General features: G+C 45.5%; 2 protein-coding genes and 3 long non-coding RNA genes across 10 annotated transcripts; 2 read left to right on the top strand and 3 right to left on the bottom strand.

Annotated features, from left to right (window-relative positions):
• Positions 1-72,429: 72,429 nt before the first annotated feature.
• On the bottom strand, positions 72,430-159,656 carry LOC144773890 (uncharacterized). Its single transcript, XR_013600071.1, has 3 exons — positions 159,550-159,656; positions 86,470-86,745; positions 72,430-72,705 (listed from the first exon to the last, which is right to left on the bottom strand). It is a non-coding gene; the product is annotated as an uncharacterized LOC144773890 (long non-coding RNA).
• Positions 159,657-204,117: 44,461 nt separating this feature from the next.
• LOC144830394 (uncharacterized) lies at positions 204,118-436,541 on the bottom strand. Of its 3 annotated transcripts, XR_013610956.1 has the most exons (5): positions 436,409-436,541; positions 262,668-262,813; positions 261,628-261,687; positions 260,207-260,251; positions 204,118-204,481 (listed from the first exon to the last, which is right to left on the bottom strand). It is a non-coding gene; the product is annotated as an uncharacterized LOC144830394 (long non-coding RNA). The 3 variants fall into 3 exon arrangements; XR_013610955.1 differs by lacking the exon at positions 260,207-260,251; XR_013610954.1 differs by lacking the exon at positions 204,118-204,481 and having other exon boundaries at positions 259,204-260,251.
• CERS5 (ceramide synthase 5) lies at positions 436,414-805,852 on the top strand. Of its 2 annotated transcripts, none has more exons than XM_078688907.1 (10): positions 436,414-436,907; positions 514,647-514,752; positions 556,246-556,376; positions 556,982-557,039; positions 557,446-557,496; positions 584,121-584,213; positions 603,786-603,914; positions 676,082-676,188; positions 739,159-739,315; positions 803,665-805,852. In XM_078688907.1, the coding sequence occupies exons 1-10, from the start codon at positions 436,501-436,503 to the stop codon at positions 803,812-803,814; spliced, it is 1,389 nt and encodes a 462-aa protein (XP_078545033.1). In that variant the 5' UTR covers positions 436,414-436,500; the 3' UTR covers positions 803,815-805,852. The 2 variants fall into 2 exon arrangements, with proteins under 2 accessions (XP_078545033.1, XP_078545034.1); XM_078688908.1 differs by lacking the exon at positions 436,414-436,907 and adding an exon at positions 518,874-518,964 and having other exon boundaries at positions 514,654-514,752.
• Positions 805,853-912,654: 106,802 nt separating this feature from the next.
• On the bottom strand, positions 912,655-939,444 carry LOC144830357 (uncharacterized). Its single transcript, XR_013610953.1, has 3 exons — positions 939,316-939,444; positions 934,495-934,556; positions 912,655-912,943 (listed from the first exon to the last, which is right to left on the bottom strand). It is a non-coding gene; the product is annotated as an uncharacterized LOC144830357 (long non-coding RNA).
• LOC144830321 (retinol dehydrogenase 7-like) lies at positions 939,311-1,144,910 on the top strand. 3 transcript variants are annotated; one of them, XM_078688904.1, is made up of 5 exons: positions 939,311-939,393; positions 1,002,197-1,002,529; positions 1,005,355-1,005,613; positions 1,084,545-1,084,708; positions 1,138,318-1,144,910. In XM_078688904.1, the coding sequence occupies exons 2-5, from the start codon at positions 1,002,217-1,002,219 to the stop codon at positions 1,138,509-1,138,511; spliced, it is 930 nt and encodes a 309-aa protein (XP_078545030.1). In that variant the 5' UTR covers positions 939,311-939,393; positions 1,002,197-1,002,216; the 3' UTR covers positions 1,138,512-1,144,910. The 3 variants fall into 3 exon arrangements, with proteins under 3 accessions (XP_078545030.1, XP_078545031.1, XP_078545032.1); XM_078688905.1 differs by having other exon boundaries at positions 939,339-939,427; XM_078688906.1 differs by lacking the exon at positions 939,311-939,393 and adding an exon at positions 939,684-939,706.
• The last annotated feature ends 8,523 nt before the right edge of the window (positions 1,144,911-1,153,433 follow it).

Below are 1,153,433 nucleotides of genomic sequence, written 5' to 3'. Positions count from 1 at the left end.
AGCTGTGCCCTCATATACCACTAAAAGATTTTAACAAATCAGCAGTGTGTAAACCGAGCTTTTCGAAAAGTTCACTCCTTGGGTGACAAACCCAGCATGAATAAGATGTTTGATGTCAGAGACGCCACCAACGCCCACCATCAACTCATCAGAGAAACGAGGAAAAAAGCGATTGAAGACAGAATCTCCACCCACGCACACAACAGCAAGGAACTCTTCAGCATCATCAAGGAGTTCGCCCAACCCACCAGCGAGTCTACCGACATCCCTCCCTCACAAGACCTCTGCGACAAACTCAGCATCTTTTTCCACCACAAAATCAAGAGCATCTATGACAACTTCGACGAAGACAACCAACACACTGAACCCTCACCAACCACCCCCGACATCCGGAAACCAGCGATTGATGACTGGACAGCCCTCACCACCGAAGACACACTGAAGACAATGAAGTCAATCCACTCAGGGGCCCCCACGGACCCCTGCCCCCACCACATCTTCAACAGAGCCGCCAACACCATCGCACCCATGCTCCGCCAAACCATCAACCGCTCCCTGGCGACCGCCTCATTTCCCGACGACTGGAAACACGCCGAGGTCAACCCCCTCCTAAAGAAACCCTCAGCGGACCCCACCGACCTCAAAAACTACAGACCCATCTCCCTGCTCCCTTTCCCAGCGAAAGTCATCGAGAAAGCCATCAACAGCCAACTCGCCACATTCATTGAAGAACACAACATCCTCGACTCCTCCCAATCCGGCTTCAGAAAAAACCACAGTACGGAAACCGCCCTCCTCGCCGCAACAGACGACATCCGCACCTTACTGGACAAAGGAGAAACAGTAGCCCTCATCCTCCTCGACCTATCAGCGGCGTTCGACACAGTCTCCCACCGCACCCTAATACGCAGACTCTACGATGCAGGAATCCAGGACAAGGCCCTCGACTGGATCTGCTCCTTCCTCTCCAGCAGGACGCAGCGGGTCAGACTCCCCCCTTTCCTCTCGGACCCCACACCTATCACCTGCGGAGTCCCCCAGGGCTCCTCCCTCAGCCCGACGCTCTTCAACGTCTACATGGCTCCACTTGCCCCCATCGTCAGAACCTACGGACTCAACATCGTGTCATATGCAGACGACACCCAGCTCATCCTCTCCCTATCCAACGAGCCCAACACCGCCAGACGCAACTTTCGAGAAGGCATGGAAGCCGTCGCCAAATGGATGAAAAACAGCTACCTACAACTAAACACCAACAAAACAGAAGTACTCATCATGGGCCCAAACCCCGACGCCTGGAGTGACACCTGGTGGCCCACCGCCCTCGGAAACCCGCCAACCCCCACAGACCACGCACGCAACCTGGGAATCATCCTGGACTCCGAGCTCAAAATGGACCGCCAGATCAACTCTGTCTCATCTTCCTGCTTCCACACCCTCCGCCTCCTTCGTAAGACCTTCAAATGGATCCCCCTCGAACACCGAAAGACAGTCACTCACGCCCTGGTCACCAGCAGACTCGACTACGGCAACGCACTCTACGCCGGAATAAACAAAAACCTCATCCGCAAGCTACAGAACATCCAGAACGCCGCCGCAAGACTGGTCCTCAACCTGCCAAAACACTGCCACATCTCCCAGCACCTGCGCACACTCCACTGGCTCCCCGTCGAGGCGAGAATCACCTTCAAGATGCTCACCCACGCACACAAGGCCCTCCACAGCACCGGACCAGCATACCTGAACAGCCGACTCAATTTCCACGCACCCCAAAGGACCCTACGATCAGCCCAGCTTTCCTACACTGTGGTCCCCCCGCACCAGAAAGACCAGATCGGGAGGCCGCTCCTTCTCCTTCCTCGCGGCCAAAGCATGGAACGCCCTTCCGCTCCACCTCAGACAGACAACATCGCTCACCATCTTCGCAAGAAACCTCAAAACCTGGCTCTTCGACAGACCCCCTCCTTGATGGAATGGAACCTGCACCCCCCCAACTCCCCCCCCCCCCCCCCCCATCCCTAGCGCCTTGAGACCCTTACGGGTGAGTAGTCGCGCTTTAACAAACTCCTGATTGATTGATTGATTGATGTAGCTACTACTCGATTTTTAAGAACGGGGTATTGAATCCTTGTTGTTGGAAGCATGCTTCCTCTGAAAGTTAAATTAGGCTGCTGGTAGATTATGCGAATTGCGGAACATACCTTGCTGTCCTCCAGACCCATCCCAAACCCCTCAAGAGACTGATGGCTCATTGCATTCCTGTCTAGGGCACAAACAGAAGTTCTAATACCTGTTGTTAGTTCATACTGAACAGGGGACTCATCCGCTTATGCGGAGCCTTTGAACCTTAGTACTTTCTCCGTAGAGGTGTTCAGGGGAGTGAAAGAGGAAGGAATGATGAGGGCTTGAAAACCACTTCTAGTCTGCTGTAGATGTTTATAGCAGCCATCAACATTCTAGTTCCAGATTGCTATAGAAATTGTCTGAAGAAGGATGGCAGCACTTCAATTATCTCTCTATTTGTTACCGTCTAGAAGGGAGGTAGTTGTTGCCCTCCCATCACTAAGAAACACTCTGGCAGTGGTAGTGTTATTGTTGGAAAGGACTACATTAAACAACTTTGAGGCAGTTGCTAACAGACAATTGAGGGAAGAGCTGTTTGATGAAAATGACTGCAATGTTTCATGCTATCTTGTTGAGAAAATTGGGGTGGAGGCTGGGAAACTAGTCTTGAAACTTCAGTTGCTGGGAAGCTCGTGCAGAGGGGCAACCAGCAGACCATGGGGCAGCATATTTCTTTTTAGTCTGAGCTAAGAAATGATTTGAGCCTTTCGGCCACCTTTGAAACCAAGGCAGGCAGTGGAGGAAATCAGAATTATTTTAGCAAGGACATAAAGTATACACTTTGTTTTAACCATCTTGTCATGTGCTAGGCTGAGAACTGTGTTGAGGAATCCTGTAGAGCCTTCAGGCACATTCAAGTGGACCAAGGCTGTAGTAGTATTGGCTTGTACTTTGTCAACCTCACTGAGTGAAGAGTAGTAGTCGATGCCATCTTGATTAAGGCAATCACTAATGTCTTATTGGAGGGTTGCTTTTCTCCCAGGCAGCTGCTAGAGGGTAGTCTCAAACATCGCGACTTGGAGGTCATCTCCTCCCCAAATGACACGCAATTGATCATGTCTGTGGGTCCAAACCCTGAATCCACAAAACCTAAGTTCGGAGAATGCATGAGGAAAATGGCTTCCTGGGTGTCCCAGAACTGTGCAGCTTAGCAGGGATAAAATTGAGAACTTGCTGTTCAGCGAAGCCCACGCCTACTGGTTGGACAACTGGTGGCCGTCGGAACTGGCACCACCCCCTCAACCTAAAAAAGTTGTAAAAAACGTCGGCATCCTTATAGAGGACAACCTCTCCATGAAAGAGTAGGTTGTCTCCACATGCGGCATTTGTTGTGAAATCATGCAAATGCATAGGAAAGCATTTCAATGGCCACCTCTCCATACAAGAAATACTCTCACGCAGGCTCTGGTGGTCAGTTGCCTGGATTATGGGAGCACCTTACTGTACTGATCGGAGTTGAACACTATCAGACCTTCAAGTAGTCCAGAACACTGCTGCATGCCTAGTCTCCGCCCCCACCCCCCTGCCCCCCGCACTCACTCAGAGCCTACTCTTAGATCTCTTCATTGGCTTCCAATCCGGAAACATGCTACTTTTAAGGTCAGAATATCCTTGATTGTTCCGATTTTGTCCACTTAAAAAAAACTTCTTAAAATATGGCTTTTCAAATTTCTCCACTGCTTCAGTTCCCCTTACATGTATGTACTCCAGTGCTAAGGTTGATTTACATCTCTATATCAAGCTCATTTAACATAACAGGGTCAGGATCTGGGCAAACATCTGGTGTCCCCAAGGGCTCCCTTAAAGATAACATTAGTAAATGAAAGAACTCTGGCCTACAGCTTCTATATAGTTTTTCCTAATTGAGGAATAAAACCTAAGAATAGAAAAAAGTGATCTGTGTTGGGGTAGAAATGTTATCACAAGGGCAGCTTTGTAGTGGTTCTGGGTATGCTTAGTCTTTAGGAATGGAAAACATCTAGTTGACAATCCTATTTATAAATCTTGTTAAAAGAAATTATAAAAAGGGATATTTTCCGTAAATTACATCTGACTCGATTGCACATTAAAATAGTACCTCGCAGTACAGTTATGTGAGGCATCTCTGTACATTTTCCAACGAGGTTTAAATATTTCCATCAGCCACTGTCTGTTGTACTTTTTCAATTCTGAACACTTAGTACAATAGATGTGGATACCGCGTCTCTCTAAATGGGTCTCCAACCTTTTCTATACTTAGAACTACTTCTCCTCAAGGAAAATCCTCTGTTTACAATACGCGAGTGACTACCTAAACATTTCAGGCAGGGATTGCAGCAGAAATGATAGGAAAAGTGTCCACATGACTGAGGAAATAACAGCCTAATCTGCTTGTGCCCTCTGACAAAAGCTACATAACCACGTCTCCGACTTAGATTGAATTACCATTCAACTTTAAATATGTTTCATAAATGCAACCATTTTGCTTTCATCCGAATAGTGTCAGAAAATACATATTTTCTATCAAATACCTCTTTTATATAAATATCTCTTAACCACAGGTATCATACCTAGTGAACTTTTCCCCGCATCAGATTGGGTCTGGAAATGTTAAGGCAGTACTCCTGCATGCCTGTTGGTGGCATTTTGTGGCTCCACACCGATGCACTTCCACTCTGGAAATGACGAGCGTAGCAACATATAAGCACTACCCATGCAGGTTAACCTCCGTTCCTTTATTTTTTTTTCTTCTGCACTCTTTCAAATACTGATAGGAGCTACTAGTTTTTTTCTTTTGATCTCTTCCCCCCCCCCGCCCTTTGTTACTCCTCTAAATTCTAAACAGGGGGGTGGAGGAATGTCACCCCCTAAAACAACCAGTTTCAAGCCACAGGGGGACTGTCGTAAACAGAGGTCTGTGATGGACCCTCAAGAAGTATGCTTCTGGTGCCTGGGATAGAAGCATGATTCCAATGTCTGCGAAAACCGTACCTGTTGGACTCGGCCTCGTGGCGTGGTCCTACCCCTCCCGCATGGCGGGCCTGGGACGACATCGGCCCTCCGTCGACCCGCTGTCGACCCCCTGAACACGAACCCTCGACTAGAGCAGCCCCCCTGGCAACCCACGGCTCCCCCCCCCCCTGGGACCCCGGCGGACCCTGCTCGCCAACACCGCCGGTCTGGCGACCATGCCAGGCCACCATTTCCGGCCCGACTCCATCTTGGGCCCATCACGTCCTGAGCACGTGGCCGCAGCCATCCCTGGCCCCGGCCTCAGCGAAGCCCCGACATCGAGGCACCAAGATCCTCCCAGGTGGTAGAGTGGCCACTTGGCGGAGCCCGGAAGAGGGGAGTTTCGAGGGGCCTCCAGCCGTCCCCGGACGCCTGGTATCGATCGCCCTTCAGCCTCCCGGGGCGCTGGCTCCACCCCCCTGCTGGGTGTCTGGACACCTTCATCCCGGCCCCTCTGAACCCCAGGCGCGAGGGTCCGGACATCAAAGGACTCCAGTCCTATATCTGGGCCAGCCCTGGATTAGGACTCCAGTTGTATCTTGGAGTCGAAGCCCTGCTGACCTTGTCGCGGCTGATCCTGATCCGAACTCTTGCACCTGGAACCTTCGAGGCCCTGCTGACGCTGTCGCGGCCTGACCAAGCTGAACCACCTTCGAGGCCCTGCTGACGCTGTCGCGGCCTGACCAAGCTGAACCACCTTCGAGGCCCTGCTGACGCTGTCGCGGCCTGACCAAGCTGAACCACCTTCGAGGCCCTGCTGACGCTGTCGCGGCCTGACCAAGCTGAACCACCTTCGAGGCCCTGCTGACGCTGTCGCGGCCTGACCAAGCTGAACCACCTTCGAGGCCCTGCTGACGCTGTCGCGGCCTGACCAAGCTGAACCGCTTTCGAGGCCCTGCTGACGCTGTCGCGGCCTGACTAAGCTGAACCACCTTCGAGGCCCTGCTGACACTGTCGCGGCCTGACCGAACTGAACCATCTTCGAGGCCCTGCTGATGCTGTCGCGGCCTGACCGAACTGAACCATCTTCGAGGCCCTGCTGAGGCTGTCGCGGCCTGACCGAGCGGAACCATCTTCGAGGCCCTGCTGACGCTGTCGCGGCCTGACCCCTTGAACTATCCACGCACCAGTTGGTGCCAAGACTGTCCCGCTACCCCCTATCCCCGAAACCAAGACTTTACGGATCCCTCGATCCTTGCCGGCTAACCTGCAAAGGACTTGCCTTAATTGCTTATATAAAGATTCTTGTGAATATTCCTCCTGTGTGGTGTCCATCTGTAAGTAGTGTGATTGCTCAGCTGTTACGATTGTAGGAGAAGAGCCTCGCCAAGGAGGCCTCCCTACGGCGCTCGGCCTATTCCCTACAGAGAGGTGGGTCTCGGGGCGGACAGTCAGACACCTTCTGTCTCCCCTGGGGTCGCCTTTCCAACATTGGTGGCAAGCGACGGGATCCGAGCCCGCGCAAATCGTACAGCGAGTAACTCGCCACTACTAACAGAGACCCACGATGACGACTAAAGAAGCCGGAACAACCGCAGAATTCCAGAGAGAACTATTAGAGGAGTACACCCATAAAGAACTCAAACAATTCTGCAAAGCCCTAGGTATCGCTACCACCGGACTAAGCACAAAAGACGATTTTAAAGACGCATTACAAACATGGGTGGAGATCGGAGCGACCCCACCCCAAGCCAACGAGGACTTTGTCCTAGAAGTACCCCTGAGTACAGTCGTAGCCCCAGTGGAAGAAAGAACCGCCAACAAAGAACCGGGCCTCTCCCACGAAGACGCCCGGGAGCGAGAGAGGAGTCGGCTCCATGAACTAGAGCTCGCCCGACTCCGGCTGGATGGAGAGCTTCAATTAGCAGCAAATAAAATGGCCATTGAACAACTACGATTAGAGGGAGATCTGGAAGAGAGGCGGAGGCAAAGAGAATTGGACGAAAAAAATCTCACGTACGAACACGAGCGTGGTCTCAAAGAACTAGAGATCAAAGCCAAGATCGAAGAGGCTGGCGCCGCGGTAATCCGGAACCCTCCACCTCCTGCCGACCCGAAGGTCCACATTCCCAAGGATATCGTCAAGGAATACTACAAAAATGACGATATCCAGCAATGGTTCAAGGCGTATGAAGTTGCCATGACCACGCACCGCATCCCGCGAAAAGATTGGGGTGCCGGCTTGTGGGGGAGATTCGTCGGCGAAGGAAGAGACACCCTGCTAGAGCTGGCCGAGGACGTGATGTCTTCCTATGACCACATGAAGGACGCCCTGCTCACCCGGTATGGCCTCACCCCCGAGATGTACTGACAGAGGTTCAGAGACTGCAAAAAGATTCCCGGTACCACGTGGGTGGAGTACGTAAACTTTTATAGCCGGGCCCTGGAAGGATGGGGAAAGGGCAGCAAAGTGTCCACCTACGAGCAGCTGTTCGACCTCATCGTTTGGGAGCACCTCTCCAACAACTGCTTTGTCGAGCTCAGGCAGCATCTCCTCGACAGTAAGCTGACCGAGCCCCGAAAACTCGCCGTCAAGGCTGATCGATGGGTGAGCCCCCGGACCCCGATAGGAGAAACGGGACGGAACGGCCAGGGGCACCCCCGCCAGCGTGGCGGCGGAGGGGGCCAGAACAGGAGCCGAGACTTCCCGTCGGCCCGGGCCGGAGTCCGCTTCGGGGGTCCCCCCAGAAGAACACTTCGCCAGCCCTGACCAGAAGAGGGCCCCCACCAGCACGGCCGGGGCCCCACCCGAACATTACTTGCCACAGATGCCAGCGGACCGGTCACTATGCCAGTGACCCCCTCTGCCCCATGAACCAGCGCCCCGGCACCACCGGGCCTCCGACCCGCCAGTTCGCTGCTGCAGCCCTGGGGGAAGGGGGAGAAGAAGACTAAGAGGTCTATAGCGAAGATCAGACCGAGTATGAGCCGGCCGCCATGGCCCTAGCCTGCCTGGGCGAAAGAGACATGGTCCCCCAGGCCCCGCTACCGAAGAACACTCAAAAGTACCGACAGTGGGTCCACATCAATGGACGACGGACCGAAGCCCTCCGAGACACGGGAGCCAGTGTGACGGCCGTCCGCTGCCACTTGGTGACCCCCGAACAGATCATACCATACGTGCGATGCCCCGTGAGGGTCGCCGACAACTCCGAAACTCTGTGTCAGATGGCCCGAATCCCCTTCGAGTGGGGGGGGGGTGTCGGGCACCCTCAAAGTGACCGTCCGGGACGACGCCCCCGTGGACTGCCTCCTTGGAAACGACCTCGAGAGCTCTCCCTGGGCCCAAGTCGAACGGAGAGAGCATCTAGGAATGATGGGACTACCAGAGTGGGTCTGCGCGACGACCCGATCCTCGACTGCCCGGGCCCTGGCGGCACCCGAGGCCACCCCGACTGAAGAGCCAGAGTGGCCCGCGCCCCCACCGCCCGCAGTCAATGAAGAATCCGACCCCGAGCCATCGGAGCGTGACCAAGAAGGCAGTGCCGAACTCAGCGACATCCCCGAACTAGCCCAATGGCGCCAAGAGGGTGGTCCCACCCGAGAACAATTCCGGCAGGAACAGAAGGCCTGCCCCTCCCTCGAGGGGACCTGACAGCAAGCCACCGCCCAAGCTGCCGGGGACACCTCGGGGTCCCACTGGGTCTACTGGGACCACGGCCTCCTATACAGTGAACAGAAAATTGCTGAGCTAGGGGCCAGCCGAGTGTTGGTGGTCCCCCTACGATTCAGAGACTTCCTTTTTAACCTGGCACACGATGTGCCCCTCGCCGGGCACCTGGGGCAGGACAAAACTTACAGCCGCCTGGTGACCCATTTCTACTGGCCGAAGATGCGCAACGATGTGCATAACCACTGCCGCACCTGCCCGACATGCCAAGCCAGCGGAAAGAGCGGAGGGAAGGTGAAGGCCCCGCTCCAACCCTTTCCAGTAGTGACCACTCCCTTCGAACGAGTGGGGATAGACATCGTGGGGCCCCTGGACCCCCGAACCTCGCAAGGGCATCGCTTCATCCTCGTCCTGGTGGACCATGCCACCCGCTATCCCGAAGCCATCCCCCTACGAACCATAACGGCTCCCGTGGTGGGCCGAGCACTGATGGAGATCTTCTCCAGAGTGGGGTTCCCCCGAGAAGTCGTGAGCGATCGGGGCACAAACTTTATATCAAAGTATATGCGGTCCCTGTGGCAACAGTGCGGGGTCACGTATAAATTCACCACCCCGTATCACCCCCAAGGGAATGGACTTGTGGAGCGGTTTAACTGGACCCTCAAGGGGATGATCCAGGGCCTAGAAGAGCCCCTCCGCCGCAAATGGGACGTCCTGCTGCCCTGCCTCTTGTTCGCCTATCGGGAGGTACCACAGAAATCCCTGGGCTTCAGCCCCTTTGACCTCTTGTACGGGCACCCTGTCCGAGGTCCCCTCAGCGTGGTCAAAGAAGGCTGGGAAACTACAGTCCAAGGCGCACCGCCGGATGTCTACCGGTACCTCCTGACCCTACGAAGCCAGACTCTGAAGTTCCGGGCCCTTGCCGAGGTCAATCTTGAGGCCAGTCAGGAGGACATGAAACGCTGGTATGACCAGAACTCTTCATCCATCGAGTTCGAGCCGGGCCAGCGGGTCTGGGTCATGTCCCCGGTCGAACCTTGTGCCCTCCAGGACAAATGGTCGGGCCCCTTCAAAGTGATCGAGCGCAAGAGCCCTGTCACCTATCTCGTGGACATGGAGTCCCCCCGAAACCCCCTACGGGTTCTGCACGCCAACCGGCTCAAGCCTCATTTTGCCCGCACAGAACTGAGCCTGCTGCTAGCTACCGACGATGGGGCCGAAGACGACTCCGAGCCCCTGCCCGACCTCCTAAGGTGCGCTGAGAAAGACGGCTCCGTCGAGGTAATCTCTCTCTCCTCCGACCTGACCCCAGAGCAACGCCGAGACTGCCAAGAACTGTTGGGGCAATTTACGGACCTGTTCTCCCTCACCCCCGGGGTGACCCAGTGGTGTGTCCACGATGTCGACACCGGGGACAGCCAGCCAGTGCGACACCGGGCCTACCGAGTTCCCGACCGAGTTCGGGCCTGCATCCAGACAGAAGTTACCAAGATACTGGCCCTGGGGGTGGTCGAACCCTCCGACAGTCCCTGGGCCAGCCCAGTGGTCCTGGTCCCAAAAGCCGCCGCACCTGGCAACCCTCCAGAACTCAGGTTTTGTGTCGACTACCGGGGACTGAATGCTGTTACCAGAACCGACGCACATTCCATCCCCCGGGCCGATGAACTAATCGACCGCCTGGGAGCCGCCAAGTACCTCAGTACCTTCGACCTCACAGCCGGGTACTGGCAGATCGGCCTCACTCCAGGCGCCCAAGAGCGGTCGGCATTCTCCACACCCGATGGCCACTTCCAATTCAAGGTGATGCCCTTCGGCATGAAAAACGCCCCAGCCACCTTCCAGAGACTGGTGAACAAGGTGCTGGCGGGGCTAGAAGAATTCAGCGCCGCCTATCTAGACGACATTGCAGTGTACAGCCTCCACTGGGCCGAGCACCTGACGCACCTCTGGGAGGTCCTGATGGCCCTCCGCCGGGCCGGACTAACTGTGAAAGCCAGCAAGTGCCAGATAGGTCAAGGATCCTTGACCTACCTGGGACACCAAGTGGGGAGCGGCCACGTGGCTCCCCTCCAACCCAAGATTGACGCCATCGTTGCCTGGGAGCCCCCGGTCACCCAGACAGCCGTCCGGGCCTTCCTGGGGCTCACTGGATATTATCGGCGATTCATCAAGAACTATGGGAGCATTGTGGGGCCCCTCACTGAACTGACCTCGAGGAACCGGCCACAAAAAGTACAATGGACACCCACGTGTCAGGTGGCCTTCGAGACTTTGAAAACAGCCATGTGCACCGCCCCTGTGCTCCAAGCCCCTGACTACAGCCGGGAGTTTGTAGTCCAGACCGACGCCTCGGAGCACGGCATCGGGGCGGTCCTATCCCAGATTGACCCCAAGGGGATTGACCATCCTGTGGCCTTCATCAGCCGGCGGCTGCTGGCAAGAGAGCAGCGATGGAGCACCATTGAAAGAGAGGCCTTCGCCGTCGTATGGGCCCTCAAGAAACTCAGGCCCTACCTCTTCGGCACCCACTTCCGGGTCCAGACTGACCACCGGCCCCTGCGGTGGCTGATGCAGATGCGTGGCGAAAACCCAAAGCTGCTGCGCTGGTCCATCTCCCTCCAAGGGATGGACTTCACGGTGGAGCATCGCCCTGGCGACTACCACGCCAATGCTGACGGCCTGTCCCGATTCTTCCGCCTCGACGAGGAGAATCCCCAGGAAGATGGGTGACTCTCCCCGCCTTCAGCTGGAGGGGACGTGTGTTGGACTCGGCCTCGTGGCGTGGTCCTACCCCTCCCGCATGGCGGGCCTGGGACGACATCGGCCCTCTGTCGACCCGCTGTCGACCCCCTCTGAACACGAACCCTCGACGAGAGCAGCCCCCCTGGCAACCCACGGCTCTCCCCCCCCTGGGACCCCGGCGGACCCTGCTCGCCAACACCGCCGGTCTGGCGACCATGCCAGGCCACCATTTCCGGCCCGACTCCATCTTGGGCCCATCACGTCCCGAGCACGTGGCCGCAGCCATCCCTGGCCCCGGCCTCAGCGAAGCCCCGACATCGAGGCACCAAGATCCTCCCAGGTGGTAGAGTGGCCACTTGGCGGAGCCCGGAAGAGGGGAGTTTCGAGGGGCCTCCAGCCGTCCCCGGACGCCTGGTATCGATCGCCCTTCAGCCTCCCGGGGCGCTGGCTCCACCCCCCTGCTGGGTGTCTGGACACCTTCATCCCGGCCCCTCTGAACCCCAGGCGCGAGGGTCCGGACATCAAAGGACTCCAGTCCTATATCTGGGCCAGCCCTGGATTAGGACTCCAGTTGTATCTTGGAGTCGAAGCCCTGCTGACCTTGTCGCGGCTGATCCTGATCCGAACTCTTGCACCTGGAACCTTCGAGGCCCTGCTGACGCTGTCGCGGCCTGACCAAGCTGAACCACCTTCGAGGCCCTGCTGACGCTGTCGCGGCCTGACCAAGCTGAACCACCTTCGAGGCCCTGCTGACGCTGTCGAGGCCTGACCAAGCTGAACCACCTTCGAGGCCCTGCTGACGCTGTCGCGGCCTGACCAAGCTGAACCACCTTCGAGGCCCTGCTGACGCTGTCGCGGCCTGACCAAGCTGAACCACCTTCGAGGCCCTGCTGACGCTGTCGCGGCCTGACCAAGCTGAACCGCTTTTGAGGCCCTGCTGACGCTGTCGCGGCCTGACCGAACTGAACCATCTTCGAGGCCCTGCTGACGCTGTCGCGGCCTGACCGAACTGAACCATCTTCGAGGCCCTGCTGACGCTGTCGCGGCCTGACCGAGCGGAACCATCTTCGAGGCCCTGCTGATGCTGTCGCGGCCTGACCCCTTGAACTATCCACGCACCAGTTGGTGCCAAGACTGTCCCGCTACCCCCTATCCCCGAAACCAAGACTTTACGGATCCCTCGATCCTTGCCGGCTAACCTGCAAAGGACTTGCCTTAATTGCTTATATAAAGATTCTTGTGAATATTCCTCCTGTGTGGTGTCCATCTGTAAGTAGTGTGATTGCTCAGCTGTTACGATTGTAGGAGAGTAGCCTCGCCAAGGAGGCCTCCCTACGGCGCTCGGCCTATTCCCTACAGAGAGGTGGGTCTCGGGGCGGACAGTAAGACACCTTCTGTCTCCCCTGGGGTCGCCTTTCCAACAGTACCCATATGAATCTGAAGGCCATATGGGACCACCAGGCAAAGTGGTATGTCGTCAAACATCGGAAAACTCAATGCTCTGACCGTCTTTAAGTTGAAACAAAAGTTTTGTTCCCCTGGATTATCATTGTTTGGGTCGAAGTCTTTGGGTAACTTCAAGAAGAAGCATAATAAATCAAAGTGGGTCCCCTCCTGCCACTTGTGAATTCTAGAGAAGGCGCAAGTACGTCTACGTGCCTCGTGGTCTAGCTCACAAGCTCCATTGGAGCTGATTTAGAATCTAGTCCTGATGCACCCCAACTTTTTAGAGACCGTGCTGCACATTTTCAGCACTGTACAGGTTCTCTCTGGTGTGCTTTTGGGCCCCAAGTATCTGCAGGTGTCTCTGTGCCCCTTAAACCTGCATCAGGTGGTGTCACCTGCTACACCATTCCCCTTTGCATCAACTCCGGAGTAGGATTTACAGCTCATTCCACTTTCCCACTTGGAGCAAAGTCTGCCATGACCTTGATCAACCCCACAGCAAGTTCTTACCGAAGCGCAGCCTGCGGGCAATCTTTTGGATTCTGATACTTAGCACTTAACACACAGTAGGATCAAAACTTTGCACAATCTTTTTGGCACTGATTCAGACAATGACAGTTTTGATGAGGGGGTGAATTTGTCACTTAATATGATTTAAACAACTGATATGAAGAACTGAGAGGCCAGTGGCCCTAATATCTCTCCGGATAGTGGTCTTGTTTAACCTGGTCTTGTTTCACCTACTGACCATGCCACTAAGGAAATTCCCACCTTTGACATTGTTATGCAAAGGGCAGCAGAAGTACTGGACCTACAGTTTTCCACTAAGGAGGTGACGACCAATGTTTTGGCCGAGGTGCTCCAGCCCGGTCAAGCACCTGCAGAACCTTCATTGCCAATTAATGAAGCCCTTGCGTATACCCACTTAGGCAAAACAATGTTCGGGACCACCAGTTAATTGGCAGATCTTTGTCCAGCACAGGCAACACTGCTATTCTTACACAACACCCTACACCACAAAGTTTACTAGTATTGGCATCTATCAGTAATGTAAATCCTAATGCCTCTCCCACCCCTTTACCTCGTCGCAAGTCAAAAAGAATTGAAACTTTTGGCAAAAGTATTTTTCTGCTTCGATCCTTGGTCGTGTTCAGTAAATGTCAGTTGTCTTCTAGACTGCTACACCGATGCCCTAAGGGGCACAATGGCTCAAGTATTATCTGCAGTCCCGGCTACCTCATGGCATCCCTGACCCAAGCTATACAGGAAGGCCACATATCAGCACCATGCCAGGATGCTGTGTGTGGTCTTCTCTGGAAATGTCCAGGCATCTTTGATCGACCTGCCATTGGATGGCTCTCACCTTTTCGGTGACCAGGCAGACTCTGATCTGGAATGCTTTAAGGAAAGCAGGGACAAAGCCATTCCTTTGAGTGTTTCCGCCCCCTTCATGGTATGGCAGGGGGTTTGTTTCGCTAATTGCTGGCTTCTCCCAGCCCAGCAGGTTTTTCAGCCTTTCGTGGCTAAGATCCCGGTTCACAAAGAGAATGCCTAAGGAAGCAGGGACAAAGTGCAGCTCAGTAACTCCCAAGAACTGCAGCTGTAAAGCCACTTTGTATGTCATTGTCAGCACACAGTTGGTCCTTTCAGAGGCAGGATCGCCCATTTACTCCAGAGGTGGCAAGCCATCACTTCAGACAAGTGGTTCCTTCAAATTGTACATTGGGGCGACACCGTTTCTTTTTTTCCATCTTGCCGCACCTTTCATCACCATCTGGGTGGCTAATAGGGGATCCCCTGTACGTCGGCAGCAGGACGTGCAGGCCTTATTGGCTAAAGGAGCCATAAAGAGGTTCCTGGCATTGGAAGTACAAACTGAGTGTTACTCCTGCTACATCCTGGTGGTGATGAAGGCACCTGGTCTTTGCTCTCTCAGTGCCTTCCTACAGAAGGACAAATTCAGGATGGTCACTTAGACCATGCCCTATCTGTCATAGACCCGGAGACTGGATGACATTTTAATATTTTGTCATTGCTCTGAGCCAACGATCAAGTGTGTTGAGTGTATGGCGCTAGATTTTAGCCAGGTCTCTGGGTATAAAATCAAGTCGCCTAAAACTCAATTCTCCCAAAAATGTTGTATCTTTGTACGGTCCTTTTAGGTATTTTAAAATGCTATACTCTATTATAACATGATTCAGATAGCAGAAAAAGAAAGCAGAGATCTTACAAAATTCTAAAACATCCAATAGTTTTTCTTTTCTTTTTATTTTAAAACTTTATTCGCTATAAGAAACAGTACAAGTTATGCATTTGAGTACACAGTTATTATGAAGGCACCTCATTTATGGATGTGCAAGTATCAACAGATGGCAAGATACGCATGTCAACATGTACAAATTCTGAGCGTAGAAACAACATTAAGGGTTGATCTATCCAAAGTTCACTGTGTCACACTTACATAGGGGTTCAGATTATTACTTTCCATGTCGGCTAGATCATTTTGTAATGGTGTGAGCTGCAGTATTGTCGAAGTTTTTGTTGACCCGTCAGTCCGCTGTAGATAAATCACCCGGGGGGCCCCGTGTGGTCTACTCGCAAGAGGCATTATATGATAATATAGTAATTTATCTAGTGGAGTTGCATGGTCTGGGAGAGAGCTAAATTGGCCGTTGGGATATAAATCGGCATTGGTACTGATGCCTGCCACAGCAGCATGACGTACCATGCCAATTGTCTGCAGCATGGGGAAACGAGGGGGTGTTTGCCAGTTGCATCACCAGAGCATATAGTCTTAACTCCTGTGTGTCTGCGAATCCCCTCCCAGGCCCAGCGCACACATTCTACAGTGTCCATTTCACCCCTTGGGGCCGTGTAAGGTAGGAACAAAGCTGTCTGCAGTGGCCACAGTGAGGCGAGGTCTGTCTCAACCACGACATGTGGTTGGAAAGGTGTGGAATGTAGCCAAAAGTGGAGAAACTGGCCTGAGCAGAGTATGCGTAAAGTTTGAATCCTGATGGATACATCTGCCTGTGGATTCCTCACCTTTTGAATACCCCCTGCGCCAGCATTTCTGCAGAAATTATTTTCCTAGCTCTCCAACGTCGACGAGGACATCATAACAGCACGGCTCTGCTCGCGAGTCCATGTGACGTCATTGGAGCCATAAGAAGATCTCGTCGGCGTGTCTAGGTGCACATGTAGTTTGGGTGACCAGTTTCATCTCTGAGAGAGAGTGATAGTGTGATTGGACTTTCTCCACCAGTTTATGGTGGTAGGCGTGCCATAGAGTAAAGTCTGTGGTGACCTCGTCAATCCCAGATTCAAGGGATGTTCTAGTTTGGTCCAGCGTGCCCGATCCTTTCCACTGCAGTCAGTACTGAGCTGCAAGTGTTGCACTCGAAGTGTCAACCGTGGTGCCGTCACTCGTGTGTGCCGAGTCCTGAATATTGGCCCTTGCGGGATTTTGCTGCGCATTTGTACGGAGACGTCCCATGACTAGCTTCTGGGCAGACAACATTGACCCTCATGAGGAAGCAGGCATGTGACACCGTGTTAGACCTGGCACCTTGGCGTGGGACTAACTTCAACTTGTTTTGCTGTTGCCTCAAGTGTTTTTGCTGGTTATAGATGCTTTGGGCACTGTGCCACTGCTGTCCAGTGTCACAGTGCAAGTGCTCCCTATGGTAAATTGATGTATTGGTTAGTGACTCCATGATTGGCTGGTTTGGTTTACTTGTCAGACCCTAGTACAGTGCATTGAGTGTGCCCAGGGCTTGTAAACCAAATGCTGCTGGTGGGCTTGCAGCACTGGCTGTGCCACCCACAGAAGCAGCCTGTAAAAGTGTCTCGGTCTGCTATTGCAGAGCCTGTGTGCAGTCTGGTTCTGCTATGCTGACTTAGCAAGTGCACCCACTTGCCAGTAGTCCCTAAACCTTCCCTTTTCTGCATATTAGTCACCCCTATGGTAGGCCCAACGGCAGGGTGCATTATAGGTAAAAGGTAGGGCAAGCCCTGATGTATGTGGCATGTCCTAATAGAGAATTACAGCCATTTTTGTGTTTCACTATTGCAAGGTTATCTGTTCCCTATAGGTCAGAATGGGCATATTGATTGTTACACCTTATAATACTACTGACTCAGGAAACCAGGTAGAAATTAGAGTTTAGTATGCCTGAACTCAGAATGATAAAATACATCTTTTAGTGAAGTTGGTTTTAACATTCTATGTTTGAAAATACCACTTTTAGAAAGTAGGTATTTTCTTGTCTAACCATCCAAGCCTGCCTCTGCTAGGTTGTGTATTCCTTGTCTGGAGTTTGAGTGACAGGGGCTGGGGGATTCCAGGAGACTGGGTGAGTCGGCACGGGGCTGAATAGAGATCTGCATGTAGATGGGAGGGAAGAGTTGCACCTGGGACCTGAATAGGGTTGTGCCTTCCCTCCACAATGCTGGCTCCACCTCCTGTGGTGCGTCAGATGTCCTTGGCCTACACTATGAAAGGAAAGGAGTCTTGTCAACAAAGTGCTCCAGGACTGACCAGAACTGGTTTGGACTAGGCAAAGGCCTCTCTGCCTTCAGAGATCAAAGGGAAAATGAGTATAAAAGAGGGGACCCAAACCCCAGAACTTTAGATCACTTTTGGGAAACGAGAAGAAACCTTTGCTGCGGAGAGGAACCAGAGGAACTGAGGAAGAGACAATCACTAATCTGAGTGCTGTCTGGAGGGTTGGCCTGCAGAGGTTGCCTGACTGTCAAAGAAAGGAGAAAGGACTTTGTGCTACTTTCATTCAACTTGTGAAGGATCTCCAAGGGCTTGAGCTAGAGCTAGCCTCCTGCTGAAGTCTCAGGGACAACAGACTTCACCCACCAGCTCCCCAAGAGTTCTTAGGAAGTGCCTGCAGTTGGTTTGAGCTTTCTGAGGGACTGTGTCGCAAGGAGCTGGAAGCGCAACTCGCAAAGAAGCCTATCGCAGCCGCTGTTGTCACATCACTGAAGAAGGCTGTCGCTGCTTCGCCTCACAGAAGCGCATCGCCGGAGAAGAGTATCGCCGTCGCATCAGATGCCGGCGCATCACTGGAGAAGCATATCGCAGGGCCTGTCGCGGCTCAGAAGAATCGTTGAGTCGCCGCACAGCCGTCAGGCATGCATGCATCGTGTTGCATCAAGGAGAAGAAGCCATTTTTGTTTATTGCACCGGATCTTCATCGCATCACAGCACTACTGGTCGCATCGCCACGGAAGCGCAGTAAGAAACAGACACATCACCTCCCCACGCCAAGAAGAACAGACACATTCCCTACGCATCACTTTGGTTGTATAGTGTTACGCAGCCAAAGGTACATTGAACTTAGTGTCACATTTTACATCTAAAGAGAACTAAGCTAATTCTACCATTTTTGAAGTACAGTATTGTGGTTTTTTGTCCTTTGCGGTCTTGTGTTACGTCTATATAAAAATACTTATTTTTATACTACAACTTGTGTGGTGTCCATCTGTAGTATTGTCACTGGGTTACTGTATGTGTTCACAAATGCTTTACACCCTGCCTCTGAGATAAGCCTGTCTGCTCGTGCCAAGCTACCAAGGGGGTGAGCAGGCGTTATTTTAGGAGTGTACCCCCTTACCCTGACTAGGCTCAAGGGTCTCTACTTGGTCAAAGGTACCTACCTCTGCCAACTGGAGACCCTCAAATCTAACATTGGTGGTCAGCGGTGAGGATTTGGACTTGCATTTGTGATTCATATACAGTGATTGGTGAACACTACTAGTGAGTGCAGACCGAACGCAACCACGCACTTCTGGTAGATTTGTTTTCCTGGGATTTTCTATTTTTGCCAAGAACTGCCAAGTTAACCACCGTGGAGAAAGCAGCATCCATAGCATCTGTTGATTTTAATAGGGAAGAGGAGAAACTAGAATGCTACAATGTGAGACCGCTGGGTGCCGCTCGTCGAGGAGACTGTGCATGCGCCAAGGACTGGGAGCACTGTGAGCTGCTTTGTTACTCGGGAGCCCCGTTGGTGGTCTGAATCTGCGTGGGACCCAGCAAGCGACGGAGGACGGGACTGCGAGGCCCATCAGGCTGTGCGAGTTCCACCAAGCACACCTGTTGCCTCTTCCCGCGACTCCGCCCCCCTGTTTGCCTGCTTGCCTGTCTGCTGCCTTTAAAACTCCTCGCGGCCCCCGCTCCGCGGGTGCCGCTCGTCGAGGAGACTGTGCATGCGCCAAGGACTGGGAGCACTGTGAGCTGCTTTGTTACTCGGGAGCCCCGTTGGTGGTCTGAATCTGCGTGGGACCCAGCAAGCGACGGAGGACGGGACTGCGAGGCCCATCAGGCTGTGCGAGTTCCACCAAGCACACCTGTTGCCTCTTCCCGCGACTCCGCCCCCTATACCTGCTATCGTACTTAACCTGGACTGACCGCGCGTCAGCGGGACGCGTGTGCGGGACATATCCCGGGACAAAGCCCGGACTAAGGGCGGACCCTCTGAGACCCTCCGAGAACCGAGGAGACCGGACTGGACCCAAATCCCTGGTATTTATGCTGTGATCCATTGTTATCATAATTGACACTTTGCGTGACTTTGTAATTTATTGCTGTGGGACTTTATTCCTATTTTTATATACTATGGCCGAAAAGCAGGGTGCATTTTTGAACAAAACCCTTGATGACTATTTTACTAAAGCTTCCCCGGATATGCCATTAGATATTGTTTTGGCAGAGCGCCGTGCTGAGCGTCGCCGCTCTGTTGAAAGTTTAAAGCATCGGCGCTTGTCGCCAACATCCACACCTTCAGCGAATCTCAGTGTTAATACCCAGTTAACTGATGTTATTGTACATACAACTGATATAATTGATAGCCAACCCGTGGTATTGGAAGTCTCTAACCCTTGTATAAATCACTCCCCCCATCTGGATATTATAAGTCCCGATGTTACCGCACAGACAAGTACTCCTAATGTTCCAAAACCCATTACCCCATTACCATCAAAGATAGTACCAAGCAGAGTAAAGAAATCTATACCAGCCCCAAGGGTACATGGACCTCCGCCATGCAAAAAACGACGAAAAGGGGGGATCCCAGTGCAACCAAAAATAAGCCACTCTGATTTTGGTAAAAAAGCCAAGACCCCAGAAGCTAGTGTTATTACTACTTCTACTGCTACAGAAGGGCCAGCTACTATTACATCTTCTTTACCTCGTATTTCACCTATAGTTGTAGAGGATATGATGGTAGTTTCTGAGCTGCCTAAATCGCTCCCCACTGTTCACGCTCCTGCCTCTCTAGATTCGATAGTAAACTTAATCAACACCCATTCAGCATCAATCTTGGAAAGGCTGATTGAAATAGAGTCAAGGCTAAATTTACTTGAGCGTGCATTGGGGAATAAGGGCGAGGCAAATTCCAAATCATCGAATTCAGTAACACATAAAGCTCCTAGTGTGTCCAAGTCCAATTCAGCCTCCCAAGCAACAACAGCCAACCCTACTTTGTTGGCGATCCCTAACATCTCGGTGCCTAAAGGGAATGCTAAAATTACTCCTAAACCAATTCCATTACCAACTACTTTATCAACTAATTTGGCCTCCAAGCCAGCTACTACCAAAATTAATTCATCTAACAAGGTAGTTAGCTCCTCTAATGAAGGCCAATCAATTGAAGCAACGGGACAAAAACCAAGATGGGGAAGGTCAAAACCGGTGCCAAACCCAGAATTACCACCAGAGGCAGTGCCCTTTGTGGTAGTTCTAACCGGAGTCCCAGTGTTACCTACAAGCAAGAGGGAGGGATTTGCACAATTAAAAAACAAGATCATGCATTGGTTAAGTTTATACAGGCCAATAGCACCCCATATAAATGGTGATATTGTCCACGTTCGACGCCTCCAATGGTTGGGAAGCCGACAAAAAAACATCGAGGGGGACGTGGTGGTTGTTAACTTTAGGGATCCTAATGCAGTCCAACTTATATTAAATTGGCCCCCGGGTACCACAAGTAACTGCATAATACCCAGACCCTTGACTTTTTTTTATCCAAGGTCTGTGGTTTTTCCCTCCCATCAACAACCAGCCCCTCATATTACATCTCAAACTATGCCCTGCTTCTATCCACCAGTCATGCAGAGGGCTGGTAACATTCAACACATGGTGCCACCATTTACTAGGCCTATTTCTATGGAGCCTTTCTTTCCCCCAAATAATGCACCGGCACCTGATGCTTTTGGTTGGAACTGTGTTCCATATAGGCAAACTAACACCAACAATGGAAGAATGGACCATTTAAAACCGTTCACCCCTTTAGAAATTACCAACAGATTTGACATCTTTAGTGGGCTTGACGATTGCGATTGATGCCAAGCGCCTAGGGGGGTTGACGGAAATGAATTGTTGGATGCTAATTTGCTGGGGGGAAGGGGTGTTTTCTGTTTACAGACAGATGGTGTTAATACTTATGTAGCCGGAACTGAGGGGAATGTAAGTACATTGTCTGTGTTAGCTCCAATAATTGGGGATGGTTCAATACCATTGGGAAGTGTTACACCTCAAAATGATCTAATGTCTATTGAGCATGATGCAATTAATCGAGAAGGCCATATTTCAGTGGTTGTAGAGGGGGGAAATGTCCCGATGCAAAAACTCTTGGAACCTCGACAAACCTTAAAGTTGGTATCCTGGAATATAGCCGGGCTATTTAAAAATCTAATTGACCCGGACTGGGCAAGTTTCATTGACTCTTTTGATTTTTGTATGTTGCAAGAGACCTGGGCGGTTGAAACTATTCATAGGCTGGGATACAAATCTTATGGTGTCAATGCAATTCCCTCGAGGAGTGGAAGACCCTCGGGAGGGTTACTGACCTGGGTAAAGGTAGATCTAAAAGTGAACATAGAAGTGGTGGATACCAATTCCCCTGATATTCTGATTTTGAAAATTGATGTTCGTAAAGAGAAAAAATTGTATCTAGTTAACGTTTACAACAGACCAACCCCCATTACTAGGGAATCTTCCACATTAACATCCCTTGATTTTTTTATTGGGTAACCTAGATACTAGAGCGAACTATGTCATTATATCAGGCGACTTTAATTGTAACTACGAGCCTATTGTGGGGCTCAGCGACATCTTCCTAGAAGAAGATGAGGCTAATGGGATCCCTGCTTTAGAAACCACAAAACCAGTAAAATGTTCTCCGTTGGCCCTTCAATTGACTAGATTATGTACAGAACACTGCATAAGAGCGTGTAATGGACGGCTACCATCAGACATCATGAGGAAGCCCACATTCTACAGAGGGAACTATAAAAGCAATATAGATTTCATTATAGCCTCTGTGTCTTCATGGGAATTCCTTCTGGACATGGAGGTAACGGAAAGACTAGAGAGTGACCATTTTCCTCTGGCCCTTCATGTCGAGGACTCCCTATTAGGAGATACAGTGTCTCCATTGATGGGAGACGGAAATAGTGGTGACCAAATTGAGTTACACATCAGTAACAACAGACGTTCTCTCAAATGGCCACTAATATTGGGCGATGGTGAAATCATAAGTGAAATTTATGGGCTTTTTGCTAGTACCCTTGGAGCATACCCAAATGTCATCCCAAATGAAGGCCATGACAGCTACTTTATGGAACTACACCATAAATTTTTTAACGCTCTAAAGCCCCTAGTCACCAAGATGCCGAAAAAAAGCCAGCAGAAGACAAACAACTTATCCCATAGCAAACCCTGGTACAACAAGGACTGTAGGGAGTCCAAGAGGGCACTCCTGACAGCAATCAAGTCTAAGATCCAAACGAATGTTATATCAGCAAGGAACAATTATAAAATGGTCCAAAAGGCATGTAAAGTTGCATGGGAAGAAGCAAAATGGGCTGACTTGTTACAAGCAGCAAAAATACGAGATAGTGTAGCCTTCTGGAGGCTGATAGCAAACGGAAATCACCAAGGTAGAGTGGTAAAGGATGTCTATCTAGACGAACGGACTTGGGTAAATCATTTTTCTGAACTTTATAAGGCATATGAGGAACCCAGTACTGATAGAACTCCTAGCCATGTCATTCCGGGGGAAACCCTGGAGTTCACCCTAGGAGAGACAGAATTGGCAATAAACCAGATTAAATCTGGCAAAGCCCCTGGGTTAGACAAGATTCCGGGAGACTTGTATAAACACGAACTAAAAATTTGGGTCCCATACATTAACCATTTGTGTAACGAGTTATCCCGAACTCTAGACTTCCCAGAAAGCTGGAAGGGGGCTGAAATTGTTTTAATTTACAAGAAAGGTGACAGGATGGACCCCTCAAATTATCGTCCGATAAGTTTAATGGACATACTGCAAAAAATCTACACAAGACACATTTTATTCCGTGTCAATGATTGGCTGGACGAAAAGGCAATTTTGTCAAAATATCAAGCGGGTTTCAGATCCAAAGTTAGTACAATCGATCAAATTTTCCGCTTCTGTTGCCTTTATTGGAAATACATTAAGATTAAAAAGGGACAACTTCATGTTGCGTTCGTCGACCTAAGGGCGGCGTTTGATTTAGTTCCACGCAATTTACTGTGGGAAACACTAAGTTCAGTAGGGATGTCACCAACCCTGATAGCGCAAATAAAAGAGCTACATAGAGGGAACTTCGCCAGAGTACGGTGGGGCCCAAAAGGCGAATTAACCCCTAAAATACCAATTGCACGAGGTGTGCGCCAGGGGTGTGTACTGGCCCCTACACTGTTTTCGCTATTCGTGAATGACATTCCGTCATACCTGGAAGAATGCAACAATGATTCTCCCAAGTTGAATGGTGAAAAAGTTACTTCCCTGTTGTTTGCGGATGACACTATACTAATTTCCCAGACAAAAAAAGGCCTTCAGTCTCTTTTAAACTCCTTCTATGATTATTGTAACAAGAAAGGACTGGAGATAAACGGGAAAAAGACAAAGTGTATGGTCCTAAATCCAACAAAGAGCGACAAGGGCTCTCTAACTTTAAATGGAACAAAATTGGAATCAGTCCCGCACTTTGGTTATTTGGGAGTAATACTTGACTCCACTTTTTCATGGAAAGCCCAATTAGAAAAATGTAAGATGCTCTTTAGCCAGAACACTAAACCCATTATCAGAGAACAAGGTCTAAGCACCAGCAAAGCCGTGTCCCCAGCAGTTGAACTCTTTAAATATAAGGTTCAATCTGCAGTATTGTACGGCTCGGAAATTTGGGGCCCAGGATCCAAAGATGTTTTTAGGGTCATGGACAACAACTTCCTGAGAAGTCTGGTTAGAGTCCCCAGGAGTACTCCTCTGGTTCCGCTCCAGCTTGACCTAAATTTTCGTAGAACGGACCACCACATTATTCTACGTCCTTTATTGTTATGGATCAGGCTGTGGCGCGTACCGGAGTTGCAGGCTTACAAAAATGGGCTAATAGAAATCATGGAGCTTGACAGCTTTAATGTGATACCCTGGTTTAAACATGTTAAATTCTGGCTTACCTCAATAGGATTGTCACAGTATTGGGAACAACCAGATATACTTCCACCAAATTCAAAAATCATGGTAAAAAAGTGTTTTTGGTCGTATATTTTAGGTATGATCACAAACGCTCCTTCTAATGGGTCGCTTGTACAAAGATTCCTTAATTTTAAAGGTGATCCATTCTTTGAGTTATTTCTGGATGAAATAGAACCACCGCTAGCAAAGACCTTATTTCTGAAATTCAGATATGGAAACCTTCAAATTGGTTCAACACTGGTTCGTTGGTCTGGTGGTGTTAACTCAGTGAATCATGCAGAGGGTGAATCATGTACCATGTGTGGTGGTAACCAACAAGAAAATGAGCTACATATCCTCTTCTTCTGCCCAATATATGTCAAGGCGAGGAGAAGATGGATCAAGCCCATATGTCTAACACTAGGTGTAAGAACATGCTCTCAGGCCCTAAGGATCCTTTTGACTGATAGTAGCCAGCCTATCGTATTTAGTGTTAGTAGATTCTTGCACAGTATCTTTTTCCAAAGGAAAAAATTGGGTTATAAACTGTAAAACGTTATGTACCTAAAATGTCGTTGACATGTTACAATTGTTCTCTGTACTATCTGAGGGGCAATTGATGAATTCCTATTTCTGTCGCCTGCACTTGATGTAACCTATTTCTGTCACCCACACCTGTTCCTATTGAATTAGAACAACTATCATGACCTTCAGACTTCTTAATCTTTGATTTTAGATTCGACATGAAAACTGAATGAATTTTACAGTATGCTATGTATTTTAAAGGAATGTTTTATTGTTGTAATGTATTGTTCTTTTATGGTATTCATGCCGAAATAAAGATAAATTGAATTGAATTGAAATGAGACCGCTGAAGCACTTCTGCAGGAATTTTAAAGTTGCTATGACCGGTCTCACCAAGAAGGATGAGTTCCAAAAGGCGCTGAGGGCCTGGGTTGAAGCCAGGAATACCCCTGAAAATGAAGAGAGGGCTGAGAATGCAGATGAGCAGCTGAATGGGCCAATGGGTCCAGGGGGAAGGAGAGCAACCTCCCCAGTAGGTAGCAGTGCTTCTACCAAAGGCCTATCCCCAGAGGAGTTGGAGAACAGGAAGGAGTGTAGGATGCATGAGATGGAGCTGCCCTAGCTCAAGTTAAGTGGGCAGTTAGAATTTGAATTGCAAAGTAGGAAATTGGCCGTAGAGGAAAAGAGGATGCAATTGGAGCATGCGAAAAGTTTGAGGGAGATGGAACTGAAAGCTAGAAGCTTAGAGATTACTCCCTCTGGTGGCAGCACACCGTCCATTCCTGTGGAAGCTAGGGTGTATATTCCCAAAGATGTCGTGAAAGAGTTTTATAAGAATGATGACATTGGGCAGTGGTTTAAAGCTTATGAGTTAGCCATGTCTTCCCACCAGGTCCCTGAGAAGGATTGGGGAGCGGGGTGTTGGGGGCGGTTCCTTAGTGAGAGGCGGGATACACTGTTAGACTTGCCCACTGAAGTCCATAATTCTTATAGCCACAGGAAAGATGCATTGATGTCCAGGTATGGGTTGACTCCTGAATTGTATAGACCGGTTTAGAAATTGCAAAAAGTTGGAGTCAAGCACATGGGTAGAATATGTAACTTTCTTTTGCAGAGCGTTGGATGGTTGGGTGAAGGGTAGCAAAGTTAATGATTTTGAGGGGCTCTTTGATTTAATTGCATGGGAGCACTTGTCAAGTAATTGTTTTCCAGAGTTACGCCAGCACCTGATTGATAGCAGGCTGACTAACCCTAGGAAGCTTGCTGAGGAGGTGGACCACTGGGTGAGTACCCGGGTCCACAAAGGTCACGTGGGAGACTCAGCCAAGAGTGGGCAGGGTCCCCAGCAGAAGAGGGGGGGGGGACAAGGGTAAACAGAGGGAGTTCCTGAAAGGGCCCCAAAGTAATTCCCAAGGGAAAGGTTCCCAGCCTTCCCCTGGGAAGAAGCAAGGGGCCCGACAGGTAGACCTGTTCCCAGGGGACCCCTGAGGTGCTTCACATGTGGTGAAGTGGGCCACAAGTCTGTTGATCCCCGGTGCCCACAGTATGGAAAGACCGCACCCACTGGTGCTCCACCCCAGAGTGTAACCTTGTGGGAGGAGATGGGTGTCCAAGGTGGGTGGGGTCCCGCAGAGCTGTCCCTTGTCTCTTTGGGAGACTGTGAGGTGGTCCCAGGGACCCAACTGCCTGATAACACTAAGAAGTACAGGCAGTGGGTGACCATCAGTGGCCATCGAGTGGAGGCTGTTCGAGACACAGAAGCCAGTGTGACAGCTGTCAAGTGTCACCTGGTGTCTGAAGAGCAGGTTGTCCCCAATGCATTTTACCCAGTTGTTTCTGCTGACAACACAGAGAGCCACTGCAAGGTGGCTCAGGTTCCCTTTGAGTGGGGGGGGGGGGGGTTCTCTGGTACTCTTAAAGTGGCTGTGAGGCCAGCCATGCCTGTTGACTGTTTGTTGGGGAACGATTTGAAGAGCTCACCTTGGGCTAAGGTGGAGCAAAGTGCTCTTTTGGAGATGGTGGGTCTGCCTGACTGGGCGTGTGTGGCCACACGATCCATGGCAGTCAGTAAGGGTGTTCAAGAGGACCTGGAGCCTGAGAGGGGGGCCCAGGTGCCTGTCTTAAAGAGAAGAGGCAGGGGGCATGGGAAACTGGCTCAAAGTTCCCACGGTCCAGGAGGAGGCAGACCTTGAGGGGGCTGCCCTAGAGCCTACAGGGGAACAGGTAGCTGAATTTGGGGACCTGCCTGAGCTGACCCATTGGCAGCAGGAAGGAGGATCCTCTCGCGAAGAGATCTGCAAGGAGAAGGAGGGCCCTTCTCTTGTGGGTCTGCGGCAGCAGGTGATCAGTCTGGATCACATTGGATCTAGTGGGAGAATGATCTTGGGTATACTCAGCCTAAGGTTGCTGAGCCTGGGTCAGCCCGTGTGCTGGTGGTACCCCAGCGCTTCAGAGCCCTCCTTCTGGGGCTGGCTCATGATGTGAATTTAGCAGGACATTTGGGGCAGGACAAGCCCTTTGAGAGGCTTGTCACCCACTTTTATTGGCCCCAAATGTGCTAGAGTTCAGACACTCATTGCAGGACCTGTCAGACTTGCCAGGCAAGTGGAAAGAGTGGGAGGAAGCGGAAGGCTCCTCTCCAGCCATTCCCTGTTCTCAGCACCCCCTTTGAACGGGTGGGTATTGACATTGTGGGGCCACTGGACCCCAAGACAGACATGGGCAACAGGTTCACCGTGGTCTGTGGACAGTGACGGCCCCCATGGTGGGTCGGGCACTGATGGGGAATTTTCTCCTGTATGGGGTTCCCTAGAGTGGTGGTGTCTGACCGAGGTACAAACTTAATTTCCAAGTATATGAAGTACCTGTGGCAGGAGTGTGGGGTAACTTATAAGTTTACCACTCCTTACCACCCCCAAGGAAATGGGTTGGTTGAGTTTCAATCTGACCCTGAACGGCATGATTATGGGTCTTGAGGAACCTATGAGGCTTAAGTGGGACGTCCTCTTACCATGCCTGTTCTTTGCATACCGTGAGGTGCAAAAAAAATCTCTATGGTTCAGCCCCTTTGAGCTTCTCTATGGTCACCCAGTCAGAAGACCTCTGAGTCTGGTCAAGGAAGGCTGGGAGCAATTTCCCAGGAAAGCTCCCCAGGATGTATATAGCTACATGCTGGCCTTAAGGAACCAGACTAAGCATTTCAGGCAACTCACTGAGGCTAATCTGGAAGCCAGCCAGGAAGAGATCAAGCGGTGGTACGGCCAGAATTCCACTCTGGTAGAGCGTCAGCCTGGCCAGAAAGTGTGGGTCATGGCCCCAGTGGAGCCCTGCGTGCGCTAGGATAAGTGGACCGGACCATTTGAGGTGGTGGAGCGCAAAAGTCCTGTTACCTACTTGGTGGACTTGTGGTCTCCCAGGAACCCCTTGCAGGTCCTGCATGTCAACCACCTGAAGCCCCACTTGGAAAGGTCCGAAGTGGGAATGCTCTTAGTGACAGATTCTGGAATGGAGGAGGAAACTGAGCCTCTTCCTGACCTCCTGTCTGGGACAGAGCGAGATGGGTCAGTGGATGATGTGAACCTCTCTTCCACCCTGACCCCTGAGCAACAGAATGACTTCCGCTAGTTGCTGGGACAGTTCTTATCTGTTCTCCCTGATTCCCAGTGTCACTGATTGGTGCATCCATGACGTGGACACTGGAGACAGCCCACCTGTGAAGCACAAAACTTACAGGGTCACTGACCATTTGAGAGCTTGCATCAAGGAGGAGTTCTCTAAGATGCTTGCGTTAGGGGTGATTGAGTCCTCTAACGTACTTGGGCCGGCCCAGTGGTCTTGGTCCCAAAGGCTGCTGCACCGGGTGCCACGCCAGAACTCCGGTTCTGTGTGGACTACCGAGGCTCAATTCAGTCACGAGGGCTGACGCGCACCCCATCCCCAGAGCTGATGAGCACATCGGACGGTTAGGGGCTGCCCAGTACCTTAGCACGTTTGATCTAACGTCTGGGTACTGGCAAATCACCTTGAAAGATGGGGCAAGAGAGAGGTCGGCATTCTCCACACCAAATGGGTACTACCAGTGCCGGGTTATGCCCTTTGGGATGAAGAATGCCCCTGCCACCTTTCAGGGGTTGGTCAACCAGGTGTTGGCTGGACTGGAAGAATTCAGTGCCGCCTACCTGGATGACCTTGCAGTGTTCAGCACCAGTTGGGAAGAACATCTGCGCCACCTCTGGAAAGTGTGGTGGCGCTGCGGAGGGCAGGCCTCACGATCAAGGCGAGTAAGTGCCAGATCGGGCAGGGTTCCGTGGTGCACTTAGGACACCAGGTTGGGAGCGGCCAGGTGGCGCCTCTACACCCCAATATTGAGACCATGCTGGCTTGGGAGCCCCCCAAGACCCAGACAGAGGTGAGAGCCTTACTAGGACTCACTGGGTGTTACAGGAGGTTTGTCAAGAGGTATGTTGCACCCTTGTCAGAGCTGATTTCCAGGAAGCAGCCCAAGAAAGTGATTTGGACTGACACCAGAAAGCTTTTGAGGCCCTGAAAGCAGGCATATGCACGGCGCCCGTGCTCCTGGTACCCAACTTCTCAAGAGTTTAGCGTTCAGACAGTCGCTTCAGAGCATGGTGTGGGGGCTGTTTTGTCACAGATAGGGTCTAGATCAACCCATAGCCTTCATCAGTATGAGGATACTTCCACGGGAACAGAGGTGGAGTGCGATTGAGCGTGAGGCATTTGCTGTGGTCTGGGCACTGAAGAAGTTGAGACCATACCTGTTTGGGACTCACTTCCGGGTGCACACAGACCACAGGTCCCTCAGATGGTTGATGCAGATGAGGGGTGAGAATCCAAAGATGTTGAGGTGGTCCATTTCCCTACAGGGGATGGATTTCATGGTGGAACACCGCCCTGGTACAGAACACGCCAATGCTGATGGTCTGTCCAGATTTTTCAGCCTTAGTGATGAGAACTCCCAGGAGGTAGGGTAGTTCACCCCACATTTCAGCTGGAGGGGGACACGTGTTAGACCTGGCACCTTGGCTTGGGTCTCCTTTCCATTTTTAGGTCTCGCTGAAGCCATCCCGTTAGGGATGCTTTGGTGAGATTAAAGTAAGGACTTTCAAAAGTGCACCCAAAGTGCGGATCGGGTACAGTGCATGTGAGCACAACCCCGCGCATTGTGCAGAGCTTCCATTTGCCACCAGACACGTTGTGCATGCGCGCCGCGCTCCGCCTCTGCTGCCACATGCATTCAGCTCACCAGGCTGCACACCCCTCATCCCCCATATGCTCGTTCGCCAATGTCCCTCCCACCCTTCCTTTGATCTCCGCCACGAGTTCTCACAGGATCCTCTCCGCCCCCATCCTTTAATGGCCCGCCCCCTCCTCCAGTTTCTGCTTGGTATTCTAACCTACGTCACATGCATTCTTTCCCCGCTTCTACGCTCTCCTCAATAGCTGTCACCATACCTTTAATTCCCATATGTTCACCACTATTCTAGTACACCACCCTCTGTTATCCAGCCGTTACTACCATATATCCCGTTGCCTCTTTTGCATCAGACTGCCCTCTGTCCTCAATTCCCTCATTATTGACTGTCTCTCTCAAGGCCCCTCTCCTCAATACGTTCTCATGCTGTGCTGCTCCTTCCTCTACAGACACTCTACCTTCTCTTTTTTGCACTGTTGCACATCCGTCTGTTTGGCCTCTCTCTCCCGTCCACACTCTGTCCTCATATACCCTCTCTCCTCATACCCTATGTCTTCTCACTTCTACCAGTTTCTCTTCTCTATTAAACTTTCTCTCCTCATTACCGTCTCTCTCCACAGACGCTCTCTCCTTATCCCAGTTCCTTGCAATCACAGTTAGGACATGGGTCTGGTTACACCCCCCTTCCCCCCCCCCCCCCCCCCATCTGGTTACAAGACCGGTTTCTCTTCAGTTTTTGAAGAAAAAAATGCAACCATGTCTGCTCTGTAGTTCACTGTGAGCAGCAATTCTCAAAAAAAGTGGCTCAGTAGTATTTTGCTAAACTGGGGCCCTTTCAACAAAAAACAAAAACAAAATTCAATTCCTACGTGATTTTTTAAATTACTTATATGTGATTGATGCAATTGTGCCTGCCTGTTTTGGTTTCGTTGTTAGTCTGCAGTTCCTTGTGTATCCGAGTGCCGACGTCCCTGTAAATTCCTTTGCGGCTGCCGGCATTCACATATTGCCTTTTCCCCTCCCACAGGTACAGGAGCTGTTGCCGAGTGTAATTTGCTTTTATAACTGCTTTTGAAATTCGAATTAAAGGTCTTACATTTACCAGCATGCTTACTTTTGTGAAAAGCAAGGAATGGCAGACGGAAGCCACATGACAACTGAGCCGCGGGCTTTCAATGGAGGAAAGAAAAAATAGTATGCATTGAAATAAGTTTGCAGTGTTATGTGAAAACAGTTGAACCAAACCTGCAGCGCAGGTGAGAAAATAATTGTTTAGAAGGGGCATTTCGAGAACAAAGGGCAGCAACAACTAATCACTCCCGACATGGGACATGGTGAGAACACGATTTCACTCTGACAGCACCACTAACTTTAAATCTGCCTCGCTTCTTTGTTCAAAAATGTCATTCACTCTTAAAGCCTATAGGCAATCTAAATCCAGCTAGGAATATACCAAAAAGATAACGTTTCGGGCGTGCATACCTTTTGTGTGCTTTTTAGCTACTCGAGGAAGGGTGGGAGCTAACTGTAGTAGGAGAGAAGGGGCTGGTGAACCTGTTGACCTGCAGATTTTGCAACTAGAGAGCCTGAAACCGGAATCCAGTTCACAATCTGGAACAAAGGCCTGTTTTGGGGCACAAACAACTCTATGGGACCCCCCCCCCACACAGGTAAGGACTCAAGCTCTGCGGTGTTAAAAAAAATATACATGTACTCGAGCCTATACAGCCAAGCGGTTTGGATCCATTGCCCTCTAAGTGTTTCACATGGTTTGATCCATCCAGAAGGAATTTGATTCTTTTTTAGTTTTTAATGATTGCATTTTTTAAATACGCCATACACTTTGTTTATTCTGTACAAATGGCGGTAGGCTGTGTTTGATCTGTTGGCTGGCAGGTCCGAGAAATGTGCTGAGTTGCTGTAAATAGAACATCCTTATGTTTGTATTTGCTGTAGCATAAATATACAAAGCAGAGCACCCCTCGTACAAATTTGGAGGTTTACAGCCTCATAAAGGCATGACTATAGTAGCGGACCAATGACACTGCCTCTCCCTTTCTTTGGCACTCCAGCCCTGCCCCCTTACGGCCCCTCTTCACTTATCCATGTCATCCCGGATTGTGTGGAAAAGTACGTCATGACGTGCAGGCAGGAATTTTCAACAACCATGTGTTGCTATCTTTTCCCTCTTGCAAATATTTCTATCACTCATATACACCATACCTTTACCTTGTGATTTGCACCATGTCAAACGTGATCTTTTACTAGCACACACTTCACTCTAGTACACCACACACCTCGCTCTCCATCATATGCAATCATGCGCAGTTACAGAAGTGGAGTAAAGCTTACACTGCTGCTGCCTGTGATGTATAAGTGCGTAAACTTGTTAACCACTTGCGTTCTCATTTTGGTGGTTTTTCATGGTGCAAAATTGTGTATTTCACTATTTGTTCACATTCTGCACGCTTTTCTTTGTTCGGTGTTTTTTATTTCTAGTGGGTAGCTACCAAAGAGTGTTCATCTATCTATCTATCTCTATCTATCTATCTATCTATCTATCTATCTTTCGCCCTCCTTCTATCTGTCGCCCTCCTTCTATCTGTCGCCCTCCTTCTATCTGTCGCCCTCCTTCTATCTGTCGCCCTCCTTCTATCTGTCGCCCTCCTTCTATCTGTCGCCCTCCTTCTATCTGTCGCCCTCCTTCTATCTGTCGCCCTCCTTCTATCTATCGCCCTCACTCTATCTATTTGTCGCCCTCACTCTATCTGTCGCCCTCACTCTATCTATCTATTGCCCTCACTCTATCGATCTATTGCCCTCACTCTATCCATCTATCTGTCGCCCTCCCTCTATCTATCTGTCTCCCTCACTCGATCTATCTATTGCCCTCACTCTATCTATCTGTCGCCCTCACTCTATCTGTCACCCTCACTCTATCTGTCACCCTCACTCTATCTGTCGCACTCACTCTCGCCCTCACTCTATCTATCGCCCTCACTCTATCTATCGCCCTCACTCTATCTATCGCCCTCACTCTATCTATCGCCCTCACTCTATCTATCGCCCTCACTCTATCTATCGCCCTCACTCTATCTATCGCCCGCCCTCCCTCTATCGCCCTCACTCTATCTATCGCCCTCACTCTATCTGTCACCCTCACTCTATCTGTCGCACTCACTCTATCTGTCGCACTCACTCTATCTGTCGCCCTCACTCTATCTGTCGCCCTCACTCTATCTGTCGCCCTCACTCTATCTGTCGCCCTCACTCTATCTGTCGCCCTCACTCTATCTGTCGCCCTCACGCTATCTATCTATCGCCCTCCCTCCCTCTATCTATCGCCCTCCCTCTATCTATCGCCCTCCCTCTATCTATCGCCCTCCCTCTATCGCCCTCACTCTATCTATTGCTCTCACAGGGGCTAGACACTGCCCCCAGTCTGGTAAGAAGGGGTGAAATAAACAACTAAGGCTCGTTAACATGTGAATGGTCTTTTTAAAGACCTGTGAAGTACTCGGGTGGGACTTGTCAGCTTTATCTCGCGCAGCAAGAAACTCCATCAGATTTGAAGCACAATCTTTTGGAGATGTTGCGTCGCCTTTAGGAGTAAAGGATACATAGTCAAGCAGGAAGGAGAGAGAGAACGGCGAAGCAGCACAGCCACTAATTAGCCATCCAAGATCTATCATTTTTTGTCCTAAACTGTACAAAATAGATCATCTACTATGCTGTAGTGTAGGCGAGCACATGACATAATTTTTCATTTGTTTTCTAGTACAATATAGTCTGTTGCACTAGAAAATTAATAAAATTGTCAATTTAAATAAATGTGGAAAAATACTAGCTGTAGCGTCGTCTTTTGCTTGTGGTAAAAATAAAATAAATGCGGATAAATACTGAAAAAATGCCCAAAAAATAAATATGGATAAATACAGACGGAAATGGCAAAGAAATAAATACCATAAAACCGGGAGCCCTAAACATCATCTTCACAAAGTTATTTACAAACGTTTAAGCTATTGCCATTATAAATTACAATAACTTTTATTTAAGTATTAATTATTTAAAAAAATTAAAAGCCATTGTCATTTGTAATATCAATACATCTAAGTCATGTAAATACAACACATATTGCTTTACAAATGCTATAGGTGTCACATTTTCGAAAGGTATTATTGGCATTGTAAATGACAAAGCTATTAATTTAGATATTTTCAAGACCAATACATAAATAAAAAAAATTGTCATTTACAATACCGATCGCTCAAACTTTCCTAATGCGAGACCTACTGCATTGCAAATGCTTGTTTTTGCTGTTGCCTCATGTGTTTTTGCTGGTTATAGATGCTTTGGGCACTGTGCCACTGCTGTCCAGTGCCACAGTGCACGTGCTCCCTATGGTAAATTGATGAATGGATTAGTGACTCTATGATTGGCTGGTTTGGTATACTTGTCAGACCCTAGTACAGTGCACTGAGTGTGCCAGGGCTTGTAAACCAAATGCTGCTGGTGGGCTTGCAGCACTGGTTGTGCCACCCACAGAAGCAGCCTGTAAAAGTGTGTCTCAGGTCTGCCATTGCAGAGCCTGTGTGCAATCTGGTACGGTCATGCTGACTGGGCAAGTGCACCCACTTGCCAATCCCAGAAACCTTCAATTTTCTGCATATTAGTCACCCCTATGGTAGGCGCAAGGGCAGGGTGCATTGTAGGTAAAAGTTAGGACAAGCCTTGATGTGTGTGGCATGTCCTAATAGTGAATTACAGCCATTTTCGTTTTTCACTATTGCAAGGCTACCTGTTCCCCATAGGCCAGAATGGGCAGTTTGATTATTACACCTTATAATTCTAATTGACTCAAGGAACCAGGTAGAAATTTGAGTTTAGTATGCCTGAACTCAGAATGATAAAATGCATCTTTTAGTGAAGTTGGTTTTAAGTCTGTCTTTCAAAATACCACTTTTAGAAAGTAGGTATTTTCTCCTCTAACCATCCAAGCCTGCCTCTGCTAGGTTGTGTATTCCTTGTCTGGAGTTTGATTGACAGGGGCTGGGGGATTCCAGGAGACAGGGTGAGCCAGCACAGGGCTGAATAAGAGAGCTGCATGTAGATGGGAGGGAGGAGTTGCACCTGGGACCTGAATAGGGCTGAGTCTTCCCTCCACAATGCTGGCTCCACCTCCTGTGGTGCGTCAGATGTCCCTGGCCTACACTGTGAAAGGAAAGAAGGAGTCTTGTCCACAAAGTGCTCCAGGACTGACCAGAACTGGTTTGGACTAGGCAAAGGCCTCTCTGCCTTCAGAGAACAAAGGGAAAAGAGTATAAAAGAGGGGACCCGAACCCCAGCACTTTAGATCACTTTTGGGAAACAAGAAGAAACCTTTGCTGAGGAGAGGAACCAGAAACTGAGGAAGAGACTATCCCTAAGCTGAGTGCTGTCCGGGGGATTGGCCTGCAGTGGTTGCCTGACTGCCAAAGAAAATACTTTCATTCAACTTGTGAAGGGTCTCCAAGGGCTTGAGATAGAGCTTGCCTCCTGCTGAAGTCTCAGGGACAACAGACTTCACCCACCAGCTCCCAAAGAGTTCTTTGGAAGTTCCTGCAGTTGTTTTGGGCCTTCTGAGGGACTGCGTGTCGCAAGGAGCTGGAAGCATCCCCTAAGCATCAGGAGGGACCCAACGCATTACCATTCTTGCATGTAAGGAACCAACGCATCACCTTCCCTGCAACACTTTCGTTGTATAGTGTTACGCATCCAAAAGTACATTGAACTTAGTGTCGCATTTTACATCTAAAGAGAACTAAGCTAATTCTCCAATTTTTCAAGTACAGTATTGTGGATTTTTGTTGTTTGTGGTCTTGTGTTAAGTCTATATAAAAATACTTATTTTTATACTACAACTTGTGTGGTGTCCATCTGTAGTGTTGTCACTGGATTACTGTATGTGTTCACAAATGCTTTACACACTGCCTCTGAGATAAGCCTGTCTGCTCGTACCAAGCTACCAAAGGGGTGAGCAGGGGATATTTTAGGAGTGTACCCCCTTACCCTGACTAGACTCAAGGGTCTCTACTTGATCAAAGACACCTACCTCTGCCAACTAGAGACCCCCAAATCTAATACACCATATTCCACGTTTTCGTTATGATCTTGAGAACGTCTCCGTTGTCTGGTTGTGTGAGAATACGGACTGCGCTGGGGCCGCCGGCGCCACGTGTTATTGATGACGTCTTGCTGGGGGATCAATGCGGTCAGGCCCGCACCCCCATATCAAAGCCTCTCCAAAGCAGTTGCAAACGATGTGGATTCCCAGAAGAGGATGAGGAGGGGTTGTCACTCACAGTACGGCGCAAAGTATTGTGGCTAGTCTCATGGTAGCAGAGACTCGACTGGAAGGACAGTTTTGGTGAACAGGTTCAACCAGTGTCTAGGTGTGATGTCTATCACCACTGCCGTGTGTCTGACTGATGACTGCCTGCTAGTCTAGTGCCCTGTTCATCGCATTTCCGCCGCACTGCCCCACCCAGTCGTAACCTATGGTCTGCTGTGCTCTGGATTCCCTGTGGGTGCATATCACATTTCAGATGCACCTGCCCGCAATGGGCGACTTGGCAAATACTGTCTCTGGTCCACAATGTGGCGCCTGACTCCTTTCCCTACAACGTGGTGGGTGACGCGGGCCGCCCCGCTCAGCGGCTGCTGTCGCGAGTCGAAGGGCCGCAGTTATGCGCCCCCTGGGCTCCACGCCTGTGGGATCCGCAGTCTTCACATGGGCGCCAGCCTACGTAAGTAGCGTTACCCGCGCCATCCAGGATCCCTTGCCCCAGGGGGATATGGCCCTCAGGCAGTGTCCGCAGCGTGCACAACCCCAAGCCCTCAGACGGCAGAGGTACTTACTCGTCCATTGCTGTGGCCCAGAAGGGATTTCCAATGTCCACTGCCAGTTACTCATAGGACGCAGATGTTTACACCCTGCCTTGTACGCGCACGTGGGTCAGAGTCTCTGGGTGTGCAGGTCAGCTAGTCAGGTCGCAAGGTGTAGCTCTCTTCCTGTTTCACGCCGCTGATTGGGTGCGGCTAAAGGTTTAGCATGCATTTAATTCCTCTGGGGACTCACCGGAGCGCCCGCAGGGGCAGCTATGTGTCTGTAGACCTAGATACACAGCGGACAGTCCGCAGATGGGCGAGACCTCACAGTCTCGCTCCAGTAATGGGCAGAAGGGCAGGACAGAGGAATCACGGGCCACGGCCCTCACACAGCCCTTACGGCAGAAGGGCACATTATACAGGGTCGGATTGGGATCACAATTCGGCCCGGGCACTGACCAAAAAAATGACCCACATTGAAGAGGCGTGGCCCACATTTAAGGGGCGTGGCCCATATTTAAGGGGCGTGGCCCACATTCAAGGGGCGTGCCCTTTCATGAAACACCATTTGCACAGACAAGGAATGAAAGTGGGAGGATACTGTTCTTGCACCGGACACAGGGCCAAGGTGACAATGGCCTACATGCTGAGCAACTAAAAAAAATAGCAAGGCCCCTTTCTGTCACAAAATTATTCCAGCCCTCCAGCACAGGAGCACCAAAAAAGCAGCAAAGCCCCTGCTATTACTAACCTACTTAGCCCTCCCCAGACCTTCAGCTCAGTAGCACATGAACAGAGGTAAGGCCCCTGCAATTAGTAAATTAATCAGCCCTCCAGCCTCGGGAAAATGTCCTGGCAGGGGAGCACAAAACTCAGCTTTCTGGGTCATCCAAGGTAGCCAGGTAGCCAGGGGGGAGGCTGAGGTGAAGCTGGTGCATGGGAAGTGCCTTCCCAGTGTGTTCTGGCAGTTTGAGTGTTTACCATTTACTGTAGTATTACCCTTGTACCTGTGTATGGTACCCTTTTGTAACTTGCACACGTCACTTTTCTCTGGTATCACACTGTATGCTTCCTCTCACTTTTGTTTGCTTAAGATACTTGCACAAGTGCCACCATTGCCTACGTAACGTGTGTTCTTGTGCTGGAGTGTCTGCCATTTATTGCAGTATTATACCTCTACTTGTACTTTGTACGCTTTTGTAACCTGCACACATCACTTTTTCCTCCTGTAATGTACCGATTGCTACCTCATGTATTTTGGTTGCTCACTATTGTCACTTTTGATTCATGTAACTTAACGTTTGCTTTTGTAATTTGTCCACTTGTAATTTTTTTCCTCATGTATTATTGCTGTTCCTAGTGTGAAGCGCTCTGACACCTACGGGTAAAGTCCGCGCTATATAAAATCGCATAAATAAAATAAAAAATTCCAAACATCACCTGGCCCCCACAGCAAGACCCATTCTTCCTTGCCCACTATGCCCTGAATGTGAAGGGCTGTTGGGCGAGGTGTTAAGACTAACACCGTTTCTGGGCTGCATGGGCCCCAGGGGGGCCGAGGTGAAAATGGCTCAAAGGTCTGAGAAACACCTGGCCCCCAGGGAGGCCGATTCTTGCAAACAATCACCCCTCCCCAGCCCAGCCTCAGCTTGATTGCTTTGCAGGGCAGGGGTGAAGGAGAGGCCACAGCTGACAATCGCTGTCCGGCCGCACAGCGAGGCTGCGTTCATTTTCTCTGTCTGTCTCTGTGCACTCTGTGGGCCGTTTTTTTTTCTCCCCTTTCCTAGTCCACTCTCTGTGGACTGGGACAGGGGAGAAAAAAATGTCCCACAGAGGGCACTGAGGCAACGGCCCTTCGGCCCATGCCCGAATGCCCGCCTTGCCAATCCGCCCCTGGGCACATACCTCTGTGCGTTGATAGGACCACCAGGCCTAGCAGTACTGCAGTGCCTCAGGAGTTTTTCGATGGTCTCCACTTCAATGTGAGGCCGTCCGAGGCCCGCTGGCACGTCAGTCAGCCCCTGGGCAGCCGCACGTCACGGCACCTCACTTCATGGTGCCTGTATTCATCTTAATTCCATGCAGCCACTGGTTCAGCAGCTGGTCCCGCCGGGCCCTGGTGCAGGCCACAAGGAACACCAAGCCGCCGTCTCCGGCGCATCAGAAATAGTCACCAGCGAGTGCCCTGCTCACGGGAAAACGGGGGAACTACTGGTCGTGGAGTCGCCCCAGTTCACTATCTGGACGGTCGCTGACTTCTCGCAGACGCTACCCAGCGAGGCAGGTCGCGTGCTTCTTCCTGTGGGCGACCCATCCAGGATATGCTTTAGTGGCCTGCCAGTGGGGCTCCGGTACGCTGATCTCGGTGGCCACCGAGCTGATGCCCATGGTGAGAGATCCGTCAACCGCGACTCTGCAGCCACGTTGTAGATTGCTGACTATCTCGGCGAGTGCAGTCAAAGTTCGAAGGTTCTCTCACCATCGCCTCTGCCCTCACTAGTTCTCAGCAGCTGCTACTAGTCGTTCGCGCTCGTCGCACGGCTGAATAGGCCTCAGGTTTCAATCCACCAGTATCGTAGGTTGCAGTGGTACTCACGCCGAGCAAGAGCCTCAGCGGCGACAGCAGACTGGCGCCAGCAAATGCCGCCTTCTATATGTGCGGAAGGGTCGGATTTAGGACCACTGTCAGGATAATTGTGAGATTCGTATCGAACTCTAACAACTCGCTTCGCCAGGTTTGCTCGCTGGTCACACCCCCTGGAACTCCTATTTGGTACTCATTCATTTAGCGTTTCGGAAAATATAGAGGTAGCTGTTTTATTCAGTAATCTTTCAATGATTTGGAAACTTGGGCTGATGAATGGACCAGTAGCTTAAATGAGGGTGTTTCGGTTGAAGAACTCCAACTTTCTTGTGCAATACTGCAAAGTTGTCACCTCTCCTAGACTAAGAGGCCAGATTTATCGCACAATGTTCTATTTTTACATTAGTCCTTCCAAATCGTCTAAACTGTATAATAGATCATACAGCTGCCCACGTTGTGCTCTTGAAGCAGTTGATAACTCCCAAATGTTTTCTACTTGTCTTAAACTGATTCCATTTTGGTCTTTGATACAACGGAAGATATCTATAGTACAACCTCATGCAGGGATACTTACTTAAAAATGATCCAGCTAAGCATATGGGCTACTGATTGGGTTATTTGTATTCTTTCCATAGCTAGACTTAACATTGCAAGAAATTAGAAATCTGTATCTCTGCCAAAGCATGAGTAGTGGTGAAAATAAATAATGGAGGTTTGTGAATTAGAATTTAAGAAAGCTATAGCCAGAGTATTCATTGTATTTGGGGGAATCTGAAAGATTATTTGATGTCGAATTAGAGATTGTTGATTATGCTAATTTGTTTAACAAACAACAAATCCCTATCTCCAATGATTTACTCTAATTTTGGGAAGTAATAATAAAATATATGATTAATGTTTTCCTGATTTATGTATTATTATGTGTCTTGGTACGTGGTTACTTGCACTCTTGACAATAATTTTTTTTAAAAAACAAAAGAGAGACAGAAGGTGGCATTGGACCTGCAGGAAACCTATTTTCATATTCTTGGCCTGCAGGCATTACCTGTGTTTCATAATTGGCCAGAAGCCTTTTCAGTTCGCTCTGTCCCCTTTTAGCCTCACCAGTGGCCCACGGCTGTTGACAAGAATTATTGTGGTGTTCACAGTACACCTTTGGAGGTTGGGGGTACCTTTCTTCCCTTAACTTGATGACTGGCTGCTGATGGCAGATTCACCCCAGGCATTTTTCAACCACCTCTAGATGATGGTGAACCTGCTCACATTGTTGGGATTGTTGGCATCCCTCATCCTGCTGGTGAAACGTGTAGGATGGCATATGCGGGCTGTACAGTGGACACATCGACAGAGAACTCCGTTTGTTTGTATCCATAATTCATAGGAGACTGCGAAAAACCTGCAGTGGTGGCTGCTGAACCGCATTTGGGTCAGTGGCAGGCTCTTCACTTTATCCCACCCAGATTTGACTGTATTGATGATGGCTCTTCTTCTGGGTTTAGGAGGCAATCTGGGAAAGGTGGAGATCAGAAACATCAGTTTGTTAAAGTAGGGAGCCTTCCTGCGTGCCATCAATAGAAGGCTGGTTCAGCTACTCAAGGAAAACACCACCTCCATGTGGTACTGCAACAAGTAGCGTGTGGTAGGGTCTTGGTTGCTATGACCTGAGGCTCTATGCTTCTGGAAGTGGCTGGACTACCAGGGAATTTCTCTGGTATCCAATCTCATGGCAGGATCTCTAAACACCAGAGCAAACAAACCTAGCTGCTGGCTCTTAGCAGGCTGCAAATGGCATTTACTCCTGAAGGATTGCACAGGGTGTTTTCCTATCAGTGGGGAGAACCTGGACTCCATCTTCTTGCCACCGCTGAAAATATGCAGTGTCACACTTTTGCACAGGGGATTGCCCATGAACGCATTCTCTCTGAGACTTATTCTGCCTAGAGTGGAGCTCCGAACTCTTCTGCCTTCCTACCCTGCCTCTCCTGGCCTGAGTTATAAAGAAGATCAGGAACAAACAGGCCCGAGTTATCTGTGGCACTGGATAGGGCCAGAAGAGTGTGGTACCCAGAACTCATGGGCATGAGCATCTGTCCTCCATTCAATCTGCCACTTTCTTAGGATCTTCTGTCAAAGAGGCAGGGCAGGGCAGGGCTTGCATCTGGGCCTGCACAGTTTAGATCTCCATGCTTTGAGGCTGAGCAGTGACATTTGACCTCCTTCCTCCTAAAGTATTTGATATCATTTTGGCGGCAAAGGTTTCCTTTACAAAATTGGTGTATGCCAGTTGTTGGGACAGATTTGTGGCTTGCTGTGGCACCTTTCAAATTTGCCTACCTGAAGGCAAGTTATCTGAAGTTTTGCTGTTAGTTTTGTCCGGAGCCCAGCAAGAACTTGCTTTGGGTAATGTTTAGGGCTATTTGTCAGCTCTTTTGGAATTTTTTCCCTCCCAGTTGCTTGATCAGCCTTCTTTATTTAAATCACCTGTGGTAATGAGATTTTGTTTTTTAAAGGATTGCAATATGCATTTTCACCAACACCCTTCTTATTCTGAACGGTCCCCTGCGTGACCTTTTGTTTCATACCAGCACCCTACCCTGTTGTGGTTCGTGAATTTTTTTACTTTCAGCCCACCTTATTCAACATTCGTCCCAGATAAGTTGCTGTTGAGGACTTGAACTTCCTTTTTGCTGAAAGTGGTCACTCTGTTTCACGTCATTCAGGTTATCCGTGTTCCAGCATTCTTTGCCCTACCTACCCCATCTAAAGAGGAAGAGCGAATCTATTGTTTGGATCCTAAGAAGGCTCTCAGTCTTTATACAGATCGCATCAAAGAACATCGGGTGGATGACCAGCTCTTTGTATGGTGCTCTGGGGCAAAGAAGGGCAAGGCTGTGTAAAAATGGACAGTCTTCCAATAGTTTTTGTCTTCACATAGATCTGCTGGCTAAGAAGCAGTCCCTAGAAGACTTAGAGGCTCATTCCACCAGAGCCAAATCAGCTACCACTGTGTGTGGGGGCGCCCATTTCAGATATTTGTAACATGGTTATGTGGACGTCTGTGCATATGTTCACAAAGCACTCGACAGTCTGGTCTTAGAGATGCGTTCTGCTCACTTAGGCATGACGTTTTAGTCCGAGCTGGTTCACAGACCCACTGCCTGGAGAGGTACTGCTATGTTATCTATTCACAAGGCGAAGAATCTGTGTTTACAAGTATCCATCAGAAGAAGTTAGTGACTTTCAGTAATGAATGTCCTGATGGATACTCTTTCTGTCTAACTGCAGATTCGTCACTGACCCTCACTCCTCTCTGTGAACTGGACTATTTTCCATCTTTACAGGTCGCATTTCAGAGAACTGCATATTGGTCATGCCAATAGGCTGTGTTTTAGGGTACAGGCAGCCTAAGAAAGCAATTTACATCAGTGTGAATATGTTACTCCTATATGTGGGTCTTCTCATCAATTCCGGAGCTTAATGATGCATGCGCAGAGCCGCATGATGTCACCTGGTGTCGCGCAGTAGTACTGCTTTGAATTTTCCAAATTGTCTGACTCCTGGTGAAAATTCACAAGGTGAGGAATCTATCCACCAGAAAGATTGTTACCGAAGTTAAGCAGATGGTTCATTTTGGCCAAGCAATCTAGATTGGACCAATTGTATTTTTTGAAAGAAACATAAGTTTGCCTTTAAAATACCAGGTTTCATTTTTAGTAGTTCAGCAGTACCCTCACAATTATTTTTATCAAGTACTTCTATGTACAACTGTTTCACGTGGACAGGATGTTCTTAAAATGTACCGGCTTTATGATCACTCGACATGGATGCTTGACATCATACCAAGAATGCCTCTAATGTGGCAATTGTCACCGTCATATCAGATGAACCACTTTGCCAAAGTTGGACATCGTAACCGCCAGGATGCTCACAATATATCAGTCATGGCAATTATTATGCCAGTTTGGCCAAAAGTAGGTCAGTCATGCTCACAGTATGTCAATGATAGTTGGCAGTATTCAAAGCTATACCAAGAATACCCACAATATACTAGTTACTATGCTAGGGATACGACTAATAGAGGAATGGACACAATTGTGTCAAAGATGAACTCCTTATGATGGTGAGCCAAATATACTTTTGATGGTCCTTAACACCAGACCTAGTTTCCAGGGGAGAACCAGGTTTATCAGGAAGCCAGAACAATGCCAAACACCTATGCAGATACCGTGATGGAATCAGTGTATCACAGCTCTGGACCTAACCTCTTCAACTCCCATGCTGATCATGCACCCAAAGTTCAGACGTTTTTGGCTCATGACAACCCGCACATAGGTGATTTCGTTTTAGCTCCTGTACTACTTGCTCCTTCTAGCACTCTTCGTTTTTGGCCTGTTGTTCACATACATTGTATGACTGATTGGGTGCGGCCCCACAACATGTCCAGTTTCCTTGTGACTTTGCTTAATTGAATCTTTATACAAATGGTCACATTGCAGGCCAACACAGTGTGTCTGTGTATTAGCACGAGGGCTGCTATTGGTTTGGCTGCCAGCCACTCTAAGGATCTTGTGATGAGCGGTGCTGTCGTCTTAAATGTCATAAATCCTCTGAATAATGTACTGCGCTGACCTTCATTTTGGAGCGCTGCTTACAGGGTGTTTGCAAGCTGCCAGTAGCTTATGGGTAGCTACTCGTTGATCTAAACTATTTGTTGATATGTCCAAACCAGGATTCTGTGATGACATTCAAGACTAAGATAGTTCTATAAAACAGCGGTTGTTAACCTTTTGTCTTCGGTGGACCCCTTACTGGAACCTGGGGACCCCAAAAGAGTCATTATTGGAAGCCAGCCCCCGCCTAAGCAATTTCTGATTTAGACCTCAAAACAAGTATTATACACCAAACAAATACTCCAGTATTTGAATATTTTGTGTAATTCACAATGACCTAGAGAAAATTTTAAAATGTCTTAAAATTACTTTATGAATTTTATTTGATTAGTTTTAATATTTCATTTTGTGAAATAATTGTGGACCACGGAGTAGTCCTTGGGAACCCCCATGGGTCCTGGGACTACAGGTTAAGAACCACTGCTCTAAAATATTGTGATTCAACAGTTACAGGGTTTGTCCAAATGAAGAGCAAACCAGTAGGAGCAACAACTTTATCCCATGATGAAAATACTCCACTACCCTATTTCCCCCTGTACTGAGAAAGGAGAATGCAGTAGGGCAAGCCAAAAGGCCATCTACAGAAGCGGTTTTCCACCACCTCTAGGGACGGGCCATTATTATAACCCCAGACCTCTGTTCAGTGAAACATCAGACATATTACCAGATATGAGAAAGCATACACTTTCTTCAGGATTGCATCTCTGAAAAGTATTTGCTTTTAGTCTTTGTATTTTCTGGTCCTAAGCCATAATTAAACATTTGGCTGACTTAGTGCTATGGTCAAGACATTAAAACAAAAATCTACATACCACTTGAACAGACCATGAAGGCCATATGGAGTTCTTAACATTAAAATAGAATAATTCGGTCTCAACTAGTAATGAAACCTGATTGAACGCCTGGTCAAGGGCTGCTTCAGCTCAGGGATGCATCCAATCCAAAGAGAATAGTTACAAGTTTTTAATAAGATGGTATTGGACTTCCATATGACTTTGTTCGATGTTAGGGACTAACGAGATTTGCTTGAGCGAATGTGGAGAGAGATTGTGTCGCATATGTGGTGGCTCTACAGCAAGGTAAAACTTTTGTCGAAAGGCGGTTTGTTGCAACTCACTCATGAGCTTTGAAACTAGACTCCCTAATCTTAATATTTGGAGACCCAGGATAAAATTCGGAATAGACACTTACCACCATAACAGGGGCACCTTTCACTTGTATGCTCTTAGAAATGAGACTCGGGATTGTACATGGTTGGATGCTGATAACTCCGAACCCCCTCTCCCACCCCCCGACCCCAACACCAAATGAATATGTGGTGACCTACGCTGTGGACCATTTTTTTATAGAAGAGTTGTTCTTTGTCTGGACAGATTTCGATCATTTAAAGAGTGTATGGGCACCTTTTTGCACATGCATTCGATATACTGATCACATAGAACAGGTTCTGGACATAAGTCTATGGTGTTACATAGATAACGAGCATGCCAACCTAGCATGTCTTTTGAATCAATATCTGAAGAGTAAATTAATACATGACCACTTAGATCAACTGAGGACGAACCTCTTACATGAAAACCTAACCTGGTGAAACATGAAAGGGTGGAAGAAGAAATAATCCTGATAATGTGATAAATTACGCTTGCAAAATATTAGCTGTATTAGAAAATTGTTGATTACTGAAGGCACTGTCTCACTATGCTTAATGTTTACACTTCTGTGCCTACAAAAGGTTCAATACATTATGGGATTCTGCGGCAGAAAGTTTGCTGGCAGTCCCTGAGGAGTTCAGGGGCCAATTTAGCACAGACCCTTCAGGATGGACAAGATGCGGCCAAAAACATCATCCGGTCAGGACTGGAATCTGACTCCCTGTGCAGAGCAGTCGATACTACTGTGGTGTTAAAGGAGCCCATGCTTTGCATCTTCAGCACCTTACCAGTTCCCTCTGGCGTGCCTTCAGGCCCTGCGAATCAATGGAGGCCACAGCCCACTTACTGCCAACAGTTATGTCATTCATGTTGGATGTGCCTCCTGAACCTGTGATCAGCTCCGACTCCAGAGCAGATTCCACATGTGGTGCAATGATTGATGCCACTTACTACTACTTCAACACTGAATTTGAGCCCATAGTTTGGTCAGACTCCGAACTGACTCTTTCCCAACTTCCAATAAAGCTGCGTATTAATTCAGTCCCACTTTCCTTCTCACTCAGACAACGCAATGATTTTGCCAATAGGCTGCCTTCCAATGCTTCAACAACTCTAGGCTGGACTCTGATCAGAGCCAACCTGCTTTTGGTGATGGTGGTGAGGATGCATTTTCTCACAATACGATGATTACCTTTTGTTTAATGGACATACAAAAGGACAATTGGGCTGGCTACTTCCCCTCACATGGGGATGGTGTTGCCCCACCCCGATCCTTAAACAGTAGACTCTATTGGTTTCCCATGGTAATCAGAAGGTTGGCGAAGTATTTGATTTGCAACTGCCTTACATCTAAGTAAAGATTAAAGTAATCCTCAGAGTGGTTGTGCAACCTGGACAGTCTTTCTCTGATCCTCTATTATTTAATAAAGACCATGTGGATACACTTTGGCACAACCCACTGGTAAATAAATGACACATATCTACATTCCAATAGCTGGTGTCCCTGTCTTTCGTACGCAGTAACATATCTCCAAGAGTCTTTTGATAGGGTTGACTGTTCTGGTGGAGGTCTCCAACTCCTTCCCTATGATCCCGCCATATAGGGAGTCTGAGAAGGATGCATTTGTGAAGAGGATGTCTTGCCTTCAGGTACGTTGAGGCCAGCTTTATGCTGGGATGCTGCTCCCATGCACTTATAGCTAAAAGTTTGCTGGCAGTCCCAGAAGAGTTCAGGGGTCAATTTAGCACAGCACAGACCATTCAGAAAGGACAAAATGCAGCAAAGATATTCATCTGGCAAGGACTGCTTGGGCAGAGCGGTTGATACCATTGTACTGCTCTGATGGCAAGTGTGGATGAGATCCACAGCCTTTTCTGCAGACATCCAGACAGTGCTCATGGATGTGCCTTTCGATAGGTCCTTCCTCTTTAGAGAGAAGGCTGAGACTGCCATCAGGCGCTTTAAAGAAATCAGAGCAACTGCACACTTGGCCTTTCTATACTTGTATGGCAGTATTCACCACAATTTCACCCCTTTTGAGGCATAGCTGTGGGTTTCCACTTCAAGCAATGTGAAGGGCCACCATCCTAACGGCAGATACCACAGCCCTTTCGAGGACACAGGATGCGATCTGGCAGGCCCCACCCGGGCGAGCAGGGGCAATGAAGTTCTATGTCCCTATCCCCTCAGGCAGCAGCTGGCAAGTGGCTTCGGTTTCCTCTCAGCAGTACATGACCACCCTGTGGGAGGCAGGATCACTTTTTCTCTACAGTTGCTAAGCAATATCTTCCAGCAGATGGATCCTACAAATAGTCCCAAAGGGCTAGACCCTGTTGTCCATTTCCATCCATCTGCTGTAGGGAGTCCAGGCTCTTTTGGAGAAAGGAGCCATCCCAGATTTGGAAATTAGAACTGGGTGCTACTTTCGCAATTTTCTATGGCCGAAGAAGGGCAGAGGCCTTGCCCTATTTTAGACCTTTTACCTTTCAACTTATTCCTGCAGAAGAACAAATTCAAGATGCTCACACTGGCTTATGTTTGCTCTGCCGTGGATTCAAAAGATTAGAGGATGGCTTTGGACCTGCGGGGCGCCTATTTTCATGTTCCCATCCTTAAGGCCCACAGATGCTCCCTGCTGTTCAAGGTGGACTGCAAGCATTTTCAGTTTGCTGTACCCCCTTTTGGCCTCACCAGTGACCCTTGGCTGTTCACAAGGGCGATGAAGGTGGTCACAGCCTATCTTTGGAGGTCGGGAGTACCAGTCTTCACTTGCCTGGCTAACTGGCTTTTGAAGGCTTGGTATCCCACAGTCCCTCATAGACCTCCTCCAGATGACCGCAAACCGTCTTACATCCTTGGGGTTTACGATCAGTGTGCTGAAGTCACACCTGACTCCTTTCATCACAGACATCCTGGATAAGGTGCATTTTCTTTGTTTTTCCCCAAATGTTTTTATTAACATTCTAAACTAAGAAACCTTGGATATACGAGATATACAGGGTACGAAATATCATCAGTTCACATAGGACATAGTGTGGTGGCGATAATTCCAATAAAAACGCAAATGAATCATTCTTTTTACAGTTACCAGTCTTGAGGGTTACATATATACCTAATGTGTCTGTCTTGGGGAATCAGGACTCCAGTTTACTTAGGCTCTGTCCCCGACCCTCTCTACTCACACACATCGTCTTCTATCCCTTCAAGGTCCAGCCCATATTAGCCCATCCACGGAGCCCTGATCTTTATGAATTTGCACGGACACCCCCTGGCTGTATATGTGACCTGTTCCGCTACCATGTATAGGTACAAGCATGCCTTCCATTCCTTAAGTGTAGGGGGTTTTGATGTCCCCCTGTAGCGGGCGGGCTACAACTAGCCCCAAATTGGCTAATATAAGTTTGTTGCGTGAGGTCTATTTCCGTAGGGATGCCCAAAAGTATATATTTAGCCTCCAGCTCGAGTTGGGCCACCAGTATGTTTTTCAGTTCCCCCACTATCTAGGCCCAGTATGTTATGATTTTATTGCAGTCCCACAGTGTGTGTATAAATGTACCATGCTCGGTTCGACATTGTAAGTAGTCTGGGGATTCTACTCATCTCATAGTGTGAAGACGTGCTCTGTCAAAATAGACCCTATGTAGGATCTTCTATTGTATGAGACTTAAACTCTGATTGCCACTTCCCGTGGGTGCATGAGGGCTGCTTCCCACTCAATGTCTTCCATCGGTCCCGTGGTCAGTTCCCAATTGGCTCGCAGCGGCCCCAATTTGTCAGGCATATTGTTAATTAGGGTTCTGTACGTCCATGAGATGGCCTTGTTTGGGATGCCTTCTTGCAAGGGTCTGCCCTCTAGGGAGGAGAATTCCGGAAGATCGGTTACGTTTAATCCTTCAGCCTTCCAGGCATGTTTCAGTCTGAAATATGCATACCTTTGGGTATTTGTTAGTTGATAAGTGGCCTGGAGTGTGTCAAAGGGTGCAAGGGTACCTTTCTCTAGTACGTCAGCCAGTTTGGAGATGGATAAGGTGCATTTTCAAGCCTTTCTTCCCAAACAATGAATCAAGAAAATTCAGGCTATGATCTCGATGTTTTAGCCTCAGTCGTGGTTCTCAGTGGGGATGGCTCTGAAGCTATTGGCCTCCTGCATCCTGCTAGTCGTTCATGCCAGGTGGAATGTTGGGTCTGTCGTGGAATTTGAAGCCTCCAAACAGGTTTCGGAGGAGACTGCAAAAGACCTACAATGGTGGGTGCTGAATCGCAATTGAACAAGCGGTAGACACTTCTCCCTGTGTCACCTGGCAGGATATTTAAACTCCAGGGCAGATGAAATCAGCCACTGACACAGAGCCGATCACAAGTGGCAGTTGCATTCAGAGCTGTTCCCAGAGGGGGCGCAGTCGGGAGAGCACAGGCTCTATCGCTTTGCCACCATCAATAACGTGCAGTGCCAACACTTTTGCACGCTGGAGTTCCTAAGACTCTCAGAGATGTGTCCTGCTTATAGTGGTGCTTGGGTTTCCTGTATTCCATTTTGTAATTAACGCTCCTTCTCAGATTTTTGAAGAAATGACCCAGCCCAAATAATCCTTTGGCTCTGTATTGGGCCAGGATAGAGTGGTATCTGGAAATTCTGGTATGAGCATCTGCCCTCCAATCAGGCTACCGATTTGGTAGGATCTTCTGCCAAGCAGGAGGTCGTGGTCTTGCACCTGGGCAATCTACACCTCCATGCATAGAGACTGAGTGGTGGCAGTTGACTGCATTCAATCTACTACCCGAAACAGTGTCTCATCCTGGCCTCCAGGAGCCCTTCTACAGAATCAATTTATGCAGGACTCTGGTACAAGTTTGTGGCTCGGTGTAGCATCCATAATACAGATCCAATGCAAGCCAATTGTTCGATGTGTTACTATTTATTCTGTCTTTGACCCAGCAGTGAGTTACTTGACACAGTTAAAGGTCACTAGTCATCCCCTTTGGCCTTATTGTGTTTGCCAGACAAACAGTCTTTCCAATCACCTGTTGTGCTGCATTTTCTGAAATATTTGATCCACAAGTCCAACCCTACCTGCCTCTCTCAACCTTTAGTGACTTGGCTCTTACTTTTCTGATAAGTACTCCCTTTGAACTGCTACACAGTGGTCTCCTATGTCTGCTGGCCGTAAAGGCTGTTTTTCATTGGGATAACATAGGCCCATGCATGAGTGAGCTCCAAATTTGTCAGTTCAGCCCCTTCATGCCACCTTTATCCAGATAAGCTGGTTGAGGCCCAGATCTGGTTTCCCCCAGAAGGTTGTGACCTTTTTCACGTCTGCAAATAAATCACTCTTCGGACATTCTTTGCACCTCCTCTCCCTGGAAAGTGGAGGAGAGACGCCACTGACTAGACCCCAAAAGGTTGTTCAATTTTTAGACTAATTGAAGAAAGAGCATCAGCCTTCTGTGAGGCTCTTTGGGGCAAAGAAAGGTTAAGGGATGAAGAAGTGTACCTAGTCCAAATGGAGGGTCCTCTGTATTAAAACAGGCTACACAATGGAAAAGAAGCAGCCTGCAAAAGGGATGAAGACCCATTCCACCAGGGCAAAAGCTGTTACCACTGCGCTAGCAAGTGGATTGCCTGCCCTGGGTGTTTGTCAAGCGGAAATGTGGACATCAGCCAGGTCTGCCGGGATGTTAGAAATGGGGTCTTAGTTGTCAGTGGTTTGTCCCCGTCCAAGTAGGGACCCACACTCTAGTCAGGGTAAGTGTAGTACACACTAAGTTTACCTGGGCTCATCCTCTGGCAGCTTGGCACAGAGCAGTCAGGCTAAGCTAAAGAGTCAATGTGTAAAGCATTTGTACACTCACACAGTAACACAGGGAAAACACCACAAATGTACTCTTCACCAGTTTACAAATAAAGCCAATATTTATCTAAGTAAAACCAGACCAAAACGACAAAAATCCAACATACACAAGTCCAGATATGAATCCTGCAATATTAAATGCAGGTAAAAAGCTTAGAAAACAATAGCTCCAACTGGGGCTATTTGGTCCTGCTTTACAAAAACAAATCCACAAGTCAAGTCCAACCGTGATGGAGTGTGGGCTTGCTACAGTAGTCGCATAGACTACAGTACAGTACCTTGGATGCATCACAAAGTCAAAGACGATGCGATGCGCAGTGGAGTTGAGGCGTTGTGAAGGCAGGTGATGCGTCTGTTCCTTACTGCTATGCAGGTCGTTGGCACTCTGGACGATACGTTGTGCATAGGAGGTGAGGCGTCACTGTAGCAAAGTGATGCATCTGTTCCTGGAGGCAGTGCAAGGTCGTTTGAGCAGCTAACACCTGGTGACGATGCGGGCGCAGGGTGATGGGGAAATACTGGCACCCTCCCAGGAGCAAATGAATGAAACTCACCAGACATTGCAGGGTTGCTCAGAAACAGAGTGAAATGTATTTATTGGTACCAAATGCATGCATCATTGCTAATTAGCAAGGAAGAAGTCAGATCTGCCACCTTAGGGGCTCTCAGACTGTTTCTTCCCAGAGTGACAAGTTTCTAGGTGTTATATACATTGAGTAATGCCATGTCAGCGGAACTAGAATAAGGCACCAAGCCAAATATGGCTAACATGGATGTGCAATGTCTGCACCATGCAAATTATAAACAGCCAGTTATGGGCAGACCAGATAGGCTGGCTCGGCACTGTGTAAGCAACTTGCTCAACCAGAGTAAGAAATATCATGTAGTCTGGACAAGCAAGGTGACCTCTAAGGGGGTACAGAATAGCATTGTTGAAGCTTGTCCAGTCAAGGTTAGATAGGAAGCCCTTTTGAGTTCCAGGCCTCATGTTAAGGTGATCTATCTAAGCATGATATATTTTGAAGTGCATACACATGACTTTATATGGATATTCATATATATTTTGCAACAATACCCTCTTTTGGATAGATCTATCCAACATTGGTGTAAAACCAATATATATATATATATATATATATATATATATATATATATATAAAGGAAACATTAGTTACATATCTTTGGATGGCACTACATAGTGTATGCATAAAATGCATATATTGTCACATTGATACATCTTGATGGGATCAATATTATATCAGCAGGCTGTTGTGATACCGGCAGCATACTTATTAAGTGTCCGACTATTATTGTTTTCTCTGTGCAATGCATAGTGCTACAGTGTCACTTTAGTCGCTCAGTTCCCGGGCACTTTCTGCAAGTATCGGTAATTTAAAGTCACGCAGTGAGCGGTCATCTGCTTCTCCTCCTGCTCCGCAGTCGTCTTGTTCAGGGGCGGTTTCACAGACCTGCCCTGCGTTGTCCTCTTCAGTCTATTTTTCTGCAGGTGCAGACATTGCTTTTTTTTTAGACTGCGTCGTGTACTTCACTCAACAGCATCTGTTGATGTCGCGTCCCTCTGACACTTTATGCTGGGGCCCCATGGATCGTAGAAATTGTCTGGTCTGTCCTCTTCCTGACTGCTGTGTTGCTCAGGTCCTCTGGTGACAGATGTTCATCAATTTCTGGTGCTGCCAAATCAAAAGAGAGAGAGGACTAGGTAAGCCAGTCCAGATCCCCAAAGTTATATATGATTATCAATAAGGACTAGCTATGTGTGTGGTTAGAGACTCAAAGTGCGTACGTGTGTAGGCAAACCATTAGGTTTGATCATGAAGCCCTCACCCACCAACCTAGTTGGTGGCATGCTTCATCATCGGGCCCACCAAAGTGACACCGAATGTGTCCCAGGTGTGCTTCGACGCCAGATTACTGCGGAGCTGGTATATTGCTGAGTGTGCAGTGAGGTGAGTGAGAAGGTGACAATTAAAAGCTATACAGCGGTGCCCGGTACCGGGGGGGTAAATGGATAAACTTTAATCACCGTGCCCCTGTTAGCGGCTAAAAGGCAGACGGACCCGCTGGAGTGCGGATTATAACCTCCTGCGTCCTGTGTGGTCTACATGTTTCAGCCAGGCCTTTGATTTTAAACTGGCTTTCCTCAGGACCAAAAAGTATGTGAAAAATGCAAATAAATACTCAATTTTAAGGGATTGTGTTTGTTTTAGTTAATGTGTCGCACTCGCTAAGGTGTGTTCTGTGTCAGAGGGGGATTCCCTCTTGCTTTACTGTACATAAAACATTAAAGACATACGTACATGGTAGAGTCAATTAGCATGATTTACTAAGCACACAACATATTGCCGACTGCTAAGGTGCGTGCACGGCCTAGAGTTGGCTATGAGGTGGTTATGCCAGGGGCATGATTGGCGTAGATCATCTTAGTGCAACGCCGATTGTTTGGTGGTGGGCTAAACAGCGAGGAATAGCATGGTGAGGTACAGGCAAGTAATATGAATTATTCTCACACTAGCTACTTGCTGTTAAAGCCTCCTTGGGTCACTTGGCAGAGAAAGAAAAAAAAAGACCCTACAGTAGTTTGAGAAAGGGATTGGTTAGGATTCAACCTGTAAGGAGAGAAAGGTATCTGCTTACCAGAGTCGTAGCGGTCGGTAGCGTTTTACTCACGGAATTGCCGGTCTGGATCCTCCTTGGACCTGTCGTCCTTCTGCGGTGCCCCGAGTGACTGGATGAGGCCGTTCTGCGGGTTTAAGTAGCCCGCTTAATGATGTGCACCTGGAGATTTTAGTGGAAATAAAGGATGGTGCCGACTCGCTCGGGGAGCTGAGTCATCTAGTTTCCTGCGCATGTGCATGGGAGTAGCGTGACTGCCGCGCGTGACCTTTTAGTCTTTTAACTGTCAGGAGGTGCGGCATCTACGCGCATGGTCAGGATGCATTCCAAGTAGTGTGGAGTGCTTGCGCATGCGCAATTGTCGCGCATGAGGAGGATATAGGGAAAGCCTGGTGTGGGCTAATGCTCTAATTATAAAAACTAAGAAATAGCGCAAGATAAAAATAATAATAAAGGCAGTACTGGAGGGGCTCACTGAGAATAATCAGAGAGAAGCGGGAAAGTCATTAGGTGTAGATTGGGACTCAGTATGACCCTTGTATCAGAGGGCACAGATAAAGGCTAAAGGCTCAGGTGGTGAGTGAATTCCACGGAATGGAGTCGTTCAGGCCCTCTGTGTGCGTGGATAGGCGATATATCCAGCGTTGTTCTTTCATGAGGAGGGTCTTCTCATTGGAATAGTGTGGAGGGGTGAGAGAGGGCTTGGGGACAGGGTCAGCTACTACTGTTCTAGTTGAGGCCCTGAGGGACGATTCCCCGGAAGGAGAGGCAGAGAACTTAAATAAGCTTTTCAAAGAGGGCTTTATTTGCGTGTAAGTCTTTCTCTGTCTGCTGGTGATGCGCTCTTTGGCAAAAGCGGCCGGGTCGTAGGACGCTGACCGGGGAGGATCCAGGATGTCTATGTCTCGGGTACGGTCTTCTCAGGAACCAGTGTGCTCCGTGTGGAAGAAGAGAAAGTAAGTATTAGGCTCGTTCAGGCTCCAAAGTTGTAGGGACCGGGAGTGAGGAAAACCAGTGCTCGAGTGTATTTACATAAGAGAGTGACTCGTGAGGGTTTGTGCACGTGATGGTGGGGATGCCGGGCAGCTGTACACGGGTCTGTACACTCAGTCTACGGGAGGCAGGCTTCGTTGTCCCATCTAACCCGCCATACGACCCCTTACCTGTTGGAGCCACACTCCTCCCGTGGGTGTGTGGCGGGGCGGCTCGTGTTTCCGATGGCCTCCTGGCTTCTCCGACTCCTCTCCGGGTCTCGCTAGGTTCTCCTCGGCTTCGGTCTCACTGCTCACTCGCTCCTCCGCTCCACTCCTCTCCAGGGAAACGCTGTCCGTCGCTTCCTGCTTCCGGGGCTCTTTTGACACCTGCGCGTCCGTCGATAGGGGCGGGGCTGTTGGTGAGTGTTCCCAACCCTTAAAGGCGTAGTGCAGGTTTCCTTCCCTCGTCGGCCACCAGTACTCCGGGTCTCCGGTGGTCCAGTCCTCTCCCTCGCCAGTCCTCTCCAACCCGCCATACGACCCCGTACCTGTTGGAGCCACACTCCTCCCGTGGGTGTGTGGCGGGGCGGCTCGTGTTTCCGATGGCCTCCTGGCTTCTCCGACTCCTCTCCGGGTCTCGCTAGGTTCTCCTCGGCTTCGGTCTCACTGCTCACTCGCTCCTCGGCTCCACTCCTCTCCAGGGAAACGCTGTCCGTCGCTTCCTGCTTCCGGGGCTCTTTTGACACCTGCGCGTCCGTCGATAGGGGCGGGGCTGTTGGTGAGTGTTCCCAACCCTTAAAGGCGTAGTGCAGGTTTCCTTCCCTCGTCGGCCACCAGTACTCCGGGTCTCCGGTGGTCAAGTCCTCTCCCTCGGGGCGGTCAGGTTGCTGCATAGAGGGAACGGAGGTACGTGAAACAGAGGAGGCTGACCACCAGTCCGTATTCTGAACTCCCTCGTCGGGAGCGTGCAACCCCACCCCGTCACACACCTCCCCCCCCCCCTGGACTCTCCCGATCGGGGAGAGGAAACACCCGGGACAGGAAGTCCGCATTCCCATTGTCTTTCCCTTTCTTGTTTAGCACCGTGAAGGAATAGGGTTGAAGGGAGAGAAACCACCGTAGGACACGGGGGTTGTGACCGCTTTGTTGGTGCATCCAACGCAGCGGGGCATGATCAGTATGGAGGACGAATGGCCTGCCCTCTAAATAATACTGTAGTTTTTCCACCGCCCATTTAATGGCCAGGCATTCACGCTCAATGGTGGAATACCCTGTTTCCCGGGGATACAGTTTCCTACTTATATACACTATGGGATGCTCCATACCATCTGGACCTTTCTGAGACAGGACCGCCCCCACCCCCGCATTAGATGCGTCTGTTGCTAGTATGAAGGGTTTCTCAAAGTCCAGGGATATCAACAAGGGGGCTGAAGTCATGGCTCGTTTGAGGAGGGTAAAGGCTGTGAGGGCCTCAGGGGAGTGGGAGGTTAGGTCTCGGGGTCTGACGTCCTTCCTCAACAGATCGGTAAGGGGTGAGGCTGTTTCCGCAAAATTGGGGATAAAGCGTCGGTAATATCCTATGAGGCCTAAAAAGGCTCTCAGTTCCTTTTTTGTCTGTGGATAGGAAACCTCGTTGATGGCCTTCACTTTTGCTTCTTGGGGGGCTATATGGCCTTCCCCCAGCACATACCCCAGATAGTTCACTTTAGAAAAAGCCGCTCGGGACTTCTTAGCGTTGATATGTAGGCCGGTCTCTTGTAGCGCGGTCAGGATGTGCTTCAGGTATTCGGCCCAACTCCTGCTGAAGATCACGATGTCGTCCAGGTTGGCTGAACTAAAGGAGAGGTGAGGCCGTAGAACTTTGTTCATGAGGCGTTGGAAGGTCGCGGGCGCCCCGTGTAGGCCAAACGGGAGCACAGTGAATTCGTAGAGACCGTCATCCGTGACAAAGGCCGTCTTCATCCTGTCTTCCTCACGGAGGGGCACCTGCCAGTACCCCTTTGTGAGGTCCAGGGTAGTAATGTACACGGCGTCTCCGATCTTTTCTATTAGTTCGTCCACCCTAGGAATAGGGTAGGTGTCAAAGGAGGATATCATGTTCAGCGCCCGAAAGTCCATGCAAAACCGCTTGGACCCGTCTGGTTTTGGGATCATCACAATCGGGGAGGACCAGTCGCTGTTCGAGGGCCTGATCACTACTAGGTCCAACATCTCCCTGACTTCCTTCTTCACAGCGGCGCGTCTAGCCTCGGGGATCCTGTACGTTTTTTGTTTCACGATCTTCCCCTGTTCGGTGTTAATGTGGTGTTCGACGAGGCTCGTTTTTCCAGGGAGATCGGAGAATATAGGTGAAAGGGGAAGCAGAACCTGATGCAGGGCTCCCTCCTTCTCTTTGGTCAGTTCGGGGTTCACCACTAGCTGCTTTACAGTGGACGGATGCACCGTTGCTAGATGAGCCGAGTGCACGCTTCTAGGAGCTGGACCTAACCATTCCTTGAGAAGGTTGATATGGTAGCTTTGGGTTTTTCTTGCCGACAGTCGTAACTTATACGTCGTGTCCCCTATGGTTTCAACCACTTGGTAGGGTCCTTGCCATTCGCTCTTGTTTTTCCCGCTTATAGAGGGGAGTAACACCAGGGCCCACTTCCCCACGGAAAGACGCCTCAGTCTCTTCCCCTTATCGTAGGTCTTCTTTTGCTCCCCTTGTTTCTGTTCCAGATTGGAGGCAGCAAGACCCCTCAACTTGCCAAGCCGGCTCCTCAAGTGCATGGTGTAATCGAGGACGGCTTTCTGTTCTTGTATCTCCTCGGATTCCCACAGGTCCTTGGTGATTTCTAATAGCGATCTGGGGTGACGTCCGTATAAGAGCTCAAATGAAGAGCACCCCAAACTGCTTTGTTTTTGGGCTCTTAGCATGTGTAGGGGTAACAGTCGATCCCAGTCCGGTCCTTCCGAGGTCATCATCTTCTTGAGGACGTTTTTCAGGGACTGGTTATACCGTTCCACCAGCCCGTCGGTCTGGGGGTGGTAGACAGAGGTTTTCAGATGTTTTATGTGCAGGGTCTTGCAGATCTCTTTCATCAGTTTGGAAGTGAACGGCGTTCCTTGATCCGTCAACACTTCCTTGGGGAAACCCCACTCTGGAAAACAGCTCTACGAACCGGTCTGCAATGGCTGTTGTAGTGGGGGCGCTTCCACGAATCTAGTGGCATAGTCCACTATCACCAGCGCATATACGTGTCCTTTTGCTGTTTTAGGCAGAGGGCCTATTAAATCCATGCCGACACGTTCAAAGGGAACTCCCATGATAGGCAGTGAATACAAGGGTGCGGTGCTTGGACGGTGCGTGTTCTTTCTCTGGCACACCTCGCACTGAGCACAGTAGTCCTGCACTTCTTTGTAGATGCCCGGCCAGAAGAAATACCTCAGGATACTCTCCGTGGTTTTTTCTTTGCCCGAATGCCCAGCGGTCAGGTGCGTGTGGGCGTAGAAGAGCACCTGGTCTCGAAAAGATCGGGGTACCAGTAACTGGGGCTGGCTGTTCTCCTGGGGTTGACGATACAGCAATCCGTTCCTTATGCTGAAACGAGGGTAGACGGGGGATAGTGTTCCCTGATGCTCATGGGCGCTCTCCCACGCATTGAATAGAGTCCGGTCTTCTGCCTGAGCATAACGGAAGCTATGGTCTGTAGTCCAAGGCTCAGGGGCAAGGTAGTGGGGTACCGGGTGGCCGCCTAGTTGCTGGGAGGGCCCTAGGGATTTCCTGAACAAGGAAAGGAAGTCGGGATTGTCCACCCCTACTATGACATCCTCGGGTAACGAATCCACCACCCCGACCCTTACCGTACAGGGACCCTTCTCCTTGGGGGTGAGTGTGATAGAGGCCAGGGGATAGGGATTGACATCCCCATGGACACATCTGATGTGTACGAGGGCGCCGGGGACATACTGGCTAGGTAAAACAAATCGTTCCTGCACCACCGACTGTCTACACCCAGAGTCCAACAGGGCCCTCACCTGCAAGCCATTCATCCACATACTTACGTAGAAAGAAGACCCCAATTTGGAGGAATATAGCACTGTTCTGGGGAGATACCCCACCTCCATTGGTTCCTCAGGGGGGGTTCTTTTCCGGGTACACATGCGGCCTATGTGTCCCCATTCACCACATTCGAAACATTACGGCCCTCTCAACATGGGGGACACCGCTCCTGGGGGGGGGGTTTGAAACGTCCAGATTCCCCACTGGGTTTGGGTTTTTTCTCCGACTTGACGGGTAAAGGATGCTTCGTTGCTTTCTCGTGGTCCCAGGAGGGGTTCTTGGGCTGCGCTCTGGCGTAGTTGGCCGCCATTTCGATAGCCTGCTCGATCCCTAAGCCAGAATGCTGGCGTAACCATCGTTGGGAGGCATAGGGGAGGGCTTCCATAAACTGTTCCAAATACACTTTATGCAGAATTTCCTCCTTGGTGCACACTTCTGGCGTTAGCCATTTGTTGGCGGCCATTTTGAGGCGGAAGAAGAGGGTCTTCGGGTTCTCTCCTGGAAGGCCTCTCTCCTTCCTGAACTTCACTCGGTACGCTTCCTGGTCGAGCCCCAAGTGATCCAGGATCACTCCCTTTATCACCGTATATGGGGTGTTCCCTAAAGGGTTCGCGGCCTGATAGGCAGACTGAGCTTCTCCCGTGAGCAAAGGGGCCGGGAAAAAGGGCCATTTTTCTTCGGGCCATCCCAATACCCTGGCGGCCCTTTCGAAGTTCATCAGGAAGGCGTCGGGGTCCTCTCCGTGCAGATACTTCTGTAAGGAAATACCCGAGGGGTGAGGGGAGTGCACCCGGGCTTCTCCCAAGGGCAATATTGTGGGAGGCGGCACATTTTTCAGGTTCTCGATCTGGGCAGAGATGGTGGATTTGAACAACTCGCGGTCGGCTTGGGCTGAGGTCAGCTGTCTTTCTCTTGCCCACTCGAGTTTCTCTTGTCCCTTGATGATGTGCTGGATCAGGGCGTCCATCTCGCTGGTACAGATGGTCTGGTCTTCTGATCCCACTTCTGACACCAGTTGTGGAGGGGTGAGAGAGGGCTTGGGGACAGGGTCAGCTACTACTGTTCTAGTTGAGGCCCTGAGGGACGATTCCCCGGAAGGAGAGGCAGAGAACTTAAATAAGCTTTTCAAAGAGGGCTTTATTTGCGTGTAAGTCTTTCTCTGTCTGCTGGTGAAGCGCTCTCTGGCAAAAGCGGCCGGGTCGTAGGACGCTGACCGGGGAGGATCCAGGATGTCTCGGTCTCGGGTCCGGTCTTCTCAGGAACCAGTGCGCTCCGTGTGGAAGAAGAGAAAGTAAGTATTAGGCTCGTTCAGGCTCTAAAGTTGTAGGGACCGGGAGTGAGGAAAACCAGTGCTCGAGTGTATTTACATAAGAGAGTGACTTGTGAGGGTTTGTGCACGTGATGGTGGGTATGCCGGGCAGCTGTACACGGGTCTGTACACTCAGTCTACGGGAGGCAGGCTTCGTTGTCCCATCCAACCCGCCATACGACCCCATACCTGTTGGAGCCACACTCCTCCCGTGGGTGTGTGGCGGGGCGGCTCGTGTTTCCGATGGCCTCCTGGCTTCTCCGACTCCTCTCCGGGTCTCGCTAGGTTCTCCTCGGCCTCGCTGCTCACTCGCTCCTCGGCTCCACTCCTCTCCAGGAAAACGCTGTCCGTCGCTTCCTGCTTCCGGGGCTCTTTTGACGCCTGCGCGTCCGTCGATAGGGGCGGGGCTGTTGGTGAGTGTTCCCAACCCTTAAAGGCGTAGTGCAGGTTTCCTTCCCTCATCGGCCACCAGTACTCCGGGTCTCCGGTGGTCCAGTCCTCTCCCTCGGGGCGGTCAGGTTGCTGCATAGAGGGAACGGAGGTACATGAAACAGAGGAGGCTGACCACCAGTCCGTATTCTGAACTCCCTCGTCGGGAGCGTGCAACCCCACCCCGTCACAAATAGGTAACATCATACTGTTCAATGACAGTCCAAGTGAAGTCATTAGGGGTGTGGTTCTGCGACAGGAAATGTTCAGTCAATCTACTTATGTTTTTGCCACAGCGGATGGTACTCCTATGTTCAGTCATTCTGGTTTTGACTTTTCTGGTGGTCATACCTATGTACCTCAGGCCGCATCTGCACGTTATTAAGTACACCAGATTGGCAGAATTGCAGTTGGTGAATTGGCGTTGCGTCCAGATTTTGCCGGTTTCTAGGCAGAGTGTTTTGGACGGGGAGGTTAGGTGACATACACTGCAGTTATTACAGGGTCGGTGGCCGGTAAGTTTTGGGAGGCCCCAAGCATTCAGGATAGTGTTGTCTGCAGGGTGATTATTGACCCTAGGTCTGGTAGACACCAGTTGATCCTTCAAATTTTTGGACCTTTTGTATGCAAAACGGGGGCTTCCCAGTTTCTGGTTCCTGAGTTAATGATTTTCCAGTTTTTACGGATAATGCTGGACACCTGGTTGGATGCTGTGTTGTATGTAGTAACACAGGTAAGCACTGGTTGTTCTGGTGGTTTTATGATGGTTTCCAGGAGCACATCTCTGTTTTGGTTACGTGCCCTTTTGCGTGTTTTCGAAATGATCCTGGTGGGGTAACCTCGGTCCTCTAGTTTATGAACTAGAGCAGTAGATTGTGATTTGTAATCTTGAATGTTGCTGCAGTTGCGCCGGATGTGCAAAAATTGTCCAAATGGTAGGTTCTCCTTCAGCGCTCTCGGATGGAAGCTGTCAAACCTGAGAAGTGAGTTCCTTGCTGTCGGTTTGTAATATGTAGTGGTTGTTAGGCCATTTTGTTCTGCTTTGATGCAGAGGTCCAGGAAAGGAAGTTCTGTTGGGCTACTCGTACACGTGAAACGGAGGTAGGCGTCACGGTTGTTGATCCAGGATATGAAGGCGTCAAGTGTCACCTTGTCCCCTTCCCAGAGGATGAAGATGTCGTCAATATAGTGACGCCAGGTTTTTATGTTGGCACAGAATGGGTTTGTGGGCGCTTCAATGTGGCTCCGTTCGAAGTGGTGGACGTATAGTCCTGCCACGCTGGGGGCAGAGACGCTCCCCATAGATGTTCCGTTGGTTTGGAGGAAAAACTTTCCTTCATATTCAAAGTAATTTTCTTTGAGCGCTAGGGCGGCGCAGTCGAGGATGAAACTTCGTGGTGTTTGGTATTCCCGAGTGTTCTCCATCAGGACATCATGTACTCTGGATAACTGTAGTTTCTTCTAAGACTGCTATAGGTCTCATGATGGACCTATCAGGGACGACGTTTACACTCGACCTATGTTGGGCCCTGCCCATCTCTGCTTCTTCTTATGTTTATGTTCTTGTCCTGTATACACCTGGGGTTTAGCTTAAAATAGTGTTTATGCTGCATATAGCGTTCCACATAGTAGGTTGCTTTGCTATCTTTCAAACGCTCCTCACCTGGTTCTATATATAGCACTGATCTTTAAAACACTACCTGTTCAGATCTTTATGATTGGTGCAGTTATATGAACAGGGCGATATCAGCACCGCACCCAGCAGGGGTCTGTTTGGCGGCGGTTTGATCAATCTACTGTCCGTTCACAGCCTCTTATCTGTCCTTGTTTATCTTTCCTCCCGGTTAAGACGCCTGTAACTACGATAATAGCTAAATAGGATTGGCTCTGGCGGGGACCAATCGGATTGCTTGCTCAGCCGTCTGAGCCAATGGCCTTCCCGGACTTCTCATTTTCACCCGTCCGGTGTTTTACCTTTCATTTTGGTCTAGCCGCCTTGCACTACGTCAATGACTAAACAAGATTGGTTCTGGCGAGGACCAATTGGATCGTTTATACAGCCACCAGAGCCAATGGGCTCCCTGGACATCTTATACAGACGTTAACCTATTTCGGCGTGCTATAGTTTTTTTAGAACTTAAAAGCCGCGAATTCTGACAATTCGGTCGCGGTTTATATCACGCCGATTACATTTACCTAAAGGCAATATAAAACTCTCCATGATTTCAATTTAACGCTACCACCTCGTGGAAACGCACTCGACCGGACTGTTTCTGTCTTGTCCAATCAACAGCCGGTTTGAGCAGTTTCCACTGTGGTCAGCCTACGGGCTTCTTAAACATCGTTTCCACTGACGTTGGTACCTCCCCCTCGGCTCAGTTTAGGCCCGAGGTACCGACGGACAGGTGGGTTGCACGCTTCTCCTCCCTTTCGGAACGCGCTACAGCGTTTTTTTCCACCTTACGCTGGCTTAACTTTTGGGAATCCATTGATTTAGACTGCCTGCCTATGAGAGGGTGGTCCATTTTTATACCATCAGTATACTTGTGTGGAGTTTCCTGTTTGAGCTAAGTGTCATTAGTCAGCCTCTCTGTTTTGTGAAGTGCCTCTCTGGTCCACCGCTTTTTGTATGTAGATAGGTATTTTGAGGAAATCTAAAAATCAACCCTTTTTTAATTTTTAATCATTGATGTGTTGTTTCTGAAAATTAGTCATTTGACAATTAGGTATGTCATTACCTTTTTCCACTTCCTCAAAGCGGGGCCTCTTTTAGACCTGAGCGAGCGCCAGGCGAGGTGAGGCCCTCCCCCATAAAACGTTTGGGTGAGTTTTGTTTCATGTTTTTCTTGAACAAAGATTTGAAGCCAATATATGTACTGTATAATTTACATAATGCTGCTCGTGGATAATTTTTGCATGTGTGTCCCATGTCTGTTTTATATTTTGAATACAGGTGAGAATCTACTGACCTACTATAAGGTACACGGTAGGCATCCACAAGAATTGTGGTCTTTCTATCAAGTGATTGTTAACTTGTATAGTCTATGTTGCAGTAGTATCTTGAATCATAGGGCCTGAAGAATGCCTTGTTAGGCAGAAACATGTTGACCGCTCCCATCTGATTGATAGTGATATTTGCTCTAACACTATCTCTATACTGTTGCTTTTAATATTACCCTTGTGATGACCCACCCCCAATAAATATTTTTGTCTTGGCATCACATTAGGTAATTTTATTTCACATTTTTCTTTCATTGTTTTTCACTGCAACTTCTCCCATCTAGCCATGTTATCTATTCTTGTTCTCTCTCACTGGAGGATCTGTTGGTAGGTCTTCTCACAATATCATCAGGTGAGAGACCTCACGGATACCAGTCTATTTACAAAAAATCCCAGATGACGAGATTCCGTCAATCGGCGGGCTGATGGGAGTATTCATGTTCTGTTCTCACACTTTTTCTTTTTCTTATTCTTCCAGACATTAGTCCATGCATGCGTCGATCCACAGTTGGTACACAATATTGAGCTTATTATAGACTTATAGTATCCCCTGTGTTTGTGTTGCAGAAGGAGAGGTGCCAATCAGGTCCATTGGGACCAAGCAGAGACAGTAGGGGACAACACGAGGAGCAAGACCCTAGAGCAGAGGGCGGGCCCCAGCAACCTGAGAGCTTGATTACAAATTTGTCATCTATACCTCTAAGTCCAGTGGAGACCACAGTTTTGGAAAGAGGTCTCGGGTTTATACCTACACCCCGTTTTGATCGGTTTAAGTTGCATTGTGAACTAACCAAATTTTTCCGGAAACTTACTTTTTTTAACAACAGTCTTCAGAGACTCAACAAGTCTCGGGTAGTGAAATGAAATGAAAAGGAGTTTTATTAAGCGCGACTGCTGCCCTGGGGCGTTCAAGCGCTAAGATCCAGGTTAGTACCTCCCAGTGTGGTCAGCCCAGAGGCTAGTCTGATTTATTAAAAAAAAAGGTTTTAAGCTGTTTGCGGAAGGCCATCAAATTAGGATTAGATCTTAGGTAAAGAGGGAGTGAGTTCCATAACTTGGCTGCGTTATAGGAGAAAGACCGGCTTCCAGCTCTGGATCTCCTGACACAGGGGACTGCTGCCAAAAAGGCATAAGTGGAGCGAAGCTGTTTTTTGGAACGGTGAGGGGGTAATCAAGGAGTGGCTAATTTCTGGACCAGATTTCCAGTATGCTTGGTGAGAGATACACATAGACTTGAATTTAATTCTCTCCCTAACAGGGAGCCAGTGCAGAGTTCTCAGCCCAGGCTCCACCGAGACTCTACGTGGAAGACTGAGCAATGTGCGTGCTGCACAGTTCTGAATCCGCTGAAGTTTTTGCAGACAGTATTCAGGCGCCCCTAGATACAAGGCGTTGTTAAAATCAAGGTGTGATTGAATTAAGCCCTGCATAACAACTTGCTTGGCCTCAAAAGGTAGAAGCGGAAAAATTTTCTTCATCATCCTGATGAGTCCAAAGCAAGTTGCTGATAGTTTGATTGCTTGGGTGTTGAAGATCAAAGATTTGTCCAGCCACACCCCAAGACTTTTTATGTAGTCTCTGGGTGTGGGGGGCACCTCCAAGCTTGTTGGCCATGAGAGGTCACGGAAAGAAAGAGATGGTGGGCCGAGAAGCATAAGCTCAGTTTTGTCCCTGTTGAGCTTGAGACACGACCTCGTCATCCAGCTCTTGACCTGTTCCAAGCAGGTAGTCAGACTAATCTGTGCTTGCTGGCAGTTCTTTTGCGTGAGAGAGACCACTAGCTGAGTATCGTCCGCGTATGTAATGATCTTAATGCCGTAAGGACGGACGATCTCAGCCAGCGGTCTCATATACGCATTGAATAGCGTAGGGCTCAAAGATGAGCCCTGCGGTACCCCACAGCCAAGGGGCTTACTTGAAGAAACAGAAGCTCCCTCAAAGACTTGAAAAGTCCTGTCACTTAGAAAGGACTTAAACCAAGCCAGCGTTTTACCTGACACTCCTAGACTGTAGAGATGGCGTAAGAGGATTTTATGGTTCACCGTGTCAAATGCGGCGCTCCGATTAAGGAAGATAACTGCCACTGATCCTGTAGTGACACAGGCTTTAGGCTAAATTCAACTTTTACACCCCCACCGCATCTAGTACCTGCAGAGATACTCGCGTTCGAGCAAGCAGTATTCAATGAAGTGGAGGCACTGGAGGAACCCACCCCCTATAAAAATCTAACTGCAGATGAATATAAAGCCATTCAATCACTTCAGGAAAATCCTGAATTAGTCATCAAGAGTGCAGACAAGGGGGGTGGTATTGTCATTCAGGATGCCATAGCCTACGATCAGGAGTGTAGATGACTTCTTGAGGACACGACTAACTATGTGGTTCTCAGTGAAGATCCCTCTCCGTTTTTGAAGGATGAAATTACAGATGTAGTAATGACAGCAGAACGGGATGGTCTAATAAGCAAGCAGGAAGCCGATTTCTCGGAAGGCAAGATTCCATATTTCTATACGTTGCCAAACACACATAAGAATCGCCTTCCTCCACCTGGACGACCCATAGTTTTGCGTATTGGTTCTTTGCTGGAACCTTTTTCCAAGTATTGTGATTTCTTTTTTAAACCTTTGGTCCAGGCACCAGTACTTATATTAAAGACACCAAAAGTCTCCTAGCAATGCTTCTAACGGTAAAAATGGATATATGACGGTACCACGCGTACTTTTACAACGCGTACCGTTACAACGCTACTTTTACCACGCAAGTCGTTACAACGACTTGCGTGGAGGGGCGCTGGATAGTAAATTTTTTAATTTACTATTCCAACTCCAGTCCCCGTGGACTCTAGGGAAAGGAGTTGGATAGTAAATTAATATATTTACTATCCTGGAGCGCCCCCCAGCGCAAGTCGTTGTATCGACTTGCGTGGTAAAAGTAGCGCGGTAACGGTACCGCGTTGTAAAAAATGCGTGGTTACCGTTGTACACCGGTAAAAATGCCAGAAGAACCTTGTTTTCTTGTCTCCTTAGATATAGAAAGCTTGTACACCTGCATTCCACAGGACGCGACTATTAAAGTTCTAGCCGACGTCCTGGATAGACCAGCTTGGGACTATACCACCTCTCGGGCTTTCGTAATGGAATGTGCTACACTGGCACTCAAACGTAATTTTTTTGAGTACCAGGGTAAAATGTATCTGCAAAAGACGGGCACATCAATGGGCAGCACTTTTGCCCCAAGCATAGCAGGGCTGTACGTCTACAATTTTGAGTGCACGCATATCCTTTCTGCTACCAACCCCTACACATCCAATGTTATCCTTTGGCAAAGGTACATTGATGATGTGCTGCTTATCTGGAAAGGTCCAGAAGACAGCCTCCTTGCTTTCTTTGACTGGGTCAATACTTGTGACCCACATCTCAAATTTACTTATGAATACAATGCAGACTCCATCGTTTTTTGGATGTCACTATCACTAGAGATGCGGACCACTTGCGTACCAAAACATACTATAAACCCACCAGCAAGAATAATCTCCTACATTTTTCAAGTTTTCACCCTTGCACCCTTAGGGAGAATCTTCCCTTCGGCCAATATCTGCGTATTCGCAGAAATTGTAGCGAGTTATCTGACTTTAAGACACAATCTAAAGACTTGACAACCAAGTTGCTGAGGAGAGGTTATCCTAATAACATCCTAAACAAGAGCTGCAAGAGGGTGAAAAATCAGCATAGAGAGGCTCTACTGGAGGAATACCCTAAGGAGGCTGAAGCCAATGTGCCCCTGACTTGTGTAACCACTTACAGTAACAGCTCCAATGCTGTGAGTCGCTGTATAGGGAAACACTGGAAAATTTTAACTAGTAATAAACATAATTGGCAGAAACCATTATTCTCATACAAACGAGAAAGGAGCCTCCAAGATTCCTTAGTCCATACCCGCCCAAAAAAGAATGACACAAGATGGGACCAGGATGTTTTGACAGTCTGGGGCCTTCCGCCAGTGACCGTCCACTTTCCCTGTGGGGGGGTGCAGCGTTTGCCATTTAACAACAAATACTAAGACACTGGATCTTGAGCCTGGCAAACTTTGGCATCAAAGGAGTCACACAAATTGCAATTCTAGTAATGTAATTTACTTGATCTCATGCCCTTGTGGTTTGAAATATGTGGGCATGACCACCAGAAAAATGAAACAACGTATCTGCGAACATCGCAGTAATATCAGGTGTCGTAAAAGTACTACTAAATTGACCACACATTTTCTACAGACAAATCACCGCCCCAATGACATCAAATGGACCATTATTAAGCAGCTCAAACAAGGTACAGAAGCCAGCATTTTTGAGAAGGAACAGCAGTGGATCTACCGCCTTTCCACACATGTGTCTGGTTTAAATGATGCTATTCCTTGGGGCTCGGTCATGAGACGATGATGTCCGACTGTGGTACCCAGTAGGCATTTTTTGGCAGCTTCAGACTGCGTGGTACAAACTGTCTGAATCTCTAGAATAACACTACTCTAGAATACCAAGGGGTAGGTTACTAATTCCTGCATCGATTTTACATGTCTTGTTGAGTCACACAGCCTCATTTGCCCTCTGATATCGCTTAGAGCAGTTTGTTTGTCCAATCGTATTGCCCTCCGGTATCTAAGGCAATCGATCCTAGCTATAGACACCCATCTGTAAGGTGCGACTATATACAGTCGGGTGGGTTTGTCAATAAAGTTCATATTGAGCAAAAAAAGAAAAAAGGACATCTTTCTCTCTATCAAACCTGTGAATGACGATAATTAGCTATTTGAATTTATACCTGAGCATGGTTTTTATTTCCTCAATCTTTTTTTAATGCATTTTGGATTGGTGGAGAAATCCTATTCCCCTTTCTTTGGAACTAGTCTCTTACGTATAAACCACGGAGCGCCGAGTGCTCTAAACAATTCCCTGGGTTTGTTGCCCTTTAAGAGCCGGAGTTTCGTTCTGGTCACGTGTAGTACGTTGACGCTTTAGAATACACACCCGCTCCCGAACTTCAGTCTTGTGCGGGCCGTGGATGTGATTGCAGTAGGTTACGCTGCGGGCCGTCACCTGGATAGAAGTAAGTGGCTTTCCCAAATGAGATATTTCAAGCCGTACTCCTGGTCCAAGAAAATGTACAATTTGACTTGACAATTTTTACCAAGTATTTGTTGCACGAGTAACGATAGTGAGCCGTCTGTTTTATTAAAATTGATATACAGAGACTCCGGGTGTGAAGGTTTCCTCTGCCACGAGCCCAGGTTGAAATCTCAACGTGCACAAATAGTGAGTTCCCCCTCCTTTTTTTTTTTTAACCGTTATATCTTCCATTGTATTTGGTGTGGTTTATTCCTTGTGGGCACTTATAACTTCGAACTTCTGTTTGTCGTATACCAAAACGGGTGGCGGCTGTTAAACACAGAAGGTTAACAATGTTAGAGCATTAAAAGACAGCTAACTTTATAATTCAAGACATAATTGGCGGACCGACATACGTAATGGTGTGTCGTGGTCCCGAACAGGCAGCGTGTTTGTTTGGGATTGGAATGCCTCAAAAAAAACTTAGTGAGGGTTATAAAGAGTGTTTTCCCTCTTACACGATCAATGTATGGTTAAGGTTATTTGGTGGAATCTGTTGTGTGACACTGTATCACCAAGTCTTTTTTCTGAAACAATTGACTGGTAACATAACATCTAGACATTTGGATGGCTATGTGCTGAAGTTTTACAAAAGAACTAAGATAATTGTTATGTCGGATTAACCTTTGTATCTTTCAGATTGAAGACCTCTTGTCTTAAGGAGTGTTTCCCACGGGAATTCCGTGAGTTTGTTGTAATCTATTGTCTACCCCAACGCGGTGTTTGTGCTTTAGGGTGCGCACACCTGAGCTGGGGTATGTATGGTCCTGACGAATGCTGAGCGCAATGAGCTCGTGAAAGCAGAAGCATGTTGACCACTTATCTTTAAGTCTCTCTCTGGCTCTTGCCCCGCTTTCCTGAAATCCCTCATTCGACCCTACTGTCCTTCACGCAATCTCAGATCACTTCATTTACATCTCTTGGTGGTCCCCTCCTTCAAACTCTGTAGATCTGGTGGTCGAAGATTCGCCTTCCTCGGCCCCAAATTCTGGAATTCTCTCCCCCTCCCAGTTAGGATCTCTGGCACTCTCATTCAATTTCGCAAATCACTAAAAACTTGGCTCTTTCCACAAACTAGCTAAACTCCCTCTGCTTCTTCTTAGCACCTTATCAGCGCCATGATACCCACGGTGACAGTGCGCTTTACAAGCACCCCCTTAACATAACATAACATAACATGGATTTTTGTAGGACACTTTGGTTCAAATTGACCCAACCATTAGTTGTCCATTTTTCACTTTGTTTTTAGTGAAGGTGAACTGTCCCTTTATTAAAAATCTAGTCAGGGAACAGTCACTTCTTTTAAATCACTAATTTCACACATGGGCACTAATTCACCTGCCTTTAAAAAGAACCCAATGATGAAGCTGGTCACCGACTTTGTTGGTGCCTGAGGGTTCATTTTGACAGTGTCTCTGACTAATTTCACCTGTTTTTCATGTGGTTGTGGTGACACAACTTTTACCTAGGCTATCAGTCTATTTGGTTACTCTTTTGTTGTTTGATATAATTTTAATATACACAAAAGGTCATGGCTAATGCCAGGCCTAATTAGAGGCCCAATTAATAAAGAAAGTCTCAAAAGTGCCAGCATGGTATATATCCTTGCATATATATGGTTTCCTTGAATTCAGAAGAATTTTCAGAAGTAGGCCAAGAAATAGTACTCCTAGAAAATATTTGTGAAATGCATTTTTCCATGAGCAAATTTGCATGTGTAGATTTGCTGATGTGAAAATCTGAATGTTTCCAAGTTCACTTTTCCTACAACCACTTTTTTCCTAACCCTGGAAGAAGTTTTATGTCTGCCACTGTCGAGTAAATTTCCAACCTTTCTCATTATGAGTGTAGCCCCTTAACATATTTTATATAATTCATATTATTACCTTCATTTGAATTTTTCTCTCCTGACGGTTTTTTAAACAGCTTTCTAGTGAGCTTACCATGATTTTCATCTGAGATCCTGCCATGTGAAATTTGGATTTTTTACTCACAATGTACGCTTACACACTGATAGATAATTTCAAAAGGTCTCCTACAAGGGAAAAGTTGTTAGGCAGTGGAGAGAATGAGTTAATAAGAGGGAAATCAACAGTTCTGGACCAGTCAGAGACATCACATATAAAACCAATTTCCTTCTCTCATGCGCTCCATTTTTTATATAAATCAAGGAAACATAGAGGTCCAGTACTGAAGATCAATGCCCTATTCAAATGCAGTCATTCATCCATGACATAACTATGCATATTTCAAAATCATTCCCTGTGTTCCGGTGCAATCCGCAAATCAGAAGCTCCACTCACTATATTCTGGGAGGGTTTCTTTTTGTGGGTAAAATCAATACCCCCTCCGAGCATAGGGTCTCCTGAAAATGGATTTTATAAAACCCCCAAAGGGTCTAGCCATTTGTCAATATTTATTGACATAAAGTAACATAGGGCCATATGTATGAAAAACCAAATTTGCGATTCTCAGATCGCGATTTGTAGCGAATCGCATTTTGAGAATCGGCAAATTGGTATGTAAATAAAAAATCACAAATGATTAGCGATTCCTTAAAAATCGCAGAATCAGTTGCGAATACCCAAATAGCGATTTCTTAATTGCGTATTCGCAGAATTTGCAAACTCGCAATTAAGGAATCGCAAATCTGCTAATCAGAAACTCAGGGGCAGCTTGATAACACCACAACCAGGAAGTGTGACTACCCATGCTGCACCTGAGTTTCAGAAGCAGAGTGAGAGGGTGGAAGGAGGGCTGAGGCACCAGTGCACTGCTACAGAGACGGGAGAAATGGCCACAGAGGCGCAGCAGCAGGGTGAAACAACCAGAAAGAGAAAACAGAAGTTTTCTGAAAGTGAGCAGGAGCTGCTCATCCAGGAGATGGTGGTGAGCCATGAGATTCTATTTGGAAAAAAATCTCTTAGAGTGCCAGAGACCCGCCAAAGAATATGGGCGGAGATACAGGAGAAGGCGAACTCCATTGGCGTCACCCACGGCAGCGTGAAAGAATTGCGCAAATGGTGGTATGATATGCGCCAGCGCTCGAAGGAAAGGGTTGCTGCCAGGCTGCAGGAGGCAAAACAGACCAGTGGAGGGACTTCCACTGCCACTGCTTCCACACCACTGGAGGAAATGGTCGAGGGGACTTTGCTACCAGAGAGTGTGAGCGGCGTGGCAACCTTGACCGTTCCGACCCACCAGAACCAAGACAAGGTAAGAAGTATGCCATCACACCCCTGATACCGACCTACTTCACCCCCACACCTAGGAGAGACCCAGGCACACATCATAAATGTTAATCCAGTGCAGGCACACAAGCAACCACAGCAATGCATTAAGGGAGATGTAGTCACATGAACCAAACAGTGGAGCAGTGAAACCCAGCTAGGCTCAAGCAGTATGTGTGTATCAGTGAAAGCAAAATACAGACAGTCGGGCTTCATGTAACAAACAAAATAGTTTAATTTATTGCATTACCAATGCAAGGCAGGACAGCAAATGAATGTGTGCATTTGCGTCTACAGCACCACAAGAAACACAGGGACAGAGGCCCGGAGGGGAGGATGAGTCCCACAGCGCAGCAGTGCTCGGGCAAGTGGAGGAGGAGGAGGAGGAGGAGGAGGAGGAGGACAACCCAGTCATCCCACCAAAACGCCCCCGGTGCATTGCAGTGGCTCCATTGCCACCGCTGGAGGATGAAATCCGTGACACAGATGAAGAAGCCAACCAAGTCCAGGGACAGTCTGAGCCACAACCCAGAACTCAAGCACTTCCAAGTCCCATACCAGCCATTCCATTCAGGCGCAGGGCACGTCCATTCCCAGGTACATCTGCGGCAGGAAAGGAGACAGTGTTCAGCGGCCTTGAAGGGAACATGCTTGAGGTGCAGCGCCTGCAGGGGAGAAGCATAAGGGCTATTCAAAGACAGCTTAGGGTGGGCTTCAGGGGCACGACGGGTGCCCTGGAGGCACTCTGTGCGGAGATGAGGGTGGACCGTGCTGCTAGGCGCAGGGAGAGGCAGTGCCTCCACACACGCCTTGACCTATTTACAGGGGCTGTAAACCGTCTGGCCTTAGCCAACTCTGTGCAGTCACGGCGCAGCATCAGCATGCAGTGTGAAGTGGCACACTGCAGTCAGGACGTGGCCAGGGGACTAGTCCAGGTCACGTGCTGTGGACCAGCTGCGGACAGCTGCTACTGGTGGAACGGGAGTCCTCAGTTCACTGGAGGAGGACACCCAATCAAGCAGGAGCAGCATCACTCCGCCGCTCCCACAGGACAGGCGCTGTAGTGTGCGTCATGGCAGGGCTGCAGATGCCACTGAAAAGGGCAATGTGCACTCAGGGCGTGGAGCTATGCGACGTCAGTGCCGCCGTTGAGGTGCCTAACTAATGGCAATGGGTGGATTAACCCATTGCACACAGACAACTGTGAACAATTGTTTTTTCGCACTGTGCGTCCAACATGTGCGGGACATTACTACCTACATTGTGTGCTACACAGGCTGTGATCTTATAAATCCTGAACTCAAGGATATTAAACACAGTGTAGCATGAATACATAGCATTGTGTCATTATTTCTCACTTAGAAATAGTTCTGTCTTATGTCATCTCGCCTCCGGCGCCCGGCTGCCGCACCAATAACACCGGCTGGCCTGCATCCTGGAGCTGGCCACTCCTCATCTGATGTTTCTGAATCGGTGAGCTCCATTGGGGTGCCTTTCCTGGTGGCGATGTTATGCAGCATGGCACACGCAACCACAATCTTGCAGCAGGTCACAGGTGTATTGCAGTGCTCCTCCACTCTTATGCAGGCAGCGGAAACGGCTCTTGAGTATACCAAAGGTCCGCTCAATGGTACTGCGTGTGGCAGTGTGGGCACTGATGTACCTCCGCTCCCTAGCGTTGGCAGGATTTAGGTATGGGGTCAATATGAAGTCCCGCACAGCATACGCTCCCTGATGCCAAGAGGTGCAGTGAGCATAGCACCTGTACATGGTTTGGGATGGTGTGTGTCATGCGTGTTGGGTGTTCAAGTATGGGTTTGAGGTCCTCAATTACGTCCAGGATGCTCTCTTCATCAAGCCTGTAGTTAATGTGGATATCCTCCTCAGTCCGCTGGAACAGGGTAATGCGCGCTCTGAAGATCCTTTCCTGGCGTCTCCTCCTCTGTGCAGCAGCTCTGAGTCGCAGCCTTCTGGCTATTACATACAGCCCAGCCATTGTGGAAACGTACTATGGCATTGTGGGCCTAGTTAAATATGTTGCACCTGGTTACCACCTGTTCAGACTTGGTGTTAATTGGGATTAGCAATTTTGCGAATATCGGGTTTTTGCAATTTACGATTTTTTGATGCATAGCATTTTGCGAATTTGCAATTTAGAAATTCCTTGTTAGTGATTTTCGCAAAGGTTGTGTGAGATTTTGCGAATTCGCAAAATTATTCTCAGATTCCAGTTTTTGCACAATTGCTAATTGCTAATTTAGCGATTAGCAATTTTGCGATGCGGATGTTGCTCATACATAGCATGGCTGTGTTTTGCGATCGCAAACACCATTTCTTTGCTTTTCACAGTGTTTGCGATCGCAAAACAGCTTCATACATATGTCCCTCAGTTACTTATCTCACCTGCTTCACTACTTCTTATATGTATAGGTACACATAAATTCTTCTCTAACCCAGGCTCTCCTGCAGTGTATGCCACATATCAATGTGTGTATTGATACAGAGAATATTTTTAAAAACATTTTCTGCAGTCCCCTGTCTATTTTAAATGCCAGTCAATGCCCCTTTTATTAATACTATGTGTTAAATACCCATTTGAAAGACTGAAAGGTCACTTGCAGCAAGTTAGTTATTTAGCTTACATCTCACTTACCAACTGGTGACCAACTGGTGACATCACAGTCCTCCAATTAACCCACTTCTGACACCATTTTGATGGGGAAATACTGCACCCTCCCAGGCGCAAATGAATGAAACTCACCAGACATAGCAGATATGCTCACCTTAGGGGCTCTCAGACTGCTTCTTCCCAGAGTGACTAGTTTCTAGGTGTTATATACATTGAGTAATGCCATGTCAGCAGAACTAGAATAAGGCACCAAGCCAAATATGGCTAAAATGGATGTGCAATATCTGCACCATGCAAACTATAAACAGTCAGATATGGGCAGACCAGAAAAGGCTGGCTCGGCACTGTGTAAGCAACTTGCACAACCAGAGTAAGAAATATCATGTAGTCAGGACAAGCAAGGTGACCTCTAAGGGGGTACAGAATAGCTTGTTGAAGCTTGTCCAGTCAAGGTCAGATAGGAAGCCCTTTTGAGCTCCAGGCCTCATGTTAATGTGATCTATCTAAGCATGAAAACTTTTTAAGTGCATACACATGAATTTATATGGATATTCATATAAGAGTAGGTGATGTCGGTTGCAGGTGTATGACCTCTGACCCTAAAGGCAACGTGGTATCGATGATTGATGATGTTACAGCGCGGTGCGTCTATGTCGAACCACCAAGCCACATGTATGGGGTCGGAGCGGTACGTCATTGACTTCGGTGAAGCGGTGCTTGAGACTTGCGTACCTTAGAGGCGCAGTGGCACCATCGGGGCTTGAGTTGTAAGTCACAGTTGTTGTGTTACGCACTCAGCAAGTGAGGACCATGGCTTTGGTGCAGGCAGCGGCAATGCATCAACTTCACAATGACTCTTCGAGTCAATACATACATTTCTTGGTTACAGCACCAGAAGCACCTCCAATGGTGCAGGACTAGGGTTAGCACCACTTGGCAGGTCAGGACTCACAGCAGAAGAGCCCAGGTGCTGGTAGCAAGATGCATGTGAAGTCTTTGGTGGCCCTGAGACTTCCAACAGGAGGCAAGCTCAACTCAAGTCCTTAGAGAAACTTTAGAAAGCAGGATGCAGAGAGCAAAGTCCAGTCTTCTCAATCTCCGGCAAGAAGCAGCAAAGCAAGCAGCAAAGTGGCAGTCCCCCCTGTCAGTCCAACAACTCTTCTTCCTGGCAGAATGTCCTCAGTCCAGAAGTGTTTCTACTGCTATGGTATTGGAGGACCAGTACTTATACCCATTTTGGCCTTTTGAAGGAGGGAGACTTCAAATAGAGGCCTTTGTAATGGACAAGACTCTGCCCTTCCTGGACCTGGCCCCAGACACACTACAGGGGGTATGCAGTTCTTTGAGTGGGGACAGGCACAGGCCTACTTAGGTGCAAGAGTCAACTCCTCCCATCACTGTAGCTCAGGAACACCCATCACCCTGGTGATGGTCCATCTGGATATACAGGGCACACCTCAGCTCCCTTTGTGTGTCACTGTCTATGGTGAATTCACAATGCCCAACTGTGTCATCCAACTCAGAATTGTATTCTAGGGACAGGCAGAGGCACCAAATGGTGAAAGTAAGAAAAAGCCAACTTTCCAAAGGTGCATACTAAAGGGGTTGGGCCCTAATACTACCAGCCAAACTGGGCATCTACAAATTGTATACATAACAGTGATAAATGGCTGTGATTATTCAAAAACACTTATACTACCAAACACCAAGTCAAATCAATGTATTACCTTGATCTGTGTGTGTATTTTACAATCAATTCTGCACATTTTAACAAATTCACTTGTGTCTTAATATGTTATGTAAAACAACTTGTATTTGAGGAAGACCTTTTTTGGGGGAAAAGAATTAACAGATGTGTTACCACGATCTGGTGGGCTCAATAAAAGTACAAAACAATAATAAATCAACAATGAATCAACATAGAAAAAATAAATTATGACAATAAAATAAAATTAATGAGTGGTTACATCCATTCATAACAGTGTGAACATGATTTGAACCAACGTCGTTCAGTGCATAAACGACCTTATAAAGATCATTTGTGACTAACCTAACATTGCCAGTCTTGCAAGATTAAGAAACCAGAGGTGATTATCACAGTTGATAAAAATGAGTTCTCATCAGGACATAAATTGGGCATTTTCTGTGGAAAAATAATATATACATAGGATTAGCTGGTGACCACCTCCAATTTATGTTCTATTGTATTCACAACTTTCGAGAATTGGGAATGTACCTCAACTCCTCATTGGTGGATATACTAGATATGTATTTCTTCTACTCTTCTTTTTATTCGCAGATAGCCATTAGCTTTATTTTGGGCAGGCCTGTGATCTGTAACCAATGGTTTGAAATTATGCTATAGTAATGTGTATTATTTTCAACTTGCATCTTGGAGATTAACAAATAAAAATATGTACCTCTATTCTGCTGAATCTAACGTATCTGCTGTTATCCGCATTATCTCTCTTCGTATCAACCATTATTTGGATTTGCTTGTTTCTTTTTAATTTGAAAACAACAAGTAGTATTTAATGTATCAAAGTATTTTGATTGTGAAAATTGTTATCTCCTCAACACGTGCACACATTTTGACATATTCTCAACAAGCATATTGCTGGGTGCCGTGTGAAGGTTTTGGTGTTTTCATGGATTTGTTGTAACTGGTTCGGTTAGCCTTCAGAGTGATTCAAAGTAAGCTTTTTATCGCAGAATTGGGGAATTGCTTAATACATAAATTCACACCATTCACCTGAGGCCTACCTTGGGGTGCCTTCCATGCAGTAAAAGGGAAGGTTTGTTCCTGGCAAGTAAGTGTATATGCTAGGTCGACATGCCAGTTAAATATTGCGCACACAGCCCGAGACTCATTTAAATACTCATGTGGGTGGCACAATCAGTGTTGCAGGCCCACTAGTAGCCTGCAGCACTGATTGTGGTTTACAGACCCTGGACACATATAGATCACCCCTCAATGAACCAGAGGACAACTAGTATGACTAGGGACTTACTAGTAAATCAAATATGCCAATCATGGAGAAACCAAATGCCATTACAATTCAGACACAGAGCACATGAACTGTGGCAGTGGTAAAGTGCCCAGAGTCCAAACACCTGCAAAAATGAAGTCCAGTAGACAATCATTAACAGGAGACCAGAAGCAAAAAGACAGGGGAAACCACGCAAAAAGATGTCAAGTCTAACATGGGTAGAACATTTTAGCCATTCAGTCCTAGAGGACCTTTTGTTCCGAGTCCTTCCACAGACCCACAATCTGCGTATCAATTCTAAAGGTGAGGAGGCTGCAGTTAAGTCTCCATCACAAGAAAAAGTTACTGTTTCTGGTAGATATTTTATCTAACTACAGATCCCCCCCCCATCCTGCTGAGATTTCTTTCTATGTCAGTCAGCGTAAATCTGGAGAGAGATACACCCCAGTAAATTTTTGACTGAATTTAAAAAAAAAAAAAACGTTTTGTAGAGCTTTTTTTTAGATTTCTTTTTTCATTGTGTGCTAGGGATGACTCCTAAGAAACCAGTGGGCTTCAAAACCTGCTGTGCCTGTCACAAGCAAATGTGTGTGACAAGCACACACTTGGGTTGTTTGTGATGTTTGGAGCGGAATCAGGACTCCGAGGACTGGAGCGCCATGAAGCCAAAGGTGCTGAGGGAACATTCCCTGAAGTTCTTTGCTATCCAACATCGTATGCCCCTGCGACGCTTTCGATCCCAGTCACGCAGAGGGTCCCGGGACCAATTGCAGAGCTGCTCCTGATAGTCATCCCTGTCAAAGTAGTCGGGTAACTACGCAAATGATAGAAGTCAAAGTGTTCTTCTCCTTCACCGGGCCAGTCCAAGTACTCAGAAACGGCAACACCACTCACGTTCCTCCACAGAGCCTGTGCTTGGGTCTCCTCACCAACCCCCAGAGTTTCCCGGAGCTGGAGCAAGACACTGCCCAACTCGAGATTTGATGCCATACACCTCATGTTTGGCTGGCTGACCCCTCTGCAGCGCCTCCTGGATTCCCTCCTGCAGGTCAGTCCTCGGCTACACTCAGGTCCCATGGATCCAGAGCCACTCCACTTGTGAGACCTCTACTTTCTATGTAGCCTGCTCCAAGCCTGTTGTTACTTGCAACTCCAACCCCCATAGTCCTTCCCGACTCTGATACAGAGCCAGATCTGCATCGCCTGATGCTGACTCCAGTACCATGCCCTCTGAGCCCACGCCTTTTTCTTTAGATAGGCTTCGAGAGGGAGACAATTGGGAGAGGGCTGTGGACCTTTATGCATTCTATCACTCCTCAATGAACCAGAGGACAACTGGTATGATCAACCGGCAGATGCCAGTGGGTTAGACACACCACCAGAGACTGACTTGTTTTCTCCTCCTACCGTGGCTATGGAGGAGGGAGCCTCCTTTGCAATGGTGGTGCAGTGGGCAGCTGAGGTCCTGGACCTATACAATACCCACAGTGGCAGTCAAGATGAAGGTCTTGACAGAGGTCTTCAGCTGGGAATCACAACCCCCTGAACCTCTCCTCCCATTCAATGAAACTTCCACAGATGTCCTGCTTGGGCCCTGGTCAAAGCCCTGCACAGGGTCTCCTGTGCACTGGATGATTTCTTGCCATCACCCTGCTCCTGAGGACCCCATTTCCACACCCAGCATCCCACCTTGGTGGTCCAAACCTCCACCTCTTGAGATAAACTAGGCGCATTCCCTACCACTCCAGCAGCTAGGGAATCCAAAAGGCTGAGCAACTTTGGCATGAGGAAGTTCTCTTCCACCAGCCTAACACTGCATATCTTTTGGGCCGATACACCCACATTGTGTGGGATTCAGTTGCGCAAGCGGTGCCCATGGTCTGGGCTCCCTTCATGGACATGCACTTTGTTGGGTATCACCTCTAACAGCCTTGTCATGGCCAGCTCTTTGTGCCTATTCAAAGCCCCAGCCAAACCCATCCTGCCTTTTACCCCATTCTGTGGCTACAGTAGGAGCTACAAACCGCATCATTTACCGCCCAGCCACCAAGGCCAGCAAGCTTCCTAGCCTTTTCGTGGCTGTGTACCAGCCACTGGTCTGGTCAGTTTGACTACTCTCTTACCCCCCCCCCCCCCACCTCACCCAGCAGCTGCATCCTCCAGGTCCCTTTTGTTTGCCCTCAATACACCACAGGTACCCAGTGGGAAGTAGAATTTGCCATTACCTGCCCCACTGGCAGTCCATAACATCAGACAAGTGGATTTTAGAAATCGTCCAGAGGGGCTACTCCATCCCCTTCCTGGAAACCTCACCCATGCCACTTTCTTACGTTCACTCATCCTTGCTCTATCAGGAAGTGTGAGCCCTTTTGGCCAAAGGGACCATCGAGAGGGTGCCAGCATCAGAGGTAGGTCATGGTTGCTATTCCCGCTACTTTCTGGTGTTCAAAAAGAATGAAGGCTGCTGCCCTACTCTAGAACTGCACCCTCTCAACTTTTTCCTGAAGGAGAATTTCAAAATGCTCCTGTTAGTTCAGGTCCTGTCTGTTCTAGAGACTGGATGGTAGCACTGGACTTGCAGGAGGCATACCTCAACATCCCCATCCTTCCTACCCACAGGTGTTATCTGAGGTTCACGGTGGGCCACAAGCACTTTTCAGTTGGCTGTGCTCCCCTTTGATGTTACTAGCGCCCCTCGGGTGTTCATCAAGGTGATGGCGGAGATTGCAGCACATCTGCAGAGGTGAGGAGTTTCAGTCTTCCCCCTACCTTGACGATTTGCTGTTGAACGTGTGCTCAACCCAGGCGGACTTCTCCCATTTCCAGAATACTGCGGACCTCCTGCACTCGCTGGCGTTCACTATTAACATGCTGAAGTCAAGAACAGAAGATGGAGGTGACTGAGAGTCACGGCGCACACACTTGGTTCTTAGTAAAGTCTGCAGTTGCTCAAAATCACTATACAACAATAAGGTGTTGGGTGCTCAGGAAGGAAGAGAATCCTTCTTCTTGTTGGGATGGGTCCAAATCTTCAAATAAGGTTTCCCCAGCACTCTCAAATAAATTCAGGTAGAGTTACATTGTTAGTCATCAACCTCTTTTATTCTTTTCCAAACAGTATTATGTACTAATTCGCTGCCTCTGCCAAACGTGTTTTGGCTATGCCGCAGGATATAGCAGTGGACTTTGTCAAGGCTGATATAAAATTATTTGAGGATCGGCTTTTAATCATGGGATCTTGAAGTATCTAATTGCCCAATTCTTACTAATGCAGTCCTTCCTACAAGCGTAGGGTATTAATTACACCAGTCAAGTACCTGTGACACTCCATGTGAGATACGTTTGGGAAACCTTCTTCCATGAGACTGGCCACTCCATTTTTCTACTTTTTATAATTAATACCATGTTCTCATATAACAGACTGCATGAATAGGAATTAGGTGATTAGATGCTTGGAGAGGCCATGATTACAACCAGAGCCTTGAATTACTTTTTATTAGCCCTGACAAAGTCTACTGCTATACCCTGTGGCATAGACGAAACACGAGTTGGGATAGGCAGTGAAAAGTAAACAATACTGTTTGGAAAAGTATAAAAGAGGTTGGTGACTAACAACATAACTCTACGTGAATTTATGAGAGTGCTTGTAAAACTTTATTCAAACATGCTGTAGTCACACTTGACTCCCTCTCAGATACTCCCTTTTGACAGATCTGTGCTAAATACAATGCAGTTTTGGGCCTGTTCTCCCATACGGGAGTCCAGGATATTCAGGCTATGATTCTGATGTTTCAGCCTCTATCCTGGATTTTGGTGAGACTGACTCTGAGGCTTTTGGGCCTCATGCATCCTACTGTTAACACATGCCAGTGGGCATATGCGGGCTCTGCAGTGGGACATGAAGTCCCAGTAGATGCAGCATCAGGACAATCACTCCAGCATGGTCCAGATCTCAGAGGGGAACTGCAAAAGACCTGCAGCAGTGAGTGACCAATCTCAATTGGGACAGCGCCAGAGCCCCCTCCCTTCCCCACCCAGAGTTGACTGTAGTGACATATATATCACTCGCGGGTTGGGGAGGGGATCTGGGATAGGTGGAGACGTGGGACTCTGGTTTCTGATGGAGTCCCAGCTCTTTATCAGTTTTATGGTGCTGCAGGCGATTCGATTGGTGTTGAAATCTTATCTTCCTTCGATGAAGATTAGGCTAGTTCAGGTGTTCACGAACAACACCACCGCCATGTAATACTGCAACAAATCGAGTGGGGTGAGGTTGTGGACCGGTTGTCAAGAGGCCTTGCGTCTCTGGACATGGCTGGAACGTCAGGGCATTTCCCTGGTTGTTCAACATCTGGCAGGCTCTCTGAAACATTAGAGCAAACTAATTCAGCCGTCGATACCTAGTGGATCACGAAGGGAGTCTCCATCCGGAGGTGGTGCAAGGTTTCTTCCTAGACTGGGGCGGACCTTGGTTAGATCTGTTTGCCGCCACTGAAAAATATACCATGTCAGCAGTTCTGAGCACTAGAGTTACCAAGGTGGCTCTCGCTTGGAGACACTTTTGGTCTTGAGTGGAGTTCAGGCCTACTGAACACCTTTCCATTGATACTACTACTGTCCAGTGTTCTCAAGAAGATCAGGAACGACTGGGCCTAGGACGTTCATGTGGCTCCGGATTTGTCACAGAGAGTTTGGTATCCTGAGTTCCTGAGCATCAGCCCTCTGGTTTGGGTGCCCCTTTGGAATAATCTTCTGTCGCAGCAGTCAAGCAGGGTCTTTTACCCACACCTGCACACCCTTTGCCTTCATGCGTAGAGATTGAGTGGCGACAGTTGATCACTTTCAACGTTCCTCCCAAAGTCTGTGATGTTATTCTGCCAGCTAGGCGTCCCTTTACAAGGATGGTATATGCCTTGCATTGGGACATATTTGTGACATGGTGTGCATCCAAAAGCATTGAACCTCTTTCAGCACCCTTATCCCAAATCTTATTATTGATTCTATGGTACAGCAGGGCTCAGCTCTGGGCACTGTTGAAGGTTATTTGTCATCCATTTTGGCTTTCTTATGGATGCCAGAACATCCTTCTTTATTCAAGTTACCTGTTGTGACTCTTTTTCTTAAGGGACTGCAACACCTGTTTTTCCTAAACTATTTATTATGCCCAAATGGGACCTCATCCTGGTCTTAATATTTCTTTCATGAGCGCTCTTTGAGCTGCTGCACAGCTGTCCACTCCACTTATTCACCATCAAACCAGCTTTTCTGTTGCCCATAACATCGGCCAAGAGGGTCAGCATACTTCAATCACTTCCTGAGCACCTTCCCTACTTTACGTTATATCCAGACAAACTAGTTCTGATAAGCCGTGCCTCCTTCTTCTTAAGGTGTGGACACTTTTACATGTAGGCGAAAATATCACCTGGCCTACCTTCTTTGCTCTGTCTCGCCCTTCTAAAGAAGAGTAGAGACTCCGGTGACTAGACTGAAAAAGTGAGTTGTTCTTCATTGATCATACTTGAGAATTCTGGGTTGATGATCGACTGTTACTTGGCTATGTGAGGTCAAAGAAGGAAAAAGCCATGCAGAAACAGACCATATGATGGATAGTGCTCCGCATAAAAAGTTGGTACTCGTTGGCGAGAAGAAACCCCCCTGAGGTCTTGCGTGCACATTACACCACAGCCTAGGCTGCTATCACTACGTTAGCTCATGGATCCCTGTCCTGGACATCTGTTAGGCTGCAACGTGGTTGTCATTGCACACGTTCACCAAACATTACTGCCTGGACATTTCGGTCCATCGTGACGGGCACTTCAACCGTCCTGTAGGACTTTTTGGTTTAATCTGTTTGCAGAACCACCTGTGGGGAGATACTGCTTGGGTATTTATTCTAAGTTAAGGAACCTGCAACTAGAAAAGTTACTTACCTTCAGTAATTCCTCATCTGGTAGAGACTCTATACAGCTGCAGATTCTTTACTGACCCTCCCATACTCCCATACTCCCTGCTCTGAGTGATTTTTGGATAGGGTCACCCTTATGAGACACGTAGTGCTGTACACCATTTCATCAGCATCCTTTGTGTCTCTGCACTTCTGGCATGGAAAGGTTGTGAAAAGAAACATATGTCAACGCGCTGGGATAGGGTATATATAGGCACCCCACACATTACAGACATTGATGCTGCTGATGCAGAGCTGAACAAAGTTGCCTACCGGCATGCAGGATACCGATCAAGAATTCCCAGATCCAGTTGATACCTAAAGAGAATTCTAAGGTAAGGAATCTGCAGCTAGATAGAGTCTTTACCAGATAAGGTGTTACCGAAGGTAAGTAACTTGGTTGTCAGGGTGTTTGGGTGGCGCCTACAGTTGTCAGTTCCAGGGCAGAGTGGAATCGACACAGAGCCACACAACGTCCCCTATCTGCTTGTGTGGTTAATCTATTCTTCTGTAGAACACCCAAAACATGTCAGGGCTTTACTAGAGAAGCTAAAAAACAATAAGTTCTATGTGAAATTGGACAAATGCAAATTCAAATCAGTTAGCTTTTTGGATTTTGTGTTATCCACAGAAGGAGTAAGCATGGACCCTCAAAAGGTTTCAGCTATTACCCGATGGAACTCACCCAATTCAGTTAAAGAAGCACAGAGCTTCTTAGGATTTGCCAATTGTTAAAGGCACTTTATTGATGATTTTTCTGCTTTGGCTTCACCCATTACTAAGCTTCTGCATAAGGGAGTAAATCTTCACTGGTCCGCAGAAGAGGCTTTTCAGAACCTAAAGTAGGCTTTTATCTCTGCTACTGTTTTGAAACACCGAGACCCCTCCTTAACCCTATATTGTCAAAGCAGACGCATCACAAGAAGCGATAGGGGAGTGCTATCCCAAAAAAACAAGGATTCTGGTTGTTTGCACCCTATTCAGTTTTACTCACATAAAGTAAGCCCCATAGAACAGAATTATTCAGTGGGAGACAGGGAGCAGCCTTCTATAAAAAAGACCTTTGAGGAATGGCATCAGTATTTATTGGGAGCCTTACACACAGATCATAGGAATCTGCAGTTCCTGAAGTCAGCCCATGCTTTGTCCTTGAGGCAACTGCGCTGGACTCAATACTTTAGTGATTTCGACTTTTAATCCAGTTTCAGCAGGCAGGAGACATGGAAAGGCTGATGCCCTCTCACGTTTGGGATACGCAGCTCTAGACGATTTCACTGAACATACACCCACAACTGCCATGAAACTTATTTTAGGGGCTTTGTATTCTGAAGAACAGTTCATTCAAGAAGTCCTGAAAACTCAGCAATCCAAAGAGGTGTGGGAACCTTGTGAAGGCATATAACGGACAGGAAATATAATATTTGCTATGCATACAGGGTGGTTTGTTTATCCCCCCTAATACCTCTGCAACAACAGGCTTTAGAATGGTGTCCTTCTCCCTCGTCATCGGGGGAACAAAAAGACCATAGATCTCCTTGAAGATAGTTTTGGTGGCCCACACTTTCTACTGATGCTAAACAAAATGTACAAAGATGCGCTACATGTGCACAAAGTACAAATTCACATGCTGGCTTGTTAACTTCTATGCCCAGTCCTCCTGCTCCATGGCATTCCATTTCCATGTACTTTATTGTAGAACTGCCTAAGACTGAACAGGGCTTTACCGTAATTTGGGTGATAGTTGATATGTTAATCAAGATATCCAATTGTATGCCCATGAAAGCAATACTGACATCGAAAGAATTGTCCACAGTGTTTTTGCAGCACATTGTGCGTCTTCATGGTCTCCCATCTGTTGTCATTTCAGACTGGGGTCCCCAATTTGTTTCTAATTTTTGCAAAGGGTTGAGTGCCATATTGCAGTTTTATATCAGTCTACCTTCTAGTTATCATCCCCAGACAGATGGCCAAACTAAGAGGGTGAACAAATGCTTTCAACAATATTTTTGATGTCAGTTATTGCGCTCTTTTTCTGACTGGGACACATATTTATGGGCTGCAGAATTCTCCTTCAATAATGGTATGGACTCCTCTACTACTTTTTCTCCTTTCTATTTAAACTATGGCTTTCATCCTCTCCTTTTGCTTCTGCACCCTTTATTCACCTCTCCCATTCCTGCAGCACAAGACTTAAGTTGATCACATAAATGAGGTACAAAAGACTGCACAAATCAATTTAGACAAAGCGAACACTGTGTACAAGAGGAATGCAGATCTCCAATGTCGCCCCATTCCTGTCTAATTGATTGGTGATATGGTATAGTTGTCCACACACAATACTGCAGTGAAAGGCACACGGGCATTCAAATCTAATTTTATTGGCCCATACAAGATTATTAAGATTATCAATCCTGTTACCATGAAATTAGAGTTAACTCCTTTGCTGAAGATACATCCTGTCCTGTCCTGTTGCTGCTGGTACTTGGTGACTTGCCAAGCCTTTGCCTGTGTTGCTGGGCAATGAACCTGAATTTGAGGTTCAAGCTATTTTGGACTCTTGGAGGATTTGGTGGAGGCTCCAATACCTAGTGCATTGGAACGGGTATGTGCCTGAAGATCTTACAGGGGAGTCTGCTGGCCACATAAGTGCCCCTCGTCTGCGACCGCTTTTTCACAGAGAGTTCCTTCACAAGCCTAAGCCAATTGGGGGTTCTTGTTTGGGGTGTACTGTTGTTCCTGCTGCACTCCTGGTTTCGGATGAGGCAGGGATGGAGAACGTCATGTTTAAAAGCCCTACTCCTATGGCAAAAGATTGCTTAGCGTTCTAGCTTTTGTGTCTGCAATCTTCTGCCATTAGATCACTTACCTTCCGAGTCACATACATGTCGTGTCAGACGCCTTCGGCAGTGTTGCTGTCCGTCAGCTCTCATTGGTTCACAGCGTCCTCCGATTCCTGCAACCTGCTACACCTCTGCTCACAGGATCTCCTGCAAAACATTACAAGAAAAAATAATTTAAAGACTTAACGTTTACAAACGGTGCTAACGCGTGCTGCGCCAATGTAATGATGTCGATCGTATATGAAATACTTATCTGATATGCTCATTTGCGTGCCAGACTCTGCTTTGTTTCACAGTGGTGACTGAAATAGACAATTCATCAAGAAATATTAGTTCCTTATTTCTGACGTTGTAAGAAATAAGTATTTAGACTTTATAAGGCTCTACAGTATTTTTGTGTGCTATTTTCTGTTTTTGACCTTATTCTTTTTCCAGAAATACATTCAAGAGGTGGTGGCGGCGGTGGTGATGGTGATGTAATGTCCATTACTCTGGATATTTTATGCGGCTGTTCTAGCCTACTATTGAGTCTTTCTTTGTCTCTTACTACATACACCCTGAGGTACACATACAATGACCCACATATAATAAGAGTTATGGTTTTTTAGATATCCTGCCCTTATTTAAACCTGTTCTCTTTCTTATTTTTCATAGATTGTATACTACTCCTGCATATGCAGTCACTTACTTATATACACGGAAGAGGGGTTTTATTCAGGTATTTCCACACATGTAAAAAGCTCCTGTTAAAACAGCTATATGGTATTTATAAAGATGTACAAATGCATTTATTCCTCTATTTTCTTATTTAAATTAAGGAGATGAATGGAGACATTTGGATCCCTGGGTTATGAGTAAATAACAATCTTGAAGTGGTTATCTGTCAAAATTACGGCACAGCCATCTCAAAACTAGAGGACCAGGTGTCCAGATGGGTGCGTCTCCCCCTATCCTCGCTGATAGATTGGCCATTATGAAAAAGATTGTGTTACCCAAGTTCTTATATTTCTTTAATAAATAGGCCTATTCCTCTGACTCAGACCTCTTTCAAAAAGCTTAACTCCTATATGATAACCCTTGCCTGGGCCGGGGAGCAACCCAGGATCCGATGGCAAATACTTAGGAGACCCTATTTGCAGGGGAGATTCGGCGCACCAGACCTGTATCTGTATTATTTATGTGCACAAGCGCACTTTGCACATTATTCGTATCATCCACAGCATTATACACCGCATACAGCGAATGAAAATGAGGCAGCCTATCATATACCCCTGAGAGCCGTATTACATCACATGATCACGAACTCCACATCCAGAGAAATAAACTTGATCTGCAGCACAATGACAGCTTGGCACTCTCTTTCAGCGAGTGCAAATAAACTCCGATGTATGCACCAGCAATGCCATTATTGCATCACCCAGCTTCATCGGTCACACAAGAACCTAAAGCACTGACCATATTAAATAGAGCAGATCTGAAAACACTGGGTGACGGGTTCGCGGAGGGGACATTTATTACACTGTAATACTTTCTGGGTACTGCACATTATACCCCCCTTTTAGGGTTCATATACCACCACTTGTGGTCGGCCCGAGAGCTCTTTACCCTTCCTTTCCACAGGAACCAGCAACCCTGGGGTCTTTGCAGATTGTCCTCACTTGTGCAGACTGCAAAAGGTGAATTGCTAAACTATATAATACCTCGCAGCGCGAGCACTGAGGCCACGAACTTTGCATTGGAAAAATTAAATGTTGTTTTAGGAAAACCCGCTGACTTCCGTGGATTACGAATTCTGTTGTGCCATAGAAAGTAAACTAACGTCCAATTGTAACCCGAGGATTATACATTTTAATTACTTACACCAGATGTATGACTCCCCCCTCCAGCTGCAAAAATATGGGTTACGAATGAATGCGATGTGCAGTGGCGTCACTAGGGTTGGTGTCACCCAGTGCGGGTAACTCATGGTGTCACCCCCACATGACTTACCCAATGTATCCATGATGGACTACCTCGAGGAGATGTATTCATCTGTGCAGCACCCACGGAGGGGGTCCTTCTTCTGCCATCATTTTGAGTTACAACACAGGCCTTGTGTATATCTCCTGACTAACCCCCCCCCCCCCCACCTCCCACTCCCACCCACTCGCAGCCTTAAAATGTGCTAATCACTGTAGCTTTCATGGCTTGTTCACCTCTCCACACCATCCTCTTTCCTTCACAGTTACAAGATGACATCTTCTGAATCCTACCCCAGCATCTTACAGGTCTGTCCAGGGTAACCATTGTGAAAATACTGTCCTCACTTGGCTCCCGAGTCGGTATATATGGGTGCAGCCTGACTACTTATGTAACTCTGGAAATACAGGAAAATTGCTTCAGGCATGTGTTTTTTATATGTTACCAAAGGTATTTTTAACATTTGCATAAAACATAACATAATAGGTCATTCATATAATGTTGATTGGTGCTGTTTTTAGTGACACGTCTGTCGCATTATAAATATAATTTTGGCACATTTGAGACTGATAAAATGAAATGTAATGTAATTTTGGGAAACGAATACAAGTGTTGCCAGGTGATACACACTTCAGTCAAAGTGCCATATGCAAGTAACTTCTGTACCTTTACTCCAGCCCACATTCCCAGTAACTAGACAAAAATCAATATAAATGGAAACTGGGTTAGCATTACAACTGATGGTAAATTACAATGCAGTTGCGAGAGGACAGTACACCCACAAGAAGCAAATGTCTTTTTTAAAGGCAAAAGAAAACGTTCACCCTTCAACTCATTAGCACAACAAAACAATCTTGAGGGGGTGGGGGGGGTGTCGAGGGGGATGCCTCCTATTTGGTATCCACAGAAGCGGGAGCAGCTTATTGATGAGCATGGGTAAAACGATTTATTGCATAGAAGTGGAAGAAGCGCCATTCAGTGCGGGTAACCTCATGGTGTCACCCCCTCACAACACCAATTAGTTGTATGAGTGATTAGCACAAACCGAAAATCCGGTTTTGTGCACAAACGTCTGATGGTGTCTGAATCTGGATTCCCACAGGATGGCAACTTTTCTCAAAAGCACTTCAGCTGCCCAGCGTTGCAAAACAGTAAACTTGAGCCTCAACATTTGCTGGGATTAAAATCATGTGATTTAACAATGCGCAGTTAAGAGGAAGCCTTTTTTTGGGCGAACTTCATCGCACGCCCACCCCTCTATCTATGACTGCTGAGTGCTACAGAAACTGTGGTCTGCAGCGTGGTGGTTTCCAAATAGGACCGAATTAGGCCAGGGAGTCCTTTCAGCATGTCTGAACATTGCCGCCTACATCACTGGCTTTCCTAGGCCTTGTCGGAATGGCGGAAGCCGTGTTTTGGGCCTGTATGCGAGGGCGGGAGCGCTCTCTCAGGGGGAAGAACTCCGTCAGCCTAGGCATGAATCTCTCCACATTAGTGTGACTGGGAGAGAGCGAGTCGCATTCTGCCACTAGTGCCACCAGCTAATTTTGTTTACTTGGTTCATCCCACGAGATTCTCTTGGCACAGTCCCAACGAAAGGAAAGGTCATGGGCTAGGTGTGATATAGGAAGAGGTGTGGTGCGCCCTACCGCTTACAAAACAGGAACCTCGCATGGTTTTAAACCATGACTCGCTTTGTTTCTCTCCGGCCCCTTTCTCGCCTTTCCCCTATTTTTTGTTGGCTATTCTGTGACACTCTCTGACTTTCCCTTGTTCTCTCTCTCTCACTCACTCTCAATCTCTCTCGCGCGCTCTCTAGCTCACTCTCTTCCTTCTGTGTCACTCTCACTGTCCCTTGCATGCTCTCTCAATCTCTCTTGCGCGCTCTCTAGCTCACTCTCTTCCTTCTGTGTCACTCTCACTGTCCCTTGCATGCACTCTCAATCTCTCTCTCTCTCGCGCTCTCTAGCTCACTCTCTTCCTTCTGTGTCACTCTCACTGTCCCTTGCATGCACTCTCAATTGCTCTCTAGCTCACTCTCTTCCGTCTGTGTCACTATCACTGTCCCTTGCATGCACTCTCAATCTCTCTCTCGCGTGCTCTCTAGCTCACTCTCTTCCTTCTGTGTCACTCTCACTGACCCTTGCATGCACTCTCAATCTCTCTCTCGCGCGCGCTCTCTAGCTCACTCTCTTCCTTCTGTGTCACTCTCACTGTCCCTTGCATGCACTCTCAATCGCTCCCTCTCTCGCGTGCTCTCTAGCTCACTCTCTTCCGTCTGTGTCACTCTCACTGTCCCTTGCATGCACTCTCAATCTCTCTCTCTTGCGCGCGCTCTCTAGCTCACTCTCTTCCTTCTGTGTCACTCTCACTGTCCCTTGCATGCACTCTCAATCTCTCTCTCTCTCCCACGCTCTCTAGCTCACTCTCTTCCTTCTGAGTCACTCTCACTGTCCCTTGCATGCACTCTCAATCTCTCTCTCTCTCGCGTGCTCTCTAGCTCACTCTCTTCCGTCTGTGTCACTCTCACTGTCCCTTGAATGCACTCTCAATCTCTCTCTCTTGCGCGCGCTCTCTAGCTCACTCTCTTCCTTCTGTGTCACTCTCACTGTCCCTTGCATGCACTCTCAATCTCTCTCTCTCCCGCGCTCTCTAGCTCACTCTCTTCCTTCTGTGTCACTCTCACTGTCCCTTGCATGCACTCTCAATCTCTCTCTCTCTCTCGCGCGCGCTCTCTAGCTCACTCTCTTCTGTCTGTGTCATTCTCACTGTCCCTTGCATGCACTCTCAATATCTCTCTCTCTCGTGCGCTCTCTAGCTCACTCTCTTCCTTCTGTGTCACTCCCACTGTCCCTTGCATGCGTCCTCTGTTGCAAATGCGTTTGCCGTTTAATCACTTCGGGAACTATTTCCTATACTTTCTTTTTCTACAAAACCACCGATTAATTCTCCAGATATATTAGCCACCTTTTACACTTTGGTCAGGGGTCACGGTGTCACCCCAGGTTTATGGTGTCACCTGGTGCGGTCCGCACCCCCCGCACCCCACTACTGACGCCACTGGCGATGTGTGTCCGCTGGCGATCCTGCTGCAGATTTTTTACATCTGGCCTGTCTCCGTGGCCCTATATTTCTGTACTGGACTATGGTCATGCGGGCCATCTCTAGCATGGTGATGGAATGTGTTGTTGCACCCCCTCCCCAAATGTCTCCTGAATCTTGTTAAACCTCTCCACAGCCAATCGGAAGTTAGTGTCAGTAGCACTGTTGCTTGTCAAGTGGAGAGTGTCCATTTACTGGGGGGAAGATGAGCCCCTAAAACGGTAGAGAGACTTACAGATACCTTTGCAGAAGAACACCCACGATCCTCAAGACCCAAAAACATTTGGGCCCCTATACCTCTGATGCAGCGGAAAGGGGCTATGCCAAATTTTAATGATGTGTGTACACAGTCTGTGTGCACATCCCAGTGTTTGGGCACTCCCTCTGGTTCATCAAATGTGAATAGACTCCATTGGGTTTCAAAGTTTCTTTATTTTTACTGTGTGCGATGTTTAACCTTTCATAGATGTTATTTCATTTCATCAGTTTCAACAGGTTTTTATCGTAGATAAGATCAAATCATAGTCGCTCCGATGCATTTCGGGCTAAATGCCCTTTCTCAAGGAGCTCTGAAAACAAGAACGACTTGCGTTTGCATCAAAAAGCATCATGATGTAATAATTATATACAATACAAAAATCCAAGTAACAGTTTCCCAGTGATGGTAGTGGGTGCTAGGACAAACAAATAAATACAAATGGTGCACGTGTGTTGTGCAAAGTTGATACGGAATGGGTGAACAGAGGTTTGTAAAGTGCAAGTGTACAACGAGGGCGCACCCCCAGAGTAAAAAACGGGTCATGACATGCCAAAAGGAGGGGTGTAAAGAAGGTATAAGCAGAAGGTGAGGGGGGAATGTAATCAAAAAAACGCTCACGTGTTGTTGCGGCGGTCATACACGCTGGGAGGAATGAATGAAATGGGGTAAAAACGTTAGCGTTTTGGATAGCGATAAATTCAGGCAATGTTTACTCAACATGAGTAAAAATAAGGAGAGTTTCAGGCTTACCAAAAGGGTTTCAAATGCGGGACTATCGAAGTCTCCAGGTGTGTTGGCGGTTGAACGCGGCTGGTGCAATTATGTTTCCCGGGAGAGCGCTAAAGTAAACATGAACGAGGGGTCTAAGTTCACCGTGAAGGGATGGAAATTAAAGAAGGACTGGTGTGGCTTAGAACGGGTCGGCCATCTTAGAGTGTGTAAACGAAGGGTAATGACTGTTAAAAACGGGGATAAAACGAATGTGAAAGGAAAAAAGTGAAAGAAACGTGCGGTGAGAGGCTAGGATGTAAGGAATAAAGGATGAATAAATGTGGGAATGGTTGATTATGTGGAGAAACATATGAAAAAACATGGTAATCTCATGCAGATAAAAGTAAATACAGATGCATAAACTGGGAACATGAACAAAATAATTATATGAGCGCACAAGAGGTTTGTGTCCTTAAATACCATATAAGGTATTTATAAAAATCAACTCAGTTCAATACGGTCATTAAGACCAAATGGTTTGCAAGATTGCAAACGATAAATCCATGCAGTTTCTCTTTGTAGAAGGAACTTGTTATTGTCCCTTCCTTCTTTTTTCTCAATGATTTCTAGAACCATGAATTTTAGCTGTGCCACTGTGTGATTGGATTCCATGAAGTGTGTGGCCACACTAGATTTTGTCTGTTTGGCCCTGATATTGGATTTGTGTTCGTTCAACCGGACTTTTACTTTTCTCTCTGTTTTTCCTACATAGATTTTCCCGCAGGGACACTTAAGTAGGTATATGAGGTTGGACGAATCACAGGTTGCATTGACTTTCACATTAATTTCTGTTCCTTTCATCGGATGGTTAAGTTTGTTGCCTGTGATAATATTGTTGCAATTATTGCAGTTAAAGCATGGTCTCGTGCCCTTATGTGTGGTTTGACTTGGAGTTTCTCTGGATAGGATCTCTTTCAGGTCATTGGCTCTCGTATATGCAAATATTGGAGGATTCTTAAACATATCCTTAAAATCTGGTTCGGATGCTAGAATTCTCCAGTGTCCAAGTATGATTTTTTTGTATCTCCCACTTAATGTGGAATACTTAGAAACGATTACCATTCTGTTTTCCTCGCTTTTTGTTGTTTTTTTTAACGCCATTTCACGTTGGATTAGAGAGACTTTTCTCATAGCTTCATTTGTTGTTTCAGATGGGTACCCTCTTTCAGTGAATCTCAAGTTCATTTCATCCAATCTTTGTGTGCAAACTGCTGGGTCGGACACTATGCGTTTAACTCGGAGCATCTGGCTGAAAGGGAGATGGCGTTTAAGTGAATGCTGATGAAAACTTGCGAAGTGCAACGTATTGTTGCGGTCAGTGGGTTTCCTGTAGAGGTCCGTGTCTAGACCGGTTTTTGACCTACTGATAGATACATCCAGGAAGTTAATTTGAGTTTCATTCAAATTCCATGTGATTTGGATTCGGTGATCTTTGGTGTTCAAGATATTTAGTTCTTTTTCCAATGTATTTTTTGGACCTTTCCAAAGGAAAAATAAATCATCGATGTACCTGACGTACATCAACAAGTTGTTGATCCATTCAGGGTTGCTGTAGATGTGGGCTTGTTCGAAATCAGCCATATAAATATTAGCATACGCCGGCGCGGCGCAATTGCCCATGGACATACCAGACAACTGTTGAAACCATTTGTCGTTGTGATTGAAATAGCTATGATAAAGAGTAAAGATCATAAGCTCCATGAGAAGAATTTGCATAGGTTCAGAGATGTCACTGTGTAGCAGGGTTTTTTCAATAGCTTCAATTCCTCCACCATGTGGGATTGATGTGTATAAACTGTTCACATCCGCTGTACAAAATATGAGGTCATCATTTTCATTGATTTTAATTTCAGATAGCTTGAGCAGAAATTCTGTCGTATCCTTTATGTAGCTGTTAAGTTGTTTCACAAATGGCTGTAAATAACGATCAAGAAATTTTCCTACGGGTTCATGGAGTGAACCCTTGGTAGACACGATCGGCCGCATCGGAGGATCTGTTAAGTTTTTGTGTATCTTCGGGAGTAAGGTTATAGTGGGACTCCTTGGAAATTCAACTAATAGGAATTTCTTGGTCCGTTCGTCAATTGTTCCTGACTCATATGCTTTGTTGATAATCAATGCCAGTGTATCTTTGTATTGATTCGTTGGATTGGATTCTAGTAATGTGTAGGTTTCAGATTCCCAAATGTGTTCATGCATTTTTGCTTCATACATCCTAGAATTCATAACGACAAGGGCCCCGCCTTTGTCAGCTTTTATGCATTTAATTGACTTATTATTGGCGATCTTCCTTAGTGTGTCGTTGTCTTTCCGTGTCAGGTTCATTGTTTTGGTTTTTTTCTTGAAGTTAATTTTTCCCACATCCTGTTTTACTAATGTCTCGAAGGTGTCGATGCTTTTGTGACTAACCGGTGGTAGATATGAGCTAGGTGGACGTAGCCCACATAGTTGATCTGGTTTTTTATCTGTAGCAGGTGGAAGCACATTTTCGAAAAAATGACGTAACCTTAATTTCCTTGTCAGCTTAAATGTGCTAGTCTCCAATTCAAGTTGGTTGGTGAAGGTAGTTGGGATAAACGATGTTCCTTTTTGTAGAAGATTGGTCTCATGTTCAGATAATTCAATGTCAGAGATATTAATAACTAGCGATTTGTTTTCTTTTTGTCCTTCTTCGAACCTCTTGTGTTTGGTGCTTCCGATTCTTTTTCTCTTGCTCCGCCTGAGTCGTCGGTATCTTGTGGGCCTTTCTCTAAAAAAGGACCCGATGTAGTGGCACTCTCATCTGGTTGTGTTCTAGCCTGCTCTTGATTCCTATTTATTTCAGAAGTCGTCTTTCTTGGTGGCCGGTTAGACGCGTCGCTCCCAGAGGAGGAAGTATCTGTGTATTGGCTGGTTGGTTTATTCCGTCTGCGTTGGGTGTAAATATCAGCCCAGGTGTAAACCTCATCCAATTGGTAATCCAATGTATCGCGTCTGAATTTTCTGATTATCCTATCGTTGATATCCTTAGTGTGCTTTTCTAATTGTATTTTAACATCCTCTAGCATTTGTGATACTTCTTCGGATGATTTGAACACTTCAAGTTCTTTCTCAACTTCTTTGATTTCGTTGGTCAATTCAATTAGGATGGTGGATAATTCCTCAATGATAAGTAAAATAAGATCTAGGCTACATTTGTTGAGAATGGCATTCCATTTAGCTTGGAAGTTTTTGGAATTCTTACAAAGAGATGGTTTGAGAGCAATTCTGAGTCCACGGGGAATGCGCAAGGCTTGATGATATTTCACTAGTGTTTTGGCGTGTAGTTGTTGGTTAATACGGCGTTTTGACAGGTAAAGGAGATGTTTGACACATTGTTCTCTTGTGCGACTGCTGGATTCTTGTGATACGTCGTCTTGAATTAAAGCATAGATGCGTTCTTTTTCATCGTCTCCATATGCCAGGAGGTCTGCTCTAGCATCCGTTGATTTTGAACTTGTTTCATATTGCATTTTGAATGCGTGCTATTGCCTAGAGGGCGGAAAATATTAGATAAAAAATAATATCGGCAATGCACTGCTGAATTATTGAAAAGGAATTTTTAGTACAATCTTTTGAGCAATTGATTATTTTTAGAGGTGCTCCAACTGGTGGCGTAACCGTCCGTTTGCGCCAAAAGTATAAGTCTTAATGATGTGTGTACACAGTCTGTGTGCACATCCCAGTGTTTGGGCACTCCCTCTGGTTCATCAAATGTGAATAGACTCCATTGGGTTTCAAAGTTTCTTTATTTTTACTGTGTGCGATGTTTAACCTTTCATAGATGTCATTTCATTTCATCAGTTTCAACAGGTTTTTATCGTAGATAAGATCAAATCATAGTTGCTCCGATGCATTTCGGGCGAAATGCCCTTTCTCAAGGAGCTCTGAAAACAAGAACGACTTGCGTTTGCATCAAAAAGCATCATGATGTAATAATTATATACAATACAAAAATCCAAGTAACAGTTTCCCAGTGATGGTAGTGGGTGCTAGGACAAACAAATAAATACAAATGGTGCACGTGTGTTGTGCAAAGTTGATACGGAATGGGTGAACAGAGGTTTGTAAAGTGCAAGTGTACAACGAGGGCGCACCCCCAGAGTAAAAAATGGGTCATCACATGCCAAAAGGAGGGGTGTAAAGAAGGTATAAGCAGAAGGTGAGGGGGGAATGTAATCAAAAAACCGCTCACGTGTTGTTGCGGCGGTCATACACGCTGGGAGGAATGAATGAAATGGGGTAAAAACGTTAGCGTTTTGGATAGCGATAAATTCAGGCAATGTTTACTCAACATGAGTAAAAATAAGGAGAGTTTCAGGCTTACCAAAAGGGTTTCAAATGCGGGACTATCGAAGTCTCCAGGTGTGTTGGCGGTTGAACGCGGCTGGTGCAATTATGTTTCCCGGGAGAGCGCTAAAGTAAACATGAACGAGGGGTCTAAGTTCACCGTGAAGGGATGGAAATTAAAGAAGGACTGGTGTGGCTTAGAACGGGTCGGCCATCTTAGAGTGTGTAAACGAAGGGTAATGACTGTTAAAAACGGGGATAAAACGAATGTGAAAGGAAAAAAGTGAAAGAAACGTGCGGTGAGAGGCTAGGATGTAAGGAATAAAGGATGAATAAATGTGGGAATGGTTGATTATGTGGAGAAACATATGAAAAAACATGGTAATCTCATGCAGATAAAAGTAAATACAGATGCATAAACTGGGAACATGAACAAAATAATTATATGAGTGCACAAGAGGTTTGTGTCCTTAAATACCATATAAGGTATTTATAAAAAGCAACTCAGTTCAATACGGTCATTAAGACCAAATGGTTTGCAAGATTGCAAACGATAAATCCATGCAGTTTCTCTTTGTAGAAGGAACTTGTTATTGTCCCTTCCTTCTTTTTTCTCAATGATTTCTAGAACCATGAATTTTAGCTGTGCCACTGTGTGATTGGATTCCATGAAGTGTGTGGCCACACTAGATTTTGTCTGTTTGGTCCTGATATTGGATTTGTGTTCGTTCAACCGGACTTTTATTTTTCTCTCTGTTTTTCCTACATAGATTTTCCCGCAGGGACACTTAAGTAGGTATATGAGGTTGGACGAATCACAGGTTGCATTGACTTTCACATTAATTTCTGTTCCTTTCATCGGATGGTTAAGTTTGTTGCCTGTGATAATATTGTTGCAATTATTGCAGTTAAAGCATGGTCTCGTGCCCTTATGTGTGGTTTGACTTGGAGTTTCTCTGGATAGGATCTCTTTCAGGTTATTGGCTCTCGTATATGCAAATATTGAAGGATTCTTAAACATATCCTTAAAATCTGGTTCGGATGCTAGAATTCTCCAGTGTCCAAGTATGATTTTTTTGTATCTCCCACTTAATGTGGAATACTTAGAAACGATTACCATTCTGTTTTTCTCGCTTTTTGTTGTTTTTTTTAACGCCATTTCACGTTGGATTAGAGAGACTTTTCTCATAGCTTCATTTGTTGTTTCAGATGGGTACTCTCTTTCAGTGAATCTCAAGTTCATTTCATCCAATCTTTGTGTGCAAACTGCTGGGGATTTTAAGGATATGTTTAAGAATCCTCCAATATTTGCATATCCACACATAAGGGCACGAGACCATGCTTTAACTGCAATAATTGCAACAATATTATCACAGGCAACAAACTTAACCATCCGATGAAAGGAACAGAAATTAATGTGAAAGTCAATGCAACCTGTGATTCGTCCAACCTCATATACCTACTTAAGTGTCCCTGCGGGAAAATCTATGTAGGAAAAACAGAGAGAAAAATAAAAGTCCGGTTGAACGAACACAAATCCAATATCAGGACCAAACAGACAAAATCTAGTGTGGCCACACACTTCATGGAATCCAATCACACAGTGGCACAGCTAAAATTCATGGTTCTAGAAATCATTGAGAAAAAAGAAGGAAGGGACAATAACAAGTTCCTTCTACAAAGAGAAACTGCATGGATTTATCGTTTGCAATCTTGCAAACCATTTGGTCTTAATGACCGTATTGAACTGAGTTGCTTTTTATAAATACCTTATATGGTATTTAAGGACACAAACCTCTTGTGCGCTCATATAATTATTTTGTTCATGTTCCCAGTTTATGCATCTGTATTTACTTTTATCTGCATGAGATTACCATGTTTTTTTATATGTTTCTCCACATAATCAACCATTCCCACATTTATTCATCCTTTATTCCTTACATCCTAGCCTCTCACCGCACGTTTCTTTCACTTTTTTCCTTTCACATTCGTTTTATCCCCGTTTTTAACAGTCATTACCCTTCGTTTACACACTCTAAGATGGCCGACCCGTTCTAAGCCACACCAGTCCTTCTTTAATTTCCATCCCTTCACGGTGAACTTAGACCCCTCGTTCATGTTTACTTTAGCGCTCTCCCGGGAAACATAATTGCACCAGCCGCGTTCAACCGCCAACACACCTGGAGACTTCGATAGTCCCGCATTTGAAACCCTTTTGGTAAGCCTGAAACTCTCCTTATTTTTACTCATGTTGAGTAAACATTGCCTGAATTTATCGCTATCCAAAACGCTAACGTTTTTACCCCATTTCATTCATTCCTCCCAGCGTGTATGACCGCCGCAACAACACGTGAGCGTTTTTTTGATTACATTCCCCCCTCACCTTCTGCTTATACCTTCTTTACACCCCTCCTTTTGGCATGTCATGACCCGTTTTTTACTCTGGGGGTGCGCCCTCGTTGTACACTTGCACTTTACAAACCTCTGTTCACCCATTCCGTATCAACTTTGCACAACACACGTGCACCATTTGTATTTATTTGTTTGTCCTAGCACCCACTACCATCACTGGGAAACTGTTACTTGGATTTTTGTATTGTATATAATTATTACATCATGATGCTTTTTGATGCAAACGCAAGTCGTTCTTGTTTTCAGAGCTCCTTGAGAAAGGGCATTTCGCCCGAAATGCATCGGAGCGACTATGATTTGATCTTATCTACGATAAAAACCTGTTGAAACTGATGAAATGAAATGACATCTATGAAAGGTTAAACATCGCACACAGTAAAAATAAAGAAACTTTGAAACCCAATGGAGTCTATTCACATTTGATGAACCAGAGGGAGTGCCCAAACACTGGGATGTGCACACAGACTGTGTACACACATCATTAAGACTTATACTTTTGGCGCAAACGGACGGTTACGCCACCAGTTGGAGCACCTCTAAAAATAATCAATTGCTCAAAAGATTGTACTAAAAATTCCTTTTCAATAATTCAGCAGTGCATTGCCGATATTATTTTTTATCTAATATTTTCCGCCCTCTAGGCAATAGCACGCATTCAAAATGCAATATGAAACAAGTTCAAAATCAACGGATGCTAGAGCAGACCTCCTGGCATATGGAGACGATGAAAAAGAACGCATCTATGCTTTAATTCAAGACGACGTATCACAAGAATCCAGCAGTCGCACAAGAGAACAATGTGTCAAACATCTCCTTTACCTGTCAAAACGCCGTATTAACCAACAACTACACGCCAAAACACTAGTGAAATATCATCAAGCCTTGCGCATTCCCCGTGGACTCAGAATTGCTCTCAAACCATCTCTTTGTAAGAATTCCCAAAACTTCCAAGCTAAATGGAATGCCATTCTCAACAAATGTAGCCTAGATCTTATTTTACTTATCATTGAGGAATTATCCACCATCCTAATTGAATTGACCAACGAAATCAAAGAAGTTGAGAAAGAACTTGAAGTATTCAAATCATCCGAAGAAGTATCACAAATGCTAGAGGATGTTAAAATACAATTAGAAAAGCACACTAAGGCTATCCACGATAGGAAAATCAGAAAATTCAGACGCGATACATTGGATTACCAATTGGATGAGGTTTACACCTGGGCTGATATTTACGCCCAACGCAGACGGAATAAACCAACCAGCCAATACACAGATACTTCCTCCTCTGGGAGCGACGCGTCTAACCGGCCACCAAGAAAGACGACTTCTGAAATAAATAGGAATCAAGAGCAGGCTAGAACACAACCAGATGAGAGTGCCACTACATCGGGTCCTTTTTTAGAGAAAGGCCCACAAGATACCGACGACTCAGGCGGAGCAAGAGAAAAAGAATCGGAAGCACCAAACACAAGAGGTTCGAAGAAGGACAAAAAGAAAACAAATCGCTAGTTATTAATATCTCTGACATTGAATTATCTGAACATGAGACCAATCTTCTACAAAAAGGAACATCGTTTATCCCAACTACCTTCACCAACCAACTTGAATTGGAGACTAGCACATTTAAGCTGACAAGGAAATTAAGGTTACGTCATTTTTTCGAAAATGTGCTTCCACCTGCTACAGATAAAAAACCAGATCAACTATGTGGGCTACGTCCACCTAGTTCATATCTACCACCGGTTAGTCACAAAAGCATCGACACCTTCGAGACATTAGTAAAACAGGATGTGGGAAAAATTAACTTCAAGAAAAAAACCAAAACAATGAACCTGACACGGAAAGACAACGACACACTAAGGAAGATCACCAATAATAAGTCAATTAAATGCATAAAAGCTGACAAAGGCGGGGCCCTTGTCGTTATGAATTCTAGGATGTATGAAGCAAAAATGCATGAACACATTTGGGAATCTGAAACCTACACATTACTAGAATCCAATCCAACGAATCAATACAAAGATACACTGGCATTGATTATCAACAAAGCATATGAGTCAGGAACAATTGACGAACGGACCAAGAAATTCCTATTAGTTGAATTTCCAAGGAGTCCCACTATAACCTTACTCCCGAAGATACACAAAAACTTAACAGATCCTCCGATGCGGCCGATCGTGTCTACCAAGGGTTCACTCCATGAACCCGTAGGAAAATTTCTTGATCGTTATTTACAGCCGTTTGTGAAACAACTTAACAGCTACATAAAGGATACGACAGAATTTCTGCTCAAGCTATCTGAAATTAAAATCAATGAAAATGATGACCTCATATTTTGTACAGCGGATGTGAACAGTTTATACACATCAATCCCACATGGTGGAGGAATTGAAGCTATTGAAAAAACCCTGCTACACAGTGACATCTCTGAACCTATGCAAATTCTTCTCATGGAGCTTATGATCTTTACTCTTTATAATAGCTATTTCAATCACAACGACAAATGGTTTCAACAGTTGTCTGGTATGTCCATGGGCAATTGCGCCGCGCCGGCGTATGCTAATATTTATATGGCTGATTTCGAACAAGCCCACATCTACAGCAACCCTGAATGGATCAACAACTTGTTGATGTACGTCAGGTACATCGATGATTTATTTTTCCTTTGGAAAGGTCCAAAAAATACATTGGAAAAAGAACTAAATATCTTGAACACCAAAGATCACCGAATCCAAATCACATGGAATTTGAATGAAACTCAAATTAACTTCCTGGATGTATCTATCAGTAGGTCAAAAACCGGTCTAGACACGGACCTCTACAGGAAACCCACTGACCGCAACAATACGTTGCACTTCGCAAGTTTTCATCAGCATTCACTTAAACGCCATCTCCCTTTCAGCCAGATGCTCCGAGTTAAACGCATAGTGTCCGACCCAGCAGTTTGCACACAAAGATTGGATGAAATGAACTTGAGATTCACTGAAAGAGGGTACCCATCTGAAACAACAAATGAAGCTATGAGAAAAGTCTCTCTAATCCAACGTGAAATGGCGTTAAAAAAAACAACAAAAAGCGAGGAAAACAGAATGGTAATCGTTTCTAAGTATTCCACATTAAGTGGGAGATACAAAAAAATCATACTTGGACACTGGAGAATTCTAGCATCCGAACCAGATTTTAAGGATATGTTTAAGAATCCTCCAATATTTGCATATACGAGAGCCAATAACCTGAAGGAGATCCTATCCAGAGAAACTCCAAGTCAAACCACACATAAGGGCACGAGACCATGCTTTAACTGCAATAATTGCAACAATATTATCACAGGCAACAAACTTAACCATCCGATGAAAGGAACAGAAATTAATGTGAAAGTCAATGCAACCTGTGATTCGTCCAACCTCATATACCTACTTAAGTGTCCCTGCGGGAAAATCTATGTAGGAAAAACAGAGAGAAAAATAAAAGTCCGGTTGAACGAACACAAATCCAATATCAGGACCAAACAGACAAAATCTAGTGTGGCCACACACTTCATGGAATCCAATCACACAGTGGCACAGCTAAAATTCATGGTTCTAGAAATCATTGAGAAAAAAGAAGGAAGGGACAATAACAAGTTCCTTCTACAAAGAGAAACTGCATGGATTTATCGTTTGCAATCTTGCAAACCATTTCGTCTTAATGACCGTATTGAACTGAGTTGCTTTTTATAAATACCTTATATGGTATTTAAGGACACAAACCTCTTGTGCGCTCATATAATTATTTTGTTCATGTTCCCAGTTTATGCATCTGTATTTACTTTTATCTGCATGAGATTACCATGTTTTTTCATATGTTTCTCCACATAATCAACCATTCCCACATTTATTCATCCTTTATTCCTTACATCCTAGCCTCTCACCGCACGTTTCTTTCACTTTTTTCCTTTCACATTCGTTTTATCCCCGTTTTTAACAGTCATTACCCTTCGTTTACACACTCTAAGATGGCCGACCCGTTCTAAGCCACACCAGTCCTTCTTTAATTTCCATCCCTTCACGGTGAACTTAGACCCCTCGTTCATGTTTACTTTAGCGCTCTCCCGGGAAACATAATTGCACCAGCCGCGTTCAACCGCCAACACACCTGGAGACTTCGATAGTCCCGCATTTGAAACCCTTTTGGTAAGCCTGAAACTCTCCTTATTTTTACTCATGTTGAGTAAACATTGCCTGAATTTATCGCTATCCAAAACGCTAACGTTTTTACCCCATTTCATTCATTCCTCCCAGCGTGTATGACCGCCGCAACAACACGTGAGCGTTTTTTTGATTACATTCCCCCCTCACCTTCTGCTTATACCTTCTTTACACCCCTCCTTTTGGCATGTCATGACCCGTTTTTTACTCTGGGGGTGCGCCCTCGTTGTACACTTGCACTTTACAAACCTCTGTTCACCCATTCCGTATCAACTTTGCACAACACACGTGCACCATTTGTATTTATTTGTTTGTCCTAGCACCCACTACCATCACTGGGAAACTGTTACTTGGATTTTTGTATTGTATATAATTATTACATCATGATGCTTTTTGATGCAAACGCAAGTCGTTCTTGTTTTCAGAGCTCCTTGAGAAAGGGCATTTCGCCCGAAATGCATCGGAGCGACTATGATTTGATCTTATCTACGATAAAAACCTGTTGAAACTGATGAAATGAAATGACATCTATGAAAGGTTAAACATCGCACACAGTAAAAATAAAGAAACTTTGAAACCCAATGGAGTCTATTCACATTTGATGAACCAGAGGGAGTGCCCAAACACTGGGATGTGCACACAGACTGTGTACACACATCATTAAGACTTATACTTTTGGCGCAAACGGACGGTTACGCCACCAGTTGGAGCACCTCTAAAAATAATCAATTGCTCAAAAGATTGTACTAAAAATTCCTTTTCAATAATTCAGCAGTGCATTGCCGATATTATTTTTTAGCTATGCCAAATTTTACTATCAGTAACCAATTTTAACACCTTGTAGTCCCTTTCACGCTGCGTGAGTTTAAAACATGCTATCAATTTCTATTATCTATGGGGCCCACTCTCTCCGAGGACTCTTGTAGAGCTGTCAGGGATTTCCAAAGATAGACACAATCCTAACCTTATGAGGACCTAAACAAGGAAAGATAATTCATATACTATAACCAATAATAATAATAAGCAAAGTTAAGGAGTCAGAATCAGCAGAACAACAGTAAGCCAGTTTAAGTAGGAAACAGCAACTCTGCTCTCTCATCTAGCAGTCTCCCTTCCCAAACTAAAATTCTGTAACTAGTAATTATACCCTAATTCACTAAAGATCCAGCCCCCCATGTATCAAAACACAAAATCCACACTTTTGTTTGGACTAGGTCTGGGGGTGTCTGATAACTTCACTTCCAGTGCACCTGACTCTTAATAGTTCCTTTGTCTTTAGGAAACCAACAGCATCGTCCTTTAGCAGAGGAAACTCCGATAATCTCTTCCGTGGCTTGCACCTATTTCTAACTCGCTAATGTATCAATTCTTCTTCGGCTTGGTTGTCCACGGGTATATTTTTTTCCGGACAGCAAGGAAATTCAATTTTTAACATTCATTACTTCCTCCACACAGCCATAGCCATTGTCAGGAACTCTCAAAGGACAAAATAAATTTCTTTGCATCCTACGTTTTAGAGAGCAAATTAAACCTAAAAAGACTCTTGAGGCCTTCTTTGCAGAACAGTAAAATATGTTTTTTCTCTAGGAAAAACAAATACACAAATGATTATCATATCACAACAAAACTTTATTATTAATGCTCTGTTAATGCTTTGCATTTCTTCTTCACCATATGTAAATATTTTCAAACAGTTAGTGAAAGGGAAAATGTTATATCTCTTTTTAAAACTCATGGCTTCTATCATTATTTTCTTTGGCTGTTATTTCTGCATTAATCATTCACGTTGGCGGTCTACTTAGAAAACACTGGAAATACTGATCTCTTTCTAGCACGTATCTGCGCAGTTTTATCTCCCCATTTTAGTTCTTCACTGTTCATTTCACACAACTCTTGTTAATAATCCACACATTGGGAAGTTTGATCCGAGAAGGTTTTATTTTGCAAAACCCTGCTCCATCAATCCCCCTTTGATGGCGACTTGAGCCATCATTAAACCCAAAAATCTGATTGTCATCTTATTTCACTGCCTAGAAAGCATTTGTTTTCTTCTGTTTCACCTAACCCCATCTATGTCTTTAACTATTTCATAGTAATTTACTCTTCTGTTTTCCATCTCAATTTCGTCTCTCTTTCTCTTTCTTGCTCTTCGTTTGGTCTCAAATGTTTGTGTCTTGCACTTACAACATTTATATATATATTTATACCAGCATTAATATCCCTGTAGCAAGAGCAATTATAGGTGTTAGTATTTTTCCTAGCAAGCTATTACCAAAAGCTGAAAACCAGTTACCCACTCAAGAGAAACCCTTACCAAGTTTCTCTCAAGCACCATCAACCTTCAGTACATTTAAATCTTCCCGTAAATGCATAATATTAGTAATATATCTCTCCAGGTTCCTACTTTTGCCAGGGGTATATGTACATCACTGTTAGATTTTCAACATGTTACAGACTCTGTCCTCTTTTGCCAATAATACTTCAAGAGCGAGCCTATTTTGTAAAACTATAGATCTCATAGCCACCATTGAAGTATCAATCATTAAGAACCCACCAACAGGGTCTGTGGATAAACAATCAACCACTGTGGACAATTTTCTAATTATATGCAAATTTAAAATTACTCCGACTAAAGGTATCAATGCTCCAAAAACATCACCCATAATTTCCGCAGCACTAAACCTCCTTTTATTTCGTATTAGTCCACTCTTCTTTTTATTGGTTCCATGACTTTTATCCATATGATAAACCTTTGGAAAAACAATTCCCACATAACAACACCCATACCAACGTGCAGGCAACCTATAATAGGCATTCTTACCACACACATAATATATCCCAGGAATAACAGGATCCGTACCACCTTTTATACCCCAACCCCCTGTAATTAAAAAAAAGTATGGTCACATTCACTAGAACCAATGAAATAATGATTATAATCAGTTTACTGTCTGAGTAAGCAAAGCTTTCCCCTATGATGCCAATCCAGAGTAATTGCAGCATATGCAGCATATGTCTAACCCTTTTTGTAATTTCCTTCTCTAAAAGCCCAAGGAGTTATATGGAACTTTTGCTCAGCAGCTTTTTCCTTAAAACTCTGTCTCCTATCTTCCACTAGATTTATAAATTCAGTCTCTTTCTGATGCAAACTACAGGTCAAATTGCATACACAGTATCTATAGTTTTAGTAGTATGGAAAAACTCCCTAAAATTTTCAGCATTTTTTGCCTTGCCCACCATAGTCATATTCTTTCTAATGGGTACTTCAGAAAAAACTCAATCATAATTTAAATAATAATGCTGCAAACATCCTTTTTCATAGAACAAACTTGTAGTACACTACACGGAATTCTATACGTTAAAGGTAAGTGATGATAGGTAACGCCCTCAGACACAGACTACGGTAATTGCATGCACACATAACAATCTCTTAATATCCACATACTCCTACAACAACTTGGAAAAAACATTTAACATGAAATCATTAATGGAATTATCCTGATGCAAATTATTACCAATTAATCTCTTAATATTAGTTTGTGAATCTTCTTTAAGATTTTCCGCATCTATTTTCTCACTCACCAACTCATTAGTAATATTATTCTTAGTATGATACATAGCATAAGGCACAATAACAATAAGGGCCTGATTCTGATGCTGTTAGGAAATCTTCCCGATCGAATCAGTTTGGAAATGGTTTTTGACCGACTTGGATCGGGAGAGTCCGACCGGCCGAGTATGATGCATTCGGATGCTACCAGATATGACTTGGTTGGACTCCCATTGACTTCTATGGTAGCCTATGTTCCTAACCGCATAGTAACCTGGCCCTCAGTCGGGAAGACAGGTTCCCGATTCGGAAGGAGCAAATGCCGTTAGGAGGCCTTCCTAACCGCATCGCAATCGGGCCCTAGCTGGGAATGCTTTCCTAACCGCATCGGAATCAGGCCCTTAGTGTTAACCAAACAAACATCATTAGTAAAATACTTATGAACCAAGCGTTAATACATCTACACTTTAAACATTGATTTTGATATCCACTCTCTTGTAATCCTGACCGTGCCATTTTCTCCAAGAAGTAAAGAAAAATCAAGAAGTAAAATAAAAAAAAAGTTTTAAAAAACTAGAAAAATAAAGTGTATAGTGTATCCAAACACTTCTTAAGCCTTTTTGCTTCTCCCCTCTCTGTTTTTAGGTTGAGCCTAGCGCAGCGCACATGCGTGGCACTAGGAGGTGACCTGTAGAAATCGGTCAGCTCTTTTCAAGCACTCGAGCTTGTGGTGGCATCCACCTTGCGGGAGCGAGCTGCGGCGCGCAGGGGCCATCTGTTTGTAATTAGATTTGCCGTGCGGCTGCGCTTGTTTACATTTGCCTAAGATTTTCCTGCATCTGCATCTTAAATTACAGGCTCCTGTGAACAGCGGCGTGCAGGGGCCATCTGTTTGTAATTAGCGTGGCCGCGCTTGTTTATCAGCTTCCGCGAGTTAATGAGAAATGAGTGTGCTGGTAATTGCAGCTCCTCGGCCAGAGCCGGTCTTTTTTCTTGTCAATGTTCCTGCCCCGACAGGCCGCCGCTCACCTCCCGTGCATGGGGAATATGATTATCCGCACACCGACTCTTCCCGACAGGACAGGGAGCGGCCGGAGTAACTCTGATAAAGGCTCTCTGTCATTGGCTTATGTTCTAGCTGCCCGGTGTGTCTCGTCCCTGTAAGACTTAACACCAGGGAGTAAATCCCTTGTATGAGAACATCATTTGACACTGCCACCATCTTCAACTGTTTTTACCGTGGCCACATGGCCGCGCTTGTTTATCAGCTGCCACGGGTTAATGAGTAAAGAGTGTGTTGGTAATTGCAGCTCCTCGGCCAGAGCTGGTATTTCTTCCTGTCAATGTTCCTGCCACAGACAGGCCGCCTCTCACCTCTCGTGCATGGGGAATGTGATTATCCGCACACCAACTCTCCTTGACAGGACAAGGAGCGGCTGGAGTAGCTCTGATAAAGGCTCTCTCTCATTGGCTTATGTTCTATCTGCCCGGTGTTTTTCGTCCCTGTAAGACATAACACCTGGGGGTAAATCCCTCGTATAAGAACATCATTTGACTCTGCCACCATCTTCAACTGTTTTAAATTAGGCACCATACCCACATTCCTTGGGGCCATGATTTCCTTGGGGACATCCTAGGCTGGATGGTTGAAAGCAGGGCCATTGAAATTATGCGGCAGGGGAGGGCCAAATTATATGTCAGGGCTGATATTATGCAGCAAGAAAAGGCAAAGTATAATGCAGCACGTTTTGTGCTATTATCATTTCATTAGTTTGTAATATTTACATTTGTTATCCCCGTCGGGGCATAGGTTGCACCTCACTGGTACCCGTTTAATACTTAAATATAGCAATAAGCAGAAGAAATGTGACCAGTCATCCGTTGCAAAGATGTGCAGGTAAACACGAGTGGCTGCATTTTTAGTAACGATTGAACCGTTTGATCTAGAAACATTTTTTTTAGTGTTGATATTTTCAGATTATGCATCAGATGATGGATTATACTTCAAATACGGCAAATCCATAATTATTGGAAAAACTTTGCGGCCGCACAATCGTAAACTTCCAGTGGCCTTGGCTGAAATGAATTTTGTATGACTTGGTGGAGAAAACTTTCGCCACCAGCCACCTGTCGTCTTGGGACCATATTTGATGGGGGCGTCGTCGGTGAACGTATACTATTACTTACCAGAACTCCAAGTCTGCTCTTCAGCTTCTGGGGCGAGAACCTGAAACGTTGACGTTATTCATTAGCTTCTAAAGGACCTTTGTAGAATGTGCAGGCTCACAGAATCGGAACGCATCAGAAATCCTACCTCTTCATAAGACAACGCTGGGTACATTTGCATGGGGCCGGGGTGGGTGGCCTGTTCCTGTTAGCTGGAGGGGTCTGCACATGCCAAACAAGGTGCTTCATTTTCATAGACATGGCAATGGTTTGGGTGGGAATTGAGAAGTGACTGCCTAGATGCCCTTTAAGAGTGAATATACCCCTGATTGCAGTCAGAGCAGTAGTTGAGAAGTTGCTTAGGCATCTATTCACCAGAATTATAGAGCAGGCACAAGTGATTTGGTGAACCGTTTGCCCCTATGTGACATTGCTGGATTGGCACATGCCCTATTCTTGGCACTGCAGCATAATACTGTTCATTGCTTTACGGCTATGGTCAAAGCAAGCAGGGAAATTACAGACAGTAAGCCAGGTTCGTTGAGTTTTGTTTCCTTTCTATATTAGCTGAAAAGAGTACCAGGGTCAGCAGAGGGCAAGCAGTGGGTGACATCGCCTTCGCCTGGCTCCATTTACTTGATGTCCATGCGAGTTGGTAGACTTGGCATGCAGCGCTTTGTAAGACACCTGTATAGGAATTGAGCCTGCGTAAGATGGTGGAGCTTCGCTTAGGCAGCCATGCTCAGAGTCCCTCCTTTGTGCAGCGCAGGCAAATGCCTGCTAACAGCTGCCACAGTGTGGACCATGCGTGGAGGAGCAGAGATGAGGGCAGAGAAGCTAAAGACCTTGAGCTGCTCGTCTCCTGCTGACTACCTGACCTCCCCAGGCCTGGAGTCCCAAGGGTAAGGGATCCTTTAAGACCAGGCTTCAGTTTGTTTGCTTACTCTCTGACGGGAGGGGCGCGCCTCCGCCAGGAGCAGCAGCATTTGTTAACCTGCTAATTGGAAGGGGTAGGTGAGACATGCTATTGATGGCTTGGTCCAGCTGATAGGACAAAGCAGCAGAGTTGTGTAATCAAGGGCAGCGATTGCACATTAATGATTTGAGATGGCGCTTGCTCTCTGTCACCATTCTTGGTGGGGGGGGGGGGCAAGAGACAGTGGCCATCAGCTCAGAGGTCTCCTTGTATTGGATTTATGGAGCAGCTACTGTTTTGCATTAACAATAGTGCAACTTGTAGGCCCAGTACTTACTTGTCTGTTTTGATATGCATGAAAAATAATACAACTCATAGGTTTAACTGGTTCTTAGTTTGCGATAAAAAAGTATAATATCATATCAGCCTTATTGGACACTATCCCTCTAATCCATTCATCCAATTCTTCTGGAGATGGCCCTATTGAACATCCTAATGTAGGTGTCAATTCTCTCGCATTCTGCTCTAGCCTCCTTGGTTCTATTTGCACATTGCGCTTTGGGGTTTCCACTGATCTTTCTGAAATGTCGATCAGTGATCCTGATCACTTGCAGCACCACCACTAGTTCTATTGTTAACAGGCACAGTCAACGCATGCACTTGTGAAATACTCTTACCCTCATTATCCAATGGAACTATGGGACCGCTAGTCATGGGAACTGATAAAGCATCTGCATTCAAATTCAATTGAGTAATCTTTTTCGTTAAATCAACTTTCACCTGGCTCACTACATTTGTATTTTTCATTTGTAAATACTGAGGAACTTCTACTTGAATCAATGGAGCACTTGGGGTAAATCTTTCTTGTTTTTCCTGATATGGTGGAGGTCTATTTAACAATAATTCATCCAACAACTCATCATCAACTTCATTTGGATCTGGACACGAACACTCAACATTTTTCTTTTTCCCTTTACACTTTCCTCCTTCCTGATTCTCCACGACTACAACTGGATATAACCCTTCACCTGCTGCTATCACATCTCTCTCCCACTTCTTCATTGGAGCATCCCACTTTGCCTTTGAGTGGAGAAGCGTGGCTCAGTGGTTAGAGGCGGCAGACCCGGAAGCTGAGATCGGCCGTGGACCAGGGTTCGATTCCCCGCCTCGGCGGGTCTCGGGCTCAAAAATTCGACGGACTCGACAATTCTCGCTCCGGTGCCTACTCGACTCACGGGGTCACACTCTGCGACTCTGGGCAATAGCTTGCTTAATCTCCACTACGGCCCCTCGCGGCGGGATGCCTGGCTTTCACCTTGTGGATACCCTGCCGGGGTATCTCACAGGGGAATACCAGGACGGGTTCCCTAAGCAAGCGCCTTGATGCCTTCGGGTGATACGTGCGCTATATAAGTCGCAATACAATACATATCTACTCACTGTATTTCTGTATTTATTCTCAAACCTGTCTCTTTCTCTCGTGTAAGCCTCATGTTCCCATTCCTCAAGCACTTCATTCTGCATAGGTCTATGATTTGGTCTCAATTCATTCATTTGATGTCTCAAGTTTTCTAAAATCCTCACATTAAAAGTACCATTCTCTGGAAATGCCATATTCCCATCTCCTTCTGTATACTTTACCCAATTCTCCAACCATTTATACGTGTGATATCCCCTTTCTAAGGACATAAAAGAAGCCGGTGTAGCCTCGGGCGGAAAAGGAATTCCCTCTCTAAGTATAGGCTCATCCTTGCTAAAAAAAAGTCTTCAACAATTTCAATAACTTCATTTTGTTTTCGTTCGCTACACTAAACTCAGGCAAGAACAGAGAAAAGACTCTTACGTATTTCCACAAATGATATTCGTTCACCCTGACCAATACCAGCATGACTCACACCAATCAATCACGTGACGATTCACACTAGCTGACCAATACCAGGGAGGCTCTCTGTGACGTCAGTATAACTCCCTTTACAAAATAATCTGCAGTAAATTACAAAGGTTTCTTAAAAGACATACAAGATTAGAACAACATATAAACAAACCTGTTTGTCTGCTCCACTAAAAGAAAGAAATAGATTCAATCACTCAAATAATTCTCTCGCTACCAGCAGAGTTTCAACCAGCATTATGCTACCCTCAATCAAGTGAAAATTCTCGGACTTCTTCAGTTGCGCTTTCTAGAGGTACCCAAATAAATCCCCACTACACTAACTTCAAAGTTCCATGTGCAATACTAACAACGCAAATATTGTTCAGTACCGCATCAACAGCAGACAACGCAATACCGTTTAGTGTATCCCACACTAAGACATGCCCCTTAGGCTAAATATCCCAGGATCTTAGGCCACTTCGGACCTGTTACTCCATTAATGTCAACGACAGACCACAACATATAACAAAAAAATATACAACAATCTTATTAATAACAATAATCAATTCTGGTCTAATCAATTGCCAATTTAGTCAATCTAACCAGCCAGTCTGCTACCAAAAACAGATGCAGCGGAAAGGAGCTTTGCCAATGTTACAATTAGTAACTAATTTTAACCCCTTGAAGTCCCTTTCAGACTGCGTAAGTTTAAAACATGCTACCAGTTTCTGTTATCTATCTGGTCCTCTCTCTCTCTGATGAATCTTGTAGAGTTGTCAGTGATTGGCAAAGACAGACAGAATCCTAACCTTAAGAGGACCTAAACAAAGAAAAATTATTCATATACTTTAACCAATGATAATAATATTGACAGTGACTGGTTCCTTATCAATTTACTTTTATAAACTGTTTAAGAAAATGTGCATACTCATCAGGCACAATACAGCTTGAATCATAGATCATCACACAAGTGAAACAAAAATAGAGTAATTCATAAAACATCTCTCAACGAGCCTCGAGTGGGTGGATAGGCGAAGAGACAAAAGAATAGGAACATTTGCATATAAGATATATGCAAATTCAGAATATCATTCAAACCTAGGAAATAACCACAGCACAGAATGATAATAGTCAGGAAAGCTACTCTCCGGCTGAAAAGTAAGCTGGGGCTCCCTCACGAAGGTATGAGGAGCAAAGTTAAGGAGTCAGGATCAGCAGAACAGCCAGTCAGTTTAAGTAGATAAAAGCAACACGGCTTTCTCCTCTAGCAAAGTCTTCCTTCCCAAACTAAAAATCTGTCACTAGTAATTATACCTTACTTCACTAAAGATCCAACCTCAAATGCAGACCTGCTTTAACCATTATGTTTGTCATTGGTGGGGGTGGGGGGGCGGAGGGGGAGCAGAGGACATAAGTGGCTCTTCCTCTGTTGTATAATTGGAAATATTGTGTATTGGAATCTTGACTGAAATGTTCTGTTTTGTTGCCATTTTGTATTGAAAGCCTTTTTTTTAAAAAGAAGTTTTCTGACTGAAGGGTTTGAGCTGTATTCTCCTAGAGAAGGGGGCCTGTGTGCCTCCACCCTTATCGAAATCTGCCTTGAAGGATATTGGGGTTTACATCTCTATAACTCGGGCTGAGAGGGAACTCGGAATGTCTGCCCCTGGGATAGCTTGGAGTGGATCCAGGTGCTGCACTCAGGGCTTTTTGTGGGTCGGGTCTCACCGGTGCTGAGCACCGGCAGTTTTTTAAAGCAGGTCTTGAAACGGGCCTTTATGGGGCTCTGTTTTGTGCCCTGGCACAGGGGGTCTGTTTTTTCCCGGACTGTAGTGGCAGCAAGCACATCGATGTGCGCGTGCTCACACTGCTCACTTCTCGTTAGTGGGGAAGTTACAACATGACGTCATGGCAGGTGAGCGCTGTAGGGTAAGGGAAATCCTTTAAAGAGAGTCATTTTCTCTCTGGATTTCCCTTCTCTTTTTTAAACTCTGCAGCAGCAACATTGTCATGATGCAACCAGGGCTTTAAGTGGAAGCTTTTTCAATAATATACAAGCCATGGTTGCAGCTTATTTATCTTATGCAACTAACAACTATTGACAAAGCCAATAGTCCTGACTTGTTCTAGGTATGATGTTACTAGTTATATCATATATCTAGACACAATGACATAAACAGCAAAATACAAGCTAAGCACAGGTATTTAGCTTACGAGGTTTAAGCCACGCCCTTATTACATCGGCCACGCCCCTTTGAGAGACCCCCCCCCCAGTGTTTTCATCCCACTTAAAGCCCTGCCTGCACCTCTGGGATCAGACCAAGGACTTGGTCATACAGCCGGGGCCAGGGCCCTTTGGAGAAGGTCAGAGAGATGGCTCCTTCAGGACCTTCTGGAGGGGCTGCAAGGGTCATATCGAAGCTCACTCTGTGGTGCCTTGTATTAGGAGCCGTACGCAGTGGAGGCTAGGGAGCAGCATAGTAGCCCAGGGGAACTCACCCACCAAGAGCGATGTGGTCCTGTCCCAGGGGAACAGCAGTGGCTGCTGGAAATCCCGTGACCCAGCCTGCACTTCTGGGTGTTTCTCTGCAGCCTGTGGGTAAGGTGACCAACTGGCAAGGGTGCAAATCCACGACGGTAAGTGTAAAAAAACAGGACAAAGGGTCAAAATTCAGGACATAAATTCAGGACAGAAGGTCAAAATTCAGGGCAAAACTTCGGGACAAAAGGTACGTTTCATAAGAAGTTGTTCGATAGTATAAAAGTAAAGAAATAGACAACCACTTAAGTACAAGTCAAAATAAGTTTATATTAGGTTGAGACAATCGTGCACTTCACGTTTTATGGTATTTGCGCAACTTTGAGCAACTGTGCAGGTCTTTTTGGGGTATGTCATATGATAATAATCTATTTATATGGTTACCGCACTGGGTTGTCCAGTCTGATATTTTGTTTACAACTCATGGCCCTGAGCAGGCATGTTTGGTGAGAGAAGTAAGGAAGAGCTGCTCAGATAGACTTAGTTACTAGCATCTCATATCTGTGTGCCATTGTGAGATGTAAAGTGGCACACATAGGTGAACTAACAGGAGGGTTGCCCTGATGAACCCACTATAGGGAACCCATTATGGGTGTTTCAGCAAATGTAACTTAAAATATGGTACCTGACTTTGCTTTTCGGGGCTTCGCAGAGAGTTGCACTAGCTGATGCAAGTCACAAAGGTGCTTTTCCCTGCAGCTTTCTTAAAGAAGGCACTGTCGATACACTATTACATTTTGACACCTTGCCTATTGCTGCAAACAAAATATACATCTAAAGCTCATCTCATGGCACTATGAGACTCTACCTAAAACCTTACGCCTAAAACAAAGCATGCAAACCTTTAAAATTACTACTGTAACATTCAAGTCGCAGTTGGGTGTCACTCAAAATGTCATATACATTATGTATAGATCCCACAAATAAGCACACAGCTAGATCCCACACATAAGCACACAGCAAATACAGAATAGTAACACATAGGCAAGGGAGTAGCCAGAAAATGTTAATTTCTCCCACTTTGAACTAAAGCTCTTATGGCACCAAGAAAGCAACGTAAGTCATCACAACCCTCCCCAGAAGAGCTCTCTTGTCCAATGATCTAGCCATTCATCCTTCCATCAACCTCTGATACCCACCATTTCAAATTTACATTCTGTCATCTATTAATTCTTTCATCCATCATTCAGTCTTTCACCATTCATTCTGTCCTTCCATCTGTGTGCATCCATATCCAAACCTTTTCAACTATTTGCAAACCTATCCATCATCTATCCTTCCATCCATCATTTCACTCATCCAACCCTCCATCCTCTCATCCATCCATCCACCCTTTCACCCAATCCATCCTTTAACTCACCCATCCAACCATTTACCCTTTCAACCAAGCCATCCTTTCACTCATCCATCCAACTCTTCCACCCATCCATCATTTCACTCATCCATCCAACCATTTACCCTTTCACCCATCCAGCCATCCTTTCACTTACTTATCCATCCACCCAGTAACTCATCCGTCCACCCATTCAACCTTTCACTCATCCATCGTTTCTTCCAGCTCTCCACCCTCCCTTTCACTCATGTATGCATTCTTTCACTCATCCATCTTTACATTCAACTTTTCACTCATCCATGCACCCATTCAGACATCCATTTTGCCAATCATTCATCCGTGCTTTCACTCATTCATCCATCCATCCTCCCTCTCTCCATTCCTCTTTCACTTAGCCTTCCATCCACCCTTCACCCATCCCTCCATTTACTCATCCACTCATGAATCCATCCATTGACCCTATCACAGATCCATCCTTTCACGCATCCATCCATCCACCCTTTCACTCATTAATCCATCCTTTTGTCCATCTACCCTCCCTTCACTCACTCATCCATCCTTACGTCCACCCTTTCACTCATCCATCCATTCATTCACCCTTTCACACATCAGTTCATCAATCCATCCATCATTTCTCTCATCCACCACCCATTCACTCGCCCATTAGCCACCCTTTCACTGATCCATCCATCCTTTTAATGATCCATCCACCCTTTTACCCATCGATCTACCCTTCCAACCATATATCCATCTATTTACCCTCATCCATCCTTCCACTCACTAATCCATTCATCCTTTCTCTCATGATCCATCAATTCACCCTTTCACTCATCCATTTATTCTTTCGCTAATCCATCCAGCCATTTCCCCATTCCTTCACTTACTCACTCACCCACCATTTCAAATTAATTATGAGCTGAGCCTTTGTCTACTGAGTTACAGACAGGAGAGGCCCATCAAGAACTTCACCCTCGCTGTAGTTCCTAAAGCAAGGGTTGGGGTGGGGGAGGGGGAGGGTTCACTATGCCCCTGCACATAGGCAATCTGAAAACCTGGAAGTCATGAGTCATGCATAATGCACAGTGCCAGTATGTGAGGTGACTGTGACATAGTGTTGTTTCCAGGGCTTTAAGTGGGATGAAAACAATGGGGGTCTCTCCAAGGGTTCTGTCTGATGTAATTAAGGATGTGGCTTAAAACACCTAAGCTAAAAATATGTGCTGAGCATAATGTGCCGCCCGAATGGTATTTTGGTGTTTCTATCATTGCATCCAGTAACATTAGACCTCCAACAAGCCATGACTATTGGCTTTGTCAATGGATGTTAGTTGCATAAAATAAATAAAAAAGCAGCAACTATGGCTTTGTTGTATATAATATTAAAAATACTTCAGCTCTGAAATGATGAGACTGAGTAAGAACTATAACCTCTTCTTGAGGGGCTCTAGAGAGCGTACGGCAAGATGGCTGCAGCGTGGTGCAGCTAAGCCGCCGGTAGTCATTATCTTTCACATATCCTGCTCCCTGAACGCCATCCGAGCCGTCGAATGTAAGGTGGCTCCTCTACAACTGCCATGCATCTCCCTAGAAGTATCCGACCACAGCTAGAGATCTCCACCAGCCACCGGGAGGCTGACGCCGATATACTGACTCCGGAGCAAGATGGCGGCTGTGTGAGAGGCCGCGGACGGAATTGAACTCCCAGACGCATCCCAGCCAGTTTCCGAGCGCTCATGGGACATAGCGTTGAACTCAGTAGCTGGGGCGGCTGTAGTCCGCGAGCGCCTGCCTGCCTATGCACCCCCTAATGTGGTCTGCTGAGGGGGACCGCCGCTCAGAGTTACCGTGGGTGACGGTACGCACGCGGTGCTGGGATCAGCCCGCTGCGCCCGCCCGCGGCCTGGGCGGCTTGCGTTTCTTGCCTGGCTGCCATGCTTGGAGAACTGTGTGCACGCAGCTTCTAGGACCCGGACAACACATTGTGCATGTGGCACAGACCAGCGACACACAGAGGAGCACTGCTGCTGATCGTGAGCTGGGACCGAGGTGAGGCCTGTGCCGGCGACTGCGTGCTGGGACACCGCGGTGCTCCTTATCCTGGCGGTTCCTGCGACTCCAACATCCCGGTGAGACAGTCACTAAATGTGGGTCCCCTGAACATAGCGGGCCACTTGAGACCAGCGATTCTAACTGCACGGTGGCTAGAGTGCGCGACTGGGGCCAGATTAGGCCTGTTTTGCCCGCGGTGAGTGACCGTGGTATGATTGGTGCAGGCGACACTCGCGGACCAAGGTCTTCCTCCCTAATTGCGACTGGGCCTGGCCATTTACTATCGCACTCCCCCTGTTAACCTACCGCGAGGCTCCCCCGCCTGCTTTGCACATTGGAGCCCAAACGCGGGACACTGGGGTGCTTGAGCTGCATTGTTTTACGTTATTAGAGCCACAAATCGCACTCTTCTGCCAAATACTTATTGCCTCTGATCTAAGGTTTAAGAGTGGGTGTTCTGGGGGGGCATGGCCAAGAGCAATCCGGAATGGCCGCGTAGTCTCTGAGCTCCGTGCTCGGTGAGCCCAGAAATTAATCCTCAAAGACCATCCTGACGTCCGGAGTGCTTCCCCCGGTGCCGGAGGGGTGACGGAGCCCGGTCCGCCGGTCCCGGGGCATTTGCAGCCCTTGCGGCGGTTTTGTAGCTGCGGCCTGCGGAGAGTCGAGTGTGGGCCTCAAAGCCTGGGCCCACATTGGGAGCTCAGGCCCGAGAACCAGCAACTTCCGGTTCGGCCGGAAGGTTGGAGCCGCAGTGCGAGAAGGATCGATCGGCGTCGGTGTCCAGCGCTGCAGCTGGCCTGTGTGGCTCGGAGCTCCTTCAGTGATCGGGCGGATTGGAGAAAGGAGCGGCGGTCGAGGGGGTGCTGCGTCGGCTGCGGCCGAGGCGGACGCCGCTCTGGCCACTGAGTGCCGGCCCCGGGGTAGAGTGTGGATCTCCCCCCAACCCCCTCCTTTGACTGTTGGTTCCCCCCTGTTCCTTCCCCCCCCCCCCTGCGGACCCTGGATGGCGGCGGTGAAGCGGTTATTGTGGGGACCGCCCCCCCCCCTTTGCTTCTTGATCAGCGGGGCATTTTGAGGCTTGAAGGACTCCTTGCCACCACGGAGGGGGTGGGACACACGGCAGCTTCCTGAGGCCCCCCGCCAATCACGCTCATGGTAATGTGAAACCCTCCCCCCCACCTTGCAGTACAATTCGACCTGCCCGCAGTACTAGTGGCGCAAGCTGCATTTCCTGGTGGTGGGGGCCACTGGTCTTGGTGGTGCGGGCGGACAGCTGACCCCGGGGACATTTCCATTCAACAGCTGTTTTGTCGGTGCCCCCCCCTCCCTCCTGGCGGGGCCCTTGGGACGCTGTGCAGAGGTGGGATTCACAACTGGCAGCACATGAAGACCATTGCCTGTGAGGTCCAGGGGAGTGTGCTGTTCTTGATGCGAGAGGGGGAGGCTTTCTTCGTTGGAGAAATGCTGCAGCACTGAGGTGTGGTGAGGCGGTGGGCATAGACTTCGTAGCATCGTTCTGTTTGGCGGCCCTCGGGTTGTTGGGGGACCCTCCGCCCTGATGCACTCCTCCTCTGTCTGATCTTCGGGAGGTGCAGTGGACTATTTGGGCAGTCAACTGTCAGTGTGATACATTTTTTTGGCTAAAAGCGTTGGCTAGATCGGGGACTTGAGTGGAAGGTGGGCACAAGAGCTCGGCTGAACAATATCTGGAAGTACTGTGGAGGTGCAGCTGGTGGCCCCTTGTGGTGGTGGACTGGTTGTGTTTCCATTTCCCTTACGCTGTGTGCCTTTGTGGGACCCCTTTCAACGCCTAAATTGTTGATGAAGTGTGTTACTTGTCCTCGACACGGCGGACTGTAGAGGGCCCACGTCCTGAGCCGCTGGGTTGAGAGCAACATGTGACTGTTTTTTGTGGGCGCCCCTGACTGTGCACTGTCCTTTGGGACATGAAGGGTGTGAAGGGCACCGGGGCCAGTGGGTCGAAAATGGTTCAAGCTAATAAACTCGACGGGTATACCATCACTAAGGATATGCCGATAGGAAGGCTGTCGGAGGACTCGGGGAAGGGGCGCTGACTGGTGAGGAAACAGAGCTCTCTCTTAAAGACGTCATGGATGCTATATCTGGGGTTAAAATCTCGCTAGTGCATAAGATGGACTCAATGGCCATAGACATCAACTTGATTCGTGCTGACATGGGGAAACTGAATGAAAAGGTGCAGCAGGTTGAACCTACCACTTCCAGTCTTGTGGAGGACGTCTCCCAGCTGCAAACGGAGGTTGGGAAGCTGCGTGACTCTCGTGTGACCTTTGACCTCAAGTTGGATGATTATGAAGGCCGCCTCCGTCGTAACAATCTTCGCATCCTGGGCGTGCCTGAGAAGTCGGAGGGTCAGGCCCCAGACCACTTTGTCGAGGATCTCATCCTCAAGCACCTGCAGCCGAAGGGCCTCAGCAAGCTTTTCGCCATTTAGCGGGCACACAGGGTCCCGGGCGGCCGTCCCAGACCGGGCGCTCCCCAGCGGCCCATGTTGGCCCGAGTCCTCAATTACCATGACAGAGATGCTATTCTTCAGTGTTCGAGGACTGGTGCTCCCCTTAAATATGAAAATGCTACTATTGCCTTCTTTCCTGACTTCACGCAAAGAGTGCAAAAGCAATGAAAATCCTTGTTGTCAGTGAAGCGTGACCTGAGGGAGAGAGGCATGAAGTACTCTATGTTGTTTCCGGCCCGTCTTAGAGTTGAGGCGGATGGTCGGGCATGTTTTTTTGATCAACCGGAGACAGTGATGGAGTGGCTTGGGTTCCGGGGCTCTCCAGCTCCAGTGGACAAGGGAGGAGATGGTGGCGCAGAGTGTCAGCCTTACTAAATGGACGTCCAGTAATATGTCTTGGCTGTGTGGGGGGGGCGGTGGGTAGGGCTGGGGGGGCGTGAAGTATCCTTGGATTCTTTGGTGGTGTGAGAGGTATAACAATTGGATAACTGTGTTTCCTTCGCACTCATTATTATGACTGTTTGGGCGCTGACCGGAACTCTTATGCTCTATCCCCCTAAGTTCTTTTTTGCTCTTTCTTTTGAATGTTAAGGGCGACGGGCACTCTGTGTTTTTTAGTGGGCAGTTCTAAGCCTAGTGGGCAGGGCAGCGGAGTGGGGGGGTGTTGGGGAGGGGAGTTTGTTTCACCAGTTGGGTGGATTGTTGATGGCATCAGCATATTGTACTTAATTAGCATGCAGCAGACAGAGGGTTGTTACTTCTTCTTCACAGATTATGATGGGGGTAGGGAACTAAAGGTTTTGAGTTGGAACGTGAATGGGTTTGGGGACAAAATTAAAAGCAGTGTGGTCCTTCAGTATCTTAAGCGACAGGCACCGGATGTTGTTTTGCTTCAGGAAACGCACTTAGTAGGGAACTCATGTAAGGCCATGCACAGAATGGGGTACAAGTTGGTGGCCCATTCAGGGTTCACGTCGGGCTACAGGGGGGTGGGTATCCTAATTCAAAGGACGTTCCCCTTAGTAATAGACTCCACGTGGGAGGATGACAGGGGTAGATACGTTGGTATTATGGGTCGGTGGGAGGGGCGTGTTATTACCCTCTTGTCTGTCTACGTCCCCCCGGGTATGCAGAAAACTTCATTTGCTGACCTGGGAAGGCTTCTGCTCGAGTTGCCAGTCAGGCTTTTGATCCTTGGTGGTGACTTTAATGCAGTTGTCTCTGGAGTTATGGATAGGCATCCCCCGCGGGATACGGGGAGCGCTATGCGGTGGTTGCCGATTTTATGGACGCAATGGGTCTGGTTGACGGCTGGAGGTTACAATACACATTTCACTCCGTCGCCCATTAACAGTCTCTCCCGCCTGGATTATTGTATGGTCCCGGCGGCTCAGGCATCTTATGTTACTGAGGCTATTCACCTTGCCAGGGGTATCTCAGATCACTCTCCGTTATGGTTTCAGCTGTGCATCACTCCGGGGACGGCGGGGGGGGCGGGGGGATGGGTGGCCCCCATCAACCCTTGGTATCTACGTAACCCTAAACTTCGCAAGGACCTCATTAAGGCTCTGGATGATTATTTTATGGACAATGAGGGGTCAGTGTCCTCCTCCATGTCCCTTTGGGAGGCCTTTAAGACAGTCATCAGGGGTCAAGCTTTGTCACTGATAGCGGGAGCTAACAGGGAGGTTGTTGACGCAGAGACTGAGATTAGTCGGTTGGAGGGAGAATTGGAACAGGGGGTGACGCAAGCCAAACTACATCTTTTGAGCCTCAAGCAATATGATTATAAATCCCTGGTCACTGATAGGGCTAGGGCTCTTGGTAGGGAGCAAAAGGGGAGGCTTTACGACCTGAGAGATAGGGCTGGGAAACTCATCGCCTGGTTGAACAAAAAGGACTGGGCTGATCGCATCATTCCAGAACTTGTTACAGAGGAGGGAGCTTCGCTTACAGACCCACAGCGTATTGTTGATAGCTTTGCGGCGCACTTCCAAACTATTTACGCCTCGGTCTCCGATCGTTCAGAGGATGACTCATCTGCTGCTTCGCGATATACAGCTCCCTTGTCTGTCCCCTGAAGACCGTGACTTTATGGATAGTGCTTTGACAGCTGACGAAACAGCTCAAGCTATCCGCTCCTTGAACTCGGGTAACGCGTTGGAACCTAATGGGCTCCCAATTGAACTCTACAAGTTCAGACCTGATAAGCTGGCACCCTACCTTAAAGGCATGTTTGTCGAGGCCCGGGAAAAAGGGATTCTTCCCGGTGATCAGAGAGTGGCGTCAGTGGTGGTGATTCATAAGGTGGGCAGGCCCAAAACCAACTGTACTTCCTATAGGCCCATTTCTTTATTGAATGCTGAGCCCAAAATACTGGCCAAGCTTCTTTCTAATAGGCTGGTGAAAGAAGTAAGCAAACTGATCTACCCGGATCAGTCGGGCTTTATCCCCCACAGGAACACGGCCCTAAATTTACGTAGACTGCATGGCGTGATAGCTAGGGCCCATACTCTGCAGGAGCCGGCTGTGATTGTTTCACTCGATGCAACCATGGCTTTTGATACTGTAGAATGGTCCTATTTGTGGGCGGTCCTGACCAAATTCGGATTTGGCCCTGATTTTATTGGCTGGGTGCGTTTGCTGTATACAGAGCCGATCGCCCAAATAGTTGTGAATATTCGGGTCTTGGCGTCCTTTTAGCTTGGTTGGGGCACTCAGCAGGGCTGCCCTCTCTCTCCCATTCTTTTTCGCTGGAACCTCTAGCGGCCTGGTTGCGTTGGGAACCATCTATTCGGGGAATTCGGTGGTCCCCTGACTGGGAGGACTGAATTTACTTTTATGCAGACCATATTCTGCTTTACTTAACTTCTCCCCGGAAGTCCCTCATTGTCGTCTGCGACGTCTTGGCCTCTTTTGGTAAAAACTCTGGGCTCTCCATTAATTGGGGGAAATCTCTGTTGTTTGTCCTGTGGGGGGAACCCCCGGTCCCTTCTGGGTACTGTCCCATTCAAATCAATACTGATGGTTTCAAGTATTTGGGGATTTTCATCTTCCTTGTCCCTGCATTCAGGTATGCCCAGAACCTCCTTCCCCCTTTGCAGAGGCTTAGGAGTGATATCGCCAACTGGAGGAAACTTCCGCTCTCTTTGTTGGGACGGGCGGCCCTCTTTAAAATGATGACTCTGCCTCGTTTCCTTTATGCCCTACAGAATACCCTTGATGTAGTTCCTGCCAGCTATTTTCGTGAGGTGGAAGGGTTGCAGCATAGTCTCCTATGGGAGGGCAGACCCCGTATCGCTTTAGCTAAGCTGACGCTCCCCAGGTACGATGGAGGCATTGCCCTCCCTGACATTAGGCGGTACTATTGGACCTCCCAGCTGGCCGCAATTAACCATGGAACGTATGGTCCCATTGCCGATCCCGGCTATGCTATGGATAAATGGCTTCTCCCCGGAGGTAGATATAATAGGGCGCTGTACTCTAAGCCGACTAAGATGGACTTGATGGGCCCGACTAAGCATGCTGTTCGGATCTGGCATGATGCCACGAGTTCTCTGGGGTGGAGGGATAAGCTGACGTTGGCCACCCCGCTTTTTGACTCGGAGCGGTTAGGTAAGCTCTGGAGGACAAAAGGATTTGATAAGTGGGACCTGATAGGGATCTCCATCAATGAAGACATCTGGGGAAAGGGGAGGATTAAGTCCTTCGAGGAAATGCAGGCTGAATTTGAGCTGACGAGACTTGAGTATTTCAGCTACGCACAAATCAGACACTCACTCCAGGCGGCTCTGCCCGTAGACACTGATCTCCCGGAGGCTTCGCCTCTCGAAGATAGAATCTTGGGTGGTCACCTCCCCGAAAAAACAATCTCCCTGATCTACAAGAAGCTAATTAACCATAGGGCTGATTTACTGGGGGAGTTGAGGGATAGATGGGTGCAGGACGGCATAGAATTAGACGATGAGGACTGGCAAGCGGTCATGTCTTCTCCGAAGGTGGTCGCAATTCCAGCATGGCTGCGGCTCGTTCCGCTTAAAATACTACATAGGATCTATGTCACAGGGCCCTGACTTGTACATATGGGTCTTTCTGATACCGGCTTGTGTAGACGGAAGTGTGGTCTCGTGGGTACATTCCCTCATATCATCTGGGAATGTCAGTATATCACTGAGTATTGGCGTAAGATTCACAGTATCATGCACAAGTTCTTGGGGGTCTCCTTGCTGCCGGAAGCGAGGAAATGCCTCCTTAACATATGGGAACCTACAGACCTCAACTCTGCACAGACGCAGTGGGCTACTTTGGGTTTCATGATAGTGAAAAGGAATATTGCCCAGCTGTGGGGAGCCGAACAGCCTCCCACCTTAGAGGTTTGGAAAAACAACTTAGACTGGAGTATGTTTCGGGAGAAGACTGTTTTCATGGCAAGAGGACCGCCCTCGAAAGTGGGTTTCGATATGGGGAACTTGGAATAGATATATAGAGGAGAGATCTGTGTGCCACCTAGAGACACTGTTTTTGATGTACCCCCATCCCTGTGAAGTTCCTGATATCGTGTGTATTCCAGTATCCTGTACCCCCAAATGTGTTATACCTGATATGATAATTTTCCTCTGTACTGTGAATTACACTGATGCTTTGTTTCAATAAAAAGAATTGTTAAAAAAAAAAGAGTGGGTGTTCTGGACCTTCAGCAGGTAGCAACGCCAGATAGCTGGGGCTGGCTAGAGTGGTCCAGTCACGACTGTGAGCAGAACTCATCACTGCACGGGGTCCCAGAATGGGGGTTGACACCCGTCCCACACACCAGGCCTCACTGACATTGGCTGGCGGACACTGCTTGGCCTCTCGGTAGCGTGGGTGGTGGGGTCTGACACAAATACGTTCCTGCTTGTGCACAGTGTTCTGTCCTGGCTTCTTCCATCCTTTAGTGCTTTGGGTACTGGCTAAAAAACCTGTGCAGCATTATCATGAGCAAGCGTGGCTTGGGGATACTGTACTAGACAACGAGCGCCGGTGTCTTCAAGTACCAGCTACCATGGGCAAAAGGGACAAAAACCAGCCACGCCTCAACTTTGAATTACACAAACCAGGGAAATCATAGCAAACTTCCGCGTCTGATTCAGAACTGGACATCACAACCGAGTCACCGACCGCTCTGGAAAAGACAATGTCAGCTATCCAGGCTAGCCTGCAGTCCAAAGATGGTAAAATCAAGGCCCTTACTGGCCTATGGACCAGATATCAGCTAAACTGGACAAGCAGTCAGGATTGGCGAGGCGGTGCAGCGCATTTCAGATGCCGAAGATGGTCTGCCATTAAGGCTAATGGGGTGACCCTCAGGACCTGGGTATTGGCAATACAACAACAATAGGCCCTGTCGGGTATTACAATTGCTTTGTTACGAGTATGTTACTTTTGAAAAAAAAGACATAATTACATTTTTACTTTAACAAATGTACATTTTCAATTTTCAACGAAGAGATATAAAAGTTTTATAATTAGAACACACCAGGGAAACCACTTTTGTAAAGAATAACGTTTTTATATACTTTTTGTTTTGTTTTTTTCGGAGCAGGGCTGTCAAAGATACAATTAAATTGTAGGTAATATGATTGTGACAATAGTGCAAAATGGTGAAAAAGTGGTGATTGGTGAAATAGTGGTGCACTATATAGATGGTCTACTGCAGTTCCCCGCTAAAACAACGGAAATGAAGAAGATCTTGCCGGTCATTCGGGCTAAAAATTAAGACCTTGAAGCTGGCTCCCGGTGCAATAACTTACGCATAATGGGTCTGCCGGAATTCACAAATGTGGGCAGATTGGAAACCTATGTTGAAAATATACTCCGGGACATTTGTGGCGCAGAAAATCTCTCTGACCTGCTCATTGTGGAGAGGGCCCATCGCTCTTTGGCGGTTTGTCCACCCCCAGCCACCCTACCCAGGCTGATCATTGTCTGTTTATTGAACTTTAGGGATCGGGACGCGGTGCTCCGCATTTCCCGCCAGAAGGGCGCCATCACGTATCAGGGAAATACACTGTCATTTTATCCCGACTTCACAACGACAGTGCAGGCAGCACGAAAGGAATTGTGAAAAAACTCCTGATCACTGAAAATATCCACTATGCCATGCTATATCCGGCTCGACTTCGCATATGTACTGATGATAAAGCCAGGATCTTCACCAACCCCATGCAGGCCATGGATTTTGCCAAATCTCTCCGACACAAGAAACAAATTTCTCCTGATGCATCGGATAACGAGGAATAATGCACATGTGTCGAGCCCTTGCCTCCGGACTCGCTGACTGTCATATGGCACCGGTGCTACCAGGAACACTGTTGATACTATTACACTGAATTCTATGGCAAGGGGCCTTTGATGTGCTGGGTTTGGTAATTATACTGCCATAGAACACTCTTGTCGCTTGCTGCACTTATGCACCTGTATCCTTTTTCTGTACACCACCATCTTGTGACACTGAGGTTGTAGCACTGTCTTAAATTGCACTGCTGGTTATATCATGGCATGTTTGCTGGTGCTGGACTAATGGTCTAGGGGGCACATGTTCCTAGTTGGGGGCCACCATGTGCCCCATATCACCTTTTGCATTTGTTTCCACATGTTGGGGTATGTTTTGATTCTAGGGAATGGCTTTGGCAAATTGGGTCTGCTGAAGTGGGTGGAGGAGGTATCAAATGTTTTTCTGTGGGGATTATTTGCTGTGATTGTACCAACATGTTTGCCATGCTATTAATACACTACTATATCTGTACACTCCATGATACGCACTTTGCTACTGCCTATTATTTTTAATTTTGCATATGGGCGATAGGTATACATGTCTGACATGGAACGTCCATGGGCTAAACTCCCCTAAAAAGATCCGGCAAGTGTTTGCCTATCTGGACAGACATGGGGTTCACATCGCTCACCTACAGGAGACGCACCTGACCAAGCTGACAGAGGCCAAGATATCTATCAAATGGGCTGGGTACAAACTGGCCTCATCGTATTCATCCTATGCTAGAGGGGTCCTTATTTTGGTAAAACGAGGTATTCCATTAACTCCACTTAAAACATACATAGACAACGAGGGGCGCTGTGCTATGGTGCACGTAAACTTGGCAGACCCTCCAGGATTTAGCGATTTCGCCGTTTGCCGCAAAATCAGCACTTTTGTAAAAATGCCGCGATTTTTACAAAAGTGCCCGCGAAATCGGCACTTTTGTAGAAATTGCGGCATTTTTACAAAAGCCGCTATATCCTGGGGGGTCTGATTATAGCAGTCGTCTGATACAGAACTTTCACCGCATATCATTGGTTCATTGGTATGCTATATCCGGGAGTGGGAGTTACTGACAATGTGTAGGGTGACCTCGGATTGGTGCTTTACCTCCAATCGAGTGCAGCTACCAACATTCCGAAGTGCTGATTGGCTGTGGAGTTCGCATGTGCCTGAGTCCACGGCGTTTTACATTCGGCGGGTGTCTCCCAGTTTGAAGTTGAGGGGGCTTGGCTGGATGTCCAGCTGAGGTGAGTGACTTACCTGCCACGGGTCAGGCAGGCCTGTCAAGACTGTTGCTACCCACCGTTCTAGATAGGACTCGGACAGTGGCGTCATTAGGACCCTGCTCCGCCAGCTAACCGCACGGGGGCTAAGTGGAAGCTATGGAGCCCTCAAGGCTGGTGACCGCCACAGAGGACCTGTCAGCGACCCAAGAAGCGCCTCACTGGTGACAGGCTGCACACATTAGTTTTGTGTGTTGTAATCTACAGGCAGAGTCCTCTTGATAGAAGCCTGAATGAAATTCATTTATAGCTACTTTTGTAGGTGGGTGTCACTGGGCTGCATTTTGGTGTTTAAAATCGCAAGTGCCTTGTGAGGAACATGACAGAGGATGAACTCTGGCGTAGCACCGGAGAGTGCAGACGACTTTGCTTTCGCTACCACATTACGTCACCAGGGCGAAATGTCTTTCATATTCTGATCAGCAGCGCATAACATGTTAAACAGAAGAGTTGTACTACAAAACGCGTAGAACCCAGTCATGTTGAAGCTCTCCGTATAGCTTCAGGTATCTCACGGTTGCTAGTAACTGATCGCTTTCTCTTGGGCTTCAGGTGGAGAACCAAACAAAAATCTATCACTCCAGGCAGAAGGGTGGCACTCGGGAAACTCTTTCGTAGACTTCTGATTCCGGAAGTTTCCTTCAGCCTTGTTGACTTTGCCTCTTACATTAACCCTCGGCTAAAAATCAAGAAACTGTCTGACGTCATCTGATCGCTAGGCTCTCCGGCCAATGAATAGGACCAGAAGTACTGGACTAGCGTGCTCCGTTATCAGCAGTGAATTGATGGGAATGGAAACACACCTGATTTCATTACAAGACCGGAGGCTACATTATGCATACAACTTTTAATGCGTCTCCAAGCAGCCGCAAACATCATAATAGAAAGGTTCCATTGAGAACATTCATAACAAATAAACTCCAAGAGCCATCAGAAGACTGCCTCTTTTAAATGCGGCTCTGAGCAGATAAGTAACCTTTTACTATCTTGCCTTATACATTGTTAGTTTATTATTACTAATGTTTTGATTGAAGGAGTTTAAGGGTTTGATTTAACATTCACTCCCCCCTCCTTCCCCTTTCCCTTTCCATACCGATTTCCAATTTACGGAAATCCCCCCTTTCCCTCCTTTCCTATGGTCGGAGTTTGAGTGTGTATATTAACGCTTTATTTATTTAAGGTATTTATACCCCTTTCTTCTTTGTCCTAATGGGTCATTCTTTTCAGTAACACGTAAGTATATTAGTTTAAAACGCTAACGTCTGTTTTCGTGTTCCGCTTTTGAAAAGGATTTATTTGGGAACTTATGTTTCTCTCCTACGATTATTGCCCGCTTTCGTAACAATATTTCAGCGTTTTCGGCTTTCATTGCCTGTTTACCGAGGGAAATTTATCTCAAAATAGAGACGAAGACGCAGGCTCGAGCTTAGCCTCGAGATGCAGAGGAAAGGACCTTAGGAGGGACAACGTCGCGTAAGCGCGTTGCCAAGATCCTTTCATCGAAACAATGCCTCGCGTCACTGGTTTCCAGGCATCAGCTGTTCGCGCGTGAGGCTACGAGTCCGTTCCTCGACCTCCGCGATCAGCTGATCTCCTCCTTACACGGACCGGTCCTTTGAGAGAAAAAGACACGCTTATTTCCTGTACAATCTGACCATATTTTATACATTATTAATTTAATTTCAATCTCGAAATTCTACTATAGCACAACCTCTAATATTTTACTATTCAAGAAAAGAATAACCACCTACGCTCCTCGCCCTCATATTTGGCTACAATAATAAATTAGAAATAAATTAAACATGTCTGATTCCGACTCTGAGGGTGCCTCTGCCCCTACCCCGGGTGTTGAACAACATAAGGTGCAATCACATCCACGCAATCCTTCGAGCACAGCCCTATCTTCTAAGAGGACTATATCCCCTAATGAAGAGGAATGTATTGATGGTCATTATCAGGATTCTTATGAATCAAAAGGGGGTAAGAAAACAAAAAAGATTAGAAATTTACAAGACTTACCCCCTATGAGCACTATGGCAGGTCCTCGCACCTCACTATATATGGGAGGTCCTCGCACCTCGAACCAAATGGGTGTCCTCCGCGGCACAATGTATCATGGTGTCCACCGCGACACAACTTATTATGGTGTCCAACGCGGCACGAGATATTCTGGTGTCCTTAGCGGCACGCAAAAAATGAGTGCTAATGACCCTGAGCTCAGCAATGATTGTGGGGATGATAACTCCGATAGCACCCCTGATGAATATGTACTAGACTTAAATGATGATTATGATGAAGATCTCTTTAATCCTCCAGAGTCTTCATCTTCTTCTTCTGTTCTTAAAGATAAGATTCTTGACCCCCTTGGGGAGGAAATGTTTTCACCCCTTAATCTTACACACCCCAGGAGCTCTGAATGGTGGCCCCACGATCACGTGGCTAAATTCATTAATAAATGGATAAGATTTCCCCTCGAGCGCAATACTCGTAATATCCTGAGGGCTGAGTGTGCAAGACCTTCTATTGGTGACAAGGTGTGCCAAACCCCTAATTTGGACCCCGAATTAATAAAATTTCTTTTTAAACTTGGACGAGACCCCCGCAAAGGGATGGAGAGGTCTCTTAAAGGTTGCCAAGACCGTGTCCTAGATATCCTTGGTCCTTTAGCGAAAATTATAGATGCTGCAGAGGAGAGCCACCTTAATGGGACCCCTCTTAATACTGATTTGATAAGGGGCCTTAGTCAAAGAGCCTTAATCCTCCTTGGAAATGCAAATTCAGGCTTGAATGCTGAGAGACGTAGAGTTGTCCTAACTAGGATCAATCCAAAACTTTCGGATCTGGCCGATAAAGAAACATCTCAAAACCCGAAAGGCCTCCTCTTTGGTGAGGAACTCATCAAAAATCTTGGAAAATATGTATCCATGTTTACAGCCTTGGATAAGGCACAGCAGAATATGCGTAAGGTCTTTAACAACAACCTTTTTGGACGGGCCGGAACTAGGGGCCGCTCTTCCGGCCGATATAATCAAAGGTCCACTTCAAGGTCTAGAGGCTTCGGAAGAGGTTTCCAACAAACCAATTATTCGCAATTCTTTCCACAAAGAGGCCGTGGCATGCGATCAAGAGGTTACAGATCCCGCGGACAATCCTCCAGCGACACCACACCAAGTGAGTACTTTCCCCCCTCCCTCCCCTCTCTCTTTCCCCTCAGAGGTGGGAGGAAGACTCAAATTCTTTTTCCAGAACTGGGAAAAAATTACTCAAGATTCTTGGGTTTTGAACACCGTCCGAGGTTTCAAAATAGATTTCACGGAAACCCCAAAGCAATTCTTTCTTCCAAAAAATTTCCATATTCCCCCAGATCAGCAAAGTATAATAGAGGAAGAAATATCTTCCATGCTCAAAAAAGGGGCGATTATACAGGTCCCAATGGAGGAACTCAATTTTGTCAGCACACTCTTCCTTGTAGAGAAGAAAGACAAAGGGTGGAGAGCGGTTATAAACTTAAAACATCTCAACAAATTTTTGGTCTACCGACACTTCAAAATGGAAGGGATTCATCTCTTGAGGGATCTTCTTCTAGAAGGAGATTGGCTAGTAAAACTAGACCTGAAGGATGCCTATTTCACCATTCCCATGGCGGAAATTCACCAACCCTTTCTACAATTTATTTGGAAAGATCGTCTATTCCAGTTCAAAGCCCTTCCCTTCGGTCTTTCATCAGCCCCTTGGTGCTTTACCAAAGTGATGAGACCAATTGCCTCATTTCTGAGAGAAAGAGGAATTCGTTTAATCATTTATCTAGACGACATTCTAATTATGTCTCAAGAATTCTCTCAAATCTCCCAAGATCTGGAATCTGTTATGAACCTTTTAGAAAACTTAGGTTTCATAATCAACAAGGAAAAATCTGTCTTAACTCCTTCAAAGTCGATGGAGTTTTTGGGATTCACTGTGGATACATCCAAGTGTCTCCTTCTTCTTCCCTCCAAAAAAATTATGAAAATCAAAAAAGAGATTCGTCGCGTTCTGAAGCTCAAAGAATTTCCCCTCAGCGATCTTGCAAGACTCCTCGGTCTCCTTTCTTCCTCTATCCAAGCGATATTCCCGGGACCCTTGAACTATCGAGCTCTCCAAAGAGTGAAAGGGAGAGCTCTAAGATTCGGTCTTTGGTACGAGGACCTCATTTCGTTAGACAAGGATGCCACTCTAGAACTGAACTGGTGGCTAGAAAATTTAGATGCCTGGAACGGAAAAGCGATTTTTGGGACGAAACCCGAATTTGTTTTGGAATCAGATGCCAGCTCGCATGGCTGGGGTGCTTGCCTTCTAGACCAGAATACTGGTGGAACGTGGTCTCAGGAAGAATCTTTCCAACACATAAATTATTTGGAACTCACCGCTGGTCTTTACGCCTTGATGAGTTTCAAACACTCCCTACAAGGCAGATCGGTCGTTTTGAAGATGGACAATATATCGGCGGTAGCCTATATAAACCGCCTGGGTGGCAGAAGATCTGCAGACCTTTCGAATCTGGCCAAGAAACTTTGGATGTTCTGCTTAGAACACAAGATCGCCCTGAAAGCAGAATATCTTCCTGGGAAAACGAACTTTTCTGCAGACTAGAACTCGAGGTTCCTCAGGGATCACAGCGACTGGAAACTCGATATTTCGGTTTTCAATTCCCTCAATGCCGTTTGGGGACCTTTAGAAATAGATCTTTTCGCAAGCAGATTAACATTCCAACTCGAAAAATACTTCAGCTGGATGCCCGATACCGCTGCTCTAGCCGTGAATGCATTTCTTCAATCGTGGAAGAATCTGAGGTATTATGCCTTTCCCCCCTTCGCAATGATCCAGAGAGTTTTGCAGAAAGTCAGAGTCGAACAATGCTGTCTTGTTCTAGTCACTCCCTTCTGGCCCTCCCAAGCATGGTTCCCAACAGCTCTGGAACTGAGTTACGATACCCCTTTCCTAATCCCGTGCCAGGATCATCTTCTAATAGGCGTAGATGGCGAAATCCATCCTCTAATACAGACAGGGAATTTGAACCTTCTTGCTTGGAGAGTGTCAGGAGATCTAACGAAGTCTCAGGTCTTTCGACAACGGCTTCGACTCTCCTCTCTGAGTCATGGTCCCCAGGAACCCATTACAGATATAACAACATCTGGAGAACATGGGTTCGTTGGTGCTTGGAAAGGAACTTGGATCCCCTTGAGGCACCTATTGTCCACATAGTTAATTTCCTATGTGAACAATTTGATAGAGGTCTGAGCTACAGAACCATCAATTGCTATAGATCTGCAATTTCTTCTGGTCATATTCAGGTGAATGGTAAGACGGTAGGTAAGAACGTTATTATTTGTAGAGTCATGAAGAGCATCCGTCTGAGAAGACCACCAAAGCCGAAATATGATTCTCTATGGGATGTTAACTTAATTTTAGACCTCTTTATTTCTTGGCCTCACAACAGATTTCTCAGTAGAAAATTTCTCTCTTTCAAACTCGCTACTCTTCTCTGTCTCATTTCTTGTAGAAGGGTTTCTGATGTTAGAGCATTGGACATTTCTAATAGATCTTTTAATATGTTTGGTGTAAAATTTGAGATTTATCGTAGAACTAAAACTATGTCTGACTCTATCTTCTATCCCCGCTTTGACTCCTGTCCTAAGCTTTGTGTTGTCGATTGTTTACAAGAGTATGAAGACAGAATGTCCCTTCTCCGTTTTCCAAATGTCAATCAACTATTGGTTTCTTTTGTTAAACCTCATAAAGCCATTTCCTCTAGCTCTATTTCTAGGTGGGTTAAATCTGTTATGGGTCTAGCTGGTATTAATTTACGTAAATTCCAAGCTCATTCTATAAGAGGTGCTATGGCTAGCAAATCACTTTGGTCTGGAGGTAAATTGGATGATATTCTTAAAGCTGCTGATTGGTCAAACGCTAGCACTTTTGCTCGTCATTACTGCAAACCTATAGAACATATGTCTGATGTAGTTTTACAAAGCTACCAACATGCATAATGTAGCCTCCGGTCTTGTAATGAAATTGCGATTCTCCTATTACCATGACCAGAGAATCTGGATTTCATTAAAGACACGGAGGCTCACATTATCCCACCCTTCCCTCCCTGGAGGTGAAGTGTATTTGTTTGAACTGTACTCTTCACAATTGTTTCTCTTTATCAAATACTGCTTATATTACATTGTTGAAATGTTTCATTTTAAAGATTCTTCAATGTTGTTTTCTCACAAACGTACACATTTTTTATGCTTTTCAGATAATCCTTCTTAGACTTTGGGATGTTTGGATTGGACTCCGATTTGTTTGGAATTTCTCATCCTATGCTCCTCTGAAGTTACTCGAGATTTTGGATCTTGTTGCAGTTTTATGAACTTTGTTTGGAACCCTTGCTGTTTTATGACTTCTCTGTAATTTCTTCATTTAAAAGAGGCAGTCTTCTGATGGCTCTTGGAGTTTATTTGTTATGAATGTTCTCAATGGAACCTTTCTATTATGATGTTTGCGGCTGCTTGGAGACGCATTAAAAGTTGTATGCATAATGTGAGCCTCCGTGTCTTTAATGAAATCCAGATTCTCTGGTCATGGTAATAGGAGAATCGCAATTCATACTGTAAAGCATACAGAAATCGAGGGAAGTTATTGGAAACGGAAGTATGCGTTTGCGTGTGTGATAGTTACAATTCTTTATATTACGACAGTATACTTGGAAACATATTTTTTTCCCATTCATTTTAACAACACCGAACAGTTCCACACTACACTACCTTGACTAAAGAATTGGTATAGGGCCCACCAGCAGGCTAATGGTGTTGAAGCGCAGCCCTTCTGTGGGGCCATTTCATGTTGACTTGGCAGTGTCATCAACCTATGGTGTTTGTCACCTGTTGATGTTGTTTGTTGGTTGCTGTTGTGTCGGGTGAGTGCGGGGGCAATCAGATGACTCCGACACCAGTGTGAGGGGTAATGGTATGGCCGGTGCTATGATATAATTACAGGAGGCAGTGATGCTGGTAACTGGGTCTCGCCGGCATAGCCCAACTGGCAGATGCAGAATTGCAATTCCAAGGGATAACAGCCTTCACCTGTGGGTTGCTTCCTCTATTTCATATTCCAAGTTGCCTATTCAAAGTGGAATACTCTGCTAAAACAGTTTCCATTGATTTAAAGCTGAAAATGAATGATTATGAGTAAAATAAAGTGCCGCTAAAATGGCGCTAAATTTCCATATTTGTGCCGCTAAATTTCCATATTTGTGCCGCTAAATTTGCGAATCCATGCTGCTATATCCTGAGGGGTCTGACTTGGGATGTCGCTGATAACTATTGTCAATGTGTATGGTCCTGTAGTAGATGAACCACAAGTATTTATACGGATGTTCAGTGCTTTTTTACGTGCTTGGCCGGATGCTGCCATTATGTGGGGGTGGGGATCTCAATACCCATCTAGATCCCAGTAAGGACAAATCAAGCCCACAGGGCACACATACCCTTAAGGTGGCCCAATGTATTAGAGATGCCATGCTAGAATTTGGTCTGGTCGACTCTTGGCGACTCCGTAATTCCGAGGCACGAGGGGTACACACGCCACACTGGCACACAACAGCTGGTCTCGCTTGGACTATTGGCTTTTGAGTGAGGGTGCAAATAACTGGGTCACGGATATTGTTCCTCTTCCATGCACATTATCTGATCAAAATCCAGTGAAGCTGGTCTTTGCTATCCCTACCAATACACATCACCCATTCACCTGGCGTTTTCGCGCCGAGGCCCTGCTAGATCCTACTTATGCTGACAGTATTAGGAAAGCCATAGAACAATACTTTGAGTTCAATGTGGGCTCGGTAGATAGCACGGCCACTCTCTTGGAAGCCTTTAAGGTAACTATTAGGAGGGTCTGCATTAAAACAACAGCAAGCATTCTGAGGGATATTAGAGGGCAACTCGCAAGAACAGAGACTGTATTAGAGGAGATTGATAAAGAATACACAACCACACCATGCGCTTCTGCACTCGCCCGTATTTATGAGCTGCTCTTTGAATATGATGTACTGGCGGAAACTGAAACACAGTATCTATCACGTAGACATAACGCCCGGGCATATAGTGAGGGAGGCCGACCAAGCTGACAGCTAGCCACTAGACTCAAATTTCGCACCGACATCTCCATATCACCAAAATAGTGGATACACACGATGGGGAACATTTCACGCCTCAGGATATAGTAGACCAATTTAGAAACTGCTACGCTAATAAGTATATGTCGCTGGCTCTACAGCTCTCGACGAATACCTGTCTGACATTGCCCGTGCCTGGCTGGCAGATGGCCACCATGAGTATCTAAGTCAACCAATTGAAGAATCCAATATCAAGGCAGCGATACGCTCCCTGACGAATAAAAAGGATCTGTCCCGGATGGCCTCACAGCCTCACAGCCGAATTCTACAAAGAATATGAACTTTGAACACCCTATTTGCTAGAAATCTATGCGGAGGCACATGAAACTGGTATATTAACGCCTTTGCTGCGGCAGGCTCTGATTATTACATAGAAAAAGAAAGAAAGAAAAACCAAAGGTGGTGAAGGACGGAGCGTTGACAATACAAACACTCACCCCCAGTCAACTCATCTGGGTTTAATCCATCACCGGTCTTTAGCTCACTCCGCCACCCCAGTTCAGACATGGCCATATGCAAATCAGTCTGACCCTGTGCCTCATGGGAACAGTCCAGCCCGAACTGCCAAGCCATGTCTTCCCTGGACCGGAATCAAGCTTCAAGGACCGGTTTCTGGCATTACAGCCGTCTTCAGCCGGGCTTGCTTGACTCCAGTGGCAAAGTGAGCAAGGGACTCACGTCTGAGCATACCCTGCCAACTTAGGGCGAACAAAGAAAAGATTATTACTTAAAAAAAAAAATCACCATCTCTTTGTGAATCATACCGCCCCTTATCTTTGATTAATTTGGATGCAAAAATACTTGCAAAAATGTTGGCTACCAAGCTCCAAACCCTAATGCCTTGTCTAGTGTTGCCGGATCAATCTGGTTTTATACCGGAAAGATCCACGTCTCACAACTTAAGAACTATCTTCGCAATGTTACACGTGTTGAATCCTGACCTTCCCGCAGCTGCTGTTATGTTGGTTGCAGCAAATGCATTCGACCCCATTGAATGGAGCTATATGGTTCACATCCTACAAAGTATGGGGGTTTCCGGGAGTGTTTCTTGGCTTAGTGCGCTTATTGTACTCTGATCCTTCGGCGCGGGTGCACTTGGGGGGCCTCACCTAGGAGCCATTTCGGATTGAGGAGGTACTTGGCAGGGTTGCCCTCTCTTGCCGCTACTGTTCGCCATCATGCTTGAACCTCTGGCATGTGTGATTCGTCAACGACATAGGGAATCAACCCTAAACTGTATACATCGCCCTGTCGGCATATTCCTATATGCCGATGATATGGTGCTTTTCATTCGAGAACCACAGCGATATCTGGTCCCTGTGTTGAGAGAATATATCCGCTTCGGATTATTCTCTGGTCTCACCATCAATTGGGACAAGTCGATGATAATACCCTTGACAACGATAACAACCTCCCGAATATGGAATAGCCACTGGTATTGTCAACAGAACCATTTAGGTACATAGGCGTGTGGGTGCATCGTGACCCAGAAGTTGTGGTAAAGGAGAATTATGGAAAAGCATGTGTTGCACTGGAGCACCAAGTAGACAGGTGAGTGACTTTGCCGTTGTCACTGGCGGATTGCATTGCTATCATAAAGATGATAGTCTTGCCGTGATTTCAATATCAATTTTGCAACATCCCTATAAAGCTGACAAAACCTGTTTTTAACACTGTGCGAACCGCACTGCTCCGCTTAATATGGGGCGGCAAACAATCCAGGGTGGGTTGAAACATACTTACCTTAGACTATGCCAACGGAGTATTTTGTGCACCAGACTTGTATATATACTATAGTTGTGCTCAGGCGCAGTGCACGTATTATTGGTACCACCCGCACGGCTTTACTCCTTATTTCGCAGTGAAAGGCGGCGATGCACACCGACCCCATTAGCTGGCATTCTTACTCACATGCACAGAGGTATGCCAAAGACCAACATCAACTCACTAGACACTACTATTGCTGCCTGGCAATCGATCGGGGGACTCGCAGATAAGCTCCCAATATACGCTCTGGCCTTACCGCTAGCACATCATACAGCACTCTCAGTGACGCAGGAAGTGTGCCAGATGCAATCGCTTAAAGAGGCTGATATTGATAGAATGCAGGACCTCTATCCTGATGGGAGTTTCATTACATCTCAAAGGGCTACAAGACATTACCAACACATTGCCATTATTTCAGTTTACTGTGCACAGGTTGAAGATGGCACTTAAAACACACTACACTACATATCCAGCCGAACCACCTTGTTTGCATTCTTTGCAGCTCCTACTGGTCGCACCCACATGACGCCAACTAGTTACCAAACTCTATAGAGCGGTGCGGGACGAGAAGCTCAGAGATTCTGACAGAAGCCTTGCCCGCTGGAATGATAGGCTTACTTCTCCCCTGACACCATCAGAATGGGAGCATATCTGCAGTCTTACACTCAATGGTAACCTGTGTATTATTCATTTTAAGTATATCCACCAAATATATCACACACCTCTTAAGCTATTTAAATTGGGCCTTCGAGACACGAGCAATTGTACACGATGTGGCCAATCGGATACTGACTTTTGGCATTTGGCATGGAACTGTAGACGGGTGTTCCAGTATTGGGAAGGTGTGGTGAAATGTATGCAAGATATGGTGGGAATTCCATTGAAATGTAAAATGTTGATGTGTTTACTATGCTTTATGCCCCAGATAAATGGAACATTGGGTAAATTTGTGAGAATTGCTTTACTGCTGGCAAAGTGGGGAGTGACACTAACATGGGAAAGTACCCTTGCACCGCGGGTTGATCATTGGGTTGAGGACATGGTATATTGCAAAGAGACCCTTGAATCATATGCAGAGGAGCTTCCGTCGTCCTCCGAAGCCCAAGGACATCTGTGAACCACTACGTCAATATCTCCTAGTGCAAGCCAAAAGTGGATCCACTGTTGATGCTGAGTAATATCAATATGTATACATGAATCTATCCTTTAGATTCTAGCCAGTGTGTAAAATTGTGCATTTGTGCGTACAATTATGGTAAGCATGGTCAATCACAATTGTTATGCTGTTTTGTTTAATGTTTGTACTGCCTTGTATGGCAGCAATGATGAATATGTTTCTTTTGAAAAATCAATAAATACATTAAAAAAAACTAGAACCTCCTCTTTTTAACTTCTTTCACCAGTTTTTTTTCATGAACTGGCACATAGGAGCATGGGCGTTTTTGTACATTTGTTTTGTACATTTCTTCCATCTAACTCTAACAGAATGCCCTGCCCTAGACCAAGGCTAGAGGAGGCCCAACACATGCTGTAACAGCCCAAACTGGCCCATTGTCATTCTGTATTTGGCTATCCGACAGCATACAGAATGACAATGGGCAGTCTGGGTCTACTCTTGTGCTCCGAGGATGAGTGTGAGGCAGCCCCATCAGGGAGCTGAGGCCTCTCGCAGGTGAACAGCTCTGCTCCCTGAAAGGCCCAAAATGATGGCCAAAAGGCGCCTGTAAAAGGGATTGTCACGGATAACAGACATGAGATCAAAATTACGGACAGTCCGTGAAATTTACGGAAGGTTGGTCACCCTACCTGTGGGGGGCAAGCAGCCGCAACTGCCTGGCTTCTTGCCACTGCTTCGGTGACCTGGTGGACTGCAGTCAGAGGAGGTTAACCTAAGTTCTCAACGGACTCCCTGGATGAACCGTGCAGCTGTGAGTATTTTGTGGGCTGCAGGGCAGCTGTCCTTATGAAAGTGCACTTTAGTCAGTATTTTGAGAAAGACCCGGGGCAGCTGGTGGAGGGCAGGTGGAAGTATAACAGGAACTGCTGTGAGTACCTTATGGGGTGGTGGGGCAGTTGTGAGTATAGTGGGGGCCTTTGGAGTGAGGGGTTGTATCTGATGACACAAGGGTTGGTGTCTTCACGGCCGGGGAATATTAGTTTTGGAATATCCATTGTGAATGAACTGGTACGTCTTATTGATGGCAGCTGCATGGAAGGGGCGGACGTAATGACGTTGTGAATGGCAGAAGTGGGACTGGGGCTGTTGGAAGTATCTGATGAACCAGATGCGAGTGTCTTCTTGAGAGGGGACATCTGGGAGTAGCCGAGGGGGCGGCAAGGCGGCATGGTTTAGGGGAAGGCCAGAGGGGTGAAAACTAAAGTCGGGATGTGCAGAACTCCACAGAATCTCGCAGACGTTTTTTGGTTATCCATAATAAATAACCCAACATGCAGTACTCTATGTAATACTTTCAAGGTGAAAGCTGGGTAAACTGTGTTTACACTAAGCTCTTCCTAAAACATACAGAAGCTATCTACCATATTGGTTGTGCTTGGTTCCCTCTTAGACTTACCATAGTATACAATTTAGTCCTGCTTTGAATTAACAGTTGTAGCTTATTTATGCACTTTTTCATTCTTCTATCCTGAATGTCTGTTGATCCACTCTTACCACAATGCAGTGCTGCACATTACTACATTTGAGCCTCCAGTTCAGATGTAGACATGACCTGTGATATGTTACTTCCTTTTCACTCATACCCAACAAAAGTGTTGTATTTCAATGTATCTTTATTCAATTTTTAGAATAAAAACATAAGACAATACAATAAGTTCACTTCAAGCGCATCATAAAACAATATCATGTACAAAGTTTAGATAATAGCACCAAAAAAACCCATAACAAACGCTATCAAAGAAAATAGATTGCAAATAGAGAAGAAGACATACCATGCTACAATTAAAAACAGTCTACGTAATTAATGTAAAAGGTTCAACATTTTCATTTCTCACAGTCAGAAAAAAGGGATATTACAAAATCATTGATTCAGGCATTTAGGGTGGCATTTAATTACACTAGGTAAAAAGCAGCGACAGACACACTGATAAAATAATAACTCACAAAGATCACATAAAGTATCTAAAGACCAAACCTGCAAAGGCAGTACATTAAAAGCGTGGAAAAGACCCAAAATCAGCTCTCTATCAATTTTCTGCATCTTGAGAAAGGAACAACCTCTGTAACAGCCATCATGGCTATCTAAAAGCTGAAGATAGAATAACGCATCTCTACACTACCGAATATCAAGATGCTTTAAAAGTGGCTTCTAGTAAAATGAGAAAAAGAATCTATACATTTACAAAAAAACATGAAAGGCAACGGGGTTTGAGAAGACAACCCGTCACAAGAGCAGGCCGATATGCAAGCACCTAATTAGTTTGGGACTTATGAAAAACTCAGTCGCAATATCGTGCCAGCCCACAAATGGAAAAGTAACAATCTCTCCCATCGCAAGAGGGTTAAGGATAGATAAATCACCAGCATCTCAGGCATGCAAAGGGTGATATAGTCCTTAACTGAGCTTTTATTGGGCTCTGAACACAATCTGTTAGAATACAGAATTCTTTAAATCTAGACTTAACCAACATCTTATGAGATTTAAGATAAGTGCTGGGTGAATGAAACTTATCAGATAAACCCAGTGCACAGAAGGATTCAGAAACATATCTCAACCAAGGTATAGAGAGGCCCATGTCTAATTTAAGATAGTCTAGAATAACTTCCCCATTTAGGCTGGCCTCATCATTAGTTCAAATATTAAACCAAAGTAAAAGTAGGTTCAGCTTAATTTTGTCTGAAATAATAGGTAACTTTAGCTCTGTTAGAAATTAGATTTCTGGTTGGCTAAGACTTGCGCCAAAACCAGGCAGGAACCACCTCTCTAGTCAGGGCAAGGGAGTTAGACGCCAAAGATAACCCCTGCTCACCACCTTGGTAGCTTGGCACAAGCAGTCAGGCTTATCCCGGAGGCAATGGGTAAAGCGTTTGCACACACAGCAGCAACACACTAGGCACACCACAAAAGGAACTCCACACAAGATTATATATAAAAATAGCCTTTATATTATAATAAACACATTAGATCATAATCACACAATGTACACTGTGCCAATGGGCACCAGGCAGTATTTACAGGGGACTATTTACACACGACAGGGCCAATAGGGCCACTGTCAAATCCATCACAAATCACCAATTGTAAATGTAGCACAAATAGTAAATGTAGCGCACAACCAGTAACTACTGGTAAAGTTAGGAACTTAGCAGGAGATCCTACAACGTAAAACAGAGGATGCATAAATCACCTTGCGCATGAATCACCTTAGGCATAAAACTACATTAGGCCCAAACCTCATTGGCATCACACATTACGCAATAGGCATTACAGTAGGTATTACAAGCATAAATACATTATGCAATAACTGTAACCATGAGCGCCATCAAATAAAAACATTGGGCATCACATTAGGGCCTTGTGCACTGCCATCATAAACTGACCCCAGGCCGACTGCCCTTTCACCGGGTCTCAAATGCCCTATGTCCCACAGAGTCAGGGCTGGCTGCGCATGCAGCGAAAGCAAAGAGTGCAAATGCACAACCTAAACGTGGCAGCTGCCCACTACTTGCTGGGCAGCTGTAAAAATGAGCATGGGCACCGAGGTGCCACCTGAGCCCCTCTCTGGGACTCTAAATTACACTGTACCCCAAGGTCGCATATGCCTGCTCTCTCGCAGGGCAGGTGTAAAAATGCACAAATACAGTCTGGCACTCCTGGTGCCTCTTGGGCCCCCACTGGGGCTTCTCAACACAATCTGCTTCCACGTTGCAGCTGCTGGGCTGCTGTGAAGAATTGCGCGGCCAGCAACGGGGCTAGGAGGAGCTCCCCCTTGGGGACTCTAACTGAAGAAATGCCCCCACGTTGCAGCGGCCCGCCACGGAGGTGCCGCTGTGAAGATTCACACCACACTGCCACCACAGTGCCACCGCGAGTGCCCCCACTCACCGGGCTGTTGCGAAAGCTCTCGGGACTTCACTGCAGGGGTCACTCAAAGGAGGGGTAGGCTCCCGCCTTGACCCAGGCTCCTTCGGTGTCTGCTCCATTTTCCTCTTCCCGGGGCAACGTCTCTGCCTTGTTCCTCCTGGGCCACCACCGCGGGGCTCTCCTCAGCTCATGGGAGCCCCGCTCGACGTGTGTAGGCTTCCGGCTCTGGCCTGGCTTTGGGTCACCGCAGGCAGACGCGGTTGCCCTCCTTACGGCGATCTCTCATTTCCCTTGGCCCAGCGGGTTGGGCACCCGCTTCTGAATTAAAACTAATGCTGGGTGGGCACCCGCTCTTTCAGGAGGAAGGCAACGCGGGGTGGGCTCCCGCTGACGGCGGCAAAGAATGCGGGGTGGGCACCCGCTCCGGTTATACAACAAAAGAAATATAAGTAGTCTGGGTGGGCTCCCGTGATTTAAGTGGTGAAAATACGGGGTGGACACCTGCGTATTAGCTCAAATGTACCCGCTCAGGACACCAAGAATGCGGGGTGGGCACCCGCTTCCCACGCTGTGCAGGGGAATCCCCACGCTGGGATTCCCACCAGGCGCTCTGGCAGCCCAGCGCTGGAGGGCACACACACTCTGCTCCACTCCTCTTCTTCAGGGAAACAAAATACAGCGCCCAGCCTGTCTCCAACCTTGCACAAACAGGGAGCAGGCAGCCCTACCTTTCCAGAGGTGCTCAAGCAGAAATAACAAGTCCTTGGGGCTGGGGACACCCAAGTAGAGCGCAGCCAGGCAGGCCAGCACGCAGGGACCCCCCCAGAAGTGGCAGCGGCCCCCTCAAAGTCAGCAGAAGCACAACATTTTTATGGGGTCACAGTCCCTTCTTTTATACACCCTTTTTCCTTTGTCTGTAAGCACAGGGCTTGGGGATACTAGTCAGAACTGGTTTGGGGGGAGCTTTGGAGCACTTTGTTTTGCTCAGCTCCCCTCTCCTTTGTCAAGTGGGGGCTCAGGGATCAGACACACCACAGGGGGCGGAGCCGGCATTGTGGAGGGAAGGCACAGCCCTATTCAGGTCCCAGGTGCAACTCCTCCCTCCCATCTAGATGCAGATCTCTCTATTCACCACTGGGTTAACTCACCCTGTCTCCTGGAGCCACCCACACCATCCAGCCCATGTCACTCACAAGCCAGACACGCAATTCACATCAGGCAGGCAGATACATAGCACACAGAAATGCCAACTTCTAAAAGTGTCATTTCTCCACCAGTCACCATAAATCTGCACACACATAGATACTAAACTCACCCAAGCACTCCTCTCATTCCAGGAATTACCAGGGACACACATATTATCATCATCTCCTTCAGGAAGCAGCTCAAGACCTGGCTCTTCGAGCAGTAGCAGCACCCCCCCCCCCTCTCAGCGCCTTGAGACCCTAGCGGGTGAGTAGCGCACTTCATAAATGCAATGATTGATTGATTGATTGATTGATATCACCCATGCATTCCTATGGGAGGGCAGGCCAATCTCCCCACACGCACTCAGAGTGCGCAGGCACTTTACACTGGGCCACAGTGATAAAGTGCGCAGAGGCCAAAAACTACCAATATCAGGTCACAGAAAAGACAAAAAGTTTAGGGGTGAACCTGCCAAAAGGGCCAAGTCCAACAAGCTCCATATGGATAATAAAGTGGAAGCTTATAGGAGAAAGATGAAGAAGTCGCCTACAAATACAATTTTCCTCTAACTGTAAGGGTATAACCCTAGGCCCCTGCACCATACAAAGGGTCAGGAACACACTGTGTGTTATATATCTTCAAGTACAGTCCGATTGTTCCTTTGCTTACAGTCTGAGGAAAGTTAAAAAGAGCACCAGCCGACCTGCTCAATTTCAGACGCGCAGAAGCAACCTTCGACTGCCAGGAACCCAATGATTAAAAAAAAATGCTAAGATAACATAAATTACTCTCACAGTGCAGGGATTTACTACTAATTTGCATAGAGGGACCCCCTTTCTTACTTGGACCACAAAGCATAATATGAGACTTCCAAAAACTAGTGGTTAAGTCAAGGCTACTCAAAAAAGTCACAAATGACTCTACCAGAGTACGCAAAGCTCTCAGGGTCCAGACCAAGAGAACTGCATTGTCTGCATAAAGTAATGCAGGAACCGGCCGATTCACAATTTTGAGAACGTCAGTGGTTGGATTGGCCAAATGCAAACTCTAATTCTTTATATTAATAATAAACAATAAAGGTGCCAAAATGCAGCCTTGTCACACCCCTCTGGCAAGGGGGGGGGGGGGGGAGATATCTGAAATTTCACTTACGGAACCTTAACTCACTTTGGCAGTTAGTTTCTCAGGAAGGGTATACAGAAAGTTCACCAATGCAAGCTTGAGCCCCAGGTTCAACAGCATAATCCATAACTTGGTTCTGTTGACACAGTCAAATGCTGTGGATAGGTCCATAAAGGCCAGGCACAGTGGGCAGTGCCTATCAATGCTATTTTTGCCAACAATCAAGTTCAAATGTAGGTACTGTTCCACCGTACCAGCCCTGAATGGACATCATTTTGGTGGGAACACAGAACTTGTTTTTGATTTGCCCAGGTTCTTAAATGGTTAAAAACCACCCTTCCTACAATCGTAACAGTACTATCTAAAAGAGAGATCGGACAATATCATTTAGGCGAGTGTGTTGTATCTACAGTATCCTGTCTCATAGGGCACTCTGTGGTATCTCCCAGAAATCTTCGCTCTCCCCCTATTGTTCAATTGCTACATGTGCCCCCCTTCTCATTTGGTAATCGATTACCAAGGTAATTTCCAGATATACTCCAACAACAGCAACATCTGCTACAAGATCTACATCTTCATGAAGAATGCCTTAAACAGCCAAGCTAACGTCACCAACTGCATTGATCACTGTAGTCCCCCTTCCTTTCACATAATATAAAAAGGGGTAGTGAAGACAGAAACTGTCCTTTTAATTTTTATTTTTAGAGGCAGGCACAGTAGGGTTACAGAGTGAAAAAAATAATAACTGTTCCTTTCAGGTCCTAGTTTTTTCTATGTGATTTCTCCTTCTGGCTCCTCGCTCTCTTCTCTCTGTAGATGTTCATTGGACTGCGGTTGGCTCCCAGGAAGAGAAGACTTTTTGCTGCCCGTCAGAAAGAATCAAAGAGGGAATTCCACAAGTAAGTTGTAAGTAGGCTAAGTCCTTTTTCCTCACCGTTTGCGCTTCCACCACACCGGGGACTCTCCGGTGCTTTCTTTTTCACTAGTGGCAGTGTGGATCTCCTGCCCACCACCTTTTAAGGGAAAAGAAGTTTATGAAAGGAACTTGCCTGCACCCACGGCCCTCCTGGGTCGTGGCAGACTGGTTACTGGCAGTGTTCTTCTCCTGGAAACCATTATAGTTGGAAGCGTTGTCGTCTTGCTCTTTGATGGGATTTGTCGTCAGCTCTCCTATCCCCCTGCTGGCGTTCTCACTGTCATCTGCTCTAGTGCGTGTCCGCTGTCGCTTTACGTTTCTCCTTTTCCTTGTTGTCGTGGCTCTCACTCTGTCCTTTAATCATCTCTCTTTGCAAGGAGGAAGACATCACTCTATTGCCAACTCCCATCTTTTTTGTGACACGCGCTCGAAAGACTGGTGCACTGACTTCTGTTCCGTTTATCCTGCCACCGGCCACCATATTGGAATTTTCGAGCGCAGGTGGCGCGTTACTACACTGCTCCCCCGTTAGGTATGGACGTTCGGGCCATACTAAAACTGGACACTGGAAACAGGTAGTCGACATTCACCTGAAGCTTTCCAGGAATATGGTAAGTCGGAAAGGGGAAAGGTTGTAGGACTAGGAACCAATGCATTATTCTAGGGTTAGAATTTATGTTGGTAGCCAACCAGGTTAGAGGGGCATGTTCAGTCAAAAGAATGAAAGTCTGTCCCATTAGATAATACTGTAGAGCTTCCCATTTAATAGCTAGACACTCTTTCTATTGTGGCAATTTTTTTTTCTTCTGGGGAATAGTTTCTGGCTAAGGAACAGAACAGGCCACAAATACCCTTGTTGATCAGGTTGGAACAATACCGCCCCCAATCCACATTCAGACGCATCAGTTTGAAGAATAAAAGTTTTCTCAAAATCATGCCACATGACTACGGGGTTGTGACATAGAGCACCTTTCAGTATTTTGAAACTACGTTCCTGATCTTCAGATTACTTGACTCTGTTACTTGTATGACTGCTAGTCAGTAAATCTGTGAGAGGACAGGTCTACTCGGAGAAGCGAGGAATAAACCGACGGTAGTACCCTACCAGACCTAGAAAAGAGCACACCTCTTTCTTTGAGGAGGGTTGTGGAATGTTTTGTATGGCCTCAACTTTATTTACCTGTGGTTGAGTATGAGCCTGAGTAATAGAAAATCCCAGATTGCCTATGTGGTCTGTAGTGAGGGTAGTTTTTTTGGGATTTAAGGTTAGGCCTGCTTGCACGAGAGTGGATAAGACATGCTCTAGGTGGTTTAAATTGGTTTCCCAATCAGGGCTAAACACTGCAATATCTTCCAAGTAGGCAGCAGCATACTGCCGGTGGGCTCCCAATGATATATCCATCAATCTCTGAAAGGTGGCAGGGGCACCATGAAGGCTTAAGGGTAGGACTCTGAAATTATATAATCCTGATGTTGTGGAAAAGGTGTTTTTTTCCAATTCAGCTTTAATAAGGGGAATTTGCCAATTCCTCTTGGTAAGGTCTATGGTGGACATCATTTTGGCCCTCCCTACTCTTTCTATTAACTCATCAACCCGATGCATAGGATAGGAGTCAAATTTAGATATGGCATTCAGTTGTCTGAAGTCGATACAGAACCGAAGACTACCGTCAGGTTTAGGTATAAGCACTACAGGGGAAATCCAAGTGCTTTGGAAGGGTTCAATTATGTCTGCTTTTAGCATATCTTTGACTTCCTTCTCTGTGGCGGTAATTCGGTACGGTTTAATCTGATGACTTTTCCGCTTCAGTAATAATATCATGCTCTACTAGAGTACTGCATCCTGGAATCTTAGACACAACTCTCGGGTATTTGTTTAGCAAGGTCATTACTTGACTTTTGTTTTGAGTCAACATTTCACTGATGTTGACAGCTTCCAGTGAGACTTCCTTAAATAGTCTAGGAGGTGCTTTGGTGTCCTTGGTGAGGTTTATATTCCCTATCGATATCACCAAATCTTCCTTCTTAGCTTGGGATTCTTCCCATTTTTTCAATAGGTTTACGTGGTAATCTTGTTCCTTTTGGCCCTTATTAGGTACAGGCACCCTATAAGTTACTGGAGTTATTTTGGCTAGCACCGAATGGGGTCCCTGCCAGGTGACCAAGAGTTTTTTTTTCGGTAGTGGGTAGGAGAATGAGAACCTTCTCACCTATGGCAAATTCTCTCAATTTTCACCCCTTATCATACTCCTTTTTTTTGCTTTTGCTGAGCTTTCTCCATGTTACGGTGTACGGTTTCTCATAAAGAAAACGTTTCCTTAAGTGAATCACTATAGGTTAATAATGGTTTCCCTTCAACTTCTTCCTCCACCCACTGCTCAAAAGCCATGTCAAGGAGGGTATGAGGATTCCATCCATATAGTAATTCAAATCGGGGAGAAACAGGTAGAGTTCTGCTCATGGGTTCGGATAGCAAACAATACCAAGAGAAGTTTTTGATCCCAGGTTTTTCTGGTTTCATTTACGAGTTTTTTCAACATTATACTAATGGTTCTGTTATACCTCTTCACCAGTCCATTGGTCTGAGGATGGTATACTGCTGTGCATATTTGTTATATACCTAAAAGAGCACATACTTGTTTAAATAAACAGGACATGGAGGTGATTCCCTGGTCTGTTAAGATTTCATGCTGGAAGCCTACTGGGGAAAAGAAGGTTATCCTGGCCTTGGGCGACCGACGAAGATGTCATTCTTGTCAGGGGAAGAGCTTCAGGATAACGGGTGGCCTAATCAACAATAACTAATATATATTGATGCCCTCTACCCGAAGGTGTTTGAGGACCCACCAGATCCATTCCCACCCTCTGAAATGGGATTTCAATAATAGATAGGGGTCTTAAAGGGGCCTTCCATACCCAGGTTGGATTAATTAGTTGATACCTAGGGCACGAGGAACAGAATCTGGCTACTTCGTGATATATGCCAGGCCAATAAAAACCGCCTATTATGTATTTAACCCCTTGCATGCTCATGACGAGCTCAGCTCGTCATGAGCCACGGTGCTCCCGTGCTCATGACGAGCTCAGCTCGTCAAGGCCTTTAGAACGCTCGCATGCTGGGCTAATTCCCCTGCTGTGCGAGCGTTCTAAAGAAACGGGTGTGGTCATGACAAGCTCAGCTCGTCATGAGCACACAAGCACTGTTCGTCATGAGCACACAAGCACTGTGCTGCATGACGAGCTGAGCTCGGCATGAGCACCTGGGCGCTGCGCGCGCCCCCCCTCCCCCAGCACAGCGGGGGAATGTGCCCAGCAGGGAAGGGGTTAAGGGTATGTTCCTGTCTGTAGTGGCCCTCATGCACTTTACTATGGGCAAGACACATAACTATCTCTCTAAAAGCTAATTGTACTAACAGTTGCGCAAAGGGTTGATTTACATCTCAGCAGATCCAATATAGTAAACCTTGTTTGATATAACAATATGGGCCTACCTGGTTGAGGTTATCCTCCTGTGCTCTCATCCAACCATACTTCAGGATGCATTTGTCTCTTTGCGCTGTCCGGAAGCTTCTTGGGGGATCTGTCTTTCCATCTGAGGATGAGAAAACTCAAGTGATAGAGGAATGGAATTGCTTTCGATACTCCATATGTTCCTTTCTTTTTTCCCCACGAGTTTTAGGGACCTGCACTGCTGGTGGTTCTATCTCCATCCTAGAGAAAAGGTGCCTCTTGTAACCAACCTATCATACTTGCCTCTTTCGTTACGTCCATTAGATAGTCACTGAAGTGGGGTAATTTGGTACCTAGTGTCACCTTTTCTGTTAGGTAGGTAACAATTCCTACCCTACGTATCTGATGATTCTCTGTCTATAGAAGTACTTCTGCTACAGGGTAGGTCTTTATATCACCATGTACACAAGACATCGATATGGTCTCCCCATTTTTATTTGGCTTTTGGGTACTAATTTTTTATTTTTTTATTTTTTATTTTTTATTTATGAAGTTTTCTATAGCGCTGTCAAGACCCAGAGGTAACAGAGCGCTTTACAGTAGAGAATAGCATATAATCAACAAAAGCAACAAAAGCATGACATATGACGGGTTTTCGACAATCCACTAGTGTCACAGTGAGCGCTGCATATGTGTGCAGAGCTTATTTGGTACCAAGGGTTCAATACACTTTACAAAATCGCATGTAATCTCCAAAGGCATGACCTAGGAAAGGTATTGACAATCCACGAGAAAAAGTAGGAGCTGCATAAATGTACTGCAGAACTTCTTTGGTATCAGGGTTCCAAGGGGGCACAAAGTTTTGATGTTGCGGTCTGTTACATCTTATCCACAACCAAGAGAACGGATGAGGAACAGGGACTTGAGTTGTGTTTTAAATTCCACAAAGGACGGTATGGTTCTGATGTGCGTGGGGATGGAGTTCCAAATTTTAGGGGCATTGCCCGTGAAAGAGCAGTCTGCTGTTCTTTTCTTTTTGGTTTTAGGTATGATGAGCAGGAGGGAGTTAGAGCTTCTCAGATTCCTGGCTTGACCAGCTTTTTTGAGTTTTTTTGCCAGGTATTCGGGTTTGCCGGTATGGAGGGCTTTGTGGGTTAGGCAGGCCGTCCTGAAGCTACTTCGCATTTCTACTGGTAGCCATTTGAGTTCTTTGAGTGCCGGGGAGATGTGATCAGATTTTTTGATGCCGGTGATCATTCTGGCTGCCGCATGTAATGTTCTTTTGATCGGTGCCAGGTGTGATTTAGGAATGCCTGTTAGAATTGCGTTCCCATAGTCCAGTCTTGACAGTACCAGGGATTGAGTGGCCAGTTTGAGATCCTTGTTATGAATGTATGGTTTGATTTTGTTCAGAAGTTTGAGATTAAAGAATGCGCTTTTGGCAGAGCTCTTAATGTGTTTCATCATGTTTAGTTTTGGGTCCAGGGTGACGCCGAGAGATTTAATAGAGTCTGCTAGCGTAAGATTCCCTTTGAGTGCATCGATTGCCTTTAGCCATTCAGTGATTTGAGGGTTATCATCCTTGTTCGAGATGAGGAGTGTCTCAGTCTTGTCTGGATTTAGTTTCAGATGGTTGTTTGTTAGCCATTCTTGAACATCTTTCAGGACATCATTTAGTCTTTGGATGTCAGTGAGAGAGGAGGTTTCCAGGTAGATCTGCGTGTCATCCGCGTAGAGGTGGAAGCGGTTGTTGGTTTTATTGAGTAGTTTGGCGAGTGGTTCCATATAGATGTTAAAAAGCTGTGGAGAGAGCACCGATCCTTCGGGGACGCCCTTGTTAACTTGCTGGGTTTCGAAGGTGAAGTTCTTGATTTTTATTAATTGGGTGCGGTTGTTTATAAAGGAGGAGAACCACTTGAGAACTACCTCGCCGAGGCTGGCTCTTTCTTGGAGAGCCTTGATGAGGAGTTTGTGGTCCACTGTGTCAAATGCTGCTGAGAGGTCAAGGAGAATGAGGAGGCAGCATTTGTCTGAGTCTAGAGAACCATGTATGTCATCTATGATGTTCAGCATCGCGGTTTCTGTACTGCAGCCCTTTCTAAAGCCAGACTGGTGGGGGTCTAGATGGTTGATGTTGTCCAGGTGCTGTGTCAGTTGATGAAGAACGCAGCGTTCAAGTGTTTTTGAGAGCAAGGGGAGGTTGGATATAGGTCTGAAGTTGTTCAGATCTGTCGAGTCTAGACCGGGTTTTTTCAGCAGGGGGGTGACTTGTTCCATTTTTAGGCAATCAGGGACCACTCCATTTTTTAAGGAGCTGTTTATGATTTTGCCCCAAATAGGTGCAAAAGCGTGTTTTAATTTCTTGATTAGTAGGGGAGGAATGGGATCAGAGATGTGGGCTGATAGTTTGGAGGACGCGATCAGCAAGATTATCTCTGTTTCTAGAACGGGACAAAAGCTGAGCCAGGGGGTGGGAAAAGAGCCAGGAGAGAGGGCAGGGGGTACAGCCGAGCTGCTCTTCTTAGGGAGTGATTCATTGATGTCTAGTGAAAGTTCGATTCTTGCTATCTTATCGTTGAAGAAGTGAGCAAAGTTATCACAGTGTTCTTTGGACGCCTGTACAGAAGAGGACACTGGTTTGGAGGTTTGTTGTCTGATGATGCTGTAGAGTTCCTTCGGTCTGTTTTTGGCCTTGTCCAGTGCCTCGCGGAAGAAGTTGGATTTCTTATTTTTGATGTGATTGTTGTACTTCCTACGGGCTGATTTCAGTTGGTCACGAAGGATGGCAGTCAGGTTATTTCTCCATTTTCTTTCTTTGGCTCTTAGGATTCTCCTTTCTGTGTTAAGGTCATCGTTGAACCAAGTTCTAGAAGGAGTGGTTCTGCTTCTTTTGAGCTTTAGTGGAGCTAGCTTGTCAAGAATGGCCCCTAGCTCGGAATTGTACCGATCAGTGAGATCTTTGGTGGAGAGGTGGGCTTTGTTGTCCGGGAGGAGTGAGCTTAACTGCGCTGCCAGGGTATCCAGGGGTACATGGGAGATGTTTCTCATCCATTTTGGGGGGTCATGAGGAGGTTGGTAGGAGATAGTGGGGTGATTAATATGAAACAGGATCATGTGGTGGTCTGACCAGTCGACGGGAAGTATGTGGTTGATCGTGATAGAGTTCTTGTGCGAAATGATGGCATCTAATGTGGCTCCTTTGTAATGAGTTTCCTCAATGCAGTGTTGTTTAAGGTTGTTATCCTCGAGGAGGCTAGATAGCGATTCGATTAGAGGGTTGTGTGTTTCGTTCCATCGTAGATTCAGGTCCCCAAGAATTAGGCTATTGGCGTCGCCGAGTGTACCTTGTGTTATCAGGTCAGATAGTTTTTCTCCAAAAGCGTTGTTTCTGCCTGGGGGTGGTAGAGCAGATGACATGGTAGAGAGTCATTGTCTTTGGTCTTGAGGATGGCGGATAGACATTCAAAGGAATTGTATTCGAACAAGGTGGTTTCCGAGATGGCCAAACTATCCTTGTGGATGATAGCTACCCCTCCTCCTCGCTGCTCTATCCTGTCTTTGGTGATGAGGGAGAAGACAGGTGGTACGAGCATGTCTAGACAGGGAGAAGATAACTTATTCAACCAGGTCTCCGTGAGGAACGCAATGTCAATATCATGAGTGAGGATAGCCTCGGCTAGTTCCGTTGCGTGTAGTGAGGCCGATCTGCAGTTGATTAGTAGGCAGTTAGTGAAAGGTGTCTGATTTCTGGCAGTTCTATCTTTAGTTGCCCTCGGTATGGCGGTCAGGACAGGATGTCTCAGTGGTTTGGTGCAGGGAAGGTCTTTCCGGTGTCCTGTGATCACTTGAATTTTGGATTTAGGAGAGTCTGAGGCGGGAATGTGGTATGCAGCAGCTAGACGGGCTGCTTCACAATCTGACATTGGTTCTTCTGTTCTGGAGGGCCTTGAGGTCGGGAGTTTTGTATCTGATAGAGTATGGATCTTGGTCTTAGGGAAGGGGGTTTTGGTTTTTGGGTCCTTAAGTGCTAATTCCTGACTAATAACTGAATGATTGCACCCGGTATACAATAAAGCATCAAGTGACCTACCATTTAGGTAAACAGTCTTCTTATAGCGATCTCTACTACCCCCTCATTACTAATATTCTTCCCTTTGTGTGGCCCACTTCCATCGGTTCACTAACGTCTGTTTTATGGGGACAGTTCTGAGATATATGACCCCATTTGCCACAGCTGAAGCATTGGGAGCCCTATGTTGCATAGGGGTTTCTAATTCAGGTTTTGCTGTAATCTTTGTCCTGCCAGGAGTCCGAGTCTATCCTTCCCAAGGAATGGTGCATGGAACCGTTTTGGGCACCCCTAATGTTTTTTTTTTTGTGATTGGGTGTGAAATTCTGGAGAACGGTGGTAGGCACAAGCCAATTCTATCGCTGACTGCACCGTGAGGTTCGGGTGTTGCTTCAACCGGGGGCGGGTGTTATAAGGTAGCGCATCTAGGTAATGCTCTAAATATATTTTTTTGGTGACCTCTTCTATAAAAGACAATGTGGGCTGTAGCCATTGGTTGCCCGAATCCCTTATCCTGTAGTATAAGGCCCTCGTGTTGTCACCTGTGACCCACTTTGTTACGAAACGGTGTCCGGTAAGTTTCTTCGTCACTGCCCAGCCAATCGAGAATAGCTTTCTTTATCTCTGGATAAGGCGTTAACCCAGATGGGTTGGCTGACTGATATCCGGCCTGTAATTCACCTGACAAGAGGGGAACAATATATAGGCTCCACCTCTTCCGAGGTAGATGCTACTCTCTCAAAGTTCACAAAAAAGTAGTCAGGGTCTTCCCCTTCTTGAAACTTTTGTAAAACTGAGCCTGGTATATTTGGGTGAATGCAAGCACTGGAAATGGCATCTGTGAGGCGGAGAATAGCAGTATCTTGTATCGGCTGGTTTGAAGTTAACAAAGTTGCTTGTTCTTTTAGGGCTGTTTGGAAATCTTTTCTCTCGTCCTGCTCAGTTTTTGTCTGTTGTTCCAAGACAAGTTGCAGGTGTCGCTGACCTTCAGCCAGCTGAGCTATCAAAACCTCCATGGTGATGGGTTGTGTCATAGTAGTCTAGACACAAATCCCACTTCTGACACGACTGTAGTCCCCCTTCCTTATAGAGAATATAAAAAGAGGTAGTGAAGAAAGAAACTGTCCTTTTATTTTCTTATTTTTAGAGGCAGACACAGTAGGGTTACAAAATGAAAAAAACAATAACAACTGTTCCTCTCGGATACAAGTTTTTTCTATGTGGTTTCTTCTTCTGTTCTCTTCTCTCTTTAGATGTCCCTTGGTCTGCGGTCAGCTTCCAGGAAGAGAAGACTTGTTGCAGCCATCAGAAAGAATCAAAGGGGGGTGCCATAAGTAGGTTGTAAGTAAGCTAAGTCCTTTTCCCTCACCGTTTGTGCCTCCACCACACCGGTGACTCTACATCACCTCTGGTGCTTTCTTTAACGCTAGTGGCAATGTTGAGTCTCCTGTCCACTACCTTGTAAAGGAAAAGAAGTTTATGAAAGTCACTTGCCTGCAGCCACAACCCTACTGGGTCGTGACAGACTGGGTACCGGTGGTCTCCTTCTCCTGGAAACCATTGAAGTTGAAAGTATTGTGGTCTTACTCTTCGATGGGATTTGTCGTCAGCTCTCCTATCCCCCTGCTGGTGTTCTCAATGTTGTCTGCTCTGCTACAGTCCGTGTCCGCTGTCACTCACCGGTTCTCCTTTTCCTTGTCGCTGTGGCTCTCACTCTCTCCTTTATTGGACTCTCTTTCCGAAGAGGAAGACGCCGTTCTGTTAGTAACTTTCAACTTTTCTGTGACGCCCGAAAGACTGGTGCGCTGACTTCTGTTTCGTTCATCCCGCTACTGGCAGCCATATTGGAATTCTCGGCCATGGGTTGTGCGCTACTACAACCACATTAACCAATGGATGGGAGGTTGCTAACAAAACTGGTTTTCTTGCTTGCTTGGGAAGACTTTTATTTAACCAGACTTGTAGTCTAGAGCTTCTCATACTACCTCTCAAAGCTAAGAATCTGGAGATAAGCCTCCCTGACACGTCTCTCAAATCACTGCTGTGGTTAAGGCTGTCACTAGTCTGGAAATGTCTTCCACATATGACTTACTGGAATAAAGATGTTTTTTATGAGATGACTAGGCTACTACAGTGTGACGTATGCGGAGCTGCAGACGAATCTTAACCGTCAGGTTGCAAAGACTTCAAGAGTTTTGGAAGATAGTGAATGCCCCTTTCCTAAAGAGACTGAAAGTCCCTCGTTAGACACTCATACTGAGGAAGCGGGATGGGTGGCACATTTCCAAAGCACCTTTCAAACCCTCATAGAGACGTTGAGTCCCATTAGTTCCCTAGTAGAGGGTGAGAATAATCCCCACCTAGAGTTTGTAATAGCTAAGCTGGGCCCTCCTAATTATTGGAAGCACTCAATAATTCTCCCAATATACAAAAAGGGAGATAAGGGGAATCCAAAAAACTATAAACCAATATCTTTGATTGACTGATTGGCTAAAACGATGGGACATCTGTTATTAAACAGAATGGCGGATTGGGTAGCGGAGAGAAAAGTTCTGACAACAGCCCAGTATGGTGGTTGCCAAGTATACAGTGGCAAAGAGGGGTCATCTTTACTTGCCATTTATAGACCTCTCTTCCACGTTCGATTGCATGTTCCATAGTAAGCTATGGAGACTATGGGAGTGGATTTAGTGATAATACATTTCCTAAGACAGCTTTATGCAAGGGCAACAGCATCTGTCAGGTTCGGTAGAGCAGAGGGAAGGTACAACCCCGTTTGGTATTGGGCGAGGAGTGAGACAGGGGTGCTCTATTCTTATTCTCACTCTATACAAATACAGTGGTGTTGGTCCTAGAAAAATGCATCAAGGATGCTCCGCAAATAGGGAAACAACAATAAAAGCAGTGTTAAGCTTATACACTTCATCTCCCTTAGCAAAATCAGATGTCCAACCCTATTTGGCTTTTGTGCATAATCTGCAGCATAGTTTCATCCCGGTTAGGTTCTGTTTATATCTCATTTAATTCAGGTTGGGATTCCCGGTAAATACCTAAATGCACATTTTCCTACATGTCCTTGTGATGGAGTATCTGCTAAGTCAGTTCAGCACATACTTTTCTTATTGTTCATTTTACTCCCAAAAAACGAAAAGAATAATAGGACCATATCTGCGTAGTGCTAATGCTAGTCAATATAGGCAAACTCTGAAACATTTCCAACAGCTGGAGACCCCTTTGGGGCGCTATGCTATGTACTTGCCACTTTTCTTTGGTCAGTGGTAAAGCACAGGAAAGAATTATAGCGCCATGGAACAGGGAATGTGTGATTCATGAAAATCATAAGATAAGGTCCTTTGTGAAGTTGTATTGGCTATAGTGACTGTCTACCCCCCCCCCCCTCCCCTTGCCCCTCCCTCCACGCTCTCCGTATGTACCACTGTTAGGTAAGAATGTAACACTTAAAGAAACCTGGAACAGGCTAGGTAAGAATGTAACACTTAATGAAACCTTGAACAATTGAGCATAAAGCACAAGGCTTAGTAGTTTTTATTTAATTTATGGACTCCCTGATTGTTTTTCAGTGTTTTTAAGATGTTCAATTATTTATTTCTAAATTATGGAACATTCTGATAAAGGGAATGATGTTTTAATTCTTGTTTTAAAATGTTTTTAGAAAACAATTTTAATCTGTTTCTCCCTCGACAAGCGGTTGTGCTTATTGAATGCGATGTAATCTTTTTTAGGTACTTTTATACACCAAATACGATGCGAATTAATTGTTCTGACTGACTGACTTGCTTCAAAATCTGGCTGCCAGTGTGTGTCATAACCAGTGGTGACAGCATGAAGCCAGCTCTAAAAGCACTCCAGTGCCTCCATGTGGAGTCTAGGATGAAATTCAAGGCATTTAATTTATAATGTCTAAAGGAACAAGGGCCTTGTATTACGTCCCCAACAGGAGCTTTATATCTGCATTCTCGCATCTGATTCCTCAACACACTTTCGGTTGGCAGAAACGCGGCTGCTGTTTTCTGGGGCTGCATCGTCCTAAACTTTGAACTGCCCTGCGTCAGTTTCTCTGCAGCAGAGCTGAACCAAACTACGTCAGCTTTAGAAATCTCCTTAAAATTCAACTTTTCCGGAGACCATTTTACTCAATAATAATAAGAATATAGAAAGGGAGAAGTGGCATTGGTTAAATGAGCATCACATGTCATCTGGAGGTATATACAAGAGGGGAGGTGGCGCAGTACAGGAAAACTTCAGACACTAGTTGCTGGAACTCAGGAGAATATAGCTTATCTCTGCGTAATAAAAGACAATGAAAATTAACAGATCCTCCTATGAGACGAAATCGGATGTCACTTTCAGAAACATCAAGTAACTCCAAGTAATAATGATATCATAGAGATGCAAACACACTACTCACTCTTAGGGGTCTATTTGGATGGCGGTCGGGACACTGCACAGCGCCTGCCGCCTGGCCTGGTACAGGGACATGTAGGGGGGTACCATGGGTACCCCTCCAGTGCACCCACACCCCCTCAACACAGTGGGGGCAAGCAATGGGCCTCCGGAGACATTCTCCGCATGCCTTTCCATGGCGGTTCCACCGCAGTGGAAAGGCTGGCTACCGCCAGCATCATAATCATGCGGGCAGAGGCTGGCTCTGCACCCCATTTTAGCGGTCCATCTCTGCCCGCCAGGCAAGCGTGCGACTGCTACCGGCGGAAAAGTCGCAGGCGGAATTTCTCACCGCTGCAGTCATCACCGCCATGCTAATGAGACCGGCGGTTTTTCGGGTTTTGATAGCGGACGGATGGCCGCCACAGGCCCAGCGGTTTCCACTGCTAGCCCGGCGACGGCCATCCGTCTGACATCCTAATAGACCCCTTATTGCAAGCTCAAAGTCACGCAAACAAACACAAGAGCTGCATAATCCAAACTAATAAGGGGAACAAAGAAAAAAAAACACAATTGCCAGCCTAAGACTTTTTGACATTTCAAAAAGTACCTTTGGCTCCCCTAAGTGACAAAGAACTAACACCAGCAGGTAAAGACGCGTTCAAAGTAGATGCCACTCCCATATAACCTAGTAAAGAAAGAATGTTCCAGGAAAACCTTAAAAATAGCAAAGATAAACTGATTAAGGGCAGTGAATGCAATAAAAGCGGATTCTTATCTCACCCACAATCATCATTGTCAATCAGCCAGATTAAAATGTTGAAGCACAGACAGAGGGCACCAACATTTTTTATCTAGTCTAGTACTACTTGTGTACAAAAAAACATCCTTACACAGATCCTAAAATACAAAACCAAGCATCAGCAGCCACTTAGTATGGACCTCAACAATAGGACCCAAGTCTTTCCTAAAAAAATTACATTGATAAACTCAAAAACAGCATCCCGCTAACCCAGATGTGGCACTTAGCATTGGAATTATTAAGGTAGAATATTCCTGAGGCAAAATTGGATAACATATCGCTGTAGTCACTAAATATTAACAAAGCTGTGAAAGCAATCATCAGAGCAGTACAACTCCATGACAACAAAATGGAAGTCCAAGTGCATCTGCAGCAGTGTTCAGCAAATTATCCTTTAGCGATTGATACATAACTTGGAAGTCTGAATGATTTAATCCACTGGAAGAAACTAGAAAGATTAAAATAAATTTTACGTGAGCTTTGATAGACAAACTATCAGCACTACCACAGATTATGAATATGCTAATAGAAACTAAAGAGAGTAGCATTTGATTACATCAAGACGTCCACAATCAAGCAGATGAAGGGTAGCACGACCAAAAAAAAGCAATGTACAAAGAAAATACAATAGATATAACTCAAGAAATTACCATATCCTCCAAGAATGTCCAGGGCAGGGAGAGAATCGAATATGCCACTCACAGTTGCAGGAATAGGCTTTTGTTGATATGGAAATAGCACTGAAATCTCAGCCTCCATCACACATAAAGAAAAGCAAAAAAAGGTTGAAAAGGCTGAACAAAAAAACAAAATAAGAAAATGGCATCAACAACAGCATGGCAAAAGGATCCTCAATTAGTTACTGTCAATTTTTTTCTTATTTTTGGCATATAAAAAAAGGAACCAGTAGCAGAGACCGATCAAGAAGACCTTTTGGAAAAAAAAAGTCAGACAAACTTCAGTCACAGATACACTATACAGATGGATCAAATTGAATCATCAAACTCAACAGCAACTCCCATATGAACAGACACTCCACTCTACCCCACTCTGCAAAAAGGTCTTGCATCAAGTGGTTAAAGGATCTGGCTTAAGGAGACAATATAAGCATGCAGACTGTGCAACCTTAACGACAGTACTTAAAATGTTAACACAAAGAAGAATTACAGATGGCAATCCAAAAATCAGTTACAAATAACTTAGAGAATGTAACTGCTGCAGAAGACAAGACTGACAACTGATCCATCAATCAAATCTCCTAAGACTTATGATCATCATCTGTTGCAAAAATGCTGTTATTATAAGGAAACTAAGCCACTCAAAAACAAATGGAAACTACTTTTTCAACCAACATTTAAGTTGGGTGTGGGAGAAATAATATTTTTAATAGTCTAAATTAAATATCACTAGATTACTGAATGCACTATTATTACAAAACCTGCAATTAAAAAATAGCATTGCTATAGCGTTTAAACTCCCAATGCCCGTTGAATAAAACAAATTACAAATTAACAGAGGTGTTAGAGTTTTTGGACATTATTGTTAACACCGTGGAGTTATTTATTTATTTATTTAGTGTTTTATAGAGCGCGAAAGTGACCTGTTAGGGTGTCAGACCGCTTTACAGAGATAACAAGTTATTTACAAGATTCGGAGCAGGCGAATCATGAGAACACTTTGCAAAGATAACAAGCTATTTACACAGAGTCGGAATAGGCTTTCATGAGTACACTTTGAGGCAGAATAAAACAAATGTTAGTAGGAGCAGGGGAAGACTGTAACAACACCAGCCTCAGCCCATTAAAGTGACAGTGAAGTAAGAACGATGCAAAATGATAAGCAAAGACCATGATACATGAATCGCGTAGGTTACATCTAGGAAATCAAGACCGGTTTACACAGGTGGGGTTCAAGTAGAGAGCAATAGCATATCGCTAGGCCGCTGAGCAGTATGTCCACTGTGAGTGTTTATGGAAGGAATTTACCCATTAGGAAAATCTTAGCTTCCTTTTTGAATCTTGACAAAGGTGGTATTCTCCTGATGTTAGGGGACAGCAAGATCCAGATTCTAGGTGCTCCCCAGAGAAAGCTCTATTATCAGTTTTCTACTTCCGGAAGAGGCAGTGGTTTCAGCACAAAATCCCTGGCACACCAGGATTGCATGCCTCCTCCAGAAACCACGATTTTCTGAGAATGATATTCAGGTGAATTAGAATGTAACACTTTGTGTGTCATACAGGTCAATTTGAGATGGATTCTGGCTTCGTAAGGAAGCCAGTTTAGCGCCTTCGGGTGCGGTGAGACGTGGTCGAATTCTTTGGAACCTGTTAAGAGTCTTGCGGCTGTGTTGAGACAGGCTTTTTGGGGAGCTGTTGAGATCTTGGATGGGCCAGAGCAGTCGCGGATGGCGTGACTAGCGGGTGGGGAGGCAGGGGGATCGCGCAGGGGGATGTTAATTTGAAATAAATTAATTTACCTTCACAGGCCTGGTCCGGTCCCGTGTCGTCACTGCTTTTCTGCTCCACACAGGAAGCAGGCATCCTCCCTCCCCTCCCCTAAGCCAATCACAATGCTGCAAAGGCAGAGTTGTGATTGGTTGGGACGCCGACTACACAGACGACTTTGGGGAGGCCATTTTCTCCATGTAGGCTGCATGCAGCCTACATGTAGAAAAGGGAGAGTGCGTATGACTGGTTTGGTCGGCCCTGGGATCGACCAAACAGTCAGTGCCCTCAGAGTGGGCAAGGCACTCGTCCTCTGCCCTGGAGCAGGACCACCCACCCCCAACCAAACCCTTCTGCTTTCTCGCAGTGCGAGCGAGAAGCAGAAACATAAAATGGTATTTATAATACCATTTATGTTTCTGCTTCTTGCACTGCGAGAAAGCAGTGGGGCGATGCTCCTCCGTCCACATGGAGGAGCGGCACCTGGGCCAGAGAGTGTTGAGCATCCTTATTCGATCCTAGAGATAACTAATGCCTGTACTGCCATTTTAAGGTGCGATGTATCTAGGAATGATTTTTGTTTTCTCAGGTAGCTCGGGTGAAACCTGGCATTTTTGGCCAGTGTGTTGATGTGGGCTTGCATGCTCAGGTTCCTGTCCAGCGTGATTCCTAGTGATTTGGCCCAGTCCACTATGGTCAGGGTACAGTTCAGCGTGGTGAAGTCCTTTCAAGTATGTCAGTGGAACTTTTAGGAGGAGAAATTAGTAAAAATTCATTTTATTGCAAGTTAAGTTTGAGCTGGTTGCTAGCGAGCCATTGTACAGTCAGCTTTAGAGTTTAGGTTTTAGATAGTGGTTAAAAAGAGTTGGGGAGAGTGTTGAACCTTGGGGAACTCCGATCGTAATTGGAGAAGGAGAGGATAGATTTCGATTAACTAAGAATCTTTGGGAGCAGTTCTGTAGGAAGGATTTAAACCATTTGAGAACGGCTCTCCTAATCCCATCCTATTTCCAGACGTTCTAGTAACTTCTCATGGTTAACTGTGGTGAACGCCGATGAGAGCTCTAAAAGAATTAAGAGACAAGTTTTTCCTTGGCCTAGAGCTTGAAGGGCGTCGTCTATTATATGGAGAATAGTAGTTTCAGTACTGAGATCTGGCCTGAAACCAGATTGGCATTCGTCTAGCACATGGGTACTCACAAACATTTCCTCAGGGGCCGAAATGCACAGTCTGGGTAATCACTAGGGACCACACATATGACCGTGGGGAAAGGGGCGATTTGTGGGGCGGGGCTAAAAATCTGTGCTCAGCACAGTGTGCCACCCTACTGGTATTTTGCTGTTTGTCATTGCATCCAGATGGTGCAGAGACAGAAAATCGAATCAAAAATATCGATTTACACAAATATTGAGAAATATCGTGGGTCAGAAATATCGACTGAGAAATTCTCGTGGTCAAGAATATCAAATTTAGGTAAGTAATATCGATGTTTAAAATATCAAAGTGTAAATTATTGTTTGCAAAAATATAGTTGTTCAAAATATTTTTTTATTAATGTTATGTATTTTAGTATATATTTTTGTATAAGATTTCTTTGTATTTTTAATATATTTGTTACATATATATACAATATATTTGTTACATGCCAATAATCCGCCCAAGTTCGCTCAACCGTTATCGGTTGAGCGAACTTGGGCGGATTATTGGCATACGGGAGTACGAACACAGTAAGGTAGGCGGAGGACGCTGTTCGGTCATGTTGGCTTTTTGATAGAAGTCAGGTGATAGTGCTCACTTAAGACGCCATTTTTTGATTCATTTAGGAACACCACTCTTTTCAAGCCTCGAGTCTACCAGTGCGCAGAGTCAGGTATTCATTACTCAGAGTGTATAGTGAATGAACTTGGGACAGTGCACGTTTTTTACATACATTCTTTTTTTGCACATGGTGGTGAGGGTTTAATAGGATCATGTCTAGTCCACGGAGGTGAGGGTTGAGCTAAGATGATACTCGTTATGACAAATTTGCACGATGGTCTATATGTACATGAGGTGGGAACTGGGGCTCCCTCATTTCCAATTCAGATTTTGATTATTGTTATTGTATTGATTTTCATTGTAGTATTCCCCTGATGAAGGTATAACCATACCGAAATGCATTGGGACTGACTGCACAGAAAGAAAGGATGTACATGATGTAATGTATCATCTGTTTGAAGAATCAAGCACAAGATAAAAAGAAAAAGAGCAATTAAAAACAAAATGCTTTTCATTTAATTTGTGTTTTTGAACAACATGGAAATGTGTACATGACTTTGGTTGAACGCATTTACACTATGGGCTGTTTACAATTTGTTTTTTAAAAGTCTGGTGAAATTACGTATTACCTTTTGTACATTAAGCACCCCCAGGGGGCATGTGAATAGTGCGTCGCTTCCAAACAGTGCTTGTTTGTGTTCATATTTTGCTACTGACGTGAGCCAGTCAGATGAGGCGGCAGCACCATTAGATGAAATGATAATTTGAATAACTACGTGCAACGAACATTTATTGAAAAATAGGTGTGCAGAGTGTCTACCATTTATACATAGTGTTAAATGGGTCATTTATTATTAATTAATAATTGGTTGTTAATTCATTTTGTTAGTTAATTGGCAATTGTGCAATTAATTTTAGGTGTATGTTGTGGTGTTTATAGGTGTAAATGGTGGTAAGGATGGGAAGTAATTTATTTTTAATTGATGAATTAATAATTAGTTGTTAATTTGAATTCATTAATTAGTATTTAATTACGGTAATTGTGTAATTAATTTTAGGTGTGTGTTGTGGTGTTTATAAGAGTAAAGGGTAGTAGGTATTTTGAGCCCCATTAGGATGGCGGGCGGATCGCCCCCGCCAGGCCGGAGGTTGCCACCGCTGGCCCGGCGGGGGGGGATCAGCCCGCCATCCGTGCAGAAAGGACCCTCCGCCATATTATAATGGCTGGGGGGTCCGCAGCGGACGGAAAGACCGTCCGCCGCTTTTCCGCCCAAGTATTCTATATGGTGGAGGGGTCTGAAAGACACCGCCAGCCATATTAGAATGTGGGTTTACAGATGCCTTTCCGTGGCGGCATGCGGAGTCCCCAGAGACTCCGGGGGGTGGGGGGTGCACATGGGGGGTACCTATGGTACCCCCTGCAGTTCTATTCACAACATGCCTGCCATGTTGTGCATGGAAGTGCACAACATGCCTCCCTGGCATTGTGGCGGGCGGTGCTGAGTGCACCGCCTGCCACAATGTTAGGGATGCAGGATGCGCCCGCCACTGTGGCCGGCGCATCCTAATGGTACACACGGGACCCCCACCCTTATGGTGGGCGGTCCCTTTTTACGATGGGATGGCGGGCGGATAAAGTCAGCCCGCCATCCTAATGTGCCCCTTTGTGTTTAATTAATTGTTATATAGTTGTTAATTAATGTTAATTATTTGATATCTATTTTGTGTAATTCTTGTGTGTGTGTTGTGTTTGCTTTTAAAGGGGTAAAAGGTGGGTATTAAATACTTTTTTATTATTTAATTATTCGCATCTGCGCATTAGAGCTAAAATGGCTGCTTTGTGTTCTCACATGCGAGAAGCTTGCATTTGCTGCTTTTGCTATGCTGTTCGTTCTGCTTAATCACTAAAGCTATAGTTATTATAAAGTAATGGGGCTAGAATAGAAGTTCATGGTATACAGTGTATTCATTTATACTGTGTTCTAAAGCTGTTTCTTTTCCATTTCATGATACATTGCGAAATATGGCCTACTGTCCCCTGCTGCACTCCATCTTATTTCAAACTGAGTCTGCGCGAGATCTGCGAGTCTCCACAGCAATGACCTTCGAAACTTTGCCAGATGGCAACTCCAGCCAAGATGCGCGTGGGAAGAAAACCCTCAACTAGTCGAAGAAGCTGAATTGTACTGAAAATATTACATTGTAAACAATGTTACATTCACCATTGTTATGTGTAAAGCATATGTCATGAGAACCTGAAATTCAAGGGGCGTTGATGAAATGCAAATGAAGAGCCTGAGAAAGTTCAAAATTTAGGTGGTGTGATGACCTGTCCTGTCCTTTTCCCCTGTCCAATCGATATTGGGGATCCTAACACTTGCAACATTGGGGGGTGGTACACTGACCTGGAAAACAGTATAACTAGCCTAGGTTTAGCTAGAGAAATTGTCCGACTTGTCTGAATAGCTGACCTGTCACTGACCCAATGCACTCAATAGCTGATCGAGAACAGAGGTGCTGCGGAGCACTCTGTCAGACAGACTCACAGACCCAATCGGGGTTTTGGGAACCTTAAGTGCTGGGGAAGCACTTTGCTGGGGAATTCGATAACCCAATCGGGGTTCTGACTGATAGCTGCAGAGAGGGAGTAGCGCAGGCGTTGCAACTGAACTGCGGGTGCTGGTCTCAACTTTGGTGGTACGGTTCTGATCCAAATCTGGTTTTCCTGTCCTGGTTTCCATTTTGCACCTGCTGGCCTACTGGCAACTGCATTCCTTGGGCTTCCTTCTGTCCTTAACTGACCCGTGGCCAGGGTTGGTCTTCACACCATTCTAGGTAGATATAAATCTGTGTGGGACACAAATAGTATATTTGCGTCCTTTTCTTACCCTCCCTTTAAGTTTCCTAAAGTCTTAATTGCATATGTTCCTTTTCTTTCCCTTTCCTTTATCATAAATGATAAATCGAAAACCTTGCATTATTAGCATGTTCCATTGTTTTCCCTACCCTATAGTTGGATGTTAAGTACTGTTCATGAATAAGTAGATGAACCTATTCTTTACCCTCCCTTTAAAGAAAGCTGAAGTGGTTATCCTGAATTATTAGCGTGTTTAATTTCTTACCTTCCCTATAGCTACATGGTTACTTCATTTTTAGTCGTTTACAAAAAGTTCCTTCTTCATATCCACCTTTCTAGTGGTACTCAAACTTTGATTTCTAGCATGTTCCTTATTTATCCCGTCCTTTAGAAACACCATATTAAGTCTAATTTCTGTGAGTTTCTTATTAGCATGTTCCCTGTTCTTACCTTCCCTTTAGACTTCTAAATGGTTGGCATCATATATCTTTTACATGGTTATACGCTTTTCATGCGGCCCACCACCCCCTTTATGAATCGTTTTGGCCACCACAAGTGTGGAAGGGTATACTCAGATGTGAGTCCCTTTCTCACTGCACCATCAGGATTCAAGCAAGCCGGGCCGAAGACGGCTGTAATGCCAGAAACCGGTCCCCGGAAGCTTGTTTCCTTTCCAGTAAAGAATTGGCTTGGTAGTTTGGTCTGCCCTGTTCCCATGATGCACTGGGCCAGGGTCAGACTAATTTGCATGTAGCCAGGTTCTGAGCTGGGATGGTGCAGTTAGCTAAAAACGGTGATGGATCAAGCTCTGATCTTTTGACTGGGTAGGAGTGTTCTGCTTAATTCAGATACTCTGTCCATCACCACCCCCTTTATGAATCGTTTTGGCCACCACAAGTGTGGAAGGGTATACTCAGATGTGAGTCCCTTGCTCACTGCACCATCAGGATTCAAGCAAGCCAGGCCGAAGACAGCTGTAATGCCAGAAACCGGTCCCGGGAAGCTTGTTTCCTTTCCAGTAAAGAATTGGCTTGGTAGTTTGGTCTGCCCTGTTCCCATGATGCACTGGGCCAGGGTCAGACTAATTTGCATGTAGCCAGGTTCCTAGCTGGGATGGTGCAGTGAGCTAAAAAACGGTGATGGTTCAAGCCCTGATCTTTTGACTGGGTAGGAGTGTTCTGCTTAATTCAGATACTCTGTCCATCACCACCCCCTTTATGATTCGTTTTGGCCACCACAAGTGTGGAAGGGTATACTCAGATGTGAGTCCCTTGCTCACTGCACCATCAGGATTCAAGCAAGCCGGGCCGAAGACGGCTGTAATGCCAGAAACCGGTCCCCGGAAGCTTGTTTCCTTTCCAGTAAAGAATTGGCTTGGTAGTTTGGTCTGCCCTGTTCCCATGATGCACTGGGCCAGGGTCAGACTAATTTGCATGTAGCCAGGTTCTGAGCTGGGATGGTGCAGTGAGCTAAAAAACGGTGATGGATCAAGCCCTGATCTTTTGACTGGGTAGGAGTGTTCTGCTTAATTCAGATACTCTGTCCATCACCACCCCCTTTATGAATCGTTTTGGCCACCACAAGTGTGGAAGGGTATACTCAGATGTGAGTCCCTTGCTCACTGCACCATCAGGATTCAAGCAAGCCGGGCCGAAGACGGCTGTAATGCCAGAAACCGGTTCCCGGAAGCTTGTTTCCTTTCCAGTAAAGAATTGGCTTGGTAGTTTGGTCTGCCCTGTTCCCATGATGCACTGGGCCAGGGTCAGACTAATTTGCATGTAGCCAGGTTCTGAGCTGGGATGGTGCAGTGAGCTAAAACACGGTGATGGATCAAGCCCTGATCTTTTGACTGGGTAGGAGTGTTCTGCTTAATTCAGATACTCTGTCCATCACCACCCCCTTTATGAATCGTTTTGGCCACCACAAGTGTGGAAGGGTATACTCAGATGTGAGTCCCTTGCTCACTGCACCATCAGGATTCAAGCAAGCCGGGCCGAAGACGGCTGTAATGCCAGAAACCGGTCCCCGGAAGCTTGTTTCCTTTCCAGTAAAGAATTGGCTTGGTAGTTTGGTCTGCCCTGTTCCCATGATGCACTGGGCCAGGGTCAGACTAATTTGCATGTAGCCAGGTTCTGAACTGGGATGGTGCAGTGAGCTAAAAAACGGTGATGGATCAAGCCCTGATCTTTTGCATGGGTAGGAGTGTTCTGCTTAATTCAGATACTCTGTCCATCACCACCCCCTTTATGAATCGTTTTGGCCACCACAAGTGTGGAAGGGTATACTCAGATGTGAGTCCCTTGCTCACTGCACCATCAGGATTCAAGCAAGCCGGGCCGAAGACGGCTGTAATGCCAGAAACCGGTCCCCGGAAGCTTGTTTCCTTTCCAGTAAAGAATTGGCTTGGTAGTTTGGTCTGCCCTGTTCCCATGATGCACTGGGCCAGGGTCAGACTAATTTGCATGTAGCCAGGTTCTGAGCTGGGATGGTGCAGTGAGCTAAAAAACGGTGATGGATCAAGCCCTGATCTTTTGACTGGGTAGGAGTGTTCTGCTTAATTCAGATACTCTGTCCATCACCACCCCCTTTATGAATTATCTTTTCAGCTAGCTCCCTGATCCATTGTTGTCTTAGGTACCAAATGACAAGGATTGGTAAATCCACGGTATAGGAATTAGTTAGGATTAAATAACTGGTAGTAGAGTGTAGGTTACCCGATTTAGTAAATATGGTGAATTGAATTATGGGCCCAAATGTGCATATGGTAAAATTATAGTCGGGTGACCTGCGCGCTCTATCAGTATTTTTCTGGTAGCAGAGCTATGGTTAGGGACTTGTTAAGATAGGTAGGTAGGTAAACTGCTGCTAACAGTGAAAAGTAAAATTGCTGCTAAATAAGAATCGATCGATCAAATGAAAATTGTTTGAAATTTATTGAAATGTTTTGAAATAATTTTTTTAATATGCTGCTATATTGATTTATGTATTAACCAAACCCGTCTGTGATTGTTATATGTTTGTCTGGAATCCCCGGGGGCAGAATAGCAAGTGGTAAATGGAAGCCATGTCGCAGTGAGGTCAGTGGCTCGAGGAAAATAAGTGCATGGTTGGGCAGAACTGGAAGCACTAATTAGGGTTTTCTGTATGAATGTATGAATGAATGATAGCAAAGAGTTCGCTGGCAAAACTTCTATTGTGATATAACCTAGTAAGGGTCACACGGAAGGAGTAGCAGGTTCGTCTAAGCTTGATTGATAGCAAAGGGGTTCACTGGTGAAACTTTGGCCTTAGTATATATATCCCAGAGTGGATGAGTACGGAGGAGTAACAGGTTCTCTAATGCTTGTGTGAAGGGTAGGCAGAAGGGATCTACTCGCAGTATATGAAAAGTAAACAGAAGGTATTTACTTGCAGTGAAACAAATCTTTTCTTTCTAGACACTTGAGTACAGTGGCGCATGTTTTGCGTTGTAAATTAAACAGAGCACTTGCACTTTAAATAAAGAATTGGATTGTACGATACCTTGTGAAGGAGAGAGTCAGTTGCGGAGCTGCGCTGACGTCACTCAGTGCCGCGCTGGTATTGGTCGAGACAGCGGGTGGGTAGCTGAGATAGCATTGTAAAGGAGGGGTGAGCACAGGAGCGTGGGAACTCGTGTTACGAGAAAGGCCGCGCATTCATTGGTTGAAATTATTTAGAAGCGCATATTTGGTTGGTTGCAGAAAAATAAAAGATGCGCTAGTATTGGAAGTAATTTGTAAACAGAGTAAGTGATTTGTGAAAATATATGTGGTACCCAAGTCATCCAGAGATTCGACCTGATCCAAGATATCAAGGTTTTGTGAGAGATCAGTGGAGAACAGGTAGACCCAACATTATGTACGGAAGTAAGAGGAAAAAAAACACTTGTAGACAGAGTAAAGAATTATTTCAAGAAAGACAAGCCTATCAAAACTAGAGAAGGAGTTATCATTCCACCACCTAATACTTCCGCATCATTTATGTTGTTTGACAGAGGCTACCATGCTTGTGTATGGTTAGAAAATTGGGTGGAATATACCAAAGATGGCGGAATTTTAGCATTTCCCCTAAAAGGTACATTTAACGGAAGAATTTTGTTCAACTTGAGAACCCGACTAACGCAATATGAGGCCTTAGAAGAATGGGAAATAGAGGCTTTTGAGCAAGACAGACCCAGAATTGACAAAGGGCTAAGTAAATTTTATCCGAAGGTAAAGAAAGAGACCTGAGAAAAAAGAATGAAAGAATGGAGACAGAACATGATGGTAGAAGGACTGTACCCTGTATTAACTGTAGAAGAGCCCATGGGAGGGAAAAGGACAGAGAAAACAAAACATTTAATGACCAGTGGTGATTCAGATGATGATTATGTGCAGGATTTGTTAAAGAAGAATCCACCACCTTATAATGAGGAACCCAGATCCTTGAGTACGAGAAACCCATTTCTGAAACCTAATTATGGCGAGGGACCAAGTATGGCAAATCCAAGTGCCCCGAGTTATAACCCTCCTTTGATTCCGCAAATAGTACATGAAACCTCCATGGATAAGGTACTTCAGGAGAGAAAATGAGAGGCTTTAGTTAAACAAAGAACTGAACTAATCCAGAAAATCTGCCAATTAAATACCAGTCCTGAAGCCCTGATGATCCCAGTAACTATTGGCCCAGTTGTTCCTCTGTATTGGGATAAGCAAGCTAGTCCAAACGCTCCAATTATAACCCCATCTGTAGTACAGCTGAGAAAAGAGCCCATGATAATAGATGATCAGGCAAGTGAATGTGAATCTGTGATTTCCCTAATGGATTTACCGATAAGGGAACCAGAAGGGAGTTCACAGAGAAAGAACACTCCTTTTAGTTCAAGAGAAGTTCAAATTGAGTCATCTTCTGGTACCAGAAGTGCCACGGTAGTGACTCCTGAAGAAATTGACAGATGGACCCGAGAATTAGAGAAACCAAATCCCCAGCCAAAACCATTAGATATATATAAACTGAGAATAGAATTGGAGGAACTGATGGCTGGGAATGTGGGTTTGGACAGACTGAACACTCTTAGTGAAGATGAATTATTATTCATTTGCAAAAGTATTACCAGAAATACCAGGGTGTACCATGAAAAATTAATGGACACGGCAGCTAGTATGGGAATAGACATTGGCAGATCTAAAGTGTTGCACAAACCCTACAGAGCAGAATTTTCAGACAAAGATTTGAAAAATATGAACGTGTCAGGGAAAAAGGTACAGATAAGGGAATTACTAAATTTGTTACCAAAATGGGGAGATTTAGAAAAATGGAAAGCCAGATGGGCAAAGAAAAAGGAAGAGAGTAGATCAGAACAAATGACTTCTGAATATGTTCTAAAAGAAGCAGAAAAGGTGGAAAAATTATACCCCATGCGAGAAGTGCCAGGTGGAGGATATGTACATGTGCCATGGTCTTGACAGGATATTGTATCCTTCACGAATGACTTCCCAAAATTACGAGAAAAACCTGTAGAATGGTATAGACAGGTCGAGAGATTTGTGAAAGTTTCAAAATGCCTTCTGAAAGATTTGGATGGTTTTTTTGACATTGTAGTTCCCGTAGATTTGTGGACAGAATGTAAAATTGCTGTTGATTGGACAAGTGAAGAGTTCCCTAGAGACCCAAAGACAGGGGCTCCTTCAGAGGACGTAATGCGAAAATATAATCAGGTGATGTTGTATCTGAAAGGAAAGGTACCTGCAAAAGAGACTGATTGGACCCGAATAGATAGAGCTACTCAGAATCTAGATGAAACTGTACATTCTTACTATGAACGACTGTTACAGGTGTTCAAGACGTACAGTGGCCTGGATAATATAGAAATGAAAGATATGACCCACTTCATATATCGATTTGTGTTAGGGTTAAGGCCTGAGATCTCACAGTGGATCAAAGACAATACAATCTGCTGGCAAGCCAAGCCAATTGACGAAGTCCTTAAATATGCTAAATACTGTGAAGATGAGCTGGAAAAGAAACAAAAAGAATTGAAAGAAAAGGTCATGTGGGCACAGGTAAAATTGGCAGAGCACCAGGAACAGCAGTTAAGCAAACTGACTAGTAATCAGAATCAGGGCCCCGGGAGAGGAGGAAAGCCGAGGGTAAAAATGAGCAGAGAAGAGGCAAGAAAGAAATTTCGCTGCAGCGGGTGCGGAAAGGTGGGACACTGGAGTGACAAATGTAAGGCTGTGCTGAATGGTAATCTGCAAATTAATGATTTAAATACACAGACGCAGAATGAGATACCACGGAAGACCCAGCAGCAGGTAAAACAGAATCAGTTGCCTCGTGCACCTAGGCCAAATTATAGGAGCAAAGCACAACAGGGTGAAGACACTGAAATATGGGAAGGAAGGGAGGATAGAAATGCAGCAACTTCACAATTTTTTGTTAAATGACACATTCCTCTGTGACGAACCTTACTGACAGTGCCTGAGGAGGAGTGAGTGCTTAGCGCCTCCTTGCCGGTGGACCAGTCAGGGCCATACATTGAAGGAAAGGTTGAAGAAAATGACGTCGCCTTTCTGTTGGACACTGGTGCAACCCGTTCTACTGTGAGAACAGCAGACGTTCCAAACCTACCCCTCTCGGAAGAAGCGATCCAAGTAGTGGGCGTTTCTAATAAACTAATTAGTACCCCAGTTACAGAACGAATGGAAATTAAAATAGGGAATTTTAAAGAGATGCACAGATTTGTTGTCTGTGATTCAAGTCCTGTGAACTTATTAGGACGAGATTTGTTGTGTAAAATGAACTGTACCATCTTTTGCACTCCAAATGGCGTTGAAATTCAGACCCCAGATGAAGACGGAATATACAAATTAATGTTAGCAAGACCCGACACAGAAATTAAAAAACTGACAATACAAGATTTACCTGAAGAACTCCAACAAACCATGAAACCGGAGGTATGGGATTTTACTGGAAAAGATGTAGGATTAGTGGCAAATGTTGACCCAATTAAAATAGCCATAAAAGAAGATGCAGTCTACCCAAATACTCGACATTATAAAATGAGTGCAGAAGTAAAAGCAGGGGTTGCAATAGAAATCAAACGGTTGCTAGAAGCAGGCATTTTGCAAGAAGTATTGAGCAGTCCTTGTAACTCACCGATAATTGGCATAAAGAAACCAAGTGGTAAGTACAGGGTCGTACAGGACCTGCGCAAGGTTAATAAAATTGTTGTTCCTTACTGTCCTGTCGTGCCAAACCCTGCAGTGATTCTATACCAAATACCATGGAATACTGGATGGTTTACCGTCATTGACCTATGTCATGCATTCTTTTCGATTCCATTGCATCCAGATGGAAAATTTCTTTTCTTATTTAAATTCGACAGTCAAGTCTACGTCTGGAATCGTGTTCCTCAGGGGTACACTGAAAGCCCTTCGATTTTTAATCAAATTCTGAAAAAATGCCTTGAAACTCTGATATTGCCCGGAAAATCAGTCCTGGTGCAATATATAGACGACCTCTTGGTGGCGTCTAAAAGCAGGAAAGACTGTGTTGCGACACCATTGCCTTACTGAACCATCTAGGTGAAGGAGGACATAAAGTGTCGCCAGAAAAACTGCAGTTTTGTACCTCATCAGTGAAATATCTGGGGCACCAGATAGAGAGAGGTGTCAGGAAAGTTACCACAGAAAGGATTAGAATAATTCGAAACATGGAGCTGCCCAATACCCAGAAGGAAATCAGAATGTTTCTTGGGGTGGTAGGATACTGCAGGCAATGGATTGTGGGATTTGCAGTCCTAGCAATACCATTGATAAAAATGACAAAGAAAGGAGCTAAGCATCCTGTGGAATGGGATGACGAAAGCATGACTGCTTTTGTAAAATTGCGAGAATGTGTGTGTACAGATCCTGCATTAGGAATGCCTGACTACTCAAAGGAGTTTGCATTGTTTTGTGACACACGAGACAATGGTGCACTTTCAGTCCTGACCGAGATTCATGGCTTAACCAGACGTCAAGTGGCATATTTTTCTTCCACATTGGACCCAGTGGCAGCTGGATTACCTGGATGTCTGAAAGCTGTAGCTGCGACATGCATGAGTCTTGAACAGAGTGAATCCATTGTTCTGGGACATCCTGTAACTGTATATGTTCCACATGCTGTTGAGATTTTGCTGACGAGAACAAAAACTCAGTATCTCACACCTAGTCGGCTGACTAAGTATCAGAGAATCCTTGTAGGTGCAGGAAATGTGACTATTGCTAGATGTAATATTCTAAATCCAGCTACCTTACTGCCTAATTCACTCTCAGCAGAAGTGAAAGGAGAAGTTGAACATGACTGCATAGATTTGACCGAGTATAGTACAAAACCACGCCCAGACATAAAAGAAGAGCCTCTGAATAATGAAGATTTTTTTTTTTTAAATATGTTTATTGCATTTTTTGTTTTGACATATCACAACATTATACGTATGGGAAGGAAAATGATCAATCTTGCCATATCACATAAGACGTGGCAGGGGCCGCCGCATACACTCACATACATGAAAGTGGTCTTATTAAAAGAACCAACTTATCAGCAGCCCAGGTTAGTGAGCGTGATTACATCAGTAGCGGCAGGCAGATCCAAGAGAGATTAATGATCAACACAGGTGGTGATAAAGCAAACATTTTTCCCCCCAATTTCACATCAGATACTTGCTCAGTATGTAGCACTAGCTATGCCACGGCAGTGCAGCAAAATAGGTTGGGCACGTCAGTAATACATCACATATCCAAGGCTTTAATACAAAACAAACAATTGTAGAGAACAATCTGAAAGGGTGTAGCAACAAGAGAAAGGCGGTGTCCAATAGTGCGTGTGTGTGTATGCGTGTCGCGCTCGGGTCAGGCGGGTGGAAGAGGGCATGTACCATTTCATAACATCAGTAAGGATCCAGTCATGTGGTCCACCAAATGCGCAGCGGGGGGGGGGCCGAGGGGGAGCCAGGATCAAGGGATGGGAGTCACCAGCGTTCAAATAATGCCACTCTGTAGGCACACCTGATGGTAGGCTGTCAAGGTGCTATCCCAGTCTATCGCTATAGGATACTTGCGAAGTCCCGCTGTCTCTTCTTTATGCAACGCTACACTCTCCGCCCGTGCCCAGTTGTCAAACGAATTACGCCAGTGTATCGCCTGAGGGGGCGCATTGCTCTTCCAGCGCTTAATAATAAGGCGCTTTGCAGTGACCAGCCCTAGGTCCCAAAACCTCTCCCGGACTTTTGTATGTTTCGTTCTCTTGAACAAGCCCAGTAAGCAGGCTTCCCATGTAAGTGGCAAGCTGCCTCCCGTCGCTTTTGTCAAGGTGTCCGATACTGCAAACCAGTAGGTATGCAGAGACGGGCACATCCAGAGTGCATGTAGGAGTTAGGCATCTACAAGTCCACATCTGGGGCACGATGATGTAGTAAGTCCGAAGTATCTACTAATCTTGTCAGGGGACTGAGGTTCCGTAAAAATCGTTACGACGTTTTGGGCACCGCCGAATATGGACGAATGTGGTATCAATGAACCGTAAATGACGAGTTGTGTAAGTGTACGCGTTTTCGCCATACTACTCAGAAGAGCTCCTCACAATTACAGGTTTCCTTAAATGGACGCTCGGGTTCCATTTTAGATACGGCATCCATTTTGTTGCTTGCCCTCACGTAGTCAGCGAACAGGCAACTGTCCGCATCGTGACCCTTTTGTTCCCAAGCTTCACGGAAGAAGCATATGCCTTTTCATGCGTCTTTTATGGGTAGGGGGAGGACACTGCTAAAGCAGTTGTCTCCGCTCGGAGGTGATCCTGCCGTGCCGGTCTATTGTTTCAGCCTCGCACGTGCTGGGATCAAGTCCTTTTAGGCTACGATTACGCATCCAATATTATCCTCACACTCCCTCTTCCCTGTTGTCTGACTTCCTTGCAGCTGTTCTTGTGTCTTTCTCTTGTTTATTTACAACTCAAGTGGAATGTACCTAATGGTGGGAAGATGTGCTTTTACAGTTGGAACTGGTGAAGTTAATGTAATTATGTTCCGGTGCTCTGAATACATGAAAGCGATCCTTTGAATTATACTGTGGGAAATGAGTTGTAACCTTTTGCTTACATATTGTGCAATGACAAAATCCTGTATAAAAGAGAGCGACTCACATATGCAAAGGGAGCAGACTCTCAGAACCTACACTCTGTTGTACTTCTTGTGACTTTTGCCTCCCTGCAGTAATAAACCCTGATCTTTGACGCACAAGGAAGTGTCCCGTGTCTCTGTCTTTAGTGCGCCAGAACAGGTATCTCACGAAGGTTCTAGGTGTTGTCCCCTGGCACCGCTGGGCCTTAAATAACCCAGTCCTTCAGTTGGCACCCAACTACGGGGCGACATCGGCGGTACCGGTCCAAAGCCTGACGATTGTGAGGAACTTCGTGTGAAATCTCCGAGGAAAAGGTGCACCCCGCTTCATCGATCCTGTTGTCGAAATAAGTGGTCCGAAGATTTTTCCCGCGAAGATTCCCGCCTCCTGACGGCTGCGACGGACCGATGCCCCGACTGTCGACCTGTTTTCGACGCCTGGCGTAGACCTTTCGTACAAGCGAGACGATAGACGGGCCTTCCTGGTGACGCCATTGAAGCCCTCAGTTAAGTATTTGTGGGTCGCTCCCAGTCCTTAGTTGTGGTTACAGCTTGTTGAAGCTTTGTTGTCTGCATAATTCCAGTGCATTTGTGGTTCTTAGTTGTTGGTTCTTAGTTGTTATTTGACAATTGCAATTGCCAAAAACCGAGGGTTTTGTTTTTCACGAAGAATTAGTGCTTCGGTAACCCTTGAAGTTTGATACTAGGTTAGTGTACATGATGCCTAGCCATAGTGGTTTTCTTGGTTTCTTTAAATGTTGCAACAAGGATTCCCGGTTGGAGGACTCGTGTCCGATACCTCCAGTTGGAACTCCGATATATGAGCTCTATAGTCGACATGGTGTGGGCCCTATTATATATAATAAATATTGGGTCCGTTACACGAAAAAAGATGGTGTCCTTAGTTGGCCACCGCACGGAAGTTTTGAACTTGCGATTTTAGATAATCTTGAAGCTAAATTGTTTAAAAAGAAAGCTAGGCCAGCTATGTTTGATTCCTTTCGGTTGTGGCGTAAAGAGGCCAAGCAGAAAGAAATCAAACAGTCTAAAAAGAATCGAAGAGACGGTATGGTCCCGATAATGCAAGTTGTACAACAATGTCAGCGAGATAAAGAAGAAAAAGAAATAGAAGTTTCTACTAGATTACATCATATGAGGATAGACAAATGTTATCCGGTTTTATCAACTAGTCAGGATAAGAAAGAAGAGGATTCAAAGGAGGATCCCTTGTTAGCATATTTGATGAAATCGCCGCCCCCTTATGCACAGGGTGCTACGGCCCCTGTAGTTTCTCCTGTAGTTCCGCCTGTTGTTCCTCCTGTTGCCCCCCCCGTTGTTCCGGCGGCTGCGGGTCAGCCCGTTGTTGGTCCTACGTTTGTCCCACCACCTGTCTCTATTCCTACTGCTCCTTTGCCTGTACCTTCTCAGCCTCTTGTCCCTGCCACCCCGACTATCTTGCCTGCTTCTGCTGTGTCTGCCTTCACTTCAAACGTTGTGGCTCCTGTTCTCCTTTCTCCTTCTGTTCGTAATCGTATCCCTACCACTGTTGCTACCCTTTATTCACCGCTTTCTGGTCAATTATTTCCATCCGATACTTCTGAAACTCCCCAAAGACGGAGTCAGATCCCTAGTGGAAGGGAGAAAGAGATGTTAGTGACAATGGCACATAGGTGGATAAGACATCCTGCCAACTACCCTCCACGCATGGTTTTCGAGACGTTTTCTCAGTTTAATGAGCCTACACAGAGATTCGTGTTCGAAGAAATGTGTAACTTTTTGAGGGAACAATGGTATAATGACAATTTAGATAACGTACCGCCCGATATGATTGAACTTCAGAGTCAGTTTTCGAACGGTATGATTGTAGGTGGCGATGTACGACGTGCCTTAGAGCGATTGTTATCCTTTAGATCCACAGTGCCTTCTCGTGTGTCATTTAATGATGACGACTTAGAAACTTGGAAAGCGGCTCCTGGTCAGTATCCTATGAGAGAAGTTCCGCCAGTATACATGCCAGGTGATCCTAATGCTAATCCTGTGGTTCCTCCATATTTCCAGAGAGTCTGGATACACCTCCCATGGAAGCGATCAGAAGTATTGCAGGTCAAACAGTCCTTGCCTGATCCACGCAAGAATCCGGCGGGTTACTATAAGGAGTTGTCTCAATTGGTAGATGCTACTATTATGAACCTGGCCGACATCGACATGCTGTTCGGTAATGTTGTACCACAGCCGGTTTGGGCGAAAATTCGTCAGGAAAATCATGCGAATGAGTTAGGCGGTGATTGGGCTGCAATAATAGCGGCTGATGGCCGACAAGTTGGTGGGGCTAAGCCTGAGCAGGTAATTTCGGATCTGCCCCAGAGAATAATTACGTTCATGAAAACGCTTATGCCGGCGATGAGGGTAAACTGGGATAAATTAGCAGCTTGTAAGCAGAAGAAGGACGAGAGTGTCTCTGATTTCTTTACTAGATTCGAAGAGGCATTTGTCGATCATAGTGGTCAAGATATGGGCACTGAGGGAGGCCAACGGTTGTTTGTTGACAAATTCGTGTTGAATTTGTTGCCTGAACTATGCAACAAATTGAAAAACTCAGAAAGTGCATGGGCTGTTTCAACCACTGCACAGATATTAGCAACGGCTCAATATTATGAGAATAGGGAAAAAGAAGAAAGTGATCGTGTAGATAAGAAAATGAAGGAGCTCAAAACGAAGGTTTTGTTGCAGCAAGCGTATCCTCCGCGTTCAAATCACACTGATTTGCAACAGCAATATAGACCACAATCGCAATCCTCCAGAATACAGTCACGTCCTGACTCCTCTGACTTCAGATCTATGCTTGGGTATAACCAGTGTGCATATTGTAGAAGAGAGGGGCATATAAAATATGATTGTCCCGCTTTGCGTGACCGCCTTAATGGTGTGTTGGCACGAGGGGGTCGTGGTGGTCCTCAACAAGCATCTCGAGGTAGAGGTCGCGGTGCCTTTCAAAATCAGACTGAGCGCCCTAATACGTCCTCGGACGCGAATAATTGTTTTGACCAGCGAAATGTAAGGTCCGATAAATCAGCGCAGTATTACGCGGACGACTATTACGTTGAACATGAGACTGTTGTAAACGATCGTTACTAGGACAGCCACCAACAGAGAGAGGGAGTAGTATCAGTTCCGGTTGATCAGAGTGGGCCTTACGTCGCAGTTGCTACATCTGGCATAGTTGAGCCTTTTCTGCTAGACACTGGTGCGACGAAAAGTTCCATCATGCATTCGAAACTCCCTGGCGCACCTTTGTCCGGCTTAACAAATGTTTCCGTTGGATTCTCTGGCGCCCCTGTTAGCAATCCTGTTTCTAGCCCTTTGCCCCTTGCAATTGGCCCTCGTGAACTAGAGGCTCCATTGATTCTATCTACTGGTTGTGGTGAGAATCTTTTGGGTCTGGATTTGCTGAAACGGTTATACGCGACTTTGTATTGCTCTCCTGAAGGAGTGGAGCTTACATTAGGTCGGAGAGTAATCTCTCCTATGTACTTGTCGATCGATAAACTCCCACCGGAATTGAGCTCCCTTCCTGCGTCTCTATGGGCCACAGGTCCCAATGACGTGGGTCTCTTGGACATCCCACCTTATATGATCAAGCTGAAACCAAATGTGCGATTGCCACGTATACCACAGTATCGTATCTCCATTGAGGGAGAACGGGTGCTATTAACGATTGTACACGATCTGATCGAAAAGGGTGTCGTTGAAGAAACTCGGGGAAATGTGTGTAATATTTTAAAACGAACTGATCCGTCTAAACCTCCTGTGTACCGTTTCATAATCGATTTGAGAGAAGTAAATAAAATCGTGATTCCACAATACCCCGTGGTCCCTGATATCACGACTTTGTTAACCCTGATTCCAGTGTCTGCCTCCTGGTTCACGGTGATCGACCTAAAGAATGCTTTCTTTAGTATCCCGATTGCTGAGGAAAGCAGAGACCTATTCGGATTCTCATTAGGAGGTCGCAGTTTTAGACTGAAACGCGCACCACAGGGCTATTGTGAGAGTCCGTCGATCTACAGTCAAGCCCTTAAAAGTCAACTTGATTCATTTATATTACCGGCAGGCGCAGCCTTGATTCAGTACGTTAACGACCTGTTGGTCGCCGCTGATACCGAAGATATTTGTAGAACTGCTACAGTATCATTGTTGCGGCATTTATGTGACTTACATCACAAGGTGTCACCTTCCAAGCTGCAATATTGTTGCCAAGAAGTAACCTACTTAGGTCACTTATTGTCAAAAGAAGGGAGAAGGTTGACCCCAGAGAGAATTGCAGCGATTACCCGAATGACTGTGCCAAAAACTCAGAGAGAGGTACGTGCCTTTCTAGGTATCACGTCATACTGCAGACAATGGATCCCAAATTTTTCACTATTGGCGAAACCATTGTTAGCTCTCACTTGCAAGGATGTTCCGACTCCTTTGCCATGGACTGGAGAGTGTCAAAAAGGTTTTTCTGAATTACGTGATGCGTTGTGTTCGGCTCCTGTGTTAGGTACTCCTGATTACAGTAAGCCGTTTACACTGTACGTTCACGAGAGGGATGGTTGTGCGTTGAGTGTTCTGGCGCAACAATTTGGTGACAAACAGCGCCCATGCGCATATTTTTCTTCGACCTTAGACCCAGTAGCTAGAGCTTTGCCGAGTTGTTTAAGAGCAACAGCGGCAGCTGCGGCGTCCATTCGACAGTCCGCAGGTCTGGTCATGGATAATATGCTTACGGTGATGGTTCCGCATGCAGTTGACACTCTCTTGAACCAAACGAAAACTCAACATTTGACGAGCGCAAGGTTGTCTGGGTATGAGCTGACGTTACTGGCTAGTCACATACGGATAAAACGGTGTAATGTGTTGAACCCAGCAACATTATTGCCGATCCATACAGAGTTGAGTGAGGTAGCACCACATGACTGTTATCTGAGAACCGAAGAGGAAACGAAAGGTCGTATTGACCTAAAAGATACCCCATTGGTAGATCCCGATGGTACTTTGTATGTTGATGGTTCCTGTTTTAAGTTACCGAATGGTGATGCGACGACTGCGTATGCTGTAGTGACGTTGAGAACGGTTGTGGAATCTACGAGATTAAATCAGAACTCGGCTCAGGCAGCTGAGTTGGTCGCCTTGACGAGAGCGTGTGTGTTGTCCAGAGGAAAGCGGGTGAATGTGTTCACAGACAGCCAGTATGCTTTTGGTGTGGCACATAGTTTTGGGCGATTGTGGAAAGAAAGAGGATTCTTAACGTCACATGGCACAAAGATTCAGCATGGACAGCTTGTGAATGACCTTTTAGATGCACTCACATTGCCTAAACAGGTGGCCATAATTAAATGTAGTGCGCATCGAAAAGTGACAGATGATGTTGGTCGTGGTAATGCGTTTGCAGATGAGACTGCTAAGGAGACAGCGAAAGATCTGACAAATCGAATGTATGTTACAAGTTCAGTGAGATGGCCTGCGGAAACTAGTATGTGTGAGGACACAGTGGAGAGTGTGAAGGAAATACAGAATGAGGCCACTGAAATGGAAAAGACTAAGTGGAAAGAAAGCACGGGAAAATTAGATGAGGATGGATGTTGGGTTGATTTGTCAGAGAAACAGAGATGGATGTTACCGGATGCATATGTGCTTGCTGTTGTTACAATGGCCCATGGCACAGCACATATTAACTTGAAGGGCATATGCAAGTTGTTGTCTCCTGTATGGAAGAATGATGGGATTACTAAATGTGCAGAGAGAGTGGTTAAGAATTGCATGGTATGTTTGATGCATAATCCCGGTAAGGGCACCCACACTCCACCTGGTCATTTTGCCCCTCCTACATGTCCTTTCGAAGTTATCCAATTAGACTTCATCCACATGGAGAGATGCAATAATTTAAAGTATGTGCTGGTTGTGGTTTGTGCGTTCTCCAGATGGATTGAGGCTTACCCTCTTAAGGATAATACTGCCCTATCCACAGCTAAAATTCTGCTCAAAGAGTATTTCCCCAGGTACGGCATGCCTCGGATTGTATGGTCGGACAACGGAAGTGAGTTTGTGGGAAGCGTGATGAAGAGTGTGTGTCGTGGTTTAGGAATATCCCAGAAATTTCATAGTGCTAATCATCCTCAGTCAGCGGGTTTGGTGGAAGGATACAATGGCACCCTGAAACTAAAACTTGCTAAAATTCAGGCAACAACTAGTTTATCATGGCCTGACGCTTTGCCTCTAGCTCTCTTATCGACCAGGGCTACTGTACACTCACGAGTAGGGCTTAGCCCATATGAGATTGTGTTCGGCCGTCCTGCGAACATTTGGGGGGTTCCGAGGCCTAAAGAATTGAACAGACTTGAATATCCAATGTTAATTGATTATCTATATGATCTGACTGCTAAATTGAGTTTGATTCATCAACAGGTCTTTGAGGCTCTGCCGTCACAAACAGAGGGTCCTGGTCATCGGCTCCAACCAGGGGACTGGGTCCTCACTAGAAATTTCGGACGAAAACGCCATCTTGAGCCGAGATTTGTGGGACCCTTCCAGGTGCTACTAGCAACGAGGACGGCGGTTCGACTGGAGGGACGGAAACACTGGGTGCATGCCACCCACACCAAGAAGGTTCCGCTTCCTCTGCCGGCAGACACATGGATACGTAAAGGTTTTTTCTCGTCTGAAACTGACATTCCCCAGCGTTTTGTCCCATTTAGCGAAGCTCAGACCATAGGGAACACTTCAGTTTTATCTGACACCCCTGTTGATTCCTCTCAAACAATTTCCTTTCCTTCAACATTGGGGAATACAAGTGCTGAACAATTGCCTGGACAATCGAACACTCTTTCGCCATCCAATCCACTGTTTGAAGATCAGACTCGACCCGGAAGAAACCGATACTTTCTTCGTACACGCAATAAGAATGAATAAATTGTTATAAATTGTTATCATTTTGATTTCAAAATACCCCCTCACAATCTGCCTTGACCATTGTGGACATTTTATTATGTATGTATTTCTTTTCCAGAACAGCTAGGAGACATATATGAAATTGATTATTTAACTGATTAAAACCTGCCATCTGGGTTGGCCGTAGGGCCGCACGGGCACTTCCTTCTGTTTAGCAGTTATTGACATTAGGTCAATTTCTTTTGTCGATTTCCGGGAACCCCTGGGAATTGATAATCGCTACCCAGAACGAAGTGCGTCAAGAACGTTGCGGACGGTTGTTAGAGGAGTTCTCCAAGCTGACGAAGATAAAGGAAAAGACGGTGCAAAGATCTAAATTGTACAGCACATTTCGAGCAAAGTGTTTTTTATTACAGGTTTTCATGTTGTTCCTAACTGTTTCTATGCTGCTGGTGGGTGGAGTATATTTTGGTTTTCTATCATTGCTGCCTTCTGCCTTACCCACCTCTCCTTCTCATGATCTAAATGTCGTCTCTACTGTTTCTCCACATTCTTTTCACCTACTGCCTCAACATGAACAAGTCAGACGTGCGGAATTTAGAAACAATTCCTTTGTGCAACTTTTGCATCAGCATCAGTTGGTGGTAAATACTACAAACTGTTGGGTGTGTGGGCTAATGCCACATACCATGGACAGGGGAATCCCATACTTGGTCCTTCCGTACAGCCCCCAAGGGTCAGTTCGGGCATTCCAAACCATGTTCCGTAGTGCACTAGATTCCTACCCCCATCGAGAGCCACGCTCAGCAAACTTTGGTCCTGGCCCGTATCACAAGTCTCTAATGATAGCTATTGCCGATCTAAATAGAGATATCTTCGATACGTCACTTATCCCAGAAGAGGAGGTGCAAACCTATAAGTACCTTAGTGAGGCTGAGTATAGTATATCAGTGGGTGATAGGCAGCTTAAAAGCTCATCTCCAATCTGGATTGTACCTCACCTAGGCCACTTTTGTCTGCAAGGTCGTGGCCGAAATCCAAGAGCCCAGCTTGGGAAGAGTGCTTGTGTGGATACTTACGTTCTACCGATGCTCTCTTCCCCAGTCTTTCTGACTGCCAAGGGTACCTATTTTGTATGTTATGACCGAGCATATACGTGGTTACCACATGACTTCTCAGGTACCTGCTATATTGCAAATCTCTTGCCCCCGACTTTCACTGTTGCTGCCGACTATCACAAAACCAGAGTTGTGAGAGGTGTCATTAGTAAAGAGGATACTTCCGGTCAAGAAGCAGGAGACTTCTTCAAGGGTTTTCTACCGTTTTGGGGCCCCATGGTCAATAGCAGAAATCTGAGACTGTTAACTCGTGTAGTAGAGTCAACTGCTAACATAACTGCAAGTGCCCTTGGTAACCTGACAGCAGAGCCTCAAGCGGATAGGCTTATGACGTTACAGAACCGTATGGTTCTAGACGTTGTACTAGCAGATAGAGGTGGTGTGTGTAAGGTCATCCATTCGAGCTGCTACATTTTTATACCTGATAACGCTCCAACTGTCTATCAAGCCATCTCAAAGTTGCATAAAATCTCGGAGTCCATACACGAGGACGAGGGAGATTGGACGCTTCTAGGATGGTTTTGGGGTCTAATGTCGACTTGGGGTTGGAAGATTCTGATGATTATAGGGGTTGTAGTGACATTTCTGTTCACGTGTTGTCTTTGTGTACAGTGTGGTCCTGCCTTATGTGGCCTTTGTGCCACAGCGTGTATAAGAAAGCCACCTGTTTCCAAGGAGGCATTGATGGATAGAGTTATGTTCCAACAACATCTGAATGATCTGATGAATATCGAGATCGACTCCGACTTCGACTAGTTCTTGCCTACATGAGGGCAAAAGGAGCGTCTGAGGTTCCGTAAAAATCGTTACGACGTTTTGGGCACCGCCGAATATGGACGAATGTGGTATCAATGAACCGTAAATGACGAGTTGTGTAAGTGTACGCGTTTTCGCCATACTACTCAGAAGAGCTCCTCACAATTACAGGTTTCCTTAAATGGACGCTCAGGTTCCATTTTAGATACGGCATCCATTTTGTTGCTTGCCCTCACGTAGTCAGCGAACAGGCAACTGTCCGCATCGTGACCCTTTTGTTCCCAAGCTTCACGGAAGAAGCATATGCCTTTTCATGCGTCTTTTATGGGTAGGGGGAGGACACTGCTAAAGCAGTTGTCTCCGCTCGGAGGTGATCCTGCCGTGCCGGTCTATTGTTTCAGCCTCGCACGTGCTGGGATCAAGTCCTTTTAGGCTACGATTACGCATCCAATATTATCCTCACACTCCCTCTTCCCTGTTGTCTGACTTCCTTGCAGCTGTTCTTGTGTCTTTCTCTTGTTTATTTACAACTCAAGTGGAATGTACCTAATGGTGGGAAGATGTGCTTTTACAGTTGGAACTGGTGATGTTAATGTAATTATGTTCCGGTGCTCTGAATACATGAAAGCGATCCTTTGAATTATACTGTGGGAAATGAGTTGTAACCTTTTGCTTACATATTGTGCAATGACAAAATCCTGTATAAAAGAGAGCGACTCACATATGCAAAGGGAGCAGACTCTCAGAACCTACACTCTGTTGTACTTCTTGTGACTTTTGCCTCCCTGCAGTAATAAACCCTGATCTTTGACGCACAAGGAAGTGTCCCGTGTCTCTGTCTTTAGTGCGCCAGAACAGGTATCTCACGAAGGTTCTAGGTGTTGTCCCCTGGCACCGCTGGGCCTTAAATAGCCCAGTCCTTCAGGACAGATAGCCACAGTGCACGATATAGTAGTGTGTGATCTTAAAACGTGAGTTGCGTGGAATGTGTAGTGTCCCGGCAAGTATCTGTGCCCATTCCCTGTCAGTCCAGTCCCGGCCTCTATCGGCTGACCATCTGTCCCGCAGCCGTTGTGATGAGAACTGTGTGTGCGTATGTAGTGCCTGGGCGAGCCAGTGTACCACGTGAGAGCCGTTCCCTATCACATGGAGATACTGAATCAGCAAATGTGTGGTGGGCTCCTCCTGTAGCGGTCCCCATGCAAGTGTCAATATACGCAGAAGTGTCGCATGTGTCAGGAATTGCCCAGCCGGTAGGCTCGTGTTATCCACTAGTGTCGCAAAAGGAAGTAGGGCACCATCTTCGAACAAGTCGCCCAAGCTCTCCAAATCCACTGTCACCCAGCTGTTCAGTGTAGGCCCCATGAGTGCCCCCCCTTTCCAGGGTGTACCTAGTAGTGGCAGGTTAGGTGTGTATGGTTTGCTAGCGCTCGTGAGTTTCAAACTCCTTACATAGCACCGTCTCGCCACCGCGAGGTGGAGTTGATCAGGGCAGCGGGTCTTGGTTAAGGGATGGAATAACGCGTGTATTTGTTGCACTGTCATAACTGCATCGTCCGAGGCCGTATCTCCCAAGTTCTTCCCGCTCAGCCAATAAGTGACCCACTGCAATTGCGCTGCTAGATAGTAGAGTTCGTGATTAGGTACCGCCAACCCACCGCAGTCCGTTGCAGCATATAGAGTCTTCAACGCAACTCTAGGGCGTCCCTTGTTCCATATCAGGTGACTGGTTAGAGTTTCCAGTTCGCGGAAAACGCGAGCAGGGACGTATACCGGTAGGTTTGCATAAAAATATAGCAACCGGGGCAGGGCGATCATCTTTGCCAGTGCAATGCGACTGGGGACGTTTAATGGGAGAGAGGTCCAAAAGGACACCTGAGCTGTAAGGGACGAGATCGTTCTCGTGAGATTACCATCTAACAGATCAGCAGGGTCGCGATAAACCTGGATCCCCAGATATCTAAACACGGTTGGGTACCAAAGGAGCCGTTCGCCCATTACCACTATGTCACATTCCGGGGTGTCCGCGGCGAAAGCGTACACTCCCGACTTTGCCCAATTAACGCAAAGTCCTGACACGTCTTCAAAGCCTCTAAAGATGTCAGTGAGCGTACCTGGAAAACGGGTCAGGTCTCGAACGTAGATCAGTAGATCGTCAGCATATAATAACATCGAGTGCATTCCGTCTGCCAGGGGGATGCCCCAGTCCTCGCCGGAAGTACGCAACAGCGCCGCCAAGGGTTCCATCATTAGTGCAAAAATTAGGGGGGAGAGGGGGCAACCCTGCCTGGTGCCCCTGCGTACTCGGACCGGGTCAGAGAAGAGCCGTCCCTTTCGCACCCGCACCACAGGGTCAGAGTAGAGGAGTTCCACCATACGGAGGTAGGCTGCTCCCAACTCGAATTTACCCAGTACCCGCATGAGATAAGGCCATTCCACTGAATCAAACGCTTTCTCGAGATCCAGAATTACACACCCCGATCGTGGCCACCGGGATATGGCCATACTCTGCACACGAAACAGCCGCCTGATGTTATAAGACGTGCTACGGGTGGGACAAAGCCGTTCTGGTCGGTGTGTACCAGTGTGGGAACCAGAGGCGCCAGTCTCTGAGCCAGCGCAGATGCTAGGATCTTGTAGTCCGTGTTAAGGAGGGCAAGTGGCCTGTAAGACCCCATACTTAGCCCATCTCTACCATGCTTCAGAAGTGATATCACGTTCGCCTCGTTAAGAGTGGGTGGGAGAGTGGAATCCTCTATCGCCGCCTTAAATATACGTATACGTTTGGGAATAAGGACAGTGGAGTAGGCCTTGTAAAACTCCGCAGGCAAGCCATCCGGGCCCGGGGATTTACCGTTCGAAAGGAAGAAAATAACAGCCCGGAGTTTCTCTGCCGCAAGCGGCGCGCCTAGGTCATCGCGTTGTGCATTAGTGGCCGTAGGCAGTGGCAATTCCGATAAGTACCCGGAGATATCATCATCAGTGACTCGCAATCGGGAGCGGGACAGATCCACATAGTGATTTGTAAAAGCCTCATGTATGGCTCTCTGTGTATAAACCACAGTGCCTTGTGTGGTACATCACTGGTAATGTCTGAGTGTCCCTCCGTATCAGCCAAGTCAAGAGCCTTCCCGGCTTGTCCCCAGCGTGATGTGTGCGCGCCGAGTGTGTGGCATAATTCAAGTTCTTTAATCTGTCCAGGAATTGCGCATGGTGTGCACGGGCCGTGACTAGTCTCGTATCGTCGCCCTCCGCTGCCTCCCGCTCGCTATCCAGTAGAGTAGATTCCACCCTCGTCAAATCCCTATCTACCTGGCATCTCATGCCCGCCTGCGTGCCCAGACAACAACCGCGCACAACCACCTTAAACGCATCCCACTCGATCTGCGGTGTAGACGCAGTGTCAGTATTGTCCTCAAAGTATTGTAGATTGTGAGACGAGAGTGATTCCCGGAATGGGGCGTCTAGTAACACATCCGGCTGGAGTCGCCACGTGGGGATCGGGGGTTGTGGGCATTCCCGGGTAAAGTCAAGAGTGTGAGGGTTGTGGTCTGAGTGAGTGCGACCTAAGTAGCTGGAGTCGGTGACATGAGGCAGCAGGTCACTGGATAGCATGAATTTGTCAAGTCTGACGTGTAGTGTATGTGCACCCGAATAGTACGAATACATCCTTGTGTTGGGGTTACGAGTGCGCCAGGCATCTAGGAGATCCCATTGCTCCGCCCAGTCGGCTAATGCTCGTGAGGCTCCGATCATCGGCGCTCCCGGTAAGGGGGGAGACGATCGGTCCAGTTGGACATCTAGCACACAATTGTAGTCGCCCCCAAGTAAGAGTGGGACGCCTGGCCATGGCGCTAGGGCCATTGACAATCGCGCAAGAAAACGTCCTTGTTCAGTGTTAGGGGCATACACAGAGGCTAGGACTATCTGTTGTCCATCTAGTCTACCCTGCAGTATCACATATCTGCCCTCAGTGTCTAGTGTGCTTTGAGTGAGTCCAAAGGGTACCCCCGGACGAACCCATATCAAAGACCCACGCGCATAAGCCGAGAAGCCAGTAGCATACAATTGGCCCCTCCACCTGCGCCTCAGTGTGAGCGTCTCCTGTTCCGTCAAGTGTGCCTCTTGTAGCAGAGCTACCTGCACTTGGTGTCGTTTGAGATATGAATAGACTTGGTAGCGGCGCGAGGGGGTGTGCAATTTAACATAAGACATTACCCACCCCCCCGTCCCCACCACCCGCCCGCAACACCCCCGGCAGCAGCACAACAGATCAAATTACCATACCACGCCCATTTTAACGTTCGCATTGATCCACCGCCCCTCAAGTACACATTAAAAGGTAAGGAGAAGAACAACAGTCCCATAAATTTGGGAAACATAATCTTAATTCCAAAAGGACAACAGCGGAACGTGCTGTCGTCCAAACGCTCAAGTGAGCACAGACGATCCGTAAGTTCAAGGGGGATACACTGAGGCTATAGTATTAAATGTACCACGGGTTCATGCAAGTAGGGTGAGGGTATAGACTCCCCACCACAGGCAGTTATTGTTAGTTAGCCTTAGCAACAGTGAAAAGGTCCAGCGTATGGGGCAACCAGTCCAAGCAGTCCAGAAGTCAAGTAGTCGGCAGCAGTGGTAGGCAGGGCGCACACAGGAACTCACCTCCGGGGGGGATACGTACACCCCCTCTGCACAGTCTCGGAACTCACCAATAGTGCGACCAACTGTGGCCGAGTACAAGTGAGAAGCTCGTCACTCAGGCTCGCAGCGACTATCTCACCCCTGACTTAAGAAGTGCCATTTGAAATATACTATGAGACTATTCCCCTCTTCCCTCCTTTCTCTCTTTTCAGAACTAAAAAACTCCACACTGTTTGCAAGTTGCAGTTAAGAACCTCATGGAGGTAAGCAGGTGTTGGCATTGGCCCTGGTGCAGCATTTTTGTGAATTGGTGCAGCTCTTGATTAGTTCTCTTTTTCTTTTCTCTTCAGTGAGGCTTTGGTCCTGACGAGAACCCCCGCATTGGGTGGGGTTCGAAACGCGTAGACCTTCAGATAAAACCAAACTGACACTTTTTCATGCATAAAAGGACAACCACTTAATTTTCACGATTTATACAAATTGAGAAAGTCCATTTGATCGTTGATAAACTTGTATATATTTACATTGATGTAGGAAAAAGTCCTCCTTGTTGATATAATTAATTGTTTGGTTTACTGTATGTTTTGTAATAGAATAGGATTGGTATGAATGCAGTCTGTTTGATTAGAATGTTTGAGATGTGTGTGTCGGATTGTTTAGTATTTTGTACAGATAAATGTGGGTGTTTTATGATATTTTGTGTACATATGTAAAAACAGATAAATTGGTTGTGTTCTAAAAAATTGAAATAATTCTGCCAAAATAAAAAGCAATTTATAAGCTTCATGGTATAGTGATAGTACATTCTTATACCAGACAGGACAGAGCATTGAAATTAGTAGCAGTATTGGCAAGTTGTTTTTGGTTGTAGGTTTAGTTGAGCTCAGCCTTGCTGCTTGTGAGCCAGACCCTTTCATGTTATTTTTGTCCAAGTGAAGGCCACCACGGAGCTGCACGCATCAGACGTAGCGCTCAGAGCATATCCGTGACTCAATGCCTGGGTAGTTCGTCAGAGGTCATCCGGGCACAGGGCGGGGGGGGTCCTTGCATTGAGGTGTCCCAAAAATTGCACACGAGCGCCAATGTCGAGCAACCAGCAGGGCAAAGCAGCGTGTGGGTCCCAACTCTGTCCACTCCGCCCCTCCGTCGACCTCAACCACAACGCATGTGGGAGTCGAGCCCCGCGGCCCCCCACCAGGCGGTCAGAGGGGGGGGATCAGGTGCAACACTCCCGCAATATGTCACCTCTGGCTCAGTTCATAGAGGGCCCCGGGCACCTGCTGCAGCACGGGGGCCAGTGATCACTCACTGTTGAGCGTAGGTCCCAGCAATGTCTCGGCCGAGACGTCGGGCGACCCCCAATCCCTCAGCGCACCACACCTCCACAGGGCCCAGGAAGCAGGCCGCGGCCCCGGCCTCAGATAGCCTTCAGCCGCAACCGATCTCCGGGGGTCACAACCACAGTCCAGCCTCGGAGCGCGAAGTCACCGGGCAAATCCGGTCCCCACCAAGGAAGGGGGGCGCACTGCGGGACGCTCCGTCTCCGTCCTCAGTCCCGAATCCACCGCACCAGTGCTGCGGGGGCTCGCGGTCATCAGTCTCCCACTGCAGGCTCGACCGCACAGCAGCCCGTCGGGTGACAGTCTCGCCTCGGCTCCGCAGGCCCCACACTAGGTATCAAGCGTGGGCTCAGTTGTTCGCCACCACTGGGCCTAGTCGGCCGGCAGGATCCCCGGCCTCGGGAACCTCTCCTCGCCGGCCGGAAGCGTCCACAGACGGGGCAGCCGGCGTCCCTCTCCGCCGGAGTGGCTCGGAAGGGGCCAGCAGTCCCAAACTTGAACAGCGGAGAGATGGGCACTTCCCTCACACTCACCAGCAATTACAAACAGAAACGGGCAATTGTACCGGAGAAGTGGCCTGTGGTAGGGGAGTCCTTCACGGAGCTCTACCCAGGCACGTCCGCCACCATTGCGTGCTCAGCCACGCCCCCCTGAATAATGAAGATTATGAGCTATTTGTAGATGGCTCATGCATGAGACATAAGGAGGGAGGCTTAAGCGCTGCTTACTCAGTGTGTACTTTAGGAGGTCCAGTGGAAGCGTCCTATTTACATGGAGTCAAGTCTGCACAAGTAGCTGAATTGGTTGCATTGGCAAGAGCCTGTAAATTTGGGAAAAACTCGAAAATAACCATATATACTGATAGCCAGTTTGGTTATGGGGTTGTGCACGACTTTGGCCAATTATGGGTGCAAAGGGAGTTCCTGACTTCTTCAGGCACCCCTATCAGAAATGGAAATTATGTGCAAGATTTACTGGAAGCAATCCAGTTACCAAAAGAATTGGCTGTGGTCAAGTGTGCTGCTCACAAATCTGGCAATGACAAAGTGACAGCAGGTAATCGATATGCTGACCAGTTAGCCCAGCATTGTGCAAAGTACAGGATGGCTATCAATATAAAGGTTGGGGGAACGGAAACAGCTGCCAACTTTTGATGCTAGAAGGAATAAATACATGGGAGGAAGTGAGAGACTTACAGGACACAGCAGAGCCACAAGAAAAGGAAAATTGGAGAAAATTTGGTTGTCAGGGGAGGGTGGAAGATGGTGTCATTGTTTATCTTGAGGGTATGCCTGTGTTGCCAGACTGTCTGCTTGCTCCTATGGCTAGGTTAATACATGGAGACACACTTTTGGGAAGAGATGCTATGATACGCATATTTAGACAGGCATGGTTCAACTCGAAATTCAGAAACATAGCAGAGGCACTCTGCCAGAGGTGTCTGGTTTGTCAGCAATTTAACCCAGGAAAGAAAACTGTAGTGTTGCCGGGAAGGATTGGAAAGGCAGAGGTCCCATTTATTCGACTACAACTTGACTTTATTCAGTTACCCCCTTGTCGAGGAATGAAATACATACTTGTTATTGTCTGCCTATTCTCAAAGTGGGTAGAAGCCTACCCCACACGCAGGAATGATAGCCTCACAGTAGCCAAGTTGTTACTTAGGGAACTTATACCTCAGTACGGATTTCCAGTCACAATTGAATCAGACAGAGGAAAACATTTCCATAGTGAAGTGATAAAACAGATTTGTGAAGCATTCAAGATCACGCAAAAACTGCACTGTGCATATCGCCCAGAGGCTTCTGGAGTGGTGGAACAACTGAATGGCACTATCAAATCAAGATTGGGAAAAATGTGTGAATCCACTCAAATGGAATGGCCAGATGCTTTGCCCCTTGTTTTAATGGGACTTAGAAGTATTCCAGACCGGAACACGGGCTTGAGTCCCCATGAGATACTGATGGGAAGAGCAATGCGGCAAGCATGGGTGCCAGGATATAAACTGATAAGCATATCTGATGATTTGGTACTAGAATACTGCAAAGAACTGGCTGACCAAGTGCGTTCTATCTCTCACCAGGTTGGGGAAGACGCTGTCGCCAGGCCAACGACTCCAGCACATGACCTGAACCCAGGTGATTGGGTCGTAATAAAGAAACATACTTGGAAAAGTTGCCTTGCACCAAGGTGGGGAAAACCACGACAAGCAATTCTGGTTACCACCACAGCTGTGAAATGTGCAGGAGTACCACGGTGGATCCACGCCAGCCATACGAAGAAAGTGACTGAACCTGAAGAAACTGAGGCTGAAGGTTGTGCAGCTGAGGGGTCCCAAGATATCGGTCCTGAAGTAGGTGAAGAAGAACAACCGAGCTCCAGTCAAGATGATTGGGTCCCAATAATCGACCTGACTATAGATCCTGTGAGAAGAAGGAGACAAACCTATTTAGACAGACAGTGGGATAGTGAGGACGAGACAGGTGTAGAGGAAGATACTCAGATCCTCGAAATCCAAATCAAATCTGATTCTGAGGAGGACCAGATAGGGAAAGAACAGGTAATTTACACTCCCCAAGAACTCCTGAGCCAGAAGAGGGACATATAGAAATTAGGGCAGAGGTTCAAGCGGAAGAAAATCAAAAGTTCGAAGTGCTTGAACAGGACCAGAAAGGAGTAGACAATAGTGTTCAGGAAGAAGAAAATGAAACAGAACAAAGCCAAATCCAGCATACACCTGAACAAGGCCAGTTTAGGGACCAGGCAGAAGAAACGGATATAAGACCTGGACCTAGTCAGTTAGGAAGAAATAAAGAAGACGATCTTGATATAAATGTGCCACAACTGAACGAAAATAAAAGAGTGTTCGAAGAAAGCCAGTTAAAAGACTCAAAAAAGGAGACGCAGTACCTAGATTTGTAAAGAGACTGAGACTGCGACTAAAGACAATAAACGAAGAACCTGAGCAGATAAATGAAGTCTCAAGTCAAACTGACCCGTCTGTGATAAAAACGAAGAGAAGAAGTGCCCGAATAAAGAGACTGAATAACAAATATCAGAGTCCTGAGTGGACTTACTTTGTATTGGAAGATATTGAAAACCTGGAAATAAGTGACGAAAGTGATGAAGAGTTGATTACTGATCAGACCCACGAAGAAGCGAAACCAACCTGAAAGTTGCCCCGAGTAAGCAAGCTGTGCAGAGTTACAAAGAGGGGTTGAAGCTTCTTTTGAGTCAAAATGTCTGATTCCTCTGTGAATGGGAGGCTGAGACAAGGTTGTTTAAAAACATGCTGCAAAGTATGTTTATGTAGTGTAGCAATAGTGCTTATACTTTGGATAGGACTAACAATAGCTATTCCTTCTATGATGAGTAAAGACCCAAACCTATACCCTACTAATCAATTGCCAAAAGACACCGAAGAGTTACAGACTAGAAATACACCACAAAGAGTAGATGCACCAGAAAAGGCACTTAGCCTTAAGCAAACAAAGGTAGATTTAGAAGCACCAGATGAGGAAGGACTACATTATAACAAGATCAAGAACAAAACTCATTTAAATGTTTTCGCAAACCTGTTAGTACATTATGTAGAAGCTATGGAAATAGACGACTGTTATGTCTGCATGAAGCTACCTACCTCAGTAGCCAAAGGTGTGACATACCACCATTTCCCACTAACCTTTGGAATTTCCTGTAGTATTCTAACTAGTTTATTCTATAGAAGAGGACTTTTACAGTATTATTATTCAAACTTTGATGTGATATTTTCCGAACTTCCCGTGCGAAGAAACCTAAACCCTGTACATACAACTAGAGATGTAGCCAAATACATGAGTGAATATTTTCTAACTGTAGGTAAAATAAATATAGATGACGCACACAAAGATAACTTGACCTGTTCATTACACGAGAAAGAGAAAATGATTCTAAATATGGTAAAGAAAAGAAGAGAAAGTTTCCAAAAGAAAGCAAAAGACAAAAATCAGAAAACCCCTAAATGGGCTGAAAGCATAGGGATCACCTCAAATGGTGGGGCTAATGCTGCTATGTTGCTGGATTTCGAAAAGCAGGGGAAACTTTGTCTTCAAAGAGAAAGAACCAGTTACTATAACAATATATTCATTGGTTCCAGTGAATGTGAACACAATTACAAGGTAATTGGGGGTTGGGGTTTCAAAGATGGGTCAGAGCCTGTGTTTCCTGGAATTTATTATATATGTTATTATATATGTGGGAACAAGGCTTATTTCAAATTACCTGACCATTGGTACGGGAGCTGTTACTTTGGTATTGTCTCCCCAAAGATATACCATGTGGGGAAAATCACTGGAAGCACTGAAAAAACTAATGAATTAGTATGTAGTAAAAGAGAAAGTGTTGGTGAAATAGTAGGTGATATTTTTAGTGCATTGATACCTACAGTGGGAGTGGCTCTGAATACACACAGAATCTGCAAATTGTCAACAGTAGTGGATCGGTTATCAACTGACACTGCTGGAGGTTTCCTAATGGTCAATACCGAATTGGTTGCGATCAGATCAATGGTTTTACAAAATCGACTTGCTCTTGACAAGTCATTGGCAAAAGAGGGCGGAGTCTGTAGAATGTTGAAAGCGCAACATTGTTGCACTTACATACCCGACAAAAGTGTGGAAATTAAAGGGTATGTGAGAAATATTACACATTTGGAAAAGGAGCTTAAACCACTGGAGGTTGACAGCGCATGGATGAGACTTACTGATGGTCTCTCCGCTGTAGGTAGTTGGTTTTCTAATTTAGGTAAGAGTCTTGTGAGTAAAATACTGATGCCAATAGCGGGAATAGGTCTATTAGTGTTCATAATAATAATTTGCTGTAAGTGTCGAAAACACAAAAAGAAATATTCTGTGAATAAGCGAGGAGTAAAAAGAAAGCTCAAAGAACTTGAATTAGAAGAATTGAATAATCAGATTGACAAGAGAGTGAAAAATTCTTATCCTAATAAGGTTAATGAGAAAAGACAAAATAGAAAGTTTGAAGAAATTTAACTGGGTGAGATGTGAGAAGTTGGCATCTGGTTCCATTCATTGCGATGATATAAAATATCATCAAAGAGGGGATTGATGGAGCAAGGATTCGCATGTAATGCGACTTGCTTGAATTCATGAACCTCAAATAACATTAATTAACTAATCAATATGTTTGTCTTATTAATTTGCCCCTTTTCCGACATTTTTGGGTATCCGAGAGAAGCTTGCCTATGTGTTTATTAATCCTAATACGCTTGCAACCTAAAATGGCTGCTGCTACGCGGAAATTTCTACTGCGCATGCGTCGGTCACACTCATGTGACGTGACGTACTCGCAGTTCTGGAGGGAATCTGTTCGCATCTGCGCATTAGAGCTAAAATGGCTGCTTTGTGTTCTCACATGCGAGAAGCTTGCATTTGCTGCTTTTGCTATGCTGTTCGTTCTGCTTAATCACTAAAGCTATAGTTATTATAAAGTAATGGGGCTAGAATAGAAGTTCATGGTATACAGTGTCATGAGAACCTGAAATTCAAGGGGCGTTGACGAAATGCAAATGAAGAGCCTGAGAAAGTTCAAAATTTAGGTTGTGTGATGACCTGTCCTTTTCCCCTGTCCAATCGAAATTGGGGCTCCTTACACTTGCAACATTGGGGGGTGGTACACTGACCTGGAAAACAGTATAACTAGCCTAGGTTTAGCTAGAGAAATTGTCCGACTTGTCTGAATAGCTGACCTGTCACTGACCCAACGCACTCAATAGCTGATCGAGAACAGAGGTGTTGCGGAGCACTCTGTCAGACAGACTCACAGACCCAATCGGGGTTTTGGGAACCTTAAGTGCTGGCGAAGCACTTTGCTGGGGAATTTGATAATCCAATCGGGGCTCTGACTGATAGCTGCAGAGAGGGAGTAGCGCAGGCGTTGCAACTGAACTGCGGGTGCTGGTCTCAACTTTGGTGGTCCGGTTCTGATCCAAATCTGGTTTTCCTGTCCTGGTTTCCATTTTGCACCTGCTGGCCTACTGGCAACTGCATTCCTTGGGGTTTCTTCTGTCCTTAACGGACCCGTGGCCAGGGATGGTCTTCACACCGTTCTAGGTAAATATAAATCTGTGTGGGAAACAAATAGTATATTTGCGTCCTTTTCTTACCCTCCCTTTAAGTTTGCTAAAGTCTTAATTGCATATGTTCCTTTTCTTTCCCTTTCCTTTATCATAAATGATAAATCGTAAACCTTGCATTATTAGCATGTTCCATTGTTTTCCCTACCCTATAGTTGGATGTTAAGTACTGTTCATGAATAAGTAGATGAACATATTCTTTACCCTCCCTTTAAGGAAAGCTGAAGTGGTTATCCTGAATTATTAGCGTGTTCCATTTCTTACCTTCCCTATAGCTACATGGTTACTTCATTTTTAGTCGTTTACAAAACTAAGTTCCTTCTTCATATCCACCTTTTTAGTGGTACTCAAACTTTGATTTCTAGCATGTTCCTTATTTTTCCCGTCCTTTAGAAACACCATATTAAGTCTAATTTCTGTGAGTTTCTTATTAGCATGTTCCCTGTTCTTACCTTCCCTTTAGACTTCTAAATGGTTGGCATCATATATCTTTTACATGGTTATACGCTTTTCATGATTCTTATTATTGATAGTTTGCTTGCTGTAAACCTTATGCTTTCAACCCTCGAAGAAGAATAGATAAAGGTTTTCAAAAACATCTTGAGTTTGTGGTTATTATAAAAGAGTGCAAATGTTATAAATGTCATTTTAGACTGCTTATCTTTTCAGCTAGCTCCCTGATCCATTGTGGTCTTAGGTACCAAATGAAAAGGATTGGTAAGTCCATGGTATAGGAATTAGTTAGGATTAAATAACTGGTAGTAGAGTGTAGGTTACCCGATTTAGTAAATATGGTGAATTGAATTATGGGCCCAAATGTGCATATGGTAAAATTATAGTCGGGTGACCTGCGCGCTCTATCATGTCATTAGTAATTTTTGTTTCTCTGCTATCCGACACTTTCCCTAATGTTGCAATCAATGGAGTGGGAATAGTAATTTTTACCTCTCCGCTATCCAGCACTTTCCCTACTGTTGCACTCACTGGAGTGGTAATAGTAATTTTTGCCCCTCCGCTGTCCAACACTTTACCTAGTGTTGCACTCACTGGAGTGGTAATAGTAATTTTCACCCCTCTGCTATTCAAAAGTGTACCTACTGTTGCACTCACAGAAGTTGGAATAGTAAATGTAATTCCTCTGCTATCCAACACTTACCCTACTTATGCACTAACTGAAGTGGGAATAGTAATTTTTACCCCTCCACTTTCCAACACTTTCCCTACTGTTGCACTCTTTGAAATGGGAATAGTAATTTTTCCCCCTCCGCTATCCAACACTTTCCCTAGTGTTGCACTCTTTGGAATGGGAATAATAATTTTTTCCCCTCCGCTATCCAGCACTTTCCCTACTGTCGCCATCACTGGAGTGGGAATAGTAATTTTTACCCCTCCGCTATCCAACACTTTCCCTACTGTTGCTATCACTGGAGTGGGAATAGTAAATTTAATTCCTTCGCTATCCAACACTTACCCTACTTTTGCACTCACTGGAGTGGGAATAGTAAATGTTACCCCTCCGCTATCCAACACTTTCCTTACTGTTGCCCTCTTTGGAGCGGGAATAGTAAGTTTTACCCCTTCACTAGCCAACACTTTCCCTACTGTTGCCCTCTTTGGAATGGGAATAGCAATTTTTCACCCTTCCGCTATCCAACACTTTCCCATCTGTTGCTATCACAAAAGTGGGAATAGTAAGTTTAATTCCTCCGGTATCCAACACTTTCCTTACTGTTGCACCTTTTGGAGTGGGAATAGTAATTTGTACCCCTGATCTATCCAACACCTACCCTACTGTTGCACTCTTTGGAGTGGGAATAGTACTTTTTGCCCCTCCCCTATCCAACACTTTCCCTACTGTTGCACTCATTGGAGTTGGAATAGTAAATTAAATTATTCCGCTATCCAACACTTTCCCTACTGTTGCACTTATTGCATTGGGAAATGTAAGTTAATTTTTTTTAATAGTTTAATGTTTTAATTTATTATAGAATGTTTTTAAAAAATTTTAAATTATTGGTATATATATATATATATATATATTTTTTTTTTCACACAATTTTAAAGTTTAACGAAGTAAATAAAGATAATAGTTGACAAATAATTAAGTAAATGTATGTATATGTATTCATTTTTATGTTTGTGTGTTTATATATTTTTTAAATAAGTTTATTTGTTATATTTAGTTAAAATGTATAATACATTTAATTTATTTTGTTAAAAATAATATTAATATTTAATATATTTACTATATATTATTTTATTTTATATATATTTTTAAATCTCAATTTTTAGCTCTATATTTTTGATTCAATATTTTTATACTTACCTCTTAAAGTATTGGAGTTGATATTTTTGCATTCAATATTTTTTTCCCGATATTTAGAACATCAATGTTTGTTACATCGATATTCTATCAGCGAACCCATCCAGATATATCAAATACAACAAGTAACATTATACCTGCAACAAGTCAGGACTATTGGCTTTGCCAATGGTTGTTAGGGGCTCATTATGATGGAGGGCGGACATCACTCCGCACGCCACCATATTGAGATGGAACCAACCACCAGATGAGCGGCGGTCCCACCTGCCCAATTAGGATGCGCCCACCATACTGGCGGGCCCATCCTGCCCTTTTGCCATTGCGGATGGTGCTGCTGGCTGCAGCACCATCTGCAATTGTAAAAGGGCATGCCTGGCATTTCCCTTCACCACGTGGCAGGCATCACGCGGTGCCTGCCACTTGGTACAGGGATCTGCAGGGGGGGTACCATGGGTACCCCCAAGTGCACACTCCCACCCCCCAGGGGGCCTGCAACGGGCCCCCGTAGCCAATCCCCACCAGCCTTTCCTTGGCGACAACGCCGCCATGGAAAGGCCAGTTACCCCACCCATCCTAATATGGATGGCCATATTAGTGGCGAAGTACGCCCGGCCGGCAATCGTAACGATTGCCGACCGGCACATAAAGCTGTGGATGGACTTTCCATCCACCGCGGTACCCCCGCCATGATAATATGGCGAGGAGTAAATCAAGTGGGGATGGCGGGCGGATCGCCACTGCCGGCCCATCAGTGGCGATCCGCCCACCATTATAATCACCCCCAAAGTTGCATAAGATAAATAAGCAACAACTATTTTTTTTGGTATATAATATATAACATTGAAAATGCTTCAGTTCTGAAAAGATGAGATTGTGAAAGAACTTAAACTAGTCTATTTGAAATTACATCAAAATCTTTGAGCAGTGATGCTGCTACTGAGTTGAGATTTATTTTCTTCACCCTTAGGGCGAAAATGGAGACTCCGATGGTTGTTAGTTGCATAAGATAAATACGCAACAACTATGGCTTTGTTGTATATACTATATAAAATCAAAAATGCTTCAGTTCTCAAATGATGAAACTGTGAAAGAACTAAAACAAGCCTATTTGGAATTACATCAAAGTCTTTGTGCAGTGGTGCTGAAGTTTAGTTGAGGTTTATTTTTTTTTCCACCCGGAGGGCGAAAATGGAGACCCCAGTGGTTGTAATTGCATATGATAAATAAGCAAAAACTATGGCTTTGTTGTATATAATATTGAAAATGTTTTAGGTCTGAAATGATGAGACTGAAAGAATGAAAACGAGTCGATTTGAAATGACAAAGGCTTTTTGAGCAGTGGTGCTGATGCCGAGTTCATATATATTTTTTTCACCCTGAAGGTTGAAAATGGAGCCCCCGTTAGCGACCTGTCTCAGCACCTGCTTTTAAGCACCTGGCCCACTAAAAGTCCTGCTTGTTAACACGGGGAGAACAACAACTGGTTCTTTTGCAAAGCGCTCTGACACCTTCGGGTAATGTTCGCGCTATATAAAAAACGCATTAAATAAAAAAAAAAAACTCCTTGCATAAAATGTTAATTTCAGCTGATAAGAAACTCACAATTGGTCACTCCCAGAATGCAGCAACAGCGCCATCTACTGTCGCATGCACTTAGTATGCAAAACCTAACCACTCGCAATAAATCCAAAAGAAATACATACCTAACTCTTCTGCCCAAGATTTTGACCCCCCCTCGAAAACCCCAAAGGATATCTTTCCCTTTTGTGTGGGTGCTTATAGCAAGAGCAAGCAGGTGAGCAACAGAGCACTACAAAATATGGGGATCAACAAGGGTGCCACTGGCATACAATTACTACTTTCAGAGGTGAGAGGACGTGGCAATTGGTGCCCCGGAACAATGAATATGAGCTTCGTCTCAGCTGGGCATACACTGTTTCCGCTGGCGCTGTGGTGAGTCCGAGGTAGGTGAGGAGATAGGCTGGTAAAGAAAGGCAGCAACTTGCATACCTTCTTTTAAAAGCCTCTCCTGCCGCGACGCAAGCATACAACGTCACAGCGGCAGATGAGGGCGGGGGCCGCAGGTGAGCAAGCAAGACACTGATTGTCTGCGCATGCCCCTTTGACCTTTTCTCGGCCTATGCTACCCCTGAGGAATCACAATAGCAGTAATGGAGCCGAGTGTGTGACTGCTGCTGTTTTCCATGGGGGCCACAAGGAAAGGTCTGACGGGCCAAGTGGCCCGCGCGCCGTACTTTGAGTACCGCTGGTCTAGCAGGTTGAATGTGGCGATGTGTTGGCTAAGTTGTTGTTGCACACATTTCTCAAGTACTTTCGCTAGTAGAGGAATATTAGATATTGGTCTGAAATTGTTCGGTACCGCAGAATCAGTGTGTTTTTTTTTTTAATGGGGATGACTTGACCAGCTTTTAGAGAGCGTGGTATGGACCCTTGTGTTAGGGAAGCATTGATTATTATAGTCCAGATGGGTATGATAAATTGGTTGGTTGCGGACAAGCATTTGTAGGAGCGTGGGTGATTGAAGTGGTTGTTCGGTTTTATGGACAATAGAATTTTTAGAGATGATATGGTCATCATATAACTTGAAAGTAGTCCAGCGGGCTTGTTTTTTGGGTACTGCCTGGCGGGAGTGTGTAGAGATGTTGAATTGATGTGAACGGACGATAGCAGCTGAATTCAGCTTGTGTCCCAAAGAGTTGATTTTGGTTGAAAAGAAGGAGGAGAACTCATCACAGTTTATTAGGGATGTTGTTGCTTCTTTAGAGGTTTTTTGTCAGTGTATTTGATTGCTGTTTTACCATTTCAAAGAGCTACAAGGTCTATTCTTAGCGTTCTCCAGTTCCAATCTAAAGAATTATTTTTTTGATTTGAGAATGCTCTTCTTGTACGCATTTCTGGTCTTTCTGAGAAGTTTAAGCTGGGGGAAGGAGAGGAGTTGTCTCCACTTTCTTTCTGTTAGCCCACGATTTCTCCTTTAATTGTTTAGGGACCCATTAAACCAGGGATTTTTGTCTTTAACCTGATTACTTTTTAGTTTTAACAGGGCTAGTGAGTAAATTATACCAGACATTTGTTGGGTTGTAGTGCTCTGTGAGTTCACTGACAGTTGATAGCTTGGGTGGAGGGGGAGATCCTTCTCGCATCGTGCTGCCAGCGTCTTATAGTCTAGGCTTTTTGTGTCCCTGAGCCATAGTTTCAGTTTCACTAATTGCACTGATCTTTTCTTATGTACGCCCAGTATTAGGAAGGTAATAGCGTGGTGGTATGATCAGTTACAAGGAGCAATTGAAGTTAGCCTGACCGCCATTTCCTTTGAGATGATCCAATCCAGCGTGGAGCCTTTTGTGTGAGTTGGTAGAGTGCAGGCTTGAGTGAGTGATTGGTCGGCTAGGATGTCTCTAAGGATGCTGACCTGAGTGTCATTAAGATAGTTCCAGTGAAGATTAAAGTCTCCTAGGAATATATCATTGGCATTTGCTGTAATGATTTCCATGAGGTTGGCGATGAATGGGTTATTCTTACCTGGGGGCACTCACATGTTTTGAAACCATGTGATGACCTTTGACTACCATTATTTTAATTGAATTTTGGTGTTTTACTTTACCCTAGCCTGAATGTACGGCATAATTTTCTCCAGCATGTGCCTTTCTTGTCTTGAAGATGTCTTTTATGTAATCTTGTAGTTTTAAAGTGAGAGGGCTTTTACAGAGTAGACAAAAAGAGGGATAGGTGGTGCACTGCTGGTGTGATCACTGGTACATGTGGGTTTTACAGAGTAGAACAGCCTTGCCAGAAACAGAACGTGTGGGATATGCATTTGAAATCCTGAGAGAGAGAGAGGTGTGGAATGTACTTCCTTGTCTCGAAGTGCAGTGTTATAAGCAGTGGTGCTCAAATGTGTATTATGCAGTACATTGGGATATGAATTGTGTGATGCTATAGGCAATGGTGCACAAATATGCATTGTGTTGTACATAGGGAAGTGTTATGAAGTTCTTACTATTGGCTTTGACATGCCCTCATGTCATCTTGAATTCTGACTGTCTTGATCGAGCTTTTTGTGCACACAGGCAGGCCCCCAGATTACTCAAGTTGTTTAGATTATTCATATTCAAGGTTGTTTTATTGACTGTACTGCCAGAGACTTTCGTAAGCTTTGTTAAGATAAAGGCTGGAACATGTGAGAGTGCAGAGGGAACGAGGGAACTCTTTGGGCCTCTGGAATGCTTGCATGGAAAGTGGTCAATTCCAGTAAGTTTCCTTGGCGCAGAGGAGAGCCTTTCAGAACCTTCTAGTGTGTTTCGAGACTATAAAGCTGGAGTTTCTTGACTTAGAAACTGGGATTTGTTTTGCCTGAATTACGGGCGCTTCTACAGTGTAGCGGCTCCCGTTTTTTTGTGTTTAATGTAACCATGCAATAAATGGAAGAATACCTGTGATCACGAGTGCCGGTTCTTCAATCATAGAAGATTGGGGAATTGTTTGTTGTATATATATATATATATATATATATATATATATATAGAGTCAAAAGTTTCTTCAATAATCCCTCGAAGAAAGCACACGAACACTTAAATCTCCCAAAAGCCTTTTCATTAGAAAGTTTGAAGGCAATCACTCTACGCGTTTCGGGTCTATGACCCTTGCTCACGAGTAAATTTCAACATTTAAAGTGCAATTTATATAGTCATGTGATAGTTGTGCAAATAACGAAACAGAATGGTTTAGGGGATTTCAAGGTATAATTGAAAACAGAGGTAATTATACAAGTTTAATTTCACTTGAGTTATTTTCGTCTGTGTACGAAAAATTAACTTTTAGTCCTTTTGTTAACCCGGGCAGATTCTAGTGACTTTAAGGTATCCAGCCCCAGTGGGCATCCTAACTCTACATCACCGCATTGATTAAATGCCTTATTTATATCCCCTTATCATAATTTCTTTTTCGCTTATTCTTAGCGAACAACTTAGGAAAAGTTTTGTAGCCCTAGTGGGCTTTTCATTCCCCCAATTCACCACATTTTGCTCGATTTATGTAGTATACGTGAAAAGATTCTCTCAGTATCTGTACATTCTACCGCTTCTTTTCTTCATGTGCTCTAGAGTAAAGGAAACAAATAAAGATTATAAATAAAACAACCTGTGACTAATCTATACTTATTTGAACAAATTTGCTTCTAAAATTTCTATCTAGGAGAGATCACAATAGATAGACAAAAATTCTTATTAGCAATTTGGATACCATGTAGACTACTGCTTCTAAGCCCCTAAAACCGAATTATGATCTTTCAAATTCCAATTCTTAGTGATGTAAGTCATTTTTGTCCCCTATTATACAACAAATCAGTAATCATTTCATTCTTGACAGATTAACCCAAATGTACTTCAAGTTCTTCGTCGCAATTATGCCCTAACGGAGTCATTGTCTTGTACTGAATGATTATTCTTGACTCAAGCCTCCGTAGGTTTTGGACTCTGTTCCCACCTCTTTCATCAAACTTGATTGTATCCAACACACAAAAGCTTAGTAATGATGTGTCTTGATTATGCTGGCTTTGAAAATGTCTGGCGATCGGGTATGACTTATCGCCATTCTTTATCGCTCTAAATGTTCCAAGACTCTGAGCTTAGCCTTTTTGATGGTACTGCCATCATAACACATGTTACACGGACAGAATAAAGCGTAAACCGCAAATTCTGTGTTGCAGGATGTGTGTTCTTTTATTTGGAATTTTTCAGTTCCTGGAGATAGAGTGACCTCTTTTTTATTGCGACTGTTCTTACAAGCTTTACAGCTTCTACAGGCGTAGAAGCCTTGTATCCCAGCTATTTTCGGGTTTTAGGTTTCCACTGCTTTGCAGAGTTGATCTTTTAATGATTTAGTCCTTTTAAAAGTCACTTGAGGAAATAGATCAAAATAGTCTCTGATGTCTGGGTCGGTTTTCAGAATTGGCCAAAACTTGGCCAGACTTTTTCTGATCATGTATGATTGATTACTATATGTAGTAATAAATCGGGTTGTGTTCTCTTCCTTATCTTTCTTCGTTCTTTCTAGGAGCAAAGTCTCCCTATCTTTTTCTGCCACTACTCTCTTTGCTCTATTGATAATCTTCTCTGAGTAACCCCTGTTTCTGAATCTGTCAGACATCAGTTTTTCTTCTTCTATGTAACCTTGCAGTGTACTACAATTTCTCTTTGCCCTCAATAGTTCTCCCATCGGGATACTTCTAATGAGCGCACTGGGGTGACAACTCTGGGCATGTAGTAAGCTATTCGCTGCCGTGCTCTTTCTATACAGGGTACTCTCCAGTTTGTTATTAGTGACTCTTAACTTCAAATCAAGAAATTCCATATTGTCTTTGCCCCAATGACTAGTAAATTTCAAGTTATATTCATTTCTATTGAGGGTTTCTACAAAGGTAACTGCTTCTGACTCTGTTCCTCTCCATATGACAAAGATGTCGTCGATGTATTGTAACCATCGGACGACTTTCTCAGCGTATGTGGGCATTCTGTAAACTACTTCTTTTTCCCACAGGCCCATAAAAAGCCCCACAAAGGATGGCGCAAAGCATGTTCCCATACAAGTGCCCAGGTTTTGCCTGTATATTTTATTCTCGAATAGGAAGAGGTTTTGGGTAAGGCAGGTTCTCATTATTTCTAGCAGCATCTGTGTATGTTCCACATAAGAGATTGATCTTTCTGATAGAAAGTGTTCACATGCATCCAACCCTTGTCTGTGTGGGATGCATGTGTATAATCCCACTACATCTAATGTTAATAGTGAGTAGGTCGGTTCCCAGTCTGTGTTTCCTATTTTTCTCAGGAAATCCCCTGAATCTTTTATATATGCTGGTAGTTTTTGAACTGGTCCCTGGAGGAAGTGGTCTACGTATCTCAACGTATTTTCTAAATTACTCCCTCGTGAGGAAACTATCGGTTTCCCGGGGGGATTATTGGCGTCCTTGTGAATCTTCGGAAGAAGATACAAGGCCGGTAATTTAGGATATTTGCAGTCTATGAACCTAAATTCTTCACTTTCTATCAAACCTCTCGTTTTCCACTCATTTAACTGAGTGTTCAAGCTTTTTAATGATTGTTCGTATTCCATACGATTGCTTCTGCTGTAATTGGTGATGTCTCCTAGTTGTCTTAAACCCTCTTCAATGTATTTGATCTTTGACATAACAACCACATTCCCCCCTTTGTCAGATTTTTTGATGACTAAGGAATTGTCATTTCTTAAGTTTTCTAGAGCCTTTCTTTATATATCAGGGGCGCAACTAGGTTTTAACTTCGGGGGTGGCTAACATAGCAAATAAGGGGCGTGGCTAAAGTTAATCAAGGGGGGCGGAGCTAAAATGGCAGACAATCAGGATCAGGTAATGCTCAGGCCAAGCTGAGAAACAGAAGTAGCGATTCTGCATTACAAAACTGCACCTTGGTATTCATCATGCACCGCATGGAGACGCTTTCCACAGAGGCTCAAAGCAAAGACAACACTCTTCCAACCACACACGCATAAGGTGTAACCTGCTACTCGCATGGACAAGTGCTTCAGCATCGCACATAGGGGTAGTAAGTGCTCTACAAATACAATATATTACACCCTGCATTGTGTGTCTCTCTTGGAACACAATGACTATGTGAGGACTGGGCCTTCCCTCTGCATTAACGTATCTCAACTATTGATGAAAAGTGTCAGAATTGGTAGGAATGATCTGTCCGGTCGAAGGAGAATTCCAAACAGGCTATAGCTGAAGGATGCACTGGTTGACAGTATAGATTGGGGTCACAAAGATGGAAACACTCATGGCACAGATTTGGTAGAACACTGGTTATGAGAGCACACCCAGGAAGGGAGGAGCAGAGATAGAATAAGAGCCACAGTCCCCTGAGTATTCTCACCTGCGACAGCAGTTGGTGAGTTACCTTCACTCCATGATGCTCTATCACATGTTTGTGTCACTACAGTTTTATTTTGTTCCGTATGGGGTTGGCTCTGTAGTCCTGAATCTGGAGCTTGCAGCTACTTCACTTCTTTCTATGGGGTTGACAGTGTCTTCCACCTCAGCAAAGTATCCTGCCTTTCTTCTCTTAGGTTCTCTGGCTGGATTCAGGCAGCTGGGAGACTGGTCACACTCTTGTTCTGAATGTTAGCAGTAAAATTCTCTGTGCTAATGTAGAGATCCTTTGGTTCACATTTCTTACTTTGTATTTGATCATATTTTCTCTAACTTACTCCAGACTTTCCCTCTGATAGATGGACCATGGCAACGCATTGATTGGCGCGTCCTTGTGGTGATCTTTTGGGGGGTCTCCCTTTTCTCTCTGCCTTATCCCTTTTTCCTCCCAAGTGTCAGTGACAGACCTCACCTCAACCACTGTTGATATTCACCATCATAGGAGACTGAGTGAATTTGACAGCAATTATGCAGTCTCGTCCATACTGAATCTCGATCCTAACACCATGCCCATGATGTCCCAGGTGCCTTGACGCTCATGTACCATTTCTCTTAAAACAACCGTTGAAATGTGCCCAAAACAACATGCACCACCTATCTTCAAGCATAGTTCTCCGTCTGGGGCCAATGTTCCCCTCAAAGCAGCTGCTGCCTTGCCTTGTTAAAACAACTGAATACACATTCAACACACCAAAAGTGCTTAGGTGAAATCCCCGCATTCAGGCAAGGATATCACCTCGGTGGCAGCCCGTCTCAAACAAAACAAGAGGTGTGGGGCAGGGAGGGCTTTTGAAACCTTTCAGAGGCGGGCTGGCAGGGGTTGGTTCTGGGCCTCTCCGAAAGGGTAATTAAAATCACATTCTCGGATGCTAAAGCATCCGATGCTACACGCAGCCTAAATAGAAATTTAACTGGGGAAGAAAGGTTTCCATGCTTTAATTATTTTAATGCGTGTCAGTAAAGTGTCATGCGGTCATGATAATCTTAGCCCGGGCTGCAGAAGACGACGGGGGGTGGTGGTGGGGGGGGGGGCTGAAGCCCCTTTAGCCCAATGGGCATTGCGCGCCTGGCAGATATGTACACTCATATGTAGCTGTGTACCTTCATTTTGCACTGCCGTCCCCTGGCCATTCCACCAACAGCTTCACTATTCCCATTCAGCAGAAGACGTACATTCTTTTTATAGTGCAGCTTTGAGAACACCCACTTTTTCACAACTGCTCGTGAACGTGGATTTTCTACAAACAGCAGAAGTTCTGCAGATAAAAGAGTACGCTTCCTTTATTCCCTTCTTTGAAACTAAGCAATTTACACAACGTTCAAGCAGGTTTCAGGCCTCCTGTTTCTGTGCGCGAGTAGCTTTTCCAGTTAAGGTTTTTCTGTAAATTCAGGCACTTATAGAAGTGTTCATCCCGTTACAAATTTAGGACTACAAGAACCAGAATGCAGAGAAAACGTTAACTGGACATTTCTAGCGCAAGGAATGGGGAAACGTGAGAATACTGCATAATTTCCTTATTCACGTAACGCCTATTGCCTATTTACGGACTTCAGTGGAGACAGCTTTCAGGACATTCACGATTCTGGGTAGTCCATTTTTTTTTCTTTCCACTGTCACGTTAAAACCTTCACACCTCCCAGCAAATAAAGTCTCGCTTCACGCCATCAGGCTGGGTTTACAATGCACCAGAGAATACCGAATCCCAGCCAATCCCACTTTAAACAATCAGCAGAGGTGTGTCGGTGGAGGCGACTACAGGAGGCAGGCGGGCAACTAGAGTCAAATTTCGGGGGTGGGGGCTGAAAAAGATTTGGGGGGGGGGCTAATTCTTCGAGCCGTAACCAGAGTGGATGTAAGAAGGGCTAAAAACATAACAAAAGCCTCATTTACATTTAAATGGTCTTTTACAGACCTGTGAAGTACTCGGGTGCGGCTGCAATTAAAACGTCGCCAGCCGTGAAGCTGTGTCAGCCCGGGCTGACACACACGACGGGGGGGGGGGGCTGAAGCCCAGTGAGCCCAATGAGTGTTGCGTGCCTGATATATATATATATATATATGTATACATACATATATATATCCTTGTAGGCATAGAGTGACACATAAATTATGCAAAAAAGAAGGTATATGGATATATATATGTATATATATATATATTCACTGAAAAAACCATAGGTTTCACACCAATAGTTAGGAATTAGCATTTAAAAAACCTATTAAATTCACTGAAAAAACCATAGGTTTTACACCAGTTATAGTTAGCTGGAAATTTTACTCGCATAAAACCATTGAAATTCCCACGTTATAGTTAGTTGGACTCACTATAACTTGCGCGTGCAATGCACTGCTGATGACGTCACATATTACATCACTCATGACATGGTCAGTGACATCACTCATGACATCACTGATGACACCATCCAGTGAATGTGTGTCTTTTTGAAAAATAAATATTAGTGAGTAATGTTTAAATATTTAAATATATTAATTAGTGTTTCACTTTGTGTATAAGTGGCTGCATGGGTTGGTGAGTAGGTACATGTGTATGTATATAGGTTATTAGATGTTTTTCTTAGTATCAGTATGAGTGTTTGTATGGTTTGGTGGAGGTATTACTTAGCACATAGATGCATGAATGACTGACTCTCTCTTTGTATGTGGTTTGAAGACAGCATATGTGCAGGACTGTATGGGTGGATGACTGTGTATATGTGTGTGTTACTGAGTGAATGAGTGTCTCACTAGTTTCTTTATCAGTAACTACATATGTTTTAATCTAGTGTATGTGAATATTGATGTATATAAGTGAGTATATCTAAGAGTAAGAGATTGTAAGAGTTCCTATTTAAATTAGTATGCGTTTCTATAAGTGATTGTTTAAGAGAGTAAGTATGTGTAAGTTTTCTTTGAAGTAAAGTGGTAGTGTGTGTATAGCTGTATATGCAAATAAATGGATGTTCAATAGTTTATTTGCATGTGTGAGTATGTGTGTGAGTAACTTTTGGATGACTGTCGGTGTGTAACAGGATGTATAGGTGTATCACTACATATGATGAGTGAGTATATGTATGAGTAACTATATAGAACTGTTGGTGAATCAGTGCATGTGTATATAGATGGTGGAATTATTCAATTGGTTGTAGTAACTGGTATGGGTATCTCCATTTTTTTGAAAATGTTACTTTTTATTTTTGAATATGTGTTTCAAGGGTTACATTTCAGTGAAAGGAGGTCTGTCACTCTGTCACAAGGATGGTGTCATCAGTGATGTCATGAGTGATGTCACTGACCATGTCATGAGTGATGTAATATGTGACGTCATCAGCAGTGCATTGCACGCGCAAGTTATAGTGAGTCCAACTAACTATAACGTGGGAATTTCAATGGTTTTATGCGAGTAAAATTTCCAGCTAACTATAACTGGTGTAAAACCTATGGTTTTTTCAGTGAATTTAATAGGTTTTTTAAATGCTAATTCCTAACTATAACTGGTGTGAAACCTATGGTTTTTTCAGTGAATTTCAATGTTTTTTTAATAGCAAATCTCTATAGGTATGAAAAGTAATATTTTTTATAACAAATTTTATATTGTATAATTATGTAATTTTTTTAAAATGTTTTATTTTTTGCCCTGGGGCGCTCCCGGGGCGCGTACCGGTGAACGCACGGGTAAGCGCAATGTTACGGCGCGCCCTGGGGCGCGTACCGGGGAGCGTCCCGTTAGCGCTATTGCCGCGATCGAAAAAACGATATTGTGACGCGTCGCGTAAGCGCGACGTATCGCGTAGCCACGTGATGTGTCTTATGGCGCGTCGCGTAAGCGCGACGTATCGCGTTGCCGCACAATGTGTCTTATGACGCGCTTCGTATATGCACCCGGAAGCGCTCCGCAGCGTGGCCCGGTGCGCATAGCGTAAGCGCGCCGGAGCGCGTAACGTAAGCGCACCGGGTCATGTGTCGGGTCATGTGACCTGAAAATAACACTTTTCATTGGTTCTCATCATTTGTTTTCTCCAAATGATGAAAGCCCCCTCCTTTTTTCCTCATTCTAACTTTCTTCATTGAGACAGCAAGAGCTATTTTTGATCACTGCAATGGCATCACTTGTAGCTGCAGCTGCTGCACCCCCACCACCACCACCACCACCAAGAAAAGAAGGTCCACCACCACAGTTCCTTGGAGGAGAAGAAGAAGAAGAGGAAGAAGAGGAGGAGGAGGAACAATCAAGGCGCTTCATGCCTGAAGAACCAAGGCAAAGGCACGTTAAAGTGCACTATATTTGGCAATTCTTTTCCATCCCTGAAGGCCAAAAAAAGGTGAACGCCCCCAAAGTCACCTGTCTAGTTTGTGTCTCAGTCCTCTCCAGGGGCAATCCCCTAAAGAAATATTAATTTGGTAATTTTACCATGATCCGCCACATGGAGAGGTTTCATCCCAATAACTTAGCCCACGCTGAAGTACAGGAACTTCAGAACAACCCACCCCCTGTGGCCAGCACCTCCTCTACTGAAACCTCACTTTCTGGTCCTGAAGCACGCCAAATGGTGCCAAATATACAACCAAAATTTGGCACCATAAAACATTTATTTATTTTTATTTATTTTGAAAGTTTTATATAGCGCGAACAAGATCTTTGCAGATATCAGAGCGCTTTACATAGAAAGGAGGAACATGAGGGAACATAGTCAAACAGGTACATCTGTAATGCTAATATTACAAATATGTGGGAGCATAGAGGATCATGTAAGTCGATAATGCAGGTAAAACAATATAAGCACAGGGGTCGAACAAGTAGTACAGATCAGTGCAGAGTCTTAAAAGATTTCGAATAATACTTCAAGTGTGTTTAGCCATGAGGATAGCTTTTACTTCTTTCTTAAACAGTGTAGTGGAGGAGATAAGCCTCGTTTCAGGAGGGAGTGAGTCCAGATCCTGGGTGCCATTCCTGAGAAGGAGCGTTTATAGGTTTTTTCCTTCCGGAATCTTCGAGGCTTCAGCAGAAGATTGTTTGTGCCTCTGGTGTTTCTAGAGTCGCCAGAGATTGTCAACTTCTGAGTGAGATAGCCGGGTTAGCTCGGGTGGATAGCCTTGTGCGTCATGCAGGCGATTTTCAGATGTATTCTGGCTTCAAAAGGCAGCCAGTTCAGGAGTTTCAAGTCAGGGGAGATATGTGAGTGCTTTTTTGACCCAGTGATGAGTCTCGCTGCAGCATTTAGAGAAGCTCTTAGGGGTGCGGTAGTAGTTAGGGGAGTCCACAGAGGGCATTGCTGCCATATTCTATTCGAGGGATGACTAGTGCTTGTACTGCACTTTGGAAGTCTTTGGCAGGGAGGAAGGGTTTAAGTTTCCTCAGGGTATTGATTTGATGGTTCGCTCCCTTGGTTGCCTTGCTGATATGTTGCTGCATGTTGAGATTGGTGTCAAGTGTTATGCCTAAAGATTTTGCTGAGTCCACGATGGTGGGTTGGACATTGAGTGCAGTTAGGTGTGTAAGCCAATTTTGAGTGGTGGAGATCTTAGGGGGAGGTGAGATAAGAAGGAACTCAGTTTTCAGAACATTGAGTTTGAGGTGATTATCGGCAAGCCAGGATTGGGTGCTTCTGATCGTTGAGTTCAGGAGCAGGATGTCTTTGGGGGATTGTAATTTGAGATATAGTTGGGTATCATCGGCGTACATGTGAAAGTGTACATTGGATGCTTGCAGCAAGGAGGTGAGAGGTTCCATACTAGGTTGAATAAAGTTGGGGATAGGGAGGAGCCTTGGGGGACGCCTAGCGAAACAGGTATTGGTGAGGACATCAGATTGTTGCTCTTGAATTTCTGCGACCTGTTGTGTAGAAAGGAAGTGAACCACTTGAGAACAGTCCCAGATAGACCCATTCTTGTGTTTAATAGTTCGAGTAAATTCTCATGTTTAACGGTGTCGAATGCTGAAGAGAGATCAAGAAGGATGAGGAGGCAAGTATCGTTTTGATCTAGGATTTGAAGGGTGTCGTCAATTATGTGGGTCATAGCAGTTTCTGTAAGCATGGGCGTAAAATCCGCTCCGATCGCGGATTTTTCGGATTTTCGGCAAATTCGCAATCCGCGAACTCTCGCGAATTTGTCGAAAATCCGTGAATCCGCTCGCGGCAGATTTTTTGCTTGGTTGCGGCGCGCGGCGTGGTGCACGGCGTTCACTTTCCGTCATTTAGCGTTTGCCGAGTTGTTTTTCTTTGCGAGTGCCGCGCCATTTTGGATCTTGCTGCTTGATCCCGCGGGAGTTTGGCGCCCGCGAATACGTAATCGCGGCTTGCCACCTTGCACAGCACACCTCGCGAGAGTTCGCAATTGCGAACACGTAGTTGCGGCGGAAAGGAACAATCTCGCACTCGCGAAATAGAGCTTTTGCAATTCTGCACAAGAAAATCACCAGCAAACAGGATAAACCTTCAGAAAATTATGATTTTTATCAGAATCACTCCTCAGGTTGACATTTGCATGGCCTTTTTTTTGCAAGGAGTCCATTTTTGGGGGGGGGGAGGAAGGAAGTGCCCCACAGTCTCCAACTTCCTGTTCCTGTCCAGCAGGCTCCTCCCAGTGCTTTGTCCATCTCCTGGTCACTTTCATTTGGATCTGGAGCTGGAAGGATTACTTTTTGTGGGTGCTGCTGGATATTTGGATTTGAGGCCTTTTTGACTGTCTTTGGATCACTTTTGGATTAGAAATCAACTTTCACAAGTAAGTTTGTTTGGGGCATTACAGTTGCTGCAAGTAAAATTTTGGAACTTTTTCAGAACATTAAATAAATTATATTGTGGGTAGCCATAGTATCCAGTAGGACCAGGGTTGGTTAGGGGTGCATGATACAACTGTTTTGTTGAATTTAAACACCATTGAGGCCATGGATGGGCTGGGATTGTGCTGATTTTTGTAGTTTTTTTGGGCCTGCTGGTGGGGCCCTTTGCCCAGGGGTGGTGAGTGTTGCATGGGCCTAGTCTTTCTGTGGGGTGTCTTCTTGAATTTAAACATAATTGAGGCCATGGATGGGCTGGGATTGTGCTTATTTTATTGTTTTTTGTCGTTTTTTGGGGGCTGCTGGTGTGGCCTTTTGCCCAGGGGTGGTGGTGCATGGACTGAGTGTGCCTGTGGTGTGGTCTCACTCTCTTTAATGTAAACATCATGGATGGCATTGGATTGTGGTGATTTCTGGCTGTTTTTCTGTTTTTTGGGGGTGTACTGTTGATGTGGACTGGCCATGTGGGTGGTGGTGGTGGCCATCTTGAGTGCTGGCTGGTACAGGCAACATGTGCTTGGGGTGTAAGGGGCCATTTTGAGGAGAGGCAGTGTCTGAGGCCTGCACTTATTTTGCCTACTTTTCATCCATTATGCCCAGGGGTAGTGAGTGTTGCATGGGCCTAGTGTTTCTGAGGGGTGTCTTCTTGAATTTAAACACCATTGAGGCCATGGATGGGCTGGGATTGTGCTGATTTGATTGTTTTTGTCGTTTTTTTGGGCCTGCTGGTGGGGCCCTTTGCCCAGGGGTGGTGAGTGTTGCATGGGCCTAGTCTTTCTGTGGGGTGTCTTCTTGAATTTAAACATAATTGAGGCCATGGATGGGCTGGGATTGTGCTTATTTTATTGTTTTTTGTCGTTTTTTGGGCCTGCTCGTAGGGCCCTTTGCCCAGGGGTGGTGAGTGTTGCATGGGCCTAGTCTTTCTGTGGGGTGTCTTCTTGAATTTAAACATAATTGAGGCCATGGATGGGCTGGGATTGTGCTTATTTTATTGTTTTTTGTCGTTTTTTGGGGGCTGCTGGTGTGGCCTTTTGCCCAGGGGTGGTGGTGCATGGACTGAGTGTGCCTGTGGTGTGGTCTGGTCTCACTCTCTTTAATGTAAACATCATGGATGGCATTGGATTGTGGTGATTTCTGGCTGTTTTTCTGTTTTTTGGGGGTGTACTGTTGATGTGGACTGGCCATGTGGGTGGTGGTGGTGGCCATCTTGAGTGCTGGCTGGTACAGGCAACATGTGCTTGGGGTGTAAGGGGCCATTTTGAGGAGAGGCAGTGTCTGAGGCCTGCACTTATTTTGCCTACTTTTCATCCATTATGCCCAGGGGTAGTGAGTGGTGCATACTTGCATGTCCCTAGTCTTTCTGTGGGGTGTCTTCAATGTAAACATCATGGATGGCATGGGATTGTGCTCATTTTTCTGTGTTTTGTCGATTTTTTGGGGTGTATAACTGAACTGATGTTCCTCTGTCTTCCATTGCTTTTAGGTGCACAAGAAGACTCAAGAGAACCACCAGTGCCAGGAAGAAGTCCTGCAGCGGTGTGTGTGTGCAGCATAACGTCACGCGACGTCACGTCTGGACACAGAACCCTCTGCAACTCGTGCAACTGCTGCCTGCTGACCTGCTCTGAAGAAGATGGCCCCAAAAAAAGTAACCCGTAGCTCCTCTAGCAAGAAAGGTGCCAGTAAGGAGCAGAAGAAGCAAGTTACCAAGGACACTGGTGTGCCGGCCGCCCCTTTTTTTTGGAGTAAAAAAAAAAGTATGCCTGCAGCAGCAGCGGGATCTGCTGGGGACCAAGCTGGCAGCAGCACCCCCGCTCCATTGGGCTCAGTGCCACCACCACCACCACGCCAACTTCAGTCCAAGCCCTTGAGTGCTGCAGAGGCAGCCAGTATAGTTCTTCAATCACCATCGACCAGTGATGTTGGCTCATCGCAAGAAAGCAGCAGCAATGTCCCTCAATCAACACAGGTTGTTGTAGCTCATCTGACGAGTGTTGAACAACCACAGCCGCAACAACAATCACATGTGCAAGTACAAGCCCAAATACATGTGGAAGGAGAGGCAGCGCAAGGAGATGCGCAAGCAGAGGTGCATGGAGGGTCACAAGTGCCCACAATAGTTGTTCCTCCCGAAGTAGGGGCACATCAGGAAATCGACAATCAAGGCGAGGTATCATTTGAGGAAGCCACTCCTCCTGATGATCCTTCATTGTCTTCCACACCCCTAGCAAGGAAGAGATCAAGGGTGGTGTCTACATCTTCTTCAAGCACACCTCCTTCTGATCATACGGATCAAACTTGGGAACCAGCACCACAGCCGTCTGAGAGTGAGGCACACCATGATCCAACAAAGGTAGTTAAGCGTAAAAGGAAGCTCGTCCAAAGTCTCAGAGTTATGGAGTGTGATGAGGCTCAACAAGAAGTGGCGGATACTGCTGCTGATGAAGACTCTGCCAACGACGACCCAGTCATCATAAAGGTCACTGCAGCCCCAGCGGGCATGCAGCAAACAGACATTTTGACCCTAGCCCGAAGAGCTGCTGAGCGTGATGATGATGATGATGTTGTCGATGAGGAGGCAGTGGAAACACCACAATCATTGGAGTTAAGTAGTACACCAACTCGTCCCGCTTCCATATTTCTTTCTGGCAAGAAGAGACCTCCGTCAACCTCGACCTTAATTAGTGGCGGTGAAAGTGCAAAACGTACAAAAGTTGGGCAATCCAGATCTTCCACTTCATCTGGCATTAGCTTCATGACCACCACCACCAGTATCGCCGCCTCCTCCAGGTCCCACAGACACTTCAAGTCCCCAGTTTGGGACTTCTTTACTGTTTGTCCAAAAAATCCAAAGTTTGCCATTTGTACCCTTTGTAAGGTTGCAGTTAGTCGTGGTAAGCCAGGTACCAACTATGGTACCGGAGGCCAGAGAGGTCATCTTAGGAGACAGCACACTGTCAAATGGTTTGCGCACCTAGATGCGATCAAGAAAGGCCAAATTCAAGGAAACGTTGATGTTTCATCTGATGATGACGAGGAGGAAGAAGACGTGTCAAACACTTCCCTTACACCCAGTACCCCTGTCAGCAGCACACCCAATGTGAGGCACACTAAGAGTGTTGGAGCGAGTGAGACACCAACGCACAAAAGTTCACCAGCGAGCAAAATTGGGTCAACGAAGTCATTATCAGCCCGTAAATGCTTGGTCCAGGGCAACATTAGAACAATGCTTACTTCAGACGTGCCATATGAACGCAACCACCCACTGACGCGTCTGTATAACACTAAGCTGGCTAAAATGCTAGCTGTGGACCTTCTCCCTTTTTCTTTTGTAGAAGCGGTAGGTTTTCTAGAATTAGTGGCAACGCTCTGCCCTAAATGGAAGGATCCTAGCCGGTTCTATTTTGCCAGAGTTGCGGTTCCAGCACTACATGAAGATGTGCTGGAGGCGATTGGGGCAGCTTTGCAGAAGAGTGCTGTTCACACAATACATCTGACAACAGACATGTGGACCAGTGGCGCAGGCGCTGATTACATGTGCATCACTGCACACTGGGTCTCTTTTTCAGATGTTAAAGCAAAGCTAAACGCAGGTGTTGACCCGGACAAAGTTTTCAAAGCTGCTCGGAAACATGCAACACTAGCCATGTTTGGCTTGGAGAAAAGTCACACAGCAGAAAACCTTTTGGAAGAGTTTGACAAAAAGGTCTTGAAAATGCTATCCCCCCAAAAACGCAAGATTGGTTATGTTTCCACGGATAATGGCGCCAATGTAGTTAAGGCCATGTGGCAGGGTGACTATTTTAGAGTGCCGTGTTTGGCGCACTGTATCAACCTGGTAGTTTAAAAATTCTTGAGTGATAAACACAGTCCAGCGTTCGAGGTAATGGCCACCTGCCGCAAAATGTGCAACCATTTCAGCCATTCTTTTAAGGCCCGGAAGCATCTGAGGAGACTGCTACTTGAACGTCAAATGCCAGTGAAAGCACTCATCCAGGAGGTGGCAACACGTTGGAACTCAACCTTCTACATGCTTGAGCGTCTGTATGAGCAGTATACGGTACTCGATCACTATTTCTTCACAGAGGGTACATCTCAGAAGGAGGACATGCGGTTGGGTGCGGCGCAATGGGACATAGTTAAAAGCCTGACAGACATGCTTCGTCCTTTTGAGTTCTTCACGCGTGCAGTCAGCCGGGAGGACTGTAATTTGGGAAAAGCTATCCCATTGTTGTGCATGCTGGAGCACCAACTGATGGCGGTGTCTTCTGAGTTTGAAAAAGATGAAAAAAAAAAGACCATTTTATTTTGTCTGAGAAATTATTAGAGCGCCTACGTGGTGATGAACGTCTTCAAAAAATCAAGTCAGAACAGCATTACATTTGTGCTACTATTCTGGATCCACGCTACAAAAAGGCGCTGGCAGGCGAAGCATTCTTTCCTTTTGCTGATGCAGATGTTCAAAAGTACAAACATTGGTTAGCCTTGTCAGCCAAGAGGTTTGAAAAAGAACGGCAGGTTATTGAAGGAGAAGCAGCATCAGCAGGCCATCCCCAGTCACAAGAATCCACTTCTGCACCTGTGGCTGGGGCACAAGTGACCTCTCAGCCGTTAAAGACACCGGCAACTGGATCATCTTCTGCACCACACACAACACTAACAGTGGCTGCTGAGGAGGATTGGCTAAGTTTGCTTGGGTATGGTTCTCGAAAAAATGTCAAAGGCACAGCAAAAAGTAAGCAAAGTGGAGGAACCGTTGATGACCTTGAGTCGATGGTGCAGGACTATATGAATGACTCAACAGAGGTCTTTCTTAATGATGAGCCATTGCAGTATTGGCATGGCAAAAAACAATTGTGGCCACAGCTCTCCAACCTGGCTATAAACTATTTGTCTTGCCCACTCGCTAGTGTGTCTCCTGAACGTGTTTTCAGTGCTGCTGGTGGCATTGTAACTCCTAATCGGAGCCGCCTCTCGCCCAAAAATGTGGAGCGGCTGACAAATGATCAAGATGAATCAGCACCTCATACCACCAGATTACAAAGTACGAGAAAGCACGCCGCATGAAGACGAGGAGGACGGCAACGTAGATGAGGGGATTTGTTCTCTGTTCGGTGGCACTGACCTCATCCTGCCTGAATTCGCAGAGTATGATGACAAAATCTTGTTCTTATTCCCTGACACCGAGCCCTGAAAATGAGACAATCAATCAAGAACTTTCTTTTTCGTCCTTATTCACTTTTATTCCTGTGTGCTGTGTGTCTCTCTTTCTTTGTTTTGCACAGTTAATTTAATTCAAACTTTAATCACCTAATCCCAAAAACAAGACCATCATCAGAACTGTCTTCACTTGTTTGCTTATTGATTTGAAGGTGCCGCAGTCTACATTCCTCAGGTTCACAAGTTCTGAAGAACATGCTCCTCTATCCTCCTCCTCCAGACTGCGATTTCCCTCAAAGCAGAGTGCTGGATTACGCCCAATGAAGAAAGACTCAGCACTTGTGGGGGTGTTGTACTTCTTTGCGGGTGAGTTGACGGATTTGGGCCCATTGCTGTGAAGCTCTAATAATGGACAAAAGTGTTTTGGACCAAATATGAGGTGGAAATTTCTTGCCGTTTTTGCTGACTTGCTTGCCTTTGGGGTGCTCTTTGGCGGGGTTCCGGGTGTTTGTGGGTGATTTTTGGTGTCTGGGAGCACTGCTGCGACAGTCTAATCTTGATTGCATTTGCTTTTCAGGAAATCCGTGGTGGAAAACAGGAGTTATGATCATTGATGATGATGACCTAGCTGCACAGCGGCGCGTTTGGACCGAAGGCCGAGAGATATTGTAAGTATGAGATTTAGCTTTTTCGCTGTTTGGGGGTGTTGTCGGGTGGTTTTTTCCGGGTGGGTTGGCGGGTCTTGCCTGGGGCATTCCTGGGAAGGTCTAATACCGGATAGAAGTGTTTTGGACAAAATCCTTAAGGAACAGCCTTTTTTTTGCTATTTCTTCTGTCATCTTGCTCAATGTAGCGTTTTGGGGGGCTTCCTGCTGTTCGTGGGTGGGTTGCGGCCGGGGTCTCTGTCAAAGCACTGCTGCGACAATCTAATCTTGATTGCATTTGCTTTTCAGGAAATCCGTGGTGGAAAACAGGAGTTATGATGATTGATGATGATGACCTAGCTGCACAGCGCCGCGTTTGGACCGAAGGCGGAGAGATATTGTAAGTATGAGATTTAGCTTTTTCGCTGTTTGGGGGTGTTGTCAGGGTGTTTTTTTCCGGGTGGGTTGGCGGGTCTTGCCTGGGGCATTCCTGGGAAGGTCTAATACCGGATAGAAGTGTTTTGGACAAAATCCTTAAGGAACAGCCTTTTTTTTGCTATTTCTTCTGTCATCTTGCTCAATGTAGCGTTTTGGGGGCTTCCTGCTGTTCGTGGGGGGGTTGCGGCCGGGGTCTCTGTCGAAGCACTGCTGCGACAATCTAATCTTGATTGCATTTGCTTTTCAGGAAATCCGTGGTGGAAAAACAGGAGTTATGATGATTGATGATGATGACCTAGCTGCACAGCGCCGCGTTTGGACCGAAGGCCGAGAGATATTGTAAGTATGAGATTTAGCTTTTTCGCTGTTTGGGGGTGTTGTCGGGTGGTTTTTTTCGGGTGGGTTGGCGGGTCTTGCCTGGGGCATTCCTGGGAAGGTCTAATACCGGATAGAAGTGTTTTGGACAAAATCCTTAAGAAACAGCCTTTTTTTTGCTATTTCTTCTGTCATCTTGCTCAATGTAGCGTTTTGGGGGGCTTCCTGCTGTTCGTGGGTGAGTTGCGGCCGGGGTCTCTGTCGAAGCACTGCTGCGACAATCTAATCTTGATTGCATTTGCTTTTCAGGAAATCCGTGGTGGAAAACAGGAGTTATGATGATTGATGATGATGACCTAGCTGCACAGCGCCGCGTTTGGACCGAAGGCGGAGAGATATTGTAAGTATGAGATTTAGCTTTTTCGCTGTTTGGGGGTGTTGTCAGGGTGGTTTTTTCCGGGTGGGTTGGCGGGTCTTGCCTGGGGCATTCCTGGGAAGGTCTAATACCGGATAGAAGTGTTTTGGACAAAATCCATAAGGAAACACCAGTTTTGGCACTTTTTGTAAGTTAGGGTTCGTTAGGGTTAGCCCTAGCAGCAGGATTGCATGTGTTTCGGGGGGTTCTATTGCAACGCAGTTCTGGTGTTGTAGAGCACTGTTGGAGCGATGCTGGCTATGGATACTTTTGCTTGCTTGCAAGTGGTTTGAATACAATCCACGGTCTGTATTTGGGCCTACTGTTACTTTCAAAGTACGTTTTGTAACCATTTTTCTGCTAGGCATCGTTTTTGGAGATCTGATTGGGGTTCTTCTACATTTTTGCGACTGGCTTTAGTAAGGGTCTTGGTGGGAGCATTGCTGGGAAGGTCAAATTTTGTTCTAAAACACAGTTTACAGTACACCTACCTTGAGGGGAAAGATCCGCTATAATATTTTGGCCATACTTATTTATCCTTAAAAAAGTGACTCAGACAGAGCACGCAATTTCAAAAATATTGTACTGTCTATTAGGGAAATCAAAGTGTCACTTTTTGAACCACACAGCGTACATACCTTTTATTTATTTATCAGTGGTATTGTAATAGCACTTCCTGTTTTCCGTTCAATAATTACAGGCCGGGTTTCAGTCAACATCCGCCAGGCAGGCAGTGGACAGGGTGTCTTCTGTCAGTGGTCACCAACATTGATGGACGAAGCGTCAGCTGGAATGGAGGAGTGTCGCCAATAAGAGGAATTGTTTGCTGCATGCAACTTACTTACCAAATTCAACAGGACAACTCCAACAACATACGCAATACAGATACAGTATCCATTGTTTTATTCTATGAGTGTGACTGCATGTGCTTAGCTTTAGTTTGTAACCAAAGATTGTCTTTATCTTCAATTATTGTTTGTCCATGCTCTGCTTTTTTTTTCTTCTCTCAACAAAACCTACCCAAAAAGAAACCCCCATTCCCATCCATTTTACAAACCCTAACCCTCTTCCCCCGGGCTGTGTTGTTTTGCTTGATGTCTGACTAAAATGACATCAATAATTCCACACACTTGCTGGGGAGGATAAGGTCATAGCAACAGGCTGGTGAAGGAATACGAGGATATCTTCTAGACTTACTCAGCTTCAGTACTATATCTTCTAGTAGTAGTAGCCAATGTCAAATAAATTCAACGCAAGTACTAGTTATACTTGCAAGCAAATACTTTACCATTTGTTAGGCTACATTATGGCACTATTCTAGTGTACTGTCACCTGCTATATTCTCGATCGTACCGTAACCGTTGTAATGCTACAGTAAGGACAAACAAGGTTTCGTTTTCTTTTTTTCCATAGGCATGCAACTGCCACTGTGTCACACCACTAGTACCACCGCAATGAGGAAATGTCACCCGCCCAGGATTGACAACGTTAATCCCCATTTCACGTGGAGCCAGCCCTGGGCCTAGCCCTAATTTCTAACACAAATTACAGGTAAGATAAGCGTTTGGTGGGAGGTAGTATAATGGAGTATTATTTCGGAGTAGACAAGAGATTGACGGTTGTACTACTAAAGTCCTACGACTGTTCAGGAAAACAAAGTTACTGTTACACCCCCGTCCCCCACCCACCAGACTGAAAAGCAGTAAAAAACAGGTATGGTCAGATAAAGTTTAAAAATGTATATTTATGTAGCCCTAACAAAATAATCTCCCTCAAGACCCACCCTAACCCCAACGATTGTCTTTGAAACGTCCCAAAACGATCCCAACTCCCAAATCCCACCCCCCAAAAGTCTATAAAAAAAGGGCAAGGGACACTCCACTACTGGAGGGTGCTGGTGCATTTTGCGGCATGGGCATCATACTCCTTGCGGAGGGTGGCAAGCTCGGAGCGGAGGCCCTTCACCAAGTTCTTATACTTCTGGACCTCCTGCTCCAGGTTGGACATTCGGACTCGTAGGCGGCGTTGGCGTTCCTTGCAGCTCCTGTGGGGGGCAGCTGGTCTTTCTGTTGCTTGGCGGTGGCGGTTGGCTTTGTTAGCCCGGCTCGGTCCCGCTGGAGCACTGCGCATGCTGGCGTCCCGTGGGGTCACGGAGGAGGATGCAGCGGTCCCAGTCGAGGTTGTTGTTGTTGCACCGCTCGACTGCGTGTCCTCCTCCTCCTCCAGGGCCACCAGCCGCCGATATTCGGCGACAGTGGCATCCAGCCTCCGTTGCCGGGCCATTCTAGCCTGCTCCCTCCGTGTTGTTGATTTGGAAGGAGCAACTATATGAAGAAAGAAAGACATAGTCTGTAACCAATGCTCCTTAGCATTAATAACACAAAGTGATTGAGCCGAAAGTTGGGTCACAGGTAGCAAATTGAAAGCACAGTACATAACTATTGAGGACAGTATCTATGTAACCTCCCACTTCTGCATCCTTGCTCTAACATTAGTGGTAGTTTAATGAACAAATTCTACGACCACTATGGACTTCCATTACAGTCGACTATGACAGTACACCAGTCTTATTCTTCTTCTTCTCTCTTGTTTAGGAAAATTGGTACGTTATCTTATGCAAGCCGGCAGAATGACATGGACAGCACAGTGAACTTGCACCCGAGAAAAAAAGTTGCACACCATGATGAGTGAGACAGACTTGCGTTACTGTACCGGTCCAGTACATGCAGGTGGTGAAGCTATTACTTTTCTATTACGGGTGGCACTGAGAATACTCTGTTACAAGGGCTACTGCTTAATTAATTTACCTTTCACCCTACAGTGCAAATGAGTACTAGAAAAGGAAAATGAAGAAGCTAACTAATTTGATTATCTATCACTTCACATGGGACGTATTTGATGACATATGGGATGACTTTAGGTGCTTTGCTTAATATTGAGTGAACAGTGATACACCCAAACATGAATGACGTACTACAAGTAAACTAAAGTTATTAAGAGAGGTACGGAGTGTCCACCGTAATAACCAGATATATGCTGTGATTGCAGACGCAATACAAAGTACTGCTACTATTCATGGTAGTATTGGACACATTTACAATTTCTTTTCCTTGCCTTCCCTGCACTGGAACGGACGTGCGGGTGCGGTGGTACATGCTCTTCAAGGTAACACTTAGTTCATCCAGCGACCATCTACTCTCTCTAGATACACATGTGCTATCTAAGAGTCAGAGAATACCATGCTCCAGGCATCCATTCAGTCAAAGTATACGCACACATACAGTTTCTGTTTCACCCACCCAGGCTGCTGTCCTTCCACCCATCCTTGCTTCATCATTGACCCAGCCATGCACCATACCATATTCTTCCCTTCCCAGCCACCTCGGGGGCCAAGCAAACACATATCGTTCTTCTTTGCCAGCCATCATACAATTTCGCGTCCCACTTACTTACACCCTTCTTTCGCTTTTCGTTCATCCCATCCATCACGTTCGTCTAAGAACTTATTGGGATTCTTCTCACCAAAAACTTCACAGCTAAGTCGAAGTACATTTCGAGGAGGCTACTACCTGGTTGATTTGTAATACACCCGTGCAGAAAGCACACTATGCAGTCTTCAATCTCAATAAGTAAGGAATATATAGCTTACCTGTTTCCGCCACCACCGTTTGAACCCCCACAGGACCGTCCGCCGGCTCTTGCACCGCCTCCTCCCCAGAGTCCTCCGAGTCCTCGCCCAACACAGCCACCTCCGCGCTGGCCCCGTCACCAGATGTTACACCTACAAAGTACATTTAAGAATGTTAGAATACACCACTCACTACTATATAATATTTGGTCTAGGAGAAATGTTAAAAAAACAGAATACAATGTAATAATTTGTGACTGTCTACTCCAAAGTAAAAATGTCCCTTTTTCCAGGGAAGGCTGTTGTCTTGCTGCACTTTTATGCACAACTGATGAATGCTTGCTTTTTATTTTTAACACGCACCACTTTTTCTCCTAACAGACAGAAGCTTGACTCCTAAGAACACGACCAGGATCAAGTTCAAACCAGGTGAGAGCTCGGCTCGACCACAAGAAATGTGGCCAATTAATCGTCAGCACTAACCACTTTTCCGTTTTCAGTTAAATAGTTTTATGACAAAGTAGATTTTAATAAATGTGTTTACTTTTAATAAAGCTTTTAAACTTAAATAGACTCTGTGGTTTTTGGTCCTCCAGACTAGAGTGGATGAGCTAAAGGTTTTGGAATTTTTGCAAGCATGAGTGCCTCTGACACTTCTTGACTGTGCTGTGACTCCGTACTCTCTTGTCCTGCCTACGATAATCTAGAGATCATTGGGGATCAATAATCGGTGACTTCGGGAGCTGAATGACTCTGCCACACTATCTAGTCAGTAAGGAGACAGTGCATAGAGCTATTGCTGAATAGAATGGGAGTCCAATGGAATTGCCAAATGTCCAATCTTAGTTAGCTACACAGACAGACTAATAAGAATAATCTAGTAATACCACAGGGAGTCATATTAGAGCCAGGATAAGAATTTATATCCAGTCTACAAGAAGATAAAAGACGATTTAGAAAAAATCGAATGAGGAACGCTAGGAAAAAATAGGTACTCTTTATTACAATTAAAACTTACTGGGGCCAGCAAAGGAGCCCTCGCCTGCCCGATCCTGGCCTGCATCCTGAACAGCACCCTCCTCCTCCTGTGTCCTCTTGCCCTTGGGGGGAGCTGATGTACAACATGAAAGAAAGAAAGACCAGAAAACATGGATGAGATTTGTCAACCAAATCAACCATTTCAAAAGAACAATAACAACATTTTTTGGAGAAATAGCAAATAGATAGACAACTATTCCACGGGATCTATCTCATGTGGTATACTACGTTATTCGTATTGCCTGATTTGCGGACCGTTGACTTAGAAAGTTCCTATGTAACTCAATAAACAGACTACTAAAGAGGTTTGCCTAGGCCTGGCACTGCAGGCAGCAGTCCGCAGCACGCGAAGTGACAGACAAAGTCCATCCTGCTTGCAGATCAGTGAATACTCAAACTATCAATCCACCCACCACCACCACTATTTCTTCTTATAGCCATGTGTCTAAAGGAATGAGTGGACTTCAGTCTGTTGGGGCTGATTTAGAAGTCCCTTGCGGCTCATTTTCCTCCATTGTTGCGTGACTTTTGTGACGCTGCGGCAGAACAAAAGACTCGCCATGGTGTTGGTGCGGCGTATATATTAAAAAAAAAGAAATTATGGGCGATGCATCACGTTGTAAAGCCCTGCGCCATCAGGGGGCGTTCCAGCGCAAGGGAGGGCGTACCTGCGCAGGGACGAATCCTAAAAGTGGCTGAGGGAAATCTACAAGATGTCAATCAGTCACTTTTAAGACAATGATGCATGAGTCAAACCCTGCGCGCTTGAAGCCGACGTACGGCTTGATGCAGCATTGGGGAGATAGGGTACCCCAGAGCATTGCTGGAGCTGCGCCATCATTGGCACGCAACTCCAGCAATGCGCCGCCTTTACGGCACAGATGCGTAAGGCTTCTGTGACGTTTTGGGCCAATGGGTGGTGGTGGCATGGCACACAATTACTGCCGCATCCCTGCTACTTTGCAGGGATGCGCCGGTAATTGAAAATATGACCCTTAGTGTCTAGCATTACGCAGTTCTTATCTTTACACTACACTCATACATAATTTCTCAGGCCAATGAAATGAACACAATGTACAAAACAAATAAGCATAGTAGCAAGCAAGGCTACTGAGAAGGAGAGCAGTGCACCTGAAATGCATAGAAGATTTTGAAATATAATGTACCTACAATGTAATCGGCAGCATTATTGCTCTTGGTAAAGAACAAAGATTTGCAAATAACAGAGCCGGATAAAACAGAGTAGTGATGAATAGCTACTACTACTCACCAAGCCCGGGGACCTCTACGCCGAGCGCGTCCAGCAAGTCCCGTTCCCGGTCCATGACATCGGTCCAGCGGTGGGTGGCCTGGTTATATGTGCGCCGGACCCCAGAGAGCTTATACATGGCCCGGCACACCTTCTCCCACCGCTTCCGGCGCTCCCGGATGCCATAGCCAGTCGCGATCTTGCCGCCTCCCAGGATCGTCTTGGGGAGGCGGCGCTGGACGTGGAAGATGAGTGCCGCCACTTCCTCCGCGCTGAAGATCTCCCACGGCACCACTTGCTCCCCCCTCAAACGCCCGCACGGGAGCCGGGCACGGGGTGCGGGACCCTTCCCCTTCTCAGGGTGCTTCCCGGCTCCCTTTACCATGGTCTGGGCAGAAATAAACTTAAATGATAAAGAAGAAATAGAATAGTGAAGAAGAAAAGAAAAGAGTTTAAAAAAGTAGTTTAAAAGTAACTAAAAGTAGCAGAAAACACAAAAATATACAGCTAGAAAAATAGAGGGATAGATAATAAGTAAAATAGATTAAATAAACTTCAAACAAGCAAAGGATGGCAGAGATTCAGAGAGGATACAGAAAGCATGCCCAGAACCATAGCAATGAATGAGAAACAAGATGGCCGCGCCCGTTCACAACCGCGTGGGTAAGTTCGCGCGAGATTTTCCTCGCGAGCACGCGCGAAATTGTACTAGCGAGCAGCACAGTTTGCGAGATTACACATAGCGGCCGGAAACGGAATTACGTCACGCAAACAAGATGGCCGCGCCCGTGTACGACCGCTAGGGTAACTTGGCAAACGTATAGCTACAAGCGCCTCGCGAACACGCGCAAAAGCACGCGAACATACACGTCGCAAAAAAAAAATACGTGTATTCGCAAGCATTCGCGGCTCCCGAAATCGATCTCGCACGGATTCGCGCCCCAAAAAACGCGCGAAATTGCAGAAAAAACGGTTTTTGCTAAACTGAAAGCAATGAGCAGGTGCAAAAGTTCAAACTTAAAATTTGTAACATTCACTGTAGTGCTTCCTGAGGGGCCCCTCCAGAGTTTGCAACTATTCTATGACCCTGCTATGACCCAAACAGCAGGCTCATAGAATAGCTACAAGTAGACCATAAAGGTCCTGTGAAAAAAAATTTCACTGCAACAGAAAGCAAATTACAGATAAGGAAGGAAGCAGGTGCCAGCCAGACTGGAACTTTCTAAATAACTGACACATTAATCAACCCCCAATTAATTCATGGCAGTTGAAGTAGGGGAGGTGTGCTTGCTTTTTTCACCCCCCATAAACTACAGTGATAAACAAACCTAATGGGTGGCAGTGAGGATGTACCAGAGGGTGGCATGGGTGTCCCAGAGGGTGGGAGTGGTGAAACAGAGGGTGCTGTGAACCTGTGATGATAAACCAGACGTAGAAACAACATAGTCGCGGCCGTTGCGTGCCGAAAAGTAAGTTCGCAATTGCGAAATTGTCCCAAAATCGTCGCGAACGCGCGCCAACACAAAAAACGGGAAAATCCGCAAATCCGCGAGAGTTCGCGTATCTTCGCGGATTGCGAATCCGTAAATCCGCAATTTCGCGTACGCGAGATCCGCTAGATCCGCCCATGCTTAAGTTTCTGTACTGTGTCCTGCTCTGAAGCCTGATTGATGAGGGTTGAGGAAATCAAACTGTTCAATGTGTTTAGTTAGTTGTAGTTGCGCGCATTTTTCCAACAGTTTGGCGAGAGTGGGGATATTGGTAATAGGACGGTAGTTGTTTAAATCAGAGGGGTCAGCTGTAGGTTTCTTTAGTAAAGGTGTGACTTGTCCAACTTTGAGGGAGTCAGGGATGGTTCCTTGTTGAAGTGAGCTGTTGATAATTTTAGTCCAGAGTGGGAGGAGGAAAGGAGTATGTTTGCATTTTCTGTGGCAAAACATTATGTTATGGTGAACTTAGTGTCACCTTAATAAATTATGCTGTGGACAACCACCAATGCAACAAGAAAAGGAAGCACTAATTTGTTTTCTTTTTTTTGCTCCTGTTGAGCCATTTCCACTTCCCTGTTTTTTGTTTGTTCCCTTAAAAAACACAAAAAAATATAAAATTGTTCAAAAATACAAAAAAAAATGTTCAGTAAAATAATAAAAAAAATATAAAACAACAAAAACAATAAAAAAAAGTTCTTTTCAGAACTACCTCACATTTATAAAATTAAACCTATATTTTTAAAGGATCTCTGTCAATTTGTTGTCCTTAGGGTACGCGTACCGGGGCACGCCCCCCCAAAAAGAAAAAAAAAAATTAATGAAGCAGTTAGCATGAGGGAAGGACACAAACAGAGTTAAGTTAAGAGAAAAAGAGCTACAAGATGACCACAGAGGGATTGTTTATTACATAGTTAAAAATAGAGAAGGTGTAATTGGATGAAAGTGAGAAAAGTAAAATGACTAAAAGAGCGAAAGAAAGGAAGAGAGAGGAAGAACACTAAAGTAGAGATAGTGTGAGACTGTGATTGGCTGTTAAAAGAAAAAGAAAGGACAGTAAAAAATGGAGAATGAAGGGTAGTGGCTGAACCACGATAAATGAAGAACGATGAGGGAAAGTGAGAAAAGACCAGGTAGTATAAGTGAAGAGGGGTGAAAGAGGGAGAAAAATTTAATTAGGATAACACATGGGGAGTGACAAAGAGAGAGGACAAAGAGAGTAAAGGAAACAGTACCTGAATGGGCTTGAGTAAAACAGCAAAAAAAGATAAGTAATGCAGTGTGTGTGACTTATAGGGAGTCAGTGGGTGTAGGTCGCGGTGTGTAAGGTGTGTCTGTGGGTGTGGCTGTGTGGGGTGTTTCGGTGTGGGTGGAGGTGAGGGTGTGTGAAATATGTGTGAGGAGTGTATGAGTGTGGGGTGTATATGTGTGCGATGTATGTGTGTGTATGGAATGTGTGTGTGTGTTTGAGGAGTATGTGTGGGAGGATTTTTTATGTGTAGGAGGTGTGTGTGTGGTGTGTGTGGGGTGTATGTTACAGGTGTGTGTATGTGTTGAAAGGGGGATGAGGTGTATGTGTAGGAGTAAGGTAAATAATTAAGAAAAAGAGAATGAGTGAAGAAGGAGGGGAACAGAGGGTAAGTGAAGTAAAGAAAAGGGATTGAAAGAAGTTGAATATGAGATGGGAAATCGGAAAAGGGGAGTAAACATGTAGAATAAGAATAAGTGAGGGAAGCAGAGTAAAGACACAGGAGTGTGGTAGATTGAGAAAATGTTAGTGAGCTTAAAGGAAAGGGTGATGACAAACTACATTTTTTTAGTCATACTTACCATATAATAAATATAACTTTAATTACTTTTTTAACTACACTTTGTATCTGTGAAAGAGAGAAGAAAAAACAAGTTATAATTGGTAAAATATGTATTTTAAATTAAAAGATACAAATGAAGAGGTTAAAAATCATAACGCTCTATTTAGAAATAAAGTTAGAGTGAAGAACACAGAAAGGGAAATAAACTAAGGTAGAAGGACAAAAAGAGAGAAAAAGAAATAGAAGAAGAGGAAATTATAAAGAGTAAGGCATATAGATTCACTGACAAAAAGAGAGAGAAGAACAGAGAAATGAACTGAAGGTAAGAAAGATACTAAAACAATGTGAGTTAGCAAAACTAAATCAGGAAACAGAAGTAAGTAAAAAGATAATGACTGAGACAGAAAACAGTCTAATTAAGGATGCATTTAGAAGAATGAGGAATAGAAGATAACTGAGAGTAAGTGAAGAACAGTCATAGAGTGAAAGGATGAAGGGAGACAGGATAATATACAACGATTGAGGGAAATGGACTGAGGAAGTTATAAGGTAGACACACTAAGACAAAAACTGAGTGAGGTGGAGTACAATGAGTAAGAAAAGAAAATGAGTAAGTGAGCAAAAAGAAGGAAAGAGAGGAGAAGACGACTAAAGCAGTGGTACTGAGAGAAAATAATTTGGTGATGAAAGTAAAGAGAAGGACATTGAAAGAAAGCGAATGAGGGATAGTAATGGAACCAGAGTAAAAGAAATGGGATGAAGAACAATGAGAGAGGAGCAGTGAAGTTGTTGTAAAAGAAGTGATAGAAGGTAGATAAACACAAGTGAAAATAACACAAGTAGAGTGAGGCACTGAGGACATAGAAGTAGTGAACGAAAAATAGAGAGAAGAGGTCAAAAGTAAGGAGCAAACAAAGATAAGCTAGGGAGAGTGGGTGATTTATAGTGATAGAGTGCAATAATACTGCAGAGTGAGTAAACAGGAATTACTAAAAGAGCAAAGGAGGAAAATACGGAAAAGAGAAGTAAAGCAGAGAGACTGAAAGCTGAAAAGTTATGCAAGGGAGAGACGGGATACACACAGTTGAAATGAGAATGAGGGGTTGTCAAAGAAGTGGAGTAAGGGAACGGGGGTTACAGAGAGTGAGAGAAAGACATTATAAATTAGTAAAAAGAGCTGAAAGAGGATGGAAAAAGGAAAGTAAGTGTCACAGAATGGGAATACAATTTAATTTACACAATCCAAAGTATAAAATAACTTGTACAACATGTTACATAGTTTGTTTTGCTGTTCTCAGAATATATTGAATTTCACTTAAAACAGTGAGTTCAAATTACTCATCATATGACAGCGGGAAAAAAAAAACACAATCTAAAAGATTGTGTTTTAAAAAAAACTTAAATACTGACAAATGTACGCTAAAGTTAGATTGACTTACTTTTCCTTGAGGCCAAATACTGTATCATGGTGGTCCTTTTCTCGTTGGAAAGTACTTTGCTGTTCACTTAAAAATCCATTTAATCGACTTTCTATAAGAAAAGCTCCAAGAACATCTGAAATATTTTCAATATTTTCATATACTTCTTTTTTTCAGTCATGACTCTTTACTCATTCCTGCACCTTTCCATTTGGCCAAATAGTGTCAGATGTATGAGTATATGTTCAAATTAATTCTAAGACACTCTGAAATTACCTTTTTCCCGACGTTCTGAAAGAAAGGCTCTACAACATTTTCACAATATTTAACCACTTGGATGCTAAGCTTGTGCCTAGACATTTAATGTAATTTCCATTGAAATGAATGGGCACTCCATGACGAGCTGACCTTGTCATTAGCATGGAAGTGGTGTATGTAAAACCATCTCTGACTCACTCATGTTCATCATTTTGTATAATACTAACATCACTTACTATGACATCCACTTACAGTACCTATATGACAAGTCAATTTTTTATATTGCCTGGATCACTTTTACTCAGAATATATTTTAAACAGCAAAATAACCTCTATTAACTGCTCCCGTCTTCATTAGCCAATTACTTTTACCTAAATTTTGGCTGTAAAAACACTAGGTATGAATTTATAAAGCCAAAAGGCAAATGTTGTTTGAAAGTCAAATGAGTGTCGTTACATTGGGTCCAACCTTTAGAAGTTTTTAAATAGCATGTGTAATGCCCTGATGTTGTAGAAGGACCATCATGAAAAATAATAGCTGCAGTTGCAAAAGTTCTTCCTGATATCGATAACTGAGAAGCCACACAATTTTTAATAGAAGTTGTCAATTTAGTTCCATCAGGTCTACATCGTTGGAACATTAAAATGACATAGTGACCATAATTTTGTAGAAATAATGTGGACAGCATTGTAGACTTACATTGGGTACACACCATATTGTGATCCGCTGCTTCAACTAGATTATTAAAAGGCACTGATTTGCAGTCTGGTAAAGTCAAATATATAAATCTTTCGGCGTCTATTGTAGTACTACTTGATAAACTACAGTTGTCGCAGTCATGCTGCCATTGATAAGAAAGGCTAAAAAGATTTTTTATATCTACACCTTCATCTTCCAATACATCAAACATATACATTAAAAATTAGACACAAGCCTCACCACCTACGCTCCCCAGGAAAGCCCAAACATGCACCTTTTTGCGCCATATTCAAAAAGTGACGCATGTAGGTAGATGCGTCACTTTTTAAACCTCTGCGCCACATTATACTCAAAAATGTAAAAGCCATTCATTTTCCTCAAAATCGTGTTTGACATCACATTTAGGAAACACAGCACAGGTCCTATGTACAAGCATTCCATGTCATTACTGAAACCTCACTATTTTACAAAATACAATTCCTCTATGCAAACAAACTCAATATGCTTCCTACACTGAGTTAACGCAGGTAACATCATTGTAAAGAGTCACATTTATTTCTTTAAACATGCACACATTCTTTATTCCTTTTAAAAAATGTAAAAGCCATTCAATTTTCCCCAAATCGTTTTTGACATCACATTTAAGAAACACAGCACAGGTCTTATGTACAAGCATTCCATGTCACTACTAAAACTTCACAATTTTACAAAATACAATTCCTCTATGCAGTAAAAACCTTTTACCAAGCAGTATCAAAAAGCATGACACAAAGCAACGTTAAAAAACCACAATTTGCTTCCAAATCTTCTCCATAGAGTATACAAGTCTCTATGTATATTAAATGAATCATAACTCACCTTTACAAATGCTCTAGGACAGTGTTTCCCAAACTGTGGTCCGCGGACCCCCAGGGGTCCCTGACACATTCCCAGGGGGTCCAGCAGGCAGCAGTTTTGAAAGCAAAGTATCTTGTTTAGTTAGCAGTTTTCAAAGAACAATAAAAGTGTCAAGATAACGCCAGTGATTAATGTCCCTGCTGGAGAGAGATGAGTTTTATCCAGTAGCAGCTTTTACTTATCTAATGTAGCACAGAGGGTTAATATGCCTACTGCAAGAACATGTACCATGCATTTTAAAACACAGTATTTTATATGCATAGGTCAGTGGGTTACTGCTTTTGTCAGAGAGATTCTTTTATTAAAGTGCAGTTCCTAAGTGACAATCATAATCTAGCACAGTGGCCTATAAACTGTCATCAAACAGCTGCTTGCAAACTGCAAGGTACAAGTTTGTGACTTATGTTTTTTCCCAGTATTTCATTATCCTGATGCTGCTAAAAAGGTTTATTTGGGTAGAAATACATTTGTATTGTTAAAGTCAATGCTAACCACTGTATTATGTTCTGAATCCTGAGTCTGTGCTTCTCCAGACCAAGCACTCTTTAAAAATGCCTACCAGTATGAATGACATGTGATTTCTACACCTTGTAGTCCCCGTTGCCTTATGTAACATTTTTTATACACTGATTTACACGTATGATTCATTGTCTCTATATGTGTGTGATGTAAATGGCTCTGACATTCTACAATGGTATGAGAGATGCTATAAAACAAATAAAATACACTTGACAGAGGGGCTATGGAGAGATGAGAAGTACTGTTGGAGGGTGATAGTGGGGGAATCCTTAAATAACCCCCAGAAAGATTTTCGTATTCTGGTGCATAGTCAGGTCTTCATTTACTATTCTTTAAAAGCTAATACAATTCAATATATAATGATAAATGGGTTGTAGACTGCACCATTGTTTTCTAAATGTCTCAGGGGGAGAGCCTCCCAAAGCCCCCTTTGTAGTGGTCAGGCTCCCTCACTGCACTTGGTGTGCAGCACACATGGAAGTTACAAAATGTCATTTTTTTTTTATTGTTGATGTGCAGGAAGGGTCACCTTCCTGAACATAAAGAATCCAAGGCGTTTTGCAAAAACGAGGAGAAATTAAGCATTACCACTTGTTTTGCCAAGTTAAGACCAGGTTTTCCCTGGCCTTAATTTTGGCGCTGCCTCCCATTTACGCTGCCCTTGTAAATAGGGGCAGCGTCAAAATCAATGGGTATTGCAGGGGAAATGCCCACCGCAACACCCACTGCCCAACCCTTTCACACTAAGCATTAGGTGAAAGGGGGTCTTATTTACAAGGCAACATTAAGCCACGTTCAGTGGCTTAACGTTGCCTTGTAAATAAGGCGAAGCCCCTATCGCCACGGGAACATCTCAAAAATTGATGTTCCCATGATGATAGGGGCTTGTAAATATGCCCCTAAAATCATTAGTAATTCGAGTATTTGTTTTGTGCGCACACATGTGTTCATTTGTTTTGTATTACTGTTTTAATGTTTGAAATTTAAATCCTACAAATTGCTTGGGGGTCCCCGGCTTCCAGCGGTGACTCAATGGGGGTCCTCAGGAGTCAAAAGTTTGGGAACCACTGCTCTAGGAGATTCACAACAGTGTCAGATACACACACCAATATTTCTTTAGCAGAGCAAAAGGTATGTTCTCCAGGCACTGGAACCATTAATGGCACAGAACACCTCTAATTGTACACACATATTCCTCATGGTAACCAATCAAAATTCTTCCCTCTCTATTTTCAAATCAACACCCTTCCCCCGCTCAGCCCTTTCTACCTGTTACCATAGCAACTCCCTCCTCACTGAGCTCCCAGGGTTAAAAGTTTACTCTACAATGTTGCAAATCAAATGAGCAAGGGTGTTTGACCACTCAATACACCAGCTTATCTGCTGCAATGTTTCTTTAAATAACTTTTTTTTAACCATTCAAATTACTTCTTACACAGAACACAACCATGCACCCTAACTTTCAGTTTTCAACTATCTCAATCTACCAATCATTGCTTGTGATTCAAGAGCACTGAAACTCCACAGGTTTTTTTTGCAAACTCCTACTGTTCCAACTGCCATTTCATTTCTACACTTCATCTGACTGCACCAGAACCTCATCTCACCATGTATTCTGTCTGGATTATTGGACATAGCTATATCCACTGGGCTCAAAGATATGCAGCTACCAGAAATTTTCACAACCTTGACTTACCAAATGTGAAGATTAAATGGATTGGCCAGAGAGGATTGAGATGTCACCAATTGATACCATTGGTGAAAACCTTTTTGCATTTGCCACACCCTGACCTTTTAATTGTGCACTGTGGAGGAAATGACTTGGGCACTTTGACTGGGGTAGGTCTGGAAATGCTTTTAAAGGACACCTTTGATCAATTGATGGCACTTTTTCCTCAAACTGCCTTGGAATATTCCAATATATGCCAAAGACAGAAATGGAAGTGGTCCAATCAATTTTGTCCACAATTTGAGAAAGCACGGAAACATGTGAATAAATCTGTTTCTGCTTACATGAGAGACTATGGAATGGGTTCAATATACAATAATAACTTGCGTTACAACATGCAAGATATCTACAGAGGAGATGGTGTGCACTTCTCAGATGAGGGGAATAGAATATTCCTCCTGAATTTAAGACTGTGCATTGGTACCTACTTGTAGGTACCTAAATCAGCCACAGAACCCAAAAGCCCTTTTCAGGGCTACCCTATCTCTGATCACTCCAAATGATTATCTTTTTCTAACTTTTTTCACTATTTTTCACCATAGTACTCTCCCCGGACGCTCCCCCCGCGAAAAATAAAACATTTTTTTTTCTTTTTTGCCTATTTGGGCCTCCTAAGACCCCCTCAGAAAACCTAGAGGGTCAGGGAGTGCCTACGATGCCCCCTTATACCCATTCCCAACGTTGTTTGTCCTCCATTTTCTGTCTTAAATCTACCGAAAACAAAATGGAGGACTGCCGTAGCGCTGCCGGTACGCGTACCGGGGCGCGCACCGGGAAGCGCTCTAAAAAAATGTTAAAAGTTAATTTACATAAAAACCACTGGAGACACTTTCACCAAATATAGAATAGCTCATACTACATACGATCCCTACCATTTTCCCAAATTCGATGGAATTCCATTGAGCCATTTAGCCTGTAGACCTCTCTAAATACCCTGAGGTAAATTACTTCACAAAAACACATCTGAAGTGTTAGAATTGACAACCAATTAAAATGTTACTTTAATTTTCTACTTTTTTTACCTGACATTTGATTGGTTATGTACATGAATATATATAAAGAAAGAGAGGGAAACACAGCCATTTTGACTACTACTTCCTGGTGTACATTTCAAAAGGATTTTCACTAATAACGTCAACTTCTTTTTAAAGGTAAGTTGTTATTTTGAAAACTGAAGTAAATTGTGCACTTTAAGTTAATATGGCAAACTTTTTCGTATAGTTATATACTATCCCTCTGTAATAGTTATAGATTTAGATAGACTTCTCTGTTATAGTTATGGATGGATTTAGGCTTCTCTTGTATAATTATGAATTTACTTACGTTTCATCACATACACTTTTTTATATTTCTACTTCCAGTCTGATACCATACACTGCCCAAAGATAAATTCACTGTTAAAAACTACCTATCTAAACTTAAACCCAACAGTGCCCTATCTCTACTGATATATTTTTTTTTTAATGCAAATTTCAGCCAAAATGGAAGGAGAACAAAAAGTTTCATTTGAAATTGTCCTTGAAAAGAACAATGAAGAAAACATTGAACCAAATGACATTGAATTCATGGACGAATCACGAGACCATGAACTTTTACAATGTGTAGAATGGAGTAGTTTCTGTCCTGTAACTCCAGTTCTGTAGTAGGGGTATCTCTGTTATAGTCATAATCTAGTGAATAGTCCCGCCCATGTGCGTCGACCCCGGAGCAATCAAAAATAATCTCTTATAGTGTCAAAAAATGCAGAAAGGCATAGACACTTAAGAGAGAATTTAAAGACAGATAATGCAGCCTAAAAAGGCTACACTGTCCAGTACTTCAACTAGAAATTCCACCATAAAATCCACAAAACAGCAAAAGCCTGTACAGATTTCCCTTGCTTTACCAGCAAAATCCTTCAGGAATGATAGAGAGAAGAAACTGGACAGACAAGCCCCATAGGCTGCCATTATGTGGCTCAAAACAGGATACTGTGCCTTTAAGAGAATCTTCCAGAACCTTCTCCCAGTATCCCAGAATGCATAGCAGGTCCAACTTAGTTTCAGTTCTTTTTGAAGGCGTAACACGCCAGACCTGTAGCATTCCATAAAGGAATATGTCTCTCTCCACCGGGGAGGAGGGAGGGCGCTTATGACTATAACAGAGATACCCCTACTACAGAACTGGAGTTACAGGACAGAAACTACTCCTTCTGTAGTAGGGGATCTCTGTGTATAGTCATAATCTAGTGAATAGAATGGCAAGCCCATCCCCACACCAAAGCGGCGGTGGAGAAAAGAGAATTAACGCCACTACTGTGCGAACAGATTTCGCAGCGAAGCCAGCCCAACCTGAGCGTCTGCCCTGGCATCAGTGTCCAGGCAGTAATGCTTAGCAAAGGTATGAACCGACTTCCAAGTGGCCGCCTTGCAGATTTCTGCAATCGGAACATTACGGAGCAACGCTGTCGTGGCAGCCTTGCCCCTGGTGGAATGAGCCTTAGGCTTACCTCCTAAGATCTTATTAGCTTTTTGGTAACACAGCTGTATGCAGGACACAATCCACCTAGAGATAGACTGCTTAGAGGTCGCAAGACCCGTCCTGACAGATCCATAATTGATGAACAATTGGTCTGACCTACGAATATCCCTGGTTTTATCCAGATAAAATTTCAGCACCCTCCTAACATCCAGGGAATGCAAAGACCTTTCCGCTGGAGATGAAGGATTCTGAAAGAACGGAGGTAAAGATATAGTCTGATTGATAAGAAAATCAGAAACAACCTTGGGAAGAAACTTAGGGTGAGTACGCATAACAACCTTAGCAGCATGAAATACAGTATAAGGTTCTTGGCAACACAACGCCTGAATTTCACTCACCCTGCGGGCCGATGTAATGGCCACGAGGAACACCGCCTTCCAGGACAGGTGCTGCAACGAAGCCTTATGAATAGGTTCAAAAGGCTCCTTCATCAATCTGGACAGCACCACATTCAAGTCCCATGAAGGCGAAGGAAGCCTGACAGGAGGGAACACTTTCTTCAAGCCTTCCAAAAAATCTTTGATCACAGGGATCTGAAAGAAGGAAGTCTGTGAAGGGCATTTCCTGTAGGCAGTCAAAGCAGCCAGATGAACCTTAATGGAATGGACATTAAGGCCAGACTGCGCCAGATGCAGCAGATATGGAAGGATGACATCTTCCTTGCATGTCGTAGGGTCATAGTTCTTAGACTTGCACCAGATGCAAAATCTCTTCCACTTGTAAGCATAAGAAGTCCGAGTGGAAGGTCGCTTAGCCTCCTTCAGTATGTCCATACAATCCGCTGGGAGATTCAAATGGCCATATTGCACTATTTCAGGAGCCATGCCGCCAAACTCAAAGACGAGAGGTTGGGGTGCACCATCCGCCCCCCGAACTTCGTGAGAAGATCCGGCCTGCACGGCAGCTTCATGTGAGGAAGGAGAGACTGGTGAAGCAGGTCCGTGAACCACCACTGTCTGGGCCATTCCGGGGCAATCAGAATCATCTTCGCCCTGGATTGGGAGAGCTTGATGAGAACCGCTGGAATCAGGGGAATGGGTGGAAAAGCGTACAGAAAGCTGTTCGACCAGTTGATCCATAACGCATTCCCCAGCGTCCCCGGCTGGTAGTACCTGGAGGCGAAGTCTCGGCATTTGCTGTTTTCGGCGGTGGCGAACAGATCTATGTCTGGAGTGCCCCACCTTGCGAAGACTTCTCCTAGTACTTCGTCGTTTATGACCCACTCGTGATTTTCCTGAATCAGTCTGCTCAGCTCGTCTGCCTGAACATTCTGCACACCTGGCAGATGAGTGGCCGTTATCGAGAGTCCTCGAGCCAGAAGCCAATGCCAGATCGCCTGCGCCTCCTGAGACAGAGTGCGTGATCTCGAGCCCCCCTGCTTGTTGAGGTAATACATCGTGGTCGTATTGTCCGTCTGTACAAGCAGAGAGTTGGTCCGGAAGGACGGTTGAAAGGCCTTCAGCGCCAAGTGAACAGCCCTGAGTTCCAGGAAATTGATGTGGTACGTGGACTCCGACGGGGACCACGTCCCTTGAATCTGCAGATCTCCGGAGTGCACTCCCCATCCCAGGAGAGAAGCATCCGTCACAATAGTCTGAGTGGGAATGTCCTTGTGGAAGGGAACCCCTCTGAGGAGATTCTCCGCTGAACACCACCACTTCAGAGACAGAAGAGCATGCAGAGACAGTCGTATCTTGTCGTCCCAAGAGCCTCTCCTCTGGTCCCACTGATCTTCCAAGCACTCCTGCAGTGGTCTCATATGCAGCCGTGCATGTGGCGTCAGGAAGATGCAAGAAGCCATCGATCCCAGCAGAGAAGACACCGTCCTCACTGTCGTGGATGGAGCGGACAGGAGAGCCTGAGCCTTCCGAAGGAGTGATAAACGTCGCTCTTCCGAAGGAGACACGCTTGCCGACAGCGTATCGATGGAGGCTCCCAAGTACTGGATGCACTGGACCGGAGTCGGGACAGACTTGGACATGTTGATGTGCAACCCCAGCTTGTTCAAGAGAACGCACGTCTTCTGGAAGTGTGCTTGAGCTTCCGAGAAGGAGGAGGCCTTGATCAACCAATCGTCCAGGTATGGGTAGACAAACACCTTGTTCCTCCGCAGGTGTACCGCTACCAATGCCATGCACTTCGAGAACGTCCGGGGCGCAGACTTCAGCCCGAATGGAAGTACCGTGTACTGATAGTGATTGGTGCCGACTTGAAATCGCAGGAACTTCCGGTGTTTGTGTGCAATGGGCACATGGAAGTACGCATCCTGCAGGTCTATGGCGCAAAGCCAGTCTCCCCGTTGCAGCTGAGGATAAATCTGATGCAACGACAGCATGCAAAACTTTTCTCTGCGAATCCATTTGTTTGCCTGTCGCAAGTCCAGAATGGGCCTGAACTCGTTCTTGTCCTTTTTTCGGACCAGAAAGAACCGGGAGTACAGACCTCTTCCTCTTTGAGACAGAGGTACATCTTCTATCGCCCTTTTCCTTAGAAGGATGTCGGCCTCCGCCTGGAGCTCGCGCAGTTGATACTGCGAGCTGACCGGAGGAATCGATGGAGGAGGGCTGATGAACCGAAGACTGTATCCATTGCAAACAATATTCAGCACCCACTTGTCCTGAGTAATTTTTCTCCACTCTGCCAGAAAAAATTGAACGCTTCCCCCCACCAGAGCGGGTAACGGATGAAGGGAAAGTAACCGCTCAGGGGCGAGACCCAGCCGGGCCCTTGTTCGCGGTAGAGGACTGCTGTCCACCTCTACCCCTCTGACGTTTCTGGAAGGGTCTTCTGTATTGCTGCTGTTGATGCTGCTGCTGTTGTTGCCCAGAAGACTGTCCCCTTCCTCTACCCTGCGACCCGAACCGCCGTTGGAACTGACGGTAGGGTTTCTTTTCTTTCGGCTTCTCCAAGCCCACAGCCGTCAGGGTTTCAGCCTCGGCCTTCATCCTGGCCATCTCGTCATCAGCGTGTTTCCCGAAGAGGGTGTCGCCGGAAAACGGCAGATTTGCCACTCGTTGTTGCGCTTCAGGCTTGAGCGACGTCAGCCGGAGCCAAGCATGGCGTCTCTGATTGATACCGTGGCAATATCCATGCGCGGCCAGCAGGGAGATATCCGCCGCGGCGCTGATGGCCTGGTTCGAAACCAGCATCCCCTCCTGGACGATCTCCATGAAGTCCTCTTTCCTGTCTCGCGGGACAAGGTCCGCAAACTGTTCCATGGAATCCCACAGTGCACGGTCGTATCGTCCCAACAACGCCGAGTCACTGGAGGCCTTCATCGTCGTGGAAGACGTCCCACACGCCTTCCGTCCAGCTGAGTCAATCCAGCGGCTCTCCTTATCCGGAGGCACAGTGGAGGACGGGGAGGTAGCATGTAGTCATGTAGTTTCCGAGCCGCCGTCACAATCACCGAATCAGGCACTGGGTCCTTCCGCAAGAAGGCCGGGTCCGACTCTGGAGCCCTGTACTTCTTGACAAGCCTGGAGGGAGCAGCTTTCACCACCGCCGGCGTAAGGAAGAGCTGTTCAGCCGGCTCAACCAGTCCCGGCACCAAAGGCAGTAGGGGGCGAGACAGGTGCTTCGTGTGCAAAGTCTCGAAGATTACAGAAGTTGTGGGCGTAGGGGCCGTCACCTTGATCCCCAACTTCGCCGCCCCTCTCAGGAGAACCTCCTGGAACGTGCCAATGTCATCTATCGGAGACACCCTCGTCTCCGGTGAATCAGACAATGTAGGCGAATATGAACGGGTCCCAGAGGCCGAACGGGACCTGGACCGATGCCTCCTATGGCGATGTCTGGATCTCGAGGAGGATCCGTGTCCACTCCTAGATCTGTCCCTTCTCCCTGAGCGTGACCTCGATCTCCTGGGTCTGGGACTCTCCGCCGGCTTCCCCGTGTCGGACGTCTTGGGCTTAGGAGGACCCTTCGACTTAGGAGTCTTCTTCGGAGGTGTCGGAAGTCTGGGCATCGACACCGATCTCGGTGAAACCGGAGGAGGAGCACCCGGCACCGGGGCCTGCAGTCCTGACGGAAGAGCAGGTAGAGGAGGCAATGGAGGAGGGGTCGAAGCACTCGGAGGAGGCCCTCTAGGCAAAGGAGGAGGAGGAGGCTGTATAACAGTCTTCCTTGGTGTATACACCTCTGAATACGCCGTTCCCGGCGAGCCACCATCCTGTTCTGACTGAGGGGAGCCCCCCACAGTCCTCGGCCTGTCCTTACGACCCCCTGACGCCGAAGACCGGTGTTCAGACGTCGACCGTGGTTCCTTCGACGTCGAGCGGCCCTTCGGCGTCGACCGTTTCGCACTCCTCGGCGTCGACCGGCGTCTATGCCTCGACGTCGACCCCGACCAGATGGACGAACCTCTAAACCTCGACGACGGGCGCTGGTGCCTCGACGGCGACCTCGACCGCCTCGACGACGACCTCTTCGATCGCCTCGACGTCGACCTCTTCGATCGCCTCGACGTCGACTTCTTCAGCGCCGGAGACTTCTTACGCCTCGGCGGCAACCTCGCCGTCCTCGACGGCGGCCTAGACGACGAGGATCCCCTCGACGACGATGATGTCCTCGCCCTCGACGGCGAACGGCGGTGTCGCCTCGACGGCGAGCGCCGACGCCGGGCCCTCCGATGCCGTCCACTCGACGCCGACGACGAGGAAATCGACACCGGGTTCGACGGCGGCCTGTGTAAGTCCCTCAACGTCGACGGGCGACGTTTTCTCAACCCAGAGCCCTGGGGAGACCGGGAACTGGCCGTGGACCTTCCTCTCGACGTCGTGGTCATAGCAACCGACCCAGACGGAGACCTTGGACGTTTGCTGGACTTCCTGCCCCTGGGGAGCCCCCCAGAGGCCTCAGCATGGGCAGTAGAAGCCCCTCCAGACCCACCTTGAGCCTTCAGTCTTCTTTCTTCAAGCCCCTGAAGTCTGATCTTCCTCCTGTCCTTCAGGGTCCTACCAGAGAAGCCTCTACAGATCACACACTCCTCCTCTGGGATGTGGGAAGAGGGAAGGCAGAGGATACACACCTCATGGGGGTCTGACTTGGCCTTCTTCCTGGAGCACTCCGGGCATTCGTCAAATAATGCAGGCATTATTGACAACAAAAGAGTGCAGAAAACCAAGAAGAAAGTCACCAAAGTACTTTAAAAGTACACAAAATCGAATTTAGTGAAAAAACACCAACAAAACCCTTGAAAAGGGAGAGCTCAATGCTCCAGGGTCCTGCTTGCAGGAGCCGGAAAAAAGAACTGAAACTAAGTTGGACCTGCTATGCATTCTGGGATACTGGGAGAAGGTTCTGGAAGATTCTCTTAAAGGCACGGTATCCTGTTTTGAGCCACATAATGGCAGCCTATGGGGCTTGTCTGTCCAGGTTCTTCTCTCTATCATTCCTGAGGGATTTTGCTGGTAAAGCAAGGGAAATCTGTACAGGCTTTTGCTGTTTTGTGGATTTTATGGTGGAATTTCTAGTTGAAGTACTGGACAGTGTAGCCTTTTTAGGCTGCATTATCTGTCTTTAAATTCTCTCTTAAGTGTCTATGCCTTTCTGCATTTTTTGACACTATAAGAGATTATTTTTGATTGCTCCGGGGTCCACGCACATGGGCGGGACTATTCACTAGATTATGACTATACACAGAGATCCCCTACTACAGAACTGTGGATTTCCTCCTTCAAAATGAGGACATTTCGGACAGTCAAATGTTAGACGTTATATTTAATTTGGAAAATGAATCTCAAAAATAAATTTATATTTAATAATTCGAAAATTGTTTGAGACATTATTCATTTTTATATGTAATTCTTAAACTAGTACCAAATTGAGTATAATGTAAAGTCAGACTTATAGTATACTGTGCAACTTTTTTGTGTTACATAGTAATTTTGCTCATAGATACTTCCTTTCTCCCACTATATTATCTCCAATGTGTATTTGACATCTCTTTTTCATCTCCTGCCTCCATGTTCTTTCTGCTTTCCTGACAGACTATGGTATGGATTCCATATACCACAATAACTTCTATAACAACATGCAAATTATCTACAGAGGAGACAGTGTACATTAAATTTAAGACTCAACATTGGTACCTACATGTTGGTACTTAAAACACCCAAACAACACAACAACTCTATGCAGAGCTACCCTACCTCTAATCACTTTGAATTATTATTTTCCTGTTTCACTCTGTTTTCCCCGTAGTACGCTCCCCATGTGATGTGTCTGTGAGGTGTGTATGTGTGTGTGTGTGTGTCTGGAGGGGGATTAGGTGTATAGGTGTGTGGGATGTGTGGATGTGTCTGTGAGGTGTGTGTGTGTGGGGGGGAGGTGTGTGTGTGGGATGTGTGGGGTGTGTCTGTGAGGTATCTGTGTGTGCGTGTGTGTGTGTGTGTTGGGGGGGTGAGGTGTGTGTGTGAGTGTGGGTGTGTGGGATGTGGGTGTGGATGTGTAAGGTATCGGTGTGGGGGTGTGGGGTGTTTCGGTGTGGGTGTGGCTGGGAAAGTGGGTGTGTAAGGTGTGGGTGTGGGTGTGTGGGGTGTTTGGGTGTGGGTGGGAGTGTGGGTGTGTGAGGTGTGTGTGGGGTGTGTGTGGGGGGTATGTGTGTAGAATGTGTATGTATGTGTGGGATGTGTGGATGTGTCTGTGAGGTGTGTGTGTGTGTGGGGGGGGGAGGTGTGTCTGTGGGATGTGTGGGGTGTGTCTGTGAGGTATCTGTGTGTGCGTGTGTGTGTGGGATGTGGGTGTGGGTGTGGATGTGTAAGGTGTCGGTGTGGGGGTGTGGGATGTTTCGGTGTGCATGTGTGAGGTGTGCGCGGGGAGTGTGTGGGTGTGGGGGTGTGGGGTTGTGTGCGTGTGGGTGTGTGGGACGTACTTGTAGGTACCTAAAACAGCCACAGAACCCAAAAGCTCTTTTCAAAGCTACCCTACCTGTAATCACTCAAAATGATTATTTTACACTATTATTTTCACTATTTTTCACAAAAGTACGCTCCCCGGTACGCTCCCCGGTGCGCGTACCGGGCGCTCCCCCCCGTGAAAATCGGAAAAAAAATAAAAAATGTTTTTGTCCCGCGGGACCTTTTTATGGCCCCCACATCAAACCTAGGGGGTCGGGGGGTGTACCCTGCCCCCTTTTGGTCATTTCCCCCTTTTGTTTTTAGCCACCTCTTGTGTCTCGGTCCTACCGAGACACAAGATGGCGGCCGCTCCAGACTGTTTCGAATGTTTACAGACACCCAAGAGCCAATCAGCTTCCCGTGCGCAAGTCGTGTGGCGCGCCCGGAGCGCTCCCCGGTGCGCGTACCGGGGCGCTGCCATAGATATATAAATTTTTTTGAACCTAAATTACTCAAAATCCTCTGGAGCACATATCTTGAGACATAGCAAAGGCACATCGGGCTATCAGTCCCTACAATTTTGCCAAGTTTGGTGAAAATCCATTCAGCCGTTCGAGCTAAAAGTGCGACCGACCGCCCTATGGAAATTAACATGGGGAAAACACGTTTTGGGACCCCCCTTTTATCTCGGCCCCCACTTGACGAATCCCCCCCAAACTTTCAGAGCGGAGCGCCGCGAGGCAAAGTTGCTGAAAAATTCAGGCCGATTTCTCAACCGGCGCTTATATATATATATATATATATATATATATATATATATATATATATATATATATATATATATATATATATATATATATATATATATATATATATATATATATATATATATATATATCCACAGCCTTGGCTCAAATTTTTGCGGTCCAATGGCGCTCTCTCCACCGGTGCCGGTGCACAAATCCCTTAGGAGGAAAAAGTCCGCACTCACAAAGAGTTTCTTCCCAATCTTCCGATTTATTAGTCAAAGTTCAGCATATAAAGTTACAAACCAACGCGTTTCGCAACCCACAGTTGCTTGTTCACGGTAAATGTAACAAGTGTGCAGACTCCTCCTATATTTTTGAAGGACCCGCCACGTTTTCCTGATGCTGATCTCACTTCCTGTGCGCCCACAGGAAGTTAGATGGGAAATGTAGTTTTTTAGTAAATTCTATTATCCATATGAAACCTTGTACACAGACTTTTATATAACAAATGCCGGCCGTAGATAAATATATTACTTCATATATTTTGTCAATACTTTGATTCGGTGCATTTAGACAAATAAGTATAATTCGCCCCGTTTTTGTAACATGATAAAATTCATAAACATTCGGAATTTCACTTGTAAGCCCTCTAGTGGGCACAATCATTATTGAAAACATTGATCCCATGAATCGGCTACCTAGTAGGGAGCTCTAATCGTATATATATATATATATATATGCAAAAAAGAAGGAGAGAACTCTGGGTAGTTCCCACGTTTAGGTGGAAGGCAGCTCCTGTATAGAGCACCCTCAGCACCAGCGGCACTCGAAATGTCTGCTTTTCTATCAAAGTTCTTAAGCATAGGATTAGCACAGTGCTATCCACGCCGAGATAGAAATGAACAAAGTCTTTTGCCATTTGTACAGCAAGTATGACACAGTACAACCTAAAGGTCTTAATAAGGATGAGGAGATGGAAGTACATCTGGGTTAGAATGAAAAAACACGTATGACAGTTAAGATGTAACATGATTCTATATATGATGTGAAGTATTAGTTTTAATATGCACTAAGAATTTTATAGTGATTGCACATTTTATTATTTTTCATAGGAGACAGTGTAGTCCGCACACCGCTGGAATGGAAACTTAACGGCAACTCGATGAAATACACCGAATATTCTGTTTTCAAGAATGTGGTTTAGTTACATTTCACATGATATATGGCTGTGTTAGCCCACTGGGGCAGAATTGTATAATATTCCCGTTCTTTTGCAGTACAACGCCCACATGGGCGGAACGAACGTGTATGGGTAAATATGCCCATTGAAACTTCATTTGAATTATACTGAACGTTTATGGGTAAGAAAGCCCACTGACACTTAAGCTGAGCAACACTATATTAGTAATGCCAACCTGGTCGGATTGCTTGCTAAATGTATTTAAAATAATGTACTCTAAAAATGCAATTAAATATGTACTTGATGCTGGCTCAGGAGGGAACAAACAAACTGTGAAGTAACAGTTAGTAATTTGTGAAAATTATGATACCAAACAACCACAATGTGTAATTTTTTATGCAGATGAATTTCGGTGGTAATTTAGAGATGTCTGCCGCTTTTTATATCAAATCAGCAGTGTTGGGACAGGTAGTCCTATTTTTATGTTTATGTTTAAACACTTTATAATGGTGATATTCACAAAACAGATTTACCCGTGACCAAGGTGCGGCTGCACCGAAAAGCGTCGGGTGGTTTTTTGGCAATTGTGTTGGAATAAATACGTTATATGAAATTGGGCTCGAGCTTTGCTTTTTTACTAAATTAACATTGACAGTAATATATATATATATCCATATACATTAGAATGTTTTTCATTTAACATCTGGGAAAGCCTTTCTGTTAGAGAGAATTGCATAAATAAAACCCCATGCCTTATTCTTTGATGTATTTCATTTTATAAAGTGAAATCCCTTTCCAAGTGGTGTTGTGCTGTTTTTATTGCTTTGTCGCGTTTGAGCCTTCGTGTGGGAGCATGGTATTCTCTATTATCTGGGAGTGTGAAGCAATACAGGGTGGTAGAAGGTGTGCAGTTTACACAATTGGTTAGAGTTGTTACTTATGGAGAGTGTGAGATATTTGCAGGAGTCAAGAAGATCAGAGTGAATCTGGGTAACGGAGAGGTCGCAGCGGTGGATGCAAGTGATACCTGACCCTTTTTTTAATTGTCTGTGTTGTAGCTTGGAGGAACCAGTAAATCCATGCAAGGAGATTATGCTTCGTTGACCCATGATTCAGTTAAGATTGCCATATCAATTTCTTGACTCAGGATGAGTTTGGCAATGTCGGAGGCATGCCTCACTGCTGATCAGCAATTAAGTAGGAGATCTGAGAGCGGTGACACAGACTTCACCGGGGGTATGTTGTAGGTTCAGGAGGATAAGGGTACTCGCTTTAAGTTGTTGCTCTTTACCCTTCTGTTTCTCAGTGTGGATGTTCTGTTTGTGTTGATTGTGACCGTATGGATTTTATTTTAGTCTTTCTTGTCAGGGGAACTGGAAGCTGCTGGTGTTTCCTCGTAGGATAATAGAAGAGCCAGTGTTTTATCCTCCGATAGATAGTTAAGTTGTTTGAAAGGGCGATAGTGTTTATTAGCCAGCGACAGGGGTTGATGGTAAGGCTTTATTTGGGGGCGCAGTACTGATTTTTGACTGTGCTTGATTATAAAGAGAGAGTATTCTGCAAGGTGTAGGGTGTTCTTCATTTTGAGAATAACTTTATGGATGCTCTGAGCTATGCTGGCTGTTTGGAGGTTCAGAGCTTCAAGGTCCGTAAGTGTAGACTGTAATAGAGGCAAAGGGACCTAGGGATCAGAGCTTGGTGATCTAGTACACTCAGGGATCCTGGCAGAGGAGTAGGAGTTCAATCTCCCTGTGGCTGCATTTATGTATGGAGAGGTGCGCAAAGGGCCTGTTTTGCTCAGCAGGGTGGCCAAAGGGTCTTTTGGGGAGGTAGGCGACGAGTTCTGGATGACCTGTGTGCTTGCCGCTATGGATGTGGGATGGAGACGATGAGTAGATAATGGGATTGTAGGCAATATCTTTTTGAGAGATTGAGGGGGTGATTGGATTTAGGGGCATCACTTTGGGAAGAACAGTGCCCATCTATTCTTTGGGAGAGGGTGTGTAGGAAAGTAGGATCTGCTTCTTATGGTTACCCCCACTTTTTGCTCGACGTGATGCTGTTTTTGACTAATCTGACTGGGATCCTGCTAATTAGGGCCCCAGTCTATCTGCTTTGTCCCTAGATTGTTGTGTTCAGTACTGAGGTACATCCCAGATTGGATACTGGGGAACCCTTGTCAGTCCCTACTATATGGTACCCATGTACCCAGGGCATAGGTACCCCAGAGGTCTCCCATGGGCTGCAGCATGTAATATGCCACCAATGAGAGACCATTCAAAATGGATCTACAGGCCTGCCATTGCAGCCTGTGTAAGTTGGTGCATACACCACTTACTAAAGATATAGGTTTGCTATATCTAAGGGTCACTGCACTTAAAACCTATAAGTCACCCCTATAGCAGGCCTTTACAGTCCTGAAGGCCGGGTGCTTGGTTCTAAGTCAGAGGGTGCCCATGCATAAGCAGGACATCCCTGCAGCCTACGGAGTCCATTCTCCGTCAGTGAAGCAGCCATATACTATATAGAGGGCTATAGCATATTCACGCGATGACCATCTCAAAACGGCTGCAACAGATCCTATCCTGTTTGGTATCAAACATGTTGGAATCATACCCTCACACCGTAAACGGTGTGAGAGGTATAATTCCAAGCACTGGAAAAGCCCTCCATTAGGCTCTCAGTGTTCCCGGTACCAGCCTTCATGACCTGGACAGCACAAAATGGTTGCTGCCGACCATAGACACATTTCTGCCCTCCCCTGCTAAGCCAAGCTCGAGCAGAGGAAGGTGGAACAATAGGCATCCTGTCACAGAGATGTGTGACCACCTCCCAGACAGGATTTAGTGTATTAGGGCCGGGCATGAGCGCTTGTAAGCGCCAGAAAGTCTGCAAGTGGGGCACATTTGGTGTCCCTGTGCATAGTCCAGTTCAAACCAGTCCTGGGAGCCATTGGCTCCCAATCTGGCGTGAAAATGAACAAAGGACATGGGAGTAAACCCCCCCCCCCATCCAGACCCTCCCCTGGGAGGTCCCCTGAATCTTCTCAACCCTTTCCCTAAGGTACTTAAGGGCTTACCTGGGTGTAGCTCTTTAGCTTCGTCGTGGGATAAGATTCAGAACTGAAACCACTGCACTTCTACCGACTTGACACTCTGGACTTCGCTGGACTTCGTTTGGGGCTAACTTCACATCCCTTCCAGTCTGTTGCATCATATGTGCCTGCGCGCCATACAGTATCCGTGTAGGACCTGTGGAGCACCCAAGCCACCTGAAGAAATCTCCCTTGAAGTGAAAGAGTTGCTTCACTGCATTCGCAGGCACCTCAACACTGCTGACCGGTCTGCTGATTCCATGCTCCTGCGAACTCCAAGGGTTCAACAACACAGGTGGTGGTTTTCTATGTCCCTCGAGGCCTGAGTTGTCCTCTCACCGAGTTTGAGGTCAGAATCTCTTGTGGGGGCTGGATTAACCAAACCCCTGTGCCCCTCGTACTGTTGCAAGTGCAAATGCTTGGTGGCAACTTTGCGACAAGTCCATTGGGCTCCAAGTAGACCCAACCTCCGACAACTACTTCCACCAAGATCTTCAGCCACACCGCCTCGTGGGCACCGTGGCCTGCTCCTTTTGGTGAGCTGCTCGAGGTCCTCTCGCGACTCCTGTGCCTCCGGCCTGTAGGTTCATTTGAGGGTCACCTTTATTTTCCTTGGCCTCCCCCAATTGCTCGGGCCTGCAATGACTCCCCTGCTTGTGGTGTGTCCCCTGGACCTTGCTGGTCCCAACGCTGCACCTTCTTGACTTCCTGAATGGGTTGCATTTGCCAAGGCTTGATGGTGCTCGCGCCGGACACCGACCCCTCAGCAGTCAACATCCTTTATGGACCAGCTCATATCTGGTTCCTGGTCTTCCTCAGCATCGCCTGGTCCTTACAGCTGCTGAGTCAAGGTCATCGACATCTTCCCTGAAGCACCCGACATCGGAGGACATTCATCTTCCAAGTCTCCTGGTCACCCCTGAGTGACATAGACTCTGTCCCCTCTGCTTTCAGGAACTCCTCTTCAAGAATCTATGTTTGGGTTCCTCCAGACTATTTCTCCTCTTCCAGCATCAACAGTTTTCTGAAGTCCTCCAATGTTTTTGACGGTGGTTTCAGATGCCACTTAACACCTATGCACCCAACGTCCCTTGAATAGGTGACTTGGGTACCACAGTATCCACGGGAGGGGGGGCTCTCCAACTTTCTGTCTTTCACTGGGTTTCTTCAGGGTCCACTGGGAAGGGTCCCTAATCTTTAAAAATACAACAGCGACTTACATATAGACTTGTACGGTGCACGCAGTCGTGTTCACACACTGCACACGCTTTCCGTGGGGTCCCTATCTACTTACCTTGGGTGGTTCTGTGGGTCCCCAGAAATTCTACGTCCTCTTGACATCGTCCTGACTCGAGTCGTGGTTCTTATATCACTTTCTTAGTGTATGGTTCGGTCCCCCCCTGGTGCCCACTGTGTATTAGTGCTATTTACTGTGAGTTCTTTGCTAAGGTATTGTGTGCTGAGTGTCTATCTCTGTGTGGGAGATACTGTAACGTACTAGATAGTGTTATATAATAAATACATATTTTTATAAATATTTTGTGTGCTTCTTTTTCATTTAATATATACTATAAGATTGCATTCTGGTAAAACAAGCTGCTTTACACTCCTTCAAGACTAAGCCTGAGATCTTCTATCACCAACTACCACTTGGATAGCTTTCTACAGTTGTCTGAGACCTCCTAAATCACCACAAGGGTTGTCTGGAGTGATGCAAGGTACCCACTTAAATTAATGGACATCATACACCAGGCCAGCTTCTCACAGGGTGTTACGGAGCATAACGAGGTAGCTTCTGCTTTGGTTTTCGTAAGCGGGAGGCCCTTATTCCGCGACGCTAACTTTGCACTGTAGTTGATACTGCTCCGAAGTGAGTTAGGTTGAGACAGAGGGCGCTGGGGGTGCGTTGAAGGATTGGAGCCCAGCACCTGCTCTTTTAGGGTGGTGAAGAGGTCGTCAAATTCTTTGAGATCCTTGTGTGGTGCTTGGATCAGACCTGTGCAATTTTTATATATTGTGACGTTAAGGTCAGCTCTTAGGTTATGTGAGGGGGCGATCGTAATTTTGGTGCCATAAGTGATGTTTCGCGTTTCAAGAATGTTTAGTAGGTTTATTATGACTGCTCGACATAGTGCTGTTTTCCTGGTGTAGAATATTAGATCATTTACAATGATGCCCTTTTCCATGTAATAGTACCGGTCAAAGATCAGAGTCTCAGGGTGTCTTCTCAGAAAATTGTGTTTGAAGGTTTTTCCAAGCGGTATTGGATAGGTACGAGATAGTGTAGGAGTTACATGCTGTTGCTTTCAGGCATGATCCTGCCATACTGGTGAGAGAGAAAAAAGCAGGTTGTGCAGAATGATTCTTGTCTGATTGATAAAGTGATTCTATAGCTATCTGAGTGACTTCCCTAGATGAAAGAAATTGAGAGAGAAAAACACAGGTTATGCAGAATATGTGGTTACATCCGCTTTCCCAGTGACTTCCCTAGAACTCTGGTCGGGCTGTCCAAATGCAATGATGATGTGGTGGGTGCCCTTGTCAGAGAGTAGTAATGGGAGTAGTGTGGCTACGATTCGGATAAATGTCCTATCCTGTGTTGTAGGAGTTTCAAGATAGGATTTCATTATGAAGTGGCAGTAATTAAGTCTAGGATCCGAGGTGAAAGGACCACATACCAGACTCAAAGCCCTCTTTTCTGTATATGACGACGTTTAAAGATGGGCACTTCATTGTAAGGGGTATCCAGACTTCAAGTCCTATTTTTGTTTCTAAGGGCAAAGGTAGCTTGGGCCTCTTTCCATTCTTAACTGCTGGCTTTCCATGTGAAAGGGTCAGGGGATCATTCAGGGATGGCCATTTTGGTTGGGGGGAAACAATAAGAGATATAGAGAAGCAGACTCGCTCTAAAATGGCGGCCCGGTCAGGAAGGCCGAAACTCGGTAATCGGGAGGCTGCAGGGGCGCTCAGATCGTCACATGCGCCTCCTAGCTCCTTCCAGTGACAGCTGGCATAGGTGCAGGAGTAGACGCTGCAGGGCGGGCGCGTACCTGACTTCCGTGTGCTTGGTGTCAGGCGGCCCTCAGGGGGGTCCGCATGCGAGAACATGGCTCCCACGCACAGGGGACCGTGAGCCTACGGTAGAAGAATTGAGGCTCAGACTGGGAGCAACAGGCATCGACCACAGGTTGGGAGCACAGCCCGCCCTCAGGCTGGACCTGGCAGGGATTGTGACAAAGGGCGGCGGCCTCTAGCGAAAGGCCTGCCTGTCCCAGGGCTGCAGCCTGTGAGGATCGTGGCAGCAGGCGGCGGCCTCAAGCGGGGAGCACAGCCGTTTCCAGGGCTGAACTCGGTGAGGACCGCGAGCCACCCCATAGCTGAACTGCAGGTGGTCGATCCTGTTGGGCGAAGGCAGGTGGTTGCAAAAGCACTCACCAGGTCTCAGGCATGCGTGCTCCTCCGTGGCCAGTAAATGACGCAACGCGCCAGCTAGCCCAACACCGCAGGGAAAGATCAGTCGGGTTGGTTGCTCCTCTGAATTCACGAGCTTCCTTTCTCTGTCGCACAACCCAGCAGCGGGCACCGAAGCAGAGGAAATGATGCCAGACAGTCCCGGGAGGGAATTGGTCGATTTGATTTATTCTCAAAATTACATGTGCGCATGGACATGATACAATTGCACTTTGAAAGAGATTTGCTTTGATTTATGAAAGTGCATTTATCTGGCTTATGCTAAATAGGCCCCCAGTTAGGACTCAAAGTCATCTTTTTCAAAATGGATGTTTCCTCCTGCAAGTTCACTGTTCATTCTTGCAGCAGACAGCAAAGGATAGTCATGTTTGTTTATATCCATTGATATTGTTCTTGAAGAACATTTTCCAGTATGAACACAGTAATGTTTCTGTTTCTCAAGGCATGTCGGCTAGCTCACTGTACTGCATTGCAGTTGTTCCTGTAACTAGTTTGTCCTGCCATCTCCGGATAACATTAGCACAAAGTGGTCAGAATCAATATTCATGGAGAGTGGTAGTGCTTCGATGCTAAAGAAATATGATGTTTAATGGATCCGTGATCTGATTTGCTAAAATTGTAATTCTTTTGCTCACACAATGATGATTTTGCAGAAATTATGCTTTTTTGTGCAAGAAGAAAATACTTTACTAACCTGTAACTGTGGTTCTGTAGTACTAGTATCTGTCCTAGATTCACATGCTCAAAGTTTGAGTGCCACAATACAAAAAGAAAAGTAGTGAAATGTTTAAATATAGCTTGGAAAGGTTCTAAAGCCTTCACTTTAAGAACATGTCTCTGTCATTTAAAAGAGAGAATACTCCAAACAATCAGGTTGCAGTACCTTCTAGAACACTCCCCCAAAGGATTCTGTCTCTTACATTATTAGAGCACACATAGGAATATGTACTGTACCAAAGAGAAGGTAAGCCTCTAAGACAAACGTCATCAAACTTTTGTAAGTTGAGCCCCCCCAGCTGAATTTTTTGAAATGTCGGGCCCCACACCACCTGACAGAAATTTCTGGAATCTGGTACACTACATAATCTACCGCCACGCGCATATCCCGGGCCATATCCGGCAAATAATGTTCAACACAATAAGAGTTTAGTTAACTAGTTTGTGCGTGGGTGTGATTAAATGACAGAGACTTATTACACAGCTCACAACACAATTTTTCAAGATAAAATGTGTGCAAATTGTTTTTACTAGGATGCTTTGTTTTACACATGACAGATTGATAATAACACCAACATTAATGTGACAGGTGTGCCTGTTTTTCGCCACAGAGACGGATACCTGAAAGTTGCATCCTCCCAGGATAGCTGCTTCCAAGCCCTCCCTGCTTAGAGGCTCTACCGAACAAGGACTTGGAAGGGCTGCAGGTTGGGAGTTCATTTACACATCCACCAGTGTGCCTAGTTCCTGCGCTGCCTATGAGCCTTTCCCATTCACTCACTTATCCATCCATCAATCCATCCACGTGCCCGGTTCCTGCGCTCCCTAGGAGCCTATTTCCCATTTACTCACTCATCCATCCATGTGCCGGATTCCTGTGCTCCCTACAAGCCAGATTCCCACAGCTGGTTCCAAGCCCTTGCTGCCCGGAGGCTCCACGGCACCAAGGCTTGGAAGGGCTGCAGGTTGGGAGTTCATTCACTCATTCACCAGTGCGCCTGGTTCCCGCACTCCCTAGGAGCCTGTTTCCCATTCACTCATCCATCCATGTGCCTGGTTCCTGCGCTCCCTAGGAGCCAGCTTCCCACAGTTGCTTCCAAGCCCTCCCTGCCCGGAGGCTACCCCGCCCCAGGCCTTGGAAGGGCTGCAGGTTGTGAGTTCATGTCTGCAACAAGTCCCTGCTCGACTGGGGAAAGCAGTTTCGATCAGGCCGCGCCCCAGGGACGAAAGGGTGGGGAGGGGCGACGGGCAGACATGTGTTCCAGCCTGTCCCTTCTCAAGGGACGTGGCCACAGGTAAACAAGCTTCACTGAATTATGCCATCAGGTGGCAGTAATAAAAAAGACCAGCACTGGGCAAAGCAACCGTTTTGTATAATGAAAGGTTTAAGTGCCATCAACATCCCAGGACGATGCAGCAGTATAAGTCTCTCCCACAACAGCCGCGGCTGCAGAAGTGCAAGACACACGCACACAACCCCACTCCCCCACCCACCCACCCCCCCTCTCCCCCACCCCCCACACACACAAGGGCTCAAGCACAATAAACAGCAAAAACCGGGGCTTCATAACTGTAAGAGACACACTCGAGCGATGAAGCACACCCAACAGGCATCAGCAACACAAGGTGTAAAAACACAGATGAACTTCATGCAGCCACAGTGCAGGTGTACACAGCATACAGACAGCTACAGCCAAACGCCCGAGAGAGAAGGTGGGAGGGGGCACAGTGGACCACTGCCCGAGATGGTTAATTCCCACAGCTGAAATGCTCCAGCTGCACTGGGAGGCACGGAGTCTCCTCTGCTAAAACCGAAAGCGAACGATTCGGTTTTAGCAGAGGAGACTCCGTGCCTCCTAGTGCAGCTGGAGCATTTCATCTGTAGTAATTAACCCTGTGAAATTCCAGAAACATGGGCACGTCGATTTACCCTCCCTCCAACCCTCCGTTATGGGGGCACAGACAAACATCAGCCCCACATCTACAACACCCTCTTCCCCCCACCCCCAGTCTTTGAAACAGCCCTCTTACTTGTTCATATTTAGCAGTCCTTCACAGCGAGGCGACAGTAAAACGCAGGAAAACATTCATAGGAAGAAAAGGCAGCCAAAGTGTAATGCAGGAGCTCTATGCCCGCAAATTTCACGGTACTTCCTGCAATCTCAGCTGCTGCCCCCTTCATTGGTGGAACGTCACTGGTGACGTTCCTACTTGCTGATTGGCTGCTGCTCCAGCTTTATCCAATTAAAAATCCCCATTGGTAATGGGTGATAATTTGCGACGTAGGACCGAGAGAAAAGAAAACAACAAAGGTAAACTTTTACTGTGGAGTCGAGCCCCCCCTGGGATGGCGGCGCGCCTCCCCTGGGGGCGCGCCCCACAGATTGAAGAACTCTGCTCTAAGGGGAGGAGGATGGGTTGCATGTGAATCAATGAAAGATACCAATTCTGGAGAACCACAGTTGCAGGTAAGTAACTTATTTTCTTCTCTAGTATTGGATCTTTCATAGATTCACATGCTTGAATAAGCATCAACACCAGTTAAATAGCACAGCATACATGAATATAAATATATATATATTTTTTTCCACTGAAAAAAGCAAAGGTTACAGGTAATTATAGTAACGCTGACATTTCAATCATACTAAACCAAAGATTCAGCAGTCATAGATAGCTGAGCTAGCTATAACTTGTGCCCCCGCAATGCACTCCTATTGACCTCACATATTACATCACTCATGACATGATCAGTGACATCAGTGATGACATCTGAAATTACATCGCTCATGACATCATCCCGTGAGAGTGTTTTCTAAATGTTACTGAGTATTAAACATATATACCAAGGAAACACACTGTGGATGTATCTGTATGGGTAAGTGAATGGGTATGTAAGTGGTGTATAGAAGAGTGACAGGGTATATAAGAGACTATATACATGAAATAGTAGGTGTGTGAGTTTTTGTATAGGTAAGTGAGTGGGTGTGTCAGTGCATGTATGAGTAAGTGAGTGGCTGTGAGTATCTGTAAAGGTGACTGAGTTGGTGTATCAGTGATTAAAAATGGGGAATCAGAAAGTGCATGAGTGGCTGAAACTGTGTGTGAGCAGATACATAAGTGTATGTATGGCAAGTGCCAGGATACTTGAGTGGTTGTCCTGGTGCATCAATAGGTGTGTAAGTGGGTGTATGGGTGAGTGAGTAGGTATATGAGTGGTTGTATGTGGGACCAAATGGGTGTTTGAGTGGTTGTATGGGTGAGTAAGTGAGTGTGAGAGGTGGTATGGGAAAGTATGTGGTTCTGTCAGTGACTGTATAGATGAGTGAGTATATGTATAACTAACTGGGTGGCTGTGTGAGTAAGTGTATGGGTGTGTTAGTGGCTGTGTGAGTGACTATGGGTGTGTGAGTAGGTGTATGGTTAACTGATTACTCTGTCAGTAGCTGTATGAGTGTCTAAGTGGGTGTGGGAGTGTGTCTATGTCTCTGTGACTGATGTATTGGTAAGTGAGTAGGTGCATGAGTGGCTGTATCTGTGAGTTAGTGGTTCAGTAAGTGGCTGTATGGGTGAGTTGATGTGTTACTGGCTGTATGGATGTGTGAGGAGATGTGTAAGTGTTTGTATGAGTTTTGTAAATTACTTTGTTAGTGATTGTGTGGGAGTGGCTGTATGGCATGTTTTAAAGGGGTGTAAGTGGGTGTGTCAGAGTTTCTCTGGATGATGTCCTCAGTGATGTCATTTCAGATGCCATCAGTGATGTCATGAGTGATGTCATCACTGATGTCACTGACAATGTCATGAGTGATGCAATATGTGAGGTCATTAAGCACTGCACTGCGGGGGCGCGAGTTATAGTTAGCTCAGCTAACTATAACCACGGTTTTGTATGAGTGAAATGGCAGCCTAACTATAATGCCCCTGTAAGCTTTGTTTTTTTAGTGAATTTCTAAGGTTTTAAATTATATTTCCTAACTATAACTTCTCTGTAACCTGAGTTTTTTTCAGTGAATTTCTAACACTTTTAATTCTATTTCATATCTATAATGTCCCTGTAATTTTTTCTGTAATTAGATATTGAACATTACATCAGCATGGTTCACCACTTATTGTTATATTTGTCTTCTATTTATATAAAAAGTACATTCATCATCTTATTTTAAGATATTTTGGATTTTCATGATGATGTCTCAATTGGCAAGGACCCACCATGAATAGTGTGTGTTTTTGGCAAACTGTAAAACACATATATAGATATATTTTACATAAAGTTTCAGTGTAGCTGTTTAGTAAGATACTAATTTAACTTTCCCCTTTGTATTAATTTGTCAAAATAACTACAGCAAAAATGCATTTTCATTCTTCACAGCAACACCGGAGGTCACAATGACGTCAGTAGTCACGAACACAAATGACAAAGTGTAAAACAGATATGTAGAAATATTTTACACAAAGTTTGAGTCTACCTGTTTAGTAACATAATGGTTTAACTTATTTTAACACATTTGACAAAAATAACAGTTTCAAAAAATAACTTTCAACATCCGAACTCATGAATAGAACATCACTACCAAAGAAAGAAATTTCATGCACCCATCAAACTACCCATTGTCACCTAAACTCATTTTTTAAAATTGTTCCTGTTTTTACCTTTTTTTTCACTATTTCTACAAACATAAACTGAAATCAGAAGAACCAAATGAAGACCTATAACTGGCTGAAGTTCTTGAACAGTAGCGGGACTCAGCTGCACATTAACGGTCTTGTGATGAAGAACCACCAATGAAAAAACAAAACGTAGCTTCAGATTTTTTCATTATTCCAGCCAGTTTAATCAAAGACCACAACTAAATTTGTGAGGTGCAGCATATGTGAGAAGAGATTATCTCGGGGCACAGGAAAAAAATATTCATATGGTACAACAAGCATGTTGTAACACTTGAAAACATACCAGAAGAAGCAACTTAGAATTACATAGAGAAAATAAAATAGAAGAATCATCAGTCTCCAGACCTCCAGCCCCTACTCCTGAAAACAAAAGGACTAATTACGGTGTCTGGCGGACATCACAGTTGCAAATTGGGAATCGCCCGACCTCAGGTCGGTGGTTCCGACCGCATTATTTGGATGTGACTGCCCATAGGGCGGTCGGAGACATCCACATTTTTTCAATGCAAGCTTGTGCGGCAGTCGGAAAAGGCCTGCAGCACAAGCTTCCATTGAAAAATGTATGTTTTCAAACATTACTGCCCTGCACCGTGTGGTAGGCACCTCACAGTGCCTGCCACACAATGCAGGGAAGTGTAGGGGGGCACCATAAGTGCCCCCAGGCCACAATGCGGTGGTCCAGGAGGGAAGAAGGCCCTACTAGGGGCACATAATGTCGCTTTGTGACAGCCTTTCCATGTTTGAAAGACCGACATGTAATGGCTGTCGGAAAAACTACATCATAATCCCGACGGCAGAGCCGCCATCATTAAGGGAGTATGAGGTGTTTCCAATGCACCGATGGGCTGCTTGAGCCCATCGGAAACTGTCGGACGGTCCCTCTGTCTGCTTCCTCCGACCGCATGTATTGTAATGCACCGGTCAAACCGCAGTAGCAGATGGCGGTCAGACCGTAACCAACGAGCTGTCGATTACAGTCCAACAGCCTTCAAAATTGGGCCCAAAGTTCCTGCTGAAGTGCAGAGAAGATGCAGTGAAATGTCACCAGAACTAAAGTGGTAAAGTGGTGTTGAACTATAACACCATCGTAACAGCTGGGAAACAGTCTGTGGATGTAATTTAGCAGAATGTGAAAAACCATACTTGGTCATTTTTATTCTTCTTTTATTGCAGCAGTTGAAGCACTGTCTGTGAAAAAATTTAAACATAGAAAAATATATCGTGATTACATTTTGGACATTACGCAACCAAAACAAGATACAATGGTGAAGTGGAAAAGAGACTTCTTAAATGCAACTTAAGGTTGCTAGTATTATAGTACCTCCGTTTAGTATATATCTTTAGTAACAGAATGTAGTCCAATAATGTTTTTAAATTAATTTCCTCCAGTTGAAAACTATCATTTCTAAAAACTTGCTGTAGACAATACGTCTAATAGGCCAACTAATGTATCAGAAACTCATAATTTATACACATTTCAACACAATACCACATTTTATTATCCTAAATGGTCCTTAGAACTTTGGTTCTAAAATTAGCAGATATAAGTTTGGTAGCTTTTTAGGTAGTCTTGATTTGAATGACATCTCTATGTCACTTCACTCTGTCCATCCTCTTTGACATCTTTAATATATTGTTTGGTGTGTAGAGGTTATATTAACTCCTTCGTGAAATATGTTTGGTATAGCTGTGAAACTTCTTTTTGAAATGGAAATCTGTCCAGCTACAAAGTTTGTAATTTCAGTTTCTAATTTACTACTATCCACTCTGCATCATTGTAGCATGACTATGACATATTTCACATACATTTCTACTAACAACGTACACCTAAGTTCTAATCTGCAGTTTGGACAGGTCATATCTTGATGGGCGTTTTTTGTTAAATTTTCAAAGGCCACAGCTTTACAATCTGGTAATGTCAACTAGAGAAATCGTTCCAAATTAACAGTGCTAGAGGTGAATTCACAATGTTCAGAATTATTCTTCCATTTATAACTTAAACCAAATAAACCACTGATATTCACATCCTCTTCCTCTAATAGTCCTAGCATTACCATTAAACATTCTTTAGCATACTGCTGAACATTTTGAGAAAACACTACTAATCCAGTACAGTACTCTACTTTTAAGATCTATCTGCAGCTCTGTTGGTGGTAACTTGCCTGTCTTTGGGTTCATGCGGACTATAGCCTGAAATGGATGGATACGTTGGATAAGAATTGACTAATAAACATTTAAAACCTTGAAGTGGTTCTGAAATGGGAGCCGGTACTGACTTGTTATGCACAGCTCTAGCTGGCATTTTATTGTTCTCTGATTTATTGTAACAGTACTTACATATAACTTGCTGTGTGGAGAAGACAAAGCATTCCTCTACAAATAAGTACACTGCAAACTTTTGCCAGTTATCATTATTTTGTTTTCACTTTTTAAATACAAGTCAACAGCCCATGTTTGAATCTTGTAGTGAGTGTGTTGACAACATATACAAACATACTCTGGTTTTTCAGAGCGCACTGTGTTAACTTTTATAATCTCCTCTTCAAAATTATCAACTATAATACCTGTGTCCTGTTCTGCAACTCCTCCTGTTATCAAGTCTTCATTTTGTGTAGAGTCCTGTTCTGGACAAAATAAACCAAACTGCACATCATTACAAACCTTTTCTATCTGTGCCACAGTACCATACAAAAGTGCTTTTTTCATTTCTCCTAAACATAAAGCAGGAATTTTCACATAGTACAATCTCCTAACTAAAGTTCGCATTGTTGAGAGGTGTACAGCTTACATCCTAAAATAATGAAGGGTGCTTTGCCACACTATCTTTGATTAACAAGGTACTGAGTGTCCCTCCAAATTTGTATGCCTTCTAACCTTGCAAGGATCCAATCCTTGTAAAGTATTTAATTTGTGTTTTAAAGTTTGCCTTGGAAAGATATGTAGACATTTTCTTAGTATATCAATGGATTGCTGTCAAATACTACAAACACTACTTTAATTCCATTTGTATGCAGGGTCTGACTACGCCTTTCCTGTACCTTTTCTGCAATAACTTGATCTATATTTCTAGACACCATCACCTTTTTCGCTATAGGAGTGCCATTCTTCATTTCATAACAGCGTCCTCTTTCATGAATAGCACAAACTAATGTGTTTTCCTGGAGTTAGCTTTCTTCATTAAGAGTGTAGTAGATGTATCCATTCTCCACTAAGAACTGTACTAAAGGTAGTTCCTCGTGTACAAAACTATTTTGTTAAGAGTCTTCATTTTATGTATAATTAAAATGAAAAGTTTCCTCTTCAAAGCAAAGGCCGTATCAACTACTCCCTCAACTTGTTCTTTCTGTTTCAGTCCCTTCTTCTATACTTCATTTTTATCAGTAGATTTACAACCACTCTACTATAAAACGTCACAGCTCTGATTTCCTTAAACTGCTTTTGTCTCCTAGTAAGATGAATCCATCTTTGTTACATTCTTTCCTGTTCTTGTAATATAGATTGTGTCCACTCTTACTCTTTCTCATAGTTTGGTTTCTATTTTCATTATTTTTTATTCATTGCAGGTGTCCACATATATTTTTAAGAAATGACTTTGTCCTCTTACCAGTAGTTCTTTTTAATTTCACCACTTTTTCTACATTTTCCCCTTTTTGTGTCTCAGTTCTGCAGAGATACTGTAGTTGCTTCTGTTGCTTTTTCCTCCAAACGTTTGTAGCCATTCTAACTGTCTTTAGTTATGTAGATATTGTCCTGTAAAAAAAATAAGTATATTTAAATGTTTACTCTGGCCAATGAACCAACTACTTTACTACTGACTTACACATAATACAAAAACTGTTTTTATGTTATGTTACAGTTAAATCTACAGATGAACCTAGCTATATATCTCCATGCACTTAGTTCAATATACCAAAGCCAAAGGAAAATTATTTATTAGTTATTTTCTACCATTATAGCACACTCTCCTACAACACAGCTGCACTAGATGTCAGTTCTCACTTATACATGGTGAAAGACCAGTTTATCCCTTCTGTAGTACATTTTAAAAGGAACATCAACCAAAGTGTAGAAATACATACAGTGTCTCAACACTGTAAATACAAAAATACAACACAAGAGCTACCTGTGTACCTCTCTACCACTGTGTCAGTGGTGTATTTAGTATCTCAGTACTTTTCTAGTTAAATGTATCACATTTAAATTTTGGGAAACAGTGCATATAAAAATCTGCACATTAATCTCTATCAGAGCATATAGCTCACTAATTCTTCCAAGACCATGCAAAGAGTGTGTCACAGCTTGCATATAGAATTCTCTAGATGGTTCTAAAAGACTACATATTTCTCACTGAAACGTGTAAATACATGTGTTTGTGGATGAATTCATGAAAACTACCTGGATGATTGCATGGGTAGTGCCTAGGTGATTCCCTAAGGATACATGTAATTCCTGGATTATTCCCTGAGTATATGAGAACTCCATGGGTCGTACCATATTTGTATAGTTACTGCCTGCGTATTTGCATGAGTTTATCAATACTCTGGGTGTTTGGATGAGTGCATGAGTAGTGCCCGAATGATTAGATAACTGCATCACAAATGCCTCAATAATTAAATACATGTATAGCTAGTGGTTGGATGATTAAATGAGTGCAACTCTAGTCGCTGGATTATTACAGGAGTCATAGATAGTATATAGGTGATTTATAGGGTACATGGATAGTGCATAAGTGATTGTTTAGGTTTCAGTGATTGGATGACTACATGGCTGCTGCCCATGTATTTTTGGTTCAGTGAACAGGCAGTGCCTGGGTGTTTAGATAAGTACATAGGTAGTGGCTGTATAATTGAATGGGTGCATCAGTAGTGCCTGGCTGATTAGATGAGTGCATGACTAGTGTCTGAGTGATTGCATGAGTCCATTGTTAAAGCTTGAGTGATTGGATGAAAGCAAGTGTACTGCTGGGGTGATTGTATTAGTGCAAGACTATTGCCTCAGCAATTGAATGAGTGCATAGGTAGCGGATGGGTGATAAGTTCACTGCAATGGTACTTGCTGTGGAATTAGGTGAGTGCATGAGTAGTGCCTACGTGTTTGGATGTTTGTAAGTGGGTGTTTGGATGAGTACATGGATTGGGCCAGGGTGTTTGAATGACTGCATAGGTACAGCCTAGGTGATTGTATAAGTAAATGGTTAGTGCCTGGGTAACTGGATGAATGCATGGGTAGTGCCTGTATAGTTCAATGCCTACATAATTAGTGCCTACGTGTTTGCAAGACTGCATATGTAGTGCCTGGGTAATTGAATAAGTGCGTAGACAGTGTGTGAGTGATTTGATGAATACCTGAGTAGTGGCTGGGTGATTGGATGAGTACCTGAGTAGCGCCTAACTTACTATGAAAGTACCTCCATTACTGTTAGATACATACAGTTGTGACTATATCTCTGACTCAAAGTTAAAGTTCTTCTGTCAGTATTAAACTACCTGTTTAGTGTATCCATCCTTTTCTACTGAGCTATGTGTGAGTGAAGTCTATATATCACCCATGATATATCATTGGATACATGACTCTCTGGGAGCTTACATTGCTCTGTTACTTGGTGAGCACATGCATTAGTAACTTTCTAACAATGAAAACAACAATTCTCACCTTTTCAAAGCTCAAAAACTTTTCTTAATGGCATACCTACATCATTTCTCAAATATTTCTTGTGTCTTTAAAACATATATTCAGCATTTCTCAAAGAAAAGTTATACAAGTGAAGCTAGCACAAGAACTTTCAAGAGATATTCTACACTATTAACCCTCCTCAATTTTAAACAGAGCATGTTTATAGAAATGCACTTCCTTCACCATATAAATTACATTTTCAACAGCCTTAAACGACACAGATCACCATGTACACATATATGTGATTTAATAGATATATACCTTCCAGCCATCTTTCAAAAAATATATAGTTCTCTACATCTTTAAGTAAAGTCTCATCACACATATAACTATCTGCAACCAGAAAAACCATATCTCATCATCTAAGCATATGCAAACCAGTTATATAAGTTAAAAACCACATGGACAAACACCCCCTAATACATACCTAACAAGTATTACTACTTTATAATTCATATAACGGTGCAGCACATTTTCTTATCTTTTATTCATGACAACACTACTCCTGTTTAATAATGTAACTAAAAGTATTACAATTCCCAGAATGCAAATAACATAGATCTGTCTGTTCTGCAGATGATGCTTAAACATTAAAAAAATTGTCATTTTTAAAGGCATTGCTCATTGTATCTTTCAACAGTAATAACATCTTAAACACCTACCCTATGCCAGACACAGTTCATCTGATATTTTTTTTATCTAACTCATGGGGGTGGGGAAGGAACAGGACGGAAACTGGCTCTGGGTAGGTACGGTTTTATTTTCTTTAGAACACGTATGTGTCTGTTCGTTAGTCTTTCTGCAGCAAACTTTGCGGGGTCCGTGGTAGCGGCGGGCACTCAGGTCTGTCAGGCGGCTTCTGGACCAGGTCTCGTTCTTCCTCTTCAGTTCAGCAGTGAAGCGTCAGCCCCCAAAGTAAGAAAAGCAGAAATAGGAAGCGGTCAGTCGGGTTGTTTAACCTATTCCCACTTCTAAAGGGCCGGGAGTGAGGAGACACCTTGCTGCACTCGTGGAATCAGTGGAATCTATTCACAGTAGCGATTCGGTGAGGGGGTGAGGTGTTGGGTCACAGGGAAGGGGTTGTGAGGAAAACGGGAGGGGTTCGGCTGTGAGTTGGAGCGGCGTTCTCTGAGACGTTCTATGGGCATCCCCGACTCCCTGCCCAACCCGAGAGACGGTCTCGTACCTGAGTAGCCACGCTCTCCCGTGAGCGTGGCTCGGGGATGAGCGGGGTCGTTGGTCTCCTGGCTCTGCCTCCTTTGGCGCTGTCGTAGGCTCCTCGCTGTTCCTCGGAAAGTATGTGCAGCTTCTCCTTGATTCTCCCGCGGCTCCACTACTCTCCTCCTCCGCGTAGATGACGTTGCACATCTTCTGTTGTGTTTCCGGGATTAAATCCAGTGATTATCTGCTGACGTTCGTTGTGGACAGAGCCTCCTCACAAAAGAAAGCCCAGTTAAAGGCTCCCTGTTCTTTTTCTTCGTGTGTCTCCTGATCAGTGTCCCAAGACCAGTTCTCCTCTTGGGAACAAGAGAGAGAGGGTGACGGAGATAATACGGTCCACCAATCCTGTGAATCTTCATGTGGCCTCTGGGGCAGGCCTGCCCGGCCACACACCACCCCCCCTGGTCTCTCCGATTGGGGAGAGGTGGAACTCTAGAAAGGTAGTCAATCAATCAATCAATCAATCAATGCATTATATAGCGCACTACTCACCCAGAGGGTCTCAAGGCGCTAGCCTCTGAGGGTGGTCTTGGGGTTGACGTGGACCTGGAAGTGCAGGTGTTCGGTGGGTGCGAGGGTGTCGTCGGTGTTGGTCGTGATGCGGATGGTGTTCCTGTGGATGATGGCGATGCCTCCTCCGGTCTGGTTGATGCGGTCCCTCCGGATGATCTTGTAGCCGTCTGGGATGGCGATGGCGATGTCGGGCGCTGAAGAGGCGTTCATCCAGGTTTCCGTGAGGAAGGCGACGTCTGGTGAGGTTGTGTCGAGCAGGTTCCAGAGCTCGACGGCATGTCTGTGGACGGAGCGGGTGTTGAGCAGGATGCATTTCAGGTGGCTTCTGCTGTTGCTCGGCTTGGTCTTGGTCGATGCTGGAGTAGTGCAGGTCCGGATGCAGGTGAACTTGCAGGCGTTGCAGCAGAAGGGTCCGTGGGTACGTCTCGGGGTGGCTCGGTAGCATCCCGGGATTCGGCCGGTGTTGAGTGCGTTGAGGGTGGCGGCGTCATACGTCCGGCGGGTGGGCTGGGGTCTGCGAGGGCCAGGGGTCCTGGCACTGGGCGCGGTCCAGGCGCGGACGGGCGCAGACGGGCTTACCTTTGGCGCACCTTCGGCGCTCAGTCGGTGCTCCCGCTGCGCGCGTCTGCTGCGCGGTCGCTCTGGGGGCGTCATAAGAAGGGGAACGTGAGGGCGGGTCAGCTGGGCGGCGGGAGCGGCTCGGCAAATGGGTCGGTGGTGGGCGGGGCCTGTGGTGAGCAGCGGCGGGAACTGGCGAGCGGGCGACTCTGCTGTGGCTGGGCCGCTCGGGGGACCAGGGGGGCGTCGGCAGCGGAAAAAAAGCGGCAAGGCTGGCTGGCAGGAGCAAGGCTGGCTGGCAGGAGCAGGAGGCGGCAGGAGGAGCAAGGGGGTGACCCGGCCTGGTAAGAGGCGCAGCGGTCACTCCCGAGCACTCTTAGCTGTCCCCTTAAGAAGGGGGACGTGAGGGCGGGTCAGCTGGGCGGCGGGAGCGGCTCGGCCAATGGGCCGGTGGTGGGCGGGGCCTGTGGTGAGCAGCGGCGGGAACTGGCGAGCGGGCGACTCTGCTGTGGCTGGGCCGCTCGGGGGACCAGGGGGGCGTCGGCGGCGGAAAAAAAGCGGCAAGGCTGGCTGGCAGGAGCAAGGCTGGCTGGCTGGCAGGAGCAGGAGGCGGCAGGAGGAGCAAGGGGGTGACCCGGCCTGGTGAGAGGCGCAGCGGTCAGCGTTACCATTGTCCTTACCCTTCCTATGTCTAACCTCAAACAAGAAGAGTTGAAGTGATAAAAATCAGCGGAGTACCCTGGGGTTTTGTGCCTTGTTTCGGCACATCCACTGGAGTGGAGCATGATCTGTATATAACAGAAAAGGGCGTCCTTCTAAATAGTATTTCAGTTTATTCACCACCCACTTTATGGCTAGGCATTCCCTTTCAATGGTAGGGTATTTACACTCCCTGGGAAACAGTTTCCTACTGATGTATAGGACTGGATGTTCTAGCCCATTTTCACCTATCTGTGAAAGTACAGCTCCTAACCCAGAATTGGAGGCATCTGTGGACAAAATGAAGGTTTTGTCAAAATTGGATGAGATTAGTACTGGGTCGGTTGTTATAATCTCTTTCAGTTTTTCAAAGGTTTGAAGTACTTCTACGGTAGGATGACCTAGTGAGTTCTGTTTGACTTCCTTTCTCAGCAGATTAGTTAGGTGGGCGGCTATTTCGGCAAACTGGGGTATAAACCGTCGGTAATAGCCGATGAGGCTGAGAAAGGCTCTAAGTTCTCTCTTAGTGGAAGGAAAAGGCGTATTGGAGATGGCCTTAACTTTCTCTGTCTGTGGGGCTATCACTCCTTCTCCCAGTATGTACTCTAGATATTTAACGTGGGTGTAGGCGGCTCTAGATTTTTTTTGCATTAATATGCAACCCTGCCTTTTTCAAGGCTTGCAGTATGGTCTGTAAGTGTTGCAGATATTCTGTCCATGTTGGACTAAATACCACGATGTCATCAAGGTATGCCGAGCAAAACGATGAGTATGGTTGCAGTATGGTGTTCATTAGACATTGAAACGTTGCCGGCGCCCCATGTAGTCCAAATGGTAAAACATTAAACTACTCGTATAACCCTTCTTCTGTAGAAAAGGCTGGTTTTTTCTTGTCTTCCTCTCTCAAAGGGACCTGCCAATAGCCCTTTGTTAAGTCAAAGATTGTCATGAACTTGGATTCCCCAAGCTTTTCGATTAATTCGTCCACTCTAGGGATAGGATACGCATCGAAGGATGAGATGGCATTTAAGGCTCTAAAGTCCATACAAAAATGGGTGGAGCCATCCGGCTTGGGGACCATGACTATCGGCGAAGCCCAATTGCTTTTAGAAGGGCGGATTATTCCCAGTTGTATCATGCCATTGATTTCCTTCCTAATTGTTTCCCGGCGAGCAGCTGGGATACGATATGGTCTTTGTTTCACATATTTTCCTTCTGGGGTCTCAATATGGTGCTCGGCTAGATGTGTTCTCCCTGGTAGGTCCGAGAATATGTCGGAAAAAGGTTTTAGGGTGATTTGCAAGCTGTGTTTCTGCTCAGGAGTCAGATCCTCATTGATCGGTAGCAGGTCTAGTGTTGTTGCGTTTTGTTGTGTCAACATATTTACTGGGGTATCTTTGGGCTTAGGCCCCAACCATTTTTTAAGTAGGTTGATGAGATAACACTGTCTTCTGGTAGGCGAAACCTGTACTCTATACGTGGTCTTACCAATGGTCTCAACTACAGGATAAGGTCCCAACCACTCGCTCTGAATTGTTTTTGTGGAGGAGGGCAAGAGTACCAACACCCAGTCACCCACTGTCAGTGTTCTCCATCTCTTCCCCTTATCATACTGCTTCCTTTGCTTTTCCTGACTTCTCTCTAAATTGGTGGCGGCTAGTTCTCTGAGTTTCCCGATTCTGGATCTTAGCTCTTGTGTGTATTCAAGCAGGAATTTTTGCTCATTTTCTTCCTCTTTCTCCCAGGCATCTCGGGTAATTTCTAGGAGGGACCTTGGTTGTCGCCCATATAGTAGCTCAAATGATGAATAGCCGGTACTACTCTGTACCTGAGCCCGCAAAACGTATAAAGCCAGAGGTAACAGACTGTCCCAATCTTTTACTTCTGCTGAAAGAATTTTCTTTAAGGTGGTCTTCAGGGTTCTATTGTACCTCTCGACTAATCCATCCGTTTGCGGATGGTATACAGAGGTACGAATATGCCTGAGGTCTAAGGTCTTACACACTTCCTTCATTAACCTTGACACAAAGGGGGTGCCTTGGTCCGTTAAAATCTCTTTAGGAAAGCCAACCCTGGAGAACCATTCAATCAGCTTTTCGGATATGTTCTTGGTCATGGGGGCCCTAAGTGGAAATGCTTCAGGAAAACGTGTGGTATAATCCACTATGACTAATGCGTATGCATTTCCTTTAGCGCTATTAGGGAGGGGGCCTATCAGGTCCATTCCTACCCTCTCGAAAGGTTTCCCTATGAGGGGTAAGGGTTGGAGAGGGACAGCGGGTGGACGTTGTAGATTCCTTTTTTGACACACTTCACAAGATTGGCAGTAGTTCTGTGTGTCTTTATAAATTCCAGGCCAATAGAAATGTCGTACTAGATTTTGCGTGGTCTTTTCTGCTCCTGAATGCCCTGCTGTGAGATGAGCATGTGAGTAAAAAAGTATCTGGTCCCGAAATGTAACTAGCACCACCAACTGTAAGGCTCCTCCCTGAGCAGCCTCTCTATACAGGAGATCATTCTTAATAACAAAACGTGGATATGGAGGGGAGGGGACATCTTTGTTCACATGTGCGCTTTCCCATGCATTAAGCAGTGTAGGGTCATTAGCTTGTGAGAACTTAAAACTCCGATCCAATACCCACTGCTCTTTTGTGGTCATAGCTGGATATGTCTTGACCGGAACGATGGCCTGACAATCTAGATTCTTTTGAAACATATCCATGAACTGGGGATTATCCACCCCTATGATAAGGTCTTCGGGGAGAGTCTCCACTACCCCCACCATCACTGTGCAGGGAGATTGATGGTCAGTGATCAAGGTGACTATGGCTACAGGGTACGGTTTTACGTCGCCGTGTACACAGCGTATATGAACTGTGGAGTCAGGTGCATATTGGGTCAGGAACACCCATTTTTTTTGCATATCGGACTGTTTGCAGCCTGAGTCTAATAAGGCACTTATCAGCTAACCATTAACCCTTACACTCACATGAAACGAGGGGCCCATTCCAGCCGAATACAGGACATCCTTAGGGATGTACCCCACTTCCATGGGCTCCTCCGCTGATTTTCTCCTGGGGCATAGTCAAGCAATGTGGCCCCACTCCCCACACTCAAAACATTGGGGGCCTCTAGTAGGTGGGGGTTCAATCCTTATCGGCTTGCTTCTTGGTATCTCCACTGGGGCTTTTGGTTTCTTTTCTCCTTTTGGTAGAGCCCCTGTCTTGGCCTGTTTCTCCAACTCCCATGAATAAGCCCACGGTTGAGCTCTGGCATAATTGGTAGCCATCTCAATGGCTTGTTCCGGTGTGAGGTGGGAGTGTTGTTTGAGCCACCTCTGTGTTCCGTAAGGAAGAGCATAAAAAAACTGCTCTAAGTAAATCCTATTCCTTATTTCTTCCTATGTGCTGTTGTTGGGCCTCAACCACTTATCAGCTGCCATCTTTAATCTGAACAATAGGGTCTTCGGGTTTTCTCCAGCCACTCCTCTCTCTTTGCGAAACCATACATAGTAGGCCTCCGCGTCTAGTCCCAAATGGTCCAAGATCACTTCCTTTATTTCAGCATATGGAGTGATACCGCTAGCGTTTGCTACTTGGTAAGCCGCCTGGGTTTCCCCTGTTAGCAACGGTGCTAGAAAAAATGGCCACTTGTCCTCGGGCCACCCACAGGCTCTGGCAGCTCTCTCAAAGTTTGTAAGAAAAGAATCCGGGTCCTCCCCTGTTATGTACTTCTGCAGGGATACCCCGGCAGGATGTGGAACGTGGGTACGCCTTTCTCCCTGGGTCACTGGGGTGGGTTCCTGGATTACTTTCTGTAGGCCTTAAAGTTGTGCAGAGATGGTGTTTCTAAAGTCTTCCCGATCCTGTTGGGCTGAGGCCATTTGTCTTTCGACGGCTCATTCCAGTTTTTCCTGCCCTTTTATTAGATGCTGGATGAGGTTATCCATCATGGGATCACTGATGGATGGGCATCACACTTCTGACACCAGTTGTGGGGGCGGGGAAGGAACAGGACGGAAACTGGCTCTGGGTAGGTACAGTTTTATTTTCTTTAGAACACGTTTGTGTCTGCTCGTTAGTCTTTCTGCAGCAAACTTTGCGGGGTCCGGGATGGTGGCGGGCACTCAGGTCTGTCAGGCGGCTTCTGGACCAGGTCCAGTTCTTCCTCATCAGTTCAGTGGTGAAGCGTCAGCCCCCAAAGTAAGAAAAGCAGAAATAGGAAGCGGTCAGTCGGGTTGTTTAACCTATTCCCACTTCTAAAGGGCCGGGAGTGAGGAGACACCTTGCTGCACTCGTGGAATCAGTGGAATCTATTCACAGTAGCGATTCGGTGAGGGGGTGAGGTGTTGGGTCACAGGGAAGGTGTTGTGAGGAAAACGGGAGGGGTTCGGCTGTGAGTTGGAGCGGCGTGCTCTGAGACATTCTATGGGCATCCACGCCTCCCTGCCCAACCAGAGAGACGGTCTCGTACCTGGAGTAACCACGCTCTCCCGTGAGCGTGGCTCGGGGATGAGCGGGGTCGTTGGCCTCCTGGCTCTGCCTCCGTTGGCGCTGTCGTAGGCTCCTCGCTGTTCCTCGGAAGGTACGTGCACCTTCTCCTTGATTCTCCCGCGGCTCCACTACTCTCCTCCTCTACGTCGGTGACGTCGCACATCTTCTGTTGTGTTTCCGGGATTAAATACAGTGATTCTCTGCTGACGTTCGTTTTGGGCGGAGCCTCTTCACAAAAGAAAGCCCAGTTAAAGGCTCCCTGTTCTTTTTCTTCGTGTGTCCCCTGACCAGTGTCCCAAGACCAGTTCTCCTGTTCGGAATGAGAGAGAGAGGGTGACGGAGGTAATACGGTCCACCAATCCTGTGAATCTTCATGTGGCCTCTGGGGCAGGCCTGCCCGGCCATACTCCCATATACTTCTTCATCTAAAATGTATTTTTTTAAGTAATTAAATAGTTAAGTACATACCAGCGATTTGAGTTTGAAGATTATTTTGTTGTTTTTGCTCTTTCTGGATAGTTTTGACACTTTTGAGATTTGTAAAACTAAGCACAAGCATGGTACACCACTCTCATACACAGCATCTGTAAAATGGCAAAATCTTCAGCTTTCCACTCTATGATCATAAGAAAAGCAGCAAATTAAATTGTGTCTTTCATTTTAGACTACTCTGTCTCCACTTGTGATTGGTTAGCATCTGTTGACTCTTTCCATCTCTTTCAAAACGAGGTTCCTGTCTCCGTGCATTCATGATGTTTTCATGATCATCATGGAGTATTCACATGAAAAACAGCAGTCCAAACCAATATTTAGCTTCAGGTTTGTAAGATTTAATTACAACACATAAGTTTATTTCATAGTCATCTATAGGATATGAAAGTTTATCATTACTTAAAGTGTGCTATAGCTCCTCAACTTAAAAAAAATGTTAGGTCTCTTTGGTGTGTTATTTTATCCTAGCCTGAATGTATGTCCTGTGTATGCCTTGTGTCTCTTGAAGATTTCTTCTTGTAGTTTTGAAGTTGGAGCTCTCACAGTAGAACAGCCTTGCCAAGATCAGAACGTGTTGGATGTGCATTTGAAAGCATGAAAGAAAGAGAGGTGTGAAATGTACTTTTTGGTCTCAAAATGCAGTGTTATGAGTACTGGTACACAAATGTGCATTGTGTTGTACATTGAGAGATGAAGTATGTGATGCTATAAACAGTGGTCCACAAATGTGCATTGTGTTGTACATTGAAAGATCAAATATGTAATGCTATAGGCAGTGGTGCACAAATGTGCATTGTGTTGTACATTGGTAAGTATTATGAAGTTCTTACTATTGGCTTTGACATGGCCTCATGTCATCCTGAATTCTGACTCTGCCTTGCTTGAGCTTTTCTGCGCGCACTGACAGGCCCCCCCCCAGAGTGTTTGCAAATTGTTTGGGTTAATCATGTTCAAGGTTGTTTTGTGAGAGTTTGTTTAATGTACCCTGAAAGGCTTTCATAAGCTTTGTTAAGAGAAAGGATGGAACATGTGAGAATGTAGAGGGAACGTGAGAACTCCTTTTGCGCTGGAATGCTTGCATGGAAGGTGGCCAATTCTAGTAAGTTTCCTTAGGGTAGAGGGAAAGACTCTCAAACCTTCTAGAGTGTTTTGAGACTATAAAGCCAGAGAATCTTGGCAGCCAGCTTAGGCGCTCATTTGTGCAGTAGACGTACTGTTGCAAGAAGAATCTGGATTTGAGTCCTGATTGCACGTCCATTGCCTGGTTGTTAACGGGCTCCTTCAGCTTGAGTTGGCAAGGATGTCGAGTGAACGATCAGGTGAGGTGATTTGAAGGAACATGCTTCTTCCAAATGAGATACAGTAGGTTCTGGTTTACTCTACAGATTCAAAAACATATATGTCTGTATTACATTTCCTTTTTTTAAGGAACAGCCAATATTAGGACTTTGTTCCTAATGCATCCAACACACTAACTAACTTTATTCACGTACAAGCTGACAGCATCCAATGAAATATATCTTTAAAATAAAAAAAACTCCATTTTAATTGCTTTTTATTTGGAAAACTACCTCATTCAACTCTAGCCTTCTCCTGACTGATATTGCTCCTTCGCTTCAAAATACTTAGAGTGAGGATTTTTGACCACAGCAATGTCTATTGGGCTAAAGAGGCTACAAAAATGAGAGATATTGACAGGGACTTGGGTTTGTCAAATGTGGAGATTAGTTGGTTTGGCCAGAGAGGGTTAACGTTTCATCAGTTGCTAGCTTTGGTTAAAACCATTGTGGATGTCGAAACTCCCCAGCTTATGATTGTGCACTATGGTGGCAATGACCTCATCACATTGACTAGGGTAGGGCTGGAAATCCTAATGAAGGATACCTTTGGAGAACTAATGTCACTTTTCCCTCACACTGTCTTAGTATACTCTAATATGTGCCAAAGACAGAAATGGAAGTGGTCAAATCAATTCTGTCCACAGATTGACAAACATGTTAATAAAACTGTTTCTGCTTTCCTCAGAGACCATAACATGGGCTCTATCTACAACAACAACCTGCGTTTTAACATGCATGGAATCTATAGAAATGATGGAGTTCACATTACAAATGAAGGAAACAGAGTGTTTCTAAGCAACCTGAAACTCTGCATACAGTGTTATGATTTGCAATGTAGCCCAATATAGGCCTGGGTAGTCACCTAACATTTACTCTGCCATTGTACTACATAATGGGTTTTGTGCTGACCTTTTACCTAGTTAGGTGCTGCATAAATGTTGTGTGGTTTTCTCCGAAAACAAGCCTCATTTATTATGCATGAGGATTCTCAGAATCACAGCAGGATTACCATCTTCTGCATCTTCTGCATAATAACTATGTATACGGGTCATCCCAATCGTCATCCTCAGCCAACATGACACAGCAAGGTAGAACTCTTGAGGGTACCTTTTGGGTATATAAACACCATTTCTTTGCTGGGGCAGGCAGAGGCGAAAGACTTCCATGCTGACACGCTGACAGGAGACGCTGAGGTTCCTGCACACAGACACTCCAGCACGCAGTGGTCTGACTTCCCCCGTGGGGTGTCAATTTCTAGACCAACAAGGGGTCCTTCATTCTCTCACTTCAGGTAATGGGGTTGGCTCTATCCTAGGGGGATTCCTGGCTATACACCTACATACATGATAGGTAGATTTAGGTACATCTAGTTAGGGTCAGCATTGTAGGAGTACGCATATTACTGTCATGTATTTATATACCTGCATATATTAATTATTTTAGCACTATGCGAGAGTTCTACCATCTATTTACTCTGTTGGTGCTCATAACTGTATATATATATCTGTTTCTGTCTTATGGCTGTTGCAGCACACATATTGTACACAAGAATGACGCTGGTTCAATAAATGCTTATTGGAAACACCCCCATCGTCTATTCTGTGTATATCTCTGAGAGAAAGTGAGCATGAGTAACTGAGCAGAAAGTACTGTACTGTTTCCACGATCCCTGAGGGAAAAGGGTTGTCATATTTGATAGTTCCCGCAACTTATTCTCATCTTGGTAAGAAGGGTTCATAGTGGCACTGTGAGCTAGCTGGTATACAGGTGAAGATATCCGGTGGAGGTGTCTGGAATCAGTCTGGACACCAATCCCCCAGTTTATGTTGTCTAAACGCGCAGATCCTATATAGATTTATAGGAACTACATGACGTGGCAATGCCAATGTTGGTTTGGTTCTTATTTAATGGTCAAATCTGAGTAGTTCAATCATGCTTTTCTCAGAAAACGCTACTCACATCTACCCAGAGATGTCTGGAGTGGGGAGGGAAAGATCCGCTGCAGCTGAGTAGGCATATCCTATGTTTTGGCTGTAGATTTATTCAAGATTGAAGGATTTTAGGGCCAGATGTAGGTGGCCATATACTGGTCGGTAACGGCCGATTTCGGCCGTTACCAACCGGTATTTGGAGTTTTAGATGTAGGGGGCTTAAAAATGACTGATGATTCGGTAAATTACCGATTCGGTAAATTTACAGATTCGGTAATTTGAAATGTAGGTGGCACTGAAAACAGTGCCACAGGGCCTTAAGGATTCGTTATTTACCACCAACTATTAGTTGGTGGTAAATAACGAATACCTGTGTACATGCAAATCTGTGCATGTACACCTGTGCCATGTAGCACACATACATGCCCTAAGGGCATGTATGTGTGTCACATGGCACACAAGCCTGAATCAGGGGTGTAACAGGGTGTCAAAGTGACACCCTGCAACCCTTGACTATTCGGTATTTTTACCGAATCGGTATTTACCAATTCGTTAATTGCCATTGATTCCTATGGGCCTCAAGGCCCATAGGAATCAATGGCAATTACCGAATCGGTAAATACCGATTCGGTAATTACCGAATCTTAACGATTCGGTAATTGTTACCGAATATTTACCTACATGGCATTTACCGATTTGTAAATACCGAATCGGTAAAATTCGGTATTTACGAATCGGTAAATGCCATTTACCTACATCTAACCCTTAGTTCCCTATTGTGCATAAAACCTTATCTCAGTTTCCTTGAAACTCTTGTAACAATGTCTGTCGAAGAGAACACTGAAGCAGTATTACATGCGAATGCAGCGGGCATGGGGAGCCGGAAGGTGCTATAAACATTTCAGAAAATGTTAGGAATGCACTTACTTTAAAACTAGCAGACTTTGGAGTCCCAGCATTAGGTGAGACTATTACCTTTGTGGTTGAGGCACACGAGGCATACAGAACAGAGGTGTTATAATAATGGATTAAATTCCCACCTGCATACACACGCACACATACATTTCATTCTTATATTCCAGAAGAAATACCAGAGGAATATTATCCTTACGAAGACATTGAATTTCTGCTCACTTACCAGGAGCATATAAACTGGTTTAAAGGTGCCTTCCCACATACCACAGATAAAGTAAGACTCGGTCTGTTCAGCAGAGAAGGAGCGACTTGGCCGGACCTAGCTGCTTACACACCGCATCCAGACGTTGCCAAATTGCCAGACCTACGTCCACTTCACAAAGAAATAATAATACTTTATGGAAACTTGACACAGTTTGTTATGAAAACACTCACACTTCAACCAACTAAAATTACCACAGCAGGTCAACTTCAGGTGCTACAACAAAATCACCCCCACAAACACTGAACGCGGTTATGGAAAGAATGCCCACTATACGTGAACAAATGCCATTCTGGATAGCACAGAAAATAACACAGTTAGAGGCAGTATTTCCACACACAGGCCCACAAAAAACACAAATACTGACAATTTGCTTGCCAATGGGCATAGCTCCCCAATAGAGGATTGTACCTCTTGGGGTAGAGTTTTCACTGCTATCTACACCAGAACTCATGGTATCCCCTCAATAGCTGGGATACCAGAAGTGTTAAGACAACTACAGAATGAGTATGGGGCACAACCTGCTTTTGGTTATGACATCCTTTTGGCTTAAAAAGATTGGCCACCTGAGTTCGTTATAAATTGCCTAAAAGGAGAAACTGAAACCTAAAAGGAGAAACTGTAATTTTACCTGCTTTCTCTGATCTCGTTCCAAAATCACTACAATATTCGTACGTGCCGGAGTATCACTTGCTCCTGCATTATATTGCAATCACGTAGGGTGGGATGCTGAGTCACCTCACCATGAAATCCCAGTAAAAACTAAGAGGGGTGTCAGACAAAGAGGGTTGTCAGACAAGGTTGTATTCTGGCCCCCCTTCTTTTTACTATATACATCAATGCTTTAGAGAAGTCTTTGGGTGTGGCCACTGTGGATGTTCCGCGTATAGGGGAGTCCGTTATCCCGGTTCTCCTATACGCGGACGACGCAGTTCTACTGGCACGCACTGGCCTTGGTCTCCAGAGGTTACTGGATCATTTCGGTGGCTTCATGGAGTCCTTGGATTTACAAGTCAATATTAAAAAGTCGCATGTCATGGTGGCTGGGGTTCGAAGTAGGAAACCGAAGATAAAAACCTTATGTTGTAATAGTGCCGAAGTGACCAAGGTCCCGGTTTTTACATATCTCGGGGTCCTCTTCGATGATAAAGGAACTTCGGGACCACAGCAGAAGCTCAAAAGCAATACTGTAGCCAGGTCTACCTCAGCACTCCTGGGCTTTGCTAAGCGGCTGTGGGCTAGACCAATGGAGGCAATATTAAAAAAAATGTATAAATCCAAATGTTTGGCCATTGCTACTTATGGTGCATCTCTATGGGGTTATACATCTCAGGATAAGATACAAGTGGCGGAAAATACGTTTTTAAGATCTCTCCTAGTAGTTCCCCAGTCGACCCCAACCTATTCTTTACACACGGAATTAGGTTTAGGCTATATTACAGATCAGTTAAAAGTTGACCCACTGATCTGTTGGGTGAAAACTTGGTTGAACGATGAAATTACCTTGAATCATCAGATCCTCAGTGATTGTGTATCCATGGACAAGGTAAACAGGGTCCCATGGCTGGTGTACATTAAAGCGATGTTAACGAAGCTTGGGCGCCCCGAGATATACACATCACCCGAATGTATTATAAAAGAGGATATAAGCTGGATTAAGAACTATGTTTTTAACATGTTAGAAATGGAACGGGAGGAGCAGGAGTTAAAGAAACCATGTGTTAAAGCTAACTAAGTATTATTAACTATCCCCTCACTGGAACCATATCTAAAAATTGTAACTAAGCCAGTTCATCGCCAGCTGTTGATTAGATTCCGTTTTAACCTAATCCATCTAACTCTAGGAGTTTTTCCAACATGGGGCAAACCAGAAAATTCTATGCCATGCCCCTGTGACAATTTTTCTACACAAGACACGTTGCATTTTGTTATGTTTTGTGAGTATTATTCTGAGATCCGAAAAAGATTTTTAACCCCAATTTTAAGAGAGGCGGGTTTCTCACAAGTTAGGCCCGCTTTGTTTTATTTGCAAATGTTAAGTAGCACGCGTGATATCTATTGTGTTGCTAGTTTTTTGGTGGTTGCTGCCCGGATTAATAACAAAAAGATCGCCCGTCCATAGTATCCTTGCCTGACTTTTAGCTGGTTTAGCTGTTTTCTTAATAGATGATGTATATCTCTGTTTTAGTGCATAATGCATACTGATTGCACTGATTGTATATATATCAAATTTGTAATTTTTTTTAAGAAATCTGTTTTTATCTTGTCTTTTATGATTTTAAGTAATCGAATAAAGTGTTTTGACTGACAACTACTTCAACTCCACAGAGACAGTACCCAATAAAGCATGACACAAAAAAAACAAGTCAGGGAGATCTTAGATTAGAAGTCTTCAACTATTTGTTGGCTGAGCCCCCCATCTAAACCTTTTTACACGCCAAGCCCCCCCCCCCCCACCTGACAAATAAGTCCTGGAAGCTAGTACTCTGCATCATTGATGGCCATTCCCTCCTGCAGAGCCCAGATTGTATAGGGAAAATAATATTAAATAAAGTAAGAGTGTTTAGTAAACTGACATTTTGTAGTGCCTGTGCTTATTATAAAGTTCGAATGAAAAGTCTCCAAGAAATTAGCACACAAAATTACATTGGTGCTTTATTTTTCACATAAAACACAAAATTTAGGATAGATTAGTAAAAACACTCCCAAAACACGGGTGAGGGGGTGTGCCTGTTTTTCTCCATAGAGGCAGTCAATGTGTGGATAGATTATTGCTTCTGCCACCATCCTTTGGTTGTGCTTAACTTCCAGTCTTGAGCAGTACCTGGAAACGGGAGTGCTCACAAAAGTTTGTAATATATTTTCTGCAGTTTTATAAAGCGAGTACATGACCCGAAGGTATTGGAGCACTTTACAGGAGCATCAAGCACACATTCATTTTTTGTAAGAACCAAGAGATTAAGTGATTTGCCCAGAATCACAGGATGTTGAGCAGACACCAAGAATTGAACCTGGTTCCCCAGCTCCACAGTCATCAGCTCTGGCTGATGCACCACACCCTTGTCCCTAAACAGGATATCAGAAAAAGAGGTTCTACAAAACAAGCTTTCTGACACAATTGAAAAATCCATGATTATGTGGAGTATAGCCAGGTGTTGCCATGGCAGTAGGAGGCCAGCCACAGTTTTCCAAGAAGGCCTAGGGGACATTTACATCATACACATGTGATATAAGTGATTCTAGAGGATATATACATCTTTATTCTCTAGCAGCATCAAGCGACAATTTGTTAGCATAGTTGGCTTATAAAGAAGATCGCCTTCCAAAGCTTCAGAAATATCTGCACAAGAAAGCATTTAAATTTGGTCTACGAAAGAAGTGAGGACAGATGGTAGGCATCCTTCACAAAATTTGTTATATTAGGCTTGTGGACTTAGCTTAGATTGGAACATGTTAAACAAGCACCAGCGACTTTAATCAAGGTCAAATACATTTTTCGTAAATCACTGGTAAATTAAGTGATTTTGCCTAGGATTACATGATGTTGAGCCGATGCCAGGATCCCCAGAACCAAAGTCAGCACCCTATGGCATTAATGACAAAACTGCTTCTCCTTGAAACATCCAACGTTCTCACTAGTAGTGGGACGAAGGGGAAAGGAGAGAGGCTTTAAAAAAAATAATACAAAAAGCTCTTCACTCTTACCTGGCAGAGAATGGAGTCTTCAGGAAGGATACAACTGTTGTAAATTCCTTGCAGTGAAATGCAGTAGATGCGAGGGTACAAACCAGATAACCTTGAGGGGGAAGGGTTCAAGAGTGAGGCGAACGGCAGCAGCCAGATGTTAAATTCAACAACCACGAGGCAAAAGGCAACAGTGAAGAAGTGCTGTTTCCTTCAGCAAAGTTAAAGTATTTTGCAGCTTTATGTATACACAATTCGCTGCACTCCCTGGCATCTCTCCTGCTGTCCAGTTCATTGGAGGAACGTCAATGCTGAAGTCAAAGAAGTGCTCTGCTGCAGGAACTACAGGGTATTGGGGGTTCTGAATGACTACTCCAATCAGAGAGCCCTAACTCGAGATGGGGTATGAAATACAGGCAGCAAACGTACTTCCGACGTGGTAAGCAACCAGGGGCGCAACTAGACCCGAACTTTTGGGGGGGGGGACTAAGACTCCCAGCCAGGGCTGGCCCTAAAACTGGTCGCGCACGGTGCAGCAGTCTTTTTGTGCGCCCCCCTCCCATTTCTTCCTACTCCATGAATTCCCTCACTACCACTCACCAACAATGCACCTCATCTCTATATAGCTCCTTTCACTTTTTTATAGGGCTATCCGTTGTTTACTAACCCTCAGTTCTGTGATCTGCATGGTACACATTCTTTGTAGCAGGCATATTAGCCCTCTGCGCTGTGTGGGTGGCAGGAGTGCCCATGTGAGTGCCCCGTGAGCAATGCAACAGTGTGAAAGTAGGTTGAGAGGAGTGTCTGCAGGGTGAGTGAGGTGACCATATGAATTTGGGTGCGAATGTAAGTTCAGAGTGGGACCAATTAATGTATGGTTAGTGATGGGCTTGTTTGAGTGAGATTACAGAGTGAGCAGTGAGGGTGACAGGTGAGTGAAGTGTCACATGAGCAGGGTGAGTAGTGTGCTCGTGTGACTGCAGGGTGAGGTACAGGGTGAACAGCGTAAGAGCGTTGGGAGTGCAGAGTGATCACTGTGAGTGCAGTGTGAGCGGTGTGCTCATGTGACCGCAGGGTAAGTGGAGGGAGACCGAAGTGAGTTCATTATGAGTGGCTTAAGGGCAGTGTGGTCACTGTGAGTACAGGGAAAGCGGGTGGTGTGAGTGAACGATGGTCAGTGTGAGTACATTGTGATCCCTGTGAGTGCAGGGTGAGTGTGAAGCTGAAGGGTGAGAATGAGGAGTGAGTTGTCTGAATGCATTCCCAGACACACTTGAAGTTACTTAGCATGTTATTGAGGGCTGGCATTGGGTTTCAGATAGAAGTTAAACTATTGCTTTTATAGCTTTCTTCAGGGTCCAGGGATTGAGGGTGGAGGAAATAAATATTGTGCTCATCCTGCAACAAACTTGCAGTCTTGCGATTAGGGTTGCCAGCTCATTATATTGATGTCCTAAACAGTACAAAAATTAGCAGTCCCCTAATGCCTATTTTCAGCACTTATCCGTGTATACTTGGAACAGCAAAAATAAATACAAAGCATTTTTAATTGTGTTTTAGGGCTGCCTGAATGATCCATGACTGATAATTAAAGGGACCAAAGATTGAAAAGTCTCATTACAAATTAATACATACTATTTTATTTATAACCCTATTTAGTGTCAAGATCCCAAAAACAGGACATTGAGGTGGACAATTCTAGATTTTTTAAAGTTGAATTCTTAGCCCTCATATGCAACCCCAAAATTATGCTGTTCACCCTGGCCAAGTTATCCAATAGTTCATCATCCATAAGATTAATATAATCTACATAGGACAGTGCCTCCTCATCAAAGGTTTTAAGCAACTCTGCCTTGCTGAATATTCCTATATCCTTGGAGGCAATCGGCAGAATTGACGCTGAGAACCTAGGGCTAAAAATGCTGTCAAATATGTTTTCTTCAATGCTATATTTTGGCAAAAGAATCCATTCGAGATATCTAGTGTTGTTTTATATTTTTTCTGCACTATGTTATTCATCAATGTGGCACTGTGCGCATTTTGTACTGCAAATGTCTTTGTGCATGTGTTCAAATGCCTGTAGTTTAAAACTAGACAATATGAATTATCGGCTTTCATTACGCGAAACAAAGGATTATTCATGGAAGATGTGCAATTCTCTATTACACCTTGGTATTCAAGTTGATCTCAAACTGTGGGGCGCTCCCCCCCTGGGGGGGCACCCACTCCACCCCACCACTTCACCTTCCACTGTTGCTTCCAGGCGCGCAAAGGCCATTAGGCTGAATGGGCTTGTTAGAAATGGGATTTCTGCTAGCTGAGACTTGCACCAAAGCGAGGCAGAAACCACCACTCTAGTCAGGATAAGGAAGTTACACTTCTAAAATAACCCCTACTCACCCCCTTGGTAGCCTGGCACGAGCAGTCAGGCTTATCTTAGAGGCAATGTGTAAAGCATTTGCACATAACCAACAGTAATACAGTGTACGCACTACAAAAGTACACCACACCAGTTTAGAAAAATATCTAATTTGTATATACTTCAGACAAGACCAACTACGATAAAAATCCACAATACTATACTTCAAAATCTTCACTTATCAAAATATGCTTCTAAAAACGGTTCCTTAATGTCGATAGCTCCATCTGGGGCTATCACGGCATTGTGAGCAACAAATCCAAAAACAGTTCTGGTAGACCGCGGGGTCGCAGGCCAACTTCGGTGTCCGGAAGATCCGAAAACAGTACCTTTCAGAGATGCTGGGCGATGGGGCCCTTGAAGTCACTTGCGTTGCAGGCCGAGCTCCTTTCTGATGGGATCCGGAGCGCTGGCGCCAACAAGCGTCGGGTGCTGCGGTGTGAAGCGCAGAGGTGCGGCGTGCGGTGGCCCCAGGTCGCCGAACGGGCAGCGGCTCGGTGGCGGCGTCAGATGGCATCGTCGGTGAGACCAGGGTCACGGTGCAAGATGGAGGCGGTGCTCGTCACGGTGCTAGCAGGTCACGATGCAAGCAATGGCGTTATCGTTAATGAAGCACTGTCGTCGGCTGACGAGCTGGAGTCGATGGCGCCAGTAGGCCAAGGCTGCGGTGTGGGATGAGGGCGGTGCATCGTGTAACTCACGAGTGGTGCCCCCGAACCACGGTGCAGGCAGCAGCTGCGATTTTGGCGGGAAGTGGCGGCGTCAGGAAGGCCACGGCATCGTCGTGTAGCGAGGCGGTGCAGAGTGCAGTGCCCACAGGTCGCGGTGCGAGCAGCAGCTCGGTTGGCGGCGTCAACAGGCATTGTCAGTGAGACCAGGGTCGAGGTGCCCTCTGTGGTGCCAAAGCTTTGGTGTGAAGCAAGGGGGTGCGGAGTGCTGTGCCCACAGGTCATGGTGCGAGCTGCGGCTCGGGGATGGCGTCAGCAGGCGTCGTTGGTGGGACCAGGGTTGCGGTGCGGCACTGCGGTGGTGACTTCTGCAGGACACAGGTTCGGCAGGGTCATCGTAGACGTCGTTGAGGGGCGTGTTTCGGGTTGCAGCACAAAACACACAGCCCCTGGTGCTGCGGGTCGAAGAACCTGAAGTCTTTGCTGTTCCTGAGACTTCGTGAACAGGGGGCAAGCTCTACCTCAAGCCCTTGGAGAGTCTCATCCATTTGGTAGCAGAAAGTCCAGTCCAGGCCTTTCACTGCCTAAGACAGAAGCAGCCACTGCAGGTCAGCCCAGCAAAGCACCCAGCAAAGCAGTCGTTCCTTTTGCAGCTTCTCCGCCACTTCTTCTTGGTAGTCTTCTTGTTCCAGATGAGTTCTAAAGTCCAGGGGTCTGGGACACAGCATTTGTATCTAAAGATTCTTTGATCTTTCAGGCAGAGGGTGTCTGTGCCCAGACAGAACCAGTTGGACCATCTCTGGCGTGAATTCCTGGTAGGAGGTGGAGATGCCTTTATCAGAGGCAGACCAGGCCCTTCGTGGTGCAAGAAGATTCCCTCCCTCTTCCCCATGGTAAACCAGGTCTGTTTAGCCCTTTCCTGACCTACCTGGACTATCAGGAGCCACCCCACTCCCCAGCCATCTGTCGTCCCAAAAACCAGACAGGCAATCCACATTCCAGCAGAGGCACACGGGATGACCGAGCAAAATAATACCCACTTTCTAAAAGTGAACTCAGAATGAAAAGGGCACCCTTGCTAAAGGCTGCGTCTTTAGACGCTGAGTTCAGGCATACCAAACTTCATTCACTTATACCTTTTTCAGGCTACGTACGTGGGTGGCACAATCCCTGCTGCAGGCCCACGAGTAGCGGTGGACACACAAGCCCCGGCACTCGCAGTGCCCATTACTGGGGGCTGACAAGTAAGTCGCACATCCAATCATAACACAATTTACCACAGGAGCACCAGCGCTTTACCACTGATCAGCAGTGCGAAAAGCGCGCAGAAACATTATACCAGCAAAAACAGAGTCAAAACCGGGAGGGCAGAAAGTAAAAACTCAGGGGAAACACGCCAAAAGATGCCAAGTCTAACAGGGCTTCAGCCCCTGCGGTCCTGTATCTCAGCCCAGGCTGCTACTGCACCTTGAGCTGCTGGGGGCTCGCCTGGGCAGTGTCTGGAGTCTTATCTCCGGCACCCCCAAGTTTTTTACAGGTCTTGAAAGACTATGGGTATATTTACATACCTTTGTAAACTGATTACAGAGGCTTTTTGTTTTCTGTTTCCAGTACTCCCTGGGCCCCCACTCTGCCTATTCCTCACATTTGGATTTTACTTTTTACTGCCTTAGTGTGAGAATGCATTTCATGAAAAGGAATATAAAGTAGGGTTACCAAAAGAAAAATGCCAGCCATGTGTTGTTTAAAGAGCCGGCAAAAGGTACCAGATCTTGATTGTGGCAACACAATGGCAGCTGAAAAACCATTTGACATCAATAACCGTTTGGCTGTTTTACAGGGCCTCAATCAATTCCGGGCACTACAAAGCAACGTCCATGTAAAACGCACTGTTACTTGGGAACTAAAATCAGTCACTGCAAGATCTGACTGGATCCCAATAGTCGGGGATCTGGTCAGAGAAAAAATTGTGGACAAGAAAGAATATGGGCCATCTTACAGAACACCTGTACCGGTCCTGGCTGTTGAAGGAACAAGAACAGCACTTCTTCTGCCTCTTGCCGGTAAAAAGACCTACCTTGTCTTACCTTGGCTAAAGCTTTGGATAGCACTTGGTCTACTGTTCCTAATCCTCTGGATAGGTTTAGTGGCTGTCTTTTTCTTGCTACTGAATGTACATTATCTTCCAGAACGCTCTGCAGTATCACATGTGAACATGATCCTGAAACCACATATGTCATCTCATCATGAACAGAGAGACCTGTCCTTTGTGAACATTACAGCAGTTCCTGAAGGAATAGTTTAAGATAGGGTTTCATATGATGTATTTGATCCCACTGAACTTTTAAAAATACTGCATGAATTTAACATTTCTTTGAATGATATCCTCACCTCCAGTACAAACTCTGACGATTGGGATTTTGAAACTGTAAATAGTATGCGGTTTGATTTTGAATAATCTGCTGCATTTTCTAGAATTGAAAAGTATGATACGTACGATGACAAGTATTGTTACCAACACCATGGTCCTCATTTCATGCATAAGTCAAGAACACCACGTAACGTTTTTGCATACCACCAATGGGAAGATTGCCCAACACCACTGAAAGGTAGTTCACAAATGGTGCACAAAAGTTTGATTATTTTTCTGGGTTTAATACATCAGTCACGAAACAAGACCAGACCACCGGAGTCGATGCTGTACCCAAAGCCCACCCACCAGTGCACCACCCGAACGACTAAACACTTCAGGGCAGCACACCAGCAGGGGGGGAAGTGGAGAACAAAGAGAGAGACAGCCTGGCGTAGTAGTTGATGTTGAGCACTCAATGGAACAGCCGAGCTGCGTGTAGTGCCTGCAGTGAAAATATAACCCTTTTAAGCATACATGTAAACTTGCATTACGTTAGTATTTCAAATTAAATTCCTACACCCTAATTACCTATTTTGTCCAGGCTTCAGCTTCTCTCTGGTATGAACTGCGTTTGAAGATATATTTCTGTATCTGTAATAACAAAACTATACTTAACTCTACTAATTTACAACTACTAATGTAAAGTGTCAATTTTCTTAACCACTAAAATACCTCTTCAATACACAGCTCTGTAGTTGTCTAACGTCCTTAGTCCTAATTTTGAAACTAATAGTGTCTTAGTTTCTAACTGAAAATAATATTGCTGACAAGTTGAGTCTCTAGTATCAAATACTTAAACAAGAAGCTTGTCGATAGCTGTCTAATTTGGTGTGTACACCTCTCACCACAGCTGCGCAGGAACTAAATACAATGTTGCCTTAACAGGACTGCAGTCTTGGTTCTTTACTTGATCCGGAGATGCGGCGTTGAAATCCCACGTTGCGCATGCGTTCTCTGAAAAGCTTACTACGGGAACTGTAGCAGTACGGGAAATGAAGCCGCGACAAGAGTCAGCGATTCGGTTCCTATACCATTTTTAAACACGAACTTCAGAATAATTCAACCAAAAGCGCAATAACAGAGACACCTTACTCCGGTGCACTGACGGTTGAAGTGCACAGTCTTTTTTCAAATCGAGCATAATAAGCACCTGGATGCGGGCGAGCTAAAAAGACTAGAACGCTAATTTCTGCCTGTAAGGATGCCAGTCTCTGCCATGTTGGATTTCTGTAGAATTAAAATGCACTGTTTTAAAAAGAGTCTAGTCACTTTAAATTTGTTTCTCTTGGGCAAAGCTTTCCTTTCAGATTTCAAACTTGTTTTTCTATATTGTGCCTGCTTCTGGACTGGGACTGTTTGACAGATTGTGACAGTACCTCCCTCCAAAGGAAGTTCCCCAATCTTTGGGTTTGATGGGAAGCTCTTATGGAAGTCCTTTACTAACCTTGGAGCATGCACATTAACTGCTGGCTCCCAAGATCGTTCCTCAGGACCAAAACCCTTCCAATCAACCAAATAATACAACCTTCCTCTGGCTAATCTCGAATCTAGTAGCTTGCTGACCTCAAATTCCTCCTCTGAATCAACTTGTAATGGTCTAGGGTTTTGTTTTAGCCTCACTTGGGGTGGATTTTTTTTAAAAGAGAGATGTGGAAGGCTGGATGAATTTTTAGCTGTTTCAGGGGCTGTAGTTTCACTACCATTGGATTAATTTACTTGACTACTTTAAAAGGACCTATAAACCTTGGTTGAAACTTTCGGTTCCCTTTAAGCCTCAAATGTTTAGTAGACAACCAAACTCGATCTCCTATTTCATAAGTTGGACCCACTCTCCTTTTTCTGTCAGCTAGTTTTTTGTACCTAGTCTTAGCCTTCAGTAAATTCTCCTGAGCCTTTTTATGACAACATTCTAATTGTTTTAACATGTCTTGAACAACTGGAACTGTGTCACCTTTTTTCCCTGTCATTAAACTTGGATGTCTGCCAGAATTCAAATAAAATGCGGTATAACCTGTTGAATCGTGCACCGCATTATTATACGCAAACTCAGCTGTCCAAAGTAATTCTGACCAGTTTCCCTCCCGTTGCAACATATAGAGTCTCAAATACTGTTCCAGTTCTTGGTTGACTCTTTCTGTCTGACCGTCAGTCTCGGGATGAAAACTGGTAGAGTATCGCACGCATGTCAACTCCCAACCCCAGCATGTATTTTTTCCATGACTTGGACACAAATTGAGTTCCCCTGTCTGAAATAAGAATCTGGGGAATTCCATGAGCCCTAATGATATGCTGGTTGAATAACTGACTTAATTGGAGGGCAGTTGGAACAGCTTTCAACGGAATGAAGTGACTCATTTTTGAAAATGTGTCTACAAAGACCAATATTGTGGTGAACCCTTGACTAGGCGGAAGGTCAACTATCAAATCTATGGTCACTGTGTGCCATGGGTGTGGTGCAGTAGGTAGAGGTTGTAATAAGCCCTGGGGTGCTTGTCTGCTAGATTTTCCTTTAATACAAAGTTCACAAGTGGATACATACTGTGCTACATGAGCGGCCATGCCGGGCCACCAAAAATCTCTTTTTAGTAAAGCCAGAGTCTTCTTGGTGCCCTTATGACCTGCCAATGGATAATCGTGACAAGCTACCAAAGCCTTGTCTTGTAACTCTTTGGTCGGTAGAAACAAGGCTTCATCATAATATGGAACACCATCTTTGAGATTCTTTCTTTCATCGTCTTCAACCCATTTAGTTAACTCAGGAAGTGAACAATGATGAGTAACTTCTTCAGCAAGTTCTTTTAGATGAATCGCTCCGACAATTTTACTCAAAGGAATGATCGGGTCTTCGGAAGGAGTTTTCACCTCTTCTGACATATTCATGCGCGACAAAGCATCGGCTTTTCCATTCTTCGCTCCAGGCTTGTATGTAATTACAAAGTTAAACTCAGAGAAGTATAGAGACCATCTCAGTTGGCGTGGTGTTAACGTTTTTGCAGATTTTAAAAACTGTAAATTGCGATGATCAGTAAACACTGTTACCCAATGTTTGACTCCTAAAAGGTAATGACGCCAATCCTGAAAGGCTTCTTTGACGGCTAATAATTCCTTATCAGCTATTGAATAATTGATCTCTGGTTCAGACAGTTTTCTGGATCGATAAGCCACTGGATGAAGTTGGCCCGTCTGCTTATTCCTCTGAGACAAGATTCCTCCTGTAGCGAAGTCTGAGGCATCGGTTTTTACAAAAAACGCTTTTTCCGGATCTGGATGGGCCAAAATTGGTGCTGTAGTGAAAGCCCTTTTCAGGAATTGAAAGGCTGTTTCTGCGTCTTCCAACCATTCAAATTTTCTTCCTTTCTTTAACAGCTGAGTGATTGAAGAAGAGACTCTAGCAGAAAAATTGTGAATAAACCTTCGATAAAAATTGGTAAAGCCAAGGAAACTTTGAATCTCTTTCACATTCCTTGGGGATTCCCAATCTTGTATAACCTGGACCTTGGTGGGATCCATTGCCACCCCTTTAGCAGACAAAACAAATCCCAAAAATTCTACTTGCTTCACATGGAATGAACACTTCTCTAGCTTCACAAAAAGTTGGTTCTCTAGAAGGTTTTCCAAAATGGCTTGTACGTGTTTTACATGATCTTCCATGCAATCTGAGAAGATTAAGATGTCATCCATGTAAACCACCGCCACTCTGTCCAAACATTCATGTAACATGTCGTTAACAAAATGTTGAAAGGCGGCTGGTGCATTGCTCAGCCCATTAGGCATCACCTGGTACTCGAAAAGACCATACTTAGTGCGAAAAGCCGTTTTCCACTCATCACCTTCCGCCACTCTAACCAGGTGATAAGCTCCACGAAGATCGAGTTTAGTATACACCTTAGCCCCCTTGACCTGGTCTAGAAGCTGTGAAATCAATGGCAGAGGGTATCGATTTTTTACGGTCACCAAATTCAGGGCCCTATAGTCAATGCACTCGCGGAGGGTTCCATCCTTCTTAGGCCGAAAAAATAATGGTGACGAAACTGGAGACTGTGATGGTCTGATAAACCCAATTCTCTGATACTCCTCTAGATATTCTTTTAAATACAAGTTTTCTGCTTCTGTCAGGGCATATATACGACTGCATGGCAAGTTTGCTCCTGGCTCCAATTCTATTTTGCAGTCATATTCGCGACGTGGGGGAAGACGCTCTGCATTTTTTTTGTCAAAAACGCTTGCCAAGTCTTGATATTCTTTTGGAACTTCCTTCAAGTCTAGTACGCACAACTGATTAGTTCTCTGAGCTAATTTTGTGGCGGCCGAATTCACATGTCTTTCTCTGACACGAGCAAAACAATTGGCTTTGCAAAATTCTGATGTCATTTTTACTGTTCTTTTTCCCCAATCTATTCTTGGGTTGTGTTCGGACAACCAGGGCAACCCCAAGATTAATTGGAACTGTGGTGCGTCTATGAGATTGAACCTATGAGATTGAACCTCATTTTGTCACAATGACCCTGCAAACCGATCAATTCTAAAGTTTCAGTTTCCTCAACAATAGGCCCTGAAGTGAGATCAGAACCATCCACTGCCTTAACCATTTCAAATTGTTTCTTTTTGATAGCACTTATTTACATTTTCTTAGCGTATTGCTGATCACAAAAATTGCCAGTGGCTCCTGAATCTATCATTACTGACACCGCCTTCACTTCTGTGGACCCAAACTTGACAGTAAAAGACACTATTAAATGTGGAGCAGCTGGTTGCAAAGTGTTAGCTAATTGTTGAGACTCTTGAGTTGACTCTTTAACCTTTCCCATCAGGGCAACTCCCTCTACTGTTGGGATCTGTCTTTTAACCCCTGGTTAGTTTTGGGTTTTTTCGGACAATCTCTTACAAAATGTCCCGAAGCTCCGCAATACATACAGAGATTTTTTGAACGTCTCATTTCCTTTTTATCTTTAGTGAGAGGACCTCGAACAGATCCAATCTGCATAGGTTCTTCACCAGGGGAAGTTTCAGGTTTACTGTTTTCGGTTTAGCTCGGTCAAAACGGGGAACAAAACTGCGGTAATCTTTTTTCTTCTCGGATTTCCTCTCAAAAAGACGATGTTCTAATTGAAGCACCAGATCAATTAATTCAGATATTTCTTGTGGCCTCTTAGGGATTTGAGCCAGGGCATCTTTCAACTCGTCTTTTAGACCACGATAAAATATCGCTGACCGTTTACTCTCGGGCCAGTCTATTTCAACAATTAACTTGTTAAACTGAGCAATGTAGGCCACCAAGTCTCGACTGCCTTGTTTTAAATCTAACAACTCGTTGTCGGTGGCCTCATTGGCAGTCCTCCTATCGAAGATTCTCAAAAATTATTTTTTAAACCGATCAAAATCAAAAAGAGCTGGGTCATTGCGCGCTATCATAGGCATTGACCAGGCGGCGGCATCGCCACTCATGTAGGACAGCATAAAGGCAACTTTAGTTTGGTCCTCTGTGAACACGGCAGATCTACATACAAAATGAAGAGAGCATTGGGGGAGGAAGACTTGGGCCCTATGTGGATCACCACTGAATCTTTCTGGGGTAGCCAGTGGAACTATTGGCGCTACTGAATGTATGACTTGAGTTGCTACCTCAGAAGCTGATCTCCTATCAGTCCCTAATCTGGGTGAGGTGGAAGTTTCTGAGATTAATTCTTCCATCCATAATCTAATTTGTTGAGTTTCCTGTTGGGACCTCTTTACCTCTTCCCTGAGATTCCTATTTTCTTCAGCCGACTTCGTCAACTAGTTTTACAACCCGTCTAGAATGCCAGCTAAAGCCTTAAGGTCAAACCCCTCAGCCATATCGGCTCAGGTGGTAGCCGTGGCACTTCAATCTGTCACGAACCAAGAACAGACCACCGGAGTCGATGCTGTACCCAACGACCACCCACCAGTGCACCACCCGAAGGACTAAACACTTCAGGGCAGCACACCAGCAGGGGGGAAAGGGGAAGTGGAGAACAAAGAGAGAGACAGCCTGGCGTAGTAGTTGATGTTGAGCACACAATGGAACAGCCGAGCTGCGTGTAGTGCCTGCAGTGAAAATATAACCCTCTTAAGCATACATGTAAACCTGCATTACGTTTGTATTTCAAATTAAATTCCTACACCCTAATTACCTATTTTGTCCAGGCTTTAGCTTCTCTCTGGTATGAACTGCGTTTGAAGATATATTTCTGTATCTGTAATAACAAAACTATACTTAACTCTACTAATTTACAACTACTAATGTAAAGTGTCAATTTTCTTAACCACTAAAGTACCTCTTCAATACACAGCTCAGTAGTTGTCTAACGTCCTTAGTCCTAATTTTGAAACTAATAGCGTCTTAGTTTCTGACTGAAAATAATATTGCTGACAAGTTGAGTCTCTAGTATCAAACACTTAAACAAGAAGCTTGTCGATAGCTGTCTAATTTGGTGTGTACACCTCTCACCACAGCTGCGCAGGAACTAAATACAATGTTGCCTTAACAGGACTGCAGTCTTGGTTCTTTACTTGATCCGGAGATACGGCGTTGAAATCCCACGTTGCGCATGCGTTCTCTGAAAAGCTTACTATGGGAACTGTAGCAGTACGGGAAATGAAGACGCAACAAGAGTCAGCGCTTCGGTTCCTATACCAAATCTAAACACGAACTTCAGAATAATTCAATCAAAAGCGCAATAACAGAGACACCTTACTCCGGTGCGCTGACGGTTGAAGAGCGCAGTCTTTTTTCAAATCGAGCATAATAAGCACGTGGATGCGCGTGAGCTAAAAAGACTAGAACGCTAATTTCTGCCTGTGAGGATGCCAGTCTCTGCCATGTTGGATTTCTATAGAATTAAAATGCACTTTTTTAAAAAGAGTCTAGTCACTTTTAATTTGTTTCTCTTGTGCAAAGCTTTCCTTTTAGATTTCAAACTTGTTTTTCTACATTGTGCTTGCTTCTTGACTGGGACTGTTTGACAGATTGTGACAACATCCGATCCATGCTCATATTATTATAAGCTTGCACTTACATCTGCAAAGAAAAATATGCTCACCAACACGAAACAGATATAGGTAAGGTAAGTATTTATTTGTTGATTAATTAAAATCATTACAAACAAGAATAGATAAAAGCAACCTACATAAACAAACATATACTATGAACAAAGTTATAATCATATTAAAATGATCATCTAAAATTGCATTAATACAGTCAATTCCATAATAATGTTTAAACGTTTACACACTAATTAAAATACAGGTATTAACTTGAGTACGATATATTAGCAGCAATCACTGTTATAGCAGCATTTAACTTAAAGTGACAGTGTTAGCAGCAGGAAATACTAGTATAATACATTTTTTGCTGTTTTCCATTTCCTAGCTATAGTAAAGTGCAATGTGCATAACTATAGTAAATTATACTAATAGACCCTTCAACTGGCATACATTTTGATTTAAACAATTCCTAAAATAAGTTTCTTTTTTTACTTTGTATCACGATGAACAGTTATTTACTTGTTCTTCGTCTTTGAGTTTCTTCTCAACAATAATAATGAACTTAACAAAGTGGTAAGTAAGTTTTATATTGGCCCCACTCAAACAGGTAATAATTGCTTGCCTGCATGTTCTAGTTCCTAGTTCATTAAAAATTGGCTTTAGGATCAACTTCCGAGCCTCTGCCAATGCTGGACATAAGGTTACGATGTGTGTTAGTGTTTCCTCCCTTTGACTGCAAAGCCTGCAAATGCTCGATGCCCATTGATTTCCCCATTTTGGTATACCATCCTTTGTCGGATATCTTCCCAGCCTTAAATACATAAATTTATTCTTAAGCCTAGGTTTTAAATGATAAGACAAGTAAGATTGAGGTGACAGCCTACCAAAAGAGTTAGCAACTGTCCAGAAATGACTTCTTTTTCTTAGTTCCTCCTTGTCCGCTATAGTCGTTAATAATGCGGCCATTTGATTCATTTCTTTTTAAAAAACTGTCCTGCTCCTCAATTCATCAGCCAAATTAGAGCAGTCAAAATTACTTATGCATTCATTAAAATACAGCTGCCAATTTTTTGAATATTCCCCTTCTGAGATTTCAAGCCAGCATAACTTTGCTAGTGAGCCTTCCTCTGAACGGGCTAATGTTAAAAGAGACTTCAAGAATGTAGATTGACATGCCAGAGATTGTTTTTTCAAACCAAATTCCAGTCTTATGTTTGCTCGACTAATATATTTGGGGATTTTAAAAACAGTTTTATATATTCTAATCTCTATATCGTCGAGCACTTTAGCGTCTTTGCCCCTAAAGATGAATTAGCAATATTCCAAAGATGGCATTAATTTTGCTCGCATCACCTTTATCAGATGGTCGTAATTGGGGCATAATAGTTTGTCTCTTAATTTTCTAAAAGCAAATGCAAGTGAGCAACCCCAGATATACTCTGTTTCCTTTATCTCCCAACTGTCTGAACAAGGTTTTGACTTATGGAAAGATACTATAGACATAAAATCAGTCTGGGGGGATTAAGGAATGGCAGGTTCAGGAAACTGAGGCACTATTTACAGCATGCCTCATTCCACAGCAGAATATTTTCCTAAACAACACTGTGCAACAGACTTCCTGCCTTGGGTTAGCCAAGATTAAGGACTTGAACACACATCGTCTTCCCTCGCATTTCACACTTTGAGGGATGGCAAAAGTATACAGAACATGGCAAGGGTACATTGGATGACATCGTACATGACGTTTCATACAATTCATCAGAGCCCAATTGGAAGGGATGGTTAGTTTGGCCTATCGACACAAATAGGTGTCATTCAAGAATCAAGGGTACCAGTAAAGGGTTAATGATACATAGGCCTAACCTATGCTATGTACAACAAGAAAATCAAGGGGTTGTGACATCATACAGTGTTGGGAAGTAGTTCCTAGATTGGCTAAAAACCTCAACACCATCCCAGGTGAAACAATACTTGTCTTTACTTTCAGATGACATGGATTTAAGGTATTTTTTGCTCGGTCCACGGAAGCCACATCCAAAACGCTTCTTATACGCTATCTATAATGAAATTTGGAAACTCTCTCAACAGGAAGCTGCGGCGAGATTGCGTGAAATTGACAGAGTTAACTTAGAAAAGGCTTTGGCAGTGGTTGACAATGCAATTACCACACTAACATCCAGGATTTATTCACTGGGCAACATTGTGTCTTCTGCAATAGATATAATGGAGCAGGATCTCTCCATCTTACAACACGGGCAATCGAAGTTACAATCCATTCTATTGTTAAGCTGGACGCTACGTTCCTTGTGATCTGGTTATATGCCCTGGCAATATATCAACAGTACGTCTTTGTTATCTGCATATACCTTAAAAGAAAGGAAGGCAAACAACAATGGCAAAAAGAGATGCAAAATATACAATGCTGAACATTACCTTTCACTGTGGCAGAGTCACCGTCCACAGAATGGTTCAATCATAGCCATATAACATTACCACTAACAACGTTCCAATTTCAATATTGCCTAGAATACCACCAGGTAGGCAAATATGAAGCAATGGGTAAGGACTTCGCCCATGAATCTTGAGAATAACCGTATAGATTTGGTTGCAGGAATAGGGACACTAAAGTGTTTCTCAGCGCTACAAACTGCGAGACTTCATTAAGTGGGTCTCTAATTTGCCAGAATATTATGCCTCACGGAGCCTGTAATAATTCAGTTCAAACCTTATCCTGTCATTTAAAGGGATATCCAGCTGCCATGGTTAATCCAGTGTTCCGGCTGCTCTCAAATCGGAGTTACTTAATGCTGAATGATCAAGGTTGTTGTGGAATGCTTCCAGGCATCGCATATTAAGTCACAGTAAGTTCCAGGGTAACTTGCTGTATACAAGTATTGTTTCCACAGATCCACACAGTCAAGGAGGCACCGTTGTGGCCTTCGTTGAATGTTTCCTTTATTTGCTTTGATTCTCTGAGTCGACTGAAAGCCATACTTTTACAAAAGGATGTGCCCTTAACCTCAGCCAGAGAGACTTTTGATCATCAGGTTGCAGGGTCCTCAGCTGAGATTCAGGCACTAGTACGAACTAACTGCCCTTTCAATTTCAGAGAAATGGTACAGCGTATCTTTAACATGTCTGATACGACAGGTGTTGTACACCTATTTAAGACCATGGTTTCTGGACTGTTAAGCACCTTTCAGATAGTCTTCGGAGTGATTATAGCTTTCATACACTCCTTATTTAGAAGTGTTTTAGAGGGCTTCTGCTAATCCTGCTACTGGAAGTGGGAATCCTGATTTAAATTTTTCTGCTACGCAATGGACGTCCCAATCACCCGTGACCGCACCGTACTCCATCTGGGCACACCTTGACTTTGGGAGCTGAGCGAGTCTTGGTTCCTATCATTCTGACCAGCCTGGATTGACTGTATTTTGCCTGTTCTCTGCTGCTTGTTCTGCGGGCAAGAATTTGTGTTGGACCTCTGTATAAAACTTCAATTGGTTGCGCCACCAGACGTGGATGCATTGCTGGACCCGTCAAAGGCCCATGTAGTGCAGTGTCCTGAGCGTATTCCCATGTTGATTTTGGCATTGTTAGAGCGACCATGGGATGCTTTCACTCCTGTTGGATTGGACACCGGCTCTACTGCAGGCACACAGACTTTGGATGTTTCAAACGCTTCCTCAGTGTCGGCTGTGGGAACTGAAGAAGATCAACTTTGCTCGATTGGCCTGATCTGTAAGGTGTTATGGGGACCGTCGTCTGCGAAGGCAAGCAGCAGTGATGTTGAATCTCCCACACAGGATACATAAACATTTGGCTCCCCGTGCTCGGAACAGTTCTGCCTCTTTTCCAAAACAACCGAAATTGGAAGAAATTTTTTTAAAAATATTTTCTCGCTCTTACTGAGCACCATGGCTTTCAGAAGTACTCAGTTTCTCAAACTATATATGAACATAGGACTTTTAGAGCTTTTTAACATATATACATTAAAATAAAAAATGTTTTAATAACTTTATTTATTGATTTATTGATTTTATGAATGCAAGCAGATAACGATACACTACATCAGGGAAAGACACCCCCTGCCTCCGACCGAGTCCAACAGGCATATTAAAGAACCACCGCATAGAGCCCCGGCATTTGTATTCAATATCCCACCAGCAAACGCCCAGGACAGAAGTGGAGTACCTGCCCCCGGTCTATGTATGCCAGTGGTGCCGTAGCCAACAAGAAGCATGTCTACTCCCGTACCACCCCTATCCCACCACCCCTCACACCCCACCCTCCCTAGTCCCAACCCAACCCAAAACCCCCCCTCCCCACCCCAAAACCCGGAAATGGTGTGCCTTGTGCCATGGACGTACAATGGATTACCCATCCGGGGACCTTTCCGCAAGAGACTGAGCCTCTGTGAGTCGCAGCAATCGCAGGTACTTAGGGCACGTCACTTCATTAAATTCTTGCGCCAACAACGAGATGATCGGGCGCCGCACCTCCTGAAAGGAGGCTGTCGCGGCCGTAAGGGTAGCCTGCATTCGCATCATGCCTATAACGTACCACATCTTGTGCAACCACCCCGTATGGGAGGGCCGAGTCTTGGAGCCCCAGAGAGATAAGATATTACGAACAGCTGCACCTAGGGCTATCCCCGTATAGACTTGAGTGGGAAGGTGATGGAATTAGGCAGACCAAGAAGGGTTCAAGCAGGGAAGCGGGGAACCTCTGTGTCAAAGGAGGCATCCACATCCGTAAGAACTGCGTCACAGAACTCCTGCACCTCCCTACACTCCCACAGTAAGTGAGTCAAAGTACCAAATTCTCCACAGCCCCTCCAACACTCAGAACTACGGGCCGGATTGATTTGAAGCAGGCGGGCTGGTGTCAGATGCCAGTAAGTAGCTACCTTTACCGCTACTTCCCTACTCCCCACATTACGTGCCATGTGATGAGCTCTGTAATAGATCTGGTGCCATTCCTATAGTGATAGACTGCGTCCCAGCTCTGCCTCCCAACGGCGTTGACCCGCTGACTTCTCCTGCGACGCTGGTGGGAGCAGCATAGGGTACAATTCAGAGATCATTTTACGATCAGAGTGCTTGGACAGGAGCCATTTCTCGAAGGTCGTAAGTTTACGGCTGGTCCTTAATTTCATACCAATCAGGCAGATCCGAATAGGAAATAAAGCCCTGAAGATCGAATAGATGACCTGCCGATCGGCAGGGCGAAACACGCCACTAAGGGAAGGCTCGCGCATCGACACCCCGGGGAAAGTCGGGGTTATCAAAAAGAGGTGTAAGAGGCGAGGGGAAGGATGTGAGGTCTCTCCGCAAGGCAACCGAGTCCCACACCTTCAACGCTGATCGGGTAATCGGAGATCTCTGTATATACGAGGGGCGATCGGCTGGTTTCAGGAAAGGAACCTTCCACAGGGGTAGGCGGGCCATAGCCCTGTCCTGAAAGAGCCACCATTTTTCGGATTCTGGTCTGCTCCATTCTACTAGGCTGCGGAGCTGGGCCGCTCAATAATATGTCAAGAGATGAGGGATCCCGAGGCCACCCTCAGCAGGAGGACGATAGGTCAATTCACGGCGAAGCCTCGGTCGCTTCCCACCCCGTATAAAATGCTGAATCTCAGCCTGTAGCACCCTGATGTAATGTAGGGGAGGCGTGGCCGGCAGTGTTTGAAAGACATACAGGATCTTAGGCAAGATGGACATTTTTACCGCAGCCACCCTACCCAACAGCGACAGAGGGTACATTCTCCAGTGCTGCAGAGCGGTAGTCACCTGAAGGGTAAGCTTAGCGTAGTTACAGGTGAGCGTGAAGCTAGTAGACAGGGTTAATGTGATTCCCAGGTAAGGGATTTCTCCCTGGATCCTCAATCCCCCCATCTCCTGAAAGGCATCCGCCGGGGCGTCCTCATAGATGCCCAGGGGTAGGAGCATAGATTTCCCTACGTTGACCTTAAACCCCGATACCCTGCCAAATTCTTCGAGCTCTCCTAAAAAGGCAGGGATAGACTGCCGGGGAGAGGTGAGCGTTGCCAAGATGTCATCGGCGTATAGGCTGACCGTGTGCTGTTCCCCCCGAACGGGATGCCAGATATTTGAGGGTTCGACATACAACGCAAAGAGCAAGGGGGAGAGGGGACACCCCTGTCTAGTGCCCCGCCTTATCTCAAAAGGTTTGGAGCACAACCCATTAACCCGGATCGTCGCCCTGGGCTTGTGGTAACAACTCGCCAACCATGCTCGGAAGCGCTCTCCCACACCGAAATGGGCCAATGTTTTATCCAGGAACCCCCAATCCACTCGATCAAATGCTTTCTCAGCATCAATCGAGAGCAATAGGGCGTCCAGGCCCACATAATGGGCTTTATGAATGAGATGCCGGATTCTCTTGGTGTTATCGCTGCTTTGCCTGTTAGGAATAAAGCCTGATTGATCAGGTTCAATTATTCCTGGAAGGTGCGGGCCCAATCTAGCTACGAAGACACCCGTGAGTAATTTCAGATCGAGATTCAGGAGGGAGATCGGCCTATAGGCCGCGCATTGGGTGGGATCCTTCCCGGGCTTAGGAAGAACAACAACGTCATCTTCCAGCATTTCTGCCAGAATTGACCCAGGCCCCCTAAAAGAGTAGAGCAGGTGCGGCAGCATGGGTGCTAAGGTTTGGCAAAAGGTCTTATAAAAGCCGGCAGAGAACCCGTCAAGGCCCGAGACTTCAATGGCTTGAGTCGCACTATCGCGCTGCTCACCTCATCCACCCTAATGGGAGCGTCCAACGCCGCGGCCCCCGAAGCATTGAGAGCCGTAGTAGCGGCTCGGCCAAGATATTCTTCCCCGGCGCCATCAACGGTAGGGTCCCTGCTGTACAGTGAGGCGTAGAACGCCCGAAAAGCTTCTGCGGTCTGCTCGTCCCCTTCAACCTTAACCCCATCTGAGGTATGGACAGCCGCAACCCTGGAACGCTCCGTTCACGCACAAAGCTTGCTGGCAAGAAGCTTCCCCGCCCTGTCACTACCTATGTAATAGGAGTGTTTAAGCCGGAGGGCGGCATATTCCGCCCGGTCAAGATCCAGACTTGCCAACTGAGCTCTGGCTGCTTTGAGTTGCCGCCACATACGCGGGGCCCCAGTCCTGCTGTGCACCGGCTTGAGTTCCAGCACCTTTGCAGTCAGCTCCTCCCTCTTTTCCCTGCGTGCACCGTTGTCGGCTGCGGAGAGCGCGATAAGCTCGCCTCTCACCTCTGCCTTAAGGGCCCCCATAGAACCGTCAGTGAAGTACCTTCGGTGTCATTAGACGCTAAGTAACCTGTCAGACATTTCCGAACTTGCCTACAGGCGTCCGGCCGCTGCAACAGAGACTCCCGTAAACGCCACTTCCCTCTGCTGTGACTCGTCGAGCGCCAGTCAATAGTCAGCTGTATCGCATCGTGGTCCGACAAGGCCGCGGGGGTGATATCCCCGACCGGACCAGGGTATTAAGTTCGGAAGACTCAATAAAGTGGTCAAGGCGGGCGTAAGTATGATGGACATGGGAATAAAAGGAATATTGCGTACTATGAGGATGGGCTACCCTCCAAATATCCACGAACCCTCTATCGCGGAGCCACTCAGCCCCCACCTTAGAAATAGCTCCGGTGGCCCCCTGCCTACGTCCCGATCTGTCCTTGTCCGGGTCCATGACTATGTTAAGGTCCCCTTCCAGGAGGACCCGCCTGTCATGATAGCGGAGCGTGTCCGAGAAAAAATCAACGAGAAATGGCTCCTGTCCGGAATTGGGGGCATAGATAGTACCTATGACGATAGAGGAATCCCCAACCCAAAACCTATATACCAAAAGCCTCCCTTTCACTTCTGCCACCTTATCCCCAATCCTCCCCTGGAAGTGTCATGCTAGGAGTACCCCCCTCTCTTATCCGGCATGGAGGAGTAGAGCTGCTGGAGGAAGGCTTGGGACCTCATTCTATGCCAGTCTTTGAGTAATAAATGTGTGTCCTGAAATAGACAGATAGAAGCCCCAGAGTTCTCTAGATAACACAGGATCGCCCGCCTCTTAATTGGGTTGTTCAACCCTTTACATTAAGCGATAAAATCTGAGTCATAAGAAGGGATTAGGACCGGGCTCTGATGTACAGCACCTCATTGGTGGGGAAAAAAGCACAAACTGGGACCGCTAGGACCCCTCCGAGGCAAAAGCTCCTTGGCACACACTCCCCAAAACCCGCCTCCCCACCCAGACTGCACACCGGTACCACCCTCCCCCTGCACCCCATCCCAGCCCCCTCACCCTAACCCCAACAAGACAAGCCAACCCCCCAGCCCCCACCCATCACCAACAAAAGAGCCCTCCACTTTCCCCATCCCCCCCTAACCTCAACAATGCAGCCCCAGCCCAACCCCCATTGTCCAGAACCGGGTATCCACAGTTCCCGGTATGCTCCTCCCCCCTGGCCAGCCAATGCATCGTGCTGAACACACCCCGGCTGCTATAATGGAGTCACTCAACACGGGAAGTGTCCCGCTTCACTGCCTCCAGTGCCTCCTCCCTCTCCTGAGCCACCGCCAATGTGTCCGGCTTCATAGCTGATTTGGGAGAGCGCCGGCATTCCACTTTCTGCCAACCATCCCTCGGCAGTCACGGCGTTGGAGGGGGAGAGGACTCACGGCTCCGCCTCTTGATGCCCAACAAGTCGCAAGTTTCCTGAAGGGATCTCAGCTGCTGAAGCTTGCCGTTCCACTTGAAAATAATGCGGAAGGGGTGTCCCCACGAATAAGGCACCCCCTTGTCCCTCAGAAATGAGGTCACTTCTCTAAAGGCTTTTCTCCTTTGTAACTTGATGGAGGCAAGGTCTTGACAGAGAGCTACAGCATGGCCCTGATGTTGGAGAGGCTGCTTCTTCCTGGCCTCCCGCAAAATACTCTCCTTCAGGACGAAGCCTGGGAGGAAAGCCAAAATATCTAGAGGGGGGGCCGGTGCCCGTCTGGTCAGGCCAACCCGATGCGCCCTATCAAAGCGTATCTCGAAGTCGGCAGCTTCGCCTAAAATGTCCCGGAAGATGCCTTGTAGGTAGCCCACTATGTCGGACCCTTCTTCCTTGGATGGGACCCCTCGGATGCGGATATTGTTGCGCCGAGACCTATTTTCTAGGTCCTCGGCGTGTGATTGAAGGTCCAATTGTTGGTCCTTGAGGCGGAGGATTTCCTGTTGCAAGGCCTTGATGTCTTCAGAGTTGGAGTGGGCGCTCTCCTCGACTGCGACGACCCACTTACCCAGTCACTCCACCTCCCTTCGAATGTCTCTTACTTCGCCCGCTACATCGTCCTTCAGTGAGCGAAAATCCTCCCAGAATCCTCCCAGAGAGAGTTAAACAATGCCTCTGGAAACTCCCTCGTCACCGGGTTCTCGGTAGGCCCCGGGACCTGCGGTGGTGGGCTGTCGGCAGAGAAACCCCACCGGCATTCCCTGTAGAGGGCGATTTAAGGAGCATGTCCTTGAGGGAGCGTTCCCCCTTCTTCCTCGTAGTAGCCATGACTCGCCTTCGCCGCGGTGAGCAAATAGCGCGGAGGACCACGCTGTGGCAAGACCCTCTCGGCCAGATATCACTCCTGTGATGCTGTGGCTATAGTGCCGGACCGCTGTACGCTTGCAGGAGCACTGCCGACCCCCGCACCAGCCGCCACCTTACTACGGGCCCCTGGACCTTGAAGCCAGCTTTATATTCCGCGTAAAGGAATGTGCCAGCGGCTCGACAGATGCTGTATTGGGGGCGAGGAGCCACCCCCGATGTCCACTGCGCCATTCTTCCCTGTAAAACCCTGGCCACCGGCCTCCGCAACACTTCAGAGACAGCCACCGCAGACCCCCAGGGCTCCCACTCCGGTCTGCAGGTCTCTAGGGGGTGATGGTGTGCGGGCCAAACGTCCCTCTCTATGGGCGGTACAGCACTCGTGGAGGGGAGCGTGGCTCCCACCCTCCCAGAGGTCGGTGGAACCTCAGTGCAGCCCGGCCAAGGTCACCGCCGCCGACCGGGGTCCCGGTCCTAGTCCCAGTCCAATGCTGTTAATGGCCAGCCTCTCCCAGCCTCCTCAGATCCCCCGAACCTACAGGGAGGGCGGTGAGGTTGGGACACAGTTCCGCTGGCGGCCCCCCCTGACCGCTCCTACCGCCAAGTTTACCAACGTGTCCCGTGGCCAGATGCCCCCGCTGGGCCCCCCGCCAGTCCTCTGCCGTCTCCGGTTGCGGCCTACAGGCCCAAAAGCTGCGGCATCGATTTTCGCGCCAATCCCTGCAGGGAGCAGTCTCTGCTCCAGGCACCGGTGCCGCAGCTCAGTCACCACTGCTCGCCTCGTCTCCCGCTGGCACACTGCCCCCGGCCTCTGTCCCGGGGGCATACCACGGGGCCCAGCCCATGCCTGCTGCCCACAGGCATACCGGAGCCGCCGGTCGGGCCGAGTTGGAAGGCCCGGATGCCCGGGCCTCAAGTTTCGCGACCCCCACCGCAGCGCCCCTCACCGGCTTCAAGCAGCTCTCCTTGGTGTCCACACTTGTGAGGCTCCTCAGCCCGGCACCACAGGCCCCGCCCGGCCAGCCAGCACCCGGTCGCGGCGATTCACAGCGGCAAGGGCTCCCGTGGGCACCAGTCGCAGCCGTCCCAGCATCCGCCTCAGGCAGCCGCCATTTCACTGCAGTAGGCCTCGGACTGTCCCCTTGCACTGCCAAGAGTCCACAGGTCGGCAGGACCCCGCACCACGCTCCTGATACTCCTGCTCCGGGGCCTGCAAAACAGGGGGTGAAAGTGCGCTAAATCGGACCAGAAGGGGATAGCGGAGCGGGGAGCCATGAGGCAATGCATCCTCCTAGCTCGCCATCTTACCACTCCCCAAAGATCAACAAATATACATTTTTAAGTATTTTTTATAACTTTTTATTTTGAGCATTTAACAATGTTATTTAAGGACCTTCCCTTTTTATTTTGTAATATATCGTGCAGTCGGATGAGGAGTGGGTGTTATGATCCACAATGCACCCCAATATAGGCCTGGGTAGTCACTTAACCTTTCACCCACATTTACCCTGCCATGTACTACATAACAGGTTTTGTGTTGACCTTTTACCTAGTTAGGTACTGCATATATGTTGTGTGTTTTCACCGAAAACTAACCTTATTTATTATGAATGAGGATTCTCAGAATCACAGCAGGATTACCATCTTCTGCATTTTCTGCATAATAACTATGTATAAGGGTCATCCCTATCGTCATCCTCTGCCGACATGACACAGCAAGGTAGAACGCTTAAGGGTACCTTTTGTGTATATAAGCACCATATCTTTGCTGGGGCAGGCAGAGGAGAAAGACTTCCATGCTGAAATGAGACGCTGAGGTTCCTGCACCAGACACTCCAGCACACAGGGGTCTGACATCCCTCACGGGGTGTCCATCTCAAGACCAAGACGAGATCCTTCATTCTCTCACTTCAGGTAATGGGGTTGTCTCTTTCCTAGAGGGATTATTGGCTATACACCTATATACATACCAGGTGTATTTTAGTACATCTAGTCAGGCTCAGCATCATAGGAGTACGCATCATTAATATCATGTATTTATATGCCTGCATATATTAATTGTTTCAACACTATGGTAGAATTCTACCGTCTATTTACTCTGTTGGTGCTCATAACCGTATATATCTATTTCTGTCTTATGGCTGTTGCAGCACCCATATTTTACACTAGAATGAGGCTGGTTCAATAAATGCTTATTGGAAACGCCCCACTGTCTATTCTGTGTATCTCTCTGAGACACAGTGAGCACGAGTGACTGAGCGAAAAGTACTGTACTGTTTCCACAATCCTTGAGGTGACAGGGTTGTCATGTTCGATTGTTGTCAGAAACTATTCTCTCCTTGGTAAGAGGGGTTCATAGTGGCACTGTGAGCTAGCTGGTATACAGGCGAACATCTCCGGCGGGGGTGTCTGGAATCAGTCTGGACACCAATCCCACAGTTTATGTTGTCTATAGATTTATAGGAACTACACAACAACAGTCTTATCTGTAGCGGTCTTATACACACTTTCAATACAAAGGCTCTTGTCAGAACCACCTAAGAGCCCCAAATTTTGTTCATTTTCTAGTTAATTTATTTATTTGAAATTCATGATGATCGCAATGATTGTGATCACGTTACGAAATTGCAAATCAAAAAATTAAAAAATGTTCACTTAAAAAATTCATTCTATTACAATACACACAATAATAAATACATCACTGCTTAACATGTTTGTACACATTTTTCTAGTAATGAAAAAAACTGTTTGAACCATACTTTCCGTCTTTGCGATTACGCCGAGAGTCGGGATTACTTCGGTAACTGCAAAAATTGCGCCACTTTTTATAAAGTGTAAATCACATTAACATTTACATTTTACAGTATTTTAGACACTTGGTGGCCCATTAGGATGGCGGTCAGAAAAACACCCCGACTGCCATGGAGGTGGAAAACAACCGCCCGCCGGGACCGTGGAAAAACCGGAGGTCAAATTAGGATCAACCTCCAAAAAAGACCGTCCGCGGCGGAAGCGGGCAAAGAAAAAACACCCGTCACGGGCTGTGATGTCCAAAATCCGACCGTGGCGGTCGGAAACGCAGCGGAAAATCTAGAACCCACCGCAAGAATAGCGGAGACACCACGCGGGAAATTAGGATATCTCCAATGGTCCCGCGGTACGATCCAATGTTTTCGACCGGCGCGGTCGCACACAGCAGTGAATGGGAGAGCCAGCGGAAGAGCTGCAGCACAATCACCGCAGCGGACGATCCATACAAAACATGGCGGACGATGCTAAAACCCCGCAATATTGTCACACATTGCACAAATCAAAGTAGCCATGCCCCCCAAATACACATAACACATACCAATGAAACAAATACATGCCAAAAAGAAACATACAATCCCAGGACAACACCCATAACACACCTGACAGCAAAACCCCATTTGGACACACCCACATCACTGGGAATAAAACTAGCACCGTCACTGACCACAATCCTTTGCAACACTCCAGAAGAGAAGGGCATCCACCAGATCTGAGAGGAGAGGCAAAACAACACAGCACACTCAACACCACCAACACCATCATACCACCACCACCAAGCCCCCAGCACATAACACACCTCACACACCCACACCACACACACCATCCACACCCCTGCACCCACAAACACTTTGCACACCACACACCATGTCCACACATAAAATGCCAAAATTCACAGAGAGTGAGTTGACAGTCATGGTCAATGAGATAGTCAGAGTGGAACCACAACTGTTTGGTAGCCTGGTCCAAAAGACACCATTAGCCACAAGGATACAAATGTGGGAGAGGATAGTACAAAGGGTCACTGCAGTAGGGACCACCCCGCGATCCAAGAAGGAGATCATGAAGCGGTAGCATGAACTCAATAGGGTTGTCAAAGAGAGGAGGAGCAAGAACTGGGAGCTGGCTAACCGGACTGGCAGTGGCCCTCCCATCCCACAGAAAACATTCACACCATGGGAGGAGAAGGTGCTTGCTATCCTGCATCCAGAGAGTCTCACAGGAGTATCCGGGGGAGTGGAGGCTAGTAAGTGCAAACAAATGTTAACCAACACACAGATATGTGCTGTCTTGCACAAACAAAAACCCACACCACCCAAGACAAATCCCATACATCTGCACCACACACCCACAAATACCTGTCTCACAGATCCAACCTTCACTCACTCCCATTTACCCTAAATGTAGCCAGCAATATTACCATGGGAGCATGAGCACAGGTAGCCTGTACCACTACTCCCACAATGCCCTTTGTCCCACACCCCAGCATGATGTAACACTCCCTCCCACCCACAAGCAGTTTGAAGCCATAGCAGTGTTCATCTTCACCTCACAGTTAGGTAGCCATCTTGCCTGGGAGGACTGTTTTGGGGAGGGAAGCCTGTACCACTACTCACACCTTGCTCCCTGGCCCACACACCAGCAGGAAAGAGCACTCCCTCCACCCACAAGCAGTTGGAAGCCATTCCAGTGTTCACCTTCACCTAACAGGTAGGTAAACATCTTGCCTGGGAGGCCTGTTTGAGGGAGGGAGTCCTGTACCACTACCCCTAACATGCTCCCTGGCCCACACCCCAGCAGGAAAGAGAACCCCTCCACTCACAAGCTGTTGGAAGCCATTGCAGTGTTCACCATCACCTAACAGGTAGGTAGACATTTTGCCTGGGAGGCCTGTTTGGGGGAGGGAGGCCTGTACCACTACTCCCACCATGCCACCTCCCCCCACCCCAACATGATGGAGCACTCCCTCCCACCCACAAGCATGTGGCAGCCATTGCAGTGTTCACATTCACCTAACAGGTAGGTAGCCATCGTGCCTGGGAGGCCTATTTGGGGGAGGGAGGCCTGTACCACTACTCTCACCATGCTCCCTGGCCACACCCCAGCAGGAAAGAGCACTCCCCCACCCACAAGCAGTTGGAAGCCATTGCAGTGTTCACCCTCACCTAACAGGTAGTTAGCCATCTTGCCTGGGAGGCCTGTTTGGGGGAGGGAGGCCTGTACAACTACGCTCACCATGCTCCCCGGCCCACACCCCAGCAGGAAAGAGCACTCCCTCCCACCCACAAGCAGTTGGAAGCCATAGCAGTGTTCACCTTCACCCAACAGGTAGGTAGCCATCTTGCCTGGGAGGCCTGTTTGGGGGAGGGAGGCCTGTACCACTACTCCCACCATGCTCCCTGGCCCACACCCCAGCAGGAAAGAGCACTCCCCCACCCACAAGCAGTTGGAAGCCATTGCAGTGTTCACCCTCACCTAACAGGTAGGTAGCCATCGTGCCTGCGAGGCCTGTTTGGGGGAGGGAGGCATGTACCACTACACCCACCACGCGCCCTGGCCCACACACCAGCAGGAAAGAGCACTCCCTCCCACCCACAAGCAGTTGGAAGCCATTGCAGTCTTCACCTTCACCTAACAGGTAGGTAGCCATCTTGCCTTGTTGTATTTCTATCTAGGACCCTAATTCAATATTCCTAAATTATGCCCTTGTATGGCTATAATAAATAATATCCTTATAAAGGCATAAGAATCATATCCATATTTAGTCGTAGCCCATGTAGGCCAAATTAAGCAAGGCTACTTCCCCAGACTCCTAGAAAGTACAACGCGTTCTTTAAACAAAGCAAACCTCCAGCAACCTGGGAAAGCCCCATGCTTCTGTGAGCACTGAAAGAACGGCCAGTTCTTAGTGACATCTTTATTGACGTCTTATGTCCAACCTTACGTCAAACCCGGCACCTTTCAGGTATAAATATACCAACGTTGCCTTAAGCAAACACACAGTGGTTTGGAGCAGAGCGGCTATCTACTTGCCCGAGAGCCCAGCTGATGCGAGAGCCCACGGACGCCGCCCCTCCCTTTTGACGCACTGAGAGAGACGCTGTCTTTTTCTCCAGCCGAGTAAATCCAGCTCCGGTGTTTTCAGCCGCCCTTGCGGGTTGCTGGGATATCGAGTCCTGAGAAAGAGATACCAGACCTCCTGCTTTCTATTACCCAGGTACGGAGCTGACTAAACCCTTAAAGAGAATTCTTGTTTCAGATCCTTGGCAAAAACCAACTTAACTTAAACTGCTACTTACTTACTCCTTCCCACGTATTAGGCTTAGGTCAGGTACACCGGGGTAGGCTTATTTAGAAGCACCAGTTGAGTACGTTAGTCAATGTATTTATGTATGTATATATTTTATCTATTTTAAAGTATCATATGGCTAAGAAACCATATCAATGCTTTTACAGTATTATTCTATAATACTCCTTTTACTGTGCGCACTTTACTTTACTATAAGTATTGCAATTGTGGCAATTCATTTCTCTTGCATGAGAAAGAAGACTGCTCAATAAATAACACCTTTTATTGAAAACGCCTGTCTCTCTATTTCTCTGCACTCTGGTGAAACTAAGTATGCACACTTGACTGAGTGAAATTGCTGTCTATTGTTTTCACACGACTCTAGAGATACACTCTTATTCTGAGGGAGCAAAGTTGTCATGTTTTATGGTTGTCAGAAGCTAATCCCTTCTTGTCTATTCAGGGAAGTTAAACTCCTCCATGTTTACTCGAGAAAGTTTCTAGTGACCTCTGAGCTAGCTGGCAAAACTAATTAAGTCTAATATAGTCAGTAGAGACCTAGTCGACCTCAGTCCTACGTCTACACTGCTGTTTATATTATTCCAATGCGCAGAGCCTATTGGGAATATAGGAACTACACTACATGGCGCCCAACGTTTGGTAAGGCGATAAATCTAACGCAAGACATTAGAGTAACTCAGTCGTGCTTTTTCACACAGACCCTTTTCCCGTAAAAACTCCAATAGACGTCTGGAGTGGGTAAAAGGTTAAAATCCGCCGGAACTTAGTAGGAAGAGATTCCTATGTATAGTTTTTGGTTTAGTCAACGTTGAAGGATACAGTGTTCCAAAATATTGTGCACCTAATCTTTGTTTCCTTGAAACTTGATCTGCAACAAAACTTTCCTTCAGTAAAATGGTGGAAAGGGAAGACGAAAGGGAGGCATCTAGAATAGCAGCTCAACTCCTAGCGGATGACACAAGTCTCCAAGAAAATGACCCGAATGTTATACTAATTTCGGCAAATATAAGAAGAACTATAACTATTAAACTTATAGAAAATGGACTGACATCACGAGGTGGTACAGTCATATTCGTGATAGAGGCCCATGAATATCGGCAGACAAAGGTATTCTATTCATGGATAAACTTTCCAGCAGCAAACGCTGTAACAAAAGAATTCCACTATTACAAAATAGAGGAAACTCCGGATGAATACACTCCTTTCGAGGATGTTGAAATCCCACTAAATTACCAAGAGCACCTGCTCTGGTTTAAAGGCACCCTAAAACATCAAAATCACATCACCAGGTTCGGTCCACTAGGTAGACCAGGAGCAACGTGGCCGATTCTAGCCAGCTACAGACCACATCCAGACATTGATAAAATGTCAAGCGAAGAACTCTTAGTTAAAATAAAAGAATTAACAAAGGCATATAGATTAGTTCAATTGGCAATGGACGATATAACTTACCTCCAGAAATTGAAAGAAACAGATATAGCAGAACAACCATTTGAACTTGCCAGAATCATAGAAAAATCCTATGAAGAACTAGGAAGAGATAGTTTGGGTGGGAAACCAGTAAAACCCCAAATAACTGAAAATCCTGAAAAAACATTTATTAAAAATAATCTAAATACTCCGAAAAAGAGTTGGGATGGTAATAAACAATCCACTCCCAAAGAAAAAAGATTCCAGTCCAGAGGAAGGTCTCCTCAACGAAGAGAAAATTCTCCTGACCGAGGAAACAAGTCGCCCCAGGGGGAGCCCTCTGAGAAAAGATACAACCTTAGAGATAGGGATAAATTGAGAAAACCTGATAGATATCAAGATATTGATACACGTCCCTCTCGATCTTTTCAGACTTCCTCGCAGAAATCGGAAAGAAGAGGACGGTCAGAACACAGGGAAGAGCACGTCAAGTCCAAAGACAAGGAACCTGCTCATCAAAGTAAAAAATTACAATTTCCAAGAAAGAAGGTAGCCAGTATTAAAATAATTAAACATGCCGAGGATACTGAGGACACAACTGAAAAACGGAGACTGGGCCCAGACAATGCAAGACAGCGCAGCAGAAGTGACCATAGCTCGCAAGATCCTGATGAATCTTCTGGAGACAGTGGACACGAATGAATACATTAAAGTGGAAACTGCAGATACCAGAGTTAGCAAACCTCATAAATATACGAGATAACAATAACATTGCGTATAGAGGGAGATAAGACTAGGAAAGTAAGGGGTCTCTTTTGGGATAACCTTTCGAAAGGCTATGACATCCTTTTAGCTGAGAAAGACTGGCCACCAGAGTTTGTCAGGGAGTGCCCTCATGGCGAAGAAATGATTATGCCTGCCTTCTCAAATCATATTCCGATTCATAGAAAATATATATATGCGAGAAAATGGGCAGTAGCCCAAGCTCCTGCATTATATAAAAATCAGATGGGATGAGGACTCTCCTCCTCACAAAATCCAGTTAAAATGTCAACCAACTGCACAAAGGCAGTACCCAGATAAACAAGAAGCTAAAAAGCAAGTCAGGGAGATCTTAGATCAACTTGAATACCAAGGGGTGATTGAAACATGCACCTCACAAATGAACAATCCTTTGTTTCCTGTCTCCAAGCCAGACGATTCATATCGTCTAGTTTTGGACTACAGACACTTAAACTCCTGTTGCAAAACATTTGCAGTACAAAACTCACACAGTGCAGCACTAATGAATAACATTGTGCGCAAAAAATACAAAACGACATTAGACATCTCTAATGGATTCTTTTGTCAAAACATAGCACCTGAGAGCAGGTATTTGACCGCGTTCTCAATCATGGGGTCACAGCCAATTTTCTGTCGACTCCCACAGGGATTCAAGAATAGCCCAGGATTATTCTCAGCAAGAGTAACAGAGTTACTACAAATATATGATGATGAAGCATTATCTTATGTCGATGACATCTATCTCACAGATGATGACCTGGATACTCACTTGAAAAGAGTGAACACCATAATACTTGGGTTCGCAGCTGAGGGTTACAAATTCAACTTTAAAAAGTCACGAATTGCCCATCTAACAGTCCTGTTTTTAGGATATGAATTATCAAGTGAAGGCAAGAGCCTAGCATACTGTGGAAAAGTAAATTTTGCCATGTTATATGTGCCTACGTGTTCCCCATGTTATGTTATATGTGCATGATCGATATGCATGTATTCCCTATGATCGATTAAAGACACAATTATAGTTGTGTCCATCTCTAGTATGCCAGTTTCCAGTTTTCGTGAATACAACGAATATTAGGCCTATGTAAAGTTATGTTGCCACGTTTTACAGTGTGCACGTTAATTCATTGAATTGTCCCCGTTTCTAGGCCTCAACAGGGCCCGGACTCAGATTCAGCTCCTGTTTCCTGAAACCCTCTCCGAGGAGCGATACAGCCCCCACCTGCATCCCTCACCCTTCACTTACTTCCTGCCTCGCAGTGCCCGGCTCGGCCTGGCTCTGCCTCCTAGTCTGCCAAGAGTATGTTATGATTCTAGTTATCAGTCCAGCCCTCCTTCTCTGCATTCCTAAGCTACTGAATCGCATCAATAGTTTCCGTCATGGTCTAGCCTTTATGTCTCCATGTACGAGAAATACTGTATTAGTATTATTTAATATTCCTCGCACACACACTACATATAGGATTATGCATGCACCAGTCTTAGTGTCTGTTAGCCTTTGCCCTGATAACTTTTGGATTCTATCAACATGTTCTCTAAACACTAGATACTAGATAGGCTTTAGGTACATGTCGCTCTGACACTCCAGACTTTCGTCTCCTCTTCTAGTGCAGAAGTCATAGCCCCAGCTCCTCCTGGTAACACGTCATTGCCAGCTTGCGCGCACCACTAGGTCAGAGGTCCCGGCTCCTTAGGTAGCCCCCTCCATGTTTCCACCCCTTTTATGACATATTCTGTTACGTTTGCATCACATGTCTATGTATCCGCCTTGTACACACCTCTTGTTACACCTACTTCATGCCTTATCTTTCGCGACTGCTACAAACCCCGCCCACTGCTACGCCTACTGTACTGAATGCTATGTATTTTGTTTAACTATATATACTTGTGCACTGTTATTAAAAGTTGGTTATCATTCCAGATCCTGCCCCCGGCAGCTGCCATCCTATTCCCGTGCAGGTTGTCCTGTTCCTGTCCTTTATGCTATATTAAAACCTGCAAACTCCAGCTACCTCGAATCTTGACTCTTATTTATTGAGCTATCTGTTATTATATATATCTAGTCAAAAATAGTACCGGTAATTAATTATTTATTTACCACATAATGGCGCCCGAATAGGGACTTGCCCTTTCCCCACGCGCCGGAGAAGCCACGCAAGCCCCCTGATCCTCTGCAGTCGTGACGGAACCATCCTGCGCAGTGGCAGATATTTCTGCTTCAAGTATCCCTCAGGCCCACGGAGGAGACGGAGGTTGCGGTCCAGCATCCAGAGGAGGCGGTGGAGGAACGCGGCGAGTCCCGACCAGAGCCCAAGCCGAGAGTCCACAGTCCGAGGTATCCGGAGGCCCACCTGTAACTGAAGTCCGAAGTTCGTCCGTCCGTCGTCGTAGCAGTCCAGTCCAGTCCGAGGCCTTCCGTTCTTGCTGCCCGGTGAGTACCGTTGCTGGGGTAGTATCTAGACAGGGTCAATTAATTTGTCTCTGGTCCGTGGGTTTGGGTACACAGATCCAACACGAAGTGTCCACTTAGGTGGATGCGGGTCCTGACGTGTCTCTTTTATGGGACCGGTAAGTTTCGTACTGTTTCAGCAGTGCATCTAGTCTGTTCTAGTGAGTTCTTTTCTCGAGAAAATTCATGTGTTCTGTTCTCAGTATTTCAGGTAGTATCTTGTCCGAACTGTTATTTTAAATGTTATTCCATGTGTTTTCAATGTCGTGGTATGAATGAATTGTTCTTTCAAGTAATTATTGTGTTCCTTGTGTATTGTATTGTGTCCAGACTCCAGTCTAGTCATGCCTCTGTTATCAAAATTACGTCAGCAAAGAACTAGAAAAGGTCTGCTCGAAGAAGCAGTTCCTGTCCCGCCTAGGGACAGTCCAGGTCATTTTATGTATCAAAAGCATGGCATAAGTGCCATATTATATCTAGACTTATGGGTGGAGTACACCAAACAATTAGAGGAAAAGTATAGATGGCCCGTATCAGGTACATGGGATGCCGAGTGCATCATGCGAGTAGAAGAAGTATTATGGAAAAAGAAAGCCAGACAGTCCCAGAAAGATGCCATCGAGTTATGGCGCAAAGAATCTCATAAAAGAACCGAAAAAGAAATCAGAAAGTCAGAATTAAGTAGAGAATCCTCTGAAAGAGCCCAAGAAAGGGAATTAATCGAAGTAGGTGAACGAGTTAAAGCCGAACAGTCAGACAGACAGAGAAATGCCCTCATTAAGGGAATGTATCCTCTTCTTGCCGAGGGCTTGCCAAAAGCAACCCCGGAAGCACCATGTAATTTCCCGCCGCCATTAGTTCCGATTAAGCTACGTCACAAACCGACCGCAGCTGATATTTTTCTCTCGTCCTATTTGGACGACACAGTCCCAGAATATGCGAATCCTGCTCCGCCAGCTCCTGTAAATAATGTAATACCTGTTCCTCCAGCCACCGGGGCACCTGTTACAGCACCTGTTACGGTACCCCCGGTCCAGCCCATAGTACAAGTTCCCGCTACATCAGTCACTCTACCAGCACGAAGAGTATCAGTCGACGATTCCAGTTTAGGGGCCGCGGGAGGAGGTCCTCCTGGCACCCCGCCGCCAAATAAACGTATAGGGTTAGTCGAGTTACATGAACGTGCGTTACAGCGTACGCCCAAATATCAGTCCGTTGCAGACATCAGGCGAGCTCTTACCGAATGCTGTTATGATCCAGTCCCAGGCGAAGACAATATGGTTTTATATTCATTGCGTGTAAGACGGGTGACCGAGTATCTGGCCACCCTACCGAATATGAAAGAAGATCTAGACAGAATGTATCGTTTCATCCGTACTGGAGAAGATCCAGAAAGTGTTGGCGAAATCATGTCTCTCAGGAAAGCTGAGACCCAGCTCATGTTGTTAAAGTTTCTAATCAATTGCTTAATAAGGGAACAAGATTGTCCGACTAAAGATCCGACCGAAATGAAAGTTCTGACAAGGTGGAGTGATAATATAGCCGAGGGTAGACACAGGACCCTCAGTAGTATAGAGAGTATGTACAAGAAAATCCGTAAAGAAATAATAAGGTTACACGTGCAACGCAAAACAGCACAAGTAAGCGAGAAAGAAAACGACTCTTCTACTGAAGAGGTAGACGACGAGAATACCGCCAGAATAGCGTATGTAGGTAAATCTAGATTTCCAGACCGACATTCACGCCTAGAACACAAGAAAGTCTTCCATCTTCCAGCACCAGAACAAGGTTCTCTGGAACAAGTATTTCAAGCCACCGATCACATTTTGAAATCACGAATCGGTTATAGTGAACTTAGTACTATGCATGAACAAGAACTAGTCCGATCAGCAGTCCGATGGGCTACTGATTCTACCACTTTTCCAGACGAAATAGTGGCACAAATGTTTCTGAAACTGCCCCCAGCCGAGCAGCGACTGGTGGGTATGTATATGATCCAGCACCTCATTACACTGTATGAGGGTCAACATTCTGATCCAGGTCCGTTACATGATGTCCTGAACGAGTTACTCCAGTATAAATGGAAAGGTTTAGGTACCGATTTAATTAGAGTCATTCTAGAACAGCGCCACAAGTATAGAACGTTTCTGAACCCGCATTTTGTTCACGTCTCACCTCCAGAAAGTAAACCGTTTTACATAGACAGACAGCATCCGTTACGAGAAGTACACCCAGTTAGGACACAGGGTGGTGAAATGCAACGAGTATTTGTTTATACCCCGATTACGAAGATGGAACTCTTAGAGATGAAAAAATTAATTCCCTGTCACGACAAAGATCCAGCAGGGTTCCATCGAGAATTAAAAGACATGCTCCGTATGGGAGAATACACGTATCCAGATATTATTAAAATGCTAAAGGTCCTGTTGCCCGCAGGGGTATATGAGAAACTCAAGGAAAAAGAATGGGAGGTGGGAGAGAAAAAGATCGATTGGGCAATTCTAGAAGCTGAAGATAAGATACGAGTACCAGGTACCGGTCTTGGAGATAAATGTAAAGAATTACCAGAGTTATTGATTCAGGTTTTGCCAAGGTTATTAGCCACGAAAAAGGAAGACTGGGATGCAATCTCAGCATGCAAACAGAAACAGGATGAAGATACTAGTGATTTTTATTCTAGATTCGAGAAATGCTTTATCATCAACAGTGGTTTGAAGACAGGTAGCGAGTCATACCCTCATCTTTTTGTTACTAAACTAGTCGAGAATTCAAGCCCACAAGTTAAGAATCGAGTTTTGAAAGTCGAAAGTACTTGGCAAGCTAGTACCCCGTCCCAGATGCTCCAGATGCTCCAGTATCACCAGAATAGAATCAGGGAAGAGCAAGAACACGAAAGGAAACGTATGAAAGACACGAAAATGAAAGTACTAGTTGCTCAATCTGTTCCACAAGACAGTCAGAAGAGGGGTCCGAATCAAGCCAGTCATCCTGCAGCTCCCGTTAAAGGGACATGCAATTATTGTAAGCAGCCAGGTCATTTCATAAACGAATGTGCAGTTCTGAAACACAACATAGCCACTGGTAAAACTAAAGAAAGACCACGTCCGCCTAGACAAGAACAAGTTTCACAGACTTCTCAGTCACCACAGAATGCACAACAGACAGTTCCAGCACCGCAGCCTATAGCTGCAACACAGCATGTTACACAGCAAATGTACCAGTATGCCCAGTCAGAGTATCCAGATTATCAACCGTATTCATGAAACAGCCTAGAGAGGGAGGTAGGCTTGCCTCTCATCGAGATACCTGTAGATCAAGAGGGTCCCTATGTTCATAGTCAAGTATTAGGGAAAGACAGAAAGTTTTTGATTGATACAGGGGCAAGTAGGACTACTATCAGTCATGACGAGGTTCCAGGGGCTCCGCTCTCAGGCTCTAGAAATGTTTCCCTTGGATTTTCAGGAAAGCCTATTGTTAACGAGATATCAAAGCCAGTTACTCTAGAAGTTGGTCCATTGTCCCGAACTACTGATTTGTTACTTACGAAATCATGTCCAGAAAATTTGTTAGGCATTAAAACATTGAAGGAATTAGGTGCAGTAATATGTTGCTCCCCAGAGGGAGTTCGTTTGTTTTTGCGTGACTTCAAAGGTCACTATGTATTACGTGATTTTGATCCCAGATTGTCTAATGTACCGCAGCATTTATGGGCGCAAGGTCCAACTGATGTAGGATGTATGCACATCACACCCCATCGTGTGACCCTCAAGCAAGGTGTAGTCTTGCCACGAATCAGACAGTACAGATTGCCACCTGAGGCTGTAGCAGCCTTATCCAAAATTATTGACGAGCTCATTGCTCAAGGAGTGGTTGTAGAAACTGACTCCAATGTATGTAATTCTCCTATCATTCCAGTCATGAAACGTACTGATCCAAATGCACCTCCAGTATATCGATTAGTGATTGACCTTCGAGAACTTAATAAATGTATCATTCCCCAGTATCCAGTAGTCCCAGATATTTCATCCCTATTGACAGCTATTGATTCTGAAGCTGTATTTTTTACTGTAATAGACCTCAAGAATGCATTTTTCAGTGTCCCGATTCATCCAGATAGCCAGTACCTTTTCGGTTTTTGTTTAAATGGAAGGAGCTATAAATTCACACGAGCTCCTCAAGGTTTTACAGAAAGTCCTAGTATTTACAGTCAAGCACTTAAAAGACAACTAGACAATATTCACATGCCAACTGACACTGCCCTGCTCCAGTATGTCGATGATCTACTGATCACAGCCCGTTCTGAGCGTGACTGCGAGCGAGCGTCACTTACAGTTCTGTATTTCCTAGCCGAGATGGGGCACAAGGTGTCCCCTTCGAAGCTCCAGTTCTGTGTCCAGCAAGTGATCTACTTAGGCCACTTGCTGTCCAAGTGGGGTAGGCAGTTGACACCAGATCGTATCCAGTTAATAGCGAGTCTTCCACAGCCTAAGACACAGAAGGAGGTACAAGCTTTTATTGGCCTTACTTCTTACTGCAGACAATGGATTCCTCAGTATGCATTTCTAGCTAAGCCACTGATACAGTTAACGACACAGGAGGCAGCCGTATCGACTGTTCTCCCTTGGACCCAGGACCATACACTTAGTTTTAATGAGTTAAAGAAAGCCTTATGCCAAGCCCCTGTTCTAGCTACACCGAACTATAGTAAGCCTTTTACACTTTTTGTCACAGAACGTGAAGGTACAGAATTATCTGTTCTCACACAAGATCAAGCAGGACAATACAAGCCCTGTGCTTATTTTTCGAGCACACTAGATCCAGTAGCCCAGGCTCTGCCTGCGTGCCTCAAGTCAGTTGCAGCCACAGCACTAGCTATCAGACAAAGTGATTCCATAGTGTTAGGACATTCCCTGACAGTACAAGTTCCACACTCCGTGGAAGTTCTTTTAAACCGAACACAGACTCAACACTTGACAATTGCACGTTTAACAGGTTATGAATTGACACTGTTCCAGCCACACATAGAAATCAGACGCTGCAACGTTTTAAATCCTGCTACTCTGTTACCGTCAGTTACTTCACATTCTGCCACACATGACTGTGTGGAAGTTGTTAACACCATGACTAAGCCAAGACAAGACCTGACAGACATTGCATTACCTAATCCCGACCTGACACTTTATGTGGATGGTTCATGTATGAGAACAAGTACAGGAGAACTAGTAGCCGCGTATGCAGTGACTACTGACACTGAAGTCATTGAAACACACCGTATTGATATCCTGTCCGCTCAAGCAGCAGAGCTAGTTGCTCTGACCCAAGCCTGCATACGTGCCAAGAACCTGAAAGTAAACATATATACAGACTCACGTTACGCATTCGGAGTTGTACACGACTTCGGAGTGCTCTGGCAGGAGAGAGATTTTATGACTTCTCATGGAACCAAGATTCAGCATGGTCTCCTCATTCAAGCTCTGTTAGATGCAATACATTTACCGACAGCTATCGCTATCATGAAGTGCAAGGCACATACGAAAGTTACTGACATCATTTCCCAAGGTAATGATCTAGCAGATCGAACAGCCAAGCTTACAGCTCAGACACCAGACATTCCAGTTAACACAACACTGACACACACTCCAGATCCGACTACTTGTATGACAGTTAAGGACCCTACACAAGATGTCATAGACATACAGTTACATGCTACTCCTGAAGAAATCAAGAAATGGTCCGAACAAGGAGGGGTCCAGACAGATCAGGGATGGGTGACGAAGGGAAAAGCCACATGGTTTCTCCCCGACTCTATGGTTCAAGTCATTATCAATACCGCACATAGTCCTGCACATTTAGGAGAAAAAGCCATGTTAGACAGTATCCAGAACCTTTGGTTCAACAAGCATTTACGAGCTGCAGCCAAGCAGAAAGTCCGTACCTGTATGATATGTAGCCAGTTCAATCCAGGTAAAAGTGTCCCGGTGGAACAAGGGGGATTTCAGCCTCCTGACCACCCTTTTGAAGTCCTCCAGATGGATTATATCCAGATGGAGCGATGTCGAGGTTTCAAGTATGTCCTTGTAGTTGTATGCGCTTTGTCCAGATGGACAGAGGCATATCCAGTTCCAGATTACACAGCAGCGACCACTGCCAGGCAGTTGGTTCGTGAATTCTTCCCCCGTTATGGACTCCCTAGGGTCGTCTATTCTGATAACGGCCAGCCATTCTCATCTGAGCTAATGAAGCATGTTTCCCTTTTGTTAGGGTACCAGTGGAAGTTCCATTGTGTACGCCATCCAGAAGCAGCCGGTCTCGTAGAGAGACATAATCAAACCTTGAAAATCCGTATTGCTAAGACATGTAAAGAGAAAGGTGTAGACTGGCTAGTAGCCCTGCCAGTTGCTTTATTCTTCATGAGGATGGTTGCACACTCCAGATCAGGTCTGTCCCCTTATGAGGTCGTATTCGGCCGCCCCCCAAATATGTGGGGTACACCTAGACCCCGAAGTATTACCGATGTTTCCAGTAATATGCTGACAGATTACCTAGCTTCCTTGATGTCTGCCCTACACTCTTGTCGTTCACAGGTTGCCGCTGCATTTCCAGACAATACCGAAGTGAAACCGCATGAGGTCATTCCAGGCGACCTAGTCTTTGTAAGGAACTTTGATCGTTCAAGTCCGCTGGAGCCTCGCTGGAAACAACCTCAACTTGTCCTTCTGACCACCCGCACGGCCGTGAAGTTGGAAGGCCGCAAAGGCTGGGTGCACCTGTCCCACGTCAAGAAATTCCATGGATGTCGCATAAAAACATTGGACTGTTCCATTTTAAAGGACTGCCAGAATTCTAAAGACTGCCCTATTCTCAAGGACTGTCCCGCTACAAATTTTGATTCCAAGCCTCCCCTGTTAGAGGAAACTCCGCAGCAGGAGTATAAATTAAAGCTCCGGTCTAGTAAAATAAGTCAGCCAGTTTAATTGTCTAAGTCCCCCTCGGGTGAAACGGTTAGACAGGTATCTGACATGTATGAGATAGACCCCCATAGTGAGAGAGTTAGTCAAAACTCTATCCGATGTATCGTTTTTCTAAGTTTTCTATTGTTTCTAAGTTTGATGGTTACCTGCACAAGTTATGCATTTCATTTATGTTTTCCAATTTCTCATGTAAATAAGTTTTCTAATGCTACAGTAGAGCACACATTTAGTGATCTGCCTCCTCACGAGTTATCCTATCGTCTTGCTATGAGAAATAACACATTCATCAGAATGTTACACTATTCACACCAGACCAGCAATGCCACTAATTGTTGGGTGTGTGGTCGACTCCCCCCTTTCCAGACACCGAAGGGAGTTCTGCCACTTTTTCCTTATCCGTTTTCACATAATGGTTCGTGTGGAGCATGGTCCATGTTAACGTCATCTTCTAATGATATGTCCCTTCTGAATAGAACATGTTTTCCAGACAAGCAAGGTCTCTCCCATAGAACAGGGTTAGATCTAGACAATGAAGTTTATAATTTAGGTAATTATTCTTCGAATTTTATGGTCCTGAATGTTCAGTCTGATACTACTCCAGACTTACCTGCTATTTCAGTACTACCAGTCAAAGGCGAATTATGTGTCAGAAATAATGGTTCCGCACATGTAGGACATAGTGAATGTACTACTACTGTCGAGTATAGTGACAGTGGGAAATCTATTTTCAAAGCCTCACGTCATTCTTATTTTGTGTGTGGTCAGACCGCATATGTTCGTCTGCCCCTCGATTGGGATGGAACATGTTACATTGCCTTCCTACTGCCACCAGTTTTTCTAGCCCCATCTGATTATCATAGAAACACACATCTAGTACACGTCAGACATAGAAGGGAGATTGAGTCCCCAATTGTCGATCAAACTGAAACTGCTCTAGAACAGTATACAGATTTCAATAAAGGTTTCTTCTTCTTTATAGGCCCTGTCCAGAATAGTAAGTTAATACGTAGATTAACCAGAACCCTTGAAGCAGTAGTGAATGAGACTACTTCCGCTCTAGGTAACTTAACCGAAGAGCAATCTGCTATGAGATTTGTCGTGCTCCAAAATCGTCTCGTTCTTGACGTCATACTGGCCGATAGAGGAGGAGCATGTAGAGTCATCGGATCTAGTTGCTGCATTTTCATTCCTAATAACGCGCCGTCTGTTTATTCAGCTATAACCAGACTTCATAAAATTGCCCATCAGTTACACCAGAATCCAGGCACCTGGACATGGTCCGGTTGGCTCTGGAGTATCATATCTGCCTGGGGATGGAAAGTATTGTCATTCCTAGGTATTGCAGTAATGATCATATTCAGTTGCTGCCTCTGTATACAATGTGGCCCTGCGATTTGCGGCATTTGTGCTACATCATGTATTCCTAGTCCTAAGTCCCGTTCTAAATCCCGTTCCAAGACAATTCGAGACGAGCAAATGATACTGTATGAAATAATAGATGGTATCATGAATATAGATGTTTCCTGATGGAAACGTAGGGCACAAGGAGGGAATGTGGAAAAGTAAATTTTGCCATGTTATATGTGCCTACGTGTTCCCCATGTTATGTTATATGTGCATGATCGATATGCATGTATTCCCTATGATCGATTAAAGACACAATTATAGTTGTGTCCATCTCTAGTATGCCAGTTTCCAGTTTTCGTGAATACAACGAATATTAGGCCTATGTAAAGTTATGTTGCCACGTTTTACAGTGTGCACGTTAATTCATTGAATTGTCCCCGTTTCTAGGCCTCAACAGGGCCCGGACTCAGATTCAGCTCCTGTTTCCTGAAACCCTCTCCGAGGAGCGATACAGCCCCCACCTGCATCCCTCACCCTTCACTTACTTCCTGCCTCGCAGTGCCCGGCTCGGCCTGGCTCTGCCTCCTAGTCTGCCAAGAGTATGTTATGATTCTAGTTATCAGTCCAGCCCTCCTTCTCTGCATTCCTAAGCTACTGAATCGCATCAATAGTTTCCGTCATGGTCTAGCCTTTATGTCTCCATGTAAGAGAAATACTGTATTAGTATTATTTAATATTCCTCGCACACACACTACATATAGGATTATGCATGCACCAGTCTTAGTGTCTGTTAGCCTTTGCCCTGATAACTTTTGGATTCTATCAACATGTTCTCTAAACACTAGATACTAGATAGGCTTTAGGTACATGTCGCTCTGACACTCCAGACTTTCGTCTCCTCTTCTAGTGCAGAAGTCATAGCCCCTGCTCCTCCTGGTAACACGTCATTGCCAGCTTGCGCGCACCACTAGGTCAGAGGTCCGGGCTCCTTAGGTAGCCCCCTCCATGTTTCCACCCCTTTTATGACATATTCTGTTACGTTTGCATCACATGTCTATGTATCCGCCTTGTACACACCTCTTGTTACACCTACTTCATGCCTTATCTTTCGCGACTGCTACAAACCCCGCCCACTGCTACGCCTACTGTACTGAATGCTATGTATTTTGTTTAACTATATATACTTGTGCACTGTTATTAAAAGTTGGTTATCATTCCAGATCCTGCCCCCGGCAGCTGCCATCCTATTCCCGTGCAGGTTGTCCTGTTCCTGTCCTTTATGCTATATTAAAACCTGCAAACTCCAGCTACCTCGAATCTTGACTCTTATTTATTGAGCTATCTGTTATTATATATATATAGTCAAAAATAGTACCGGTAATTAATTATTTATTTACCACAATACAACTTCTTAGAGAAGTGCGCTGTACTCCAAGCACCAAAAACGCTGAAGAACTTACAATCAATACTAGGTTTCCTGAATTTCGGAATAACATACATTCTAAATTATGCGGAGAGGGTTAAACCTCTCTATGAATTTATAAAACCTGATTTCAAACCAATCAATTGGACTCAGAAACACACAGAAATTTTAAGATCATTGCAAACAGACATGTTAGCTAAACAAAATTGCAAACACGCGAAAACATACGCAACCTTGTAATCCGAGTCATCCCAGGAAGATGCGGATTCACGTACCTGACCTCTAATGAAGGAGAAAACGGTACCAATAGCTTACAAATCACTCTTGTACACACAAGCTGAAATGAAATTCAGTCATACTGAAAAAATTCTAATAGCGGTTCAAACTGCTGTAGCAAAAGAAAGAGCCCAAGCCCAAGCCCAAGGCAGAAGGATAACTGTTTTAACAGCAGAATCAGCCCTTGAGGCATTAACGAGTCCACGCAATTTGACTGCTGTGGCATTAGATCCAAAATGGATACAATGGGAAAATTCTCTTGCTGCAGAAGACGTGAAGTACTATTTTGACCCGAAAATGAAAAAACTAGAAAATCTAGAATATGAAGAAGAATATCCTCTGCCAATCAAAATTCTGCCTCTCGAACAATACACATGTGTAATCTACATGGACAGATTTGCACAACACTACGATGTAGAGAAAAAATCCTACAACGCAGCGTGCGCGATTGTTAAAGGTCGCTGGCGCTTAGGTAAATTCAGACCATTAATTACCAAAACTGAATCACTCAGAAACTGTTCAACTCAGCGAGCTGAAATAAGATCTTTAAAGATGGCGCTTGAAAATGCCGATCGCGAATTCCCCACACTAATAGTGTGCGATTTGCATTACTGCGTCAAGTCTTACAATAATGACTTGCAGAACTGGGTTCAAAACGATTACAAAGATGACACAGCTGCCACAATAAAGCATAAAAAGCTTTGGGAACAGGTAGTTCTTTTGCAGAAAGAACTACAAAAGACTCACGTGATACATACACTGAGTCATCAACGTGATGGTGTTCACATTGCAGGGAATTCATTGGCTCACAGAGCCACAGCGGAAGCAGCTCAACCGGCTTCCATAGCCACAAAAAAGCGTTCAGAAAAATACATAGACGGGGAAACCATGCTGGCGGTAAAAGCGTCTTTGAAAGGCGACTGTGCAGCATTACCTGTGAACTATCCACTCAATTATACATACATAATTGATGCAAACTCCGTTCCTTTTGCTCGAATCCCTGGAGTGGGGGATAGAGTCATTCCAAACACGAACAGGAGAGTCTTATTAATAGCAGACGCACACATGGGTGAAGGTCTAAGGCACCAAGAGATCAAGGAATCTCTGAAAGAATTACAATCAGAATACTGGTGGCCGGGGATGAGCCTGCAATTTTACAAATTTGCAATGGGCTGTCAAAACTGCAACAGAGATCACAGTCGCGAACCAAAATTTGCTACAATCCAAGAGGTTCAAACTGAGAGACTAATCACATTTGATAAACCTGCAGTGAATAAAAAAGGACTATGCAACAAAGCAATGGAACTTGTGCCGCTTGAAACCCAAATTGCAACAGTTCGTCAAGAAACACCAGTCTACAACGATGTAGCCTCAGACTATGCTAATGAAACAAAGAAAAATCCAAAAGCAAATGAAAATTCGGTAGCAATTCCAACAATTGACAGAACTGCATCTGGCTACTTCATCAATTTCGATGACTTTTCTGATGATCCAAGTGAACATGAAGAAACGCCAGCAACAAAAACTTTCAAAGACAAAGTAACTGAACTCTTTCATCAACTCAAAGAAAACTATCTGTGTTCTCCATGGATTGAATTTTGGATTGTGTTAGGTGTACTTTTCCTCCTGCTTTGGCTCATCATGGTTCTTTATTTGGCAAAATTCATTGAAGGAAAATACAGTACAATGGACACAGCAAGTCAGAACATCAACTTGGTCCTAAAGCCTCACAAGTCATCTCACATCGAGAAAAAAAGAGAACTATCATCAGTGAACGTCACAGCCAATCCAATACCCGGTGGGGTAGCATGGGACAGAACTGAATTTGACATTTTTGGCCCGATTGAGCTCTTGAAATATCCACACCAGTTTAAGGTTTCCTTAAGTGACTTTGTAACACCAAGTACTTTTTCTGATGATTGGGACTTTGAAAATATTAATAATATGATGTCAGATTTAGTAATGTCAGCCAAATTCACAGAACATGATTATTTACAGGGTTCATCAAATTATGAAGAAATGTATTGCTACAATCATTTTGGTCATCACTATTTGCATAAATCTGCTCAACCTAGAAATGTTTTTAGTTATAATCAATGGGAATATTGTACAACACCGCCTAAAAGCAGCTCAAAAACGTTTTATGAGAAATTCCCATACTTCTCAGGGTTTAACACAAGTGATGCAGAAACGTTTTATTTTAAAATGTTAAATAAGACAGGAATGAAAACAATGCTGACCAATACTAAATTGATCTATTCTGAAACATTTTATGAAAAAATGATTACATTTGGTTTTGAATTCTGGAAAAACAACATTGAAACAAAAAACATCTGGGGTACAAAAGAATGGCAGGTCGAAGGTTTAGAAGCATTGTTTAGAGCCTGCATGATCCCAGAACAATTAATATTCTTGAATGACACCATTCAACAGACTACCTGTCTTGGCCTAGCCGAGATTAAAGACTTAAACAAACCGTCTTTTCCAAAGCCCATACCTGATAGTAATAGCACTACTGATTTGGAGATAGACGTATCCCATATTTTATACCAAAACAGAACACATCCTAATTGGAAAAAATGGTTGATCTGGCACACAGACACGAATAACTGTCAAGATAGATTCCTGAACAAAATACAGGGGTTCAAAATGACCAGGCAAGACCTAAGATACTGCCAGAGACAACATCCAGGGATAGTTACAACATACAGTGTAGGGAAACTATGCCTCGAATGGCTACAAAAATCCACACTGGCAGAAATTAAGCAACACTTGACTTTACTTAAAGACAGTGCTGACTTGCATGATTTCATTCTGGGACCACGCAAACAGCGTCAAAAACTTTTCATAGCGGCCGGTATATACGCTGCGTACAACGAAGCTTGGAAAGTAATGCAAATTGAAACAGCAGAAAAAATACGAGAAATTGATCGTATTAATTTGGAAAAATCACATTCTGTTGTGGACAATGGGTTAACGACTCTGTCCTCCAGAATATATTCACTGGACAGTATTGTATCATCTGCTATTGATATAATAGAGCAGGACTTACTAATGTTACAACATGGTCAGTCCCAATTACGTTCTATTGTACAGCTTGGCTGGACGTTGCAAAATCTGCGTTCAGGCTACGTACCATGGCGTTTAATCAACACAACGTCATTGTTCTCTATCTTTAACCTTACTGATAAACAAATCAGTTTGGCACAAAAAGGAGCAGACTATACGATTCTGAGCATTGAAAAACTTGAGAGATTACCATTGACAATGTCAGAAAGACCGGTCATTGAATGGATAATACACGGAATAATTACAATCCCGATAACAACTTTCCAATTTAAATATTGCCAAGAGTATATACCAGCGGGCCAGTATGAAAGGTTGGGTAAAGGATACATCAAGTCTACATGGAAATTACCTTATACACACACATGTTACAGTGAAAAGAAAAAGGATGTATTTCTTAGTGGTAAAAATTGTAAAAGATCACTAAGCGGTACACTTCTGTGTCAAGGTATTGACTTGCATGGGGCCTGCGAAGGGTCTTCGAATAACCTTTCATGTCACCTGCACGGCACTCCTGCAACACAGATAGAGCCATTCTTTAGATAGCTATCTAACGGGAGCTATATTCTAATAAATGACCACAGCTGTTGTGGCACGGTGCCAGGGAAAGCCTATCTCGTAAGCGTCAGTTCCATGGTCACTTGCTGTATGCAAGTATTGTATCCAAACAGCACTCCAGACATGAAGGCGGCAATATGGCCTTATTTGAATATCTCTTCTATTCGAATTGATACTTTAAGCAGAATGAAGTCTATTCTTTTACAGACAACTGTGCCTTTGACCTCGTCCAAAGAAACGTATGATCTGCAAGTTGCAAGGACAACGGCAGAGATACATTGCCTTTTATCAACAAATTGCCACGTGCATTTTGTAGAAATGCTAAGCCAGATTTTAGTATTAAATCTTTTTATTGAGCCACACAAAAAAAAGGGAGCGTTGCAGTGCATCTCATACAGCCATCTGCGCCAGCCCGAGTACAAGGCGGTCACAGACAGTGCCAATGTGTATACATGACCATCAATAGTATTGATCGCTAAGATTAACACAGCAAGCCGCCTACAACCTAGCCGGGCCGGCCGTGTCTCAAGGAGTGCTATGTGGGTGTATGTGAGGCCGATTTGAAGCAAGACTAAACATAAAAAACAGAAGAAAGGAACAACAACTCTTCCCCTCCCACCTCCCACCCCACTCCCCCTCTCCTTGTCCATTGAGCAAGTACCAAAACCATAGTCGGTCCCTTTCTTATTGTGCGCTATCCAGTATAGTGCTAGCTAGTGCCTCGCGTCTGCGCCTTGGGCTCCGGGAGTGGGGTGTCTGCAAGGCGTAGCAGTCGCAGGTAGCGTGGGCAGCTTAGCTCCCGGAATTCTCCAGTCAGCACAGTCAGAAACGGGCGCCAGAGCTCTGCAAATTCTGCCCCTTTCCCTGCCTTAGTCAGAGACAGCTTCTCCATTCCCAGAATCGCCCAGAGCCTATGTAGCCAGCCCGACTGTTGTGGGGGCTGAACGGCCCTACAATGAGCGACTATATTCTGGACTGCCACCCCCAACGCTAGCGCAATAAGCCTCCCTCTCCAGGATTTCAGGGGGTACATCAGGGCGTTGGGAAGGCCAAGCAGGACATAGGCCGGGAATCTAGGCAGCTGCGTGTCCAGATGTGAGTCTATTAAATCAAGGATAGGGGTCCAATAGGGCTGGAGACGATCACAGCTCCAGAGCAGGTGCTCCAGCGTCCCAAGTTCCCCACAGCCCCTCCAGCATCGGTCGCTAACTCGTGGATCCCATTGGTGTAGTCTCTCGGGTGTGTGGTACCAATAGGTGGCAATTTTGGTCATGGTTTCAGTGAGGCCTGTGTGGTGCGCCGAGTGTCTAGCCCTATAATACACTCCCTCCCATTCCTTCCTTGTGAGTTGACGCCCCAAGTCTCTCTCCCATCTGATCCTCCCTGCGTTGTAGGTATGTATATTGGTGAGGAGCAGGTGTTGATAGAGATCTGAGATCAGTTTTTTGTCGGATGTGCGTGTCAGCAGCCATTTCTCGTATGGGGTGAGGTGTTGCTGTGCCCCGGGTTGTATCGAAGGGTGCAGTACCCAATGGCGGATCTGTAAGTAAGGTATACGGTCAGTCTCTGGAATACCATAGTCCTCTTTCACCTTTTGAAAAGAGAGAATGCCCTTGAGGTCGAACATGTGTCCCACCCCCCTGCAGGGAGTCGCCCTCCAGGCTGCATGTGTTCTAGGATCTAGGCCAGGTGTGAAGTCTGGATTATCGAAGATCGGAGTCATCGGTGAGGGAAAGGAGGTGAGCCCCCGGGCTACGGCCACCCTGTCCCACACATTGAGGACCGTGCTAGTGATCATTGAGGCGTACAAGTTAGGGGGTCTGTGGGCGCGCGGCAAGAACGGGACACCCTGCAGTGTGTGGCCCGCGACCGCCTGGTCCTGAAAGAGCCAGTGTTTACCGGATTCCAGTTGGTGCCATTCCACTAATGTGCACAGTTGTGTAGCCTGGAAGTATAGCGCGAGATCTGGTACGCCCACGCCACCGTGTTCAGGAGGGAGCGTAGCAATCGCATGCTTAAACCGCGAGCGTCGACCGTTCCAGACGAAGCGGGCCAACTCCGATTGAGTCTTCTGCAGCCACCTTGTCGGCGGACGCAAGGGGAGGGTCTGGAATATGTAAAGAATCTGGGGCAGCAGGGTCATGTTGGCGGCCGCGATCCGGCCCAGCCATGACAGGGTGAGGTGTTTCCACCTCCTGAGGTTGTCCCGGAGTTTCACGCTGAGTCTAGTGTAGTTGGCCACCGTGGTGGCCTGCACCGTCGGCGCCAACAGGACCCCCAGGTAAGGGATGGTGGTCTCCGACCACTGCAAGTCGAACTCCGCCTTGGCGTCCTCCAGGACCTCCGGTGATAGCGATACATTCAGGGCCTCCGATTTTGACACATTGATCTTGAAGCCCGACGCTAGCGCAAAGGTGTGGAGCTCTACAAAGAGGGCCCGTAGGGATTGCGTCGGGTCGGTCAGGGATAATAAGATATCATCCGCATATAGACTTATCTTGTGCGTGTCCCCGCCGAAGGGAATGCCAGAAATAAGGTTGTGCTGCCGCACCCGCTGTGCCAATGGCTCCATATAGAGCGCGAACAGGAGGGGGGAGAGTGGACACCCCTGCCTGGTCCCTCTGCCGATTGCAAACCGCGGGGAGGTATGTCCATTAACCCGAACTGCTGCATTAGGCCGGCGATAACAATTAAATATACGGTTGCGGAGGGCCTCTCCTACTCCGAAGCGCTGCAGCACCAGGTCTAGATAGGGCCAATGCACCCTATCAAATGCCTTCTCAGCATCGAAGGTCAGAAGCATACAGCCCGGTCTCGTGCGTGACCCAGCCTCGATGAGGTGAAGAACCCGCCTGGTGTTGTCACTCGTCTGTCTTTGTGGGATGAAGCCCGCTTGGTCAGGCTCCACTAATTGCTGCATATATGGTGCTAGACGACCTGCAAGGATGCCGGTGTAAAGCTTCAGATCGATGTTCAACAAGGAGATTGGCCGATATGAGCTGCAGCAGGTGGGGTCGCGCCCGGGTTTGGGGATTACTGAGATGGCCGCTTCTAGGAGGTCAGGTGGTATGGCGCCGGGCTGATCGAATGTGTTAAAGAGGTCGCGAAACAGGGGGGCCACTTGCGGGCAAAAGGTTTTATAAAAGGCCGCTGTGTAGCCGTCCGGCCCTGGGGATTTCCCTTACTTGAGGCTGGAAATCGCCGAAATGACCTCCTCAAGGCCTATGGGGCGGTCAAGAAACTCTGCTTGCGTCTCAATCAGGGATGGGAGCGTTGCACCCTGCAGGTAGTCCAGGCTAATCTGCGGGTCGAGATGGTCAGTGGAGTAGAGGGCAGCGTAATAGTCGCCGAAGGCCGCAGCGATGGCTGCATCCTCGGTGAGGGCGGCACCTTGGCTAGTCTGGAGGGATCGTATATGCTGCCTCTGGTGCTGCTCCCGCAGCCTACTCGCCAGCAGTTTCCCGCAGCGGTCTCCTCCGGTGTAGAACACATGTTTGAGGCGCATGGCGGCGTACTCCGCCACATCCTGGTCTAGGGCCGCCGGCATTTTCCTTTCAGTGCACAGTCGGCGCCACGCCCTTGCCGCCCCAGTGCGCTGATGCATCTGCTCCAGTTCCGCCACGCGTTGAGTGAGTTAGGCTCTCTTCTGTGCACGTTCCTTATTGTCAGCCGTAGCTAGTGAAATGAATTCACCGCGGAGTACCGCTTTAAGGGCCGCCCATTGCGTGGCTTTAGTTGTGTCCTCGTTGGCGTTGTGCATCAGAAACTGAGCAAGCGCTGTTTTGATCCGTTCCAGTGTGGCTGGAGCCCGCAAGAGACTATCTCGCAGTCTCCAGTGCCTCTGGGGACCTGGCGCGGCCGCGACGCGAAAAGACGCCACCACTGGCGAATGGTCAGATAAAGAGGCTGGAAGTATCTCTACGTCCTGTGCCTGAGAGATCAGTTGGGAAGAACACAAGAAATAATCAAGCCGCGCGTACGTTTTGTGGGCCGCTGAGTAGTACGTGTACGCCGTCGTGTGTGGGTGAGCATGTCTCCACAGATCAACAAGACCTAGATCTGAAATGTGTGCGTGCCCCGATGCTGACAGCGCCCCCACCTGGCCGAACCGCTGGCCAGAGCGGTCTGCAGTGTTGTGAAACACAAGATTGAGGTCCCCTCCGAGTAGTAAGTGTGGGTGTGTGGTGGCTGTGGCTGCCTCTAAGGCCGTGTGCAAAAATTTCTCTTGACCTTCGTTGGGAGCATATACAGAGCCCACTAGCAGCGTGTGGCCCGCTATTTGGAAGCGATGGACAAGCAGCCTCCCTTTAACCTCAGCTTCTTTCTGCAGGACTCTCCCCCCAAAGGATTTGGCTACCAGTATCGCTACTCCTGCCACTTTTTTATGGGCGGATGAGAAAAACTGCCAAGGAAAGGATCTGGACTTTAGTCTATGTTGATCCTTAGGGTACCAAATGGGTTTCCTGCAAGAGGCAGACGTCTGCCTTCGAGTGTTCCAGGATGGACAGCACCGCTTTGCGCTTGATCGGGTTATTAAGACCTCTCACGTTAAGAGAGAGAATTGTCAAGGAATGTGTCATTGTAAGTGGGTCGCAGGGTCAGCTAAGCACGGCATCTGGCCTGAAGTCATCTGTGGTGGGGCCTTCCCTCTCCTGACGTGGGTCGGCCCATGGATCTGTATTGCGGATTCAAAAGCCCATGGACAAGGAGATCCCCCCCTCCCCCCCAACACCCCTGGACCCCCAACTCCCACTTCTCCCTCCCGCGTTCCCCTCCCTCTTACCCCTTCCCCAACTGTGAGTGAGTCAGTGACAAACATAGTCCCAGGGCCAGCCAACTGTCCAGCTGGGCCTGTGGTGAGGTTATCAGATCGAAAGGGGGAAAGCGTGTCGTCGAGGCAACCCCGGTCGCCCCCCGCCCCGTCCCCCAAGGCCCCCTGGTATGCGAAGGCAGTCATTCACACCCCCTCATGTAGGCATATCACAGCTCCGTGGAAGTGTCCCTGGCGACCACTTGGACTGCAGCCGCATGTTCTTGAGCTATGGTCTCGGGGTCTGGCTTGCGGATATTCTTGTGGGTCCGTCTACGTCTCACTCGTTGCCATCTGTCCCCGGGTCTGGGCTGGGAAGGTGCCGGGGAGGACCGTCTGGATGAGTTATCTTCGCTGTCCCCTGCCTCTAGGGTGATGCCCAGCAGTGCACAAGTGTCCTGGAGAGATCGAAGTTGCCGGAGGACCCCTTCCCATTTAAAGATGAGTCTAAAGGGGTGGCCCCAGGAGTAAGGGATTTCTTTGTCTCTCAGGAAGGCCGTGGCCACTTTAAACGACCTCCTCTTCTGCAGCGTGATGGCCGACAGGTCTTGATACAACGCCACTGCATGGCCACGGAACTGGAGAGGTTGTTTCTGCCTCGCCGTGTGGAGAATGCGCTCCTTCAGGGGGTAATACGGCAGGAAGGCCAGGATGTCAGGCGGTGGGGCTGGAGCCCGGCGCACCATGCCCACCCGGTGTGCTCGATCGATCCGGATCACGAAGTCCTCCTGCTCCCCCAAAATGCTCCGGAATAGCTCCTGCAGGAACGCTGCCACGTCGTCCCCTTCTGATTTGGATGGCACACCCCGGACCCGTATATTATTGCGTCGGGAGCGGTTCTCGAGGTCCTCGTTGTGCGCCTGTAGGTCTGTGTGTTGGTCCTGGAGCCGAATGATCTCCTGCTGCAGGAGTTCAATCTCGCCACTTCTGTTGCTCAGCGATTCCTCCACGGCCACCACGCGTTCACCTAGGCCATCTACGTCCCGCTTAAGCTCCCTATACTCCCCTGTCATTTCTTGTTTAAGGGTTTGGAAGTCCTCCCTTAGTGTACCGAAAAGTGTTTCCATGAAGGCCCTCGTGATAGGAATCTCCTCCTCCGAGCGCACCTTAGGTTGCTCCGGTGGGGGGCTGTGCTCCGAGCTCTTCGCCCCCTTTGGGGTGCCCTTGGTCAGCATGTCTGTGATTGACCGTCCTCCTTTGCGGTTCGACATGGTGCTCTTCACAGTCACGCCCGGGACTCCGTGGGCCACTCCTGAGGCGTCTGGTGCCCCTTCCCGTGGAGTCCTCTTCTGGATTGGGCCCCTCGCTTTCAAAGGGCCACTCTCCCAGGCTTGAGCCGACACCGCCGAAACTGTGGCTTCACTGGGGGTTACCCCCGCAAGTTGTCTGGGCTTGAGACAGGGAGGCTCCCCGGTACTCAGGGGTTCAACTCCTGCCCCCGACCCTGGTGCAGTCTCTTAGGGCCGTGCTGCCTATATCTCCACTGTGGCCTTGTTCCCTGGCTGCCAATGGACCACCCCGCAGCTCACCTCGCTCACTTCATGTGAGCCCTGCTAGGCTCCAATTTGTGGTGCCGCCGGCCTGCCACCCAGGGGGCCTCCACTCCCCGCTCTGCTCCGCTTGCCAGGGGCCCAGCTACTAGGTCTCTGAAGGCTGCTTGGTGTCCACTCCACTTCGCGGCCCCTTATGGTGTGGTTTGTGGTGTTCGCCCGGGTCCGCCCCTCAGTCGCGCCCCTCCCCCAGGCGCCAGGTAGGCCGCAGTAGGCCCCACGCCGGGGGCTCGATTTATGCCCCCGAGGTAGGCCGCGGCGGGTCCCTCACCGGGGGCTCGATCACTGCCCCTCGAAATTGTACGGCCCTACGGACAGGGCGCAACCAAGCCGCTTCGTCTCCCGGTCACCTTAGTGCACCGCCGAAAGCAGCGCTGGGTCGTTAGGCCTCGGTGTCACTGGGCCGGTCACACGTGGTGCGGCGGGTCGGTCTTGGGCGCTTCCCCCACAGCACCCCCGCTCCGGCCGGGGCACGGTCTGTTAGCTCCCCGGGGGTCACCCCGCCGTCCGCTCCTCACCTCTGCAGCCTGCCCGGGGCGGCGCTCCGCTGTGTTTGCCCGCCTAGGCCCAAGCCGGGGTCTAGATTAGCGGCGTCTTGTGACTGGGTTCGCTCCGACCGGCCGGAGACGGCAGGGCCCAGGCACGCCAACCGCAGTATTCCCCTCTGCTGCGGCCGAGCAGCGGCCACCGGGGGGCAGCACTCCGCTGGGCTACAGGCGGCGCAGGGCCCCGGAGTTGCTCGCTGGTGCGCCGCCAGCGGGCCCGACCCTCGCCGCGGCCTCTCTCCGGTCTGCTCTGGGTGCTGTTCCCGGGACGGAGCACAGGCTCCTCTTTGACATTGGCCGGTTCGTCGCTGGACCGCTCACCCAGGACCGCCACTCGCCTGGTCTGCAGGGGGCTTAGCTATGGGCAAGGGGCACTGAAGGGGGATCGGGACGGGGAGCTCTCCGACTACGCGTCTGCTCCGGTCGCCATCTTGGCCACGCCCCCTAAGCCAGATTTTAAACATGTCAGATACCAGTGGCATCGCACATGTATTTAAGACAATTTTTTCGGGACTGTTAACACCCTTCGAAACAGTTCTGGACATTTTTCCCAATTTTGTCCATTCTGTCTTTGGCGGCCTACCTCTACTTTTGGGACTCGTGGCAGGAATTTTATTTTTGATCCTTCTGCTCCGATATGGCAAGCCAAATCGCAGACAAGACTCCAGCAACGATGGCAGAAACGATCCTAGCTATACGCTATCGGGACCGCATAACTAAAGTCCTCGGATTAGCCCGGCTAAGAGATCTGAATATGACCTGGTTTCTTTCATTCAGACCTATCTGGCAAAATTGCATCTTACCTGTGCTTCGATGTATGCTATGCGGAGAAGAATGCGTGTTGGACGTCTGTCTTACACTACCATCAGCAGTACATATGGATACAGATACCTTTCTAGGTCCTGTAACGGCTCATGCATCGTGTTGTCCCCAGCGGCTACCCATTCTGATGACGGCATTCGTTTAGACTTCACCACTACGAGTATGTGGCAGTGGAGTACGAGATGAGAGCAGCATCACACAGGTACAACCTTCTGTGAGCATTGCTGATCCTGACATCGATGATAGCAATCATTCTCACACATGCACTGTTTCTGCATTTTCAAACTTGGTCGAACTTTCATCTGATGTCGTAGACCATTTTTTTGCGAGTCTGTCTGAAATGATGTTCTCCCCTGAACAGAAAGAATAACTTTTTAAGCAACAAGCACACAGCGTTCCCTGAACTCTGAATTCGGCCTTCAGCTTTGATAAACAAAAGCTACTGAAAACAATTGGAACTATTTTTTTTCCCTGAAAGCGAAATTATTTTTTTTTCACTTCCCAAATACTTACCTTTTTCTGGCATATGTACTCTGCTTAAAGTAGAACTATTCTTAGAGAACAGAGCTTCTATCTTGACAGACAATATTTTACCTCAACCTCTAGCACATGTACAGCATTTGTATTAATATGTGATGAAATGGTCTCGACCTTCTTTTCTGTATTCAGAGGCATTTCATGTGTAATTTTCACAAATCGTTCAGCTGATATTTATTTACATTTTAATTGAATGATACCACTGCTTGAAAAGCGTACAGTACCAATACTCATTTTCGTGTATTTACCATATACCATTTCAAATGCAAAGTAGGTATTTTGGGGTGGGTTGGAAAATACATGCACCATTATATGTTTACTATTGCTTAGTTTTAGTAATAAGGGACATTAGATCGTGGAGTGGGTGTTGTATTTCTATCTAGGACCCTATTTCAATATTCCTAAATTATGCTCTTGTATGGCTATAATAAATAATATCCTTATAAAGGCATAAGAATCATATCCATATTTAGTCGTAGCCCATATAGGCCAAATTAAGCAAGGCTACTTCCCCAGACTCCTAGAAAGTACAACGCGTTCTTTAAACAAAGCAAACCTCCAGCAACCTGGGAAATCCCCATGCTTCTGTTTTGATTTGTCCTAGAACTCCTGTGAGCACTGAAAGAACGGCCAGTTCTTAGTGACATCTTTATTGACGTCTTATGTCCAACCTTACGTCAAACCCGGCACCTTTCAGGTATAAATATACCAACGTTGCCTTAAGCAAACACACAGTGGTTTGGAGCAGAGCGGCTATCTACTTGCCGGAGAGGCCAGCTGATGCGAGAGCCCATGGACGCCGCCCCTTCCTTTTGACGCACTGAGAGAGACGCTGTCTTTTTCTCCAGCCGGGAAAATCCAGCTCCGGTGTTTTCAGCCGCCCTTGCGGGTTGCTGGGATATCGAGTCCTGAGAAAGAGATACCAGACCTCCTGCTTTCTATTACCCAGGTACGGAGCTGACTAAACCCTTAAAGAGAATTCTTGATTCAGATCCTTGGCAAAAACCAACTTAACTTAAACTGCTACTTACTTACTCCTTCCCACGTATTAGGCTTAGGTCAGGTACACCGGGGTAGGCGTATTTAGAAGCACCAGTTGAGTACGTTAGTCAATGTATTTATGTATGTATATATTTTATCTATTTTAAAGTATCATATGGCTAAGAAACCATATCAATGCTTTTACAGTATTATTTTATAATACTCCTTTTACTGTACGCACTTTACTTTACTATAAGTATTGCAATTGTGGCAATTCATTTCTCTTGCATGAGAAAGAAGACTGCTCAATAAATAACACCTTTTATTGAAAACGCCCGTCTCTCTATTTCTCTGCACTCTGGTGAAACTAAGTATGCACACTTGACTGAGTGAAATAGCTGTCTATTGTTTTCACACGACTCTAGAGATACACTCTTATTCTGAGGGAGCAAAGTTGTCATATTTTATGGTTGGCAGAAGCTAATCCCTTCTTGTCTATCCAGGGAAGTTAAACTCCTCCTTGTTTACTCGAGAAAGTTTCTAGTGACCTCTGAGCTAGCTGGCAAAACTAATTAAGTCTAATATAGTCAGTAGAGACCTAGTCGACCTCAGTCCTACGTCTACACTGCTGTTTATATTATTCCAATGCGCAGAGCCTATTGGGAATATAGGAACTACACTACAGCCTGGGAGGCCTGTTTGTGGGAGGGAGGCCGGTACCACTACTCCCACCATGCTCACTGGCCCACACCCCAGCAGGAAAGAGCACTCCCCCACCCACAAGCAGTTAGAAGCCATTGCAGTGTTCACCCTCACCTAATAGGTAGGTAGCCAGTTTGCCTAGGAGACCTGTTTGGGGGAGGGAGGCCTGTACCACAACTCCCACCATGCTCCCTGGCCCACACCCCAGCAGGAAAGAGCACTACCCCACCCACAAACTGTTAGAAGCCATTGCAGTGTTCACCCTCACCTAACAGGTAGGTAGCCATCTTGCCTGGGAGGCCTGTTTGGGGGATGGAGGCCTGTACCACTACTCCCACCATGCCCCCTGGCCCACACCCCAGCATGATGGAGCACTTCCTCCCACCCACAAGCATGTGGCAGCCATTGCAGTGTTCGCCTTCACCTAACAGGTAGGTAGCCATCTTGCCTGGGAGGCCTGTTTGGGGGAGTGAGGCCTGTACCACTACTCACACCATGCTCCCTGGCCCACACCCCAGCAGGAAAAAGCACTCCCTCCCAACCACAAGCAGTTGGAAGCCATTGCAGTGTTCACCTTCACCTAACAGGTAGATAGCCATCTTCCCAGGGAAGTGTGTGTGTGTGTGGGAGGCCTTCACTACAACTCCCAACAGTCCCCCTTGTCCCACCCCTGAGCAGGATGGAGCACTACCCACCCACCCACAAGCATGTGGCAGCAATTGCATTGTTCGCCCTCATCTAACAGGTACTTAGCCATCTTCCCAGGTTGTCCTGTGTAGGTGTGGGAGGCCTGCAATACTACTCCCACCATGTACCCTTGTTTCCTAGCTGAGCAAGATGGAGCACTCCCTCCTACCCACAAGCATGTGGCAGCCATTGCAGAGTTCACCTTCACCTAACAGGTAGGTAGCCCGTACATGCATCCACACATTTCTCACTAATGAAAGCATGCCCTCTCATTGCACAAATATGCACACTGACCTTACATGACATGCACAGTGTCCACACAGGTAAGCAAAGGGAGCTGTCACAGATAACAAAGAGTTACATACCAATGTACATGCACAAGGAAGACTGGGCACAATTATGCACAGCACACACCGATGAGTGCATTGCCATGTGGCCCAATCAGCAATGACCATGACAATATTTAGGAAGCATGTGTGGGCACATAAATCGAAATCTGTACATGACAGGAAAAATTCATGCAGTACAATACAGTGGCCAGTCCATGCCCAGATGTGACGTCTGCCAGGTCAGATAAATCAACAAGGTGACAACAATGAAAAGATGTTGTGCTAGTCCCTACATGGCAACAGGTCCCTGTGAACATGACTCCAGTACAATTTGCATGGTATGCATTGATACCTCACACCATGTACAAGTATTGTATGTACCTCTGCACCATGTTAGGAGGCACAGTAGTGCACATAGAAAACGAAGTGAAGATCTGTCAATTGTGTAGTGTACAGACAATGGATGACACACAGATAACAGAATGCTTGCAGAGTGCACAACAATGACCATTCCCCATCTAATCCACAGGTGACCAAGAACTTACTGTTGAGGACAACACCAACGACCAGCAGAGCCAGCCTCCCCCACCCGGTACATGGACTCTCGGATGTAGACTCCCAGGATTATCCGGACAATGAGCTCGAGGCCGGCCCATCTGGTGTGCCAGGGAGCAACAGGTCCAAGGACCCCATCCTCCCCACCACCACATCTGCTGCAGCACCAACTGCACAGCAGACCCCTGCTGTTACGGCCTGTGCATCCACTGCCACTGCTGCCGCCACCACCAACACCAACACCAGTGCCACCTGCAACACCCTCCCTGTCCCAGAGGATTTCCATCCCACACCAACAACTGAGGATTGCAGGGAGAGTGTGCGGGGACCTACAGTGGCGAGCCAACAGGTCCGTGGCAGCAGCGCAGGTGGGAGGGCCAGGGTCACCCTCAGACACCAGGAGGCTGGGACCCCACCTCTGGAACACATCACCAGAGTCCTTGGGGCATACGAACAGGCCCAGGGACAAACTGGCCGGTTGGACGATCTTTTATGCAAGCTCATCCTGCTGATGAGGTCCATCGACCCACGCATTGGACAAATGGTGGACCTCATGGGCCAGCAAGTGGCGTTACTGAGGGACAGGCCTGCGTCCCAACCAACACCTCCAACCTCATCTGGTGGACCGCAGGATGACAGTTCACCATCCTCCCCTGCGGCCACAGAGAGGGGTGAGTCCTCAGATGCCACTGGCACCAAAGTAGGACCCCTCCCAGCCAAGCGACCAAGGGGCCGTCGGAAGAAGAGCCTGGGAGTCTCTGGAGGCAAAGCACCAGCCAAACGCCAGTCACTGAGCCAGCCCTGATGGCAACCCTCTTCCCCACTGCATTGACTGTTTGGACTGTCCTTCCCCACACTGCCTTGTGAGTGGCACCTGTTTGTTGGACTGGGTCACCAAATCAAAGTGGTATCTACTCTTTTACCATGACTGTCCACTCACTGCCCCATCACCACCTCCATGTAAGTCTGCCCACCTCCTTCACATGTCAACTTTGTAAATAAAATACCTTACACACTGTTTGTTTGTCAGATTTGTCTTTAGTGCAGGATGTACAGTCTTCAAAATGTCCAGAATGTATCAGACGTATGTACTGTATGTAGGCAAGGATAAGTTTGAGGAACCTAGTGAAACACAACAGAACAACAGTCACTGGTGTGAGTGTGGCATCACAGACATTACACTACACCAACCATCTACACAAACCAACATGCAGAGAACACAATGTGCAAAAAGTGTCACCATACACGTTCCGTATACGTTCACAGATGACATGTCACAGTCACATATCCACACACAGGTGACTTCACATCTGGCTGTATAAACCATTTGCACATAGCCCTTCACGACAACAGCAAATCTCACCAGACAATGTATATGTTGGACTTCATCAACCACCTTCAAGTCAAGTAGCGGGTGATGAGCTGTTGACGCAAGTCACCACCTTCCTCCTCTCCACTGTCCTCACCACTGGACTCAGGTTGTTGTGCAGGCGGGGGCCTTGGGTCCTCATCATCATCCAGGAGCAGGGGAATCTGCTTGTGAATGGCTAGGTTGTGGAGCATCCAGCATGCCACTACAATCTTACACACCTTTCCTGGCGAGTATGCCAGTGCACCTCCGGTATTGTCAAGGCAGCGGAAACGTGACTTGAGCAGACCAAAAGTATGCTCCACCACACGACGTGTCCTGCCATGGGCTTCATTGTATCTGATATCAGCCGGGGTCCTGGGATTACGCAGTGGGCTCAGCAGCCATGGACGGCTGGGATATGCAGAGTCACCTAGGAATGACAAATACACATTGCAATGTTGCACAGGCAGAGGTCAGCAGGTCACACACCCAGCACGCCATACAACCAGCCATACTCCCCCACAATCCATGCACGCTCAGGAAGCAGATTAGCCCTCAGTTGGGGCACAATGCTGTTACTCAGGATGTAGGAGTCATGGGCAGAGCCGTGGAATCTGGCACACACATGCGAGATGGTCATATCTGCCAGGCACACCACCTGCACATTGATGGAGTGGTAATGTTTTCTATTACGAAAAAATTTGCTCACTTGCCTGTAGTGGCACAAGACCGACATGTGTGCATCTATGGTACCAATAACATGGGGGATGTGCCCAAGGGGATAGAAGTCTCCCTTCACAGCTGCCAATTCAGCACCCCTGGGGATATGTATATATCTGTCCTTGTAGATCATCATGGTGGACAGCCGCAGCACCATGATGGACAGCCGCAGCACCATGCTGAACATGGGTTGAGACATCCCACCAGTGCTGGCCACGGTCTCCTGAAACGATCCAGTGGCAGACAAATGGAGGGCTGCCATCACTTTATAGGTTGGTGTGAAAGCTGTTGGATATGTCCGGTGAGGCTGCAGGTGGGGCTCCAACAGATCACAAAGGGTCTTGAGGGTGGCTCTATCTAGACGGAATTTGCGAATGAACGCCACATCCTCCATGTCCTCCAGCAGTGTCAATTGACATATCAGATTAGGCCTCCTCGTAGTTGAGATGAAAGTCGACACATGTCAATGACACCCATCATGAGATGGCCACAGCATATCCCGTTCAGGATGAAACAGAAAAACCAATGACTGACTTGATAAATGAGTGACACACCAGGTTATATGGGTGGATGTTTGAGCCACACAGAGTGCACACCTCTCTATTTACAATACACAAGTGCCTCAAACACCACGTAGGTCAATGTGAATGCACATAGTTGTATGGCCACATTTCACATGTTCACACCTGGGAGCGTGGCATCCTACCAACGTGCGACAAATCAAAACAAGCATTGGAATAGCCAATAGGTCTCGCTTTTGGGACCTTACAAGTAGTTATGCAGCATAATATCCTTGTTGCAACAACATAAAATGTCGCATGGCTAAACACTTACATGGTCCCAAAAGCGAGACCTATTGGCTATTTGCAATGCAATAGGTCTCGCATTTACGCAAGTTTAAGCTATTGGCATTGTAAATGACAATGCCTTTTTTTTTTTTAAACGAAAACATAACTAAAAGTCATTTTCATTTTCAATGCCATTAGCTTAAACTTAAGTAAATGCGAGACCTATAGCATTGCAAATGCTTGTTATTTATGATGTGTATCACCTATTGGGATGCAATGATGGAAAATGCAAAATACAAATATGATGGCATAATGTTTTTGTGCTGAGTGTTGTTGTGTTGGTGTTTATTTGTGTTTTTGGTGTTTGAAGTTGTGGTGGTGCTGAGTGGTGTTGTGGTGGTGATGAGTGTATATGTGTTGTTGCTAAGTAAAATGTTGGTGTTGTTGAGTGATGCTGGGGAAGTGCCCATTGATGATGTGTTGATGTTGCGTGGTGCATGTGATACTTATTATAGTTTTGTTGGTGTTGTGGTGTTTTCTTTTTGTGGTGCTAAGTGATGCTGGCCTTGCTTTTGTTGTTGATGTAGTGGTGGTGAGTTGTGCTGTGGTGGTGTTGTGTGATGATGTGTTGATGCTGAGTGGTGCTGTTGTGATGCATATTGATATTGGTGTTGCGCTGAGTGGTGTTGTGGTGATGCAGATTGATGCTGTTGTTAGGCAGAGTGATGCATGTGTTGCGCTGAGTAATGCAGGCGTTGTGCGACTGAATGTTGGAGATGTGTTGACTGATGCAGAGTATGGTGTGAGTGATGCAGTGGCTGCGCTGAGTGATGCAGGTATTGTAGATAGTGATGCAGTTGTTCTTTAGAGTTATGTAGTAGTTGCATTAGTGTTGAGTGATGCATTGTTTTTGCTGAGTTGTGTTAGTGATGCGCAGAGTGATGCAGAGTAGTGCTGAGTGAAGCTGTGAGTTGAGCTGAGTGATGTACTTATGTTTGCTTACTTATGCATTATTTTTGTAGAGTGTTGCAAGTGTTGCGTGTAGCGATGCAAGTGTTGTGCTTAGTTTTGCTGCGTTGCGGTGAGTGTTTTAGGTGTTTTCCGATGAGTGTTGCAGGTGTTGTGATGAATGATGTTGTCTTTCCGCTTAGTGCAGCATGTGTTGTGCTGTTTGATGCTGTGGTGTTGTAGAGTTATGTTGTGGTGGAGCGTTTCTGATGTATAGTGATGCTGCAGTGTTGTTGAGTGGTATTGTGGTGGTGTTGAGTTGTGTTGTGGTGTTTGTCATTGATGCTTTTGTGGTGATGTATAAGTGTATAGTAATGTTGCTATTTGTAGTGTGTGATGTGTATTTGTATCCGAATTGATGGTGTGTAATTTTTGGTTGATAGTATGCAATAAATGTAATTTTTATGTTTTTTTTTTTGTGTGTTTTTGTTCTTTTATTTTGTGTGTGGCGTGTGTGTTAGTGTTGTGTTGTGTTCCGTAATACATTGGTTATATATATATTTTTTTTTAATGGCGGACGCAATGCGTACCCTTGACGCTACTTACGTTTAGTAGGTCAGCAGTCTAGTTTTTTTTTCTTTCTACTTCCGTGTTCTATATTTGATTGACATTTTTTTCAGCCAATCGTAGTGCTACGTTTTTGACGTAGTGTTGCGATTGGCGCGCGTCACCGGGGAATTTCACAGAAGATCGAGAATCGTGGTGTGCGGAAGGTGTGTTCTTGTTCCTGTGCTGTTTCTGCGTTGTTTGACAGGTAAGAGTGTATTTGAATGTTTATTTTAAAAGTTTATTGAATGTACTATTGATAGTGTGTATAAATTAAGTAATGTATATTCATGTTTTTCGATAATTTCTTTAATTTTGTGTTCGCGACTCGATTTGTAATAGCGTATTTACTTAATGTAAACGAAATGAAATGTTTGTAAAGTTGATATATTATGTATATGTTTCTGACAACTGATATTTTATTAATATATTGTTTGTATTCGAAGTATTACATACCTAATTTTTATTTACCCGTCGAATGGGTATGTACTTTGAGTCTATGTATTTTCAGGATGTGAAATGTTGTAATTTTTTTTATTTTGTGTATAACATAAATTTATGTTCTTGCATTGTATGTACTCCATATTGTGACATGTATTTATTGCGCGTATGTAAATATTGTATTATGGTGATGGTATAATCTGAAAAAGTAAATATTTTATTGGATGCACAGTGTTTATATGAACATCTCGAAATGTTTATTGAATGTTTTTTTATCTTATTTTCGTGTGAATTGAAATATGCGAATACTGTTAGGCAACATATTTGAAAGTGCCCATGTGGATGTTCCTTTGAGTTTGCAGTTCTCTTTTAGTTGTATGTTTTCTTTTTTCCCATTTATCCTGCTATGTTCTTGTGTTGTTTGTTTAGGTAAGATTAAAAATGTTGGCGACTGTTACGTAAAGGTGATATTAATGAACCTATTAATCTATATTTTGGTGATTTTTTGCTAGTGTAGTTTTTATGTACTTTGTGAGTAAAAGATAATTTGGTGATGTAGCACATTTGATGTTGTTTGAGTGTGAGTGTTTATCCTGTGTTAATTATTTGTTGTTATGATATGTGTGTTAATGTTTTTAAACTGTATATTTTATTTTTATTTCGTATTACAAAATGGCGTACGCTATGTATCCTCTTTACGTCCGTTACGTAATTGAATTTAGCGTTCTAGTCTTTTATTTGTTTTGATGTAATGTTTAGTGTGACGTAATTTGTAGCCAATCGCATCGCTACTTCTGGTGACATAGCGTTGCGTTTGACGTGCGTCAACGTGGAACTTTCCAGATTGGTGTGAATGTTATTCCGGGAAAGGCGTGTTCTTCTTCCGTTCTTGTTCCTGCGTCGTTTGACTGGTAAGCTGAAAAATATTTAGTTACTACATGAATATGAATGTATTATTTATTGTGTTTCTATTGTTATTAAATGTATCAATTTATTAGATGTATTATTGACTTTTTGCTATTCTGCCTTGTTTATTGTTTCCCATATCTACTTAGTATATAATATTTTACAGTTATTTACATATTGTGACATGTATTTATTGCGCGTATGTAAATATTGTATTATGGTAATGGTATAATCAGAAAATGTAAATATTTTATTGGATGCACAGTGTTTATATGAACATGTCGAAATGTTTATTGAATGTTTTTTATTCTTATTTTCGTGTGAAATGAAATATGCGAATACTGTTAGGCAACATATTTTGAAAGTTCACATGTGGATGTTCCTTTGAGTTTGCAGTTCTCTTTTAGTTGTATGTTTACTTTATTCCCATTTATCCTGCTATTTTCTTGTGTTGTTTGTTTAGCTAAAATTTAAAATTTTGCCGAGTATTACTTAAATGTGATATTAATGAACATATTAATCTATATTTTGGTGATTTTTTGCTAGTGTAGTTTTCATGTACTTTGTGAGTAAAATATTATTTGGTGATGTAGCATATTTGATGTTGTGTGAGTGTGAGTGTTTATCCTGTGTTAATTATTGGTTTTTATGATATATGTGTTGTTAATGTTTTTAAACTGTCATTTTTTTAATTATTTCGTATTTAAAAATGGCGGACGCTATGTATTCCCTTTACGTCCGTTACGTAATTTAATTTAGCGTTCTAGTCTTTTATTTATTTTTATGTAATGTTTAGTGTGACGTAATTTCTAGCCAATCGCATCGCTACTTTTGGTGACGTAGCGTTGCGTTTGACGTGCGTCAACGGGGAACTTTCCAGATTGGTGTGAATGTTAGTGCGGGAAAGGCGCGTTCTTCTTCCGTTCTTTTTCCTGCGTAGTATGACCGGTAAGATGAAAAATATGTAGTTACTACATGAATCTGAATGTATTATTGATTGTATTTCTATTGTTATTTTATGTATTAATTATTTGGATGTATTATTTATTTTTTGCTATTGTGCCTTGTTTATTGGTTACCCTATCTACTTAGTAAATATTATTTTACAGTTATAAACTATAGATGTGCTATTAATTGCAATGTATTTAATTGTAATATATAGCAATGTATTTTTTTGTATGTGTTGTGTATCCGAAATTTTCTACCGTTGTTATCTTAGTTGTATGTACTTTCAGAATATCTCTCGAAATACCATATTTTCTTGAATTACTATGTTTTTCTTATTTACTTATGCAGTATATCGTTATGTTTATTCCGTTTATTATGTAATGTTCATATGTATGGGGATTATTTTCCTTCTCGTATGTGCGTGTTCCTGCAACATACCGTTAAATATATGTTTAAATGCATTTTTATATTGATGTTGAATGTATTGTGTATTACTTTGTGTTTTCCTTTTTATCTGTACGTTTAAATAATAATAATAATCATTTAAGCATTTATTAAATGTTTTATTTGACGAAAGTGCAAATCCTATTTTTTGATCGGTGAGTATTTAAATGTGATACGTGACCGTTGTGGCACGTTTTTGACGTGAACGTTAGTTGCGTATATCTTTTGTGAATTTCTGCAGGTAAGAACAATTTCTGTCTGTTGTTGTACTGATTTTAATGTTTTATTGTAATTACATTTTTTGTATTGACAGCTCTTGACTTTCTGTGTCCTCTTCGGCTCCCGCTTGTGACATTTGTATACTTAGTGTTGCCTTATAGCTGTAATTGCATTTGATATAATATGTGCGTGATCTTTCTTATTTATTTATTTTACGAAAGTGCGTTTTTTAATTGAAAAGGGGGAGTACTTGATTTTAATACGTCACGGGTGACGCACGTCTTTCGTGTAAATGTCAGCTATCGATATGTTGTGTGTAGTTCTGGAGGTAAGACCAAATGATGGCTGTTGATCTAATTTTTTTTCCTTTATTTTGTATACGTTATTTTTATATATTTTTTATTTATTTACAGCTTTTGACTGTACCGTTCCTGTTTGACTCCGTCAAAGTCACTTTCTGATGTCTTCGGTGAAATGCGACCGGTAAGTAAAAAAGATGTTTGTTGTAATTAAGGCAATAATGTTTGGGTTTCCGAAGTACTTATGTGTCTGTTTGTTATATTTGGGTACTGATTGTGATCTTTCTCCACTTTAATGGGCGACTTTCTACAACATACCGGTAATTTTTTGTTTAAATACCTTTTAATATTGACTTTGAAAGTATTGTGTATTAAATACCAGTATATTGTTTTATAACAAATGATGTCACATTTTTTTTTTTTTTTGATTTGACGAAAGTGCTAATCTTAATTGTTTTGGGGTAATATTTGAATGTAATACGTAACGGTAGGGTGACGTTTTTTACGTAAACGTCAGTGACGTATATCTTTTGCGAACTTCTGCAGGTAAGAACAACTTTTGTCTGTTGATGTAATGTATTTAATGATTTATTGTCGATCTTTTGAAATATATTGTGACATTTGTATTCTTAGTGTTGACTTATAGCAGTAATTGCAAGTGATATAATATTAGCGTGATCTTTCATCTTTATTTATTTTACGAAAGTGCGATTTTTAATTGAATACGGGGAGTACTTTATTTTAATACGTCACGGGTGGGGCACGTGTTTCGGGTAAATGTCAGCTATCGATATGTTTTGTGTAATTCTGGAGGTAAGACCAAATGATGGCTGTTGATATACTGTTTTTGGCTTAATTTTGAATACGTTAATTTTATATAATATTTTTTTATTTACAGCTTTTGACTGTACCGTTCCTGTTTGACTCCGTCAAAGTCACTTACCGATGTTTTCGGTGAAATGTGAACGGTAAGCCCCAAAAAAAATTTTTGTAATTAAGTCAAAAATGTTTGTGTTTCCGAAGTACTTATGTGTCTGTTTTTTATCTTTGGGTACTGATTGTGATCTTTCTTCACTTCAATTTGCGACTTTCTGAAACATACCGCTATTTTTTTGTTTAAATACTTTTTAACGTCTATGTTCTCTTTGTGTGTTGTTTGTCTGATCTCTACACTTCACTGAGTGAGCTGCTCCGATCGACAGGTAATTGCCATTTTTGAAATTTTATTTAAAGAGTTCCTGTGAATGTTCACTTAAAAATGTATACATTTCCTTTTGTGTGAATTCAATGTAATTATGAACTTTGCAATTATTTCTTTCGCACTTGGCTTGTGTCCGGCTCGTTTCTTCTTAGTGCCCTTTTTCATGCGATCACTGGCTCGTATTTAGGTCGTCTCTTCGCCATGCATTGACTCATGTTTGCGCGTGTCGTTCTGGTATGCGGGTCCTGTAGTGTTGTTTCGCCTGAGCTCGCACCCAGTAAATTGTTTATTTCGCACCTGGCTCTTCTTTGGCTCGTTGTTGGCCCGTATCTGGCTTGTGTCGCCGCTATGCATTGCCGTGTTTGTTGTGATGTTTTATTTTTATTGTTAACCTTATTATGTATGCACTGTCTATGTTCTCTTTGTGTGTTTTTTCTCTGATCTCTACACTTCACTGACTGAGCTGCTCCGATCGACAGGTAATTGCCATTTTTGAATTTTTATTTAAAGAGTGCCTTTGTGCATTTTCACTTAAAAATCTATACATTTCCTTTTTTTGTGAATTGAATGTAATTATGAACTTTGCAATTATTTCTTTCGCACTTGGCTTGTGTCCGGCTCGTTTCTTCTTAGTGCCCTTTTTCATGCGATCACTGGCTCGTATTTAGGTCGTCTCTTCGCCATGCATTGACTCATGTTTGCGCGTGTTGTTCTGGTATGCGGGTCCTGTAGTGTTGTTTCGCCTGAGCTCGCACCCAGTAAATTGTTTATTTCGCACCTGGCTCTTCTTTGGCTCGTTGTTGGCCCGTATCTGGCTTGTGTCGCCGATATGCATTGCCGTGTTTGTTGTGATGTTTTATTTTTATTGTTAACCTTATTATGTATGCACTGTCTATGTTCTCTTTGTGTGTTGTTTCTCTGATCTCTACACTTCACTGACTGAGCTGCTCCGATCGACAGGTAATTGCCATGTTTGAATTTTTATTTAAAGAGTGCCTTTGTGCATTTTCACTTAAAAATATATACATTTCCTTTTGTGTGAATTGAATGTAATTATGAACTTTGCAATTATTTCTTTCGCACTTGGCTTGTGTCCGGCTCGTTTCTTCTTAGTGCCCTTTTTCATGCGATCACTGGCTCGTATTTAGGTCGTCTCTTCGCCATGCATTGACTCATGTTTGCGCGTGTCGTTCTGGTATGCGGGTCCTGTAGTGTTGTTTCGCCTGAGCTCGCACCCTGTTTGTATTTATCTGGCACCTGGCTTGTGTTTGGCTCGTGTCTGGCCCGTATGTGGCTTGTATCGTGGCTATGCATTGGCTTATTATGTATGCACTGCCTCTGTTCTTTTTGTGTGACGTTTGTCTGATTAGTAGACTTCACTGACTGAGCTGCTACGATCGACCTGCAAATGCAAATTGTTGAAATATAATGAAAGAGTGCTTTTGTGATTTTTTACTGTAAATTGTATACAGTTCCTTTGTGTGATAATGTAAATATGGACATGGCTCACACTTTGCTTGTGTCCGTGTCGCCATGCATTGACTCATGTTTGCTTGTGTCGTCCTGGGATGCGGGTCATGTAGTGTAGTTATCTCGCAGCTGGCTCTTTTGTCTTGTTTTGGGCCGTATGTGTCTTGTATCGCCGCTTTGCATTGGCCTTTGTTTTTATTTTTTACTATTTTTTAAACGTTGTATGTATGCACTTGAAAGTGTGCACTTATGGCCGGTGGTGTGTATGCCTAGTGAAAGCGTTCACTGATGGCTGTTGGTGTGGGAGTATGCCTTGTGAAAGCGTGCATTGATAGCTGTTGTTGTGTGTGCCTGGTGAAAGCGTACATGTTCTGTTTGTGTGACGTTTGTCTGCTGAGTAATGCTGTTGTGGTGATGACTTGTGCTGTGGTGGTGATGAGTGTTGCTGTGTCGTTGTAGAGTGATATTGTGTTGTTGATGAATGATGCTGTTGTGGTGGTGTGGAGTGATGCTGGTGTGTTGCCGAGTGATGTGAAAGCGTGCACTTACGGCCGGTGGTGTGTATGCCTGTTGAAAGCGTGCACTAATGGCTGTTTGTGTGTGTGTATGCCTGGTGAAAGGGTGCACTGATGGCTGTTCGTGTGTTGCTGAGTAATGCTGTTGTGGTGAAGAGTGGTGCTGTGCTGGTGATGAGTGGTGCTGTGTTGGTGTTCACTGATTACCACCACAGCATAACTCAGCATCACAACAGTAGCACTGTTGAAAGCATGCAGTGATGGCTGTTGGTGTGTGTGTATGCCTTGTGAAAGCGTGCAATTATGGCTGTTGGTGTGTGTGCCTGGTGAAAGCGTACATGTTCTGTTTGTGTCACGTTTGTCTGCTGAGTAATGCTGTTGTGGTGATGAGTGGTGCTGTGGTGGTGATGAGTGCTGCTGTGTCGTTGTAGAGTGATATTGTGTTGTTGCTGAATGATGCTGTTGTGGTTGTGTGGAGTGATGCTGGTGTGTTGCCGAGTGATGTTAGTGTGGTGCTGAGTAATGCTGTTGTTCTGATGAGTGGTGCTGTGCTGGTGATGAGTGGTGCTGTGTTGGTGTTCACTGATTACCACCACAGCATAACTCAGCACCACAACAGTAGCACTTCTCACAACAACTGCATCACTGAGCCCCACCAATGCAACACGCAGCGACACAACATTATCACTCAGCACCCCCACAGTACCATTGAGCAACAACACAGCATCACTCTGCACCACCACAGCCGTATTTAGCACAACAACAGTCTCATTTATGCACACTACTGCAGTACTCACCAGTAAAAAAGCATGCTTTTATACCTGTAATTGTGTGTGTGTTATGTTAAAATATGTGGTGAAAGCGTGCACTTACGGCTGGTGGTGTGTATGCCTGTTGAAAGCGTGCACTAATGGCTGTTGGTGTCTGTGTATGCCTGGTGAAAGCGTGCAATGATGGCTGTTGGTGTGTGTGCCTGGTGAAAGCGTACATGTTCTGTTTGTGTGACGTTTGTCTGCTGAGTAATGCTGTTGTAGTGATGAGTGGTGCTGTGGTGGTGATGAGTGCTGCTGTGTCGTTGTAGAGTGATATTGTGTTGTTGCTGAATGATGCTGTTGTGGTGGTGTGGAGTGATGCTGGTGTGTTGCCGAGTGATGTTAGTGTGGTGCTGAGTAATGCTGTTGTTCTAATGAGTGGTGCTGTGCTGGTGATGAGTGGTGCTGTGTTGGTGTTCACTGATTACCACCACAGCATAACTCAGCACCACAACAGTAGCACTTCTCACAACAACTGCATCACTGAGCCCCACCAATGCAACACGCAGCGACACAACATTATCACTCAGCACCCCACAGTACCATTGAGCAACAACACAGCATCACTCTGCACCACCACAGCCGTATTTAGCACAACAACAGTCTCATTTATGCACACTACTGCAGTACTCACCAGCAAAAAAGCATGCTTTTATACCTGTAATTGTGTGTGCTATGTTAAAATATGTGGTGAAAGCGTGCACTTACGGCCGGTGGTGTGTATGCTTGTTGAAAGCGTGCACTAATGGCTGTTGGTGTCTGTGTATGCCTGGTGAAAGCGTGCAATGATGGCTGTTGGTGTGTGTGCCTGTTGAAAGCGTACATGTTCTGTTTGTGTGACGTTTGTCTGCTGAGTAATGCTGTTGTGGTGATGAGTGGTGCTGTGGTGGTGATGAGTGCTGCTGTGTCGTTGTAGAGTGATATTGTGTTGTTGCTGAATAATGATGTTGTGGTGGTGTGGAGCGATGCTGGTGTGTTGCCGAGTGATGTTAGTGTGGTGCTGAGTAATGCTGTTGTTCTGATGAGTGGTGCTGTGCTGGTGATGAGTGGTGCTGTGTTGGTGTTCACTGATTACCACCACAGCATAACTCAGCACCACAACAGTAGCACTTCTCACAACAACTGCATCACTGAGCCCCACCAATGCAACACGCAGCGACACAACATTATCACTCATCACCCCCACAGTACCATTGAGCAACAACACAGCATCACTCTGCACCACCACAGCCGTATTTAGCACAACAACAGTCTCATTTATGCACACTACTGCAGTACTCACCAGCAAAAAAGCATGCTTTTATACCTGTAATTGTGTGTGTGTTATGTTAAAATATGTGGTGAAAGCGTGCACTTACGGCCGGTGGTGTGTATGCCTGTTGAAAGCGTGCACTAATGGCTGTTCATGTGTGTGTATGCCTGGTGAAAGCGTGCAATGATGGCTGTTGGTGTGTGTGCCTGGTGAAAGCGTACATGTTCTGTTGGTGTGACGTTTGTCTGCTGAGTAATGCTGTTGTGGTGATGAGTGGTGCTGTGGTGGTGATGAGTGCTGCTGTGTCGTTGTAGAGTGATATTGTGTTGTTGCTGAATGATGCTGTTGTGGTGGTGTGGAGTGATGCTGGTGTGTTGCCGAGTGATGTTAGTGTGGTGCTGAGTAATGCTGTTGTTCTGATGAGTGGTGCTGTGCTGGTGATGAGTGGTGCTGTGTTGGTGTTCACTGATTACCACCACAGCATAACTCAGCACCACAACAGTAGCACCTCTCACAACAACTGCATCACTGAGCCCCACCAATGCAACACGCAGCGACACAACATTATCACTCAGCACCCCCACAGTACCATTGAGCAACAACACAGCATCACTCTGCACCACCACAGCCGTATTTAGCACAACAACAGTCTCATTTATGCACACTACTGCAGTACTCACCAGCAAAAAAGCATGCTTTTATACCTGTAATTGTGTGTGTGTTATGTTAAAATATGTGGTGAAAGCGTGCACTTACGGCCGTTGGTGTGTATGCCTGTTGAAAGCGTGCACTAATGGCTGTTGGTGTCTGTGTATGCCTGGTGAAAGCGTGCAATGATGGCTGTTGGTGTGTGTACCTGGTGAAAGCGTACATGTTCTGTTTGTGTGACGTTTGTCTGCTGAGTAATGCTGTTGTAGTGATGAGTGGTGCTGTGGTGGTGATGAGTGCTGCTGTGTCGTTGTAGAGTGATATTGTGTTGTTGCTGAATGATGCTGTTGTGGTGGTGTGGAGTGATGCTGGTGTGTTGCCGAGTGATGTTAGTGTGGTGCTGAGTAATGCTGTTGTTCTGATGAGTGGTGCTGTGCTGGTGATGAGTGGTGCTGTGTTGGTGTTCACTGATTACCACCACAGCATAACTCAGCACCACAACAGTAGCACTTCTCACAACAACTGCATCACTGAGCCCCACCAATGCAACAAGCAGCGACACAACATTATCACTCAGCACCCCCACAGTACCATTGAGCAACAACACAGCATCACTCTGCACCACCACAGCCGTATTTAGCACAACAACAGTCTCATTTATGCACACTACTGCAGTACTCACCAGCAAAAAAGCATGCTTTTATACCTGTAATTGTGTGTGTGTTATGTTAAAATATGTGGTGAAAGCGTGCACTTACGGCCGGTGGTGTGTATGCCTGTTGAAAGCGTGCAGTGATGGCTGTTGGTGTGTGTCTATGCCCTGTGAAACAGTGCATTGATGGCTGTTGGTGTGTGTGTGTATGCCTGGTGAAAGCGTGCATTGATAGCTGTTGGTGTGTGTGCTGTTGATGAGTGGTGCTGTGTTGGTGTTCACTCATTACCACCACAGCATAACTCAGCACCACAACAGTAGCACTTCTCACAACTGCATCACTGAGCCGCAGCAAGACAACATTATCACTCTGCACCCCCACAGTACCACTGAGCACCAACACAGCATCACTCTGCATCACCACAGCCGTACTTGGCACAACACACTCATAATTAAACACAACTGCACTACTGAACAGCAACAAAGCATGCTTTTATACCTGTTATTGTAGGTGCCACATTTAAACATGTAGTGATGTCAGACAACTATTGTACAGTTATTGTTTTGTTTGTATGCTTTGTGAAATGTAGCTGCAACTGCTATTGTTATGTATGTTGTAGTGGTACTTTTGAAAAAAAATTCTAAAAAATATACCCACCCCCAACGAAAATGACCATGCAAGTGGATATGTTCCAATAAGGATGTTTTTTTTTTTAAACACAAAACAATATTTATTTATTGAACTTTGTACAATGTTTTTTTTTATGATTGTTCATTATAAACTTCAATCTTCCTTAACAATTTTAGTAATTTTGCCATTACAAAATATAACTTCACATATTTGAGGCAAATAGTGAATTAGTGTTTCACCAATGTCATCCACCTCTTCGTCCAACATAAACCACTGTATAAGTGTTTGATTTTGTACGTCCATTGATTGGTAAATATCGGTGTTGGTTATTTTGGTTGTTATAGTGCTCCAATCTCCGTTTGTGCTTTCCACTCCATATATTTCCACATCAATAGTTTCTTGTGGTGGCGTTGTTACCTGTTGTAGTAAAGAAATACATAGTTAATGTTTTTTCCCATCGAAATGTTACAGTGTGTGTTACAGAGAGTGTTGTAGAGAGAGGCTGTTGTAGAGAGAGAGTGTTGTAGAGAGAGAGAGTGTTGTAGAGAGAGAGAGTGTTGTAGAGAGAGAGTGTTGTAGAGAGAGCGTGTTGTAGCGAGAGCGTGTTGTAGCGAGAGCGTGTTGTAACGAGAGCGTGTTGTAGAGAGAGGCTGTTTAGAGAGAGGCTGTTTAGAGAGAGGCTGTTGTAGAGAGAGGCTGTTGTAGAGAGAGGCTGTTGTAGAGAGAGGCTGTTGTAGAGAGAGAGAGTGTTGTAGAGAGAGAGAGTGTTGTAGAGAGAGAGTGTTGTAGAGAGAGAGTGTTTTAGAGAGAGAGTGTTGTAGAGAGAGAAAGTGTTGTAGAGAGAGCGTGTTGTAGAGAGAGAGTGTGCGAGAGAGAGTGTTGTAGAGAGATAATGTGTGGGAGAGAGATAGTGTTTTGAATAGTTAAAGAGTCTATTCTTGAAAGAGAGATGAGTGTGTGTGGAAGTGATAGAGTAAGGAGTGCGTGAGAGAGCGTGTGTTCCTTACTTTCAATTTGCTGTGCCTTGTCGTGTTCAATATTTTCTGTCCATTAAATTCATGTACTGTGACATGAGTTAACATCACATATTCTCCAATGTTTATTGAGAATAGAGTAGCTTCTCTCCATAATGTGACTTTGATGTCATCAGTGGAATCTTTTAAGGTAATAATTTTTATGTCTGTATTTTGTCCATTGATGAGCACCTGTTTACTTTCCTCTTCCTAAAAAAAAATATTAGCGTTTAAAATTCAAAAGGACAGAAGTCAGACTTAATAATTGGTCAAGCATTGAAGACATAGTGATTAAGGGCTATTGCTATTTTCAAATAAACGGCTTTGTTCCCAATCATGTTAAAAAAAGAAGAACTTTGATGTCTGAGTACGGCGCTCATCTTTAAACACCTAACAAATTAACATTTATAAATGCTGAGTAGATTTTTCACACCTATTTACACGCATTGTTAATATTTGGCTGCTGTACAGATCATTTATGATTGATAGAAAGCCTCAGAAACATAACAGCATATCTAATGTGTTACTGAGACCATACACACAACTGCACCCACCCAAAAATAAATAACATCTAAGCACCAAATAGTACACATACACACACAAACACAAGCACACTGACAAAGCCAAAAGAAATATTGGCAATGGCACTGACAACACCACACACACTAACTGACAACACAAGCAGCGAGACACACAGTACAAAAGACCTCTACTTACTTCTGAAATGGTCCAACACACTGTCATAAGACTTCTCACAGTAGCACGCTTTATTTCTTTAATTGGAGAAGCGGATGGTGCAGGAGGCTGCAAAATGTTTTCAGCTTCTTGAATTAGGGATTGAGTTAGAGACATTGCCGGAAATTTTGTAACTTGGCTTTGCTTTGTTATCAGAATTGTTTTGTTTTTAATTATAAAATTGCGTATAGTAGCCCACAGTTGTTTTGTGCCTGCTGATATAAACTTTCTTGGTAACACGTTGCTTTAATTGTACCAGTTTTATCTGCTAGAGCCAAATGAAATAGAACTTTATTTTCTTGTTTGGCGTTCTTGTAATTTGTTTTACTTGAGCACTTGATCACATTAACTCTGATGGGTTTTTCATAAGGTTTGTTGTCATTGGAGGTAATGTTATTGATTTCTTCAATAGTCAACATCTGAAATAGAAATATATGTTACAAACAAGGTTAAATACAAATCCATAGTGCTTTATGATCACTGTAATAGCATTCTAATGTACCATCATTTTGAAGTATATAATTGGTATATATATGATCTAAGATAGATTGGTAGTCTGTTGTGTAAGTGTCTATAAGTTGTGTACATTGCAACTTTGTCTCAAAGAACCCAATTAGTTTGTTAGTTTGTGAATTGCTTTGAGAGACATCCACATTGAAATCTCCCATAATGATGAATTTGTGTTCTGGGTAAAAATTAGTGATAATGGTAATAAATTCCAAAAGATCAGTAATAAGTTTATGTGGTGGTTTGTAGACTATAATAATAAGGTAATCTGTGGAATTAATCTGTAATGTAAAATGTAAAATGCCTATCCCTTGGTGTGTTTCATAAATAGGTAATATACAAAGAACTTTCTTGTAGTACAGTATCATCCCATGGTTAGTGTTGTATGTATTAAATTTATCAAATATAATATGATCATATTGTTCTACATTAAAATCATTTCCAGTTGACTTCCTTGTCGTGTTGATCTCAGTTAAGCAAATAATGTCTGCTTGCATCATGTTACTATCAGCTATCATTGATGTGAAATGCTTCTGAAGTGATCGTATATTGTGTGTTATAATATTGAAATGTGCGGTGTATGTATCTAATTGTGGGATAGTTATTTCAAGTTGCATTTCGGTCCTTAATCTTTCCATTTCCTCATTAACTTTTGGGTGTATTATAATTTTAGTTGCATCAAAATTTTGAACGTATACGTTCTGTATACATTTAGCTCTGCTTATGGCAACATAATGTAAATGATGAATTTTGCTGTTATTAAAATGTACATAAAGTGGTTCTATAGTGTCCCCTTGTGTGCGATGTATAGTACGTGCTGATGCTTGTCGTAAAGGAAATTGTTTGCGTATAACAGTGAGAAATTTCTTAGTGTATTGGAAATGTCTAGCTATAGCATGTATTGGTGTCCATGACTTTTCTATTCGGGCATTATATAAATGCTTATATTCTTGCCTTGCTTTTTGCCCCACAGTAATATTGTCAAATGATACCCAAACTATAAATGGTGCATTGTTAATAATATCTACAAATTGTACTATACCAGTTGCGCCATTAGTTAAACCATCATTTACATCCACATTGCAAGTTAAATCATAACGGAGCTGTTAAGCAATGTGTAATGTATGTGCAAGTCCCATAGTTTTCGTTGGATCCTTAGGCAATTGTTTAAGTATAGTTTTTTTAACATTTTCTGACACATCTGAACTCACAGTATCGTTAGCTACTGTTATATACACTGGATATTCCTTGCTATGTTTATCCAAAACAAGTCTGTTAATTTCATTTACTTCAACATTAGTAGACATAATATATGGGATTTTTTCTAAGAGACTCTCATCAGGTGGCATTTCTCTTTGCTTAATTAGTAGAATATCTTCTTTAGTATGCTTCCCTTCTCTTAATCTGTTTAGTAGTTCTGCAAATTGGAGATCTTCTTTTTGACGCATAATCTTCGTTAATTCAAATAGTTTAAAATGTTCTTTCCATAAGTTAATACTTAAAGGGCCATACAAATTAGTAGAATCCTGAAAAATGTATCTGTCACAAACAGGTTTCAATTGGTAAAAGTCACCAATAGCTATAATTGAAATTCCTCCAAATGGTTCATTTGACGACTTTATTTCTTGTAGTCTGTTATGTATAAAATTAAACATATTTTGACCCACCATTGAAATTTCATCTATAATAAGAACTTTAACATGCATCATTTGCATTTGAAGAGAAGTTCTATTTTCATGACTTAGTGGTTTATAATTTAAATTTTGTGAGACAGGTATTTTGAAAGTACTATGCAATGTTTGCCCATGAATATTATGTGCTGCTTTGCCTGTTGGAGCAGTAAGTAAGACATGTATATTATCTGGATTTTCACCTGCCTTTGTATTATAATAGCGTAGTAAGGTTTGATGTAGTGCAGTTATTAGAAAGCTTTTACCAACACCAGCCCCTCCAGTGCAGAAAGTATAGCATGGAGTACTTTTAGTTTTTAACAAATACAAGTGATGGTAAACAAAATTGAGTTGTTGACCAGTTAAGTTGTGCATAATATTTTGGTATTTATCATCAGGTAGAATGCAGTTAGTTAAGCTTTGTTCTTCAGTTATTGTTCTAATTCCTAAATCTAATGACAAATCATATAGATGTTGATTTTCTTTATTGTTCCCTTCATCACATACATTTTCTGTTGGTATTAATAGAGGTGATAGAGGAGGGGATATTATATTTTCATTACACTCTTCATTCGTAATGTTTCTAACCTCACCATGATTATGGTTATAGATTTTCACTTGTGAATCAACAACTTTTTTAACTTGTAGATACCTTTTATAGTAAGTCTCATTGTTTATGATAATTTTATCTTCTTCTCTCCATGGATAGTGCAACATTAATAGTTCTCTATAATATTCTTCTGGCTCCTTGTCTTTGTTAAATCTGCAATAGCGTATAATTTTTCTCCGTTTGCGCTTACTTAAAGCATACTTGCTATTTATATTCTGCATTCCTACATCCTCATCAGTACATTCTATTTCTATTTCTTCCTCATCTGAGCTGTAAAAGTTTCTTTCAGCAAGTAAATCTTCAGAGTCATTTATTTCTCTGGTATATTTTTTTTTGCTGGCAGAGTTAAAATTTGCAGCATAATCAGCTAAAGTACACTTTTCTAATTTTTTGGGCCTCTTGCAGTACTTAGCAATAATATTTTCACATTGAATGTCAGTTGAATTTTCTGGCAACGAATTAATACTTTCCATATCGCGCATTAAATAAGTTCTTTTTTCTGGACGGCTAGTATTAATAAATACAAATGCCCGTGAACTTTTGCGTAATGGGATATGCTGCTTCTTGAGCACTAATTTCTGTGCAGTTGAGGAATTTGTTCCCTATGTGTTTAAGTTGGTCTTTGACATTACTATTGTTTTTCACTTCTTTAGCAGCTTGTGCAATAAGTTTGCTAATTCCTCTTTGGGATTTGCTGATATATGAAATAATATAGACCGCACAAGCATAAGCATCTAGTATAAACTGCAAGTCTATGTTTGCTCGCCAAGATTTCAAAACCGTACTATTGTAGTTATTAATGAAGCATTCATCTGGTGTTCTTTTCAAAAAAATTGTCGGCTTTTCTAAACTGGTTTGTATAGAAGTTATATATTCTTTATTATCCATCTTAATAACACCTAAAAAATCATCAAAAGAAAGTGTGCTAAAAGTTGCAGTATTCATTGCTTCATGGATACGTTTTAGATTATCTTTCCATTGCCTATCTGTCCCTTCAATTGTCAATGGCTCTAATATGAGAGTATTTGACATAGGATATTTGGGGTATTGATATTTACATGTTCTTTTATTTTTTCTACGGCAATTTTTAGTGTGCCCATGCCTTTGTAAATTTATTAAAGGCTGTAAAACAGTGTAATCTGACTTATTACATTGAATATATTGCTCAATAAAAACATTGACATCCTCCAATGGTGACACACCATAGAGGGGTGCGTTTTTTACCCATAGTAATGCATGTATATGTGGAGAACCTCTCTGTTGGAATTCAACTCTGTAAAAGTAGTCAACTATTTCCCCAATTGGATTTGTCGCGTTCATCAAAACACAATTAAACAATTTCCTCACTTGATAGTCAAAATGTCTAGCACATGTAATAGGATCTTCTTGTATTAATCGACATTTTGTTTCCCAAGACATGTTATTGAATTCCTCTTCTGTGCATTCATTTAAGTTTTTAACTCTCAATAATATATTTATTAAATGGTGCCATTTTGTTTCAGCAGCAGATAAAGTAAAAAAAAAAGTGGGGATTCCAAGTTGTCTTATCATAGCAAAAAGATCTCTTTTACAACTTTCCCAATATGGAGGTGAACTGCGTATAGTTTTCAAAACTTTATAACCTTCATTAAACTGGAACAAACTTTCTATATTATATTTTATGTCTTTAGCAGTAATATTTTTACCATCTGTATATTTTTTCCGCATAGAAATATTAATTTTCCCATGAATTTGCTTAATACGTAATTTTGTAAGTTTAAAGAAAACATTAGTCATACTTTTTGCTACTCTTCTATCATGACTTCTTAATTCCCATTGACAAATAGTACTATAATGTACCAGTATATGTCTTTCCTTATTGTTTGGCCTTCGTTCCCCACAATAAATTGTAGGGAAAGCCAAAAATTCAGAATCTTTATCCTCATATAAACCTCTTGGTGTATTATATTCAGCTGGAGCTAAACTTAATACATTTACCCTATTACTGGTAATTGTTTCATTCGTTAACATAGTATCTAAATTCCCTGCTTCCATGTTGTCAGATGTATCTGAAGAATAGCTTGTCTCTGAATTATCAGTTACATTGTAGATTTTTGGAGGTATATACTGCCATTCGGGGTTAATTGTCACACCATATTCATTAAACATGACACTATTGGTTGCTAGCCATGTAGCTGCCTTTTTAACGGTGTTTGGTCTAATATTTTCATAATGCGTGTGCGATTTATACATTAATTTTCTTTTTAATTTTACTGGGATGGTCATTGCATCATTCATTTGCCTTGGTAAAATGGTAACTGTTGTCATTACATCTGCAGGTACATTAACTACAGCACCTGATAATGATTTTTGAAATCCGCGTGGTAAACTACGAATTTGTAAAAAAGGTATCCTAGGAGAAACTAATCTTTCTTCTAAATCGTATAATTCTAATTCAATTGGTACATTTGGAAATGCCATGCCATTTAGAACTGAACATGGTGGTATTTTATCTTTTCTGATGTAAGCATAGTAAGTCATACAAATTAAATTTGTTTTCTTGCTACTAATGTCACACCTTTTAAACATTTCGGTTTCACAAACCGTGCGAGTATTTTTTATTGTTTGTTTATGCCACAACTGGTTGCAAATAGTACAAACATACTCTGGCCCATGCAATATTTCACGATGGAATTTATTAATAATTAAATGGATTTGTTTATTTGCTTTGCGTTTTTGTACCAGCGTTAACATTACAGTTGGTCTGTGTTCTTCAACACCTTTATTTCCAATATTGTCAATGGCTCCTAGTGCAACATTAGTATTTTTCTTTTTTTTTCACACTAGGTTCTGAAAGGCTAAAGTTATCTAAGTTAATTTGAGAGTGTTTATTTGTCCCCATATTAGAAGTACTTGTTCCTGGCAAATTACTTTCCTTACTAGTATTGCTATTAGTCACCTTACTTTGCGTCTCTAAAGCGTCTGAAGAAAATAAAGTTGCTTTATTTTTTTTGCGTTTTTTTACAAGCGGTAAACTTACAGTTGGTCTGTTTTCTTCAACACATTTATTGCCAACATTGTCAAGGGTTCCTAGTGCAGCAGTAGTATTTTTCCTTTTTTTCACACTATGTTCTGAAAGGCTCAAGTTATCTGGGTTTTTTTCAGACAGTTTATTTGTATTTGTCCCCCGAATCGAAATACTTGTTCCTGACAAATGATTTTTCTTACTAGTATTGCTATTAGTCCCCTTACTTTGAATACGTAAAGCGTCCGAAGAAACTAAAGTCCCTTCTGAAATAGAATTGACAGTCACTTGAGTAGTATGTACAAAGATTTTAGTAACTGGAGTTAAATGACTATTTTTCTTGTGCAGTCTAAGTGCTCTTTGGAAGGTTTGTTTTAAAATTATTTTTATATCTATTGGTGTTAATTCAAATGGTATGCAATCCTGAGACGGATTTTCAATTTTTTTTGCTAGATTTACAACATATTCCAAAAGTCCTTCAAAAGTTTTTATTTCTAGAGTTACACATGTTCCATTTGAATGAGGCATGCCTTCATTGTCCCTGCTATGTGAATCAAATACATAGTATAGTATGTGTGCATATGTCTAAAAATTGAAATAACATATACACTGATACAAAGTAGTACCCCACAGTACTTTGAAATGCCTAAATGTAATGCAGTGCTAATATCTGGATAGTTTTTATCAAAAGATTTAAGGACATTACCATAGTAAGGGTTGCGTAGCGTAAGTGAATAAAACATATTATTGTGCTCTATATATTTTGGCAAATCATCTGGATGCATAAGTGTTTCTTTGTTAATAGAATGCATTTGTAGATATAAAGCATCTCCAAGGTCCATAATATAATTTAGATCGTTGGACTTCCATGTATTAACTGGTTTGCATACATTGTGCAAAATAGCAAAAGTACTATTTGGTAAGCATTGCTTCCCTTTTGATTTACTATTAAATCTTGTATTACCTTGATGGTAACTGGCTTTTAAGCATCTATGCATGTTATTTTTTTCTCCCTAGACTTTATTACTCTAAAGTCTATTCACTTAAGTAAGGCGAAGTACTTTTTAAATAACTATTGATTTTAAAAAAAAAAACAATAATATTATTTACCTTGATTTGTGGGTGATTGTACTTCACTAGAATAATCTGAAATGAGAGTAACGTTAATTGTTAGAATATGCTTTACATGAAATAACACTTTAAATCCTAAAACAAAACAGGGAATGCAATAGTAGTTTCGAAATGTTGTATACTTATGTCTCAGAGTGTGACAGAGGGCATGATAATAGATTGTGTGTGTGTGTCTGTTTGTGGTTTTATGAGCAACACTGTAGTGAGAAAGTGTGTCATGTGTAGAGTGTATGCTTGTTGGCCTGCATAATAAGTAGAGTGCGTGAAGTAGAGAGAGAATGAATGAAGTGAGATATATCGAAATCTTTTTCTCTAAAATGAGGGTGAGAGAGAAGCCTGAGAAGTAGGAAGAGAAAGATTGGAAGCATGAAAGTGAGAGAGCCTGTTAAAGTAAGTGGGCTCTTTTGTTTTGAATGGATTTTTCAACAGGCATCATTCAAAAAAAGGAAAATTGTGAGGGAGGATAGTGAGCGGGGAAGTGGCTGAGATTTTGCATGCGAGAGAGATGACCAATGTGAAAGTCAATCTGCAAACTATTTTTTTTAGGATGAAATTGTCAGTATGAGCATGCCCCCCCCCCAAATTAAACTGTGACAGCATTTAACGTTGGTAGTAGGAAGCGAGGCATAGCATTATGCATGCTAAATGTGGGAGTGAACTGTGGCAAGGAAGTAGAGCTAAGTGTATGGGAGTGAACAACTTAGTTAGCATGAGGCTGGTTATAGTGGGAACATAACACGTGAAAAATAACATTTTTTGTAATTTCGAAATAGTTACTCAGATGTAGCAAAGTGTTGTAAGATTTGTGTACCAAAGGATGGAGCAGAGGAGTAGCAATGAAAGGCTGTGCGGGGAGTGGACAATAGTGTGTAAATAACACTTGCATAGTGTGAGATGTGGATAAGTTGTGTGAGCTGCCTATGCAAAAGGAGGAAGGAGCTGACTTTGAATGAGAGTCTGTGCAGTTATGGGACCTGTGCTGTGTTTGGCTAAGTTGTGTTTTCTTTAAAAAGTAAGATTAATTTTGACACAACTGAGTTTTAGAGATGTGGCTAAGTGATGTCATGATATGTGTGTCCCTTCGGATCGACCATCAAATTAAGCACAAGATACTATGTGTATAAAAGGAATGACTAAGGGTGTAAGTTAGCAACATGGACAGCTGGAGGAAGCCTATTGTCTCAAAATTGTAGTTGTTAAAAAAGAACTTTATGCTGGCCAAAGGGATAGCGAAATGGCCTGAAGTGGTGTGAGCAGTGTGTGTGAAAGAAGGAAGGAGGAATGGAGTAGGAACGAAAGGCTGTGTAGGCATGTGTAAAATGTGTGTAAAAATTACTTGCATAGTATGCGTTAATTGTCATGCAAAAGCGTTTTGGACAGGTGGCAAAGTAGTGTGAGCTGCATGTGAAAAATGAGTGAGCTACGGAGTTTGAACGAAACTGTGTGCAAGCAAAGGACGACTGTGTATTGAGATGTAGTGTACGTGTTCTGTGATGTGTAGCACACGGACTGCGTGAGTGAGGCTATAGTATCCCAATAGCATTTCCTTAAAAAAAAACAAATTCTTAGCCGCCAAAAACGTTAGTGAAAGGTGTTAGTCAACTCGAAATACAGCAGTAGGCAGTCTATAGTATTGAAATAGCACTTGCCAAAAATATCCTTTGGAGTGAAATGCGTTACTGATATGTTTAGAAGTAGTGTGCCCTGTGTGTTAGCAAAAGGAGGGAGCAGCGGAGTCGGAACGATAGGATGTGCAGGCATGGGATTTTTGTATCTACAAAGCATTTGCATTTTGGTATCTAATTTGCAGGCCACATCGTTCAAGAGATGTGGCAAAGTGGTGTGAGCTGCCTTGGACAAAGGAGTGACCAGCAGAGTAGGATCACGAGTGTGTGCATGCATGTGACTAATGTGTGTTGATATGTAGTGTACATTTTGTGTAATGTGTGGCAAAGTTGTGTATTGTTTGACAAACGTTTCTTCCCAAGAAAAAGCATTATTTAAAACTTGCAAAGTGGTGTGAATTCTATGTTTAAATAAAAAAAATGAGGGAAGAGCATAGTAGAAAATATAGGCTGGGCATGCAATGTACCAATGTGCTTAAAATAACTGTTTGCCATGTTTGTTTAAGTTAGCACGAACAAACGTAAGAATTTCAAAGTATCAATAGTCCAGCATGTAATAGATTGAGTAAAAGAACGTGTTGCTTTCCAAGAGAGTCTGTGGGCTGTTTGTTGTGCGTGTTGCAGTGCGAAACTAAAAGTAGAGGGTGGGGTGGGCGAACGTGTCGCTGAATGAGAGACAAGCTATGGTGTGCGTGTTTCCGTGCGAGACAATTGGAGTGTGGGGGGGGGGTGTGTGAGAGAGAGTCTGTGGGCTGCTTGTGTTTGTGCGTATTTCCGCGAGTGAAAGGCAGAAATGTGCAGATGAATGAATGAGACAGAAGGTAAGGCAGGGGGATATGCTTGCAAGATGCACGTCTAAATGTTGTCAACGTATGCGTGTTCACGTGCGTGAATGGAAAAGAGATTGAGTCTGTGGCCTGTTTGTGCATGTTGTGCGTGTTGGCGGGCGTGAAACGCGTTATTTAAATGTTGCAAAGTGGTGTGAACTCTATGTTAAAAAGGATGGAAGAGCGTAGTAGGAAAGATGAGCTGGCCATGCATGGTACAAATGGGCTTAAAATGTCAGGTAATATTAGCCGTACATTTACAAGAAAAATTGTTAGTAAGATGTGGCGAAGTGGTGTGAGCTGCCTGTCCAAAATGAGTGAGCAGCGGATTTGTAAAGAAAATGTGTGACAATTAGGTGTTGAGATCTAGTGTACGTGTTCTGTGATGTGTAGCACTCAGACAGCGAGAAGGAGGCTATAGTACCCAACTAAAATTTCATTTCCTCCAAAAGCGTTTACGGAATACAGTTAATTCGATGAAAACATTAACATCCCCATGTACTTACCGAAATTAATAATTTTGTTCCAGATCACAACTGTGACAGAATGAATTGAAAACAGTGTCTGTTGTATCTGTAAAAGAAAAAGTTTAATTTATTAGCATGTATTCCCTCCGTTTTTGATGCTAAGTAGAGTACGAGCGATAGAGTTTGGTTGAGGTCAAGACAACTATATTTTTTTACATTATTGTGTCTCTGTCAACGGAGTTATAGGAAGCATAAAAATGAGGGCAAGAGAGATTAAGAAAGTAATCATGAAAAAGAGTGACAGAAACAATGCATAAAATAAATGGGAAGAGAGTGCAGTTAAAGGGCCCGAAAAAATGTGGGGAAGTGGTGAGATCTGTGAATTCCATTAGGAGGGAGCAGCGGAATAGGCTCAAAATACTGTGTGAATAAAAGCTCGGAACGAAGGGTGTGCTAGTTAATAACACGTTTAATACATATATGTTATAAATACATTTCTTCCCAGGCAAAAGCATTATCGATAACTTGCAAAGTGGTGTGAACTGTATGTTTAAAAAAAAGAGGGAAGAGCGTAGTCGAAAATATAGGCTGGTCATGCAATGTACCAATGTGCTTTAAATACCTGTTTGCCATGTTTGTTGTGTAAGTTTGCAGAAACAAAACGTAAGCATTTCAAAATACCAATAGTCCAGCATGTAATATATTGCGTAAAAGAACGTGTTGCTTCCCAAGAGAGTCTGTGGGCTGTTTGTTGTGTGTGTTGCAGTGCGGAACTAAAATTAGAGGGTGGGGTGGGCGAACGTGTCGCTGAATGAGAGACAAGCTATGGTGTGCGTGTTTCCGTGCGAGACAATTGGAGTGGGGGGGGGTGAGAGAGAGTCTGTGGGCTGCTTGTGTTTGTGCGTATTTCCGCGAGTGAAAGGCAGAAACGTGCAGATGAATGAATGAGACAGAAGGTAAGGCTCCCCTATGCTTGCAAGATGCACGTCTAAATGTTGTCAACGTATGCGTGGCTGGCTCTGTGTGTGTGTGTGACTGTGTGTGTGTGGCCCTGTGTTTGTGTGTGTGGGTCTCTGTGTGTGCGTGTGTGGATCTGTGTGTTTTTGTGTGGCATTTGCGAGAGATTAAGCTATTGGCATTGTAAATGACAATGCCATCTATTTATCTGTTTTCAAAACCAACACATAAATAAAAAATGTGTCATTTACAATGCCAATAGCTCTAACTTTTGCGAAGGCGAGACCTTTGCATTGTAAATGCGTGAATGGAAAAGAGAGAGTCTGTGGGCTGTTTGTGCATGTTGTGCGTGTTGGCGGGCGTGAAACGCGTTATTTATTTAAATGTTGCAAAGTGGTGTGAACTCTATGTTAAAAAGGATGGAAGAGCGTAGTAGGAAAGATGAGCTGGCCATGCATGGTACAAATGGGCTTAAAATGTCAGGTAATATTAGCCGTAAATGTACAAGATAAATCGTTAGTTAGATGTGGCGAAGTGGTGTGAGCTGCCTGTCCAAAATGAGTGAGCAGCTTATTAGGAAAGAAAGTGTATGACGATTAGGTGTTGAGATCTAGTGTACGTGTTCTGTGATGTGTAGCACTCAGACAGCGAGAAGGAGGCTATAGTACCCAACACAAACAAAAATCCTTTCCTCCAAAAGCGTTTCCAGAATACAGTTAATTCGATGACAACATTAACATCCCCATGTACTTACCGAAATTAATTATTTTGTTCCAGATCACAACTGTGACAGAATGACTTGAAAACAGTCTCTTGTATCTGTAAAAGAAAAAGTATAATATATTAGCATGTATTACCTCCGTTTTTGATGCTAAGTAGAGTACGAGCGATAGAGTTTAGTTGAGGTGAAGAAAACTATATTTTTTTACATTATTGTGGATCATTCAAAGGAGTTATAGGAAGCATAAAAATTACGGGAAGAGAGAATAAGAGAGTAATCATGAAAAAAAGTGATAGAAACAAAGCATAAAATAAATGGTAAGAGAGTGCAGTGAAAGGTCCCGAAAAAAGTGTAGCCGAAAAAAAATATGTTTAGAAAGTGGAGAGATACAGTGGAGAATGTGTAGAGGTAGCAATGTTGCAGATGAGAGGAGAAAGAGATATACAAATTGTAGAGACAAATAAGTCAGTAAAAGATTTCAAGAAAAGGCAAGTCTTGTACGAGAATAACTACAAATGCACTTACATGATAAAATGGAAGCGTAGTGTCTTTGAATATGTAGTCTTCAGAGCAAATACAGCGTCGTTCCGTCGGGCACTGTTGTCTTTCTGCAGACGAAAAAGGCTATGGCTCCCAATGACCCTTCCGTGATCTTAAATAGGCAGGAGTGCTGAAATTTGCCGGCAAGGTGTTTGGAAGTGGACAAAGGATGAAAGGTAAATACCCTTCCCTTGCCCCCAGGAGATGTCTCCAACCAGAATGTGTCTAACTTCCAAGTGTGAAAATTGGAATGTGTATGTAGATGTAGTTTCGATAGTGGCGCCACTAGCGACTTTACAGGCTTCCCCCACGCATCAACAAACAAGCAACAACAGCAATGAGCATTTGTTACTTAAATTCCCCAAATGGTAATATTTCTACGTAACTTTTTTACACTAATTAATAAAGCAAAATAAGGGTGAAAAAGCTACGTGAGGCTAAAGGTTATGTAAAAATATAGCACCCTTATAGTCCTAACTTTGACGTAAAAATGCAAGTATAATAATAAAGGAGCACGTGCAACCCTCTAATCTCTAAGATATTGTTACTTTTGAATCTATCGATCAGTTCTGTGTGATACAAAACGATGTATAGTGTTAGTGTGTCTACATGTGCTAAGCAAATACTGAAGGATGTTATTCTGTGTAGATGGTTATTAGAAAATGTGTTAGTGATATGTTTAGAAGGAGTGTGCCCTGTGTGTTAGCAAAAGGAGGGAGCAGCGGAGTCGGAACGATAGGCTGTGCAGACATGGACTTATTGTATGTACAAAGCATTGGCACTTTGGTATCTAATTAGCAGGCCAAATCGTTCAAGAGATGTGGCAAAGTGGTGTGAGCTGCCTACGCCAAATGAGTGAGCGGCAGAGTAGGATCACAAGTTTGTGCATGCATGTGAGTAATGTGTGTAGAAATATAGTGTTGGTGTATTGTGATGTTTGTCAAAGTTTTGTATTTGTTGAAAACACATGTTTAATGTACATGCAACATAGTTTTAGAGATGTGGCGAAGTGGTGTGATCTGTGTGTGCCTTAGGAAGGAGCAGCAGAATAGGGTCACGATACTGTGTGCACTGAGAGTGATGGTTGTGTGCGCAGAGTGAGGGCTGTGTGTAGTGTAAGTGAGGGATGTATGCAGTACAAGTGAGGCCTTGGTGCAGTGTGACTGAGTGCTGTGTGCACTGCGAGTTATGGCAGTGTGCACTGAGTGTGTGCATTATGCACTGTGTGTGTACTATGCACTGTGTGTGTACAGTCAGATACTGAGGGATGGTGTTCTGTGTAGATTGTTAGTAACTGCACAAACAAGTAGCAGAGTGAGGGCTGTGTGCACTGAGTGAGGGCTGTGTGCACTGAGTGAGGGCTGTGTGCACTGAGTGAGGGCTGTGTGCACTGAGAGTGATGGTTGTGTGCGCAGACGGAGGGCTGTGTGTAGTGTAAGTGAGAGCTGTATGCAGTGCAAGTGAGGCCTTGGTGCAGTGTGACTGAGTGCTGTGTGCACTCTGAGTTAGGGCAGTGTGCACTGAGTGTGTGCATTATGCACTGTGTGTGTACAGTCAGATACTGAGGGATGGTGTTCTGTGTAGATAGTTTTTTTTTAATGTACCTATCTTCCCCCACGCATCAACGAACAAGCAACAACATCAATGAGCATTTGTAACTTAAATACTCCAAATGGTAATATTTCAACGTAACTTTTTTACGCTAATTAATAAAGCAAATAAGGGTGAAAAAGCTATGTGCGGCTAAAGGTTATGTAAAAATATAGCACCCTTATAGTCCTAACTTTGACGTAAAAATGCAAGTATAATAAAGGATCACGTGCAACCCTCTAATCTCTAAGATATTGTTAGTTTTGAATCTATTGATCAGTTCTGTGTGATACAAAACGATGTATAGTGTTAGTGTGTCTGCATGTGCTTAGCAAATACTGAAGGATGTTATTCTGTGTAGATGGTTATTAGAAAATGCGTTAGTGATATGTTTAGAAGGAGTGTGCCCTGTGTGTTAGCAAAAGGAAGGAGCAGCGGAGTCGGAACGATAGGCTGTGCAGACATGGGCTTATTGTATGTACAAAGCATTGGCACTTTGGTATCTAATTAGCAGGCCAAATCGTTCAAGAGATGTGGCAAAGTGGTGTGAGCTTCCTGCACCAAATGAGTGAGCGGCAGAGTAGGATCACGAGTTTGTGCATGCATGTGACTAATGTGTGTAGAAATGTAGTGTCGGTGTATTGTGATGTTTGTCAAAGTTTTGTATTTGTTGCAATCAATGTTTAATGTACATGCAACATAGTTTTAGAGATGTGGCGAAGTGGTGTGATCTGTGTGTGCCTTACGAAGGAGCAGCGGAATAGGGTCAAGATACTGTGTGCACTGAGAGTGATGGTTGTGTGTGCAGAGTGAGGGCTGTGTGTAGTGTAAGTGAGGGATGTATGCAGTACAAGTGAGGCCTTGGTGCAGTGTGACTGAGTGCTGTGTGCACTGTGAGTTAGGGCAGTGTGCACTGAGTGTGTGCATTATGCACTGTGTGTGTAGAGTGTAGATTCAGAGTGCAGATTCAGAGTGCAGAGTGCAGATTCAGAGTGCAGATTGAGAGTGCAGAGTGCAGAGTGCAGATTCACGTACTTCCGCGAGTGAAAGGCAGAAAAATGGTCCAGATGAATGAATGATAAAGAAGCTAAGGCAGGGAGGGGAATGCTTGCAAGATGCACGTCTAAATGTTTTCAACGTGTGCGTGTTGCCGTGCGTGAATGGAACAGAGAGTCACCTATAAATGTTGTGAACGTGTGCGTGTTTCCGTGCGTGAATGGAAAAGAGATAGTCTGTGGTTTTTGTGCGTGTTGTGCTTGTTACCGGTCATGCACTGTGTGTGTACAGTATGCATATCAGCTAATTGCAGATGCGAAAGTTCAGGACTCATTCATTTAGGCTCTGTTCGGCAATGAGTTCCGTGTGTGCACAATATTTGCACGATTATAGTTGCAAGAAATATGTCGAAAAAAAATGTGCATTCGTGTTTAAGCACCACTCACAACACTATTATCCAAATTAAAAAGTGAATCGCGTAATACTAGAACATTGTTGTAGGGTCATACTGAATGTGTTATTTTTCTTTCTACGCACACGTAAAATGTCTATGCATTCTCTAATTTTTGTAGTGTGTGAATGGCTTAAGCAGCCAGTTACGGATGTTGCTATGCGTGTTTGGTTGTGTAAGTTTGCAGTAGCAAACCTCCCAAAAATAAATAATAAAAAAAACAAAACAATTTTACGTGCATGTAATCGAATGTGTAAAAGAACGTGGTGATTGAGACATTGTTTCTAAAGTTGCTTCCCTTGTTTTATGTGTTTCAGAGAGAAGGCGACTTTCTGTCTCTTTAGTTTACATTTGCATTTTCCCGCGGGTGGCCGACAACAGATTAGAATCTTTACGACTGTGATGAAAGCAATTCAGTCTCCTGGGGTGGTTAGGCCCCAGACGTTTTGCTCTCGCCCCCTCCCCACCTTACAGAGGGGAAACAGAGGAAAAAAAAAAAAAGAAGAACGACATGTCGTGCATGAATGTGAAAGAGTCTAGAAAATGTTGGTTGTGTTTTTGTGCAACTTTCAGTTGGTGCGCAGCCCCCCTCCCAGCACTGCCTTGTTATTACTCTCGGCAGCCAACTTTCGTTTCATGGTGGAACAAACATCACTGATAACTATCGTCTATTGTAGCGAACAACACCGGGTTCAACTTGTGACTTCAGGCGCTACACGCATCTTTGCAGGGTGTGTGCACAACTTAACGCCATTTTTGTAGCTACGTTTACGAGTATCATTGGGTATTATGACCCTGTCTACGTGCCTTGAAGTAGCATCCTGATGGCTTAAGGCGCTTGCTCACAAGTCCGCACTCGATGCACTCTCTTATCTTCTCCTTCCTGCTACCCAGGCTCCGCATTTCACCCATTGAAATAACTTTAGAGCAGCATAAAAGGGTATTCAAAGAAAGTAATGTAACTAAACAGAACATATATTCTTAACTAAATGTGGCATATACATGGATAATATATGGAACGTATGTAAGCATAACATACCATATGTAGAGTGCAGAGTGCAGTGTGCAGATTGTGAGTGCAGATTGTGAGTGCAGATTGTGAGTGCAGAGTGCAGATTGTGAGTGCAGAGTGCAGATTTAGAGTGCAGAGTGCAGATTTAGAGTGCAGAGTGCAGATTTAGAGTGCAGATTTAGAGTGCAGATTGTGAGTGCAGAGTGCAGATTGTGAGTGCAGAGTGCAGATTCAGAGTGCAGATTCAGAGTGCAGATTCAGAGTGCAGATTCAGAGTGCAGATTCAGAGTGCAGAGTGCAGAGTGCAGATTGTAGATTGCAGAGTGTAGATTGCAGAGTGTAGATTGCAGAGTGTAGATTGCAGAGTGCAGAGTGTATGTGCAGAGTGCAGAGTGCAGAGTGTATGTGCAGAGCGCAGAGTGCAGAGTGTATGTGCAGAGTGCAGAGTGTATGTGCAGAGTGCAGAGTGCAGAGTGTATGTGCAGAGTGCAGAGTGTATGTGCAGAGTGCAGATTCAGAGTGCAGAGTGTATGTGCAGAGTGCATATTCAGAGTGCAGATTCAGAGTGCAGAGTGTATGTGCAGAGTACAGAGTGCAGATTCAGAGTGCAGAGTGTATGTGCAGAGTGTATGTGCAGAGTGCAGAGTGCAGAGTGCAGAGTGTATGTGCAGAGTGTATGTGCAGAGTGCAGAGTGTATGTGCAGAGTGTATGTGCAGAGTGCAGAGTGTATGTGCAGACTGTATGTGCAGAGTGCATGTGCAGAGTGTATGTGCAGAGTGTATGTGCAGAGTGCAGAGTGTATGTGCAGAGTGTATGTGCAGATTCAGAGTGTATGTGCAGAGTGTATGTGCAGATTCAGAGTGCAGATTCAGAGTGCAGAGTGTATATTCAGAGTACAGATTCAGAGTGCAGATTCAGAGTGCAGAGTGTATATTCAGAGTGCAGATTCAGAGTGCAGATTCAGAGTGCAGAGTGTATATTCAGAGTGCAGATTCAGAGTGCAGATTCAGAGTGCAGAGTGTATATTCAGAGTGCAGATTCAGAGTACAGATTCAGAGTGCAGAGTGTATATTCAGAGTGCAGAGTGCAGATTCAGAGTGCAGATTCAGAGTGCAGATTCAGAGTGCAGAGTGTATATTCAGAGTGCAGATTCAGAGTGCAGAGTGTATATTCAGAGTGCAGATTCAGAGTGCAGAGTGTATATTCAGAGTTCAGATTCAGAGTGCAGATTCAGAGTGCAGAGTGTATATTCAGAGTGCAGATTCAGAGTGCAGATTCAGAGTGCAGAGTGTATATTCAGAGTGCAGATTCAGAGTGCAGATTCAGAGTGCAGAGTGTATATTCAGAGTGCAGAGTGCAGATTCAGAGTGCAGAGTGCAGATTCAGAGTGCAGATTCAGAGTGCAGAGTGCAGATTCAGAGTGCAGAGTGCAGATTCAGAGTGCAGAGTGTATATTCAGAGTGTATATTCAGAGTGCAGAGTGTATATTCAGAGTGCAGAGTGCAGATTCAGAGTGCAGAGTGTATATTCAGAGTGCAGAGTGTATATTCAGATTGCAGAGTGTATATTCAGAGTGCAGAGTGTATATTCAGAGTGCAGAGTGTATATTCAGAGTCCAGAGTGCAGATTCAGAGTGCAGAGTGCAGATTCAGAGTGCAGAGTGTATATTCAGAGTGTATATTCAGAGTGCAGAGTGTATATTCAGAGTGCAGAGTGCAGATTCAGAGTGTATATTCAGAGTGCAGAGTGTATATTCAGAGTGCAGAGTGTATATTCAGAGTGCAGAGTGTATATTCAGAGTGCAGAGTGTATATTCAGAGTGCAGAGTGCAGATTCAGAGTGCAGAGTGCAGAGTGCAGATTCACGTACTTCCGCGAGTGAAAGGCAGAAAGGTCCAGATGAATGAATGATAAAGAAGCTAAGGCAGGGAGGGGGATGCTTGCAAGATGCACGTCTAAATGTTTTCAACGTGTGCGTGTTGCCGTGCGTGAATGGAACAGAGAGTCACCTATAAATGTTGTGTACGTGTGCGTGTTTCCGTGCGTGAATGGAAAAGAGATAGTCTGTGGTCTTTTTGTGCGTGTTGTGCTTGTTACCGGTCGTGCACTGTGTGTGTACAGTATGCATATCAGCTAATTGCAGATCCGAAAGTTCAGGACTCATTCATTTAGGCTCTGTTCGGCAATGAGTTCCGTGTGGGCACAATATTTGCACGATTATAGTTGCAAGAAATATGTCGAAAAAACTGTGCATTCGTGTTTAAGCAGCACTCACAACACTATTATCCAAATTAAAAAGTGAATCGCGTAATCCTAGAACATTGTTGTAGGGTCATAGTGAATGTGTTATTTTTCTATCTACGCACACGTAAAATGTCTATGCATTCTCTAATTTTTGTAGTGTGTGAATGGCTTAAGCAGCCAGTTACGGATGTTGCTATGCGTGTTTGGTTGTGTAAGTTTGCAGTAGCAAACCACCCAAAAATAAATAATAAAAAAACAACCATTTCACGTGCATGTAATGTAATGTGTAAAAGAACGTGGTGCTTGACACATTGTTTCTAAAGTTGCTTCCCTTGTTTTATGTGTTTCAGGGAGAAGGCGACTTTCTGTCTCTTTAGTTTACATTTGCATTTTCCCGCGGGTGGCCGACAACAGATTAAAATCTTTACGACTGTGATGAAAGCAATTCAGTCTCCTGGGGTTGTTAGGCCCCAGACGTTTTGCTCTCGCCCCCTCCCCAGCTTACAGCGGGGAAACAGAGGGGAAAAAAAAAAAAAAAAGAACGACATGTCGTGCATGAATGTCAAAGAGTCTAGAAAATGTTGGTTGTTGTGCGTATTTCCGCGAGTGAAAGGCAGAAAGGTCCAGATGAATGAATGATAGAGAAGCTAAGACAGGGGGGGATGCATGCAAGATGCACGTCTAAATGTTTTCAACGCGTGCGTGTTGTCGTGCGTGAATGGAACAGAGAGTCTCTGGGCTGTTTGTTGTGCGTGTATGCAGTGCGTAAATAATAGTCGAAGGTGGGGTGGGAGAACGTGCTGATGAATGAGAGACAAGCTATGGTGTGCGTGTTTCCGTGCGAGATACTGTAAGTTTGTGGGGGGGGGATAGTCTGTGGGCTGCTTGTGTTTGTGCGTATTTCCGAGAGTGAAAGGCAGAAACGTGCAGGGGGGTATGGTTGCAAGATGCACGTCTAAATGTTGTGGGCTGCTTGTGTTTGTGCGTATTTGCGCGAGTGAAAGGCAGAAACGTGCAGATGAATGAATGAGACAGAAGGTAAGGCAGGGGGGGTATGCTTGCAAGATGGACGTATAAATTTTGTCAACGTATGCGTGGTCACGTGCGTGAATGGAAAAGAGAGAGTCTGTGGGCTGTTTGTGCGTATTCGTGTGCGTGTTGCGATGTGTGAATGAAACAGAGAGATGTTTTGGTGTACGTGTTTCAGCAAGTGAAAGACAGGGTGTTACGGTTTAATTTAAAAAAAAAATGTGCACGGCTCAATGAGAGAGAGTCTGTGGGCTGTTTGTGCGTAATGGAAAAGAGAGAGTCTGTAGGCTGTTTGTGCGTATTCGTGTGCGTGTTGCGATGCGTGAATGAAACAGAGAGATGTTTTGGTGTACGTGTTTCAGCAAGTGAAAGACAGGGTGTTACGGTTTAATTTTTTTTTTAAATGTGCACGGCTCAATGAGAGAGAGTCTGTGGGCTGTTTGTGCGTAATGGAAAAGAGAGAGTCTGTAGGCTGTTTGTGCGTATTCGTGTGCGTGAATGAAACAGAGATGTTTTGGTGGACGTGTTTCAGCAAGTGAATGTGCACGGCTCAATGTTGTGAAGCTACGAGGAAATTAGCAAGAGGCACGCGCAGGACAGAGAGAAGGTGGGCGGAGGAAGCAGCTTCAATGAGGCGTGGACAAAGTGAAGAGCCAATGAAAAAAAAGCAAAGGCACGGGAAAAAAAGTTTATGGCAGAAAAGCGCGTGCCTGTGCCCACGTGAACTCGAAGAAAACCGCACGGGAAAAGCGGTAATTTGACGAGTATTTCGAGCACTTGAATTCTCCCCATTTCCCATTCCTGCGGAATGGTAAAGGCGAGACCTAAACACTTACTCATACTCATATGCTGTACCTGTCATACCTCAATGCATCATTCAAACTTGGCACACCTCCACAACACAATGACCACAGTCGGCGGAGAACTGACAATTGCATGTAAGAGCAGACAGAAGAGCACAAGTAAGTAACTACATCATACAGTGAGACAAGCTTTGCCAAGGTCATCACTGCCCCACGACACATTGATATGTGTACACATTGTAGAGTCCACTACAACACTGTCCTACTTCATCAACCATCTAATGCATTTATGACATGTTAAGGACTACAAACCAATGTACGTCACACATACACAACCATGGCACATCTAGGCACCTGTGGAGTCAATGGAACATTTGCATTGTGTGCATGATGATGTGCCCTTCACCATGTGGCCACTGTGCACTGTTGAAGTGTTCCCGATGAACATGGTAATTGTAAGTGCCCCAAATCGCGGTAGCAACAGCCTGGCCCTGGCGGTGTCTCACCAGCACCCCCCCTGACACAGGTGGGGTAGTTATTGGCATGGAGACATGCACAAATGGCGCTTGGCATGCTCCGCCACTAAAATTGCGGTACATACCGCCTGGTCCCGGTGGTGTCTCACTAGCACCTCCCTGACACAGGTGCGGAAGTTATTGGCATGAAGACATGCACAAATGGCGCTTGGCGTGCTCCGCCACCCAAATTGCGGTAGCTACCGCCTGGCCCTGGCGGTGTCTAACCAGCACCCCCCGACACAGGTGCAGTAGTTATTGGCTTGGAGACATGCACAAATGGCGCTTGGCATGCTCCGCCACCCAAATTGCAGTAGCTACCGCCTGGCCCCGGCAGTGTCTCACCAGCACCCCCATTCACACAAGTGCGGTAGTGATAGCCCCATAGAGACATGGGAAGATGGCAGTTGGCATACTCCGCCACCCAAATCGCAGGAGCTACCGCCTGGCCCCGCGGTGTCTCCCCACCATGGAGCATGCCCTTGAACAGATGGAACCGATGATTGCGGTGGCATGATGCAATTTTGAAATTCGTGGAGGTGGACATTGGATGCTTTTGAAAGATGCACCATCGTGGTATCGCACCCCGGGCCCCTGCAGTGCATCACCGCCATGGAGCATACCCTGGAGCCAATGGGAACGATGATTGCCGTGGCTTGATGCAATTTTGAAAATCGCGATAGGAGTGCTCCGCCACCGCGGAGGCGGTCATTTGATGCTTTTGAATGAGGCAGACCTGGACGACCAATTGTTGCAGCTTGGCACCTTTGAAACAAACTCAGGGGGCTATATATGTGTGGGAGTGAGCCTCACATTTCCACTGCTCATAGAGCCTGCTGCCAGAGACCTCTGACCTGCTGCTGCTGCCTCCAGGGACTGCTGCCAGAGACCCCTCATCTGCTGCTGCCTCCGGGGACTGCTGCCAGAGACCCCTCGTCTGCTGCTGCCTCCGGGGACTGCTGCTGCATCCAGGGACTGCGCCAGAGACCCCTCATCTGCTGCTGCTTCCAGGGACTGCTGCCTGAGACCCCTCATCTGCTGCTGCCTCCAGGGATTGCTGCCTGAGACCCCTCACAACTCTATTCCACCACAGGTGTTCCATGTCCACAGGGATGGCAAGGACAGAGAAGATCCATGCCAGTCCATTCACAAGCGAGGAGCTGGAGGCTCCGGTGGACGAGGTGCTCGCACAGTACCCAAGGCTGTATGGTAAGTAATCATAAACGGAGGTGTAGGGCAGGGTGGGCACACATGTAGTTGGACTGCTGCAGTATATACCTGAGGGTGTGGGGTTGTGTCATGCACTGTCAAACTTGCTGTATTCAGGGTGAAGGAGTGTGTGTCCCAATGTCACAGGTTTCCCTGCCTGCAGTTGTAGGTCTGAGTGAAGTGTGTTGCATTGTCAGCCATACCGTGACACAGTATGTTGGCCATGCATGTGCCAGGACAGTGATTGCTTGGCTGAATGGCTATGTGTGCCTCTGTTGCCCAACTCAGTGTGAGCCCAGATGCTCTGCACAGCGCCCGCCCACCAAGACGAGATCACATCACTGCACTTACTGTGTCCTTACTCTTGTTTTTTCACAGTGAAATCCAACTATGCACCACCTCAGCCCTGTATAATTGCACACAACCACACTTGTGTAGTTCTATATTGTGCTTGTGAGTCCATGTCCCCCAATCCCACACACATGACATACTGATATATTCACAGGGCATGCACATTGAGGGCTGCACAGTCTTGCACCTAGTGAGTCTACCCACAGACAAAGCTCGATATGTGATGTATGTTGTGCCCAGACATGCCTAGGACTGGAGATGTGTGCTTGCCAGATAGAGGGTTCAGTGCTGTCATCCTGCATGTGTGTGAGATGTGCAGGGACCCTGTACGCCCTCATAAATGCATGCAATCACATCAGCTTAGCCCATGCAGAGTGCCCATGTGAGATGTACCCCAGGGTGGGATGGACAGAGATTAGATTTGGTGATGAGTCTGTGTCTTGCAACTGTACTGATAGATGTTGGTACATGACACTGTGTCACTGATCATTTCCCCCTCATGTCTCCCATGCCTGCAGCTCAAGGTGCACCAGCGTAAGGCCGTGTGGAGGGCTATTGCAGCAAAGGTGCGAGCTCTGGGGTTATCTAACCGATGGCGCACCGACTGCCACAAGAGGTGGGACGACATCAGCCGGCTGGCAAAGAATGTGGCAGAGATGACCTTGGGGCTGCTCCCTCGCACTGGGTGGTTGGCACGGCACAGCATGACACCACTGATGGGCCGCATCTTGGCAGTGACTCATCCTGAGCTGGATGCACGTCTGAAGGAGCATCAGCAGCAAGCCAGAGGCGAGTATTTGGGGAGGGTGATTTTGTCTGGTAGCGGATGCATGTGTACAGGGTCTGTGCCAGCGGTGGCCTATGTGATGTTTGTGGAGTGGTTCAGTGCATTGTCATGTAAGTGGCTGCTCGGATGTGTGCCAGTGTCATGCATTTGCCCAAACTGTTCACAAAGGTGATCCTCCATGCTGGAGATTCCCATTGCCGTATGCGTTATGCTCTTCATGGTTATACAGTATTGGGGTAGTCTGAGGAATCGCTTTGGGAGAGAACAGCACTGTCCCCAATCCGAGTGTGACTACATCTATGCGTACATTGAATGCACCATGAATGTTGAGGCCTACACATCTGACAACAATGTGCACTAGTCTTTGGGCTAGGGCGCTCGACCTCGGACCTGGGGATCTGGGTTCGAGTCTCGGTAACGACGCCAAAACCTCCTGTGATTCTGGGCAAATCACTTAATCTCCCCGTGCCTAAAATGAAAGTGTGTCCTCATGTAACGTAACTGGAAAATATGTAAAGCACTCTGATACCTGATTCGGTTTGGGTCTAGTTCGCGCTATATAAAACTCTGCAAAAAAAAAAAAAGAGTACAACATGGTGTTTGGCATGGGCTATTAGCCATTGTTAACTGTCATGCCGTAATAGGTGTCTGTGTTGTCCCCTCCTGTTCCCTCAAGGTCTGTCAGTGGCAACAAGCGGTGTGCCCACATCATGTCCGTAGGTGTGGGCATAGCAAGTTGTGTGTCTGGAAGACTTCAGCCACGGGCAGGGTGTTGTGCTGTGTGACCTTAACATGGCTCTGTCATGACAGATGATCAGGGTTACATGCACTGTTGTGGTCTATGTAGTGAGTTGCTGCAATGTGATTGAAGAGTGTGGTGTGCAACAGGTAGATTTGGGCATGTTTTGTACTGCATTGACTGCATTGCTTTGTCCTGTTGATGCCACTAACCTAACCCTGCATTTCTCTCTCATCCAGATTCACCAGTGGTCACGGAGGGACAGGAGCCGGACACCAGTGGGGATGAGACTAGCACTACAGCTGCACAGAAGCCCAGTGACACAGAGGTCACCAGCGCCTCAGAGGGGGGCCGGAATATGCAGGAGGAATCCCTGCCTGAGACACAAAGTACCACATCATCTGATACCAGTGGGGATGCATCCATGTTGGCGGAAACAGGGAATGGAGAATCTGCATCATCTACTACCACACAGCGGCCAGTGCCCAGCCTCCCATCCACTTCCTCTGGTGCTGCCCGTGTCCGTGTCAGTAAGAGGGGACGAGTTACATTCACACCTGGCACTGCTGCCCCTGCACCTGTCCCCCTGCTGCCCTCAGTGCTGAGTCTGTTGAACTTGTGCGCCAGCTTTGTGTGGGCCAGACAGCCCTCCTCAATGCCCTCAGTGACCATGACAAAAAATTAGCCCAGGTGGTTGCCTACATGGAGGGCATATACTCCGACGTGGGTGGGCTGCACCGTACTGTCCAGGCTTTGTCATCCACAGTGACGTCTGACCTTCAAGAGGCACATACTCCCATTTCTGCTCCAGGGCCTTTGTCCACCCCCCAGTTAGTGGCCACATATGATGGTAGTGACCACGGTTCCCATGCGTCACAGTCACGATACAGCTCAAGAAGCACACAGCAGAAACAACCCAAGCGGGCCCACCCGCAGACACCATCCCCACAGAAGAGCAAATCCACCCCAGAATGCAAAGACAAGAGCCCATCAGGGAAAGGCAAGTCCCAAAAAGCAAAGAAGCAGACCTCAGGCTCACATGCCTTCGAGGCATCCCCAACTAAGGACTCTCCTGTCCCTAAAACTTCACACAAAGCAAGGCATGCAGTTTCTGTGCCCACTGAGGTGTTGTATGGCAAGGGTACACCTCGGAAGGGCTCAGAGCCACATTCCCCCACCACACCGACTCCCATTCCAAGCCCAGTGAAGCAGGTGAAGGAAAACACTGTAGGGGGTACACCTGGCAAACAGGAGAAGGAGGGCCAGAGGCGTAGCCAGACGAAGCGTTCCGCAGGATCCAGCACATCACCAGAGGGAGTGCCAGTGTCTGCACCTGATGCGGCTCTGTTGGTGTGTGTGCCTGTTGTGTCAACACCAGTTCCCATTAACCCCAGTACAGGCAAACCATTCCGAATTCCCAAGAAGTGGAAAGGCACCTCTCAAACCTCTCCCAACCACACAGTGTCTCAGGTCTGCATGACTCCACCTCCATGTGCCACTACAGCACCTGGTCCAAGCAGCCCTCCGGCTTGCCAAGCCACTGATTGTCCTACCTCACCTGGGCCTCCCCAAACGGGTGCTCCTGATGTTCCCGACACACAGCCAGCTCCCAGTCCGCCTGACAGCCAAGTGTGAGTGCTAGTCCCCCTCACACACCTGTCTCTCACACAGGTGGGCCTGTTCTGCCCATTATTACCCCCTGACTGTGTTGCTGTCCATGGAAGGGTATAGTCACACACACTACCTATGCAGATTCTCATGTACTCACTCTGCACTTTGCCATGCCCACTGGCCTTCCTGTGCTGACCTCGCCTGTGCAGATTCTCATGTACTCACTCTGCACTTTGCCATGCCCACTGGCCTTCCTGTCCTGCCCTCGCCTGTGCAGATTCTCATGGATATGCTCTGCACTTTGCCATGCCCACTGGCCTTGCTGTCCTGCCCTCACCTGTGCAGATTCTCATGGATATGCTCTGCACTTTGCCATGCCCATTGACCTTCCTGTCCTGCCCTTGCCAGTGCAGATTCTCATGTATTCACTCTGCACTTTGCCATGCCCACTGGCCTTCCTGTCCTGCCCTTGCCTGTGCAGCCTCTCATGTACTCGCTCTGCACTTTGCCATGCCCACTGGCCTTCTTGTCCTGCCCTCGCCTGTGCAGCCTCTCATGTACTCACTCTGCACTTTGCCATGCCCACTGGTCTTCCTGTCCTGCCCTCGCCTGTGCAGATTCTCATGTACTCACTCTGCACTTTGCCATGCCCACTGGCCTTCCTGTCCTGCCCTCGCCTGTGTAGATTCTCATGGATATGTCCTGCACTTTGCCATGCCCACTGGCCTTCCTGTCCTGCCCACGCCTGTGCAGATTCTCATGGATATGCTCTACACTTTGCCATGCCCACTGGCCTTCCTGTCCCGCCCTCGCCTGTGCAGATGCTCATGGATCTGCTCTGCACTTTGCCATGCCCACTGGCCCTGTTGCTCTGCTGTGTTGGACTATTCCCTGTGCAGCTTCTCGTTTACTTGCTGTGAACTTTGCCATGGGCACTGGCCCTGTTGCTCTGCTGTATTGGACTGTTACCTGTGCAGATTCTCATGTACTCGCTCTGCATCCTGAACTGGCCACTTGCCCTGTTGCTCTGCTGTGTTGGACTATTCCCTGTGCAGCCTCCCATGTACTTGCCGTGAACTTTGCCATGGACACTGGCCCTGTTGCTCTGCTGTGCTGGACTGTTCCCTGTGCAGCCTCTCATGTACTTGCTGTGAACTTTGCCATGGACACTAGCCCTGTTGCTCTGCTGTGTTGTACTGTTCCCTGTGCAGATTCTCATGTACCCGCTCTGCACCCTGATTTGGCCACTGGCCCTGTTGCTGTGCTGTGCTGGACTATTCCCTGTGCAGCCTCTCATGTACTTGCTGTGAACTTTGCCATGGACATTGGCCCTGTTGCTCTACTGTGTTGGACTGTTCCCTGTGCAGCCTCTCATGTACTTGCTGTGAACTTTGCCATGGACAATGGCCCTGTTGCTCTGCTGTGTTGGACTATTCCCTGTGCTGCCTCTCATGGATATGCGGTGCATTTTGTACCTTGCTCTTCTCTACTGTTGGTGCCTATCTATGCAACATGTGAATAAAGACAGTTACTCCTGTTGTCTGTTTTGTCAGTGTCCTTACTGAATAAAGTTATTTTGGTGTGTGCATGTGTTTGGCTGTGCCCCATGCTCTATGTGGCACTTGAACATTGCCAAGGTCTTTGCTTGCCTACTCTTTTTTCACAGGGGTGACAGGGACTTCAGTTCTTTCTGATACTTGTGGCATCTGCGGTGTCAATTTAACCTGTGTTGCAGTTCTCAATTTCCTGCTTTTAAATTGTTGGCTACATCATTCACATGTCAGGTTGGGGGACACTGCCAGCACAGAGTGTGGCTCTGTGCACATGTTTGCATGCAGGCTGGGCAATGTCATCCTGTATGTGTGTTATTCCTTTCTGTGTGCAGAGCTGTGTATGTATATGGTCATCTTGTGATGGCCCGTCATCCTGGCCCCATGGCCTACATGAGATGGGTGCTCTTGGGTTGTCAAGAGGTGTGCAGTGTGTTGGTGTGTCCATGCTGTTCTGTCTGACTCCTACTTGTTGTTTTAGTCAATTGTGAGTGTGCAGAGTGTGTGACTGGCACATCAGTGTTGTGTTTGTTTGATCATCCATGTGTCTTGATTCTGTTTGTGTAGACTGTGCAGACCTGCTGCTCCACACTGCCATTGTGGTTGTGTTTCTCATGCATTGCAGGCACATGGTGCCTTTTATCCTCCTGTATGGCATGGTGTGTGTGGTGTAATGCCATCCCCTATGTGTGCTTCTTGTGCCTACTCTTTGTGGGCCTGGACTCCCTCTGATTGTGTTTTGTGCATTCCTGCCATGTCCACCAATGACGTGCAGTACACTTCACTTGGACGTCGGCTGTCCCCTTGGTTCGTGTGTGTGTGCCTCCTCATCACCTAATTTGTGACATTGTGCTGTGTGGTGCGTTTCTTTGGGCTGGGGCTATATACCACTCAGGTTCTTTCCCTGATTGTTCCTTTGTGGTGTTCTTGTGCTGTTTGGCAGTCATGGTTGCTCATCTGCTGTTCAGCTGTGTGTGCTGGCCATTGCTATGTTCACTTTGATTCCACCATTGTGTCCCAGATCTGTGCATCTGTTGTGGTTGTGTTGGATGTATGTGTGTTGGCTGTGTTGTTGCTTCACTTCCTGGTTGTGCTGTTGTGTTTGTGCTGTGCTGATTTGTGTTGTATGGGTTGGTGTTGTGTCACTCATGTCTGTGTGTGACTGGTTTGCTTGGTGTGCACACACTGCTTGTTGTGCGTACAGTGCTGTGTGTATGTGGCCTTGACATTGCCTGATGTGCATCCCCTGATGTCATGCAGTATTTGTTCAGTTTGTTTGGTCTGTGCATCTGTAGTTGATTTGATGTGGCTGTGTTGTTCTGTGATGGTGCACTTCTTGTGTGATTTGTGGTATGCTGTGTGTGCTCTGTTCCTGAGTGACGAGGTTGTGCACTCCTGTTGTATCTGTGCTCCCATTGCCTTGCCACAGTTTGGCTGAGAGGGTATGTCTGTTTTTGCTGTGGTTCTGTGTGCGTTTCATTTGGGTTATGTGTTTGTTTGATGTTTTCATGCAGACATTTGCTGTGGCATCCCTGTGTGTGATGTTTGCGGCTACACCAAGGGTCTGTTTTTGGTTTTGTGTGTATGGACTGGCAAGTATTGGCAGCCTTCAGTGTGTGTGGCACTGGTGTTGTGTTCTGCTGTTGTGAGGGGGGTATGTGTGTACATTCCTCCTGGTGTTTGTCAGTGATGGAGTATGTATATGGGCCCGTGTGTTGTGCTGCTGGTGGACTTCTGTGAGGTGGTTGTATGTACGTTTGGCTGTTCCCAGTTTGACTTCCAGGCTGTGTTGTGTGTTGTGTGTTCCTGTGCAGCCACTCCTGCAGTGTCTGTCTCCCTTGTTGTTTGTTGTGTGGTGCAGGGTGTGGATTCAGCTAGTTTGTTGTTGTGCACAGGATGGGCACATGGCCTGTGCCTTCATGGGGTGTGCTGATGTGTGTTGGGTGGAAGTGTGTCCCTGTGGTCCTAGTGCCCTGCTCATGCCTTGGACTGGCCCTGCCTTCTGCATTGTGCACATGTATTCCCTTGGATTGACCGCTGCGGTGACATGACCGGGACATTGCTGCAAGTTTGCGGCAGATGTGTCTCCAGGATGCAGAGGGGTGACTTGGTGGCAGGTGGGTCATGTGTGGGTGCCCTTGTGGATGTGTTACTGCCCCAGCAAGGTGTCTGCTGTGGATTTGGACCCTGTGTCAGCCTGTGTGTTGTGTATGTGTAGTTGCGTACTTGCAGCGGCGTCCGGGGCGGACTATGAGTTCATAGTGATGTAGCAGGTACAGCACCGGGAAAACGTGTAAAGCTGGGTCCATGGCTGTCGTGACCGGGTGGAGGGGACCAGGACTCTGGTTTCGCGCTCCGCTGTTGAGCTTCCGCCGTCTCTGATTGTGCGGCGTCTCCGCTGCGGTGCGTCTGCTTGTTTGGCCCATCCTAATTTGTGGAGCGGGGCGGACGTCATTCTACACGGCGGAAGTCTCCATTGGCTCACTCCGCCGCGGTGGCAGGCGCACTTTGATGGCGGTGTGCGTCGCTCCGCGGCGGACGGGAATTGGCCTATGTTTGCCCATACTAATATGGCGGACGTGTTTCCCGCTGCTCGCGGGCGGTAAAATGCGCCCGACATCCTAATGGTCCCCTAGGTGTTTATTAGTGCACTGTTTAAAATCATATTTTTCTAAGGGTTTGTATAGAAACTATCTTTAAAACTGATTTTCCTTTTCCGTGGCGATGCCAGGCGCCGTGAAGATATTGGAAGCCGCGATCACTGTGAATACATCGGAAAATGACAAAACAAAAGCAGACATTAAATAGCCACCACCACCTACAAAACTTATAAATGCAAAATGGATTATAACCAACACTCTAAACATATTACTATTTAAAAGACTCTATAATAGCATGTATAACTCCATTAATATCTCTATAACACATTTTATAACTCTTTCAGTGGAATCTGTGACTGCATGCATCAATGTATCAGTAAGTCTCCCATTCACTGTATAACTATTTCAGGGGACCTGTGATATGAGGAATCAGTCTATAAAAGGTTCTGTAACAAACTGTGTGACTCTCTCAGTGTATCTATGAGTGGGTGCATCAGTGTCTCAATGGGTCTGAGATTCATTGCATGAGTCTCTCAGTTGATCTGTAAGAATGTGCATGAGTGCCTTCGTGCATTTGTAAATAGGTATGACTGTCTGACTGGATTTGTGAGTGCACACATGAATTCTAAGTGCATGTCTCAGTGGGTGAGTGAGTGAGTGGATGGGTGCCTGAGTGGGTATATGACTGGGAGCATGTGTCTGAATGGTTTTGTGAGTTGGTGCATGGGTCTGTGAGTAGGTGTGTGAGTCTCTGAGTATATGAGTGACTGAGTGCATAAGTCTGTGAGTGGGTATGTGAGTGATTGTATGGGTGTGTGAGTGGGTCTGTATGTGAGTGTAGGAGTGTCTGAGTGTATCTTTGAGTGAATGTATGAATGTCTCACTGGGTCTGTGAGTAAGCATAAGTCTCTGAGTGTGTGAGTCAATGGGTGCAAGCATGAGTGTCTGAGTGGGTCTGTGACTGGGAGGGCAAGTGTGTGAGTGGGTCTGTGAGTGGGTGTATGAGCCTCTAAGTGCTTAACTCTCTGAGAGGATCTTTGACTGAGTGTGTGAGTGGATGTATGAGTATCTGAGTGAATCTGTGAGTGGCTGTATGAGTATCTCACAGGGTCTGACAGTGTGTGTGTGTGTGTGTGTGTGTGTGTGTGTATCTCAATGGGTCTGTGAGTACATACATGAGTGTGTCTGTAAGTGGGTGCATAAATCTCTGAGTGTCTCTGTACATGGGTGCTTGACTCTCCGAGTGAGTCTGTAAGTGAGTGCAGGAGCATCTTAGTGGGTTTATGAGTGGGTCTATGAGTGCCCAGGTGGGTCTGTGAGTGGGTGTAAGAGTCTCTAAGTGGGTATGAGACTGTGCACATGAGACTGTGAATGGGTCTCTAAGTAGGTGTGTGACTCTGAGTGGGTCTGTATATGGGTGCATCACTCTCTGAGTGAATCTATAAGTGGGAGCACGAGTACCTGTAAGGGTATGTGAGTGAGTGCATGAGTATCTGAGTGGGTATGTGACTGAATGTATAAGTGTGTGAGTGGGTATGTGAATGGGTGGGACTGTGTCTGAGTCAGTTTGTGAATGCTACATGAGTCTGTGACAGTGACGGACGAGTGTATAATATATATATATATATATCTCACTTCAACTCGTGACATTAACTTCCCAATACTGCATGAGAAATGACGGGGGCAGACCTTCTTAGTGCAAATTCGATTTATGTGCCATCACGACGCGTTTCGGCCGTCCCAGCGGCCTTGATCACATGACATATATATATGTCCTTTACCCTGAACATTTGTGTTACTTCACCATGCTACACTGACCGGGGAACATTGCCTTCTGGGAAGTGTAGTTGTATCTGCGCCACATTGGGAGAACAATTATGTGACGTGGGGTTGAAACTCACTTACCTTCCAATGGAGGCTTTACAGGACACATAAAAGGCGTGGGTGGAGCTACAGCACGGATGCAGTGGCAACTGAAGAAGGCTACAACGCCGCAATGCATCTTGTCCCACTGATTTAATAAACGGCTCCCATAGTTTCCCCGAGTGGCCTCTTCTCCCTTATCATCGGAACGGGTGTTTCGCTGTGTTCCACTAAGCGGCAGGAGAGATGCTGGCACCAGCTGACGAATATATATATGTATTCACAATGACATAGTGATAATAGTGACGTACCGGCGATGGTACACAAGGGCAGTGCTGGTGGTCGCGTCGTCATCGCATATATCGCGTGTGATTAAAGAAAATCAATTTTGTCTCTAATACCCCCATTTCTCAAACATGGGGTCAAAGTATCTCCACCCAGACCCCTCATGTTAGCTTTGACACAAATTTTCAGTCCCGAGAACCATAATAGTGGGCCCAACTGTCTGTTCAGGTTACGTCCAGCAATTCAGAGCATCCTCACTGGCGCGTGGTGTCATGATTTACCTAAAACATGTTGCGATTTAAACGCGATCACCATGAAACCACTGCAACTTTCTGCTCACGTTGCGATTTAACCATGATCACCGTGAAACCGCTGCGAAATATCGCCGGCCAGCGATATCACCATATGGTTCGGATTTAATTTCACAAAAACTACAGACCGGATTTGCACCAAATAAAATAAAGCACAATATGCGTAACAACATCTACCTTTCTGCCAAATTTGGTGTATTTCCGTCCAGCAGTTCGGGTTGTAGGTTCAACAACGAGTTCCTGTGTGAATTAACATTACAAACGTACCCTTATTTTGCACCCCTATTTCTTGGTTTCCACTGCACGGATCACCCTCATACTTTCCGTGACACACAGAACCTACTTTGACACTTTTTTCTGGAAAATTTCATGCAGATTGGTCAAATGACGCCAAATTAATAGGAAAGTCAAAAAATGCTTTTCCTATGGAAACTATGTCCTAACTATAGCTATCTACTGGTGGCCGCCAGTAGAGGGTGTGTGTGTATGGGTGTGTGTGTGTGTGTGTGTGTGTGTGTGTGTGCGCGTGTCTGTGCGTGTGCGTGTGTGTGTGTGCGCGCGTGTGTGTGTGTGTGTGTGTGTGTATATATATATTTTTCTTCTACCCATAATGTCAATTCTCTCGCCACTTATGACTGCTGCCCTCCGTGGGGTGGAAAGCACCTAATATCACTCTACACCAAGTCCTCTCAAATGGATGGTATAGCATCCACAAAACACTCAATGAATCAGGGAGCTTAAAGCACTCTACTTACCCGTGAGGGTCTCAAGGCGCGCGGTGGGGGTGAGCAGCTCCAGTCAGTCAAAGAGCCAGGTCATGAGGGTCTTCCTGAAGATGTGAAGGGTGGGGGCGCGTCTGATGTTGATCGGGAGCTCGTTACAGCTCTTGGGCGAGACATAGGAGAAGGTTCTTCCACCTGGTCATGCTTGCAGATAAGTCTGGCTGCCGTGTTCTGTACGGTCTGGAGTTTGCAGAGCAGAGACTTGTTGATCCCAGCATAGAGAGCGTTTCCGTAGCCCAGTCTGGTGGTTATAAGTGCGTGGGTGACGGTCTTCCTTGATTCGGGGGAATCTATTTGAAGGTCTTTTGGAGGGTGCAGGGGGTGTTGAATCAGGTGGATGCGACCGCGTTGACCTGTTGGGTCATGGAGAGGGAGGAGTCGAGTATGATGCCGAGGTTTCGCGCATTGTCCGTGGGGGTGGGAGGGCTGCCAAGGGCGGTGGGCCACCAGGTGTTGTCCCAGGCAGAGGGGCAGGGTACGAGGACGAGGATATCTGGCTTCTCCGAGTTGAGCCTCAGGCAGCTGCTGTTCATCCAGGATGTGATGTCCTTCAATCCTTTCTGGAAGTTGATTCTGGTGGTGATGGGGTCCTTGGTGAGGGAGAAGATGACCTGGGTGTCGTTGGCATAGGATACTATGCTGAGTCCGTGCTGTCTGACGATGGCAGCGAGGGGGGCCATGTAGATGTTGAAGAGCGAGGGGATGAGCGACAATCCTTGGTGTACTCTGCAGTTTATTTCCGTGGGTTCGGAGAGGAATGGTTGCAGTCTGATTCTTTGGGTTCTGCCGGTGAGGAAGGAGCAGAGTCAGTCAAGGGGGGTTGCTGTATGCTGGAGTCATGAAGTCTGGCAGTGAATGTGCAGTGGGAGACGGTGTCGAACGCTGCAGCTATGTTGCGGATGTCATTTGGGCAGCGAGTAGAGCAGTCTCGGTGCTGTGGTTGCTGCACAATCCGGATTGGGAGGGGTTGAGGATGGAGTTTTCTTCACAAAATACAAAGGACAGCCAGGGCACAGTTTCTCAGCTTGATTTAATCTTAATCCAGCAGCAAAAAAGAAAATGCCAGACGCGTTTCAAGCACAAGCTTCTTGGTCAAGGGTCAAATGCGTTTACAAACAGACTTTCAAAATACATGTGAACTCACCACCCCCATAGAAGTAGGACTATACAGAGTGCATTATTATAATACAATTTACTTGGTGGCCATTTTTGAATGTTCACATAGTTATTCTTATTGCCCACTTCATTTCGACACCTGAACCTCAGGCTCTAAAGATGGTTTGTGTCGTTGTGTGGTATACATTCAATCAAATTGCATATGTAAACAATAATATTATTTAAGGGTATCAACCTTTACATAAAAAAATCTTTCAAAAATCTTATTCCAAATCCACCCCAGTGGGCATCTTTTCAAACCAATTGTTCATGTTAGACCTATCCAAGTTCAATTCTGCCCTAGTGGTCAAAACAAATTATTGCAAATAATACCATCTCAAACAAATCATCTCCTTGACATGAGCAAAAATAAAACTCAACTGTCCCAAATTGGCCCCAGATATATAAGCTATTTTGCATTCTTCCTCCATATCACCTACAATATAAAAAACTGTGTGTTAGATTAACATGACCTAAGTGTTTATGATTAAAAATAATGTAAACTTTAATTTCTTTCGGACTTGCATCAAAACTCTCAAATTTTCTTGATGGTGTCTAAGGAAAGAAATAGTCAAGTTCAATGGTCTGCCTCAAGCACTCATTATTGATAATTGGTTCCCAATTCACCTCCACGTTTGGTTGACGTTACTGTTGATCTTGGGCATTGAAGGCATGAAATCCTGGAGTTATAACCCATTGCCTGATGGGCAAACTGAGAGGTTAACTCCAACTCTATAACAATAATCAGGATGAGTGCACTGGTTGCCTGTTGCAGAGTTTGTATATAAGAACTTCTGTATAGCTATCTCCGTTCTTCTGGTTTCCACCCTCTGCTACCAATCTTTTCCCTGCCCAGTACAGTACCTTCAGTTTTGGCCATCATGTCTAATACATAAGCATGTTGTCGTACACCTCATGACAGTAATGGTGGCATTCAAATGTTTTGCAGATGTATACCACATCCCAGCTCTGTCTTACTGTTGTAAACCATTTTAGGACACTATTGTAAATTTCCAGAGTCATGCCCTTATATAGGTATATATCACTATGTTCTTATACAGGCATAGGAATCATAACCATATTTAGACATAGCGCATGCAGTCCAAATAGGGCAGGGCTACTTCCACTAGTTCCGAAAATCTACAACAATTTCTTGGAAAACTCGGCTTCAGCAGCTAGGGACTTTCCCTTGCTTGAGAACTGACTTGTCCCAGAACTCATGGAGTTTTCACAGAACCGAGAGTCTTTAATGACGTTGTTATGTCCACCTTTACATCAAACTCGGCAACTTCAAGGTACAAATATGCCCACACTTGCCTTAGAAAACACACACTGGTTTGGAGCAGTTCGACTATCTACTTGCCTGACGCACCAGGCTACTGCAAGTGCCGAAGGAAGTCGACCCTCCAGCAGACACACTGAGAGAGATGCTGTCTTTTCTCCTGCCGAGAAGTCCAGCTCCAGTGTTTCCAAGCTACCCTTGCGGCTTGTTGGGAAATCGAGACCCGAGAATGACCTTCTTCATTCCAAAATAAGGTATGGAGCTGATTAGACCCTAAGAGAAATCTTGGACAGATTCTTGGCAAAAGAATACTATATTTATGCTACACCTCACTTACTTCTTCCCTCTTACTAAGCTTAGGTTAGGTACATCGGGGTAGGCGTATTTTAGAAGCACCAGTTGAGTACTTTTAGCCTCTGTTATTTATGTATATATTTATCTATGGTTTAGGAACCATACAATGCTCTTACAGTATTATTTTATTTTACTCTTTATACTGTATGTATTATATGTTACAACCAGTTTTATGATTGTAGAGGTTCATTTCTTATGCTTGAGAAAGAAGACTGTTCAATAAAACCTTTTTATTGAAAACGCCCGTCTATCTATTTCTCTGCACCTCTAGTGAAACGAAGCATGCACGATTGACTGAGTGAAATTTCTATCTATTGTTTCCACGACTCTGAAGATCAGTTTTATCTTGGGGGAAACAAAGTTGTCATGTTTATGCGGTTGTCAGAAATGAATCCCTTCTTGTGAATTCGAGAAAGTTTCTAGTGACCTTTGAGCTAGCTGGCACTCACAATTAAGTCTAATATATTCGATAGAGACCTAGTAGACCTTAGTCCTACGTCACATCTATAGGATATGTTATTCCAATGCGCAGAGCCTATTGGGAATATAGGAACTACACTACATGGCGCCCAACGTTTGGTAAGGCACTAATTTAACGCTAGATACTAGAGTAACTCAGTCGTGCTTTTCACAGAGACCCCTTCTTCCCGTAAAATACTCCAATAGACGCCTGGAGTGGGTAGAAGGATAAAATATCCGCCATAACTAAGTAGGATGAAAAATCCTATGTATTAGTTTTTGGTTTTGTTCAACGTTGAAGGATACAGTGTTCCAAAATATTGTGCACCTAATCTTTGTTTCCTTGAAACTTGCTCTGCAGACTTTCATTAAACAATGTCGAATAACGACAACAACGCGACCGGTGGAGCTGCAGCAGCAGACCAACCAGGTCTTGACACAACAGGCTTTAGTGAATCCGACGATGATGCTATAATCATCCCAATAAACATAAGGAAAACCATAGCTATGAAGCTTATAGAAAATGGCCTATCAGCAAGAGGTGGTAGAGTCATATTTGTCATAGAGGCACACAAATATCAGCAGACAGAGGTATTCTATTCATGGATTGTCTTTCCACAAGCAAATCCAACAACACATGTGTTCCACTACAATAAGATAGAGAAACATCCAGCGGAATACGTTCCTTTCGAGGACATTGAAATTCCACTAACTTACCAAGAGCATCAGCTCTGGTTTAAAGGCGCCCTACAACATCAAAATCACATTACCAGGCTCGGTCCACTAGGTAGACCAGGAGCAACATGGCCGTTACTAGCGAGCTATACACCACATCCTGCCATAGAACAAATGACAGATGTAGAACTGTTAGCTCAGCTAAAACAGTTAATCAAAATACATAGACAATTGGTACAATATGTCATGCGGACTCTAACAGTCCAACCTGCTATAAGAATTCCACACCACACCCCTCATCAGGGGAACACAAACAAAATCACACCTCAGACTATACAGTCAGTCATCGGTAAGTTGCCTGCAAAAAGCGAACAAATTCCATTCTGGTTAGCCCAGAATAGAGGCAGTATTTCTCGATAGTACACCTCATGAGAAACACAGGATTCTAACAATCTGTTTACCAATGGGGATTGCACCATACGTGGAGGACTATGACACTTGGGGTACAGTTTTTGCTTCAATTTACACAAAAACACATGGTGTCCCGTCTATGGCGGTGATACCTGACGTTCTGAGACAGGTTCAAAATGAATACGGTCCAGAACCAGCTTTGAATCTTGGTATGAAAATACTGAAAGATTTCAAACAGGTCTCAGCTATCTTATTAGCTAACATTGTAGGAGAAGCAGCATCCGTGGCAATCCGCCAAAAATTAAAAGAACTCGATATTAATGAGCAACCATATGAACTTGCCGGAATTATTGAAAAATCCTATGAAGAACTAGGAAGAGATAGTTTGGGAGGGAAACCTGTTAAGCCCGAACTAACAGAAAATCTTGAAAAAGTTTTTATCAAAAACAATCTAACTACTTCTAAAAAGAAATGGGAAAATAGTAGACTGTCACTTCCTAAATAGAAGCGCTCTCTGTCCAGAGGTAGATCTCCTCAAAAGGAGCACTCTGAAAAGAGGTATAATCTTAGAAATAGGGATAATTTAAGAAAACCTGATAGATATCAAGATACTGATACACGATCCTCTCGTACCTTTCAGACTTCCTCGCAGAAATCCGAAAGAAGAGGACGATCAGAACATAAAGAAGAACGCGTGAAGTCCAAAGATGATCAACACGTTCCAAAAAATAAGAAAACTCAATTCTCCAAAAAGAAGGTAGCAAGTATTAAAATCAGACATGCCGAGGATCTTGAGAACACAACTCAAGAACGGGGAGTGGGCCCAGACAATGCTGGACAGTGCAGCAGAGGGCACCATAGCTTGCAGGATCATGAAAGATCATCTGGAGACAGTGGATCTGAATGAATGCATTCAGGTTGAAACTGCCGACACCAGGGTTAGTGTACCCCATAAGTTATATGAAGAAACACTCCGGACAGAGGGGGACATAACTAGAAAAATAAAAGCACTATTTTGGGAAACACTATCTAAGAGTTATGACATCCTTCTGGCTGAAAAAGACTGGCCATCTGAATTTGTCACGGAGTGCCCACATGGCGAAGAGATCATTATGCCAGCCTTCTCAAATCATATTCCGATTCATAAGAAATACACCTATGCCAGAAAATGGGCTGTAGCCCAGGCTCCAGCATTATATAAAAATCATGTGGGATGGGATGAGGACTCTCCTCACCATAAAATCCAGTTTAAAAAATCAACCTACTGCTCAGAGGCAGTATCCAGTAAAACAGGAAGCTAAAAAGCAAGTCAGGGAGATCTTAGATCAACTTGAATACCAAGTGGTGATTGAAACATGCACCTCGTCCATGAACAATCCTTTGTTTCCTGTCTCCAAACCAAACGAAACATATCATCTAGTTTTGGATTACAGACATTTAAACTCTTGTTGCAAAACTTTTGCAGTACAAAATTCACACAGTGCAACACTAATGAATAACATCGTTCGCAAGAAATATAAAACTAAATTAGATATTTCAAACGGTTTCTTCTGTCAAAACAGTGCACCTGAAAGCAGGTACTTCTCAATAATGGGGACACAGCGTCAATTTTGTCGTCCCCCCCAGGGATTCAAGAACAGTCCTGGATTACTTTCAGCCAGTGTAACAGAGTTACTTCAAACGTATGATGATGAGGCATTCTCTTATGTCGATGACATGTATCTTACAGATGATGATTTGGACAGGCACTTGACCAGGGTGAAAACCATAATACTTTGATTCACCTCTGAAGGGTATAAATTCAACTTTAAAAAATCAAAAATTGCCCACCTCAACATCCTATTCTTAGAATACGAACTTTCAAGTGAAGGCAAAAGCCTGGCAACAAACTTTTAGAAAAATGTGAGCTGCTCCAACCTCCAAAATCGCTGAAAAACTTACAGTAAATTTTAGGATTCCTAAACTTCGGAAGAACTTACATTCTGAGTAACGCAGAAAGGGTTAAACCTCTCTACGAACTAATCAAACCTGAATTCAAACCTACTGATTGGACTCAAAAACACACAGAAATTGTGCACGCAGTACAAACTGACATGTTGGCAACAACACACTTACAAACATGCGACAATGTACGCAACCTTATAATCCGAATCATCCCAGAGAGATGCAGATTCACATACCTAACCTTTAATGAAGGGGAAAAGGTACCAATAGCTTACAAATCACACTTGTACACACAAGCTGAATTGAAATTCACTTCAACAGAAAAAATTCTGACAGCGGTTCAGACTGCTGTAGCAAAGGAGAGAGCCCTCGCACAGGGTAAACGCATAAAAGTCGTTACACCTGTACCTGCCTTAGAGGCAATGACAAAGGCTAGCATTCCAAATGCAAAAGCTCCAAATCCAAGATGGATACAATGGATAACATAACATAACATAACAAGTGTATTTGTAAAGCGCACGATTACCCGTAGGTGTCTTAGCGCTGAATAACAGATGTTTATTGTTACCCAACTCAATGGTACTCATTTTATCGACCTCAGATGGATGAATGGCTGAGTGGACCCGCCGGGATTTGAACCTGTGACCATGAGGTCGAACACAGGCCCCTGCAATGAACGCATTAGTACACTGAGCCACCAGACCCGGCATATTCTCTTGCTGCAACAGACGTTGAATACGTTTTTGACCCTTACTTGAAGACACAAGAATTTCTCCTATATGAAGAAGAATGTCCTCTGCCTACTGAAATTCTACCTCTAGAACAATACGGCTGTATAATATATACAGACGGATCAGCACAGCCCGCAATTGGGGGTAAACAAGCTTATAGTGCTACGTGCGCAATTGTTAAAGGTCGCTGGCGCAATGGTAAATTCAGACCTACGGTCACAAAAGCTCAATCTCTAGGAGACTGTACAGCTCAGTGAGCTGAACTCCAAGCTTTCAAGATGGCGCTTGAAAATACTGATCACGAATTCCCCACACTTATAGTGAGCGATTCGTATTGCTGTGTCCAGTCTTACAATGAATAACTGCAGAACTGGGTTCAAAATGGTTTTAAAGATGCAAAAGGTGGCACAATCAAGCATAAGATGCTTTGGGAACAACTAGTTCTTTTGCAGAAAGAACTACAAAGGACTCACGTGATCCATACACTGAGTCATCAGCGTGATGGCGTTCACGTTAAAGGGAATTCATTGGCTGATGAAGCCGCGAAGGCAGCTGTTCAAACGGCTTCCGTAGCTACAATCAATCGTTCGAAAACAACAATAGACGGTGAAATCATGCTCGCTGTCAATGCCATGAGCAAAGGCAGCGGAGCAACGTTACCTCTAAATTATCCACTCAAATATACATAGATAATTGATGCAAACTCTGTTCCTTTTGCTCGAATCCCTGGAGTGGGGGATAGGGTAATTCCAAACAGGAACTGGAGAGGTGCTCTGATTCATGAACCACATATGGGAGAGGGTCTGATACATCAAGGGATCTCTAAATCTCTATTAGAATTAGAAGAGATGTACTGGTGGCCAGAGATGAAAGCTCACGTATATGAATTCGGAATTAATTGCGATGACTGTTACAAATACCACAGCTTTGAACACCACCAGATTCCTGACTACAGTGTAGCCAGCCCAGGACAGACACCATTGTTAGATAGCATTAGACTATCCACGCTCAAACGTCCCAATGGACAAAAGCGGTCCCACAAATACTAGGACAAGATTCATTTGGATGTGGCCTCATCACTCGACTGACGCCCAAACTGTTATAAAAGATTTGCAAGTCTTTATCGGCACATACGAAATCAGCACGCTACATTCTGAGCAGGGTCCTGCGTTTAGCTCTAGGGCTTACAAGGAGACCATGGCCAGCTTGGGTGTTGCATTGCGATTTTCAAGTCCATTCCATCCTGAGGGAAATTTGGTTGTGGAGAGAAAAAACAGTGACATAAAGCAATCTATAACAGCTAGGGTATAGGGTTCGGGTGATGGATGGATCAAACATCTAATAAATGTCCAACGTAGTCTTAATAACCTGCCAGGAAATTCTCTGGGTGGAATCACTCCATATGAACTCCTTTTTGGTACTAGAATGTTGGTTGAAGATCTCGATTGTCACACTTCAGTTGTGGAACAAAAACCCTTTGACATCAAAGATCATTTGGCTGTTTTACAGGACTTACATGAAACAAGAAGAAGTCTAAGCAACACCAGTGAAAAGCCAACGACCACTAAAGAAAAACCACCTGTCCCAGCAAGACCTGTCTGGATTCCAAAGATTGGGGTTCTGGTCAGGAAAAAAATAGCGGACAAGAAGGAATTTGGGCCTTCTTACAGAAAACCAGTACCTGTACTAGCAATCCACAGATCAAGAACAGTGCCACTGCCGCCCCTTGCTTGAAGAAAGGAGAACCAGTCTGTATCAATTGACCTGGTAAAACCACAGCATTTGGCCAATAATAAGTAGTAGGCCCAGTGGGCTCGCAAGATGTAGCAGACAACCAAATCTTACTACTATCAAGAGGTTCAAACTGAAAGACTCATCACGTTTGAAGATTCTAAAGTGAGAAAAGAAGGACTATGCAACAAAGCCATGGAACTTGTGCCTCTTGAAACCCAAATAACAGTTTGTCAAGAAACTCCAGTCTACAGTGATGTAGCATCTGACTATACAAACATGTCAAGGGAACAAGCAACTCCAGCAATTTCAAAGAATCTGGATGCAATACCAACTATTGACAGAACTGCCTCAGGCTATTTTATCAACTTTGATAACTTTTCTGAGGATCCCAGTGAACCTGAAACTACGCCAGCAAAAAAAACTTTCAAGGAAAAATTAACTGAACTTGATCAAGAGCTTACAGAAACATATCTGGTTTCACCATGGGTTGAATTTTGGATTGGATTAGGTGTATTTTATTTCCTGCTATGGCTCATTCTTGTTTTAAGTTTGGGAAAGCTGATAGATGGAAAACACATTAAATGGACACAGCAAGTAAGAACATCAACTTGCTTCTGAAGCCACACAAATCATCTCATCGTGAACAACGAGACCTGTCATCAGTAAACATCACAGCGGTTCCTCTACATGGTGGAATAGCTTGGGATACAACTGATTATGACATTTATGGCCCTGTCGAGCTGCTGAAAATTCCACACCAATTTAAAGTTTCCTTGAGTGATTTCGTTTTACCCAGCACATTCTCTGATGATTGGGACTTTGAAACTGTTAATAACATGATGGAGGACTTAGAAATGTCAGCAAAATTTACAAAACATAAATACTTAGGAGGTTCATCAAATTATGAAGAAATGTATTGTTTTAATCATTTTGGCCATCATTACTTGCATAAATCTGCAAACCATAGAAATGTTTTAACTTATAATTAATGGGAACATTGTCCAACACCTCCAAAAGGTAGTTCTAAAACATTTATTAGAAAATGTCCATATTTTACAGGTATTAATGTTACAAACCCAGAAAGTTTTTACTTTAAAAATGTTAATAAGACAGGCATGAAAAGTAGGTTGACAAATACTAAACAAATGTATTCTGCTGCCTTTTATGCTCAATTGTCCACCTTAAGTTTTGACTTTTGGAAAGACAACATTGAGACAAAAACTGTTTGGGGCACAAACAACTGGCAGGTACATGGTTTAGAAGCATTGTTCAGAGCCTGCATCATCCCAGAACAAATGATGTTTTAAATTACACTGTTCAACAGACATCTTGTCTTGGCATTGCTAAGATAAAAGATTTAAACAAACCGTCCATACTCAAGCCCACACCTGATAGTAATTTAACTTCAGGTGAGGAGGTAGACGTAAACTATATTTTACAACAGAACAGAACAAATCCTGAATGGAAAAAATGGTTAATCTGGCCCACAAACACGAATAACTGTCAAGATAGTTTCCTGAACAAGACACAAGGGTTCACAGTAACTCGGCCAGATACAAGATATATCCAAAGACAACATCCAGGGATAAGAACAACTTATAGTGTAGGAAAACTATGCCTTGAGTGGCTGCAGAGATCCACACTTCCAGAAATAAAACAACACTTATCTTTGCTTAAAGATGGCGTTGATTTGCGAGAATTCTTACTGGGACCTCGTAATCCACGTCATAAACGTTTCATATACGCCGGTATATACGCCGCTTACAATGAAGCATGAAAAGTCACAAAAATTGAAACAGCTGAAAGAATACGGGAAATTGATCGTTTAAACTTAGAGAAATCACTCTCTGTGGTTGACAATGGGTTAACAACTCTGTCGTCCAGAATATATTCTTTGGACAGCATTGTATCCTCTGCCATAGACTTAGACATAATGGAACATGACTTGCTAATGTTACAACATGGCCAGTCTCAATTACGTTCTATAATGCTGTTAGACTGGACGTTACAAAATCTTCGTTCTGGCTTTGTGCCTTGGCGTTTAATCAACACTACGTCATTGTTTACTGTGTTTAACCTTACAGATAAACAAATCTCGTTGGCACAGAGGGGAGCAGACTATATGGTGCTGAGCATAGAAAACTGGAAATATTACTTTTGCCGTTTCTGAGAAACCATCAGTTGAATGGCTAATACATGGCACCATCACGATACCAGTGACGACTTTCCAGGTTCAGTATTGCTTAAAACACATACCAGCAGGCCTGTATGAAAAGTTGGGTAAAGAATACATTAAGTCGACCTGGGATTTACATATACACACAAATGTTGGAGTGGGGGAAAGGAGGTATTTCTTAGTGGTAAAAATTGTAAAAACTCACTAAGCGGTACATTGTTATGTCAAGGTATTAATTTACACAGAGCCTGTGAGGGTTCTTTCAATAACCTTTCTTGCTACCTGCAAGGTTCGCCCACAGCAGTGATAGATCCAGTTGTTAGGTAGCTTTCCAATGGTAGCTACATTATGTTAAATGATCACAGCTGTTGTGGAATGATGCCAGGAATAGGCTATCTCGTTAGTGTGTCAGCCAGGGTCACTTGTTGTATGCAAGTATTGTTTCCTAAAACCAAGACAGACGGGGAGTCGCCACTATGGCCTTCACTGAACATCTCTTCTATACAAATTGATACTTTAAGCAGAATGAAAGCCATTCTTTTGCAAAAAACTGTGCCACTGACTTCGTCCAGAGAGACGTATGATCTGCAAGTTGCAAAGACTTCTGCAGAGATACGTGCATTATTATCAACAAACTGCCCAATACATTTCGCAGAAATGTTAGGCCGTACCTTTAACATGTCTGATACCAGCGGTATTGCACATGTATTTAAGACGAATTTTAGGTCTCGACCTACAGCATTGCTTTAGCAATGCTTGTTTGTGTCAAGATTATAGTGAGGCTTTCAAAAGTCTACCCAAACTGCTGCAGATTGGGTACAGTTCATGTGAGCCAGGCTTGTGCACAAAGCACACCACAAGCCTCGGCATCAGACTTCAAAGGGATCCGCTCCCCCGCCCCCCGCATCAGACTTCAAAGGAATGCACTCCCCCGACCAGCCACAGCAATGCCGAGAGATTCATCACACTCTCCTAACGAGTCTTCCTTCTCCCGCATGTGACCCTACTTGCACACTCTCGGATCCATCTTCATTCTTTTCTGCTTTTCCCTGTTTCCTCCACACACTCCACTCCTTTGTGTCTCCTTTCTGGCCTCTTTCCTAATTAACTTTTCATCCTTTCTCCTTTAATCCCATTTCCACCTTCTCACTACCCTTTTGAGCACTGTTATCTTAACATTTGTGTTTCTCTCTGTCTTATAACGTCTGCCCTGTCACCATTTACTTCGGACCCTCACACACCCTCACCCTCACACCTCCTCACCCTCACACACCCTCACCCTCACACACCTCTCACACACCCTCACTCACCCTCACACCCACACCCTCACACCCCCTGACCCTCACCCTCACACACCCTCCCCCTCACCCCCCCTCACCCTCACAACCCTCTCACCCTCACTCACCCTCACACACACCATCACACACCCCCACCCACCCTCACAGAGCCTCACACCTCCTCACCCTCACACCCCCTCACACCCCCTCACCCTCACATCCCCTCACCCTCCCTCACACCCCCTCATCCTCACACCATCACCCTCACCCTCACACCATCACCCTCACCCACCCTCACTCACCCTCACACCCTCACAAACCCTCACCCTCACCCACCCTCACCCCTTCACTCTCACAACCCTCTCACCCTCACTCACCCTCACACATCCTCACCCTCACACACCCTCACCCTCACCCCCACCCTCACACACCCTCACTCACCCTCACAACCCCTCACCCTCACATCCCCTTACTCCCACATCCCCTCACCCTCCCTCACACCCTCACCCTCACAACCCCTCACCCTCAAACCCCCTCACCCTCGCACACCCTCACCCTCACACACCCTCACACACCCTCATACCCCCTCACACACCTCACACCCCCTCACCCTCACATCCCCTCTCCCTCACATCCCCTCTCCCTCCCTCACACCCTCACCCTCACACCCCTCACCCTCACCCCCTCTCACACCCTCTCACCCTCACACACCCTCTCACCCACCCTCATCCACCCTCACCCTCACACCCCCTCACCCTCACACACATCCTCACCCTCACACCACCTCACCCTCACCCCTACATACCCTCACCCTCACACCCCCTCTCCCTCTCCCTCACACCCCCTCACCCCCCTCACCCTCACACCCCCTCACCCTCACACACCCTCACCCTCACACACCCTCACTCTCACACACCCTAACACACCCTCACACACCCTCTCACCCTCACACACCCTCTCACCCTCACAACCTTACACCCCCTCACCCTCACACCCCCTCATGCTCACACACCCTCACACCCTCACCCTCACACACCCTATCACACACCCTCACCCACCCTCACACCCCTCACCCCCGTCACCCCCTCACCCTCACACCCCCTCACCCTCACACACCCTCACCCTCACACCCTCACCCTCACAACCCCACACCCTCACCCTCACACCCCCTCACCCTCATACCCCCACACCCACTCACACACCCCCTCACCCTAACACACCCTCCCCCTCACTCCCCCTCCCCCTCACTCCCCCTCACAACCCCTCACCCTCACACCCCGTCACCCTCACACACTCCCTCCCCCTCACACACCCTCACCATCACACCCCTCACCCTCACACCCCCTCACCCTCACTTCCCCTCACCCTCTCACACACCCTCACACCCCCTCACCCTCACCCTCACACCCCCTCACCCTCACACCCTCCCACCCTCAAACCCCCTCACTCCCCCTCACACCCCTTCACCTTCACACACCCTCACCCTCACACTCCCTCACCCTCACACACCCTCACTCACCCTCACCCTCACACCCCCTCACCCTCACAACCATCTCACCCTCACACACCCTCACACACCCTCACTCACCCTCACACCCACACACCCTCACACACCCTCACACACCCTCACACTCCCTCACCCTCACACCCCCTCACCCACCCTCACACACCCTCAATAGCATAGCATACCAAACATAGCATAACAAAACATAGCATAGCATAACAAAAAAAGCATAGGATAGCAAAACATAGCATAGCATAACAAAACAAAGCATAGGATAGCAAAACAAAACATAGCATAGCATAGCATAACACAGCATAGCATAGCATAACAAAACACAACAAAACATAGCATAACACATTATAGCATAACATAACAAAGCATAGCAAAACAAAACATAGCATAGTATAACAAAACATAACATAGCATAACAAAACATAGCAGAACAAAACATAGCAGAACAAAACATAGCATAACATAACAAAACATAGCATAACATAACAAAACAAAGCATAGCATAACAAAACATAGCATAACAAAACAGCAAAAAACAACAAAACATAGCATAACAAAACACAACAAAACATAGCACACATAACAAAACATAGCATAGCAAAGCATAGCAAACACAAAAAAATAGCATAGCATATCAAAACACAACATAGCATAGCATAACAAAACAAAGCTTAGCATAGCATAACAAAACATAGCATAACAAAGCATAGCATAGCATAGCATAACAAAACATAGCATAATAAAACACAAAACATAGTTTAGCATACCAAAACATAGCATAGCATAACAAAGCATAGCATAGCAAAACACAACAAAACATAGCAATGCATAACAAAACACAACAAAACATAGCATAGCATAACCAAGCATGGGATAGCAAAACAAAACATAGCATAGCATAACAAAACATAGCATAACAAAACACAACACATAGCATAACAAAACATAACAAAACACAACAAAATATAGCATAGCTTAACAAAACACAACAAAACATAGCATAGCAAAACAAAACATATAATAGCATAGTAAAACATAGCATAGCATACCAAATACAACAAAACATAGCATAGCATAGCATAACAAAACATAGCATAGCAAAACAAAGCATAGCATAATAAAACACAACAAAACATAGCATATCATAACAAAACATAGCATAGCATAACAAAGCATAGCATAACAAAGCATAGCATAGCAAAACATAGCATAGCATAACAAAACATAGCATAGCATAACAAAACACAGCATAGCATAGCATAACATAACAAATGAAAACAGGATAGCAAAACATTGCTTAACAAAACAAAACATAGGATAGCAAACCAAAATATAGCATAGCATACAGCATCACTGAGCACCACCACAACATCACGCAGGGGCACCAGAATATCACTATGCGCTACCACAGCATCACTGAACGCCACAGCATCACTCGTTCGCCATCACAACATCACTCAGCGCCACCACAGCATCCATCTGTGCAACCATTCAACAACAACTGGTTCAAATATGTTCTCTCAATGTTTCAAGATTTATTATAAATGTAACAAAAAGATGTTAGTATTTCACTTCTATTCTTGGATTTTCGTCACAATAAAATACACTGAACATAATCTTCACAAAAGTTATTTACAAAAGTTTAAGCTGTTGCCATTATAAATTCCAATAACTTTTATTTAAGTATTAATTATAAAAAAAAATGAACAGCCATAGTTATTTGTAATATCAATACATGTAAGTCACGTAAATACAACACATATTGCATTACAAATGCTATAGGTGTCACATTTGCGAAAGTTATAACTATTGGCGTTGTAAATGACAAAGCTATTAATGTCGCTATTTTCAAAAACAAAACATAAATTAAAAATTTATCATTTACAATACCAATAGCTCAAACGTTCCTAATGCAAGACCTATTGCATTGCAAATGCTTGTTTCAGGACTGTTAGCACCCTTTGAAGCAGTCCTGGGCATTTTTCCTAACTTCGTACAATCTGTGTTCGGCGGCCTGCCTCTCATTTTGGGACTCGTAGCAGGGATCTTATTTCTATTCCTCCTGCTCCGTTATGGCAAATCCGGCCACCAGCAATGCCCAGATCAGCATGGAGAATGCGCTTCAGGCCATGAGGTATCGTGACAGAATAACACAGATCCTTGGCTTGGCTCGTTTGAGAGATCTGAATACCACATAGTTCCTGTCATTCAGACCAATCTGGCAAGATTGCATCTTACCTGTTCTACGATGCCTGCTTTGTGGAGAAGAATGGGTGTTAGATATCTGTCTGACACTACCATCGGCTATGCCAACGGATGTTGGCACATTACTGGGTCCGTTAACAGCTCATGTGTTGTGTTGCCCCCAACGGCTACCAATCCTGATGACGGCATTCATTGAGATCTCACCGGCAAATCCAACTGGGGGTGAGATACGCGGACCAACAGGCACACAGGTACCCTCTGCTGTGAACATTGCTAATGCGGCTGACGCTGACGGCGATGCTTCACATCTGTGTACAATTGACCTTCTTAATGAAGTAGTTGAACTTTCATCTACTGTGGTAGGCGATTTTTTTGCCAGCCTTGACGACTTGGGGCCAGATGTAGGTCGCCAAATACCGGTCGGTAACGGCCGATTTCGGCCTTTACCGACCGGTATTTGGGAATTAACATGTAGGGGGCATTTTATTTACAGAATCGGTAAATTTACCGATTCTGTAAATCAATATGTAGGTGGCACTGTAATCAGTGCCACAGGCCCTTACCGAATCGTTATTTACCATGGAATACTATTCCATGGTAAATAACGAATTGCAGTGTACATGTACATCTGTGCATGTACACCTGTGCCATGTGGCACACAAACATGCCCTAGGGCATGTATGTGTGTCACATGGCACACAAGCCAGAAACAGGGGTGCAACAGGGTGTCAAAGTGACACCCTGTCCCTGTTGGACACGGCCTCGTGGCGTGGTCCGACCCCGTCCGCATGGAGGGCCCAGGACGACATCGGCCCTCCATTTACCTACTATCGACCCCCCTGACACGCACATTCACGAACCATCGGCGCGAGCAGCCTCCCCGACCACCTACAGCTCTCCCCCTCCCTGGTACCCCGGCAGAACCTGCTCGCCAACGCTGCCAGCCTGGCACCCTGACCAGGCCACCCTTTCCGGCCCGACTCCATCTTGGGACCCTCACGCCCCGAACAAGTGGCCGCAGCCATCCCGGGCCCGGCCCCAGCGAAGCCCAGACATTGAGGCACCAGGATCCTCCTAGGTGGTAAAGTGGCCACTCGACCAGATCCCGGAGGAGGAGAGTCTCGATGGGCCTTCCACCGCCCCCGGACGCCTGGTATCGATCGCTCTCCCGGCTCCCTGGGCGCTGGCTCCGCCCCCCTGCTGGGTGTCTGGACACCTTCATCCCGGACCCTCTGACCCCCAGGCGCGAGGGTCCGGACATCAAAGCCCTCCAGTCCTATATCTGGGCCAGCCCCGGATCAAGACGGCAGTTGTATCTGGAGTCGAAGCCCTGCTGACCTCGTCGCGGCTGATCCTGATCCGAACTCTGGCACCTGGAACTATCTTCGAGGCCCTGCTGACGCTGTCGCGGCCTGACCAAGCTGAACTATCTTCGAGGCCCTGCTGACGCTGTCGCGGCCTGACCAAGCTGAACTATCTTCGAGGCCCTGCTGACGCTGTCGCGGCCTGACCAAGCTGAACCACCTTCGAGGCCCTGCTGACGCTGTCGCGGCCTGACCAAGCTGAACCACCTTCGAGGCCCTGCTGACGCTGTCGCGGCCTGACCAAGCTGAACCACCTTCGAGGCCCTGCTGACGCTGTCGCGGCCTGACCAAGCTAAACCACCTTCGAGGCCCTGCTGGCGCCGCCGCGGCCTGTCCAAGCTGAACTATCTCCGCGGCCCTGCTGACGCTGTCGCGGCCTGAACCCTTGAACTATCCACGCACCAGTGGGTGCCAAGACTGTCCTGCTACCCCCTTTCCCCGAGACCACGACATTACGGATCCCTCGATCCTTGCCGCTACCCTGCCAAGAATTTACTTTGATTACTTATATAAAGATTTGTGTGAATATCCTTCCTGTGTGGTGTCTATCTGTAAGTAGTGTGATTGCTCTGCTGGTACGATTGTAGGAGCGGAGCCTCGCCAAGGAGGCCTCCCTACGGCGCTCGGCCTATTCCCCAGAGAGAGGTGGGGCTCGGGGCGGACAGTCAGACACCTTCTGTCTCCCCTGGGGTCGCCTTTCCAACATTGGTGGCAAGCGACGGGATCCGAGCCCACGCAAATCGTACAGCGAGTAACACGTCACTACTGACAGAGACCCACAGCCACGATGACTACTAAGGAAGCCGGAACGACTGCAGAATTCCAGAAAGACCTGTTAGAGGAGTATACCCATAAAGAACTTAAACAATTTTGCAAAGACTTGGGTATCGCTACCACCGGACTAAGCACAAAGGACGATTTCAAAGAAGCGCTGCAAACCTGGGTGGAGACCAGAGAGACCCCACCCCAAACGAACGATGACATTGTCCGAGAAGTACCCGTGAGTACCGTCATAGCCCCCATAGAGGAAAGAACCGCCAACAGGGACCCGGGCCTCTCCCACGAAGACGCCCGGGAGCGAGAGAGGAGTCGGCTCCATGAACTAGAGCTCGCCCGACTCCGGCTGGACGGAGAACTCCAATTAGCAGAAAAGAAAATGGCCCTTGAACAACTGCGATTAGAGGGAGATCTGGAAGAGAGGCGGCGGCAAAGAGAATTAGAAGAAAAAAAACTCGCATACGAACACGAGCGTGGCCTCAAAGAACTCGAAAATCAAAGCCAAACTCGAAGAGGCTGGCGCCACGGTAGCCCGGAACCCCCCGCCTCCTGCCGACCCAAAGGTCCACATCCCGAAGGATATCGTCAAGGAGTACTCCAAGAATGACGATATCCAGCAATGGTTCAAGGCGTACGAAGTTGCCATGACCGCGCACCGCATTCCGCGAAAGGACTGGGGTGCCGGCTTATGGGGGAGATTCGTCAGCGAAGGAAGGGACACCCTGCTGGAGCTGGCCGACGACGTAATGTCCTCCTATGACCACATGAAGGACGCCCTGCTTGTCCGGTATGGCCTCACCCCCGAGATGTACCGGCAGAGATTCAGAGATTGCAAGAAAATCCCCGGTACCACGTGGGTCGAGTACGTGAACTTTTATAGCAGGGCCCTGGAAGGATGGATAAAGGGCAGCAAAGTGTCCACCTACGAGCAGCTGTTCGACCTCATCGTTTGGGAGCACCTCTCCAACAACTGCTTTGTCGAGCTCAGACAGCATCTACTCGACAGCAAGCTAACCGAGCCCCGGAAACTCGCCGTCGAGGCGGATCGATGGGTGAACACCCGGGTCCCCCGAACACCGATAGGAGAAACCGGTCAGGGCGGCCGGGGGCACCCCCGCCAGCGGGGAGGCGGAGGAGGACAGAACCAGAGCCGAAGCTTCCCGCCGGCCTCGGGCCGGGGCCCCCCTCCAGGGTCCCCCCCGAGTAACACTTCGCCGTCCCTGAAGAGGGACCCCCCAGCACGGCCGGGGCCCCACCCGAACATTACTTGCCACAGATGCCAGCGGACCGGTCACTATGCCAGTGACCCCCTCTGCCCCATGAACCAGCGTCCCGGCACCACTGGGCCTCCGACCCGCCAGTTCGCTGCTGCAGCTCTGGGAGAAGAGGGAGAAGAAGACGTAGAGGTCTACGAGGAAGATCAAATCGAGTATGAACCGGCCGCCATGGCCCTAGCCTGCCTGGGCAGTAGAGACCTGGTCCCCCAGGCCCCGCTACCGAGCAACACTCGTAAATACCGTCAGTGGGTCCACATCAATGGACGACGGACCGAAGCCCTCCGAGACACGGGAGCCAGTGTGACGGCCGTCCGCTGCCACTTGGTGACCCCCGAACAGATCATCCCGAACGTACGCTGCCCCGTGAGGGCCGCCGACAACTCCGAAACTCTATGCCAGATGGCCCGAATTCCCTTCGAATGGGGGGGAGTGTCGGGCACCCTCAAGGTGACCGTCCGGGACGACGCCCCCGTGGACTGCCTCCTTGGGAACGACCTCGAGAGCTCTCCCTGGGCCCAAGTCGAGCGGAGAGAGCACCTAGGAATGATGGGATTACCAGAGTGGGTCTGTGCGACGACCCGATCTATGGCGGCCCGAGCCCCGGCAGCGACCGAGGCCGCCCCGACCGAAGAGCCGGAGTGGCCCGAGCCACCACCCTCTGCCATCCATGAAGAATGCGACTCCGAGACCAGGCCCTCGGAGCCCGGAAACCACCACGAGCTCAGCGACATCCCCGAACTCGCCCAATGGCGCCAAGAGGGTGGTCCCACCCGAGAACAGTTTCGGCAGGAACAGAAGACCTGCCCTTCCCTCGAGGGGACCCGCCAACAAGCCGCTGCCCAAGCTACCGGGGACACCTCAGGGTCCCACTGGGTCTACTGGGACCACGACCTCCTATATAGTGAACAGAAAATTGCCGAGCTGGGGGCCAGCCGAGTGCTAGTGGTTCCCCTGCGATTCAGAGACTTCCTTTTGAACCTGGCGCACGATGTGCCCCTCGCAGGGCACCTGGGGCAGGACAAAACTTACAGCCGCCTGGTGACCCATTTCTACTGGCCCAAAATGCGCACTGATGTACATAACCACTGCCGCACCTGCCCGACATGCCAAGCCAGCGGAAAGAGCGGGGGGAAGGTGAAGGCCCCGCTCCAACCTTTTCCAGTAGTGACCACCCCCTTCGAGCGAGTGGGAATAGACATTGTGGGGCCCCTGGACCCTCAAACCTCGCAAGGGCATCGCTTCATACTTGTCCTGGTGGACCACGCCACCCGCTATCCTGAGGCCATCCCCCTCAGAACCATCACCGCTCCCGTGGTGGGGCGAGCCTTGATGGGGATCTTCTCCCGAGTAGGATTCCCCCGGGAGGTCGTGAGCGATCGGGGCACGAACTTTATATCTAAGTATATGCGGTCCCTGTGGCAACAGTGCGGGGTCACATACAAGTTCACCACCCCGTATCATCCCCAAGGGAATGGACTTGTGGAGCGGTTCAACCGGACACTCAAGGGAATGATCCAGGGCCTAGAAGAGCCACTACGACGCAAATGGGATGTCCTGCTGCCCAGCCTCCTGTTTGCCTATCGGGAGGTACCACAGAAATCCCTGGGGTTCAGCCCCTTTGAACTCTTGTACGGACACCCTGTCCGAGGTCCGCTCAGCCTAGTCAAAGAAGGCTGGGAAACTACCGTCCAAGGCGCACCACCGGATGTCTACCGGTACCTCCTGACCCTCCGAAACCAGACTCGGAAGTTCCGGGCCCTTGCAGAGGCCAACCTGGAGGCCAGTCAGGAGGACATGAAACGCTGGTACGACCAGCACTCCTCCTCCATCGAGTTCGAGCCGGGCCAGCGGGTCTGGGTCATGTCCCCGGTCGAACCATGTGCCCTCCAGGACAAATGGTCGGGGCCCTTCAAGGTGATCGAACGCAAGAGCCCTGTCACTTACCTCGTGGATATGGAGTCTCCCCGGAACCCCCTCCGGGTTCTGCACGCCAACCGGCTCAAACCTCATTTTGCCCGCACCGAACTGAGCCTGCTACTCGGTACCGACGATGGGACCGAAGACGACTCCGAGCCCTTGTCCGACCTCCTAAAGTGCACTGAGAAGGACGGCTCCGTCGAAGGGATCTCTCTCTCCCCCGACCTGACCCCCGCAAAGCGCCGAGACTGTCAAGAACTGTTGGGACAATTCACAGATCTGTTCTCCCTCACCCCCGGGGTTACCCAATGGTGTGTCCACGATGTCGACACCGGGGACAGTCAGCCAGTACGACACCGGGCCTACCGGGTCCCCGACCGAGTTCGGGCCTGCATCCAGACGGAAGTCACCAAGATGCTGGCCCTGGGGGTAGTCGAACCCTCCGACAGTCCCTGGGCCAGCCCAGTGGTCCTGGTCCCCAAGGCCGCCGCGCCTGGCACCCCGCCAGAACTCCGGTTTTGCGTCGACTACCGGGGGCTGAATGCTGTTACGAGAACCGACTCACATCCCATCCCCCGGGCCGATGAACTGATCGACCGCCTGGGGGCCGCCAAGTACCTCAGTACCTTCGACTTCACCGCCGGGTATTGGCAGATCGGCCTCACACCTGGCGCCCAGGAGCGCTCAGCCTTCTCCACGCCCGACGGCCACTTCCAGTTCAAGGTGATGCCCTTCGGCATGAAAAACGCCCCGGCCACCTTCCAGAGACTAGTAAACAAAGTACTGGCGGGGCTAGAAGAGTTCAGTGCCGCCTACCTAGACGACATTGCGGTCTACAGCCTCCACTGGGCTGAGCACCTGAAACACCTCTGGGAAGTACTGACAGCCCTCCGCCGGGCCGGGCTAACTGTGAAGGCCAGCAAATGCCAGATAGGCCAAGGGTCCGTGACCTATCTGGGACACCAAGTGGGGAGCGGCCAAGTGGCTCCCCTCCAACCCAAGATCGACGCCATCCTAGCCTGGGAACCTCCGGTCAACCAGACCGCCGTCCAAGCCTTCCTGGGGCTCACGGGGTACTATCGGCGTTTTATCAAGAACTATGGGAGCATTGTGGGGCCCCTCACGGAACTGACCTCGAAGAACCGGCCACAGAAAGTGCAGTGGACACCCTCGTGTCAGGTGGCCTTCGAGACCTTGAAAGCAGCCATGTGTACCGCCCCTGTGCTCCAGGCCCCCGACTACAGCCGAGAGTTTGTGGTCCAGACCGACGCCTCGGAACACGGCATCGGGGCGGTCCTATCGCAATTGGACTCCGCGGGAACTGACCATCCTGTGGCCTTCCTCAGCCGGCGGCTGCTGGCCCGAGAACAGCGATGGAGCACCATCGAGAGAGAAGCCTTCGCTGTCGTGTGGGCCCTCAAGAAACTCAGGCCCTACCTCTTCGGCACCCACTTCCGGGTCCAGACTGACCACCGGCCCCTAAGGTGGCTGATGCACATGCGTGGCGAAAATCCCAAACTGCTGCGATGGTCCATCTCCCTCCAAGGCATGGATTTCACTGTGGAGCATCGCCCTGGCAGTGACCACGCCAACGCGGACGGCCTGTCCCGGTTTTTCCGCCTCGACGAAGAGAGCCCCCAGGAAGATGGGTGACTCTCCCCGCCTTCAGCTGGAGGGGACGTGTGTTGGACACGGCCTCGTGGCGTGGTCCGACCCCGTCCGCATGGAGGGCCCAGGACGACATCGGCCCTCCATTTACCTACTATCGACCCCCCTGACACGCACATTCACGAACCATCGGCGCGAGCAGCCTCCCCGACCACCTACAGCTCTCCCCCTCCCTGGTACCCCGGCAGAACCTGCTCGCCAACGCTGCCAGCCTGGCACCCTGACCAGGCCACCCTTTCCGGCCCGACTCCATCTTGGGACCCTCACGCCCCGAACACGTGGCCGCAGCCATCCCGGGCCCGGCCCCAGCGAAGCCCAGACATTGAGGCACCAGGATCCTCCTAGGTGGTAAAGTGGCCACTCGACCAGATCCCGGAGGAGGAGAGTCTCGATGGGCCTTCCACCGCCCCCGGACGCCTGGTATCGATCGCTCTCCCGGCTCCCTGGGCGCTGGCTCCGCCCCCCTGCTGGGTGTCTGGACACCTTCATCCCGGCCCCTCTGACCCCCAGGCGCGAGGGTCCGGACATCAAAGCCCTCCAGTCCTATATCTGGGCCAGCCCCGGATCAAGACGGCAGTTGTATCTGGAGTCGAAGCCCTGCTGACCTCGTCGCGGCTGATCCTGATCCGAACTCTGGCACCTGGAACTATCTTCGAGGCCCTGCTGACGCTGTCGCGGCCTGACCAAGCTGAACTATCTTCGAGGCCCTGCTGACGCTGTCGCGGCCTGACCAAGCTGAACTATCTTCGAGGCCCTGCTGACGCTGTCGCGGCCTGACCAAGCTGAACCACCTTCGAGGCCCTGCTGACGCTGTCGCGGCCTGACCAAGCTGAACCACCTTCGAGGCCCTGCTGACGCTGTCGCGGCCTGACCAAGCTGAACCACCTTCGAGGCCCTGCTGACGCTGTCGCGGCCTGACCAAGCTAAACCACCTTCGAGGCCCTGCTGGCGCCGCCGCGGCCTGTCCAAGCTGAACTATCTCCGCGGCCCTGCTGACGCTGTCGCGGCCTGAACCCTTGAACTATCCACGCACCAGTGGGTGCCAAGACTGTCCCGCTACCCCCTTTCCCCGAGACCACGACATTACGGATCCCTCGATCCTTGCCGCTACCCTGCCAAGAACTTACTTTGATTACTTATATAAAGATTCGTGTGAATATCCTTCCTGTGTGGTGTCTATCTGTAAGTAGTGTGATTGCTCTGCTGGTACGATTGTAGGAGCGGAGCCTCGCCAAGGAGGCCTCCCTACGGCGCTCGCCCTATTCCCCAGAGAGAGGTGGGACTCGGGGCGGACAGTCAGACACCTTCTGTCTCCCCTGGGGTCGCCTTTCCAACAGTCCCCCTTGTAAAATCGGTAATTTTACCGATTCGGTAATTACCGAATCGGTATTTGCTATTGAATCCTATGGGCTTCAAGAATCGGTAATTACTGAATCTTACCGATTCGGTCTTTTTACCGAATTTTTTACCTACATAGCAATTACCGAATTGTAAATACTGAATCGGTAAAATTCGGTATTTACCATTCGGTAATTTGCTATTACCTACATCTGGGCCTTAATGTTTTCTCCTGACACCGAGAATAACTTTTGAAATTAGCACACAGCGTTCTTTCGAACTCTGAAATTCGGCCTTCACTTTTTTCAAAATAAAAGCTTCCAAGTTTGGAACTCTATTTCACTACAATTTATTTTGACTTTTTTCCAAAACAGACTGAAGTTTGGCACAAAGTAATCTGCTTAAAGTAGAACTATTCTTAGAGAACAAGAATTCTTTGACTACTTCCTAGAAACAATATTGACCTAATGCACAAATCAAACTAGCTTGTATATTCTGCTATGGGATGGTCTCGACGTTCTCTTCTGTATCTAGAGCCATTTCATAAATGTTGTGATTCATTTGGTTAGCATATCTAATATCATATCATATGCTTAAAATGAAATCATTGCTTTTAGATGCATACTGTACAAATGCTCATTTTGTGTACGACCATTTTTTAAAATACATTTCATGTATTTTTTGGGTGGGATTGTAAAAACATGCTCTGGCTTCTATGTTTTAGTATTTACTCTTAGATTAACATAATAGCGTGAAGTGGGTGTTGTAAACCATTTTAGGACACTATTGTACATTTCCCGATTCATGCCCTTATATAGGTATAAATCACTATTTCCTTATATAGGCATAAGAATCATAACCATATTTAGACATAGCTCATGCAGTCCAAATACGGCAGGGCTACTTCCACTAGTTCCGAAAATCTACAACGATTTCGGAAAACTCTGCTTCAGCAGCTAAGGACTTTCCCTTGCTCAAGAACTGACTTGTCCAAGAACTCATGGAGTTTTCAAAGAACTGAGAGTCTTTAATGACGTTATTATGTCCACCTTTACATCAAACTCGGCAACTTCAAGGTATAAATATGCCCACACTTGCCTTAGAAAACACAGTGGTTTGGAGCAGTTCGACTATCTACTTGCCCGACGCGCCCTGCTACTGCAAGTGCCGAAGGAAGCAACCCTCCAGCAGATGCACTGAGAGAGACGCTGTCTTTTCTCCTACCGAGAAATCTAGCTCCAGTGTTTCCAAGCTACCCTTGCGGGTTGTTGGGAAATCAAGTCCCGAGACTGACCTTCTTCATTCCAAATTAAGGTACGGAGCTGATTATACCCTAAGAGAAATCTTGGACAGATTCTTGGCAAAAGAATACTATATTTATGCTACACCTCACTTACTTCTTCCCTCGTACTAAGCTTAGGTTAGGTACATCGGGGTAGGCGTATTTTAGAAGCACCAGTTGAGTATTTTAGCCTGTATATTTATGTATGTATTTTTATATGGCTTAGAAACCATACAATGCTTTTACAGTATTATTTTATTCTACTCTTTATACTGTATGTATTATATGTTACAATCAGTTTTACGATTGTAGCAGTTCATTTCTTATGCTTGAGAAAGAAGACTGTTCAATAAAACCTTTTTATTGAAAACGCTTGTCTATCTATTTCTCTGCACCTCTAGTGAAACGAAGCATGCACGATTGACTGAGTGAAATATCTATTTATTGTTTCCACGACACTGAAGATCAGTTTTATCTTTGGGAAACAAAGTTGTCATGTTTATGCGGTTGTCAGAAACTAATCCCTTCTTGTGAATTCGAGAAAGTTTCTAGTGACCTCTGAGCTAGCTGGCACTCACAATTAAGTCTAATATATTCGATAGAGACCTAGTAGACCTCAGTCCTACGTCACATCTATAGGATATGTTATTCCAATGAGCAGAGCCTATTGGGAATATAGGAACTACACTACATTACAAGGTGGGCGATTATACCTGGCTGTTGTAAAAAAGCTTGGTAATTTATACAAGACGGACTCTATTGTATGCTTTCTATATGCTGATTTATTTTCCACACATCTATAGACAGCTAACACAACTAGCATCCTCTTCTTCTTTATTACTCTCTTCTTTCCAGGTGACAAGGAGTTTGTGACCACCTGATCCTCCTTCGGCCCTCGGGAAAAAATACAGAGGCCACTGGTAAGTACACAAATCTTATGAATATTCAATTATTGGGATTCCAAGGGGAAGGTTTTGTTTGTGTGGGGTGTTCTCTTAGAAAGAAAACGTATTTCCTATCGATTCACCATCACCAAGTGATTAGATTTTCCAAAGGCAGCAATGCTGATAATAAAGAAAGATAAAAAAAGAGGTCCATTAAGATTTGGAAGGAAACTCAGAATACCTTCTCGGTATAGTTGTCAACCCTTTAAGTAACCACCTACTAGGTTTACAACAATATCTCTTTAAAAAAAAATCAACTACAAAATCAAATCAAAATCAACTACAACGGTCTCCATCACAAGACGTCTGTCTGAATTGGAAGACAGGAACCGCAGAGGGAACCTGCGTATCTTCGGAATTCCAGAAAGTTCCGAGGATAAAGACGGATCATGCATATCTTTTCTGGAGTCCTGGTTCACGCAAGCCACTAACATCTCATTCAGCAATCCACTGGAATTTGATCGGGCCCACAGAGTTCCAGCGCGTATTACACCAAGTCAAAGGGGTCCTAGACCAATTGTATGTAAACCTCTCAGATACCAACATGTTGAGCAAATCCTGGCTTTTATGCGCAAAAATAACCACATTCTATGGAAAGCTAATAAAATATTCATCTCCCAGGACTATAGCAAAGAGACGGTGGACATAAGAAAAGGCTTTCTTGCCCTCAGATCAAGACTACGGGTCCTAAATTATCAATATGGTTTTGTAGGCCCAGCGAGATTCAGGGTCCTGATTCAAGGTGTTCCGCAAATATTTACAGATCCGACGCATCTGAAAAAGTTTCTAGATGGTCCGGACGACTCCTCAATGCACACAGCAGCATCGAGTGCTCATGGTGTGGGCACTCAACGTCCATAACATCGCTATTCAAGACTTCCAAGTCGTCTGTTCATATTGGTTCATCTAACAGGCCTGTCAATTAGTCTTCCTTGTCCAGGCTCACGTAGTGTCTATTGTTTATTTGGCACCTTTTCCCACAGTTAGGCCTACCTTGTGTCCAGGCCGCATGTTGATCCATACAAAGGTTTTAGGGCAGTTGTAAGATGCAGTTGGGCTATGTCCTATGATGTGCTCCACAGTGTGGCAAGCGCGGTTAGAGGCACTCCCAGAGACTACTGAGACAGAACCAAATATAGCTTACCTCCTTACATCGCACATTCTGCGTTCTCTATTTCTAGTTAATGCCAGTTAATCTATATGTAATAATCATAGGCTAACTCCTGGTTTCAGTTAACACCGGTTGTTCCAGCCATTATTTGTGACTCAGCAGGGTGAATTCTAGATTTGCCATGGGGGAAAGTTGTTGCTTTTTTCTCCCTTGACACCATGTTCTTGGATTATTCTTGGGTTGGGAGGGGAGGGATTGGGGAATGGAGGGGTTGGGATGGGGTCCTGATTGTATTCTTATGTGTTTTCTTTTTGATTCTTTTTCTCCTTTTCAGCCGGATTTTAATTTTAAATAGTTACCCCTTGCACTTCAGTGTCAGTACGAGATTTGTGCACTTCTCAACAAGCGACAGTATACTGGGTTTATATCGCACTATTGCCTTCACTCTCAGTCAATATGCGCCTGATTCTTGGCTTACTCGCCCACTACAGTGTATGTATCTGGTAATCAAAGCATCAAATTGTACATTTAATATGACTCGCTGTCAGCCATGCTCCCTCTAATCCCATGGCTCAGAAAAATAAATCTATTAAAATTTTCTCACTAAACGTTAAGGGCATCAATCACCCGATCAAAAAATGGAAGATACTTGATTACATATACAAACAAAAAGGGGATATAATTCTATTACAAGAAACAAAAATCGACTCTTCACAGTTTAACTCTATGAAGAACAGAACGTACAGTGAGGCAATTGGTTCTGATGCTCTAGGGAAAAGAAACTGAGTTTTGACTCTAATTGCAAAAAAGGCCAATATTGACGTACTACAGAGCAATGCCGACGTCAAGGGTAGGTGGGTTTCCACAAAACTCTCGAAAGAGAACAAGGAATGTTATGTCACAAATGTATATGCCCCTAATAAGGATGACCCGGCTTTTTGGAAGGAATTGTGCGACCACATTAACACATTGCCGGACAATGTTACACACATTTTAGGTGGTGACCTTAATCTCCCTCTGGATCCCCTGTTAGATAGATACTCTTGTTGCACCTTTCGTTCGAACAATTTGCATAAGGCACTCATTAATCTCTGTTCCCGCTTCAACATGGTAGACTCTTGGAGATTATTGAACCCATCAGGGAGGGATTACACTTTCTATTCACCCCCTCACAATTCATATTCACGCATAGACTACATTCTCACCTCCGGTCACTCCTCTGCTGATATCGCAGAAACTTCAATTGAGCCTCGTGTGATTTCTGACCACTCTTGTATCACGATGACACTAGCAGTAAAGAATGAGGTTAAAAAACCAACCTATGGAGATTCAACAACGCGGTGTTGAAAAAAGATGCCAATAGACTCACTATTGAGTCGGCCATACGAGAGTACCTTGTAAATAATAAAAAAAGGGGATACTGCCAACCTCACTAGGTGGGAGGCACTTAAGAGTACCATTAGAGGTGAAATAATTAGGATACGTGCAGCCATGAATAAGGACGCTAATAATAACCTATCACGTCTAGAACAGGAGATATCGGCTCTGGAAAAGAGACACATACTCTCTAAAGATCCTCTCATCCTGGGCGACATAATGAGTAAAAAATATGAGTATAACAAAATAGTAAGTGAAAGAGCAGGAATTTGGCTACAAAATCAAAAGCACTTCAGACTATGTAACTCAAACAAAGCTGGTAAGAGCCTTGCATCTTACCTGAAATTTAAATTACAACAAACAGCTATCAAAAGCTTAATTGATCGATCTGGGATGGCACACTCATGGACCCCACCAAAATTGCAGACATCTTTAAGGATTTCTACAATAACCTATATAGCAAGAACAGCGACATCGAAAGCTCAAAAAATAGATGAGTATTCAGGAAAATGTTCACTTCCTTCACTTTCACAGAAAGATCAATCAGAACTTAACCTCCCCACATCAGCTGAAGAAATTGGTAACGCTATTAAAACTCTTAAAACAGGGAAAGCCCCCGGACCGGACAGGTTTAGCGCTATGTTTTATAAGAGCTTCTCCTCACTCCGGATCGAGCCCCTCAAGGATCTGTATGGCGATTTCACTAGCAGTGGCAAAGTCAATGGCACCCCTGCAGAGGCTATTATAGCTGTAATTCCAAAGGAGGGGAAGGATCCGTCTTCACCGAAGAATTATAGACCGATCTTGTTAATCAATTTCGATTGCAAGATCTACACTATGATATTAGCTAAAAGGATTCAGAAAGTCCTGCCCAAACTCATTCACCCATCACAGGTAGGGTTTCTAAAAAATAGATTATCTAGCGATAACACACGCACCCTGGCACACATAATAGAACGGCCAAAAATAAGCGACTCACCAACGGTGGCAGTCACTTTAGACGCCGAGAAGGCCTTTGATAAAGTCAACTGGACATACTTGGAGGCTGCTTTAAACAAATTCAGTCTGGGTGCAGACTTTATCCGAATGGTGATGGCTCTGTACTCTAACCCTTCTGCTAGAGTAAGAGCAGGCGGCTGTCTTTCGTCCTCATTTAAATTGGAGCAGGGCACGAGACAGGGCTGCCCCCTTCCTCCCTCCCTCTTCTTGCTCGCTATCGAACCCTTCCTCTATCACCTCAGTAATAACGACCAAATCAAAGGTATTGGTTTGATGGTTACACAGTCAAAATAACGGCATATGCAGACGATGTATTGGTTGTATCAGAAGACGCGGATGCTGCAATCTCGGCTCTGATGTCTTCAATAGGGGATTTTGCCGTAGTGTCCGGCTACAAGTTAAATAGAGACAAAATGGAGGTGAAGTTCCTAAATAATGTAGGTGATAAAAGTATTATGGGTAATTCAGGCCTGTTCTGGTAAACTAAAAGTTTTAAATATCTTGGTCTGGAATTTGATAAAGATCTAATCAGCACCCTCAAAATAAATAAACATGCCCTCCACAAAAAGATTTCGGCCCTTCTGGACGGATGGTCTCCAAAATTCCTGTTATGGTGGGGCAGAGCAGAAACGTTGAAAATGATGATTACCCCCTTGTCAATTACCTGATATGTATGCTGCCCATGCTGTTGTCGGATGACTTCTTTAAAAAGATATACAAACTCTTCAATACTTTTTAGTGGCAGGGAAAAAAGCCTAGGGTCTCTCTTCGAAAACTCCAACTGCTGAAAGATAAGGGAGGCATAGGACTGCCAAACTTCAGGTGCTATCAGACCGCATATTTGTGCAAACAGGGAGCGAATTGGTTTCTGCCTCACTCGGAATATACTCCTGTGTGGGTACATATTGAAAAGGCGATCATTAAGAATTTACCTCTGTCAGCAATAATGACGAAAGACACTTCTACCTTTTCCCAGTCTAGATACATTTTCATAAACACTAAGAGGGCCCTCCTGAATCTGGAGAGACACTGTAAAGTCAAAATCAGGATAATCAGATCAAACCTAGCATCCTTATGACATAATTCGCATTTTAAGGTCGATGGTAAGCCCCTCTACTGGGAGCACTGGTCACATAGTGGGGTGAATTTAGTCACGGATCTATTTGTGGGCTCTTCGCCTCTACCGTTCTACACTATACAGTCCCAGTTCGGACTTCAATCTATTGACCTATATAGGTTCCTCCGCCTCAAATTTTTTATTTCTGCCCGTGCCATCTCTCCACTCGACCCCTCAATATGCAATAAATTGTCCCAGTTCATGAAAATGGGTCACATGGTTTCTAAGATATACAAAACCCTCTCCCCAAATTCCCATAAGAACCATAGGGGATGTGAAGTATCCTGGGAAAATTAACATAACTCTTCCAATATATCATTTGACTGGGAGAAGATATACCTGACCCCTTTTGCCAATAAAATGTCACCGATACTTTCTCAGACCAAGCTAATGCTTATAAATAGATCGTATTGGTCCCCAGAGAGACTCTTTCAGCTCAAGCTCATTGACAGCCCCCTATGCTGGAATTGTAAGTCTCAGGTAGGTGCCTTGGCTCACATGCTCTTCCATTGCCCACTGTTGCAATCCTTCTGGGACAAAATGTATAACTATATCCCAAAAACCTTTCATTACCGCCCAACTAGAGAGTTTGCCTATGTGTTACTAGGGGCCATAGACCCATCGCTAGGGCATGATCAAGATCGATACCTAATGGATCTTATGCTTACACTTGCGTGTAAAGTTATTCTAAATAAGTGGAAGAGTGCCAATGAGGTCTCGTTTAAAATGTGGCAGGAATGGCTATTCTCATTAAGAGGTGCAGACAATGAAACACTCCACACTTCACCGTGGGGTAAATCGCACAACAAACTTTGGAAATCACTTGACTCCTCAGAGCTCTGTTTCGACCCGCCATGAGCCTTGATCAGTAGTTGTCACCCAATACTCTGCAACTCGTATCTGTTTTATCAAACAGGGCGCATGACTTATATATTTATATAACTGCTGTCACTGTTGCGACTCTTTGCATGAATCATCACTAGCTATTGTCCTATTATTCTTCGTTTTTTCTTCCCGTGTTCCCTCCATTGCCATCATCCTCTCAAGATTGATGTTATAATGATTTTGTACATGTTGTTAATGTTTCAACTGAGAATCAATACTGTGTTTGTACGATTTTGCTCTATTTCGACCAGACAGTGTAATCCAGGTCGCAACTATCTTTATTATGTCTTCATTGTGTTTTTATTATGTCTTCATTTTGTATTTATTTGATTCTTATTTGTATCTTCTTTCTTCATTTTTCTATTGTCAGTCCTTAAATTTCCTTAATAAAAATGATTTGAACACAAAAAAATGCTACTGAGATGTGTCAGTAACTGTATCTGATTAAGATCAAGTCGTTTTTGTTTATTATGTGTAATTTCAACCCCCAAATATCTGAATTAATCCATGCACCATGGTATGGCCATTTGCAGCAGTGTCTCATGGGGCACTTGTTGTAAGCGCCTGAGGAGGTACAACACAGACTTTTGTGGGTTTACTTGCAGCCTGGTCTGTCCATCAAATTGTGTCAGCTCATCTAGCAGTCACCCAAACAAATGCCTGTGGTCCGTAACATACACCAATAGATCATTGGTGTAAAGTGACACCACATGTCTCTGTGTCAAAGTTGTGATGGCCCAGTTGTCCATAATTCGTCGCAATCTACTTGCCATCAGTTCCACCGCCCAAGCAAATAGGAGAGGGGGCATAAGGCAGCCCTGACGGATTTCCCACTGTAGTTCCTACTCAGGCAATATATAATCATTAGTTTTGACTCAAAGAGCTGTGTGTACAGGAGGGCAACCAGCTTCTGAAACTGGGGCCCGAAATTCGTAGTGGTCAAGGTGGTAAACAGGCATCGCCAGTCAATTGACTTGAAGGCTTTCTCGGTGTCCAGCAACCAGGGCCAGTCCTAAGATTTCCGGGCCCCTGGGAAAAAGGGAATGTGCGAGGCCCCTGAAATTTACATCAGTGACACCTTCTGATCTCATGGAAGCTGTTTTGTGCAGACTCCAACTGGGCTGCAGCTCCTCCTCTCAGCCACCCAAGCACCTCTTGTACAGCCCATTTAGGACTGAAGGTGTGAGAATTGCTTGGGGGCTAAGCAAAACCTGTGTGGGCTAAAGTGCTGACAATGGGCGTCCTGCGGAGTCTCTGAATGGGCAGCCCGAGAGGTGTCCCCCTCCCCAAGGCCTTCCCACACCATTCCTTAGAGGCCCCAGGAGGAAAGCCCTCTTCCATGAGCCCAATGTTCATTCGGGACAACTAAGCGCTGCAAGCACGCATTGTAATTTTCATGACCAGCTTCAGGCCTTGCATTAGCGCTGCTTATGCACCAATAGCTTTATTTTAATATCGCCGACGGAGACTCATCCTTAAGGGCTCCTAGCGTTTTTTAAATCACGTTTTGCACTTTAATTCTGTGTCACAATTGTATTTTGATTACGAACTTACTATTGTGTTGTTGTCCGGCGTGTTCCCTGTTCCACCACTGAGTTTTCAGATTGCTGTGGAGGGATAGATCGCCACAGCAGGAAGTGCGCTATTCCACTTCCGGCTTAGACGGAGGTTAGCAGTCTAGCTGCTCGCTTCCACCGGCATAAAAAACCCTGAGACCTGCCCAGCTCTTAGATTCATTTGGGACACCTAAGCGCTGCGAGCACGCATTGTAATTTTCATGACCAGCTTCAGGCCTTGCATTAGCGCTGCTTATGCACCAATAGCTTTATTTTAATACCGCCGACGGAGACTCGTCCTTAAGGGCTCCTAGCGTTTTTTAAATCACGTTTTGCACTTTAATTCTGTGTCACAATTGTATTTTGATTACGAACTTACTATTGTGTTGTCGTCCGGCGTGTTCCCTGTTCCACCACTGAGTTTTCAGATTGCTGTGGAGAGATAGATTGCCACAGCAGGAAGTGCGCTATTCCACTTCCGGCTTAGACGGAGGATAGCAGTCTAGCTGCTCGCATCCACCGGCATAAAAACCTCATGCCCTCATCGACGCCCCCCCCCCCAGGCCATATTGTTTCCCAATCTGCTGGTACCTTTTTACGTTATTCTCCTACGCAGCTAATGGAAATTAACTCAAGGGTTGTCAGGCCCCACTGCTGTCCTCTACCCCTTCCTATTAGTCTCTCACCTCCACCGGTCCAATGTCCCTCATGCACTTTCATACTTCCTCCTCCCCTCTTCTCACATCCCCCTACCTACACACCGGGCCCTCTTCTGTGTGGCGCTCATTAACGCCCGCTCTCTCCCCAAACATAGTTTGGACATCATGGAGTTCATCACCAGTCAAGATCTCGACATCTTGTTTATTACAGAAACCGGAGGCGATGTCTCCTCCGGTCCGGACTTCTGCTCGGCTATACCGGATGGTTACTGTGTGATAAGACAGGATAGACCTACAGGGAAGGGTGGCGGGCTAGCCATTATTCACAGAGCCCTATACCTCACTAAAATAGAATCCATCTACTGCCCTGACTGTGAGGCCCTCACTTTCTCCATCGCCCTCAATAACAATCAAGCTTTTAAAGGCACCTTTCTTTACCTCCCCCCAGGCCCCCGCAAACGCTTCCTCTCAGCCCTAGATAAACTTATCGAGCCTTCAGTGGGACCCTCCAACTACACTATATTAGGAGATTTCAATTTCCATCTTGAATCTCCTAGCGCCAAGGACACCATCCAACTCACTACTGACCTTCAAGCGGTTGGACTCCATCAGTTAGTATCAGTCCCCACTCATCAAGCAGGTCACACTCTCGATGGGCTGTTCACCAATAACCCCGAAATTACTTTGCTCACCGTTATCCCCCTGGTATGGTCAGACCACGCTGCAGTGATCTTCACTATTAAGGCCCACAACCCCAATCCCCCACAGTCCAAGGCGCATATTCCCAAGATCACGCGAGCTTGGAAAAATGTAGATATCCCTCTACTTACCCGTACCCTTTCCAACTCTCTTTACGAGGTGTCCTCCAATCCTGGCACAGTATCCAACATGTACCAGGACTGGCTTCAGGACGCTTTGAATTTGGTAGCTCTGACTAAATCGATCTTTCCTAATCGAACCACTCCCTCTGCACCATGGTTCACAGAGGACCTTAGACTTCAGAGACAGTATTGCAGAAATCTTGAGAGACACTGGCGTAAACACTACAAGCCACAGGACAAACAGACCTATAAGGACGCATTAGCCATATACAAGCAATCCATTGTCACTCAGAAGAGCTCCTTCTTTCTACTCCAAATTGAATCTGCCCATAATTCCGCTAAGAAGCTGTTCCAGGTAGTTAACACCCTTTCCAATCCTCCTACGTGTCCTTCTATTGAGGCATCTCAAGATCTCTGTAACTCTTTAGCCAATTTTTTCGGCACTAAGGTCACCACTATTTACTCAGCTTTTTCCTCTCAAACCCACCCCGATGGTTTCGACCCTAAACCCCCCTCTACACCCTTCAGCCCCACCTTTTCCAACTTTCACACAGTCCCGGCTGAACAGATTAGTAAATGAATTCTTTCCATCAGGTCAGGTTCTCCCCTAGACCCTTGCCCACCTTCCATACTTAAACTCATCTCGGAGATTATCACGCCTCCACTTACTGACATCTGTAATTCCATGTTTCTCACAGGCTCCTACCCGGCAATGTGGAAAAAAACAGTCATCAAACCCCTTCTTAAAAAACCTTCCCTTGACCCTTCAGCATCAGCTAATTATAGACCCATAGCTTGCCTCCCTTTTCCTGCCAAGATATTCGAAACTGTCATGAATCATCAGCTCTCCGAATATATTAATCAACATCACCTACTAGAAGACACCCAATTTGGGTTCAGACAGGGCCACGGCACAGAAACTGCCTTGATAAAGGCGACTGATGAGATCAGGGCAATTTTAGATCAAGGAGGGGCTGCGGTCCTTATACTCTTAGATCTATCCGCTGCCTTTGACACGGTCGATCATTCTACCCTGATCGACCGTGTCTCAACTTTAGGAATTAACCATCTAGCAAAGGACCTTCTTGCCTCATTTCTTGCCAACCGCACCCAAACTGTAAAGCTGGGCACTTTCTATTCGCCCACCTTTGCTCTTCCGTGCGGGGTGCCTCAGGGATCCTCGCTGAGTCCGACACTATTCAACATATATGTGTCGGACTTGGCGAGGGTCAGTACAGCACATGGGCTGAGTTTAACCACCTATGCCTATGCCGACGACACCCAGCTGGTGCTGGCTGTGCATAAGGACGGGGCAGCAGTTGCCTCCAGATTCCAGGAGGGTATGCTGGCTATCAGCTCCTGGATGTCGAGCAATTGTTTAAAATTAAACTCAGAGAAGACCGAGGTCATGACCGTTGGCAGCCTCTCCCCTGGTTGGTCTTCCATCTGGTGGCCAAACGAAATGGGTCCCCCACCAGAAGCAGTTGCCAGGGTCAGAAACCTCGGAGTTATGTTTGACAACAAACTCCTGTTTCACCATCATGTCAACACAGTGGTGTCCTCATCCTTTCATACCTTACGAAAAATCAAGAAACTACTTCCATATCTCCCAGTGTTGTGTTTCTATCTAGGACCCTAATTCGATATTCCCGATGTATGCCCTTATGTGGTTATGATAAATAGTATCCTTATAAAGGCATAAGAATCATATCCATATTCAGTCATAGCCCATGCAGTCCAAATACGGCAAGGCTACTCCCATAGACTCCTAGAAAGCACAACGTGTTCTTTAAACAAACCAAGCCTCCAGCAGCCCGGGAATTCCCCCTGCTTTTGTTTTGATTTGCACAAGAACTCCTGGAGTCCAGAAAGAACTGTTAGTTCTTAGTGACGTCTTATGTCCAACCTTACGTCAAACCCGGCACCTTTCAGGTATAAATATACCAACGTTGCCTTAAGCAAAGACACAGTGGTTTGGAGCAGAGCGGCTATCTACTTGCCCGACGCCCAGCTGATGCGAGAGCCGAAGGAAGCCTACCCTCCCTTTTGACGCACTGAGAAAGACGCTGTCTTTTTCTCCAGCCAAGAAAATCCAGCTCCGGGTTGCTGGGAGATCGAGTCCTGAGAGAGAGATACAAGACCTCCTACATTCTAGAACCAAGGTACGGAGCTGACTAAACCCTTAAGAGAATTCTTGATTCAGATTCCTTGGCAAAACCAACTTAACTTAAACTGCAACTTATTTACTCCTTCCCACGTAGTAGGCTTAGGTCAGGTACACCGGGGTAGGCGTATCTTAGAAGCTCCAGTTCAGTACGTTAGTCAATGTTTTTATGTATGTGTATATTTTATCCATTTTAAAGTATCATATGGCTAAGAAACCATATCAATGCTTTTACAGTATTATTTTAGAATACTCCTTTTACTGTACGCACTTTACTTCATGATAAGTATTGCAATTGTGGCAATTCATTTCTCTTGCATGAGAAAGAAGACTGCTCAATAAATAACACCTTTTATTGAAAACGCCCGTCTCTCTATTTCTCTGCACTCTGGTGAAACTAAGTATGCACGATTGACTGAGTGAAATAGTTGTCTATTGTTTTCACACGACTCTAGAGATACACTCTTTATTCTGAGGGAGCAAAGTTGTCATGTTTATGCAGTTGTCAGAAGCTAATCCCTTCTTGTCTAAATCAGGAGAGTTAACTCTTTCCTGAACATTCGCGAAAGATTCTAGTGACCTCTGAGCTAGCTGGCAAAACTAATTAAGTCTAATATAGTCAGTAGAGACCTAGATGACCTCAGTCCTATGTCTAAACTGCTGTTTATATTATTCCAATGCGCAGAGCCTATTGGGAATATAGGAACTACACTACACCAGAATCTGCAGGAAAAACCCTTATCACTACCCTCATCTTCTCCAAGATGGATTACTGTAACGCCCTACTCCTCAATGCTCAAGAAAAGGTCCTCAATAAACTCCAATCTATCCAAAATGCGGCAGCCAGAGTTCTACTCGGCATCCCTAGATATAATTCCATCACCGCGGCCATACGCCATCTTCATTGGCTGCGTGTCAGAAGCCGGATTAAATTCAAAGCGCTCTGTATAGCTTGCAAAGCCATTCATAACATAGGACCTCGGTTCCTAAAGAACGGTTTTCTTATCTATACCCCCAGCAGACCCCTCTGTTCATCCTCAACCTGCCTCCTACCAATCCCACGGACAAAAACCTCCTCTTGGGGAGACAGAGACGTTTCCTAGTTGCCACCCCTAGGCTGTGGAATACTCTTCCTCTCTCCATAAAAACTAGCCCCACTCACAGTCTTCAGGAAACAACTGAAAACCTGGCTTTTTAATCAATGATTCCTCTCCAGCGCCTTCTTTTCCGAAACATAATCTTATGCGCCGAGACTCCTCAGGGTATTTGCGCGCAATACAAATTACCTAAACATAAACATAAACATGCATTTCCTACACTTTGATCGCAGGGGTACACGAGTACTGGTGAGGTGTTGCCATTGTGCGGGCCCCATCCTGGTAGGCAGAGTGCGAGGCCCTGGGCAGCTGCCCACACTGCCCATGCCTAGCGCATGGGCAGTGTGGCCCATGCCTGCAACACCAAGGCCCTGCCAGCAACACCAAGGCAAGTACTTCCTATTTTCCACTGCGCCCATCGCGTTTGTTAGGCATGTTATATTTAATGCTGTGTGCCTATCCAGGATGAACCCATTCTGATCCGGATGCACTAGATCTACTACTACCCCATTCTGCTGTTGTGCCAACAGCTTACCAAGGATTTTAGTGTCACAATTTAATATTGAGAGCGGCCTATTGGCTTGGCAGGCAGTAGGACCTTGCCTTGCTTGTGTAGGAGTATAATAGTGGTTTTTCCCATTGTCTTAGGGAGCACCCCCCTGCTCCAGTCATCTTGGTACACTGCTAGAAGGTCTCCGACAAGGTATCTGCAAATGTCTGATACCATTCTGCCGGGTGGCAGTTCGTGTCAGGCTCTGCTTTCTGGCCTCTTCGGGGCTGTGCTGATTTACCTATAACCTACCCTTGTGAACGTCCTCAGAGTCTGAAGTATATACACAGACTGCTAAGTTAGTCCAACCGGGGAGGGAAAGGAAGAGGACAGCAGGGAGGAAGATCTGCAATGACAAACGACAGGTATTTAGAAACACCCCCCGTGACTTTCAGTACTGAACCACCCACTTGTGTCCCTTAAATCAAACACTTCAAATGAGCTCCCTCGTACCTGTAAAGGAAAATACAATGGACTAATTCCTAGGAGACACAAAGCGAGGTGGTACCAGGGACTCTACCCAACTGCAGGGAAAAAACAGAAAGACATGCAATGAAACATGAAACCTCGTGTGGGTTGTGCTGTTGCTAACGAGGATTACATCACATACCAGAATTATGAGTGAATACGCTTTAATGGGTTAGATATAATCCCTCTGATTGGGTACCCCTCATATGTCTCCTGAGTAGGATGAAAAGATAAACAACGTTGTGGAAAGAAATCAGAAGAACACAATAGCAGACAGGGTTAAATGAATTCGCAATACTGTCTACTTATGCTGTTTGTGCAATTTCCGTGGGTGTTACAGACACACCTCTAAACCATAGCACAATCAGCCGATGACCCAGGAAACCCGCCGTCGTTTATATGGGGAGTTAAGCAAACGCGACAGCGCCAGGGTATTGTCAAAGTCAAAGAACGTCCTTTAATAGCGGGAAGAGCCTTGCTATAAAGAACACAAAACGTCCGCTTTCAAATGCGGTAGAACTTGTTCCCTCTCAGCCGAGAGGAATCGAAAAAGCTAAGAGTGCCACGCAGGAGGCGTGGACCGCAACTCTAGTACCAGGAAGTTCCAAAACGATACTAACACAGAGTATCAAAGCTCCGTAGGGGTAAGAACCCGTTCTCTTACCGCTACTCCGGAATACCAACCGACAGCCAGGAACAGGAACAAATTATCGGCACCGCCAATCCTTTTGGTGTCTCTTTATTTCCGGGAATGCGCGCGCACCGTGCGTCACATACGTGACGTGCCTCCCAGCATGCTGGGAGTTGTAGTTTGGTGCCATCGGGATGTTTGTTTAGGAGCGCGCTAGCCGGGTCAACGCACCACACTCATGCAGGTTTTGACAGTTCGACCCCAGAGTCTTTGATGTGTTTATGTCTCTTATCGCTGCCTTAATCTCTGCTGATATAATTGGTGCATCCATTTGTATTTGTATTTGTATTTGTAATGTTAATTTATAACGCGCTAGCAATCGCTCCAAGGAGCATCTCGGCGCCAATAGCAAGACAACTAGATGTGAAGGTTGCCTTACTGCTTAAGGAGACCCGGACCGGGATCACACTAGCGCTCTGGCCATTGAGTCTGGAAGATTGTAAATCCAGGTTTTCAATTGCTTGCGAAAATCAGATTCCTTGTCCAGTGCTCTTAATGGGAGGGGTAGGGCATTCCATGCCTTAGCACCCAGTACCGCTAGGGATTTGCCCCCGCGGGTTTTGAGTCTAAAACTAGGAATGGTCAAAAGATTGGCATTTGAGGACCTTAATGCGCGTTTTGGACAGTATTTTACAAATTTTTTCCTTAGGTAAATAGGGCCTGAATTATGCACAGCGCGAAAGGTGATTGTCAATACTTTGTGGAGGACCCTTTTAGTTATAGGCAGCCAGTGTAATGCATTGAGGGCTTTGGTTGCTGAGGATTTTCTCGGCCATTTCAGAACCAGCCTTGCAGCCGCGTGTTGGACCATCTGGAGTTTATGGGTAACCATCTTATTGGTACCAGCATACAGGCAATTGCAATAGTCAATGCGAGAAGTAACTAATGCAATCGTAACAGATTTCCTTGCTTCGAGGGGCAGCAAGTCGAAGAACTTTCTGAGCATTTTTATTACCCCGAAGCAGGTGCCTGCCATTCAACAACAACTGGTTCTAATATGTTCTCTCAATGTTTCAAGCTTTATTATAAATGTCACAAAAAGATGTTAATATTTCACTGCTGTTCTTGGATTTTCATCACAATAAAATACACTGAACATAATCTTCCCAAAAGTTATTTACAAAAGTTTAAGCTATTGCCATTATAAATTACAATAACTTTTATTTAAGTATTAATTATTTTAGAAAAACAAAAGCCATTGTTATTTGTAATATTAATACATCTAAGTCATGTAAATACAACACATATTGCATTACAAATGCTATAGGTGTCACGTTTGCGAAAGTTAAAACTATTGGCATTGTAAATGACAAAACTATTAATTTCGCAATTTTCAACACCAACACATAAATAAAATATTTGTCATTTACAATACCAATAGCTCAAACTTTCCTAATGCGAGACCTATTGCATTGCAAATGCTTGTTTTCTTATGGCACAGGAAGACTAAGTGATTTGCCCAAAATCACAGGATGTTGAGCCCACATCAAGACGCGAACTTGGTTCCCAAGTCGGCATTCCTGACCATAAGGCCACCAGGGTCGAACTTGCCTATAGGGTAGTCTGGCCGTGCCAATGGGCTGGTCTTACAGATCATTGTGTGGGTTACATTTTTAGCAGTTTGTGGCCCTGTTTTATGACTAGATGTCCCTGTTTTTACTGTTGATTTTTCTTAATTACCCCAACCTTGCCTGCAGCATCAACACAAATGGATGCAGTCTCCCATACTGTAACAGGTATTAGGAACAGAACAGTGTAACTGAAGAATATTGTTTTTTTTTCTACTTTTATTTTCTTTCAGATATATTTCTCCTGAGACAACGGTAATAAGGTTTCTAATTTTCTCTTTTCTTACTCTAGATTCTTCTGGTGTCTTGCAACACTGAAGTACCAACGCCGCTTCTCCCTTGAACAAAAAATGAAAGGGCACAGGTGGTTCATTCACACTTGACTCTGTTTAGGAAAGGGTGTCGGAAATATCACCACCTATGTGCCAACCTTCACCAAATCTGTTTTTGTTTTGTTATATTTAAATTGGGTCACACGTAAAAGTAAATGTGGGAATGTGTGTTTTGGTGCACTCCAATACAATTAATAGTGCCTGCGCAGTGGGGGCTCGTCTAGTGCTCCCTCCCTCCTCCACGTTATGGCCCGGATACAGGCATGTACCTGTGAAAGCCACTATCCTCCAGGAAGGAGGATGTTTGTTAATTACTTACTGAATCATTCGCCTAAAGCTGATCTAGGGACAGGGATACTGTCTCGAGACTGTGAGCGCCAGCGGGTTTGTTTTACGACACAGACCCAACCACTTCTTCATGAGATTGATATGATAACTCTGTATTTTTTGGGTAGACATCTATATTTAACAAGTGGTGTTTGCGACATTACCTATTACCTTGTAGGGTCCCTTCCATTCAGACCTCACTTTAGGCGGCGATGTGGGTAAGAGAACCAGTACCCAGTCATTAATCTGTAAATGTCTCCATTTTATTCCTCTATTATAGAAGGTCTTCTATCTAGTCTGACTTTTTTCTAGGTTTGAATGAGCCAATTTTCGTAATTTCCCTATTTGGGCTTATTTTAGGAGACTTTGAGCCTCATCTGCTTTTTCCTGCTCCCGGGCCTCCTTCATCTTTTCTAAGATCGTTCTGGGTTGTTTGCCATAGAGCAGTTCAAAGGACGAGCAACCAAGACAGCTCTGAATTTTGTTTCGGATGATGAAGAGGAAAAGAAGCAGAATTTGGTCACAGTTTTTCCCTTCGCTAGTAAGCATTTTTTAAAGGGTTAACTCAAGAGTCCTATTATATCTCTCACATAAGCCATCCATTTGTGGATGATAGACAGATGGTTTAATATGGGAGAAGTTTAAGGTTTTACAGATTTGATCCATAAGGCGCGAGACAAAAGAGGTGCCTAGATCTGTTAAAAACTTGAGGGGAAATTCCACCCTTGAAAAAAGTTCAATACTTTTGTCAGCAATATTGGCAGTAGTGGGGGCTTTTAAAAGGAAGGCCTCCGGATAGCGGGTAGAATAATCTACTACCAAAGCAGACTGGTTACCTTTTTTGTATTTGGGTAAAGGCCTGATAAGATCCATACCGAGCTATTCAAAAGGCTTACCTACAATGGAAGAGGCTGCAGGGGTACAGGAGGGGGTCTGAACGGATTCTTCCATTAAAAGAGTAAACACTCCTGACAATACTTCTTAATATTGGCATAAGTAGCAGGAATAATAAAAATGTTTTAAAATATTCTGGCTTGTTTTCATAGCTTCGGTATGTCCTGCCATAAGGTGGGAATGAGCAAAGAACAGGACCTGATCACTGAAGATCAGAGGTACCAACACCTGGGGTGGATCACCTTTTTGCACCATCCTACAGAGTAGGCCATCCTTAGAGCAAAACTGGGGGTAAACATCTCAGAATAATTTTCAGTTTTTTTTAGCTTCGTTCCATGTATTCTGCAGGGTGGGGTCATTAGTTTGAGTGTAATGAAATTTTTTTTGTCTACAATCCAAAGCTCTTGGGTTATGAAAGGTGGTTGTTTTGTAGGTTCTTGGTTTCTTTTCTATATGTTCTGTCTCCTGGTTTTCTATGTTTTTTAGGAACATCCCTAAAAATCGGGGTATCAGTTCCCAATATGAGATCTTCAGGGAGGTTCCTCAACATGCCTACTCTAACTATGGAGGTGGTACCACTTGGGGAGTTGATGGAAATCATGGCTACGGGGTAGCTCCTTAGATCCCTGTGGACACAATGGATATGTACCACTTTGCCAGGAGGATCCTGGGAACTCTTCACCAAATAACCCTGGACAACAGACTGGCAACAACCCGAGTCTAACATGCTCTGGCCCACTTATCATTCACCTGCACACTTACATAAAAGCAATTTCCAAGTTCCTGTGTATAAAGTATAGACTTGGGAATGTAGCTAACATCCATGGGCTCTTCGGATGTTTTCTTGTGGGGACATAATCGAGCGATGTGGCCCCACACGCCGCAATCAAAACATTGGGATTCTCTATATACAAGACTTTCAGAACTTTAGCTCCGAACTTTCAATGGTTCATACACAGTCTTGGTATTCTTTTTCTCAGACTTCCTTTGTGCAGAGTCGATGCAAATTGTTTTCTCAGTTTTCCAAGGATAGGTTTGAAGTTGGGCAAGGGAACAGTTGTGGCCATGTCCACAACTTGGCCTATAGTGAGATGAGTATGTTGTCAAAGCTATCACTGTGTGGAAAAGGGGAGAGACTTTAGGTATTGCTCAAGTTAAATGAGATTCATTATCTTTTAGCCATTTATCAGCAGCTGTTTTAATTTTTTTTTTTAAAAGGGTTTTAGGGTTATTGCTCGGGCTCCTCTTTCTTTGCGGAACCTAACCCTATATGCCTCCACGTCCATAACCAAGTGATTCAAGATGTATTTGATTTCTTCATATAGGGTGTTTCTGGAGGCCTTAGCTACTTGATAGGCTCCTTGAACCTCTCCGGTGAGAAGGGGGGGGGGGGGCTAAAAAGAACAGACATTTTCCCCAAAAGCCACCCGCAAGCTTTAGCAGCCTTTTCAAAGTTCAGAAGAAAAGCATCAGGATTTTTCCAGGTTTTATTTTTGTAGGGCAATATTAGGGGAAAACAGGATTACTGCTGCATGTTCCCTGGAGTCGAGAAGTTAGTTGGATCTGGTCTTCAGCCACTTTATGGATACATTTTACTTGTGAAGAAATAGCCTCTTTAAATATGTCCTGGTCAGCCTGGCTGAGGTCATCCGTATTTCCAGGGCCCATTCCAATTTTTCTTAACCTTTGATTAGTTGTTGTATAAGGTTCTCCATATTATTATTCTAATGGAGGGCTGCCCGCATTCTCCACCATGTGTAACAGGTATCAAGGAGGGAACAGTGTAACTCAAGAATATTGGCTTAATTTCTTCTTTCATTTTCTTTCAGATATAACTCTCCCGAGATAATGGTTATAAGGTTTCTGATTTTCTCTTTTCATTCTCTAGATTCTTCTGGCATTCTGCAAAACTGGAGTTCCGATGCCGCTTCTCCCTCGAATAAAAAAAAGGAAATGGCACAAGTAAGCATTTAATTCACACTTGACTCAGTTTAAGAAAGGGTGTGGGGAATATCACCACCTGTGGGCCAACCGTAACCAAATGTGTTTTTGTTTTGTTATATTTAAATCGGGTCACACGTTAAAGTACATGTAGGTACGTGCGTTTTGGTGCACCCCAATACAATTAATAGTGCCTGCGCGGTGGGGGCTTGTCTGGCGCTCCCTCCCTCCTCCCTGTTAGGAGTCGGATATGGACACATACCTGTGAAAGTCACACTCCTCCAGGAGCGCGGCGGGAGCCTTCATAGGGTCGTTGGCCTCCTGGCGTCTTGCCGCTCAGTCCTGGTCCTTCGGGAATCTTGGTCTCCGGTTCCTCCTCTCAAGTCGGCTGTGGGGAAACTTTCTCTCCGGTCCGGATTCTCTGGGTGATGACCAGTTCTTCTTCAGCGTCTTCTTCTTCCTCCTCCTCGCTTTACGCCCCCCCCCCACTTCCTCTGCTCCTATTGGTTCTCAGCCTCCTATGACATTTTTGCTGGAGTTCGGGGAATCCCTGTAATTTCTCCGGTTAAAGGGACCATGCCTTCTGTTTCATGGAGAGTTCCCAGCGAACGAGGCTTGTTCTACGCTTCTTGCGTTTTCTTTGATGGGCTGAAAATAGAGAAGAGGGTCGATGTGGTAAGGTGCAGATCAGCATTCTTCGTCTATGTCTAATTACTAGAGGTCAGAGTTGCGGTCCTCCTGACATATACCATGCAAAATATCCATAAAGTGTGTCTTTACAATTTCAAATCTGGCCTGATTTGCATATGCGGGTCCCTTTTTTAGCTATCTGGCTCACAAACAGGGACCACTTTTATTTTGGTGCCCAGGCCTTTTTCTTGTCCCTGTCCGACCCTGAAGGCCACGTCCTCTCCCCTATCTTATACTGTGTGTAATACATTTTCAGGTCTCGCCTAGAGACGCGGCGTATGCGTTACTCACCTTGGTGAGACCTATTGTCGTCGGTTTCTCTGCCGAAGGGGGACAGGAGATGTGCACGCGTACAAACAGCAGATGTGCACTCCGTATGCGTGCACATCTCCTGTCCCTGCGTAGGGCTGGAGTTTCCAAACAGCGCGCGCTTGGCACGCTTTCACTTTCCCTCTCCCCGTCCTCCTAGTTAGTTTCGGTGTTGTGCTTGTTCCTTTTGTACTGAGTGAGCTAAATTACAGTAGATACACATGTATAAACACGGAGGAGGTGCCAGGAGAAACACGTGTGTTGACACGCTGGGAGGCTGCTTTCCGGTGGAAGTGCGAGTGTAAACACCCAGGAGTCACCAGTAGAAGTGGGTGTGTTGAAACACGAACGAGCTGCTTTACATTAGAAGCACTTGCATAGATAGGCACATAGAGGCGCCGATAGGAGCATGTGTTGAGACTAGGAGTCTTACAGAGAGACATGCGCAGGAGTGGAGAGCTCTATGAGAAGTGCGAGCAGAGGGGCTTTGATACGAATTTGAAAGAAAACAGTAGAGCAGAGGGGCTTTGATACGAATTTAAAAGAAAACAGTACTTGAGTGCTGCCTTCGCACAGGGGTTATCATAAATCTGTAAGATTGCAGATGCTTGAAAATACGCGGATTAACTACGTATTTATACAGGATGTCCTCGCCAGGAGCAAAAACGTTATATTAGCACCAAACACAGAGGCAGGATTCAGGCAAGACTTTTCCCAAGTGTTGAAGTCAGAATGAATATTCCCAAGGTAGGGCAGTCAATAATAAACTGTTGGGAAGTAACAGTACATAAGGTGAATTAAATAGGTTGCGCCTCTTAAGTAGCGGTCTTTAGTTTAAGTGGAGAGATGTGCAAGATTACTTTAAAAATTAGCAAAAGATGTTTTGAATTTTCACCTGGGATGCATAGAGTAGCCAGTCGTCCCCAATCTGAAGAAACATCTCCAGTAAGGTTTCCAGGAAACAAGATGATGCTTGAGAAAGATTTCATTCACAGAAGAAACCTTAGCCACAACCTCTGACTGCTCCAGAGACACTATTCAAGGCATTAGTTAAACAAGCATTTGCAATGCAATAGGTCCTGCATTTACACGAGTTCAAGCTATTGGCATTTTAAATGACAATTCCTTTTATTTATGTTTCAAAAATAAAACAAAAATAAGAGGCATTGTTATTTGCAATGTCAATAGCTCAAACTCGTGCAAATGCGAGATCTATTGCATTGCAAATGCTTGTTTAACTAATGCCTTGAATAGTCACAGTGCTTTATTTCACTGGCTGGGACCTCACAGCACTATAAATACAGGTCTCATATTAGTGACCTTCTTGTTACGCTCACTGACAACTGAAGTGATTGACTTAACGAACTGAGCTTTCATACAAGAATAAAACATTTCCAACAGACTGGTTTAAATCACATTTGTTTTTCCTTCAAAGTGTGTGAATTCTATTTTATATATGTTAAGCTAAAGATAGAGGTCAACAATAATGTCCTAATACACTTAATTATTTTTAATCACGTGACATATTTGGACCTCGCCCCCAGACTCCCTGGCTGCACCCATATTGTACTCCGGATCACATTTCCCATACTTTATTGCTGTACTTGGACCTCTGGGTAAGGTGTCGTTGTATATAATTACATTAAGGAAATAGGGCAATTTCAGAAAATTATCTCTTTATACGTATGCAACCACCTTGTTGCACTCATGATAAAGCATTACTCAAATTCACACATATTAAGGCAAGAAAATGTTACACCTATACCCCATGCAAACACTGAAATGTCACACATAAGATAACTGAAACTTGAGTTTTTGGTCGTGCAGCCAGTGTCTATCGTGCTCACGACAACACAAGAAGTAACAGTGCACAAGTATGACAAGTATAACCTGGCAGTTATATATATGCCTATATGACCAGTAACTGGCACCGAGAGTCCTTATATGAAGGGACATTTTATGGTAAGGTTTTCGAAGGAAAAAAATAGATCAATACTGTCACAATTAACAACTGGGTGGTCACTAGACAGACTTGACAAGCAACTTGCCGTTATTCCTATTCTGTCTGTGAAACCGCACAGATGCCTGACTCCTTACGTAAGGGCCCCGCCTGTGACGCGCCCATTGTGTGCTCACCTCTCCCTGGCAACGCCCCGCAGAGACCCTATGGCACGCGCCTCGGCTGTTCTCGCCACTGGCCGCGCCCAGCGCCCCGCCTTCAGGTCGGTATGGGCACCGAGCTCCACCAAGTGGCCTCTTTGGCCTTTGAGGCCGCACCAGCTGGGTGGATCCTTGTCCCTCCGCCCCCTTTCTACGCGTGTCCCGGCCCTCTGTCCACTGGTTCCTCTCCAGCCGTCCTACCCGTAACTGTCAACTCGTGCTTGCCCCTTTCTGTGCGCGTGGCCTCACACTGCCCCGCCCCCCAGTGCGCGCGCCGCTTCCTCTGGGTCTATTGGCGGAACATGGCGGCGGTGTCGGCCTGGTTTTGGAACGAGCGCTTCTGGCTTCCTCAGAATGTGACCTGGGCGGATCTGGCAGAGGTGGAAGGTGGGCCGCAGTACCCACGGGCAGGGCACGTCGTCTCCGTGCTTCCCCTGGCACTCGGGCTCTTCGTCGTCAGGCTACTCTTCGAGAGGTGAGTTTGATGGATGGCTGGAGTAAGGGATGATCGGGGGGCAGTGTTGCGGTGGGTGACGGGAGAGTTGGTGATGTGTGTTATGAGAGGAGGTTGACACTAGTGATGACATACAGGAGGTTGCGTAGTGAAGTGGCACAGAGGCATGTGCTAACAAGTGTCCTGGATGTGATATAAAGTTGGAGGATGTGGGCTGTGACAGTGGGTGTGTGAGTTGGTGAATGATCGAAACAGCCTGTGGGGGTGATGACTGGAGATGAGCCATTTAAGTGCATGGTAGATATGGACGTAACAGGGTGACTGGTTTGGTTAACGGTAATGTCAATACAAAGATCCCTTGAATAGCACTTATGTTGTCATTTTGCATTTGTACATCATTTGCTGGCATTGTTATTGCATTTGAACACATTCTCAATTTGGCCGCACTTTTGTGAAGGTTTCCGATTGCCATACATTGTGATTGTTAGTGTTTGGTTGTGTCAGGTTAGTAAAGAGTTGTGTAATCAGTGAGGCAGTTGATTAGGTTACCCTTGTAAGGCGGATGGGCGTGTGACGAGTGATGGGGTGACAGTGGAGTTAGCTAAACGGTGAAATGAATTTATTTGTTTGTAAATGGGGAGAGGTGAGTGGTAACCTGGAATCATTCATTCTCTGATACTGCTTATACTAACTATTAAGTGAGCTTCGTGTGGTCGAATTGCTGCTTGACCCCCTTCTACTCTTCTAGCGCAAACTTCTGTTGTCGTTTCCGTTATTTTCACAGAGCTCTTTCCAGTAGCCTTCTAATAAAAGTCTCGAGCTTGAGAATCACGGGATACTGACACTACTGGTCCAGCTGAATGGTCATTCACAATGTTGTAATGCAAACTAAGTTGTCCCCCATTTTGCTGACTGCGTGCCATCCATCCCCAGGGCTTAGAGTTCTGTTACAGCCTTTTCTCCCTCTGCAGTTTCTTGCTCTACAACACTACCTTCTCGTTTGACACCTCAAACTACATTTTCGCCAACATTTCTGCTTCCTTGCTTTTCACCGGAAAATGATTTTACACTTTAAATTATGTAACGTCGTTCCCTTCTTTCCTCTCACCCCGCACTCCCCCCTTTATTTTCACTCCATCTTTCATATCTAGTGACAAAGCGTGGAACATTTCTTTTTTCGTTCCTCTTTGGCCACCTTCAGTTTACGTGATTATCCTTCCGTTTCCATAAGTCTTTACTGATCTTGCCCATATTTCCCTTTCTGGATACCGATCTCCATTTCTGTCTGAACATTTTCCACAGTCTGTCTCCTTATTGTTCATACCAATCTCACAGAAATATCCTACCTCCAGCATCCTCTCTATGCCTGCATTTTTTATTGTTTGATTATTTAAAATCTTTACAATAAGGGTCCATAAATATGCGGCGCTGATGGTGATCATTTAAAATGTCAATACAAACCTGTGCTATGTACAATCGGCAGCAATTTAGGAACCATTGGCCAAGAGTCCTAGCGGAAGAGCAGGTCGGTTTCAAGTGTTGTTTTTATTAGGCAAAGTTTATAAAAACCATTGCACAGTTGTGTGGTTAGTAAAAACGTTAATACACATGGTAAACGTGCTGTACAGTGCTTACATACAAATGTTCAAAAAGGCTAATAAAACCATTCACTGAGTGTTATTAAAATGTAACAATAAAAGCAGGAGCCCCAAGTATGCCCTGCAGTATTGTATAGCTGTGATGATAATGGTTAGTGTGGCCTGCGATGTGCATCTATTGTATAAGCCAGTAGTGCCAAACAGCCAAAGTACGAGATGCGAAAAGTGCGTACATATCAGGAGAAGACTCCTGATAGCTGAGCGGCAGGACGGAGTTTCCCAACTTGGCGGGCTTTTTTTTTTTTTTTTTTTTTAAGAGTTGTCACAGTTGAGTTTTAGGTAGCAGCTACCGGTTGGCTTGTCGGGTTCTTCATTGTCCGCTTAATGCTGGAGCGGTTTGTACGCTCCTATAATGTTGAATCACATTTTTTAAAATTGTTATTTTTTTGTTCCGCCAATGTGAGGATTTTGACCACTCTGCAGTTCAGTTGTGTGGCCCCTGAGTCGAAACATGCCACCTGGTGCGGATCCCTAACTACTTGAGTGGGAACTTTAATAACTGTATACGCTCATGCTCCAGCGCTGTGCATGTGCAGATTAAGTACAAAATGTCTCCTGGGCCAGTGTCGCACAAACTGCAAGTGCTTGGTGAGCATGCCTTCTGCCATGGTGGGTGGTGTATGGCGCACGGAAGCATGCCCAGGCGATGCTTTTAAAAACGTTGTTTTGAGAGTTTTAGGGTAACCCTGATTGAAGTATTTTTGGGGTGCACATGTTTTGTAAGAATCGGGGGTCATCCAGGCATGAGATCTGGCTGAGAACAGAGCCTTGCCTTCCAACAGTGAGAGTTGTTTTACTGACATCCATACCAATTTTTGGAAGGATGTGTTTTGTAACTGAGTGTTCCAGAGGTTAGTGAGCCTTGTGATTTCAAGAGATTCTTGTAGGTAGTGCCTGCCCGGAGAAGTATCCCTATGCTGGAGTTCCGTGTCAATCAAGTAAAAAGTTAAGCCGGGTCAAGGTGTCTGGCCATCGGAAGGGGCTCTAACTCCAAGCCACGATAGTCCGCCCAGCGCTTCCAAATTTTAAAGTGTTTGTGTGGACACCTCCTGGCACAAAGATAGGAGTCTCCAGTCTCCAAGCCCATACAGAAGCCTAGGCCGTTCTTCCATGCAGAGACTGAGGGCGCTACCAATGCTTTCCAAGCCCTGGCAATGTTTCTTTTAGCTAGGGTAAATCCCAATAGCATAAGATGGCGTTTGTATATATTGCCCCCAATTCCGTCCATAAGATGTAGGAGCACCAGTTTCGGCGAGCAGGGAAGGTCGCAGCCCAACACTTCAGAGAGGCAGGCCATAACCCCTCTCCAGAATCACGCCAAAGCAGAGCCGTGCCAAACTGTATGTAACAGAGTACCCTCATAATGCTCACATCTGAGACACACATGGGAAGCTACCAAACCTGCCCTCCACAGCCGAACCCTGGTAAAGTATACCTATAAAGGTACTTGAACTGGATAAGGTGTAGTGTCATGGCGGGGAGGCCAGGGCCTCTGTCCAGTCTTCTTCCTCCATCGGACCCACATCACCCTCCCTAAGATGCTGCAGCGTGGAGGAGCTATGGGTAATTAGGGACTGGTAGATTTTGGTGATCTTGGAGAGCTCCCATGAACACCTTCGCCTCCACCGGGCTGTATTCAGCCAGCGTCTCTAAGCCCTCTAGGACAGGGGAAATGGCGAGTCTGAATTGCAGGTATTTAAAAAAATAGATTTTGGTATATGGAAGTCTTTTTGTAGCTCTTGAAAAGATTTCAGGACAGGCCCCCGCATGACATCGACCAGGGTAGAGATACTGATATTGTCCCAATCGCAAAATCCAGGCAGGGCAGCCAGCTGTGGCAGGCGCCCATTGCCCCAAGGAGGGGTCTCCCGGGTCAACCTATTCCACCAACCATCCTCCGTAGCGCCTGCCGCCAGATTTGAAAGATAATCCTCGCAGCAGACAGCAGGGAGCTGCGCAACTGCAGAATAGAGAATTGTGTGTAAGGTATGGTCCCCCATGCCCCTCAGTTCAACAGCATATGCCGGGTCGGCCCTATCCCCATACCACCATTTGTGGAGTACTAGCAGGTGTGAGGCCATGTAGTACAATAGAATATCAGAGGTCGCCAGCCCTAATGGAGTGTATTTTGGGAGGCTGAACATGGTTCTGTACGCAATTATCAGGGAGCTGTCCAGTTGCTTCACATATCTCCCCTAATTGAATCACTCCCTGAATTTCAGCTGTTATAGATGCATTTAGCTCCGTGTGTTGGTCAGGCGTGAGCTTAGGGAAAGAGAGGCCATCTAGAAAACGATTTATTTCCAAGTCGGAGGCTTCCGTGGTTGATTGGTATAACGAAGTGAGATGGCGAACCAGCTCTTTGTACATTTAGTGTTTGGTATACTTCGTCAACCCGTAGGGAGATTGTAGTGCCGTAATTGACTGCACGGTTGCTCTTGTTGAATTAGCCTTGCGAGTAGGGTCCCGAAGTTATCTGCCAGTGCATGCATCTTGGCAGAATGTGCAGCCTAATTTAGGCACCGCAACCGTTCTATTAGTGTTGTGTGTGCTGTCCTCGCTGTCAGTAGCTCAGAGGAGCAGGAGAGATCAGAGCACAGGCGTGTCTCTAGTGTCAGTAATTCACGCTCCAGTTCTTAGAGCTCACATTCCACCTGTCTCCTCATTACACAGCCCAATCCCAGGCAGCTGCCTCTCGATGTCACCTTAAATGCATCCCATTCCAACAGGACTGACATTGCTGTACCTGTGTTATACACAAAATAGTCCTCAGCGGCGGTGGAAAGGGATTCATGTAAGGGCGGGTCTTCTAGCATGGTGGGCTGCAGGTGTCACGTTGGAATCATTGAGGGCTGTGTCTCCCACGCTAATGATGCATAATGAGGATTGTGATCACAGTGCGTATGTCCCAGGTATTCCGCCTGTGTCACATACGGCAGCAGGTTGCGTGTGCACAAAATCATCCTGTCAATGCAGACATGCAGAGTATGTGGTGTGGAGTAGAAGGTGTATACTTGTGTGGTAGGGTTACAGTGTCCCCAGATATCAACCAATCAACCAGCCCCCATCCGTTGGCCCTGCTCCTTAGCAACGAGGCCCCAGTAGACGCCATCCTGCCTCTTAGCGGTGTGAGCGACCGATCTAGGGTCGTGTCCAACTCATTGTTAAAGTCCCCTCCTATCACCCAGGGAAGATCGCACAATTTAGAGAGCATTGTGTACAATGTGCTCCAGAATGGTCCCTGTTCTGTGTTAAGTGCATATATGTTTCCAAGTATGAGACATTTTCCATCTCTCCCTTCCGCATCTGTCACCACCTACTCTATTAGGAGGGTGTTACCTGGACGTACCCAGATCAGCACTCCACGGGCAAATGCAGAGTAATTTGTAGCAAAGATGTGTCCCCTCCACATGCACTGCAACTTATTTGTCTCCAAGTGTGTTAGCTTTTCTGAAGGAGTCTCACCTATCTGTATGTTATGCCTTTTAAGATATGCGTAGACCGCGTATCCTTGGGAGGGGGTACTTAGGCCTCATACATTCCATTTTATAATGCTTTATGATGTCATGGTTCAAACATGCTAGTGTACATGAATTGGGAGGGATAAAGTACACACATGTGGTCATATTTTGTGATAGCGTCTAGGGTCAGGAGTGGTCGAGTACAACACCGCCTGATTGAACGCCAACCTTGCGAACATTTAATACCAAAAGAGCGGACCTTGCAACTGTGAGGGACTGCCTAAAGCTATGTTATACTTGAACAAAACAACCCCTTAAAGTATGTGGGTGTGAGGACACATGTCTTCCAGGAGCCTACAGGTGTAGTATACCCACCCAGTAGCAAGGAAATGCAGTTCCACCAATGACCTCCTTCGTGCGTGCTAGGATGACAATTGCCCAGGTCTTGTATTCGTCTGGGGTGTCCTGCACTCCCCCTACAGACAGCAGCACTACCCCACACAATATCAACATTACAATGTTTAATGGTTCATGTAGAGGCATATAAGAACACATTAATTAATAGATGGCTAAATAAAGGATATTTTATATATCGGACGAGTCAGTCCGACGCCTGTAGTGTGACATCTGGCATAGTCAGAGAATTGGTGTCAGATGGGCAAACCACTGAGGAGCCCAAGTCCTCGGATGACTGGGCCAATATAATTTCTTTGTCTGAGTCTTTGGCCAAGTCTGAAATCCGCTCCACCTCCTGGACTGCCTATGGCCTTTCTCTGATTATTTGTTCTAGGTTTGGTACAGCAGTTAATTTAGGCGCCTGGGTTCTCTTTTATTGTCTGTGGCGCTCCGCAGTATTCGCAGTGTCTCCTCGTGCACCTCCCCTGTCAGCTGGTCTGGGGTCTGAGAATTTCCCTGTGATACCAGCCAATCCCATGTGTCCTGTGGCGTATCGAAAAATCGAGTTTTACCATCAGCTACTATACGCAGTCTCGCAGGGAAGAGCAGAGAGTATTGGATGTAAAGCTGCCGAAGTTGCTGCTTTACTGTTAGAAAAGAACTATGATATGCTGTACTCCTACAGTATAATTCGGAAACAACATCACCTTGGTATTGTCCACTCTGATCTCTTGCATTTTCTGTGTTTCCCTTAAGATTGAGTCCCTGTCACGGTAGTGGAGCACTTTAAAGAGAAATGGATGGGGGTTTGAGCCCGGCGCAGGCCTCCGAAGAGGAACACAATGTGCTTTTTCAACTGAGAAGTAGGGAAACGATGACTCTGTTGGTATTAATTCCCTCAGCCATTTTTCAGTGTACACCACTGTATCTTGGCCTTCTGCTCCCTCCGGAAGGCCTATTAAGCTGACAATATTACGTCTTGTTTGTCCTTCTTTATCTTCCACCCTATTTTCAAGATGGAGGAGTCTTAATTCATATTCCCTCATTTGTTAAAAGTCCTCAACTAGCCCACCTAGATAAAGCAATGCTGCTCAACCCCGCACATCGATAAAGTACAGAGGCCAGTTACATGAATGTCCATTGGCAGGGTGTGAATCAGTGTGCTCTTCAAACCACACCTTTTCCCCAGGTGCGAATTGCTGAAGAACACGCAGCCCCGTAGAGAGGGGAGGGTGACCCAGAGGGGGTATTTCCTCGTCCACCTCTTTGGAATGAAAGGGGGCACAGCACTGAGCTTTTCAGACGAGCACGGCACCCACCGCCCAGCTATGACACCGCCATTATTTCTGCCACGTCTCCTCTGTAGTTGTGAACAGCCTACCTCCCCTACCTCCAGGTGTCAGCGTCTGGTGGAGAGCAAAGCGCAACAGGCCATGAGCCGCCGAGAAGCCCCAAGGGCACCACCTGTCCCTGTATTCAAGTGCAGTGGGATTGGTTACCCGACCCAGCAAGCAGTTTCATAGCCGGTGGGCCTCCTCTGCTGCCTCCTCCCCACCTTCGTCCTCACATCGCTGGGTGACGGCACTTCGGCGGTTCTTCTGAACTTGGGTGCCTTATTTCCTTGGTATGCTCATTGGGGGGGGAGGTAGTCTGCACTGTGTCTCTCCGCTACCCTCGCCAGTGACTGGCAGCTCCCACTTCTCGGCCTGGTCTTTGTATTCTGGCTCCTCCCGGTTACCAATAAGTTCAAAGAGGTGCCGACAGCTGCTCCCCTCACCGTAGTTAGTCAGCAGGGGGTACATCACTCCGTCACAGTCCCCAACAGTGCCAGTTAGGTTCTTCATTGGGCCAAATGGCGGCTGATGCGCGCCCTGGCCCGCCCTCATGAGTCGGTCCCAGCCCGTAGCCGGTGCAGGCTTCCAAAACAAACCCAGCAACTTCACCTGCGACACCGGCACGGTCTGGAGTCTCTGGGTACAGCAGGAGCTCCCTGAACAATCGGACGGTGTCTCACTGGTGGTTTAATTTGTAGATAAAGTGGGAGTATTGTGGAGCAATGTTAGAACACGTACACCATCTTGCTTCTAAAAGCCATCCCCCGTCGTTCATTCTGTCTCTTGCCCGTCTTTAATTCTTAAAATTGCTTCTGACCATCACGTAGCCGAATCAACAAGCTTTCATTTTTTTCTCGAAGTTCTCTTAGTCCTTGCTAGTCTGCCTGTTTCTCACACAGACTAGTGAAGTGTTCATTTCGCTGTTGCAGTAATACAATCTGTGATTCTGACACAGTGCTCGGAACTTCACTCCGGTGTCGGGCAGCTGATGACGACCTGCCTGGAAAGTACGGTTCTCTCAGCCTGTTTGCACCATCCAGAGAAGAAAGAGAAATGTCTGAAGACAACTTGATGCTGGGCGCCTTGTGCCCTGCAGCAGGAGCTGGGCGGGCCCCCAGAGTGCTCAGGAACTATTAAGTGGCTGCATCATGGGCATTGATACCCTGCAGTGTTGCGTCCATGCACAGAGCCCCACTTAACCACAGTGGCTCCTGCGATTGGCAAGGTGGGGGATAAAGGCCTTTACCAGCCATGGCCAGAACTATCAAGTGTGGTGTACCAGCAGGTGGTAAACAAGACAGCACCCTCTCCTCTGCCAGTGGTTCTATTTCATAATGTCCTCACATTTTTCACAAGCTTGCTGTGTCTTCGTAGCTTTTTATCACCATCTTATTCAGTCGTTGACAGGTTTCCGCTGAGAAAATGTAATATCTGCTGAAGGGAATGGCACAATACAACTTGCAATACTTGATAGGATTGTGGGACAATAGAGGGAAACAACGTTTGGGAAAATTTGGAGTGAAGTAAAGAGTGAAGGCTAAGATGTTATTTTATTTGAATAATTATAGTGCCTTTAGATTAGGACCTTCACATAAATTCAGACCCTTTAACCTGTAACCGCAACAGTATTTGCTGAGAAGGTGGTTGTCTGGTGAGAGTGGAAAGGCTGGAGGGGTAAACACGCCCATGATTGGTTAAGGGAAGCAGAGAACGAGCTCCAGTCTCTATCCTTGTAGCTGGCAGTTGAATTAGCTGTTTACACCAATGCCATCAGTAGTACCACCACGGAGAGCTGGGGATTTCAGAGGCTTATGTTTCAGAGAACGTTTGTCATGTTACGAGCTGTCATCGGTTTTCCAACATTTACTCCCTTGTTTCCCTTTACAAACACCGACACTGTAAGTGTCCTGCCAACTTCAGCGTTGACTGCGGTCCCCAGGGGTGCTCTTTTTCTTTATATCCCTCACATAGTGGTCCAGCTCGTGTCACGTGTCCCTGGTTAGTGTGCCTTTATGACCATTGATTGTGGCACCATTGATTAACAGATCACTGTGCTCCTTCGCCATTACAATTGTAGTCTCTTCAGGCAGCACTTTGCTTACCATGCTTTTGGGTGCCAGGCCCAGATGGAGAAGGAGGTGTCGCACATCATGGCTGCTTCAGGGGAGCTGGCTCCTTCCTGGCTGGAGATGTAACACTGCCACCCAAGTGGGTAAAATATTAATGACTGGGATACTCTCGACAGATGTCTTGTATGCACAGCCTATTTGTGCATTGTGCCATATTTTAGAGTATGTTACGGGTTGCTCACAAAAGACAAGGTTTTTGTGACTATCCCTTCAAGTTGCCTGGCGATAGCTGTTGTGGTGTCAGTTTATATTCATGAAATAGAAAAGCGTTATTGAGTTCCCGGTATCTGCAAAAATGAAACCTGTAGTCAGACTACGTGTTCATCTCTCTCAAAACACAAAGCATTGGTTCAGTAAAAGTAAAGACACTCTCGAAAGTGCTTAGGCTCTTAAACGTGTTGAATGCAAAAATAGACAATGGCTATCTAATTAAAAGAAACATTCAAAATCAGCAGACCACAGCTTTGCCCCATGTCAGATGGAGCACACAGTGCCAAAATACATACATTTTTCTTCCAAATGTACACACTTTTTCTCAATGCAAGAGAAGATTATAATGAACATGTGAAGGGCTGAAACTGAAGATGGGTAGTAAGGTGCAGGTATCAACCTCTTCTCGTGGGAAGAATGTGACAAGACCTTGAAAGATAATAGTTTTCTTAAGGAAAAGGCTGAGTAAACTAATTTCTGCAAGCCTCACTTCCTTGTTCCATCTTCAGGTTGAGGCTATGCTCAATAGGATGGTTGAACTAATATTGGCAATGTACAACACTGGATAGAAAAATGACAGACTTTTGTAGAATTTGATGTTGTTGCATCAGTAAACGTGTGGGTTTTTCCATGTAGGTAAAGTCTTCAATCTGGCCAGATATAACATTGCATACTTTTGTCTTTGGATAGTAAGACGTGCTTAACTTTGACAGATTTATGTCCAGCTTCCTGAACTACTGTGATAAAGTCTTTGTGCATTGCCAACATTGTTCCCTGATGTTGGAACTGGCCTTTCTCCACATTCGTAGCGCTACGTCATTGTCCATAAATTTGATGAACCTTTTAATGATTGGACAGAAACGCTCTCCTGTCAGTGGTCTGACACCAAAGGATCGGTGTGCTCTCTCCATTAAGAATGTCTTGGGGAAGCTAGGCTGGCTGAATAGTTTGGTTAATATATTTTTTTACAACAGTGTTTAGGTTGTCGATATTTGTTGCTTCAGCTACACCTGTGATCCTTCTATTGTGATGTTGCAAATGTGCTTCCATATCTTCCTTTTTGGCTCCAGTAGCAGTGACCAGTCCAGAGTATTTTCAGTGTAGCTCCTGTAGATGTCTTCTAGGTCAGATATCCGATGCTCTGCTGTATCTAATCTCATGTTCTGGCGAGCTATCCTCTCTACGGTGTGGTCAGGGTGGAAATTCATCAAATTGTTTTTTATCCGTGTACCGGAAGCTGATCTTAAGATCCAATAGAATTTCTGTTGTGTCCCTGCTAGAACCCGTCTGGTTTGAGTCCTCCATATCAGCCATGGGGTCCACTGTAGCCGTCAATTACCTTGGAACCTTCCTTTGTTCGAACACCATTTGCTTTGTTTCTGATCGCTTTTTCTTAGGATGACAACAGCAAGAGCGCACAAAGCTATTGGGTGCCGACTTATATGCAGGAGTTTGTGTATAATACAGGGTTCACCTTGTATTGCTCTCTCGTTGAAAGAGGGTCAGATTCTACTGCCAGGACTACAGCCAATAAAGTAGGAAGTAAATTGTCGAGTTTTTTTCTATCCTCTCCCCATCTCTTGTTAGGTGAATATCATGCCCATCTATTTTCACATGAGTGTCATGTCGATCAGCAAGGGCAAACCCCACAATGATTGCTCATCTATCGCTTGCATCTACCACCTCCACTGCAGTGTACTGTTGCTTATCTTTTTGTTGTGTGTAGCAACAGCTCAACCTGCCTGTCAAATAATTGCAACTGTTCCATCTCCGGCGGGGATCTCTGCTTTTCTGGTCACGGGATAGGCTCTGTGACCAAGCCTATGGAGCCACCAGGTGGATTGATCAGCATTCGCTGCAGTCTACATTGGGTAGTTATGGTGTGGGGAGGGATACCCGCAGGACCCTAACCCCAACAGTGTCAGAGGCCATTTCCCCATAGTCCAGCTTTCTCTCTCTAGGTTGTGCTCTGAGTCCGCCTATATACAATGCTTAGGCTGTGGGTTTCAGTTCAGTGACTGGCCAGGTGTAGAGAAAAGCCTCATGACTTCAAGGCAGGCAAAGCCACAAATATCTGCAGGTGTTGCTGTGCCCGGTTATCATTTGTGTGTGCTCTTGCTCACAGGCTTGCTAGCTGTCCTTGTTGCAGCTAGGCCTCAGAAGCTCTCCCTCATTCGTAGGCTGCGATCAGTTGCCACTATCCTTCCGATACCCCTGCCTCAGAAATCTATGTAATTGAGGCTCCCCCCATCCCAGGACTTGGACGTTTCGTGCCCCCCCCCCCCTTTACCTCCACGTCTGCATCCCTCCAATGCTGCGCTTATGGAGAAGATGCTGAACTCAGTGCTTCGCATTATGTGGCTGTCTCAGCTGCTGGCGTTGCCACAGCCCACCATTCTGGCTTTTTAACAAGGTGAAACCTCTGGAGAGTGATGTGGACCACTCCTGTGTCGCACAGTATTTGAGAATGTGAAAACGTCTGTCTTTGGCTACCACAACCTGCCTTGTCTTTCTAGCAGGTTATGTGTATAAATGCCCAAGTATTGAAATTTGAAAGTATACTTCAGGGGTGCGTGTATGCGTTTGCAGCAGGGTATGTGTGTGCTTTGAAATATGGTTATATTTGTCTTCAAGGTGAGTGTGTGTGTCAGTGTCAGTCTACTGGGAGTATGTACTTCTGTCTAAAGGGAATATGTGCGACTGTACAAGTGAAAGTCTGTGCATGGGAGAGTTTCTGCATTAGTGTGTCTGCACTGTGGTGTGCCTCTGTAGGGAGGGCTGTGTGGTACTGTGCAGGGGTGGGTGCATCTGTCTAGTGTGGTTGTGTCTGTGTAATTGGATTGCCTGTATTTCCAGTGGTTAAGCAATAGGCGAAGACATTTGTAAAGAATTAGGAAGACAGCATAGAGAATTTACAGGTCTGAGCTAATAAGACAGAATCAACAATATTTTGGCGTATAGACTGAGTAACAACTGGTGAAAGAGGAAAATGTCAGTGCTGGAAGTGAAATTAGAGCACACTCAAAAGGCCGAGTAGCCCATTCAAAATAAAAGCAGTCTCTTTTATGAACTCTAGCCAATTGGTACGTTTGTAAATTGTAGAACAATTCAACACCTTAAATCTCATCTATCTATTAACAAAAAAAAGCAGTTAGGGATATTTAGGCTCCAAAGAGGTACTAGACAGGGGTGCCCTCTGTCCCTGTTGATATTTTCTCTTTTACTAGAGCCCCTAGCAGCATGGATACGCAGAGATGTTATGGTCCGAGGGATGAGGTGGGCGGACGATGTGGAAGATCGAATATCCCTATATGCGGATGGTATACTGCTGTACCTGGCTTCCCCATGCAGATCTATATCGGTGGTGCTTGACATCTTTACAAATTTTGGTAAATACTCCGGGTATGCGATCAATTGGCATAAGTCTGTATTGTTTATGCTGCAGGGCCCGGTTCCTAGGCTTCTGGCAGGATGCGCTATAGTGGTGGCGGAGGATGGGTTTCGGTACTTGGGAGTTTTTATCACGTCCGACCCGAACCTCTTTTACAGCTCTAACTTGGCCCCCCACTGGCTAAAATGCGAGCGGATGTGAAACATTGGAGATCCCTTCCACTTTCGTTGCTGGGGTGAGCTGCGCTCTTGAAGAGGCTGGCCCTCCCTCGCTTCCTGTATATCCTTCATAACTGCCCATATAGAGTTCCAGACTCGTATTTCAAGGCCGTGGATGGAGTGGTCGGTACGTTTTTGTGGGATGGGAAGGCCCCAAGGGTGGCACTTAAGAAGCTGACTAAAAGCTGGTACGATGAAGGCATTGCGCTTCCCAACCTCCAACTCTATTATTGGGCAGCACAGTTAGTAACTGTTAATCAATGGATATACCGTCCTCCGGATGACGCTGCATATGCTCCTTTTTTTTTTTTTTTTTTTTTTTTTGGAAACATATTTATTGTTTGCATTACGTTAGCAGTGTAAAGGTACTGTCCAGTCAACTGTTACAGAAACACAGCACTCCAAGTCAATTACTAATTCCACCCCGCCATAAAAGCTCATATGTTATAACACGATGTATCATTCCTGCAATACAATAATGGCAAATCAGTCTGTGGTCAAACTATATCCCGCCTCCCGCTTATGGAGGACCTTAAACATCTTACCAAGAATTCCACTTAAGCCAAAACAATCCCACCCCCTCCACCGGCGTGTATCACTTTAAGCACAATAGCTACAGCGCGTCTCTTGAGTTAACTAAAGTCCAAGGTTTCCCATATTAGGCATGTAATGGGTCTCCTGAAGCTCTATCGCCTTACATCGATTCCTCCCCAGACTGTTGGTCGTACAGAGATTGTACCAATGCCTCCCATGCTCTCGCCGATTCCAGTGCTTTCTCATTGTTCAAGCGTTGTGCTTGTTGGAACCTAATAACACCCTCGCTGCTAGCCCATTTATGCAGCTCAGAACTCCACCTCTTGCTGTTGGGGCCCTCCTTCGACTTCCAGTGCAGCGTTATTTCTCTCTTTGCCAATAGCAACCCCATATCTACAAACTTACTTGTCACTTTTGTCTTGGAGGTATGAGGGAACCAATGTAATATGCATGTCGCCATGTCAAAATCTAATTGGCGCTCTGTGACTACATTCAATAGGTTTCCCACTTCGTCCCAATAATCCCCTAATTTCGAGCACTCCCACAGCATGTGTTCTAGTTCCACCCCCTCACCCGCACACCTTGGGCGACCCTGCATATGCTCTTGACCGATACCAAACTGATCGATCTGGCTACTTGGGGGCCCTGTACACAAGTGATAAGAAAAATAAGGGGTGATTCTTCGGGCCCACCCTACACATGTTAGAGATCTGGCGAACAGTGCTTTCTCGCCTTGGCTGGGCTGGCATCCTCACTAAGGCAACACCACTTTGGTATACACAGAAATTGGGCATGCTGTGTTACCAGCCCGGGTTTGATAAGTGGGACCTTATTGGTATCTCGGCAGTAAAAGATCTAGTCAGAAAGGGAGCTATACTTACATTTGAGGACCTCCAGAAACAGTATCTCCTGGCTCGGGTAGAAACGTATAGATACCTGCAAATTCGGCATGTTCTTACAGCGGCCTTTTCGTCCTTTGCGGACATACCAGAATCTTCACCACTCGAGGATAGGCTGATAGATGAGCCCTTAAATTCGAAGGCAATATCTCTCACATATAAGAAATTATGTAATAATCTCCTGGATACCTTTCCAAGACTCAGGGAGCGGTGGCAGGGTGATTTGGGATTGATTAGAGATGAGGATTGGCAGGAGGCTCTTATGTCCCCTCGGGGGGCGACCATTACACTTACGTTTAGGTTGATCAAATTGAGCATACTTCACCGCTCATACATGACAGGGCAAATACTAGCGAAAATAGGGTCCAGAGCTAACGACTTATGCCTGCGGGGCTGTGGCTAGCAGGCCACGTTTTACCACACTCTCTGGAGCTGCCCAAAGATTTGTATCTTATGGGAAAAGGCCTCGGAACACATGCAGATGGCCTTACACAAGGAGATTGTATTAACACCACAACTGGGATTGTTGAATATCTCGGAGGCGACCGACCTCACGGAAGTGGAAAAGCAATTCACGACGCTAGGGTACACATTAGTTAAACGGGAGATAGCGAGAGGTTTGGGGGGAGTGCTCATACCACGAGCCCACACATGGGAGAAAGAGCTTGATAGATGCATGCTGGCGGAAACAGAAGACTTCTTAGCAAGGGGGTGCCCAAAAACCGTGGATCGGAAGTGGTCGCTCTGGAATAAGTATTGAGGAGATCCAGTGGTGTCCCCAATGGTGGAATTGGAAATGCATAGACGTACAGAAAGTGCAGATGTGATGTAATGTATATCTTTGTCTACTGGTTGTCCATATATTATATTTATGCAAGTCGAAAATGCCGTCCTTTTCTGTATACATGACTGATGTTCACCAATAAACACATTTAAATAAAAAACATTTTTTTAAAAAAAAGCAGTTTATCGTGCTACTCTAAAACTGACCGGGTGATAAAATAAATCTGATGACTTATTCTTCCTGGTAGCCAATGATTTGCTTAATGCAAAATAAATGTGTGGAAACTTGAGTTGTTTCCTATTGCAATTGTCATAAGCTCCAGTTACCACAGAATTATTAACATGTAGTACTTAAGTTTCATGTTTTCCACTTTTAACATTATCTATCCATCTATCTATTAATCTATGAACCGAAGTACCATCTTCCGCCGCACCTTGCGTCTCGGATGTCACTCGTGTGGTGGTGAGCCGCTTACATTTTCCAAACACACGGCATCTTGCAGTCGCATGGCCAATTATGAGTGCACTCCTGGGTCTTGACGAAGGCGATGTGCCGAAACTCGTCTTTCACTGCTGGCTACCCTGTCAATAAATGAATGCTTTCTTAACGTGCACTCATAATTGGCTACGCAACTGCGAGATGCCGTGTATTTGGTGTGTATATATGTATATATATATGTGTGTGTGTGTGTGTGTGTATATATATATATATATATATATATATATATATATATCACAATCCTTCAGCAAACTGCAGTCGTACGCTCTCAGGAAAGAAGTCCAATGACACAAATGCTGGAACACAGGTTTATTCCACACAACGCGTTTCGCCTTGCGGCTTGATCACGTGTAGAAATTGCAAAGACCAATACACCGTGATAAAGTCAACTGTGAACATCAAAGAGGGACAAACACATTGAAAGTCAAAATAAACGGTGGCCATCTTAGGCTAGTCAATTGCTAAACAATGCATGGTCCTAAATAGAAAAAATAGAAAAATTTCCCCTGGTATCACAATATTAACAGTGTTCTGTATCAAATAAAGGAGAAATGCTGCAAGGAACAACATTATGTATACGAGTATTGGCAAGTGCCCTGATAGTACTCGTGTCTCATTTTGTAATGAGCATCATATTAGAAAAAGATGGTATAATCCAGTGACTTCAACCCAAATCAGAGTAATCTTGGCATGGTGCCATATGTCTCAGTCAATGTTCAACAAATAATTATAAGTAGTCCCATTCGGAGTGTTCACAGATAAATAACAAAAATCAGTAACATACGTGGTCTCAACTAAGGAGTACAAAGGTTAGGTACGCCCGTGAAGGTGACAGTTTGTGAGAGGGCCCCTGCCTTTCCTCCTGTAGAGAAAAGAAGAAAAGATAAAGTGAGAAATAGACAAAATAAAAAATAACAAGAACATTTCTTTTTCTACTCTGCTGTTATGGATAAATGTTACATGTCACAATATTTTCATAAATACTTTAAGGAAACCCATTATCAGATAACAGCGATATCTACAGAACCACATGTGAGTATGGTCATTCCTTCAGGTGTACTGCCAATTCCTCATCCATGTTGAGGCCACCTGGGGTCTTACTCTGAAACTCAATTATGTATCGTGATTCTTTCTTTCTCAGAGCCAAAATCCTGTCACCCCTCTCGGATGCATAGGAACATGTTCCAAAATTAGGTAGCTACACTCTGAGATGTTTGAAAAATGTTGTTGTTCAAAGTGTCTAGCCACTGGATATTTCGGATCACGATTAGTAATGGCTCGCAGATTTTTCCAAGACACGTTTTTTAGCAGCACATGTAGTGCTGCCAATGTACCACAGCCCACAAGTGCACATGATCACATAGATGACAAAAGTCATCCCACAGGTGAGGAATTGGCTCAGTTTTTTTAGTGTTACCATTGTAAGTTACGGTATTTTTGTAAGTACTGTTTTTACAGGCCTTACAATGGCCACATGGGTAGAAACCAATTAGACCGTGTTCCGTGCTGGGTGTACTGCACGTTACATCATTTCTTACCACAAAGTCCCATATGTTTATGCTGCGTCTGTACGTTATACTGGGTCTTCCAGGTATCGACTACCCCAGTATGACGTCAGTTTTCAGGATATCCCAATTTTTGGTGATTATCCTCTTGACCTTTTTCAGACTCCGAGTTGTATATATCCAAATGTCCTCCCACCATAATGGGGGAGAGTGCAGGTCAGCGAGTGTGAGACTCGCTAAATAGTAAACAAAGCAAATCCTGAGCGATATCCAAGATTTAAAAGCTTGCATACAGCGGTGTTGGTTTCAAGTAGGTTTAATGGCAACGCGTTTCAACCCTTCCGGGTATTCGTCACGGCCCAATTACAAACATTGTGCCCAATCTCCCTTAAGAAGTGCATTTTTGCAATGAATATAGAGAAAATACTTCAAATAAACAGTGGGAGGAAATACAGCAGTGTGCACTATCCCTGTTTGTAATGGCTCACATTTAACAGTACAAGAGTACATTTTAAAAATAATAATAAGGTCTCCTCTCTCTCTCTCTCTCTCTCTCCTCTCTCTCTCTCTCTCTCTCTCTCTCTCTCTCTCTCCTCTCTCTCTCTCTCTCTCTCTCTCTCTCTCTCTCCTCTCTCTCCTCTCTCCTCTCTCCTCTCTCCTCTCTCCTCTCTCCTCTCTCCTCTCTCCTCTCTCCTCTCTCCTCTCTCCTCTCTCCTCTCTCCTCTCTCCTCTCTCCTCTCTCCTCTCTCCTCTCTCCTCTCTCCTTCTCTCCTTCTCTCTTTCTCTCTTTCTCTCTTTCTCTCTTTCTCTCTTTCTCTCTTTCTCTCTTTCTCTCTTTCTCTCTTTCTCTCTTTCTCTCTTTCTCTCTTTCTCTCTTTCTCTCTTTCTCTCTTTCTCTCTTTCTCTCTTTCTCTCTTTCTCTCTTTCTCTCTTTCTCTCTTTCTCTCTTTCTCTCTTCTCTCTTTCTCTCTTTCTCTCTTTCTCTCTCCTCTCTCCCCGCTCTATCCACTCTACCCCCGGTGGTTTCCTATCTCTAAACAACTGACCCTTATTCCTGCCACTGTGTTATACTGATAAGAACCATTCTTTAAGTCATTTTAGGCATTGTGTTATCAGAGGCATTTGATTTTGGCATGGTCATTTTGTTTTTGAACAGGGACAAAGAAAACTGTAACACAGCTGAGAGACTGAAGCAGTAGCATAAAGTACTTTATAATAAGAGGCAACAACTCCTTGCCTGGCAGCAAATTCTCTAAAAGTTCCGCAGCAAACTGTCTGTCTGATGCAGCAGCACAACACACCTTATAACAAGGGTAGGACTATTGAGTTTGTAGCTCCTTAGACCACAAGATCAGAGAGAAACATCATTATAAATAGACGAGCCCTGAAAGGCAGAAGGCTTGGGGTCTACTTTATACTAGCAACCCCTGTCATTCAGTCAGCGGAGGATCAGGCCCACGGCCCACTGCCAGGCAGTAATGGTCTCCAGTCATGACCTGAGATTAGTAACTGCACCAGTGTGGGAACTGTCTTGCGTCTATCCCCCCACCCCCCCGGTGCTAGTTTCCCAATTTGGGTCATTAAAAAAAAAGCCCTTAACTGCATGCCCTAATTGGTACCAATTGTTCAAAATAGTCTACTGCGTCCTGAGAAAACATTAAGACCACTTAATAACGGAAATTCTGTATGGTTTACCCAAAGGTATTCTTAACTATTTTTTATCTGGATTCCCGTAATATCCACAATGACTTTATATTGAAGAACTCCCTCATAGGTGAGGTTCAGTGTGCCCTGGTGGTACCATCTTACCAGGGTGGGGTGAGGTCAGTGGTGAAGCATGCCACATAAAATGGGCGAGACCACCTCATCCAATAATATTGGATTGCCTTTAGCCCCTGGTAGGTAAACATGGTTTGACTCGTATAGGGAGTTTACTGTGCGATTTGTGATGTAATAGAGGAACAAAAAATCACTGTACTTCCTCCTACCATATACTGTCTGTTTTTGTGATTACTTTAGTTTACAAGATTAGTTGTGAAGGTTGGATAGGTGGTCTGTAAACAGTTTCTTAACCTGCCCAGTGATGCATGATTAAGAATATGCTAGGGGCATGTTGATTAAAATAGTTCATTTCATAAAGACCGCACTTTCTGTGCCGTGTCTTAGATCAGAGCAGTGTCTTCTGCTTGGTGATCTCAATCTGCATATGGATAACAACTTAGACCCTGAGGTTCTAAAACTTGTCGATATTACGGCTCCGTTAGGGCTGGTACCTTTCGTTCAGGGGCCGACTCACAATAAAGGTCACACTTTGGATCAGGTCTTTTCTACAAGACCAATAAATGTGTCTCCCCCGCAGCCAGTCCTGTGGTCTGATCATTTTTTTAATCAACTTTGCGCTGCTCTCTACTGCTACATCTCGGACGAGGCCTTTAAAAAACATCGTGAGGACCTCTCGGCCCTTTCACTTGATCTCGGCCGATATGCTATCCGAAGCCCTCCTCAGTTTCCCTTGCCAACTTTCTGGCAATCTGGAGGAGGATCTTGTTCTCTTCCAGAATTGGTTCTTGGCCAGACTGGAGGTGCTGGCTCCTGAGAAGAGGATTAAATCGACTGAGAGACGTAGTTCCGCTCCATGGTTTACTCCGCATCTGAAGGCCCTACGTCAGGAGTGTAAGAAGGCGGAAAGGGCCTGGCGTCGAGCCTATGATCCAGCCGAGAGATTGCAATATAGAGTGGTGACAAGATCATACCACAGGCAAATCTGGGTGGGGAAAAAGGCATTTTTGGAGCGCAGGATAGACGAGGCCGACAACGCGAGTAGAGAGATTTTTAGAATTGTAAAGGATTTTATTTCTCCTTCCCTTAACACTCCCTCTCACACGCACTCAGAAGCTTGGATAAAGCAACTAGCCGAGTTCTTTGTCGATAAAATTAAATCCATCCAGGACTCCTTCCTTCCTGCCTGCCCTTTGTTGGCTGCTAGCTGTCGGTCGCCCCTGCCTCCTTTGGATGGCAATGGTCCTTTTGTGTGTGAATTTCCTCCTATGACCCTTACTAATTCTTTTGACCTTCTGTCCCGTTTGAAGTCGGGCTCGCCGCTGGACCCTTGTCCGGCGAAGTGTCTGGGGAGAGTGGCGTCAGTTCTTAACACCTTACTGAACCCACTTCTTAACTCTTCTCTGTCCACTGGTGTGGTCCCTCAGGCCTGGAAATGTGCCTTGATCCTACCGTTGATCAAAAAGCCAAACCATGACCCTCTCATACATGCAAACTACAGGCCGATCTCTCTCCTCCCGGCGCTGGCGAAAGTAACCGAGAAGCATGTACACCGGGATCGATCTCCAATTTTATCGAGGAGAACGACCTTCTTCACATGTCTCAATCTGGTTTCCGTGCGAATTTTAGCACGGATACTGCCCTTCTCGAGGTTACCGACGCCATCAGGGAGGTTTTAGATTCTGGAGGCAAGGCCATGTTGGTTATGCTTGATTTGTCAGCGACATTCGACACCGTCCCCCACGAAGGCCTCCTGACAAGACTCTGGGAAATCGGCCTACGGGGGACGGTGTTGAGCTGGTTTAAATCTTTCCTGACCGGCCGCCGGCAAATGATCTGGGCGCCTCCTTTTTCTGCTGATATGCCGCCGCTAGAGGTGGGGGTGCCTCAGGGTTCCATTCTTAGCCCCATGCTGTTTAACATCTTTATGGCCCCTCTGGCGGCGGTTGCGGAATCCTTTGGCGCCCAGATCATATCCTACGCTGACGATACCCAGCTTCTGTTCACATGTGACAGAGGTGGGACTTTCGACGGCATACGGATTAGGGACTGTCTCGATGCTGTTTTCAAGTGGTTCCGATGTCAGGGTCTTAAATGCAACTCCGATAAATCGGAGGTGCTTTTCTTTGGCTGCACTCCTGACCCTAGCTGGAAGGCCTGGTGGCCACAGGATATGTTTCCCCCGGACAATGCCTCTGTCAAGGCAAAAAACCTTGGAATTCTGATTGATTGTGACTTATCCTTTAGGCCCCATATCATCGAGCTTTCAGGGAAATGCTTCGGCATTCTCAGGATGCTTAGGAAATTTCTTCCTTTGCTGTCACTTCACCACAAAAAAACCATCGTGCAGGCTCTAATAGGGTTGCGTTTGGACTATGCGAACGCCCTCTATTTGGGTCTACCCAAATATCTTTTGACCCGCCTGCAAGTGGTGCAGAATTCTGCGGCTCGAGCCATTTTTGGGCTCCCGAGACGGGCCAATGCCGCTGAGTTACTAAAAGCTTTGCATTGGCTGTCCATCTCTAAGAGAATCCTATTTAAAAGCCTAACTCTGGTTTTTAAAGCCCTTCATGGTATCGGTCCTAAGTACATTGGGAAACGCTTTTCTTTTTACCTGCCTAGCAGGGCTTTACGTTCTGCCTCTTTGGCCAAAGTGGCTGTGCCTGCCATTAAGCGTTCCAGAACTGGAGGCCGTGCTTTCCGTTATCTGGCTTCGCGGGGCTGGAACGAGCTTCCTCTGGTTTTACGAAGGGCAAGTAACCTTCTTGTCTTCAGGAAGGAATTAAAGACTTGGCTCTTTTCTGCATAGGGGTTCTGTTTGGTTCTTTTTTTTTTTCTTCAGTTTTTAGTTGTTGTGTTGTTACTCTGCATAAGTTCTCTTCGCTAATGTGCTGGGATGCTCTTCGGAGTAGCCGTGCGCTATAGAAGAAAATAAATAACATAACATAACAATAACAAGATGTTTTCTGGATGTATTTGCGAAATGTGGTTGACTGAAATGAATTCATACAAACCTTAAAATAACTGCACAATTGTAGTCCTTATTTATAAGTACGGTGGTGGTGTAACCCATTGGAGTTTCTTATCCTAGATCTCTATTTAAGCTAGCTTTTTGTTAATGCTCTGAAGACATGTGGTAGCCAAGAACAATTTTAAAGTGTTTAGAGCATGTCACACCCTTGACCTCATGTTAATCTACAAGACGACCGAGTGTCAGTAAGGTGATTATCTTTTAGCAGGCCTTAGCCAGAGACTCCTTGACAGAATTGTCAATTTCAGGTTGACCAATAAGTGATTCTGAGACACAGGCGATCCCAGTATTCGATACTGCACTTGTTAATGCAAGTATTGGTTTTGGGAGAGATAGAAAGATGGAAAGTGAAAGAATGAGGGAGGAAGGGCAGTAGAACAGAAAATTAGGGCTGGAAGCAAAACGAGGGTTAGTGAGAGAATAAGGAAGAGGAGAAGGAGAATTAAAGAATTACTTGGAGAATGAGAGGAAACGCAGGGACAAAAACAATTAGAGTTGGAGAATGAAGGAGATAGCGAGGCAGAAAGTGAGTAAGAGAAGAAGAGAGAACGAGCGAGAAAATTAATAATAGCTGATGTGTATCATGCAGAGTATAACGTTTGATGTTTTTGTACAGTGTACTGTGGCCACCTCCAGGTCATTAAAGGCAGTCTTTCCAGTCCTGGACTTAAGTGTGATAACCTAATGCATTGTAGTCTTTCTTTTTTTTCTCTTCTTCCATTGAACTCTTTTGACTATCAGATCCATGATTTGCAGATATAAACTTGAGGATTGGAGAGTGAACCTGTAATGAATTGGAGTGAGTTGTTCACCTTTGTATGTAAGGAACGAGGATCAACAGCTATGATGGCAGTATGGGAGAGCATGAATTGTCTTAAGACATTGGAAGAGGCACATGGCAGCAGACTGTGAAAGGATGCGCCTTTGATGCCTTTGGAGTACAGTCGCATCTTTGTATACTCACATCGCTCTGATGTGCTGCTGTGTGCTCATGGGTCTGGAGTGGCAGTGATGTGCTGGGTCAGGAATCTGAAATATTCTCCTCCGAGTGTGTTACAAAGCACTGCTCTTTTTTTCTCTCTCCAGGAAACAAGGGTTTGGAAGATTTAGGCAGGAATGTGCTGGAGTTCGTTTTTTTTCTGGGACAGATCACTCTCAGTGACTCTATTTGAAACGCTCCTTTGACAGGCCCAAAGTAGGATACATTTGTGCTGTTAGCATAACACCACACTGCAAAATACAATTTCGCATCTGCCTGCACTTTAGTACGCCAATAACCTTTTTTTAAGCAAATTCTTCTCTAACACACTGTACTCTTAAAATATTATAGCTCATTCACAGTTGGTCACTAATTATGAACCTTTTTTAATACTTTGCTTAGTATTGGTATTGTATAATTTTTTTTAAGTCTGCTACTTTGGGGAAGGTACTAATGTTTTCCAACACAGCGGTCCAGTTTTGTTCGGTTTTGTCTTGCCCGAAACCTGTAAAGTAGGTTTCTGCAGCCAGTGCCTCAACAACCTTAACTAAATATTGACCTTATTTTTGGTCTGAAGAACGGTATGGCCTAATGGGACCAAAAAGAGTTGTTTGGCATTTGTGTTTCCGTTCTTTCAGAGATCTTGTTTTTGAGGTTTGTCTTGTCTGAAGCCTTGTGTGATATTTAAGCTATTATTGTTCTGTATATTGAGATAGACATACTATCATGGCACAAAATTCACAGATTTACTGTCATTGATTTGATCATTTGTCCGCATGTTTATTAATAACTTATGTTAGAAAGAACACGGAGTAAGCCATGCCTAACCATTTGCTTGGAATCATCATGCAAGTCGTCTTGTTCCGCTTTCCATCGGACAAAATTTGCCAAAAAGATCTGTTCTCCTTCTGGTTAATTGCTAGAAATAGATCATGCCAGATTTTGTCGTTCAAATTTTTTTCGCCTTAGCAATAGCAAGTTTATATTCCTTTCTGGTCTACTTAATCTCCTCCCACGCATGTCACGTAACAGCAGCCCTCAATCTGAACAATCACCAATTGAACCATTTCTCCTTTGTAACCACAGTAGGTTGCCTATGTATGGCAAATGTATGGCAATATATTTTGAGGTCCAGCAACAAATCTGTGTGCTGAGAATTGGAGTTTGGGTACCACTAACATCTTCAAAACAAGACAAAAAAGAAACATCATGAATCGTGGTGTGCAATTTGTTTTGTTTTTTACAATACACAGGGCCAAGAAACACTTCTACAATTATCAGCTAACAGAGGTTTGGGTACAGCAGAGCAGATGGTAGCGGTATCCCTGCGCAGTGCAACACCAGAAAAGGTTAGGAGAAGGGGATTGTAGTCACTATTGAGCTGGAAATATACTTTCTTGTCTTCCAAAAGGTACCATAACCTGACGTCTAAGAAAAGATAATACTTGAATAGTCCTTGCTTAAAAGTGGGTGCCCTTAGCTGGAGGGCAGTGCGTAAATATATGTGAAGTTGCCTTCCCTCTAACTGGGGAATGCACCACAGTTAGTCTTCAGTTGCAGTAAGATTTATGGAGATGGTTCAAAAGGTGTGCTTAAGTCACCGAACACAGTGATCTTGGCCTGCTGTTGATTTAATTAATTTAGTTAATCTAAAAGCGTTCAGACCGAGGACTCGCTGCCTGTAGGGACGTTCTAGCATATACATTAAAAACTACTAATTTCAATTGTGAAGGAAATGTAAGCAGCACCCCCATCATGTCAGGTGAGTCTATTGCAACAGGTGAATGGAGCAATGCAGGTCAGAATAAGGATCCCTTCCCTGCTTCTCGTGGGTTGGACTACCACGCTGTATGTTGAAAACCCATTAATGCACATCCTTGTTGTAGCCCAGGTCTCCTGGAACATGCAAATATCATATTTACTAATATATGGTAGCCATTCTGAGCCAACTAGTTTAGATTTAATGCCAGCTAAATTCCATGAGAATAGGGAAATGTTAAAACCAAAGAACGAACCACCCACTTGTGCTGGACCAGCAGAGACGCATGTAGCTTCAATGGAGGGATGGCAGGTTAAGTTAACTCTGAGATTTCTTGGTGCAGGTCCCAAATTCTCAGCAATCTTTGGAGCTTTGGAAGGACCTCTTAAAGTAACAAAAGCCAAAACTAGGCAGTCACCCTTGTTGCCAGACTCAGCCATACTTGATAATCAGTCAATTGAGTTCAGATCAGACGAATCTAGTTGAGCTTCTGGGCAGGGCGTTTTTAGACAAGAGTTAGAAGAATTGTTCACGGTAGCAGTTCGACGGCTACAAGTAGGAGGAAGCACTTTTATCCTTATATTAGACATGTTCAGTACCACTAAGTGAATTGTTTGTACTTCAAGGATGATAAGATCATCAACTAAGGAATCTTTGTTAAATGTCACCGAAATAAAATCACAAGAAGAAGCTTCTGTACAGTGGCGTTTAGCAAAAGCAATGCCAGGCCTGACTATAGATAGGGATTTACGTTTGTACCTGAACCTATGCTTAACTTTATTAATCAATGAGTCATTGTCTTCTAATACCCCATAGTTAATTTAGGGACCTGTGTCAGATAGAGAATTCGAAGCATGTTACTTGTGCCTCTATGATGACAAGAGTTTACGCAATCGAGGATGATGATAAGGATCATTGGAAGATAGAGGGCATAACTGCATCATTAAAACGAATGTTGTTTTTGATATCTGCTAAATGAGCATGGGGTAATTGCGCCTTGCGTAAATGGGCCAGGGGCCTGATCGCCTGAGCTGGCCTTGAGGGTCCTTCAGCTACTGTCTGAAGTAAGTGGATGTTCGAAGAAAAGGACTGTCGACCTTTTGTCCTGTTAGGCTTTTGTAGTATAGAACCGTAAACAGGACATGTCGTGATAGATAACAAGGGTTTTTGAGATGATTTAAACCCATTGCCAATACTAAAAGAGTATTGCAGTCCAGCGGACCTCTCATGGAATTTACATTTGCAGCAACATTGATTTTTCTGCATGGTTGTTCATTGTTTGGAGAGCGATGCCAGCTCCTTAGATAAATGGTCTGTGTTTAGATGCAAAGAAGCATAATTAGCAGCAGGTGAGTGCGTCAATGAATTATTAATGCGCTCAACACATTTGCTGATCTTATGTTCAACTGGTGGAATTGGTGGCTCAATGGAGGGTTTGCTATGGACAGCCAAAGTTGATTCTGGCGGAGCCACGAGGGCAAACCTATTAGAGCATGGAATATTTGCTAAAATGTTAATTTCATGTCTCAGAGGAATCTGAGAAGTAACAGATTGTCGTTTATTAGGACTCATTACTCAATGTACCATGGTCACTAGAGGAATTTGAAGAACTCAGTAACTTCACAAACTGTGTCGCTGGATAGAGGTTCACTATTCAAAACAGAGTTTTTATTTATTTTAAACATGTCCGGCTCTGTAGTTGAATCAGATGTCCTGCTCTTGGGTGGTTTATTAGTCTTTAGGATTGACTATACCTCCTCAGTCATGGTCAATATAATCTAAGGTGCTTTTCCTATTGGATTGTGCTGATGGACTAACTTTCCCTCACACAAGTTTCCTTGTTTTTTTGCGCTAACAGAAGTCTTCAAAATTTCCTGTGCTCTTTGTTTACCCATTCTTATTACAGTGGACTGGAATATAATGAAAGCTAGTACAGTGATTTTACAGGCAAAGGGTTTTACTTACTCGTGGCAACCTCGGCGAATAATAATCCCAAGAACATTTGTACGGAGAGTGGCCTAGCCAGCCTCTTCTGGGCAATAGTGGTCTCGTTTTGGCCTGGTCTTCACCAGGGCATGACATGTGCGCCTCACGCGCTGCGGGATGCGGGAGGCAGATTTATAGGTCCCAAAGAGCCTCAGCCCAGATGCACCCTGGTGGACCCCAGAGTGATCACCGGACAAATGCTTGCAGAAGGCATTCAACAAACCGCTGGTGAAGGGATCGCACTGCGGGATGCTGGAGGCGGTTTTATAGGTCCCAAAGAGCCTCACAGCCCATTTGTACCCTGGGGGACGAAGTCCGACCCCAGAGTGTTCAGCAGCCAAATGCAGGGCAGATGCAGGCGAAAGGCGATCAACAAGCCACTGATGAAAGGACCCCAATGTCTCGATGTCATGTAGAGCCCTGATTAATTTTAGATTGGTTATCATTTTCACAATCTTCTCCTAGAAAAAATGAGAGATCCTCACTCAGTGTAGCCGACGCTGTAATAGGGGCTGTGCGAAGGACATCGGTTGGAGAAAATACTTAACCGTATTGAAGACATCACATGGGCTATTATCTGCGGAAAATATTTTTTTCAGAGAAAAAGGTGTTCTGAGCCTGTTTTATCAATCCGTGATAATGCTTCACTGTAAGCCTATAGATCTCCTTATCCTCTGGCGAATAATGCTGTCTCTACTGTTTTTCAAGATGTTTACAGCATTCCTTTATTGCTGCCAGTTCTGAAGAAAAGCAAGGGCAAGAAAGCATCTTGGTTGTCCACTACTTTTTTGGGTGGCCACCTTGTTTGCCATCTCTAGAAGCCATGTGTTTGAGGCTAATCTGCCTCCATTTTTCCAGTAAATATGGGCTTCAAATTCCTTAACAGTGACGCCATTTCAGCTACCTTAACCTTTGCCCATCCCCTATAATATCTAGGGATGATTTGAGCATTTTTCCTCAAGTGCCATATCAATTTCCCAAGTAAAATGGATTAGAGAGTAGTCTGACCATGGAATAGCTTATGCTTTTTGAACTATAACTTCCCTATTTGAGAAAATGGGGTCTAGAATGTCCTCCGTCTGATGAGTCGGACAACTAACACATTGACTCCTATTTAATGACCGCTTTTCTAGCAAAGTAGTCACTTGCACATCTGAAGTATTATCAGTATGTATACTAAAGTTCCTGAGGGGAATACACTTCGAGGACTGCACTAGATGATTCACAATGGCGTCACTGCGGGGGCCGATAAACCAATGCCCCTACAAGGGATATTTGTGCTGAGATAGAGCTACAGAACCTTAGGGCCTCAGCGCCTGTGCAGTGGGGAGGCAAAAAGGTGGATCATTTAAGACTATTCTTAATTACAATAGCTACACCGCCCGCTCTGCTGCCTACTCTGTCCATGTGAACCATAGAGTAATTAGCCGGTAAAGCCAGAGCAATATCCGGGGTAGAGGTAGCATTAGTTTGAGTCTCAGTTAAGAATAGTAAATCAATCTGTTCATTGCTGAGTAAATCAAGAGTTGTGGTCTTTTTTTTGGGTAACGGCCGGGCGTTTAACAGAATTGCCTAAAGGTCAGAATGTGTCCACCTCCGCCCTCCATGCTAACTAGATGCCGCTGTCAGCCTCTTCGAGCTCTCCGCCAACACTATATACTTTTAATATTGGAGCATTGTAATCCCTGTTTAAGTAAAATGGTAGGAAAAAAACACTTGCTGATGAGAGCTGGTCACAGTGTATTTTAATATTTCAAATAGAGAACCCCCATTTGTAAGATTCGGCTCACAAATTCTGTCTTAAGAGTCGCATGACAAGGCATGTTCACTGCCTGTGCTGTAATTAGTGATGAGATAGTGCACGAAACTCAAGATCGAAAAGGAAACTGTGACAAAGCTTCAGTGACTCAGACAGGATCCCAATAGAGTGGAAATTACACCTTCACTTCCCCAAACAGGAAGTGTCACTCTTGGGTCACTTTCCTGAATAAGCTCATCTCTGTTTCAAAGAAGCTGCTAAAGAGAACCGCTGTCACGCCTGAAGCTAAAAGAACTTTACTGGAATGATAGTGGGTGGCTCGAAGTAAAGGCCCCAGAAATGTATCCGTGTCCCTATCGGTCCCCCGGTGTCCTAGGACTACCTCTGAGCACAATGCTATATTCAGAGTGATTGTTTTTGGTTATAGTGTTATATTATACCTTCTCGTACAGCATAATATTGACCGTTTGGGCTCTTGGAGCTGTTTGTGTGTATAGGAGCGTCAAAGAGAAAGAGGTGTAGGAGTTTGTGTTCTCTGGGGAAAGAGGAATCTGTGAGAGGTGCAGTAGTCTTGCAGCCAAAGGCCTAACCTGGGTGAATGGGGTGAGGGTTGTCTACAAGTTGTGGTCATACTTGTGGTGGTACTCCTTTGAGGGCTGGAGTGGGTGTGAGACCGGTATTGCAACTTATCACCTTACGTTTTGTGTGAATATTATGACTTGTAATCTGCCCACGGGCTTCTTGCTGGTTTTAAGTCTCTCTGAATGTAAAATGTCCGAGCGAACATGAAGGAAAGTTTCAATACTGTTATGGTCACTGGGCTAGGATGATACATTTCTCTTTCCATTTTATTAATCAGCAGTCATAAACAAACATTCGAAAACGTTAAACTCAGTAAAGACCGCATATTCCATAAGTCTTTACGTTTGAACTGATAACACCCATAACCATAGTCAGTACTATATATTCATCCACCAAGGAACAAAAGTTTCTCTTTGTGTGATAGTTGTTATCCAATCTATTAGATCAAAAATGTTGTTTCTGTTCCGATCCTAAAAAGAATAACACACAAGAGAATAAACTGATGTGAAATACTTTCATGACGCAGCATTAAATCACATTAAGGAACAACAGAATTGTAGAAGTTTCACTCAGTATCATAGCAGAGGATCATGAACCGAATACTCATCCTCCAGTCAAGAGCTTCATAGTATTGAGAGAGGGTACACTGAATGAGATTGAATGGGAGGGATAATCTGCACCGCCGTGTCCTTGCTAGAATTGAAACTTTCCTTCATGTTAGCTAGGAAATTTTACATTCTGTGTCAGGACGAAAGGCTCAGATTATGCTAGTATATAGTTGGCTGACCACCAGTGATGCCATTCCTGGGACTGGTTTAAAGTAAAAAGCCTTAAATGTAGAGTCAGAGGACCAGCCTGCATCTCTGAGAATATCCTCCGAGCGGCCCCCTAAAGAGAAGGGTTTTGACGCCATTGCTTCCTTACCGGAGTGCACTCCAAAAGAGGACATATCGATGCCTGCTTCTTTTAGGACCCATCTCACCCAACATGTGATAGATAGTAGCTGATGAAACTGAGTTAAATGGTTTCTTGAGAGCTATGAGGGGGTTTCACCGTCCCCAGAGGACGGTGTTCTTCACTCATGGCCTCATATGTTCTGAGGCACCAAACCACTCAGTTTAGGATGAGAAGGCAAGGCCGGGTAATGAACCACCCTGGAATTGGATTTGGTTCTTCTGAAAATAGTGAATGACACCCCGTCCGGGGTAAACCTACTTGCCGTGATGTCTAGCTCTCACACATCTGACACCCTTCTACAAGAAATCAGACACAGTAACATTGCTAACTTACCTGTCAGTACTCTGTGAAAGATATTCATTGTCTTGCCATGACTGCAACAGATGCAGGACCACTTTAATGCCCCGCAAGCAAGGAAGAATAACATGGCTCAGGAGGAGTTGAGAAGTGAATATTTCTCCACAGCCTGTATAATAGGGGATGTTCGCTGGATGGTACATCATGAAACGGCACATGTTCCTCCAAAATAGCAGATCTACAGGTACTGATCGTATCATATGCCAAGCCAGCACCCGCCAACTTTGACAAAAAAATTACGATGGAAACTACATTCACCACCATGGGATCAAGATCCAGTCGCAGACACCAGAGTGAGCATCTGTGCCAAGCTGAGCCATGTCGCTTGATCTTAGTCAGCCCATGCTCCTTTGATGAGCATCTCAGCGTGTGAATAAAGGCCTGTGACTTCCCAGCATCCCCCTAATCTTCCATGCCATCAACCTGAGATTGCCCTCTTGAACCAGCTGGGGCAAGTTATCGTGACTGTTGGAAAATGTGGAGTCTGGGGAAGTGTGATTGGAAAGGCCAAAGAAAGTTCCAGAAGAGCTGGATCCCAGACTTAAGATTTCCACAGTGGTGTCACCAGCACTGTGAGTCTAGCAGTCATCGAGAAAGGAGGAAACTCATACCCCCGTATGTGACTCCATTCCTGTAAGAAGGTATCCATCGCCTCCACTAGGGGATCAACGCACCAGCTGAAGAAGCAGGGTAGTTGATGATGGAGATGTGAAGGAGTCCACCTGACATGGACCCCATCTGTCCATAATCGTCTGAAACAGAATTGAATCCAACTTCCTTGCACTGGAGTCCTTCAAATGTCTGGAGTTCCAGTTCGCTGTCTGATTCAGTCAACCTGGTAGGTACTCTGTTGCAACAGAAATCTTGTTTAACAGGCAGTGGTTAAAACAATCCATGGGCAGATCCGCCAGTGCCTTGATGCGAGTGGCCCTGAGGCGATTTATGTAACACTCTGCTGATATATTGTTCATCTTCAAGAGGATGGAGCAAGAGGCCTAGTTCGCTGCCAGACTTCGCACCACAAAGAACCTCGCCAGAAGTTCCAAACAGTTGATTTACAGAGCCTTTTAATGTTCTGCCCACGGTCCTACAGTGGTAACATCTCCACAATGTCCTCCCTATTCCTGACTGCTTGCATCAGATTCTATAAACTGGTCCGGGGTCATGCCAAAGATGGCTCTGCCATTTCATCCCTGCATGTGGTCGAGCCACCAGGGAATCTCTATCTGAGCCTCTGAAGAAAGACGGATCTCTTGTGCATACATCCATCCCCTTCTGTGCAATGCCTTCAGGCGGTGGAGCACTCTGTAATGTTACAGCCACCGAAAAATAGCCTGGAAAGACGATGAAAGAAGCCCTACAACCCTGACTAGATGACTTGGAGATACTTCTTCCCTCACCAATGTCTTGCGCTGCACCCTGCGAATGATGAGCATTGTCCTCTGGGACAGTTTGAGTGATTGAAGTAAAGTATTGATTTCGAAGCCCAAGAAAACCAATTTTGGGGCTGAGTTGATCCACCAGGGTCTCTGTATTAATGCTTCAGGAGAATGTCGTTTAAGTTGACGATAAGCCAGACTCGGCACGTTCACAGAGCCACTCCATGCCCAGTTGGGAGTACCTTGGTGATGCACAATTGCTTGGAAGAGAGACGTGATTTCGAAGATTTGTCCCCTCCACTCAAATTGTAGAAAGTATGCTTGTGCGGGGGGAGGGGGGGGGGCGGGCGGGGATTAGTGAACTGTGGATTGGGACGGTGAGGTAAGGACTTCAAATCTAGTGTGCCAACCAATTGTTGGGGAGCAGTGTATCCCAAAGAAGATGGATACCCTCCATCTTGAAGTGCCAATGCACTGCCCATTTGTTGAACTCCTTCAAATTGATTACTGGGGGGAATCTTTTAGCAACATTCTCTTTATTGGAATTTTCACCAGCATAACATTACATCATGCATTCCGTCCTTCTCTCATCATACAGTGTACGGCTATAAGAGTATACAATTGCTTCTGTACAGAGAAGGAGAATGCATTCAAATTAATAGACAACATTGGAACAGCATTATTGATCATGTTCAGATATTGACCAACAAAAACCCAAATCCCTTAACAATCCCCCCTAAACATTACTGGTGCATGGGGGTTTCACTGTAACATGTTTGAGTGTATGGTTTTTCTGGTCCGTTCTAAGAGCTCTTAGAGGTATCTGTCCCATGTCCCCAGCCTGAGTGCCCCCTTCGCGGTTTCCTAGACTTGAAAGAGGTGAAGTGGGACACGCAAACAGAGGAAGACCATGAAGTAAATACTCCACCAGAGGTTCCTTTGTATATTCAAAGTTCTTAAAGGTGTCTGCTAGTACGCTTGCCATTCTCTCCATAGTGAGAGCCTGCCATAGACAAGCGTGCCATTGGGTCATGGAGGGTGCTTTCTTCCTCTTCCATGCCACCATCACTGCTGTTTTGGCTGCTCCCAGACACATCCATAGGGTGGTTCTGTCACTAACCGTTTGGCGTTTGAGAGTCTCAGTTCTGAGACCCAATAAAGTTGATCCTAGATCGGAGGGGATGGGGGGTAACCCAATATATCTTTAATCTGTGCCAAAATCTCTGACCGGAATGGACGGATTGTTGGACAGTCCCACCAGATGTGCTTAAAATTCCCTTGAAGACCTCTCTAGCATAAGTCTTAAGTCTCAGGGAAAATTACTTTGAGTTTTGTGGGGTACAAGTACCAATCATTCAGTACTTTATAGTGAGCCGGGATGGAATCTTTTGTCTTTTTTTCTCTTAAAGGAATATGTTGCTGACTAATCCTCTCGGATGGAGGGTAATGGGGACTATTGCCCTTTTTAGCAAACATGTGTTCACTTCTTGATCCACCACCTGCATACCCTCATATCTTAGAACTCTGTGTGAAAACCTTTCACCGCTTTGAGCACCTACACAGCCCTATAATTGATGCCCAATTGTGAAGGAACCTTTGCAACCTTTCCCCCCCACCTCCTGTAGGGACAAAGGGGTGTTGCTTGCCATTGGCACCACCAGGGGCGTTGCTGGCTCTTTGGAAGACTCCCTTGCTCTTGCGGCCTCTGTGGAAGACACTGTTGGGGAAGAAACCCCATAACTACTTCTGGTCCTGCCACTACACTGAATGTCTGGTCTGGAGCTTGTGGGGGTTGGAATTATAGACGTAGCTGGAGGAGGGCCCTCTACTTCTTCCCGCCCCTCCAAAAAAACCTTTTGGATGAAGACTTCATGCATAGATTGCGCCTTTATCGAGAAAAGACATGGGTCTGGCAAACTTGAAAAGTTTTCATGAGACCCCCGTCTGACACTGATCCTGCTTCCATGGTAGCCAGTTCCCCCCCAGTTTAGGATCAATTTTTATAAGCAATGAGCGAGCATCTGTGCTTGGTTGACAATGCACAATTGGCATTTCCCAAAACACACAGTCCTTTGGGCCCAGCCAGAGAGTATTATGGGATCAATCAAGCTTCCCGACTCAAGGGCCTCTTTTGCCTCGTTAAGTATCTTAGTTAGGGCACCTAGAACATCAGGCACTTTGTCCTGGCAGGAGTTCCAAGAACAATCCATGTTTTTTTTGGGAGCCTTAATAAATTCTTCAGACGACCCCATACCTCTTTGTCCATGGGCTTGCAAATGTGACTGGCCATATACAATGCAACTTTATTGGCGGGACACCAGTCTGCAGAGCGGGGATGATAAATACCTTCTGGATTTAACATGCCTGGTGTACCCGAAGAATCCTGCAGGGTAGGATCACCCTGATAGTCCATCCTGGGTCGTTTTGGGTTGCTCTCCGTTCACCAGGGTCTACTGGGGCCTGGTTCATCTCCGTCGTCCCCATCAGGGTTATACGAATCTTCCCCAGTATTCTCGTCCATTCCTTGTGGGGAATAGGAATCATCTACAGGGGTGAACCCTCAATGGGAATCAATTTCCTAATTCTCAAGGTTGTTGAGGTGCCTTTTCAGGAAAGCTTTGTGCAGTCTCTCGAAAGCGTCTGAGGGAGGTGAGACAGCCCTAGCCTTGGTGGCGGATTTAGCCATGCTTTTAGCTTTATGGGCATAGGCCCCTCACCTTCCCCTTTCGGGGCATTGCATTGAGCTGTAAGCTGTGCACTTTATCTACTCAAGGGATCAAAGGATGAGGAAATAGCCCTCTGTAAAGAGGCATCATTCACGTCCCTTGTTCTTCGTGGATGGGAAGGAACGTTTACTCCTCCACCACAGACTCCCAGTAATCATTTTCCGCACCTGCCATGGATACTCTGGTACAAGAAAGAGGTCAGCTACACAAAAAAAGAGGACCCCCCCCCGATATTCCTACAGTTAGTCCTTGTATTGGCCAGTGCTTGATAGAGTAGAGCACTGATATAGTCAGTAGGTGAATTTGCCAGTGCTTGTTTGGGAATAAAAGAACCTGCACACGCCCTCTAAAATATAAAGGGTTGCAAGCTATAAATCTGCAGGAAGGAACCGCCAGAGTGGAGCAAGGCAAAGTGCTGAAGAACAATGGCCATGATCCTGAGTATATCCTCTGCAGGCCTATTTCAAACAAAACTTCTCACTTCCCTGATACAGAAGGAGGAGACAATGAGCTGCATGGACAACAAGGAAGCAACACGCTGCCAGCTCCTGATGGATCCCTGCTTGAGCAGAGTAGCTACGCACCATGCGCCCCCTAGAGGGCCTGACAATGCGCTGTGAACCTCCGTGTAACAGAGTGGGTTTGTCAAGGGCTCTCAGGCACCCCCTTGTGGTGCTTATGGGCTACCATGCGGAAGGCTGCGTTGGAGCCCAGGACAGGTTGAATTCCACACTCAGTTAAAAACCACAGCAGAAGCGCCTTAAATACCACAAACCTCCATAAACCAAACAGGCTGACAGAAATATTGCAGGCAAAGCGCACAATCATAAGAGCAAAAAACCCATCCAAATAAGGAAAGGCACTTACATGGCTCCTGAGCCGCGAAGTAAGAGGAAGTGCTTTTTCTTGGTGAATGAATATATAGGACTAAATCTATGGTTACGGATGTTATAAGTTCGACCCTAAAGACTTATGGGATATGGAGTCTTTATTGAGTTTTTTGTAATTCAATAATGTTTGGAGCACACCAATTATCACAATCTAATTAGACAATATCCAGTAAAAGAACAAAACAATAATCCATTGGGCTCTTGGTGATCTTTTTTTATTTTTCTTTTCTCAACTCCAATCCCTTATGCCAACGCGTTTCGCCGTGGTTATGATAACCAACCAGCTTCCTCAGGGCTCCAAAGTTTAGTATAGTGTTCCTCTTAGAAGGTGTATCATCACTCACGAGCCTAGAAGATGTCATAAAATCCGGTAGACAGTGGATTTGTATCGGTCCCAATCTTCCAGTTTTATTTCTATGGCGTGGTGCAATATGTAGTATACCCAGCCGTCTATATTATGGCACTCGTTTTTAGTAATTCCAAGTTATTCATTATCTTCGACTCTCGGTCTCCCCTAGTATATCTCCACACCGCCATCCACCATCGAACATGTTGATGAATACAATATACATAATGATTCAAATACATTGGAAAGAGTGTAGCTCATAAATCTATCAAATGTAGACAGAAGCACATTAAATCAAAAATCCAGTTTAGTTTTAATTGCCAATAATGTTCTAGTGTCTAGTGCAGGCTTCTCCAACCAGTAGCTCGCAGCTGGTAGTACAGTAGCCCTCCCCTGTGTTCAGCCCAGCCTACAAAATGATATGGGTGTATTCGAGATGAAAATGTGTGTGCATTTTCAGAATTTATAAGCTGATGTTTGGAGAACAATACGTTTCAAAAATAGATCTAAAGCTGATATATTTGAGTGATAAATCATGCAATATTACAAATGAGCCAATTATTTACGTATTTGAACATCGCACGGATAACGCATGACCCAGCTTTTTCACCACGCTCACAGATTTAGAAACTTACCATAGGAAAGATAAGCATGATCACCATTCTATATTGCTTATCTTGCACTTTTGCATTGAAGTTAAAAATTGAATTTTTTGCATGGCATATCCTGTGTATCTCATCAGAGGTTACTTTTTCAGTACATTCTTGTAACTGACGCACATTCCATGGCACCAAGATTTGCTTGTAATATTCACACGTTCTTCACACGTTCTTTTTTTTGTAAAAATTTTTTTTTTATACTCACCACTCTGTTTTCACGCTTGTAGTTTGATTGAAAATGATACTGACAGCAGCTCTTCCTGTACCAATGATTGAAATGGCTCATTTTAATGCTTTCTGACTCTAGTCCACTGATGAAGGGCAAGCCCGAAATGCATTGGGCAGAAATGTTTGAATAAGTATGCAATATTCACATACTATGAATGCAATAGTATGGAACTGAATTTTTTTTTTTACAAAAATACAATCATATGAAACTACCAACAAAAAGCATTTTGTGAAATGTATTGAAATTCATTAAAGAAGTGCCTATTGGGGACGTTACTCTCACGGGAGACATGCTTGATCTCCAGTTCACTCACGCACAGGAGAGTTTACCAACAAGGCACCCACAAACAAGAGTTACTTTCGATTACTTTAACAGATCAGGATTGCGAACGTCCACGTTCCAATTGGATTTCACAAATATATCCTTGGTGCCAGAAGCTTGCTGCTATGACTGTCACATATTTCCTCACGTATTATCCATGTAGAGGCATTCAAAATTGAAAAAGCATGTTTACATTAGTGCTGGTAACCTTACCTGCTGCACTGAAGTGATCACTGCTGGCAGTCTTCTTGCATATGGGGCCACTAATATATTTCTAGATATAGGGTGTGTGCACCGCCTTGTATTATTATCAATATCGTTTATACTGTGCTCATGGGAACCACTCCCCTCCTGGAGTGTAAATGTGAAAACACCCTGGTTGCACACCTATTAAATCATAGATGCATCTCCCATGGCACCAGTGTTGATGCTGTATCAGCTAATAGTTCCTCTTCAAATAATTCAAAGCAATCTTTAACTTGTAAATCATGAGATAATTTTTTTCACTTTGTTTGAAATTAGCACAATGTAATCACATGTCGACGTTTGTAGCAACTTTAATCCAATGCATTTCGGTGAAATCCTTCACCTTCATCAGGGATTTTCTACAAACAAAATAAACAACATACATTGTAACTCGTTTAAATCAACAATGTTTACATTAGCATCAAATACTAACGTTGATTATTTAGCTCTCCTGACCGTTAATACTTTTTGTTCTGTTAATCACAAATTTAAACACCAACTCAACTACTTTCTGCTTTCAATTGAAATTAAAACGTCACGTATTTAACAATCCGTTAAACTGTGGTTAAGAACATCACTCGATATTCAAGTGTACGCTGCAGCGCGGTTTAAATAAACACTAACGGTCTCCTCGTGCTTCTGGCGTTCTACGCTCACCTGGTGCTACTGCATTAGTTTCTAACCGCTCCTCGGGTGGGTCTATGGCGAACTGGGCTCTCAAACCCTGAATAATAATCCTGACGCTGCGTGGGTTGCGCCTGCGCAGTGTGAGTATGGGTGAACTTTTTTTCTCTGGTTTCTATTCTTTATCAACTACGGGTAGTGATGAACATAAAAACAAAAAACTCATATGCCTAAGCTTATTCAGTGACTGTTATCACTCGCTAAACGAGTTGAGGATCGAAATTAATAAACGCTTTCCATGAACAATAACCTACAATACATAGTTAACCATTCAGTTATGTACATGCTGGATTATAAATAGCATAAAAACTCTGTACGATCATTTAAACCGTTCGGCTTAAGACTGTTCAAAAAGTAGATCCAGTGATTTTCACGTTTCAACAAGTTCTTTTTGTTCAAAGGCCCTTCTTTTCTTGGTACTATTTCCAAAACGCAAGCTCTTAGTTGGTTCAAATTGTGTCGTTTTTCTTCAAAATGGGTGGCTATAGTGGATTTCGTGGAATGTGTTCTGATGTTGCTCTTATGTTCTGTCAATCTTACTTTGAGTTTTCTTTCTGTATGTCCCACATACACACTACCACATGGACATTTCAAGAGATAAATTACATTCGTGGAATCACAAGTTGCATTAACCCTTAAAGGTATTTTATTTCCTTTCATCGGGTGACTGATGGTCGATCCCTTGATAATATTGTGACAGTTCGCGCAATTTAAACAAGGGACAGTTCCTCTGTATGTCTGGTGGGGTGTGGTTAGCTTCGGTTGTTTTAACAGATCACTTACATTCTTTCCTCTTGAATGGGCAAACAATGGTTCCTGGTCAAATATTCCATTGAAATCACTTTCCATTTTGACAATTTGCCAATTCCTATAGATGATTTTTTTAAAATGAGAGCTAACATTAGAGTATTTACTGACGCATGTTATCCTTTGCGATTTTATGCTGGGCTTATACGTTAGTAATTCAGATCTTGTTTTCGATTGAGCTCTGGCCTGTGATTTATGAACCATTTCTTCTGGATAACCTCTGGTGATGAATCTGTGTGCCATGTTTTGTAGTTGCTCCTGGCATACGTGATCGTCAGAGACCACTCGTTTAACCCTAAGAAATTGACTATACGGGAGATGAGCCTTCAAAGTTGGAGGATGGTGGCTAGAGAAATGTAGTAAGTTGTTCTTATCTGTCGGTTTCCGATATAAATTCGTCGTGATCAAGCCATTTTCTAATGTGATCTCCACATCGAGGTATTGGATGGTGGTACTGTGAATGTTCCATGTGAACTTAATTCTGTCATTTTTTTCATCCAATCTTTTAAGTTGTTGTTCCAAAGTTTCTTGGGTACCTTTCCAAATGATAAATATATCATCTATAAACCGCATATAAGCTAACAGATGTGTTGCCCATTCCTGGTCATTATAAATGTGTTCCTCCTCAAATGCTCCCATAAACAAATTAGCATACGCCGGTGCGGCGCAATTTCCCATCGCTGTTCCATTGAGCTGGATATACCAGCGCTTCTCGTAGGTGAAATAACTGTTCATGAGAGTGAACTCCATTAGTTTCAACACTAAAAGTTGTAAATCTAGTGTATATGTACTTTGTAATAATGCTTTCTCTATGGCGTCAAGGCCTTCTCGATGGGGTATGGCCGTGTACAATGTTTTTACATCGATGGTAGCCATGATGCAATCTTGTTCAATTTTAACTGCTTGTAGCTTAACCAAAAAATCTGTGGTGTCTTTTATGTACGAGAGGTTTTTGATGACTAACCGAAGCTAACCACACCCCACCAGACATACAGAGGAACTGTCCCTTGTTTAAATTGCGCGAACTGTCACAATATTATCAAGGGATCGACCATCAGTCACCCGATGAAAGGAAATAAAATACCTTTAAGGGTTAATGCAACTTGTGATTCCACGAATGTAATTTATCTCTTGAAATGTCCATGTGGTAGTGTGTATGTGGGACATACAGAAAGAAAACTCAAAGTAAGATTGACAGAACATAAGAGCAACATCAGAACACATTCCACGAAATCCACTATAGCCACCCATTTTGAAGAAAAACGACACAATTTGAACCAACTAAGAGCTTGCGTTTTGGAAATAGTACCAAGAAAAGAAGGGCCTTTGAACAAAAAGAACTTGTTGAAACGTGAAAATCACTGGATCTACTTTTTGAACAGTCTTAAGCCGAACGGTTTAAATGATCGTACAGAGTTTTTATGCTATTTATAATCCAGCATGTACATAACTGAATGGTTAACTATGTATTGTAGGTTATTGTTCATGGAAAGCGTTTATTAATTTCGATCCTCAACTCGTTTAGCGAGTGATAACAGTCACTGAATAAGCTTAGGCATATGAGTTTTTTGTTTTTATGTTCATCACTACCCGTAGTTGATAAAGAATAGAAACCAGAGAAAAAAAGTTCACCCATACTCACACTGCGCAGGCGCAACCCACGCAGCGTCAGGATTATTATTCAGGGTTTGAGAGCCCAGTTCGCCATAGACCCACCCGAGGAGCGGTTAGAAACTAATGCAGTAGCACCAGGTGAGCGTAGAACGCCAGAAGCACGAGGAGACCGTTAGTGTTTATTTAAACCGCGCTGCAGCGTACACTTGAATATCGAGTGATGTTCTTAACCACAGTTTAACGGATTGTTAAATACGTGACGTTTTAATTTCAATTGAAAGCAGAAAGTAGTTGAGTTGGTGTTTAAATTTGTGATTAACAGAACAAAAAGTATTAACGGTCAGGAGAGCTAAATAATCAACGTTAGTATTTGATGCTAATGTAAACATTGTTGATTTAAACGAGTTACAATGTATGTTGTTTATTTTGTTTGTAGAAAATCCCTGATGAAGGTGAAGGATTTCACCGAAATGCATTGGATTAAAGTTGCTACAAACGTCGACATGTGATTACATTGTGCTAATTTCAAACAAAGTGAAAAAAATTATCTCATGATTTACAAGTTAAAGATTGCTTTGAATTATTTGAAGAGGAACTATTAGCTGATACAGCCACTAATATATTCTCATCTCACATGATCATTATTACAGTAGTAATATTATTAGCCTTGGATGATTTGTGTTGAACATAGGGAGCTCTAGTTACTGATAAGGTTGGAGACCCCTGTTCTAGTGTGCCAATGCTTAACTTAAGTCTCAAGCACCTAGCAGAATATAAATATATAAACAAGCCAAAGACTGTCTCATTATTGTCTGTTGGGAAAATAATCCTTAAGGTATTTTAATACTTTATCACAGCCAAGTTCTGACAAATGTGAACTAACCATTTATTCTAATGTGATCGTGTGTAGGACAAAAGAAAAAAAAGCGTGCATCGGTATCCGCATTCATTGTAAAAATGGGACAAACTTTCGAATATTCAAAGGTTTCTTCCATTTGCTGCAAAAACAACTGACTGATAAAATCCCAATTTGAAATTTCATAGACTGCGTAGCTGCTCAAGTGGCTCTTATCTGGTCGAAATAAAATTCAAATTCCATTAAAAAAAATTCAATCTAAAGAACTTGCAGTCAAAATATCCAAATGTGGATCAGACCACTATATTTCCTGGACATGCAGCCACTATTCAGTTTGCACAGAGGCAGCTCTTCCCTTGCTAATAGATTTTGGATTATCCCAAACATCCTGAAGGTCCTAGATTCTAGAACCAGAACTTTTTTATTTTTATTTTTTATTTTATTTATTTTATTCAAGCTTTATCCTTCTTTCTCACTTCAACAAAGGTCTTCTTGTATGGTTTTATTCATTTATTGGACCAGTCTCCATCCGAATAACAGTGGTTTTATTTCGACTTTGCAGTACATTAAGGATTGATCTCCTAAATTAATTTTCTACATTGATGAGATTGTTTAAAGTACAGTTACCCTAGACCTCAGCCCCATGTAGAGCTGCCCTCACACCGTGGGCACAATATATTTCTAGTACTAGTGATATTGGGCATAAAGTGGAAGCCTTATGTAGTTTAAGAGCCAAGCAAGCTCTGTACCGGAGAATCAGTTGACTTTTAGTAATCTGAGGGGAGGACCATGATAATGAATTTGTCAACTGCCCCCCCGCCCCCCAATAATCAAGATCCCTATTTTAGCCTGCCCCTCAAGGACCTATGTGGATGAAATGCCATAAACTTGGTTTTTCTTGGGTTGATTTCCAAACAAATCTGTTGAGCAGTGAAGGCCCATTTTTTCTATTAATAGGGTATCCTCAGCTAAAAGGAGGAAAGGAATTATCTTATCCATTAGTTTTGGAGAATCATTGTCACAGTCCTAGAGCATCTCAATCACCCCATTTATATATAACATGAACGAGGTCGGGGCAACCACACAGCTCTGACAGACCCTCTCGATGTTAATTCAGGTTGCAAGTTCATCCTTACTCCTCCCCCCTCTAACAAAGGTGTTATTATCTGTGTAAAGTTGCATTATTGGATTTACAAATTTTCCGGCATCTTCATTTTCCTCAGTACCTTCCAGAGCTTTGCTCACAGGACTAAGTAGATTGTAGGCCTTATGTCTACAAATAATACATATAAACAATTGCAGTTATTATTATCGTGAGTTTTATATAGCGCTAGCTAGAGTAGGACAATTTTCCGGAGCAGTAATATAAAACCAAAGACTGGTTGATGGAGCGTCTATGTGATCTAAACCCGCTTGACGATGGGATAAGACTTCCATTCCATTAATCCATTCATGTACTTTGACTAAAATTTGGATAGTATATATTTTGTGTAAATTGTCGATTTGGCATATAATTTATCTCGATCTCCTTTTTTGAAGATTAGATGATCTCTGCCCCTCTATAGAACTTTGGGATATCAGCACCTCCCGAAATTGCATTGGAAAATACATTTATATATCAACTTAAGACATCTGGCCCAGATCAATAAAGATCCCCTGAGATCCTGTCAAAACCAGGGGCTTTGCCAGCTTGACTCTATCGCTCTTATTGTTTCTTTTAGTGTGAATGAAATTAGAAAAAAAGAATCAAGAACAGCCTGAGTGTTCAATCCTAATCCTCAAATGGTTCTCTCTTCTCCCTGGAATCGAGTAGAGTTCCGCAGAGTACCAGTGCCAAATCTTTGGCTGAATAATAAATTCTCCTCCCTACCTGTTTTAGAGCTGCCATGTGTTAAAACATTGGTAGTTAAAAGCATACAGTGCAAACTCTAGAGTCACTAAGGGCCTGGGGGTATATTATGCTAGTGCATGAACAATAGTCCCTAATGGAGTTAATGAAGCAAGCTATAATCAAAGTCAAATGATAATTAAATGTACAAATACATACAAAAAAGCAAAAATGTTATGAGCGACTGAGTGGGTGATCGTGATAAACTGTCTTGGTGCTCTTGGAATTATGTAACACGTGTGATAATAGCACTTGAATTATAGTTGAAGAATAGTGTGTGTAATGCACCAAGAGTTTTTAACCCGCAGCTCAGGGGTCAAGGTGTGGGTGGGAGAAAATATCACAATGACTGTAATGACTGTTGTACTTCCTAGACAGCAGTCTGGCAATGGAGGATCAGGGAGGCATGTTCAACGATGAGCTCATCGCTATTCTTCTTGATTTGCGTTTACCTGTTGCTCGTGCTTATTTTTTGCAGTTTTTGAACATTGTGATTTGAGGAACGTTCTTTTGCACTTCGTATTTGACCGAATCCCGTTGCCGATTCTACCAACAAATGGATTGAAACGTCGTTGACTTGTATGCAGCCCCATTCCATTGTATAATGTAATTCACACTTTGATCACCTTTGTCACATGTGCATCACACTTCAAAGAGCACCAGGCACATTGGTCTTTAGCATTCACTCCATCGTTTTATTTTGCATTTTATTTGTACATTCAATTACCATTTGGCGTTAATAATATTTTGCTTGCATTACACCATTAGGAACCATTATTATCATGCACTAGCCATTTGTAAGAGCATGCCAGAAGGATCTAGTATGTACATTTTCATATCTTTTAATAGTTCGCGCCAATCTCTCTTCTCCCTACCATTTTACATCCATTTTGGACTGCCTTGTACGTTTTCCTCTCTGCAATGATCTCAGCCCTATTGCATTTTTTGATTGCTAATAGAAATTTAAATGTTGCTTTCTTACATCTACAATCATACCGTGATGCTTCTTTTGATTTGAAATACTGTGGCTTCACACTACTGAGAAGGTCATCTCTTAACACTTTGGACAGAGTAATGTGGATATTTAATATTGGGATTTCTCTCACTGGGATGTTGATGTAGGTTTCAAGAACATCTGCAACAGTAGTATATTGGCAAACACATCTGGTCCTTTCTCAATTGATGGCCATTTCGCATGTCTTCTTTTGTAAGTAAAGGGACACTGGGGGCCTCGGCTAGTTCTTCTCGATTTAGTCTTCATGTTGTGTAATTGTACAGCTCAGCTGAGGAAGAACGAAGTTTAACATAAAAAAGGTTGAGCCATATGATAGAGGAACAAAAGTGGATAGGTCTTATCCAATAAGTTCCTTTGCTTTCCAGTATATCATTAGCCTCACTTAAATTTGTTGAAGTTTGTGGACCATGATGGCCATCCCTACTTCCATTTGTGCATGACATATGAATTGCATTACATGCACCTGATTACTTTTTGTGCTCCACCCAGTATAATTTGACTTTGGACTCATGTTTAACTGGTCACTGGTTGTGGCAATTCTAGAATTCCTTCTTAGTCCTTCAGAGGAAGATTGAATTAAGACATTTTCGGGAGGTGTATCGCTTTTGTACAATTTTTCAACTCTATTAATGCCATCAACCTCACCTGGCCTAGTTTTTTTTTGATGATTGTTAACATCTATATGAGGGCATCAACTCCCAATCAGAGGCCCATAGTGGAAGACTTCCCTCCATCATATGCCACCTTCCAATAACAGGGATACCCAGTATTGGCTGGTCAGTTTTGCTAGATAACACCATGACTATTTCTTTTAATTGGCAAATTTCACGTCTCATTGAATAAATTATACTTGGATGTGCATCATACTATGAGCCTTCTTGGGAGTGGTAGTTTGCTGTGCCACTTGACCGGTTATATCTGTAGACAAACTTTCAGCAAATCTAACACTGTTGCTCAGCAACTATAAGAGGGACAAACATAATGTGACAAATTACTTTGGGGGTAAATTTTGGCTGTGAGATTTGTACTCTGGGATGGATTATGTGGATAGTAGTGCTATGATAGAGCAGGAAGATCTCTAGATCCTAATGGCCCTTAACTTGATTTTGTCAAATTACCACAGTCTTGGTGGTTTGGTAATACATCATGTGTGGTTTTCCCTAGGCTGTTCAAAAAGTTGCTTCACACCATAACGTTTTTCCTATTAAAAATACTAGCAACCTTAGGGGTTAATTTGGGCATTTGGAAGTTCTTTCTAAATGTAAGATCCATTCGACCTTCTCAATGAGGTAGTCGATCAGTTCCAGTGTAGAATTATCATCCACATGTCTCTCAGGTTTATTTCTCACAATGCCTTGTGGGCGCTCAGCTGCTTTCCTTCTCTCCGTTATTGAGTTCCACTAGGACTAATAACCCCTTGGACCTGTCTCAACAAACTCTACAACTTCCCCCAGTTTCCATCACTCGCGAACAAGGAGTACACAACCCGTCCCTCTGGAAATTGTCATGTACAGCCACCCATTATAACTAATCTGCTCCCAACATCTGAGGGTTTGACAGATGTCAGTGTTAATCAACAAACACAAAAAAATACAAAGCACATTAAATCATTCATGAACTGAGGTTGCACCATTGTAAATCAGCTGGGGAAGTTCAGTCCAATTGGGGGATAACATATATGAATATGACTCTGACAAACTCCAGATATACCGAACTGTAATCAATTACAAGAGTATGTTGATGCAAGCTTGCAGGATGATCCCGTTTACAGTTGTAATATCATTGAACCTGCATGCATCTGGAGCAATGATGGCAGCCCTAAGGGAGGTGGCCTACCTTGCTTCTGCCTGCACTCATGGGCCCGTCCTTGTGCGTCCTGCGCAGCGGTTGTAGTTCTGGTGCTTCGTAGTGCTTGGATGATTCAGCTCCTCCTCCCCTGGTGACAATGGCAACTGGCACCTGCTCCGGACTTGGTGGTTCTTGGGGCATGAAGTCCTCCAAAGCAGAGCCAGTGGCAGGCCCAGGCTCCTAACTTATTTCCATGTTGTTGAAGTGGTTTTACGTTGGTAAGTGAAAGCTTTTTTTTCTTCTTTTTAATTAAGGCATGCATCTAACACGTTTTCTTAAATAATGACTCTCAAGACCCTTATTTAAATTTGTGTGATAGATCAGCAAAACGATTTTTTTTTTCTCATTTTATTTTGAAAGCACTCACAATCTTTGCTTTCATTTCACACACATCGTGGTTTCCCTTCTCCCAATTCTGACACTTTATCACACCAACTCAGTTCCTGTCTAACTAAAGTTGCAGATTGGATGCCAGCCAGCTGCCTAAACCTTAATGGTGATAAGATAGCCATACTAATAGTTGGAAATAATCTCTCCTTATAGGGCTACCTTACTGTCCCAAGTCCCGAGGAGATATCGCATCTTTCAAGTCGGTAGTAAAAAAAATCTGCTCAACATCATTGACAGCAAATTTACTATGATAGCCCAGCCTAAAAAACTGTCATCAACCTGCTTTGGTCTTCTGAGAGCCCTCAGGAAGCTGCTGAGGTGGTTGCCAAGCCCTCTACGAAGAGTGTTTGTTCAGGGTTTGATACCAGCACGGTTGGACCAAGTAAACGCCGCTATATTTAGGTTGTCCGAAATCCATGAAACTCCAAGTGATCAAAATGCTATTATCTGCATTTTCTTGGAAACCCTAAAGCTTCAGACAGATTCTTCTGCATTAACTTCGCAACATTGATTACCGATACAAACAAGCACTGGCATAGCCAATAGGTCGCGCTTTTGGGACCAAGTGTTTAGCCATGCAGCACATTATCCTGGGTACTGTACCACCAGGGATTGAAGAGCTATACAATTACTACACACTAGGTAATGCTGTCTGATTCAGAAATACACGGTTCAAACCTTAAAAGCTCACAGTGTAAGAACACCTTAAGAACACACAAGAGGTATTCCCAGGAATTTTGCAAGGCCCAAAAATACAATGGTTTTCCCTTTCAAGATAGCTACTGCTTTACCCCGTTCCTGGTTCTTTAACACAATTAATGACGCCAGAATAGCAGCCAAATTAAATATGATGGCATGCTCGAAGAAAGAGGACCCAATATTAGTCTGAGCGTAGGCCCCAACAAAAATAAGAAGGCTAGCCAATAGGGGAGCATATTTTGACTATGCACGGGCAGTCCACCAGGAGTCAATAGGAAGGTACTGCAGTCAGAGCAACTGCTATGCTGAGGAGGCTGAACGAGTAAATTATCTAGAATCTACTCAAAGTAGAGAGGGTTGACCCCCTTGACTCACACTGCACGGACAGACCATGGTTCTTTTCATAGTTCATCTAAAACAAATGACCAACGTTCATTCATGTTTGTGGCCGAACAATTCAGACCCACGAAGGTGGTCCAACTTGCTGATCAATCTTGATTCAGTCTAGGTTTTGCAAAGACTGTGCAAGGTGAATGTATAAAGCATTCACTCTTTAACCCCTTGACCGCGGCGAAAATTCCGCCGCGGTGCGGGTGATTTATGACGTGGGCGTGGTTCGGACGGCCCCCGGCCGTCCTCCGCACACGCCCACTGTGACGTCGGCCGCATGGAAGGGGTTAAGAGCCTCCCCTAATAGAAGTTAACAACCAGAGATCAAAGCTGTGTCAGTGACCAGCCAGGCCCCGTATTTAGGAGTTTATTTAACAGCAACTAAGGGACTGTAATGAGGAAGAAGGATGTGGTGGTATTTTAATACAGAGGTAAAAAAGTAAAAATTAAGGGAACTGCTTTGATCTGAAAGTCTGCAGCAGGTGCATGGACAAGAGTCAAGTATACCTTCTGTTTTAATTTTTGGCACATCAGAAACTATGCCGTTTTGCAGAATAACAAGTGATTTTGACTAATGATAATGCAGGCACTACAAGCCTAAAGAGCTTTGTCTGCCAGGTACTTACCTGGTTTCGGTAGAAAAGGAAACTTATGTACACAATGCTTGTCAGGTAAGCTCCTCTCCTCACAGAGTTGATGCCCTCTGCTCCAGAACTTGTAACAGTCTTCACTGAGGTGGAGGGCATACTTCTGAACAGCTGGTCCGTAGCAGCAATTTCACCACTTCCACTGTGACCCAAAGTGATGTCAGCACTGCCACATCCCAGGACTGAATGGAAGTGGACAACAGGGCATGGCTACAGATACTACGAACAATGACCCCATACTAATAGAGTACAGAACATAAAACTTGAGACGTAAAAGAAGGTGGATATTGTGCTTGTGTTTAATGTTGTAAGAAAAACTGTATTGTTGCCTTTATTTTAGCTGTTCAAAAATACAAGCACCCTTCACAGTGCCTTAAAGCATTAAAAAAAATTGTTTGTAATCACTGATATAAATATAGGGAGCATGTGGCTTAACTGCTAGAGCAGCAAAGTATGAAGCTGGGAAGCTGGGTTAGAGTCTTGGCGGGAGAGTATGATTCTGGGCAAATTATTTAATGTCTCCGTACCTGAAAATGAATCTTTCAGATGGCTAAGTGTTTATCAGGGCGACGATCGAAAGCACGAACGCACTGAAAACTTGTGCTTTTACATAGAAAATAGGAAAGGCAGGTTTAAGGGGGAGGCGGGGGGATCGGCATGATAAGATTAAGTGTCACTGCAAGCATGCAGGGGCATAGGGAGCACTGTGAGGAGCATTGCCTGATGGAGCACAGCCAAACAGAAGAGCGGAGGACGAAAGCCCAGGATAGCAACAGGGGGGGGGGGGGGGGAGTGCAAGCGAGCATGAGATAAATATGTAACAGCAGGAGCTCCCAGTAATAACTTCACACCACTGACTGGGTGACCGAAAGCTCATAAAAAAGATGCGGGGCTACGACGGGAAGGAGAGGGGCCAGGGGCAAGCAATAAACGGCACAGGACCAATTTTAAGACAAAAAGACTGCGCCAAACAAATCATAAATAAACCAAAGAGTTGGGAGACATGTACCAGGGGCAGTAGTCAGGAAAGTGAAAAGCACACCTAAAGGCGGGACAAATAGCAGTATTTCACCTGTGAACAGAAAGGAATTTAAAAATGCACACGATGGAACCAATGAAAAAAAAAAATGGGTGTGATGAGAGTTCATAGAGTGAATACAGCATGTCTCGAAGACAGTGCATGCGCACTGTCTAGGCTTGACTTAAAAAGGATTCAGTTTAAAGGTTTGTGCCTGGCTCACCGTGCTCTGTATGGGAAGGGGCCCCATAATTCTCCATCATTTGATTCACTCCTACTGTGCCACAAGATCAAGGAACCTAAATTTGCTATTTGTCCCAAGGGCGAATAAGGCCTTAGTGGGGGCGCTTAGTTTGCACAGTTGGTTCCCAAATTATGGAATTCCCTTGCACCGATGCTCAGGCAGGATGACAGTTTACTCAGTTTCAGGAACCAGCTGAAAACATACCCGTTTGTGTAATCGTTATTTCCTAGGAGTCTAGCATATCTTTTAGCACTGGGAAGCCTGTCTGGTAGCTATGTGCCTAAGAAATGCTTTTGAATTTAATTGAATTTGCATGAAATCAAGGAGCATTATATGTAGCACCAAAAATGTTTTGATTTTACAAACGTTTGCACGCTTTTGTTGTGCTGTGAATAATTGAAACTGAGCTTATGGCTCACTTCATTTCATTAGAGAGCTCATCCCAGTAGTAATAGGAAAGGATTTTCTTTAATGAAGAGTATTTAGCTTTTAAAACAACTTTTATATACGGACAAAAGTCTTACGTTGGGAACATGCAATCCTCTTTACCACAGCTGTACTGTGTTACTGCACACTAACAGCCAAATGTTCTGTGTTACTGGAGTTTGGGCTTGGCATCCATAGCCATTGTACGAAATAAATATCGTTTTTCTTCTCATTTATTTTTAAGCCTAAACAATCTGACCTGGGTGTTGGGCTATAGGAATTCCACACACCTACCTCAGTACTTTTGCTAGCCCAAAATATACATCCTCTCCACTCCAGCCCCATCTCCCTGCTATCTCCTGTGTCCGCTGATTACTCTTGCTTAAATCCTATTCCTAGCTCAATACTTTCTCCCTCTAGTGGTGTATGTGCCAGTCTTACATTTACATATGGCCTGGGACTACCGACCATCCCCCTCCACTGCCTTGTGTTTCACCAACAATTATTAAAATTGGACATGAGAGACGATTTTCTTTGGAAGGCGGGGGGGTCTTACAACCCCCTGCCGTATTTATTAAAACATAAAAGCAAATAAAAATTGAAGACACACAAGCGATGTACTTATTCAACCCTGCAGTTGTGGCATTCACAGAATCAATTCAGTTTTTAAAGAGAGTATGCTGATTTATATAGGGCCAAAAAACCTCAAACGTAGGTATTAGAGCACCTTACATGAGTAACAGTACACAAGCATTAAAGGCACAAGGATATTAAGAATCACAGTATTTGAGGGTGACCCTTTTTTGTATGCCCAGGTTATTAACTCATTGGGCTGCTGCCCGTGTGCCCTCCTATTCCTCGCTTCCCACTATTGCCACCGATGCTGTCCGGGCCTCTGAACGTACCTCGTTTCTGAAGTAAGATAAATCAATGCCCTTTACTTGAAAACCGTTCCTTAATGAATTAATAAATGCCCTTGTTTTCGGAACTAGCACCGGGCTCTCAATTCACGAGCCATCACGCTACGAGACAATTACTACCGTGTGAGCAATGGGGGCGTGCTGCGTGCGCCTCACTGCACTCGGATCGGTACCGCTTACAACTCCGACACCACAAACAGAAACAAAAAAGATACCTGAATCTCACCATGTTTGAGGCCAGTATTCCTCATGGGGGTTGAAGTAACCAAACCCCCTGTGCACCGCATCCAACTTGCAGTTGCAAAGGCTTGTTGGCTTCTTTGCAAGATGATCTTTGGGTTCCAAGTAGCCACAACCTCGAGCACCTCCAGTGACCAGAATCTTCAGCCACACCGCCTCGTGGCCTGCATCTTTTGGTCCTCTTGATACTCCAGTGCCTCCAGCCTGTGGGTCCACTTGAGGGTCACACTTGTTTCTTTTGGGCTCCCCTGATTGCATAGGGCCTGCTCTGACTCCCCTGCCTTTGCTGAGTACCCTGAACCTTGCTGGTCCTGACGTTGTTCCTTCTTTGATTGCTGTGTGGCTTGCCTTTGCCAAGGCTTGTTGGTGCTCCCGCCGGACACTGACCCTTCAGTACTCGACATCCTTCGTGGGACAGCTCCTGCATGGCTCCTTTTTTTCCTCAGCGTTGCCTGGTCCTCACAGCAGCAGAGTCAAGATCATCTTCATCCTCCCTGAAGCACCCGACATTGGAGGGCATTCGTCTTCCAAGTCTCCTGGTCACTCCTGAGTGGCATAGACTCTGTGCCCTCTGCTTTCACGTACTCCTCTTCAAGAATCCAAATTTGGATTCCCACGGACACTTTCTTCTCTTCCAGCAGCGCCACTTTCCTGAAGTCTTCTATTGGGTTTGACTTCAGTTTCCGATACTACTTCACACATATCCACCCGGCTTCCCTGGTGTAGGTAACGTGGGTACTAGGGTGTCCAAGGGTGGTGTGGCTCTCCAACCTTCTGCCTTCCAAGGGGTTTCTTCAGGGTCCACTGGAAAGGGTCCTTAATCTTTAAAAATCCCACCGCGACTTGCTCATAGAGTTGTACGGAGCATGCGGTCATGTTTCCACACTGCACACGCTCTCTGTGGGTCCCTATGTTATGTTATGTTATTGGGTTTTATATAGCACACAGCTGCCCCAGCAAAGGGGCGTCCCGGCGCTGAACGCGTGAAGGCACAAACACACATAACAGTCTAAAAACCATGGCAATCATCCTATAGCCGAGAACTACACTAAAGGAAAGAGGAATGTTTTAATGGCTTCCCTAAAAGTAAACAAGCAGTCTATGCCACGAATTTGTTCAGGCAGGGAATTCCACAGCCTAGGAGCAAGGCAACCGAAAGAACGGGAAAGCCTAACTCTAGGCATAACCGCCAAATGCTGTCCCGCCGAACGGAACCGGCGGGAGGGGACATAGGGGGTGAGCAAGTTGCTCAAAAGATCAGGACTGGCAGATTTTAGTATCTTAAAGGATTTACACAATGTCTTAAAATGAATCCGCTTCTCCACAGGGAGCCAATGCAACACGCGGATGGTACTAGCGGCAGAGCAGAAACGCTGGAGACCCACCAGAGCTCTGGCAGCAGCGTTTTGAACACGCTGCATCCTGAGTATTTCGGCCTTATTCGCCCCCAAAAGGAGGGAGCTAGCATAGTCCAGGCGAGAAAGAATAGTCGCCTGAACGATCAGCTGCTGTATTGGCAGATCAAAAAACTTCAGAACGGGCCGAAGGCCCTGCAAAAGGCCAAAACAGGTGGCAGCAACTTGCCTTGTGTGGGCTTGAAAAGTAAGAGATGGATCCATCAAGACCCCTAGGTTTTTAACCACTCCCTTGGGCGTGGGAATTTAGCCCAAAGCAGTAGGCCACCAATGTTCGTTCCACAGACAACCTTGGGTGGTTCCTTGGGGTCCCAGCACTTCTACCTCCTCTCGACACTGTCATGACTCGAGTCGTGGTTCTTATACCACTTTCTTAGTGTATGGTTTGATCCCTCCCCCGGGGTCACTATATATTTCTTGCTATTTACTGTGTTTCTGCTAAAGAATTGTGTGCATTGGGTTTATTTCCGTGTTGGAACGTACTAGAGTGTTGTAGGATGTGGGACATCCGAGACGGGAATAAGGGTGGGACCACAGAACGCAATCGTAGGATGAGGAGTTGGTTATTTTATTTATGACTCAGTTGTATGCCCTCCTCGAGAGAGAATCTTGGACATAACTACAGCACTGCTAGGACACTACCGCAGAAGCAAAAAACAAAACACAAGGCAACATGGTAACGTCCTCTCCTTGTCTCTTCTTCAGGGGTCTTCTCTCTTCCTTCCAGGACGGATGACCTCTTCTGGACTATGGGCTTCTGGCTCTTTTTCTCGCCTGGTCCCGGGGGAGGAAAGAAAAACAGGTTGGGATTAATATCGGGCTCTCTGGGCTTTCTACTGCCTTGTGCTACCGTCACCGGGGAAAAAGGGACCGTGAGGGAGTGATGTGTGCTCAAAACCACCACCCGTGCGCCTCACTGCTCCGTGTTTCCCACCAACCCCACCAGAATGACCCCCGGAGCGGTACTCGCCTTTTGCCACGACCCGTTTCCAGGTCCGTGGCGTAGGGACCCGGGGCGTCTTCACTCTGCAACAGCCCGTCGGGTTCTCGTCGTGTACAGCTGCCGTCACTTGTGCTCCTCGTCGTTCCGCTCGTTCTGTCCTCGTCTCCGCCTCCTCCGTTGCTCGCTTCCGCCTCCTCTGTCTCCTGACACCTCAGATTCGGCTACTGCGCCTTACCTCGTCTGCTTCCTGGAATATCCCCGTCCACTGAAGTCACCGGCTCCTCCCCGGGAACTCCGATCGCGACCAGCCCGCTCGCTGAAGTCGGCGGGATAGGAGGGGCTTGCTCGCCTGACAGCACCGTACTCGTCCTCCTCACAAGTGTATATTATAATAAATACATATTTTTATAAATACTTGGTGTGGTTCCTTTTCACCTCATCTATACTATAAGTTTGCATTCTTGTAAAACAAGCTGCTTTACACTCCTTCTGGACTAAGCCTGAAGGCTGCTTTCCACAGCTACCGCCTAGAGAACTTTCTACGGTTGTCTAAGACTTCTTAAATCACCGTAAGGAATGTCTGGACTGGTGCAAAGTGCCCACTTACATTAGTGGACATCATATACCAGGCCAGCCTCTCACAGTGTTACAGAGCTCACTTATTATGGGACACCGTGTATGAGGCATAGCACACAAATCCACAACCACACACCCACTATCTGTGTACCTGGCGTTCATAGTTCATGAGGTTCACAAGTCCTCGTGGAATATGCTGCATGCAACCAGGTGAGATGCCATAGTGTGATGAGAAGGCTCTGAAATGGGTCCCATTACTCACTGTGCCTATCCATTCACTTTGTTGCCTCCCTGTTTCTAAGTGAAATGCCTTAAGTGTGACAGGCATGCTCAGTCATGGGTGTATAGCTCACTGTGCCTAGTACTAAACATGCGTTACTGATAAGGCCAAATGAAGCTGAAACTGGTCTGGAGTTGCTTTTATTCCCCTTCTGAGGAAATGACTTGGTAATTTGGCCTGGACAATTCCTACTGGAGACTGATTTGCACAGGGTTCATCCTTTGCCATCAGTGGCTCAGAGAGCAAAAAAATATAATTTCCATTGTGGCTTAGCGTACGTACAATTGGCTGAGATTAATTCTAGTATTGCACTCATCTTTTTGTTTTAAGTGCTTCATCCTAGTTCGTGCAGCGGCTTTTTCGGAGTCATGCATCCTGCCTAATAATGATAAAAGCAGGAACCCAAACGTTTTACCTTAGGAACCCACCACTGACATTGCTGAATGCTTGCCAAATAGTGAGGTTGACTAGTCTTAATACCACTCAATTTCTCTTTCATCCACCTCTCTGCACTTTGTCTTTTGTCTCTGTCTCCCGCAATTTCTTTTCCTTCCTTGTCCCTTTTCTGTCTTTTTCTTGCTGTAGGTCAAAGTCTGATGATGAAAAATAAGTCCAGCACCCTCTAAATTAGTGCTGGTGACCAACACTAATTTGGTGATTTGGTGCTTTGACAAAGTGGCGCTAGCCAAGTGAGAAGAGGCAATGCCGTTAGACCCTTTAACAGGGACTGCCTTTCTCTACAAGCTTGACTCCCTTAATGGCCCCCATAACTATGCCCTTGTCCAAAGCACTCCTACTCCCCTTGTTGGGGATGGATCCAGCATCTTTGCCCTGGAGTCTGAGAGACCCCTCTGAGAGAGTCCACAGTGACAAGTGTGTCACACATAGTGGAGGACTGGGATTGATCCCCTTACCACTGGGAGCCGTCTCCCACCCAGCCAGACGTCAGACACCGTTACTTCCCTGTCTCCACGCTGTTCCACTACCCCCTCCACCTCCCTTCCCTTCTTCATTCTTTGGCTACCTCACCTTTTCCTTTCCTCTCTCCCCTGAATTCCTCTCCACCTGCCTGTTTTGTCTATCCTTATGCCTATGCTCCGCTTAATCTCCCTCCCCGTCACCCTTTTACATTACCCCTTTACCCCTCTCCACGCCATGAACCAAAGGATGTAACTTGTAACTGTTGTACCTTCTGTAACAATGTGTAATTTGTAACCTATGTAACTCTCCTCATGTAAAGCGCTCTGATACCTCCGGGTCTAGCCAGCGCTATATAAAACTCAAGTAAAAAAAACACCAGCAAGCACCTACAAAAATTAAGCACTTTTAGAAGAATGTTTTTTGGTCACCATCTACTTGTTGGGTAGTGTACCTGCGTTGTGTGTGACTTTTGATATTTAGTCAATAGAAGCTTCAGAAATGTTGGGTGTCCCAGGCAGTGGATTGAATGAAGACCTATCTAAAATCTTCTGTGTGCGTCTGTTTTATTCCATGAGTAAATGTGAAAGGGGTTTGTTTGCAGCCTATGAATTTGGTGTAAGATGACAACAAGAGCCAAGGTCACATAGTTGGTGAGGCAGAAGTGGGCCTTTAGTTTTTCCCCCCTAAATGTGCAAACGTTTTGGCATGTGAACAATGGGGCCAAGGATGGGGTTCAAGTACCTCCAGGGACGATCTCATAGACCACTTTATCAAATTCATTGACTGACCGAAGGTTCATTTGTGCTACATAATGTGGTTTCTATGCCACAAAACCACTGGCCTTCAAATCAATGGATGCTCCTGTTTTTTTACAGCTTGTAAGGCAGGGGCCTGCTGTATTAGAAGTTTTGTGACAATTGTTCGAGTGATGTGGCCTAGACACGGCTGATAGTTGATAGCCTGCTACTTAATTGTGGTATTTATGCCTAGGGTTCTCAACATAGATTGAACCTTATAGTGAGACTCCCTCCTCCAGGGTCAGTGTCCATTAGTGGTGGTCCCCATCGGTCACAGTGTCTCATGTGATCTACATCACTATGAAATGAGGTATCCTTGTGCCTAGGGAGCCAGGGGTGGTTCCTAAAAACCTATCTATTGGATTTGCTGGGTCCTGGCTGTGACTTAGATTTAAAATACACAAGATGATGGACGGAATGTTGCACAATGGCAAAACATTCACCCCCAGTCACAGATCTGGATTTAATCCATCGTTATTTTGCTCACCAAGCCACCCCAGTTCAGACATGGCCATATGCAAATCAGTCTTGACCCTGTGCCTCATGGGAACAGTCCAGCCCACAACATATGATAAACAGAACGTATGATCACAAGTGGCCATAGCCCTTCAAGGAATGAGCCCTCATGACTTCAGTGCACTAGGCCTGCTTCCAGGCTGCCATATTAGAGGATTCCTTGAGCCCCATTGTTCCTCATTGTTCCTCAATCAGCTGCACCCGCCTTCATAATTCTTCAAATTCTACTGGATGACTTCTACTATTTTATGAAGGACTTGAAGTGCAAGGTTAATAACGATTAATCATACATTTTGACTAGTGGCCCTAAAAACACCTGCTTCAAAAAAATCATGCTGGGAGGAATGCCCGTTATGAAAATCTCAAAGTTTCGTTATTTGGGCATTCTATTCCCTGCTAATTTGAGTTGGCACAGAAAAAAACACCAGAGTAAATGGTGGGGCTTTATAGAAGTGTCAAGACAATGGCTACATACGGACATACGGAGGGGATGTATTGGGGTTTGCTTCTGGAAAGCCTCTCCAGATGGTGGAGAAAAAATTCTGTCCAGACTTTTTGGACTCCCAAGATCCACCCCGAGTTTAATTACCCACAATGATGTGGGGTTGGGATTCCTTGAAGATCTGGGGGAGGGCTGGCTCCTATTTTGTGATGGGTAAAATTATGGGCCTCTCTGGACTTGAAGTTCACACGTGACATTGGTAAAGACTGCCTGAAGCGAAGGAATGTACAGTCTATTCCATGGTTAAATTATGTCAACAAGTCGCTTCAAGATCTTGGGCTGGTACATTTATGGACCAATACCTGTGCCATTAACTCCCTCTCCATGGATCAGATTAAGCTACAGTTCTTGGAACACAGAGAAAAGTTAAGGCTGGAGAAAGCAATTAATATGGTAGCAATCCAGCATTATACTTTGCTTGCCACATGCAATGGCATGGCACCCTCTCTTTCCTCGGTCAAAGCCCCTGAACGTAGATTTTACCTCTTCGGTTGCTACTTATTATGATCTGTTACTTGGGGGCTTACCCCGTTACTGGATCTTGGTTTGCTTCATTACCAAGCTGCGAGTTTGATGGAGTTTCCTGCCAAACCACTAAGCACTTTGTTGTTCTTCTCATTGTATGCTTTTTTCAGATCAGGATTCTTATGGCCCTTTCTTAGAGGGAAATCTTTTAAGTTGCATCAGGAGGGTTTGATTGTCCTTCAGTGCCTCGAGTCCCTGCGATATGTAATGCTGTTTAAATTGTATTACTCTAGCTTTGATGTTAAGGAAAATATATGAATTATGAATTTCAATTCTTGATTGATAGGTTTTAAACCCGTTTTTATTCTAAATTGGACTCATGTTCTTAATGGTTTGTATTGAATTCTGATGTTTTTAAATACTTTTTATCATTTTCTTTTATGGTTGAAAACTTGTCTAAATGAAGATTTATTGATTGAGCTGCTCCCTCCAGCAATAAAATACAAGGATTGGCAAAGCCCACAGGTTTTGGTAATACGAGAGCTATTGGCTTTGTTAATGTCTTTTAGCCATGTTGTATTGCAGCGTTCTAGCACTTTCTTTCTCTGCCTTTCAGCCATGTTGAACAGCAGGCATGCTGCTACACAACGTGGCTAAAAGACATTGACAAAGTCAATAGCTCTTGCATTGCTGACACCTATTGGCTTTGCCAGTGCTTGTTTCTTTATCTTCCTTGTCAGCAGGAGTCTTCGAGACATGCTGTATTGAGGCACAGGGTCAAGGCTGATTTGCATATGGCCATGTCTGAACTGGGGTGATGTGGAGTGCAAAAAAACGATGGATTTAGGCCCAAATCTCTGTACTGGGAGGAATGTATGACCTTGTTCTGCATTCTGTCCATCAACTGTTGGTCTCGCATTTGTCACCCCGAGTGGGATGGGTATGCTCAGACGTGAGTCCCATGCTCTCCACACCACTGGAGTCAAGCTATCCTGGCTGAAGACGGCTGATAGCCAGAAACCGGTTCTAGGATGCTTGATTCCGGTCCAGGAAAGACATGGCTTGGCAGTTCGGGCTGGACTGTTCCCATGAGGCACAGGGTCAAGGCTGATTTGCATATGGCCATGTCTGAACTGGGGTGGTGTGGAGTGCCAAAAAACGATGGATTTAGGCCCAGATCCCTGTACTGGGATGAATGTATGACATTGTTCTGCATTCTGTCCATCAACTGTTGGTTTTGTATTCAGGATATGGGCATGAAGTTCCACCTACTTTCCACCAATCTTTTTAATTGGCTCCTATCACTGTCCTTTGTAAATGGTGGCTCCTCATTGGTCAATAGGCTCAATAGCCCCTCCTTAAAACTGCCTTTTTAGGTCTCGTGACCTTTAAATGCGCGCAAGCGCATTGAGGGAGCGAGAATTCAAGTGCTCAAAACAATCGTGAAACCAAGGGTTTCGTTCGTGCGGTTTTCTTGAAGTTCACGTCAATCACGTGAGCAAACAAGCACGCACATTCACGGCCGCACAGCACATCAAAGGGCTTCGCCCAGCGTGCGCTCTGCGGCTTCTCCTCCCCTAACACGCTGGCATTCACGGCCGCACAGCACATCAAAGGGCTTCGCCCAGTGTGCGCTCTGCGGCTTCTCCTCCCCTAACACGCTATCTCAGCTCTCCTGCCCCCATCCGGCTTCCCTCCGGCCACACTCTAATTACCAACAGCCACTTTTACCCAAGTATTTTCTTTATATCACAATACCGACAGCATTGTGCTTCTACGTTTTTCATGCTTTGTGAAACTTTATTTAAGTCACACCCGTAGAGACTGTTACATCTGCACATTTTTATCACATGTATTTGGCCATGTGTTTTTTTTAAATGTTTTCCTTTGGAAACTAACCATACAAAACGTCGCTGCACCACTATTCGTTTTATAAAGACGAAATGGTGTTTTCTCCTTCCTTCTCGAACGCCTGCATCCAGAGGCCACGTGCCAGCTGTCCATAGGAGCTGAAGCGATAAGACAGCTAGAGAGGCGATGGCAGGGGCGAGGCTAATCGGGGCGAGGCTAATCGCCCTACTACAGCAAGAAGGATGCACTGCATTCTACGAGACCTACTGGCAACGCCAGTGCTTGTTTCCTGTTGTAACCTCCCATGAGGACTGCCCCTGTTACATGTTTTGTTACTCAGGATGTTTTAATTACAGACTGTGAGCAGTATTTTCTTAAATAACTTTCTCCAGGCAGGACATGCTCTCCTGCAACTATTTATTTTCTATATATTTTTTTTATATCAGCTTGGCACGCCTTATGTTTCCAACACTGTAAACAAGCGGCTTGCGACCACAGGGGGCATCGTGTATATACATAAAACTTTTTTTTTTTTCGAACTCGCCACAATGCTCTTTATCTTTAACCTGGCACCTCGTGCCTGTCTTTTGTTGTGCACTTGGCGCCCAAACATTTTTATTTATTTATTTAAATTAACTGCAGACTTCCACAAATTATTTTCTTCTAGACATCACTGCATCAGCTGATTTCTAGAAGGTGCCATCACTGCGCACTAGAACTGTTTCTGGTCATGACAACAGCGCGATTCAAGACGGAAAGAAGACTTACACCTCCCAAGCTTTCGGTTCAGCAACAACAAGCCAGTCTATAGGAAAGAGGGAAAAACACAAACGCATGTTCCTTAAAACTTGCTGACATCCTTACTTTAGCATTGCTGCCATATTGGAAGAGAAAATGCTAAAGGAGAACTACTATATTCAGAATATTTTTTTGTTTATAACTCCCTTATTTATCTAAAAGTTCTGAAAAAATGATTTACTTTCTGAGGTATCATTTTAATTTGTTCTCTTAAGCATATTGCAGTTGGAAAAACGCCATTGCAAATATCAAACATATAACATTTTAACATTAAAATACATTTAGAAATAAATTATGATATCTCTTTATTTGTATATAAAATGGCTTCTACATTTAGATAAGCACTTCGTAAGGTGGACTTGTGTTTGAAAGTTTTTAGTAGACGCCCTATTTCGTTCGAAGAAATAAAGGACACACAACTCTATGGCATTTGTTATGCTTGAAGATTCGGCGTGGGAGTGCACCGCTCCTCTTTTCTCCCATCTCTATGGTTCTGTTACATCACTCAGAGTGTTGGTGTTGTTGCAAAGTCACCGTGTTTGAGCACAAACAATCCGCTGATCTGGTGGGAGGGCAAACTCGGGCCTCTGTTGATCATCTAGACCTGTTCTCAGCCCTTTAGACATGTTGTCCACCTCCATGGTACGTACTGCGCCTCACATACATAGAGGGGGCAGCACACCTTTGTTTATCCAGTTTTAATTTTCCAATTTTAATTGTCACAGTCCTCTTAATCCATTGCGTGCACACGTGACGTGCTCAGCCCATACTACACGTAATAATCTGAACAACATAACTGTGGGACACCTTTTTGTTCCACCTCGTGGCACAGCATTTTTTAATTGCATTTGCAGCCATATATTTCATTCTTCAATGTTTCATCTTTGTGCTCTTGTTTATAATCCTTAATCTTGTCCACATTCATCCTTCTTTCCAACCTCAAACCAGGAAACGCAATTTTCCAAAATTTTCTCATGTTAATGTTGGGCCATCCGAACCTCTTGACAGAAACACGTACTGATGCCAAGATCCATTTAAAAAGCAGTTTATTTTAACCCAATGCATTTCAGGCCTCTTAGGGCCTTTCTTCAGGGGTAACTGAAAGTACAAAATAAATCCATTAACATTCCATCCACCCGTGGTGAAAACCACAGTATCATGTACATCAATTATTATTATCAAGGTTAACATTATGTAATTATATTTAAAATAAGCTTCAGGCAAATTGCACACGAGAATTCACTCTTACATAACCCCGAGTTAACACATTGCTACCCATTCCCATTAAATTACTCACATTCCCATGAGTACTTTCAAGTCCTCTTTATGAACATTGCAATGACGTAGCAGTGCCAAATAACGCAGCTTAATCATGATTTATTAGCTTTGCATACAAAAATATTTCATTGTTTTAGTCCGTTTAGATTTATGATGCATCATGGGAATGTGAGTAATTTAATGGGAATGGGCGAGGTTTGGTATGCCACAGGTGATAATTAGAGTTGCACTAAGTAGGGAATCCAAGGAGGGAGGAGTGAAAGCCACGTTTTTAAACCGAGAGGATGCAAGAGAGATTATTTTGCTTTGAGCTGGAGTGAGCACGCTGTTTTAATAACAGCAGGTAAGCCAGTAAATGTTTAAAAGTGTTTCGTAACGGGAACCAGTGAAAAGGTTAGACTTATAGAGGGATAGCTAATTATGTAGAGAGCAAATAGTTGGTTTCATAAACACAGGGCGTGCAACTCACGAAGGTAGCAATGTGTTAACTCGGGGTTATGTAAGAGTGAATTCTCGTGTGCAATTTGCCTGAAGCTTATTTTAAATATAATTACATAATGTTAACCTTGATAATAATAATTGATGTACATGATACTGTGGTTTTCACCACGGGTGGATGGAATGTTAATGGATTTATTTTGTACTTTCAGTTACCCCTGAAGAAAGGCCCTAAGAGGCCTGAAATGCATTGGGTTAAAATAAACTGTTTTTTAAATGGATCTTGGCATCAGTACGTGTTTCTGTCAAGAGGTTCGGATGGCCCAACATTAACATGAGAAAATTTTGGAAAATTGCGTTTCCTGGTTTGAGGTTGGAAAGAAGGATGAATGTGGACAAGATTAAGGATTATAAACAAGAGCACAAAGATGAAACATTGAAGAATGAAATATATGGCTGCAAATGCAATTAAAAAATGCTGTGCCACGAGGTGGAACAAAAAGGTGTCCCACAGTTATGACGTACTGCGCCTCACCCACCACATGCCAACCGGAGTGAGCAAGGATTCTGTAGGTATCCGTAGGAGACAGTGCACCCAATCCCCTTAATTTATTTATTATTTATTACAGGATTTATAATGTGCATGGCTGCCTCAGCGACGAGGTGTCCCAGCGCAACCAGAAACCTAACCGGAGCAGGAAAGCACAGCAAGCGAGAGATATCACAGAGTAGGGAACAGCCAAGTCTTCAAGGACTTACGAAACGTCAGAAGGCTGGGGGTGGCACGAATACATACTGGAAGAGAGTTCCACAGTTTGGCCGCCATGAGGCCAAACGACCAGCCCCCTGCCCTTGCTTTCCTAACACGGGGGACACAGACCAAACCTTGATTAGTCGATCGTAGGACTCGACTAGGCAAGTATGGCTTCAGTCGGCCCGATAGCCCCTCTGGGGCTTGGAGCCTCAAGATTTTGTGAGCAATACAGAGCACCTTAAACTGTATGCGTGCTTCAATTGGCAACCAGTGCAGCTTCACAAGAACTTGGGCCACAGAGTGCGATTTTTGGAGAGCCACTAACATACGTGCGGCTGCGTTCTGGACCCTCTGCAAGCGCTTGATGCTGGCTTTATTAGCACCAAGATATAAGGCATTGCCATAATCAAGCCTCGCCAAGATGGAAGCCTGCAAGATGGTCTGACCTACTCTGGGAGGGAAGAAACCAAGCAGAGGTCTCAATCCTCACAGAAGCCTAAAGCAGACTGTGGCTACAGCTTTTGTCTGCTTATCAAATGTTAGGCCGGTATCGAACCAGACACCCAGGTTCTTCACCGTCTCCTTTGGCACCGGTGCGGGCTTCAAATGATCGGGCCACCATTGCTCTGACCAGAGTCCCTGGTCCTTCCCCAATCTCGGACTTGCTGGCATTTAATTGAAGGTAATTAGCCTTCATCCAGGCCAAGATAAACGATAAGTCCTCTTGAAGTTTTCCAAATTGGTCCTGCACCCATACAACAAAATCTCGGACTTGCTGGTATTTAATTGAAGGTAATTAGCCTTCATCCAGGCCGAGATAAACGATAAGTCCTCCTTGAAGTTTTCCAAATTGGTCCTGCATTTTTTAGAAAAGGCAATCACCAGCTGGGTGTCGTCAGCATACGACACCAAGGACAGCCCCCTGTCTCTGGCCACCTTCGCCAAAGGTCCCGCATACAGATTAAACCGAAGGGGGCTCAAGATGGAGCCTTGAAGGCCCCCCTACCCAGAGCGTGTTCGTGCGAGTGGAACGGCGGAACAGACACTTGGAACGACCGCTCGGCCAGAAAACACCGGAACCATTCCAAGGCAGCATCCCTAATACCGATCGTCCAAAGACGATGAAGGAGAATCTCATGGGACACCGTATCAAATGCGGCGGTAAGATCCAATAGGATCAAGGCCGCTGAATCATCTGCATCCAACCTACTAAGAATGGATTCCGTGACCGCCAAAAGGGCGGATTCCGTACTATGGCGGGGACAGAACCCATTTTGGGATGGGTCAAAGATGTTATGCTCATCAATGTAGTTGGATAGGATGGAATTTACGTGAGCCTCTACCACTTTCGCCATGAAAGGGAGCTGAGATATTGGGCGATAGCTGCCTGGGTCCTCTGGGTCTAGGGATGGCTTTTTCAACAGTGGAATGATCTTAGCATGCTTCCACGCCCTGGGAACGGAGGCTGACTTCAGCGAGAGATTAATCAGTTCCAAGGCCACCGGGGAGATGAGAGGTAGAATCTGGCGGAAATGACTCGCCGCCAGCCGGCGAACCAGATTTGATCTTGGCGCTTATAATCTGAAATTCTTCCGGCGACAACAATGGCAGTCTCACCACACCATTATTTATCACATTAGCTGGCCCTGCTAACCCAGCGTTTTCAGTATGGGTATTCCCTAAGGAGAGGCTCCGATCGATCTGATCCACTTTTCCCACAAAGTGGAGTGCTAATGCCTCACACTGCTGATTAGAAGCTACCGGGGAAACCCTGGCCTGACCATCATTCTTCATGTTTTAAGCAGTTTAAAGATGGTTTTAGTGGGGTTAGAGCTTGTCAGGATTTGGTCAGCCACAAATTCTGCCCCTGTTTTATGGATAAGCTTATGGTAATCCTTTACTGCCTTGCGGTATACAACTTTGGCCGATAGTTCATAGGAGCGAGGCCAGGCGCGGTCCAACTGCTTACACCCCTTCTTTGCATGCGTGAAAAGGTCAGAGAACCAAGGATTTGATGGTCCACGACTCTTACCTCCCCGCTTGGCCGGGATGGAGCTATCCAGACCAGCTATCAGCCAGTCCTAAAAGCACACATGCGCTTTCTCGATGTCTGAAGGAAGCTGAGGTCTAGATTCCGCCAATAACACCAATATTGGAACTTTACAGTGTGTGCAGAAGGGTCAGACTTCACTCTGTATCCTTAGTTTCAATCTATTCCTTTAATTTTGTGCTTTCGGTAGCTGTTCGGTGGTTACTTAACGAGTATTGTGGAGCTGTTTAACATATACTGATGGGTCACTGATTATTGGTAGCAACGCGCTTTATGTCACGGCGCTGAATACCTGGTCATTATCCTTAAAAAGGCCCTAAGAGCAGCCTGCATTGTACAATTGAAAAGCCAATCATTTTAAATGCTGATGTTGTGGGTGCAGTGTAGTAGAAACTATTACAGTTTGTTAAAATTCTGAGTAGAGTGATTTCTTGAGAAGAAGAAACTTTGGCTGTCCCTTCACAACTAGGCTAATGACCCGGCGCTCCCACTGATATACCCACCCCAGAGTCTTTTGATCATTGTTTGGTGGTAGTCTGTGGATTTGAAGAGTCCTTTCTGCAAAGTTGTGTAGCAGGTTTTGACGTATACCTTGGGGTTGTGTTCTTAGATGGTGCATCGCGCATTAAATTTGATTTCCACCGGAAGCCATGAAGTATCTCGAAAGTGGGCGTGTGTGGTCCGGCAACATGAGAGCAACATTTTAATATTTAGTTAGTTTTGCAATTTGTATGCCCTCTGCACACACTTTCAACGAAAAAACAGTGTATTGATGTATTTTGATTATATTCAAATATTTGTTTCCACCACACTTCAAAATTACAAAAAAAAGTTTGCTTAGTTTGTACTAATTTTGCTATATTCTGAAATATCAGCCCACTATTTTTTTTTATATGCTGGAAAAAACAATGCCTTTTATTTATTTTTTGGTTTTTAAAACCTAAATAAAGGCATTGTCATTTACAATGCCAATCGCTTAAACTATTGCAAATGTGAGACCTATTGCTTTCCAAATACTTGAAGGCAACGCGAGTTGCCCCCTTCTAGCCCCTGAAGAGCTCCACATTTGCTACGAGTTAAATAAACAAGCCGGTGGTCACAACTGTGCAGGAGAGACCCTCTTCCCTGCTGCAGTAAGAGCAACTCATTAAAGAAAATAGTGTGTACAGACTAAAGAAGACGTACTGTGTAACAGGCGTAGGCAATGGGCCAGTCCTCATAGGATGTTAACAATGAAGACAAGGCAGTACTACGGAGCGACTAAGAAGGCTAGCTAATAACAAAATCAGAAGGCAACTTTAAAGAAGAAGAATGACACAAGCCAATGACAAATATGGGTGGAAAGTGGGTGGGGCTTCAAGTACATACTCCAGTACAGCATGGCTCACAGAGCAGTGCTTGCGCTGCCAAGGCTCGACCGTAAAAAGAATGTGAGCTTGTTTGCCTTGTCCTTCTCCGTCTCTCTCGCCCCTCTTCACATCACTTCAGCCTTCTCCTAATGGTTACTCTCATGGCTGCCTCCCCTTCATGCTGTGCCTCGAGGCACTCGCTATTCCCGTGCTTGCATGATTAAACGAATGTTGAGCTTTCGTTCGTTTGTCAAGTGAGGGTTTTACAAACACAGGTGCACACGAGCCAAGCCCTGCAAATGTTTACCATGTAAATTATGCACCAAGAGTATGTAAAATATGGCAAAGTCTCTTCAAAAGTCAAACAAGTTTATTTCTTTAACATGTCGAAACCTTTTTCTTAAATCACATCTACTTTCCACTGTGCCCCTGATGTGTCCCGTTCATGTGATCCCTCCCACTGTTCTCCACTCACCACATAATTCAACTCAACAACCCAATTACACAACATACCACATACATCCAATCCACATCACAGAATTCCACATCATGCCACAAAATTCAGCACCACACCACATAATTAAACTACACTACATACCACAAAACAAAATACCATTCCACATAATTACCTTCCATAACACATACTCCCACTCCATATAATTTCAGTTCACTCGTTATCACATATGTACTATCCATATAATTCCACTGCACACCATGCCACATAATTTCACTACACAAATCCACTCCACGCCACACAATTCCACACTTCACAGTTCCACAAGTAGCAATTCCAATCCAGCCCTCAAAATTCCAATACACACCACATATATAAACTCCATAACACATAGGTAAATAGACATTGTCACTTACAACACCAATAGTTCTAACTCAAGCAAATGCGAGACCTATTGCATTTCCAATGCTTGTTTAAGCATGGTGACTGCTTAGTCTCCTATGATGTGTACGAGCCTCAACTTCTTTTATTATTTGCTGCCAGCTTGTCTGCTTCCGTCGCAGTCTCTGTGCCATCTTGATGGCGTTCGTGGGAGCTTCAAGAACGGACAGCGAAGCGCTATGCTTGCTTTCATTAGCCCAGGCAAGTCAGCCCAGTCTTCCATGTAGCCCAAATCTGCCTAGCCATTACTTGAGCCACAGCACTACTTATTTCCTGTAACTCCCTCGGACCAGCTCAGTGTTGTCCCCCCTTCGAGTTGTGAAGTCGTAAGCAGTTCGGAGAATTCAACGTCATCTCTTCGACTCATTAGGACTCGGACAGGAAAGATGGAGTCATATTGGAGCTGGCAGAGTCTTTCTTTGGTTAATGAAGAGCAACACCATAGTCAACTGACTGGAGGCAACATTGTGGATGTTCTTACTAAGGCATGAGGGGATGTAATCTGGGGGTACAGACATGCCTGAGAAAAAGGCTCCTCTCCTCCTTACCTGCAAACATAGATTTCTGCAAAGCTCGAAAAGACGTAGAAGCTTCGAAAGTAACTTGTAGGCCTGTTTTCCATTAATGCAGAATTCCTACAGTTGCCCATACTATCCGACTGCCTCTGGGCCCGCTTTCCGTTACCCATAGGATGAAGTGCGCCTGCGCTTCCTCCATCTGGTGTTTACCTTCCCAGACAGACGGAACTTTTTGCTTCTAATGAAGTTAATTCCTATTAAACTGTGTTTGAAAGCGATAGAGCGTGGAGCTCTGCATACTAGAATATTGATGTGTTGTTTTAAATAGAATACTCCTGTTATTCTTCGCTTCCAACTCCCAAAGTCATACCCATTATGAGCAGTTTGCCCTTGTTAGGTTACAGGTCGCTAAATATTTTATACTTTTTTGGCAACTCTATCTCTACAAGCACACCTTCAAAGCGCAGTCTCTTTGCTTTAGAAACCTTATTGAGAGGATGACTGTATTTTTATAATTATTTACACACCACCACCACCTGCCTTGAAACGCAACAAATATATGTGCCGCATTAAGTTGACTTTCTCTATAAATCTCATGGACGTCAGTGCTTTAAAGGGTACGGAGTACCGGCACTTTCCTATTTTGAGAGGGAGGGTTCCTGCATTTCTCATGCGAGACGTAATACTTTGAATTGGAGAGTACCGCCACTTCTCAGAAACAAGTAGGTACTCTGATACAGAGTATCTGGACTTCTATTTTTCCATTTCAAGCTCTGATGGACGTGCGTTGAATAAACACATTTTGGGATGCAGTTGGACAACAGGCGTGAGTCAGTGGATAGGTAGACATCATGGAGTTAGGTGAAATCGAGATGTTCACAATGACCTACTAAGAACACCAAGGTAGTATCCGATCACCCCCCACGGAGACATCCGCCGGGGTGCGCCGCAGCGCACAGATAACCGCATTGTGTTGAGGAGAAGGGACGTAGGTACCTGCACGAGGTTCGTGAAAAGTCACAATAGAACCGTACTCGCAAAGAAGCCCTCTTTGTCGCGATAACTTGCAATAAAGCACACATCTAGAGATCCTCAACAGCAGCCACGGAACATGAAGCAATGTCTGTTGTAATATAAATGCGTTATGTTAAAACGTATTTTCATGTAATTCCCGCTTCCCTCATGCTGATGATTTCAATCTTATCAATACTACTATGGCAAACTTGATCGTGGAAATGTTGCGCTGTTTGTCTTCGCGTGGGTTAGTGCTAGAAATGTATAGGCCTTTACTGTTGTGTGCTGGCTGCCCCATATCTAGTGGAGTGGGGACGGCGAGCTAGGATTACGTACCAGCTTTACAATAAGTATTTTCAGTATGCATAGTTTTGTTAGTTTTAAACCGTTTCTGATGGCTTCCTATCCTTTAGCCATAGCCGGGTTTTATTTCAAAAGGCTTTCCATGTTTTGTGTTTCACACTTAGGCAGCTACACCGGGCAGTAGCTTTGGGGTTTACGTGAGTCCTTTCTTAGGTCATGGTTTGCTAAAGACAGCTTGGAAATTCAGAAAGCTGACCTAGGAATGCTTTCCGCCCGTTGCTTGCCGTTGTTATGTGGTTTCCAACTCCAATTTCATGGCTTTCTATATGCTGGCGTTATTTGCTTGTCCAGCTTGAGTTTGTCCCTCCTCTTGCTCAACGTGTTTACTGTATTCTTCCACGAACTCGCTTTCTGTGAACAGGCATTTAAATCATGTACTTATTTTGACACATTTGCTGTGCATTCAAAGAGGTGAAATGTCAAGCTCTCTCTTCCAGGGAGATTAGCGTTTACTTTTCTTTCTCGGACTTCAATGAGGGATTTGTGTGACAACCTCCTGAGTATCCATTTAAGAGGAGAGGGTGTAGAATGTTTTTTCCCAGCATATGCAAAAAAATAGTGTGTTGATATTTCAGAATATAGCAGAATTAGTACAAACGAAGCACATTTTTTTTGTAATTTTGAAGTGTGGTGGAAAGAAATATTTGAATATGATCAAAACACATCAATACACTAGGTAATGCCATTTGTACACATCATTTGTGTGCAGTAAAACTGCATTTCGGTGAAAATGTAATGGCCATTTCTTTTGAAAATATGTTGTCTGTAATGGCAGTGTGCTACCACACCATGCATACTCCACACTACATTACACCCCACAACTCCACTCTTTCCTTCCACTCTGTGCCCTTCCAATCTATGCCAACCCATTCCACACCTTTAATTTCACACCACTTACCCCACTCCAACCTACCTTGCTCCAATCTACCCCACCCCAATTTACCCACCTCCTCCAATCAATCCCCACTCGTTCCCACTTCAAGCTACCCCACTCTAATCCAATCTACCTCACTTCAAGCTACCCCACCCCACTCTACCCCACCCCATCCACTCTGGATCTGAGTGGATTGGGGTAGAATGGATCAGAGTGGGGTAGATTTGAGTGGAATGCGGACGATTAGGGTGGTGTGTGGTAAATTGGGGTGGGGTTGACTGGGTTAGACTGAGTAGACTGGAGTGAAATAGACTGAGACAGAGTGAAGTGTAGTAGAATGGAGTGGGGTAGATTAGAGTGGAGTAAATTGGGGGAATGTAGTGGCAGATTAGAGTGGGGTTGAGTAGATTGGATCTGAGTGGATTGGGGTAGAATGGATCAATCTACTCAACCCCACTCTAATCTGCCACTACATTCCCCCAATTTACTCCACTCTAATCTACCCCACTCCATTCTACTACACTTCACTCTGTCTCAGTCTATTTCACTCCAGTCTACTCAGTCAAACCCAGTCAACCCCACCCCAATTTACCACACACCACCCTAATCGTCCGCATTCCACTCAAATCTACCCCACTCTGCTCCATAATACCCTAGTCTACCCCACTCCAATCCACCTCACTCGATCCAACCCACTCCAGTGTACCCCAATCCAACCCACTCCAAACTACCTGACCCCACTCCAATAAACCCCACTCTACCACACCCAGTTTACCCCACTCCATTCCAATTTACTCCACACCCCAGTGCAATCTATCAAACTCCTCTACACCAATCTACTTCACTTCATCATATCCCTCCCCACTCTACAACAGTCTACCCCACTCCAATCTACCACTCCAGTCCACCCAATCTACCAACTCCACTCTACCCCACTCCTACCCTATCCCACTCCACTCTACCACACTCCACCCAAATCTTACCCACTCCACTACATTCAGTCTACCCCACTCAAATCTGCCCCAATCCTCAATAACACACTTCAACCCAATCTACCACACTCCAATCTACCCCATCTACTCCACTCCCTTCTACCCCACTCCACTCCAATATTCCCCAATCCAATGTACCTCACTCCACTCCAATCTACCTCATCACAATTCACAATTTTTCTCACACCACTCGAATGTCGACTCCAATCTATCCAACTCCACCCCACTCCAGTCTACCCACTACAATCCACAAAATCTACTTCACTTCAGTCTACCACATGCCACCCAAATCTACCCCACACAGTCCAATCTACCCCACTTCACACAAATCCAACCCATCCCTCTTTACCCTGCCCAACTCTGCCCTACTCCAGTCTACCTCATCCAATCCGCCCACTCCAATCTATCCCAATCTACTCCACCCCACCTACACCACACTGTCCAACTTTAATCTGCTCCTCTCCAATCTACCCGACTCCGCTCCAGTTTACCCCACTCCAATCTACCCCAGTCCAAACTACCCAACTCCTGTCTCTCATTCCCATCTACCCCACTCCAATTTATCCCACTCCAATTCACCCCTATCCACTTCACTCCACTCTTCCCTAATCTACCCCACTCCACTCAAATATACCCCAATATACCCCACTTCACCCGATCGACCCCACTCTAATATACCCCAATTCAACCCATTCCACCCTACCATGATCCACTCCAGTCTACCCCACTCCACCCTAATCCACCCCATTCCACCCTAAACTACTCCCACTCCTCCCTAATCTACCCCACTCCTCCCTAATTTACCCCAACACACACCACTGGACTCTATCCCTCTCCAATCTTTCTCACTCCACTCGACTCTCTACTAAGGCACTCACATCTCTACTACTCCACTCGAATCTCTACTACATTCTATCCAACTCCACTCTACCCCACGCTAGTCTACCCATTCCAATCCACCTCACTCAACTCCATTCTACCACATGCCACCCAGGCCTATCCCACTCAGTTCAATCTAACCCACTCCACCCCACTGCATTCTTCCCTACCCCATGCCACCCCAATCTACCCCACTCCAATCTGCTCCGCTGCAACTGTGAATAGCCTTCATTCATTAGACTAAGATAAAAATGGTTAATCTCTCGGGGAGAAACTGTTGGGGAAAACTCTTCCCATTAAATCATTGCAAGTTTTATCCACACCATAGACTTGTTGGATACTGGACAGCTCGTACTCGAAGCTGAATGCAGCTCTCTATTTGAGTACATGTGACAGGTGAGCTTTGGGGCGTCTTTCAGCTCTGTCGGTGTCTTGTGACTTCATAAGGAAGTGTAATATTCATGGGGTATTTGGGTGGCAGTGATGGTTATCAAAATTCCCTGTACAAAGAGTGAAACTCTTAACCAGTGAAGTGGACCACCCATAATCCTGACAACCGTAAATTTGCCTCGCCCACTGAACCAAAAACAGATTATATATATTGTTTTTTGCAGGCCTACCAAGGGGTCCTTCTTACTCTTTATTAAATTAGTTTTTCATACGCTGTGTATCAAAAGTGTTGCATGCTATAGATATGCTATAGAATCACGTCTATAGAAAAAAATATTCTGTTTGTTTTTCTCAATCATTATTCATATATTTTTAATCGCAATTACTGTGGGTAAATCAATAGAAAAGATATAATAAACTCACATTTCAATACAATTCACCAATGAAAATAATCATGCATAAAAACTGTTAATGCAGAATTTTAGTGGTCTCCTTGGTTAACTCCTCCTTCTGGATTTAATTATGGCAAGATTTTTTCTTAACCTATAGTTATTTACAAACTAGATCCTAAAGACAGCAGGCACCATGTATTCCCTCGTCATTGTATGTATGATTGTTTCTGTTTTTCAGTACTGCAACTTTTGAGGGTGATAACTAGCATTTACTGCTGTTGATCTCTTCTGCTGAATTTGATATTATACCTTTTTAATGATGTATAACCATACATCTGGTCTCACGGATCACAGGTTTTTCCTTGGCGTTTCCTTGAGATAGAATTTCTGACTCCTTCTTATAAACTTAAACCCCAGTGCTCATCCGTATTCCCTAGAGCTTGCAGTTCTTTAGAGTTTGGTTCTGGTTCCCTCGCAGAATAGAAAATACAGGTCATGATGATTTTGACGAAGACCTTGGAGTTGGTAGGGCTGAAAAAGAGGAGAAGATTCCCAAGATCAAATACAGACCTCCTGGGAGAGTCTTCTTCATGCACTGCGTTTTTGCACTATTTTTCTTGAAAAAACACCATGAAAGTTTTTCTACATTCTGCAGAGAAGTGGACTGTTGATCTGTGCTTAGGAAATGGCTCCACTCCCATGCCTTACTACTTAGTTCCCAGTGAGAGGAATCTTTTCAAATAGTCTTGCTGCTTTGCTGTTATAAGAGACAAGTGACTGCTAGACACCACAATTCTCAGATTTCATAGCTTCCCATAGATGTTAAAAATGTTGTTAGCGTTTTGAAGATATCGGTGTTTAACAAGGAAAAAGAGCTGTGGAGAGAGGGTCAATATATTGCAGGAACAGGTGCATTTATTGGAGTTATTGTTTTGTACAGATGAAACTGCGTCAGAAGAATTTTAGGACTAAAATTGAGACGAAATGGATAGAAAAGGAGAATTGTAGAGTTGAGGGTGTTGCGTTCAATCTTACCTAGAGTAGTACGAAGGATGCCCTTAATAATATAACAAGTCGAATACTTTTGTGTGGGACTTGGGTAAAAGCACAACGTTTCTCTACTACAGAGCAAGTCAGTAACCATGTTTAGAGCTGTAGTCAGCCTGATGTGTGTACGTGTGTTGCTGTAGTAGTGACATATCTGAAATTAACTAAGTATTTCTCCTAATATACCTACACAACTGACTTTTCAGAAGCAGTCCTCAAATCTCTTTAGATTTTAGATTGACGTCTCCTGAACTGCAGACTTCAAAGTTTCAAGTAAACTGTGTCAAGTGCAACGCAACCACACCACAGTACAGGACTTGGGATGTTGCTAGATCCAGTTGTCCCAGAAGTGTATACCTTCATTGGAAGCCTGTTTCCTGTACAACCAAAGTGTCCATCTCTGACAACCAATCATTATCTAGCATTGAGTCGGATGGCTTATCCATGCTCTGCATGATCCATATTGTTTCATGCGTGAAGGTTACAAGTGACTACTTAAGTAGTGTTGAGTGGATCAGTGTTCCCAAAATCCGAATCGACAAGAGTAGGGTGCACCTCACCAATCAGTTTTGCAGACTCTCCTGTGGTTTTGCTAAATAAAGTATGGTCCTATTGAAGGACATGTTAGCTCAGAAAGCGCATATGATGCAGTCAACAGGGAAGAATGTAGATGAGTTGAAATTCACTCATGGGGCACTAGATGACGCAGAATAAGTGGTCCATTAAGGAAAAATCGCATTGCACAGACAGCATTGCTTCCACTGATCATATGGACAAAGAGGCATGATATTCAGATTTCTCTTAAAGGTGGTTCGGTTGATTTGGCAGATGGTAGAGGTGGAAGGCGGAGGGTGATTTAGAGATTGTTGCAGGCAATCATTCGGCCTGAAAAAATATAACATAATACAACACATAGCTCCTGTGTAAACTAAGTTTGTCTCCATATCCCCACTAAAGACCAATTGCAGTAACCCTAATATACTCACCACTACAATGGGTCACCGCCGTGCCTCTATGGATTTCTAGCACAATCTGTTCCTGTAAATACCCAATCTACACCACATCCGAATATCCAAATTGCATGTTAATTGCAACTTGTCTGTGGACCCTCATTCACGCCTCTGCTACAATACGAGCTGCCACCTAAAACCAAAAGCTACACCTCCTAAAAACTAACCAATGTCAACATCCTGCCATAGTCTCAACCACCCACTTTAAACATTACACTCACCTCATAAACATCCAACTGGTCCTCTTATATCCTCATGTCAACCACTACGTTGACGTCCAGTAAAACTACTTGTAGCAGTGCTCTTGGCAGAATGGGAAAAGTAATACGCTATGGTCATGACATTGCCAACGGACGGAGCTAGCCCCCAATCCTCCCCCATCAAACTTAGTTTACCCATGAGCTATATACTTGTATTATGTTATATTTTTTCAGGCCGAATGATTGCCTATATTCAGCTCTGAAACGCATTGGATTTTCCGGATATGGTGCCGGATGTCAGGATCTTGCTAGTGGTTTTTGGGACACCTTGGTGAGTGTGTGTACTGAGCTTATTCTTGTGGTTAAATAAATGAATAGCCTCTTTAAGTACGGGCTACCGAATGGTGGGTTTGAGCAACAGTAGAGCTATTGGCCATAGCGATATGATTATGGGCTCTAGACGCAATGGTCGTTTAACATAAAACATTGGTATATTAGTTGGCCTCAATAATATACAGAGGAGGTGTACTGCAGCATGTTAGGGCTCTTAAGAGAGCCTTTTTGTGTGTGTAAGGAACACCTAGAGTGTATAAACACATAGTTTACCCGCGTATTATTGGGTGCATATTCAAGGATATAGGGATAGCAACTTTACTCTCTATTGTTCCTAGTATTTTGTGGATAACAGGCCACCGCCCTTACCTCCATCTAGGTAGTTTGACAGGAACACTAGGATGTATGTACTTTTACCTCGAACTTTGTCTGGTCCAGGACTTGCAGGACTAGCACTGCCGCTACAATTGTTGTTTGTGTTTTATTTCTTAGAGCTGAGCTGTTTATACAATATCTGGACTGGGGTTCTTGTATACGTATCCTAACACAAGAACAGATGCAGACTTTTATAATTCTGGCTTGTTGATTCCTACTTTTATGGTAGGTTTACCTTTGTAATATATTGGATTCATGCACTTGCTATTGGCATGTTCACTATGGTCTGGTTAGGTTTGGATAACAACATTCCTAATAACTGCCTTCACTTCCACTTGATTGACAGATTTCTTCCTTTCTGTTCATCTTCTGATTTGATTTGGTGTTTTGGGGTCTTATCTTTACATATACACCTATTTTGTATAGACTTCACTTATACACCTAGTGTATATATATGCTTTTTTGATAGGTGTGTAATAATTTATTGTGTATATTTTGGCATGTGTGTTTATCTTATGTACTATTAGTACATGTCTGTTTTGTATTTGCAACACTAACATTGTGATGCATGTACATTGTCTGATGTCTTATATGACTTTATTTTTTTGTATATAGGGTATTTATTGTATTATGTTTGTTATTCCAGCCTTGAAAAAGTCTAAGCAAAGATGATACACGTGTCGGCTAATCGTGTGTTGGGAATTTAACATTTTTGTTACAACATGAATAAAGACTGCTAAACAGCATGAACAATGACCTATCTGGATCTCTGTTTCTGATCAATATTGTTGTATCTTTTCCGTTCTTAGTATAGGGATACATACCCAAGGGTGTAACAAACCTGACCATTACTGTTTATGGATGAATATTTGATGTAATGGTGTGCTGCAAGAGCCTCAGTTTTTGTGTTTAAGTGTTATAGTCTTTGTTTGAGTCATGTTAATTAGCCACCACACACAGGAGAAACAGCTCTACTGTCAGTGCGGAGCATGCGAAACTACAGCCACACATGCTATGCATGGAAAATGTTACCCTGACATCATCTGCTTGTAGTGCTGTCGGTTCACCATTCTGCCCAGAAGTGAGCTGTGATCTCGGATGTATTAGACTTCTCAAAATACACAATAACACAGCATTTGCTTTCTGTCTTGCATCACTACACTTCGCCGAACTTGCTCACTTGCTGGGAAAACCCAATCTGAAATGGAGACTTTGTCCTGGAGCATTGTGGGCTAAGGGTGGAGTCACAAGATGTCTTGTTATGTTAAGTGTTCTTCTAGAGCACCAAAAGGTGTCTTGGCGCTGGCTGGTATAGCAGAAAAAAAAGAGACCCCAAGAATAGTGATTAAGGAGAGGAGAAAAGCCATGTCTTCAATGCTTTCCTGAAAGCCAAAAGTTTGGGCATGGCTTTGATATACCTGGGAAGGGCATACCAAGCTTTCAATGTTCCAAGCACAAGGCCTCTGCCACCCCAGTTCGCCCACTTGAATCTGGGGTCTACCACCAGTTTGGCAGGTGCTGAGCATAGCAACCTACCTTGTGTATATGAGGTAAAACACTTCGCCACAGAATCAGGTCCTTGCTCATGCAGTGCTTTGTACACAATACACAGTGCTTTAAAAGTAACCCTCTCTCTGACAGGAAGCCGATGGAGTTTCTTTACAAATTTAGAGACAAATTGATGCTTGGCAATTTTGAAGAGCATACGGATTGCTGCATTCTGCAGGGTTTGCAGCTTATTAACACCATGCTGGTGCACAATCAAATACAGCCCATTACATTAATCAATCTTTGGTAAAACTAGTGAAGTGACTACCGTTTTCTGCAGATGAGCTGGAATATAGGGAAGGATCTTAATCATCTGAAGGGTAAAGAAGGCAGCTGAGGTCACTGCATTGATAAGCGTAGGGCAGTTTATCACCTAGGAGAACTCCCAGATTCTTTGAAGACCTGACAGGAGAGGGAAGTGAACCTAGCTCAAACTACCACCATTCAGGGGATAAAAAGGAAGGCTGGGCTCCAAACAGCAACACCTCCATCTTTCCAGAGTTAAGTTTGAGGCAGTTCAGTCATAGACATCCACATGGAGTTGCAGAATCTAGCAACTAAACCCATGTCCTCTGTAGCCAACGTGACGAGGATTTGTGTGCCATGACTTGAAACCACTTGCAAACATATACCCCAAATGCTACATAGCAGGACTATGGAGAGCATATGCATCGACAGCACAACAATATATGAACAGATGATTACAGAGTAAGGAAGGTTTTTCTTCTGGACTAATCAACCCCTTGAGGTTTTAGATTCATTTTCTGTTGATGGATGCCACACTTTTCTCAAGAACTTCCTCTCTAGTAGTGTTTAAGTGACTGCTTGGTGATGCTGCCTAAACAAAACATAAATGACCCACGGGAATGCAGAAAAATTCAAAACCATGCAGTACTCCATTTAAAGATTTGTGGAGGCATTAGTTCCTGAGTACGTTTTAGCACTATATAGTTTATATAGCCATTGACTGAGGAGCAAACCAATTTTTCTTACTGCTCTGGTTACTTTAGTGAGAACATTTTGAGATACGTTGGATTCTGCAGTGACTGAAATTACAAATGGCTAGAATGCATTGATATATTTAGTGGCTTTGATTATAAAAAGTTTGAGAGGAATGGTTTCAGCAGTGGTGGTGCTTTTGAATGAAAACCAAAGTTTCTGCTGTCGCTGTTTATGCTAATGTGCATGGATGCCGTGGTATTGGCAGTAACTGAGATTGTAATGGATTGAGCTACCATGGATTTTAAGTTGTCTGGGATTATTTTGCCCTCTTACTCATCAGCAATTTTCATTTACATTTTTGTTGCAGGTTTATTGCGAAACCATGTGCTCTACACCTTGGGATTCAGACTGGTGGACCTCGAAAATCGCAACCAAATGCAATTCTTGAGAAAGTGTTTACATCTATCACTAAGGTAAGAACTATTCATGTCGGATTACGTTACCTTCTAGTCAGCAAAGTTTATCTTAATTTCTCACACTTTGGACTGGAAGCTGCGATTCTCTAATTACCTTTGGAAGCGCCTCTTGGATCTGTACATCAGGATTCCTCCATTATGATGTAAAGTTGTCCATGCAGGGCAGTTGTATTTAGTGTTCATCTATCACCCGTTTACACCTAGCTCATATCTTTACACTAGTGTCTTATAGGAGCGTCTCTTAGATCTTCAGGTGTCGCATAGCAAAGGTTCCCTTAAACCGTTACATCAGTCACATACAAAGTTCTTTTTGATCCCTACATCTGCCTTTCCTACTGACATCTGAGTATTTCAAACAAGAAAACCTTTGGAACAGTCAGTGCCTCCTCTCACTTACAGAGCATGTTCTGGGATTCTCCCATTTACTTTTGATGGATGTGCTTTTCTGAAACATTTTTTGAGCTTATGTTTTTATTTGTGTTTTTTTAAATTGAGAAACAAATTCAAGGGTAAGTGCACATATTCTCCATCTCTGACTTTGCTTACTCATGTCATGCATGAACGATGAACTGTGATTACTTGTCACTAAATTAATATACCAACTTGGACAAACTCGTAGGTTATTCCAGAAGGAATGTCATACTTGCTACTGGATACTAGAGTGCAGTAAACCATTAAGGTTATTAAAAGAACTAAACCCTTAATATGGTGATAGGTAGCCTGTTAGCAGCCTACATCATAGAGAAACCTAGCGTCAAGTGAAACAAAGTAATAGGTATATATTGCTAATGATATTGACTCTATTTCAGCCATAAAAATGTATGGAAGCATCAGATAGTGATATAGCATTTTTCAAACGTTTTATTTTCAAAGCAGTTACCACAGGAAATTATGATAAAATGTAAAAAACAAAGAGCTGAAATGGGATTTTGCTATTGCATTAGCAATAGTCACTTTCATAGACCTTTGACCACACTGAGGAAAAACGCTAGGCTTTTTGATTTCTTTTCGTTATTTGGGTGGCTTGACTCTGTTGCTTATGCTGGTGGTAAGGAATCCGTAAATTCATTGTATTTGGAAGACATGCTTCTCAGAATTAACTTTTGTAGAGCTTTGCCTCTGAAAAAGGGAGAAATCTTTCTGCCAGAAAATATTTTTTTGTAAACTCAGACAGACTGTCATACACTGCTTCTTCCAGGCTTTTCATTCCTTGTTTCTTATTAATGGCAAGAGATATTTTTAGACCAGTGGATGATTCTCACAATCGGTGTATGCTTACAACTCTGTGGAGATTTCACTTTTTAGGTCGAGCCTGGGCAGCGCATGCTCTGCTCTGTGAGGCATACTGTATGGACGTGAAGCGTTGTCCACTCTCCGCCCATATTTTTCATTGGCTTGTGTCGTTGTCCTTCGTAAACCCTGGCTTCTGATTGGTTAATAGGCTTGTTAGTCCCTCCATAGTACCGCCTTGTCTTCATTTGTAACCTCCCATGGGGACTGGCCCTTTTACTTCAGTTGTTACACTGTATGTCTTATTTAGTCTGTAAGCACTATTATCTTTAATGCGTTACTCCTACTGCAGGCATGCCATACTTTCCTGCATATTTCAGCATGCCATGCACACTTTTACTTTATACAAAGGACAGGACAATGGCGGCTGAGGTCTCACATTTACAAGAGTTTGAGCCATTGGCATTGTAAATGACCATGCCCTTTATGTATGTGTTCATTATCAAAACTGATAAATAAAAGCCATTGTCATTTGCAAAGCAAATAACTAAACTCTCGCAAATGCAAGACCTATTGCCTCACAAATGCTTGTTCTATTTGCATTTCATAAATATTTGTGATTCTGTAAACAAATCTGCTGAATATCACTCTATGGGAATATTTAGAGCAAGATAACTCAAAGCTACAATGTAAAACAGGGAGTACAATATTGTTGTATACACAATTGGAATAAGACAGAATTATGAATACAGGTAGTTTTCTTTTCTGTACAGTATTGGTTCTGCTTATACAGTTGTTAAACTACATTGAAGGTATCAAATCAATTTGATCAAGAATGCAAAATGCTCAGTCCATTTAGATAATTCACATGTATTTTTGCAGTGTAATAGTACATAGGCTCTGACCAACCAGCCAACATGTGTTTAGTTCTAAGAAAAATGTTTTAAGAAATGACTAGTTCCAGCATAAAAAGTAAGAGTCCTGGTGTAAGATAGGTAGATTTTGACGTCTGTGGCTGAGAGTCCTCGAAGTGATGAGACCTATGATAATTTTGCAGTTGCGGAAAACATGTTTCTGAAATTTTCAGTGAATGCACATCTGTACTACATTAGCCTCAACTTACCCAAACAAGGTATATATACCTAACTGATGTCCACCACACACTTCTAGAAAGAGAATACTAACTATAAAGGTGATGCGGGACATAATGATTAAGGGCTTTTTGGTCCTCATAACATAGTGAAACATATTTAAGACAACAGCTTGGATTCATCCCTTCACAAAAGTCCTCTTTGTTTTAGTAGCCAAATCGGTACCTAGGATGTTAACAGATGCTTGTCAGTGCTCACGCAAGAAGATTGGAGTTACATGTTCCTCCCTTGATTGATTGGCTTATTCGAGCATTCTTCGAGAATGCAGACATCCAAGCAGTCTCCATTAATTGCCCAGCCAAAGTTGGATAATCTATAAGCAGATGGAAGACACATTTTATTTTATGGACATAAGACTGCAATGAGAGAGCATGGGCTGTCCAATAGGTATCCGACGTCATTTCAGTACTAATACACAAAAGTAGAAATTCACAATGCAAGTCCATGCAAGCAGACAATTAAAAACACAAGTTATGAAATAAATGTTTTGTGAGATTTGTTTGGAAATTCCACAAGATCTGAACACAAACATCAACAAAATGTAAATAGATTGCCATATGAATCATGGGTTCTGCAACTTTAGCGGTCAGTGCGTTCACCTTGTGTGCAAGGTAGGCATAATGCTGAAAATCCATACAATTGAATATTATACCATGCAAATGTTATCTGAGCCTTTAATAATATCCTCGGGAAGTGTAATGTGTTTAGACTTGCTGTGGTACTTGTCTACTGGGCTGCAGCGCAGAAGAGCACGAGATCAGCAAACATGTATGTAGGACAGATTGTTTGCCCAAGCCAGTCCTTCACATCGTTCAGCAAACCATTATGAAAATCTGATTTGAAGAGGAGAAAAACAGATAGCTTTCAGATTTTTGCCATGATAACAAATTATCTAAGGGTGGATTTGTTTTAAAAAAAAATGTAAGAACGAAGCTGCACAGACAGAAGGTTAATTTATGAAACCATGGCTGAAAGGACAAAAGTCTGTTCCTGCCAAAAGTCAGGAAAATCTCTTTGTTGAATTGGGTTTCTGACAATCCCTAGTCAGTTTGAGATACATCTCTCAATATCTGCTTTCAAATGAAAGAGCCCTGGAGCCAGGAACACAAAATAGCAGGTGACATAGTAAGACTATAATGATTCCATCAGGAAGTTTTGATGACGATTGATAGGCAACTAAAAGGACCGGCCTTAAATCTATAGTTACTAAGGTGTCTGAAGACCGGGTACAGGTCTAGATTTGTTGAGCAGTAGCATAGAACCACTTATGGAGAAGTTTTATTTTTTTTCTTTCCCAGAAGAAGGGCACATTTTAAGTCTGACTTCTGCCCGTTATGGTTTGCATTTCAACCCTCCTGTTCTGAAGGCTCTTGAATGAGAGCATTCAAAAGATACGAATAACTGCTTTGATGAAAACAGCTATTGAAGACCAATAAAGATAACTCATGTGCTATATGATAAAGGAGAAGCGTGAGAGCTTAGCTCCTGAATTCTCATAATCTTGTTCTTCCCAGTAACAAATGTATAGGTTTTGCACAACTAGCCAGAGCTAGGTGAGCCCGCGATACATCTTTAATGCAATGCCGTGACAAGCGGGATATCCCTCAGACTGGTTGGTGTTCAACATTGTTCATTCTCCAGGGAAGCCAAAAGTATGTTTTGCAGCATGAACCTGTTCTAGATGGGTCCGGCATTGTAGTCTTAATAAACAGTTTTAACTCTTGGTTTTGTCCATAGGTGGAGTCAGTGTGACTCACAGTGATGTCAACTGTAAGCCCACATTGCCCCATTATGTAACCAGTTTCTTCTGCTCTACAGTTCAGTGAAGGTACGTCATTCCCCATTTATAGGAGTACCATTGGGACCAGATACATGTTTAGATAATTATTCATTTCTTGGTTTCCCAGTGTTTTTGTTGAGGAGGTAGTCTCTGTTTTAGGTGATTGATTTAGAAAATATGTGTGGACTCGTTTGAGCCTAAGCTGGACACTTTTAGAACCTAAGATTGTGCATTTGCATCGTTGGTGAGCAATAGACCCCGCTGTTTGCAAAGTTAAAAAAAATTCTTAAAAGGGCACAACGATGAGGCTTATCCACCCAGTTTCTTCCCACTCTGTTTACAATTTCATATCCGTTAATGGATTTTTCTGCCAAAGGTATTTGTCTCCTTATTCCACAGCTTATTAAACTTCTTCGATTATGGATGTCTAGTAGATGTTAATGTTATAAACTGGCATAACAAAATTAGTGCTAGCCTTTGGCTTACCAACCGATGTTCAGCTTTTCTTGTGACCCAATACATCCAGGTGGCTAGTGTCATGAGTTTGATCCTTTTTACAAACTTTGAAAAGATCATTACCAAGAAAGAAGACTGCCGATTTTCCAAATGTACCCAGTCCTGAGGGGATTATTGGGTTGCCCTATTTGTCATATATAGATTTTCCAATGTGCCTTTCCGGTCCAAAGCATGCTGGTGCCTGTAGTTTGATAGTTAACCCCAGTTGGTTCAGTTCAATTCCGTGTCATTAATTCAACTTGATCCAGCCCCAGTGGGCTGCGGATTAAGATCCCCGGGTATCTTTCTGCAAAACACAGCGGTTCTTAAAGCTCCGAAATATTCGAAACCTCTTGGGCCCCGTGTTATCTCAAAGGGTATGGCGTCCTTCACGACCAGGCTGCCGTGTCATAAATCCACAAGAAAGTTGCCCAAAAACAAGGACACCTCTTAACAGCTGAGCTGAAGCCAAGTAGGGTAGGGACCCTTAACGAAGTAAGTGCCTCTGCTTGCTGATTATTGCTTTATGTCATTAACAACAGTAACGATCCTGATAACAAATTCAAATTGTGGATTTTTCTCGTGACCCTTATTGTCTTTAAACTTGACGATATGTTCACTTGCCCTTCTTTTAGTGTTTGAGTACTGGGCCACCCCCTTCTGCCCCCTATGAAATTAAGTTTTTCTCACACATTGTGTGAGTGAGGATACACGATGCTTTTAATTTTCTCGAATGGTCATTTTTAAAGTGTATGCTGTTTCCCCCAGCAAAAAAACCTAGCTCGGGTCAATGATTGATGGTCTGTGTAGATTGTCAGTTCCTCAGTCCATGTCGCAAAAGTCTTTTGTTGTGTGATTGGATTTCACGTCTGACACAAGTATGAGGTGAAACATTGGTTGTGTCAGTGGGTAAAACTGGTGCTGTTTATTTCAATGTGTTCTACAGTTTTCATAGTGGTACACTAATCTTTCCCATGTCACTTCCTGCGGCCTATGACCACACCTTGAAAAAGCCAGTTTTACTGCATAGTTTATCAACAAAATCCCTGTCAGCTGTGTATAGTCTGTAGCCCTCGGATAAACCGTTTCTTCAAGCAAAACCAAACCAGTTGAGCATGTCTTGATGTAAACCTAGTGTAAACCTCTCCGCTCAAAGGCCGTCTTATCAGAGTGCCTAGTAGCTTGCATAACCTGCCTTTGCTTACTGCTCCTTCAATGCCTTTAGGTGTGCAGATAGCTTTCATTATGTGGCCTAAAATTAATCTCTTTTTGTAACTGCATAATCTCAGATGTTTGCAGTAATTTCTGCATATTTACACACACATCAGTGGCATTTATTAGAAGTTTTCAATAAAAAATCTTGTCTACAGGCAGAAGTGTACTTATGCCTATAGGGCCTGGTATACACCTAGGAATTGTGTTGCAGACGTGCTGTCTAAATGTTTATTCATAAACCATTTTTGCGGGACCTATATCCCTTTTTGTCTCTTTTTTTCCCCCTAACATTGAGGGGGCGTATGTAATGTGTTCCAATGGAAGTCTTCTGGTTGGCTCGTTAGATCTGCATATTAATGAGTAACTTGTTTAGTTCAGCACTTCAAACTGGCTAACATAGAAATGTTTTAACCATCGTTTTCAAGTTGTATATATTGAAGGATGAGAATATACAAAATAATACACATGCAAAGATGACTCAGGAGAGTAGCACACTTGTTTTTCACAAAATGCCTCCTCATGCTTCTAAAGGACATTAAATCTGCATAAGAAGATGGAACAAATGCTGGAAGTACCTCCATAACAGCCCCCTTCCCAGATCTTCTAAGATTGGACTCAGCAGTTCCTTATGCTCCAAACATGATAGAATACTGAGCATTCAGCAGCCTAGTAGAAAGGAGAACACAAAGGAAAGAATAACCAAGATTAGAAAAATAAAGGTGAATACCACGAAGATAAGAAATGATCCAGGAAAAAAATAGGTGATGCATGAGACTCCACCCTCATCTACCGAAAGGTCCAACCTAACATGTCCTCCCACTTACACATCAGGATTTCTGTCCTTGGTTGGACACTTCTCACTTTCTGCTTGAGAATTCCCTGTAAGTCTTCTCTAGTGCGGATCACCTCCTCAGGTACTGTTCTCCAATCCAGGCATCATCTCCCTGTTGGAATAAACAAAATAGAGATTCTTAGGGTAAGAGGTTTCTGTGTAGTAATCGGGTGACCTGAATATTTAACAAGAAAAGGTGCTTTATTGTCCAGAAAATCCGATATTGTCGCCCTCATCTTGTTCACCAACGTTTTTGTGGCATACTAATACCACAATTTATCCATCCACTGTCTACCCTGACAAGACTGGTCTCTTCCAAAATGTCACTTGTGTTTTACCCTCCATATTCGTCAAATGAATGATGATTGAAGAGTTTTTTTCATCTTGAGTTAGATCACTAGGAACCAGAATACCCCTCTGCTCTTTCTACGTTGAAAGACTTGTTTTTCACATCCTTAATACTTTTAAAAGACCTCATTCCAAGGATGCATGACTATCCTTACAAGATAAATATACTAGACAGTGTAGCGTGTGACCAGTGCAGGCAAGGGCTTCAGTGCCCCACATAGTGATAGTTAAAAGTTATAGTACAAACAGTATGAACATTCCTATGTTAAACACTCCCCTCACAGTACATTGCCAGTTCATAAGTCAAAGTCCATATTGAAAATATTCCTTAAAAGGAGACCAGAGTCCATGGATGCTATGTGTTAAATTCCCTGTATAAAATAATTATTAAAAACATTATATCCAGAGTACATCGTCCCTTTCATTTGCCTTCTTATAACATGGACCCATAGGTCATCTTGAAATTAAGATTGCAAATGCACCTTAAAAGAACCCCTTGCAATACACTGTCCATAACAAGATCAGAAACCATATTACAAAAGAATAGTAAACTCCTTGAAGAGGATTCTGTGTACATACATTATACAGTTATGCTTTTAAAATTTTAACTAAATTGAACCCTAAATCATCTTCATAGAGCAATAACTGATATTTCAGGACTTAAATAACTGGGCAAACCAATGATGAGATTTTCTGTTTCGGTCTTGCATATCTTGGAAAGTACCTGGTGATAAGATGTCAACTTATTTTTCAATACACATACTAGGTACTTTTCAACAATGTGCTGCATACAATGGACAAAACCTCCACCAGGCTTTCCCCGGCTACTGTTCTAATCTGACCTTGTTTCAGTGTTCCTTAATCTCCTTGTGGCCCATCTCATGAGGTACTGTGTTCCTCTTTCATTGCATTCCCTAGCGAAAATTCTCACAGACCCCTAATCTTACTTGAACTTACCACGAGTCATAATGGCACTGTTGCAAGATCTTGTAATGTGAGTGGAGAGCTTCCCCTGAAACATCTGAGATGCAGTTCCACACTTCATTGGAAAATGAATTTCTGTTCAGCCTGGTTCTAAACTTGGAAAGACCACCCACATTTTTCACAGTGAATGTTCCTCCTTGAACCCCAGATGAGGTCACCCACTTTAAAGGGGTATATTTCACAGACCTGTGAACACCTTCCGGTTTCCTTCCTGATGTGATAAACCAAGGCCCTAAGCTCTGTTGCTTTATTAAAGTCTTTAAAGTTGGGAAAGAAAAATCCTTCCATTTCACTTGGGCAGCACAATATTTTTCTTGATATTATAGTTATCCAGCATTGCATCTTTCATAGATTCACATGCTTGATTCATTCCCCGTTGTCGAAGTGGAAGTCCAATGGTACCATGAAAAGCAGTATGCAAGTGCCATAGCCCATAATGGTAATGCAGAGTCACATTTATAGTCTGTCCTTATTTTTTTTTTTTAAAAAGGCCCAAACTTGAACTATAAGCAATCAGGTGACCGCTCCCTCTAGAACACTCCAAACAGAGGCTGAGTCCCTCAGATTTTCTACTGCACGTTGTGTGAAGGAGTCTCTCTGAGCTCTGCTCAGTTTTCTTCTGGATTATCCTCAAAATACTACATCTTTACAAAGTCTAACTCTTCCAAAATAGGTCTCTTCAGATTCTGCCAATCCTGTGGGAATAAAAGGCTTCATGTGGATGATCCACATAAAGACTGTTTGTACTGCCTGTACCCTAAACATCAGGTAAAGCAGTGCAAGATTTGTCTTACTTTTTCTGCAAAAACATTGCATGATAGAGAGGGACTACTACTTCTGTTGCTACAATAGTCCAAAGCCCAGAAATCCAGCTCATGTGGCTAAGACAGCGTTTTGTCCCACACAACCCAGAAAAGTTCAAGAACAGCTCACCATGGAACTTCTGACGGGAGTAGAAAGGCCTTGAAAACACACAGGGATCCCCTGAGAAAGGAGAACCTGAAACTAGTCTCTACAAGGCGGCCTCCCCTAACCCTCTACTCATTTAGCCAGCAACACCAATAATGTTTGCAACATTAGCGACGCCGCTGTCGGCGGAGGAAGGTCTACCATAGACGATGCAGTCTGTTTTTACATATTTTCGACAGGATCGTCTACGAAGAAACAAATCTCAAACATTGACACCTCAGCTTACTTCACCAAGTCAGCTTTGCTGCCTAGCCATGTGCTAGATGTAGAAGAGTCGGATAAGGATAGCCCTTTTGCAGATGTGCACAGTCCTTCAGAGCTTCGGGTGAAATACCAGGATGAAGACTCTGATGATGATGGCGACCAAGAACAGTACTATTAGTCATAATACTCTCCGCCTAGGCGATATTGTGAGCATTATAAATACCAACAACAGCCTTTACCTAGGAGTGATGAAAGAGGCATGCCTACATATCTGGTGCAAGACTGACAAGCTATATTACAAGATTGCAAGAGCTTTTTTCCAGACGCTCCACAAGAGTAACCCCCCTGCACTACCCCAACCAGTTATTCCTGCTACACCAAAGAATATACTCCCACCCATGATGCCCAGGATATCTCCTGTGACCAATATTTTACCACCTCCAAGGCACAACCATTCTTCCTTGAGTGATGAATGTGAGGAGGGGGAGACTCCTGATCCCCAGAAACCTCTATATGAATGGGATGATTATTTGGTTCCTACTCTGCTCCTTCTCCACCTCCTCCTTCAGATTCTCCCTCTGAGGACATTGGGGGCTTTCATAAGTAAATGTACAGAGCAGCTGCAAGATTCCATCTCCCGACTTGAGTCAAACAATCTGACAGTGTTCTACATGACTTCAAAGAGCAAGCCAGGACGTCTGTAAGGGCAATCCCTGCCATACATTACATGGGGGAGGGGGGGAGGGGGAGGAATAAAGATAATGAAAAATCAGGCGTAGGTAGTACCAGTTGCACCACTCCTGGACAAAACGTACAAGGGCACGGATGATTCCCCAGCCTGCCTCTTAAGCCATCCTAAACCTGACTCTGTCATTTCACAGGCTGCATGAAGACACTCAAAGAAGCCTTCCACCCTCATCTCAGTGCCTCCAGACATGAAAGGGTAGGTGCCTAGACAATATAGGGAAGAGGTTCTCCCTCATGTCGGCCATCACAGTGCTCGCAGCCAGTTCTTTAGCAATTCTGGGGCGCTATGACCGACAGATGTGATCAGATGTCAACAGTAGGCTCGACCTCCTCCCTTAAGACAGGAAGGCAGAGGCAAAGGAAATCATACAAGAAGGTGAGCACAAGTGCTTCTGAGATGATTGACTGCGTTCTCGACATCGCCTCAACAGGATTTAGGGAGTTGGCGGGAGCAGCGTTTTTATGACAAAAGTGGTGGCTCGAGGCTCTCTTTTTCAGGCCAGAGGTCCAATCAAGGATTCTCAACATGGCATATGATGGCGAGATGATGTTCTGGAAACACGATGATGCCTTATTGTCAATAAAGACCCACCCAGACACTACTAAATCTCTTAGTACTCTGCAGTACCGGAAATTGCCCTTTCGTGGGTCCAGAGCGACGAGCATTTTTCCCACCTTTTAAAGGAGTCTATCAACGACCTCAACTGTATCAACTGCATTCTAAATACGGACCGGCTTATTAACAGCCCTATCGCCAATCACCACAGCCTACAACAAGCAAGGGTCGCTCGGTAAATAAACCTCTCAGGGTCGTGACACCGTTCGCAAACCGTGACCAGGCCCAAGTACTGGCTACACCTGTTTCTTACAACCAGGTGGGTAGGAACATCTCCAGTTACCCCACCAATGGAAGGAGATAACATCAGACCGGTGAGTGTTTATATTTAGTATCCTACGGACCCACCCTAGAGTTTGTGCAGAGGCCACCAGTCAGTCCTTCAAAAGGAGCACATTCACCTCGCTTTCACTTACTGAGGAAGGAAGCTCAAGTAATGTTGGCAAAAAGAGCGATAGAACCGATTCCTGCTTCTCAGAAGAGCTTAGGTTTCTACTCCCGTTTTTTCCATATCTGAAAGAAATCTGGAGATGTGCGACCCATCCTAGACCTTAAGAAGTTGAACAAATTGTTTGCGCAAACAATCTTTCAGGATGGTTACTCTACCCAACATTCTTCACCTATTAAACCGCTGAGACTTAATGATCTCCCTGGATTTGTAAGAAACTTACTTCCACAGTCCCATCCATCCCAAGCATCGCAAGTATCTGTTTCAATGTGTCCGGTACCCATTTCCAGTTAAAGGTATTTCCCTTTGTACTCCAGTCTGCTCCAAGAATCTTCACAAAATGTCTCACCCCGGTAGCAGACACACTATGCAAACGGGGTCATCAGATATTCCCTTACCTAGACCACCTGCTGAAAGCTACGACACCACAGCAGGCCTCTCTATCTGCAAAAACATTGCATGATAGAGAGGGACTACTACTTCTGTTGCTACAATAGTCCAAAGCCCAGAAATCCAGCTCATGTGGCTAAGACAGCGTTTTGTCCCACACAACCCAGAAAAGTTCAAGAACAGCTCACCATGGAACTTCTGACGGGAGTAGAAAGGCCTTGAAAACACACAGGGATCCCCTGAGAAAGGAGAACCTGAAACTAGTCTCTACAAGGCGGCCTCCCCTAACCCTCTACTCATTTAGCCAGCAACACCAATAATGTTTGCAACATTAGCGACGCCGCTGTCGGCGGAGGAAGGTCTACCATAGACGATGCAGTCTGTTTTTACATATTTTCGACAGGATCGTCTACGAAGAAACAAATCTCAAACATTGACACCTCAGCTTACTTCACCAAGTCAGCTTTGCTGCCTAGCCATGTGCTAGATGTAGAAGAGTCGGATAAGGATAGCCCTTTTGCAGATGTGCACAGTCCTTCAGAGCTTCGGGTGAAATACCAGGATGAAGACTCTGATGATGATGGCGACCAAGAACAGTACTATTAGTCATAATACTCTCCGCCTAGGCGATATTGTGAGCATTATAAATACCAACAACAGCCTTTACCTAGGAGTGATGAAAGAGGCATGCCTACATATCTGGTGCAAGACTGACAAGCTATATTACAAGATTGCAAGAGCTTTTTTCCAGACGCTCCACAAGAGTAACCCCCCTGCACTACCCCAACCAGTTATTCCTGCTACACCAAAGAATATACTCCCACCCATGATGCCCAGGATATCTCCTGTGACCAATATTTTACCACCTCCAAGGCACAACCATTCTTCCTTGAGTGATGAATGTGAGGAGGGGGAGACTCCTGATCCCCAGAAACCTCTATATGAATGGGATGATTATTTGGTTCCTACTCTGCTCCTTCTCCACCTCCTCCTTCAGATTCTCCCTCTGAGGACATTGGGGGCTTTCATAAGTAAATGTACAGAGCAGCTGCAAGATTCCATCTCCCGACTTGAGTCAAACAATCTGACAGTGTTCTACATGACTTCAAAGAGCAAGCCAGGACGTCTGTAAGGGCAATCCCTGCCATACATTACATGGGGGAGGGGGAGGAATAAAGATAATGAAAAATCAGGCGTAGGTAGTACCAGTTGCACCACTCCTGGACAAAACGTACAAGGGCACGGATGATTCCCCAGCCTGCCTCTTAAGCCATCCTAAACCTGACTCTGTCATTTCACAGGCTGCATGAAGACACTCAAAGAAGCCTTCCACCCTCATCTCAGTGCCTCCAGACATGAAAGGGTAGGTGCCTAGACAATATAGGGAAGAGGTTCTCCCTCATGTCGGCCATCACAGTGCTCGCAGCCAGTTCTTTAGCAATTCTGGGGCGCTATGACCGACAGATGTGGTCAGATGTCAACAGTAGGCTCGACCTCCTCCCTTAAGACAGGAAGGCAGAGGCAAAGGAAATCATACAAGAAGGTGAGCACAAGTGCTTCTGAGATGATTGACTGCGTTCTCGACATCGCCTCAACAGGATTTAGGGAGTTGGCGGGAGCAGCGTTTTTATGACAAAAGTGGTGGCTCGAGGCTCTCTTTTTCAGGCCAGAGGTCCAATCAAGGATTCTCAACATGGCATATGATGGCGAGATGATGTTCTGGAAACACGATGATGCCTTATTGTCAATAAAGACCCACCCAGACACTACTAAATCTCTTAGTACTCTGCAGTACCGGAAATTGCCCTTTCGTGGGTCCAGAGCGACGAGCATTTTTCCCACCTTTTAAAGGAGTCTATCAACGACCTCAACTGTATCAACTGCATTCTAAATACGGACCGGCTTATTAACAGCCCTATCGCCAATCACCACAGCCTACAACAAGCAAGGGTCGCTCGGTAAATAAACCTCTCAGGGTCGTGACACCGTTCGCAAACCGTGACCAGGCCCAAGTACTGGCTACACCTGTTTCTTACAACCAGGTGGGTAGGAACATCTCCAGTTACCCCACCAATGGAAGGAGATAACATCAGACCGGTGAGTGTTTATATTTAGTATCCTACGGACCCACCCTAGAGTTTGTGCAGAGGCCACCAGTCAGTCCTTCAAAAGGAGCACATTCACCTCGCTTTCACTTACTGAGGAAGGAAGCTCAAGTAATGTTGGCAAAAAGAGCGATAGAACCGATTCCTGCTTCTCAGAAGAGCTTAGGTTTCTACTCCCGTTTTTTCCATATCTGAAAGAAATCTGGAGATGTGCGACCCATCCTAGACCTTAAGAAGTTGAACAAATTGTTTGCGCAAACAATCTTTCAGGATGGTTACTCTACCCAACATTCTTCACCTATTAAACCGCTGAGACTTAATGATCTCCCTGGATTTGTAAGAAACTTACTTCCACAGTCCCATCCATCCCAAGCATCGCAAGTATCTGTTTCAATGTGTCCGGTACCCATTTCCAGTTAAAGGTATTTCCCTTTGTACTCCAGTCTGCTCCAAGAATCTTCACAAAATGTCTCACCCCGGTAGCAGACACACTATGCAAACGGGGTCATCAGATATTCCCTTACCTAGACCACCTGCTGAAAGCTACGACACCACAGCAGGCCTCTCTATCTGCAAAAACATTGCATGATAGAGAGGGACTACTACTTCTGTTGCTACAATAGTCCAAAGCCCAGAAATCCAGCTCATGTGGCTAAGACAGCGTTTTGTCCCACACAACCCAGAAAAGTTCAAGAACAGCTCACCATGGAACTTCTGACGGGAGTAGAAAGGCCTTGAAAACACACAGGGATCCCCTGAGAAAGGAGAACCTGAAACTAGTCTCTACAAGGCGGCCTCCCCTAACCCTCTACTCATTTAGCCAGCAACACCAATAATGTTTGCAACATTAGCGACGCCGCTGTCGGCGGAGGAAGGTCTACCATAGACGATGCAGTCTGTTTTTACATATTTTCGACAGGATCGTCTACGAAGAAACAAATCTCAAACATTGACACCTCAGCTTACTTCACCAAGTCAGCTTTGCTGCCTAGCCATGTGCTAGATGTAGAAGAGTCGGATAAGGATAGCCCTTTTGCAGATGTGCACAGTCCTTCAGAGCTTCGGGTGAAATACCAGGATGAAGACTCTGATGATGATGGCGACCAAGAACAGTACTATTAGTCATAATACTCTCCGCCTAGGCGATATTGTGAGCATTATAAATACCAACAACAGCCTTTACCTAGGAGTGATGAAAGAGGCATGCCTACATATCTGGTGCAAGACTGACAAGCTATATTACAAGATTGCAAGAGCTTTTTTCCAGACGCTCCACAAGAGTAACCCCCCTGCACTACCCCAACCAGTTATTCCTGCTACACCAAAGAATATACTCCCACCCATGATGCCCAGGATATCTCCTGTGACCAATATTTTACCACCTCCAAGGCACAACCATTCTTCCTTGAGTGATGAATGTGAGGAGGGGGAGACTCCTGATCCCCAGAAACCTCTATATGAATGGGATGATTATTTGGTTCCTACTCTGCTCCTTCTCCACCTCCTCCTTCAGATTCTCCCTCTGAGGACATTGGGGGCTTTCATAAGTAAATGTACAGAGCAGCTGCAAGATTCCATCTCCCGACTTGAGTCAAACAATCTGACAGTGTTCTACATGACTTCAAAGAGCAAGCCAGGACGTCTGTAAGGGCAATCCCTGCCATACATTACATGGGGGAGGGGGGAGGGGGAGGAATAAAGATAATGAAAAATCAGGCGTAGGTAGTACCAGTTGCACCACTCCTGGACAAAACGTACAAGGGCACGGATGATTCCCCAGCCTGCCTCTTAAGCCATCCTAAACCTGACTCTGTCATTTCACAGGCTGCATGAAGACACTCAAAGAAGCCTTCCACCCTCATCTCAGTGCCTCCAGACATGAAAGGGTAGGTGCCTAGACAATATAGGGAAGAGGTTCTCCCTCATGTCGGCCATCACAGTGCTCGCAGCCAGTTCTTTAGCAATTCTGGGGCGCTATGACCGACAGATGTGGTCAGATGTCAACAGTAGGCTCGACCTCCTCCCTTAAGACAGGAAGGCAGAGGCAAAGGAAATCATACAAGAAGGTGAGCACAAGTGCTTCTGAGATGATTGACTGCGTTCTCGACATCGCCTCAACAGGATTTAGGGAGTTGGCGGGAGCAGCGTTTTTATGACAAAAGTGGTGGCTCGAGGCTCTCTTTTTCAGGCCAGAGGTCCAATCAAGGATTCTCAACATGGCATATGATGGCGAGATGATGTTCTGGAAACACGATGATGCCTTATTGTCAATAAAGACCCACCCAGACACTACTAAATCTCTTAGTACTCTGCAGTACCGGAAATTGCCCTTTCGTGGGTCCAGAGCGACGAGCATTTTTCCCACCTTTTAAAGGAGTCTATCAACGACCTCAACTGTATCAACTGCATTCTAAATACGGACCGGCTTATTAACAGCCCTATCGCCAATCACCACAGCCTACAACAAGCAAGGGTCGCTCGGTAAATAAACCTCTCAGGGTCGTGACACCGTTCGCAAACCGTGACCAGGCCCAAGTACTGGCTACACCTGTTTCTTACAACCAGGTGGGTAGGAACATCTCCAGTTACCCCACCAATGGAAGGAGATAACATCAGACCGGTGAGTGTTTATATTTAGTATCCTACGGACCCACCCTAGAGTTTGTGCAGAGGCCACCAGTCAGTCCTTCAAAAGGAGCACATTCACCTCGCTTTCACTTACTGAGGAAGGAAGCTCAAGTAATGTTGGCAAAAAGAGCGATAGAACCGATTCCTGCTTCTCAGAAGAGCTTAGGTTTCTACTCCCGTTTTTTCCATATCTGAAAGAAATCTGGAGATGTGCGACCCATCCTAGACCTTAAGAAGTTGAACAAATTGTTTACGCAAACAATCTTTCAGGATGGTTACTCTACCCAACATTCTTCACCTATTAAACCGCTGAGACTTAATGATCTCCCTGGATTTGTAAGAAACTTACTTCCACAGTCCCATCCATCCCAAGCATCGCAAGTATCTGTTTCAATGTGTCCGGTACCCATTTCCAGTTAAAGGTATTTCCCTTTGTACTCCAGTCTGCTCCAAGAATCTTCACAAAATGTCTCACCCCGGTAGCAGACACACTATGCAAACGGGGTCATCAGATATTCCCTTACCTAGACCACCTGCTGAAAGCTACGACACCACAGCAGGCCTCCAGAACTACCACCGCCTGCCGCACTCTTTCGCAAACTTGGTTTCACAGTCAACTACCCAAAATCCTCAACCATCCAGAGTCAAACGAGAATCTTCTTGGGAGCCAATCTCGATACCACCAGCAACAAGGCCTATCTGTCTCTAGGCAGACAACAGCAATTGTCAAACATGTCCTTAAATATTTCCAGAAGGTGGTCTGTTTCGGTGCAGATGTTAGTCGCTCTTGGGCATGATGTCATCAGCTATAAATTTGGACATGCTCGCTCGTCTGAAAATGAGACCTTTGCAGGAAGAGCTCCAGTTGCAATGGGTCCAATTGACTGGCTCCTTCGACGATTTGATCAGCATAACCTCCGGGATGCAAGAAATGCTTACCTGGTGGTCCCAAGTATCTCCTCTATCACAAGGACTAACATTCCTGACTTAAACGCCTGATTACATCATCACTACCGATGCCTCGCTGGAAGGCTGGAGCGGCCATCTACAATATCTCAAAATTGAAGGGAAATGGTTGCAATCCCGGAAATCACTGCACAGCAATCTTGTAGAGCAAAAGTCTATATTTCTCACTCTGCCAGCCTTCCTCCCATCTATTGCTGGAGCCTCCGTGTTGGTCCGCACAAACATAACCATCATGCATTACATCAACAAGCAAGGGGGCACAAGGTGTCTCTCTTCCCCTCTCCTTTTTCCCCTCCTCAACACCTGTGAAAATTGGCTAGAAACACATGGAATCACCTTGAAGGCAGAGCATGTGTCAGGAGCTAACAATACCTTGGCAAACACTCAGCAGAACCATGAACAGTTGCTATTAGCGGGAACTGGATCAACAGGTGTTGGGCGGGATTTTCTCATGTTTGGGCCAACCAACCCTGGATCTTTTGTAACCAACAACAGTGCACTCCCAAGGTCATGAAGAAATGCCCTTTCAGTGAGATGGTCAGGGATTTATGCATACAGTTTCCCCTCATACTCTCTCATTCTGAGGATTCTCATCAAAATGAAGATGGAGGGATGTTGCTTCATTCTGATAGCTCCCAAGTGTCCCAGGCGCATTGTTTTACTGAGCTCCTACTGCTATCAGAAACCAAACCAATCCATCTGCCCAGGATCCACAACCTCCTCATGAGGAACAAAGACCATATCTTGCATCCAGAACCAGGTTCTTTCCAATTACATGCATGGCTCCTGAATTTCAGGAATTCCACACTATACATGTCTCCCAAGAATGTAGAGCCATTCTGGCCAAAGCTAGGGCCAACTTAACAAGCAAGACATACAAATTAAAATGGAAGAGGTTCTGCTTATGGTGTGAAGCTTCAAATCTCCATCCCTTGGGAGCGTCACCTGAACAAATTCTGCCATACTTACTCTTTAGCTTATTCAGGATTGGTACATTAATCGGTTAAGGTTCACCTTGCAGCAATCCCAAGATTCAGGCGTACTTTTAGTTTGCGTTCCCTCTGTTCCACTAGGATAGTCAAATAATTTATGAAAGGGTTGTTCAGAGCCATCCCTCCAGCAAAAGCTTCTCCACCTGAATGGCATCTCATTGTGGTTCTCTCGCAGCTCAGGAAGCCGCCCTTCGAGCTCATTCACAGGGCGAATCTCAAAATTTCTCACTTGGAAAGACACCCTATTATTGGCTCTCACTTCAACCAGAAGGGTTAGTGAGATTCAAGTATTTACTATTCAAGAGCCTTTCTTGTGCTTCACTGATGAATATGTGATCTTTAGAACACACCCAAAGTTTATTCCCAAGGTTCCATCGTAATTTCATCTTAATGAACCAATCGTTTTGTGTACTTTCTTTCCACATCCGGATTCACCAGCTGAAAAGTCTCTCCACACCTTGGATATTAAACGTTGTCTCCAATTCTCTCTCCAACGTACTAAGCCATTCAGAAAGTCTAATCAGCTTTTGGTCTTTTATGGACTCTTTCAAGAAGGTTTTCCAGTCACCAAGGCTATTACTGCTAGGTGGAACTCTGCTACTATACAATATTGTCACAGCAAAGCTTGGAAGCTGCTCTCAGACCAAAAGCAGGTATTCCACTAGAAAAGATATGCCATGCTGCAATGTAAAAGAGCACCCACACGTTTACACAGCACTACTGCTTGGCGTCTGTACACAGAAGTGCTGTGGGACAAGCGGTCTTATGTCATTTGTTCAAAATAAGGTGAGCCTCTGAAAGTGCAAGTCATTTGAAAATGTTTGTGTGTGTGTGTGTATGTATGGGTATGTATGTGTGTATATCTATATCACAAAGTGAGAATCAAGCAATTCAAACATTGGCGAACAATACAAACATAACCATTAAGCCCGCAGATAAGGGCGGAAATATTGTTATTCAAAATACATGTGATTACAAAAAGGAGGCACACCGTCAACCACATGATCTGGAAAAATACAGAAAACTAACAATCCAGTCTATAAAATGATTGAAGAAGTCAAAAATCATCTAGACTGATGGCATGAACAAAAGCTCATTGATGTTGAAGAGCGCAAATTCCTCTTCAAGGACAATCCAACAATCCCCACAGCAGCCATCTAGCCCCCCCCTCCCTCTCTTTGCGATCTGGTCTTAGGATTTACAGCGCCAAGATGCTCCCTTCGGAGCGAACGTCTGCGCTCTAGAAATACCCTTCCAAATATCCAAATATTTTCTGCCGAAAGTCCACAAAACTCTGATTGACCCTCCCGGCAGAACAATCGTGTCTTCGTGTGACTCCTTGTATGAAAACATCTCTTCATATGTAGACCATCATCTCGCTCCAGTGGTCAGAAACCTGAATTCATATATCCAAGATACAGGAGATTTTCTTTGTGTACTTTATAAAGCAGCATGGAATCCATCATACCTTATGATTACGATCGATGTGGTCTCTTTATATACATCTGTAGAACACTCGGTGGGACTAAATGCCTGTGCATATTTACTGAAACAAAGAAACATAAGTGAACTGGAATACTCTGCGATGCTACTCACAATGATACAGATGTGTCTAAACAACAATATCTTCTTTTTCGACCAGGAGATATACCATCAACTATGTGGCTGTGCCATGGGCATTTCCTTCTCCCCCAACTATGCAAATCTTACCATGGGTTGGTGGGAGAAGGAAATAGCCTGGGGCCCAAACAGTAAGGCCCTGGAAAAGATCATACTCTGGTCACGATATGTAGACGATATGTTCCTAATCTGATATGGGAACAAGGATGAGTTCATGGTATTTTTTAAATCATTAATTTAAAATATGGGATTCTCCTTTACTTGCACCATCAGCCGCCACAAAATAGAGTTTTTGGACATCTCAGTCTATATTGACAAGGGGCAAATACAATCAACATTGTATAGGAAGAAAACTGCAACAAACCGTATCCTCCACGCGGAAAGCTTCCATCCCAAACCCCTAATAAGGAGTATCCCCTTCGGGGAATTCATCAGGATGAGAAGGAACTGCTCGAAAAATGAAGATGCGGAAAATGAAATTCTCAAGAGTGCAAACAGATTAAGAAAACGAGGATACAGAGAAAGTCCTTAATAAGAGCATAAAGAAAATTAAGGAGATGATACGAACAGAAATCCTGGTAAAAAAAACGACACAAACAAGTGGCACGAATGAAAAAAGCAAAACAACCAGCACCTGGATTGATAACTGACATTTAGCAAAGAAGCACATAAGATAAGACAAACTGTTCAAAAATACTGGACACTGTTGCAACAGGACCAAGACCTGGCCAAAATCATTGTTGCAAAACCACAAATCCCTTACAGAAAGGCACCGTCAATCAAAGATTAAGTAGTTCAGAGCCATTATCAATCGAAAGGGAAAGCAAAAAACTGGCTGGAACAACAGAGTTGTTTTTAAAGGTGCAACAATTGCAAAGCCTGTAAGATTGGAGTAAATAAGAAAAACATTAGAGATCCAGAAGGAGGAATCATTGAAATAAATCAAAAAATAACATGCACAACAAAATATGTAATCTACGCCATACCATGCAATTGCGGCATGATGTACATAGGGAGTACCATCTGCATGTTGAAGAAACTGACCCTAGAGCACATCAGGGCAGTGAAAAATAAAGATCATACGTAACAGCAAAAGGGAGGGGACTTACGCAACATGAGCTTCTTTGCCATAGATACAGTGGAATACAACAAAAGGATGGGCGATCGAAAAAAAGAATCTCCGACAGCTCGAATCTAAATACATCATCAGATTGCGGACAAATAATCTGAAGGGAATGAACGTCGACTAAGAACTTTATGTTCACTTCTTTAAGAACAAAAATATCAATGAATGTTATGGGCTGATCTGTGTAACTGAAACTCTTGAATCATGAACAAATCCCACAGTACCAACTGTAAAAACTACGCTTGACCATTATGGCCAACAGATAGAACAATCTGGACAGAATCTAGAATACTATACCGGTCATTGTTTGATTCACTAAGCTAAAATCCCAATGCACTCAGGATGGTTATTATTTAAAAATGTACTATACACACAGTCTTTTTTCCATACACACTAATCATGGGCGAAATACACGAATAACCGCCCTTTAATATCCACATCCGTATGTATGTGAAATTGGGATGTAATGCCAGTGAGACTTGAACGGTAATTGTGAAATGTAACATCATTGTGCTTTTAAAAAACTTATCTGTCATAAGGTGATCTGTATGGAAAAAGGCTGAACTACAAAACCCAGAAGTCAATGGGACTGTATAATGACAGGAAATTAAATAAAACAGAAGCAAAAAGTAGTGCCACCTACCGTGAGAAAGGCCGTCCAGGCCGAAACGTGTCTGTGTGACAGTCTGGGCTCTGTGCAATAAAATCTAGAAATACTACAAGTTCCAGAGTGCGGCGTCCTTTGTTGCAAAAATGTGTATATATATATATATATATATATATATATATATATATATATATGTATATATATGTATATATATGTATATATATGTATATATATGTATATATATGTATATATATGTATATGTATATATATATATATATATATGTATATATATATATATATATATATATATATATATATATATATATATATATATATATATATATATATATATATATATATATATATATATATATATATATATATATATATATATATACATATATACATCCATCCATCCATCCAAACAATCTAGAACCTCCAACCAGTGGCGAACAAAGACCAGCGAATCCCAAAGTAAGGCAAGGATGTTTTATTGCACCAGTTTCAAAAAAGCACGCAGCGGACTGACGCGTTTCGGGCAGATGCCTTTGATCACTTGTGAAATGCAATTTAAAATGCCTTATTCTTATATGCTGTGATGTACACCATGTGACTTGTAGACATAAACAACATACTATGAAGTGGACATGGCTCCATAAATGGACATTTGAAAGATTCCCTTGCATTCAAATTTGCTTTGTAACTATTCCACCAATATGAGTTAAAACACATCTATTTCTGATTAAATTCATTAAAAAGAATGTTTACCTGCATCAATGCAATAAACAAATGTACATTTTAAACAAGCTAGGTAAATACAGTACTTAACGATCTAACACATTATATCAATAAATTAGCAGCATAATATGAATGTGCAAAATATCGCATTTTGTAAACAGTTGTGCAATGTGCAAATAGTATAACAAGTGTTAAAAGTAATATCTTATATACTTAAAAATCACACGGAAATATTATATTTCCTAAAAACTATTCTTTCCATTAGTGGAATGTGCAAAATATCGCAATGTAAACAAATCATTTAATGCATTGTCTGCTAATTTATCCAAGTACTGTCATGGCTAAATCTACTGACATAATATATACTTTATACTACTCTGGTTACACGAGTTTCACATTCATGCTTCAACATATATGTAGATATGTTATACTGTTACCCACCATCCACAAGGGTACTTTCTGTATTTCTGCATGTATGTTTACATGTTACGAAATGCTTGCTATTCTGATTCAAGCATGTAAATCTATGAAAGATTCAATACTGGATAAGAAAGTATGTTACTTACCTATTACTACAGTTATACAGTATTGGCATCTTTCATAGATTCACATGCGACCCACCCTCCTCCCCATAGGTGCTCCTCTCAAAACATTGAGATAGTTTATTCTCACTTGTGCTCGAAAACCAGAGGGGCTCAGGCTATGTTAAGTGTGTTCTAGAGGGTGAGATCGCCTGATTGGTTATCGTTCAAATTTGGTCCTATTTTAATAAGGATGTAGATCGGCTATAAATATGACTTTGCATTACCATTATGCCCTATGGTACAATTGCGTAGTGCTTTCTATGGTACCGTGACACACTAACTTCGACGGGGAATGATTCCGGCATGGGAGTCTATGAAAGATGCCAACACTGATTTACTGTAGTTACAGGTAAGTAACTTGTTTTCTTCTCTTGCACCCTCAAACTTCAGAACTTGCCTTTCTTATAGAGACTTCTAACTGCAGATACCTCACCGTGTGAATATTCCCCAGACCTCAAACTGGAGCCGGAACCTTTACCAGCAGTGCCACTGTGCGCCAGTAGGTGGCGCCGAGCAGTTCCGTTCTGACACTATTCTGCTCCGGTAATGACACAAGGTTTTGTAGAGCGCTCGAATGCCTGGCTGGCAAAGCTGGCTGGCAAAGCTGCACATAAGATACCAATAAAAAAAGTAGTGAGACAGAAAAGCAAGAAGAACAAGCATTGACATAGCCAATAGGTCTCGCTTTTGGGACATTATAAGTGTTTATCCATGCAACAGTTGATGTTGTACCAAGGATATTGTGCTGCAAAATTAAATACTTATAAGGTCCCAAAGGCGAGACCTATTGGCTGTGCCAATGCTTGTTATGAATTAACGTCCATGTGGCCATGTCCCAGTTCTGCAAGTGGCAATCCATAATAAAATGCACCCAGGTAGCGGACTGTGCTACTCGCAACAATTTTGTCGTACCGAGATGTCGTGGAATTTGTAGGAGTAAAGAAAGAACTCAAGGCCACACTTGCACTCACAAGGGAGAACACATCCTAGAGCGATACGGGGGCTAGAAACGCAATAACACAGAATAGCATCCCATTAAAAGCAGCCCTTAATGTCCCTGGGTCTGTTGGTTCGCGAGAGCATTTAATATCTTGAGTACATATCATAGTTCACACACTGGTCACTGTAAATGACTAGCAGTGCATGTTTTACATAGTGCTCCGCGAAAATGAAACGACTCTTAGCAGGACCTGAAATGTGCGCCTCCATCAAACCTCTTTCGATTTATAACGGCACAGTGTTATGTTTACATCAGCAAGGTACCTTTATGGAATCCATCTCGGGCAATAATGCACGTCCCTTTTACGACTAAAATTAAATTACAGAGGTGCAGTTACAGTAATTGAAACGAATGGGGTCAGCCACTGACCTCAATGAGGGCGTGACAGGGGTGTGGCCCATGCGCTCGGGCAGCGCTAGAGCAAATAACAGGTAAAAGTTAAATTAATAAAGTGCTTGTGGAAAATAAAATGGAATACCTCTTGCGCACTGATACCAGTTCCTTTTTTCCCGCACAACCACATGTGGACCTTGAGCGGTCTCTTTGATGCCTCTTTTACGTCACAGATTTAAGAGTGCAAGGGATATATATTACCTTCCAAGGGAACAGGGTTTAAACCTTAGGGAAGGGAGCACACTGCCTCTCATCCTAGCACAGTTCACCACATTGCGTTCTTATAGCTGCAGTACACTTACTTCCAAGTTCCTGTAGTTTTTCACCAAAGTTGGGGCAGGTAGTGCTGTTATCTCTAGACATGTGTCTCTGGGTTTAGTCCTTCATCAGTAGAGAGCAGATGTAGTAGAGCGCAGAAAAAAATAATCTGGGGTTGCTGAAATGCTGACCAAGTCTTCACAGGTCACAGTACAACTCCAAAGGGACACAGGTGCATGCCAGGTGAGCTTGTTGGCTCATGGGAGTCCTTTAAACGCTAGGGGGGAGGGAGTGCACTGCCTTCCAGTGCAATAGGAAAAGCATACCCCAAAATAACCGAGCGTGATGGCATTCCAACAGCAGCTGCCTCTTTTTCAGACCCATTTCTTTTTAAACTGTCATGAAAGTGTTTGGGAGGATGGCGGATGGCTTCTTGTATAATAGTTGTACTATACACCAGGTTACACATGTAAATGTAAATGTAAATGTAGTTGAGCTTATATAGCGCACAGCTACCCGCAGTGGGTTTCCCGGCGCTTGCTTAGGGAACCCTTCCTGGTATTCCCCTGTGAGATAGCAGAGTATCCACAAGGTGAAAGTCAGGCATCCCGCCGCGAGGGGCCGTTGTGGAGATTAAGCAAGCTATTGCCCAGAGTCGCAGAATGTGAACCCGTGAGTCGAGGAGGCACCGGGGCGAGAATTATCGAGTCCGTGGAATTTTTAGCCCAAGACCCCGCCGAGGCGGGGAATTGAACCCTGGTCCAGGACCGATCTCAGCTTCCGGGTCTGCTGCCTCTAAACTCTGAGCCACACTTCTCCACACATTAACCTATTACAGGAATACCTCTTGAGGCAATGGGCACACATGGAATGGCATTTTGAAGATCTAGTATTGGTAACAACCAGGATTCAGCACTCTCTACTTGGGCGCAACAACAGCAACCTGTGGCTTGGAAGGCCTTTTCTAAACTCCTTTCACAGGTGACCATCTCTACCAACGGTTCTCTCTTGGGGTTGGGAGCTCACCTCTGCGAGATGACTGCCCAAGGTGTCTAGAACCCTTAGCACCAGTGGCAGCATATAAACTATCTTGAGCTTAAAGCTATCAAGCAAGGCCTACAAGTGTTCCTCCCACATCTGAGTGAAAACAGTTCTAATAATACAGACATGACAGCTATGTTCTTCATCCAGAAGCAGGAGGCAGCCCCTTCACCCAGTTCTCTGTTCTAGCTACGACAAGTTTGGACTGGGCAACCAGCAACAACATTCACCTGTTGGCGACAAGTTTGCCGGGAATGAAGATCAACTTTGTGAACTTGCTGAGTAAAGCGCATTGACCACTCCAAATCGACGAGAGGGAACTCCAGCCACAAGTCCTTTATAGGCAGTTTTGACTGTTGGGGACGGCCAATATAGGCCTGTTTGATACTCTGGAAAACACAAAATGCCAAAACGTGTATTCTAGGTGCCCAAAGTCCTTGAGAAAGGGAATATGGGTGAACTGGTCTAAGCGCACTCTCTCCCGTTTAAAATACCAGCCGTTAAGGCCTTCATGGAGGGCTGAATGAGGGTAATACTTTTAAAAATATCTCTGGCAACTGTCTGAACCGCAGTTTGGTTTTCAGTCGACTCGTGGGTCCTCCCTTAAAAGCCCTGCATTCATGTATGAAATCCTATTTTTCCTCGTGGTCACCCCATTTTTTTTTGTCTCTTGCTGGACCCTATACTTTTACTGGCTTTAGTAGTCGGACTTCGCCCATGCTAAGCAAAAGTGAAGTTCCTGATATCCACCTTCAAGCATGGTTGAATTGGCATACTCCTAGTTACGGTGGTGAACTTGCCTATATACTAGGTTTGTGGTTCAGACTGCTTTGGTCACCCAAAATATTGACTTTCTCCCTCCTGTCCCTCTGGAGAGATCGAGACCAGGAAGTTTGACGCTTGTGGTAGGCATATTTTCTCTTCTTCTAGCACTGCTTTGCACTCACTGAACACTTCTTGTGTCCTCACCCGCTTCCCACACGCTGTGCGGTACTCAGTGAAACACCTCTTTCCCTCCCTTCCGGAGGAAGCCCGGAATGCTCTTGGTCTCCTAGTACGTGATGGTCAGCAAGCTGCCACTCTTAGCGTCCGCTGTGGTATGGATACCAATGATTCTGTTGGTTGGGCTATAGCCTCTTCCATTGTTCTACATCAGCGTGCATTATTGCATACTTAAGGTTTCCGGAGGCTGTGGAAACTACTTTAATTGACATGCCTTTTGATGGCACCACCCTTTTTGGCACACATGCAGACTCAACCTTATGCCGGTTCAGGGATAGTCATGATGGTGCAGAGTCTTACCTATTCCTTTTACCAAGGTTATCGGGCCAGTTTGTTTCTCCTTGTTTTGACTCTTGTCCGCCTTCATAGGCCAGAGTACTATCTCCCTTCCAGGGTTACACCCAGTGTGGTGTTCCTGCTTTCTGCAGGTACTTTTCTTCTCATTTATGCTGCCAGTGAAAAGTTTTGTTTCCAGCCATACATCTTACTCACACATCTCATGGGAGTCTCTTTTCACGGCTTCCTTTTGCCACTTTTACCTGAATGCTTTCTATGTAGCTGGTTTTCTGTTACATTGTGCGGATACACTGTAGCCTTGTTCTTCTTTTTCGGGGACATTATTTTGTATTCCTTAGAGGTGTTTTATAAGCTGTCTATACATTTAGTATCCCTTATAGGGACTACATGTTTTCTTTTCTCTGTCCCCTCAATATGGACGACGCTGGTACCACAGGCAGGCACGCTCTTGGCCTGGTTATCTTTCGTTCCGGGCTTTGACTCGCTGTGGTGTGGACCTTCTTTTTGTTCTGTTTTACTCTGAGACCCATGGATTTTCTCCTACTCCTACTATGTTTTCTTGGTTCGGACCTGGGTTCTAAGACTCCCTTTCCCTGATGCCCTTATGGTCTTGGCATCTTGTTGGTGTATTTTTCGATTTGCACCTGGGCACTGTTTTCTTATGTGGCTTATGACTTGTGTGTCTACGGGAATTTCTGTTTTTTTATATGCATATTTATCCTTGTATGCATTTATCCTTGGATGTCTCTGCATGTATACACCTATCTCTTGAATAGATCTCTTATAGATGTCTTTTACTTCAGATCTAGATGTATGTATGCATTTTGCACATATGGTCATCTATCTGGCCTTCTATACGCTGTACAACTCTGCATTTTACCTACACCTTTCTTTGTGACCTGGTTCAACCATCTTGGTTGTAATTGTCTGTTTTCTTCCTTCTCTTCAATGAGTGTCTCCATTACATTATTACGGAGGATGCCTTATATATCCATCCAGGTTCTCTGTATAAGAGCAGGTTTTTACTGTTCTTGTTTTTCTAGCAGTGCTCTTAAGCATTCGTTGTTATCTCATTTTCTTTTTCTCCATCATTCTGTTTCTCTGGATAGTTTCCTTGACGATCGGTGAGTGCTTTTTATTCGTTGTAAGTGTTCGCTGCGGCTGAGCACGCTGTGTATGCTCCTTCCATGGGTTTGAGCCTGGACTCTATGGACTATTGTCCTTGGTCTCTTTGCATTCCCCAATGAAAGGTTGCATCCCTTTTTTTGGGGCTGCCTCTTTTACTGGTTCTATACAGTGTTTCTCACGGTCTTGTAGCTTTCTACTTCCTACGGGCTTCCAATACTACTTCTTGGAGATCAGTCCTTCAGTGAGCATCTTGCTTCACCTATCATTTTTCTGATTCTATTGTGCCTTTCTATATTTTAGACCAGCTTCACCTATTTGGGGATCTTGGTGAGGTCAGTTCGCAGCCCCTCCTCCAAGGATGGTATTGCTTGGGGATCTGATTCTAAGATCAGGAATCTGCAGCTAGATGTCTGAATCAGATGAACAAGTTACCTACCTTCGGTAACTCCTTATCTGGTAGAGACAGAATCTAGCTGCAGATTCTTTATCGACCCACCTATCCTCCCCACTCTGCTAACTGAGGGCCTTGCGATCTCCTAGATCCCCTCTTTGCTTTATACTGCAATTCTTTCAATCAGTATTTGTTGATACAAGATTTTTCCCTTTTTAGCATACTGTTTCCTGAGACTGTTTCTCTAAGTGGCTCTGTGTTGTCTCGGGAATGGCCATAAAACAAAAGAAACTGATGTCAGCACGTTGGCGAGGATGAATATGGACTCCGTTGACTTAACATTCAGGAGACGCGGTCGCTGTGAAGTAGCTCTACACCCTCTACAGACGCACAGAGGTACTGCTGATAAAAAAATAACGGATCCAGTCTGGCGCCTGGAGAAGATTCTAAAATAAGGAATCTGCGGCTAGTTCCTGTCTCTACTAGTTAAGGCGTTACTGAAGGTAAGTAACTTGTCTGTCAGGTTCTTCATGCTGGGCACTTGCCCGTTTGGCATGCCAGGACTTTTTGGATGAATTGTAAAATTGTCTCAAAAATTGCTCATTGTCTTTGACTCTCAATGATGTGATGCTTTGAAGGTGACAGTTATTAATGTACTTAAGCCAAATTACTGCATGATATTATCTAGGAGTCACCTTTTTTTTTTTTTTTTTTTTAATAACACTTATAAAGTGCGCTAATACCAACCGGTGTCCTGGCGCTGAAGTGGTAACTCCCTAAGATTGAGCCTGCCGAACTAGAGGGTAAAGAGCCATGTTTTCAGGGTTTTCCTGAATGCCAACAGATTCGTATTTTGTTTGAGGGTTAGAGGAAGGGAGTTCCACGCCATTGCTGCTCCCCTAACAAAACTCCTGCCCCCCCAGCGTGCCTTCCTGATAAGGGCTGTTTTAATCAGCCCCATGCTGGCCGACCGTAGTTGTCTACCTGGTCTGTACCATTGGAAATGATCCTGAAGGAACACCGGGCCCAAGCCTTAAAGACAATACAGAGGGCTTTTCACATCCTGGTAAAAAAAAAAAACATTCTGAAGTTGACGTCATCTGATTTGTATCTCCCTTTCCCTTCACTTCAAGTTCATCTATATTTATTTTGTACTGTATGCCTTACAAAAATTGCTACAAACCCCCCTCATCCTGTAATCAAAAGACACAACTAGAAGGTAAGCACTATGCCCTAAATCAGTGTTGGTAAACACTGAGGGCAGCACACCAATGTTACTAAAATGTTGTCTCTCTTTCCAAGTCAGAACTTAAAACATTCAAGGTCTCAAAAAACGACACGGTTAGCCAGTCCAAGTCAAGGCAACAGGCTACAAAGATCAATCCATTTCTCATTTTAATAAAATCAGGTACAATTGTGCATAGTATGACCCACAAAAATGTTTTGTTTAAGATTAAAGAGTGATAGTGCTTTTAGTTCCTCTTATTGAAACCTTCCTTTGTAGTTATTAGTTTAAGCATGTGAGCTCAGGATTGGAAGTGCTGCTGAATTTCCTGTAGCCACATGGGAGTTCCTTTGTTACTTATTCATAGAGACCGGTTGGTAATGGCAAATTATGAGCTGGACTGCTGTACTGCTCATTAAATTGTATTTCGTTACACTTTGAATCCTATGATGTTTATGCCATGGAGACTGTCTCATTTATTTCTTAGCAGTAGAAGGGGAGTAGAGAACACGTAACCTGCAGATATCTTGTAGATGCAGGCTGTCCCTCTGCACCTTCTTTTTTATTAATTATGAATGTTAAATTCTTTACCTGTTTAACCTTATTGTCAAGTACTTCTTTAATAGTTTTCTCCTTTGTTTTGGCCAGTCAGCAGCCCCTCTGGCAGCTTATTCTCATTCATAAACATTTCCATAATAAATAGTGTCTGTATGTCTATGCCTCGACTGCTTTGAAGAAGGCAGTTTGAAGCTGTGTTTTCTCTCTTCCTGGGTGAGCAAAGTATCTTGATTCGGATGACTTTGCTCAGTAGCATAATAGGCATAAAAATGTGATTTTGAGTAAAAATGTTGGCCTCAAGGTTTCAACCTTGTCCTTTTTTTCTCTCCCACAGTATATTGCAATGTATCAGATTGTTCTAAAAATGTAATGTTGCGTTGAGCATGCATTGTGGTTGCAAGGAAGGCAATCAGTTGGTCAGTGTATGAAAAGTGCTATCTTAGTTTTTTTTGTTTTTCAATGACACCATGTCAATCTCACTTGGTGGGTCTCTGTTAAAGTTGGTGCTTTGTGACCATGTACAGTTTGTTTTACTGTTAAACCACCATGTACTTCAGGGTACATTGATGGAGTCAGAGATGTAAAGCTCATGTGATAGCAGGAGAGATCACATGCCTCCTCGTTTGTGAATGTAGTACAGAATTGTGTTCATTATCTCTGCATAAGTTGACACTCATTTTAACTATTTTAAAGGCCTGGTTGACTGAGACTAGCCATCTCGTTTGAGTACTGTGGCTTCGAAGCATATGGTTAAACACTTGATTTCATTATTACACCTAAATATTGTGGGACAGAAGTATCCAGGTTGCAAAAAGCAACTGCATAATGCAGTTTTCACTAATTTGGCATGCATCTTATTTAGAGTTTACCCATTTATGTTATGGTTCAAGCTGAAAACTTAGGGTATCCCCGAAATCTTATTGTGGCGAAGGATTGGATGTGGTTGCAACTAGATGCAGTTAAATAAATTCAATCTTTTATACCAGTAAAAGGAACTTCAGCAGGGAAGCATATTTGACCCCCAGTTCTATTCTTTATATCTTGTGGACCAACCAGGTGCTGAAAATGAAGTAAATTCTTTTCTTCCTATTTTTGGTGGCCAGTCTGTTAATTGTGTGTTGAAGATATTGTCTCAAAGAAAGCATCACTTGATTTTTTTCCCAGTGAAAATTGGTGGTCTTTAAGGAACGTAAATCCTCACATTCTTTAGATTGATTATTTGGAAACAAAGCTAATTATTTTTAGAAGGCCACCAGCTAAACGTGGTTATAATTGAAATGAATAACAATATTATGTACTGTGTACATCATTGTGTCCATTTAGGCATGCTTTTTAATGTTATCCTTTGTGCTAAGGAGCTTTTTTTTATTTTTAAACAGATTTTATTAGTCAAATAGCATATATCGGCCAGTACCCTGCAAGCCAGGGGCAACTGCGAAAATATTGTAGAACATTTCCAACAGCAAATTGCTTTTCATTTCATATTCTCCCATCCCCCCATGAGCAACTGCCCCGTGTGCTGGTGCATATAACAGTTTCCCACCCTATCCCCAACTCCCCCCGTCCCCAACACCCCCCCCCCCCCCCCCCCCCACAGGTCGCAAAAGTCCACAGTTCCTCAATATCCATACGTAGTCTCCAACCTAACCCGGCAACAAGAGCTCGTCCATCACAAGGGGATCCAGCCACAGACCCCGGTACTCCGCCCACCGGTTCCAGATTTTATAATGCTTGCGTGGGCACCCCCTGGCCACAAATATGGGCTGCTCCAGATCCATGCAAAAGTCAAGACCATTTTTCCAGCCCGCCACAGAGGGAGCCCTCACTGCCTTCCACGCTTGTGCAATATCTCGATTTGCCAAGGTAAGCCCCAACAACAAGGGATGTCTTTTATATATGTTGCCCCCACCCCCTCCATCACATGTAGTAGGGCAGCTGCGGTGTGCGGGTAAGTTCCCAGAACCTTTGAAAGGCATGCAAAGACCGCCCTCCAGAAGCAATCTAGTGATGTACCGTGCCATATCGTGTGAATAAATGTGCCTTCCGCCTGATCGTAGCTCAGACATACCGGTAAGGAGATCATCCCCTCCCGCCATAGGCGCGTCCTAGTAAAGTATACCCTATGAAGGTATTTAAATTGGAACAGGTGAAGGCGCATAGCGATAGCCGCTCCCCGCGGGGACGCCAGGGCCTCCACCCAGTCCTCTTCCTCCAGCTCGCCAACATCAGCCTCCCAGTCCCCCCGGAGCTTCCGAAGTGTGGAGGAGCAATGGATCACCAGGGTTTGATATATGCGCGATATCTTCCTGTCTCCTAAGTCCCCCATAAAGGGTTTGGCCTCTATTGGGCTGAACTCGGGGATGCTCTCCAGGCCCTGCAGACTAGGGGAAAGCACGTGCTTCAGTTGTAGATAGTGATAGAACTGTGTCGGGTGGAATTGATATTCCTCCTGAAGGTCCCGAAAGGATTTAAGAGTTGTACCAGCTACTACATCACCCAGTGTGGATATGCCGATGGTATCCCACACTCTAAGTCCCGGTAGAGCCGCCAACTGGGCCAGCTGCCCGTTATTCCACAAGGGGGTTTCCCGTGTCAGAACACCCCACCAACCCATGCGCCGAAGCGCCTGTTTCCAATTCATGAACACCACCCTTGTAGCCGGCGGCAGTGCGTTACGCAACCCGGCTGAGTACAGTATTGTGCTAAGGAGCTTTTTTTTTTATTTCAACTTCTTTTTTTATTAAGTCTCAGAATGAGACACATATAAAAAAAGGGTCACATTGACACAGCGATAAGCCTACAACCCGCAAGGGGCCGGCCGCGTGGCGGAACTCAAGATGCGAGCTTCGTGTGGGTTGACATCCGCATTTATCCACGCCGATCTGCACATCAAAACCATCAAGGTCCTCTCAGGGTGCATAGGGAGGGGGCTAAAACAGCGCTGTCCAGCACTCGCCAGCGATGCCCCGCCTTATATATCTTCCCGCGAGGCGGGTAAATACAAACATACCGAACAGAACCAAACAACTGGCCCAGGGGGCCCAACATTCAACCAGAAGCCTAGTAGAAGGCAGTCAAAGGAGGAAAGCAGAGGCTAGTAGGAGCATAGAGGAAAAGCAGAAAGAGAACAAAGGGAGTCAGGGGGAGCAATGAGGGCGTCACAGGTCGCGAGGAGTATAGGGGAGCACCGCATCTTCTACCAGTTGCAAGGCTCGCAGCGCTGGGGGCAGGTTCCTAGCAAATTCACTCTTGCAGAGATAGGCCACTAGCGGCCGCCAGACCTTTTCAAAGCGGGTCGTACGAGACTGCAGTCGGGCCGAAAGTAACTCCATAGTGATGACATGCCATAGTCTGCCAAACCACACAGCCATAGGGGGGGCCTCCACCTTCTTCCAATACAGAGCAATAAGTTGTCTGGCAGCACCCACCATTTGCAACACCAAGGTCCAGTCACTGCGGGTCAGGGCCAGCAAGTCCACAGGTTTGAGTCCCAACAGTATTGTGCTAGCAGCATCAGGCAAAGGAAATCTCAGCACCCCTCGAATATGGCTCAACACCTCCTTCCAAAAGATAGCGATCACGGGGCAGGTCCACCAAATGTGCATAAAGTCGCCAGGCACAGGATGGCATCTCCAGCAACCGGGCGGTGCGGAGGGGAACATCCTGTGTAGGCGTTGGGGCGTATAGTACCACTGCGTCATTATTTTGTACGCATTTTCTTGTTGCGGCACACTGCGATACACCTTAGGAACATCCCTCCAGAGGCGGATCCATTGCGCATGGTCAATGTCAGCACCCAGATTCTCCTGCCAGCGCTGCTGATACAAATGAGCAGGGGGAGTAGGGGGATGCTGCAGAATCTGATACATTTTTGAAATCAGACCCTTCGTGCCCGCCCCAGAGCGGGCCAGCCTCTCGAACGGAGTGAAGGCCCGAGTGGCCCCGGGGTATATCGCGTCTGACAAGGCCCAGTGACGCAACTGCAGGAACTGCAATTCAGCCTCCTGGGGAAGGCGGAACTCCTCCCGACAGTGGGCAAAGGTCTTAACAGAGCCACCGTCAAAGAGATCCGCAAGGACTTTGCAGTCCTCTCGAGTCCATCCGCGGAAGGCGGAAGTGCGGTTAGCCGGTGGGAACCAAGGATTATCTTCAATGGGGGTGTGTGGTGAGGGGAAAGTCGTCAGGCCCTTTCGCACTGCCACCTTGTCCCATATGTCCAATACCGTCCTGGTGGGAGTCGCCAAATAAGCACTAGGGGACCGTCCCGCCCTATGAGTCCAAGCGAGGTTCCAGATCGTGCGACCCGTGACCGCCCGGTCCAGATGCAGCCACCCCTTCTCGCTTTGTCTAATGCCCCACTCGATGACAAACCGCAATTGAGCGGCCCAATAATAGTCCACCAGATTCGGGCAACCCAGCCCACCTCGATCTCGCGGGGCCATAAGGAGTGACTGAGAGAAGCGGGGTCGCTTGTCCCCCCAGATGAATTTAGTACAGTCCCTTTGCAAGGCTCTAATCTTCGGCAAAGGGATAGGCGTGGGAAGGCATTGGAACAGATAGAGTATTTTAGGCAGGATGGACATTTTGATTGCGTTCAACCTACCCAGCCACGAGGGGATAAGAGGTTTCCACCGTTGCAGGTCGGTGAGAACAGCTTTTCGACATTCCGCCCAATTGAGCGCCGACCAACCTTCCAAAGAGGGAGTCAGGGAGAGGCCGAGGTATCGGATGTGTTGGTCCGTCCACCGGTAGGGGCATAGCACCTCCAGGGGAGGGACGTCCGCCTGGGGGATCGTGAGATTAAGCACCCATGACTTGTCGTGATTAATTTTCAAGCCAGAGGCGCCCTCAAAGGAGCAGAGCACCTCATGGAGTGCCGGCAAGGACTGTCGCGGTTCCGTCAAAGTGAGGATGAGGTCGTCAGCGTATAACGCCACCTTATGGGTCTGCCCCCCCATCCGAACTCCGCAAATGTCCGGGTTTCGCCTGATCAGGTCCGCCAGCGGTTCAATCGCCAGGGCGAACAGCAATGGCGATAGAGGGCAGCCCTGCCTCGTACCCCTACCAATGGCAAACGGCTCCGTCAACCTCCCGTTCACCCTGACCCGCGCTCTCGGCTCCACATAAGGCGCCATGATCCTGGCAATCATCTTCGGGCCGATTCCCATCTTACAGAGGGCCGCTCGGAGGAACCCCCAGTCGACGCGGTCAAACGCCTTCTCGGCGTCTAACGACAAGAGGCACGCCGGGATGTGCCAGTGATGCACTTTCCCTACCAAATGCGCCAGTCTCCGCACATTGTCAGCCCCTTGACGTCCCCGGATGAAGCCCACCTGGTCAGGGTCAACAAGGTCCGGCATATGGGGATCGAGTCTCTTAGCCAGCACCTTCGTGTAAATTTTAAAATCAGTATTTAGCAGCGCAATCGGGCGGTAAGAAGAGCAAAGCGCCGCGTCTTTCCCGGGCTTAGGGATTAGAGCTATTTCCGCCATCCCCATGTCCGGGGAGGGGCCTTGGCCACCATCAAAGGAAGCAAAGAGTCTGAGGAGATAAGGGCCCAGCTGCTCCTGGAAGAGGCGGTAAAAGGAAAGCGGTAGGCCGTCAGGGCCCGGCGACTTCCCCAAGTGCAGGTCTCTGATGGCCCCGGTCACCTCGGCAAGCGTAAGTGGCTCCTCCAGCCTCTCCGCCGCTTCGGGATGCAAGCGCGTTGCGCCATAATGCTCCAGAACCTCCTCTGGCGGGGTAACGCCAGTCGGTGCCGCCGTGTACAAGGAGGCGTAGTAGTCTCGGAACGCCTTCATTTTAGCCTCCGCCGTTGTTGCTCGAGACCCGTCCGGGAGCAGTACGTTCGCAATGTGGGATCTGGCCGCCTTGACCCTCAGTCTCCTCGCCAGCAGCTTTCCCACTTTGTCCCCCCCGTCGAAGTGCACGCGCTTCAGAGCCAAGAGGGATTTCTCCGCCCGATTCGCACGCAGCATGCGCAATTGCCCCCGCAGGTTCGCTAGGCGCCTCCGCGTCTTTAGAGTGGATTCCTCTTGATTCTGCGCCTCAGCCTCCCGCAAGTCCGCCACCAGGCCCTCCTCCACCGCCCTCCGTTCACGCGCTCTCGCAATCTCGAGGGAGGTGATGTGACCCCGAATCGTGGCCTTGAAGGCGTCCCATACCACCGGAAACGGCGTTTAGGGCAGATCGTTAAATTCAAAGTAGGAGGTGATAGCCGCGCGAATGCCGTCAACCGCCGTCGCATCTCTGAGGAGGTATGGGGGCAGATGCCACTTAATTTCCCTAGGGTGTCCACTCCGCCGATCTCTGAGGCTCAGCTCTACATGCGCATGGTCCGAGATGGATATGTCCGACATTTCCACGTCCATTACATCACCAATCAGGTCATGTGAGACGAACAAGTGATCAATGCGGGAGTAAGAGCGATGAGCACTAGAATAAAAAGAATAGTCCCGTTTGTCGGGGGAGAAGTAGCGCCATGCGTCAAAGAGACCCAAATCGCCTATCTGTTTACGCAGCGCCGAGGACATCGCCCCCGCCCCATGAAAGGAGCCCGCACTCCGGTCCACTGCAGGGCACCACACCAGGTTAAGGTCACCCCCTAAAACAATCGAGGGCCCACCCCGAAGGACATGAGCACTCAAAAGGTCCCGAAGGAAGCGATCCTGTGCCAGGTTGGGCGCATACACATTGCATAGCGTAAGATGGCGGGAGCCCACCTCGACCGAAACCTTGAGGAAGCGACCATCACCACCCCGGAAGAGCTTGCCAGAACCCCGCCTGATGCCAGCTTTGCACAAAACCGCTACCCCAGCTGTTTTCGTATCCGCTGATGCCCAGAATTGGAGGGGGTATCTAGGGTGCGCCATGCGCCTCGTATCCGCCTGAAGAAGGTGGGTCTCCTGCAGGAAGATGATGTCCGGGTCGCGCTGCAGAAAGTAATGCCAGATCTGTTGGCGCTTGTTAGGGGAATTAAGGCCTTTAACATTGAGCGACAATATCTTAAGGGGTCTGGCTACATCACTCGCCATCTAGGGGTTCTCTAAGGATAGCACGCAAAGCATCACGCAGCAGAGCACCCAACCGCCCAGAGTCCCACTCAGAGGGCCCACCCCCGTTCCCCGCAACAACCCCCCACCCCAGCCCCCCATAGCAGGCAGAGCAGACAGAGAAAGGAAGAAAAGACAGAAAAAGGAGAGAAAGGAAAGTCAAGTAAGAGAGCCAAGTGTTTAGCAGTCCGAAGGATGGACGGACTAGGCCGTAAAAACGTGGCCAACTGGGCCAAAGTACAATGTCTCCAAAGTAGGTCACCCTACACCCTCGGGTTTGAATGTCCATCGGGATGTCACTCCCCAGGAGACAGTCTCGGTGGGACATGACTGGCCGGTAACACTAAAAGGTGTGGAGCCCCCACCTTTCCAGGCCCAGCACAAGGAGAACAGGAGTCCAAACATCCAGCCTCCCACCCGTCCCACACCCTTCCCCGCCCTCCGGAGGGCACAAGAGAACAGTACCTCAAGCAGGATGACATAGGCGGGCAGTCCAACTCACGAGGTGGAGGACCGACCTGTAGGGGAGCGGTCAGCACGGTCAATCTCCGACTCCTCCAGCGCTCTGATGTGGGCGATGACCTCCTGCCTGGCCTGGCTAGTGGTGGGCACGTCGACAGGCGCCGCACGCTGTCTCCTCGGCACCGTGGTCCAGTCCGGGGTAAGCTGTGTCCTCTTGCTCGGAGGGCGCCTGGAGGGGCTACTCGGAGGAGAGCCAGCAATGTTGAGTAGTCGTGCCGCCTCATCGTAGGATCGCAGGGATTTACGTTTACCCTCCCATTGGAAGATAAGTGCGAAGGGATGGCCCCACTGGTACGGGATGTTCAGGGACCGCAATTTCTCTGTCACCGGGCGAAAAGCGCGCCGTCGCTTAAGGGTGTTGGGCGCCAAATCCTGAAAGATCTGAATCTTGTGGCCCTTGTATTGCAGGTCCGGCTTGTCCCTAGCACGCTTCCAAATCTCCTCCTTCTCCACAAAGAAATGCACCCGCGTGATGACGTCCGGGAGAAGCCCCGATCTCCCCGCAGGCGCCGCCACACGGTGAGCCCGGTCCAGTGTGGGAGGCGACACGTCCTCGTCACCCCGCACCTCGTGGAGAAGTTGCGCCACAAAGTCCATCATGTCCTCCCCTTCTTCTCCGAGCGGCACGCCGCGGATGCGGAGGTTGTTCCGTCGTCCCCGGTTCTCCAAGTCCTCCTGCTTGATTTGGAGTTCAATGTTCTGTTGTTCCAGGGCCGTTAATCGCTGCCACAAATGCTCCTGGTCCTCGGTGCGTGAGTCCGCCGTCCTCTCCAGGCTGTCCACACGGTCCCCCAAGTCCGTTACGTCCTTCCGGAGTTCTGTGACACACGAGTGGACCTCCGACCTCAGGGATCCGATCTCAGTCTTCAGTTCGGTCATGAAGGCGGCCATGAACGCTTGCGTGACCGGGGGGGAATCTGCAATCTCCGCAGGTGGGCCGCCACTGGCCGCCGGCGCCCCCACCTTGCCCCACATGGCCGTCACCGGGTTTCCCTTGGGGGTCGGCGCTGATTCCGCTCTGTTGTTTCTGTTCGTGCGCGTCATCCTCCGCGCAGTCCACAGGGCGTCCTCCAGGCCGCGTTCGGGCCCTCGCTCTTCGTGAGTCGTCCGGGTGAAAGCACAAGACACCAATGGGGGCGGCGGGGAGCACCGGCGCACACTCTCAGCGCACTCTGGGGCCCCAGCCCCGAGACGGCCCTCTCCGCAGCAGCGAGCACTCAGTACGTCCCTCACGTGGCAAGGCAGGTAGTCCAGGGATCACCAGGTCACTGCGCCTCCGCTCCTGATGTGCGTCCAGGCAGTCACGCACCGCAGGGGTCACTAGGTCAACAGATCAACAGGGGGCCAGCACCAGGGAACGTCCCACACACATGTGCCCCAGACCCGCACTCACCCCCAGTGAAGGGCCGCAGTGAAGCCTCGTCGTTGCGACGTTTTCCTGCTGAATGGCGCCGTCCGCGCTCCAAAGTGCCCCAGGGGCACTGCCTGCATTTGCTCTCCGCACCTAGCGATGTCTCCGCCGCCTGCCGTGTCTCCGCAGGGCCGGACACTCCCCGCTTTGCTCGCTTTGGAGGGGGGGCCAGCAGCGCCTCCTACAACCACCGGGGCCAGGCACCGGACCCAGCAGTCACTCAGCTGCCCACCGCAGCGCGGGAGATGGGGGCACACCGGACCCAGGAGCCGCCTCCGAGCCCCGCTCCAGGCACTCTGCCACACCGCCGCCGCCTCGGGTAAGGGCGCCGGCAGACCTCAGCGCAGGGAGGGCGGGGGTACTCAAGTCCGTGGCCGCCGCTCACCCCAGGGTCCGCCAGACCCCGCCGCAGACCGCCTCCGCTGGGAGCCCAAGATGGCGGACGGGCCGATTCCAGACCGCTGGTGACAAGCCGGCCGCTCTGTCCTGCCGGTAATCAGTCGGCGCGCGGAGAACTCACTCCCAAATAGACTGCCCAGCCGGGCAGGGGCATCAGGGCTGTGCGTGGCGGGTCCGGACTCCCGAAATCTGCACAGATAGCCTATGATGGGCCCAACGGCGGCGGGAGCTCCGCAAGCGTGCGTCTGCTCACATCGCCGGTCAAGCCACGCCCCCCTAAGGAGCTTTTTTAAACCCAACTGAGTATAGCCAGCCTCCTTGATCAGGATGGGGTTATTGAGCGTTTTTTGCAGTCATTGGCTAAACAAAAAGTGCATTCTTTGTTAATGGTTTACATAGCAAAATTGCCAGCTGCTCTTGTTTATTGAGTCTGTTTTGCTACAAGAGATTGCCTTAGTTGACAACTTTGAAATTAGATTATGGAAATTATTAGGCTTTTTGTCTTCAATGAGGAATGGTCGATATCCTTGATTTTTTTTGGTCCTGGAACAGCATTAAGGTGGCCGAACAGGAGTCCCTTGTGAGCGTTCATTACATTGAATTGAGTAGTCCGAGTAACCTTTGTTGATTTTTCACGATATTACTGATGCTATGGACTGGCAGATCTTGATGTGCATTAAAGTTGTTATTTAAAAACAGATTTTAAAGTTTGATTTCTTAAGGGTTTGAGACAGATTTTTCGTATTGGATTAAAAATAATTTGACTCTCAGATTATTAGAACAGCAAAAATTAAGTATATGCAGTTCTACATGCGTGATAATTTGGATCCTTGAATCTTTTAGTTTTTTAATATCAAAACATTTATACGGGCCCCAAGAAGAAAACGATTTTTTATCTAACACTGGTGTGCCCAGGTATGGAGGCTGTCCTTTTATTTTACTTGTTAAATACAAGGCTAAATGCATGCCATGTTCATTGGTCCTTGATTATTTGATTTACGTCCAATGTTTGTGGAACAAAATATTGTTAGTGTTTATGCTGCTATTGATTCTTTATATCAGTCTGTTACTTTAAATGCATGTTATCGTCTTTAAAACATTTTTACTGCGATCTTAAAAGCATGTAGGGACCATGGGTTTAGGCCACACTAAAATAATGCCACAAAGGGTTATGAAGAATCACTATAAGAAGTTTAAGGTTGAAGAAGCACTTTTCAATAGTTTTGTGTAGTGGCAAATTGGGAAATGTCAAATGAGTAGGAACACATGGAGACTAGGCATGGAGAGCAGTTGGAAGTCCTCAAGTTGTGAGACATCTTTGAAGGAAGTGCTTCAATGTATGCATGAAGTACGAGGAAATGATCTAGTAGGTTTCTAAAGCAATGAGAAGCCATTTTATATGTGCATGCAGTTAGAGAAGGTTCTTGGGTGTGGGTAGCTCTAGCGAGACCGGCTCAGTGTTTGGAACATTGAGAGAGGTAGCACTTGAAGGTCTCAAAAGAGATTAGCAACGATGGTCTGAAGGGTACTGGTGACACTATTTGAAAGTGGATGTGGGAAGCACTGTGAGAAGATCTTAAACGGTTTTTATGTGCACTGGCAGATGTCTCAGGCAAATTTATGAAAAACTACATATCCTTGGGTCTTTTCAGTGGGAAGGCCTTGCAGACAGTGGATGTAAGCATTAGTTAGTCACATTAGGGTATGGGGACTACAGGGAGAAGGTCTTATGTGATGAAATTAGGAGAGGTGCTCAGGGGGTGAGAAGGTTTCTGAAGGATCAGAGGAGCACTGGTGGAAGTGTGCAGTCGAAATGGAATGTGTTTACAAACGGAGAGCAGCTTTGGATGGGAGAATTTGTGTGACTGTTAACGAAGGGTGGCACCACTGGAGAGTAACCTTACACAAGGATGTTTTTTTCTTCCAAATTGTGTTATTAGTTCTGATTTGGAAGAGTTCTAGACTGTTTAAGGCTCTCGCCAGAAATACAATTGTACAGGATTGTATTGTCTGACAATATATTTTTTATCTTCCACAGAGTCCAGATAATAAGAGGTTAGAAGGGTTATCGAAGCAGCTGGACTGGGATACCAGAAAAATCCAACGATGGTTTCGAGATCGACGGAATCAAGACAAGCCTAGCATACTCACAAAATTTTGTGAGAGCATGTAGGTGTGCATTTGTCCATCTCTGTAATGCGTTTTCTGTTTTATTTGGAACCTTTACACCTTTTTGAACTGAAGGCTAGTTATTGTTAGGTCGCTGAAAAAAAAATCTTATTTTACATATTGGGGTTGGCACTTAATTTGAAGGTGATGTTTATCAGCATTTTGCACATAGGCCTTCTTAACAGGTGGTGGGGCAAAATGCCATTCTTATTGTAAAATATAGAGACCGTTTTGATAAACCTGAATCCTATTTCCTTTATCTACAGTTTGGGGGAAAAGGCAACACGTTTCTGGGCACTGCTCTTAAAAGGCATCATCAGACTGATTTAAGCTCTGTTTGCTGCAGAAACATTTTCTAGCCTAGTGGACTATATTGTGCCTAATTTGTGATTGAATACAATGTGACGTTTGATAATCATTATTTGTTGTCCTCATGGTTCACTGAGTTGGGATACTGGCTACACATCTGGTTGTGAGATTTTGATTATTCTAAACTTCATGCAGTTCACATGACCAGCTGTGGTTGCCATTTGTACATCTTAACGACCTGCTGTTTAATTAGAAATGCCCGTTAAATGTATTGTTACCATTTTTTCCCTTTCCAGGTGGAGGTTTACATTTTACTTGTATATATTCTCCTACGGATTACGATTTTTGTGGTCGGTGAGTTACACTCTTATATCCACATAGTTACAGATTGGCTATATAAATACACTTGTAAGGATTGTATTGACAAAGTGGGGTGTTCTGGGGGCAGGGCCACAGAGACCGCTTGCTATTCAATTAAAGAAATAGGTATGGCGGATGAGAGGTGGAGTTTGATTTTAGTTATCAAGTCTAATGTTCATTTTGCAGTATAAATGTAGTGAGTATTACATGTAGAAAGCATTAAATCCCAACTTGACCTTGATGTGGGGCTACGTTGAGTGAATAGATGGTTAGGGGGGAGGGGGTGGCATTGAAGAAATGATCAAATGTGTTGTCCTGGATACCTTGAGCGTTTTGTATGTTGGTATCCTCAAATGCATATGAATAGTATAATGTTTTCTACTGTGATTTTTCTCTGCAGACACCTTGGTTTTGGGATACCCGACAGTGCTGGTACAATTACCCCTATCAGGTATTCAGACTTTTATTCTACTCCATAATGACTCTGTGTGTCTTGTACACCTGATAAAATACGTTTGCCATTAAGATTTTTTTATTTGGTTTTTGATATTTTTCTTGTATTTCTAATATTTATTAAAACACGAATAAATATGTAATGAAAAATGTCCTAGCTTTCATTGCAGAGAGTATCAATTGTATTTAGGACTTGGAGGTGAGGATTAGGCTTTACGTTTTCCACTTTATAAACAAGCAGTCAATAAAAGTTTTGTATATCAACGTTAAACTAAATTTCCCAAGAGCCCTTGGGAAAAGAAATAAAACAGTACATCAAATCTGAACACCGCAGATCCTCTCAACATTCTCTGGATATGCTCTATCCTCTTCTTTCTTTCTTTCTACAAACACAGCCGACTTCTCCAAGGATCACTCTTGTTTGTACAAATCTGTCCCTGAGAAGACAAACAAGTGATGTAAGGTTTTTGTTTCCGCAACTGTGTTAACGCAAAGGTCATCAAGCAATGCTGGATAAGAACACAATGTGCAGGCAGATCTATCAAGGAAAGAAATTAATTGTGAAGTGCTCTTAATCATTGTATAACAGCGGAGGCTCGTTTACTGAACAACTGAATAATTATAATTTCACATCTTATTGGGTGGGCATAGTAACGATAGCTAGGAAACTTTTCTTTCTGTGTCAGGACCGGAGGCGAGGATTAAGCTAGTTTAAGCTTCACCACCACCAGAGATGCTAGATTTGAAACTGGTTTGAAGTAAAACATTTTGAAGGTAGAATCTGCATTGAGCTGCATTGAGAATGTCCTTCAATCGAGCTCCCAGTTAAAAAGCTTTTGGACCATGACCCCCCTCACAGATGTCAATCCCCTCCTCCTGCATGGCCCATCAGACCCATCTAGCAATGGTAGGAGAAGAAACCGCTTTGTGAGGTTTAGTGAGAGTAGTGAGTAATTCTTTCACCCTGAGGGCGCAGATCTTCTGTCCTAGACTCCTAAACCTTCACTGCTCTAACAACACATAGCTTTGGAACATCTGGAAATTCTGAGTATGAGACAGTACTTGAGTTACATTTTGTTATTCTGGAAATATGCAAAGTCACTCCTTCTGGAGTGAATATCCTATTTGTTACATCCAGGGTTCTCACATCTAAAACTCTTCGGCATGAGATCAAACACAACAGAGTAGCTAGTGTTCGAGGCATGTGTGCTGTAGATGCACATGCTTTGCATATGTCCACCATCTAGAGTTGGGCTTGGATGATTACAAGTTGTTTTTGTTTCAAGAAGTTATCTTCGAGTCACAAAGTTGTGTGACTCCTCCTCCTGGTAATACTGTACATGATTATCGACGCCATCTTCAGATAGTTATTTCCCGCTGGTGGGTTTGGATGTATCTCTTGCGCTCCGCTTCGGGACTCCTTAGACCTATAGGTTATTGTATAGATCTCCACTCAACGGTATTGTCTCGATCGTGTAGTTTGTTGCGTCCGAGAGCTCACCCTTTTGCGTAGCAGGTTTTTGTCTCACTCTGCCAGGTTCCCTTTCTCCATTTCAAGGCCCTTCGGAGAATGACCTGCTGATGTAACGCACTCCATTCCGCTTCTATCAGGAGTGTCTTTCTAAGTGCTCCCATACCGACCAACACTGCATTTGCAACCTATGCCTATCGCCAGATCATTGAAAGGACACCTGTGAGGCCTGTCAATCTTTTTGATCAGAAAAAGACCCTTAGAGATTGATGTGCGTGACGCCAAGAAATGCAGCGCAGGTAAGCAAACTATGTTCTGGACATCTTCGGTCTGCAACATGACGAAGACGAGGAAGCTTTAGCGGCACAAGAGGAATCACCCTATATCTGATTCTGAGTCTCAATCAGCTCTGGTCTCTGCCACCCTTCAGCCGGCATGAAAATAGCGTCTTCATTCAGAGGACCCTCATAAGAAGTGCATCTATTACCTCTATCCTGAACACCAGGTAAAAGTATTGTAACATTTGCAGGACTTTCTCACAAAAGACCTTGAAGGACAGAGAGGGGCGTCTCCTTCTGTGGCTACAGCAGTTGAAGACTATGGATAACCCCCTGTCCGATGTGTAAAGTGTGTCCTCTGTCCGGACTGCTTCATCTTTGAAGAGAGCCAGTGAGTCGGAGAAGGTCTCTCCTAAAGTTAAGGTGGTGAAGAAACATGTAAATTCTGCAGATCTACCTTCATCTTCAAAAGGGGTGCTTCCAGCCCCATAGTCTATCTTCACCCTTTACGCCCCTGAGATCTGACTCTCAGGCGTCCAAGACTCTTTCTGACAAGTTGTTACGTGCAAAACTGGCTATCTCGTCGACGAGCGCGTAGTCGCTCCCTCCGTCGACAAGGACTTCTGTCGTCGCGTCTACAACGACGACTTCCACCTCTTCATCTATGATGCCGGCCATGATCCTGTCGTCGGCGACATCGCCGTCGACGTTAGTAGCAGTGCAGGTGAGGCAACTGATCTACGGTGCCTTTGACTTAGTTGACGGCGTCTGCTAAGCAGAAGAAGCATTTGTCAATGCGCACTTCGTCGACGAAAGGTTCATCTTCGTCGACTGTGGCTTCGTCGACGGTGGCTCAGCTGCAACATCTCTCGTCGACGGTGACAGCATTGACGGCTGCATCCATGGATTTGGTTCCATTGAAGTCTACAGGTTCTCTCCTTCAACGCCGACAGTCTTCCTTGGACACTTTAATGGCAATCCAATCGACTCCTCATCACCCAGCAGAACTGTTTTCATCTGACGCTGGTGAGGGTGATTCGGAGGAGGATGACAGATTTTGGGCTACTCGCTGTCCCTCCGAACTTTTAATTAAATATCAGGATTTTGATGACGATCAGCACTATGAAGATTATTCTGAGCAGGCCGGCCAACCAGCGCCAGAGCTTCCCATGGCGCAAATGCCCATTTCCCTTATTTCTAATCTTCAATTTATGCTGGAAGACTATTACTGTCGTTTTCCAACCTCCGTACAGACTTCTACTGAACCGCAAGCACCTCTTCCACCTCCGCTCGTTGCAGAGCCACTTCCAACACCTTCTACATCGGCCTCAAGGTTTCAACACCAGAACACTCCACAGGTCATTGATGATGACGATGATGACAGAGAAGAGGGTGAGCTGGATGATAGATCCCTCCTCAAGGAATGGGAATTTTATCAAATTCAAACACCATCTCCCAGCGCTCCAGCTCCTCTTGATTCTCCACCAGTGGATGTCGGCGGATTTCACGTCCTGATGGAAAGAGCAGCAAAAAGATTTCACCTCCCTTTGGTAACTAGAGACGAGTATTGTTTCTTGTATGACTTCAAGGATCAGCCGCAGAAACAAGTTTGTGTTATTCCATAATAGACTTTATTTGGCAAGAGGGTCTCAAGCTAATGCAGAACCCTAATTCCATTCCTGCTGTCTTGCTATGACTAGATATGAAATACAAAGCCCAGGCAAATTCACCTGCTTGTCTAATTGCACAGCCGAATCCTGATTCCATTATTACTCAGACGGCACAACGACGTGCCTGAAATCCTTCGTCTCCACTCTCGGCTCCTCCGGACCGGGAGGGACGACGCCTTGATGCTATTTGCAAAAAGTTCTCCACAATGGCGGTAACTACAGTCCGAGCTGCCAATTCGTTGGCTATCCTTTGCAGTTATGATCGACAAATGTGGTCGGACATTGCTCTTCTCATCGACTTGATTCCTGAACCTTCTAAGGCAGAAGCGCTGAGAATTCTTCAAGAAGGGGAAAGGAGTTCCTCAGAAATTATTGATTGTGCTGTGGATGTATCTTCCACTGGCTTTCGTTAACTGGCAGGAGCGGCAGTCCTCCGGCGGCAGGGCTGGTTAAAAGCCACTTCTTTCCATCAGGAGGTGCAGACGAAAATATTGGACATTTCTTTTGACGGTGAATCACTGTTTGGTCAACACATTGATGATGCTCTTCAGATTATCAAAAAGGACACCGACACTGCTCGTGCTCTGGGCACTATTCAATTAAAAAAACAGCCCTTTCAGGGTGCGAGGGGTCGCGGCTCCTCTTCCTTTCGGGGAGGTTCTAACCAATACCCGCAATACAACTCTTTTGCAAATCAACAACGTTACTCCTCCCAGAATCAACAGTCGTACAGACAACCGCCTGCAGCCTCTTAGAAGCAGTATAGAGGAAAATCCTCTCAGAGGCAGAGATTCATCCAAAAAACAATGACTTGTTTCATTTACCACCCTCCATTCCGCTCACACACACAAAGGTTGCAGGTCGAGTCTCCTGTTTCTACTCCAAATGGTCAGAAATTGCAACAGATCGATGGGTTCTGGGTATTGTGCGCAGGGGACACGCTTTAGAGTTTGTAAAAATCTCTCCCAATGCTCCGCCCAGAGGCCCCTCCGCTTGCCCATCTGAAGGAACTTTTGGGTCAACTCGCAATCTTGTTGAGAAAGGGCGGGATCTAAATGGTTCCAAAACTAGAAAGGGGCAGACGTTTTTATTCAAGGTTTTTCCTTATACAGAAAAAGTCGGGAGAATGGAGTCCCATTCTGGACCTACGCTCCCTAAACAAATACCTAAAAAAACAGACATTTCGAATGTTGTCCCTTCAGGAGGTGCTTCCATTACTATTCCTGAATGAATACATGACCACACTGGACCTTCAAGAGTCCTATTTTCATGTCCCAATTCTTCCCAGGCACAGACAATTTCTCGGATTCAGAGTGGCTGGGAGAGATTTCCTATTCAAGGTCCTTCCATTTGGCCTCCATTCTGCGCCCCGAGTGTTTACCAAGGTCTTGGCACTGGTGGCAGCGTATCTTCGTCTACAAGGTGTACACATTTTTCCCTATCTCGACGACTGCCTTCTAAAGGCACAATCGTTCGAACTGGCGTCTCGACACACTCTGATCTGCAGGTCCCTCTTCCAGTCTCTAGGCCTTACGTTCAACCTGGAAAAGTCCCATTTTGTTCCCGCTCAACTCAGGACGTTCTTGGGGGCCATAATCGACACCAAACTGGCAAAAGCCTTTGTGTCCCTCGAAAGGCGTCAACGACTTTGCACCTTGGCGACCTTCCTCCGTTCAAGAAGGTCCGTTTCTGTTCGGCAGTTGAAGTCTTAGCTGGGGATGTTGTCCTCTTACATTCTCTTAGTCCCTTACTGCCGCCTGAAAATGAAACCCATTCAGGAGGAACTCGACAAGCAATGGACTCAAATTTCGGGTTCATTCAACGATGTGGTCAAAGTCACATCCCAAATGAAAACCGCTCTAATATGGTGGACCCTAGAATCAAATGTATCAGCAGGCCGTCCCTTTCTGGTGGACATCCCAAATTTCACACTCATAATAGACGCATCCCTCGAAGGGTGTGGTGCGCCCCTACAGGGCCTCACAGCCAAAGGAAGATGGGATTCCTGCCAAAGGAACTGCGACATCAACCTTCTGGAGTTATTGACCATATTTCCGGCGCTAAAGACTTTTCGTGCCATCATTCAGGGAGCTTCGGTGTTGATCCGGACGGACAACACAACATGCATGCACTATATAAACAAACAGGGGGGGCACGCGGTCCAGTTTGCTATACCTTCAGGCGCAACAAATCTGGGATTGGGCGATCCAGCATCCGATCACTCTGACGGCAGTGCATGTTCTGGGAACATCCAACAGTCTAGCGGACTCTCTGAGCAGGTCAACCTCATCCAACCACGAGTGGGAATTACATCAACCCACACTGGATCACATTTTTTGACTCTGGGGTCCCCCGAATCTGGATCTGTTCGCAACCAATCTGAACAGCAAATGCCCCTTTTACGCAAGTTGGCTTCCCCAACCAGAGTCGTGTGGGAATGCATTTTTGATGAACTGGTCAAAAAATAGATGCTGACGCTTTTCCGTCGATTCGTCTGGTCCCCAGGGTGCTTCGGAAAATGAGGCGGGAGCCTTGACACATTCTTCTAATAGCTCCCAGGCGGCCTCGAGAGATATGGTTTACGTAGCTCCTCCTATCTCAGTGCGACCCGATTCTGCTCCGCCCACTTCTGGATCTTCTTACAATGGATCAGGGACAGGTGTGCCATCCCAAACCGGCATCTATTTGTTTAGCGGCCTGAAACCTGAGCACTATGAGTTTACCACCTTGAACATTCCTTCAGACTGCAGGGAAGTTATTGCTAAGGCTAGGGCAGCCTCCACTGTAAAAATCTACAAACTCAAATGAAAGCGGTTCTGTCTTTGGTGTGAAACGGCTAACATACACCCTGTGCAACTTTTGCCTTTCTTTTTACATCTAACAAAATCAGGCCTTTCACATTCTACCCTTAAACTTTGTCTGGCAGCAATTTCAATGTTTCGGCCTGATGGCTCCACCTCTCTTTACTCCTCCAGAGTAATTCAGCAGTTCTGTAACAGCCTATTTTGGATGTTCCCTCCAATTCGTTGTCCGCCGTCTCCTTGGCATTTAAACATTGCATTGGCACAACTCATGAAAGCCCCATTTGAGCCTATCCATAAAGTCGATGTCAAATTCATTTTTTGGAAAACTGCGCTGCTGTTGGCTCTCACTTTGCCTCGTAGAGTCAGTGACATTCAGGCATTTACCACAAAACCGCCTTTTCTTCAGTTCAACAAGGATTCTGTCGTGCTCCGCACCAATCCGGCCTTTATCCCCCAAAGTACTATCTGACTTCCATCTTAATGAGCCGGTCATTTTGAAGACTTCTGCAGAGTTGCAACATGGTCCAGAAGACACACCTTTACAAAACACTACTGTCTGGAAGCTGCTGACAACACTGATCCAGCCGTGGGGCAAGCGGTCCTACGTAATCTCTTTAAATAAGGTGAGCCTCTGTTGCTTTCCTCCTCCTGTCTGCAAGGTACTGTTTTTTTCTATGCCATAGACATAGGCTGCGTCCCCTCCTTCTGTGGGCTCGCCTATGGAGGGTGCCGGAACTTGCTAGCTATGCCGAGGGGCTAAGGGAGATACTAGACATGTCTGGCTGGGCAAAAATAAGGTGGCTAAGGGACGTGAAAAGTCTGTTGGTAGAGCTCGGGCTGGAAGGGGCTTGGCATTCTCGGTCTACTCCACCCAAGGCAGCCCTGAGGAACTTATACTGGACTTGGGTAATGAACAAAAGAAACACCGAGCTCAGCTTGTGCCGGACTTCAAGGGACTTTCTGCTTGTAAAGGATGTGGCACTCCGGGAACTCTACTTGGACATTATTTCGATCTCCAGGGACAGGGCTTTGTTTTTTAAATTCAGAATTGGCTTGCTACCGGTGAGAGATTTGACTGCACGGTGGAAACCCCCAGCTCAAACCACCCTTTTTTGTCCTTTCTGTCTACTTAAGCCAGAGACGATTACACACCTCTTGTTCGAATGTCCTGCCTATAAAGTACCCCGAGGTAGGTGGTTAAAGCCACTATGTAGGGAGTTGGGAACTCGACAATGCAGTGTGGCCCTGCGAATTTTAAGATTAGATACCCGGCCGCTGTATGTTTGTGGCCTATCCAAATATATAAGCTGGGCATGGTTGATTAGGTCAAAGCGGCTTTCCCAAATTGTTTAATTTTGGTCACTTTTGGTACCTTCTTAGTTAATTTATTACCGCCATCTATGATGTTAGAAGAATACCAATTTTGCATGGCTTGGTTTTTGTTTTTCATGTTTTTAAATAATTGTTTTGATAATTCTGTATTGCTTTTAAAGATATTCTTTTATAGAAATAAAGCCAACTTGACTGACTCTATGCCATATTTGTGTTTATCGTATTATGTTTTACGATTATATATAGTTTACTTTGCATAATACCTGCTAACTACTCTTCAAGCATGTGAATCTATGAAAGACACCCCAATACTGAATAAGAAAAAAAGTTACTTACCTGTAAACTGTGGTTCTCCAGTATTGGTGTCTTTCATAGATTCACATGCGACCCACTCTCTTCCCCTCGGAGGCTCTCCTCTCCTATTGACTCTGTCACCCTTGTGCTACGAAAATCTGAGGGCCTGAGCCTCTGAGGAGAACATTCTAGAGGGTGCTGACCCCTGATTGGCTAGAGTTTGGACTACTTACAATGACCTGGACATGTTAACAAAGTGACAAGTTTTTCTATCCATTAAGGTCTATGTTTCAATGCTACTCTATGGTTTTTTTCTTACCTATACTATGGTTAGGTTATTGCTATGTTATGTACCGTTGGACTCCCACTTTGATGACGGGGAATATTCAAGCATGTGAATCTATAAAAGACACCAATACTGGAGAACCACAGTTTACAGGTAAGTAACTTTTGTTCATCTGTGGGTGTTGGATATTATCCAACATGGCTACTGTCTGGAACTAGTTATAACTCCAAATATCCCACCGCGCAAACATGAACTATCTATTCAACATCAAATTCTCCTGCAACAGGAAATAGCAACTCTATTACAAAAAGGAGCAATAGAACCAGTTCAAAAATAATTTCAAAGAACAGGGGCCTCCTCACTATACTTGTTATCCCCAAAAAAGATGGGCCTTTACACCCCATTCTCGATCTCAGACCATTAGACCATTATCTATTAGAGAATCTTTAAATCCCGCTTACCCGCACTTTAAAATACTTTGCATTTCACTCGCTATTTGAGCGAGGCTTAGACTCCCCTTATTCATTTAGTTACGGACGCCATCTTAGGTGGGGGTGATCTCTGGCCATTCTAGGGCGCCATATTTGGAGGTGCTCTAGTGTTGTCCTGCACTTGCTTGCCTACTTAAACTGGGCAATGCAAGCGCGTAGCGGGCGCGCCAGAGGCGCGCCAAAGGAAGCCCGTCTGCGCCCGTCCGCACACAGTGCCAGCCACGCTGCCTGTCCAAACAGCAAACAGGGGGTTACGTTTTATTCCAGAGAATCGCTGCTAAGTTTGGGTAAGAGGGACAATGGGGGACGCGAGCTTCCGTCAACCTACGAAACAAACGAGGGAAAGCACCTTTTATGCGGACTAATCAATAGTTGTTCCCTAGTTAAACATCATACAGAGATATCAATGGTGATTGAAGATCTGAAATTGGACACCTTGTTTCTAACGGAAACCTGGACAAAGGCAGAGTCTATGATGGAATTGGCTCTGGCTTGTCCAGCCGGTTATAAAAATTCTACATAAACCGAGAGTCGTGGGCAGAGGGGGAGCGGTAGGGATGATATTTCGCGAAGAGATGAATTTTGTGGCACTAAGGGTAGAGATGATTGAAGGCATCGAACTTATAGGGTTTAAACTGCAAGAAACAAGTGGAAGCTCACTGACAGGACTGATATGCTACAGTCCCCCAGGAGATAGTACACAATTTCAGGCTCTATTTGATACTATCACAAACCTTACGCTCTCTCATTCTAAAATGATAATCTTGGGTGATTTTAATCTGAGACACGACGGGAGACTGTGTAACCATTTTAGTGATTTGAAAAATATGTGTGCAAATCTTAACCTACAGCAACTGATAAATCATCCCACCCATCAGGGAGGCCATATGCTTGATCTTTTATTTGATAATCAAGATGAGGCTGAAGTCCTCAATATAACCCCTCAAAATTGGACCAATCACTTTTTAATTCTCTTTAAGATTACACAATTTTGCTGTGAAGACAAAGCCAACCGTCCAGCTACCTACCGGAGAGGGAGAGAATGGTTCAAACTTGAGAAAATTAAGAATGTTGAAGTTCCCTTGGGTGTAACCTACTTTAATCCCACTGATACAGTTGAGGAAAATTACAATACCTACTGTACCTATATAACTAATATTTTGGACCAGGCAGTTCCTATAAAGAAACTAAAGATTAGGAAGAGAGTTTCAGCCACATGGTACAATGAAGGTTTGAAACAGCTACGCCTGTCATGTAAACAGGCGGAGAGGAAATGGAGGAAGAAGTATCCGCCATCAGACAAAAATGAGTTGAAAATAATACAACTGAAATATAAGGAGCTCAATACTAAGGCTAAAGCAGACTTCTATGCCAACTCTATTATCCAGGCGTCAAATAGGACGAAAGCCCTATTTAAGATAGTGAAGGAGCTTTCTTCACCAACTTGCCTTAGTAATAATGTGGTGGCCACACAAAGATTGTGTGACGAGATTGCCTTCTATTTTGACAAAAAAATATTCAAAATTGTCGGCACTTTTCATCCCACGGGCAATAATGATGTAGACAATAGCCCCCATGAGATGGAGGCTAAGAATCAGGGGCAAATATTGACCCTGGATAGTTTTCAAACCTTTAACGACATTTCCTTTACCAATCTGGCCTACAGCGTGTCTTCAGGATCCCCCATGGACCCCTTGCCCCACAAAATCTGGAAAACTTTAGGACAAGGATCTTTCCCCTGGCTGCGACAAATATGTAACCAATCTCTGGAGACTGGAATAGTCCCGGAGAAGTGGAAACAAGCAGTGGTAACTCCCTTGATTAGGAAACCTTCCCTAGTTCCAATGAACCCGGCTAGTTTTAGACCCATTTCTCTTCTGCCCTATCCAATTAAAATCATGGAGAACACAGTAAGTAAGACACTCCAATTTTCTGGTGGGTGGTCAAATCCTGGACAGGGACCAATTCGGGTTTCGCTCAGGGCATGGGACCGAAACGCCTAGGCCACTATGCTGGACACCCTGCGCGTGCGGGCCGACAACGGGAATGCATCTGTTCTAGTGCTTCTCGATATGTCGGCAGCATTCGACACGGTAAGCCACCCTATCCTAGTAAAGAGATTGGAAAGGATAGGGGTGAAAGGGCTGGCCTTGCAGTGGTTGCGGTACTATCTAACTGGGAGACATCAGATGGTGTCCATGGTACCGTTCACTTCCAATAAAACCCCGGTAGTGTATGGGGTACCACAGGGCTCCGCGATCAGCCCCATACTATTCAATGTATACCTTCAGCCGCTGTTTCCTATCATCAAAGCCTTTGGAGTTGATTTAATAAACTACGCCGACGATACTCAGTTGGCCTTCTCTTTGGAAGGCAAACACGCAGTATCTATGGACTCTTTCCAACAATGTATGCGTAGTATCGCTAGCTGGCTCTGAGAAAACTCCTTACAGTTTAACAGTAGTAAAACTGAGGTAGTATACGACTCCTCTGCTATGTTGTCCAACCGTATCCCTTTCGAGTTGAGACTAACTCCGGAGGAGGAACCATTGATACCAGTTAGTACAGTACGCAATTTGGGGGTACTAATTGATGGCGACCTCCAAATGGAATCACAGGCCAACCAGACTGCCAGGGTGTGTTTTTCGGGGCTGCGTGGGCTGCGTGGGCTGCGTCAGCTGCTTCAGCTGCTTCCACTACTATCAGAGGAACTGCGTCCAGTGGTGGTGAGAAGCACGGTGCTTAGCAGACTGGACTGCTGCAACTCCCTATATTTGGGAGCCCCACAATATATCTTTCAGGGGTTTCAGAGAGTCCAGTCTGCAGCAGCAAAAATAGCACTAAATAGGCAGCACAGCGCCTCATCTACACAAGCCTTGAGAGAACTACACTGGCTGCCCATCAAGGAAAGGGTCCAGTTTAAGGCGCTATGCCTGGTTCACAGAGCGGTACATGACATGGGCCCCATCCCCTTGCAAGAAAAATTCTCTTGGTACCATCCCAAAAGACAACTCCGCTCTTCAAACACCAGTCTGCTGGTTACTCCCAGGTTTAAACGATCCAGGATGGGAGGAAGGTCATTTAGTGTGACCGCCGCTCTCCACTGGAACAAGCTTCCTCAGAATATCAGACAAATGGACTCTTTACCTGAGTTTAGGAAGAACATTAAAACATGGCTCTTCCCTAGGCTTTGAACCTTCTTCTTCTCCTTAAATGCCGGAAGTTAGCTGTCGATTGGTCGACCTCTTGATCGAAGCGCCAGGATACCCGCAGGGTAACGGTCTGCGTTATACAAGTATATATTCCATTCCATTCCATTATATCAGCACACTTTCATATGGTCACTCTTCCATTGCTACAAAAGGGAGATTTCGTGACCACCCTGGTTCTAAAGGATGCCTATTTTCACATGACCATTCATCTTGCACACAAAGTATCTCTGGTTTCAATTTCAGGGCAACCATTATCAATTAAAAGTTCTTCCATTTGGGATTACCACAGCACCCAGGGTATTTACAAAATATCTAGCAGTAGTAGCTGCTCATGTTTGAAGACACAACATGCATGTGTTTCCATATATGTAACGATGTAACCTATAACTATGATCTGATGCTCATGTAAAGCGCTCTGATACCTCCGGGTCTAGCCAGCGCTATATAAAACCTTTAAAAGAAATATGTAGACGACTGGTTAATAAAAGCAAGCGGTCTCAACCTCTGCAACCACAATACTCAACAAACCCTAACTCTTATACATCACTTAGGGTTCACCATCAATCTACAAAAGTCAAACCTACAACCACTTACCATACAGCCATATCTAGGAGACATGCTCAACACCCATTCAGCACTGGGATGTCCAAATCCAGACAGAATCAACATCATAGTATCATTAATACAACAGTCTCAAACAGGGCCTTGTATCCCAGCCAGAACATTTCTTCGGCTGTTGGGCATGATGGCATCTCGCATCTTGATAGTCCCACATGCCAGACTACACATGAGACCTCTCCAGGAATGTCTCTCTCATCAGTGGACACAATCACTGGGTCAACTTCACGATCTAGTGTTGGTAGACAGCCGCACACACCACTCTGGAATCCACACACACCACTCTGGACTCCACAGAGTTTATCCAAAGGGCAGCAGTTTCAAGACCTAGTTCCACAGATAATTCTCACAGCAGATGCTTCCCTTATAGGTTGGGGAGCTAATCTTCAGAACCTCATAATCCAGGGAGTATGGGATTCCAAGCACAATGATCTCCATATCAGTCATAAAGAGTTGCAAGCTGTTCACCTACCAGAGAAAGCCTTCCTACCTCACCTACTACACAAAGTTGTCCTAATTCGAACAGACAATATGACAGCTGTGTATTATATACAAAAGCAGGGAGACACACACTCTCCAAATTATTTCAGCACAGACAATATGGAGCATAGCAATACACCATAACATTAATCTCTTAGCAGAACATGTCCCAGGGACAGGCAACCAAGCTACGGACCGTCTAAGCAGGACTTCGCTAGAAGTCCATGAATGGGAACTCCACCACACTCCACAAATAAATCTGTTTGCAACCAAAGAAAATGCAAAATGTCAAAACTTTGGAAGCAGGTATCCACACCAACATTCCAAGGGCAATGCCATATGGATCAGTTGGTCAGGGATATTTGCCTATGCTTTACCGCCTCTCCCACTTCTTCCATTAGTGGTCAGGAAACTACTGCAAACACATCTTACAATGATACTAATTGCACCATGGTGGGCTTGCCAGCCCTTGCTCTTGACACTCTTGGAACTATCCCTAGTTACACACGAGAAGCTTTACCTCAAGCCGGAACTTCTCACAGAATACAAAGGGAAATTAAAACACCCCAATCCCAAAGAAATTAACCTTGCAATTTGGCTCCTGAGGTCGTAGAGTTTGGATATCTAAACTTGCCACAAGAATGTATGGACATTCTTAAGGAAGCCCGTAACCTACCACAAGACCATGTTACACGGCCAAATGGAAAAGATTTGTTTACTGTCAACAACAGAACATCAAGACTCTTAGTCCAAGAGTGCAGACACTTATTACTTACTTATTGCATTTACAAACAACAGGGTTAGTATATACATCTATACGCTTACACCTTGCAGCTATTGCAACCTATTTGCAGAATAGATATCACTTATCATGATTTAAGATTCCTGTCATTTAAAGCTTTTATGGAGGGACTCTCCTCCCTAGCTTCCTCCTGCACCAGTATTAACACAACTCAGGGGCCCTCCCTTCGAAGCTCTTCACTCCTGTCAATTGCAAAACTTATCATGGAAACTTGCCTTTTTAATTGCTATCACTTCTCTTAGAAGTGTCGGTGAAATTCAGGCATAACACGTGAGGAACCTTTCTTCCAACTACATAGAGACAAAGTGGTACTCAGAACAAATCCTAAGTTCCTTCCATAAGTAGTTTCCAATTTTCATATTAATCGATCCCTTGGATTGCCTGTGTTTTTCTCGCAACCAGATTCTGTTGCTGAGAGGGCATTACTCGTATTAAATGTTAAAAGAGCCCTTATGTATTATATAGACAGAACTGAAACATTCAGACAAAGCAATTATTTATTGCCTGTATACCACCACGTAAGGGGAAGGCCATTTCAAAATCAGGAATCTAAAGATGGACTGTTAAAATGCATCCAAACTTGCTATACAAAAGCTAAAAGATTACCTGTTTCCCCCAGAGCTCATTCCACTAGGAAAATAGGAGCTTCTGTGACTTTTTATGGGAACATTCCCATTGCTGAAATTTGCAAAGCAGCTACATGGTGCAATCCCCACACATTTACAAAACATTATTGTGTGGATGTCTTTGCAGACCAACAAGACAATGTTGGCCAAGCATTCTTAAGGACTCTTTCAAACAACTGCAACCCCCACAGGTTAACCACTGCCTAGGAACAGGGACTGCTTTACAGTCTATCAAAGCATTTGTATCTACAGCATACATGCCTTGAATGCATTGTTACTTACCCTGTAAGTATCTGTTCTTGGTATGTAGTGCTGTAGATTCACATGCCATTCCTTCTCCCCCAAAAATAGCCCTGTGCCGATTTCATTTCACATACATTATATACTTACATCATACTATTGCGTGGCTATCACTTGTCTATATTTATCACTCTTACATTCTCACCTTCCTTCGGCAAAACAATCTGTAGATGGCGTTGATAACCATGCTTGTATTATCAAGAGGAGGAGTCACATAACCTTATGAGTCGAAGAAAACTTATTAGAACAAAAAGAACTGGTAATCATCTGAGCTCAACACTAGATGACGTACTTATGCCAAGTTTGTGAAGTTACGGCACTACATGCCAAGAACAGTTGCCTACAGGTTAAGTAATATAATTCTTCACCGACATCTGTTGGAAATGAACTTATTGGAAGGCCATGTTTTAAACAAATGAAGAACCTTAGTAACGTCCCAGGATTTTGAATACCGGGATTCTGGTGGGATAGACAATCTAATAACCCTCAAAAGTTTACAGACCCGAGGACGCTCTCCAACCAATAGCCCCATCTATTGACAAATGGCCAGCCGAAATGGTCGATCTACAAGTATTAATTGATCTATAAGCCAAACACTCCAAGGCTAAGCCCGCCAGAAAATTCAGAATGCAGACAACGTCTGCCCCCAAAGGATCTAGTTGCTGTTGGTACCAACCCAGGCATCAAGACCAGGCAGAGCGGTACCTCTCATTTGTGCTATCTACCCAGGCTCTGGTGAGCAGTGCAGCAGCCTCTCGAGAAATTCCTAGGACTTTCCAACGTTCCCTGTGATGCCGCACGCCATGAGATGGAGTGAGCGTGCTAGAACCAGGTGATAGGAATTCCCTTGGGGATCCAGAGGAGACTCTGAAAAGGGGGGGGTATTGGAAAATCCCCAAAAAGTTCCATCAGAACTGGAAACCAGACTTGAGATCTCCAGATCATGATAATTGCCTCTAAATCCCCCTTTTGTCTCTGAACCTGGGTGGACAATCTTATGATCATCGCGAATGGTGGGAAGCCATAGCCCCTCTCTTTGCTCCAATCCTGGAGAAATGCATCAGTCTATACTGCGTTGGGATCCGGCTACCAACAGCAGTACCTTTTCAACTGATGGTCTAGTCTAGTAGCAAACAGATTGACCGTAAATGCGCCCCACCGGGCTAGGAGTTCCTGGACACCCTCGTATGAAGTTTCCAAAGACTGACATACTGCCAATGACGGGAATGCCATTCTGCCACCTGATTGGACATTCCTTGAAGGTGTTCTGCCAAGACAAATATCTGGTTGGCCAGCCGTAGTTCCAAAAGACGCACGCCAGATCCGAAAGGGTCTTTGATCTCGTACCGCCTAGATGGTTGATGTACCGGACCGCCGATAAATTGTTTATCTTGAGAAAGGCACAACATTTGGCCTGGTCTTTGGTCCAACACTTGACCGCAAAGGAGCCTGCCATTAATTCCAGACAGGAATATATGAAGGGCCTGTTCTGCGGATGACCATTTTACTCCTGTGGAGAACTACACGTATCGTGCCACCCAACCAGAGCCGCTAGGCATCCAATTCTATCACGAGGTCGGGTTGGGAGCCAAAAATGGCACGTCCATTCATGCCTCCATATTGGAGACCCACAATTGTATCTCATCCTTCGCCTCTTATGGGAGGTGATTGGATTGGGAATACTTGAGACACCGCTGCAGATGATAGATCTTTCGGCGGGGCAAATCCCGGTAGTGTAGGGGTCATTGAAAAAGGGCTTGTATGAACTATGAGAGAAGACCTACGATGGGGGCCAGATGATGCAGGGAGGTCAAAGTTCTGGCCAGAGTCTTACTGAGCTCGTTATTTATCTTAGTAAGCTAGCTAGAAGAAAGACTCAGGGTTGCTTTGACAGAGTAAAACACAAACCCCAAAAATGTTACTTTTTGGGATGGAATCAGGGATGACTTCTTCACGTGGACCATAAATCCAAGAGACTCCAACAAATCAATAGTCATCTGCAAATGATGTGATGGGCGTCTCGGGCATTCATACGGAATTAGAATATTGTCTAAGGTAGACTATTCGTCTGACGCCTCGAGCTCTCAAGTGTTCAACCTCAGGTTTCAGCACCGTGGTAAAACACCACAGAGTGGAGGATAAACCGAAAAGAAGGGAGGTGAATTAGAAAATCAGTGACCTCATTGAAATTGCAGGGAACGTCTGTGGGGATGAAAGATGGAAATCGCAAGATAGGTTTCCTGTAGGTCCAATCAGACCATCCATTTGTTTGCCTGCAACAAGTTCATGAGAAGATGTACACCCTCCATCTTGAAGTGGCGGTAAACCAGCCACTCTTTGAATTCCCTCAGGTTGATGACTGGGCATTGGCCCCCATCCCTCTTTTCCACCAGAAAGTTTGCTGAGAAAACGATGGGGACAATCACGCCCTTCTCCAAGAGTTGACTAACTCTGACTGAATGGTAGAAAAAGACGGGTTTTGAATTGAGAGGTTGGAATGGAGAGCCGGAGAACTTAATTGGGAACCCTCTGGTCGAGTGAAGGACCCAAGCATCTGAGGTAGGAGCCTCCCAATTGTCAAGAAGTCCACCAACTTGCCCCCCAAGTTTGGTCCCCTGGGAAATTTTACACTCATTTTGAGGGTACTTAGGTGCTATTGCCTCTTCCACCCTGATGTTGGGGAGAGGTCCTAGTTGGGTAGAAGTTGCTGAACCTGAATGGATCCTGTCATTGTCTTCAAGGGGTATCTGCACCCATAGAAGAGGCTTGGTGAAAAGCACGGCCGGCCAAGCGCCACCTACTACCGACGTCTCCAACAAAAATATGGGGGCGTAAAAATTATTTTAATCGATGTCTGGGCTTTGTCCAGAGACTTGAACATATTTACAAATTTGCCTAATACACACATGGATCTCCGAAGAGACTTCCCACTGCTATGGGCCCCGCTTCTGATGTTGATAGCTCCCCCAGCTTTGAGTCTATTTTAAGCAACAGGGATCTACAACCATTATGTAGATATCTCAGTTGGCATTTCCCAGAAATAATATAGCTGTTTGAGTCTGGTTTGATATAGCTTCGGGGGAGACCAAGGAGCCAGATGCTTTGGCATCTTAGTCCATGTCCAGCATCTTGGATAGGGGTTCTGCTACAACTAGTAACTTGTCTTGGCATGACCAGGACCAAACTATTTCCTTTTTGGGATCCCAAACAAACTTCACCAAAAAAGTCGCCATTTTTGCATCTATCTTAGGAGTGAGGGCTATTTTACCCTCCAAGGAAGGTCTGGGACTAGGCTCGGAGACAACTTCTGACCTCCTTGTCCAGCGTTTTTCGCTATATTAGAGGCCTCTTTAGGTCTTGGGGACCACTCCGCAGAGCGCAGATGTAAAAGATCATCTGGGTCCAACACGTCTGAGTTTGGGTTTTGGTGGGTCGCATCTACCTTAGCACCATTCTTGAGGGAAAAAGATCACTAGACGGACCCCAGAGTCTGGCAGAGTCTCCGTCCCCATCGTAAACATTGGGAGTGTCGTCCCCATCTCCCAGGTCTGGGGAGGGGGTGGGAAGGAGGGACCTCCTGAAGTGCTTGGTATTTGGGAGTCTGAAAGGAGGGGTTAAGAGTCCATAAATGCCTTTTTTAAGGTGCACAAAGGTGTCTAGATCGACCCCTGGGGTGTCTGTGCGTTTGCGATTACTGTCTGTGACTGATGCTGAGGGCTGCCCTGGAGGTATGGGGTCGTGGCCAAGAAAGAACTTCCCTTAGTTCAAGTGTTTTTTGGCATTGAGCCTGTAGCTGGAGTATTTTCTTTTCCAAGGGCGCCACAACCTGGGATACTGCTTTAAAAATAGTGGCATCCATAACCTGGCAGAAGTGGTTGTCAATATAGAGGTAATTAATGTCTTCTTCCTCCATGTACTCCTCCGAGTTCTCCATATTTATTAAGGAGGGTGATGAGAGCTTTTATAATGGAAAGGGGCTAGAGTATCTAGGGAAACCCAGGAAGTGCAGGTAATCGCAGAAAGGATTGAGCCAAGGACCCGGACAATCCTTGGGGCAAGCACTCCCTGTATTCTATAGGGAACTGTCTTTATCCACCTGGGACGTGTCCCAGTTCTATATCTCACTCAAGATTATTCTTACCTGCTGAGCGGGTGTTCAGGTCCAGGCGGCGGCTCTCATGTGGCACTAAAACGGTCAAAATATCAACCCCCTTACTCTATTGCAGCCAGATGCTCTTCACTCTTTGATTGGAGCTGGTGAAAGTAATGCGCCGGCTGCCCCGGAGGTAGGACGCTCATGAGCGTGTTGAATTTTAATGCACGGCCCCCCAAGCGACCGGATGACCGCACCGGTGAATCAAAGCAGCCGCGAAGGAGCAAAAACATTCCTGCGGCCGTGTTGCAAAGGAAAGACAATTTTTGTCAAAACAGGCTACAGACCAGTGGCGCCTCTTCAGCTATGGCAGAGGAGCATGTTCCCCACCCCTCATTTTTTTGTCCATCCGTCCTAGTCGTGTGGGTAGGCCACTGCACTGCAGCAGGGGTAGGGGTAGTGTTGGGCACTGCGTTCAGTGCGCATGGTGGTTAGGCCGGCCGTCTTAGGACGGCCGAACCGTAAGGTGCACTGACTACTCTCCAACCCTACTGCCTTGCTGGGTGGAGAGGCAAGCAGGCACAGGCTCCCAGCCCCTGATGGAGCGCAAAACTAGTTCACTCCGCCCAATCCCAAAGCTGCTGTCATGGTGAGAGCAGCGTTGGGATTGGCCACAGGGGAGTCTGGGAGCCTGTGCCCAGAGGGGCAGAAGAGCAGCGAGAAGAAGAGTGCCCAAGCATCAGGGAAGTGTTTTTTTGGTTTGGTTGTTACTGCCCTCCCTCCCCGTGCTGCTCACTACTTTTATCAGACACCAGCCGCTACTGCAACAGACACGTACAGCGAGAACCTTCACAGTGTGATTAATGGTACTAAACCATATTTCGAACCCTTAATAACATAGTAAACTTCATTATAAAACATGGAGCTAAAAGACTTAGCTGAGGCTGCTGGAGCAGCGAAGAAAGAGAAGGATAGAGCATCTCCAGAGAATGTCGGGAGAATCTGCGGTGTTGTAATAGACTGTTTTTGTTTCTTTTCCCAAAAACTCGTGTGAAATGTAGTTTATCCAGTATTATGGGTGTCTTTCATAGATTCCCATGCCTGAATCATTCCCCGTCGTCGAGACGGGAGTCTCCGGTACATAGAAAAGTAATGTCTTATAGACATACATAGAGAATAGTAGGCCTAAAGGCCTCACCTTAGTAACATATCCATGTCCTTTTGTAAAAAGGACCAAACTCTAGAGAAGAGCCAATCAGCTATCACCTCCCTCTAGAACCTTCCTGGCAGGAGCCTCAGTTCCTCAGATTTCCTACCGCACGTTGTGCTAAGGGAGTCTCCTCTGAGCTCTGCTCAGATTCTGTGTTTTTTCACTTCATTAAATGACTTTGTTGTCAAGGATTCTTTTCTACTATGGATTATCTTCGAATACATTCTTTAAAGAAGGTCTGGTACAGGCCAAAGACTACAAGGTATGTCGCACTTTCTCAAGTAAGTTTTTGAGAGGTTGTGAAGGGTGATTTTTAATATGGTGTCAAACACTAAGACCAGAAAGGAGGTTTTTTATTTTCTCCAGTGACCGTGATGAGGCGTTATCCTCAACGTCTAGGAGACCTCAAAAGAGAAGAGAATCTCCTCAGACTCATTCCTCAGGGGAACATCCTGAGAAGGCCCTCAAAAAAGACCACTCATGGGTCTTCTGGGCGCAGTTCTTAAAAATCTCCTCACTCTGTGGATAAGGAGAGTAAAGGACTTGCTTTTGGAGAAAAATCATGTCAAAAAGGCGACTTCTGAGCCGTCAAAATCACCTCCTCTGGTCATAGGACCCTTCAGGAAGGCGTCTTCTATTCCTCCTGAGGTAAAGACTAAGAAGCCAACATCGTCAACAGGATCGTCGACAAAGAAACCATCATCATTGCCTATTACAGCCTCTTCGTCTACGATGGCCTCGTCTACGATGGCCTCGTCTACGATGGCCTCATCTACGATGGCCTCGTCTACGATGGCTCATCTACAATGGCTCATCTACGACGGCTCGTCTACGACGGCTCGTCGACGATGGCCTCATCTACGATGGCCTTGTCTACGATGGCCTCGTCTACGATGGCCTCATCTACGATGGCCTCGTCTACGATGGCCTCATCTACGATGGCCTCGTCTACGATGGCCTCATCTACGATGGCCTGTCTACGACGGCTCGTCTACGACGGCTCGTCTACGACGGCTCGTCGACGATGGCCTCGTCGACGATGGCCTCGTCTACGATGGCCTCGTCTACGATGGCCTCGTCTACGATGGCCTCGTCTACGATGGCCTCGTCTACGATGGCCTCGTCTACGACGGCTCGTCTACGACGGCTCGTCGACGGTGGCTCGTCTACGACGGCTCGTCGACGATGGCCTGTTTACAGCGTCGACGACTGCCTCATCTGCGATGGCCTCGTCTACGATGGCTCATGTACAATGGCTCATCTACAATGGCTCGTCTACGACGGCTCGTCTACGACTGCTCGTCGTCGACGACGGCCTCGTCTATGACTGCTCGTCTATGACGGCCTGTTTACGGCGTCGACGATGGCCTAGTCTACAATGGCCTAGTCTACGATGGCCTCGTCTACGATGGCCTCGTCTGCGATGGCTTGTCTACGATGGCCTCGTCTACGACTGCGTCATCGACGACGGCCTCATCTATGACTGCTCGTCTACGACGACCTGTCTATGGCGTCGACGATGGCCTCGTCTACGATGGCCTCATCTACGAGGGCTCCTCTTCGATGGCTCATCTACGACGGCATCGTCATCGACGGCCTCGTCTATGACTGCTCGTCTAAGACGGCCTGTATACGGCGTCGATGATGGCCTAGTCTACCATGGCCTCGTCTACCATGGCCTCGTCTACCATGGCCTAGTCTACCATGGCCTCGTCTACCATGGCCTCGTCTACCATGGCCTCGTCTACGATGGCCTCGTTTACGATGGCCTCATCTACGATTGCTCCTCTACGATGGCTCCTCATTGACGGCCTCGTCTACGACGGATCGTCTATGATGTTGCCTACGACGGCCTCGTCTATGACTGCTCGTCTACGACGGCATAGTCTATGACGCCGATCTCGTCGACGGACCCGTCGACGAGGGAAATTCCGACAATTTTGGAATGTCTTATAATGTGGTAGAGAGGGCTGCTCAGCGTTTTAAGATCTCAATGATCTCTCAAGAACCGGTCTGCTTCTTGTATGACTTCACAGAACCTCTCAAGAAGGCAGTAAGGTCAATACCGATTATCGATTACCTATATTCAGAAGGGGTAAAGGTCATGCAGAACCCCTCCTCTGTATCACCAGTGATCCCTCAGTTGGATAAGAAGTATAGGGCGCCAGATACAGCACCCGCATGTTTAACAGGGCATCCTAAGCCGGACTCCGTGGTGACACAGGCGGCCTAGAAGACCTCCAGGAATCCTTCGGCCCCTTTGTCGCTTCCTCCTGGTAAGGAGAGTGGACAACATTGGGAACAGGTTTTCCTCAATATCGGCAATGACGGTAAAGGCCGCGAACGCCCTAGCGCTCTTGGGACGCTATAATAGGCAATTGTGGGCACACATAGACCCATAGCTGTCGGAATTGCCAGATTCATCCAAAGAGGAAGTAAAGAGGATTCTGCTAGATGATGAGGCATCGACGTCAGAAACTATAGACTGCGCGATGGATATCGCTATGACAGGGTTCCGCCAGTTGGCTGGAGCAGCAGTCTTGCGGCTCCAAGGATGGCTAAAGGCAACCTCTTTCCGTCCTGAGGTGCAAACAAAGATTTTGGGCATGCCATATGTTAGCCAGTTACTATTTGGCACGAAAAATTGATGAAGCAGACACTGCGAGACCTTTGGGCACTCTTCAGTATAAGAACCAGTCCTGTTGTAGAAATAGAGGAAGAGGACAGTCTTCCTACAGAGGAAATTATTAATACAGGTCTTCCTGCCCTTCAGGCCAGAGTAGACCGCAATACCAACAGCGCCAACAACAGCAAAACAAGCAATCCTCTTTTGGGAGGTCGTCCTTTCAAGGTACAGGACAGCGGAAATAACAAAAATCTATGGCTGCTTCTATGAGAGATCTCGATTATGCTGCAGAAAGGAGCAATAGAGAGAGTACCTCCATCTCAGAAGGGAAAAGGGTTTTATTCTTGCTTCTTTTGATCCAGAAAAAAGACAAGAAGTGGAGACCAATCTTGGACCTTAGGGCCCTCAACAAATTCCTAAGAAGTAGTCGTTTCGCATGGTAACGATCCAGGAGGTCTTGCAACTACTGTAACAGCAGGATTGTAGGGCGTCCCTAGACATACAGGACGCTTACTTCCATATCCCAATTCACAGGAATCACAAAAAGGTACTTGCGATTTGCAGTAGCGAGCAGACACTTGCAGTTTCGCGTTCTGCCCTTCGGGCTCAAGTCTGCACCGCGCATATTCACGAAATGTCGTACCCCGGTGGCGGCATATCTCAGACAGTGCCATCACCAAGTCTTTCCGTATCTGGATGACTGGCTGGTCAGGACTCCATCCTTAGAAAACGCGTCCAGGTCTTCCAACGCCTGTTTAAAGCTTTTCAATTGCTAGGGTCTCACCCTCAATCAGGAAAAATCGGTCCTACAACCTTCTCAGTGCATCAGTTTCCTAGGTGCAACCCTGGACACACGGTCAGCAAAAGCTTTCCCATCCAGAGAGAGGATGTACAAGCCCCTTGCAGTATCTGCTATAGTAGCCTCGAAGAAAGTCTTGACAGTCAGTCACTTCAAATCCCTCCTGGGGATGTCAGCGTGAAGCCTCCTGATTCCTCACTGTCGACTACGAATGAGGAATCTACAGGAGGCGCTCTTGAAGCAGTGGGTCCAATGCACAGGGTCATTTGACGACCACATAAAAGTGAATCCTCAGATGGTCGGAGCCCTGCAATGGTGGATGTCATCTCAAAACCTCTCTCAAGGCTTGTCATTCCTGCTTCCGGCTGCTCCTCATGTTCTCACAACAGGCGCCTCCTTGGAAGGCTGGGGAGCTTTTCTGCAAGAGCTACAGATAAGCGGGTAGTGGTCTCCTATGGAGAAGAAACTACATCTCAATCTGCTCGAACTGCGGGCAGTCTTCCTGGCCCTTCAAGCTTTCCTGCCAAGAATAAAACATTCCCTGGTGCTCATCCGGACAGACAACACCACGACTAAGCACTACCTCAACAAAGAGGGAGGGACACGCTCGCTGACACACTATCGCGAGTTGCACAAAATAATCTGGAATTGGCTCATACTCCACAATATAACCCTAAGAGCGGAATATGTCCCAGGCACGGACAATGTGCTCTCCGACTTGTTGAGCAGGCAGAAAACATCGTCACACGAGTGTGAGCTAGATCAACAAATTATCGACCAGATCTTCTCCAGATGGGGCACGCCGCAAATCGATCTATTTGCGACGACAATGAACACCAAATGCCCACACTACGCAAGTTGGCATCCCCAGTCAGGGTCTCTAGGGAATGCATCTTCCATCGCATGGCGCAACGTCGTTGCGTACGCCTTTCCGCCATTCCCGATGCTTCCCAGAGTCCTCAGGAAAATTTAGGTGGAGCCTTGTACTCTAATTTTAATAGCCCCAACTTGGCCGAGGCAACATTGGTTCACAGAGCTCCACCGGCTATCCCTGGAGCCGCCGGTCCACCTGGGCAGTATCTATCTCTGCTTACAATGAACAACAATAAAGTTCAACATCTGGATCTGAGGTCTCTCAGGTTAGTCGCCTGGCTCCTGAGTGCAGAGAGTTCCACAATCTGAATATTCCACAAGACTGTAGACATTCTTGCCAGAGCAAGGGCGGATAGCACGACCAAGACGTATTCCCTGAAATGGAAGCGCTTTTGTGTTTGGTGTGCAGATCACGGGATTCTGCCTTTCTCCACATCACCGGAGCAAATATTACCTTATCTATTACATCTGGCACAGTCGGGCCTAGCCCACTCCTCCATTAAAGTACACTTAGCAGCAATATCTCGTTATAAAGAACTTCAACGAGTCCATCGCTCTGGTCAAGCGGATTGATTAAGCAATTTCTAACGATCTTTCCCGCCAGTAAGGATGTTGCCACCTGCCTGGCATCTCAATGTGGTTCTTAACCAGCTCATGAAACATCCGTTCAAACCAGTACACAGAGCTGACCTAAAGTATGCCTCGTAGAAATCAGCACTCCTCCTGACGCTCACATCTGCAAGGGGGGTCAGTGAGCTACAGGCGTTTTCAATCCAGGATCTTTTTCTACAGTTTAATAACGACAGAGTAATCCTGAGAACCAATCCTAGGTTTATCTCAAAAGTCCCGTTGGACTTCCACCTAAATGAACCTGTGGTTCTGCGTTCCTTCTTTCCGAACCCAAGCACGGCAGCTGAGAGATCGCTGCTTTCTTTGGATCTCAAGCGATGCTTGAAGTTTACACTGACAAAACGAAAACATTCAGGAAATCTAACCAGCTATTCATAGCTTACAGCAGACCTAGAAAATGTCTACCGCTTGCTAAGCAGAGCATCTCCAGATGGTTTTCTGCAGCCATTGCTTTCTGTCATGACCAAGCTGGACTGCCATTGCATTCCAAAGTGAGATCGCACTCCACGAGAGCCATGTCCACTTCTTTAGCTCTCTTTGCAGGGGTGCCAGTCATTGACATTTGCAGGGCGGCAACATGGAAGTCGCCGCATACCTTCACTAGGCACTACTGCCTGGATATGGAGCTGATGAATGATGCAGCAGTGAGACAATCAGTGTTACGCCATCTTTTCAGTAAGGTGAGCCTTCCTCCGTCCCTCCATCCTACTCTGGTGTGCCCATTTCTTTAGTAATACTTATTGTGGAGGTCTAATGATGGTTCATGCTCGCATGATGCGTCTTATCTAAGGACTTGTATATGCTGTTCCATCAGAAATGTGCACTCTGCATTGCTTGCTACTCTGATTCAGGCATGTGAATCTATGAAAGACACCCATAATACTGGATAAGAAATGCGTTACTTACCTGTAACTGCAGTTATCCAGTATTGGTGTCTTTCATAGATTCACATGCAACCCTCCCGCCTCCCCTGGAAGGACTCACCTAACTCTCTCAGTGTCACGCCTACTTAGCTTAGTGCGTACGAAAATCTGAGGAACTGAGGCTCCTGCCAGGAAGGTTCTAGAGGGAGGTGATAGCTGATTGGCTCTTCTCTAGAGTTTGGTCCTTTTTACAAAAGGACATGGATATGTTACTAAGGTGAGGCCTTTAGGCCTACTATTCTCTATGTATGTCTATAAGACATTACTTTTCTATGTACCGGAGACTCCCATCTCGACGACGGGGAATGATTCAGGCATGTGAATCTATGAAAGACACCAATACTGGATAACTGCAGTTACAGGTAAGTAACGCATTTCTTAATGTTGTTATACATAACGTTTGATTGCTGCTGGTTAATTGGTTAATAGAGTGGAGATAGTAAAGCCTAATCCTCGCCTCCGGTACTGACATAGAATTACATGTGATATGAGCTAAAGAACATAGGCTTTTCGAATGAGAACTTCAATTTTTGCAACTTAAGGGATGGAACATCAGAGTAATTGTGTATAGGTATATTAAAATGATCAACCCTGAAACATGGGTGATGATCTAAACAACATCCATCAAGCAAAACATGAACGGCTTTAAGCTAGCAGATACAAATTGTGAGAGCTGCCTTTGGAGAGTTGAACCCCAACTTTTGTCAGGTACCACTGTAGATTTGTAACATTGAATCATTCACTTAAATGATTACTGCAAATAGATTATTTTGTGTGTTATAATTAGCTTTTTTCATTTAACAGGGTTTAACTCCTGACTTATACTACTATTATATTATGGAGCTGGCCTTCTACTGGTCTCTTATGTTCTCGCAGTTTACAGATATTAGGCGAAAGGTAAGATTAACATTTTGTTGTTTGGTCCTTCCACATTCTTGTTGGCATTTGAGACTTTCTGCCTAGACACATGAGTAAATAAATAGAAAATCAAAATTTGCCACTATTATTCTTTATACTTTACCAGCTCTCACCCGTTAGTCAGAATGTTACTTCTGACTAGTCACACTTTGTGATGGGGCAAACTATGAAACCGGTGTTTCCAAGGAGGCAATAAAGAACCTCAGACGCACACCACCTATACAGTGGCATAACAGTATCCCTTTGCCTCAATACTGTCCAGTGCATTGTGCCTCTTTCCTTTTACCCAATCTTTCAAAGAACTGAGCAGCAGAAACCTAGAATGAAGCAGTTCACAAAGACTTTAAGCTTTGATTCACCCTATCGTTCTTGTTTTTAATCCATTGCTAATGAATGCCAGCTGTCTCTTGTATGTCTTTAGACTCCAGCATTGTTCCCTTGTTTAGACATGCAAGCATGTATCTTGTAGGCATTTCGAAAAAGGACATTTCCTTTATTGTAATGAGTGGTTAGAGTTTCACTTGACCTCTTGCGTTTTTTTCAAGGTGCCATGTCGCTCTTAAACTTTCAGTGTGTATTCACTGGCTGACATTGGAAGATGTTTTCAATTACATTTTTATTTCTTTTCAGTTCAAAGGGTCTTGAGTGTGGTGTAAAATAAATATTACTCATCCATGGTATGAAATCCATTACAGGTCTGCCAGACTTTCACCACTCATTTTAAGGCATGCCTTTGCAGTTTTCTGGTAAAATATCTCTCTCCTGTTTAGGAAGAGCATGGAACTATGGTCCAGGGCACAACATAAGGCCATTTTGATTCAAGTTCTACCATTTCAAGCTCTGTGCAATCTAGCAATACCTGCAGTTTAAAAAGGGCGTAAGTGACTTGGGCAGTGCAGCATCTGCTTGAGGGAGCGAGTTGGTGTTTTTAGACCTGACATTTTTCTACTTATCTTACCTGGAGGTCCCATAGTGGATGGTACTTATTAACCACAATATCGGGTGAGTCTGAGACAAGAATGTGACCTCTTTAGAGGTCTACACAATTAGGGGCAAATCTTAGTAAAGCCAAAGAGTCAGCAAGTTTTCGATCATGAAATGTGCACTGTCTGATAACCCCTAATTAGCACTGCCTTTCTGTAGGATCTCGGAATACTTTACAAGAGTTTTTAACATTTGTTACTGTACACACACACACACACGCTTTACAATGTTTTAAATATTTCTTTCATCCAGTTTTGGATGTGGATATCTTGTGAATGCCTCCATTGGCCACAGTGTACTAGTATAAAGAACCCATCTCAGATTGTTTATTTTCACCTTCGGGCTCGGATGGTTTTTTTTTTCCTTAAACCCTCGTCGCAATATCTTATGAGCTCCTAGATTCGCCCACAATGTATCATGATAAAGAAGTCACCTCAGATTGGTTTTTTCCACCGTCTGGTTCAAATGTTTCCAACTTTAGTTCCAGGACCATTGAGGATACCTGATCCATTGCTGGAAGAAGCATCTTCTGCATCTGTGAAAGTTGTTTTTTATCCATCCTTGGGAGGCTCAGGTTCTATTTGTAAGTGACCCTTGGCAGAAGGTGTTATGGAGAATACACTCTTTCTCAGCTTTGCCTAAATTGTAACTACGAGTTTCTGTGATTGGATCACCTTCAGATATGTAAACCCACCTGTCCCCTGAGCACATGAAATCATCCTGCTCAGCCTGCCAAGATTTCAAGAACAAAATCGGATATCGCAGAGAACGCTCTTGGGCTCATCTTAAAATGCAGCGTCAGACCCATCTGACATATCCAGGGCACTTTGACTCTGAGGATATTGAGGAAGCGAAATGAGAAAGTGGAAGTCTGTCTGGCATCCCACCTGCTACAGGAAAGCAAAGCCCTGAGGTTTTGTCCTCTGATGTTTCAGAGGCTCAGGAAATTGTACGGCAGCAAATCACATGGCCCAGGACTTAAACTATGCCCAGAGCCTCTGTTTCCACACAGTTGTTGATGGCCAATTGACTTTGAAAGAGGTTTTGTATCTTGGACCTAGCGCAGCTCTTGAGGGATTGTGGCATCGAGCTCTTAATTCAGCGACAAAAAGCACCAACCTGATACCTCCTGGCTCTTATGATACCTCTTGACCCCAAGAAACCCCCACCCTACTCCAGAAAAGACTTTGGTCAAGGGCTCTGAGCTTCTGAACCAACTAACATTAGCACGCCCAAGGTCTCTCACCAGCAGCTGAGTCGAATTCTGCTCCAAAGTTCACTCTGTAACCTATCCTGAAGCCTTTGATGCGAAGGCCAGAGTTGAATGAACATCTTGGGTGCTGTTCATCTCTTGTAGGTACCTGATGTTACTCCACAGAAAATCTATTTTTATCTGGCTTGTGTAGCTGTACACACAGATGCTCTGCTTAATCCTGCCATCAAGTGTTGGGCTCGGATGTATGCAAGTTGTTTTTCTTCAAAGAAATCTTTCGAGCCACGTGGTATAGTGACGTTCCCTTGGGTGGTAATGCACATGGGCATTGGGTACATTGTTAGATTGTTTTGCTCCACCGTCTGGTTCGGATGTGTATCCACTAAGCTCTGGGTCGACACCTCTTGGTGTTCGTCATCGGACGTCCTTTTCAGTTCTTCAATTCCCGTTGGTGGAAACAATCATCAAATCTGAAAGAGCCAATTAGTTATAGATTCCTTACCTTAGAATTACTCCCCGGCGTCAGACTGGATCCGGTAAGTTTTCCGTCAGCACTAATCCTGTGCGTCAAAAGGTGGCATCGGTCGGCCCGCATTAGTCAGTGGCGTCGTGGTCGCCGGGAATGATGTCGCCGTAGCTCCTTAGACGCCGCCCTCGCACGCTGATGTCAGTTCTTTCTTTTCCGCGCCAGCTAGCACAGATCCGGAGTGAGCAGTGCCTCCAGTCGCTTTTTGACTGACTTTTTGACGACTTTTGTCAACACAGTTTTTGAGTGAAAGACTCCTGGTGCACGTCAGGGATGCCCGGTTGCAAGGCTTGCGGCTCGTGCAGCCGAATGATGTCGTTGACTGATATGCACCACGTGTGCCTGTTTTGCCTGGAGCGCTACCACGATCCAAAGTCGTGCTCCGATTGCCGGACCATGAATCCGAAGTTTTAGCATGAGCGGTCACGAAAGCTTCTCGAGGCCCGGCAATCGGCACCGCGCCGTTCGAGGTCCCGGTCGCGTCGGAGGTCGAGGGACCAGTAGCGGAGCCACCACCACCACCAGTCTTCTTCAAAGCATCAGGTAAGTCGAAGCACAAGAAGTCGAAGAAGCATCATTGCTCTTAGACTTCTCGCTCGTCGGTCGGCCGACGCGACAAGGGATGCTGGTGGTGCCCCTCCCACGGCTCGGCGTGCAGAGCCAGAAGAGTCGACTCAGAGTTTCCCTCCCTTCCCGGGACCCAGAGCGACCCTTGCCCAGCTTCGAACCTTTAACGAAGTGATGCATGCCCTCTTTGGGCAGACTGACTCCGCTGGCGCGCCATTCGTGCCCGCCGCCTCGGGGCCCTTGGCCTTCGACGCCGGTGGCTCTGGCCCAAGCCTGCAGGGTCCCCTTGAATCCAAGCCTGGATCTGTATTGGCACCGGTCCACCTGATTACACCTCCCCCGGTGCCGATTCCACAGGCACCACGTCCGCACCGATGCTGGTTGGGTCTCCAGCTAACATCGGACCGGCGGCGACTGATGCCGGACTCTACGCCAATGGGTACCTTTGTGCCCTTGTTCTGCCCTGGTGCTCCAATCAGGCCACATTGGCAGCCAGAGGAGGGTGAGGAGGACTGGGAGGGGTCTGGAGACCCTCTAACTGACCAGTTGGAGTAGGACCCGGACTGGAGCGGGGAACGGGGGAAGCCAGTTGTCTAGAAACTTCCCTAGACCGTGGCATGTTGTCTACTCCTACCGTGGCACAGCAGTGGTATTGTCGTAGGGCGGCCGAGGCTCTCAACCTGGAGCTACCTACGGTGGAAGTCAGGACTAACCTCCTGACAGAGGTGCTTCAGTGGGCAGCGAGCCCTTCGGAGCCCCTGCTACCTTTCAATGAAACCCTAACCAACATCCTTTTGGGCACCTGGTCCAAGCCCAACACAGGGCCACCTGTGGATAGGATGATTGTCCGACGCCCCGACCCAACTTTTCTCTCCCAAAACCCCACCCCTGAGAGCATGGTGGTCCAAGCCTCCACATCCAAAGGTGCATTCCCTAACACACCAACTGATAGGGAATCCAAAAAGCTGGACCATCTTGGGAAGAAGATGTTTTCTTCCTCCAGCTTGGGACTGCGGTCGGTAAACGCCAAATGTCTGTTGGGCCGTTATTCTCACTGTGTGTGGGATACGGTGGCACAGGTACTGCCCCAGTGCCTGGAGGAGGCCCGGGCTGTACTCTCACGTGCAGTTGCCGAGGGAAGATACGCAGCAAAGTTTTCCATACGCTGTGGACAGGACACCGCCGACTTGCTAGGTAGGATGATTTCAACGTCGGTAGCCCTTCAACGTACGCCTGACTGAGATCGACTGGCTCTTCCGGGGATGTCCAAGCTGAATATACCGCTTTTTTCTGCATTTTTTTCCCCGAGGGAATTACAGCACAGACATTACAACAACCGCGTTGTAACAACGCATACCATTACCCCCAAGTTGTAACTGCGATTTGCGGGGGGAGGGGCGCTGGATGTTGGAATAGTATGATTTACTATTCCAACTCCAGTATGTGCAAAAGTAGGGAAGGTGTTGGATTTTAAATCCACACCTTCTTCCCCCTCCGCAAGTCGTTGTTACGACTTGCAGGGTAATGGTATGCGTTGTTACAACGCAGTTGTTGTACCGACAACGTTGTAATTCCCTGCGGGTAAAAGTATTCGTGGCAAACTATGTTTACTGTCCACGCTTCCCTTATGGACATGCCTTTTGATGGGCGTCGCCTGTTCGGCGACAAGGCAGACCGCGCACTAGAGCGCTTCAAGGACTCGTGGGCTACGGCCAAGTCCTTGAGCCTCTCCACCACTCGCCCTGCGCAGTCTGCTTTTTGTCCCTTGCCCCACCACGTTCCACCCAGAGCCACAGGCGGGCGCAAGCTGTTCTGCCCCTCCGTGTCCGGGGACGTGGGACCTACCGTCGTGGGTCTGGGGGACAGCGAGCGGGCCAGTCCACCACCTCCCCCTCTGCAGCAGCCTCCAGTCCCTCCTAGTCAGACCTTCCAGGGCCACCAATCGCCAATGGGCGGCAGGATTCGCCATCACCTCCCCAATGGCGCACCATCACGTCGGACAGGTGGGCTTTGCAGAAAGTCCGAAGAGGCTACTCCCGCCCCTTCGAGACTACCCCCTCGCCATGCCACCTCAGTGCCATCGCATGTCGGAGAATCATCAGGCCCTTCTCCAACAGGAAATTATGGCTCTCTTGCCAAGGAAGCCATTGAGCGAGGTCCTGCCCCAGAAGTAGTTCGTGGTTGCTACTCCCACTACTTTCTGGTGCCCAAGAAGGACAAAGGCCAGTGTCCTATCTTGGAACTCGGGAACGTCAACTGCTTCCTCTAGAAGGATAAGTTCAAAATGTTGACGCTAGCTCAGGTCCTGTCTGCCCTCGGACCTGGAGACTGGATGGTAGTGTTGGACTTGCAAGGTGCCTATTTTCACATCCCCGTCCTGCCGGCCAAACGGCTCTATTTGCGGTTCCCGGTAGGCCACAAGCATTTTCAGTTTACCGTGCGCCCCTTTGGCCTTACCAGCGCCCCTCAGGTGTTCACGAAGGTGATGGCGGTGGTCGCAGCTCATCTACGAAGATCAGGGGTTCCAGTCATCCCCTATCTCGACAACTGGCTGTTGTGATGTAGGTCGCAGGTAAGTCCTGAAAATGTAAACTTTGCCTGTGAAAAAGTCCATGTCTTGAAAGTTTGACAAATGAGCAATCACAAAAGAAGCCATCTTGGCGATGCACCCGGCTGGGTATCAAGGTTATGATATGCCCCTGTCCTCTGAATAGACTGTCCATAATCGTGGACATCCGTTTTGTCAGTAAGCTAATTTTATAGACTCGTTTTGTGGCCATTACTTGCCTTCTGGTAAATTTTCACGGGTAAAGTTTACATTTTCAGGACTTCCCTTGACTGACAAGCGACCTATATAACACGCACAATCATCGAACTATGGTCTTTCAGTAGCCCAACTCTTCCATAGAGCTTTGAGGAAGTCACTGGACGTGATAAAACATGTGTAGTCTGTTCTCGTATCTGCTCACAAGGACTGATGCACGTCACCACCGGAATGTTTTGTCATCTGTACCCATTATAAAATTGGAGTGCATTTAGTCTTATCTTATGAACTCTGGTTCTTGCACAACTTAAAAGGGTAGATTCTGAAAAGAAACAACCAGAGTCTTCAAGATTGGAAAAATCTACCTCAAAAGAACCTCCCTAAAAGGTTCAAAAATGCTCCTCTTTCAAAGGATAGATTTTTCTTTGGGAAGGATAAACCTAAACAAGCGTCTGAGCCAGCAAAGCCAAGACAAAAAAACTCCTCCGATTCTTGTCAATACCGCTGTCATCTAGACCATCAACGATAATACTGTTGATGAAGATGTTGATTGAGTCATCATATTGAGAGACAAGAAAAGGCTTTACAACCGGAAAAGGCAACTACTGTGATTGTGAGAGTAGCGACAAAAACAACAACTTAATTGGCGACTACATCCTCTTTTGTGCTGCTGTTGACTGTTGCTTGACCAACCATGCTCTTGTTGACACTACCATCCTCAACATTGTCGGTGACATTTTTTACATCAGTTCGGACTGGACTGTTGCCATGGGGAGCAGGATCAAGACTGATTTGCATATGGCTGGGTTCAAACTGTAATGGCTAGAACAAAAACAACGGATTTAGGCCCTGATCTCTGTACTGGGGTGAATGTTTGACATTGTTCAACACCCTGTCCATCAGTTGTTCTTTTTGCATTTGTCACCCCGAGTTGGACGGGTATGCCCAGACTTGGGTCCCATGCTCTCCATGCCAATGGAGTCAAGCTAGCCTGGCTGATAAAGGGTGAAACCCCGAAACCGGTCCCAGAATGTTTGTTTCTGGTCAGGGAGGACCTGGCATGGCAGTTCGGACTGGACTGTTCCCATGGGAAGCAGGGTCCAGACTGATTTGCATATGGCTGCCTGGATTCAAACTAAAATGGCATGGGGAGCAACCAAAAAAAAAAAACAATGGCATCTGATAGATATCTAGTTGCAGATTCCTTACCTTTGAACTTCCAGGCGAGAGGCTGGATTCAGAAGATTTTTCTTAGCAGTACCCCTGCGTGCCGGTAGATGGCATAGTGTTCGTAGTTGTTGTTACGTCCACATCGTCAGTATAGCTGCCACACCTGCGCGCTGACACCAGGTCATTTATTTCGGCCCCACACAGCGCAGATTCGTCGAAGAGAACTTAACCCCCGTTTTCGATGACTTGGTGTGCTAGGGATATGTAGCAAGAAGACTTTGGGGTTCAAGCCATGCAGCGCATGTCACCGCGCCATGTCGGTCATGGACACCCACTTGGTGTGTCTCCGGTGCCTGGGGCGTGACCACGACAAAGGTTTGTGCTCCGATTGCTGGGCCATGGCACCAAAAGCTTTGAGGGAACGGTCCCTAAAGCTAATCGTGGCCCAGCGGCCGGCACCTCGGAGGTCGCCCCTTCGATCCCAGTCTTAGTCGAGAGGAAGGTCGAGTACCGCTCCGGAGGATCAAATTCCTCCTCTTCCAAGTCGTCAGATAAGAGGCATCACAAAAAGCACAAGAAGTCGAAGCGTGCTTCGATTTCACGTCCGTCGCGTGATGAGACAGAGCAACCTTGGCGCTCAAAGCCCTGCTCAGCGGAGCAGGTTCCTGAGTTGGTTTCACATTTCCATCCCTTTCTGGTGCCGGAAGCGACCCCTGCCCAACTTTGAGTTTATGGTGCAATGTGTGCCATATTTGGGTGTCCTGACCCAGCCGTCGTGCCCTCAAGCCTGCAGGCTCGGATGATGGAGTCCACATGGGTTCCACATCTTCGGCTCGGACGCCATGGCCTCATACTGGACCCGGTTCCGGACATGTGCTGGTTGCACCTCCACAGAGACCTTCCCCGTGCCTAATTTGCCGCTAAGTTCCTCTGCCCCCTTCCTAATCCTTATTCCGGACAACACGCAGACGGTCAAGCATCCACAGACATCGAGATCAGCTCTGATGGACCTGGACATCCCCATGCCATTTAACCAGCCATATTCTGAAGAGTTAAGAATGGATGAGAAGGATTGGGAGGGAAAGGGGGAGCAGGACCCCTTAGACCCCTGCTCGCCCACCCCCATCCTTGTTGCTTCTTCCCCTTTTCGCCCGCACCATCCTTGTTGCTTCTTTCCCCCTCTCGCCCGCACCACCCTTGTTGCTTCTTCCCCTTCTCACCCGCCCCGTCCTTGTTGCTGCTTCCCCCCTCCCACCCACCCCGTCCTTGTTGCTGCTTCCCCCCTCCCACCCCGTCCTTGTTGCTGCTTCCCCCCTCCCACCCCGTCCTTGTTGCTGCTTACCCCCTCCCACCCACCCCGTCCTTGTTGCTGCTTACCCCCTCCCACCCACCCCGTCCTTGTTGCTGCTTACCCCCTCCCACCCACCCCGTCCTTGTTGCTGCTTACCCCCTCCCACCCACCCCGTCCTTGTTGCTGCTTACCCCCTCCCACCCACCCCGTCCTTGTTGCTGCTTACCCCCTCCCACCCACCCCGTCCTTGTTGCTGCTTACCCCCTCCCACCCACCCCGTCCTTGTTGCTGCTTACCCCCTCCCACCCACCCCGTCCTTGTTGCTGCTTCCCCCCTCCCACCCACCCCGTCCTTGTTGCTGCTTCCCCCCTCCCAGCCACCCCGTCCTTGTTGCTGCTTCCCCCCTCCCAACCACCCCGTCCTTGTTGCTGCTTCCCCCCTCCCACCCACCCCGTCCTTGTTGCGGCTTCCCCCTCCCACCCGCCCCATCCGTGTTGCTTCTTCCCCCTCCCACCCGCCCCATCCGTGTTGCTTCTTCCACCTGCCCACCTGCCCCATCCGTGTTGCTTCTTCCACCTTCCCACCAGGCACATCCGTGTTGCTGCTTCCCCCCCTCCCACCCGCCCCATCCGTGTTGCTGCTTCCTCCCCTCCCATCCGCCCCATCCGTGTTGCTGCTTCCTTCTCTCCCACCCGCCCCATCCGTGTTGCTGCTTCCTTCCCTCCCACCCGCCCCATCCGTGTTGCTGCTTCCTTCCCTCCCACCCGCCCCATCCGAGTTGCTGCTTCCCCATCCCACCCGCCCCATCCTTGTTGCTGCTTCCCCCTCCCACCCGCCCCATCCTTGTTGCTGCTTCCCCCTCCCACCCGCCCCATCCTTGTTGCTGCTTCCCCCTCCCACCCGCCCCATCCTTGTTGCTGCTTCCCCCTCCCACCCGCCCCATCCTTGTTGCTGCTTCCCACCCACCCCATCCTTGTTGCTGCTTCCCCCTCCCACCCGCCCCATCCTTGTTGCTGCTTCCCCCTCCCACCCGCCCCATCCTTGTTGCTGCTTCCCCCTCCCACCCGCCCCATCCTTGTTGCTGCTTCCCACCCACCCCATCCTTGTTGCTGCTTCCCCCTCCCACCCGCCCCATCCTTGTTGCTGCTTCCCCCTCCCACCCGCCCCATCCTTGTTGCTGCTTCCCCCTCCCACCCGCCCCGTCTTTGTTGCTGCTTCCCCCCTCCCACCCGCCCCGTCCTTGTTGCTGCTTCCCCCTTCCCACCCGCCCCGTCCTTGTTGCTGCTTCCCCCCTCCCACCGCCCCGTCCTTGTTGCTGCTTCCCCTTCCCACCCGCCCTATCCTTGTTGCTGCTTCCCACTCCCACCCGCCCTATCCTTGTTGCTGCTTCCCCCTCCCACCCGCCCCATCCTTGTTGCTGCTTCCCCCTCCCACCCGCCCCATCCTTGTTGCTGCTTCCCCCTCCCACCCGCCCCATCCTTGTTGCTGCTTCCCCCTCCCACCCGCCCCATCCTTGTTGCTGCTTCCCCCTCCCACCCGCCCCATCCTTGTTGCTGCTTCCCCCTCCCACCCGCCCCATCCTTGTTGCTGCTTCCCCCTCCCACCCGCCCCGTCCTTGATGCTGCTTCCCCCTCCCACCCGCCCCGTCCTTGATGCTGCTTCCCCCTCCCACCCGCCCCGTCCTTGTTGCTGCTTCCCCCCTCCCACCCGCCCCATCCTTGTTGCTGCTTCCCCCCTCCCACCCGCCCCGTCCTTGTTGCTGCTTCCCCCCTCCCACCCGCCCCGTCCTTGTTGCTGCTTCCCCCCTCCCACCCGCCCCGTCCTTGTTGCTGCTTCCCCCCTCCCACCCGCCCCGTCCTTGTTGCTGCTTCCCCCCTCCCACCCGCCCCTTCCTTGTTGCTGCTTCCCCCCTCCCACCCGCCCCGTCCTTGTTGCTGCTTTCCCCCTCCCACCCGCCCGTCCTTGTTGATGCTTCCCCCCTCCCACCCGCCCCGTCCTTGTTGCTGCTTCCCCCCTCCCACCCGCCCCGTCCTTGTTGCTGCTTCCCCCCCTCCCACCCGCCCCGTCCTTGTTGCGGCTTCCCCCTCCCACCCGCCCCATCCGTGTTGCTTCTTCCCCCTCCCACCCGCCCCATCCGTGTTGCTTCTTCCACCTGCCCACCTGCCCCATCCGTGTTGCTTCTTCCACCTTCCCACCAGGCACATCCGTGTTGCTGCTTCCCCCCCTCCCACCCGCCCCATCCGTGTTGCTGCTTCCTCCCCTCCCATCCGCCCCATCCGTGTTGCTGCTTCCTTCTCTCCCACCCGCCCCATCCGTGTTGCTGCTTCCTTCCCTCCCACCCGCCCCATCCGTGTTGCTGCTTCCTTCCCTCCCACCCGCCCCATCCGAGTTGCTGCTTCCCCATCCCACCCGCCCCATCCTTGTTGCTGCTTCCCCCTCCCACCCGCCCCATCCTTGTTGCTGCTTCCCCCTCCCACCCGCCCCATCCTTGTTGCTGCTTCCCCCTCCCACCCGCCCCATCCTTGTTGCTGCTTCCCCCTCCCACCCGCCCCATCCTTGTTGCTGCTTCCCACCCACCCCATCCTTGTTGCTGCTTCCCCCTCCCACCCGCCACATCCTTGTCTCTGCTTTCCCCTCCCACCCGCCCCATCCTTGTCTCTGCTTCCCCCTCCCACCCGCCCCATCCTTGTCTCTGCTTCCCCTTCCCACCCGCCCCATCCTTGTCTCTGCTTCCCCCTCCCACCCGCCCCATCCTTGTCTCTGCTTCCCCCTCCCACCCGCCCCATCCTTGCCTCTGCTTCCCCCTCCCACCCGCCCCATCCTTGCCTCTGCTTCCCCCTCCCACCCGCCCCATCCTTGCCTCTGCTTCCCCCTCCCACCCGCCCCATCCTTGCCTCTGCTTCCCCCTCCCACCCGCCCCATCCTTGCCTCTGCTTCCCCCTCCCACCCGCCCCGTCCTTGTTGCTGCTATCCCCCCTCCTACCCGCCCCGTCCTTGTTGCTGCTTCCCCCCTCCCACCCGCCCCGTCTTTGTTGCTGCTTCCCCCCTCCCACCCGCCCCGTCTTTGTTGCTGCTTCCCCCCTCCCACCCGCCCCGTCCTTGTTGCTGCTTCCCCCTTCCCACCCGCCCCGTCCTTGTTGCTGCTTCCCCCCTCCCACCGCCCCGTCCTTGTTGCTGCTTCCCCTTCCCACCCGCCCAATCCTTGTTGCTGCTTCCCACTCCCACCCGCCCCATCCTTGTTGCTGCTTCCCCCTCCCACCCGCCCCATCCTTGTTGCTGCTTCCCCCTCCCACCCGCCCCGTCCTTGTTGCTGCTTCCCCCTCCCACCCGCCCCGTCCTTGTTGCTGCTTCCCCCTCCCACCCGCCCCGTCCTTGTTGCTGCTTCCCCCTCCCACCCGCCCCGTCCTTGATGCTGCTTCCCCCTCCCACCCGCCCCGTCCTTGATGCTGCTTCCCCCTCCCACCCGCCCCGTCCTTGTTGCTGCTTCCCCCCTCCCACCCGCCCCATCCTTGTTGCTGCTTCCCCCCTCCCACCCGCCCCTTCCTTGTTGCTGCTTCCCCCCTCCCACCCGCCCCGTCCTTGTTGCTGCTTTCCCCCCTCCCACCCGCCCCGTCCTTGTTGCTGCTTTCCCCCTCCCACCCGCCCGTCCTTGTTGATGCTTCCCCCCTCCCACCCGCCCCGTCCTTGTTGCTGCTTCCCCCCTCCCACCCGCCCCGTCCTTGTTGCTGCTTCCCCCCCTCCCACCCGCCCCGTCCTTGTTGCGGCTTCCCCCTCCCACCCGCCCCATCCGTGTTGCTTCTTCCCCCTCCCACCCGCCCCATCCGTGTTGCTTCTTCCACCTGCCCACCTGCCCCATCCGTGTTGCTTCTTCCACCTTCCCACCAGGCACATCCGTGTTGCTGCTTCCCCCCCTCCCACCCGCCCCATCCGTGTTGCTGCTTCCTCCCCTCCCATCCGCCCCATCCGTGTTGCTGCTTCCTTCTCTCCCACCCGCCCCATCCGTGTTGCTGCTTCCTTCCCTCCCACCCGCCCCATCCGTGTTGCTGCTTCCTTCCCTCCCACCCGCCCCATCCGAGTTGCTGCTTCCCCATCCCACCCGCCCCATCCTTGTTGCTGCTTCCCCCTCCCACCCGATCCTTGTTGCTGCTTCCCCCTCCCACCCGCCCCATCCTTGTTGCTGCTTCCCCCTCCCACCCGCCCCATCCTTGTTGCTGCTTCCCCCTCCCACCCGCCCCATCCTTGTTGCTGCTTCCCCCTCCCACCCGCCCCATCCTTGTTGCTGCTTCCCCCTCCCACCCACCCCATCCTTGTTGCTGCTTCCCCCTCCCACCCGCCCCATCCTTGTTGCTGCTTCCCCCTCCCACCCGCCCCATCCTTGTTGCTGCTTCCCCCTCCCACCCGCCCCGTCCTTGTTGCTGCTTCCCCCTCCCACCCGCCCCGTCCTTGATGCTGCTTCCCCCTCCCACCCGCCCTGTCCTTGATGCTGCTTCCCCCTCCCACCCGCCCCGTCCTTGTTGCTGCTTCCCCCCTCCCACCCGCCCCATCCTTGTTGCTGCTTCCCCCCTCCCACCCGCCCCGTCCTTGTTGCTGCTTCCCCCCTCCCACCCGCCCCGTCCTTGTTGCTGCTTCCCCCCTCCCACCCGCCCCGTCCTTGTTGCTGCTTCCCCCCTCCCACCCGCCCCGTCCTTGTTGCTGCTTTCCCCCTCCCACCCGCCCGTCCTTGTTGATGCTTCCCCCCTCCCACCCGCCTCGTCCTTGTTGCTGCTTCCCCCCTCCCACCCGCCCCGTCCTTGTTGCTGCTTCCCCCCCTCCCACCCGCCCCGTCCTTGTTGCGGCTTCTAACCTCCCACCCGCCCCATCCGTGTTGCTTCTTCCCCCTCCCACCCGCCCCATCCGTGTTGCTTCTCCCACCTGCCCCATCCGTGTTGCTTCTTCCACCTTCCCACCAGGCACATCCGTGTTGCTGCTTCCCCCCCTCCCACCCGCCCCATCCGTGTTGCTGCTTCCTCCCCTCCCATCCACCCCATCCGTGTTGCTGCTTCCTTCTCTCCCACCCGCCCCATCCGTGTTGCTGCTTCCTTCCCTCCCACCCGCCCCATCCGTGTTGCTGCTTCCTTCCCTCCCACCCGCCCCATCCGAGTTGCTGCTTCCCCATCCCACCCGCCCCATCCTTGTTGCTGCTTCCCCCTCCCACCCGATCCTTGTTGCTGCTTCCCCCTCCCACCCGCCCCATCCTTGTTGCTGCTTCCCCCTCCCACCCGCCCCATCCTTGTTGCTGCTTCCCCCTCCCACCCGCCCCATCCTTGTTGCTGCTTCCCACCCACCCCATCCTTGTTGCTGCTTCCCACCCGCCACATCCTTGTCTCTGCTTTCCCCTCCCACCCGCCCCATCCTTGTCTCTGCTTCCCCCTCCCACCCGCCCCATCCTTGTCTCTGCTTCCCCTTCCCACCCGCCCCATCCTTGTCTCTGCTTCCCCTTCCCACCCGCCCCATCCTTGTCTCTGCTTCCCCCTCCCACCCGCCCCATCCTTGCCTCTGCTTCCCCCTCCCACCCGCCCCATCCTTGCCTCTGCTTCCCCCTCCCACCCGCCCCATCCTTGCCTCTGCTTCCCCCTCCCACCCGCCCCATCCTTGCCTCTGCTTCCCCCTCCCACCCGCCCCGTCCTTGTTGCTGCTATCCCCCCTCCTACCCGCCCCGTCCTTGTTGCTGCTTCCCCCCTCCCACCCGCCCCGTCTTTGTTGCTGCTTCCCCCCTCCCACCCGCCCCGTCTTTGTTGCTGCTTCCCCCCTCCCACCCGCCCCGTCCTTGTTGCTGCTTCCCCCTTCCCACCCGCCCCGTCCTTGTTGCTGCTTCCCCCCTCCCACCGCCCCGTCCTTGTTGCTGCTTCCCCTTCCCACCCGCCCTATCCTTGTTGCTGCTTCCCACTCCCACCCGCCCTATCCTTGTTGCTGCTTCCCCCTCCCACCCGCCCCATCCTTGTTGCTGCTTCCCCCTCCCACCCGCCCCATCCTTGTTGCTGCTTCCCCCTCCCACCCGCCCCATCCTTGTTGCTGCTTCCCCCTCCCACCCGCCCCATCCTTGTTGCTGCTTCCCCCTCCCACCCGCCCCATCCTTGTTGCTGCTTCCCCCTCCCACCCGCCCCATCCTTGTTGCTGCTTCCCCCTCCCACCCGCCCCATCCTTGTTGCTGCTTCCCCCTCCCACCCGCCCCATCCTTGTTGCTGCTTCCCCCTCCCACCCGCCCTATCCTTGATGCTGCTTCCCCCTCCCACCCGCCCTATCCTTGATGCTGCTTCCCCCTCCCACCCGCCCCATCCTTGTTGCTGCTTCCCCCTCCCACCCGCCCCATCCTTGTTGCTGCTTCCCCCTCCCACCCGCCCCATCCTTGTTGCTGCTTCCCCCTCCCACCCGCCCCATCCTTGTTGCTGCTTCCCCCTCCCACCCGCCCCATCCTTGTTGCTGCTTCCCCCTCCCACCCGCCCCATCCTTGTTGCTGCTTCCCCCTCCCACCCGCCCCATCCTTGTTGCTGCTTCCCCCTCCCACCCGCCCCATCCTTGTTGCTGCTTCCCCCTCCCACCCGCCCCATCCTTGTTGCTGCTTTCCCCTCCCACCCGCCCCATCCTTGTTGCTGCTTCCCCCTCCCACCCGCCCCATCCTTGTTGCTGCTTTCCCCCTCCCACCCGCCCCATCCTTGATGCTGCTTCCCCCCCCTCCCACCCGCCCCCATCCTGTTGCTTCTTTGGCCCTCCCATACAGTCAGTGAAACATATACCACAGCTGTAATTTTGCAGTCAGTGACACCGTGGCTTACTCCGGCAGAGATAATTTTTAATGCAGGGGTATTGTTTGGCATTCAGGAATGGGTGGAGTTACTTAATTTGCGTCTAAACCAGCTGGTAAGAAACTACCAATTCTACTGGAATTCTTGATGCCTAGACATGTAAGGAATAATCCAGCAAATTGCATAGCTTCTGTGTGAGCGTTGTCCACTCAGTTAATGCTCATTGTGCGGGAATCATATTCACTGGATGCACAGCATGGCCCCATCCTTTTCGTGCAGCATGGGACTCGTTAATACTCTATTACTGAATGATACCCCGATTTCCAGGTGCACACAAGTCACATATGCGATTTTACCCAGATTTGAGCTTGCCGTAGCCTACCAGGCAATAACGGGTGGTGTCTGTGCTTCACACCTGGAGTGTGAGAGTGAGTTTGGTTCAAACTGGAGTTTGTGTCCTACTTGAACTGTACTCAGGATTTGGGATTGGCGTTTTAAAATGTATTATGCCTCATCCATATGTTAGACTTGTTTCTCGAACTATACAAGTATAAGACTGCAGCAAAGAAGGCTGATGTTTCACAATAGCTGTTGCTTCGTTGCCCTCTTGAGTCCGATAGCATTAATGCAAAGAGGATGTTGCCTGACTGCCACAGCTACTGACTTTTGAGCGGGGGAATCAGGTTGGAGTCTAGGTGCCGGATCAACATCCTGTGCTTCTGGGTAAATTACCTAATCTCCCTAACAAAAATGAATGTGTAACGTAACTGGTGCTCAGGTAAAACGCTCCAATACCTTTGGGTTGACTTTGCACTTCATAAAACTCCAAAAATAAAATAGAAATTACTTTACACTAGGACACATTCGGTTTTAGGATTCGGCTAGACAGTGTGTGCCCTGTCTCTTCAACCCCCCTGCGTTGAGTTCGTTTTCCCGCCTTTCCTGACACACAAAAACGTTCTATGATGTGGCTGGCTGCGTCATAGCGTCATTGTTTGGTATTTGGGCTTCTTCAAGCCTATGCCTTCCTAACTTTTCTTCACGCAAGGTATCTATGCCAAAAGTGTGTCCTTTTATTCAACATTCTGGGGATTCTAAAGGTACCCTGGATTTGAGGATTTCCCCAGAGAGCACAGAGAAAATTGCCTAAATATAGGTATGTTTTTGTTGTTATGGAAAAAATGGGGGGGAAAGTGCTGTACAAGAAAGCATATGCCCCCTCCCCCCACCCCCCCTCCAAATAAAATGTCATCTGCAAAATGATTGCTGTGTTAGGATTAACATCTTCCAAGCTTTCAGGATCAAGCAGAATTGTTTAAAACATATTTTTTATTAAAACATTGTTCTAAGAGGTAGTTAATTGTACCTAATTTTTGTGCTTTAAACCTACTTGCCATGACGATTCAATGGGGTAACCCAGTGAACCTCCGAAAGTGGGTAGCATTTAGCACAATAGACAAATGGTCCCGTTGGGATAGAACAATTGAATACTTTTGACAAGACACATTTATTTTATGAAATGAAAATCCAATCTGAGGTAAAGCTATATCAAATGTATATATTATGGTTCAAGTGCGTGAAAGTATCTATTTACACTGTACTGTAAGTTGCTCCAGTCAGCAAAAGTGAAGAAAGTGCTCATGCAACATGACGTAAGAACGTAGTGACAAAAAACAAATGAATATCAGTGCTTCAGCCGCCTGCGTGCTATCTGTCAAGCATGATGTAGTTAAAAATTCCCATATATCCTTGGCAACTGGAAAGTTGTCTTAAGTGTTCAATAGAATTATGTTTTAGTACTGGCAATTTTGACAGCGTTGACGTTTTGACCCAAGATATTGATGTCACTTGGAACCATCTGGGTAGGTCTTCATCAGGACGTGAGGGATGGGGCTACCTAGAGTTGCATGAAAACTCCATAGGGTAATCCTAATGGGTTAGTTAGATGGTAATACAACTCGTCTGTAGACTTGGGAAGTAAGTTTGGATATTCTCAACAGAAGTCTCTGTGCTGAATAGCTCTATAAATATACAGCCTTTCTAGTGGCCTCAGGCATGGGCAAACTGCACGCCGATTAAGGCGCCATCGCGATACAGGTAACCTATTGCAACTTATGTATTTCTGAAATGTGCACAAGATGCTGATTAGTTGAAGAACAGGTGTTATTTGTACACTTCTGAATTTTGGGGTTATATGCTCATGTTATTCAGAGGTTTTTTATTTTCCTCCAAAATGTTATTTCTTGCACTCTGGCTTCCATGTGAAAACCAAAAAGGCAGAGAAATCTAGTTGTTAATAACAAATGGTATACTATTAGGCTGGAACAAGTGCCTGCAGGACAAAACAACCTACAACTTGATATGAAGATACAACATTTCACCCACCAAAATCAATTTTTTTTTTAATGTGGATTAGATGTGGAGTTTGGGCTCTGATTTCACTGCCACCCAGGAAAACATACCAAGCATTTCTGAAAACTGGGCACCAAGGTGAGTCTAGTGAAGTGTGACTTATGTATATCCTACGAAGTTTTTTTTACCCTTAAATGTATTGCAAACCTCAAACTTTGGCTAAAAAAACAAATTTTCTTCACATTTGAGATATGTGGTTATAGAATCTGTGGAGAGCCACAAACACTACCCCCCAGCTTTACCCAGACTTAGTTTCACTGTCTAGATCTGCTGGATGACTGTAAGCAAAAAATAGAGCAAATAGTTCCGATAGAGCGCTTTCTACTTTGAGGACTTGAGCTATTACGTTCAAAGCACAGTCGAAAAATCCGGCTTTGCTGTCCTTGTCCCTTCATCTATTTTTGCCCTACCTTTTACGTCTCACCACTGCAGGAACAGTATTTTTCAATCCTTGTGCACACTGCTGCTATCTTACAATGCACAAGGAAGCCAAATTGCCCATCCTAAATCTCATTGTGGATTTGAGCAGACATTTTAGTTATTTCCCACCAGGATCAAGGCTACTAAATAGAGTAGTACTCTCAGCACACCTTCTTTGGGCTCCAGTGCATTACCTTTCTTTCAAGACTGCCGTCTTGTTGGCCATTGTTTGTGCCAGACAAGTCTGATCTGCTTTCCTGAGCAAATAAAAAACCTTATCGGTCTCTCTAACAACGATTGAGCTTCTTTGAAGATATATCAGGCATATCTTAGGAAAGTGCTGTCATTCGTTCATTTAAACCACAGATCACATTACCTACTTGTTGCCTGCAGCTTTAACTGTAGCTGTATGATCATTATATTCACGAGACATCAAAATATATTTAAAATGTTATTTCTAACAGACAAAAAGACTTTTACCAACATAACCAGCTTCTGCTGGTCTATGGGCAGAATTAAAATGGAAGATTCTTGCTGAAATAAGGTTTGACATGATGCATCTCTGCAGGCTGAGGGTGGACATCTCAGATGTGGCCAGAGCTCCCTATACCAAGCATGGATGGCGGTTGCAACTGCTCGCTTTGTTGAAGCATCCCTAAAGGCAATCTGCGGAGAAGTGCATGGAGGAAAACTCAAGCCTTAGCCAAGCATTATTGCCCTGAAGTACATTCAGGAGCGGAGTCGACAGTAAACCAAGCAGTGCTTTAAAAACTGTAAAAGGCGAACCTCGTTCCACTTTTTTGTCTTCACCTACTGCTTTGCTGTTATTAATTAAGGGGCCCAAATGTAAAGTCAATGCTGGAGAAGAACAACGTTACTATTATGTAACTACAGTTCTCCAGCATTGTTATTTTTCACAGATTCACATTCATCCCCAAACTTTTCCCCTTTTTCCCCAGAACTTATTTACTTTTGAAAAGCTGTGAACATTAAACAGTTTAAACCTCTAAAAGTAGTTAAGCTGTGTATGTCACTACCTCATTGCCCAAAATTTGGTGGATAGACTACAAGTAGTGTATGGCTGTTGGCAATGTTACCCGAGTGTGTGTGGACACAACCATATATATACATTGACTTCTTCCAAGGATTCACAGCCTGATAAAGTGGAATAATTCAAGCATGTGAATATACGGAAGAGAAAAAATACTGAAGAACTGTAGTTAAAGGTAAGCAACTTTTTTTTTTCACTTTCCCATGACTTTTTTTCTACTGAAGAGATGTGGCTCATTGCTGGCCTCTTAGTTGGCCTCTTTGCTTAGTAATTACAAGTGTGTGAATGTTGTTGAGGGGTCTCATTTAAAGGTCAATTAGTGTTTAGGATGGTTGTATGATTGTCAGGTTTGTGTTCTCTCTCATCTACAGGATTTCCTGATCATGTTTGTCCATCACTTGGCTACGATTTCTCTAATATCATTTTCCTATGTAAACAACATGGTGCGAGTTGGTACTCTGGTGATGTGTCTACATGATGCATCTGACTTCTTCTTAGAGGTGAGTTTTTCATGACAGAAATAGAGTCACTGTTAGTGCTGTATTAGAAATCTATGACGTGCTTACCCAATGCCTCTTCCTTACAGTTGGCAGTTAGAGTTATCACCATAAAAGTATATACTATGATGATGATCATCTAATTGTAGGTTTTTCTCTTGCTTACCTTGTTTTTTATTAATTAGGTTATCGATTTTGAATTGAGAAACACCAACAGAGGCAGAAGAGAAACAAACAAAACAAGGAAATGTTACAGCAGGGTGCTTATATGGACAATAGTGTTACTAGTCTGTTGCACATGTTCCGTGCTAGACATACTTCCTAAGGCGAGAAATGTCATCAATTGTCCGAGGTGGACCAGTTTTAGTTTGCACACTTTGGGGAGTGTGTGTTGTATCTGTATATACTTTGTGCTTGTGCCTCTTCTCAATTATGTCCTGGTAGTGTTACTGTCTCCTGATCAAACCGTGCCAAATATGTGCTGAGGGGGGCCCATATATCCCAGGGTGTGGCTTTTGCCGGCATTAATACCCAGTATTCATTAAGCCTTTCCTGAAAATATGCCAGATCTATCAGCCAGCCTATCTGCTGTGGTGCCAGGCTGTGTCTCTTCGCCCCTCTCCCCAGAGCACGGACACCTTTTTCTTGGCCGTGAGCAACATCAGGTGCATCTTTAACGTATCTCAGTAGTGCAACCATAGGCTCTCTGCAGACTCCAGCCCTTCACATCATCAAGCTGATCGAAGACTGCGGTCCAGAAGTGAGCCACTCCATTGCAGCCCCAGGCTAAATGTAAAAAAAATCAGCATTCTCCCTCCTGTATCTAATACAGATATTGTTGGTTCTGAACCCCATTTTACAAAGCCCCATCGTGGTGTGGTAGCCCTTGTATAAGTACTTGATGTGTATTTAGCGCAGTCTGTAGTTGGAGAGCGCAGCTGTCTGGGAGCAGCAGTGCATCCAGCAATTGTCCCTAAGAGTGGGCCCCAGGTCTCGCCTCCAATGTTTAAGTGCCCTAGGTGTGGCCACAGGCGCCTGTCCTGCGTGATTCTATACAATCTTATGATTAGTTTGTTTAGGGGAGGGAGAATCGAACATACTCTCTAGGGCTGCCAAGCCCCCAGGCTCTTGGAGAAATGAGGGATGTAGTGCTTTAAAGGCAGCACGCAGGTGATAATACAATATTGTGTCTAGTGGTACACTTTTGGGCCGAGATAGCACCTTCTGCATACTAATAAAGGTTCCATCTCCATACAGGTCACCCACTTTGGTGAGGCCCGCCTGGGTCAATTGTCTCAGAGGTCAGCCCTCCAGAGTAAGGGGAAGCATTGGATTACACTCCTCTGGCACTTGAGCGTCATATAGAAAGTCTAGTTGTGCTTACTGGCAGAGCCAGTCCCACATCCAGGTGGTGCACTGCACCGTGTCTACTCTGCCTCTAGGGTGCCGTGGCGGGCACTTATCACTGTGGCCAGAGGGCACGGAGATATATTGTGTTCCTTGACAGCAAGTATGTGGAAGGAACGTCCTGGAATGGAACCAATAAAAGAATGCTGCACTTGTGCGCAATAATAGTATGATTCAAAATCAAGGGGCCCCCAGGTCACCTGGCTCAAACGGGAACATCGGCACGTCCCATGCAAGCCTAGGCTGCGTGCCTGCCCGGGTCAATCGGGTCATCAGTGATCAAAGACGGGCAATGAAATCTCTGGTGAGGGGGGTTTGGGATATTGGGCAGTGCGACAATCTTTGTGGCGGCTATCCTACCCGCCATCGACAGCAGCAGCCCAATCCTCGACTGCAACACTATAGTTCTATACCACAGCTGGTCGAGGTCTGTGGTAATCCCTATGACCAGGTACCACACACAGGCTCCAGCCCACTCAAGTGGAAACTGTCAAAGCGAATAGTCTCTTCTCTCATGTGGAAGATAACGGACTTGAACCAGTTAATATTTATTGCAGTGAGTTGGGCGAACAGCAGGAATTCCTGGAACACTCTTGAAGGCAGAGTCACATCATCCATGTACTTGGATACTATCAGTCTGCTTGCTGTGAAAGCCAGACCCCTCTGCAGATGTGCCGCCAGAAGCTCCATCCCAATGGCAAAAAAGATTGGGGCGAGCTGGCATCCTAGCCTTGTACCATTGATGGTTATAGGGGAGCAGCTGTGCCATTATTGCAGAGCCTGGTCGTGGGGAGCGCATGGAGGAGTCTGATCCACTGAAGGAAAGGTCGGCTAAAACCCTGTTTCTGAAGCAATGCGAAAATAAAGGGACACTCCAAGGAGTCAAATGTCTTTGTGGCGTCCAGGAATACAGCAGCCACTGGACGTTTCGGGGTTTGTTTATATAATAGTGCAAAGAGTATCTAGGTTGTGGGCAGTTGAGTGCCCTGGGACAAAGCCCGATTCATCAGACTGAACAATGTTCGGCAGTAGGAGCTGGAGTTTAGAAGTCAGCAATTTGGTAAGTATTTTGTTGTCATTGTTATTCATGGAGCAGGGTCTGGATGTATCACTTTGATTATGAGGCTTGTTAGGTTTTAGAATAGTGACTATTAATCCTTCTTTCAGAGAAGGAAGCAGGAGTGCCGTGCTCCATGCTTCTTCATTCATTGTTAGGAGGTGCAGGACCAGTGAGACTAAGTACTCCTTATACAACTGGGCAGTCACTCCATCCAAGTCAGGGGCGCTTGACGCCAGGCAGGCTGCGGAGGGTCTGTATATTATTATTATTATTATTATTATTATTATTATTATTATTATTATTATTGTGTGTGTGTGTGTGTGTCTGTCTGTCTGTCTGTCTGTCTGTCTGTCTGTCTCCAACGTCCAGTAGCTGGATGGTATTTAGTGAGCCCCTGTCCATGAGGTCGTCCCCGCATCGGTCACCAGTTTCACTGTGTAGGAACTATGCCATTTTTTATTTAGCAGGGCTGCTAGTGTCTTACCAGCTCTGTCCTCCTCAATGTATCGTCTCGAGGTAGCCTCATTGTGCTTAATATCCTCCTGATAATCTGACGGTTCTTTGCAAAACTACACCTGTAAGCGCTGATCGCCCTTCTTGAAGAATTAGAGGTCAAATTCCTCTGATATAAGCCTTGAAGGCCTTCCAGAGCACTTCAGGGGATTTTACTGTGCTGGAGTTACTCTCCTAGTATGCCAGCACAGCAGTTCACATATCCACATGGAACACGGGATCTCGAAGAGTGAAGGGCGGAGCCTCCATATAAAAGCCTGGGCGCTAGCAACCCGCACCCCTATGCCAGTAGCAATATGCGGCCCGATAGTTTGTGGCAAATGTTCGACAACAGTTGTACGAGGGCACACATCCCTCGTGACCAGCCAGTAGTCTGTGAAACCAGACCCCATGGGCCTCTGTAAAACACGTGCCCTCACTTCACAGGAGATACCTGGCCCACCAGATGCTGACAAGATCGGTATCATAAAGCACAGAATTCAGGTGAGCTGCTGCAGGAGGGGGAGGTCTGCACTCAGTTGGTGATTTGTCTAGATGAGGATCTAGTACCACATTGAAGTCACCACCCCAGATGGTCAAAGATATTGGGACGTCTACATTTGGGTCATACACACGGGCTATAGTGAGACTCATGCCAGCAAGTATCTCATGGAGGTCTACATGTCTCCCCTCCCTATCACATAGGGAGCTCAGGGTCTGCCATTGTAGCCTTTTTTTGATGAGTACCACGACCCCCCCCCCCTGTACATAGGCAGAGTATGTTGCCACATGCGCCTCACCAAGCCACCCAGAGCACAGCCTGTTACTCGAGGTCTTGGTCAAGTGTAGCTCCTGTAAGAGTGCTATGTCTGCTCTGTGGTGGCGGAGGTGTGCGAAGACTAATCTCACCTTCTGGGGGTCATTAAGACCTCTTACATTACATGTCATTAGGGTTATGTCTATCATATCGGTGATAGGAGAGAATGAGCTCGAACAGTGTGTTCTGTATGTGCAGGCAGCTCAGGAGTGATGTAGTAATTGCGATGTACCTCACTGCAGTGCTGTGAGAAAAACGGAGTTAGAACATTTTGTATTACCCACCCACCTCCCACTTGAAGGAATGAATGAATGAATGAAGCACTTGTAAAGCGCCTGGTTACCCGAGGGCATCCCAGCGCTAAGAAGTACGCTAAACCAGGTTCATAACATATCAGGGAAAGATGAAGGTTTTTAACTGTTTGAGGAACTGCTGGTAGTTAGATTGGGAGCGGATGTGAAGGGGAATGAAAATCCAAAACTTTGGCAACACTATATGACAACAGGCGGCCTCCACTTCTTGTTCGTTTGATTTTTGGGACTGTTAATAGGTATTTACCCTCTGATCTTAGAACTCTTTTAGGCTGGTAGGGAAGAATCATGGCCTGAATCAACGGGGATCCTTTTCCAGTCAGTGCTTTATGTACAATGCACATAGCTTTAAATTGAATCCTCTCCTGGATTTGAAGCCATTGTAATGAGAAAAGAGCAGGTTTGGCTGAGAATCGTTTTGGAACATTTAAGAGCAGCCGAGCTTCACAATTTAGGACCGTCTGTAGTATTTTAGTGGTGGTTAGTGGGGCTCCCAGGTAAATAGCATTTGCATAGTCCAGTCTAGACAGGATTAATGCCTGTACTAACAGCCTTCTGGGAAAAAAGGTAGAAGGGGAAGAATGAATTTTCCTGATCATCCGCAAAAGGCCATAGCAAGTACCTGCCACTTTCCGTGCCTGTTCCTTAAGATCTAGGTTGGAATCTAGTACGACTCTTAAGCTTTTTATTATAAACTTTTTTCGGGGTCGGGGGGAGGACCCAGACTGTTAGGCCACCAGGAGTCTATATTGAGGGGGGCGTGTTGCCAAGAAGCATAATTTCAGTTTTAGCTGCATTGAGCTTCAAATATGAGGCGTCAATCCAGCTGGCCACTTTTTCTAGACAGGATGTAAGTGCCCCTCCTGAGTTGTCATTTTTATTCAGTGAGACGACTAACTGAGTATCGTCTGCATAGGTGACAATCTGCACCCCAAATGGGATGACCATATGTGCCAGGGAACTCGGGTAGATGTTGAACAGGGTGGGGCTTAATTCAGATCCCTGGGGGACTCCGCAAGTAAGGGGTACTTGTTTGGAGATGCTGTCTTCCTCAAAAACTGGAAAAAACTGTTTTCTAGAAAAGACTGCAACCATTTCAGTACTATTCCGTTAACTCCAACATCTCGAAGTCTGCTAATCAGGAGCGAGTGGTTGCAGCGCAGCCTCCGCTGTCAAGAATTTTCCTGGTTTCCTCCACTACCGACAGGAGTGCAGTCTTAGTGCCCTGCTGTGATCTGAAACCTTTTTGTGAGGAGTGGAACAAGTCGTTATTTTCCAAGAAGCCCGAAAGGGAAGAATTTACATGCTTCTCTGCGATTTTGCTTATGCCAGGAAGCAGGGAGATAGGTCGGTAGTTCGCCCAGTCTTCCGGATCTAAATTGGGCTTCTTTAGCAGAGCCTTAACCATCGCCCGTTCCCACAAGGGAGGTACAATTCCTGTGAGAAAAGAGGCATTCATCAGGTCAACTAGGACCACTGAGGAGATGGTCTTGCTGATCTTATATAGAATAGTGGGCGTAGCTGGGTCAGAAGGTGAACCCGATTTAAGATGGGTTAGGATTTCTACTAAGAATTCAGTAGGGGGAATTCCTTCAGTTGGACCTGTTTCTTTGTTGGATCAGTTTGAGGGACCAGCTGCTTGTCACTTTCCAGAGGGAAGGACTTGTAGATGGTTTGTATCTTAGTTGAGAAACATTCTGCTAGCTGATTACAACGGAGTTGAGGGTTATCTGCGATCTGTGAAGGGGCAGAAGGAGTCAGAAGTGATTTAGCAATAAGGAAGATTTTGCGCGGAGAGTTTACTGCCGATGTTATTTTCTCTTGATAATAGCAGCTTTGTGCAGATTTTATTTCTTATTTATAATGTTTAATGGCTTCTCTATATTTGGCTTTATTGCTAAATGAGAAGTCTTTTCTCCACTTCCTTTCCAATACTTTGCATTTTTGCTTAAGTTTCTGGGGTCCCGAGAAGTACCAGGGGTTTCTATTAGTACCAGTTTTTATCTGTATCTCTTTTTTTGGGAAGAATAGTGTTTAGCAAGGACTCTAACCAACTATTGAAAGTATAATTGGCAGTTATAGGATTGGGGTGGGGTATAGGTCTTGTGATTTCCAGTTCATTCTCCCATGCGTCCATGGAAGTGTAGACCAGGACCAAATACGTTTTTTTGTTTCCCTGGCCGGTGGGCTTATTTCCTGCCTGGCCCAAGTGAATGGGAGCAGGAGGTGATCGGACCAGGGTAATGAGATCGGTTGGGAGGCAGTCAAAGTTTGAATATTATAAAAAATGGGGTCCAATAAATGACTTTTATTGTGTGTTGGCCCTGGGACTTTTTGATTGAGCTGAAAGGCCGCTAGCCCCTCCACAAAATCTGATATTTGGGGGAGTTGAACATTATCAAAGTGTATATTAAAATCTCCCCATACTGTAAAATTAGGCAGAGAACTTGCCAAATTGGCTACGATTTCAGGCATAGCCTGTCAAAATGGACTAACAGGGCCTGGGGGAGGATAAAGTAAAATGCCCGATAGGGTAGTAACATGAGATACCCAGATGGAAAACAGGATACTTTCACAGTTAGGAATGGAATTAGTCAAAATGCTGCTTTTAAAATCATCCTTGTAAATAATGGCAATGCCCCCTCCCCGACCGATATCTCGGTCTTGCCCTCTGTATTATATGGTGAAGTGGGAGTGTTTGTACAATGGCATAATCCAAATCTTTGTTTAACCAAGTTTCCATGAGGAATAGGATATCAGGTTTTTCCTCTTCCAGCAGGATGTGCATCTCCACAGCGTGTTTGGGGAGGGAGCGACAATTAAGTAGGAGCATTTTAGGTTCCCTTTCCTCCACTGAGATGTCAGACCTACATATAGGAGGGCAAATTCTGTAATCACAACTAGGACATTGTAGAACATAATGCTCTGAACTTATGGAGTGTTTGCACTTACTTTTATGTTCTTCTTTGAGGTGTATGAGCTGTTCACGTGTGTAGCAGAGCCTTATATTATTGGAACCAGCAGGGTTCCTGGCCCCTTTCGGGCGCGGATAGGCGCTAACTGGCTTGCCTTCGGCACGCCAGCGGCGCGGTTGCGTCATCGGCTCCTAATTAGGCCAAGTGTGATGACGCGGGAAGGCTCTAGCGCGTTGTGTGGTTGCAAGCTAGAGCGCTAACCTAGGTGGAAATAGCCAGCCCTAGGAGCTGTTGTGACGATTTAGATACCGTATATAGATTTTCCTGATTCATGCCCTTATATAGGTACAATTCACATTGCCCTTATATAGGCATAGAAATCCAGCCCTTATTGAGGCATTGCTCATGCTAACCAAATACAGGCATGGTCAACTACATCTGATCCCCTTCGTCACAACGAGTTCTTGGAAAACCAGACTCTTAAGCATTTAGGACTTCCCCTGGCCTGTATATTGGTTTCTCCAAGAACTAATTTATTATGCATGAACATCTATTCCTTAGGGGTTCATTCACGACGTCCTGATGCCTGACTTGTACGTCAATACTGGCATTCCTAAACACCTTCAAGGTATAAATATACCTTCACTTGTTATGGCAAGGCAAGGTGCGGTTCGACTACCTACTTTCACGACGCGGCTCGCCACAGCAAGTCTCGAAGGAAGTCAAGCCCCCAACTGACGCACTGACCAGACGCTGCCATCGTCCTTGCAGAGAATCCAGCTCCAGTGTTTCTGACTCCCCTTTCGGGGTGTTAAAGATCAAGTCCCAGGAAAGAGATACCAACCTCTCTCATTCTAAGGTATGGAGCTGATTAGGACCCATAGAAACGTTTGGCAACTCTTGGCAAAACTAAACTAAACTTAAGCTAAACTAGACTATAGCTAAAACAGCACCTACTTCTTCCCTCGTACTCCACTTAGGTTAGGTACACTGGTGTAGGATTATTTTAGAAGCACCAGTTAAGTATTTTAGCCTGTGTTATTTATGTATGTATTTTTATATATGTCATAGCTACAGACCATGCTATTACAGTATTATTTTATATCACTGCTAATGCTGTACGTTTTATACTTCGCAGTCTGTCTTAAGATTCTAACAGCTCATATCTCTTGCATGAGAAATGAGGCTGTTCATTAAACCCTTTTATTGAAACGCCCATCTCTCTATTTCTATGCACCTCTGTAGAAACGAAGTATGCACGATTGACTAAGTGAAACTGTAATCTATTGTTTCCACGACTCTGAAGATATTGTTCCGACTCTAAGGGAAACAAAATTGTCATGTTTATGCGGCTGTCAGAAACTAATCCCTTCTTGTTCATTCGAGAAAGTTTCTAGTGACCTCTGAGTTAGCTGGCACACACAAGGAATTAAGTTTAATGTACTCGATAGAGACATACTGACCTCAGTCCTGTGTCAAATCTATAGTGTATATTATTCCAATGCGCAGAGCCTTTCAGGGATATAGGAACTACATTACAGAGCATTGAACACAGCTCCAAAATCTAACAGGTAGGTATAACAACGTTTAAAACGGGTTTAAAAAGCAATTTCTCAGCAGGTTTTAAAACAGTTTTTACATGCAATCCCCTCTTAGCGCTCGCCGCTATACAATATATCCCAACAACGTCACTATCCGGGAAAGCACTCCTGCGCAAACGTGTCATCGGCTCTTAATGAGGCCGAGTGAGCATGATGACGCGAGGAGGTTCTAGCACGTTTTGTGGTTGCAAGCTAGAGTGCTAACCTAGGAGGAAATAGCTAGCCCTAGGAGCATTGAACACAACTCCGAAATCTAACAGGTAGGTATAACAACGTTTAAAGCAAGTTTAAAAAGCAATTTCTCAGCAGGTTTTAAAATCAGTTTTACATGCAATTCCCTTTTAGCGCTCGCCGCTATACAATATATCCCAACAACGTCACTATCAGGGAAAGCACTTCAAACTGCATGTGCTCCACTAAGAGGTCTGTGAGCCAATTGACGAACAGGGTCTGCAACATATTTTCAACGTACTCTACTGTCGTCATGTCCGTGGATTCAGATAGGCAAAGGATTTGAATGTTATTCCAGCGTGAGCAAGCTACCAAGTCCTCATGTTGAGTAGTTGTTCATTATGCTCATGTCTTCCGCATCGGACACTCGTTCCAGGTGCCCCAGCAGGCCTGGTTCTAGAGGGTGGGCCAGGTGTGCCGTGCCCACCCAAGGAATATCCTGGCCCACCCAAGGCCATTCAGAACTGAAAAGTAAGTGTTTTTCACCTTAGTGTTTCACAGGGGCACGCAGCCCCCTGTGCTCTCCCTTATCATTTATTTTAATTATTAACAACCATTGACCTAGGATACTTTCAGGCCTGGGGAAAGGTGTGAAGACAGCAGAGTTATTAACTGCTATGATGTACAAATGACCAGCATAAATATGCTGAAAACTGAATTATGATTCTAGGATTATTGCATCGTATTTTTAAACTTCCATGCTTTGCAAATTAAAAAGCTGCCAAAGTTTTTCAAAACATGAAAAGCGGCTCTGTATGGCTGCTGCACATGACCAGGATCATGCTACAGTCTTAAAGTTCTGCATCTTAAGGATTTGACAGTTTCCGGTCAGACGCAGTCCCGGACACACAAGAGCAACAAGGCGTACTCGCCCCAGCTTCAGTCACAGCGGATGGTGCCGTATTAAATCTGTCTTGCCTAGTGCAGTGTCACGATCTCTCCTAAGTGCAGTGTCACGATCTCTCCTAAGTGCAGTGTCACGATCTCTCCTAAGTGCAGTGTCACGATCTCTCCTAAGTGCAGTGTCACGATCTTTTCCTAAGTGCAGTGTCACGCTCTCTCCTAAAGGCAGTGTTGCTCTCTCCTAAGTGTAGCGTCACGCTCTCTCCTAAGTGCAGCGCCTTGCTCTCTCTCCCAAGTGCAGCGCCTTGCTCTCTCTCCCAAGTGCAGTGCCTTGCTCTCTCTCCCAAGTGCAGCGCCTTGCTCTCTCTCCCAAGTGCAGCGCCTTGCTCTCTCTCCCAAGTGCAGCGCCTTGCTCTCTCTCCCAAGTTCAGCGCCTTGCTCTCTCTCCCAAGTGCAGCGCCTTGCTCTCTCTCCCAAGTGCAGCGCCTTGCTCTCTCTCCCAAGTGCAGCGCCTTGCTCTCTCTCCCAAGTGCAGCGCCTTGCTCCCTCTCCCAAGTGCAGCGCCTTGCTCCCTCTCCCAAGTGCAGCGCCTTGCTCCCTCTCCCAAGTGCAGCGCCTTGCTCCCTCTCCCAAGTGCAGCGCCTTGCTCCCTCTCCCAAGTGCAGCGCCTTGCTCCCTCTCCCAAGTGCAGCGCCTTGCTCCCTCTCCCAAGTGCAGCGCCTTGCTCCCTCTCCCAAGTGCAGCGCCACGCTCTCTCCTACGGGCTGCGCCACGCTCTCTCCTACGGGCTGCGCCACGCTCTCTCCTACGGGCTGCGCCACGCTCTCTCCTACGGGCTGCGCCACGCTCTCTCCTACGGGCTGCGCCACGCTCTCTCCTACGGGCTGCGCCACGCTCTCTCCTACGGGCAGCGCCACGCTCTCTCCTACGGGCAGCGCCACGCTCTCTCCTACGGGCAGCGCCACGCTATCCTAATTGGAGTGTCACTCTCTCCTAAGTGCTGTGTCACGCGCTCTCCAAGGGGCAGAGTCACGCTCTCTCTTAATTGGAGTCTCAAGCGCTCTCCTAAGTATCCACGCTGTCTCCTCAGGTCAGTGACACGCTCTCTCCTAAGTGCAGCGTCACGCTCTCTCCTAAGTGCAGCGTCACGCTCTCTCCTAAGTGCAGCGTCACGCTCTCTCCTAAGTGCAGCGTCACGCTCTCTCCTAAGTGCAGCGTCTCGCTCTCTCCTAAGTGCAGCGTCTCGCTCTCTCCTAAGTGCAGCGTCTCGCTCTCTCCTAAGTGCAGCGTCTCGCTCTCTCCTAAGTGCAGCGTCAAGCACTCTCCTAAGTGCAGTGTCACACTGTCTCCTACTGGTAGTTACGCTCTCTCCTAAGGGTAGTGTCAAGCCCCATGTTTTGGGGCGTGCATCCAAAATCCTTCTCCATCTTGTGAGTTGCAGCCTACCTGTGCCCCAGATTGCAGTGAGCAGAGTCCAGGAAGTGGTAAGGAGACAGGCTAGTGTGGTCTCTTCCCCAAAACAAAAGTTGTTAAAGACACGATTTTCCCTTTCTGAGATTACTGTCTATTCCTGTGGTTGTTACAGTTTAAAATTGTAGTTTTAACCTGCCTGTGATTGCATATTTTAACACCTGTTTTGTGTTTTAAACTTGTGGTTTTCGCTGCCCATGGTTGCTTCCATTTAACGTGTTGAATTGTGGGATTTGCAGTCCAAAGTTTGTATTTTATCCCTCTCAGTCCTGGTGACAATTCAGTTTTTCCCTCCAAATTTCTCCTCTGCTCTGTGCTAAGACCTGTATGTTAAAACAGTGCACCCCCAGCCACCATTTTATGTTCACAAGCCAGTGAAACCAGCCCCCCTGCCTCCGCCCCTCCCTCCCAGCAACAGGGATATTCTACATCAGAGGGTGCTTTTGTGAGCTGTTTAAACTGTGTTTACTAGGGACTGTGCACTTCCGTTTTTGGCCTGGAGAGGGAGTAAAGTTTTATTCAAACAGTATTGTTAGATTTCAAGTTAGTGAGGCCTTTAACTGCAGAAGTCCAAAGTGTGGATTGAGCCTATCTGTCTCCTTGGAGATTCTGAACAGGAGAAGCAGCTTCCAACTCCCTGGCCAACAAACCTTGTCTAAGGTCGCTAGGACCTTATATGGTCTGCTAATGGTTGGTACATGTGTACACTGATTGGTGGTTGTATCTGGTGTTTCTATTGGATTAGGGTTAGTGTCCTCATTGGTTGGGTATTTGAGGGTTCTGATTGGTTTCTGGGTCTGTGATTCAATAATGTAGGGTTGGGACTAGGGCTAGGGTTAGGATTTCTATTGGAAGTAAGAACTAGGGTTTCCTATGTTATTGGTTGTTGGGAGTAGGCTGGGACTAGGGCTAGGGTTAGACCTTTAATTGGAAGTAGCGATTAGGGCTTCTGGTGTGATTGGTTGCTGGACTAGTTGTGGGACTAAGAGTAGGGTTAGGCTTTCTTTTGGAAGTAGGGACTAGGACTTCCTGTACCATTGGTTGCTTGGACTTGGGTTGGGACTACTGGTAGGGCTAGGGCCTCTACTGGACTTGGAGATCAGGGTTTTTTAACTGATTGGGTGCTTGGACTAGGGCTAAGATTGGCTGTAAGGTCCTGGTCTCCTATTGGTTCTAGATTTTAGGGCTAGTTTTGTGATTGGATAGTGTTAGGGCTAGGATTCCCATTGGCTGAAGGGGTCACCTGATTACTAGGGCTATAAAAGACCAGGGTTAGGCCATCGAGGCTAAGGGCAGAGAGGACAAGGGCAGCTGCCTGTTTGAGCCTGTTAAGGGTGGAGAGGACAAGGGCAGCTGCCTGTTTGAGCCTGTTAAGGGTGGAGAGGACAAGGGTAGCTGCCTGTTTGAGCCTGTTCGAGACGGGCCAGGGCCAGAAATGCTGCCCACTTTCCCATTTAGCAATACCCAGCCCCACACCATCCACAAACTTAACGTACTTATGGATCTATATATTTATCACTTTCTTCAAATTTAGCATTTCCAATGCACTACCCTATTTCTCAGCCTTTGCATCTATCAATATATCCTCTACATCCACTCTCATTTATCCCAAACTTCATACCACTACTATGATCCCCAAAATAACCCTTTCTTGACTCTCTCCTACTCTACTTCTTCTTATATCACCTGACACCTCTTTCTACTATACCTATTCCCAAAACAAACCTTTCTAAGTTCTTCCCTCTGACTCCCCCCCCCCCCAAAAAAAACACCTCATTTTTACTCATCCAAAAGCCTCCTCCTACTGCTAAGACCTAAAAACAAAAAAAATCCTTCACCCTTTTATCCTTCCACTATCCTTTTCAATCAAAATTAACAGACTAACATGTTCACTTCTCAAATTCCATGTTCAACTATACTAATTCACCACTAATCCTTTGTGGGTTCCGTAGTGACGTGCTTCAACACCCCATCAGGGGTAACAAGTGCTATATGAATGCAAACATTTCTTCCCCTTTTATCTCTCCACTATCCTTCTCCCTCCAAATAACTGACTAATATCCATCACTGAGATTACTTTCATATTTCACCAAACTAATTCACCACTAATCCTTTATGGGCTTCCGGAGTAGCTTGCTTCAACACCGCATCAGGGGTAACAAGCACTATATAAATACAAACCTTTTTTCCTCCTCTATCCTTCTGCTATCATTCCAAATCCAAATAGCTGACTAACCTATCCACCACTTAAAATGTACTTGCATGTTTCACTATACTAATTCAACACTAATCCTCTATGGGTCCCAGAGTAGCGTGCTACTTGCCAAAAAAGCGCTTTGATGCCTCGTCAGGGGTAGTAAGCGCTATATAAAGGCAATTACAATACAATACCAGGATAGAGACTCACTGTCCAGAATATAATTGCATCACCTAACTCGTTAGGTGCACAGAGCCTTGAATAGAAGACATTTCCCATCGCAGACAGACTTTAGGTCCCACTGGGTCGGAATTATCACCAGTTATAAGGTCCAGTTCTCAATCTACTCAATTACAGCCCTGAAGAAGTCAAGGGTTTCATACGAAACACGTGTTGACTGGCTCGCGAATCAATACACCATTAAAAATCAACACTTCAAGAAAGAATCCCTTTGTCCTTTATCCTTGTTAAAACTATAACTTTCTCTATTGTTTTCCACTCATATGCATGTGCACGAGTATTGTTGTTGTTCATTGACGGATGAGAGTTTAGGGTTTTTCCCTCACCTGCAACACTGCATTCATTGTCCCCAACTGTGCAAACGCCACACTATTTGGCGAGCACCACTCAATACCCTGTGATAAATTAATACACCCCCCCCCCCCCTTCAGTTTCTTGTTGACAAGGAACATGCCTCCCGTCCACCAAAGCCAGAAGCACATCAAAGATAGCGAAGTGTGTAGCTCTTTGGGTGCTTATTATTGTTTTAAAAATGTCATGAGGGCAGGTGTCAATACATTAAATATGAGATCGATTAATTACTTTGTTTAGCCAGTACTCGACTTCATGGCCCACCCATGCTTCTTTACTGCCCACCCACAGAAAAAATTCTAGAGCTGGGCCTGTGTCCCAGTCTGTTATGTTTGTCTAGGCAGTCCCACATACGATTTTAGAGTCTATGACCCTGAGGCTGTTGCTGACGTTAGTCAGCAAGGTTTTAAGGTCTGAATCCACTGCAGTGTTGTCATCTTCTCCAGTCATAGGGCCACAGACCTCTGGTCAGATCCCTCAGGCGGCGGCCTAGGGTGACCAACCGTCCGTAATTTTCACGGACTGTCGTGAATTTACTGTCATGTCAGTGAAGGAAGTTTCCACGGACTGCATTTGTCCATAAAATTAGCCTTGGTGCTAAAGGACAAATGTTCAGCAGTTGAGATGGCTCAGCTCAGGCACAAAGAACGGGGTCTCCTGTGCAGCAGTGATTCAGAGGGAAGGGCAGCCAGGGTGCGGAGCTGCTTCAAAAAAATGTAAATATAGGGACTGGTTAATCTGGCATGTAAAGGCTGCTTGAATGTGAAATAGGTGTTAATTGATCTTAAGTTGCCTGGAGAGAAGGATTTCTTCTTTTTCCACGGTATTGTTAAGGTGTTCCAAGCACACACCACTTCGGCCGTTTCCTGTTCTTTGCAGGCGAGGGCAACGGTGCCGCTCTCCACAGCTGCATTCCGCCACGCCGGAACAGCTTACCACGTGGCCGGCCTAGTTGGCACATCCGGGAGCGACCTCCCATCGGCTGCTGCCTTGCAAGCGTGGCCAGCCGAGCCTGCTTTGTTGAGTGTTTCGGGCCTTACACTTCTTTCGAGGTTCCCGCAGCACAGGATTTACAGCGAAATGCCTCCCGTTGTTCCAATACATGGCGAATTTGGACAGATTCAACACTGGGCAGGCAGGGCCTCCCAGTTAGGCGGCCATCATGCAGCCTGGTTCGCCCCTCCATCCCTTCCTTACTATGCTTTGCAGTATGTCCAGCCTGTTGCAAGGCCTTTGTTGGAAAATGGTAAAATAACTAATTTTATACTTCACCTACAGAGAGCTTTTAGCTGTCTGTTGTCAAAAAACTGCTTGCAACTATACCAAAAACTGGTGTTTGTGCCAACACATTTCTTTTTGTTGTTTTCATTTCTTGTCACTCTTTTGCTTACTGCTTATTAAATGGCTTTCCTACCTTTTTTTGTTTGTACCTCCCATGCAGCATAGCCTTTTCATCATTCTTTTGAGTGGAAGCTTTATATCCTTCTGCAGCCCACATTCAGGAAATTACTTTTTTTTCCATTCCTCACTCTGAGAATACATATTTTTCCTTGATCACACCCTATGGCTTCTTACCCTCTCAAACACTTGCCCCCACACTCTGTGTTGTTCTCGTCCCCGCTCAGCTTGTCTGTAAAAGTATAGAAGAGTTCTACCTTAGTGGTCCTTTTTGTTTTATCTCCTGCATACCACATGTTTCATGTAGCCCTTGCCCTGTGTAGGAAGCTGGCTCTGTATACACTATAGTAAAATGAGGTATAGTGTGCACAGAGTCCAGTGGAACCTCCAAAGGTAGGCAGAGGTAAAGGTCGATTGCACCTTACTCTCTATATGTGGTAGTGTGGACGAGCAGTAAGGCTGTATCAGAGGATAGTGTTAAGCCTTTGTTGTACACACTCAATCATCAAATGATGGCACACACTCAAAGACTGAACTCGGACCAATTTTATTCGTACCAAAAATAGTATTAACTTATTTTATTTCTAGAACCAAGTCAAGCCAGACACAGGTAGGTGAAATAAATGCTTTGCAAAATATTATGCAGTTTTTACTAGTGAATGCAAGTTCAAATGCAGTTGTTTGAGAATACAGGTAAGTCAAGGTATTGACATTACTGTACAGACTACTTTTTAGTTACTTTTGGATTACTTTTTAGTTTACTTTTTCTACTCGGTGTGATCTGCCTAGATATCACACTGGGACATTTCCTAGAGAAAATGTAAGTAAAAACAGTTTTGCACAATTGTACTTGTTTAGGTTTCCATACAAATCAACTCCACACTTAAAACATTTTTTAGAGAAAAACAGTCAATAGGTTCCCATGGAGGGAAATGAAGTTAACGGTTACCAGGTAGGTAATCTATTTTTGGGCTTGAGCTTCTGGGGTTATAACAAGGGCTCCCCAGGGTCAAGTAAGCACTCTTGTTACACCCTCAGCGGCGCTAGGGCGGCCGGGTGCAGAGTGCTGGGGCCCAAAGTTATCCAATGGGGGATAGGGGCTTCCGGTTGGTGGCTGCTTACGTGCAGGCCACTGGGTTGTGGGAGCAAAGCTCCTTGTGTTGGGCTCAGGGCAAAGGGAGATCCTGTTTAGCACAAAAAGTGCACCCACAGCGGCGCAGGGGCGGCTGGGATCAGAGTGCTGTTATGGCGTCTGGCACCCTGTTGGTTTCAATGAGGATTCTCCGGTTTCAACAAAGACTGCAGGCTCGGGGACGAAGATCTTCTGGAGGTGACCACCAGTTGAAGGGGTAAGTTGGCATGCCTGTTGATGCTGGGACACAGACGGTTGGGCCACCCAAGGGCGTGGGGCTTCGGGTGCAGGGGTGTGTTTAGGCGTCTGGTTTCTATTACTAGCTCCGGTCGCAGTCCGGGGGAGTCTCCAGAAAGAAGCTGCAGGCTGTGCTTGGAGATTTGAGGCATGTTCGAGATCACCAGCTCATGGTTTAGAATCACCGGGGAGCCCTCCTCTTGGTGTTGGGCCACTCGGACTTGTACCGTGGACAACGGGTGCAGACTCACGGATTTTGCCTGATCTGGAGTATGTGGTTGAACAAATACGGTGTTCGTGGCAGACCAAGTCTTTCCTTTGGAAGGCAGGGCAGGTCCTCCGGGTTCTTGAGGTTGCTGGCTGCAGGACACACTGGAGTTTCGCTTCTGCAGTTCATGGTGGAGACAGGTCGGTAAGGCTGTGGCCAAGTCAGTGGGCGTCCTCCTCTTCTTAGCTTCGGCATGGCTGTTCTGTCCTTCTTCTCTTCTTCTAGGTCGTTGCTTGTCTGAGGAGGCAAGGTTCAGGGGTGCCCCTAAATACTAGATTTTGGGGTGTTACAGGTAAGTAAATGGGACCAATGGGTCCCTTCCTTGGGGTGGGTACATCACCTATTATGCCACCCTCCAGTGGCATTATAGGGGGTGGGGCGAGGGGGGCATATGCCACACTCTGGTTGGCTGGGTCCCCCCATCTACAAGATGGTGGAGACAGAGAGTTGTGCTTCACCTCGCCTCCCCCATGTAAGGGGTGGGGTTGGCAAAGGTGGGCACACCTCCCTTCCTCACTTGGTTTTCTTGCCGGTTCTCCCTCCCAAAGTAGGGGTCAGAACCGATGGGGACCAGTTGCTGAAGCAGCAAAAGGCCTGGGGAAGCTCACAAAGGCGGCAAGCCTATGAAGCATCCCCTTTGTGGACCCTGCCCATCCTGGGGGAGGAGGCTTGGCACCTCTTCCCAGGATGTGCATTGTTTCAGTCCCCCAGATCAGCTCTCGACCCAAGGATCCAGAAACATGTATGGTGATGGCAGCTGCGGAGCAGCCACTCAGCCTGGACACTAGTGTTAGGTCGTTTTTCAGGGGGCATCTCTAAAATGCCCTCTGTGTGCATTTTACATTAAATCCCACACTGGCATCAGTGTTGGTTTAATGTGCTGAGAAGTTTGATACCAAACTTCTCAGTTTTCAGTAAAGCGATTATGGTACTGTGGAGTTCGTAATGACAAACTCCCAGCACCATATACTTTTAATGGCGTTACTGCACTTGCAGTGTTTAAGAATTGGCTTAGACACTGTAGGTGTACAGGGCTCATGCACCTGTACAGTCACCACTGGTATAGGGCGCACCCAGCTTAGAGGGGCGGCTGATCTATTCCAGGGCAGTGGGTTGTTTGCATGGCTCACAGGGATGTATGCCATGTTGTCTCTTTACTTTGTTCTGCAGCAAAACATCCTTCTTGCTAAGGCAGTGTGTCAGTGTAAAGGTGCACGACCTCTAAGGGTGGCACAATAAGTGCTGCAGCCCTTGGAGGCTTTCTCTGGTCACAGTGACCTGGGTACCTGTGGTACCATTTACGAGGGACTGACCTGTGGCCAGAGAGTGCCAATTGGGTTTGGTCTTCAATGCTGATTTAGAGAAAGAACAAAGGCCCTAGGTACCTGATTGGCAGGAGCCCAGGGCACACTCGGCCAAAGTACATCAGCAGTTCTGCAAAAAGTGGGGGCAACCATGCAGAAAGAGGGCACTTTGTCACACCTTGTCACAGAGAGGCTTTTATGACACTTGGGTAGGGAAAGTCTGTCACACTAAAACGTTGCCAGCTTTTGAGGCAGAATATTTCTTTGAGTGACTGAAAAGGATTCATCCCGTATTATAAATTGTTTTTTCTTTTTTCGTTTTCGAACAATGCACTCGAAACAAACATTGGCAAAGCCAATAACCTGGCATGCACATTATAATGCTAGATACATTGACTTTGCCAATGCTAGAACACGTTTATCAGCTTTCACTGACTGGGTTCTTGGTTAAGAACTGACAATATGTTGCATCGTGTGTTGTGGATTCATATACAGTGCCCTCCTGCCATCTAGTGTTGCGTTTAGAATATTGCAGTGTTTTTTAATTCTTTCGTTCTGGATTCAGACGTGCATCAAATGATTAGCAATCACGGTCACTGAAATACACAAGTGATTTTGTTGAGGTTCAAATTTGTTGGAGTGCTCTTTTGAACTATTGTTCGCTAAGGCTCTGCACCACAGCTCTGGTGTTGTATGTGTGAAAAGCTCTTTCAGTTTGAGATTTTTTTTTGCTTTTCATTCTAGGACTTGTAGTTCTGATAATAAAACAGGAGGGACCAGACTAATAGGTCTATAACACGTGAAACCCTGCACTGAATTAGCTTCTCGTTCATGGACCTGGGAAAACTAAGAGCTCTGCTCGTCCAGTAATAGTAGAAAATCAGAGTAATAGTTGAGGAGGCCGCCGCTGACACCCTCAGTCGCAACCACCAGATCACCTCTTAGGACCTGCTCACCACGCGGAGCACCACTGACTCTTCCGTCCACTTGGGAGCATCCACAGACCGCTGCCCCATCGCATGTTCAACCTCGGCAGTAAGATCATTAGCGACAAACTCACTGCCATCTTCAACACATCCATCACCTCGCCCACCTTCGCAGATGAGTAGAAACACACTGATGTTAAACCTCTCCTCAAGAAACCGTTCGCAGACCCTTACGAGCCCAAAAACTACCGGCCATCTCCCTGCTCCCCTTTCCAGCCTTAGTCCTCAAAAAGGCCATCAACAGCCAACTCGCGGAATACCTAGAAAACTACTATCTTATGCACTCATCCCAATCTGGAATCCGCTTGAGCCACCGCACTAAAACCTTCCTGATAGCAGCCACTGACAACATCTGAACCCTCCTGGACTGGGGAGAAGCGGCTGCCCTGATCCTCCTGGACCTCTCAGCGACATTCGACACTGTGTCCTTCCACACCCCGATCAAGAGGCTTCAGCAGATTGGAATCCAAGCGGATTCCCTCAAATGGATCGCATCCTTCCCCACCGGAAGAACAAAGAATCCACCTTCCCCCATTCACGTCGGAGCCCAAGAACATAGTTTGCGGCATTCCTCAAGGCTCATCCCTCAGCCCGACTCTGTTCAACCCCTATGACCCCTTGGCCAGCATCTTCCAAAACCACAGACTGAACATTATCTCCTACACAGACGACATCCAGCTCATCCTCTCTCTATCCGAAGACCCCTCCACCATGAGGACCAACTTCCACCTGTGCATGACCAGAGTCTCTGACTGGGTGCATAACAACCGCCTCAACCTTAACCCCGAAAAGACTCCAGTACTGATCTTCGGGAACACCACCTCCCCATGGAACGACTCCTGGTGGCCTGCTAAACTGGGACCTTCTCCCACCCTCACAGACCACTCCGTTACTCAAGCCCTCGCCACCAGCTGCTTGGACTATGACAACACTCTACACAGGAGTTATCACACATTTCCTGAAGAGACTCCAGATCATTCAGAACTCAGCTGCCAGGCTCACCCTCGACCTCCCCTGACGGATGCTTATCACCCGTCACCTAAAGGGGAAATGTCAATTCACTATACTGACGCATGCATACAAAGCCCTGCACAATCAAGGACCGGCACACATGAACCACCGCATGAGCTTCCACCAACCCTACCGACTCATGCGACCCCCCTCCCTTTCTCTCTCTCACACCCCTCATAACTATGGAAGCAACAGAGGAGGACGCTCCTTCTCCTACCTCGCCACAAAGCCCTGAAACTGCTTCGCCCTCCAACACCTCCTCTCCAAGAGCTCAGAACGGGGACTCAAGACCTAGCTATTCAACTGATGCCACCCGGACAGCTTGGACCCCAGCGCCTAGATACCCTCGCGGGTGATTAGTTGCGCTTAATAAATCTTGTTTGATTGATTGACCATACTAAAATACCTACTAACCCTGAAAAGATAATCACTTAGTCTATACGCTTTATTATGGTTTTCAGTTCTCCCTCCCTTAAGTCCTTTCTTCCTTGTGTCCCAGAGCTTCTGTGCTAGTCTAGTTTAATTTTTTTATTTACAGAGCCATCTTGGGGCACATATGCGTGGTGACACATTCGTACATATGTCATCACGCGTGCGCCTACAAAATAATGGGGCTCATCGTTTTGGTCACAAAACCCCTCTACCCCACCCACAATGCAACCAACCTATAAATCTCTCCATTGATTTACACTAAACTTGTGCTATAGGAATTCAAATACATACATGCAAAAGAGAGGGATTTAATTCATGAAATCTACAGGAATACTAGTGAAAGTAAGAAACAAGCATTGTCAAATCCAATAGCTCTGGGTTGAATGTTCTAACAGATGCAGTGTTAGTACATCAGAGTGAGGCATTCAAGAGGGAGCCGGCAGGAGTGGGCAGAGAGGGCTATAGTTCTAAAGTTCAATGCAAGCACTGAAGTGGAGGCAGAAAGGTTCATCCAAACAACCAATAGCATTAGGTAAGAGATGAATGCTCTACTGGGTTGAGCCAAAAACATGATTGACAAAGTCAAGCCAATGGCTGAAAGAGGCTGGTCAAAGAAAGCCAGTGGCTACACGGAGCGCACCCATAGCCCACTCTATGTATTTTGTTAACAGGCTTGCTTGACATCTGTACTGTCAAAAACACAGACCCTAAAAGGATGTCACACACCTATGACTAGTTCAACTAAATGTTTAATATAGATGTTAAAAATATCGATTTTGTATTAATGTAATTATGTTTGTATTTATTTTGTATGTGTGTGATGCATGTATTTTTGGTATAAGATTTGTTTTTGTTTTTATTATTTGTGTAAAAATGTTAGTAGTTATTACATTTTTTTTGTTCTAATTTTGCATTTTTAGTTCCATAGTGGGATGTGGGTTTATAGGGGAATAGGGTGGGAAGTTATTTAATTGCCTCAAATTGTAAAGTGCTCTGATATCCTTCGGGATCAAGTTTGCGCTATATAAAACTTTATAAATAAAAAATAAATAAATACTCTAATCTAATTACTCCAGTATTGGAACTTTCATAGATTCCCATTGCTTGTATCATTCCCCGTCGTCGGACTGGGAGCCTCGGTAATAATAAATATATATATATATAAATATATACTTAGGTAAATACACCCTAATAGGTGTAAAAAGTAAAAAATTAGGCCTAGGCCTCATTATATTTTGTAGCCTATAGGTGTCCTTATGTAAAAGGACCCAAACTCACATTAGCACCCAATCAGATTAGCCTCACCCTGTGGAACCTTCCTGAGAAAGCTCAGAGCCTCAGATTTTCTACCGCATCGTTGATGACAGGGAGTCTCTTTAGAGCTCTGCTCTAACTTCTACGTTGAGGTACTATTTAAGCTGTTTTTTGACAGGATTCCTTTAAATTCTTACTATGGCTGATAAGGAAAAGAAGAGCCTTTTCAGGCCTTGTGCCACTTGTGGCAAAAAACGACTTTATACTGAGGATAAACATAAGGATTGTATATACTGTTTATACCCTGACCACAAGCCAGAGGGTTGTAAGATATGCAGGATGATGTCTGTTAAGACTCTTCGAGATCGTGAAGGTCGGTTACTTCTTTGGCTGAGAAAGTTGGAAAAGAAGGAAGAAGTGGTTTCTAGTGATGATGAAGATGCCAGATCATCATCTTCCAAGACATCTTTGAAGAGGGGTGTACCATCTGAGGAAGTTTCATCTGAACCCCCCTCAAAGGCTTTGCGTGGGACCTCTGATAGGTCTGGCAAGCCCGGGCCTAGCGAATCTCCTCACGTGAGTGTAAAGGAGAGGGAAAGGCTAGCACCTCAGGTGCTGAAGGCAAAACTGGATGAGGGCTCGGCTGGGCCTTCACATCAGGAGAAAGTTTCTAAGTCCTTCAAGAAACCAACTGTAGAGGCTTCAACAGTGGTCAAAAAAGGCGCCAAAGCCTCTGTGGTGACTTTGTCTCCTCATACATCGACGAGCCATCCATCGACGACGAGGATGACGACGACGACAGCGTCGACGAGGACTTCGACGACGATGCCGTCGACGAAGACTGGGTCGACTACAGCGTCGACGACGATGACTACGTCGACGGTTACCACCTCGTCGACGAAGACAATTCCGTCGACGATGACTATCCCGTCGACGGTGGCAATCTCGTCGACGACGACGATCTCGTCGACGAGGGTGAGCCCGTCGACGATGGCAGTTCCGTCGACGATGACGAACCCGTCGACGATGACGAGCCCGTCGACGATGGCGATCCCGTCGACGGTGAAGTTTGTCTCGTCGACGGTCCCGTCGACGACGGTTCAGACTATGGAGATGCCGTCGACGGCAGGTGATAGAGGCACCAGGAAGAGGAGAATAACGCCGGATATGACTTCACCTAGAAAGGTGTCATCATTACCCCCAGCCCTGTTGTTGGATGAGGATGAGTACTCGGAGAATGAGATGTATGGGGATGCATATAGCCCATCTCAGTTGCATCTGAAATACCACGATTCTGACCAGGATGATGAGTACTATTATGGGCAGGAGCAGCGACATCAACAACAGGTCGCATACCAGGAAACTCAGGCACAACAGGGCACGGTTACAATGCCTATGAGTCTTTTGACGGACTTGAGAGCAATGCTGGAGGAGTATAGAAGCAGGCAAGGGTCGCGACCAGTGGAAGGTCAGGCGCATGTTCAGCCTCAGGTGATGGCAGTTCAGTCTGTGGCCCCTTCACAGGGGGAAGAGGAGAGGGAATATCCTCGGCAGACACAGGTCCAGGATGATACCTCGGATGAGGATGAACAGAACCAGGATCAGAATCCTGATAACGAATGGAACCAGTATATAGCACAGGATCCGGCTTCTCCGGTGCCGGACCCGGTAGATTCACCTCCGGCGGATGTGGGAGGTTTCTTCAGCTTGATGGAAAGAGCCACGGCACGCTTTAAGCTAGCCATGCCGGCAACATCTACGGATTGTTTTTTGTATGATTTTAAGGAGGCATACCGTAAGACAGTGCGTTCGATTCCCATTGTAGAGCACATTTGGGATGAAGGAAAGAAGGTGATGCAGTCTCCAGCGACAGTCATTCCAACACTTCCACGCTTGGAGAAAAAGTATAAAGCTCCGGATGACAGTCCCGCCTGCTTGATTGGACAACCTAGACCAGACTCAGTCATATCGCAGGCGGCGCAGAAGAAATCACGGAATCCTTCGGCCACCCTCACAACTCCACCGGACAAGGAGGGTAGAAGGTTAGACAACGCTGGAAAGCGATTTTCTTCTATGGCTAGTTTGTTGGTCAGGGCGGCCAATGCCTTGGCGATTCTAGCAAGATATGACCGCCAGATGTGGAGTGATGTTGCGCACTATGTGGAATTACTGGCGGATGACCCTAGAGCTGAAGCTCGGAAACTTCTGGAAGAAGGACAACGGTCTTCTTCTGAGATGATTGATTGTGCGATGGACATCGCCACCGTTTCTTTCCGTGCTCTGGGCAGCGCGGCTGTTCTTCGACGGCAGGGGTGGCTACGAGCGACCTATTTTCGACCAGAGGTCCAAAATAAGATTCTGGACTTGCCCTTTGATGGGGACATGTTATTTGGGAAACATGTCGATGACACCCTACAGGGAATAAAGAAGGACACAGAGACAGCAAGGGCTCTGGGGAACCTACAATATAGAAAGACACCATTCCGTGGAGCGAGAGGAAGAGGCTTCACTTCTCCAAGAGGTGGTTATCAACAACAGCGATACTCGCAGCAGTCGCAGTCGTACAGACCACAGTACGGCAATCAATATTATCAGAGACAGTCACAGTCTCAATCGTTCTCTCGTCAGAACGCTCGTGGACGTCAGGGGCGTCAGGGCAAAGACGCTGGCAAGCGTCAATAGCGGCCTCCTGACTCTGCCAACTGTTCCTCCGCCTCTGGTATCTCCAGTGGGCGGCAGGATATCTCAACATCTGAGCAGCTGGGAAGAAATAACATCGGATCAGTGGGTATTGAACATCATCCGACATGGGCATACTCTAGAATTCCAGGAGTTTCCACCTACAAGAGCTCCCCACGCCACTACTTCAAAACATCTAAACCTTCTGCAATTGGAAGTTCAACAAATGCTTCGGAAGGGGGCGATCCAACGTGTTCCCCTATCACAAAGAGGAGAAGGTTTCTATTCAAGATTTTTTCTGATCCGAAAAACGAAACTAAAGTGGCGTCCGATCCTGGACTTAAGGGAGCTCAATACCTATCTCGTGAAGCTGTCGTTTCGGATGATTTCACTCCAGGACATATTGCGCCTCTTGAATCCAGGCGATTTCATGGCTACACTAGACCTGGAAGATGCCTATTTTCATATCCCGATCCATCCGGCTCACAGACGTTATCTTCGCTTCACAGTGGGCAAGAGTCACTTCCAGTTCATGGTGCTCCCATTTGGATTAAAATCCGCTCCTCGGATATTCACAAAGGTGCTGGCCCCGGTAGCAGCTTTTCTGAGAAGACAGTCGCTGGAAGTATTCCCGTACTTAGACGACTGGCTGCTGAAGGCACCAAGCTTCCAAGAGGCAACAGAAGCAGTGGACACATGCTTGAGCCTCTTCATTCATCTGGGTTTGCAACTCAACAGAGAGAAATCGGTTCTTCAACCGTCAGGTATGGTGAAGTTCTTGGGAGCGATCCTCGATACTCAGTTGTGCAAAGCCTTCCCATCGGAAGAGAGACAGTTGAAACTCATGTCTTCAGCCGCTCGGCTGCAGAGGAAAACTTGGATGACAGTCAGGATGTACAAATCTCTTCTAGGGTCGATTTCATCCTGTATTCAATTGATTCCGCACTGCAGGCTGCGAATGCGCCCCTTGCAGGAGGAACTGGACCTTCAGTGGAGACAAGTGGAAGGGTCGTTCGACGACAAGGTAACGGTCACCCAGCAGATGAAACGGACGGTTTCATGGTGGATGAAGAAATCTCACCTCGCAGTGGGTCTCAGTTTCAGAGCGGCACCGGCTCCTCGCGTCATTACCACAGACGCCTCCCTTCAGGGTTGGGGAGCGGTCATGCAAGATCTCCAGGTCAGTGGCCATTGGACACCATTAGAACGTCGCTTGCATATCAACGTTCTGGAGCTAAGGGCTATTCGATTGGCAATGTTGGCGTTCCTTCCAAGGATTTCAAATTCGGCCATCCTGGTGCGTACGGACAACACCACCGCAATGCATTACGTCAACAAGCAGGGCGGCACAAGATCACAACTGCTTTCTCAGGAAGCCCAGTTGCTGTGGGAGTGGGTGATCTCACAGAACATCACGCTCGTGGTGGAACACCTTCCAGGAGTATGCAACACGAAGGCAGATACGCTAAGCCGCTTGAGGGCAGTCTCACACGAGTGGGAACTGGACAACACAGTGGTCAAGGACATCTTCTCCCGTTGGGGAACCCCAGCGATCGACCTGTTTGCAACACCGAGGAACAAGAAATGCCGGTGTTATGCGAGCAGGGAACACCATCGAGGGTCACTGGGGAATGCCCTTTTGATGTCTTGGTCCGGCGCATTTGTTTACGCCTTTCCGCCATTTCCCCTGATTCCTCGTGTCCTCAAGAAGCTCAAGCTGGACAAGTGCAGGATGATACTAATAGCGCCTGCCTGGGCTCGCCAGTTCTGGTTCACGGAGTTGCTTCTTCTATCGGAAAAGCGGCCCATTCATCTGCACCCCAACCAGACCCTTCTATCAATGTACAACGGCCAGGTTCTCCACCCGAACCCGAGCTCGCTTCAGTTGACAGCTTGGCTCCTGAACACAGAGAGTTTAAGGATTTAGACATTTCAGAAGAATGCAGGAACATTTTGTCACAGGCACGAGCTCCTAGCACTAATAAGACATATAGAGCGAAATGGAAAAGGTTCTATTTATGGTGCCAGAGGGATGGAGTGCATCCATTCTCATCAGCTCCGCATCAGCTCTTGCCATACATTCTATCTTTGGCACGGGCAGGTCTGGCTCATGCTTCCATCAAGGTCCACTTGGCAGCTATTTCCAGGTACAGAAGGACAAGATCGGGCCCTTCTTTACTATCAGCAAGGGTAATTAAGCAATTCCTGAAAGGGCTGTTTAGAGTTTTTCCGCCAGTCAGGCCCCCACCTCCGGTTTGGCACTTGAATGTGGTCCTGGCTCAACTGATGAGATCGCCATTTGAGCCTATTCATAGGGTTGAACTGAAGTTCCTATCATGGAAAGTGGCGCTTCTTCTGGCACTCACATCTGCAAGGAGAGTAGGGGAACTACAGGCTTTAACTATCAAAGAACCTTTCTTGCAGTTCAAGAATGATACATTGATCCTACGAATGAACCCCAAATTCATTCCGAAGGTACCGACAGACTTTCATCTGAATGAACCGGTGGTTCTGAATTCTTTTTTTCCTCGGCCTTCCACTCAGGCTGAGAGGACACTTCATTCTCTGGACGTTCAGAGATGTCTGAAATTTTATCTGCAACGCACAGCTGGATTTCGGAAGACGCCCCAGCTGTTTGTGGCCTTCGGGGCCCCAAGAAAAGGATTTCCTTTGTCAAAGCAGGGAATTTCCAGATGGATATCAAGTGCGATCCGTTTCTGCCACCAGGCGGCAGGCAAACCGTTGGAAGGACAGGTGAAGGCGCACTCCACAAGATCGATCTCATCGTCAACAGCGCTGTTTGCTGGAGTATCGATAAAGGATATTTGCAGAGCGGCCACCTGGAGCAGTACTCACTCATTCACGAGGCACTACTGCCTGGAGGCGGCTGCAAAGGGGGATTCGGCTGTTGGACAAGCAGTCCTGAGAAATCTCTTCCAGTAAGAGGTGAGCTTTCCTCTCTTCCCTCCTCCTGTTTTTTCAAACATTTCGTTTATTATGATATGGTTACTGATTTATATGTTGTTATGATGTATAATATCATTGGTTTATAATGGTTCTATAACTATGCACGAAATGTTTGAGGTATGCTAACTGCTATCTACTCTGATACAAGCAATGGGAATCTATGAAAGTTCCAATACTGGAGTAAGAAACAAGTTACTTACCTGTAACTTTAGTTCTCCAGTATTGGTAACTTTCATAGATTCCCATGCGCCCACCCGCCTCCCCTGGGAAAGCTCACTTCTGGGCTAGGTGATTATGTGGCAAAGCAACGGCTACGAAAATCTGAGGCTCTGAGCTTTCTCAGGAAGGTTCCACAGGGTGAGGCTAATCTGATTGGGTGCTAATGTGAGTTTGGGTCCTTTTACATAAGGACACCTATAGGCTACAAAATATAATGAGGCCTAGGCCTAATTTTTTACTTTTTACACCTATTAGGGTGTATTTACCTAAGTATATATTTATATATATATATATTTATTATTACCGAGGCTCCCAGTCCGACGACGGGGAATGATACAAGCAATGGGAATCTATGAAAGTTACCAATACTGGAGAACTAAAGTTACAGGTAAGTAACTTGTTTCTTTCCTGGTGTCAGGGGGGGCACCTAAATATTCAATTTAGGGGTGTTAAGGGGAGTGAAGGGTAATAGCCAAAGGGCTACCCCTGGGGTCACTACACTCCCTAGATGACCACTTCCTGCGGGTAGTGGGCATCATTCTGTCCCAGAGTTCCTAATTCCACCCCACACAAGATGGTGGATTTCTCTCTTTCGTGTTCACTTCAGGCTGCCCTCCTTAGGGATGTGACTAACCTGGAGGTGCAACAGACCTCCTTGCATAGCTAATGTCCCACCTGTCCTGGTGCCAAATGGGCCTCAGGGGATGGCATCTCCAGGTCTGGGGGAAGCCAGGCTCTCATATCAAAGGTGGTGGGCTCTTTGTAGCTCGCTGCCTTGACATACTAAATCTGAAAGAAACAGGTTAGTATTAGATTCCTTACCTTAGAATATCCCCAGGCGTCAGTCTGGATCCGGAAACTTTTGCGTAGCAGTACCCCTGCGCGTCGGTAGGCGTCGTCTGCAGGCGTCCCCTGCGGCTCCGCGTCCGTCGTCGGCGTCGTGCGCCGTGATGACGTCGCTGGAGTATATAGACGCCGCCTCCGCGCGCTGACGTCAGTTCTTCTTTTTTCCGCGCCAGTTAGCGCAGATCCGAGAAGTGCAGTACTCCGGTCTTTTGACCAAAGTTTTGTGAATCCTTGATTCTTCTTACGGTGCCGGTAGGATGCCCGGTTTTAAGAACTGTGACGGCTGTGACCGCACGATGTCGGTCACGGATCATCACCGACTCTGCCTTCGGTGCCTGGGCCCCGACCACGCCGTGGACGACTGTGTCGACTGCTGGGCCCTGACGAGTAAAGCTAGGCGGGAGCGGTCCCGCAAGCTACTCGAGCTGCGGGTGTCGGCCCTGCGTCGAGAGCGGTCCCGGTCCGGCCGGAGGTCGAGGGAGCGGTCGAGGGAGCGGTCGCGGAGCCGCCACGAGCGCTCCGGAAGTCGTCGCCATTCCTCTGGTTCCTCAGGTAGGAAACACAAGAAGTCGGGGCGTCGTCATCGTACCCCCGACTCCCCCCGACGCGGCCGGGGGTTCGGGTGGCCCCACCCCCGCGGCTCCGCATGAGTCGCCGGCGCGGCCTGCTCCATACCCTACGGTCCCTGGGCAAGGCGCGACGCCCGCGAGTTTCAGTACAATGTGGACTGGACAGGTGATTTGGGTGACGCCAGTGGTCTGGACGACTCTCCTAACCCTGGCTTTGTCTCGCCTCCTACCGTGGCTTCGGAGGAGGGGGCTGCTTATTCAGTGGTGTTGATGAGGGCGGCCAAGGCCTTACACCTTGAGCTCCCCGTCGCGGCCGTGAGGCCTAACATCCTCACTGAGGTCTTCAAACCGCAGTCATGCCCACAGGAGCCACTGCTGCCGTTAAACGAAGCCTTGTCTGACGTTCTTTTGGGCACGTGGTCCAGGCCCGCTTCAGGTTCGCCTGTTGATAGGAACGTGGCCAGACGACACCGTCCGTGTCCGGATGACCCCAAGTTCCTGTCCACCCATCCCACCCCTGAGAGTCTGGTGATCCAGGCCTCGACTTCCCAGTCCGCATTCCCGTCGGCCCCGCCCGACCGGGAATCCAAGAGGTACGACCAGTATGGAAAAAAGGTCTTCTCGTCCCTGAGTTTGGGACTGCGGTCTTGCAACACCGCATGCCTCTTGGGCCGCTACGCCCACTCTCTGTGGGATACGGTCGCGGACCTGCTGCCAGAATGCCCGCAGGAGGTACGGGCAAAGCTCGGCAAGGCTATGCTTGAAGGCCGAGACGCAGCAAAATACTCCATCAGGTGTGGTCTTGATACGACCGACCCGCTGGGCAGAGCGATGTCCACGACGGTGGCGATTCGTCGCCACGCCTGGCTGAGGTCCGCCAACTTTTCGGCAGATGTCCAGAATGCCTTGATGGACATGCCGTTCGATGGCAGTCGCCTGTTTGGCGACAAAGCGGACCACGCGCTGAAGCGCTTCAAGGACTCCAGGGTCACGGCCAAGTCCTTGGGTCTCTCGACCCAGCGCCAGCAAACGGGTTCGTTTCCCTCCTTTCGTGGCCAAGGAAGGGGCGGTCCCACACGTGCTGCCAGCCACGCTCCGCAACACATTTCTCAACGCGGTGGCGGCCGTGGAGTCTGCCGTGGAGGCAGTCGGGGACAACGGCGAGGTCAGACCACACCTCCCCCCGCAGCATCGGCCTCCAAATCCTCCTAGTCTGTGCTTTCAGGCCCATGTGTCGCCAGTGGGTGGCAGGGTTCGCCATCACCACTCCCGCTGGCGCGCAATCACATCGGACAGGTGGGTGCTGCAGCTCGTCCGCAGGGGCTACTCCCTCCCCTTCGAGACCACTCCTCCAGCCATGCCACCGCAGAACCACCGTGTGTCGGGGGACCACTTGACACTTCTGCAGGAGGAAGTTACGGCCCTCTTGGCCAAGGGGGCCATCGAGCGCGTTCCTGGGCCAGAAGTAGGGTGTGGTTGCTATTCCCACTACTTTCTGGTACCCAAGAAGGACAAAGGGGGCCTACGTCCTATCTTGGATCTACGGAACGTCAACGGCTTCCTCCGGAAGGAGAAGTTCAAGATGTTGACTTTGGCTCAGGTCTTGGCTGCTCTAGACCCGCAAGACTGGATGGTAGCGTTGGACTTGCAGGATGCGTATTTTCACATCCCCGGCCCACCGGCGTTACCTGCGGTTCACGGTAGGCCACGAGCACTTTCAGTTTATCGTGCTCCCATTCGGCCTTACCAGCGCCCCACGGGTGTTCACAAAGGTGATGGCGGTGGTCGCAGCCCATCTGCGCCGGTTGGGGGTTTCAGTCTTCCCCTATCTGGACGACTGGTTGTTGAAGGCGGGCTCGCCCCAGACAGTCGTCCACCACCTTCAGATGACGGCAGACCTCCTGCACGAGCTGGGGTTTTCCATCAATGTGCCGAAATCACACCTGTGTGCCTCTCAAAAGCTCCTTTTCATCGGAGCGGTTCTCGACTCGGCGCAGTTTCGGGTTTATCCTCCGGAACGGCGGGTCCGGGATATATAGGCTTTGATTCCCATCTTTCAGCCGTTATCCCGGGTTTCGGTCAGGTTGACGCTGCGGCTGCTGGGGCTGATGGCTTCCTGCATCCTTCTGGTGCATCATGCCCGGTGGCGGATGCGGGCTCTGCAGTGGGACCTGAAGTTTCAGTGGGCCCAGCATCAGGGCAACTTGTCCGACCATGTCTTGATCTCGGAGGGCACTGCGAGACAACTGCAGTGGTGGCTTACGGACCGCGATTGGGTCAGAGGCAGATCCCTCTCCCATCCCCAACCGGAGCACGTGGTTGTGACGGACGCGTCCCTCCAGGGCTGGGGAGGCCATTTGGGAGAGGCGGAGATCAGAGGCATCTGGTCTCCGGCGGAGTCCCGGCTCCATATAAACCTGTTGGAGCTGCGGGCGATCCGTCTAGCACTGAAGGCATTCCTCCCCTTTGTCAACGGGAGTGTAGTGCAGGTGTTCACGGACAACACCACCGCCATGTGGTACGGCAACAAGCAGGGCGGAGTGGGGTCGTGGACCCTTTGCCAGGAGGCTCTGCGTCTCTGGCAATGACTGGAACGTCAGAGCGTGACTCTGACGGTTCAACACCTGGAAGGTTCTCTGAACGCCAGGGCGGACGAGCTCAGCCGTCGGTGCATGATGGATCACGAATGGCGTCTGAACTCGGACGTGGCGCAAGGTCTCTTTCAGCAGTGGGGAGAGCCTTGGTTAGAGCTATTCACCACCGAAGAGAACGAGCAATGTCATCAGTTCTGCGTGTTGAAATTTCCAAGGCGGCACTCGCTTGGAGACGCATTTCGTGTCGATTGGATTTGCAGTCTGTTATACGCCTTTCCACCTATACCACTTCTGCCCAGAGTGTTGAAGATCAAGCGCGACCAGGCCCAAGTCATCCTTGTGGCTCCGGATTGGGCGCGAAGATACTAGTATCCCGAGCTACTCAGTCTGTCAATCGATTCCCTGATTCGATTGCCTCTTCAGGAGGATCTTCTGTCGCAGCAACAGGGGACGACGGTCCTCCACCCAAACCTGTCCAGCCTCCACCTACATGCTTGGAGATTGAGCGGCGACAGTTGATGCCATTTGACTTGCCTCCTGAAGTCTGTGATGTCATTCTGGCAGCCAGGCGTCCCTCCACGAAAACGGTATACGCCTGCAGGTGGAACAGATTTGTGGCATGGTGCACAGCAAAGGCAGTGGATCCTCTTGCTGCCACTCTTTCTGAGGTTCTTCTCTTCCTTCTTTCTCTTGCCCAGCAGGGCTCTGCTCTGGGCACTATCAAGGGCTACCTTTCTGCCCTTTCAGCCTTTTTAAGGCTGCCTGATCAACCTTCTTTGTTCAAGTCCCCTATTGTAAATCGATTTCTGAAGGGCATCACACACACATTCCCTCCTGTTCCGTTTGTGATGCCTCAGTGGGACTTGAACCTTGTTCTTACTTTTCTGATGTGCGCTCCCTTTGAGCCACTTCATTCCTGTCCTCTCCGTCTCCTTACTTTAAAGACGGCCTTCCTGGTTGCCATCACCTCTGCCAGGAGAGTGAGTGAGCTCCAGGCTCTTTCTGTCAAACCTCCTTTCATGTCCATTCATCCAGACAAGGTGGTTCTGAGGACTAGACCTTCTTTCCTGCCCAAAGTAGTCTCTGCTTTTCACATCGGGCAGTCCATCACCTTACCCTCCTTCTTCCCGCCTCCGCATCCTTCAAAGGATGAAGAGCGGCTCCATCGTCTGGACCCAAAACGTGCGCTTTCATTTTATATGGATCGCACTCGCCAGTTCCGGGTGGATGACCAACTGTTTGTTGGCTACGTGGGTGCGAAGAAGGGACGGGCGGTGCATAAACGGACCATCTCTCGGTGGGTCGTCCTGTGCATCAAAGCGTGCTACTCTTTGGCTCGGAAGGAGCCTCCTGTTGGGCTGAGGGCCCATTCCACTCGGGCCACGGCGGCTACTACTGCCCTGGGCCGGGGAGTCCCCTTGCAGGACATTTGTCAGGCGGCTACGTGGGCCTCGCTGCACACGTTTGCAAGGCACTACTGCCTGGACAGTCAAGTCCGGAGGGATGGCTTCTTTGGCCGTTCTGTCCTCCAGGACTTTCTGGTGTAAGCTGTATTGGTTCGCAGACCCACCACCGGGGTTGGTATTGCTGGGGTATCTATTCTAAGGTAAGGAATCTAATACTAACCTGTTTCTTTCAGATGAACAAGTTACTTACCTTCGGTAACGATATATCTGTAAGAAACAGTAGTTAGTATTAGATTCCTTACCGCCCTACCCATCCTCCCCGTTCTGCGAACTGATACATAGGGTTAAGGTCATCCCCTTCAGGGCCCTAGTTTCGCATGGCACCAGTGTTGGTTCTTACATGGCTCTGCGTGTTCTGGCGCGGAAAAGCTGTGTGCAAAGAACTGACGTCAGCGCGCGGAGGCGGCGTCTATATACTCCAGCGACGTCATCACGGCGCACGGCGCCGACGACGGACGCGGAGCCGCAGGGGACGCCTGCAGACGACGCCTACCGACACGCAGGGGTACTGCTACGCACAAGTTTCCGGATCCAGACTGACGCCTGGGGATATTCTAAGGTAAGGAATCTAATACTAACTACTGTTTCTTACAGATATATCGTTACCGAAGGTAAGTAACTTGTTCTTTAATAGCCATCCTACTGGATGAGGTGTAAACACCTTTTGCCAGAGCATGCATTTTTTCTGACCTCTGAGAGTGGGTCTCTCACCTCCTGGAGTGTTAGAAACGTGTCTGTGGTGATAGGCTGGACAGGACCAGTCTGCCAGCACACTAGAGGATTAGTAGGCTTTGGGGTTACCCTCTGGGAGCATGTACTAATAAATCTATCACTGGATCAGTGTGGGCTTATTAATACGAGGTGTTTCATACCAAACACCATAGGTTTTAGTGAAGCAATTACGTAGCTGGTAAATCCGTTTTGATCAGTGCCGTGTACATACCTTAAGGTGGCTTCCCTGCTTTCTTGTAATATCCATGAATGTGACTAGAAATTACAGGGGCATATCTTCTTATGCAGATATGTCCTCACATGTGCTATAATGCACCCTGCCTTAAGGCTCCAAGCCCTGCTGTAGGGGTGGCCTACATATAGACCGTGCAATGTCTTTGACATGGCACACAGCCATGCCATGTTTTCAAACACTGTTTTCACCATGTCACGCAGCCTGCAATGGCAGTCTGTGTGGAATTTGTGTGTGGGCCCCTTATGGTGGCATAAGTTATGCTGCAGCCCTTAGGGACCCTCTTTAGTACCCATTTCCTAGGTGACAGGGGTATCATTTTCTAGGGACTTACAGGGGTGCTAAAGTCCTTAGGTAGTTGTAAAAAAAATAATCAGATATCACTTTGTTTTAAGGAAGGACACTGGTATTGAGGTCTGGTTAGCATGCCTCAGTGAGTCAAAAATCAGCATCTAGCAGCTATAAAGGGGCAAAAAGTGGGCGGACAACTGCCACAAACACCCAGTTTTGCAGCGTGAATCTTTCTGGATTCACTATGCTGTGCATTATTCCGCGGTCTTGTGGTTGGGTCCGGATCCGTAGTCTTTTCTTTGTTTTAAAAAAAAAAAAATTCGTAGCCCAGGTGGGCGTCGGTGTCACACCTCCTGGGTGTATTTCCGGTGACGTCGGCATGCTTCCTGCGGAAGCTCCCACTCTTGGGCGCCATCTTCAGATTCTTTTTTTCCGCGGTCGGGTCTGGATCGTTCCCGTTTGGGCTCCAGACATTTTTGGAGAGAGAAGAAAGAAAAATACAGAAATCACAAAGAAAGTCATCTGAAGACTCCAGGGGACTTCATCGACGAGAAGTCTGCAAAGGAAAAGGCGAATTCATCGAGATCCTCGACGACCGCCGACGAACACGCGACCAGGGAGGCCCTGAGCGCTCGATGATGGACAACACGCCGTTCAAGTTCTGCCGTAACTGCCACCACAAGTACGCGCAGAAGGACCAGCACCCGGTATGCAACCTTTGTCTACCGGTGAATCACGAAAGCGAGGACTGCAACGCCTGCTCCGCCTTTGCCCCGAAGACCCTTCGTGTGAGAGAGAGACAGAGGGTAGCGCACGCCACCCTGCAGGGGAAGGCCCCGACTCTGTCCCTCTACGATCTGGGGATGTCTTCCGAGGAAGAGGACAACGCTGCCGCCGAAGACGACAGCTACACGGTCGTAGAGACCGATTACACGAAGACTTCTGATAAGGTAGGAGACTCTCCGGCCCCCAAGAACCCGAGAGACTCTGAGTCTCGAAAACGAGGGCAAGGCCCCGAAGCCGCCGACGAAACACCAGGCGTCCGCGAGTACTCTCAGGCCCAGCGGATCCTCTGAGAAGGAGTCCCCAGTGCCGAGAGCCGCTGAACAGCAGAAGTCGTCGAAAATCGTCCCCGAAAAGGATCGATCGACGCCGAGGGACAAGGACCCTAAACTACCGACGCCGACCAGAGACCCAAAATCCGGTTCGACGTCGACAACTTCGGCACCGAAAGGCACGGCGCTGAGCCAACCGCCGAAAAGAGCGGCCGAACCATCTGACGCGGAACACGCGGCCGAGATGGAGAAAAAGAGAAGGCGCCTCGAGGCCGAAATGGAAAACATCGTGCAGCGGAAGAAGGAATTCGACGCAAAGATGAAAAACTTCACGATCCCTCACAAGACCAAGCCACCGGTGGTGGAGGTGGTCGAGGAGGAAGACGAGGTCGCCGAAGAACAAGACCCGGACGTCAAGGTGGTCGACGACCAGGAAGAGTACGAGAATCCCTACGATAGTTACAACTATGGGGAGGAAGAGACAACAGGACGGACGCAGAGTTTCCTACAAGGGCCTTTTAATGTACGAAGACAATTCGAGTCAGAAGTGAAAGACGCTCAGCACATTAGGATGGGATGTTTCAAAGGAACTCTGCATAATAACTTCAATGGCTTTTTGAATAACAGTTGAAAGAATACATCGAAAGGGCAGGGAGGAATTATAGAGAGAATTTGTAATGCTAATCACTGTGAATCAAGAACATCGGAGTCATTCATACTTTTAGGCACCAGGAGCTAAGATTTGGAACGCAGAAAATCTCTCAGAAACCTATAGTGACAAGTGTAGATGTTTCACTTCACACACTACATTTTCAACTCCATCAAACTTGAAATCTCCTTCAGTTAAGGTCTTCCACTTAAGCATATGATCAGGGTGCAGACATTGAAATCATAAGGTCATCTTAAAAATGTATTTGAGTCAAAAGGAAAAGCCACTACCACAGCCAATCCAGCCACAAGGAAAACTAGATTTGAGAACATCTATTTCTGTAGAGTTACAGAGATCAGATGTCAAGTAGAGAAAACTACTTTTGGACTGTGAATCAGATAAGTTTCCAGACATGAACACTAACTTTGGTTAGTTTTCCAGAGTCAAAGAAAAGTAAAACTGTAATGCTTTAGTGTCTGTAATACTTTCCATGCAATTATTTGGAGACTGACTAAAATGAACTGAATAATATTTGAAATGCATATTAAATAGATTCCATAGAAAAGGGCTTTGAATGTTTTTCCATTAATGCAGTGTCTCCAGATGAAAGATCTTGTTTTCATTCAGGGGGCAGTTCTCATCCAGGGGATACTCATCAATAGTCATAATCTATGAATAATCCTCGCCTATGTGCGGGATCCCGGAGCATATAGAAAATACATATAAATATATATGAATACATATGTGAAAACATATATTTTCAGCCTAAAACATTTCCCAACTGGCAAATCTTCCGCAAAATGACATGAATTAGCATACACACAGTAGTACTCTCCCAACCCCTAAGGAAGAAAGAGAGCAGTAAACATTTGCATACAACAATGCTTTATTGCCATAGGAAAACCTGTAATTGCAGGTATTTGCCAGTAGGCTGCAGTAGAGTATAAAGAAACAAAGAAAGACTGACACCTTGCCTTTAAGGCATTAGAGTAGGGGTACTGTGCCTTTAAGACCTGAAGGCGACCCCCTGCTCCCATGATGCACCACAGGTGGCAGTTGGGTCAGTTCTTTTTTCCGGCTCCTTATGTGAGGATCCTGGAGCTTGAGCTCTTCAGTTTTTGACTGAAATTGTTAATTTGAGTGAATTTTTTCAGAAAATTCGACATCTTCTGGTTTATTAAGGCTTCTAATTTCTATTTTTGTGGTATTCCACAAAAAAATTCTGTCAGAATGCCTGCTTTATTCCAGAAGTGTCCTTCTTGAGACAAGAAGATGTCACTGGCTGACCCACACTCAGTGTGCATTGTGTGCCTTCCATCTGCACACAACCCTGACCAGTGCCACCACTGTCAGAAGTTCTCTAGGCGGACCATTCGTGACAGAGAACGTATCAGACTTCATGCCATGTTGGAGAAAGACAAGTCATCAGGTGGGTGGCCATGGAGGCCCCAGGACGTCTTCTTCAAGCAAGCATGGCCAAAAACTGCGACGTTCCGCATCTCCTGCCTCCAGAAAGAGGAAGGGAGGACGAAGATCACCGTCGAAGTCACCGTCGAAGAGGCCCAGACGCTCTTCTGGATAACTAGCGCGACGTCGAGAGTCTCCGCCGCATCCAAGTAAGTCGGTATCGAGACGCCACACTTCGGGCTCGAAGTCTATTGCTGCTGGCATATCCAAGTCTCCGTCGACGTCAAGGCTTCCGTCGAAGTTGAGACACTCTCCGCCGCCCTCGAGGGGGTCAGCTTCGAGAGTTATGACGGCTTCCAGGTCGCCGCCGGCTGGTGTGCCGCCGTCGAGAGGGTCGTCAAGATCCCACCATTCGACGTCGAGGAGGTGGACGTCTATGCGGCGTCAGGAAGGGTCGCCGTCAACAGGACGTCGAAGAAGGTAGTGGACACTACGACGAAGAAGGTCGTCATCGACATGACACCATGGAGGTTCGTAGTCGATCCGACGTCGACCTTCCTCGGCTCGCAGTCTAGGTCACCACGGCGTGGACGATCAACGTCAAGAGCATCAAGGCCTCGCTCGACGCCATTGGCCACACAAACGTCTTCGACGTCGAGGCTTTCGCCGTCGAGGGAACAGGTCACGGTCTTTGTGGAGTCACCTGGGTCCAGGTCATCAGGAGACAGATCTTCATCTCCTGTGTGGAAATCTCTCCAGAAGCTTCCCCAGATCTGCGGACAGATCACGCAGTGTGTCATCTCACCGTCCTCAGGGGGCTGTATCGGGCGGTCGCAGTAGTCCGGGCTCGGATTACTCCCACGCATTCTCCCCGTCTGGTCCAAGGACAAGTACTCCGGTCAGACCATCTAAGTCTCCTCCTCGGAGGCCACAACCCTCATCCAGACCAAGATCTCCGTTCAGATCACACTCTCCAGCACGGCCAAGAATGCCTGCCAAGCCAAGAGCTCCCCCCAGGCCAATATCTCCATCTAGACATCGGTCTAGATCCAGGGGTCGGCACAGCCGTCATCGCGACCGGCCCCATAAGAGAGGACGCACAAGATCTCCAACTTGGTCCTCTTCTACGAGGTCTACAGTCCGGGACTATTCTCAGACCTTCTCCTCTACTCCTCCCTCATGAGTCTCACCTATTGATGATATCGCAACTTTTACAGATGTGCTGGGCAGGGGAGCAAAGAAACTTAACATCTCTCTGCATACCCTTTGATACCCTTCATCACCGGACAGCGCCCAGACCTCTGGTGCCCGGCTTCATTGAACCGGCGATGGCTACCTTCCTCACGCCTGCAGTGTTAGGTTCTGTTCCATCTAGAATTGCCTAGAAGTACAAGTCTCTCGCAGAGGACCCCTTGTTCCTCAGATTGGATCGACCAGCTGACTCAGTTATCGTGGCGGCTGCCATGAAGTCCCATTCAGCCTCCACCTCATCCTCGGTACCCCCAGAAAAGGACTGCAAACTCATGGATTCGTTTGGCAGCAAGGTATGCAACACCTCAGCTTCATATATGAAGGTGGCAAGTGCCTCTGCTCTACTCGGAAGGTACGATAGGTCCCTCTGGGACTCCCTCACTCGCTTCAAAGAGAAGCTTCCGAAGGAAGACCAACAGGACTTTGTCAAAATCCTACAGGAGGGAGGGCTCGTAGCCAACCAGGTCATCAGTGCCGCAGCGGATGCTTCTGACCTCGCGGCCCATGGCTACTCCCATGGAATCTGCTCACGGCGTTCGGCTTGGCTCCGCCTTACAGGCCTCAAGCCGGATGCTCAGAAGAAGATCTTGAACCTCCCCTTTAATGGTGCGTCTCTCTTTGGTTCACACGCTGACGATGAGATGACCAAAATGAAATCGGAAATGGACACTGTTAAAGCTGTGGGTTTGGAGAAGCATAAAGAATTAAAAAAGTGCTTTCGTCAGGGGGACAAGCGATCTTACCAGCAGAGGGTTCAAACCCCTCAATGGTCATCCCAAACACAGCAGAAAACCCAGTTTCAGCAGAAACGCCCTGGCAGAGGCAACAATAACAAACAGCAGTCTGCCTCCAAGCAGCCTCCCAAGCCCTGAGCTGTTGCTTCCTCTGCAACTGTTCGCCACTCTGGTGGGAGGGAGTGTTTCTCCTCATCTGGAAGAGTGGAGATCCATAACAAAGGACAGATGGGTACTGAGTATTGTGCAGCATGGTTACTTGCTGAGGTACAAGTCCCCCCCCGCAAGTCTTCCCTCAAATAAAGCACCTTCCCTGATTCCACAGTCAACTGCTGCAGGACGAAGTCTCTGTCCTCCTCAAGAAGAAGGTCATAGAGGAGGTTCCTTCCATGCAGAGAAATCAAGGAGCCTACTCCCGCTATTTTCTTGTCCAAATAAGAGGAGTAGTCAAAGAATACAGGCCCATTCTAGACCTACGACTACTATACAGATTCATCAAAAGAGAAAAATTCCGCATGCTAGCCCTGCACCAGATCTTCCAGCATCTTCATCAGGGAGACTGGATGAATGAATGAATGAATGAAATTATTTATAGAGCGCACAATGGCCAAACGGCTTCCTGGCGCTGAGAAGTCTAGGGAACAGAACAAGCAAGGCTAGGAAGAATATTAGCAGGGGTAGGCCAAGGCGAACAAGAATGTTTTAAGTGCTTTACGGAAGTGTGAAAAGATGGGAATAGAACGCATAGAGAGAGGGAGGGAATTCCAAAACCGGGGCGCAAGAACAGAAAATCTGGAGCCACCAGTGCGAGTTTTGCGGAAGCGGGGGACTGTGAGGAGGGCAGAAGAGGATGAACGGAGAGTACGGACAGGGGTGTAGGAGGAAATAAGGGAGTTGATGAACGCCGGTGCTGAGCGATCCAGAGCCCGATAAACAAAGCACCCTAATTTAAACAAGGATCTCTGCGGGATAGGTAACCAGTGAAGGGATTTGAGGACAGGAGTGATGTGAGAAGTTTTGGGCAAGTGAAGGATGAGTCGGGCAGCCTGATTTTGGATTGCTTGCAGGCGGCGGGTTTCATAGGCAGGAATGCCCACGAACAAGCTATTACCATAATCAAGGCGGGAAGTGATGAGGGCAGAAATGATAATTTTAAGGGATTCAAGGGAAAAGAAACGAGAAATTTTTCGGATCAGCCGAAGAGAAAGAAAACAGGAAGATACAACAGCGCTGACCTGGCCATGCATGGACAGGTCCTGGCTGACCTTGATGCCCAAGGTTTTTACAGAGGCGACCGGGGTGGGAGGGGGACCAGAAAGCAGAGGACCAAGGGCTGGATGAGCCGCCAGTCAGAACAAGCTCAGTCTTATCTGGATTGAGCTTGAGGTGATTGGCGCCCATCCATGGTTGAACGGAAAAAGGATAGGGAGTGAGAAGAAGAAGAAAGGTCAAAGACAAGCTGGAGGTCATCTGCGTAGTTAAACACCGAGACCCCCAGCTGAAGAAGAGAAGAGATAAGTGGGTGAATATAAAGATTGAAAAGAAGAGGAGAAAGAGAGGAACCTTGGGGAACCCCACAGGGCACCGGGAGGGGAGGGGTAGAAAAGCCGGGGAGGTGAACAGCTTGTGAACGTCCTGTTAGAAAGGACGTGATCCAGGAAAGGGCAGTACCTCTAATGCCCGCTGCGCTGACACGGTCTAAAAGAATGTTATGGTCGACCGTGTCAAACGCAGCGGACAGGTCGAGGAGAATCAAGGCTTGGGGAGAATTAGTGTCGGCCTTGGCTTTCAGCTCGTCGAGAACGGCGAGCACCACGGATTCGGTCGAATGACCCGAGCGAAAGCCCGCTTGGTGAGAAGCAAGGTGTTGGTTCTGCTCAACATAAGTAGAAAGACAAGAAGTAACATGGGATTCCAGAATTTTAGCAAGGTAGGGAAGGAGAGAAATGGGCCTGAAGTTAGAAGGGAGGGAAGAGTCAAGACCAGATTTTTTAAGAATGGGGGAAACAATAGCAGATTTAAATGAGGAAGGGACCGATCCAGTAGAGAGGGAAGCATTAAGAAGGGAAAGAGGGGCAGCAGGACAAGAAGAAAAGAGAGTTTTAAGAATGCGGGCAGGGGCACAATCAGTGGGGGAGCCAGACTTGATTTTTGTGAGTAGGCCCAAGAAGGAGTCCAGAGAAAGGGGGGGAAAAGAGGAGAAAGAAGAATTGGACATAGAAGGGCCAGGGTGAAGAGGGATAAAAGGAGTGACAGAGATGTTAGATTTGATTTTGACGATCTTCTCGATGAAGAAGTCGTTTAGAGAGGTGCAGAGGGCCTGAGAAGGAGTGAAGTTGGGGCAAGCACGGTCAGAAGTGGCCAAGTTATTGACCAAGGAGAAGATCTCTTTAGATTTATTAGCCGATAGGGTTACTTGTTCGGAAAAGTACTTAGACTTAGTTGTAAGAATAGCTTTCTTGTACTCTTTAAGAAGAGATTTATATTTCTCCTTGAGGTCGGGGCGGTAGCTACGGCGCCAAAGGCGCTCAGCGTCTGAGCTCTAATTTAAGGGCCTTGAGCTCAGGGTTGAACCAGCGATGAGCCTCGTGTGGGCGAATGGACTTAACTAGCTTGAGAGGGGCTACCAAGTCGCAGGCAGACGAGAGCCAGTTGCCAACTGCAGCGGCCTGTGAGTCAAGGGAAATGCCATTAAGGTCAGGGGAAGAAGAAGCAAGGGAATGAGAGAGGGAGGACAGATCGGCACGATTCCAACTGCGTGCAAAAACATTCTTAGGACGGAGGTGTTTGTGAGGGAAACCAGTATTAATAGTGAAAGAAATGAGAGAATGATCGGACCAAGTACAAGGGAGGATGCTGGGGGGAGAAACTATATCCGAGGATGACCAAACTTGGTCCAGGGTGTGTCCGAGATTGTGGGTAGGGGTCATTACATGAGACTTGAAATTAAGACAAGAGAGAGTGGCCGTGAAGTCCTTGGACGCTAGGTCCTCCCTGGGGTCGCCTGGCCAGTAGTTAAAATCACCTAGCAGGAGCACAGAAGAGTTGTTAACTACGAGGGTAGCAAGAAGCTCCTGCAGGGAGGCCACAAACGTAGGCATGCTCAGGGGGGGGCGATAGACAAGGACGACAGTGAGGGGTGCGAAAAGATTGGTAGAGCGGGCGACCAGAAAGTCCACCCCAGCTATAGGAGATTGAGGGAGGAGCTGGAATTGAAGGGTGGATCGGGCAATCATGGCGACCCCCCCCCCCGGTCTTGCCGTCGGGGCGGTCAGCCCGGAGGGCATAATAAGAGTCGGGGAGGATGGCTAGAATGTCAGGAAGAGAGGCCTCAGTGAACCAAGTTTCCGTCAAGAGCAGAATATCAGGGGAGTCAGTGGTGAGAAGGTTGAACAATTCCAGATGATGCTTGCCTGCCGAGCGGGTATTAAGGAGGTAGGCAGAGGCAGTGTGAGAGGGTAATGGGGTTGTGGTGGGGGGGAAGTCTGATGTCCTGAGAGGGCAAGGTAGGCGCAGGGCGTGGAGGGGTGACACGGTCTGAGTGAGAGACGTAGATACCTAGGGTAACAAGGTGCTGCCTGAGAGAAAGAGGAAGGGGTACAGCAGCAGTGCAGGTGAGGAGTTGTCCAGATGTATATACCAGAGAGGAGACAGGGGGTATGGCCCCTGGGCCCGTCCGGCCGCGGACGGGCGCAGACGGGCTTAACTCTGGCGCAACTCCGGCGCGTTTACGGCGTGCCCGCTGCGCTCGTCCGCTGCGCTGACGCATGGAGGCCGTATAAGTAGGCTATGACGAGGGAGGTGGGAGGAGTCAGCAGGGCGGGAAGGGTGGGGTATTTTAAAAAAGAATAGCGTCTAGCGCTCGTATTCAGCGCGACGGCGAGGCGGTGATTCTGCTCTTACTCAGCAGAGAAAATGAAGGTATTTTAAAAGAAAATGTTCCCAGCGCGCAGCATGCGAGCCCTCTGCCACCGGGCTGCTTGTCTGTGCTGGGGAAAAGTGGGCGGAGCCTAAATAGGCTCTGACAAGGGAGGTGGGAGGAGTCAGCAGGGCGGGAAGGGTGGGGTATTTTAAAAAAGAATAGCGTCTAGCGCTCGTATTCAGCGCGACGGCGAGGCGGTAATTCTGCTCTTACTCAGCAGAGAAAATGAAGGTATTTTAAAAGAAAATGTTCCCAGCGCGCAGCATCATGGATGTGTGCCATCGACCTGCAGGACGCTTACTTTTACATACCTATCTCAGTAAAGCACCGAAAGTTTCTCAGGTTTCAGATCGGACGCCATCACTACCAGTATCGAGTGCTTCCGTTTGGCCTCAAATCCGCGCCACGGTTATTCTCCAAGTGCATGGCGGTGGTGGCTGCTTTTCTCCGCAGGCGGAAGATCTTCGTCTATCCCTATCTAGACGATTGGCTGCTGAAAAGTGTCACTCCGACTCTGCTTCAGAACCATCTTTCGTTCTGTCTTAACCTGATGAACTCATTGGGGTTGCAGGTCAACTTCAAAAAGTCAGTACTCCACCCTTCCCAACAAATTCATTACCTAGGCGCTTCCCTGGACTCCGTGCAGGCAAGCGTGTGTCCTTCGGAGGAGAGGTTGTCATCATTGCTCCTGAAGTGTCGTCTTCTACTGGACAATCACAGTCCCACAGCCAGGCAAGTGTCCTCTCTCCTGGGATAGATGGCCTCGTGCATCCATATCGTGCCCAATGCACGCCTTCACATGAGGCCTCTGCAGCAGGCTCTCGAGGACCAATGGTCTCAGAGGCCAGGTCACTGGGAGGACCGTGTTTCTCTTCTACAAGGTACCAGAGACTCAATCAGATGGTGGATGAAACGTTCCAATCTTCTCCGGGGAGTTCCATTCCATCGCCCTCCTCCATCTCAGTCAGTGGTTACAGATGCCTCTCTTCAAGGCTGGGGTGCTCATATGGACCAGCTTCAGGTCCAAGGTCTCTGGTCCGAAGTAGATCGAGGCTACCAAATCAACTTCCTAGAGCTTCGAGCCGTTCATCTGGCGCTCAAATCTCTTTATCCTTCTCTGGGCACCAACTACATCCAAGTTCAGACGGACAACACGACAACTATGTTCTATCTGAACAAGCAGGGAGGCACCAGGTCAAAAGTCCTATCCCTGGAAGCGCAAGCCATCTGGCACTGGCTCCTGGCAAGAGGTCTATCCATCGTGGCAGTTCATTCACCAGGGATCCAAAATGTCCAAGCGGACTGCCTAATCAGAGACTCGTAGAAGCGCACAATTGGGTGCTCAACGAAGAAGTCACACAGGAGGTATTTCAACAATGGGGCGTACCGGACATAGACCTGTTCGCAGACGCGGCAAACGCAAAATGCCCCGTCTTCGCGTCCAGGTTCCCCCAACAAGGCTCACGCGGGAACGCACTTTTGATCAGCTGGTCGCAGACATTGCTGTACGCCTTTCCTCCCCTGCCTCTGATCCCGGGGGTGATTCAGAAATTCTACAGGACCAACACCAGGATGATCCTGATAGCGCCGGAGTGGCCACGCCAGTGGTGGTGCCCGGATCTCCTCCAGCTGTCGGAAGTCCCGCACCGGCGACTTCCTTGCCGTCCAGACTTGTTGACCAAGGACCAAGGGAAGGTGTTTCACCCCAACCTTCCCTTCCCTCCCTTCGCCTGACGGCATGTCTCCTGAGGTCATCCAGTATGGACACCTAGACCTCCCAGCAGACTGCATAAACATTCTCAAAGAAGCCAAGAGACCCTCCTCTAGGAAGTCATATGCTTTCAAGTAGAAGAGATTTTTCATATGGTGTCTTGACAACTCTCTTGACCCTATCCACGGTCAAGAGCAGGTGATTCTACCCTATCTATTGCATTTATCAAAGTCAGGCCTCAAGTACCCCTCCATCAGGGTTCACTTAGCGGCAACACACAGCCTATAGGAAGTCCCCTTCTCAGACATCATTCTTCCTTATGCCTGTGGTTAAAGATTTCTTAGAGGGGCTTAAGAAAGGGTTTCCACCAGTGAGGTTCCCCTCCCCTCCCTGGGAGCTTAACATCGTACTTACTAAACTGATGGGTGCTCTTTTTGAGCCTATACACAAGGCTTCTTTGCAGCACTTGACCTGGAAAGCAGCTTTTTTAGTGGCGATTACCTCTACCCGTAGGGCTAGCGAAATCCAAGCCCTGTGTTGTAAGGAACCGTACACAGTGTTTCTCGCCAACAGGGTGGTACTGAGGACACACCCAGGTTTTCTGCCTAAGGTAGTCTCAGACTTTCATATCAGCCAGTTTATCACCCTGCCTACCTTTTTTCCTCAACAAACCACTCCTCCGGAGAGGTCTTTACACACTCTAGATCTCCGGAGGGTTCTGAAGTATTACCTGGCTAAAACCCTTCCAATTAGGAAGTCTGACCGGCTTTTTGTTAATTATGGAACCACTAATACTGGTCTGTCAGCCTCGAAAATGTCAATTTCTCGCTGGATAGTCTCCTGTATAGCTCTGTCTTACCAATTAGCTAACAAGGCTTTACAGGGTAGACCTCATGCACACTCCACTAGAGGGACAGCTCTACAACTGCTCTCCTTCGTAATGATCCAATCTCTGAAATTTGCAAGGCGGCTACATGGCGTTTGGTGCATACCTTTACCCGCCATTATTGCCTAGATTCAGATACACAGGCCGATGCCCAAGTGGGACAGGCCTCTTTGAGAAATTTATTTGCATAGTTGTATGTAAAATGTGAAGTTTATTCATGTCTCTATGTATACTTATTTGCTCGTCCGCGAGACTTTGGGTATGAGCTTGCTAATCTATTCATAGATTATGACTATTGATGAGTATTTCCTGGATGAGAAGGATTAGTTACTTACCTGTTTTCCTAGCTCTCATCCAGGGGTATACTCATCAAAGTCATAATCTCCCGCCCACCTCCCCGGACGAGCATGATCATAAAGGTATGAAAGGTTACTATGGATTTACTCAGGTGTCAAGCACCTCCATAAAGAACTGACCCAACTGCCACCTGTGGTGCATCATGGGAGCAGGGGGTCGCCTTCAGTGACCAGTTCCAGCTTATTACATTATTTAATTCAACCAATGGATACACATGTTTAAGGTTTAATATGAGTTATCAACATTAAAATACATTCACAAACTGGGATACGTTTCTAATCAAAGAATGTCCCAAATAAGCTTAAAAATGGAATCACAAGCCATATGTCTCTGAGCCATGCAGTTTCTATCATCAGCACTTCTCCAATTTTCCACAAAAGCAGTTCAAACATGAATGGCAAAATATCCTAGTTTGCAAATGTTTTCCACATAATTAGGCTCTGCCATATTTGCCACATAATACATCATCTGCTGCATAATCTGACGATTTTAACATAAAACGTGTTTGTAGCTCAAACAGATCAAAAGTTACAAAAAATTTGACTTGTGTTGCTGCAAAGGGGAGGGCCCTTTGCAAAGGTTGACTGGTCACCGTTCTCACTGTTGCATTTGTATGTTACACTGGTACCGATGGGGCAAAATCTTTGCAGAGACTGTTAATATGTGTAAAGATGTCAAAATAAAAAAGTATCAGAAAATGTACAGCATTACGACAGTCTTTTTTTGCTGTATAATTTAGTTAACACTGCAACATAATGTTTTCCTCCATTGCTGCATAATTCCATTGGCCACAAAGGAGGCAGCACGTGTTAAAAGTGCTTGTGCATGAAGCAGAGAGACCGTAACGTTTGCGAACTTAGTTTGGTGCACGTGCAAATCCTGCATTGCCGATCCGTGATGAGTTGCACTACCACTGCTAAAACAAGGTCAATGGAGGTACCAATGGGTGAGGAATACTGGCCTCAAGGGTCCTGAGACCTCATTCACAGAGTCGCTGTTGCTCTAGGGTATGCTGCTTCGTAGGCCTACCAGCAAGACTGGAGGTGAACGTCAGTATGGATTGTGGTGGACAGGCCTTCAAGGTTAACTCACACTTGCCACTGCTAGGGCCAACCTGCTGATGCTAAGACACCAGGGCTTCGAAGGTCTGGCGTGGCCTTCTAAGGTCTAGCATGGGAATCTGCTCCCTCAGGAGAGTGGTCTGGTGGACTAGTCATGACGGCTGAGCCTGGTTCCCCAGTACCATATTCAGCAGCTCTGGCCATAGTGCCACATCCTCTCCCCACTGAACACTATACTAACCCACTGAGAGAAAATTGAAGTGCCTTCCGCTACAACCCAATTGTGCCTCGCTATAAACTCCTGGATGTGACTCGATTCAAATTATGCACTACACAAGAGTAATACGCTGTCTGAAAAAAAAAAAGAGTAACAACATCCTGGAAAAAGCAAACACTCATAAGAAGTGCAAGATTAAGTAAAGCATATGAAATGTGAGCAGGAACAACATGGTTACCTAAACGCTTTTACACTAATTATTAAAAAAATCAATGAGTGTTTTTGCCTGAAAATTTAATGACATGACTACAGGGCCCGGAAGGGACCCGTTACAATGTCCATTGGTTATATACTTACAAAATGGAAGCAGTATAGTGGAAAAATCATTTGTAATTATTTAATGCACATGCACTCTGTGTTGTTTAATGAAACATTTAATTTTGCTTCATGCTGCCTGCCTGTTGGAATGCAACAAACATTTTAAGATATTATGAAAGTGTTTAAAACATGTACCATGTTTTTAACGCTTTCTTAATATCTTAAAATGTTTGTTGCATTCCAACAGGCAGGCTGCATGAAGCAAAATTAAATGTTTCATTAAACAACACAGAGTGCATGTGCATTAAATAATTACAAATGATTTTTCCAGTGCGTCATTTCAGCACAATGCGCGCTGTCACCAACCAATCGGACGTCCACTGTAAGAATTCCGCCCAGGGAGAGGAAGGAACGAGGCAAGACTGCAGTGTAATAATGACTGGTACCACATTGCCCGCACAACCTGCTGAGTGCTGGCTGTGCTGATGTCCATAGGGGACAAAGCTTATTTACAATGCCAATAGCTTAAACTAGCGTAAATGTGAGACCTATTGCATTGCAAATGCTTGTTCTCCTCTGCACACACAAAACATCAATCCTCATAGTAATGGCCAGGGACAGCTTTAGCGCGGGTGGGGCACAATTGGGTTGCAGCTGAAGGCAGTGTGAGTTTCTGTCAGTGGGGCAGTATGGTGTTCAGTGAGGGAAAGGATGTGACAATCTGCCGATGACAGAAACCGCAAGGCTCTGAGACAAATGGCTTGTGATAGCACATTTAAGCATATTTGGGACATTTTGCAAATGGCAAAGTTTTCAAATTAATGTATAGTGTTGACCAATAACAACTGAGCGCATGTGTGCATTGTCAATTTAACCCCGTGCGTGCTGATGACGGCCCCCGTCCGTCATGCAGCATGGTGGGCGTGTGCTGATGACGGCTGGGGGCCGTCATGAACCCGTCCACGTCGAAAAACGCTGCACAGGCGCAGAATCGCAGCCACGCAAGGGGTTAAATAAATGTGGAAAAATACTAGCTGTAGCGTCGTCTTTTGCTTGCGGGAAAAATAAATGTGGATAAATACAGAAAAAATGCCCGAAAAATAAATATGGATAAATACAGACGGAAATGGCAAAAAAATAAATACCATAAAACCGGGAGCCCTATTCATAGATTATGGCTTTGATGAGTATACCCCTGGATGAAAACTAGGATTACAGGTAAGTAACTAATCCTTTTCCACTATTGTTTGGCTATGCTGGTAGAGACAGAGCTTGAAATTGAAATAATGAAGTGCCGGTATTCTATATCTCTTTAGTATTTGTTTGCTACTGAAAAGCGCAGAATTTTACCTTTTAAATTAAAGATATGCATATACTCCATATATTCCAATTTAAGCACTTGTTATAATGAGGCAATTTTCTCGAGACTGACCATAACAGAAAAGAGTAAAGTGCATCTCCCTGTGCTGAAGTCTGTATTAAAATAGTTCTGAAAGTTCAAATTGTAGTAATATATGATCAAGTACTCCACAGGTAGAGAGAAAATATAAGGCAGCTCCCCAAGAATCAATCTGTTAGATGTAACACACAAATCGAACTCTATGGTTGTCTGCACAGTTTGAATGCAAGCCTTCACTCAAGCTGCAGGGATGACCCTCCACCTGAGAATTGGTCTAAAGTAGGACTCGGATGGTCAGACAGTAGCACCCTGTGCTGCTATGAAATAGCAGACCGTTTTCAAACCACTATTGAGCAGATGTGATCTGTGCGGTAGGGAGGAAATCTAGTGTATTTTCCAGTGTATTCCTGAGCCATAAAAAGAGAGAGCAAGGAAGTAAAGCCTATTTCTAAGGATGTGCTGTGCTTTTAATGCGGTAAACACAGCTTGCAGACAAGTTAACTCCAGACTGCTCCTTAGAAGACCAGGAGGTTCAAGTTTCAAGTTTAAGTTTATTATGATAACGGAACTCTTTACGAGGTCCACATAAAAGACATAAAATATACATACAGAAAAAGCAAGAAATTTTCAAAGATAGTTATAGCATCAGGAACACTGCATTAATACAAATCCAAAAAACACTTAAAAAACTTATACAGTTTAAAACAAAACATTTCATTTGGCGGGGAGAACAAAGCCGCCCAAAAAGCAGTAGCAGACAAAATGTTGAGTTGGAGGCAAATTGGTCTTAACCATCTTCGCCTAAAAGGCATCAAAGCTGGACAAACGAAGATGACATGAGGCAAATCTTGATCATACATCTGACAAAAATCACAGATCGGTGAAAGGCCATACCATTTGGAATGAAGAGATTTCAACGGAAGCAAATCCTGTCTTACTAAGAACATTAGGCGTCTAACGCTATGAGGAATATTCCATTGAATATAGGGTTGGGCTTTCCTCAAAAGACAGGACTCAATAACAGGCGTACAACCTTTTTTCACCATCCGCGAATCTCTATCTAGTCTGAACCCTAATTCCCACGTAGAGGATTTCAGAAGAGATTTTAACTGATAAGGAGATAAAGAAAATAAAACATCCTTATCCAATTGCAATTGACCCACAGCGAATCTGAAATTTTTTACAATCGATGAGAAATTATTGAAGTTTCCCAACAACTCTCTTTTTAAAAGATGTCTTAGGGTGTTAGGCTCACTCCTTGCCAGACTTGAGACCCAGCGTACGATACCAGCTAGTCCTTGGACCCAGCTGCTTCGTAAACAGAGTTCCTGTCTTATGGCCGGCGTTGAGTTCGCTGTGTTAACAGATAATAAGCTACGTAAAATTTTTCCTTCCGCGGAGTTTAAGAAGCTCCAATTTTTTTGGTCAATTAACTCTATTCCGTAAAGAAGGGAGGCGGGAACTTTTGCTCTAAATACATCTAATAGTATAGAGAAATGCCTTCTACCTGTAGCTTTATACAAGGATACCAAACTCTTTCCCTGCGAAACAGCTTTCCGAGAATTATTAGCCATATGAGCTTTCTCACTTAAATTACTCAACACAATTTTACCAAGGAAGGTATAAGATTTCACGGTTTCCAGTTTTTGGCCCCCTACTGTCCATGGAAAGTTAGGAAATTTGGGTTTCTTCCTTCCTGACATGCACATCACTTTACTTTTTTCAGTATTTATTAACAAATAATGGTTTCCAGCATACTCATGAAGAGCTTGCAGGCGGTTATTCAGGCCCTTTGGGGTTAGATCGAGAATCAAAATATCATCAGCATACATAAGGCATACAATTGGGGTCCCCCCCAAGGACGGAGCAATACCCGAGCATGCTGAGAGAGCCAGAGGAAGATCAACTGTATATAAAGAAAAAAGCAAAGGAGCCAAAAGGCACCCCTGCTTTAACCCGTTGGATGTGGGTATTATTCTAGATAAACCTCTTTCACCGCCAAGAAGCACTCTGCACCAGGTATCTGAATAAAGCGCACGGATTAATGTAATAAGGAAGGTAGGCATCCCTAGATCAAACAGCTTTCTCCACAACAAAGTTCTGTCCACTTTGTCAAATGCCGTGGAGAAGTCGATGAATGCCCCATACACGTGCCCTCCACGAACTTTCACATATTTTTCCGTGATAACCTGAAGTGCAATCAAGTTATCTAACGTTCCATGATTTTGCCTGAAACCAGTTTGCTCAAGAGGCAAGATTTTAAACTCAATTACCCACTCGTTGATTAAAGTGAGAATGCATTTTGCAAATACCTTACCGATGGCGTCAAGTAAGGCAATTTGACGATAATTTTGAGGGAGGTCTCTTGCCCCTTTTTTGTATAAAGGGACAAGGATACTCCCTTTCCAGGAAGGGGGGACTATTCCACTAACAAAACAGAATTTAAACACAGGAAAAAGTATTTTGCTCCATAGCTCCGCCTGTTGTTTTAAAACAGAGATGGGCACCTCATCGGGACCCATCGCACCAGAGGAGCGCATATTTTTAATGGCAAATTCTATTTCCTTTTCCGAGGGGGAATCATACATACGAGAGTCAACATAAAAAACATCCTTAATTAAATGAAAATTGTTATTACTATACAAATTCTCAACAAATTGGACCCAAATCTGCTCTTCGATTGCAATAGGCGTAGGGCTGACCCTAGTACCGCATCCTTTGCCAATTAAAGACCAAAAAGACTTGGCTTGGCCGTTGTATGCAGCTTCCCTAAGCTGAATCCATAAGGAATCCTCCTTATTTCGTTTCAAACTAGCCTTTAGACGGGATCTCCTTCTTTTTAAGAGTGCTAATTTCTGGCAAGCTTCCTGGCTAAAAGATAGATATTGCCCCCTTAATATTTTATTTATTTCTTTATTTAATGCCCGAAGCGGTTGGGGGACTACTAAGGGTTTTTTAACTGGGGAACTCTTTTTGGCTAATGAAGTTACTGATTCTAAAAAATCTGCAAATCCCACTAGTTCCCTCCCTTCCCAGCAGGATAATTCCTCTATAGTAGAGTTTAAAAGCCCAGGAGGTACAACGACATCATCTTTAATATGCCATCTAATGGAGAGCATCTTTTTTGTCCCAAAGTTGATGAGATGCTGGAAAAATCTGAAGAGGGCCTGGCACCTGCTAAATCTGAGCTCCTTACATCTGCATTGATTTTGTAGGAAAGAAGGCAAACATGTTTGTTTGCAAAAGGCCAACGCATCTTTACCATTTACTTTATCAGTAAATCAGGCATCACAACAATGTATACCAAGTCATCAATATGGGAACTATTAAAGGTAATTCATAAATATGATATAGACATCTAGCTGCAGATTCCTCATCTTAGAATTCTCCCCAGGCGCCAGACACAAGAAAATACATGCAATCTATGGTTGCTTTAATAATATCAGTGAGGGCTACTGTACAGTGCTCACACAGATATCACTGAATAATTCAACAAAAGAATATATTCCTTCTAAACCTGTATTTCTTCACGCCCTAAATTAATCTGCAAATAATTACTGACCCAGCATTATTCTTAATTCAGTTATTCAATTTTTATAATTTGTCTCTTTATCAAAACTATCAAAACTCGGTGAAGTGCATTATTACATAATACAAATTTCATCATTTATTCCTTACACAATCCAAAAACTAAAAAACAATTTCTGCATTATCACTCACCCCATTCTTCTCGTACACTTCGGTTATAGTTAACTCAAGTACCATAACGCGTGCCCTATTGTAACTATAGGTCGTGCCCCCACCTTGCACTGCTAATTACCTCACATATCACGTCACTTATGAAATGTTCTATAATTTCATTGATAACATCACTGCAACATCTGAAATTACATCATTGATGACACTGTGTATGGCCGGAGTACGTGTTAAAGTTACGTTAGGGCACAAGTTATAGTTACTTGAGATAACTGTAACAGGTGGATTTCAGAGATTTTGTTTACAACGTTTTCACCTAACCATAACATTTCTTTAACCTTTGTTTTTTCACTGAAAAAAATATTTAAAATATATATTTATATATTTTTCCAATGAATAAACAAAAGGTTTATGTGACGTTATAGGTAGATGTTGAAATAAGATAAAAACTAATGTTTAAAAACAAAAAGCACTGAAATTCACAAGCTATTTAAGCTAACTATAAATGGCGCCCCCACCATGCACTGCTAATGACCTCACATTTACATACCTCACGACATGTTAAATAGCATGATTGATGATTTTGTATTCCCCCTTAATTAGATTACCCATCCCTACCACTTCCTTAAAAGCAAATTTCCCAAACATGGCAGAACATATTTATGCCTAATAATGAAAAGCATGCTTTCTGACTAAAGTTATAACTGTCTGCTAAATTAGGTGTAATTCTGTTCAGGTTTTTTATTCAGTACCGGAGAGCAAATTTTCCTATGGGAAGTAACAAGGGAAATCAATGTTTTTAGATCACCCCCTTTTTTGTTTTTTAGATCCCACTTGACAGATCGCATCAAAACTTTACAGACAGGAACTGAAGTGGATAAACTGTTATTTTTTGGGTTATTTTTTTTGTAAAGTTGCATGAGGATTTGTCAAATGCCATGTAGGTTATTGTCAAAACTAGTCAAATTGCAGCTTTTCCAAGCTTTCAAGTGAAAAAATATGCTTGCGTATAGAAGAGAGAGTTGCTGAGCACACTCGAGGATGCACCATCAGGCTATGTAGGATACCCCATACCTTAGATTAAGGAACTTCTTAAACAGGACTTTAAGGAGTTACTCGGACCATCAGAGCCCCAGGTCAGAGAGAAAGCCAAGCCCTGAAACATTGTCGTTGGAGGCCTTAGACTAAGAACGAGGCCCTTCGACTCAAAGCAAGAACGACTCTGGTGCTGAGACGTTCAAAGATACACCAAATGCTGACTTCAGCACCAGAAACACCACAGGCACTCTCTGATGCAAGATCAAAGTAAAGAGGACTTTCGACCCCAGGTTCAAAGTTTTTGGAGGCACCAATATTAGAAATACTGGTAGAAGAGCTTGATGCTCAACTAAAATGCCTCTGTTACATGTAGACATGTTGTTCATACTCCTGCCAGCTAGTATTGGGGCTCGGACCTGTGCAACTTGGTTTTCTTCATGGAAGTCTTCGAGTCACAGGGTCTAGTGACTCCATCTATTGCTGATAATGGCTCATGGGCATTAGCTCTATTGTTGGATTCTTTTTTTTCCCCACCGTTTGGTTCAGACGTATTCTCACTGAGCTCTGGGACGATGCCTAGTAGTGTTATCGCCGTACCCATTTGAGTCCTCTAAACTCTTCATATAACAATCGTTGAGTCTGTTATTCCTCTCGAAGCATCACACACCATTGCTGGCTCCACAATCGAGAAGTCTTACTGCCCTGTCCGGTGTTGCTGCCCTTTGAGGCCTTCTCTGCAGTTCGACACCCGAGAATTTTCCTTCCATGATGGAAAGGGCTCCATTCCAAAAGTGCCCGAAGTGGTGTGCCACGCATTAGTGGACAGACTTCTCTCAGCTGTGTACCTCTGTCCCCAGAACATGATGCAGCCTCCTGTACTGCTTGCCTCGCATTCTGTTATAAAAAACGTGCGATACCATTGAGCTTGACGCCTCCCATTCATCTCCATGGAGCATCAACAGAGAAGCGACACTCCGGATCTCTTCAGTGAACAGGACGAGGAAGCAGAGCCACTACTGGGGACTTCTGTAGTAGAGGGGGCAGTTTTCTGTTTAGAAGAGAGTTCCAGCTCTGAAGCTGAAATGATTGAGCACCCACAACATCAACCATCGAAGACCGCAGCCATGACTAAGACCACCTGCACTCACTCCTACATGTCCCCGGCACTGAACTAGGGCTGAGCGCCCCCCCCCTCGATAGGGGTCGAACTTCGAACCCTGCAAGAGGCTTCTGGTTCACCACTGCCAAGAGGCCAGGGGAGGACTCCGTCGCCATGCTTCAGACTCGCACCTACCCAGCTCCCGGCACCAAAGCGCGTACTGAACCCACACCATCCGTCTCACACATCTCTTTCGGCAACGGCTTCAAAGACACCCTCAAAGTAATTTTGGGATTTGAAATCCTTGGAGCCGAAATCCACTTGGGTGCTGCCAGCCCAAAGACCATCTTCGTCGCTCAAACGCTTGGTGCTCAAAGTACCATTCTCCTCCACCTCTAAAGATCTCTCCAATGCCTTTAGTATGAGCTCAACCCCTGGCAGCAGTGGATCCTCATCCCAAAACCTCACAAGTGGAAGCTGACCTTCCTCAACCCACCAACATAGCCAGTGCCAATGATTCTTTTGCACTGGGACAGAGGCACCAGTCCACAACCTCCTCTGATATGTCTAGCTCCGTCTCAACTTTTGTCTGCTCCTCCTTTACCCCCTTCTTCTCCACATCCCCCTTATCCACCTTCTCTTCCACCACTTTCTTACCCCTCTTTCCACTGTCCACAGGAGTCACCACACTCTGGGTTTGGAGGAGACCGTCCTGGATCTTCTTATGATCCGTTTAACAATTCATTAGACCCATACCCTGAAGATGATTCACTTTCAGACAGGGAAAGTAGGAAAAAAGACGTAGCAGGTAAACGTATCTGTACCAAGTCTGTGACACATTTGTGCATCATCTGTTCTGTCTGTTTACTTTTCCGGTACGACAGGGCGCACTGGGAGAAAATATGGGAGCTTTTCCAGCACCTCCTAGACTAGTACAAACGGAAGGGACAGGAACCAGTGGCACAGGGCAAGCTAATCCAACACGAAAATTCGGTGGCCCTCGATCCTGCGGACACATCACCCTGCAGGATGAATTAAAGTGTCCTTTGGCGACCCGCCTGGCTGCATGTTTCCGGCTTCAAGTTGGAAGAACAGCAGCACTTGCGCAATCTGCCTTTTGATGGGGAGCACCTCTTCGAACAGCAGGTTGACCGGTTTTGTTCGAAAAGATAAGAGACACTGATACCTCAAAGGCCAGAGTGTACAAGAAACACCTTCAACCCATGGTTTCTTTCATATACTGATGACATTCAGTTCCAATGAGTTTCCAAGACCACATCTCCCGAGGCATCCACCTCTTTCTAGAGACCGTAAATGCAGCAGACCTCTCCCCGGGGCTATTCTAGAGGAGGTTACAAGAGCAATAACACCAGAGGCAGAAGACAGAGCCATCAAGGGTTAAGCAGTAACTCGTGTATGCTTCCCACTTGAACATTAGACCTATCGAGGGAAGACTATAGGGGGTTATGTCCCGATGGGTGGAAATTATCTTAGATAAATGGGTTCTCCTTTTTTAACATTTTTCATTTCGTTTGTACAACACACTGTAATAAACCAATGCTTATCAAATCAAGCAAGACTTCCCCCTCCCAGTGCACCCACTGAGCACAGATCCCAGGATCCCCCACACACAACAGGAAGAAACACGAAGAAAGGAGAAGCAAAGAAAAGAGAAAAGCACTAAGGGGGATTTAGCACTCCAGCATCCGAGGCAGCTACGGAGCAGCCAGAAGAGGAACCATCCACAAACACCCGACCCTCACGACCCATTTGTGGACAAGCTATCAAGTTGGTATGCCAAGCAAGCAAGATCGGTACTTTCCAACCCCGATCATTCCTGGAGGCCGAGCAAGCATAAGGAAGGATGCCGAGGAAAGTCTGTATCTGTAGCCCCCTGAACCATCTAGAGGACAATTTTCCAATATGGTCTGGCAAGGCCAGACCATGTGACAAAAGTCTGTGTCCTCAGTGGCACACCGGAGACACACTGAGGTCACGACCGAAACATAGCGTGTATATGTCAGGTAGTCAAATAGTCCCGATGTAAATAAAATAACTGAATACGTTTGAAGCTGGCATTTCTAGATTCTTTAGAACTAGATTCCAGAATGTTCCTTCAAGAGGAATAAGAGGCATTCTAGTCCACCTCCCAACGCATGCTGGGGTCATGAGTGCTGGACGCGGCACCACCAACTGAGCCATTTAAAGTAACTTGACCTCTTTCGACAGACCTGAAATAAGTAAGAGATGACGAAAGCAGTCATGCTACAGTGGTTCCCCAACACCAGTGCCTTTCCACTCCTGAATCTTGTGCATCACAGCTCCTTGAAGGATGAAATGACCCACTGGAATATCATAGGACTCCGTAGATCTGAAAAGGGACACATTTCTCTACCCGCAAAAAGATCACCCAGGATCTCAATTCCCACCGCCAGCAACTCACCGGAGACCAGGCCTCTCCCCCGCCGCCAGATTACCAAAAGAGGAAGCTCACGGGAGTACGGGCCGGTGTATGAGTCCACTGTAAGGCACGAACCCAAACATAACGTGCTTCATAATCAGGATTTCAGAGGTCTTTACCCAAGAAGTAGGAGTTTGGCTTAAGTAGAAAGGTCAATAAGTAATCCTTGGAAAGAAAGCGACCCTTAGCTCCCACACCATCCCATAGAAAGGCCCTCTAATTTGCCACCCATTGAAACTGCGCCGCTAAGTAATATAATTCGAGAGCAGATAGACTCCCCCGCCCCCCACCACCACCAGCTACAGGCAAATGCAACTTTCAGAGGACTACACCGTGACGTGAATGTGCCCCAAAAAAGCGAGAGAAGCATGCTATCCAGATTCTGAAACTCCAACCTGCATGCTGCAAACAAAGAAGACGCAGCAATCTGATCATTTTGGCAATGGCCACTGACTGATAGAGGCAATGTGGGCCAAAGGAGCCCAGCAAACACATGCCCGAAGTTACCCTCATATAACAAGTCTGGGGAACAGTAAATAGTCACTCCAAGGTACCCACCCTTATCACGCTCCCACCTCAGTGTCGGGGCTGTGAGGATGGGGCCACACTCGGGGTATCGTCCCACTAGGGGTAAACACAATACCTCATGTTCCATGTGAGCCCTGAAGTCCGATAACGCTGCACTACTTCCAGAAGGTCGATGTCCCTCCCCCTAAGGTACATTATCATGACATCCGTGTACAGAGCAACAAATACAGTTAGAGGTAATGTGCAGGCCCTGGTAGGGTAGTCCCTGGTGAACCATGCAGGCATAGAGCTCAAAGCCCAGCGCAAATAAAGGTGATCAGAGTAACCCTGCCGAGCACCCCGCCCCATCGTTAAGGCCTCTGATATCAAAAGCACCAGTACGGATCCTGGCCAGGGGCCAGTGTAAAGAAGTCTTGTCCACTTAACGAAGGGCAAACCCAAGCCCATGCTAAGCATAGTAGCATAAAGGAATTCCCAGCGGAATGAGTCAAACGCCTTCCAAATGTCAACCGATATGACCAGGGCTTCCTGTGAGAGGGGCTTCTGACGGTCTAGGGCCAGGACCAATAGACAGATATTGGGCATTGTGCTAGCGTAGGAATGAAGCCTGGTTGATCCGGATGAACCAAAAAGCACATATGAGGAAGCAACTGAGTGGCCAAGATTTTACTTCAGATTTTGTAGTCGACATTAAGCATAGATAGGGGGTGGTAAGAATCAAGAAGAGGGTTCTTATCTTTCTTAGGGAGTGACACAATGGCTGCTTCCCACAGCAAGTGCAGAAACTGAACATGCTCCTGGGAATCATGAAAAGTCCCACAAGTCAAGGAACAAGATCCGGCGCTAAGGCTGTGTAAAGTTCTACAGGAAACCCATTAGGCTCCTTACCCCTCGCCATCTCCTTAATTGCTCCTCAGACACCCAGTTGATCCACCACTGCAAATTAAAGGGACACTGAAGAAGGCCTCCGTAGTATAGTTTAGAAATCCCCTCATCGCTCGCCACCCCTGCGACTACAGCTAATGATAGTGCTGCAGTAACACCACGCTAATCTCCTCCTGTGTAAATACATTATGCCCCGAATTACCTCATAACTGCATCCTGCTCAACCTATCCTGCTTTGCATGCGCTCTAGGTGTATGCTCCCTGTAATCAAAGCAGTGAAGGCACTCCACAAGATACAACAGCCTACTCTGATCCTTCAGCAGGCACCCCTACCATCCGGGGTCCCTTCCAAGTGACCTAGTAGACCATCCAACACCTCCTGCTACCATTGAATGTTGGAAAGGAGCTGAGTCCGAAACCCCACTCTGCTAGAAAAACAATACTCCCCTCCCAGATCACCACCTTTCAATCCCTACTGACTAGCCCGAACCAGCTCTATCAGTCCAGTACTGAGAGATGCGTTTCCCCAGTAAAACTCTGAGTGCCTGATCATCCAAAAGATTCAGTCTTTGAGTGTGTGACATCATTTCTTGCCCGAGTGTTTAAAACAAATGTTTAACACTACCTTCTGAAAAGCCGAACTGCTCAACCACACTGCCACAAAAAGAGTAAGGTATTATCCTCTTTAGCCTCAGATATATGTCTGGGGATCCACTGGACTCCGTGCACACTATACCTTAGTTAGTATAGTGTTTGTGTGTGTGTGTGTGTATATATATGTATGTATGTATATATTTAAGTTTCACAAAGCACCCCACGTGCGAGGCGCACTCCCAAACAGCTCGCTCCAGGTAGGAAAGAAATCAAGTGCAGACTGCGTCAGCAGAGCCTGACGCGTTTCGGGCTACGCCCTTTCTCAAAGGCTCTCTGCTGCTGAATCACTGCCATCAAGGAAACAACCGGTATTTTACCCCATATTTATTCTCAATCCAACTCAGGTGAGTATACGTTTTACCACAGTGCATTCTGGGTCCGGTAGTTTCTAAATCACGCCCCAGTGGGCTAGAAGGCAGTACATTCAGTAAAAGTCAAAATAAATCAAGAGTGCACCATTCCATTGTCTCTCCGTTCAAATTTTGAGCCGAATGATCCATACCACTGATTTGGGCACCAGTAGTAGAACCGCTTGATGATGCGGCGGTGCGCCTCCCGGCTGGGTCAGCCGTCCAATATTTAAGTTTCACAAAGCACCCCACGTGCGAGGCGCACTCCCAAACAGCTCGCTCCAGGTAGGAAAGAAATCAAGTGCAGACTGCGTCAGCAGAGCCTGACGCGTTTCGGGCTACGCCCTTTCTCAAAGGCTCTCTGCTGCTGAATCACTGCCATCAAGGAAACAACCGGTATTTTACCCCATATTTATTCTCAATCCAACTCAGGTGAGTATACGTTTTACCACAGTGCATTCTGGGTCCGGTAGTTTCTAAATCACGCCCCAGTGGGCTAGAAGGCAGTACATTCAGTAAAAGTCAAAATAAATCAAGAGTGCACCATTCCATTGTCTCTCCGTTCAAATTTTGAGCCGAATGATCCATACCACTGATTTGGGCACCAGTAGTAGAACCGCTTGATGATGCGGCGGTGCGCCTCCCGGCTGGGTCAGCCGTCCAATATTTAAGTTTCACAAAGCACCCCACGTGCGAGGCGCACTCCCAAACAGCTCGCTCCAGGTAGGAAAGAAATCAAGTGCAGACTGCGTCAGCAGAGCCTGACGCGTTTCGGGCTACGCCCTTTCTCAAAGGCTCTCTGCTGCTGAATCACTGCCATCAAGGAAACAACCGGTATTTTACCCCATATTTATTCTCAATCCAACTCAGGTGAGTATACGTTTTACCACAGTGCATTCTGGGTCCGGTAGTTTCTAAATCACGCCCCAGTGGGCTAGAAGGCAGTACATTCAGTAAAAGTCAAAATAAATCAAGAGTGCACCATTCCATTGTCTCTCCGTTCAAATTTTGAGCCGAATGATCCATACCACTGATTTGGGCACCAGTAGTAGAACCGCTTGATGATGCGGCGGTGCGCCTCCCGGCTGGGTCAGCCGTCCAATATTTAAGTTTCACAAAGCACCCCACGTGCGAGGCGCACTCCCAAACAGCTCGCTCCAGGTAGGAAAGAAATCAAGTGCAGACTGCGTCAGCAGAGCCTGACGCGTTTCGGGCTACGCCCTTTCTCAAAGGCTCTCTGCTGCTGAATCACTGCCATCAAGGAAACAACCGGTATTTTACCCCATATTTATTCTCAATCCAACTCAGGTGAGTATACGTTTTACCACAGTGCATTCTGGGTCCGGTAGTTTCTAAATCACGCCCCAGTGGGCTAGAAGGCAGTACATTCAGTAAAAGTCAAAATAAATCAAGAGTGCACCATTCCATTGTCTCTCCGTTCAAATTTTGAGCCGAATGATCCATACCACTGATTTGGGCACCAGTAGTAGAACCGCTTGATGATGCGGCGGTGCGCCTCCCGGCTGGGTCAGCCGTCCAATATTTAAGTTTCACAAAGCACCCCACGTGCGAGGCGCACTCCCAAACAGCTCGCTCCAGGTAGGAAAGAAATCAAGTGCAGACTGCGTCAGCAGAGCCTGACGCGTTTCGGGCTACGCCCTTTCTCAAAGGCTCTCTGCTGCTGAATCACTGCCATCAAGGAAACAACCGGTATTTTACCCCATATTTATTCTCAATCCAACTCAGGTGAGTATACGTTTTACCACAGTGCATTCTGGGTCCGGTAGTTTCTAAATCACGCCCCAGTGGGCTAGAAGGCAGTACATTCAGTAAAAGTCAAAATAAATCAAGAGTGCACCATTCCATTGTCTCTCCGTTCAAATTTTGAGCCGAATGATCCATACCACTGATTTGGGCACCAGTAGTAGAACCGCTTGATGATGCGGCGGTGCGCCTCCCGGCTGGGTCAGCCGTCCAATATTTAAGTTTCACAAAGCACCCCACGTGCGAGGCGCACTCCCAAACAGCTCGCTCCAGGTAGGAAAGAAATCAAGTGCAGACTGCGTCAGCAGAGCCTGACGCGTTTCGGGCTACGCCCTTTCTCAAAGGCTCTCTGCTGCTGAATCACTGCCATCAAGGAAACAACCGGTATTTTACCCCATATTTATTCTCAATCCAACTCAGGTGAGTATACGTTTTACCACAGTGCATTCTGGGTCCGGTAGTTTCTAAATCACGCCCCAGTGGGCTAGAAGGCAGTACATTCAGTAAAAGTCAAAATAAATCAAGAGTGCACCATTCCATTGTCTCTCCGTTCAAATTTTGAGCCGAATGATCCATACCACTGATTTGGGCACCAGTAGTAGAACCGCTTGATGATGCGGCGGTGCGCCTCCCGGCTGGGTCAGCCGTCCAATATTTAAGTTTCACAAAGCACCCCACGTGCGAGGCGCACTCCCAAACAGCTCGCTCCAGGTAGGAAAGAAATCAAGTGCAGACTGCGTCAGCAGAGCCTGACGCGTTTCGGGCTACGCCCTTTCTCAAAGGCTCTCTGCTGCTGAATCACTGCCATCAAGGAAACAACCGGTATTTTACCCCATATTTATTCTCAATCCAACTCAGGTGAGTATACGTTTTACCACAGTGCATTCTGGGTCCGGTAGTTTCTAAATCACGCCCCAGTGGGCTAGAAGGCAGTACATTCAGTAAAAGTCAAAATAAATCAAGAGTGCACCATTCCATTGTCTCTCCGTTCAAATTTTGAGCCGAATGATCCATACCACTGATTTGGGCACCAGTAGTAGAACCGCTTGATGATGCGGCGGTGCGCCTCCCGGCTGGGTCAGCCGTCCAATATTTAAGTTTCACAAAGCACCCCACGTGCGAGGCGCACTCCCAAACAGCTCGCTCCAGGTAGGAAAGAAATCAAGTGCAGACTGCGTCAGCAGAGCCTGACGCGTTTCGGGCTACGCCCTTTCTCAAAGGCTCTCTGCTGCTGAATCACTGCCATCAAGGAAACAACCGGTATTTTACCCCATATTTACTCTCAATCCAACTCAGGTGAGTATACGTTTTACCACAGTGCATTCTGGGTCCGGTAGTTTCTAAATCACGCCCCAGTGGGCTAGAAGGCAGTACATTCAGTAAAAGTCAAAATAAATCAAGAGTGCACCATTCCATTGTCTCTCCGTTCAAATTTTGAGCCGAATGATCCATACCACTGATTTGGGCACCAGTAGTAGAACCGCTTGATGATGCGGCGGTGCGCCTCCCGGCTGGGTCAGCCGTCCAATATTTAAGTTTCACAAAGCACCCCACGTGCGAGGCGCACTCCCAAACAGCTCGCTCCAGGTAGGAAAGAAATCAAGTGCAGACTGCGTCAGCAGAGCCTGACGCGTTTCGGGCTACGCCCTTTCTCAAAGGCTCTCTGCTGCTGAATCACTGCCATCAAGGAAACAACCGGTATTTTACCCCATATTTATTCTCAATCCAACTCAGGTGAGTATACGTTTTACCACAGTGCATTCTGGGTCCGGTAGTTTCTAAATCACGCCCCAGTGGGCTAGAAGGCAGTACATTCAGTAAAAGTCAAAATAAATCAAGAGTGCACCATTCCATTGTCTCTCCGTTCAAATTTTGAGCCGAATGATCCATACCACTGATTTGGGCACCAGTAGTAGAACCGCTTGATGATGCGGCGGTGCGCCTCCCGGCTGGGTCAGCCGTCCAATATTTAAGTTTCACAAAGCACCCCACGTGCGAGGCGCACTCCCAAACAGCTCGCTCCAGGTAGGAAAGAAATCAAGTGCAGACTGCGTCAGCAGAGCCTGACGCGTTTCGGGCTACGCCCTTTCTCAAAGGCTCTCTGCTGCTGAATCACTGCCATCAAGGAAACAACCGGTATTTTACCCCATATTTATTCTCAATCCAACTCAGGTGAGTATACGTTTTACCACAAAAAAAATAAAAAAAAATAAAATAAAATGTATGTATATATATATATATATATATATGTATATGTATATATGTATATATGTATATATGTATATATATATATATATATATATATATATATATATATATATATATATATATATATGTGTATATATATCTCCAGCTTCCTACAGTGACCCTTTTTGACGTGCAATTTTGACTGAAGTGCTCCCTGGGTTCCTGCTAACCAGGTCTCCAGTAGCTGTTTCCTTAAAAAAAGGTAGCTGTTCAGTTGCACCCCAATTGGCAAGACTGTTAGCACCTCTGGAAGTCCCTAGTAAAAGGTACCCCTAATACCTAGGGCATGGGTACTAAAGAGGGCTGCAGCATGTAAAGTACCACCCTAGAGGACCCAATACCAAACTCCTGCAGGCTGCGTAAAACTGTTCAAGTGAAAGTGAAAACACAACAAGGCACACACCTTTGTGTGACATGCCTCACCGGCTCCAGTCTGGCCCCTTGGATCCATGGACAGATCTAGAGCCGCAACTATCAAGCCACCTTGGCCTTCTCAAGCTCCATTGCTCATGTCCCAGGCACTACCAGCTGTGCAGTCTCCATGCTCATCACAGACTCAGATACGCAGCCGATGGGCTTTGTCGAACCCAAGATGGAATGCTTCCAGTTGGCGCCAGAGTGGACCTTGATGACTACCAGCCCCTAGATGTCACAGAGGACACCTGGTGTGAGGAGCTGGTGGATTCCAGTTGTTTGGACACCTCTCAGATACTGGCATGGTCTCTCCTCCTACCGTGACTAAGGAGAGATCCTTATTTGCTATGATGGTGAGGAGGGCGGCCAAGGCCTGGACATTCAGTTGCCCTCCGTGGCTGTCAAGTCTAACGTCTTGACAGAGGTGCTTCAGCCAGGAGTCACCCCGCCCGAACGGCATCTCTCTTTTAACGAAGCTCTCACAGACGTCCTACTCCGGGGTTTGTCCAAGGCCTTCACAGGGGTTCCTGTGAATAGGTCAATTGTACACCGCCATCGTCCCGCCCTATGGGGGGCCGAGTTTCCCACTCAGCACCCCACCCCTAAGAGCTTGGTGGTTCAATCCTCCACTTCCAGGGAAAATCCTGGCGCATTCCCCACACTCGCCAGACAGGGAATCCAAGAGGCTTTATACCTTGGTAAAGATGTTTTCTTCTGCCAGTTTGGCACTGTGGTCCGTGAACACTGCTTGCCTTTTGGGCTGATACTCCCACTCACTCTAAAACAGTTGTGCAGATGCTGCCTATGGTCTCAGAGGAGGCCCAAGCCATACTCGCCCAAGCTTTTGCCAATGAAAGATACGCAGCTAAGTTCGCTGGATACTACCGACACACTCGGCAGAGAGGTTTGATAGTCGATGGCCCTTAGACGCAATGCCTGTTTGACAAGGTTCATTCAGTGCTAGAATGCTTCAAAGACAGCAGGGCTACTGCCTGGTCCTTAGTCCTTTCCATGGCCTCGTCGACAACCTCAGGCCGCCTTTCGCTTCTTTTGTGGCCAGTGAAGTGGTTTCCAGGCGTCTCTCTACCCACCCAGCCACCATTACCCTCCGGTTTCCCAGCCCTTGCACGTCCGAGGATGCCGTACCCACCGACCTTGTGGGTCAGGTAGCCAGTGGTTGGGCCAGTTCACGCCCGTCACACCGAGACAGCAGCAGCCTCCAAGCCTCTTTAGTTTGCCCTCTGACCATCATGGGCATCCAGTGGAAGGCAGGATACGGCATCACTTGCACCAATGGAGGTCGATAACAGCCAAGCACTGGGTTCTCCATATTGTCCAAAGGGACTACTTCCTCCTCTTTGTGACTACCCCTCAACCCATGCCACCCACTTGCGACAGTGTGACCGAGGACCATATCTCCTTACTCCACCAGAAAGTGGCGACTGTCTTGACCAAGGGAGCCACTGAGAGTGTGCTGAAAGTAGTTTGAGGTTGTTGTTCCCACTACTCTCTGGTGCCCAAGAAGGACAGAGGCCTTCGTCCTATCCTAGACTTGCGCCCTCTCAATTTCTTTCTGAAAAAAGAGAAATTCAGATTGCTCATGCTCGTTCAAGTCCTGTCGGCCCTGGACCCAGGACATTGGATGGTAGCATTGGACTTGCAGGACGCATACTTTCACATTCCTGTCCTGCCTGCCCACAGGTGTTACCTGCGGTTGCAGCTCATCGATGCCGATCAGGGGGGCCAATCTTCTCCTACCTCAATGACTGGCTGTTCAAAGCGGGCTCGCCCAAGGCAGTTTCTTATCTCTGACTACGGCGCACCTCTTACGCTTGCTTGGGGTTCACTATCAACGTACCAAAGTCACACCTGATCCCTTTTCTAACACTCCCTTTCATTGGGGATGTTCTGGATACAGTGCAGTTTCGGGTTTATCCTCCTGAGTGACGAGTCTAGGATATTAAGGCTATGATACCGATGTTTCAGTCTCTATCCTGGATTTCAGTGAGATCGACTCTGGGGCTGCTGGGCCTCATGGCCTTCTGTATCCTGCTAGTGATGCATGCCCGCTGGCATATGCAGGCTCTGAAGGGGGCCCTGAAGTTCCAGTAGGCGCATTATTCAGGTAATCTCTCCAAATTGGTCCAGATCCCAAAGGGAATGGCAAAAAATCTACAGTGGTGGCTGATGAACTGAGATTGGGTCAGCGGCAGATCTCTCTCCCTCCCCCAACCAGATCTGACAGTAGTGACAGTCGTATCACTCCTGGGCTGCGGCCACCATCTGGGAGAGGTCGAGATCTGAGGACGCTGGTCTCCGGTGGAATCCAGACTCCACTTAATATGTTGGCGCTCCGAGCGAGCTGGTTGGTTTTGAAAGCCTTTCTACCCTCCATCAAAGGAAGGCTAGTAGAGGTGTTCACGGCAACACCACAGCCCTGTGGTAATGCAACACACAGGATGGGGTGGAGTTGAGGACCCTCTATCAAGATGCCCTGCATCTCTGAGTCCCAGGCTCTCCACACCACTGGAGTCGAGCTATCCAGGCTGAATGAAGGCTGATAGCCAGAAACCGGTCCTTGGATGCTTGATTCCGGTCTGGGAAAGACATGGCTTGGTAGTTCGTACTGGACTGTTCCCATGAGGCACAGGGTCAGAGCTGATTTGCATATAGCCAGTTTCTAACCCAGGGTGGTGTGGAGTGTAAAAAAACGATGGATTTAGGCCCAGATCCTTGTACTGGGGTGAATGTATGACATTGTTCTACATTCTGTCCATCAACTGTGTTTTCTGCATCTCTGAATATGCCTGGAGCGTCGAGCATTTCCCTGGTGGTTCAAAACCTGGCAGGCTCTTTGAATGCCAGAGTGGACTAACTCTTCTGGATCACGAATGGCGTCTCCTACCAGAGGTTCTGCAAGGTCTCTTTCAGCAGTGGGGAGAGCTTTGGTTAGATCTGTCGTCACCGCAGGGAATGCGCGAAGTGATCGGTTCTGCAGACTGGAGTTTCCAAGACAGCTCTCGCCCGGAGACACTTTTTGTCTCAAGTGGAGCTCAGCCCTCCCATATGCCTTTACACCAATGCCACTCTTTTCCCAGAGTTCTCAAGAAGATCAGGAACAACCGGACACAAATCATCCTTGTTACTCCTGACTCTGAGAGTCTGGTATGCCTGGGCTGTTGAGCATCTCCATTAGTCCTCTAATCAGGGTGCCCCTTCAGGAGGATCTCCTGTTGCAGCAGCGAGTGGAGGGTTCTCCACCTGAACCTGTGAGCACTCCTCCTTCATCCGTGAAGATTGAACAGTGACAACTGACAGCTTTTGACCTCTCGCCTGAAGTCTTTAATGTTATTTTGGCAACTAGGCGTCCCTCCACCAAGATGTTATATGCCTTCCTTTAGAGCAAATTTATGGCACAGTTTACAGCCTAAAAGGTTGACCCTTTATCTGCACCACTTTCCCACGTTCTTTTGGTTATTGTTACTTTGGCCCAGCAGTGCTCAGCATTGTACATGTTGAAGGGTTATATATCTGCTAGCTCAGCCTTTCTGCCGCTGCCAGATCAGCCTTCCCTTTTCAAATTCCCTATTGTAAATAGGTTCCTTAAGTGTCTTCAACACATGTTCCCTCCAGTTCCCTTTGTTATGCTTCAAAGGGACCTCAATTTTGTTCTTACTTTTCTAATGTGTGCTCCCTTTGAGCTGCTTCATAGCTGCCCTTTTAGGCTCCTCACCATCAAGATGGCTTTTCTGGTAGCAATTTAATCCATCTGGAGGGTCAGTGAACTGCAGGTGCTGTCATCTCAGACTCCGTACATCTCGTTTTACCCAGAGAAACTGGTCCTTCGGACTCTGGCATCCTTCTTGCTGAAGGTAGTCAACCTGTTCTAAATAGACCAGTCTATATCATTGCCTACCTTTTACGCATCGCCTCATCCCTCTAAGAAAGAGGAGAGACTCCACCGGATGGACTGGAAAAGAGCGTTGTCATTCTACCTCGATCAACTCTTCATGGATTATGTGGGATCCAAGAAGGGGAAAGCAGTGCATATACGATCCATTTCCCGATGAATCATGATCTTAAGATCTGCTATGCATTGGCCAAGAAGCGACCCTTGGATGGCTTACAGGCTCATTCCACTAGAACCAAGGCTGGGACCACTTTGTTAGCACGTGGTGTTCTGTTCCTGGACATCTGTCAGACTGCAACGAAAGCTTCACTGCACCGTTCGCTGCTTTGTTCACCAAGCACTACTGGCTGGACAGGCCAGTCCATCGGGATATACACTTTCTGGTGTAAATCAGGTTCACAGACTCTTCTCTTGGGAAGTATTGCTTGGGTATCTAGTCTAAAGAAAGGGATAGGGCTGTTCCCTTTTCAGGGCTCTAGTTTCGCACTGCATTGGTCAGTGTTCTTCATGGCTCCGTGCTCCTGGGGTGGAAAGTCGCAAAAAGAAACTGACTTCAGAGTGCCGCGGTGGCGCCTATATTTGCACTGTGCACGTCTTCCAGCGCTCACTACGCCACGCAAAGCCGAGTGACACCACCTACCGGCACGCATGGGCACTGCTCACAAAAAAACTTTAACGCCTGGGTGTAATTCTGAGGTAAGGAATCTGCAGCTAGGTAATCTTTACCAGATAAGGTGGAACTGAAGGAGCTTGTTCAGCCGCCTCACATTCTACACACCCACCCGCCAGCTCCGATCCGCCAGCCTCGCCCTCGCCTCCGTCCCATGAATCCGCAAATCCACCGTCGGAGGAAGATCCTTCTCCTACCTGGCGGCCAAGACATGGAACTCCCTCCCCACCCACCTTCAGATGACCCAGGACCATCTCTCCTTCAGAAAGCAACTCAAGACCTGGCTGTTCGAGCAGTAGCGAATCCCCCCCCAGAACCCCCCCCCCCGCCCCCTCCAAGCGCCTTGAGACCCTAGCGGGTGAGTAGCGCGCTCTACAAATTTGCTGATTGATTGATACTCACGCTCACTCTCCCTTTCACGCCACTGTGCGTAAAATAATCTAAGAGTGGAGCTGAGGATCATTCGCAATGTGTTGTGGACTAAGGGAAGTCACTACAACTACTGACTTGAAGTTTCTTTGCAGAAAAACAACTTATGTCAGGACGCTTAGGTGATTGAGGTCAACTTTTCTCTGAAGTAAGTGTGGGCAGCGGAATATGGCATTTTTTTGCTAGCGGAGTACTAACAACAAGAATATATGTGATGGAGTTAACAACTCTTTAACCACATTGGTGCTAAGGCAATTCCCGCTGGGTGCTGATTGATTGATAATCCCATTGTTCATGACAAGGTCAGCTCGTCATAAGCACAGCTCCTGTGCACTGCATGACGAGCTGACCTTGTCATGAGCATGGAAGGGGTTAAGAAGGTATAATTGCGCATCACATAGGATAGCAGCAAGAAACCGATACAAACCCTGATTTTCTTTCTTCTTTCATTTCCCTTGATAGAAAACTGGACTGTGACTATAAGAACGTTGACCCTCTCTCGCCCATAGGAATGGAGTGAAAAGCTAAATATACCACTAAGGAGTGTGCCTGGAGACCGTGCATGGGGAGCAGGACCACCTTATTAATGATACGGGTACAGCAAGACAGTGATTACCCAGAACTAACTAGTAAATGATGGTCTATAGAGGCAAAAGAGCCCTCACGCTGGTACCTAACAAACGTGAGCGCCTCGTTTCCGAAAATACAATTTGAGCAAAGGATTGAAGAACTGGCCCATGATGCACTCATGAAGAAGGGAAAGGACTTCAAGGTGGTCCTCTCAGCCTACGACATTGGAATTTAAAGTCAGTTCACAAAGACAAGTGGTTTTTTCACAGTTAAGAGATTTTGGAAATTCACAATGGTTCCTGGTGCCCTGGTCCTTCCACTCCGCTTGAATGGTGGCGTCTCTCACCTATTGATGTAAGACGGCAGCACAGTATAAATAGGCGCGCAGGTTATGGCCGCCAATGAGAAGAAAACCACTTGAACGTACTGTGAAATCAGATGGCTGTATGGGAAAAAGGAATATGTTGTGTTTGAGGCTAATCAGACTCTAGGACACAAGAAAAGGTGAGCAGTTGTGACGTAGATTAAAAAGGTGGGTAAAAGAAGTCTCAATTTAAACAGAAGTAAGAAGAGAGGATTTCGGTTTCTTGGAATGGACAGTGTCATTCGCCATTTGTGTTGGAATGGGGTAGAGTTCAATGCAATACATACACTTAAGATTTTCTTCTGATTTCTTACATCCTTTGGCAATTCTCCCCTCTTCCTGCCTTTTACCCACTTTTTCCTCATGTTATTCCTGAGAACTATTGTTACAGGTAAGTAACACAATTAGTTCGATATTGATTTTTAAGCAGGCTCATTGTAATAAAAGGTAACGATAATGCATCCCACGTTGTTTTAGACTTGGTTGTAATGTGCCTGGAAAATTACATGATACCTTTTAGTTTTTCTCTTACATGGTTGCTGAGTATAAATGAGCACTTCTAATAATGCAAATGGTGGTGAATTTGGGTACCCTGATAATCTCTATTCTTAATGGCCCTGATTAAAAGTATGTTGGAAAAGGGGTAGGTTTTGACCTCGTATGAGGTATTTACCAGGTGTAAATGCACTGGACAGCAAGCCAATTTGGTATTTATTGCAACAAAATGTGCGTAGTTTGCATTTTTACCACATTTTTCACCAGATAATTTTTGTTAGGTTCGACCTGCAATAATCTGTCCGAGTCAGTGCGATAATTAGGATATTACTCAAAATTTGAAACCGGAGTTTGCGCAGCGATCAGGGGGCATAAGACTAATGCAAGTCTTTCGGTCCTCAAATGTAATCAAATGTGCAGTGCTTTAATGATGCCGCTAATTTTCTTTTGTAGTCACTTTCCCTGTTTAGTGGGCACTCTGGCTAGGGTTAGCACTTGATGTATAGTTCTTGCGAAATGGAGCATTATTGAAAAGCACTGCAGAGATGGGTCTCTGTGTGGCTTTTCTTCCCAGTTGTTTTACAATAAAAATGAGAAACACTTGTCAGCTCACCTTACATCCCCTCCTATGTTAACTTACCCTTCAACGCCTTTAAACACCACTGTGCTGTAATATGACTTTGATCTTTCTTTGCTGCACTCTACTTTAAATTTAAGCATGCCTTATTTCCTTGCGGACTTCTCTCACTCCCTATTCCTCCCCAGATTTGAGTGCTCACAATTTGTAACACAGTTGTGATCTGACACTGTTATAGGTGTGTGTATGTAAACCTTATTTAGTACAACAGGAGGATTTTGCACATGTAAACGCACCTCTTTGTAGCAAGGGTAGACGTTCACTTCTTGTTAGGCTCTTGAGTGATTCTTCATTGTCCTTGGTTCAGGAATCAATATTTGCATTTAAGAAATGCTCACTGCTGTCAATTTTTTTATGAAAAAGAGGGGGTGAAGGGGTATTATCCTGGTTTTGCCAGCATTTCCTTTTGTGGTAACAATTGTGTTTTGTTTTTTCTCCAGGCTGCAAAACTCGCAAATTATGCAAAATACCAGCGTCTTTGTGATTCTCTTTTCTGCCTTTTTGGGTTTGTGTTCGTCTCCTCCAGACTGGGTATCTTTCCATTTTGGTAAGTGCATGAAGTTTTCTGTCCTGTTGATCATACACACAGGAACAGCTTACTGTGATCACCACACATTATAAAACCTGTTTACTTGGTTCGCGTTTTTCCAGTATTGGATCTTTGATAGATTTACATGCTTGAATTACACCCTTATGTTGAGCTGGCAATCCCAGCCTGACGATTAAAGTTTTTTTTTTGTGTTCAAATCTTTGTTATTAAACAATAACAAAGAGGAGAGCGGCAATAAAGCATCGGTATTCATACAAACATATTGGAGTGATGCCGAAATCAATCATATGTCAATACATATAAAATGATACAGGAAATAAAGAAGAAAGGTATATAAAACAAGACAATAATCATCATTCCGGATCTAAAAAAGAGGTGATAACAAATTAACAAACAATAATCAAACAGCATCGCATTATTACTGTTACATACATTTCCGTAGAAGCCTTTCCATCTATAGTCAGACATGTAATACCATGCAATACCTCGTCATCCCTGCGGAGTAAGTCTCCAGTTATTGTGCCCATTTAATATGGATCGTACCCAGTGCCTTCTGTGCGGAAGTTACCCCAAGGAGTAACTAAGCGTTGAATTAGTCGGACAGTGTCTTATGGTGGGTCGAAGGGGAAGGAGGCCTGATCTAAGAAGGACCACAATTTATTGTTAGTGACCTGCCATGGTGACGTGTGTAGAGCGGGATTGTCAGTGCCTCTAATGCAGGACAGCCACTCCCTCCAGGCATTGAAGGAGACCTCTGCCGCTGCTTTCCAGTTGCATAGGATAACCTTGCATGCCAGTGTTAGCAAGAGGTCCAGAAGTTGGTGGTCATGGTCTCCCTTTAATATTGGATCTATGGCTCCCAGGATGATATAAATGAATTCCCTTGAGGGATGTATGGCAAATATGTGTCCAATATAATCAAAGATCTTGGCCCAATATGTGTGAAGCATGGGGAAATTAAATAACATGTGTGGGAGATCACCAACGTCCAATGAGCAGTTCCAGCATGTTGGTGTGTCTCGCAGGCCAACCTTAAATAGTCTCTGTGGGGTCCAGAATGTCCTGTTGAGTATCATATACTTGGTCTGCGACAGTATCGGCGAGACCTTGTGTGTAAGTGCCGACGCATGTATCCTGACCCAGTCTATGTCTATACCAGTGTTGTTTGGTTCTGCTTCCCATTTGATTTCATTACGTCTCATCGATTTGTTGGGTGCTGGTGCAAGTAGTTTATATATTTTTGAGACGAAATGTCCCGAGGATTGGAAGTGCGGGAGCATAGATTTTAGCCAAGGTGTCGCTGGCTTGAATGTTCGTGTGGACAGAGCCGATTTTAGCTTCAGAAAAGCGTAGAAGTCAATCGGTGATAGGGAGTGCCTAGACTGCAGAGTCGAGAAGGGCAATGGTATGTTATTCTCATAGAGATCTGAAATCACATTAATACCTCCATCAGACCAGTGGTCCCATATGGGGGGGCGAGCCGTTAATTTTAATCAATGGGTTGCGCCATAAAGATGCAGAGGTTGATTTGTGGATTTGCAGACCAGTCTTGTGAAGGTGATCTAATTGCAAAAGTGCTCTTTTGGTATTGAGCATGATGTATTTAGAGTGTGTAAGGTGTGAGAGGTCCATTGTAAGTACAGCAGAAAGCGGGGCCTTGCCTATAATGGATTTTTCAATGTCAATCCATAGAGGCGTATATTTAGGGTCTTCGGCAAACCAGGAAGCACCCTGCTTGCAGAGAAAGGCGGCTTGGTAATGTCTGAAATTGGGTAAACCTATACCCCCTTTAAGTTTTGGAAGTTGTAATTTTTTCATGGCAATTCTCGGTTTCTTCCCTTTCCACAGGAAGTCCGTGAATGACTTCTCTATTTTATGCAGAAAATCTTTCGTGAAGGTCATGGGGAGCATACACGCCATATAATTTACCAAGGGGCTGATCATCATCTTTAACGTCTCTGCTCTACCCCACCACGAGAGGAATTTCAGCGACCAACCATCTAATAGTTTTTGTATTTTCTTATAGAGTATATCCTCATTGATTTTCAGGGTGGTTATCAAATCCCTCTCGAATTCCATACCTAAATATTTAAAACTCTTCGGCTGCCAGGTAAGTCCGGAGTCACCCAGGATATTTTTGTCACTCAGGTTGTTTAGTAATTTCACGCTGTTTTATCCTTATTCAGGGAGTATCCGGACACACACGAAAATTCTTCAATCGTAGTGAGTAAAGCCGGTATGGCTTTATCAGCCTTTTCACTCAAGACCAGCACATCATCAGCGTAGGCCGTGAGTTTAATTGTGCAGTCTGTGAATGGAATTCCTGCAATGTCAGGGTTTTCCCTTATATAGTACAGAAAGGGTTCAATTGCCAGGAGGAATAAGGACGGGGACAAGGGGCAGCCTTGCCTAGTACCTTGTTCTAGGTTAAAAGGGGAGGAAAAAGCACCACCAGCTCTCACTCTAGCGGAGGGACAGGCATAGAGGGACATGACTAATTTAGTAAATAGAGGACCCAGGTCGAATTTATGTAGTACCGCATTCAAGTATGTCCAATCCACTTTGTCGAACGCTTTCTCAGCGTCTAATGTAATCGCTACAGTGGGTGTGGATAAGGGCCTCGCCTTTTCAATAACGTGAGCCAGAATTCTAGTGTTGTCACTCGACAGCCTGTTTTTCAGGAATCCCGCTTGCGATGGATGTATTAAGGACGGCAAAACCTTCTGGATGCGTCTTGCTAGAATCGAGGCCAGGAGCTTGCAGTCTACGTTTATCAGCGAGATAGGTCTGTAGTTTTTAGGGAGTCCTTGCCTTCCTTGGGTATAACTGCAATTACGGCTTCGGCCATAGTTCCCTTAACCTCTCCTGTGGTACTAATTTCCTGGAAGACCTCTAATAGCGGAGTGGCGAGAACATGGGCGAAGGTCTTATAAAATGGTGCTTTGTAGCCATCTGGGCCAGGGGCTTTCCCCTTTTTGAGGGATTTGATCGCGGTAATAACCTCTGATTCAGATACCGGTTCGTTCAAGGACTCCCTTTCTGTGGACGTGAGTGTTGGAAGTGTACAATTTGAGAGGTACGTCTCCATTTTTCCTCTGTCAACGTGTACGTTCCTAGCATAAAGTTTTCCGTAGAATTCTTTGAAGATGTTTGCAATTTTATTGGGGTCAGAGCTAGGAGTGCCATTCTCATCTAGCAGAGAAGTAATGGCGTTTTTTTTAATTTTAAATTTAAGATATGCCGCTAGTCCTTTCCCTGCCTTATTAGAATCACAGGGCTAGCCAGATACCCGCCTTCTCACTGATAAGTTTGTTATAGGTGTATTTTCGGTTGGACAGTTCAGACAGGACCTCAGGGTTTCTATCATTCAGGTATTTGCGCTGGAGTTGTGAGATCTCCTCTTCTACTTTCAGCAAGGCCGCGGTGCGGTTCTTGTTAATTGCAGAGGATATTTTTATGATAAGTCCCCGTATGGTGGATTTTAGTGCCTCCCACCGAATGGTATCTGAAGTGTCTCCTTTTTTGTTTGTCATTAAGAAATCTTTAATGGCGTTGTCAATGGTTTCTTTGTGTTTTGTGTCGTTAAGAATAGCGTCGTTGAATCTCCACATGGACTGACGAGTAGTCGGTTTAACATTGGACAGTGTGAGAGAGACGCAGGAGTGATCAGAGACTAATCTGGGAGCAATGTCCGAATCCTCAACTCTGGCCAACGCGTTTTTAGATATGAGTATGTAGTCAATTCTCGAGAACGAGTCATGTGGTGGGGAGTAAAAAGAATAGTCTCTACCATCAGGATGTAATAGGCGCCACGTGTCTATCATATGGAACCTACTGCACAGCGTCATGAACGCCTTATGGGCTCTACCTGGGCGAAAGACGCATTTGGAGTCTCTATCTAGTACCGGATCAAACGGAAGATTGAAGTCGCCCGCCAGAATATGAACTGCCGTGTCTGGGATGGAGTTGATCTGTTTCGTGAGGCCTAGCCAGAAAGACGGGTCATGTGCATTAGGGGCATATATTGTCGTAATAAAGAATTCAGTATCGTCTTTGAGTAGTTTCGCCGAAACCCATCTACCCTTCGTGTCTGTTGTAGAGGAGATCACCTCAACGTTTGCAGATTTTGCTACGAGCATCACCACCCCGTTTTTTTTAGAGATTGCCTCAGAGCCTATTACCTCAGTGTAGTATTTGTTGCGTAGTGTGTGAAATTGCTTCGTTTCCAGCTTTGTCTCCTGCAACAGGGCTATGTCACCACATTGCCTACGCATATAATCAAGTATCTTCTGGCGTTTAACCGGTTGGTTAAGGCCTTTCACATTCAACGATAATATTTTAAGGTTAGCTATAGTGGTTGTCCCTATTGGAGTATCTATAACAGGAGCCATCAATTATATAACATCTGATATTGTCTCATAACACATGTATATGCATAGGATTTAGATCGTAAAGAGAGCATTAGACATTTGGCAGTATCTGCAGTAGCATAGCTTGTATTGGTTGCAGGGCTAGCACAATATGCAGGAAGTTGAAGGACATAATGTAAGCTTCGGAATGCAATGTGATACGGTGGATGCAAAGTAGGATGCAAAATGGGATGCAAAATAGAAAAAACAAAGCAAAACAATATACAAAATGTGAAAACAATCCCTCCCCTCTCCCCTACAAACCTCCCTCCACCCTCCTCCCTCACCCACAGCCCACCCCTCCCTCCCCAATAGTAGAAAAGGAACATGGCGACTCGGGAATGACGACCTCGAGACCGCCTCCAAACAGCTTACTCATAACTATTGATCCTTGGGGCTGCAACCCCAATTTAGCGAAAAGTGAAACAGGTACGTAGGCAACGAGAAACAACAATGATGCCATAACATTGAGTTCAGCAAAAGCCACTACATTAATTGTGGAAGCGGGAGCTAAGCACATCAGAATAGCGGGTTAAGCACCATGGGTCTGCATAAAACCAAAGAAGTGTGCTACAGAATAAAGCTATAGCGTAATACGTTATTTTAAGGCATAAGAACATCAGTGTGGTAATCTAGAAACAGCAAGGACTTGAGAGATCGTCCTGACATAGTTCCGGATTGTGGAAGATTCGCTGGCAGAGGACCCAAAAGGCTTGTGGAACAGAACAGAACAGGCCGTCAGATGGGCAGAATTTAAGTAAGCAATGAACAAACCTATTTCGGCCAAAAGACAGTCTTACTTAGTTCAGATCAGATTAGGTGCATTATGAGGAGCCAGGAAACATTAGAGTGACAGCACCGGTAGTCAAAAACTCATCCTAGGCTGGATGAAGAGGCTCCCTGTTGAGTTGAGGGGGAGACCTCCATGTTGCCATCTCCCTGGCTGGACAAGTGTTGTCGCAATTTTCGCGGGTCAGAGAACACATGAGTCACGCCTTGTATTGTTACTTTAAACTTTGTCGGACCTATGAAGCCATACATGTAACCAAGTGACTTCAGTTGTGGTCTCAACGCAAGGAAAGCTTTCCTGATTTCCATAGTCTCCTTACTGAAGTCTTGTGAAATGAAGATTTTGTGGCCTTTCCATAGCACATGGTTATGTTTGCGGACGAAGGTAAGTATCTGCTCTGTGTGTTGGTATCTTTGCGGTTTGCACACAATCGCTCTCGGGCCCTTCTGCTCTTTGGTAATTTGTCCCGGTACTCTATGTGCTCTATCAAACTCCAGTGGCTGAGTGAAGGTTAAATTTGTGGCCTGTGTAAACCGCTGCTCAAGGAAGGGTATGCAAGAGTCATGGGATTCCTCTGATTTTTCTGGCATACCAAAAATTCTCAGGTTCCCCCTTCTATTTCTATCTTCCAATTCCGCAACTTTCCTCACAAGATGGTCTGAACACAGGGAGAGATTCTTGATGGCTCCACATGTTCTATTTTCGAAGTCTTCCAATTTACTTATCCTGCTCTCGGACTCCGTTAGTCTCGAATTGATGACTTTGATGTCCTGGGGGATTGCAACAACCTCCTCTTTGGTGGATTTGGCCAAGTCCCTAACTTCTTCCAGTCTGCTCAGTATTGTTTCTATAGCTTCTGCCATTACCTTATTTCCTTTGACTGGCGTCGGTGGGTCAGATTTCAGGCGCTTAGAATTTTTACCATTTTCCTTGTCCCCCATTGTTAAGTTGTTCACTGCAACTTGGTGATGTTTAGCCGCCGGTTATCAATGCACGCCACCAAGCCCACTTAGAACACAGTTGTTGACCTGTAACTATCCTGGTAGTGCCTTGATGTTCACCAACCTCACAGCACTGAGACTGAATTGTGTTGAGACAGTGCAGGGCAGCACGTTAGATACCTCTCCTGCCTTATTCTGGTGGTTGTGAGTAGTGAATAGCGATTTACTGATAGGGAGTTATACGTATATTACCAGCATAGTAGCTGCAGACCTCCCCATGAACACTCATCTGCAGTAGCCGCCATTTTGTACATTGCGTATGTTTACTCCTTGTAAATATCAAATGCAAATGGCTGCTGTAAAGGTTTAACCAGCATAACTCACAGTACTACAGTGTTTTGTCCACATAAGGGTGTTCCAGGTCACAGAGACTTAATTGCTTAGCAGATCCTCTCACGTATTTTCAACCATTTCAATTCAGCTCTGACATTCAAACACGATCTAGGCTCTGTGGGCGCTTACAGTTTTATGGGTAATTGCAGCGTCATTTTCGAGAAATGTGCATGGGCGGGAGGTTTAATTGCTGCATTCAGTTCCTCGTGGTCATAGACAGCTGCCACAGCAACGATTACGGTATCAGAACTCAGGATGACTCAAGCGCGATGCCAGACGCGCTGGGGAGCCGCCATTTTCAACAGTTAGTTCACGCGCCCTTTCTTCTACACAATTATACGGTCGCCAGCAGCCTCATCCGCGAGGTCCGTTTACTCACGATTCTGCTGCTGCAGCTTGTGGGTCCACAATCGTGCTTCTCCTTGGGCGGGCATTCCCAGTCAGTGTGTTATGACACGACCGGAGCTCCGGGAGACCGCGTGGATGTGTCCGGGAGCGGGCTCCGTAGTGCAGCGCAGGTACCTCCGGTCGGGGCAAAACTGACAGTTTAGTCCCGTTTCCTCGATCGGATCTGGCTCAAACTTCCCTCATCGCCAGTTCTAGTGTTCCGACAGCCAGGCACTCGTTTTTGCCAGAAACAGAGTCGGATTGCAGCTCCTTTCAGCGCATTTAGTCACAGCCGCTCGGAGGAGGAAAGAATTACGCCGCCATTTCTCCGGCGTCCAAGCCACGCCCCTGACGATTAAAGTTTTAAGCACGTTGATGTATGACCAATACCAATGGTCGAGAACTAGAGTCAGAAGTTAGTGCGCAATTTCCTACCAGCATGTAATGGCTCTCGGATCTTGTTTAGTATACTTTCTAAAGTCTATAGGTTCACTGGTTTGTTTTTACCATGCATGATAATTCCTGCAGACATCCATAATATCGGTCTTTTGTTGAACTCCTACACTGGCTAACATCAGTTTTAAGAGTGGATGGATTCTGTTTACTTTTGCCTTACCTTGCCTGTATAGTGGTAGGAACTCATAATTAATGTGCATGATAGGTCTGTAGACTTGTTTATCAAGAATTTATCTTTTATAGATGTTCTTTCTTTGACTATTCTCTACCTTAATGCTGGAACCATTGGTTCCTTATTACCATTGCCCAATTAAAGACTACAGTGCAAAATGTTTAAAACATCTCAACTCTGCTTTTTATTCTCCAGCGTTGAGTTATAGATTATTTGGATAAGCTGCTGTACAAACTTATCTTTCAGAAAATAGAAATAATTATTTATTAATGCATTTTTTCATGCTTTAATTCCATGTTTTCTGCTTCCATCACTGACTGGTTCCTCGGTTAGGTGTTGATTACCTTTGTATTCTTGTCTTCTGCACTGTTACCGTCAATCAGATGTTTTTTCACAAGTTTGGAATTGCGAAATACTTTCAAGGATTGTCAAACCTTCACTCAAAGGTGTCGCTTCCTAGAGGATCTGTATGTTGGATGCATCCTCAGCCTTTTCCCGGAGCAGATTCCGACATTGGAATCTGACATGATCAGGCGCCATTTTCTTAAATGAAGACTCCGCTCTATCATGGTATTTTCACTAATAGGCAATCTATTACGTCCTCATTATGGGATTCTGGAGCACTTCTGAAATTGAAAGAAAAACTCCATTTGAAGCAAAGAACGTGTATTTGCAAAAGAAACATTTGATGCCCTGAATGAAAAATGTCCTAGCTATCTTAATGGAAAGTTTCAATTCTATTAAGGATTCGGAGGCGAGGTTTATGCCTTCTCTCTTCACTTTATTTTAACACCATCCAATATTAACACAACTATATTTCCCATGAACCCTTGGGAATAAAGAAGTAAGAAAAAAATGTCCAATCAGTAACAGTACTGTGGCCTCCAATCAGGGACATTCCAGCTCAACATATTCTGTCCTCACTGGCCCTCCATCCTCTTTCGTAGCGCGAAGTCAGCCGATAGATCACTATCATGAGTCTTGTGTGTTTGCATCAGATCCTACAAAAACCAGAAGACTTTGTCATTTATCAGGCAAGAATCTGTCAAAGCCTGTGGGCAAAAAAATCAGTGAGAGGCAGACATTAAGCCATCACCTCACACTATTGCCCCAAAAACAATTCAGCGATAAAACTATTCTGTTTACTCTGATACGGGGAGGGCAATCTTCATCTGAAATCCCTAGGGCGGGATAATCCTCGCCTCCGAGTCCTTAATCAAATTGAAACTTTCCGTTATTATAGCTAGGACATTTTTCATTCTATGTCCGGACTGGAGGCGAGGATTATGCTACTTTAAAGCTTGCTCACCACGAGGTGAGCCATATCCAGCACTGGCTTGAAGAAGAAACTCTTTAAAGTGGAATCCGAGGATCAGTCAGCTGCGTTGAGGATATCCTCCTAACGGGCACCCAAGCCAAATGCCTTAGAGGCCATGGTCCCTCATGTTGAGTGGGCCCCAACATTTTAAGGCTAATTCCTGCCTCCTGTATAACCCATCTAACCCATCTGGCTATCGTGGGGGATGACACCGCCTTGGAAGACTTGCGTAATGCAATAAGTAGTTGTCCCTCTCCCGGGGGACGGAATTCCTCTGTCATTTCCTCATATGCTTTCAAGCAGCGGACCACACATAGCTGAGGGGAGTCCGGGAATTCTGGATAGTTGATTACTCTTGTGTGACATGTTGTACTCCTGTGGAGAGTAAAAGTCACCACATTGGGGGTAAATATCCTGCTCGTGATATCCAGAGCTCTCACGTCTGAGACGCGGCAGCAGGAAATGAGGCAGAGCAGCATGGCCAGCTTAGCTGACAGCTCTTTCTGTGACAGAAAACGATTGGGTTGCTAGGAAAGGAACAGCTTGAGAACCTGATTCACATCCCAAAGGGCTGAGTAACAGGGTTCCGGAGGCAGAGACAGCCTGATACCTCGCAGTAGCCTGCAGACCAGTGGATGATCCCCAACCGCTGAGTTGTTAAGGGGCACATGACCAGCTGAGATGGCTGACCGAAAGGTATTTATTGACCTGTAAGCAAGGCTAAATGAGCCAGAAAACGTAGAATATGGGCTACACCTGCTTCCAGGAGATTAAAGCTCCATCACATACACCAACGTGACCATCTGATCCATGTGGACCTGTACTGTTTGACTGTGCTGTCCACTCCAAGCCTTGGACATGAACTTTTCAACTTTTTCAGAAGGGCCTGGGACTTTCCATCGACTCCTGTAATCTGCCATGCCATTAGCCATAATGAGTTTCCCTGAATCAGAGGATGAGGAACTCGATCGGGGCTCAGTAGGAGAGCTGGAAACTGCGGGAGTAGGAATGGAGAATTCCAGGAGAGTTCCAGAAGAACTGGAAACCAAACTTGAAACCATTACCACCTCCGCACGCTGTCTCCTGACCGGAGCCGTCGCCATCATTGCAAAGGGGGGTGAACGCGTACCCCTGCTTCAGGCTCTAATCCTGGAGCAATACATTTGTGGCCACTGCCAACGAGTCCAGCCTCCAGCTGAAAAAACGTTGAAGTTACCTGTCCAATCCCGAGGCAAAGAGGTCCATCGATAAAGGACCCCAACGGTCGTTCAAGGTCCGTAAGACCTCTGGGTCGAGGCTCCAGAGGCTCGAGGCTCTGAATTTGCGGGATTAAAAGTCCGCTATGTGGTTCTCCTGACCGGGAAGATACTCCGCCGTGACTGACACTTGGTGTTCCAGGCATTATGGTCAAAAGCTGGCGGCCAAGTCCGAAAGGGCTTTGGATCTCTTGCCCCCTAGATGGTTCATATACCGGACTGCTGAGATGTTTTCCATTTTTAAGAGGACAGAGGACTGGATGGAGTTTCTCGTCCAACAACGGACTGCGAAAGAACCTGCTAGGAGTTAGAAGCATTTGATATGTAATCTTCATTCTTCTAGAGACCACAAACGTCCTGTGGAAAACTCGCCACATCTGGCCCCCCAGCCTGCTCTTCTGGCGTCGGATTCTATCACCAGGTCTGGGGCCGTTCCAAGCCTCCGTGTGTTCCAGCCACCACTCGATCTCCTCCCTGGCCTCCACGGACAAAGTCACCTTGTGAGAGTAAAGGCAACCCCTGCCTAAGTAGTTTGCTTTGAGGCGTTGAAGCGCTCGATAATGTAGTGGGCCTGGGAGGATGGCCTGGATGGAGGCGGAGAGGAGACCCACAATCCAGGCCAATTGCCTGAGTGACACCTGAGGTTTGATGGGGGAGTGCCTCAATTCATGTTGAATCTTTGAAACCTTCTTGGTCGGAAGACTGAGAGTGGAGGAAGTGGAGTCTATCACGAAGCCTAGAAATGTAAGGGTCTGGGAAGGCGTCAGGATGGATTTCGTCTCGTTCACCACAAATCCCAGGCCCTGGAGAAGATCCACCACTATTCGGAGGTGGCGCAGAAGTTGATGGGGGCATGCGTCTACGAGGATCATGTCATCCAGGTAAACAATCATTCGTATACATTGAAAATTGAACAACAGAACACAGCACACAAAAGTTCCTACTGACGAGCAAAATTCCAAATTCAGAAATAGATAGTCAGTTTCGAATAGTCTTGATCAATAGTGGAACAGTTTCCAAAATGTTAACTCATAGATGTAGCAAATACACAGCTGACACGTGTTTCGTCTTTGGACTACTTACTCAAGGCTTAGATTGATAATTGTATGCAGAAAAATCAGTAATGAACAATCAAGTCTTCTCCAATACAAACAATCAAAGGTGTGTAGCAATTTCGATATGAATCTGAATGTCGCAATATATCCAAGTAGTCGTTAAAAGTACAACCTGTCAACTGAAAAAATCATCTTGATAAACGAGTCAGAAGCCAAAATGTCAGGCATCTAAATGGTAACGGACATCAATGGAGATCCAATGCGACTTAGTTTCCAACTCCCATTCTGAAGCTTCAACTTTTCTCTTCTGACTCTGACTCATTTATCATGACGATTTTTCCATATTGAAATTGCTACACACCTTTGATCGTTTGCATTGGAGAAGACTTTTTTTTAGTTTTTTTTTTTTAGAAAAGTCAGGAGGCGAAGTTCTGCGGGTGCTGTACAGGTCAGTGTAAAAGTCGGTGAATGTGTGCAGAATATCAAGACTATCCCTGTGACGTACACCAACACTATCAACTATGTCAGGAATATAGTTTAGTTTGAAAAACGAGGTTGGCGTATTTCCATCGCTAGTGCCTTACCAGGTCTTTCACCCTCGCCATATTTCCAGGACGTAAAGTATTTGCTGCGAAATCGGGCCTCTCGTTCTGCAGTATCCTTATAAGTCGGAAAGCTTGTCTCTCAAAGCAACTTCTTGATTCCCCGTCGCGTCCCACCACATGCCCATCTCCAATTGTTTCAGTTCTCTCTCCAATATGCGCAGGTTACGACAGATGTCCTGGAGGACACCAAAGCTTTTTGAGATGCACGTACCCCGAACTGTAACCTTAAAGGCCTCCCAGACCATACCCACATGCGTGACTGACCCTTTATTACGTCTCAAAAAATCAGTTATTTCGTCCCCCAGTTTGGCTTTAAAGACTGCATCCAACAACGCCTCAGGTATGAGCCGCCAACAACGTGGAGTAGCGATAGAGTTAGGGGGGGAAATTGCAAGGCGGACAGGGAAGTGAGCAGAATAAATAACTGGTCCACTGTATGTACCCAGGAAGCTACTCTGGTGACCACCCAATACCCAAACTGGACCAGGAGGATTGCATTGCAGTGTAAAAGGTGCCTTCCCTCCCAGCGGGATGCATGTAACGCCATGCGTCAAGAAGTCCATGGTCATTGAACAGATATTAGAGTGTGTCTTGAGTCTTGGTATAATGATGAGGAAGCAGGTTAGACCTATCCGCCGCAGGACATAAGGCAGTATTAAAGTCACCCCCACAAATGACATGCGTGGAGCCTACTTTGAGAATTTGGCCCTAGAGCGTAGTGAAGTAGTCGGAATCATCAACGTTCGGTCCATAGCAGTAGACGAGCGTGACTGATTGCGTCCCCAGTGTGCCCCTTAGCATACAACTCCTACCAGAGGAGTCGCCATAAGTTCCACCTAGGAGGAAAGGTGTGTTCCTTTTGACTAAAATAAGTGTCCCCCGTAAATAGGTGGAGTAGGAGGACACCTATGTGGCCCATTTGCAAGCGAACGTGGTGGGGCGACGGGGGTCCATGTGTGTCTCTTGCAGCATTGCTATGTGTACCTGGTCCCTGTCAAGATATGTAAGAATTTGCCTGCGACCCCAAAACCTCTAACGTTCCACGTGAGCGAGTTTACATGCAGTGTCTCAATGAGTGGGAACATATTTTGGGAGGAACCTGCTGATGTGAGGTGTCGCATACGAAGTCCTAAGCGTTAATAGGCCAAAGTGCGTTGATAAGCCTATCTGTCGCAGAACAAGGAAAGGGACATTAGAAAATATTAACAGTACCCAGACCACCCCCGCCCACAATAGTACCCCAGTTGTGCTGGTAGTACGTATCCCACCCTAAGCCAGAGAAAACTCAAACAATACAATCCAGGTCAAACAAGACCAACTAGAAAGCAAGTTGTGTGGGGGATCACCCATATGAGGGGGATCGCTGGTGGGCCACAGACACCTCCCCTCCCCCAAAGCAGTAAAACAGCTGCCCCAGAAGCAGGGGGGACAGTGGGAGAAATAAGGGGAGGGTGCTCGGCCCAAATCGGGGCAGAGAAGTACAAATGTCAAATTTATACAGTTAGCCCATTGCGCTGAAATAAGATGCACCTAAGGTGCAGAGTACACTTAGCTGATGTTGGCGTGCCGCATGCAGTTCAAGCCACCAGTTGAAATGAGGTTGTGCCCCGCTATCTGCAGGACTGAAGGTTGTGTGGGAGCATAAAAGCAACATCGCCAAAAACTGACAGTTCAGAGACATCTTGGTGCCTTCCTGTACTATGAGGGGTCATTAGCCGCAGAGGAATGTGGCCTGAAGCTGCAGTCATCGAAATGTCGGCGATGCCAGTGGCATTTGATGCGTTTAAGGTAGTCTTGAACTTGCTGTGGATTCACAAATATGTTTGCTTGCCATGATAGGTGACCTGTAGGCGTGCTGGATACATGAGGGCAAAGTCAATTTGCGCCTTTCGGAGCTTTTGTTTCACCGCCAGGAATTTGCGGCGCGCTTCCAGTACAGCAACGGTGAAGTCCGTATAGATGGTAAATTCCATGCCTTCATATTGTAGTGGCTTATCTCGGCTACGCAGCAGCGAAGAGAAAGAGGATGGAGGGCCAGTGAGGACAGAATATATTGGGTTCGAATGTCCCTGATAGGACATTGTTTTCTTACTACTTCTTTCCCAAGGGTTCATGGTTAATGTAGTTGTGTGTTAATATTGGCTGCTGTTAAAATAAATTGAATAGAGCAGGCATAATCCTCGCCTCCAGTCCTGACAGAATTCTTGTGCTGCTCCTCATTGCTGAAGTATTTCCTAGTGCACAGCTTCCTTCTCTGATCACTTGTAAATACTGCTGAACCAGTTGACGGAAAATAATTTTTGTGGTGTGCATTCCACTCCTGTGCAAGGGTGGTCAGGGAAAATGATCACAAGGCGTTCTGTGTACGATTGTAAGCAGATGACTTCACAACATATCCTTATGTTCCAGACCTCACATTAGATGCAGGGGTGTGCACCTAATTTGAGGTCTGGACCATAATTTGAAACTCTAAGAGAAAAAGCTGTTAATCGATGTTTGCAGCTCAGTAACCTTTCCCATGTTACACTTTTTAAAACCTGTATAAATAAAACATTTTTTCAGAGTCTGTTTTCACGTTCTGATGTGCATAAATATTTGCACTTAACTTAACCAATAAGTGCCTTAACATTCCCACGGTTCAGCATTGTGACAGATAGCCAATCAGTTCATTTTGACAGTCTGCTGAAAGACTGAATTTTATTCTCCTTCTCGTTTTATATGTATGTAGCTAGTGCATACTTTTGATGTCCTTTCACTTTACAAATTCTGACTGATGGGACAAAATGTCTTATTAATGGAGGCATCTAGGGATTGGCAAACCGGGTTTAATTACCAACATGCTTTAAGCAGGCTCTTTTATAATGACCAATATTGGCAGTCTTTTTAAAGGCTTGGTGTTTAATCCGCTGAAGACTGAGGTTACATTGATCAGTGCTGCTTCCATTGGAGCAAGGAAGTTCACGCTCATGCTGTAACAGTCAAATCCCCTTAGACATAGAAGCAATAGATTCTTCATTTTAAGAGGCCCAGCATTTTCCAGTGGACACAGGTTTCACTTTGTTTCTCAACATCTATTAGGAGTAAATAATGACAAGTTTGATGAAGATTATAGATCATCAAGAGTGCTGCAAGCGTTAGATGTACAGCCTTCAACTGACGATGATCTTCCACTTCTCCATCATGAGTTCATCACTATTATTCTAAAGCATGGGATATTTTCCAAAAGGTGCAGAATCCTGCATACTTTTTTTCTCTAAGAGAAATACGATTATCAAGCTTTTGTTGTTTTTAAGTATATTCCAATCAAAATTGAAAACTAGTTTGGATAACCAACTGGGCTGAGTTAAGAACTGGAAAGAGCAATACCCTTATTTAAGGTATCCTTGTACCAAAAAGCAGAAGGTTCTACTGTGAGCTAATGGCACTGTACTGCATGGTAGCACTATGAAGCAGACCTCTGTCTTAAAGTGACAGTATTACATTTTTGTTCACTGAGGCTTCTGCCTACCTAAAACACTCCTGTTTTTTTTTTTATATTAAGGGAGATAATATATATATTTTTTTAAACAAAGACTATCTGAAAAGTAGTTTCTCTTCCAAAATAGTTGTGAGTTCGACTTGATATATTCAAATAAATTAGTAAAATGTTTCATGTAAAAATGCTTTTGAAAATGTATTTTGGTTTAGAAAAAAACCAATTCCCGAACTCAGGAATGCAGATCTAGTACATTTTTATAAATTTAATAAAGACCCCCTTAATGGAGAATGAGGTTTATAAGTAAGTAACTTCTTTACAAGAAAGCCAGCAATGGACCTATTTGTGCTCAACATATATGTGTAGTGAAGATGCTTTTAGTCCAGATACAATCACTGCAGATTGATGAGCATTTCCGATTGCCTGGCTCATAAATATAAAGGTTGTTTGTCTCAGTCCCTTCAGTATAACAATCAAGAGCTCTTCCTCAGGAAGGTACTTGGAGAGCAAGTAAGAATGAATGAATTAATCTTTATTGTTTAAGTTAAATTAAACCATAACTATATCAATAAAAAACTATATCAATTAAACTGGGCATGTTATGACAAATATAATGTACATATTAAAAACATAAAAGCACATTTGCAGGAGAAAGAGACAATTTTCAAACAAATGTGCCAAACATTTTTTGACAAAGTGCTTTTGTTATTTTTCACAATGTATTGGTGCGTGGCTAGATACTTGTTTAGTTTAGTTTCTCATACAAAAGTAAAAATCTCACCAATTTGCAGTTAAGCTGCGGATCGTTTGGATCAAGACACTTTAGTATAGCAGATCTGCAGGTGCGAATGCCCCTTGCGTTTTTTTTTAGTTTTTTTTTTTAGTTTTTTTTTAATAAAAGTCGATTTGGCTTTAAAACGGGACATATGCAGATTAAATTAACAAAGTCCTGCTTTGCTGCACCGCATAGGGTGCAAGACACCGGCCCTTTATATTTCCAGGCTGGTTGATCAGCATTAGTCGGTAGTGACCCAGGATGTATTGTTAGTAGCTTTCTTTATAAATATAGGGAGTATGTTATGTTCAAATATGCTGCGGGTTATAGTACCGAATAAGATTGCGATACCATCCATGCGTGGGAGCGCCTGCTAAATGCAATTTTATCTTCAATTATTCAATCCCTTTTTGCCATTTTATTCAGTGGTTGTCGAAATGTCGAATACGGTAGGTTCAGTTGCCAAAGATCTGCCACATTTGTTGATTTTATTGATGACCGCAAGTACTTGTTGTAAGCTGAACGAGGATCGTCTTCCTGTGCCTTCTAGATAGCAGTGTTAAGTGGATTCTGACGATTTGAACAGACTTTGTATCACAGTTTTATTGTTGCATGCCTTCCGGCTAGATGTTGCTATGGTAGTCCGAATTCCAGGCAGACTTGTGCTGGAGAGAAGTTCTGTGGTAAACCGACTACTGTTTTGTACGTCTTTATTTGAAGTCTTTCAAGTATTACTGCCCCTTTACCATGTTGAACTTAACTTCTCGGATAGCATGTATCTTAGTACTGTTAAGAAACTCGGTATGTATGCTACTAGGACCCTGGCAGGGCGTCTGCTCCTTTCTCTGGCTTTACTTTTTACAACATGTATAAGTGCCGTTTGTGGGGACTATTTAGCAAGTTGCCCATAGCTGCAGTTTTATTGTGTATCTCCGGCAGATTCTGCTGGCAGTTTTCCTGTGCAGGCCTACCTTTACAATTACATTCAGGTTTCAGTGCCAGCATCACTGCTATCCTCTTTGTACTACGAGGTGGTTATCAGCCCCGACTGAGGCCCACTTTCTTCTGTGTGTTGGGGATGTGTTGCCTCAAGAGCACTAGGATGACACTGATTTTTATTTACATATTCACAAGTTTCACATACTGGCATTCAGTTATGGATTGCTTGTGTATTAAGACGAACGAATGCCATGTTCAGGCTTTAAGCCCTGTAAGGAATGCGGGGGACATATGTCAATTACGGACCCGCATGAAGATTGTCTTTGGTGTTTGTCTTTGGACCATGACGTCGAGGGCTGTTCTTCGTGCAGGAAGATGAATCCAGGGCTCTGAAGGAATGAGAAGCCAAGCTTTATATGGCCAGGGCAACGAAAGAAAAAAGGGGTCGGAAAAGGTGAAAGTCCAAGTCATCGACGTCGCATGACTCTAAAAGGAAGCATAAGAAGTCGGTCGTCGAAGGCTGTAGTGTCGAGGTCGCCTTCTCCTGCTCCTCGATGTCGAGAAAAGGACTTTGTTTCACCTTCAGTCTGATGTCCTATTCCAGCCTCGTAAATGGTGGCCTGTGGGAACATCACCCCGCCTGACATAGTCAAGGTAGCCAAAAATTCAGGAGTACAATTTGACACTGCGTTTTCCTTCCTTCCACACGCCATGGCTGTAGCAGGGACCTGCTTTAACCTTCGCAAATTGCAAAAAAAATCTTCAATCTAATTCCACTTGCTGCAAGGAAATCAGTGGCAGTGGCCTTGATTCTCTCGCGCCTAGAATATTGCAACAGCCTTTTGGCAGGAGCCAACATATCTGCACTAAAGAAGCTACAAGTTGTCCAACACACTGCGGCTCGTTTAGTTCTTAAACTCCCACAAAGATCCTCAGCATCTGCGGCATTAAAAGCTCTTCACTGGCTCCCGGTGCAAAAAAGACTTATTTTTAAAATCCTCCTTATCACCTATAGAGCCAGGCTTAAATTGGGACCCAAGTATCTCTCTGCATGGTTCACTCCCTACATCACAACCGGACTCTCAGGTCCTCATCAGCCAACCTCTTCAAACCACCAACTTTTAAATGTAAATCTAAAGGAGGGAAAACAGTGACTGCTTTGGGAACCAAAGCTTGGAACCTGCTACCACCTCATCTGAGATTACTGAATACAGAAACACAGTTCAGGATAGCTCTGCAAACTTGGATATTCAACACCCCAGATGAATTGTGCCTCTCTTATTTAGTATCCTTACGGCCCCCTCTCAACTCCAACCAACAAGCACCAGGATTCTCCTTGCGGAGTGGCAGTCTGCGCTTTACAAATACCACTTAACATTACATTACAGTCTCTCCTCAGGTGACTCCGGTTCATTCTTCATCATATAAAGGGACTCTGGTGCAGACATCGATGCCGAGATTCTCACCGACTCCTGAAGGTGTGTTAAATCCCGCTGATACAGAGGTTCCTTCGGCAGCTCCACCTGTGGCTCCAGTGGCTCTGACTCAAGAGGTACCTCGTTCGGATCTCGAACCCGCTCCAGACCCTCAGTTACTGATGCCGGGTTCAGATCCGTTGCATTTTCTGAATGCGATGTATGGCGTGTTCGCCAGGGCCTCGTACCCCTCTGGTGCATCTTCTGGTCCTATGCCATTTAGTTTGGGTGTGCCTCATTAGTATCCTCAGGCCCCCTTTGTGCCATTCATGCCAGCGACGCCGTCCGGGCACTTTCTGGCACCGAGGATGTTGACGCCGTATGGTCAAACCCCGGCTCCATCCCGTGAAGCTTCTCGGATTCGATTGGCGCCTGCTACTGCAGTGGATCCTCCTTCGACGCCGCTCCCGGAGCCTTCAACGCTGCGTGTGGTGCCACCGACGCCGCAGCCGAAGATGCGCTCAAGGAGAGAAGCGCAGAGATTATTGGAGGAGGAGCAGTACCAGGCTGAAGAGAGGGAGGAAGGAGAAGTGTATATGACAGAAGATTTTGAGTCCCAGGTTATAGTATTTGATTGAAGTCTTGTTTCAAGTGGCTTCGCAATGGAAAAGACAGTAGCAGAGTCACAATCATGCTCAAGGAATACACAGCCATCTCAATCAACTTTGGCAACGGGCTTTAACTCACCTCAACTAAGTTCTGGAGAAGCTTCCATCTGGGACTGCGAGTGAAAGTAAATGACCAGATTTTTTTCAATTCGAGAAACAAAAGCATTTGGATTCATAGAATAAAGTTTAATGGCCCTGTGTACTTTAGTCATCACGTTGACCAAGCAACCCATGAAATCCACCCTTTTTCATCCTTAATCTCTCGAGTATGTATTCCTGGGCAGTATTGTAGTGAGCTGCTGAGCGTAATCTGTTGTTGTGTAGTGTATGCTCTCATCATTCTACTATTTATCAGATGAACTAAATGTAACTGGAAATAATACTCAGTACTTTAGACCATGTACCGTTCGATCTCTTTGTAGGTCAGTCGAAGAAAATAGAACCCAGCCAAACATTATGGACAAGAAATGTGAAATCCTTAATAGGGAGCAACCTACTTCGAGACTTCAGATGCAAACTACTTTAATGTTCTCGTTCAGTTCTTCAGTTTTGGAAAGCTTTCATCACGCCTTGCCCAATGATTCTGATTGTTATTCAAACCTGATCAGTTAATTAAGGCTCCATGTTGGCAGCAGTCGAGAATGGAATTTTTTTTTCTCAACCCCTGACCCTTAATGTTGTTCGCCTTTCCATAATTAGGAGGCCTGACATACTAGTTGTCTGCCATGTGCTACTACAAGAAGAGTTGCAACGTATGTTCCCATGCTCTCTGTCTAGAGGCTCTGATAGTGGCTGAGCTCACATGGGATAACACTCTCTCCTGGCTAGATCCTTGAATATGAGGGCAGACAAACTGAGTAGGCATCTCGCCAGTCATGAGTTGCAGTTCTAGAGGTGGCTTGGGGCATCTAAGCGTATTGGGCATGCCCTCATTACATTTGATTCCACAGAGAACACTCAATATCCAGCTTTTTGTGCCCTGGAGTTCTCACCTCAAGGCTCTCTAGGAGATGTCCTGCCTTCGGTTAGATTCTAGCCTCATTTATGCACTCCTGCATCAGTCCTTCCCACCGGTCATAAAGGAGCAGGGGTGTATTGAGAGGTGTGCCAGAGAGTTGTTTACTCCAGACTCTTGATATCTGCCCTCCACTTCGACTGAGTCTGGGGCAGGATCTGCTCACAAGAGGTGGGCAGTCTAGCTCCTCAAACTAGACCTTTTCCCACTGGATGTTAAGTAAGACCATAAGTCCTATACCTTGATCATTGACTTGCGTCTTGCAAAGCACATTTTCACATCATAATGGTTGCTTGAATCCCACAATGCCTCGCTGTTTAATGCCATCGTCCAATTGTTTGGAAGCATGCCTTAATTTTGCCATGAGTAGGACAGTGGGTAAATGTGGGGCAACTGCATCAAGAAGACCAGAAGTGACTGCTCCAGAACCAGCGCATCATCTTCTGAAGTACTCTTGTGTCCATGGTTAATTGAGCAATTGTGTATACATTTTCTTAGTCTTTTTTGGAACTGAGTAGAGTTAATTTGAGTTTTGCCATCGTTACAGTGAATGGTTGCCAGTGGATAGATTTACCGTGTGCCATGACAACACCAATTTCAAAACTGTGTTTTGTCTCGATAAACAAGTCAGAAATGGTCTGCATTTGCATTTGGTGATTTGTGGTCAGGCATTGCAGTCTTAAATAGGTTTTTAGGTCTATCATATGCAGACATTGAAGTGAGCAAGTCTGCTGAAATTGTGAAAAATGTTAGTTCCTGAAGACCAGTAGACCAGCATTCAACCAAAACATATTTCTTTGACACTGAAGCTTCCACTATAAAAAGCAAATCCTTTCAACGCTAAGAGGGTTCTTTAAATGTAGATATTTACCATCAGTTTTGAAATTTGCAAGAAACTAATAAAATTATGTGTCTGACCATGTCGTGGAGGGATGCTCTTTGTGTCGCTGTATGAACCCAAAGGCCCTCAAACAGAGGAAAGCTAAACTGTTCATGGCCCGGGCGAAGAAGCAGAAGAGGGGTTGGAAGCGCACAAAGTCGAGGTCCAAGTCTCTGACTCCACACACCTTGAAATGGTTGAGGAAACATAAAAAGAAGCGGCGTCATGGTTCCTGGTGTCGCTCTTCAAAAGACAAGTCTGGTTCCCCAACCCTACGGCATCACAGGAAGGATGACATCTCACCTTCCCTTTCACCGCATGTGACAATGGTGCATTCTCCGGCTCCGAGGAACTCTCCGTGCCCATGAAAGCGACTCCTTCGCCTCCGACCACTCTGGCTAGCAGCTAGAACCAGTCTTACGACCTCTGGCGGTTCCTGAGCAGGCGGTTCCGGATACATACCCACCTTTTCTGGCTCCAGGTAAGGAGCCTTCGCATTTTTTAAATGCAATGTATGGCATGTTTGCCAGGGCGGCTAACTCTTCCGGTGCGCCTGGTGGTCTCCTGGGACCACTTTCTTTCAAAATGGGCTTAACCCATAATAATGCCCAGGCACCCTTTATGCCTTTCATGCTAATGACTCCGAATGGCCTCTCCCGATGCTGAGGTTCTCAATGCTGATCCCGTCCCAGGAGGGAAGGATGGGCTATTCCCCTGCGCCGCCGGGCTCCGGTCTGGTGCCGTCTCGACTTCGTGCGGCATCTCCAGCCGTCCCTGAAGGGCCTCCATCGACTCCGGCTCCGAAGTCACTGGCGCCACCAGTACGAAGATACGATCAAGAAGGGAAGCACCGAGGCTTGTGGAAGAGGGAGAATTCTAGGAACTACAAGAAGAAGCGGAGGAAGGGGAGATAGTGGATCCCATTCATGAATTTTAAGGGCTTCAGGAAGCTAGTGAGCTGGATACATCGCCAGAGTGGGAAGCCTCTTATCCCAAAGCTCTTCCTTCTCAGGAGGTTTCATCCTACCATTCTGTTATAAGGAAGGCTGCTGACCTTCTGGATTTGCAGTTGCTCACCGCAGAGGACAAATCGAACACTCTGATGGAGGTTCTTCACTCTCCACCTTCAGTGATGGAACCTTTGCTTCCATTCAATGAATCGTTGACTGTGCCCATTCTGGAAGTACGGCAAAAGCCTATGTCTGCCCCAGCTGAACGGTGGCAAGGCGTTACAAAGTTCCGCCTGGGGATCCAGCGTTTTTATCAACGTATCCTTCTCACAAGAGTTTGTTGGGTCAAGCTTCTTGTTCCTCGAAGCAATCTTCAGGTTCCTTTCTGTCCACTCCGGGGGATAGGGACTCAAAATAAAAATTGGAGCGGTCGGCTAAAAAGGTATTTTCATCAGCCAGTATGGCTTTAAAGTCAACAATGCTACGTTCCTGCTGGGACGCTACATGCATACGTTGATGGACTTGGCTAAGGATGTGATTCCTAAACAGCCAGAGGATGTTCAGGGCCACTTCACGGAGGTGCTGTCGGTAACTCAAGCTGCGGACCTTCAAGTTATTCAGTCCGGACTTGACATGGCTGACTCCGATGCTAGGGTGATGGGTTCATCAGTGGCAACTAGGAGGCAAGCTTGCTGAGAGGATCAGGTTTCTCTCCAGATGTTCAGTCCACACTGTTAGATCTTCCTTTTGCTGGCTCTAGACTTTTTGGGACCACGGGGGACTCAGCACTACAACGCTTTAAAGGTAGTAGAGCTACTGCTACATCTCTAGGTTTGCAATCTCAGCCTAGGGCTTTTGGATTCCAAAGATTTTGGGGCTTTGGAAAGGCTGCTCCATTTCGAGCCCGACCGCAGCAGCAGCAACAGAACCCACTGTATAAAACATACAGAGGGAAGGGAAGAGGTTGTCTGCAAGGATCTGCTCGCCAACAAGTCTCCTCCTCCGCCTCCTCCTCCTCCTACTCTCCTGTTACCTCAAATGGCTCCACAGGGAAGCAGCTCTAGATCCCCCATCTTAGAGCATGTTGGACCTGTGGGAGGTCGGGTGTCCCATTTTCTACAAAATTGAAAATCTGTTACATCAGACCCTTGGGTTTTGAATCTTGTCGAAAATAAGTACACCGTTCCTTTTCGGGAGTATCCCCCTCGCCAGGGCTGGTGCTCGGAGGACCATCTGTTGCTCTTATAACAAGAGGTTCTGTCCTTGCTACAGAAAGGTGCGATAGAGGTTGTTCCGAAGCAGGAAAGGGGTCAAGGATATGCTATTCCTGGTATTTCATGATCCCGAAAAAGGATGTGAGTTTGAGACCGATCCTAGACCTCAGGGTCTTGAATTTTTACTTCAAACAGGAGAAATGCAAGATGTTGACCCTAGCTCAGATTCTACTGGTGCTGCAGCAGAAAGACTGGATGGTGTTGATCGATTTACAGTATGCGTACTTTCATATTCCCATCCTGGAGTCGCATCAGAAGTATCTCCGTCTTACGGTGGGGTCTCAACACTGCCAGTTTGTGGTCTTCCAATTCGGTCTTACATCCATACCACAGGTCTTCACAAAGGCGATGGCGGTGATAGCAGCACATCTCAGAAGGTCAGGGATTCCTGTTTTCCCCTATCTGGACAACTGGCTGTTCAAGGCAAAGTTGCCAGAGATGGTGCTTCATCATCTGCAAGTAACAACACTGCTGTTGTTCGACTTGGGTTTTTCAATAAATGCACCCAAATCTCACATGGTGCCCTCTCAGCGCAACCTGTTCTTAGGGGCAGTACTGAACACTACTGTGAGTCGTGCTTTACAACCTCCTCAGAGGATTCTAGACATCCAAGCTATGATTCCAATGTTTCAAGATCGAGTGGCTGTTCCAGTCCTGAAGGTTCTGCCCCTGCTCAGTCTGTTCGCTGCCTGCTTACTGTTGGTCAGCCATGCACTCTGGCACATGCGGGAACTCCAGTGGTGCCTCCGCAGGCAGTGCTTTGAACACAACAGGGATCTCAGGGAGGTAGCCAGACTCTCCAGAGACACTGCAGCGGAGCTGTTATGGTGTAGTGTTCCAGGCAACCTGTCTCAAGGGAAGCCGTTTCAACTTCCTTCTCCGGTGGCCACAGTAATAACGGATGTCTCCACTGTGGGTTGGGGTGCTATCTGGGGGATCTGAAGATCAAGGGTCTTTGGTCTCCAGAGGAAAGATTGCTTCACATCAATCTTGTGCGCAATAATTTTTGTTCTCAATGCCTTTCATCCGTCCCTTCGCAGTCCGTCAGTTCAGGTCCTGACTGACAACACTACAGCGATGCAGTACATTAACAAACAGGGAGGCGTAGGGTTGTATTGTCTCTGCACAGAGGCTCTGCGACACTGGTCCTGGGCTCAGGTCCATCAGATTTGTGTAATTGCAAATCATCTGGCTGGGGTGCTGAATGTGAGTGTGGACAGTCTGTCGGCAATACTCGGCCGATCTGAAGTGGTTCATCACATTTTCAGGATGTGGGGGTTTCCTCGGTTGGACCTGTTTAGCACTCACGAGAACGTGCACTGCCAGTCGTTCTGCAGTCTCCAGATTCAGATGCGGGGAACGTTGGGGGACGCGTTTCAATTAGATTGGGGCTCACATCTTCTTTACGCGTTCCCTCCCCATACCCTTGAATCCTCCGGTTCTTAGGAAGATTCTCCAAGACCAGGCCCAAGTCATATTGATCGCCCCAGACTGGCCAAGAAGGTTGTGGTACACAGGCCTCCTTCACTTCTTTTTGCACCATCTGCTCCGGCTCCCTCTCAGGGCAGACCTCCTCGCGCAGGGGCCGTTCCTACACCCCCACCTCCAGAGTCTGCACCTTCATGGCTGGAGATTGAACGGGGCAACCTGAGTTTTTTTTCTCTCCCACCGGATGCGGTGGATGTTATATTATGGGCCAGAAGACACTCCACCAAATCCGTCTATTCCGGTAGGTGGGCTAAGTTTGTTAAATGGTGCGGAGAGAGATAAATAGATCCTTTGCAGGCCCATTTATCTGATATTCTGATTTTTGCTTTTTCCTTGGCTCAACAGGGTTGTGCTGTAGCAACTGCAAAAAGCTGCTTGTCTGTTTTTCATTGTTTACCAGACCAACCCTCTTTGTTCTCCTAAGTCTCCTATAGTCATGAGATTCATTAGAGTTCTTACTAACCGATTTCCTCCCACTCCATTAATCATGCCTCAGTGGGATTTAGATTTAGTTCTTACTTTCCTGATGAGTTCCCCCTTTGAGCCTCTACATAGTTGTCCATTGAGGCTCCTGTCATTCAAGACAATTTTTCCGATTGTGATTACCTCAGCTAGGAGGGTTAGTGAGCTACAGGTTCTAAGTATCCTTTCACTTCTGATAAGAAGGTTCTTAGGACCAGAGCTGCTTTCCTGCCTAAGGTGGTCACTCCTTTCCATCTAGGGCAATCTATCACTCTACCCACTTTCTATCCTCTCTCTCAGCCTTCTAAGGAGGAGAAGAGACTTCACTGCCTGGACCCTAAGAGGGCAGTCAGCTTCTACCTGGACAGGTCTAAAGACTTCAGGGTGGACGACCAACTCTTCATTGGATACGTGGCTAAAATGAAGGTCAACGGTGTCCACAAACAAACGCTCTCCAGGTGAATCATCCTCTACATGAAGATGTGCCACACCTTGGCCGAGAAGGAGCCTCCTGAGGTATTTGAGCTCATTCCACCATAGCCAAGTCTTCTTCGGCTTTGGCTATAGGTGCCCCTGTTATAGTCATCTGCAAGGCGGCAACTTGGGCCTCCCTCCACACTTTTGTGAAGCATTACTTCAGAGGTGAGGAGGGATGGCCACTTTGCACGTTCTGTGCAGCAGGACTTTTTGGTATAGGTTCGCGGGCACACTCCTCCGGGAGCGGGACTGCTTGGGGATTCAAATCAAATGGTGAAGAATCCACAGGCAGATGTATCCATCAGAAGAACAAGTCACTTACCTTTGGTAACGCCTTTTCTGGTGGATACAGTATCTGCCTGTGGATTCATCACTGACCCACCTGCCTCCCCGTTGCCTACCTACTTATACAGAAAAGATTTTTGGTATGAAATTCTTGTATTTCATTGTCATTTGAAATGACATGATGCTTGTTGCTAGGAAATGTCTATTTTAGAATTTCCAGTTTCCTTTCTTCTTTGAATCGTATTCTGTGTATATTTGGGCATATGTTGTATACTTGTGAAATGTCAATTCACCCGTTCGCCTTGAAGGCACAGAAAAAATGGGTGGAACTCATGCCATGACGCCAACGAGGTCTTCTTCTGGGTCCGATGACGTCACGCGGAGGCATACCATTGTGACGTCCTTGTCGACGTGGTAGAGCTATGAAAAAAGTTTCCGTGGAATGCTGCACAAGGGGTAATTCAAGAGGTGAGTAATCCACAGGCAGATACTGTATCCACCAGAAAATGTGTTGCAGAAGGTAAGTAACTTGTTCTTTAGCACCATGGTAGAACTGTGTCTACTATTTAGGTGTTTGTAATCACCTTCACCTGGTTCGGTCTACTGATTATCGCAGCACATGTATTCCATACAAAGAATAATGTTGGTTAAATAAACATATTGAAAACGTCTCAGTGTGTATTCTCTGTATATTTCTCTGAGCACAAGTAAGCATGAGTGACTGGGCGAAGGGTTCTGATCAGTTTCCAGGATCCCTGAGGGGTCAGGGCTGTCCTGTTCAGTGGTTGCCAGAAACCATTCGCTTCCTGATGAGGTTAGGGGGCTTATGGTGGCACTGTGAGCTAGCTAGTCTTTAGGCCAACATAACTAGCAGGGGTGCCCAGAATCAGTCTAGGCACCTCACCCAAAGTTGGTTGTCCTACAAATGCGCAGGTCCTATGGATTAGTGGTAACTACACAACAGAAAAGGAGAAGCTAACTCACTCTAAACTGTATGTGTGTGCTAAAACAGACAACCGAACATTTAGCCTTTTAAGATCTTCAGTCTCATCTACAGTGACAATAGCCTTGTTTTATTCATTACTAAAATAAGGTGCCATTTGGACGATTTCAGTCAGACGTAACCTGAGAGAGATGAATTTTGGTACTATAAAATAACAAGTACCTCTTCCTTGTTTAGTGTAAACAAAATTCTAGTAGACCAGTTCAAGCCAAATACTAGATTGCGAAGACTGGAAACTAAATCTGGATAGAAAGGCAGGAACACAGAGGTGCTATGGAGGGAGAACTATGACCGGCTGATGATGTGGTTCGCGGACCGCGTTTCCACGTGGTCAAGACTCCCCATGTCCCTGACTGGTAGGCTAGCAATAGCCAAATAGTGGTCCTCTCCACGTTTCTTTATCTCTTCATTAATCTTTCTCTTCCCTTTATGGCCTGCTTTTATCCGCAACTACGATCTCTTCTGGTCTCACTGGCCTGGCAAACAGCCTCGTAAATCTTGGGAGACGGGGGGGTGTTGGGCGCCAGCCATGGAACGTTATTCTCTAATCGCCCAGGCGTATTTTGCACATTTTCGGCTGCATATGATCCAGTACCAGCACCATATGGCCCTCATGGCAGAACATGAAACCCCGTGCCCCCTACAGATTGTGCTTCATAGGTCTCCACGTAGAGAACGCCAACAGGTCGACACCGCTGCCTGCACCATCTGGGCTTGGAATGGACTCAGAAAAAGAGCGCATTTGCCCACTCTGAGTGCTCCCTTGGTACCTATCTTCTACAATTCTTTCGTCCCCTTCCAGGATGTGTTTCAGGACCCCCACCCCCTAGCAACTCCTAGATGCCATGACGTATCATCAGCTTATGGTGACTATGTGACCTTCATGACTCCTTCCCCCACCTGTGTTTGAGGTGCTTGAGGACGTGCTTACTTATCCTTCTTCGTGTAGATTGATATCCCACATTTACTCAGGTATGCAGCAAACTGCACCTGCAGGGTAGCTCAAGCGCGACAGCACTGGGTGGAAGAGCTACATACTGAAATAAGCAAAGAACAGTGGTACTTTTGCTGCACCCAGTCCATGGCCTTGTCCCCGAATTACAGAGTGTGAGTAATACACTTTACATGTTTACACTAGCTTTATCATACCCCAGTACGCTTGCAGCAGATGGGACTAGCTCGTGCGGACTTCCTGCATGTGGTGTGGATGTGCCCTGAGGTACATGACTTCTGGGTGACAGTGTTTAAAGACATTACCAAAATCACTGGCCATGCCTAGGAGGGCTCACCTCTAGTTGCCCTGTTAGGATATGTCAGGGAGACCCCTCCTGAGGTTCGCCGATTGACGGCAATGCTACTTCTACTTGCCAAACGTAGGGTGGCAATCCCCTGGGGCAGATGGTGGGCCCCTACGAGAAGGGAGTGACGATGTGATGCAGCATTGTGCCAGGAATTGGTAGATGCATACTGGGAACTGATGCGGGTCTGAGCTCGACCTTTGGACATCTGGTCTCCCCATACGCATTATCTCAGAACACTCAGTGACTCAGGAAAGACCACCCCCTGTCATGACACTTCCACATAGGAGACTTCCCAACTTGGTTGTCCCCATGATTGCTGTCATCTCGTTTGTGCATCCCGCGGCAGTTGGTGGGCTCCTTTCCCACCTGATTTGAACAGATGTGCATACTTAAGCTCTAATTAACATTCTATAGGATGATCCTTCATGAGTGGCCACCTTATTGTTTAATCCCTTGGTTACCTCCTTTATCATCCCCTCCATACCCGCCGTACACTTCTCTCCCCACCTCCTTATTTCCCTCTGAATTAATTCATGGACACTGTATTGGACAGGATATAGGTGCGAAAATTTGTAAATGCATTTTGTCCAATCATAATGCCTGTTGTCAACTCAATAAAGGTTGTTTGTAATGTTTTAAAAATAGCAAATCTGGATAGAAAGGCTAATAATACATATGTTACCATGAGGAGAAACCTTTACTTCTCCAATTCCCAGGACTCTAGCTGGTGACATGAGTAAAAATTCTCATATACAATGCTTTTGATAGCACCAGCTTTGTCTATACATCTCTTTCTTACCTGGGGCTCCATCGCATGGTAGTTTAACTACCTCTCAGATTCTGGTTCCACCCACCTATCATTATCATGACACTAGCAGATATTGAAACAATGACCCTAGTTCCCTGCACCCTTTAGCCTGGTTCCTGAAATCTTAGTGCAGGTACATTTAACGCCAATTAGAGATGCTTTGCAGAAAGGCATTTTGAATGAACCCCTTCTGAACCATCCACTTTCAGGATCCATTTCACGAGCATCCTACTAATATAGAAAAGCAAGAAACATGAGAATGAGACCCGCAGCACTTTCCTTTAAGACTATGACTCTAGATAGCAGTGGTCCTAAAGATTCTCAGTCTTGTAGATGAAAAATTAGTGTACCTCTTTGAATAAATTTAGAATCAACCTTTGGATCAAAATAGCAGTACTGTGGCCATACCTTTCAACAAACCTCAATGAAGAGACTGGTCCTGAAACGTGATGACCTCATGTTTTGTTTGTACTATGCATTTATGCAGAATAAAAGTGTGAGAAAGGAGGAAATAATGTAAGAATAAGGATGTAACGTAAAAGAATTGCAATGGTGGTGCGTCTATTAATGGAGGGTCTGAAAGCTGAAATATATATGTACAACATAGGGTAAAGTGTGTAAACCAGGAGCTAACTATAACCGATGGGCAAATTTCAGTTCAGGTATCCATTTTGGATGCCTCCGGTTTTAGCTTAGAAGTGTACAGAATGAAAAAATGATGGGGGGTGGGGGAGATAAAATTACCATCTCACTGGTAATTACTAGGACCACTTACATCTTTATCACTCCAGCCTTATTTTGCACACCATGTCCATTGTTATTTTGCACACACTGCTACCTCAGCTTGGATCCAGCCATATGAAAATCAATCTTGGCCCTGCTCCAGTAGGACAAGTCCAGCCCAAACTGCCATGCATGGCAGAAGGAGAAGATCTGCTTACCAATACTCTGAAGTGGGTCTTCATCAGGACAAGAGAAGTAGGATACACCCTCCTGGGGACTTGTTGAGAAGTCACCAAGGTATGATTTAATTGCCGAATGTACTTGCTAGGATATTTCATTGAGGAGAGATCAGAAAATAGTGCAGGAGTGGGTGAGGATAGACCCTTCAGTATTGTAAGAGCCACTCAAGTTGATTCTTGTGTTTTATCTAGTTCTTTGGCTGCCATTTCCCAAAACGTAATGACTTTGCAGGACAGTTGCACTGACAAGCCTCCAAGGCATTCTATGGCAGCTGCTCTGCATGTCCTTAATTGTTTTTTCCTGAGAATCTCGCAAAGGACAATTTTCCGGGTTTCTAGAAGCGAGGGGCAGATGCATAGGAGGTGTAATAATGTCTCATCTCCCTGTCCACACAATTGGCATTCTTTCGTCAGCCATATACATTTCCATTTCGGGGTCAAGACCTTCGTGGGGAAGTGCCCCAACTGAAGCATCGTCAGATAGTGCTTTTTATGATGTGCGAAGTGTTCTGAGAAATATTGTTGCGGTTTCAGCGTCTGATAAAATTGAATCAATACCCACGCGTGTTTTGTTTTAGCAAATAGTTTTGTCCATTTTGGCCCATAACCTTGCTCTTGGTACTTTATCGAACGCTGCTTTAAGATCGATGAAGCACGCGTACAGAATCCGTGATTATGCGTATGCTTGTTTCGCTAGGAGAGTAACCGCCGAGATGTTGGTGAGGGTACCCATTCCAGCCCGAAATCCGGTTTGTGTATTTGTCATCAGATTTGTACGGCTCACCCATTCTTCTAGATCTACCTGAAGATTAGAAGCATAAATCGTAGCCTCAATGTCAATTAGTGCTATCATTCTATAGTTAGCAGGGTCCGAGCGTGAACCTGATTTATATATGGGGTTTAAGATGTTTCCTCACTAGGAGTCAGGGATTGTGCCTGATGCTTGCACGTGTGTGAAGAGCGGAGTAAGGATACTAGACTAGAATGAGGGGTCGTGCCGGAATAATGCTTTTGACAGACCGTTGGGCCCTGGAGCTCCTTCAGGCCTTACGTTTTTTATGATAGTTAGGACCTGCTCTTGTGAGATCTCCGGGGTAAAATCTGATAGTTCTGACTTTACTGTGTCATGGGCTATTCCTGCATTTGAGACTCCATAACTTGCAATGTCAGTAGGTGGAATGACGTTGTATGTATGTTCAATATGCGCTCTCCAGGCATCCTCCAATTTTTCCGAGTTAAAATGGCGGTTTATGCCATTTGATACCTGGTTAATGACTTCCCAGAAGCGCTTGGAGTCTCTTTGTTTGCTGGCATGATGGAGTTTTGCCCAGAGAAGTTCTCTATAGTTTTTCTTAGCAACCTTGATGTCCCTTTTTAGGTTTTTTCTTGATTTTGATATTAGGGAAAGAATGTCCTGTGAAGATTCTGAACCACGGGTTTGTAGTTGTCTTTAATGTTTATTAAGTTGTTTTTTTTGTTTCCTTGGGTTGTTATTAAACCACGCTGCCCCCACTGATCTTCCTACTTTGCGGCCGTTGCCTTGTCTTGTGAATTTCTTATTTAGATCATGAGTGAAGGATACTCAGACCTTTATACGTGCTAGTTCGACTTTAACCGCATACGTGCGGTGCAGATTTCCGCGCTGCGCTGAAGTTCGCAAAAACCCGCGGTTCATGACGAGCTCAGCTCGTCATGAGTGTACGAGAGGTGTACCTCATGACGAGCTGAGCTCGTCATGAGCGTCGAAGGGGTTAAAACTCTCCAGACGAGCAATGCATGTGGCCATGATATCACCGATATTTTCCCTTTTCCAAATGAGTCGTTTCAGGTTGTAACATTGTCTTTCTTGGGACATTGCTTTGTCTGGTATTAAATTTGCCGTACTTATGAGCAAAGAGAAGGTTTGGGGATGGTGGTCGCTTTCTGTCCTTTCTCTAATTTGGAAATTTGAGATGTGTGGGAGAATTTCCTGATCTGTTAGTGTATAATCAATGGTTGATCCTGTTTTTTGCGTAACCGTGGTGTATGCTGGGAGACACCCCGGCGAGTCCGTTTAGTACACACATGGACTGTTCCTCCAGCAGGGATGCGCATCTGTTGCCGTGTGTATCACCTCGTTTGTTGGGTCCAGTATGGCCTATTGATCTTAATTTGCGGCCTTGTAGTAGATTCATGTTGAAATCTCCTGACAGTATGCTGTTGGCATGAGGGTGAGCAAGTTTGAGGGTTGCCAGTGTTGCTGTTAAAGTCTCGATTCGTGATCTCTTATCTTTAGGTGATGGGTGGATGTAGACGTTCAACATTAGCAGAGTAAAAAAAGGTGAGGCCTCTAGTTTGATGCATAACATCCAAGCTGAGTCGAGGTCTACTTCAGAAACTTGCCATGAGATGTAAGTCGAGACAAAGATGGAGAGGCCCCCTTTTGCTCTTCCGTGTTTCGATTTTTCTTTTTGCCGGAATTAGATATTTTTTATATCCCACCATTGGTGAAGGGTTTGTCTGCCACGTCTCTCGAAAAAGGTCATACTGTTCGATGAATTCCATGAAGTCAGGATCTTATAGTTTTGTGCTTAGGCCATTGACATTTGAGTAGCAGATGTTACAACCGTTGTCTGGTATTGTTGCTCTGGTTGAATTTATTCATGCCATTCCGTTGATGGTTCCGGTTATGTTTGGCTGCTTATGACCTGTATGCTTGATTGCTTCGGGGTGAGAGAATGTGATGGTGATTTTCCTTCCAGTTTGGACTGTACTCTTTGTTGTGCTGTGTTCATATGGGCCTTTCGCGCCTCTCAGCATGCTTTCTGGTGGGTTTGGTTGTTGTAGCGGGCTTGGGTACGGTGGGTAAGTAGCTTTTTTATTTCTGTGCCCCATTTTGCAAATGACTCCTGCTGCCGCCAGATCTGCTCGATGGTGGAATTATCGAAGAAAGTTGTTGTAGTAATTTTGTGACCGGTTGGGTCAGGATTAAGCTTAAACTCTATGCTTTCTAAGTTACCGGTGTGGATATGACTCAAGGAAGGGAGTGCTTTAAATAGTTTGAATAATAGGCTTCTGTTGAGGATATTGTGGGTTCCCCTTGAGACATAGTGGGGGATGAAGTCCAATTTTGTGTTGTCATTGGTGAAATCAGACGAGACCGGCCACTGTTCGATTTCCTCGCTCTTTCCGATTTGTTTCTCCTCCGTGATTTGTCACGGGATAATCGGGCCGTGATTATGAACAATTTGAATGTTAGATGTGATGTTTTGGTTATGTGTGTCATTGTTCTTTACAGTCGTTGCTGCGCCGCTTCCCATGCGGTGATTGTTTATTATTTTATGGTTGCTCCTGACCTCGTGGTCACCCTCCTTATGCAGGATGGCATCCTTTGGGCTGGTTGTGGTGACTTCTGACATGTTACGACCCAATGTGGTAGTGGTTTTAGTGGTTTGTATGGCCTGGGTTGATGGGTGCCGTTTCTTTTCCTTTTTGGTAGCCTTGAATATGCTGTATACATTTAGTGGCTGCGAGTGTTCTGTTGTGGGTTGGATTTGACCTATTGAGGCGGCGATCTTATTAATGGATGGGGCCATTTCAGCCTCTGGGCTGACATCCTCAATGTTTGTGGATTTTATCTCATCTTCACTTTGAGTCGCATCTTGCTCCTTCGTGGTGCTTGTTACATTCTGTGCCTGTCTTTGTTTTTTCCCATTTTTGGCTTTCTTCAAGCGTTTTCTCTCCCGCTTGGATAGAGGGGCTGTTGTTTTTGGTGACGTGATGCTATGATCAGTTGATGGAATGACCAGGGGACCTATGTTGCCTTAAACTTCTGTTGGTGTTGTTTTATTTGTATTTCCCGGTGTTTGGGCTAAGTTGATCTCCAGTGCTTTTACATTTTGCTCCTTGAGAGGGCTGGGACAAACCTGATCTGTTTTTTACTTTGTTGACTGGTGGGTTGGTCTTGGATGAAGTGTCCCTGGTAACCCCCAGTAATTCAGACATTATACCTGGGACTACAGCTAATCGACCTATTATTTGAGTGCAGTGGCATATTTGATAAGTTGTTTCTCGATCTTGCTGCACCCTCATGATCATATCGTTAAAGTTTTGCAACTTTTGTTCAACCCCCTGTACGTGGATGGCAAAGGTGTTTAAAAGATCCACTTGGGTGTCTAACTTGTCTTTGTGGTAAATCCTATTTTTACCAATGGTGTCCAAAGTATTTAACAGATGCGAACAGACTGTCGTCGGTGGTGAGCTGGCTTTCTCCTCCTGTAGTAGTTGGAGATCCAGAGACAGTAAATTCAGTGAATCCGGAGTCTCACTTGGTTTTTCCCTTTTTTGTGAATGCGGCACAGTAAGGGAATTTTCAAGGTTTTTACATAAGATCCTGGCCACATTAATGCACTGTTTCCAATGAGTGACGTGGTGTAGTGAGTTGGTCTTGCTTCTTGGTGTTTATTTGGACAGGGTCCAAGTTGTCTGTAGGCGTATGCATGTGTTTATTTCCAAACGGACTGAGGATATGGTTAAGCTCGTCTCATATGTTGGGACTGCCTCATTACTGCAGTGGCGACTAAGTGCGGATTGTTTTTCCTGCTGCAGATGAGATTCTGAAACGGGTGGTTGGTAATGGTAGTATATTAATAACTCTGTGGCTTTAATTTTATGGCTTTGTCCCCTTTCTGGAAGAGTTTTGGTTGTGTGAAATTGCGAGCATGGGGCTTCACTATTTGTCGTTTACCAAAGTTCTTCTATTTCGTGCTTGTGGCTCTTACTGCTGCTTCTCTCCCGGAGGGACTTTGTGGCGACTTCACTTTGAGTGTCGGTGATGTCTTTACTGATTTTATAGTATTTAGGGCGTTCAAGTTCAATCTGATCCTGTTTAATCTTGATGGTTTTTGTCGCCACTTTGAAAGAAACGGTGATCAGCGCCCGTTTACTGCTGTTCGGGCATGAATGATGTCTAGATTGTGCCAATGGAGTACCTTTCTTGCCACCTTCATGAACTACGTGTGGAGCTGACTCGATGAGTTTTTTGCTGGTGGTAAGCTTGGTGCTTGTTTTTACAGGGGTTACTGCAGTGATCGTGGATGAAACTCCAAACGTGTACTGTTTGTCGCAGTTTATTTGCCTGGGCTCTATTTGGATTGCTCCTCCCTGCGGGGAGTCAAGTGGGGTGCTGGTTTCCTCCATGACCAACGCCGGGATCCTTCCTTTTCCGCTTCTTTTCTGGAGTTGGCTAACAACTTTTTGTCTTTTTTCTCCCCTCCTCTCGTCCTTCCGGACCTCATAGTGAGTTTATTGCCCTTTCACCTAGTGAACCGAAGTTGCAGGCTAGGACAGTGTCTTTTGGGGGAGGGTTCGCTTTGACAAGTTTTGGCGTTTGAATTGTTTGTTTAATTGAATGTCTAACTGCATCAGTTTGTAAAGTGGATGTATGAGATTTTGAAGTGGATGAATGAGATTTTGCTTTGGTCTGTCCTTACTGTGAGATCTAGGGGGGGGCAGTTGGTTTCCAAAGCATCATCCCCACACTCTCACCCCCAGCGCCAATCGCTTCTCACAGCTTCTCACGGTTAGTCACTGCCTCTGCTACCGGTCGCTGTCAGCTGGCATATGGGCTGGCGTGCGTGCTGCTGCTTTTCCACTGCTTCTCCCCTTTGGGTGCGTGGGCTCTTGGCTCCTTACTGGGCACTTACTGGACTGTCACTCTGCTCGCCGCCGCCTCTTGCTTCACTTTGCTTCACTCCTCTTCGCACCCGATGCCTGATACCTACTCCTCTCTGCCCTGGAAGCCGCCTCTCTGAACTGTGCACCATCCGCTCCCCAGCTGCAACAGGCTCAGTGCTCAGGTGCGCAAATAGGAGCGGGAGGAGTAGTGGAGCAGCAATGCTAACAGCACAGGGCTGGTTGGGCAGGCTGTCAGGAGCGTAAGAGGGAAGCCGGCTGAGATAATGGCTGCCCTTTACCCGCCGCAGGTTGCTTATTTCCTCAGGGTCGCGGTTACCGGCCTCAGCTGCTGGCCTCGGGCTTCGGGCTTTCGGGAGCCTCAGGAGACACGGCAGCAGCCTCTCTCCTCCGCCTAACTCCACCGCGAGATTGCTTGCAATGGCAGGCTAGCAGAGAAACTTTTAGTTTTTTAAATGGAACAATTCCAAGGTGGCTGATTTGGTAGAGATTGCTGACAATGGGTGAGTGTTGCTTTTCCACCAGGATCGAAATCCAAAATGACTAAGGGCTCACAACTGAGGCGTTTTCTTAAGGACCAGAAGAGGACGCCGATGCTATATGTGCAGTATCCTCACTCTCTATAGCATTCCTTTGCAGAGACCCTTTACTGTCAGAATTTGTTGATCTGGCCAAAGAATTGAAAGTTCCATAATCTTCAGTCATATGATGGCTCAGGAATCTACTCAGACAAATCCTCAAATTGTTCACGCTGTGGGGTATTCTTATAGTAAGGTTCGGTATATCCTCCCGAGTGTGGAGGCTGTCCAAAAGTTCATGTCTCCATTAACCACAATCTGGTGATTCCCTTAGCTAGTACGCTAGAACGGAGTTTCAGTCCTGGGTTGGTGTTCTGCACTATATCAGTAATATTTCCCTTCTCTTGGAACACTTTCTGCTAGAAAATTTACTAGATGCATGTTTTATTTGTCTTTTGAACAAATAGATTCAAATTCTAATGAATTTTGATTGGTGTGTATACACGTTTTATTCAATGAATATGAGAAGGATCACTGTAGACATCTCAAAAACGATGGCACCCTCTGACAAAACCATTGGATTAATTCATTCTGAGCACTGCCATTTGGTTGGTGATAGGGATGAGGGTACGGACGGCAGATTCTGTTGTTCAATGGAGGAATGTTTTCAGGGACTGTACAAGCCCTTTTGTCTGTCTCTGATTACTGCTTCACGAAGGCTGATGAGACCCAGGGGCATAGACCTCACATTTGATTGTGCCACAGATTTCGATATTCCTTCTTGGAGCCAACCCCATTGTTAACTGCTGAGAGAGCCATCACTTTGCACAAAAGGCTATGACTTGTTAGCAGAGTGAGCAAGACATTGGAAACTGAATCAGCCCAAACTGGTTCCGAAACCTTAGACAGTGAATCTACATCCCTTGTCTGGCAATGTGCATGAAAGTAGGATGAAACCACCCAATCTTTTGCATATCCGAATTTTATATAATCTATATATTCATTCCAAAGAGGGCAGCTATTGGGATACTACCTGAAGTCTGCACAACTTGCTGGAGAAACTAAAGGTCTAGCAGAAGGAAATATCTTCTAGAAGTCAGCTGTGTACCTGGCCTGCTGAACATCCACAAGTTGCTGACTGCCTTTGAGAGCACCAAATGTGACCCGTGATAAGAGATCACCCAGTTTAACATCTCACCTTTGCATTGTAATGCTTACAGAAACTAAGCTTGAAATAAGCATTTGCCATCCAGCAACCCTGCAACACTCGAAAACCTGGTGCGACTCCTACCAGAAGTCCAGCGATTCCAGTAGCAGAGCTATGGAAACCAGATTCTGGCCCTAAATCTTCACCTGCCAGGCGAGCACTCCGTATGAACCTGGTCCGGAAGTCACAACTGTCCGCAAAGAGAGCCCTCAGACTGCATCTGCCAGGATAAACACCTGCTGAGCTCATCATCTGGCATAGCCCAAGTCCTGTGTTTTATTTTTCACTGTCAACAAAGTTCCTACTGAGAGGCTGGACTGTAATTCACCTGCTGATTTCTCATGACCGTGGCAATGTGAACAGGTAACAGAGCCGCACACACAAAAGCCTAAACTAGACCCGTAGAGCATGGTGTATGAAGCAGGAATATTGTCTTTTTTGGTACAAACTGGTGAACTAAACTACGAAATACTCAGCATTAGTAGACACCCAGTGAACTGCACTTATGCCTAATCCGTGCCTCTACGATTCAAAAAGGGGGTGGTGATGGACAGAGTATCTGAGTTAATCAGAACACTCCTACCCAGTCAACAGATCAGGGCTTGATCCATCACCGTTTTTTAGCTCACTGCAGGGCAGACCAAACTACCAAGCCAATTCTTTACTGGAAAGGAAACAAGCTTCCGGGGACCGGTTTCTGGCATTACAGCCGTCTTCGGCGGATTGGTGTCACTACAACGCGGTTTATAACAACGCATTCCGTTACATCGGAATTTTTACAACGCAGGATCCATTACATCGGATGCCATTACAACGCATGGCATTACATAGCAGATGCTATTACAACGCATGGCATTACATCGTAAGTATAGGTAAGTATACCTTTTTAAAAAAATGTAATTAAGTTAATTTAATTAATTTAATTTAATTAATTTAATTAAAATACATTTTAAAATAGTAATTATTTTTATTTAATAAATTTAAATCTATTTAAATTAATTTTAATAAAAATTGTAATTAATTTTATTTAATTAATATAATTAAATTAATTTAATTTAAATATTTTTTTGATTGTAATTAAATTAAATTATTTAAAATAATGTATTTAATTTAATTATTTTAATTAAGAAATGTAATTAATAAAATATAATTAATTTAATTTAACCTAAAAACACCCCTGTACCCCAAAACCCAAACCCTGCCTTGAAACCTAAAAACACCCCTGTACCCCAAAACCCAAACCCTACCCTGAAACCTAAAAACACCCGTGTACCCCAAAACCCAAACCCTACCCTGAAACCTAAAAACACCCCTGTACCCCAAAACCCAAACCCTACCCTGAAACCTAAAAACACCCCTGTATCCCAAAACCCAAACCCTACCCTGAAACCTAAAAACACCCCTGTACCCCAAAACCCAAACCCTACCCTGAAACCTAAAAACACCCCTGTACCCCAAAACCCAAACCCTACCCTGAAACCTAAAAACACCCCTGTACCCCAAAACCCAAACCCTACCCTGAAACCTAAAAACACCCCTGTACCCCAAAACCCAAACCCTACCCTGAAACCTAAAAACACCCTTGTACCCCAAAACCCAAACCCTACCCTGAAACCTAAAAACACCCCTGTACCCCAAAACCCAAACCCTACCCTGAAACCTAAAAACACCCCTGTACCCCAAAACCCTAAAACCTAAAAACACCCCTGTACCCCAAAACCCAAACCCTGCCCTAAAACCTAAAAATACCCAAACACCCCAAAACATATACCTCAGTACCCCAAAACATATACTCCTATACTCATACTTATTTAAAAAATTACTTAAATTAATAAATTTAATTTATAATATTCAAAAACATAAATAAATATTTTTATTTATTTTTATTTATAATTAATAATAATTAAATCAATTATATAATATTAAATAAAATAAAAAAAATTATATACTTACCAATACTTACGATGTAATGGTATGCGTTGTAATACCATCTGCTATGTAATGCCATGCGTTGTAATGGCATCCGATGTAATGGATCCTGCGTTGTAATAGCTGCGTTGTAACAGCATTACGACGTAAAAGTTGCGTTGTAAGTGATACACACCTCTTCGGCCCGGCTTGCTTGAATCCTGATGGTGCAGTGAGCAAGGGACCTCCCTCGAGACTCCCCAGACCCCCCTCACAGCTAACCTTTCTGACCAGAGCCCAATCCAACTTGGCGCTCCCCGTTGAACAACCTCGCATCAGATGCATGCTCATCAACAGCAGATCTGCTTCAAAACACGCAACAGAATTAGCAGAAGCTATACTCTCACAGGATATTGATGTTGCCTTCATCACAGAAACCTGGCTCAACTCCATGTCAGCCCCCATCATGGACCTGCTTGTTCCTCCAGGATTTTCTATCACGCGCAAAGACCGCCATAAGCAGAGAGGTGGAGGTGTAGCCATCATTCACAAGACTAACCTAGACATCACGGAAAGCGCACCCTACCTATACAGCTCCTTCAAATGCCTCTCTATCGATATCAAATCCTGTGCAAAGAGTGCTACACTCTGCCATCTCCTCTACCACCCACCAGGCAATTCAAAGGAATTCGAAACGCATCTATCAGATCTAATCACCCAATGTGCGCTCAACAACGCTAATAACATAATCCTGGGTGATTTCAACATTAGATGGAACGATACTAACAACTCACTCATACAATCCCTCAACAACCTTCTGCTCAAACGATCTGACACAACACTGCGCTGAAGAAACACACTACAGAGGAGCGACACTTGACGCAATCATTGCGGACAACCACACAATCACCATCGACTACACCATCCCAGTAGACTGGTCTGACCACCATTTAATTCTTTTTCACATTAATCAACCAGCGCCAACTCGACTCATAACACAAGCTCCCCCTAAATGGTCAAGGAATATTGCCAAAGTCCCTCAGGCCATCCTAGAAGACGAACTAAACACTCTCCTCCCAAACTCATCGGAGCACCTCTCAACCACTGACCTCACCTCTCTCTACCGCTCCAACATGACGACCACCCTTGATCGCCTGGCCCCCTTGAAATGAAAAAAACCCAGAAACATTCCATCGAGATCGTGGTTCACCACGGACATCAACGTTGAAAGAAGACTTCTCAGATCCCTTGAAAGAATATGGAGGTCCAATCCATCCTCCCTGCACCGCGAACAACTCAAGACGGCACGCAGAACATACAACAAACTCATCAAGGAAAAAAATCTTCCTTCTTCTGCTCCGCTCTAGACAACGCAAAAAACCGCCCTAAAGAGCTCTTCAACATCATCAGAAGTCAAACATCCGAACCTAGCAAATCCGCCTCAGTGGCCTCCAAAAAACAATGCGACAACTTGGCCAAGTTTTTTAACGAAAAAATCATCAAGATCGACCTTTCTCTCAGCACTGCCCCCTCTCTTCCCAACGAGAACATCACCCCAATAATGACTGACTCCACCTTATCGATCCCACCCACTCAATGGTCCGTCTTCACGCCGATTCAAGAAACAGAGATCATCAACCTGATCTCCAACGCCAAACCATCATCCCACTCCCTGGACCAGCTTCCTATAGACGTGACCAAAACCCTGAAACACACCCTAGCTCCAATCTGGTGCAAAATCATCATCAACAGCTCGCTGAGCTCAGGAACCATCCCAGATTGCCTCAAGGTCGGCCAAGTCACGCCGCTACTAAAAAAAACAGGGTTAGAAACAGAAGATACGAATAACTTTAGACCCGTGTCAAATCTCCCTCTGTTATCCAAAACACTAGAAAAATGTGTGCTCCCACAGCTGACCCAACACTTAGAGAACATCAAGCTCCTTGACCCCCACCAATCGGGTTTCAGGAAAGGATGCAGTACTGAAACTGCCATCCTCAATGTCATAGACGATCTTCACAAATCTCTCGACTCTGACCAATACTGCCTTCTCATTCTCCTTGACCTTTCGGCCGCCTTTGATACTGTTGATCACACACTGCTCCTAAAAGCCCTTCAAAACAGAGCAGGCCTGGAACTGACGGTATTGAATTGGTTCTCCTCCTTTCTACACAATCGCTACCAAAGAGTAAAAATCAAAAACTTTGAATCCGACCCCCTACCCGTCAGCAGAGGTGTCCCTCAAGGGTCAGTACTCTCCCCCCAACTCTTCAATATCTACATGGAACCGCTAACCACAATACTCAGGAACTCAAACATCCCCTTCCACCTCTACGCTGATGACACACAACTCTATCTGGAAACCACATGTATGGATGACATTCTCAAACTTAACAACACGCTCAAAGTCGTTCAACAATGGCTCACACAAAATCACTTAAAGCTCAATCAAGAAAAAACTGAAGTTCTTCTCATCTCCAACAAAGACGAAAACCCACAAATGGAAGAATGGCTCAAAGCCAACGACGCCATCAATGTCACCCTCAAGCCAAAAGACTCGGTCAAATCCCTAGGAATCACCTTAGACCCCAAACTAAACTTGAAAAAACACATTGCCAACTCCGCCAAAAGCGCTTTCCTCAATCTGAAACTTCTCTACAAAATAAAACCGTTCCTGCCTCCCAAGGACCTCCAACAGGCCACTCAAGCTCTGGTGCTCTCCAGAATTGACTATGGAATCGCAACCCTGACCGGCTCAGCCAAATCACACCTTGGCCCCCTGAAAACCACCCTCAATGCCGCAGCTAGAATGGTCACAGGAACCAAGAAATTCGACCACATCTCCCCGGCGCTCAAGGATCTGAAATGGCTCCCTATTGAACAACGAGCAAACTTTCGAACAGCATGCCTTACACACAAAGCACTCCACACAGGCAAACCAGAATACCTGGCTGCGAAACTCAAAAGGGCTGGCCAAACCAGGACCCTCAGAAGCTCCAACACGCTTCTTCTCATCCCGTTGAAAGCGCGAAAACGCAAAACTCTAAGCAAATGCTTTGCAGGTAATGCTCCCAGGATATGGAACGCCATCCCTTCCCACATCAGAATGACATCCCACTTCCCTACATTCAAGACTTTACTCAAAGCCCTCTTCCTGGAGGACACCTGAACTATAAGGGGATGCTCACAGTTCCACGAACTCTTGTAGTCATTATGATATGTATGTTCTTGTTGTTTTGTTATCCTCTTGAACTGTACAGCTATCAAACTTTCTTCGCCATCAAGGCACTTTGTTTTTCCCGATGTGAAGCGCTCTGATACCCCCGGGTCCAGCTAGCGCTATACAAAACTTTTAATAAATAAATAAATAAATACTCACATCTGAGCATACCCTTCCACACTTGTGGTGGCCAGAACGATTCAAAAAGGGGGTGGTGATGGACAGAGTATCTGAGTTAATCAGAACACTCCTACCCAGTCAACAGATCAGGGCTTGATCCATCACCGTTGACTGGGTAAGAGTGTTCTGATTAACTCAGATACTCTGTCCATCACCACCCCCTTTTTGAAATATTTTGGCCACCTTAAGTGTGGAAGGGTATTGTCAGACATGAGTCCCTTGCTCACGGCACCATCAGGATTCAAGCAAGCCGGGCCGAAGACGGCTGTAATGCCAGAAACCGGTCCCCGGAAGCTTGTTTCCTTTCCAGTGAAGAATTGGCTTGGTAGTTTGGTCTGCCCTGTTCCCATGATGCACTGGGCCAGGGACAGACTAATTTGCATATAGCCAGGTTCTGAACTGGGATGGTGCAGTGAGCTAAAAAACGGTGATGGATCAAGCCCTGATCTGTTGACTGGGTGGGAGTGTTCTGATTAACTCAGATACTCTGTCCATCACCACCCCCTTTTTGGAATATTTTGGCCACCTTAAGTGTGGAAGGGTATGCTCAGACATGAGTCCCTTGCTCACTGCACCATCAGGATTCAAGCAAGCCGGGCTGAAGACGGCTGTAATGCCAGAAACCGGTCCCCGGAAGCTTGTTTCCTTTCCAGTGAAGAATTGGCTTGGTAGTTTGGTCTGCCCTGTTCCCATGATGCACTGGGCCAGGGACAGACTAATTTGCATATAGCCAGGTTCTGAACTGGGATGGTGCAGTGAGCTAAAAACGGTGATGGATCAAGCCCTGATCTGTTGACTGGGTAGGAGTGTTCTGATTAACTCAGATACTCTGTCCATCACCACCCCCTTTTTGAACTAATCCGTGCCTCTGCCTGCTCTTGGATAGAAGTCCCAGAGACTCAAAAGATTCTCCTAAAATGGTGATAGGGTGTAAACACTTACAGAGGAATTATATTTTGAAATAACAACCCCCAGTGTGAGCCTCATTGCATTTTGAATAGTTTTAGTTTTACTGTGTGATTAAAGTTCTTATTAAAGTACTTTCTTTTTACTAAGACTATTGAGTTTTGAGATATCACTTCACTGCATCATCGTAGGTAATGTTGGTTAACATCCAAGAAGGGGGGAGGAGAGGCGATAAGTAGGTTACTTTCTCCCACTTCTATTAAACACCAACATGTATCCTACAAATTATATCACCACTACATAGGCAAAAATGGTAATATATGAAAGATGCTTGACCCTGTATAGAAGGCACAATTGCTACTTTTGTTGTTAGACCCTCACCCACTTTGTTAGTGGCATGCTCCATCATTGAGTCTCTTCCTGGTCCTCAAAAACAAGGGTGGGCTCGACCATATTCCAGGGAGCACTTTGTATTATCTCCTACTGGGCTCAGAATTAGATATACCTTTAGCACTGATGAAAGCCCTGAACTCCATGGTCCAATAGGAGTAGAACTGAAACATGTTGACTTTACAGATAGTGTAGTGCCATTTCTTCCATAACACCCCACTTGTTACATGTCTAACTATACCAGGAACACCATCAATAAAGGGATACCTAGGTGTGCCGAGGTATTTGTAACAACAAAAGAAGCAATTGCACCTGTTATACAGGGTCAAGCATCATTCTTGTATTGAAAAATCCGGCCACTTGGTGGCATGATAGTTTGTCAGATACTATTGAATTTTGATGCTTTCTTTCATCCTCACTAACTCCCAGAGAGTCCTTAAATTGCTCACCTCACTACGCTGGTAATCAAGTGCAGAAATGATGTACTTGCCACAGTTTGTAACACCATAGTAGGATGGATCCAGGTCACCAGTAGCAAACAACTTCACCCCCCCCCCCACACACACACACAGTTGTCGCTCAGTAGCCCCATTATTGGCTGATTTTACTCTGTTTTGGGCAGCACTCCTAAATCAAAGTGCTAAAGCAAAAACAAAGTTTTTCTCCCTGCACTGATTTGCTCATCGTTTGTTGGTGTTTCCCTAATCTGCACAGTGTCCTCAAATGCTACCAACCCAGTAGAGGACTTAAAAATGTAAACCACAATTATTCACATAAATTTAGTTGCTTCAAGAAAGTGTACCAAGCAGCGTAATAATCGGTGTTCTAAAATATAAAAGCATTTTTCTGATGGATACTTCTGTCTGCAGATTCCTCACCTATAGAACAACCCCAGATGTCAAACTGGACCCAGAAACCTCAAAGCTCTTACATCGTTGGTAGGGGACGCTGGTTGTGTATCAACACAGGAAGTGGCGTCTAGTGACATCAATGAGCCAAATTGCGCCCGCCCAGGCGGACTACGTCGTGTCCTGTTTTCTATGCTTTCAACGCAGTTCCAGAGCTGGTCCGCTCAGAGAAGCATTCCTCTCACCCAAATTGTAACCAGTGCAGTACATGTTTCCCCCCTCAAAAAAATTAGGGTTCAAATCCTGTAGGAATTTTGAGGGACAGATGTCCTTAACTGACCCCCTTGCTGTTTCTTTAGTGCTGGGCCGGACTATTATTCACAGGCCTCTGCTTCCTGTCAACGTATTTACCCCTAGGCCACAAAGGAGTGGGAAGCGTAGCTCTTTATGCCCAGGGCTAGAGATTACTGTCAACACCACAAGCACTCGAGGCATTGCTCCAGTTCCCATATTCATCTTCGGGTCAAAAAGAAGAAATGCTCCAAAGGTATGTCACCTTGTCTCTCTCCATCTCTCACAGGACCCTTGTCCTCTGAGCTGGAGCTAATCGACTTAACCCCGACGGTCCACCCCTCCAAGCAGCCCTGCTCTGGTGACTTCACTGGACCCCAAATCCGCCTCAGATCTTCCTATACAGCTCAAGGCTAGGACCTTCACTGCCGGAGCCTCTGGCTCTAGCTTTTATGGAGTTTCTGGCTCAAGGCTTGTATTGAACAGCGTTCCCCAATGCTATGTATTTGATCTTCTCAAAGTCTTCAATGCCCCTTCAGAATCACTGGCTCCATTTGGATTCCAATTGTTCATGCCTTTGGCTCCTAGGCCAAACGGTGCCCCAACCATTGATTCAGTGCAGATGCCACATTGCTTAAACCTGGTTCTCCAGTATACGATGCCTCAGCTCTTGATGCGTGGACTGCACCACGTCCTCCTCCACCACCTTCAGCGCCGGGTAGGGCATCAGCCGGAGACCAATCTGCAGAACAGTTACTGTAGCAATGCTCAACATCTCCTTGAAGAAGAGTAGTATAGAAGCTGACTCCATGGCTTTTTTGGTATGGACTCAGACACTCTGCATATGTACCCTTACGGGAATACTGGAAATCAGGCTCAGGAATTTTAGGGTCTATCTTCTGCTAGTGGTCTAGACACCTCTCCAGAGCACTGGCTGACATGGTCTTCCTTCACAAAGTTATGCATAATGCTGCTGGACTTGCGGCTACAGAACGAAGACCAACAACCTCACTGAGGTCTGCCAGCTATCTACTCCTGCGGCAGAACCTCTCCTCCCTTTCAACAAGGCCATTCTACTGCCTTTCTTGGCAGTGCAGGAGAAGCCCTTTTCCACTCCATCGGTCAACAAGCTTGTCTGTTCTTATCGCCTTCCACATGTGAATCCGCCTTTGCTCTCAAATCACCCTTCACCAGAGAGTCTGGTCATATAAACATCCTGCTCTATTTGCCATTCAAGAGGAGCCTTCTCGACAGCACCCTCTAAGAGTGATTCTGAGTGCCTAGAAGCCTGGGGAAAAAATACCTCTGCGGAGAGCATGGCACTGAAATATTTGAATGAGATATTGCCTCCTGGCATGTTATAGCATTCCTTATGGGATATGGCACACATGATGCTGCCTCATGTTTCAGAAGACATCAGAGTACAATTAAAGGAAGTAATTCATGATGGCCACAATGCCTCTCAGAACAACATTAAATCCGAATTGGGCACAGCTGATTCAGTTGCTCGGTTGATCGGCACCTCTATTTCCATTCGAAGACATGCTTAATTACATACATCTTACTTTCCAGCAGACATCTAGGCAAATCTTATGGAGCTGCCATTGAATGAAACACACTTTTTTGGTGATAAGGCTGATTATGCATTGAAGCTTTTAAAACCAGCAAAGCTGTGGCTCACTTCTTTGATCTCCAACTGCCTCCTCCCTCAAGAGACTTTTACCTCTTTCAGTTCTTTTGAGGCTACTCTAGAAGTTCTTCCTTTCGTCACCGATTGCAATATCAGCCACAAACCCAGCAAAAACCTAATATATTCGTCAGACAGTTTAGAGGTAGAACCAGAGGAAAGGGCTGTAGATCTGCCCTACAGCATTTCTCCACATCGCCTTCCGCACCACCAGGAAAGCAGGCCTACTTCTGTCAAACCCACTCTGAGCCTGTGGGGAGGGCAGGTGTTCTGCTTTGTCTAAGCCTGGAAGACCATTCCTCCGGCCAGTTGGTCCTCCAGATTGTAGAAAGGAGTTACTCGTCCCCTTCCTTCAGGCTCCTACCCTTTTCTCTCTCTGCCTTCTCCCACAACCCACTTCCAGACCACCTCGCCATACTGAAACGTAATGTGGCAGCCCTCCTACAGAAAGGAGCTATGGAGTTAGTGCCAGAGCATGAAAATGGCCAAGGATGTTACATGTGTTACTTTCTTAAGCCCAAGTTGGATGCATCCTTCTACATCTCTATCCTATGGTCACATCAGAAGTACTTGCGATTTGTGGTCGGTTCTACACACTACCAATTTGAGTCTGGTCTCGCCTCCTATGCCTGAATGCGTTGAGACTGTGGTCTTGGGCACACAAGCGAGCGATCTGGCTCATCACCAATCACCTAGGGGAGTTTCTGAATGTCAGAGCTGACAGTCTGAGTCGACGTTATCTTACCAATCACGAGTGGTGACTTCAACGGGAGGTAGTATAGGAAAATGTTGCCTAGTGGGGCACTTCTCATGTGGACATGTTCATCTCCTCTTAAAATGCTCAGTGCCAGCAGTACTGCACTATCTAGCATCAGACATGGGAGCCTTGTGGGATGCGTTTTAGTTGAGGGAGAGCTTTCAGCTGCACTTTGACCACCCCTCCCCCAAATAACCTTGGTTCTTCTTGTTCTGAGGAAGATTCGTTAAGACCAGATCCAAGTCATTCTCATCGTCCCAAGTTGGCCAAGGAGGGTGTGGTATGCAGAACTTCTGCGCTAATGTCCCCCGCTCCATTCAGGTCTGACCTTCTCCTCCAGTCAGAGAGTATGGTTCTCCACCCCTATTTCTACAGGTCTACATCTACATGTTTGGAGGTTGAGTTCCTGTGTTCCTTTTAGCTGCCACCGGCGATGGTGGATATCATTTTGTCAGCACGTCAGCCCGCCACCAAATCTCCTTTCTCTGGCAGATGGAGCAACTTTGTTGCATGGTTTGTTGACAGTAATTTAGACCCCTTGCAGGCCAAGCATCTCAAGTCTTTCAATATGCAATTTGTCTTACTCAGGGGGTATGTGCGATAGGCACTATCAAGTGGTGCTTAACTACCTTGTTTACATTCTTCGGCCTGCTGGATCAGCCATCCCTTTTCAATCAATCCCTCCACCCCCTGTAGTCATGTTTTTTGTTTTGAAAGGGGTTTACAGATATGTATCCTCCAACTCCCTTTGTTGTGCCCTAGTCTTGCCTTAATTTTAGTCTTGCCTTTTCTTATGTATACTCCTTTTGAGCCACTACATTGCTATCCCTTAAGGATGTTGATATTCAAAACAGTTTTTGGTGGCTATCACCTCAGACGAGTTAAAAGCCCTCAGTTGCTGTCCCCCTTTACCTCTTTTTATCCAGACAAATTGTTGTTGCAAACCAGGGTTGCTTTCCTGTCAAAATTGCGACTCCCTTCCACCTAGGTCAGTCTATCACCCTCCCAACCTTCTATCCCCCACCCAATCCCACCAAGGTGAGGAGCGGTTACATTGGTTGAATCCTAGGAGGTGGGGCAACTACTATCTCGATTGCACCAAGGATATACCACTGGATAACCAGATCTTTGTCAGTTACTGTAGTTCTATGACTGGAAAGCGGCACAAAAAAAGATCCTTAATCCTGCAATGCCTCGGCCAGGAAAGACCTTCCGGATAGACTTGTGGATCATTCCACCAGGGTCAAATATTTGACTTATGCCCTTACCACGGAATTACCATTGCAGAGATCTGCTAGGCGGCGACATTAGTGTCCCTGCACACTTTTCCCAATCAAGCTGTCTAGATTGTTAAGTGCATAGTAATGAGCACTTTGTTAGAGCTGTTCTACAGGATTTCCTTATCTAGCCATCCATCAACCCTCCTCAAAGAGCAGGGTACTGCTTTGTAATCTGTTCTACAGGTGAAGAATCTGCAGGTAGAAGTATCTATCTGAAGAAAAAGTTACTAACCTGAAGTGACAATCTTTCTGGGGGATACTCAATCTACCTTCAAATTCCACAGCAACCAGCCTGCTTCCTCGTTTAATGGATGTGTTGTAGGGAAATGTAATAAGACTACACTTTACATTTTTGGTACTGCACTGTATCAATGTTAATACATCACTTTCTTCGAAGATTGGGAACAATGGATGGAAATTGACAGTTCGAGGCATGTGGGCTGCTAAATTCATATCTATTGCATAGATCTCCGCCTAGTGTTGGGTCCGGATGATTGCACATTGTTGTCCTGGAAGAGTCTTCGAAGTATCACGAGATAGGTGGCTCCTCCCCTGGACTACAGTGCGCATGGGCATCGACTCCATCCCCAGATTGTTTTTTTCCGCCATTGGGTTCGGATGTGATTTCGACGTCTCTTGTTCGGAATCGAGAAAACAGTTTCTTTAAGGCCAAAAGGCCTTCTTTACTTCGTCGGTATTGTTCGCGTTCGGTCTCGTGTGTACTCCAACTCTTCGAGTCGGATATCTGAGGAGTCGGGTGACTCTTCGGTCATCGAGGCCCTGTCGACGCAGCAAGACCCGGACGACGCTACGATGGAACGGAGCCCGTTCAAGTACTGCCCCGTGTGTGGATCTAAGTACCCACACATCGACGTGCATCCTGTATGCAACAAGTGTCTGTCGCCGGACCACAACGAGGCCAACTGTATGGCCTGCTCGAGATTCAGGTCGAAGAAGACGCTCAAGATTAGGCGCGTGGCGCGCCTCGAGGCCCAGCGATCGGCACCGGCACCGGCAGACATCTTTGGCGACCCCGAAGCAGACGAGCAAGAGCTTCAACTGCAGATCTCACCTACATCGGCGGAGGTCGAGGCCGACTACGGCGAACCCGTTGAGGACCTGGACCTAGAAGAATACATCGAGGAGGTAGGGGACGACGAGGAAGTTTATGGGGCCGTGGAAGATAGCTCGGAGGAAGAGCTATGCCCCGTACGTACAATTACTAAGGCTCAGGTCACGGGATCGCCACACGGCCTTACCCACGACCCTACTCCTCAGTCCTCGGCCCCGCCTCTTGGCCCGGCTACGGACATACTAGCGGAGCCTCCACTATACAAATCGAAACCGAAACCATCGGAATCGAAAACAACAAAGATGGCCGACAAACCATCGACATCGAAGACGTCGGGGTCTACATCGAAACCGTCATCTTCGGAGCCCTCGAAGCCGCACAAGGCTGTCGAACAGGCTAAGGCACCGAAAGGGGCCAAGGAGGCCGGCTCGAAGAAGGTCGTCGAGCCAGTGTCGGCTAAGGTGGTCGAGTCGAAGTCGAAGAAGACTGTCGAGACACCTTCAACCAAGACTGCCGCACCAACAGGCAAATGGACAGTCGAAGCGAAGTCGTCGAAGGGCACCGAGCCGAAGTCTGGAACCTCGACGCAGTCGGATAAATCTGATGCTCCAAAGTCTGCGACGTCGAAGACTAAGGCCGGGACGGTGAAGCACGGCGCAGCTGGCGAAGGTGCGTCCGCGCCTCCGCCACCCAAGGAAATATCATCGACGCTCAGCTCTTCCCCTGCGGGTGGACAGAGGTCGTCGGTCGGATCGACGAAGCCGCCCGCTTCTTTTACCAAGCAAGTCTCGGACTCCCTGAAACGGCTGAGAGACAAGGCGTCGGAGCCGACCACGCCTTTGGTACCGAGGACCAGTGTTCCACTGAAGAAGCCTTCCATGCCAATCCTCTTTATGCTACCACCAAAGGTGGTGCCGAAGGCTTTTGCACCTCGTGCGGTGCCCGAGGACTCGGAGCCATTGAGGCAGACTCAGCTTAGCGGAGGCTTTGGTCGACCACCTTTATCTGACGAACAAGGGGAGCATTTTATCGACGCCGACACAGGTAGATTAACGCTCTACAAGAGGAAAATTACATCCCAGCCTGTGGAATCATATGTGATACCTCTGAAGAAGAAAAAGCCTACACCAGACACGCCAGAACTTGTTGAACCCATTCCACAACAACCTAGGCGGAGTCCTACCCCTTCACCCACTTGCTCACATGGAGATGAGGATGAACAAGATCAGGGGTATAACTTCCTAGACAATACTGACCCTGATGCGCAGCAGGACTCATGGGTAAACTCTGGTGATCAGGGGGACCAGCAGGGGGTCGGTGACCCACAGATGTATGGGGTGAAAACTTCTCCAACTGAAGACTCTGCGGCGTTTAATGCCTTAATTGAAAGGGCGGCGGAAAACCATAAGGTGGAAATGCATGCCGACCCTGTGGAGGTTGACTTTTTGTTTGATACTTTCTCTGCATCGGAAAAAACTGTGAAAACACTTCCAATGCTTAAGGGGGTTCTCAAGCATGCCACGGACATTTTTAAGGAACCCACCAGAGCGAGGGTTGTGAACCCGCGCATTGAAAAAAAGTACAGGCCGGCACCTGGGGACCCTACTTATATACGTGGCCAGTTGCCTCTAGACTCTTTGGTGGTCTCAAATGCCCGCAAACGGGCGAATTCGCAGACAACGGGTGAAGCTCCTCCCCCGGACAAAGAGTCCAAAGTGCTGGAGGCAGGGGGCAAAAGGGTGGCTGCGCAGGCAGCCAACATATGGCGCATATCCAATACAAAAGCCCTATTAGCCAGGTATGATAGGGCGCACTATGACACCTTAGAGCAGCTCTTACAACACCTTCCAGACCAGTTTAAAGAAGGAGCTGAGTTGCTGATACAAGAGGGCAAGCTCATTTCTAACGCTGCAATTAAATGTGCGCTAGACGTGGCAGATACAGCAGCGAGAGCAGTCAACACAAGTGTTATGTTAAGGCGTCAAGCATGGCTCCGCATCTCAGGGTTCAAGCCAGAAATACAGACGACTATCCTCAACCAGCCCGTCAATCCAGACAGACTGTTTGGGCCGGAGGTTGACACCACCCTCGAGAAGATCAAAAAAGATACTGAGACGGCTAAGTCCATGGGGGCGCTTCAGTCTCAGCAATTCAGAGGAAACACTTTTCGTCGCTCAAGTGCGCGGGGTACTACCAGAGGTCACTTGGCACAGCAGTCACATTTCGGCAGAGGAGGCGCCCAAGCCTCGTACCCGAAACAGAATAGAGGTGGTTACAGAGGCAACAGCGCCAAGGGCAGAGGCAGAGGCAACAATAGTTCCCGCTCCTCTGCTGCCAACAAACAGTGACTCTCTGTCCCTACCCCCCGACCATCCAACACCTGTCGGGGGGAGACTCCAGCAGTTCCTGCCAGTCTGGACGTCCATCACCACAGACAGGTGGGTGAGGAAACTTATCCAGTTCGGTTATTGTTTGGAGTTAACGTCCACTCCACCCAACATACCCCCAAGACAACGACCTATGTCAGCAGAGCACTTGCACTTATTGCAGCAAGAGGTTCTTGTAATGCTGCAAAAAGGCGCAATAGAGCTCGTGCCGGTGGAGGAAGAAGGCACAGGGGTTTATTCCCTGTACTTCTTAATCCCAAAGAAGGACGGCTCGCTCAGGCCCATTCTGGACCTACGCCCCCTCAACCTGTACATACTCTCAGAACACTTCCACATGTTAACACTGCAGCAGGTTCTTCCATTGTTAAACCAGGGAGACTTCCTCGCAACCTTGGACCTCAAGGATGCTTACTTTCACATACCACTCCACCCATCCCACAGAAAGTACCTCAGGTTCACCATACAAAACAAGCATTACCAGTTCAAGGTCCTACCCTTCGGAGTGACCACTGCCCCCAGGGTGTTCACAAAGTGTCTGGCGACTGTGGCGGCGCACCTCAGGAGACAGAACATACATGTCTACCCTTACCTAGACGACTGGCTCGTTCAAGCAAAGTCGGAACAGCAGTGCGCCGCAGACATGTCCCACACAATTCACCTCCTCCACAGTCTGGGGTTCTCACTGAACTATCCCAAGTCGCACCTTCAGCCAGCCCATGTGCGGCAGTATCTAGGCGCGACAATAAATACTTTGACTGCTACGGCTCAGCCGAACCAGGTGAGGATCGACAACATCCAGTCGCTCATCCAAAGGTTCAGACCGCAACAATCACTCCCAGCGAAAGTGTTTATGCAGTTGATAGGCATGATGGCCTCCTGCATCTTCATAGTCCCGCACGCGAGGTTGCATATGCGTCCGCTCCAAGAATGCTTGGCGCATCAGTGGACACAGGCTCAAGGACAATTGAAAGACCTAGTGTTGGTGACTGGTCGGGCATACAACTCTCTGCATTGGTGGAATCCACACAACCTTTGCAAGGGCCGACCGTTCCAGGAGCCTGTGCCGCAGATCATCATGACGACGGACGCTTCTCTCCAGGGATGGGGAGCTCATGTGCTCCACTACACGGTGCAGGGACTATGGACTACACAGCAAAAGAAGATGCACATCAACTATCTAGAGCTGATGGCAATCTTCATGGCACTCAAGTCCTTCAAGGTACATCTGTGCAACAAAGTTGTGTTGATCCGGACGGACAACATGACTGCCATGTACTGTATCCAGAAGCAGGGGGGTACGCACTCTCCACAGCTGTCTCATCTGGCTCAGAGCATGTGGAAGTGGGCCATTCAGAGGAACATTTTCCTCATGGCGGAACACCTCCCGGGCAAGGACAATCAGATGGCGGATCTGCTCAGCAGGTACAGCCATCAAATGCACGAGTGGGAGATACATCCATCAGTACTCCGCCCGTACTTCCAGCAGTGGGCTCATCCAGAGATAGACCTGTTTGCCACGAGGGAAAACGCAAAATGCCAAAGCTTTGCCGCCAGGTTCCCTCACCCACAATCGCAGGGCAATGCGATATGGATGAACTGGTCAGGCAGATTTGCGTACGCTTTTCCCCCAGCACCTCTAATACCGCTGGTGGCAAGAAAGTTAAAGCAACACTCGATGACACTCATCCTGGTTGCTCCAACGTGGGCACGCCAACCATGGTACACCACGATTCTAGAACTCTCCGTGGTACCGCACCAAAGGCTGCACCTCACACCCAGACTTTTGACGCAGAACCATGGCGACATTCAGCATCCAGATCCGCACCAGCTCAATCTGGCGATCTGGCTCCTGAGGTCTTAGAGTTTGGCTACCTTAACCTGCCTCCAGAATGCATGGACATCATCAGGGAGGCACGGAAGCCCACTACAAGAGCTTGCTATGCAGCAAAATGGAAGCGGTTTGTCATTTATTGTACAGCACATAACATAAACCCGCTAGATGCATCCATTCCTAACATCATCTGCTATTTGTTGCATCTTTACAAATGCAATCTAGCGTACGCTTCCATTAGGATACACTTATCCGCCATAGCGGCTTATCTTCAGAACAGGCAGCATCTCTCTGTTTTCAGGGTGCCTGCCATTAAAGCTTTTCTAGAAGGGCTGAAGCGGGTCATTCCTTCCAGGACCCCACCCGCTCCAGTATGGAATCTCAACGTGGTCCTCACTAGGTTAATGGGCCCACCTTTTGAGCCTCTACATTCGTGTGAGGTTCAGTTCTTGACATGGAAAGTGGCTTTCCTCATTGCTATCACGTCTCTAAGACGTGTTAGTGAGCTACAAGCGCTCACAATACAAGAGCCATTTATTCAAGTCCATTCAAACAGGGTAGTGCTCCGCACTAACCCCAAGTTCCTTCCAAAGGTGGTGTCACAGTTTCATATCAATCAAACGATTGAACTGCCCGCATTCTTTCCAAACCCAGAAACAGTAGCGGAAAGAATGCTCCACACGCTGGACGTTAAAAGGGCATTAATGTACTACATTGACAGAACACAACACTTTAGGAAGACACAGCAACTTTTCGTTGCCTTCTCAGCACCGCACAAAGGCAACCCTATTTCCAAAGCTGGAATAGCCAGGTGGATCGTTAAATGTATTCAGATTTGTTATCAGAAGGCTAAACGCACTTTAACGGTCCCCCCCAGGGCGCCCTCCACACGCAAGTTGGGGGCCTCCATGGCATTCCTAGGTAACATTCCTTTGGAAGACATTTGTAGAGCAGCCACGTGGGCTACACCACATACATTTACCAAACATTACTGTGTAGATGTGCATTCCAAACAGCAGGCAGCTGTAGGACAGGCTGTTCTCAAAACTCTTTTTCAGACTTCTGCAGCTGGCACGGGCGGCCGCCGCTAATGAGGGGACTGCTATGTATTCTATGCAATAGATATGAATTTAGCAGCCCACATGCCTCGAACTGAATATGCTACTTACCAGTATGCATCTGTTCTTGGCATGTAGGGCTGCTAACATTCATATCGCCCACCCTCCTCCCCGGCGCCTGTAGCAGCTGCAGATTACTTCTTGCATTTCATCACTAGCATGGACATCATTTCTACTATCGTACTCCATCTTTGCCACAATGGCTAAAAACAATCTGGGGATGGAGTCGATGCCCATGCGCACTGTAGTCCAGGGGAGGAACCACCTATCTCGTGATACTGCGAAGACTCTTCCAGGACAACAATGTGCAATCATCCGGACCCAACACTAGGCGGCGATCTATGCAATAGATATGAATGTTAGCAGCCCTACATGCCAAGAACAGATGCCTACTGGTAAGTAGCATATTCATTACTCCAGTATTGGAACTTTCATAGATTCACATGATTGAATCATTCCCCGTCGTCAAGATGGGAGTCCCCCGGTACATCAAAAAAGCAATACTAAATCAATACAAAGCAGAAAGTAGGCCTAGGCCCTTTTCTGTTTTGTAACCCGACACTCTCGTTTTGTAAAAGAGACTAGAAATAATTATTGAACCAATCGGGACCCTTCACCTTCTAGAACACCCCTGACTTTAGACCTTCATATTTTCTAACGCATGTTGTGCTAGGGAGTCTCCTCTGAGCTTTGCTCAGTTTTCCCCTTATTATAAGTGAATTGGGACAGAATTGTTTGCTTCATTTCAACATTTACATCTACAGGATCCGTCTTCAGTGCTGGTTTGTCATCACTCAAGCACAATTATGTCGGGAAAGGAGAAAAAGGGTCTGTTGAGAGCCTGTGCTACCTGCTCCAAGAAAAGGCTTTATACTGATGACTCTCAGGACGATTGTTATTTATTATTGCCTATAACCAGATCATCAGGCAAAAGATTGAAAGGTATGTCGTGCCTTTTCAAGTAAAACCTTAAGGGATCGTGGGGGACGCCTTCTGATATGGCTTCAGAATCCCAAAGACAGAAAATACGTGATTTCTAGTGAGGACAGTGATGAGGCATCCTCTTCTTCCTCATCCAGGAGGTCCCATAAGAGAAGATCACCTCATGCCCTTTCATCTGGGGAGCGTCCTGAAAAAGCCCTTAAAAAGACATCTCATGGGCGCAGTCCCTCAAAAGCTCCTCAAAAACATTAAAAAGAGAGGAAGGGACATGCTTCGGGGATAAACATGCAAGAAAGGCGAGTTCTGAGCCGTCTAAGGCACGCCCTCAGATCAGGCACTTCTTCAAAAAGCCCTCTTCAGTGCCTCCTGAAGTAAAGGCGTTGACGAAATTTATATCGTCGACGGTACGGTCGACTAAGAAACCACCCCTGTCATCGTCGTCAAAGATTGAAGTTCGCCTGTTGCCAAAGAAAGCGTCAGTGCCGACGGTGGAGTTGGGGACTCTGCCGACGAAAATGTTGTCATCGTCGACTATTGTATCAACGCCGGTATCATAGACGACGACGGCATCGATAACTGTCAACGACCGCGCCAACGACTATGTTGACAGCATTGCTGATGGCAGGGTCGACAACAGCGAGGACGACTTTGACACTGGTTAGACCATCGCCGATGGTTTCCAAATCACCGCCAATGGCTGCAGCTTGGACGGTGTCGTTGGCGATCTCGTCAATGAGGGGGGGAAAACACCGGACAGAACAGAGAAGACGAGAACATGGAGAATTACACCTGAAATTACATCACCTAGCAAGGTTACACCTCTTTTGCCATCTCGCCTATTGCAAGAGCAGGATTCTGAGGAAGAATATGATGGGCCATATGGCTGTGCAAGTAGCCCGTTCCAGCTGCACGTTAAGTGTCAGGAGGGTGATTTTGAGGAAGTATACAGTGAATATCAAGGCTATACTCCTCAGGAACAATACCATCCGGATTATCAGGAGGAGGTAGTTTGCAAGCTGACTTCTCTATTAACGGACCTACAGTTCATGTTGGCTGACTACAGGAAGATATTTCCACCAACTCCTGTACCTAAGGAAATACCATCCGTAGTTCCTCTTCCACGCTCTATCCCGCCTACACCAAAGAGGGATCAAGCTGTGCTGGCGGAACCCTTACAGAGATCACCTCCATCAATTGCTCAACAGGATCCGGGTACTACGGATGATGATCAGGAGGAAGGAGAGCTTGGAGATCCAAATAGAGAATGGGACGACTACCTCATTCTCACACCTTCTCCGGTGCCTGTTGACTCACCACCAGAGGGTATTGGTGTTTTTCATAACTTGTTAAAGAGAGCTGCGAAAAGATTTGATCTGCCTATGCCGCTACCCAAGCGGACTGTTTATTATATGATTTTAAAGAGCCCCATAGGAAATCTCTGAGGGCTATTCCGATTAATGGATCGTGTATGGGAGGAAGGACTCCAGGTCATGAAAACACCAGCGACAGTGACACCAGTACTATCCAGGTTGGAGAAGAAATACAAACCCCCAGAGGATGCTCCAGCCTGTTTGGTGGTCCATCCCAAACCATATTCAGTTATTTCCCAGGCAGCTCAACGAAAATACAAAAACTCACCAGCACCCATTACCACACCTCCTGATAGAGAAGGCAGGCGCATAGATAATGTCTGTAAGCGTTTTTCATCAATGTCAGCTCTGTTGGTCAGAGCGGCTAATGCCCTTGCCATTTTGGGCCGATATGACAGACAGATGTGTTGTGACCTGGCTCCGTATATGGATCAGCTTCCGGAAAAGAGCAAACCAGAAATGAAGAACATTCTGCAAGAGGGAGAGAGAGCTTTTGCAGAAGTGGTAGATTGTGCGATGGATATCGCAACTACGGATTTCAGATTGCTGGAGGGTGCAGCAGTTTTATGCCGTCAAGGATGGCTCCGAGCTACTTCATTTAGACCGGAGGTCCAGAATAAGATCCTAGACCTTCCATTCGATGGAGAGGCTTTATTTGGAAAGCACATCGACAATGCACTACAAGATATCAAGAAAGATACTGACACAGCTAAGGCTCTAGGGATGCTCCAGTATTGGAAAGCGCCCTTTAGAGAAGCTAGCGGAAGGGGTCTTCCATCCATCCTACAGGGGAGGATTTTAACAGTATACATACCCCTCGTATGCTACATCTTCCCAGCTGTACCGTCAACAGTACATTCAACCTCAGCAACAGTCGGGCGTGTTCTAAATCTGCCCCCGGAGGAAGAGCAGGACGTCGGGGAAAGGACAACTCATGACGTCAATAACGAGCTTCAGACTCCGGCTATTTTTATTCCCACCTTTCCAGAAGTTCCCATAGGAAGGCAAATTTCTTTTCACCTTCACCAGTAGCAAAAAATAACCACGGACTGATGGGTCCTCAATCTAATACAATTTGGACATACATTGGAGTTTCTCCATATCCCTCCTTGTACTCCACCAGGACTGCAAGAGGTAAACCACCTACTTCTCACGCGTTTGGAGATTCTTACAATGCTCTAAAAGGAGCAATAGAACCGGTGCCAAACTCCCAGAGAGTATAGGGATTTTATTCCTGTTTCTTTCTGGTTCGCAAGAACTTGTGTCAATGGCGTACGATCCTTGATTTGAGAACTCTAAACACTTATCTAAAAAACCAGCCCTTATGGATAGTCTCCCTTCAGGACATTCTGTTGCGCCTAAACCCAGGGGATCATATAACCACCTTGGACTTCCAAGATGCATATTTTCACATCCCCATCCATTCCTACCGAATGGTAGGAATGGATGGTCGGGGTCTGAATCCATTACCAGTTCAAGGTACTGCCATTTGGCCTCAAGTCGTTTCCAAGAATTTTCACCAAATGTCTGGCTCTAGTAGCAGCTTTTCTGTGGAAGCAAAGACATCAGGTGTTCCCGTACCTGGAAGATTGGTTAATCAAAGCACCTTCACACGCAGCTGTTCGGACATCCACGGTGGCTGTACAAGACTGTTTGCCGAGTTAGGCCTGACTCTGACCGAGGAAAAGTCCTCTCTGCACCCCTCCAAGAACATTACTCTCTTTGGGGCAATTCTGGACACCACAATAAACAAGGAATTTCCTTCTCTCAAGAGACAAAAGAAACAAATTTCACTGTCCCAAGCTTTCGAAAAAGTCACTTTCAGTACGCCGGTACAAGTCACTCCTGGGGACAATGTCATCATGCATCCCTCTCATCCCCTTCTGCTGATTAGGGATGCATGCATTGCAGGAGGAGCTGGCTCTGCAACGGCGTCAAGCAGTAGGTTCCTTCGAGGATGTCATTACAGTCAAGCCAGGTATGATCCAGGCAGTCTTGGTGGACTCGACGTCAAAATATTTCCGTCGGTCTTTCTTTTCTCACCATGCTGGCCCCACAGGTGATAACCACCAATGCTTCCTTGGAAGGTTGGAGAGCCTTCCTTCAAGACCTCCAGGTCAGTGGGTGTTGGCAGAATCAAAACCAGCATCTTCACATCAATTTGCTGGAGCTCGGAGCGGTGAGATTAGCATATGCTGGCATTTCTGCCGAGGATAAGGAACTCAACTGTACTGTTCATGACAGACAACACAACAGCAATGCATTATCTTAACAAGCAGGGCGGCATGAGATCCTTGCTCCTGTCTCGGGAGGCTGAGAGCATCTGGAGATGGACTGTGCAGAACGGAATCTTGCTGAGGGCAGAACACCTTCCGGGGGATCAAAATGTCAAGGCAGACACATTAAGCAGACTCAAGTCAACCTGCCACGAGTGAGAGATCCATCAGGAAACCCCAGACAGCATTTTTTTAAAATGGGGCAAAGCAACAGTGGACCTCTTTGTGACAGCTCAAAACAAGAACTGTCGGTTCTTTACAAGTGGGCATCACCAACCGGGATCCTGGGGGAATGCTTTTTTGATGGCATGGTCAGGGGTCTTTGCCTACGCCTTTCTGCCAATTCCCCTACCACAACTGCTCATGAAGATCAAGACTGAGCCTGCAGGATGATTGATAGCCTTTGGTGGCCCAGACAACATTGGTTCACAGAGGTTCTCCTTCTTTCGGAGACCCAACTTATTCTCCTTAAGCCCATTCCATCTCTTCTGACGATGTCACAGGGACAAGTGCTACATCCAGACCCCAAGTGGCTACGCCTAGCAGCATGGCTCCTGAACACTGTGAATTTCAACATCTAGAAATCCCATCTGAATGCAGGGATATTCTTTCAAAGACCTGAGCACAGAATACGAATAAGACGTACAGGATGAAATGGAAGAGATTCTGTATATGGTGCTGTGATTCTAATGTTCATCCTCTGAGATCCGCATCTCATGAGATCCTTCCTTACATTCTGCTGTTCGCAAAATCTGGATTAGCACATGTGTCAATTAAAGTCCATCTAACTGCTATATCTCGCTTTAGGAGGACGTCCTCCCGACCATCGTTAAGGTCGGAGAGAATCATAAAACAGTTTGAGAGGATTATTTCGTACTTTTCCTCCAGTTAAGCCTCCGCCACCTCTCTGGCAGCTTAATATAGTATTATCACAACTCATGAAACATCCCTTTGAACCCATTCATAAGGCGGACCTTAAGTTCCTTTCTTGGAAGGTGGCTCTTCTTCTGGCAGCGACATCGGCCAGGAGAGTTGGGGAGATTCAGGCCCTGACCATACAGGAAAGGTTTCTGCAGTTTAGCGAGGATCGAATAGTCCTTCGTACTAATCCAAAGTTTTATCACCAAAGTACCATCAGACTTTCATTTGAATGAACTTCTTATCCTCAAGACGTTCTTCCCCCTACCATCTACTGCAGCGGAAAGGGCTCTTGATTCACTGGATATCCAGCGTTGTCTAAAATTTAATCTACAATTTGTGTCCTTCAGGAGCGCCCAGAAAGGGCTATCCTCTTTCCAAAATGGGGATTGCTCGATGGATCTCGAGTGCAATCCAGTATTGCCATCAAGCAGCAGGGAAACCTCTGGGAGCACGGGTGCGTGCTCACTCAACGAGAGCAATATCTACATCCACTGCATTGTTTGCTGGAGTTCCTATCCAGGATATATGCAGTGTTGCTACTTGGAAGAGTACACACACCTTCACCAGGTATTACTGCTTAAATGCAGCCGCTAACAATGATGTGGCAGTAGGACAGGCGATGCTGAGGAACCTTTTCCAATGAGGGTGAGCTCTCTCCTTCAGCCCTCCTTCTTTTATACTTTAAGACTCATTTTATTTTATATGCATTTCTTATTGTGTACAGGTTTATAATATGGCGGTTGCCTAGAGAGATGTTTATTGTTTACGGTGTTTAGACTTGTAGATGTGAAGCATGGTGTATATATCAGTTGGGGGCTATGTATTTTTCAGGTAAAACTGTTCTTCCCTACATATCGACAATTTAAATCACACTCTCGCATTTGTTCATGTAGACACAGAATAAAATGTGCTACAGACTGCTAGCTACTCTGTTTCAAGCACGTGAATCTATGAACGTTCCAATACTGGAGTAAGAAAACAAGTTACTTACCTGTAACTGTAGTTGTCCAGTATTGGAAGCTTTCATAGATTCACATGCGACCCGCCCTCCTCCCATTATAAGCTCACCTTTGGATTTTATATAGGGTTATCTTGAGCACAAGTGCTCAAAAAATCTGAAGGTCTAAGGTTCTCTCCGAGGTGTTGTGAAGGGTCCTGATTGGTTCAAGAATAATTTTTGGTCTCTTTTACAAAGCGGGAGTTATAGGTTACAAAACTGAAATGGCCTAGGCCTACTTTGTATTGATTTAGCTTTGCTTTTTTGATGTACCGGGGACTCCCATCTCGACAACGGGGAATGATTCAAGCATGTGAATCTATGAAGGCTTCCAAAACTGGAGAACTACAGTTACAGTAAGTAATTTGTTTTCATGTTACTCCGGAGGCGGACACTATATGGCTTCAATGACGTCGCCAGGCGCTACTTCCGAAGTCGATGCAAAGCCAGCTCCCCCTACCGGCAATGTGATAGCTTTGAGGTCTCCAGATCCAGTCTGTCACCTTACATTGTTCTACAAGTGAGGAATCTGCAGGTAGATATGATACCCATCAGAAAGAACGTTACCAGAGGTAAGTAATGTTTTCTACATAACTGAAATCTATTCTTCTCGTTGCTTTAAAAAAATAGGTAGCACCTCTTTACTATTGACAATGCTTAGCTGTAGACCTGCTTTAGAGTCATCAACTACATAGATACTTCCATGTCTGAAACTTGATGGCTAACATGTTTCAAACTTTGTGAACATTCTATCTGCCACCTGGTACAGCATGATTCTGGTGACAAATTATAGAAGGTAGTGTAGGCTGTGAATTGTACATGATAGACTATTTACTTGGTGTACTTACTGGTCTGTTAAGGCGAGTGAGAACGGACCCTTTATATTTTAACAGTGTCTTTTGTTGGCAAACGGTATGCAGTGTGGGTTGCCTTTTGGTGATGATTGACAGTCAACATATATGTAGAATTTGGGGTTCAACTTACCCACGGTATACAGACTTAGAATGCCTTCAGGTTCAAATGAACATTTATACTGGTTGGAAAACCTGTGATTTAGGCAGGATATCTCTGTATGATTAAGGAAGGCATCTGTGTTGTTGGATGACTGAGCTGGCCTTCAATGTAAATATAAAGATTATTGCCATTGTTAATTGTCATTAAAAATGAGCTTCTAAAAACTCCAGACCTTGCTTCATGCTGACAGAGTAAGATGTGTTTGTATGTTTCAGGATCTTAAATACCACCTTTTTCGAGAGTTGGGAGTTAATTGGTCCGTATCCTTCTTGGTGGGTTTTCAATGGTCTCCTATCAGTTTTACAAGTCCTTCATATCATCTGGTCTTACCTCATTATCCGTATTGCGTACAAGGCCCTGGTTAGGGGAAAGGTAAGTTGATAAATATATTACACATATTGTCTGCCATAGATGGTTAGTTTGTTTACCATAAAATATCACTAGGCCGATACACTGTCTACATTTCTGTTGTAACTTGATATGTTGCCAAACTAAAATGTATTTTAGTAAATCTTTTTTTAGAGATGATATTAGATATTAAGGTTTTATGATGTATTTGATCATAAATCAAAGTCTGCAGTATGCTGGTCCATTATTTTACAAAATACTTATTTAGCTAAAGTTGCCATGTGCCCATATACATTCTTGAACAGATTTGGATTTTTCCTAAAGTGTTTCAGACTGCATTATCCATTAGTGTGACCGTGTTCACCAGTGTTTTCTTTTCAGTGTCTTTGTCCCCTCCAGTGATTTATTCAGCAGTGTGCCTCTTAGCCATATCCATTTGTTTTACCCAGTGGTATTTATTAGTGTCCCTTCATCTTGCACCATGGCTCATTCAACACTGTACATTTGTCATATCCAGATGCTCATTCAGCAGTGCTACTTTGTCCTGTAGTTCCGTTAACAGTGGTTGATTCAGTACAGTTTCTAGGTGCTGTGTAGCAGTTTATTCCACAGCATCCATGTGTGCCATTGTTAATTTGACATTTTCATTGACCTACACCATAGTTTGTGTCAGTATTGGCTGTCTTATTCTGGGCTTAATCTGTAGTGTTCCCTTCATCTTGCTGTAGTTGGGTCAGCAGTTTCTCTTTATACTGTGCTCTAATTCACAATATTTACAAACACTTACGGATACTTCTACCTGCATATTCCTCACCTTTTACGTTTCTCCAGGCACCGGACTGGATCTGGAAACTTTTGCAGCGGTTGCTCCTGTACATTGTCAGGTGGTGCTGGCGGACTTTGCTGCAACTTCATACCGCCTAAGGAAATGGCTCAGAGCCTTAAATAGGCACCACCCCTTAGCACTGACATCAGTTCCTTTTTTTCAACTCCTTTTAGCGCTGATCTGCAGGTCTGCTCCTGAACCTATTTGGCGCTTTACTGACCTCCCAAATAGTTTATTTTGGAAGGAAGACATTTTGCCACGGATAACTCCCCTGACAACTACAGGTTTCAAGTTTTGCTGCCCTGCATGTCTGTCATGGACCCATACAATGCCTGTCTCTGGTGTGTTGGATCCAAGCACAATTCAAAACCATGCAATAAGTGCTCCCTGATGCACCCACAGGCCATCAGGGAGTGGTAGGGGAAGATTTAAATTGCAGATCGCCCTCAGAGTCATGGGCTGACTCCTTCTCCAAGTTCTTGACCTTTTCCCACTCTCTCCTGATCCAGGCCGAAGGTGAAGTCCAAGGACAAGTACTGGTGGGCCCACAAGAAGTTCTGATGTGAGGCCTTCCAGCATTGTTTTCATTCCAGGTAGCAGCCGCACATTTGGCCAGACAGTTGGAGCAGGTGTGCTCCGAGTTTACCAAGCCAAATGTGACTTCGCTGAAGGAGGAGGCCTTCTAGGAGTTCTTGATATTGGATCCCCTGGAGCACCTTCCAGCTCTACAGATCCCCGGGTGGCCCCTAGTCAGTCTTCTGCTGTATGGTACTCCCTAGCATCAACTGACCCTTTTGGCCCTGCCGAACCTCATGCTGGCACCAGACCACACTTCGCTGCCCTTGCCAAATGCCACATTGGTCCCAAATGTGCTGAAACTGGTTGTTTATCTATCACTAAAGTAGATCTCTGATCTAGAGCCACATTCGGCTAGATATCAATCCGCTTCTCACTGTGAAATTACCAAGGCAACACAAGCAGTGTTTAGGGACCCTCTGGCACTGCCTTTGCCTCTCCTCCAGTATCTTCAGCATATCAAGGGCTTATTTGGCTCCGATTCAGATTTACAGGAAATTCATGAAACACAGTGATGTGCAGCAGGGGCTTACAACTTACACTTGGACAAAACAGATGGGCTTTGCCTAGAACAATAGCATGCATGTGGTCTCGCCTGAAATTGAGATCGACTTCCCATGGGGCTCCCTACCAAAGAAAATCCTTCCTTTACTGCAGTTGCAAACAGGGCAGTTGAGGTTCTAGCTCTACATTTGTTTATTTTAGAAACTTAGACTAGTTTGTTCACTGATATTTTGCAACCCAGCCGTTCATCTTGGCAGCCAATACTTCCTTTCAGTAAAGCCCTGACAGATACATGGGCTGAAACGTGGGCAAAGCCCTGTTTGGCACAGCTAGAAAGTCACTTCCTAGTGAGGTGCTACTGACCTGCTGCAGGAGACCCAGCCTTTTTGACTCCGCATCTTTCCCTGGAAAAGTCTTGACATGCTCGCCTTCCCTTCTACTGCATGTTAAAGAATCTAAGCTCATCAACACACTTGGCAAGAGCAGTTTTTCCTGTGTCAGCCAGGGCTTACGCGCCTTGTATGTGGCCTTTTTACTAAGCAGGTAAACCTATGTCCTCTAGGGTTGGCAAGCGAGATTTTGCTTCTTCTGCCTGAGGAGTTTTGGAACACCTTCGTCCAATGTGATCTATGCTTGAACGGTGTAACAAAGTATGTCTTCCATGACTGCCTTGACAACAGAGCCTGCATAATCTGTGCCATTGGGCCCTTGTGTGTTAATTTGTCATCACAGCTGGAGGTGTACCTTAGTTTTCTTTGCAGACTGCTCTGAATGTGCTCCTTAGAGAAGTGTTGCATCCAGGGAGGGGTAAAATGTGTTTTACTGGCTCAGCTTGGACAAATTTATCTTGGACCAGTGGGTTCTGCAGGTACTGTCAAAGCTACATCCTTCCGTTATGGTCAGCCCATCATTTAATTCCTCCTGTTTTCGACCAGACTTTGAGAGAACATGTCTCCATTCTTGCCAGAGAAATTTAGTTATTACTTGCCAAAGGGGTATTGCCCGAGGAGGTGAGAAGCTGCAGGTGGTACTTGCGCCATTCCCTAGTTACCAAAAAGAATAATGGATCCAAGTGGATTTCGGTTCTTCAATTCCTGAATGCTTTCCTTTGGAAGGACACATCCACTTACAAGCATTTTTCTCGCTATGGTTAACACTTAAAAGGCACCCTGAGAGACTAGTTTTGTCATTTGTAGGACTGCGGTCTCCTCTTTGTTTTCTCATCATTGCTGTTACTCAAGTAAGTTCTAAAAGTCAGTAGAGACCGGATTTCTTCTTTTAGCCCCATGCTGAACTCTGGTTCTCCAGCATTGGGGTGTCTTTCATAGATTCACATGCTTGAATCATTCCCCGTCATCGAAGTGGGAGTCCCACGGTACATAAAATAGCAATATATACATACATATATACATAGTATAACAATAGCATAGCAAAAAAATTCCATAGGAAGTATTGTAACATAGCAATCAATAGGAAAAATCTTGTCACTTTATTAGCTGTCCAAGTCATTAGATATAGTCCAAACTCCAGCCATTCAGGCGTCGGCACCCTCTAGAACACTCTCCCCAGTCCTCTGTCGTCACAACTACGACGACGACTGCTACCTTCTTGTCGACTAAACCTGTTATGGATATGTCGTCGGCGTCTTCTCCGTCAACGCTTGTCTCAGTGACGGTGAGGCCTAAGTCAACTACTACCTTTCTCTTTCATCGACTGACGCCATTGTTGACGAGACCCTCTTAAGGATCAACCGGTTCCGTCGATGCCTGCCTCGTCAACGGTTGTCTCGTCGACGCCTGCTTCGTCGACGGTCCCTTCGTTGACGGTCCCTTCGTCGACGGTCCCTCCGTCGAGGGTCCCTTCCTCGACGGCAATAGAGTCTTTACAACCCGAGGTACAGATATGTCTTTGGTCGACGGCTGCAGTTTCGTCGGGGGAATCTCTGGTATCACCTCCAGGTGCCTCTAGTGCCTTTGAAGCCTTCAGCAGCCCTTTTGCCGCCTTCAGAACTAAAGAAGGTCTCTTTGCTTCACCATAGACAGTCTTCAATGGACCTTTTATTGCCAATCCAAGCTTCTCCTAATCTTCCCGTGCAGTTTGAATATGGGCGGATGAGGAGGATTCAGAGGAAGATGATAGGTTTTGAGCTGCTCATAGTTCTTCAGAGCTTCTCATCAAGTGCCAGGACATTGATGATCACCAAGACTATGAATATTACTCCGAGCCAAATATTCAATCACAGCCTGAAAATCCGACTGCACAGATGCCTTTGTCACTCATTTCTAATTTGCAACATATGCTTGTCGACTACTACCACCATTTTCCTCCTTCAGAGCTAGCTTCATCGATCCCTCAGACGCCTATTCCTCCGTCTTCTTCAGTCATTTGTCCGTCCCATCCGGTTTCTCCGGTGGCATCTACTTCTCACAACATAGGGGACACACATACTGCTGAGGAGGACAGAGAAGAGGGGGGAGTTAGATGATAGATCCTTACTTACTGAGTGGAACAATTACCAAATCCAGACTCCGTCACCTACCACTCCAACTCCTGTTGACTCTCCACCTGTGGATATAGGTGGATTTCATGTCCTCCTGGACAGAGCGGCCAAGAGACTCCACCTCCCTATGGTCTCCAAGGACGAGATTTGCATTCTATAAGATTTCAAAAATCAGCTACAGAAACATGGTAGGCTATAACTATAATTGATTTCATCTGGCAGGAGGGTTCGAAAGCCATGAAGACCCCTGCCTCCATTCCTGCAGTCCTGCCACACTTGGATAAAAAATACAAGGCACCAGACCATTCACTAGCCTGTTCAATTGGTCAACCGAAGCCGGACTCTGTTATTTCTCAGGCGGAACAGTGTCGTGCCAGGAATCCCTAGTCTCCTTTGTCGACTCCTCCTGATCCAGAGGGCAGACGCCTTGACTCTTTTGGGAAAATGTTTTCCACCATGGCAGCAACTACTGTCCAGGCAGCTAATTCCCTTGCTATCCTAGGCCGTTCTGACAGGCAAATGTGGTCGGACATTTCTCTTTTTATCGCCTGAAGAATCTAAAATCAAAGCTGTAAAGATTCTCCAGGAGGGTGAGCGGATCTCTGCCTAGATCATTGACTGCGCACTGGATGTCTCTTCCACGGGTTTTCGCCTCCTGGCAGAAGCAGCAGTCCTCTGAAGGCAGGGCTTCTTAACCTCTTCAGTGCTCATGACGAGACCAGCTCGTCATGAGTCACAGTGGAGCTGTGCTCATGACGAGTTGGTCTCGTCATAACGGCTCCGTGCCGCCCATGCGCGATTGATTCCCCGCCTGTGCGGGCGAATTAATCAGTGGGCGGGGCCTCTTCCTTCAAACCTTTCACCTCAAAATTCTCCTCCTCATTCTTCACCTCCACATACACCACCTCAGAATGAGGATGAGTATACAATAGGGGAGGGGGGGGAGACCCAGATGAGCCTTTTCCCTACCCAAGTGATACACCAGACTGGGAGTACCCAAACCCACAGGATGTACCAGATATCCCAGATCCACAACCATACCCGTCCAAACCATCTCCTCCAGAAGACAATATAGGTTTTGGACATTTACTTAATAGGGCTGCCATCTATCTTAATGTCACAATGCACTCAGATGAGGCAGAAGAAGATTTTTTGCTAGACACTTATGAACATTCCCAAAAGTCAGTTCAAATACTACCTATGATTAAAGGGTCATTAAGCATGCCCCAGAAGTGTTTAAAGATCCTGTACGAGCTAGGATCATAAATCCAAGAACAGAGAAAAAGTACAGGCCTGCTCCTGGGGGTCCTGCCTACATTAAGGGACAGCTACCGTTAGACTCCCTAGTCGTTTCAAACGCTAGAAAAGGAGCAAACTCACAGACATCAGGAGAAGCACCACCTCCTGATAAGGAGTCAAAGATAATAGACGCTTCAGGCAAGAGAATAGCTGCCCAAGCTAGTAATACATGGTGCATAGCTAACACACAGGCCCTCCTCGCAAGATACGACAGGGCTCACTATGATCAGTTAGAAACACTTTTACAACATCTACCCGACCAATATAAAGCACAGGCAAATGACCTTATACAGGAAGGGGAGCTAATCTCAAATGCCTCCATCAAGTGCGAACTAGATGTAGCAGACACAGCATCTAGAGCAATAAACACTAGTGTCCTACTTAGAAAACATGCATGGCTACGCATTTCAGGATGTAAGCAGGAAGTGCAAACATCTATCTTAAATCAGCCATTCAACCAACAACAACTGTTTGGTCCAGCGGTAGACTCAGCACTTGAGAAAATGAAGAAAGACACTGATCCAGCCAAATCTATGGGAGCTCTGCAGTCCACCCAAGCAAGAGGCTCCTTTTGTCGCTCCTTTTATAGAGGAGCCTCCAAACAAGCTGGAGCAGACAATTCAGCTTCCTTTAAAACCAACACACAAACATCCTCCAATAGAGGATATTTTAGAGGAGGCTATAGGGGCAACAACAACAAGGGAAGAGGTCGAGGAAATAACAATAATCGAACCTCCCCTAACACAAAACAGTGACTTCCTTTTGCTTCCCCATCAGCATTCCACTCCTATAGGGGGCAGACTAACACAGTTCCTACCTGTCTGGAATTCCATCACAACAGACAAGTGGGTAAGACAAATTATCCAGTATGGTTACTGCCTAGAACTTACAGCTACCCCTCCACATATACCACCCAGACAGCGTCCAATGTCTACAGACATCTAACGCTGCTCAAACAAGAGTTTCTCTCATTGCTTCTAAAAAACGCAATAGAAATAGTTCCATTACAACATCAAGGAACAGGGGTTTACTCGCTGTATTTCCTAATACCCAAGAAAGACGGGACACTGAGACCAATTCTCGACCTCAAGCCCCTCAATCTATATATACACTCAGATCATTTTCATATGATCACTTTACAACAAGTGCTCCCCTTGTTGCAACACGGCGATTTCCTTACTACACTAGATCTCAAGAACGCCTACTTCCACATTCCCATACATCCTTCTCACAGGAAGTATCTAAGGTTTGTGCTAGAAGGACAACACTATCAGTTCAAAGTCCTTCCATTCGGAGTCACAACTGCACCAAGAGTGTTTACAAAGTGCCTAGCAATAGTAGCAGCACACCTCAGAAGACAACACTACCATGTCTTCCCATATCTAGACGATTGGCTTATAAAAGCCAAGTCGTTCAATCAGTGTGCCCAACACACATTACAAACGATTCAAACATTGCACAACTTGGGATTCACAATCAACTACACCAAGTCACATCTGCAGCCCTCTCATGTACATCAATACCTAGGGCCTACAATAAACCCAGCTACAGCTCTAGCTTATCCCAGTCCAGCCAGGATACAGAGCATCCAAGCCTTAGTCACAAAGTTTCAAACACAACTCTCTCCCCCATCCAGAGTGTTCATGCAACTAATAGGCATGATGGCACCATGCATTTTTATTGTTCCATATGCAAGACTGCAAACGCGCCCATTGCAGGAATGTCCAGCACATCAGTGGAACCTGGCTCAAGGACAACTTACAGAACTGGTGTTGGTAGACCGCCACACACATCGCTTTCTGCAGTGGTGGAACACCAAAAGCTTGTCCAAAGGGCGGCAGTTCCTCGAGCCTGTTCCACAACTAGTACTTACAACAGATGCATCCCTAACAGGATGGGGAGCCCATCTCCTACACCATACAACTCAAGGGAATGAGACCACTCAACAAAAAATGCTCCACATCAATCAACGAGAGCTACTAGCAATATTCCTAGCACTGAAGTCCTTCCAAGTACATGTACAGAACAAGACTGTCTTAATCCGGACGGACAACATGACAGCCATGTACTATATTCATAAATAGGGGGGGGACACTCTCTGCAACTGTCCCAGCTCGCACAGAACATTTGGAGATGGGCCATTCCACAAAAGAAATATCGGCTAGCAGAACACCTTCCAGGTGTTCACAAACAGATAGCAGATCTGTTAAGTCGGCAGACACAACAGATTCACGAATGGGAACTACATCAGAAAGTTCTTCCATTTTTTCACAAGTGGGGTCATCCAGACATAGATCTGTTCGCTAAAACAAACGAAAACGCAAAATGCCCAACCTTCGCCGCCAGGTTTCCTCGCCCGTTGTCCAAGGGCAATGCGATATGGATGAACTGGTCAGGCAGATTTGCGTACGCTTTTCCGCCACTCCCACTAATACCACTAGTGGTACGCAAGCTAAGACAACAGTCTCTCAAGATAATCCTAGTAGCTCCCACATGGGCACGACAACCGTGGTTCACAACTCTGCTAGAACTCTCAATAGTTCCAAACCAAAAACAGTGTCTAACACCATCCATGCTAACGCAGAACCATGGAGACATCAGACATCCAGATCCAAATCAACTGAATCTAGTGATCTGGCTCCTGAAGTCTTAGAGTTTGGTTACCTTAACCTACCACCAGACTGTATGAATATCATTAAGGAGGCCAGAAGACCTACTACTAGAGCCTGCTATGCAGCAAAATGTAAAAGATTTGCTATGTACTGCAATAATAATCAAATTGATCCACTGGATGCTTCTATCCAAAATATTATTTGCTACCTTTACACTTACAAAGATGTAGTCTAGGATATTCATCTATAAGGCTTCATCTTGCAGCCATTGCTGCATACCTACAAAATAGACAACATCTGTCATTATTTAGGGTACCTGCGATTAAAGCATTTATGGAAGGATTGAAAAGAATCATTCCTCCTAGGTTACCACCCTCTCCAGTGTGGAACCTAAACATTGTTCTTACTAGGCTCATGGGACCCCCCTTTGAACCTTTACACAAATGCGAACTGCAATTCCTCACATGGAAAACAGCTTTCCTTATTGCGATTACCTCACTCAGGAGGGTAGGTGAAATTCAAGCTTTCATTATACAAGAACCATTTTTACAACTACGCCGTAACAAAGTGGTTCTTAAAACAAATCCAAAATTCCTTCCTACAGTTATTACTCCTTTTCATCTAAACCAATCAGTAGAATTGCCTGTATTTTTTCAAAAGCCAGACTCTGTAGCAGAAAGAGCTCTACACACCCTAGACATAAAAAGAGCCCTTCTATATTACATTGATAGGACTAAAACATTTCGAAAAACAAAACAATTGTAGCTTTCTCACCACCACATAAAGGCAACCCCATCTCTAAAGCTGGAATTGCTAGGTGGATTGTAAAATGCATACAAATATGCTATCAAAAAGCAAAACATACATTAACAAATCCTCCTAGGGCACACTCCACACGCAAACTAGGGGCCTCTATGGCCTTCTTAAGGAACATTTCTCTAGAATACATATGTAAAGCAGCAACATGGTCTACAATACATACCTTCACTAAACACTATTGTGTTGCTGTGCAAGCAAAGCAGCAAGCTGCAGTAGGCCAAGCTGTCCTCAAAACACTTTCAAAGCACTGCAACAGATACAGACGACCATCGCTAGGGGAAACACTGCTGTATAGTCAATACTCAGTGTGAGATCTGCCTTGAATGGTAAATGCTACTTACCAGTATGCATCTGTTCTTGGCATGTAGAGCTGCAGATTCTCACACGCCCACCGCCTCCCCAGGACTTGTATCTGTTCCAGTTCTATCTTAATTAGATATTTACACATGGACTGCCCTTTTTTCTATTAGTACTAACTCCATCATTTCCGATATTGGCGAAAAACAATTTAAGGATGGAGTTGATGCCCATGCGCACTATCGTCCAAGCGAGGAGTCACCCATCTCGTGACTACAAGACTTCTTCCAAGACGATAACAACATGCAATCATCCGAGCCCAACACCAGGTGGTGATCTAGTGGCGATCTAATGCTCAGTGTGAGAATCTGCAGCTCTATATGCCAAGAACAGATGCATTCTGGTAAGTAGCATTTACCTTCTGGTGGATACAGCATCTGCCTGTGGATTCCTCACTGACCCACCCGCCTCCCAGTTGTCCACCCTTATTTACCTACAATAGTGATAATGTGATAAAATCTATCTGGTACTGTCAAAGGAAGTGTGTTATTCTTTTTGCTTTCCTGCATTGACTTCACACTGTGTGTGTTGGTTTGAATATTATGTACTGTGTATACTGTATATATATATATTGTTCTCGGTCCGTCCGTGTGCCTCGGAGGCACGGAAAAAACGGCGGAACTGACGTCTTCATGCCGACTAGGCTCTCTTATGGCTCCAGTGACGTCAGCGGAGCCATGATATTGTGACGTCGGCGTGGAGTGCTACGAAAAATTTCCGAATTCTGCTGGAACAGGGGATATTCACATGGTGAGGAATCCACAGGCAGATACTGTATCCACCAGAAAAAGTGTTACCGAAGGTAAGTAACTTGTTCTTTTGTGACAAGCTAGTACTTAGGACATTATTTCTGTCAAAAGTGCTGTTGCTTATATATCGAGCCTTCTGCCTAATTTCAATAGAGCTAAGAACACTACTACGGCCTAAGCCATGGGTGTTCCAGGGCTAACCATTTGCCATGCTGCTGCATATTGGTCCGTACGCCCATTAACCAAGCAATACTGACTTGATTTGCAAGTCTGCGAGGAGGGCCATTTAGACCACTTGGTCATGCATGATTTCTTGGTGTGTTCACTGTTCAGGCACTCCACCTTTTGGGAGGTACTGCTAACATGTCTGTTCAAAAGGTGATGAATTTGCAGTTTGAAGTATACATCAGAAGAATTTTACTCATCTTCAGTACACTCTTTATGGTGAATATGCTATTTTATCAAAGATTCCTTTTCTCCCCATTCTGTGAAGTATCCTTCTAGTTATCAATTAGGTTCCTTGCTATTTTCGTTAGTGTCCAGAATCTCAATCGGTTACTGATGCTCTGTGTTTGAAGGTGTGAAATACTCTGTTGTCAACTGATGTCAGTGTGCAAGGCTGGTGCCTATAGGCAACTCAACACCATTACTTTCGGAGGTGTTATAAGACTGCCGCTGAGTCTGATGGCACAACCAGTTGCAGGAAAAAGTTTCTGGATCTAGTCTAGCACATAGGGGAATTTAAAACGCGAGGCATATGTAGTTAAAGTATGCTCCAGTACGAGCTTTATTGTAGGTAAGTAACATGTTTTACAAATAAGATTTTTTTTATTTACCTCTAATATCCATCCATGTCAATGACAGCTATTTTCTGTTACCAAAAAAAGCCTAGAATGTTGTCTGTAGCTTTTCTGGACTTCTGAAATGAGAGGACATTGTGCATGCCTCTGTAGCAAACTTATTGCAATGTGTTGGTGATGATTATGCCTGTAAAAATCAGCCTAAAATGTAAATTCACAGAGTGAATCTTGTGAATAAATGGTTGCAATGTGTAGTGCTTATAGTTTTCAATCTTACTCTGTTGGTTTTAGTGAACTATCTTGTGGAGGCATTGGTTGTGTTCTTAAAAAGCCCTTCTTAGACCGGTGGCCATGTGTCTTTGGTAATGTCTTCTGTAACATGTAAAACTATGGTATGTCTCTGTACTGGGCCTTGTTTAAAGTGTATTCACTGTATGAGACTCTGAGGTCTGATGCTTTTGAATTTGGTCATATAGTTTGAGTATTTTTAAAATTGGGAAGTTTGATTCGGCGAGGTATCAAAACAGGGGCTTTCCCTGTCCATCATAGGACTTGTAACTGGCGGATTTTAGGGCAATGCGCGGTAACGCTTTAGGAGTTTGGAAGTGTCAATTCATTTGCTTTAACTGTGTATATTACGCGATGGAAGGCATACACCTCACGCAGGCTCTTCTGAAATAATTTGGGGCATTTGATATGTTCTAACTATGTGACATGAGTTCTTGCAATAATTTTCGAGTGTATGTGCAGACATGGAGGCTGTGTAGAGTTTGACATGAATTTCTGGTACTTTGCTAAGTAGGTGTAAAGAGGCAGGTTTTGCAGACCCAATTACAGTGGGAGTAGTATCAGAGGCTCTGTGTGGTGAGATATGAAATGTCATCTATCAAGAGTTTTGGTGTCTATGGTTGTGGCATTGGACTGTGAGGAAAGAGGTATACTTTATAAGAAAGAGCTGTAGTGTGTTTTGCGGGCATGGTGGTATATTGTGTTTAAGGTCTGTGTTACTTAGTGTGGGATGGTCGTTAAGGAGGTTGGCTGCAAGTAGCCTCCATTTCATACACCGTGCTGTGGGGAATGATTTCATACATTTGATCGTTTAATATTGGAGAATATATCTATGCATTGATTAAGTGCAGAGGTTGTCTGTAGATTGTGTGCGAAGGGACGTGTTGATGTACATAGTGTCTCAAGGAATTCTGGACCATGTGTATATAATGGGAGAACGGTCATGGTATCAAAATATCAGGCTGATGTGATGGAATGTGGAGGGTATGTTTTTAGGTTTTGTGGGGTGAGGCATGTGGTCTACTGAATGGCTGGACTGACACGATGTACCACTTATTGGCTGCTTTTGGTACCCTCTGAAATCATTTAGCCTTTCTGAAAGATGCATCCTGCTCTTGTCCTTGCTTTTCTCTCCTTTCCAGGTGACCTAGCCAGGAAAGGACTAGATGCCTTTTGTCCTCTCTACTCTTTTCTCGCTCCTTTTCTCTGTACCAGGTTGGATCTGGAAAGTTTCACCCTTAGCTTGTAAGTTTTTTTTGTGCTTGAACCTATTGAGCGATTTATATCCTATTGTTTCTCTTGACATATGTCTTTCCATTCCATTTCCTTTTCCAAACCATTTCTTGATCTCCTGTTACCGTAATAATTTTTTTGTGTTATTTTCTGTTTTCTTCTTAAGTCATTGTTCAGTCTACTGCGTCTTTTCTTGCCCCCCCCCCCCCTTCCTTTCTTGATTTGCTACCTACCATACATCACCGTCTCCTTGTGGGTAACTGTCCTTTTCTCCCATTTGTCTCCTGTCTCGAGCATGCTTTGCCTCTTATTTGTGAATTTACTGTGAAGCTCACCCAGAGGCATTAGAGGTTTGGCATTAAATAGAGTAATGTGTTCTAGTGATAGTAAATACTTTATTCTAGTTCATCTATTCTCTCACCAAAGTGTTTCCTGTTTAAGTTCAAATCAGTGTTTGTTTTTTGTTACCTACTCTCTTCCCTCTTTTTTCCTTTGTCTTTTCTCATCTCTTCTCCTGTCTCCTCTGACTCCTCCATTGCTTCATATGTCTTGCTCTTTCTTTTCATCTGTCTCCTCGATCAATGGTCAGACTGAATGTCTCCTTGTGGCCTATATTGTTCATTTCCTAACTTTATCTACCTACCCTTCCTCTTTGGCCTTCTCTCCTTTAAAAAAAACAACATATTTTATTCGGTTTTCAAGGTACATTTATTTATTTATTTTTTTTGAAAGTTTTATATAGCGCGAACAAGATCTTTGCAGATATCAGAGCGCTTTACAGACGAAAGGAACAACGTGTGAGTAAAATAGCAATTGGGGTGGGGAAGATACATGTGGGAGCATAGTCAGCCAGATACATCAATAATGATACAAGTGCAAAATAATTGATAGCGTAAACACTCAGGCAGGTCAATAACATGCGTCATACAAAAATGCAAAAAGATTAGTAAAACTGAATGGTACACCGTCTGTGAATATCATCCCCAGTAATAATTCAAGTGTATTTAGCCATGAGGATAGCTTTTACTTCTTTCTTAAAAAGCATGGTAGAGGAGATGAGTCTGATTTCAGGGGGGAGTGAGTTCCAGATCCTGGGTGCCATTCCTGAGAAGGAGCGTTTATACGTTTTTTCCTTGCGGAATCTTTGGGGCTTTAGCAGGAGGTTGTTTGTGCCTCTGGTGTTTCTAGATCCTCCGGAAATCGTCAGCTTTTGGGCGAGGTATCCGGGTGAGCTCAGGTGGACAGCCTTGTGCGTGATGCAAGCGATTTTCAGATGAATTCTGGCTCCAAAAGGCAGCCAGTTCAGGGCTCTCAGGTCAGGGGAAATGTGTGAGTGCTTTCTTGAACCGGTGATGAGTCTCGCTGCAGCGTTTAGAGAAGCTCTTATGGGTGCCGTGGTAGTTAGGGGGAGACCGCAGAGGGCGATGCTGCCGTAATCTATTCGAGGGATGACTAGAGCTTGTACCGCAGTTTGGAAATCTTTGGCGGGAAGGAAGGGTTTGAGTTTCCTTAGGGTATTGATCTGGTAATTCGCCCCTTTAGTTGCTTTGTTGATGTGTTCCTGCATGTTGAGGTTGGTGTCAAGTGTTATGCCTAGAGATTTTGCCGAGTCCACGATGGTAGGCTGAACATTGAGTGCGGTTAGGTGTTTAAGCCAGATTTGAGTGCTAGTGATCTTCGCAGGAGGTGAGATCAAGAGGAACTCTGTTTTAAGAGCATTGAGCTTGAGGTGGTTAGCAGCCAACCATGATTGGGTGCTTCTGATCGTTGAATTCAAGAGCATAATGTCTTTGGGTGATTGTACTTTGAGATAAAGTTGAGTGTCATCGGCGTACATGTGGAATTGAACATTGGATGCTTGTAGCAAGGTGGTGAGAGGTTCCATAACTAGGTTAAACAAAGTTGGGGATAGGGAGGATCCTTGTGGGACGCCTAGCGTTACCGGTATTGGGGAAGACATCAAGTTGTTACTCTTGAATTTCTGCGTTCTGTTGTGTAGAAATGACGTGAACCACTTGAGCACAGTTCCAGATATACCCATACTTGAGTTTGATAGGTCAAGTAGGTTCTCATGTTTGACGGTGTCGAATGCAGAGGAGAGATCAAGAAGGATCAGGAGGCAGGTATCGTTTTGATCTAGGATTTGGAGGGCGTCGTCAATTATGTGTATCATAGCAGTTTCTGTACTGTGGTCCGCTCTGAAGCCTGATTGATGGGTGTTGAGTAGATCAAACTGATTAATGTGTCTAGCCAATTGAGTTTGTGCGCATTTTTCGAGCAATTTGGCAAGAGTCGGTATGTTGGTAATGGGACGGTAATTATTTAGATCAGAGGGGTCGGCAGTAGGTTTCTTTAGTAGAGGTGTGACTTGTCCAACTTTCAGGGAGTCGGGGATGGTCCCTTGTTGAAGTGAGCTGTTGATAATTTTAGTCCAAAGTGGGAGGAGCGACGGGGTAAGGTCTTTGACAGCGTTGGCAGGAAGGGGGTCCGTGGGGTGGTTGGCTGGTTTCACAGTACTGAGCAGTCTACCAATTTCTTGTTCCGAGTAGGTGGCAAAGGATGACCATGTAAATGTACATAATGGGCCATTGCCAGCTGTAATCGTGTTGAACATCAAAGTCCAAGGTACCTGCGTTTGTGAGAAACTGGAACCCATGCAAAACATGCAGGCAAAACAATGCAAGCATGACACAGACCATTTTAAACCCCACAAAATAGATTAAATCAGGATATACGTGACCACAAGTAACAGTATAATAGTGTCTGGACAGTTCCGGGACTGGACATGCGGTAGAGGTGGTACCTATTCCTCGATAAATTGCCCATCTGGACCATATTTTTCGGTGTTTCTGGGGGCATACCCGAGCCTGGAAGACCGCTATCTCAGCCCCCATGCATCTATCTAGGGCTTTATTCCATCCACCAATTGTTGGGGGGGACATTCCCTTCCACTGCTGTGCGATATCTCGCTTGGCAAAGGTGAGGGAAAGGAATAGTAGGTTCTGTTTGTATTTGTTCCCACCAATCCCATCGGTGCTATGCAATAGGAATAACTTCGGGCCAAATGGAAGGTCCCATGATAGGACCTGATCTAAACAGTACGCCACCCTGTGCCAAAATTACTGTAATGCACTGCAATTCCATACGGTGTGTATGAAAGTTCCCTCCTCCTTCTCGCAGCGGAGGCACACTGGGGATTGGATGTCCCCCATCCGCCATAGCCGGGATCGAGTGTAATATATGCGATGTATATATTTGAATTAGATGAGGCGATAACGTGAAGACAGCGACACACCCCGGGAGCTGGCCAGGGCCTCCGTCCAGTTGTCATCATGTCAGGTAAATCCCTTAACCATGCTGCCCATGTCTTATGTAGAGTGGGCAGTGTCTGGTATATCTGACGTATCTTATGTGCCTCAATGTCCTCCTAAGCAGGCTGCCTTAGAGGGGGTGGAGTTTAGGCAGAGTTTCGAGTGAGTGCAGGAGGGGGGTGAGTACGTGTCTCAGCTGGAGGTACTTATAAAATTGTGTCTTGTGCAATTGAAAATCTGTCTGCAGCTGTTGAAAAGATTTGAGTAGTGCTCCGCAAGACATCACACAGGGTAGATATACCCTGCAGATCCCACTTCGGGAACCCTTCTAGCGCCACAACAGGGCACAGATTTGTGGCGTTCCATAGCACCGTCATACTAGTCAAGCGGCCTTGTCACCCAATATGCCGAACCATATATTTCCATATCCGGACTACTACTCTTGTGGCAGGTAGCAAGAAATCTAAGCTTGCATGATTATAAAAGATCTGGAGGGAGGGGTATATGCTCCATTGCCCTATTCTCAAGTATGTATGCTGGGTCCGAAGGCGAGTTGTGCCACCGTTCGATGATGAGTCAGTGGGATGCGGCATAATATCCATATACATCTGCTGCCGCTATGCCACCGCAATATGAAGACTGCGTGCAGGAGCTCAATGCTACCCTGACTGCCCCTCCACCCCACAAGAATTTGTTGTGCTGGCATTAATTTGTGTGAACCATGTGTGTGGTATTTCTTAGGGACAATTCTGGACCCTATATAGGATAATGGGTAGGGAAACCATTTTAAAAAACGCCGATCGCCCATACAGTGACAGCGGAAGGTGAGACCATATCGCCGTCTCGTCCCACAGGCTGGCCATAAGTGGGGTGATAATATGGCCCACTAGTTTTTCGGGCTGGGTGAGACAAAATGCCCAGATATTTGAAGCCTGTGGTCACATGTGACAGCTGTTCTGCCCAAGTATTGCGTCCCTGGTCCCCGGGCACGGGGCAAAGAACTGATTTGGTAGAATTTGTATGGAGGCCGGATGTTTGTCCAAATACTCTGAGAATTTGCAGGATACAGGGGCCTGAGAACCAAGGATCCGTCATGAAGAACAGTACATCATCTGTATGTGGTCGGAGCCAGACCTCAACCACTCAAAGCACTAGGTCACTGCGTACCCACGCCACAAGGGGCTCCACTGCTAGGAGAAAGAGAAACGCTGATCGGGAGCAGCCATGTCTTGTACCTCGGCCAGTCGAAAAGGGGGCAGACCTATGCCCACCACCCTGACTGAGTTTGTGGGATCCTTACATAATAATCGTACGTAGGCCAGGAAACAGCTTCGAGGAGTTGGAACAAATATGTCCAACTGAGAGAATCAAATGCCTTTTCAATATCGGCGAGAAAAGCCGCCGCAGGACGACTTGGCTCCGGAGCCTTCGCCATAGCATTCTGTACCCGCCGTATTTTGTGTCTGGTGGAGCTGTGTGGCATAAAGCCGGATTGGTCAGGATGGTTCAAGTCCTGAATGAATACGCAGAGGCGGTCTGCAAGGACTTTACCCAGAAGTTTGGGCTCGAAATTTATAAGAGAGATGGGGCCAGTCAGTCAGTCAAAATACTTTATTGCGATAACTTAATATCATATAAAGACAATGGCGAAATACAAATTACACCAAAATACATATACAAGAAATTCATGCATAAAAACAGTTAAAACAGTTAAAATACAGTTAAAAAACAATAAATATAAGATCCACACTGCATATTTACAATTCATATCAGCGTGGATTATAAAGTGCAAAAATGCTAAAAGCTACCGCTACAAAAAAAGGAAATCTCCAGCAGGACTAGCATAACAAGGACCAGATGTGCCCTGATCAAATACCATGAAATAGAACAGAGTGCCTTAATATAGTGCGTAGTCAATGCTACTTAAGGGGTTAGCCATATTTTTTAATCTAGTGTTCCTGCTCCTAATGGCACTCACCAGGAAACTGGCCACGTAAAACATGATCCTGGGTGTCTGTAAGAGCTGTAAGAAGATGAGTGCAGGTTTAACTTGGATAAAACCCTCCTTCTTAAGAATTGGCACTATGAACTTTCTCCTAGCATCATTGTAGTAACTGCAGAACATTACAAAGTGCATAGTATTTTGTTCGGAGAAATGGTCACAAGAACATGGTAACGCCTTTTCTGGAGTACTCCAAACAGGGTAAAAACCAAGATTAAAATGAATCAAATTCAGGCGAAAGCGAGTTAAGATAAACCTGTGGTAGGGCTGAGTCACCACGTTCAGATAGTTTTCTGGACCGTCAGGTATAAGTAACATTAGACTGGTCCTGACACTAACTTTTCTTAACTCACACTCTTCTCTCTCCAGGGATAGAAGCTCACTCATCGCACGTTTTGTGAGTGCGATATCTTCAAATGTTATAGATCCAGTTTCAGAGTAAAGCTCTGGCCTACCCAACCTAGAAAAACTTTCCTTGATGTAGGTCAGCCACTTGATGTTATTGGCTTTGTCCAAACACAAACAATCTTTCAATATAATATGGTTTAGGGGAATTTCATCATTGAGCCACAACCTCAGCCATGCTACTAGAGGTGCTGTTTTTATCAAGTCAATGATGTAGCCTTCCCTTACTTCCATATGAACAGTGTAGGACGGGGTTGATTGCGGGACACCAAGGAGGGATCTAAAAAATTTGTTTTCCATCATTTGTAGGGAATCCAGCCCCCTATATCCCCAGATAGAACTTCCATAGGTTGCCACCGAGATACATTTGGCCTTATAGATTTTCAATATAGCTATGAATGGCCTAGCCCCAAGTTTTTTAGAGAACCCCTGAAGGGCTGCAGAGGTTCTTGCTAGGGCAGTTGTTCTGTTCTTAACCTGGGGACCCCAGGAGAGATGGGGCGATATGCCGATGGTTCTTCGGCTGGGCGACCAAGTTTTAGGAACAGGACGATATCTGCATGTCACCAATAATCCAAGGGCAGCACCTGGCCGTTGCATGCCTCATTTAATGCCGCCAGGAAATGCGGGCCCAAAGTACCCATGTGTGGCTTAAGAAATTCAGCGGGGAATCCATAAGGCCCTTGGGCTCGACCCTGACGAATATTACCAAGGGCTGTAGTGAGTTCATCCACCGTAATGGGGACATCTAATTGTGCCCTCATATGATCTGTAAGAGTCCGGGGGGGAATGTCGTAAGAAATTCGGCGAATTGGTCTTCTGATATTTGCTCATTACATTTATAAAGCGCGGGGAATTAGCACACAGCTCTCGCCACAGTGTTGTGGGCCGCAGTGCCAGACACAGTCCCTCCGTGTGATCTGTCAGACCGACCTCGGCCCTCGCCGCCCAACCCACAGGGTCCTGATGCCCCCTGCCGGATCCTTAATTGGGCATGATCGTACCCTCTTTCGGCCAGTTGGAACCGCCAAGCGCCCGCTGCTACAGAAGCTGTGGTGCCCGTCCCTCCCCCACTGTTCTGGCTCACCTGGTTCACGTGCTTTCCCACGTCTTCGGTCTCATCTAGGCCTGGCCACAGGATGATCTCAGAGGCGGGTGCTGCATCAGTAAGCCTGGATCCGAGCCGTGTTGCGATCATCACCACACCATGCACGATTGATCCTCCAGCCACTCGCCGATACAGCCTGGCTCCAGGGAAAGTTTGTTTGTCACGCTTGAACCAGGATTTAAGGCAGATTAAGAGTTTTTATAGCGTGGGCGAGCAGAGCCATGTTGGCTATCCTAGCCCCCACCCCCATTCTGTCCTTTTTGACCATCTCTCTGTGGCTGTTTTTCGGTTCTTTAGTAGGATAATTTTGGGAAATGAGGTAGGTGAATTATGGAACCTACTGTGAACGTATTTCAGAAAAGTCAAGAAATGTCAGATTTCAAACTCTAATCACAGTCCCCCTTAAGCTATTCTACTCTGATCAAGTCTCTTGCACACATGGCTTTGCCCCACTGGAATTATCTGACTTTGTAGCCGGACACTCGACATATAATGTATATTTATTACACTGAATTATTTGGCAGTGCAATGCATGCTTAATCTAGGATTCTTTATTAAATGACCCTGCTTTGAGTAATCCTCCTGGTTTTTAAGTGTTTCTACAAATAACTGCACAGAAACACATTTGACCCTTGGTAGGGGTTGTTTCTAAAGCTGAAAGCTTAGGACAGCTACTTTCAGAAAGTGGGCCATATTTTGATCATGGAGGTTTTCTGTCTTTGACTGCTTTCCCTGTGTGCCTCCCATATTAGGCATGTTGGTGCATGGAGATGATAGTACATCCCCAGTTGGTTGCAGTGTCCGATTAACCTGGGTTTGAAAAGCAAACTTCTTTCTCCGCTCCCTCCAATATCTCACCCCTCTGAAATTTGCAGGACAGTGTTGGAGATGACTGTTTCGATATGCAAATTAACCTTTGTCTAGGGTTGTTAGTGATCCCAATACCTCCCTTTTCGGATCAATGTGTGTGCTTTGATACTGTATTTATATTCTTCATATTCCTGGTTGCTTTGGATTTTTTTGCCAGGAAGTTAGGCTATAATTAGCTTGTCTGGTCTTGTCTGGTCCAGGACATTTGCCTTCCTAGCCTGAAAGAGATATGTTAAACTAGTTTTAGCTACTGATTAAATAATATAGTCATATACAAATTGAACAGTCCTTCTGGCCCAATAAGTGTCCTGTCTGGCAGTTGGTTAAATGCTGGATCCAGCTTGAATACAATTATACTCTGTTTTGGTGTATTTCTATTCTGTTGATCACCTCATAGCTCTGCATAGCAGATAGTTTTAGTGATTTTGTTTTCCAAAGGTGTTAATAACTTTATGCTTTAATGCATTTTAGAGCTCAGTTGGTCCAATCCCATTATTTGAATTTTTATACTAAGCAGAACACGCGGTTAATTAGCCAGATGTCTGGCAGCACATCTGTGAAAGGACAGAACACCAATGCATGTCAGTCCTCCTAAACTCCAAAGTCAGAGTGAACTCTCCACAGCTGTAAAGGTAACCAGCAATGGAGTCCATTTCCCAGACAATTAATGAAGCAGGTGTTTTCTGTCCAACCTTGAATAACAAGTAATACGTTCGAGGCATGTGGGCTGCTAAATTCATATCTTAGCATTAGATCGCCGCCTAGTGTTGGGCTCGGATGATCGCACATTGTTGTCCTGGAAGAGTCTTCGAAGTATCCTGAGATAGGTGGCTCCTCCCCTGGACTACAGTGCGCATGGGCATCGGCTCCATCCCCAGATTGTTTTTTTCCGCCATTGGGTTCGGATGTGGTCTCGACGTCTTACTGTCGGAACCAAGAAAAACTAACTTTTAGCGGCCAAAAGGCCTCGATTTTCTTGCGTCGGTATTGTCTGCGCACGGTCTCGAGTCTTCCGTCTCTTGGAGCCGGAATAAGCGGAGTTTTCTTCGCTCTCGGAACTTTGAGGCCTTCTCATCGCGACACGACTGCAAAACTTTTCATGGAGCGGAGCCCGTTTGAGTACTGCCCGCTCTGTGGGTCCAAGTACCCACACATCGATCTACACCCCGTGTGTAACAAATGCCTTTCGCCTGACCACGACGACGGCAAGTGCAAGTTGTGTGCACAGTTCCGCTCAAAGAAGACTCTCAAGCTTCGGCGCGCGATGCGCATGGAAGCTAAACAAGCGGCCCCGGATCCGGAGAACATCTTCGGCGACCAAGACGAAGAGGACCAGGGTCATCATCTCCAAATCTCCCCACCCGAGACGGAGGTCGAGGCGGATCCGGGAGACGACGACGGAGTCGCGGGTCAAGGCCTTGAATACGTCGACGAGGTAGGAGACGACGATGAGATTTATGGGGCCGCGGCAGACAGCTCGGGGGACGAGCTCTGCCCCGAAGGTTACGAGGAGACCGACCGGGACACGGGATCGCCTGTCGGCCTTACCCAAGACCCGTTGCCGCAAGCCACAGCCCCGCCTTCGGGCCCGGCCACGGACTTACTTGCTGAGCAGACTGTTTCGAAACCGAAACCATCGGGATCGACAACACCTAAAATGGCCGACCCGAAAACGAAACCGAAACTTAAGGACTCGAGTGTCCCTAAGATGGCTGCCGTGCCGGTGAAAACGACGGTGCCCGCTACCCCATCGACTCCGTCGACCTCCGGTCCGCAGAAGTCGAAGAAGTCCGTCGATTCCGATGCTGCAAAATCGAAACCGACGCCAGAGGAGGGGTCCTCCAAGAAAGATGGTCGGCACGGGTCAGCGGCTACGACGCCGTCCAAGCCCGCCAAAGTCGGCTCCAAGGAGGCTACGCAGGCACACGGAAAGAAGTCTGCGCCCCGAACACAGGAATCGGAGGCGGTAAAGACAGGATCCGCGCCCAAAGCGCACAAGGCCCACAAGGACGTCGGATCCGAGGGAAAGATCAGACCATCCTCGTCAGCGCCGAAACAAACTGTGAGTGAGGCGTCCCCCATAGCCGAATCACTGAAAAGAATCAGGGAGAAGGCCTTTGCCCCGTCGGCTCCGATACCGTCGCCGCAGCCGCAAAAGGACACTCCAGCGAAGCCATCTGGGAAACTTCTCTTTATTTTGCCGCCGAAGGAGGCGCCGAAAGCATTTTCAACCAAAGCGGCACCGAAACAGGTGATTTCTTCACCGACTGGCCCACTTCCACGTCGGGTACTCGAATCCGAGGACGATTCAGAGCATTTCATCGACGCTGACACAGGCAAAATGACCCTCTATAAGAGGAAAATCACTTCGGAGCCAGTGGACCCCTATGTCATCCCACTAAAGAAGAAGAGGGTGCCCCTTGACGCCTCAGGCCTCACGGAACCAATCCAGCCTCCTCCGAGACGGAGCCCTACTCCCTCCCCAGAACACTCTGCGGGTGAGGGGTATGATGAGGACGAGCAGTACAATTTCCCAATCAATGAACCTGATGCACAACCGGATTCATATGATGACACTGGTGACCAGAACACCCAAGGTGCGGGGCAGGACCCGCAGCTTTTTAATGCACGGGCATCCCCGACTGAGGATTCAGCAGGTTTTCATGCACTACTCGAAAGGGCGGCAGCCAATCATGATGTGGACATGCATGCCGACCCGGTTGAGGAAGACTTCCTTTTCGACACTTTTTCAGTCTCTGAAAGGACAGTAAAGACACTGCCTATGCTTAAAGGAGTCCTCAAGCATGCTGGGGACATATTTAAGGAGCCTACAAGAGCGAGAGTGGTCAACCCTCGCATTGAAAAAAAGTACAGACCTGCACCTGCAGACCCCGCATACATTCGGGGACAATTGCCACTGGACTCTCTTGTTGTCGCCAATGCCAGGAAACGTGCCAACTCCCAGACTACGGGTGAAGCTCCTCCCCCGGATAAGGAATCCAAAGTGCTAGAGGCAGGGGGCAAAAGAGTAGCTGCACAGGCATCAAACTTTTGGCGCATCGCCAATACACAGGCGCTCTTGGCGCGTTACGATAGGGCGCACTACGACACCCTAGAACAGATTGTACAACACCTGCCTCCACAGTTCCAAGAGGGCACCAAACTGCTTATTGAGGAAGGAAAGCTGATCTCAAACGCAGCCATCAAGTGTGCACTTGACGCTGCGGACACAGCTGCTAGAGCTATCAACACTAGCGTTATGCTGAGACGACAAGCGTGGCTCCGCATCTCAGGGTTTAAACCGGATATTCAGACGACAATTCTTAATCAGCCAGTCAATCCTGATAGTCTGTTTGGTCCGGATGTTGACACCACCCTAGAGAAAATAAAGAAAGACACAGAAACTGCTAAGTCTATGGGGGCCCTACAGTCACAACAGTTTCGTGGCAGCAATTTTCGTCGCTCAGGTGCGCGTGGAGTCACCAGAGGACAAATGGGTCAACAATCCCAGTTCTCAAAAGGTGGGGCACAATCCTCGTTCACAAAACAGAACAAGGGAGGTTACAGAAATAACAGCAACAGAGGTCGCGGCAGAGGAAACAACAGCTCCCGCTCCTCTACTCCAAGCAAACAGTGACTCTCTGTCACTGCCCCCCGACCACCTAACACCTGTCGGGGGGAGACTGCAGCAGTTCCTGCCCGTCTGGAGAAACATCACCACAGACAGGTGGGTGCGACAACTAGTCCAGTATGGTTATTGCCTAGAGTTGAAGTCCACTCCACCCAACATCCCGCCAAGGCAAAGGCCTATGTCCGCAGAGCACTTGCTCTTATTGCAGCAGGAAGTAGTAGTGATGCTGCAAAAGGGAGCAATCGAGCTCGTGCCGGTGGGAGAGGAAGGCACAGGGGTATATTCCCTGTACTTCCTTATTCCAAAGAAGGACGGATCTCTCAGGCCCATTCTAGATCTACGTCCCCTCAACCTGTACATTCTATCAGAACATTTCCACATGCTTACACTGCAACAGATTCTTCCCTTGCTAAACCAGGGAGACTTCTTAGCAACCTTAGATCTCAAGGATGCTTATTTCCACATTCCACTACACCCGTCACACAGGAAATACCTCAGGTTCACTATTCAAGGCAGGCACTACCAGTTCAAAGTCCTACCCTTCGGAGTCACAACAGCCCCGAGGGTGTTCACCAAGTGTCTGGCGACAGTAGCGGCGCACCTCAGGAGGCAGAACATCCATGTCTACCCCTACCTAGACGACTGGCTCGTGCAAGCCAAGTCAGAGCAACAGTGCGCCGCAGACATGTCGACTACAATTCACCTTCTTCACGATCTGGGTTTCTCCCTGAACTACCCAAAATCGCATCTTCAGCCGGCACATGTCCGGCAGTTCGTAGGTGCAACGATCAACACCCTGACGGCCATGGCTCAGCCAAACCAAGTCAGGATAGACTGCATGCAGGCTCTGATCCAAAAGTTCAGGCCACAACACTCGCTTCCAGCGAGAGTGTTCATGCAGTTGATAGGCATGATGGCCTCCTGCATCTTCATAGTCCCTCACGCACGGCTACATATGCGCCCGCTCCAGGAGTGCTTAGCGAATCAGTGGACACAGGCTCGTGGGCAATTGACAGACCTAGTGTTGGTTACCAGTCGGGCATACGACTCTCTGCATTGGTGGACTCCACACAACCTTTGCAAGGGCCGACTGTTCCAAGAGCCTGTGCCGCAGATTGTCCTGACAACGGACGCATCTCTCCAGGGATGGGGAGCTCATGTGCTCACTTACACAGTGCAGGGACTATGGACGACGCAGCAACAGAAGATGCACATCAACTATCTGGAACTGATGGCAATCTTCATGGCGCTCAAGTCCTTCATTGTACATCTGTGCAACAAAGTCGTGCTAGTCCGGACGGACAACATGACCGCGATGTACTACATTCAAAAGCAGGGAGGCACCCACTCGCCACAGCTGTCTCATCTGGCTCAGAGCATGTGGAAGTGGGCCATTCAGAGGAACATTTTCCTCATGGCAGAACACCTCCCAGGAAAGGACAATCAGATGGCGGATCTGCTCAGCAGGTACAGCCATCAAATGCACGAGTGGGAGTTACACCCATCTGTCCTCCACCCGTACTTCCGGCAGTGGGGTCATCCGGAGATAGACCTGTTTGCCACAAAAGAGAACGCAAAATGCCAACTCTTTGCCGCCAGGTTCCCTCACCCACAGTCGCAGGGGAATGCGATATGGATGAACTGGTCAGGCAAATTTGCGTACGCTTTTCCGCCAGCCCCTCTCATACCGCTGGTCGCAAGAAAGCTAAGGCAGCACGAGATGACTCTCATCCTAGTTGCTCCAACGTGGGCGCGCCAGGCTTGGTACACCACGTTCCTCGAACTCTCAGTGGTGCCGCATCAAAGACTGCGCCTCACGCCCAGTCTTTTGACGCAGAACCATGGAGACATTCAGCATCCGGATCCGCAACAGCTCAACCTGGCGATCTGGCTCCTGAAGTCCTAGAGTTTCGATACCTTAACCTACCTCCAGAGTGCATGAACATCATCAAGGAGGCGAGGAAACCAACTACTAGAGCATGCTATGCTGCAAAGTGGAAGCGTTTTGTCATTTACTGTACAGCCAATGACATCAACCCGCTAGATGCATCTATCCCCAACATCATCTGCTATCTGTTGCATCTTTACAAGTGCAATCTAGCGTACACTTCCATTCGGATACATCTATCCGCCATTGCGGCTTATCTCCAGAACAGGCAGCACCTCTCTGTCTTCAGAGTGCCCGCCATTAAAGCCTTCCTTGAAGGTCTGAAACGAGTCATTCCCCCAAGAACACCGCCAGCTCCGGTGTGGAACCTCAATGTCGTTCTCACCAGACTGATGGGACCGCCATTTGAGCCACTGCACTCGTGTGAACTCCAGTTCCTTACGTGGAAAGTAGCTTTCCTTGTAGCTATTACGTCTCTGAGGCGTGTCAGTGAGCTGCAGGCGCTCACAATCCAAGAGCCATTCATTCAAATTCATCCAAATAGGGTAGTGCTACGCACTAACCCCAAATTCCTTCCGAAGGTGGTGTCACAGTTTCATCTAAACCAAACTATTGACTTACCGGCATTCTTTCAAAACCCGCAAACGGTGGCGGAAAGAATGCTCCATACCTTAGATGTACGGAGGGCGTTGATGTACTACATAGACAGAACACAACCCTTTAGAAAAACAAAACAACTCTTTGTTGCCTTCGCACCACAACACAAAGGCAACCCAATTTCCAAAGCAGGGATAGCCAGATGGATTGTTAAGTGCATCCAGATATGTTATCAAAAAGCCAAGCGCACTTTAACAATACCCCCCAGAGCGCACTCCACACGCAAACTGGGGGCATCCATGGCTTTCCTAGGGAACATTCCTTTGGAGGATATTTGCAGAGCAGCCACGTGGGTTACACCACATACCTTTACAAAACACTACTGTGTTGATGTGCATTCCAAGCAGCAAGCTGCTGTAGGACAGGCTGTTCTGAAGACACTTTTTCAGGTTTCTGCAGCTGGCACGGGCAACCGCCGCTGATGGAGGGACTGCTATGTATTCTATGCTAAGATATGAATTTAGCAGCCCACATGCCTCGAACTGAATATGCTACTTACCAGTATGCATCTGTTCTTGGCATGTAGGGCTGCTAACATTCATATCGCCCGCCCTCCTCCCCGGTGCCTGTCGCAGCTGCAGATATACTATTGTATTTATTCATTAGCATGGACATCCTTTACACTTTTCACTCCATCTTCTGCCACAATGGCGAAAAACAATCTGGGGATGGAGCCGATGCCCATGCGCACTGTAGTCCAGGGGAGGAGCCACCTATCTCAGGATACTTCGAAGACTCTTCCAGGACAACAATGTGCGATCATCCGAGCCCAACACTAGGCGGCGATCTAATGCTAAGATATGAATGTTAGCAGCCCTACATGCCAAGAACAGATGCATACTGGTAAGTAGCATATTCATTCTGAGAGGTTTGGGCAACTCGAGGAGGATGATCTCCTGCGTCATAGCTTGGGCTTTGCATCTTGAATTTTCCCCAGTCACTCTCAATGCTTCCTCCCATACTGCAGACTGCAATCTGTCACCCAGTCAGCTATCCGAACTCTTATTTCTACGGCACGCCAATTGTCAGCAAAAAGACCAAGTTAATTATCTATTGGTGCATATTCTATGGGTGTATCAGTAGGCACACTTTTGTCAGAGTAGGCTTGTTCCACCTTTGTGGTTGGAGACCACCCCATCACTTGAAACCAAATGGGTTATAACCTCAGTCTTATCCAGTGCCCTCCTCTGTTCCTTGGCGCACTACCAAGGGGTTTTCTATATAGATGTGGTTTAAATAATTCAGTTGTATGAGTTTAACCTATGTGTTGCAGGATAGACTACCACTGTGTGTCATTCCTCTTCCTGCAAGACTGTTCTCACATCCTGCCCATGTAGCACAAGCACTGAATATTGCAAGGATTTGCATTGTAAGCATAGATGGGTACAGCAGTATATTAGACCTCAATCTGGTAGCCAGGTCCAGCAACGGCTGCACCACCACATTGGCGGTGAGTTCACTGTGCCACACCCTCATATTAACCAGGCCACACAGGTGAGAAGCGCACACACCAGAAATTGATCGATAGGGTTATCAAAATTAAGATTTTCGTCTGATTTGAGCAAATGTACGTAGAATGCCAGAAGCATTTTCATAACCAACATGCATCTGTGTGGAGAAAAGGCAGTGCCCATGCTGCTTTAGAATCCGATCACAATAATTGTTGGCCAATAAGGGGGTCATTCAGTTATCTTCCTTGCAAAAATTACTAACTCAACGTAATCAATATTAAGTAAAGTGGGAAACAGACTCTTTGACACCCGGGTGTATACATAAGCTAATGTTTTTTGCTCATAAACAGGAAATATACCAGATAAATTTAAACAAATAAACAAAAGGAGGGGGTTCTAGCATCCAACTCAGAGTGATCTTGGAAGTCCATATAGTCACAGACGGTAAACACAGTCACAGGTAGTGTTCTTCCACTCTTGCAATGTAAGTTGATGGTCAGAAAACAAGTCCATAGGTGACAAGACTACTCACATGTTAAATGTGTAATGTTTTGATTTTGTAGAAGCAAGTAGTGGAAAGACAGTCGTTTCGCCCTCTCTTACAATAAATATATGAGCCCCATTCTCAAGACAAATGTTGAGTAACCCAATACCCCTTAGTTGAAAGATTTACGGGAAGAAATACCCACTTAGATATACACCTTGGGATTCCAACAAATACCAACGCACTGTGTCTCTAATGTGTGACAAAACAATAATTCACATGTGTGTCATGTCATACAGGGTAAAGCAATATCATCAGAAACATTTGAAAGCACAATTAAATTAAAAGAAAGAGGAACAATCAGGTGTGGTTGTAACATGGTGACACACCGCGCATGCCAAAATGCGTCAGTCCAAGATAACATTTGCTTACATGATTACATAGAATAAAGATTGAGAAAGAAATCCAGCTATTAGGCCTTACTGTATGAGAAAGTATTTATATATTTAGGTAAGCCAACAATAAATCACAATAGTCAGCTGAAAAAATGTTTGTGAATCAAGTTAACTCACCACCTTAATATTGCTAAATATAAAAAAGATTTATTTCATACAGATTATAGTCACAAGTGTGGAGCCATAGGAAGTACAGTCGCTCAATAGCTTACCAGTTGTTTTGTTAGCAAAGTTTGAGGAAATTCAGAAGCTTAATGTGGCACTGCCATACTGCTCTGGGGTTCTGGCATCAGACTAAACACTATAGGTCTTGCGGCCATCCTTTTAAAGCACACAACCCGAATTCTGGCTAGACCGCGGTGAAAGGCGCAGCCATAGTGGGTCTGAATTCTGGACCAGAAGAACCATCTTTGTATCAAAAAATGAACCTGTGAAACTTCCAGAAATATGGTGAATGAACGTGTGTGACCAAATGAGCCAATGTTACGTGGAAGCCAGATAATATCTTGTATAACACAAGTGGAATTTCTCATAATCAACAGCATGTCTAACTAAACAGTAAGTGCGGCCATATGTATGAATACTTGGTGGTCAAACAGCTGTGGAGCAAATAGTTGATGCAAGGAGGATGTAAGAAAAAATGCATACATTTCTTGGCTAAAACATCGGCACAGTCATCTTGCAAGAGTTGTTTTGGAATGAACATGTACAAAGAACGGAAACAAGTACAGCTCATGTTAAGGTGAATTTTCCCAGCTGTAAAATATGCTTAAGTTTGTTTGAACAATTAGCAGTGAATGTATCCCTGTGTGCAACCAATTCATGATCAAAAGGGCTAAAGAACAAACCGTTGGCGAATCAAGCGAGAACGTAGGCAAAGACGCATGACATGGATAGTTAGGACTGAAACATCAGTACAGCCGTCTTTGAAGAGTTATTTAGAAAATACAAAAAAGAGATATTGATCAAGCTTATAAAGCTATGTTGAGATCTCTATTCAAAACTGTAATATATATATATACTCATTAATTAAAAATATATACAAATATGCATAATCAGCGCATCCATTTTTAAATTGAGAATGAGTTGCTGATTCTTACAAAGAATATCTATGTCCGAATAAGCCAAGTAAAAAAAACATGTTCTAATCCAGAGACAATGGTAAGTGTAAGGAACATGTTGAGAAAGATTATGTTGAAAACCCAAACAGTCTGGTTACAAAAAGTTTTTTACATGTTATAACAAAAAATATATTTTCCTATAATCAGAAGTCAGAGGATTGGATATGATAAGTAGCATAGAATTAAAAGCACAGAGGAGAACAAGTGTATTACTTGGGTAAAGCGAAGTTCTGCTGTTCCACTGAAAGACCAGAATGAAAAATTTCCTAGCTTTCGTAACGGAAAGTTTCAATTCTATTAGGGACTCGGCGGTGAGGATTAGGCATATTCGTTCTTCTTTATTTCTCATAGCAGCCATTATAAAACTTGAACTTTGACAGAAAAAACTCCATTCCCCAAGAACCACAGGGAAAACAATGAAGTGCAACAGGTCAAACAGAGTCCACCAATCAGGAGTCAACAGTCCCATCAACCAATCTTGTCCCTCGCCGGAATCGCTCTTTCTTCCTGCGACCATGCAGACAGTAGAAGATCATTTACTCTGGTTTCGTGGACTCCGAACCCGAAAAAAGGAGAGACTTGTGATTGCCCGGAAGATTCAAGGAAAAACCAGCAAGCAATCAGAACTGTTCAGTAACAGCCGTCATGACAAAGAAAAAACAACTTGAAAATCCAGTTACTTACATTCATACGTCGATCTGATACTTAGGTGGATCATTCTCGAACTCAGGGCGGGCTAATCCTTGCCTCCGAGTCCTTAATAGAATTGAAACTTTCCGTTACGAGAGCTAGGAAACTTTTCATTCTATGTCAGAACCCGGAGGCGCGGATTAGGAACGTTTAAAGCTTGTCTACTACTAGAGGCGCAATGGAGGAGACTGGTTTAGAGTAGAACCTTTTGAAGGTTGAATCTGATGACCAGTCTGCCACATTTAGTATGTCTTCCAAGCGAGCTTCCAAGACAAATGCTTTTGAAACCATTGCACCCCTTGTCAAGTGTGCTCCGAAGACCCTGGTATCAATGCCAGCCTCTGACATCAGCCATCGAACCCATCTGGCAATGGTCGGGGATGATACTGCTTTGAAAGGTTTTCTCAAAGCGATCAGTAACTTACCTTCCCCTTGGGGTCGAAGTTCTTCCGTCATGGATTCATAGGCCTTAATACATCGCACCACACACAATTTAGGTACCTCTGGAAAGGCTGGGTAGGAGATCACCTGGAAATAACACTTAGTCCTGCGTGAAACTTGGAAGTTGACCCCATCAGGGGTAAAGAACCGACCTGTGACTTTAAGAGCCCGGACGTCAGAGACTCGCCTACACAATATTAAGCAGAGCAGCTTCACTAGTTTTGCAGATAATTGTTTGCGTGAAAGATGCATGTTACTGGGCCAACTTGAGAGCCATTTTAGAACCTTGTTCACGTCTCAGAGGACCAAATACTGCGGCTCCAGAAGCAGAGATAATCTAACCCCCGCAGAAGTTTCTTGACTAGGGGGTGCACACCTCCCGGGAGGTTCACCACATTGGCATGACCAGCAGAAATTGCAGGGCGTAAGGTGTTGATTGACCGATAGGCCAAACCTTCAGAGGCCAAATACGCCAGAAATTTCAAGATATTGACAACATCTGCCCCCACGGGATCCAAGTTTCTTTGCAGACACCAACCCATCCAGCGATTCCAGGCTGAACATTATCTCTTGACTGTTCCGTCCGACCGCGCTTGAGAGAGGAGATCTGCAGTGTTTCTCGAAAGGCCAGGGACTTGCCATCAAGTCTTGCAATTCTCCATGCCATGAGAGGGAGGGAACCGGATACCACAAGCGGGTGAGGATTGCCTGCTGGGTCGCTCAGGAGATGAGGCAGCTGGGGTAGAGGAAAGTTCCATCAGAATTGGAAACCATGATTGCGACTTCCACAAAGGGGTGACCACCACTACATCCGCCTCCTGCCTGTGAACCTGAGTCGTTAATCTCATGGCGAAAGGGGTAAAGGCATACCCCAGCTCCGAAACTCACTCCTGGAGAAAGGCATCCGTGGTCATCGCCCCTGGATCCGGTCTCCAACTGAAGTATCTTGGGGGTTGATGGTCTTGTCAGGATGCTAAGAGATCGATCGAGAAGGGACCCCAGAGGGCCGACGGGGGCTTAAAAACCGGGGGAAACAGTTTGCACAGTCTGGAGTCCCACAGGTAACAGGAGTGCCAATCCACCACCTGATTGTCCAGCCCTGGGAGGTGTTCCGCCGTCACCGAAACTTGATGTTCGAGACAGTACTCCTAGAAGGTCTTGGCCATATCCGCCAAGGCTTTGAAGCTCGTGCCTCCCAGATGTTTGATGTAGCAGACCACTGCTATGTTGTACATCTTGAGAAGGATGCAGGCTTTTGCACGGTCCCTGGTCCAACAGCGGACCGCGAATGACTGCTATTAATTCCAGGCAGTTTATGTGCAGGGATCGTTCCGCAGCGGACCATGCGCCTCCTATGGCGGACTCTCCACAGCGTGCTCCCCACCCGGAGCCGCTGGCATTGGACTCTATCACTAGATCCAATTGGGAACCACAGACGGCACAGCCATTCCATGCCTCCATGTGTACCAGCCACCAATTGAGTTCCTGCTTGGCTTCCTCCGAATTTTTGTTATCTTCCTGGATGGGAGACTCAACGTGGCCTTTACAGAGTCTGACAAAACCCAGGAATGTGATCGTGGAAGAAGGCGAGAGGTTGGATTTGGCTTGGTTGATCACAAATTCCAAGGATTGGAGAAGTAACCCTGTGGATCGCACCTGGCGGCAGAGAGCTTGGGGGAACTGATTCATGAACAAGATATCTTCTAGGTAAACGATCATCCGAATTGCCTGCACCCTGAGGTGTTCTACCACTGGGTGCAGAACCTTGGTAAAGCACCAAGGTGCCGAGGAGAGGCCAAAAGGCAGAGAAGTGAACTCAAAAGTTTCGTCCCCCCACTGGAACTGAAGGAACCGAGGATCATCGGGGGTCGTTTTGGTCAGGGACGCGTCCTGGAGATCCAACCTGACCATCCAATCGTTGGTGCGAAGGAGGTCTCGTAAGAGATCGATTCCCTCCATCTTGAAGTGACGATAAACTAGCCACCCGTTGAATTCCTGAAGGTTTATTACTTGTTGGTAACCCCCATCCTGCTTCTGAACCAAAAACAGGTTGCTCAAAAAACCAGCTGGATGTGGGGAGGGCTGACAAATTGCTCCTTTCCTCAGCAACTCCTCGACCTCCCGTTGAATAAGGCGAGCTTCCTTGTCCGAAAACCAAAGCTGCCTGGGAGGAGCCGGTTCAACAGGTGATCTATAAAATTCTATGTATAACCCTTGTACTAACTGGAATACTCATGCATCGGTGGTAAGGGTCTGCCAATTGTGAAGAAAGTGAGCCACACGGCCCCCCCTAGCAAACACATGAGAGAATTAAAGAACTCACCGTAGGAAGTGTTGTTTTTACCCCCATGGGGGCCGTTCCGCTGTCCCCTCTGGCAACCTCGTCCTCTTGTCGGGTAGAAACCTCTGAAGCGCTAGGAGTTTTGCAATTGTCCTCTCTGTGACTGCTGGCCTCTGCCGGAGTTGCCTTGGGAGGGATGGCCAGCCGAGCGCCCCTACCATGTCCGGCCCGGAGGAAAAACGCGCATAAAAAATGCACTTAACCGTAGATTGGGCCTTATCCAGGGAATTGAAGGTGGAGACAAGCTTGCTGAGTTCCTTGACAAAAGGATCATCGAAAAGCCCCCCATGAGCTACTTGGCCTGCCTCCGAAGTGGGGAGTTCACCCAATTTTGGGTCCAACTTGATGAGCAGGGACCGGCGTCTCTGTGGAAATGACGCAATTGGCATTTCCCAGAAAAATGATTGCCCTCTTGGCCCAACTGGAGAGGATCTCTGGTTGTATCAGGGCCTCAGAGGCCTTGGCATCCTCTGCCATGTCGAATATCTTGACTAAAGGGCCTGTAATATCAAGGAGCTTATCTTGGCACGCCGACCAAGACCAGTCAATGCCCTTCTTGGGGCCCTTGATGTATTTAGTCAAGAAGGTCGACATCCGGCCATCAATTCCTGGTGTGATGGTCACCTTGCCTTACAAAGAGGGTCGAGGACACTCCACTCTCAGCCTAGACCTAACTTCCTGGTCCAAAGGCTTGCGCAGCCTACTGGCTATGTACTTTGCCACCTTCGAGGAGCAATGATGCAGGAGCTCCTCTGGATCTAATAGCCCTCGCGGGGGTGTCTGAAGGGCGAGCGGGAGAAGGGCACCAAGACCGCTGAGGGTCAGACTCTCCGTTCGATCCCTGTGGGGAATCGTCGAAAGGGTGGGGGGAGGTTCCCTGATCCAAATGATCTGGTGCAGGAGGTCTGCCTGTTTGTCGGCTTGTGGGAGGGAATGGGGTCTAATGTCTAGGAACGCTTGTTTAAGTCTGTCGAAGGCAACCAAATCTACCCCTTCTGAGTGGACACGCTTATGGGGTTTCGCAGGGGAAATATCAGTGGCCCGCTCCGGATGTTTGGGGGCTGAAGGCCCGGAAAGGTCTTCCCTCTGATGGAGGGGTGCAAGGCACCTTTGCGCCAGCTCTATGAGCCACTTCTCCAGTGGGGCCACTGCCTCAGGAACTGACCTTACTATAGAGGCATCCACCGTGTCACAGAAGTCATCTGTGACGGGAAAATACTGGATATCCTCCTCCTCATAGTAATTATCCTCCTCCATGGCAGGTTAAGCAGTAGTGAGGTGGGTAGAAAGAAGGGGTGGACACCCACCAGGTGAGAGGGAAAAAGAACACTGGACGGAGCCCAGCGAATATGGGCATCGCCATGGGGTGAGGGAAGTTTGGCTGCAGCCAAAGAAAAAAGACCTCTGGTATGGGGGAAACCCCAAGCCTACCCAGAAGCAGCTAAACATATAGGCAGACTATCACCCTTGGTATTGTAACGGGTTATAAACCGAGACTGGGCGTGTCTGCTGTTATGCAGCGCTATCTCTGCGGTCTTACACCGCGGGATGTAAAGCTCCAGGTCAGCCGGGGACTGACAGAAGAAATGCGGGTGGAGGTGCTCGTCTGCAGGCCATAAGTGACGCGCTCTCTGCCAACATCTCTGAGGTAGCGTCCTAGTGGGAGGTGCGCCCTCTAGCGCCCGGCAGACCTCTGTGCACCCTAGCCCCGTACACAACAAACATACGGAGACGGCCGCGAAGGGACGGTAACCCGTTCGCGCGGCTGTCCAGGGCGAAGCAGAAGCTTTGTTTACTCAAAAACAGCACAATAACATTACCAATTATCTGAAACTCGCGTAACATCAGCAATATATAAGAATAAACGTAGGAGCGAACTCCAGACTAAACTCGAGGCTGCAGCAGCGATGGAGGAGGGATTCCCTGCGAGGGACAAGATTGGTTGATGGGACTGTTGACTCCTGATAGGTGGACTCTGTTTGTCATGTTGCACTTAATTGTTTTCCCTGTGGTTCTTGGGAAATGAATTTTTTTCTGTTGAAGTTGAAGTTTTAAAATGGCTGCTATTAAAAATAAAGAAGAAAGAATATGCCTAATCCTCGCCTGCGGGTCCTAACATAGAATTGACACTATCTGCATTCAAAATGCATCTATTTTCACAGAGAAAGAGTTTGCAATTGAGGTTATGATTTCTGAGTGAGTGTTTTAACCTCTTCTGTGCGTCGGATGGGCGTCTGATTTGCGCACGCGTGGAATTCGCCTGCACAGTGGCGAAATGTGCGCCACATCGAAGCGGTTAACACTTGAATCACCCACCCTTCCATGTCTCTTGGTACAAGCCTATCTTCAACAAAATGGTAAGTGGCGGATGAGCAACTTGGTATCTGATTCTCGATTGATGTTGAAGGGTACGGTGTTGTATCTCCTGTGTAGTTTTGTCAAAATGTGGTAAGCCATATGTACATTTAATACAATAAATCGTTTTTTTGAGTGACCGTTTGAGATCTGTTTCATATGGTGTGTTTACCCGTTCAGAGTACGTTGTTTTATGACTCGCTAGTAATGCAGGCCTGTTTCCAATGGTTGCAGAATAGCTCAATATCTTACCATGCAAACAGTGATGGCTCAAAAGATATCACTTTTGAGAATACAGTTCTGAATGAAATTGATAACCTGTTACAGCACAGACCATTTTATATCTTCAACATGCCCAAGACGCAACATGCAGCAATAAAAAAGAATTACAATTAAAGTCTGCTGTTACTATAAATCCAGCAGACCAAGCGGAAGGAATTGTTTTGCAGAAAACAGATTATAAAAAAGAGATACACAAACAATTGAGACAAAGTGACGATTATAAAAACCAAAATGAGGATGCCTGAATTGATACCCAGAAGAATATTCTATTTTTGTTAAACATGCACTTGATGATGGATGGCTTAGTGACAAAGAATTTGCATTTGTAAATAGAACCAACCATATTGTGCCTGCGATTGATACTCTACCAAAATTCACAAAAATATTTCTGAACCATAAGATTGTCCAGTCATTTCTGGATGTGAATCTATGTTGAAACCATTAGCAAAGTAAGCTAATTTTTTTAATCAAACCATATGTTGACAATAGCCCCTCATATCAAAGATAGCACTGCAGTGATCAATACACTTGAAAGATTTCCATTAGACACGTATATGGACATATACATCACAATGGCTATTGAGAGCCTGTTTGTTAACCTTTCCCCAAAATGAGGCACTCCGAATAGTAGAAAACATTCTTGAACCTAGAACAAGATCACTCAGAGTACCGTCTTTTATTCTTGATTTCACCAGTATTGCACTTTGCAGGAGCTATTTTATTTTTTTAACATGAATTTTTTGAACAACCAAAATGTTTCGCAATGTAAGTTGTATTTACTCCAGACAGCAAACTTGGATATAGCCGATTTTAAATCCAACCATATTTTCAATACACAAAATCTATTTAAAAATTACATCAAGACATGGATCTTATATGTGGATAATGTTTTTTGCAAGGTGATAATGAGTTTCTATCAAATTTTTGTTTTGGCTGGGTGGATTTTAGAAAAAATAACCTCTCTTTTACAATACAATCAGATAAACAGACTTACTAATTCTCAAGGAAAATGGTTCATTGTATACTACCCTGTTTGCCAAATCAACTGCTTGTAGTACTTTGTTGAGATATGATAGTCATCATCCCCAAAATTTGGAAGATAACTTACTGTTAGGTCAATTTTTGAGACTTGGAACGAGCTATTATAACAAGCATTTGCAATGCAATAGGTCTCGCAATTATGCGAGTTTGACCTATTGGCATTGTAAATAACAATGGTTTTTATTTATGTTTCAAAAACATAAATAAAAGGCAATGTCATTTACAATAAAAATAGCTCAAACTCTCGCAAATGCAAGACCTATTGCATTGCAAATGCTTGTAACATTAGGTACAGGCGTTCTCTTGGCTTGTTATGGTTTAAATTATTTTAGGGACTTTGTTGTTAAAACCAAAGATTGGTGTGTGTTGGCACAGGCAGTGCTGTTCGGTGTTGCACAAATATATCAACAAAAGAAGACGGATTTCACTTCAGCCTGGGTTATGGCAGAGAACAACTTTCAGGAACAAGGAGACAAAAAAATTAGGATATCTTTTGTTTGGGACTCTTTGTGGTCTTCCCTGCTCTGGAAAAGGAAACATCACTGCAGGGATTATTTCTCTAAAACGGAGAACAATCCTTGGAGTTCATTCAGCACAAAAACTAGGGCGCAATGTTGTTACACACACTTATTGCACACAGGCACATGGCCTTTAAATGATCTCTTAGCACTAGAAATTCAAACCATCACTTTGCGGACTTGAAATGAACATGTCCGAGACAATTGTACTTCAGATACAACCAAGTTTCTATTGCTGGCGAAATTTATAATATTCAGTAATGTCCCACGTGTCAGTAGAGGCAGAATTCTACCGCTTATCAGCAACAACAGAATAATATCGTTGCCTTTCTGCATTCAACAGAACTTTGCAGCACTGAGGCAATTAAAAGAAGATGAGCACTAGTGCTGCTGTACAGAAGAGGACCAAGCTGGTGCAAAGCAGAATGAACAAGCTGACCTGTCTAATCCTTAAAGGAAACCTGATGCACCACTGTGCACCAACATGGCTTAGATTGCTCATAAAGACTGTCTGTAAAAACAAACCTATTATCCAACAGCCAGCAAGATAGTGCTGGCAGTTAAGCACTAGCAGCTTCCATCTCTCTAATCTGGAATTTAGAGATTCAAACTACAACGTCCTTCCCAGAGCAATGATTGGTGCGAATAATTTTTAACAATATTAACTATCTGTCAGGAAAATAAAAATTAAATAGAAGTAAGGACATAGATGAAATCACTTGCCCTATCAGACACACTGTTTTGATGTGCTAACAAAAAAGATTACATAGCGACCAGAACAGCGAAAACAGGTTATCATAAGGTTCTTCACATGCTATCTTTTTAACCTCGACCACTTAAAGCAAAACTGTTGTCACCCCATTGGTCATCTTCAGAAAGAGGTGTATTAGTTATCCATTAAGTAGCAAGCAATGAAACAATCATGTGCTGATGACCCCAAAGAGCAAATTGGACACACCTGTCCCAAGCTTGGAAATAATGCTCAAACTGTCATATGGAATAACGGACTATGTAAACCATATGCGGACATGGTCAACATTCGCACACAATGCTCTTACGACAGCTTCACTACTTGTATATTGCTAATGCATTAGTCTATGGCTGCGGTTTCATTTTCAGCACACACATTAATACCAAACACTAACAAAGGGTCCGTCGGTGCAAGCCTGGTCGAAGGAAGGTCAGGGGTCACGCTGGCTGTCAGGGCACAGTGTTTCCAAATTTTTCTGATGTCAGTGTGGTGGGGCCCCTATACAAGGCACCAAGTTTACCTGCACCATGCCGCGCTACTGTGCCACCTTCAGCTGCAGAAATCAAGGGGGCCGGGCAGGCCGAGAAGAGCACCGGTTCAGCTTCTACCCGTAAGTGCGCTGTGCACCTGGTGCTCCGTTGCTGCTTTTTGGGGAGTGGGACTGAAGATGCTTCACAACACATACCACAACTGATGTTTTCACACTGTTACTCCTGTTCAGACTTTGACAAGCGAGCTGAAGCACACAGGACAGCTAATAAATAAAGAAAGGCGCACAGGCATGTGGGAGGGGGTACGCTTTGGAGAGGGAATAAAGGACTTTTGTTTCTGTGCAGGACGAACTGAGCATACTTAAAAGTTAACAAGACGTCAGCGCTTCTTTCCTTCCATTGCTTCCCTGAGAAATGGATCCAAAAATGAACAATCCCGCAAGTGGTGCGCGCGCACCACAGGTGACGTGCTTTCAATTATCGTGCCCATGTCTGGGCACAAAAACTGATCCCAAACAGCCTATTGGTGTCTGTTACGCGCACCAAGCGCGTAATAGACACCAATAGGCCGTGGAAGGAGCAACGCGCCCGCCTTTGGCCAATTGCGTGCAGTCTTTTATAAAAAGATGCATGCAAAGGCCAATGGGGTAGCACAAAAGGAATCGCACGACCGTGTGCGATTCCTAGGTCAGTGCTAAAAACCCCTTTTTCACTCACTAAAGGTCTCGCACTGCGCGAGCACTTGCTGCACAGTGCAACGCAGGCGCGAGACCTAAAAAGACAGAGCTATTTCCTAGAAGCAAAGAAACTCGCTGAGAAACAAAAGCTCATGGTTATCCACATAGATTAATAAAAAGATCTATGAAAAGAACATGGTATAGCAATTGTGAAGCTCTTCTAACAGAAAAATTTCAATCTGACAAGTCTAGAATCATTGTTATCTCTTTTTTTGGTACAGAATTTAATACGGTTAAGAAGATAATTTGTAACCATTGGAGTCTTCGAAATAATGGTCAACCATTTTCAAGTAAGCTCATGTTTGCATTTAAATGCAGACCGAATTTGAAGGATAGACTAATAAAAGCATACATCAAACCTAAAATTTACTCTAACAGAAAGCTTTGGTCGTCAACCCATCGCAGGCCATTTTCGATGTGGAAACTGTATGGCACATAACACTACTCATGCCATAAAACAATCTACTCTGAATGTGAAGATATTCAATCTGAAACAGTTCTCAAACTGTCGCACACAAAGAAGTGATATAATGTTTGAAGTGTCCATGTTATTTACAATATATTGGTGAAACTACACAGGAGATACAACACTGTATCCTTTAACATCAATCGGGAATTAGACGTAAAGTTGCTCATGCTCTACTTGTGGATCATTTTGCTGAATATAAGTAAGCACCAGGAGACGTGGAATGGTGAATGATTCAAGTGTAAAAAATCTGTCAGAAATCGAAATCTAGATTACCAATTCTCCCTCTGTGAAAATAGATGGATTTGGAAAGTAGATCACGTCATTCTGATCCAAACGTTCAGTGGGACCTCAGAGCAATTCTCTGAGTTATTGACAAGAGTCAAGTCCGGGGCACCCTCTGATGAATGCCCCCCCTACATTCTCAAGGAATGTCTGTCCTCCGTCCCCACGCCGGCCCATACCTTACTGAACACTTCTCTCACTTCCGGCCTAGTACCCCTGGCATTTAAGGAGGCTACAGTCATCCCACTTCTGAAGAAACCTGGAGCGGACCCCTCCTGTATGGCAAACTACCGGCCAATTTCCCTGCTCCCTTTTTTGGCTAAAGTTTTAGAAGCCCATGTTGCGAAACATCTGTCCAACTTCTTGGAGAGCTCAAACTGTCTAGATTCCCACCAGGCAGGTTTTCGCCCTGCCCACTCAACAGAGGCAGTGGTAGTTGCGGTCCTTGACTCGCTCCGTGACTGCGCTGACAGACATTCCCCTCAGGCCCTGGTGCTCCTAGATCTGTCGGCCGCTGACACGGTCGACCATGACATATTGATCGACCGTGTCAACCAGGCTGGCATCAGGGGCCTAGCCGCAGACTGGCTGAAGTCCTTTTTGGAGAATCGTTCCCAGTCGGTCCGTCTTGGTACCCTGGTTGGCCCTAAACGGTCCATTACCTGTGGAGTCCATCAGGGCTCATCATTGTCACCCCACCTGTTTAACATCTATATTCTCCCGTTAATCCAGGACTTAAGAGATATGCAGGTATCTGTATTTAATTACGCAGACGACCTGCAATTGCTCTTCACGGTCGACAACTCCACACTCTCCATCTCTCATTTCCAGTCTACCATGCGGTTCATCCAAACCTGGATGAACCAAAATCACTTAAAATTAAATCCTGGAAAACCGAGCTGGTGCTCACAGGGGACAGCGCCAAATTCTGGGGCCCTCACTACTGGCCATCCGATATGGGCAAAGCCCCTACCCCTACCCCTGCCGCAAAGACACTTGAAGTGACCTTGAACAGCGACCTCTCCTTAAAAACCCAAGTGGGTCAAGTGGTCTCCAAGTGTTTCTTCCAGCTCAGGAAAATCCGGAAGGTGCGACGCTTTTTCACTCCTGCAGCCATGACCCAGGTGGTGATTACCACGGTTTTGTCCCACCTGGATTATGCAAACTCCATATATCTAGGCCTACCCCTTTATCTCCTATAGCGTCTCCAGATGGTCCAGAATTATGCAGCCAGGCTGATCACTGCGCAACCCAGATGGCACTCAGCCTCTCCTCTGCTTAGGGACCTCCACTGGCTACCCCTGGCCCAACGTAGTTCGTTTAAAACTGGTTGCATGATCTTTAAATATCTTCATTGCAAAAGCCCTAAATTCATTGACAATCTCCTTATCAGGTACACCCCCTCCCGCAATCTGCGTTCTGCGCACCAAGCCCTCCTCCAGACACCTGCCTTCAAACGCAAACGCTCTGGTGGCTGCAGATTTGCTGTACTTGCACCTCGCCTTTGGAACACTTTGCCCTTGGAGATCAGATCTTGCCCGGATCTTATGTCCTTTAGGAAAGCCTTAATAACATGGCTTTTTAAACAAGCGTATCACTGATTGCCTTCTCCTCTCGCCTCAGGATTCGTTCTCTGTCTATTCTAGCGCCAGGAAACCAACCGGTGGCAGTGCGCTCAATAAATACTTTTTAACATTAACATTAACAGTATAACTTAGCTTTACACTAGTAATTAACTTGATCAACTCTGTGTGCTTTTAATTCTATGCTACTTATCACACCCAATTCTCTGACTTCTAATGATCCTTCGTGGTTTCCACATTCTTTCTCAGCGTATTCTTTAAACTAACCATTGTCTCTAGTGTCGTGAATTTCCTATAAACCTATACAGGACCTGCGCGTTTAGACAACATAGACTGTGGGATTGGTGTCCAGACTGATTACAGACACCCCCACCGGGTATGTATACCTGTATACCAGCTAGCTCACAGTGCCACTGTAAACTCCTCTTACCAAGGAGAGAATAGTTCTTGGCAACAATCGAACATGACAACTCTGTCCCATCAGGGATCGTGGAAACAGAGCAGTACTTTTCGCTCAGTCACTCATGCTTACTTTGTCTCAGAGATACACAGAATAAATGGTGGGGACATTTTCAATAAGTATTTATTGAACCATCATCATTCTAGTGTAAAATAGGTGTGCTGAAACAACCATAAGACAGAAACCGATCTAAACGATATTAAGCACCCACAGAGTAAATGGATGGTAGATTCCTGCCATGGTGCTAGAACAATGAATGTATGCAAGCATATGAATGCATGACCGTAACAATGCATACTCCTACATTGCAACTCTAACTAGATGTACCTAAGTGTACCTAGCATGTATGAAGGTGTAGAGCCAAGAATCCCCCTAGGCTGAAGCCAACCCCATTATCTGAAGTTAGAGACTGTGGGACCCCATCTTGGTATCCAGAGGGACACCCCGCGAGGGATGTCAGACCACTGCCAGCTGGAGTGTCTGCGTGCAGGAACCTCTGCATCTTGCAACAGTGTGTCAGCATGAAAGTCTTTCTCCTCTGCATGTTTTGGCAAAGCTATGGAACATAACACTATCATAGAACATGTTTTTTGTACTTGGATTATTTTGGCATATATATGCTTTGTAATAATTGTTCACATGCTCAGTCTCAATTTAAAAATGGTCAAGCTGATTATGCATATTTGTATAAATTGACTAATGAGTATATATTACAGTTGGGAATAGTCACCTTAACACAGATTAGATTTACTTCTCCTTTATCAGCTTGATCAATCTCTCTTTTTTGTCTATGGACATTTTCAAAGTAACTCTTTAAAGATGGCTGTGCCGATGTTTCATTCTTAGGAAAGCATATCATTTGTCTGCCTACCTCCTCATTTGATTCACCAACATTTTGTTCTTTAGCCCTTTTGTTCATGAATTTGTTTACCTAAGGCTGCATTCATTCTTAACTGTTTAAACGAACTTCAGTATATTTTTACTTGTTACCCTTCTTTGTATATCCTCATGCTAAAACAACTCTTACCCGATGGGCGTGACAATGATTTATCCATGAAAATTATGCACTTACGCCTGTATTCTCATTGCATCAACTATTTGCTCCACTGCCCCTTGATCGAAAAGTATTTTTACATCTGGCCGCACTAATGTTTAGTTAATCATGTTGTTGATTATGAGAAATTTGACTTGCCTTGTTTTGTACGGCCACCCCCAAAATTTGGGCTGATGCTGCTGGTTTTTCGATTCAGAGTGCGCCAACGCCTCCTAACCAGACCTCTGTGCCTGTGCTCTAATTTTAAAACTGTGTATGTTTGGCAAAAACTGACTTGTAAGTCCCCTGGTACATGGTACCCAGGGCCTCTAAGTTAGAGGGTCACTCCAGGAACTGCAGCACTGATTGTGATACCCTGGGTGTGACCAAGTTAAAACTTGGCTCCCAATCTGTCACTACAGACTGGTGGGGCAGTTGTAACCAGCTAAATAGACTTTGACATTTAAAGAAATGGCAGTGCCCATCTCCCCTCTCTAATATATGTGTCATCCGTAACGCTGGCTTGGTAAACCTTAAGGCGCGGTGCTGTATATCAGGCAGTGGAAACATGTACTTTGTTGGCTCCCAACTGTAAAAAACAAACAAACACAATTTTCATTTTTATTGTGGAAAAGGCTATTTGCCCCATTGTTTGGTGCTGAGTTGCAGGCTGCCACAGCAGCCCTGTTGACTTCTGATTGGGACTACTGCAGTTGATACTGTAAGATATCAAACACTAGTTACATTAAGCTCGACTTGATGCCCAAGCCTTTTTGCAGTGTGCAACTTTCTCCAGGTTGCAATTTTGTTGTTCTAAATCCCCTTTGTCCCTCAACAGTTGCACATGGGGTTTGTCCCTGTGACCGTTTTCTGCATTCTTGGGGATACATGCAAACAATTCTCATAAAAGGACACAATAGAAGCCTGCGTAGGGGAGAGGTGTTACCTCCCCCTGGCAGGAAGCTGCATGCTTGTTGGTTTAAAAGATGAGCTTCAAATGAGAAGTTGCCTTTGAAGGGCAAATAGTGAACACTTGGGAGAGGCACTGCTCTGTTTAGGTAGACAGGCTGCCACTCGGGAAGGAGAGGGGAAAACAGTTATCAGACTGTTTTTTCAGGGCCATGTAGCCCCCTTGGTAGCCACGCCTCTCGGTTTGGCTAGGGAGCTCTACACAGAGAGAGAGAGATTTCTGCCATCTTAAAGGTGGACAGAATGCAGAATTCTGGGCAAGTCAGATGCCACATCCCATGGCTACTACTGAACATGAGGGCATTTTTGGGGCATGAAAAGGGACCCCCTGGCCGCAGAACACAGATCTCGAACTGGAGAAGAGGACTGAAGGACTGCCCTGCTGCACCAAGAACTGCGAAGAGAGGCTGCACCAATTTAGACTGCATCTTCAGAACCTGGTGGCTAACAAAGGAGAAGGGACTGTGCCTGCTGTGTCCTGCTTGTGGAGAAGTCAACTCCAGAGCGCAGCCGAAGCAAGAGATGCCATGGCTCAGTTAGCTGACCTCCCTGTTCACTGCACAGGACCACACCAGCTAAAGAAGCATGCTGGGTGAGTTGGTAGGCCAAATCTTCTAACTGCTGCTCCAGGGACCAACTGGATGCTCAAAGTTGCCCCCGAGTCTGCTGAGCCTGGAAGAGTATTTCAGAGTGCAGCTTAGTCGCCCAGAAGGCAAGTGATCACGAAATGGAAGGATTTTACTGTGATCCTAGGTGACAGGTAGCCCAGTGGTGACTGGAATTCTGCCAAGACTGAGAGGACTTTTAGAGGCTAGTCAATCAGTTCTACTGGCCACAGATGTCAAAGAAGGTAAAGGTGTTTTGTCGCTCCTGCGTCACCTGCCAGGCCCATGGTAAGGCCGGAGACAAGCCAAAGGCTCCCCTGATAGTACTTCTTGTGATGGGGACCTCCTTTGAGAGTTTGGGGATTGGCATTGTTTGTCCCCGAAACCCCCCAACAGCATCAGGGAGCAGGTTTATCCTTGTGGTAGTGGACCATGCCACCAGATACTCTGAATCTATTCCCCTTATGCCAGCCACTGCTCCTGCAGTATCTAGAGCCCTCCTTGGAATCTTCTCTGGGTGGAAGTGCCTTAAGGAAGTGATATCAGGTAGAGGCACACATTTTATGTCTTCTTATGGGTGGAGTAGTGTGGCTCACTGGTTAGAGGCAGCAGGCCCGAGAGCAGAAGTCAGCCTGGGACCAGGGTTCAATTCCCGACGCGGCAGGGTCGTGGACCTTGGTCAGCGGACTCGATAATTCTCGCTTCGGTGCTTACTCTAATCAGGGGTCGCACTCGGCAACTCTGGGCATTAGCTTGCCTAATCTCCACAACGGCCCCACCAATTCCGGGGATGCCTGGCTCCACCTTGGGGACTCCCAGCAAGGGACCATCCCACAGGGAAAGCCAGGACGGGTTCCCCAGAGTTATACAGCACCGGGACGCCCCGTTGCTGGGGCAGCTGTGCGCTTTACAAGTATACTACATTCACATTTTCTTATATGAAGGCCATGAGGGATGAGTACTGTAACTTGTACACCACCCCCTACCATCCCCATCAAAAATTTTAGTTGGGAGACAAAATCAACTTACGGCATGATTATGGGTTTGCCTAAAAAAAAGAAAGGAGGAGATGGGATGTTCTCCTCCCATGTAAAGTTTTATGGGACCCCCTCTGAGGCGAAAATACTTTTAGGTCAGGGAGAAGAGGGGAAAACAACAAACACAATATAGCAACTCCATCATACCTTTTCGGGATTTTCCTCTAATTACATGGGCATAGCCGAACAGCAATAAAACATTGGTTTTACTTTCTCATTTCTTTTATTGAATTTTTTTTTTTTTTTTAAAGATACTTTTTTTCCAAATCATTTTTTTTCAGTTATTAAAAATAATTTTTTTTGTCACAAGATACTTTATCATTAATACATCATAGTTCAAAATTCATTATTTTTAACATAATACTTAAATAAATACACCTATCACCAGGTAGAGAACTACACCACACAACACTCTCTCTCACTCATACACAGTCACAACCTCATACATCTGGACACGTTAACATTTATGTTGTTGTTCTATCTATTGTCCAGTCTATAACCACTATGATCAGTGGGATTTTAAAAGGACTTTGGTCAACGCGTTTCGGTGGAAGGTAACAGCAATAGAAACCACCTTCATCAGGACCCGCCAGATTTATCAGTCTGTGTTCTCTGTACCCTGGGTTTGTTCTTAGAACGGTTTTCCATTTCACATTTTTTGCCACTCAATAAGTTTTTGGGGGAGAGGCGCCTGTTTCTAGTTGTATAGTACCCACAGAATATGTTACCTTAGGTCTTCTATCGGGGGAGGTGAAGAAGCATCCACTTTATCTAAGCACGGAAAACCCCGGTTCCTTACAAATATTTACTTTAAAAAAAAACTCGAATGGGGCGAACAAAGTCTTTAGATCCTGTCTTCCTTTGGCCTGTGTCACCAACTGCCACAATCCTTTCAATGAGATGTATTGCCTTGGAATTATGTCTGATATTCCTTTATTATTTGTTGTCCACTTCACTATATTTTAATTTTCTCCAAATTCAGACAGTTCGCAGGTCATATGCCATTCATCAATTCACGGTATCATTCTATCTTCAATTCCATCAATATCGTGCACCATACGTCGCGTATCCACGAATGTTCTCCTCCCATGCCTGTTGTTCACTTACATCGAGGTCCCCCGAAAGGTAGTTGGCTTTAGTCCCTTTGAGCTACTGTTTTGGAAACCCTGTAAGGGGTCCACCAAGCTTGGGGAGAGATGTTTGTGAGAGACGCCATAAGGAGCCCAGCAGGACAGAGTGAACTATGTGCTAGGCCTTCGTTCGAGAACGACTGAGTGCTTGAAGCAGGCAAATAGGAATTTGGTGACCAGCCATGAGCTTGTCAAGCACTTATATGACCAAAAGGCCTTAGTGGTAGAATATCAGCCAAACTAGTTAATGTAGGTCTTGGAGCCTGTGGTTTCTAAATCATTGCAAAACAAATGGACTGCCCTTATCTAATCCTGGGGAAGTCACCTCGTTGGGGGACCTAGGTATGCTCATCCTCGTCAACAGGCTCAAGCTACATCGTGATGGGGCAAACAGATGCTGATGGTGACAGATGGTTGGGGGGGGGGGTGAAGAATGAGCCTCTCTCAGACCTCTTCGCTTCCAGTGCCCAATTTGATACTGTGGAGTAGTTCTCTCCTCCACTCTGACAGACCAGCAACAAAGGAACTGCTATAAGTTGCTGAAGAAGTTTGCTGATTTCTTTCTCTGTCCAAGTTTTAGAACATGGTGTACCTATGAGGAGGTCACCGGTGACCACTTGTCTGTCAAGAGCAAAATATAGAGGTTGTCAGACCATGTCAAGGCCAGCATTAAGGCATAGGTATGCATGATGTTGGAGTTCGGGGCATTCGATCCCTCTAAGTCCATGGGCCACCTCAGTAGTACTGTTGCCCAAGCCCAATCCCAAAGGAGGGAAGCCTGAGATGAGGTTCTGCGTGGACTACCGAGGCTTAAATGCAGTCATAAAGACTAATACCCACCCCATACCAAGAGCTGATGAGCTCATTAATAGGTTTGGGGCAGCTAAATATCTGAGCACCTTAGATCGGTCTTCAGGTTACTGGCAGAGAGCCCTCACACCAGGAGCCAAGGAGAGGTAGCTTTCTCTGCACCTGAAGCCTGCTTTCAATTCAGAGAGATGCCTTTGAGTCGACGAATGCACCTGCCACTTTCCATAGTTTGGTTAATCGTGTACTGTCAAGTTTGGAAAGTTTCAGTGCAGCTTATCTTGATATAGCTGTATTCAGTTCCCTCCACCTAGGAGGATCACTTGGTACGGCAAACAGCCTTTATATCGCGGTTCGAAACACACTGTGTCTTAACAAAGGGGTCCGAACCACAAATGCGTCTTTACAATGCATTCCTTTACCACGCAAGTAGTTGCAACGACTTGCCTTAGGGAAAGCGTTGTTTGACTTTAAGTCCAACACTTTCCCTACTGTTGCGCAGACTGGAGTTGGAATAGTAAATTATACTATTCCAGATTCCAGAGCTCTCCCTAAGGCAAAGACGTAACGACTTGCGTGGTAAAGGAATGCATCAAACTGCGTTAAGGTAGGCGTGATAGAACCTGTGTGGGTCTGACATACAACTCTGGGTACACCTCAAGGAAATGCTTGAGGCCTTGCAGAAGGCAGGCCTGACTATCAAGGGAAGTAAGTGCCAAATAGGGCAACGCTCTGTTGTGTACTTGGGCCACCAGCGCAAGATCCAGACAATTCAGGGTTTGAAGCTCCTAAAATTCAGACTGAAGTCAGGGCCTTACTTGGTCTGACTGTGCAGTACAGTAGGTTTGTGAAAGGTGGTTATCGTAACATAGATGTACCACTTACTGAACGTATACCTCCAAACAGCAACTCAGAAAAGTTATCTGGACTGGACAGTGTCAAAAGGCATTTGACACCCTCAGGGAAGCTCTGTGCTGAGCATCTGTACTGAAGGCTCCTAACTGGCTCCTAACTTCAGTAAGTAATTCATTTGTCAGGCAGATGCCTCTCAACATGGGACTAGGACAGTGTTGGCACAAGTGAATAGTATGTACCAGGATCAGCCAGTCCCCCCTCATTAGCAGGCTACTCCCCAGAGAGCAGCATTGGAGTGCCATTGAGAAGGAATCCCTACCTGTCGTTTGGTCCCTGAAGAAGTTTAGACCCCTACCTGTTTATGACTTGCTTAAGAGCTTAAACCGTACCCAGGCTTCTCAGATGGCTGATGCAGATGAGGGGCGAGAACCCTGAGTTGTTGAGTTGTTTCACCTCCCTACAAGGTATGGACTATACAGTAGAACACAGACCTGGAACTGACCATGCCAGGGCAGATGTATTTCTCCAGTTCTTCCTATTAGATGATAACTACCAGGATAAGGGTTAGTTGATTATCACATTTAATCTGGAGGCCATGTAAGGAAATGCCTCTAACTGTATGGTCACCCCCAAAGTTTTGGACTGATGCTGCTGTTTTTTTTACTTTGAGAGTGCACTGCGACCCACTAACCGGACCTTTGTGCCTGTGCCATGACCTTAAAACTGTGTCTGTTTTATTGGCTTATACCCAATTGGCAGAAGCTAACTTGTAAATCTCTAGTATATATTACCCAGGTCCTATAAGTTAGAGGGTCACCCAGGGACTGCGGCCGCCCTGCGTGTGACCAAATTAAAACATGGTTCCCAGTCAGCCACTGCAGACTGAAATGGCATTTGTGTAAACTGCTAACTCTATTTTTCTATTTAAAGCAATGGCAAATTTAAAAACCTTCACACTGAACTCACGCCTTTCACAAAAAATTACCCGCTCCGCTGTAATCCATCGTCGAAGCACACCCGGGATGCACTCTGTACCCCAGGGGGAACCCGATGATGAAGGTTGCCACCAACTAGGTTGGTGGGTGCGGGTTCTTTTTAAACCCGATGGTTATTGCCTTATTACCTGGTTCGTGGATGCAGTGAATTTAGATTTCCCCTCAGGGTCCATCCCTATTGTTATTTTGTCACAGGAAAGATGACATCTCACCTTCCCCTTCACTGCAGGTGCATTCTCCAATTCTGAGGGACTCTCTGGCGCCCAGGGAAGCAAGTCCTTTGCCTCCGGCTACTCCGCCCCGGCTCTGGTGTCACCGGCGCCGCAGCCAGAACCAGCCTTGCTACCTCGAGTGATTGCTGATCAGGCGGATCCTGATCCCACCCTTTCCGGCTCCAGGTTTGGACCCTTCACATTTCTTAAATGCAATGTATGGCATGTTTGCCAGGGCGGTTAACCCATCCGGTGCGCCTGGTGGCCCTGTGGGACCACTTAATTATGCCCGGGCACCCTTTATACCTTTCACTCCGACTTGGCCTCTCATGACGCAGAGATTCTCGACACTAATCCCGTCCCAGGAAAGTATGACTATTCTCCGGCGCCGTCGGGCTCCGGTCCGACGCAATCTCGACTTCGTGCGGCGCCTCCAGCCGCACCTGAAGGCCTCTATCGACGCCGGTGCCGAAGTCACTGGCGCCGCCGATGCCATTACTGAAGATACTATCGATAAGGAAGGCTCAAAGACTTCTGGAAGAGGAGGAATTCCAGGCGCAACAGGAAAAAGCGTAGAAAGGAGAGATACTGGATCCCATGAATGATTTTGAAGGGCTTCAGGAAGCTAGTGGGCTGGATACATCGCCAGAGTGGGAACTCTCCTCTCCCAAAGCTCTTCCTTCTCAGGGGGTTTCTTACTACCATTCCGTTATAAGGAAGGCTGCTGACCTTCTGGATTTACAGTTGTCTACTGTAGAGGTCAAATCAAACATTGACTGATGTTCTTCACTCCACTTCATCAATGGTGGAACCTTTGCTTCCGTTCAATGAAGCCTTGACGGAACCCATCATGGAAGTTTGACAGATACCTTTGTCTGCCCCAGCTGTATCCAGAACAGTGGCAAGGCAAAACAAAGTTGCACCTGGGGATCTAGCTTTGTAGTCAACCCACCCTTCACCTGAGAGCTTGGTGGTTCAAGCTTTGTTCCTCAAAATAATCCTCCGGTTCCTTTCCCTCTACGCCAGTGGATAGGGATTCAAAAAACTAGAACAGTCGGCTAAAAAGGTATGTTCAGGGCATATGAGCTGCAGATTACACACTACGCATAGATCACCACCTAGTGTTGGGCCTGGATGTTTGCAGTTTGTTTTTGTCCTGAAAAGTTATTTGGAAGGCACGAGATAGATGACTCCTCCTTTGGACCACATTGCGCATGGGCATCGGCTCCATCCTCAGATTGTTTTTTTCTGCCATCGGTCTCGGATGTGTTTCCTACGCTCCGGTTTGGAACCGAATTTCCTTCGGCGTGCAATCCTCACCCAGTTTGACGGTATTGTTTCGATCGCGCTCCCCATCGAAGCGATTCTTCACCACTTCGAAGTCTTAGATTCCGGTCGTCGACAAAGGCCTTCGGGCCTACCTGGGCCTTACTCTCTGGCTCATGGAATGGACGCCATTCAAGAAGTATCCTCAATGTGGGTCGAAGTTTCCCCACACAGAGCTACATGAGGTGTGCAACCTTTGCCTCTCACCGGAGCACGAGGCCAAAGACTGTTCCGCCTGTGCCTCTTTCCGCTCCAAAAAGACAATTCGGACCGACTAGCTCGAAGAACCATGGCTCGCTCGTCCGCTTCGATCCCCAACGACATCTTTGAAGAGGGCGTTGACGTGCCAGAACACCAGCAGGCCGAAGAAAGTGCCAGCTCCTCTGATGCCGAAGACTCAGATGTCGAGGACATCACTCAAGCTCAACGGGTCGTAAATAAGACAGTCGACCCCAACCCTTCCTCAACACCCTCAAAAAAGGCTTCGGTCACACCCTCATCTTCGGGCCCAGGTGCACTCCGAGAGACTGCTTCCCAAGCCCTACCTTCAGGCCCGGCAAAGAAGCCTACTAAGCCTTCAGGCGGCTCTGGCTCAAGTCAGCCTAATCCCGGTGCCGATCCCATACCAACACAGAAGAAGAAGCCATCTTCCTCAACCACGCAGACCGCTGGTCCGACACCTAAGCACTCTGCGCCGAAGACTGGCACCGGCTCATCAATGCCAAAGCCGCTCTCGGAGCCGAGTAAAAAACCGCCTAAAGGTCCCGACTCACACGCTTTGGAATTGAAAAAACACATTCCGGTAAAAGACATTTCGAAAGGTCATAGTTCTAAGCCAAAAGACCCTAGACCAGCTACCGAGTCGGTGCTGAAAAAACATCCGGAACCGAAAACTTCGACCCTGAAGGATCTGCCCTACACAGAAGAGCTTTTTACACCAGATCCAACTCAAAAGACTCTTGTAAAGGAGCCTAAGACTGGCCAACTAGCTCTTAGCTCCAAGAAGAGATTACTAGAGGCGCCTGCACCTCCTTCTCCTCCAAAGAGAGACATTGAAACTTCTCCATTAAGGGTCCCTTCTCCACCACCTCCCCATACTATTCCTCCTCCTATACCTCCTCCACCACATCATTCGCCTACACCATCCACTAATCCAGATGATGATGTAGATACAGACTCTGATGACATAGGTGGGGGTGCACATGACCCACTAGGGACCAATAGTTCCCCTTAGTCACTTAATCCATGGGATGATTATAACACCCCTGATGTGCCTTACGTCCCCCAAGACGATGTATATCCTTCCAGGCCTTCCCCACTAGAGGACACTATAGATTTTAACCTACTAGTCCAGAGAGCTGCCCAGTACCATGGGGTTGACTTGCACAGTGATACTGTGGAGGAAGATTTCCTATTGGACACTTTTGATAATACACAAAGGTCCACTGCCATTTTGCCAATGCTTAAAGGGGTCATTAAGCACGCAACAGAGGTATTTAAAGAGCCTGTCAGGGCTCGGGTCCTCAACCCTCGCATTGGGAAAAAATACAAAGCTGTCCCTACAGATCCAGTTTACATTAGAGGTCCTGCACCACTAGATTCTTTAGTAGTATATAATGCACGTAAACGTGCTAATTCACAAACATCAGATGAGACCTCACCACCAGATAAGGAATCTAAACTCCTTGACGCCTCTGGTAATCGCACAGCGTCACAGGCAGCTAACATACGGCGCATTGCCAATACTCAAGCGCTATTGGCAAGATATGACAGGGCACATTATGATGAACTAGAATCCATAATGCAGCATCTACCAGATAAATATAAAAACCGAGTCAATGAACTCATATAGGAAGGTAAAAATATCACAAATACTTCCATTTGTTGTGCCCTAGATGCCGCAGATACTGCCTCAAGGGCAATTAATACTAGTGTCCTTCTACGTAGGCATGCCTGGCTACGTATTTCAGGTTTCAAACCTGAAGTGCAAAATTCCATCCTCAATCAGCCAAATGAAAAAAGACTCCGACACAGCCAAATCTATGGGAGCCTTGCAATTACAAGCTCCCAGAAGTTCTTTTCGTCGCTCATCATATATAGGCAACACAAGAGGCTATGCCTCAGATAGCCCCTCCACTTCCTATAAAACCCCTATTCGATCCACATTCACTAAGGGCTACCAAAGAGGCGGTGATAGGGGTAACAACAACAATGGCAGCGGCAAAACCAACAACTCCCGCTCTGCCTCCACCCCTACCCAATGACTTTCCCCCCCCCCCCCCCCCCCCCCCCCCTCATTCCACTCCTGTGAGGGGAAGACTACAACAATTCCTTCCTGCCTGGACCAACATTACATCAGACAGGTGGGTGCGACAAATTATTCAATCTGGTTACTGTTTACAACTAACATCTACCCACCAAACATACCACCCAAACAGCGTCCAATGTCACAAGAGCATCTATCACTGCTAAAGCAAGAAGTAATATCCTTGCTAGAAAAAAGTGCAATAGAACCAGTTCCTCAGCACCAACAAAACAAAGGGTTTTACTCCCTAAACTTTCTTATCCCAAAGAAGGACGGCTCTCTAAGGCCCATTCTAGACCTCAGACCGCTAAACATATACATACAGTCAGACCATTTTCACATGGTCACACTTCAACAAGTCCTTCCTCTCCTGTTACAAAACGATTTCCTTGCTACTCTACATCTCAAGGATGCATACTTTCACATTCCCATTCACAAAGCTCACAGAAAGTATCTCAGATTAAGATTTGTAATAGAAGGGCAGCACTATCAATTCAAAGTACTCCCATTCGGAGTCACAACAGCACCAATGGTATTCACCAAGTGCCTAGCAGTAGTGTCGGCACATTTACGAAGACAGCACATCCATGTCTTCCCGTACCTAGACGACTGGCTCATAAAGGCCAGCTCATACAACCAGAGTGTAGAACACACCCATACCACCATCCAACTGTTCCACAACTTGCGGTTCACAATAAACCACAATAAGTCTCATTTGCAACCATCCAAAGTACAACAGTACCTCGGTGCCACAATAAACACCTCAACAGCGCTAGCTTATCCAACTCCAGTAAGGATAGCCAGCATGCAAGGTCTTCTCACAAAGTTTCAGCCCCAACACTCACTTCCAGCAAGAGTGTTCATGCAACTCATAGGGATGAGGGCCTCTTGCATTTTCATAGTGCCCCATGTAAGACTTAAAATGCGTCCTCTTCAAGAGTGCTTATCACGTCAATGGAACCAGGCTCAAGGTCAATTAACAGACCTAGTGTTGGTATACGGTTGAACTCCTCGCTCTCTGCAGTGGTGGAACACCAAAAACCTTTTCAAAGGGCGACCGTTCCTAGAGCCAGTTCCTCAAATAGTCTTGACAGCGGACGCATCGCTCTCCGGCTGGGGAGCCCACCTACTGCAACACACCATGCAAGGCAGGTGGACACCACAACATAAGTTACTCCATATCAATCACCTGGAGTTATTAGCTATATTCCTAGCACTGAAAGCTTTCCAAAAGCAAGTATCAAACAAAGCTGTGTTAGTCCGCATGGACAACATGACAGCCATGTAGTACATACAGAAACAGGGCGGAACACACTCCCTGCAACTCTCCCAACTAGCACAGGACATGTGGCGGTGGGCTATACCTCAAAACATATTCCTTCTAGCCCAGCATGTTCCAGGAGTACAAAATACCATAGCAGATCTGTTAAGTCGTCCGACACAACAGACCCACAAGTGGGAACTTCATACGCAAGTTCTTCAACCATTCTTTCAGATGTGGGGATCACCTCAGATAGACCTCTTTGCCACCCACGAAAACGCCAAATGCCCAAGCTTCGCCGCCAGATATCCACACCCAATGGCAATGCGATGTGGATGAACTGGTCAAACAAATTTGCGTACGCTTTTCCACCTCTACCACTCATGCCACTAGTAGTACGCAAACTACAACAACATTCTCTGACCCTCATCCTAGTTGCTCCAACGTGGGCCAGACAACCGTGGTACACCACACTGCTGCAACTTTCTGTGGTGCCGCACCAAAAGCTATACCTATCTCCACGCCTATTAACCCAGAACCGTGGAGAGATCAGACACCCGGACCCAGCTCAGCTCAACCTTGCGATCTGGCTCCTGAAATCCTAGAATTTGCATATCTTAACCTTCCTCCAGACTGCATGAATGTCATAAAAGAAGCTAGACGTCCAATCACTAGAGCGTGTTATGCAGCCAAGTGGAACCGCTTTGTAATATATTGTCACAACAACAATATTAATCCCCTAGACGTGTCTATTCAACACATCATAGGATACTTACTGCACCTCCAAAGATGTAACTTAGCCTACACGTCTATTAGACTGCATCTTGCTGCAATAGCAGCATATCTGCAAAACAGACAGTATCTATCTCTGTTCAGAGTGCCTGCTATTAAAGCCTTTATGGAAGGCCTTAAGAGAATAATTCCTCCCAGAGTGCCACCTTCACCTATGTGGAATTTAAACATTGTTCTCACATGGCTAATGGGACCTCCCTTCGAACCCTTACATAAATATTTTTAACAGGGAAGGTTGCGTTCCTAGTAGCTATTACTTCTCTGCTGAGAGTTAGTGAACTACAAGCACTAACCATTCAAGAACCCTTCTTGCAAATGAATCATCATAAGGTGGTTCTCCGTACTAATCCCAAATTCCTGCCCAAAGTCATTTCTCCCTTCCACCTCAATCAATCTGTGGAACTGCCCGTTTTCTTCTCCCAGCCACAGACAGTAGCAGAAAGAGCTCTTCATACCCTAGATGTCAAAAGAGCATTGCTATACTATATCGAGAGAACACAACCCTTTCATAAGACCAAACAACTTTTTGTGTCTTTCTCACTACCACATAAGGGTAAACCCATTTCAAAATCTGGGATAGCTAGATGGATTGTTAAATGCATACATAAAGCTAAACGTACGTTATCTGTTCCTCCTAAAGCCCACTCTACAAGGAAAATAGGGGCTTCAATGGCATTTTTAGGGAACATTCCCCTAGATGACATCTGCAGAGCAGCTACGTGGTCTACACCGCACACATTCTCAAAACACTATTGTGTAGATGTGCAAACCAAACAACAAGTTAATGTGGGCCAGGCTGTTCTCAAAACATTGTGTCAAACTTCAGCAACAGATAGGGGTGGTCGCCGCTAAGAGTGGGTACTGCTATACAGTCTATGCATAGTGTGTAATCTGCAGCTCATATGCCTCGAACGGAAAATGCTACTTACCAGCATGCATCTGTTCTTGGCATGTAGAGCTGCAGAGTTACACACGCCCACCCGCCTCCCCAGCTACCCTTGTCTGTTCCAGTATTATCTTAATTAGATACAGCTTACATGGACATCCTTCATTTTCTTGCAAAGCCCCATTTCCCTAGTGGCGAAAAACAATCTGAGGATGGAGCCGAGGCCCATGCGGTCCAAAGGAGGAGTCATATATCTCGTGACTTCCAAAGAACTTTTCAGGACAAAAACAAACTGCAAACATCCGGGCCCAACACTAGGTGGCGATCTATGCATAGTGTGTAACTCTGCAGCTCTACATGCCAAGAACAGATGCATACTGGTAAGTAGCATTTTCCTTTCATCAGCCAGTATGGCTTTGAAGTCAACTAACGTCATGTGCCTGTTGGGACGCTAAATCCATACATTGGTGGACTCCGCTAAGGATGTGATTCCTAAACTGCCAGAGGATGTCCAGGGACACTTTGTTGAGGTGCTGTCGGACACTTAAGCTGCAGCCCATCACGTGATTCAGTCCGGGCTTGATATGGCTGACTCCGTTGCTAGGGTGATAGGCTCATCGGTGACAACCAATAGGTACGCCTGGTTGAGAGGATCAGGATTCACTCTGGATGTTCAGGCCACACTTGGATATTCCCTTTGATGGCCCAAGACTCTTTGGGACCAAGGCAGACTCTGCTCTACAACATTTTAAAAATAGTAGAGCTACCGCTAGATAATTAGGTTTGCAATCCCAGCCTAGGGGTTTTGGATACCGGAGATTTCAGAGCTTTGGGATGGCTGCTCCATTTCGGGCTCAACAGTAACAGCAGCAGCAACAACAGAACCCACGGTATACAACATACAGAGGGAAGGGAAGAGGTCGTCTGCGAGGGTCTGCTCGCCAGTAAGTCTCCTTCTCTTCTCCTGTTCCCCCAACCTGCTACAAAGGGAGGCAGATCTAGATCCCCCATCTTAGAGATGTTGGGCCCGTGGGAGGTCTGGTGTCCCATTCTCGACAAAATTGGAAATCCGTTACGTCAGATCTTTGGGTTTTGAATCTTGTGGAAAATGGGTACGCCCTTCCTTTCCGGTAGATTTCCCCTCCTTTCCCTCCTCGCCAGGGCTGCTGTTCGGAGGACCATCTGTTGCTCCTGCAACAAGAGGTCCTGTCCTTGCTACAGAAAGGTGTGATAGAGGTTGTTCAGGAGCAGGAAAGGGGTCAGGGATGCTCCTTCCGGTATTTCCAAATCCCCGAAAAGAACGGGTGATTGAGACCGATCCTAGACCTCAGGATCTTGAATTTTTATCTCAAACAGGAGAAATTGAAGATGTTGACCCTAGCTTAGGTTCTGCTCGCAATGCAGCAGGAAGACTATCTATATTTACTGGATGCGTATTGCCACACTCCCATCCTGGAGTCGCACTGGAAGTATCTCCGTTTTATGGTGTGGTCTCAACACTACCAGTTTGCGGTTCTCCCGTTTGGTCTTCAATCCGCACCACTTGTCTTCACAAAGGTGAAGGCGTTGTTAGGAGCATATCTCAGAAGGTCGGGGATTCCTGTTTACCTCTATTTGGATGACTGACTGCTCAAAGCAAAGTCGCCAGAAATGATGCTGCATCATTGTTGTTCGACTTGGGTTTTCCGATAAGTGTACCAAAATCTCACCTGGTGCCCTCTCAGCGCATGCTGTTCATAGGGGCAGTACTGGACACTATTGTGAGTCGTGCTTTCCCGCCTCCTCAAAGGTTTCTAGACATACAAGTTATGATTCCAATGTTTCAAGATGGAGTGGCTGTTCCAGTCCTGAAGGTTTTGCGCCTGCTGGGTCTGTTGGCTTCCTGCATACTGTTAGTCAACCATGCACGCTTCTACATGAGGACACTCCAGTGGTACCTCCGCAGGCAGTGGATTATTCTCACCTGGTGCCCTCTCAGCGCATGCTGTTCATAGGGGCAGTACTGGACACTATTGTGAGTCGTGCTTTCCCGCCTCCTCAAAGGTTTCTAGACATACAAGTTATGATTCCAATGTTTCAAGATGGAGTGGCTGTTCCAGTCCTGAAGGTTTTGCGCCTGCTGGGTCTGTTGGCTTCCTGCATACTGTTAGTCAACCATGCACGCTTGCACATGAGGACACTCCAGTGGTACCTCCGCAGGCAGTGGTTTCAACACAACGGGGAACTCAGGGAGGCAGTCAGAATCTCCAGAGACACTGCAGAAGAGCTGTTATGGTGGAGTGTTCCAGGCAACCTGTCTCGGGAATCCATTTCAACCTCCTTCTCAGGTAGCCAAAGTGATAACTGATGCCTCCACTCTAGGGATTCTACTGCCGTGGGTGCTTGAGTCTCAGGCGCTGTACATGGAATACACCACTTTGTAACAACTTGTCAAATTAGTGCGGGGCTCTTGAGAGGAGAAGAAAGCACCCTGCTTCCCCCAAATTAATCAATCCAAAGATTGAACAAACAATTTTACCAAATTCAAGGCACACGACAACACCAATCAAATTACAGTTAGTGAAATTAATAAAAGATGCTGGGATTCTTGTTCCTCTTTGTGTTCTTTATTTTCTTTTAGCCAATTGCCAACGCAGTTGGTCGCAGCAGGATTGTACCCCTTACAACTTCCTCAGGGCTGTTAAACTTCAAATCAGTTCACAACAGATCCTCCATAAAGCTGTGTACTATTTTGGAGGAAACCAATCCTTTGATTCTCATGAGCAAATATTTAAAATTGTATGGTCAGGGCTTCCATGCGAAGTACCCAGTGGTATATTTACCAAGGATTTTCCTGCAAGGTCCACTCTCGCCGCATACGCAAGTTCAATGCAGTAGATTACAACTGTCCTCAGGTCGTGACCGTTATCTTCAGATTGAGGATCTCCTCGTGTAAGCCTCCTCCGGCGCCCGAATACAGGTCTTCACTCTGGGGAGCTCATCTGGGGATCTGGAGATCAAGGGGCTTTGGTCTCCAGAGGAAAGATTGCTTCACATCAATCTTCTAGAATTGCGCACAAAACGTTTGACTCTCAAGGCTTTTCTTCCATTCGGCAGTCAGTGGGTTTAGGTTCCGACGGACACTACCGCAATGTGGTATATAACCAAACCGGGAGTAGGGTTGTATCCTCTCTGCAGAGAAGCTCTGCGGCTCTGGTCGTGAGTTCAAGACCATCAGATTTGCCTGTTTGCGAATCATCTGGCCGGAGTGCTGAATGTACGTGTGGACAGTCTCAGTCGGCAGTTATCGGCCAATCAAGAGTTGCGTCTTCATCCGAAGGTGGTCCATCACATTTTCAGGATGTGGGGTTTCCTCGGTTGGACCTGTTTGCCACTCGCAACAACGCGCACTCCCCCGTCATTCTGCAATCTCCAGTATCCGATGCGAGGATCATTGGGGAATGTGTTTCAGTTAGATTGGGACTCGCAGGTCCTTTATGCGTTCCCTCCCATACCCTTGATTCCTCTGGTTTTGAGGAAGATTCGCCAAGACCTGGCCCAAGACATATTGATCGCCCCGCATTGGCCAAGAAGGGTGTGGTACACTGACCTCCTTCACCTCTCATCGCACCCTCCACTCCATCTCCCTCTCAGGGCAGACCTCCTCTCGCAGGGGCAGGTTCTACACCCCCACATCACAGTCTGCACCTTCATGCCTGGAGATTGAACAGGGCAACCTGAGTTCTTTCTCTCTCCCACCGGATGTGCTGGATGTTCTATTATCGACCAGAAGACACTCCAACAAATCTGTATATTCTGGTAGGTGGGCTAAGTTTGTTAGATGGTGCGGAGAGAGGTCAATTGATCTTTTAGAGGCCCATTTGTCTGATAATCGAAGTTTCTTTCTTTCCTTGGCTCGACAGGGTTGTGCAGTAGCAACTGTTAAGGCTACTTGTCTGCCGTCTTTCTTTGCTTGCCAGACCAACCCTCTCTGTTAAAATCATGAGATTTATTAAGGGTCTCACTAGCAGGTTTCCTCCCACTCCATTTATCATGTATGAGTGGTATTTAAATTTAGTTCTTACTTTCCTGATGGGGTCCCCCTTTGAGCCTCTACATAGATTGCTATTACTTCTGCCAGGAGGGTTAGTGAGCTATAGGCTCTCAGTTCTGACCCCCTTTTCACTACTTTTCATGCAGATCAGATGGTTCTTAACACCAGAGCTGCTTTCCTGCCTAAGGTGGTCACCCCTTTCCCCTTAGGGCAATCTATTACTCTACCCACTTTCTATCCTCCCCCCTGCCCCTCCAAGGAGGAGGAGAGACTTCACCGCCTGGACCTTAAGAGGGCGGTCAGCTTCTACCTGGACAGGTCTAAAGACTTCAGACTGGACGACCAACTCTTCATTTGATACGTAGGATAAATTAGGGGCAAGGCTGTCCACAAGTGAACTCTGTCCAGTTGGATTATACTCTGCATCAAGATCTGCTACGCCTTGGCCGAAAAAGAGCCTCCTGAAAGTATTCAAGCTCATTCCACCAGAGCGAAGTCGTCTTCTTTGGCTTTAGCTAGAGGTGTCCTTGTTGTAGACATCTGCAAGGCGGCAACTTGGGTCTCCCTCCATACTTTTGCGAAGCATTATTGTTTGAACCTGGAGGTGAGGAGGGACAGCCACTTTGTACGTTCTGTGCTGCAGGATTTTTTGGTATTGGTATGTCCTCCGGGAGCAAGACTGCTTGGGGATTTAATTCAAAAGGTGAGGAATCCACAGGCAGATACTGTATCCACCAGAAAAAAACGTTACCGAACTTGTACATCAGGACCACTTTCATAGGAGTCTATGGCAAGGAGATAGAAGTGATTGGAACAGACTGGAGACTGCTTCTTCCTGAGGGCCTTGCTGGTCATGACCGACTCCCTGCCAGAGTTGGTTGCCTGAAGTAACTGAAAATATCCACATTGCTTCTTAACCAAGTTTTTCTTGAAAATGTTTCGAAGTGTCAAATTCATTGAATCTGCCAATGCTTGTTAGTGGATAAATAAAAAGTGCATATTTGCTGTATCTCCAGAACCTTCTGGTGGATGTTTTTTTGTATCGGTGTCTAAAATTACAGTCTATTTTTATGAATTGGTGTTGGGTGTTCTTTGAGTTTCATTTATTTTTTCCACAAATGTATTCATGCTGTCTGAATGCTTTACAACTGTTCCTTTGTACACGCTTGACTGCTCAGAGCCACAGCTACTCAGGGTTGAGCTAAAGTTTAACAAACAAAACACAACCACACCGTATAAAACACCTCATTTTCTCACATATGTTTGTTCTAAAGTTCAGGAATCTTCAGTTAGTAGTATCCATCGCAAGAACACATTACTTTCCTTTGGTAACTCTTCTGGTGGATGCTCTAACCACAGATTCCTCGCTCACCTTCCACCTCATTCTGTGGAATAGCCTCTTTCTATCTAAAAGGTCCCAAATTAGAGATCTCCAATTGGTACTTCTGATTGATTTTGTGCTCTCCCCCCCCCCCCCCAAAAAAACTCACCTGAAGTCACGTCGGGATAAGCAGATAATCAGCGTTGTTTAAGAGAAATCGGAAAATAAACTTCCGCTTTCTCTTAACGACGTCACCACGCAAGTATTCGAGGTAAAGGTTATGCGTGGAAAACGAATTCCGTTGTAACGCATGCGTGGTAAAGGCATGCGTTGCAACGGAATTCGTTGTAACGTCATACATTCGTCTTAAGGTGAGGAATCTGCAGTTAGAGTATCCACAAGTAAAGTTACTGAAGGTAAGTAACTTATTGGTTTTGCATGAAGTGAAAAAGTGTAAAGGCCAATGTTTCTAATAATGCCTTGATAGCATTCCTGGAATATATGCCAGTAGAGTGACTCGTTGCTCAAAGAATTTCCACTCACATTTGCACTTGTTTGTTTCCTCTATTGTCATTGCATTGTATGAAGTCACTTGCATTCAAAGCAGAACACTGGATTAGCCTAGACCTTCTAAACCGGTTTACTAAATACGTTTGCATCTTTAATAGCCTCATGACAGTGGCATGACCATTAAAATGCCAGTAGTTTTTTAAGGGTTTTTAGACCTCCACAACTATCTTAGCCTTAGAAATAATGAAAAAAACAAAATGTATATTCTTCTTTAGGCAAATACTGGATCACTTTTATCCGGTTAATAACAACGGCTTCGTCACAAATTTCCTTATAGCTGCACTTTCAGTAAACATTACTTCTTAAGTCTGCTGACTGTATGGGAGGCTAGAAGAAAACAGTCATGCTCTCTGGAGATTGCAAAAACAACAAGTGATGGACTGAATGTGGATCAATGTCACACACTCCCCCAGTCAAAAGATCTGGGCCCAAATCCATCGTTTTTTTGCACTCCACACCACCCTGGGTTAGACAATGGCGATATGCAAATCAGCTCTGACCCTGTTGCCCCATGGGAACAGTCCAGTCCGAACTACAAAAGCCATGTCCTTCCCAGAACGGATGCTCTCTGGAGAGGCGACTCCTCAAGACTTTAGTTGTATGTTGTCAGGAAATAATGCTACCGGAGTGTATAATTCTATAGTGTTAAGCCGTGCTGTTAGGTCGGGAGGCCTCTGGAAATATTACAAAAGTTGTTGGCTTACCCAAGTGTACTTTAGTAATCTAAGGGGACTCCTTAACTTTCACCCTGACTTAAGTCTGTTCTAGTGTGGGCTGAGTTTGTTTGATGCTGTGCATGTGCATTACATCTGGCTTGGAATTAGCCACAGACTGCTTATAAGCATGTCATTTGGGTTTAAAATTGTTACATGCTCTGTTATATTTGGACTGGACGTAGCCCAGGACTGTAACCGTGTGTACATGCATGAAGTCTGATTTGGCTTGTATTTTGCACATGCATGATATTTGGATTTAATTTGGTGATGTAGGCTGATAATGTTTTTAATTTAGCCTCAGTCTGTGATCCTTTGCACATGTTTAGCATGTAGGAATGCGTTCCAGCTCTGTAGGTGCATGACATTTGGGTTCATATTAACCAGGTTATTTGTTGCAGTGTTTCAAGCAAAACGTTTTAGCATGTACAATAAATGGTTAGTCCTAACCGTACTTTCTAAGATTTGCAATTAAATAACATGAACTGGCTGGGTGGCAGGCCTCTTGCACACTGCTGTTGCTTTTACTAGTTATAAACAATCTGGCCCAACCCATGAATCTGAAATAATGGAACATTGTAATCCATAGTGCAAAGTGTGTGGGTCCTGGCTATCTAGCTGAGTGGGTTGAATTAGCAATTTTGTATTGTAAGATAAAGGTAAATGTTTCTGTGCATATTAAGCACTGGGAACTGTTTAATTAGGGAAACGGCCATTACAACGAAGCCGTTTCCACGAAATCGTTAACCACGCATGCAGTACAACGCATGTGTGGTTACCACGAAAGCCTTTACCACGCATACCTTTACTACGAGGTTTATAGTAAAGGTATATGTCACGTTGGGTTATGTATTTTATCAGCGTCGTTTAAGAGAAAACGGAAAATAAACTTCCGCTTTCTCTTAACGACGTATGACGTCACCACGCAAGCAAACGAGGTAAATGGTATGCGTGGTAAACGAATTCCGTTGTAACGCATGCGTGGTAAAGGCATGCGTTGCAACGGAATTCGTTGTAACGTCATACATTCGTTTAATTACGATTAATAGACTGATGGCAATTTATAGTTCGGCTAGAAGTGTTGAGGAACTAGCAACATTTTCTCTGATAATTTGTTTTCTTTTTGGGATGCTCAGGTGACCAAGGATGATCGAAGTGACGTTGAGAGCAGCTCTGAAGAGGAAGATACAACACCAAGTGGTGTCAAAGGTCCACGCAGCACTTCTAGCAATGGGGCCAGTCGAATTAACGGGCACGTGAACACTGGCCAGTGGGCAGAGGAGTAACAAAGGCACATCCTGTTGGATCCTTCAGGGAACATGTTCAATCAAACTTTTCAAAACTGATAAACTGTGGCAAGCAAACCCATTTAGTATGCCGCCCCAGCACCTGGTATCAGACCTGGAACATCCGAAACTTCTGTTGAACATTCGATGTACTTCATGTCCAGGGCTAAAGAAATGAACTAGATATCTCATGAAAAGGAAACGATAATGGAAGCAATTTTATATTTCCTCTGTTTTGTTCTTAGCATTCAAAACCTCAGGAGACATGCTCATAGAATACATTGCTGTACCACTTGTAGTCTTCTTGGGTCAGCCCATTTCTTTTTTTTAATTTAGTCACATGAGAACTTTTCTGGTCTTAGATGAACTGGTATTTATTAAGAGAAGCTCATGTGATGAAGGTAAAGGTCTGTATTGACTGTGATGGGACTTTGATGTCAGTGTGTCGTGGATTGTAGTGGCGGCCTAGTATCAGCCAAGCTTTGTCTGTGACATTCGCTTGGTACCTGGTGAAGTACTGACTGGTGCTATGTTGCATCAGCCAAGTGTTAAGTGATCGCTGCTTCATTTTTGTCTGGTACTAGGTAGTCAGTCTGACTGTGATGAGTGACTGCCTTTTACCGGCCTTTTGTTTAATGCATGCTTGGTATCAGCTCAGAAGAAACTGCAGCTGCAGCCGAATAGTGACCAACCACAGACTGTGACAGCTGCCCTGAGGTGACCAAGCACAATCTGTGAGAATTACCTGGTGTCAGTCAGTCACTGCTTGAGTCAGCTTATACAAGTTGATAGTTGCCTCTGATTCCACCGGAATGGAATTAAACAGCACATGATCCCGACACTGTTGGAGTCTTGTATAGATGGGCTCTGGTAAATGAAATGAATGTATAGTTGGTACTGGTAGTAATGCAAGAAAAGTGTAAAGCAGTAAGTTCAGTACTGATAGTGAGACAGTCCTCAGTTTCAGCCTTGTGATTGACATGCCTGCTCATTCCGACTTCTTCAAACATACAGTCAGATTTGACTGTTACCACTGAAACAGCAGGCTGTTAAATAATCTAGTTACAGAAACACAGACTGCTGAGGAGTACTGCTGCTGTCAGACCTGCTAATTTCTGTACTGTATACTGCTGGACTTTATACTCGCTACACTGCCACAGTAATGGGTAATGCTGGACCCGGTATTATCTGCAAACTTGGCCGAACGTGGTACTGAGTGTGATAAGAATACTTTAAGCTGATCTGCCTCTAGTTACCAGAACTTTAAACTGGTAACTTGCTGGTACCTGTGACAGTTGGCTGATAGCAGACTTGTAGTGGGTTTTGCTGCACACTGTTTCCGTGCGTTTGGTTGCAGTGATTGTTGTAGAAGCCCTATTCTTTCTGTAGTGGCGCAGGCTGTCATCATACCAGCTATCTGAGTTTAGTGTACACTCCCAATCCCTGTACTCTTCATAAGTTTTGTTTTTATAATGCTGTAAATCTATAAACTGCAATAATGCTGTAGATGTATGGCACATTTCACTCCCCTGAGCCGCAGTGTGTACCAGGTATCCCTCTGGCTGGTCTATGAGATGGTACTCACTATAGGCCACACTCTGGGTGTCAGCTGCGTGCAGGCGAGCTTAGGAATGACTTTCCATCTCCTTGACTGAACTCCAAATTTGGAGCTGATGCCTCTCGAAATTGTTGGTGCTGAATATCTAAGAGCACTCAGCCTTACTTGATATTATGCTTTCTTGTCACTTTGATGTTTGAAAATCTTCACACCCTGCCTAGAGATACCAGAGTACAGGCAGGAAACTGACTTGGGAGAAATGTACAAAGTAGTGGCACAGCAACTATCACTTGGAAAGATGCAAGCTCTGTCCTTACAAGGAGCTGGGTTTGCACCGACACTTTGAGGTACTGTGGACAGACAGGTAGGTAGCCGGTCCTACATCCGAATTATGCTGGGGAAGCAGAGCCTGTCTGAGTTTTACCATTTTATACTGTTTACTCTCATCTCTGTGATTAAAAACAGGATTTGAAAATGAAAGCCTCTGTATCCTTTTTTTTGTAAATGTCATATATCTTATCCTCAACATATAACAAGTGAAATTAAAATATGTAAATTGTTGTGTGCTTAAACATGTTTGGTTCTACTCCAGATTTAGCTGTCTACTTTTACAAATCGCTTCTAACCTGGACAGTTTTTGATAGCATCTGAGATTGAGGTCAAAAGTTGAAATCATGGAATGACATGCCTTCAAAAGTATGCCTTGTGTGCATGCAAATTGTTTGGGTGTACGGGGGCACCTACACAGTACATTATGGTATCACCTATACAGTACCTATATTACAGCATAGTTAATACACTTTAACATAAAAATTGGGATACCTATTTTGTACTTGTAATGGAACAGGAATTACTGGGAAGGGGATGGCCTGCTGTCTCATGGGGGTTTTGTCCTGACGAAGTTGTTGTCAAGAGACTCCCAGACGTTGTTAATTGTCAGCTCCTCTTAAAAAGGTAATCCAGTTAAGCCACACACGAAAGGCGGTAGCTGACGTGTTCTTCCAGTTGGTCAATATCGGTTTACAAGCTGAGGTCAGCAGTAAGTCTACATGACGCCTATCGTTCTGTGAGTGGATCGGGGGGTCTAAGAAACCCTGAATTAAGGTGAGAAATTCTTTTTTAAGACATATCACGCATGTAAAGTGAATATAGTCAAAAAGCTTAATTCCAGAAAGTGGCAACCGCCCTGCAGAAAAAGTGTAAATGACAAAGGTCCCCAGTAGCTGCATGACCATTCCAACAAGTTGGATCATCTCTTAGAGCCATTTTATGGATTCAAGCCGGTGACCAGAATGTCCTATGGAGGAGCCAGTACTTTGGGCGAGGGAGGGAGAGATCTTATGGGACACAATAGACTTTCAAAATAACTGCCACTTGCCTGGCTGATTGGACCCATGGTTATCCCAGTTCTTTAAAACTGTCCCATGATAGGTGTGTTTTTTTGGTTTTAGGATGTGATAAAGTTTGGAGGACTGGTGACCTGACTTATTGAGGGAGCATTGTCTTAATGATGAAGGGATCTTTGTCTGGGCAGCTGATCTTAGACAAACTGTCTTTGAGCTTAAGAAAATCACACAAATCTATGTCTAGAAGATTGTTTTGTTGTTGGAGTACTCTGAAGGAAATCTGTGTTTCTGGAGTGCCCAGTTGCTTTAAAAAGTGGATGCCTTTTGAAGCCCATGATTCCGAGAAAATAGTTTTCCCCAGGATTTTGATCTTTGAGTTGTGCCAAATTGATAACATGTTCGAATGATTAAGAGGAGTCTAAGATTTTATCGATTCTTCTCAGTGCTCTTTTAGTATTCTTAAAAAGGATTTTACCAGAGGATGTGGGTATTCTGTTACCTGTTAAAAATGTGACAGGAGGAAGTACACCTAAGATTTCTTTTTCAAATATTAGCCAGGAGGGAGTGTAGTTAGGGGGCTGTGAAAACCACAGTGAGCCTGGTCTTGCCACGAAGGCCAATTGATATTTTGTTTAATTAGCCAGGTTCACTCCACCGAGGTGAACAGGTAAGCGCTGTTTCTTGAAAGAAATCCTACCGCGTTTATTTTGCCAAATACATTTTGATAATAGTTTGTCCAATTTTTGATGGAAATCCTCCAATAGTACAAGGGGTATCGTACTGATAAGATAATTAACAATCTGGGTGATCATCATTTTGAGGCCCTCAATGCGACCCCACCATGTGAGAAACTTAGGGTTCCAGCCCTCCAGTAGTTTTAACCTTTTTCAGTGTTAATTTTTCATTATGTCGGAATGATTCTAATAAGTCTGCATTGAATTTTTAGCCTAGGTATTTAATGAAGTGGGGTTGCTAGGTTAAACCCGTAGAGTTAAAAAGATTCCTTGAACAAAGATTATTCAATCCCATGATTTCAGACATGTCTTTGAGTTTGTAGCCGGACACCCTGGCATAGCTTTCGATAGTCTCTAGTAGAGAGGGAATTGAACGTGTTGTATCTTCCGACTTAATCAAATTATATCATCAGCGTATGCAGACTCCTTTACTGTATTTTGGTTGAAGGTACCCCCAGAGATAGAGGGTTTTGAGCGGATCCTATAGAGGAGTGGCTCCAGTGTCAGGATGAAGAGGGAGGGAGACGGGGTAGCCCTGCCGAGTGCCTCTCTCAGAATTGAAAGATGAGGATAAGAGATCATCTGAACGAACTCTAGTGGAGTGGGCGTTGTACAGGGCCATGATCATCCTTGTGACGGTCTCACCCAGGTTGTACTTCAACAGGGTCTCCGGATGGGAGATGTATGTTGTTTCCAATGTTTTAATCTCTTTCTCCAAGGAATCAAGATCCCTGCTGTGGGTTTTGTTTAATTTAGATAAAATTGCTATTTAGGTACCCCTAACAGAGGCCTTTAGAGCATCCCAGTGGTTAGTCGGGGAAGTATCATAAACAATGTGTTCGAGGCATATGAGATGTAGATCCTATACTTATGCATAGATCGCCATCTGGTGTTGGACTTGGATATTTACACTTTGTTTTTGTCTTGGAAGAAGTCTTTGTAGTCATGAGGTAGGTGACTCCTCCTTAGGAGGATAGTGCGCATGGGCATCGACTCCATCTCTAGTTTTTTTCCGCCATCGGGTTCGGATGTGATTTGCTGCGCTCCGGGTCGACATTGGTTTCGAACCCCCCTTCGATGCGCAATTCCTCTCCACTCAATGGTATTGTCTCGATCGCGTTTCCCTTTTGACGCTTATCTTTAAAAGCAAACTCCTCGACCTCTATCTTCGATGCGGGCCGTTAGGCCTATCCATGCCGACCATACCTGCAGCCAATGGAAAGGACTCCCTTTAAAAAATGCCCCGGGTGTGGTGCTAAATTCCTACACAGACTTGCATGAGTTTTGTAATCTCTGCCTCTCCCCGGAGCACAAAGACAGAAACTGTGGGGCCTGTGCATCGTTCAGGTCGAAGAAAACCATCCGTAATAGTCGGTCCCGATGTCACGAAATGTCTTGTGGAAGCAGCTCGATTCCGGACATCTTCGGAGCAGAACCCAATGTCCAGCCGGAACAACAAGGTGATGAAGAAGACGTCTCCGAGGCCGTTGACTCCGTCGGTCCATGAGTCCTGAAACCTCTCTCTCAAAACCCAATCTAAGGCTCCGGTAGCGCCCGTGCGCTCGGGTCGATTCCGGCAAAATGGTGATGATGATCACACCATCCCACACGAAGTAGACCCTTGGGATGACTAAAACACAGATCCCGACCCACATAATGACCCGGACCTCTATCAATCTAGGCCATCACCACCTGACGACAATATTAGGTTTGCCCAACTAATCAATATGGCTGCCCAATACCACGGGGTACAGTTACATTCTGATCCCTTAGAGGAAGATGTTTTACTTGAAACTTTTGCACCCTCGTAAAAATCCACACACACACCCTGCCAATGCTAAAGGGCATGCTCAAACATGCTCCAGAAGTGTTTAAAGACCCTGTCAGGGCCGAAATTCTCCAAACCAGGCTAGACAAAAAGTATAAGGCAGCTCCCAATGACCCAATTTATTAAAGGTCTAGTCCCTTTAGATTCTCTTGTGTCTAATGCACGCGAGAGGGGAAACTCGCAAAGTACAGGCAATACCCCCTCTTCCCCCCCCCCCCCCCCCCTGATAAGGAGTCCAAACTAATAGATGCATCTGGTAAACATATTGTGTCACAGGCTGCAAATCATTGGTGGATTGCCAGTGCCCAAGCTTCATTGGCCAGGTAGGACAGGGCACACTAGGATGAGCTTGAAAAGCTCATGCAACACCTTCCTGACCAGTACAAACAAAAAGCGAATTACCTTATAGAAGAGGGGTAATTGATCCCAAACATCTCAATTAAATGTGCGCTCGATGCGGCTGAAACTGCATTTCGTGCCATTAACACTAGCGTTTTGGTGCGCAGGCAAGCTTGCCTCTGGGTCTTCGGATTCAAACAAGAGGTGCAATCGGCTATTCTTAATCAGACCTCTTATCTAGAGCATCTTTTCGGGCCCTCATTTGACACATCTTTAGAAAAGATACGGACACTGCTAAGTCCATGGGGATTACAAATCCCTTCCCCTAGAGATTCTTTTCGCCGCTCCTTCTACAGGGCTGGCACCAAAGCCATTGGCTCAGAATATCCCTCTTCTTCCTATAAGAGACCCCCTCAAACATCCTCCAAAGGATACTTTTGCGGAGGCTACAGGGGCAACAATGGTAAGGGGAGTGGTAGCGGCAACAATAACCGGAACTCCTCTACCACCGAACAGTGACTTCCCTGCACTTCCCCCCGATCATCCCACTTCTGTCGGGGTACGTCTCTCACGGTTCCTACCTGTCAGGAATTCAATCACAACAGACAAGTGGGTAAGACAAATTATCCAGTATGGTTATTGCTTGGAACTCGCCTCTTCTCCCCCAGATATTCCTCCCATACAATATCCAATGTCCTCTGAACATCTGACACTTCTCAAACAAGAGTTCCTCTCTCTGGTACAAAAACATGCATTAGAACCAGTCCCCTTGCCTCATCATGGCACAGGGGTTAACTCACTCTATTTCCTAATACCAAAAAAGGTCGGCTCTCTCAGACCCATATTGGACCTCAGACCCCTAAACCTCTACATTCAGTCGGATCACTTCAACATGGTCACTCTCCAACAGGTGCTCCCACTGCTTCAACAGGGCGACTTTCTCGCCACTCTGGACTTAAAGGACGCCTGCTTTCATATTCCCATTGACCTTGTTCACAGGAAATATCGTAGGTTCGTTATAGACTGAAAACACTACCAATTCAAAGTCCTCCCATTCTGGGTGACTACAACACCCAAAGTCTTCAACAAGTGCAGTAGTTGCTGCCCACTTACAAAGGCAGCACATTCATGTCTTCCCTTATTTGGACGATTGGCTCATAAAAGCCAGGTCACAAAGCAGCTTTGTGCAACACACACACAAAACAATCAAACTGCTTCACAACTTGGTACTTTGTAATCACGGTAAACCTCACCAAATCCCACATACAACAGACCTGGGGTATGCTCTAGCATACCCCAGCCCAGTCAGGATAACCGCCATACTAGCTCTATTGACAAAATTTCAGCCTCAACATTCATTACTAGCTTGAGTGTTTATGCAGCTAATCGGGATGATGGCCTCTTGCATTATCATCGTCCCTTATGCAAGACTCCAAATGCGTCCCTCACAGGAGTTTTTGGCACGCCAGTGGAACCAGGCTCAAGGTCAGCTAACAGATCTTGTGTTGGTAGACGACCGCACCTATCTCGCTCTGCAGTGGTGGAACACACAAAACTTTTCCAAAGGGCGGCCATTCCTCGACCCAGTTCCACAGATAGTGCTAACAGCAGACTCATCGCTTACTGGCTGGGGAGCTCATCTTCAAACTCCTACCTTCCAGGGCATGTGGACCCCTCAACAGAAACAATTCCACATAAATTACCTGGAATTGTTGGCGATCTTCCTAGCGTTAAAATCTTTTCAACTCCACCTCGTAGGCAAAGCTGTCCTGGTTCGTACAGACATGAGAGCAGTGTATTACATACAAAAACGGGGGGACACACACACACACACTCTCTCCAGGTTTCACACCTAGCTCAAAGCTTATGGAGATGGGCCATTCCTCAGAACATATATCTCCTTGCAGAACACCTACCAGGAGTACACAATCAGATTGCAGTTCTGCTCAGTCGTCAGAGACAGCAGATCCACGAATTGGAACTTCATCCTCAAGTTCTGCTTCCATTCTTTCAAAGGTGGGGTCACCCAGAAATATACCTGTTCGCCACACACCAAAACGCGAAATGCCCATGCGTCACATCCAGGTATCCACACCCATTGTCCAAAGGTAATGCCCTATGGGTGACCTGGTCAGGCAAATTTGCTTATGCGGTTCCGCCTCTCCCACTCATTCCACTAGTGGTTCGGAAGCTCAAACAGCATTCCCTCACAATGATCAATATTGCTCCCACAAGGGCCCATCAGCCATGGTTCAATACCCGCTTGGAACTATCAGTAGTTCTTCATAAAAAGCTACGCCTCTCACCCAAGCTTCTCACTCAGAACCATGGAGAAATAAGACATCCAGATCCCAGACAACTCAAGCTTGTGATCTGGCACCTGAAGTCTTAGTTTGGCTACCTCAAGCTCCCCCAGACTGCATGAACATCATTAAAGAGGCTAGGCGCCCTACCACTAGAGCTTTTTTTTTTTTTTAACTTTATTTATTGAAGCGTCAGTCAATAGATACCCAGCATATTCATAGTGCATCAACATCCTTCAATGACATTACCATATATTGGTAGCATAACTTGTTTGTAACCGTGAACAAACTACAGCCGCAATATATACATAAAATTGATAAAGATTCGATAAAAGACCACATACAGTAATCCATTCATATAGAGGTGGCAGAATAATCAAACACCGAGGAGTACAGTGATCCAGTCAGTAAGAGGGGGTAAGAGGGGGTATCATAATATTCAATAGCCAGGGTGCACACAATAATACAACATTAGTGCCATAGCAAGTGCTCACTCCGATACTTGTTTCGTTTGAGACCATAAATAATCTCTGAAGGGGGTCCAGGTGTCTTTGGGTCGAGAGGAAGATGGCAGTTCCTCAGCATACAATTCTAGTTGTTCCTTGCAATAAGCCATGTCTTTAAGCCACAGATGTACATTTGGTTTCAACGTACTGTCCCACGTGAATAATATACGTCTTTTGGCTAACAGCGAGGCCACTCGTACAAACCTACCTTGTAACGATTTGCATTGAGGGGTATAGTTCAGTAAGCATTCTAAGGGGGTGGATGACAATTCCTGATTCGTCATTCTCTGTAATAAGGTAATGACTTGCTCCCAATACCGGAGCACCGCCCCACATTGCCACGCCAGGTGTACAAAATCAGCCTCAGCCCATCCAGATCTTTTACAGCAGGGCGAATCCCGCAGACCCATATTATGCAACTTCAATGGAGAATGATAGATCTGATGTACGTATTTAATGTGAATAATGCGGAGGTTGCTATTAGACGTTAATCTGCCCGTCAGTGTGCATATGTGTTCCCATACTTCCTCTGGAATTGGAGATGCCAATATAGCATTCTAGCGGGCTAAGCTTTTGTTGGGCCCTGCGTCCGTGTCGTTCTGTATGGCTTTATATAATGTCGTAATAAGTTTCTTATGGCTGGGTGCGACTATCAGGGTTTGTAATGCCCGGGACACCTGAGGCTCATTACGGACTGTGGTGTAGTGAGCTTTTATTGCCTAACGTAAGTGAAAGCAGGTGAACTGAAAAAGTGGCGTGGGTGTTGTATATACGCAAAATCATCATCAGTCGCATAATTTACGTCAATGTATAGGTCCCCCAGTTGTGTGATGCCCACCTCCTGTAGTGTCTGCAGTGGGCCTCGTTCTTGTGCTACCGAGAGAGCGGCATGACCACGCAACGGCAAAGCAGGAGCGTACAGTGGGAGAGAGTTGGTTTTCTTACCAATCTCCTGCCATGCTCTCACTGTTATATCAATTGTGTTGATCTCGTGTTTGGGCGTATGACGCTGGGTGTGTGCGAGTATACCCCTTAGCGGCATGGGGTAGGCATTGCCCTCCTCTACAGCAACATGGGGCAGAAAGTCATGCGGTTTAAACCAGTAGTAGGCGTATTGAACCTGGCTACACAGATAGTACAAATAGAAGTCTAGGGCCTGGAAGCTGCCTCTGCTGAATGGCTGTGTGAGAGAATGCCAACTGAGTCTGGGCTGGTTGTTACCCCATACTAGGCGCAGTAGCTGAGCCCTAAGCTGCTTGAAGAAATGTTTTGTTAAGCGAACGGGAACGTTATTGAACAAATTTAAAAACTTCGGGAGAATGATCATCTTAATAAGGACTATACGATCTGATAGAGAAAAAGGCATTCCCACCCATTTGTCAACCTGCTCCGTGAGACTGGTGTAAGCACGGCCAAAGTTTTCTCTAACTACCACTTCCGGATCGCGATGAACCCACACCCCAAGATACTTCACTGGGTCAGCCGACCAGACGAGCGGATATTCTAACTGCGGTGGAGTGGTGATCTGAGTCAGGGGGGTTATGACAGACTTTTCCCAGTTGATTTGAAGTCCTGAGAAACAAGCATTTGCAATGCAATAGGTCTCGCATTAGGAAAGTTTGAGCTATTGGTATTGTAAATGGCAAAGTTTTTATTTATGTGTTGTTATTGAAAATAGCGAAATTAATAGCTTTGTCATTTACAATGCCAATAGTTATAACTTTCGCAAATGTGATACCTATATGAAATATGTTTTGTATTTACATGACTTAGATGTATCGCTATTACAAATAATAATGGCATTTAATTTTTTTAAATAACTAATACTTAAATAAAAGTTATTGTAATTTATAATGGCAATAGCTTAAACTTTTCTTAAGAACTTTTGTGAACCAAGACCCACATTCACGCTTACTAAAACAATGACAACCCCCCCCCCCCCCCCCCAAAAAATTAATAAAGAAAAGAGCAACCGGACACAAGATCGGGCAGTGGTTAGAGAGGTGCCAACACAAGCAAGAGACAATAGTCTGTCAGAAGCTTAAATATGGTCACTTTATTTTAAAACATTGCTTGACGTTTATTTATACTTTTAAGTGTATTTTGAGAACCAAATAAGGAGGAGAAAGGTTGAGGGGACAAGGGGGACCACAGTCAGGTGGGCAATTATAGTTAATGACCCAGAACCGAGGAGGAGGGTTTGTGAGGTGGGTAGACAAGAAGGTGGGGCAGCGATAATCAGCAGCTTTTACCATGCCATTTATTAAAGAGTATATAAATAGGCGAGCGGGGCAAAATGGGGAAAAAAAAAAAAAATCTCCCGTTGCCCAGACAGGTTAATGGCCTTGATCATTACTGTAAACGGTTGCCCTCATATCAGGATACGACTTAAAGGTGCCATTAGCTGCTCTCAAAATAACATATAAAAAACCTACAGATGCATGTATGAATATTTCCATGTAGAACTTAGTACATGTTTGAGCCGTTCAACCACATTTCTACAAATGGAGAAATATGGCATCAGCAGGGTGTCAAATATCGCATCGGCGCGGTGTCAATAACAGTTTATGCTGCGTTCCTTGTAAATAAGTGAGGAATTAAACTTGACACTGTAGGCTGCTCAATACTATTTGTTCAAAATCTGCATTAAACCCCTCCCAACTCCTCCACCCTCCCCAGCCAATGGGCTTGTACCATACGCCTTTACATAAATACTGAAACAGGCCCCCACCTTGCAGCAATTGCGAGACCCATCAAAATTCTTTTCCATTTAAAAAATATACCTAAATTCGAGGATTCAAACAGTTGCAATAAGAAAATGTTACAGTGCCTTTGACTAAGGAAATATTGCTGTCTTAAAAAAGCCAATATTCCCTTTTTTGCATATTGAAATGATTCTCAGCATTTGTTTTACAACTTACCTACATACAATAATTTAGTAAAATGAGAATGACAAAGGTAGATACTTACTAAACTCAATGATTGGGTTCGGGTCTTTACACGCCCGGTCCGCCGCGGCCCTGTCCACCATGGTCACAAAGCCGTAGCCCCGGGACTTAACTGGTCTGCCAGTCGGTGATGACCACGGCCTCCTCGATGTCCCCGAACACCTCGAAGTACTTCCTGAGCGAGGCGTCGGTCGTGTGGTAGGGGAGGCCGCCAACAAAGATCTTGGTCATGGTGGTGTCCTTCTGCAGCGTGTGCATGGCGGCCGGTGGACTGTGCAACGGCAGGCGCTGGAGCAGCATGTGACAGGGGCTGTGGGCACCCGTGGCCGGTGGCGATGTGCGGGGGAAGAAGAGCTCCGAACGGGCAGGGCTGAAAACGGGAGCGGGAAGCAGTCCTCAGGCTGCGCGGGTCCCCATACGCCTGATGCACCGGCCTGCGAGCAGGAAGTCAGGCAGGCCGGCGCGACAACCGGAAACAGGAAGTAGGAGGGCGGGAGCCTACCCCGCCTCCCAGGGAAGAGCCGTGATTGTTTGGAGCACCGGAGCAGGCAGGAGCCTACCCTGCGCCCCGGTGCCGAAGGAGGGAGGAAGAGTCCTGCTGCCGGGCCCTGCAGCTGAGGAGAGCAGCTGAGGAGAGCCGCCGCACCAAGGAAGCCGGTGAGTGGGTTGCTGAGCTGCGAGGGCGGGGGGCATGTGTGTGCGCGCGCGGGCGGGGGGGGGGGCTGTGTATGTATGTGCGTGTGTGTATGTGTCTTGGAGTGCGTGTGTGTGTGACTGTGGAGGAGGGGGGGTGTGAGCGAGTGTCTGTCTGTATGCGCGCGCATGTGCACGGCGCGAGACAGAACGTGCGCGTTCGCGCACACAAATCCAGGGAAAACGCTCGTAACACCCTCTTGTCCTCCTTCCCCCGTAACAGACAACATTAGGTCTCCAGCTGGACACCTGCATCCTTTGGATGCAGTTTACCAGCTCGACCTGAAAAAGGAATTTTACGTATTCCCGTATCACCGGGGAAAGGAACAGATGTGGTTCACGGACATATGCCACCATATCATCTGCATATAGAGAGATGGCCACCGGACGGTTATTGAAGGACAATGCAGCAGCTCTGTGTCCCTGTCGAATTCTACATGCCAGTGGTTCTAGGATAAGGGCGGATAGTAACAGTGGATAACCCTGGCGGGTACCCCTCTCCAATGGGAAGGACTCCAAAGTCACCCCACCTACCCGCACCCTCGCCGTGATGTCAGTATAAAGTACTTGCACCCACCTGGTGAATACCGGGGGAACCCCATGCGGCGAAGCATGAAGAAGAGGCACGGCCATTCTATAGAATCAAAGGCTTTTTGCCGCATCAAGTAAAACGGCAGTTGCAGGTAAATCAGGGTCCAAAAACATGCAGCATTGCGAAGATAGTTCGTAGGTTGAGGGAGGTGGAACGCTCCGGAATAAAAAATAAAACCAGACTGGTCGGGAAGCACCAGGAGGGGCATAAGGGGCTGCAATCGGGTGGCTATCACTTTCGCCAGGATTTTAGCATCCAAATTTATTTAGCGAAAGTGGGCGATATGACTTGCAACTCGTTTGGGGTTTGTCTTTCTTCAACAGTGTTCTTATGAGGGCCTGTCTTAGTGTGGGGGGAAGGTGGCTGGTGTTGTGGGCCTCTGCGTACATCTCCAGCAGATGAGGAATGAGTAGATCTGCGTAATGTTTGTAAAATTCGGCGGTGAGGCCGTCTGGCTCTGGCGCCTTATTATTGGGTAAAGAGAAGATTGCTTCTCTGATGTCTTTATCATCAATTGGCACTTCTAGATATTTCCTGTGGTCATTCGATAGCCACGCAATGGCCGTGTCCTCAAGATAATCCGTCATGGCCTCCACTGGCATACATCCCTTAGTGGAGTACAGAGATGCATAGAATAATCTGAACTGCTCTACTATCTCATCGTGGGTATGGTGCGAAGTGCCTGTGTCGTCTATGATGTGATCAGTAGGAGGGTTAACCAGTCTGCGCTGTAATTTATTTGCCAAATTCCTACCCGGCCTGCCACCTTCGCCGTTGGCGCAAGCTCTATGGCGTTTGGATAGGTATTTAATTTCGGTTTCGGCCAGCTTGTTATATTCTTCTGACCACTCTCGGAGCTGAGCCAGTGTCACTACTTGGGGATCCCGATCGTATTGAATTAAGTATCCCTGCTGTTGTCCCGATGCACCCCCCCCGTATCGTAGCCTTGAAGGCTTCCCTTAATGTCGCTTGACTGCTAACTGAGCCTGTGTTTGTCTCAAAGAATTGTATAATGTTAGTTCGGATTGTGTCTGCAAATGCCAGATCTAGCAGTGCCAATGCTCTAAATCTCCATGTGAAGGGCTTATGTGGAGTGTCTGGCGCTGCCAGTTAGAACGCTACAGGGCTGTGGTCGGAAAGGGTTCGGGGAAGGATATCGGTGTGTGCCACCCAAGCGTCTGCTTCTACACTAAGGAGCCAATAATCTAGTCGAGACCAACTATTGAAGGCAGGTGCTACGTGTGTGCCAGCTAGTACCGCCGTGTGGCGTAGTCTCCAAGAATCCACTAATCCCAATTCTGACATTGCCCCTCTGATACATCGGGCCACTTTGATCATGTGGGTCAGATTTGTCGAGCGTCTGGTCCAGCTGGGTGTTGAGGTCTCTCCCACCCCCACCCCCCACCCCCCCCCCCCCCACCATAGTATAACCGATCCTGGCCAGGAGCGTATTGTGTCCAACATATGGAGGAAGGGCGTGGTGTCATCCACCACAGGGCCATACATGTTAACAATAGTCACGACCCCCACGCCTAGCTTCCCCTGCACTGCAGCCCATCTGCCCTCCGAGTGTGTACTGGTGCGAAGAGCCTGAAAGGGAGTCCCTTTCTTAATAAGAATGAGCACCTCTCTTGCATAATTTGAGTATGATGCAGCAAGTTTAAAAGCAGCCCATCTTCCCGCAATGGTACCCTCTTATCGCTTACTAAGGTGAGTCTCGTGCAATAGTGCGATTTTCACATCATGCCTGTCTAAGTATGCAAGTACCTGCCTTGTATCTTTGGGTGTATTCAAACCTCGGACGTTCCAAGTCATACATTTAATCATGCTAACCCTCATTTGAAAGAATGGACCGCTTCACAGCTACAATCCACAGAGCGGTAGTGTATGTGGCATTGTAGAGAGTGCGCATGTTTATCGTCAGTGTACCAATCACAATAGGTGCGGCATTGAACTTTTGAACTATCCCCCCACCCACTTCAGCTGCCCCAATTTGCCAAAGGTTCCATCCCCGTATATCTCCACATGCCAGTGCGACCACCCAGTAACAAATAACCTAAACTCCACTGGGAAGTGCCGAACCAAGGCAGTAATAGGAAACAAAAAAGATGGGGAATGTGTCTGCGCTATATACCTCCCGATCTTCAGGAGAGGGGCCGCAGAGTTAATATAGTAACCTCCAACCCACCACCATCTCAATGTACCAACCGGTAAGGGAGGGGGGCATCACCACAACATCCAGGTGCAATGTAGCTTCAATTTAAGTCTGCACACGCTGCCACGAATTGCAGATTTGTGTGACAATGTGCACAACATAATGAAGCAAGCAAACATTACATGAGACCTAGTGCGTCAAGTTAGTGCAGACATTGAACATAGGAACAGGGTCTCCTCGCCCTCCTAGCATATGGCGAGCTTATGAAAACTATTGGCTGCCGATGCAGTGCAGCTCGAAGTCCAATTGTAAATGTCACTTCACATAGCGAGACTAGAAAAGGACATGGAAAGAACAAAGAAAACGTTAGAGCACCATCGTAGTACATCTCTAGTCAGTCTACTTAGTCATCTTCATCTGACGTGCGCTGGGGTATTCCGGCGGTGGCTAAGTGATTTGGCGAGATCCATGGCCAGAAGAACAGTGACACAGGCCCTCGTCAGCAGCAGGCTGGACCACGGCAACGCACTCTACGCCGGAATCCCAGCCAAACACCTACGACGACTCCAGCGCATCCAAAATGCCTCCGCCCGACTGATCGTCAATGCACCCCGCCGCTGCCACATCACCCCCCCCCCACCTGAGGAACCTACACTGGCTCCCCGTCGACAAGAGGATCACCTTCAAACTCCTCACCCACGCACACAAAGCACTCCACAACGCCGGACCAGCCTACCTGAATAGCCGACTCAACTTCCGCACCCCCACCCGCCAGCTCCGCTCCATCAGCCTTGCCCTCGCCACCGTCCCACGCATCCAACGAACTACCTCCGACGGCAGATCCTTCTACCTCCCCGCCAAGACCTGGAACACCCTTCCTACCCACCTACGTCAGACCGAAGACCTACTCGCCTTCAGAAAACTCCTCAAGACCTGGCTCTTCGAACAGTAGCGTCGTGCCACCCCCCCCCAGCGCCTTGAGACCCTCACGGGTAAGTAGCGCGCTTTACAAATCCCCTGATTGATTGATTGATTGATTGGGACTAGTGAATATCCTCGCTTTGTCCCCTTCTCCAATGCGCAGACGCGCAGGATAAAGCATAGCGTAGGTAATATGTTCCTGTATTAGCAGCCGCTTGACCCCTAGAAATGCTTTCCTGGCCGCCTGGTTGCAGTGAAGTCTGGGGAAAAACGTGAGTACATTTCCTTGGTGAGTGATAGTACCTTTTTGGCGTGTGATGCGTAACACCGTGTCGCGGTCCCTGAAATTGAGGAGTCTAGCAATTATCGGTCTCGCCGGGGCGCCAGGGGGAGGACGCGCCGCGAGTGAACGGTGAGCCTGTTCCACAGCGAACATGGCTGACAGGCCATCAGCCCCACAGACCTCGCGCAGAAGGTTTTCCACGTAGTCCTCAAGCAGTCAGACATTCGTAGACTCGGGAAGGCCAAGTATTGCCACATTATTGCGCCTTGAGCGCGCTTCCATGTCTTCGTTCTTAGCCTGTTTTACAGCCAGAAGTTTAGTAATATCAGACGTCTTAGATGTGATTTGCTTTAGTTCATCCTCCGCGTCTGAAATGCGTTGTTCTGCCTCCCCCAGGCGTGCAGCCTGCTTGTCGAGTTTAGAAGAAAAATGGTCCATTCTTCCATTCAGAGCTTCTATCTTGCCATCAATGGCTTTTAAGCTAACTTGTATGGCCGCGAGTGATTTTTCCAGAGCCGTGGCCTATGGCGCTGCGACATCTAATTTGGAATCAGATGCCGCATTCTGCGATGATTTCGCACTTTTATGGTGCTCGAAGGTCAGCCTCGGCTGTGATTTGTCTGTTTTCCCCATAGTTGCTGATGCCAATGACAGGAGTATGACAGGTCGTATAGCTCCCCGCAGATACCCACACACGCCGTGCAGTGAGAGCTTAGAGTTCCAAGATTGAGTCGCGCCTCAGTGTCCGCAATGATAGTCCCCAACTTTCCAACGTGCGGGCTTATCAATCATGGGATACAGCACAACTGTGAATAATGGCACCCCACACTCTCGTTGATGCGCCACTTGGTCTTATCAGTATAGCGCAAGCAGTGTATTGGCGCCCCGCTTTCCCCCACTCCACCTCCACAAAGCGATTTGCCTCGCACTCCGCGTGTTGGGCAGTGCTGGTATTGTGTGTCCCGGTGCGTGTCTCATATATACCACGCCTCAGGAGGCCGCCTGGACCTGCTCCACTACACCGATATTACCGGTCGTATCAGGGAGGATGGTGCACGTGTTCGTTCCACCGCAGCTGACCAGAAAGAGCCTGTTAGCTGTCACTCCGCACTATGAAGCTATTGCACGGCAGGAAGTAAAGAGTACTAGTGTCACCACCCCGGTGAGTCGGTAAGCGCCCTGTGAGCAGTCCGCAGCGCTTACGCAATATGAGTCCTCTGGCTGGCCGTGTGACGAACAATGGGGGTATGGCAGGTCTCAGACCGAGGGTTTGCGGCCATGTACGCCAAATCGCACGTCAATGCTGAGCTGTCGTTTAACGTTGGGCGGCTTCAGGCAGAGGGGAGCAAGTGCACATTGACCTTAACGTAGCCCTCGGGGGCAGGGGGGGGAGGGGGGGATCCCAGAGTGCAGCGTCTTGTAGGTCGAAGTCTGTGAGGCAGAGAGGAGCCCCCAGTCAGTGCCCCGCGCCAGTTGGATCCGCAGCCTGCGGGAGCCGGGGTCTCGCTTGACTCTCTACCCCAGCTGATCTCCGGCAGTAGGAGGCAGCTCGTCCATCGCCGCCGCGCTTCGCGCCGAGTCTCCTGGAGGTCTGGTGAGAAACGTACCGCCTTAATGCCAGGTCGCTGCCATGTCTTCAGCACGTTACACTATTCCCTTCCCACCAGGGAGGGCGGGCAACGCTCCCGGTCGTGCTGGTACTGAGGCCCACAGCTCACTCGGCCGCCATGTTAGCGTGGTCAGCTCCGTCGACTCGCCCGCTCAGGCCACCAGGCGCTCCTCCGACAGCGCAGAACCCAGTTTCAGGGAGCGCTGATCGTCGGCAATGCACCCGCTGCTGTCACTGCATTGGATAGCGATGGTTTGAGGAGGATTCTGTTAGGATAGTTACTGCGGCCGGCAGAGCTACACTAAAGTGCGGCCATCTTGCCGAACGCCAAGCCACGCCCCCCCCACCACCAGAGATTGCTATGCCGCAAAGTGGAAAAGATTTGTAATTTACTGTGCAAACAACCAAATCAACCCACTAGATGCTTCTATTCAAAACATCATCTGTTACCTTTTGCATCTACAACAATGTAACCTAGTGTATGTATCCATTAGACTACATTTTCGCAGCCATAGCAGCTTATCTTCAAAACAGACAATACTTGTCTTTGTTTAGAGTACCAGCTATCAAAGCTTTTATGGAAGGACTTAAAATAATAATTCCACCTAGAGTTTCACCCGCTCTAGTATGGAACATAAATGTGGTCCTTACCAGACTCATGGGTCCCCCATTTGAACCTATGCATAAATGTGAATTACAATTTCTCACCTGGAAAGTAGCTTTCCTCATTGCCATCACCTCTCTCAGAAGAGTCAGTGAACTCCAGGCATTAACCATACAAGAACCATTTCTACAAATTCATCATAACAAAGTGGTTCTTAGTAGGAGGGAGAGGCCTGGGGCATCCCGATAGCTGGCAAAATCCATAGTGTATCACTATACGCGGATGACCTACTTATTCACGTGCGTGACATCACAGTAGATCCGACCCCCATCTGGACAACTCTGCAAGAGTTTGCGAATGTCTCGGGCTTTAAGATCAATTGGAGCAAATCCACGATCTACCCCCTGAGCCCTCACCTAGCCCCTCGGAGCATTACCATCGGGACCCAGGAGATTACCTGGAGCCAAGCTGCTCCTAGGTACCTAGGAGTCAGATTGTATCACTTCCCGCAGGACGTGTACGATGGTAATCACCGCAGAACGTAGGCAGGTATCCGAACTGCAGTGGAGTTCTGGAAAACGCTCCCCCTGGCCCCCATAGGACGTATAGCCCTAGCAAAAATTATCATTGTCCCCCGGCTCCTTTACCACTTAACCAACCTCCCAGTCATCCCAACCCGTCCCCTTTTCCGAGAACTAGACACTCTCTTCACTTTACTCGTTTGGGGAACAGGCAGACACAAAGTTGCCCTATTCAAGCTACAGCTCCCAACAGATCAAGGGGGGCTAGGAGCTCCGATTTTTGAAGCCTACTTCCTGGTGGCACAGCTCCAGTGGCTCTCACACTGGACAGCGGAATGGTACATGGGTGAAACTAGCACCGACACAGAGCAGATCACCCTACCGATGATCCGACCCCTGTTGCTACCCGGCACGAAGCCCCAACGCACGTATCCATTACAAGTATCGGTGGCTCGCGCCTGCATGCTGGGCATACACCGCATGGCCAAAGATAAACCACCACATTCCCCATTTCTCCACTAGTGGGGTTTCCAAACCGTGAGGGTCACTACACGGCGAGAGCACCGCAGGGCTGGACAGACCGCGCACTAACGGAATGGGGGGGGGGTCCATATTTGAAGGAGGCCAACTAAGACCATATGAGCAACTAGCAGACAAATACTATCTTCCCCCTGGACAGTTCCTCCTACACCTACGACTCTTGGCTAGTAGCCGCCCGTACTGGGACCCACAAGCTGGTGAACCACAAACGCATCCAGTCATACACACTATACTACACATGGGGGCAGGCAGGCACCTCGTCACATGGCTTTACAAAGCGGACCGAGAAGTAACACTCAAACCGCTGATCTCCCTGAGGCAAGTATGGAAGGACGACATTAATAGGCCACTGCACAATAAAGAGTGGGCACGAGCCCTGGAGTATCCCAAAAAAGTCTCCAAAAATGCACGCTTTAAAAATATCCAATTCAACATTTTACACCAAGCATATTTAACACCCTAGCGCTTACAGAGATACTACCCAGACACCCCATTTGCATGCCGCAGATGCCAGGCCCCTGCAGCAGACTTTCAGCACATGTTCTGGACTTGGCCCACACTGCAACACTATTGGCAGTATGTCCTTGATACCCTCAGATTAATCGCCACTAGCCCAGGGATCGACACATGGGAGGCATGCACGCTGGGAGTGTTTCGGAGGCGAAAAATAGATAAGGTAGAGCTACGCTTCGCGTCCTTGTTATTACTCCTAGCAATGAGAGCCATAGCCATGCATTGGAGAACTCCAGGAGGGCCCTGGTGGAAGCTTGGGCGGGAGCCATTAAACAATGGTGCGCCGCAGAAGAAGATGCTATCCTGGAAGAGGAAACAAAGGGCACCCGTAAGCACCAAATATCTATGTAATGGGCACAAATCCTATACCAGATCACCCAGCACACCACGCGTGTAGAACTCTGAGACCCCTAATACCCAACCGAAGTCTGTCACGCCAACTCTGCCAGCCAGCAGCTTTGCCGCGCGAGTATGCTTGTCCATGGAAGACACTCCCCTAGGACCCACGCCACTAGATACAGCCCATGAACCGGTGATGTAAAATAGGCTATTCCCCAACCCCCCCCCCCATCCCCCCCCCCCTAACACCTCAGCTCGATGGTTACTAGAACAACACCACACTCTGCCATGGAGGACCTACTGACCCTTCCCGTCTGCGCTCACTCCCCCATCATCCTTCCCTACTGATCCCGCATTAATACCCCAGCACCCAGATGTTTAGTTCTGGATAAAATTCCGGTACCTAACCACCACCAGAGAGGGACTGAGAACACGGCCACACACTAGCACAGTAAGTTCATAATACTCATGGTGACAGGGAATAGACTAAGCCCCATCACTTCGTCTCAGCAGGCTAGGAAAACCCAGCACACCCCAGCCTCACATCATCACCCATGCACTTAGTAGGAACTACATTGACTCGTTAACACAACTGCGAGAGACTTCAGCTAAAACTGTGCATCGGACTAGCCTATAATACCTTTGTATGCCTAAGTATGTATCTCAAGATTACAGCCATTGCGACTGTTTAACTGTATCGAACATATTTAAAAATCAATAATACATTTTTTTAAACAAAGTGGTTCTTAGGACTAACCCAAAATTTCTACTTAGTCGTGTCTGCTTTCCACCTTAACCAGTCTGTAGAACTCCGATGGTTTTTTCTTCTACCAACTTTTTTTGTCTTTCTCCCCACCTCCTCATAAGGTCAATCCTATCTCAAAAACAGGAATTGTAAGGTGGATTGTTAAATGCATCCCAATATGCTATGCTAAAGCCAAACGCACATTAACCATTCCCCCTAGAGCTCACTCCACACGTAAACTAGGGGTATCTATGGCATTCTTAGGGAACATTCCCCTAGATGACATCTGTAAAGCAGCAACTTGGTCTACATCACACACGTTCACAAAACACTATTGTGTAGATGTGCAAGCAAAACAACAAGCTGGTGTGGGCCAGGCTGTATTAAGAACACTTTTTCAAACCACTGCAACAGATACAGGTAGCCACCACTAAGGGGATAGCTGCTGTATAGTCTATGCATAAGTATACGATCTACAGCTCATATGCCTCGAACTGAAAATGCTACTTGCCAGTATGCATCTGTTCTTGTCATGTAGAGCTGTAGATTCGTAGACGCCCACCCGGCTCCCCGGATACCTCGATCTGTTCCAGTACTATCTTAGATACATTACAATCTGGAGATGGAGTTGATGCCCATGCGCACTATCGTCCTAAGGAGGAATCGCCTACCTCGTGACTACAAAGACTTCTTCCAAAATCAAAAGCAAAGTGCAAACATCAGAGCCCAACACCAGATGGCGATCTATGCATAAGTAAACGAATCTACAGCTCTACATGCCAAGAACAGATGCATACTGGTAAGTAGCATTTTCCTTTCTTTCAGATAGTTCTTAATCGTAGATTCAATTGTGGCCCTAGATACAGCATCTTTGACTGACTCATTGAACCTCCAGATCTTTTTAGTAGGTCTTGTGTTGGTGCCCGTGAGCGTCAGGGTAATTGCCTTTTGATCTAAGATCAGCCTGGATAAAATGTCTTTCTGCTCTATTAGTTGTGAACGGGCCTTAGAAATGAGATGATAGACAATCCTTTTTTTTTTTACATTTTTTATTTCAGTTCATAGCAGACAAAAAGAGAAAAATAAAGCATAAATTCCATAACATTAAAACAATACTATAACAAATAACAAACCAAAATGTTATCCAAATGACAATTCGAAATGTTGGAGCATTGGCTGCCATATCTTCAATCCCAGTTGTTTTTTTTCCTAGATTTGATACGATATAAATTATATTCTAAATGAAACACATTATAGATCTTGGCTCTCCACATTTCAAAAGTGGGTGGTTCGGGTTTCAGCCACATTGTAGCAATGCATAGTCTAGCTACCGCCATAGCCATGACAATGCAAAATCTATGGGGATAATAGTTCTGTACAGTTTCATCATCCATACCAACCCCGAAAAGCAGCAGTTCCCGGCTTACATGAAATTGCACCTTCATAATAATAGATAAAAATTGCTCTATGCTTAGAAAAAACGGAGAAAGTGCATTACAATAATAAAATATATGAACAATATCGGCTGCGTCCACTTGGCATCGAAAGCATTTACCATCATAAATACTTCCCCATTTCATCATTTTCACAGGTGTATGGTACAGATTAAATACAGTCTTGTAATGTTGCGTACGCAAATTAGCAGACAGAACTATTGCCCCTGCCATGTCAATGGAATCTTGCAAAAATACGCCCGAACATCCCAATCGGTTTTGCCATTTGGTATCCTGCAATTCAATATCATCCAATTGTTTTGATAACAGAATTTCATATAAGACACCAATCTTAGCACCTTTTGAGAGAGCTTCAATTAATTCATTAATTACGATAGGTTGTAGTTAACGTTTATACATAAAATCCCGTATTTGCCATTATTTATAGAAATCAATTTTCTGCAACGAATACAACTCCATTAAATCCGTGAATTGAACCATTGTACCATCCATAAAGAAGCCACCCAAATGGGATATCCCTTTACTTTTCCAAATGCGCGTCTTGGCATCCCAAAATATAGATGGTAATATGTTCCTAGAGTCTAAGGGTGTATAAAAATTAACCCGCTGGATAGCCAAGATTTTCCGAAGTGTCTTCCACCCCTTATAAGCCGCAAACATAATTTTAAATCTGGTACGTTTAAAATAACTAGGCTCAAAAAATTTCAGCAGGGCTTCGCGAGCCGATTCTCCAATTAACATTTGATAAACATTGGGTGTCACATACAACCGTGTGGTCCCCCCAGTTAACATAAACCTTGAATTTTGTATAAGGCAAACTAAATAATAAAAGAGAAAATTCGGGACAACCCAGCCTCCACGATTTAAAGGTAATGTCATGTATTTAGATGCACAACGGGATTTCTTCCAACCCCAAATAAACCTATCCGAAATGGCTTGCAATATCGTCAATTGTGGTCTAGATAGCTCCAAGGGAACTGTCCGACAATAATAAAGTACTTTGGGGAGAATGCACATCTTAAGTACATTGCGTCGCCCAACCATTGACAGATGCAAACATTCTAACTTTTCTAGCTGGCTCTTAACCGCTCCTATTATATCAATCCAGTTAACATCAATTATCTCCTGTATACACATCCTGATTTTAATCCCCAAATACTTAGCCTCTTGCGTCACACGTGGCTCACTAATACACAGCCCAGTTGAACAAACAATTTGGGTTTTTAAGATATTAAGTTTGTAGCCAGCAACCTGTCCAAATGATTGCGTCAAAAGTTCAACCTCTCATATTGCTAGCTCAGGATCTGATGTTACCACCGCGATGTCGTCAGCGTACGCGAGTACGCGTGTTTCATAATCTCCTACTATCATTGATTTTATTAGATTGGTAGATTCCAAACGCTGCAGTCGTGGCTCTATGTAGATCGCAAAAAGTAGAGGCGAACAGGGACACCCCTGTCGCGTGCCCCGGGTGATATGAACAAATGCCATAGTACCAATTTTAGCCCGGGGATTCCTATACATAGTCTGAACAGCCTGCATAAACAGTGGACCAAATCCCATTCTACCGCTTATAGCCCATAAAAACGGCCAAGCAACCAGATCGAAGGCTTTCTCCACATCCCAAAAAATAATGCCGACATTTTTTTGTGATGCGGTTGCGTAATCAATTAATGCTATAACGCGATGGAGATGGTTTATAGTACTTCTCCCGGGGAGGAACCCGTGTTGGTGGTGAGATACTAGCTTCAGAGTAACTTGAAGTAATCGTGTGGCTAATATTTTAGAATATATTTTTACGTCGGCGTTAATTAATGATATGGGCCGGTATGACCCGGACAGTTCAGGAGGCTTATCTTTTTTTTTTTTAAACTACAATATTGGCATCATCCCAAGATGCCGGCGGACTACCTCGTTGAGCCATAATAAAGGTAGCTAGCATGTCCTCCTTAATAACACTAAATAATAAGTGATAAATCTCTAGAGGAAGTTTGTCAGGCCCAGATGCCTTTCCTAGCGCTAGGTCTTCAAGGGCAAGCTGTAGTTCTTGTATAGTAATTGGAGCCTCAAGTATTTCCTTCTCAAAGGGCCCAAGTTTAAGAATATCCAAGTCATTAAGATAAATTTCTATCTGTTCTTGAAAGATTGTGTCTTGTGTATATAGTTCTTGATAGTAACTACGAAAAACTTCCATAATACCATCTGGGGTTTCAACCGACTCTCCCCTAGCATTCTCCAACAAAACAATACGTTGAGCCGCCTGTTAACCCCGCATCCTTTGAGCCAAACATCTCCCCGTTGTCTCTCCGTATTCATATCTTTCGGTTTTAGAAGTATTATACTGAGAGGCTATATCTTGACTCCACACCCCGTTAATCCTAGCTTTACAACTAGCAACCTTAGTTTGTTGCGTTTGAGGGTCAGCATTAGACTGAATTATCATCATGAGTTCAGATTCTGCCAGTCTGAGGTTATCGAGCATTTCAGCAATCCTGACTTTTTGTATTTTTTGTTTAGCCCAGCCATAGCTGCACGTTTCACCCCTAATCCCCGCTTTCAAGGAGTCCCATACCATCGGCTGACTAGCAGTGCCTCTATTAAAATCTAGAAATTGTGCAGCCCATAGTTTAATATGCGTAGCAAACTCTTCATCACTTATACATTTTTTATTGAAAGTAAATGAACGGATTGGACGAGTCGGCTGCATGCATATCACCTCCAGGACAATCGGGCTGTGATCTGACGTAATTCGGGGCAGAACTTGAATCTTCGCACCTATGGTTAAATATTGAGGTATAAAAATATAATCCAACCGTACGTATCTGGAGTGGGGAGAAGAAAAGAATGTATATCCTGGATTACTAGGATTTAGTTTAGCCCATCCGTCAATTAAACCATGTTGGGATACTAACTGGTATAATGCCCGATATACCTTTGGCTTATGACCATGATATCTCTGGGGCCAGGAATCCCAGGTATGAATATCACCATGGATATTAAAATCTCCCAGTAGTATTAAGGGCATGGGCCATTGCGCTAGTTCAATATTTAAAAATTCCAAGATATCTGGCTCATCAAGATTAGACCGGGGCGAGCTCTTTTGGGCATCGAGGTACCGACGGACAGAGCGGAGCCTCCCTCCAGAGCAGCCAGCCAGGTAGAGGTGAGGCAGGACTATCCTACTATTGAGGATACCTGGGTGTGACCTGACAGACAAATGATACGCAGGAATACCGGTGTTGTATAATACTTTATTTCTCTATATTATCATTATTTTTTCACTTTATTGCAGCAGCATATACACATAATATTCTGGTCCTGAAGAAAGCCGCAGATACTTGATAATAGATCTTTAGGCTGAAACATGTCGACCTTCAAGTGACAGTGGTTTATATCCATACCACTGTGCTGTTCCTTTTTTAACCCTGACAGGTAGAACCCATTAATAAAGTTGAGCAGTGATTCTACTTAGCCAGTTTTAATTTTCACTTATGTACCCCTTCACTCAGCGCTGCACACCTCACTACACCCTACATCTCACCTATGGGATTACCATCCTTTTCTTACAAAACATCTCTAAGCTCCTTCTTTAAACACCGAAGTAGCAGCTTCCAGTGTTGACTAGGATTTCAGCATTGGTAAGGAGGACCCATATGATGAAGCATGTCACCTTCGGGTGAGTGAGGGTTCTTATCCTTAAGGGATGTCTTCCCTAATTAATTTAATCCAATGTTTGCAATAGATCGGTTTTGAGAGAGGCACCTACCTGTACATTCACACATGTTAAGAGACTATAGGGGTATATTTAGGTACTGAGATCATCAAGATTAGACCCATACACAGTACATATCGTAGCTTTCATGGCCCCAATAATACACTTGCAGATTGTCCACCGTCCAAAATTGTCAACCCGTATTCTGCTTGTGCCAATTACAGCATGACTGCCCATTATAACTACCCCACGATTCATAGTAGATTGTTTAGACACCGCCAGGATTGAATAGCCCAGTTCTAATAAAATCTTGTAATTAGACCAAGGAATATGCGTTTCCTGCAGGCAAAGTATATCTGGGTTGATTAAACGTAATTCATATTTCACCCTTTTTCTTTTCATAATGTTGTTAAGACCACAAACATTAAAGGAGCAGATTCGTAGATTTCTAGCCGCCATATATAAGAATTAATTGCAGGTCATTAATAAACATACATGTTTGTACCCTTGCTCCAAAAAATCTAGAACCACTGCTATGAACTGATGTTTTTTCCCTTTTTCCCCCCAGGACCCCCCTACCCCAGCAAACCCCCCCAGTGACCCCCAACTACCCCAGATCCACAGAACACCACCCAGATCCCTCCCAACCCCCAACAGTGCCCCCCCCCCCTTAACTAAGGCAATTGGGCAAATAGCCCTGTGATGCTCGGTGAGTGGTTCCCATACAGCTCGGCTCACCAAATCGAAAAAAAAAGAAAGAAAACCAGAATATATATATATCTCTTTTAACCTTGATTAAAATGCAAAATGGCAAGAGATGTGAAATATAAAATAAACCAATACCAATTAGAACAAAAGGCAAAGACAGAAAGTCTACAACAGTCAAACCAATGATTGAGCCAATGGTTGAGCCCATCAAGGAACAGTTTGCATATAAGCATAAGCAGCAACCTCAGAAGTGAAAAATCGACTCTGGCCCTTATTCACAATTTTTAGAGTTGCAGGTTGCAGTAGAAAAACTTGTAGCCCTTTTGCTTGTATTGGAGCAATCAACTGACGTAATTTCCATCGCTTTTCCACTGTAGAGTGGCAAAAATCTGGCCTTACGAAAAACTGAATACCTTTCCCTGCACTCTTTTGTCAGGCCGGGCCTTATCATACAAAAATTGTCTTTCCAAAAAGTTATTCAAGGATGTCAAAATGGCCCGTGGTTGTTGTGGACCAGCTTATCCACTTCGCATTGGTCGTTGCCGAAAAGGAAACCTGTGGGCTCGCTGTATCTCGTAGCTCCAAGTCCATTCAGTAATTTCTGGAAATGCTTCCTCAAATAGTTCTATAACAAATTTACGCACATCCTGGCCCTCAAGGCCTTCCGGTACGCAAAGTAGCCGCAAATTGTTGCGCCAGAGGCAATTTTCTATTTCTGCCATTTTGTCATGTATATCTTCTTTGTGCGCCTTAATTTCCGCCACATCGGCTACTTGAGTCACCATCTGGTCTTCAAGTGTTGAAATCCGCTCCTCTGCCTCGATCATGCGATCTGTACAGTCATTACAGGTTTTTGCCAGGCGCCAAACAGTATTTTGGAGCTTTCTATAGGCAGTATGAGTTTTTAAATGTTCAGCTCTAGCCTCTAATCGATGGTCGTTAATGGATCGATAAATTTCTTCCAAAGATACAGATCCAGGTATTTGGTTGGGGTTGGCTGGTTCACCATCCTCGCAAGCTTGGCCAGACAGATCTAACTGCTCCAGTACCTGTGTACCTACAGATAAATCCCAATCAGTCGTTTCAGTTGGAGTTATGGTGGAATCTAAAGCACCAGCCCTATCCTTTTTTCGAATGGTAGAGGCTTGAGCAGAAGTATTAGTAGAGAGAGTATGATCCGGCATTGTTGGGGTATTTTCCCCCCATCACATCTTCTGGTAATGAAGTTTCCTCCAGATCAGATCCATCAGAAGCTTCGGAGGGTGAATAAAATTCACCATCCTTACTGCTCAGCGGGTCTTGAGTTTCATCATCGCTGGTTGTACCACCCACCTCCTCTGTTACCACTTCTATAGCCACTAACGAACCATAGGGCGCAGGAAATGGTAGTATGGATGTATTTAGTAGTGGCAGCAATAACTCATCCTGCTCCCCTCCAGTTCCATTATCTATACCGTCAGAAACGCTGGCCACTATAGATTTATTAAGTAAAGAACTATTTTTTTGATAGTCCAGTAGCCATTTGAAACATTTGAGGTATCTTCGGGTGACCAGTACTAGAGTCTTTGTGCTGAGCAGCACTGCCAGCCTCCTGTAGACACTGTGTTTCTTTCTGTAGCTCTTTCTGTTTTGCAGCAATAGCAGCCCGCGTGCCAACAGCGTTATCACCTGCAGGTCGAGTTTTCCCCCCGCGGGCAGCCTTAGGAGGCATAGTAGGCCTTCTCAAATTTTATTACTGGCAGAAGCTTTGTACACTCCCCCCCCCCCCTTTTTTTTGTCTTTTTGTCCCTTTGTCCCTTTGTCATTTTGTCCTTTAACTTCTCTCTAGCCCCGGTTTAAATATTTACTGATTCGCGGCTCGCGTTTCAAACGAGAAGCGAGTTAAAGTTCATTTAAAGGAGAGCTGCGCATCAAGCCACACAATGTTGCCACCAAATCTCCAACGCTGCGATATTATAGCACTCACCAATGTGTTTGTTTTTTTAGCAACCGCAGTTTCACAGTTTCACCAGCAACTCTCCACCGAAGCCGTATTTTATTCACTTTCAACTGTCCACGGTTAACCGGGAGCCGTCGAGCTGTTGAAAGTGTTCGTGCTGCTGACCGCGGGATGACCCGCCCCCAAACTCCGGCTCCAGCACTCGGATGATAGACAATCCTAGTGTAAGAGTTATGGGGATTGGATTAAAAAGTATAGTCCCAAGTATCTAGATGCTGCAGTCTCCAAGAGTCAAGAAGATTGAATCTGGTGCAGAGTTTGAGAAGCGATTTATGTGATCTGGTGGAGTGAAGTGCTGCTTTGAATTGATGGTCTATGGTTAGGTCAATGGGGAGATTAAGGTCCCCACCAAAGATTGTCAGTGGGTATCTTATTCAACAGAGTGACTAAGGACTCCCAAAAATCTGAGTCCTCACCATTTCGGCCATATACATTGACAACTTGAAGGCCATTGTTATTTTTGGATAGTTTTGTAAGGATCCATCTACCGTTGTCATCTGTGGTATGAGAGTCAACGGTGAGGCAGGAGTATTTAGAGATTAACGTGAGTACCCCACGTTTTTTATTGTTGGCCGGGGAACAGAGGATGTCAGAGAGCCAGGTACTCCCAAAGGCGGCCTCTTCTCTATGGGATATTTTTGTTTCTTGTTGAAGAATCACGTCTGCTTTGAGTTTGTAGAGTTAGTTCTCACTTTGTTTACATTTAACACGATGATTGAGACCCCTGACATTTAGTGACACAATTTTGAGATTGGTGTCAACGGGGTGTTTATTCATATTGAAGGGAATAACCTATGCAAAGGTGATGCGAGTGGTCGAAATCTGGTTGGGGGACACTAAGATCAACATGGGAAGAGTCGTGGGGTCCAGGAGCACACAGCTGTTAGGGGCAGAGGGATTTTAAGACCAACACATGACTGTGTTTGCAGGGTAGTGTCACATGACAAAATGGGACAGCAGGTCAACCCAGGAAGTCTGTAAACGCAAGGTCCTGTTTGGCTGTTGGATTAGGTGTGATCACAATAGGAAAAGAAGAAAAAATAACAATAGAACAGAGAATACAAAGATACCAATAGTAACAGAAAAAAACTCAAATTTAAACCCAAGCCCAATCCCCACCCTCCCTTCCTAATCCCTTCCCCCACCCACCCCACCCCAAACATTGACTGTGAGGGTGATGAGAGCGGAATGAAGCTGCTCTGAGGTGTATAGCAATGCTTACAAACAGTGTGGTGTTAGTTGGATCCTAGTTGGGGTTTAAGATAAAGGGCCATACCCTAAATACTGGTGATCCTACTTGCTCTTCTCTTGACAAGTTAGACTGATTCTAGCCTAAGCCCTTGAAAAGAAGAGAGACCCAAGGAACCATTAAGCCAGGGAGGAAGAGTACATGGATCCCTCCTAGAACAATTTAATTCATAAGGACATTATTGACCGGGGTGCATCGAGATTACCTATAGAGCCATTCAAGATGACTAGATGTTGACATACTGGAATGCATGTAACAGGCAAAGTGACAAGCATAGAGAGAAGCTGGGTAACAGTGGCATGGTCATGCTTGGTAGAGTCGTACTCAATGGACTTAGTGTTGTGCGAGTGAACAGTAGAAAATCACAGAACAGTGCTGAGCGGATAGCAATACCTAGAGGGCCCAACTGGATAACAATGGCCTGGCCGTGTGTAGCCAGCATAGTGTTATGGGAGTGAACGGATGAAAACAGCAGAGCATTGCTGCGAGCGGACAACAACGACTAGAAGGCCCCATAGGCACATTGTATGTAACATCAAGATAACAAAACAGAACATGAAAAGGTATCATTGCAACCTGCCCAAGAAGTAGAAGTATAAACCAGAATTTTCAACAATGTTCCCGAGAAAATTGAAGTCAGCGAAGGCATTTTGAGTCGAGACTTGGGACGGAAAATGGTGCAGGATGAGTGTCCATTGAGTTTCATTTCTTTTCGTTTAAGAAATCTTGCAGGGCTCTATGGTCAGAGAAGACATGTTGCCTACCATTTACTTTAATTCGGAATTTGGCAGGTGAAATGAACGAGAATTGGATGTTTGCATTTTTCAGTCTCTGACGTAGTGCAAGCCCTTTCTAGCCTTGATAGTAGGTTTGGAGTAATCTTGTGTTATGAACATTTTTTGCCCATTCCACATGATGTGATTATTCTTACAACCATAGCGGAGTGTAAGCTCTGTGTGCTGGTATCTCAGCGGGCGACAGACAATCTGGCGGGTCTAGTTTTTTTTGCAGACTTGAACAAGGAAACATGATGAGCTCTTTCGAATTCAATTTTTTTTTTGAACACGATGCCTGTCATTTGTGGAATCCATTTCTCAAGGAAGCTGTTGCAAGAGCCCGCTGAGTCCTCCAAACCTTCCAGAAGGCCAAATATACATAGATTCCCTCTACAATTCCTATCCTCCAACTATGATACCTCTTTTTGAAGGGTCGTGGAAGCATCAATGAGTTTATTTATGTCTCTGGAGGAGGTAGTGGCATTGTCTTCCAGGGTGCTAAGTGTTTTTTTTTGCCTCTGTTGCTTTGTTCTTAATGGCATTTATATCTGTTCAGAGAGCTCCTGCTGTACCACATCTGTACTGACTATTAGATTTCACGAGGTCTTGAACTTCAGCCAGTTTTTTTTTAGAATCATGTCCATGGTGGTGGTGTTTCAGATTTTCCTATGATGGGCGAATCAGGCCGAGGGGTTTGGCTTTGGTACGCTTGTAGGTCACGTTGAGCTCTTTGTCTGCTATATTTTTAGCATTCGGTGGATTGCAGCAGAGTGAAGCAGAAGCCAGTTTATGCCCTCTTGAACTTGGTCCCAGTGATCTTATGGCATACTCGCTGTATATGGCAGGGCTAAGAGAGATCGGAGCGTTTATGCTGCTGGGCATGGTAAGTTATGCACGATAGCACTGAAGTTCTGGAGACCGATGTTCTGGAGTGGTGGTCACCACTCGGACTGGTGGATCTAGAAAAGCGTACACCACCTGCAATGGTGGTGCGTAGTGTGGCTGAAGTTCTTGACCTTCAGTGCCCTCTGTTGTAGTCCAGACTAATATCTTGACGGAGGTGCTACAACCGGGAGTCTCCACATCGGAACCGTTACTCCCGCTCAATGACTCCCTCACTGACGTCCTTTTGGCAACCTGGTCCAAACCCATACATGGTTGTGAATGGGACGATTGCATGCCACCACCGCCTGCTCCTGGTGATTCAAACTTTGTCACTGAACACCCTACCCCAGAGAGGTTGGTGGTCCAGGCTTCAACGTCCCACGGTGCATTCCCTACTACTCCCCTGAATAGGATTCTTTGGGGGAATAAAATGTTTTTTTCCCGCCAACCTTGAATTGCGGTCAGTGAACACAGCATGCATTTTGGGCTGTTACTCCCACATTCTCTGGGACACGGTTGCGCACATTTTGCCACTGGTCCTGGAAGAGGCCTGGGCCATACTCTCCCAGGCTGTTGCCGATGGGAGGGATGTAGCAAAGTTAATATTACAATGCAGACTTGACACGACCGACTCACTGGGCCAAGAAGTTTCGTCGACGGTGGCCTTGAGGCACCACACTTTTTTGAAAATGACTGGCTTTTCGGAGGATGTCCTCCAGGCTTCCTTCATGGACATACTCTATGATGGCACCTGTCTTTCCCAGGCAAGGCCCATTCGGTGCTCGAGCACTTCAAAGACAGTATGGCTAAGGCCAAGTCCTTGGACCTTTCTATGACCCCACTTCATCACCAGTTTGCTTTTTGTGACTACGGAAGGGGCTTCCAGCCACTGAACATGCTCCCCAATCTCTGCCTGGATGAGGGCGTGGTACCCACAGACCACATGAATCAGGTGAACAGCGGTCTGGTCATGCCCATGCCCCGCCCCCCAAGCTGCAGCCTTCAAACCTTACTAATCTGCCCCTTTACCACCATGGGCATCTAGTTGGCAGCAGTATTCGCCATCACCTACCCCCTGACAGTCCATAATCTCGAACAGTGGGTTTTGCAGATTATTCGAAGAGGCTACTCTCACCCCTTCAAAGCTACCCCTCCCGACATGCCTCCATCTCACGACCTGCTGACAGAGGATCATCTGTCCCTTCTCCTTGAGGCAGACATGGCTCTCTAGCCCAAAGGGATCATAGGGAGGGTTCCAGTGCCAGAAGTAGTCTGTTATTGCTATTCCCACTACTTTGTCAAAAATCCCTGCGCCTCTGGATAGGGTTGGAACAGCAGGGCAGCAGGTACCTACCAAATTACTAATGGCGTTTCCAACCAAAGGTGGTGCAAGGTCTCTTTTAGCTATAGGGAAAGCCTTAGATCTGTTTGTTGTTTTGAATGCTGGAGTATCGCAGGCCGCTCTTGCTTGGAGACACTTTTTGTCTTGAGTGGAGCTCAGGTTTCATTTATGCCGTTCTGCCTATACCACTCCTGCCCAGAGTTCTCAAGAAGAGAGGGTACAACCAGACCCAAATCATCCCTGTGTTCTGGACTGGGCAGAGAGTCTGGTATCCCGAGCTACCGAGCATGACCGCCCATCCTCTGATCAGGCTGCCCCTTCTGAGGGTCTTCTGTCGTAGCAGCAGGGGAGGTTTCTTCACCCGAACCTGTCCACTCACCGCCTTCTTGCATGGAGATTGAGCGACAACAGTTGACAGCTTTTGACCTTTCTCCCGAAGACTGTAACATCTTGGCAGCTAGGCACCCCTCCACCAATACGGTATACACTTGCTGTTGGAAACAATTTGTGGCTTTGTATGCAGAAAAATACATCAAACCCTTACGCCCCCTTTTCTGAAGTCTTACTCTTCATTCTTTCCCTTGCCCAGCAGGGCTCTGCTCTAGGCACTCTTAAGGGCTATCTGTATGCTCTTTCTGCCTTTTTGTGGCTGCCTGACCAACCTTCATTGTTTAAGACCCCTATTGTACATAGGTTTCTAAAAAGTCTTGTCCATCTCTTTCCACCTTCACCATTTATTATGCCTCAGTGGGACCTGTACCTTTTTAAATGTGAGTTCCCTTTACGGAATTGTCTCCTCTCGTTTCTCGAACTGAAAGCAGCCTACCATGTGACAATTACATATGCCCATAGAGTGGGTGAGCTGCAGGCCTTATCATCTAAGCCGCCTTACCGTTATCCCGACAAACTGTTGCTTTGTACAAGGGCCTTCTTTCTACTAAAAGTGGTCACCCCATTTCATGTAGGCCAATCTATCACCCTGCCTGCTTTGTACGCTCCTCCACATTCCTCTAAAGAAAAGGAGCGACTCTACCGTCCAAACTCAAAAACAGCGTTTTCGTTCTACCTTGACCACACATGAGAGTTCCGGGTGGATGGCCAACTCTTCGTGGGGTGTGTTGGTGTGAAGGAAGGTAAAGTGGTGCAGAAGCGAGCCATCTCTAGATGGGATGTTATCCGCATTAAAATCTGCTTCGCAATGGCCAAGAATCAATCTCCTGAAGGCTTGCAAGCTCATTCCATGAGAGCTAAAGCTGTGACCACTGCATTAGCACACGTAGTTCCGGACTTGGACATCTGCTGGGCTGCAACGTGGCTTCCCTGCGCACGTTCACCAAACATTACAGTCTGAACAGTCAGGTCCGTAGAGATGGGCACTTTGCCGGTTTGGTCCTGCAGGACTTCCTTGTGTGAAATTGGTCCGCAGACCCACTTCCAGGGATAGTTTTGCTTGGGTATCTATTCAGAGGTAAGGAACCTGCAGCTAGAAGTCTCTACCAGATGAGCAAGTTACTTCCCTTCTGTAAAGCCTTATCTGGTACAAACAAGATCTAGCCGCAGATTCCTTACTGACCCAACCATCCTCCCCGCTCGCTCAGCAATTGATTCCTAGCCCTTTCAGGGCCCTAGGCGTGTAAAACTTTTTACATGCCAGTGATCAGTGTACTTCATGGCTTCTCACTTCTGGCATTGAAAGTCGTGAAAAGAATCTGATGTCGGCACGGAAAGAGCCTTTTTTTTTTTTTTACATGGTCAGCCCCACTTTTTGCCTGATATCTGATGCAATATTGACAGAAATGCAATGAGTTCCTGCTTTCCAGGTCCCCAGTGGTAGATCTCTCCCTACAACTGTACAATTGTTCCTTAATTGGAAAGACCTTTAGTACCACGTTAAGTTCCTAGTAAATTTTACCCCTGGTACCTAGGGCATAGGTACTGAAGAGGGTACCTACGGGCAGCAGCATATATTGTTCCACACTAAGGGACACCTCGCTACACTCATGCAGACTGCAATTGCAGAATGTGTGAAACAGTGCAGACAAAAGTGAAAACACAACATGGCACCACCCTAGGTGCCGTGCCTGCAGACAACTGCATGAAATATATATCTAAGTCACCTCTACAGCAGGCCTTACAGCCCTAAGGCAGAGTGCATTATATTACATGTGTGGACATACTGGCATGAACAGATCTGCTTCTATGGTGTTTAACTCCATTCGTAGACATTGCAAGTGACCAGGGAAGCCATCTTGAGTATATTTACTGGGCACTGGTAATTAAGAATTCCCCAGCTACATGATGGCTTAACTGAAAACAAAGGTGTTTGGTATCAAACACCTTGTGTTAATAAACCCACACTTATTCCAGTGATTAATTTATTAATACATCTACCTAGAGGGTATCTTAGAGGTACCCCCCTGAACGCTACTAGTCCTCTAGTGCCCTGGCTGACTGGTACAGTCCAGCCTGCCCCAACAGACACACTTCTTACCCCCTAGGAGGTGAAAGCCCCGCTCTCAGGGGTCAGGAACAATTCCTGCTCTAGTAGATGGTTACACCTCCTCCAGCAAGATGGCTAGCAAATCAGCATATCCAGGCCAGAGCCTTCAAAGCCTCTGCTGCCTTTTTGACATGCGGCCCTGGCTTCCCTAGACCTGGGAGATGCCACCCCCTGCCCTGAGGCCCATTTGGAACCGGGGCAAGTGAGAAATTAGTTATGCGAGGAGGCGTGGAGCACACCCAGGTCTGACACACTCCTAAGGTGAGCTGCCTGATGTGCCCCACTCTAGGAAAATTCTGCCATCTTGGTGATGGCAGAATTAGAAACTCTGGGATAAGGTAATGCCCACTTCTCAAAGGAAATGGTCATATAGGGGGTGTAGTGACCCCACGGGTAAGTAGCCCATAGGCCACTGCTCTGTACTCCCCTAACACCCTTAAATTGAGTATTTAGGTGGCCCCCTGACACCAGAACTTTAGATTCACCTGACCTACAGAAGAAGAGGACACTGAAGAGCCAATCAATGCCAGAACTATAGACTGCTGTGGAGTTTTGGTGCCAAACCCTGCTTGTCTGCTCCAGACTCTGCAATTGGAAAGAACGGACTCGTCCTGCAGCTGTACATCCTCCAAAAGCCTCGGAGGGTGGCAGTACTTTGAAAACCATCCAGTATCTCCCTTGAAGTGGAGGAGCCACTTCCCTGCATCCTGCGGCATTAACCATGACGCCCAGTTCCAAGAAGCTACTGACTGGTCAGTACACAAAAGAGGTCAGTGTTCTCAAAGAGGTCAGGTCCGTCTCCTTACCAGTCTGAAAACGCCAGAACCCCTACAAGCCTCCCTGCACCAATACCTGGGGTACTGGAACCCTTGCCGCGACCAACGCTTCTTTAGAGTCCAGTCCGGACTCTAACAATCTGAAGACCAGACAGCTGATGAGGGACGTCAGATCCGCAGGGACCAGCACCGTGAGTGGCCCAGCTGTCCTACTTTGTCCCCCTTTTCTAGTCCAGACTGGAAACCGTGACTGCCTACGACGCACAAGGGCTGGTCGACTAAAACCCTCTGCACCCGAGGTTCCGGGCCTAGGTCCACACACACTGACTGCTCTCCCAAGTCCCTAATGAATGGAACCCCCTTTTTGGAGCTCCTGGCTTGTCACCAAGTCCCCCTTTGCAGCCTATTTCTTGGTGGCCCTCTTTTTTGCCAATGGTGTAGCACACAAGCCAAGGGCAGGTAAAAGTGAACTGTTGGTGGAACTTGGGACATTTGTCCGATAATGCCTTACGACCTAAAGGGGACCCTCAAAATCCTATTGCAAATCCCTGTAAGCAGTCAATGATGTTCTCTCAATAGGAAAGCATTACCATGTACAAAGGCACTGTTAGCTGACATTGCTAAAAACTGTAAAAGTAATAACTTAAAAAGTACTTACCCAATTACTAAGTACTTGGTGTTGAAATATTTCTAAAAAATTCAAGTTATTTTTCTAAGTTGGTGTGGATCTCCTGTGTATACCAGTGGTTCCTAACCTGTGGTGCGCAGACCCACACATTCCTAGGGGTTCCACAGGCAGCAGTTTTAAAAGCACTGCAAAGTTCCTTGTATAACCAGCAGTTTTCGGGCAACAATAAAAGTGTCAAGATAACTCTGGTGATAATAGACTATGAGGGGTGTGGGCCGGCGTGTGGAGGAAAATTCCGGAAAACCGGCTACGGCCTCGTAAACCTCGAAGCAACCCGTGGTTCGGATGTCAAATGACTGAGCAAAGCACGGTACCCCAGGTGGCCGATGGGAGCCCTATGATGTTTGGGCTGCCGTGTCGGGGGTGAAAAATACGAACAGAAGACAGCAGGGGGAAGCACGGAGGGAAAAGGCATGAACTCTGCACACCCTGACATATTATCTTAAAATGCGAGGATCTCAGTAAACAATAAAGAGGACCGGTTAAACCCATCACCACACAGGCTGGGGTGATGTCACAAAATTGTAGCCTTTTTATTAGGTCTCGCTAGACGTAAGCAAAAGCGAAGCTTTTGCTGTCTATGCGAGACAACTTATGTTGTTACTTTTCGGGGAATACGGACAGCAAAGTGCCACGCGCATTTGCAGGCCGAGATTCGACCTCGTGAGCGCGCACGTCGTCACTCACGCATGCGCACAAAGAAAGCCATACACACACTGCATATACACACACGCATCCCCCTTAAACATACACACGCGCACACAGACAGACAGACGCACGCACAAACACACTCAAACAGAGACACACACACGCGTACACCCCACCCCCACTCACCCCTCCTCTCACTCAACACACTCACCTGTTCTGGCGGAGCTCGGCGGCGGATCTGCATCTCGGGCGGCGGTAGCGCTTTGCGGGGGTCTCTCACCACATGAGAGCCCCGCCTTCCCCATGCGCCCGCCCGCTGTTCACCCGGTTCCCCATCTCGGGACCGGGACTCAATGCGGAGCCTTCGTGGCTCCTCGGGCAGCTCTCTCTCCCTCTCGCCGCGATGGGGCGGGACTTCCGGTTGGGGCCGCGCTGTGATTGGCCGGCTTCCCAACCGCTTCCGGGTCGTCGCAGGCAGCGCAGCGGCCCGGCGGGGATTTTCTATTTAGCCATCTCTTGTTTTCAATGTTGCCGTGTCCCTCTGGGTTTCCATCTGCATACATTTTTTTATTGTTTTGTTGATTATTTGATATAATTGGCTTGTTCTAATAGCATGTTCTCGTTTGCCAAGACTTGCTGTTCCTTTTCTGTTCGCACTGAGTGTGCCGCACCAGCTCATTCCCTGCTTGCACACAAACCCTTTTACTTTGTAAGTTTGTAAAAATTCTAGCGGCCCGGATATGGAGTTCAGCAAGTTCATAGTGCGGCATGCCCCGGGCTGTATGCTACCAGAATCCCCTTGCTCTACTGGGAGAGCCTGCACCACAAGCTGGCGAACGAGATGGGTCAGAATCACGCCAAAAAATACACAACATAGATAGTGCAGAAAGCGACACACAGGCTGTAAACAGTAGGATATCAAATATTGTGTGCATAACTGGGTTTAGTATAGTGTATGTTTATTTAGCACAGCTTGATAAATACATAGGGTAAATCACTTTGTTTTCAGGGGAATATATATTATTAAGGTCTAGACATAAATTGTAGAGATCAGATCTTAGTTACATAAATGCACTTCCAGTAAGCGCACAAGGCACACATTTCATTAAGAGTGAAGAAGAATTGCTATACATAACCAACATGCAGATTTCACGAAGAGAAGATGCCCTTTATACATGAGAGAAGCAGGTGATACATAAATGAGGAAATGATAAATGCATATTTGCGTCCTCTACGCTTAGAGCTACAAATCACATTTGACCTTGCATTTGTTTCCTGCAGCATTTGACCTTTAAATGGCTAATCTTTAACATTTCAATGCCTCATCACTCAGACCCGAAACTGTACTTAAATACACATGTGTAGTTTTTTAAACAGATAAACAAAAGGCATAGTTATTTACAATGTCAAAGGCTTAAACTCTCACAAATGCGAGACCTATTGCATTGTAAATGCTTGTTATATCAAAGGACATGCAATAACACATCACCTTGGGCCCTATGAAGCCAGTGTGACCGTCGGCGGCCTGTAATGAAGAGGAACTGATACATCTAAAAACACCTGCATCGGTTTCTTCATATCTGAAGAAATGGCGCTAAATAACACACTACTCTCTGCATCGTGAGGTCAGTCATTATACTCTTAGCAGACCTGCAATTTTCTGATTGTAACTTAAGAGGGGACCGTTTCACATTATTATAGGTGAGGGCAGTGTGCAGCGAGAGCAGTGATCCGTGCGGGTAATTGTATCCTGGTCTTATCAATCGTTTATCAGCGGAAAAGCCCAGATTAGGATCCCCAAAGTGGACAGCCAGAAAGCGTGTGGTGAACAACTTGAGATAGCAGGGCAGCGGACACAAAGTGAGGGGGCAACTCTGTAAGCGCGAAAAATCAGATCCCGAATCCTTCTGCCTGCAGAGGTTAACCAGGACCCCTTCTGTCTCCTCTCTAACGCAGCTCTAAAAACCTTCTTTCTCAAACGGATTAAATCAAATGTGATCAAGAATGCTGCATATGGAGTGCAAAGCAGCTCCTGACGCTATAAAAGTAGTCTGGCCAGCACTTGCCTCCTGATTGATGGATTCCGGCCCTGAAGAACCCAGAATGTCACTAAATGTCTTACTTTATATTTCCCTGGAATTGGAAACAAAGGCGGGATGCAGAAAGGCTTTGATTGACAGCAGCAGCTAAAGCCTGCATATGTAAGTGCTTAGACCGCACGCAAATATGATTAATTATTTGTCAAATTAATGTTTTTTTTTACATGGCAGCATTCTCAGTGTTACAATTATTTCAAGAATGCACTAAGAATGGAGATGTGTTGTCCATGTTTCCATCTCTCCTTTTTAGTGGGTTTTACAGTGATATGTGAGTCCCACATGTAATACGTATGCAATGATGCTCTTCTGTGGGGCTGTTTCTTCATGAGAAGGGGTGATTGCAGAACGCACACATTGTGATCAGAAAATGCCACTGACCTCCCAGCATCACAAAATAAATTGATGGATGGAGTGTTGAAACTTTACAAACACTCACCCCAATCACAAATCTGGGTTTAATCCTTCGTTATTTTGCCCGCCATGTCATCCCAGTTTGCCATATGCAATTCAGTCTTGACTCTGTTCCTCACGGGAACAGTCCAGACCGAACTGACAAGCCAGGTCCTCCCTGGACCGGAAACAAGCATCCTGGGACTGATTTCAAGGTATCACCCCTCATCAGCCAAGGTAGCTTGAATCTATAAAGGGTTGTGTAATGTAGATGTCAAGAAGGTGTTGTATATAGTTTGAATTTTATAGGCCCTGTAAAATTGCAAACTCTGATTTTCAAACCTACCTGTAGGACTTTGGGCTTTTTGCCAAATTTACGGTCAAATTGTGTTAAGGATGTTTCATTTAACCTGCACACTTTAACAGTGTTTTTGGGGAAGGTGAATCCTCAACATCTTCAGAGTCAGCCTTTCTTTGCACAAAGTGAACACATTGAAATATTTCATGAGTGCCTTTTTAGAACCCAAAGGTTTTAAAGTTCCATTAAATAAAGTTTGTGCTCGAAATTGAATAATTTGGAACGATTTCTAAGATTATTGGGGGGAGGAAAGAACATTCCTCCCAGAAGTTATTCAGACATATTCGTTTCACTTTCTTGGTGTAAATCTTTAGGCGACGAGTGCGCGACCCCTGGTTGTTGCCTTTAGGCCACCAGAGTGGGCTGTGTATCCAGTCTGTGTTAGCAAGGTGGAGCTGACTGACCCCTTTGTGCTGCGTTTAGTTCTAAGGGCACACAGTGAGTCATTCCCTGTGAATAATTAATTTGCTGTTTTTGAAAGGTAAAGAATCACAGGCTTTAACACTGTTACGTTGGTTTTGGGTCCCCAGAGCACATCACGTTTGTGCAGGTCCCCACTGCTTTAATGGGGAGACTTTGATGTATGGTCATTTAATGTCAGCTGTAGATGATGGATCCCTGAACAGTGTCATGTATGTGCATGTTTGCATTGTGCGGAGGGGTAATTGTTCACACAGCTCTCTGATGGATGTCACATGCAGTTTTTCTGAGTCCCCAGATAGATCATGCAGTCTGTGTGTTCTCTTTTGTACTGCCAGTCACCGGTGTATTCAACTGTGTAGCATTTGACCGTGTCATGTATGTGCATATAACTTGCATGATCGAGGTAACTATTAGCAGCAATACTACGTGTCTCTCGAACATCTTTCAAGTACTTACCGTCCTTTTTCTCCAGCACCCCCCCTCCCCCAAGGGGCGGCAATCTGAGGGATAGCCCCGGGCGCCACAAGCTCTAGCTACGCCCCTGCACAGCTGCAGTGTTATTTGTCGACCCTTTCAGCATTGCTATGTTTGCCGTATCAGCCATCCCTCTTCTAGTCACTTGTTGTGATGCAATTTCTTAAGAGGCTGTCCAACATGTTCTTGCCAAAACATTTTGTGATGCTGCAGTAGGACTTTCATTTGATTCTCACTTATGTAATATGCACCCCATTTCAACCTATGTACAGTTGTACCTTACGGCTTTTGACCATCTTTCTGTCTCCTACAACCATGCACTTCATTGTTCCCACACAAACTGACCCTCCAGTCGAAGATAGCATTCTAGCCGAAAGTAATAACACCCTTCCCATATAGGGAAATCCATCACCTTGCCGGGTTTCTGTGCTCTACCATGCACCTCTATGGAGGAGGAACAGCTTCACTGACTCGACCCTAAGAGGGCCCCTTTTTAATACATTGATCTAACCTAATATTATCTACAGGATGACTGCTTTTTGTAAGTTTCTCTGGAGCAAAAAAAGCAAAGTTGTGCAAAAGAGAACGACCTCCTGATGGATTGTGTTACGCATCAAGATCTGCTATGAGCTAGCCAAGACACAAGGTAATAAATGTGATGCCTAGGGAACATTTACATATATACTTTCTGGGAACAGATACCATTAATTATCTTTTCCTCACTAAAGTTATTCTTTTTTTAAACAAATCATGAGTATCTTTTATACTCCTTCAACTAACTTGCAATCCAAAAAATGCAAAAAAATTCAAATAAATTCAAAAAAATCAAAGAATCAACTTATTGGTTTATATATTTCATTTAATAAACCATTTCTTTCTCAAAGGATTAATTGTATATCTTTTGTTACTCTATTTTACACATATATATATACACAACTCAAACATATATGTACAATATACAGACAAACTTATTTATATACAAACTAACACCAATATCCTTGAACCTTTTTTCAGGGTTCTTTGCCCACAATAATATCCTTTCAGTTTATTTCATATGTTCAAAAGTTTTTTTGCAAAGGTGCCAACACGATCCCAAGTACTTGGGATCATGTTGGCGGCCCGGGAGTATGCTCGATTTCTAATGCACTAAAGGAATAGTGCATTAGAAAGTCGGAGTACTTGGGATCGTGTTGGCGGCCCGTGAGTATGCTCGATTTCTAATGCACTAAAGGAATACCGGCTTTAACGAGCTAAGAAGAGTGAGAACTCCGACTTTGCAGACGGAGGTAATGTCAAGTGGTCTACTTGGTACGAAATGAGACCCTAATACCGAGACTGCATATGGATGCAGGAGATGACGGTACGGAGATATGAAGTGTTGACCGATAATGCAGAACCTTGTTTGCCCTAAAGTCCTGATGATGCCTGAAATCTTGAAAGGCTGAAACGCGTCAACAGTTTTTTGGAAGGCACCTTTGCAAAAAAACTTTTGAACATATGAAATAAACTGAAAGGAGTACAAAAATAATGAGAGGTTTAAAAAAAAGACTATACCTTGGATGCTCCTACTATTGTTCTGGTGACCGGTTTATAAGGAATGTTCTTGTATAATAGATTGAAAACATCCTTTTTGATATTATTGTGTGCAAAGAACCCTGAAAAAAGGTTCAAGGATATTGGTGTTAGTTTGTATATAAATAAGTTTGTCTGTATATTGTACATATATGTTTGAGTTGTGTGTATATATATGTGTAAAATAGAGTAACAAAAGATATACAATTAATCCTTTGAGAAAGAAATGGTTTATTAAATGAAATATATAAACCAATAAGTTGGTTTTGATTTTTTGAATTTTTTGGATTGCAAGTTAGTTGAAGGAGTATAAAAGATACTCATGATTCATTTAAAAAAGAATAACTTTAGTGAGGAAAAGATAATTAATGGCATCTGTTCCCAGAAAGTATATACGTAAATGTTCCGTAGGCATCACATTTATTACCTTATGTATTGTTTTCCCAGATGCCTGTTGGTTAATTGGGTTCCCCCGTTAGTATAGATGAGCTAGCCAAGAAGCAACCCCTTTAAGGCTTGCACGCTCATTACACAGAGCAAAGGCTGCTACCACTGCGCTGGTGCACGGTGTGCTAGTTGTGTACATTTACCATGCTGTTCTGTGGGCATTCCTCCACACCTTCACCAAGCCTTACTGCCTATATACCCTGGTCTGGTGGGACAGGCACTTCGCCCAATCTGTCCTGTTAGATTTCCTGGTTGGAGCCATTCTACGTACCCACCACAAGAGGAGGTGTACTGCTTTGGTATCTATTTACAAGGTAAGAATTCTATGATTAGTAATCTCCATCTGAAGAAGTTACTTACTTTCTGGTAGAGACTCTATCTAACAGCAGTTTCCTCTCCGACCCATCCTGCTCCCCATACTGTGGAATAGGCTCACATTATCCTTTATTAAGATGCCAAATGCAATAGCATAACAGAATCTGATATCCATGGCTCCAACATCTGATGATGCACAGAGATCAGAAAGAAACTGACGTCACCACAGACCACTGGTCCGTGGGGTACCTGTTGTAGATTTTTTTCTGGCCGTTACATGAGCATCACTCAATAAGTTCACGAGGCATGTACGTCTGGACAGCTAGGTCCACTGAGAAGGGCACTTTTACCCACTCAGTCCTTCTGGACTTTTTTGTCTGACCCAGTTCACAGACCCACCGCTTGTGGAAGTACTATTTTGATATCTTTTCACAAGGTTAGGACTCTGCAATTAAAAGTCTTTATCATAGGAACATATTACCCCATTTCTGGTAGAAACTCTTGAGTGCAGAGTCCTCACAGACCCACCCTCAGATGGGGGATTAAGATTTAAATCTATAAATCTGCACACTGCCATATTCTTATTTCTATGGCTCCGCTTCCATTAGAGAGGATGGAGATCAGAAAGAAACTGACTCCAGCATGGAGGTGGCACATACTTATAGGGACCCCGACATCACATCCAGGGCAGGACAGATCCAACACAGAGCCGCATAGCGCTTCCTACCGATGTGCAAGAGAATTGCTATGCAAGTTTCCAGGTCCAGTCTGATGCCTGGGAAAATAGTTAGGAATCTACAGTTAGAGTCTCTATCAAAAAATGCTAAGTAACGTCTTCATTATTATTTGGGCGGAGTCCGAGAGCTTGCACTTCCACTCATTGGCTGAAGTTCGGGTTGCTTCAAATTAGGTGGATGTGCTACCAAACAAACACTGTTATTGAGGCCTATTGACATTTCAACACTGTTTATTGGTGTATACGATTACCAGGGATTTCCCGGTTTGACAGTGGGGAATGATTCAAGCATGTGAATTGATAACAATACCAACACTGGAGAACTAGAATAACGGGAAAGTTTCTTTTGTTCCAAAACAACGTCGCTTTAGGGGAAAGTATATGCAGTACAGTTATTTTGCTCAGGATTCAAGCCCTTAGGTATGGAAGGAATAAAGAATATTCTGCTGCCTTAATTCCCCTTCTTTTGGACCTCTTGGATAACCTTTGGGTTGGATTAACTTCACAAGGGTATGATATTTGAAATTGAAAAGTAAAATTAGTTGATGATGCACAAGCTGCCTTACACAATGCTAAAAATGATAACTGTCCCATAGCATGAATCACAATAATCAAATAAAGTGAACCACAATGTCTACATACTAAGGGCCAGGGAGGATTTGTCTCGAAGACTCTTATCCACGTATTCACCCCCAACATTGTGTTCTATCTCCCTTGGGGTGATGTCAGATGGTGGAACTCTTTGTTTTATTCACTGTTTCGGCACTCATTATAACTTTTGTTTGCTTCTGTCTATTAATCATTGCAGCACACAGCACATATCTTCTATACAAGAATCACAACATTTCAATAAATATTGAAAACATCCCTTTGTGTATTCTTTGTATATTTCTCTGAGCGAAAGAGAGCACGAGTGACTTAACGAAAAGTTCTAAGTCTGTCACCACAATTCTCGATGGAACAAGGTTGTCATGTTCAGTAGTTGCTAGAACTGTTCACTCCCTGTCTAGGTTCAGTCGGGCTAATGGTGGCACTGTGAATTAGCTGGTCCAAGGGAAACATACCCTGCGGGGATGCATGGAATCAGTCTGGCACCATCCTAAGTTTATGTCATCCGCAAACGTGCAGTTCCTACTGATTCATGGCGCCGCCAACATTGGTTGGTTTCTTAATTTGTATTGGTCAACTGAGTAGTTCAATTCTGCTTCCTCTGAGATCCCTACAAACCGGAGATGTCCATGGTGGTAGGGAATATCCTACTCAGCTGAGTAGGTATATCCTATATATTGGCTGTTGGTAAATTCAAGCTTGAAAGGATATTGTTCCCGCTGTGTTAACTGAAATCTGTGAAATTAATTTCTTACATAACATGGCACTGAATATATCCGAGAACTGCAGACATCCAGTTATTCAAAAACTACTTTATCATGGCCTCACACTAGATGGTGGGGATGTTTCCTTTGTGGTAGATGAACACACAGCATTTAGAAAACAGGTGTTTTACTCCTGGGTTAAATTCCCTGCTGCAGATGATGTTACACAGGTATTTCACAAATATGAAGTAAGAAAAATACCAGAGGAATACACATTTTACAAGGAGATTGAAATATCTCTAATTTACCCAGAACATATTGATTGGTTTAAAGGTCCCCGCCCCCATAGCATGCAAGACGTGAGACTGGGCCCAATCAGCAATGAGGAGGTGACATGGCCAGTCTTAGCAGGATATACACTACATCCTGGATTGTCTGACAACAGGCCAACTGCAGGGATTATATAATAATCTGATTATATAATAATAATCTAGTAACAATCCACCGAAGTCTTACACAATTCGTGATGCAAACATTAACACTCGCCCCTGCGCGGACTGTTCAAGTGGCAGCACCACAATTAGCTATACCAGGCATTAGCCCTCAAACATGAAATGGTCCCCCGGTAGAAGATTGTGCCACTTGGGGTATAGTCTTTTCTGTAGTATATACCAGAACACATGGTATCCCTTCTTTGGCGGTTCTACTTGAGGTGTTAAAACAGGTACGGAATGAACACTGGCAGAACCTGCCCTGGACTTAGGGATGAAATTGATGGGCAATTTTGCAGCAGTACCTGGAATAATGTCGAGTAACATTAAAGGGGAAGCAGCAGCATTAGCCACACGCCAACGTCTAAGGGATTTGCCTCCAGTGTAACAGGAGAGCAAATTGCCTAAAATTATCAAAGAAACTCATGCTATGCTGGGTAGAGATAATTTGGGAGCCAGACTATGAAAAGCACAGGTTGAGTAATTCAGAAAAGGATAACTCTAAGCAAACACCCTACTCTTTCATAAAGAAGAAGTGGGACAACAAGAAAAATGAAGAAAAACCAAAATCACGAGGTGGGTCTCCTACACAGCAATCTACTGCAAAAACATTACGATTTACGCAACTGTGATAATGTTAAACCATCTGATAGATACCAAGATACTGATCCATGTTCCTCTTGTTCTTGCCAGAATACATCCTATAAATAGACTTTTGAAGAGAGGAGGATTGGCAGAACAGGGAAACATCCTTTACAACGCAACTTTTACCACGCAGTGCCTTTACGACGCAACTTTTACAACTCAAACCATTACAACGCATTGCGCTGGGGGGGGCTCTAGGATAGGGAATAGATTTAATTTACTATCCAACACCTTCCCTACTATCCACGGGGACTGGAGTTCGAATAGTAAATTAAACTATTCACTATCCAGCACCCCAAAGCGCTATGCGTTGTAAAGGCATGCGTGGTAAAAGCATGCGTTGTAATGTCATACATCCGCAGAACAGAGATCAGAAGAGCATGTTAAGCCAAGGAAGGACTCACAATGCTCATCTGAATACATAATCAAACAGGAAGACATGCCTAAAATATCAAAACATCAATTTAAAAAGAAGAAGGTAGCAGGACTAAAGGTGAGGCATGCTCTGGATTTTGAGGACTCTGCTTCTGACTGGGGAGTGAGCATTGACAATGCTGGACAGCGTGACAGATGTCACAATAGTTAACCAGAACCTGATGGATTGTGTAGTGGGAGAAGTGGTGAGTGAGTATATCACGGTGGAAATACCGGATGCAAGGGTAAGAGTTCCACATTATTGTACAAAGTCCAACTAAGATTGGAAGGGGAAATGCCCAGATTTATTAATATCCTCTCTTGGGAGGAACTCACTCAAAGTTATGACATTTTGCTTGCCTAAAAAGATTGGCAACCTGACTACGTGATGGATTGCCCAAAAGGGGAAACAGTGATTTTACGAGGCTGCTCCGACCTCCTTTCAGAATCAATTAGAAACTCATATGCTAGGGAGTGGGCTTTAGCGCAAGCTCCTGCGTAATACCACAACCATTTGGGATGGGATGGCGGTTCACCTTATCATGATATACTATTATGGGCAACCCCACAACTTAAAAGCCAATACCCTAAAAAGAATTAAGCAAAACAACAAGTTAGGGAAATCCTAAAACAACTTGAATATCAAGGGGTGATTGAAAGCTACACCTCTTCAACGAATAATCCTCTGTTTCCAGTAATGAAACTAGGTCAATTGTACCATCTAGTTTTAGATTACAGACATTTGAACACAGCTAATAGCACATTCTCAGTACAAAATGCACACAGTACTGCACTAATGAAAAACATAGTGCGGAAACAATGCAAAACAACACTTGATATCTTGAATGAATTCTTCTGCCAAAATATAGCATGTGGAAGCAGTCATCTGACCACCTTCATGACACTAAGCTCTCAGAAAGAGTTCTTCTGTTTACCACAGGGGTATAGGGATAGCCTGGGGTTGTTTTCAGCTAGTCACAGAATTACTTGAGCATTTTGATGATCAGGCATTGTCAAATGTCGATAACATCTACTTAACAGACAATGTCCTGGCGATTCATTTTTTACGGTTTAAATATTTTTATTGTATTTCCAAACAATAGCACAGGTTGACAAGCCATATGGAGAAAAGCATTGAGTAAGAAACAATCAACGCCAACCCCAAATCCCTCCCTCCCCTACCCTTACCCCATGCCCTCCCCCTCTCTTGCCCCCCTGGGAGACCTTATGTAAGTAAAGAGAAGGGAACCAAGTCCCTAACAATTCTAACTGGGTAACGCAGCTCTAGGCTGTATCAGGAGGAGGCTCCCTGAGCTGCAGGAGACGGAGGTACCTAGGACTAGTGAGCTTCTGTGGCTCTGTGCTCAGTAAGGAAAGAAACAGGTGCCAGAGATCTGGGAAGGTGGATCCGTCTCCCCGCATTGATAAGGATATGCTCACCATTCCCAATATGTGCCACAATTTATGTAACCATCCCTGATAGGTAGCAGTTCGGTCTGTCCCCAGTGAGATAATACGTTTTGCAATGCCACACCCTTGGCTAGTCCTATTTGACTACCTCTGTGCGATTTGAGTGGAAATGCAAGTGCGTTGGGTAGGCCCAAGATGACATATACCAGAAAGCGGGACAGTTGTGTGTCAAAGTGCTTATCTATGCCATGGAGGATCTCCCTCCAATAAGGTGCTAGAGCCTGGCAATCCCACAACAGATTGGCTAGTGTGCCTAAGAACCGGCAGTTTCACCAGCAGTCCGGTTTGCATGCTGGGTTGCCTTTATGTAATCTGGGAGGTGTGAAGTACCAATAAGTAGTGACCTTTGTCGTTGTTTCAGTGCTAGAGACAGTACGAGCTGTGTGCCATGCACAATGAAATATATCACCCCATTCTATTACAAGCTGTGTGACATGCACAATTAAATATATCACCCCATTCTGTTTGAGTAAGTGTGCGTCCTAATTCTGACTCCCAGCGCATCTGACCTGGGGATTTGGATGTCTGTTCCGGTGGGCGTAAGAGGTTGTAGAGTTTGGTAATGATGCGAAATTTAGAGGCCATGGTTAGTAACCAATTTTCATTAAGGGGTGAGGGGTCTTTGAGCGTTAGGTCGCATTGAGGGCTGTATGACCCAGTGTCTCACCTGTTGGAAGTGGAAGTGTTCGGTTTTTGGCATGGTTAATTTGGAGCAAAGGCTCTAGAAGGACAACGGACCCTCCTCATCAAACAGGTGTCCGATTGATCTGCACCCCTCCTGATCCCATCGGTGGAAAGCCGCTGTGTCAAGGCTCTGAGTGAAGTCCGGGTTATTGACAATCAGTGTCAATGCCGACGGAAAGGTGGTAAGCCCCCATCTTTCAGCAGTCGAATCCCACGCCTTCAGTGTGGTGCTTGTGACCAGAGATCTATAAAAACTTTTGTGTTGCTGGGTCCTGTGGAGGAAGGGGATTTTCCACATGGATTGGCCAGCTAGGGCCCTATCCATGAAAAGCTAGTGCTTTTTAGATTAGCTTTGTGGCCATTCCAGCAGCGTTCAGAGCTGCGTAGCTTGATAGTAGCGGTGGATATTTGGTATGCCGAGGCCTCCCTCCTTCGGGTGTCTATAGCTCAGTTCCCTATGGATCCTAGGCCTACTGTCTGCCCAGATGAAAGAAAGAAACACTTGCTGAAGATATTGGAGGGTGCCAGGATGGGGGTTCCACAGGAAGTGTCTGGAGAGATATAATATTTTGGGCAGCACATTAATTTTAAGGGCCGCCACCCGGCCTAACCAAGAGAGGCCCAATGGCCTCCAGCAGCGTAACTCTTGATGAGTTTGGAGAAGTATGTGTTTGTAATTGAGAGAGGCCGTGTTTTGTGTGAAGGTCGTCCGTTTGAGCCCGAGATATGGAATTGATTTTGCCGCCCACTGTACCGGGCATGAATGCTTTAGGGCCTCCCGGGTGGAAGGATGATGGGAACCCTAGAGTGCTTGCGATTTATGAACAGTGACCTTGAAGCCTGCTGCTTGGGAGAAGCTGGCTGGAATTGAGATCTGTCGGTTTTCTAGCTTTGCAATAACATCATCTGAATAGAGGCTGATAGTGTGTCTCTCACCGCCAAAGTGGACCCCTCTAATCAAGGGTTGTCCCGCACCCTTTGTGCCATGGGCTCCATCCAAAGAGCAAATAAAAGGGGGGAGTAGACTCCCCAGCCTTGTGCCTCTGGTGATCGGGAAGGGAACAGATGAGTGCCCATTCATGTGTACTGTCGCTGTTGGAGTGGTATAGCAGCTAAATATACAGTTACGTAAACGGTCCCCGACTCCGAATTGTTTAAGGGTAGCTGCTAAGTATGGCCAATGCACTCTGTCGAACGTTTTTTTTGGCGATGACCGAGAGCATGACACGTTCTACCTCCTGATGTTGGACCTTATCAATAAGGTGGAGCAGTCTCTATGTATTGTCACTGCATTGTCGGGTTGGCACAAAGCCCGCCTGGTCTGGGTTCTCTAGTCCTGGTATCATCGGTCCCAATCTAGTCGCTAAAATACCTGTGAAAAGCTTCAGATCTACATTTAAGAGGGATATTGCTCAGTAAGAGGTGCAGTGCCATCTATCCTTACCAGGTTTTGGAAGAACAACAATGGTGGCCAGGAGCAGGGTAGGGGGAATGGCTGAGGAGCCACCAATTGCATTAAATAGTCTGGTCAATATATGTGCTAGAGTGTTGCAGAAGATTGTAAAAAATATTGCTGAGAACCTGTCAGGGCTGGGAGATTTGAGGGGTTTAAGACGGGCTATGGCAGAAATTACCTCTTCTATGTGGATCAGGCTGTCCAAGTTGGACGCCTAGTCTGGGGTGAGTCTGGCGTGGGTTATTCCTTTGAGGTATTGTAGCAAAATTTCTTCGGGAAGTTGTTGTGCATTGTATAGGTCGGCATAGAAATTGCAGAATGCCTGTGCTATTTGTGGGTCGGCATTGCATTCGGAGCCAGTCGCGTCTAGTACCTCCTGAATGGTAGCCGCCTGCCGCTGTGCTTGCAGTTTGTTGGCTAAGAGACGTCCGCATCTGACCCCCCCTCCACATAAAAGGAATGGCGCAAGCACAGGGCAGCATATTATGCCCTATCCAGATCCAGGCCTGTGAGTTTTGAGCGCGTTGCTTCCAGCTGATGCTAGACCCGCGGCGCACCCGTTCTCTTATGACTGCGATCCAGCTCATGTACCTGCTTAGCGAGTCCCTCTCTTTTGTCCCTACGCATCTTGTTATCTGCCAAGGAGATTGCGATAAGGGCCTCTCTCATGACTAATTTGATAGTTTCCATAAAGTGGTGATAGAGTTGTTGGGGTGTTGTTGAAGGCTAACTTCTCCTCCAGTGTCTCAGTGAGCTGCTGTACCACGGCAGGGCGGTGTAGTAATGCATTGCGTAGCTGCCATGTGTGTGATGGACTGCCGGCGGGAATGGTATCTAACATGAGGGTCACCGCTGCGTGATCCGAGAGCGGGCAAATTCCAATCTCTGAAGATGTAAAAGGAGGGAGCAGATCCCGGGACCCTATGAAGTAATCAATTCTGGCATATGTCTTATATTTGTGTGAGTAAAATGTATAGTGTTTGTGGTGGGGTTGTAAGGTCCGCCAGATATCAACCAGTCCCATACCTTGTAACCACTCCAATCTATCCAGCAACAGGGCCCCAGTTTGCCCCTGCTGTTGGGCCGAACAGTCTAGCTGATTATCAAAGACCATGTTAATATTCCCACCCATCGGGACCTGCCTGTCTGGTGAGCCAGCCAGTTCCGACAATGCTCAGCGGAGGAAGGCCTCCTGCCCCTCATTTGGTGCATAAACTGATCCTAACATGAAAGTGTGCTTACCTATAGTGACAGAATAAGCGAAAAGTCTTCCCTTAATTTCAGCCTGTCTAGGGCCCAACATTCCTTTAAAGGAGTGAGAAATGAGTATTGCCCCCCCTGCCATCTTGGTTGTGCTTGAGGAAAAGTACTGGTGTGGAAAAACCTTCAACCGAAGCCTTTGTGTGTCCCTGGCTAGAAGGTGAGCTTCCTGTAGAAAGCAGAACTGGGCGCATGAGTGTTCTAAGTAGGACAGGATGGCCTGACTCTTAATTATTTATTTATTTATTTATTTATTTATTTTAAGAATTTATAAAGCGCGAACTGTCACCATTGCAGGCATCCTGGCGCTGACAGAGTCCGAGAATGAAACAGGAAGAGGAGCAAAAAGGGAGTAGGCTAGTCAGGGAAAAGCCAAGTTTTAACCTTTTTTCTGAACGGTAGGAGTTCATTAATGTGTCTGATCTCGAGGGGGAGGGAGTTCCAGAGTCTGGCAGCCCCCACCTCAAAGGATCTGCCTCCGGCTCTGACCTTCCTAAATCTGGGAATGACCACCAGTTTCGCATCAGAGGAGCGAAGTTGTCTTGGAGGAGCATACCACACAAACTTAGATTGAAAAGGGGCTGGACCGAAGCCAGGGAGGGCCCTGAAAACAATGCAGAGGGCCTTAAACTGGATCCTCTGTCTAAGAGGGAGCCAGTGCAATTGTGCCAAGGCAGAAGGACCGTGAGATCTTCTTGGCAGCCCCAAGGCTAATTTAGTGGCCGCAGATTGAACCCTTTGGAGTCTATCCAACAGAAACTCAGGGGACCCAAGCAGGAGAGCATTGCAGTAGTCCAACCTGCTCAGGATAGTACACCTAACCACTTGGACGCGGGCCTGTGTGGGTAGGAGGGGCAAGACTTTCCTCAGAGAGCGAAGGATGGCATAACAGCAGGCCGAAGTTTTTTTAACGTGGGTCTCCATGCTAAGCCTGTGGTCAAGCATAACCCCTAAATCTGGTTGTTCAGGCAATTGACATTCAAGGTGAGGATTTTAATGGCCACTACCATATGGGCAGGGCTTTTATTGAGGAGCTAAGAATAGTGTCGCTGTTGGCACAGTGGTCCCGAACCCTGTGCCATTCCGTGCTACAAGGTATGTTATCCTGAGGGGGCTGAAATACGTGTTCGATTAGTCGGGCATGTGTGGGTCCCAGGGGGTGAAATGAACAAAACAAACCCCAATAAAATCAACTGAGACAAATGAACAGTCATCAAATGGGTGGTCAAAGTCCGGAGCATCATGCTTCAGGGAGTGATTAACGGAGCGTACCCATGGCCGGTGTCTCTCCGCTCCCGCCCAGGCCCAGACCCAGCGTCTCTAGCAATGTGAGGCAAAGAGAGGTCATGCAGTACAGTGGCCTACACCCCCCTATAGATTATGATCATGACGAGGGGCCAGAAAGGTCCACAGCCAATGATGCCAAGACTGTCTGTCTTTCTTTAGCCATGGTGTCCAGATTGGGGCACAGGCCCGGAGTCGGGGCTTGATCGTCGTCCAGCCGTGGCCACTCCAACAGGTCTGACCCGGCTTGGGAGGTGGGGTACCATCCGCAGCAGTGACCTCTACTCCCAGCAATTTGCCTACTTCCATGACTGAGCGTATTTGTCGGAACTCCCCCTGGAAATGGAAAATCTGTCTAAACGGGTGGCCCCAGGAGTAGGATATGCCAGAGACCCACAGGTGGGTAGTGAAGGGCCGGAAGGCTTTGCATTTCTGCCATTTGGATGAAGCAAAGTCTTGTTATAGCATGGGTTTCTGGCCCTTAAACTGAAGCGTGGGATTGTCTCTGGCCCTGCAAAGGATACGTTCTTTGAGTTGGAAGTCATGGATGCATGTTAGTTTATCGACTGGTGGGGCTGGGACCACTCTTCTGGGATCCACTCAGTGAGTGCGGTCTAATTTGATTTCGACGTTTGAGGATTCTCCCAGGATGGCGTGAAATAGATCAGCTACAAAGGTGTCTATGTTTATGTATGGGGGGAGGCGCTTGTGCGGCATGGGTGCCCGCTAGACAGTTTGAGAGGTTAAGGCTGTATCCCCCAGTCCCAGCTACAGCGCAGACAGGCCCTTATATTTAAGTGGTGTGGAGAAAGCCCTCTGTGCAGCAGTCCCACTGTGTCCCCAGGGTTCAGCTGCTCTCCCCAGGTGCGTTGCAGCGGGGCCTAGTGTGTCCCACCATTTGCCTCTTACTTGCATCACTCTGGGCCTCTGCCCCTCCGGCACTACCTTCCCTGATGGGGAGGGGAGGCGGGCCCCAATCGCTGCCCCTCAGCTCCAAGGGCCTCAGTCCTCGCCTGTCACTGCTGTGGGCCCCAGCGGTTCCATCCACCTCTGGGGGCCTTCCTCTACACCCTCTCCCCTAGTCGCAGCCCGGTCCTTCGGTCCGTTCCAGTTCCTTTTCTGCTGCATCCCGTGCCCCACTGCCATAGCCCAGGGGCCAGCCATGCCCCCGGGGTTCGATGAGTTGGGGGCAAATGGGCTCTTCTCTAGGCCTCTTATATACTCTACATCCAAGATGGAGACAATGGGCAAACTCCCTCACTGCAACAGATGTAGACAACAGATTTGACACTACATTACAGACACAAGCATTTCTCCAGTACAAGCAAGAATATCCTCTGCCTAATAAAATAATGCCTCTAGAATGCTATGACTATACCATTTACACGAGTGATTGTACTCAGCCTGTTGTAGGGACCAGACAGCAATATTCAGATGCATGCGCAGTTGTAAAAGGCCGTATGCACAATGGAATTTTTCATCCTGAAAAACCTACATGCAGCCACTAGGTGATTGCACAGCAGAGCTAGTAGAACTTAAGGCTCTAGTACTAGCACTACAGAATACAGATGCTGTATTCCCCACACTTAGTGTGTGATTTGTATTATTGTGTGCAGTCATATAATGAGTGTTTTCATTATAGGAGCCAAAATGGATTCAGGGACTTAAAAGGCTGCACAGTGAAGCACAAGTTGCTCTGGGAACAGGTGGCAAAGCAGAAAGAATGCTTGCCATGTGCTCATTTCATTCATACATTGAGTCATCAATGTGTTGGCGTTCATGTTGTAGGGAATTCACTGGCTAATGAAGCCGCAAAAGCGACAGTTCACACCGCCGCGGTTGCTGCAAAAACTTGTTCATGTACAAGAATTGACACAGACTGGCTTCTGCACATGCAGGGGTGGCTGCTACAATTTCAATTACAATTTCAATATTGCAGCAACGGTATTGGTGGCCAGGTCTTTACAAACAGACCAAGGACTTTGTGCTGAGATGTGACATCTGTCAACAGATGAAGGATTCCACTGTGACGCGTCCACCCCAGGCACCTCTTTTGATTTGGTGCCTCCTGCACTTCAATGTAATTTCCATTGAAATGAATGGGCACTCCATGACGAGTTACCCTTGTCATTAGCATCCAAGTGGTTAACCACTTGGATGCTAATGACAAGGGTAACTCGTCATGGAGTGCCCATTCATTTCAATGGAAATTACATTGAAGTGCAGGAGGCACCTTAGCATCCAAGTACAAGGCTCTGGCTTGTGTGCATTTTGGCCACAATGGCCCCTTATCATCGGACTGGGCTTACAAGTACATCTTGGTGGCAGTGGATTCCTGCTCTTGATTCCTGTGGGTATGGCCACAGAGATCGGCTGACGCCTGAACCGTTATAAAGGATCTGCGAGTCTTTATAGGGACATAAGCAGTTGGCACATTACATTCTGACCAGGATCCGGAGTTTAGTTCTAAGGCTTACTAAGAGTACATGGAAAATGTGGGTGTGACCCTGCATTTCTCCTCTCCATACAATCAAGAGGGAAATATGGTCGTGAAGAGGAAAAACTGGGACTTAAAGAAGTCTTTAACAGCAAGGGTATTAGGCTCTGGTTGCAGTTTGGTCCATCATATATATGGGGTCCAGAGGGCTTTGAATAACATGCCAAGAAAATCCCTGGGTGGTCAGGCTCCTTATGAGATCCTGTCTAGGATTAAGATGTCGGCCCCAGACCTAAATAATGGCAGCACAGTGGTGGTAGAAGCACCGTTTGACATCAATGAACATTTGGCTGTTTTACAGGAATAGAGCAATTTCCGGGACGAACAAAGCAACGTCCAAGTAAAACGCACCTCTGCTGGAGAAGTGAAGGTTGTTCGGCAAGAACCGACTGGATCCCAAAGATTGGGGATCTGGTGCGAGAAAAGATAGTGGACAAAAAAGAGTTTGAGCCATCTTATAGAGCGCCTGTGCCTGTCCTGGCTGTTGAAGGTACATGAACTGTACTTCTCCTGCCCCAAACCACATTATGAGGCCCATCGCAACAATAAGCCACGTGGACGTCAGGAGCTACCAATCGCCTTTCACTGCCATACAGGAAGATCATATGGAAGTTTTAATTACAAATGAAGCCTGTTCTCTTAAAAGAGACAACAATTAACAACAATGAAGAATGTCTTCTACCTGTTTCAAAAACAACTGTGCAGTCTACAAGTACAGAAACACAGATTTCAATTTGGAATCCTGAGAAGAACAAGGTCTAGGTCAATGTACCACAGATCAAGTCTTCATCTAATTTGAACCAGAATTTCTGAGCTGCCCAAGACAGACTTCTCCTCCAAAACATAGGAGGTTCAACCGCTCCTGCCTTTGATCTGAAGGTGCGTGTTTTCTATTGTTGGCTGAAAAGAACATACTTTGTTTCTCCATTTGTTGTGTATGGTCCCACTGAACTCTTGCAAATTCCATATTTGTTTAAAATTTCTTTGAATTATATTATCACCCCCAGTACTCTTTCTGATGATTGGGACATTGATATGGTATATGTAATTTTGGAAGATCTAGAACATGCAATTGTATTTTCTGCTGATGACTTTTATGATGGTACAGCTAATTTTGATAAGATGTTCTGTTTCAACATTATGGTCATCATTTTCAACACAAGGCTAGGAGATCTCGTGAAGTGTTTAACTGTACACAATGGGAGCATTGCTGTACACCACCAAGAGTTAGTTCAAAAGCATTTTCACATATGTTTGACTATTTTTCTGGTTGTGACCCAGCCTCATTTTATTATAGGCTTGTACCTTCACCTGCAAAGAAAAACATGTTAGCTGATACTAAGCTGATTTACTCTGCTTCCTTTCTTTCTCAACTCTCTGTACAAGGTTTTGACTATTGGAGAGACACAGTAGACGTAAAATGTATCTGGGTGACTAAGGATTGGCAGGTTCAGGGAACTGGGGCTTTATTCAGAGCCTGTTTAAAATCACAACAGGTGATTTTCCTGAACAAAATTGTGCAACAGACGTGTCTTGGCCTAACCAAGACAAAAGATTTAAACACACACGGTGGGTTACCACTCTGACACAATTTGACAACTCGCAGCTGTTAGCACCATATGATGAAAACACTACTGATACCATGCTGCGTAAGAGTAGACATAACTCATCAGATCCCATTTAGAAGGGATTGTTGTTTGGGAACTAGACTCTAACAAGTGTCAGGATAGATTCTTGGGTAACATCAAGAGATTTACAGTGAACAGGCCTGACATACGATATGTGCAGAGTGAACATTCGGGTGGTAACTATTTACAGAGTTGGGAAGTTGTGCCTTGATTGGCTAAAAACCTCAACACAGTATCAGGTACAACAGCATTTGTCCCTTTTATCTGATGACCTGGATTTATGAGACTTTTTGGTGGGTCCTCGGAAACCACGTCAAAAGTACTGTACTTCCTTTATGCTGTCTATAATGAGATATGGAAAATATCTCAGCAAAAAACTGCTGAAAGGCTACGTGAGATTGACAGGGCCAACGTAGAACTGGCTCTTGCAGCAGTGAATAATGGTATGACTATTCTATTGTCTAGAATTTATTCTTTAGGTAACATTGTCTCATCTACATTAGATGTGCTTCAGCACATTAGGTTCTGGCCATGTGCAGTGGTGACACATCAACATCACTGATCTGTTTTCACCATACCACCTTTCAGAACAGCAGATAACTATAGCATGAAAAGATGCAAAATATACAGTGTTACACATTGAAAAGCTTGAGAAAATGCCTTTTACCATTGCTGAGATAGCATCCTCGGATTGGATAATCCATGGGTACATTACACTACCAATCTCGACTTTCCACTTTCAAGTGAGCACATATGAAGTGTTAGGTCAAGGGTTCATACATGAACACTGGTAATTTCCTTCACATTCCAGTGCCGGAATAAGGATACCGAAGGGTTTCTCAGCGGCTCAGATTGCAGACCATCCATTTGATCTCGGACTGGGACATCGATTGCGGAGCAGAAATAATAAAAACAATATCCCTGCAATTAGGATCAGGACCAGTGGAAGACCTCCAAAGATGCTTCAGAGGACGGAGTGGATGAAAGATGGAACAACTCCAAACACCATATGGAATGTGCTAACCAACCCAGAGCCAATGTTCCTGAAAAACCCTGCAATCCAGTCGGACTAGACATGTTAAAAAATCGATGGACCAGCTCCCCAACATGCGGGAAGTTTGTATGGAGAAGCGCCTATATCTCCGAAGAGGAATGCGCCACCTGAAGATCAAACGTCTCCTTGACCGAAGTTAAGGCCACATCTTTTTGAAACAATAAGGTTTACAGTTTGCTCATCGTGTCGCAATGCACTTTGGTAAGATTAATTGAAGGCCACAGCATATCCTCCCTAACTACATGGGCAGGAGGAAACTGGACTTGTTTGCGAAATGTTACAATGGAAGATACAGTCACCTCATAGGCGATCCCTGGTTTAATTCCAAAGCAACCCTGACTGTTCAGCATCAGGTAACGCCCATTCAAGAGTAATCTGAAAGTCAGACATATCATGGCCGCTGGAGACCCTTTCAAGTAGCAAGGCAGGTTTGCCACCAATGCATTACATGCCTCAGGCATTTTCCTACGAACCTGGTAGTAAACCCGTGGGCATGTTGGTGCTGCATAACAGATGTTTATTGATACCACACTCAATGACACACATTTTAATGTCCTCCGAGGGATGACAGACTGAGGGAACCCAACAGGGTTTGATCGTGCCCAAGAGGTGAACCAAGGCCCCCGCAGTGGAAGCTGTAGTCCACTGAGCCAACAGACACAGCAATAAATAGGTCCTGATTAGTTGCCAGGAAAAACCTGCGTTAGTTAACAGTTCATGGTGAAAGTCATTGTTTCCAGCATTTTTTACACTATAGAAGCTCCAGTTCGTATAAGGTATGTGTCAATGTCATGCCTAGGCCTGCAAAACAGCCTGTTCTACTTTGGTGACTGTTCCACTATGTTGTGTGACGGCTCAACTTTTGATGAGCTAGAATTGTGTTACAGCAAAGGGTGTCCTAGTGTATGCTGGTGTCACTCCTTTCGTACAGGATTTTTATATGTGCATTTAATCTGTGGTATTTTGCTCCACAATCTTCCCAGGCTAATTAACTACTAACAATGGGGGCGGAAGCTGACATTGCTGGGCTAAACCAATGGTTGCAAATTGGTATTCTACGCTGCCACCTTCATGTGCTTCATAGTGGTAATTCATTTTTATTACTCCCCCCCCCCCGAAAAGATATAACACCCTGCTTTGATCACAACTATAATTATTTTTACCTGGACAAACCTCTAAATGTTTCTGGGGTGGATCATTTACCCAGTGCAAGCACCTTGTAGACTAGCACTGGTTTTGGTAACCTCTTCAGGCACTATTCTTGATAACCTACTCAGCTCAAACAGACATAGCTGTTTTCCCAGGTTGCACTGGCTATCTGATAGCTGTTGTCTTGATTGTCTCTTTGGTTTAGCTGTGTAGCTATAGTGGGCATTCTAACACGTGCTCCTGATCTCGCCGGTCAGCCGCTGAGCTCAAGTCCGGACTCTGCCATGTATTACCAGAATTATTTAGTTTCCATTAAGCGCCTTGAACATACATTATTGCCATATAACCGGCCTCAACGAGTGCCCATGTATCCTACCGTCCAGCACAAGCCAGTCATGATCAAATTATCTGAAAACATGCTGCTCAAATTGCTTATGCCCCCCAGTAGCACTGACACCAGGCGCGCCCCCAAACGCCTGGGGGCAGGGGCATCCAACCCCAAAAGAGCGCCTCCAGGGAACTAGGATGACACTGGCCCCCCTTTCTGCTGGGCACACTACTCACAAGATGAGGCCCTTCAGTAAACACATGAACAAGCACAAGATTTAAGGGGCCTCCTCAAAGGCTCTTCCCCTTCCTGTCTGAAGGCCAACACCAATGCTGCAGTCCTCCGAGAGGCCGAAGGAAAAACACAGACCTAGGATTGAAGCACTCTGTGGGGAAACTAGCCCTAAGCTTGTCCACGCTTGAGCTGTAACCTTTCAGACTGGGAATCATGCTCTTCACCGTCAGTGACTGCACAGGACTGGCAACCAGGTGTATATGTTATTCCTTGTTGCCAAGCGCTATTCTGAAATCCATCCCTGTATCCAATCTGTGCCACACCGTAGCGCCCCAGGGGACACCCTCCTTCCTGCAAGCCTGCCCAGCACGCACCTCCTACACGAACCTCTAAGCACGCACGATAAGTGGACCAGGATACATGTGATCAGCAGGGTAAAATCTTAGCATATTATGCCGCATAGTCCTGCCTCTTCTGTCATTGTATCCAGATATCTAATCAACACCTACAGTAAGACGGGACTGTTGACTTTGGATTAGTTATAAGAATATTGACCAATGACCCATGCGAAGATCTGTACTCAACCCTGGCCCTTGTTAAACTGCCCGAGTGAGAGCACCATGAGCACAGGAGGGACCCTGACGTGCAACACTGATGCAGAGGTACCTGGCCAGTAAAAAAAACAAAAAAACAACTGAGCTGAGAAAGCCATGATCAAGCTTCAGGAGTGCTACTCCAACCGGATGCATCACGAGTATTGGCGCCGGCAGGACATGGCCCTCTCAAAGCCTTGCCTGTAGCCCTCTCTATTACGTAAGAGACAAACCTCTTCCACTGGCCACTGCACAGGTATGGGGCACCATCTGGACCAAATTCTCCCCCATTCCGTAATCAATTGGAGAAAGGCAGGGGTGCACACAACTGCTGATGGCGAGAGTGGTGAAAATGGCGCAGCAGGGCCATTGCTCAACACACTGCCACATCGGGAGCCCATGCTCCCGATGTGGCAGTGACCCACAGACTCCCAGTAGAAATAAAATTTCCTAATGATGTCCCTATTTGCCCTCCAATTGATTAGAATTAGAACGAATAATGGGCTTAAACAGGGCTGTTTATTAGCACCACTTTTATTTTCACTGTACATCGTTGATCTCCCTGGCGCTTTGAACTTGGCGAGAGGGGATGCCCCCGAAATTGATCGAATGTCAGTTGGGTCTTTATTGTATGCAGACAATGTTGCAATATTTGATTTAACACCTATTGGCCTGCAACGCCGTCTGGAGGTTTTAAACAAATATGCAGAGGTCCATTTTTTAAAAATTAACATTGCAAAAAGCAAGATCTTGGTTTTTCGTAAGAAGGGGCTCAGAATAAAGAGATGTTTAAGATGGATGCTTGGTTCTGAAATAATGGAATTGGTTGATTCATATGTATATTTAGGCAAAGTTTTTTCCAAAACAGGTTGAGTCTTTGAACATAATAAACATTGCGTTAGTAAAGCCGTCTCCCAGGCAAGTGCATTAAATAGATTTTATAAAACCTGCGGGAGACGCCATTTTAGCCATGTCTTATCTGTTTTTAAGGTTAAAATCCCACCCTCATTAATATTTGCTGCCGAGGTGGTGGACATGAATCATTGGCATATGTTTGACAAGGCAGAAGGACGAATTATGCGCCAAATCTGTAATTTAAATTCTCTGGCTGCCTCACATGTTTTGCGCCTCGAATTTGGATTAGTCTCGTCCTTTATTCTAGCCCAGGCAGTAGTTCTTAGGTGGGGTAACTCTCTCTTCTTGGGGGAAGAGGGTACTCTTAGGGCTGCTCTGAGAACAGAAATCTTTTGCAATCTAAAAGCACAATCCACGTTTTTTAGGTCCTTTTTATGTGCAATTGACAGTTTTGGTCTTAGTTTAACTCCCGCTTCTCCAATGCCTAAATCTGGTTTGAAACAGTTCTTAAAGAAATTTAGATCTCCTATCACTTTAGCCAGAGATATTGGTTTAAGTAAATCCAGGCCCAGTAACGTGGCGGTCAGTGGGAGTACATTGGGGAATAAACCACAGCCTTATTTAACTTGGAATATCCCTCATGGGATTAGAAGGCTGATACTCCTACTGAGATTTAATCTGCTGCCTTTAAGAGACGTCACTGGTAGCTGGGATAAAACACCGAGAGAAGAGAATTTGTGAACTGTGCCAGTTGCAAATCCAAGATCTTAATCATGTCTTATTTGTATGTTCAAAACTGCAAAGTGCCAGGCGAGTGTTTTTAAAACCAGTATTTATCAAATTTAATATTCACTCTGCTCAGGATGCACGTTCTCTGGTTTTGTCACCCCCGAATGAAATGGTTTGTTTTAAGATATACCAATTTTTTAGAACATTTTTGCCTATTTATTAGAATTTTGTCTAACAGTAGTACTCTGGTTTCGATTTAATATCAACTGGTTGGCTACTTAACTGCTTCATGTATTCATTGCATCATTTTCACATTACTTAGTATGTATACAAGAAATTTTATTGGCCGGTTATGTGATTGTTTTACGTATTATAGCATTATTTGCACATTTCACATTACTCTTGATATCATGTTATAGTAATGTATAAGGAAGGAATTTTGTACTGTATGCAATGTTTGTCTTTTTAAATTGTTAGTGTGTTTTTGTGGACCTCCGTCGGAGTTCCAAAACAAAATAAATAAATTGAATTGAATTGACCTCCAATTGAATGGCATCAGTTTGCTCATATATTGCCATGGATAGCACCAATTATATTTTTCAGGAAGTCCCACACTCGCCATGGTTGGGCCCCTCTTAAGGATCTGGTAAACATAACCGTGCACGGACACCCCCGGTGCGTCATGTGGAGCCCACATCGTGATAGGAATAGCAAGAAGGACCACTGTTTTTATTTCATTGCTGCCTACTGTACCTCTGACAGTTAGCGTGGCACATAGTATGAAAGGGGTGGCCCTCATGTCCCCACCCCCCTGTAAGTCATCATCTGGCAGACATTCACCAATCATACCATGCCCAGACAAAGTGAGGCAGACTGGAGCCCAAGCACCAAACTCCTAACTCCAGCCCAGCTCTCCCCAAGCAACGAGCCCCTAAAACAGGCGGCTGGAGACAAGGACATTAGGGAGGGCTCTACGACTCTACTTGTCATGCGAGAGCTAAGCCTGGTGACCCCACACAGGCTGTCACCGGGACTTGAACCCAGCTCCACTGCTGTACAGCCAGCAGCTCTGGCGCAAAGACGCAGCTCCAAAAACATAGTCTGCAGTACTACAGGGGGTCGCGAGCCACCCTCATGCCGCCCGATTGTCCCCCCGCTCCCGAAAGATGGAAGAACCCCGGGATAGATTCTCCCCGCTCCCGAAAGAGCCCCAGGATGGACCTCAGCATTTGTGCATCCTGCTGCTCCCACTTGGGAGCAGGAAAGCATACAAATTGGGACCTTGTTGTAATGTTAGCCACTTCTTTAAAGGAAACGCTGTCCTCCAGTGAAGTTTCAAGGGTAAACTTTATTCTTACAGCAGCAGGAGAGCGCCGGGGACGTCCGGAGCTCTCCGTGACCTAGACGCGAGTCGGCGCCTAAAATGGCCGCCGCGTGACATCAACGCGTCGAGCTCAAACACTAGACCGCAACGCTACATATCTCCCTTCTTTACAAACAATGGAGAATTATAAAGTCCAACACAAGATCATACTTATCTCCCATCTCCCAGTTCATAGTCTCTGTATCTGGAGGGCTTCACGACTGCTCTTCCCCCTCTAGTTCGTCTTACCGGAGTGGTGTGGACATTCCCAGGGTGGCTCTCTTTTGGGCTCGCCGGCCGGCTTTCCTTTATCAGAGGGTTCTCTCTTCCCGGAGTCTCTTCCGCTCCATCCAGATATTCTCCTGCCATGTCGTTGTCTCCAGCCTCAGACTCCGTGCTGCTCCCTCTTGTTCCCTGGTCCTCTTCTCCACCACTTCTTGCTTCTTTGCCCGTGAGTGGAGTTGGGTCTGGTGTGGATTCCAGTCTTTCTACATTAGTCCATTGCAGAATCTTGTTGCATTTAGACATGCGATCTTGGGACCAGACATTACCATCACTAAGCAGCGCTGCCCTGTCACACACCTCCTTCACTTGCATGGGAGGGCTGTATTTGCTGTCTCCTTTCCTCCTCAACAGGGCTAGTTTGACACTCACCCATTCTCCTTCTTCTAGGGAGACTCTCTTCACATTTCTTCTCTTGTTGTATTGTTCAGTGGAAATTCTTTGTGCCTTCTCCAAATTGTGCTGCACTACTGCTGGAGACCATTTGCTAGTGACAGTTTTCTCCTTCCATGCCGTATTGTCCTTTGTGAATGGATCTCGCCCTCTCAGGATCCGGAAAGGGCTATACCTTGTGCCGGTGGGTGTGATGCGATAAGCCCATATCATGCTCTGTTCTTCTTTTTCCCAGTCCTTGCCCATTGCAATGGCTGCTTGTATAGAGCCCATTACGACCCGGTTAAACCTTTCCACTAGGCCGTTGCCAGCTGGGTGGTATATGGCTGTGTATTTCATCTTGATCCCATTCCTTTCCATGTATCGGTGCCATTTTTCTGAGGTGAATTGTGGTCCATTGTCGCTCAAAATGGATCGGGGTATTCCTTCTCTGAGGAATGTAGCAGTGAGAAATCGTAGAACTGTTTCCGTGTCCATCTCCTCTTGTATGTGCACTTCACGCCTCTTTGAATACCTGTCGATGAGGATGCATACATACTTCGGGGTGCCCTGGCTGTCTAACACGGGTCCCAGGATGTCTATGGACAGCTCTTCCCACGGATTTAAAGGGTTGGTAAATTTTCCCAGTGCTGGTCTCATGGGTGTTTGGGACACGCAGCAGAACGAATTTGCCAAGAGCCCAAGTGTGGTAAAGGGAAAAGCGGATTGAAAACACTGACCCTCGGAGCCAGCCTGCAGTGTCCCCCTCCCGCCGCCGCAACTGACCGAGAGAAGCGGCTGACGGGCGGCATCTAAAAACTACAAAACCCAGCAGGCTTTGCGGCGCAACACGCCGAGACAAGCGCGCCAGCCGGCGCATAAAGGCGGAGACACCCCCGCGTCGCGGGAGCGCGCGGGAGCGCCCGGGGCTAAGCCCGGGCAAAGGGCAGGCCCTCTGTGGCCCTCTGGGGACCGAAGGTGACGGGACGGGTCATTCCCCCGACAACTGCACTGAAGACACTCTGGCATAAGGCAACAAACGCGTCTCATATACGCTGGGAGGATATATACTCTTTCTCAGAAGATGACGAAATCGCTGAAAACCCCAATGGCTACAAGATCCACATCGAGATTGAAAATTGTGAGTACTCCACTACCAACTATAACTGCCATTGATATAATGCTACAAAAAACTATCACTGTAGTGGCAGACGCTATCCAGGACACAGAGAGACGTCTCTCTTTGACGCCAGACATGTGCTTTCCAAACCTATCTTTACATACTACTAATAACACACGTAACATGGACGATAGTTCAAACTCTCAAGAATCCCTATTGATGCAATCTTTTACAGACTTACCAAATTCGCACATGAAGGATACAACATCAAAATCCCTAATCACGTGTCCTACAACGTTTGCAAATGAGAGTAGCCCTTCAATTCTGACTAACTGTGGTAATAACACAAATCGCTTGCATATATCTTCTCCAGGCTCTGAGATTCAGCTAATAGAGAGTCATGCATCCGCCAGTCAAATCGCTCCGATGCCTATGCTTGATCAATCAAGTCACAAGAAGTGCGCTAAGAGAAAACGCAAGGCCAAATATCCTATGAAAAAAATGCATTATCCAGCAGGCAAATCAAAATGTTCAATTAAAGACATGTGGCAGAAACTTAAACAGGGGAACCCTACTAACAACACTCAAATAGGGCCCCTCCTCACTTCTTCTCTAGACCCGGCTCTGTCTCGTAATCATAACATCAACTCAGAGAGCGTTCGGGTCAACGAGCAGACAGGACATATAGTCCAAATATCTTCAATGAAAATGCCATCCCTGTCTGAAATTGAAACACTGATCAAATCCCTTTTACATCCTATTAATAATCGGATAGTTAACTTAGAGAAGGCCCTAGGAAAATTTGAAAGAGCACAGAATGAAGTTTCATCTAACATCCTCAAAATGCTCAACGCTCCTAATACAACCTCTATCTTTGTGCCAGCTAGCACATCTCTCAATGTTAGCAACTCGAAAACTATAAATACCAATATCAATAACTCAGTGGCTAGTACTGTTAAACAGGACACAACACAGAAACAGGGCCCGCCAATTACAACCAATTTTCCCTCAACTCAACAAGTAGAACCTATTCTAGTCCAGTCAGTACTTAAACCTATAAACAACACGCAGATCATTCCCATTCCCGAGGACGCTGATGATAGTGAATGGGCTGCGGAGGGTTTCCCCTCGGATATAGCTATAGTTAATAAGGAAACACCTAGGCATCCCATTATTCCAACCAGGAACACCTCTAATAATTCACCAGGGACAAATCAACCTAGACCTAGGATGACCAGAACGACCACACATATAAATCTTCCACCTGAGTCTAACGCCCACACAATAAGTATGATTGGGGTACCCAAGTTAACTGAAATCAGGAGGGAAACCTACGTGGAACTAAAGAACAAGGTTATGCAATGGCTAACTACCCACAGACCACTTCCCCCCCACATAATAGGGACCATCTCTCATGTGAGGAGAGTAGATTGGGTGGGAACAAGATACAAATCAACTGAGGGAGACTGTATCGTGATCAGCTTTAAAGATAGAGGAGCTGCTAAATTTATCGCCAACTGGAGGAGTTCCTCCACAAATAGTCTGATCCGTACAATGGGATTAAGCTACTTCTATCCACGTAACCCTGATGGTCATAGGCATAACCCCAAACGCCCTTACGACTACGAGGGGCCCCTGGCGTTTCAAACTCATTCCCAAACATGGGCTCCAACCTTAGCTCCCAATCAGGGGATAACTCTGGATTTAGAAGCGCAACGATACGCCCATTCCCGGGAAGGTAGAATTTATAACTATCCATCACATTCAATGTATGAAAACCCAGAACCTGTTCATTATTCATACTAACAAGATATATCAAAATCGTACTCGGCTCATAATTTATACGAGATCCCAATCTCAAACAGATATGATGCCCTGTATCCCTATGATTACCTGGACGAGGTGGATTGACTGCCATCCGTCCTGCTTTCCAGATCCTTAACTGCTCAGTTAAACTCTGTTGTGCCTCTTAATTTAGTAAAATCTGATAACCCTGCGAGCCCCTATGCCACTCCTAGCGCAGATCTAGACATCTCCAAAACAGAGCTGATAACACTTAATCCTGATAGTTTTTCTTCACAAGGTTCACACGTCTCTCCCACTGCTGACCTATGCCCTCCCCCCAATAACACATGTCCTAATCATCCAGATAGTGACAGAAACTCCCAGAGAGATACCGAAAGTCATTCTAATTTAATCCTGCATTCACCTCTACACACATCCGTAGAGCCAGGGAATGTCCATAATGACCCTAATTCCATTAAAATTTTATCGTGGAATATTGCAGGTTTGGCTGCAAAAGCCAATGACCACACGTGGATAGCTTTTGTCAGACACTATACCATACTGTGCTTTCAGGAAACTTGGCTCACCGATAATAACGTTTCTATTGAGGGGTTCCAAAGCTTCTTTGTCCCTGCATCTCCGTCGCCCAGTGGAAGGGCGAAGGGGGGTCTGGCAATTTTCATTAGCCTCTCCCTGGTGTCACAGACAAAAAACAAGCAATCGGACAACAGGAACATTCAGATTCTGGAGCTTAGAAAGGGCAATAAAACATTAACTCTGGTTAACTTCTATAATTCCGTAATGCCATTAGGTGAATGTAATATTACCAAACTCTATGAGTACATCCACGACAACTTGGCAAAACTACCAAGGAACAAAATAATTGCTGGCGACTTTAATGCGCATATCTGTGGACAGTCGACATCGTCAACTTTGGGCTCTCTGGGATGTGGTAACAGGTCAGGTCTTCACTTTGCGCACTGTCCACGAGGCTCTAATATGAACAATCTAATAGATGGTCTGGATTTGAGAATTGCAATGTCCATGAAAGAGGACTCCTTTATTTTTGAAGTCCCAACTTATAAAGGCTCAGAGCAAGGATCCTTCATAGACCATATACTCCTCTCTGTTGATATGGCAAACTCAGCCATAAATTTTACCATCCACGAAAGTATTTACAGCGACCATAACCCGATTTCAGTGGAAGTTAAAAACGGTCTCTTTGAACTCTGCAAAAATCGTCAAGACCCGGGTGTCCTAAAACTAATTAATGGTAACCGTCGTTTAAAGTGGACTTCAATAAACAGCGATGCCCTACTTGAATCCGTTAAAATGAGTTGTGCTCAAGAACTCACCCTCTGCACTTCTAACACCACACCTCCGGATCTCATACTATCTGCTTTTGCTGTGTTGACCCGAAGAGTTGATCAATTACTCTCAGTACCATCAAAGGGACTAAACAACCAACAGCCAAGATGGTTTGACCGCACCTGCTCAAGAGCTTGTCGACAACTGAAAACGGCTCTTAAGAATAAACCAAGGGATCCCACATTAATAAAAATCTTGCGCTCTGATTATAAATCCGCTTTGGCATCCCGTAAAAAGGCCATAAAGGTGAACATCTGGGAATCCCTACTTGATCCATCAATTCTGGGCAACAGCTCCAAGTTTTGGAGCATAATTAACAAACCGATGTTTGACGACCCTAATGCTGCTAGCATCGGAACTGGCATTCCTGAAAACGAGTGGATCTCCCATTTTAGCCTAATTTTTAAGAGCAATGACACTCGGCCAACACAAGCGCCCAAATTTCCTGAAGAAGCTCTGCTGATGTTTACAGACAAGGAAGTGGAAAGGGGGATCCGTTGTCTAACTAGTAACAAGGCTCCGGGCCCAGATGGCCTTCCCCCAGATCTATTTAAATCCGACGTCTCCTTTTGGGCCCCAATCCTTACGGCGGTTGTTAATGCCGGAGCCGCTACTGGGGCACCAAAGTCTTGGGGAGCTTCAACAATCGTACCCGTGTACAAGAAAGGAGACAGAAGCAACGCAGCCTGTTATAGGCCAATCTCCCTGATCAACTCAGTCGCCAAGGTTGTTGGTGGGCTTATCCTAAACAGGCTGTCCGTATGGGCCAAAAACAACAAAGTTATGTCACAGGTACAATACGGCTTCAGGCCAGGGCATTCCACAATAACCCAATGCTTGAATCTATATTTAATTAGCGGCAAATACACTTTGGCCAGAAATGGCACACTAAATATGGCCTTTATGGACCTTTCTTCGGCCTTCGACTGCGTTGACAGATGTAAACTTTGGGACGTCTTGCTGAAAATGGGGGTTGAAAAAAATCTAATCAACTTCCTGGCCGACCTCCACAGCGACACACAAGCAAATGTGCGGTACACCAAAGGCTTAAAAGTAACCAGAGACTTCAAAATAAATCGGGGGGTTAGACAGGGCTGTATTTTACCGCCTTTTCTTTTTAATCTATATATTAACGATTTAGAGGAGCTTCTTTTAAAAACAAATACGGACTACCCATACATAAGGAAAAGGGGCGTTCCTGTCTTGCTCTACACTGACGATGCCGTCCTTATTTCCAGAACTGCACTTGGCCTCCAAACTTTATTAGATTCTTTCTTTCACTTTATGAACTCACGTGGCCTGTGTATCAACAATGCCAAGTCATATGTCATGAAGGTAGGATCCGGGTCCAAAAAGTCCCACCCATTTTTTGTTAACGGGAAAAAAATACCTACTACATCAACCTTCTCATATCTTGGTGTATTGTTTGACAGCAAACTTACATGGGGAACCGCATTAAAGAAAAAGAGAGGAGATCTAATAAGGACCAACGTTGCAATAATTGATTTTGCTCGTAAAATGGGTAACACTCCAGTGGTTGCACTGATGAAACTATACCAAGCCAAAAGTATATCAGTAGCCTGCTATGGGAGTGACCTTTGGGGCTTCTTACCAGTGGCCGATGTTGCAACCATTGAAATTAACTTTTTAAAACAAATTTTATGTCTACCGAAGAGCACGGCTAACTTCTCCACTCACGAGGAACTGGGCATGCCCTATTTAGAGGACAAAATTGCGGTAAACCCCCTCTTGTGCTGGCTAAATTGTTGGATGAACAATGAAATACCTTTTACCCAAAACATTTTATCTGAAGCACTCGACTGGGATGGGAAATTCAAGATACCCTGGATAAAATATATTCGAAATTGTCTTCAAGATTTGGGCAGGATGGATCTCTTCTTAACACCACAGTTAGTATCAAAGCGTGATGTAACATCTGTAAAGGACACTTTTTTAATGATTCGACAGTTGGCTAGGGAAGAGGCCGAATTGAAGAAGGGTAGTGTGATGAGTCATGTTTTAATTAAATCATGTATTCAAATAGAACCATATTTATCCTGGGCCATTTCCAGATATGAGCGCTTTTTATTGACCAGATTTCGTTTTGATTTATTCCACCTGTTGCTAGCCGTGCCCAGTGGAGCTCATAGGGGACAAGTGTTGCCAGCTTGCGGCTGTGACAACAAGTCTCCGCAAGATCTGGCACACTTCTTATTCATATGCTCCTACTACACGTTACCACGAAAAATGTTTTTAAAACCTCTTTTTAAAAAACTGAATTTTGTGCAATTAAGGCCTGCACTAATTTACCTTAAAATGCTGCACTGTGAAAGCACTTTATACGTATGTAATTTTCTAAAAGCAGCCCTGAAATTTAGAAAAAGTATGGAAGGTTAACCTCTACCTGTCCCGTATCATTTATGTATACAAGTCTCTGATAAACTGAACATTTCACATTTGTATGAGCTGTGATAGGCTACTACGCGATCCACTGTTTTAATTGAATCTTTTTAACTAATGAATTGTATATATATGTGTTTTTCTCTGTACTTTTATGACTGATTTTAGCTACAGTCGAATAAAGAAATTTTGACTTGACTTGACTTGACTTGGGTGTTTGGGACTTGTCCGCTCTCTGGCATTGGTCACATTCCCTTACGTGTCTCTCGAACTGAATATCCATTCCTGGCCACCAGTACATCTGCTTCGTTCTCATCTTCGTTTTCACGATCCCCAGGTGTCCCTCATGCATTATCACTACCATGTGCGGTATCAATGTTGTTGGAGGGATCACTTTGTCTCCTCTGAACAGGAATGTCCTCTGGCCTCCGATTGACAACTCCTCTCGCACCTCATAGAATTTCCTGAGGGCGGACCGTAGATGCTTCTTTTCTGGCCATCCTTGTAGCAGGAATCTCTTGACCTCTTCCAGTTCGGGATCTTCCTCGTAGGCTTTTGTCCATTCTTGGTTGCTTATCACTCTTTCCAGGTCCTCAGTGAATGCCACCAGAACTTCTCTCTCATCCGGGCCCTCTGGGGCTTCCTCCATCGCGGAGGCTCTACTAAGGTAGTCAGCTACCTTGTTTTTCGCCCCAGGGATGTATTCCACATCATACCTGTAGTCTAGCAGCTTCAGAGTCATCTTTGCGATGTGGAGTGTTGCATTGGCATGGCCACTTGAGGTGAATACTTTGACCAGGGGTTTGTGGTCTGTTTTGAGCTTAAACCTCGTGCCCCACAAGAATTGGCAGAACTTCACCATGGCCCATACAACAGCCAGCATCTCCTTTTCTATGACACTGAATTTCTGTTCCGTTGGGGATAGGGACCTGGATGCGAAGCTGATGGTCGCTACTTCTCCATCCTTCCTTTCCTGCATGAGGACCGCCCCCAGTCCTTTTTCACTGGCGTCCGTAGTCAATATGGTCTTCCCCTGAGGGTCATGACCTTGCAAGGGTACTGCCTTGCTGATGTCCTCCTTTATCGTGTTGAAGTCCTTTTGTGCTTCTTCAGTCCATGTAAAAGATGTTTTGCCCCGTATGAGTTGTCTCAGGTGGTACGTCTTGGTGGCAGAGTGTTGCACGAATTTGCTGTAATATTCAGCCATCCCCAAGAAGGACCTCACCTCTTCTTTATTCCTTGGTGCAGGTGCGTCGCATATCGCCTTGACGTTGGCTTGTTTGGGCGTTATGCCTTGCCTCCCGATCTCGTGCCCAAGATAAGTAACTGATGCCATACCAAACCTGCATTTGTCCCATTCGGCTGTGAGACCGCTATCTTCCAGAACTTGGAGCAACTTTGCCAGCTTCTTGTCGTGGTCAGGTTGGTCCTTGCCCATCACCAGTATGTCGTCTTGGAAGTATTGTACTCCCTCTATGTCTTTAAACAATCTGTGCATCAATTTTTGAAACACTGCCGCCGCTGATGCCAGCCCGAACGGCATGCGGCGGAATTGGTAGCATCCAAAAGGTGTTATGAAGGACGTCAGCTTCCGGCTCGAAGGGTGTAGTGCTATCTGGTGATATGCTGACGTGAGATTGATGGTGGAGAATCGTTTTATCCCCTTCGTCTTAGCCAGCATTTCTTCTATCCGTGGCAACGGGAATTTCTCCACTATTATGCCCTTGTTCAGCTCGCGGAGGTCCACGCAGAGACGTACCTTGCCATTAGGTTTCATGGCTACCACCAACGGAGCTAGCCACTCCGGGCAGTTAATGGGTTCAATGATCCCATTCTCCTCCAGTCTTTGTAGCTCCTGTTGTACTGCTTCTCTGACCGCTAAGGGTATGTTCCTCACTTTGTGGGCAATAGGTGTGGTGTTCTCTTTAAGATCTATCTTATGCATGAATTTCACAAGTTTACCTACTGTTCCTCCGAACACCTTGGGGAATGTACTTCTCATCTTCTCGACATTGGGTTGACACTCTGCGCTGGTCATCAATACCTGTGTGTCTCCTCCGGGGTTTCATTGTATGCCCAGATCGCCTTGATCTATCCATCCTAGGACTGACGGGTCTTTCTCTGCTACATAAAGCTTGCACTCCGCGCTGCGGCACTTGAACTCGAACTTTAAGACTCTGTATCCTATCATCGTTATTGGTTCTCCCGTGAATGTGACTGGTCTTATGTTCCGAGGTTCTAGGTGCGATCCAATACTGGGTTTGAAGTTGTCGCTCCACACTGTTCTTTGACTATGGTGTATGGGGAGCCCGAGTCTGCAACCATCTTGATCGGTATCCCTCCTACCACCATGTCACATAGTGGTTTCCTAGAGCGTCTGCAGTCAATATCCAACACTTGTTCTTCGACGCACAGCACATTTTCCTCTTCGTCCTGTTCTCTCCCGCCTTCTTCCTCCAGTTCTTGTGTCACGTATTTCACCGTTGGTCTCTTCGTCTTGCGGCGACACACTTTTTTTATAGTGTCCTGCTATCCCGCAGTACATGCATTTAGCTCGGAACGCCGGATAGCGTTTGTCATATGGCGCATGGGACTGGCTCCCACACCTGTAGCACCCACTTGTGCTTTCTTTGTTCCGCCTTCTTTGTTGTGTGGGTCTTACTGTCCCTCTATTTGGTGCTTTCCCTTCTGTTATTGTAGTTTTCCCTCTTTCTGGGGGTTCTGCTTCATCAACTTTGTTGACCATGGGCCTTTGGGTAGATTCTCTTTTCGCTGCGTCGGTGCATCTCTTGGACAGTTCCGCCTTCTTCACCGTGGCGATGACTTACTTTAGTGTTGCATCTCCATTTACCCCTAGTTTGTCTTGGACTGCCTTGTTTGTTGTGTGCATGACAATTTGGTCTTTTATAAATTCTTCTTGTAATGCTCCAAATTTGCACGTGATCGCCAGTTTCCGTAGTGCAGCAACATAGTCGTCGATCGATTCGCCCATTTCTTGTTTCCTTTGTTGGAAATTATATCTGTCTATGGACGTGCACACCACCGGCCGATAGTGATTGTTCTGGTCTTCTATCGCATGGCGGAACACGTCGTCGTCTGTAGCTGGTCTTGGGGTGAGTACTAAATTTTGGAAGACCCTGATCCCATCTGGGCCCAAGTTGTGTAGCAGTATCCTTCTCTTCCTCTTGCTAGGGTAGGTTTCTCCTGCCTCGTCCTCTAGTGCTTCTATGTAATTCATGAAGTATTCTCTCCAGTCTTCCCACTTCAGTAATGGTTCTCCTGGTTTGGGTAGGAAGGGGATCGGCATCGTGAGTGAGTATGCTTGTGCACTCATTTCGGCGCGTCTTGTTGGCTCTGTCTCTTGTCCCCTTGGGCTACCTGGCGCGCTTGCGCTCTCCCCCTGCGTCTGGGTCGGTTGGGATGCTGAGGTGCCCCCTTCTCCTTGCTGCCTTAACTCCGCCAGGGCCTCTGCTGTCAACCTGGTGTCTGCACCTGGAGATGGTCTTCTGGTGGGGTGTCCTCCTCTTCCTGCCACCCCCTTGCTTGTTTATTTGTGGGAGTCCCTGCCCAGTTGCTTACTTGTGGTGGTTATAGTGCCTGGAGGAACTTCCCTCTCTGGTTGCTCGCTCTCTTCGACTCCTTGGTGCTCCCTCTGCCACGCTCTCCTTCTGCTGTACTTGTTAGCTGTTCCCACGTGGTGCCTCCACAGTGTTCAATGGAGCAGGGTGTGTAGTGCTGGTGACTTAACTCTCCTCACGCTCGACCCTGTCTGACGCCCCCAGCATTGCGGCCCAAACTATGGCTAAAACGGAGTACCCAAACCCTCATACGGCATTGAGTCTGTGGCCCCTCCCCTGTCCACGAGGCCCTGCAATTATGTGGAGGGCAAAGTTGGGCCCGCACGGGACCGTTGGGGGTCACACCCCCAAAGAGGGAAGAGCCAGGCCAAGAGCAGGAGAAAAAGAGCCCTGGGCTGAAGGAACCAACCCCTGGTGCCCCTACAATGGCCAAGAGGAGAAGCTGGGCCAGGCCAAGGCCACAGGAGGCTACCATCCCCGCATTACTGCCCCAAATTGTTGGCTGAGGGAGACCTGGGTCAGGAATGGGTCAGGAATGGGGGTGACCTGCCCACAGTGCCCTCCAAGCCACATCGGGGTCACGTACGCCCACTGGGAGAGCCTGAACGAAGGCGGGAGGGATCACTAGCTAGGTAGATGGCGCTAAGCCCCCAGGTGCCCTTAACCCAGCACAGAGTCACAATGCTGCCCATTAGTGCCTGCCCCCGCAACCTATTGCGGAAGCCGTATAAGTGGCTGGGAGGGAGCAATGTGGTGCACCCCACTCACCGCAATTACTGCGCACCTCTTAACTGGAGCTCCGATCCCATGCGTGGCAATGCGGACCAAATTCCTGATGACCAGACGGAGTGGCCAGGAGGCACAAAAGGAAAGCTCGATGTGCGGGGCAAGTATAAGTACTTTGCCCCCACCCACCAATGTGCCAACTGCTACCCGCGGTTCACCATAGTGCTGCCCTTGTGAACCAGCTTCAACTGTGACAAAGTGTCACACATCAATAAGAAAATCGAAACAGCACCTAAAAAACTCAGAATGAATGTGAAGTAATGAGGCTACTGCCTCGGTATCCAAAAACACATCACTGTCAGAAGGCATTTGACAGACGAAGACAAGACCCTCGACCAATGCGCCAGAAGTGACGTGTGGCCTGAGCCATACTTTGGGTCCCCTCGGAGGGTCCCAACAACTAGTCCTGTTGCAGTGCCTAATGTGGCACTAGGGTGGCCGCCCTCCTAAGTGGGCACACTGCGTGTGTCGTGGGCAGCCTCAATTTACGAACACCCCTCTGCTTGTTAACATGGTGGTTGAACTCACCAACCTCATCAACATTACAATAGTTTGAAGTAGGATAAAACTGTGAAGAAACTCCACAGATACCTTTTTAAGAGGCAAAGTAAATGCTTCATGGGGTTCGGGTAGACCTGGAACAATTCGCCTACATCTGGATAGAAAAATAGTACATGAATAGTAGGAGCCAAGCCCAAATTCAGAACCGAGTGGTTTTAACCGCTTGCGGAGCCCTAGGCTTCCGTACAAAGCAAAGTCGCACTCACTTAAGAAACGAGCCGTCCAATGTAGTACTTCCTGTCTCTCCCCTGAGAGTCTCACCACTCTTCATGCAGCTCCTTAGCACGTTGTCTCGCTACTGCTTGTACGGTCTGCTAATGAATTCAGCAGCTCTCGCTCATCTGCGGTTTATCTCCGCGTGGCAATGCAGGTCACGCGGATTGAATGGCTGCCACTGATAAGGAGGCGCTGAGCACGTAGCCCCTCCCTGACATTGTCGGTGCATGCGCTTCCTTCCTTCTCGCGCTTCCTTCCATTTGTTGGTTGATGAGTGATGATGGGTCTAAATGTCCCGCGCACTTCAAACGGGGCCGCGGGCACTGCACTGGTGGCCCGTTGCGGCGGTGTTTACAATTTATTCGGGGACACTGACACTACTGTAATTGACAGTAGTGTCAGTGAGAGTGTCTCAAATAAATTATAAACGCCGCTGCAACGGGCCACCAGTGCTGCGCGGCCGCCGCCCCAAAAATAATGCCGCCTGGGGCGGACCGCCTCCACCGCCCCCACCCTAGGTACGCCCCTGCTTCTATCACTAACAGATTATAGTCACAGTATGAGCTGCGCTTCAAGTTTCACCTATGTACACCCAACTAGCACCCCGCTTCATACCTGGGTGTGGAATACCCTCCCTGGAAATAGTCACCACAAGGCACAAGCAAAGAGGCAGTGCAGACTTCATTCACACAAATCTGGTGAATCATGAGCAACAGCATTGGAAACGTCCATCACTGAAAGAACCGGCAGAACATGTGGGCCCGCAGTCCAGTTCCCTTCACTTACAGAACAGGTATGTAGCATGGATATCACCCTTATACCTTTCTTGGGAGAACGCTTATGTGCAATCCAGGGTCAAGTATATCAAATTTGCTGTATCCGCAGAGCCAGGAGACGATCAATCTTCCCTCACATAAAGAGCATGTGCACTACCAACAATGGCGCTGCAAGCTTCCTTCACATGCACAAAACAGGCACAGCTTAGACCGAGCCCTCTCCCATGCCCACGGAACAGGTGCAAGCTTAACCAAGGCTCTTTGAATATTTGTTATTCCCTCACATGGAACAGGTAGAGCAGTGACAGCTACGCTGCAGACCATCCTCACACACATAATTAGAACAGGATGAGCAGGTACACTGCAAACATCCCCACACAGAATATGCACTGAATCAGGAGTGCAAACATCCCTCACACACAGACGAAAAAAGGCATGTGTTGCCACAGTGACATTTCTCTGACTCACAGAAAATGTAGAAGTATGGGCATTAGCCTTTGTAGCTTTCTTGGGTCACCAATTATGTCCATTAAAGGACCCAGTATAGTGTACGTTTCCAGCTCACACAGGACAAAGAGCAGACCAGTCTCCTCTAACACAGACTCACAGAATAACGAGTAGATCTGATGTGGACAGCTGTGGACAACGGCACTGCAAGCTTCGCTCGGATTCACAAAGTAGGTTCAGCATACAATGTGCTCAGGCAGGGCCGGCGATGGGCATGGGCAGCAAGTGCAGCTGCCCTGTGCCTCGCGCTCAGCACACCAACATGGAGCCTCGCAAGTGTTCCACCGCCTTAGGTCTCAGGCCTCGCACCTATGGTGCAACATTGCGAATGCCCAGGGAAGTCCGCCCAGTGCTTAGTTTGTAAAAACAAGAAGTGCCAGGTCCCTCGTCAAGAGGCCACGGTAGCTTGCACCATATTTTGGCACTGTCAGCGCCGCCAATCGCAGTATCTACATAGCTCCTAACCATCACTCTGGTGCAAGTGTGACAATTCAGACTGTTCAAGGCCCCCAAAGCTATAGGAATGGCTTGGGAGGTAGGTGTTAGTTGTTTACAATGTATATTGAATTAGTAAACAACTGTTTTTTGTATTCATTTTTAAATTACACAAACAGCGCCGCAATGTGGCAGACGTCATAAGTGCTGTTGTTGGCAATTAAGTGCGGGTGTCGAGCATCGAAAACCAGATGCTCAAATAAAGCACTGAGTCCACCTCTCTCCTGGGCATTGAAGGCATGTGTAGTGCTGCAAGGAATAGCAGAAGAGAGGCCCACCTCCCCTGTGCTTCGCAGTACTGGGCATGGTTGCAAAACCCAGAGGAGGGACCCCTTCTCCCCTGAGCCTTTCAGCATTGCAGCCACAGACGGAACTGTGAGACCCATCAGCATTTGGCAGGTTTGGCCTGAGACTAGGGATCCCTTCCACTTCCCACTCAACAACAAAAAGTAATGCCCATTATCCCGCATTTTGGTACCTGGCAGTTTTAACCATTTGAAAAGACAAGCAACTCTCTCTCTTTCAGACGCTGATGAGCTCTGAAAGAGATCCTTGTCGATGGCAGAAAGGAAGGTGTTGCAGCACAGGAGGGGTCATGCACCTTCCATTATTTTGATGCAAATAGCCTTGAATTAGTAAATTAAACCCATTTTTTTCCTTCAGTTTTTAGATAGAGCAAACTCAAACCAAAGGTATTTGAGTGCTTTACATGTGCACCAATTACATTTCACAAGGACATATTCCTTTTTTTAGGCAGGGAGAGATTAAGTGAAATTGGTCAGGATCACAGGATATTGAGCCTGCTTTTTCAAATCCAAAGTCAGCAGCTCTGACGTAAAGCTACATCTTCTCCCCTCCTGTCCCCATGCTCAGAACCTGCCCGGTGTGTACGCTCTTAATGTCTATTTTATACATGAAGCCTGTTTCAAAGTGCTGCCATATTGTCAAATCAGTGGACGAGGAACAGGAATAAATTATTTTTCCAGGATTGAACAGTTGGTTATATTAGTAGAACCAGGACTGCACTACACTCCTGCTTGGGGAAAGGCTATAAATTAGCCACTGTACTACATTTAGTTTACTATACCATGCAACTAAGCACCATCTTTTGTTTAAAGTACTATTCTGCCCTTTTTTAAATCACACTGACTAGTAGTTTTTACATTGAATTCCAAAAACTGCCAATCTTGCCAAAAAGGGAGCAGTAGAGCAATACGTTTATAAAAGTGATTGACCAAGAGCACAGAATTTGGCCAAATGGGAGGCCGAGAATAAAATCTCCATCTTCTGGTTCCACATTTCCAACTAGTTCACCAGACCACAACTGGGGTGTCAGTGATTCTGTTGGCAAGGCAAAGGGACTGCCCCACTGAGGGAATAGTCACTTCGTTATGGGCTTCCCAACTTTAGAATACAGTGCTTATTTCCATCATAAAGCTGAGATTAGATGTCAAATATCCATGTCTAAAGCATGTCCACTAGGTCAGAGCCTGTGGCAGAGGGTACTTATTGGACTGTGTGTGTGGTAGATACTAATATCTACCACTGGTGATTCAAAGCTTAAGACTATTTCATTCCATTTAGGTACTAGAGTTCATTTTCTAAACTTACAGCTCAAAATTTGCAATAGCGAGCAGTCAAGGCTTACTCCAGGAGGCATTAAAAGGATTAGAACTCAAATATAATATGAAGAGTAAATAAGCTTGATAAACTCAATCTCCAGCTGAGTTATCTTTTAATATGCAAAAAACAACTAAAGAATGACTTGTCGGTGCTGTGGTCAAAGTAATAAAGCCCAAGACACCAAAAAATACCGAGAAATACAACCTCGCAACAAATATTGTGACTAGGCAGTTATTGAGCAGGAAATGGAGAAGAAAAAGAGAAACACATACAAAAAGGGATATAAACAATAACTCATAATTAATTAAGAAAAAGAACCCTCACTCACCCTAGTGGTGACATGCTTCATCATGGGGTTCCCACTGGAGGAACCGAATGTCCCTCCAGTGTGCTTCAACGCCTGAGTTGCAGCGGAGCAGGTTATTGTGAAAAAAAGGTTTGTTTCTTTTTATAGGTATGTGTTCTGTGCAAGTGATGGTGAGGATTAAAAAATATCAGTAGTACCAAAAACAACTTTATTTGGTGGTCCGCTGATATTGTTTAAAAGCAGTGTGTTAGATATTGATAGTGGTAATGTTTGATAATAGTTAGTTAGCACTATTGGTTAGGAGTCACCATAGATAGAACATTCAGGCGAGGAAGGAAACTGAGGACAGACTACCATTCGCTGACGACGCTAGATAAAGAGTCATCAAATCAAGCGTCGCCCTTATGACTGTTGGGCTGGCTCACGTGCGAAAGGAGAGGACAGAGAGTGCCGCTACTATCCTGGATGGACGGTTCGAGCCCCGGTCTAGGTTTACTCAGCCTTTCATCCTACCGAGGTCGGTTAAATGAGTACCAATTCCATGGGTAATAACAGCTGTGCCTACGGGTGCGCTCAAGAGGACCTATAAGGTTCATAGCGCTGCGTTAATAAGAAAGGCAACAGGGCAGTTATTATGCAATTTCTTTTTATCATACTATGAATGTTTGCAAGCTATTGTTACATGGAAGAAATGCACTCAAAATGGCACATATCTAATGACAACCTGGAGTTATACATTAACTCAGCGAGTAGGTGTGCCATAAAGTAAGTGTGATTTTCTTCACGACTTCAACAGCATCGGACAACAGTAAACGGTGAAAACTATTTTCTGTGCAGCTGGCAATATAATCATGAAAATCCAGAGCACAAGTCGGACGCTCGTGTAAATAGGGAAATTTAACGGATTAGCTTCTCATTACCATGAGGCTGAGAAATGTCACCTGGTGCCACAGCGATGCTGCTGACATGTCCAAACACTAGATGCATTTTAACCAGGGCTTTAAGTGGGATGAAAAAACTAGAGGGGAATCTTTCAAAGGGGCGTGGCCAAAGTCATTGGCCAATGTAATTAAGGGCATGGCTGAAAAACACATAAGGTAAAAAGAGTGCCCCGACTTGCATTTTGCTGTTTCTGTCATTGCATCCAGATATATGATACAAGTAACGTCATACCTACAACAAGGCAGGACTATTGGCTGTGTCAATTATTGTTAGATAAATAAGCAGAAACTATAGCTAGTATATAATATTGAAAAAGCTTCCACTTAAAGCCCTGTTGATACCACGATAATGTTGCTGCTCCTGAGTTTCAAAAAGAGAAGGGAAATCCAGAGAGAAAATGGCTCTCTTTAAAGGATTTCCCTCCCCCTACAATGCTCAGCTGGCATGACTCAGCTGGCATGAGGTCATGCTGTAACTTCTCCACTAGTGAGAAGTGAGCAGTTGGAGCACGTGCACATCGATGTGCCTGCTGTCACTGCAGGCGGAAAACAAACATTTGCAATGCAATAGGTCTCGCATTTACGTGAGTTTGAGCTATTGTTATTGTTGATGACAATGCCTTTTATTTATGTTTTGGTTTTTAAAACATAAAAGGCTTTGTCATTTACAATGCCAATAGCCCCAACTCGCATAAATGTGAGACCTATTGCATTGCAGATACTTGCTTTTTTGTGTTGTCTAATGTTTCTTGCACTACCCACTCAAGTTCATTTTCTGTATGATTGGCTGACAGGTAGTGGTTACACATTTTCGATGTGCTTTACTGATACCTAATGTTACTGGGGTGTTCACCTATACATATTTCGATTTTCCAGCACATCAAACCTATGGATCTAAATTGATGGGGACAAGTGATCATATAGATCACGTGTTGAGTTACAACTTGTATGTCTTCTCAGAGTCCATCTGAGGTGTTCACGTAGTTGAAGAAGTTTAGTTGCCTCATTCAAATGGCATACCGTACAGGACCTGGATAGTGACCTACTAAAGGTTGAAGTCCCATGGTGGAACATACAGTGGTGGTCGTCTTCTGTGTGGACAAGAGGATCCCGTGTGTTCTTGCTTCTTTTGTTATCAATTCTCGATTTTGGCCAGTCCAGGGTGCCTGATGTTATGATGCCTGACGCTTGTTGATAGGTTTTTTGATGTAGTTCGCAGCTGAATAGTAGGTGGCAACACAAGTAAGGATATTATCGTTCTCAGGTCTCTCCGATGGTTCCAAAAGGCTTTCATGGTTCTGATTCCTTGCATGTTTCTGACATTTATTAATAATGATCTGCATTGGGTACTTCCTCTCTTTCAATCTCTTAGTGAGATCCAGTTCTTGTGTTTTGTAATCCTTACTGACCGTAATGAAGATTCCCTCTCAATGGTCGAGGATGAAAACTATATAATGGTAGTAGACTTCCATTAAATAGTTTTCACCCGCAACCATTGAGAGAGAATCTTCCTTACAATCAGTTTTCAAGGATTCGTCGCAATTGTAGAAAGTAAAAAAAACAAAACACTAGGAGAACGATGTAGGAAGGCTATTACCGGTCGGTAACGTCCGAAATTCGTTACTTTGTCCGGTAATAGGCTTTTGTGATGTAGGGGCTGAAATAAAGGATTCGGTAATTCACCGAATCGGTAATTTAAGGAATCGGTAAATTACCGATTTCTTAAATACCGATTCGGTAAATTACCGAATTCCTAATGTAGGGAGCACTTAAATGAGTGCTTATCCCAAGTATTTACCAATTCGGTAATTGACATTCATTCCTATGGGCCTCTAGGCCCATAGGAATGAATGGCAATTACCGAATCGGTAAATACCGATTCGGTAAATACCGAATCTTACAGATTCGGTAATTTTTACCGAATATTTATCTACATCCCATTTACCTATTCTTAAATACCGAATCAGTAAAATTCGGTATTTAAGAATAGGTAAATTGGAATTACCTACATCTGGCCCTAGGCACTGAGAAAACAAATAGCTCGCTCTTAGGCAAGACCTGTTGGATTTGCCAATTCTTGTTTTGTATATAATGGCAAAGGCCCAGCAGGCCACTCAGCAATACATTTCTACAAAAAAAAAAAACTTAACAAAACAAGCATTGACAAAGCCAAAAGCATGGCAGCTAATACCAGACCCACTGCATTTGCCAGTGCTTGATAACAGCAGTAACTAGCCCCCTTGGAACTTTGAGATCCGAAATATCTGAGTAAAAAATCTGATGAGAAATGAGGACCTGTCAAGGAATCGGATCCAGAATTAATAAATCCCTTGATAATTCCACATTTCTAAGGCGACTCTCAGGTTCTCACTTGTAATTTGCTGATAACTCTGGCTTAATAGAGGTATGGTTATCAGACGCTCTGGGCTGGAAAGTTACTGGGAGCAATACTGAGCTAGTCACAGTGAGGCCTCAGAAATAACTAAACCTGGGTTTTAGCCAAAGTCAGCATTTCAAAACCATGGCTAACCCTCCCCCAATTACATCAACAAACTATAATTTAAAGGCTGACACCACTTGTCCTTGTGTGCCCTGGCTGTTGGAAGCCAGAGCGCTCAACGTTCACATGACTGACAGCCTTGGACTCTGGACTTCACTGTCTGCACTTTTCCCAACAATAATATCTGAAGACGGACAGTCCCAGCCCATGGGCCTCGCTGCCTGAAGATCTCGAACTCTACCCCCAAAGCCCTTATTAGGAGTGGCTTTGAATAGAGGTTTGATTATCCCTACCCCCAGAGTTACAGATACCTGGAGTACCAGTAACTGCAAGTGTGGGCAAAATCTGGCCCACTGTGAGCTGGACCTTGAGTGTCCTCCAATAAAAAGGAATTACCAGGGGTATGTGTAATTCTGGGTCAAATTTCTCTGGTAATTTCTCATTTTGAATGGAATAGCTAAAAACTCTGGGATGCAGGGGCACATTTATAATTAATTAACGCAACTTGGCCCAAATTGCTAGGCTGTGTTTCATGAAATGGAGAGCGCTGACATGATCCTTATTTGCAAAGATTTGTAGCATTTCTCTTCTCCCCTTCAAATGGCCCACTATGCGCTGCTAGCACCAGTGCATACACCCGTTCCCAAACGTGCATGGGTGCCGTGTTGCAGGCAGGATAGTTTTTGTAGAGGAAAGTGTACGTTCCTGCACAAAAACAATTCTTAGAGGCATATTCCTTTAAAGAAGAAGTAACCAGGGAATGTAAAGCAATTTCTCCTTGTTATGCCAGTCAGGTTGGCATATCATTTTGGTGCACAACCAGGTTAATACGTTCTTGTAAATCTTGGTTTGTGTCAGAATACATGGGTAGAGAATGGGAATGCCCAGTCTCCATCCATGTAATGCCTACCCAACACAAAGTAATGCAAGGCAGCGTTATGTGATGCATTTAGTTACTTTGTATTTACAATCCACACAAAGTGGCCTTGCATGGCTTAGTAAATGCCAAGAAAGATTTGGTGTTGGGCTGCACCACAAAAGTGACACAACCCTGATGCAAAACCATAGAACATCTGGGCCCTTGTGGAAAAAGCTTTCTGGGCATGGACCTGTCACACTGGACTTCTCCAACCCCTCCTTTGTGGTTGCAGATTACCCTCATTGACAGCACCTCTCAATTCTTTCAATCTGTGGCTTAAAGGTCCCATCTCTGGACTCACTGCCTGGAAACCCTCAAAGGCTGGACTGTCTGCACCTTTATAATCCTACAACCCATGGGCAGACAGCCAGTATATGCGGGATTTACTGCGCTTCTCTTTCATTCAAGGAGACATCGGCCTTTATCACCGCTCCATACTGCCCTCCCCTCTGTAGCCCTGCCCTGTCACCCCTCCAAACTACCCTCCCGCCTGTGTCTTACAGTCCATTTCTGGAGACCTCACTCCCTAACGCTATCACCACTGACACTACGCACCTGTCCATGGGCCTTATGCACTGCCCCGCTATAATCTATCCATGTGGGCAAAGACAGTCCCTGCCCCATGACTTTACCCTTCCTGCAGCTATCTAGTGCCCTCAATACTTACCTCTTCTACTACCTGCATCTCTAAAACGAAAGGAAGGATTGCACCCACAGTAATTACCGGGGGTTCGCACTACAAGCATTTTTGTCCAACACCTTAGTGCTGTCAAGACCGTGCCCCTAGGCCTCACACTGCTTGCACCTCCTCGCAACTCACAGCCCCAGGGCCTACACTCGGTGCACCCTCTCTAATACTCATCATAGTATCTGCACCTCTCTGGCCCTCCTACCCTTAGGTAATCCTCCCCTGGCCGTGCCTGCGCTAGCGCATCATACAATGTACATTTCCCTAGCTTGTATGATACTATTCTCACCTCTGTAGTCTTCCCAGCGACTAACCACAAATCCATTTGAAGCTCCCAGGCTCTGGACGTCACATTTGGCAAGTTGTTGTAGCACTCCCTGCTCTCAGGCCTCATACTACCTGGACCTGTAGTTCTCCCATCCCCTGAACCTCATACAGCCTCCAATAGCAACAATGCGTTCAGTTCCCTCCATATAAAGAGGTCCCGCCAGTAAGGAAGTGTTACTAGTACTTTGTAAGAGGGGTGTGTGTGACCTAAAACGTGAGCTGGAAATGTGTGTTTGACACAGCATACGCCTTGGCCAGTAGTTGGGTCCTTTATGTGTGTTTTCTCTTAGAGCATCCAAACATATCACAAAACTAAACCTTTAAAACAGCTTTGCCATTGCTCGTGGGCACTGATTACTATTCAGTATGACATAATGAAGTCCCAGCAACAGTTCTGTAAATAATTAGAACTGAAAATGAGATTGTGAATTAAATGTTACAAAGGTCTATAGGTGGGGGAGTGTTGGATTTTCTCAGTCACTCCCTTTCTTCCTTTCACATGACTTTCTTTGCAGTCTCTTTTACATCAGTTGTTTTTAAATTATAGCGTGGCCCGCGTTAACTATAGCGGCTGCGCTTATTTATTTAATTTACAGTGCAAGCCGCTTTCAGTTTAGTGTCCGCACTTAATTCATTATTTAATTAACAGTGCAGGCCACTTTCACTTTAGCAACCATGCTAATTTATTTATTTAATTAACAGCGCGGGCCACTTTCATTTTAGCGGCAGCACTATAGAACCTTTAAAAAATGTTTTTTTTACTTTGGGTGAAAGCACACCATATGCGCTTTCTCTTTAGTGCTGACTACGCCCCTTTCTTTAGACACTGCTCGCTGTATGCCACATACGGCGAGCAGCGTCTAAAGGAAGGGGTGTCCCCACCATTAGAGTGGTCTCGCATTTGGGAGAGTTTGAGCTATTGGCATTAACAGTGACAATGCCTTTCATATATGTGTTTCTTTAAAAAACACTTAAAAAAACACTTAAATAACAGCAGGATGCTCCTTTTTCTGCCAACAACATTGCCAGATCACCCTGGTGGGACTCTAGGTCCCAGGGTGCACCGCCCGTCACAAGCCACAGCTGTCGAGGGGGAAGGCGGGTCCAATGCGCTTTAAAGCGCAGCCACGACCTCTGCGGCACGGGACGCTCTTTTTGCTGCCACCAACATTGCCAGATCACCCTGGTGGGACTCTGAGTCCCAGTGTGCACCGCCCGTCACAAACTACAGCTGCCGTGGGGGGAGGCGGGTCCAATGCGCAGCCTCGACCCTCGCTGCGCGGGATGCGCCCGGGCGAAACCCGGGCAAAACCCGGGCAAAGGGCAGGCCCATCAGAGTCCGGATGAGGCTTGGCTGGGCCCTTTCTCTTGGGCCCTGCACCCAGAGGAGAACTCAAAGTGTGCCCCTGAAGCGGTAAACCCATTGCTCACACTCCTTCCTCCAGTACTGACATTGTTTAAACTGCAGAATGGACAAAGACATTACAAAAAGGTACTGTGCCGTGCACCAACACAAGGGAACTAAACCGACAGGGCTGGACTGGCCAGGCTAATACATTAAGGTCGATCTCATAGAGTTGCTTGATATATCATACTTTGCCTCCCCAAAGTTATCTCTTCCTTCCTCCGCTACCCTTTTCTCCTACTGAACTTTCTCATGCTAGACTCTTTCGCTTAGTTACATATCGCATGAAAAGTTGCAATTATTAGGTGGCAACATTGTTTGAACTATGGGGAAGCGAAAAGAGACAGAAGCGCCTATGGGGAACTGTAAAACATCAAAATTAAAGCAGAGTGCGGGCAGCAACTGCACAATATCACACATTTGGTTTGCATATGTGCAGCAATGACAGCTGAAAGAAAGAAATACCTGAAACTTCTTCATCAAAAAAGGTGTTCGCGCATGTAGACTTGCTATGGTAGTCTGTTTTAGACCAACGGACATTATAATGAATGCTAATTTTACCAAATTTTTGATACTTGCAAAAAATAAAGTGGATATCAGAGAGTCAAGTCTAGTAAATCTGGAAATTTTGGATAGCTGGGGATGAATTTTGTATTATATAAGTAAATTTGCTCATCAGTAATGAAATTATTATTGCTATATCTATATCAAGTTTTTCCTATATGTTTTAAAAATTAACAATTTTTGTGGCATTATCTGGAAAAAAATCCTGACTAAGATTAAGAATTTTAGACTTATTTGAAATGTTTTATTGGGTGTGTATTAAAAATTGTTCTAAATGTAAGATTTTATTTAATCAGACAATAACTTTTTTACTTACTAACTGCACAATATCTGAAATAGACAATCTAATAGAAGAAGTAGAGATAATGCTAGAAGGGGTGGTTAAAACACATAAGGCATCTCCAAAAAGGAGGATCACTTCCTTCTATGCAAAGCAGGCTGTGCACAAACAATTGGCACCATTACATCGCTGTGACGTTGTAGTAAACACCGTGCAGGTAACAAGCCAGCAAAACCTCCCTACACAAGCACCAACAAAGCCCAATTTGCAAAACACATCTACCATTTCCACACAGGAATCGCCACCAGGAAAGAACATATGTAGGGAATCCACAACTCAAGTTAAAATGTGGCTGGAGGTGGGTGTAACACAGGTATTTCTCCTAAAAATAGGTTTGTGCCCCTAGCCGAAGAAAACCTTGACATGGCCTCTTCAGAGGGCACAGCGATCCACTCTAGTTGCATACACAAAGAGCTCACAATGCTCAAAGAATTTTGAGCCGCTTGCAAGCGAGTGCGGGTGCAAGTAGATGGATGAATACAAGGAGATACATGAATACAAGGAGATACAGGCACTAGCTGAGGAAGTCCAAAAGAAGTAGAAACCTAAAACCATAGTAAACTCCATGAAGAAGCAACTAAACACCACTACTGTAACATATCCCACTGGTCCACATGTGGGAGACACAAGATCATCAGCACAGCCAGCTAATCCATTAACTAAGTATAAATCGTCAGCTAACTTGACACCTAATCGAGAGAATCAAAACCCCATAAATAAGGAATTCCCTGAGGGTCCAGGAAGAGAGCAGTTGTCCAACTGTCAAAGGGGGACAGAGATTAGGTCAAGCAATCTATACAGTAACGCAAACCAGATAAGACACTTAGGCAGACTACAGCCCAAAACCTGGCCACTAAGAACCCAGGGAGGTGCCCCAAGAATGTCACACGACTCTGAAACTTGCAGGCCTACATTCAGAACGCAGCGAGAGGCTAACTATATTCCCAAACCAGTGCCTAGGGAAAGGCCACACAAGAGCGAAGAAGGTTGGAGAGTATACCTAACATACCTAAGATTGCAGCAGGAGCTAGGAAGGATGAATACTCATTAAAAAATAAAATCACCCATTGGATTAGGCACAAGCGAAAATGTTTGTCGGTCGTGCGCTCAAATATGGAGAGGGTAGAGCTATTGGAGGGAGGAAATGAGAGCTCCGGCGCCAATAAGTTGATAATGGTTAATAGAGATATAGTACAGGGATTAATCGTGATAGATTTAAGAACAAGCACGACAAGTAGGGTAGCCCAGCGTTTTAAACTGCATGACCCCAGAGAGACATTAACACCACGACAGGGCACAGATCTCCCCCTGCTAATGAAGAGTTGTCCAGCCAGTTAACGTCAGATCTCAAATTAGTGCATTGACTAAGTGTAGGAGAACAGGCAGACCCGAGGACAGATAAGCAATTAGATTAGGAATGGAATCAAAGAGACAGCATCTTACCAAACGAGACAGATGTAAGAGGACGCTCAATATAAAATATAGCAAAGGATGGAACAAGAGAAATTGAACCAAATTTAGAAGAGCCATCAAAAATATATAAAGCACTGGCAAAAGGACCAACACCTATAACCATAGTCTGCTGGAATTTCGCAGGCCTAAAACAAAAACTTGAGGACCCAGAGTGGCATAAATACATAGAAAAAAATGATCTTTGCCTCTTTCAGGAGACATGGCTACTGACTCCCCCCCCATACAATTTGGGATACAAAACATATTATAAGAATGCTGTTCCATCGCAGAGAGGAAGACCCTCAGGGAGGCTTGTAATATGGACCAAAAAAACCCTGGGAATGCAAACTAATTCCCACATTATAGATTCACCTGATTTACTGGCAGTATACCTAGACATGAACACCCACAACAATGAAAATGTGCACCTTTGTTAATGTCTACAATAGACCAATCAGGCAAAATCTCAATTCTGAGATCATTGATTTACTAGGCAGTTCCCTGGACCATGTAAATCCCTGTGACACCGCAATTGTATGTGGAGACTTTAACTGCACTTACAAACCACTAAATGGCCTAGAATGTTTAACAGAGGCAGAGGACATGGCTAGGGGGTTGCCCCAGCTAGCGGCTGGACTGCCATAACCATGCACTAATGCCGCAATACTGATAATGCAGCTTACCCTCGAACACCATCTAAGGGCATGTAACGGAAGGGTGACCAACAACAAGAATGATAACTGCTTCCTAAACACATTTAAACGAGGTATCTTGCAGTCAAGAATAGATTACATTATGCACAGTATGCACAGCTGGAGCAGGATTGCGAGCTTTAGAATAGACGCAAGAGAGGACACTGACCACCACCCTCTTTGCCTAAAAATAACAGGTTACATAGCAACGGATGAGCCACCGATACTTTCCAATAAAAACACAGCCTCTAATAGGGAATAACCGTAGAGTTATTAAATGGCCTTGGATCACAGATAATACAGAGTCAATGACTAGTATCTATAAGACATTTGCAGAGGTAGTAGGTGCTAATGCAGAGGCAAGTGGAACGTCATCAATATCAATGCATACATAGTTGCAAAGTTAGAGCCCCTTCTCACTAGAGGTATCAGAAAGAAACTGAAGCCTAACTGCAAGAAGAACACAAAAACCAACCACTGGTATACATCGGACTGCAGGAAAGCGAAAAATAGTTTACTTGAAAGTTTAAAACAGGGAAGTGCAGACTCAATAAGGAGGGCCAGGGACAGTCACAGGAACACATTGGTTACCGCAAGGAAGAACTGGGCGGGAAAATAGCTGGTTAGATCTCATCCAGGCAGCAAAAAACAATAATATGGCAGTGTTCTGGAAAGTAATTGCTTTTGGGGACAAGGATCAAGTAGTGCAAACAGGGCATCACTTCGGTAGCCTGGTCCGAGCACTTTACCAACCTATACTCAGGTTTTCAGCCTTCTGCCATTGAATACTGTAGGCTGCTAATGATGAGGGAGACAGAGATGCTATCATTTTTACCATCAAGCATGGAAAAGCCCCGGGATTAGATAGACTCCCAGTATATCTGTTCAAACATGGTAAAAAGGTTTGGATCCCGTATGTCAACCTAATCAGTAACACCATAGCAGCAGGTGCTCCAGTACCGGCAACATGAAAAGGGGCTGAAATTGTCCATATCCATAAAAAAGGTAGTAAACAGAAACCAGAGAACTGTAGGCCAATTAGCATAATAGATGTGCTCCAAAACATCTATGCTAGACAACTTTTATATAGGCTTAATGAATTGATAGAAATTAACAGCATACTGTCCCTGTACCAGGCAGGATTCAGAACTCGTACAAGTACGGTAGATCTAGTCTTTAGACTATTATGCATCATTTGGAAATATCACCAAGTTAAAGAAAATTCCCTTTGGGACTCCTCAATAGCATACCAGGACACTCAAGTCTCTCTCACACTTCACTTATGTACAAACTATTGCAATTGCCAAGGGGTAGTATATAAATGTTTTATTCGCTAAATGAATGTCCAATGAAAATCAGTATTTTATGTATATAAAAAAGATATGTCAATGCAATGCATTAAACCACAAATACACATTCATACAGTAAATAAAATCTCATATTTTTTAGAAAAATCTCCTTGCTGTGATGCACATTAAGCAAATAAATGTCTTGCAGTTCTACAATTTAATCAGCATTAATGTTCAAGTCACAATTGAAAAGCATATTATATGCATATAAACATTTGAAATAACATCACATGAAAAATTACAAATTAATACAAAATGATCAAAGGCAACGCGTTTCGGTGGCAGTAACTGACCCAGACCACCTTCTTCAGGCTTTCATAAAAACGGTGTCCAGGAAATATCCACATATAGATTTGGTAACAATGGAATTCAATCGCTATCTCCTCCTGTCTTTTCAACCGATTATTCTGTCGCAGTTTAAAAATTCAATATGAACACCTCACACATTAAAAATTTGGATTTAAAGCACACTGTGGTCACAACAGGATCCTGGTAAAGTGCCCTTTCAAGATCAGTGTTCAAGTTTCAAACAAGACATGGGTCAAAATGCTTCCATGAATATACTCTTTATTTTGCTTTATTTGGAGCAGACAAATAATTCTGTTGTTTTAGATGCAGCCTGCGTTTCTTTCCTCCACGCACTAAAAATTATATCCTTATCCTGAGAATTAAAATCAGGATATTGAAATTTCCTGAAATACCGGGCAGCAACTTCCACCTCTATCGCCACACACGGCAGGATTCAGAGCTCGCACAAGTACGGTAGATCAAGTCTTTAGACTTTTATGCATCATTTGGAAATATGTCAAGGTAAGGTGGGCCACATCTATGTAGCATTTGTAGACCTAAGGGTGGCTTTCGACCTTGTACCTAGATGCTTACTGTGGGACTCACTAAAAAAACAGAAAGTGCCAGCAAGCCTTTAAGCCCAGATAGCAAGGCTACATCACAACAATTACCCAAGAGTTCGCTGGGGCACAAATAGGGAGCTCACAGAACCGATCCCAATAGATAGAGGAGTGAGACTGGGATGCGTACTTGCTCCCACCCAGTTCTCGCTCTATGTCAATGATGTGGTTGATCACTTACAAAAAACAGAAAATGACCCTCCTAAGTTGAGTGGGAACTTGGTTCCAGCATTATTATTTGCAGATGACACCATCCTGATTTCGCAGACACCCAGGGGCTTACAAAACTTAATGGACGATTTCAATAAATAATGTAATGTAAAAGGCCTAGAAATAAACATAGGCAAAACTAAGTACATGGCTATAAATCCCCACAAGAGCTTCAGAAATATTTTTAAGGTGATCAAAAATTAGAACATGTCCCAAACTTAACCTATTTGGGTATATTACTTGATTCAAAACTAACATGGAAACCACAGGTAAACCACTCAGACTAGTGCTTGCCCAGGGGGCAGGGGCTATCCTTAAAAAGTATGCTTTATCCTCCAGCAAATCCTTGACACCAGCCCTTGAGTTATATAAATGTAAGGCACAGGCAGCAGCTCTGATTGGATCAGAACTCTGGGGTATTGGTAACACTAAGCAATTAACAAATGGGGAAAGCAAGTTTGCGAAAAGACTGATGGGGCTACCCTTATCAACACCACTCTTCTCAATGCTTTATGACCTAAACATGGGTATACACCCGTTACAACGGATCTTTTACTCCGCAGACCCATTACAACGCGACCATTACTCCGCATACCATTACAACGCATTGCGCTGGGGGGCGCTCTAGGATAGGGGATAAGTATAATTTACTATCCAACACCTTCCCTAGGGTCCACGGGGACTGGAGTTAGAATAGTAAATTATACTTACCACTATCCAGCGCCCCAAGGCGCTATGCGTTGTAACGGTATGCGGAGTAAAAGTCGCGTTGTAATGGTCTGCGGAGTAAAAGTATGCGTTATAACGTCATACATCCCTAAACATGTTATGACCTAAACATGAAGCGCATAGGACAAACTGCAACACAACGGCGCTGCTTAACTGGGTACAACTATGGATAACACCAGAATTAGCGTTATACAGTGAAGGTGTTAAAGAACTCGTAGCCATAGACATATGTTTCACTTTTCCTTGGCTTAGAACTGTCAAGAAATCGCTCACAGAACTAGGCCTTAGCTCCTATTGGATTGAGCCACATAACTTAACACCAAGTTGCAAAAATGTATTGAAAAGAACATATTGGAAACATATCTTGAATGCACTCCATTGCGACCCAAATTTGAGAAAGTTAACAACTCAGTTTACAGTATAAATCTTAATCTGCAGGGTGTCATACCTTAGTTTTAAGTACATGATTTTTGCCAAATGAGGTTGTACATTGTCAAGAAATTCCTCGAAGATTGGATTGGGTTTTAGACTGAGGAACTGAGGGGCATATTATCAAGCAAGGGCAATACATTATCGCCGTTTTTATTGGCAGGCAACTGCCGCTAAAGCGGCGATAATGGGCTTGATAATATGCCCTTGTGAATTCTCATAGAAGCTCAGGTTAACACCAGAACCTCGGCTTCTATGGGAATTCACAAGGGCATATTATCAAGCCCATTATCGCCGCTTTAGCGGCAGTTTCCTGCCGATTAAAAGCGGCGATAATGTATCGCCCTTGCTTGATAATATGGCCCTCAGTTCCTCAGTCTAAAACCCAATCCAATCTTCGAGGAATTTCTTGACAATGTACAACCTCATTTGGCAAAAATCATGTACTTAAAACTAAGGTATGACACCCTGCAGATTAAGATTTATACTGTAAATTGGGGAGCGCAGGGAGACCATACTTGCACTTTAAGGTCTATTGAAAACACAGCGCACATTCTCTTCTTCTGTCCAGCATATGCTTGGGCAAGGTGGAAAAGGATTTGCTCGTTGTGCAATACATTGGGATTTAGGAAGCACCAAGATGCTTTAAGGGTGCTGATAGTTAGTACTGTACCGTATATAATATTTGCAGGCGCGGTGCGTCCATTGGGGCGTGGGGGCATAGCCCCCCCGCCCGCAGCTCCCTCGGCATTTATCTGAACTTAAGTAAACTGAGTTTACTTAAGTTCAAAGACGCGAGCCAAGGCAAGAGAACTGACAATCATGTCAGTCAGCATGACGTCAGGCCAGGGCGGTCTGGCGTCATGTTGATTGACATGATTGTCACCAGGGCAACAGGGAGGCAGCAACACAACTGCGCATGAGTGGGGACGGAGCAAGAATTTTTTACCCGTGCCCACTCATGCGCAGTTGTGTTTAAGCTATTTTGCGCATGCCCATTAGGAGCCCTTAGGGCTCCTAATGGGCGTGCTGAGGGCGTAGAATAACCTGTGCCCCAAGGGCCAGGATTGGCTCCGAGGGTCTGCCAGTCCAGTGACGTGAAGGTGCCATGGGTAGCAAAGGTGGCGCGGACCCATACCGGCGGTTAGGTAAGTTTTGTTTTAAATGATTCTATCCCCCCCCCAGTCGTGACTGTGTCTGCCTCTGTGTGGAAGTGCTGTTTGCGTGTTCCTCCGTGTTAGTGATCCGTCTGTATGAACTTCTGTTTCTCTCTGATGTTTGTGAGTCATTGGGTCTCTTTCTGAATCTGATGTTGTCAGGGCGAAGTGTGCGTGTCTCTTAGTGCGTGGTGGTGAATGTATGCTTGTCTCTTTCTGTGCGTGGTGTGTTCTCACCCTCTATGCCCCCCCTCTCCCTCTCTCTCACTTTCATGAAGAGATCTTCACAATCTGCTATTCATAACCCAAAACGGTCATGTGACTGACCAGGCTCTTAAATATACGGCGCATTTAAATAACTTCAGGGTAGGATGCACGAAATATTTTCTGTGTTTATTTTTCTCCCTCCCTGTCTCGTTGTTCAGGGTTTAAGTAGCTGTCAGACTGGCTTGTGCCCGGGGCACTGGGTCCTCCGCACAGGCCACAGGAATACCTTCTGCCCCTTTTCTGCCACCCCTGGTCTAGCCTATGGCTGGCCTGCCTTGGGCAATCAAGCAGGCAGACAGGCGCAGCGGCGAGGCAGACACACATGAGCAGTGACATGTAGACTTGCTGAGACACAGACCGATATTCACAAGCTGGAAGCACACATGTGCAGAAACAAACAGACATGACAGGAGACAGCGACAAGGCGGTACTCAGACACAGGCTCATGTAATGTATATGGTGTATATCTAATTACAAAGCATTACTGCACCTGTGACGATATAAATGGACTTTAAATTAATGGTATTTACAGTGTTGGAATTGCCCCATTTTGTTTGCACCGTGTCTAAGATATTAAACAGGACAGATAAATGAATGTTTTCAAACGTTTTAATTCATTTTATATTTGACATAATAGAATACTCATTCAGTATATTTAGGTCCATTCAGCTCTCCCCATTTTCCTAGTGCGGTTAATTTTTTGACATCCTGTAAAAAGTGACTTGCTTATTTCCTTGAACTTCCAATGGGGGCCGGGTACTTTACCATATATTAACTCGTGGCTTTCAACATTTCATAAAGTGCTGGTGTGTAATGCGAGTTAAATGTTCTTAAATGTTTCGAGACAAATGCAAAGTTCAAGAGACCTGTTTCTGAAATGTCTTGAGCTACAATTAGCTCCATCTCTGAAGAGCATAATTTCAAGAATTAGGGCTGTGCAGTTTTCCCCATCATGCCAATGTGACCATTGGCTTCTGGTGTGACTCCATTAAACATCCTCTTAAAGGTTGCCCTCTGCTCTCAGGAGGCCTAGATTCAACAAGCTGTGAAATATTCCTACAGTGTAAAAGGAATTTCCGTAATTTATATAGAAAACTCTAAAGAAGTAATGTGCTACAGTGCAACCAAATGGCCCTGTGGTGTGAGCAGAGGAAGCTTTTAAAACACTAGTAGGCCAATGTGTAATGCACGCACCTGGTTGTCTCGGGAGTATCCTGGAGTCACGATGCTTAACACCCCGTCTCCCCCTCGTCACCGCCCGGGTGCAAGGAAGAGGCACTTACACCCGACAAGTAACCAGGGAGAACACAGGGGAACAAAACAAGGGTAAGAAAAGGGAAAAAAGAAGTAATGGATCTCCACTCTCCTCGTCTGCTTCAGATGAGGTTTTCTCTATTCTGGTAGTGACACTGTAGTAATAGACAAGAACAATTAGTGCAACCTATCCCCTCCCTAGTTGACCCCAAATTAAGGTGAGTGTAGTAAAAATGTTAGTACCTTGTGAGATGTGGAGAATGCCTATAAAACTGGAAGCATAGTGAAAACACTGGAATGCTGAAGGTATGACTGTTGTACCAATAGTCAATGCATCTGTAATTGAAATAACCTCATGACTGGTGCACACACTTAATACAATATTGTATTTTAGTCGTTTTATGTCACTCACCAGTTTAGGACGTGAATACTCTAAAACAAATAAACTCTTAAACCTAATAATGCTTAGGTGACCGAAATTCCGATATTCACCACTATGCAATGTGGCAAACGACAAAAGGACAAGCGCCGCCTTTTACAACGATCAATACAAAAGACTACCGTTAAGATTCACGGCAGAAAACAAACTCTTAACGGAGAGTACACAAACATAAGGCTACCAGCAAACTGTAGTAACGAGCCGCTCGCTAAACTTACGGACTCCAGAAATGAGGCTTCAAAGCCTAACGGACAAGAAACGCCAACACGAGCACCTAGCTCCTCGGACGCCAAACAAAGACCCGGAACGAGTATGGGACTTCTCACTGGCTAAACGCGAAGCGTTTCCTGTGAGTTTGGGGCGGGCTTAAGGCTACAACGCTTCTCTCTCGCGCATGCGCGCATGCTTCGAAGCCCGTATTTCCGACCTGTCCAGCCCCATTCGACCGCGTAGAGCAGCCGCGAACCCTGCAAGCATGACAGAATACCCCTCCCACAACGCCCCCCACCGGTTTAGGTTTGTGAGGGTAACGTCTGTGAAACGCTCTCAACAATCGAGGAGCATGTATGTGGCTGGCAGGTTCCCATGATCTTTCTTCCACTCCAAAACCCTTCCAGTGTATCAAATACTGTAGTCTGCGACGAACACGTCTGGAATCAATAATAGCACCCACCTCGTATTCATCACTATCATCTACCACCGAGGGTATAGGAAGGGGAGTTTTCGCCAAGCGGGTATCGGGCACCACAGGTTTCAATAAGGAAACATGAAAAACAGGGTGGATTTTCATTGAGGGCGGCAATCCCAATTTCATAGCTACCGGATTGATGACTTGGATAACAGAAAAAGGACCAACATATTTGGGTTTAAATTTACATGCACCTTTCAATGCCAAATGCTTGGTAGACAACCATACCTTATCATTCCTTTGGTACTTGGGCTCTGCATGTCTATGTGTATCGGCTGCCTTCTTATAATCCATCTTTGCTTTGTCCAAATTGTCATGGATAGTGGAATGTACAATTTGCAAGTGAGAAACTACATCCTGTACAGCAGGGATAGCACAAGGTCTCAAAGGAGAAAAGGGCAAAACCTTAGGATGGAAGCCATAAGATGCATAAAAAGGAGAAAAGAGAGTAGAAAAATGATGACTGTTATTGTAAGACAATTCTGCTAACCAAATCAGCTCATCCCACTCTCTCTGATCCTGCAGTAGTTGACACCTCAAGAACTGTTCCAGACATTGATTTACCCGCTCTGTTTGTCCATCCGTCTGGGGATGGTGACTAGATGATAGACGGACGTCCATCTGCAAAGAGGAACACAATTGCCTCCAAAACTTGGATATAAACTGTGACCCTCTATCTGTTATCAATACAGAGGGCAAACCGTGGAGTCTGACTATGTTCTGCATGAACACACCAGCAAGTACATAAGAGGTGGGTAGACCTTTCAAAGGGATGAAATGAGCTGTCTTGGTGAACATGTCCACTACAACAAGAAGAGTGTTATTGCCTCTCTGTGTCTTGGGTAACTCCACTATAAAGTCCATCGACAGCGAGTGCCAGGGAGCTACAGGTGTGGGAAGTGGAAGCAATAACCCCACTAATCCTTCGTGTGACGGCTTTCCTTGTGCACATATAGGACAGGTTCGTACATAATGTTGAACATCTTTAGCAACTTGGGGCCACCAACAATATCTCCTTATCAATTCTAGGGTCCTTTTGTATCCTGGATGTCCTGCCACCCCATGAGTATGACACCATTCCATAACCTGGTTCTGAAGGAATACCGTGGGAATAAACAACCGTCCCTGTACATAATGGAGGTTATTCTTAACTATGGATTGGTGTTGTTGTAAGATGGCCTGAGCGGCAGGATCTTGTTGTGCCTTTTGTGCCTGTACAATGAATCTTTCTTCAGTAGTAAGTGTTCCTACGATCTTCTGAGGTGCAATGATAGAAGGAGGTTTGTCATCATGTGGTAATGGCTCAAATCCCAGGCGAGATAAAGCATCTGCCTTACCGTTTTGTTTTCCTGCTCTGAAATGGATAGTAAAATCATATTCATTGAAGAATTGTGTCCATCTTAATTGTCTCATAGACAGGGCTCTGGCAGATTTTAAATACTGCAAATTACGGTGGTCTGTAAGAACAGTAACAGTATGGTTAGTACCCAATAAGTATTGTCTCCATACCTCCAGTACCTTTTTTATAGCTAGGAGCTCTTTCTCCCCCACAGCATAGTTTGTCTCAGCTGGAGTCAACTTATGAGAATAGTAAGCTACAGGATGTAATTCCCCCGTGTCTCTATCTGCCTGTGAAAGAACACCCCCTACAGCTACCTGAGAGGCGTCCACCTCCACCACATACGGACTAGCAGGATCAGGGTGTCTGAGGATAGGGGCTTGGGTGAATGACTTCTTCAACCTGATAAAAGCTTTGTCTGCTTCTTCGGACCACTCAAAGGGGACCCCCTTTCGTAACAAGCGAGTAATAGGTGCTACAAGCTCTGAAAACTGATGAATGAAGCGCCTATAGAAATTAGAGAATCCAAGGAATTGCTGGATGTCTTTCACAGTTTTGGGAGGAGGCCATTCCAAAACAGCTTTCACTTTTTGAGGATCCATGCTCAGACCCGTGGCTGACACAATAAACCCCAAAAAGGCGACCTGTTGGCGATGGAAAAAACATTTGTCCAGTTTACAAAAGAGGTCATTGGTTTGTAGTTGAAGTAAGACGGCCTTCACATGATCTATGTGTTCCTCCAGGGTCTTGGAGTAGATTAGAAGGTCGTCAATATATGCGATTACACTTCTGTCAAGATACTCCTTCAGCACTTCATTGATGAAATACTGAAATGCTGAAGGAGCATTACAAAGCCCAAAGGGCATTACCATATATTCGTAAAGGCCGAACTTGGTGCAAAATGCCGTCTTCCACTCATCTCCGTCAGCGACTCGAACCAAGTGATAGGCCCCACGTAGATCTAATTTCGTGAACCATTTGGCATCTTTGATTTGGTCGAGAAGCGCGGAGATGAGAGGTAAGGGTTACTTATTTTTTATGGTGATGTTATTCAACGATCTATAATCTATGCAGCATCTCAATCCCCCCTCCCTTTTAGGGATAAAAAACAATGCAGAGGAAGCGGGAGACCTAGAGGGTCTGATGAAGCCAAGTTCTAGCATAGTATCAAGGTATTCCCTTAAGTATATGTTTTCTTTTTCCGTAAGGGAGTATACTCTACTGGTCGGTATACGAGCACCTGGCTGCAACTCAATCCGGCAGTCATATGCCCTATGAGGAGGCAGGCAGGTTGCTCTTTCTTTGTCAAAAACTGTCTGGTACTCTTGATACACAGAGGGTAGAATAGAATCTGGTCGATCCCATTTATCTGATTCTACAGGGGTAAGGGACGCCACAGAATCCCCGTCTTGTGCGGGTATCGTGGTAACCTGCACTGGGGAGACAGAAAGGTAAGAATCCTGAGGGGATAGGTCATCTCTGTCTCTCCCTTCAAAGGTGAGACTGTTGTTCTTCCAATCAATAAGGGGGTTATGGATCCGTAACCATGGAAGACCCAACACTACTGGAAATTGTGGAGAGTCAATCATATCAAAAGCAAGCGTTTCCCAGTGTTTCGGTTCAATGTGCATATTCAGGAGGATACTAGAATGTGTGATAGGCCCAGATTTTAAAGGACTCCCGTCAATAGTGTACACTTCCTCTGTCACTTTTTTCTGTACCTTCGGGATATTCTGAGCCATAGCCCAACTTATATCTATAAAATTACCGGAAGCACCAGAATCTATCATGACAGATTGTGTGATAGATTCAGAAAACCAGGATAACCTAGCTGTAAAATGTCCTTCATTAGTCATCAAAGAGGAGACCATATGCATCAAAGGACCCGGCGGTAAGGTCTCAACTACCCTCGGGTCAGCTAGTTTTCCGACTTCTTGTATTGTTTGGGTTTAATGGGACAGTCTCTTAAATAATGTCCCGCCTTGCCACAGTACAGACAATCTGTTCTCTCTGCGTCGTAGTTTTTCTGCTTCTGATAAAGGTCCTTTAACACTGCCTATCTGCATAGGTTCAGGATCATCAGTCTTAACTTCAGGTTCTGTTTTCTTTTCTCTCCCAACCAATTTGGGATATTCATACCTGTTTCTATCTTTTCTTCTTTCTCCTAACCGATGGTCTAATTTGACCACTAGATCTATTAATTCAGGGCATGTCTCAGGAGGATCCACTACGTGGGCCAATGCATCTTTTAGTTCGTCGCGCAATCCTCTATAAAAAAGGGCGCTGCGTTTATTGACGGGCCAATCTGCCTCCACCACAAGTCTATTGAAGGTGGATATATAAGTGATAAGATCTCTAGACCCCTGTTTCAAATTGAACAGCTCTGTATCTGCAGCATGAGTGAACGAATGTTTATCAAACATTTTACGCAATTCTCTATGAAATGCCTCATAGTCCAATAATAGAGGGTCATCCTTATCTATCAAAGGTATAGTCCAGTTGGCTGCCGACCCCCCTAAATAAGATAAAACAAAAGCCACTTTAGCCTGGTCGTTAGGGAAACATGCAGCTTTACAAAGAAAATGCAATTGACACTGGGTCAAAAAAGCTGCGCATTTAGAAGGATCTCCATAGAACCTCTCAGGGGGGGCCAAAGGAATAGTATGGGGAGTAACCACTTGGACTACCTGAGACTGATTGCTTGCACTGGCTCCTTCTCCTCTCTGTTGGCTTAAAGCCGTTAATCTATCTGCAATGGCTTGGGTTTCTTGTTGGAGATTCCCTACCATGCTAGCTACGTCCTGTAACTTGAGATCCATGACACCCAGGAGACAAATATATAACAGGCTTCGCGTTCTGTAATGCACGCACCTGGTTGTCTCGGGAGTATCCTGGAGTCACGATGCTTAACACCCCGTCTCCCCCTCGTCACCGCCCGGGTGCAAGGAAGAGGCACTTACACCTGACAAGTAACCAGGGGGAACACAGGGGAACAAAACAAGGGTAAGAAAAGGGAAAAAAGAAGTAATGGATCTCCACTCTCCTCGTCTGCTTCAGATGAGGTTTTCTCTGTTCTGGTAGTGACACTGTAGTAATAGACAAGAACAATTAGTGCAACCTATCCCCTCCCTAGTTGACCCCAAATTAAGGTGAGTGTAGTAAAAGTGTTAGTACCTTGTGAGATGTGGAGAATGCCTATAAAACTGGAAGCATAGTGAAAACACTGGAATGCTGAAGGTATGACTGTTGTACCAATAGTCAATGCATCTGTAATCGAAATAACCTCATGACTGGTGCACACACTTAATACAATATTGTATTTTAGTCGTTTTATGTCACTCACCAGTTTAGGACGTGAATACTCTAAAACAAATAAACTCTTAAACCTAATAATGCTTAGGTGACCGAAATTCCGATATTCACCACTATGCAATGTGGCAAACGACAAAAGGACAAGCGCCGCCTTTTACAACGATCAATACAAAAGACTACCGTTAAGATTCACGGCAGAAAACAAACTCTTAACGGAGAGTACACAAACATAAGGCTACCAGCAAACTGTAGTAACTAGCCGCTCGCTAAACTTACGGACTCCAGAAATGAGGCTTCAAAGCCTAACGGACAAGAAACGCCAACACGAGCACCTAGCTCCTCGGATGCCAAACAAAGACCCGGAACGAGTATGGGACTTCTCACTGGCTAAACGTGAAGCGTTTCCTGTAAGTTTGGGGCGGGCTTAAGGCTACAACGCTTCTCTCTCGCGCATGCGCGCATGCTTCGAAGCCCGTATTTCCATCCTGTCCAGCCCCGTTCGACCGCGTAGAGCAGCCGCGAACCCTGCAAGCATGACACAATGTCGGGCTCATTCGTACCTAAATTAGGTACACCTAGAGGAATAATTGACCCGAGGGAATGTCTGATTTCAATGGCACAATATAGAATGAAATATTGAAATAAGGACTACCTGTGTGAAATAAGACATACGGGCAGGACATTTGTAGGTCTGCAGATGATGAACTTAAAGATATGCTTTAGTGTTTCATTCACTGTGACGTTATACAGCTTGGCAAAAGATGGCAAGCATCTAAAACCTTGTGGACACGTCAAAGAGCATTCAGGATAATTATAAGGCTACTGATAGGAGCGTGGAAGACAGCAATGGGCCTGAGCACAGCCGTGGCTTGATAATGCTTTATGCCAGTGATTCATATGGTGGCCATGGAGAAAACGTGGAAGTGGGCAGTGGGGACTTGTTATGATTTTAAGTTGTGTTGTAGGGTCATTGCTGAAGCATGGTGGTTCTACTGTAGTCTGTTACCAGGCAATGTCAGGCCTAGACAGGCTATAATAAATTAAACCAATTGAGTGCAGTGCAGCGAAGGGTGAGTAATGTCTGTGTGAGTGCAGGTTGAGCAGTGTGCCTGTGTGAGTCCAGGGTGAGTGATGTGGATGGGTGAATGCAGGCTTACTGATGTGTCAGGGAAGGGTGAGCAATGGGCCTATGAGTGCAGGGTGAGTAGTGTGCCTATGTGAATGCAGGGAGAGTGATGTATCTGTGCAAGTGCAAAGAGACTTGTCTGGTTACTCACAGAGATGTGTTTGCCAAGCCACCTCTTTCTCAAATTTGCTTGAGAAGGCACCATTTGCCCACTCTTTTTTCAAAATATTTATCGGGAAACCCCTTGTAGGTGGTTCGGGTTCGCTCGCTACTCTCGCTCGCCACAATACAGTAATTACGCCTCACCACTTTCAAATGGCACCAGCCACCACTGAATATTTGCCAAATCTGGAGGCAAAATGGGGCTAAAGCTATGATGCTGCAATGAATAATGCGCTCATCTGCCTGAAATATGCAATGGAGAAAATAACTAGTGAAAATCGGTCACTTGCAGGTCAAGTCTGCTGGAAACCACTGGGGGTTAAGGTTGTGAGGGTCCCAGGACCAGGCCACGACAGTCAGTTGAATTTTACCTGCCTGGTAGGGCCCGAGTGCAGAGTTGTCCTATCTGTCTTTGATGCTGAAGTGTGAGCCGCGTGGTAGCTGGTTTTACTGCTTAGACTGTGCTGGTGAGGAAACGGATGCAAAAACTTGATAACGGGGCCACTGAGGTGACGAGTTGAAGATACTGTGGGCTTCCCTTGAGTCACAGCAGTGAGCAAATGTAATGGTAGCCAGACTGGCCACCAAAGAGCCTTGGCAGCGGTTGTATGTGAAATAATAGAAAACGTACTACATTGTCATCGTAACAATATAATGGAAACGTTTTTATAGAATTTTGGTTTTAGCATTGGTTTGTATGTTTAACAAAACATTTCGGAGGAATGTCTTTTTTCTCAAAAAATGCTATTTTTATTCAGTTTTAAGCTATTTTCTACTCATTCTTGTGAGGTGGCAGTTTAGAATGTTAATTTTTCATCAGATCAACTGTCATTCTAACATGAAGGCAGCAGAGGGAGCAGCACCACAACGAATGGTGTTAGCTTGGTCAGTCACACAAAAGGTACAGTTTACCATTTGCTGACACAAATCTGCTGTAAATCTAGTATTCTTTTTTAGGTTTCGCCTGGCGTTGCAACTGCGTAGCAGTTGCTCCGCACAAGGCGAAATCTCATGTTCCTACATTTGGCTTTGGTTCTGCCTCTGTCTCTCATTGGCTAGCTCCATAAATGGAGGCTAGCCATTGGGAGACAGAGGCTGTCAATCACGCTTTCTTGTGAAAACGCGATTCGGGGGCGTTTCTCTTTGTTTTTTTAAGTCCCGCCCCTTTGTCCTGGGCCGCGCTGTCATTGGCTGCTGGCCCGGGACACCCCGTGACTTCATTCCCCGGGCCGCGCTGTGATTGGCTGCCGGCCCGGGACACCCCCCTGACGTCATTCCCGGGCCGCGCTGTGATTGGCTGCCGGCCCGGGACCTGACTTGTTTGTTGCTGGGATTGATTTTTCGTCTTAGAGGTAAGCACATAAACTAGTTGCATCATAACATTTTAAAATAAGGTCGTGCACTAGAGTTACTGCCCTCCAGGCGTAAAACCAGTCACGTTATGAATTAAAACGTTGTGTAAAATGCCACCGAGTCCTGCTGCCGCTTGTGCAATGCTGGTCGGCTTTCAAGACCAGACCGCTCTTCTGATTGGTTTGGAAAGGAAGTTTGATCACGTGGTGTGATGACCCATCAGACAGAGAGCGCAGGGTGTGCAGCGAAGCCCTCGGCTGCTCACTCCTGGGGACTTTCGGCAGGAGAGCTGCAGTGTGTGAGACAGAAAATAACCGCATCGGGACCGAGCCCTCCGCCCTAGACATGGCCCTAAAAGCGGAGCTTCTGAAGCCCATCTGGTTTCTAATTCTTGTTGAGATACATTTCGCCTTGTGCAGATATCTTAAACTTTCGCTTCTTTGGAAATATTAGCTAATTATCTGTTTACACCTAACCTTTACCCCCTCATTTACGGTGACAAATAACGCCGCTCCTAGAATGCGTCTTTGAGGGTTAATTCATTCCCCTCGCCCTCAATTGAAATGGCGTTTATCTGGAATATTCATTGTTCTTTATTTAAGGTAACATCAAATCCATATGAACCTAGTTTCCTCGCAGTAGCGCATGGATGTCACCCACCCCCTTTATTTCTAATAGCTGGTCTGGGGTTGGAATTTCTCCCCTTAGTGTTTATAACCGTTTATTTCCGGTGATCGTGAGCAAACGTCCCACCCGCTTAAAAGATAGTGTTTGGTGAACAGCAATGTCCCTGCCGCCCCTCCTCGCAAAAACAGGATGTCCCCAGGGAACAGCCATCAATGAGGGGGCGGGCTCCGTGCACTCCCTGATCCCCCTGCCACAGGCATGTTTGGAGGAGGCTCCGCTGCGGGCGTGGTAGGTGCTCTGCAAAGATCGGTTTTGACTTTTCTGTCCCACTCCCCCATCTGATTTTCCAGAATGGTTTCTTGTTGGGTCGAGGGGGTAGCAGCCAAATATACTTGAACGAGTGATATTTCTGCTTTTGGATGTCTGTCAGGGAAGTTGGGTTGGTCACGTGTTATCACCCATTGCTCGCTGTGACAGACTGGGTTATATCCAAGCTTTGAGGGAATTTTTGCCACTTGCTCTGCTGGCCCGGCTATAGCGCCGAGAAATGTTTCTCCTTTTTTTCGGTCTATGAAGGGCCTGGGCGCGGGGTACATTTCACTTGCGCTCTAAATGCAGAGGATGATGGCCAGGGCGATTGTTGTATTGCACCCTGCAGTGCCCTCCTACCAGGAAAGGCAAGGGTGAGGGTTGTAGGTAGCGGGGAGTGCCATGCTGCCGGCGGTGGCCTGAGTAAGGGTTGTGCATCACTCTTGGTACTTTGCTGCTGATTCTGGGTAGGATGAAGGTTGTGTGCCACTTGCTGTGCCCCGCTGCAAGGATGCCCAGGGCGAGGGTGCATTGGCACACACTGTATTGTGGCTTTACTTGCCTGGGTAGAGCTGTACGTGTTGTTGTGTAACAAGAAGGAAAGCCATTGTTCACTTGCTGTGCTGCCAGGCTTCCCATGGCAATGGGTTTGTCACTCGCTGCGCTATCAGGATGGCCTGGAGGTGGCCTGTATTGTTACTTCCTGTTTTCTGCTGGCTGGCGTGAGAGGTTTGCCACAGATGACCAAGCCGAATGTTGCATGTAATTTCCTGTGCTCTGCTTGTTCGCCCGGCTGGACAGTACAAGAATGTTCAGATTGAAGGGGTGTGTATATATAGGTCTCTTGCTGCGTCCTGTGTGCTTGTGGATGTGCGCAGGTTGGGAAAGCCCAACGCCATGGCACTCACTTTGTCACTTGCATTCGCAGTCTGTGGTGAATTATAAAGTCTGTACATGCTCGATGCCAGTCTTTGGCCCTTGGGGTTTGGTTGGTCCAAGGAAGCGAAGCATTTGATACTTGCTGTGCTCTGCTGAGTGGGGGAGGCTATGAGGAGGCGTGCCCGTCTCTCGCTCCGTGTTGAGCGGATCCTATCCTATATACTGCAGTATTTTTTTTTCCAGGGGGAACTCGTGGCAGAGGTGCCGCGCACCGAGCACTGGAGAGCTGCGCTGGGACCGTCGGCCACCCCGCTTGTCCTCAATCCTCGTCCCGTTCACTTTAACACTAGCTAGCCACCAGAAAGAACACTAGGGGCCAGATGTAGGTAATTCATATTTACCGACTCTTAAATACCGAATTTTACCGATTCGGTATTTAAGAGTCGGTAAATATGAAGGGGGGAGATGTAGGTATTACAGATTCTGTAAATACCGAATCGTTAAGATTCGGTATTTACCGAATCTGTAAATACCGAATCGGTATTGCCCATTGATTCCTATGGGCCTTGAAGCCCATAAGATTCAATGGGCAATACCGATTCTGTAATTACAGAATCGGTAAATACCGAATTTTGCAAGGGTACAGGGGGTGTCACTTTGACACCCTCTGGCACCCCAAAAATAGGCATGTGCGCCATGTGGCACACAGACATGCCCTAAGGGCATGTCTGTCTGTCACATGGCTAGGTGTGCATGCACACATGTGCATGCACACCTGAATTCGGTATTTTAACACCCAATTGGATTGGGTGGTAAAATACCGAATCTGAAAGGCCTGCGGCACTCAAAGATGTGCTACCTACATGTGCTTTTACAGAATCGGTATTTTTACCGAGTCTGTATTTACCGATTCGGTAATTTTAACGAATCTGTAAATACAGATTCGGTAAAATACCGATTCTGTAAAGCATGCTTCTACATTAGAAAACCCTAATACCGATCGGAAACGGCCGAAATCGGCCGTTTCCGACCGGTATTAGGGCTCCTACATCGGACCCTAGATCCCTTCGACTGTTTTGGGGGTGGGAGCGATGGCAGCTACACGATTATGGAAAGCATTTTTTGAAACATTCGCCCCTCCCGACGTGTTTAAACTACAAGGAAAGCAGTTTGCCTCAGCGTTCGTAGAAGTATTGAACTGAACTCACAATTGTAAACACATTTTGGCTTCTGCCTGGCACTTTTTGGAAAAAACAAGTTTTTCTTTGAAAAATGTGTAAGCCTGAGTCCGTCCTTCCTAAGGTGAATGCAATAGTTCAAGCTGAAGAAGGCTTGTGGGACGTCGACTACCTTTGCATTGAAAGCTGTCGGCATAGTGTTTCATCGAGTACAGCAAAGTATGTCAAAATATGGACATCGAGTAATACAATATCCAACCATTGTTGAACACAGAACGGAAGTTCACCACGCACTCCCACATGGAACTACCTAGTGGAAAGTTCTCTCAAGATTTTTACCTACTTGCGATACTTATTTATTTATTAAAAACCAGCCTCCGCAGAGAAAGTTGTTTGGTGTTGCTATTGATATTTATTGATACCTCCGTGCATGGATGCAGCTTGTGTGTGTGTTTTTTAACCACAAAGGTGTTCACAGTGATGAGATTAGAAGTCTTTTGTTGGTGTTCGTGCCCATCACTTAGAACGCACTGCATTTAATATCAGAGCAAAGGGTGGTGTCTTTAACGTGCATCAATGTTGCTACAAAGGAATGCACTGCAGACACATCTAGGGGCAGATTTATGAAGGCCTTGCGCCGCCGGTGCGTCATTTTTAACATGGGAAAAAGTGACGCACCGGCGGCGCAAGGCCTTCATAAATCTGCCCCCTAGAAGGTAAAATATATCCCTAAATTTTTGGAAGGTGGATAATCCATTCTAAGCTCAGCCAGCGTGCATGTTACCTTCGTCCTATAGACTATGTATCGGCATCGCAGTTTGAACTGATGTGAAATCATTTTCTATTGACTATTTGCTGAAGTGCAATTGCAAGAATTGTATAAATAACCCCCAGGTTATGTTTTTGTCTTCAAAAGGTTTCAGTAATATCACGGCATCTTGTCATTATCACGCCCTCTTCGTCTGCATACCTTCCACTGTTCATTTTATCTGATATGCCGAGAGTTGGTGAACTTTTGAAGATAGAAACAGAAAGGTTTTCTCACATCCCAGTGCAGAAAACTTTATTTTCTTGTACTTTTCTTGTTACACTGATCCTGTTGTCTAGCGCCAGGACGCTCCCAGGAGCATCTGTGTGCTTTATGTATCTGTCTTCTTCATCATCATCACCATCTTCAATTTACTAATGCTGGGTTGACTGCAGGCTACTGTTCTGACGTGGTAACATGCTGCTTCTCTCGAGTGCTGGATGCAGATTTCGAGCGCTTAGTCTCCATGCAGACATGACTTCCACTCAGTATCGATTGCCTTTTTGCTGCGGTAGCTGAAATGGTCACTGGAATAAGGAAATAAAACGGAATTAATAGACCATTTTTTTTGTACGGAATTTCAAAGAAGAGGCCGGGCCCAGATAATACAACCCAGCAGGGCAGGGGCGGCTGGTGACATTTGAAAGTGGTGAGCCGTAAACTAATTTGCATATTGCACCGCAGCGATCGAGCGCAGCGAGCGAGCCCGAACCACCTTGCATCCATCCATACATCATTCATGCATCCACCCATCTATCCACCCACCCACCCTGCATCCATACATCATTCATTCATGCATCCATACATCATTCATTCATGCATCCATCCACCCATCCATCCATCATGCATCCACCCATCATGCATGCATCCATCCACCCATACATCCACCCACCCATCCTGCATCCATACATCATTCATTCATGCACCCACACATCCATCATGCATCCACCCATCATGCATGCATCCATCCATACATCATTCATGCATCCACCCATCCATCCACCCACCCTGCATCCATACATCATTCATTCATGCATCCACCCATCATGCATGCATCCATCCATACATCATTCATGCATCCATCCATCATGCATCCACCCATCATGCATGCATCCATGCATCCATCGATACATCATTCATGCATCCACCCATCCACCCTGCATCCATACATCATTCATTCATGCATCCACCCATCCATCCATCATGCATCCACCCATCATGCATGCATCCATCCATACATCATTCATGCATCCATCCACATAAAATGTGCCGTTCAACCCTTTTATCACTTCACTATTAATATAAAAAATCCTGACCAATCAACTCCCACTAGGCTAACACAGAAAATGTAAACTTACCTGACCCCAGGGTCGTGCCTTCCCCGCCTCAGGACCCACCTCAGTTGAAGAAGGTGCCATTCAATAAAAGAAACAAAAGAAACAAACCTGCTCTGCGTGGCGCTCTCCCATGAAACAGAGCGTGACATATTTTAAAGCTGCTCCGACAGGGCCTATCCAGGAACATAAATAACGTCTGCTCTGTCTTAGTCGTCCCAAAAATACAGCTCTTGAAATACCGGCTTGCTTCCACTTTTGACATTGTCCATGAATACCTTTTAGGACTGCCGATTCTTTTTTAGAAACATGCTGCAAGCAGACAGCAGCCACATGATGGGCCAGAGATACTCTTCAGATCGAAAACGCTTTTTTTTTTTAACACTGCACATCTACACTTGTCTTTCCAAGGACGCTCCTCGGGCTGTTTTCAAGTGCCTTTGCAGCGAGCTAAACACTCACAGCCGACATCTGCTGTGTACCCCGTCCCATGTCACTGAGGCCAGTGACTGCAGGTAGTAGCCCCCTCCTCCGATCAGCAACAAGGCTGGCTCTCCTGACCACGCAACGAGCAGGCACCCGAGGTCCTGTTTGCACCCTTCAGGTCCGTTCAGCCACGAGTCCGAGTCCGACGTCACTCTCTCAGCCATACTGATGCAGTGACGTGACACTGCTCCAGCAGCGCCAGGATTGGCTGTGGAGCAGCGTAACTCCCTGCCCCATTCGGATACCGGGGGCTGCGGCATGAGGCAACCCTCGGTCTCCCAAGGGGGAGGCTACTGCGCATGTTCGGGCTGGTCAGAAAAATGACCAGCCCGAAAGCAAACATGCGCGCCAATTACCCGATCAGATACAGCCCAACCCCCATTTTCCCCTATTGCGGCCGGTGAAGTTTCTGATGGCGGTGCGCATTGGTCGGTGGGGCAACGCCCGAACGCCCCAATGGACGCACCGCCACTGCAGCAGGGATGTAAAATTAACACTTGGTTCGCGAACACTGTCCGCACTTTGCAACTATTGATACATTCCAAGAAGAAACTAAACAGGCATGGTCTCTCACTGAATACAAAAATCACGTTGCCACTGAGTAACTAAATCGCTTCCCCTTTAGTTCGTAGGTAGGGCAGTCCACAGTATGCCACTCTCACGGCTTCTCTCTTGTACACAATGAAACAGGACAGTCTCCCTCCTAAAGCTTTTTAAAATTTTATTAGCATGCATTTGCAATGCAATAGGTCTCGCATTTGCGAGAGTTTAAGCTATTGGCATTGTAAATGACAATGCCTTTTATTTATCTGTTTTAAAAACAACACAAAAATAAAAGGCATTGTCATTTACAATGTCAATAGCTCAAACTCTCGTAAAGGCGAGACCTATTGCATTGCAAATGCTTGTTGTTGCATGAAACAGAACAGACCCAATATATCTTTTGTGTTCTATTCCATAGCCAACAACTCTGAAAAGAAATGGAAATAAAATATATTAACATCCATCGTGGTGGATTGTTGCTCACCACAGGAGGTTACATCTACAGCACAGAGAAAGCTTACAAAGAGAATGTTTTTTGGAAATGCACTCAATACCCAAAGGGCAAACAAACTGTTGGGGACGTGCCTGCTGCACTGTCTTTTAAAACTGCGGGCGCTGCACCATAACTTTAACCTTTACGCCGGTTTAATAATAAATTGTTCCGGAGATGTATTTCAAGTGCCATTATTTAGAAATAAACATTTTACAACTGTTACTTCATTGTTTAAAGTGTGTTGTTATTTAAATGCTAATTTATGTTTTTCGATTTAAATGCATTTCCATTAAAATGTTTCCACAAATTTTCGATTCTGGGGTGTTTCATTATAAGTGACTTTCCTTAAATTAGGATTTCCATGACTTCGTTTCCTCCAATATGCTTTCTATGTTTCCTTTTTTCTATAAATTCACATACATAACTTGGCAGCGGCAAGCTCAGCCTTGGGTTATTTCGATGTCCTGGAGTCCAGGGGAATACAGTAGCCACCTAAAACTCGCTGGAGGTCAGGACTACGTTTCCCACAATGTACTAGACCAGTGGTTCCCAAACTTTTGACTTCTAAGGACCCCCATTGAGTCACCACTGGAAGCCGGGGACCCCCTAGCAATTTGTATGAGTTAAATTTCAAAATTAAAACAGTAATTCGAAAAAAATACACATGTATACACACAAAACAAATACTGAAAGTACTAAGGATTTTGGGGCCAGATGTACGAACATTTCATTTAGCGCCTCGCAATTGGCGACACATTGCGAGTGGCAAATTGCGAGTCGCTAAATGAAGTGTACAACAGTGTGTTTAACACTGTTTGGGATTCACAATGGGGTCACAAATTGCGAGGTTCATTAATATTAATGAGCCTCTCACAATTTGCGAGCCCATTGGGAATGCCAGCCCTCCCAGGGATGGTGGCCTGCTGGGCTCTGCAGGCCACCATGTCTCGGACTGCTTTTAAATAAAGCAGTTTAAAAAAAAATGCAGCCTGTTTACCATGCATTTAAAATAAAAAAGAAAATGAAACGTTTTAGTTTCATTTTCTAAGGTCAGGCAGAGGTCCCTGGGACCACTGCCTGCCCTTAAAAAATAATCTTGCATGCATTTGCAAAGGGGGAGGGGTCCCCTGGGGACTCGTTCCCATTTGCAAATGCATTACCATCTACTTGAAGTAGGTGGTAATCTCGACTGTTTTGCGACTGCAAAACATTTGTACATGGTTTTGAGACTCCCTATTTGGAAGAGAATGCCCCTTCCAAATAGCAAGTTGCAAAACCTATTTAGCGAGTCGCAAACAAATTGCGACTTGCGAAATAGGCTATGTACATGGCTCAATAGGTTTTTGCATGCATAAACGGGTTCGCGAACCCGTTCGCGCATATAAACACAGATCGTACATCTGGCACTTAGTATTTTATATTAAAGTAATAGCCCCTCTGTCACATGTATTTCATTTGTTTTATAGAATCTCTCATACCATTGTAGGATGTCAGAGCACTTTACATCACACACATATAGAGACATTGAATCATACATGTAAATCAGTGTGTATATAAAATGTTTAAAGAGTGCTTGGTCTGGAAAAGCACAAACTCAGGATTCAGAACATAACACAGTGGCTAGCACTGACTTTAACATTAAAAATTAATTTCCACCCAAATAAATCTTTTTAGCAGCATCAGGATAATGAATAACTGGAAACAAATATAAGTTAATAACTGGTACCATGCAGTTTGCAAGCAGCTCTTTGATGACTGTTTATAGGTCCCTCTGCTAGATTACGATTGTCACTTATGAAGTGCACAGTAACAAAAGAATTTCTGTGACAAAAGCAGTAACCACGAACCTATGCACATAAAATAGTGCTTTTTAAGATGCATGATACACGTTCTTTGCAGTAGGCACATTAACCCTCTGTGCTACATTAGTTCAATCAAAGCTGCCACTGAACAACACTCTCCTCAGCTCCAGCAGGTACATTAATCACTGGCATTCTCTTGACACTTTTATTGTTGCTGGAAGGCTGCTAATTATACAAGGAACGTTTCTGTGCTTTTAAAACTGTTGCCTACGGACCCCCTGGGGGTCCGCGGACCACAGTTTGGGAAACACTGTACTAGACCATGGGTACTCACAAACTTTCTCTCGGGGGCCAAATTTACAGTGTGGTTTGTTTCCGAGGGCCGCACCGGTGGGGGCGGGGTCAGTGGGGGAGGGGCGGGGCTAGATCAACAAAAAAACCTATGACCATGAGGTTGATCACAGGTCCCTGCAAGCGGATGCCTTCTTCGACTGCGCCACCACACCCGGCATACACACATCTATCTACCTCCCTCGCGCCCTCTCTCCCTCTCCCTGTCTCCCTCCATCCCTTCCTCGCTCCCTCTCTCCCTCCTTCCCTCTCTCTGTCTCCCTCCATCCCTCTCTCGCTCCCTCTCTCTCCCTCCCTCGCTCCCTCCCTCTCGCCCTCCCTCCCTCGCTCTCTCTCCTTCCCTCCCTCTCTCGTTCTCTCCCCCCATCCCTATCTCCCTCCCTCGCTCCCTCCATCCCTGTCTGTCTGTCTCTCTCACTCCCTCTCTCTCACTCCCTCTCTCTCTCACTCCCTCTCTCTCACTCCCTCTCTCTCACTCCCTCTCTCTCTCAATCCCTCTCTATCTCACTCCCTCTCTCCGTCTCCCTCCATCCCTCTCTCGCTCCCTCTCTCTCGCTCCCTCTCTCTTCCTCCCTCGCTCCCTCCCTCTCTCCCTCTCTCTCCCTCCCTCTGTCCCTCCCTTGATCCCTCCCTCTCTCCCTCCCTTGATCCCTCTCTCTCTCCCTCCCTCTGTCTCCCTCCCTCTGTCTCCCTCCCTCTGTCTGTCTCTCTCTCTCCCACTCCCTCCCGCCCTCACTCCCGCCCACACTCCCCCGCCCACACTCCCCCGCCCACACTCCCCCCGTCGCCCTCACTCCCCCGTCGCCCTCACTCCCTCTCTTACCCTCACTCCCTCTGTTACCCTCACTCCCTCTGTTACCCTCACTCCCTCTGTTACCCTCACTCCCTCCGTCACCCTCACTCCCTCCGTCACCCTCACTCTCTCCGTCACCCTCACTCTCTCCGTCACCCTCACTCCCTCCGTCACCCTCACTCCCTCCATCGTCCTCCTCTGTCGCCGCCCTCCCTCTGTCTCCCTTTCTCTGTCTCCTTTTCTCTGTGTCCCTCTACCTCCCTTTCCCTCTCCCCTCTCTCTCTCTCTCTCCCTTTCCCTCTCTCCCTCTGTCTCCCTCTCTTTCCATCCCTCCCTCTGTCTCTCGACCTCCCTCTGTCACCCTCTGTCATCTCACCCTGTCTGTGTGTCAGCCCCGGGTGAGACAGCTTCCTGACACACATAGCTGCACCCAAGCACTTCACAGGTCATTAAAGGACATTTGCATGCTAATGAGGCTTTGTTGTATTCCACCTCTTCTTAGCCCCTTCGAGCTCCACTCTGGCTAAGTGAGAATCGCCCGCCCCTGGCCCCCACAGAGCAGCAGACAATCTTTAAAAGAAAAAAAAATACATTGGTAGGATGTCTGCAAGGTCCGCGGGCCGCCAGGGAAGGCTTGCCGGGCCGCCCCTGGCCCGCGGGCCGTACTATGAGTACCCATGTACTAGACCATTTACTTTAGGGCAATCCCTCAGCAGGCCCGATGGCCAGTGAATCCTTGGTTCCAGGAGAATGCTTTACCTGTGGGCTGCAGGGGACTAGTATCTCTAGTCCAAGGGAGTTCTGGAGTTACTTTTGGTTCTCAGTGGGGTTCCTCTTGCCTTTGGAACTGGTCTCTCATCCAGGACGAGTTACAGTCCTGCAGTTGCAGGGTGGTTGCCACAGGTGCAGGCTATTGTACCTTTCCTTTGTGCAAGTCCAGATGTTGCAGACTTGGGTCTCCTCTTTGTTCATTGTTGCAAGTTGATTCAGATCTGGGGTTCTGGTACTAGGGGTGCCCCATAAATTCTAGATTTATGGGTATTAGAGGTCTGGGTGCAAGAAGCCAATAGGCTATTAGCACCTGGCATCTAATCCAACCCTGAGATAAACACATCCGCGGGGTTGCCATCTTTGCTACCCAGAACCCTCTAATCTGCCACTTTTAAAAATGGCAGAAGCCTTCCTTGGCTGTGCAGACCACTAGCCCACCCTAGGGGTGCAGCTAGCCTTCTTGGGGTGTACACCTCCTGACAACCTAATTTTCCTGCCTGCCCAGGAACAAATGTGCTTGGGGCAGGGGAATGGCTGTTACATCCTTTGGGAGGCAGCCTAGATGCATATCAGAGGCAATGTAAGCTCTGTAGCTCGCCACCTTTTTTTAAATTTTTTATCTTTTTATTGCCCTTTATTTCACACAGATTTTGCCTGTTGTTTGAATAACATTGTTCAAGCCTGTGTCCGTCTGTGCATCACATTTATATACATATACATTTACATAATATCATCAAACGAAGAACAATGTGGTAACCGTCCCCCCACCCAGCTCTAACTTCATCCCCCCCACAGTGTGGTGCAGTTTCCTTCCTCCCACTGGCTTTTCTCCGATGTCCTCTGGAGCGACACATTCTTTGGACAGAACCCCACGTACAGCTCTCTACCTGTACTTCCCACCATCCTATGGTCCTGCATCTAATGCATGAGAATTGCCTCTGCTATACCTTACCCAAGTTAGCCCTGACTTGGCTGCATCTCCTGGATGTCCCCTCGCTGTGTACCCTCCCCCCTCGGTTTCTGCATCATTCTCTCCCTTGTCCCCAGACAGCCAGCCCATAAAAGATGCCAATTCCATTATGTCTTCCTCCAATTTTTCGGCCCTACAGGTCTTTTTCATACATATTTCTTCTGCTCGTGCCCACTCTAACACGTCCTTGCGCCATAGGTCTATGGAGGGCATCCTCGCACTCATACATCCTATAGCCACCCTCCTTTTTGCCAGCACCAACGCCAAATGCAGGAATTTCCAGCCCATCTTGCCCTCTCTGGATTTCTTGACTATGCCGAACAGGCAAACCCTTGGGACAGACTCCAGGATTAGCTCCGTCACCCCCCTCATTCTTTCCACCACTTCCTGCCAATACTGTAGGATTGCCTGGCATTTCCATGCCATATGGATGAACAAGGTGTAGCTCACCACCTTGATATGCCACTTCACTAGCCATTCTGTCAGGGAGGAAGGTGTCACCTCCCTTCCAGGCAGGCCTTTGTTTCTTACTCCTGGGAGTTCACACCTCCTGACAGGGGGTCAGAATCCTGTTTTGACTGCAGTAGCTATCAATAACAAAAAGGGAAGAGAGAGACAAATAAATGGATCCGATCTCCCTGAGTATATGTAAATAAACAATAGGAATCCACTTGTTTTTGGGCTGTGTCCTCCACAGGTGGAGGAACACCTTCCTTGTTTTTAGGTCCCCTCACACACCAACAGGCCCCTTTGTGTCATGCTGCATCATCGGGGTCATCGTACTCCTCTACGGAGTACGGCGTGCTGCGACCTACGGATACGCGGGAGCACTTAGTGGACTATGTGTGGTGTGGGTGAGGGGGTGGTTTTTATGTGAGTATTCACGAAAGAGGTTGCACACTGCTCGTCCTATCAGCGTGTTACCCCGGAGCATGATGGTCGATGAAGTCAGTATAGGCGGGTGCGCTTCTACCAGAGTCTTGAATCTTGAGTGTAATCACTGTTGTGCTGGCCATCCCTGGACACGTGTTTCGAGGTTGTTACCTCTCATCAGCAGGGAATAGCCGTGTGTAAAGGGTTGCTGCAGGGATGGCCAGCACAACAGTGATTACACTCAAGATTCAAGACTCTGGTAGAAGCGCACCCGCCTATACTGACTTCATCGACCATCATGCTCCGGGGTAACACGCTGATAGGACGAGCAGTGTGCGACCTCTTTCGTGAAAGTTTTTATGTGAGTATATGGTGAGGTTATTATACTAAGTGAGGGTTAAAAAGGACCTGGCTCGTGGGGTGACTTAAAAAATATTTAATATGCCCCCGGGCTGGTACTATTAAAAATTAAAGTGTAGGAGGTTGTAGTGCAAATAATGTGCATTACCTCCTCTCTGTGTGCGTCGACATGTTTCTGTGTAAAAACACCTTCAGGACGGGGTGACACAAATCCCCACCTTACTCACGTTTCACTAATATGTATCAATTTTACAATAAAAAGTGAAAATCTACAGTGCAGGTAATTCAATGTACCTCACAAAAAAGGAAGAAGTTTTCTAGTCAACCTGTAAAAGAAAAGAAGACAACATTTTTTTTCTGGTAGTCTACTTCTCCATATCCAGAGGCAAAGGTGACAAACTGCTGTTCAGCAATAATCCTATAGGTGCATATTGTGCCTATAGTGGGATAGAAGTAAGAAAAAAGACAAACTAGACTTACTGACATTTAACATAAAACACACACACTTTTTTTATGGAGTTATAGCGTGGTATCTCAATATAGCGCCATCTGTGATCAAATACTGGGCAGGGTTGTAAAATACCCCTGTAAATAAGTGGGGGGAAAGAAAAAGGGTTTGCAAGTATTCACAACATACTGTTTTGGAGTTGAAGAATATGCCTCATTAGCTAAATAAAACGTCGAGGTCTGGTGTGCTGTCTAGCACCTGTTTGGAAAGAAAAGCAGGGGATGGTTAAATCCCTTCTCTACTTACATTTGCGTCGTGAAGGCCGTATGGTATCACACTTTACACACGATTTCAGCAAGGAAATTCCTCCCGAACGACCCCTCCGTGGCTCCGACGGTTGTGTTATGCCGAGTACTAAGGCCTGGGTTTTTATACCTTCCTCGTGGTCTTGTTAAATTAGATAATTGGGTAATTGGTATTTCCTTCTGCTCATATATGGAGTTCCACCAGTTTTGCTCGCGACGCTTTGTTTAGTGATTCTGGTTTGCACATGCGCACATGTGTACCTTGAATTCAGGTTCCTATGCGCATGCTCCTTGCTCGCGTTGGTGATCTGTTCATGCCCGCCCTCTGTAAGGCCAGTGGCAATCCTACGCGCATGCGTATTAGAAGCGGCGTCTCGACTTACTGTTAGACTTGATGTAGGATCCCTGCCACAGCTCCTGTTAACAAACTGTTACAGAGAGATATGCATGTTGTCGATTCTGCTGAACTAATTAAACCTCAGACATTCGTATAGGCCATTCGTAATGGCTTGTTCTTCCTTAAAAATACGTGCATCTCCATGGGTCATTTAGTTCTTTAGTTCCAGGAGCCTACAAAAAATAATTATGTAGGGATTTGGCTGATATACTCCGTTTTTGATTACTGCAGGATTGGTAGAGGCTGTAGTTTTTTAGAGAAATCGGTGTTGCCGATTCCCAGTGGCCCCTGCCCATGGCCCTTATGTAATCTAAAGACATATGACAATGGGGGTGCCTATGTGAGCTGGCCCCAAGGGATGTTGTCATTTAGGCCCGAGATGTCTGTCTCCAGTCTAAAGACCCATCTCTGTTCCTTCTCAAAGAGTCCTTCTTCTGAAAATAGTTGCTCTACTACTGTCCATTTGATATCGTTGACACAGTGTCCTTTTATCAAGAAGTGCGTGCCATCTTCGTTGTTTCTTTTTTGCATCTTATGTTGCTCTTGTGCTCGCCGATGCGTACTTTCACTGGTCTCTTGGTCATACCAATGTATTCCAAATTACAAGGGCACGTGATCATGTAAATAACATTCTTGCTATTACAATTGGTTAATTTTCGTTGCTCCCATTTGGTTCCATTGGAAAAAGTCAAATGTTTACTCTTTTGAGTGAGGTGGCAGCTAGCACAGTTTCCACATGGGTAGTGACCACCTAGACCGTGTTGTGATAGTTGTGGTTGTTGTAGTTTTTTTGGACGTGTGTGTACCAGCATATCTTTAAGGTTTTTACCACGTCTGTGTGCAAACAGTGGTTTCTCGATTTTTAGAGTGCCACTTGTCAAGATGCGCCAGTGTTTGTTTAGAAGTTTCGAAACTTCATTTGTTTGGGTGTTATAAGTAGTCACACAGATTGGTCTGGTGAATGCCTGATCGGTTTCGATATTGTCCTCCAAAAGTGCTTCACGGTGGTTGTTTCTTGCCCTCCTCATGGCGTTATCAATGACCCTCACCGGATATTGTCTTCTCTGAAGTTTGTTTTTTAAGTCCATTGCCTGTGCTTTGTAGTCTTGAATTTCAGTGCAGTTCCGTCTTAGTCGCAGAAATTGTCCATACGGCAAGTTGGTTCGTAGATGTCGTGGATGGAAGCTGTCATACCGGAGAAGACAATTTCTTGCCATCGGTTTAAAATGGGTATTGGTATGTAGTTTGCCATTTTTGGGAAAGATGTTCAGGTCAAGGAACACAAGAGTCTCCTTTGATACTGTGTGCGTAAATTTCAGGAAACGGTTCTGCAGGTTCAGCCACTCCATGAATTCTAATACAGATTCCTGGTTCCCATGCCATATAACAAGCACATCGTCAATATACCTCCTCCAGGTGTTGATGTGATGTTGGTATGGGTTGTTGGTGTGTAGAATTCTGGTACTTTCTAGATGGTGTACGTATAGACCCGCCAGGCTCGGCGCGAATGTACTGCCCATACTGGTACCGTGGCGTTGGAGATAGAGAGTCCCCTCGAACTCAAAACATTTTTTTGTTAGTGCTAAGGTGATGCATTCCATTACCACTGCTCTGGGAGTTTGATATTGCCAGTTAGCACTGTACAGGACCTCCTCGATGATGGATATGGTCTCATCATGAGGGAGGCTCGTGTACAGGCTTTCCACGTCCAGACTTAGTAGTAGTTGGTTTTCTGGATTAAATTTGAGGTCTTGTATTAGTTGTAGGACCGATTTTGTGTCCTTGAGATATGTGTCCGTCCCTTGCACTAGAGGGCGTAAGAAGGCGTCTGAAAATTTAGACAGGGGCTCAAGGATGGAGCCTATTCCTGAGACAATTGGTCTTCCAGGTGGATTTACCAAGTCCTTGTGAATCTTGGGTATACAGTAGAAATAGGGTGTCTTTGGTGTCTTCTGGGTCAGAAATTCGGCCTCCTTCTTAGATAGCCAGTTATGTGCCAATGCTTCCTCTACCATGCCCCCAATGTTGGCTCTGATTGATTCTGTTGGGTCTTACGGTAGAGTTGTGTAGTTGCGTGGGTCTGATAACAGCCTGAGGCATTCTCTTCTGTAGGATTCTGTGGTTTGAATTACTATCGCCCCGCCTTGTCGGCGGGTTTGATAGTTATGTCTCGGTTGTTAGCCAATTCGTGGATGGCTTCCTGTTCGTTGCGGCTAGTGTTGTGGAAGACCTGATGATTCTCCCTATCCATTCCTTTCAGTTCAGTCATTACAGCATTTTCATATGCCAGAATCTCAATGGGTAGTTTGTTGTCAGGGGGGACAAAAGACGATTTCAGTCTTAAGCCTGTATCTGTTTCTGTAGGTTTTTCTTTTCCTGTGAAAAAGATTTGTAGTTTTATTTTGCGAATGAACTCTTGGACTTCCTTGTGTAATTTAAATAGGTCCAGTTTGTTGGTCGGGACAAAACCTAATCCTTTGTTGAGGACATCTTTTTGTATGTCAGTTAGTTCCCATGGGGTGATATTTATAACTAAGTCCCCCTCCGGCTGGTTGATGGGTTCTCCGGTAGGGCCCTCGTCATGCTCCTGGTGTTCATTCGTGGGTCTGTTTGGATCGGGTCCTGCCACAACACTGTGTTTCCTTTTCTGTTTCGGCCTCGGCGGGATCCCGGGCGTGAGGCTAAAAAAGGCTGGTTCTGGAAAAAAACGCTATCAAACTCACTGCCCCATTGTTGGTACATGTGGTTTGGTGGTGGGGGGCCATAGTTGTAAGGTGGAAACGGGGCTGGTCCCCCATAGTGGGGATAGAAAGGTTGTTGTTGGTAACCCCTCCATCCTCTTTGTCTTGGGTGTTGTTGGCTCCTCCCTCTCTGTGTGCCATTGTACGTAGTCATCCTTCGTGTAGGGATACGCAGCCTCCGGGGTAAAGCGATCTTTATCTTTTCCTAGTTTCTTGAATTTGCTTTGTTTAAGTGTGGCTTCAAAATCGGACATCTGTTGATTTAGCTCATCCAATCTTTTTTTCAGTTCCGCAGGTTTTATATACGTCTTTAGTTGTACCTCTATTTTTTGGATGTCGATTTTCAACTCTTGTGTGATCCGTTTGGCTGTCTTGATGATGAGCACTAACCAATCCCGTGTACAGTGCCACGAGATCAGTGACCACTCTTTTTTAAAAACCTTGTCTGTTTGAAAAATAAAAGGTTCATTTTTAACTATTAGCCCTTGTGGTGCAATCTTGTTTCGCAGATAGTCATGAGGAGGCCATGCAGAGCTGCTTTGATCTGGGTTCTTCTGAGATTCATCAGCTCATCCCAATCCGCTATGCTTGGTCCCGGGTCGGTACTGCTGAGGCCTTCAAAAACGTTGGCTGCAGCCAGAATTTCGTCAATTTCATCCTCCCCAAAAGTGAGTCCATGTTCAGACTCCATAGTGTTCTGGTGTGTTCAGGGAATAATGTGTGTGTATTAATGTGGTGAGCCAGTAGTACTAGTGGGAATAGGGGTACTCCCGCAGCTGTGCGCTGCCTATATACTATCAATAACAAAAAGGGGAGAGAGAGACAAATAAATGGATCCGATCTCCCTGAGTAGCTGCAGGCTGTCAGCCAGAGGACAGGAAAGGTTGGGGCAACCTGGTGGGCAACCTCTAAGGTATCCACCTGGGTGTATGCTACATTAAATCTGACTCTGAGAAGAAGTCGGATTTAATGAGGCAAGTTGTTTGATACCAAACATGACTCTTTTCAGTGGGATCATAATGGAGCTGGCAACCTTGAGGTACTCGGATGCCAGCCTGTTTCATCCTGTGGCCTCCTGAACACTTATAGTTGCCCTTATTGGAAAGAGGCTACTATAGGGACATAAAAGCTTGCACTTATATGTCCACACCTTTAATATAATGCACCCTGCCTCCTGGGCTCAGGAGACCTTCTTTAGCAGTGACTGACATATATTAAAAATAGTGCTGTAACCTTGCCACTCTTGGTGAGGGCAAAGTCGAGTTTAAGCAGTTTGCACTGCTCCTGCAGTCTGCAATGGCAGTACTGCTGTCTTCTATTTACTTCGGTCACTCAGGGTGGCACAATCAGTGCTTCAGGCCCTGGTGACCCCTTTAACTCCCAATGCGCTGGGTACCACTGGTACAACTTACTACGGACTTATAAAGGGTTATAAAGCGAAAAGGGTTTCAGCACTATATACAATAATGTTGGCATTCCATATCACAGTCCACAAAGTGTAACACACAAAGAAAAGAGCATCCAAGTCCAGAGTATATTTCTCTTGATGCAGTGTTCACTTTATTTTTCACAAAAAGGTTTTCTCTTCAAAATACCATAGCCAACGCGTTTCGTCTCCTGAGAGACTTCTTCAGGGCTATTTAAGAAAATATACAGATACATTAATTTAAAACGACAGAGCCTACACACAAACCAGAATGCTTATTGTGTCAGAGTCTATGAACACCACAAGTATTTCATGCTTACTGGATTAGCAACACTGTGACCACTTGAAGAATAGTTTATATGCCATACGTTGAAGGCATGGGACTTTCATTATAAGTAGAGTATATGTATGGATTTCTCATCACTGTTTTTTTCCTTGTTTTTTTTTTCCTTTCTTTTTTCTTATAACATAATGCTTTTTGATCTTGCATATTGATGCCATCAAATTTTTAGCCAAATGAGGTTGTTTACAGAAACCCATTTAAAGATCGCTAATCAACCTGTTTGAGGTATCAAAATTGGATGATTTACATTTTTGATTGTTCACTATGTACAAACGTATGATCATGTAATAATTAGAATATAGGTCATAAATAATCTGATTATTGAAGTTTCTGATTGGTAACTGCTTTAAGGTACATGTATATCTGACCTTTGCAATGATACAACTTTGCAAATAGAGTTGTCTATGTACAGTGTATTCTTGTTTGTGTGTAGGCTCCGTCGTTTTAAATTAATGTATTGAAGAACTGAAATCTTCATTCTCAGGGGTCTCACTAATACAAAAGAACTTGGCACAGATGCTGAAATATGAAAAGACATCTTTATTAAACTTAATAAGTGAGGCCACGTCACACAGAAGCCGTAGCAACTGAATGAGGTAGTCTAAAGAATACAGAACACAGAGGTCTTTTATATGCTTAGGATTTACAAACTCAGCATAAAAGAAAGGGGCAGTCCTAGCTTCTGCAAGCATACAAAATACTTAATATGGACATACAAGTTCTGCAAAATATTAGCCAATAGAAAAACATCATGTAACCAGAATGTCCCCCTTACGTCGTGTTTCTGCCCAACCCATAAGTCAATCAATTACAGCACTTATAGGTCAATCAGTAATGGCAAAACATGTCTGTATGCAGTTAGGCCAGCTAGTGTCTGAGATTGCTTTCAAAGCAAGGACAGAGGGGGGTTTTCTACACGTCGCAGTCCAAAGGGCAGACACACTTCATGAATAGAGCAGTCTGTGTAAAGGCAACACAAATTGATGACAAATGTAAGATGGAGTCAAAATTAAAGAACCTCAGACCCCCCTTTTGCCATTACACAGGCAAATCCTAAAATTATTTTGCAAACATTATGTATTTCAGTGACTATTGGCAATGCCAATAAAACAATAAGAATCAGTCTCGAAACACCAATTCTATGCAATCGCACGGGAAATACCCAGAGTCCGTCGAAGCCTCTTCTGGCAGGCTTCTATTGTCCATCAAATCCTGTTTCTGTTGTTTTCTTCCGCATGGGCCTCTTCATTCAGGCCTTTCATGAAAATTATGTTACTCAGTATCCATTGGAGTGCCTTCCTGGCAAACACTCACAGCTCACTTGAAAGTCTCAATGTCTCAATGCAGTGCACCAATATTTCTTGTGCTGCAGGCACTACAGATAGTGTGCTCTTCATTGATCAAGGGCACAGATCATCTCATGCAGACCCAAGTACTATTAATCGGGGAAGAGCAACAGACTGTCACTCTCAGCAACACTTTCAGGCTCCAACACTCTCTATTCAGTGTCAGAGGATGCTCGGGCTGCTCTTTCATGGGCACCATAATGTAGTGCCTTTTGCCAATCTCAAATACTCCGGTGCACTGCACTTCCGTTGGAGCAAAGGAAAAGGGGTTGTGTGGCCAAAACTCAGGCCAAGGAGCTCAAGGGACTGCACACTGTCAGAGGTTAACCAGCACATAACAGGTGGGTGGAAAACTGAAGCCTCAAACAACAAGAATCCTTCTCTTTCGCTCTTTGCACTGAAATTCTGGTTCTGTGGCAAAACCAGATCCTCCTTCTTTTCTGATGTTCAACGCCTTCTGATGAAGCAAGTACAATACGTTAGAGATATCACTGATGGCACGCTGGCGATCGATGTCTGGGTGCTGGGACTGTAGGGCCAAGGTATGTAGCCCTCATCTGTAGCTGACACTGATGAGAATTAGAACTCATCTTTATCACCGTTCTGTAGGGTATCATTCTTCCTTTGACTCTGGAAAATCCCGCAGAACCTAGTGACGTAGGAAATGTGACACAGTTGTTTCCTTCAATTTAAGTACAAAAACAGTTCATTGTATAACAAGGGGACTGCAAACAAGTGGCCTGCAATCTTTAAAGGAGTGGCCATACGTCATGGGACATTTCTGGTCTAGAACACACTGTCATTCTCAAAGGCAATACAAAGACAAAGGCAGTAGGAAAAACAGTGCCTCTAGCCTCTTTAATTGGGTTTCCATGTGAGAGCATATCCTCTACCATCTAAGGGTAGATAGCGCAAAAAAACCAACAAAAAACACACATATGCCAAGCCATCAGATATACGCGCTGTATATCAAGCACAAAAAGCATAGACAAAACAATAGCATATGTAAATAAGCGGTAACACACAACACTATTGCATGCACTTTTATGCACTGTGAACCTGCAGCCGAAAACAGAATATTCAGGCCTGCTTAATTTGTCAGGCTTAAAATCCTCACCCTCCTTTTGACAGCAGATCACCAGTTAGTGGACATTCGGCTGTCAAAACACAACTAACTGTGTCGCTTCTGACACACAGGACCAACAGGAACAATTCATAAAAGGATAAAATGCAAAAATATGTAAAACGCACGAACATTTCTGCACATAACACACAAAATATCAACTGTAACAACTATATTTTGAAAACATGCTAAACCTTTTTAACTTTCCCAAAACATTTTTACAGACACTCTGCGTGTCCCGTGCGCCAACACCCTTTGAGGCCCTGCTTTTCCCAGCAATAATTTCTCCATCTCTTTACACTTACTCCTAAACTACCTCACTGACCTTAAGGTCAAAATCTGCCTTGCGGGCTCCTCAGCCCTCTATCTCTTCCTCACTCTAAGGCTGAAAAAAAGACAAAAAACCTTCCCAACTCTTTCTAACCTGCAATAACCAACCCTATTTAAAAACACATGATATATATATTACTCCTGTTGGGGGCTACAATTTATTTCTATACTTCGATTATTAAAACAGTTACTGTGAATAATTCGCAGAACATAATAACACACATACCAGTTTTTAGAACAAATGCTTGTTTGCAATGGTACTCATTTCATCAACCTTAAATGGATGAAGGTCTCAGTTAGGTCCAGCAAAAGTTAAAACCTTCCACCCTGATATTAAACTCAAACCTCTGCACCAGGCACATTGGCTCACTGACCTATTTAAAAGGAAACCCAAATGGGAACAATCTGCAAATTTGTATTTTACCTAAATGTATGCATTTACTGAAGCCTAAAGCACTTTAAAGCTATTGTAAATGGCAAAAATGCCCAAATTTTACCCAAATTCGACTTTGATATTTGGGGCACTTAAAAATAAATATCCTATAATAATGTTACATATTAATCATCCTCAGAATGTTCTTTACAAATTGCAGAGATTGGACATTAGACATATCTCTTGCAAATCCTGAGAAAAATGAGTTTTTCACGCCTGCGTCAAGTGAAATTCTATATGCTAATGTCCTCATTATGCAGTATACCATACCTTAAATTAAATTATAATGCTAGGGGGTCCCAGTATACGTTTTAAGCTTCATGAATAGTAAAAAACGAATTTTGTAGCACTTATTTTTATAACCCAATCATTTTTGATAATTCCACATATTAAGGCTCTGTAATTCCTCGAATCTGACTTCATTTTCTTTTTATTTTTTATTTTCTCTGTGCCACGTAGGCCGACGAACAAAGTGGCCTGGCCTCCCCAGGTCATGTACACATTAACCAGATTAAACTGTAAGAAACTAACTTCTTCACCCGAAACTGACCTGCAAAACCAATTTCCCTGATTGATCTTTATCTGAGATTGCCAATCAATGTTCAAGACATCTTTAACTTTTTAGGTTCCTTGCACTTGCCCTATCTTGTTTCAGCATCTGTTACGGTTTCTTTCTTTTTAAATGTTTCTTCACTACATGGGTTAATTATTACTTAGGAACTGAGCCAAGAATATGCTTAGAGAAATGCTTAAAGAGAGGAAAACCCTTAATTAAAATGTCTTCCTATAATACAAAATAATGAACCTTAGTTTTGAAACCTTTTTAAAACAACATTCTGAAATGCAAAGTTTCACCTGTGCAACTGAGGGGAAAATCCTGACTGAATAAATATTCCTGTTTATTTAGCTTGTCTCTAAGTGTTTGTAACATGAGCAGCTGGCAGTCTTTTTCAAACTAAAACATATCAATGCGTGTTCTATATTATTTTGAGTTCAGCAGGAATTTACTACAGCTGATCTGTTTGCCTGTTAATATCTAACACAATGTATCTAAGGAAAAAAGCTGTAAGTTTTTTATTTTTTTTTGCAAAACACCCAATTTAGTTTTCGGGGGCTTTTTATTCCTAGTGAATGTGAATTTACATTTTAGTTTTTAAACATTTAGACATCTTGCTTAATAGACTGAAAACATCAAGAAAAAACATAAACACACATTTGAGCTCATTTCAGACATAAACAGAAAGGGGTCAAACACTCAGGACACACAATACGGCGCGCTTTTAGCCATGCATTTCGTGAATAGCGCCATCGCTATTCACTTACAGAAATTGCACTAATGGGAAAACCACATAGACATTTAAACGCACATATCAATACTCAGGACAGAAATAAAGGAGAGCCCACAGACTGTACTTAAACCAAACCATTTGTAAATACTAGTTGTAAGTCATATTTACAAGAAACGCTTCTCAATTGTGTTCCAAAAGACTGCGAAAACAGCCCAACAGACTGATGTATGTCCAAGAAGCGAAAATACACTCAATTCACTAGCTTTGACTAGGAGAACACCACAAATCGCTCTGCATATCTTCATTCATAAAATTGCACAGAACAAAGGATCCTTGTATGTATTATGTCCATATTTTAATTCCCTGGGGATACAAAATCACCAAGGAAGAAATATGTTTGTAAATCTAAACCTATTTAGATATTCCCTCTAGGGAAGCCGGCTAATTTACTTCACATCACAACATGGTACCTTCCAAATAAAGCAACACATTCTTCTTATGTGAGCTTTCAAACAAGCATGCCCAAAATATTGCAAAATATACAATATTATAATCAAAATAGTGCTTAATGTACTTTTTGTACGTGCACCGTTCAACTAAACCAAATAGAGAAAATTCTCCTCATTACCTGTCTACACAAATTGCAATTTGCATATACAAACCTATACAAATCCAAAAGTTGGCCAACACAAATTCCAAAGTTCCAAAGCTACAGTAAGCGTTACTAAACTACCTTACTCTTCCAAAGCTACAGTAAGGGTTACTAAACTACCTTACTCTTACCAATCAACAAGGTTATCCAAATTCTTACTGTCAAGTTCTAAATGACCTAACGGTCGCTTTGTTTTTTTTTTTAATACTCAAGCCAAAAAGGTTCTCAGTCAGGAGTGACATCATGTGGAGGATCAAAATCAGGAAGAGCAGAAATACACTGGGCTGCAGAGACGAAGAATCCCCAGAATCCCTGTGCACAGAGTACCTTCTTAGTAGAATCCTGTCTTGTCCTCCTCAGTAGCTTTCTGTCTCCTGACAAGATCACTCCCACAGAAAGTCACTTCTCTGATGAAGCCCGCGTTGGCCGCGCCATCTGAAGAACTGAAATCTTCATTCTCAGGGGTCTCACTAATACAAAAGAACTTGGCACAGAAGCTGAAATATGAAAAGACATTTTTATTAAACTTAATAAGTGAGGCTACGTCACACAGAAGCCGTAGCAACTGAATGAGGTAGTCTAAAGAATACAGAACACAGAGGTCTTTTATATGCTTAGGATTTACAAACTCAGCATAAAAGAAAGGGGCAGTCCTAGCTTCTGCAAGCATACAAAATACCTAATATGGACATACAAGATCTGCAAAATATTAGCCAACAGAAAAACATCATGTAACCAGAATGTCCCCCTTACGTCGTGTTTCTGCCCAAACCATAAGTCAATCAATTACAGCACTTATAGGTCAATCAGTAATGGCAGAACATGTCTGTATGCAGTTAGGCCAGCTAGTGTCTGAGATTGCTTTCAAAGCAAGGACAGAGGGGGGTTTTCTACACGTTGCAGTCCAAAGGGCAGAAACACTTCATGAATAGAGCAGTCTGTGTAAAGGCAACACAAATTGATGACAAATGTAAGATGGAGTCAAAATTAAAGAACCTCAGTATCTGTATATTTTCTTAAATAGCCCTGAAGAAGTCTCTCAGGAGACGAAACGCGTTGGCTATGTAATTTTGAAGAGAAACGCTTTTTGTGAAATATAAAGTGAACACTGCATCAAGAGAAATATACCCTGGACTTGGATGCTGTTTTCTTTGTGTGTTACTATTTGTGGACTGTGATATGGAATGCCAACATTATTGTATATGGTGCTGAAACCCTTTTTTGCTTTGTAATTTGTTATAGGACTTGTTTCTATTTTTGGGGAGTATAGAAGGGAGTACTCCCTGTTTTTTCTTGCACTATTTGTTACTTAGGGACACCATTCACGTGTTGTGTGCAGATTTAATCAGCCTCTACCCTCAGCTTTGTGCTCTTCAATGGGACTTATAAAGTGATTAAGGTCCCTGCCAACTGAGGTTGCCAATTCACATACATCATATTTAGGGAGTGAACACTGAGACTGGTGCCTGGTTAGGAGGCTCCAGTCCACTATCAGAGTCATAACCATCAGCATTGGGGCAAAAAGTGTGGGGGTGACCATACAATAAGGGCACTTTCCTACATTCTTTATAAAGGGTGTGGCGCAGCGGGCCAGGGCGGCTGATTCCAGAGCACGGGGCTCACGGTTCGATCGCCGGCGGCAGCTCAGCTCACCACCATGCGACTCTGGGCAATAGCTAACTTACTTTCCCTTACGCCCCCCCAGCGCCTTGAGACCCTTGGGGTGAGTAGTTTGTGCTTTACAAATACCACCTTTATATTTACATTTTATTTTCAATGTAAATAAAGTATGGTTACATACATCAATTATATTATTGAAAGTGCTGAGAGCTAACAGGAACCTCCCCCCCTGGAGTGGGGAGTAGTGGATGCCCAAGGGGGATGAATATATGCCACCGCAACTCAGGAGAGTTGCAGCATTTGCGGTACGTACTCCAAACGGAGAGGGTGTCAAAGGGAGGGTCGGGTTGAACGCGGGTCTGTTTAAGTGGTGTATGTCGCAAAAAGGATTGCGGTGAGAACGCCGTACAGTTGCTTTGAAGAAGTTTACTTGTTTTTTCGTGCTATTCTTATGTGCTATATTGTGATTCCGGCATGCCTATTCATTAGTACCCCGAGAATAGGGTAACACACTAACCTTGACTAGTGACTAAAAATATTATACGCGATAGCAAACAGAGGGACAAGAAACAGTCTTAAGCAGTGGAAAAGCCTGGCCACTCTTATAATTTGATTGCAATGTTTTTTCTTATATTTTCATTTTCGCTTTACCTCCTTTCCTTTGGGAGAGGGGGGGGAAGAAGGAGAGACCTAAGAAAACCCAGTTACTAAAGCTACCAACCCAACTGGTGGGGACCTCATACCTCTATTTCACAAACACTAAGTTCGGGTTTTGATCCCTTTCAATCACTCCGGGGTGTGGTGAAGGATACTATCCTAAAGCTAACTAGAATAAACCAAGATACTTACCACCACCTTCTTCTTTTTCCCCGAGCCTCCTGGGTAACACCCTTCTGGAAGAAGAAGATAACCTACAAGAAAAGAAGAAGGGAAGAATTAACCTAAGGGAAGAAGACCTATACTCTTGTTGACAACCACTATCTGTCCCCCCCGCCCCCAAATAAAGTATGCCAAGATTGAGAAGCCCATTAAGCCTCCTTGTTTCTTTTTCTGCCCATCCCTCCCACAGTTGTTCATGTATAATAGGAACCCAGGCCACCCAAAGAGTGCACATAACAAATGACTTGACTCTTTAGTTCACTATTGGCACTGTTGTCAGGGTAGGGGGAGAATTAATGTTTCTAAATTCATGTTTGAAAACTATCTGTTTTAAAATAATACTTCTCAATGCACTGATATAATCAATTAAACTAAGGTGAAAAGGTTCTGTGTGTTAACCAAATACACTTTTTGAATTCTGAAGAGACTATCATGTTTTTACTCTTTTGGTGAATATGTGTTTAAAAATGAAGGTGTTTCTAAAGTAAAGGGGTGCAGTGCTCCCTAGTTACATCAATAAATCATTCAGGGGTTTGTATAGCGCCCTACTCCCCCGTGAGGGTCTCAAGGCGCTGGCAGGGGGGGGGAGCGCACCGGATCAGTCGAAGAGCCAGGTCTTGAGGTCCTTCCTGAACGTGTGCAGGGTCAGGGAGCGTCTGATGTTCACAGGGAGCTTGTTCCAGGTCTTGGCCGCGATGTAGGAGAAAGCTCTTCCACCGGTTCTGTTACTGCGGATGCGGGGGACCTCGGCCAGGGTGAGGTCTGCGGAGCGGAGGTTCCTCTTGGGTACGTGGAGGGATACTCTCTCGTTGAGGTATTTGGGTCCAATGTTGTTGAGGGATTTGTAGGCATGGGTGAGGAGGATGGGGAGCTAGTGGAGGCCTTGTAAGTGTTGGGCAAAACACACAAGATGATGGACGGAATAATGCACAATGGCAAAACATTCACCCCCAGTCATAGTTCTGGGTTTAATCCATCGTTATTTTGCTTGTAAGTGTTGGGTCATGTGCTTGTGTCGCCGAGTCCCAAAGACGAGTCTGGCTGCTGCGTTTTGGATGGTTTGGAGTTTGCCTAGAATAGTTCTGTTGATTCCGGCATTGAGGGTGTTGCTGTAGTCAAGTCTGCTGGTTATGAGTGCATGGGTGACAGTCCTTCTGCAGTCGGGGGAGATCCATTTGAAGGTCTTGCGGAGGATGCGAAGGCAGTTGAAACGAGTGGAAGCGACAGCGTTGATCTGGTGGCTCATGGAGAGGGAGGAGTTTAGGATGATGCTGAGGTTACGAGCGTGGTCTGTCGGGGTGGGTGGATTCACGAGGGCGGAGGGCCACCAGTTGTTGTCCCAGGCGGAGGTGCAGGGTTTTGAGGATGAGGACCTCTTTCTTCTCTGAGTTGAGCTTCAAACAGCTGTCTTGCATCCAGGCTGCCAAGTTTTTCATTCCTTCCTGGAAGCAGAGTCTGATGTCTTCGGGATTCTTCGTGAGTGAGAGGATGAGCTGGGTGTCGTCGGCATAGGATACAATGCTGAGCCCATGTTGTCTGACGATGGCGGCGAGTTGGGCCATGTAGATGTTGAAGAGCGTGGGGTTGAGTGAATACCCCTGGGGCATTCCGCAGTTGATTTCCGTGGGTTCGGAGAGAAAGGGAGGGAGTCAAATTCTCTGGGTTTTACCGGCGAGAAAGGATTGGATCCAGTCGAGGGTGGCTCCTTGTATCCCTGGTTCGTGAAGTCTGGCTGTGAGCATGTGATGTGAAACGGTGTCGAAGGCTGCAGAGAGGTCTAGAAGGATGAGGGTCGCTGTGTGTCCCGGGTATAGATGCATTTGGATGTCGTCAGTGGCAGCGAGGAGGGCGGTCTCAGTGCTGTGGTTGCTGCAGAATCCGGACTGGGAAGCGTGGAGGATGGAGTTTTCTTCGATGAAGGCGGTCAGCTGGGCGTTCATGAGTCTCTCTGTGACTTTGGCCGCAAAGGGGAGGAGAGAGATGGGATGGTAGTTTTTCAGGTCCGTTGAGTCGGCCGGGGGTTTCTTGAGGCGGGGTTTTACCTCCCCCCCATTTCCAGTCGTCTGGGCAGATGCTGGATCTGATGGAGGCGTTGATCGTCCGTACTAGTTTGGGTGCGATGACAGCGGTGGCCCTGCGGAAGATGTGGGGTGGGCAGGGGTCCGTTGGGGCCCCTGAATGAGTTTTCTTCATGGTCGTGGTGATGAGTTGATCCCAGGACTTGATGGTTGGCTTGTCGGTGGTGGTGGGTAGGGGGGTAGTGTCTGGTGCTGGCTCGCTGAAGTTGTTGTAGAGGGCCTTGATCTTCAGATGGAAGTATGAGCTAAGCTTGTCGCAGAGTTCCTGGGAGGGCGTGACGTCCGTGGCTTCGCAGGTGGGTTTTGCGAATTGTTGTATGACGTTGAACAGCTCCTTTCTTGAACGCTAGTTAACCTTGAAATAAAAGCTTGCCTGTCTATTTAACATCTTTTTATTGTTAGTGCTGAGTCGAGTAAACAGCAGCCCAGTGCTCCTGTTGACCAGGGGGCTGCATGCTGCCTCCCGGCCGTACTTTGAATATCAGTGCTCTAGACCATCCCGCTGTCCCAGGTACTTGGATCACATCACTGATTTCCTGTATGTGGCCTGGAGATGCCCTCATGTAAGAGATTAAAGTGGGCAGAATAGGAAGGGCATGATGTGCCCCTACTTTTTTGATGTGTCCTACTATTTGTTAACAGCCAACCACCCCGGGACAGTAAATTCTGATAGTCTGAATGCTTCAGCTGAAGAGTCATTAAGTGAGTGCCCTGTGCTGTGAATCCAAAGTAGGGGCAGACAGCCCTAACCAGCTTTCCTGCCAGGGCGCCTGCCTGCCTGACAGAAATGCAAATGAGCAATATGTGTTAATCTGCAAATGTAAAGGAGGCTTGGGAGCCAGTACTGGTAAATTGAATGAATCACTGTAAGCTTAGTGAAGACAAAGATTTTCTATTTTTGAGTGGTAGTGCAAAGAGATAACAACTGATCTGTGAAGTGCGTGCTTTAGTGCTTACTACCCATAGGAGGTATTGAAGGAACAGTTATGAAATATAAAATGTAACTATGTACATTCTGGGTATTACTAAAATCTATATTTTGGAATCACCATTTTATCTTAAAACGTTTTGCGCGTTTTGTAGCAGTCTTTCTTATACTGTGTGTAAAGCAATTTTAAATAATGACTTACATATTCACAATGCTTTCTGTCATAGGCTGTGATCTCTTAGGGCTAAAAATACACAATTCACTATTCTCCACTGCACCAACCATGATGGTTGTCTGGTTACACACAGACCCCTGCAGTGCATTAACTAATAGAGGTTTCATAATACTATAGTGCATTTCCTACTGAGAAACAACTTGTTTTTGTTTATCATTTAAGGGGTAAGTTATTTCACATGTATCTACCTGACGGTGAAAGACCAAAATAACGTACAGAATATATTTTAGCCACGCCTTTGACTCCGCCACCACGCTCACTGCCCCCTTGCATGCAGCATCATAGTTCCTATTCTTTTTTTTAATGCACTTGGACCGCTGCCACATATATATAGATTTTAGGATAGATGCAACAAGAAACCTTGAGGATATGACATCTTTTCAACTGGATTGTATGCTATTTTATTTGAGATATGTTGCCAATGTGTCCAAGTCTGTTCGAAGTTTAACTGCTCCATTACTGGCCCTGACTAAACGTAGAGTAGCAGTGGCATGCACCAAAGGTCCCAAGCCCAAAACGCAAGACTAGCTTAAGGACGCAACAACCTTCTGACACATTTGTTAAATTACAACATATCAAATCCAAGCCTTAGAGACGTTCAAAGGCATGGGCAAAGCAGGAAATTGCCTAGTGCCACCATCTTCCAAGGGGCCCCTTGTGAAAGTGAACTTTCTCAGTATTTCATCTCTGTCCAGTCTATTTCACTCTCTCTAAACCTCTCTCCCTGTGCTTACCTCTACCCCTGACTAGGTCCCTCTACCCAGTGTTATCTTAAGGCATTTTGGGATGCCAGCCAAGAGATATTTTAACTGTTGTGTGACCCTGTTAAAGATTAAAATATCATTTCTTATTGTTTGGTATCACGGAGGGCTTGAAATGCATAATCAAATTAAAATGTGTTCCTCACATCTGCCCCCAAAATCCCCCAAAGACCTTTACATGCCACTGCCAGGCCCAGTTTGGGGACTTTCCGGGTATTACTGGCTCAATGCCGACTCCTCTGCTAATAATTCAATAGGTTAAAGAGTATATTACATATCCTGTAACCAATGCATATTGAACCAATGTACTGATTGGGCGGGATGGGCGAACTCAATGTTGCATTTCACTAGAACTGTTTATTGGGCTGTGACTCCGTTGCACTAAAGCCTTCCTTGATATATTTTGAATTATGATGTGAGGTTCTTTGAGGCCTCCTTACCTCCCCACCCCTTAAATAAATATAAGTGCCTTTGGCAGCCCAACAGACTTATGGTGCAACATTACCGGCCCCATGGATTTGATTTACTATATTGAGTCACTCACTGCACGTAGCATATGGGATTGTCTTACATCTTAATGTGTTTAAAAAATGCTCTGTTTTTACACAAAAAGCCCCAATAAACATTTGAAAAACTCGATTTTATCGGTTTGATATTTTCTTTCATCAGGTGTCGGCCTCCACCGTGGCACAAAAGGCAGAGAGCAGTAAGGCCCGGCCCTCTCTAGAATCGGCGCCAACCTGGAGCACCTCCAAGCACGAACAAAGTACGTCGCCCTGTAAATATCACCTGCTGCACCGTGGTCAGGGAGAGAGATCCGAGCCGCCGGAGACAGGACTGCTTGACGAAGCGAGCGCCTCTGAAGAGGTATTGAGATTAAAGCGCGCTGTCGATGCTGCAGGTGCTGACCAACGTTCAATTTTTGTGAAACTACGAGTTTGAGCCACGCGCCAGCGCAAGCCCCGCTCGAGGGAGGTCAGTGTGCGCGAGCCCCGCTCGGGTGAGGTCAGTGTGCGCGAGCCCCGCTCGGGGTGAGGTCAGTGTGCGCGAGCCCCGCTCGGGGTGAGGTCAGTGTGCGCGAGCCCCGCTCGGGGGAGGCAGTGCGCGCGAGCCCTGCTTGGGTGAGGTCCGTGCGCGCGAGCCCAGCTCGGGGAGGTCAGTGTGTGCGAGCCCCGCTCAGGTGAGGTCAGTGTGCGCGAGCCCCGCTCGGGGTGAGGTCAGTGTGCGCGAGCCCCGCTTGGGTGAGGTCATGTGCGCGCGAGCCCGGCCGCTAGGTGAGGTCAGTGCGCACAAGCCCGTCGGGTGGGTTTAGTGTCGAATCTCACTGGACCGAGACCGGGTCTGAAGCCCCTCGACCGTCGGCTCTTCCCTTCCATTTTCTCTCCATGGGGCTCGAATGAGCAGAGACGTTTTAAGGCATGGGCAAGGCAAGGGCCCCAGCCTTTCAGGGGGCCCTCTGTTAGAGCCAACTATGTCCTGTAGAGAGTCTTGCCCTGATGAGCTTGAATACTTCTTAAACAGATTGTTTTAAATACCGTTCTCCTTTCATTTATTTTTAATGTGGGTGATGTGGGAGAATTTTACAGACATTTTGCATAGAAATGTGTTTATTTTTCATGCCAGATCCATCACATATGAAAAACGTAAGGGCCTCACAGAGATCATTTGCAGCATTATTAATGAACTGCTGTCGTATTACAATATTGAAAACACAGGTCACTACATCTGAACATGGGTTGAACACACATCAGAATTTGGACGATTATGCCTGTTCACTGTCTGTGACCTGGCCAAAGAGGGAATGAAAGAGCTGAAATTGAATCATAAAGTAAAAACGGTTCTAAACAGGAGCCTCCAAAATAGGTGCTGCGCAGAACCCCCCCCCCCCCCCCCCCCCTAACCAATCCTTAAGATGTTCCTGCGAATGAGTAGCCTGCCCTGGGGATATGGGTTTCGTCAAGGGCCTGATCGCGTGCTTTATGTACTTAACTTACACGGTATAGCAGTTCACAGCCATGTAGACTGGCGAGAGTGAAAGGTTTCCGTAATTATTAACCCGGGGGAGCCTAAAAGCAGCGGTCGACGTGCCCATAATATTTTATTTACAGAAAAACTGTTCCTTACTTTTTGTGGAAAGAGTAAGGCAACCTTCCCAGGGCGTTTAATGCCGACAATTGTAATGTTTCAGTTGAAGCGTAAGTAATGACTTTAAAAACTGTTGCTGAGAGTAGTTTGTTTATACCAGTGTTCACACCTGTATTTCAAATCAAATCAAATTGACTTTATTTCGGATATATTGCAATCCATAAAAGTACACAATAGATAAAACATAATAAAAACATCACAGTAGTCACAAAGTCAATCTTAAATTACATACACTCAAATATATCATAAAAACGAGTGCATTGACAGAATCAGAATAAAAAGTGCAAGTAATGTCCAATACAGAATATACAAAATAAAGTGCGATAGTGCCATAAACTGCAGTTAATGCACATTTACTCATCCAGACAATTTCTTAGTCTCATAGTCATTTTTAAAAATTCTAACACCTGAAGAACACTATCAGGATGCAACAACTGTAAGTACACAAGGGCGGGTCTAATTTGGTTAAAATTTAATTTCTTTAAAAGGGTAACCAGAAACCGCTTACGGGGATATTCATAAAACGTACATAAAAATATAAAATGCAGCATATCCTGTGGAGACTTCCCGTCGCAGCCACAGGGAGCTGCTGGTTTCTTAAAAATGTCCGACTTGGGTCTAATTAAAAGCTGATGAAAGATGTTAAACCTGAAACGGGTCAGCAAAAATTTTTCATGGGTGGTGAAGGAGCATGTTAGATACAGTTCCATTGAATTACAGGTACTCAGCATAATGTACGTTCTAACATTAGGTTTCAAGAGCTCAACTTCATCTCTTACAGCATTACGGTTCAGGTAAAAAGCACTCTTAATTGCAGCAACATCACCCTTAACTATGTCCCCCGGGTTATCAAACAAGTTTACTCGGCCAAGCTTCAAGAATTGAGACTTCAAATATTTGAGCCAGGGCACTCGCATTGCGTGGTCAAGCGATAAAAGATCCTCCACTATCAAGTGGGTCAAAGGGATTGCATCACTTAACCATAATTTTACCCAGCACAGCAACGGTTTTAGTCCAACTATGTCAGATAAATGCAAACAGCCAAGTTCTTCATGAGCAGCTAAATTCGGTGTGCTCCCAGGGACACACAGCAGACGCTTTAAAAATTTATTTTCAACTATTTGAAGTTGTTCATAGTTTGTGTAGCCCCATATCTCACTTCCGTATACTGCAGTGGCTATGGATTTAGCGTTATATAATTTCATCATGGCCACATTTGGCTTTTTGCCCAGTTTAGAAGCAAGATTGAAGATAGAAGCATTTACCCTAGACATTTCCCCCTTTTTCTTGGCCAAGTGTGGGGCCCAACACATCTTCGTATCAAATAAGACCCCCAGGTAGGAAAACGACTGGGTGATGGGTATCGGAACATCATTCAATTTAAAATTGAACTTCTTCTTTGGTTGACGGCCAACATGCATTATGAAAGATTTTGTATTGTTGACCGTAAGGTCCCTATCAGACATAAATTTGTTAAAACCATTCAAAAGTGCCTGAAGACCTAGTTCTGTTCGTGAGATTAAGACCGCATCGTCGGCATATAAAAGCAAAGGAATACCCCTCGCACCCGCCCTTGGACAATCAGATTTTATCTCCTGTAATTCAGCCTCCAGGTCATTTATATAAAAATTAAAAAGATAAGGGGCCATAATGCACCCCTGACGTACGCCTTTATTGATTGGAAAACAACCCGTGGTTTCCCCAGTCGAAGAATACCTCACGTTGGCTCTTGTTTCATTGTGCAGATCCGCAAGGAACTCCACAATACCCCCATCTATTCCCTTCTCCTTCATGGTCCTCCACAGCCTCCCCCTGTTGACACAGTCAAAGGCTGAGGAGAGATCCATGAAGGCAAGATGAATTACGCCCTTCTGAACGACCGTATATTTATTCAGAATAAGGAACAGATTGAGACACTGCGTTATAGTAGAACGCCCCTCACAAAAGCCATATTGAGAAATTGTCAGAATGTGGTTCTCATTCGACCAACTTATTAGGCGTTGAAGTATAACTCTCCCCATGATCTTCACCAATGAATCAATTAGGGATATGGGTCGATAGCAAAGTGGGCTTCCCCTATCTCCCTTCTTGAATACAGGAACTATAGTTGATAGTCCCCAAGATTCTGGACATCCCACAGTGGCCGCAGCATTAAATACTGCGACCAGAATGGGCGCCCAGAAAGCTGGATCCGACCTGTAAAGGTCAGGGGGTATTCCGTCAGGCCCTGGTGCTTTATTAACAGTGAGGCCCATAATGGCTGCCCGAACCTCACTTTCATAAAAAATAATAGGGCTAACCCTGTCGCAGGGGGCATCAGTCATAGAGCTAGCATTTTCAGAGTAGTATAGACTTTTAAAATGGCCTTCCCATTCCTCTTTGGATATACAGCAAACAATTCCGTCCCCGGGGTCCTCGGACAAGAAAGGTTTCTTAACCAAAGCCCAGAATTTGGTGCTGTTATTCAAGGTAGAGGGGTCAAGCAATTCCTCCCACGCCTCTTTCTTCAATAGCTCCTTACGGGAGATAGTAATAGCCTTATATTCCTTTCTACAGAGTTTTACAACCTCCCGATCCCTCGGGGAAGCTGACAAAGCAAGCCTCAGCTTGCGAGCAGCTACAGTACAATCATGGCTAAACCATCTCGGCCCTACTTTTGTGTGGGTTTTATTAGGAACGGATAGGAACGCTGACACCTTCTCCGCTATATTTTGATAAGCCTCTAGAACCGTTTTAGGTTCACCTCCCCCGTTAATACAAACGTCAATGTCCTCTGCACACCCTTCAGAGATGTTTTTATAGAGTGCATCCGCTGAGTCAATTGACCATTTTAACCGCCTCCTCCCATCTGTTGTGCCCAAACTTCCTTGAACAGTATTTTTGGGACCACTTTTCCCCCACGGACAGTTCAAACAGATTGTGACAGGATTATGGTCACTAAATTCACTGGGGAGGATGCAAAAAGAATCTACAAAGGTTTGCATAGTCCTCGAGACGAGAATATGGTCAATGAAGGTGCCCCTACCATGTCCCTTAAAAGTAGGGATATCAAAACAGTATGAAGGATCCTTTAAAGACATAGCCAAAGAGAGGTCAAGGTCATTCATTAAGTCATTACACATTTCCCCCTCTACAGTGTGTTCCATATGCAGACAATCTGCGCGCGCACAGATCATTTCTGGTAAGCATTTGTGCAATGGATCAACACATGGATGCAGATTAAAATCCCCCAAAATCATGAGGTTATGGCCCACTTTTTCCATAAAATTAGAGACAAAGGAATTAAGAACATGGATGTGTTTCGGACCTGCACTATCAAGAGCAGCATTGTAAAAATTCACTAGTCCCACAAGAACATTACCACCAGATAGAATTAGTCCCATGACCCCTGCATGCTGAGCTTCCAATCTCCGTACTACACATGGTATCAGTATGGAGACAAAGACTACAAGACCCCCCTTGGGCCTTCCCCGCACAGAAGGCAGGGCCGGCACAAAGAAGGCCCTATACCCTTCTAAAAACAGATCACAGCCCAACTCCCAGGTCTCTTGGAGACAAATAATAGAAAACTGCTTGATGTAAATAACCCAGTTTACATCAGACATTTTGGCCGCAAGACCAGCAATATTCCAGGAGACAACAAGGATTCCTGAGGATCTGCCCACCGGGTTCAAAGAATTTGTAGTTTCACCTGAAGCCCTAATAATCTGAGCCGCAGGTGCCCCCAGTCAGTCACACTGCTCAAGACCGGATAACATTTCGAATCTATTCTGTATATTTACATTCGACCCATGATGATAATGGCCGTTACTTGAACTCCTATTATGAGTTCTAATGGGCCCACCAGACCCACAGGGATCAGTAACATTATAAAAGAACTGAGACTCCTGCACAGGAGTATAAGGTTCTAGCCCCCGCCTGGTTAAGTTCTGTTGTGATGTAGGTTTACAGAGATGCGCATAAAAATAACCCAAGGGACGTACACAAATACTATTCGTGTTATATACCAAAGCAGAAGCTCTCAAAAGGATAGTTGCCACGTGCTGGGGGTGTTTAAAATTTACGACTATACAGTCCCCTACCCCAGTCTTTTTAGATGGCCCTACCCAGTTTACACGTCTTACTGTCATAATTTGTTCCGAGTATGACACAGGGAACCCACAATTTTTGTTAAGCCAAGATACAGTCTTATTTTTCAAAGAGGATTGGGATTCATCAAAAGGAGATGCTGGATGTGTCCCACAAGGGGGCACATTAGTTAATACAGCCACAAACGGAGCACAATCTGGAGGTAAATTAAGATATCGATTATACCTCGGGGGTCTGGGCACTCTACTATTTGTTTGCTTTGTAGATGGTATCAAAGGGGCCGCTGCCACAGGGATGTCTGGGCGAATAGGGGTTTCAGAACCAGAAACCACTGCAACAGCAGCATTCCCCGTTGCCTTATTACGTATATCATTAATATCGGCAGGTTCTCTGCCATTACTCCCAGATTGTACATTTCCACTAGATGTACCACCATTCTTTACTGATAAAAGACCACCCAGCCTTGTTACTTCCTTTGCTAGGTTATCTATTTTACTCGTTAATGGTTTGATAAGCTCCTCCATTTTAGTTGTTAAAGAAGCTTCCAGTTTTTTAATAAGTGAAGCAAAAAAATCAGGGGTTATGCTTACACCATTATCATTACCATCATTGTTAGTGCCCGTAAAGACAAAAGGGGTAGGTATTACAGGGCTAAAAATAGCCTTACCATCCTTTTTCTTTTTGGACTTATCTTGCTTCCCCGTTACCTTTTGAGACAGTGTTCTACAAGTTCTTATGGCCCTAGTTTCTGGTTGGGGCTCATGTAACACAATAGTATCAGGGCTAGTATCAGGACATGACAGCACCTGAGGGTCAGATCCAGCCTCCACGTTAACTAAGATGGATACTGGGGGGTCAATGGAAATGACATCAGTCGAGTTAATCGCACATCCTTGTAATAGACTGATAGGGGAATTTTCCAATGGCATTTCCCCTACCACAGTGCTTTTCCCCAATGATGCACGTCTGTTGTTATTTATCTGACTTACTTTCCTAACCAGAAAATTATCAAGAGTAGCAGGGCCCGCCGGCACCTTACCTTCTTTGGGTTTTGACATTGTGAATATGAATGGAACTAATACTTGCAGACAGATACCCGTCAATCTAAGCACTCAATACTAAAACAAACTATAAAACACAAAATAAAAGTTAATCAAATATCTTACACGCTCCAGGCGCGAAAGTAATCCAGAGGAGAAATATAAGGGTCCAGGCCCAGTCCAGTCTCCTTCAGTCCCCTGAGGGCCACAGAGGGCCCGCCCTTTGCCCGGGCTTAGCCCGGCGCCCGCCCACGCGCGTCCCGCGGGACGAGGAGGCGTGTTCTCCTTTATGCGCCGTCCGGCGCTTCCTGGATGTGAGGGCGGCGGCGTCCTTGCCGCGATGGGGCTGCTGGGGGTTGTAGTTGTTCAGGAACCCCCCGGCGGAGCCAAGCCCGGCCGGGAGCACCCACCTCAAGAAAAGAAGAATAGCGGAGCCAAGCCCGGCCAACAGCGCTCAGCGGAGCCAAGCCCGGCCACACGCAGCTGCAGGTAATGGTTTACAGCATGAGTAGCCTGCCCTGGGGATATGGGTTTCGTCAAGGGCCTGATCGCGTGCTTTATGTACTTAACTTACACGGTATAGCAGTTCACAGCCATGTAGACTGGCGAGAGTGAAAGGTTTCCGTAATTATTAACCCGGGGGAGCCTAAAAGCAGCGGTCGACGTGCCCATAATATTTTATTTACAGAAAAACTGTTCCTTACTTTTTGTGGAAAGAGTAAGGCAACCTTCCCAGGGCGTTTAATGCCGACAATTGTAATGTTTCAGTTGAAGCGTAAGTAATGACTTTAAAAACTGTTGCTGAGAGTAGTTTGTTTATACCAGTGTTCACACCTGTATTTGTCTACACACAGAATTGAAATCGTTCTTTATGCTAAATAGCATTTTATAGTGCGGGCCCACGGCTGCAGGTCTTCCTCCACTGCTGCTGGCTTTAAACTGTTGTGGAAAAATAAACCTTTCTTTAAAGTTAAAAGCCAGCAGCAGTGGAGGAAGAACTGCCGCCGTGGACCCGGCACTATATAATGATATTTAACATAAAGAGCCATTTCAATGCTTTGCAGACCACTACAGTACTGAACACCGGTACACAGCTGATGGCAGAAAAACAAGACTACCTAAATGTGAATTTTTCCTGGAGTGGCACGTTCAGTTAGTCTTGCTTTTCTGCCATCAGCTGTGTACCAGTGTTCAGTGCTGTAGTGGTCTACAAAGCATTGAAATGGCTCTTTATGTTAAATAGCGTTTTATAGTGCGGGTTCCACGGCTGCAGCTCTTGCTCCACTGCTGCTGGCTTTTAACTCTAAAGAAAGGTTTATTTTGCCTCGAGTAGCATCAGTAGCAGCTACTGCCCAAAACACTTGGTGGGCAGTGTGGGTGCGCATGGAAGGTGGGAAGTAATAAAAAAAACTAAAATAACTTAATAATAATCTGCCGCTGCTGCTACTGGACGCCCCCTCGGAGCTCCTCTGCTCCCGACCCCACCCAATCACGACACTGCTCTCACATGAGAGCAGTGTTGTGCACTTGAGCAGTGCCAGTGCACGCTCAAATGCATCATAATTGTATGGTTGACTGCCAGCTCTGCAGTAGTGCACATCCTCATGTCCATTGCACTAGAAACAAATTAAAGGATCCCAAATGTGTGTGATGCAAAGAACTACAGCTACCACAATGCAATGGGAAACTAACAGCTTCTAACAAGCAGAGCTATCTTAAACGTGTTTTACCTCTGCTGAGTCTGCACTAATCTGGTGAAATAATCAGATTATGGTGTATTTAGAAAGGGAGTTGGTTTACCCTATCACTTGTGAATATTTCTCCCTCTGGTTTAAGGCAAGGCCTTTTTTTAGAGAGCAAGACCCATATCTTCCACTACTGCATGGGGAAAGGTGAGGGTACCTAAGCCTTCTCAGCCCACGTCCCTGAGGTCTCAGAGAATGCAGGTTTTTAGTCAGTCGGATGTTTAGGGACAGGCATTATTAGAAAGCTGACGAAGAAAGGGAAGCTTTAATGAGCAGTGACCCACCAGACTTGAGTGACCGGAGGCTACAAGCCAGACTGGGGCATAAAGACGGGGCGGGGCACATGCCAGTCTGGAGTGTAAGGGGCCACACACTAGACTGGGGCCCAAGGAGGTACAAGCATACTGGGACTGAAGGGGTTGGTACGAGCAAAACTGGCGGGTGACTAGGCAGAAGCCGACATCTGTGCAAGGGGGTTGCAGGCCAAACAGGAGTGTAAGGAAGGCAAATGCAAATGCAAATTTGAGGGAAACGCAAGGCAAGGGCATGATTGCAGTGTGAGGTGGTCGTGGGGGCATTGTTCATACTGAGGGTACTGGCCAGGGTAGGGCATGCGGGAGGGGGACACAGGAGGAGCAGCCCCCGAGTGGCACGATCAGGTAGTCCTGTTCTTCTGCCATCAGTATACATTCTTGAAATCTCATAAAGTGAGACTAGTAGTCCCACATGGTAATGTGCTCTACTCTTGAAAACCTTGTATTGGCTAAAGGTAGCAGTGGCTTGTGGCAGACATAATGGAGCCAATTGGCTGCTATTGAGGACAGCTCACCAACCTAGCTGTACCATATGCTGCAAGTCGGTAACATAATATTCAGTTTCCCCCCTTCATGAAGAGCTTGTATGCCCGTCTAAAAGAACATTAATTCTGCCTATCACCTTCGCTATAATATCGTCTTTCTGGACAAAACATTACCCTTTCATGTCAGAAAAACATGCCCAGTTGTTGTTTGAGTTGCAGTGAAAATTGAAAACCTGGGATCACTTTAGCCAATTTGTGTGATCCTAGGCTGATATTTTCTTTCATTGACTCCCTTTTATTCATTGGTGTAAACAAGGAGAGGGCTAAAGCGGAGGGCCTCTATTTCCCTGAGATAGTCTAAGATGTGTGTTCCATTCATACCTCTTCACTGCTCTCCCAGGCAAAAATGAAGTTGTGACAACTTATTGTTGCTTAGCTGCAACAAGTCCATCTAGAGCAACAGATTACAGCTTTTGCTATCTCTTTCTTCTGCTTTATTTTAATAGTTTACATAAACAAGCAGAGAAAATGGTTTTTTTGCACTCCATAGATAAACGCTAAAATCTCCTTCTGCATGTTTCCACTTTCTACACTTTCCAAACTACTCAAGCTTTTTTTTTAAACTGACTTGTATTGAAGTGTTTCTAATATCTGTATGCAACACACATCCAGCAGGTTTTTGGTGTGTATTATTTTGAAGCACTAGAGATTTTATTTGTATTCTTCATGATTGCAAGCATACTCACTCTATCATATAAAAGCGATATGCACCAAAGTTTTAAGTGGTTTTTGCAAAAGGTGATGATGTACACCCTGGCGTACATGTTCGACCTTGTTTGCTTTTCAGTGCTTTAATAATTTTAGCCAATTTAATTCAGAAATTGTGCTTTAAATGCACTTTTGATTTCATTTAAAAAAAAAAATTCCTCAGGGGCAGTGGGAACCTCTTATGAAAACATTACTTGAGGAAACCTCCCTTGCTGAAAGTCATATCGGCTATTTCATCGGGCTTTCAGTGGTTCTAGTTGAGGACGTGGGTGGAGCGGGTGAAGCCAATGGAGGAAGTGGGTGGGACCAGGGAAAGTGGGTGTGGCATCCTAAAAAAAATGAGCACCTGGACTTAATATTTTACAAATTAAGCACTGGACTGTTTAATGCAGCCTGGTGGGGAACATGCAAAGTGTGCATGACTGCTTGGCCGGCCTGAGATGGCCGGCCAAGCTGTCATGTGCACTTTGGAGCAACTACTCCACCTCCTGGACATCACAGGAGTCAAAGCCCCACCCAACTAGGCTGAAATAAAATGATAATAACAGATATAACTTCAGTTATTATCATTTTTTTTTGTTTTACACGGTTCCCGAGCGGTGAGGCAATGCTCCTCCGCCCTTGCGGAGGAGCTGACACTGTCTAGATCCTTTTACCTCTAGACAGACTTTTCCTTCGCGGAGAACTCCACACAGGGCAAAATGGAATCTCCTGTGAAATGCATTTGTGTTTCTCCATGGGAAATACTATTTCTCTGTTGATACAACCCTTCCTTTACACCCCCACCCAATCTGGGGGTGATGCATTTCCCTTTCCACTGTGAAACAGGATTTATGTCAGCTTTTGGCTGATGTAAAAATACAACCTTATCCAAGTTATAAAGGAAAACGTGAAACATGGGAAGTTTGGGAATGTGCACAAACAAGGCTAACCACGCCTTGAAATGCCTGCAAAAGCTCAAAATATCACGCTTGAGTATGATTTATGGGTGTGGGGAACACTTCACCCATAAAAGACCTAATGGCTCACTGCATTTGTGGATGCTTACTATCCTCTCCACCTTTCCTAGTCGGGTTTCAGGGCTGGGTACAGCACTGAGTCTGCCCTTCTTGGCGTGACGGAACATCTTAGACAATACCTGGAAGAGGGAGGCAGAGCCGCGGTCGTCTTGCAGGACTTGAGCGCGGCATTCAATACGGTTGCCCACTCTATACTGGTTAATAGGCTGGAGTCAATAGGAATGAAAGGATCAGCCTTAGGGTGGCTTGTCTCCTTCTTGAAGGATCATATGTTACAGATTTTTTCATCCAACGTGAGTTCTCAAACACAGGCTTTGACTTCTGGTGTCCTGCAGGAATCCATTCTAAGCCCTTTACTGTTCAACCACTATGTACGCCCTTTTGCGGACCTAATAGAAAGATGTGGACACACCCTTTTCTCTTACACCGATGATACTCAAATCATCTTTTCCTTGTCTTTGGCACAAAGCCATGACCCATCCTTGCTGCACCTGGGTATGAGGAAATTTTCTTCTTGGCTGAATCAAAATTCACTCAAACTTAACAGTGCTAAGACTGAGGTTTTGGTTCTGGGCAACAACATCTTCCTTTGGGGTGCGAGTCATTGGCCTGAATTGTTAGGGACTCCGCCCACTCCGGTTACTAAGGTAAAAAATGTTGGCTTTCTTATTGATGCAAAGCTCCCTATGAAGCCGCAGATAGCTGAAGTAACTGCCACCTGCTTTGCAGTCCTTAAATAGCTGAAAAATATTCTGTGGCTAATTGAAAGGCAGGCACGGACCCGGGCACTCCGCCAGTATGGCAGTCGCGCTGGTCCCCGGCATCCGTGGGAGGCGGGGTGCGCCGCGCACAATAGTGACGTGGCGCCCCGACCTCCCTAGCCCCCACTGGTGATTAGCTGTTGCCCGCCTGAACCGGAAGCATTTACTAGTACTTCTGCTTTCGTACGTCCGGTCAACGTCAGGCAGGCCGGTAGGAACCGGCTTGCCCGACTCAGGATTATAAAAGGCTGGGGAGCGGAGCGAACGGTCTCTCTTTGCGCCGCTCCCCAGCCTGCAGATTGAAACAAAGGGTCAGGGCCATAGGCGGAGGCCCCAACCATTTCCTTTTCTATTTTCTGTTTCTACCCCTTTTACAGGTTTCGGCACGGGGGTAATTTAAAGCGCCTCGCTTATACTTCCTGCCGGGCAACGCGAGAAACACAGGAGGCATCAGCAGCAATCCGAGCTTGCAGGAGTGCTCTGATTTTTGCTCCAAATTTCTTGCCTTTGTTTCCAAATGCAGGGGCAGCCTACAGAACAATGAGAGCGTCGCTGGAGGGCAGCAGTATTTCTTCTTGTTTCCAGTTTACTGCGGCGGCAGCGCATGGGCATCGGTGGGGATCGGAGCTTCCGGAAGTTCTCCGGTGTTTCCCACAACTTCTTTTGTTGTTTTCCCACTACAGGGGCGGCGCGGAGAGCATTGTTGCATTGATTTTGTACAGCTGATACTCGGGCAACAGCGGCAGGAGGGTGCAATCACGATCCGGGCTCATCTTACAAAGGTTTTGAGCTTTGGAGCTAAACGACGCAGGGATTTTCGCTTGGGCAGTACCTGCAGACCTGCACTTTAGTCGCTTCCAGGAGCCACGCGGGTTAGAGATTACTCACCCCACCCACTAGACTAGCTGGTGGGCGTGGCTCTGGTTGCATGAGTGCTAAGGGCTGTAGGAGAGTAGGGTCTGCTTCCTATGGTCACCCCCACTTTTTGCTTTGCTTTACTGGTTTTCGACTTAGATGTGGCTGTGGGCCTGCTAATCAGACCGACAGCCCAGATGCACTCTCTCTAAATTTACACCATGTACTCTAGGTACATACACAATTGGGAATTGGTTCACCTTGTCAGCCCCTGTAGAAGTGTACCCTAGGTACTCAGGGCATAGGTGTAACCAATGCCTACCAGGGGCTGCAGCATGTATTATGCCACCCTTGGCTGGCCACACAAATAGACACAACTGGCTGATCACTCAGCTGGGGCTAGGTCATGTAATCACCCCTTGATTATGTATAGTATTCCTATACCTACCTATATATAGACACACAGTAACCTATAAGTCACTCCTATGGCAGGCCTTAACAATCCTGGAGACAGAGTGCTTGGTTATGTGTGAGATGGTGCTCTAGCATGAGCTGAGCCTGTCTGCAGCTTTCGGAACCATGTCCTTATAGCTGTTCTATGATATTGCCATACCATATACTCTAAAGTGCATTATGAACCTCGCGGTTAAATGCTAACTCTGGGTTGGCTTTATCAAAACATGTTGTGTAAGGTGTCATACGCTTTGGAATACTACCCCCTTGCCAATTCTGGCAATGGGGGTAGCATTCCATCCTTCTAGAGGGAGAAGACATGTTAGTGCTGACTATCCCGGTTAAAGTTAACCAGAGCCCCAGCGTCACAAAATGGACGCTGCTGCCACAGACACAAGTCTGACCTCCTGCTGCTGGGAGTCTTTCAAGTGACGGAGGTTTGGACAATAGGTTTCCTGCCTGGAGAGGTGCGAGCACCACCCCAGACAGGACTTTGTGTATTAGGACAGGGAGGGCTGAATAGAATGAGACACTGCCTGGGGCACACTAGGTGCTCCATGCATACCCCAGTTCAAACCGGTTGCTGGGGCACTCCAGCCCCAGCTCTGGCGCGAAACTGGTCAAAGGAAAGGGGGTGTAACCACCCCCCTTCCTGGTCCCACCCATAGGAGGGACCTAGAAAGTAATCCAGCCCCTTTTAGTTGTATAAAGGTAGGAGCTGAGTCCTAGGACTTTAGATTAATCCTGAATCGAAACTTGACACGAAACTCTGGACCTTCGACATTCTGCTGAAGCTGAAGACTGAAGAATCTCCCTTGTGGCCAAGGAGTGACCACCCTGGGCAACCAGGCACCATCCAGCAAATCAACGGCTTGCTTTGTCTACGCTCCCACCGGGACCCGAGCACAGAGCCTGACAAGACCCAGACTTCCAGACTTCTCTGACCCTCTCTTCACGACTGCAGCATAGCTGAGATCCGTGGAGGCAACGAGACACGTGGGACCGGACCCCTTGAAAAGCCTGCAACTTGCTAACTGTGCAGCTCCTGAGGCATCCTCGTAACTGTGCACTGGGGACTAAGAAACCCCGGACCCGAGCTCCACCTGCACCGAAGATCAGCCCTCCACACTCCACGAGTTTTGCGTGGGGCCCTTCTGCTTGTGTTCTGCTCGACGCGTTGTCCGGTTGCTGGCCCGTTAGCTAGTAGCCTCTGTGACGACAATCCTTTTGATCTACATCACTGGTCTGGTTGTTCCAGACTGGCCCTTGCTTCCCTGCAAAGGAGAAGCACCCCAGACCTTGCTGGTCTGCACCAGAAGCCTTTGTTGTATCCTGCGTGGGTTGCCTTTGCCAAGGCCTGTTGACTCCAATCCGGCAGTCGACCCCTCCATCTGCGAGAACCTTCATGGGACAGCTCCTCTCCAGCACCTGGCCGTCCTCGACGCCTCCTGGTCCGTGTGGCTGCAAAGACAAGCTTCAAGACAGCACCTGATTTCTCCTCGACGTCGTCTGGTTCCTTCCTGGTTCCACCTGGTCACTGGCTAGTGGTCCAGACTCTGTCCCCTCTGCTTTCAGGTCCTCTTCATCTTCGATCCACCCTTGGATCCACCCGGACATCTTCCTCCTGGTCGCCTGCAGCATCTTTCTTCAAAGGCTCCATAGGCTTCAACGGCGAAACCCGACACTTCTTCTCACCTATGCACCCGCCGTTCGTGGGTGAGGTAACGCGAGTACTTTGGTGCTCCCAAGAGTATTGACTATCCAAGTGTCTAGGTTTTTAGTTGTTTCCTCCTAGCTAAACCGGAAGTGTCCTTAATCCTTCTAAATCTAACTTCTAAATTCCCATTGACTTTACATTGACTCTCGCGTGTGTGTAAAGACACTGCACACGCCGCCTGTGGGCCTCCTACTTCTAAACTAAGGTTCAGATAGTGTAGCCCCAGCGATTCCCGAGGCCCTAGGCCTTTCCTTTTCTTGTGACGTGGTACTTAGACCACTTTCTTAATATATGGTTTGCTTCGCCCCTAGGGCCTAACTGTAAATTGTGCGACTTAACGTATTCTGACTTAGTAACTTGTTATGTGCTTTGGCCTCTGATCTCATAAAGAGTTCAGAGGAGTGTGTTAGTAAATAAATACATATATATTTTATATATATTCTGTGTGGTGTCCTTTCATTTGGTATTCAAGGGGTTACATATGGTAAAACAGCTGGCTTTACACGCCCTGAAGAGTCTTTTAGCCTAAGACTGTTTTGTCCACGATACCACTAGGATAGCTGGTCTATAAGGTTGACTTACAACCATCACCATAAGGGTTGTTTGGACTGGTGCAAGGTGTTCACTAGAATAGTGAACATCATATACCAGGCCAACTTCTCACATTGGTGTGCAGCGGTTGCTATTAGAGCTTGCTGTTGTTTTACCACTTGTAATCTTGAGATATCATTTGAAAGATCACATAGGTACCTATAGGTACATATAAAAACAAGTCTTAGTATACTTAAGTTCTACTAAACTTAGCTGTTGTAGAGCCTTGGCCTAGCACACCCTGACTACAACTCCTATAAAGGTTCTGTAGGAAAACAAATTGTGTAGGTAGGTGCAACACCACACCTCACTAGAAAACATGTCTCAGCCAGTGAACCCCAGTGGTTCCCTGCCTGCAGAGGTAGATCCCTTGAGGACTGCTTCGAGATATGAAGCCTTAGCCTTCCAAGAATTGAGACAATTATGTACTTCTAGAAGGCTAAAACAGGGTTCAAACCCTACCCTCAAATTCCTGGTTGAGCTCGTAGAAGAGTATGATGCGCAACAGCCACCTAAGACAGGTGATACAGGTAGTGCAGATTAAGTCTTCCCCTCCTCAGATGATAATGCTGATACTCCTGTACCAGATGAGGAAGAAGAGGGGGTGGAAGAGGATGATTCTGATCTTGAGGTAAACAGCCAGGTCCCAGTCAGAAGACTTAGCCAGGCTAACCTAAGCATGCATGGGAGTCAGTATGGGCAACCCCCATACAGACCCCCAAGTGGGCTTATCCAGAGGCAGAGGAGAGGAAGTTCCCACTCTAGGGAATCTCTCCAATCTCATGCTTCAAATAGCTTTCATGGCCCTGCTCAGAGAGGGATGACCTTCCCTCAGAGAAGGGAACATGAGGCAAAAATGAGAGAGGCTGCTCTAAGGATTGAGAGGCAGGAACTTGAAGTTGCCTTGGCCAAAGAGAAGCTTGCTCGTGCTAGAGAGCATAGAGAGAGTGGGTTAGAACCCACTGGTGGCAGCAATATCCCTAAGGATAAAGATAGGTCCTATGAGAATAGACGCCTAAGCAAGATTGTGCCCCCCTACAAAGAAGGGGATGACATCCACCAATGGATAACTGCTTTGGAGAGAGCCTGCAAAGTACAGCAGGTACCCCAAAGTCAGTGGGCAGCAATCTTATGGCTCTATGTTTCAGAAAAAGGTAGAGATAAGCTCCTCACAGTTAGTGATGGGGATGCTAACAACTACTCTGTCCTGAAGAGTGCTCTGATTGATGGGTTTGGCCTAACCACTGAACAGTATAAGTTGTTGTTCAGAGATACCCAGAAGACACAGACTAAGGGCTGGACTGATTTTGTTGATTGTGCCACTAAGGCTCTGGAAGGCTGGTTATTGGGAAGTCAAGTTTAGGACTATACAGGATTGTATAATTTGATCAAGAGAGATCAAATACTTAACAATTGTCAAAACCAGTTATTGCATCAATACCTGATTGCCTCTGATCTGACCTCTACCCAAGAATTGGGAAAGAAGGCAGACAAATGGGTCAGAACGAGGATTAAGCAGAGAAACCAGAACCAGGGGGGTGATCAGAAAAAAGCAGACCAGAAGGGTAATGAGCAGAAGCCAAAATACCAGAAGTCTTCACCAGGGTCCCAAAAGGCACAGGGGGAGAGTGGCTCCAAAAAGAACAAACAGAAACAAGAAGGCCCAAAGAAGCCCTGGTGTGGATACTGTAAATCAGTCTCTCACTGGTTTAGTGAGTGCACCAAGAAGGGCACAGCACCAACCGCCATTGCCCCTGAGGCAACTGTTCCCCCTAGTCCAGCTGTTAGTGGTGGTTCCCAGCAGAAGGGTGTAGTAGGGTTGACCCTGGGAACTGAGGTGGACTGTGGCCTAGTAAGAGTACCAACTCAGGCTGTTCTTGTCTGTGATGGGGACATAGCAATGTCCTCTACTGTAAGTCCCAGTAATCTGAGCAAGTACAGGCAGCCACCTTTTATTAATGATAAAATGGCTCAGGCCTACAGGGACACATGTGCCAGTGTCACCATGGTGACACCTAACTTTGTGGACCCTGAACAGATCATACTAGGTGAGACCTACCTAGTGACCAACGCTAGCAATGCCACTACCTCCCATAGTATGGCAGTTGTTAACTTCTCCTGGGGAGGGGTAACTGGCCTCAAACGAGTAGTTGTGAGTTCAGACCTTCCGGTAGAGTGTCTGTTAGGTAATGATCTTGAAACCTCAGTCTGGTCTGAGGTGGAGTATAGGACCCATGCAGAAATGCTGGGAATATCAGCACATGTCCTTGCTGTGACCAGGCCACAGGCCAAAAAGTGCATACCTGAACAAGTGCTGGATCTTGTAACAATAGACCAGACACTACCTAAGAGAAAGAGCAAGAGGGTTAAGGCAGCGCCTTCCCCCTGCCTCAGGTTGAGGATCAGCCCTCCCAGGAGGATGATTCTGAGATCCAAGAGAGAACTGTCATAGAGGAACTTGGGCCTGATCAGGTTGAGTTTCTTGGGACAGGGGGACCCTCCAGGGCAGATCTGAGGCAGGTACAGTTAGACTGTTCCTCTCTTGAACCCCTCAGACAGCAGGCTGCTGCTGAGGCTGCTGGGAATGCTCAAGGTACCCATAAAGTGTATCGGGATGATGGGCTCCTTTATTCAGAGGCTAGAGACCCCAAGCCTGGTGCTTCCAGGAGGTTGGTTATACCTCTGCAATTTAGGGGCTTCCTTCTTACCTTGGCCCATGATATTCCCTTAGCAGGACACCTGGGCCAGAACAAGACTTGGGACAGGCTTGTACCTCACTTTCACTGGCCCCATATGTCAGAAGATACCAAGGAGTTTTGTCGCTCCTGTGTTACCTGCCAAGCCAGTGGCAAATCAGGTGGCACAACAAAGCCCCCCCTCATACCACTACCTGTGGTGGGGGTACCCTTTGAGAGAGTGGGGATAGACATTGTAGGACCAATGGACCCCCAAACAGCATCTGGGCACATATTTATACTGGTGGTAGTGGATCATGCCACCAGGTATCCAGAAGCTATTCCCCTGAGGACCACAACAGTTCCTGTTGTGGCAAGGGCCCTACTTGGAGTTTTCTCAAGAGTGGGGTTTCCAAAGGAGGTTGTCTCTGACAGAGGTGCAAACTTCATGTCAGGATATCTAACTGCAATGTGGAAGGAGTGTGGTGTCAACTATAAGTTCACCACCCCCTATCACCCACACTACAATGGGCTTGTGGAAAGATTCAACAAGTCAAGTCAAGTCAAAATTTGTATAGCGCGCTACTCACCCAGAGGGTCTCAAGGCGCTTAAGGGAGAGGAGTTCACTACTGATCGAACAGCCAGGTTTTGAGTTGCTTTCTGAAGGAGAGGTGGTTCTGTGTAAGACGGAGGTGGGTGGGGAGGGAGTTTCAGGTCTTAGCCGCCAAGTAGGAGAAGGATCTTCCTCCCATGGTGGCTCTTCGGATGCGAGGAATCGCGGCGAGGACTTGGTTGGACGATCGTAATTGGCGAGTGGGGGTGTAAAAGGTCAGGCGAGTGTTGAGGTATCTGGGTCCTAGTTCGTGGAGTGCCTTGTGTGCGTGGGTGAGGAGACGGAACGTGATTCTCTTGTTGACGGGCAGCCAGTGCAGGTCTCTCAGGTGACCGGATATGTGGTTGTGGCGAGGTAAGTCTAGGATGAGTCGAGCGGAGGCGTTCTGAATGCATTGAAGTCTTTTTGCAATTTGGCTGTGGTTCGGGCGTAGAGGGACAAGACCCTCAAACAAGACCCTCAAAGGGATGATAAAAGGGTTACCTGAAAAGCTGAGGCGAAGATGGGACACCCTTTTACCCTGCCTTCTGTTTGCTTACAGAGAGGTCCCACAAAAGGGGGTTGGCTACAGCCCTTTTGAGCTTTTGTTTGGGCATTCTGTAAGAGGACCCCTATGTCTTGTGAAGGAAGGATGGGAGTTACATCTCAAAAAGCCTAAGCAGGTCATAGTGGACTATGTACTTGGTCTCCGCTCCAAGATGGCTGAGTATATGGAGAAGGCTTCTAAAAACCTTGAGGCCAGCCAAGAACTTCAGAAATCTTGGCATGACCAAAAGGCTGTGCTGACTGTATACCAGCCAGGACAGAAAGTGTGGGTGTTGGAGCCAGTGGCCCTAGCAGCACTCCGGGACAAATGGTCTGGACCCCACATAATAGTTGAACAGAAGGGAGAAGTCACCTACTTGGTGGACCTTGGGACTCCCAGAAGCCCCCACAGGGTGCTTCATGTCAACAGACTCAAAGCATTTGTCGACAGGGCAGACATGGGCTTGCTCATGGCTACAGATGAGGGGCAGGAGGAAGAGAGTGACCCTCTCCCAGACCTGCTTACTCATAACCCTGATGATGGATCAGTAGCTGGTGTAGTCTTTGCTGACAGCCTCTCTGAACATCAGCAACAGGACTGCAGGCAAGTTCTTCAGTCCTTCAGACATCTGTTTTCCCTGACCCCAAGTCAGACAAGCTGGTGCACCCATGAGGTGGACACTGGTGACAGTCTGCCTGTCAAGAGGAAAATCTACAGGCAACCTGACCATGTCAGGGACTGCATTAGGACAGAGGTCCAGAAGATGTTGGTTGGAGCTGGGAGTTATTGAGCCCTCAGAGAGCCCTTGGGCCAGTCCAGTAGTCCTGGTGCCAAAACCTCACACCCAAGATGGTAAGAGTGAGATGAGGTTTTGTGTGGACTACAGAGGTCTCAATGCTGTCACTAGGACATGTGCCCACCCCATCCCCAGGGCAGATGAGCTCGTTGATAGATTGGCTTCTGCCAAGTTCTTGAGCACATTTGACCTGACAGCAGGCTACTGGCAAATCAGACTAGCTGAGGATACCAAAGCCAAGACAGCATTTCCAACCCCAGGAGGACATTATCAATTTGTGGTAATGCCCTTTGGTTTGAAGAATGCACCAGCCACTTTCCAAAGGCTGGTGAATCAAGTTCTCACAGGACTGGATGACTATTGTGCAGCTTATCTAGATGATATTGCTGTCTTTAGCTCCACCTGGGAGGATCACCTGGTCCACCTGAGGAATGTTTTGGAGGCCCTGCATAAGGCAGGCCTCACTATCAAGGCCACAAAGTGCCAGATAGGCAGAGCAAGGTTGTGTACCTGGGCCACCTGGTAGGTGGGGGGCAGGTTCAACCACTGGAGAGCAAGATCCAGACCATCAGAGAGTGGACTCCTTCAACCACCCAGACACAGGTCAGAGCTTTACTGGGCCTGTCTGGGTATTACAGGAAGTTTGTTAAAAACGATGGGTCCATTGTGACACCACTGAATGATTTAACTTCCAAAAAGATGCCAAAGAAAGTTCAGTGGACAGTTAGCTGTCAAAAGGCATTTGATGACCTGAAGTAGGCCATGTGTACTGCACCTATTCTGAAAAGTCCAGATTACTCCAAAGAGTTCATAGTCCAAACAGATGCTTCTGAGTTGGGTGTGGGAGCTGTACTTTCACAACTGAATATAGATGGTCAAGACCAGCCCATTGCTTTCATAAGCAGAAGGCTGGCCCCTAGAGAGAAACGTTGGTCAGCTATAGAGAGGCAGGCCTTTGCTGTGGTTTGGGCCATGAAGAAGCTGAGGCCATACTTGTTTGGCACTCACTTCAAGATTCAGACAGACCACAAGCCCCTCCTATGGTTAAATCAGATGAAGGGTGAAAATCCCAAACTTCTTAGGTGGTCCATTTCCCTACAGGGGATGGACTTTACAGTGGAACATAGACCTGGGACTGACCATGCAAATGCAGATGGACTCTCCAGATATTTCCACTTAGAACATGAAGACTCAACTAGTCAAGGTTAGTTTAATGTCCCTAAGTTTGGGGGGGGGGGTTGTATAGGAGAGTAGGGTCTGCTTCCTACGGTCACCCCCACTTTTTGCTTTGCTTTACTGGTTTTCGACTCAGATGTGGCTGTGGGCCTGCTAATCAGACCCACAGCCCAGATGCACTCTCTCTAAATTTACACCATGTACTCTAGGTACATACACAATTGGGAATCGGTTCACCTTGTCAGCTCCTGTAGAAGTGTACCCTAGGTACTCAGGGCATAGGTGTAACCAAGGCCTACTAGGGGCTGCAGCATGTAATATGCCACCCCTATCTGGCCACACAAATATACACAACTGGCTGATCACTCAGCTGGGGCAAGGTCGTGTAATCACCCCTTGCTTAGGTATATGTATTCCTATACCTACCTATATATAGACACACAGTAACCTATAAGTCACTCCTATGGCAGGCCTTAACAATCCTGGAGGCATAATGCTTGGTTATGTGTGAGATGGTGCTCTAGCATGAGCTGAGCCTGCCTGCAGCTTTCGGAACCATGTCCTTATAGCTGTTCTATGATATTGCCATACCATATACTCTTAAGTGCATTATGAACCTCGCGGTTAAATGCTAACTCTGGGTTGGCTTTATCAAAACATGTCGTGTAAGGTGTCATACGCTTTGGAATACTACCCCCTCGCCAATTCTGGCAACGGGGTAGCATTCCACCCTTCTAGAGGGAGAAGACATGTTAGTGCTGACTATCCCGGTTAAAGTTAACCAGAGCCCCAGCGTCACAAAATGGACGCTGCTGTCACAGACACAAGTCTGACCTCCTGCTGCTGGGAGTCCTTCCCGGGAGGGCTGAATAGAATGAGACACTGCCTGGGGCACACTAGGTGCTCCATGCATACCCCAGTTCAAACCGGTTGCTGGGGCACTCCAGCCGCAGCTCTGGCGCGAAACTGGACAAAGGAAAGGGGGTGTAACCACCCCCTTCCTGTTCCCACCCATAGGAGGGACCTAGAAAGTAATCCAGCCCCTTTTAGTTGTATAAAGGTAGGAGCTGAGTTCTAGGACTTCAGATTAATCCTGAATCGAAACTTGACACAAAACTCTGGACCTTCGACATTCTGCTGAAGCTAAAAACTGAAGAATCTCCCTTGTGGCCAAGGAGTAACCACCCTGGGCAACCAGGCACCATCCAGCACATCAACGGCTTGCTTTGTCGACGCTCCCGCCAGGACCCGAGCACAGAGCCTGACAAGACCCAGACTTCCAGACCTCTCTGACCCTCTCTTCACGACTGCAGCATAGCTGAGATCCGTGGAGGCGACGAGACACGTGGGACCGGACCCCTTGAAAAGCCTGCAACTTGCTAACTGTGCAGCTCCTGAGGCATCCTCGCAGCTGTGCACTGGGGACTGAGAAACCTCGAACCCGAGCTCCACCTGCACCGAAGATCAGCCATCCACACTCCACGAGTTCTGCGTGGGGCCCTTCTGCTTGTGTTCTGCTCGACGCGTTGTCCGGTTGCTGGCCCGTTGGCTAGTAGCCTCTGTGACGACAATCCTCTTGATCTACATCGCTGGTCTGGTTGCTCCAGACTGGCCCTTGCTTCCTTGCAAAGGAGAAGCACCCCAGACCTCGCTGGTCTGCACCAGAAGCCTTTGTTGTATCCTGCGTGGGTTGCCTTTGCCAAGGCCTGTTGACTCCAATTCGGCAGTCGACCCCTCCATCTGCGAGAACCTTCGTGGGACAGCTCCTCTCCTGCACCTGGCCGTCCTCGACGCCTCCTGGTTCGAATGGCTGCAAAGACAAGCTTCAAGACAGCACCTGATTGCTCCTCAACGTCGTCTGCTTCCTTCCTGGTTCCACCCAGTCACTGGCTAGTGACCCAGACTCTGTCCCCTCTTCTTTCAGGTCCTCTTCATCTTCGATCCACCCTTGGATTCACCGGACATCTTCCTCCTGGTCGCCTGCAGCATCTTTCTTCAAAGGCTCCATAGGCTTCAACGGCGAAACCCAACACATCTTAACACCTATGCACTCGCCGTCCGTGGGTGAGGTAACGCAAGTACTTCGGTGCTCCCAAGGGTATTGACTATCCAAGTGTCTAGGTTTTTAGTTGTTTCCTCCTAGCTAAACCGGAAGTGTCCTAAATCCTTCTAAATCTAACTTCTAAGTTCCCATTGACTTTACATTGACTCTCGCATGTGTGTAAAGACACTGCACGCGCCGCCTGTGGGCCTCCTAATTCTAAACTAAGGTTCAGATAGTGTAGCCCCAGCGATTCCCGAGGCCCTAGGCCTTTCCTTTTCTCGTGACGTGGTACTTATACCACTTTCTTAATATATGGTTTGCTTCGCCCCTGGGGCCTAACTGTAAATTGTGCGACTTAACGTATTCTGACTAAGTAACTTGTTATGTGCTTTGGCCTCTGATCTCATAAAGAGTTCAGAGGAGTGTGTTAGTAAATAAATACATATATATTTTATATATATCCTGTGTGGTATCCTTTCATTTGGTATTCAAGTGGTTACATATGGTAAAACAGCTGGCTTTACACGCACTCAAGAGTCTTTTAGCCTAAGACTGTTCTGTCCACGCTACCACTAGGATAGCTGGTCTATAAGGTTGACTTACAACCATCACCATAAGGGTTGTTTGGACTGGTGCAAGGTGTTCACTAGAATAGTGAACATCATATACCAGGCCAACTTCTCACAAGGGCCGGCCGGGGGTCTGCTACTTCTCAAGTTAAGGGTCTGGGCAGTGTCCCAGACCGGAGCACAGTGGGCCATAGTGTGAGCCATCCGTTTGAGTGAATTGTTGGACGGGTTTTGTGCCCTCATTAGCTGGTTGTTTAATTTTGTAATACTACAGATTTTACAGTGCATTGTGGGGCCTTTTTTAACAGGAGTTTAAGCGTGTGTTCAGGGTACCTGCACAGATTGGAGCAGTGCATTTGAGTGTGTATTACAAATGGCCCCTAAGGTTAAGCGGAACAAGCAATGTTTACGCATGGAGAATTTTATGGAGATGATGATGCAAAAGATGGGTGCAATGGAGTCCATGAGAAAACATATTGAAGACATGGGCCTGACTTTAACTGAGTTAAGGGAAAAGGTGGATGGGCGCGAGGGGGCTGAAGATAGGCCCAGGCGAGCTCGGGTTCCCCCTAAAACAGCTTTTCCCCCAGTGCCCAAGAGAAGCAGACCTAAGAAAGGTGATGCATTCCACACCTCATGGAGGGGACAGGCCAGGTGGGGCTACAGCGCCAGCCCGGGGGGAGCGGTGCCTTAGGCGGTGGATCCCGTACCAGTCCCACATGCCACTGATGGAGGTAGTCAGCCTAATATCCGTGGGGGTTCAGCTGGGGGTCAGCCAGTTACACCGGGTCCCACTCTTCCCACTGACGGGCAACCAGGAGCCGCGGGGGGCACCCCACAGGCTCCACCTGTCCCTTTGAAGGGGGGCCCAGCAGGAATCACGCCAGCCCAGCCTGACTTGGTATCTAGTTTGGCAGCAGTCCTCCCCTGGTTGGAAAAAGTGGGTAACTGGTCCCCAGCAGCTGGAGTGTCGGGTAGCGGGGAGAATGCACTGGAGAAGGCCAGACAGATAGTGGCGAAACTGGTTGGGGTCAAGCCTAGAGACGGGCCGGCAGTACCGGCGGGGGTTGCAAAGCCTGGGAGTATGGTGACAACAGGGGAGAGGGAGGTGTCCTGCCCTCAGTGACCATGCCATCGGATCCAGGAGCAACGAAACCAGCAGAATCAGCAGCAACAGGTATGCCACAGACCTTGCCACCTATGGGTTTAGGTGAGATACGCTCACCCAGGGAACAATTAGGACGGCATTTATCTCAAGAAAGAAAAGAAAACATTTGGAAGGACAGTTATGTGAATATATTTTCCCTGTTACTAGATGAGGCAGAAAAGGAGGAGGCCAAAAAGAACAAGGAATTGACTCATCCAAGGGAATGGGCTAAATGTTGTTGAAATATAGTGTCAATGAGACTTTGGTGAACTGGATCAAGGGTTTTACTATTTTCATGTCAATTATGTGTGTGCGTTTCCCAGGTCTAGGCTCAGAGATGGCTTGTTATCAAAATAGAATTACTTGTGCACATGATAAATATGGCGGTAATGGATGGAAAGAATATGACAAGTATTTTAGAAGAGCTAAGGCATCTGATATGGCCCTCGGCTGGAATCAGGTCGACATGATCATGCACCTAACACATCTAAGAGAAGGACCCCATGACATTTACCGGGGTCAGTCTCAAGATACCGCTCGGGGTCAGTCCTTTCGTTCAGGCCCCCCATGTAATTCGTGGGGCGGAGGAAAAAAGGGGGCATGTTGGGATTTCAGTAGGCGTTCGTGTACCAGAGCAGCTAGCACATGTACATTCAAACATGCATGTTGTTTCTGTGGCAACTCCTCACACCCAGAGTCCAAATGCTTTAGGAAAACAAAGGACAGGAGAGGCAAGAAGCAGGATTGAGAGTGTGTCCCTCCCTCGGTAAGGCCAGGACTCCCATTATAACAAGTGCTTTGATACCATGGTTAAACAGTTACAATTGCCCCAATTCTGCTAGAATTCTAATGGAAGGTTTCAGAGATTGTTTCAGGATCCCCGCACCTGGCTACAGTGGGGTGTCACACTGCCAGAATCAGTTATTGGTTAGGGCCAATGAGGGGGTTGCGGCACCAAAAATTGAGAAGGAATTAGGCTGGGCAGAGTGGCAGGCCCGTTCAATTATCTCCCAATGCAAGATTTCGTCTGCTCCCCACTGGGGGTGGTTCCCAAAAAAGAGCAAGGGGAATTCCGATTGATTCATAATCTTTCGGTCCCCAGAGGTCAGTCACTAAACGAAGCCATCGATAAGGACCTATGCAGTGTCAAGTAAGCTTCTTTTGATCGAGCAGTTGAGATGCTCAGGGGTTTGGGCAGGGCGCATTGTTGACCAAATCAGATATTGAGTCAGCTTTCCGCTTGCTACTGGTACACCCGCTGGATTTTCATCTGTTGGGTTTCCAAGGGGAAGTATTACGTGGACAAGTGTATGCCTATGGGATGTTCAGTTTCTTGCACCTATTTCAAGAAATTCAGCTCTTTCTTGGAATGGGTTTTCAGGGGAGTGACGGGGCACCAGTCGGTATTACACTACCTGATGACTTCCTTTTCTTGGGAGCACCAGGATCTCAGGATTGCAAGTGGGCATTGCAGAAGTTCTGTGCACTCATGCAGGATTTTGGCGTGCCTTTGGCACGAGGCAAGACAGTTGGGCCAAGCACTGAGATTGAATTCCTGGGGATTGAGTTGCATTCTGTGCAGGGTGTGTCAAGGCTGCCTTTAGAAAAAATCACTGCTTTTGGGGCTGCCCAACAGCATTGGCTAATGAAGGAGACGGTCACATTACACCAGTTACAGCAGGTTGTGGGGCAATTAAACTTTGCATTGAGGATAATTCTGATGGCACGGCTTTCTTGTGCACCATCGCACAGGCTATGTCAGGGCTCAGGGAGAAGCACCACCACACCAGACTGTCCAGTGAGGTCAGGCAGGACATGCAAATCTGGAAGGCAATCCTGCGTGACTTCAACGGTAGGGTTGTGTGGCCCAGTACCCCCAGGTCCAGCCCAGAAATAGGGTTAATGAGGCAGCGAGGGTTTTGGCACCATTCTAGGTCCAGCATGGGTTGCCCAAAGCTGGCCAGCATGGTGGGAGGACACGGGGCTAACAAGCAACATAATCTTTCTTGAGCTGTTCCCCATGGTGGCATTGTCCATCTGGCCAGAACAGCTGAGGAATCAATCGGTGGTCTTCTGGTCAGACAACATGGCTGTGTTGGATTGTCTCAATAATCAAACTGCAAAATGTAAGATGATCTTGCGGCTCCTATAGGAGATAATACTGCGGTGCATGAGGATGAATCTGCTGTTTAGAGCCAAACATGTGGCAGGAGTATTGAATCATGCCGCTGATGCGCTCTCTCGCTTTAAGATGCAGGTATTCAGGCCCCATCACCCAGAAGCGGCAGAGAACCCAACGCCTTTCCCAGAACAGCATTGGCAGCTTGGTGCCCCCAGTTATCGGACCTCGTGGCAGCTAGCCTAGCACTCAGGACCAGGAGGGCATACGACGGGGCATTTGGGACTTACTGCTATTTTTTGGAGGACAGTTTGGAGGAGATATGGCACGACACTGGGTCAGTTGTTTCCTATTTGAGATCTATGAGAGATGAGGGGCATTCAGTGCCGTCAGCAAGGCGACATATTGCGGCCATTTCCTTTTTTTTGCGAAAGCGAGGGGTAAGGAGGAAATTACCCGCACTTTTATAGTGCGGACAGCTTTAAAAGGGCGGCAGCGCCAACAGGTGGCACAGCTGGTTGTGAGAAGACCCATAGGTATACAGACATTGGCCACACTGATGGATGCCCTGCACCAAGTGTGTAATTCTGCTGGGGAAACACTTTTCTTTCAAGCCGCTTTCTGTTTAGCCTTCTACGGCGCTTTCAGGATAGGAGAGCTAGTAGCAAAAAACAAAATGGACTGGCAAGTGGGGCTTCAGTTGGGATATGTACAGATTTGGGGGGACTCCTTATGGATAACAATACCCAGGTCCAAAACTGATCAGGAAGGCAGGGGGGAAAGGGTAGTCTTGCGTAGGGCAGAAGGAAGCGCTTGCTGCCCCATCGCCAGGCTGGAAACATTCCTGGTACACCATCCAAAGGGCGTGGGGACCATTACTGGTTCACGCAGATGAGACCCCACTCACTATTTTCCAGTTTAAGAGGGTCATGGGCTTAGCCATGCAGAAAGCCGGTTTAGATCCAGGCAGTTTTGGGACCCACTCCTTTAGGATAGAGGCCCCCACTGAAGCGGTGGCCAGGGGGTGCAAGGACTTCAAGCAGGGGGTCATGTGTGTCCTGGGTCCTACCAAGAGGACAGCTCTTGCCGCTGCGTTTTGTACTACCTGCAGGCGGCCCAAAAATAGTCAGGGAGGCCCAAGTATAGCACATTGACATAGTCCAGCCTTGACATGATCAGCGCCTGGACCACCATTTTCCTATGTGAGATTGAACGTAAAGGGAGGACATTCCTCAACATTTTTAATAGCCCGAAACATGTGCCTGATTGAATCTGGGACTTCATGGACATATCAATGTCAAGTTTAACCCCCAGGTTTTTTACGGTGGTAACTGGGCTTGCTGGGGGGGGACAAATTCTGTGGCCACCATTGGCACCAATCATCTCCTGGTGTATGTCCAAAGAAAATAATTTCGGACTTTTCTAAATTGCATAGCAGTTGGATTTGTCTAAACCAGGCGAACACATTTTCCAGGCAGGTGCTAATTTCATTTCCACATAGTACCTTGTCCTTTTCGCACGTAAACAACAACTGAGTGTTGTCAGGATAGTATATTACTTTAGCCCCATGTTCCTCTGCCAGGGGTGCAAGGGGAGCCTTATATATATATATATTAAACAATGTTTGGCTTAAAACAGATCCCTGTGGTACACCTTCTTTCAGCGGGGGGGTGAGAGCTGAGAAAGGAGGGGACCATACTGTTTGCTGTATGTAGATTATAAGTCATTGTGCATGGAGGAGGAGTCTGGCAGGAAGAGGAGTTTCCTGGCTGCTATAGCAGTGCAGGTGGACTCCTCATAGCAGTGATTGTTCTTTTAACTTGCAGAGTTCCAGTGTTGTTTTGACAATTTCTTCTGTTTGGGTACACAAGGAAAGAATTGTCCTATCTTTCGCTATATCTAGGCCAGGGATCTCCTACAGGTTGATCACGGCTAACCAGTAGCTTGCAGGCTTTATTGGAGTAGTTTGGTTAACAGTGGAGTTCAGAATTATACGACTGCCCTGTTTCTAATGCGTTTAGTGCTGGAGCAGCATGCTTCCCACTCTATTGTTCAATAAATAATGTCGAGCTACTGCCTGGTAAGAAGCCTGACAACAAATAATGGCCTCAGAGCACACTCTGATCTGTTTTTCTCTTCTTTATTGCTTTGCCTTTTTTATGTCCTTTTTTCTACATTACATTTTCACTGTTCCTGCCTTTCTAGCTCTTTCTATTTCTTGCTTTGTTTCTCTGTTTTGTTTGTGTCTCATTCTTTTCCTGTGTTTCTTTCTTTCTCGCTCCTTCTTTCTTGGTCTCCTGACTCTATCTCCTCTTTCCTTGTTTGTTTCTGTGTTTCTTTCCTTCATTTTCTCCTTCCTTTTTCTCCTTTGTTCCCTTTTAAGTCGAAGTCTACTTCACTACATTGTCACTTTATCACTACAGCCACTTCAAAATGACTGCCTGACAGTTCAAGGAGTAATTGTAGATGCTGCAGATGTGCTGCCTGTCACTTAGCGGTACAAAAGGGGGGTTGTGATGGACGGAGCATCCAAACCAATCAAACACTCACACCCAGTCAAAAGATCTGTGTTTAGTCCATCACCGTTCTTTAGCCCACTCTGCCACCCCAGTTCAGACATGGCTATATGCAAATCAATCTGACCCTGTGCCTCATGGGAACAGTCCAGCCCGAACTGCCAAGCCATGCCTTCCCTGGACCGGAAACAAGCTTCCGAGGACCGGTTTCTGGCATTACAGCCGTCTTCAGCCCGGCTTGCTTGAATCCAGTGGCAAAGTGAGCAAGGGACTCACTTAGGGCAGCTTGGAACCTGCTGCCTGACAGACAGCATTAACTAAAGCCTTTATATATGTCTGAAAAGTAGAGTAGGAACAACCGCCTCTTATGGTTCACTGACTCCCAACACATAGAAGATTAACTACAGCCACTTTCAAGATGGTGGCCTCACAACTGAAGCAGTAACCTCACTCGCTAAAGCCCCTGCCTGAGGTAAACAGCCATTACAACGAGGCTGTTACTACGCAAGTCATTACATCACATGCGTTACAACTAAGGCTCCCGGTTTTCGGTTTAAAATCATTTTTACATATAAATACAGACGGAAAACTTTTGGGTTTTTGTCTGTATTTATATATAAAAACGGGAAAATATTTACAAAACGATCGCTCCTGCTGTCTCTGTGCTCCTTTGTTAAAACTCTAGTCAGAGGTGCCCATGGGCTGCCAAAAGAAACGAGAAACTGCTGCCCTGAAACTGCTCCAGAGACAGGGGAACAAGTGCAGCTGGGAGCGCTGTGTCAGCAGAGACCCTGAAGCGCCCCTCACAGCGGTAGTCACTCAAGATATTTGTTGGAGCAGTGCAAGCAGCCGAAGTCCATTAAGAGGTGTGAAAACACCCGAGGACATCGGCTGCAGCCCCAGCAACCTTTTGTTTTTTGTTGAATGGGAGGGTGAAGGAGGTTGATGTGGCAGGGCAAGGGGGCAGACATGCTTCCAACAACTATTAGCATAAAGCCTGGCTGCATCTCTGAGTGACTATGCACGCTGTGGGGCAGTGAGGCTGAGTGAGAGGTGAGCAAGTCAGTTAGCATGACTTCCTTTTTCTTAGCAATAGCAGCCGGACGCTGGAAAATTAGAAACACTTACATAACATTAAAAACAGAAATTACTGTTGCACCACCTGTGCTCTACATCTTCTCCATAATGTCCATATCAGAACACTATTCTGTACAGATGAAGATGAAGTATTCTTTGGATATTTTGGTGATTTTCAATGCCTTGTGGGGTAGGTCGTCTTCAAGTGCACCCTAAGAATGATCTGATATTCTTCGAGCAGACACTCTCTGTGATGGCTGATTAAATGTGAGTAAAGAGGGTATAATGCGTCGACATTTTGCCAGACATCTGTGCAAACAAGACCTAATCAAAATCACTAATTCACACATCTTGTCTTAGAGGACAGGGAAGAAATTTGCTACCAATATGTAAAGTGCACTTAGCATAGGCTTCAATTAAAAAAAACAGCTATAACAACCTAGTGCAAGTGTACATGTCAATTTAAATAAATGTGGAAAAATATTTTTCCGACAAAAATAAATGTGGATAAATACAGGTAAAATTACCCAAAACAAAATATGGATAAATACAGACAGAAATGTTAAAAAAAGAAATACCATAAAACCTTGAGCCCTAGCTACAACGCATGCGATGTAACAACACATAACCATTAGTACGCATACCATTACATCGCATGCGCTTTTACAATGCATGCAATGTAATGGCTATGCACATCGTTGTGAGGAAACTGAGGCTGTTCCGTTTCCTAACAACGACGTGCACCGCCCCTCAGTCGACGCTGAAACCAGGAGAGAGGAACCACGAGGAGAGAGAGGTAAGGGGGATTGGGCCTGGGGTGGGGGTTACTTTTTTAGGGTTTAGGGTAGTGTGGAAGTAGTGTTGTAATGTTTGTGTAGCGTAGGGTTGTTTTTTAGGATTTAGGGTAGTGTCTGGCATCGTGCAGGGTAGTGTTGAGTATAGGAACCAGACGGGGGGTGGGGAGGGTCGTGCTGGGTGTAGTGTTTTAGGGTTTAGGGTAGTGTTTTGGTGTTTGTGTAGTGTAGGGTAGTGTATTTGGGTTGAGGGTAGTGTCGAGGTGGTCTTGCAGGGTAGTTTTAGAGTGTAGGGCCGGACTGGGGGTGGGGAGGGTCGTGCTGGGGGTAGTGGTTTAGGGTTTAGGGTAGTGTTGTGGTGTTTGTTTAGTGTAGGGTAGTGTTTTAGGGTTTAGGGTAGTGTCGGGGTCGTGCAGGGTGGTGTTAGAGTGTAGGGACCGGACTGGGGTAGGGGAAGGGTCGTGCTGGGGGTAGTGTTTTAGGGCTTAGGGAAGTGTTGTGGTATTTGTGTAGGGTAGGGTAGTGTTTTAGGATTTAGGGTAGTGTCTGGGGTCGTGCAGGGTAGTGTTTGAGTGTAGGGAACGGATTGGGGATAGGGGGAGGGTCATGCTGGCGGTAGTGTTTTAGGGTTTAGGGTAGTGTTGTTGTGTTTGTGTAGTGTAGGGTAGTGTTTTAGGATTTAGGGTAGTGTTGTGGTGTTTGTGTAGCGTAGGGTAGTGTTTTAGGGTTTAGGGTAGTGTCAAAGGTTATGCATGGTAGTATTTGAGTGTAGGGACTGGACTGGGGGAAGGAGGAGGGTCGTGCTGGGGATAGTGTTAGAGGGTTTAGGGAAGTGTTGTGGTGTTTGTGTAGTGTAGGGTAGTATTTAGGTTTTAGGGTAGTGTCAGTGGTCGTGCATGGTAGTGTTTGAGTGTAGGGACCGGACTGGGGAAAGAGTGTGGGTCGTGCTGGGGGTAGTGTTAGAGGGTTTAGGATAGTGTTGTGGTGTTTGTGTAGTGTAGGGTAGTGTTTTAGAATTTAGGGTAGTGTTGGGGGTCGTGCAGAGTAGTGTTTGAGTGTAGGGATAGGACTGGAGAAGGGGGAGGGTTGTGCGGGGTAGTGTTTTAGGGTTTAGTGTGGTGTTGTGGTGTTTGTGTAGTGTAGAGTAGTGTTTTAGGGTTTAGGGTAGTGTCAGGCGTTGTGCATGATAGTGTTTGAGTGTAGGGACTGGACTGGGGGAAGGGGGAGGGTCGTGCTGGGGGTAGTGTTAAAGGGTTTAGGGTAGTGTTGTAGAGTTTGTGTTGTGTAGGGTAGTGTATTTGGATTTAGGATTTAGGGTAGTGTTGGGGGGGGTTTAATTAAAAACTTGCATTGTAAAAGTTTGCGGGTATTTGGATCAGTTGAAATGTCATTTTAAATGCACTTCAATACACTTGCGAACTAATGGTATGCGTACTAATAAATTGCGTTGAAATGTTACTTGCAAAGTAAAAACATAGTTGAAAAAGCATGCGTTGTTTTGCGTTGTATCTACATATATTCCCTGCCTGATACTTGAAGCTGTAACTTTGGAGTCTTGATCATGACTGTTAGACACTTGAAGCTATAACCCAATTCTCTTGTAGGTGTCTGCCTTATGTCTACAGCAGTAACTCCAGCATCATCAAGTTGAGTGCCAGTACCAGCTCATCTGTAAAGACGCTGCCTGCATCTAATGTGTTAAGAAAAAAAAGGGAGGTGGTCCAAAGTTTATCTTAGGACCCTTGCGCTTAGAAATGCTGGATTCGTGGAAAATCAATGCCTTCCAGCCTTGATTCCATTTTAGGCCTCTTTATTCACCGCCCTATACTTCTCGTCTCTTCATCTCACTCATACAGGTTTATCCCAACCCTGAATTTCTTGGTCAATGTTTTCCTAACCTTCACTTCCTCTTTGTTTGCCCCCTTTATGCGTTTTTCTCTCTTGGTCTATGTCAAAGTCTGCTGATTAACAATAAGTCCCTGGCCCAGAAGACAGTACTCATACCTATGTCACCTGCAACCAACAACACATATTAAGCACTGGCTTATCTAGGCCTTTTTCAAACTTACTGCCTGGCCAAGTGGAGAGTGTAGTTTTTCCAAGTTGTTTCTACCAATACTCCCCCACCCATTTTTTTAATTCTCGCTAGGTGAATTGTACCCATCCTACCCCCATTACAGTGCCTAATACTGTCCCATCGAAGAACCCTCTGACAAACCAGTCTTACCCCACAGTTAACCTGTAAGCTTTGTAAGTCAGCACAAATATGAAGACTGAATGACTAACAATGCATTTGAGTTTCTTTTTCACAGTTCATGTGCCTGATACATGAACTTTTATGGATAAACGTATTTGACGGTGTGGGTTCCGCAGTATTACGCGTAGACAGACGGTAGGTCTCCCATAAAATGCTGCAAAGGCCATGCAGCTCCCGCTGGCCAGGAGACCTTCATTGATGAGTCCAGTGGCCACCAGTGTCCCAGGGGCAACAATGTTGCACATGGATCCAGTCTGAGCTGGGGGTCTGTGGGGTTGGGCAAAGCTTGTGTCATTGGTATGGCTTCCAGAGTTGCACGATACCTCTAAGGAATGGCTTTGAAATGGGCTGAAGAAGTCTTTGACTGGACAGGGCCTTGTTCACACCACAGAGATCTTAGATTGCTCTCTGTAACCATGTTTGATGCTGTTACCACAGCAAGTTTAAATGCTCAAACCTCTTTTAACTAACTACCTGACTCTGAGGAAAGATAACCCTTTCAGGCCGGCGCTAAGAGCCTCATCACGAGGGCCCTGGGAGTCCCGAGTTAGCCAGCAGCAGGGGTCATCGGATGCCTTGAGATTACAAGCGCTGCAGCAATTCCTTGGCATTGTTGTGTTTCACCTGGTGAAAGCAGATGGATTCTCTGGGTGAAATGCTGGGCAAAAATGTGGAATTAGCTTGGAAAACGACACCAGAGTTACCATTTCCCCCAGTAATTCCTCATTTTTCAGGGTACCATAGATTCCACCTGTAAACCCCGGCAACTCCGCCCCCAGAGGTACCAATGCTTCCATTTTCTGTAACTCCTCGGCGGCATAGTGTGGTTACTGCAGGACATAAGAGGGAGGGGCTTTGAATGAGACCTTAACCCATTCCGAGCACTCCCTCCCTGGTGCTGCGAACGGCCAACGGCCGTCGCAGCCCCGCCCACCTTTTAGAACGCCCGCACCGCGACGGAATTCCCACCACGGTTAAGGCATTAAGAGCAGTAATGAAAGTCTTTCAAGTTTTCTTAGAAACTCCCCAAAAACTAGTAAGTCCAGCCGCCTCCATAACCATCTCTAGAGCTGTTGTTAAATGCTTTCCATTTCAAACTCATTATGAAAGCAACAGCAACACTACAGCGCCTTGACGTCTTAATGACTTACAGTTGGAGCTATTAAAGCCTCTCCAGGTCTGACTAACACCCAATATGAACATAAACAACAGGGGTATACCCAAATTACCCTCCTATACCTGGGTTTGGGACATACTTTTATACAAGAAGAAATGGTATGAAGGAAAAAATACAAACCAATTTATGAGTAGAGCACATTTAATTACCCTCTCCAAAGTTTTGTTATTCTTAATGTATGTATCAAAGTATATTTACAACACACATAGACAACGGCACCTAATCAATGAAGAAGACGGAAAATAACATCTACCACAATATTATATACATCAACATAAACACAGTTATACATTACACAGAAATCCTAGAATATTATTCTCACTAGTGTCCACCTGAGAATTCTGGGCGAACCACTCGAAGTGACACTTCTAAGGAGGAGTCCTTGTAACTACAGTTATCTTTGGAATTGTGTGGTGTCACATTAGAGCTAGGAAAATAAGTCCCCAGGCCTTAGATGTTTCACCTGGATTACCTTTGATTGGTTCGCCCAGAATTCTCGGGTGGACACGAGTGAGAATAATATTCTAGGGTTTCTGTGTAAATGCAACCCGTTTTCCTTAAAGGAAAACGGGATGCATTAAAAAAAAATATATATTTTTTTCAACTTTTAAGGGCAGGTAGTGGTCCATGGGACCACTGTCTGCCCCTAAAAAATATTTCCCCCTGCATTTGCAAAGGGGAAGGGGTACCCTGGGGAACCCTTCTCTTTTGCGATTGCATTACCACCCTCTTGAAGAGGGAGGTAAATTGCGAGTGTTTTGCGACTGCAATTGTGGTCGCTAAATATTCGTACATGGCTTGTGGGGTCGATAGTAGGAAGGGAAGGCCCCATCTTAATAGCGAGTCGCTAAACACTATTTTGCAAGTCGCAATTTGCACACAGGATTTTTCCATGCGCAAACGGGTCGCAAACCCGTTTGCGCATGCAAAATCCCTTTGTACATCTGTCCCTAAATAACCAATAGTGGGCTCCTAATTTATAGGTAATCTTCATTACTCCGAGTCGAAGTCTTATTTCTATTGTATCGTAGGTGCATTTAAATAGCACTTTATACTCTTGATGAGGTACCCAAGACATTTTCTGAGTGGTAGTATGATTCTCCATAGGCGTGATATGGTTGCAAGATTGTGGGTCTTCTGTGTGGCCTTTATGGTTAGTATTTGAGGTCAGGCATGAGGAGGAAACTTGTTCTCAAGATTTGTAACCACTCTTTTGTGTGAGGCTGGAGCAAAGTATTTGAAACTTTACATAAAGCTAGTGAATGGTTGGAAGCACATAACATCAGTAGCCAGTGGAGCTAGTGAGAGGAGGGGGCAGACTAAAGGCCCCAGTGATACTTGTGGCCTCCCACAACTTGGATTTCGCGCCCTGAGACACCTACTTAGCTCCTGGGGGGTCCCAAACTATGCCGCTGCTGGTAGCAGCTGCTTTTCTACCTGCTGCAGCTAATTCCTCATTGCCTAATCAGAGAACCCAGTGAAGACTGTACCAGACTATGTACAATCTTTTTTGGGGAGCCTGTACCACCCTGATTGCGGACAACATATTTGCCTCATCCTGATTACATTGCTTTCCTGCTGCAGTTTGTTTCTGGCGTTTCTGTGATTGTGACTTGAACATTGTTATGTCTACATGTTCACCACGGAGGAGTGGCCATGTATGGCTGCTTGATAATAGATTTTGCTGGTGTTTGTTCCCTCAGCTGACTTATAAATCAGGTACTGCAGTGATTTCCCACCCTTTAACATCTTCTGGCATCTAGTTCCACTCCTTGTGCTGATTGTAGAGCACTTACCATATGCTTCTCCAGGGTGTTCCTGCTGCTGTCATGTTGCTCACTCTGAGCCATGCTACTTTCGGTCCATGACTATCTTTAACACCTTCTCTGTGTAGCGTCTGGTATGCTGATAGACCTCTTGTGTGTTCATATGATAGGATTCGCCCCTCATTTAGTGGAAAAATCAGGGAAATAGCAGTGTTTTGCACAAGTTGCAGCTGCTGTATTTGAGAGTCTTTGAAAACCTCCATAAAGGGTGTTGCCACAATCTATACTAGCCTCTATCGCGTGTCCACCCCATACCTCATGCATTCTCTCACGCCGAAGTGAAGTGTTTTGTGCAGTCCTTTAGTTTGGTGGCACTCCCAGTATAGCTGGCATTTCTTGTCAGCGTGCAGAGGTAAATACATGTTTAGAACCCACAAAAACCCTACATCCTGTCACTTGGTATGACATTATTACATTTGTCCTTGGGCCACTGACTTAAATATTTAATTCAATGATATCAACCTAGGAAGTTAAATGAAGCCTTTATGACTAAACATCTGTTATGGACCTGATAGAGATATTTAAGGGAAATGGGTGACAACAACCAACATCGAGGAATCCCACATCCGAAGGAGAGGAATGCGGAGATAAAGGAGTAAAGGTTGACTCACAGTGTTCTCTCTGTGTTTTGTTTTACTAGGAGAATGTATTTTGATAGAAGTACAGCATAACAGTGTGCAGTGCTAATCTAGGTTTATCATTTATTCAAATCTGTAATTTTGGCAGGGGAATGTAATTTTCCCAAAGTATTAGAAGCAATAATGTATTACCCATCTATTAAATCAATTTCCTTCCAGCTGCAACCCAGTAGACACTAGTATGTTTGCAACTCAGTCTTTTTCTCACACTATGATTAGTCCTGGTCATCCAAAGTATGTTTTATTGATTCTGGTTTAGCCACATTACTCATGTTAAAAGTCAGTTTGATATAGTTACCATTCTTTCTGGAAGAACTTTGCTATACTACTGCTGAGCATTCCCTCAATAAATCTTTAATACATGATTCAATTCATTTGCCTCACATAAAACTCTACTACATATGTAAAAAAGCTACGGTATTTAAGTTGTGCTAGTTAATCTTCATGCAGAGTTGCCAAATAGTATATCAAAAGTTATTACTGTTTATTATTTTTCTGTACTAGTGTTCAGTAGTGTGGTGCAAGTTTGAGTATTGGTCTGCGCTGTACTTTAGTAAAATGCCAAAAAGAGCAGAAGTGACATCACACTATTTGGCCGGAAGTGACATCATACACCATTTGACCACCAATCTCTTCATACAGTACTTGATCCACCCGTAACCATTCAAGAACCTGCTATTTACTACCAAGAGCCTTTGTGAACCCTGAGAGCAGTGCTAGCAATGACAGTGCCAGGGGTGTCAACTGGCAAGCTAGTTTTAGGAGCTTCTACTACTACTTACCTCCGATCCAGGTCAATGCGTTTACCTCTGATCCAGGCCAATGTGGGTTGTGAGGGCACCATCGATAGTCACACTTGGCCAGTGTCTTTGATTGTAGAGTTCCTACTACTAAAATCTTTCCAAATGTAGGTTGCATTTCAGGCTGTGGTAGACCAAGCAAACCAAAATCAAGAATATTTGATGGGAGACTGAACTAAGGGTTGCCATGTAGTACCATAGTGCACAGCTTCAAAAATCTCTGTGGATACGAAGGATCTTTCGTCCTGACAGCAAGAGAGTTGTCTCCTGTACTAACATCGTATCTTGCAAACAATGCAAACGTATTCTCTGTTATAACATGCAGAACAATCAAAAAAATACTTAAACAAATGTGTGTAGACTGCATTATTTGCTATCGATTTTCCAAAATATTGTTTTGGAGAGAATGCCTCAATATTTTCTAAAAGTTGTTCTTTGAAGTTGAGACCAATGCAACTTGCTTAGTGTATTTGAGTGCACCATTGATTGTCCCTGGCACAAGATTCTGAATTTTCAAATTCTGGCCCAATGTGTTTAAAAAAAGCATTTTCCATCCATTCTATTATAACTCCTTCAGGAAAACCCTAAACCACTGTAAAGAATGTACTGCTCATACCAGTGTTAGTGGCCTGCAGTGCACCAATGACCAAATATTGCCCAGAAAAGAACCTCCCTTATTATGCATTGTGGCACTAGAGTGAAAGGAGCCCCGCAAGACATTTTCACTCGGTTTCTGAAGATGGCTCCGCCCCCACAGTTCAAAGTGTTAGTTAGCCCCCAAAGTGTGGGTCTAGTTGTGCCCCTGCGTGTAGATGTTTTGTTTTAGTGAGTGGACAGGGATCGCTCTGCCTGGTTGGTTGCAGAAGTGCTTAGTTTGTACCAGTAGTTGCAGGTGGTGAGCAATGTCCCTGTTTCTTTTATTTGTTTTTTTTATATCTAGATCAAGAGAAAGACAGGGAAATGAGAAAGGAAAATAGTGAAAAAGAGGTGAGCTAAAGAGAAACTGTAGTGTGGCAGGAAAAAGGCATGAGATGGAATTAAAACTAACCAACCTTGGTATGTGGTATTCAGCATCAACTGTGGTGAGCTCTTAAGCAAAAGTTTATGTTTTGTGCCTTTTTAGTTTTATTTGTATTTATTTTACAAACTAATCTTTAGATACGGTGGGGGCACGAAGTGTGCTTAACCCACACAATTGTCAACAAGTTTCATGCCTGGCAATGTCTAAGAAGAAAACAGAAGAAAAAGGAGTGTGTCCAGAAGGGAATTACCCAGACCATCAATTCTAGGGTTCTTATTGCTTTATTTTGCTTATTTCAAAATATTTGGATTATCCAAGCAATGCAATATTTTTAATGTGTTGAAAAAGAAACCTCCATTCCAAAACACCACATTTACAAAAACACCTTTGTACACATTGTTATATTCCAATCAAAAACAAAAGGTATATAAACAAAAAATGACAAGTAGAACAAACTCAAACATTCATATAAAATGATATTTAACATTGAAAGTACAACACCAGTCCTAGTTTACACATACTGTAACCAGTATGTGAACAGTATTATACTTCCTGCCGAAGGTGCACAAGGATGCCACCAATCCGCCCGGCCGTCCTACTGTGTCCAGGTGTGATTCGATTTTGGAGCCACTGTCAAAATATGTGGACGTGTTTTAGAGCCATTTCGGGAGGATTTAGCCCCATATTTACGTGACACCATGGACTTTATAAACAAAGTTGAAGGGTTTCCATTTGACCCGGAAGTTCACATCCTGGTTACAATGGCTGTTTCATCCTTGTATACCCAGATCCCCTAGCAAGATGGACTTGATGCGATAGACTCTTTTCTTGAAACAAGACCTAGACCACATCAGGTGCCTACCGAATTTATTCTAAAATTGGCATCAATAGCCTTGCGGCATAATTTCTTCAAATCTGATGACAAATTCTTTGTACAAATCAAAGGGACCGCCATGGACTGTCCCTTTGCTCCAGAAATGGCAGTACTGTACATGGCCAAGTATGAGGAAATGTTAGTATACAAAAACAATCCCTATATTACCTGTATCAAGCAAAGGTATATAGTCGATGTTTGGTGCCTTTGGGAAGGGTCGGAAATCATGCTTAAAGAATTCCATGTGTGGCTTAACAATCGTAGCCTTGACATTAAATTCAGCCTTGAATTTAGCAAAAAGAACTTGCCATTTTTTTATGTCAATGTTAAAACATCCCAGAGTGGCTTAATCACTACATTACACACCAAACCCACCGATAAGAATAAGGGCCATATGTATCAACAAACTCTTTTGCGATTCCTAAATAGCGATTTTTAAGGAATCGCTATTTAGGAATCGCAAATTGGTATGTATGAAGAAAATCGCTATTTTTTTAGCGATTCCTTAATCTTCCTTATTTGCGAATTCGCATTTTGCGAATTCGCAATTAAGGAATAATTCCCAATGCATTCCTATTTGCAAAATAATTCTCAAATTGCGAATTCACAATTTGCTAATCGCAATTTGAGAATTATTTCAAGGGTGCAGGGGTGTCTCAAAGACACCCTGCTGCACCCCTGAAATGTACATGTGTGTGCCTATGGCGCACATACATGCCCTATGGGCATGTGTGTGCATCACATGCCACCTTCAAAAATGCCAAAATGTGCATTTTTTTGAAGAATTCGCAAGTTACCATCAACTACAAGTTGGTGGTAATTTGCGAATTCTTAACCAAAATTCGCTACCCAAAAATGCTACATACATAGCATTTAAGGAATCGCAAAATTGCGATTCCTTAAATGCTATGGCAAAATAAGGAATCGCAAAACTTTGGGATTTCTTATTTTGCAAATATTTCATACATCCCAAAAGATGCAAAAAGGCCGTTTGCGATTCGCAAAGGTTTGCGATTCGCAAAAGGCTTGATACATACGGCCCTAATTCTCTACACTATCAGAGTTACCATCCGTCCAACCTCAAGAACAACTTGCCCTATGGGCAATTCTTGAAAATTCGGCCGAATTGCTCTAGGAGAGAGGACTTCGAATTACATGCAGAGGGGCTAGTTAACAAATTGAAAGAGAGGGGATACTCTAGAAAATTGTTAAAACAGTCACTAAAAAGAGCATGTTCCCTCCGAGAGAGCACTTATTAACACAAAAGACAAAAAGGCAAACAGGTCGAATTGTATGTGCGTCCACGTTTGGTCCACACACACATCCCATCAAAAAGATCATCCAAAGTAATTGGCATCTGATTGAAGGAACCATAAAAGATGTGAGGTTGCCACTTTCTACATTAAAAAAGAACAGGAACATTGGGCAGCAAGTCACTAGCTCTAAGGGTTTTTCTAAAAACCCATAAACAATATGCACCATGCTTAATCTCCATCCGATACAGGGACACCACAAATGTGGTACCTGTTCGGTGTGTGATTTGACACAAGAAGGTACATTATTCACGGATGGACTACGGCAATGGTGCCATAATGAATTTACGAATTGTAAATCTAAGAATGTGGTATATATCATTGCATGTCCATGTAAATTGATTGCCATTGGAAAAACAAGTCAGGAGGTACCTCAGCGTATTGTTCAATATCGGTCTCGCCTGAAAAATAAGATACTCACCGCACCCATGGTGGAACATTTTGTGCCCTCAAAACATCTATACACTGATTTTACCTGGACGGTCTTGTCCCAAATTTAAAAAAAACAACCAGTTTGGAGGCGACCCTGAAGTTCTGTTGGCACAGAGGGAGGCTTTCCTCATTATGAAATTTGATTCAGCCCTGCACGGGCTTAATGAATTGTCTGAGATCGCAAAATTGTAACCATAACTGCAGATATTTTCCTCAATTTCAATATCTTTGCTGGGTGACTTGCTTCGTTTAGGGTTCTAAACAATCCATGGTTTAAGATAATCTCTCATCCTGGGAACATCCATTACATTTAAATCAGGCCAACTTACTAACAACGCGGGGTTTCGAGCTTATGAGCTTATGATCCACTTCGGACTTTCCAGGAGCCTAAGCGAGCGCTTTCTCTATTTGGAAACTATTAGTACTAGAATTCCCGGGTATTCTGTAACTTCCTGGGTAATCACCAATCAGTAAAAAAGAAGTGTCTGGTTTTACTGAAACGCTCGCTGAATTGAAGCAGACTTCGGGTGTGTGGAGAACGTTCTATGTAATCCAGGCAAGCGCCACAATACACCGCTTGTACAAATGGAATGTACATTGAGGTCAAGCGCTTCAGTAACTCTCACCGTTTCCGCTTCAGCTAAAGTTCAAAGAAGTGTTGAATCGGAATGGGCGCCGTTTGAACAGCCTCATGGAGTGTACTTGATTCTCCTGGCAGGTAAACAGAGCCAGAGTACTCATGTCGGCTTTGAGAACCTTTAGATACAAAATAACTTCACTAACGCAAGAATGTTTCCCAACAGTGAGGCGCTACTTACTGACTACAATCAAGCCGTCAGTACGACTTTTTAAAGTGCTTGTGACAACTGGGATCTACAAGTAAAGGTAAGGAACGCTCTTTACTAATTCTTATAGCTTATGTCCATAAGCGCATTGTAGAAATACAGCTACATGTGCGCAAACTGTAATGTTTTGGCTATTACCTTGCTCCATAGATTTGACGTCACATCTCATGGCAAATCGAACCGTCAGGCATTTAGAAGAGGTTTTCAACTATTCCTCTCACACAGGGCGGACGCATACCGCGCCGCTTTCAAGGTATTGAATTATGTACAGTATCTGTTGCAAATACTCTTTGGGTCATAGTTTAGGAAATATACAATATTTATTTATGGTTTTGTTGTTTGTTATAGATATCAACCTTGTCCAAGTCCTGAGGAGAATCTCTGAATTTTGTGGATTCGAAACGCGTTGGCTCTTCCGAGCTCGAAGGGTGGTGTATAAATTGTGCCTTGAGGAATATAGTAATAAAAATTCTTTCCTCGTGTGTAGGCAACATTGTTTTGGAGACATTACCCCGTGTCTCTTGGCCTAGGCAGGACAATTAACAATGTGTAGTTAAGAATCCATTGTCCGCTTGGTGCTGTATATCAAAACTAGGACTGGTGTTTCACTTTCAATGTTAAATGTCCATTGATATGAATGTTTGAGTTTGTTCCAATTGTCATTTTTTGTTTATATACCTTTTGTTTTTTATTGTAATTTAACAATGTGTACACATGTTTTTGTAAATGTGGTGTTATGTGAATGGAAGGTCTCTTTTTCAACACATTAAAAATATTGAATTGCTTTGCTAATCCAAATAATTTGAAATAAGGAAAATAAAGCAATAAGAACCCTAGAATTGATGGTCTGGGGGATTCTCTTTAAAGTGTGCAAAATAGTCCTTCTGGACACACTCCTTTTTCTTGTGTATACAGTGGTCCAGTCCAGGAGGATTAGGACCCGAGCCTTTTTTGTTCTCAATAAGAAGAAAACCGGGCAGAAAGAGATCCATGCGTTAACCATTGACTGAACACTGTTTACTGTGATAAAGTTAACACCCAGCGCCAGGGACAGTGAGCTGGCAGACATTTCTAGCAATGCATAACAAAGATCGGGGACACTACGCACATCACAAGGCATAACAAGCATTTGCAATGCAATAAGTCTCGCATTTGCGAGAGTTTAAGCTATTGGCATTGTAAATGACAATGCCATTTATTTATCTGTTTTGATAATTAACGCATAAATAAAATGCATTATCATTTACAATGCCACTCGCTCAAACTTTGTAAATGTAGTTGGGATCAAAGATGATATATGAAGTTAAATTCAACTATTTGTGATAAATTAAAAAGAAGTTGACTGCGCACAAGGGGCCTCATTTATGAGGCCTTGCGTCAGTTTTGCGCTTCCGATGCGTCACTTTTTGTGACGCATCGGGGGCTTAAAACATGCCTCCTGTTGCGCACTATTTACAAAGTGACGCATCTGAGCAGATGCGTCACTTTGTAAACCCCTGCGCTACATTATACCTGCGTCAGGTATAATGTATGCAGAGGGGGCGTTCCCCCGCAAAAAGCCTCGTAATAGTGATGCAGTGAAATCTATGAGATTTCACTGCGTCACTTTTAGGACACTGTTGCGTCAAAATCTTGCGCCTGCCTCACAGCAGGCGTAAGACTGACGCAAGCCCTTTCACATGGGGCTGTCCCCATGTGAAAGGACGCATTGCTGGAGTTGCGTCACTTTTGTGACCCATTCCAGCAATGCGTGATTTTTGCGCTTACAGATACGTCAGAAATACTGACGTATCTGTAACTCCTTGCGCCATGATGCGTCATAGTGTAAATATGACGCATCATTGGTCTCGCAAGGAGAGCGCAGTGAAAAGTGACGCATCGCTGTTTTCACGCAGCGATGCGTCACTTTTCATAAATGAGGCCCAAGGTCCTTTTATCTGAAGTGGTCTCCTGGCTGCATGTGTGCTTAAGAAAAACAGCAAACGAAGATAGAGAGATAGAATTGTGGGAATAAGAATTTGACAACAGCTTTACTTTTCATAAATCACATCTATGCTTTCCATTCCATGGTATGTGTAATTGAGCTTAGAAATGGCAGAACGTGCAACATTTTAAATAGACATCCGGAATTTGGTAATCCCTCTTTGAATAACATGTGCAGGGTGTATTTTTTAAAGACTTAGCCGCCACTTGCTTTTAAAGTGTTTATTTCCTGCATGGACTCTACTTCTACAGACCATGACAGGGTTAATTGGTGTGCAGTTAAGAGATCAAGAGACAACCTGCTGCTGGGACATCCTCACAAATAGACACATGAGTGTTTATAATCCCACACACTGTTGGGTTTGAGAGTGAACCTGATGGTGAGGCACACGGTGGCACCAAAATCAGCGGTCAGCCTCCTTCAGCTCCCCTCTCTAAATATAGTAGAGGTATCCACCCACCCAACCAGAATGTGTGCCCCGACTCTACCACTTCCTATAATGGAGTGTTTCGTATAAATAATAATAATGTTTATTCTGCAGCAATCACAGCCATAAAAGAAAGCAAAGTTAAAAACAGCATCAAGTACATTTGTTAGCAGCAAGTCATCCAGGTGTACATAATCTTAGATTGTCTTTGGCTTCAGTACAATTCCTTTAAAATGGGTCCATAAAAATGCAAAAAATAAAAACAATTACAAATTCATTAAAACCAAATGAGCAAAGACGCAGAAGTCCCTTTAAAAATCAATCATATCTTGAATTTGTTGATTGAAACACTGCTCTTAAGAAATTTGTAATAATAAAAAGAGTTCAAACATTTGACATTAATTGCAAGTGTAAAAGTGCAACACGTGCCTGCTTAAACCCAATTTCTTTTAGGTAAGATTTGAGATACAGACACCTACGATAGGTATAATCGGTGCATAAAAATACAAAATGTAATGTATCCTGTGGAGATCTATTGTCGCAGCCACAGGGACCTCTATCTTATATACGCAAAAAAACCCTGAAGGGCTACCAATAGAGATTGTAACATATTTAGTCTAAAACGGGTAATTAAAAATCTATCATGGGCACTAGTTAAAATGGAGAGATCAGTCTCCATACCCTGTACTGACTTAACTAGGGGGAATTCTCTCACCATAGAATTTCTTAATTTCATTGCTCTCACGATCTACCATGGCTTTTTGAAAAACAGGTCTTTGACCTGAATTTTGTCCTTTTTCCTTGGTTGATCATATTTTATAAAAATATTGGCTCTTCCCTTTGCCGATAAAGTTTCCTGTATATATCTTAACCACGGAATTTTTAGAGCATTGTCAAGTGAAAGGCAATCCCGGATTACAGCCTGGTTAAGGATGCCTCTTCGTTAGACCATACATTCATCCAGCATAACAGGGGCTTAACAGCAACTAGGTCAGATATATACTTAATACCTAGTTCGTCACGTACAGTGTAGGACGGAGTGCCCTGAGGGACTCTCAGCACCTGCCTTAAAAATTTGCTTTGCACCATCTGAATTTTTTTCAACCCCTAGCTGTTCAAAAGAACTGATACAATTTTAAAATCACCCCTGGGGACCATGTACCTATTCTGTGTGCGTAGTTAGCAATTGCTCCCAGAGATTTTTTCTGTATCCCTTAACTTCCCCTCTTTCAGAGTTGTCCAATTTAATTTATCATCATACACAATGCCCAGGTAAGAAAATGATGGAACCTTGGCTACACTACGTGAGCCTGCCTTGTACATTATTGATCGGGACCCTCTATTGCCTATCTCCATCACAAATGATTTAGTAAAATTAGGGTACAAGTCCAACCCATTCATAAAGGAGATAACCCCATCTATTAGGACTTGCAACGCCCGGGGTGTACGCGCTAAAAGAACAGCATCATCCGCGTACCACAAAACAGGCACTAGTCTCCTACCTGTTCTTGGTATATCTGTGTGTAAAGATGGCAGGGCAGATTCTAATCCATTTATATATAGTGTGAAAAGAAATGGAGCAAGGATACACCCTTGGTGCACCCCTCTTGTGGAAATAAAATTGTCAGTGAGTCTTCCTTCTTAAGTGGAGGATAACCTTCAAGCTCCTCACCCACGCACACAAGGCACTCCACAACACCGGACCAGCGTACCTCAACCAACGACTCAGCTTCTACACCCCCACCTGCCAACTTTGCTCCGCCGACCTCGCCCTTGCCAAAGTCCCCCACATCCGAAGAGCGACCTCCGGTGGCAGATCGTTCTCCCACCTCGCCGCCAAGACCTGGAACACCCTCCCCATCCACCTACAGCAGACCCAAGACCTGTGTCTTGGGTCTGCTGTAGGTGCCGGACATCGGGTCCGGCTCCACCGGACCCGATGTCCGGTGGAGCGGCTCTGCTCGGGGTGTCCGGCCCAGGTATCTCGCTGCGACAGACACCTACCCAGCCGGGCATAGGGCATTGCTCCCCTCTAGACTCCGCTGCTAGTCTTTGTCTTACCCCCGCCATATCCTCTTCATTGCCTGGTTTGGAGCACTGGACGGGCTCCTTCGCTTTGTGGCCGATGCCCGATACCAAACTGGTCTCTCTAGAGGGTTGCGGAGGAGCCGGGCGGAGACTCCCCATCCTGTCTCTGGGCCCGATTGCTGCTGCCTTTCTCTTCAGCCGGCCTGCGTGCTTTGCCTCTCCGCGGGACTGATGTATTGACTTTGAGACCCGACCGAGGTGAGAGGGTGCCGGCGCCGCTCTCCGTGGCTGCTCTGAGCTCTTCATTCCTTAACCTTATCGGAGAGGAGCCCCCTCCGATTCTTCTAGCTTCGCCGCTCGCCTCCTTGCAAGACCTCGGGGCCGATTTGGATCACGGCGGAGGTTTAGAGTCTGTACCGCTCTCCGCAACCACTCTTGAGCCCATTTTTCTGCAATTTGTTCTGGTGAGATGCCCCTTCCTGCTTTCCTTTGGCATTATATTTAAACTTTGCTGCCTCCCGTTCTGCAGACAGCTGCCTTGGCGCCCGTGGCCTTTGTTCCCTGACCCCTGGTCTCTGGATTGAAAACCTCTGCCCCCGCTGCTCATGGATGGGGTGGCTGTGACTTGGGACCGACTGCCTTTCTCCCTCCGGACTTGCTGGCTGTGGTGACCCTCTACCTTGAATGTCGGACTTGGACCTTGGTGCTCCCCGCCATTTTCTTTTTATGGCTCTCTTCTTCTACTGCCCTTCTCCTGATCCGCCATTTTGGCGATCTCTGACCTCTTCCTCTGTCCCGGCGACCTTTCTGTTGTCTCTCATGTGCCTCCGAACCACTCCTCGCTGTCTTGCTAGTTTTGTCTCGTTCTTGCTTTTCTGTCCTTTTCCGCCTTCCTTCCCCTTTCTCTCTGTCCCCCCTCTTCCTTCCCCGGCCCCTTAAATTGTTCTTGTCTCTTACTTTCAGCCTCTCTTACAACCATCCCACTGCTTTTTGTTACCTCACCCAGTGCCTTCGTTTTTGCCATCCTCGAGTTTTCTCATTTACCTTCCCCCTGGTTTGTAATGTGTAATTTTGTGTAACTTATTGTACTGCTGTGGTTACTCTTGTAAATCGCTCCGATTGGTGTTGTTACTGCGTCCCCCTCCGACCCCACTTAATGGAACTCTGCTCTCCTGGTTTTTTGGGTCTTGACCTGAGAAAATATACTATTTGTATAACTTTGTATATAGAGATAACTCTAATCACTAGTATATGCAGTAGACCTTTGTACTTTCTACCATTCCTATGTGACTCTTAGAGTATATCCATTTGTATCCCTTCCCTATGTATATAGAGATAACTCTAATCACTAGAATATGCAGTAGACCTTTGTACTTTCTACCATTCCTATGTGACTCTTAGAGTATATCCATTTGTATCCCTTCCCTATGTATATAGAGATAACTCTAATCACTAGAATATGCAGTAGACCTTTGTACTTTCTACCATTCCTATGTGACTCTTAGAGTATATCCATTTGTATCCCTTCCCTATGTATATAGAGATAACTCTAATCACAAGTATATGCAGTAGACCTTTGTACTACCTACCATTCCTATGTGACTCTTAGAGTATATCCATTTGTATCCCTTCCCTATGTATATAGAGATAACTCTAATCACTAGTTTATGCAGTAGACCTTTGTACTATCTGCCATTCCTATGTGACTCTTAGAGTATATCCATTCGTATCCCTTCCCTATGTATATAGAGATAACTCTAATCACCAGTATATGCAGTAGACCTTTGTACTCCCTACCATTCCTATGTGACTCTTAGAGTATATCCATTCGTATCCCTTCCCTATGTATATAGAGATAGCTCTAATCACTAGTATATGCAGTAGACCTGTGTACTATATACCATTCCTATGTGACTATTAGAGTATATCCATTCGTATCCCTTCCTTGAGTGCTCCTCCTTGTGTGACTATAACTTGTACATTTGCAAATTGTTTTTTGTATCTTTTATGCAACGCACGTAATCCTGAGTCCTTATGTATCGCAACTGGTTCTTATGTAAAGACACCTTCGGGTAATGTTTGCGCTATATAAAATCGCATAAAGTAAATAAATAAAAACCTGCTGACCTTCAGAAGACTCCTCAAGACCTGGCTTTTGGAGCAGTAGCAGCCCCCCCCCCCAGCGCCTTGAGACCCTCACGGGTAAGTAGTGCGCTTTACAAATGCTATGATTGATTGATTGATAGTGTACCTAACTTTAGCAGTGGTGTCAGTATAGCGGGTCATTAAAACATTTATGGTTGCAGGCTCAACTCCCAACTCCCCCAGTGTCATCCACAGTTTGTTTCTGTTCACTTGATCGAATGCTGCGGTCATTTCCATGAAATCCAGAAAAATTGATCCCTCCTTGGCAATCGTATATTTAGAGATTAAAAGATAAAGGTTCGGACACTGGTATACTGTAGATTTACCTATCCAAAAGCCATATTGCACCTCCTATAAGATGTGATTATTATCTGCCCACTCAGCAAGCCTATTTAATAGCACCCTCCCTAGAACCTTCAATGTTGAGTCAATAAGGGAGATGGGCCGATGACAGTACGGATTATCCCTATCTTCCTTTTTATAAATTGGCACAATAGTGGCAGTGGACCATGAAGGTGGCATAGCTGCCGAAACTGGAGCATTTAATACCCTTGTCAGAACTAGGGCCCACACCTCAATATTGTTCAGGAACAGGTCTGAGGGGATCCGGTCCGGTCCTGGGGCCTTATTCCGAGACAGTCCCTCTGTGCCTAACATAACCTCATCCAGAAGGAAATTAATAGGGACCTCATAGATCAGAGGCTGTGAGTCGTTAATTACTCCATCTTCATGACCAAAATTATAAACAGTCTGGAAGTGAACTTTCCATTGGTCAGCAGTAATATGATGACACAAGTTCAGCATATCTGGTTTGGAAAAACAGGGACCTTCCAGAAAAGATGATGTGAACGTATCTAGGACCCTATTTAAATATTCCCGATTCATGCCCTTATGTGGTTATAACAAATCATATCCTTATAAAGGCATAAGAATCATATCCATATTTAGTCATAGCCAATGCAGTCCAAATACGGCAAGGCTACTCCCATAGACTCCTAGAAAGTACAACGCATTCTTTAAACAAACCAAGCCTCCAGCAGCCCGGGAAATTCCCCCTGCTTTTGTTTTTATTAGTCCAAGAACTCCTGGAGTCCTGAAAGAACTGTAAGTTCTTAGTGAAGTCTTATGTCCAACCTTACGTCAAACTCGGCACCTTCCAGGTATAAATATACCAGCGTTTGCCTTAAGCAAACACACAGTCGTTTGGAGCAGATCAGCTATCTACTTACCCGAAGCCCAGCTGTAAAGAGAGCCGAAGGAAGCCAACCCTCCCATTGACGCACTGAGAGAGACGCTGTCTTTTCTCCTGCCGAGAAATCCAGCTCCAGTGTTTCCAGTCACCCTTGCGGGTTTCTGGGAGATAGAGTCCTGAGAACGAGATACAAGACCTCCTTCATTCTATAACCAAGGTACGGAGCTGATTAGATCCATAGAGAATTCTTGATTCAGATTCTTGGCAAAAACTAACTTAACTAAAACTGCAGCTCACTTACTCCTTCCCACGTACTAGGCTTAGGTTAGGTACACCGGGGTAGGCGTATCTTAGAAGCACCAGTTGAGTACGCTTAGTCAATGATTTTATGTATGTATATATTTTATCTATTTTAAACACGGTATGGCTTAGAAACTGTACCATGCTTTTACAGTATTATTTCATAATACTCCTTTTACTGTACGCACTTTACTTTATGACAAGTATTGCAATTGTGGCAATTCACTTCTCTTGCACGAGAAAGAGGACTGCTCAATAAATAACAACTTTTATTGAAAACGCCCGTCTCTCTATTTCTCTGCACTCCTGGTGAAACTAAGCATGCACGATTGACTGAGTGAAATAGCTGTCTATTGTTTTCCACGACTCTGGAGATATACTTCTTATTCTGGGGGGAGCAAAGTTGTCATGTTTATGCGGTTGTCAGAAACTAATCCCTTCTTGTCTATTCAGGAAAGTTAACTCCTTCCTGTTCACTCGAGAGTTTCTAGTGACCTCTGAGCTAGCTGGCATACCTAATTAAGTCTAACATATTCAATAGAGACCTAGTCGACCTCAGTCCTACATCTAAACTATCGTTTATGTTATTCCAATGCGCAGAGCCTATTGGGAATATAGGAACTACACTACATGGCGCCCAACGTTTGGTAAGGCGATAATCTAACGCTAGATACTAGAGTAACTCAGTCGTGCTTTTCACACAGACCCCTTTTTTCCCGTAAAAACTCCAATAGACGTCTGGAGTGGGTAAAAGGTTAATATCCGCCAGAACTTAATAGGAAGAGATTCCTATGTATTCGTTTTTGGTTTAGTCAACGTTGAAGGATACAGTGTTCCAAAATATTGTGCACCTAATCTTTGTTTCCTTGAAACTTGCTCTACAACAAAAAATTTCTGTCAGTAAAATGGTGGAAAGTGACGATGAAAGGGAGAGAGCTAGAACAGCAGCTCAACTTATAGCGGATGAAACAAGTCTCCAAAATGAAGACCCGAATGTTATAATCATTCCGGTAAATGTAAGAAGAACTATAACTCTTAAACTTATAGAAAATGGACTATCATCAAGAGGTGGTACAGTCATATTTGTGGTAGAGGCCCATGAATATCGGCAGACAGAGGTATTCTATTCCTGGATACATTTTCCAGCAGCACACGCTGTGACACAAGATTTCCACTATTACAAAATAGAGGAACCTCCAACGGAATATGCCCCTTTCGAGGACGTTGAAATTCCACTAACATACCAAGAGCACCTGCTCTGGTTTAATGGCGCCCTAAAACATCAAAATCACATTACCAGGCTCGGTCCACTAGGTAGACCAGGAGCCACATGGCCGGTTCTAGCCAGCTACACACCACATCCCGACATTGGAAAAATGTCAAGCAAAGAACTTTTAGTTAAACTAAAAGAATTAACAAAAGAATATAGAGAATTAGTTCAATTGGCAATTGACGGTACAACCTGCTGCCAGAAATTGAAAGAAACAGATATAGCAGAACAACCTTTTGAACTTGCCAGAATCGTAAAAAAATCCTATGAAGAATTAGGTAGAGATAGTTTGGGTGGGAAACCACTAAAACCCCAACTAACTGAAAATTCTGAAAAAACATTTATCAAGAATAATCTCAATACTACAAAAAAGAAGTGGGAGGGTAACAAACAAACTACTCCCAGAGAAAAACAGTTTCAGTCCAGAGGAAGGTCTCCTCAACGGAGAGATAGATCTCCGGAACGAGGAGGTAAGTCTCCCCACAGGGAGCCCTCTGAGAAAAGATACAACCTTAGAGATAGGGATAAAATAAGAAAACCTGACAGATATCAAGATAATGATACACGTCCCTCTCGATATTTTCAGACTTCCTCACAGAAATCGGAAAGAAGAGGACGGTCAGAACACAAAGAAGAGCACGTCAAGTCCAAAGACAAGGAACCTGTTCATCAAAGTAAAAAACATTACAATTTCCAAAGAAGAAGGTAGCTAGTATTAAAATAAAACATGCCGAGGATTCTGAGGTCACAACTGAAAAACGGAGAATGCGCCCAGACAATGCTAGACAGCGCAGCAGAAGTGACCATAGCTCACAAGATCCTGATGAATCTTCTGGAGACAGTGGACACAAATGAATACATTCAAGTGGAAACTGCAGACACCAGAGTTAGCATACCCCATAAATTATATGAAATAACATTACGTATAGAGGGGGACAAAACTAGGAAAATAAAGGATCTCTTTTGGGATAACCTTTCGAAAGGCTATGATATCCTTCTAGCAGAAAAAGACTGGCCACCAGAGTTTGTCAGGGAGTGCCCACATGGCGAAGAAATGATTATGCCTGCCTTCTCAAATCAAATTCCAATTGATAAAAAATACACATTTGCAAGAAAATGGGCAGTAGCCCAAGCCCCTGCATTATATAAAAACCATGTAGGATGGTATGAGGATTCTCCTCACCATAAAATCCAGTTAAAAAATCAACCAACTGCACAGAGGCAGTATCCTGTTAAGCAAGAAGCTAAAAAACAAGTCAGGGAGATCTTAGATCAACTTGAATATCAGGGGGTGATTGAAACATGCACCTCACAAATGAACAATCCTTTGTTTCCTGTCTCCAAGCCAGATGATTCATATCGTCTAGTTTTGGACTACAGACACCTAAACTCATGCTGCAAAACATTTGCAGTACAAAACTCACACAGTGCAGCACTAATGAATAACATCGTGCGCAAAAAATATAAAACAACATTAGATATCTCAAATGGTTTCTTTTGTCAAAACATTGCACCTGAAAGTAGGTATTTGATCGCTTTCTCAACAATGGGGTCACAAAAACAATTCTGTCGACTCCCACAGGGATTCAAGAACAGCCCAGGATTATTCTCAGCAAGGGTAACAGAGTTACTACAAATGTATGATGATGAGGCATTATCTTATGTCGATGACATCTATCTTACAGACGACGACCTGGAGACACACTTGAAAAGAGTGAATACCATTATACTTGGGTTCGCAGCTGAAGGGTACAAATTCAACTTTAAAAAATCACGAATTGCCCACCTAACTGTCCTGTTTTTCAGGATATGAATTATCAAGTGAAGGCAAAAGCCTAGCAGACAACTTCTTAGAGAAGTGCGCAGTACTCCAAGCTCCAAAAACGCTGAAGAACATACAATCAATTCTAGGTTGCCTGAATTTCGGAAGAACATACATTCTAAACTATGAAGAGAGGGTTAAACCTCTCTACGAATTAATAAAACCTGATTTCAAACCAATCAATTGGACTCAGAAACATACAGAAACTTTACGAACATTACAAACAGACATGTTAACTAAAACAAAACTGCAAACACGCGCAAACGAACGCAACCTTGTAATCCGAGTCATCCCAGGAAGATGCGGATTCACATACCTGACCTCTAATGAGGGAGAAACTGTACCAATAGCTTATAAATCACACTTGTACACACAAGCTGAAATGAAATTCAGTTCTACTGAAAAAATTCTAACTGCGGTTCAAACTGCTGTAGCAAAAGAAAGAGCCCTAGCCCAAGGCAAGAGCATATCTGTTTTAACAGCAATATCAGCCCTTGAGGCAGTAACAAGACCACGCATTCCGAATGCTAAAGCTTTAGATCCAAAATGGATACAATGGGAAAATTCTCTTGCTGCAACAGACGTGAAACACGCATTTGATCCAAAAATGAAAAAACTAGAAGATCTGGAATACGAACATGAATACCGTCTGTCAATCGAAATTCTGCCTCTCGAACAATACACCTGTGTAACCTACACGGACAGATTTGCACAACACTACGTTGTGAAAAAACAAGTTTACAATGCAGCATGCGCGATTGTTAAAGGTTGCTGGCGCTTAGGTAAATTCAGACCGATGGTCACCAAAACCGAATCACTAAAAAACTGTACAGCTCAGCGAGCTGAAATAAGATCTTTAAAGATGGCGCTTGAAAATGCCGATCGCGAATTCCCCCACACTATTAGTGTGCGATTCGCATTACTGCGTCCAGTCTTACAATAATGACATGCAGACTTCGATAAAAAATGGTTACAAAGATGAGACAGGTGCCACAATAAAGCATAAAAAACTTTGGGAACAAGTAGTTCTTTTGCAGAAAGAACTACAAAAGACTCACGTGATACATACACTGAGTCATCAACGTGATGGCGTTCACGTTGCAGGGAATTCACTGGCTAACAGAGCCACAACGGCAGCTGTTAAACCGGCTTCCGTAGCTACAAAAAAGCGTTCTAAAAAACATATAGACGGTGAAACGCTACTAGCAGTAAAAGCCTCAATGGAAGGCAATTATGCGGCGTTACCTCTAAATTATCCACTCGGAAATATATACATAATTGATGCGAACTCCATTCCGTTTGCTCGAATCCCTGGAGTGGGGGATAGAGTAATTCCAAACACGAACCGGAGAGCTTACTTGGTTCAAGAAGCACACATGGGAATAGGTCTGAGGCACCAAGAGATCTTGAAATCTCTAATAGAATTACAATCACAATACTGGTGGCCGGGGATGAACGTGCAAATTTACAACTTTGCAATAAATTGTCAGGACTGCAATAGAGATCGCAGTTGTGAACCGGACCAGACACCAGCCCAGATACCTTTATTAGAAAGCATTAGGCTATCTATACGCAAAAATCCAGATGGAAAAAGGCGATCCCATAATTCTTAAGACGAGATTCATTTAGATGAGACCCCAGCGCTCGGCTGACGCCAGAACTGTTATAAAAGATTTGCGAGTCTTTATCGGCACATACGCAATTGGCATGCTATATTCTGACCAGGGTCCTGTGTTTAGCTCTCGAGCTTACAAGGAGGCCATGACCAGCATGGGCATTGCATTGTGGTACTCCAGTCCATTCCATCCCGAGGGAAATGCGGTAGTGGAGAGAAAAAACTGTGACATAAAGCAATCTATAACAGCGAGGGTATTAGGTTCGGGTGACGGATGGGTCAAAAATCTAACAAGTGTACAACGTAGTCTTAATACTCTGCCAAGAAATTCTCTAGGAGGTATCACTCCATACGAACTTTTGTTTGGTACCAGAATGATAATTCAGGATCTAGATCGTCAGACTTCAGTGGTGAAACAAAAAACCTTTGATATCAAAGATCGTTTGGCTGTTTTACAGGACTTAAATGAGACAAGAAGAAGTCTAAGTAACACAAAGCTAAAGCCAACGGCCACTGAAGAAAAACCACCTGCCCCAGCAAGACCTGTCTGGATTCCAAAGATTGGGGATCTGGTCAGAGAAAATATCGTGGTAAAGAAGGAATTTGGGCCTTCTTACAGAAAAGCAGTACCTGCCTTAGCTGTCAGCGGAACAAGATCAGTAGTACTACCGCCCCTTGCTGGTAAAAAGGAGAACAGAGTTGTATCAATCGACCTGGTAAAACCACAATCATGTGGTCAATAATAAGTAGTAGGCCCAGTGGACTCCCAAGAAGTAGCAGAAGACCAAACCTTGCTACAATCCAAGAGGTTCAAACTGAGAGACTAATCACATTTGATAAACCTGCAGTGAATAAAAAAGGACTATGCAACAAAGCCATGGAACTTGTGCCTCTTGAAACCCAAATTGCAACAGTTCGTCAAGAAACACCTGTCTACAATGATGTAGCATCTGAACATACATATCCTAAGATAAATGAAAATCCGGAAGCAATTCCAACAATTAACAGAACTGCATCTGGCTACTTCATCAATTTCGATGACTTTTCTGATGATCCAAGTATACATGAAGAAACGCCAGCAACAAAAACTTTTAAACAAAAAATGACTGAACTCTTTCATCAACTCAAACAAGCATATCTGATTTCACCATGGATTGAATTATGGATTGTGTTAGGTGTACTTTTCCTCCTTCTGTGGCTCATCTTGATTTTAAGTTTGGGTAAATTTATTGATGGAAAACATAGTCCAATGGACACAGCAAGTCAGAACATCAACTTGGTCCTAAAGCCTCACAGATCTTCTTACATTGAAAAAAGAGAACTATCATCAGTGAACATCACAGCCATTCCTATACCTGGTGGTGTAGCATGGGACGCTACTGATTACGAAATCTATGGCCCGGTTGAACTCTTGAAATATCCACATCAGTTCAAGGTTTCAATAAGTGACTTTGTGACACCGAGTACTTTCTCTGATGATTGGGACTTTGAAAATATTAATAATATGATGTCATTTAGAAATGTCAGCAAAATTCACAGAGCATGATTATTTAGAAGGCTCATCAAATTATGAAGAAATGTATTGTTATAATCATTATGGTCATCACTATTTGCATAAATCTGAGAATCCTAGAAATGTTTTTACTTATAATCAATGGGAACATTGCCCAACACCGCCAAAAGGCAGCTCGAAAACATTTTATGAGAAATTCCCATGCTTCTCAGGGTTTAACAACACTGATCCAGAAACGTTTTATTACAAAATGTTAAATAAGACAGGAATGAAAAACATGTTGACAAATACTAAATTGATTTATTCTGAAACATTTTATGAAAAAATGTCTACATTTGGTTTTGAATTTTGGAAAAACAACATTGAGACAAAAACCATCTGGGGTACAAAAGACTGGCAGGTATAAGGTATAGAATCATTTTTCAGAGCCTGCATGATCCCAGAACAGATAATGTTCCTGAATGACATCATTCAACAAACAACCTGTCTTGGCTTAGCCAAGATAAAAGACTTAAACAAACTGTCTATTCCAAAACCCATACCTGATAGTAATAGCACTACAGATGTGGAGATAGACGTATCCCATATTTTACACCAAAACAGAACAAATCCTGATTGGAAAAAATGGTTGATCTGGCCCACAGACACTAATAACAGTCAAGATAGATTCCTGAACAAAACACAGGGGTTCAAACAGACCAGGCCAGACCCAAGATATTCCCAGAGACAATATCCAGGGATAGTTACAACATACAGTGTAGGAAAGCTATGCCTCGAATGGCTACAGAGATCCACACTGCAGGAAATTAAGCAACACTTGACTGTACTTAAAGAGGGTGCTGACTTGCGAGATTTCATATTGGGACCTCGCAAACAGCGTCAAAAACGTTTCATATACAACGGTATATACGCAGCTTACAACGAGGCTTGGAAAGTAATGCAAATTGAAACTGCTGAAAAAATACGAGAAATTGATCGTATTAATTTGGAAAAATCACTGTCTGTAGTGGACAATGGACTCTGTCCTCCAGAATTTATTCACTGGACAGCATTGTATCATCTGCTATTGATATAATAGAACAGGATATGCTAATGTTGCAACATGGCCAGTCCCAATTACGTTCTATTGTACAGCTAGGCTGGACGTTACAAAATCTGCGTTCAGGCTACGTGCCATGGCGCCTAATCAACAAAACGTCATTATTTTCTATCTTTAACCTTACAGATAAACAAATCTGTTTGGCACAAAAAGGAGCAGACTATACGATACTGAGCATTGAAAAACTCAAAAAGTTACCATTGACAATGTCAGAACGACCTGTCATTGAATGGATAATACATGGTACAATCACAATTCCGATAACAACTTTTCAGTTTCAATATTGCCAAAATATATACCAGCAGGCCTGTATGAAAGGTTGGGTAAAGGATACATCAAGTCAACCTGGAAATTACCTCACACACATAGATGTTATAGTGAAGGGAAAAAAGAGGTATTTCTAAGTGGTAACAACTGTAAAAATTCACTAAGCGGTACACTTCTGTGTCAAGGTATTAACTTGCATGGAGCCTGCGTAGGTTCATCAAATAACCTTTCATGTCATCTGCACGGCACCCCTGCAACACAGATAGAGCCTTTTTTCAGACAGCTTTCCAACGGCAGCTATGTTCTAGTAAGTGACCACAGTTGTTGTGGCATGGTGCCAGGAATAGCTATCTTGTGAGCGTTACTTCCAGGGTCATTTGCTGTATGCAAGTATTGTATCCAAACAGCAAACCAGACATGGAGGCAGCAATATGGCCTTCTCTGAATATCTCTTCTATTCAAATTGATACTTTAAGCAGAATGAAGTCTATTCTTTTACAGACAACTGTGCCTTTAACCTCGTCCAAAGAGACGTATGATCTGCAAGTTGCAAGGACAGCGTCAGAGATACATACACTATTATCGACAAATTGCCCCGTACATTTCGTAGAAATGTTAGGTCAAATCTTAAACATGTCTGATACCAGTGGCATCGCACATATATTTAAGACAATTTTTTCGGGACTATTAGCACCCTTTGAAGCAGTCCTGAAGATCTTCCCGAATTTCGTGCACTCTGTTCGGCGGCCTGCCTCTTCCTTTGGGACTCGTAGCAGGAATTTTATTTTTGTTCCTTCTGCTCCGATATGGCAAGTCAAGTCACAGACAAAACCCAGGCAACAATGGAAGACACGATCCTAGCGATGAGATACCGAGAAAGGATTACTAATGTCCTCGGCTTGGCGAAGCTAAGAGATCTGAATACTACCTGGTTTCTTTCATTCAGACCAATCTGGCAAGATTGCATCTTACCTATTCTACGATGCCTGGTATGCGGAGAAGAATGCGTGTTGGACGTCTGTCTTACACTACCATCAGCAGTACCTATGGATATCGATACTTTGCTTGGTTCGGTAACAGCTCATGCAACGTGTTGTCCCCTGCGTCTACCTATTCTGATGACGGCCTTCGTTGAGACTTCGATTTTGGAAAAAGGGGGTGGGGATGGACAGAGTTTCTGAATGATGCAGAATACTCTTACCAAGTCAAGAGATCATGGTTTTAATCCATCACCTGTTTTTTAGCTCATTGCACCATCCCAGCTCAGAACCTGGCTATATGCAAATTAGTCTGTTCCTGTCCCAGTGCATGATGGGAACAGGGCAAACCAAACTACCAAGCCAATTCTTATACTGGGAAGGAGACAAGCTTCCGGGGACCGGTATCTGGCATCACAGCCTTCGTTGAGACTTCACCATTACGATTAGGTGGCGGTGAAGTACGAGATGAAAGCGGCACACAGGTACAACCTTCTGTGAGCATTGCTGATCCAGACATCGATGATGGCAATGATTCTCACATATGCACTATTTCAGCTTTTTTGAACTTAGTCGAACTCTCACCTACTGTTGTAGACCAATTTTTCGCCAGCCTGTCTGATTTGATGTTCTCTCCTGACAATGAGAATAACTTTTAAAACAACGAGCACACAGCGTTCCCTGAACTCTGAATTCGGCCTTCAGTTTTTGATAAACAACACTACATAAAAACAATTGGAACTATTTTTTTCCCCTGAAAGCAAAATAATGTTTCCATTTCCAAAATATTTACCTTTTTTTTGGCACATGGTACTCTGCTTAAAGTAGAACTATTCTTAGAGAACATGATTTCTATTTTTGAAACTCTAGAGACAATATTTTGATTCAGCCTCTAGCACATGTACAGTCTTGTATAAATATGTGATGAAATGGTCTCGACCTTCTCTTCTGTATTAAGAGCCATTTCATAAATGTAATTTTCGCAACTCATTCAGCCAGTATTTATGTATGCATTATCTGAATGATACCACTGCTTGAAAAACGTACAGTACAAATACTCATTTTTCGTGTATATACCATATACCATTTTAAATGCAAGTTATGTATTTTGGGGTGGGTTGGAAAACACATGCATCGTTATATGTTTACTATTGCTTAAGTATTTAGTAATGATGGACATTAATACGTGGAATGGGTGTTGTGAACGTATCTAGGACCCTATTTAAATATTCCCGATTCATGCCCTTATGTGGTTATAACAAATCATATCCTTATAAAGGCATAAGAATCATATCCATATTTAGTCATAGCCAATGCAGTCCAAATACGGCAAGGCTACTCCCATAGACTCCTAGAAAGTACAACGCGTTCTTTAAACAAACCAAGCCTCCAGCAGCCCGGGAAGTTCCCCCTGCTTTTGTTTTGATTTGTCCAAGAACTCCTGGAGTCCTGAAAGAACTGTAAGTTCTTAGTGACGTCTTATGTCCAACCTTACGTCAAACTCGGCACCTTCCAGGTATAAATATACCAGCGTTTGCCTTAAGCAAACACACGCTGGTTTGGATTAGATAGGCTATCTACTTACCCGAAGCCCAGCTGTAACGAGAGCCGAAGAAAGCCGACCCTCCCATTGACGCACTGAGAGAGACGCTGTCTTTTCTCCTGCCGAGAAATCCAGCTCCAGTGTTTTCAGTCACCCTTGTGGGTTTCTGGGAGATCGAGTCCTGAGAACGAGATACAAGACCTCCTTCATTCTATAACCAAGGTACGGAGCTGATTAGATCCTTAGAGAATTCTTGATTCAGATTCTTGGCAAAAGCTAACTTAACTTAAACTGCAGCTCACTTACTCCTTCCCACGTACTAGGCTTAGGTTAGGTACACCGGGGTAGGCGTATCTTAGAAGCACCAGTTGAGTACGTTTAGTCAATGATTTTATGTATGTATATATTTTATCTATTTTAAACACGGTATGGCTTAGAAACTGTACCATGCTTTTACAGTATTATTTCATAATACTCCTTTTACTGTACGCACTTTACTCTATGACAAGTATTGCAATTGTGGCAATTCACTTCTCTTGCACGAGAAAGAGGACTGCTCAATAAATAACAACTTTTATTGAAAACGCCCGTCTCTCTATTTCTCTGCACTCCTGGTGAAACTAAGCATGCACGATTGACTGAGTGAAATAGCTGTCTATTGTTTTCCACAACTCTGGAGATATACTCCTTATTCTGGGAGGAGCAAAGTTGTCATGTTTATGCGGTTGTCAGAAACTAATCCCTTCTTGTCTATTCAGGAAAGTTAACTCCTTCCTGTTCACTCGAGAAAGATTCTAGTGACCTCTGAGCTAGCTGGCATACCTAATTAAGTCTTACATATTCAATAGAGACCTAGTCGACCTCAGTCCTACGTCTAAACTATCGTTTATGTTATTCCAATGCGCAGAGCCTATTGGGAATATAGGAACTACACTACAAAGAGGGCTATCTTTTAAATCGCTAGCTTGTAGCAACTCCTCCCAAGCTTGTTTTTGTAACTTTCTCTCCATTCCTTGGTGGCCCTTTTATAATTCCGCCGACAACTGGCCACCAAAGGTCTATTGTGAGGAGACTGTTTCAGGGCCCGTTTGAGGTTCCTGTACGCCTTGGAACACTCACTGTCAAACCATCTCGGCATAACTGAACAATTAGAAGCTCCTGGGACGGTTAACAAACTTGCAACCGACTGAGCAATAACAATAAATGAGCTAACTATTTCTTCTTCTGAAGATGACATGTCTAAACACTTTATTATCTCCTGTTGCCGCAATTTAAAAAGTGTGTGAATAAAAACATTAATATCCACCAGTGACCAACGTATGCGCCTCCCCTGATCTGTAGCTGCTAGTGTACCCTTGTTCCTACCATCTGGCGCTACCTTAATACCCTGCATCACAAGTGACAATACCAGCGTGTTCTGGTCACTAAAAGGGCTACATAAAATGTATAAAACAAATATGCAGCATTCTAAGAATGGAGAACGAAAAATAAAATCAATAGTTGTTGCACAACCTCTCCCCTTATAAGATGGTGGCTGAATGCAGTTTGGGTGTTTAAGTAACTTATCAATTGTAAATGTTAGCTCAAAGGTATCTAAGATTGCATTTAGTTCACGACCATCTGAGGAATGCTCCATGTGAAGGCCTTCAATTTCCCTACATATGGGTGTATCTCCTAAACACTGACCCGTATTAGGGCATAAAAGGCAATTCAAATCTCCTAGCAACATAATGTTCTCCTGGGGGAGATCATCTCCCTGTAGCGTTTCCTACAATGGAGTGTTTTGTATAGGAAATTCAATTTGACCCTTCACTGGAAGACAGTGCAGTTTCTTCTGCAAAGTGAGGGTCCTGTTATTAGGAACATTGCAACAGTTAGTCATTTAAATTGTGAGAAGGTGGCAGCTCGACTAATTACTGTATAAGAACTTAATAGTAATTAAAGTTTGTATGATACTGTTTACACAATGGCGCCCCATACTTTTAAAGTGGATATGGACTGGTCTGAGTATACACTTGAACTATGGACTGCTTTTAAGATCAGTAGAATCCTGCATACATATTAATAAAACGTACGCTTCTGGGGCAGAATTCTGACACACATCACGCCACATAGATTTATACACACTTTATTCTATCTCATGTGTATTATGATGTATTGCAGGTAAGCTTGTAATTGTTCTGAGTTATAGCTGGTACTTTTCGATGTGTATTGGGGTTCCTAAACTGCTGCAGTCATTCACTCCTCCTTCCCTTCTCAATTGCCTACAGCCCCAGTGCAAGACTCCGTGATGTGGCTGTACCTGGCGGCCCTGCTGGGCCTGTACTTTGTCTTCCGCTGGTACAGAGAGAGGCAGACGGTCCCAAATCTCCCAGATAAGTATGTCCTGATCACCGGCTGTGACTCCGGCTTTGGAAACAAGGTGGCACGACAGCTGGACCAGCGTGGACTACGCGTGCTTGCCGCGTGCCTGACGCAGAAGGGGGCGGAGCAGCTAAAAGAGGCCACCTCCCAGAGGCTGCAGACGGTCATCTTGGATGTCACCAACAGAGAGAGCGTGGCCACCATGGCACAGTGGGTGAAGGAGAAAGTGGGAGACAGAGGTGAGAACAGCGTAGGTTTCTCTATCATTGCCAGAGTTGGCATTTATCTAGAATACAAAAATAGTGATCAGGTATCAATTATTGCCAGATATTGGTTTTAACATTGGCATCAATACCCCAACGTCACTGTAGCTCCATCACTAGCTCCTTGAACCCCCCCCTCAGTCGCTTCACAGGAAGAGCTTGCCTATGAAATTTGAACGTGAGAACATCGCTTGAAGCGGTGAAAGCATGTGCAAAGTGCAGAGCACTCTTTTTAACAACCTTTATTAAAGTCTTTGACAAAAATCATAGACACGGAATCTTAAACGTGTGCCTATAGTTGTACGAGGTTAAATAGGTGTTCTTCTATAATCACAATGCAATAATCGACAAAATCGAAATGTAGCCTAGTAACAGAAATCTATTAAAAAGGGACAAGTGTGAACATGAGTGTAGTCGAGTCACTATGACTACTGCAGTAAGAGTGACTGAATGTAAATGAGTATTTACACGTCTTTGCCTTTTGGGAGTATGAGTTGCCACCCTTGGGTAAGGCATTTTTCTTCCTGATGGAAAGGGTTTGGAAAAAAAGGCCAACAGAAATCACTCCATAAAATCCAATGTGATTGTTCAGAACACTTGAGCACCACAGGTTGATTGATTGCTCTCCGTGCATATACCACGGAAGATGCAATAATGCTTTGGAGGAGGAAATCATATGTACTTTGACTGATGAAGATCAAGGATTGACTGAAGAGTATGTCTGACCCTCCCTTCAACCTCAATGGTTGACAAGTGAGTGACACTAAAAGGTCATTCAATATGTGATTGGTTAGAATATCTGCCAATCCTGTCATTGAGACTTGTGTCAGTATGCCAGCTGTGTGTGGCTAGAAAATTGGTTATGTAGTTGTTTGGGTTTTTATTTGGAATTCACTCTTCATATTACCTGGAATCCGGCCATGGTTTACTTGGAAATCGGTACACGTTTCACTCTAAGTCCAGATAACATTGTACTCTGTATCTTATCCCTATGTGAACTGTGTTTTGTTTGGAATCTAGTCCATATTTGGTCATCGTTTTCCTTAGAATCAGGACAGAATTTAGTTGCAATCTGGTTCAGAATTTAGTTGGAATTGAGTCCACAATTTGGTTGCATTTTGTGCGCAGTTTCCAAGGAATGTGATCCACATTTTTCTCGGAATCTGATTAACATTTTAGCTGGAATATTGACCACATTCTATCAGAACCTGGTCATATTTTCTTTATAATCCTGCCGTGTTGTTTGACGTATTTTTCCTGGTTTCCACAGGTGCCTCAAAACCTGTTTAATGTGAAAGTGAAGGCACTGTACTCCAGAATCCAAGTTACACAAACATACAACATTTCATGTCCCTTCTTACTGAAGTAGTGTAAGACTTTCACTTAGATGACTGAAGGTTCCTTCGAAGAAACTCTGCCGATTCGAAGGTCGGGATCTGCCAGTATTTGTTCTTAACTGCCTTGGACCATATGATCTCTGGTTATCTTTGTGCCGTTAAAGCAAAAACAAGAACAAAACCTCTCACTAGTATTAAATTAGATCTAGGTAATATATCCTACATAAATTCAAATAATAACATTGTCCCAAAACAGAAGTTATTGAAAAAACATATTTTCTTTTGTATTCAAATAGTTTTCTGATAAGTAAGAACATAAGAATTACAATGTATTATATTCGTTGTACCAATTTTGTATGTACATTCTATACACATATATTTATACTATATACAAAAACCCCCAAGAAAAACATCACACAAAAGGCCCAATCAGAACAACCACACAATTCATCCAAACACACTGTCTTACCAACCTCACAGGCTCTCAACACATGGGCCAAATAACAGAAGAAACAGTTTAACACAATAAGGAAACTTCACAAATTATATCAACATATAAAATATATACAACACAGCACAACAAAAGAAAAAGAAAAAGATTATTATATATGAAAATATTGATCTAATGCGCCCTGACGAAGGAAGTTAGGACAAGATTCCTTTTCCGAAACGCGTGTCAGCGCTTCACTTTTGTTGTGCTGTGTTGTATATATTTTATATGTTGACATAATTTGTGAAGTTTCCTCATGTTATTATTTGAATTTATGTAGGATATATTACCTAGATCTAATTTAATACTAGTGAGAGGTTTTGTTCTTGTTTTTGCTTTATTCCCTGCCTCCTTCTCCGAGTATTAGTCTTCAGGGAACCTCTGTTGTAATTTTGAAGATATCTTTGTGCCTTTGACAGCTACTCATGGCAGTTTCTGGTCCGTAGAGTACGGCTTTTCCTTAAAGAAGGACTTGCATGAATACATTCCTTCTATTTCACACGTTCCACATGAGTATTTTGTTCCATATTTTGAGGTAGCTCAAAATAGTTTTTTTCCCTAATGGCAAGAAGCGAGTCTGCCCATTTTGGCCTTCTCCTTGTTGCAATCAGTGATCAGCAGGTGGCAACATAATACCAGTACAATTCATAGCTCATGGTGCCATTTTATGGCACCCACTTCACTGACTGCATGCAGTGAAAGAATCTAGATAAGTCTCGTAGAGGCAGGAGGTGGCAGACAGAGGTATTGCATGGCCCTGACCTCACTAAAAAGAATGACATGGGCCTGAGGTGACTCTTAGAATGGTATTAGGATTGTAGGGTGGGGCGTTGCATTCGAAACCCTCTTTCATGTAGCTCATATACACAAGGTAATTCCATGGCTTGATCTGGCAGACTCTCACTCCTAGCCACAGACACCTGTAAATCCTACAAGCTATTCTTAATTCATCTTTATCAATCTCCTTTTTCGAGGGCTCTGGGGCCTGGTGAACAATGCCGGGGTTGGATATCCTTTCGGGCTCAACGAGTGGCTGACTCTGGACGACTTCATGTCTGTAATGAAGGTGAACCTGATTGGGATGATTGATGTGACTCTGGCCCTAATCCCCCTGGTGAGGAAGGCCCGTGGGAGGATCGTCAACGTGGCCAGTGTATTAGGAAGGCTGTCCTTATTTGGAGGCGGATACAGCATTTCCAAACATGGAGTGGAAGCTTTCTCCGATAGCCTCAGGTAAGTGTTTCATGAAGGCTGCAATTTATTCTATGCTTTTTTTTTACCAGAACTTATTCTGCCCTGATTGTTCTCTCTACCCAAAAACAAGGTCTTTCAAAATGTAAGCATTGAGAGGTGACTGTCCTTCCAAAAGCAAGATTCTCCATAGGAGTCCAAAACATGTCCCTCCTGTGTGTGCTCAGCAGTTGACTGATAATAACAAAGAGCCAGGTTTAACACAGATAAACTACCTTGACCATTAGTTAATGGGCATTAAGAATTCCATTAGGTGTTGGGGTCTCTGCCTTTTTCTCCAGATTAATTTGTTTGGTGAACTATGCATTGTCAAATGTAAAACTGCCTGTTCTCCCTTCTGGCCTGCGGCTCTAGACCAGAGGTTGTCAACGTTTTGTCTTCTGCATGACTACTGGAAGCTGAGGACCCTGTCCTAAGAAATATCAATGATTTTAATCTCAAAATAATAGTCAAAAATACAGAATCAATAAAGAAACAAGTATACGTCAAATACACAAGTTATGAAAGATGTTGTTTGATTCACAAGCAAAACAATACCATAGTCGAAATTTTAATTTAATGGGAAGGTTGGAGCTTTTCAAAATGTGTCTTTATTTGCAGAAGACGAAGCAACACACTAGATTCTAGCATGTCACTTTGTTTTTGTTGCTCCCAATGCAAGCTCTAGATTCTATTTGCCGTACTTGCACTGCTTGTACAAATCAAGCTGAAGATACCAACGTAACTTTTAACTCCCAATTGCAAATAACTTCACATTTTCAATTTTGCTTATTTATGCACATGCACTTTGTTAATCTGCTAATCTTATTTATTTTGCAAATCAGTCTCAGACTCCTGAGTAGATGATGTGGACCCTGTGGCATCCGAGGCCCCTGGGTTATAAACCGCTGCTCTACACACTACGCATACCTTTAAAAAGGTGGGCCTGGCGCAAACAGCGAAAATGCGCTCTATTACCATGAATGCACTGTGGTTCTAGAAAATCCTCAAACTCCTTCTCAGGGATCTATCCAATAGTTTTGCATTTAAAAGCAGCAAGGAATTGACAGAAAATCTGGAATATGAAAAAGACATCTTTATTACATACAACTGTGAGGCTACGTCGCCCAGCCACGCCTAAAAGCGACTGAATGAGATAGCCCGCTCAATGGTCTGAGCACAGACCCTTTATACCAAATATTATGCCCTAGGCACATATTTGAAGTACATTCCCAGAACGTGCACACAGATGCAAAAACCCACTTTCAAGATAAGTCCAGGCCATAAACAACGTCCACATAATGAATACATTCTTTAGCTGACAAGGCCGGATAACCCAAAACAGTAAGGTCACAGCCCATGGCGTAAATAGCTCGTGGAGGCAGGAAGAGGGACAGATGGAAGTAAGATAGGCAGGGTGGGTATGCGATGAGAAGGTTTATGGCATGTTGGGCCTTGATGCTATCTTGCTCGGCCACTGGGAGAGGAACCGACCAAACAGGTTCGGCCTGCCGCAATGGTTTCCCACCCTGCTCAGGTCAGAGAAAAGTCACCCAAGGTCCGGAGTACGTGGCCTTTTGGAATCGAATTTAGCTGTATTATAGCCTATGTAAAGGGCAACATACAAAATGGCTGCTGTACACAAAATGGAAGCCAATGGTTCAAAACGAAAATGACAATTTCGAGGTGAAATCGTTATTGGAATATAACGAAAATGCTTGTACATAGTGTACTGGCCATTCTCGGTCTTTTGATATAAAAATCGTCATGCTATGACAAAGTTTATTACATGAGTCCAGAATTTTCAGTACCAATGACGCCCCTTTTGCCCTTACATAGGCAATAACCTATACTCACGCTAGTCTGAGTCCAGATCTATATTTTATAAAAATCCTCAAGATGTTACTGAAGCATAATCCTATTACCTAGCGACTCTCTCGGGACAGGTCTCCCTACACACGTAGTAGCACAAAGGCCATATATGGCTGGACCAAAATAGGGAATGCCTCTGTCTGTAGTATGTGGTACAGGACCACACGCCGAACAATCAGTGATGTTCAACTACTAACTGGTGTTGATGCAGAAACTGTACAAAAGGAATTATCAGTAAACTCTGATCTCCTAACTATCCGTGTTCGGGTAAAATCTGGAAAGATGCAAAAGGTAGAAGTAGAAAAAGACATAGGTTTGGGAGGTGGGTGCAGATGTGAATTGGGCAGCAAAAACAATCCCACCCATAAAAGACAATGCCTGTTTAAAACACACTAGAAAACACGTCATTAAGAACATACAGACAAAGTAGTGACCGCTATTACAAATGAATCATAATTTTCTACAACCCTAAGCAAAAAGTAATTCCTAAAATTATCTAGTACATTTTAGGTCTTCCTATGCATTTCTGTAATTCATTATATGTTCAAGTGAAACAGTGGTGACTCTCATTAATGCTCTGAGGTGAAAAGGGAATACTCTTTCACAGAAAATGGACGCTATTCTGCTTCTACTAAAGAGGATAGTACTTTAAAACAATGTTAGCAAAGCTGCAAAAATTAGTTTCCAAACTCCAATTCTATACAAGCTCACAGAAAATACCCGGAGTCCGTCAAAGCCTCTGCTGGCAGGCTTCTATTGTCCATCAAATCCGCTTCCAGTGTCTTCTTCGCGTTGGGCCTCCATTCAGGCTCTTCATGAAAATGATGTTACTCAGTACCCGTTGGAGTGCCCTCCTGGCAAACACTCATAGCTCATTCACAAAGTCTCAATGTCTCGAGGCAGTGCACCAGTGTCTCTTCTTTGTGGCAGACACTGCAAATGATGTGCCCTTCATTGATCAAAGGCACAAAGCATTTCGTGCAGATCCAAGCACTACTGAGAAACAACCCAGCAAGATCAGCAGCACTTTCAGACTCTAACACTCATCATTTAGTGTCAGAGGACGCTCAAGCTGCTCTCTTATGGGCACCGGAATGTAGTGCCTTTTTATCCTCAGGTGCACTGCCTTTCCGCTGGAGCAAAGGAAAAGAGGTGTGTGGGGGGGCCAAAAACTCAGGCCAAGGGGATCAGGGGACCGCGCGCTGTCAGAGGTTCAAGCACATGACAGTTGAACAAACTGAACAAGCTGGATGACAGCCCTGCCATCAACAACAGGGATCCTTCGCATCTTTGAAACCAGCTCCTCTTTTCTTTTCTTTTTACAACGCCTTCTGATGAAACAAATGGCTTGCTTGGGAGGTACCATTGGGGGCACACTGATGATCGCTGTCACGCTGATGATTGCTGTCACACTACTTTCTGGTTGCAGGAATTGTAGAGCCAAGAAGTCTGTCTTTCATCTGTCACTGATGGAGAGTGTGCTTAGTCTCGATCACAGGTCTGCAGGTTATCACTCTTCCTTTGACTCTGGAAGATCCCGCAGAACCTAGTGATATAGGAAATGTGACACAACTGTTAGTTTCCTTCAAATCAAGCACAACAACAGTTCATGGGTTTTAACAAGGGGACTGCAAGCAGGTGGCCTGCAATCTGCAAGGGAGTGGCCACACGCCATGGGACAATTTTGGTCTAGAATGCACTGTCATTTTCAAAAAGCAATTCAAACATAAAGGCGGTAGGCAAAACGGGGTCTCTAGGCTTTTCAATTAGGTTTCCGTGTGAGAGCATATCCTTCATCACCTAAGGGTAAATAACTACACGAAAATTCTATCTAAATGGATGTTTTACATATGGGGGCTTTGTGTAATGGTGCAAATACATATTTTCCTCAATGATTAAGCCTAGGTGTTCCTAAATCCATTATCTAGAACATCTCAAATAGAGAAATGACATAATACAGATTATCAAGGACATGAAGAAAAGTCCCTTTAAAAGTGCCATGTTCAAAAAGGTGAACTTAAGATATCTCCTATTGAGATGAAAAACGTGTCTTACTATAATATTGGGTCAGTTAACCAGCCTGTCACTACCCCGACGGTCAGTCTGAAAAAACATTTTACATAACATGGGGGTCCCTGATACATCACTTCAATCTAGAAGTGTGCACATAAACAATACACCCATAATAATAAATGGGCTGACTGGTGAAAGGAATATGGAAAAAAGGAAATGGAACTAGGACAGAACTAAAATCCCCAATAACTAAGCCCTTACACCATATACGGTAATGTCAATTAATGGTCCAGTTCCTTCTGCAGGGAAAAAAATGAAAAGTTTAGGTCACCTTTGACAAGAGCCACAAATCTATAATTTCATCCTTAGGTCCAATCAAGGATACATAAATTTAGAATTACCTGGTCCATGAGGGAGAGGGCAATATCATGACTCCTGTATATCTCTTTTATTTTACTTCAATATTATTATGGCCAAATTTTGACATACACTGGTGAGGTGTTGTCTATTCGTGTCCACAGCATGCAAACATCATGTCTGTGAAATTTAGTATCAACACAAATTTTACCTAATTATTGTAAAAGTGACACATATCGTCATACATGCCTCCTTACAATACAGGCAAACTTGTAATAATTTCTTAAGTAGCAACATAAAACACAACCAACATATACCAGCCATCAAATATACATGCAGTATAGCAAGCACAAAAAGGCATGGACAAATTACAATAGCGCATGTAAAGAAGCAGTGACGCATGTATTCATGCAGCCCAAAACCCAGAAATGCAGGCCTGCTTAATTTGTCAGGTTTAGAATCAAAAAATTGCACCAAAATTATACTTTCATTTAATCACAAAATTACACTTTCACTTACTCCCACCCTTTGACAGGAGATCACCAGCACTGGAGATTGAACTGTCAAATAAAACTTACAGTGTCGCTTCTGACACACACCAGCAGGAACCATTCATAAAGGGGAAAATGCTAAATCATGGGAAAAAAACACACAAACATTTCCGTGCAAAGAAGTCATAATAAAAACCCATCTCTGTTCAACATACTGCTGACTGCACATAACATACACAAATACCATCTTCCATAAACATACTAAATTCCAACTTCCCAACAGCGAAACACATTCACAGACACTCTACGTCCCCTGCGCCAGCAGGCCCTGAGGCCAGAGAGGCCCTCAGCAGAACATCTGTTTTCACTTACTCCTAAACCCCCACCTCACTGACCTTTAGGTCAAACTCTGCCTGACATACTCCTTGCGTTCCTTGACCACCCTCCTATTCGTCTCTCGAGCTGACAAAGGCAAAAACTGTCCAACTCTTTTTAACCCTCCTATAATCAACCCTAATGAAAAACACATTTTTATAAATGACTTCTTTTAGTGGCTAAAATTCGTTTATGCTTATATTATTAAACCATTCACTGTGAAGAATTTGCTGAGCACAACTACACAACATACCAGCTTAAAACAACTGCTTGTTACCACCCTATGCAATTATACTCATTTCATCAATCCTAAACATGAATGCCCAAGTAGGCCCTGCCAAAGCTAGAACCTTCAATCCTGATATTAAACAAAACCCGTGCACCAGTCATATTGGCTCACTGAGGCAGCATAGCAACCCAAAATAAGAATAACTGGCAAACTTGTATGATACCTAAATGTATGTATTTACTAAAGCCTAAGACACTGTAAAAGTTACTCTAATGGCAAGAATGCCTCTTTAAATAGTCTAATTTACTATTTTCGACTTTGGAATTTAGGGAACTTAAAAGTTAATATCCTATGATTGCTTTACATATTAATCATCCTCAGAATGTCCTTTACACATTACAGAGGTTGAACATTGGGCATCTCTCATGTAAATCCTAGAAAAAAAGTGTTTTACGCCTGCGCCAAGCGAAAACCAACATGCAAATTACCTAATTATTCAGTAACACATAACTTAAATCAAATTTTAATGCTAGGGGGTCATAGCATGAGTACTAAGCTTTATAAATATCAAAAAACGATATTAAAAAGCACTTATTTTTTTTTTTAGATAATTTTTCATAATTAATAATTTTTCTTTCAAAGAAACCAACTATCTTTTTATGAGAATTCCACATATAAAGGTAAGTTGCATCCCTTGCCTATAATTTTAGATGAGTTCATTTATGCGCAGAAGCACAAAAACCTAACTTTAAACATGACATTTTCCTGCGTCATATTTCTGCGCCACATTCTTTTAAAAGGACGGTTATGCAAAGTTCCACCCATGCTTAACTGAAAAAGTGCTGGCTGGATGAACATTCCTATCAAATGTACTGTAGCTGAAAGGCTTGCCTGTAAACATCTAATACAGTGCAACTTAAGGAAAAAATGCTGTTTATTTATTTTTGCAAAAATAGACAATTTCTTTTTTTTTTCTTTTTGGGGCCTTATTTATATCCATTGAATGTTTTTCCTAATTTTATCCTTTTTAAGCGTGTAACGGCAGTTTTGTATGCGTGCATATACTAATGCATGTAGGTACAAAAAAATGTTATAAATTCGTTTTTCTATAAAACACACAATTCATTTTTGAGGTCTTTCATATTCCTAGTAAATGTGAATTTTAACTTTATCTAATTTCAATCCTTTAACATTTTGCACATATGCGTTTTGCTTAATGTATAAATTAAATAGCAACATATAGCGATTTTAGCATGTAGCATGGTAAACTGCCGCATGTTCATGTAATTTTCGACCTAATATTAATTAATCCAACATTTCACTCAACAAACTGAAAAACATCACGAAACTCTTAATACACACATGAGCTCATTTCAAACAGAATCAGAAAGTGTTGAAACATTCAGGACACACAATACAGCGCTTTTAGGCATTTTGTTTCATAAATTGCGCCAACGCTATTCACAACAGAAGTTGCAGTAACGGCAAAAACCACATTTAAACACACATGGAATCCACAGGTCACAATACATAGGACTGAAACAGAAGACAGCTACAAAGATTGTACCTAAACCAAATCATTTTGTAAATACTAAATGTAAGTCATATTTACAAGAACTGCTTCTCAATACTGGCAGAACACCAAAATTCGTTCTGCATCTCCATTCATAAAATTACACAAAACAAAGGATCCTTACATGTATTATGTCATATTTTAATTCCCTGGGGATACAAAGTCACCAAGGAAGAAATATGTTTGTATATCTAAACCTATTTAGATATTTAGCCGGCTAATCCTAAACGCGCAAAGTTGGCCAACACAAAACTCCAAATTTGCTAAGATCAGGCATCTTATAGCTCACTAATCTAGCTTCCAAACTTCAAGGGCGCTATCTCTATCGATACACTCGTAAATTTACAAGACCCTCGGTTATTGAAAATTGCAATGTTCAAATAAACTAAGGACCAAACAAACTAAGAACCAATCAAAATCAAAGAACAAAGGACTGGGAGCGACCAACTTATACTCCAAGTAAAGCAGATGGAGAAAAGTCTCTTCATTATCCGCCTACACAAATTGCAATTCGCATATCCAAACCTATACAAACCTATCAAAGCTATAGCAAACAAATAGTTGTCCAAATTCTAACTGCCAATTCCCAACCGTCCTAACAGTCTCTTCTAAAATACTTACGCCACAAAAAGAAAGGGTTTCTCAATCAAGAGTGGCATCTTTTGGAGATTCTGAGTCAGAAAAAATCAAAAACATACTGAGCCGCAAAGACAGAGAATCCCCCAGAACCTCTGTGCACAGAGTACCTTTTTTTAGTAGATTTCTGTCTTGCCTTCCCCAGCAGTTTTCCATCCTCTGACACAGTTACTCCTCAGATAGCCACTGGACGATTGAGCCACGAGTTGGGCGCCAACTGTGGTTCTAGAAAATCCTCAAACTCCTTCTCAGGGATCTATCCAATAGTTTTGCATTTAAAAGCAGCAAGGAATTGACAGAAAATCTGGAATATGAAAAAGACATCTTTATTACATACAACTGTGAGGCTACGTCGCCCAGCCACGCCTAAAAGCGACTGAATGAGATAGCCCGCTCAATGGTCTGAGCACAGACCCTTTATACCAAATATTATGCCCTAGGCACATATTTGAAGTACATTCCCAGAACGTGCACACAGATGCAAAAACCCACTTTCAAGATAAGTCCAGGCCATAAACAACGTCCACATAATGAATACATTCTTTAGCTGACAAGGCCGGATAACCCAAAACAGTAAGGTCACAGCCCATGGCGTAAATTGCTCGTGGAGGCAGGAACAGGGACAGATGGAAGTAAGATAGGCAGGGTGGGTATGCGATGAGAAGGTTTATGGAATGTTGGGCCTTGATGCTATCTTGCTCGGCCACTGGGAGAGGAACCGACCAAACAGGTTCGGCCTGGGGCAATGGTTTCCCAACCTGCTCAGGTCAGAGAAAAGTCACCCAAGGAGTACGTGGCCTTTTGGAATCGAATTTAGCTGTATTATAGCCTATGTAAAGGGCAACATACAAAATGGCTGCTGTACACAAAATGGAAGCCAAGGGTTCAAAACGAAAATGACAATTTCGAGGTGAAATCGTTATTGGAATATAACGAAAATGCTTGTACATAGTGTACTGGCCATTCTCGGTCTTTTGATATAAAAATCGTCATGCTATGACAAAGTTTATTACATGAGTCCAGAATTTTCAGTACCACAGCGCTGCCCCCAGGGCAACCGCAAACTCGTGCTGCCTTGGGGGGGTGTAGCACATTTAGGTGAAAACCAGAGCAGCTGCTTTCAAGCCGCTCTCTGTTTTCACAGTGCAGACGGCACCCGCCTGCACTTTGGAAGGGGACTAGAGATCCCCGTGCAGGCGGGTGCAGTCAGTGACTGCACCCACCTGCAAGGGGATGTCTGGGGGGTCCATGGGGCCCCCTTTCCCCCGCCAGAGGGCTGCCATCAGGAGGCACTGACAATGTGCCACCTTTGTCACTGCACCTCCTGAGGGCTTCTTTGCCCTTGAGCCCACATCTGTAATACAGTGCAGGCACAGAGACAAAGGGATTCCCTCCTTTACATGGGGTACTCCCCCATGCAAATGAGGAACCACCTCCTGCCGATAGTACTGGCTCTTAATGTGCGCCAGCGCTATTGGTATTACAGAAGAGGACGCACAAGTGTCTGAGGCCCCATCTGTAATACTAAAGAGCCCCAGGGGTGCGCAAAGCAAGTGCAATCGCCCGCTGCACCCCCGGGGTACTCACTGTGAAAGATAGACAAAAGTCTGTAGTTTCCTTCACTCTTTAGTGGTAGCTGCGGGCCAGCAGGAGTAAAGTCTTTACTCATGGTAGAGTGTCTGGAAGCTTGTGTTCATTGTTAATTACACCAGTGGCTACACTGTAGAATTCACTGGTGGCCCAGGTACTTATATGCCAAGGGCTGGGGCACTGTAGAACATTTAGGGCCATATATAGGTAATCTCTATTTACAGATTCTTAAATACCGAATGTAACCGATTCGGTATTTAAGATTCGGTATATAGTATGTAGGTAAAAATTCGGTACATTTTACCGAATCGGTAATATTCGGTATTACCGATTCGGTATTTACCGATTTGGTAATTCTTGGAGGCCCATAGGAATGAATGGGAAGCCATTCACTATTACCGATTCGGTAAATACCGAATCGGTAATAGGGGGAACAAATTCAAGGGTGGCAGGGTGTCACATTGACACCCTGTTGCACCCCTGAATCGTGCATGTGTGCACATGGGGCACACATACATGCCCTAAGGGCATGTATGTCTGCCACATGGCACTTTTAAAAAAGCACAAAATTGCTTTTTTAAAGGTTTTCGATATTTACCACCAACTTGTAGTTGGTGGTAAATAACGAATCCTTAAACCAAAAATGCACTCACTTGAGTACGCCCTACATAGGATTTAAGGATTTAGGATTTAAGGCCGTTCAGCTGCAACTGACAGAATATCTAGAAAACAACTCTTTTCTACACGACTCTCAATCTGGCTTTAGAGCGGGCTTCAGCACCGAAACTGCTCTCTTGGAAGTAGCTGAGACTGTCCGTGAGTGTGTGGATAGGGGCGAGGAGGCCATGTTGGTCCTCCTCGACCTATCCGCCGCTTTTGATACGGTTTCACATAAAATCCTACTAAACCGTCTAGGGCAGGCTGGAATTGGCGGCTCTGCATTAGCCTGGGTTGAGTCATTCCTCACTGGCAGAACGCAGAGGGTGGCGCTCGGACCTTTTAAATCTGAGGGTAAACCCCTGCTGTGTGGTGTTCCGCAGGGCTCTGCCCTGAGCCCTCTGCTTTTTAATGTCTATCTCGCTTCCTTGGTGGAGTCCTGCGGGGTCAGGGTGGTCTCTTATGCTGACGATACTCAGCTGATATTCTCTTTTTGAGACCACTCTGACTCCACTTTTGCCAATTTCCGCCACTGTTTGGATAACATCTGTGCCTGGATGACCATCAACCACCTTAGGCTTAATACTGATAAGACAGAGGTCTCAGAAAGCTCCAATATCCCCCAGCCTGTGGTGGCCCACAGCGCTTAACCCCCCGCCCTCCCCGGTCCAATCAGCACGTAACCTTGGCTTTCAGTTCGATGACTCACTCTCCTGTAAAACGCAAATTAACAAGGTCACCTCAGCCTGCTTCGCGAAACTTCGCATGATTAAAAAGATTTTTCGTGGCTTGGACGACAGGGGCGTGGCTTGGACGACAGGGGCGTGGCTTGGACGACAAAGAAGATGGTCGTCTAGGTCCGTAGCTCCGCAAACCCTGAGGGAACAAAGGCGATTAAACCAACCAAAACTCGAGGCATAAACCTGGAAAAAGGAACTAATCGAACTATGAAGATGAGGGCTGCAAGATAGCAGAAGCCAGAGACTCCAAACAGGCTTCAACAACCAAGCCCAGCTCCGAAGGAGACTACAAGGCGAGAGGAGGGCAAGATGGCGACTGGTCAGAGATAGAACCAGCCAAGCGGAGGGGGTCACTACCAACGAAGCGGCAAGCAGGTAGTCGCGCTTGCAACCAGTACTTAAGTTCACAGAGAGCGAGGAAGAAAGGGGAGAGGAGAGAAGAAGTTAAAGAGCGTGGCGACGGGGGGAGACCGGGGGGCAGAGAAGAGGAAGACAACGATCGGAAAGGAGAACGTAACCGAACGCACCTTAACGGGTACGTCCCAACACTGTGTGGCGGCAGCCCGGTGAACCCGGTGAGACCGGAAGTACCGGGGGCGGTAACGAGTGCAGGGACGGAAGCGGAGGGAGAGCGGAAGCGGAAGTCCCGGGCACAGAAAGAGGAAGCGGAAACGGGCTGCGAGGCCAAGCGGAAGAAGGAAGACGGCCCCTCCCCCGAGACAGCACTGCAGCGCGCGAGCGCCTACACGAGAGAGCTGAGGAGGCAGCGAGACCCCGGAGGAAGCGCTGAAGCGCACAGAAGGCGCAGAAGGCAAGCGCTGCATGAGGGCGGAGAAGGGGGGAGGAGCCCAAGGGCCCCAAGAGACAGCTGGAAAATGCGCAAACTACAACAAACTGCACAAACTACACCCCTCCACACGAGGGAGGGGGAGGAGCCTGCGCGAACCCCGAGGCAGCGGATAAGTGCGCTAAATGCGGTAAACACACGGAGACCACGCGAGACCAAGCGGAAGAAGGAAGACGGCCCCTCCCCCGAGACAGCACTGCAGCGCGCGAGCGCCTACACGAGAGAGCTGAGGAGGCAGCGAGACCCCGGAGGAAGCGCTGAAGCGCACAGAAGGCGCAGAAGGCAAGCGCTGCATGAGGGCGGAGAAGGGGGGAGGAGCCCAAGGGCCCCAAGAGACAGCTGGAAAATGCGCAAACTACAACAAACTGCACAAACTACACCCCTCCACACGAGGGAGGGGGAGGAGCCTGCGCGAACCCCGAGGCAGCGGATAAGTGCGCTAAATGCGGTAAACACACGGAGACCACGCGAGCCGCCCCCCCCCCCCCCCCCCCCCCGCAGCCAGCGCCAGAGCTGGAGCGCCAAGAGTTTGGCCAAGAGTTTGGCATAAGGAACAGCGCCGGAGCCCTAGAGGAAGGCATAAACACATGAGGCAACGCCTACCAACCTACGGAGGCTCTTCCAACGCCCAAATGCTGCAGCGCACATCAGCACATCACGCAACAAGGAGATAAATAGGCAATAGGTAAGGCCTACACGAGGAAGCACGAACAGACGCTCCCAACCAACTCAGGCTAATTACAACTAAAGGCCCCAATCAAGTAACAGCAAAGGGCGGCAGGAGAGTCAGAGCAAAGGCTAATAGCCGAAAACAACAACCAATAGAGGGCAAGGCAAGGCAAGAGCTGGAAGGGCAAGCACAAAAGCAAGTCCAGGCACATCAAAACAACAAAACCTATAAATAAAGGAAGGCAAGGCATCGTGTGCGGTGCAACAATTCACAACAAACGCGCCAAAAAGGAGAGCTGGTGGGAGAATTGGCAACTAACCCGGCACACCAGGCGAACGAGACAAAGCAAACGCTGGAGGGAGCCAGGGCAAAAACAAAGACCCGGTGTATCAGAATACCAAGTCGCTTCCGCTACAACTGCGCAGTGCAAGCCGCAGAACTGACAAAAACGAGGCTGCTAGCTACTGCCAGGAAGGCAGGGGAATCACACAGCCCGAGGAAACCACAGCCGCAGAAGATGGCAGACATGAAAAACGCAAACGACCCGAAGAAACTAAGGAAAGACAATCTGGAGTCCCCGGCTAAACTAAAGACAGAGACAGCGACACTAGATATTGTACTGAAAAGAATCAATGAAGTCAAGGATGTTGCAAGAGAGACTAAAAAGACAATAGACAATATGCAGCTGGAACTAACAGCAATCCGTGCTGACCAGCACAGCACAAACACCAGACTAGAAACGGCAGAAAGCAGAATAAGTGAAGTTGAAGAGGTAACAAGCAAAAATATCAAGATCACGGAAGAACACACAAGGATAACCAAATCGCTACAAAAGCAGCTAGCGGAGCAAGACGACAGAGCCAGAAGAGGCAACATCAGAATCCTGGGAGTCCCAGAAGGCCTGGAGGATAAGGACAAGTCCTGCGCAGCAATGCTAGAAGACATGATTCCTAAACTCACTAGCCTAAACTTTGAGAGGCAGTTTGAGGTCAACAAGGCATACAGGGTGCCGGCAGGGAAACCAGCCACCGGGAAACCGCCAAGAGCGATAATCTGCACCCCACTAAGAGCGGATCACACCGACGCGATCTTCGCCTTCGCCAGGAAGAATCAGAACCTCACATGGGCAAGCAGCAAGATTATACTCACACAGGACTACTCGAAAACCACAGTAGAGGCAAGGAAAGGCTTCCTAGCCATGAGAGAAGCTCTGCGAAAAAGGAACCTAAACTACTCCTTCACTGGCCCGACTGGCTTTAAAGTCACGGACAACTTCAGATCAATTGTTTTCGAGGACCCAGAGGAATTGAGAAGATACATAAGAGGACCGCCGACGGAGGAGATGGAGGCGAGAGACCAGAGCCAGGGCCAGAGTGCCCCGAAAAGAAGTGCGTCACCAAGCAATGAGAGTAAAACAGACTGAGGAAACCTCACAGCTCTTGCAGGAGAACCATGCAGAGCGAGCCCAGAGAGAGGCACACAACCATAGAACGTGGACTAACCATCCCTGGCTAATGAAGTAAAACATCACCAACTACCTCAGTATGTTAACAACCAATGCCTACCTCAATATGTTACACTGACTTTTAAGGGACAAAGAGACTTAAAGGCTGGAAGCTAAAGGCCAAAGAACAGACGAGCAGACGAACACTGATCCAGGAGGCACGGAAGGAAATAAGAAACCAGCAAGCTACCTCAGGGAAGATGCGGAGCAAAGGAACTTTGTTGTCGCACACCCACTATGCAAGTAAGGGGGGGGTGGGGGGAGGGCAGGGAGGAGGGCATGGAGGGGGGAGGGGGGTGCGAGGATAACACACATGGGCTGATACTACTCTTTTCTCTTTCTCTTTTTCTATCTTATCACATCTATCACCTATCCCTAGAGAGCGCACAGAGAAGGACTAAACACGACACCATGGTAGGCACACGATCAGAAGCTAACCAGACGAACGGCCAATCCAGGCAAAACGAAAGATGACACACAACTCAGACCACAACCTCACTACCGACATCAAGATAGTGTCTATGAACGTGAAGGGGCTCAACCACCCAGTAAAGAGAAGGAAGGTCCTGGACCATCTGGCCAAGCTTAAGAGCGACATCTATGTCCTGCAGGAGACAAGACTAGAGGAGGGAGACATAGACCGACTGAAGGCCAGATGGATAGGTCAAGTAATAGGGTCACCTGCAAAGAACAAGAAAAACGGGGTGATAACAATACTAAGCAAAAAGTCGAAACTTACACTAGCTAAGTCAAAAGGGGACACGGAGGGGAGATTACTAGTCACCAGCCTGCTAAGAGGAGAGGAATCCATACATGTGGCAAACATCTATGGCCCCAACACGGAGGATAAGACATTCTGGGAGCAGACTAACAAGGAACTGGAGACACTGCCATTAGGAGAGATGCTAATAGTGGCCGGAGACATGAACCAGGTACTAGACCCAGCCATAGACAGGCACCCACAGAGACGCTGCCAGGGCACACAGAAGGGCAACACACTGCGGAACCTATGTACAAAACTAAGGCTCGGAGACCCATGGGGACTGCAAAACCCAGACCAGAGAGAGTACACCTTTTACTCAACCCCACACAACTCCTACAGTAGAATTGACTACATCCTCATATCAGACACGCACACGCATCTCATAGACCACACGGAAATAGGCCCAAGGGCCATCTCAGACCACTCACACATATGCCTAACACTGACAGGGAAACACAACGAACGGCCAACGAGGAGATGGAGATTTGATGATGGCCTACTGAGAAACACAAACAGCAGCACTGAAATAGAACTAGCCATAAAGGATTACCTCTCAAACAATGGCAAAACAGACACAGATAGGGAGACCCTATGGGACGCGCTCAAAGCCACGGTGAGAGGGACGATAATGAGCATCAAAGGTAGACAGAACAGGGAAAGAGGCAGGAAGATAACAGACCTGGAGAAAGAAATCAAGACACTAGAATCAGGACACATAGCTAACTTAGAGGACAGGAACACCCTCACGACCCTAACAATGAAAAAATACGAACTGAACAAGATCCTGAGTGAGAGGGCAGGGACCTGGGTCAACAAATACAAAGCAATTAACCTATGCTCAGCCAATAGGGCAGGGAAGGCTCTGGCGTCATACCTCAAAGGTAAGCAGAGACAACACACTATAGCAGCGGTTAAAGACAGGGCAAACAAATCACATACGACGAATAAAGGGATACTTGACACCTTCAAAGACTTCTATGCGCAGCTATACAAGGGGGATGGAACACTAAGTGCAGATGGAGGGAAGGACCTGCTAGATCGCATCACGACACCAGAGCTGACGGAAACGCAAAGAGAGAGGCTAGACACTGAAATAACAAGCGAGGAGATAGAAGCGGCAGCCAAAAGCCTAAAGGATAACAAGGCCCCAGGCCCAGACGGCTTCACAGCCAAGTTCTACAAACACTTTATCGCCACACTAGGGCCAACAATGACATCGGTATTCACAAGCTGTGTACTCAAGGGGCGGATGACTCAGTCGATGGCAGAGGCCAACATCATAGTAATCCCTAAAGAAGGCAAGGACACACAACACCCCAAAAATTACAGGCCAATCTCACTCATAAATGTAGATTGTAAGATATACGCGAAGATACTAGCAACCAGACTCAACGCATACCTACCGTCCCTCATACATTGTGCGCAAGTGGGGTATCTGAAGAACAGGATGTCACACGATAACACAAGGCTACTCTGCCACATAATCAACCACGCAGCAAAAGGCAGCAACGCGGCGGTCATGATTGCCCTAGACGCCGAAAAGGCTTTCGACAGGGTATCATGGCGGTACCTAGACGAATGCATGAAAAAATTCGGCTTAGGCCACAACTTTAGGAAGATGGTAATGGCCCTATATAATGAACCCAAAGCGCGCGTAGTAGTGAACGGAGGCACGTCAGAACGCTTAAACCTCGAACGAGGAACACGCCAGGGATGCCCGCTCTCACCAGCCCTCTTCCTACTGGCCATAGAGCCCCTTCTGAGCATGATACGAGCGAACCCAGACATAAAAGGGATACCTATAGAGGGAGAGACCTTCAAATTAGCAGCATATGCTGACGACGTCCTCATCGTAACAGAGGACCCAGAAAGATCCATCGCGGCCCTAATGGATACAATAGATCAATACGCCCAGGCATCAGGATACAAATTGAACAGGGGAAAATCGGAGTGCAAACCACTAAATATCCACACAAACAAGACGATGCTGGGGTCCTCTGGACTGACCTGGCAACGGAAAGCCATCAAATACTTAGGCCTGCTCTTCGAGAGAGACCTGCACACCACATTGAACCAGAACGAACAAGCCATACTAAACAAAATAAAGGAGAAACTAGAGGGGTGGTCTCCAAAATTTACTACATGGTGGGGGAGGATAGAAACTATCAAAATGATGGTCACCCCAATGGTCAACTACCTGCTAAGCATGCTACCACTAACTAATACAACAGACTTCCTCAAAAAACTAGACAAGCTAATCAACACATTCCTCTGGAGAGGGAAGAAACCCAGAATCAGCCTTCAAAAGCTCAGACTGCCCAAGACACTAGGAGGCCTTAACCTAACTAACTTCCAGCTCTTCCAAACAGCGTGCATAGCAAAACAGGGCCTGGACTGGCTAACGCCAAAGAAGGACTACACCCCGGCCTGGCTCTCTCTGGAAAAGAGGATTCTAGGAGGGATGGAACCTATGGCCCTACTCACAGCAACAAAACACCCCGCAATAAAACAAAACCCAGTACTAAGGAACACAAGGCGAGCCCTGCTAAGAATAGATAAGCTACTAGACACCAGCATCAGGCAGACGCAACTAGAATCCCTCTGGCACAACCCTAAAATAAAATACAGGAACAACACACTAGACATGCCCACTTGGTACAGACACGGCATAACCACAGTAAGCCAGCTGCAGCATAAGGGGACCCAAGCTACCTTCGACACACTCAAGGAACAACACAAGCTGGAAAGCGCAGAGCTTTATAACTTCCTGAAGATAAGAGTAGCAATTACGAAGGCAAACTTAACTGATCGCACACCCTCAATACTGCAATATGCCACGAGCCTAAACATAACAGGACACCAAGTAGCACACATGTACAAAGCCCTGAGCCCCACTACCTCTAAACTCAATAACAGAACGACCGCTCATTGGGGAACAGTGGCAGGGAGGGAACTAACTGACAAGGAGAACGCCGACCTCTGGGCGTCCACATCCAGAAGGAAGGTGACAACAACACTAGACCAGACAAAATTCTGGCTGCTACACAAGGCCTACTGGACCCCATCCAGACTAGCGGCCATGGGTATTAGGGAGAACGACTCCTGCTGGAACTGCAACAATCAGAAAGGGGACCTAGCACACCTCCTTTTCCACTGCACCAAGGTTAGGAAATTTTGGGGCCGCCCTGGCACTTGACTTCCACCATCTAGCACTGGGATACACTGACCCCTCCATAAGATCCGAAACGGATAGAGACCTGATTGACCTCCTGCTCACAGCCGCGGTCAAGACGGTTTTAACAAACTGGAAAGACACAGCGAAAGCCACCTTCAAAGCCTGGTTTAACTGGGTCATTTTCCTGCGGGGGGCCGACAACATGACACCCAACAATCCACCGAGCGCAGGGAAGAAAAGCGAAATGTGGAGCTCGCTGGACAACTACCTGTCCTCACACAAGCCACCCTGAACGCCAGACAGACAACAGGGAAACAAGCCCCAAACAAGATAAGACACCACTGAATAGACCACTATGATTGCCTACTCTGCCAACTAGCCGGGCCTCTCTAATCTATGCTCTCTACTCTCTCTATTCTTCTTCTCTATACCTCTCTCTCCACGCCACCGGGGGAACAAAAGACAATTGGACAATTCAGCAGGGAGGAAGGGGGTTTGCCAAGAGGAACTGAAGAACTGAAGAAACAGTGAGAACAAAGTGGACAAATGGCGGCAAATCACTACCTAACGGTCCCCCTCCCCCCCCGAGGGCCCTCTTCCCTCTTCCTTGTCTCAGTTATCTCCCATGTATATCCTGTATATCCTTTGTACCATGTAAATATAATTTTCAATAAAAGTTTACTGAAATAAAAAAAAAAAAGATTTTTCCTTACCTCCCTTTAGACGTCCGTAGAACTATCACTCAGGCCCTCATCACATCCCATTTAGATTACGCCAACAGCTTATACGCTGGTGCCCCTCAATACTTGATTGATCGTCTCCAGATCGTGCAGAATGCGGCAGCTAGACTGATTGGAAATATCCCTTACCGTCAGTCGGTTGCTTTTTATTGCAAAGAGCTACACTGGCTCCCCATTGCAAGCCGCATTCAATTCAAGATTCTCACCCTCGCCTTTCGTGCCATCAACGGTCTAGGGCCCGGATATCTGAAAAAGCGAGTGATAATATCTCAATCAGTGAGAACTCTGAGATCCAATAATCTACGTCTCCTGACTGTACCTCGCTTTCGACGATCCAGAATGGGTGGCAGAGGGTTCAGCGTGACGACTGCTAAACTATGGAACTGCCTCCCACTTGACCTCAGGTTTTGCCCTTCAGAATCCCTTTTCCGCAGTAAATTAAAAACGTGGCTCTTCTCCAGAACACAATTCTAGTCCCACATTCCTCCTGCTTCCCCTCTTTAGTCGTGAGTTCCTGTTTTTAGCGCCGGGACACCCCTTCGGGGGTAGCTGCGCGCTGTATAAGCTACTTAAATAAATAAATAAATAAATAAGGATTAAGTAATTTACCGATTCCTTAAATTACCGAATCGGTAAGTGACCGAATCCTTAAATCCAGCCACCTACATTAGAAAAAGCTAAATACCGGTCGGTAACAGCAAATTTACCGATTTTCGTCCGTTACCGGCCGATATTAAGCTACCTACATATGGCCCTTAAAGTCCCATATCTCAGAAATTTCCAGAGATTTGTTTCCCTTGAATGGATATGGTGGCTCTCAGGGGGAAAATGACCTAGGCTTTCGGTTGGAGCCAGGAAAAATGTAACTCACTGATTCCAGGGCTTATACTGTCAGCAGACTCGGGATTAATGCTCAGAAATGCAGGGTCAGCCTTACAAGCTGAGTATGTGCTCTACAGTATACAAAAAAGTGATGGATGGAATGCTTGAATTAATCTCAGCCACTGGCAATTACTCCAGCCGCACACCAGTGCATCGTTATTTTGCACACCATGCCGCCTCACTTTGGACCCAGCTATATAAAAATCAGTCTTGACCCTGCACCAATAGGAACAGTCCAGTCTGCACTGTCAAGCCAGGTCCTCCCTGAACTTGAACACAATCGAACCAGAACACAATCAATCCAGGACTAGTTTTGCCCGAGCACATCAACTAGGTATAGCTTGGTTGCAGTGACATAGTATGCACATACCCGGCCCACTTAGGGCGACACACTAAAGTAAACAAAAACTTGATAAATGGATTGCTTGAATGAATCTCAGCCACCAGTAATTACTCTGGCCACATTCCAGTCTGTCATTATTTTGCACAGCGTGCCACCTCAGGTTGGACCCAACTATATGCAAACATAAGCAACCGAGGGCTGATTTCACCCTAGTTAGAGCTTATCAGCCAGGTATTACTTGGATCTAGTGAAACACTATGCACAAAACCCACGTCTGGGCATACCCGTTCCACTTAGGGCAACACATTGGCGTATACAGTGGAATAGAATAGTATATAATAGAACCATTTTTTTAATGAACATATAAAAACTAAGGCCCTCCTTAGCTAGAGCCACTTACTAGAGAAATGCCACTTCGGTCATTAGGCATTTTGAGGGAGGCAACCAAGCTTGAGTGTTTCAAGTAATGGCAACTTATAGGGATATCAAGGGTCAAATCATTCTGACACCTACCAGAGGAATATGAGCTGACGTAAAATCAGGCATTTAAATACCCCCCAAATGCAAAATGCTACCACAAGAGAGGACCTAGGGTGGAAGGAAATACCAGAATATACACCACTAGAAAGTAGAGTTTTAATGGCAGAACTAAGTAAGAGAGCTGTTTTCACCATATATAAAACTCTTACTAACGATATACCGGACTGTTTAAAAAACATAAGAGAAACCAGGAAAAGGGTCTGGGGGTCAATGGAATACATACTTTGGGAGGCAGCACTCATGCACCCAAGGGAAATTGCAGTTAATGTATGCTTGAGACTTACAGAACCTAACATCATTCACAGAACATCCTATACTAGGACCAGGATGCATAAGATGGGTAATGTGCAAACATCAATATGTATAAAGTACAGTAGAGGAGAGGTTACCCTCTTACAAATAATCTGGTGCTGTAACAAGATATAGCAGTACTGGTAGGGAATACTTGGGGAACTAACTGTCTGTGATACTTGAATGCAAGCTACTGAAATCCCCCTAATTTGTAATACTGGGAACACTGAATGATGGGGCCTCAAAGCAAACCTTTGTTCTGTGTATTAGGACCTGTGCTAGCGAAGAGGGATATAGCTAGAGAATGGGATATTTAGGTGTTCCCAGTGGCATAGCTGGAAGGGCGGTCTAACCAGGGCAGCACTGTTTTCGGGGGCGGCGGAGGTGAGCAAGTTGTCTACCATCCCTCCTCCAAGAACAAGTTGCCTGTCAACTGTCGCCCCCCTGAAACAGGTCGTCTGCAGTGGCAGATCCTCCACTAAGGCAGAAGAGCATCGCCTCACTGCTTTTAAAGCAATGAAAATGGGGTATAATAAAACGATAATAACTAGGTTATTATTGTTTTATTTTTGGTTGCTGTGGCTGGTGTCTCAGGATGGGAGGAGGAGAGGATTATGCACACTAAGTGCGCATGACTGATTGGCCGACCAAGCAGTCATGCGCACTTTGCATATTCCCCTAGCAGGCATTAATTAACAGCCTGGTAGGGAATATGCACAGGCTCCCTGTCCTAATCTGAGCGCCGATCCACGGCGCTAAGACCAATCACAACGTTGTGATTGGCTCCGGGGAGCTTGTGTGCCCGGGAGCTTCTGCAGCTTCATCCGGACTGGAGTCAGGAAGATGAGAGAAGCGGGGAGTGATGCGGCTAGCGGACAAAAGGTAAGTGCGAATTAAAAAAAAATATTTTCAACTTCCCCTCATTCCCTACTAGCCGCCACTGCGTCTAGCTACACCACTGGCTGGGTTCCACCAAAGAATAGGCGCCAAAAAAAAGCACATGTGGTATGTGAAAGTAGGGAATGCATGCACCAATTTAAGAAAGTAAGGGGTAGGTAGATGAAGGATGTTTTATAGTCTAGTTAGGAAAAAGGTGGACAAATAGAAAAAAGGATCAACAGGAAGAAGGAACTGTGACATAACAATATGGCACAATGAGGAAATCATCGCGGAGTAAGTCATAAGAAAAGTTGTAACCCGGTCCCGGAGTAAACATTGTGTTTATGTCTGAATGAATAGTGACCAAGCTATGACTAGAATGATTTAAAAAGTAGAATCAAAATATATTTTTTAAAAGATTGCTTATAAAAGTATCATTTTATATATTAAGTCCCATAAAGTAATATTTTTTGGAACATATTTTCTTTTCGAGTTTATGGCTTTTTTTGTGCATTTGCAACTTTTCAGACAAATATGTATTCGCTAGGGTGCCTGAATTATTTAATTACAATTCAGCTTGCTGCCTATTTAGCCTTATCTGTCCACTACAGCAGTCAAGACCAGTTCACCATTTAATGTTGCATATGTTCACCAGACCACTGGCACACTTTCCTTATTTATACTTATATCATCAAGGACTCATCATTAATTCAAAACCGGATTTAGTTGCGTACCAATGCGTTAAGAATTCAATATGGCACCCAGACATACTACATTTCCTATTTTGGATTGATCTGTGGTTTCATTTAGCACTTAATTCAATATTGTTGTTTGCTTCTTTTCATCTTTTCTCTGGGTTCAAATTACTTCAGGTAGCAATTGGCTTCTATGTTATAGATAGAGGCAGCATAAAATACTGACTGTACCTAAACTTTTTCCAGTACAGGATAAGTCTAGATGTATTATGACTTTTTCATGGTGTCAATATGTGCAGCGTGTTTATCGCTCACTGAGCACAAATGGGTTTGATTTGATTACCTGAAATTTGCAGTGATAAGTAGTGTTCATGTCATGGCTACACATTTCATACACTTCAAACTAACTTAATATAGAGCATAGGGGGTAGTATTACATACCGTGCCCTGGGGCACAATGGGCGTGTGTGCCCCTATTCTGCGCTCCTGGGGCACTGTAGTACTACAGAAGGGCTGCCGATGATTGTGCAGCCCCTTTGTAATACTGATAGCTCCAGTGCATATGCAGCTTCAGTTCTACCTTAAGAGGGCGTCCTCTCATTTGATTAGGAGTGTGACCCTATGCAAATGAGGATAACAGTTGTCTCTGCGCCCATGCCGTATTATGGATACGGGTGCTGTGACAGTGCATCACAAAGAGGTGGGAGCAGCCCCATGAAGGTGGGTAAAGGGGTCCCATGAACCCCCCAGACATTTCTGGAGGTGGGGACAGTCACTCGGTGCACCCACCTGCAGGGGGATCTTTGTCCTTTGAAGTGTATGCATGGGCCGCCTGTACTGTAAAAGACAGATCATCTTCTTCAAACAGCCACTCCGTCTCTCACTAATGTGCTGCCTCAGGGGCAGGTGCAGGTTCACAGCTTCCGTGGGGACGGTGCATTGATTGCAATATGGTGCTATATCCCTGATGGTGCCCTGTGTACCTGTTAATGGTGCGCCCAAGTGCAACCAGGGACTGTGCGCCCATTGCACAATACGGGCCATGAATGGCAACAAAATATCTTTCCAAATTGCCTTATGTAGCATCCACCCCAGACCGGGTACATGCAAATGATCACGCCACACACGGAGCTCTGTATTACACTTTTTTATTCTTCAGAGTGCAATGTTTAACTGGCCATACTACGTCATGAAGTTTCTTAACCACACCCAATCACTTTCATCACTATTCTAGGGAGTCCAACACGGCTCAGGGGGGTTCCACTATCTCTAACAAACGCAACACTACATCTCCCCCTTGTTAAATAACAAGTACCCCCCCAAAAAATGTATACATCATAAGTTTATAACTCTTCAATGAGTCGTCAAGGTACTCAAATCAATCTTCCATATCTCAACGTGTGAAGTTGAGGAGACATAGGAGAAGCATCCATGGCAGGCACCGGTAACAAAGACACAGGTGCAGTCCTTGTGCTCTCTTGATACCCAGATGGAAGGGTCTCACTCCGAATCTCGAGTCAGGTTTTTGAAATAAGAAGAATCTCTTGTGATGGACTTTCCAGGATGTTGAGCAGTCACCATTTGTCCTTTACAAGTCACAACAGCGGCATCTATCTTCATAGATCTTCATTTTGCGTTTGTGTAACGAATCAGTAGTGTGATGTTTATCAAGGCCAATCGATCTTTCAGCGGTCCATTGTGGGAATTTGGTTCCCACGGCTCACCCAAATATTAAGGTGGCAAGGATTTTGCCTGAGGTAGAATGGGGAGTTGGCCTGCATGCACAAAGAGTAGAATGAATTATACATCGCTCAACAACACCATTCTCCTGAGGCCAGAGAGGTGTGCTTTTTCTGATGCTTGACATTTAGGTGAGTGAGAATATCTTTAAATTCCCAGCTATTGAAAGGTGAGCCATTGTCATATTTCAAAATCAAAGGAAAACCCTTTGTTGCAAAAATACTTTCTAATATTTCTATAACTCGGTCATGAGTAGATGACGACAGATCTTTCACGAGGGGAAAACAGGAGTATTCATCCACAATTACCAGTAGATGATGTCCATTGGCAAGGGGTGCAAAGAAATCAATTGCAATCTTTTCACATGCATGCTTTGGAAGATCAGACATGATGAGGCATGATCAGACATGATTAACAGAGGCAAGGTTTAGATAACAAGTAGTTGCACAGTTCAATGACTTGTGGACTCAGACTCTGAGGTGTGGAGAAGTGTGGCTCAGGGGTTAGAGGCAGCAGACCCGGAAGCTGAGATCGGTCCTGGACCAGGGTTCAATTCCCCGCCTCGGCGGGTCTTGGGCTAAAAATTCCACGGACTCGATAATTCTTGCCCCGGTGCCTCCTTGACTCATGGGTTCACACTCTGCGACTCTGGGCAATAGCTTGCTTAATCTCCACAACGGCCCCTCGCGGCGGGATGCCTGACTTTCACCTTGTGGACACCCTGCCGGGGTTTCTCACAGGGGAATACCAGGACGGGTTCCCTAAGCAAGCGCCAGGATGCCCTTTGGGTGACAGGTTTGCGCTATATAAGTACACCTACATTTACATTTACATTTACATTTTTAACCCTCATAAGATAATGCCTTCTGGGGTAACTGAAGTTCTTCCTGCACATTTTTGAATTTCTGGTATTCAAGATCATCATGAAGAGGTCAAACATGTTTTTGCCATGATTGATTTGTAATAATCTCTTTGATAATTAGCAAATAGAGAGTTGCTAATACTCAAAGAGATTATTACACATCAACAATTCATGTATGCATTATTTACCATTGTCACATGTGACATGTTCAGCTAATCCTGGCTTTTAGCTAACTATCCTAACTGAACAAATTACTTACCTTTGCAGGCCTCAAAACATCCACTGGCCCACTCACTATAGCAAGTCAGCTTTTATCGGGTCCGAGTTATATTTAGAGTTGAGAAAGAACAGGTGTTCTGTTCAGTCAGACAGTGAATTAGCAATAAAGATGCCTTTAAATCTTATTTTTATCTTGTCACGTTTGCTCTGTATTTAGAGGTCAGAAGTCAGTTTACAATTACTTTTCCTTCTCTAAATGTAGAGTTCAATGATTTTGTAAAGTGAACTGTCTGACCTGATGTAGGAAGTGTGAAATGAAAGGCTGTTTTCCTTAACACACATTTAACTAGCTACTACGTCAACTGTACAAATAGTTCAAAATATATTTCAGTAGTTGTAAAAGCCCATTTTATGTACTTGGGTGTGATTAAAATTTATTTTAATAGGATGAAAAACAAATGAACACTTTACTTGGTGATGTGCAAATGATAAATATGTTTTCAGAAATCCAATTTTCTCAGATTATTGTTAATACGCTACATAGTTTTAACAGTAAAGCTGCAAGGTATTGAGGAGGTTTTTGGCCATTTCTTGGAAATCTGCTGTCTGTAAATGACTGTGCACTACAACATCATGCCTTAGTAATATATTTATTAACATGGAGTGTTTGAACATATACTGAGAAACACTCCTGCGCCTGCCCTGATGACAGTTCTATTAGTAAACTGAGAGGCGTGTCAGGGATCATGTGTAGCCTTTATGTGGAGTAGATTCTTATTAAACACAGAACAAACATTTAGACTATTTAATCAAACAGTAAAGTTTTGTTTTGCACAGCAGAAATACTGAGCTCACATATTTGAACGTGCACTCATATTTGAGAATGAAGAAAAGGCGACTGTAAAATAAAATATTTGCCAACAATCACACAATTGGAGACCAGTTTACGGGTCGAGTACATTATAGTTAGGTCAAGTAGATTATTGAAGTTACTCGACCTACAGGTCTAGTAAAATTTGTATTATTTTTTTAGGCCTGCTTTGGTGATGATATGTGTGGTGGATACTCCATCTAATCACAGATTCCTCACTGGCTCAAGCCAAAAATTCCCGCAGGACAGAGCAGGCAAAATACCCCTCTTGACAGACCTGATTGTCGAGGCAGTAGTGAGTTGTGAACGTTTGTACCGGCACCCATGTAGCAGTCTGACAAATATTCAGGACAGACATCCTGCCTACCAGCGTAGTGGTAGCAGCTTTGCCCCTGGTGAAATAAGCTCATAATACTTCTGGAGGCTGCTTCTTAGCCAGTAGCAGATATTTATGCAGAGAACAATATATTGGGAAATGATTTGCTTTTGTACTTCCTTGTCCATCTACTCAATGGTCTTTGGTGCGATCTGTAGGAAATCTGAGTGCCCTGTTAGGGTCCAAATGATGAAGTCTTCGTGCCTCCGTAGAGGGATGGGGTATAGCAAAGAATGCCGGAAGGGCATAGTCTCCCCAACATGAAATTAAGGGACCACTTTTTGGCAGAAAGGAATCTCGGGTCCTCTTCACCAAGTTATCTGGGAAGAATGTTGTATATGGTGGGATGACAAAAAGAGTAAGCAGCTCACTCACCTGCCATGCCAATGGTATGGCAATGGGAAACAGCGCCTACAGCGTCAAAACTCTTAATGGACAACTGCTGAAGGTCAAAAGGAGTGCACGTTAAAATAGTGAGAACTAAATTCAAGGCCCACTGTGGCATCACAAAGAGCCATGATGGAAATAAATGTTGTAAACCTTTCAAAAATCTTGTGTGATTTAAATATAGAGGGATAATCCAGTAACCACAAAAAATGCCAAAAGAGAAGACAAATAGCCTTTAACAGTACCCAGAGCAAGTCCTAACTAGGAAAGGGACAAAACAAACAACAAAACCTTAGACAACTTGGATTGCAGTGCATCAATGTGTTGGGTGCCACACCAAGCCACAAATGTATCCCAGCGACTAGTGTACACCGATTTTGTAGACGGGCACCTTGTCACCAACATGACATTAATGACCTCAAAAGGTCAAAAGTGGTCAACTACCACCGCTCAATCTCCAAGGAAGGAAAAATGCACAGCTTGGCCCACCTGCAGGCTTCCACTAGCTGCACAGTCTCTGACGGACCTGAATATTTGGGGTGCATCAGGACTAGACTTCATATTGCACAATCCCAGGTGTAGCACCCTGTTGTACTGTTACAACAGAAGATTCTCCCGAAGCAGCAGCTTGTTTGAAGGACAGATGCTCATGCCCCTGGGTTCCTGGTGCCACACTCTCCTGCGCAATCTGGTGCTACTAGGATGAATTGGACCAGGTAATTCCAGATCTTCTTCAGAACTGGGGCAGGAGAGGCAGGAGTCCTGAGCTACATGAATTACATCTCAGAGAGAGCCCTCTTGGAAACTCCAATGCCCAAAAGTGCTAATATTGCTTGCTTTTAGGATTGGCAGTGGCAAAAAGATAGAGCCAGGGTTCTTCCTGTTAGTGGAAGATGCCCTGCTCCACCCCAGGTGTAACTGCCATTCGTGACCCATTAAGCGTTGGCAGGTGAGTTTTTCCACCCTGGAGTTTAGAGAGCCCACAGGTTGTTAACACCAAAGAAATTGCATGGTGGTCCAGCCACTTCCAGAGACATTGAGCCTCCTGGCACAGTACCCAAGACCCCACCCCATCCTGCTTGTTGCAGTACCCCACGGCAGTGACGTTGTCCATGATCACCAGCACCAGCACCAACCTTCCTCTGATGATAGGGATGAAGGCCTTCAGCCCCAAGCGAATCGCTCTCAACTCCAAAAAGTTGATGTGGAGTCAAGCTTCTGCCTGAGACCAGAGGCCTCTGATCTCCTCTTCTCTCAGATGGCCTTCCCAACCAAAAGGGATGCAACCGTCACCACTGTCAAATCTGGGTGAGGTAGCAGAGGAGTCTGCCCCTGACCCAAATACGGTCCAGCAGCCACCACTGCAGGTCTTTTGCAGTTTTCTCCAACATATGGCAATAATCTGACCGATCCCTCTGGTGCTGTACAGTCCGAGCAGTCTCTGAGCCATCCATACTGAATTCGCTCTGAGAGATAGGCAAGATATTGTACCATATCTAGAAAGGCTCTGACTAAAGGCAGTGTATGTGAAAGAGTCAAGTGTTGATAGAGAATCCCAAAAATATAAGTAAGTTCACAAGCGTCTTCAGGTGGTTGATGACTGCGTGAGGCGAACCTGCCTTTAACAGCCATTCATCAAGGGTGGGGATGAATGATACCCCCTAACCTCCAAAGGTGTGTTGCAACCACCTCCATCATTTTCGTGAACACACGCAGTGGCACTGGTATGGTCAAAAGTACCCAAGAGACTATCCGCGAGACCTTATTACATGGTGATAGAGATTCTGTAAGCACTTGACCAGGTTGGAGTACCTCTTTGAGAAAATTAGACTTAATCTCCATTGTGAGGAGTTCGAGTCTACTACTTAGTTATGCCTTCCTCTGCTTTATAACACTGGAGGAATCAGTTTCTTAGGTAGCAGGGCCAGGAGGGGAAACAAGGCCAGTATCTGGAGAAGGACCAAGGCCACTGGCATTTGTAGTTCTTCATACCAGTGTTCCTAATCATAGTGGGGGACAAAATCATCCCTTTCATTAAAATTGTCATCGTGAATCAGTGCCGAAAAGATTGTTGAAAGTCTGGGCCCTACCACGTAGCAAGTGGAAAGTATCAGAATCAGAAAGGTTACTGTCTGGCTGTGCACCAGTGGGAGCCAGGTGTGACCTCATTCAAGGCTGTGGTGGATTCTGCCTGATGTCAGAAAGCACAATGGGCTGCAAATCCTACTGTGGCAGCAGACCCATCAGCACTGGCATTGAAGTAAAGGAAACCCGATTTTGCAATCCTTGGGGTTGAAAGGCACACCAGGGTGAACTGGTAAAGTGCCTAAAATGCACAGCTTGACCTCCCTGCAGGCCGCCACTTGCTGCACCATCTCCAATGGACCTGAATATTTGGGGTGCATAAGGTCTAGGCTCTGGACCAGATCCAGTGGAGATCGGTAGCGAAACATGGTGGCATGTTGACACCTTTGCGCCCTCTTTTGTGTACGAGAGTGGTGGGTAATGGCCATTTCCCGCTTTAATTTCGTATGCTTCTTTATGGACTTACCCAAAGACTAGGACAATGATCTGCTACGGGAACAATTTCGGGAACGAGACCTCCCTTTCAAATTCAACCGGTCATAGAGTGGATTCTTCTGATATTTGGCGGCACACCTTGCTGTCATGTATGTCCTTATGGTTCATCTGGGCACAGTCATCATAGGCCGTGAAATTGTACATTGAGCGCATGCACCAGATATACGTTATGAGGGTGTGTTGCAGACATATTTTTACATTTATGTCCTTAAATGGCGTAAACCTGGTTCACTTAGAAGGTGACATTTTTCATTGCGCACTGGAAAATGTTTGCAAAAGGTGGGTCCTGAAAAAGACAAAGGAATAGCTCCGGATTTGTTTCTGAAGGCATGGAAAGAAAGGAAATTACATCAGCGCATTGGTGGTGCTTATATGCATCTCCACTCGCCGTCACATACTGTCACGCAGGAGTACTGCTTTGATGTTTCTGGATCTAGTCTAACGCCTGTGAAATTTTCATAAGGAGAAGAATTTGCGGTTAGACGTATCTATCAGAAACAATATGATGTTAGTTAGAAAATAAGACTGATTAAAACTGTGACACATGGCCTGTGGATACATGTTAACATGTGGCAGTTATGAATCTCCATTCAACTACAGTAGCACTGCTTTTATGTTATCAGGCAGAGTGCAGGAAAGCAGTGGCAAACATGCAGAAAGCATCAGGTTTCAGGTATTTAAGAATACAGAGCTTCAAATACTTTGATTCAAAATTTTAAAAGTTCAGTGAGGTACTATCTTGTTGGCAGAGCTGATCATACCCATAATGTCATAGTATAAAGAGTAGATGTAGGTTCCCCTTTCCCCACCTGTGTCCAGAAATGTGTTAATTAAAAAAACATTTGAATACAACACTTTCGTACTTTCTTCCTCCATTAATTGTCTTGTAAACCAAACAGAGGGGCTTAATTTTGATTTTGGCCGTCAGGCCAGGGGACATTTCTAGCATTCACAGGAACCCTCATCAAGGCAGTTCCTGTAGATCCATTGTAACCTTGATGTGCAGCTCCTGCAATTGTGACACTCATAGGGCAAAGTTACTTAAAAAAAAAAAAACCCTCCATGGGAGGTATTTTTTACTGTGAAGGGGCATTAGGCAATTTTTTCTACCCATTACCACCAGGGTTTCCCTGGCAGTGATGGGCAGTGAAAACTGGCCTCTATGTGCACCCTCTAAATTAGGGGGTCTTTGTATGATTTTACAGGTCATCCACCAACGGCCCTCACTCTGTCGGACTGTCGGAGGGGTGTAACCATGGCAGATATAGAGTAGTCCCTGCCATGGTTACACCAAAGTTCCATAGGCATCTAACTTCTGTGGGCAGACCATTATATTGGCTGTAAGCATACTTAATTGCCTTTGCGACAGAGTATGCTGACCGCCGTTATATAAATCCGGCCAGATTGCAGAGGAAGTGAGTGTGGGAGGTAATAAAGTGTAGGAGAGTGTAAGTGTAGAGTGTGAGAATCTGAGAGGGAGAGTGCAATACACAGACTACTTTGCTTTACATAGACTCCCATAAATCCATTGGACACACTGCCAACGGGAAGATACTGTGGGGCTGTTTTAGAGTTTGGTGGAGGAGTTATTCCACTACAAGACAGAAGGGATCTCCACCACCTTTGTGATTGGGTAACTGCCCTCCAAACTCTAAATCAGGCTTCATATATCCTGCAATGCTTCTTCTTTAGAGTAAATATATAAAATCATTGCAAACAGGTAACATGCTTTGTAAATATTAGAAGAACCTACTTTTTGCCTATTTTGGGGGTTAGGTTGCTCAATAAACACAGATCAACACTGATTTCAAAGACTTGGGAAAACACTAGGAAAACAGCACTGAAATTCACACAAAAATAAACACTGAAAACAGAAAAACGTATTTGTATTTCTCCAAATCTATGTATCCCGCATCCCCCTTCAGTACCTCTGCTCTACTTTGCAGTCATGCTACATCCCCTTTGTGTGGGCCCCATCCCCCTCGCAGTTCCTATCTGGCCCATGCACCACCCCTGCTGTTTCTCTGTGTGCTCCTGTGTTCCCTTTGTAACTTATTCCTGGGCCTCCTGCCTGTTCTTATAAATCAGTATGCGCCCCCACATCATCCTTATAAAAATATTTGGAAAATAAGCTTATATGTCTGTTGATTTTCTTCTGAAGATAAAATGCTGTAAAAGTTGTATTTGTCTTTTTAAAATAGTTTTCACACAGAGTGATACGTGCACTGCAATCAGTCAGTATACTAACTAAATCACACGCAAAAAGGGAGTGTACTTTCAAATGTTTTAAAGTGGCGCACACCCATTGAGTAGAACACCAGGCCTAATGACGAGGCGAATTTGACAATAGCCCTGCTACCGACTCATAGTCCTCCTGACTCGTTGTCTCCTCCAGCATTTAACAATTGGACTGGTACACATCGGTAAATAGCATCTGCATGTCTAAATTGACAGGCGACAGTCATAGCCCAGTCCCCACAAACAGAACGTGACGGAACCTCAGTATGCGTCTGGAACGAATATATGATTATACCACGCTTACAATTACCACGCATGGCTTTACCACGCAAATTTTACATCGCAAGTGGCTTTACCACTCTGGAATTTACAACAAAGGATTATACCACGCGTAGAAACGTCTTACCTGACACCTGCACGTCTTTCACCAGCAGCCCTTACTTCCATCCACCATGGAAACAAGCGTCAAAACACGTCTACCAAAATTAAACAAGCATTTGCAATGCAATAGGTCTCGCATTATGAAAGTTTGAGCTATTGGTCTTGTAAATGACAATTCTTTTATTTATGTGTTGGTTTTCAAAATAGCTAAATTAATAGCTTTGTCATTTACAATGCCAATAGTTATAACTTTCACAAATGTGACACCTATAGCATTTGTAATGCAACATGTTTTGTATTTACGTGACTTAGATGTATTGATATTACAAATAACAATGGCTTTTAATTTTTTTAAATAATTAATACTTAAATAAAAGTGATTGTAATTTATAATGGAAATAGCTTAAACTTTGTAAATAACTTTTGTGAAGATTATGTTCAGTGTATTTTATTGTGATGAAAATCCAAGAACAGAGGTGAAATATTACCATCTTTTTGTGACATTTGTATTAAAGCGTGAAACATTGAGAGAACATATTTGAACCAGTTGTTGTTAAATGGTTGCACAGATTGATGCTGTGATGGCGCGGATGGTGATGTGGTGGCGCTAAGTGATGCTGGGGTTGCGCTGAGTGATGCTGTGGTGCTGCAGAGCGATGCTGTGGTGCTGCAGAGCGATGCTGTGGTGCTGCAGAGTGATGCTGTGGTGGTGCGGAGTGATAATGTGGTGGTGCGGAGTGATAATGTGGTGGTGCGGAGTGATAATGTGGTGGTGCTGTGGTGGGGCTGAGTGGTGCTGAGTGGTGCCGAGTGGCGCTGTGGTGGCGCTGTGGTGGCGCTGTGGTGGTGCGGAATGATAATGTGGTGGTGCTGAGTGGTGCTGGAGTGGCGCTGAGTGATGCTGTGGTGCTGCAGAGTAATGCTGTGGTGCTGCAGAGTGATAATGTGGTGGTGCTGAGTGAGAATGTGGTGGTGCTGAGTGATAATGTGGTGGTGCTGAGTGATAATGTGGTGGTGCTGAGTGATAATGTGGTGGTGCTGAGTGATAATGTGGTGGTGCTGAGTGATAATGTGGTGGTGCTGAGTGGTGCTGGAGTGGCGCTGAGTGATGCTGTGGTGCTGCAGAGTAATGCTGTGGTGCTGCAGAGTGAGAATGTGGTGGTGCTGAGTGAGAATGTGGTGGTGCTGAGTGATAATGTGGTGGTGCTGAGTGATAATGTGGTGGTGCTGAGTGATAATGTGGTGGTGCTGAGTGATGTGGTGGTGCTGAGTGATAATGTGGTGGTGCTGAGTGATAATGTGGTGGTGCTGAGTGGTGCTGTGGTGGTGCTGAGTGGTGCTGTGGTGGCGCTGTGGTGGTGCTGAGTGATAATGCGGTGGTGCCGAGTGGTGCTGGAGTGGCGCTGTGGTGGTGCTGAGTGATAATGTGGTGGTGCTGGAGTGGCGCTGAGTGATGCTGTGGTGCTGCAGGGTGATGCTGTGGTGCTGCAGAGTGATGCTGCTGTGGTGCTGCAGAGTGATGCTGTGGTGCTGCAGAGTGATGCTGTGATGCTGTGGTGCTGCAGAGTGATGCTGTGGTGCTGCAGAGTGATGCTGTGGTGCTGCAGAGTGATGCTGTGGTGCTGCAGAGTGATGCTGTGGTGCTGCAGAGTGATGCTGTGGTGCTGCAGAGTGTTGCTGTGGTGCTGCAGAGTGGTGCTGTAGTGCTGCAGAGTGGTGCTGTGGTGCTGCAGAGTGGTGCTGTGGTGCTGCAGAGTGGTGCCGTGGTGGTGCTGAGTGATAATGTGGTGGTGCTGTGGTAGTGCTGTGGTGGTGCTGAGTGGTGCTGTGATGGTGCTGAGTGATAATGTGGTGGTGCCGAGTGGTGCTGAGTGATGCTGTGGTGGTGTGTGGTGGTGTGTAGGGGTGCTGCTGTGGTGGTGCTGATTGATAATGTGTAGGTGCTGAGTGATGCTGGGGTAGCGCTGAGTGATGATGTGGTGATGCTGGAGTGGCGCTGAGTGGCGCTGGGGTGGCGCTGGGTGATGCTGGGATGGCCCTGAGTGATGCTGGGGTGGCCCTGAGCGATGCTGGGGTGGCGCCGAGTGATGCTGGGGTGGCGCCGAGTGTGGTGCTGAGTGATGCTGTGGTGGTGCTGAGTGATGCTGTGGTGGTGCGGAGTGATGCTGTGGTGGTGCTGAGTGGTGCTGTTTTATTATGTTTTGCTATGCTATGCTTTGTTATTCTATGCTATGTTTTATTATTCTATGTTTTGTTGTGTTTTGTTAACTATGCTTTGTTATGCTAGGTTTTGTTTTGTTATGCAATGCTATGTTTGTTATGCCATGCTATGTTTTGTTTTGCTATGCTATGTTTTGCTATCCTGGTGTGTGATTGTGTCTGGTTGTGGTTGTGTGTGTGTGTTTGTGTGTGTGTGTGTGTTTGTGTGTGTGTGTGTGCATGTGTGGGTGTGTGCGTGTGTGGTTGTGTGCGTGTGTGGTTGTGTGCGTGTGTGGTTGTGTGCGTGTGTGGTTGTGTGCGTGTGTGGTTGTGTGCGTGTGTGCGTGTGTGGTTGTGTGCGTGTGTGGTTGTGTGCGTGTGTGGTTGTGTGCGAGTGTGGTTGTGTGCGTGTGTGGTTGTGTGCATGTGTGGTTGTGTGCGTGTGGGTGCGTGTGTGGGGTTGTGTGCGTGTGTGGGGTTGTGTGCGTGTGTGGGGTTGTGTGCGTGTGTGGGGTTGTGTGCGTGTGTGGGGTTGTGTGCGTGTGTGGGGTTGTGTGCGTGTGTGGGGCTGTGTGCGTGTGTGGGGTTGTGTGTGTGTGGGGTTGTGTGTGTGGGGTTGTGTGTGTGGGGTTGTGTGTGTGTGTGTGTGCATGTGTGTGGGGGGTTTTGCGTGTGTGTGTGGGGGGGTTTGCGTGTGTGGGGGGTTTTGCGTGTGTGTGGGCAGGGTTTGCGTGTGTGTGGGGTTTTGCGTGCGTGGTTGTGTGTTTGTGTGTGTAGGGGGGTTGTGTCTGTGTGAGGGGGCAGTGTGTGAGGGGGCAGTATGTGAGTAGTCTGTCTGAGGGGGCAGTGTCTGAGGGGGCAGTGTGTGTGGGGGCAGTGTGTGAAGGGACAGTGTGTGTGTGGGGGCAGTGTGTGTGGGGGCAGTGTCTGAGGGGGCAGTGTCTGAGGGGGCAGTGCGTGGGGGCAGTGTGTGAGGGTGCAGTGTAATGAGAGTGTGTGAGGGTGCGGGGTGTGTGAGGGTACAGTGCGTGTGTGTGTGGCCTAAACTGGTGTGAGTGCACAATGTGTGAGTGCGCAGTGAGTGGGCAGTGTGTGAGTGGGTAGTGTGTAAGTGGGCAGTGTGTGAGTGGGCAGTGTGTGAGTGGGCAGTGTGTGAGTGGGCACAGTGTGTGAGGGGGCACAGTGTGTGAGGGGGCACAGTGTGTGAGGGGGCAGTGTGTGAGGGGGCACAGTGTGTGAGGGGGCAGTGTAATGAGAGAGCAATATACTTATATACTGGATATAAAAAACAGGGAACCTAATTAAAATGTAGAAAGCAAAATATATCAACAGACACAGCATTAACTATAAAGTTCCTCACAATTTCTGAAACTCGATTAGCGCCAATGCGTTTTGAGACCGCACCGTTCACGTGAGGTTTGTTGATTCTTAAAAAAGTAAACCGCATTCAAATTTAAATGGCACAGACTGACATTGTCCAAATAAAAACAGGATTACTGCTGAAATGTTTTGGAAACACATTGTTCATGTGAGGTTTGTGTCTTGGTATTTAAGTAACTAGTCACACCTAGGAAACTTGGCAACTATGTTGTTGGATGTTTGCGTGGCAATTCTTGGTGTTTCTTGTAGTTAGGGGTATTATAAGAAACAAACACGCGTCATATCAGAACTGTTATGTTTCGGTCAACAGTATTACACATGTTTAACATACCCTTTACAACCATAGGCCCAAAAGTCCCACCGTGCTCACTGCTGTTGACCGAAAAACCTGATTCTGCTCAGTCACACATGACTCACTGCATGTGGTGAGCTATACTGTTCTGGTCTTAGAGAAAAACTAAAATCAAGGCTGTGTCAAGATTGTTGGCTCTAAATATGCACAAACAATATGGTGCACATGGGGAGCGGGGGCGGGGGGGCAGAGAATGTATGCAGAACTCTCGAATTCCCATGCAGTCCAGGTTATTGCTTTTCATTCTGGGACCTGTAGTTTGGTGTATCCCATTATAAGATCACAAACTCGGAATCTTGGGAGCTCTGTGGCTGCTGTTTTGTTTTCAAGATAAAGTTGCATGCAAAGTACCCCCTAGGGAGTTAGCGCAATTGTCCAACCACCTACAGCTGTATTTCTGCCTGTCTGCAATCTTGTAGGAATTTTGTTAGGCTGAACTGTTGGTTCCGACAAAGAATACAGCGTTATTTCTTTTATTATTCAATGTATTATTGTTTAAGCGCTCTGGGGGCATGGAAAGGCTCCTTACAGTTCTAAGCCGGTTTGGGGTTGCTTCATAATGGCGGGTTACTTTGTGTCTTCTCGTGATTGCTTTAGAATGTATTCAGTTTCAATGGACCCGTTGCAAAGGTGCACATTGTGTGTCATGCACGAACCCAATTAAGAGAATTACGCTTAATGGCTTCTCCGGCCTCGCTGGCTAGAGACTGTCTGCCCCAAATGTCTGCCTGGATGCTGAACAGCTGGCGAGGAAGCAGCCCAGACAAAACCAAGGCGCTGCTGAAGGAGGCAGTGAGTAAACAAACAAGCATTGTCAAAGTCAAACGCTCTGACACATGATTGTTATCTGGTGAATCTTACAAAATTAAAGCCACGATCCATACATACTGATTAGTACAAAAAAAATGCATAAATACATAAATAAATTAATACCGCCTTCGGGTAAAGTCCGCGCTAATAAAAATGCATAAATAACTAAATAAATAAGTACCGCAAATCACCGCCGTCACTCTGCCGGCCTGCGACCAGGAAGTCAGGCAGGCCGGCGCGACAACCGGAAGAGCCGCGATTGGAGCCGTGTTTGGAGGGGAGCACCGGAGCAGGCAGGAGCCTACCCTGCGCCGCGGTGCCGAAGGAGGGAAGAAGAGTCCTGCTGCCGGGCCCTGCAGCTGAGGAGAGCCGCCGCACGAAGGAAGCCGGTGAGTGGGTTGCTAAGCGGGGCGAGGGGGGAGCATGTGTGCGCGCGCGCGAGTGGCGGGCTGTGTGTGTGTGTGTGTGTGTGTGTGCGTGCGTGCGTGTGTGTATGTGTCTTGGAGTGCGTGTGTGTGACTGTGGGGGAGGGGGGTGTGTGTGTGAGCGAGTGTCTGTGTGCCGTGTGCCTGTATGTGTGTGCATGCGCTCGCCTGTGTGTGCGTGCATGCAGAGGGGTGGGGGCTGCCTATATGTAAAGCGCTCTGATACCTGATTCGGTTCGGGGCTGAAAAAAATAAAAAAAAAATGGCTGTGAGTTACTCTGCGCATGCGCGGGGCAGACGCGCGCACTCCCGCGGTGAAAACTGCAAGGGAAACGCTCGTGCCAGATAGGTGTCCACATTCCCAAAAAGCGGCAACAATAGTTGTCGAGACAGACACTCTCAATGCTCACGCATTGAGAGTACGTCTGCTCGACCTAAAAAGGACTGCTATTTTGACGTACACGGCACGTCTTTGGGGGAGGCTCTTTCCTTTTACTTCAAAAATACTAAAGAGCGTTTTTTTTTTATTTAAGTAACCTGCTCCATAATTTTTGTTATTTTTGGGGGGGAGACCCCCCCAGCCCCCCCCCTGAGCCCCCACCGAGCCCCCCCAAACCCCCCCAAGCCCACGCAGAACGACTGGAAGGAATACCACGTCTCCCCCCCAACCCACGCAGAACGTACTTGCGTGGTAGAGACGGTCGTGGAAGGCACCCGCGTTGAAAAAACGTTTGCGTGGTAAGTGTACCGTGGTAAACGTTATGCGTGGTGATGCCTTTGTAGTAAATGATGTTTCCCGTCTGGAACATTAACGGCCTAGCCTCTAAAATGCACGATCAGGAGTTAATGAAGTATCTGAAAATCTTTGACATAATCCTGCTTCAAGAGACCTGGGAAGATAAGCCCTTTGAACTGCAAGGTTACACCACCTACTCACTTCCGGGGAGCAAGGTATCAGCCTTTGGCCACCGCTCGGGGGCTTACTGTTCCTCTCCTCAATATCTGAAATTGGAGACCTTCTTCCCGGTACTATACACTTAACACCACCAAGCATTATTCAAGCTGCAAAAATAACACTTATGCTTAATCAGTTCAAACAGGACATCATAATAATAAATGTTTATGCGCACTCTAAACATAAATCAAAGGCAGCGAAGGAGCTGCAAGCAGACTTACAAAGAGTAATGGAAGAAGAGTCAACAGATCTCATCATCCTGGCTGGTGACTTTAATATGCACCTCTTGGGGATTACTCAGGATGAGGATCTAACGCAGGACCTCTTGTGCGCATGGGGAATTTCAAACCAAGGCCAAATAGAGTCTACCAACCCTTAAAGGATTGCAAAAGAACCTACTCAGGGGTCTGGCGCACCTAAATATGAGAGCTTTAAATGGTTGGTTTAAAGACGACAACCCACTGGTAGCCACGTATAACTCACCTACTGTCCATCACATCTAGACTTCACCTTTACAACTCTGACTCTGTTTAATGAAATTGCTACCTTCAAGATCGGCAATAATTAATTTAGCGATCATCTCCCACAAGAGTTGAGTCTTCAAACAAGACCATGCCACACACCAGAAATTAGCAACTCTATCATGCAGGAGGAAATGAACAAACTTAAAAGAATAAGGTGCAACGCAAACAACATAGATGAAATACCAGCAATTGCTAAAGCTCTATACAGCCAAGGTAGTGCCAATTCTGCCCATCCACTGGAAATCTGGGAGAAATTTGTCACATCCTTAGGAGATAAATACTCAAAAAGTAAAGGCCAGAAACAAGGGAAGAGTGGAAGCTCCTCCAATAGACGCATTAAAGAGCCCTGTTTTAAAAACCCTCTAGCAAGCTATAAATCGAACCCTAAAGCAACAACGCAAATCACCAAATAATTTGAGTCTGCAAATGCACTCTCCGTGAGCTAAAGTCCTCATTAAAATGGAGGTGATGGGAGAACAAAAGGGCAAAGGAAAATTAACTATGGGCAAAACTTATGTACGATGCAAGCCAGAAAAATAGCACCAAATTGTGGCAATCAATGAACAAACTGCAGTGCCAAATCATCATGGCATAGACTCCAACATTACTAAAGGTGCCGCTCGCAGCCGTAGACTTTCTTTTTGGGACGCCAGCATCAGCGGGAGAAGGACTCAGACTCCCAGGAGTCCTTGACACGCTCACCTGTGAGACGCTAGTCCCGCCCACCAGCGCTTCAAAACGGCTCGCGGCCCTCGCTTTTCGGGAGCCGCTCGCAGCCGTAGACTTTCTTTTCGGGACGCCAGCATCAGCGGGAGAAGGACTCAGACTCCCAGGAGTCCTTGACACGCTCACCTGTGAGACGCCAGTCCCGCTCAAGTCAAGTCAAGTATCTTTATTCGATTGTAAACATTACAGTCATAAAAGCACAGTTCATCAACAAACAGTTAAAAAGCATTCCGGATATTTCATTTATAACATTTATAATACGTAAGTTTCTTTAGGCAATGTAAAAGACAGAAGCAGCGGGCAGCATAAACATTTTTTTAAAAATATATAAATAATTTCTGTACAATGGAATAAAAGAGGTTAAAACTACCTAAAAACATTGACAGCATAATTATCCCTCCATGCTTTTCCTGAAGGTAATTGCCAGTTTCAGGAAATTACAAACAAATAAAGTGCAATCGCATTTCAGTAATTGGAGGTAATAAAGTGCTGGTTTTATCTGTGCAAAATTGAGTTTTCTAAGGCATGGCTTTAAATATAGCCTCCGGGGTGTTATGTAATAAGGACAAATGAATAAGAAGTGTGCCAGGTCTTGCGGAGACTTTCCGTCGCAGCCGCAAGCTGGCAACACCTCCCCCCGATGGGCCCCGCTTGGTACCGCCAGTAGGAGATGAAACAGATCAAAACGGAACCTTGTTAACAAATAACGTTCATAGCCAGTCATAGGCCATGATAGGTATGGTTCCATTTGTGGACAGGTTTTAAGTAAAGCGTGTTTCCTAACACTGTCCTTCTGCAACTCAACCTCTTCCCTGGCGGTATACCTTATTGTCATCATAGCATTTTTTACAAAAATGACATCAGATTTGGTGATAGAGTTTGGGGTTAAAAACAAATCAGGCCGGCCAATTGCAGTCAGGCAATCATTTATATACTTCAGCCACGGGACCTACCTTCCATCCAATGTTAAGGCTTCTTTTAATATTTCGTGAGTGAGGGGTATATCATTGTTAAGCCAGCAATTCAGCCAGCACAATACGGGGTTCGCTGCTATTCTATCACTCAGATAAGGTACACCCAGCTCCTCGTGTACCGAAAAATTTCCAGTTCCCCTTGGCAGCCTCAATATTTTCTTCAAAAAGTTATTTTCTGTGACCTCCAGGTCCCTCATCTTGCTATAGCCCCAGAGCTCACTTCCATAGCAAGCGACGGCAACACTTTTTGCCTGATATAGTTTAAGTGAAGCGGCCGCGGGGCTATTGCCAATTTTTTTCGCAAAGCCAAGTATAGCCGCATTGACGCGTGTTACCTTGCCCTTCTTTTTGCAAACGGCGGGGCCCCAGGATAGCTTATGATCAAGGAGGACCCCGAGGTATGAAAAAGTCTTAGTGGTGGGGATTTTTTCCCCATTTATACTAAAAGAATTGGTATTTCGAGAGCCCTGGCCTGTTTTCAAAACATAGGACTTAGATTTATTAATACTTAGGCCTCGGGACTCCATGAAGTCAAAAAACTTTTTAAAAGCTTCTGGAGACCATTAGCTGTCCTAGAAATAAGGACAGCATCGTCTGCGTAAAGCAGCACAGGGACCCCCTTGCGGCCTACATAGGGATAATCGGCTCCTGTTTTTAGCAAGTACTCCTCCAACTCATTGATATATAAGTTGAAGAGGAATGGAGCCAAGATACATCCCTGTCGAACCCCCCGGTTTGTTCTAAATTCCCCCGTTACTTTCAAATCTTGGGTGTAGCGAACATTGGCTCTTGTGTCAGAGTGTAGGTCAACCAAGAGATTAATTAAATTCTTCTCTACACCCATCTTTAATAGGGTAACCCATAATTTGCCTCTGTCCACGCAGTCGAAGGCGGATGTTAAGTCCATAAAGGCCATGTGGATAGTTCCTTGCTTGGCCAGGGTATATTTACTTAAAATCAAATATAGATTCAGACATTGTGTAATTGTCGAATGACCTGGTCTGAAGCCATATTGTATGGGGGATATAATATTGTTTTCAGTTGCCCATGTGGTTAACCTATTTAAGATTATGCCACCTACCACTTTAGCTACAGAATTAATTAAGGATATTGGCCTGTAGCATGACGGACTACTGCGATCTCCCTTTTTAAATACGGGGACTATGGTTGATAACCCCCACGACCCTGGGCACCCCGCAATCACGGCTGCGTTTACCACGGCGGTAAGAACAGGGGCCCAAAAGGAGATACTGGATTTAAAAAGGCCCGGTGGTAAGCCATCCGGACCTGGGGCCTTGTTGCTGGTTAGTCCTTGAATACCCCTTTCTACCTCATTTACTGAGAAGCACAGAGAATTCTCAGTTGAAATTAAAAAAGCATTTTCTGCCCGTTGCTCATTACTCTTAAAGATTGCACTAAAGTGAGTGACCCAATCCTCTTCTGGGATGTTAGTGCCAAGCACTGTATCACTAAGATTATCAAACAAAGGTTTGTTAATAATTTGCCAAAATGTATTACTATTCCCCAGCACTGATGGGTCAAGGAGAGACGCCATGGTACTAGCCTTGATATCTTTTTTCCGAGAAGCTAGTGATATCTTATAGATCAGGCGCAAATTTTTAATTTGACCTTGATCTCTAGGTTTAGCTTTTAACGCCTTTTTCAGGTCTCTGCTGGCCTTGGAGCAATTATGGTCAAACCATTTGGGGTTACTGCTGGTTTGACCCCTCACCGGTGCTGTTAACATAGAGCCTACTACTGACACCAGGGCCTCGAAGCCAGCCAGGGTTTTCTCAGGTGGCATAAATGGTGACATGCAGGCTGCTAATTCCTCTCCACATAGCTTATTTATTTCATTGTACAAATTTACTTGATTTACCATTGACCACTTCAGTCGACGTTTACCATTTATGCAGCATAACGTACCCTGATCATCACGGGTCGTTCGCTGCTCAAATAAAACCCCACCCAGGACAATAGTTGTGGGGTTATGGTCACTGTAGATGCTCGAATGAATGGTAAATCTCGAAACCCAGTTTACAAGGTCTGCAGATAATAATATATGGTCTATAAAGGACCCCTGGCCTAGACCTTTAAATGTGGGGACGTCAAAAACCTTGGTATCAGAAACCATGGACATGGCTACAGTTAAGTTATTTTCGTTCACCATATCATTTAGGTTAACTCCCCGCCTGGAGTGGACAAAATGAAATCCTTCCACATTGTTACACCCCAAGGATCCCATGGGGGTGACACTTGGGTTACAACATGGATGTACATTAAAATCACCTACGATCAATACCTTCCGTGACAACACACTTGCCCCCTTTCTTATCATCTCACTTAAGGGCAAGATGTTACATTCACCATTTCTATTAATAGCATTATAGAAATTGATCAGGGTCAAGCTATATTTACCTCTCTTCAGTTCAAGCATTTGAATGTTCCGATTAGCATTGTAACAGATATTTATTTTACAGCAAAGTCCCAAATTAATAAAAATAGCCAGGCCCCCCTTTGCTCTTCCCCTAGTTGAGGGAGCTGCAGGTATGACAAAGCTTTGATAACCCTCAATAAAGACATTTTTATCTTCCAACCATGTCTCTTGGAGGCATATAACTAGGTGTTTCTTAGCAAATGCTAACCAAGCAGTATCACATATTTTGTCAGCCAGCCCTGCTATGTTCCAGGAGACTAAGCTCACATTACAGTCACCTGGCGATATTTCTAGAGCAGCTTCTCTGATGGTTGGGTCTGGCATCAGGATGGTTTGTTCTACATGTATGACCCCCATAGTTTCAATACTAGGAGTGTTTGATTCTATATGGGTTGGAGGAGAGTTATGGACCTCAGACAGATCAGGCAATATACTACTGTTCTTTGGATTATCTATATTTGTCACTGTCTGGCTAATGTTATCTAGTTTGATCATCGGGGAGGGAACTATTGAAACTTGTTTGTATGCAACCCTGGCATTTATTTGTGTATGGTTAGTTTGTATAAGGTCAGCGGTCATTGGTATGACTGGCCCAGCATGAAGTCAATCGACCCCCTCCAAGCCGCTCTGATCGTTAAAAATGTCAAACCCTTTTTGTAATGGGCACGTTATAATAGGTACGTGGGTATGCCTCCCAGTTCTCTTGATAAGTTCCTTGATGGATGACCTGCCTAGACTCCCAAGATGTGTCCCTCCTAGACTGTCTTTGTTCTCCAGCAGTATAGTGACCATAGTTTCTAGGGGTTACTCCATTATAATATGGATTAAAATTATCTGGAGTTCTTTCCTGCTCTACAGTGTGATAAGGATACACTGTATTTAAAGAGTGGTCATTTGGAGGGTAGAAATAACCCAGATCCATAATGCGGATCAGGCTACTGATCAAACTATCCTTCCAGCTAGTTATGTACCTTGCCACACGGCTGTCCTTGAAATTAACTATGACACAGTCGCCCTCTGTGGATTTAAACCTATGGCCCACCCAGTGAACTCTCCTGACGTTTGTTATTTTGCCGCTAATATGGAGAGGGATCGGTCTATGAGCAGTTAGCCAGTGGCTTACTTTGTTTTTCAAGTCCCCATAGCTCTCTGTCTTACCCACTTCAAGTGGAGGCACACCAATCATTACTATGGTGTACCGATGGGATTCAGGGGGGAGATGGATGTGGATAGCTTTTTTCGGGTGTAGCGTTTTAGGTGTTCGTGCTGGGCGTGTGTTTAATATTGCATTTTGTGTAGTAGTTGGCCTTTGAGGCTCGGTCTGGCCGTCTGGTAGGTCAGAGGATGAACCCTCTGTGGCCCATTCACTCTCCTCGTTACCATATATAATATTATCGGAAGAGATGGGCAGGGTCGGTGCTATAGTTGTGTCAATATTTGTTTGTGTAGATAATGTTGGGATATTTTGCACTGCAGTATTTACAGGAAGGGAGGGTGTCAAAATAGAGCTGTCGCTTAGAGTGTTAATCTTAACTTGTGTCTTCGTAATCTTTGGTTGCTTGGGATTGCTTTTAGGTGGTAAAGAGCTATCCTTAGAAACTGGCACAGTAAGGATCTTTAATATGCTTGAGGTATCCTTTCTTTGCGATTTCTCAATCTTCTCTAGGGTCTGCTCTATACTGATAATTTTATCACTCTAAGGTTGCAGTAGAGATTTAATTAAATGTTCCAATTCAATTGGATATATTTTATCTGGTAGGCGGACTCTTTCAGTCTGACTCGTCTGCTCTGTGTAAGTGTTAGTATGCTCCAGCTGTATTTCAGTTTGCGTTATTGCACTCTGGGCAATGGATATCTCGGAGGATTTTGATATTCCAACGAGTGGTTTAGCCAGCCTGAAATTTAGCCAGACGTCCTTTGCCGAGGGCTTATGAAGGCCTAATGGTCTGTATATTTTCCTCACTATAGATTTAGTTTTTGTATGTTTCCTATGTCGACGCTTTGTCTTAATCGGGGGTGATGTTTTATCTACTGCTATTGTATTAGCAATAACCGAGCTTTCAGCATAAGCGCTCCCTGGTGAGTTTAGTGAGATGATTACGGGTTTAGGCGAACATATGCTGTACCCCGAGTTGGTGGTGAACAAAGGGCTTCCTTCAAGGCTGTTTACTGGTATAGGAGAGGTCGAGTGTACAATTTTCTTACTGCTTTTTTGTCCACTAGGCAGCCCTGAAAAAGATTGCATTAAAAGAGATTCCTCTAGATCAATGGAGGAATCCGCTGTCTTATTATTCATAGTAGTATGCATTGACAAGTTAGGAAAGCACAAATTCGGGGTCAGTGAGAGACGCCTCTCCGTGTTTTGAATAGCATCAGCAACTACACCTATAGTTTTTTGTAACATTAGATCTATAGCTGTGAGTGTAGGTAAAGGTGTAGTTGGGAGGGTCTTATTCCTTGTAGATGATCTTGTGGCCACAGGAGTCTTTCTTACTTTAGTCATTGTGTAGGAAGTATCCGGAATGTCAATAAAGATACCGAGCTTTAAAATTAGTCACTTATACAACTAATGTAGCTTCATAAAGGGTTCATAAATTTACAAAGTCACCTTGTTCTTGATCCCGGGATGCTGGCGATGATAGGGGGATGGCCCGTCCCGTCTCCTTCTGTCCCCTGAGGGCCACAGAGGGCCCGCCCTTTGCCCGGGCTTAGCCCCGGGTACTCCCGCGCGCTCCCGCGACGCGGGGGTGACGCGCTCTTATGCGCCGCCTGGCGCGATGTCAGCGCCGTCTTCCGCTGCGGGGCAGGCCGGGAAACATAGTCCTGTGCCCCCTTCCGCTCGGCGGCCGCTTCAGGATGACAAGTGCGGCAGCGGGAGGGGGACCAAGACCAACAGGCTCCGGGAATCGTGGTAAGCAGCGTTGGCGAGGTAGGCTCTCGCTGTCTGTGGGTCCGGGTTCCTTCGGGAGAGTCTTTAGGGATTTAACAGCGTCCCAGCTCACCAGCGCTTCAAAACGACTCGCGGCCCCCACTTCGCGGGAGCCGCCCGCAGCCGTAAACTTTCTTTTTGGGATGCCAGCATCTGTGGGAGAAGGACTCAGACTCCCAGGAGCCCTTGACACGCTCACCTGTGAGACGCAAGCCCCACCCATAATGCTATTTAACTACACAGAAATGCCGCTGCGCGGCCGCGCATGGGCGCGTGCCGGGCCAAGCCCGGGCCCCGTTTAAGCCCGTTCGAGACTATACGAGGATGGGCTGGGCCCCCCCTCTTGGCTCCTGCTATTTCGAGCATCCGCCACCGTGCCACAGTAAATGACCATCTATTATATTTTTCTGCACCAACAAAAAATGGCAACATGTACGGGGCAGACAAGGAAAAATGGTGGAGTAGGCTATGTGGCAGGAACACTAGACCAGTTCATCACAAGGTCTACATCTGTATTAGCCCATGAGATAGCAATTACGGAACGCAGACTCTCGATGGACCCGATATTTGCTAAGAGGTCATCCTTAGGGGCGATAATGAACGCCCACTCTCCGCCAAATATCCTACAATCTGCCCCGCTCCCTGTCCCTGAGTCACTGAGTCCAAGTGCGCATCGGAACGACCATTTAATCACTATTGAGGAGCGAGAGGGTGTTGTCCAACCTCTGCTTCAGGGCGACGTGTTGGGATCCCATTCTAGCAACACTGTACTATGCACGGCTACTGTGCATGATCAACCTTCTAATTCTAACCAGCGTTTGCAGGGTGCAGTCTCGAAAAGGAAGAGAGGAGGACCCCAACAGAAGGGGAAGAACTCTAAGGCATCCAAACGGTGCAAAAAGGATTCAAGTGCAAATGTGGCTCCTGAAATGGAGGATCGACTACCACCACCTGCAGCCACAAATGTACGGATCGCAGAAGAGAGGAATATTGGACTCCTAAATTTGGATGAACAATACTGGACAAAAATAGGTGCCCTAATAGAAACATCTTTAGAACCCATAATATCGAGACTTCGGTTAGTGGAAAACAAGCTTGTGCAACTTGAGTCCTCACTAAGCAATGCTGTTGAGGATATTACGACTAATCTCGTGGGTGATGTGCTGGGCACGAATGTTCTGAGGGAGGAAGCTGGACAGGTGGCTGAGGGCCAACCAGGTACTATCCCACCTGTAATCATGGGTACTGGCCCCTTACCACCATTATTGTCTAACAATAATAAGAGGCCAGAAACAAGTAACAACGGAAAATCGATGGTTGATGGGTCAGGGCCAGTGGGTGGGGATCCAATAAAATCTAAAGTAGTAGAGAATGTTCATCATCAACACTTGGATCTCCCCCCTGAGTGTTGCCCCTATGTCTCTGTGTTGACTGGTGTCCCTTTACTTAAACAGGGACAATCAGAAACATATGACCAGCTAAAAAACAAGACAATACATTGGCTAAACACTAATAGACCACTACCTCCCCAGGCACAGTTTAGGATCTTATTTGCAAGAAGGGTATCCTGGGTAGGAGCAAGGCAGAAAAATATACGAGGAGATTGTATTGTTATCAACTTTAATGACCCAAGGGCCGCTTTGCATGTCTGTGGGGGTCCCTCGTTAAATCCGCAAACTTTTATACAGGCAAGGGACCTGAGGTACTTTTATGCACCTTTAGACAATTTCTCACACCCAGGGAACTTTGGGCATGTAGAAGGTATGAGGGCCCAATTGACTGTCTGTCCAACTAGGGGAGAAGGTGTCCAACCGCCAGCAATTTCTCTCTATAACAGATTCAGTGCACTTGACTCTGTGGATTGACTGATTCCAGCCCACAATGAACAAGCACTTAACCTGGGCAAAGGTAAAGGTACTGATGTGTCATTACAGGGTGACAGAGAAGAGTTGCTTATACCCACGGGTGTAGTGGGGGGCAATAAGGTAACAGTCCTTAGACTGGGAGAAAAGGACAGGGAGAGTGTAGAGACAACCCGCTTAGAGCTAAACGGTCACAATGGCAGAGAAACCACTTGTAATGCCAGTGAAATCCCGCAGTTTACTTCTGGACATAGTAATATAGTGACTGCCCCCAAAATTGATAAATCTCCTAGCGGTACTGGCATAGCTAACTCTTTAATAGAGCAACCAGGTATGCCACTGGCACAACTAACTACTGGTGGCGTAAGATTATTATCTTGGAATATTGCGGGGCTTCCCTCTAAATTGAACAAAGCAGATTGGGGGGAAATTTATCGATTCCCAGGATATATGTGTCTTTCAGGAAACTTGGGCCCTAGAACCACAATATAGGGTAGGCTTTGCGGCCTACTGTGTGGGTGCCGTTAAGGGCACCATAGGGAGACCGTCTGGAGGCCTTTGTATATGGGTTGCTTCACATTTGGGTTGCAAGGTCAGACGTGTTGAAACACACTCGCCCGACATAACTTGCATTATTTTGTCTTATAAGAACTTCCAGCAACTGGCTATTGTAAATGTATATTCACGACCGGTCCAGTATGGTGGGATCTCTCCAACCCTAGTGAGCCTGTCAGATTTTTTAGAAAGGTTGGCAGGAAATCTAAACCTTATAATTTGTGGAGACCTTAATTGTCCTTTTGAGCCGCTAAATGGAGTCACACATTCTATAACTGATGAAGAAGACTCTTCCTGGTTAATCCCCCCTTCTAATATGTATCCTGCTAATAGATGGACTCCGCTAGCCCTACAGATAACTGCACTGACCCTGACTTACTCATTGAGGGCCTGTAATGGCCGCTTCCCTAGCGATAGCCCTGGACGACCAACCTTTAAGAGGTTGGGCCACGCCACAGTTATCGATTATATCATGATTAGTGTGGAGTTATGGCACAAGGTGGCTGACTTCATTGTAGAAGAAAGATGCGAGAGCGACCACAACCCCATAGTTATGGTCTGTGATTTTCAATGGTCTGGTCTAAGTGGGGCTAGTGTTGAGGTGTTTAAAAATAATTTGGAAATCGTTGAGGGAGGGAAACGTGTCAAATGGACAAAGCTAAATCAATCTGAGGAGTTAATGACCAAACTAAATGCCAGTGTCATTCCAGTGTTGGAGAGAACCAGTGATATAGCCGGGAAATTAATTTATCCCGGCTTTGATAGTGAGCTAGGAGTGCTTCACCAAGAACTAACTGAGGTTCTGGCTGTTTTTTTTTATAAAAGCGGCACCAATAACCTTAAAACCGGAGGTGTTAGGAAACTTGGTACACGAAAGCCTGCAGGGTAGCACAACAAACCCTGCTGATAGAATCGAAAGGGGCCGACCCCTCACGTGTGAGGGAGACTAGGAAGGTATACAAGACCATTATTTTAAAGGCGAAAACAGAGTGGGAAACAGGAAGGTGGCTGGAGATCAAGACGGCCCTTGACCAAAAAGATCGTAAAAGCTTTTGGAACTTGGTGCACCATGGGAAAGTGGAAGGTAGAACCACACTTGATCCTAATATTGACGAGGGCGCCTGGTTAGAATACTTCAGGGATCTGTACTCTTGCCCCCCTCCTGGCCCAAATATTAATAACACTCTGTGTAGTAATTTTAATCTTCAAGACCTATGTGATGCACCCCCATTTGCTATGGGAGAATTGGTATCGGCCTTGGCCAAACTAAAGCCCAATAAAGTTCCAGGACTGGATAAAATACCGGGTGACTTATTTAAAAGTGAGCAGACAATTTGGGCCCCATATCTTTTAGCATTATTTAATGCAATACAATATGGCCTCCCGGCACCATTGACGTGGGCGGGTGCCGAGATCGTCCCAATTTTGAAGAAAGGCTCCCCATTGGAACCGTCAAATTATAGGCCTATTAGCCTTATCGACGTTCCACAAAAGCTGTTTGGTAGGTTGCTGCTAGGGAGGTTACAGGAATGGATGGAAGACCAAGGCATACTTACCCCATTGCAATGTACACGGTCGATCAGCTGTTTAGATTGCAGCTGATCCACTGGAAACATGTGGTCCTTGAACAGGGCAGTCTATAATTTCTTTTCGTTGACTTAAAGTCGGCGTTTGACATGGTTGACCGTGATCAACTGTGGAATATTCTATTAAAAATGGGGGCTCCACCGTACCTCTGTTTACAATTGCAATGCCTTCATGAGGGTACTTATGCTAGAGTGAGATATGGAAAGGGCGCACAACTGACGGCCCCCTTCTCTGTTGACAAGGGGGTTCGCCAGGGTTGTGTCCTTGCGCCAACCCTCTTCTCACTCTTCCTCAATGGCCATGTGGATGACCTGAATTGTGCTAAAGATCTGGATTCCCCAAAGATCGGCTCACATAAATTTCCTGCACTAATGTTTGCAGATGATACCCTGCTCCTCTCAAAAACACCAATGGGGATGCAGCGAGTATTACGAGAATTCACCCGGTTCTGCCAAAAGAGGAAACTTTTAATCAATATCAATAAAACAAAATATATGGTATTTAATGCCAAATCCTCTACTTATCCTCATCCAGCAATGGATGATATACCATTGGGACATGTTCACATCTTTGAATACCTGGGATTGACCATAAATGATAAGATGTCTTGGGCCCCTCAAATTGAAAAGGCGAATCTGAGGCTTGCACAAACAATAGGGGGTTTAAGGAAAGTTCATAATGGCAGCACTGTGAAGGTAATTAGTCCCCAACTTGAGATCTACAAAGTCCAAGCACGTTCTGCAGCTATGTATGGGGCGGAACTATGGGGGCACAGTAAGACAAATACATTGACGATCACTGAAAATAAATACCTCAGAAGTGTCACGGCGCTTCCGATTAATACCCCATTAGTCCCGCTTAGGATGGACTTGGGTATACCCCCAGTGGCAGATTTTCATCGCGAGCCGACCACTGCTAAATTGGCGGCAGTTATGGAGCACAGTTGAATTGAGCCACTATAAGGAGGAGCTCAAGTCACTCCTAATGATACCTGGAGCTGTGGTAAACATACCGTGTTTGTCCTTGGTGAGAGCTTCACTTTGGCTATTGGTAGAGAGGACTTAAGGGTTTTTCCAGAGGAGGGATGCTTGGCTATTTAAAAAAAAACTTTTGCTAAACATCTCAAAGATTATAACTTATTGAGTGTAAATCAAGAGGTAAACGCTTCAAGTCTGACCTATGGGTTCTTGAATTTTAAATCGTACTACTTCTTTGAACAGGTTTAAGACACAATACATCCCCTGTTTGCTAGGAGGCTCTTCCTCCAATTTAGATTTGGCACCCTACCACTATTTGTAAAAAAAGATACTGCTAACTCTGTGGGGGCCAAAGAGTGGGGGGTGTATGAGCAAATTAAATCTGAAATAGTGGAAGACACTGTGGACACTGTGGACATTGTGGAACAGAAGGGAGGTGCTGTCCCTGCTCAAACCCAAGGTGTAAGAGTTAATAGGTATGCATTGAGGGCTAGGCTTACGCAGGACCCCCTACAAGAAAGCTCTGGATATCCCGTGCGAGTGTCCCCTCCTATCTCTTCTGTAAGATCTTGCAGTAAGCAAGGTAGGGGCAAAGCTTGTGGCCCCAATAAAGACCTAGAGGAGGCTGGAGTAAGAACGTCTAAAAGGAAGGGTAAAACCAAGAAAGGCATGCCACTATATACCAAGGTTACCCCTTCTTTGAAAACCTACTATAAAGTAATGGCCACCAGTACTTCCCAGACACCATCCAAATCCACAAAGCTTACGAAAATACAGACGCGCCTGCCCCCCTCGGTTTCTGCTTCCCAAAAGAATGTCACAAAGCAGGGCATAGGGGCGGAGCAAAAGCAACCTTCCCCAATGAGGGGGGGTGAGCTTAAGAGAAAATCTGCAAAGGCCCTTGCGGACATCTCCACGAATGATGAGGCAGCCAAAGCTGACATGGTAGATGGGGCAGAAGAAGTAGATACAGGAGACGCAGTGGGAGTGGAGACAGTTACTGTAAACAATTTGACCGTACATCCGGATGTGACCCTATCAAACAAGTATTCTGTACTGACAGACGGTAACTCTGAAGAGGGGGATATCCCTCAACCATGTCATCAGCCTTCCGGAATGTCCGAGTCGCAGAGAAATCCAGCACCTATCGGTGTTAGCAAGTCAGCCACTTCTAATCCCGACGTGACCTCCTCAACATTGGCAGACGTTCTCCTGACTATGAAGGAGGAAATATCTAATAGGTTCACTGTCTCGGAAAATAACCAATCCGAGCTGGCTAGCCGCTTTTCAACTTCCGAAGCCAACCAGGCAGCTATTCAGGCTTCGTGTGAAGTCCTAGCAAAGAGACTGGACGATGTCACATTAAGGACAGAAGTATTGGAGAAGCAACTACCATTAATAAGGGATTCGGTGCATGCCACTGATGAAGTAGTCGCAAAGTTAAAAGCACAAAATCGAGAACTAAAAGAGGACATTGAGAGGTTAGAGAATTATTCTCGACAGAACAATCTGAAAATACTGAATGTGCCGGAAGCTATGGAAGGTGCCGATCTGAAGAGCTTTGTGATATCGTTGATAAAGGGGACTGTTTTGAAGGGAGACGAGACGGTGGACCTAACATATGGAGAAAAGGCAGGAGCATTACTAGCGTGGAAATCTAGAACTGACCGGGCTAGGAATGACATTAAGGAGCTAATAATTAATAATAATGGTGATACATCAAGGAAATTAGAGGACATGCAAAGCTGCCTCCTCTCTCTATTTTCAGATCTGTATAGAGAAGATGTAAATCCGCCCACTGAAGCGCTACGCACATGGTTGGGCAATAAAAATCTGCCAAAATTATCTGAGGAGGGTAGAAACAGTCTGGACGCTCCTATAACGAAAGAAGATATAGAAGCACAGATCAAGAAACAAAAAAATAAAAAGGCTGCTGGTACAGATGCACTTCCCAGTGAGGTATATAAACATCTAAAGGATGATTTATGTCCCATCTTAGAAATCATCTTTAACTCTATATACTCATCTACGGGTAGGGTCCCAAACTCATGGAAGGAAGCTATCATTGTTCTGATTTTGAAGCCCCGGGAAGGACCCCCAAAGAGCGGACTCATATAGACCAATCTCCCTGCTAAATGCAGACTATAAAATCTTTGTGGGTATTTTGGCAGGGAGATTGCCTAAACTAATACCAAAATTGATACATAAAGATCAGAAGGGCTTCGTGGTTGGTAGACACATTGAAGACCAAACACACCTTCTGCTGGGGAATATTGACCGAGCAGTGGGAAAATCAGAACCCTTGGCCGTGGTAGCTCTGGACGCGGCCAAGGCATTTGACAAAGTCTGCTGGAAATATATGTGGGAAGTCCTGGGAATAATGGGGTTTGGGCCAGTATTTATTTATACTCTTAAGAACTGTTATAAGGGAGCCTCTGCCAGGATCCTTTTAAATGGAACATTAACATCAGTATTTAATATCCAGCAGGGAACCAGACAGGGGTGTCCCATCTCCCCGCTGTTGTTCAATCTATATATTGAACCTCTGGCTCAGGCAATAAGGCTTGACACCACTATAACACCGTTCCAGTCCGGACAATATAGCTCTAAGTTGGCCCTTTATGCAGATGATCTGATTCTGTATACAAGAGACCCAATTGTAGCCATTCCCCGGATTGAGGAATTGACAGCAGAGTTCGGGGCACTTTCAGGTTACAAGGTGAATAGATCCAAGACTGAGGTCATGTGTTGGAACATAGATCATTGGCTAGGCACGGAGAGTTTGGAGTTTAGATACCTGGGGATCTATATTATGCGGGAATTGGATCGGATCCCTAAGATAAATCTGGATAGAACAACCAGGGAAATAGATCGCCTGTTTAGCAGATGGAAGAACCTCCGACTATCCATTTATGGTAAAGTGAATTTAGTAAAAATGGTTATTCTCCCCAAGCTTTCATATTTATTTTCAACCATTCCGCTGATATTCCCTAAGAAAGATATAAAAAAGATACAGAGCAAAATTGGGAGTTTTGTGTGGGGAGACAAAGGGGTACGCCTGACCTGGAAGAAACTTAGAAGAAGACTAGTAAAAGGCGGGTTAGCCCTCCCTGATATTAGCCTTTATTCAGTGGCTTTTCAGTTTAAGAGCCTACGTATGTTACTCACCAGACCTGACGATTCACCTTGGGGCAAATTGTTGCAAGAAATGGTGAGAGTAGAAGGGGGAAATGATGAATTTTTGTATAAATATGGATCTCCAAGATTCTTCAAGAGGGTTCGTTTGAAGGTATTAAAAACAGCCTTAGAGATATGGTACAGGGTAAGGGTAGGGAGTGGGATCGGGTACTACTCAGAATCATCTCCAATCTGGGATTCACCGGGTACCCCGGACTGTTTGAAAGATGCCCTGGCAATACCTATTAAAAGAGCTGGAATCTTGGAATGTAAAGAGTTAATGGATGAGGAAGGGATACACCCATGGGAGTATTTGAGGGCGAAGGTAGGGACAAATCTATCAAGGTTTAAATATCTCCAATTGGTGTCCTGGCATATAGCGGAACGGGGGGAGATGCGAAGCAACGAGGTAGTGGAAAGACTTAGCCGATCCTCCACACCCATTGTAAAAGAAGTCTCGGTATGGTACCAACATTTATTAAAGGGAGAAGATATGGGGACACCATCGGCAGAGGGGATATGGAATAATTCTCCACTGGCGCTGCAGGCAGAGGGCATGCTTGAACCATCATTGAAGACCCTATATAAACATATTAAGCCTGCCTGTTTGAAAAAGAACCACTTCTTCGTGATTAATAGGCTTTACTATACCCCCTATAAAATTGGGAAATTTGCCCCTGTACCCCCACCAAAATGCCCAAGGTGTCAAGAATAGATGGCTGATGATATCCATATGTTTGTTGATTGTAAAGAGCTGGATCAATACTGGAAAGAGATAGGACAGGCACTGTCGGGACTTTTCAGAACTACGATCAAAGTAAACTCCTCTTTGGTTATATTTGGGGACGATGATTTGTTCTACCAGATAGCCACATGGCAGGAAAGAGGGCTCCTTCTATATTTGATCTCATTGGCAAGGAGGGAAATATGTAGGAGATGGAAGGATCACCTCCCCCCGAGAAGCGAGGACTGGCTAAATTCATCATTTATCATGGCTCGGTTGGAATATGAGAGGGCAGAGGAGAAGCCACTTAACATCTGGCACCCTCTAATGAGGTGGGGAAGGAACCTGAGATTGATCCGGCACTCCAATGATTACACAATGTCCCCGGTACTAAAGGGGAGGAGGTCTGGTGACCCAAGTAAAGCGTGGTCAGCGAGGTGGCCCACAGAGAGAGAGTACGGCTGTAAATGTTCCACAAAGACTTGACACGGTGAGATGAGGAGTAAAAAACAAAAAACAAACAAGTGGTTTGATGAGGCTTGTTATCGATGCCCTGGTTGCCATGTGGAGGAGGAAACTGAAATCCATGTGGTTCTTTTCTGCCCGGCCTACAAACAGGCTAGCAGGAAATGGATCATTCAACAGTGTAGGAATTTGGGCATAAGGGACTACTTCGCTATATTTAGGATTTTAAAATCTGATATGGACCCATTGATTGTGACTGTTATCTCTAAATTTCTCCAGGCAATGTGGTTGAAACAAAGGTTCCTCCTAGAAATTGATGTTTAATTCTAGAACTGTTGTCCTGAGCAGTATATTTTCGGAATGTTTTTTTACCTAATCCCGTCTAAATGTTTAATAATTTTTCTTAAATGTTTTTTATATTAACTTATTTAAAAAAAATAATAACACAATTGGGATCAAAAATGACTAATCTCTTTTACTTTGTGACTATTGGTGATATTTCTGTACACCAGTGTAACTCTTAACCACCGGAATTTAAGTTCCATATGTATGAATTTAACCTGTGTGCTTTTATGACTGTAAAAGTCGAAATAAAGTTATTATGAATGAATGAAGCTACCTAGGCTGGCTATCTTTCTAAACATTTTAATGATTAGTGAACTAGAAACAGTAATGGCTTCGGCCTCTTTGAATCATGTTGCTATCATAAATTTAAAGAACGCAAGAACAAATCGGCACCACCCAAATGATGCGGGCAGTGAACCACTCAACCCGACACAGCAGGAGACAGCACCCCCACTAAGCCCATACTGCCAATCTGGTGTAAAAGACGTGCCAAATAAATCCCTGCTCGAAGCAATAAGAAAGCAAATATCCGGAGGCAGGCGGGCAGGACCACCGGGCCCAAACGGCATACCACCGTTGCTATATAAACAGGATTCTGACTTTTAGAGCAACGCACTAGTACCAGTTTTAGGACATGCTCTAAGTACTACAGCAATCCCAGAGTCATGGAGAGGCTCAATCATCAGTCCTATATACAGTGAACCACTCAACCCGACACAGCAGGAGACAGCACCCCCACTAAGCCCATACTGCCAATCTAGTGTAAAAGACGTGCCAAATAAATCCCTGGTCGAAGCAATAAGAAAACAAATATCCAGAGGCATACCACCGGGACCAAACGGCATACCACCGTTGCTATATAAACAGGATTCTGACTTTTAGAGCAACGCACTAGTACCAGTTATAGGACATGCTCTAAGTACTACAGCAATCCCAGAGTCATGGAGAGGCTCAATCATCAGTCCTATATACAAGCAAGGAGCGAGATCTGAACCAAACAACTATCGCCTGATAGCCCTGATAGATACCAAGGCTAAATATTACGCGGGGATTGTACTAAAAGACTTGGTTAGCTGGTCCTCAAGGAACTGCATTATACCAACAACTCAAACAGGTTTCCGTCAAGGGCAAGGAACCATAACTAACATAGTGGCCTTAACTATGCTCATGGATGCAGCGAAGCAAGGTAAATACCCCCTATACCTCTGCTTCATACACTACTCAGCAGCCTTTGATCATGTCCACTGCGCCAGACTCTGGCAAAAGCTAAAAGAATGGGGGATACCACCACCCCTCCTAGACCAACTTATACAACTGCAGACCAATACATGGATAAGAGGTAAACTAGGCGCGAGGAAGCATCTCTCAAGCAGAATTACCACTACAAAGGGGTTAAAGCAAGGATGCGTTTTGGCCACTCCGTTATTCAGCCTTTTCCTGGTGGACTTGCCAGCAGAACTGGACAATTGTTCCTCACATTCACCGAAATTAGGCAGCATGACATTAACAAACTTACTTTACGTTGATGACTTAGTGCTGATCAGCAGAACACCAATAGGACTCGAGCACCTTTTAGATGCCACCTACAAATTCTCAAACCGGAAGCTTTAAAAATAAACTCCAAAAAATCAAAAGTTATGGGTGTAAACCATCATAAAAAGGCAAATCCTAGCTGGTACTTGTCAGGCAAACACCTAGACCAAGTAACAAACTATAAATTCCTGGGTGTGCTTTTAGATCAAAACAACTCTTTTAAGCCACAGCTGGAATCCTTACGAAGGAAGGGAGCCATGACCCGCTTGGCACTAAAACCCTTGAAGAAACTGCTGCTGGACTTAACTGCTGGACTTAATTCTTGATCCCTTTCTAAAAATCCTGCAAACTAAATTGCACCCAACAATCACCTATGGGAGTGAATCCTTGTCTGGAAGACATGCTGCAATTCTTGACAGCATAATAGCAACCTTCTACCGAGCGATATTCCAGCTCCCCAAATACGTTTCACCTTCCCAAATAAGGCTGTAATTCAACCTCCAGAACCAGGTCACAGAAAGGATGGGAGCCTTTGTAAAAAGCTTGCACAAAATCAGAGCTGCTGACACCGGATCCTTGAATAACCAGCTCTAGCTTGAGCTGTCCCGCACCGGAAAACTGCCAGCTAATGTGTACCTTCAGGAATCCTTGCAGACTGTTGGTCTGATAGACGCCTGGAACACCTCAATGGCCTTCTTGGTTTTTAAAAAACTAGTAACAAAGTCAACAAGACTTATATCAGCCATAGAGGACAAGAAAGCGGTATCCAAAGAGCTCATGGATGGGTTGTGCTTAATTATGATGTTCTCAACCCTCAACTCTACCTCAAGGTCGTAACCAAGCTTGTGATAAAGGAAAAATTCCTAAGACTTCCCTTGGGAGATTGCTCAATCAATCCTTTTTTCCACTGTGGGAAAGAAGTGTGGGTGACCAGCCTTGCCGTCTGTGAGCTAGTGACACTGAGACTCTGATCCATATTATATGTATATGCAAGAAGCTAAAGGACATACGGAAAACTCTGTTAAAACCATTGTTTAACCAGCACGGAGTTAGGTCCTGTAGGTAGGTGGAGATGTTGTGCTTTAATCCAAATTTAGTTCAGCTAAACTATTGCTTAGCAAAGTTTTTTGACTTCACAGCATTGAGACTGAAAAAAATCAACTATTAACAGTTAAGATCCACCACAGAGTGCTGTAATTGCTATACTGGACCACTCTACTGGTTTAAATAGAAAGTCTTTATACATTTGACTTCTAACAGACTAGTAAATCTGTGCCAGTGGTGATATTACCTTCGAGACATCTTTATGACTTTACATCTATAAAACAAATGCATTTTAAATGTTGTAACTTTTTAATCAGTGCAAAAATTCCATTGTTTTATTGTTAATGAAGCTTCTGTAATCGTTTTAATAAATCACGCAAAATGAAAATGTACTTACTTACTTACTTACATTGTTTACTTAAACATAGATTGTAATGTTCTCTTTATCATTATTTTTGGTTGTAAACATGTTTAAATAAACGTGTACTAATTGTCTCAGGTAAACGGAGCATGCTTCTAGTGCCAAGTGCACTCTAAAAGACCAGTTGGCTCTCTGGTGTCATTAAAATCAATTATATATATTTGTAAGGCACCACACAAAAAGCAGACATGAAACTAACTCTATTGCTTACTTCTCATATTATATTTGTGGATTAAATAATTCTAATTTTGATGTATTCCTTATTCAAAAATAAATGTTATGTAATGAATTTTACATCATATTTTTAAACATTCCACAGAAAAATTAAACAAGTCAATGTGTATTCTTCATGAACAAATTCAGGCATGCATGTTTTATAGCACAAACAGGTTACTTTGTCAGAACATCAATAGCAATCAGAGGTCTTGTGAGATCATGGGTTGAATCTTCAGAGGCAATGTAGTCTGCCTGTAATCTAATTAAGAGTACTATCTCACCAAGGATAATTCTTAAAGTGTGAGAACTGTATTACGATCCATCCTGAGAGCGTATTCTCTCCTGTCTAATCAAAGGGAAATGTGTAACATTATTTTTCTAATATTTTTTATTTATTTTTTCATTAATGTATGTGAACATTAGCCAGTGATCAATTAGCAATATTTGGATTGTTAATGTTAAATGTCTGTTAATGTAATACCAAATATATATATACACTCTCACACACACACACACACACACACACACACATGTATGTTACATATTTATTAAAACATGCAAGTGCTTCGGCCTCATCCTTAACAAACAGCCAATCCTTCGAACTCGCAATACCACAAGGTCTGACACCTTGTGCTCACTGGAGACGAGCGCAGGCTGTCGAAGATTGCTGTATCTTGCGAATGATTAGAAGATAAGGCCAGAAGCTGAAACAGTGCAAAAGACACGAGCAGAACCAGCTTTAGGGAGGCATGGCCGGTTCCGCCACACCAGGAGCCAAGTTGCATTTAGTATGCAACTTGGGGTACCACTACCTGCCCCTGAGCACTCCGTGTGCGCAGTTACCTTGAGGGTGTAAAAACCATAGCAAGACAACTCTAGTGCCCATCGGACCCTCTGGAGAGAGTAATATTCCTTCCAAACCCATTTCCGACCCATCACACAGTAGCTCAAAGGGTCAATATGCCTGCTGCTTAGCACAACGTGCAGATCACAGATCTGTATTCGGAGTAAACAGCTCAGTGGGTCACCATCCCTGCCACAGACAAAAATCCTTCTGTTACTTTCTTTTCCTAGTCACAATTCTTTCCGGTTCTTCAAATAGAGCACAATGAGGCATGAACGGAAATCAAAGTGATGCCTGCTAACTACAAGGCACAGGATCAAAAATATATTGGGGCATATTTACTAAATAATGGCAGAGCGTGGCGTTAAGCTAAAATTACTAACGCTGCACTCCGCCATTCCGAATACGCAGGGATGAGCCGTATTTAAGAGAATGCGGCACACCCCTTCGTTTCCCCTAGCGCTGGCGCTACATTTAGCTGCCTGGTACTAACACCTTAGTGCAAGGGTGCCTGCGTTTTGGTGAATGATTGTTTATCTGCAGGAAGGTGTCCCTTCATGCACATAAACGATCAGTAATGTTGATTTGTAATGTCTATGTCTGCTGCAACTTGTCATTTTTTAATGTTTGTTTATATGCAGGAAGGGACACTTTCCTGCACATGAACAATCACTAGTGGTGATTTGCTAATTCAATGCATGCTAGGGAATACAGCACACATAGAAACAGCAAAAATGAGGAGAAATTATTCAATTCTCCTTGTTTTGCCAGGTTAAGACCAATATTGTTGGTGCTGCCTCCTATTTAAACAATGGGCAGCATCAAAAAGCATAGGTGTTGCGGCAGAATGCCCACCGCAACACCCATTGCCCGCCTCTTCCACGCTAAATGCTGCGTGAAAAGGGGCCTTATTCACAAGGCGGGGTTAAGCAGCATTAAGTTGCTTAACGCTGCCTTGTAAATAAGGCAAAGAGCTAATCGCCACAGGAATGTCATAAAAAGTGAGGTACCTGTGATGACACGCAGGCTGGAATCTACGGAGCACTGTATAGTATCTTAAGTGGTCCTCACACTTCTGACCACATGAAGAATTTACCATTCTTTCTCCTTGCTTTAACTCATTGATCCACAGTGTATCACATAACCCAATGCCTTCGAGATCCAAATAGGTGCAGATCATATGATTCTAAAGCCTTTAACTCAAGACTGGTATAGTAAATGTAAATGTGGGATACTTGTAAAGCGCACTGTTACTCTACCCGAGTGTCCTGGCGCTGTAGACCGCTGGGGAACCCGTCCTGGTTTTCCCTGTGAGATGGTCCCTTTCTGGGTATCTCCAGGGTGAAACCAGGCATCCCCGGCATCTGTGGGGGGCCGTTGTGGAGATGAGGCAAGCTTAATGCCCAGAGTTACCGAGTGTGTTCCCTGGTTAGAGTAGGCACCGAGGCGAGAATTATCGAGTCCGTTGACCCTGGTCCAAGACCCTGCCGCGTCGGGAATTGAACCCTGGTCCCGGGCCGTTCTCTGCTTACAGGTCTGCCGCCTCTAACCAGTGAGCCACACCTCTCCTCCAGTATCTGGGCAAATTTCAGAAAAACGTTAATGCATTGCTGGGATAGAGTTATCTTACTATTATTATTCCCTGATATTTACTGGGTATGCAGAGATTTCTGCAGCTTTTGCTTTAATCCCATAAAATATTTTAAAGTGCAGACTTTGCAACCAATTAAGCAGAACAGATTTAGTGCCACCTTCCTTTTTGTTGTCAATTTCTTAATACAGGTTAAAAAAACATGAAAGTGTAAATTGAGGGCATGATTTTGTGTCGTGGTTCCGTCACTTTTTTGGCACAACACAACACCTCCTTTGTTACATCTTGTAATGTGCTCAAATGTATTCATGATTGACATGAACATATGTGTGAGGTGTTAAGATCTGATGTCACTTCTTGTGATGTTACTTCCTGTGATAGGTCATGGGTTGTGATGTCGCTATCTGAGATGTCACTTTCTGTGATGCAGCACCATGATGTTAATTGCATACTGCCTAATTTGGTTAGTCTCCCTACTTCTGTTTTTTAGGACTTGTACCTTGTTCACAACCAAATGTATAGTCCCCCTATATGAGGGAGCTGAGTCAAAAGGCACTAGCTGCCAATATTCAGAAGGAAGTTTCTACCACATGGTATGGCAATGTTCTGTAATATTGCAGTTCTGGGTACATTCAATTAAGGTAGTCATAGTATTAACAGGGAAAACCAGGTCCACTGAGCCTATAGTGTGCATTCTGGGCGTAATGCCCCGATCAAGGAAAAGTATGTTAGTAGGCTCATAGATCTGGTTAAATGTTGCAGTGCAATGCCATGCAAATCCACCAAAGCTCCAGAAATGGCAGGGTAAGGGGATCGAAAATACGTAAAAAAGCTCACTTACTTTACTGCCACGTCCCTCCTCGGTCTCTCCCCCTCATCCCTCCACACCACTGGAACAGGAAGCACATCCAGGCTCCCCTAAGCCAATCATAACACTGCAATGCAGCGTTGTGATTGGTCTGAGTGCCATGGTTCGGCGCTCAGCCAGGAAATAGGAGCCTGGGCATGTTCTCCACCCAGTCTGTAATGCAGCCTGGATGGAGAACATGCAAAGTGCGCATGAATGTTTTACCTGCCCAAGACGGCCATCCAAACGTTCATGCACACTTACAAAGTTTGCTCACCACTACCCCTGCTCTTGCCGTCAGAGCAGCCCCACCCGCCCCACCCTGCAAAGCTGCAGCAGCAGGACAAAATAAAATGATAATAACTTCAAGTTATTATCATTTTATTTTTCCTTTAATTTCACTGCTGCAAAGCAGTGGGGCGACGCTCTTCCGTATTAGCGGAGGAGCCATCATTGTCTCAGGGAATAATAATGGTAATATAACTCTGGAGGTTAACTTATTTGTAAGATAGATCTGTATTTTGTCTAGTCCCAGTTTTGAATCAAAGTATCATAGGGGGTTAATTTGTCTCCAGCAAAGCACATCATCTAACATGCAGATGCCAGATTTTTATTTTATGTAGATAGGTAAAAGGATTACTTCTTTTAACACAGAGATCATTTTGTTATTTGTAGTTCATAAATTGGAATCCTTCTAATATAGCACAGTGAGCTATGAAGGACGTGACCCTCACACCATATAACCCTCACTACCTTATGTAACACATCGTGTACATTCATTGAAAAGCATATGACTTATTGTCAATGTAAAGCACTCTGACACCCTCCATTGGAATAAGTGGCGCTATGAAAGAAATAAAACAAAATAGTGATATTTAAATTGTTATTTGTGAAAATACTGGGACAGATCAACTCATCTGACATTCTTCCAGTGCATGCAAGTCAAAACCATGTCTATCTTAAGTACTTGTGAAAGAATAACAAGCTGTGTTTCTTTGTTTCCCCTCAATTGCAATTGCCTCTAGGTGTGAGGCTTCAGATAGCTCCCAGCGAGGATAGAACAAAAGGAGGCATGATGGCCCCTTAACTTCGGCCTCCGACTACGGCCTTTGTTTTGGTCCCAGCTCCAATTTAAAATAACAAAGCCTCCGTGCAGCCTGCACTTTGCTGCTGGAAAAGGAAAGCAGGCAACCTGCAGGTGCTGCTGAATGTGTCCCGGTTTCATCACACGGACAAATTCAGCATATTTTAGTAGAGCCCAACTTCTATGCAGGGTGGACATTGTCGACCTTGTGAAAAAAAGCGAATGGACGCCGTCTACCCGCGTGTATTACCAACTTGCGCCCTGGTGGTGAGATAGGTCTGATAAAGGTAGTTGAATTGGATATATTTCAGGAGCGCGTTAGGCGATACTCTGGTATGAGGGTCCAGTTCTTGTCTGTTATGTTCATCTGCATGTCCTGCACCCATCTGTCTTTTAAAAATAATGGTGGGCTTGCGAGCTAGTAACAACGCATAGAGTGTAGTCACTGCTTTTCTTGCCCCTATAGTTAGTCAGGAGTCAGGGCAGGGGAGGCAGGAAACCTGTGCACTTCAAAGGGAAACCTCTAGATGTTTCTCCCACTTCAAAGGAGACACCTGGTATAAATATTCGACCTCACACACCAACTGTTTAGTACACTTCTGGACCTGTGGAGCCTCTGCCAGGAAGAAGGACTAGTGTGCTGCTCAAAGGACTTCTAACCTGCTACTGCCTTGCAGGACTGCTGCTTTGTTGGACTGCTGGCTTGCTGGATTATTGGCATGCTGCTTGATGCCCTCCTGCCTGAGTCCGAAGGATAAGGACTTGCACCTGAACCCACGACTCACAGAATGACTCGAAGGGATAACATGCTGGCCTCTTGTTCAGTGCACAGGAGCATAACAGGCTCCCAGCCACTTGAACCAGCACTCAGCTCCAGCTGGAGCAAGCCCGTGACTTCCAAGTGGTGCTTCTCGTGTCCTGGACCATTGGTGTGGCCTCAAAGAGGCTGAATTGAAGTTATTGGGTTGTTTGTGACTGCGAATGGGCCAGTTGGTGCCAAACCCTTGTTGCTTACACTGCCCGCCACTATAAAGTTCTGTCAACTAGACTTCGCGCTAAAGCATTGACCACTCACGGGACCCCACCGGGAAGCTCTGGCTCAACCGCTTTCGATGTCAACAGGATCTTCGCGCTACAGTGATAACCGACTGCAATGCCAGGCCTGGTCTTTGCTCTCCATTGACGAACATCCACGATGCTTCCCTGCTCTCACAACCCCCTCCACCACGAACAGGGATTTTTGCGCTGCACTGAGAAGGTAACTTTTCAGCTGTACTAACCTGGTCCCTGTATCCGACCCATGCTACATCGTGGTCAGCCAGAACTTCTGACTCTCACCTGGTCTTGCACGGCAAGAAAGCTACAAGTGGTGCTTTGGGCTTTTTGGTGCTATTTTCACTTAAGTCTTCAAAATTGCATATTTGTGGTTTCACTGATTGAAAACATTTAATTTAATTTCCTTTCATTTCATTTCATTTCATCCATTTCAATGATTGGAGTTTTGTCATTTTGATCTTAATGTATTTATTAAAGTTTGCTCTATTGGTCTAAATTGGTGTTGAAGTTTTCTTTTGTTGTTTTTTCATGTTATTACTGTTTGAAGTGTTGCACAAATGATTTCCACATTGCCTCTAAGTTAAGCCTGATTGATATGTGCCAAGCTACTAGAGGATTCAGCGCAGGCTAAATGAGGGTTTGTGGTTGCTGCTTGAGTAGAGTGTCACCCCCCTCAACTTCTTACAGTCGGCATATAGCAAATTTACCGGCCATTGTTCATCCAGGTGTGTTCCCCAATCTGTGCAGAAGATATGCCAGCTGTTCCATGGGAATGGCTAAGATAAGTGGTGACAAAGGACAGCCCTGTCTGGTGCCTCAGGCTATTGGAAACTGTACCAATATCACCTGGCTTGTGTACACCTTCGCTAATGGTTGAGGATACAGTAACTCAAACCATTTGTGTAAGTTAGAACCGAACCCCAGGGTTTCTAGGACTAGCTACAGGTAATGCCATACAAGAGTACTAAATGCCTTTTCCATGTTAAGGGAGAGCGCGATGTGTCTTGAGCCCTCTGGTTGAGCATTACCTATTAAACTGACAAGTGGCATAAATAAAGAAACTTTGTTCTACCCAGCATAAAAGATGCACTATTGACGTTACCACAGTTAGGAGCTTTGGGTTTGTACGTTAGATAAACTTTGGCATGGAGACCATTCATCTCCCGGGTCTTATTCCTTGCCATCTGATCTATCACCTCTCTCACTTCGAATGTAGTCAAAGTTTCCTTCAGAAAATAACACTGCAGTGGGTCAAGGCCCAAAGTATCTAATACTAGTGGTCTTCAACCTTTTCTGTAATGAGAGCTACTTCTGATCAGTGAAGATCAACGTGAGCTTGTTATTAGACACCCCTAACCCAGCTTCATTGACTTTAAACCTAATGTCTATGGAGCCTGATACTATGGTTTGAACAAAATACTGTGACTTGAGGTACCATGAAAGGGCTGCCACGTGTGTCAGTGAGTGCATGGTCTGTGGGGATGTATAAACATATGTGTGAGTAAATAGGATATATGTGTATGGGTGACTGAAAGCCTGTGTGGTATGTACCTGTGGCACAGGACATTCCTTTCGAAATATGTGGCACCATTACATTTACAACATAAACATACCACCCTTTTTTTAATGAAAGAACTTTAAAGTGCAGAAAAATCTTTTGCAAAAGTGTTAATAATAAGGAACATTTATATGCACTTGATGGAACATTGTTCTGCACTTTGAAAAATACAGCATTTTTTTCTAATGGTAGAAATGTAGTTATAAATATGGCAGTGTGTCCACCAGCCATTGGGAGCAAGATGCCTGCTGTGTGTAAAAGTGACACTTTGAAATGGGAGAAAATTCAGCCGAAGAGTTAACTTTATGTTTAAATGCATTACATACAACTCATCATCTTAAGTTTCTTCCATGTCAAGGAGTCTTTACAAACAACATGCATTTTACTACCAGTGGCCTGCAGATGTGGTACCATGATTTTGACAGGAAACTACAGTAATGTGTTTAAATGTGAGGAATTTGAGGTGAAGAAACCTGCTTTATAAAACATTAGGACCTAATTGGCTTAATTTAAAGCACAGAAAAACATGAAAACAATGTGTCATGGAAGCATTTTTCTGCACTTTAAATTTCTCCAGTTTAAGAGAAAATGACAGTATTTTTCTGTCATAAAGATGGCAATGTGTCTACCAGCCACTAGGAGCAAGATACCTGCTGTTTGTAAATGGGACACTTTGAAAAGGGACAACATTAAAATGAAGAGTTAACGTAATCATTAGGTTAGCTCTTCTTTTTATTTGATCTCATTTAAAAGTACTCCAAAATATCATTTTGTTTTCATGCTCTAGACATTTGAGAGTGAAATACGTCAATGCTTGAGCTCTGAACCTGAGTGACCCACCTTGGTCATAAATCTGAGTGGAGCACTGCTTATAATCAGAAACTGCTATCAGCAGCCTGATTATATAAATTAAACATAGCCTTTCCTTAACTTGAAAAGGAAAAACACACCTATTTATTGCAGTTCTTAGTTAAAAATGAAGGGTGGGAACTTGTGAGGTATGAGGAAAGACACTGTTCAAAGGCGAAAAGATGCCCCTAGACAGCTCCATCGACATCTCCCAGCCTACTGCTCCAATTAGGTTGACTTTACACTTCCTACAAGTGCCCTTCCATGAGTTGGACACACATTCTTGATTCAACACCCACATGCACCTGTACATGTCTGCTGTCTCGGCTGGCAGTCCATGTAACTCTCAATCATTACCAGCTGGCCCTCTACCATGTCCCGGTGGGCTGTAACCTAACCCCTGTGGCAACTGCATGGCACCACATGGTGCTCCACTTGTTAAACTCGCAAAAAAAAAAAATCTTTTCAGGATGGAGACAGGAGTTACAGGAGTTTTAGAACGTCAACTTTATTTAAACTCTGCAAAATATCCAGTGCACTTTTTAGTTTGAAAGTTATGTATTCAAATTTGATGACAATAAGTGCATGCACCCCTTGGATGTTGACTCTGTGTGTGTGGGGAACTCCACTGTCTGGGGAGAGGGGTTGCTCTCAAAGGATTTGTGGTGGGAATATCTCATATTCAGGGTATAGACTGCACACACAGCACCTGTAAGTGACATTGAGGTGGGGGCTGTATTGTGAAAGGGCTTGCCCACCCCCATGCCACTGATCTGCCTAGAGCATTATTTAACATGCTTACATTAGCCGTGGCAATGCACCTCTGCCCACTACGATCCTGCATCCTAGGGTGCCTGACGAAAAGGTGTCATGCCAAACAGGTCCAAGAACCAGTGGTGCCCATCCCATGCCGAGCTGCATATATGGGTGTTGAAACAGCCTATTGAGAAATAGGGCCCCCTCTCACGAGTATATGATTGTGCTTCCGTAGAGCCCCAGACACTTTAAACATGCCTAATTCAAAGTGGAATACTCTTCTAAAACAGTTTCCATTGATTTATGGCTGAAAATGAATGAATGAGTAAAATAAAGTACCGCAATAATGCTACAAAAGTTCCATGTTTGTGCCGCAAAATTTCCAATTTTCTCAAGCCCGGCAGACCTCCTGAACACCATGCCTATTATATCCCTATCCCTTCTGAATGTCGAGGTCAATATTCTGAACAAGGCGTTGGCAAATTGTCTCCGAGCACATATAGCTTCATTAGTACATCTGGATCAGGCTGGGTTTATGCCCCAACGGGCGACTCACCACAACATTCGGCGGGCACATGTTACTGTTCAGGGACAGGGGGAACGGGCAGCGCTCTTGCTAGCAGATATAGACAGGACATTTGACTCCTTAAGCTGGGTATACTCATTTGCATTGTTGCATAGGTTGAACATAGGACCTCGTTTCTTGTTGTATCTAACCCTGCTGTAAACAGATCTCACTGCATCCGTACGCGGGCTCCGTCTCATCTACTTTCTCTATTGGGCGGGGAACCAGACAGGGGTGTCTGCTGTCCCCCTACTTGTTCGTGCTGGCAATGGAGCCCCTAGCGCCTGGGTGCGGATTGACGCTCAGGTGACCAGTCTGGAATGGGCACACGGACTGTCAGATCGCATTGCTTTATACGCCGATGATGTGCTGTTCTTCCTCACTAATTTGGATAGGACTGGACCACAGCTGCTGTGCATAATGCAGGTCTTTGGGGAAAACTCAGGCCTATACATGAATCCTTGAAAGTCCACCCTTTGGGTTTTGAGTGGTGAGGGTGAGCTCGGCTCTTGGGCATCTTCGGTGCAGGTGGTTCATGGGGGATGAAATATCCAGGAGTATTCCTGTTGGATGCTCCCACCACATCCTGGGATCGGAACTTGGTGCCTGTATGGGATCGTGTGCGTGAGGTCATTAGGACCTGGTCTCATATGCCCTTGTATATTTATGGCCAATTGGCCATTTTTAAGATGGTTCGCTCCCGCACCTACTGTACCAACTGCAGAATCACTCCTACCCTATTCCCCCTAGCTGGTTCCGTCAGGTCAATACAGCTCTGGGTTAATTTCTCTGGGATGGTGGAGCGGCAAGGGTGGCGCTGCAGATTTGCTTTCCGTCTACGTACTGTGGGGGATTGGCGACCTCAGACATTTCCACTCGCTCGTCCTGAACGAGTGGTGGTATGGCGACAGGATGGATCCGGCATACACTGTCGAACGACGGTGCATGGGGGAACACACCTTGCATGCAATTCTCTACTCTGCCCTGTTGAGACACTCCTACAGTCTGCCACGTGGACTGTCTTCCAGATCAGGAGGCAGGCGTTATGGAGGATCGGTTGGTGGAACAGATTGACCTGGGAAACCCCTCTTTGGCACAATGGACGCCTACCACACTTGGCGGCTCTGTCTGGATTCCGCGACTGAGATAACTTTGGGATCTCCACCCTGGGCAACATCATGCAGGGACCGGTTTTGAAATCCTTCCAGGATATTCAGAAAGACTTCCGGATGCAGAAACCCCAATTCTTTAAGTATTTACAGTTCCAACATGCCATTTCCCCTAGCTTGGAGGGGTTGGAGACACTAGCAGAGTTCAGTCCATTGGAGGCCAAGGTATTTATGGGGGACCTCCACGACCACAAGATCTCTAAAATATACCAATCCCTAGTCACACATTGTTCCTCATGGCTACAGCATCTGAGAGAGACTTGGGAGAGCGTCTTTGGTCAGATGGAGGAGGAAGACTGGACGGAGCCTTTGGCCGCTCCACAAGGGGCGGCCATTGCAATGAGCCTACGACTTATCCAGTTCAAATACCTTCACCGGGTTTATTATACCAGAGTTAGGCTTTGGAGGGTGGGTTTGGTGGTTTCCCCAGTGTGTCTCCAATGTGAATATGAGGAGGGAACCCTGTTGCATACTGTCTGGCACTGCTCTGCATTAGAGCGATTCTGGAGGGGAATGCTGGCGTGTCTCTCTGAAGTGTTGGGGTGGGACCTTCCCAGCTCACCGAAGCTGGTCCTCCTGCACGTCATGGAAGGGATCGGGGGCAACATTTACAAGCGCCATTTAATGCTTCTGGGATTTACCCTGGTTAAAAGGGATATTGCTAGTGCTTGGAAGGCAGCGGTGGCACCCTCCGTCTCTGCCTGAAAAATGGTCTAGACTTCTGTATGGGTCTAGAGAGCCCCCGAAAGCACTTTAAGATCTGGAAGCGCTGGGCTGACTATTGTGGCCTGGAGCTCGAGCCGGCACAGGTGGACCGACACCGAGACCCAGAATGATCTCCCCACTTTTCTTTGTTATTTCCTTCTTCTTTGTTATTTTTATTTCCTTTCCTACAGATGTTCTGCAGGACAGCTGCCTTGTAGGTGATGATTCAGAAAAGGGGGTGGTGATGAAAAGAGTGTCTGAATTAAGCAGACCACTCTTACCCAGTCCAAAGATCAGGGCTTGATCCATCACCGTTATTTAGCTCACTGCCCCATCCCAGCTCAGAACCTGGCTATATGCAAATTTGTCTGTCCCTGGCCCAGTGCATCATGGGAACAGGGCAGACCAAACTACCAAGGTAATTCTTCACCAGAAAGGAGACAAGCTTCCGGGGACCGGTTTCTGCCATTTCAGGCGTCGTCGGCCCGGCTTGCTTGAATCCTGATGGAGCAGTGAGCAAGGGACTCATGTCTGAGTATACCCTGCCACACCTATAGTGGCCAAAAACGATTCAGAAAAGGGGGTGGTGATGAACAGAGTGTCTGAATTAAGAAGACCAATCTTACCCAGTCCAAAGATCAGGGCTTGATCCATCACCGTTATTTAGCTCACTGCCCCATCCCAGCTCAGAACCTGGCTACATGCAAATTAGTCTGTCCCTGGCCCAGTGCATCATGGGAACAGGGCAGACCAAACTACTGGCTTGGTAGTTTGGTTTGCCCTGTTCCCATCATGCACTGGGACAGGAACAGACTAATTTGCATATAGCCAGGTTCTAAACTGGGATGGTGCAGTGAGCTAAAAAACGGTGTTGGATCTAGCCCTGATCTCTTGACTGGGGGAGAGTATTCTGCTTTATTCAGAAACTCTGTCCATCACCACCCCTTGTTGTTAAATATTTTGTCCACCCTAAGCGTGGAAGGGTATACTCAGATGTGAGTCCCTTGCTCATTGCACCATCAGGATTCAAGCAAGCTGGGCCGACGACGCCTGAAATGGTAGAAACCGGTCCCCGGAAGCTTGTTTCCTTCCCAGTGTAAGAATTGGCTTGGTAGTTTGGTTTGCCCTGTTCCCATCATGCACTGGGACAGGAACAGACTAATTTGCATATAGCCAGGTTCTGAACTGGGATGGTGCAGTGAGCTAAAAAACGGTGTTGGATCTAGCCCTGATCTCTTGACTGGGTGAGAGTATTCTGCTTAATTCAGAAACTCTGTCCATCACCACCCCTTGTTGTTAAATATTTTGTCCACCCTAAGCGTGGAAGGGTATACTCAGATGTGAGTCCCTTGCTCATTGCACCATCAGGATTCAAGCAAGCCGGGCCGACGACGCCTGAAATGGCAGAAACCGGTCCCCGGAAGCTTGTTTCCTTCCCAGTGTAAGAATTGGCTTGGTAGTTTGGTTTGCCCTGTTCCCATCATGCACTGGGACAGGAACAGACTAATTTGCATATAGCCAGGTTCCGAACTGGGATGGTTCAGTGAGCTAAAAAACGGTGTTGCATCTAGCCCTGATCTCTTGACTGGGTGAGAGTATTCTGCTTAATTCAGAAACTCTGTCCATCACCACCCCTTGTTGTTAAATATTTTGTGCACCCTAAGCGTGGAAGGGTATACTCAGATGTGAGTCCCTTGCTCATTGCACCATCAGGATTCAAGCAAGCCGGGCCGACGACGCCTGAAATGGCAGAAACCGGTCCCCGGAAGCTTGTTTCCTTCCCAGTGTAAGAATTGGCTTGGTAGTTTGGTTTGCCCTGTTCCCATCATGCACTGGGACAGGAACAGACTAATTTGCATATAGCCAGGTTCTGAACTGGGATGGTGCAGTGAGCTAAAAAACGGTGTTGGATCTAGCCCTGATCTCTTGACTGGGTGAGAGTATTCTGCTTAATTCAGAAACTCTGTCCATCACCACCCCTTGTTGTTAAATATTTTGTCCACCCTAAGCGTGGAAGGGTATACTCAGATGTGAGTCCCTTGCTCATTGCACCATCAGGATTCAAGCAAGCCGGGCCGACGACGCCTGAAATGGCAGAAACCGGTCCCCGGAAGCTTGTTTCCTTCCCAGTGTAAGAATTGGCTTGGTAGTTTGGTTTGCCCTGTTCCCATCATGCACTGGGACAGGAACAGACTAATTTGCATATAGCCAGGTTCCGAACTGGGATGGTGCAGTGAGCTAAAAAACGGTGTTGCATCTAGCCCTGATCTCTTGACTGGGTGAGAGTATTCTGCTTAATTCAGAAACTCTGTCCATCACCACCCCTTGTTGTTAAATATTTTGTGCACCCTAAGCGTGGAAGGGTATACTCAGATGTGAGTCCCTTGCTCATTGCACCATCAGGATTCAAGCAAGCCGGGCCGACGACGCCTGAAATGGCAGAAACCGGTCCCCGGAAGCTTGTTTCCTTCCCAGTGTAAGAATTGGCTTGGTAGTTTGGTTTGCCCTGTTCCCATCATGCACTGGGACAGGAACAGACTAATTTGCATATAGCCAGGTTCTGAACTGGGATGGTGCAGTGAGCTAAAAAACGGTGTTGGATCTAGCCCTGATCTCTTGACTGGGTGAGAGTATTCTGCTTAATTCAGAAACTCTGTCCATCACCACCCCTTGTTGTTAAATATTTTGTCCACCCTAAGCGTGGAAGGGTATACTCAGATGTGAGTCCCTTGCTCATTGCACCATCAGGATTCAAGCAAGCCGGGCCGACGACGCCTGAAATGGCAGAAACCGGTCCCCGGAAGCTTGTTTCCTTCCCAGTGTAAGAATTGGCTTGGTAGTTTGGTTTGCCCTGTTCCCATCATGCACTGGGACAGGAACAGACTAATTTGCATATAGCCAGGTTCCGAACTGGGATGGTGCAGTGAGCTAAAAAACGGTGTTGCATCTAGCCCTGATCTCTTGACTGGGTGAGAGTATTCTGCTTAATTCAGAAACTCTGTCCATCACCACCCCTTGTTGTTAAATATTTTGTGCACCCTAAGCGTGGAAGGGTATACTCAGATGTGAGTCCCTTGCTCATTGCACCATCAGGATTCAAGCAAGCCGGGCCGACGACGCCTGAAATGGCAGAAACCGGTCCCCGGAAGCTTGTTTCCTTCCCAGTGTAAGAATTGGCTTGGTAGTTTGGTTTGCCCTGTTCCCATCATGCACTGGGACAGGAACAGACTAATTTGCATATAGCCAGGTTCTGAACTGGGATGGTGCAGTGAGCTAAAAAACGGTGTTGGATCTAGCCCTGATCTCTTGACTGGGTGAGAGTATTCTGCTTAATTCAGAAACTCTGTCCATCACCACCCCTTGTTGTTAAATATTTTGTCCACCCTAAGCGTGGAAGGGTATACTCAGATGTGAGTCCCTTGCTCATTGCACCATCAGGATTCAAGCAAGCCGGGCCGACGACGCCTGAAATGGCAGAAACCGGTCCCCGGAAGCTTGTTTCCTTCCCAGTGTAAGAATTGGCTTGGTAGTTTGGTTTGCCCTGTTCCCATCATGCACTGGGACAGGAACAGACTAATTTGCATATAGCCAGGTTCCGAACTGGGATGGTGCAGTGAGCTAAAAAACGGTGTTGCATCTAGCCCTGATCTCTTGACTGGGTGAGAGTATTCTGCTTAATTCAGAAATTCTGTCCATCACCACCCCTTATTGTTAAATATTTTGTGCACCCTAAGCGTGGAAGGGTATACTCAGATGTGAGTCCCTTGCTCATTGCACCATCAGGATTCAAGCAAGCCGGGCCGACGACGCCTGAAATGGCAGAAACCGGTCCCCGGAAGCTTGTTTCCTTCCCAGTGTAAGAATTGGCTTGGTAGTTTGGTTTGCCCTGTTCCCATCATGCACTGGGACAGGAACAGACTAATTTGCATATAGCCAGGTTCTGAACTGGGATGGTGCAGTGAGCTAAAAAACGGTGTTGGATCTAGCCCTGATCTCTTGACTGGGTGAGAGTATTCTACTTAATTCAGAAACTCTGTCCATCACCACCCCTTGTTGTTAAATATTTTGTCCACCCTAAGCGTGGAAGGGTATACTCAGATGTGAGTCCCTTGCTCATTGCACCATCAGGATTCAAGCAAGCCGGGCCGACGACGCCTGAAATGGCAGAAACCGGTCCCCGGAAGCTTGTTTCCTTCCCAGTGTAAGAATTGGCTTGGTAGTTTGGTTTACCCTGTTCCCATCATGCACTGGGACAGGAACAGACTAATTTGCATATAGCCAGGTTCTGAACTGGGATGGTGCAGTGAGCTAAAAAATGGTGTTGGATCTAGCCCTGATCTCTTGACTGGGTGAGAGTATTCTGCTTAATTCAGAAACTCTGTACATCACCACCCCATGCTGTTAAATATTTTGTCCACCCTAAGCGTGGAAGGGTATACTCAGATGTGAGTCCCTTGCTCATTGCACCATCAGGATTCAAGCAAGCCGGGCCGACGACGCCTGAAATGGCAGAAACCGGTCCCCGGAAGCTTGTTTCCTTCCCAGTGTAAGAATTGGCTTGGTAGTTTGGTTTGCCCTGTTCCCATCATGCACTGGGACAGGAACAGACTAATTTGCATATAGCCAGGTTCTGAACTGGGATGGTGCAGTGAGCTAAAAAACGGTGTTGGATCTAGCCCTGATCTCTTGACTGGGTGAGAGTATTCTGCTTAATTCAGAAACTCTGTCCATCACCACCCCTTGTTAAATATTTTGTCCACCCTAAGCGTGGAAGGGTATACTCAGATGTGAGTCCCTTGCTCATTGCACCATCAGGATTCAAGCAAGCCGGGCCGACGACGCCTGAAATGGCAGAAACGGGTCCCCGGAAGCTTGTTTCCTTCCCAGTGTAAGAATTGGCTTGGTAGTTTGGTTTGCCCTGTTCCCATCATGCACTGGGACAGGAAAAGACTAATTTGCATATAGCCAGGTTCTGAACTGGGATGGTGCAGTGAGCTAAAAAACGGTGTTGGATCTAGCCCTGATCTCTTGACTGGGTGAGAGTATTCTGCTTAATTCAGAAACTCTGTCCATCACCACCCCTTGTTGTTAAATATTTTGTCCACCCTAAGCGTGGAAGGGTATACTCAGATGTGAGTCCCTTGCTCATTGCACCATCAGGATTCAAGCAAGCCGGGCCGACGACGCCTGAAATGGCAGAAACCGGTCCCCGGAAGCTTGTTTCCTTCCCAGTGTAAGAATTGGCGTGGTAGTTTGGTTTGCCCTGTTCCCATCATGCACTGGGACAGGAACAGACTAATTTGCATATAGCCAGGTTCTGAACTGGGATGGTGCAGTGAGCTAAACAACGGTGTTGGATCTAGCCCTGATCTCTTGACTGGGTGAGAGTATTCTGCTTAATTCAGAAACTCTGTCCATCACCACCCCTTGTTGTTAAATATTTTGTCCAGCCTAAGCGATGAAGGGTATACTCAGATGTGAGTCCCTTGCTCATTGCACCATCAGGATTCAAGCAAGCCGGGCCGACGACGCCTGAAATGGCAGAAACCGGTCCCCGGAAGCTTGTTTCCTTCCCAGTGTAAGAATTGGCTTGGTAGTTTGGTTTGCCCTGTTCCCATCATGCACTGGGACAGGAACATACTAATTTGCATATAGCCAGGTTCTGAACTGGGATGGTGCAGTGAGCTAAAAAACGGTGTTGGATCTAGCCCTAATCTCTTGACTGGGTGAGAGTATTCTGCTTAATTCAGAAACTCTGTCCATCACCACCCCTTGTTGTTAAATATTTTGTCCACCCTAAGCTTGGAAGGGTATACTCAGATGTGAGTCCCTTGCTCATTGCACCATCAGGATTCAAGCAAGCCGGGCTGACGACGCCTGAAATGGCAGAAACCGGTCCCCGGAAGCTTGTTTCCTTCCCAGTGTAAGAATTGGCTTGGTAGTTTGGTTTGCCCTGTTCCCATCATGCACTGGGACAGGAACAGACTAATTTGCATATAGCCAGGTTCTGAACTGGGATGGTGCAGTGAGCTAAAAACGGTGTTGGATCTAGCCCTGATCTCTTGACTGGGTGAGAGTATTCTGCTTAATTCAGAAACTCTGTCCATCACCACCCCTTGTTGTTAAATATTTTGTCCACCCTAAGCGTGGAAGGGTATACGCAGATGTGAGTCCCTTGCTCATTGCACCATCAGGATTCAAGCAAGCCGGGCCGACGACCCCTGAAATGGCAGAAACCGGTCCCCGGAAGCTTGTTTCCTTCCCAGTGTAAGAATTGGCTTGGTAGTTTGGTTTGCCCTGTTCCCATCATGCACTGGGACAGGAACAGACTAATTTGCATATAGCCAGGTTCTGAACTGGGATGGTGCAGTGAGCTAAAAAACGGTGTTGGATCTAGCCCTGATCTCTTGACTGGGTGAGAGTATTCTGCTTAATTCAGAAACTCTGTCCATCACCACCCCTTGTTGTTAAATATTTTGTCCACCCTTAGCGTGGAAGGGTATACTCAGATGTGAGTCCCTTGCTCATTGCACCATCAGGATTCAAGCAAGCCGGGCCGACGACGCCTGAAATGGCAGAAACCGGTCCCCGGAAGCTTGTTTCCTTCCCAGTGTAAGAATTGGCTTGGTAGTTTGGTTTGCCCTGTTCCCATCATGCACTGGGACACGAACAGACTAATTTGCATATAGCCAGGTTCTGAACTGGGATGGTGCAGTGAGCTAAAAAACGGTGTTGGATCTAGCCCTGATCTCTTGACTGGGTGAGAGTATTCTGCCTAATTCAGAAACTCTGTCCATCACCACCCCTTGTTGTTAAATATTTTGTCCACCCTAAGCGTGGAAGGGTATACTCAGATGTGAGTCCCTTGCTCATTGCACCATCAGGATTCAAGCAAGCCGGGCCGACGACGCCTGAAATGGCAGAAACCGGTCCCCGGAAGCTTGTTTCCTTCCCAGTGTAAGAATTGGCTTGGTAGTTTGGTTTGCCCTGTTCCCATCATGCACTGGGACAGGAACAGACTAATTTGCATATAGCCAGGTTCTGAACTGGGATGGTGCAGTGAGCTAAAAAACGGTGTTGGATCTAGCCCTGATCTCTTGACTGGGTGAGAGTATTCTGCTTAATTCAGAAACTCTGTCCATCACCACCCCTTGTTGTTAAATATTTTGTCCACCCTAAGCGTGGAAGGGTATACTCAGATGTGAGTCCCTTGCTCATTGCACCATCAGGATTCAAGCAAGCCAGGCCGCCGACGCCTGAAATGGCAGAAACCGGTCCCCGGAAGCTTGTTTCCTTCCCAGTGTAAGAATTGGCTTGGTAGTTTGGTTTGCCCTGTTCCCATCATGCACTGGGACAGGAACAGACTAATTTGCATATAGCCAGGTTCTGAACTGGGATGGTGCAGTGAGCTAAAAAACGGTGTTGGATCTAGCCCTGATCTCTTGACTGGGTGAGAGTATTCTGCTTAATTCAGAAACTCTGTCCATCACCACCCCTTGTTGTTAAATATTTTGTCCACCCTTAGCGTGGAAGGGTATACTCAGATGTGAGTCCCTTGCTCATTGCACCATCAGGATTCAAGCAAGCCGGGCCGACGACGCCTGAAATGGCAGAAACCGGTCCCCGGAAGCTTGTTTCCTTCCCAGTGTAAGAATTGGCTTGGTAGTTTGGTTTGCCCTGTTCCCATCATGCACTGGGACACGAACAGACTAATTTGCATATAGCCAGGTTCTGAACTGGGATGGTGCAGTGAGCTAAAAAACGGTGTTGGATCTAGCCCTGATCTCTTGACTGGGTGAGAGTATTCTGCCTAATTCAGAAACTCTGTCCATCACCACCCCTTGTTGTTAAATATTTTGTCCACCCTAAGCGTGGAAGGGTATACTCAGATGTGAGTCCCTTGCTCATTGCACCATCAGGATTCAAGCAAGCCGGGCCGACGACGCCTGAAATGGCAGAAACCGGTCCCCGGAAGCTTGTTTCCTTCCCAGTGTAAGAATTGGCTTGGTAGTTTGGTTTGCCCTGTTCCCATCATGCACTGGGACAGGAACAGACTAATTTGCATATAGCCAGGTTCTGAACTGGGATGGTGCAGTGAGCTAAAAAACGGTGTTGGATCTAGCCCTGATCTCTTGACTGGGTGAGAGTATTCTGCTTAATTCAGAAACTCTGTCCATCACCACCCCTTGTTGTTAAATATTTTGTCCACCCTAAGCGTGGAAGGGTATACTCAGATGTGAGTCCCTTGCTCATTGCACCATCAGGATTCAAGCAAGCCAGGCCGACGACGCCTGAAATGGCAGAAACCGGTCCCCGGAAGCTTGTTTCCTTCCCAGTGTAAGAATTGGCTTGGTAGTTTGGTTTGCCCTGTTCCCATCATGCACTGGGACAGGAACAGACTAATTTGCATATAGCCAGGTTCTGAACTGGGATGGTGCAGTGAGCTAAAAAACGGTGTTGGATCTAGCCCTGATCTCTTGACTGGGTGAGAGTATTCTGCTTAATTCAGAAACTCTGTCCATCACCACCCCTTGTTGTTAAATATTTTGTCCACCCTAAGCGTGGAAGGGTATACTCAGATGTGAGTCCCTTGCTCATTGCACCATCAAGATTCAAGCAAGCCGGGCCGACGACGCCTGAAATGGCAGAAACCGGTCCCCAGAAGCTTGTTTCCTTCCCAGTGTAAGAATTGGCTTGGTAGTTTGGTTTGCCCTTTCCCATCATGCACTGGGACAGGAACAGACTAATTTGCATATAGCCAGGTTCTGAACTGGGATGGTGCAGTCAGCTAAAAAACGGTGTTGGATCTAGCCCTGATCTCTTGACTGGGTGAGAGTATTCTGCTTAATTCAGAAACTCTGTCCATCACCACCCCTTGTTGTTAAATATTTTGTCCACCCTAAGCGTGGAAGGGTATACTCAGATGTGAGTCCCTTGCTCATTGCACCATCAGGATTCAAGCAAGCCTGGCCGACGACGCCTGAAATGGCAGAAACCGGTCCCCGGAAGCTTGTTTCCTTCCCAGTGTAAGAATTGGCTTGGTAGTTTGGTTTGCCCTGTTCCCATCATGCACTGGGACAGGAACAGACTAATTTGCATATAGCCAGGTTCTGAACTGGGATGGTGCAGTGAGCTAAAAAACGGTGTTGGATCTAGCCCTGATCTCTTGACTGGGTGAGAGTATTCTGCTTAATTCAGAAACTCTGTCCATCACCACCCCTTGTTGTTAAATGCCTTGTAGGTGATGACACGTTAAAATTGTACATTCGATATGATGTGTTGCTCTGGAATGAACGACAGTGTGCTGGGGGGTGGGTTGGGGGGGTTACAGTTTTAGAGTTCTTGTTTTATTTGTTTTGCCTTTCATTTTCTCTTGGAAATACATGAAAATGGTCAAATTCAATTGATATATATTGATGCAGCAGAAGCTTCTGGGTCACAGAGCTCTGCGTCATATGTGATGTTTTGACAAATAAAATAGAATAGAACCTGCAGTGGATCTTTTGCTTGAGCTAGGTAGGTCAATTAATTCATTTTACTTCTCAGCCAAATCGTAATTGTTGAAAATAAAAGTTTTGAGCAAATCTGATCTACATCATCTGAAAAGGGTACTGCCACTATGTGGACGTGTGTGTGGACTTAAATCTCCCTCTGAAGATGATGTGAGGGAATTTAAAACAACTGTGGTTGAATATAGTTTACTGCACAAAACCCTATCAACTATGTAGTGTCCTGGATGAGCGATGTCTGATGTTGATGCTGTTTGTCTCATTGCAGGCGTGACCTCTCTCCTTTTGGGGTTAAAGTCTCCATCATTGAGCCAGGAAGTTTCAAAACTGGACTTGGCAACAAGGAGCTGTTGAGGAAGTGTACGGAGAGGGTCTGGAGCCAGGTCCCATCAGAAGTGAAGGAGGCCTATGGAGAAAAAACCTACCAGAAGTGTGAGTTCTCTGTTTGTCTTTGTCGGCTAGGAGCTAGGCATTGGTGGAACCACCGTGAGCCAGCGCTCGTGATGCCTCTAGTGAGAATGCCCTGTCCAAGGGTCCGCACTAATTGTCTGTCTTGGCTTCATGCTCTGGTTCCCTTATCACTCTCAACGTCCAGCTCTCGGGCACGCCCTTCTCTCTCAGACCATATACTTTCTTAGTTTTCTGCCTTCCTCTTGCATTGTCTATTACCTCTAGGCTCTAGACTGTCTTTAACAGTCTCAGTAAACATCTTGGCTTCACTGAGTCAGGAGTTGGGAGCTGGATCTCTTCAGAATTTTTTTTGGAAGTTTTGTTCGTTTTATAATGTTACTATTATAGAGGTTTTGTAAAGCGCTCAGCTACCCCACTGGGTTTTCCCGACGCTACAACATCAGGATAGATTTATTCGAGTCACTGCTGATAGCTGTCTGCCTGGATACGATATGTCAACGCTACTTAACTAATTGCTAAGATAATACAAAATATTCAGACTATTGGCTCCCCTCCAAGTCTGCTATGATATCACAGGCATATGTCTCTCCATGACTGACGGCAACCTAGCCTTAGTTAGCAGATTTTGTTCTTATTTGCCTAATACCTTTGGTAAAGACTCATTATGCTCGAACCATGAATGGGGGATATGCCATTTGACACCTGCATCATTTTGCTGCCACTATCCATCCTTTGATGCAAACAGGCCTTTTAAAGATCCACCCTCTCGGTGAAATAGACATAGAAGACATTTTTTATGATATGAATCAACTTGTGGCCCAACAGTTCAGCTTGGTATGTGGATTTAGGGCTGATATAAGGACTCATCCATTGCAGATTAAACATATCATACTAATAATCCATTAGACTTCCCACCTGACCAACCTTTGGAGTGAATCAGTTAATGTAAGTGTCTCTGTATATGCTATCGTGAGGCATAAGGCGTAATGGGAGCTTGGTTCCTTTTACTATATTGAGAGGATATATGTATTGGCAGATTCTGACTTAGACCAATAGGGTAAGAGGAATCCTTATTGCCAGAGATATCCGCTGGAAGAAAGTAGAGGTCATTTAGTCTGATCTTGAAATTTCCGGCTCGATCTCCCTCTACTTCAAAACATTATCCCCCTTGTAATTTAGTAAATGCTTCCGAGTGATATTGAGCCCATATTTCTCACTTTGGGTACAGTATGGGAACTTCAGGAGGAGTTCTGTGAAAATGAGGAAACTGTCTTGCCTTTTCTTTCATTGCACTTTACTGTGTCCCTGTGTGGCTTCTAGAGATAGTCTTAATTGACAGGAGCAGCAGAAGGACAAAATGAAAACGCCCTGTCCTATTGAAGGGGCTTTATTAGTTTCTTGAGAAATGCATTTCTCCTAGAAGCCCTTTGTGTCTAGCTAAATTGCTACATTATTACTCCCTTGGCAAACCTTACTCAACACTTGGTGCTGTCTTGTAGAACCGATGCAGCCACCTGACAGTATATTTCTGTTCTCTAAGCCACCTTTTGAACTCGGTCCTCTGGAGCTACAGCACTAGATGGTGATTGTAGAAAATGGACGGAGGGCCTGATTTAGATCTTGGCGGACGGATTACTCCATCACAACGGTGATGGATATCCCGTCCGCAAAAATATAAATCGCATTATATCTTATGGGATTTATATTTCGGCGGACGGGATAGCGGTAACCGTTGTGACAAAGTAACCTGTTCGCCAAGATCTAAATCAGGCCCTGAGTTCCTTCCTACCCTGTCCTTTTTCATCGGGTAGGATACCTCCAGATTCCACTTTGGGTTTGTGACTTTTAATTTCATCCTTTGAAGGGATGTGGGAGTCAACAATCACAGACAGATTGGTACGGCATGCTGTGTGTCTCTGGGGAGCCTCCCACTCATCACTGTAGCTCTGAGGGTGCCTCTCTGCTCTTCTCTCAGCTATTCATACTCCTCAGTAAAAGGGTTCATTAAAGCCTTCTAGCTTGCTCCTGGTCATCCCAGGCTGCCTGATGCAAATGCTTTGCATGCTGGTCTATAATGCCCTCCTGTCTGCCCGTGTATCTCCTCCTGAATGCTATCCTGCACTTCTGTCACCCTGGGTTCTCACCATACTAAGATCTATGTTATTAGCAGAGTCTTGCTTGATCCAGATGCTCACTCTGGGAGAATTGATTACACTTCTATTCATTGGCCCAAGTGAGTGGATATGATGGTCAGCAATTCCCTGCCTCGCTTCCATCTTCGTGGTAACCAATTCCTTCTGGTGTCTTCCCCTCTCTCCTTGCACTCAATCCGATCGGAATTTGCATTGGAACACATTCTTTACAACAATGTTTTTACCACACAGTGCCTTTACGACACTGCATGTACAAGGCATGCATTTACCATGCATGCAATTTGTGGTGCTTTTAACACACATGCCTTTACCATGAACAGTCAATATATATATATATATATATATATATATATATATATATATATATACATATATATATATATATATATATATATATATATATATATATATATATATATATATATGTATATATATATATATATATATATATATATATATATATACACATATATATACATATATATATATATATATATATATATATATATATATATATATATATATATATATATATATATATATCATCACACAAAAGTTGCCACAAAGGGAGAGCCGCCAGGTAAGTTCGTATTGCACATGTTTTGTAGAAATGCAGCAGTCAGATTTTGGGACAAAACTGGCTTCAATGTCTCTTCGCCAGACGCGTTTCAGGTTTTGCCCTTTTCTCAATAGTGTTTGATTCATGCAAAGTCGAGGCAGAATGTGCTACTAATTATACTTCTGGATCTGCCCCCATTGGGCGTGGCCACTCCTGTGGCCTTATGGTCCGTGTAGTAGCACTTAGTTTTCCTCATGTGAGACTGCCTTGAGTTAGCACTTTGGAAATCTTTGATCAGCATTCCCAAGTGGGTGAAAACAGTCCTGCTCCAAAAGCGCTGCTAAATTATGCACAACATTAGGCATTACCTCCCGTTTACATCGATGACTTCTTTTGAAATCAGCGCGGGTCCGCTCCTGCAGTGTGTCCCTCCCGCGGCTAGGCAAGCCGCTAATTATCATCACACAAAAATTGCCACAAAGGGAGAGCCGCCAGGTAAGTTCGTATTGCACATGTTTTGTAGAAATGCAGCAGTCAGATTTTGGGACAAAACTGGCTTCAATGTCTCTTCGCCAGACGCGTTTCAGGTTTTGCCCTTTTCTCAATAGTGTTTGATTCATGCAAAGTCGAGGCAGAATGTGCTACTAATTATACTTCTGGATCTGCCCCCATTGGGCGTGGCCACTCCTGTGGCCTTATGGTCCGTGTAGTAGCACTTAGTTTTCCTCATGTGAGACTGCCTTGAGTTAGCACTTTGGAAATCTTTGATCAGCATTCCCAAGTGGGTGAAAACAGTCCTGCTCCAAAAGCGCTGCTAAATTATGCACAACATTAGGCATTACCTCCCGTTTACATCGATGACTTCTTTTGAAATCAGCGCGGGTCCGCTCCTGCAGTGTGTCCCTCCCGCGGCTAGGCAAGCCGCTAATTATCATCACACAAAAATTGCCACAAAGGGAGAGCCGCCAGGTAAGTTCGTATTGCACATGTTTTGTAGAAATGCAGCAGTCAGATTTTGGGACAAAACTGGCTTCAATGTCTCTTCGCCAGACGCGTTTCAGGTTTTGCCCTTTTCTCAATGGCGTTTGATTCATGCAAAGTCGAGGCAGAATGTGCTACTAATTATACTTCTGGATCTGCCCCCCATTGGACTTTTGAAATCTTTGATCAGCATTCCCAAGTGGGTGAAAACAGTCCTACAGGTAATGCCTAATGTTGTGCATAATTTAGCCATTAATTATAATGGGGTAACCCGGTAGCCCTCAGAACCTGGGTAGACAATGGCAAAGAATTGACTCGCTTGGTAAACACAGACGGTTGCTGTGACTGTTCCCGAAGTGATCGCGGCTGCGGCACTACAGGCTTGATTTTTCGATCAGGAGACAGCGTTACAATACAGTAAGATACATCGCCCTGAAAATCCCAACAAGGCTGTTATTCTAACTCCAGCACCTTCCCCTATTTGTGCACCGGACGGTGACAAATAATTGAGAATCAACGCTAGAACATAAGAACCACGAGTGTAGAGGCAGAAATAGGACGCCTATACCCTCTCTAAAATACCAAATCCCAGGTTGTCCCTTCTCCTTTATCGTCCTGATGAAGACCCGAACTGGTTGCCAATAAGACAGCACCGCATCCCAGGGTCGAAACGTCGACGTTAACTCTTCAACTGGTCCTTGTTATAATCACAGCAGAAAAATATAAATAATTGTACTGTTTGTGGACATTGATTTCATGCTTGGACCGTGACTTCTTTTAATCTTTGTTGTAAAAATTGTTTCACTGTATTATGCACCCAAATCACTTGTTCACGTGTAATCCACTTGTGCACTTTATTTTTGAAATCTTTTGCATGGACAACCAATCTTTTAAGTGTTGAAATGAATTGCTTTAAAGAGACGGACGAATAAGAACCTTTCTCTTCTCTTGAAATATTGTGTGGTGTGTGTTTTTCTAATTTAAATACTTCCAAGTGTTACGAAGTAAGAAATGTTATTGCAATATATGCTATAGAACTAAGAAATTGTCCACTTCCCGTGCATAATTTAGCAGCGCTTTTGGAGCAGGACTGTTTTCACCCACTTGGGAATGCTGATCAAAGATTTCAAAAGTGCTAGCTCAAGGCAGCCTCACATGAGGAAAACTAAGTGCTACTACATGGACCATAAGGCCACAGGAGTGGCCACGCCCAATGGGGGCAGATCCAGAAGTATAATTAGTAGCACATTCTGCCTCAACTTTGCATGAATCAAACGCCATTGAGAAAAGGGCAAAACCTGAAACGCGTCTGGCGAAGAGACATTGAAGCCAGTTTTGTCCCAAAATCTGACTGCTGCATTTCATTAAAACTTGTGCAATACGAACTTACCTGGCGGCTCTCCCTTTGTGGCAACTTTTGTGTGATGATAATTAGCGGCTTGCCTAGCCGCGGGAGAGACACACTGCAGGAGCGGACCCGCGCTGATTTCAAAAGAAGTCATCGATGTAAACGGGAGGTAATGCCTAATGTTGTGCATAATTTAGCAGCGCTTTTGGAGCAGGACTGTTTTCACCCACTTGGGAATGCTAATCAAAGATTTCAAAAGTGCTAACTCAAGGCAGCCTCACATGAGGAAAACTAAGTGCTACTACACGGACCATAAGGCCACAGGAGTGGCAACGCCCAATGGGGGCAGATCCAGAAGTATAATTAGTAGCACATTCTGCCTCGACTTTGCATGAATCAAACGCCATTGAGAAAAGGGCAAAACCTGAAACGCGTCTGGCAAAGAGACATTGAAGCCAGTTTTGTCCCAAAATCTGACTGCTGCATTTCATTAAAACGTGTGCAATACGAACTTACCTGGCGGCTCTCCCTTTGTGGCAACTTTTGTGTGATGATAATTAGCGGCTTGCCTAGCCGCGGGAGAGACACACTGCAGGAGCGGACCCGCGCTGATTTCAAAAGAAGTCATCGATGTAAACGGGAGGTAATGCCTAATGTTGTGCATAATTTAGCAGCGCTTTTGGAGCAGGACTGTTTTCACCCACTTGGGAATGCTGATCAAAGATTTCAAAATTGCTAACTCAAGGCAGCCTCACATGAGGAAAACTAAGTGCTACTACACGGACCATAAGGCCACAGGAGTGGCCACGCCCAATGGGGGCAGATCCAGAAGTATAATTAGTAGCACATTCTGCCTCGACTTTGCATGAATCAAACGCCATTGAGAAAAGGGCAAAACCTGAAACGCGTCTGGCGAAGAGACATTGAAGCCAGTTTTGTCCCAAAATCTGACTGCTGCATTTCTACAAAACATGTGCAATACGAACTTACCTGGCGGCTCTCCCTTTGTGGCAACTTTTGTGTGATGATAATTAGCGGCTTGCCTAGCCGCGGGAGAGACACACTGCAGGAGCGGACCCGCGCTGATTTCAAAAGAAGTCATCGATGTAAACGGGAGGTAATGCCTAATGTTGTGCATAATTTAGCAGCGCTTTTGGAGCAGGACTGTTTTCACCCACTTGGGAATGCTGATCAAAGATTTCAAAAGTGCTAAATCAAGGCAGCCTCACATGAGGAAAACTAAGTGCTACTACACGGACCATAAGGCCACAAGAGTGGCCACGCCCAATGGGGGCAGATCCAGAAGTATAATTAGTAGCACATTCTGCCTCAACTTTGCATGAATCAAACGCCATTGAGAAAAGGGCAAAACCTGAAACGCGTCTGGCGAAGAGACATTGAAGTCAGTTTTGTCCCAAAATCTGACTGCAGCATTTCATTAAAACTTGTGCAATACGAACTTACCTGGCGGCTCTCCCTTTGTGGCAACTTTTGTGTGATGATATATATATATATATATTACCTACTGGCGGTCGCCAGTAGGTATATATAGTTAGGATTTTTTCTCTATGGGATTTTTGAAAATTCTATGTCTAATAACTTTGGCGTTTGTGGACGGAATTGGCTGAAATTTTCAGGAAAATGGCACATTTTGTTTCTGAGCAGCCCTTGAAAATTTGGGGGGGGTTCGTCAAGGGGGGGCCGAGAAAAAAGGGGGGTCCCAAAACGTGTTTTTAACATTGAGTTTTCCATAGGGCGGTTGGCCTCACTTTTAGCCCGAACGGCTGAATGGATTTGCACGAAACTTGGCAAAATTGTAGGGACTGGTAGCCCGATGTGCCTTTTGTAGGTCTCAATATATGTGCTTTAGTGGATTTTGAGAAATTAACGTTCAAAAAAAGATATATATCTGTAACAGCGGACCGGGCAGCGCTCCAGTTCGCGTACTTTTCGCGCAACGGAGCTTTGTGAAGCGAAGCTGATTGGTTCTCCGGCGTCTGTAAACATTCCAAACAGTCCGTAGCGGCCGCCATCTTGTCTCTCGGTAGGATCGAGAGACAAGAGGAGGCCAAAGCGAAGGGGCAAATGACCATAAGGGGGCATAGTAGATCCTCGCTGACCCCCTAGGTTTGATGTGGAGGTTTTAAAAGGGCCCCGCGGGGCAAAAAAAAAAAATAATAATAATAATCGAACGGCTGAATGGATTTGCACGAAACTTGGTAAAATATTAGGGACTGGTAGCCCGATGTGCCTTTGCTAGGTCTCAATATATGTGCTCCAGTGGATTTTGAGAAATTAACGTTCAAAAAAAGATATATATCTGTAACAGCGCTCCGCTTCGCGTAACGGAGGTTTGCGAAGCTGATTGGTTCTCCGGCGTCTGTAAACATTGCAAACAGTCCGTAGCGGCCGCCATCTTGTCTCTCGGTAGGATCGAGAGACAAGAGGAGGCCAAAGCGAAGGGGCAAATGACCATAAGGGGGCATAGTAGATCCTCCTTGACCTCTTAGGTTTGATGTGGAGGTTTTAAAAGGGCCCCGCGAGGCAAAAAAAAAATAATAATAATAATCGAACGGCTGAATGGATTTGCACGAAACTTGGCAAAATTGTAGGGACTGGTAGTCCGATGTGCCTTTGCTAGGTCTCAATATATGTGCTCCAGTGGATTTTGAGAAATTAACGTTCAAAAAAAGATATATATCTGTAACAGCGCTCCGCTTCGCGGAGATAAAATTATATCTGTATTACCTAGCTGTTGCTAACACCAGTTAGCGACGGCTAGTAGGAGATAGCGACCATCTTGGGCCCCACTTTGCATGTGAGTGATATTTATCACTAATGACATGCAAAGTGGGCATGCCAAGATGTTAGCGACTGGAAACAGTCGCTAACATCGCTATCTCCTATTATCAACTTTTGGAAATATTCGCGATAAGCGCGAATATCTCCAAAAGCTAGCACCTGCCCTGAGCAGTTCTAAGGCATGTTATCCAATGGGAGGTGGATAACATGGCTAAGAGCATTAGCTTGGTAATGCATGAATATCGCTGAGTTTTCAGCGATATTAATGCATTGCGGTCGTTTTTTATCGTATTTGCGATAAACCTTGATAATAGCAAGGTTTATCTGCGATAATTTCTGACGATGCTTAGCGGTAAAAAAATCGTTGCTAAGCATCGTTAGGGATAAATATCGCTTAACTTTGGTAATATGCCCCAACGTCTGTTAACGTTCGATTCGAAGGAAATCAGGAAGTGTTGAAAAACATTGTCTGCGCCATCTTGCCTTTTTTCAAATGCCACACTTTTGTCGTGCACGGCAGTCATTTTAGATGCCTTGACCAGACCCACTCTGTGCACGCTGTCGATCCTTAGCATGACTCCCCACCCTCGCAAGCATCTCCCCCAGGCAGTGGTCACCCCCGCTCTCTGTCTTATGCATGGGTAATAAACCACCCCCCATCTGCGCTGCTCTTCCCTGAGAATCACACCCTGTGCCCGCCCGACACCTCCCTTTCGCCCTATTCACTACCGCACCCTCTGACACTCCTTTTCCTCTGTGTCCGATTGTCCAGGCCGGTCCTAGGGTATCAGCTAGCCCTGCAGATGTAGTTTATGGCCCCAGCTGTAAAGAATCACCCCTCTTCAAAGGAGTTATAGTAGATCAAGGCCCACACTCGATGAGATCCGTCACAGCAGACGCGTTCCTATTATCTGAAAACCATCCTGTATTGTGATTGGGGAGGGGACCGAGCCTGAAGCGGAAGATTCCAGGGATGACTCTTTGTACATCAAAGTTTTTACAATTATGTGTCACATTAAAAATATATAGCACTCCAACAAAGTAGTAAGATTATAAAACTTTAATAACTTATAAATATATACAAGAAAACAAAAACAGTAATAACATATAAACATTTTTAGGGAAAAACAACGAAGTAGCGGTCGGCTGTGCGAATAGTCCCAACGCAGCACAACGTCCAGATTTCTGGCATGGGGCGTCGCGGGGGGTGGGTCATCAGTAGCAAACTGTTGTGCGAATAGTTCCAAGGCAGCAGAACGATGGCACCAAGGTGATGTCCAGTAAGTTGCCGCACTGGTTTTGGTATCCTACAATGCTGCTCCGAATAACGGCGTGGGGCGCCCCGGGGGAGGCGGCGTAAACGGGCCTCTCCAGGTGGAGTGTCATCTGTTGTAGTGGGGCGCCCCTTTACCGTTTCAGTTGCCATTCCGTCCGTTTTTGGTCCACTGTGTCAAAAGCCGCAATTCAGCTGAGTTGCGCCCACTCTTGCGGTGCAGCGATAGGCGGCTGTCACAGGACTCTCAAAATGGCGGCAGGCTCTTTCCTTTTTGGGCCTGGTCCACTGAAATGGCCCTGGGACACCTTGGAAATCGGACGCTTGTCTGCTAGGTCTTGGACCCCATTCTCGAAAGCGTCCCCTCCGCCTTGAGGATTTATCAAAAGTTTTGGGGGCCCCCGACTCCTGTAGGCTTCTGGTGGGGAGCGGTTGCCATGATTGCTCGCGGAATGACCACGACGGAGCTACGAGATGGTGGTACTCTCATGCTGAAGCCAGCTTCAGTCTGAAACATCCAGAAACAAGGTGGGGCTTTCATCGTTTGGGAAAAAAAAAAGTTTGCATCCAATGAAAAGTGTTGTTTTTAGGTCATATGATCAAGCCATCCATCATTAGGAAACCAAAAGTAAAATGAACCAATGAAAAGTTTTATAAACAAGTCACATGACCTGTTATGCGGCATAGGGTATAAAATGCGGAGAAAATACGTTGGCACGTGAGGCGGCGTCAGTAGCGGACCGATGTGCGAATAGGCCGAAGGCAATACAACGCGCCAAGATCCGGATGGCACCGAGGTGGTGTCCAGCAAGTTGCAGCACTGGTGTGGCCATCCTACAATGCTGAAAGTCGGCGTGGGGCGCCCCGTTGGCCTGTGAGTTTGCGTCAGTAGCGGACCGATGTGCGAATAGGCCGAAGGCAGCACAACGCGCCAAGATCCGGATGGCACCGAGGTGGTGTCTAGTAAGTTGCTGCACTGGTGTGGCCATCCTACAATGTTGAAAGTCGGCGTGGGGCGCCCCGTTGGCCTGTGAGATGGCGGCAGTAGCGGACCGATGTGCGAATGGGGCCAAAGGCAGCGCAACAATATTTTCGGAATAGAAGACACCACAAGGCGCTGAGATGCCAAGATCCGGATGGCACCGAGGTGGTGTCTAGCAAGTTGTGGCACTGGTGTGGCCATCCTACAATGGTAAAAGTCGGCGTGGGGCGCCCTGTTGGCCTGTGAGATGGTGTCAGTAGCGGACTGATGTGCGAATGGGGCCAAAGGTAGCGCAACAATATTTTCTGACTGACACCACAAGGCGCTGAGATGCCAAGATCCGGATGGCACCGAGGTGATGTCTAAGTTGCGGACCGATGTGCGAATGGGGTCAAAGGCAGCGCAACAATATTTTCTGTATGGAAGATACTACTAGGCGTTGAGATGCCAAGATCCGGATGGCACCGAGGTGATGTCTAGCAAGTTGCTGTACTGGTGTGGTCATCCTACAATGCTGAAAGTCGGCGTGGGGCGCCCCATTAGCCTGTGAGATGGCGTCAGTAGCGGACCGATGTGCGAATAGGCCGAAGGCAGCACAACGCGCCAAGATCCGGATGTCACCGTGGTGGTTTCATAGTTGAGAGGCACTTCATCTGCAGTGGGGCGCCGAGATCCGGATGGCACCGAGGTGATGTCTAGCAAGTTGCTGTACTGGTGTGGTCATCCTACAATGCTGAAAGTCGGCGTGGGGCGCCCCATTAGCCTGTGAGATGGCGTCAGTAGCGGACCGATGTGCGAATGGGGCCAAAGGCAGCGCAACAATATTTTCTGAAGAGAAGACACCAAAAGGCGCTGAGATTCCAAGATCCGGATGGCACCGAGGTGGTGTCTAGCAAGCTATGCAGTTGAGTTGTGTGCGCCCTTCGGCGAATAGGTCGAAGGCAGCATAACAATGTTTTCTGAATAGAAGACACCACAAGGCGTTGAGATTCGGTTACCACCGAGGTGATGTCTAGCAAGTTGCCGCACTGGTGTGGCCATCCTACAATACTGCTCCGAATAACGGCGTGGGGTGCCCGAAGGGGGGGGGGGGAGGCGGCGTGAACGGGCCTTCCTAGATGGAGGCTCGTCTGCTGTAGTAGGGCGCCCCTTTACCGTTTCAGTTGCCATTCAGCTGAGTTTCGGCTGCTCTTGATGCTACAGCGACAGGCGGCTGCAACAGGACTCTCAAAATGGCGGCCTGTTCTTTGGATTTGGGCCTGGTCCACTAAAATGGCCCTGGGACACCTTAGAACTCGGATGCTCGATTTTTTTTTTCCTTTCCTGTACATGCAAAAAAAGGTAAATGCCCGGTACGTTACACGCTTCATCTGCCACGATGAACTCTCCAGAGGAACCGAAAAAAAATATAGTTATGGTAACTATACCATGCATCGTCATATGGAGAGGTGGCACCAATTAATTATAGTGCTGCATAAAAGAGAGATTTGGAGGAGAACCCCTGACCTGCTAGTACATTCATCAAAGAAGTGGCACTGACAGCATCAGAGGCAAGGGAAACGGTCCCAAATATTTAGAAGAACTTTGGAAAGATTAAAATGACATGTTTAGATTGTGGCAAATTAATTTCATGTGGACAGATGAGTGTTACTCTAATAAATACAGCATATGAACATCATCATAGTCGATGGTTGGTAGAGACATTTTGACTATATCCTGGACCTGCCCGTCCTCGCCCAAAATGGCGCCGGAATAAATGGGTCTCGTAACTCCTTGTTGTGTACTGGTTGCAGAACCTTGAAATCACGAGATACGTATGCAGTTTTGAAGCACATGGCGGGCGGGGACGAGAATTGATTGAATATTTCGACATCCCTATTGATATTAAGTTCTGATGTGTTATTGATTACTGTACTATTGAAAGTTCGAATTAACGTCACCCATGGTACTTGCCCGCAAATGTATATCTAGATAATTTTATTGTAACTGGCCCTGTCGTATTTTAATTATAAAATGTACGTCCACCGATTCCGTAACTGTTAGACACCTTAGTTCTTGCAACCTAATGGCCCGCCCGTTACGTTCCTCTACAGTGTAAATGTCTACTCATCATATACGATTACAGTTTGCTCCGTGGCCGGCCCACGTGGTTATAGGCTCGTATTTGTATAATGAAATTTTCACAATAAAGGTTTTTAAAAGAAAACATGGTAGTAGTATATACATTGGTAAAGTTTTTAATAATAGTCACTGTTTTAGAATCAGTAAAAGGCAAGTGAAATAAAGCAGACCAATTACATGAAGGGTAAAAGGTATAATTCGAAGGAACGCAGTAAAGATAAATGGTCAAGGGCTGTTGTGTTTTCTACTCCTGCAACATAAAGTGATCGATAAGAATCTCATATTCAGGCGTATCGGCGACTAAGACAGCAGGTCGACCCTCTTTTGCTCAACGGCTCCGTCATGGGACGAAGAAACGCTCTTTTTCTCGAAAAAAGAATATATTTTACTTGCAGGACAGTTGTAAATTTTCCGGGAAAGTACATTAGCCTGGAACATTATAACATATATTTAAGAAAAAATAATGTTCGGAAGTAATAAAAAGCGTAATTTTTAGGTCATATGACCAAGCCTTTCATCATTAGAATAAGAAAAGTAAAATGAACCAATGAAAAGTTTTATTAACAAGTCACATGACTTGTTATGCTTACGTTACGCGCTGCGCGCCCCGGATGACTTCCGGATGCGCTAACGCGGCGCGTCATATGACGCATTACGCGACAACGCAGGTCCAGAATATAGTCAAAATGTCTCCACCAACCAGCGGTTGGAACACAACCCCTTTCAGCAGGCTAAATAGTTCTGTTAAATGACAACAGAAGGGACAGGCAACAAGAACCATCAGTCAAAGAGGGGAGGGCTAGTTCTTCTCTACCGGGTTACATTGGGGCGCTACCGGAACTGATCGAATTGGTAGTCTACAGTGTTTCTGGATATTCAGACTGAAGCTGGGGTTAGCATGAGAGCAGCACCATTTCGAAGCTCCGTCGTGGCCATTCCGCAACCAATCATGGCAGCCGCTCTTTATCGTTATTTTGGGCGGGGTGGGTGGCGGAGCCAAGCTGTTTTGCAGCCATCATTGTGTGGAGTTCAGTTCATATCACTAGTTTTGTATTTGTCATGAGGGGTTGTTCCTAATGTTTCTATTTTAGCGAGGTCAAAAAGAGATCCCATTAGTGGCCTACTGATTTTGCTCGATTCCTTTTCTTTTTTTTTTACACGATTTTTCGTTATCTGCGAAGACTAAACAGAGTATTGCGACTCTGTGTTTGTTTGTAAATAGAGAATGAACCAAAGAGAACCAATTCTAAAACAGTAAATACTTGGATAACAATCAATCAAATGGAGCGAGAAGCAGGCACGACGTATTACAACGGGGGCAAAGGCCTGCGTTAACTACCCTTCACTATGTGCAAAGAGAGAGTACTCCTAATAGAAATGAGGGGGGGGGGGCACCATTCAAAGCAGATCAGTGTGCATAAACACAAAAATGTTTTCACTTACCACGTACTTGACATTCGACAGCTTATGATATTTGCTATTAAAAAACCATTGAAATTCACTGAAAAAACCATAGGTTATAGACCATATATAGTTAGGAATTAGCATTTACAAAACCTTGAAAATTCACTGAAAAAACCATAGGTTATAGACCATATATAGTTAGGAATTAGCATTTAAAAAACCTTATTTTACTCACACAAAACCATTGAAATTCCATATATAGTTAGTTGCACTAACTATATATCGCGCACCCGCAATCCACTGCTGATCATGTCACATATTACATCATTCATGACATGGTCAGTGACATCACTGATGACATCACTGATGACATCTCAAATGACATCACTGATGAGATCACTGATGACATCATCCAGTGACTGTGTGTTTCTGTAAAGTTTAAATATGTTTTACATATTGAAGAATGAGTAGATGTATAAGTGTCTGGACGAAGGATTTAGTAGGTGCATGACTGAATGTATGAGTGAGTGATTAAATGTGTCTCACTGAGTGCATGGGTTAGTGACTAAACTGTCTTAATTTGTGCATCATTATGTCTGTTGTTCTGTAAACTGCTGCATGTGTTGATCAGTAGCTATATGATTAACTATATGGGTTATTGATTGATTGTCCAAGTATTTGTATGGGAGACTGAGTGTGTGTGTGGCTGGCTGGGAGGTGTGTGACTCTGTGCAGATCAATGTGTACTTGTATCAATGATTGTATAAGAAAGTAAGTATGTGTTAGTATATGTTTGAAAATGTAAGGTGCTCTATGTTTAACTGTATAGACAAGAAAATGGAAGTGTGATTGATTCTTTACAGGACTGACTAGGTGTGTGAGTAACTCCATGGATGAGTGGCAGAGTGTGAGTGTCTGTATAGGTGTATGAGTGCATATGATAGTGTTGTAAAGATGAGTGATTGTATGTATGAATGATTGTATGGGTGAATGAGTGAATGTGTGTGTAGACGTAGGAATCAGTGAGTACGTATGTAGTAACTAGTATTGGTGTGTCAATGGTTTCAAAAATTATACTCTGTATTTAACACTGGGTGAAACAGAGGTTATATTAAAATGTGAGGAGATGCATTGTATTGTCACATGAATGATATCATCAGTGATGTGGTCATTGATGTCAAATGAGATGTCATCAGTGATCTCATCAGTGATGTCATTTGAGATGTCATCAGTGATGTCACTGACCATGTCATGAATGATGTAATATGTGACATGATCAGCAGTGGATTGCGGGTGCGCGATATATAGTTAGTGCAACTAACTATATATGGAATTTCAATGGTTTTGTGTGAGTAAAATAAGGTTTTTTAAATGCTAATTCCTAACTATATATGGTCTATAACCTATGGTTTTTTCAGTGAATTTTCAAGGTTTTGTAAATGCTAATTCCTAACTATATATGGTCTATAACCTATGGTTTTTTCAGTGAATATATATATATATATATATATATATATATATACACACACACATATATATATATAGTATATGTACACACACACATATATATATATATATTCACACACACACACACATATATATATATATATATATATATATATATATATATATATATATATATATTACATATACACACACAGACACACATTACCTACTGGCAGTCGACAGTAGGTAGTTATAGTTAGGACCAAGTTTCCATAGGAAGAGCATTTTTTGTTTTGCTTATAACTTTGGCGTCGTTTAATGAATCTTCATGACATTTTCCAAACTAATTCTTTGTTCACATCAGCTCCTATGTTGAAAGTTTGGGGGTGATTCATCAAGGGGGCCGAGATAAAAGGGGGTTCCCAAAACGTATTTTCTCTATGTTAATTTCCATAGGAAACTTTAGACAAGGCTACAGGTCGAACGGGTGAACGGAATTACCCCAAATTTGGCAGGGAAAATGGTCTTGGTCTAGAAAGCACACTTCTGTTTCTTTGGTGTCAATCCATTCAGTGGTTTTGGAGAAATATCGAAATTTACAGATATCGATATTTGGGAATTCTGTCATTTGATTGGCTGAGGCATTACGAGCACGAGCTTGCTGCTTATTGGCTGGGAACGGTTGCAGCTACGAAGTGTTGGCTGACATTTTGTGTTTCCGTTGAATCGAGTAAGGGGATAAAAGGGCAAAAAATGCCAGAAAGCGGAGGGTAGGAGCACTGTAACGTCTGTGGGGTGTGTAGGGTGTGCTATACAGGGAGTGTGAAGTTAAGTATTAACCCCTACCGGTGTGAAAGTACTGTTTTGCCCACAGTGAGATGGTGCTGAGGTGAGGTGCTGGTACACTCGGGGATGAAAGCGTGGGCGTAAACCGTGAGTTGAGTGATGTAAACTCATGTGCTCTGGGCGCTCGTTGCAACTAGGAAGTGTTGGCTGCCATTTTGTGTTTCAGTTGAAGCGAGTAAGGGGAAAAAAGGGTGTAAAAAGTAGGAAAGAGGATGGTAGGAGCACTGTAACGTCTGTGGGGTGTTTAGGGTGTGCTATACAGGGAGTGTGAAGTGAAGTATTTACCCCTACTGGTGTGAAAGTGCTGTTTTGCCCAGAGTAAGATGGTGCTGAGGTGAGGTGTTAATACAGTCGGGGATGAAAGCGTGCGTCAAACCGTGAGCTGAGTGCTGTAAACTGACGTGCTCTGGGTGCTGTAGCATACTGGCCGAAGCGAAGTATTTACCCGTACCGGTGTGAAAGTGCTGTTTTGCCCACTGTGAGATGGTGCTGAGGTGAGGGGCCGGTACACTCGGGGATGAAAGCGTGCGTCTAAACCATGAGCTGAGTGCTGTAAACTGATGTGCTCTGGGCGCTGTAGCATACTGGGGGCTGTAGTATAGCTATGCAGGTGGTGTTAGTATGCGTTTAGACTATAGCGGAAGTGGGAAGCACACTACTCACTGGTACCGGTCTAAAGACTTGTGATGAAACCGTGAGCCTAAGCCGTGAGCTGATTGCTGTAAAGTGATGTGCTGTGGGCGCTGTAGGATACTGGCCGCTGTAGCATACTTGTGTTAGTAGTGTTAGTATGTGTTTATACTATACAGTGAGTGGGAAGCGAACTACTCACCTCCACCGGTCTGAAGACTCAAATGTAGTGTTTTAGCAAGCAGGAATAAAAAAATAATAATGAAGAATATAATGCAGAATGTTCCAATGCCACAGAAGACTAATGGTGAAATCAGGTGTGTCTAAGAAAGTGGCTGTGTATAATAAAGCGATGGAGTTTGAAAGTTATATAAAAGTGTGTTTATTTAAGTGCCATAAATGGACCCACTGGTGCAACAGCTAAGGCATCCAGCGGAGGCAAACTGCAACCTGTTCTGCTGGATTCAAACGTAAGCTCCTGTATCAGTGAATTCCACATTACTTGTAACAGTTCCATGTGACATAAACAATACCTATTAGACTTAAATGACTCTAAATTCTATAAGGAAAAGAAAGGTAGGATACGATTACCACATGTATCCTTTAAGAAAACAAAGAAAAAAAAAGATTTTCCAAAATGTAATCATCAAACTTTTTAGGTACCCTGGTACTGCTTTTTTGTAACACAAAATTATCAACAGTAGAACAGTCAGGAATATGTTGTACAGTTGATTCAATCTGGTGCGTGTCAGAATTGGTCATAGTTCTACCCACATAGGACCTTTGAGGAGGCATACAAATATTGCGCTTCTGAGAAGCACATTCGGTATCCTTCTGGTCAAGCCATACATTATTGTCTTCAGCTGTTTCAAAAAAACATTCTTGTGCAGAGAGCTAAGACAACGAGCTGAGGCAAACTCCAACCGCTTCTGCTGTATTCAAACCGAAGCTCCTACATCAGTGAATTCCACATTACATGTTACAGTTCCATGTGACATGAACAATAGGTATTACACATGAATGACTAAATTGTATAATGAAAATAAAGGTAGGATATGATTACCACAGTGTGCCAACTAGTTCCTAAACAATGTTGTGTTTTTTGATTTTTTGATCTTCATTGGCAGCTTGTGAGCACAGGCCGAGGAAGAGTAAATTTGTGTGAAAGGGCTTTGTGGATAACAGGCAGGCAGAGAGACGTATGCACAAAGAATAAACATGGTTTCAAAATGGATGTCGGGTTTAGGCTAATTTAGCAAGTAAATAGCATATTTGCATAGGCAATACATCACCGATCCCTGGTTAGAGTGGAGACGTAAGGGGTAATAATGAAAAAAGAGTTCAAATGGGTGAGCATACTTAGAAAGTTATTACATGAAAGTAGTACAATTGAAGTGTATTAAAAAAATTAAAGGAAAAAGTAAAAAAGTTGGAAAAAATCCATCCAAGAATAACGCGAGTTTCTTACAAGTCTTAGAGATTGCAGTACGGAAGTTCTTCAGCTGCTTGAGATGCGTAATGTTCCAAGAGGTCATTGTTGCCATCGTGTGAAAAAAGAGAAGCAATCCAATTCATATCCTCGAAGGAACAGTAATGTTCCTCGAACGTTGGAGCGGCAATTTGAATTGGCATGCAATATGCGATATTGTCAAAGGTCGTACGTTGCAGGAGATCTTTCGTGGCTGCGCAGAAATCCCATTCCGCCACAATACCTTTTTGCGTGGCATCCGCCATTGCTCCAGTGCCCGAGCAATCAAGTTCATGGTTTTCAAGATACTGCATTAGCTGCTGGATATCGGGAGATATCGTTGGGATGTTGGAAAGGCATGGATCCATTTGCCAGTTGGATGGGCAAGTTTTGCATTAAAAAGATGGTTGCACGCAGATTGCATAAATGTCATGTTGTCGCTGGCTCTGATAATAGATAGAGGCAGGCAGCCGAAAAGTAGTTCCATTTTTTCACGGTATTGATGTAGCTTTGAGTAGAGGCATATTCTGTCGGACATGGTTGTTACCACAGGAAGCGCAGCCATTTTTTCCAAGCAAAAATAGTAGTAGGATGGCCGGAAACAGAGCTTGAATTATGGGCACTGTTCCTGTTATTCCAGAGATGATCGAATGAATGGAGTCTGGTATTATACCAAAAACAATTTCAACGGCTGTGAGAATGCCGGAGGAGACCATGGTAAAAAAGTGTGCCAGACCTTGAGTGTGAGATGTGTTGAAAATTGTGTAACAATTCACAAACTGTAATGGGAGGTTTGTATTTAAAAGGGACTGTATTTTACTTGAAGTTCGTGCTATCTGCAGTCGTTAAATTTCTTTTGCAGACGTGAGTGACACTTTCAGTTTGGTTAGTTTAATGAAATCTGTTTTCAAAGTAGGGATTGAAGGCCATGTTGAAGTTTGGGAGTTACCTTGTGTGGGTGGGAATAGACATTGCCACAGGAAGTTACTCAGTTTGAAACAGTAAGGACATACGGTATGCCAGCTCACATTCTGTAGGAGTGAATGTTATTGAGAAGCATATAACTGCAGTTAGAAAGCTGTGTGAATGTTGGTCTAATTGTGGGAGTTGGCGTGCTTTTAAGAAAGCACGCAAGCTTGGGGGCTGTAAGATTAGAAGGGGTGTGCAGTTGGACATTCTTGGATAGTAATAAATGACTGCCATTGTGGTCGCAGTTTTTACCTGTGAGAAAAAACTTTTGTATGCTCTTTAAGACAGCGATATGTAAATGGGAGAAACCACTGGTCGTGTGTAAATGTGCTGCCTTGTATAATCACATACAACATGACAAACAGCATGTACACCTAGCAGACACAACAACACTACATATTGTGGAAACCAAGACTAGCCATGTACACAAACCAAACATGGCATGGCACCTCTGCCACACAATGCAAAATGCGGGGAGAGATGGGAGCAAAGTACGTGCGAAGGTGGCAAGTGATTCTTGATTTTAAAAGTATACAATGCAAAGTGTTGAGGAGATGTGCCGGACAGACTTGAGTATGCAGTGCACAGACATGTACATGTCAACATACACTGATGGTGTATTGAATAAAGTGGATAGTGGATGCTACCATGATAGTACAGTCAATCGGGAAGATTACGGAAACGTAGCAGGTACGTGCCCCCTCCCCGGCCAAATCTTAGCATAGGAGATGAATAAAAGGCATGTTTCTCTGGGTGTGGTTCTCTTCCGGAATGGCAAACGTGTCAGCCAAATCTGCGCAGCTTATACCGCCACGAGGTTGCCCACGTGAGGGAAGGTGGCTGCGTGAATGATGCTCTCAGCGTGCTGGTACTCGGAAACCAGCATGGACGCTGCAACGCATATATGCCTCACAGTTCATCTTTCAACACCGCTGTATGTGAAAGAGGGCCCACCACATACCGGAGAAAGCTCCTGGGCCGAGGTGTGTGAGCTCGGAAGGATCCTGAGATCAACACTGGCTACCACGACACAGGCACACAGCACCGAGCCTGAGGCCTAGCAGCGTGAAGTGCTCTGTATACTACTAATACAGTAGTCGAACAGGTACCAACAGTGGAACTGTGGCTTGATCCCACAATGGACGATGTTAGAACTGCATCTGAGAGTGGTGATGAAGGTACTCCCTTCGACCAGGTGCAACCAACTCTAGGTCCCAACAGTGGAACGGTGTCTTGATCCCACAATGGACGATGTCCGATATTACCTGCTGCTTGGTTTTCACAGAACTCCCTCCGTTGAGGTGCATCAGAGTCTGTGCTTGCGTAGCTAACTGTTGCACATGATTATTGTGCTTGGTTGACACCAGTTGGTGGAGTACACCATGGTACAGCAGGTCCGAACAGTGAAACAGGGTCTTGATTATATGATTGAGGATGTCAGAAGTTAAAGTCTGTGATTATTTCTGTGTACCCCCTACGATCAGGTGCAACCAACTCCATGCTTTCTAATTCAACGGTATGTGGCTGTGAGGCGTTCATGAATAGTGCCTCTGGCCTAAATTGCGCTCAGCAGGGCTCATAATTGAGATCCAGTGGTGATTGTTTAATTACAGAATCCAGTAGTCAAGTAACTAGAACGTCTATTGAAATATACACAATATCCTTTTAGTATACTTGCTTGAAGAATTTTTTTAGATGACTTACAGGTTTACTACAATGACCAGGTTCATCTTGCAAGTCCAAAGGAACACTGAATAGTCTACACTGTGAATAGCAGAAATCGGAATTCAAATTGTTTTGATTTATTTATTGCAGAGTTTTCTGTAATGTATGTTGTATTTTGTGAAGAGGAAGTGAGAAAAAGTATTCATGGTTGTCTGTGTGAGTACTGCCTTCAATTAACACTGCAGACAGCAGTGTTCACAGTTCAGATTGAGTCGCTATTGTAGATGACGCAGTCCTGTAGGAAAAGACATTGCTCCAGTGCGCTCTGTCTGTACCATGCATAGGTGCCATTACAGGCGCCGCACACACTTTTAATGGTTTGCGTATTACAAACTGGCCAGCTCAAGTCCACGTTATGTAGCTGTGGGCCCTTGCTGACCGCTCTCCTGGCCTACACTGCAGACAGAAGTGTTCACAATTCAGATCGAGTGGTGATTGTTTAATTACAGAATCCAGTAGTCAAGTAACTACAATGTCTATTGAAATATACACAATATCCTTTTAGTATACTTGCATGAAGACATTTTTTTAGATGACTTATAAGTTTACTACAATGACCAAATGTGTCTTGCAAGTGGAAAGGAACACTGAATAGTCTACACTGTGGACAGCAGAAATCGGAATTGAATTAATTTGAAATATTTCTTGCTGAGTTTTCTGTAATTTATGTTGTTGTATTTTGTGAAGAGTGAGAAAAAGTATTCATGGATGTGTGTGTTTGAGTACTGCCTTCAATTAACACTGTAGACAGCAGTGTTCACAATTCAGAACGAGTCCGTATTGTAGATGAGGTAGTCCTGTAGGAAAAGACATTGCTGCAGTGCGCTCTGTCCGCACCACGCACATACGCATCATCGCAGGCTCCGCACACGCTTTTTGTTGCTTCTCGTGTGACAAACTTTGTAGCTCAAGTCCACCTTACTTAGCTGTGGGCCCTTGCTGACAGTCCTCTCTGGCCTACACTGCAGACAGCAGGGTTCACAATTCAGATCGAGTAGCTATTGCAAATTATGCTTTGTTGATGGCAACGCAACAGATATTACTCCTAGTACGGCCAGCCCGCAGCACGCATCATCGCTGGCTGTGCACATGCTGAATGATTTTGATGTGGCTATCTGAGTCCACTAGAACTGATGGACCCTTTATGATACAATCTTTTTGTGTATTATTTCAGATTTATTGATTGTGTCTCAGTATACCACAAGTTGTGGTTCTTTTACAATAGAATATTTTTCTGTATTGTTTCACATCTGCTGTCCCTACTTTACTGCAGCACAAACTATTGATTCTTTTATTATTGAATGTCTGTGTGTGTTGCAATGATTACTGTTGTAGATGATGGTAGCAGCAACCATTCCCTGAGGGCTGGTTTACACTCACTCCACACATCCACCACAGACGTCACAGGATATATGACTCTGGTAATAATAAGGTGTCTAGCACACGTGCCCGTACCCACTTCCACTGTCTATCTGTGTCAGTGTGTTCATTATCTATGCATGCTACTGCCCCTGGGTCGTACTACATTACATTGTGCTGTGGACAGAGTATGCAACCATGTTACCTCTGGTAGTGGAGAAAACTTCGGTTATGTAACTTTTTGGTGTATGGGTATCACAGGTGGAAGGCTACTTTAATGATGATCAATATTGATGAAGATGGTGGTTGCATGTTGTGTGAAGTGTAAGATATGTGTACATAGCAAAAAGTTTCAAAAAAGCTCTCTAAGCAGTAGAGGTGTGTCTCATCAAATGCTGTAGAGAGAATGACTAAAATGGGTGGCGTTTTGCAACTGTTACAATGGAAAATGTTATGAACTAATGAAATGCTTTTTTTAAAGGTCACATGACAATTGCGCACTCAGCGCGCAATGAGACCGCACCCGATGCGATTTTGAGAAAATATATTTACTATAATATAAGTTTATTACATTTAGAAATATATAAATGTTTAAAATATTTTAGATTATCGCTTGGTCTCATATACACTTTAAAGTTATTCACATATACTTTAAAAAAATGAGGGAATGGCGTACCCGGCGCGACACCATACGTCTATGGCGTAAGACAGGGCCTGGCAGCGTGCAGTCGTCGCATACGTAACGCATAGCGGACGCGACCCCAAATGTACATGACGTAATGCGAGGCTTGGTACTGCGTACCCATCGCATACCAAACTAGCAGCTGGCGCGACCACATACGTATATGTTGTTACGCGGGACAAGGTGCCACGAACCCGTCGGATACGAAATGCACATCATTTCAATATGGTGGATAGGATTTGCGTGCTGATGGAGCTTGGAAGACTACCGGTATGGGACTTTAGTTTTCTCCAAAAAAAAGAAAACATTCTCCAAAAAAAAGAAAACATTATATACATATTTTTGGGGGTAAATATAAAATATTACCTAATTTTGAAAGTTAAAAAAAGGATATTAAAGTTGCAAAATATTGTAACAAAAAATTAGAAAAATTATAGGTTTTATAAATATTAAAATATGAAATTAACATTTAAAAAACCTTCAAAATTCACTGAAAAAACCCTAGGTTTTATAGACGTTATAGTAAGGAATTAGCATTTAAAAAACCTTAGAAATTCACTGAAAAAAACATAGGTTTCAGGGACGTTATAGTTAGTTGGACATTTCACTCATACAAAACGATAGAAATTCCCCTGTTATAGTTAGTTCAGCTAACTGTAACTCGCAGACCCGCAATGCACTGCTGATGACATCACATATTACATCATTCATGACATGGTCAGTGACATCACTGATGACATCACTGATGAAATCTCAAATGACATCACTGATGACATCATCCATGTGACAATCTGATGCACCTCATCAGACTCTTATATAACACATGATACACCCACTGTAAAATACTGACTATAATTTTCGAAACCATGAACATGCCAATACCAGTTAGTATATATCCAGTGACTAATTCCTATGTCTACACACACATACATTCATTCACCCATACAGTCACTCATGCATACAGTCAGCTATCAATACAACATTATCATATCCACTCACAAATCTGTACAGACACTCAGACACCAACTCTCATTCATAGAGTTATTCACACACCTAGTCAGTAATGGAAATAATGAATCACACTTTTATTTACTCACCTGTACAGTTATACACATACCACCTCACTTATTTAAACATATACTAACACATACTTTCACTCTAATACAATAACTAATACAAAGACACACTGGTCCATACAGGCACTCTCACAATCACTCACTCTCACATATAGTCATTTATACAGTCCAACACTCATATATACCGCATTTGACATATGCAGTTACTCACACATGTACCACTGAAGCATCCATGTACTCACCAAGACATCCATACACAAACTCACCCAGCCATACAGCCGTTCACAGATACAGACTTGAACACATATACACAGTGAATTATCCACTCACACATTTATGCACAGAGTCACAGCCCCCACCCACGAACACAACCACACTCAGGCACCCATACAGATACTCAGTCAAGCAATCAATAGCCCATACAGATCCTCATTTAGCTGCTAACCAAATCATGGAACCGCTTACACACCATCTGACAACCTAAACTGTGTGAATGTCTGTATCAATCACTAACACATGCATTAAGTAAGACACAATTAATCACTCACTTATACAGTCAGTCACACACATACTTAATCATGCATCCTGACTCTTATACACTCATGCATTCTTCAATAAACCGTGTCATATATATATATATATATATATATATATATATATATATATATATATCCATGTAACGTGCAGCCGTCGCTGCACTTCGCTCTGACCCCTCCTCTACCAACAGTGGTCCGTGCTGGGCAGCGAGCCCATCAATTACAAGCAGTCACACTAACGTCCTCGGAATCCAGGGACAGCGTGAAGCACGGACACAATGATAGCGTGTTCACAAAATATTTAATCAGCAAATGGCAAACAAAACAATGTCTATATATATATATATATATATATATATATATATATATATTGATTACCAGTCCAACTCCACATCAATTACGGAAGGCACTGACACCGTGAATCTTCAACTCAAGAAAAATGTTTATTCCATGAAACTGCAAAAAGACGCGTTTCGGCGGAAGCCTCCGCCTTGCTCACTTCATCTGCACAAGGTAATGCTAACATGTTTTATGCATTTCAACACATCCGAACAAACCTATGGTGTGACTGGTTGTTCGTCACCATAGTAACCATTAGTCACTCTACTAAACATAATGGACATGGAAGAGTTTAAGCGCACTTCTACCTGTGCATATCACCTTCCTAGTTCTTGCAGTATAAAATACTCTTTACATTTTCCACATTTGTCTCGAGGGTAATATTCTTGTTACACTGTATCAGCAGCCTAACCAAAATTATAAACAAGCCGATTTTTACAATTCTCATACATTGCAAAGGTCACATTCAAGCGCTAGTGTACAAACGTGAGTGAAATAATGTCGAACTCTTTAATCAAACTTAGTAATAATTATAAGGAATCTGGCACAGAGTTAAATTATCCATTGCAATTGATCACATTCTAATGATAGACTGTGGGTTTTAGGGCTATTTATAAATACGAGCTGCTTCTAAGTAGAGAGCTCTCATACTCACAGTTACATGTGCCTAAGTGGATACATAGCACTAAAAATTACGTGTAACTCAGTTAATCGTATCTATTGAGTCCAAATAGAAAATGAACCTCATCTCCAAGTGGAGTAAGGGAATTATCTTCGGTAAAGGCTATATCAGCATAAATGCCTCGCTAACAACCCAAATACATGTCTATTTGTATCAATAGCAGGTCTTAAGTATATCTTTCTGTGCTTCCAGATGGTATGATCTGTACTCTTTCTTAAAGTAATTATGTGTTAGATAACGTGTGCATAAAGGAAATTTTTAAAGCTAAAACAAAGTATTTACATAAATGAAGTTGCAGATGTATTTAAAGAGTGGGTTTCAGTTAAGGAAATAGACTACGCTGGATTATAGATGTACTGTTAACGCTTCATCCGAATTTAATCCATTCGGGATCTTGGAATCTAACAAGATAATGTACCTAGATTCCAGGCGTCGAAGGGCTAACCTGCGGTTTCCTCCTCTAGGGTTCTTAGGGACACTGTCAATTACATAATAGGAGAGATGTTTTATGTTGCCTTTATGTACCTTGTTTATATGTCTGGCCACTGGGTACGTTTGATCATCATTATTTATGGCTCGCATGTGTTGTAGGATTCTGACATGTGCCTGATGGATGGTACTCCCTACATAGCGCTTTCCACAGCTGCAAACAAGTACATAGACAGCATACTCTGTCTTACAAGAGTACCCGCCTCTGATCGTGTAAGGTCTATTTCTAAAGGGTACTATCACCTCTTTAGTATTGATACCTTGTTTACAGGCTTTACATTTCGCGCATTTTTTGAAACCTTTCTGGGTTGGGGGCCATGCGACAGTTTTGACCACCGCCGGTGCATTACAGACCAATTGGCTTCGCATCGACTTTGCCTTCCTGAATGTTATTGAAGGTGTGTTACCATTCAATTGGCCTATTACGGGGTCATTGCGTATAAGTGGCCAGTGCTTTTGCAAAATTCTCCTGACATGGTTGTGATATGTGTTGTATCCCGTTATCATTCTAGGAAGGTTACCAGTGGACTTTAATTGACTATCTTTATTTGCCTCTTTAGTTACAAATAAAAGATCTTTCCTGTTCTTTTCTTTGCATTTCTGTTCTGCCTTCGCCAAGGTAGATGTTGTGTATCCTCTTTTGCCCAGCCTCTCAAAGAGATTGGCTTTTGCCAAGTCCGTACCTGCTGCTGTACTGCAGTTACGGGTCATACGCAGACATTCCGCGTAGGGGATCGACTCCTTGAGTTTGACCGGGTGAAAACTTTGTGCATGAAGCACAACATTTCCTGCCGTAGGTTTTCTGTATGTTCTGGTTTGTATCCTGTTCTGCTCTACATACAGTTCTAAATCTAGGAATTGGATGGTATCTGTGCTCGTGGAACATGTGAACTTCAAATTTAGTGCATTGTCATTTATTTCTGTGGCAAAAGCTACAGCACTCTCAACAGACCCCTTCCATAAGATGAAGATATCATCTATATAGCGTTTATAGAGTATCACGTGTTCTCTCATCTTGGTCTCCTGCGTGGTTGCCAGTACTTGCTCCTCCCACCAGCCCATATGCAGATTAGCATAACTGGGGGAGAAGCAAGTACCCATAGCTGAACCTTGTAGCTGTTTGTAATGCAGTTTGTCAAAAAGGAAAGTATTGTTATTCAAACACAACTCCACCATTTGTAATAACATTAAAGAGTGTTGGTACAATGAAATTGGTCTCTTGTCGAGGTAATGTTTTAAGGCTCTCAAGCCAACAGCATGGCGAATACTTGTATATAAAGACTGCACATCCAAAGTCATGAATACATATTCATCATTCCAGTCAAACTCATACACTTTTCTAAGGAAATCGCCACTATCCTGTACATAGGCTGGTAAGTCTTTGACATAAGGTTGTAGGAAATGGTCCACATAAGTACTCGTGTTTTCAAATAATCCGCCAATGGCCGAGATTATTGGTCTCCCAGGAGGTCGTGTAGGGTTTTTATGCACCTTAGGGATCAAATATAATTGGGGCATGGTAGGATAGTCATTTTTCAAAAAGTCAAATTCTTGCTTATTGATCAGCCCCATGCCTTTCCACCTATATAGTTCTGCATGGTACTTTTCTTGGATTCCAACAATCAAGGTGGGACTCACTCTGCAATAACATTCGCGATCGTGTAGTTGACACAATGCTTCCTCATTGTACATCTTGAGGGGCCACAACACAATATTCCCACCTTTATCAGACCATCTCACTACAATGTCTGTTCTAGATTTTATTTTTAACATCAGTGCGTTATATTCTTGTCTTTGATTCTGATTTTTAGTACAAAACTTATATATATATATATATATATATATATATATATAAAACATATTTTCATTTTAAAGAAACACAGTCACTGGATGATGTCATCAGTGATGTCATTTGAGATGTCATCAGTGATGTCACTGACCATGTCATGAATGATGTAATATGTGACGTCATCAGCAGTGCATTGCGGGGGCACGAGTTACAGTTAGCTGAACTAACTATGACGGGGGAATTTCTATCGTTTTGTATTAGTGAAATGTCAACTAACTATAACGTCCCTGAAACCTATGGTTTTTTCATTGAATATATATATATATATATATATATATATATATATATATATATATATACATTATATATATATATATATATACATACATACACACACACACACATATATGTATATTTAAAAAATCTATATATATATATTTATATATATATATATATATATATATATATATATATATTACCTACTGGCGGTCGCCAGTAGGTATATATAGTTAGGATTTTTTCTCTATGGGATTTTTGAAAATTCTATGTCTAATAACTTTAGCGTTTGTGGACGGTATTGGCTGAAATTTTCAGGAAAATGGAACATTTTGTTTCTGAGCAGCCACTGAAAATTTGGGGGGGTTCGTCAAGGGGGGGCCGAGAAAAAAGGGGGGTCCCAAAACGCGTTTTTCCCATGTTAATTTCCATAGGGCGGTTGGCCTCACTTTTAGCCCGAATGGCTGAATGGATTTGCACGAAACTTGGCAAAATTGTAGGGACTGTTAGCCCGATGTGCCTTTGCTAGGTCTCAAGATATGTGCTCCAGTGGATTTTGAGAAATTAACGTTCAAAAAAATATATATATCTGTAAGCGCGCTCCGGGCAGCGCCCCGGTTCGCGTACTTGACGCGTAACGGAACTTCGCGAAGCGAAGCTGATTGGCTCTCCGGTGTCTGTCAACATTCTAAACAGTCCGGAGCGGCCGCCATCTTGTCTCTCGGTAGGATCGAGAGACAAGAGGAGGCCAAAAGAGAGGGGGAAATGACCATAAGGGGGCATAGTAGATCCTCCCTGACCCCCTAGGTTTGATGTGGAGGCTTTAAAAGGGCCCCGCGGGGCAAAAAAAAAAAAATTCCGGGGAGCGTACTATAAGGAAAAAAGAATGATAGACTATGATATTTTGAAATATTGTATGTTAATTGATTGTTCTTTTTGTTGGTTTTTTTTTATTTTTTATTTAAGTAGCAGTATTAATGATTATTAAATATAAATGTATTTTTGGAATTGTGCACAGTATACTATAAGTCTGACTTTACATTATAATCAATTTGGTACTAGTTTATGAATTACATATAAACATGATTAAAGACTCAAACAATTTTTTAATATTAAATATAATTTTATTTTTCTGATTCTTTTTCAAAATTTAATAGAACGTCTAACATTTGACTGTCCGATATGTCCTCTTGTTGAGTGAACATAACTTCCCACATTTGACCGTCATCATAATGAAGTAAATAATCCACAGATTCTACACATTGTAGAAGTTCATGGTCTCGTGATTCATCCATGAATTCCAAGTCAATGGGTTCAATTATTTCCTCATTATTCATGTCTAGGACAATTTCAAAGGAAACGTTCTGTTCTCCTTGCATTTTTGTGCTGAAATTTGAATAAAAAATAAATATATCAGTACAGATAGGGCACTGTTGGGTTTAAGTTCAGACAGGTACTTTTGAGGCATGAAGTAGTACTATTAAAAAGTGCCTGTGAGAAAGCCTATGTAAATTCATAATAATACCACAGAAACCTAAATCAATCCATAATTATAATAAACAAGCCTTTCTCAATGTCTAACTCTTACAGAGGGATAGTATATAACTATCTGAAAATTATATAATAATATCTTACCTTTTAAAAACAAGTTTAAGTTGTGAGTGAAAATGATCTTGCAATGTAGTTCAGGAAGTAGTAGTCAAAATGGCTGTGTTTCTCTCTCTTTTTTTATATATATTCAGGTACATAACCAATCAAATGTCAGGTAAAAAAAGTAGAAAATGAAAGTAACATTTTAATTGGTTGTCAATTCCAACACTTCAGATGTGTTTTGTGAAGTAATTTACCTCAGGGTATTTAGAGAGGTCTACAGGCTAAATGGCTAAATGGAATTCCAACCAAATTTGTGAAAATGGTAGGGATTGGTATGTAGTATGAGCTAATCTATATTTGGTGAAAGTGTCTCCAGGGTTTCTTCTGTAAATTACTTTCCCACCTTTTTTAATGGAGCGCTTCCCGGTGAGCGCCCCGGTACGCGAACCGGCAGCGTTACGGGAGTCCACCATTTTGTGTTTCGGTCGAATTAAGATACAAGATGGAGGGCAAATAATGTTCAGAATGGGTAGAAGGGGGCACGGTAGACGTATTTTGACCCCCTAGGTTTTCTGAGGGTGGCTGAGGAGGCCCATATGTGCGAAAAAAAAACATTTTTTAAAAAAAATTTCGCGCGGTTAGCTTCCGGTTCGCGTACCGGGTAGCGCTCCGGGGAGCGTACTTTGTTGAAAATTAGTGAAAAAAGTTAGAGTAAAATAATAATTGTGAGTGATCAGATGTAGGGTAGCTCTGAGAAGAGCTTTTGGGTTTATGGTACATTTAGGTACTTATAAGTAGGTACCAATGCACAGTTTTAAATTCAGAATGAAAACTCTGTTCCCTTCATCTGAGAAGTGAACTCCATCTCCTCTGTAATGTAATGTAATGTATGTATACTTGTAAAGCGCACTGTTACCTCGTTACGTGGTGTCCTGGCGCTGAATACCGCTGGGGAACCCGTCCTGGCTTTCCCTGTGAGAGGGCACCCCAAGGTGAAGCCAGGCATCCCCGGCGTTTCTGGGGCCGTTGTGGAGATTAAGCAAGCTATTGCCCAGAGTTGCAGAGTGGGACCCATGGTTAGCGTAGGCACCTAAGCGAGAAATTATCGAGTCCGCGGACATTGACCCAAGACCCTGCCGCGTCGGGAATTGAACCCTGGTCCCGGGCCGACCTCTGCTTCAGGGTCTGCCGCTTCTAACCGGTGAGCCACACTTCTCTGTAGATATCTTGCATGTAGTAACGTAAGTTATTGTTGTAGATGGAGCCCATTCCATGGTCTCTCATGTAAGCTGAAACAGATTTGTTTACGTGCTTCCTTGATTTCTCAATTTGTGGACAAAATTGGTTCGACCACCTCCATTTCTGTCTTTGGCATATATTTGAATATACCAAGGCAGTTTGAGGAAAAAGTGCCATCAATTGCTCAAAGGTGTCCTTTAAAAGCATTTCCAGACCTACCCCAGTCAAAGTGCCCAAGTCATTTCCTCCACAGTGCACAATTAACAGGTCAGGTTTAGGCAAATGCATAAAGGTTTTCACCAATGGTATCAATTGGTGACATTTTAATCCTCTGTGGCCAAACCACTTAATTTCCACATCTTGTAAATTGAGGTTAGGTAAATTTCTGTTATCAGCATACCTCTGAGCCCAGTAGATGTAACTATGTCCAACAATCCAGACAGAAAACATGGTGAGAGAAGGTTCTGCTGCAGTCAGATGAAGTGTGGCAATAAAATGGCAGTTGAAAAAATAAGAGTTTAAAATGAAAAAAACTGTGGAGTTTCTGTGTTAATGAAGCAGTAGCAGTGATTGGTGGATTTTGATTGCTGAAAACAGAAAGTTAGGGTGCATGGATGAGTTCTTTGAAAGATGTAATTTGAATGGTCAAGAAAAAATCATTTTATGAAAGATTGCACTGGATACGCAGGTATACTGAGAGTTCAGAGTTCAATTGAAACATTGTTGTGTGAACTTGCAAACATGAGAGGTCTTTCGAGAGGTGGTTGCTATGCAAAAAAGGCAGAAAGGGCAGAGGGGGGAAGGGTGTTGATTTGAAAAAAGTGAGGGAAGAGTTTTGATTGGGTGACATGAGAGATATGTGTGATGAATTACAGCTTTTCTGTGCTTTTTATAGCTGCAGACTCTGGAGTGCATACCTTTTGCTCTGCTAAAGACAATTTGGTGTGTTTCTGAGACTGTTTTGAAACTCATAAAGTATTTGCTAAGGTGAGAAAAGATTCATTTAATTTAGATAGAGAATAGTATGGTTTAGGGAGAACATTATGAAGAAAGTTGTGTATTTCAAATGTTGCTTTGTGTCAAGTGTTTTACAAATAGATTTTGTTTCTTTGTGTTACATAGCCATGTTAAAAGTGACGCAAAAAAAGTGCAAGGGTCTTACAAAAATGCTTTCATGTGTCTTAGGGTATTTTAACTCACTTCCACATGAATGTATGAATATAATTGCTTTACAAGATGTGTTTAAAAACGTTTTTTGAAATCAATTAGGTTTCTTGATATGTACTGCTAGAGTTTCATAGGTTGCTTGGGGCATATTTACAAGGCTTTTGAGTTCCTTTGATGTAATTTTTCCCATTTTAATTTAAGACCTTTCCCCGTGGTGCAAGGTCCTTGTAAATATGCCCCCATCTGTGCTTGACAAATTTAGATTTTAATTCTTTGACTAACATAGCCATGTTAAAAGTGACCCAAAAATGTTGCAAGGGCCTTAAAAAAAACGCTTTCATGTGTCTTAGGCCATTTTAAGTCATTTCCCCTTGAATGTAGGTATATAATTGATTTAGATGATGTGTTTAAAAACGATTTATGAAAACAATTAGGTTTCTGGATATGTACTGCTAGAGATTCATAGGTTGCTTGGGGCATATTTATAAGGCCTTTGAGTCTCTCTGATGTTATTTTTCCCATTTTAATTTAAGACCTTTCCCTGTGGTGCAAGGTCCTTGTAAATATGCCCCCATCTGTGCTTGGCAAATTTAGATTTTAATTCTTTGACTAACATTGCCATGTTAAAAGTGACCCAAAAATGTTGCAAGGGCCTTAAAAAAAACGCTTTCATGTGTCTTAGGCCATTTTAAGTCATTTCCCCTTGAATGTAGGTATATAATTGATTTAGATGATGTGTTTAAAAACGATTTATGAAAACAATTAGGTTACTTGATATGTACTGCTAGAGCTTCATAGGTTGCTTGGGGCATATTTATAAGGCCTTTGTGTCTCTCTGATGTTATTATTCCCATTTTAATTTAAGACCTTTCCCTGTGGTGCAAGGTCCTTGTAAATACGCCCCCATCTGTGCTTGGCAAATTTAGATCTTGATTATTTGACTTACATAGCCATGTTAAAAGTGATCTAAGAATGGAGCAAGGGCTTAAAAAAAACGCTTTCATGTGTCTTAGGGCATTTTAAGTCACTTCCCGATGAATGTAGGTATATAATTGATTTAGATGATGTGTTTAAAAACGATTTTTGAAATCAATTAGGTTTCTTGATATGTAATGCTAGAGCTTCATAGGTTGCTTGGGGCATATTTATAAGGCCTTTGAGTCTCTCTGATGTTATTTTTCCCATTTTAATTTAAGACCTTTCCCTGTGGTGCAAGGTCCTTGTAAATACGCCCCCATGTGTGCTTGGCAAATTTAGATTTTGATTATTTGACTTACATAGCCATGTTCCATACAGTTCTCACCTTCTGTGTAGTCTTTGATATGCTAGACTCCATCTGCACTATGAGATACCTAAGCAAAGGAAACACAGGTGATGTGATTGTGAAATGAGGAAAAGAAACTCCACATTTTTCAATTACATCACCTGTGTTTCCTAAGTTTACGAATGACATTGTGCAGATGAGGTTTAGGTCTGTCCACGGACACAGAAGAGGTCTGGCCTTTGTTCAAGAGTGAAGTGGATATGACTTACTTCATTGGTAGGCCTTCACATATATTATCTCCTCTGTACTCTTCAACAAGCGTAAATTTCATCTGCAACCCTGAGTAGGCCTCACCTCAAACAAACCTCTGGATAGGCCACACTTTATCGTCATCCTGAATCAATCATTTAAAATGTTAGGGACAGATTTATGATAGGTGTATGCCTCTTTTGCGTCACTGTGCGTGACTTTTGTGACGCAGCGGCGGTGCAAAAGATTTGCTATGTGGCGACATATTTACAACTTGATGCATCTAGGCAGATGTGTCATGCTGTAAAGTCCCGTGCCACATGAAACCGATGCAGCAGTGATGCAAAACATGCACCATGTTGCAAGACAGGCCTCATTTCATCTCCAACAAGATAAGAAGCTGAATCTTCTGTAAATGTCAAAATTGTTGTATACACTGCTCAACTTATGTGTACTCTTTGATATGCTAGAGTCCATCTGCACTATGAGATACCTAAGCAAAGGAAACACAGGTGATGTGATTGTGAAATGAGGAAAAGAAACTCCACATTTTTCAATTACATCACCTGTGTTTCCTAAGTTTACGAATGACATTGTGCAGATGAGGTTTAGGTCTGTCCACGGACACAGAAGAGGTCTGGCCTTTGTTCAAGAGTGAAGTGGATATGACTTACTTCATTGGTAGGCCTTCACATATATTATCTCCTCTGTATTCTTCAACAAGCGTAAATTTCATCTGCAACCCTGAGTAGGCCTCACCTCAAACAAACCTCTGGATAGGCCACACTTTATCGTCATCCTGAATCAATCATTTAAAATGTTAGGGACAGATTTATGATAGGTGTATTCCTCTTTTGCGTCACTGTGCGTGACTTTTGTGACGCAGCGGCGGTGCAAAAGATTTGCTATGTGGCGACATATTTACAACTTGATGCATCTAGGCAGATGTGTCATGCTGTAAAGTCCCGTGCCACATGAAACCGATGCAGCAGTGATGCAAAACATTCACCATGTTGCAAGACAGGCCTCATTTCATCTCCAACAAGATAAGAAGCTGAATCTTCTGTAAATGTCAAAATTGTTGTATACACTGCTCAACTTATGTGTACTCTTTGATATGCTAGAGTCCATCTGCACTATGAGATACCTAAGCAAAGGAAACATAGGTGATGTGATTGTGAAATGAGGAAAAGAAACTCCACATTTTTCAATTACATCACCTGTGTTTACTAAGTTTACGAATGACATTGTGCAGATGAGGTTTAGGTCTGTCCACGGACACAGAAGAGGTCTGGCCTTTGTTCAAGAGTGAAGTGGACATGACTTACTTCATTGGTAGGCTTTCACATGTATTATCTCCTCTGTACTCTTCAACAAGCGTAAATTTCATCCGCAACCCTGAGTAGGCCTCACCTTAAACAAACCTCTGGATAGGCCACACCTTATCGTCATCCTGAATCAATCATTTAAAATGTTAGAGACAGATTTATGATAGGTGTATGACTCTTTTGCGTCACTGTGCGTCACTTTTGTGACGCAGCGGCGGTGCAAAAGATGCTATGTGGCGACATATTTACAACTTGATGCATCTAGGCAGATGTGTCATGCTGTAAAGTCCCGTGCCACATGAAACCGATGCAGCAGTGATGCAAAAGATGCACCATGTTGCAAGACAGGCCTCATTTCATCTCCAACAAGATAAGAAGCTGAATCTTCTGTAAATGTCAAAATTGTTGTATACACTGCTCAACTTATGTGTACTCTTTGATATGCTAGAGTCCATCTGCACTATGAGATACCTAAGCAAAGGAAACACAGGTGATGTGATTGTGAAATGAGGAAAAGAAACTCCACATTTTTCAATTACATCACCTGTGTTTCCTAAGTTTACGAATGACATTGTGCAGATGAGGTTTAGGTCTGTCCACGGACACAGAAAAGGTCTGGCCTTTGTTCAAGAGTGAAGTGGATATGACTTACTTCATTGGTAGGCCTTCACATGTATTATCTCCTCTGTACTCTTCAACAAGCGTAAATTTCATCTGCAACCCTGAGTAGGCCTCACCTCAAACAAACCTCTGGATAGGCCACACTTTATCGTCATCCTGAATCAATCATTTAAAATGTTAGGGACAGATTTATGATAGGTGTATGCCTCTTTTGCGTCACTGTGCGTCACTTTTGTGACGCAGCGGCGGTGCAAAAGATTTGCTATGTGGCGACATATTTACAACTTGATGCATCTAGGCAGATGTGTCATGCTGTAAAGTCCTGTGCCACATGAAACCTGCGTCAGGTTTCATATAGGTGTTTTGTTGCAGGGTGGGCATTCATTTGCATGAAAGCCCTGTAAAACTAACACAGTGAAATTTAGAAGATTTCACTGAGTCAGCTTTATAGCATTGCTGAATCAAATCCTTATGGCTGTTTGAAACAGGCATAAGGAGTGAAGCACCATGCAATGTGTGGCTTCCTCCTGTGCATTGCAGTAGACATGTCGTGTTTACGATATGATTCGTGCAATGTGCTGCTTTTGCGGCACAGATGCGTGACGCATCTGTGCTGTTTTTACTCAATGGTGCTCCACATTGTAAATGCGGCACACCATGGGTGGCAGAGCAGCGGTGCACGTTAACTGGTGCATCCCTGGGGATGTGCCAGTTAACATAAATCTGCCCCTTTACATTTAAGTATGTGCAGGGGACACAGAGTCGGTGAGGTTTATCCAAGGTTAAGAAGAGATGAGTCCTGTTTACTGAAAACTTGGACATAGGCCTCACCTCTTCAGCATCGCTGGACATGGCTAAATAATAGCTGCAAAATGTTACTCTTGTTAAACAATTTTACTATTATAGTCTCTGAGATTTGTGCCTTACTCTGCAACATCTCATTGTTGTTCTCTTTTTTTAAAGATAACGACAACATCAAGCATGAGTGATAATGAGCAATCAGTTGATCTCGATCTTATCATTGAACTTGTCATTGAAACGTCAGTGGAAGTAGATCCCTTGGATGATTTAAATCCTGAGGATGATGAAGAACATGATGAGGATGCCGATTTGTCAGAATTGTATGACATAGGGTGGGAAGCTGACCTGCTTGAGCCTATGGAACTATAAACATTTATTTTTAAAATTTACAATAAATGAAAAGTAAAAATGTAAACCGTTTCATTTAAAATTAAACACACCTTCAAAAGCAGGTTATGTGTAGTGTCTTCAATAAAATATTAAAATATGCTCATAAAATTAGATCAGATTCACATATAAAACAGCACAGGTAAAATGTAGAAGCATTCCATTTCTTTTCTGCTATTTGTGTATTCTAAATTTCCCAAAGCACTAAAAATTATTCTATGTAAAAATGACAAGTAGTGTGTTAAGTTTTTGATGACTGTTATTGATTTACTGTTTGGTAATAGTGGTTAATACAATTTTTTATTATATTTTACCACAGATTCAACTGCAGATCATTTCAAATTTTGAGAATGCCGTCTAAGGATAGAATCAGAGAGGCTACAAAACGTCAAAGACAGCAGGTTCATCAATTATTGCAGCAGTCCTCTACAATAAAAAATCGTCAAGTCACCAAGAAAGCACCGGGTAAGACCACGAAATCATTCATAAGAAACATTTGTAAAAAAAAAAGTAGTACTACAGAAAATGTTTTAGTCCAGAAAAAGAGAAGCAATTTAAACGGAAAGGAAAGGCCAATCAAAAATGTTACTGCTAGAGCAAGAGATAACTCTGTGCATGATAGTAGAAGGAAAGAACAGTTTAGGGACATTCGTAAACGAATGTTCCGCAACAGGATAATTGGCAATTTGTTAAAAAATATTAAGAAAGGTCAACAGAAAGTGGTTTTTTATAAGAGAAAAAAAAAAGTTGAGAAAGTTATTGATCAGGCATTTGAAATTAAACGAAAGTTATTTATTTTGATAATCAATAGAATTAGGAAGCTAAACAAGGCAATTTATGATTTCAAAAGAAATAGTAGATGGAAGAGAATAGTTAATTGTAGTAATTTTTGTGAAGTTTTTTCCGGAGAATGGATGCATAGTTCAAGTTGTGAGGCATTTTTTAATGAGGAGAGTTATTTCCAGGATAATGATTTGGTGCATGCAGTTGACACCAGTGGTCGAGCTTATGAGGTGAAAGATGGTTGTCCAGTTGAAAAAGAAAAACTTGTGACAACAGAGACAGAAGAGGTGTTAGGTAATGAGGTTTTAGGAAGACGTCCTAAGGGTCCTGTGTACACCTGGAAGTGTAGTAGTATTTGCAGTGTACGACAGGATTCCATCAATTTGCTTTGTGATTTTGTACGGACATTTAATAAGAAAAGTTTGAAGCAGAAAATGATGTTGTTGCAAGAATTAGATCCTTGCAGAGTGAGAGAAGTGACAGGTTTGCATGGTCATTCACTGGCTTGTCTTTCCAGGAGAGTATGCCAGAGTGTTTTTCATCATTTCAGGATGCTAGCAGTGCATCATAATAAAGTGAGGAAATTAGTTAGAATGTTGTATTATGCTAAGAGTCCAGCAATTATGCTTAAACAATTATGCGCTGCTCTTTTGCATGGTTCTGAAATAGATGTGAAAAATATTTGTGAAGAAATTGAGTTTTGTTACTTTGGAAGTAAAGAGGAGAATGTTGAAATTGACCCAGAAGAAGAGGGTAATGTGGAAGATAGTGTACAGGTTTCCAGTACAGATAATTTTCAGAAGGAAATTGCCACGTTTCAGGTGAAATCAAGTGAGAGGCCTAATTTCACTTGTGTGTGTTGTCGACGCACTTATTATAAGAATCAGACTAAGTTAGTGGATTTATATGCAAAAAGTGAAAGGGAAAATAATAGTGAATGGAAGGATTTCGCAACATACTTGATGGTAGAAAATTGTTTTGATTTGGGATCGGATCAACGTGTGTGTACTTATTGTTGTAACAAATTAAATCAAAACCAGATGCCTGCTAGAGCGGTTCATAATAATCTGGAATTGGTTGAGATTCCTTCTGAATTGAAGGATTTAAATACTTATGAATCTATTTTGATTCAAAGTATCCATCCCTTTCAGGCTATTGTAAGAATGGAGCCAAAGACAGGGAAATTGCCTCCATCAGATTTACAGAGAGGATTAAAGGGAAGAGTTGTTTATTTGCCTCTAGATTTGAAGAAAAACATTAACACAATTGGAGTAGAAAAAGTGGAAGAGGAACCTCTGGTTATCTTAGTTAATGGGGTTCCGACAAAGAATAAGAAAATATGGCAAGATTTAGTGGATGTTAGGAAAGTCAAAAAGGCAACATTGTATTTGAAAAAAAATAATAAGTACTATAAGAATGTATATGTTGCAGAAGAGGAAGTAAGTGAGGAAGAGGATAGCGATTTGTGTGCTGGTCAAATTGAGAAAGTAGAACCCTCTAAAAGTGAAGAAATATATGAACATTATAGTGTTCATCCTTTGCATTCCAAGGAAGTCATGGGGAATGCTATTGAGTTGTTTCAAATGAAACAAGCCAAAGGGAGTCCCATTAGTGTTTGGGAGGAAAGTTTGGAAGCTCGGTGTTTCCCACAGCTATTTCCAACAGGTCAAGGAGGAAGATATGATGAGCGACCTCATCAAATTCCTGCTTCTGAATACCGGACTTTACGATTGTATGCAGAAGATGCTAGGTTTCGACAATGCATTTCCTATTTGTTTCATCTCCTGTTTGAAAGCGATCTGTCTGGACTGTCATATGCAGTGAACCACATCTTGAAAAGTGGTATACAGATGCAAAAAATCTCGGCAAGTGACTTTATGGATAAAGTCAATGTCCAAGACAGTATTTTGGATTGTCACCTGATTAATCTCATGGCGTGTCAGCGTGGTACTAATGAGTACTGGTACCGTCGTCATGGTGATTTAAAATGTATGCTGAGGAACTTAGGAACTCCCACATGGTTCCTCACTCTGAGCTGTGCCGAGTATGGCTGGGAAGACTTACTTGAATTTCTACGAGAGGCAAATGGAAACATTGAAAATATCGAATTCAAGACACCCGGAGAACTGTACTCTTTGGATCCAGTGAATGTATGCAGGTACTTCAATCATAGATTTGAAGCTATGATGTCTTTCATCATGAATAAGAAGAATCCACCTCTTGGAGAGGTGTTGGATTTCTTCTGGAGAAAGGAGTACCAAGCAAGAGGTGCTCCTCATATACATATGCTGCTGTGGATCAAGGATGCACCTAAATTTGGAACAGATCCAGAAGACTTAGTGATGATTTTCATACAACAGTATTCTACGTGTGCTGTTCCAAACGCAAAAGAGAAGAAAAGCCTAAGAGAACAAGTTCTACGTTTCCAAAGCCATCGTTGTGGAAAGTACTGTCGTCGTAAATTCAGAAACAAGGACAAGTTCTACACCACATGTCGTTTCGGCTTTCCACGACCGGTGATTTCTAAAGGAAGAGTAAACAGTTTGATGTCTTCGCTGCGACATAATGTGATGAAGAAATCACCTAAAAACACATACAATTTGAAAAGGAACGAAGAGTCCAAGTACATCAACGACTACAACCCAGTGATTTTGTCCATGTGGAATGCTAACATGGATATACAGTTTGTGGCTGATAACTGTATGGCTGTGGCTCGGTATGTGACATCTTACATCACCAAAAAAGAAAAGACAGAATTGAAGGATATGTGGGAGGACATTTCCCATGAAAAGAGCCTCAGTAAGAAGTTGTACAGTTTCAGTCTGAAGATGTTGTCGCATCGAGAAATCGGAGCTTACGAATGTTCTGACCGGTTGTCTTCAGCAAGTCTCTATGCCAAATCTAGGAGTATCGTTTGGGCGAGTCTTGGTCTTGCTGCAACGCGTAATCGAGTTCTGAAACCTGTGCGGGAAATTGAGTATTTGGCGGAAAAGGAGCCAAACAGTACCGATATTTTGAAGACCAACATGTTGGATACATATTATCCAAATCGAAGCAGTCACCTCGAGAATGTTTGTCTGTATGAGGTTCTACAAAATTACATATTCAAGAGGAACATCAAAGAAGATATTGATAAAGGAGTGTATGCTGTAATTGGAAGTGAGGGATGTCTGGTCAAGCAAAGAAAATGCCACTTGGTAAACCATCGAAAATTGAGTGGCGAATCTCCTGAAAAAAAGGAGTTTTTCTATTTAGCACTTTTGCAACTTTTCAAGCCTTGGCGTGCAGAAGAGGAACTGCTTGGAGATTTCCTCTGTTACGAAGACTCTTTCACTGCCGCCAAGGAGACCATAGAATGTCCTGCTTTTCCCAAATATCTAGAAATGTTGAATGCGGAAATCGAGCAGGAAGCAACGATTGCAGCCGAGATTGCCAGAGACAGTTCTCAGGACAGTCAGAGTTCTGTTTCATTGAGTCAGGATCCACTAGGAGGACCTGTTATCGAAAATGAAGCTGCCACTGCCATGAATGAAGTGGAAAGAGCCATGGCACATGCTCAGGAGGATGTGGTTAACTTAGAAGACTTGGAAAGACAACTCAACGTTGAGCAGAGGAAAATATATGACGAAGTTACCAAGCAAATTGATCATGGATTAAGTCATGAGAAGAAAGAGTGCTCATGTACGTCGTTGAAGCCTGTCCGACTGTACGTGAGTGGAGAAGCGGGAACTGGAAAAAGTTTCCTCATTAAAGCAATTTCATGTTATTTGCAGGAAAGGACTGAGTCATCGCTGTCTTGTGTTGTCACCGCTCCAACTGGACTGGCAGCACATAACATTAAAGGTATTACTTTGCATCGTCTACTGATGCTGCCAGTGGAGCATGATAACAAATTACAATACCACAAGTTATCTGGAGATGCTTGTTGTGAAGTTTCAAGAGTCTTGAGGAAAATGAAACTTCTTATCATTGACGAAGTAAGCATGGTTTCTAATGTCATGCTTGCCTTTGTGCATTTGAGAATGCAAGAAGTTCTTAAAACAGAGTATGATGTGTTATTTGGTGGCAAACACATCATTGTTTTCGGAGATCTTCTGCAGCTGACACCAGTGAAAGGACAACCTGTGTTCAAAATGCTCATGCATGAAGATACCAGGAAGTGCCTAGGGAGCATTGGCAACGTCAATATATGGTTAAACTTCAATTATGCTGAACTGCATGAAAATATGCGTCAGGCGAAGGATGAAGATTACAAGAATATTCTACAAGATGTTAGAATTGGAAAAGTGACCGAGCATGGGAAAGAAGCTTTACATGCACGATTACTGTCAAATTTATATCCAGAACAAGACGTTGTGCCTGAGAATATTTTTCAGAAAATTACTGAGAAGAAATCTGGAATATGTTTGATGCCAACTCTTGCAGAATGTGCCATCTTCAACAACAAAATGTTGCATTTAGAAAACCAAGAGATTGTGAAACTGGAAGCTATTGACAGAGTAGAGCATATGGGATCAACAATTATGTTGTCTGAGAATTTGAAAACAAAATTGGATTCATTAGAGAAGACTATATCTAAAACTGCAGGTTTTGAAAAGACTCTGAATGTGTGCTTAAACTGCCGTATAATTTTAAGAAGGAATTTACATGTTGAAAGAGGTCTGGTAAATGGATCAATGGGTAATGTTGTTGATTTTGTGAAATACAGAAATAGAGATGGAATTGAATTTTTAAAAATTAAATTTGATGGCATTGAGGAAGTACAGCTAATTGGTCGTTGTTCTGCTAGATTTTTGCTTGTAAAAGACTTATATGTTCGCCGTAAGCAGTTTCCTGTTTGCTTGGCATATGCGGTGACAATCCATAAATCGCAAGGTTTAAGTGTAGACAGTGCATTGGTGAATATTGGCAGTTCTGTGTTCAAGGAGGGTATGGCATATGTGGCATTGTCACGAGTTAGAACTTTATCGGGATTGTACTTGATTGAGTGTGATGTCACAAACATTTGTGCGGATCTAGATTGTGTTAAGGAATACAATAGGTTAAGAAGAGAGTATGCGCCACATTTGCCTCAATATCCTTTGTTTGAGAAACGTGTGGTAGGCCGGAAACGAAGAAATGTGACCAATAGTAGGGAGGTTGTAGCAAAAAGACGAAAAGTCGATGAACCTGAAATTATAAGCAGAAAGAAAAAGGATTCTGTTGAAGATGTTGTTGGTTTTCAATTTGAAAACAGTTCTGGTGTCAACTGCTATGCTAATGTAGTGGTTAATGTTTTGTTTTCTCTAGAAAATGTAAAAGAAGAGATTGTGGTCAATTCTGATCAAAGATTTTGCAGTTTGTTAAATTCTGTGTTAGAGAAATGTAGCACTGATAGAACAAAAATAGAAAGTGTGTCTGAAATTCGAAATCTGTTAGACAGATGTTCAGGTCAAACACAATTCTCTCAAAATATTCAGCAAGATTGTCAGGAGTTTTTAATGTATATGCTTGATGTATTGCATGCTGAAGGTGTAGATGTAGATCACCTGTTTGGGCTTTCTTATCAATGGCAGCATGACTGCGAGAACTGTAGGGTATCAAGTACTACTAGTGTAGACTCAGAAAGATTTATATATTTAACTTTGCCAGACAGTAAATCAGTGTCCTTTAATAAGCTAGTAAAAGCAGCTGATCACAACATGGAGTGTAGCCAATGTAAGTCTGAAATGTTGTCAACATTATTTATACGAACATATGGCCAGTATGTCATTTTAATGTTCCAACGATGTAGGCCTGATGGAACAAAATTGACAACTTTAATTAAAAATTTTGTGGCTTCACAGTTGTCAATATCAGGAAGGACTTTTGTAACTGCAGCAATTATATATCATGACGGTCCTTCAATAACATCAGGACATTACACAGCTTATTTAAAGTCTAGAAATGGCTGGTCATTCTGCAATGATTCTGTTTTAACTTTAAAAAAAAAATTGCCTTTTGACCGTAAAAAATTTTACCTGGTGTTTTTAAAACCAACCTTTTAGGGAAGGAATCTCAGGATTTGCTCTGAGGAATTTCAAGAGGTTCTAATGGCTCCTACACGATTTGGCCTTGAGGATAAGTGTAGTACAGAGTCAAAAGTTATTTTTGAGTTTTAAATAGTTCCTGGAAAAAAAGAAGATTTTCTTACAGAAAGTGGTGGGCAGAGATTAGTTGAAGGACAACAGAGTATTTCCCAAAGCAAACGGTGTTCTTACCATAACACTTGACGTCATGGAAAAATAACTGCACTTTGTATGAGTTCAGAAAAACTGTTTCTTTTTATAAGCTAATTCAAGCAGCCAATCAAAACATGGAGTAGAGGGAATGTAAGTCTGCAATGCTGTCTAGATTATTGGTCCAAACTTTTGATTATAATGTCATTTTAAAAATCCAACTATATAAACCTGATGAAAGTAAGTCTTCAACTTTAATTACAAATGTTGTGGCTACACAGTCGTTGATTTTAGGAAGAACATTTGTAACTGCAGCTATTATATGGCATGATGGTCATTTGACAAGATCCGCTTATTACACAGTTTATTGAAAATGTAAAAAAATTTGCTGTTTCGGAAATTATTCCCATTTGACTACGATACAATGTTGCCTTTTTATTTAAAAATATTCTTACTTTCTGTTTTCAGAAAAGAGAATTTAGGGTAGGTAACTGGCGTATAATGATTCTAGGGGTTGATATAATTTTATCTACTGTTTTATATTGCTTTGTGATTAAAAGTGATGTAGAGAATTAAATAATTGTAGTAGTCATAGAGGTAGTGTAAGTCTGCTTCATAGTAAGCAGTATCAGTGTCATAGGAAATGTAGAACATGAGTGAGCAAGAAGGGTAAGATATTACTAGTCCAGGATTGTGAAAGTGATCTTGAACGTTTTCTTTCTGAAAGTTGCGGAAATACAAAATGACGGGATTTGCTTACAAGAATTCCAAGAGTTATAAATGGCTCTTACATGATTTGGCCTTGTGGAAACGTGTGGTAGAGAGCGAGAAGTCATTTATTGTATGTAACATATTTTTCAAAACGATGGAGGTTTTCTTTCAGAAAGTGGCGGGCTGAAAATAAAAACAGCACAACCGAGTGTAAGCTGTTCATAGGACATCCTTCGACGTCATGGAAAGTAAGTTACTTTTGAGGAGTTCTGATTTCTGATTGGTTATGTTATATGGGTTTTTTAAACACAATAATTTTGATTGTGTTTTTTTCCCCGCTGTTATATGATGAATACCTTCAAGTCACTGTTTTTAGTGAAATTTGATAAATTCTGAGAACAGCAAAAATAAACCATTTAACATGTATAATTAATTCTGTACTTTTTGTACTTATGATCTACATTTAGAAATGTGTAGTAGACATGGAGAAGCTGAGGCTTCTGTAAGTGTCAAAGTTGTTGCATACAATGCTCACATTCTACATAGTCTTTCATATGATAGACTACATTTCCACAATGAGATACCTAAGCAAAGGAAACACAGGTGATGTGATTGTGGAATGAGCAAAAGAAATTGCACGTTTTTCAATTATATTACCTGTGTTTCCTAACATTACACATCACATTGTGTAGATGAGGTTTAGGCCTGTTCCAGGAGACAGAGGAGGTCTGACATTTGTTCAAGAGTGCAGTGGACATGACTCACTTCGTTATTAGGCCTGCACATGTATTATCTCCTCTATACTCTTCAACAAGCCTAAATTTCATCTGCAACCCTGAGTAGGACTTACCTGAAACAAATCTGTGGATAGGTTACACCTTATCAGCATCTAGAAACAATCATTTAAAATGTTAAGGGCAGTTTTATGAAGGCTGTGTGCCTCTTTTACGCTGCTGTTCCGTCACTTTTGTGTAAAAGATGCACCATGTTGCAAGATAGGCCTCAGTTCATTTCCAGCAAGATACCGTCAGTTTAAAATGTATATAATTAGGACTGTGTAGGGGGCATGGAGAAGCTGAGGCTTCAGTAAGTGTCAAAGTTGTTGCATGCAGTGCGTACTCTTTCATATGCTGGACTACATCTACACAATGAGATACCTAATCAAAGGAAACACAAGTGATGTGATTGTGAAATGAGCAAATGAAATTGCACGTTTTTCAAATACATTACCTGTGTTTCCTAACATTACGAATCACATTGTGCAGATGAAGTTTAGGCCTGTCCAGGGAAACAGAGGAGGTCTGAACTTTATTGGTTGGCCTGCACATGTATTATCTCCTCTGTACTCTTCAACAAGCCTAAATTTCATCTGCAACCCTGAGTAGGCCTCACCTGAAACAAACGTCTGGATAGGACACACTTTATTGCCATCCTGAAACAATCATTTAAAATGTTAGGAACAGTTTTATGATGATTGTGCACCTCTTTTGCGCTGCCATTGCGTCACTTTTGTGAGACAACAGCAGTGCAAAAGATGCACCATGTTCCAAGATAGGCCTCACTTCATCTGCATCAAGATACTGTTAGTTTAAAATGTATATCTTTAGGACTGTGTAGGGGGCCTGGAGAAGCAGAAGCTTCTGTAAGTGTCAAAGTTTTTGAAAAACTGTTTGTCCTTCAACCTTTTCCCTTGTTTTTTCTCATTTTTAAATACATGTTTTAATATTTTTCAAATGTTTGTTCTCTCTTTCACAGATTGAAAGTATAAAAATAACAAGTGACTAAGTTAACGACAATTATAAGGTAACTGTTTTGTACTCTTTTCATTACATTTCTATCACATTTAACTACTATTAGTTCCACTGCTTCATTTCTTTAACCCTCACTTTCCTGCCTTTGCTACTTCCCTCATTCCTTTCTCTATTACTTACTTACTCTACTACTTCCACTCCTTTTCTCAGTCCCTCTCTTCTCATAGTTCCTCACTCTTGTTCACTCACTCCGTCTCTATTACTCTTAGTGTCTCTGACTGATCACTCTTTCACTACTTGTTCATTATGCTTTCTCTGTGTAGTTGAAGAACAATAAGGGGCATATTATGAACACAGCCAATAAAATTATTGCTGTTTTTATCAGCAGAAAACTGCTGCAAAAGCGGTTTTAGCGGCAGTATTCTGCCGCAAAAGCGGCTTTAGCGACACATTTCTGCCGATAAAAGCTGCAAAACTTTTATTGCCTATGTTGATAATATGCCCCTATGTTATTTAGATTTCTTTGCTGTTTCAATTATTCTTTTTCTGTTACTTCTTCTTTCTGTTTTTTCTCTCTGTTATTCCACATGTTTTAATCTTATTTTGAACATTCACTCATATTCTCTAAGAAACTCTTCTTTGTTATTCTTCTACTCTCCTTTTTTTCTTTCACTTCCTTATCTATTTTGTTTTTCACAATTATATCCTCTTCCATCTTTTCTTCGGTAAATAAATCTATTAAACAGTATCTCTGGTTTAGTCCCTATAGCTGTCTTTCTTTTAACATTACTCTATGTTTACTTCCCTTATACTTACTCTTCTTTTTTTTTTTGGTTCGCTCCCGGTTCGCGTACCGGGGAGCGAACCGGGAAGCGAACCAAAAGAAATAGAGGTTGCCAGAGTGCTAAACATTCTAGCAATTTTTTTATAAAGGGGAGGTAGTTCTGTAAAGAACTTTTTTTTAAAATGTTTTTGTTGTTTTATATATATATATTTTTTTTGAACATTTTTTGTTTTTTTGTATTTTTTGAACAATTTTATGTTTTTTTTGTTTTTTTTGGGGGGGAAACAACGAAAAACAGGCATTAGAAAGGGCTCAACAGGAGCAAAAATTTTTTTTATTTTTGGGGGCGTTTAGAGCACTTGTGGCTTTCATATGCTCTGTTTATCAAATTAATACTCATATTGCCACATGAGAGTAGGTTACCACAATATATACACACTATCTTCATGTGCACAAAATTTTCTTGAATGTTTGGCACTGTTTCCCGTGCCTCTGGCCCCGACAGAGTTACCTGTGCCGATGTCCTGGCCACAGGAGTTGGTGGGTTGTCTTGCAGGTCACGCATCTCTGCCCTGCTGTAATTCAGTGGATGCCACCTCTGCATGTGACGGTGCATAGTATAGTTGCCGAAACTATACTTTTTATCTGTGCCTCTAGATAAATCTTCTTTGCATATGAGGCATGTCACATAGCGAGCATTCACTTTTTTTTGTCCTTGAGGAAAAGAAAAAAACTGCCAAATAAAACTATTTTTGTGGTGAGATATCCGGGGCTCCTCACGTAAAAACTGTGTTGGCTGTATTTCCTCTTCCTCTTCTTCATCCTCTTCCTCCTCTGTGTTGGGAAGGAACTGTGGAGGTGGTCCTCTCTTCCTTGATGGTGGTGGTGGTGGGGGTGCACCAGCTGCAGCTACTACTGAAGCCATTTTCTACTCAGCAAAATAGGTCTTCCTTTCACAAAGTTGAAAGTCAGAGTGAGAAAAAAGGTGGGGGCTTTCATCATTTAGGAAAAAAATAGTTCTAAACCAATGAAAAGTGTTATTTTTAGGTCACATGACCTAGCCTTACATCATTAGGAAACCAAAAGTGAAATGAACCAATGAAAAGTTTTATTAACAAGTCACATGACCTGTTACGCTTATGTTACGCGCTGCGGGACGCGCCCCGGATCGCTTCCGGGGAGCTGCGCTTCGCGCCTCGGTTCGCGCTCCGGAGCACTTCCGGGTGCGCAAACACGGCGCGTCATAAGACGCATTACGCGGTAACGCGATACGTCGCGCTTTCGTGACGCGCCCCGGATCGCTTCCGGGGAGCTGCGCTTCGCGCCTCGGTTCGCGTACCGGAGCACTTCCGGGTGCGCTAATGCGGCGCGTCATAAGACGCATTACGCGACAACACGATACGTCGCGCTTCCGCGACGCGTCACGATGTTGATTTCTAACGCGGCAGTTGCGCAAACGGAACATTTACCGGTTCGCGTACCGAGTCGCGGCAACAAATTGAGCTAACGGGAAGCTACCCGGTTCGCGAACCGGGAGCGAACCAAAACATAATAATAAAAAAAATTATTAATAAACATATAAAATATATTTTTTGATTTAAAGAAGAATACATTTTACAGCTATAGATATTAGCTTTTAAAAAACCAATGAAATTCACTGAAAAAACCATAGGTTATAGACCATATATAGTTAGGAATTAGCATTTACAAAACCTTGCAAATTCACTGAAAAAACCATAGGTTATAGTCCATATATAGTTAGGAATTAGCATTTAAAAAACCTTTTTTTACTCACACAAAACCATTGAAATTCCATATATAGTTAGTTGTACTAACTATATATCGCGCACCCGCAATCCACTGCTGATCATGTCACATATTACATCAATCATGACATGGTCAGTGACATCACTGATGACATCACTGATGACATCTCAAATGACATCACTGATGACATCACTGATGACATCTCAAATGACATCACTGATGACATCTCAAATGACATCACTGATGACATCACTGATGACATCTCATTTGAAATTACTGATCACATCACTGATGACATCATTCATGTGATAATACGATGAACCTCTTCAGACTCTAATATAACCTTAGATACACTCAGTGTAAACAGACACTCACAGACTGTCACTCATCCATGGAGTTACTCACACACCTAGTCAGTCATGCAAAGAATCAATCACACCTCCATTTCCTCAACTATACAGTTATACACACCTTACTTATTCAAACATATACTAACACATATTTACTCTCTTTTACAATACCTGATACAAGTTCACAATGATCAATACAGCCACTCACACATTCACTGGCTCTTATGCACAGTTATTTATATATGTCAACTGTCACATATACTGTGTTTTACATATGTACTTACTTTGACATGTAGCACTGAGATATCCATTCACTCACCAATGCACTCAGTCAACCGCCCATACAGGTGTTTCTACATGCACTTTTGAACCCATACATCTAGTGAATCAACTGCTCACACATCTATGCACAGAGTCATACACCTCCCAGCCACCCACACACACACACTCAGTCTCCCATATAAATACTTGGGCAACCAATCAATAACCCATATACTTACTCATATAGCTACTGATCAACACATGCAGCAGTTTACAGAACAACAGACATAATGATGCACAAATTAAGACAGTTTAGTCACTAACCCATGCACTCAGTGACACACATGTATTCACTCACTCATACAGTCAGTCATGCACCTACTAAATCCTTCATCCAGACACTTATACATCCACTCATTCTTCAATATGTAAGACATATTTTAACTTTACAGAAACATACAGTCACTGGATGTTGTCATCAGTGATGTCATCAGTGATGTCATTTGAGATGTCATCAGTGATGTCATCAGTGATGTCATTTGAGATGTCATCAGTGATGTCATCAGTGATGTCACTGACCATGTCATGAATGATGTAATATGTGACATGATCAGCAGTGGATTGCGGGTGCGCGATATATAGTTAGTACAACTAACTATATATGGAATTTCAATGGTTTTGTGTGAGTAAAAAAAGGTTTTTTAAATGCTAATTCCTAACTATATATGGTCTATAACCTATGGTTTTTTCAGTGAATTTTCAAGGTTTTGTAAATGCTAATTCCTAACTATATATGGTCTATAACCTATGTTTTTTTCAGTGAATATATATCTATATATATATATATATATATATATATATATATATATATATATATATATATATATATATATATATATATATGGGTTTATGTGTGGGTAGGGGTAGAGAGTGGTACAGGTATTTTTAGGGTTTAGGGGTGGGTAAGGGTATTAGGTTGTAGGGATGTTTGTAGGGTTTAGGGGTGGGTAAGGTGTTGGGTGATAAAGCTATTTTTAGTATTTAGGGGTGGCTAAGGGTTTTGGTTGGTAAGGTTATTTTAAGGGTTTAGTGGTGGGTAATGGAATTGGTTGGTGCGGCGAGACTGTGGGGATTGCACCTGGAAGCTGCCAACTGGAAGAGGAGTTCTTGATGGGACACTGGCATCATTGTAAGAGCACGGAGGTGGGGTCATGTGCAGGCTGCAAGGCGCGCTGTACTGCGTGACTCGCGCCCTTCCCCCTATGCAATATTGATGCCCTGGTATTCTGCTGACCGCGAGTGGTGTATGAGTGCAGACTGGAGCTCTACTGCTGGACTTGGGGCATACAAATTGAGGGGCCACCTGCATACTTTTTGTATGATGCCCGATGAAGCTACCTCACTAGCTATGGGGGAGATTGACTTTGGGCTCCCTCCTTTGACTATCACCTACTCAGCCGGACTTAGGGCTAACGCGCCCACGTCTCTCCTGACCTTACCTCCCCCCTCCCCCTTACCCCAACCCTCCCCCCTCTCCGCTCCTACTCTTTCCAGCTTCCGTCCTCTGCCCTCACATGCCCTTGCCCTTTGTCCCCACCCTGTTTTTCTGTGAACCTCTTCCCTCGCCACTTGAGACTGATCGATTTTGTCTGATGCCCGATGGAGCTACCTAGTTTAGCTATAGGGGAGATGGGCCGTGGATTCCCTCCTTGGTCGTCACCTACCCAGTTGGTCTTCAGACAGACTTCCTTTCGTCTCTACGGTTGTCTCTTCCCTTATCCTCACTTTCCCTCCTCCCCTACGCCTCACTACTTTCTCTCTCCTTTTTCTCCTCCCCTAATTGTATTGCTGATTGTTTGATATAATGTTTACTTGTTGATCTTTTTCTGGTATATTGTTGAACCACATTGTTGCATTTCCTTTTGTCTTTCCTGTCGTCTCCTACCGCATCCTCCCTCTATTTATATCTCTCCCTCCCTCCTCTCTCAATGTATTGAGACTGAACTATTTTGTCTGATGCCCGATGGAGCTACTTGGTTTAGCTATAGGGGAGATGAGCCGTGGATTCCCTCCTTGGTCGTCACCTACCCAGTCGGTCTTTAGGCAGACTTATTTTCGTCTCTCCTTATTGTCTCCTCCCTAGCTCCTATCCTCTCTCCCCTGAATCTCTCCCCTTGCCTGCTACTCTGCCTACCCCCCTGTCCTTTGTGCCCTATTGACTAAGCACTCCTTCTCCCCTTGTTAGGGAAAGATCCAATATTTATACTCTGGAGTCTCAGCGAACCCGCTGAGTGAGTCCATTGCGCCAAGGGAGCCACTCACACTTGAGGTATGTTATGGCACCCCTTGCCAAAGCACTCCCTCTCCCCTTTTTGGAGAAGGATCCAGTATGTATATCTTGGAGTCTCAGAGACCCCTCTGAGAGAGTCCACTGCGTAAAGGGAGCCTCTCGCAATAGAGATAGGGAAGGGATACCACTTCCCCTGGGATCACAGCTTACTGGACTTTGGACGTTGCCTTGTCTCGTCTACCGGTTTGTGTCCCCGTCACCCTGCCCCTCCTCTCTCCATGCTTTGTCTCACACCCTCCCCTCCTCTTTCCCGCCTTCATTATCTGTCTACTTCCCCTGCTCCAACCCCCTTCCCTGAATCTCTCACCTTGCCTGCTTTTCCCCTTACGTATTTGTGCTTATTGTTTATCTCGACCTTACAAGTAACTATGTTGCCATGCTCTAAGAACTGTGTAACCTTTGTAACAATGTAACTTGTAACTATGATCTGATGCTAATGTAAAGCGCTCTGATACCTTCGGGTCTAGCCAGCGCTATATAAAACTTAAAAAAATAAAATAAAAAATAAAATATTTTAGGGTTTAGGAGTGGGTAATGGTGTGAGGCGGAAAGGGCATTTTTAGGGTTTAGTGTGGGTAAGGGAATTGGGTGGTAAGGGTCTTTTTCAGGCTTGAGGGTTGGTAGGGGCATTGGATGGTAAGGGTATTTTTAGGAATGGGTTGAAGCATGGGGTGGTAAAGGTATTTTAGGATTTAGGGGTATGTAGGGGTATAGGATGGCAAGGGAGTATGTAGGGCTTAGCGGTATAGGGTGGTAAGGGTATTTTTAGTGCTTAGAGGTGGTTAAGGTCATAGGGTGGTAAGGGAAATTTATGAAGGGTGGTTTGGGGGTCCCCCCAAAATTCTATTAAAAATACATACACACATATACTTCAGTTACCGTATTTGTACCTACCTTCGTAGTAAGAACATATGCATGGTAAAGACAAGTGTTGTAAAAACATTTGTGGAAAAGGCATGTGAGGTAAACACATGCATTGTAATGTTGTACAACCACTTGCACCGGCACCATGACAGCGCTTGGATCCTCAAGGGTACTTATCTGCTATCCTTCAACCATCATCTTTCCTAATCAAAAGGCAAACATTAAAGGCCATTACATACTTTATAATAAAGATATAGACAGTGGTGTGGGAGCCCTCCAGGTCTGTTAAGCTACCTGGCCATCAGCAGAGATGAAGATTGGCCAGACATTGTTAGTTCCAGACTGGGAAGAACCAATCTTAATTGAGGCTGCTAAACATGAATGACTGTCTATCACCAGGTCAGTCCGGTGGCATGCTACAGAAAACTGTCATGCAGGAAAGCGCATTTAAAGCTCTTGGTAGTATTGACTTGTTAGACTTGGTAAACAACAAGCCAAGTTTTCCATAGGTTGGGACGTGGTCAGAAATAGGGGAACCAGATTATCCTGCTGTCACAATGCTCTACCTAATCCTTAACCCAATGAGCGTGATCTGATGGTGTGTATAGATTAGAAGGAAATAGTTGAGTTCATGACACCTAATAATGGGTACGCTTTGTTGATCCTGAATTCTAGATTGCTGAAGGGCACTCCTTGAAATTGTCAATAGTCACATCCTCAACTTACTCATTGATAGATCAATGTCATGGATCTAACCATGACCTCATCTCTGGAGGGAACCTGTAGTACCTGGTGAATAACTTGTTGCTGGTTGATAAGGGTGTAAATCACTACTTCTACAACAGCTACTACGAAGGACTGTTATGGAATACTATTTTAGACACATTGTGAACCATTCACATGGGGGAGAGGAATTACCATTTTTTCATATGTGGTTAAGTGCTTCAGTTCATCTGGTAACAGTCTCAAACAGATGCAGTACAGGACTTACCTGTGCAGCCTCTCTTCCAGACAAGCACTTGCATAACCTTCCCAACTTCAACACACCACCATTGCCTGCAAATGTATTTAAATCCATTCTCTGCTTCCTGATTTTAGATGGAGGCCTCCCAGTGTCTACAAATGTAGGTCAAATGTATTATAAGGGAAACACTTGGATTGTAAAATGTAAACGAAATGTATTTTTATAATCTCACTTGTTCCACGCTTCTTTTTTTCATGCATACAGTTTTCAAGAGTCTAGACGGAATGCTTGATACGATGAAGATCAACCTGTCACCGGTCACAGATAGCATGGAGCATGGGTTGACCGCTGTGTACCCGCGAACCCGCTACGCTGCCGGCTGGGATGCCAAGCTATTCTACATACCGCTTTCTTACTGTCCAACAATCTTGGCAGATTATGTGATCAATAATCTTTAAGATGACTTTGCAAACCGATAAACATGAGGTTGTGGAGGGAACAGAGAAGGATCTTCATTTATTGGATTACAGCTTTAGTGCCGACCTAACTCCGTTGCGGGGTTGGCTGTCAGTGTATCAAGTACACCTTCTGAGTTTCACTGCATTATGTATGGCCTTCTCCCCCAAAGATGTTACCAGCCCAGGGTCCACTCTGTGAACACATGCATAGCACACAGTAACATTGCCTGCATTATTCGCTCACATTTCAATGAAGTGATCCCAGATACAGGGCCTTCTTCAGTGCCCTATCTCGTGTCTGAGGAAATTTCCTTTCCTTGGTTCTCTTTTTTTTTTTCCAGTGACCTCTGTACAGTTGACAATTTTTCTCTTTTCGTGACCTCGCGCTATACTTTTGGTGACATCTCTTCTCCTTTTCTGGCAACTCTTCTTGTTAGGGAACCTCTTTTTCTTACTGTCTTCTGAATTCCCAAGGTTTATCCAAGAAGAGGCTAATTTACCACTACTTTGTTTAGGTAACCAGTCTTCACTCCATCAACCATTCCTCTCTTCACAGTCTTTCCTTTCACCAAACACTTTTCTCTTTTTCAAACCATATTCTCTTAGGTCAGCTAGACATTTTTATTTGTAGAAACAGCTAGTCATCTGTCATCACTTTGATCTGCCGTAAGAGCCTCCCTTTGACCAACTAAGGTTATGTTGGATCACTTTCTCTTCCATCAACCAGCCACAATTTGATCAACAATTTCTAGTTTTTATATGAACAATTCCTATCATTGATTTACCAGTCTTCTCTTTGCTAGACAGCCTTTTCTTTGTTCTACGAATCATATTTCAGGACAATAGCTACAAAGACTTCAGCCGACCGGGTGTTTCGCCCTCTTGATAATGGCTCAACCGGATTTATGAAGCATGCAAAGAGATTGTTAAAATAAAGATTATATATATCATAAAGCACTAAAATTCTAATATATAAAATGGTGTTCACACGTGGTATTTGTAGCACAGCAACCCGTAACACTGCACACTCTGTAAGAAACAACTGGTGTTTGAGTTCAGTAGTTCGAAAAGGTGCACTAGTGAGTGTAGTAAATTGAAACTGGTCTAAGTCTTAGAGGACAAAAAAGGATCTGTCATTTATAGTGTATAAGCGTATTATTTGTAGCTTTTAGGTCAAAGTTTATCTTTGAAGTGGGTTTCTGTATGGGAAGACTGGGCAACATATTGTATACCTTTTTCTAGTTTCTGCAGCCATAACTGTTAGGATTGGTAGAGGTACCTGGGGGAAAAGTGTGAGCCCCTATCGACTCCCCTGATGGCAGAAGGAGAAAGTCTGCATAGGTTGCCAGGAGGGCTTACCCTAAAATTTGTTGTGAGTACATAGGGGACTCGTATCAGCTGTGGTGTCTTACAGTCTGGTATGTGGCGTGGAAGTTTCTTATGTCTGTGTATGCAAAGGGCCCAATACAGAGTTTATCAAACAAGGTACTCTGTCACAAATATGGCGGAGTACCTTGCTGGTCAAACCCTTTGTCTGCCAACCTCATTCAGAGATTGATGGACCTTAAGTATTCCATCAAGGAAGCCCCCATTGGCTCCGTCAACTGAATACTTCCTCTAGCCGCTTTAAGGTGAAAGGTGTTATGTCTATTTTCTCCTTTATTTTCGCCAGGAAAATCCTGCCAGTTAGGGACAGGAAAAAAGGAATGACCCCCAAACCCTGAAGAAAACTCCAGCAGTGTGGGTACAATTCATTTTTTGTTTTTCAGAAACAAACTCCCAAAGCGGGACAAATATTTAAAATCTTTGCTGGACGGCCATCAGCACCAGTGGCGACTCCCCCAAAACCTTTTGCACGTCGAAAGGAATAGCCCTGATAGCAATTCCTTTCAATGTATACTGATGATCACTGAGCCAGTGTTTATCTCAAAATTTAGCAAAAGTAGTCTGTCAGGGATGTGGAAGTGTCCTCCTCCACCCTGACGGACTGTGCTATATCCGCCAAACCTTTAATCAGGCCGACAGTAGGGGTTTTTGGCGATGGAAATTTGAAAATTGTCTTTAACAAAATATGTAATTCACTTAATTAGGTATTACCCCAGGATATATTTCAACTCCAGTGTCCATCTTCATATTATTCAGAAGTATCCCCCTCCCAATTTCCCAGTCAGTTGGGTTTGAGTTTTTTTGTATTTTAGAGTTTGTATACAGTCAAGCCATTAACATGAAGCAATCTTCAATCTGGCCACAGAGATGGCATAAGACCATCATAATGTACAGTTAAGGATTACGTTTTTCCGTCATCCGTGCTGTTTGAGGAGTATTCAGGGACACTAGGTCAATCAAGGTGGGAGGCCAGCGTCGGTGACTGAGCAGCTGCCTCACGGAGTGTCCCATCTCAACAAACCTTTATGCGCCTTTGCGCCGTTTGGGACTTCAGACGTGCGAGCCTCAGAGCTCTGCGTTTTTGCCTCGAAGAGCATTGTCTATGCATCGAGTCAGCTGCTGTTATCGATGTTCCTGTCGGTTGAGTGGGAGGGCTCGGTAGGGCATCAATCCAATCCGAAGCCTATGCGGCCAAGGCAAAGATTTGTGTTTTTCCCTAATATTGCACCCTGAGTTTGGCTGGGAAGATGAGGCTGTATGCAGCGTAGATTGCGCTCATGTAGCTGTGCCTTCACTGCCAGGAACTTTCGCTGCTGCACCTGGAACCTCAAAGTATAGTCTGGGAATATTGAGATGGGGTGCCCCTCAAAGTTAGGTGTACCTCTCGTACGCACATCTTGTAGACTTGCGTCTCTGTGGTTGAACATCCTGGTGATAATGGGTCTTGGGGGTGCCCCAGGGCGCGGGGGCAGCGCTAAGAATGTGTGCACCCGTTCTACTGTAAAGAACATCAACAGTGGCTTTGGATGCATGATCTTGCCCACCCACTCCTCAAAAAATAATTCTTACGACTACCACTCTGATTTTTCAAGAAATTCAAAGAAGCGGAGGTTGTTCTGTCTGGAATGTCCCTCCATATCCGCCACACTATCTGCCAAACGAGTGGTCAACTTCTGTAGTGAGATTACGGTTTCACAGAGGGACTTTACTTCAGATCTTAAGTCCATCACTACTGTCTCAGTGGTAGTCACTTGGTCCGCTAGCCACCTAGGTCTGCCTGCAGGAGCATTACATCTATGGCGACTGAGTCTATTTTTTGGACGCGGTCAGAGCGTGTGGAGTGTATTGCCGCTAGTAAATCTGCCATTGTGGCTTCTTTGGGTGGGCTGTTGTGTTGTGACTGCACAGCTGTGTCCATACGCACTTCCGAGGCTTGCCCTGTGGGTATGATCACTAGGGTATAATGGTCGATTTTATTGGAGTGGGGTGGCTTTGTGGTCTTGTCTTTAACCATGCTGACACCCTTGTGTACTAGAATACCACAGAGGAAAAATTGTACTATCCACTTGGCTATGTTGTTGTGCATGTATTACAGCAACAGCCGATTTGGGAGCTCATCAGGTCTTTCCCATCTGCCAATTACAGTCAATCGTGCCAGTTGTGTTCCTAAGTGGCTTCCAGCACCGCTGCCAATTAGGCACCACTCTCGTCCACCCTTGTACCATACAGCTGGTGATTCAGTGCATGTGGGGGGGGCAGGGCTCGAGCTCCTGTAGCCTTAGAGGCCCACCACGTGCCGCTTAGGGAGTTCCCCTTTCTGCAGACCCAGTGGTCCGATGGGTTCACAAGCTACCGAACACCGGCAGCTAGCCAAGTTCGCTCTCCTCAGTTCGATGTCCCAATTCAATTTTCACTCTGTTTTCTGTCTTTTTTGTTCCTTTTCTTCCCGTTTTCTTTACCCTTTGTTGAGGATTATGCACAAATCAGGGGCCCCCGCCCAGGGCGCTTCTTGGAGCGGCCACGAGTACCAGGGAGCTCGTGCCACCGGCTCCTTCGGCGACACCAGGATAACGCACTCTGCTCATTAGACCAAGCGTCGGGTGGGCGTTGCTCCTCTCCATCACTGCCTCCCAGCCAGGCCGAACCTCACAGCCCTGCCAGGGACCGGACACAGCCCACTAGTCACATTCGCAGGGGAGGGGGCAGCATCAAAGAGGACAGCCTCCAAGGCGGAGTTACACAGGTAAACCCAGTCCGACACTGATCTGATTCACTCCCCCCGCGTACGGAGGGCCGCAATAGCGTTGTCTCTGCCCAGGACAGGGAAACAGGGTTATTGCCGTGTTATTTCCCAGCAGGATTATGTCAGATGCCAGGGGCACGGTCGGAGCTACTCTAGTTTGTGTCTGCCATCATGGTCGTCCTGGCCATGCCCCCCTGCATGTACCTCTTTGTGTTAAATATAGGATGTAATGGGGTATGACCAGAAACTGAGTGGCACACTGGGTAAATTACCAAAGCATACTGGGGGGATATTAATAATAGACTTAAAAAATGTGGACGGACCCACTATGTGTGTCTAATATAATCACTGTAAGTAGTATGAGCTTGGACCCATTAGGTGTTCATAAAAGACCCCTCACAAACCAACCTGGTTGGTGTCATGCTTCATCATTGGGGTCCCAACTGGGTGGCTGAGTGGCCCCCGGATGTGCTACAACGCCTGACTACAGCGGAGCTGGTGTTGGTGCGTAAATGTTATGTGAGGTGAATTATTACAGTTAAAAATATCTCTGAGAATCCTTGCCTCTAATTTTAATGTTGTCGGCTCAGGATATGTCTAAAACCAATATGTGCGATTCAACTATTCAGGAATTATTACAGTTTCGTTGACTGTGTGGCGGTCTACATGTTTCAGCCCATTAAAAAAGGTTTAAATGGCTTTCTTCAGGAAAAGGTGAGGGAAAGGTGAGTGGCAAAGGTGAAAGATGCCACGTGAAACCTGTGTGGTACCTACACACGCCCTAAGGTGTGTGGTATAAATGTCGGCATACTCACTGACACTTGAAAAATGAAAAAAATCAATGATTATGAGTATTAGGCAGATATCGAGGCTCATCCAAGATTCCGATTCGGTGGTGGAGAGTCATCCGCTGCATTGGTCCCACCTTCCCAAGACCCTTTTTGTGTCTTTCCATTTTTCTAGTTATAATTAGAATGACCCAAGAAGATATTTAGCCTGCAGATTTTTTTTGTGATGAAAATTACTGTTTTACTCAAACTCAAGTCTCCTATGTAACCTTAAAACCTTAGGTCACACTTAAGGACATTGCAGACGTTTGCGGGTTGCTTCTAAGTAAGAGGATCTCTTCAGTTTCAGTGCTGTCCAGAACAGCAGGAGAGTAGAAATACGATGATGGTGTATATTTTACAACTCAACTTCTATGCCAATTACAGGGTAGATTTCTGGCTTTTGCTGCAATGGTCCCTCCAATTTATTAAAACTGAAGTCGCACATTGGCTAAGAGAGGTGGCCTGTTAATGTACACCTTGAAACCAATTGAAATTGGTTCTAGCCTGTCTCAATTCTTCCTTCAGTACAAGTCTCCAGTTATTCAAATAATACTTCGAAATCAGCCTCTTTGGGAAGTCTAACTCTTCTTTGGGTGATGATTATTGCAATGACTTGTTTGTCTTGCATCTCAGCTCCTTCTCTTAAATTTGATCAGTTTCGTCTTATACATGACACTGGTTTCTCAGTTTCTTCCTCCCATTTGTTATGGTTTGATTTCAATGTTGTAACTATTGTTTTCTTGTTTTCAGCCAAGAAAGGAAGATGTGTTTCAATCCTGTCCCACACACTGTACACCAATGCTCTTAATTCAGTCATAGCACACAATATTCAGATTTCTAATCATTCTGTCATCATCCGGCGATGCATACTTGCCAGCCCTACCAATTTAGGCAGTAGGCTACTGCTTTTTTGGAAAAACTACATCCTACATATTTTCCTACTTCTTTTGGGCAAACTGTGGATTTTATTTGTTAACAGGTGAATTTCAGCATCCTTAGCTGGAAGAGAACTTGATGTCATGTGATTTTGCGCGATGTGATTATTGGGCCAAAGGTCCAGTAGGCTAATTAATTATTTCAAACCCGGAAAAATCGGACTTATTTTTGTTCACAGAATTTGAGAAAACTGGCAATGGTGTTCCATGATTCCATATCACAATGGCCGTGTTTCTATTTCTAATTATATAATATTGATCCTTTCCCTTTCTACTTTGTATAATTTTTCTCCTACCTATATTTCCAATGAATATCAGGTGTCATAGTTCTATTTTTCTATTTCTAATATAACCGGTTACATTCAGACTTGTAAATTACACTTTAATAGTTCAACGTGCAATGTTTCTCCTGTTCGTTAATTAATGCATTTCATTAAGCAACTTACTACAATTGTGTATACAGAGAATGCTGATAATAAATGTATCCAACAAACAGTATACCAAATTTCAAGTGTTAAAATACATCTGTCAAGGTTTGTGCATTTTTAGTAAACACTACTTCTGACAAGAGTGTTGGAAGGGTTGTGGTTCAGGTATTCCTATGATCTACAAATTTGTGTTCTTTTATGGGGTTTGCTTGTGCTTCCATTCCATAGCGTTCTGCAAGACACTGAAGACCTGGCACTTCGTATTAGCACCTTGGGGATCACACACCTGCCCAAGCACCTGAATACCCTCTTGGGTGATTAGTGCGCTGCATAAATCAACATAACATTATCTTTTCTGAGTGGTATCAACAAATTTACACATTCTGCATGACATTTGGCTATTTGGCTCACATCTCATATATTCGATCTCAGGAGTTTATACACAAAACCAGGATATCGCCCATTTCACAAATCTCTGGCTTCATTCACTTCATTGGAATGTCACTTACTTCTCACATCACTGGTCTCTGATATTCCAATCTACTCTCACGCTTGCCCCATAGTATAAGTCTATCAACGTTGTCACAGTCATTCAAGAGATTGATAATGACTGAGAGGAGTTGGCCTAACGGCTAGGGCGCTCGACCTCGTACCTGGGGATCTGGGTTCGAGTCTCGGTAACGACGCCAAAAAAACTCCTGTGATTCTGGGCAAATCACTTAATCTCCCCGTGCCTAAAATGAATGTGTGTCCTCATGTAACGTAACTGGTGCTATGTAAAGCGCTCTGATGCCTGATTCAGTTAGGGTCTAGTTCGCGCTATATAAAACTCTGAAATAAATAAAAGACACGCAAATATGTTGATGTCTCAATTTCATGTACTTGTTGGTGGTAATTTGCAGGGCTAAACAGATGCCAATGCCTGAGGAGGCAGTTATAAACTCATGGCCTCATTTAAAAGTTGCAAAAAACACAGTTGATGGACAGAATGTAGAACAATGTCATACATTCACCCCAGTACAAGGATCTGGGCCTAAATCCATCGTTTTTTTGCACTCCACACCACCCTGGGTTAGACACTGGCTATATGCAAATCAGCTCTGACCCTGTGCCTCATGGGAACAGTCCAGTCCGAACTACCAAGCCATGTCTTTCCCAGACCGGAATCAAGCATCCAAGGACCGGTTTCTGGCTATCAGCCTTCATTCAGCCTGGATAGCTTGACTCCAGTGGTGTGGAGAGCCTGGGACTCACGTCTGAGCATACCCAGCCCACTCGGGGTGAAAATTACAAAAAACACAGTTGATGGACAGAATGTAGAACAATGTCATACATTCACCCCAGTACAAGGATCTGGGCCTAAATCCATCGTTTTTTTGCACTCCACACCACCCTGGGTTAGACACTGGCTATATGCAAATCAGCTCTGACCCTGTGCCTCATAGGAACAGTCCAGTCCGAACTACCAAGCCATGTCTTTCCCAGACCGGAATCAAGCATCCAAGGACCGGTTTCTGGCTATCAGCCTTCATTCAGCCTGGATTTTTGCAATTTCACCCCGAGTGGGCCGGGGATGCTCAGACATGAGTCCCAGGCTCTCCACACCACTGGAGTCAAGCTATCCAGGCTGATGAAGGCTGATAGCCAGAAACCGGTCCTTGGATGCTTGATTCCGGTCTGGGAAAGACATGGCTTGGTAGTTCGGACTGGACTGTTCCCACGAGGCACAGGGTCAGAGCTGATTTGCATATAGCCAGTGTCTAACCCAGGGTGGTGTGGAGTGCAAAAAAACGATGGATTTATGCCCAGATCCTTGTACTGGGGTGAATGTATGACATTGTTCTACATTCTGTCCATCAACTGTGTTTTTTGCAATTTCACCCCGAGTGGGCTGGGGATGCTCAGACGTGAGTCCCAGGCTCTCCACACCACTGGAGTCAAGCTATCCAGGCTGATGAAGGCTGATAGCCAGAAACCAATCCTTGGATGCTTGATTTCGGTCTGGGAAAGACATGGCTTGGTAGTTCAGACTGGACTGTTCCCATGAGGCACAGGGTCAGAGCTGATTTGCATATAGCCAGTGTCTAACCCAGGGTGGTGTGGAGTGCAAAAAAACGATGGATTTAGGCCCAGATCCTTGTACTGGGGTGAATGTATGACATTGTTCTACATTCTGTCCATCAACTGTGTTTTTTGCAATTTCACCCCGAGTGGGCTGGGGATGCTCAGACGTGAGTCCCAGGCTCTCCACACCACTGGAGTCAAGCTATCCAGGCTGATGAAGGCTGATAGCCAGAAACCGGTCCTTGGATGCTTGATTCCGGTCTGGGAAAGACATGGCTTGGTAGTTCGGACTGGACTGTTCCCATGAGGCACAGGGTCAGAGCTGATTTGCATATAGCCAGTGTCTAACCCAGGGTGGTGTGGAGTGCAAAAAAACGATGGATTTAGGCCCAGATCCTTGTACTGGGGTGAATGTATGACATTGTTCTACATTCTGTCCATCAACTGTGTTTTTTGCTCATTTAAAAGTTGGCAGTAAGAATACTTTTTTGCAACAGCTATGGAGTACCCTTTCCGCCAACCTGAAGGACCGCCTCCTCATTCTGAGTTGTTCCGTTGTAATGTAATTCCCACTAATCTGTAGGACCTGCATGATTGTTGGACAACATAAACTTTGGGTGAGGTGCCTGTGGTAACAGATCAGGACCCTTCCGCTCAGTCACTCCTGCTCCTTGCTCTCAGAGAACTATACAGAGAATACACAATGGGACGTTTTCAATATATTCATTGAACCAATGTTATTCTTGTATAAAATACCTGTGCTGTGATATTCATTAGACAGAAGCAGATGAAAGTGATTACAAACACCAAAAGAGTAACTAGCAGATATAGTTCAACCATGGTGCTAAAAGAGTGTATATATGCAGGTATAAAACAAGGTAGTGATCAAGTGTACTCCAACTATGCAACCCTACTCTGTGTATGTTCAGAGTGTGTGTAGGTGTGAAGCCAAGAAACCCCTCTCGGGATGATCCAAACCCAACACCTGGTCGGAGAGAATGTAGGACCCCGTCCTGGTCACGAACAGGACACCCTTCATTGAGATTTCAGACCGCTGTGTGATGAAGTTTCACCATGCAGTGTCCCTCAATGTCAACTGAAGTGCCTCCTCTGGTAATTCTATGAGATGTTTATTATTTATAATAAAAATCATCTTTGCGATGTACGTTTAGATTAGCAATGTTATGGATATGTAGATAGCCCTGTCGCCCGGTCTTGCAATGGGTGTTCGCGGGATCGTGATAATGTTATGCAAAGCCAGATGTATAAACAGAAGTAGCTTCAGAGAAACTAATCCAACATTTTCACACAGGCGAATATGTGCAAAAGGTCACAGCAGTAATGTTATGATGCAGAAAGAGGAAAATATCAGAAAATGTGCAGCTAAGTTACATGGGCCTAACCCGGGCATATAACACCGTCCCTTCCACTTACTCACACCTTTAAAGTTGTAAGGGCCGTTGTGGGTTTGGCCACGTATCTGCCCGCCGTATGTGGATTATGCACACACATGACCAGTTTTCACTGCATGTAGCCACCATGAAAACCATGGCAGTAATGGACAGTGAAAACATTTAAATGCCCCCCACACCATGGGAAAATGCTCCCATGGCAAGAGGGTCGTTGTCATTTTTTTGTTTTCAAAAATAATATCCTGCTTTAGGATTTTCTTTTGAAAATAATAAATGAGTTCTAAGTTTGATGTACAGCTCCATCATGTTGACAGCCGTCAGTCAAACTTGCAGTGCATTTCTAGGAACCACTGTGACTTGCCAAACAAAAAGGTAGAGTAGGGACTATTTTGCTTTATCCTTGAAGGTACTTTCCTTCTGTCCCCTTTCTAAAATGCCTTGCCACTTGTTGGCATTCACTTTTTTTCCAGCAAGGACATGAAGAACTGGGTCTCCATAATTCCATCTGCCCCACTCTGGCTGAGAGCTCCACTAAGCCCAGTACTGTACAATATGTTCATCAAGGGTAAGCACCGCTGTGCTGCTTCTTTGTTTTTTTGCATTGTCCAAAGTCCTTAATTCCTTCAAAATGCAAATAAATGCACATCGTCTTTTAGTAACATGCTACCTTAATTTATGAGTGGAGATGCATCACCTCAAAGGCATTCTTGTTACCGCAGTCCTCATTATCCAGAAGGCTCAGACACCCCTTCAAAACGTGTTTTCAGGATTGACATATGGTCGGGGAAATGGGTTACGAGTGCCTTATAAATATGGGATACCCCACCTTTCCCTTTGTGATGCAATACCAGCCACACTTCCCATGGATAATATTGTGGGACCCCAGCATGTGCTTCTCATGAGTTTGACAAGGTGTGCCACAGCTGAAGATATTGATACAATTGGGTGTATAAGGAGAAGTCAGTCTGGAGGTACTGAAAAGACTTCATGTGAGTGCCCTCCCCACGTCTACCACCCATGATACACCTATCCAGTTAATTCTCGAAATCCCTCTAATCGCGCCACCTGGTCCAGCCATCGGCCCATCCAGAGGGTAGTCTCAAGTGTCATTCTTTGGTCCCACCTTTCCATCGCAGCACTGATCTCCATGCCTAGAAACACTGCCATGGTTAACTCGGGAATCACCACGGTAGATAGGTGTGCCATATAAGAGACCCATGATGTTGATTGGGTTGATTAATGCTACCTCCATCCTGAATGCAGAGTTCTCCCCAGCCATTCATTCATCACTAAAGTCTGTGTCACCCAGTAATAGAGGTGTAGGTCGGCCAAGGCAAGCCCACCATGGTATGTAGACAATACGTATTTGCCGAATGCAATTCTGGGAGGCTTGTTAGGCCATAAGAAATTGCATGTTATAAAAGTGTGAAACCAGCTTTGTAGGATAAGAAGTGGGACGTTCCGAAGTATGTATAGCAATTACGGAAGGATCATCATCTTAAATAATGCCTCCCTGTCCAGGAGGGGGAGGGCCAGTTTGATCCATTTATCTATATCTTCCTCGGCCCTCCGGTGGTGAAGTTGAAGGTTCAAGCTCCAGGTCACTCCCTGTCACTCCGGGTTTCCATGTCCTCTGCAGTCCATGGTACAGGAATTTGAGGCTAGTCTGTCCTCTGTCACCACTCCCCAGTCAAACCCCTAGACATGGGCGCCAGAGTGCACCAATACCGCCAGCAGCTCTATGGCCAAATCTAGAAGGAACAGGGAGACGCTGCACACCTGTCCAGTTCCCCGACAGATTTGGAATCTGGAGGACCTTGCCCCATTCACCTGTAGTTGGGCCTGTGGTGTTGTGTAAATAAAGCAAACATTTTCTAAAACGAAATCCAGATCTAATTTTATGGAGCCCCACCTCCAGGAAGGCCAGGGACACCACCTCCAGGAATGCCCAATCCAGAGTGTCAAAGGCTTTTTCAAAGTGCCTGTGGAGCATTGCAGGTACTGAAACAAGGCCAACGCCAAATGAAGAGGAATGAAGCCAGACTGGTCTGTGTGTACCTGGCAGTTCCGTATGAAGAGGAGGCGTTTTGTCAGAACCTTTGCAAAACGTTTTAACAGTGTATTTATGAGGAAGATTGGGTGATAAGAGGCATATTGGTCTAGAGGCCTGACACTAGAATAGCCAGGCCTTTTTTCTGGGGGGAACTGACCCTTGGCAATAGACTCCAGGTACATTTCCATCATAGGTGGTAGGATAACTGGGTGGAGTTTTCTTTTTTTTTTTCTTTGTCCTCATATGCCTCTCCTCACCCGATATTGTCGCGGATCCACCCTGGGGTGTTTCATCTCATATTGCGGGCGTAGTGTTATTAAGGAGTAAAATGTATCACGTTCGCCCTTCCTCCTTACAACAAGACTTCCACCGAGATTCTAGAGAAGCTTAATCATAGGACTATTATTACATCTAAGTTTTATCTTTGTCACCCCCACCATCACCCATAGTGTTGTAAAAACGGAGTCCAGAATTTGCATCTCTTCTTATTCCGAACAGCCATATCTAGCTTTGCTATAGCTCTCATAGCTCTTAACCAAGTCAACTCAGATGGAGGGTCCACAGATATCCACATTCTGCAAATTTCCCTTCGAGCAACCAAGATACCATAAAACACCAACTTCACTTTATCGTTGTAGCCCTTACCTTGTAGGTCTGCCATTCCCATCATAACAATTTTGGGGATTACCTCCAGTTGTTGGGCCACTGCAGTGGACAAGCATTTACTCACTGCTTTCCAGAAATCTTCTATTTGGACTATTGCATTTGGAGCACCTCACTGTACCGCCGTCTTTGAATTTCGCCAGTTTTTTTGGTGTCCACGTTTTCAATAGTATTCAATTGGAAACTCATCCAGGCCCGGGATCTTACCAGGGTTAAGATCAGTGACCGGGTCACCTGTTTCCTCCAGTTTAAGGGGTTTATCTAGATTGTCTTGTTCAGAAATAGGCTGGTCATTAGTAGGTCCACGATTAACAGAGATTAACCTTCTTGTGCAGGTCGCCTACTCTCAGCATACAGAGAACCATAGTATTCGGTGGAGGCTATCTTCGGGGCCATCGTCGTTACAGTTCCAGACCCACAGTAATACGTGGAACTACTATGGATTCCATGTCTATGATGGCTAACCAGTGGGGAAGTTTGCTCGAGTTATCTCCCCATTCATATGCTTATCTTGCCAAGACATAACAAAGATAACTGGCCTGCCATGTAATAACTGGCGCAAGGAGGCCCCACTGTAAGGAAAAAATCCCAAAGGGTAGGTTTCTGGTTCAATGGGTAACAATCACTCAAATTATGTCTAATCAATTGCCCATCAACCACTCTTTCTCAACCTCACTTCAACAACTTAAATCAAATGCCTAGAGGACCACTGAGTGCAATTCAGTTTACATGTAATTTATTAGTTCAAAAATGCTTGAAAAGACACAAAATTAAAAAACTGCTGAAGTACAGCTGTACATAGTAACAATTAAAAACACTTTCCGAACACAGTAATCATCATCACAAATTATTACATAAACACATTAAAAATTCATACAGAGAGTTTTAACAGACCAATTCAATTAGTCTTGATAGACTACACATCCGTTATTCGTAGAGGTTACACTCATTGCTTGAGAACATAAACATTTTCTATTGTTCAAGTAACGTGAAAAAAAAGGATTGTGTATTAAGTTTGGGGGCGTCGACGCGTTTCGATGGTTTCCAAGGTTATTCCATCTTTATCAAGACCGATTAATCACGCTCTTTTACAGTACATGGTTGTTTCGACAATACACCTTTAAAATTTGGAGGTTAGCCTTTTGTTAAAAGACAAAGTTCATCGGAGCAGGCTTGGCAATGACCTTCGCTCGAGGTTTCTTATATCCCTTTGTATAAAACTGGCTTAAAAATTCTTTTTTTTTTTTTAGAACTTTGCTTTTATTGTGCAAAGGTTCCCCCTCCTGCGGCTCAGTTAGTATGAGCATCTATGGTGAGTACTAAGCAGAGGCAAAAGGATATGTTTTTTTTTCGTCATGTTTTTGCTGGCTCATCTAGATGGCTGGGTCCTGACTCCCCTGGTCGGCCTTGGGAGCTTCTTATTGTGTTTAAACCACTATTCTTTTTCCCAGGCGTAGTTCACATGGAATTTTCACCTTGAATGAAGAAAATGATAAAATCACTTTTATGGGAGAAGCCGTCTTATTCCTTCCCTTTTCTTATGAAGAGCATTTGAGATATATGGCCCATCAAATGTTTTATGTTTAGTCCGGTGCTGGAATGATATCCGACGTGAGCGCCGTCTGTCCGCTCGGTTCTTTTGTGATAGATGAGGAGGCCCCATCCATCGCTAGGTGGCAGCTCACTTACTGTGTTTGGTGTCCCTGGTTACTATGTTCTAATTTAAGAATAGTGGTCTCAAGGTCTGTGATCTGAGCATATTTCTCTCTGGATTTTCCCCTGAAGTAAGACTAGGCAATTTTCCTAGTGGCTTTGCAGGCCTCCCACAGTGTGCCAAGTAATTCTACGGTCCCCTGATTAATCTATAAAAATGCCTATAAGTGACCAAGCAGGAATGGGGGAAACTGAGCATCAGAAAGGAAACAAGCATTGAGGTGCCCCATTGTTGTCTCTCCCGTCATCCCTTCACCAAAGTGAATCATGAGAGAAGCATCGTCCAAATGCCCCGCAGTAGCTTGGGGGCCGGAAGTAGCAACACATCTGTGTGAGAAAGTGACCTGCGGGCTGTTGTCGGATGCATATGCCCCTTGGATACCGGATTCTAGATCTCCAGGCATTACACAAACCCAGGTCCTTCACGTAGTTGGCCAGTCCTTTCCCAGTCCTTTGTGTTGCCCCCCAGGGCCTAGAAGAGTCTTTAAAGCCCCCCCCATGATCATCCTGCCGTAGGGGAGATCCCTGAGAGTTATGAATGCCGATGTAGCTAGCGAGGGTGGGAAGAAGAAGTAAACCCTCAGAAGATTATAAAGGGTAGCCTCCAATGAGCCCTCGAGAATTGCATATCTCCCTTAGGTGGTTTGGGATATCCAGCAGACCAGGAATGGCATAGTTTTGTTGAACAGAATTCC

The sequence above is a fragment of the Lissotriton helveticus genome, chromosome 1_1 (assembly GCF_964261635.1).
Source record: "Lissotriton helveticus chromosome 1_1, aLisHel1.1, whole genome shotgun sequence".
NCBI lineage: Eukaryota > Metazoa > Chordata > Amphibia > Caudata > Salamandridae > Lissotriton > Lissotriton helveticus.
Note: the sequence above shows the minus strand (reverse complement) of the source record. Positions and strands in the feature narration are given on the sequence as shown.

Coding starts and splice junctions, on each gene's coding strand:
- CERS5 (XM_078688907.1), top strand. CDS start 436,501: ATGGGCACCGAGCTCCACCAAGTGGCCTCTTTGGCCTTTGAGGCCGCA. Junction 557,497..584,120: donor GGTACAATTACCCCTATCAG/GTATTCAGACTT, acceptor TTCATTTAACAG/GGTTTAACTCCTGACTTATA. Junction 584,214..603,785: donor TTACAGATATTAGGCGAAAG/GTAAGATTAACA, acceptor TCTCATCTACAG/GATTTCCTGATCATGTTTGT.
- LOC144830321 (XM_078688904.1), top strand. CDS start 1,002,217: ATGTGGCTGTACCTGGCGGCCCTGCTGGGCCTGTACTTTGTCTTCCGC. Junction 1,002,530..1,005,354: donor GGAGAAAGTGGGAGACAGAG/GTGAGAACAGCG, acceptor TCCTTTTTCGAG/GGCTCTGGGGCCTGGTGAAC. Junction 1,005,614..1,084,544: donor GCTTTCTCCGATAGCCTCAG/GTAAGTGTTTCA, acceptor GTCTCATTGCAG/GCGTGACCTCTCTCCTTTTG.